This window comes from Canis lupus, chromosome 14 (assembly GCF_003254725.2).
Source record: "Canis lupus dingo isolate Sandy chromosome 14, ASM325472v2, whole genome shotgun sequence".
Classification (NCBI taxonomy): Eukaryota; Metazoa; Chordata; class Mammalia; order Carnivora; family Canidae; genus Canis; species Canis lupus.
The window spans coordinates 58,188,558-59,318,911 of NC_064256.1; the positions used below are offsets into that span (position 1 = coordinate 58,188,558).

Consider the following 1,130,354-nt stretch of genomic DNA (forward strand, 5'->3'; position numbering starts at 1 on the left):
AGCCGGTATAATTTACAGTGTTCTACAGCGTGGTTTCTGTTCTCATGTGCATGACATAGAATGTACTTGCCAGAGAGACTTAATAATCCCATGGATGTAAAAAAGCATTTGCAGTTAACAATACCATTGCCAACAATTATACGGTTATCACACACTGACTAATCTGAAAGAGGAAAAGGAGAAAAAAGAAGAAAAAAGAAAAAAGAAAAAGAAAGAAAGAAGGAAGGAAGGAAGGAAGGAAGGAAGGAAGGAAGGAAGGAAGGAAGGAAAGAAAGAAGAAAGAAAGAAAGAAAGAAAGAAAGAAAGAAAGAAAGAAAGAAAGAAAGAAAGAAAGAAGAAAGAAAGAAAGAAAGAGAAAGAAAGAGAAAGAAAGAAAGAAAGAAAGAAAGAAAGAAAGAAAGAGAAAGAAAGAAAGAAAGACGAAAGGAAGAAAAGGAAGAAAAGGAAAGTAGGTAGAGAAGAATGCAGGTAGGAGAAAATTTTGCAGAAGATATTACATTACTGATGTGTATGATCACAAAACATGTAATTATAAAATCATTTTATGTCATTAAAATCTTGGATAAATTATTGGCTGTTCTATTTACTAAAGCTACTAGTCAACTCAGAATAATAAAAACATTTCACAAAGTATTTTCTCCAAACCCCGTATGAAAGAGATTTAATGAACTGTAACTTCCATGTGGTGCTCACGTAACAGGGGCTTCCAAAGAAGAGTATTGCCTGGGGTTTGTCTGAATAGCTTCTTTACTCCTTACAGCAGGTGTAGCACCCTGTCAAGTTTGTTGTCTTATGAATTAAATAATCACCATTTCTTGATGTTGTAAGAAGGAAGTATGTTTCCCGTCCTCGGTCCATCGATATTGGAGCAGATACATTGTTCTGCTAAAGAAGACATGTGACAGTCCTAATGGCTCTCAATTATCTTCTAAAATTTTATTATTTAAGCCTTTCAGACATTGAATGTTTGCTGATAAAAAGTAAAATTTTGTAAAAGTGACTTTTGAGGGGCTCCTGGTTGGCTCAGTCAGTGGAGCATAAGACTCTTAGTCTCAGGGTTGTGAGTTCGAGGCCCATGTTGTGTGTTGAGACTACTAAAAAAAAAAGTAATTTTTGAGAATCTGTTGGCACCAGATCCCCATCTGCCAGGTGAGACTTACCGACTCTTACTTAGCTTGAACAAGGTTGATTACCAGATGACTTAGAATAGCAGTTTTTTTTTTTTCCTGCTGCCCTGTGAGAAAGGCAGTAGCAAAGTCATGTATCAAAACAAGCAAATTGGACTCTGATAACATAAAGTGTCCATACAAATGTTGCCTTTGTAAAAAAATAATAATAATAAAAAATTGAAATAATTTTTGCCTTCATGATTCCATAGAGAGAGAGAAAGAAACAGAAACAGAGAGACAAGGTGAAGTGTGTGAATAACCTAATCACATGACTGTTTGATAAGTGTCAGGACACAACTAGTCTGAATCTCTTTGATTTTCTTGTTGAGTTAACTTGGTGATTTTGGAAAAGAAAACTGAAAAGGAGTAGCACTTTGACTTCACACATGTATTTTCTGAACAGAAAAGTTAAATGGGAAGCAAGGGAATCACAGAACTGAACAAAAGTAACATTTGGGGAACCCTAATGGGGAAAAATACCGAGTGGGCTGTATAGAAGGAAGTACTGGTGATATATCATGCAGGTAGGAACAGCAATTCCTTTTGCTTGACAAACATGTTAGGGCAGAAGGTGAAAATGTCTAAGACTCTAAGTCCTTCCATATAGTTCCTCGTGTTAGCAAGAACGTGGTTCCCATAGAAACCCATAGCAGTAGACTTAGTGTTAAATATCACTATGAATGAAGACCAAAGGAATAAAGGAACTATCAATGCCTTTCTAGGATACTTCCAGAACCTTTATGGAAAAGAGATGAAAGACATGGAGATCTAAAACCAATTACACCCTATTAAAATGCATCCCTTTATTACAGGGCAATGAAAGATAGACAGTTACAGCTGATTTGACTCTGAAATGGAAACCCTTGCTGTCTTTTTGAAATGTTTGTCAACACTCCAGTGTGGACGCCTCCCAATAAACCGTCTGCTTACAATTTACTTGAATCCTATCACTAGCAACTCATACCAGATTGGTGCAAAAAGCAAGAGGATTTCTGTAATCTGCCTCCTGAGATATTATACCTAATATTTCTTAAACAAATCACCTCTAAACAGCCACATACCTTATTTTTACTAACGATGTAGCTGCATCTTTTTTATCTAGAGAGTAAATAGCATAGCACTATGAAATCACGATTTGCCAAGTCATATAAAAGTATATATCCTCTTCCTCTTTTCACTGCACGATCACTCGATAGCTTGAGCTTTGTCAGCTGGCACATGCTGAACTAGAATGGCAACCTCCCCTACCCGTCTCCTTAATAAAAAATTAAATATGCTACAGCTTAGTTGCTCTGTTCAAGGGGCAGTGGGTCACTGGGCAATGACCTCATCAGACTCTGATGTTGAATTTTGAAAGCAAGATCCTATTTCAGTAGAGGCTGTACTTTTAAGGGTTTTGTTTTGTTTTGTTTTTAAGGATTTTATTTATCTATTTGAGACAGAAAGAGAGCACAAGTGGGGAGGAGGGTCCGAGCAAGAAGGAGAAGCAGACTCCCCGTGGAGCAGGGGGCCCGATGCTGAGCTCCATCCCAGAACCCTGAGGTCATGACCTGAGCCAAAGGCAGACGCTTAACCCACTGAGCCACATGGGCGCCTCCTGTACTTTTGGTTTTTGACAGCAATGAGAAGTATTTTCCTTCTCTTCGCAAGCCCATGTTCCCGTGCGAGTCTACTGCCCACACCACGCAAACTGAGCATGTGGAGAACTGACGGCTCCTGTACACAAAGATTTGAACTTGGCAGCGCTTGGATCATTAAGGGTGGAATGGGCAGCATAGATGGGACAAGGAAAGCATAATTTAAGTTTCCTGGCTTTAAACGAATCCTTGGCAGTTAGTTCATATGCAGATGCACAGTCCTAAATAAAACAATGATAGAAGTAACTATTTGAAAGAGTCTTTTAAGAAAAAAAAAAAGAAATTCTTTTTTTAAACCAGAGGTTCCCACCTGTGCTTATAATTACAGCAGCTAAAGAAGATTTCGTTTTATTTTACTTTTTTGAAAAAGGATTCTGTGGTCCTGGCCCTAAAAATCTAGAGATTCCGGATTATGTGTTGGTGGGCGGAGTCTGAATATCTGTTTACATAAACTCCTCGTATAAACCTTGTGACTATCTAGGTTTGGAACCATATTTTCAAGCCAACTCTTAAGCGGTTAACGTGATGCTTTGGTTCAGTAGATGCCTTTGATATTTTTAATATACTAGATTTCTTTTCTCACTCGAACAGAAATTGCCCTGCAGCTTGAGTTCATCAGTATCGTTCTAACATGAGATAATACAATAGCTGTTTAATTTTGTAAAAATTATGTAAAAAATACATAATAATATATACAGGGTGTGTTTCCATTCAATTAATATCTACTTCCAAAATTTAATTTCTCAAAAACTTGAAATATACGACTAGAAATGGACTAGAGAAAAATCTGGACCATGTGTGATATAACATATGACACTGCCAGACTTTAACTCTTTTCCTATTAATTTATATTTTAATTGATTTAGCAAATACTTCCTATAGCATTTTATAACCTATCGAGCTCTTTTCCTAGTACTTTTGCAAACACTAATTTTTAATATGGCCTCATCAATTAGGTATTTCTTTAAAATTCTCGTTTATGGATGAGGAAACTGAAACACACAGACGTGTTAGTGGTGTCTGTTTTTTTAACCAATCACACAACTGGTAAATATTAGAGCCAGAAGAGGTCTAATTTAGGTACTCTCTGGGTTCCGAGTCTGTGGATTTAAATTCTGAAATATACAACTAGACTTAGTTTCAAAATATTAATGAGACAACTTTATCACGTTGCAATGGTTAATACAATTTTAATTTGGAATGTCTAAAACATTTACCTTTTATCATAAAAATGTTTAATTTGTGTTTAACTTATAAACTAACGGAATTTGAAAACATCTGATGGCCCTATGAAATGACAGAAATTATTACCATAATTTACATGTAGAGATTCAGGGTTCTAGCAAGTGCTACACAGGGAGTCAAGACAGAAAGATAGGTCTGACTTCCTGTTCTCATCTCTTTAGAAATTCTGAATGAAAGATAGGTTCTCATTTCTCAGCGGTCAGCAATTGATGTCACTAAAAGCGATCAAATTGATAAAAGTTAATGGACGCTCCATGACCTCATTCCTTATTCTTTCAAAAGAAGAAACTTATTTGATTCCCCAAAATGGCATATATCATTACACTATAATTCAAATATTTCTCAGAAACTCCTGACTTCTAGAATTGGTATTATTTCCTGAACCTTATTCATTAGTATAGTTGAGTAATTCATGCTCCGGTTTTTTTAAAAAGTCCAACTTGAAAGTTGTTCTCTCCAATTTCATTCTATACTCAAATAAATATATGTATTTAGAATTTAATACATATTTTTTCTGCAACTGGAAATGTTTCACATGACAATATATTGGAACATCTTTCATTGTCAACCTGTATAGATTTATCTTATTCTATGTAATTTCATCTTTATATATCCCATTGATAAAATGTATTATAATTCATTAATATAAGAATAACTTATTTTTTAAAATATTTTACTTATTTATTCATGAGAGACACACAGAGAGAGGCAGAGACACAGGCAGAGGGAGAAGCAGGCTCTCTGTAGGGAGCCCAATGTGGGACTCGATCCCAGGCCCGGGGTCACGCCCTGAGCCCAAGGCTCAACCGCTGAGCCTCCCAGGTGCCCCTATTTTTTTGTTCCAGTATAGTGATGATGCATACAAGTGGTAATCATTTTTAAATGACAAAGAAGAATATGGAATTCCGAATAAAAGCACTCTTCATCTTTCTCACTCACAAAGGCAACCAGTGCTCAACATTTTTGCTTTTAGGTCTCCTACTGTTTGTATCTATGATAGATGTACATTTATGTGTGTATATATGTGTGTGTATATATGTGCATATTTTACATATGTGATAGATACGTAATATGTTATCTATCTTGAGCCTATGTTCTAATTTATTAATTTTAAGAGCATTTGTTGATATGCCATCATGAATTAGAACAGTTGTACCTTAACTGTTATTCCTTTCTCTGTATATATATATATATATATATATATATATATATATATATATCATTAAGGATTTTTTTAATGATTTCCTCATATAAGGGTAATGTTCATGATTCAGATATTATATTAAAACATTATCTGTTGATTTGAAACCTATACACAGGGACTGTTGCCTGTATAAAACATTGTTCCAGCAATTATCCACATTGTTTCCTCCATCCTCATTTTTTTAAACTACTCTATTGTATCCTTTCCATGAACAAACACACAGCCTTACTGCTTTTCCTTCTTTAAAAAAGTGCTGTTCTTATCCTTTTCCCCACCAGTCACTGTGGTACTTCTTTCCTCTTCTTTGCAGGAGAACCCCTTTGAAGAAGTTGATTATACTTATTTTCTCTAATTTGTCTTTCTAGTCAATGTAATCAATATTTATTTTAAAATATTTGATATTATCTGTTCCTAAGGTAACTGTGGGTTTTTTTAAATCAAAAGAAACCTGCGCTTATTATCAGATCTGTAATAGGTTAATTTTTTTGTGTGTTATTACTGATTTATTTGGAGTTACTTGATAGGTTTCATTCTTTCTTAATCCAAAAGGAGTCTCTGTTTTTTAAAGGAATGTTTAATCTATTTATGATCATTATAGTTACTGATTTATTTGGGATTATTTGACATATACCATTTTGTGTTTTGTATTTAATTTGTGTGTGTGTGTGCTTTCTTCGTTCACCTTTCTTGATTTCTCTAACATCTGATTGGACTTTACTTTCATTTTTCTTACTCCATTGGTTAGGATGATATATACCTCTGTATATGCTTTTAGAGATCTCCCCTACCTTATCTTTTTTTTTTTTTAAGATTTTTATTTATTTATTCATGAGAGACAAAGAGAGAGAGGCAGAGACACAGGCAGAGGGAGAATCAGACTCCATGCAGGGAGCCTGATGCGGGACTCGATCAAGCCCTGGGCAGAAGACAGGCACTAAACCACTGAGCCACCCAGGGATCCACCCCCCACCCCCCACCTAAAATCTTAACAAAAAAATACATATATGTGCATATTTCAGTAAATTAAAAGCTTGTTTTAATTTTCCTCTCAAGTTTCTCCTTGCTAATTTCTATTATTATTAACATCTAGAATTTTAATTCCAGCTAGCTTTTAAATACATTAAATTAGATTATTCTAACTACTGTGTTTTAAAAATATAGTCATATGGATTAGCAATATACTTAACTGACTTACTTGCTTTCCTGTTTTCCTTTTAGCTCATTGCTTTCTTTGGTGCTTTTTAATTTTTTTTCTGGGATATATTCATCTTCTGAGAATTTATGTACTCTCAGATAAATCAAAATACATTTATTTTCCTAATGAATGAAGACTATTATTCCATTGTAGTTAATCTAATCCTTGAAAGTTATCTATAATATATATTCCTTCTTCTTGAGCATTTTGTTTGGAGATCTTTTCTACTCCATAAAGGTTTTCCTTTCTTGGTTTTAAGATGCAAGATGACTTCATTCCAATATTTAATCATAAATATTTCCCTTTTTACAAAAGTTGTCTTCACATTGGGGTCAGCTAAAGCAATGAGAATGTTTCAGTGAAGCATTTTGGCATTCATAGTTTAGGAAAATACTCAGAGAAGGAAATATTGCATCATTTTGCTATCATCCAATCTTACACCATCAAACACACTCAATGTACTGAATAAATTTCCCTAATAATGTACAGTTTACTGAACCATTTCTCAATGTACAAAAAGTGCTAGGAAATTAATTTCCTCTGAAAGAGCTTAAAGATTTAGGAAATTTCTTTTTCCAGATTTCAGTGTCCTTTCTTGAATGATAAGTGCTCTGTTCTCATCCCTTAAAAAAATAAGAAGCCGAGGACAACTGAGTTATGCACCTTCCATCCCTTGTCCCATCAATACCATTTCTCAGCTGATGTGTCTGCAAAAGTTAGTTCATTAATCACTATCCCTTGTCTACCTGGGTCAACAAATGGAGGAAATTGACCTTGTTTCAGCCACCCAAATCACCAATTCATCTTAAATCCCCTGGAAACGCCTACACCTTTTATACAACTTCTCTTTGGTCCGGGGTGAGCATGCTATTCAGTTCTATAACTTGCTTCTCTTATTTCATGGGGTGTCTTCTGGATTCTCTTCCTACTGAACCTCTCTGATGTATTCGCATCCATTGCCGCGTGTGTCTGTGTTCCGTGTAATTATATCGTAGAGATACGGGTGCATGTAGAAAACATTATACATAACCTCAGTGCCCCAAGCCCTATTTTAACTCTCAAATATGCTGAATTTCTTCTCCTTTATTAGAAATCACCCTGTGTCAGAGAAAACATGTAAGTTAAATTATTAACTGGACATTTTCAACTTGGAAATATTCTAATTTTAAAAATTTTCTAGCTCATTTTTCCCTTCCTTTCTATTATTATTATTATTTTATTCAAGACATGTTTTTCTTTCTTCCTCCAGTCCTTAAGAATATTTATGTAGGAACCAAGTGTACTAATTAACACCTCAACTGCTCTGCAACTCTTCTGTCTGTGACAGGTTATCATTACAGACAATCTTTCAATACTGGGGGAAAAAAAAGCAGCCATGTGAGCGTTCACAGCCCTGTTAAACTATTCTATATTTACATAAATTAGTAAAACCATGTGACAATCGTCTTTACCTGAAAATATTGTGACAGTGTCTGCATGTTGCAAAGTTGCCAAAGGGGTTGTTTAATGAGGGAAGGATTAAGCATTGAAAGAGGCATTGTTTTAATTTTCACATGGGCAAAAAGAAGTATGTTTAGATTCTTGAAGTACGGTGCTCAGAAAATAATTATTAGAGTAACAACTTCATCAAAAATAAAAATGAGCTCATTTAATTGAATTACTTGTAATTGCTAATCAATTAGAAACACTTCCAGAAAGGTTATGGCATTCTTGGGTTTCAGGTTAGATAACTCTCAGGGGGAAAAGGGCTCATTAGCAGTTCTGTATTTAAGGATGAAATAAATTAAGACCTAGGATTGCAAAGAATTAGACAATTTCTTAGAACATTTAAAATAAAATATTAAGAAAGGGAAGACAGGACCTTAAAAAGGATGAAAGGATGAGACAAATTTCTGCAGCATTCAAGGTTGGAATATGGTTCATATCCAAATAACACGTAACGACGTAGTATTGTTCCTAATAAAAATTGGTTTTAGATTTTATGCAGTGGGTGTTTTGTTGTTGCTGTTAAAATCATCACACCTTCTGTCAATACTCCAGGACTGGCCTGCAGTTCAAGGTCTCTGCAGCAAACGTAAGCCCCATGTACGATGTCAGCACCTCAAGTACTGTTTACCAGGGCGGTGACCCTGCTGAATTGATTGAACACCGTGTGTCTCTTTCCTGATCTATAAAATGAGGTTAGTCATAGTGCTTCTTGGCTATTTTGAGAATTAAATCATATAATATGTGCCAAGTACTTAATATAATGCTTTGGAGTTGAGGAATATTTAGTAACTTTAGTGGTTGCTATTGTTCTGACGGTTGATATAATAATCATTATCACTACTGTATAATAGTAATTCTTGCACTTTGCTTTCTGGCTGCTTGCACATTTCCCTTTGCAGGTTACACATAAAGGACAATTTATCATCTAGAGCTCCAAGTACAATCCATAATTTCCCTCAAAATCTCACCTCCTACATCTCTCCTCCAACAAGGCAAGATCCTCTTGTGACCCTACCCTTTGATCATCTGTACCTCTTGACATGACAAAGATTTTTCAAAACAAGCGAGAACTATTTTTTAAAAATTTTTTTTCTGTTGACCACTCTTTTCTAGTGCTTTGTTTGTGGGGACTGTACAGTTGAGAATTTAAAATGCCATCAGTAGCAGCACCCCCCTCCTGCCCCGAAGTGCGCACGCGCACACAAACACACTCTTCTTTTATCCTCCGTGATTTTTTCTCTCTCTTGAGAATCACTACCTTTGAATACATGTGAAAAATGGTAGGTAACTCAAAGGTCAATACTTTGTCTAGAAGAAAAAGAATCAGCAAACAGCCAAAATATATTTGCTTGCTCGATTTTCATGTCATCAAAGACTGATTCTTTGATGCAGTGGATAGGCCATAAGAGAAATTTAAAGCATCCTCTATCATTTCCCAGGCAGCTGCTGTTTAATGAGAAGGAGAGGATGAGAAAAGGTGAGAGGAAGAGATGCAGGCAGAGGAGGAGGGAGAGAGAAGGAAAACAAGAAACAAAAGAAATGAGCTATGTAGTGAAGGGAAGCTTGGTAATTTCTTCATCACAAAAGCTTTGGATATGGATCTATATTACAAGATTCGGACACTGTCTACTTCCTTTTATTCTGATATTTACATTTGCGGGTTCTCATCATTTTGTATGTATTCATAGATGTTTTAGTGGAGTGGTAGGAGATGTGGTATTGGAGATTCTTAAATACTGTTTTAATCTACAGGGTTCAATAATTCTATTTCTGAACTAGGAGAAAATGTTAGAGATGTTATTTACACATTTGAGAGAGAGAGAGAGAGAGAGAGAGAGAGAAAGAAAGAATGTGCTCACACGAGAGGTGGGAAGGGGCAGAGGGAGAGGGTGAGGGAGAGGAAGAAGCAGACTCCATACTGAGCATGGAGCCAGATGTGGACTCCAGCCCAGGACCCCAGCCCAGAGCCTCAGCCCAGAGCTCCAGCCCAGGACTCCATCCTAGGGTCCCAGCCCAGAGCCCCAGCCCAGGGCATCAGCTCAGGCCCCAGCTCAGGCCCCCATCCCAGAGCCCCAGCCCAGGGCACCAGCTCAGGCCCCAGCTCAGGCCCCCAGCCCAGGGCCCTATCCCAGAGCCCCAGCCCTGGGCTCTGAGATCATGACCTGAGAGGAAGTCAGCCACTTAACTGCTGCTGCACCTCCACCAGGCTCCCTGCTATGAGAAGATGTTAAAGCTTGAAATGGGTGGGTGGGTGTGCATATAGAAAAAGAGAAGGACACCGTTGAAGTTAAGTTTTGTGTGTATATGTTTAAAAGGAAGAGAAAAGAAGAGAAAGAAAACCTTTAACAGAACAGTCCTGTTTCTTGCTTGATCTCTGTCCATAGTCCTCTCCTTGATTTTGCATCTATGTATTTTCTGTGTTTTTTAAACCATCGTCCCACAGTTCAAGACTTATGAAACCCCAGTTAATGTTTTCTGCAAACAAAAACAATTGTGACGTCCACAGAGTATATGATTTTATGAACTGAGAACTACCTACCTAAGGCAAGATAGGCTTTCCAGAACATTACCTGATTAATCAATTGATATTATACAGCCGTGCTTCCTTAACTTGTTGAAGTCGTAGAATTCAAGTATCAGCTACGCATGGTTAGAAATATTTCATGCTGGAAAGGGACTGGTGTTTTCAATACCACAGTCTGCTAACTGGACAAAAACAATGTCAACATATTTTGGAAAATACCTGATAACATGCAGACTTAAGATTTGCATAGTCTTCATTCTTTAGAGTGCAGGATTCTTAGATTACACTTTCCGCTGTCCAAGGCTTCTCAGTCATCAGTGCAGCTTTCTCAAGCACTTAGCGGTGTTAGAAGTTTGAGGTGGTGCTGAATTGTTCCCCTGTATGCAAGTTTGGTAATTAAAATATTTTTCCCTCAAAGTTGAACTTCTGTAATGTTTCTTGATGATATAAAGGATCAAAAAGAGTCTGCATGATTATGCTAGCTTCACCCTGTCCATTCTGTTTCTTGCTATTTTGAATTAATTTTATTTATTCAAGTGTTATTTTTGTCCTTGATTTTTTTAAATCTGCAAGTTGCATTTTCTTTTTTATATTTTATTTATTTATTCATGAGAGACAGAGAGACACCACCCAGGCATCCTTGCAAGTTACATTTTCATCCCATCTTTTTTTTCCCCTGTGCATTCTGTGTTAGAAGTATTATTTTATTACAAATGTTATTACAGGAAAAATTAGAGAGGGAGACAAACCATGAGAGACTCCTAACTCTGGGAAACACAAAGGGTTGTGGAAGAGGAGGTGGGTGGGGGGAACGGGGTAACTGGGTGATAGGCACTGAGGAGGGCACTTGAGGGGATGAGCACTGGGTGTTATACTATATGTTGGCAAATTGAATTTAAATAAAAAAGAAAAAAATGACAAAAATAATAGAAAAAAATATTATTAGAGGGGTGCCTGGGTGGCTCAGTCAGTTAAGCCTCCGACTTTGGTTTCAGCTCAGGTCATGACCTCAGAGTCCTGAGATCGAGCCTCACAATGGGCTCTATGCTCAGTGGGGAGTCTGCTTGAAGCTTGAAGCTCAAGTGCTTTCTCTCTTTCTCAAATAAATAAATAAATAAATAAATGTTTAAAAAACATTACGACATTATTTATAGTGTTCATATCATTTATGGGAAAGTTTTCTTCTATCCCAGCATATATAAACTAATGTACATTGTTCGTATATTCGTATGCATTATTACCCGTTTTTTGGTCACTTTTTTCCTGGTTGGGTTGATTTTGTCCAGATTTTTTTCTTTGCTTTTTGACATGTTTTGATAGTGTTCTCACCGAATCCACATCGCTTGTTTTCTGCACTTTGTTACTGTTTACTACGAAGCTATTTTCTGTTTTACATACATCTCTATAGCCTGAAAGCATTACAGGTAAAGGAAAGAGTTTGAGTGAGGCAGTATGCAACCCTCTTGGAAAGAAAATCCAAGTTCTCTTCTGATTTCCACAATGATGTTAAATGGCCACGTTTTGTGTCCTCAGTGCCCACCATAGAGCCTGGCACCTATTAAATGATTATTCAATAAAAGAAGGTACAACCATCTTAGACCAGAACACCTGTCACATAATTGAATGGTTATCATCCTTCTGCTACAGAATGTTTCTTCTATTCATTATGTACTTTGAAATTCACACTTCAATTAGAATTAGCAAACTCATGCCATGCTACAGAAAACTGGAATTGGCACACTTTGCATTCGTTCATATTTTATCAGTGCAAGCAAGGCACAGGTCCATGCCTGCTTTTGAGGAAGAAGTACATCTGCTGTCCTCGAGGAGGAATAGAAATACCAGTGGGAAGAGACATATATGCTTTGAGTGTAGGGGAGAAATATTCAGAAACAAAAATATAATGTACCTTAAGTTTTCCACACCTTCCCTGTAGGCAGCCTTTTCTAGAACTCACCATTCTTCAAACATGTAAGATAAAGACACAACCTCAGATTTTTATTCTTTATATCTGAAGGTAATATTAAGAATTTCCTGGCCTCTGTCTGCCTAGCCTGTACTCCCTTGGATTTATAGGATTCAGTTATCTTGATCGTTAATACTCTTGATGGTTCTTTCAGTTTCTAGAATCATGTTGGTTTGCTTGGTAGCCATTTTTTTAAGGATTTTAATTATAATGTATATTTTAATATTTAAAGGAAATGATGTGTTGCAGTTAAGTTCTGCCATTTTTGTTGTTGTTGTTGTTGTTATTCAGGCTCAAATATTGGCCAAGATCCTTAGAGCAATGATATGTACTCTGATATTCTTTTGTTCTATCATCTCTCAACATTACCTTATTTGTAGTTTTATTCAATGCATATTTTCACGTATTTAATATATGACATATTCTAGATAGTACAGTGTTAGTACAGTGTTGGTGTGTCTGTTAATATTTTTTATTCCTTAATATTATGTCAAAAGATTAAGAATTTAATCTATTTAATTAAAAATTTAGCTTATGCTCTTCTTTAAAATGTTCAGGAATAAAGATATCTTGAATTTGCTGGTATTTTACATTTTATAGTAACTTCTTCTAGTACACTGTTTTTTAAAAAAGATCTTTTTAAAAAATATTTTTTAAATCTTTTATTTTCTTAAATATACTTTTCTTTTTTTTTTAAACATTTTTTTTATTTATTTATGATAGTCATACAGAGAGAGAGAGAGGCAGAGACACAACAGGCAGAGGGAGAAGCAGGCTCCATGCACCAGGAGCCCGACGTGGGATTCGATCCCGGGTCTCCAGGATCGCGCCCTGGGCCAAAGGCAGGCGCCAAACCGCTGTGCCACCCAGGGATCCCATTATTTTCTTAAATATACTTTTCAACTTAGACATCTTTAGCAATGTCACATTCATATTTGCTGTGTTCTATCAGGGTCCGCAAGAAAACTACTACTAGGTTGTAGATCATATTTTGGGTATCAGAGGGTGAGCTCAGAACTTGTACATAACCAAGATCTACATCCTTGCCAGCATTTGTTCTCTCTTGTCTTTTTGATAGTAGCCATTCTAACAAATGTGAAGTGATACCCTTTGTGGTTTTGATTTGCATTCCCAAATAATTAGTGATGTCAAACACCACCTCAAGTTGGCCATTTGAATATCCTCTTTGTGGGATGCCTGGGCGGCTCAGCCATTGGCTCAGGTTATGATCCCAGGTCCCACATCAGGATCTCTACAGGGAGCCTGTGTCTCCCTCTGCCTGTGTCTCTGCCTCTCTCTGTCTTTCATGAATAATAAATAATAAAATAAAAAAAATCCTCTTGGGAAAAATGTTTCTTCAGATTTTAGCCAATTATTTGACTAAATAAATCATTTGCTATTTATTTATTTATTATTTTTATTAACCCCTTACCAGATGTATATGGTTTACAAATATTTTTTTCCCATTACCTAGGTTGCCTTTTCATGTTGTTAATCATTTATTTTGCTGTGCAGAAGCTTTTTAGTTTGATGGTTCCACTTGTTTATTTTTTATTTGGTTGCTTGTGTCTTAGATGTCGTATCTAAAAAATCATTGCCAAGACCCACGTCAAGAAGCTTCTTTCCCTGTTTCTTTCAGGACCTCTTTGGTTTCAGTTCTTATATTTAAATCTTTAATCTATTTTGAATTATCTTTTTTAAAAAGATTTTTTAAAGACTTTTTTTTTATTTTAAAGATTTTATTCTTAAGTAATCTCTACACCTAACGTGGGGTTCAAACCCACAACCCCAAGATCAAGAGTTGCATGCTCCACTGGCAGCCAGCCAGGAGCCCCTGAGTTGATTTTTTTTTAAGTGACATAAGATCAAGATCCAGTTTCAATCTTTTACATGTAAATGCTCAATTTTCCCAGACCCAGTTATTGTCTTTTGTTCATGGAGTATTCTTGGCTTCCATGTCAAATATTAGTTGTTAGTGTTTTTGTCTCTTTTAACTACCTCTAACTTTTTTATATTACAGAATATGGATATATCCACTGACTGTTCTTTCTTTCTAGATTTAATATGTAATATATATTTTTTCCACTGTAAGGTGCTTGAATTTTATAATAGCTTAGAAAAACGTGGTGTTTGATAGGTGAAAATGTGTTGGCATTGTTAAAGCTTATCGCCCAAAGATTTATAAGTGAAGACACATTTAAAGGCACAGTGAGTATGGTAATTGCTGCAATGAATCCTGTGAACTTTCAGTATATTGTTCAGCAGTGCCCTAGAGATGTGTCATTTCTAACACATTATTTTTGATATCACATCTCTTAGACATTTGCCAGAATGCCAAATTTATTATTGAATATATATTACTGGTTATTATTTTAAATACTCCATAATCAACTACAATTTATCATTACAACTCACAGATCTAATTTACAATCTAGTAAAAAATATGGAGGCTTAGATTTTAACATCTGTAGCAGTAAAATATCTTAAAACCAAAAAATTTTACTTGGTTGAAAAGCAATTTTGAAGGAAGAATAGGCTAAGATTATTAAAAAGTACAATACCACAGCCACCTGGTTTTTCAAAGTAAATACAAATGACACAGCTTGCATAGTTTGAAAAACCAAAAACCATAACGAACTGTATAATTTTTAATGTTTAGTAAAGAATAAAAATAATTTAGAATAAATTGTTTATTATTAAATTAGAAGAAGGGATTATTTATTTAATTTAGTAGGATAAATCACTTTTTACTGTTTAGTTCCACCCTCTGTGAAAGATGAATTGCAACAAAATATGTTCACTCAATCAAAAAAAAATCACTCTTCCAATTACTGAAATTCACCATGCACATCTCTGTATGTAGCTGATACTTAAACATCCATCAGAGAGAGGGATTTGAATCTCATGCTGAGGTTACAAGTGGCGTCATTTGCAAGATCTACTTTTAGTCTGAAATTTTCAGTTGGTATCGATCAAGATGGCTTTAATGTTCTCCTCAGCTTCACTACACTTTAGACAAAGCTTCTTTTGGACTCTAGGCTTCTGACCTCCCCTTTCTTAGACCATTTACTTTAGAAAAGCTGTAACTGTAAATTCTTTCTCTGCCCTGTTGAGATGTAAATCTTTTTAAAAGCCTCTTGCAACTCATTGGGGTTGAGTTTAGACTTAGTTCCAACCTCTCTCCCCTATCACAATAGTCTTCAAGTCTTCCTTACCTGATTAACTTTGCCCAGTGTAATTTTTGCCTTCACACAATCGATGTTCAAGTTATTCTAGTGTTTATGAAGGGAACTTTAATGTCACTTCTTTTATTATACAGTGGGAAAACAAAGCAAAATAAATAAAAATATCTGAACTTGGATAAGATAACCTGGATTCAAGTTCTTTTTCTCCACTTGCAAATTATTAAAAGATATAGTTCATATTTTTCCTGTGATCATCAAGTAAACCTTAACAACACACTAAAGAAGGGATACATACATTTCCTGGCATTTGCCATATATTGAATGTCTGCGTTCACTACCACCCCCAAATTCATGTATTGAAAAACCTAATCCCCACTGTGATGATCTTTGGTGGTAGGACCTTTGGAAGGTGACTAATTAGGCCATGAGGGTAGAGTCTTTGTGAATGAAATTACTACCCTTTTAAAAGAGACCCCAGGGAACTATCTTACTCCCTCTGCCATGTGAGGGTGCTGCAAGAAGACAGCCATCTAGGTGCGTTCTCACCAGGCACTGCATCCACTGATGTCTTAATCTTGGATTTCCCAGCCTTCAGACTATGAGAAATTTCTTTGTATAAGCCACCCAGTCTTTTGTATTTTTGTTAGAGTAGCCCAAGCAGACTAAGACAGTACCTTATACTAATTTAGCATTATCAGATTCATTTTCCTTTTCCTTTGAAAGGACAGACATAGTGATGGTACAAGGTATAAAAAATTAACAGCATGAATACATTTGCTCTGAAAATTACTTTCTGATATTTTGTAAATAGATACCTCTAAGAAAAAAAATACTCAAAGATATGTTCTTAATGTAGTTTGATTGTAGTTCTGGCAAACATTAGCACATCAAAAGATAAATACATTTAAATGGGAAAGAACAAGATTTATATAAAAGCATATGCTAATTATTATTCTAAAATAGTAAAGCAGAGCCCTTATGAGATTGGTATAGACATATCTTCAAATGGCAGTCTGATCAGCAACAACAACACGCCCTCAGTCTACATATCTTTTCTAACTGTGTAGGGGGCCTTTGATAGAATACTAATGTTATGAGAATTATAATCCCACTCACTAATTTATAGTTGTGTTGTGAAGCGTTGTTGTGAAGCGTTTTCTGAATTGAGTTTTTCATCCATAATTCCTGCCACTCAATTTGACATTAGTTAGGAAAGCCAAATAGAAAGTCAGAAGCTATCAACAAAATGGCCAACAGATTTTCTTACACAAAGTTGAAGACATTCTCTGCATTACAAATTATAAATATGGGGACACCTGGGTGGCTCAGTGGTTGAGCCTTCACCTCAGGTCGTGATCCCAGGGCCTGGGATTGAGTCTCACATTGGGCTCCCTGAAGGGAGACTGCTTCTGCCTCTGCCTGTGTCTCTGCCTCTCTCTCTCTGTGTCTCTCATGAATAAACCAATAAAATATTTTAAAAAATAATAAATATGGTTAATAGACAACATTTGGGGGAAATATTCACAAGTATAGAAGGCAAAAGATTATCATATAAAGATTTCCTGAAGTATAGAAAATTAGTAGAGTAATGGATGAAAGAAAGATACAAGCATTGATTTAAATAAATAAATTATAATTTGTCAACAGGGATGCTCAACAAAACCTGCCGAATGTTGAAAATTAAAACAGTTTAAATAGTCCATATATTAGAATATTTAAAAATATAAGATTGTTAATACACAGCATTATTAATAATAGTGATATTTTATCTAAAAAGTTGACTCTTACAGAAATACTCAAAATATTTTGTATATATATATATATATGAATGTTCACTGCAACATTGTTCATAGTGGCCACATATTACTAATAACATCCATATCCACTTAGTAGGGAATGGTTGAATAAACTGTGAATTATTCATATAAAAGCAAATTATAAAATCATTTAATAGAATTACCAGGAGCAAAGAGATCTGAAAGTATGTTTTATGGTGAGAGATTTTTCAAAAAGTAAAATAGCAAGTTACCAAGTTATGTGTAAGAAAGTATATTTCATCCCATATGTATTCAAACAACTATATACACTTTACACTTGTGTCTACACACACATAGAAAAGTATAAAAATATTTTACATACTCATATCAAATTTTTCATGATTGTCACCGATGGGGTGTTAAAAGATTGTGGAGAATTAAATGAAAATACATCGATGTGCTTACGTTATCTTACTTCTGAAAGAAAACATAAAAGGGCTGACATCAAAATTATTACCAAATTTAATCATTTTAGAGTAGCAATTTTATTTGGAATAAACATTTACATGGTTATGATTCTAAGAAAATGTAGTGATGGGTAAATAACAGTAATTACTGTTATTAGATATGCCGTTTCTTTGTAAAAACTATGCCATATCCTATAATTTTTATGCTGTGGATAAGTAAAAAAAATTTTTTTTAAAGATTGTATTTATTCATAAGAGACACAAAGGCAGAGACATAAGCAGAGGGAGACGCAGGCTCCTCGCAGAGAGCTCGATGCGGGACTCGATTCCAGGACCCCAGGGATGATGCCCTGAGCCAATGGCAGATGCTCAACCACTGAGCCATCCATGTCCCTGATATGTAAAATTTTTGAAATTTATTTTGGATTGATCACTTTGGGGGAAATGATTAAAGGAGGAACTAATGATTAAAGAATTTACTATGAATTCTTATAAATATTAAGAGTTTACTATGAATTCTTATCAGTGGGAATTGACTGGAGTTTCATGGTGATCACTTAACCAAAACGAGAGGTCTGGCAATCACATTTTTATCAGCTAATATTTATTTCTGACAATGACTTACCAAGTGGAACCCATATACTGCTTCAGTGGGATATCACATTTGAGATAGTGGACTCTCTGATCTTGAGCTAACCTTAACTTTGAAAGCCAGCCTAGCTGGCCAAGAGCTGGACATAAACCCTCATTGTGCCATTAGCATTTGGCGCCTGCTACTTTACAGAAACTGTACCTTACTTAGTCTGTCATTCACATTACCTGTTTCTTGTGTTTTTCAGCTGATATTGGAATTCAATCACATCTTCTTTCGATTCTGTCTTATAAGCAGTTGTAATATACTCTCATTTATTCCTCACAGCTAGTTGAGGTGACTGGAATTTTATTCTTTTTTTCAGATTTGGAAAGTGAGGAATGAAGGTGTGAAAAAGTCATCCAAGATCTTATTTCCAGTAAGTAGTGGGGCTCTGATCTGAATCCAGGCTATTTGCTTTCAAGGTTTTTTATTTTTCATTTTTTGTTTTTGTTTCTCTCTCTCTCTCTTTTTGGCTTGGTTTGGTTTTGCCATGTTGCATTGTAGTGTTCATTTCGGCCTTACCACTGGACCTCAGATGGGTTATCAAGGCTATTTAAAGATAAAGAAACTGTGAGACAGTTGAGATTCAAAACCAAGCAGTCTGACCCAGAAGCCATGCCCTGAACCACTGTTCTGTAATGTCCAGATCCATTTTATATCTATGCTTTTGTCTCCCTGTGGATGTATTTATATTTACAAAGCATATATATGGATACACACAAATATATATGCTTAATTTGCATGGCATGCATAAACACACAACTATTATATTTCAGGAAAAATATATCCTTCATGAATTATATTTTCCTCACAAGTAGCTCATCTAGCCAAATGGAGATGAGCACACTTTGTTCCCAACACAGGTATACATATGGGATTAATTCCTTTCCTGCAGGCCACAGACAATTTACTATGGCCACTGGGGTTGAAAACTAAGAGTTTCTTTATTGTCCAAACACAAACAGAGAATATGCAGCACCATGATTGTCCATGCACCACTTCTAGGGAGTCAAGTGAGAGTTTTGCCTCTAAGAACACCTAGGATTGAGCTTAGCCATCTCTGTCTTATCACCCACTGTTAAAACCTGGCAATGGGTTATTTGTGGGTTGGAAACTGTGGTTAAAAGAGAGACTACAAGGACACTGGACAAAGTTACTCAACTTCCCTAAGCTTGGATTTCCCCTTGTGTAAATGAAGGATAGCAACGAAATGCTCTACTGCTGTAATGAGCTTCTGGTACATTCTAAGTCCCCAATAAAAATATAGATTTCCACAGTATAAAAACTACTGTCATGATCACCAGCAGAAAAAAGAAAAAGTGGTCTTTTCTGGGAGGAAAGAGAAAGTAAGTGCAAACAGTGTAGTTTAGAGGCAGAACTGGAACACAATCTGAGGGTGAGCCTGAGGAAACATGCCCCTGGAGAATGCAGAATTAAATAAACAAGAGCCCAGGAACCGAAGGGAAACCAAGGATCCCTTTCATCCTGTACCTATAGTAGAAATAACATGGAGACAGATGCTGAAATTTGAAGAACTCCCTTCATTTTTAAATTCAGCATTTTTTGGTGTGGCTCAGGGGTATTAGACAATTCTCTAAAACTATATAAAAAAAATCCCAAGAATATTTATTTTCATTCTCCTCTTATATAAGAATTTTTATATTGAAATCTGGGAATTTTCAGGGAAAAAAGTTCATGATTATGAACAGATCATTATGGGCTCTTATGAAGAACTCTGTTATACATGTAAAAAAAAAAAAAAAAAGCCATGATAGAGGCACAGTATTATCTGAAATCTCTTGTTTCAGTGCAATAAATAGAGATAGAACACAAAGGAGTAAATGTGAGTATTAATGAGGAATTTAATGCCTTCTCTGTCATAAATTGAAAGTAGTCAAGCAAAGTCTTCCTAAAAGACAATGAGAAATACCGAAGGTATAAAGATAGGCATATCTCTCTCTCTGTCCATCTATAAAAAGCTAAGAATTCAAAACATTACACTTGCACAAGTCCTTAAAGACCTATGAAGAGTGAATTACTAAGTCTCCCAAAGTTTAGACTGACCCAAGGGCGTGAGGATATTTATGTATATATACTTGTTGCATTGTTTTTAATAACAAAACTAGAATTGATGTAAATTCAAGACTTGTTAAATTAATCACGATAATCGTCGGGCAATAAAGTATCATTTACTAATTAAGAGGAATAAGGTAAATCTATGAGTATAGATGTGGGGAGAAAACCAATGTGGGATAAAATAAGGAAAAAAGTAAATTACCGATTAGTATATTATATGCCTATATATGTCTAGGACTACACACATGTGTGTGTAACTATTTGTAAAAAAGATGTGCATATGTAAATACTTAATCATATGTGCTTGTTTATGTATTACAAACATATACATAATTCATAAGTATTCATAAGTATTATGAATTTCTGGAAATATACGAGGAAAGGTAAAAGGTAGCAACAAACAGGAACTTGGAAGATGAAAGTGATCAGATCAGAAAACTTTTATTTTCTCATAAATACATTAGCTTCATAGCTTCTTTTTCTTGAAATACAGAATTTTATTTAGAGACTGTTTATGTAGGAAAAAACCCTGTCAAGAAAGACCACGTAGAAAATGGATTCCCAATAAAATGGGATTGTAGGGCAACAAAATTCTAAAAGGCCACAAAAGGGAGATAGCACCACTGTTAACTGAACAACAGCTAGTGACTTGCAGTTTTTGCATCGTTAATCACTGAATGTGGGTTTTTCCTCTGCGGTCCACACGGAGCATGCACTACGCAACAATTTTATCAAAAAGTACCTGCTTTCCACACGCATTTAGGGCAAGCTGCCACCGGAAACACATCAGAACATCGGGCCGCACAGTCTCACTAGCGGGAGACACGTTTTGTGGAATCCTGTGACGCGCAGGAACTGAATAAAAAGGTGAGAGGCAGAGCCAGCGAGGAAGAGGCAGGGACTCACACATCTGAAATGTTAATAATTCATTGGGATGCGGAACCGTATTTTCTGCAAAAGAGAAGTGACATTTAGCAAACACGCTCCCGAATTTTATCTCCGAAGAGAAGGGCGCGCTGGCAAAGTATCCCAGGGCCTGGAGGGCTGTGCGCATCCGTGGTGCTGGTGGCCCTGGCCTTCCCCGCAGCTTTCCACCCCCACTACGGCCCGCAGCACCCTCCTGCGGCCTTCCCCGCGGCCTTCCCTGCGGCCTTCCCCACCCCCGCGCCCCCCAGCACCTCCCCCGGCCTTCCCTGCGGCCTCCCCCCCAGCACCTCCTGCGTCCTTCCCTGCGGCCTTCCACCCCCTGCGCCCCCAGCACTTCCCGTGGCCTTTCCCCCCAGCACCTCCCACTGCCTTCCCTGCGGCCTCCCCCCTACCTCCTGCGGCCTTCCCCGCGGCCTTCCCCTGCCCCCGCGCCCTGCAGCACCCCCCAGCAGCCCCTGCGGCCTTCCCTGCGGCCTTCCAACCCCTGCGCCCCAGCACCTCCCGCGGCCTTCCCTGCAGCCCTCCCCCCCAGCACCTCCCACGGCCTTCCCTGCGGCCTCCCCCCCAGCACCACCTGCGGCCTTCCACCCCCTACGCCCCCAGCACCTCCCGTGGCCTCCCCCCCCCAGCAGCTCCCACTGCCTTCCCTGCGGCTTCCCCCCCACCTCCTGCGGCCTTCCCCGGCCTTCCCCTGCCCCCGCGCCCTGCAGCACCTCCCGCGGCCTTCCCCGCGGCCCCCGACCCGCAGCACCCCCTGCGGCCTTCCCCCCCAGCACCTCCCACAGCCTTCCCCGAGGCCTTCCCCACGGCCTTCCCCCCGCGACCCCCAGCACCTCCCGCGGCCTTCCCTGCGCCCCCCACCCGCAGCACCCCCTGCGGCCTTCCCCCCCAGCACTTCCCCCCCACCCGCAGCACCTCCCACAGCCTTTCCACCCCACCCCACCCCACCCCCACTTGCAGCACCTCCCGCTGCCTTCCCCCCCCAGGACCTCCACAGCCTTCCCTCCCCCCAGCACCTCCCGTGGCCTTCCCCACCCCCACCCCAGCAGCACCTCCCGCTGCCTTCCCTGCGTCACCTCCCTGCCCCCGCAGCACCTCCCTTGGCCACCCACCTGCTGGGCTCGCTCTGTGAGCAGCAAACTTCAAGGAGCCAGAGAGGGATCCTCAGCAGGAAGGGGAGCAAGAAACATGCTCAACCTACACTGAAAAGACAGTAAAGTGGGACGCAAGCCCCACTCAAATCCCAGAGATGGGAGGCCAGCCCTCAAAAGTAGTTGTTAGATTTAAAACCCGGACATACCTCATTACCAAACAAACCTTCCACCCCCTCAAGAAAACAAACCTAATACATAGAAATTTCAGGGATAATTGGGAAAATCGGCAGAGGACTCTTCAGTGGAATTCAAGCTCTTCAACTCAAACATCTCAGGGCTGAGACACACCCTGTGCTCATCCATCCGAGAGGGACTCTTGCTTCTCGGAGCAGGGGTGTCAGCTGGCTGTAAAGCGGAATAGGGAGACGGTACAACCTTTGAAACTCCCCTGTGGGGTGAAGTCTAGGGCATTAGTCTAGGGTGCAGATTCCGCAGGCCCACATCGCCGGGGCACAGCACGTCCCAGGGCCCAGAGGCCTGGCCCTTCCTTCCCAGGCACCATGTCCATCACGTGCAGACACCTGTCACCGTATGATTTATATTTTGAAATATGGAAGCATATTTTAACCCCTCTTAAGGCATTTATTTATTAAAACATTCTCTGCCAAGATTCTACACAGGCCAAGAATTCAAATCTGTCTTTGCATTTCTCTGTCAAGACCCCACCCTGCCCCTGAGCATGTTACATGGGGAGCCACCCCCCCAGCTGTGAGCGCTGCAGCACCCACCCGCGAGCCCATGACCAGTCCCCCGGTCCGAGCTGGCCCAGCTGGGTGTTAATCCTGCTCTGCTACGGAGCTCCCGGCTCCCACTCATCGGAAGAGGAGTAAAACTTCTACTAAAGGGCACTTAAGAAGAGGTGCCTTTTGCTTATGAAAAGAAACTTGGGAGTCCTCTAAGGATAAGACAAGGGAGGGGCACCTGGGGACCCCAGGGGTTGAGCATCTGCCTTGGGCTCAGGGAGTGACCCCGGGGTCCTGGGATCCAGTCCCACATCGGGCTCCTTCTGCCTGTGTCTCTGCCTCTCTCTCTGTGGCTTTCACGAATAAATCAATGAAATCTTAAAAAAAAATAAATAATTAAAATACAAGGGAGTATTTTGCAGTTAAGCGCATGATTTAAAGTGAAGCATTCGGGTGTTGCTCTGCTGGTCCAGGCTGTCGATCCTCGCCTGCCCCTGCCGTGGGCCCCCTTCAGCAGGTATCACAAAGCCTTGGTCTGTGGCCCAGAGAACGTCCACGCACCTCTGCAATCAGGGTTGTTTTCCCTCTTGTTCTCTTAGCAAGTGCGTTCAGTGGTCCTTGGCTTTCCAGAGTAGAAATCTTTCTCCACATCTTGGACGGGAAGTTTTAATACGTTGACCTGGAGCATCCATTCAGCTGCTTCATCTTCCCTGATGCCCACACCACGCCCAGCCCTGTCTTGGGGTTGCCCTGGTTCTCTGTGCCACGGTGGGCCTCTGGGGAGTGCCCCCCCTCGAGCTGGGAGGTTTCTTTGGTTTGTTCAGACCTGGAGCAACAAAGGGGAAGCCGCTGCTGTTTCTGGAACTTGCCTGGCAGCTACAGGATCATAGAGTCTTTTCCATCAGAATTTGCATCAAAAAATTTCTTGGGCCACTGAACAAATTAAAAATTGTCCTGAAACTTTCCTTTTTAGAAGTTATTTTGTCAACATCATTCTTTTAAAACCCACTTGTAGGGATCCCTGGGTGGCGCAGCGGTTTGGCGCCTGCCTTTGGCCCAGGGCACGATCCTGGAGACCTGAGATCGAATCCCACAGTCGGGCTCCCGGTGCATGGAGCCTGCTTCTCCCTCTGCCTGTGTCTCTGCCTCTCTCTCTCTCTCTCTCTGTGACTATCATAAATAAATAAAAATTAAAAAACAAAAACAAAAGAAAACTACTTAAAACCCACTTGTAGTATTTTGAGGTTCTGGATGTATTCGTGTTCTAGCTTAGCCTGGAATTTCACTTCCTTCAAGGTAGTGGATTCAGGGAAGCACATGTCCACAAACAGACAGCAGGCAGTCCTTGGGCACGACTGTTCCATCTTTGTCAGATTCGGTTACAGAGACTCATTGATCCAGGCAGCATGTCCCAGGGACTTAGGCTATCGCTGGCGACTGACATGGAGTGTGTGTTCACTGCCATCTTCCACTGTCAGTGGGACTGTATCCACTTGACTGTACCCAGCTACGGTTCTGTTCTGTCATCTTCTCATTCAAACCACTGGCTTTTTTTTTTTTAAGATATTATTTTTTTAAATAATCTCTATGCCCAATGTGGAGCTCGAACCCACAACCCCAGCCAAGAGTCACATGCTCCACCAACTGAGTCAATCAAGTGCCCCCTCACTCCAATAGCTTTTTAAAATTTTTGTCAGGTGTACATATTTTTTCTCTCAATATCGTAAGATCATTGAAAAATGCCGTTGTTGTTTACTTCCTTGTGTCAAGAACTCCATATATATTGTTCCTCTCCCGCGCATGCAATAGCACAGCTCTCATTTATGATGCTGAAAAGAAGGGCTGATATTTCCCCCTCTGTCTTGTTCCGTGTAGGTCAAATAAAGTTGAACAAAATGGAAAATGATACGTAATGGAAAAGCAAGCAATTGGGATTTAAAACTTTCTGATTCTCTGTTTATGGTTTTATTTGCTGAAATCTCAAAGGACTACGCCGGGAAAGAGTGATGACTGTAACTCTAAAGAAAAAATAAGGATGTAACTGGAACAAGAGGGCAATTATGCTGAGTATTAAAGAAAGGGGTGAAAAGAAGAGTACACTTAGAGAAAAAGGAAATAATTATATTAAAATGGCTATCTTGGCCGTTAGCAGCAGGCCCGAGGACAGCAAATACCAGTGATAAAGGCTATGAATGCTGATCTCATCAGGTTGATCAGAAAGTCCATGTTTCTGGGAGGAAATGCAACCCATTGCTATAATTTATTCCGTAGCTACTGTGTTTTGCACAGGGTAGAAAAGTCACTGCCAGATCCATTCAGATCATTCCTTCTCTGCCTAAGGGCCCTATGTTGTAGAAAAGCATTATAAAGAAACCTTGCCTTTTCTCTCCAGTAAACCATGAAATCTCTCGTTCAAAATATTAAGTTTATGAAGAGGGTTGCAAAAACCTTTATAAGACACCAATACAAAGCAAAACTCTATATTTCTCTGTAGGCATGTAAATGTGAATACGTGAATCCATACAGAAAGGTCTGGAAGTTTAGATATTAAATACATCATGGTTACCTCTTAGGAAAATGATTTTGTGTATTTGGTATGGAGAAATATTAACTTATCTGTTTGGGTTTTTCTTTTTAGTTTTTATGCTAAGGTTTTTATATGGTTTTATGTTATTTTAAAAAGTAAATAAAAAGGGTAGATAAATAAGTTGATGGTAGCTAGCTAGAGAGATACGCATCAGGAAAGAAAAGAATGATCTGCCAAATTTAAGATTTTATCTGAGTTTTTAAATATAGATTTGGATTTTGAAGAGCTCTTACCAGGTTGAAAAGCTGAATCAAACGTGTTAGGTTTTTGTTCCCAATGCCAATTGAGGACTTTCAATATTCACTTAGGCCTATCAGAGATAGAGACATAGATGAGTTTATCTGTCAAGTAAACTAAAACTCCCCTTGGAGTCCTGTACTCTAAATCACAGGGCAAGAATTAGTTCATAAATAATTGGGTTTATAGTAGCTTATGTCTTCCAGTCTTAGCCCCCACTATTAATAAAGTTAGTACTTTTTCTCCTTCTACTGCCAGTTCTAGTTCTCAATTAGTTCAAAACTCAGACAGGAAGAGACGTGCTCCTTACTAAGTCCCCTTTTTAAATATTTCATATTTTATAAACTGTAAGCATGCATGTTTTGCCACCACAGAAAATAAGTCACATTTGATCCTATTTTAAATAACAAATGTAACTTCATAGAATTCCCAAAAATAAGACATCAGCCATTCATATGCTCTGCCTAAAATGAAATAAATCTCGAAATTAAGGATAAAAGCTTAAAATCAAAATTTGCCTGGGCTCCTGGGTGACTCAGTGGGTTAAGTCTCCGACCCCTGATTTTGGCTCAGGCCATGATCTCAGGGTTGTGAGATGGAGCCCCACGTTGGACGTGGAACCTACTCTCCTGCTCCCTGCCTCTAAAAAAAAAAAAAAAAAAAAAAAAAAAAAAAAATTAAGTTTGCAAATCAAAGAAAAAATAAAAACAAAATTATTTTCCTAAATATAAAAAAAGTATTTTTGAAAAATACATGTATGAGTTTGTCATAGCTGAGCAGAGTGTAGATAGATTATTTGAATCGGTGAATGCAAATATTTTTAGCGGCTACTGGCTGGCTCAGTGGTGGAGCACATGGCTCAGTCTCAGGATTGTGGGTTCGAGCCCCACATGGGGTGTAGAGACTACTTAAAAAATAAAATTCCCAAGGAATATTTTAAAACAGCAAATGGTGTCATTTCCAGACTAATCCATGTATTGTGAGTATTCTGATTTTTTTAAATCACACAATTCACATAACAAGTCATCCTAAAGAAGAGAGGGAAGAGGCAGGGCATACCTTGAAGTTACTACTTTTAAGATCACGTTCCCAGATTTGCTTGAAATTAGCAAGGCCATGGTATCTCGAAAGATGATCAAAAATTAAACTGGCTAGGATTTGTCAAAGTACCTATCTGACCAAATAGTATTTTCATCTCTTTGTTACTCATCTGTACTCCCTTAAGCCTACTTTTTATTTGTTACACACGTGTGAAGACATTCCTGCCTCAGAGTCAGGTGTGGACTCCTAGGGGAAAGTTAGGATCAGAAATGGTTTTTTCAAGCTCCGGGGCCGGTAGAGGACTTTTCTTTTACTTTTCCCCTTGGCTGACCTTGGATAATGGTACCAGTCAGATTTCTAACATGAGCTTCAAATTGAGTAATTGGAGGAGAGCTTAATAAATATACTATTTTACCAAGGTGTAGGCAGGAAGCCAAATAAGGAGAATGCAGATAGTCATGGGCTCTTCTAGTCCTAGCAGTAGCCCACCAGTAACATACAGAAGCCCAAGGGGCAGGCAGACGAATCTATAGAGAAGGACCCAGGGAGAGTGAGAGAGGAAGAGAGAGGTGGTGAGACACAGGCAGCCAAAGAGGACACCGCAGACGAAAGCCAGGATTTCTTTACTCTCCTAACCTCTTCTGGTGCTTCTACCAATGCTCTTTATGCTCTACTCGTAGCCGTAGCACAGAGGATCCCCCCGTTACTGAAATCCATAGAGGTCAGCTGCCCAGGATATAGAGCAGGGGTGGACAAGAGCGAGCGTGTATCTGGAAGGACAGTCAAAATAAACCTCACTCCTGAACCACGAAGAAAGATCCGAACCTGGAAAATGGCATTTGGCATTAATACTAAGCCTCAGAACTCGTGCTTTATGTCTTTGAGGAAGCATTTGGGGCCTCAGCAGGAGGACAAGGCAGTGAGGACCATGATGATACTGAACCAGAGGTAAAACTTCAAGGTTTTCAGGTGTATTCAGCCCTTTTGGCAAGCCTAATCTTTAGACGTATCTTAGCCTCTTATTAATAAAATAAAATCACGCCGGATTAGACCGTTTGAGCACACCCATCCTACTTGCCTTCAAGAAACACAACGTGGAAACCAAGCTGTGACCTCCAGGCACCCGATCTTAGACCATAAGAGGCTAGGGACACGCAAGCATCTGTCTCACATGCCTCAGGCCAACCTTCCTGCTGCCCTGTGCCACCCGCCCGTATCTGTCAGCTGGGAGCGGTGGCCTTCCTTTTTAAAGAAGTGTCACGTAGACTTCATCAGTTTCAGTTTGAGTATGACGTTGCTTAGACAGCGCAATGAATTTGAGATAGCGTACAAATTGGCTTAAGAGAGTAAGAAATGTAGAAATGTTTTAACTGCCAAGTAGTAATAGATGTTGTCACTTTAAATAAATTAAGCATTATGACAATAATATGATTTCCTGCCTTTTGAGTGTATCTCAGAAGGGTTTAGCCCTGATTTTGCTTTAATCAAAGATGTGATCCGGTTGGGGGGTGTTTCACTCTATCAGCCAGAGCTGAAGATTTCATCTATATCAGAGCACAGGGCTGGTGTGGTGTGTGTTTTGGACAAAAAATTAGGGGAAAGCTGTGGGGAACAGGAGGACTGGTGTGTGTATATTTCGCTTGTTGAATCAGATAATGTTGAGAACCAACTGGAAATCTATCATTTTCCACAGTAAACCATGGGAAATGAATACAGTTTAAAATGGTATGCCAAGAAAATCAAGTGATAGTCCGAAAGATGACATTAATAACAGATATTAGTATTAATTTATCAGAACCACATCCAAGTCAAGAGATAGATCCTGGACCATAAGTTTAGTCTATCATGACACTATGAAGGATAAAATTGGACACGTCTCCATCCCCCAGCCCTTAAAGGCCCTTGTACTTTTGGATAAGCTAAGCTTTAATTACTCTGATTACCTTAAAACCATATTAATCCTTTGGCAATATTATATAATATAAAAATAACTTTATTCATCTTTACTCCGTGGGACATTTATTGAATGCCGTCGTGTGCAAGGCACTGTTTGGGGCCTTGAGGATGTAGGTAAACATGACAGACAAGGATCTGACTCACTGGAGTTTGTATTCAAGTTCACAAGTGTGTAAATAAAACAGATGCATAACAGAACCCGAGTGACGTTATATACTATAAAGAAAAATAAAGTAGGATAAGGAGATAGAGCCGATGGAAATTGTTTCAGAGAGTGGTGAGCGAGGGGATGACATTGGAACACGAACTTGAATGCAGTTTGAAAGCCAAGTACGCAAACATCTGGGGGGTGGGGGGGGATGCCTGGTCCAGAGGAAGGAAGCATCAAGAGCAAAGGTCTAGAGATTGATTGGTGATTGGCGTGTTCAACGCCGGCCAGGAGCCCACTGTGTTCTAAGTATGGGATGGAAGCAGGCGGATGAGGGACTGGTTAGGAGCCAAATCCCATAGGCCTAGTCAGGCAAAAGGGAAAGGGCTTGAATTTTACTCTAAATGTGATGAAAGACCTTGGGAGATTTGGGGTAGAATAATGAGGTGGCTTGAATAAAAAATTGGCTACTGTGTATCATCTCTGAAGAATAATCTCTGCGGGAGGAAGATTTATCCCGGGACACCTGTGAGGGAGCGATTACAGCGAGAGTTGGGGTGAGAGATGAGAACAGTCTTATGCCCCCAGAGCGTGTGACCTGCTCCCTTAACACCCGTGCCATATATTGGTGTGATGCTTGTTTTGAAATCAAAACCCTGTCCCTTTCTATAGTTCTCAAGTAATCATACAGCTTTTCCCCTTAGAAGCAAGCAGGCCAGTTGAGACAGTGGGTCTGGAAAACGTGCGTAACCCAAAGGCGACCTGACACCTGCAGTGGTCTCGGATGGGGTCTCTCACTACTTGTCGAACACCCTCCACTCACTATTTTGCATTTGCTTCGTGAAGCTCCGCATCATCTTCTGACATCTCTGGACCAGCTGTTCTGATTGTGAAACTTCAAACAGTTTCTCTAATCACCAACCTCCCATGACTGTGTTTTAAGTTCTGAAAACAACCTGGGATATATTTAGAAATCAAGAACAAAGCATACACGAGCCTCCAGATTTAACAGCTTGCGGCTTTTAATGGCATCTGTCATCATGTCTTTGAAAAGCTATTTATCACCGCAATTCCCTACTGTACTGTCTTGAAATGGTGGCCTTTTTATCTTCTTCACCCAAACATTTCACATAAACAGAATCACTGGGATGAGGATAGGAATATCCTATTTGATAAAGAACCCTCCTCTTCTGCTTTGGAAAAAAACTTAAAGGTATCTGGCATCGGATATTCAGATACAATTGAATGTGGGACTGGTCCTTTCATCATACTCATTTCCAGTATTACCAGGTCACATGATATTAAACATTTACCCATATTAGACCATATTAGACATGTACCCATATTAGACATTTCCTCCCCTTCGCACGGGCATGAGCAGCACGTGGCACAACAGAAGAGGGTGGCGGGTAAGAGTGGGAGGACCCGGTGTTAACGGTTTGTTCTGGGCCATTGAGCGTGAGCATCATCTGTATGGGCTATAATTACCTCATTTGAGAAATTAGAAATTTCAATTAAATATGCTTAAATTCCCTTTGGGGTCTGAACATTTACCCATTTTTGAGCAGTAAGATAAATCTTCTAGGTTTAGTTTCCTAAGAAAATGATTGCATGAATCACTAAGAAAAGGATAGATTAGATCTTTAGCTCTACTAATTTAATACAATTCATTACCAAGATAGATTTTTTTACTCTTGAGGTGCTTATTAAAGTCGTAACACACAATGCAGAGTAATCTAGCTCATAGCAATTTTTAGTAGTTGCACAGTAGGATTTCGCACTCGAAGAAAAATCATTGTTTATACCTATTTTAAGAACGTAGGTATGGTCAGGTCTGGGATGTAGGTTGTTTTTTTTCCCCTCCCACTCCCATTAATTTGTAAGTTTTCCCCTTCCTCTTCCACTCGGCACCTTCTCAGTGTTTTCTGAAGTGTGTCACGTTTGTTTGGTAGTAGTAGATTCTAACACAAAGTAATCGCATGCTTATGAGGACGTCATCAGGCTCAGAATCTCGCCCGTCTAGGGACAGTCGGGTGTTCCATAAAGGCTCGGCCATCTCTGTCTTCAGAAATCCACTTCTCTCCCCTCTTACTCCCCTTGCCCTTTATTGTTCACTTCGCAGAACCTCTCGGACCACATTAATTGAAACTGTGAATAAACTCTATTTCTGTTTGTGGAATGATAATTCAAGACATTGTTATTTTTGGATAATGTCCCATCTACAAAAAAAATTAATATTTAATTTCACAGGGCAAGCTTTAGTGTAAGGCAGAGCGTAACAATGTCAGTAGATGTCATTTTGCTTTTGCGTTTTCTGTCATTTTCATATCTCACTTTCTGAGTGACAGCGACTGATGCATCAGAAGGACAAACCAAGGTGCTCTATTCATCCCCTCAGGCGGGGTTGAACAGGCACCTTCCTGCAGCGAGATGACAGCCAGCGTGGACATGAGCCCTAGCAGGGAACAGAGTTCTATAATTTCAGAAATAAAGAATGAGCTCAGTTTTTTCAAGGAAGGGACACCATCACACCATCATCTGTTAGTCATAGTCATATACATGTGCGGACAAATATTCACTTTCTAAAGCCTCACTGTAGCCCCCTCTCCCCCCGCCACTTCCCCCCCCCCAAAAAAAAGCACAGGACCACAGGAAGCAGCATAAATGTTCCATGTGTTTTGATCAATTTCAGTGATGAGTATCAATAAGTCATCTGGCTAGTGACCTCAACTCTTCACTCTTTTTTTTTTTCTGGTTCCATATGGCATTGTATACTTTATAAAAATAAAAAAAAAATAAAAAAAAAAAGATTTTTTTTTTCTTTTTTCTTAATTGGGAAGACTTTACTCTCATTACACTTGGACACTGCCCTGCCCTGAGACATTGCCCTTGAGCAATTCACAAATTGCAGAAGCGTATGTGTAACAACATGAAGGAGGTATCACTCCTGTCAGTGTTCTTGATTTAGAGGCACTAGGGTGTTTTTTTTTTTTTAAGATATTATTTATTTATTTATTCATGAGAGACACAGAGAGAGGCAGAGACACAGGCAGAAGGAGAAGCAGGCTCCCTGCGGGGAGCCCGATGGGGGACTCGATCCTGGGACCCTAGGGTCACGCCCTGGGCTGAAGGCAGGTGCTCAAACATTGAGCCCCCCAGGTGTCCCCCTAGAGTCACGAGGTTTTATGATGATTTCTGTGTTAACGTCACCTGTCTTCCTGGTATATATTCTTTCTACCTGTTATGACAGAGTGCCAATTATTTTGTGTCATAGCTTGTAAAAATTTAGTAAACTTTCTGGATAGATGAAACAAGGAGAGATCGGGAAGGAATTATTTGTATAATTAAGACGAGGTTTTAAGGAAAAACATTCCTAGACATGGGTAAAACCAAACCTGTGTGCCTAGATATCTTATTTGAAATGATGAGAATTGCCTTTTAGATTTCAGAAGCCCCTGAAACTAGATAAATTAAGTCCTAAGAATCTTGGAATAATTTAAAATAGCTATACAATCCATAGGTTTTCCAAACTTTCTTGGGTTTAATTGGTTATTTTGGATTTGGAATTGATTGATGGGTATTCATATTCTGTTGGTACTTCATATGAGATTGTGGTATTTTTTGATAATATTTAATTAGAATCATAATCCAGTTATACCAGATAAATATTTTTAATTCTTAATTTGTATGTATGTCATTGATGCATCTGTATGTCTTTTTTTTTCCTTTTTTTTTTTTTTCTGTAAGTTGGTTTGGGCTGCCACCTCCTACTGGAATTGTTTTTATTTTATTTTGTTTTGTTTTACTTTATTTTTATTTACATAAGCTCCAGGCCCCGTGTGGGACTTGAACTCACAACACTGAGACCAAGAGTCTCATGCTCTACTGACTGAGCCAGCTGGGCACCCCTAGAATTGTTTTTTAAGATGTTTGTCTTGTTTCAAGGGTAAAATGAGCCTGAAACAAATACCTTAAATGTTGATTAAGGTATTTATTTTCTTCATCCAATCACCTCACCGGAGGTTCCTCTTGGATCTGATGATTGTGTCTGTAGCCTATTCCATCAACGTAAGAGAAGAACTCAATCTATTTAGCTTAGCAAATGATCAAAGAGAATTGTCCCATTGTTTAAATCGAAAAGTGTTCACTATTGTTTGTTATCTTAATTTATAAATTGTTTTAGATTTATCTAAATTTCAAGGATAATTTTTAAAAGTCAGAATAAACAATTCTGCATAAAATGAGACATTCATTTAAGGATCCATTTTCGACATGTCCATTGCCCTAGAGTGGCTTCAAGCATGCGCTCCTATTTTATACCCCTTGGCACACCCCTTCACCTGCCCCCTTCATCCTCTTTCTGTTATGCTCTTAAGTGGGGCACAACTCTCTGGATTTCTCCATGGTTTATATTTCCCCCGACAGTTCCCCCGACAGGTGCTGCTAGATACAGACCCCTTATTCCTTAACCCCAGAGCCACAGTGCAGATTTCTATTAAATGTAACCACAGCACTAAACTCACTTGTAGGTAGATCTCCACGTCACCATCGCTTTAGAACCAAATGCAATGTACATGTTCTTACATATATAAGGGTGTCGGGTTTTCTGACAAGTAAAAGCATGTTTAATATTAGGATTACTTTTGAAGAGCCAAAAAAAGAAAAGAAAAGATTTTAATATCATTTTGGAAGCACATTAGGATCCAGGGTATTACCTCTGTAATGCTTAGTTTCCAAATGTAGACTTACAAACTCAGTTCTAATAATGGCCTTTTATTATCATCTATCACTTTATCACATAGGCCTGAAGGGAATTATCAGACAATGAAAAAGCTTTTCTACAGTGGAACTTGAGGTTATTATGCTAAGTGAAATAAGTCAGAGAAGGACAAGCACCATGTGATCTCACTTATATGAGGAATTTAAACAAACAAAAACACAAACTTGTCGATACAGAGAGTATATTGGTGGCTGCCAAAGGCACAGGGTAGAGGGTGGGCAAAATAAATGAGGGCAGTCAAAAGTACAAACTTCCAGGGGCACCTGGGTGGCTCCATTGGTTAAGCATCTGACTCTTGGTCTTAGCTCAGATCTTGATCTCAGGGCCATGAGTTCAGGCCCCACGTTGGGCTCCATGCTGGGAGTGGAGCCCACTTAGGCAAAAAAAGAAAAAACAGGAACAAAACTTCCAGCTGTAAAGTAAGTCATGGGTATGTGATTACTGCAGGGCAACTCTAGTTAATAATATGGCAGTGCATATTTGTAAGGTCCTAAGAAAGTAAATCTTACAATTTCTTATTAAAAGAAAAACAACAGTCATTGTATGGTAAAGAATGTTACCTAGACTTATTGTGGTGATCGTTTTTGCAATATATACAATATGGAATCATTGTTTTATACCTGAAATAGTATAATATTGTATGTCAGTTATACCTTAATAAAAAATTACATGTCTTTCTATTAGAGTAGATTTCATTTGTTTGTAAGGGTAGATTTTAAATGTAACTTTGCTATATATTTTTTAATGAATCACCAACTTTTTTTTTATATCTCAAGTTACAACTAGAATCTTCAGAGATATAAAATCCTAAAAAATGATGAGGCACCCATCACCACCCATGGCCCAATGATTTAGGGTGAACATCATTAGATAAATGAGGTCCCCAATTGCCATAAACTAGAGATAACTTAGAACTCCAGAAATCATTTTATTTTTAACATAATTTGATCCCAAAAGGCTGATCTTAATGAGAGCATCATAATGGCTCCTAAGAAGATTCCAATTAATTTACCATGTGAGCTGGAGGGGAATGAATTGAGTTTAAAAAAATGGAATTAATATATCAAAAATTGTCATAGTGAAAGCAATTACACTCACATTTTCACCAGAAAAAAATAGTGGAAAACACCACGTGATCTGTCAGTGGATATGACTATGGGACATATTTTCAATTATCAGAAGTCTAGGCCAGGTTGGTTTTTAAAAATAATATTTATTTTCAACAAATGCATGAGATAAAACTGGCTTAAAAGAAAAGTATCCCTGAAATTATTTTTTTAAGATTTTATTTATCAGGGAGAGTGGTAATAGCTCCATAAGTCTAAAGAATGTGAATAGACTGCTATATCTTGTTTAATCAATTTATAGGTTATCTAATAGCTTCTTATTGTAAGATTTTATTAGTTCTTTCTGACTGACTTAAACCTTCTGTTTTCCTCTCAATAAAAGCATACCTTAATTTTCCTTAAAAACATTGTATTTCCACAATGACTTTTCAGATATTGTTCACTCTGAACCAAGAAATGTATTCTGATTACATTTCCTTTCTCTACACTGATTTTTTTTTTTCCTGAAGATGTTATTTATTCATTTGAGGAAGAGAAAGAGCACGGGCAGTGGGGAGAGGCAGAGGGAGAAGCAGACTCCCGGCTGAGCAGGGAGCCCTACGCAGGACTCGATCCCAGGCCCCGGAGATCATGACCTGAGCAGAAGGCAGACACTGGCCGGACTGAGCCACCCAGGCACCCCCTCTATGTAGTTAAAAGTCAACGACAGTGGGGGTTCCACGCTGCTTTGATTTGATTTTCTTTGAAGTCATGAGTAAGTCACCCCACACACTCCAAAAGCTCTGTAAAATGCCTCATTATGAAATTTTCCATATGGTCCCAGCTTTCAAGTCATTTTCAAGCATATTTTATTTTGCTGAACACATGTCTAATGGAGACCTCCGACTTCCAACTAAATAAAATACGACCTTGTGCACCCCAGGCCTACCGTACAACCATCACATGGAGGCTTCCTCTTAGCTATGATCTCGGGACTTCTTTCGTCCCTCTGCTGTGTTGAGGCTCCTGTTCCCTGGATCGCAGTTCTTCTATGTTGGTTTATTTTCTTGCTTTGACAAGAATCATCCTCAGATACAGCTTCCTTTAAAAAGGTACAGGAGACTCAAATGTTCTATCGTTGGAAAATCTAAAGTACTTCTATTCTCTGATATGTGTCAGATAATCCAACGGTTAGAGAATTTGGGATTGTAAATATGGTTTTCCTCACAATTTGGAAAACATGGCTCAGATGTCTTCCTGTTTCTACTGCTACATTTGAAAAATCTGACTTCCGATGTGTCATCACTTGCATTTGCCTCTTCGGTTCTTTGAAACGTTTGAGTGTTTCATTTGCCCCTTATTCACCCCATTAGTGAGGGAGGGACTCACATTCTGTGGTTACAGGGATGTCCCAACATGTGACCCCTGACAGTGAGCAGAGAAGATTAACAGGCGATTTATTAGGCACATGTACCTACAGGCCAGGGGAGGAGGACATACTGCAGGGCTACAGGAGGACGCATTCGGGAACAGAATGAAGGACAAGAAGCCACAGGAAGCGGGTGTTTTTAGTTCCAAGAGGTTAGGGTGCCCTTCACTCCCCTGGAAGGATATCATTGCCGTGTTTCAATAATACTACAGGCTGAAATAGCCCATAGCTGAGACCCACTACTCAAGAATGAGCAGCAAGGGTGCCCAATCCCTTTGCTAAGAAGACTGTTTGGGTTGAGAACCTCATCTGCAGCAGCCGAGGGAGGAGAGGTGGGGCTTGCACCGTAGGCCACTCGAAGCGATGCCCATCTACCGAATGCCAGGGAAGCAAACGATATTGATTTTAGGACGCGAACATCATGGTGGCACCTTCTCACCTTCCCTTGCTGCCTGTGTCCTGCATATTCATGATACTACGCTTTAAATAAGGGTCTCTTTTTCATTCTCTGCACTGAGCGTTTGGGGGACCCTATCACTCTGGAAATCCATGCTCCTATTTCTGAGTTTGTGTGTGTGTGTGTGTGTGTGTGTGTGTGTGTGTGTGTTTAATGATCGCTTTCAAAAGTCCCTTTCCTTTAGTTTCACTTTTCTCCTTTTGTTGGAGATCTGGTAGCCAGATCTTGGACCACTTTGGTTTCTTTACCAATTTTCTTTTCTATTTTCTCTTACCGAAAACCGTCCTCTCTTTTCCCTGAGAGATATGATTTGACTTTTCTTCCAATCATTTCACTGCTTTAAAGCTATTTAAAATTTCCAAGGTTTCTTTTCTTTTGCTCTGAATGATTATAAAGTATCGTTTAATAGCCGCTGTATCTTCTCCGATATCTCTGAGGATAGTACTAATATATTTTCTCCTTCCATCATTGTCACCATTTCCCTTTTCCTATTTGCTTGTTTTGTCTAGATCATTCATCCTTACATGTTGGCAGCCCATTTATATTTACAAACGAGGCACTAAAAATTGATTGGAAGCTCTGTGTGCATTGAATTTACTGTAAGGCAGTCAGATCTCCCGCTTGCGTGGTATAAATCTGGCCGCTGTTTTTCTGGATCTGCTTAGGAAAAAGGGGTAGCTCGTGAGAGACCTAATGCAGAGAGTAAACTTCCACACTGTGTGTCTATATCAGGTATAGGACACGGGGGACAAATATAGACTGCTTTTTTTTTTTTTTTTTAACCAACTTCCCATCAAGCTCTCATTTTTTTTGTACTGCTGCCCAGGCTCTCACAGCACCTGATACAGCAGTTCCTGAAGCTTTCCAAAGCTTATGCTAAGTTTTTCTCCCCCACTTCAACTTGAAAGCAATTAGGAATGACCTCTTCCTCTTTGCTAAATAATAGCAATAAATAAATGAATAAAAGTCATTTATTATATAGTATTCTTCTGTCTCATGTATTTACATACTGTGTTTCCAGGTGTGCAGATTTATCCTACTTTCATGGAGGATGGATTTTTGTGGTCACACAGCATTGAGTTTTTTTGCTTTGTTTGCTTTCATTTCTTACTATCAAAAGAAATATTTTTAAGGTTAAGATCTAGGGTCCTTAAGTTCAAAAACGCCCTCTTTTTTTTTTTTTTAATTCTGAGGTTGTGTCTCCCTTTAAACCCTCCAGATGTCATTTCTTCAATACCTAAAAAGGAAAAATAATAATCTAGACCTCATAGATATGTTCTGAAAGTTAAATCTGAAAAGCTTTAAAAATAACTGGTACGGTGGTTAGCATATAATGTTATTTCCATCTTCGTTATGAGCAATATCATCTGAATCATGCTCATCATCAGTCCAAATATCTTTGTCCTTCAGCCTGACTTCTTTATTTGGCTCACCCTCTTTCATTTATACGTAAGCTTTCTAAATGGTAACATCTTTGATTGTGTGTGTGTGTGTGTGTGCGTGTGTGTGTGTGTGTGAGGCTCCATCTCATGACCGTCAGTTCATGACCTGAGCCGAAATCAAGAGTCAGGCATTTAACCAACTGAGTCACCGGGCACCCGGATTTCCTTTTTCATAGTTTCTATCTTTTTAGTAGCATTTAATTCCATTGTTTCAATCATTTCTATAGTGTGTTTATCAACAAAACTTCACATGTAGAAATTACCTCCTTCCAGAAATCCTGTCCCATGATTGTGACTTTATCCTCCTACCTGCACCCTATCTTTCATGCGTAGTTGCAATTTAGTGTATTCTCTGTGTCTCTTTTTTAAGATTTTATTTATTCATGAGAGACAGAGAGAGAGAGAAGGAGATAGAGAGAGGCAGAGACACAGGCAGAGGGAGAAGCAGGCTCCATGCAGGGAGCCCGATGTGGGACTGGATCCCGGACCCCAGGGTCATGCCCTGAGCGGAAGGCAGATGCTTAACCACTGAGCCACCCAGGCATCCCTAGCATGTTCTCAAACACCGATGAATGATCCTACTACTCTTAAACTGCTCTCTCTTCATTTGTATTTTGAGGAGTCGATTTCTATTCTTTTGAGTCCTCTAGATCAAAACCTTGAAATCAAACCTCTGATTTCCCTTTTTTATCTTAAATTTCAGTATTTCTATTTATTACCACTGCCCTGTCCTAGTTTGTGCCTTAATTTCTTTTTTCCTCCCAAATGTTTATTTAAATTCCAGGTAGTTAACATACAGCGAAATATTAGTTTTAGGTGTAGAATTTAGTGACTCATCGCTTACATACAGCACCCAGTGCTCATCACAACCGTCCTCCTTAATTGCCATCCCCCATTTAACCCATCTCCCCACCCGCCTCCCCTCTGGCAACCATCTGTTTGTCCTCTATAGTTAAGAAGCTGTTTCTTGGTTTTCTTCCTTGCCCCCTCCCCAGGTTCATTTGTTTTGTTTCCTAAATTCCACATATGACTGAAATCATATGGTATTTGTCTTTCTGTACTTCCCTTAGCATGATACTCTCTAGCTCCATCCACATCGTTGCAAATAGGGGATTCCATTCCTTCTGATGGCTGGGTAGTGTTCCATTGTATCTATCTATCTATCTATCTATCTATCTATCTATCTATCTATCTATCAATCTATCTATCTATCTATCATCTATCATCTATCTACCATTGTGTGTATGTATATATATACGTACCACATCTTCTTTATCCATTCATCGGTTGATGGACATCTTTTCACAATTTGGCTCTTGTTGATAATCCTGCTATAAACATGGCAGTTCATGTATCCATTCGAATTAGTATTTCTGTATCCTTTGGGTAAATAGTCGTGTAATTGCTAGATGGTAGGGTAATTCTGTTGTTAACTTTTTAACAGGATGGCTGCACCGGTTTGCATTCCCACCAACAATGTAAGAGGGTTCTCCTTTCTCCGTCACGCCTTAATTTCTAGTTGTTTAGAGAATTACTGTGGTCTTCAAACAAGCTTAACCATTTCTCTATACCATTTATTCTTTCAATCATTGGAAAACATTTTTGCCTCTCTTTTGGGTGTCAAACGCTATACCAAACTCTTTAACTAGGTGTATTTGAGGTGCCAAAGCCTGTGTATAGGAACTCAAATTTAAGAGTCCATTTTCTTGCATGGGAAGATTATTCTTTAATCTGCATAAAACCTTTTGAAAAATAAGTGAATTAGAAAAATGGCTCAGAAAATTCAACAACAATTAATTGTGTTAACTTTCTTCTTCATATCTTTATCCAAAAAGTTTTAATTTCCCCATTCCCTATCAAGTAAAATCCAGGACAGTCAGCGATATGACCCAACTATACTTCTCAGCTTTCATATTCCAATACCTTTTTATATGTTTAAAGCATTTTCTGATGGACCTGGATTGCTCATTTTCTTCATGCACTAACCCCATTTATTTTGCACACTTTCTTATGTCTTCATTTGGCATAACCATCTCAAACTTTCTCTCTGACATTTCTGCTCGTTAAGCTCTGTTCACTTCCTTCATGAAGCTTTTTCTGATATTTTCACCCGTATTACCTCTTTTTCCTCTAACTTTCCCTACCGTATATTTTAATGTCTTTTGTAGTATTATTGGTATTCAGCCCTTTTATTATATCTGTACTAGATTATAAACTCCTTGGGAACATTCCCCTTTTTTTTATCATGTGTGTATTTCATAATAAATACATAAGTGTTATACTTTCTAGGCATTCAAATATGTATTGATTTACATTTGATTTTAATGCTAAGTTGATTTTTTCAAAGACAACACTTTGCTCGAGGTTTTCATTTTCATAAATATTGTGTCTTCAGCAATTATGCTGAGTTTAATACCTATTTTTTTCCAAAATAAGGGCATTTAAAAATAACAATGCAGCCTCCCATGCAAATATCATTACTGAGTTTCTTCAAAGGTAGGAATTTTTTTAAGAGATTTTATTTATTTACTCATGAGAGAGAGGTAGGCAGAGGGAGACGCAGGAGCCCCACAGGGAGCCCGATGTGGGACTCGATCCCAGGACCCTGGGATCATGACCTGAGCCGAAGGCAGATGTTCAACCACTGAGCCACCCAGGGGCCCCCAGAGGTAGGAATTATGATAAGATGTCTGCTACATAATTTTCAACCTAAACTGAATTGCCAGGAGGAAGAAAAAGAATACGATTATCTCCAAGCCTAAGAAGGACTGCAAATTTTCAATGCTTCTTAGAATTCATATCTCTAAAAAAAATTTGCTCTGTGAATCTTCTAGTGTCGTCCTGTTAGGCATGTTAATTAAGTAACATAATGCATGGTTTGGTGTGTGTGCATGTGTGTACAATTCATGCACACACTATGACTTTTTTTAAATCTCACATAATACAATACAAAGTTGGTATTGTACTAACAGAGTTCCATAAGAAATATTGTATTTTAAAAATTTGTTTATTTAGTTTTAGAGAGGGGGGAGTACCAGAGGAAGACACAGAATCTTAAGCAGGCTCCACACCCAGCCATGTCTGACTTGAGGCAAGATCCTACCACCCTAAATCTCACGACCTGAGCCAAAAATCAAAGGTCAGACACTTAACTGACTAAGCCACCCAGGCACCTCTGGAAATACTGTATTTTTTACAATCCTTTGTAAATAACACAGTGACAGAGCTAATAGTGACAAGAAATGTTTAAAAATATCGTAATGTTTTCAATTTGAAGCTATTCATAGAATATTTACATTTATGTGTAGTTTTTTACAGGGTTCTGTACTTCCTCAGTTTAACAAGATGCAAAATGTGACTCTTTTTCCTTTTTTTTTTTTTTTTAACTGTTATGGACTTAAAAAAAATTATTTATTTATTTATTTGAGAGAGAGCATGAGAGAGAGAGAGCAGAGGGAGAGGGAGGAGCAGGCTCCCCACTGAGCAGGGAGCTCGATCCCAGGATGTAGGAATCATGACCTGAGCCGAAGGCAGACATTTAACTGACTGAGCCACCCAGGCGCCCCACAAAATGTAATTCTTAATTGATTTCCTAATTATTATGCTTATTTTTCTCATATTTATTAAATTTACTATTATTTAGTATACTGTTATGCCCTGGCCGATTTCTAGCAGATATTATTCTGTAAGTCTTGAGTACACATATGTCAATGTTAGCGTTTCTTGTAAGAAAGGTATCGAAGTTCGTGTAAGATGGCTTGAGCCAGACCTCAAGATTCTGCAAAAGAAAGGAATGAATCCGTAGTATTTTCTTCCATCAGCACCTCTCCCATGATTAGATTTATGCCATTTCATTTCCAACTTAATAGCTACTCTGATCATAGGAATGGAGGTATATTGTGTTTTCTTCAGTACCCATTACAATTTCTGTGATGAGAATATAGTATGGAAATGTTAATGTTTTATACATTTCTGACAGTAGTAATGTACAATTCTATTTTGACCTTTCCAATATGATACAGATCGATTGGCTGGGCGCTTTATTTCTTCCTTTGTCTACTACTGTAATAGTCTATTAAGAAAAAGGGCAAAATGATCAATCAATCAAACTTACTAATGTGTTGGATAATAGTGCTCCGATTTTGCCTAGTTAAGATAGACATATGTTCATTGTTTAAATATGTCCATAAATGTATTCATGTCAGCCTAGTGTTCTATTATTTTGAATATACCATTAAATATTTTTTTCTTATGAGTTATAGTTTTATTTAATATCTAATCTCATGCTCTCCATTGCCAGTTATGGATGGGGAAAAATGAAATAAAGTAGTGGCTTTTAGCTTCTAGCTTTTAGAAATTTGGGTGCTTTGTTTGACAAAATGGAATGATTTCTCTAGGTATGTTGGACAAAGTAGCAAGGTCCCTCAATGTTATTTCAAAATCATAAAAGTTCTTGGGGAACCCTGGGTGGCTTAGCTATTTAGCGCCTGCCTTTGGCCCAGGGCACTGTCCTGGAGTCCCGGGATCAAGTCCCGCATCAGGCTCCCAGCGTGGAGCCTGCTTCTCCCTCTGCCTGTGTCTCTGCCTCTCTCTCTCTCTCTCTCTCTCTCTCTATCATAATAAATAAATAAATAAAATATTAAAAAAAAAAACAAAATAAAAGTTATTGAGGTCTGTAGGCACATATGCAAGGTAACAGAACTGAATGCATAGTCTCAAATTGTTTACTTATAAGAATGCTGAGAAGGAGAAAAGAACAGTTCAAGTCTCATTGGAAGAGTCAACCTATTACTGTAGAGTTTAGTTGGGTTCTTATTTATTTCATACAAAGGCATCTCTGTTCTGAAAACCAAACATTTTCCTCTAAAAACTCTGTAAGGAATATCAAAATCACTGTATTATGAGTGGGAAAGAGGTCTAATAAGTAGCATCCTGGGTCTGGCTTACTCCTAAAGAAATCAATTAATAGCAATACAGTGATTAACAGCACTGTAGGCCTGGTTCCCAGAGTCAATAATTTCCATTTTCACCACTGCAGGGATATCATAAAAGAAATGCACTATGTTATCTTGAAGTTAAAATTAGTGTTTTTGCCACCTATTTGGCAGTCTTCAAAGCATTGCAAATTATTGAGGGTCATTGCTTATGTAGTCCAGGTGACTGCTACACTTTTGATTTCCAGGAGGAACATATTATTTGAATACTTGGAACAAAAAAGTGTAGCGTACACTTCTTTCCAAAGTGAAATAAAAAATGTAATGCAATATTATAATTTTTGGAGGACTTAGCATGGTTTGGGATACTCTAAACAAAAAGCTGAAACTGCTTATCTTGTTATCTTGATCTTTGATGTCACTCAATTTTTCCTGTACAAGGTGGATCACAGTATTTCATTAGAGAAAGGAGAAAGAAAGAAGAAAAGGAATTGCAAGCTAACACTTGTGTTTATATGAAGAGATTAAAGGTATAATTAAATACTTAGGATGCATATCTGTAACCCTGGAGTCATTTCTTTCTGAATTTTCCCAAGGAGAAATCTAGGGGTCATTTGATTACTTTGTCTACCACACCATTGATATCCAATGGATGGATATTCAAGGAAGGCTATACATCTCCTTCTCATCACTTCTACAGCCACTGCCTCCTTTCATTCAGCAAATATTTGCCCAGTTCCCAATTTGTGATAGGCATTCTGTTTTTAATTTCACCTGGATTTTGGCAACTATTTGTGTTCCTCATGCCTCTGTCTTAGCCCCTCCGTGATATTCATTATATGGCCGTTAAGTCATTTTAATGTTTCTAGATACAAGTCTTAAAGGGCTTCACATACCTTTTATGGTTTGGATCCATAAGCATCAACGTAATCATATTCTGTAAATAACTGGCCATTTCACTAACTCTTTCACTCTTTTACTAACAGAATCTCTTCTTTCTTGCCTAGAGGTCATTCAAAATTACTTAACAATACTCAGACACAGTGTGTTCTAGACGGAAACAATATTGTTTACATAACCTTATCTTTAGGCCTGGAGGGCTTTAATTTTACTTGCTAATTGGCTAATTTCTCTCTACTCAAACCCTTTCACCTCCCAATGTAGATCCTACACCCCTACCGGGTGCCCCATGACAACTCGTGCTTCCCTTTATCTTTGCACGCTTGTCCTTGCATTTCAGTTATATGTAAACCTTTTAGTTTGATATCATTGTGGATCCACACGCAGTGAAAAGAGATAACAGAGACCCTGCATGCCCTTTATCCAGTATCCCCGTATGGTAAATATCTTGCAAAAGCACAACGTTGTAACTGAGCACAATCAATTGGCATTGATATAATCTGGTGATCTTACTCGGTTCTACTCAGACATTTGTGTATTTTTTGTGTGTGTATGTATTATTTGGTTTTATCCAGTTTTACACAAGTAGGTTTGTGTAACACCACCACCAAAAACAAACAAAAAAAAAAGGAACAATTCTATCACTGCAAGGATTTCTCACTTCGACCTTTATTGTGCTTAACTTTCTCTATATAATAGACTCAATGAGTTTATTGGGCCTATTGATATGTTTAATAAATATTGAGTAGTAAATTTTCCAATCATATACATATATATGTTTTTGTGTGTATGTGTGTCTATGGATAGACAGAGGTATGTATACATACATGTATGTATGGATACATACATGTACATACATGTACATACATAGTCCTTTGAATTGGTATTTTGTTAATTTTGATTAATGTTCTCATCAGAATCCCTAATTTATACATCCTAATGTTTGCTTTCTGTTGAATAACTGCTGTATAATACTGTAACAAATCATGTTGTTGGAAAGGGGGTGTGGATGTATGTGAGATGTGACTCCAGAAGTTTGACCCTTAAAAGCTTGGTAGAACTTGTTGTACACGGAATACCGTGTTTTTGATAGCTTGAATAAACCATGAAATGTGTGATTTAGCACTTCACATGATTACTGTGATTCACACATATTTGAATTCATGCTGATGCTCTGTGCTAAATTCAGTTAGGTGCCAAGATTTGGAATTTGGGTGCATCCACAATATTTTCCCCTTTTCTGTTTATCTGCTTGTTGTGATTGGTGATTACCAGCAGCTGCTGTGCACATTTGCTGATAATAAGAAATGTTTAGAGTTCTGTATCCAGTTTCTCTTGCTTCAAACCCTCCATGATAATCAGCTTATCTGCATTTGGCTTTCACATGATAAGATTATCTTACCCCTGTGAGTTTAGTCCTTCCATCATGGGTATAAATCATTGTGATTGGGCACACAGAGATGTTGGCTAGAGAACAAGCAAGAATAGCTCATTCTGGCTCAGTAATTGGCATCAGCCCCCATCCTTTGGAGAAAAGATTAAGAGTAGGTCATCAAACATGCTTTTCTGCATATCTCCTCATTGTTAACTGGTCCCTAGAGATGGGGGACTGTTTCTTAACAGTGTTTCTGAGGGGGAAGTCCAACCATCAGCCAGAACTTGGTCGTATTTGGATGTTACTGTGAGGTTACCAGAGGAAGGTTTCAGAGACGGTCAGCAGGTATTCTTCTGTTCCATTTTCATACTTCAGTCATGATATGAGATTCAGAAGGGTGTATCTGGAAGAAGGGTTTATTTATTTTTTTTTAAAGATTATTTATTTATTCATGAGAGAGAGAGAGAGAGAGAGGCAGAGACACAGGCAGAGGGAGAAGCAGGCTCCATGCAGGGAGCCCGATGTGGGACTCGATCCCGGGCCTCCAGGATCACGCCCTGGGCTGGTGCTAAACCACTGAGCCACCCGGGCTGCCCCTGGAAGAAGGGTTTAAAAACCTATATACTCTCTTTCAATTAGTGTCCCTGTAAGTATCTTTGTGCCAGAGTAGATAATACAAAAGAGGCTAAGACAGAATGAGAACAAATCTATTGATTGAGAAGTGATCTTCATTCATCTTAAGAAATGCAGCTTCTTTAGCAAATCTCATACCATTTAGTTGAGCAGCATAAAAGGATGGCTCCCCATACCCATCTTTTGACGGTTTGTGTATTAAATCATTTACTTATGTCAACAGCATCTATTCAGTAACCTGAAATACATCAAATGCTTCTAAAGCCATCTTTACCTTTGGGTTTCATTCCACTGGTTTCAGCTCAACCTGAGAATCATTAAATGTTGGTCCCTAAGACTTGCTGCATCGTAGTATCACCTGGGAGGCATTCACCACTCCTACTCCTGATGCCCATGTGATCCCCTCGTCCAATGGAATCACAGCCTTTGGGAATGGGACTCAGGCATCAGTAGTTCCTGTAAAGCTTACCAGTGATTTTAATGAGCAGCCAAGTTGAAGAACCAGCCATTAACTGCTCATTCTCAGGTACTTATATCAAAATAGTCTTTGATTTACTGGGGTAGGAAAAGTCTGTAATTCATATTCTCTGTCATACATTTATATATTTTAAATGTTTTTGTTACTCTTCATTCTTCTTTGCTATCATAAGCACCTTCCTTTTTGTTAAAGCATAAATATCTACAAAATATTTTGTCCTCAGATCTCCAGTTTTTATGAACTAACACATCACAGCAAAACTTATGATGGCTTCTCTGTTAGTTTTAAGTGTTGAGGTATGTAATTATACCCAGTAAAATGTAGAAATAAGTTTGATGGACTTTTGGCAAATGTATATACCCATGTAACTATCCCTCCAATCAAGATATGTAATATTTCCATTGTTCTTATTTTCAACTCCATGCACCACAATTTTTAATGACAGGATGGTATTGGTTTGTAAGGATGTACTGTACTTTGTTTATTGGTGCCTTAATGATAAACATTAGTGCTGCTTCTTCCTTTTTAAAAATGCTAAACTAATATTCATGTGCATATATATACATATATAAGCATATGTACAAGTATTTCAAGTATTTCTTTAGGGTGGACACCAGAAGTGCAAATGTTTATTCAAGGCACCTGTACATATTTACTTTTACAGGTTTATTTATTTATTTTAAAGAGAGAGGGAGTCCCAAGCAGACCCTGCACTGAATGCAGAGCCCCAAGAGGGGCTTCATCCCATGACAAAAAAACAACACTTGAATTGAAACCAAGAGTTGAGCGCTTCACTGACTATGCCACCCAGGCACCCCCATATTTACTTTTTTTTCTAAGATTTTATTTATTCATGAGAGAGAGAGAGGCAGAGATACAGGCAGAGGGAGAAGCAGGCACCATATAGAAAGTCTGATGCAAAAAAAAAAAAAAAAAAAGAAAGTCTGATGCAGGATATAATCCTAGGATCTCAGGATCATGCCCTGAACCAAAGGCAATCGCCCAACCTCTGAGCCACCCAGGTGTTCCCCCATATTTACTTTTAATAATACTGCCAAATTATCTTGAAATGTATGACCTTGTCCTACAGGCTAGTTTTCCTTCATGTTGCAGACATAGGGAGCCAGATGGAGACGCCTATAATGACTAAATTGGGAACAGGTGTACTTGGAGTGTGCTATTTGTGTTTGAGCAGCAGGGCTGACTTTCCTCCTCACCCATTACCTCTCCATATTTATTGTGAAAGTCTAGATTTATATTGAGGTTTGCTGCTCCGTTTCTATCTCTGACCCCAATAACAATAAAAGAAGTTCCCACCTTTTTGAGTTTACGAGTTTATCTGGAGGTAAACATGACAATCCAGTTGCTCCTATAGCAATGAGTGAATGATCTATTTCTTAAGTAGTCCTTCAGTTAGGTACTCATAAAATCTTGTCACAGCTCACTTTCAGCTGATATAAACTGAACTCGCAGTTTCCCAGTAGCTTGTATGGCAAAGCCTCTTCTTACCTACACAACTGTCCCATTTTGTACCTGTTCTGGCTGATAGGTTTTTCTTTTTTTCTTTTCCAAACATGATCTCATCTGTTTTTCTTTTTTCTAGTTTTTGTTACCCTTACTCTTTCCTGTTATGTCGCCATTGTATATTTAAAAAGAATGTCTTTCCTGCTAATTCAAAGGAATTCAATTTAAAATTGGTGGAAAATAAGTGATAAATGCATGTGTCTAGTCTGCCAGGTGTAAATGGAATCTCTATACCGCTTCCTGGAATCACAAGTCACTCATAGAGTTTTTCAATGACTGTGATTAATCCATAGTATATAGTAGTATCTCCTCACATTGTATTTCCTTCCTGAAGTTAATAATCAACATACTATATTTTTCTTTATCCTTTTTCTTTAACACAAAAAAGAGGCAAATGTTAGAAATCACCATTATTTGATTTAAACTATTTGTTAATATCAGCTTACCCTTGGTATCTGAGCATTTTTGATTATTTATATGTGTTTACACATGAATGTTTGTATGGATATATATTATTGGAATTCGGGGAAGGGGGCAATTTCGAATCGAGATAGTCCTTGCCAAAGAATTGATGATGAGTGCTTGACTTCGTGAACGTATTATGAGAATCTGTACTTACTGCCTTCTCTACTTTTCTGAGATTCCTATGGCTACCTTTTCTGAATAAATTTTAAAAAAAGAAGTAATTTCCAGTCTCTCAAAAAGAATGTATAGGCAACAAAATACTTTTGCTTCTAATTTCCATTCAGGATACAAGAAAAAAGCAGTGGCTTGTTTAGATGGCATTAAAATTGACTTAACTAAGTTGTAACAAGTTCCACTAAACAAAGAAGAAACCCCTGACTTAGGAGGAGAAAAAAGGAATTTACTTCCTATGAAGGCCAATTTCCAATTTTCCAGTTTTATTTCAAGCTAAATGATGCACAATTCTCCTCTTGCAGGAAACTGAGCCTGTTATAAAAGTCCTCTCTGTTAAAAGATCCTTGTAGGCATCTTAGTATTTTGATCGTGACTAACCAAAGAAAGAATTTTTGTGAGTTTGTGGTGTTTTTGCTTTTTGGTTTTTGGTTTTTGCTAATCTGTACAAAAAGTAAGATAATGCGGTGGGAAGAAATTTGCCTTGGCATATATAGTGGAAGTTCATAGGACTCCTTCATAGGCATAGGTCTAGACCAACAGCTGCCAGGGACCTTGACCTTGAATGTTCATGACATAATATATACAGCCTGATAAATCAGGGCTTCTTGCAAAATTTTAGTAACTTTAGAATCATGACCAGTATTAATAATTTTCCAATTAGGTGCAAAGATATTTTAATAATATCCAGCACTATGGCTTATTAATAGGTTTTGCATTTTTAAAATGTTTAAAATTTTATATAAAGAAAACTTTGATAGCTGTGCTTCAGAAGAACACACTAAAGTCCAGCATATTTATACAATATGTGCTGAAATAGAGAAAATTTGAGGTCCAAATTAAGGTTTTATCATTTTGAATCCTTATCCTAAGAGTCATAGAGAAATATTACAAGAACTTGATTTCGTATATTTGAAATACATGATTAAGCATCGTAGGGCACTTCAGCCAAATTGTGGTCCTAGAAAGAACTCTCCATTAAAGCGAAACATTTTTTCTTGGATGAAAAATGTTATTTTCTCAGTTTGGCTTGTATGAGTTTAACATATTAGCCATAAAAGAAAAGTAAATATACAATGATTTTTTTTTTACCTCATCAAAGGAATTTAATTGATCAAGAGGTAAGTGAATCATATCACTAGGCCAGAAAGTTTTATTTATCTGTAGTATAAAATGTTTCACAAATGTAGAATGAGAACTTAGAGATTCTGTGTCAGTAGGTAGGCTGAGCTACAGAAGCTAACATACAAAATGTTAAAGACTCAAGGGAAGAACAATATATTTCTCTCTCTTTTTAAAAGATATTATTTATTTATTCATGAGAGACACACAGAGAGAGGCAGAGACACAGGCTGAGGAAGAACCAGGCTCCCTGCAGGGAACCTCATGTGGGACTTGATCCCAGGACCCTGTGGTCACACCCTGAGCTGATGACAGATGCTCAACTACTGAGCCACCCAGGCGCCCCTACATATTTCTCTCTTATCTAATAGTCTAGGGCTGGGATTCCAGGACAGTAAAAAAAAAAAAAAAAAAAAGCTTGTGCGTATGTGTGTGGCAGTTGGGCTGGGGTAGCGGGGAGGGAGGGAGGGAGGGAGTGGGGAAGTCTTGCTCCAAGGGTTCATTTGGAATCCCAGAGCAATAAGAACCCTTCCATCTTCAATATGTGGCTTCTCTAATTGTAGACAACAAGAGGGGAAGGAGCGTGGAGAAATGCACATACAAAAATTTCAGGGTCTGTCCTTGAGGGAGCACATATCACTCCCTTCACATTACTTTAATTACAACCGAGTTTATAGCCATGTCCAAGTGCAATAAAGGTTGGGATGGTGGCTTGTGCTGTGTGCCCTGGTGAAAAACAAGAAGCAAGATTTTGATAGATCGCTTGTCGCTTTTACCACGCAAGCCAATGTGCGTTACTAATTTCTGAAATCAGGTTTGTTTCCTGTATGTTCAAGGGCCCTAAATATTTTAAGAGGTGGGTTTCCTCGTAAACATGATGGGTTCCTTCTTTTTACAACCCTCTACCAATGTGACTTAAGCAGAGGCAGCCTTTTAGGTCTCTCACACACGAAGTCACAGACACAGAGAAAAGGGGTCTGCACTGGAAGAAAAAGAAGATATTGACAGCTCATCGTTCTGACCCCAGGCGACTGGTTTGATTTTCTCTTGAAGAGTCAGCTGTGCTCCATCCTCCAGGGGAAGACACGGGGCAGAAGGCGCCAGGGAGTGGGAGCTGTGGCAGCTGGAGGAGGAGCACACTTCTCAGTGACTGGTGCTGTAGGGGTGGGCACAGCTCCCACGGCTTTCTCCTCTTAGGAAAGAGGGTGCTGCTCTCTGAGGCCAAGTAGCAGGGACAACGGAATCCTCCTGGGGAACTGGGAGCCCACCACACAATGGACAGACAAGAGGAATCCTGTCCTCTTATGCCGGGGCCTCCTTCAGGGCCTGCTGCACAGGCTAGAGCTGTTCTCACCCTGGCGGGGAGAGCAAAGGAAGCACAGATATTTCTGGCAGCAATTAGAGTCCCTCAAGGACTTAACCATCTGGGGCTAGAGGGTCGTCATTCTCCAGGGCTGGAGAATCCCAGGACACTTTGAAGAATCTTCCTTCCCCATTGTTCTGTTCTGCCATCCTGTAGAGTATGGTACCGCAGGTTTGTCGCATTCTCCTCCTTTCTCTACCCCCCCCTCCCACCTTTCCAGCTGATGATCGTGCTCTTCAGGTCTCAATGCTCTTGATTCCCTGAGCATCCTAGACTGAATTAGCTCTCCCAAGTAGAGACTGCCCCCTCAGCAACCTGTACTTGACCTCTTAGATACTGCGCTGACATTGAGCTGCTAAGTGCTCAACTCCCCCCAGTAGATTGTAAATTCCCCGAGGACAAGGAATGGGCTCTGGGGACAGAGCACAATACAGGTGCATGTATTGATATACTTACAGGTAACTCATATATACACGGTCTCGGCTGTGCGATACTCAGGGATTACCTTACTAGTGTACGCTTCCATTGTGAAAGATTACAAGCATGTGAATGGACGATGCAATTAAAGATGATCTAAATTATAATTTAAAAAATAATTTAAAACAAATGTTCTGTTTCTGGATCAGTAGGTTCTCATGTTCAAAAACAGTTCACAGACCTACAGAGGTGAAGGATTGGGAAAGCAGCATTTTCCAAAGTTATAGTAAGGGTGGTATAACGTAGAAGTTAAGAACATAGGTTCCAGAGCCAGATCATGGGGATTCAGATCCTAGTTCCACTACTCATGTGATTTGGGGGGAGTTATGTAGCTTCTCTGTACCTTGGTAATAAAGTGTGTTGAAGGTAATACCTCCTATAGGATATACATTGTGTAATGTTACTCTTCACATCCTCCTCCTCTTTTTAGTTTTAATATTTTTATTTTTTTAAGATTTTATTTATTTATTTGATAGAGAATGAACGCACAAGCAGGGAGAGCAGCAGATAGAGGGATCCCAGTGTGGGGCTCTATCCCAGGTCCCCGGGATCATGACCTGAGCTGAAGGCAGAGGCTTCACTGCCAGAGCCACCTAGGCACCCCTTTTTTTTCATTTTTTAAAAGATTATTTATTCATTTATTCATGAGAGCCACAGAGAGAGGCAGAGACCTAGGCAGAGGAAGAGGCAAGCTCCCGGTAGGGAGCCCTATGAGGGACTCAATCCTGGACCCCGGGGTCATGACCTGAGCCAAAGGCATATGCTCAATCACTGAGCAACCCAGGCGTCCCTTTTGTTCTTTTTCATTTTCTTCTTAATTTTAGGAAATTCTTTAAATACATAGTTTATTTTGGGAAGCACCAACAGAACATGATTTTTGAGATAAACTAGCAAAAGAAATAAGAACTTTACCGATGTTTTAGTTGATCCAATATTATTTCCTTAGATTATACTCTTGAATAGTGGTTGTACATGGCAAAGCTTAAACATCATGATTGTATTTCTTTAAAGAGCTACCCCCAGCAGGACACATGAACAGTGGAAAAATTGAGGAGCAAGAGGGGCGCTTGAGTGGCTCAGTCAGTTAAGCGTCCAACTCTTGATTCTGACTCAGGTCATGATCTCAGGGTTATGGGATTGAGCCCTATCATCCATGCTGAGCGTGGAGCCTGGTTAAGATTCTCTCTCTGCTCCACACCCCTGCTCACACTCTTTCTCTCTCTCCCTCTCTCAAAATAAAATAATAAAATAAAATAAAATAAAATAAAATAAATAAAATAAATAAAATAAATAAAATAAATAAAAATAAAATAAAATAAAATTTAGGACCAAGATATTTGATCATAATTGTGTTCTTAACTCTCACATGGAGCAATGTTGAAATATGCTAATGATATTTCATAATAGTATGTCAGTTACATTAAGAAAAGTATCTGGCCAAGCAACATTTCACTTTGTGTGATTTAGTTTTTTCCTATACTGTTCTGCTCTACTTGAATGGAAAACCTGTACTACTATTTGCAAAACACTTTGTTTTTCTTTCAAATGAAAGACAGGGAAAAAACAAGGGAAAAAAATTAGGCAGCAAACAAAAAAAGCAACCTTCGGTGCTAACCAGAAAATGGTATGCGTGACAGGATACGTGCAGCTGTCAAAAGGCTTTGTTGCCGCCAGAATGAGCCTTGGGCGCCAGTCCCTGCAGAGTAGATCTGTTCAATATGTGGACACACAGGCAGTTGCATGAGTGGCCCTGATTGCCACAGTATTGCCTTAGTTTACAGTTTTATGCTGTAGGGTTCCGTGAGGGCATTTAATACTGTTTTAAAAGCTCTAGTGTCTTCCTGTGAGATATGTTAAGTGTTGCATGGAATTTGACTATTGAATTATAACTATAATCTGAAAGTCAGTTGCAATAGACTTTTAAACTTAGCATCACAGCCTAGAACTCTTCAATTCACAGCGTACAGAATGTCATTCTGACTACGATTTGTAGTCGACATTACCAGTTCCAGTGACTCTAGTGCACAGCCCCCACAGAGATCAATTCATTCAGGTCTGCTTATCGAAGGAAGCACTGTGTGATCATCTGTGAGACAGGAGAGATTTCATACTCTCAATCTGGAAAAATGTTCTTTCCTGGAACCTAGGAACAGAGACAGATACTTGGCTTGATGGTTCATAAATAACATTGGAAAAAATAATCACCAAGAAAAAATATCAGCGTTTTATACTTCTATATTTTTCAACATCTATCAGGCCTTTTCGGATACAGACACTATCACTTGTATCTTAAAATCTAGACCTGAGATTTTCGTATCTAATATTGAAAACCAAAGTCCTATTTCCCGGCTTTGAATCTGTAAGTTTTTCAGAAAATGAGAACTACCCTATGTTCCCTCATCTATCCTAGAGGTGACTGGAATCCCTCATGGATCCCACTTAGCTAGACACAGTCCAGTATTGTGCTCAAAATACAGGTCTGTCACTGGTGTAACTTCGGGTAAATTACGTTTTTACTTTGGGCCTATTCCTCGAATACATACATGCAATGATGTTAACTCTAGTATAATGCCTGTTTCACAGGATTCTATATGGATTAAATGAGCAAATACTTAAAAAGCATTGGCCACATGTCTCATAAAAGCTTGTTCCATAGGCATTAAGTATTATGATTAACATGTTTGAACAAGAAAATATTAGTTCCTCTTTATTAGTCGTATTCTTTGCACAAAACTCCTGATTCCTAAGTAACAGTCTCTTAAAGAAATAGGCCTATCTGTGAAACGTTTTACCTAAATTAAAGAGTTTGAAATAAGAATAAATGGAGCCAAGATAACATTTCAGGTAAAAGATGTCAAAAAAGCAGTGTTGTGATATGTTTTAAGTAATTTAACGTTTAAGCAAAAATCAATTTACCTTTCTGTTTTTAAGTGCAATACATAAAGCATTCACATTTCTCTTTTCAGAAGATTAACTCATAGTAAGCAGTTTAGAATGCCCAATAAACTACTTAATTAGTGTATATTTATTAGCTTGATCTTAACTTTACTACATTATAACTAAGCAAACGTGCCTGTTCCCGAGAACTCCTAATATTGGAAGAGCATGCAGCTGTCAAGTCTTTTTGGAAAAGGCCATCAGAATAACTGAGGAGCTCTTTCTGGATGACACAATCCAAATGCAGAAATGCATTAGAATGTCCTCTGCATATTCCATAGCTTAATGACCAATCTCATCTCCATTCAACGTTTTCCAACTCCTTGTGCATAAAAGGACAGAAGTAACTCTAAGACCATCTTTCCTACAAACACGAAACACCTGTACAAGGGCTATGGGGAATGCAAATGTAGTGTGTTACCCAAGTGACACATTAGCCCATTAACACGGATGTTCACAGCTCTACCTTTGGGAGGCCCTGCCAATTACGAATCAGCAAAACGTGTGAAATTTTTTTTAGAGCGGAAGCGCCCCAAATCCAGCAATTACTAACAGTAGATAAAGTTAACCATACAAAGCTGCATGATAAAGAGAATGAGGCGTCTTCCTTATAAACAAATGTGTTGGGTGCGGATAACGTATTAGTGAAGTTCTCATTTGACTCTTTCTTTTGGGATAACGACTGTCTTGGGCCTTGGGATACGGAAGAATCAAATGTGACCACACCTGATGGAAAATGCCATAGTGACTTCCTGACCCAGCAATTAAAAGCCTCGTGTTACATGGAAAATTGTTTATTATTTTCCGTGTTACACGGAAAATTTATTATTAAAAGAACCCCCCCTCCATTTCATGTTCTTCATTTACAGATAAGTCACTTCCCTTGATGACAATGTTAACTTTGCTCTTTATACTAGATTTAAAGATATGTTGTTACATTTCATAAGCAAATATCTCATAATTAATTTCAGAATGGGAGTTTTGAGTCATTTTCAGCAGCCACAATGGTGGTGGTGGTGGTGGTGTTTTACTAATAGATTTCTATGTGCCTGGTGTTCAACTAGTTACCTCAGTTCCAAACATCTTTCTTTTGAGGACTAGGTTTGAATTAGGGACTTTTTGGTGATCTTACACATAATGCTTTTAGGTTTCTTATGCTGTCAATCCAATATCTTTTTAAATGAATTATGACAGGGAATTCATACGTTAAATTAAGTGATGAACTGAGATGTTTTACCCCAGTGTTGGGTTTAGGGTTCCTTCTCTTCTGAGCTCAGCCCCCACTCATCCCAGACCCTTTTTCTATTTCCTCGAGTATAGTAATGAACTGAAAGGATTCAAGTTGGCAACCTGCCCCCTTCTGATTAGTTCAAAATGGGTTCCCCGTCATTATTTTCCCTGTTCGACAATCTATTCAATTCCAGGATTGTGATAACGATGTTTTCTCTTACAGAGCTATTGTGCTACTTAATTAATGTTTGTTACATACTTGGAGATCCTTGGATGGTAAATGATATTCTGGAGCCAAGTACATTATTATTTCATTAAAATTAATGCCAAGATGAAACATAATGTGGAAGGTGATGGCCTGGAAATTGTTTCCTATCACCAACTGGAAAGGATATATTTGTTTGGCAGCTTTCTAAGTACAGTATAAACAGGTGGCCATCCACAAGCTGATGTATAGAAGGGAAATAGTTCTAATCAGATAATTTAGATTTTAATTGAATTCTTTACAAAGTATACGAAGTTTGAGTTTCTTTTGCGGGGAGGAGATTTTGATCAATTACTTTATTAAAGGGCAAATAGAGACCTATAAAGAAAAAAAATAATAAAGCACAAATTAGATTTAACCAAAAAATGTTTACTTTAGCATAGTGAAAAAAGTGTGAGCTTGGAGTTAAGTAAAATGGAGTTAAATCCAGTGTCTGTCAAGTTGGAATTCCATGACGCACAGATTAGATGTGTCTTGTTTACTGCCATTTTCCTGATATATAAAACAGATCCTTGTTTCTACCTTATTCATATTTCTTCTTAATTAAATGTTCTGGTTTTTGATATAGTCAGTTTCACCAGTGTTTCCCTCTAGGCTTTGTAGTTTTTATATCTTTCATTAAAAAGTCTTCCCTTCAGGTACCTGGGTGGCTTAGTAGGTAGAGCATGTGACTCTTGACTATTGATCTCAGGGTTGTGGGTTCAAGGCCCACCTTGGGCATAGAGCTTACTTACAAAAATAGAAAAAAAAGATAAGAAAAGAAAGAAAGTCTTCCCTTACTCAAAGTGATTAAAATAAGTCCCTATATTTTATTCTATAGATTTTACTTTTTATATGTAATCCATTACTCTATGTGGATTGCATTGCATTATTGTGGAGTAAAAGTTATAAAAAGTAGGAAAAACATTAGCAATCTAATTTGAATTTTAAAAATAAAAGATTTGGGGCACCTGTGCAATTCTTGATTTCAGTTCAGGTCATGATCTCAGGGTCATGAGATTGAGCCCCATGTCAGGCTCCAAGCTCAGCATGGAGTCCTGCTTGAGATTCTCTCTTTTCCTCTCCCTCAGCTCCTATCCACCACACCCCTCTCTAAAATAAATCTTTAAATCAATAAATAGAAATAGCAGATGTATTTGGGAATAATTAACATACTAAGACACTGTCTTCTAATAATGAATTTTAGTATATATTTTTATTTATTTTGGTTTTTTTTCCCCAATAAAGTCCTATATGTATTTTGTTAAGAGTTGTTATAGTTTCCTGTACTAACACCATAAGTGGTATACGTTTTAAAAAGCAATTTAAATATCTGGTTAAATGTTCTGAAGTTGGAAGGGCACATCAAGAAATATCTATATTTTTATCTAACAAGTGCCTTTAAATAAATCGTTTAATCTTCCTCCCCTGCCATGAAGGACCGCTAAGATAGAAGCCATCGCTCTCAGAACACTTTGAGTTACAGAAACAAATTTTATCTCAGTAATTATAACCCACTTTGAGGTATTAAAATAATGGCTCCAGTGTAGAATCCAATTTAAAATTTAAATCTCCCTTCAAGTTCATAGATTTTCCTTCTCCCTAGTTCAGGGCTGACTTAGGCCTAGGAGACCTGACAGAGAAGATTCTTTCCCTGTCTCTTCTCATTCGTTCTCATTCGTTTCCCAACCTCTCTATAATTTCTGGGTTCCCCTCCCTTGTCCAATATAAGTGTTTTGTCAAAGCAAAGACTGCCCTGCACAAAGCTGAACAGGCAAGGAGGACTTATTACAGTCTCGCAGTAGGCCAGAGAGGCCAGCGCTCAGTCTGAGCTCAGTCCTGCTGAACTAAAGGGTCAGAGAGTTTTTAAGAGCTGGAGTGGGGGGAGTCTTAGGCCACCTGTGTTTGCTAATTGGCTTTACCCACTGGAAAAAATAACCTTTTCTTATCGTCACAGCAGGAAGTAGTTTTACAACGTGGAGCAAGGCTCCCACCAGAGTTTGGTTCCTGATAGGTACTCTGTCTTCCTTGAGGAGCACATTTCGAAGGATGGCTCTCAGTCCTCCAGACAGGCATTTTAGGTTGTGATGCTGGCAAGAGGCTTTTAAAAAAGATTTACATGTTAACAGGACAGAGAAAGAATTTACAAATATGTGTTTTCCTAAAGTGAATGTTCTGAGGAAAGCAAGGTCAGGGCCTCCAGTGAGGGAGGCTGTCTGAAGTTTAGTTGAGCCAAGGGGAAGGGGAAGGCCATCTTTGCACATTGCTGTCCTCTGTCTCATCTTAGCCAAAATTTAGAGGCAACAGGAAGATCCTTTTTCATCTCTAATGTCTTCTAATTGTTTACGCAGGTATTTCTGAATACAATTAATTTTATACATTGATTTTTAAGAACTTTTACCTAGGGAATGAATTTTATAAAGGAATTTTTCCCCTTTATTATAGATTTGGAAATAAAGTACCGATTTATAAATATAGTCAAAGGTAATGTTGTTTTCATTCTGTGTGTTTTTTCTTTTAGTTAGTTATTCATTTTTCATCTCAGATTGACACAGAAATTCACTGACACTTTTTTTCTAGTACTTTTGAAATGTTATCTTTTATATTTAAATATTTAGTACCTTGGAATTAATGTTAGTGAATTCTGTGTCACAGGGTTCTAGTAATTGTCCTCATTTCTGATGCATTAGAATCACCAATAACATAGTGTTATGCTAGGATTTGTTCTTTGGCATAATTCTTTATCTATAATGATGGCTACCATAGACTCTGGAGATGGAGTAATTAGGTTCAAGATCCGGCTTCTTTGCCTTTGACCCTATATCCTTAGTGGATATTTAACCTCTTAGCACCTAGTTTACTCATCTGTAAAGCTGAGATAAAAATAATGCTATGGTAGGAAAAATTGTGATGATGTTCCCCCCAAGAGTCTCACCTTCTGGTTATTCCATCAAATGCTAACCTAGGTACCACTGTCTTGGGACTTTGCAGATAGAATTAAGGTTACTTATCAGCTGACATTAAAATAGAGAGGTTTTCCTGAATTACACAGGTGGGCTCAAAGTAGTTGCATGAGCCCTTAGATGCAGAAGAGGAAGAAAGAAGGAAGGAGGCAGCCAGAGATGCTTGTGTAAAGTAGAAGCAGGAGAGAGATTCCGTGTGTGAGAAGGACTTATCTCACAGTTGCTGGCTCTGAACACATGTCAAGGAATGTGTGCAGCCGCTAAAAGCTGAAAATGGTACTTGGCAGAGAGCCAGCAGGGAAATGGGGGACCTCAGTCCTACAACCACAGGAAGTTAATTCAGCCAACATCTAAGTGAGTTTAGAGGGTGATTCTTCCCTGGAGCTGCCATTAAGGAACACAGCCCTGAGACACCTTGATTTTAGACTGGCAAAAAATCTCATTGAACAACTAACCTACAGAAACTATGAATAGTAGGTTTGTTGTTTTAAGGCCCTAAATTTGAAGTGATTTGTCATGGGAGTGAAGGGGTTCAGGAAACACCCCACTCCACCTCCCCCTAGAATGTGCCTCTTTGTCATGTGGATTATTTTGAGCTGAAGGTACCTGAGAGCCTTTGGGTTTAAGAGAAAGTTTTGTCCCTCCCTTAGCCACACAGAAGAATCTAAATTGAGGGTCTTTCCCAAAATAAGAGCTGTTAACAGATATAATTTTTATATGAGAAACCCATTTATATAGTAGGGCAAACATCTCATTACCAAACATCTGTTCTTCGTATCACCCTGTGAAATGCATTCCTTTCCTCTGAAGTCCCAGACCCCTACCCCTTCTCCTTAATTCAGAGTGATGTATATCCCTCACTTTGCCTGTCTTTGGAATTTCCATGTCAATATTAAATGTAATTGTCTCCTGTTAATCTGTCTCATTTCAATTGGATTCTTAATCCAATTCTAGAACCTTTGAGGGGACAGTTCTATTCTTGCTTCTCCACAGCAACAATGGACAATGGACACAAGCACATAAGTGAAAGAATTATCATGAAAAAAAAATTATCATGCATATTAAATAAGTTCACTTGTGTTAAACACTAGGATAGTACCTAGCAGGAATTAAGTGATAAATTCTGACTTTCATCAAACTACTCCATATATGATTTCATTCATGCACATCATGTCTTATGTACTATATTGTTAGAATGCATATCAATAACTTGGTATAAAATATACTCATATTGGGTTTTCATATATAGTTTTTAAATATGTTCTCAGATAGCCTTACTTATTTATCATTCCTCATTTTTTCACATTTAAATCACCATTTTTATTAGAAATACTTTAACATGTATACAACTGATTCTACTTTCTGTTTGATTCTATTGATAAAAATCAAAGTTTTTCTAGCCAGACTGTTGTAATTGAACACTTATTACTATGTGCTCTCTCAAGAATTATTTTTGCAATTTCTCTTACTTTTAGATTCATGTTTATATTATTTAGATCAGTTTTTCTTTTATTTTCAAGGATACATGTTACCCTTTAGTTGCATTTCATTCCCTGTCCTTTATACCTGTTATTTATTGTTGTATTATCAATAGCCTATATTTAATGTTCTCCTATTTTAAATATTTGTCTTTATTATTTGGATTATAAGGTACATTCCTACAGTTCTCATTGGTATGACTAATTAAATTTTATATTGTTTTCATTAAAAAATAGGTCAAGTTTTACAAATGTTTAAATGTCTTATAATATTTTCATATCCCAGTGAGAGTGTCCCTCCCCTCCTACCAACCTCCCCATGCTTTGTTAGTCACTTACGCTTTTCATTTGAATTAATTGCTATCTCACCTCTTATCTATTTTATATGGTCAATATTTTCTTGAATTTTTAGGAGAACTCAATTATATTTTTCATATTTATCTTCACTGCTATTTTACTTGTTATGTTGACTTTTTCTCATTGGCTTTATTAAGGAATTCAGATGTTCTTTGTTTCCCAGTCGTTAAATGGGGAGAGCTCTGACTTGGCTCAGGTTTTGACATAAACAGAATAGGTAAATTATTTCTGCTCTTCTAATTCTTCAAGTCAGAAATGCATCTGAATTGTAAAATGTGTCCCCAACTAGTATTCTACTGAAATGAAAAGGGGGGAAAGGAATGAAAGGGCTTTCTTTTTTTTTAATGACAGGAACTTATTACTGGAATATTTGAAGCATGAGCGCCTGTAACCTGTTACACACCAACACTCCAGCTTTTTCTATCTCTGTCCTCCCTGTGATGAACTTCACATCTTAAGCTCTGACAGGCCACTGGATGTCCAGCTCAGCCCTGAAATGGAAATGAATGAGAACTAGAGCATCCAATGTGGTTCACATTCTTGGAAAAACAAAACAAAACAAAATTTAAAAAAACAGAGGCTACTCCTGTAAGGTGTATGGATGTAAGTTTTGGCAAGAAAATGGAACATATATTTATCCTTTCTGGTATGGGAAGACTTGTTTTCTCTGGGATTGGATGGAAACCTGCCATCATCTTCTCAACACCTTTCATTTTTTTTGTGTTAAGGTCCTATCTCTGCTATGGCTGGTGACGATTTCTTTGGGACCTGGAAAACTCTTGACCAGAGGTTCAGGTTTTAGTAGTTTGTTTTGTTTTTAAGAAGGAGAGAGAGAGAGAGAGAGAGAGAGAGAGAGAGAGAGAGAATGTGTACGCACATGCAGTGGAGAGGGGCAGGGAGAGAATCGTAAGCAGGCTCCATGCCGATGTGGAGACCAAAACAGCTAGATCCTACCACCCTGAGATCATGACCTGAGTGAAATCAAGAGTTGATGTTTAATGGACTGAGCCACCCAGGCACCCCCAGTTCTTAGTAGTTTTATAACATTGTATCTTTTTTCTGTGTTCTCATGAGTATTTCAATAGGAACTCAGCAGCCCTTGTTGGAAGTCACTATTTCAAACTGTAGAATTTCTTTATTTTTTGCTGTATATTTCATTAAAGCAACTGGTAGTAGAAAATCATCTAAGATTTTGGCAATAGATTGTTGGTTTTTCCTTGTAAAGATGAAATTTGGGTACTGTTCCATATTTTTTCAAATACTTGAAATATTTTGTGAAAATTGGGCAACGAAATGTCTGGTGACTTCTTAAATTCTGACTTTTACTTTGGATTTTTTATGAACACAAAATAAGCCAACTCAGCTTTCCATATTTTTTCAAATTATTTGGTCATAGCAGAGAAGATATTTCTCCAATACTGTTTAGTCACACTTCTCAGGGGAGAAGTTCTCTATAGTTCTGTGTCAGTAGTAAACCAGCATAAGCTGACAGATAATGATGTGACTACCCACACGCCTGTGTCTTATTTGGGTGACGTTTCCCCAGGGCAATGCAACCACAGAACAGAATTCTCTATGTATGTGGACTGGAAGACTACATGTTATTAAACTCAGTTTGAACAGTTGACATCAAGAAATCTCAAATGTTTTGACCTGTTTTAAGTAGGTCACAAAATTGTGTCTCACCCAACTTCTCCATTCCTATTATTGTTTTTCCATCTTACTCTTCTGAAAATAATTGACTTTCATGCAACCCTTTTATCTTTTTTAAAAGCTGAAAGAGGGCCTTTATAAGCAGTGGAGTAGGCAAAAAAAAAGGAAAGAAAAAGCTTCAAAGGAAAACTGAAGCACAACTTGAAACTGTGTCACAGAGCTGGGAGCTGCTGAAACACACACACAAAAAAATGATTTCAGACTTACGGCAAGTTGCCTGAACAGAGCATGACTTCTCCAGTAACTTCTTTGGAGAGTTATAAGCAGCGATGCCCTCACTGAATCACAGCTTCCAACCCCAGTTGAGGAGGCGTCTCTCCTTTCGATCAGTGCTAACGGGGGTTGACAACAAGCTGGCTAGCTTTTGACTCATTCCACTAAGGTTGTCCTGTTTGTGTATCTGTACTCCTGTCAGGGCCCTGTTCCTTTTTCTAGAATCATAAAACAAAGGAAGGGGAAAAGAGAATATATCAAGGTGTTTGATGGAAGAAACCATTCAGTGCTATTCTCTTCTCTTTCCTCAACTCGGACCCAGTCCAAGTCACAACCACAATATTTAGATGTGAAATGTCATTGATAATGTGAAAAAATATGCCGTAATCATATGAACAGCACACTCAGTAGAGTTCTCTCATGTTTGCAGGGCATGATCTTTATCTATTCATAAGCAACAGATTACTGAATGCTTTAGACAACAACCACCTGAATATGCCTCACTGTTTTGTAAGGTATGAATATGGGCACAGCTCCTGGGTGGCTTTCCTGTTTCATGCCCTAGCAATGCCCCAGTGGTAGTATCTGGCTGGCGGTTAGATGGATCTGGATGGTTCAGGATGGCTTCACTCCTCTGTCTGGCACGTGGGGGAGGAAAGACTGAAGGCTGAGCTCAGAACCCCTCTTCCATATAATTTTAGGGCCTCCCCAGATGGTCTTCCCACCTAAGTAGTTGGACATTTGGACATCTTTTATGGTAACTCAGGCTCCAAGAGGCTAAGATGGAAGTTGCTACATGTTTTAGAGTGTGAGCACAGACCTCTATTGATCAAAGCAGTTTTGAGCCAGCCCAGATTCAAAGGAAATAAGAATAGACTCCAACTTTCCCTGAAAAAGAAAATTAAAGAATGTGTGGCATTCTTTTATACACCTCAGGACGTGATACGTATTCGGTGCTTAATACCAACATATGGAATATTTCATGTCCTTCACTTCACTTCCATCTGTGCATTCGGCTCAATTCAGCACTGGGCAGACAAGAATTCAGGTTTTCTTATTTGTTTTCCTGACTATAATCGAATACAATTATGCGACAGAAAGACCGAGGGAGGGAGGGAGGTGGGCAAGGAAGGAGACAAGAAGGGGAAAGCTGAAAGCAGGGTTGGGGTGGGGGAGATGAAAGATATAGAAGATGAAAAAAAGGTGGAGGAAAAAAAACGGCTCTCCTACTTAATTTCTTCAACTCAGACCCAAATTAATTGTGTCCTACCAAGTATCCCTCAATACAAAATAAGCTTTATTTCTGTGCTGGCTATCCCTAAGTAAAATGTTTTAAGCTGTTATGACTACTAGAAGGGAAGGATTGTTTCTTTTGTTTGCTTATTCCATGGCTTTTTCAGTATCTGACACAATATGGTAGGAACTGTGTATATAATAAAACCAGGTCACATGAAAGAAAATATGACCGAATCTAAACATGCAACCAGATTGAGATATAATGAATGGATCACATGTACCGGCTTTATTGTTACATTAAATGCACCAATGTACATCACCTTTGTAGATATGATCTAAGTAAAGCAAAATTATTGAAATAATTAGATATTTGGAAATGGCCATAAGGTCCGTTTCCACATCTTTTTTTTTTTTTTAAGACTTTATCTATTTATTCATGAGAGACAGACAGAGACAGAGACACAGGCAGAGGGAGAAGCAGGCTCCATGCAGGGAGCCTGACATGGGACTAGATCCCAGGACCCCAGGGTTACACCCTGAGCTGAAGGCAGACGCTCAACCACTGAACCACCCAGGAACTTCTTTTACATTTTCCCTATAGATGATTGGAAACTTGTTTGAGGATATGTCTGAGACAAGTAAGTAAGGATTAACATATATCCAATGAACGTGACACTTATATTTTAGAATTAGGGTTTTTTCCCCCCTAAGGCACAGTGTCCTTATGCTTATTCAACACCAGGCCACCATTGCCCTATAGCATAACACTACCTATTTGTGTAGCAGAAACGTGACTTATTACCAGGCCTGTGTTTTGGGAATCTGAACTGAGAATGCCATCATGAGGAAGGAAGGCTGTTCTCAGAATCTCAAGTCATTAAAAACAAATCTATACAAATCTATATTGGAGATCTCAAGTCATCCTCAACTGAACACAAAGAATACCTTGTGAATATAGATTAAGAAACACATCTTCTCCAACGTTATATTTTTCTTTTATAATGTAGGGTGTAATGTAGATATGTAGATACATTTTTAGAACACAAATATCAAAAGTTCATGGAAATCTAAAACATGTAGCTTAACAAATACTATTATTAAGCTACATACCTAATAGAAATGATCCCTGGAAAGTAATTATCACATGACCATGATTTTGTCATTATTTTGTCAGTTTCTGGAATCAACCAAAATATGTATGTAAATTATTTTAAAAATTCATTTGGAAGTATCAGACTATAATGCTTTGATACAAACTTTATTAATTACCATAGAATTTAACTGAAGCCTCTGCTTCGTGTGTGTGTGTGTGTGTGTGTGTGTGTGTGTATACACGTGTAGTAGACATAGTAATTTCCTTGGGATGTCTGAAGCTTTATTCACATTAAGCTATGATGTGCCTTATCACTTGTTTATTTCTTTTTTTAAGATTTTATTTATTTATTCATGAGAGACACACAGGAAGAGGCAGAGACACAGGCAGAGGGAGAAACAGGTTCCCTGCAGGGAGCCCGATGGGGGACTTGATCCCAGCACCCTGGGTCATGCCCTGAGCTGAAGGCAGATGCTCAACCACCGAGCCACCCAGGTGTCCCATCTCACTTGTTTAAAATGGTTATTTAGGGGCGCCTGAGTGGCTCCATCAGTTAAGCGTTTGACTCTTGATTTCAACTCAGGTGATGATCTCAAGGTCGTGAGATCAACCCTGTATCGGGGCTCCATCCTGGGCATGGAGCCTGCTCAGGATTCTCTCTCTCCCTCTCACTTCCCTCCCGACCCCGCTCATGCTCTCTCTCTCCCCCAAAAATATGGTTATTTAAAGGAATCTGCATCATATTTCTCAAAGAAGAAGAAACAACAGAGATGATGTTTATATAGCACTATTGTTTTATTAAAACTATTCCTAGAGGCAAGAATCTCCACTATTTATTTAGAGGCTTATGATTTTTTAATATATTTTTTCTGGTTCAGAGAAAAATAATCAAGAGAAGTCAGCAACTTAACTTATGTATACATTATCCCATAAAGTTAATCTTTTACATTTTCTGGTATTTGTATACCAAAAACACTTCATATAGGAAATTTTAGGAACTGTGTGTTTGGGGCATGCTTTCCACAATTAACATGCATTTCAGTAGAAGATAAGTATCACTGTATTGAAAACTTAAACAATTTCTATTGTAGAACATTCTCAATTAAATTTTAGGATAATTTTTTTCCTCTTTAAACCCTGTAGCCAACTTACTTTAAAAATTTAAATAGATGTGGAAAAAAATGTATGCGACGATGGCTTGATAACAAATATGGAAATTAAAATGCTCATGCAATAATAATTTCAAGATACTTAAATCATTGCTTAAAATAAGTCCATGCGTATATACTTTGGACAGATAATGTAGCACATACTACGTGTCAGGTGCTAGGCTGCAGGCTGGAAATTTAATAATTAATGCATATGCTCTGAACACAGTTAAGAAGATTTTCTGTGAGAAAAGACATATCCAGCTTGACTCAAGGCATATTCTTTGGTGACATGAATATTTTAAATATTATTCTTTAACTCTAAAACATGGTCAGAATTTTTGCAGGTTAAGTCAAGAATCCAAAAAAGTTTAAAATTCATTATTTCTCTCAAAGTCAGAAAGGAGTGTAATCACTTAATCAAACACCTCATATAATCTACTAATTGTTCTACATTGTCCTTGACCAATAAAAATTCATTCAAGAGACAACCTGTTTCATTGTTTTCAGGTGCCTGTAGAGTACAGTATTTACTTAAACCCAAACTGCTGGTTGTCACTCACAGGTGCTTGTGGGAGGGGGGAAAGCAGGATATAGGCAGTTTTACTGTCTAAATCTTAATTCTTGAGACACCTGGGTGGCTCGGGGATTGCACCTGCCTTTGGCCCAGGGTGTGATCCTGGAGTCCCGGGATCGAGTCCCACATCAGGTTCCCTACAGGGGGTCTGCTTCTCCCTCTGCCTGTGTCTCTGCCTCTCTCTCTGGGTCTCTCATGAATAAATAAATAAAATATTTTTAAAAAATTAAAAAAAATAAATCTTAACCATTCTATCTATACCACCCAATTATATACGCATTTTTTTTATGGTCCCTCTTCCCCTATTAAAATACCGTCCACAAGAATGAGGATTTTGTTTTGTTGATCATTATTTCCTAAGCAGTTAGAACTCTTTCCCAATGAAAGATGCTCCATGAATATTGGATGAATAAACAGACACAGTATAATAGTCACAAAGTCGAGAGGGCAGATGCTATCGATGAGCCAGCACGTCTGCCTTGGGCCATCTGAGGCCACCGGCAGCTAGAGGCGGTTTGCAGCATTTCTTAACCAGAAGCCCTGGTCCGTCTCCCTTCTCTGCCTGAGAGCTTCTCCACCACTAAGGGAGCTTGCTCCCCACCATCAGATGCAATTCTGCAGCTTATCACCCTTGTGAGCAACGCTCCCCCTGGGGCAGGATGAGGGTTAACAGGAGAGTGCGAGGGTCAACCTGCTTCCAGTAGGTAAGAGGGTCCTGGGTGAGTTTCACGGTGATGCTCGGAGGGCCCTACACCCAGGCAGGATGGAGCCGTCGTCGCTCTTAGGAGCAACTTCCTCATGAATATGTTCACTGTGGGCTCTTCTCTGTCCCACTCTCCTCTCTCTCCGCCTGGGCTTCTCAGGACTACACTGTGGAGAACCCAAACTATGGACACTTAAAAGTCATTAATGAGCAAGTGGGTAATGATTAAACTTTTTTATTCTGTTATTTGTCTGGATCAAGGGAAAAAACAACTAATTCAAGAGTCATTAAAATTATGCATCAAACAACTCAGTCAATACTTACAAAGTACTAATAGGTTTCAAGCAGGTTTTGTCCAGGAGGGTGTATTCATCCTTATGCTTTATGCCAGTGCCTACATCCCTGCCGCTCCTAGGTACGTTTCTAGGTTTAAACTGTAGAAAAGAACTCATCTTAAATAAAGCACAGAGAATCTTATTTCATGTTTAACAGTTATTTTTCCTGGAACTTCAAAAATTACATTTCTTTTTTTTTAATTTATTCATTTATTTGATAGAATGAGCACAAGCAGGGGACAGGCGGGGGGCGGGGGTGAAGTAGAAGCTGGTGCCCTGAGAAACACGGAGCCCGACGTGGAACTCGATCTCAGGACCCTGGGATTATGACACGAGCAGAAAACGTTCAACAGACTGAGCCACCCAAGTGCCCTAGATTTCAAGAGAAGCAGTTAAAATACAGAAGAGTGACTTTTTTTTGTGTATATTATCAGTAAGAATCTTTAGGCTTTGTGTATAATCCTTCCAAATGTCATCTTGAAGATTGTTTGTTTTCTAGTGAATCTTTCAAGTACATTCCATCTTTGAAACATCTCTTTTTGAAAAGAAGATCTTTAAACACAAAGTTGAAAAGAAATTTGCGATAACTAATTTTACCTTTAGGTGAGGAACCTCAAAACTGATATGTTTTTATTGCTATATCACTTAGCAATAGTACTTTTTGATGTTTGGCATATTGATCTTGTGTGATTTAGCAAAATCACATAAAATGGGATCCATCCTTTTCGTTACCAAAAACATACCACTCGCTAACCTATGTGAAGACAAAGTGAAAAAGAAGAGAGACTCTTTCGTTGATGAGAAGGTTGTATCTCAGCACCTCTCTGGGTATGTGCCACGTAAGAAGGTCGCATTAAAATTGCTCCACCTTGTTGCTAAATCAGATGACCATAATGAGTTCTTTGGTGTTTATATAAGCCTCATAATCACAGCGTTTGGAAAAAAAAAAAAACAGGCAAATTTATTTCACTTTTATGTAATAGTTCTAAATTAATCGTCAGCCTTCACAAAACAATTCTGTTCTACGTGGATATTTGGCAGCTTGGATACCTCCAGCGTCATGAAACCACATCCCGTACAGCATTTCCATTGTCTCAACGCTGAATCAGCTTGGTCCCTAGCAGCTCTGTCAGTGGAGAGGATACGGCCACAATCCTGAGGACTCAACATGAGAGTGGAAAACATCACTTCTGCTCACACTCCATTGGTAATTTGCTTGGGTGGACGCTCCTCCCTGCGAGGGAAGAGAGAAATACGTTGTTCCCATGTTCCCAGAAGGAAGGAAAGATGGGTTTTGGAGGGCCGCTCACTATTCCCTAAGCAAACAGTCAAGGCTTTCGGTGTAATAGGTATGCCCATTACAGGTATAAAAACATTTTGTGTGATTTTAGGATTCTTGAGGTTGGTCTGAGTTTAAAAGGCGATATCTGTAATATTCATTCCCATTGTGTGTGCCTAAGAAATGGTGTCGACCGGTCTTAATGAACAAGGATTTTAGTTTCTAATGTATAAATTAAATCTAGTTTATGCCATGTTTTAATAAAATATCAATGCAAAACAATTAGTGACTTGTCATATTCAAAGAAGTTTAGTGACAAAACGTCTCCTGTAGGCGTGTCTAACTACTTGTGCACAGATTCATTTCAAACTCGTTACAGAATCGTTCTGATTAATAACATTGCTAGATTTTTGTCAAAGCTGAAAAATAGCAATTGCCATCACTGCACACATCCTTCCTTGGTGATGAAATCCATGACACCGTGCACGTAGGCAAGGACAGCTCCTTTTCTTTTTTCGATGACCGTATGCATATGTTAGTCACGTAAAAACAAATAATCTTCAAATCCTCTGCTACTGCAGCGCCTTTGAGAGCAGAAAATATCAATAATTTCCTCTTCCAACACATCTTAACATATAGGTGGAGACATTGATTAGCCAGATGCACAACATGTCTAGAAACATTCACACTTTGAATACTTGTCACTATAATTATAATTATTTAATAATTGTCTCAGCCTTTTATTTCAGAAACATGAGTCTTTGTATTGTTCTATTGTGTAGAGATTGAAAGCTATAGATTTAAAATTGATGATTTGTATACACTACTATAGCATTAATTTTACAACATAGAGAGGCAAAATGAGCCAGCTTGATGATGGTGTCATCTAGCTTCGTGAAATAATTTTTCAAGAATACTTATTTATGAAATAAAGTAGATCTAACAGTAGCACATAAAAAATGCAGGGGTATTTATCTATTTTGTATTATTTATTCATGATACTTCTCTTTTCCTCACTCTTGCCATGGTTTAATACGGAGGAAAAAAAAGTCTACTTTTCCAGTGACCTTTGCCTTGACCAGGTAATTTTTTTTCCTTTTTCTCTTTCTTTCTTTCTTTCTTTCTTTCTTTCTTTCTTTCTTTCTTTCTTTCTTTCTTTCTTTCTTTCTTTCTTCTTTCTTTCTTTCTTTCTTTCTCTCTCTCTCTCTCTCTCTTTCTTTCTCTTTCTTTCTTCCTTCCTTCCTTCCTTCCTTCCTTCCTTCCTTCCTTCCTTCCTTCCTTCCTTCCTTCCTTCCTTTCTTTCTTTCTTTCTTTCTTTCTTTCTTTCTTTCTTTCTTTCTTTCTTTCCTTCTTCTTTCTTCTTTTTGCCAGTGGAATACAAATAGAACAGATTTACCATTACCGAGCAGAGGTTTTTAGAGATGTTGTGTGTTTGCACTGACCACTCTGGGAACACATCCCATGTAAGATAGGCCCCTTCATCCTGGATCCCAAAGCGAGGAAACACACAGAGCAGTGTCTCACCCAGCTTGCATCCTACGTCCAGGTCCAGCAACGATAAACCCTGTAGAGCACTCAAGAGTCACTATAGACTCTCAGACGCTGAAGCAAGACCTAAATGCAAGACATTATGAACATCAGAGTTGCCAGTTGAATGTTGTGTATGATCACGACAAAACCAGACTGATGCCAAGAGTGACACCAGATGTAGAACGTTGCCAGGACAAAACCTCAACAGCGTGGCATTGGCATTAGAGACTCATAGTTCAGGCATTCGGCTGTTATTGCAGATGCAAAATATTCAGCCCATGTAAAATAGTGAACAAAATTTGGTAAAACCGTCACCTGACATAACTTTGGGGTAGAACTGTTCCTAATGAGCCCTGGAACGAGGGCACAGGAGTTCCCCAAGCTGGGGTGGTTTCTGCTAGTTCTGAGCAGAAACAGGAAGAGGCACTGGATGTTTCTGTTTACTCCTCTGAATCCTTCCTCTTCCCTGAAACCCCACGTCCCAGAGGAGAGCTGCTCCTTTAGGTTGTGTCCTAGAATGAGAAGACTTAATCCCAACACTTAGTCTGTGGCCAATCACAGCTAAATCTAGCAGAGGTCATCTCTGCAAATCACAGCATATTGCTTAGTAGAGAAGCAGCCAAAAATGAATAGACCTGTGAGTCATTAACATTTGTCGCTGTCACTCACTGGTTTCCAGGGTTATTATATGCATATGGCAGGGCAGATACAGACAACTAGATTTTCCTTTACACTGAAATATATTGTTTGTCATTAAAATATTTTGAAAATAAATGCTTTGATTTTTTCTTTTCTACAATAATATTTTAAAGTGTTCATGAAATGGTTGCATTTATAATCCATCTAAATGTTCATCCTTTTATAGTTTTGTATTATTGCTGCCCCATGTCTTAGAATCATCATATAGTCTTTTTTTTTTGAAGTACTACTTTGCCTAATGTATGTGTCTGGGATATCAGACTTCAGATTCTTAAAGGAAAAAATTAATTGTTGATTACAATCAGCAGTTGAGCCAATTAAAAAAATAATTTCTGCTAAAATAGTTCGTGTTTAAATTGCATGTAATATTCTCATTAAAGGAATACATCAATAATTTACCTAGAGATAATGTTTTAGCAGGCAATGTTTAAAAGAATTTAGACCAATGAATTGCGTAATCATTCACAAATCAGTCATTATCTATCAAAGATTCCTTCAATAATTTGTCTAATGTTCAAATTTTAGATTTGTAATTACAAGGTTTTAAGGGTACTCCAATCAGCTGTATAAATCTGTAACTTTCCCAAAAAATAAAATATTGTATACTAAATTGTATACTAATTGTATTGTATACTAAATCAGACTTTCTATGATGATTAGAAAGGTAAATTTATTTCAAAAATCAATGTGTTTGTAGCTGATATGCAGTCTTTTGATCTAAATTTCACGCTAAAATAAAAGTTGGTAATAAGGAGAAGAGAATATAATAATAGTTTTGATGCAAGCAGACCCAGTCGGAACCCAGGAGCAGGTCCCACAGGACTAGCCAATCGGGTCCTTGGCTGTGTGCAGGGCAGGAATCAAACATGAGCCAGAGGAACTGAAAAGAGGGGTTATTGTGTAGTGTAAACAACAGGCATAGCAGACAGAGTGTCTGGGCTTGGAAAGGAGAGTGAATCTTGATGTCACGTAGAGCTAGGGGGTTAAATTAGGAAAGGGTCGAGGGTACACATTCTTCCAGAAATTCAGGGTAGGTTCCAACCAAGGGCAGATGTGAAGTGAACAATAGGTGCTACTCCATAAATAATCAAAGGTAGGGGCATTGATGCCAGTGTCAGCCCAGGTTGGTTTGAAGCTAAGTCCTGGAACGTGTTTGGGATCTGGCTCTTGTTAGGTGTTATCAGGTGTTTGGGGCCTAGGGCAAAATTCAGAGAATGATTAACTTTCTTGCTTCCCCTAGAACTGGGAATGCAGCATCTTTGGCTTATTCAGAGGCAAAATGTGGAACATGAGTAAATGGGGCCTAGCAGAAAAGCAGCAGAGAGGGAGCCTTTCTCAAGTAGAGTCCCATCTGCCTACCACCACCCCCAATACTAGTTTCGACTCTTTCTTGTAAAATGATCCCTGAATAACTGCTGTGTCCTTTTTGAGTAACCTGATTTTCCTGAAGGTGGTTTTGTTAAGTCATCCCTACACTGAGTCAATTCAGTACCTCTTTCACTTATAAAATATATCTCAGTCTATGACTTATTGGTTGTGCAAAGTGAAGAAAAAACTCATTTTTGTCATATTTCCTCATTTAAATGTGGACAATAATATTCTCATGTAGTTACTGTGAGTAAAATATCTTAACACAAAACAGAGTATCCAGTAAATGATAAGTATATAAATGTTCGTGCATTTCCACATCACTGAGACATCCCCACCTCCTCCCTGTGTAATCACCTATCTTGTTTCCAGAAGTCTTCTTTATTCTTAAAAATAAATTTTCTCTTCGTACTTAGCAATGCCTACGGGTAGTAGACAAAATATGTCCTTATACAAAGGAAAGCAACGTGCGTCCTGTATACATAGCGGTTATAATCCTCAACATTGATGTAAGTAGCTATACTCTTAGAGAATTATACATGGATATGTACGTGCACGTGCCTGGGTGCCTTTACCTACATGTTCAGATTAGTAGAGAAGAGGGAAAACGATATACTTTGTAATAGACAATACAGCCTCTGTTGGAGTATAGATGATAAATAACAATAACGTGTGGCCTTTGAGTCATTTTGGAGGTCACCCTTCTTCTCAAATACAAATGAATCAAGTCAAATTCTTTAAAAATTTTAATTAAAAAGAAAAAAAAATTTAATTAAAAAAAAGAAATTTAAAAATTTCTTTTTAAAAATTTGATGAGCATTATTAAGACTCATGTTTCTAACAAGGGCCCATTTGTTGGGCTGTCACAATAAAAATTAACACCAGCATTTATGAGGCCCTGGCTCTTTTCTCCTGGAGGAACTATCTTGCCCATTGTTTGTCATGACCCCTGGCTCTACACATCGAGAAACGCCTCCTGTCCATCGAGCTCTTTGGTCACAGCTTCTGTGAACGGGTATTCTGGGGCCCTCCACCCTGGGTATCGTACTCCCTCTAAAGCCTACTGCTTATGGAAGACTAATGGTCTCAGTGATTCCAAAAGTCAATGGTGTGTTTAGTTCAACCTCATGGTTTCTTTGCAAACAAGACCCCTTCACAAGTCCAAGTTCGCTAGACATTGCGTTCGTCCCTAAGGGCAGGCAGTTTTCCCCAATCAAAGGTATCAAATCTGCTTTATTTCCTGCTGCTTTGCTCCCATGTGCCCCACCTCAATTCAGGTCTCAAATTTGAGCACTCTCTCGTGCTCCCTTCCTCCCTCCCTCTCTCTCTCTCTTTCCCGCACACTGTCCAATAGAGATATTATACCAAAACTCTGGATCTTCCATTGTTTGGAGTTAGAATCGGTGGTTTCAGCTTGGAAAGCCCTTCATCCCTTCGTCTGTGCCCGCCAGCTGGCCAGTTCGTTCAGGTATAAACCCGTCTCTTCCCACACGGGTTTTAATCCAGCCCCACAGAAGCTCGCACAACCCAGCAAGGGTTCATATTCTTCCTGTTTCTAGCTTCTCCCCTGGAACAGCTGACCCAGCAAATACATGTGGTTTTTTTGGTTTTCTTTTTTCCTTCCTTGTTGCAGATGATGATTAAGTAAATCTTTTGCTGTTACAAACATGGATTACTGTTTTTAAAGTCTCCAGTATTAGTTTTCTCACTTTTTGCCATGCAGCTGTTAAGTCAATGCCACATATTTTTGGGTTTGGCTAAGACGGAGCCCTGCTTCAAAAAGTCGCTTTCTCTGTGAGCTAGGATGCTAATTTTCCATATTGTTAGGGACTATATTTAATAATGAGAAAGCAAAACTATCCATCCAGTGGTCTCCATAGACTGGTAGTTCAAAGAAGTCAAAAGGAATGTTCAAGAAACCAATTATTTAGTGATAAGTATGTAAAAACTGCAAAATATGAGAGGCAACTTGGGAAGTAATGGGAATGAAAGACAGCAAAGGTGACATCCCACTGAAAGAAGAGAGAAACAAACAAACAAAAAATATTAGCCCTTTGAAAATACCTGCATTGCACTTTATTAAATTATGAGTTGGGTATGATGCTTAAATAAGTCTTCCTCCAAAAAAAAAAAAAAAAAAGTCTTCCTCCAGATATCAAGGAGGCAGATGAAAAAAAAAAGAAAGCCTTCGAATAGAACAAGTAGATTGTTTGCTTATTACATCAACATCTTCAGAGGGTCCTGAGTTTTTAGAAAGAATAATAAATAACAAATAAGTTGTTTAGAAATGGCCAGTGGTACCATTCCCTGTGAGCCAAATAAGGACAAAAACATTAGCTCCAGAGTACTTATGCATATAGCTGGATATATAACATGGGGTTAATTAAAGGCACCTAGGGCATTATTCAAAGGTGGAGAGAGGCAAGTTTGAGGGAGGACCCCCTAAATATAAACAGAGTAGAGAAAAGGAAATTACTCTGTTAAAGAAATGAGCTTCAAGAAATTGATTTTTACTAATGATAACAAATAGAAATGTTCTCAGGAAAGCAAGTTCAAAAGGTAAATGAGTCCAGGAAATCACAAAGCCGACTTTCGGAAATCATTTCAGCTGTACTTTCTAAATGTTTATATTGAATAAGAAAAAGAATGAAAATAAACCATCCAAACTCATAGCTACATAATACTGTGAAATTTAAATCTGCTAACATGGAACGAGGGAAAGAACAATCAGGATAAAGGTAGTTCAAAGATACGCTTCTCCCAGAACACAAGGCAGAGGAACACCCTTTAAGATGTATTTTGTATTTAGGAAGAGATAACCGAAATAAAGCATCAGTGCTGCCCTTTAAGGTAAATGAAATAGATTTGATACTGGTGGAGCAATTAAAGCGTATAATCCTTTTTTTATATTTTATTTACATTTTATTTTATTTTTTTTCCCATTGCTAACAGTAATACATGCAGTATGGGAAAATGAGCTTGGATCTTACCCCTGCCGCTAGCTTTTCATTATTCTCCCAGACGCACCCGCTGTTGTCTGTCCTTGGAAATGCTTTCAAAGATAGTCTCAAATTATTTGGGTATGCACATGCATTGGCGTGTAAGCAGAAACATTTATACACCAAAAGGCAGCCCACTATACACAGTAGTCCGTACACTGATGTCTTTAATAAGTGATATATCTTGAAATTTTTTTGTAAGTATGTATGCAGCTTCTATATTCTTTTTAACAGCTGCGTATGTAGGCTTATGCACACGTATGCAGAGTCAGACCAGAGTTAAATATCGTCACATCCTCTAATACAAACCAAGTGATACAATTGCTGTCTTATAGGGTATGTAAAAAATCTTAAATTTGGTAAATATGTCTAACTGCATTATAGTTGAACTTCAAAACATCAAAGTACAATGCATATCATCTCACTTCCTCTAAGTATGGCATCAAAAGGTGCCTCCTGAAACCAGGAACGATGGCATATCATGATTTTGAGGGTTTTTTTTTTTATTATGAGTATGACCAAACACGTTTATGTGTTTGAAATCTATTTGTATTGTTTTTTTTTTTGCCCATACTGTATACTTTTATTTTTTTATAATAAATTTATTTTTTATTGGTGTTCAATTTACCATCATACAGAATAACACCCAGTGCTCATCCCGTCAAGTATTGGCTTTTAATTGAATTCTCGGTTCATATCCTTTTTGTTTTTTATTGTGCTCATGGGTATATTGACCTTTCAAATGTATTTGACGGGGAACTTAGCCCTTTTTATGTGAGCCGAGTTACAGATACATTCTCATTTTTCCCCTTGTCATTTTTATATACCTTTTTCTTTATACAATTATTTTAAAAGTACATGAAGTTATTACTTTTTATAATATGTAGATATTATGTTAGACTTATTTATTCCAATATTATAAGATTATCCCATATTTTTGGGACTTCTATGGTTTAATTTCTCATATTTAAATTCCAGATCCACTTAGAAATTTGAAATGCATAAGGTGGCAGGAGAGAATGGAACTTCGCTTCTTATGATGACAGTCCTGTTGTCCAGTGTCATTCATCAAATATTTATCTTCCCTGCTGTTATGATACATGACATTCAAAATTGTGGGTGGTTTTGGACTTTCTACTAATTTATTTATCAATAAAACACTTTTAAACATATTGTAATGGCAGTACTATTTTATATTGAATTTTGGTAAGCCTACGTAATTTCTCTTCTTTTTTTGGAGTTTACTTACTGGCTTGATGTGTGTGTGTGTGTGTGTGTGTTTCTAAGCCCCCAAATTATTTTTCTGTATTTATTGAGCCACAGTAAGTTTATATATAATTTATATATAAACTTTCAGAAAAGTTTTAAGACTTACTTAAAGTCTTTAGGATATTAAGTAGTCGATCAAAAAACATGAGATTTTTTTTATCCCAGGATGCCATTTTTTGTCTTTTTCAATTTCTGTGTTTTATAGCTGAGATAATTGTAGACTTAAATGCAATTGTAAAAAGTTTTTTTTTAAACTAATGATATTATAATGTGATTTTTAAACTCTTTAGCCTATTGATATGGTACATTACATTAATTGATTTCTGAATGTTAAATCTACCTTCCATAACTAGAATATCCTATTGAGTTGCAGAGTAGAACACTTTATTAGTATTTTTTGAAGATTTTATTTATTCACTTGAGAAAGAGAGTATGATTGGAGGGTGGGGGAGGAGACTCCCCACTGAGCAGGGATCCCAACATGGGGCTGGATCCCAGGGCCCTGAGATCATGGCCTGAGCCCAAGGCAGACACTCAACCACCTGGGCGCCCCAAGTATAATACTTTAATATATTATTAGATTTTATTTACAAATAGTTTGTTGAGAGCTTCTGCATCTGTATTAAAGAAGGATATTTATTGACTATAGTTTTCCTTTTTTGTAATGCATTTCCCTGCTCTGGTTATTAGTAGGTCATCAAATTATTTAATAGCTATAGGTCCATTTCAATCATTGATTTCTCCTTGTTTGAATTTTGGTTTGTGCTTTTCAATTATTCTATTTCATCTATATTATTAAATTTGAGGGCATGGAACTATCTGTATTATTCCATTATAATCCTTTTAAGGTCCATGAGATCCGAAGTGATGACACTCTTTCATTTCTGATATTTGTGATTTATGTCTTCTCTCCTTCATCTTTGTTAGACTCTCTGTGGGCTTTTCAATTTTCTTAGTCTTCTCAAAGAAGTACCTTTTGATTTTGTTGATTTTCCTCATTATTTTTTGTTTTCAGTTTTATGTATTCTGTAATTTTTATTATGTCTTCCCTTCTGTTTGCTTTAGATTTAAAACTGTTCTTTTACTCTCATTTCCTAAGGAAGAAGTTTAGGGTATTGATTTTGGATCTTTTTTTTCCCAGATGATGTAAATTTCCCTCTAAGCACTGCTTTTGCTGCATCACGCTCATGTTTTTTTAATATGTTTACATTTTTCTTACATTCAAAATATTTTCTTATGAGAATTTTTCACTAAGTCATGTGTTATATTAGAAATGTGTTGTATGGGCAGCCTGGGTGGCTCAGTGGTTTAGCACCGCCTTCAGCCCAGGGTGTGATCCTGGAGTCCTGGGATCGAGTCCCACGTGGGGCTCCCTGCATGGAGCCTGCTTCTCCCTCTGCCTGTGTCTCTGCCTCTCTCTCTGTGTCTCTCATGAATAAATAAAATCTTTAAAAAAAAAAAAAAGAAATGTGTTGTTTGATCTCCAAATATTTTAATATTTTGGGATTTTCTAGCTGTCTTTATGTTTTGGGTTCTAGTTTAAATTCAATGTGTTCTGAGGGCATTGTATGATTTCTGTTCTTTTAAATCCATTGAACTGTGTTTAATGGTGTGGAATGTGGTCTATCATGGTGAATGTTCCATATGAACTTGAGGATAACATGTCCTTTGCTTCTGTTGGATGGACCTTTCCATATGTTCAGATAGCAGGCATTTCCTGTTAGGGGTGAGTTCTTCTATTCTCTGCTTCCCTTGAACCAACCAAGATCAACAATTATATGGCTGCTAACCCGGTCATCTCTCTCATCACCCCCTACTTCCTTGCCTCATTGAGAGATTGATTCCTTCAAATTTCTTATCTATATAATTCCTCAGGGAACTATCTCTTTTGCTTATCCTTAGACTCTTGAAATCAAATGGAATCATTCTAGACCACGCACTGATATATCTTTTGTTTCAATTAAGTATGATAGGTTTTTCAGAAAAAGCAGACTCCTGTCTTTGGAGTATGGCTGATACTGTTGGTTCTACAGGACTGTCTGACACCCACAATGATAAGTAGGTCAACATACTGTGTCAGATCTTTCAGAGTTTTGTCAGGCTGGGCCACTCACATGAAAATTGTTTAACATGACTCTAATAGGAATAATTTTCTAAAAAAAACATTCTAAAATAAAAATATTTGAAAAAATTCTATTAAAAATAGCACAGCTATGGGCGAAATGTATAGCAGTTCATTAAAGTGTGTTAATAAGCTGGTGGGGGTGCAGAATTAGTAATTGGAAAAATGTATTAGAAATTAAGCAAACACCTTATTATATACCTATCATAAAAACCAATATTTGAAACAACCATTTTATGTTTTGTATGAAACATTTGTTGTAATGAATGTAATTTAAAAGAAGCAGAGACAGTGATGAGGTAACAAGGTTTATATGATCTCAGGACCCTTTCCCTCTAATTAATTAATTTATTTTTTTTAAAGGGAAAGAGGGGCGTGCACATGCATTTATGAGCAGACGGGCGGAAGGGGAGAGGGAGAGAGAGAATCTTAGGCAGGGTCCATGCTCGGCACAGAGCCTGACATGGGGCTCTATATCAGGACCCTGAGCTCGTGTCCTGAGTGGGAATCAAGAGTCAGCCAGCTTACCTGACCAAGCCACCTAGGTGCCCCACAGTATGCTTTCTCTTAAGCAAATGTGCTCAAAAATCATTTATAACATGCATATCTATCTCTTACAAACTGGAACTGTGATAGAAAACTATAAATGTAATAGAAATTCAAGCAGTTGATAGGGGAAAAAAAGAAAAAGAAAAAGATCTTTGTAACATTTACATAATCTCCTGGTACTGAAGTGTATATTGTTTCAAATGACTGTTATTTACTTAATAATCTATAAAAAGTCATCTGACTTCTCCATAGATTTTTCTCATGCCAAAGCCCATTAGAGTCTTTCCAGTGAAATATTAAACCCTTAGGTTATAAAACTTACAAATGAGCCATTACTGTCTATTAGGTCAGTACAGGTATAAGTATAGGCCATCTCTTGGTTAAAATGGCTTGTAATATCTCAAAGATAAAAAATATCAAGCCTTCACTGCAATGATTTACTATAAAAGATGCCATAAAAATAAAATGCATACATTTTCAAGAAAAAAAAATCACTTGTGAGATGTTTGAAAAGAATTTAATCTCTAAACATTTTAAAAGGCATTATATTTCAAAAAATATTTTGCAGCTGTAAATTTTTTAGAAAGATATATATTTAGAGATTACTCAGATGCTAGTCTAATTTATTCTGTTATGCGGGAACAAAACTGGAGGAATTATCCTAATTTATATCTAAGGCTGGAAGCACAAGACCAGAGATGAAGCTGGAAAAATATCAATGTGGGAAAGAGGAAAAGACACCGAGGAGTGTAGAGATCTGTGTCTTAGTCTGGGCTCCGCCACTAACTAGCTGTTATCCTAGCAAGGCGGTTCCCCTTTTGTGCTTTTGATCTCACTGTCTCTAAAACAAAGAGCTTATCGTATAATGTCTAAGGACAATCTCTGGCTAAATTAAGTCCTTAATTGTAAGTGCCTTACTTAAAGGAAATTGAATTATAAATTCAAATACGATTTTTAATTAAATAAACAGATATGCTTCGAGTATCTAACACTACCAGTAGAGTGTCAAACTAAGAAAGCTCTCTAAGTAACCGGTATAGAAACGACATTATAACACGTATGCATTCCCAGGGAAATAAGAAAATATGTTTGTGAATCAAAACCGAGGTCGACATTGAACTTCAGAGGTTAGAACAATCACAAAATTCCTAATTGCTTTGTGGTATTGGACCCTGGAATGATAAAAGGACCCAGGTAAAAACTAAGAAGCTATTAATGTTAAGTATGAACTTTAGTTAATAATAATGGGTCTATAATATTTCATTAATTATGATAAATATATATTACTAATGTAAGACGTTAGTAATAAAGGAAACTGGGCTTGAGCGTATGGAAACTTTAACACCTTCACAACTGTCCTGTAAATCTAAATGTATTCTAAATTCATTTTTTCCAAGTGAAAATTTGTCTAGTTAGCCTAGCCAGTTTGTCAATTTTATTGAAATTTTCAGACAACTAGCCTTTGGCTTTATTTTTTTTCCTGTTGTTTTAAATTTAGCTGATTTCTATTTTTTTTTCTTTTATTGTTTCTTTTCTTCCTTTCGGCTTTAGGCTTACCTTATTCTCATTTTTTCTGTTTTCCTAAAGTGAAAGCCTAGATTACTAATTTTATATCAACTTTTTTTCTGACATGCTTATTCCATGCTATAAATTTTCTTTTAACCACTGCCCTTGCATGCCACAGACTTGTGTGCATTGTATTTTTATATTCACTTCAAAAAATTTTAATTTATATTTTTACTTTTTCTCTGATCTGTAAATTATTGGTAGTGCTGATTAATAGTTATCTAGAGGCTTTCTAGTTATCTATTTTTTATCTCTCTATTTTTGAGTCTTGTTTAATTCCATTTTGTTCTAAGAATGAACAGATTGGAGTAATTTCCAGTTTATATAATTTGTATGCAATTTGTATAGTTTCTATTTTTAAATTTGTGAAAGTATGTTTCATGGCCCCAAAGGTGGCAAATCTTGGTTAGTATTTTATATGACTTGAGAATAATGTGCATATTATATTTTCTGCTTTTGTTAAATTGAGCATTCTATAAAAGTCCCTTAAAACAAGTATATTTATCTTGCTGTTCAGGTCAGTTATATCCTACTGATTTTTTTCTGTTTGGCCTTTAATTTACTAAATGAAAAGTACCAAAGCGTCCAACTAAAATAGTGGATTTATCTATTCTATTTTTAGTTCTATCAGTTTTTTCCTCATGTGTTTTGGCACTCTACTGTTGGGTTCATATACATTTGTTTTATTTTCTTGGAGGATCAATCCTTTCTCATTATTTAATGTACCTCTTCATCATTGATAATGACCCTTGTTCACCAGTCTGCTTTGTCTGCAACTGGTATAACTAATTCAGATTTATTTTGATTAATGTTGGCATAAAATATTTTTCTCCATCTCTTTGCTATCCTTGTATCTGTTTCCTTGTATTTAAAATGAATGAATTACTTTTAGACAACATATAGGATCTTGGTTTTGTTTGTTTGTTTATCAATTCTGACAATTTGTCTTTTAATTGATGTATTTAGACCATTTATATTTAAATATTGATATAATTGAATAAACATATACCATATTTTTAACTTCTGTATGTTGCATTTGTTCTTTGTTTCATTTCTCCCCCCTTTTCTGCTTTTTTTAATTGAGCATTTTATAGGATTATCTCTCTTAGCCCATCAATTATACTGCTTTTAAAAAAAATTAGTGGTTGCTCTAGAATTTTCAATACACATATTTAACTACTCTAAATCTACCTTCAAATAACATTATACTGCTTCATATATATAGTAAAAATACCTCAACTAGAGAATTCCTAATTCTTTCGTCTCATTTCTAGTAATATCACCATCATTCATTTTACTTATCCATGTGATATAATCCCCAAAACATTGCTACTAAAGTAAGCAATGGATTAAGATCACTAATTACATAAAATATTTCACCTTCATTTACTCCTTCTTTGTGTTCTTTTTCCTTATACTGATCCAAGTTTTTTATCTATATGCTATTCTTTCTGCATTTAGAATTTCTTCTAAGATTTGCAGGGAAAGTCTGGTTAGCAATTAATTGCCTCAGTTTTTGCTTCATGAGAAAAATCTTTATTTCTCCTTCATAGGCATTCTTTTTCAAAATTTAAATATATCTATACATATTCTTTTTTTTTTTTTTTTTTTTATGATAGTCACAGAGAGAGAGAGAGAGAGAGGCAGAGACACAGGCAGAGGGAGAAGCAGGCTCCATGCACCGGGAGCCCGACGTGGGATTCGATCCCGGGTCTCCAGGATCGCGCCCCGGGCCAAAGGCAGGCGCCAAACCGCTGCGCCACCCAGGGATCCCTATCTATACATATTCTTAAGGATTTCACTCCATTCTCTTCTTTCTTCCAAGATTTCTTATGAGAAATCCACTGTAATCCTATATTTGTTCTTCACGGGGGAAAGTGATTTTTTTTTTTCACCTGGCTTATTTTATTTTACTTTTCAAAGTAATGTCTACACCTAGTATGGAGCTCAAACTCATGACCTTGAGATAAGTCATATGGTACCATTCATCTGGCTCACTTTAAAATTTCTCTGTCTTGTCTGCAGTTGGATTATGATATGTTTAGCCACAGTAAGTTGTCTGTTTTAGTTTTAGTTTTGTTATTATCTGTTTGTTTATGTTGTTCTTAGTATTCATTCTGTTTGGTGTTTGTCGGAGCTTCCTGGTTCTGTAGTTTGGTGTCTGTCATCAATTTTAGAAACTTAGCCATTATTAGGTTTTTGTTTTTTCCAATTCTTTTATTCTCCTCTGTTATTACATGTATTTTAGACTTTTGAAATTGTCCCAAAGTTTTACCTTTCCTCATTCTTTTTTCTCTTTATACTTCACTTTCATAGGCTAGCAAGGATATGAGGAGGGTGAGCATTTTCTAGTCTTCCAATTAAGTCTCATTATTTTAGTGGCCTGTTTTTTAGAGCTATGAACTCCACATCTGTTTCCCTTCACCCTCCACCTGGCCCCCATCCCCCCACCTATTTTCTTCTCTAGCTACACTGTTCCAGAACCCTAGAGGCTCTGTTTTTCACTCTTTAGTCGAAACATGAAGACTGTATGGGACTTAGATGAGGCTCAGAATTGTGCTCAAATTCCTTCCCCAAGAGAGTATGCCTTTATTATGGTGAAGGCTCTGGACATATTGCATACTGACTACTCTTTCCTTCTCTCTACCAGAGCCAAGAAGGTACCTTTCTTGGATCTTCACTATGAGAAACTGGTGACATTTCTAGAGGTAAAGCTGTGGTCCTGAGGACTTTCTCCATCTCACATTAGTGTACATTCAGCAGTGCATCGAAATGACAAGGTAAGTGCTCCTGCCAGTTTATGACTCCTGTGCCACTTACTGCAGGTAAGCAGATCGCTTTGCTAGACAAGGTCATGCCTGTTTCGACAGATTTGGGGCTCTGCAACCTCAGTTCTCTGATTTGTCCTACACGTCACTGATTTTTATATTTTTCCAGCTTGCTCTTTTAAGGATGATGTGATGATTTCCAAGTTTGTTACATGTAAGAAATGAAACTCAAAGTGTAATTAAGTGCTTTTATGCTTCAAATTAAGTGCTTAAAATTCTTGGGGTACCTACCTGGGTGGCTTAGTGTTTGAGCGTCTGCCTTTGGGTCAGGGTCGTGATCCCGGGATCTCGATCCTGGGATCGAGTCCCACGTTGGGATCCCCACAGGAAACCTGCTTCTCCCTCTGCCTGTGTCTCTGCCTCTCACTCTCTCTCTTTGTCTGTTATGAATAAATAAAAATTAAAAAAAAATTCTTAACTAGTGATTTCTAAATGCCTGGTATATTTTTTTTTTCCAGTCAGAATGGTTGTGGAAGTATCATGTAGGCAGCTTCTCAGAAAAGCAGATTCCTAGAGATTCTCTTTCAGAAACATTGTGCCTGGACACTATTGTTTAAAACTGCCCCTGATGATTCTCATGGCAACCACATTATAGAACCTAATATTCTAGAAAATAAGTTATTTTTAACTGATGCTATCATCATTTTCCATTTTCTACCTTTTCTAATGTTGAACATACAGCTTAACTTATTTTAAAGCAGTTACTCTGATCTTAAATAGTCTATTTTTCATATTTCTTCAAGATTTTGGTCCTACAGAACACTATAATCCAACTTATGGTTATCATCAATTTGTCTCAGGCCTAAGATAGTGTATTGGGTCACATCTGAAAGGAACCAAGGTATCTATTAAAATTCTAGAAAGACCTTTAAAAGATGATACATGGAAGTATTAATCAGTTTCCTTAAAATGATAGAAGCAGTCCATTCAATTCATTGGCAGAGAGGGAATACCCAAAAGTACATTTAAAATTCTATAGTAGAAAATGGTTAATTAGGAAGATATAATTAGGGGGTTGAAAAATTTGATATGTAAAGTGAAGTTGAGGACCATGCTTAATACTCCATTAATATAAAAGTTAATTCAAATCCCAGAATACACTTAACCTGTCTCTGTATAGTGCAACACTAAACGTATGAATAGAATCCTGGAGTATTTGATGAAATACATTTTTATTTTTTTAAATAAAAAAATTTATCTCAAAACTGAGCCTCATAATTTTAATTTTATTTATTGTTATAAGTAAGATGTATCTGTATATGTGCATGTGTATGTGTATTTATATGTTGACACATATAATTTTCCATCAGATGAAAGGGATAGAAAATTTGCAGAGACAACCATAAAGAAAAGAGAGAGAGTTAGGAAGCTATGTGCTTGAAAAGCCTAGATTTTTATTTCTCCCAGGTAGAGCTTAATGGATGAGATAAACCTGGAGGGCCCTATTCCTGCTTTTAGTTCTGAAATTCTTAGCCCTGCAGAGAATGTTACTTGTTCCAAAACTTTGACATGGATAAGGGAAATTTTTAAATCAAAATTCTGTACTACTAAAGTATTAACATCCAAATTCCAGAAGCCTGAGTAACAGATGATGTCACTGGGACACAAATCTATGAAAACCTTACCAACACTAGAGAATCTGTGGTAATACCAATTTCTAATATCCAAATATGTTGAGAATATAATGTTGGTATCCTTGACTGGAACATTTAGAGACTCTTGGCCAACACAGAGTGCCTAAAACAAAAGCCAAGTGTACTTTAGTGTATATTGCACTGGGGGAGAGAGGGAGGAGGAGATAAATCTGTGGTTAATGATGCACCACGTGATGTGCTGGGCTTCGAATCTTTTGCTCGCTACCAGTGACAATATTAACATAGAAAGTAAAACAAGATGTGAATCGAGTAGTACGCCTTTGGTTGTGAACTAATGTCACTGAGAAGATGCCTCCTTGGTCTCATAAGGTGAGTACAAGCTCATTTAAAGTCAATTTAGCTAGCAAGTTGTCTTCATGGTATATAATAAGGTTTCCCGTACCCTGGATAAGAATAAGGAGATAAAACTTAATCATAGTACATGACACTTCAAAAGGTTTTTTATCTCACTTAATTTAAGATTCATAACTAAAGCCAGGCTATGATTTTATTCTGACATTTCATCTGCTTAGCATAAGGAAGAGTCATCATGACCTCAGAATCGAGCCAGCCACAGTCATTCGGCAATCTAATTTTATACTCAGTGGGCTGGAATACTTTTCATCATTCTGGAAATGTTCTGGTTCATCTAGGAAACACTGGTTCTTGTATTTTATCTTCTTAAATAGATAATGGAGTAGTAGTGATCATGCAGATTAAGATTAAGTTCATTTAATGGCCTTAAAATGTAGATTAAAAAAAATCTTATTAATGAGAATAATCCTCTTTAGGTATTTTGCCAGATGCTTGGTAACAACTGTTCCCCAGTGCAATTTATCCTGAGATATTTGCTTTTTGAAGTTTTCCTGATTAAGTGAAACAGAAGTACTTAGAAGGCAATTTATACTCCCCTCAGTTCCAGATTGATCTGCAACACAGATTGAATTAGAGTTAACTGCTAAAAATGTTCTTTTTCATGCTTTCTTTTTCAAAGTCCTGTGTACTTAATATTTCCCCCTTAACTTCATTTTAATCTGATGCAATTCTCCTCAGCATGTATAAAACCTGTGACATGAGAATAATCTGTCACTTTTTCAAAGACTTACATACCAAGATTCTAGCCCTCCTGCAGGTAGATAGAAGGCTAATACATTTTTGAATGGCGTGATTAGTCCTACTAAACTCTAGATAAAAACGGAGGCCCATTCATGATTAACTAAAGCATCAACATACATAGAAGGAGGGCTTTGAGGAGAGATGAGAATAATAAAGAGGATATAGCAGTGAGTTGGGTGTATGTGGGCAGGCCTACTAAGGCAAGGTGAGCAGAGAGAGAAGTCCTTGATTAAGTGAAAATGCTTTTATTCCCATTGTGTTAGCATTTATGAAGATGAACATTGAGTCCTCTGTTCATTTGGAAAATAAATAAAAACAGTAAATTTGTTAAATAAAGAACAAAAAAAAAAAGCTTCTAACAATTAAATAGGTCTTAAATCACGTAGTCCTTGTTAAAACATTTTTTAAAACTCCCCACCACAAATTTCCAAAGAGTGGAATATTATGGCGGAAGCCAAAACTGAAGGAAAAGAGAAATATCCTGCTAGTCAACTATCTGTTTTCCTCCCCCTCACAGTTGCCCTCAAAATATCTGCAAATAATCCAAAGATTCTGGGTAACAGAATGAAAAAACTACTTTTCTTTCTTTCTTTCTTTCTTTCTTTCTTTCTTTCTTTCTTTCTTTCTTTCTTTTTCTTCTTTCTTTCTTTTTCATGACTCTAAGCTTATCTGCAGCATTTTTTTTCCAATTCTTTTGTTAAATAGCCTGCCTCTCAGCAGTGCTTTTAGAGGTGTCTCTTAAAGATGATGAGGTCAAAGAGAGTTGTGACATTTATTAATAATGTTTAAAAGGTCAAAAACAGAGAACATGTGAAGCATGAAATAATAGAGCATTCTACAGCTACATGCATTACCCTACGGTTAGGAGCAGAGTGGGATCGAAGCATGTTATCCCTGAGACTACCGGGAAAAAGGACACAGCAGCTCCTAGACATGCACTGGACCAGATTCATGGTTCTCCAAATGTGATTTACAGGAGACTGGTTGTCCCCAAGGACATTGCAGGTTGTCTGTCAGCCCGGGTCTCTCAGTTGAATTAATGTTTGTATTGCTTAATTCATTTATATCCTGCCTAATTCCAAAAGTGATTTGGACTTAATACATTCAAGAGGAATAAGTGAGTAAATGAGTAAATAGCTGAGCTAAGATCCAAAACCAGACAAAACACGATACAGTCAGGGAGATGTTACTGCTTAAAATAACACGTGAGGTACCATCTCATTGTCAGAATTGCCACAAAAATTGGGATAAGTTCACAAACGTTGACCATGAGAAGGAAAAATAATTCTACTCGTTACAGTGTCTGTGACGTAATCCCTACCTTCTCGGTACTTACAGTCTCATCTGAGAGACAGGTACAGGAATGCCTCATTTCAGTCCACCCCCTAAATATTGTGATAAATTGGTCAAAACACATGGCCTGTTGTTCAAGACAGGAAACGATGAGACACGTTGGGATGCTGTTGACGTAATCCAGGCACCTGAGGTAGTTGTCGTGGGAAGAGAGAGATATTAAAAGAGGTAGAATTTATAAAATTTAGTGATTGCTCATAAGTGGAATGGGAAGAAAGAGGAGGAGGAACCAAGAGAGGATAGCACCCCATCTTTGGTTGATTCTCCAAGATTAATACACAGGGAGAAGAATGTATTTGAGGCCGCTTAGGAGAAATACAGTTATTTCTGGAACTAAGAACAGAGGCCATTTTCTCCCTGTGAGTCTTCTTCAAGACAGCTTAGCACACTGCACACTGAGCAAACGTTCTCAGCAACATCTTTGTAATCAATAACATAACACATTTCTTTGGCTATTTCTTGCATATTCTTCTACATAGTCCAAAAATAATGTTTAGAGCTGGTTAAGTAAAAGCAAATGTAAAGGCTTCCAAAAGTCTATCATTCAGGGAGGCAACTTGGAGGGTTGGGCTGTGGAGGTTTTTCTTCTCAAATTCTTTGGAGTCTTATAACGGAAACGTCTTCCCTTGGCGGATTATTGGGAAAGCGATTTCTGCCTTTCCCTTCACCCTTGTGATTATTGTTTCTCAGGAGAAATGATTGCTCTGATTTGTAGAATGAGAAGAATCTTGTAGCTGCTGGTGTCACTTTCTCTGATATTAAGGGTCGAGGCGTTCAAGATGACCATTCCAATGTTGTCTTCTTTTTTCACTTTTAGTCTACCTTGTGGCCACAGATCATTCTTTACTGAATGTCGGTTTCATAAAATAAGCACATCCAGGTACGTGTCCAGGTCTGCCTTTTAGAAGTAAGTTTGAATTGTAGCCTACTTCAGCCCCAATCCAGGACGAGATGAGACGAGTATAAAACAGTGATTTATCTTGGGCTCCCTGAGTAAATTTCCCAACTGCAAACCAAACCTCCTTGTGCCTGGATCTCAGATCTGGATTTGGGAAAAGGTGGCAGAAATCTTATGTTTGTGCAGCCTTTCTTTTCTTTTCTTTCTTTTTTTTTTTTTAAGATTTTATGTATTTATTCATGAGACACACAGAGAGAGGAAGAGGGAGAAGCAGGCTCCATGCAGGGAGCCCAATGCAGGACTCGATCCCAGCACCAGCACCCCGGGTTCAATGCCCTGGGCCAAAGGCAGATGCTCAACCACGGAGCCCCCCAGATGTCCCTATTTGTGCAGCCTTTTCTAATCTAGTCTTCCCAGAAAGAAAACTGATTTTTCAAAGATTTTATAATTTGCTTACTTATATTACTTTTGCCTTCTGCTTGGAAATGTTATTGGTCCTGAAGAAAGGAAGGCAGGCAGCCCCCACTTCCTGCCAAAGGTGCCACAAGCTCTCGCTGCTTCCTGTTGCCATTGATGGGGAGCTTCACGTGTTCAGGGGAGGCCAGGATAGCCTGGAGCATGGACTGGGCGTGAGGCCTGCTCTGTAGGCCCAAAGCAGGGGGAAGGAGTCTAGGCAGTCGAGAGCGGGGATCTGGTGAGCCGGCAGCAAGGCTAGCAGAGATCTGGTTGCCCACCATGCAGGCCTGGCCCCTCGGTTCTGGGGCAGCAAGGTCTCAAAAGTGTTCGGGTGCCCTAGCGCCTTCATACATTCCTGCTTGCCGCCTCCTCGTTGGTGTAGATGAGGATGAGGTATTTTCAGCTGAGATCCTCCAGGCCATCACTCACCACGTCCACCAGGGCCACTTCCCTCTGGTCCTTCCCGTACAGCCCAAGGGAGCTGCCAAGGTATCATGGGATGGCATGGGACTGGTACAGGGTGAGGCCTCTGTCCTGGAACGTGGGCAGCTGCCCATATGGTCAGCAGGCCCTGAATGAGCCCTGAAGCCGGGCCTCCTTGGCTTCAAGGGCCTCTTCCTTCCAGCTCTGGCCCCCATCAGCCAGTAGCACACACATAGCCTCGCTCACCTTTGAACAGGGACAGGACAGTGTGACCGTGGTGTGAGTGGTGGCAAGTTTTATTTTGAAGTAATCCCTACACCTATCATGGGGCTTGAACTCATAACCTCAAGATAAAGAGTCATATGCTGCACTGACTGAGCCAGCCAGGTGCCCCAAGAAAACTGATACTTTGATGCCAATCTGATGTTTGTGTCTGTATTTCACATCTTCAAGAACCTGTAGTAGTAGACGTGCCGTTTTACTCCAAAAAGAAGCCAAGCACAGATCTCTCATGGGGGGGACTTTTGGAGTACTTAAGGGGATGATGCACATTACATTCAACATGGTCTAGAGTAGTATTCTGGCAACTACTCTTTGGAAGTGTGTCTAAGTATTTTGATATTTAATACTTAGAGTTTGCTAGAGAAACAGTAAAAATGCATTGTTTCCCAATTCTAACCACAAAAATCCAGATAAAATAGACCTGGAGTGAAATCCGGTATGTGTATCTTTAACAAGAACCACAGAATATTCTGGTTCAAATATCCACAAACCTCACCTAGGAGATGCCGTTAGAAACTTAGAAGTAAAATATTTTTAAATTGAACTTTTGTTAAATATTATCCCAAGTAAGCTTTTGTTAAATACGATCCACTTGGAGTCTAAAACTTGACTCTCCAATGGCTCCTGAGAAATCCCTTCCACTCTCGCCATTGTCTCACCTGAGGCAATGTTGGGGACCTGGATTAAGACCGATGATGACTGATTGTGGACTGAAATATAAAGCTAAGAGAGAAAGAAGTAAAGATGCATGGCCTGGTGCGCCATCTTGATTTTTGTGACTCAGTTCACAGAATATTTTAAGAGAACTCTGTTAGCTGAAGAACCATTTAGTTATTTGCTCATGTGGATTGCCTCTGGTGTGTGTTTGTCACCATCTTGCTATAACTTAGAGATTAGAGACTTTTTTTTCTTTAATTCATCCCATCTGTGGACATTATTGAATACTATGAGATATGATGAGGATATTTATTTTTTGTTATGTAGCCAACTTACAGACTTCAACAAAACAAAATTAATTAGCATGAATTCTAGCAATTTCTAGGGATGTTTTTAGAATAGTTTTCATTCTCCTCTTTCAATAGGAACTGGATCAGCCAGGAGCCATCCAGAAATTGAAAACCACCCTTGTCATTTCAAAGAGGAACATTGGTTACATGGTTGGTGCAATAGATAAAGAGTTGGAAAGGGGATTCAGAGAAAATAAATATTAGTCATGATAGGAAGCAGGGCCGCTTCTAAGTCTGGAGGTGGAGTTCTTCTAAGAGGTGACGTTAGAAGAACCTAGTAGCTCTGAAGAAGGGACCTGACCGAGCTGATTCTCAGAACTTGAGGAAGGGGATGCTTCTGTGACCTGTAGGGAACACAGTTAGGTTGACTCTGAAAATGACAAAAAATGGAAATCTGGGGATTTGCCTGCTGCTGCTTCTAAGGCAACAGATACAAACAGGGTAAATACCTTCCCCACAACTCCCACGGCCACGGCCCCAATTTCTCCAGTGCTTACTGTCCAACCTCAATTAGAGCCAGCTCACAGCAAGATGAATCCCTAGAGAATCGAGCAGAGTTCAATTTAGAGCTGACAAACCATAGATCATCTTTACTGAAAAACAAAACAAAACAAAAAAAAACGATATTTTAATGTAGTATTAATGTCATATACATAATACGTACTCATCACTACAGTGCCTAACTTTCCTTGCTGTGTGTATATTTTTTTTTCATTTTAAGACACTTGAAATATTGAGACAACAGAAAATATGTAAATTATAAACAAAATGATGCTCTGAGAGTTATCATCCTGTATGTAGAATGAGACTCAAAACATAGGAAATTTCATGATTCTTCAACTTGTGGCTTCTTGAAATGTTTCCTCCCTTTTTCTTTTCCAAGATATCCATGGAAAGTGATAATTGTCTCTATATGCTCTGCTTCCACTGCATCTCACAAGTTTCGATAAGTCGTACTATTTTTTCTCAGTTACGAGTATTTTATAAATGTCATTACGGTTTCTTGTGTGACCCGTGGGTTGTTTTGAAGTTTATGCTTTGGACTTCATAATTATTCTGTTATTCCACTGAAAGCATTCCAACTTAATTCCACATTAACCAGAAAAATCTTCTGTATTATTTTAATGTTTTGAAATTTCTTTATACTTAAGTGTCTAGCATATAGTTCGTTTTGAGAAGTTTCCCATATTTATTACAAATGATGTGCATTCTGCTTCTCTTGAGATAGGACAAGTTGGTGAAATGTGTTGTTCAAACATATATTTTTACAATTTGCATCAACCTTTTCTAACAGTTACTGAGATTTGTGTTCAGATATTCATCTACAATTGCAAATTTGTCTATTTTCCTTCTTATATCTTCAAATTTTGGCTTTTTGCATTTTGAACTGAATTTAGGATGGTTTTACCTCCATTTTTATAAGGACCATTTATTCCCATAAAATGTCTTTTCTTGCTCTTAGTAGTATTTCCTATATTAAACTTTTTTATATTCTTATCATTATGTCAAATGTCTTTAGGTTGGGGATCCCTGGGTGGCTCAGCAGTTTAGCACTTGTCAGCTCAGGTCGTGATCCTGGGGTCCCGGGATCGAGATCGAGTCCCACATCAGGCTCCCTGCACGAAGCCTGCTTCTCCCTCTGCCTGTGTCTCTGCCTCTCTCTCTCTCTCTCTCTCGTGAATAAATAAATAAAATCTTTAAAAAAAAAAATCTTTGGGTAGATTTGCATATTTCACCATGTACTGTTTTTTAGTCACTTTTCTTTCAAAGCTATTTATGTTCTCATCTGCAGTGTGACTTTTGTAATGAGAAAATAATTGGGTCTCCTGTTTTTAATCTTTTTTTGACAATCTTTGTCATTTCTTTGGAAGTTTTTTTTTTTTTAATGTTTCATTTAACCACTGATATGGGGAGATTTAAATCACCATCTTGCTATTTATTTGTTAACTGCCCTGTATAATGTTTATTTCTTTATTCTTTACTAGCCTCCCTTTGAATAATAAAGTATCTTTTATTATTTTGTGTGTCTCCTTTATGCACAGGTTATTTATGCCATTTTGTATTATTCCTTTACTAGTTAGCTAGTAACATAGAGATTAAAATATGTGACTTTGCTACATATAGTCTACCTCAAATAAATCCTTTTATCAAATCTCAAACAACTTGAGCATCTTACAATTCAACTCCATTTACCCCCTTCTTCACCTTTGTGCTATTATCATAGGTTTTATTTGCTTTAAACTCACATGTCATAATTAATCTTCTCCTTTTGCTTTTAAATATACGAATACCTTTAAAATTTGCCTACATATTTTTCACTTATGCTGCTACTCATTCTTTTTAGGCATCACGGAGCTTCTATCTGGTATCATTTCCCTTCCACACAGGATGCACCTCCAAATAATTAGCCAAAACAGTGTCTCAAGTGACTGCTAATTTAGACCCCACCCAGAAGTTACCTGCAGACCTTGCCTCTCTGCATCCTTGCCCACCCTCCTCCTAGATAGGCAGAAAATAAACATAAATAACTTGTAGCGCATCCAGACAAATGAACTGTGCAAACAGAACAAAAGCATATGTAACAAAATTTCAAATACAAAGAAAGTATAATTAAGACTCAACATACATATGAGGAAAGCCAATAACATAAAAGGTTAATAGTGATAAATCATAGTAATTACAGTTACATAAAATATTCTAAAAGTCTAATATGAGGAAAGAGTTAAATCAACTCCTACATTTTATAATCTCAGTTTCAATTTGGACTTTCTGTGCTGACTTTAAGTTAGAACTTTCCTGCACTACTACCCAATTTTTTTTTGTACTATGTCTATATCTGCCTTCTGAATAGGGGCAGAAAATTAGATACATTTTAATTTTTAATAAATGACTGTTCATAACTTTAAAGTCTGACACAGAAGTGACCTATGGGATTCTAAAATGAATGCAATTTTAAATTAAGTACAAAAATATAATCAACAAGATAGCTTATCAAAGGAAACACAGATAAAAGCAGTTGGAAATTTTAAGTGGTTGTTGAAACAATTTTGAAATATTTAAATGTTAAATAGTAAAATGATAGTTATGCCAGATTTATTTTTTTTAAAGAGCCTGAATAAAATGTTACTTTTCTAAAAGATCTACCCATGGAATCTTTCCAAAATGGAGCACAAAGGAGGTGACAATGAAAAATATGGAAATAAAGACAAGAGAATGAGGAAATGGAAACAGACATTCTAAGTCTAATGGAGAATGAAGGAGAAAAGAGAGAATGGAAGAAAGGTTCTCTTTAAAGAAATAAAAGAGAAGGCTCTTCCAAAACTGACCAAAAAAGGGGCATACACAGATTGAAAAGGCCATGAAGCTCAGGGTAGAGAAAAAATGATAGACAGATGATGATAGATAGATAGATAGATAGATAGATAGATAGATAGATAGATATGGATATATAGATATGCAGTAGCAAAATTGATACCATTACCAAACAAAAAAATCTGAAGTTATTATTTATAATAAATCAGAATCAAACGAATATCAGACATCTCATTAAAATAGAATGGCATTTTCAAAGAAGAATTAACAGGTTCTATAGCTAAGCAGGTGGGATGTTGAAGTAAAAATTATTCAGACACAAAAATTCTCAAGAGTGTATCATCTATAAATTCCCAATGGAAGAATTCCTCGAGCATACACTTCTTTAATCCAAGAATTAGGTTGCAGGAAGACCATAGGAACAGAGAAATTAGTAAAGCAAAATGCTAAATGTTACCTAAAAATACATACATGTGGGAAAAAATTAATAAATCTGGAGATAAATTGCAAGACACAATCATTAGAGGAAGTGAACACTGATGGTGAGGAAATGATACTCCCTCCTTATCTAATTTGACCAAAGATAGCTGAGACAATCACAAATTTGATGTTATTTGTTTTTCTAAGACATAGAATATAGATACTGACTAATTCTGTACATCCCTGGGCAGCCTAAGTTTAAATGTTTGTTAAACATTGAATGCTAAGAGACTTCTGATTCTTGAAGACCACATATAGGAAAAAACCTACCCTACAATGCAAATAGCTCTGATTTTCTACAAATGTACTTCTTAAACCATTTTGGGGCTCATAGGAAAAAAGAAGGAATACACAAGAATGAACAAAATAAAGAAGCAAAAGATAAGCTAAATTAATTGGTTTCATCGATGCACACAGTTGCTTTACCTTGGGTCAGACATCACAGAGCAGCTAAGATCTGGAAATGAAGGCAAGTCTACACTCACCCCCTGTGAGCACATTAGGGTGGAATTTTCAAAGTTAATAACGTTGTTGCAGATAAATAGTATCATTTTTTTTTCCTCCTGGCAAAAGCAAATGCAAGCAGAAATCTCATTTTCACCCGAACTAAACATCCCCAACTCAACTCATCCTTAGATCCCCCCAAATCTTAGCAGCCACTGCAGTGCCATTTAACAAGAGGGAGTCTGAAGGGGACCCCAAACTGGCAAGTGGTCATGACTAAAGAACACCTATCTTCTACTTGAAAACTTAACAAAAGGAGCTAATCCAGGAAAACATTGCTGGAACTCCGATTGTTAGAATAAAACTTGTTTTTTGTTTTTTGTTTTTTGTTTTTTGTTTTTTGTTTTTTTGTTTTTTGTTTTTTGTTTTTTGTTTTTTGTTTTTTGTTTTTTGTTTTTTTCCTGCAGAGGTCCAGCCGAACTAGGAACCCGAAAAGACGTGTTTCTCTAGCTTCATGGTTAATGCACCTCTAGTGCCTCGGACTCCTTCCTCCTCCCCACATATGCCCCTCCTGTCCATGCACCCCTGACGTAGCCCTTAAGGGGTGCAGCATTGTGATGACACTGGAAGGAGACCAGGCATATTAATCATCAATCTGTCAAAATATGTAAGGAAATAACCCCATTCAGATGATGCTTATTTAAATTTATTGCCCATGGCTTGTAGTTGCTTTGACTTCGGAAGCAGAATAGAAAAGACCAGGCCAGAAGGAAGAAGGAAGAAACTTTAACCGATATACCACAAGCAGAAGTAGTGACCTGCTGAAACCAAGAGCCTCCTTAGCTATTTTTACAGACTAAAATGATGAATCTTGAGGAACAGTATAATATTTGGAAATTTATACATTCTGAATGACCCAAGCTCTGATGAAGAACATAAAATAATAAGGGTACCCGGCTGGCTCAATTGGCCAAGCTTGCAATGCTTAATTATGGGGTTGTGAGTTCAAGCTCCATGTTGGGGTTAGAGATTACTTTAAAAAAAAAAGCATAAAATAATAGAATAATGCTTAGACTAGGAAAAAACTCAAGTTCTAATGTCAATCTATACATTGACTAAGACAATTTAACCTAATTTTTCTGAGCTTTTTCTTTTTAGTAAAGAAAAAAAAAGCAAACCTGAATGAAGAGAGGAAAACAAATAGATTAAAAGGTTAAAAAATAGATTAAAAGGTAAAAAAAAGAAAAAGTTCTGTGATACAAGCACTGTCAGAAAACCACTTTGATATTAAAAATCCCACAAGCTACACACACGTATGCAAACTCACAGGTGCATATGTTGTTTGCTTAATAGTGATGGAAAAAAATTACAGGGCAAAGGAAACACGTTATAAACCGGAACAATACAATAACCTATCAAATAAAATGAATTAGAAACAGCAAGGAAGAACAGTTAATGTTGAAATCTCTGTTGTCACTTTAAACGCTAAGGAAAGGGACAGAAAGGTTAGTGATAAGAATGAGATAATAGGTACAAAGAGGCTGCTGACCTAACAGAAGTTTCCTAAAATGGAAAATGCATCAATTGAAACCTGAAAAAAATGTATTCGGAGAAATGACACAGCAAAATTTCCCTGAAATGAAATATTGCATAAGTAGATTAAAATATGCCAATTATACCAAAGTGAATTAAAAGATAAAAATCAACATTGAGTTATACACTGGATGTTATAAAGGTCAACGCTTTTTAAAGTATCCTTAGTTCATCTAGGTAGAGGATGAGAGTCACCTGCAGAGGGAAAATCAGGCTGGCCTCAGACCTAGTCACAAAACCAGAAACCGTTTTGAAACAGTTTCTGAAAACGCTGAGGAAATATTTTTACCAAGAAAATTACATTTAGCCTAATTTTCATCCAAGTATAAAAACAAAAGGAAGGATATGCTCAAATACAAGGAAACTCAAAGAAGACAGTATTCACAGGCACTTTTGGGAAAAACCACTTACTGAAACCTCACTCACCAAAAATACACCATTTGGAAATGAAGATGCCATTTAGAAGGACTGCTGGTGTATATTGAAATCCTATAAATATGGAACCAAGATTTTGAAACAAGGAGAATTGTGGATACAGACTAGAAAATGTAAGTGTTGTGAAGTCTGACTAAATGTATTCTAAAAAATGCAAAAGTTGTAGTAAGGGAGAAATTGAAGTGAAAGTTCTAGTGCTAATCATTTCATCTTTCAGAGCAGGAAGTTAGTAATCACAATAAATTATAGGAATATGAGCTAGAACTATAATCAAATACAAACAATGTGTTAACTATTATAAAACAGAAATCGCATGTTAAAAAGAAAAAAGGAATGACTTCAACGTCTCTGATACCCATTAAAGCAAAGCCCTGTAGGGGTGTGTGCTCACCGTCTGTGTTTCCCTCTTAAACCTGATACAATCAGTCCTTCATTCTATTATCCATGGAAACTGCTTTTGTGAACTCCATGTTGCTGTACCCAGTGGTCATTTCTCAGCCTGCATCTTATCTTTATCTTCAGCATTCGACACGCGGATGACCCTTCTCTGGGCAAGACTTACTTGCGTCTTGAAGCAGTTCAATGTCTTCCTGTTTTCCTTTGGCTTTATGGCCTGCAACCTGTTAACATTGCAATTAATCTCTCTCATACTAGCAGCTAGAAAGGTGGTAGCGCTCCTAGATTTTGTACTTTGATTCCTTGTCTACATGACTTCTTAGGGGATCCCATATGACTTCGTGAATACCCGAAATGAATAGACAGCCTCCATATACTGTCAATGGTTAAAGGTACATCCAGCCTAAACCTCATCCTGAATTCTAGACTCAAATATTCACCCACTTCCTTGACATCTAAATTTGAGTATCTGATAGGTATCTCAAACTTAACATGTCGGAAGTGAAACTTCCCACCCCTCCCTCATTTCTCATCCTGCTGCTCATCCAGTCTTCTCCATATTAACAAGTGGCAACAATATCCTTCCCATTGACTTTCCTCTTTCATATCCTATCCACAATTACTCATCAAGCGCTGTTCACTCTACCTTCAATATATACCCACCTCCACCATAGCTTGTACAATTCACTATTAACCGTCATTGTATCATTCCAATAGATACCTTGCAGGCTTCCCTGCTTTTATCTCTATTCCTACAATCTACTCTTAGGCAGAATGTCCAGACTGAGCATGCTAAAAATTAAATCAGATCATGTACTTCAAAATCTAATGTACTCCTGCCTCATACACATAGTAAAATAATAATAATAATAATAATAATTGGTATTTATTGTTTTTTACCAATGAGAGTGCAGCCTCCATTACATCTCTGAATTGTAAAAAATAACCTTTGGTCATCTATAATGAAGAGATTATTGAAGGCAAGTCTTTGAGGGACCAATAATATATCAAAATAATCAAAATATATATCAAAATAATATATATGGTATCAAGATAATATATATTGTAGTGGGCAATTCAAGAAAGAGTTGGTGGGCTGATTTTCTCTAACCACACAGAAATTTTTTAAAGAAAGTGAATTGTAAACTTAAAATCCAAAATTCTCATCTCAAAAATCTACCAAGAGATGAGGACTTTCTCCAATTTTATAAAAGAATTGCTCATAGCCATAACATTTAATTTGCAGTTTACCAAACTACAACATGAGCCGAATTCAGAGTCATGACCAGAACCATCTGTGAAAAGACCTATGAACTGAAGGGGAGGAATAGCAGAGAAATGGAGGTCTCCTGTGGAAATAAGAAAAGCTTTTCTTCTATTTTATGAGGGTCTGGATAGCTTCCTGGAAGATGTTGTATGATGTCTCTAAGGCGCTTTATTGGCAAAGGGAAACACAGATTTTTTTCATCACTTACTGGCAAACATCCTCTAGGCTTCTAGAGTCAGAGTCCAGTATTCCCCACAGGAATAATATACGTTTAAGCACAAAAAAGCATGAACTGAAATCTCGAGATCTACTAATTTATATTGAGAAAAACCTGGGAATGTGTGGGAATGGATTCTACGATGAGAGCTAAATTTATCAATAAGGAGAGGGACATAACTTCTGGCTTTGTTAGTTGGTTGATAGACAGGCTCAATGTTGGCATGAACTAAAAGTGAATTCCCAGGGTTTTGTGGTGTGTCACATATACCTTCTAAGTATGCCCAGATCCATACATTCTGTCTGACATGCTTTATTTATAACATGGTTTGGACATTGAAATCGAGGCAGGCCTGTGACTGCATCAGAAGCAATAGCTTAGGGCAACTGGGTCGATCAGTTGATGAAGTGTCTACCTTCAGCTTAGATCATGATCTTGGGGTCCTGAGATCGAATCTCACATTGGGCTCCCTGCTCAGTGGGAAGTCTGCTTCTCCTTCTGCCCTCCCCCCACCCCCCGCAGGTGATCTCCCTCCCTCTCTCTCTCACTCTCAGATAAAGAAAATCTTTAAAAAGGAGAAGGAGAAGGAGAAGAAGGAGGAGAGGAAGGAGAAGGAGAAGATGATGAAGAAGAAGAAATAGAAATAATAACAGTTTACATCTAATCAGTATGGGATCCTCACCCTGGAACCCAAGCCACTCTACTGTGAGTATGCCAAGCCGTCACATGGAAAGGCCAGATACAGTTTCCCCAGCTCAGCTGAGGTCCTCATTGATAACAATCATCAGCACCCAGCAAGTGAGTAGGTGTGATGTCAGATTCCAAGTTACCCCAGCTGACACTGAATATGGTAGAACCCTATACAAATTCCCATTCATGAGCAAAATAAATATTTTTGCTGTGGTAAGCTACTAAGTGTTGGGCTGGTTTAATACTCGCCAGTCAATAACCAGAACACTTGGTGTAACATCATTTTTTGGCCTATTGGTGCCCCCATCTCTCCTTCATCTTTCCCCTGCTCTGCTCTGTAACGCAGCAAGTATGAGATGGACAAGTTGCTTTTCCAAACTCCTGTAAGCTGGCTCACTGCTTGCTCAGTTCAGTAAGCAAGATGAACTGGGAGCAGTTTAAAAAGTGGGAGGAAGGGAAAAGCCAGGATATTTAGCTCGCACATTCTCTCTGAGTCACATGAAATACCTTTCAGTGACTGTTATCTTGCCCACGGCTCCAGCTTTCACCTGCTGTGATTTGAACTCCTGGTTGGCTTTATGCTTCTTGGAATATAGTAAGGCGACCTCCTTCCTTTGTCAGTCCAAGCTGGCAGATGATAGCAATTGTAAGAAGCTGGTACTTCTTTGTCATTTATTATGTGGCTTCTCAGATATTCCATCACCCATTTAACAAATTCTCTATATTAAATTCCTGCTATTTTAAGCACTGTATGTAGTCCATTTGGACCCTACCTGATACAAATATAGAGAATATAAATAAATAGAGAATCCAGAAAATAATACAGTAGGGAATTCAGAGGAATCCAAATAAATAGAGAACTAGGACATTTGGAGTGGATCCATCATGCATGAACTTTTTTTTTAAGATTTTTCAAATTTATTTATTCATGAGAGACACAGAGAAAGAGGCATAGACAAGGCAGAGGGAGAAGGAGAAGCAGGCTCCCTGCAAGGAGCCCGATGTGGTACTCGATCCCAGGACCCCAGGATCACAACCTGAGTCAAAGGCAGATGCTCAACCACTGAGCACCCAAGTGCCCCCATGCATGTACTTTTTATCCATTGTCTAACCATGGTAAAAATGAGGGTAGTCATTAATAAACAGAATTTATATTGATGTTCATACTTGGCTCAGTTAACCCTTAGTTTTATGATTATTCGTCCAGTTTTTGAGTATGTGTTTGGAACAGATTTATTCACCCACTCCCAAGTATCTAGAACTGGGTTTTGTTTTATTTTTTTTTTAAGATTTTATTTATTTATTCATGAGAGACACCGAGAGAGAGAGAGACATAGAGACAGAGACAGAGAGACAGAGAGACAAAGAGAGGCAGAGACCCAGGCAGAGGAGAAGCAGGCTACATTCCAGGAGCCTGATGTGGGACTTGATCCCGGGTCTCCAAGATCATGCCCTGGGCCAAAGGCAGGCGCTAAACCACTGAGCCACCCAGGGATCCCCCTAGAACTGGGTTTGTATGAGGAAGCAAGTAGAAGTCTTGGCTCTCCCACTACTGCAAAAAAAAAGTAAAAGTAAAGGAACACTTTTTTTTTTTTTTTTTTTTAGTAAAGGAAGACGTAATCTCTCTCAGTGGGAAACACTATCATTTTCCCCTTCAAGTCCCTGTTGACCATACTGAAGAGAGCTATTGGTACAAATGGGATCTTTTAACTTGAGAAAATTGCATAATCTGTGGATCATGGAATGTATCCACTGATCTGGCAACTTCATTTCTGTCCCTTATAAGGAGAGAAGAACACTAGAAACGGTTGACTTTTACCAAGCAGGGGAAACACAGTCCTCACAATCGTGTCTCAGATTTGCATAAACTTCCCTATTTATCATATAGCAATCCAAGGAGATCTTAGTCATATATAATATATATGTATCAGTGTGCAATGTGCATGTGTATCACAGCCACTGAACATCAAAGTATACACTCTGTTGATGACATACAATGATATATTCTTGTGAACAAGACACGGCAGGTACCCTAAGTGTCTTGGAAATGGACGCTAGTTACAGGAAATAAATCCCAAGAAATTCCAGGTTTCCACCATCTCAGTGGGTTTTCTGGGAGATCCAGTGTTGTGGGATATGTCATCACAACCATTGTAAATAAAAAGACATATTTAAACTCATGGACTCCCTCCTGCTAAAAGGGGACACAGTGCTTAGTAGGTCTCTTTAGCTATTGGATAAATACATATCATATCTGTGTGCTTTTTTCAAACCCTTTTAGTGAAATCATTTTTTTTTAAAAGAAAAAAGGAAGTTTCTCGAGCTATTCTATGCTGCAGTTCAACCCATGCTACCTTTTGGCCCTTATTTCCCAAGATATCATGTTGCTTGATACTTCTGAAGTAGATCAGAGTAATGTATGGAGTCTAATGTAAGCTACACGATGTAACACTGAGAAGGTCTTTAAAATTCGGAAAAAAACTCTTGGCCTCCTCAGACAAATGACTGTTCTTCATCTGATAACTACTAACTTGCCATTAACGGGTTGCCTGACCAGAAGATATGAGAAGTCTCATAACTCGGCTGTGCTGCCTGTCATGAACTGAGTACCCAACAACTGTCCTTTTTCAAGTAAGAAGAAGTATTTATAGGACTGAACTTTGACAAATCCTGACATTCGCCCCCTGCCAACAAAAAACATTTGTATTTTATGGTTCCACTTCCTTATACCTCTTCATGCTGTATTGCTAACTGTCTTCAAATCACATGTTTAGCCTCATGGAGGTTGCCTATTACAATACCCATGTGACCAAGGAGGGAAGAAAAGGGGGGTGTTGCTTGGCAAATGGTTCCTGGCAACATGCTTAGATAACCAGTTACACCGCCTTATTCAAGAGTGGGGCAGAATGAAAATCCTACCCATGGTTATCAATTCAACGTGTTTATCTCATGATCTACTTAATAGAAGCAGGAATTCATGGGCAATAGCTAAGAGGTTGGCCAGATGCTCAGAGGTTGAAAAGAATATAACTAAAAGCTTAGAGGAAAGGATATTATTTACCTGTGAATGTGCCCTCGTTGCCTTGCAAACAGGCCCAGGCTAACCTGTTGGAGACTGAGACACTGCATGGAGAAAAGTGATTTTTTCCTAGATGACCCCATCCTAGACCAGCCCAACCAGCTGCTAACTGCAAATACATGTGAGAGGTCGGCCAAGGCCAAAACAAAACAAAACAAAGAAAAAAACTACCCATCAGAACCCAACACAGTTTACTCAGAATTGTAAGTGAAATAAATTATTGTTTTAAACCATCTGTTTTCTATAAAATGATCTCTCTACTTGTCTACCTTTGTCTTTTTATATTTTCTATATTTTTTTGTCTTGAAATATTTGGTAAAATTCACCAGCGAAGCCATCTGGGCCTGGGCTTTTCTTTGAGGGAGAAGTTATTATGTGTATGTGTGCATGCACCACCTCCCACCCTCCACTATATTTCCAGCAGTTAAAGCAGACTTTTGTAATTAAAATGTTCTTGGATCAGTTAGAGTCCCAGCATGAAAGGAATGGCATGCTCTATTTAGGATAATAGAATTCAAGGAATGTTTAATGAAGGGCACATAGGTGTGATCAGATAGAGGGGGATCATAAAGGATAGCTTAGTTTCTAGGTCTAGCAGTGCTAAGGCTCTTATCATACTGATACCCAAAGAATCAAACAGAATAGAGGGATTCCTAGAACCTAGCAGAAGTGAGGAGCTGTGTCTTCCTTACAAGAGTCATATTCATCCCAAGGAAGCTGAACAAAAAGGGAGCTTCAGCTTTACTCTCCTTCCTTCTTCTGCCTTTTTTGTCACATCACTGAGTCTAAACCCAATCCGAGGCCAGAGAATAAGGAAGACAATTTGTATGATCCTATAGATGATCCTCTTGGTGCAGAGAACAAGACACAAAATGCTATGCAATGTATCTGGGAGAGCAAGAAATATGTTATAACCTACAGCACTGAGGAATTCTATATATATTTAGTGAATGCACAGATGCTGTTGTATAGAATGTATAGATTGTTGCAGTTACTCTGAAGGCAATTTGGAAGCATTCATTGGCATTTAAAAATTTTGGTCCCATGTCTCAGAATCTAAATGGAAGAAATACTAGTACAAATGAAACAGGAGGTAAGTTTAAGAAAGGTAACTTGAAGATAGAACTTTGGTCACCATTTGAGATTAGTGTAAGCTTTGTGGATAATCTTTTATCTATAATTTGTTTTAATTAAAAGGATATTTTGTACATGTACCATGTAGATAATTAAACGATAATTTAACTTTTAGAGAAACAAATATAATAATTGTACTAGAGCCAAAACAAAATAGTTCCTCTTAGGTTCCTGACAACTAAGGCAAAATGAACAATGTAAAAGATTATGTTATGTTAATTGTCAAAAGCAAACAGACCAGTTGAGATAAATGTTTTACTTCTACTTGAGCTCCTTCCAATATTAAAGATGAAATTTCTGTATTTTTTAATATGAACTATCGTGTAAATGGCAGAAATAACGCTCAAGGTATCATCTTATTGAGAGTTTAAAACAAATTGCAAAATCATTCTTTTTCATGAACATTTTCTTACAGGAAGTAGTTAAAAATGATAGACATTGCTATTTGAAGGTTCAGTGAAGCAATTAATGTAATCTTAAGTACATTATGTTTAAGCAGTATAATGTGAGCAAAAAATAAAGATGCCATATTTTAATTTTATATGGTATGATATACTATTTGCATGAAAGTGGTTTTATAATGATGATTACATAAACTTCGCCTTTTTTTAATTAAATATTCTCACCAAAAACAATGATAGTCCAACAATAAGCTGATACCAAATTATAGTAGATGATCTGCTGCTATTTTTCAATTATTTATCTTTCATGTATGAGTAGAAAAAGCAATTAATAAAATAACATATGGGCCATAAAACCAAAAATGAGATTGTATGATTTTTCTATGAATACAACTCTTCTCATCTTGATCACTTCACATTTAAGTGCTCCTTGCTAGAATGAATTTCTAATATTTCAAGAAGACATAATATTTTATACTCATTATACATATATTAGGACCTCAGCATGGCCAAACTAGTTTGGCATAATATACAAAGGCAGTTATATTTTTATGGGTTTCAAGAGTTTTATTACTGAAAGAGTTGTAGCTATAGCATTACTGAGGCATGAATTTTTGTAAAGGGTTCTATTTCACCTACTTGCAGAAACCAAAATCATCAATTAAGTCCGAAAAACACAGTTAGAAATATGTAAAAATGAGGATCTCCTTTTCAAATAAAAAATATTGGTTATGAATATTTAAGCTATAACTCTGGAATTTCCTACCAAAATGCACTTTCTTAGTGTTAAAGTTGTTTAATTATATATTTTGGTACATAGAACATCCTAGTGATAGTTTATTTCCCGTGTATATAAATATTTGCAAAAAAGACCAGAGTCTTTATAAAGAGCATTAAATATTATAAAAATTGTCATGTATTATGGCCCATCCTCACCCCAGGAAAGGATTTTAGGAATTAGAAAAGTTAGAAAGTTAGATTCATGCTCTTGCCTCTCTACTCTCTTTTATGTTGTCCCAGATGACAATGAATATGTCTATCTTACCGGACTTTTGAAAAACAGAACTTAGGGAATAAAGTCAAGTTTAGAGGAATTTTTAAAAAGTAAAGACGATGTTGAAAGGTTTTCTACTAAGTTAAACAAAGTGTTATTTTAAAAGTTGCACAGAGAAATAAAAGTATAAATCGATTAGATAACTCAGCTATTATTAATGGTTAAACTGATGAGGGGCACTGCGTAAAGAATCCTCATCAATTTGGTATGATGGGCCTGACTCCATTGGCAGGGGAATTTGAGGTAAGATGTGCTCATAAAAAGATCAAAGAAAGAAAGTGGATAGGGTAATAACTGGCCCAGTTAGAGCAATGTAAAGTTTAGTCCAGTAGGATATTACTGCAAGGAGACGTAGAAGCAATGGTGAGTCGTCCTTCAGCAAATTACTTGAAGTTTCTCTAAAAATCCCTTTCTATATTACATCATGTCTTCATTCCAGACAAATAAAAAATGAATATTAACTGCATTATTGATGCTTGATTCATCTTGGGAGGATGAGGTCAAAGTCTCAGCAATGGGGATTTTTAGCGGAGTCCTGACAACTTCAAGTCTTAGACCAGGGCTTAGAACAAGCCTTTTTCTGCATAGGAATCATTCTAAATGCAAGGGATTTCCTTAAATATGATTTCCCCCCATAAAAAATTTACATTTTCTCAATACATAGACACACTCCAATTACCATTTGCATTAGCTTCCCCAACTTGACACTAGAATCACTTTTTTATCACTGGATAGATTTGTTATAGTCTCTCTTCCTTTGGAAATACAGATATGAGGGAGGAGATGACATCTACCTGACATTGCCTGGCTTTAAATAAATCAGTTTATCTGAAATCACTTGAGACAGCTATTACTCAGATTTTACAAAGAACAGTGGATCACTGACTGGCCCAAGGTCAAATGGGAAGGAAGGAATTTGAACCCAGGTCTTTGATTTCAAAGCTCTTTCTTTCTTTTTCTTTTTTTCCTAATAAATGATCATTTCTACCAACATAAAGTGTCTGTTTGGTATTCTGAGCTATAAACAACGTACTGGATTGAATAACGTCCCACAAAAATCCATGTCCACCCAGAACTTCACAAAGTGATGCTGTTTGGAAATAGGCTTATTGCAGATATAATTAATTACAGTAAGTTCACACTGGATTAGAGTTGGCCTTAAATATAATGATGGATGCCCTCGTAAGAAGGTCATATGAAGACACTGAGACATAGAAACACACCGAAGGAAGAAGCCACATGGAGACAGAGGCAGAGACCGAAGTGATACAGCTATAAGGCAAGGCGTGCCAAGGTTGCCAGCAACCGCTAGAAGCCAGGGGAGGCAAGGAAACTATTTTTCCCTCCAACTCTCAGAGGAAACATGGCCCTGCTGACCCTTCGATTTCAGACTTCTAGCCTCCAGAACTTAAAAGAACAAATTCTTGTTATTCTAAGCCACCAAGTTTGGGGTATTCTGTAGGCAGTCCTAGGAAACTAACACAAAGGCCAGTTAACAAGGTAGTTATAATCTGCTTGTCACCATGCTACTAGGATCAACAATATCCTTTAATAATTTAGAGGATACTTTAGAATCTTGTATTTCCTCAAAATCACAATTAAAATAATTACCAATCACAACGTCTTAATGATTTTATCTATTGCCTCATTTGACTACTTTTTTTGCCGCCTGTATAGACACCTGAGCGTCCAGTGCAGCATATTCTCAGAGCTCATATATTTGGTGGAGAAATGATTTAACAAAGGCTTTGCAGAATTGATCACTGAAACTCAGAGTAGATGTATAGAAAAGCTGACTAGTAGAAAGTCTTAATACAATTTTGGCAAAACATTCGAAGCAAACACGGGACCTGTGTCATTGACTTTTTCTCTTACGTAAACAAAAAACATATAAATCTGATGGAATGGCTAAGGAACTAAACTCCATCATTTTTACTCACAGCTACTGCCTCTTGAAAGAATACTTGCCAAAAGTGGCAAAGTAAGGATGGGATCTATGATTCAAGAAAATAGCTCTGAGATTGTCCCCATCTCAGCAAAAGAGAAACAATTACCAGAAGTATCTGCACATAGATTAGGAATCATGCCTCCAATATCTCCAAAATCTCAATAACAAGAAGTGAAAAACTAAAGTTCTTGCAATACAAGTTGATAAAATTTCTGCATATTACTACCTGAGGTTTGAACAATTACAAAAAAAAAAAAAACAAAAACACCCAGAATTCTTTGCAATCGTGATATTACTGTTATTCAAGTATCTACCTGGAAAAAAGTGAACCAATTTGGAACTGGCTTATTAAAGAAAAAAGAAGAGGGACACCCTCTTCTTCTTATTTTTAATATTTTTATTTATTTATTCATGAGAGACACACAGAGAGAGAGAGACATATAGGCAGAGGCAGGGAGCCCGATGCGGGACTCGCTCCCAGGACTCCAGGATCATGACCTGAGTCAAAGGCAGATGCTCAACCACTGGCCACCCAGGGGCCCCGAGGGATGCCCTCTTCTTACATGTCTTGATTTTGGCTCAAGTCATGATCTCAGGGTTTGGGGATTAGGCCCCATGTTGGGCTCCATGCTCAGGGCAATCTGCTGGAGACCCTCCCTCTCTCTCTCTCTCTCTCTCTCTCTCTAAAATCAATCAATCTTTAAAAAAAGAAGAAAAAAAAGAAAGAAAGAAGAAAGAAAGAAAGAAAGAAAGAAAGAAAGAAAGAAAGAAAGAAAGAAAGAAGAAAGAAAGAAAGGAAAGAAAGAAAGAAAGAAAGAAAGAAAGAAAGAAAGAAAGAAAGGAAGGAAGGAAGGAAGGAAGGAAGGAAGGAAGGAAGGAAGGAAGGAAGGAAGGAAGGAAGGAAGGAAGGAAGGAAGGGAAGGAAGGAAGGAAGGAAGGAAGGAAGGAAGGAAGGAAGGAAAGAAAGAAAGAAAGAAAGAAAGAAAGAAAGAAAGAAAGAAAGAAAGAAAGAGAAAATAAGTAGAGTTCAAAAGACCAAGATGGACAAGATCACTAATGCCCTTAGCTCGGTAGTTAATCACAACTCCTCCTTTAGATATATCTATATGCTATATATTTTTTGTCTTTGATAATTATACTTAAGTCATCTGTTTAAATACTGTGTCTTTCATAACACATCTTTTCTGTAGTTGGCAAAACTGTTTTCTCACCAGGCAAGAGGAAATAAAACTCACAACCTCAAAAACAGGGAGAAGAGATCAGCTAAATCTACTCCTTATGTTTTTTATTTCCTTGGTTCTGCTCTTCTGTAAAAAAGAAAAATCCTCCCATCCATTCATATATTTAACATATTCCCTAGCTGTCAGCTCTGCATCCCACAATTTATCACTTTTAATCAAGCTCGAACAAAAAGACTGTGACATAATTGGATATATGATCCAAGAACCTAAATTATCTTTTGTTAAGCCCACTCGTTTCCATAGCTTCACTGAATCCTAAAAAACTGGATTCTAGGAGTTGCCGAGCATGGTTGATAACACATCTAGTAGGTGTCTGGAGCATCCTTGATGTTAACACCGCAGGACAAGAGAGATCTATCCTTGTACACAGTACAGATCTCCACAGGGACAGCTCATTTTCTTTTGTTTTCTAACTTGCCATAGAACACATTTTTCCTACAACTCAATCTTAAAAAAAAAAATACAAGATTAAGTTCTCTCCTGCTGAAAATTGATATAAACTACTTATAAATTTATTAAACTTGATTAGATCCACTCAAGAGTCCCTGTGTTTTTGACAATTTAAATAAGAATTACTAAGTGGGTAAATTTTTTCATCTGTTTTGACATATCGTATCATACGAGTACTTTCACAGTGGAGATAAAACATTGTATAGAGACATTTCCAGTAAAATATATCCCTTGTGTATAAAGCGTATTAAACTCACAACCAACATCTTAGCAGCAGCGTGTATAAATAGAGCACTAACCCAGAAGATGACCCAGGTTGTGCTCTCAGCACCACTTATGAAAATGTAACCCTAGGCAAATTATTTATTTGAGCTTCTTTGAGGCTCAAACTCCTGTTTGAAAACTGGATAAGAAGATACACCCTACCAAACTTTATGGACTAATAACTGAGTTATTAAAATTGAATAGGATGGATAAGAAAGCAATGTGAAATAAATGCATTCTTAAAATATACCGATCATTCATGTTTTACTTTTAAAAATTATTTTAGCTTTTTTTAAAATAAGGTAAGCACAGACTTTCAAAAATGGACTCTTAAAAGGCATTTCAAAAATAGTAATCTTCTGCACACTGCTGTGCCCTTTAATCTCCCCTCCCATAGTCAACAGCCTTCAAAACTCTTATTTCTTCAGGCATCAATGTCCATGTTTCTAAATAATATGCTAATGTAGTTATTTCTATATTTACAAATTTTTATAAAATATTTATTGATCTCCTGTTAATGAGTCATTTAGCTCTTTTGAATCTTCTGTTCCACCCTGAATCCCAAACCCCCTACCTTACCTATTCTATTGATATTAAAATTGTTGGCTGATTGCATTATTATTGACCATGAAATGTACTGGGATGAAGTTTCCATTCTTGTAAAACTTTTCTCTCTGGATTTATTAATTACTTATTTTGGTTATCTGTGGCTAGTTTTTAATATGCTCAAACAGATCTATCAAAGCACAACAATTGTTCTAAATGCCCAGGCACATCAGGTTCCTTTTATCCCCTTGGACACCACCCTTCCAGAGCATCTTCCTACCCTAATTTTGACTATGCAGCCTTTGATATGGGGAATGCCTTCCAGGATTCACTTTTGGGAATCTCTTGTTTCATGAATGTCACCTCTTTTTGTTTATGATTGTCCTTAGCATATTCTCCAGTCTTTCTAAAAAGGGAGATTATAAAAGAATCAACTGTTTTCTGACTCCTTGCATGAAAAGTGTTGTATTGCATCGTCTCATTTGAAGGATTTTTGGCCAACTCTAGGTATCTGTCTCCCCATACTCACTGGATAGTCTCCCTTCTGAGAGGTCATAGGGAACAGTGGACTTTTGAGATCCATGGTCTTGGTTCAACTGACAAGTACACCCAAAGGCAAAAAACCCAGTGCCTTCAGATTGGTAGCAGACAAAGCAATGTAGAAAAGCTCATCAGCTTCCATGCCACTGAGAGAGGCAAGAGGTTTATAGTACCTGGAAGTTCCCAGATGTACAGGCTGGGATTTACCTATTCAAAGAATTATTTTTGATCCAGCTTTTGACCTTATCTAACTTCCCATCCAATATCTGACTCAGGGTAGGGCCACAGATCTGCTTACTTTTCCTCCAGATCAGCTTGTTTATGTATAATGTTATTATAATATGCTGAGTGGATTGAGGTTTAGGCTATATTTTTCATGCCTCTAGAGTCACTTTTTCTTTTCACTATGTATCTCTTTAAAATCTTTGTGGAGAAACAGAACATTCTTTTTCTTAATACCTTATAGACAACAGTTGGTATTAAACAGAATCCATCTGTTTTTTGTTTCTTGTTTTTTTTTTCTTTTCTACTCTCTGTACTTTGGGTTCCATTTTTAAATTCAAGCCATTTTTTTCTTCATTTTGTTAGCATACTTCTAAAATGCTGTTAAGTTGAAACTTTTTTTAGTATATTTTATTGTCAATTCTGTTCCTCTTCAATTTATTCTCCAATGTTGAAAATTAAATACCATCGGAAATTTGAAGTCATGACTCTACTGTCTTCTAGGACCCAGTATTACTCTTCCATTTTGATTCCCAGTTTGGATGTTTACTTGTTGGATCAGGGTGGACTTCACCAAAGAGTAGGCAATTTTGTAAGCTGATCTTGTATTGTGAGAGTATCCAGAAACTTTAAGGTAAAGGATAAAAATAAACCATTAAAGTATAAATCTTTGCAAAAAGACCTGGGATTTCAATTACTTCCTCTGATTTAAACTAAAAAATGTTTAACTTTTTATAACTGTACAGGAAATAAATTTATAAGCCAAACACAAATATGGAGATGCATATACAAATGCAATGAATATGTCTATGCACATACACACACACACACAAAGATAGATAGATAAATAGATCTAACTTTGGTAGATAAAGATTCTATGTTATACTCTAAGTTAAATAGAGATGTGTGATTACTTAGCATAAAACAGTTTATTGTTGATCTTTAAAACATAAAATGTCAATAATTACAACTAATCACAACAAATACGGTACTGAGTTCTGCTTGTTGGCCTGTTTTCCTGCTTCATGATAATTGCCTCTGCCTATTGTTTGTTTCTGTTTTTTATAAGTCCAACTCAAAGAAATCTATGAGCCTAAGGCTATTTTAAACAATTGAAGAAAGTGGAAAATTGTCAAATAAAAACCAAACACAAATATATAATCAAGAGAAACTGCCAAATTAAAAAAAAATGGAAGAAGTACATATCCAAAATTTTATATATTGACCATCTGGACAATCTTAACTCATCAAACAACTGCCAGCTTTTAACCTCATTTTTCAACATGTTTTCATTGAGTAATAGTGAGAGTAAGAGAAATTACCAGGTTCTTGTCCTTTCTGATCCATTGATTTGTTCTATGACCTTCTGTCTTGACACTGTTGGACCTCAATTTCACAATCTATAAAACCATTCCTGTTAGATTTACTATTGGACCAATTACTTTAGTCTTGGGATACTTTAGAAAACAAACAAAATGAAAGAGATGACATATCTATCTCACCTCTTTATAGCATGTAGTTCAAAATAATGCATTTGTGTATTACCTAAATTATTCTCTAATCTGAATTTTTTCATAGATTATATTCTTAATTATTTTTATGTACTTATATAAGTTTAAGATATTGTATTAGTGGTGGTTGAAAAAAGAACCATCTTCAATCTAAATTTAAATAATTTAAAGTATAATTAAATTACAGAAGGTGTCATAGAATATATGATGGCAAGAATTATTTTGCACAATATATTTTTAATTTTTTTTCTTCTTGGAAGAAATGAAAGTTCTCTTCTAATGGCACTGAAGAAACAGATGATATCTAGAATTCTCACTACAAAATACAACCTCCATGGATTCCTTATATAGATTTGATGTGCTGTTCTCTTTGCAGATAAGAGCATTTTCAGTTCTCTAATATATGTATTATAAAGTAAAGAAATCCCTCCAAGATACATAAAGAAAACAGTTTGCATAAATTCGGTGCAAAATATTTTTTAAAATTATACTCACTTGCTATCTTTTCAACTTCTTTAATCTTTATGCATTTAGATGGTCTTTGCAAATACTGTATTGAAGATCCCTAGCATCTTCTCCAAATCTTTGTCCTTCTTAAATCTTAAATATTGCTGCATTATTAGAGCAATATCATGAAAGGATGTGAAAAATTATTTCATTACTAGTTCAGGATTATTACTCTGAAAGTTAGTGCAGTTGACTATTCAAATGTTAGTTATTTTATATCTTCAAAATGAAAATGTTGCTTTTATTTCATTAAAGGTAAAAACTTCATTTCAATATTTATTTTAATTATCAGTATTGTTTTTCACCTTTAGTTAAGTTTATATAACTGAGTAGATAGGATCATTAAGAAGGCAAAAAAGGAAGCATGTGGTGCCCAGTATCAACAGCCACTCTACTTTAAGGATACCTTTAAGAAAAGCCTCATTAACCACACAAATAGAATTAAGACAGGCTGAATTTGGCTTTCCGTACCTCATGGGTAAGCATCCAGAATTCTTGCCCCTTTCTCTCTTAAGGTTACTAATAATGCTGCATATTTCTTCTTAAAATATTTATAGGCCATTTATTAAAAATCAACAAATGCCAGCAAGTAGACTCAAAGTAAAAAGATAGCTTATTAATGTTAAATATCTTATATGTAACTTTGTAAGAATAAGCTGGATTTCATAAAAGATATTGGATGTAATATTGTGTATTAATTTTATAGTTAATATCAGTGTATAATAGAATATATTTGCAGCTGAATGTACCAATACAAATATAATTAGTACAGTTGAAACCATTGAAAGGCAATTGAATCAACTGATATACAAGTAATACAATAATATATAATTAAAGAAAGGAATTTGTGGAGCAAAATTTTCCATTAGCAGAGATATCTCTGAGTTTAAAGACCCAAGATTATTTTCCTAAAGTGTTCCTTTTGAAGCATCTAATTGTAATTTTGTAACCCTAAACAATAAAATACATGTATAAAATCAGGTTTTATTTAAACATGATCCAAAAAAAAATATGATCCAAATTTGTTTGAATCTTAAACGTTCAGTTACAGTAACTCCAGAATCTATATAAAGGAGTTGTTTGAAGGGTTATTATTTCTCTAAAATGTAGATACTGGGGCAGCCCCTGTAGCTCAGTGGTTTAGCGCCACCTTTGGCTCAAGGCGTGATCCTGGAGACCCAGGACTGAGTCCCACTTCAGGCTCCCTGCATGGAGCCTGCTTCTCCCTCTGCCTGTGTCTCTGTGTCTCTCATGAATAAATAAATAAAATCTTTAATAAATAAATAAAAATAAAATATAGATACATATAGCATCATGTCATCTGCGTATAGTGAGAGTTTTACTTCCTTTTTTAAAGATTTTTTTTCTTAAGTAATCTCTGCACCTAACATGGAGCTTGAACCTACAGCTCTGAGATCAAGAGTCACATAGTCTACTGACTGAGCCAGCCAAGTGCCTCAGAATTTTACTTCTTCCTTACCAATTTGGATGGCTTTTATTTCTTTATTTGTCTAATTGCTGTAGCTAGGACTTCCAGTACTATATTGAGTAAAAGTAGTGAGAGTGGACATTCTTGTCTTGTCCCTGACCTTAGGGAAAAAGTTTTCAACTTTTCGCCATTGAATATGATGTCGACTGTGGGTTTTTCATATAAGGCCTTTATTATGTTGAGATGTATTCCCTCCAGATCTACTTTGCGGAGAGTTTTATACAACTCAGTACCCCACAAAAACAAATAATCCAATAAAAAATGGGCAGAAGATATGAACAGACATGTCTCCAAAGAAGATATCCAGTTGGCCAACAGACATATGAAAAGATACTCACCATCACTCATCATCAGGAAAATGCAAATCAAAAATACAATGAAATATCAGAATGGCAAAAGTTAAAAAAAACAGGTGTTGGCAAACATGAGGAGCAAAAGGAATCCTCTTGCACTGTTGGTGGGAATGCAAATTGGAGCAACCACTGTGGAGAAAACAATATGGAGTTTCCTGAAAGAGTTAAAAGCAGAACTACCCTATGATCCAGGAGTCACTCTACTTGATATTTACCAAAATAAAATAAAAAAACGCCAACTAATTAAAAGGGATATATTCACCCGTATGTTTATTGTAACATTATTTACAATAGCAGGCGGATTGTCCATTAATTGGTGAGTGGATAAAGATTTGGGGTATGTATAAGTGTACACACACACACAAGAATATCATTCAGTTATAAAAAGAATGAAATTTTGCCATTTGCAACAACACAGATAGAGCTAGACATATAATGCTGAGCAAAATAAGTCAGTCAGAAAAAGACAAATATCATATGATCTTATATGTGAAATTTAAAAAACAAACAAAAATATGAGCAAAGGGGGAAAAAAAGGCAAACCAAGAAACAGACTCCTAATTATAAAAGAACTGATGGTTAACAGAGGGGAGCTGGGTGGGGCAAGGGGGGAAATAAGGGATGGGAATTAAAGAGTACATTTATCATGATGAAAATAAATAAAATTAATCAAAATAAAATGAAAAAATAAAACATAAAACATAAAATGTAGACACTTTAGATTGTTTCATATTTGTTCAACATACTGGGCTTTATTTTCTCCTCAAGGGGATCCTGCAAAGCTCATTTCTTAGATTGACTGAGGTTTCAAAATGTTTATGTACAATTATTACCCTACTATATGTACATATAGTTATGTATCTGTTATATATATATATATATATTTATATATATAATCACAATTTATTGATCCAAGACTCATAGCATCTGGTTACATGGTCAAGAACATCTATCAGCTAAACAAGATGACTCATACTTCAAGTTATTGATTTACCTTTATATACCATTTTTGGTATTGCTTCATACATAAGAATAAAGGGAAAATAGTTCCTGGTAAATGAAATTCCAGTTTCAAATTGTGTAATTTAGGGCTGAATTATTACTTTGCCTTATTTTACCAAGCAATTAATTTAAGATACATATTTTAAATGTGCTGGATGCTTGCCCTCCTGCTATAATATAAAATAACATCTTCAATGCTGCTTACATGGTTTTATGATCTTAATTGTTTATATCCTCAGGAAAGAGCCTAACCATCTATCACCTCTATGTTGTACTTTCATCCTGTCCCTTTGTGTAGCCCCACCACATTTTGGACACTTCTGATGAAGGAGACAGCACAGTGACTTTCTTTCCTAGGGACCTTTTGGTAAGCAATTTGGTTTGCTATTTAGACCCTGGTCTCCTTGCATGGTGTATCTTAATGAATACAAGAGAGAAGAAATTGTCCAGGATATGTATGTACTACTATTGTTATAACATTAGGGCAACAGAAGGCTGAGCAGATTCCTGTTTTATATGATGTCTGGCTAGCAATCAGTATTTTTGGAGTTAACATGAGTCTACATTAGCTCCAGATTGCAATTCTCATGTCAATTGCATGAGATGGCAATTTTGTTGAAAAATTGGCAGTAGTTTGGAATTTAATCTTTAATTCTGAGTGCTTTGACTTTTTGCTAAATCTTCATAGATAATTTAGAGATAATATTTTAGTGACTGCTGCTAATACCAAGATTCAAATTTTACATCAACATAAAACTGGGTGATGATCAGTAGTGTAGATTAATATTAGACTAGAGCGCTCCATGTTGGCCTGAGTAAAAGAGCCATCCCTTTGAAGCATACACACACAAACACACTCGTTCATACATGTCTACACACAATGTGCTATTTTCTATGCACTGTATCTGAAATCTGCATTATAAGTAAATGGTATTGATGGTAAATAACAAAATTTTACTTGATGCTTTAATCAATATTATGGAGAAAATATTTGCAGATTTCTCCAGCATGAAGAGGAAAATGAAAAAGAAGGTAAAATAAAATGCAACGATGTGAGAGGATAGATATGACAAATAAACAAACAAAAATGTCTAAGTAAAACATGATAAGTGTTTCTCAGGTAGAATCATAATAAATCTCTGGAACTATGCAACCTACCAAGACTGCATCATAAAGAAATATAAAAATATGAAAAGATAAATTATAACTAACGAAATTGAATCAGAAATCAAACAACGTCCAACAATGAAAAATTCAGGACCAGATGGCTCCATTAGTGAATTCTATCCAATATTTAAAGAAAAATCAATTTCATTCTTTCTCAAATTCTTCTAAAAATTTTTAAAAATGAGGAACATATCCAAACCCATTTCACTAGGCCAGCATTATCTTTATACCAATACCAGACAAAGACACTACAAGAAAAGAAAATTATAGGTAATATCCCTGATGAACTTAGATGTTAAAATCCTGAACAAAATATTAGCAAGCTGAATTTAATAGCACATTGAAAGAATTGTACACCAGGATTGAGATTTATTCCTGGAATGCAAAGATGGTTCAATATTCATAAATGAATAAATGTTATACTCCACATTAACAAAATGAAGGATAAAAAGTATGTGTTCATCTCAATAAATGCCAAAATAGAATTTGACAAATCCAACATCATTTTTATGATAAAGCTCTCAACAAATTAGATATGGGGTGTATCTCAATATAATAAAGGCTATATATGATAAGATCAGAGCTCTCATCATTTTCAGTGCTAAAAAGCTAAAAGGTTTTCCTCTAAGATTAGGAGCAAGAGAAGGATGCCACTTTCACCATTTCTATTCAACATAGTACTACAAATCCTAGCCAGGGCAACTAGGAAGAAAAAGAAAGAAAAGATAATCCAAACTGGGAAGGAAGAAGTAACACAGTCTCTCGGCAGATGATATTATATATAATATATATATATATATATATATATATAGAGAGAGAGAGAGAAAGAAAGAAAGCTGTAAAGACTCCACAAAAACAAACAAAAAAACTGTTAGAATAAATGAATTCAGTAAAGATGCAGAGTAAAAAAAATAAAGATGCAAAAATGAGTTGTATTTCTATACCACGAGGGGAAATATCAAATATCAATCAATTCATGATAGTAAATGAAGAGAATAGGGGTAAAGGCGTCTTATAGGATTTACAAGAACATGGTTGAATTCAAATTTCTAGTCCAATCTTCTCCTTTTTATCTTTTCTTTCATATATATGTGCATGACTCTAAGAAGATGTTAGCTAAAGGGGATAACTAATGCTTTTTCTCTTTCTAAACTTGAGTCAAGTGAAGGGGTTCCCTTCAAGGAAAATAGAGGGAATGCAGGAGAACCACTCATAGAGATTGATGGACAAGGGGTTGGGCATATGCAAAACGAAAGAGAGAGTGGCATCTTAGTTGACAGCTGGACATCTTTTGTTTTTCGTTTTTGTTTTTGTTTTTTTTAATTAGAAAGATCTCATGTGGACAGGAGCAGAGGGAGAGGGAGAGAGAGAATCTTAACCAGACTCCACACTCAACATGGAGCCTGGCGTGGATCTTGATCTCACAACCCTGAGTTCATGACCTGAGCCAAAATCAAGAGTCAGTGGCTTAACTGACCGAGCCACCCAAGAGCCTCTGGACATCTTTTTATATAGTAAATTGTGCTTTGCCTCCTGTGCTCATTTGAGAAGATGCTAGGAAGACTTGGAGAAAAACAGCAGGTCAGTGAGGTCTCCACAGAACAGGCTACAGTCCCCCCATGGTTACGTCATGTGTAGACCACTGCAGCAGTTGGGGGGTGGGGGTGGAGTACAAGGTAAAGAAGTCTGATCGCAGACATTGTTCAAGGACAGTGAACTGTGCAGTTGGAGGTTTCTTGGGGTCCTCCCATAACAATCATACTACAGTATTTGGAAACCTGCCCCACAGAGCGCACTGTCAGCCAGCATCACTAAAGAGCCCTCTGCTGTTCCCCTTCTTCACCCCAGTCTGCTAGAGCAGTAGACTACGAGAAGAGGAAAGAAGAGAAGGCATTTAACTATTTCAGGAGGAAGACTGCTTTGCATTCCAGGTCATGTGAGCACAAGTCTAAACTAGTCAGGATTAAAAAGGAGGAGGTCACAAAGCTTTAAACTGGGTATGGGATTGGAATTTTCGAATAGTCTAAACTAGACTGAAACTTATGCAAAAGAGATTAAAATCTATAGATTTTCTAAAGGTATCATTTAGGAATAACAGGAAGAAAAAAAAGGGGGGGGGGAATTCACCAGCACAATAAAAGGAGTGACTGGAGAAACGAAAGTCATTTCTGTTCTGTAATCCACTGATTACAGATAGTTTAATAATTGGTTAAAGTAATTGGTTGACAAGAAAATTAATACTGGAAAAATAGCCTCACATTATAACTTGTACTAAAACTCCACAGAATAATTTTGACTGCAGTCTTGAAAAAGACTATATGCTAAATAATTTCATTCAGATAGGTCAATTATTTAATGACCTAGGAATGGGGGTGGAACTCTTTATAGCTAACATTTCATGACAGGCCCTAAGTTGGTAGGCTTAATAATTTCTATTTCAATGAAAGTGCCTAATGTCTAATACCTAACTTTAAAATTTTAAATACTAAATTATCTCTTCAATCTATGACATGGAAATTGAGGGTTTCAGGCAGTTATTCGAATAAATATAAAGATAATTTTTAGGACATCTTTGGCCTCGTCTGCAGCCCCCGTGAAACACTGCTCCAGGTTGAGAGATGATGGTAATTCTCAGAAGCAGATGCAAGCTCACTATTTTATGACTTCATTTACTGTGCTTCTGTGAAGGCAGAGGGATCACCTATCAATCAGTAATGAGAACACGCACCTACGCAGATCCTAATGATTCATGATAGCACAGTGATGTGAGGCAAAAGTGCTAGAGCCAGGTGACCTGAGACCACATCTCAGCTTTGCCTCTTCATGTTTATATTACTTTGTTCAAATTACATAACTCTGTGCCTCGATATCCTCATTTTTACAAAAGGGGCAGAGAAGCTGTTTTATTTCATGGGGTTATTGTAAAACAGAAAATCAAAATAATGCACAAAGTTATTCAGAATATTAGTATTAACCAAGACACCACTTTTGAGTTAGCTATAAGCAGCTTTTGCCAAAAACTGACTAAAATAATCATTATTTGAGAAAGATAAGAAAAAAAAGGGTAAGTACATAATATCCTGTCTTCCCTAAGTTTTATTCCTGTTTCTATCTTCATACCTGAACCATATTATTTTAACACTCTGACATTTTTTCTAGATTATAGTTCAATACTCATACGGCTTAGTATAAGAAATGGGTAATAAAGAAGATTGCATAAGCACACCCTTATATAATAATATGCATGATACTTCTATAATTGAGTAGTGGCAAATTTTTTTTCTCTCCTAACAAAAGGGCATATTCTTCCTTTAACATGCATTAGGATGATATCCTTTTTTTCATTGATATATGGGAAACAAGATATATTATTCAATTGAAGCCATATTAGATGAGAATTTTTATATGATCGTTCCCCTTCAAATATTTTGCATTTTGTTATTGCAATTATACAAGTTCAAATTAACTCAAAGCCCACTTTTGAGGCAGAAAGAATTTAAATTATAAAATTTAAATTTGGGGGATCCCTGGGTGGCTCAGAGGTTTAATGTCTGCCTTTGGCCCAGGGCACGATCCTGGAGTCCTGGGATCGAGTCCCACATGGGGCTCCCTGCATGGAGCCTGCTTCTCCCTCCTCCTGTGTCTCTGCCTCTCTGCCTCTCTCTCTCTCTCTCTCTCTCTCTCTCTCTATGTCTATCATAAATAAGTAAATAAATCTTTAAAAAAATAAAATAAAATAAAATTTAAATTTTATGTGCCAACTCCTGCTGAGTAGACTTTCCAGTCCCATAGAACTAGCATTTCTCTGTCGAGTAAAATGCGGTCAGTTAGCATCTTACCAGGGGTCTATATAAAGAGTAGGGATTCATGTCTAATTCAGTTTGCCTGTGATAAAAGAGTCCAGCTGAATCCTCTATTTCCGGTGGCCTGGATAGAGACAGAAAAGAAGAACAAAAGAGAGACAGATTGAGGGAGATAGGAGAGAGGGTGAAGGCGAAGGAGAGAGGAGGAGGAAGGGGAGGGAGAGGGAGGGGGAGTCTAATGTTAGGGGCACACATCTTGGAGCACAGCCTCCACAGTCAGTGGTGGGCTGGAGGTTAGTAGGAGTAAGTTGTCCTTGTGTCTCCTTGCTAACCTCAAGAATAGCAGAACCCGTAGGATTATTTTAATTAAAATAACATACATTTATACATGAGTTTGTTTATGAACAACGATTGTTTCCCACAGGAAAAACATATATTTTTTTTACTCTGTTAAATACATAAAATGTAAAACCCCGTGTGCTATACAAGCGCTGATTCCGTTTGGATTTCCCCTGCATTAGGAATGAGAAGGAAGATTCACAGGGCACGAAATATGCCCAGTTTCCTTAACTTCAAAGTCCACAAGCAAGGGGGAATAGCATTCGGCCAAACACCAATTGCATCAGGACTTCTTGCAACATCTCAGGTGCAGATTACAGGTGCTCTGCCTCGGAAGGAACATTCCATTGCAAGATGTGAAACTGAAGCAGGTATAGACCACTTCAGCCGGGGAAATGGAGCCCCTCTCGTCCCTCGAATAACTTTTATATTATTGCAAATAACCCTTCTTGGGGAATATGCCAGCTGACTACTGCTGGAACCCACAAAGCAGAGGTTTAGTGGTGAGCACTTCTGATACCTGAGTACAAGCTGCTTGAGAGAGCATCAGCCAGCCAATCTTCCACATCTACCTTAGCTCAGGACTCTTCAGAAGACAGAGCTGCAAGAAGGCAAATCTGGAATCACACTACCAGATCTCCCTGGAGTTTAGACCAGATGAATCCAACACTAAAAACCAAATTTCCTAAAGTCTTTAGGCGTTACCTACAGATTATCCCATTGATTGTATTCATTAAATTTACAGTGATTGTATTCAATTAAATTTACAGTGAATATGTTTTAAGATTTATCTATTTTACTTTTTTTTAGAGAGAGAGAGAGTAAGCGGGGCGGGGTAGGGGGTGTCAGAGGGCAGGCTGAAAGAAAGTCTCCAGCAGACTCCCTGCCAAGGCAGAGCCCAGCACAGGGCTCGATCTCATGACCCTGAAGTCATGACCTGAGCCGAAATCAAGAGTCAGATGCTTAACTGACTGAGCTACCCAGGGGCCCTGATATATTTTTCTATTATAGGTATCTTTGAACATCCTAAAGAGCAGAAAAAAAAACCAAATTGTTAAAAATGATGAATACTAAAAACTTAAAATATTATATCACTTAACATAGAACCATCATGGGAAGTATATGTCTTCACTATATCTAATATTTTGCTTCTATCTTTGTTTATAGCTTTAATTGTTCTAACAATATAAATTTGATTCTTTATAAGAGGTTTGCACTATTTTTACTAGAAGTGAAGTTAAAAGAACACCTAATCAAGCTAGCCAAGGATCTGAGTTATCCATCTACTAATTCTTGTCAAAATACAGGATTAAGATTATTTCCCTTTGGGGATTCAAACTTGAAATACTCACCACCATCAGGCTGAGATTCCTTTTGACAGTTAAACTTATTAAAATGTAGGCTGTGGGTACCCATATCTCAAACATGGAGAGCACAGTCTGGAAACTAGTAAGTGCTCAATAAATAAACACGTATTTGTTAAATGTATTGATTTGTTAATTAAGCATTGTTTGTTTAATCATTTATATCAGTTTTACTTTTCAAAGCCTAGTTTGAGTTTCAAAATATATACCACCCATTTGAAATTTTGTTTTAGCAGCATTATAGAATCAATTGCCTTAATATCATGATATCTTGACGTATGTAGCACTATTAAACATGTATGTACGCCAGGATGCCTGGGTGGCTCCATTGGGTGAGCCCCCAACTCATAGTTTCCACTGGGGTGTGGTCACAGGGTGGTGGGAGATTTCTTCTCCCTCTGCCCCTCCCCACTCTCTAAAATCAATCAATCAATTAAACTTTTAAAAATACATATTCCTGCCTCATTAGTATTTCATAATCATAGCATCATCATTAGAAAATTCATCTCCTAGGAGGCGAGGACTTGTGTCTTCCCTAGCGGTTCTCCTTTTGAGACACATGTGGCCCAGAAAACACATCAATCACAATATTTAAACTTTCTTTTCTCTTTGCAACAAGCGACGCTGATTAACCGTTGGACCCCTCTTTTATTCTAGGCAAGGAAAGGATAAAAAAGATCCCTCTTCATCTTTTTCCTTGCTCAAGACAGCGATTCAGCTATGTTCCCAATTCCTTTTAAATGGAGAATAGTAGTAAAATCCAGCATAAAGGCACAAGGTATAGACACGGGCCAAGATTGCAACCACTGCTGAGTCAGTTTTAGCAGGGACATATGGAAGATGTATATATTTAAGGTTCTGAAGTGACATTTATTTTTTAATTCAATGTATTATGTTGCAGTACTTTTTTTTTTTTAAATAGTAATGGGGCTTCATTGACAACTAAGATTTTCTACAACTTTGACAACAGTTATTTTGAACTTCAGTTAAAGCCTTTCCAGACTCAGTTGGGAGCCTCATCAAGATATTTCCAGGTGAATGATGCCTGAGTCCAGTCATTTTTGAAATATACCTTTTGCACTTGTGACTATAATCAGAAAGCTGTCTGACTTCTGTAGCTAATAACCAGTTGTCTCAACCTTTTCCTTGTAATATAAATGGTAAATTGCACTAAAGATATACTCATTCTATTATCTTATAGGGAGAATTGAGCTCACCATGCTATCACAAGTTGGTATAAAATTCTAAAACTTACGTAACTTTCAGGTTTCCTATTTCCCTTCATACTCTGAACAGAGAAGCATCATCACTTATTTTTATTACTGAAGCTTGAAATTCTAAAAGTTATTTTGCGTGTATTTCATTTGCTGGGCCTTTTCTAGTCCCAAATTCATTCATATGCAGAATTGCCATGATATTCTGAAGAAAACAGGATGTCATTCTCTAAATGAAACACTTGGAAGGAGGATTATTTCTATTTCAAGCCTCCAGTTTATTTTAATTTATTTGCTGATGGAGCCAAGATCTGCAAGAACAGTCCCACTTTCTCCTGCTGATGCTAAGTGCAAAAATCTACATCATGACCTTTGTATTAACAGACACAATATATCTTTAAAAATAGAGTATGCTTGCCATATGTGCCAGGGCCCTGGTGACTTCAAATCTAAACAGACAACATTACTACAGAAAAGCTTCAGTCTTGAGAAGAATGGCTTTCACGCAGCTGAATGAGAAGTAAAAAAAAACAAAATGCTGAGCTCAAAATACATTGTCAGAGTACCAGAATCCAAAATAGAGTGAAAATGTACGCCTCAACTCAAGCAGTTTTTAGCTGTCACTCATCTCCTGGTTTATAATCATTCTCAAGTGAATATTATCACGAAGGCCCTTTTGTCTCCTCCGTCTCCATCTCCCCCAGCTACTCTTCTGTACCCCCATGAACAAGGGATCTGCCCCAGCTACTCTTCTGTATCCTCCCCAGAGGAGCCTTGGAGGGAGACGGAGTCCGCTATTCACATTTGGATTGCATGAGCTCCGGGGATGGGGTCAAATCGGTGACTCAGCAGCCTTCTCTGGGTTCATGCTTGTTCATCCCACTGTTCCAGGACCACAGAAGATAAATAACCACTAGCATGTTTGGAGGGAGCCATGTGATACCAGAATAATTAAATAATTGAGCTTTTGTTAGGATATGGATGCTGCTGAGTAATATATCCTTGGAAGCCAAGATAACTATTTAAAAGGAGAAGAATGGTTGGTCAGTGGAACTGGGGAAACCCTGAAAGGAACAAGCCATCTGGAAACTCCTGTTTCCCTCAGAAGATGGGGAAGTCAATGTCCATCACAGCATCAGTTAACAGTGGAGAGCATTGCACAGTTTCCTGCGGGGCACGTCTCATCAGGGGTGAGTTTGATGGCATAGATATTATCTACGGTCACCAGCCGAACAAATGAAGATTTGCAGAACTTAAGTGATCTAGTCTGTCTTCAAGTTAATACGCACCAGAATCAGCATTTTATAAGACTCTGACCCTTTGATTCAAAACCTCCTGTCTTCATCGTCTTCCCTTCTGCTTTTTAATCCACACGAGTAGATTTTCAGATTGTATTTTGCAGCGATATGTGTCTCTGGAAATGAACTTCGGGGTTACTGTAAGGGGAAGAGAATCAAAGCCAGTAGGAATGTCAATTTCTTCTCCCGCTACTTCAGTCAAAGCAACCCCATTTTGATTGATGTTGAAGTTGGGGTTTGATGTTAGGATCGCATTTGAAAAATTTAAAATATAGTTCCAATAACTAAACAGCGCAAGCAAGAGATTTTCAGCGGAAAACATTGTACTATATCTTAGTGTTTTTTTTTTTTTTTTTCCAAATAGAGACTGCTAATAGTGATTCCTAGGTAGAATCCATTCATCGACCATCCTAAAACTCAAGACCTTTGGAATATACGATTGATGCACAGCTGGCTGCACCAAGGGGCAGCTCCAAATTTGTCTAGAAAAACACAAGAATTATAAGGTTAGGATATTTTTAAGCTAACACATTTGTGTATATCTTTTCTCTGCTAACCCTGTTTAAAGATCAAGTTGTAAGTCCATCGATTAGAGTTAGCAAATGTCCTGCTCACCTACTGGGATTCTGCACAGGAGACCAGCTGCATTAGCTCTTCTTTGAGGACAGACGGATCCCTTGGTGACAGAGCCCAGACTCTTGGCCACAGCCAATTGACTTAAGGTTGATTCCTAAGCCAGGTTGGGCCAATTTTATTACTTTGCACATGGAAAAACCAAGTATAGGAAGTTAAAGCTGGAAGCTGAGTCATAGTAATGGTGTGGCCTCAACATACTAGAAAACTGTCCTCTCTCTGCCCATTCTGAAACCTTTATTTTTTTATGTTTCTTTTGATTCGTTGACATTCTCTTTTATTGCTTAAGTTAGCTCAAGCTTTTCTTTTTCCTCTTTTGCAGCCAACAATAGCTTACCTAAGAAAGCAGTGACTTAAAAATCTATTTGAAGAAGCATCTGTGTTCTGTAATTCGGAGGGTTTTTTTTTTTTTTTTGGTTTTGTTTATTATTATTCTTTGTTAATGAGCTTGAGATAAATGCTTAATTACTACCATATTTTACAATAAGTCATAAGTTTGTCAATAAGGACAATAATTTTCTTGTTTTGCTTCTAATGTATTTTTTAAACAAATAGAAATGATCCAAATATAGGTAAAGTTATATTTCTATAAAGCCTATGAAATAAATCAGTGACAGTGTTTTTCACTTCAATTGTTTTCTTTTCTTAATTTCTACTGCTAATCTGAGAAATGCATTTCTATATTTGAGGAAACTTGAGTTTTTGTATGGTTATTACTCCGCTAAAATATTTGAAAATCGGCTACTTAACTTTACAGTATTATCTCAAATATCATTACTGCATATGGCATTTTATCTAAGTACATACTCTAAAATAGGACTGTTCTTAAATGATCACCATATGAAGTAAAATCCCTATTTTATATCTTACTCTATTAGCAGAAATGTGGACTATGCAAAATGAATGATTGTATATAAAGGAAGATTTTACTGATGATGATTAAACTTCTGAAATTTTATCGTGTTTCACAGTGTATCATTTTATTAACCTGAGGAGAAGAGGACACCTTGCACATCTTTTAGCACCCATCATTATTCAATTAAATAGACTATTTGAAAAATAAAATTTTCACGGTAAACTGCTGAATTGGGTCATTCTGAAAGTCTTCTAATCATTTTTATGGTTTGTTCTTAATAGTTGTACAGTATTGCCTGATGTTCCCTTGGTTCAGTTACCCATCAATTCAGAATTTATTACAATAACCTCTCAACTGTCCTCCATTTCTCTGGCTCCTTTCCTTCTTGTCACCCCAAATTCAATCCAACTTATACCCAATCCATAAATCAATCCTCATAAACACCATCTTCACTGGTCAGCAGCTTTTGAAAAACAAAAGCAAAAAGTACTTTAACTTCACTTTAAGTTTTGAGAGTCATTCAAAAGTCTCTAACTTGATACTAGTTGGTCCAATACAGACCACTTTTATGAAGCCAAGCTTTATAGTGCATTTTCCCTGATGCTCATCATAAACTTCTTTTTTAAAAGAAAGATTTTATTTATTTATTTTAGAAAGAGAGAGCACAAGCGGGGGGAGGGGTAGAGGGAGTGAGAGAAGCAGACCCCCCACTGAGCAGGAAGCCTGATGTGTGACTTGATCCCAGGACCTTGGGATCATGACCTCAGCTGAAGGCAGATGCTTGACCGTGTCACGCAGGTGCCTCTCATAATAAACTTTTTATGTGTATTTAGCTATCCCAGTTTTACAGCTGAAAAAACTAAGGCCCAGAGAATTTAACTCATTTTCCAAAGTTATATAGCTAATAGAGGTTATAGAGTTATATAATCGAGAGTTATATAGCTAATATAGCTAATCTGTTTTGAACCCAAGTCTGTCTGGATTCCATAAAATACATCATGAAAAATAGATCCCAAGATCAAATAAGTTTATGAAAATAATGTAGAACTATATATACATCGTAGAAATGCAAAGTTCCTAGTAGCATTTTGAGGAACTGAATAGTCACATGTTAATAAATGAATTCCAATTTGATTAATCCAACATTTTCCAAACCTATTGGACCTCATGTTCCACGAACATACTGTCACTAGCAGACTATTGTAACATTATTTTTTGTCTGCTTAATATGCATTCACTTTCCCCTATTCATGGCTTCACTGGGAAACTCCCTGATGTGTATGGCCACAGTCCTATATCTGCCTCTTCCCATTGCAGTGGTAGATGTACTACCCTGGTTGTTCCATGTGAGTTCCACATACTTTAGGACACAGTAATTATTTCAAAATTATCATATGTCCTAGGCAGGGCCCATTAGAATCTTTCCTGAGCATTAGGAAAGAAAAGTTACCTTTACAGAAGCATCTTTATATTTATGGAAAATAAAATCAAATAAACTTGAAGGATGGTGGGACACCTGGGTGGATCAGGGGTTTAGCGCCGCCTTCAGTCCAGGGCCTGATCCTGGAGACCCGGGATCGAGTCCCACGTTGGTCTCCCTGCATGGAGCCTGCTTCTCCCTCTGCCTGGGTCTCTGCCTCTCTCTCTCTCTCGCTCTCTCTCTCTCTCGTGATTAAATAAATAAAATCTTTACATAAGTAAATAAATAAAAATTTGAAGGGTGGAGAGTGTAACTGAAACCCCTAGGTCCAACTATAAAGTAAACTTACCCTTGAGTTCCACAGACAAGGGACAATGAATTTTCTTTTGGACTAAGCTAATTTGAATCGAAATTCTATCACTTGCCGTCAAAAATAGTCCTGACACATAAAAACCTGTGATATTTATGTACCATGCAATGTACTGTAGCAAAAACTGCACAGGGCTAGGCTTAAAAAAATAATGCTTTTAATTTCTTCATAATATTGTGGATCTCAATAAGCAATTTTTCCAGGTAATGTCTTTCCATTTATCATTTTGTTGCGATGTGACCCATACTTAAATGTCAAAAACTCCTAGGATTTGTTTATTTGTCTGTTTGTTTATTTATTTGTTTGTTTATTTATTTATTTATTTATTTATTTATTTATATTTACCTGTAACGAGCTTGAATCCTATTGCTATGTAGCTAGTTACTACAACTTTGTCTTAGATTCTCTAGGAGCTTAGTTCCTGGATGGAGATTCTTAAGCCAGTGGGTTATTACGATGCTCCTCTCAGATGAAACATATAAGGGAGTGAGAAAAATAGGGGAGGGGAAGAGGCCGACACATCTGTGCCTACGGATAAAATCCAGCCTCTCTAGCACAGGAACGTCCACAGGGCCATCCTACCCTGAAGCAAAGTGTCTCCCACACCCTGACAGTAATTCTAAGGAAGGAATAGATCTCAACTCTTAGCAGCTACCACTCACAGAAATTGGGAAATGGGTGATCTCAGCCCAGCAGTGGGATCTTTGTAAGGCGACGACAGGCTACCATGACCAGCAACAGCTTCAAGAACACACTTAGAAGAGTTTGGAGAAACCGTACAGTATAATCTAGAAAGACTTTGGTTATTAGGATCAGATTTATCTAGGTTAAATTCCAGCTCTCGAATGTAATTTCTGGCTTAACTTGGACAAATTGTTTCACCTCAGTTGGCCTAGGAACTTTTTGTGTGTGTGTGATGATTAGAGGTAGTAATATATTTAAAGCTTTGCTGCAGAGTAGGCGCTCCATAGCTAATTAGAGTTAATAATATGTACAGAATTAAGCACTTGGTGGTTTTTTAAATCTCTGCCAATTCAAAGAACATTTATTCAATATAGAAAAACAAAGTAATTTAAAAGTATGTTTTGCCATACCTTCTCTCAAAAAAAGAAAAAAAAAAGAAAAAAAGAAAGTTCCAGTGGAGATGACGTCACTAATACAGTCAACTGTTTTACAGTCTTCATTCATAAATTCTGTCCCAAAATCTAAACCACAGGGCAGCTGTTTCTAATGCTGTAGTTCTTCCTCCATCTAGACTGCTCCACGCTACCCCCTCAGAGCACAGCCTTTATTAGGCCATCTTGAATTTTTGTCTTTTGTGTTCTAGTTTGCTAGGGCTACCGTAACAAAGTACCACAAACTAGGTGACTTAACCAGCGAAAATGTATCCTCCCCCAATTCTGGAGGCTGGAGGTCTGCTGTCAGTCAAGGTGTGGCAGGGTTGGTTTCCTCTGAGGCCTCTTTTCCCTGTAGGCCTCATAGTTGACCGTCTACTACCTTTCTTTACCTGGTCTTCCTTCTGTATGTGGCTGTATCCTAATCTCCACTTTTTAGCCAGTCATATGGGATTAGGAGCCACCCAAATTATCTCCTTTTAACTTAAACACCTCCTTAAAGGCCCTATCTCCAATTACAGTCACATTCTGAGGTACTAAGGATTAGGAATTCAACATCTGAATTGTAGGGGGGGGGTAGGGGGATCCAAGTCAGCCCTTAACACCTTCACTTGTCCTGTAGCTCACATTTATTAGATATTCTTTGTTCTTTTCAGAGGCTCTCTGTTCTTTCCAGGGTAAATTCTATTGGCCCTTCTGGCTTCACAACTTCTGCTCATTACTCTTTATTGTGATTCGTATAAACATGGCCCAGGAATCACTCCAGCAAAGGAAAACTCTAATGGGCACTTGGGCAGGTGAGAGTGAGTAAATATGGTCATGAATTAAATTTGTCCCTACTATATTTTATCATAAAAAATAGATTAAAAATAATCTAAAAATAGATTTTACAGTAAAATATCTCATTGAGGTTTGATATTGGTAGCAACATAGCAGTTAAAGCAGGCAGTGGTCATCTTACCTGGGATATGAAAGAGAGCTGAAAGCACTTCTTTGCGAACCTGGGAATATCGGTTGAGGATAGTATGACCATTTCACCTTTTTCTCAGGCAAGGTTTTGTTTTACTTTAATTTCAAATCCAGAGTAGGAAATAGACTGAACTCTTACAGAGATGGTATTTACTTTATAAAATGTAGAGCTCTTGCAAACAGATAAGATTACCAGAAAGAAAATTACCAGATCAAGATTATTTTGTTTACATATATATCATGTCATAGTTCTTGAGGGCATAGTGTTATATTTGCCTGCAGCTGCTGCCTGAAGGCTGTGCCAGGGCTGGACAAACACAGGTCCCTGGAGAGAGAGAGAGGATCTCTGACATTTTTGTAATGGACGAGCCGGCTGCTCTGTTGCCTACCACAGGAAAAAAGTCACTTGTCTGGGGAGAAGGGTGTCCTCCAGTTCAGAGGAGTGGAAATCACTGTTGAAAAGAAACAGCCTAAGGATCAAAATCAAGAGCCAGCGAATGAGGAAATGAGAAGTAGAGGCTATCAATTTATAAATTATGTAAGCTAAGAGAAAGTGAGAAACCTAAGACCAGTTATTAATATTTTTTATTTAAGTTAACACTAATTTCTTATGTAAACCATATTTCCTTTTCATTCAATAATTCTCCAAGATATGTCTGATTATTGCTAAATAATCCAAAGCTTTCCATTCTTTTATTTCTTTCCAGTATGAATTTTTAAAAATGAGCTCAATAGCTCAGACTCTTCAGAACCATCATTAACTTACCAGTCTTTATTTATTAATGCCCCTTCCTCACATCTTGTGTTCCCTTTTCTCCAAAGTATTTGTAAAATTCTATTCTCTTCAAACCCTTTGGCTACCATGAATTATTTCTGTCTTTTTTTTTTTTCTTGTATGGAAAGCTACAAATAATGCAGCATATCTTTGTTGCTTCTACTTTTTTTTTTTCATTTTCACTATCAGATTTTATTATAATAAAAAATAGAACCATACTCAGGTTTTTATAAGGTAATACTAATAACTTGATATTCTAGTTGGTTATAATTATCTATATATTTTCAGGCTATTTGAAACATATAAATAAACATATAAAACTCATCCAATTTGTGAGACAGGTCTCTATACACATAAATCCATATATAATGGTACATTCATGTATTGTTGCTGACACTTTATGCTAATACCAACAATATTTGCTATGAATATTTGACAAAGTATGTAAAACAGACCTACTAATATTAATCTGGCTTAAAATAACTATATATTTACTGGAGTGGTGTCACGTGCCACCTAGATTCCCTTCTAGACGGAAGCACACCTTTCTGCAGCTGCTGGGAATGTTGGCTACTGATGGCTCTTTGCTGATTCCCTCTCAGGAAATTGTCTTCAGCTGAAAAGAATACCCTGTCTGAGGTCACATCTTCATGGAGGCAAGCATGCGTTCAACGAGTGGTTGATACTGGAATATAAACGTCTGGTGCTCTTGCCTCAGATTGGAGCAATTCTGAAGCATTATCCCATCTCTAGAGTCTCCATGACTGAGACCACTGGTGCAACTGCATTATAGTTCAGTTCTTCCCTCTGTCCAATCTTCCTTCCTTTACTCTTCCACAGATGTTGACCCTGAGGGCAGTCCCTTACAAATTTTCTGCATAAAATCTCTGCCTCATAATCCCTTTCCCAGGCAAATCACCACAAAACTGTTGTTACCAGGAATGGCCCAAGGAAGCAGACTCTAAAACAGGATTTTGGAGGCGGACCACATACCACCCAGGTGCAAAATAAGACCCCATTGGTTACAGGCTGTTGCAATACATCTGGGAAATTTTTCCAATGGTTAATATCATTGAGATAAAATAAATATGCACTGACAGGTATAAGATTTTTTTAAAGTTCCTTGGAAGTGCAAATTTTAAGAACACTGTATTGTGGTAACTCTTGCTAGGTGCCATTTATGTACTGGAGAAAGACATTAAGGAGTAGAAGGTAATTAATCACTGAATGAAAGTAAGTGTGCAAGGAAGACGTCTTCCTTGGCAGCATAAAGAGACTCATCTCTTACAGCCAGAGGGCAGAAAAACTTAAGGAAGAAGTCTGCGACTTAATTAGAGTAGTAGATTTCCAGGGGAGAGAGGAAAGAGAAATCTAATGAATTGGACCAGGATCTAATTATATGGGTAGCAAAGTTGACAGAAGGTTAACAACTGTTAGCTCCCTCTTCATGTTCCACATGTGCTGTGCCAAGCATAGTTGGGAAAGAGTGGAGTACGGACACCCGGCTCGAGGAGATCTACTGCACCAGACCCGAAAGCCCTGAGACTCCAGGCCCCGCTGAACTCTGAGGACCTGCGGAAGTGGCCCACTCCTTACTATTAGAGAGTAGAGGCCTTCCTTCTTAAAGGGATGGTAGAAACTTCTGCCTTTCAAGACAACACGTATATCCTTTAGGATCACCCCGTACCTTCCCTCATTGCCAACCGGCAGTACTAAAGCCAAGTCACAACAGGCTCAGGAAATTCTGGGCATTCTCTTATGATATAGAATGTAAGACTCTGGGAAGGATCTCAGGAAACAATATTAACAAGCTGCTCTTGGAAGTGCGGAGAAAGTAAGGCCCATACTATGTTAAATCAAAATGGCATGGACATGACAGATGCTGAGAGAAAAGATCAAGAGGCTCGGAGAAGTAAGTTAGAGTGAATATACTCTGTGAGGCTGAGAAATTGGCTAGCTGCCTATGTTCTGCAGGAGGACCCGAATGGAGAACACCCCAAAATGGTACATAATGCACTGATGAGAGGAACACTAATAATACTGTTAACCTTGATGGTCCCTGTGCTCTGTAACGGGCTGGTGATGATAGATACTGTTGTAGAATTAAGCTCCCTGATAGCATTGGAGATTGCACCCTCCCTCCACCCCCGTAAAAGAGGCCAAGTGGAAGTATTTCATTGTCAGAAGCAAGTAGAATTACAATAATCCTACTGAGAGACAAGGTTGGCATGAAAGCCAAGAAAGCCTGATTGCAAAGAGATATGGATATGGATACGTTTACTAGAACACAGCATCTCTAGGGTCAAGAAAGTTGGTCATCAACAGATGAATGGATAACGATGTGTTACACACACACACACACACACACACACTGGAATATTCCTCAGCCATCACAAAGGATGAATATTTACCATTTATATCTACATGCATGGAACTGGAGATTATTATGCTGAGTGAAATAAGTCAATCAGAGAAAGACAATTATCATATGGTTTCACTCTTATGTGGAATATAAGAAACAGCTCGGAGGAAGGGAGGGAGTCATCAGAGGGAGACAAACCACGAGAGACTCTTAACTATAGGAAACAAACTGAGAGTTGCGAAGGGGAGGTGGGGGGATGGGTAATTGAGTGATGGGCAGGAAGGAGGGCACATGATGTGGTGAGCATTGGGTGTTATAGGCAACTGATAAATTCTTGAACGCTACATCTGAACTAATGATGTATTATATGTTGGCTCATTGAATTTAAATTAAAAAAAGAAAGAAAGTTGGATAGCCAATGAGCTCATTGTTCAATTTGCACAATCAACCAAAGAATGAGGAGGAGTGAACAGAGAGAGTGAGAGAGTGAGTGGAAGAGGAGAGGAAGAGGAAGGGACAAAGAGGGAGAAAGAAAGAGAATTATCAGAAAATGGAAGCCCACTGTGTCACAGTCGTGATCTTTCACCAAGTTTGTGGAACTGAGCCTGGATTCCAGACCCTGATCCTGTTGACATAAGGAGATGCCAGGTACTTAGAAGGAGTAAACCTGCAATAGCACATCCAAAGCACGTGGCCCAGATCCCCACTGCTGTTACCGATTTCTCTAATGCCCTTGTCCACCTTTCACCTATGGCCACACGGGGTGGAATACAGTCTTACATTACACCAGATAATAGAGGAGGGAAAAGAGCAAGCTTTGTTCCGAGACAGGTTGTCTCTGTGAATGCAGGTAAAATGATCTGCTGTGTTTCTGTCCCACTGAAGACGGCAATGAGGAGAATCGACTCAGTGAGCAAAGCTTCAGGTCGTATGCTCAGTCATTGCTTTGTAAAGAAAGAGGGGTGTACAAGATAACACTATTGAAAGACACAGTTGGTGATACGTGGCTTGGCTAATTGGCCGTGGGCTGGAAAGAGAAATACATGAAGATCAGGGGTAAGAAAGTACCGGGGAAAGACATGCAGACAGCATTATTGAAATGGACACTAAAGGTGAGGGTCTCTACACCTCTTATTAACCCTCACTGACAAGCATTCACTACAGAAGACGCGCTGAACCACAAACAAGACCGAATTACTTGCCTGGTGGTTCTGAGCTGGATCAGCTGGATTTTGTCCTTGTCTACCGCATGGCAGGGGTAACAGATTTGCAAAAGACTTGGTGGTAGGAAGGATGGAAGATATGCATGGGACTAACTACACCATTTCCAAGTCAACAAAGCTGATTTATCTACTGCCGTTGCTAAACATCCAGCCTTCCAGCCACAAAGACCAACATCTACATCCTGAAATGGCATATTCTACAGAAAGGGAACAGATCAGCCACTTGGTGCCACGTTGATTACATTGGACCCCCTCCTCCCTGAAAAAGCCGATAGTTCATTTTGAACAAGAAGAACACATACTCAAGGTATATGTTTGCCTTTTCTGCACCACTAATTAAAAACTTAAGCATTCAGGCCTCTGACAGGCCCAGCATGACAAACCACTTTATAGCAAAGAGGTGCAGAAGGAGGCACATGACCATTGACTGTGGTGGTCTTACCAGATCCCACACCCCCCAGCAGCTCTTAACATGTTGTGTCCTCAAGGGGTCGAGTATATATGTCCTGGAACCACACATGGGAGGAGGAGTGAAAAACCTGTATGTAGTCTCATCGAATGCTTGCATCATTATTTTAAGAAAAATTAAATAAATTCCTGATGTTGAAATACCTAGAAAGAAGACCAAGAATTTCAACCTTGATCTCATTGCCTTGCCATTTTTCTTTCCACCGAGAATCCCTACCGTTCCATATTTGCACTTAGATCAAAGGGCTGAACAAACAGAAAGAACAGCAGAAATTAATGGTCTCTCAGGAATAGGTGGTCAGGAATGCACTTTGGGGCCTCATTTATATACAACAATGTTCACATTTTTTTTTAATGTTACAAACTGAAATCAACTGACATACCCATTATTAGGGAATTAATCATTCAAAATCTGATATAGATGCATGATGCCTGAGCATGCAACTATTTACATTTTTGTTGTTGATTGATTGATTCATCCAATTTGTAGTTAGTAATTGGTAGCATCTGGTCTGTAATGCACAATGTTTGATGTTTAATCCAATGAGCCATCCACACCTAACTGGACTGGTCTTGACCTCCTTAGGCATCACCTGCCAGCACTGCCACCCTTCCACTTCAACCCATTATCCTCCCTTCCAAATTATCTACTGAGGTTGAAAAAAGTAATCAAGGTTTGATCAATAATCACAATATGTGCATATAATTCATGAATAAGTTTTATTCCTGCCATTATTAAAAATGAATACATTTTTCACCTTGTTTTTTAAAGTACATAATGGCATCAGTCTCACTATACAACATTATGTAAGAAGTGAAAATATAAATTAAATGTATATAGCGTGGCCTCATTTATAAATACATCATCACTGGATGTTAACTACAATATGATAAGATTTGGTGTGCATTTTATTTCCTTTTTATTCTTTTCCAAATTTTTCAAACAATTTTATAATTTTGCAGTCTGAAAACAAGAGTTATAGTAAGACAAAAATAAGGAAAAGTAAGCAAGAAAGAATGCAAAAAAAACAAAGAAGAAAGAGAGAAGAAAGAAAGAAAGAAAAAGAAAGAAAGAAAAAGAAAGAAAGAAAGAAGAAAGAAAGAAAGAAAGAAGAAAGAAAGAAAGAAAGAAAGAAAGAAAGAAAGAAGAAAGAAAGAAAGAAAGAACACTAAGTTCAATGATGTAAAACCCTACCAAGATCTCCTGTGTACTGATTTGAAACATTTTAAAGGCACTTTTGGAAGTGGTGTTTCTTTGTTCAGCATTATTTCTATAATCTCTAAGTGAATTGAAGTACATAACATTTCTCCTAAATGAATGCTGGCAACTTTGTTCTCCAGGGCATAAAATTTGCTTGAAATAAAAAGGGTCCTTTAGGATTTACAAGGTACACACAAGCTAGTACACCCGGTCAAATGTAGGCAGAAATTGCTGATAAGGCTTGAAGTCACTTCTTCAGTCTCCTCCCAATCATCCTACGTTAGTTCACCAGTGAAGTGGAAATGAATATTTGTCACACTTTTTCTCAATCAGCAAGAAGTTAAAAGCAACCCCACGGTCTATAATAAGAAATAAGGACTTAAGTAAGTACTTAGCCACTCTAGTTTATACCTTTCTTTTGTGTTCTACTCAAGTGATATAGCTACTTGAAAGACAAAGCTATTCCCTTCGATTTTAGAACAATTGGGATGGATGGATGGATGGATGGATGGATAGATAGATGATAGATAGATAATGTATTGAACATGATGCATGATAATTATATGCATCCTCTTGTAGCAGCTGCATCAAAGTGCCCAGTCATTTCCTGCTTCACCTCCTGCTTACACGAAGTTGATTATTACAGTTTCTTTGCGTATCATAGGGTTGGAAATCTTGATATGTGATAATCACATTAAAGTTCAAAGTAGCTTTGAAAATCCTACCCATTTGAAAATAAGCCATAAGATCAGAAGGTTGTTTAATGTCTAATATATTTAACCACGTTTTACAATACCAGTCAGATTCCCAAGAGAGATCCATTAGCACACTCGAAATAGGATATACCTCCAGGATTGAGTGTTCATCGAGGGGCCGCTTACGAGGACTGGGAGTAGGGGAACCTTGGCTAGTGCGGTAACCTGGAGTCAGTGAGCTAGGGATCGGGCGGGGGGGGCGGTGGGCAGAAAGGCTACTTGCTGGAATCTGGGAGGAAAGAGCCCTGGAGAATCAAGAGCCTTGGGAGGAGGAATCGTCATCTTTAATTGAGCGGCGCAGCCAACCTGAGGCATCCCAGCAGGAGCAAAACCACATCAAATACGCTGATCTCACTCTCTTCTTTCCCTCTGACTTGGAGTGCTTTCCCATTTTCAAGATCCGATCTGATCTAGAAGGCGTGATTGTTTGTAGATATATTCTGCAAGCTCAGTTCGGCAGGGCAGAGGGCCAGAGAAAGGTGCAATGTGTATCTGGAGGGACAAAAGGAAAACATTCCACACGCTGACCCTATAATTCTCCCAACTTGAGCCTAAAAAATATAATGATAATAACAACAATAGTAACAGTTTACATTTTGGAAGATCTTTGGTCAATTTATTTTTTTTTTTTTTTTCTTTGGTCAATTTATATGGGATTTTTTTTTTTTTTTTGAGAGTTCAAACTAGCTTATTTTTAAGCATTTTATTTATTTGAGAGCAAGTGAGAGAGAGAGAGAGCATGAGGAGGGGAGCCGCAGAGAGAGGGAGAAACAGACTCCCCACTGAGCAAGGAGGCCCACTGAGAGCTGGACCCCAGGATCCACTTGGGGCTCCCTCCCTGCACTCCTGGATCACGACCCAAGTTGATGCTACACGCTTAACCCGCTGAGCCACCCAGGTGGCCCTCAGACTGGCTTTTTATGATGTGTTCACCTACTACAATGTGATAAGATGTCTAGAGTGGAATTTAGTTTTCCGGGGGCTCATCAATTCAAAGCCTCCTAGAGTTCCAAAAATAAAGTCAGGGTAAAAAAAAAAAAAAAAAAAAAAAAAAAAGTTTGCTTTACATGTTATATTTATTTAACCAGTGAAGAAAAGTTCATATTTTTTTAAGGTTTAGTTTTAATCACTGTCAAAACTATTCATGTTTCTGTTCTCAGAAGCCGGTTACCTAAAGATTGTTGCAGAAAATAACAGTTCCCTCCTGCCCTCTCCTTGGTTTCTCTCTCTTGTAGCACTAATTCACCTTCTTTGCTCTATGCAACTTTTTTGTATTGTGGCTCCTCAACTGTCCAATCCCAGGGATCCGGTAGTTTTTTTGGGCTGCCAGAATGAAGTGTCACAGACCGGTAGCTTCCACAACAGAACGTCACGGTCCCATAGAGTCTCCCGAGGCGACTGGTCTAAGATCAGGGTGGGGGGTGGAAGGCTTGGTTTCCTCTGGGGATTCTCTCGTGCCCGGTGCTGCCCAACTTCTTGCCACGTCATCCCGTGGTCGGGTCTCAGTCTAACAGGTGTCTGTGTCCTGATCCTCTCTTAGCCTGTGGTCCGCTCATGTGGGATTCAAGTCCACCCACATTACCAAATTGCCTCTTTAAAAGCCCTACCTCAATGAGGGTCACATTCTAAGGCCCCGGGGATTAAGACTTCGACGTGGGAATTTTGAGGGGACACCACTCAGTACCTAGGTGGGTAATATCTATGACATCTTACTAGGCAGGGTCATAGCAAGGCCGATTTGTGATCCTCCCAGCAGTACCACCCCGCCACACTCTTTCCATCTCCTCCTGTATCCAAGGTGGTCACATTGTAATGGTGCTTAAATCAATATTCAGTGTCCACATTATTAATATTATGTAAGCCCACTCGTAGTAAGCTCTAAAATCATTTTTTTACTTTATCCTGAAAAAGTCTTCATTTTCCCCGGAGTTCAAGACTATCATTTTGGACTAGTTTTCTATGCGATTATATTATTGTAACCCCGAAGTGTTTGCTATTCTTTAAAGCACCTATCAAGACGTCCAGAAGCAAGTGAATTTCATACATTCTGTCTTCCTGGGGTAGCCTTCATCGAGCTCTCTGACCTGCTCCAGGCCCAGGCCCGCACGTCAATGAGAGTCTTTTACATCCTGCCTTCCCATATCCTAACCTCACACATGGCTGAAATAGAATTCTAGTTGGGAAGAATTATTCTTCTGAATTCTAAGGACATCTTTTATTGCCTTCTAAATTCTGGTGTTGTTGAGAAGTCGGAAACCAGGCTTCACTGAGAATCTGCGTCTGTGCTGTGTGTTTTCCTCTTTCTCTCTGGGAACTTGTGTCATTTTCCCTTGATTTCCTGTTTTCTTAAATATATTTTTACCCAAAGATTCCATCTATCCATTCATGAGAGACCCAGAGACAGAGGCAGAGACACAGGCAGAGGGAGAAGCGGGCTCTCCTGTGGGGAGCCCGATGCAGGACTTGATCTCAGGACCCCGGGGTCACGGCCTGAGCTGAAGGCAGACGCTCAACCACTGAGCCACCCAGGGGCCCATGTTTTCTTAAATTTTGTAATGATGTGTCTTTGTCCGTTTGCTTCATCTGTTTTGTTAGGCGCCATCAACCTTTCTGTCTGGCAAATTTCCTTTAGTTTTAGGACTTAAAAATATAGATAGATGATAGATAGATAGATAGATAGATAGATAGATAGATAGATAGATAGCTCATTGACCATTTTTTGTTCCTTTCTTTTCAAAATAAGCGTGTCCATAAATAGAATCTCCTTTCCTCCCCAGGATATATATGTATTTCCCCCCTATTCTTCAATTTTCCTTTAAGAAACCAGCGATCTTCTGATTGTTGAGGTTAGATGCTGGTCTTTTTCCTGTCTCCTTCCTCTTTTGGCTTCATGTAATATGCTGATTGATCTTACTCTTCCTTCCTTTAAATTATCTCAGGATTTTCACTTTCTCTGCTCTCTTAGTAACTGTGCTGTGGGTCATCTGCTTGTCACTGAAATCCCAACTCCGTAAATATAAGCCTTTTCGATACATTTGTGTTGTGCCATCCGAATGAGAGACCTTGCACACCTAATGATCCATTCAGACATGAATGTTGGGAATGTTTCAAACTCAAATTAAGGTAAAACCAGTTTCTATTAATTTAATCTATGTAAATATCACGATTTACTGATATCTGAAAATGGAAGGAGACACAAGAACCAAGTGAATAAAGAGTCAGTGCTTTATTATTATTACGTCATTGATTTAATTCACGTGGACTTTGGGAAACACTTTTCCCAAGTTGATTATTAAGCCCGTTCTATCCTTAAGCTGAAAGCATATTACTATTTATTCCACACTGACTGGTTTATTGAGTTCCTACTGTGTGTCAATAACTGTGTTGGAACTTGGTTGGATTTTGTTTCGATGAGGATACAAATCTGAATATGGAAATGAGAATGTGACCTCCCAGTCGCCCACGTCTCATAGGAGTGACAAGCTGCCGTACACCACATTGTGGTGCGGTGTGCTAAGCGGGGTAACAGAGGTAGGGGCAAAGTGAATAGAGGATAGAAGCGGTAGAGTTAAGGAAGGCTTCTCAGAGGAGGAAGCATTTGAAATGGATGTGGATATCATGGGGGAGGACATTTCAAGCAAACTCATCAAATAATGAGGGAGGATGATAAGTGTAATCAATTGTGTATTTAATCATCTTTTCACGGTTCTTCATCTTTGTATCTCCATCACCTGAGATAGATAGCAGCACTTACCATATACTTATTAAAATACTATTAAAAATTCATTACATTTCATTAATTTAAATGCATGAACCATAGATGTTTTTCTTTAAAAAAAAACACTATGAGGTAATATCCCTTTTTCTTTTTTTTTTTTTTTTTTTGATAGGTATCATTTATCTTTGTTCTTGGAACTAGGCTCTATATGCTGTAGCCCCTGCCCTCAGAATGATGAATAGCCCTGTTGAAAAAGAAAGCCTTGTGCAAATAGCACATAATAGAACAATCTGTTCAATATGTATGCAAAGTAGGAGGTTTTGTAGAAAGAGCTCTGAACCAAAAGTCAGGAAACCAAGGTCCTATTCCCAGACTTCTCTCTAATTAGCTGTATGACCTTTTAAGAATCAATTATCATTCCTATGTCCCATGTTCTTAATTTAAAAGAGTGTCTTGCACTAGATAACGACGAAGTTTCTTTTCGCTTTCTAAGTTATATGTCAGCAACATGACAAATGGACAATTCCCCCTGCCTCTATTCTTTCATAATTGTCTCTGGCAAGGCTTGACCTTTGCTTCTAAGGTCAGCGCAGAAGCCGACTTGTCTCTTCCGAACTCACATGGAATTGTATTTCTAGCTCTCTTAAGGTTTAGAGTAGAATACGATTTAGAGCATAGGTTCTGGAGTCAGACTGCCAGGTATTACAAACCAGCTTTGCCTCTTACTTACCAGTTGTATAATCTTGGAAGAGTTATCCTCATCTCTCTGTTTATTTGTTTCCTCATCTATTTACCCAACTCTTATAGAAAACAAATGAAGAGGGGCCTCATGTTTTGAGGCCAGCATTACCCTGAAAGCAAAACCAGAGAGGTATAAGAAAAGAAAAATAAAGACCAATATCTTTTATGGTCACGATGCATAAATCTTTATTAAAATATTAGCAAATCTAATCCAGCATTATGTAAAGAGGAAACCCATGACCAAGTTTATTTTGGTAGGGCATGTTGGTTTCATATGAAAAAATCAGAGTATATTTTGTCATATTGTCAGAATAAGGAAGAAAATAGATCTTATTTTGAAAGTTGCAGAAAATAATTTCACAAATTGACTATCCATTCATGATAAAAATACTCAGCATATTAATAATAAAGGGGAATTTCCTCAACCTGGTAATGGTAATCTAGAAAAAATAAACCACTAACATCATACATAAGGGTAAAAGACTAAATGCTTTCTCTCTAAAAGCAGCAACATGACGAGAATGCCTGTTTTCACCACTTCAATTAAACATTGTGTTTGAGACCCAGACCACTGAAAAATAAGTAAAAGTCTTACAAATTGGGAGGAATAAAAGTTATATTTATATGTAGACTGTGGCACATGTGCACTAAAAAAAGAAGCAAACAAGCTACAAAAAAGCCACTAGGTTAGTCAATAAGTTCACATGATATCCATTTGACTGCATTTCTATACCCTATCTAGGAACATTTGGAAATGGAAAAGTCTAAAAAACACTTTACAATAGCATTAAAAATATAAAGTAATTAAGTATGAATTCACAAAATGCTCTGCAAATTACAGAACACTGCTGAGCGAAATTAAAGAACTAAATAAATGGAGAGCTATACTATCTTCACTCATCATAAATTGACAATTATCACCAACTGATCTATAAATTTATTGCAATGCCAATAAAACTTCCACAGGCTTTTTATGTAGAAATTAAGAAGATGATTCTGCAACTTATATGGCTTTGCAACAGGGCTGGCATAGGCAAAACAATTTTGAAAATATGAACACAGTAGGAGGACTTAGACTACCTGCTTTTAAAACTTGTAAAGTCATCTATTATAAAGCTACTACTATAGTCCAAAAAAGTATTGATGTTAGATAAAGCTATGGATGAGTGGAGCAGAATCCAGAATCCAGAGATACACCTGCAAATGTATGGTCAATTAATTTTCAAAAGCTACCGAGGTGCTTCAGGAGAGAAACAAGAATCTTTTCAGTAAAATAGTCCTAGGAGAAAACTACATATTCAAATGGGAGAAAAAAACAAAAAAACAAACACAAGAACTTTGACCCTTAGCTCGGGTCATACATACATATTGACCCAAAATGAGTCACCTAAATTTAAAAGGTAAAAAATGAACTAAAATAAAACTTCAGAACAAAATATAGGAGAAAAACTACAAAGCTTTTGGATAGGCAAAATTTTTTAGGACATAAAAGCATGAACATGAGAAATAATTGATAGATCGAATTTCATCAAAATGACAAGCTTACACTCTTCAAAAGAATCTATAAGGAGGATGCAAAAGCAAGCCAGAGACTAGGAGAAGATATCACAATACATGTATCACAGTTTGAATTTGTATGATGAATATTTTTTAAAACGTTATGACTCAAAAATAAGTAAATAACACAAAATAGCCAAGGGATTTAAACAGATGGCTCACAAGAAAGTTACATAAGTGAGCAAAATGTACATGGAAATATTCAACATTGTATGTTATCAGCGAAATGCAACTTAAATCCACAATTAGATATTGCTACATATGTGCTCTTTAAAATAGCTGAATTTGTAAAGATTGACTATACCAACCATTGGTGAGATTGTGATTCCTTGCTAAAGATAATACAAATTCTGTAACTGCTTTCTAAAACTTTGTTAGCAGTTTGTTAAATAAAAAATATATTTTATATATATATATATATATATATATATATATATATATATATATAAAACCTAATAATTTCAATCCTAGATATTTACCCAAGGAAATAAAAGTATATCTCAAAAAGACTTGTAAACAAATCCTTCTAGGACCTTTATTCAGGCATAAAGGATGTATCCTTTGCTTGCACACAAACAGATAGTGATTGCCTGGAGTTGATTTCATGGACTTTTAAAAAGATTTTATTTATTTATTTGAGAGAGAGAGAGGAAGAGAGAGGAAGAGAGGGACAGAGGGAGAGGTTGAGAGAGAGAGAGAATCACAAACAGACTCTGTGCTGAGAGCATAGCCTGATGCAGGGCTCGATCCCACAACCCTGAGACCATGACCTGAGCCTAAAAACCAAAAGTCTTGGGCACCTGGGTGGCTTAGTGGTTGAGCGTCTGCCTTGGGCCCAGGGCGTGATCCTGGGGTCCTGGAATCGACTCCCACATTGGGCTCCCCGCATGGAGCCTGCTTCTCCCTCTGCCTGTGTCTCTGCCTCTCTCTCTGGGTCTCTGGTCTCTTTTTAATATTCTGTGGTGTGGCTTCACCTAGGCAAACTCTGAAATTGGGCTGATCTGAGCCATATTCATAAGCAGTCTTTCTCTCTACCAAGATTCCAAAATGCCTCACGATGAACACCTCAAAAGTAGTGGAGGGAAAGATCTGTGTACATATATCCATATCCCTGCTGTCATATTTCCTCTGGAAAATCAATTTGATGATACTAAAGTTTCTACTTAGAAGATGGACTTTGAGCTATTCATGCACTTATACTGTATTTCAAATGAAAACTGCTTGAATATTTAAGAAAATAGAAATGCTTAGAACTCCATAAATGACCTGTGATTACATTCCAGGCAACTTGAAATATATTTTCAAGGGCATTTATAGAGATTTATAAAGGAATCCTATGAGAAATATAAGTTTAAATTTGAATTCCTTCCAAATGTGTGCCCTTCCTTTCTGTTCCCAGAAATTACCCCTTTTGCTGGGTCCATAAGTGTGGAATTAATCATGAGGCAGTAACTATGGCAATGGAGTCTAGACTAGACAAGTCATACAATTATTATTCAATTTCCAATAGGAAACATGAACTTTTGCCTTATTTCCATCAATTTAAAGGCACCATAGTATTTATTAATGCTCATGTGTGCTCTTATTAAGCATATTTGCACATTATTGTAAACGTCAGAACTCAGCCAAGTTTTACTGATTGTCCATTAGAAACTGATTCAGGGATGTAAGCAGACTATATCCAGATTTTCATCCCATAAAAATGAGAACTACATGGTGTGTGGTAGGGGCTCCCTTCACTCTTTCCTATGTGTCCAGACAATGTATCTGTGATGCCGAGCTTAATGATACACACATTAAAGTGACCTTGTTCGACCGGGTGGCTTATGACCTGCTGTATCTTTAGATATCCAATTCTAAAACCTTTGATAAATTGAGCATTAGTCGTGATTTTTGTGTCACATATTTTTTTCAAATCTACATTTATGGCTCATATATAATACCCATTTGTTCAATTATTCAGACTCTAACATTGCTGTTTCGGGTGTTGTAAATTATCTACAGGTTTTTTTTTTTTTTATTTTGTTCAAATCAGTATAAACTCGCATGTAGATGGAGATATCCCTATTGACTATACATATAAGTAGGCTCAGCAGCTCAATGTAATCCTTCTAAAGATCATAAAAGTTTGCCTACACATAAAAATTCAATGGTGAGCATGTTTTGTAAACTGAAATTGACGAGAGGAACAGATCTCTGTAGAGTCTAGACACTTTGCAACTTGTGACTTGAAGTCAAATTATATTTTCCTTTCATAAAACATATTTTTTGACTACAAGTGGCGGTCTACTAACACTATTCTATTCATTGATAAGAATAATGTCCCTGAAGTATTGAGGAAAGAGAGGTGCATACAGTCTAATGAATTTGGAAAAGTATATCCTCACCATTTGCCATCCTATATACCAATTTCAAGTATTATGGCTAATTATTTAGCAGAAATCTATACACAAGCAATGTTAGCTTTAAATCTATACTGGTAAATATTTTTATAGTGCTATTTAGTTCCTTTAATCGATTCTGCAATCTCCCAATAATACCTGTGCCTGTAAACATGCCTCTAAAATGATGGATAGAGTCAAAGTTCTTTTAAGACGGTGTTTTATTTCTTTTCATAAGTTAGCTTGTTTTAAATCATGTTTAGTCACTTGGTGGATGCCTCTCATGGCTTCCTTTTCTCAAGAAGTAATGTGGAATCGGGCAGTAAAGAGAACTGTATTTAGGGTCAGAAGATAGCACCTACTTTGGGCTTAGTAAGTGAGATACGAAGATAGTTGAATACCACCTCATCCTTGCAAAATTTAAAACATGGTAGCTGTTATTATGGAGATATAAGTTCTACAGGAATAAAGAGGAAGAAGGGTGCAACTTATAGGTTTGAAGACACATTTTAAAGAATAGGATATATCTGAGCAAGAAGTTGCCAGATAGAGAGGGGGAGAAATAGCATCGATATCACAGGTCATGGACACAACGGGTGCAAAGACATAAAAAGGAAAGCTGGAAATTTGCAGGTATTTTGACATGGCTATGTTACCATGCGCGTGTGTTCGTAATCGTTTTGGAGTTATGGGGAGGGATGGGGGACGTGCGGACTGAAGGAAATAAAATGGAACCGTTGCAGAGAGCGTTGTAACTTTGTGCTCCAGATAATTATGAGCTCCTCAAGCATTCAGCAGAGGAGTGAAGTAAGTGCCTTTCTCCTTTTTTGTAATTTTTAATCTCCAACATATCTCTGTAGATCTTGCCTGGGTGGAAAGAGAAACTTGTAAGGGGCTGGTTAGGAGATTTTGGCCATAAACTGCCTGGAAAAGAGTCTATGGAAGGAACAGGAGTGAAAAGGAATGGACAGACTTGAGAGTGACTTTATATCTTTTTAAAAGCACTTTTTACTTACAAAAGTAGCTGGTAAACTTTTCATTGACTCAACCCAGAAAATGTTACAAGTATTTCCATCCAAATGCTTATTTTACCCTATTGAATCAAACTTTCTCACATAGCCAATGGTCACACTGCTACTTTGGGAAGAAATCCCATTTTGCCCCCTCATCCAAGCTTTCTACCTCATTATCCAAAAATGAGTCCTCTTGTTAGGATCCCTCATGCATCTAATACGTCACTATGATTCTCTTCATCATTTCACGGAGGTCAGAATGGATTTATCCTCCTTCTTTGCTCCCATGTTACATGTTGTGCTCCTTCTGTTCTAGCTTTTATTTTCCTTGGTACATTTACTATCTTCAAGGATCCTTGAGGGTAGGGACCCTGCTATGTTTAACAATCTGTGACAGATCTTTTATCATAAATGCTTGATAAATATTATGTTGAAAATTTTTTCATACTCAACCCTAATTTCATGATGTTTCCAAGTGATAAGAAGCTGCCAAGTCGTATTTATGATTTTTAAGTGTATATTCATCTTCACTCAAGTCTATATACAAAAAAATAAACATAGCTTTAAGTCCCTCCATAAATCTGAGAATTCACTCTTGAATTCTCTTCATGATAAATCTTCTTCAGATTTATCTTCATGTATATAATCTTCCATATTTATTTTATTGTAATTTTGATTGTGAAGAGTTTTATCATAATACCTAACTTTCAAGTTGACTTATTCAAGGTGTCATTGCTACTAATAACAAACTATTGGTTATAGAGTGTTGCTACATTTAAATAACATCATTTTTTTAAAAAAAAATTTATTTGTTTATTCATGAGAGACATAGAAAGAGGCAAAGACATAGGTAGAGGGAGAAGCAGGCTCCCTGCGGGGAGCCCTATGTGGGACTCGATCCCAGGACCTCAGGATCATGCTCTGAGCCAAAGGCAGACACTCAACCACTGAGCCACCAAGATACCCCTAAATAACATCATTTCAATGACTAAAATAGGACACTAGAATGGAAGTATATACCTAACTGTAGTTTATTAATAAGGCTTTGAGTATGGAGTCTGACAAGTTATTGTAACTACACCTTGATTATAAAAGCTATCTTAATATGAGACCTTTATTTTTTAAAAAAAATTCAAGTACCACATGATCTTCTAGAATCTTGCCCCTCCTCCATCAAAGGGTGCAGTATCTATGTCCATTCCTCTTGACCTTGGGTGGCCCCTTGAGGCAATAATACAGTGGAAGTGGCACTATGTGATGATTGTGGTCATCATATAAGTGGTCGAGCTGCCTTGCTCTCGGGATGGATGCCTGCCTTTGGAACCCAGCTATTATGCTGTGAGGAAGACCACATGGAGCGGTCTACATAGAGGAAGACCACATGGAGCGGTCTACATAGAAAGGAACTAAGGCCGCAGGCCCTCAGTTTTGTCTTGAGCCTCTGTCTAACAACTAGCACCAACCGTCAGCCATGTGGATTTATGTCGCATGGTTTAGAGATGGCCTTCCTTGCCAAGTCTGAAGCACATTACAGATTCTGAGCAAAATGAAACGATTATTGCCAGAGGCCTTGCAGTATTGACATGCTTTGTTAAAAGGCAATAGTGACCTGAACAAAAGTAAATAAAGCAATAAGAGCTACCTCTTGCATTATAGAGTATGTCCTTATAATCCAAATGTGACCTCTAGAACAATGGCGCTTCCTGTGTTTGGTTGGATTCTGTGTTTTTGGTGTTTAGTACAGGGTTTGGCCCATAGTATTCAACACATAAAATAATAATGAGTTTATTTTTTTATTATTATTACTATTTTTAAAGATATTATTATTTATGTATTTATCCATGAGAGACACAGAGAGAAGCAGAGACATAGGCAGGGGGAGAAGCGGGCTCCATGAAGGGAGCCTGATGTGGGATTTGATCCCAGGACCCCAGGATCACGCCCTGAGCTGAAGGCAGGTGTTCAACCGCTAAGCCACCCAGGCATCCCAATAATGAGTTTATAATGAGACATGTAAAAATAAAAAATCATAAGGATAATAAAAGTTTTTGTAAAACATACGCAATAAAAAACGCTTTCAAATTGAGGAGTGCTAGGTAGCTTGGTTGGTTAAGCCTCCAACTCTTGGTTTCCGCTCAGGTCCTGATCCTAGTGCTGCGTCAGTGTGGTCTCTGCTTGAAATTCTCTCTCCCTCTCCTTCTCTCCCACCCACGTGTGCACTCTTTCTCTCTCTCTTTCAAATAAATACATCTTTTTAAAAAAATGTTTGCAAATTGAAACTTGCCAAAATGTTACTCAAATTTATGAAAATGTTAGCATACACAAGAATTAGCAAAAAATACTTTTGTACATTTAAAGCTATGAGAATCTCAAAATATAACAGATACCTTTTTGTCACGTTCAATTCACGTTTCATTTCAAGTACATGTTACTTATCTTGACCCTCAACAGTATTGCTAAGTTTCATACACCAAGTTTTGATGGAGTAGTCTGGCTCATTTATTTTTTTACTGGTACCTGAGATACAGGAATTGATTTAAGTATCTCCAAATGTATTTTTCAAGGGTTCTTTCAAATATCATGTAATTTTGTTTCAAAATGTGCTGTCATCTTCTGATTTCTTCATTTAGAACATAGGCTGCAAAATAGGTGTGTCTTTCTTAATGTTTTCTCCTACATGAGAAGATTCCTGCAGATAATAACAATCCAGAGATTCAGACTCAGCCATGCGTTTTCCATCTTATTGACTTGAAGCAAAGCATAGCCTCTCTAAGCAATACATAAGGCTTTTGGGGAAAAATTCCATAACTACCAAACATGTTTTATTATTTACTCTGCATTGTGATGCAGAGCTCATTCCATGTGTGATTGACAAGGAGGAACATTAAATAGGCAGAGACACATAAAAATCAGTGTAAGAAAAATTATTGAGTAAAAAGTCACTGAGTATGATATTATTAGGCATATTTCTGCAATATAAAATTATCTATGATGAATCTTAGAAACCTCCCACAAAGATATCCAAATATGTTCTAAAAAACAGCAAAACTATTCATTGACTATTGTCATAATAATCACTGGCTTAGGCAATTCAAGGAAATTCTGCAATCTTACGTATTTTTAAAATGAAGTTTATTAGACTATCAGAATATTGCCCTATTTGTGGGAATAAAATTTTATTAAGATAGCATTTTTGTATTCTATTTTATTCAAGCAATTATCTAGGTATAGCAAATAACTTAAAATTTGTTAAAAGACAGATTTGTATTTTAAAAACTAGAAACACTCTATGGCTAATGTGAAATTGCAGAGTTAGTAACGTTTTACTTTGAAATGATCTCCAATGAGAAGTTCTGGAAATTAAAAAATAATAGTAATAAGATAAAATAACAGCACCAAACCCCACCAGTAGTGTATTTAGGTTTAACCTACTGGTCTCGGTATTTTTTCCCAAGGTGGTCTAGCAAGGAATGAAGATGAACAGCCTTGTTTTTCAAAGGCAAACATGTAACAGCCTCATCCATACAGACACCATATTTTACAGACACTGTATTTTAAGTTGTTGACAGAGTATTTCACATTGCATACAATACATAAGTGATAAATTTCATTTTGTAGATGTATTATATTTTGAAACTTATAAGGTGGCTCTAAAGCTGACAAACACCCCAAAACATATAAAACAAAATGCTAATATCACTGAATAAGGAATGCCAAATTTATTGCCTCTTCTGATGTTTATCAGAATTTATGAGTAGAATAAAAATGTATGATAGTCTATTGCAAGAAATAGTTATTAAGTTGAGAACTCCTATATGATTCTATTTTTGAAAATCTAAAATACCAAATGGCTAATTGGTTAATAATTTTCCAGAGTGTCAATAGTGTACTGATAGGAGCACAAATAATTTTACTCAAAAGCATGAATGAGGGATAGAAACCTGTCATCCTTTCTCCAAGATATCCATCCAATCGCTCAATTTTACTTCCTCTCCATCCTGAATACTTTCTAAAGCATTAAGAAGTAATACTATTTTAATAGAGGAACTTCTGAGATCCGCCTTCTGCTTTTATTTTTGGACATGGCTTTCTTTGAACTCACTGCTGAGGAAACAATGGATCAGTTATGGCTCCTCCTCTGTTCAGTGTCGTCTTGATTCCCATTTCCATGTCTTGTTTTTCCCGTTTCTTCTGCCGTGAAATGCCCTGAATGCCATTTTCACTTGACAAAATGGGACTTAAATCTCCTTCCAGGAGTGTGTTTGGTGTCCCCAGGACCACCCCCACTTTCAGAGATTGGCTGGAAAGACTCTTGGGAGTCAGCACAGAGGTGTACTTACCAGGAAGAGGTAGGGGGACAGTGATGTCGTGAAGAAACGGGGCTGGATCATAGGCAAAGGAGGCGCAGTGTCTGGAGGAGCGCATGTGGTGGTTTTCTCATGCTCCCTCCATCCCGTGCAGTGTCCCATGGGGTTTCCTCTTTGTCCAGGAAGGAGACGCCACAGCATGTGTGCAATGTTTCCTGCCCAGGGAGGCACAGGGAGAGCCGGCTGCGGCCTGGTCACGCGAGCACCCTCTGCCTAGCAGGTAGGAGGCTACCGGAAGGAAGGAAGGAAGGAAGGAAGGAAGGAAGGAAGGAAGGAAGGAAGGAAGGTGTGTAGCATAAAGCGTATTGGCCACACGGTGAATCTATCAGTTGACTGTTGACTGGGGCCAGGTTTCTAGACGCCAGCTATGGGCCAAGAGCTCAAGCAGGTCCTTCCAAAGATAGCAGGCTCAGGCCTGCTATGGTAACCTTTTATTTTTCTTTCTGCACAAGAAGTAGCCCCCTAAGGAATCTGCCTCTGATTCCTGGAGAGGTAGGTGGCTGCCGATCTTCAGTGATATGTAAGTACACATCTACCTAGTGTTTCCCACTCTACCAATATGTTTAGCTTCTCTCCCATATTATCAGGGACGAAACATGAAACTCCCTACATGAAACTTAGGAAATAGTAGGCACTTAGAAAAAGCTTGTTGAGAATTAAATAATGAATCACCAAGTCCCTTTTCTTTAAGGTTTAAAGTCGATTTGGCTCTCCCTCTTTCCCATCTTTTTTTTTTTTTTTCTCTTTCTTTCCTGAACAATTTATTCCTACTTTAAGTAAGGCTGAGCTAAGCATGTGTCCCCATGGGAGGTGGAAAGGAGGCGGGCTGAGCTGTGGTGGACCAAGCAGGGTGTCAGAGCTGTGAGGAGGGAGGAGGGATTCCACAGGGCAGGAATAGGACAGCCCTGTTGTTGGGGTGTTGGAGACCAAGTGGGGAGGCGACCCAGTACGTGTCAGAACCAGGAGGGGGTGACGGAGGCGGCCACACAGATGGAGGCTCAAGGCGGGATTTCGGTTCCTTGGTGGGAGGGGGTGGTGGCCACTGGGGGTGGCCATGCAGTGGTGTCCCCCAGAAAGTATTGGAGGCCGAGTATAGGTAAGAGTGGCAGCCATAGGTGATGAGCTGCATAAAAGAGCATCAATAAAATAAGGGAACATATGTAGGATAATGAGAAATAGGGCTCTCATTGTCAGAAAGGCACTACAGGGCGCCTGGGGGGCTCAGCGGTGTCTGCCTTCAGCTCAGGGCATGACCCTAGGGTCCTGGGATCGAGTCCTGCATTGGGCTCCCTGCATGGAGCCTGCTTCTCCCTCTGCCTGGGTCTCTCATGAATAAATAAATAAATAAGATCTTTTTTTTTTTTTTTTTTTTTAAGGAAAGGTACTACAACTATGGGGTAGGAATATCAGGGTCAACTCATGGTTCTTAAGACGGAGATGAGAGAGAGAGAGAGGAAGACAGGGACAGAGATAGAAAGATATTTAAGTCAGATTTTTAGAATTTAATAGGCTACATGTATGTTGCCACTCTCTGGGGTCCTAATATATGAGCACAAGAGAATTTTAAACATTTCAAAATATTTTAACCAGCTAGTCCACTGGTTGTTTTGATGAAAATATATTCCTTTATTAGGCGGGAAGAAGCTCTGGAGTAGAGAGTGTGAGAGCCCGAGAAATGCATCATTGCGCCCCCTCTAACATGCCCTTGGACATCTTCATTTCCCCTTTTTCAAGATTCTTTTACCGCATCTAAGAAGGAGATCTGAAGAAGTGAATTGCAGGTCGAGAACAGGACATGAATGTCCAAATGTTTAATATCAAAAAAGTAGACTTCTAGGAGGAGTGGAGCTGTAGCCTCGGGAGTCCTGCGGGCATAGCGGCCCGCCACCTCTGTCCCCACCGGCCTGCGGGGTGGGGGGGTAGCAGCTGCTTGGATTCTCCTGTGTCTTGTCCTTACTCTCTCCATCACTAGTCTCAAAATTGGTGTCCCCACCCTTTTGTCCCCCTTACATTCCCACGTCAAGTAATCACACATACTACATTCTTTTTTTCCCCTCACAAGCTGTCTTATGTCCATCCTACATTTACTCTTGAAAACTACACCCTTTATTTGGACTAGACATTTTTTTTATCCTCCCAGGTTCTTCTCCTCAGCCCCCTCCCACATGCGACTATCATGAAACAAAGCAGATCTGTTTCCTCCTCTTGAAACCAGTTATAGAAATAGGGCCCAGTCTGACGGAGGAGGAGCCGTGTCAGAACTTCCTTCTCCTCAAACTTCCCGATTTATTTTTCCATCACAAGCAACCCCTGCTTCCCACGCGGTAGCCTCCCCTCCCATCGTGTGTTGTCCCCGACTTGGCTTTTCATGTTACAAATGCTTTAAAAAGCTTATGCATCATAAAATATTTCAAATACTCTTAACATGTTTATGCAATTCTTTATACCCCCTTCCTCCGGCGATTCTCTTTGCGAGGGTGGGAACCAAATTTCCAAATAATTTCTTTATGCAGAGTACAATTCGCGTTTCCCAGACAGAAATGCTGTAGAAAAATCCGACACATCTAGACTGAGACATCAAACGCGATTGCTTGGTGAGCATCCCAAGCCTCAAGCGTGTTGCTCTTCCCAAATCTATAAACCCAGGCTCTGCCGGAACGTCAGTGGGAGTTCTGGGCCACGCAGGTTTCACACGAGAGGAGGAGGAAAAGGACTGCGACATAAATAAGTCGAACAAACTTTAATAAGCTCCCTCAGTGAGTATCCACCTGGGGGACTGGAACACCTGCAATGTGAAACCTGTTTAATAACCCTCCATTAAATAATTTTCTTTATTTAAATTAAAATCCAGCACAGGTTAAATTGTAAACAAGCAAGATTTACATAATACCAACGCCTAAAAAAGTGGGGGAGTGCAGGGATCCTCTATTAGCCAAACATCTTAAAGTATTACATTGTTCTGCTTTGCCTTGCATGCCACTATTTTGAGTGATTTATTAAAGCCAACTACATGATCGTGCGTAGAACTAATGAAGCAAATATACTTGTGTATCAAAGTGGCTTTGCTAGAGCATATCAAACAGTTTTAAAGAGAGTAAACAAGCAAATTAATTGCCAATTTTCTCACAGAACGTGGCTTCTTAATCGGTGAGAACTTTATAGACTTCCTCAAGATTTTCAATGACCGTAAACTATCCGGAGTAATTTATCTTCTTTGCCCACGTTAGGAACATCTGCAAAAATTTACTTTTCCGCAGTTTTAGAGAAAGAACGCTTTTATTTCTTGGGAACACTCGCTGCTTCTTCCAGGTTGTAGTCACAATTCTCCTGTTTTTACGGCGCTGGAATTATTCCGTAGCAATTAATCCCAAAGTCCTAAGTATGAAAATGAGACCCAGAAGCAAACCTTCCCTCCTTTCCCATCCCTAACACACAAACAGTTTCTCAGGGTAAAGCATTTGGGGAAAATAGTCTGAAATGAGACTCACAAGTAGGGTTACTTTTGGGTTAAGAGAGGTTTCCGTGCTCCCCTTTGCACCTCAGGGTCAAGCTCCCCGAGGGCAGGTCATGCTGGGCCACGCGCACCTGCAATGCGGTGCTTTGCACCTGGTAAGTGATTAACACTGGGGTTTTCCCTCTAATCCGTCCCCTGCCTTTTTAGATCATGGGAACGCCATGTGCACCACCGTCTGTCATTTCATGAATATTTTAACAACAAAAATATGTTCTTTATATTAAAAACAACCCCTACGCTTCTTCATAACAATCGCCATCCCATGAGGCAGAACGGAAGCTGTAACCTGATGGCTAGATTTTTGTATCTCTGTGTGGGAACTTGGAAAGTCAAGTCCATTTCATATAAAATATAAAATATGTTTAAGATGTTCTGTATATGAGGCATAAAGTTCCTGAAAATGGGTTATTTTTAATAGGAGATGTTCAAGGTCCAAAACTTAAAGAGAGGAAGATCCTTTGAAGAGGACTTTGAAGAGCACTTTGCAGTATTAATAAAGGGGAAAAGGAAGTTAAAAAAGAAGTTAAGCGTAGGTTGCCAACCTATCTTTTTAATAGTGGTCCAAAAAAAGACACAGGGTCACCGCCCTTTCCCTGATGACCATATTCCAGGGATACTGTGAGGTATTTGAAATCTCAAGTATGTTTTAAGCATTTAACTAGCCCTTACCCATTCTGTGACTTTCTCATGTCCCCCCTACCTTACTGGTATGTCAGATTTTATTTTTATTTTCCTAGAAGACAGCTTTTTTTGTGTGTACTTTTTGTGTACTTCTGATGACCAAAGGATTCAAACCAAACCAAAATTACCTTTGGATAAAGTACATTTATTGGCCTAACTCGGAATAATATGGAATCTAGAATGTGAATAAAATTTATTTTTATTTCTATTTCTCTATGTTTCTCTGTTTACAATTTGTGATCAGATATTTTAGGGTGAAGATGTTTATTTTCTTTCCTGATATTTAACAAAACAAATTTCTTTTTAATTGCTAGAACTTAATCAAGATTTAATGCATAAGATTTTAGTTTCTGGCCAAAAATTTTGTTCATTTTACAAGTCGATTGAATTCTTTCTTAATGTAGGATTTTGTTTCTTTAATAAAGATGATACTGTATTTTAAGAAACCTCATACAGGGTTATTAGGAAATAGATGAAAATGTTCAAAAGATATAAACTTCCAGTTATGAGGTATACAAATTATGGGGATGGAATACAAAGTATGCTGTCTACAGTCAGCAACTTCCAAATATATAATACAGTGCTATTAAGAAAGTAGATCTCAAAATTCTCATCACAAGAAAAAATGTGTAATTATGTGTGGGGATGGGTTTTAACTAAATTTATTCCTTTAGCAATATATACATACGTCAAATCATTATTCTGTACACCTAAACAAATACAGTGTCATGTGTCAATTATACCTAAGTAAAAAATAGGTAAAAATAAAATAAAATAAGCTAATACAGACTCTCAGAAAGGCTTGTCTTGGAAGAGGTTCTAAGAACGTAGTCAGAAATACTAAAACTGTCTTATGTGAAATATGCCATTGAGTGAGACATTAAAATGTGCTTATCACTCTGGGCAGTTAGCGTAATTGGTTAAAATATGGAATGAGCAGATGCAGTACTCCCGTTTTCCATGACCACCGACGGATTTTCCTGCCCTGGCCAAAGACCTCTCAGAGATGTGCCACGGAGGCTGAATAACATAGTATGCACCTGTCTGCAGATTCATCACCAGCATGAAAACAGCAAACTGACAAAGACTCTGCTATTGTAGATACTGGCGTGTTTGCAGACCTAAAAGGATATGCGACTTAGGGTTAGAAGGCCTGGAAATGAGTCAGCTTTTGCCACTCAGGTATACGAAGTAATCTTGGAACATCATTTCACCTTCTTGAGCTTTGTTTCCTGTGGATAAAATAAACATAAGATTAACACCCCCATCACAGGGCCTTTCTGAGAACCAACTGTAGTGAGTATATCGAGAAAGCCCTTTTTATACAGCTATACAAATCTGGGTCATTTGTCTCATTGTTAAGGTGATTTGTTTTCCTTTGTACATCGTGGTAGAAAAAAATCAGCTCGATACTCTACGAGTCTTCTGGAGAGTTACAGAAATAATCTACAGTGGGGAAAACGTGCCTACTAACTATCTAATAAGAGCATCCAGTCCTTTAAGAAATATTCACTTTATTTCTACTACATGCCAAGTACAATGGCAGATCCTGAGGATACAGAGATAAAAGACCACTGCCTTCTCTCAAAGAGGCTGCAGTCTACTGGTGAAGACAAAGAAGGAAACACACAACATCTCTTCTAACCTATTACAGTCTCTGATAGAGCACGTGAGATGGACATAATTTAGAAGAGATTAGGCAGCGGTTCCTAGAGATTGTGACAAGCTGAGTACTTGAGAGTTATGAGAAAGAGATGTGTGAACCAAGACCCCGGAATCAAGATAAAACGCACCGAATTCTGAAAGCTAAAAATAGTTGAAGGAGATGGTGAAGTGCGCTAATATTATGACAGCATGAGATGAGGCTTAAAGGGTGGAGGAAATTGAGATCCTGAAGGGTTCAATATTCACTGCTGTGGACTAGTTTCTAAAAAAGATGCAACACTACTGAAAGGGGTAGTGATGTGACTGTAAGTGCATTAAAAAAAAAAAAACGCTCTAAATAAAAGGCATACAGATTGCAAAGGAAGAAATAAAACTGACATGATTCCCTACATAGAAAGCCCAAGAACTAATCCGTTCAACAGAATTGCAGGTACGTGATCAACTGAACCTCTCTATACTAACAACGGACATATGGAAACTAAGATTTTTAAAAAACACGCAATACCAGATATTTATAATTGCCCCAAAGAAAATGAAATACTTAGCATATATCTAATAAAATATATATGGGATTTGTATCTTGAAAATTGCAAAATGCTGATGGAAGAAAAAGAAGAGCTAAATAAATGGAGAGACATATGGCAATCGTGGATTGAAAGACTCTGCAGAGTAAACATGTCTCTTCCCCCAAATTAATTTATAGGTGGTCATGCAATGTGTATTTAAATCCCAGTGAGATGTTTTATAGACATGGAGAAGTTCATTCTAAAATGTAGAGAGAGGGGAGCTGGATCAGTCGGTTGAATGTTGACTCTTAATCTCAGCTCCACTCTTGATCTCGGGGTCCTGAGTTCAAGCTCCCCACCCACTTAAACAAAATAAATAAAATAAAACAAAATGTCCATAGACAGACAAGGACCTAGGAAAACTTCATCAGTTTTGGAAAAGAGTAATAAAGCGGAAGGAATAACTGTAGTTGATGTTAAGTGTTACTGTGCTTTAGTGAAGAGATAAGACAATATCCCTGGAACAATAAAAAAAGGACCTAAGAATAAGCTACCAAAATGCACCCAACTGATTTTTGACAAGGGTGCAAAAGCAATTCCACACCCGAGAGAGAGGACTGTCAACAAATGGTGCTGAAGCAACTGGATATCCATAGGCCAAAAAAATAAAAAGGACCTTGTCTAAACCTCAGACCTTATGCAAAAATTAGCTCAAAATAGATCATAGACGTATATATATAAAATGTAAAACCATAACATATTTAGGGGGGGAAAAGGCAAAATCTTTGCTGCAAAGGGTGAGGCAGAGTCATTAGATTTGACACCAACACCATGATCCATAAAAAAGGAAGAATGGACGATCTGGACTTCAATTATTTTTTTTTTTGCTTTGCAACAACTCCTGTGAGGAGGATGAAAAGACAAGCTACAGATTTGTAAAAAATATTTGCAAGGGGCATATCTAACAAAGGACCATTATTTAGAATACATAAAGAGCTCTCCAAAGTCAGCAGTGAAAAAGCAAACAATTCAATTAAAAATGAGCAGACACAGATCATGCATTTGGTGAAGAATATACAGATGGTAAATATGTGCATAAAGATAAGTTCAACAAAATTAGCCATTAGGGAAATGCAAATGAAAACCACAATGAGATGTCACAACACGCCATCAGAAAGGCTAAAACAAAAAATAGTGAGAATGCCAAATGTTAGCAAGTATGCTGCGAAACCAGCTCGTTTAGAGTTTACCGGTGGGATTTACGGCCGCTCTGGAAAAGACTAGGGCAGCTCCTCACAAAACTAAACATCCACTTGTCATACGACCCAGCGGTTGTGCTCTTGGGCATTTATCCCAAAGAAGCAAAAATTCATGTTCACCCACTAACCTGTAACGAGAATGTTCACAGCAGCTTTATTCATAAAAGGCCCAAACTGGAATCTCTCCAGATGTCCTTCAGCAGGTGACTGCTTCATCCAAGTGCGGTATTAAGTCAGCAATAAAAAGCAATGGACTCTCGATAATGTGGATAGACCTCACCTAATCCTACTGAGTAAAATAAGACAGTCTCAAAGTTTACATTGCACGATTCCTTCTATTTAAAATATTTTTGAATTGATAGACTATAAAGGAGAACAGATGTGTGGTTGACAAGGGATAGGGAAGGGAGGAGGGAGGGCAGCAGTTATGACTTTAAAAGGGGATCTTCGTGGTGAGAATCTATGTTTACGGGGATGGTGGTCACACAAACCTATGTGTGTGAGAAAATCAGAACGAAATAGAAACATGCAAAAGTCAGTGTATGTAACACTGGTGAAATCTGAATAAGGTCAGTGGGTTGCATCGGTGTCACTTTCCTGGTGGTGATACTGTACTGCAACATGCAAAATGTCACCTTTGGGGGGAAGCTAGGTGATGGGTCTCTTATTTCTCACGATTGCATTGACTCTATCATTATTTCAAAATATTTTTTAAGACATCACCATGGATGCAGCCTAAGGATAGATGGTAGCGAGCTTCTTGGATCATTGGATGAGCGTGTGGGTGTTTGGGGAGAGGAGGACGCGGTGGGCCTGGTCTGTGAACGACCACCGGGTTTCCTACGTTGGGCTTTATCTATCAGGAGTGACACCTGAGTAGGTGATGAATTCAGTTTGCTCTTGCTGAGGTTATTTTCCATCAACCAAGCAGAGTTTATAAAATGAGAACATAATAAGGAAGAACGGAAACCCCTGGGCAAGAGAAGCATTGGGAGTGAGACCGCTCGGCCGGATTTCGTATCCATACACTTCCTGTGGCATTTCCACGAACGAGCGGATAGTTGAAATCTCAGAGTCCCCGGCGTTTCGGAACAAGGGAACGCAGCAACACCTGGGGAAATTTTAATTTTTAATTTTTTTTAATTTATTTTATGATAGAGAGAGAGAGAGAGAGAGGGGCAGAGACACAGGCAGAGGGAGAAGCAGGCTCCATGCACCAGGAGCCCTGATGTGGGATTCAATCCCGGGTCTCCAGGATCGCGCCCTGGGCCAAAGGCAGGCGCCAAAGCGCTGCGCCACCCAGGATCCCCCACCTGGGGGAATTTCATAGGGTGGAGAAAACCGTTTGCATTTCCATTTGGCCATGAAGTCAAAAGGAACTGAAACCGAGTCCCATTTGCGTGTACCAAGTTCTCCGTTGGTGTTTAGACGTATTATCCTGTTTAGGCCTCACGATAGGCCTAAAAAGTTTTAGTGTCTGCAACTTCGAAACAAAAGTTAAGTAGTTTGCCAGATGAAGCATAAAGCCTATGAGCAATTTCTTGGAGTAGAATTTGAATCTAAAGGGGTTTATTATCTTCTAAGCCCACAGTCTTTCTATCTGAGCAGGGAGCTTGTGGAGAATGGGGGAGAACAGATCCCAAAGTCTTCTTAAAAATTGCAGATTTCCTATTCTTACTTATTTAAGGGTTTTTGTGGACTCAAACATCTATGTTTATGTTTCTAAGTGTTCAGTTTTCTGCTCCATTTAAAGGCTCCATTTCGGTGGCCGGCCGGTCTTGAGGGGAGGTCATGCGGGTTTGGCCTCCACTGAAGGTTCATGGCTCTCCATTCTCTGGAGACACCTGTCACGCTGGCACCTTACTGTCTGCATTAGGAAGGGGTTAATTTTCTTATAATAGCTGTTAAATAGTCCCCTCTCTATTTTCCAGTTAACGTTTTCCCCGTGTTCGCAGGCCATATAGATCCTTTAACAAGCATCTTTCCCCGCAGCTCATCCAAACGGATAAACAGCAGGTGTTTTCAGTTCTGCGTTTTCCAAACTTTCATGCTGCATTAGCTCTGACTTCATTAACTACTAACATGGGATTCCCTAAACCTCCACACCAGTAAACAAGTAAACAAAGAAATACCTTTCCCTCTCTACAAAAAAAAATCCTACCCCCTCCCACCAAAAAAAAAAAAAAAAAAAAAAAAAATTCCTGCCCCTTAGAAGGTTTTTCTCCTTCTCTGGTGGGTTTCTGTGTACTGCATTGTTACTCTCCTTCTTGTTGAGGTGTTCCCTTTCAGGTCTTTAAGGTTAACACATCCTGCCTAGGATCTCTAGGGCCTTAAAGTCAATTCAAAACCATAAACTAGGGCAGCCCCGGGGTGGCTCAGCAGTTTAGCGCTGCCTTCAGCCCGGGGCCTGATCCTGGAGACCCGCGTCGGGCTCCCTGCACGGAGCCTGCTTCTCCCTCTGCCCCCTTCTCTCTCCCTGTGTCTCTCATGAATAAATAAATAAAATCTTAAAAAAAAAAAAAACCCTATAAACTATACATCACAGTCTACTTACTTTTCAAACTTCGAACACAGTAAGCTTTGGAAAGGTAACTTTTTGGTAAAAATGAGGCCTCTCCCCTTAGTCGATATAGATGAAGACTTAACTATTTCTAAAGACCTTTGTTATTCCTATTGTGCATAAGCGAAATTCAATTTTCAAACGCGTTTCCACAGGCAACTCTGCGCATCCCTGCCCTGGCCATGGGAATGCGGACTCCAGGCTGAGCTGCGTGTCCAGAGAACTACTGAAAAGATGTTTGGAAAGTGGGGGGCGGGGGGATCCAGGGTGTTTCTGCGGTCCGCGCTGCTGCTGGGTGGCCTCACCGGGATCCCCCACCTTCCCAAAGCGTCCAGACCTTCGGTGTGAATTCAACTTCTCTCCATTCCCGCCATCTAGTGGTTCTACGGGGTATGGGTTCGGCTTTAGGGAAGATGCTTAAAGACGGGGCGGGGGAGGGGCGGGGTGCTCGGAAAACCCAGCGGAGGGCCGCCGCGGGTCCCCAGTCGCTCGCCCCCCACCCCCCGCCCCCCTCGAGGGCTTTACCCGAGGCGGGGATGTGCGGGGATGCGCGGGGGATGCGCGAGGATGTGCGGGGGATGCGCGCGGATGTTCGGAGATGCGCGGGGATGCGCGGGGATGCGCGGGGATGCGCGGGATGCGCGCGGGATGCGCGGGGATGCGCGGGGATGCGCGGGGATGCGCGGGATGCACCGGGATGCGCGGGGGATGCGCGGGGATGCGCGGAGGGAGGGAGGGAGGGGGCCGCGCGCTCGCGGAGCCTCACGCCCCTTGACGTTGACATTTAGGAACGGGTTCTAAATCCTTCCTGTCGCCCCGAAGGGCGAGGAGAGGAGTTGTGCGGAGCCCCAGCCCCGGGGGCCCGGGGGCGCGGGGGCGGGGGGGGGGGTGCGGCTGCCTGACTTTTCCGCAAGTTGGACAGATGACCTCTTAGCTCCCGCAACGTTCACATCTGGTTTGAACAAATAAAAAGCGAAGGAGAAAGACGGGGGCGGGGGGTGGGGGTGGGAAGGCCCTTAAGAATTCGGGCGCGGGGCCCCGCGGGGCTCGCGGCCAGGAGCGCCCCGAGGAGGAGCAGCGGCTCCTGCGCGCCCCGCTCCGGCCTCCCCCGCGGCCGCCCCCGTCTTCCCCTCGCTCGCCTCCCACCGGGTCCCGGGAGGCGGCGGCGAGGCGCGGGGCCCCTTCCTGCCCCCCGGGCGCCGAGCCTCCCTTTGTTCCTCGCGGGCTGCCGAGCTCCCCGGCGGGTCCGCCTGCGCCCACGGCGCGGGGGGCGCGGGGGCGCCGGGGCGCGGGGTCGCGGCCGGGGCCGGCGGGGGGCGCCTTCCCGGACCTGCGCGGGGGGCGCGCGCGCCGCCCCTGATTTATCTCGTCCCCATCTGCGGCTCGGCCGAGCGGCGCGGCGCGGGGAGCGGGGGGAGATGCGGGACCACCCACCGGCGGGGGAGCAGCCGGCCGCCCTCCCGCGCCCCCGCGCCGCCCGGCGCCTCCTGCCTCTGCGCTCCCGCGGCTGCCCGCGCCCGCCCCGGCCCCGGCCCCGGCCCCGCCGCGCCTCCGCCTCCTCCGCCGCCGCCTCCTCCGCCGCCGCCTCCTCCGCCGCCTCCGCCGCCGCCGCCCTCCCGGCCGCGCTCCCGGCCGCCCCGCAGCCCCGCAGCCCCGCGCGGGCCCCGGCCCCGGCCCCGGCGGCGGCGCAGTAAGTTGGCAGGCGCCGGTCCCCCCGCGGCCGCCTCCCCCGCACCTTTTGAACTTGTTGCTGCCGCTCGGCTCGGCTCGGCTCGCCTGCGCCCGGCTGGAGGAAGGTGAAGAGGAGGAGGGCGGCGCGGAGGGAGGGGTGGGGGCAGGGGGAGCGGCGCTCGGCTGAGCCGGCTCTCCGCGCCCCGGGCGCCGCGCACTCGGCGGCTCCGCGGCTGCCGGCCCCGCTCTTCCCGTTCCGGTGCGCGGCGGCCGCAAAGTCTCGGCAACTCAGCCCCGCCGCGCGCTCGGCCAGGTGGGTGCCGCGAGCGGGGCGCCCTCCGCGCGGAGGCAGATGCTGCCGCGGCGGCGGCGGCGGCGGCGGCGACCCGCGGCTCCCGGGCTGTGTCCCCGCCTCGCCGCACCCGAGCCCAACTTGAAGCGGGAGTGAAGGGGCGACCGGGCGGACGCCGTGGGCCGCGCGACGGGCGCCCGTGGACGTGGCGGCGGGGGAAGCCGGCTCGGCGCGCCCCGCGCGGCGCCTCCATCTCCGCGGACGCGGCCCCGGGAGCCGAGGCGGCGAGCGGACTCCGGGGCGCGCGGCGGTGGGGGGGGGCGGGGACCGCACCGCGGAGGCGGCGACAACAGGTCGCCCGTCTGGGGCTCCTTTGGCGGGAAGGGCCCCTCGGCGGGGGAGGCGTGCGGGAGCCGCGGGGCCGGGGGCGGGGGGGCCGCTCTAGAGCCCCCGGAGCTCTGCGCCCCGCGCGGGCCCTGCGTCCCCGCTGAGACGCGCGGCGCCTGCACCTGCACCTGCACCGGGACCTGCACCTGCAGCTGCACCTGCACCCGCACCTGCACCGGGACCCGCAGCTGCACCCGCTCCTGCACCTGTACTTGCAGCTGCACCTGCACCCGCTCCTGCACCTGTACTTGCAGCTGCACCCGCACCCGCACCCGCACCCGCACCCGCCGGGCGTGTCGGCGCGCACGTGGGACCCCTGTTTGAAGCGATCGCCGCGTGTCCAGCGAGCCGCGCGCGCGCGCCCGTCGCTGCCTCGGCCGCGGGACCTCGGCCCGGGCCCTGCCCCGCGTGACCCTCGCGCTCGCCCGGCACCGGGGCCGCCTCCGTCGGGGCCATGGCGGCGGGCGTGGCGGCCTGGCTGCCGTTCGCGCGCGCCGCGGCCATCGGCTGGATGCCCGTGGCCTCGGGGCCCATGCCCGCGCCCCCGCGGCAGGAGCGCAAGCGGACTCAGGACGCCCTGATCGTGCTCAACGTGAGCGGCACCCGCTTCCAGACGTGGCAGGACACCCTGGAGCGCTACCCGGACACGCTGCTGGGCAGCTCGGAGCGGGACTTCTTCTACCACCCCGAGAGCCAGCAGTACTTCTTCGACCGCGACCCCGACATCTTCCGGCACATCCTCAACTTCTACCGCACGGGGAAGCTGCACTACCCGCGCCACGAGTGCATCTCGGCCTACGACGAGGAGCTGGCCTTCTTCGGCCTCATCCCCGAGATCATCGGCGACTGCTGCTACGAGGAGTACAAGGACCGGCGGCGGGAGAACGCCGAGCGGCTGCAGGACGACGCGGACACGGACACGGGCGGGGAGAGCGCGCTGCCCAGCATGACCGCGCGCCAGAGGGTGTGGCGCGCCTTCGAGAACCCGCACACCAGCACCATGGCGCTCGTCTTCTACTACGTGACCGGCTTCTTCATCGCCGTGTCGGTCATCGCCAACGTGGTGGAGACCGTGCCGTGCGGGGCCAGCCCGGGCCACGCCAAGGAGCTGCCGTGCGGGGAGCGCTACGCCGTGGCCTTCTTCTGCCTGGACACCGCGTGCGTCATGATCTTCACCGTGGAGTACCTGCTGCGCCTGGCCGCCGCCCCCAGCCGCTACCGCTTCGTGCGCAGCGTCATGAGCATCATCGACGTGGTGGCCATCCTGCCCTACTACATCGGGCTGGTGATGACGGACAACGAGGACGTCAGCGGGGCCTTCGTCACGCTGCGGGTCTTCCGCGTCTTCCGCATCTTCAAGTTCTCCCGCCACTCGCAGGGCCTGCGCATCCTGGGGTACACGCTCAAGAGCTGCGCCTCCGAACTGGGCTTCCTGCTCTTCTCGCTCACCATGGCCATCATCATCTTTGCCACCGTCATGTTCTACGCCGAGAAGGGGTCTTCGGCCAGCAAGTTCACCAGCATCCCCGCGGCCTTCTGGTATACCATCGTCACCATGACAACGCTAGGGTAGGTGCCCTGCGAGGTGGGAAGGGGGGGGACGGGATGGGACGCGGTGGGACGTGATGGGATGCGGTGGGACGCAGTGGGACGCGGTGGGACGAGATGGGACATGATGGGACGCGACGGGATCGATGGGACGCGGTGGGACGGCGACGGGATGCGATGGGACGCGGTGGGACGAGATGGGACATGATGGGACGCGACGGGATCGATGGGACGCGGTGGGACGCGACGGGATGCGATGGGACGCGGTGGGACGCAATGGGATGCGATGGGAGGGGGGTGCGGGATGCTGCACGTGTAGCTGCCCTGCTGAGACGCTTGGTCCAGGTGATGCAAGGCGGGCGGCAGCTCTTTTCCTCTTTTCTAATCGGTTCGGGAAACCAACATCGAAATGCATGTGAAGGACTCTTCCCGGGTACTCCTCCCCCGCCCCCTGTGACACACGGGGATGCTACAGCGGTGGAAGTCTGTAGTCTGAACCCACCGGCACACGTTGCCCATTCGTGCCCCAAAGTGATGACTGTGCAGAGAAAGTGTGCAATTCCTGACTGTGGGGAAAGATGATATGATTCGTGTCAATACAGAGAGACGATAAGGAAACATAAAACCAAACCAAACAAAAAAAACCCCACAAAATCGGCGTCCAAAGAAAGGTATGCATGTGCTTGAGGTTTGTTGCGATGCCCAGAAAGTGTCCCGGGGTGTCCAAATGACAGGTTCTCGGGTATATTGGAAGGATTATTTTCCTAAAAGTAGACACTTTGGGCATTCATTTTTCCTCTAAGAACCGTGATTCTTATTTTACCACATTAGAATTCCTGACTGTGGGGAAAGATGATATGATTCGTGTCAATACAGAGACATACTATAAGGAAAAACACACACACACACACACACACACAAAATTGGCGTCCAAAGAAAGGTATGCATGTGCACGAGGTCTGTTGCGATGCTCAGAAAGTGTCCCAAGGTGCCCAAATGACAAGTTCTCGGGTATATTTGAAGTATTATTTTCCTAAAAGTGGACGCTTTGGGCATTCATTTTTCCTCTAAGAACCGTGATTCTTATTTTACCACATTATAGAACGCAGATTACAGATATCGTGATCCAAGAATCTCATAATGTGTATGCACCTGTTCATACCCTTCGCCTTTTCATTGTGGTTGAGAGGTTGCACAGTCTTAGAATAGGAGGGCTGGAACTGATCAACTCTAGAAAAATGCAGTAGAATGAGATTTGCAACCTATTTGGGGCTGTAGGTCCGTAGCTTCAAAACAAGAAGTCAGTGACTCTCACACATTTTTTATTTTAGAAACTACGGATCCCATCAGGCAATGGGCCCATGACCGTTAAATACACGTAGAAAGTAGAGCAGTATCTGGTGACATTGATGGTCCCCAGGGGCTGAATGTATTACAGAGTTTTGAGCCTTCTAATTTCCTTGTAGAATTCTTCTGTGTATGCTTTTATTTGGGAGTAATGGTGTTTTGCAACCAAGGGGGCATGTCCCAGATCATGTTTTTAAAAAATAAATATGAAGGTAGAATTAAAGTGTTTTCTTTTAGATGGTCGGAAAAAGGAAAAGTATGAAATGATGAAATGATTAGTGTTAATCAAACTACAGAAAAGTGGCAGAATTTTTATATTATAGGATCTAATAAAATAAAATGGTTAGAGCCCTTTACTTTTATGAGTTCTTAGGTAAGCCAGGTAGTGATGTTGGTGCCCTTTCTTCAGCCTAAGCTGCTTTTCTTGCATAGTTCATCAGTTCAGTAAGGGTTTGGTAATGGCTGTAAGAAAAAGTTATTCCCAAGACTGTTTTTTAAAGTTTTGTTTCTGGCTAATTTGTCTTCTTTAAATGACAGTGTGGTTAAAGCCAACTTAATTTTATTAGCCATGCGGCGTGGAACAGAAATTCTCATATTGTCATATGGCCAACTAATGGGATATTTTATGTGTGAAGAATTTTTGGCTAATTTAATTAGTAAACGATGCTAAACTAAAATACGACACTCATGAGTTTGATTCAGCTTCACGAATTTTTTTTAAGACCTGCTGGTGCTTTAAAAAAAAAAAAATGAAGTAGTGAAAATTTGAATCCTACTGTTTATATGTCCTTTTTTATCCTACTGGTAGTTAGTTCTGTGACTGATTTTGAGGGCGTAGTGTAGGTGCTCATTTCTTATCAAAGAGAATTTTATATACGTATGTGGTTTTGGCTCTTGTTGTCTTTGTGTCATTTGAAATCTTTGGTAGGACAATTGGAGAGTGCAAATCACTTTCAGGACTTCAAATCAGAAATACATATGAATAAAAAGAGAACTCTGTTTTAAGAGGAAATAAAGAAATATTAAAAGGAAATATACTTTTCAAAAATTTGGTGTCTATGGTAGCGTTTTTCAGGAAGTGTCAGTGAATCATTTTAATGCCTTATACTGTGTATGTGATTGAGTATCGGTATTATAATGAAGGTTGATGGGATGCTAACTGCATCTGGCTAGAAGTTCTATTCTAAACATGAGAAGTTATTCTTATTTTAAAATTTGTTTCCTGAAATGAAATGACTTTAATTTTTTGAGTTTTATTTTGAAATTGATTTTTGTTTTCAGGAAGGAAAAGAGGAAGTGTTAGCCATTAGTTTTTTTTTTTTTTTTTTTTTTTTTTTAATATAAATGAGACACTTATCAGCATCTGCTTTTTGGGAGCGTGGGTAGCTCAGTCAAGTGGCTGCCCTCAGCTCAGGTCATGATCTCGGGATCCAGGCCTGCATAGGTCTCCCTGTTCAGCCGGGGGCAGGGGTGGGAGGGTGGGGGGTCTGCTTCTCCCTCTCCCTCTGCCCTTTGCCCCCTGCTCCTGCTCCCTCTCTCACTCTTGTCTCTCGCAAATGGATGAATACAATCTTAAAACAACAAAAAAAGCATCTTTTTCAAACGATTTAAGAAACTGAATCATAAGACCCAAGTCAAATCTATGAAATGAACTTAGTTCACCCGTTATGTACGTAAGTAGATTAGAAGAATTAAGTATATACAGTTGCTCAAAACTTGGAAGCAAAATGGAGTTACTTTTAAGACTCAAGTTTCACTGAAGTAGAAAATTTTAATTTTCTGGAAATTAAGCTAATTAATGATCCTGATGGAATATAGCAGTCGTACTTATAAGACATAGAAATGTTGATGCAATCGGAATACATTTATTGAAAAGCATATCTGAACATTTAAGAAAGTATATGCTTTGTAATCTAAAAAAAGTTTCTTAGATGTCTTCAGTTCCTCATCAAAATATATTTATAATTTATTTTATTTTCCTAGAGAAATAGATATTTCTTAAAAAAGATCCTGCTTTTTGGGTGTCTTTGTTTGCATTATGTCTCAACTACTTTCTTTAGGAACAGAAAATACTCAACAAAAGCCATTGCCTGAATTTATTTGTTCACTGTAGTTGTTTTCTTTCTTTTTTTTTTTTTTTTTTTTACTTATAAGCCCAGGAGTCAGGCATAAACTATCTGGAAAATATGCAGTAGTGTGAGTTAGTATCAAGCTGTGTCTGATAGATGACCGAGAATTTCCCAATATACTTTCTGAGCCCTTTTTATAGTTGGCTGATATTTTTAATAGAGCTAATATTCATCAATGAATGATAATAGAAGCGAAAATGGAACCCTAAACAGTGGCTATCAAAAATCTGGCTCGTATGAACATTTTCTACATGAGCAGGAAAGAAAAGAGCTTTGGAATTCAGGACCGGCAGATTTATCTACCTCCCAGGTCCTTTTAAACAATGTTCTGTTGGGTTTGGGTCTGAAGAAATGGGTGGGTCTATCTTAGAACTCACATGTATTCATCTAATAATCATTTTTGTGCCCCAAATCTCAAATATATCACTAAACTATAGCTTAACCATGCTTGTTATATAACTAATTATTTAATTTGCCAGTAAAACTGTTGCTTTGAAGAACATTTTAAGCCTACCCCACCCCTGTTAAAGTCAGAAACACTAAGAGCACAGTTTTTAAAAAATCAGGAAAGAAGAGTATCAGCAAGATTTTTTGGAACAGTGTTTAGATAGAGTAGCCGTATACATCTGTTCTTCGGTTTCATCTTTTCTTTCTCTGCATATTTATTGACCTTCACTCCCCCACTTCCCTCCTTTCCATAATATAAGCTCTAACTGCTGCCTTATTAAACAGCCTTGGGAGGAAAAGAAGATGGAATTCCTCTTTTGTCCTAACGACCTTTGGCAGATAGCAGCATCCAGTTATTTGTCATTCAGGGGGTGGTACTCAAACGGTGCCAAATTTAGGAAATTTCCAAATGTTTATCAATAATCAAAAATGATTTGGCAAAAAATATTTAATAGGGTGCAGCTTCAGTTGACATTGTACCTTGGGTTCGTGACTTGTGAGTTAGAAACGGCCCCAGGGGGCGCATTGGAGAATTTGAGGACCTTATATACTTAACATCTGCCTTTTGGGTCACCATTACTAACCATTTAAACCTCTGTTTTTTAAAACAGGGATTGTCACATTCCTCATAATGTAAAACTTAAAAACTTGAGAAATATAAGTTCTGTCTTCCACCACTCTAATTTTAAAAGAGTTGCTTTCGTCAAAGTTTTCCCTATGGGAAAGAAAGCTACCATGTGGCAGTTCCATAAAGTTTATGTTTAAAATGCAATTTTATGATTTTTAACTACATAAATTATATTCTGATTCCTGAACAAATCTGGGAAAAAAGAAGTTCATTTGTAGTGTGCTGTCACCAGAAACAAATACGGCCGAATTACATCAACGCTCTCAGAAAACTTAGTGTGGTCATATAAGACTCTAAAAAATTAAATATTTTCCTGCTAACCATCACTATTCTGACTCCATAGCTTTGGGGGGAATATTGGGAGTATATCTTGTGGAATCGTTTACATAGAAACTTCTGGTTTACCCAGTTATTACTCAAAATGAGTAGAATTACTTTCCCCTGCATCAGCATCTGCACATAAATATTGCTGGCCCCGTTCATCAAAAACATCTTTACAAGTTGGGAAGTACCAAGTGTATCTTTCCGATGAGGAGCCGTGCTATGGGTAACATCCATTTTTATTTTTGCATATTGTGACATATATGTGTGTGTGAGTGTGTGTGTGTATATATATTTTGTTGTTGTTGTTGTTGTTGTTAAGGGAGTGCACGATGGGGTGGGGAGGAGCAGAGGGGAGGGAAAGGAAAATCTCAAGCAGACTCCGGACTAGGAGCTGGGCCTCACAATCCTGAGATCATGACTTGAGTGGAAATCAAGAGTCAGATGCTTCACCCATTGAGCCACCCAGGCGTGCGCGCGCTCTCTCTCTCAGCCATATATTTATATATGGTTTTATTTCTTTATTCATGAGAGACCCAGAGAGAGGCAGAGACACAGGCAGAAGGAGAAGCAGGCTCCCTGTGGGGACCCCGATGTGGGACTCGATCCCAGGACCCGGGGTCACGCCCTGAGCCAAAGACAGATGCTCAACCACTGAGCCACCCAGGGGCCCCTTATGACATATATTTTTATAAAAATCTTTATAGAGCATGTTAATTGTTGGGAGTTGAAAATGAACTTTTTTTTTTTTAAGATTTATTTATTTATTTATGATAGACATAGAGAGAGAGAGAGGCAGAGACACAGGCAGAGAGAGAAGCAGGCCCCATGCCGGGAGCCTGACATGGGACTCGATCCCAGGACTCCAGGATCACGCCCTGGGCCAAAGGCAGGCGTTAAACCGCTGTGCCACCCAGGGATCCCTGAAAATGAACTTTTTAAGGAAACGTAGAGAAATGTGACAAGTGTTACAGGCAACCAAATTTTCACTGTTTATTTTGTTTTAGTCATCATTTGACTGGAGGTAGTATTTGACACGACATACACATGTATTTTTTGAATGTGTGTATTTACCTAGCATTTTCCTTTTTTTTACAAATATTTACTTGGCTGCCAAGAAGCAGTATGTCAGGAAGAGATCATATGTTTTCTGTCAGTACAGCACACTAGGGTAGAGCTATTTTCTAATTTTCACTGGGTCTTGTTAAGATAGATATATATATATATTTTTTTTTCTTTTCAGGATTTCCCTTTAGACTACAGGTTAACTTAGTCTTATTTTATTTGTATAGTTACTTCATTTAATTCTGATGTCATGTATGTCATATTTGTGTAAACCTTCCTCCCAATTATACTTCTCTTTGGTGATGACTTAATGAACCTCAAATTTTGTACTACCTACTTTCTGAATTCCTGGTGGAAAGAAACATATTTATTTTAAATCCGTCATTTTATAGATGCGACACCTTTGGGGGCTTACTGATAGTCACACACTTAAACAGCGGCAGCATTTTTGTTTGTTTCATTTTTTACTCATTTCCCCACCTAAAGACCTTAAAACATTATCTAGGAATATGTAATAATAACTCACTGGGGATTACTGTTGATACTACAGGGATAAGGAAAGGAATACATCTTCTCTTTATTTCATTAACATAATGCATTTTCTCCTGGTTCTGCTCTCTGTGACTCACACCCCATTTCTCAGTATCACCGCTACCTCTGCATGTACTTGCCCGGTGCTGGGGTTTAGCCTGGCGGTGCCCAGCTGACATAATAAAAGCATGTGTTCTTGTTCAGTGAGCTGTTAGACCATTGGGAAGCAGACCATAAGGCGGTAAGTATTTTGCCTGCCTGATGAAGGAGAAGATAAATCAATTATTTTGCTTGAATTTTTGAAAAAGAAAAAAAAAAAAGAGTTGGCCTCTGAGTTGTAAAAACCATGCAGTTTACCTTTTATTTCATGGAAGGAACAAGAATGGTGAAAAGCATATTCACTGAAAAGGAAATTTTATTTATCTTTCAGAGCTATAATAATGATTTTACTCATTTTTTCCCCCAACTCTTCATATGTCCTATACCGTTTTCTGAGCACAATGATATATGTACTATATGTGCTATATAGTATATAGATTTATATATAATATATATGTTTATTTATAGTCCAATTTATATATATAGCTTATATATAGTATATATTTGTTCCTATATAGTACATATGTTTATATATACGGTATTTATATATTTATATATACTATATAGTTCTATATATTTAAATATATTATTTATATATATTTATATGTAATTTATATATTTAAGCATAAATAAATATATATTATATATATGCATGTGCCTGTGTGTGTGTGTGTGTGTGTGGCCATTTCTCTCCTTCTGGCTACAACAGCTAGATTTGATTGTGGGATATGGTCTGGTATTGAGAAGAAACCCAGGGGTGCAACACCGTCTCTACGTTTCTGTGCGCCTTGACACTGCTCCTTGCTTTAGTAGATCCCAGTGGAATTTAGCCTTTAGTGTCCTCCTTTGAGAACCAGACTTTGCAGCGGCCTCGTCCATGAAGCCTTCTCAACCTCCCATATCTACATCATCTGTAGTTGGGATTTTACTTGCCGGGAGTAAGTGCTGTTTTATATATGTTACGTTCTGGTTTTATTTCTTGCCTTCCTAACCAGACAGAAAGGCTTTTGAGGTTTGGGTCTATACCTTTGGAGGCCTTAGTACCTACTAGTTCAGTGCCTAAATGCAGAGAAATCTGTGTTACAGTTTCGCAGTCACAGTGCGAGGCGACAACCTGCGCACCGTGGAGAGCTCCTTAGGGCAGGGCCACCGCCACCATCAGCGAGCGGCCATCTACTAAACCAGTCTTTCCCTGTGTTCGGTGTCCAGGAAAATTGGAGTTTTATTGTTCGAATGTTTTGTCTTTGTACTACAGTCTGCCCTTTGCATTTTCTCTTTGGACACGGGCGGCCTGAGACTCCTCCACTCTTTGCTCCGTGGCTAATTTGCTTCAAAGCCAGAACTCCCGGCGGTCAGCGCCGTTGCTGTGACCGGGCTGCTTTCTGGTGAAGGCTGGTCCTTGCAGCCGCCCCTGGGGAGCAGGTGGGGGTGCCTCCCAAGGTAAGTGAACCCGCACGGAAGTGCGCTGTCCTGCCCTTCAGCCTCCGCTGCCCCAGGAAACGTGAGCCGCCGCTCTCCTCCTCCACCCGGGCCCACTCATTGCTGCTTAAAAATAGTGAAAAGTCTATGGGTGACACGCAAAATCGATGTAGTCTGTCGGAAGAGACGTTCCTCTCTGAAATGATTAGAAGGCGGGTGCACACCGCGGAAGCAGGCGTGTGGGTGCCCGCGGGGCCCGGCGCAGGGCGCGTGGCCTTGGGATTTCGACGTGTCTGTTATGTGGAGAAGGTCTGAGTTCTCAAACGGTGTGGGGAGGATGGGGGTGAGTTACCGAAGTTAGTAAGGAGGAGGAATGACATTGGAAGAGTAGGATGACAGTTGAAATAACGTCAAGTAGAATGAGAAGGTTTTGTTCTGAAAGTGAAAGGTCTTGTCCTTTTTGCTTCTTCCGTTGTCCTCGTTCTCTTCACTTTTAAGAATAACAGTAACGGTGCTTTTGGGAAACCCAGAGTTTTACCAGCAGCACGTGTCTCAGCCGCTCCACAAACTGTGACCCGTCGAGTTCATTTCAGTTTACCAGACTCCGTGGATCACTTCCCACCGGACTCCGTGGATCACTTCCCACCAGACTCCTGTGGATCACTTCCCACCGGACTCCGTGGATCACTTCCCACCGGACTCCGTGGATCACTTGCCACAGACTCCTGTGGATCACTTCCCACCGGACTCCGTGGATCACTTCCCACCGGACTCCGTGGATCACTTGCCACAGACTCCTGTGGATCACTTCCCACCAGACTCTGTGGATCACTTGCCACCGGACTCCTGTGGATCACTTGCCACGGACTCCGTGGATCACTTCCCACCAGACTCCGTGGATCACTTGCCACCGGACTCCTGTGGATCACTTGCCACCAGACTCCGTGGATCACTTTCCACCGGACTCCTGTGGATCACTTGCCACCGGACTCCATGGATCACTTGCCACCGGACTCCTGTGGATCACTTCCCACCGGACTCCGTGGATCACTTTCCACCGGACTCCTGTGGATCACTTCCCACCGGACTCTGTGGATCACTTTCCACCTGTGGATCACTTCCCACCAGACTCCGTGGATCACTTGCCACCGGACTCCTGTGGATCACTTCCCACCGGACTCCGTGGATCACTTTCCACCGGACTCCTGTGGATCACTTCCTACCAGACTCCGTGGATCACTTTCCACCGGACTCCTGTGGATCACTTTCCACCGGACTCCGTGGATCACTTGCCACCGGACTCCTGTGGATCACTTCCCACCGGACTCCGTGGATCACTTCCCACCGGACTCCGTGGATCACTTCCCACCGGACTCCTGTGGATCACTTCCCACCGGACTCCATGGATCACTTCCCACCGGCCACTGGTGCCACAGTGACCGTCGCGACCGGCCTCCCAAGCTTGTGAGCCGTGTGCCCTGGCGGTGCAGGCAGAGAGCAGGCCGCGGCCACCTGTCACTCCGACTGGCGGTGGGTGCTGCAGACGGATCGGGGAGGACACCGGCAGGACCTTGCCAATGGAAACACTTAAGCTGTTGGCCGACCGAGGGGATAAAGCGAGTTCTCTCAGTATCCGGATTAAAGCCTTTGATGAAGAAAGAAGAAAAGTGCAAAGACCTCAGGATGCAGGGAGGCTTGGCGACTTCCAGCCGAGGCCACTGTGATTACAGCAAAGACAGGGAGGGGCTCAGTAGCCGACGCTGTCAGAAAGGTAGTGGGGACATTGTAGACCACAGGAAGGACTCTGGTTTTATCCGAGACATAATGGGGACACGTTAGAGAATTATGAGCATGCTAAGGATATAGGATATGATTTTTGTATTGAAATGAGCACAAGCTCTGGAACATTTCACTTTTTTTTTTAAGTGGTCATTTTAACATTAATTTATTCACCATGTATAAATCCTCATCCTGTGTTAGATTCACTATACTTACCTTAACTTAAAATTCATATCTAATTATTCATGAGATTTTCCAGAAAAAATGGAGTATTTTATAAGAATGCGCAATTCAAGTATTCCCAACTGACAAAAATAAGACTAGTTCAAATGAGAAAATGAATTCCACATTTTAGCTGAAAAGACAGAAGTGTTTCTCAGTAGATATGGAGCTATCTGGGAAATAAGTGGGGATTATTATTTTTTTTTTTAGTATAGATTTGCAGACCTTACAGTTGTTGTTGCAGACCTATACAGTTGCAGACCTTACTCTGTGTGCTCAGGAATATCATATATGCTTTGGATTCTCTTTAAAGAATTTGCATTCCTTTTTTTTTTTTCTCCTTTCTCACTTTGCAGTAGGTACATGTATCCCTGTTCAGGTGTTTGGTTGTTTCTGTGAGTTTGAAAGTAAAAAGGGTTAACGTGTTCTGAAGAACGCCAGAGGATATGTACCTTTAAACCCAAATTAAATTGGAGCCATGCATGTAGCAGATGTGTCTATGCAGTGAAAACTTAGAGAGGCCTTGCCTTGGTAAGAATCTCCCTGCTGGAGAGTAAAACAGACGTGAACAGATAATTGGGGAGAAGTTGGGTTTCAAAGAAGAGGAATTGGATTAACAGCATAAAAAAAGATTAAAAACAAACAAACAAACAAACAAAACAAACAAGTTTGTGTGTGTCTCCCAGGCTTGTGCAAATAGTTCCTGGCTCTAGGGGAAGTCCACGTGGCACCTCGCTTTGGCATTCTGTTTCCGTTAGAACACCTGTCCTTCAGGTAATTCTGCATCCTACCCAGTACTTCTCCGGGGAGCTGTGATTTCCGACGGCATAAAGTGGGGTTCTTGAGGATCATCACGAAGGAAAAAGTATTCCCTGGAATTCCCTGCCTTTTGGAAATGAGGTTGACCGTGGCAATTACATTGTAATAATTACCAGCCTTTCTTTATTTTGAATGGGGATCTGGTTTCTTTTCATCTTGATGCAGAAATTGAAACTACGTAACCCTCTGCCACACTAATACATTTTAACTTTGGGGGAATAAAGCCAAATTTTTCCAAATTTGCTGCATCAACTGACAGACACTTCCAGTAGCCACAAATTAGTAAGTGAAAATTCAGGAAAGATGATTTCTATGAGGCAGCTGGATGCAATGGGAAGAGGAAGTGTGGATGGTTAGATGTAAGTTACTATGAAGAAATTAAGTTTTTTTTTTTTATTGGCATGATTTTTACCTGATCTCTTTGAAATGAGCAGGTAATATAATGGCAGCAATCCTAACTTACATTTTATTAACTCTATGACTTGTAATTGGATTTTTCTTTTTTTTTTTTTTTTCCAGCCTGAAAAGGCTTACTCTGGTACACCTTGCATTTATATTTTCATAATGTGAGACATTTTGTTCGACTTTGCATTGGAACTCAAGGCCAATAATATGAAAACGTCAAATCTGAAAATATTTTGCAAGGCTTTGGTTTACTCATTCATGTGAAATTAAGAATGAGCATTGAAAATGATGTTCAGTTGCTTTTCTGACATGCTGTAGTATTTTATCAAATGTTACATATAACTTTATACAAACAAACATGTACAACCAACAAACTATTCACATCTCATCCATTCGTATTATCTAATTTATCACAATATTACTGCAGTTAGAAAAAATCAAGCGCCTCAGACATTTAGAAGGAGATACATTACTGTGAAACAGGATGTACGAATAAATGTCAAGAGGAAATTACCTCCATTTCAGGAAATTCTTAATTATGGAAATTAAATGAATATTATTTCCAGTTCTTCATGGATGACCTTGCCTTTTTTTTAATGTTTGCGATAAAAGGCAAGTGTTTTGAAAAGCGTAATTAACTTACAGTGTAGATACGTTGATCTGTTGTCTTTTTTTTATTTTTTTATTTTTTTAAATTTTATTTTCTTTTATTTATTTATGATAGGCACACAGTGAGAGAGAGAGAGAGGCAGAGACATAGGCAGAGGGAGAAGCCGGCTCCATGCACCAGGAGCCTGACGTGGGATTCGATCCCGGGTCTCCAGGATCGCGCCCTGGGCCAAAGGCAGGCGCTAAACCGCTGCACCACCCAGGGATCCCTGTTGTCTTTTTTTTTTTTTTTAATACAGCATTTGTGCTTTTGGCCTTCAAAATCACATGAATTTGATACAAAATGCCAGAAGATAACATATTCCTATAAAATAAATAAATATTCCTATAAAAAAGAAAAGAATGTAATTTGCAAAATGGCTATAAACTTTTCTCTATGGAAATAAGGCACTTTTTATTCATGATTGACATAGTTTTAGAGTAGTAAAAAGTAAAGTGCCTATTGATTTCACAGAGAACTTTATTATTTTCATAGGTAGAGTCCAAATACCTTCATAATCACCTAAACGAAAGTTAAGATTATTTTATTTCAGAATTAAAGGGTGTCGATTTTTCAGTTAAGTAGCAAATTTTAGGAACGTGTTCTGAAATATACTATTTGAAGGCAAATTTCGAATAAATGTCACTTTAGACTATTCACGTTACTTTTACTTCCATCTTCTTATTATTCTCCACATCACACAGTGTCCACTTTCTGGATCTGTTATTTTAACTATTACTAAAATATGTATTAGCATGTAATGTATACTCAGATATACTTAAAAAAAACACAAACACATAGACATCAATACAAAATGTATAAATCTGTAAATAAATATTATATACATGTGCCTAAGTTGATACACACATACTGTCTCCTATTACTTTTCTGGAAGGACACAAAATGAACTATTAATGATAATTCTTTAAAGAAGCCAGAGAAGAACAATTTTATATTTCATTTTGTACCTTTTTGAATTATTATTATTTTTTCCATTAGCTTACAGAACTTCTGTTAAAAAAGGACTCTCTGGTGATATTTGAAGCCTCTCTCTTCATATTTTTCCTATATAAAAAAATCTTGCCAGATGTTATTTAAAATTAAGTCTCTTCTACAATAACCCTTTTGATGACTTACTCAGAAAGGTCTTAAATATAGAGGGTAATATATTAGAAATGGCCTGGATTTACATACCAGCTCTATGATGTTGGTCACGTTAACTTAAATTCTTTTTACGTAAGACCCCCCATTTGTAAAAATGGGTTAGTGATACCAACCTCATAGGACTTGCATGGAAATTAAATGCAGATATGTGAAGTTCTGACCTCCTACCGAGGTGCTATATGAGGGATTATTATTACATTATGATTACTATTAAATATATGATAATAATATTAAATATAGTACTTTTTCACATAAAAATGTAGTAAGGGAGTAGGGAGGAGGTTTGGGAGGTGATGAATATGTCTGTGGCCTTGATGGTAGTGATGATTTCATGGGTGTATATTTATCCCCAAACCCATCAAATTGTAGACATAAGTATGTACAGCTTGGAAAGAAGAAAGGAAGGAAGAGAGAGGGAAAGAAGGAAAAGAAGGGGAAAAGGTCTCTCTGGGTCACCCAATAGACAATGAGGCAGGAAATGATTTTTGAAAATGAAGAGATACTGATTGAAGACACACCTTAAGTCAAGAGGTATTTCCTATTTAGAAACTGGAATTTTGAGTCATCCTATAAAGCTTTTTATTGTTACTGAAAATTCAACACTTCATGAACTTGGGTTACCAAATTATAAGAATTTTATGTGTCTGGCAAACTTGTTTTGGAATTACATGCTTAATCATTCCTTTATTATTATTTTTTTAACTCCACCAATTTTGAGAGAGGATTTGAAACAATTTACTATCAAACGAACCAAAAGATTAAATAAGCAAGTGCCAAGTATTAAAGATGAAGGGAGAAAAGACAATGATGTTAAATAAAGGCATAGTGAACGTAAGGTCAGCTCTGAATTTCCTGGCAGCCAAAGAAAAGAAGGAAAGTGTAGCGTATTTCACAGCTCTGTTTATCCAAGAAAGGAAATGGTCTTAACTCCTGAGGGGTTTCTTTTTAGAAGATGTAGAGTCTAAAATAATCTGGTCAGGTTGATCCCATAAGCTGGTTATTTACCCACATAATAAACAGCATCTGCACCAAGAGCTTCACAAAATATTTGGAACTATTTTTGATTTGGGCTTTTTATGCAAAGTACATAATATTGCAGGAACATGAAGGCATTTTCATAGGGAATACAAATGATGTGATCAAAATATATAACTTCCAGATAATGAGATGCATGTGTAGAGTTTAGCAAATTCCAAGTGACATTTCTCTCCGTGTGGACTGAAGGCCACCAGAATTAGGACAACCTGGGACACTCATTAAAAATGCATATTCTTGGCTTTCACCTAAAACCATTTAAATAATCTCTGGAGGTGGGAGCCATGACAACTGCATTTTTACTTCTTACATCAAATTTTAAGAACCACTGATCTGTAAGAATGTGTCTTGAGCCTATCTCTATTGTTATCATCCTGGAATATTACCGACCTTGGGCTGGAATTTTGAAATGAGGTCAAAAGAAACCATGTTAAATTATGATCCAGACAAAGTTGTGGAAGTGATAGTTTTCAGTATGCATAAATGAATGTGTACAGAGAGAAACATGGATAGAAATTCAATAATCTTGAATATAGGTGATAACCTGATGCTTTATTGCAAAAGCCTATGCTATCTTGTGTTACAAAATAGGTTTTCATGGATAGTAACCATTAGTACTCGTATTCGGGAGAAAACTGGAATAAAGAAGATGCAGCTGATTCCTTTGGGGGAATTGAGGGTTGTAAGTTTGTTGTTGTTGTTGTTGTTGTTGTTGTTGTTTTTTTAGGGTTGTAAGTTTTTAACGGCATTGATTTCTTAACTGTCAGGAATGGGTGGGTTGAGCTTTCCTTAGTGGAAGCCTAGGTTAATTGACCAGTTGGTCATAATGAAAGTTAAAGAACATGGAATCTTGGATCAGAGCCTCAGAAGGAGGGAAAAGCTCATGAGGAGCAAAACAGCACCATGCATGAAGATCGTCTAAATCTTGTGAGATGGAAATTTTCTTTGGGTAAATATATTTTCTCTCCTCTTCCCCTCTTTTTTTTTTTTCCCTACTGTGTAAATGGAAAGTTGATTTGAAAGGATTTACTTTCCAAAGAGGATAATTTTTAATCACATGTTAGAGATTTGAACTGTAGAAGATCTAAAGATAGAAAACAAATTACTGGTGGGTTCTTAGATCCTAATGGAGCATAAAAGGAGGTTTTATGTTAAAAATCTACAGAATAGCTGATTTGATGTTGAGCTATTTAGTTGGCTTTTCATGATGTTAGCCTGTCCAAAATGACTTCATGTTCCTTCCTGGTAGATAAAGGGAAGTAGGCAGTACGCGGTCAGGGTGCAGAGAGAGCCACCTCGTGAAAGGACTATTGAAGATTAACGTGGCTGGGGATTGACATTCCCTTCCTGCCTTGGAGGAGGAGCTACTCCTGATTAGCTGTGGCTACAGGATTTCTGGTTATCAACTCTCACAAAAAGAGGAAACCAATACTGCAAAGTTGTGATTCAATTATAAAAGTTCTGATACACATGATCTTCTGCAAACTCAAATGTTAACTTAATGTTAAGATCAGGAGGTTTGACATGACACTTTGAAATCTTGGTTTGAACTGGGTTCGTTTAGATGATGCAGGTTTATCCCAAATCAGGTAAAAGGAAGGAGAGTCTTGACGATCCCTCTGCAAAGCCTCTCTTCCTGAACAGAATATATATGGAGAGGGAGGGGGAACCGGAGAGAGATATGTAAGGAGATAATCTCTTACGGCGGGGCAAGGGAGAGTCTACCCTGATGGGTCCCCTCATCACCACCTGAGCCATCTAGGCGCTCCTCACCTTTATTTTAGTTGATTTAAGAGGAATTGGTTTTCCTGAAGAGCTAGGCATACATTAAAAAAAAAAAATTGTTTCTAAACTTTCATTATATTTCTGTTTATTTTTGGTACCTCTAGAAACCAAATAAGGAAAACAAAATCCATAGATCCATAATGCCCGACCTGTAGACTTGTGTTGTTAGGTGCCTCAACATGCCTGCTGGCAAAAGTCCTCTCTTCAAAGAACCTCCTACTTGAGTTGAAATCTCCCCCACAGGTTTTATAGAATCTTGCTTTGTGGATCACAGATACTGAGTAAAGATTTTAGATTTTTTTTTTAAATCTTTTTACTTTAGAGTTAAAGGTCCAATCCATTTTGGGAACTTACATCACTCATAAACACAGTTGACCCTTATACCATCTGAGGTTTGGGGTACCAGTGCCCCCCCATGCATTGTCGAAAATCTGTGGATGACTTTTGACTCCCCAAAACCTTAACTCCCCACAGCCTCTTGTTGAAAGCCTCTACTTATTATATATACTGTAGTCTTACAATGAAGTAAGCTAGAGGAAAAAATGTTTTTAAGAAAATCATAAAAAAATCATAAGAAGGAGGAAATACATGTCAGGTCCTGTAGTGTATTTAACAAAGAAAATCCGTGTGACAGTGGGCCTGGGTAGTTCTAACCCATGTTGTTCAAGAGTCACCTGTACTTTCTAGCTGCTTCTCTCTCAACTACAGGTCCTTGGATACCCACGTATCTACATACAGAGCTACAATTTCCACAGGTGCCGTCTTCAGCTCAACATACATTAAAAACATTGTACGTGAAATAAATTTCTAGAGTTTTGACACTTCTTTAGTACGCTGATTGATTCCTCTATAAAACTGTTTTCCAAATCCTTATCCATTTCCCTTAACCTTTGAAAGAATTCCCTTACGTTTCTGTACTGTTCTCGCATCTCCATGCTGTTGGCTCATAGCTATACGTATGTACCCCGGGCCATTCTTCTGAGCTTCAGATGATAATTTCCAGATTTATGCCATCAGGAAATATTATGTCCCTTAGCTTTTATAGACAATCAGCATAAGTAATGGGCATATAGAGAATATTTCTAAATCTAATGCAAAACCATTAGACATAGAGTATTGTCTAGCGGGCACATTACTCACCATCCCATATTACTAAGAGCTATGAGAATATAAATATATATATTTTTTCTTGTATGCTAACTCTGTTAGAATTTGGATGTTTCCTGTGTGACTGATGAGAAAATTCTCAGGCATGTCCGGGGTCACCAGTAATGGGTCCCATGACCAATTAGTGGTGACAGCCATAGTGGGGGATAGAGGGGAGTTTCCTTACCTGGCACAAGCAAAGTCTCAGTGGCAGAAAAATGCAGAGCATATTCTGGGCACAGTGTGTAGGTTCCTTTGGCACTGAAATGTCTGTTGAATGTTGACTGAACAAAAATCTGGGATCACTTGTCACTTTTTGGATCTTAATAAATTCCGCTATGAATGGATTTGAAAGTAATCATTACAGCATAAATCACAATCCCTTCACTTCTCAGTTATACTGGTTCTCGTATGTACTTTTACCTTTCTTGCGTGTTTCGACGCTCCTAAGTGATCAGTCCGTATCTATGGAATGCATGAAATAGTAAATTACAAATGTCCTTCTGAGCACATAAAAATCTGAGTTATATTTATGAAACGAGAGAAACAATTCTAGCAGGAGGATAGAGCAGAGATTGAGTTGGGTGACTCTTGAATCTCCTTTTATGGTCTTAACCCTTGAGACTCCCACATAATCTGCGACGTGACACATTACTTTAGCTCGCTATAACGCAGTTCTCTGTAACACTCTGTGTCTCACCATCACGTTAAGATGGGTATTTATCAGTAATCTGTGAAACTGATGTACATTAGGTGTTGCCCACGGTCTGACACACCAGAACACCGTTGTTTAGCAGAAACAAATACGATACCCAGAAACACAGAAAAACAGATGCACAGGAGTACACAAAACTTAGCAAGTCAACCCAGAATCCTGATTGGATTTAACTCAATTTATTGACTCTTCCTACGTGCCAGAAAATGCGCTTGGCACTGCGAAGAAAAGACACACGTATGAGAGAATAAGTTCTGCGCGAAGCTGGGATTTTAAATCCTGGCTCTCCGCACTGTGACGGACTCTGCAGAGCCTGCACGCAGTGTAAAAATATATTTGTGTTTGTGTGATAGAAAATGTGTGAGGAACTTTCTAATGCTTTGGAATGAGCGATCGCTTGCCTGCGTGGGAAAGAGCAAAAGTCCGCCCTCAACTCTTGTGGCCCAGGTTAGAGTCTGGAGGATATGAAATTGCCAGGGTATTTGAACGTGGGTTTTGTCCGGGCGGTACCTCTCTTCCTCTTTTTAGGCCTGTCCTAGTTAATAGGAAAGAATGGCTGGGATGCATGGAAGCTCGCTTTTTGTTTTTATTTTACCCTTTAAGCATGAATTTTTATTTATTTTGTCTTTAAGCTTTTATTTAAATTCAGGCATGTAAGCTAACTTTTGAACGGATCTCTAAACGTGTTGCTTTTCCTCTTAATTTTTTTGTTGGCAAAACGTAATTGGTATTTGCTTTTTTACGAATAGTTTAAGATCGCCTATACCCATTATGGTTCTAACCGATGAGCAACATAAGTGGATAGATAATGCAGTATTACGATCAAGAATATTTGCTCTCTAATGTAAATATATGTTGTTTCAGAGATAATTATATTGCAACAGATTAAGTGGGTCTTTATTGTAAATGTTCCAGATATATTTTGGGTTTTCTTGTTTGTTTAAGATTTTATTTTTAAGCAATCTCTATACCAGACATTGGGGCTCAAACTTGCAACCCTGAGATAAGGAGTTGCGGCTCTACCGACTGAGCCGGGCAGGTGCCGCTGTGGCAGTCAGTCATAGTTTGAAAGATGCATTTCTATGACAAGAAAGCAATTAATTTAAATATTACTTCTCGATTTCCTTTGTGGCTCTCCTCCCTTTGTCCTAATTAATTTCCACTCGTTTGCAGTGGTACCCAAATCCCTCGATTTCTTCTTCGTTGTTTAAGCCATCCTAATTCATGATCCTTACATGAATTCAGTGGCATGTTCAGAGGTACAGACATTTAGGTGGCATTTTTCGAACAGTAGATCTTTCTAAGAACCGTAGAATCTTGAAACTAGCAGTTTTCCTCTAGGTCACCTAGTTCACACTTCCTCCAGTTGAAAGATTCTGGTACGTTCTCTCTATTTATATGGCCTTCTATGAACTTTTTGAATATTCTGTATAATTGGAAGTTTAGGGCAGCCTGTTTCTTTGCAGCAGGACTCAATTTTTTTTTATCAAGTTTTTAAAAAATTGTGCTGAACAGGACACCTTCATCTATCACCCACTTATCCAAATTAGGTTTTTGAGATTGAATAGAATGAGTTCTCTTTTTCCACATCCTTTTGTAGGGCTGTACTTGAAGAGAGCTATCATGTCCCTCCTTAGGTTTTTCTCTGCTGGGGTGAACTTCCCTAAGTCGTTTAAACTTTGCTATGTAATGTGTTTTCTGGACCCCCTTCATTGCCTTGATCTCAAACCCTCTGAAGTTGATCTGACTGGAAGAAAGTACATTGAGATCATGACCTGCCATGACACTAACACAGGTGTATCTCTGAATGGGACCTAAAGGCAATGACTTGTATCGATCTTGTGGTGAGATAACAGGCCTTTTATTTTTTTATTGGAAATGCTGTAAAACCATTTCTTCCTTCTCTGTATTTACAGTATCTACTACTCAAGGATAAATTCTACCAGATTAAAAAAAAAAAATCTTTGTTAAATTCCATTCCAGGAGCTAATAAAAATGCATTGTTTGAGTGTTACCTAGCTACGTGGCTCAAGCTTCTCCAGGAGTCTGTTTAATTGTGTTATAAAAATGAAACAGAACACAGAATAGATGATGCTCTTCTGGGAAAGCTATAAAAGAGCCCTTTCATCAATGGAAGTGTTCATCTAGATCATTGTACCCAGAAGCATCTATCTGGACATTGGAAGTCCAGTAGACGAGGGAGATGAGAAAGAAAGAGTGTATTAAAAATCCTAATCGAGTTGTTCTCACACCCATGGGGTATTCTGGTTCTGTCTGACCAGAGGCTGAGGTTCATTCAGGTTTCTGATCATTTTTCCACTCCGTCCCTAGGAGGATCATCAATAATGAGCCTATTAAGACAGCTGGGATGGATGCAGGAAAAGGCTCAGACACATGTAGCTTTCCTGTTCCCTCTTACTTGAGCTAATTCATTCCGAGGGATGAAATGGCAATCATCATCATCATCATCATCATCATCATCGACAGAAGCTCTCATTTAATGAGTGTTTACCCGGGTCAGGCACTGTGCTCACCTCTGCTTCATTCACATGCACTGTGTCTTGTCACGTGTGATTCTCCATCGTAAGGCATTGCTTTTATTTCCTAGGTGAGCAAAATATGACATAGAAAGAATTGATGTCAGTTCTGTTTGTCTCTAAAACATGTGCATTGTCCACAGAGAATATGCAGGCTTTGAAATTATACTGTCACATGATTAGTGGGAGGACTGTAACAGTTTTTCCGGAGGTAGAAGTGCTGCAGAAAAGGCTTAGTTCAGAGTGTGTCAGGACCAGCAATGACCAAACTACATTTTTGATTCTCGAAGTAGATTTACCAAGACTCTTATCACAGGGTATTCTAGGCACGTGTTGGGTTGTGATTTGCAAGTTTCGTGACTGAAGTCATTTAAGATGAAACACAGCCCTTAACACAGCCATTCTCTAAAATCGTTTAGCGAGAAGATGGGTAGGTGATGGAGCCCTGTTTATTTACGTTATTGCAGGAGGAAAAAGTTCTCTAACATCTTCTATCTAAAGTTCTCATCTGGGATCCCTGGGTGGCGCAGCGGTTTGGCGCCTGCCTTTGGCCCCGGGTGCGATCCTGGAGACCCAGGATCAAATCCCACATCGGGCTCCTGGTGCATGGAGCCTGCTTCTCCCTCTGCCTATGTCTCCGCCTCTCTCTCTCTCTCAATGTGTGACTATCATAAAAAAATAAAATAAAATAAAAAAAATTAAAGTTCTCATCTAAGCGTATTTGGATAAAATATACATTGATTATAGCAGAGAGGATCGATTGTGTCACGACTTTAGAAATAGAGTATATGGAGTATGAGGGGCAGTTAGTTGTAGAGTCTTATCTGACTTGCTTATTGGTAACTCATGTCAGCAATGATGGACATATATTAAGTCAGAAAATGATGCCAGCTTACCCTTGATACACAGACGAACAGTATTTTTAACAATCTTAATCTTCTTTTTTTCTCCCTGGAAGTAATTTTTTTATTGTATTATGTCTCAATCAAATCGCTAGATCTTATCATAATTAGTACCCTGTAAAATAAAAAGACATGATTACAAAATACATATGTATCTAGACATTTTCATCTAACTTAAAATTTAGGAAGAATATACATATAGGTCATAAAAAGTATCTTAGAACAGGGCCTGACTTTGGGGCACCTGGGTGGCACGTCAATTAAGTGTCCAACTCTTAGTTTCGTGATCTCAGGGTCATGAGTTCGAGCCCTGCCTTGGGCCCTGTACTCGGTGCAGAGTCAGCTTGGTTTCTCTCTCCCTCTCCATCTCCCTCTGCCTGTATCTCTGCTCTCTCTCTCTGTCTCAAATAAATCTTAAGAAAAAAATATGGTCTCTGAGTTTACTAAAAATCCATTAGGACTTGACTAAAAGTCATTCCTATAATGGAATAATATTTTATTTCTATTTTACTTTTTAGGAAATAATATCTTAATCATTAATATGGCAAAGATGTGCAAGAAAAATATGCTTGTTCAGTAAGCACTCGGACCTATTGTACATTTAATTTTTCCAAGTTTCTATTATATACATATCATAGATACATACATGGGTACATATACACACAAATACATATAAAATATATTTGAAAGATATCTATGTTAAAAAAAAGAAAAATATCTATGTTTATTCATTTTGTACTCTCTGTCCCCTATATTATAAAGTTTTGGAGGTTAAGACCTGTTTCTAACTTAATTTGATCTAATACTCTCGGCATTGAATACATTATTTTGCTGACGTTTATATTGGCTTTGATAAAAATATGCAGCATTCTATTTATAAAGGGAAATTGTCTTGGCTTGGAGATAATGATTTTCAATATATAGCACTAAGGATTCATATTGATGGCAAAGAAGCAAACTCAATAAAACATCAGTTTAGTTCAGCTTTGGCTGCAAGGATATTATAATCTTCTGTTTCAGTAGCTGTTAGAAAATATCAAGATTCTTTTCTTTCATTTATTCAGCAAATATTTGAGTACCCACCGTGGGCATGCTCCTGCTAAGTGTTAAGGATACAAATTAATGAGGCATAGCTTCTGCCTTGAAGGCTTACGCCGTAGTGGAGTCTCACACACACCCGTGCACATACGCATGCACACGCGCACACAGAGAAAGTTCTACCTTCAGGTGCAGAGTGCAGTCGTAAAGTTATACCAGGGAATTCTAGAAGCCCTGCAGAGGGACACCTAATCTAGCAGGGAATCTCATAGCAAGAGTGCTGGTAGTGAGTCTTGATTGAAATATTTAAGGATGCATACGGGCTATCAAAAACCTTAGAGATGGAGAGTGGGAAGGTCATTAGAGGGGTAAGGAGAGCATGAAAGCAACAATGCAAATACTAGGTATCATGTATTTAATATTTGCTATGGACTAGCAGCGATGCTGATGGTTTGACATGGATTCTCTAGTTTTTGCCTTACAACAACTTTATAGATTAATGCAACTTTTATCACTATTTTGCTGATGAGGTGTGCAAACTCAGAGTCCAAACGTAGGGAAGCTGGGATTCAAATGCAAGCCTTCTGACTCTAGGATCCCTGTGATTAAGCTCCCCTGTATGACATTGAATTTGAGCTTCTGATACACCCAATAATTTAGAGCAGCTATTAACTGTTCCCCCAAGGAAGGATTCACAACAGCTGAGCTGGAACCCCACAGCAGGGGTTCGCGGATATTTTTGAGGTAAACACTGAATACTCAAGTATAACCTCAGGCAATTTGACTTTTTTCTAATGTATAGTACTAAAGAGTTAATTCTGTTTTTTTCACACATTGAAAAGGTTAGCATATATCTTGCCGGATCTGGGGTATTTATATAGAGTCATTCAGCCTCGTTTTGGTAGGGTCAGGATTTGCATTCATATACAGCACATAAAAAGTGTAAGTGTTGTGTCTGAGGTTGACATTTTTCCCAGTTCTGGGAAGCTGTGTTTTATGCACCATTTCTTCCAAGTGAAATGTTTGAGGTCATACTTCTAATTGTGACTTTTGTCCCACAAATTTTCAGAAGGATTCCAAGTGCTGGATCTCATTAAGTTTAATTCCTAGGACCATGGAGAGAGGAAATCTCCATTTCAATTTAATCTCTAAAAGTGAATTTCCTATTTCAAATAATTCTCCTGAGAAAGACTTAGTGCTAATAATTAGTTTCATATTATCCTTCACTTTTTCAAAACCAAAACTCGAAATGTGCCTGTAGTGTGATCATACGGGAATACTAATTGTTTGTTCGAAAAAGCCTCTTTTAGCCCATAGTAAAATAGTCTGTAAGTGAATTCTTTATAGCTATTGTAATTATCTGGGTGGTGCTCATTACCTAAATTCGGAAAAACACTTTAAATGCAGTACTATACTACACATACCTACTGAGAGAAGCAGTTTTCCAATACTTGGAGAAATGAAGAATCAAACATTTGAATAGTCTTTGGATCTGTTGGCTAGGGTGAAAGAAATCAGAGCCAGACTTGGAAATGAGACATCAATAAAAGGAGCCAAGAAAGAACAATTATAATACCCAAACACTAAACCTTTCATCCAGTTTAGCAATTATTTTCTAAGAATTTTTTAAGCTTCTGGTTTTGAAGAATTGCAATTTCCATGTGATAAGGAGACGTGATTCCATTGCCGTTTCTATTAGGTGAAAGCTCTCACTTGGCATTTATATGTTCATGATGCTCCTTTTAAATCGGATTATCTTTGAATAGCTTCTCTGTGTCATTGTTATTTTTCAGAAACTCTTTTTTTAAAAAAATTTATTTATTTGAGAGACAGAGGGCATGAGTAGGGAGAGGGGCGGAGGGAGAGAGAGAGAGACAGAGACAGAGACAGAGAGAGAGAGAATCTTCAAGCAGACTCCCTGCAGAGCACGGAGCCTGATGCAAGGCTTGATCCCAAGGCCTCGCGATCATGACCTGAGCTGAAATCAAGTCAGCCACTTAACCAGCTGAGCCAGCCAGTCACCCCAGAAGCTCTGCCTTTTAAACATTTCTACTCTTGGCTGTTTTATGAATAGCTATCATTTCCCATGGAGTTTCAAGCCTCCTGGCCTCTAACTGAAATCCTTTGGACACCTTTTGGGCATTTTAGAAGTTCTGTTGTGTAAAAGTCACTGTGAACATGTCAACTTTTCAGTTTTAGATTAAATTCATTTAATTAGATGAATACTCTTTCAAAGTGTGTTGATACATGGAAAGTCTAGTCCAGCATTGTCCCATTGAGCTTCCGTGATGATAGAATTGTTCTGTATCCGATCTGTTCAAGACAGTAACCACTAGCTACTTGTGGCTGTTGAGCACTTGTAGTATGGCCAGGGTGACCAAGAAATTTAATTTCTATTATTTAATATTAATTATCTAGAATTTAAATAGTCACATGCGGCTAGTAGCTGCCTTGTTGGATGAAGCATTGGTAGTCAATGCATTTTAACTCTGTGGCTAGTAAAGCCTGTATTTCTAAAGATGCATAATTAAAAAAAAATTTAAAAAAAAAGATGCATAATTGAAGAAGTAATTTGGACATGCACGCACGTCCTAAGAAAGGTCTCTATATGTAGATATCGCAGGTTTCTATGCGGGCTATCCTCTCCGCAAGTTAACTTCATTGCACAATTGGAACAATCGCCAAAAAGAGAACTCATTTAACTAGAACACACCCACCATGTCATTGTGCTGTGGTGGCACTGAAAATAAAAAATAATGTTTTCACCTTCAGAACAACCAGAAATATGGAATGTACCAACCCACTGACTAAAATTTTCTGGCCCTTTAATCCCTTTTCAGTTTGACTGTTTTGTGATTGATGAGTTCCTGATTTTAAATTGAATATTCAGTATGATCTGGACGATGGATGATTGAGAGCACTTCCTATCCAGCCATACGTTTCTGGTGCTTCTGCTAATAAACTCTAAAAATAAACGTTGAGAACTGATCACAAAAAAAAAAAAAAGTTTTCTGAGACGAGGATGTTGATGTAAGCATCAGTTTTAGTTTCTGCTTTAATGAATTCAAAATAACGTATGTTATAGCGAAATAGGAAATGTGTCTCTCAAAGCCTAATCTTGGAAAAATCGCACAGAGAATTAAGATCCATTTCTATTCTGCTCGTGCAGGTTGATGATGACTGAGAGGCCTGTTAGAGAGTGTAGCTCTTCAGCTACCTGTGAGATGACCCTTGGCTCTTGATGAATCACCGATGCAAGGGAAAGAGCTGGGGAGAGATTCACTGGTCAGTGCAAGATGCACCATTTAGCCTCACTTATTGCTGACGGTTCTGCTTTGTCTTATTTTCTTAGTGATGCTTTGTACTGTAGGTAAAAGAAAAAAACAGACAAATGCCATTAAATAAATAAGTCACGGGGAGCTTGATAAGGGGTGAGCTAGTCCTAGCTATCATACTGTCAACATGCAATGTGTGTGTGTGTGTGTGAGAGAGAGAAACTTTTGCATGTGAAAATCTCTTTGATATCTGAATTTGTCACTATTTTGCTATTTAGTTAATAGTCACTCATTTTTATTTTTTTTTTATCAAGGACTTATTTATTTATTCATGAGAGACACAGAGAGAGAGGCAGAGACACACAGGCAGAGGGAGAAGCAGGCTCCCTGCGGGGAGCCCGACGTGGGACTCGATCCCGGGACCCCAGCCAAGACAGGTGCTCAACCACTTGAGCCACCCAGATGCCCCTATTCACTCATTTTTATTTTTTTTTGTTTTTATTTTTTTAAAGATCTATTTATTAATTCATGAGAGACACAGAGAGAGAGGCAGAGGGAGAAGCAGGCTCATTGCAGGGAGCCTGATGTGGGACTCGATCCTGGACCCCGGGGTCACGACCTGAGCCAAAGGCAGGCCCCCAACCACTGAGCCACCCAGGCGTCCCTGTTCACTCATTCTTAAGCACCACATACGTGCGGTTTAGATTTAGATTGAGCTGTAAATAAGAGAAAAGCTGAAATTGAAATCCCTAAACAAGAGAAAAATGTCTTTATTTCTTAAATAAATGAGATCAGTATTCCAGAGCTGCTTTGGGGATTTCTTCATCAGAGACACAGGCTTCTTTTATCAACTTCCCGACCAAATCCAACACATGGCTTCTACCTTCTGATCCAGACCGCTAACTGAGCTCTAGATACAACATCTGCATTCCGGAGAGTGAGAAGAAAAAGAAAGAAAAGGGACAAGATCCTTATGCTCCGTGTCTCTGAAGAGGTTTCTTGGTAGTTTCTCCATGAAAATCTTTCTTGACGAGCCTGAATATGGCCACGCCTCCCCGTAAGGCAGCCCTTCCAGGGGTTTCTGACAGAAGAGATGAAATATTTAGGTCCCAGTAGTATTTCCTTTTGAAGATTAATGTTGAACCAGAATGGCCTTCCCGCCTTATTGTAGAAATAGACCCTTATTTGGCACGTAGCAGAACTAGCTATGATATATACGAAGCTCTGCAAATAAAAATACAGAACTGGCCAAGAATATCTGTGCTGGGTCGTAGCAAGGTTAGCATTAAGAAAGAGCCACGGAAAAAAAAAAAAAAAGAAAGAAAGAGCCACGGTTTCTAATGGTTGGTCCTGTTGATGGGAACAACGAGGCTGGGCCCCAGTAAAAAAATCCCTGATAAAGGACAGACTCTTCTTGTAGAACATTTTTGGGAAAGACTCACTTCACTCCATTGGCTTAACTTAGAATGAAGTAATTCGTGTTAGTAGGGTATTTATTTATGCGTTAATAAATCCATCGTGCCACGTCCAGAAAAGAGGCGGGTGATAAAACTTAAAACTCACAGTGAACTCCTTGCAACAAACAGATAAAGAACTAAGTGGCATTTCCACAAAAGTAAATCATAAATTCATATGATGTCCTTGAGTAGTGGATTTGCATTCTGATCGCTGAGTCTGCAGAAAGACTCAGAAACCCAACTAAGAGCGTTTAGATTGCTACTTAAGGGTACTGGTATGTGTTGTTTTCATTTGTTATCATCCAAAGCATATTGTTTAGCCTTAAAATACGTAGCGAACGCGGATATTACTCAGGAAACCAAAAACACCCGTGAACATAGGCCCGGATTGCGTTACCTTTTTTGATTAGGTCATTTGTATAGTTGCTGATGAATTATAAAATATTCTCATAAATTTAACAGAGAAACTAATTGCGGTCGAGTGAAGGCCTTCGATAGCATCTGGAAGCTTGACTAAGAGCCGTTGTCCCCCCACAGACTCCCACGTTCACTAAGATTCTGACGTCCCCAGGCTCCCTCCGCAGGGAGCACAGTAGACATAGTACCTACAACCCACATTACGTGAAAATGGTTTACTTACATTTAAACTAAGGACACGTGAATGTGTAGGCCACGTTTGTATGAATATTTAACATTCCTATATTTATATTCGGACCAACATAGCTGTGAAATAGAATTTAATTTTTTTTTTTATTAGGAAGGTACTTCCATTAACTACTGGTGGAAGTGATAACGTGCCCCTGGAGAGCCCAGTAAGCGTCTGCACAGATGCCTCCATTTGGCATGTTGAATTGCACATGGCAATCGGACAGTGACCTGCAGCCAACAGTAACTAGAACTTCAGTAATACTAACCGGGGAGCCAGTGCTGTTCAAGGGTTTTATATAAATTCATTTAGTCCTCGCAACAAGCTTATGATTATTATTGCAACCCTTCCCCTCTGCCGTCGTCTCTGCCATCTTTCACTTCTAGGTGAGATCATAGAAATCCCTGCTTCCGAGCAGTAAACATAAAAACGCTGCCACGGAGGCATGATCGTCCCCTCAGTGAAGCAATGGAGCAGAACTAGAATCAGGTGATGTTGAATGTTTCCTGCCACATTTGCCAAAGATCTTATTTTTTTGCGGGGGGTGGGGGGAAAGCCGCGTGGGGGGGGGGCATTGTCATCCAAAGGCTTTAACAGGCTTCAGGGGATTTTATTATTATTTTTTGTCATTGTTATTTCTAAGCTAAATGAAACATTAGGATCATTTCCGCCAATTTGTTAAATCCTGGAATCGCCAACTTTCTTCACAACGAGTACCATGAAAATCGCTACCGCGTTGGGTCCGGTTCCATGGCACCGCAGTTTCCTCCAAGGAATAAAAGTGTGGCCACTTGTGAAATTTTATTATTCTAATGTTATTTTTGCTGGATGTAGTATTTGAGTTTTCTCGACTTAAAAATTTTAGATTTACTTATGTTACGTGCTTAGAGATAGGTGCTTAAAGTTGCCATTTGTGTAAGTCTAGATTCAGATAGAGAATATAAATGGGCTTTATCTCTAATCGACTTATTAATTATCAAAAACGGCAGGAACATGTGCTGCCATCCTGTCTGCACAACCACAGTGCTGAAGTAGGCGACCGGGGGACAAGTCTTTACCAAAACGCATGTTTGCTAGGATCATAGTGTGATTTCCGTGTCCCTGCATTGTGTGTTTCGTCCTTAAATAGAGCTTTAGTTTACTTGCTAGAGGTTAGAGCAACGAGCTACACAGGTGTCAGTATTTTGGTTTGTTGCTGTAAGACTCTACCTCTGGATCTTAAATATTTAAATATGTGATACGGAGAATGATTTACCCGGCTAATTCGTCCGCAATAACCAACATCACTAGTGAAGACTTCCTGAAAATTCAAACCAGTTCTCCCAACAACTCACCTTGTTACTCTATTGCCGGAAGAGAATGGGTGACTTATGGCCTATACGATGCACTTTAGGCAATATTAATCAATGCACTGAGATACTATTTAAAAGGAGTCCTAAAAATGTTTTATGTGTGGCTGAAATGTCTGAATCTAGAAGGCTTTTTTTTATAAATTTGTTTTTTATTGGTGTTCAATTTGCCAACATATAGAATAACACCCAGTGCTCATCCCGTCAGGTGCCCCCCTCAGTGCCCGTCACCCAGTCACCCCCACCCCCCGCCCTGAATCTAGAAGACTCTTATAAAAATGGCTTGTAAAAAAAAATTAAAAAATGGCTTGTTAATTTCAGTTATATCAGAGAATGTAATGCCTTCTTGTTAGGACTCAAGCACAATACTATTTAAAAGCATATTTCTGAGCTGAGGGCTTTATCTGCGGTCTTGTCCGCAGCGCCTTTTAACCTGTAACCCGTCTCAGGACTACAGACAGGCTATCAGAATAAATTCTGCATTTGGAGAGCTCGAGTTGATCTTAGGAGTTACCTAGTCTAATGCTCTCATTTTATAGAATATGAGAGAATCGAGACGCATAAAGGTGAAGTGATCTTCACAAGGTCATGCAGCTGTGTAGAGGCAGAGACAGTAGAAATACGAACAAGATGCCAGACCCTCAGTCACCCCGTCACCCCGTTCCCATCCTTCGCAGCACACCTTGTTCCCCGTGCTGCATGGCACACGATTCAAAGTGCCGTAGCTAATAAGTTTTACTTTTTTTGGCAGATACTCGTTACAAAGAAAAGACGGGAGATGGATATTACAAGTCAAAATGACTTGAAAACTGTCAAGTCAATAAAATTGGCAATAAAATTTTCATAGATTACAGCAGGGAGAGATGAGACAATTACTTGATGAAGAGAGATACCGCAGTTTTCAAGAAAGAGTAGATAATGAGGTTTATTCCCAGAGATGTACGACCAGAGTCACCTATAATCGTGAAAAACACAGTCTTACCTCTACAGATGATGAAGCAACAAAATTGGTGATCTTTTCCCGCAGAAGTAGGGAAGTGCACCCGTAAACAGAGCCATTCTTTCCTTTCTCGGAATAAGAGGTTTAAGAGGTCCACGATAAGATCCTCAAAGACTTGTCCTTGCAAACCCAGAGAAGGCCTTGCATCGCGTACGTGCTTTTTTCTTAAATGTGTGTCGCCCAAAGTCATCTTAGCATCCCGAGTAAAGTTCTGAAAAAAGAGTTTTCTCGTGTTTCTTCTTACTGTTCTGCCAAGGGCAGAGTTTTGATTTGGGCCGAATTAGCGGCATCCCTCTTGTGACCCCCCAGCATCTCTTTGGACAATTCCAAGGTCTAGAACGACTTTCGGGGATATTCACCCAGAGTCGGAGAAAACAAGATTCGTCTCCACCCACCCAAGCATCCTGAGCTGGGAGAAATCGAGAGCGCACCTTTCTACCCTCATCCCGAGCAGGGATTCACCCCCACCTTTTTCCGTGTGCTCAGTGTCGCTTTCGAAATCATACCCGCGCAGATTGAAGAACCGTAAAGGATCGATGGGACCAGGAAGGGTGCAGTGGGACCCTCTTGTTCCCTTAGGGTTGTGGGGGAGGATTCAGTATCACTAACGCCCGTAAAGCACTGCCCAAGAGCCCCGCTCCGAGTAAGCGCTCAATTACTGCTGTCACCGATCGTGGTTGCCGCCGTACCTGGTACCTGTCGCTGTTGAGTTAATGAGGCTTCTTCCACGCGGCACCAACAGGCGTCCTGGAACAGGGAGGCCAAGGTTACCAGCAACTGCAGTGAATCAGAACGCCCGTTTTCTCTCCCACTACCCCGTCGGCGTAACTGTGTACTGCTACTTGGGGCTCTTTCCTTCCCACCTCTGATGGGTAGTAGGATACAAGGGAAACCCATTTAATCACAGCACATAGAAGTGATAATGATCCTACCCCGTGCACCGGGAGGAGATGGTCAGTGCTTTGAAACAAATAATACAGCACATGCAGATGGTAATGACTTTGAGAAAGACGGAAAGATGGCAGGTGGAACGGTTTTCTGAAGGTAAAGGACAAACCGGATTGCACACCCGTTGTTTTATCTCAGCGGGACTCCATATAGATGGGGAGCTATCCCGGTGTTTGAGAACACGGGCGGCCCTGTCGCCCCTGAGAACTTAGAGATGTTAATTCACATGCCCTCGTCCCCTCACCCCACAGTCTGCCTCAGAAATCTAGAAGTAGGCCCCATTACTGTGTTGGTAAAAGCCCTCCAGCGCATTCTGATGTCAAAGTTAAGAACCCTAACATATGACCCGCCACCCCTGTGGCCTCCTCCTTCTCCAACGCCGGTCTTTCGGTCGCCCTTCTGTTGCACCATCTCTTCCTCCTCCCACGCCCTCTTGCTCTCTCTCTCTCTCTCCCTCTCTGTTCCTCGTCCTCTCCCTCCACGGTGACTTGGTGGCTGAAGCTAGTTATTGCCCTTATTGTTGAACTACAGACGTTGACTGATTTGACCGAAATAGTCCCCGGTGATGAAGCGAGCCCGGACAGGAGCGCACGTCTCTTGGCCTTCCTCCCAGCCTCCGTTCCGCGGCCCCGCTGGTGCTAACAGGCTGGAATGCTCTTGAAGAAACCTCCTTCTATTGTCAATATTATTGTCCTTGGAGACATTGCCTCTTTGAATATAATGGAATTTCAAAGCTTACTGATTTAATCTTTCATGCTTCAAATCCAGACACTGTGTTACATTCTAGGTGAAAGATTGCTGTTTCTTTATTATTAAAGGAGGAATTGTGTCTTCCTAGCTATAATTAGTTACATCAGCCTTCACATCAAAAGGGTAGTAATTTTCTGAACCAGAGCTTTGAAAAGTAGCAAGAAAATAATTTTACAAGTGTCTTTTTCAAGAGCATGAAAATTATGAGGCTGTAGGTTCAAACTATTCAGTTGAAAATGTGTCCAAGTTAAGCCAGACATAAATTCATATTCTTTCTTTTTTTTTTTTTTTTTTTTTTTTACCCCCATGTGGCCCTTCCTATGTCGCTATGACATTTTATCTCACCCTGGAGCCTTCATGAGGAGAGGGCTAGTGATAAGGTAAAGTCAAAAAAAAGTAGACAACCTGCAATAAAGGAAATTAAGTAGGTGACATACCTTCAATCCAGAGACAATAAGGGATTTTTTTTTCTTAGATCTTAATAAAGCTGGGATAAAACCGTTCCTGGTTGCTTTCCACTTGAGTTTCCTTTATACTTAACCATGAGCTGATTTTTCTCAAAACGCAGCTCCACTTGCATTTTCCGACTCAAAATCCTCAGTGACTTTGCAGGTCTTTGCATTCACCCCTCTGAAATATTTCCTCCCTGGATTTTTATGTTTAAACTCCACTACCCTCTCAATGGAGCCTAACGTGTCTGCCCCAGGGATAGCCCAGGTTTTCCTGACGAATGAAAGGAATTGTAGGTTCTTAGTAATAAACTTTTTTACTGCTGGCTGACTTTTGATTTTGTGAGCAGTGTTTTAAATTCCGATTTTTTTTTTTTAATGGATCCAACCACTGCTAGCAGTTCAGTTTGTGAGACTCTTCAGGCTCACCTGGCTTTCACCTTTGGCAAGGTTCTTAACCTCCGTGAGGATAGTACTGATCTTACTACGTGGACGACGGCGCCTTGAGGGTGGAGGTGTTTGCGGATTTGTTGCAATGACGCGGGCAAAGTGGCTGGCGTAGTGGGGGCCCAGACTCATTCCTCCACCAAGAATTTTACGTCCCTTCCCTTAGTGTTGGCAATCCCGTGTTGCTTTATGGTCTGTCTTCGATGCTTCCTCCTCCATAAAACACCACTTAGACACCGCCTCACAAAATCTACGGGTCTTTTATGACCATACCTCACTCTACTCATCCACCATTTTCTTTTCTCGAACCTATCTATGATTCTTTTGTTGTTGTTAAAAAAAAATTACTGTTTTTGACAGCCATTTATTTAGTTATTATTTTGAACTCTTGATGATGCCCTGCCTATAGAAATATATTCAATAACCTTTGATGAATTTAGTCTTAAATTTTAAAAACTAAATAACAAAGTTTAGAAGACTGTACAACAAATTGAAATATTACAGAAAATTTGTCATTCTGTTATATAAACAATATTGGACATAAGTTCATTAGTGATGTTTCTTCCTACCATTGTAAAAAAAAATTGATGTTTTTGCAAAAAGTATCCCTAATTTTATGAGGTGTATTCTTCATAAACTAATAATTTCCAGATTCCTTAAAAACCTTCTCTGTAAAATTCCACGTTTGTGTGTATAAGTTTGAGTATGGGGTGGGGCCATGGGGTTTTGTGTATAGAACTTTTTCAGATGCAGACTCCTACACCTTCTGCATATTTCCTCTCTCCTTCAACCCAAATATGTTTTATTTCCAGCAACTTAAAAATATGGCAAGGCATGAAAAATCTTCAGGTACAGCTAGAGACAGGGCAAAGAAAAGAGGAGATAAATCTAGGAATAGGATAAAGCAGAGAAATAGAGAATATTTACACCACTTTTTAGATTGATGACTTAATGCTTTACCTTCCGGGACACTGTGATCATAGAGCATTCCACAAAATTAATAAAAGGAACTAGAAAGTGAAAATTGCACAAAGATTGATAAAGATATTAAACTACAAGTCATATATGAGTAGCCACTATTAAGACTGGGAAAATAGACATATGTGTGCTTACGTATGTTGGTGTATTTTTTAAAATGATCATATTTTAACATCTTAGTCCTTCCTGACAAATTGGTAATCACTCCAGTAAATAGGGAAGACCAAACTCTCACAATAAAAAGCATAAACATTCCTCCCAGGTAAGTGCACTCTGGAGAAGTTCCAGGTGATTCTCAGGCCTGGATGCCGCTCAGATATTTCTACCTCAAACTAAGATCTTATGGCTCCTAATATTTTTAGCTATCTGAAATAGGGTACACAGAAGAGAATTCTGTAAAACAAAAGTTTCAAAAATGCTTTTTTAGATGAATTGAGTTAGATTTGATCATGTTTATTTTATTTTTTTTAAAGATTTACTTATTTATGATAGACATAGAGAGAGAGGTAGAGACACAGGCAGAGGGAGAAGCAGGCTCCATGCCGGGATCCTGATGTGGGACTCGATCCCGGGACTCCAGGATCGCGCCCTGGGTCAAAGGCAGGCGCTAAACCACTGAGCCACCTAGGGATCCCCTGATGTTTAACTGTTAGCTATTTAAATATGAATTGAGGACCCTCTAAAGAACATAAAAAATATGTTGTAATATATAAACCATTCTATAGAACATCGTTAGGTATATCACTAGCTGAATTTCAAAATAAGTTACATGAAACAGCACTGTTTCTATGATAGAAACTCTACAAAAATATTAATTGCCACTCTTACTGAAAGTCTCAGTCAAAGCAATCTTTATATTAATGGCTATTATTTTATCCACTGGTAAGAAATACGTTTTTTCACAATTGCTTTATTGTATGTTTACTGCTATTAAAGTGTGCATTTCTACTATATTTGACTAAAAATTATTGTAAGGGTTTGAACATTACCTAAAGTGTGTTAATACAATTATTTGTTCTAAATCCAAGGGAATATTACTAGTTCACAAATAATATTCGGCATCAAAGTTAGTGACACGTGTTTGCATCGACCGTCCCCGGCGTTAAGCACTGTAGTGTGTCATACAAATTGTGAGCAATACCTGACCCCAACCCTAGTGAAAGATACTTATTCTTAGGCCAAATTCAACTGTACTTTAGTAAGAAAGGAAGACTATCAGACCTCAGCATCAGGTCACTCTCATGTTTTGATTAAGATCAAAGTCCATCAGGGATCCCTGGGTGGTTCGGTGGTTGGGCCTCTGCCTTCAGCTCAGGGCATGACCCCGGGGTCCCGGGATCGAGTCCCACGTCGGGCTCCCTGCATGGAGCCTGCTTCTCCCTCTGCCTGTGTCTCTGCCTCTCTCTCTCTCTATGTCTATCATGAATAAATAAATAAAATCTTATAAAAAAAAAAGATCAAAGTCCATCATTCATAGGTTTACACCTAAAATCCTTGCTGTGTTTAAGATGAGAAGTTTTCATGTATTGGGGCTCCTGGGTGGCTCAGTCGATTGAGCGCCGGACTCTTGATTTTGGCCCCGGTCATGATCTCAGAGGCGTGACATGGAGCCAGGCGTCGGGCTTTGCACTCAGCAAGGAGTCTGCTTGGGAATCCCTCTCTCCATCTTCCTTTGCTCCCACTCCCCCCTCGCTGGTGTGCACGTGCACTCTCTCTCTCTCTCTCAAAATCACATAAATAAGTCTTTTTTTAAAAAGGAGTTTTCATATCTTATATAATATGTTTCCTTTCTAGTATTTTTTTTTTCTTTTCCTAGGGGGATTATCACCAAACATTGAATGTTTTTAGAAGATGGCATTTGGGAGTTTTTGTTGTTGTTTTGTAAGGCGGTGAAAGCACACGACTGAGGGAATAGTGATGTACCTGGGAATCCGTGCCTACCTCGTGGGCTCCCTGTAACTGGTACTAAAATAGCGTGATCTCCTGAACACAGCGCGTTCACTGTGCCATATTTGGACGTGAACCACAACCCGCAAGACTTCTGTCTCCTGAAAATGGTTCCAAGAACTGGAAATTCTGCATCTATCTTGTTTCTGAAATGAGGCAGTCTTCCCAGTAATAGAAAAAGGTCGGGCAAGTAGAGAGAAGTGTTGGAACATGCCTGTGTGGTCAGATATATGTGGTATCACAGCGCGCATTACTCATGTTGCGTAATCTACCGAGGAAGCGTGCCTCGGCCATCTGAGTGGAACATATCAATGTGTAAAAATTGCAGTTACTCTTTAAAACCGAAGCAAGCTTTAATAGATGCTGCGCAAGCTTCCGAGACCAGACACCGTGAAGATTCTCTGGGCTATTTCATTAACAAATTGTATCTCTGCAGCCTGCATTTCTCTACTTATTTATTGAACAGATAATAGGAAATAACTACTTTCTTTGTGAAGTCGTAAATAATGCGGCAGAAGGATATTAAATGCACTGAGATGTGACAGGAGAGCTGAAACTTGTGAGTTTTAGAATTTTATGATGCAAGCCTTCCCCCCCCCGCCCCTTTCCATGAGTACATGTAAAGTAAACATATATTTGAGTTGTTTATGTGGACAGTTACCACTTTAACATTGCAGCTGCTGAAAAGCAACTATCTTAAACCTAGAACTTCTTCTTGTACTTTTTCCCCTGGAATATCACTTGCTGGAGGGCTTTACTAAAGAGAGGGAGGAAAAAAGATCCTTTAGCCTTATCCATAGTCCAGCCTAAAAATGATGTAAAACCTTTTATGATTATAAAGGTGGTTTTCTGTCCGTGTTTCTCATAATCACGGTAGGGCGCCTATGAAGGTGATAGGAGGGCACCAGCTTTTCTAGTCCAACATAGCTTTATCCTGTTTACTGAAATAGTTCCAAGTGGTACCACGCCGAGATGATACATGACCATTCTTACTGCTATCAGCACGAGAGCTCTTTCTGTTTGTCTTTTCAGGGATCAGCAAGATTTACAATTATTTTCTAACAGTAAGTGGACAAAAACTCAAGTAAAGATAAAATAATAGAATCAAGGTTTCAAGGGGGCATAGGCATTGTGTTGTTGTTGGTTTTTTTTTTGTTGTTATCACAATGATCTCAAATTATATCAGTGGATAGGACTTGTTCTTTGAAGCACTGTTTTCGGTTGTTACAGGTTACTAAACATGTCTTAGATCTGATCATTCTGGTGTCCTTATCAAGAGGTCATATTTGTTTTGTTCAAAGAAGTAAGCAGTAGGAGAAAACGGCCTCGGAGGCAGGTACATCCAGAAATAATTTTGTCCTTGGCCGATTGTCAGCTGCGCGAATGGCAGGTTATGTGACTGCGAGACTCAGTTTCCTAACTGAATAAAACAACTAAGGGTTTCTAGTTTGCAAATAAGCTTGCACACATTTGTCTCTACTCCTTTCTGAGACCTCATTAAACTGAAAGCAAACTACCAGGCGAGGAAGTGACAACAAATGAATGTTTATCGTAAGTTTTTAAGTGATAGGAAATAGGTAGATGGGGGTAAATGACTCAGTCAATTAGCGAAGAACAGTGTTTTCTATAGGGAACACCAACAGAAAGCAAGCCAGTGGGTGCTGTAGGAAACCATAAAGGCTCCACCAGTGGAAGCTACTTGATGCTTTGGAAGACGTGGGTGGAGAATGAGTTAAACATCTTCACAGGGAATGATGAGACCTCAATCCCAGTGTTGCACTCTGTGCATCCAAGCAACCACTCTTCCCTGAGCCTGGTACAAAGTAAGGTGTTTATTCCCCATGAAATTCAACCAGAAAGCCTTTGTAGAAGCAGAGGCTTTGTACAACAGAGAATAGAGGGGAAGCATTATATTAAATATGAGTGTTTCTAGAAGGTTGACACACTATTTTATATGTAGCTGGATACATCCCTAGAGGAAGAAGAGGGTAATGTGCATAAAAATAAGAGAGTTTCTATAGTGAATAGTTAAAATCTGTAGTATTCGTTTGTTTAGCTCGTACGGGGCTCTCTGTGTGCAAGGCTCTGTTGTAAGCACGTCACAGATCCTCGCTCATGGATATTCCCGGTACAGCCATGGGAGGTGGTGTTACTGATTGGTCTCCTACCTTCAACCCCCCCACCACCTCCCCTCGCCCCTTTAATCCAATCTCTGATCACTCGGTTCAATAACAACTCTCTATATACAAAAATCCAAACTTTCCTATTTTGGCCTGTAAGAAAGACTCTTCTTTCGTCTACACACCAGGCATGGGAAATTCTTTGCCACCAGCAGAATCCTCTCATGCATATTTGCCTTCACACATGCTATCCTTTCTGTTTTTCTCTCTTTAAACTCCTGAGTATTTGAAGGATTTCTATTGTTTCTTCAAATCTTATTTCAATCGTCACTTTTCCTGTTAGTCCTTTCTTGGCTTTCCCAAGAGGAACCACTGGGTGCTTCTTCCCCCCATGTTTGCGGAACACGTAGCATGTTCTTCTATTATAGCACAGGGAGACAAAGAGGGAGGGAGAAAAAGAAAGGGAGTCCCATTAACAACACACAACGTTAATTTTAGGATTAAAAGAAGGGCTTTAAAATGTGTAAATAAAGAATAAATGACTTATCAGAAACTAAGTCACCCGTGTTAAGCTAAAATTTTAAAAATTACATATCTTTTGTAATATCAACAAATAAATTTATAGAACTTGTAATTTTCAGTTAGTGGCATGGCACATATTATTTACAGTTTTTAAGGACAATGAAGAACAATTTAACTTGATTTATCCTCCATTATGTTTTTCTTTAAAAGAAACATTTTTCTTCTCCATAGATAATTAACACCTGTCAACTATTATTTGCAGAAAGCTCACATCAATTTCTGGCTTAAAACATGCAGAATGATGCAATCAGAGGATTGAGTCTGTTTCTGTGCCTTTATTTTCCACTGTCGAGTTACTAGTAAATAAAATTTCATTTAATAATGTGATTAAGGAAATGCTAATGTATATCATAAAAAGTTAAAATACATGTTGTAGCTTATATTTTGTTGGGTTGATAAGTATCTTAGGCTCATTGTGTTCCTTCATAGCCTGTACAGGTTTTGTGGGGCTTTTTTCTCCTCTTTTTTATTTAGGTTTCTGGTAAATAGAGCATAGACTCATGGCATGTCCTCTTGTTAGCAAAACCGTGCACGTTGATAATTGTTGCTGACATGTCCATACTTCTTGATGGAAGTCTCAAAAAACTGAGTGGTATCTTAATAAGAATGCATATTTTATTTTTTATTTTTATTTTTTATTTTTTTAATTTTTTTTAAGAATGTGTATTTTAAAGATCTTTTGAAGGGTTTTATAGACAATCATTCAAATACCCCTTGTTACATAACGAAAAAAATCAGAGAAAACAATATAGATATTTTAAATATTTGCCAGATTTTTTCATTACAGTGATACGAGAGATTTCAATTATAGAGGCAATTGGGATAGAATGTGACATTTTAATTTGAGGAAGACTTGGGAATGAGCCCAAAGTTTCTAAACTGTCTCCTTTTGGTAATAGCAATGACTAATATTAATTGGGCACCTACTGTATTACAGTAACAATCCTGCATGGCCCATCTCCATCTCCTCTAAGTATTCTTAGAACACTAAGTTATAGGTAATGCTTTTACACACGATTTTTAGATGAGTAAACTGGATGCAAAATTGTCAAACACTTGCCAAGTTCATGCAGCTAAAAAGTAATTGTATAAAAGATACTCAAAAAATTGCTGAAATTCTTGACCAATTTCCCTGGGTGTTGTTCCCTGCCTGAATTGAACGAGTCAGTTCAATGATCGTTCTAGTGTAGTTTTTAAATGGATGAGCATGAAGAAACATGATCATTGTTGGAATCATAGAAAATAAAATGGATACTGATAATAGTAAGAATAATCACCACAGAATAAAGTTGAGGAAATGGATGTATGAATGGATAGATGGACAGATGGATGAGTCTCCACAAATTATCTTAAAGAGTATCAGAAAAGAGATCTTTTGTTATTATTTTTTTTAATTTTTATTTATTTATGATAGTCACAGAGAGAGAGAGAGAGAGAGGCAGAGACACAGGCAGAGGGAGAAGCAGGCTCCATGCACCGGGAGCCCGATGTGGGATTCGATCCCGGGTCTCCAGGATCGCGCCCTGGGCCAAAGGCAGGCGCCAAACCGCTGCGCCACCCAGGGATCCCTATTATTATTTTTTAAGTCTGATTAGATCCTTTCCAATATTTTTCACAAATCTTAGGCCTCTGGCTCTGACAGCATATCTGGTAGAGAAGCACCTTGTGTGACACGGGGCGTTAACGACATTGTGACGGCTTTTCCATTGCCAACATTTGAAAAAGGAAATTCACTTACAGTAGTTTGTTGATCCATTTGGCGCTTTATTAACCAATTCTGCATCCCTATGGCCAAAAACTGTCTACTCCTGCACTTCCACTTTTCTTGGTGAGCTCATGAAAATTTCGCTAGGAATACTCTGCAGCTGGTCCAGTAGAAAGTTGGACTGAAGGATACATAGACAGCTTATGGAATAGAAATCTAGTTTCTATTACTGCTAACCAGGAACATCATCTTAAGCAAATGAATGGAAAAAGACAGTGGTTCATGCTACTGTCCTAACATGTAGTATATATGTATATACATGTTAGGATATTATGTGTATCATATTAATATATAATATATATTTCATGTATATACGAATTTATACATGAAAATTAAATAGATAAGGGGCAGCTTGTTTCATTATGAAGGCAAAGACTTTGAGGGATGAAAAGTCTTGTTATATGTTTTCTTGTGAAAAGAAATGCTATTACTAAAAGTTTAAAAGTACATTGTAATAATATTAAATATAGAGAGCATAGCTATAGTTGGTTTACCTAGAACCACATTTTCTGTCCCTTCTGCTTTTCCTTTCAGTAGTAATTACAAGATGTGGATGGCAAAGATAGGAAGACTTCGTGAAGTGGTAGCAGCTGGATCTTTGTGGAATGCCATCGCGTGCCTGTTGGCGGCTCCTAGAATCGCTTCTAGATCTGCCCTTGCTGGTGGAGGGAGTGCTTAAGCTTTGTTGTTGTTTTTTCTTTAGAAACTCTGCTCAAGGGATCCCTGGGTGGTGCAGCAGTTTGGCGCCTGCCTTTGGCCTAGGGCGCGATCCTGGAGACCCGGGATCGAATCCCACATCAGGCTCCCGGTGCATGGAGCCTGCTTCTCCCTCTGCCTATGTCTCTGCCTCTCTCTCTCTCTCTCTCTCTGTGACTATCATAAATAAAAAAAAAAAAAGTCTTTAAAAAAAAAAAAAAAGAAACTCTGCTCAAGGGGTCTACAGGGAATTTTTTGTCAATTTAAGGAGCAGTGTCCTTCTTTGGAAACATGCAATATTTTTAGAATCCTGCGATATTATACTGTAAGACGTAAGCCAACAGTTTACACATCCCTGTCCAGGAAGCTGAATAATAAGTAATCCTGGGAATTTAAACCTCTATTTTAAGCCTCCATTAGGACGCTTTCTTTTCTTCTATATAAATACAAAAAACACAGTCTGATCTGTTCACTTCAAAAAGACCCCAATACTAGGGTTAAAAAAAATACAAGTGGAAAGAGAACTATTCAGATTGAGTGAATTTATCATTTTTAATATTACTTTTGTGAAGGCAGATTATGAATAATGTGAGACATACATGTATTTATTTTCCAAATGCATTTGTTTTGTTATTTGATTGTTTAAGGTCAAACAAATAAAGAGACAGACCATATAGACTTCTTTTTTTCTGACTCTTGGTTTAGGAGGCTAATTAGTAAAATGGGTAATTTATAGGCAATATGGAGGAATAAATGCATAATCAAATGACTACTTAGTAATCCTTCAGCATTTCATATATTTTATTCTGGTTATCCCTCAGTACCATAAAGAAGAAATTATAAATCCCATTTTATGCATAGGGAAACAGACTTTAGAGGCTTGACTGGTCATTCATCCAACTAATATGTGCCAGGGCTGGCATAAGCAGTGGATCTATAAATAACATAAAGAATGCATGAATAATTACAAATTTGTTGCCTGTATATATTACAAAGCAAACCAGTACATAAGTATAGCCAATCACCAAGATATATGTTACATGACTTGAAATTCATAAGAATCTTTACATAGAATACAAGCAAGGAAATCTACATTAGGTATAAAAAATAATGAAATATTATAGAATGTTGACTGTGTTAAAATCACATCTGCCCATTAGCTGCATTGGAAGATTAAGTCACAGCTTTTTCTTTGCTGAAGAAAACGATCGCCACTGAGAACTTTTAATAGAACACGCATACACGTATGTACACACACGCACGGATACGAATACACATAATCTGTGGAGAATATGAAAAGCACAATTATTGAAAGATATATTGAAGTAAATCGTCAATTGACCAATTGATTAAAGCTTAGTCTCCTGTAAATTGCTTTGTGAAGGGGAAAAAAACCCATTAATATGGTTTATTTCATATCCATGCAAGCTTGAAAGAATTGCACCTTGCCCAGCGTTTCATTAGGCCTGCTGCTTCCTGCCACCCCCGCCACCACCACACATAAAAGCTTGACTCCCACTCACAAAAGAAGAGTTTGAGCAGACCCAGAATTTTCTGTAGAAATTGGTGCGTTCACAGGAAACTGTGTTTGCGTTAACAGCGATCATACTTTCATCTGACAAGTCCTGTTGGCAACATAGCATCAGACACTTCTTAGAGTCTGTAGGCATTTCAGCCTTTCCAGGTTACTTGAGGGCGACACCGCAAAACCAGAAACACTGGAAACTGGTGGTCCTTGAGTTTTCTGCAAGGACGTGGGAGATTCAGAAGCAGAATGAGACTTGAAATTGTCCAGGCCCGCAATGAATCTCAGCATCAATTCCTTTGCTAGACATAGAAAGTCACGTATTTCGTGTTGATGAAATATCTGACTTTCTGGTGCCGCTCGTCGGGAATATCCCCGAAGGCCTCACAATGTGAGGGTCCCTCTGGTTCTGTAATGTTCCCTAGATCACCAGGTTGTAAATTCCACGGTCGTAAAGCCCTGCTGCAAGTGTAAGGAAAGTCACACGGTACCATCGAGTGCCTGGTGGCTTCACCAATGAGCACTGGTTTTTGTTTTTCTTTTCTTAATACTTAACAATTTCAAATATTAGTGACTTAGTGACTAGCTTCAACTTGGGAGTAAGCAGATAACTCAAATCCAAGGATGCTATATATTTTAGAGTGCACAGATCTTTAAATTAAAGGAAAATGGAGGCAATAAACCATGGGCCTTTGGCATCTCGTAGATAGACATCTATTTTATATTGAAACAATGGCTTTTGTATGTGTGTTATATATTTTTTTACAGATACTGTACTTAATTCTAGAAGTGTTTCTAGTCGTGAAGATTTGATAATAAGATATAATTTTAATATTTTAAGCGGCAGTGACTATGTTTAGTGTAATATTTATAATTTTCTTTTCCCTTACATGTTCATATAAGTGACCTTGTTAGGTATATTATTAGGTAAAATTTAAAATTACACCTCAATGCACCTTAAAAAATTAGGTACCTTATTAGGTATTTTTGGTAAAAAACAAAATTTAAACTAAAATATTCCGAGTGAATTTACAAGTTAAATGATCTTATCAGTAAATGCCTAAAAATTATGTTTTGATAGTCATTCAAAGAATGCATGAATAAAACCTCAGCTTTCTTCCAAGATAATAATTCTTAGGTTTTATTACCCTAAGTAACTCGTAGACTTACATATATCCCACAATTTGGAAGGTAGAGCAATAGGTATATAATTCTTATCTGTTTGATGTAGTATGCAATTGGAAAACAAATGTATTTATCAATCAAAACTAATTTTTTGTTCTCCAGACTCTAAGAATTATTACATCTTAAGTTTTTCACTGCTATCAAGTGGCATTTATAACCACCAATAGCCTATCCTAATTTGTAGTTGACTGAGAAAGAGCAAATTATCGGTGAAGAGTTACAGTTAAAATAACCTCATTTAAAAAAAATAAAATAAAATAACGTCATTTTATATTGGGGTCCCTGTGACCAATGAATTTCATGATACTCTCTCCCTACTTAATGGGGAGAAAAGGATTTTCGGAACTGTAACTTAGATACTGTTGGTTGGGCTTTCATATCTAAGAAAGCTTTCTTTGACATTTCGGAAATTAGGATGGGTTCAACAAACCTGGAAAATTAAAAACAAAACAAAACAAAACAAACATAGGACTGCCAAATCAATACTAATGGGCTGAAGAAAGTCAACTAGAGAAGTCATCAGACTCCTTGATAAAGTGTCAAGAAAGTGCATTAGGATGTGACCAGACCTCAGCAGCAGGAAGACTTCCCGAGAAAGTACTCGTGGGAAGAGACCATGTGGCACTCACCCAGCCTGCGCAGACTCATCGTAGGAAGCCGGCAGACCAAGTTCCTACCACAGAATCTGCTAGTACCCTCTCCTAGACCAGTTTGGGGACAATAGCAACGCAGTGTTTTTCTAGAACTGTCCAGAATTCTGGCCCCTACTCGAACCCTGTAAGACTAGCGGCCTTTTACTTCTTCAGGCATGACACATGTGTGCTTGATGACATGAACTCTATCCAATTTTTTCTAGTCAACTACTCTCCGTAAAAGTGCTCATTTCCCTTAAGCACTTTCACTGGGCTTCCGTGAACGATACTTAACGCTTCTATCAGCTTTCTTAAATGCACAGCAACCCAGCAAATACCACACAGCCTTACTGAGATTTTTTTGTGTGTCACTTCTTCTATTCCTGCCACAGTTATAGTTGGCGAACCAGGATGTCCGGTCAGTTGGTCAGCATCAACCCTAAGAGATTCACCCATTGCCACCTGATGGAAATTGATTACAATTAAACAATTAGGTAATATTGCCAAAGTGGAGTTTTTGTAGGTGCATCAAAGTTGCACATGTTGAAACACAAAGAAGGAAAGAATTCTAAAAATGTCTAAATACATCAACAATCAGTTTATGTAGTTCCAAGGGGGAAAGGTTGGAAATGGTATTTGTTTATTCCAAAAATTTAAATACATCCTTGGCTGTAAAGTCCTAATACACTATTAAGGAAAACTAAAAGTACATCCAGCTTTAGAAGTTTAAAAGATAAAACCATGTTTTTTTTTTTTTTTTTTTTTCATGTGCCTTAATGTGTCTCACAAGAGATGGAAATCCAGGTGCTTCTGGTTTCCATACCACTTTTCTTTGCACCTATTAAAATTCCAATTTTGCTTTGAGAGAAAGAAAAATGATTCCACTTCTAGGATTATTTAGCTAGCTATGTGATGCAGAGGCAATTTTCAGATTTGCATTCTTATCACTGCTTCTGTAAGCTCAATTATTTTAACAAGGTCTTTCCAATTTCCCCTAATGTTTTTCATAACTACCTCGAGCTTACGTTTAAATCAAAACTCATTTTTGAAATAACGTATTTCTCCTAGACTTTTGAAGCTTTCAACATCGTACTTGTGTGGAGTTCCTGTTTCTACATATTGAAGTTTGGTATAAAGATTTTCTTTTTCCTCCGGTGGGTTTATTAAGCTACGGCCAAGTCATTAATGTAAGTTTTAGATTTACGTTTAACAGGATATTTTGACATCATGTTGACATATTGGCTCCTTATTCCGGTTAAAACCTTAAAACGGTAAAGTTTCAGCAGTTATGCAAGATAAGTGATTTCTAGAGATCTGCTTTACAACACAGTGCCTAAAGTTAACGATATCGTCATGTACACTACAAGTTTCGTTAAGATGGTAGTTCTCATGTTGTGTTCCTAACAACAACAACAAAAAAGCCGAGGGGTAAAGCTTTCCATTTGACAAAGAAATGGTACAGTTTTTTTTTTTTAATTTATTGTACTGAATTACTATACTTGATGTTCAGTATTTTTAAAAAGCAGATTATGAGATATTAATTGCAGGTCATCTTTAAGTCATTTATATATTCAGTACTTTATTGAAAAGAAATATATCTCAAACTTCTTTAAGAATCTGTTGGGAATACTTATATCAATCTGTTTTATGCTGAATGGCAAGTGTCCTTGGAAAAGTAAAACCATCCAAACATGGCACCAAACCCTCACGGATGCATTAATCTTAAATTAGATGATTTTATGTTAGTATCTCATTGACTTTTAAGATATTTCGACTACAATGTATATGCGTCATACCTAACAATTAGCAAGTTTGTGTCCTTTCTTGTAATTACTTGCTTCTCCCAAAAATCTGTTGTGCTCTCTGAATTCAACTGGGCACAATGTGAGTTATATATCTTTTACTGAGAACATCTCACTCTAATTAAAAATACCCATGTTGGTCCTAATATGAGTTACAAGTTACAAGTTACCAAAGATTCAGAGAAAGGTTTAGTGAGACAGATTGGCTTTCATTCTTAAACTTCATCCCAGTTTGATTTGTGTGAATCTGTGATTTGGCTGAGATTACAGTACACAGCTTCAGAAATTAAATTGTCTTTGGAGATTATTGCTACTGTGCATATGTAATTAAGTGTACTCATTATTGTCTATAAAGCTGTAAAAAACCTGCAGTTTTATGGGAAGAATATAAACCCAATGATTTCCAATCAATCAGTTGCGGAGAGTTCTGAGATGTTCCAACCATTAGTTTTGTGAAAAACTTTAAGAAACACAATATTCCCGCAGTCAGCCTAGATGTATAAAGTAGTAAAAGCTACGCCATATTAATTAAACAAGCATTCATTAAGCACCTGCTGTGTGTTTGCCACCACGTACTCTAAGGTGTAAGAGAGTTATGGGATGTTAGATTTGGAGAGAACTTCAGAAAAAGTCTTGGTTCAATTTTCCTACTTTATTTTCAAGACCTAGAAAATACGAATGATTTAAGTTCTCACATCTAAAATTAGCATCAGCACTCAAATTAGAACATACAAGAAAAAACACAATTAAAACGAGTGAACCTAAGAGCTCAGAGTACGTGTTGAGTTGCCTAAAGATAGGAAAGTGTAACCGTACAAATTATACAGTTATGCCATAGGAAGGAAAGTCAAGGGATGATTAAATGTAAAATCCAATCTTACTGTTATATCTAGATCACAGTCCTCATCTTTTTCAGAAATAAGATCAGTCACTTTTACTGATTCCATGTGAAAGATAATTCTCCGTTGATTAAGGTCATTCATAATGACAGAAACATATGCTGAATTAATACTTTTTTAATACTTTACATTTAATCATAACATGAGCACAGCTCCTTCATGTGTATGCAACCTACCTGTTTGCTCTAATGGTAATGCTTACTAAGCTCTTGTGGCTTTGAAAATCCCTTTGAAATAATTCCCTGGTGATCTAAATCCATAGGTTGGGAACCAAACCAAAACCCATGAGATAGTTCTTCCTTCGGTGGCATATGCAAAATTTTTAGCACTTGAAGACTCTCTTGAAGGCCTCGTGTCACAAAGAATAAGGCAACACATTTTGTCAATTTGAACAAATAAAATGTATAGATAATGTAGCGTACCAGATTCAAAAGATGGCTTTCAACCGATTGTATTGCTCTTGGAGACGATGCCATGAACATTTATAAATAAACGAAGCATCATTAATACATCTCATAGCGATCTAGAAATTAAACAGACTAACCCTATGTCAGCGTACGGTTGACTTCAAATTTTGTAAATGCTATTTCCATTTTAATTATTTACGTGTAATTGAAGACAATTCTATGCTACCGTTATCAGCGCTCAATAGATTAGCATAGTTTACCTTTCGCCTCCTATTTTTCACCCTCTCCTTCCTTATAGCATTGCTGCATGGAAGCATTAGATCATTTAGTTTTACGTTTTCTGAGTTCTGGTTCCCTTCCATTAGCCTCGTTATTAGAGATGATTCTAATACCTTTCTTCCTGAATGAACTCTAAGTTTGCTATTCGTTGTTTCTTTTTCTTGTTTCTTACAGGACTCTAAATATAATCTCAGGCATTCCTCCAAAATTGCCATGAAGTAACAAGGGAGTAGCTGTAGAGCTATTTTTACATTTAAAGGATAAATTGTAGAATAGTAATACACTGTACCAAATTACACTTTCCTTAAACAAAAATTTAAACCAAAAATAGGACACAGACCTTCCATTTGCTATTCTATTCCATATATCTCATATATTACAGTAGACTTTCTTATTAACATCAGGCATAGGTTCTGGGCTTTTAAACTTCTTCATAAGGTAGATAAGCTTATCAAAATACTAGCTCTGAAACAGAAGGAAAATGGAATATAGAAGCAATTCTTTCTCACTTCTAAAGGTAGGCCACAATAAATAATACTATAGTTAATTTGCCTAAAATGTGCCATGTTTTTATATCTCCTTCCTACATTAAGATATTGAGAAAGAAAAAACATGTCCAAATCATTTTAGAAACATTTAAAAATATCCTTTAGATAACTGTATTTTATATATTTCATGAAACTAGAGATAAGATTTAATGTAATTATATCTCTATAATGTGAAGTTTTACTAGAGAAATATTTTGTTCTCCATTTGATGTAGTAGAAGAAGCCACATAATAATCAATACCACACTTCATATTTCTATCTAAATATGCTAAATAGCATCATATTATGTTTTAAGCCATGAAAATTTTTTTTGGCATACAGATACGAGTTGGTTAGCATTCAAAAGGTCTTGACACCCACCAATGCCAATATGTGGAGAAGGGGGGATTTCACCACACATACAACAAGATATGCCCCAGATACCAACTGGATGTTCAGCTCGATTTTGACACTGTCCACAGGTTAAGGGTTCAGTCCTGCAAGTACTCCCCTCCCCAACTCCACCCTCCACCACAACCCCCCTCACCTTGGCCACTTTAGATTCCAGTTGCAAGTTTAGGTTGTCACCTGTGATTCTGACTGACTGTCTGGAAATCAGAGGCTTCCATGTTCCCCTCCTTAGTTTTGATTAGCTTACTAGAGAGGCTCACAGAACTTGGAGAAATATTTACTTACTAGATCATTGGTTTATTATAAAAGTACATAACTCATGAACAGAGAAGTGGAAGAAATGCAAAGGGCAAGGTCTGTGGAAAGGGCGCAGAGCATCCATCCCCTCGCCAGGCATGCCATTCCCCCCATATCTCCATGTCTTCAGCAACCTGGAAGCTCTCTGAGATCCTTCCTTTTGTTTTTGTTTTGCTTTTTTTGTTTTATGGAGGCTTCATTACAAAAAAAAAAAAAAAAAAAGATTGATTAAATCATTGACCATTGATGATTGAGCTCAATCCTCAGCCCCTCCCTTCTTCTTCAAGGAGGTCAGGGGCAAAGAGTGGGATGGATCTGAATGTTTTAATCCTCTAATCTCATGGTCAATTCTCTTGGCATCCAGCCTCAATCCCTGGGTGCTTTCCAAAAGTTGCTTCATTAACATAGCAAAAAATAGCTTTATTATTCTCCACACTTAGGAAATTCCTAGAGTTTTGGAAGTAGTGAGCCACGAACCATGAACGAAGACCAAATATATACGAGAAATATATTTGGGTCATCTGAGTGCCCAAATATGCATTTTTCTTATAAATCACAATATCACAGCATTGAATATTGAAATACATGTATTAGTTTAGGCTATGCAAATACGGAAGTAAGAAAACCGTGTTTTAGATTCACAAAAAATATACTGAAATTAAAAATCCTTGAGTCAGTCACTCTGAGTGGTTCTGTCAGTTTGAGCTCTTGTCAGTTGGTACCACTGAAATGATAATAAACATTGAGTAATTTTAGAACTGAATATGTTCCGGGCACTAGAGACACTCACAGCTTGAGTAGGTGACTGACATGTAACAGTAAGAAGTGTAATCTTGAATTATATAGGGGTAAGGGGATGCCACAGAGGAAAGAGCGGTCACATCTCCAGAGGGGAATTAAGGAAACCTTCACGAAGGAAGGGTCACTTAAGTAGGGTCTGGTAGAAAGAATATGCCTGGTGTTCAAGATCGGAAAGGGTCCGAGGACTAACAGATGCAAAGCCTTTAAGTGTGAGAATTTGGTATGTCTTTGTGTTTCAGCGTGTGTGAGAAGCTTATCTTGCAGCCAGTGCAAAGCCACGTGGGCAGCAAATTAGGGAAATACCTCTTGCTCTACAAAAGGATTTTTACTTGATCCTGTCAAAGTCGGGGACTGGCTAAAGAATTTCAAGTCAAGAAGTAACAATGTGGCTGTACTTTGGAAAATTGATTGAAGTGGTTTGGAATTGAAAGCAGAAAAGCCAATTAAGAGTGTATTGTAATGGCTTAAAAGGAAGAAAATGAGAATGAAGACGTAGTCAAGTAGAAAGACAGCACCTTTAGAGAGTAGAAGCAAAGGGTAGAGTGACTGAGGGAAAATGGGAGTTGGTGGGAGGAAGGTGATCACTCTCTCTAACCTGGCTGACAGATTCAGAGTAGAACAAGACAAAGAATCCAAGGACAGCAGTTCTGCTGATGAAGAAGAGTCCATTTTTGAGTATGTTTGGAACCTACAAGGAAATGCTTCATGAATGAGTGAAGGATTATTCAGTGTGCTTGTGTTGCTGTGGTTGGAATCCATGTCCAAAGGGCAATTTTCGAGAGTATCCAATCCAGGGCACCTGGGTGGCTCAGTAGGCTAAGTGTCTGCCTTTGGATGGAGTCATAATCCCAAGGTCCTGCGATTTGGTCCCACATTGGGCTCCCTGCTCAGTGGGGAGCCTGCTTCTCCCTCTCCCTCTGCTCCTTCTCTCTCTCTCTCTCAAATAAATAAAATCTTAGAAAAGAAAAAAAAGAAAAGAAAAGAAAAGAAAAGAAAAAAGAAAAGGACAAAGAGAGTACTCAATCCATGGTACCTTTCTAGCTTTGCATGCTATCATTTCCATTCACGTATTCATGCATTCATTAGTAAATTTATTCAAGAGATTTCAATAGATGTTTGTAGATTTTGCTAGGTTGGCACATGATGCATCATTAAAGACCACAGTCCAGACTTCCACTATTTTAATTTAGCAGGGAATACTAAGAAGTAGGCTAACAATCAGAGTATTGTGTGGGAAGCACAAATTGCATCCAAAAACCATAGCTTATTGTTTAATTTGCATTTATGTGATTATTAGGACAAACATTTAGATAATTATTACATAGTTGTATTTCTATCTTTGGCTTTCCTGTGTACATCATTAGAATATTTATTTGTTAGAAAAATTCATGATTTTGAACACCATTTGTCTAAGGTCTTTATTTTTGTGATATTAGTAAGCTTTGTTTATTGAACGTTTTATTGTCCTTCATAGTTGATATTTAAATATTGCTCATTGTTTGTATTCTGTTATTAAAACTATAATAATGTGTTTATACTTTAAATAAAAATATACTTCAGAAATAGAGATTATATATGTGAAAGTGCATCGCTTGTGCCTAGCAGAGAAGGCACATCCATGCTTTTCATTTCCGTGTTTTTTGCCTTTCCTTTCTAGTCCCCTCCACATATGCTGTCTAATGTTCTGTTATGTCCAACACACTTGCTCTTCCATACTTCACTGTTAAGTCTTTGAAAGAAGAAACCAAATTTGGGATGTCTTTCTGTTCTCATCGATCCCTATCATTATTAATCATTTACACAATAAGCATTTATTGAGCACCCAAAACACGACATTCAGGAGATGCTGAGATACATGAAAATATGCCTTAAGCTCATTACAGAAACTCAGAGGAGGTGACATTTATACTAATCAGAAAATAAGAGGAGGAAATTGCTCAAAAATGCCCATAAAAAGTGGGTAATGATATTACAGGTAGAGAGAATAAGTTTAAAGATTCATAAGCATTAAATGATAAGTATGTGGGAGGCAATAGCTCTGTGTGGCCCGAGAACTGCACGTGTAGAAGAAAGTCCTGTAGGCTGAGAAGAGAGACTATGTCAGATGGCGAAAGGTTTGTTTTGTCTTAGCAGTTTAAGTTTTTTGGGGGGATTCTGTTTATTTGTTAGGTATTGAGAGGTGCCAGTTATTTTAATCAGGAGAATGATATGAGCACACAGTTTTAAAGGGTGTGCTCTTTCCATATAAGACAGAATGGACGGGGCACCTGGGTGGCTCCGTTGGTGAAGTGTCTCCCTTCAGCTCAGGTCGTGATCCCGGGGTCCTGGTATCGAGTCCCGCATAGGGTTTGCTGTTCAGCGGGGAGTCTGCTTCTCCCTCTGTCCTTGCCCCTCTCCCTCCCCCCTGCTCGTGCTCTCTCTCTCTCTCTCTCACATGCACTCTCTCAAATAAATAAATAGAATCTTAAAAGGATGGATTGAAGAGAAGAAATGCTGATCACGTTAGCACGTAGTTATTTTCATGCTAAATGGAGTTATTAAACTCTATTCATGTGTGTGCTCGTGTCTTTTGTGTGGTTTCCAAAAAAAAAAAAAAATGCATGTTGAATATGCATGTTTTACGGGGAGGCCTGCAGGGTGTTTGGTAAGGATACAGAACTTTTATAGAAAGTGTACTCAATTGGGACAGGTTAGTACCTACCTGTGTTGGTGGAAGATGATTATTGAGTATTGAGACCAGGATGTTAGCTGAAGAGGAATGGGGAGAGGAGAGTAATTTATATCTCCAGAAGTCAGTACTTCCATTTTAACAACCACCTTTGTTTGTCTTCCATTATTTTTGGTGTTATTGAATGGTAATTACTAGTAGCATGTTAAATAATGTGTAAGATGAGGTAAAGTAGATGGGGTCACTGAAATGGGTGTTTTAAACGTGGAAAACTATACTAGGATTAGGGATCTAAAAATTAATGACTAAAATTAAAATGAAACAAAGCAAAAACCGAATATTTCTCAAGCAGCGCAGTTGTGGAGTTTTATGTTTTCAATCTGGGCACGCCAAGTATGCTTTTTGTGAGAACTGTTTCTTCAGAACTACAAATGACAAGTTGATTTTGAACAAATGAGTACAAGAAACATTTTAAGAATATCTGTTGAGTTGATGGAAGCTACAAGGAGAGGGTAAGTGATTAAGAAGTGGAAAATAGGCAATTTGGAGAATAACAGAAAAAAAAAAAAGACTGATGGAATGATCTAATCCACACTCTAAAGGTTTTGGAACCTAATCCATCATATGAAGTTTTTATAAGGTCCTAAGGTGAAGCTATCATAAAACATATGGAATAATTGGGAAGTAATAATTTACTGGAAAGGGAACTAGAAGTGGGAGGAGGACGTTTCATGACCATGATTGAGAGCTCAGATTAATTGCCCGTATATTATTTATTTGGTCATTGTTACATTTTTCAACATAATAACTTGACAAGGAATCTTTACTTCTCTGAAAACCAACTTCAGATTTTACTGTAAGACACAGTCTGAAACATCCATTTTGCCTTTATTCAATTTCTGTTACTAAGTCAAGAAAATATAATTTCCAGTGAAATAAGTCAGCACTGCAGTGAAAAAAATATTTTATGAAAACAAAATTGATACGGAGCACCTGGCTGGCTAGCAACCCTTGATCTTGGGGTCTTGAGTTCAAGGCCCACACTGGGGTTGATGTGTACGAAAATTTAAATAAATAAATAAATAAATAAATAAATAAATAAATAAATAAATAAATAAAATTTTAAAGGCTGATATCAACACAGTACATAAAATGATCTAGCTCATAGCATGTTTTATGTCAAATATAAGCTACCTTTATTTAATAGGCTTTAGAAATGTAAAGAAATTCAACACTCGGTTGTTCTCAATTCCTTATTTCACAGATGAGGAAACTGAGACCCAGGAAAATTAAGTGCCTCCCATGAGGTAGGGACAAAAATCCAACTCCTTTCCCTTGTCTATGCTTTTTTCTGCCACACAGCCTTGATGTGTACGTCATATGTTAAAGATTATTTTTCAATGAAATAGTTCATAAAGCAAATAAAATGATTTCTAGTTCCAGTTTGTCTCGAGATTGTTATTCTAGTCCTGGAAAGTTTAAACAGATGTTATGTGTATGTAACAGGCAATTTATCCACTTAAGGAGAGAAATAAACATTTTGCTTTTGCCACTGATGTAATCTAACATCTAGAAAATGTTCATATCCTGTTACCTGGGTGTTAGGTCACAGTGAGAATAGAAGGTGCCATCCTCTCTTTGTTCACTGGTTAGTTAGCAATATCTTCTGTGACTTGAGTAAAAGTCACATTATTGGCAGGTATACAATAACTTTGTGGTAACAAATCATTTGCTCTCATAAATGGCTTTTAGGTGTTAGATCAACGAATTCGTGGCTTTTTATTTAATGCCATTAAACTGAAACTTTTAGACCAAATTCTAGATGTTACCAAAAATAATCCTTTACTATAAATTATAGGTAATTTCCTGACTTGTAATAAAAAATAAAACAGTTCCGAAGCAAGGTCATTTATCAGCATTTTGGCTTTAATTAATGGGTTAAAATAATGATCCGGAAGAAAACTTAGTATTTCAAAGTAGAGGTGGCCGTTTGAAAATGACACTGTCGGCTTGGTGTGAGACCATCGGAGATGAACACAGACGCAGTAGTGTTGACGTGTGCTTCCACGTGTGGTCGACCTTTGGACGTGAAGCATCCCAGTACTCAGAGTAGGGAAAGAAAGCTAGCATCAAAAAGAAGGCAAGAGAATAATAGCTCAATTACCAGTGAAATCAGGAACCCTGGTTTTCAAAGTTTCTCTTAATTGTACAAACTGACTTCTTGAGAAAACACAAGTTTGATAAATGACGTGTGGTTGGGCTCACGTGCAAACTGACAAATGAAAGCATCTCTGGGCACCTTCTGCTTTCTCAAGTTAATATATTATTAAACTATCATTTATATATAAACTTAAATATATTGGGTAAATAGATGACTGGCAATTAATACTTGAACGTTTCCTTGATTGGGAAAGAGGACTCAGAACACCTGTGTGCTGATGTTGCCGCTCTTCTCTTGAGCTGCCTGAGAAGGGCACTCTGATAAATTGAATGTGACCTTTTTAGCATCGCTCAGTGATAAATGTTTCATTTCTTTATGACACAGTGGAATCAAAAAAGTGGTATTTGTTTTATACTCTGATCACGGACATTGGGCCCAAACAAAACAAAACAATAAAGAAAGAAAAAGTGGAAATTTTTGACTTCACTCCAAAAAATTCAAAAGGAAAGTTGATTACGTGTAATATTTACACTAATCTACTTCTTTAAGTGACTTGTTCAGTTACAACAATATGCATAAATGCGCATGATCATCCATGTCTATTTATAGATGTGGAAGTAAAAATCAAGAATAATTGGCAGTCTGCTATTTTGGGGAAATATATTTTATTTGGTCTCCCAACTGGAGAATCAGAAGAGAACTCTTTGAGGAAGTTGCATGGATAATTATAATCATCTCCTACCAGAATAGAGATTCAATATTTAATTTTTTGTTCAATATTTATTCAATTTGTTCTCTCACATGTTTTGCAAATATGTATGGAGAGTCTATTTGTTCATCTTCTCTCTTACCCACAAGAGTGTAAACTGCAAGAAAACAGTGACGTGGCCTGCCTTGATTACTGCATTGTACCCTGCACTACTAACTACGCCTACACAGTAACAGGCCTTCAATACACATTGATGAATGAATGAGCGCCAGTCTCTGGACCGTGTTTTAAGTATGGCCTGTTGTATTAATGTCCAGCTGAGAGGGTGGAGCTAGGATAAAAAAAATCAAATACTTCATCAATAAATATTTAAAGATAATTGTGTGAAAATGTTACTCTTGGTTGATAATGACTCTCCCACATTGCCATGAAGTATGCAGGCTACAGGCTCACCAAATTGCTTGAGTTTAGGGCTCAAAAAGAGAAAGGTAAAGAAAATGTAGTCTAAGAAATCCTGGAAGTTTATATTCTAGAATTAAGGTTGTGAATTTGCATATAGCTACTTAACGGTGACCTATTAGCATAAAAAGCCTTTAGAGATTGCAGGTAGTTATTACACAAGAGCTACATTAAACCTTTAAGATGCAGATGTCCCAGCATATGAGTTTTCGGACTCAGCTCCAGGAGGACAGGTTAGTGATCACTAAATTCAGAATGTGTTTGTAAATGTTTTCATCTCCACGTTTGTCTAAAATGTTTCTTATTACACACTAGTTAAGGTTTACAATTCTGTCTCCTCCTCCTGCTCCTGCATCGGAGAGTTACTCGCCTAACACTGTCCATAGGAGGATTCACTGTTTCGAGACTATCAGCGAAATTTCGGTTGCTAGAATCAGCCCCAATTGCAGCAACTAAAGATATTGGTAAATTAATAGAATCATAGGAAATAATAAATTCTAAGGTGAGGGACATGACATATTCTTTGACACCTTTGTAGCCTTGGTTGTATTGACTCACCCCTATTCCATTATGAAGGAATGGGAAAATATCCAAACTCAGATTTTTGGAAGTAGTATGGAGATAATTCCTGTCACTGGAGAAGGTGACTTCTTTGAGAGGGTTATAGACATAACTATCTCTTCTAAAAAAAACTAAACTGTCCCAGGTCATTTAAAAGTTTTTGGAATTTATTTTTTAATTGAATTTATCTATAAAACTTTGAGAAAATAATTTATTACATAATATGATTAGCTTCCCACCGAGGCCTTTCGTTTTTGGGTGCGTATGAGAGCATACATACCACAGCAACTGCGTCTCTAAGTATACAGACGTAGTGTTGTCCCAGATCTCGCCGAGCACCTACCAAGACATGTATTTTAATTTCACTCCGTTACTCCCTGTAATTTTGCCCACCTGCTACAGCCCTTGTATTTATTTGTATTTTATGATGTAATATCAGGGCGTTCCCAACGGGTCTTGGTGGTGGCGTCCTTCAACAGCTCACTCTCTGTCACTAGAATTTCCATTGCTTAGTTACAACAGAATATAACACAAGCTCTTTGAGGTGTTAGAAGAAGACTTCCTAAGTGCCTGGACACTCAAATTCATTATTAACTTTTCTACTCAATATTTGATAATATTTGTAGATAATATTTATAGAATACGTATTTTGTGTTAGGCTCTCTGCCTCGTCTCGTTTAATTTTTAGAACCACCCTGTTGGGTAGATACCATCGTTATTCTCACGTGATAAGTGAGGAACTTGGTGGTTATGAAGTAATTTGGCAACATCTGGTATATAGTAGAGCTGGGAATCTAACCAAGGTTATCTCTTTCCAGTGTAAGCATGCGTAAGGTCTGCGCTCTGAATACGTGGATATGTAGAATTACAGCCTCACGAGGAGACATTTTATCTTACATAACAAGTGAATGAATGACTGCGTGAATTACCACATAAAATGTATCTCAACACTAAAGGAAGGCAAGAAAATATTGTCAAGATAGGGAAAATTTCTTATCTATAGGTTGCTTATCTTTGATTTTCACATTTTGATTCTTAGCTTCAGGATAGGAAAATAATTTTTAAGCTTATGTATAAGAAGCATAGGCATATTACAGCCTTTATTTTCCCTCGAGTATTAGGAGTCTAAATATACATTCGAGGGGCACCTGGGTGGCCGGGTCAGTTAAGCCTCCAAGTCTTGATTTTAGCTCAGGTCTGATGTCAAGAGTTGTGAGGACAAGTCCCACATTGAGCCTGCTTAAGATTCTCTCCCCCCTCCCCGCCCGTCACTCTCCTGATCTCTCTCCAAAATAAATAAATAAATAAATAAATTAATTAATTAATTAATTCAGATTTGTTTTAGTGATATGTTCTTTACCATATAAATTATGTGAGTTAATAGATGATATATCAGTAAGTATGTATTTAATATTTGTGAAACTCAGCTTTCAGTACTTTTCAATATATCATGTTTTTATGTCACTAATGTCATCTGGGAAATGCCGTAAAAATATCTCACTATAAATTGTTCAGTTGGTTACTTATTTGTCCTGTCATAATTCAGTTATGAATCCCCTTAACCTAGCTAATGGGCAGCTACTGTAATCTACTGTCATGGAAATAAAATAACATCATGTGGTAATATGAAACTAGAAGATAATGAAAATATAACTAACTTACTATGTATTTAAACCCATGCATACTTTCTGATTCAGAGCCTTAATATGAATTTTCCTTGCCATTTGAAAATGAAGTTACTTCTCCCAAGAGTTTATGCTGATGCTGTTTTTGTGAAAATACAAAATTTAATGAATTCTAAAAGGAGATCATTTTTGCTTTTCCCTATAGAAAAATGGAGGATTTCTGGCAAATAAAATAAGACATATCTTTTTCTGGTCATTTTATCTTTTCTGAACTAGCGCTCCTCTGTTTCTCAAGTCCTTTTTGACAATGAATGAACTATATTCTGAGCTCTGGTATTTGCAGTGATTTGAGAAAAAAATCTTCTAAACTTTCCTCAAACTGGCCACTCTCGATGTCAAATAATTTATTCTGTGTAGGCAGTGGAGGAAGTTCTTTCTGCTATTATCCACACAATTAGGAGTTTTAAAGAGTATAATGAAAAAAATTCTGATTTTAGGGATGCCTGGGTGGCTCAGCGTCTCCCTCTGGCTCAGGGCATAACCCCGAGGTCCCGGGATCGAGTCCCGCGTTGGGCTCCCCTGGAGGAGTCTGCTTCTCCCTCTCCCTATGTCTCTGTCTCTCTGCATCTCATGAGTAAATAACATCTTTAAAAAAAAATTCTGATTTTAGAAAAATGTGGAAAACACTTGCTGATTATGCTGCAAATTTGTCCAGACCTCACATTGTTTATTCATGACTTTACAAGCAGCATACTACAATTTATTTTACATCTGTAGATTATTAGGTAGAATGCTCCATTAAAATTCACCATTCAGAAGTATTTTTCATTTGTTACTCCCTTTTGTTTTGCAATACATAAAACAAGATCTCTGGAGGGGTTGTATTGATCTGTCTAGAACTACACTGGCTGGTGTGGAACCCAGCTCCCCATTCACTAGGTATTGGAGACTTGGCCATGTCGCTTAAACTTGTTAATGTGTCAGTTTCTTCCCCTGTAAAATTAGGATCATAAAATACCTACTCTAGATGGACGCTTTAAGGACAAAATGAGTCTTTATTTTAAATACTTAGAAAAGTGCCTGGCACATTAAAAAAAAAAAAAACCAGTAAGCATTAGCTCACATTACTATTTTCAGTATAGACTTTTCCCCCCCTTTTTATCAAGCTCAAGCACAAAGCTGATGAAATAAGCAAAAGGCACAAGAAATTGTGCTCATGCGCTCATATCAAAGTGATGGATGAGTTCCATTTTAAATTGTGAAAAATGATAGAACAATCATGCAGGTGCAGAGGAATTAATATATGGAGATATTTGGATATTTCATTATTTTTATGCTACTGTTTCCAAATAAAGCATGATGCTTTCAACACTTCAGAAAGGATTTTAAAACTAGATTATAAAGTATCAGTGTTGTGAACTATATAAAATCCACATACAAATGTAATGAAATTGAATTGAGGAATGAGACAGATTTTCAATCTATCTGAAGATAAAAATAACAAAATTAAATTGAAAATAACCTTTTATAAAACAAAAATTACATTGAGTGACTTCTGTTCTTTAACATTTTTAAAGTTTTCCAACAATTGAGTGACTTTTGTTCTTTAACATTTTTAAAGATTTCCAACAATGCCATTTTCCTGCATTTTAGCTTTTTACACTATTAGACTTTAACAGCCAGAATAGCATGAAACATTTAAGATAACATTTTTCCAGATTTAAATTTTAATCATGTCATATTGAACTTTCTCACTTTTATTAGTAGAAATAAACAGTAACATTCAAGTAAATTAATATTATTTAAATCATAATTTAGTCTTTTTATGATTGTAACTTATAATGAAGAAGGATCAAGGTGTAAAGGCCCTTTTCTTTTTTATTCTTTAAAAAAATATTCTGCTTTAAATGGTTCTAAACTTTTAGTATTTTTCAAAATTATTTTTTCCTTGGCCTGGGTTCCTGGGTGTGTTTTTCATAAGAAAGAAAGAGAAGCAGACAGATAAGGCCAGAAAGGAAGGAAATCGAGGGAAAGGAAGAAAGGAAGAAGAGAGAGAGGGGGGGGAAAAGTGTGTAGTTAAGGAAAGTATTTTGCTGGCATTTATCATATTAACAGAAATAATCATATAAGTGTTTTTGCTTTGTTTTAGCTTTCATAACACCACAAGTCACTGAAGAAATTAACAATGAGTGTAGCAGAGTAACTAGGCTTACAATTTATCTTCTCAAAACATATAAGTATTTGTCATGTTAAAAGAAAAATAGCACCATAATAAATTATCTTGTAGCTCCTCTGAAGTAAGTGAAAAAATCCAAAGAACTCTCAAAAGTCACCCTGAGGCTTTGGCTGCACATTTAAGTGCAATATTCTAAGTTCCAAGAATCAGACGTTTGACCGACTATACCACCCAGGTGTTCTGTTTTGTTTTTAAGTAAACCGTAGGCCCAGTGTAGTGGGACTTGAACTTAACAACCCAAGATCAAGAGTCATGTGCTCTACTGACTGGGTCAGCCAGGCGCCCCAATTCTAAGATTGCAAAAATACCTTTAGTTTACCCCTTTCTAGCCATGGCCTCTCTTTCGTTTCTCCTTTTAAATTTCTTGTGTCCCATCCCTCTGCTCTGCTTTCATTTTATTTTATTTTTTTAACCCCATTAATCACCTCCTCTCTGGAAACACTGATGTGGTGAAGGCCGCCTTCTGTAGGCTCATCTTACCTGACCTATCTGCTGTTGCTTTTAACATTTTAAATACCAGCCCCCACCTCCCCCCACCCCGCCACCTGCAGCATCATTGAATTTAAGCTGATATCACTGATTATCTCCAGTGTCTACAGCAGTGGTTATCAGTAGAATGTAAAGTAAGCAACTGAATGGCAGAAGCAGCTCTTCATCTTCCATCAAACAGTAATAAAATAGTTACTCCTTAAAATACCAGAGAAATGCAAATATTTACGTTTGGAATCATCTTTTAGATGCTCCTAACTTGAAGCCAATTATCAGCTCTTTTGGTGGCATATTAATGCATATTTTCAACATTGTCAAACGTAAGACGTAAAGCAGCAAGCCATATATATTCTGTGCTTATAAATCAATGAGATTTATGAAACAGGATTGAGGGTACTAATTATGTCAAGTAAGGAAAAGTAGGTAGATCTGGCTGACATTTCTTGGAAGGTTCTTTGTTAAATGTAAGAAACCCAAATACAGATAGCTTTTCATTTAATCAAGTCGTGTTTCCAGTGTAAATGAATGGCTATTGAAGTCTTTATATCCCGTACTTTTCTTAAATGCTTCGCTGAATGTTTAATACTCTGGCCTCCCAGTTTGGAGCTGCTTTTAAAGGAGCCTTTCATAAAACTTGGGACAGAAACCTGCTCCAGACGACCACATGGAGGGTTGTACAAAAGAGAAACAAATTATAAAAGCTCAGTGTTTCTTGGTTGCTTAAAATTTCTCTCTTCCTCTTTCTTTTTACAAAAAAAAAAAAAAGATTAATCAGTGACCTATTTTAGTTTCTAGAGCCTAACTAGTTGAAAATTTTAATGTAAAGGTTCATATGAAACCATTTAAGTGATTAATAAATAATAAATATTAAGAGAATTAGACAATATTTTAAAATCAAGCAAACAAAAATTTAGCCAAGATAATAAAGACAATGTATACACAATCAAAATTAGTTTCCTTCACATGCTATTTTAAATTATTATATAAATCAGTACACTCATCCATAGTTGCTGTGTAGTCTTCAGTGTTTTTGGTGTTTTCTAGAATTAATCTTTATGACAAGCATTCCCTGCAGTGTCTCTGTCCATTGGAAGGGCATGGGGGCTGGAAGAATGCAGACCTGGGTCCAATTATGTTTGAACCACTTAACGTATGTTAATTCTGATGTATTAAGACCATTGAAGCTCCACAGGATTAAGTTATCTGGAAAAGAGATTAATAACTTGTTCCTTGTCTTTTTCATAGGTTTATATTACAAGAAATACATGAAATAGTATTGGTTTCCAGTTTCAAAACAAGAGATTGTAACTACAAATTAATTGATGTGATTGTATTCAAATGCGACTTTACTACTTGGCTGGGTCCCATGAAGGGTTAGTGTCTTTCTACACTTGCAGATGGTTGCTGTCAATCACCAGAAGAAATGGATGATAAAACATAGACAGATTCTTAGAAACTCTACCTACCCCATTTGTTGAAAAGTAGCAACCCAGATCTTAATGAAACCAACAGTTTCCAAGAAAGCATTTTAGGACCTTTGCCATATGGCACAGTTTGAAGGGTAAGAAAAATACAAGAAAAAAAATTTGTAAGGAAAATCTAAATATTATTTTTTTCCCCAAAAAATACAGTCTACCGATTAAATTTTGGCTCTCAGAAATGTAACTGATTATTTTACAATTATTCTTTTATTTTGATCCACACAGATATTTCAACTAACCAATTCCATCCATAGTAACGATGATACTAGATTCAGTAGAATTAGCTATTCACATTAATAAAAATAAGTTACCGTTGCCAAACTGCTACTTCATTTCATGCATTTCTAGACAATCTCTGAGGGCCATTTTCCAAAATACTTTCCAAAACATCTTTTGGCACTTCAGATCTTAACAACTTGTGAGTAAGTTTAAAAATTTTTATTTTAAAATGCCATGTAAATATAATCATTTTTAGTTTATGGAAATGAGTTATAATCAGAATTTTGTCTGCTGCAGTATTGTGGCGAGAAAAACTAGGTTCTTGAGATAATATATATATATATATATATAATATTTTAAGCCACTTTTATTTTGTTTTCTCCTACAATGGACAGCTCTTTAAAAGGAACATACCTAAGTTTAGAAGAAGAAACGGGGTTTCATATCACGTGAGCATCAAAAGAGGTAAAAAAACAGCATGGTGGTTTAGCCCAAAGAATAATATATTCAAGCATCAAAATAGAGATTTTGAAGTATTTGACTCGATGCCATTTCAAAAAAACATAGGTCTACTATGTTTCTGTAGTAACTGACGTGTCCTTATAGGGAGATGGTAACTGTTCCTGACTTGGAGGATGCGCTTCCAGTAGTAAAAATTACCTTCTGAGAAGACACAAACGAGCCATTCAGTGACACTCGACTAAACCATATTTTCCCTATTCTAGCGTTTGCCCTGAGGGTCTAGGCACCATAACTAGTGTGTGAAGGGATGTAAAGAGCCCACTGTGATCACTTGCTCTTCAACAGGGACATAAGGGTATGTATTGCACTTCATCTTAAAAAATTCTCACAGGTACTTGGGTCACCAGTAGAAATGACTTATTGACATCACCCCCAGGACCCAACGGGGTAAAATATCATGAGTCTTCCTAGTGTGTAAGTTCTTTAGGCATAAGATTTTAATCCGTGCCACAATAAATAAAGAAAAAAATAGCTTCTCCCTTTATCTTGACTCTTTCCCCCAGAGTAGGATAATGTCTTGGGTTAGGAATCTATGGTCCAAGGTGGATGTGACAAGAACCAGAGGTGGACTGTGCCAAGACCCTGACAGGTCACACTCCTCCTCCACAGAAGAGATCAAGGCTGGGGGAGTAGAATGGAGTTTCAAGAAGTAATGCACGAGGTTGTATAGTGTTGCTGTTGCTCTGAGAATAGTCAGTAGAGGGGTGCAAAAAAGAAATGAAACCTTTAACCCAGAGAAGCAAAACCATACTCCAAAGAAGCATCGTCAGCATCACCACGAGCAGCAGCAGCAGCTGCCACCACCATCACCATAACTGCAAACAGGCAAGAAGCCCACGGCAAAATGAAGACTTGAATTGACCTGAAGGATTTTAGGAAACCAAGAAAGAAGACCTTCATCCAACATAACTGGCTTTTTTTTTTTTTTTTTTTTTTTGAGGGCACTCTTTCTCCTGACATCAATGAGGAGGAGATGAGGAAACACCTTGGGTAATAGGGGATGACAGGTGAAGTCTTCATTCATTAGGATGAGGGCTTTGGCTTTATCCACTTGGAAACACCAACCCGAGCGGAAGTTGCCAAAGTAGAGCTGGAGACATGCTGCTCCGTGGAAAGCAGCCGCGTGTGCTCTTTGCTTGCCAGAGCACATCCCTTACGATCCCAAGCCTTCCTTAGGATGTTTTCAACAAACTGCTAGAAGAAGTCATTTCTGTGTTTGACCAGGGAGAAAGGGCAGTGGTCATCGTGGAGGGTCAAGGAAGGCCCTCCAGAAAAGGCCTTGTTGACTTCTCCAGGAAGCCAGCTGCTTGGAAAGCTCTGAACAGGTACCATGAAGGCTCCTTCCTGCTAACCACAGTTCCTCGGCCTGTGCCTGAGGAGCCCATGGACCAGTTGGCTAATGAAGAGGGACTTCTAGGGAAGCTGCTTGTGGAGAATCAGCAACTTCACAGGGAGCGAGAGCAGCCACCCAGATTGACACAGCCTGGCTCCTCTGAGCCTGCGTATGCTAGAAGGCTACTCGGGGTGAGAAGCAGCAGCTGGGGCAAGTGGGCCGCTACGTCAAGGAAGCTCATGAGGAGCTGGAGCTGGGGATGGAGATGGAGATGGAGATGGAGTTGGAGATGGAGATGGAGATGGAGATGGAGCTAGAGATGGACCTGAAGCTGGAGGTGGAGATGGAGATGGAGATGAAGATGGATCTGGAGCTGGAGCTGGAGATGGCAATGGAGATGGAGCTGGAGATGGAGCTGGAGCTGGAGCTGGAGATAGAGATGGAGATGGACCTGGAGATGGAGTTGGAGATGGAGGTGGAAATGGAGTTAAAGATGGAGGTGGAGATGGAGCTGAAGATGGAGCTGAAGATGGAGATGGAGATGGAGCTAGAGCTGGAGATAGAGCTGGAGGTGGCTCGCCATGAGCCCCAGGTCATGCTGGTGACACAGGATTTGATGAGGCTCAAGAGGAACTTCGGAGGATGGAAGAAGTAGAAAAAAAAAAAAAAAACAACTGAAGCTCGAGCAGGAGGAGGAGCACAGGTGTTGTGAGGAGATTTTGCAGGAGGAAAGGATGCAGCAACAGCAGGAAGGATTCAAGGGAACGTTCCCTGATGTGACAGAACAGGAGATGCGGATGGGCCAGACGGCGGTAGGAGGTGCTCTGGACATCTCCGGAGCCAGCTGGTACCCTGGCTTCTCCTGGACCTGCCGCCATGATGCCCGATGGAACCTTGGAGTTGACTCTCCCAACAACTGCATGCCTTGTCCAGTCTGCTACAAGGGAAGGAATTGGGGCAACTGGTGGAACCCCTCCTGCGTTCAGTGTTGCCATTCTGAGGTTGAATTTGCTCCAAACAAACGTCGCCAATACTAATAAAAATGTCAGTGTCCAGTTTCCCAAAATCCCATAAGAGAAAGACCCTTTTTGGACTAGCCTGAATTCTGCTCCGGAAAAATGTCAGGGATTCCTCCCAATAGTTAGGTCTCCGTTGCCTGTACTGCTCTGGGGGAGTTTGCTGGAGGCCGAGGGCAAGGGAGGGGAGATATTTAACAAATCAGTTCTGTGCAATATGTCATTTAATTAATTGATTCTGGTGGTGCACTCCTGAAGTCTCATGTGATTGGTGAGCGCCTGGGGGTGCAGGGTGGGGAGGAACTATGGCAAAATGGATCCAGTTAGAGACCCCATTAACCTTGATCGGTCCATTCTTTGTGCATCCTGTTGTATTTGCCTTCTCATTCTTACAGCCTCCAACCCCAAAGACACTGCCATGTACACCATAAAAATAGACATTCCCCAATGACCTTAGCCCCATTGGTCTGTTCACCCACAGGTGAGCATTCAGCCAGATGTTCACAGGGTCACAGACAGCACACATGCAATTCTGTTATATCCCAGATAGTATCCCTTCATTTCCTAAGGAACACATTTTCTCTTAGGGGTTTTCATTTTGGTGTTTTTTAAAAAAATCTTGTCTTAAGGTGCCTCTATCTTTTTTCCTGGGTAAGGACAACCCAGGAAAGGCCCTTTTGTGTCTATGATGTTGCTATTCACAGATTTTTTTTGATAGGCCTCGTACAGGTAATTTTAGGGAAGAGAGTGACCGTGTGCTAAAGGTCAGACAGTAGCTCTTAGCCTTGCCTATCCCGGGTAGTTATGCTGTACAGCTTTTTACTGGTGCACCGTGTTTGGTTTGTCCCTGATATCTTTAGGATTTTTCTGAGAAATGGAGCAGTAATGCAGCATCAATTCACTAAGCTACATTTTAAGCCTTAAAAAAAAATAAAAAAGAAGTAATCCAGTTATGAGTCATAGAAATGACCCTGATAGCAAAACATAGTTTTTCTGTGACTTTTTTTTTTTTTTTTTAATTTACTTCTTTCTTCCCTTCACTGGCAGCGGTAGGATGGGGACTGTCATCTCATAGTAAAACATCCCTCAAGTTACTGCGTTAGAAGCACAATTTAATTACTACATTTGTTTTAATCATGAGTTTTGGTTTGTTTTGTTTGGATCAAATACTTAATCAAATTTAGTAAACATCTTGATGTAAAAACTCAAAACTATACATCTTAGTTATTTTTTTTTTTACATCCAATTTTTTTTTTTTTTTTTGCTGAACTCTGTTGTTTAAGGTGGGATATATAGAGTTGACAGTTTGTCTTGTTTGTTTAATCCCTCTTCTCATTTATTTATCGTAAGTAGTATTCAATCAGAAGCCATCAAACCCCTTGTTAAGAATATTATATAATTTATGTAAGAAGAGGATGGGAAACTATATTGGATAATGGCTGTAAACATTTCCAAGTCTGAGAGTCTATGATAATCCCCCTGCTTTCCCACTATCATCTCCTAGACTTGAGATTCCCCTAAATTGTCCATATTGTCTTCCGTGATTAAGTGTCACTTCCTTTTGTTTTTTTATCTGTTGTAGTCATATATGGCTTAAATTGAGCTCTTTCCAGGTCCCTGGACACATTCTCTCTTGCACTTGTATATGTAACTTCTTCCCTAGGAAAAAGGCATTGTTCTTGGAAGGCCAGTTCCATGTATCATAGAAATTTATTTTTCTTATAGTTGATTAACCTACAGATATACTTAATGGCAATAATATGAATGCTAGAAATGGATAATGACACCAACCATTTGGATTTTAAGTTTTGATCAAGCCAATAAAATCCTCCTTCATGTTTAGATAGTTATTCCAGTTCCCCTTGGATTTAGACTTTTCTGAAATAATAAGTTGTATTAGTGGTAGATGGGAGACAAGATGAGGGGCAAAGCGCAGAGATACACCCAGTGCATAAGTATCAGCTGGGATACTTGTTAAAATCTCCAAATGGAGGCAGGGGTATGATTGACAAGGGTCTATAGATCTATCTGTGTGTATGTATGTATGTATGATTAACATACAGTGTTATCTTAGTTTCAGGTGTCCAGTATAATGATTCAACAATTCTATATATTACTCACTGTTCAATCAACATAAGTATACCCTTCAGCCTCTTTAGCTATTTCACAAATCCCCCCACCTGCTTTTCTTCTGGCAACTACCAATTTGTTCTCTATATTTAAGAGTCTGGTTTTTTGTTTGTCCCTTTCTTTTTGTTTATTTTTGTTTCTTAAATTCCACATATGAGTGAAATCATATGGTATTTGTTGTTCTCTGACTGACTTATTTCACTTAGCATTATTCATCCTAGGTCCATCCATGTTGTTGCAAATGGAAAGATTTCTTCCTTTTTATGGCCAAGTAAAATTCCATTGTATCTATATACATCTCTCTTTATCTCTCTTCACCTATGGATGGACACTGGGTTGCTTCCGTGGCTTGCCTATTGTTAATAATGCTGCAATAAACCTAAGGATGCACATATCTTTTCAAATTAGTGTTTTCACTTTTTTTGGGTGAACACCCAGTAATGAGATTATTGGATCATATGGGATTTCTAGTTTTTAATTTTTTGAGGCATCTCCATACTGTTTTCCACAGTGGCTTATCCAAACTTGCATTCCTACCAGTAGTGCACAAGGGTTCCTTTTTCTCCACATCCTCACCAACTTGGTATTTCTTGTTTTGTTTTTTTTTTTTTTTTTTTTTTTTAACCATTCTGACAGATATGAGGTGACATTGTGGTTTTGATTTGCATTTTCCTGATGATGAGTGATGTGCATCTTTTCATGTGCCTTTTAGCCATTTGTATGCCCTCTTTGGAAAAATGTCTACTTAGGTCCTCTGCCCATTTTAAAAATCATATTATTTATTAAATTTTTTTCATGTTGAGTTGTATAAGTTCTTTATATATTTTGGATATTAACCCCTAATTGGATATATCAGGTGCAAATATCTTCTCCATTCAGTAGATTACCTTTCTGTTTTGTTGATAGTTCCTTTTGTGTATAAGCTTTTTGTTTTGGTGTAGTCCCAATAGTTTAATCTTGCTTTTGTTTCTTTTGCCCGAGGAGACATTTCTAGGAAAATGTTTCTATGGCTAGTGTCAAAGAAATTACCGCCTAAATTTTCTTCTAGTAGTTTTATGGTTTTAGCTCTCACATTTTGGTCCTTAATCCATTTGGGGTTTATTTTGTGTATGGTGTAAGAAAGAGGTCCAGTTTCATTCTTCTGCATGTAGCTGTCTAAATTTCCCAGGGCCATCTATTGAAGAGACTGTCTTTTCCCCATTATATATTCATGCCTCCTTTGTCAAAGCTTAACCGACCATATAATTATGGATTTATTTCTGGGTTCTCAAATCTGTTCTGTTGATTTTTGTGCCTTTACTAGACTGTTTTTATTACTACACCTTTGTAGTATATCTTGAAATCTGGGATTGTGACACCTTCAGCTTTACAAAGATTACTTTGTCTATTCAATGTATGTTGTATTTCCATACAAATTTTACTTTCTGTGAAAAATTCTATTAGTGCTTTGGTAGGAATTAAAAAAAAAGATTTATTTATTTATTTATTTATTCATGAGAGACACAGAGAGAGAGAGAGAGAAGCAGAGACACAGGCAGAGGGAGAAGCAGGCTCCATGAAGGGAGCCTGACGTGGGATTCAATCCCGGGTCTCCAGGATCACATTCTGGGCTGAAGGTGGCACTGAGCCCCCCGGGCTAACCAGAAATCGCATTTAATCAGTAGATTGCTTTGAGTAGTGCGGACATTTTTGACAATATTGGTTCTTCCAGGAGATGAGCATGGAGTTTCTTCCCATTTATTTGTGTCCTCTTCAATTTCTTTCATCAACATTTCATAGTTTTTGGAGTACAAGTCCTTCATTTCCTTGGTTGAATTTATTTCTAGGTATTTTGTTATTTTTGGTGCAATTATAGTGGGATTGTTTTCTTAATTTCTCTACTTCATTATTAGAAATACAGCAGATTCTGTGTATTAGTTTTGTAACCTGTGACTTTACTGAATTAATTTATCAGTTCTAGTAGTTTTTGGTGGAATCTTTAGGGTTTTCTGTGTGTAGTATTATGCCATCTGCAAATAGTGAAAGTTTTACTTCTTACTTTCCTTATCTTCCTTCCTTGCCTTTTATTCCCTTTTCTTGCCTGAATGCTGTGGCTAGACTTCCACTATGATGTTGAATAAAAATGGTGAGATGGAAATCTTGTCTTATTCCTGATTCTAAAGGAAGAGTTTTTCATTCCTGAGTATGATGTTAGCTGTGAGTTTTTCATATATGGCCTTTATTATGTTGATGTATTTTTTCAAAGGGTCACTAGACGATTTTAATGAATACTAAAATTAAAATAAACACTGGCTCAAGAAATTATTTTCTCTCCAGTAATGATGTGTTTAAAACCCTAAATGCTGTATCCCCACTCAAAATGACAAGATAGACTATGCATTGCAAGTACTTAGCATTTGGTTTAACCTATTTTTTTTTCTTTGTACTTATCTGTGGAAAACAGAAAAAAAATAGGTGTTTCTTATACTTTACACATATTTATATTTATCACACTGCAGAATCAGACCCATATCTTTAAAATATTATATTTCAATTTTAAAACAAGAATAGTCATATAATATTATTTTCCTTCATCTAGAAAACCAACCGCAGTTCTTTCATTTATTTAACTTTTGCATACAGGTGATTTAAAACATGAAGGATATTGTGAATGAATTTCCATGCAGGTGGCAATTTTTGCAGTTGAAGTTGATGTCATTTTTAAATCTATTCAAGTAGAGGTTATCAAACCTGTTGTGTATATGACAGAAAATATCAGAGTCTAGCAAAGACTCCATTTAGTGAGGCTTTATCAGATTAATGTATACAAGAGAAGCAGTAGTATGGAGTACTAAAAAGAACACTGCAATAAGAGTCAGTAGACCTGAGTTGTGTTGCAAAGCTGTTTTTTAAATGTATTTCATTTTTGTTCCTCTATCAGTAAACAGTATCAGGTTGGAATAGATTACGGGTAAATTCCCTTCTCATTCTAAAGTTACATTTCCTTAACTTCTATTTTCTAAGAAACTAATATGCACATATGTATAAAAATACATTTAAGCAAACATATGTATATAAAACACATATATAATGGCAAAACACCACAAGTATAGGAAGTCTTTGAAGGAAAAGATAGTCGATGAGAATTAGTTTACAGAGATTTTAATGAGGTGTGTTTGTTGCTTTGAAAACAAAATTTTTCTATTTTCTGACATAGTATCAAGAACTTGCTCCTTCTGAGAAATGATTCTAAGACACTGTTCTTTTGAAGTTTTAAAAAGTTTTTATTAAGCTGCACAGAATAAAGTCTATTTGAACATGATAAACTGACGTGGTGAATCAAAAATGTCAAGCTGTTTTACATTTCAGAGTCTCACAGTAATAAAAATTGTCCTTTAATCCATTAAATATAACATCTTTACACAAGAGAATTCTGATATGAAGATCTTTAGAAATTCAAGGAATTTAATGGTATTACTGAATACTTAGAGTTGTTATTCATGATTGCTGTGTTGTATTTAGGCATCCTAATTACGAATATTTCATTGTCTCTTACAATTTTAAAACTTAAAAAAAAATTTATTTGTATCACAGTGTGCTACACTGAGTAGAAGTTCAAAACCTAATTAAAATATGAAACACTTCACAATTCAGACATAATATTTAGGTTTTCTTTCTTTTCAGTACCTCTTTTAGCTCATCTAGTAATAGAAAGTAAGTGATTTTTCTAAGTGATATAGGCAGTCTTTGCCTGAATTATCTTGAGAGGGGAACTTTTCAAAGGCTTTGTTTAATCTAAATTATGTGCATTCTTTTATTCTTGTTTTCATCTTTCTAATGTGAGGTAGATTTAATAGAGCATAATATAATGGAGTTTTGAAGTTACCTATGGAATTCTCTACGTCAGATTTTTCATGAATTATCTTTCTGTAGGCTGAGTGTTTCTTGCTGGTACTATTTTATCAACCTCATTGTTTTATCATGAGAAAACTTACAAAAGAATTTCAATTTCATAATGAGTGTTTTTCATGATCTTGAGGCTTGTCTGTATATACAGACTCTTAATAAAGTTTTAAATCTGACTTTAGTTGAATAAATATTGTATAAATTGTCATTTATTATGGTAGTCATTTGGTTTATTCAGTAAACATATATTTAAATGCACTAAAGGTTTCTATACAGAATAGAATATGGTGAGGGCATTAGTCTAGTAGGCAAGAGAACTGGTTTCTGATTCTAACATTGTTATTTTCTTTAATTGCCATGTAATCTTAGGCAACATTAAATAACCTTGACTTTCAATTTTCTCACTGCAAACCATGTAAAAGGTCCCCTGTTACCACAGTATTCGAGAATAGACCAGAAAATTAATATGGGAAAACATGTAGAAGAAATATAAACATTGCATGCATGACTGGATTATATAACCTTAAAGGTTCTTTACGATTTTGAGAGTCTGTTGTTTCATATATAGAATTATAAATTATCCTTTAGATGTGGATCATTGTATTTCAATTACCAAGGACAAATTTCCAGCTCTCTCTAGAGCTTGTGTGTGTGTGCACATGCATGCTTGTGTGGGTTTGACCAAACTTACACTATGTTATTTTAAACATTTATTATTTTATATGTCTTTTGAGTATCTATAATGTGTCTAGGACTGTTGTGGACACTGGGGTTACATTAGGGGAACACACACATAAACTATTTAGAAAACAGGAAGTGGTAAGTGTTAATGAAAACACAGAACAGGGGAAAAGGGAAGGGAATCAGTTTGCGTTTTTACTTAGCTGGTCAGAGTTGACCTCATTGAGAATGTGGCATCTGGCATCTGAGCAAAGACTTGAAATACTTCAAGAGAATAAGCAAGCAGTTATCTAGACATTTCAAGACAACATTTCAAGAAGGAGTTATGCTAGCACAAGCCTATAAATCATAAATATGCCTAGTAAATTCACTGGATATTACTGTCCAGTCAGGTGGTTGGAGTTGAATGAGAGAGAAAATGGTTAGATCAGAAAAGAAGGGGAGCCTGATCTTGTCATCACTGTAGTGTATTGTTGTGACTTGAGTTTTACTTTGAAAAGAGGAACTGGTAGACACTTTGGAGCAGAGGAAAGATGTGATCTGATTTGGATCTATTTTGACTATTGAGTTGAGCGAGTTTGCAGGTAGATGGAAACAGGAACCGGTTAATGAATGATTATAGTAATCATTGGAGTAATAATGATGGCTTGGTATCAAGGTAGTAGCAATGGGAATTTTGCAGATTGCATTCTGGCTATATTTTAAGATATTACAACAAGAGTTCTAACAAACTGGGTATGAATGTGAGAATGGAAAAATCTGGAACGAAGCCAAGATTTTTGTTTCACCAACTGAAAGGATGGGCCATCCATTCAAGTGAGAAATGGAGGGACACCTGGGTGGCTTAGTGGTTGAGCATCTGCCTTCGGCTCAGGGCGTGTCCCGGGGTCCTCAGGATCTAGTCCCACATCAGGCTCCCTGCAGGGAGCCTGCTTCTCCCTCTGCCTATGTCTCTGCCTCTCTCTCTGTGTCTCTCATGAATAAATAAATAAAATCTTTAAGATCCCTGGGGTGGCACAGTGGTTTAGCGCCTGCCTTTGGCCCAGGGCGCAATCCTGGAGACCCTGGATCCAATCCCACATCGGGCTCCCTGTGCATGGAGCCTGCTTCTCCCTCTGCCTATGTCTCTGCCTCTCTCTCTCTCTCTCTCTGTATGTGACTATCATAAATAAATAAAAATAAAAATAAATAAAAATAAAATCTTTAAAAAAATAAGTGAGAAATGAAAAGACTCAGTAAAATAGGTTTGCAGGGACAAGGGGGATGAGAAGTTCAGTTTCGCACCTGTTGATTTGGAGATATCTATTTGACAAAGTAGTAGATCTGTCAAGTAGGCAGTCACATATATGAGTTTGAAGTTCAGAAGACACATCTGGGCAAGATATATAAATTTGGATGTTATGGGCATATTGCTGTTATTAAAGGTTATGTGCTGATTGAAGTAACAGTGTAGTGAATGTAGACAGAGAGAGGAAAGGATAAAGAACTAAGATCAGGGAACTCCAGCAGTAAGAGATCTGAAAGAGGAAGAGAAACCAACAAAGGAGATTGAGGTGGAACAATAATGTTAGAAGAGAAGCACGAGTGTGGTATAATGGAAGCTAAGTGAAGAAAACATATCAAGGGCAATACACTTGACAAGTTTCAAGAACTGAAAAGTGACCATTGGGTGTAGCAATTTGGATGTAATTGGTGATCTTGACAAGAATAGTTTTGGTGTAGTAACCAAGAAAAATCTGATTGGCAAGGATTAAGGAAGAAGAGGAGAAATGGAATTCAGTGTTACTGAGTATAGTCAAATATCTCAAGATAGTTTGCTGCAAAAGGGAAAAGATAATCAGAGTTACAGTTGTTGCGTGAAATGGGACTTAACGGAGGATTTTTTTAAGATGGGAAAAGAAGAACATTTTTTACTTGTCGTGTTCATCCTTATGACATAAGAAAAAACAATAATCCAGATGAAGGGGAATAAATTCCGTTATGTGATTCTTGGGTAAGTGATAGGCAATTGTATTTAGTGCACAAGGGAAGGTTTTAGAAAGGAGTAAATATCATTTATTTCCAGAAACCTGAGAGAAAGCAAAGATATAGTTCAGTTGTGAGTTGATATATGTATGTAACTATAAGAGTTCCCGGAGATTCTTTCTAGTTGCTTTAATTTACTCAGTGAAAAAAGAAACAAAATCATCAAATTGGAGTGATAGAGGTATTAGGATGGAGGTATGGGAAATTTAAGAAGAAAAGAGAAAAGGGGCACTTGGGTGGCTCAGTCAGTTAAACATTTGCCTTCAGCTCGAGTCATTGTCCTGGGGCCCTCGGGTTAATGCAATCAAGCTCCATGTTGGGCTCCCCACTCAGCTCAGTGAGGAGTCTGTTTGTCTTTTCCCTCTCTTGTGTTCTCTCTCTCAAACTCTCTTTCTGGAAAAAAAATAAAATAAATTAAAAAAAGGTCTTTAAAGAAGAAAGGAGTAGGTATGGAATAGTCCTCTGGGATAGTAGTAGAAAGTACATGAACTAGTGAAATACAGTGGATTGTGGGCAGACGTAGGGGATCTCCAACAGTTTCTCAAATTGAATTTAAGGTGAGATCATTCAGAGCTATTGTGTATTTCTGCATCCGTATTTAGCTGCCTATGTGTAGGTGTTGAAGAGGCCAAGAGTTAGATTTCAGCAGGATTGTAGTTTTGCCTAGTAAAGGTTATTGAGGGGCATTGAGATGTTTATAGTCCAATTGATTGATGGTCCCCTGTGGGATCAAATGATCGTTAGAGTTGAGATACTAGAGCAAATGAGCTGAAAAGATAGGAGATGATGATCAAAGAACTAGATGCATGAAACAGGTTATGGAAGTATGGACATTCCCTGTAATGAATAGGCCTAGAAATGACCAGGACATTGATTGATTAAAATAACACAGAAGACAAGATTTTTAGAGGAAAGAAGAGCAAGCAACCAAAGGCCAAATTTCAGGAAGGATTGTATATGTATATATGGAAATTATCTATAATTAAATCAAGAGTTATGTTGGAAGAGAGGCAGGAGCTAAAGTCCTTGAGAAGCATGCAGGAGTTAATTGCAAGATCCTCTAGTGACTGCAACAATGAAGGTAGTGAGTGATAAAATCTAATGACAATAGAGTAAAAGCTAGAATTTATAGGGGCCAGGGAAGAAAAATGATATAGAAACAGTCATAAGAATGGAAGAGACCACATTGATGAAAGGCAATCTCTTATGTGATTTTTAAAACTTGATTATGGCTAGTGTAATGTAGAAACTCATTAAATAATAACAACTAATTGACTTAAATGTTGATAGGGTAGAGAAAAAAAATGCTTCAAATTAAAGCATCATAAAAAAAAATATGTAGATGAGCAGTGCTAGAGAGAGTTCTGTGTTAGAAAGAAAAAGTATGAAAGAATAAGGCAGTTGTGGGTTCCAGTCACAGCGCTGCCATCTATGAGCCGAGTTCTTTATTGAAGTGTTTCATCTCTACAACGGGGAGAAAAATTACTACCTCACAGAGTTATCGTAAGGGGTAAGAACAATGGTTTATGTAAAGCACCGGGCACAGAATAAGCATCTAATTAATGTTAGTTCTCTCCCCTGAAAGTAGAGATTCAAATACTGAACATCTTTACAAGGTACCACAACAAAGCTAGACTTCTGAGGTAAATAATGTCTATTTCTATCACCACTGATAAATGATTCATGAACTCATTCATACACCAACTGTGTGTTATTTCAGTGACTCAAAAATGTGCTTGTGGACTCTTAGAGAGTTTCCTTTTTTCAATTTCTAGCTCTATATCACTTATTATAACACTTACTCGGAACAACAGTCAAAAGAGGAAAATCTGAACATTATCATTTTCTTTTTAGTGAGTACTAAAGTGAGCGTTAATTTTTTTGTTTTTTTTTTCTTAAATTATGTGGATATATAACTAGCCTGATCATTGGATAGCATATAAACATATTAATTATTGAGAATATTTAATGAATAGTGAAATGCACGTAATTGAATGACGGTATGACAAGTTGGAAGATGATACGTATTTTCTACTAAAATATAGTGATGTTGGATGAATGTTACTAAATAATTGTCATTGGTCACATAGAGAATTTTTAAGATTTATTTATTATTTGAGGGAAAGAGAGTACGAGTGGAGGAGGAGCAGAGGGAGAGAATATGTCAAGTTGAGCACAGAGCCTGATGCCAGGCTGTATCCCACCATCCATGAGATCATGACCCGAGCGGAAAGCATGAGTTGGGGGCTGAACTGCCTTAGCCACCCAGCTGTTCTAGTCGTATAGAGGATTGAGATATATTTATGGTCTTTTATGATCAATGAGGGAAGTAAAAAATGACCCTAGGAAAAGAAGGGATGGAGGGAAGAGCTTCATCCATACAGTCACTGAGGCACCTAGGACTCTGCAGTTCCCTAGAATCTTGTAGTTGTTGTTGGGTCCTGTTCGTGTGGCCAGTAGAAGAGTACAAAGAGGGAGAGTGCACGAAGCATTTAAAAAGTTGTATAGGGATGCCTGGGTGGCTTGGTCAGTTGAACCTCTGCCTTCAACTCAGGTCATGATTCCAGGGTCCTGGGATCAAGCCCCACATTGGGGTCCCTGCTCAGTGGAGAGTCTGCTTCTCCCTCTCCCTCTGCTGCTCCCCCTGCTTGTGCTCTCCCTCTCTTTCTCTGTGTCAATAAATAAATAAAATCTTGTAAAAAAAAAAAAAAGGTGTACAGGTCAGCATCAAAGTGGTGAGCATTATGTTTGCCTACTTGCCACCGGCCAGAACGAGTCAGACGATCCACTCAGATGCAGAGAGGCTGGGAAATGCAGTCCAAATGTGTGCCAAGGAGAATATGTGCTTATAAATGTACTAGTTGGTCCATCCCAAAGTTGATGTGTTACTAGATGTTAAATTAGAAGCAGGAACTCTGTGGTATTATGAAAATGTGGAAAATGGATGGATCAGTGTAAGCTCTCCGGGCACTGGATGGGGGGATAATGATGTTTCACAGGAGGGACGGACTACTGAGGTACCGTATGCCTTGCAAGACACAGAAGATTAGTCGAGTGCGTATTTTTCAGGGAGTGGATAGCAACGAGAGTAGGAATGAGCTTGAAATACATTTCAACACTGGAATTCATCTAAGTATTCAAATGACTTGCTCAAAGAGTCACAGTTATCCTGAATCTACATCTAGATATAGCTCTAATAAATTCTACGGTTTAAGATTGTTACGAGGGAAATCATATTTCCCGTTATCTTCATTATACCAACTAACGTCCACATATCTTACATAGAAAGGGTCTCGACTAGGTTGTCTTATTCCTTTGAAAAGTAGCTTAATTTAGCCACAGTTTAAGGAAAAATAGAACTAATATGACACACAAGTGGATATACATTAGAAAACAAATTATGGAGAACAGACTATACCGCCCACTCGGAACTGAACCAGACAACATCAAGTGTATAGGAACAGATATTGCAGTAATGAGAGCACAGCTGTTTAGGATTATGCTGAAATGTAGGAAACATTATTCATGGAACAAAGAAAGGAAACTAAAGAGAACAGCTTTAAAACAGCACCTTCATATTTAGCCTCATATTGCATATTTTACATATTTTAATCATATCTCACTTCCTTCCAAAATAGACTTGAGGCAGTTTATAACAAGATAATGTTACGATAGCACAGTCGCAGGGACAAGCCGAGGTGGGGTAGTGGTGGAATAATACCAGATTACTCATACTAGATTACTAATGCTGGGGGTAAGCTTTAATTTAGGACAAACGTTTGGCATTTAGCTTCCTGGCACTCGAGGCAAAAGAGAAAAATGGAATTCTATCATATTATTCAGTAAAATAATATGTTATTTAGTAAAAAGGAGGAGGTGAGCTTTTACTCTCCCATAGTCCTGATCCCTAAGAGGAGCTTATTTCACAATTATTTAATAAGGCAGTTTTACAAGAGATGGCTTCAGCAACATCCTATAAATAAATCCTGAACTTCTATTTCTTGCTTGGCTCTCCGCTGAGTTCTTGGGACACACAGATGAATATGAAGCATCCTTCCCCTTAAGCTGCTCACAGCTAGTATAAATCTAATTGGGCAGTAAACGCAATAAATGAGTTACTTGCAAGACATAATGGTAGCCCAGAGGAAAGAGTGTCAGCACAGTCAAAGAGAGAAGACCTCACGGGGGGGAGAAGTGTTGAATTGATCTTAAAGTATGAATAGGTCAAGGATTATAAGAAAAATGAGCAGACCTCTCTCTTACCTCAGAAAACAAAAACTGCAAGGCACAGTCTTAGGCAGGTACTTGGGACATAATTTCTTTGAAGAACCAAAATAATAGCATTGAGATGCCTGAAATTGAGAACAGTTTGAGTAAAAAGTTCTAAAATTTGAGGGATGAGTTGTTGACTGATCCAGCGTAAGCAGTAGCGGGGAGATACCGCCTTTCTTTGTAACCGAGTCTGGATTATTTTTAATTGTGGCAAAATGCACGTAACAAAATCTACTCTCTTCACCATTTTAAGTATATAGGTCAGTGTTGTTAAATATATTTACCTTATCGCTCCACCAATCTCCAGAAATACCTCCTCTTCCCACACTGAAACCCTGTACCTGCTGAGCGACCCTGCATTCCTGCCCCTCCCGTGCCCTAGCAGCCACCTCCGAACTTCTGTGACCTCCAGGTCTCTCCTGTACGCGCCGTCATCCACAGCGAGTCTCTTTTAGTGCTCGGCCCATTTCACTTGGCGTGATGTTCTCAAGGTCTGTTCTACGTTGTACCATGTGTCAGAGTGTCCTTCCTCTTTAAGGCCCAATAATATTCTATTGAGTGAAAATACCACATTTTATTTACCCATTCATCCATCGATGGACATTTCCACCTTTTCATGATTGTGAATCACGCTTCCAGGAATACGAGTGTACAGATATCTCTTAGAGACGCCGCTTTTAGTACTTTTGCATGTAGATAGACACCCAGAGTGGAATTGCTGGATCATATGGTAATTCTATTTTTAAAATTTTTTTGGGGGGGAAGGGAATGACTTTACAGTCTTCTAGAGAGAGCAGCTGCATCATTTTATGTTTCCATCAACAGGGCACAAGATTAGTGACCTTGTGGAAGGAGAGCCTGGAGAGAGAGCTAGCTTACTTCTGCCCTGTGAGGTTACAGCCGGAAGGTCCTGAGGACAGGAGGCAGGCTCGCACCAGACCCCGAATGTGCTGTGCCCTGATCCCCGACGTCCCGGCCTCCAGTGCTGTGAGAGGGAGGTTTTGAGGTTGTAAGCCGCCCACCCAGGCTGTGGTATTGTGTGACAGCAGCCTACACAGACTAAGACGCCTCCCTAGGAAGATGAGTAGGGGCATGGCTTTGAAGGGCTTTCTCTAATCACGTCGTGATTACGTTATTGTTCAAATGATATTTAAGGACTGGACAGGTTATCCACTTAGAACCAAACAAAGGCGGTGCATGCAGGTGCCTTGTCCAAGACAATAAGAACCTTGATAAAAATGCAGACCTTATCTAAGGAGGCGTTTAGCACTAGGTACCTTGGTGCCTATGAGGTCGCTAAGAAGCAGTTCCCCTGGTACGAGGAGATCAGAGCAGCCAGGTGGCTCTGCCCTGGGTGGGACAGACCTCACAACCTCAGTGGGAATGAATGCATTTTCCCAGATCCAATGTGTTCTCTACCAAGTGACCTGAAAGACCAAAAAAGAAAGAGTCTTACCCCGGCGCGCCTTAGGATATGCTGCTTTCACCGTTATCAGACATATGTTTAGGGATTATTCATAAACTCTGCTTTTTAGAAACAGAAGATGTGTATCTCTAAATTTATACATCTTTGTTTTACTGTTGCTAACTTAGTTCTCATAGTTTATTATAATTGTGCTTGGAAGAAAGGTCATGCCTGCCTCCTCAGCATACCCCTGGCCGTAGAGCAGGATTTGAACCCAAGTAGCCTGCCTAGATAGTCCATAATCATATACCAAGTCCTCTAATAAATATTTATTAAATATAAGTTTTGAGGAATAATTTTAATTGGCCCACGCTAGAATGGGTATCACTTCCACTCCTTAAATGTCTCATCATGTCTCCCATTTATGTCACAGCCTGTCTCTTGTCTCTCAGTCCTCTGGAGAAATTTACTTTTGTTCTTCTTGTACGTCCGTATCAGGAAGATCTCCCTGATGCCCCCCATGGGATAATTAGATGGACACCTGAGGTTGCGTGAGAAGCGTTAAGGGCCTCACTACCACCGTCACCACATGTCTAAGCTACCCAGCCTCCCCTCCTCTGCACCCCCCAAGCACACACACGGTGCATTCCCAGGGAACGTGGACCTTTTAATACTGTCTTTCTGGAATTAATGTATCTGTCTTTTTTTTTTTTTTAAGATGATATTTATTCACAAGAGACACACAGAGAGGCAGAGACACAGGCAGAGGGAGCACCAGGCTCCCCACAAGGATCCCAGGATCCTGGGATCGCCCCGTGAGCCAAAGGCAGACGCTCAACGGCTGAGCCGCCCAGGTGCCCCAATACATCTGTTTGTTGTTTGACCTAGTGAGATGAATACTAGTAAAAAGGCCTGGTGTGCAGTCTCAAGTAATATCCTTAGACAGATCGCTGCGGACACACCTTGATTTTGATTTTCTTCCCCGCTCCCCACCGCCGGAGTGTGTAGCTACTATGCTGGTTACTCAGATATGCTCTGCTGCTACCTCTCTCATAGAGAACCTAACCATCCGTTAAAGGGGAAGCTTTTCAGGTTCTATATTATTGAAGATACTATGCGAGTTTATTTACCCAACAAATGTTCCTTGTTTTTAAGGTTTTACTTCTTTATTTTTAAACAGAGAGGAGAGAGAGAGCAGGAGGAGGGGTAGAGTGAGAGGGAGAGAGAGAGGATCTCAAGCAGATTCCGCCCTCAGGGTGGAGCCTGACACGCAGGGCTCAGTCCCACAGCCCCGAGATCATGATCGGGAACGAAACGGAGATCCCGACGCTCAACCGGATGAGTCACACAGGCACCCCAACCCAACAAACGCTTTTAAGCAGCTATTGTAACCCAGATACTGTTTTAGATACTTTTATCACCAAGCATTTACATACAAAGAGTGGCCCCCTCAGGGCTTTAATTTCGCTATTATTTATTATTTATGGTAGTTGTTGGGCTACCCTTTATTCCTTTTAATCTGTGGCCCATTACAGATATCATCATAACCACGAAATCTTCATCTTACCTATTATTCCTTCCATATAGTACTTCTTTGGTACCTTTACAAATGTAACGAGCAGTAACTGCATTAATTATATATTTTATATGTATAGATGCTATATGAATTCGCCCACATTATTTAATGGTTAAGAATTTTGATAATTTTATATAACATTACATACATAAAGTTTTATAGATTTTGCAGGCATATATAATACTATCACTTTATGAGGTAACTTTTATGAGTGTTTAGAAAAACTACTAAATTATTAAAGTTTTCATCTGTTACATTTAAAGGCAGGTGCTATAAGTGTTCCATTCAAGAAAACAGACATCATTTTTATTGAGTGAGCATAGTTCATTTTCTCAGCCAGTTTGTTTTATTAGATTTAGAATCCCATGCTAATACCACGTTAGGATTGCAAATTTCAACCTTCATGACTCAAGAAAGTAAAAAGTTAGGGTTTTCATAACAACATCAATTTCCTTACATTTCTTGTGCCTTATAATAAAGTGTACATTTAGAACACTAACCAGCAATTCAGAATTATATATAATCAGTGTCGGACAAGTTAATGTTACTAAGAGGATCTTAACTTTCATATTCTCTGATTTGTTTTTAAATTTACAGCTTTAACAGTGCACTAACGGAAAGATCTTGCATTTAATTTTCTAATTTTTATGAAGCAGACAAGAACAGATAATAAAGGTGGAAAAGTTGATAATGATTACTTCAGTATGATGACTTTTTCATTAGTGAATTTAGAGGCAGTCCTGTGAATTTTTAATCAGTGTGTTTGATTTCAGAGTGTTTATGCTTATAATATCCATGTTACTTCTACCTCAGCTCCTTAGAAAATTTGAACTTAGGACAGATTTCTATTCACTTGATAGCCTGTAACTGAACACTTTTTAACATATGCTGCAAGTAACATGAATTGTCAAGTCCTAAATTGTGGTTCCAGTCATACTTCTATTCTGCTAAATACTGATTTAAGTAATATACCCCCAGGTCCACTTTGTATATTTAAACATTAAAAATTACATATAAACTGCACCAACACAAAAAAGAGTCCAAAGAAAAATCGACCTTAAACTGGTATATGCCTATTAAATGTTGTAAAAATATTTAAGTGTAGTCACTGAAATATAAATGGACTTTAATTATTGATAGAGTAATAACTTTAACCCAATTATACTTATTAAACTCTGATAGAATTATCTGTATCACATATGCAAATTATTTTGTTCCTGTAGAAAATCCATAAATATTTAGAAAGCATCGTTGTATATTATGCATTATGTATTGCATAAACTTTATATTGCATATTATGATTGACATATTACATGTGTTTTAGAAGGTATAGTCATAGTACGTATTATGTGTTATGTATTATGTATCCTGCATATGCTTTTAAAAATTGACTTATTTGTTTAAATAAATCCAAGAGAATACACACACAGACGAAATTCAAGGTTATAATCAGCACAGACTCTCTCTGAGCCCCCAGCAGTGTTGGCAACAAATAAAAAATTCACTGCAAAGAAGCGTGCAGTAAAGCTGGCACTGTGATTTAACAGTTTTATTTATTGGCTCTTGTTCAGAGATCAGGTACTTGGGTTCAGGGTTGTGGACTTCATATGATTTATTTTCAAAGTTCAGATAAATGTAGGCCTGGTAGGCAGTTGTCTTCGCTGTGTGATTTGACACGTTCCAAAATGTTTGCACGCTAAGAGATAGCTCTCTCTGTTGGTCATGGACTGCGCCAACTCCGGGTGTTACATGCCCTGCCATCTTCTACAGCGGAGGCTGTTCACCTTGTCTGGGTCACAGACCTCTCTTGAGACTATGAAGGAAGCCGTAGACATTCTTCCCCCTAAAATGCATACATGATAATCATGTATCTTCAAGCCGACCCAACAAGGACAGGTTAAAACCTTTGCTTTTATGAGTCTTTGGGAAGAAACAGCTTTTGAAAATGTCTAAAATGGCTTGGGATTTTTCCAACCTGGGATAATAAGTCAGCAGTTTAATCCTAGTATGTAATTTAGTTTATGTGTGTTTACATATTATATTTTCTTCTAGTAATTAGGTAGACTCTTAAAGAATTGACACATGTGACTTAAAAAATTCAAATAGTACTAAACTAAGTCTACATTTGTAGGTAATTCAGAGGAAACTCTGCATTCATTAACTGATCATTATTAAGCATCAACCATGGTTCAAATGGTTACTATGCCCTGGGCACAAAGTGAAGATACATTAGAGCTTCTAACCTCAAGGAGAACATCATCTAGGAGTGAGAAAAACATATCAGATAATATTTACAAGAAAATGAGAAGAATTTTAAGGAGAGAACTGACAATTCTTAACATTTATCATCAACCTGTTAGATATCAGGCTATGGGATAATACTTTCTATGAATCTAGATAATGCTTTTGTGAATTATCTCTGTCTTTGCAACCTTATGTGATAAACACCTTCACTTTTTTTTTCCCCATTACAAAGGCAAGCAGTGTAACACACAGAGCCTGAATAATTTGCCAAGGTCACTCAGCTGGGAGTTGAGGCCAGTTCTATGTGACAAGAGCCTCATCTCTCAATATTGCATTATTTAAATTTGGTTTTTCAAAAGCTAACGTTAGTAGAGGGAGTATCAGTAGGAGGAGAAGGGGACTGGGGGAAGAAAACTAGTTACATGTCAATTTTTTGAGATGCTGAAGGCTTGAACTAATTCAATCTTAATAGTGTTGGACAGAAATGAATATATGTGATAGATTGGGCCTACTGACTAATTAGATATAAGGCTTTAAGGAGAAAGAAAAATCAAGAGTGACTCCTAGATTTCTGACATTAATGACTTGAATAAGGATGCTACCTACCTAAGATAGGAAACGACAGAGAAACAGCTTGGGGAAAAAGGAATAACCAATGATCATATGATCATTAATCAATTAAGATTCTTGAAATAATGGTGCCTATAGGACATCTGGTAGACCATTGAACATGATGGGTCTAAGAGCTCAGGGTTTTGAGCTAGTACCGGGGTGCTCAAATTGTGCTCCACAAACCTCTGGGGGTTTCTGAAATACTTTTAAAGAATTCACACAAACTATTTAAATAATATTCTAGGGCATTACTTGCCTTTTTCACTGGTATTGATAGTTGCACAGATGCTGCAAAAGCAATGAGTAAAGGTACCTTAATACAAATAAAGGCAGTGCCACCAGACTGTTATATTTAAATTAAAATTTAAAGCCAGTTTCACTTAACAATATGGAAGCAGTGAAAAGCTATTCATTTCATTAAGTCTCAACTTTTGAGGTTTTTAATGTTTAAATATGCCCTGTGATGAAATGCTAAATGTGCATAAAGCATCTCTCTAAACAAAATACCCTGATTGTCTCAAGAAAAGACAGTTTGTTCAAGTGGCAAACTAAATTAGCCACTTTTTTTATATAATGCCTTTATTTTTATTTATTTATTTTTTTTGGAAGAACAACTGACATGCCAACTATGGTTATTCAGATGCGGGTATTTGGCGGACATTTTCTCAAAAATTAATGAAGTGAGCCTCGTATAACCATTCCTATGACGTTTACAACCTCCTAATACCTAAAGACTTTTCTGGTATGATTGGTGGTGATGTTGAAAAAATTTAATATATTTTAAATATATATATATATATATATATATATATATATATATATATGTTTGTGTATATAATATGATGATATGATCTTGAAATGTGTCAACATTTGAAAAATGAATATAACTCAGGGAACTAATATTTAATAGTTGTCCAATGCAGGATGTTGCAAAATCATGCATGGGCAAAAGGCCCATTCAACATGTAAGCTAGAGGAATAGATTTTAATGTAAGAGAAAATGAAAAATTCATTGAGGTGGTTTCAGATCCCACCTTGTAACTAATCTTTTATGAACTGCCACTTGTCAAGATTTGGTATAGTATCAAAAAGGAATATCCGCAGTTATCTGAAAATGCTATTAAAATATACCATTCCTTCCTTCCCAAATATTTATCTGTGTGAGGCAGGATTGTCTTCATATATTTCAACCAAAAGAGCATATCTCAACAGATTGAATACAGCAACAGATAAGCAAAGCCTGCTCTCCTCTGTCAAGCCAATCATTAAAGAGATTTGCAAAAATGCAAAAAAAGGGCCACTTTTCTAGAAAATTATTTTTTTCATGATAAAGGTATTATTTACATGAACAAGTAGTGAGTTAATTATTGTTCTTTTTAAAGAAATTGATAAAAAGTATAAAAAAAATCAGACAGTTTATTTGGAAGTGGCTTCAGCCTCAGTTCTAAGGGAAAAATAAATCTCAGCCATTTGCTATTCATGGAGGTTTCTTTTAGATAATCTTGTCTTTTGCATAAGGCATCTATTGCATAAATGGGTGCACACACGTAAAAAACCCTGTGACTAAGGAGATCCTTACTTGGTAAAGGCAAATATGCTTTGAGAGATTTTTTTATTTTGCTTTAGCAACTTTAATTAGAAATTCTTTAAGAAAAAAAATTTTAAAAAAAAAGGCTTTATTTATTTATTAGAGAGAGAGAGAGAAAGAGAGAGAGAGAGGCAGGCAGAGACACAGGAGGAGGGAGAAGCAGATGCTGGACTTGATCCCAGGTCTCCAGGATCACACCCTGGGCTGAAGGTGGCGCTAAACTGCTGAGCCACCCGAGATACCCCCCCCCAAAAAAGAAATTCTTTAAGGAAAATTTATCACAAACATTTTATATATGAGATACACATTATGTAAGCTATAATATTCATTAGTTTTGATAAGTATCAAAAAATATGTCCAAGTGAATAATATTAAGACACATGTTGTTGGAAGGAATGAAGGAGTCATCAAGTCAATATTCTGGCAAACTTTATTTTTCTTAAGCTAAATCAGTCTAAAGAAGCAAGAAGTGACCTTCACTCCCTTGCTTGCTTTTTTACTGAAGCTCACTAGCATACAAGACTTCTAGTAGAAAATTCATGCGGTACAAATCACATCTTCATCATCTTTTATCACCGTTTATCATTTCTGAGGTACTTGTACTTAGTATTACCAACTCCTCCATGAAAATTCCTTACAAGTCAAAATGTCTCTAATCCCTCGAGCAAATGTACCTAATCAACCTACACCTAGATACGTAGAGAACATTGATTGTGTTTCTGTTTTTTCTGAATTCTTATAGTCAGGAACATTTTAAGTGTCGTATTTTAGAGGTAAGAGCTCCTAGGATATCAAATAACTCATTTAGGTGAGGAAAAGTCATGAGAAAGGACAAACCAGTCTCAATGGGAGTATGAATTCTGTGATTCCTGTGTGCTAACCTTGAACCAAGGGAGGGCACCTAATCCTTTATGCCAACCCCGTATCAGTAAGGCTGTACTGGAAAACTACTGGGACGTTACATGCTCCCTGAGGAGACACAATGTCATCCCTGGTGATGACCTAATTATAACATTTTTCACAATGTCATGAAATAAGGACATGCATTCGTCCGTAGGCCTTCAACATCATATAAACGTAATGACACTGCTGAGAACATCGCTACTTTAACGATAACAGCGAGTATCAGGGTTTTTCTTAATAAACATAAAATCTAAAGATATTTTCATGGGAGTTTTAAATCGTACACGAATATTTTGAAGGATCACAGGTCCCGCAGTAGCGTATGACGATGCTAGGTGAGAAATGAGACGATCATCAAAGTGAAATCCTGTTGCTATAATTGAAATAGTCCATCAGAGTAGAGAACCCCAGTCTGGCTCACCGTTTGGGTGTATCCAAGTGTGGAGTTTTGAAAAGCCATTGTATTGGTCAAGTCAAGAAAACGCTGAAACGGGAACAGGAAAAACCATGATTCCCATATCCGCGCCCTCCCTTGCTATCAGCTGCTTCTTGTCTTGCCGTGATTCTTATCCTGCATGGACTAAGCATCTCCTATTTCGCAGCACTCTTGTCCTCTCTCTCTGTTCTTTTAGTTTGGTGTCCTCCCCCCCAGACTCATCTCAAGCTCTGTGTGAATCCAATCATTCTCTTCTCTTGTTATCTCCAGGCTCCTTAGCATTGCTGGATAAAAGTGCATGACCCTGTGGACAGATACCTTTAAAAACTTAGGGTTCCGGACCAAGCTGCACTCTCAGTGCTGCTCTGCCCTTAGGAAGCTTTTTCTTTTTCTGTCCCCTGTACTTCACCACCGCCTTTCGTATCTCTCACAAGACATTCACTTCTTTTTGCAGGTTTATTCTTTCCCTGACTTATACCTGTTCTAATGGTACTACGTAAAATTGTCCAAATAGCCGATCCTGACTAAGCAGATGTCACCAGAAATTAGAGTCGGGGCTTAGCAGTTTCCTTAAGTTGTAATAATCCTGGAAATTAGGTGTTATTATTATCTGATTTGTAAAATGATGAAACTGAAGACCAAAAAAAAAAAAAAAAAAAAAAAAAAGAAAGAAAGAAAGAAAGAAAGAAAAGAAACCGAAGACCAACCTACACAGTAATTCATGGAGGAGCCAGGATTCAAAGTGGGGCTTTCTGACTGACTCCCAAATCAATAGCATTTCCACTCCAGGGTTCTATTCTTGTTTTATCCTGGGATTCTTTTTTTTTTTTTAAGATTTTATTTATTATTCATGAAAGACACAGAGAGAGAGAGAGAGGCAGATAGAGAAGCAGGCTTCATGCTGGGAGCCTGATGTGGGACTTGAACCCGGGACTCCAGGATCACGCCCTCGGCCAAAGGCAGGCACCAAACCGCTGAGCCACCCAGGGATCCCCTATCCTGGGATTCTTAAGTGATTTTCAGTTTTCTCTCTTTGTAGTATTTTAATTCTTCCTAAAAAGTACTTTCCTCTGTGAAAATCTGAAGTTCACTTCCTTATGTATGCAAGTGTATAACCTTCTAATACTATTGCAACGAATACACTATCTCAAGCATTGTAAGAGATTTTTAAAAATTAGGTAATTTTATTTCCTGCCCCCCGCCCCCCCAGAGGATTAGCGTCAAATAAGGGAGATAAGTGTTCAGTAAATACAGGCAGTATATTAGTTGTTTGTGGATCCCACAACAAAATACCACGAACTGGGTGCCTTAAATAACAGAAATTGGTTTCTCATGGTCCTGGAGACTGAAGTCCAAGATCGAGGTATGTGCAGGTAGGTTTCTCCTAAGTCTTCTCTCCCCTGCTTGTAGGTAGTTGCCTGCTTGCTGTGTCCTCACTTGGGCTTTTCTCTGTGCCTGTGTACCCCTGGTGGCTCTCTGTCTTCTTATAAGGACACCAGTCCTATGGATTAAGACCCCACCCTTTTCACCTCATTCAACTTCAGTTTCCTTTTTAAAGGACTTCTTTTTAAATATAAGCACATGATGTAGAGGGTGGGGGAACCACGTGAATTTTGGGAGGACATAATTCAGCATAGACGAAGCAGCAAATATGACAATCATTTTCACTGAGTTAAAAAAAATTGCTATATTTAGAAATTTGAGAGTTAAGAATAGTATAGATGGATGTGATTTTGACACATATGCTGGAGAAAGAGAGATGTAGACTAGACCTTCATGGATGACTATAATCTGGGGGGAAAAAGTGACACAAAAGAAAGAATGTTTCTTATTATAGACACTGACTGTAAGAGCAAAGGTACTTCTTATACAGGAATTAGCAAGGTGTGTGTCACTGGTGGAGAGAACAGGCTGGCGAGTTGTGTTAGTACAGGTGGCGAGGCTCTGAAAAAATTCTCTCAAAGTTGGCATTAGGATAGTCCTTGAAGTTAGGAATGTTTGTCTCCATCCTTTTTTATCCACAGCAAAATCTAGCAGAAACGTAAAGTGTTGTGTTGGCTTAACTATCAATACATACATCTTAATCAGATCGATTCAGAACTAAAAGGATCTCGTTGGTACGTGCAGTGAAACAGTTGCCACCATCTGTTGCGCGGAGTTCACACTTTCCATTTTAGTGATTTAATGCCTTCGGTTTGTTTCTTTTTGCCTCTCTAACCTTACCTCCCCCTGTCTCCTGGCTTGAACCCTGTTTCTAGTAGCTCAGTATCAGCTGCATCCCTAACGTATAGACCCTGTAGGTGAGTCTACCCTTATGCGTTAGTTCATGAGTTGATCTTGTCAGAAGTGCCTAACTCAATCCTTTTTCATTAATATGCTTCTTAAAGGCTACTTTTAAGTTCAGTTTCTATAGGGGCCAGTCTTCCTTGGGATTTGTTACCCGTGGATTACTAACCTACGTCATAGACTGTACTCTTCAGTGAAGTGTTTGATCATATGCTTTTGTAGACCTTAGGGTGTTTTATACAGATAAATTTTATCTTCATGATTGGAGGCGAGAATTTTATTTATTACCTCCTACATTACATTGTGCGTATGATAGATCGTTTGTAAACTTTTGTTGACTACAACTGCAGGGGTTATTCTGTAGCATATAGGTCAGATATTTCAAAAGAGAGAGAAAGAAAGACCCTCACCAGCCACAGGAAGTATTCGCTGATCCTTAGTGTGTGATCCTTCCCATTGTCCTTCATGAGGGATTAGGAATAGTGATTTTTTTTTAATGGTAATTTTTCTTTATTCCCAAAGAGGAATTGCTATTTATTTTTTTAAGATTTTATTTATTTATTCACAAAAGACACAGAGAGAGACTGAGACACAGGCAGAGGGAGAAGCAGGCTCCATACAGGGAGCCCGATGTGGGACTCAATCCAGGGACTCCAGGATCATGCCCTGGAGCCGAGGGCAGATGCTCCACCGCTGAGCCACCCAGGGGTCCCAGGAATAGTGATATTTTACAAATTTCAATAAGCACATGATGTTCAGTGCTTCCTATAATGGCAACAGATTGAGCACTCCTTGAAACCTAATTTTATTTTATTTTATTTTATTTTATTTTATTTTATTTTATTGATTGATTGATTGATTGATTGACTGATTTAGAAACCTAATTTTAAATGGCAACTTTGGGAAAGATTTTAGTCATGTGCTTAAATATGTAAATAAAAACATAGAAAAACCATAACACATTTTCTTGAATTTTCTGCCTATAGAGGTCTTCCTCCTCTCTCTGTAACAACACACATTCTCTGTAACTTACTAAGATAATACATGGGGGGAAGGGAAGTTGTTTTATATTTGCCTCCCTGGTGACCTTTTGAACATAACATGTCTTGTACCACCGCTTTTATAGGCCACAAAATGCTTGACATCTCCAAGCATTTCGGACTGATACCGTGAGACCTCATGGTATTTTAAGGTCTTACGTGTCTTCACAATGTTTAGTGTACCTACAAGGAAGATCAAACAACGAACTGAAAGTTACATCTATTTTGGATAAATAATAAGCTAAATTTTATTCCTTTAATAGTTCCCTTGTCTTTTCCACAAAAGGAATGGTCAACTATAAATAAGGCAGGTGGACTTTAGAAACTTCTCCTCTGATAATGAAAAGCACTTTAATGTGGGAACAAGTTTATGAATCTTCTTAACCAGAGAATTAACAAGTGTGGAAATTATGTAAATATGGTCTTTTCCTTTCGGGGGCAGGATAACTCTTCACGCAGAATTCTGGGTAGGCTTCGGAGAAGGATGCTGGTGACTATTACTACAACCAGTTCATTTTCCCTGTAATTCAGTTCATTGCAATATATTTTTACTGACCTATACCGTGTACCAAGACTGATAGATTTTGCAGGGAGATGACGAGGAGGTGCATGCCTTGGTCTCAAGTAGTTATTATCATATTATCTTTTGGTTTAATAACTTTTCTGACCAGAGAATTCCAAGGCTCTTCTGTTACTGACCATGTTTATCAAAGCTCTCTCTGCCTACCCTTCATCTTACTGCTTGTGCCATACTCTTAACACATCATATCATACTTCAGTCTCTGATCTGTAAGCTTTGGAAATCTCTCAAGTTTGAAGGCTGCAGAAACTTAACAAAATATATGGAAACTCTGTACAAAGATAATGCCTTTGTACCAATATGACTCTATAACATTCACTTTGGAAGTGGACAGAGTGACTCCAACTAAATGTTTAATTAAGCCTTTTATTTAGATGATTTGGGACACGATGACATTTGAGTTTATTCTTTCCTGTCATTGACCCCCCCCCCTTTATTTTGTAGCCTGACTCTATAACATTCACTTTGAAAGTGGACAGAGTGACTCCAACTAAATGTTTAAGCCTTTTATTTAGATGATTTGGGACACGATGACATTTGAGTTCATTCTTTCCTGTTGTTGACCCCCCCCCCTTTTTTTATAGCCTCTCTTCATTAAAATAAATGTAATTTGGTCCTGACCTCCAAACCTTGATTCCATTTTTACATACATTTCAGTTTAAGTGAAAATGAAATTTCAGAGACAAGAAAATAGTCGAATGCTTAAAGAAATTCACAGAGTTAAAAAAATAGAAATGGTGACTTACCCATTTTACTTCATCAAAGACTTAAAACAATGCGATTATTTTGGGTTTTGTTTTTCTTTTTCTCCTTGGTGTTATTTATGAGCCTCTTATCTGTAAGCAACAGGTAACAGGCTTTTAAAACACTTGTGCAGGCACTAACATATATTTTTGTTTAAATCAATTGAGTTTAGCTCCAGCATCCCAGAGACACACACATGGTAGGGCTTTCCGTATTGGTCATTCATTGTAGCAAGAGAACCCGTGCTTATCTGACTACACCCAACTTTGATGGTTATTACACAGTCTCAGAAATGGTCCGTCTGTTTTGAATGTCAAAGCCTTTATTTCTGTAGGATGCAAGTCACTATATAATCCAAGTACATAGTGACCTAAACCTTGAAACTAAGGGCTGCTTAATGAATTGCTTTTAGCTCATTCCAGCTAAAAAGTCTCCTTTCCAATTCTGAAAGACACACACCTGTTTCCCTGGGTGCCTGGTGGCTCAGTCAGTTGATTCTCTCTTGATTTTGACTCAGGTTATGATCTCAGTGTCGTGAGATTGAACCTGGGCATCAGGCTCCGCGCTGAGCAAGGAGTCTGCTCGAGATTCTCTCTCTACTCCTACCTCTATCCCTCCTCCCCCACTTCAGAAAAATAAATAAATAAAATCTGTTTCCCACTTCTGCATGTAAGCAGAGCTCAGTCTTACAGAGTAATTTCTTTTTGCATTCTTAGAGATGAAACAATTTACCCTCTTGTTTTTTTTTTTTCTTAATGACTGCAGCTTTGAAATAAAACAGAAATTAATTTCTCAGTAGATTATCTGCCTACATTAAATTTTTAATAAATCAGCTTCCTGTGCTTAAAAGGATAATTTGTAAAAGTCATTGATTTGAGGATGGAGAATTGTGATTTGAGGCATGCAGGGCTGGCAAGAAGAATAAGCAACAACACCGCATGGTAAGCGAGTTGCATGTTGAGTGTGTTGCATGAAAAGGAGCGATCCATGATTGAAGATTGAAAAGCAGAAAGGCAAAAGCAGAAGTGCTTCAAAACACAGCTTCAACAATTTCACATACTGATTTGCTATAATCGCCATTAATCCCTATTTGGCTCATTAATGTAATGAGAGAACCTGGTTGAAAGGAAGTTCCAAAGTAAGTTCTAATTCTATTTAAAGATTATTGTGCAGCTGACTAATCACCGTAAAGAAGTCGAGGCTATTTCTATACTGTCAGAACTAAATAGAAGGATTTACGGTCCTCGATAAATCTAATGCTCTCTTTGTGAATCCAATAAACATGATGGCCTTGTGAGGATTTTCCGGAGAAGATATAGAAAGTAGAGCTTAAAAATGATAACCAAACCAATAATCTGCTGTTTCATGTAACTATGGACGGTTACAATGAAAGCTATTCAGTATTACCTAACTGGGTGGGATTTAATCCCTTATTTGTTCTCATTTGATCCCAAACTTTTCAGTATGCAATTATAATCAAACCCGTAGTAGAAGAAATAAATGCTGCTGTAAATTATTTTTCAAAATTGTGATAGTCCGGCACTCACTCCATAAATGATTTCTCGGAACTATTGTAATGTCATGGTTTTTATGCGGCCCAACTCTACTCACTTAAATGTCTTTAAAAGTTAAAAGTTACATTTTCTCTGGTTTAAATCCCACAGCATCTTATTGGGACAGAGCATTTATCTGCTTGACGTTTTACAATCCATAGTTCTATTCATCTTGAGGTTAACTAAAGGTCCCAAAAGGCATTTAGTAAGAAAAGGAAGGAAAAGAAAAAAACTTTTCTTTTCAAAGCCAGGAAAGTGGTGACTCTGTGCTAACAGTCTGGTATTTAATTATATTTCCAAACAAAAATATGTAAATAGAATGTGCATGCTGCAGCATATGAATAATAGCAGAAGCAGGAAATCAGCCGAGAGGCCGCACGCTCAAATAGATTGCAAGATTCCTGGATTCTAGCTCTAGCTCTAGCTCTGTAATGACTAGATGAGTGACCCTTTAAAGTCATTTATCCTCCTTGGGCTTCAACTTCCCTCCGGTACAGAAAGAGCTTCCTGAAGATTCCTCCTGAGGTTCCTAAAAGCCTGTAATCCTATGACATGGGCTTTGTATTATGGCTTACTAACACAATCCCTTCCACAGTGAAACATGGTTTGTCTTTGGAGATCATACTACATCTTCTGCCTTTGTATTGAACACTACAGTAGGTTGGACCCGGGGTGGACAGAACCAGGACGTTCCAAGCTGAGTATCTTCTGCACAAAATACAGAATAATTGGGACCAAATAATTGGGAGCTAAAGGGGGGGAGGGCAGGGAGTGGGAAAAGGAAGACTACAGAGGGCAAAGACGGGGACTTGTCTCTTGGGGTGACTCTGGTCTAACTTGGATGCCTAATAAATTTCTCAAATTCCATATGCCCCAAATGCAACCTTTCCTCTGCCCCCAAAACAATCCTCTAAGGCCTCTCAGCTATCTTAGCGTGCTCAGGGGATGGACAGCACAGCCTTCCACTTTCCAGATGAAGCGTCATGGAATCATCCTTGACTTCAGTCTCTTCCCCCGCCCCCCGCCCCCCACATATGGAAACTGATTTTTCTTGTTCAAAATACAGCCAGAGAGCGACCCTTCTCATTGCTGCCACACGGGTCGAAGCCATCGTCATTGCTCACCTGCATCATTGTAGCAGCCCTTACCCAGAATCCCTGCTCAATGCCTCCCCCATCTCAGTGGCTACAGTTATCCTGCCAAAACTTGAGTTTGATTGTGTTACTTCTCTGCTCAGAATTGTGCAGTAGCTTCCCATGTGAGGCAGAATGAAATCCAGAGTTTTTAGAACAGTCGACATGTCGAGCCCTACATGACCTTCTGCTGTCCAGACACTTCTCTGCCATCTCCTTCCCTTTCTGCCCCTCTGGTAGGTCTCCTCAGCCGTATGAATTGCTCAATCCGCCCCAGCCGCACCTGCCTTCGTATTGCATTTTTTTTCTTTGCCTGGAACACTTTTTTCCAGATATGTAGTTGGCTAACTGCAGCACCTTTTTCAAGTGTCTGCATGATCATGTTACTGAGTCCAGCACTTTTGTCTGTTTTGTCTACCGGTGCATCCCAAACATCTAGAACAATGCCTAGCAAGTGGTAAATAGTCGTTAAATGTACAGGTGACTCTTGAATGATAAGAATTTGGACTGCACAGGTTCACTTATATGCAGAATTGCATAAATACAGCAGAGAATCGCAAATATATTTCTCTTATGATTTTCTTAACATTTCTTTTCTCTAGATTACATTATTGTAAGAATACAGTATATAGGGCAGCCCGGGTGGCTTGGCGGTTGAGCGGCTGCCTTCGGCTCAGAGCGTGACCCTGGGGTCCTGGGATCTAGTCCCACTTTGGGCTCCCTGCAGGGAGCCTGCTTCTCTCTCTGCCTGTGTCTCTGCCTCTCTCTCTGTGTCTCTCATGAATAAATAAATAAAATATTTTTAAAAATACAGTATATAGTGCATATAACATACAAAATATGTGGTCAATGACCTATTTATAGGATTGGTGAGGCTTCTGGTCAACAGTAGGCTACTAGTAACGTTTTGCGGGAGTCAAATGTTATATGTGCATTTTTGGCTGTATAGGGGTTTGTGCCCCTAACCCCATGATGTTCAAGGGTGAAATGCATCAATCTTCAATGTTATATTTCTACCACTGGGATTTGCTTTCCTTTCTCAGTTGCTAATATCATCCACTGCGTGCCTAGTTTATGAGATCAACCCTGACATCAGCTGTGTAATTCATTTTGCCAAGTTCTCTTAGGAGGGCCTTAGCTTGCTCTGTGGGCTATCAACAGCTCTGTACTAAGTGTTCTCCAGAAGGAAGCCTGGTGTAGTCAATGGAGGCATTTTTGACACACAGATTTCTTTAAAGTAGTGGAGAAGGAGAGTAAGTCATCATCTTTCAAAGCAAAACCATCCACACACACACACACACACACCTGAAGGGTGGGATAAGCTAAGATGATGACAGCAGGAGAACAAAGATTGTTAAGAAGCCAAACAAAAAGTTATAAACTGCACAGAGACTATATGGGAATATAAAATTGGTGTTGTAGGAAAAGGTCTAGAAAGAAGCATTCGAAGATACAACCAGATGGCGATGTAATGTCAGAGCCAAGGCAAAGTTCACAGTTGTTACTTATCTCTTAATATTTTGCTTTGAGATAGGATGGCAGGAAAGGAAGGAAGGGGCTAATTCAAGAGTACTAATTGAAAAAGCCTACTTTTGAAATGTGTTTTGAGCCAAGCGGTCACTCGTAGGTGCGGGCAGCAGAAGGTCAAGGCTGGGTAGAGGAGGCCAGACTGGGCATTGTTCGGACAGTCAGTCGCCACCCAGCAGGCTGCATATGGGGTGAGGACCTGCAGGCCTAGGAAGGCTGACAGGCCCGGCCCAAGTTCGGCAAAAGGTCAGTGTCTCTGCTAGAGCTCTGGTTCCCTCTTCCAGTCTTTATGCAGAGAAGACAGAGACGCAGATGTGTGTTTGCCCTTATTGCAGCCAAGGATTTAGCCAGTTCCCCAAACAATCCTGCCTTCTCCTGATGAAGGTAAGGGCAGAGGCGCTGAGCCTGCGAGCAGCGAATGCAGAGATGAGAAAAATACCAGCGTGTCAAGTGTGCAATCGCTTAATACTTTTCGACACACCTGGTTAGGGCTACAGAAAAGAAAGAAATGGGAAATGGCCCTACAAGAAAAGAGAAATGAGATTTTCAAACAGGACACACGTGTTCTAAACAGAAGCCGTATGTATAGTATCAACGTAAGTAACGGTAAATATGAAACGTGGATGTTTAGGTAAAGAAGCATATATCGTGTTCAAAATAATCCGTAAATATGACTAAAAATAGAAGAGGTAGGACTCTGTACTAATTTAAATAAGAATAAAATGAGGATGCTTCATAGATGTTTAAAATCATTATTCCAAAAATTTTAAATGTTCAGTTGGAGAAAGAAGGTGATCTACAAGAAGGCTTGTAGGAGGCCGACGGCTACACCCTTACTTGTGATTACAGACAATTGTGAATTCAAGTAGAGATGATTGCAGCTAGCAAAGAGCATCACAGTGAGTCACGTAGTCCAGTGGAAAAATACGCTTCATCTTGATAGTTGAGAAATCCATGAGTTTGATGCCCAGACTCAAGGAGGGTAACGTGCGTAAGGATCATTAAGCTGGGAGTCAAGGACGTTTTTATTTGGATTCCCCTGCAACTTTTGAGGGATGGAAGCAAAGGGGTGATGACCTATTAAATGTATCTCCACCTAACTGACTTTTATATTCCTTTCTCGTGTAATTTTTCTGCCCTGAATCCAAACTTCCAAAACTAAGAGACGGCTTGCTCTCTTGAAACTAAATTTTGTGTCTGAGAGGACTTTACAGCGTAATATTGACAACCAGATACAGTATTTCCGCACATAGATGACTTTATACCACCGAGATATTATCATTTAAAATCCTCTTTCGGTGACGCAGCAAGTTCATCCGTCTGGATTTGGTGCTGGGACTGGAAAGGTGGGGAGCCCTTATCTCTATGGAATCAGAGGCAGAAAGTGTGCATGGAGCAAATAGTGGGACTGAGAGGGGGAAGAAGGATTCGTGAAGGGACCCAGTCCTCGTCAGGGAGTTCAGGAGCTCGAAGACAAGTGTGTGGACAGTGCTGGGTCATTCAGCCGGCCAGCTGGGTGCCAGTGATGATGGCACCAGTAAAGTACAGAGTATTAAGCAATATATATTAAAAATAATTTTGCAGGACGCCTGGGTGACTCAGTGGTTGAGCATCTGCCTTTGGCCCAGGGCGTGATCCTGGATCCCAGGATCGAGTCCCACATTGGGCTCCTTGCATGGAGCCTGCTTCTCCTCCTTCTGCCTGTGTCTCTGCCTCAATCTCTGTGTCTCTCATGAATAAATAAATAAAATCTTTAAAAATAATAATAATTTTGCATTTTAAGGTTCCAAATGTTAAAGGAATCACCATGGGGAAAGTTCCAACACTGTTGATCTTCTTAGCCTTATTTTAAGATTTTTACTATTTTGCCATATAGAATTGACACGGGAGAGCGCGGTTCTTGCCTCATGGAGTCAAAGAATGAATCTCATGGACACGGGAGAGTGAGTAAAGCAATAGAAGTTTATTAAGCAAAGATACAGAAAAAGCTCTAGCAAGTGAGAGGGGTCCTGACGGGGTTGCCACTGAGGGCTTTTTTGACTGGCCTTTTCTTGGGAACCTAACCAGGGAACCCAAGGCCTTGAGATGTCTTTGTGCTGTCTCACGTGATTGACATATGGCTGTTTGGGGATCTGGTGAATCTCATCTTGAGATTGTCTGGTAACCATCAAGGGGAGAGACTCCCTAATACCTCGGAGTCAGGGAGCCTAATTGACTTTCTTTTCTGTTTTTATTGTCTTATCTCTGTCCTTGGGATGGGTAGGACCGGTTGGTGTCCTTGGGATTTATGGACGCCCACAGATTTATGGGAGCCTGAATCTGAGCCTTTCCCTTATCTTTCCCTGCCTAGTGCCATCGATCCCTAACTCATTCCTGCATCAGAATTACATAATTACATGTGTGGGGTTACTTGTATAATCACATTTTGGATTTTCTGGGCTGGTAATACCGTGCTGGATATAGATGTAGAAAGTAAGCAAGGCTCAAGGTTTTGGGAGAATTCCTGACCACCCTAGATTAATGTAAATACTTTTTTTTTTTTTTTAAAGATTTTATTTATTTATTCATGATAGTCACAGAGAGAGAGAGAGAGAGAGAGAGGCAGAGACACAGGCAGAGGGAGAAGCAGGCTCCATGCACCGGGAGCCCGACGTGGGATTCGATCCCGGGCCTCCAGGATCGCGCCCTGGGCCAAAGGCAGGCGCCAAACCGCTGCGCCACCCAGGGATCCCTAATGTAAATACTTTTGAACTCCCAAGCCCTGGGTGGGACAGCGCCACTCTGTGTTCCCACAGCCCTTGCTCTCTGGCAGGAACCCGACACGTGAGGAAACAGTGGGTGTAGTTGGAAGATCACTGGCCTAGCAGACAGAACAGTTTGGTTCTAATCTTCTCCCTCGAAGTCCTATGAACTTTTATCTATTCGTTTGTCAAAAGAACAAAATGGGCCAAATTATTACCAGAATCTGAATCTTTGGCATCACCGAGCAGCCTTGGATACTTGATCAGCTTTTCGGGGCCTGTTTCCTTATCTGTTCATGGAAGTGGGATAACAGTGGTTAATCTCACTCATCTCTCTCCCTCCTTCGTTTCCTTCTTCCTTCTAAGAAGTGAATGAAACAGCACGTGTGAAAACACTTGAAGGACTCAACATGTGATCTGTAGCGGCAAGACATTATTACAATCTCTGGGGGGGAGTATAGGTCAACAAGTTGGTTTTCTTGTTTTGTTTTTATTTGTTTTGTGTTTAGGTTAGCTGATAATGAATGCACGTTCAGCACTGTGTGTTCTTTTGGCTTTTTTTTTTAAAGATTTTATTTCACACCAATAAAAATAAATTTATATAAAAATAAATAAATAGTTTTCAATATTTTGATATATTTTTATTGTAGGAAGTTTGGATTTTCTCAATAATATTTATCATTAAAATAGGTGAAAATACCAAATACATAATAGTTATGCAAATAAATAAATCTGTAATCTAAAAGGAGTTATTCTCCTTTTCAAAAAAAAAAAAGATTTTATTTATTTATTCATGAGAGATACAGAGAGAGAGACAGAAAGAGAAGCAGGCTCCATGCAGGGAGCCCGACGTGGGACTCGATCCCGGGTCCCCAGGATCACGCCCTGGGCCGAAGGCAGGTGCCAAACCACTGAGCCACCCAGGCGTCCCCTGTGTGTTCTTAATACACCATCTCACACGTACTTAGTCAACTGACCAGGTGGTTATCATACGTTTGCTGCAGATGAGGAACCTGGGATTCATGGAAGTGAAGGGATGTGTTAAAGGTCAAAACATAAATAGCAGAATTTAGGATGCAAACCTAGGCCTGCCTGATGCCACTCTGTCAAGCTTGTTTCCTGTGGCTTCAAGGGAAGCAGTTCCCTGTGGTGAAGCCAAAGGGTAAGGCCAAGGCCGCTGGAGTGACCAGTTCTGTTCTGAGTGAATATAATGGCTACTCTTCTGCTTCCTTTGGAGAAAGGGCCTGGGTAGCTACTTCCATAGCGTAGAGCTGGGGGATAATTTTAAGAATGGTGCATCTTCTCTGTTATAATACCTGCCTCACTGTCATATCTCATGACTAGAATCCTGAAGTTCTAATAATTGTTAAAAAAAAAAATAGGTGTTGAGAAGAAGGGCCTATATGGGGAATTTTGGGACACGCATACTTTTTTCAAAGCCCCACAGGTTATTTTAAAAGGGCTTCCTCCTAATGAGCACTATTTGGTGGCTGGCTTAATGCACTTATAAAGGCTCAAGGTTGTGGGGGGAGGGGGGATGCACTGGGTAGAGGGGTGGGTAGTGGTGGTAGAGGGATTTTCTTGCAAAATTTCAGAAGCGCCATTCTAATTACTGAATAGCTATGGGTTTGCTTCTCAGAAGACCCGGAGACATCATTGGTAGTGTCAGTTAGTTTCAGAAAATAGTGACCAATTAAGCTCATAATCATTTCAAAAGGAAACAGTAGCAATGGGGACACCCACGGCTGTTAATAACTAAATTTTTCCCTTTCATTGTCCTGGCAAGGTGACTAGGGAAGGGCTGCATCAACCCTGACAAATACCTGCTTTAAAGGTTTAAGTTCCTTTGGGATCTTTGTTGCCAGAGTGTAAAAAGGCCTGGGATAGTTGTTTTATTTGACACTAATTCAGCCGGGCAAGCCATAACCAGGAGTGTCACATCTAAATGTCTGAACACACTGCTCATCTTCCACCGTGATTGGTCTCAGATTACGGTACTATGTCAAGGTTCATTTGATCCAAAGCATTTCAGCTTTAGATTTTACCTCTCACTGGCTCCAATGAAAGACATTTCCCGAATGTAAAGGCTGAGAATTCCTTAACCTTTAATAATTTTATTATATTACTCTTCGACGATATCGCAGATCCAGAGACAGCTTTTCTCATTAATGGTAAAACTGCTAATTGCAAGTTGTGAGTAGGGTAGAGAGTTTTTATTTTTAGTGTAAGTTTCTTGAGTTTCAAGGTTTTTGGATTTTTTTTTTTTTGGCCACTTTAAGTGTGTGTGTGTGTGTGTGTGTGTGTGTGTAAGTCAAACTACTACACTGAAAGAAAACAATCATTTATCCTTAATATAAAGTTCTAAAATTCCATCTAAAGTGCTTCTTTTTAAGCATGAAAAACACCAATTATCTTTTTTTATTCTAAAAGTTAATTTTGTCTGCTAGTGGAAATCTGATAGTAAGCTTAAGAATATTTGACAGCATTTCTCTTTGTAATAAAATGTACAACTGTAGCCTAACTCAAAGTGCATAAGCCCTTTATACATTCCATTTAACTTTTCAGAAGCATTCATTTCTACTAATTCTCATTTATCATGTGCAGTTTGATTAATAATATGAAGGTGTTTATAGGAAATTTGACTATAAGCCAAATCTCTTGGAAGTAATTATTGGTTTCCATTAAGAATTTAAAAATTGAAAAGGGAAGAAGACTATAATGAAGACATAGAAGGCTTTCACGGAAGATGAAGGACAAGATTAAATTAAAGAAGGCATTGAGGAGAAATTGAACCAGTGTGTTGCTCCTCAAACAATTTACTTCATCAGATTGCAGTTATTCGTTATCCTTAAAAGATCATACTTTCTGTGGAGAGCCTGCAGCTGTTCATTTCCCAAACTGAACTGGAGCTACTGGTTGGACACACATATATGAGGATGTTGATGGGGTGGTGGGCAGTAGAGATTGTATTTGGTTTTGGATTTATTATCCTCAATCCTTCTTTGATCAAGGTACAGGAGCTAGAGTTTAAGAGTTATCATTGTTTTGGGGACTGACGCACATTGGTTAAAACAGGAATTTTGGAGAGCATAATAAATTCAAATTAATATTTATAAGGATCAACTTCAAGCTTCCAAACATGCACCAATCCACTTTGTTGTCTCAAAATAAAAATAAAAACAAAAAACCCTGCAAAGCATGTGGTTAATTAGTTATCTTTCATATTTTGCCTTAGTTTATTTTCAGCTCTGTGAAGTTAGAAAGATGTCACACCAGTGACTTGTTTTATAAGAAAAAAGGCACTATTTTAATCTTCAAAAAACAACAGCTTGCAGGGGTCAATCTTTTAAACTGTATGCTTCACTGGCTGCAATTATTAATCAGTTTCCTTCAGGAAATATATGAAATTAAATATTAAAGTACAGATCTAAACAGTCCTACAGTCTCAGGGCTTCTGAGAGCCTGATTTCCTTATTAGCCTGAAATAACTGACCTTCTTCAATCCAAATGTAGAATCTGCACGAATACAAAATCCCTCATTCTGTCTCGGCACCTCATCATTTGGACTTATTTATCTGTTAGCACTTTCTCTCTCTAAATAGGAACAGTTTCTTAGAAGTTAACTTTCCATGATGGCATAGTTAACTGCTAAATAAAGGTTTTGTTTGTAAAAAAAAAGAAATTTACACATTTTGCTCAATCTCTTGTGGGTTCACTGGGCTAACAATATTTATTTACCATCGATCATGTGCCAGGCACTACCCACTCTAATTATTGGAAGCAGTGAATAAAACAAAGGGCCTGTTGGGGAGGAGAATTTTTCGTTCACTCTTTAAGATTCTTTTGGATGGTCTAAGAATTAAATTGACATGAGAGAGATGAACAGGAGAAAATCAAATTTAATCATATACATCCAGGGGCTCCATAAGAATGTGAGGCCTACAGGTGGTCAGGCAGCTAAAGCTTATAGGCCATCCAGAGCCAAGGAGAAGGGGATAGTGATCTGGGGAGGAAGATGTTTATTTTATAGGGAGATGAAGAGACCAAATGTTTGGTAAACAATAGAAACAATGGGACACAGAGAGGAATTTTAACAAACAGACTTTGCTAGGTTTCTCCCCTTCTACCACACAGAGTTCATATTATATTGTAGTTAACTATGATGATAGTTCCTGTCCTGGAACGGGTCCTCTGTCTAAAATTCTTTTAGGCAGTTAGTGGGGAAGCAAAAAGAAAATCTTTGCAAGTTTTCTGTTTCTTAAAAATAATTGGTCTACAATAATCCATATGCCAGAGAGACATATTTTGGGGTGGCAAATTTTGCTTCCCTACAGACTCTGTCCAATGAAAGTTACATTTTTATGGAAATAAAAGATACTAATAATAAACGTGTGTCATAAGCAAATCACGTGGTTCAACAGAAGGTGATAAGTGCCATAGCAAAAATACAAAAAAGGAAATGTAGACAAGGTTAAGGGGGAGTCATGGGTGCCAAGAGTGGGTGGGTGTAGGGAGGAGAGTTGCAGTTTCAAAAGGATGAACTGTTTGCTTTATTAAGAAGGTGACATTTGGACAAAAACATGGAAAAGGTGAGGAACTTAGTAGTGCAGATACCTTGAGAAGAACATCCCAGGCAGAGGAGGAACTAAAGCAAATATTGAAAAGCAAAAGCATTTCCTGGAATATTAAAGGAGAAGCAGAAGGACAGTTGTCTGGAGTAGAGGGAGTGAAGAGGTGGTAGCAGGAGAAGAGGTTAGAGAGAAGTCAGAGGCTTTTGGCCCTGTGGAGATCTTGGAGAGCGTAATTGGCTATTGTGAGGAGAAAAATGTGAAGCTGCTGCAAAGTTTTGAGCACAGAAGTGATATCATTTGGTTGATTTGGACTCTGGATGCATTTTGAAAGTGAAGTCAACAGGATTTTTAAATAGATGGGAATTGAGTTCAGAAAGATGTAAAACTGCATGTATTACCAATGGAAGCCAAAATATCTTGTATTTATAGCAAATAATATTAACATTCATAATAGATATTAATTTCCAAAAGATTTCCATGTGCCAGATACTTTTCTGTTTTGCCTGTGCTGACTCAGTTGATCCTTATAACGTCCTCTCAGTGGTAAACTATTACCAGTCCCGTTTTATAGAAGAGGAATGTGAGGCACAGAAAATGGCAATCTTTGAGGTGCCTGGGTAGCTCAGTTGATTAAGCATTTGCCTTCAGCTCTAGTCATGGTAGAGATCCTGGGGTCCTGGGATCTAGTGGGCTCAGGCTCCCTGCTCAGTGGGGAGTCTGCTTCTCTGTTTTCCTCTGCTTCTCCTTCCCACTCATGCTCTCTTGCTCTCTCTCTCTCCAAAATAAAATAAAATAAAATAAAATAAAATAAATAAAATAAAATAGAAAAAGAAAATGAAATTCTTTGCCCAGTATCACACAGCTGAAAGAGACAGAGTTGGATTTAATTTGAGGCATTACAGAGTGTGTGCTCATAACCTGAAAAGCCCATATAGTGAAGCAAAAATTATTTACAGGAAAAGCCCAAAACAAGAAAGGATAACAGGTACCTCTTTATTTTATAATAAATCTTCTTTTGCTTCTTTACAAGGAACAGATAACAAAACCGGGCGGTGTTGACAGTGCTGAAGAGGAGTGATTATGTTACTTCAGATAGTATATGTTAGGTTTATCCTGGGGGAGCAGCCAGCCTTTTGACAAAGATTATTTCTCCCTGGTGTTCCACGTCTCTCAAGAGCCAACTGCACTTCGCTTCTTACTGTCTTTGTTCTAGGACTCAGGCTCTGGAGCAGCATCTGGAACATGTCTATATCATAAATGAGGGAGAGAATGTGCCAAACTGTAGGCTGCTGCTTAAATCTTCCGTTGGGTAGAGATGTATATCACCTCTGCCCAACTTCCATTGGCTAACGCAAGTCATGGGACCACCCAGCCATTGCTATACAAGCATAGAGAAGAACATGAAATTGTGAATAGATTTTAATCCACCACAATGACACTACCATGCTAATCTGTTGGCATTTTCCAGGGTTGGACCCGCCCATAAATAAACACACAACATACCTACTGCATCCCTGGTGTTGGGAGATCTCTTAGATTCTCTCTCCCAGTACTAAGGCAGAGAACCCTTGTGAAAAACTTTGATAGGCTTTCTGACTGGGGCTTCGTGTGGGAGAGAAAGGGAGGGATGTTCCTCTGGATTTTTCTTAGCAAATGAATTATAACACTCCATGAAACTCATCTCCTCTCAAGGAAGATAATGTGCCATACTCAAAAATGTTGGTGGGTAATCTGAACTCCAGCTAGCTATGTGTATCTCATGAAGGGAGGAATTAGTAGGACCTAAATAAACTATTATTTCACTATCGTACCTTTCTGCTTTTATTAGAGGACATAGGTTACTTCATAAGCTAGTGGTTTGCACATTTCTCCCGTAAAATTGGAAACAGGGCTGTGTATTATAAGCTCTCTCTCTTTACCACTTGGCATAGTGCTTGCAAAGAAAAATCTATCAAGAAGAGCCCGGCTGGCTAAGTCAGTAGAGTGTGTGACTATTGCTCTTGGAGTTGTGCGTTCGAGCCCTAGGTTGAATATAGAAATGATTAAAAAAAAAAAAAATCAGTCAAAATTCACAGAATGAATAAGTGAGTGAATGAACGAATGAATAGGTAACTCAAAGCCAGGTGACTTCATTTAATCAACAGTATCCTGAAAGCAAGTGATAGATGATGTAGGAAAGAATGTTAGGATTTGAAGCTGATGACCAAGAAAGAATTCTTGAGATGTCTTTGGTGCCAAAAGGTTATTTTTTATTAAAGCAGGGGACAGGACCCGTGGGCAGAAGGAGCTGCACTGGGATCACGAGGAGTGGCCCCCATTATAATACTTTGAAGTTGAGAAGGAGTTAGGATAGGATAAGTCTCCGAGGAATTTTGGAAATGAGGTTTCCAGGACCTTGGGTCCAGCTATTGTTGGCAAAAGGTCATTTATTACCATCTAATAGAGGCTGAGTCCTGAGACCCTTCAGGTGTCTATGGGTGGGCCATGTGCTGGGGGAGGATCGCCAACGTGTGTCTTGGGGGTTTAGAGATATGAGTCACAAGCTGCATGGTAGAAATTCTCTTGAGATTTAGGATAATTTTGTGATACTTATGAGAGTAATTTACCCTGTTTATTTCTTGAAGTTCTTGTTTTACTAAAGATTCTCCAGCGTCCAAAGTATTCAATCTACTTTATCTTTAAATTGCGTGTTCCCTCAGCAACTTCTCATGTAAACTTCTCATGCACATCTTAAATTGCTCTAGCTCATTTGATCTGAAAATTCTCTCATGAGCAGCGGCTTTCAAAATTTAACCTTACTGTTGCTATTCCACTATATGATAAGGTCAGTTTTGAAAATCTAGGTTGATTTTATTTTTGCAAAAGAACTGATTTCAATATGCACGTGAACGATTTTTTTGGGTTTCATTTTGTTTTGTTTAAGATGAAAACTATGCCTACTTTGTAGATCACAAAAAAAAAAAATCACAAAACTTTGGAAGGATTTTGAATGTTTCACAAAGGGAAAACCGTCTTACTGAATTGTAGGCTTATTTTATAACAAGTCTCATTGCTTTTCCTCTTTTGAAATTAAAATTCCAGAACTTCTGCCCAAATAGTGAAAACTATGAATAGAAATTTGTCTTTTTGTTTTACTAATAAACTTCTTTCCTGATAGGTGTCTTTTTCCATTGGGGAACAGAACTAAGTTTAGCACTGTCAAATACTCCAGGATCAAAGCTCTCTGCTCAGTCTCCAAAATGGAATAGCTGCCACCAGCCTTTCAACTACAAGTCTTTATGAACCTGGACTTTTTGGACCCGAGTTAGAAGTCTGTCAATTGAATTCCCTTTATAAAGTTTTACTTCAGATAGGTGCCCTTAGCTTCATTTCCCCTCAGGGTTCCTGTAACTTCACTAGAATATTCTCTGGAAAATGATACCTTTCAGTGACTTGTGCCTGAGTCCTATCAGAATTTTTATATTACTTGCCAACGCTCGAGTACTTTCTTCCTTCCCTATGTAACTAATTATAAAATTCTGGGTGTGATTAACTTCATTTTTATAGAGACTACTTCTATCCTGGCATTTTTTTCTTTTCTTTTAAAAAAGATTTTATTTATTTATTCATAAGAGACAGAGGAAGAGAAGCAGAGACACAGGCAGAGGGAGAAGCAAGCTCCTGTGGGGAACTCGATGGGGGACATGGAACTCGATCCCAGGACCCCGGGATCACGCCCTGAGCCCAAGCCAGATGCTCAACCACTGAGCCACCCAGGCGTCCCTACCCTCTTTTCATCTTATTTTTGCTTTCCTCTGATCTGGTACTAGAGTTTTTAAATATAACATTGACTTACTTCCTTTTTTGCCCATAAATAGAGTAGAAAAATACAATAATAACCTGATCTTTTTTTGTTAAAGACTAGAACCTGCACCTAGGCCCTGCCTTTATCTCTAACCTACATTAACTGGCACATTTCAGTCTAGAATAACTGGTGTCATTTATCATCTCACCTTAGAAAGCTGGAAACTCTTTTATAAGGAGTGATTCATATGCAAATCTGAAAAGCTCTTTACCTCCTCCTTAGAATTGACTTTAGTTTTGAGTTGCTTCTTCATTTTTGAAAGTAATGATGAACTTAATTGTTCGTGTGGCATATCTGTGCCACTGTAAGGAGGGACCTTCTGTATTTTTAGGATTTTGTTAAAAGCTATCTCCACACAGGGAATAAAGTGGTCATGAATATAAACACCTCATATTTTAAATACCTGATACTTTCAGGATCTGAACATTTAGATCTATGGATAGGTCAGGTAGGAGACACAAGGAAAGTCTATTTGTTAATAAATCTTATTTGGCTAGCTTTTTCCTTAAGCATTTATTTGTGTAAGTATTGTAGGGGAGAAAAAAAAACAAACAAACATTATTTTCTCCTTCTACCCTTCTAGGTTTTTGGCTGAGCCACCCGGCTGATGTAAGGCAGATTAACTGGAGAAAAACAAAAAATTAGTGATGTAGGTAGCTCCACTGTACCTGAGACATATCCATGAAAAATGAGGTCCTCTGAAGTGGCTCCAGCCCTCACCCTGAATACCTTGTCCAGCTAAAGACAACAGGTGTATGGAGGTGGGGCAGTTAGGGAAGGTTCACTACAGTGAGCAGACTTGCAGATTCAAGTATGGACCCTCTTCATTGGTGAGAGGGTCTAGGGGTTTAGTCATCTTACTCTTCAGAGACCCTTACAAATGGAAATTTTCTTTATAAATGTAAATGTCCCTTACACGAGGGTAATTTCTGCTGGGGTTTTAGAACTTCTCCTGTATATGCTTTTTAAACAATAACCAACTCACAATAATCCTGACAAAGAGATGTATTTTGGGGTGGACAACTTCTGCCCACCTTGGGCACCTGGGTGGCTCAGTGGTTGAGCATCAGCCTTTGGCTCAGGGTCATGATCCCGGGGTCCTGTGATTCTCTCTCTGTGTCTCTCATGAATAAATAAAATCATCAAAAAAAATTCTGCTCTCCTTTAATATCATGTTTGAGCTCATAAAAATACCACAGAAAATTTACCGTCAAGTTTTCCTATCCACTATTGAAGAACTAAGGCAGTGGTCATTCAAAGGAAACGACTCTGAAGTTTTTCCTTTTTTTTTTTTTTAAGATTTATTTATTCATGAGAGAGAAAGAGAGAGAGAGGCAGAGACACAGGCAAAGAGAGAAGCAGGCTCCTCACACAGAGCCCGACGTGGGACTTGATCCCCAGACCCGGGATCACACCCTGAGCCAAAGGCAGATGCTCAACCACTGAGCCACCCAGATGCCCCAAAACTCAATTTTTTTCTGTCTCCATTTTGATTTTTTCAGTTAGATCTGAAATCACATGAAAATTAAATGTAGACGGTAATTTCATGTTCTATATATAATTCCGTGTTTCCTGGTTATTTAATAAACCCAGAAATACAAACAATTGGAATAATTGATCCTACTACTAGCTTATTTCTGTTTTAAAAAGTTGGTTTCGGGATCCCTGGGTGGCGCAGCGGTTTGGCGCCTGCCTTTGGCCCAGGGCGCAATCCTGGAGACCCGGGATCGAATCCCACGTTGGGCTCCCGGTGCATGGAGCGCTTCTCCCTCTGCCTATGTCTCTGCCTCTCTCTCTCTCTCCCTCCGTGTGACTATCATAAGAAAAAAAAAAAAAAAAGGATTATGTCCTTAAAAAAAAAAAAAAAAAGTTGGTTTCATAGTTAGCATAGTTCTTTTAAAGCGAATTGAAAGCATTTAAAAATATTGCCCAAAATTGCCTTTTTATCCATTAAGCGTTGTCTTATTTCATCTGTCTTAAGGAGGAGCTTATTTAACGTGGAATTACATTACTTATATTTTGATTAACTGTAATTTTGGGCTCTTATCCACATGATTATTGTGACACTGTTTAGCCTTTATATGTGTTCATCCTTACTACAATGCTGTTAAAAAACAAAACTTCAAAGGACTAAATTTGAAGATTTGATTGGCTTTATGAAGTGAGTCATGAGTCTGGCATTGTCACATCTAGCAAGCAGAGGGCAGCCCCAAGGTGTTGTACCAAATGGAAGGTTCTTTGAGAAAGAAAGGAAGGGCAAGGAGTTATCAGCCAAAGAAAAGAAAGAATTGCTCCAGGCAAGATCAACTTTCCTTTCGGGGACGCTCAGGGGATCTTATGCAGATGACCTCTTCTTCCTTTAGGAGAGGGCCCCGTGACACTTTACCTCCTAGATGCTGCTTGGAGAACTCCTCCTGACTGACCAATTATGACTACATTTCTGGGAGAGGTGAAACTCCAAGTAAGTTAGGTATTGGGTACAGTTTTGATGAATTGGCCTAAATGAGGCCATGTTGGGCCCATGGATTTCTTTTTAGCAAGGGTTATTACCCTTTAGTGGATATTCAAATTAAAAAAAAAAATGTTTACAATTTTGAAGAGAACTCAAAGGTCTGTATTGGTAACCACTCAAAGATGAGGATTTTGAATGAACATTTTACAATTCTGAATTAGCTTGCTTCCTTCTATAATTTAGTTTATTACAGGATGAAAAAAGGCAGGTAGATGGGAGCTGAAGGTTAATTAATGATATTTGCTATTACTATTTTAAGATAAGGCTTGGTTGCATTACTATAAATTCCTCCATATAGGTCTCTCTCTGCCTTGGCCTCTGTCACTTTCATCTCCCAAACTGCCCACAAGTTAAGCTTCTTAATACATACTTTGATCTTAATTAAGAGACTTTAACTATTACATGTTGCTTTCCCAGATAAAATTTAGAATCTTTAATGAACAGCCCTTTTTCATAGGGCCCCACCTTGTCTTCCATCCTCAAAGCCTATTGAGTTTGTTCTAAATTACGATAGCACTTCCCCCTCACCCCTCCCGTCCCCCAACACTCTGCCCTTTGGCATTTCTGTGGCTTCACAGATTGTCAGTTCTTTTGCCTGTGTGAGCATCTCCCCCTCGACCCACCCTATTATATTAGTAGTCCTGTAAGACATAGTGTGATGATATTTATTCTGATAAAGCCTCACCAATCTTCATCTACTTCGGCCAAAATACTTCTTTCAGTGTTTACGGAGCCCTTGGCCCTTCCTGGAAGACAAACTCACCATATCCCTGCCTTATAATCATCTCTCACTTTGGAATCTGAGCTTATTTAGAGAGAAGTCACTTGCCTCCTGCCCAACTGTTGGCATAGTGCCGGGAACCTATTAGATACAAAATGCGTGCTTTTGTTTCTCTCTCTCTCTCTCTCTCTCTTTTATTTATTTATTTTTCTGTTGTAGTTGTTTAATGAGTATTCCACACAGCTAATTTTAAATCACTGAAGTATCTTAGGCTGTGGTATTTGTGATTTGTGTAGGTATTTTTTGTTTCCAGAGGAACACTTTTATTTTTTTTTTTAGGAATAAGTAAAATAGCTACCCTTTTCTTCATGAAACACTATTAAAGATAACAGCTTATTAAAAAGTTACTAACCGAGAACTTACGTCCATGTCACTTCTCATCAGAATATACTTGGAAATTTAGATTCCTTTCAATCCCCTATATGTAAATGCTGCATGGCCTAATGCTTATTATATACCATAGAAAGTCTTTTAGATCAAAGAATCATTGTTCAGTTCTGTTCCTTGTCAGTTTAAATGTACCATAACAATGGAAATATGCCTTTTCAATATGCTACATGAATGTATATCAAGACTTGATAGCCGAACTGTCAGAAATCCTAAATTCATCAGAGACTACATTATTTTTATGTAGATAAAAAGATGTGGTTCTCCATTATATTACATGAATTGTCATCATAATATTACAGTTAAAGCTAATGAACCATTCTCAGGCATTTGAAAAGCCAGTTAATGTAGTGTTTTCCTGATGAAGCTCAAGTTTATAAATGAATTAAGTCTGTTTGTGTGGGTGTTGTAATGATCATGAAATGATTTCTCAACATTTTAAAATAACCCCATTCCGCCCCCAGTTAAGACTAGCATGACCTACGAAAAGACACAAGTCGTATTCATTTAATCAAAATATATATGTAGGGCTTTCAGGGGAGAAGTTTTTCTATAAGGAAAATTAGTTATAGCAAACATTTCTTATTGAAATCCAAGTTGTACATTTGGCTTAAAGTTGTAGTTATTTGTTTGTTTTAAATTGTCAAATACCCACACCCTTAGTGTGTTTCTACTATACGTAGAAGTACATTAATATTTGATAGGCCTTCCTTGTCCCTCAAATAACAAACTGAGAAACAAATAACAACAACAAGAAAGTCAAACACAAATTCCCAGTGACTTTTTATCTGCACCCTCCTCCTTTTCCTGAAATTGTATTGAATTTTAGATGAATTCTAGTTATCATAAGAAGGGTGACATTGAGTGAGAGGAGACCATATATACATTGTGAGCCAACAACCCAGCTACAAAATAGTCCTTGCAAAAATCTTTCAGCAACTTTTGAAGAACAAATTTCAGATTTTCTTTGCCTTGTTAAGAGAGTAATTATTGGTAAACTTCATATATGTTCACTTAATGGTAACTGGTATCCCCCTACTGTTATTTTAAAAGACTTTTCTCTTATTTTTATTTTATATAAAAAGAAAATATAAATATATTTAAATATAAAATAATTTATAACATAAATAGAAATGTAAGATATTATAGGTGTGTGTATATATATATATTTTTGTATTTTATTAGAATTCCTAGAAGTATTGAACTTCCTCTCTTTGAAATATTGAACTGAATGATGATATTGAGTTGGCCATTGCATATTAACTCGTTTTATTTCATTGCACTAGCTAATTCTACCTTTCAAGAGTCGTAAAAAACTTAGGCTCAACTAGATGCTAAAGTGGCAGCATTAAAAATTCATCCATATTAATGTGTTTTCTTTTTCTTTTTTTTTTTTTCAAATTTCTACATGTTTATCATCTCTTCTAAAGCATATATATGGCTCCCTAATTTTTTTGTTTGTTTTTTGTTCAGTAGTCCTGGCCCTGTATTGATCTGTGGAATCTATGGCTCAGGCTTTTCCTCTCACATAGGAGATGGGCCTTTTGTGTACGTCTTTTATCCACACAATGTCTCCTAATGTTTTGACTCAAATTGAAGTTAGGACGTTTTCAAATTAGAATTAGGTTTTTGATTTAACTTTAGATATGGTCTTGAAGAAAGTGCTGACATTGAAATCTGAAAAATTAGGTTCAAATTCTGGCTGAGCCATACATCAGCTGTGTGATTTTAGACAGGTCACTTAACTTTTATAAAAGTTAACTTTGTCCTCCTGAAGCTGAAAGTAATACTATTGATTCTTAACTCCCTCTGAGAATTTTTAGAAGGATCAGAGAATTATAGGATATAGACTCAATTTTAAAAGCAAATTATGATATGTAGGTGAACCATTTGTCTCAGGGTATTATAGTTTATTTCTTAATTTAATGCATGAAAAATAAATTCAGAGAAGACAAACAACTAGAAGTATGGTGGGCTCAAGCTTTCAAAGTCAGAAAGGGTTTAGGATTATTAAAGTTTGATTCTCTCACACCCCTTGACTAATTTTCTTAAGTACATTCTATTTAATTTTCTGTGAATAGTACAGTACTAGTTTTCCTAAATATGACAGAGTTTTTAAAGACACCAATTTTGTGTATGTGTCATTCCCGTCTCCTTATCCTAAAAAAACAAAAACAAAAACAAAAAAACCTATGTAGTGTCAAGGCATTTGTTTAAGGAGTCGGGTGGACATAAGTTTATATCCAGGCTTGCCATTTAGATTCCTAAACTCCATCTTTTTTTGTGAGAATGGGAGCCAGTGCATTTATTTTGTACTATTCTTTTAAATGGAAAATATTCTAGGAACTGATGATGTTCTATTGTATTTCCACGGCTTTGCACATGCTGTCTCTTCTGCTTGGAATGCTCTTACCCAATCTGTCCACCTAGAAAAGTTCTGTACATCCTTTCAATTTTATCATGGGATATACATCTGTGACTAACATCTGTGATGTAGTCAGCCAGCTTAAGTGCCCCTCTTCATGTGCTCACGCTGCATTGGTAACCCCCAATGAAGCAATTAAATTCTTCACAACTTTTTGTTTGCTTATCCTTTCCCAACTAGACTGTATGCTTTTAGAGGGAAAGGAATGATATACAGGAAATACTAGACAAATACTTAGTGAATGAGTGAATTTAGGAAACACCTAAACCTAACATTTAAGGCAAAGTATTCATTTATATTTTCTTCACCCCCTTTTTTTGGAAAAAGAAAAAACATGTATATGAACAGTATATATATGCATATACGCGCGCGCGCACACACACACACATATACCATGTGTCTGTGGTTAAAATTATATACAAGTAAAATTACATATGATATATAAATATATAAACTTCATTTTAAGGTGGTTTTTAAGGTATTTACATAGGTAGTATTTAAAATTTTACCTTATGATTGCCACAATGAACATTTCCAGGGATAAAAAGATGACTCGTTAAAGATGTAGAAATACATCAAAATCCAGCTATTAAATTATTGCTTTTTTTCAACGGGTACAAATTTTGATAAAGACATTTAGACTATAAACCTTAGAACAACAGTCACAAAATTTGCAGATCTCCTCTGATTTAACTCACCCAAGTGAAGCAGAGTAGTTTTTTTTTTTTTTTCATGGAATATTTTGTGGGAATTAAGAATAAGCTAAAGAATTCACTAAACCCATGTATTTCCTCGAGTGACACATAATACATAGAATTTTAAGTAAGTACAGTAATTTAACTGAATATAATATGATAGAGCACAATAATTATATAAAAGTCTTTTGTTAAGTCTGTAAGATATTTGGAATAATAGATATTATTATTAGAACAAAACTACATGCAAAGCAGGTTCACAAGAATGCGTTTGGGGTGTTTTGTTTTGTTTTGTTAACTGGCTTACCTATCCCTATCAATCTTTAGGGATAATTTCTGCTTTCAACATAATTTTAAGAGGTCATTCATTGTTAAGTAAGAGCTCAGAAATGCCAACATCTCAAAAATGTAGCAAGAAATAGAAAGTTTCCTTGAATAATTTGCTTTTTTGTTTAAGACTCTTACTTTTTAAAAATATAGAATCTCATATTCTGAAACTATTCTAGGGACTGAGAGGGTGATAAAAATCTTAGTTGTAATATTACTTTTCTCAGTAGCAAATGGCTCATGTCTTCTACTTTAATCTATGCTGGGAATTTATATGCATGTTTAAGAGGAGAACTCATTTGTAACTGAAAATACAATAAAACTGAAATAAGTGGCCAGAAAATTTTAATAGTTACTTAAAAGCAGATAGATCTCTACCCATGCAAGTTTTTTATATATATATAAAAAAAAAGTTCAATGTGCTTTCTCTTCAAGGTTAACTCTTTCTTAAGAATAGAATAAGATGATTCTAACATATAGCATAACCCAGGAAACTAAGACAGTGTGTCTTCTATGAACCATGGAATTTCCAATCTTGATAATGTAGTTGAGTTTGAAATACCACTGATAATATTTTGGTTATTGGCATGCAGCCACAGAAGAAGTTCCTCATCCATATGTAATAACATATGTCAGGGAAAGAGAAATGATTACTGAATTATTATTACTATTACTTGATGGAATGGTGGCACAGAAAAATTAGATAATGTGTCATGCTTTAAGGTCACAACTGATTACTTTCAGCTTAAATTTCATGACCTTAGCTTTCTTGTCCCTTGACTATGCAACTTTGAAAAATGATGTGCTAAATGTTGTTTATTTCCATAAAATAAAATAGACACAAATGTCTGTGGGTGACTGCCAGGGAAATTTCAAGTTTGCCTTTCTTAAAGTCATTCTTAAAATCCCTGCACACCCTATTTCTGCCTGTGGCCTGGAAATCTTCCTAAAAGAAAATTTTCTAAGAGATCAGTACTCTTTGTTGAGTACACATGAGTGTAGACTTTCCAGATGTCTTGAGTTACCCAGACTGTATAATGTTGAAATGTGATTTCAACATTGAAATGTGATTGGGAGAAGTACATGTGACGTGTGGGCAGGGGCAAGGAAATATGGTTAAGCTTATTATTTGGTTTCTCTGCCTTGCTGCTGCGAACTGAGACTCATGTGCAGATGGTAAAGACAGACACAAAGTCACATTGGCTTAAATCGCTGCGTGCATCACGTGTACGGTATCTGCCCGGGAGTGGTACAGACACTAATATACTTTATGTCAATGAAATTTAAATTTCTCATTGGTACTAATTATGATGTTATGATATGATACTGAGCTTTGGGTTTGTCACCACAACACAACCTCTTCTGTCCTGACATATATCTTTTTATTTTTTTTTTTCTGAAGGAAATAGGACTTACATAATAATTGCAATAAATAAGTATACCTAATATGCAAAAATATGCATTTATAAGAAAGTAGAAGTATGGCCCAGTATCATAGTGCCAGTTTACATTGTAGAAAACTTTCAGGTATACCTACTGCACAAAGAAAAGGACAGTGATGGTCATGAATATTTTTTATAGGAGTAATATAAAACCTTGCCAGAATTGTTTTACCAACATCGTCATCATTAATAGTCCTAGAAAAAGAACCAATCAGGACTGCATTTGTGTGTTGTAGGATGGCAATGTCTGTCCATTCATCTAAGTCGTTCCTCTTCCATTTATAAAGCACTGCATTTCTTCTGAAATAAGTAGGATCTCTAGGTCAGAGAGTGTGTGGATGATGAATTGGAGCCTGACAACTCAAGACCTACCGTGACTTCTGATACAGCACAAATTCCTAAGTAGTATGACTTTGGGAAATAGCAAAAAGAAAAGTTAAAGACAGGAGATAGGAATTCAAATAGTCCATAGATTTTCAAGCCTAAGTCCTTAGATGGATAGCATTGAATACATCTTACTTTTTTTGTGATTTTGCTATGTGCAAATTTTAGATCTACCAATTTACTAATGATAACACATTAAATATTTTTTGTAAGAAAAATATCCAGTCATCATATAAGCATTGACTACTCCAGGGACAAATCATGGCCATAATATATAGAAAACTATGACAAAGAAAGATTGATACAAGTCCTTTCCCCAAACCCAAGTTGAGGTAGCATCCTGCCCTATGATATATTACCAGTTTTACAAAGTTTAAGTATACATATTTATATGTTCTTAAAAATTGTATTGGATGCATTTATCTCAAGTGCAATGACAACCTACCAATAATTGTGAGTTAAATAAATTATTTTAAATTCACAAAATACTTTCTTAAGGAGTTATCAAACACATAAAAAATTCCAAGGTATTACTTACACAAAACTTAAAGACAGGAAACATCTTCAGAGTATATTGTTAAAGAACTCAGGAAACAAAATATTACACATAATAAAAATCCTATTTTGTGGAAGGTGATTATATATTATAATTGTTTTTTGCTTAAGGGAAGTTATTTCAAATTTTATTGATAATTATATAATACACAATGAAAATAAAAAATGACAGATTTATTTGTGGCTACGTTCTGCCAAATTCTTCATTATCTTTTTAATTTGATGTAGTAAGAAAGAAGAAAGAAAGCCTTTTTAGTACTACATGGAAAAATAAGTCATAAATTAATGGGATAGAATAATACATCGAAATGTTAATAATTTCAGATATAACTAAGGAAGATTCAGTCATCCTCAGAGATTAGGATACTCCCAAATATTAGTAAAAAATATAAGTAAAAATTGTAAAGAAACAAAATATGCCAAAACTATGAGAGGATAGTTTCTACGATGTATTATAAGGTGTGATTAGATTGAAATTTTATTTCTGGTAAAAAAAAAAAAAGCATTTTTAGGTATATAAAAACAATTTATATGCCATTTAATTTTCAGAAAGAGAAAGGAGTGGGGGGCTTACCAGGGTGGCTCAGTCTGTTGAGAGGATGACTTTTGATTTTGGCTCAGGTCACGATCCCAGAGTTTGGGATCAAGACCCACATTGGGCTCTGCACTGGGTCTGGAGCCTATTTGTCCCTCCTCCCTGGTCCTCTCCCCACTCACGCTCACTGTTTCTAAGATAGATAGATAGATAGATAGATAGATAGATAGATAGATAGATAGATAGGAGGAAACTAGTAAGTACTTTCTCATTAGTTAAAGAGAAAACTGTCCAAGAAAATGATAAAACTTAAAAGTGAAATGCATAATGTTTGTTTATAGATTTATGAATTAGGATAGTTAGTAGTTTCATATGATTTATTTACTTGATTTTATACTTAATCTAGTTGAGTCTGCCTTGTCATGCTGAACACATTTTTATTTTTCCTTGAGTTTGGAGAATATGTGGCTGATTATGAAACATATTCCAATTAGAAGAAAATGTATTTTTTCCTTTCTTTTTTTTAATTCAGGAAAGCAGAGAAATGTTCAGAATCTAAAAACATACAATTTTGTTTTACTATACCCATATAATCTTCTCTTGGTTTAAAGACTGAAAATGAAACTGAGATCCTAATTAGTCAAATATTGATTAGGGCATTTAAAAGCACAAATGAAAAATTTAAATAGCACAGATTTCCATGCTGGCAACATGAATGTGGTAAATTTTGTTTAGCTACTGGAAGTGTGCAGGCACAGGAAAGCATTCTATTCAACTTAGAATAATTAATAAGGCACTTTTTTTGGGATCCCAAATGAACTAATAATGGTTACCCTTAGTAGAATTCAAATGCAAATGTAATGACTTGCTGATTGTTTTGTTGTTTTTTTTTTTTTTTCTGATTGTTTTTTAAGTACCACTGCAACATGTTGCTAAAATTTCACTTTGGAATAGAAACGTCTATTTCATTATTCCTGTTGACTTCTTACCTTTTGCTATTCTGAGTCCAGGATCAGCATTAACCTGCAAAGATTAATTGAGGTATTTTCCAGGAGTATATTTTTCTCATTCTATTAACTCTCTCATATAACTAAACAGTAGCTTCAGCAAATAATAGTCAAATTGAATTATATTGCAAAATTATGAAGACTTTGGGGGTACTTAGCCAAAAGAAATCCTATGGAGAAATTCCAAGGGTCACTCTTTAATACGTTTTAGATCATCTTTCTGTGTCCTTAAAGAATATATTTAATGCATGTTACCCATGATCTTTCTTAATTCCTGTTCAGAGTTTGGAAATTAGTGGTCAGTGTCATTCAGTGGATGTGTTTGCTGGTCACACCATTCCCGTCATCTTAAATGACAATCACTCTTTGAACCACCAGTCACATCTGATTTTGCAACTTTGACCTAGGACGCACATGATTCTGAGACCCATCTGTGATTTTATCTTTTCTCCTGAAGACAGTATTTAAGTGAGTTTAAAGGTTTAGATATTGCAGAATTATTCTGAAATTAGTTTTGAGTGATATCTAACTACTCTTCTTTGTATAAAATCACTTTCACTTGGATTCTCAAAGCGTTATTTAAGCTACTTCTGTATCTTTTCATCTCTCTCTTTTTTTTCCTCTGCCAGATTTTCTTTCTGTCTTGTTCACTTCTGTATCAGCAAACAGAATCCAGGCTACAAAGACTGCTCTTGTACTTGCATGTATTTACTGTCTTACTGTCTTTGCAGCATTTTATGGTCACTAATTTGCCTTGAACAGTTTACTTAATTGAGGAAAATAAACACTATCTGTGAATAATATTAGAGTTAAATTTTTCTTTTTGGTTAGCATGTAGTAATTCTTTTAAACTATTGGAGGCCTTTTAAAGTATAAGAAAATATGTACATTCATCAGGTTTATCACTGATATACTCTAAAGTTTCATCAAAATTCACTTATCTCTCAAAAAAAAACAAAAAAAACAAAAAAAAAACAAAAACCCCAAAACCAAAAAACAATTCACTTACCTGTTGACACATGGCAAAATAAGTGACAGGACTTGACATGAGTAAAACATTTTTTAATATATAAAAATAGGGGCACCTGGATGGCTCAGTCACGTAAGCATCTGCCTTCAGCTCAGGTCATGACATCGGGTTTCTGGGGTCGAGCCCCACATCTGGCTCCCTGCCCAGTGGGGAGTCTGCTGCTCCTTCTCTCCCTCTACCTCTTGCTTGTGTGCTCTTTCTATCTTGCTCTCTCTCAAGTAAATAAAATCTTTAAAAAATATAACTAGAAAAGCAACATTTGACTCCACGTTTAATGGACATGTGTGTGTGTATAAAATACATACTTGTAAATATGTGTGTATATATACACATGCACCTGCACACATTGCTGAGTGTGCCATATTTCCCGTTTATCTCAACTCATAAGAAAAAAAAATTATAATGCAAAGCTTAATTTAAAAAGTCATTCTCAGGGGGGATCCCTGGGTGGCGCAGCGGTTTGGCGCCTGCCTTTGGCCCAGGGCGCGATCCTGGAGACCCGGGATCTAATCCCACGTCGGGCTCCCGGTGCATGGAGCCTGCTTCTCCCTCTGCCTATGTCTCTGCCTCTCTCTCTCTCTCTCTCTGTGACTATCATAAATAAATAAAAATTTAAAAAAAAGTCATTCTCTGGCAATATCAAATATTATTCAATTATTAAGAAGATGAAGTGCAACTCGCCTTCATTTTATCCTCCAACCTGTCTTAATCATGTGCTTGCTTACGTGAAACTAAGGCTGGGTTAGTGAGACAGGATCTGTCTACCTTACCCTTTCCATTAAATTATAGGTGGCAAAATGTAACAAAGTTGTATATGTTGCATCCTGTCTTCTCAGTTATATATCCGTTGACAACTTTTCTGAATAAAGAAAAATAGAAAGCAAAAGGCTGTTAGCAAAGTTAATATTTAAATGATATTATGGTAGACCCATCAGCATGAAGTCCTTCTCTTCCTTTGATTGGTGGCACGTAAGTTCAGCGTACACCTGAAACTCCTGAATATGCCTGAATAATATTTATGAAAGTTTTAAAATTAGTTTTATGGAACTATTTTTGTGGGGCTTTTTTTTTTTTGGGGTGAGTTTGTGTGTGTATGTGTGTGTGTGTGTGTGTGTGTGTGTGTTTGAAGATAGGCTCCACACCCAGCATGGAACCCATTGTGGGGCTTGAACTCACGAAGCTGAGATGAAGACCTGAGCTGAGATCAACAGTTGGACGCTTAACTGACTGAGCCCCCCAGGCACCCCAGGACCGTTGTTCTGTAAACTAGGCACGTGTATCAGTTGTCTATTGCTCCATAACAGATTATCCCTAGAACTTTGTAGCTCAAAACAACAATCATTCCTTTTGTTCATTTGTTTGCTCTTTGGGGAGACTTCAGCAAGTGCGGCTGGCCTGCTCCATGCTGCCCCAGCTGGGGCATCTCCCCTGGGTGCCTGAGGAAGCACCCCCAACATGGTGCACTCATGTGGCTGGCAGGCTAGCTCGGGTATGCCGAATAGCACACCCCTTGAAGCTCTATCATCTAGGTGTGCTTAATCTAAATCTCTTTTATACAGATACACAAAATCTTTGGTTTTTCTGCCTGGAAGACATTAGGAAAGACATAGCTAACAGGCTCAGTGAATCTTTGCTTGAACCTATACTCCCAGCCGTTCTGAGAGCGAATTCAGAACTGGTTCAAATCACTGCCACTCACATTCATGTGTCAGAACCCAATCACACGGCCATAGTGGCCAAGGCCAGCTGCATAGAAGGCTGGTAAGGTAGTTTCAAGCAGGGGTTGCTTGTGTCTAGCCCGAACTCCATTTTTATAGAAGAAAGATGATTATTGCAGAAAGAGTAGCAGCCTCTCATACCTTCCCAGGCTGTTTCATTACTGAGTCCTTTGTGTGAACAAAACCATCGGTACCACAACTTGACCTAAAGTATGAATCTTACCATTTTGTTAATAATGAGTTTCTTGAATATGGGAGCCCCTAACGTGTCACTGAGAATCCCATGCCTGGATCAGGGCCTGGCAAAAAAAAAAAAAAAAAAAAAAAAAGCAAGTGCTTCATAAGTGTTTGAATGGACACATTTTTCCAACTTTTGAAATATCCAAGTCGTCACCAATCGTATTTACCCCGAGTGTAGGGAGACTTAGCAAACGGATGAATGCTAAAAAGGGGCAAATTTAACTTCTAAATTGGCACAGGAAAAAGATTACTCAATTCTTCCAAATTCTTAGTAAGAAACAGCCATCAAAGCCAATAATTTATGCAGCAAAAAAAAAAAAACACGGTTCCAAAGGATATGATGTTTTCATTTGTAGACTCATTAATGTTCTAGAAATAGCTGAACTGTGAGCTATGCCTAGCCAAAGACAACATTAAAGGTTTTGAGGAAAGAAAGATGTTCTCGATACACACAGTTTTATCAGTCACATACCAGTATTTTCATATGTTTCTCCTTCTCTTCGCGATTATAGCTCGGTTGGCGTGCGCCCTGCCTTCCAGCCGCTGGGCCCGCTCTATTGCGTTGCGGCACACAGGCATCCCCCGTCGCTGGGGCCGGTGCAGCGCCCGCCCGCTGCTGCCACCACCGCCCAGGCCTCCCTTGCCCACGAGTGACCACGCAGCACCTCCCTGGGGCTCCTGCGGCCCGGGCCGGACAGTCGGGAGGGTGTCAGGACGGCAGGGCCTCATGGGGGCCGCGGGTGGACAGGCCCAGGCGGATGGCTGTCCTCCCTCCTCAGCCTGGAAGGGGACGCGCCAGGCCCCGAGCGCCTCTGCCCCCCCATCCATTCCACGTCCAGCGGTGAGGTCGTGGACGCATGGCCGGTTGTCCCCCTTGCCACGCTTGTCCCCTGCTGCCTCAGCGGCTCTTCAGGACGCAGGGTGGTCTCGGAAGCCCGCGGGTCTCTCAGGGCTGAGGGGGCCGTGCAGAGGCCACATACAGCGTCGGGCGGCTCCAGACAATCCTTGGTGATCCCTTAGCAATTCTGAAAAGGCCCCGAGAGTCAGAGTTGACTCCCTTTCTTCTCTCTTTAGAAATTCAGAAATCTTTATGGCGTCCCGCCCGTCCTTCTCTGTTTTTCTTTTTAACCTACAATGTAGAAACCACTTCTACGTCTGTTCTACTGGCAATCTCGGACAGCCCCACGGACTTCACTGCTGTCTGAAACACTGGGTTATTCTTTGCCCCTCACCAAGAGCCACAGTCTTAATATTTTATTTATTGGACTTCGATTTGCCAACATACAGCATAACGCCCAGTGCTCATCCCGTCAAGTGCCCCCCTCAGTGCCCACCACCCCATCACCCCCATCCCCCGCCCTCCTCCCCTTCCACCACCCCTAGTTCGTTTCCCAGAGTTAGGAGTCTCTCATGTGCTGTCTCCCTTTCTGATGTTTCCCACTCATTTTCCCTCCTTTCCCCTTTATTCCCTTTCACTATTTTTAATATTCCCCAAATGAATGAGACCATATAATGTTTGTCCTTCTCCGACTGACTTACTTCACTCAGCATCATACCTCCAGGTCCATCCATGTCGAAGCACATGGTGGGTATTTGTCGTTTCTAACGGCTGAGGAATATCCCAGTGTATACAGAGACCACAGCTTCTCTATCCATCATCTTTCGATGGACACCGAGGCTCCCTCCACAGTGTGGCTACTGTGGACATTGCTGCTGTGAACATCGGGGTGCAGGTGTCCCTGCGTCTCACTGCATCTGTATCTTTGGGGTAAATCCCCAGCAGGGCAACTGCTGGGTCGTAGGGCAGGTCTATTTTTAGCTCTTTGAGAAACCTCCACACGTCTTAATATTATTAATGTTGTCTTCACACTTTTTATATTAAAGCAACTTTCCAGAATATTTTTTTTAAGGAAATGGAGGGGAAAATATTGAGGAATTATATTCTCCTCATATTCTTATAATAAGCATCTACAATGAAACTATGCCAATAATTCAAGGATATTTCTGTCCTCACCAACTCCCATTTCTTTATTCAGTGTCATGTTACGAAACAAACTAAAGCACCATGTCCATCACCACTTGCTTTATTTTTCCTCGGGGTACTTACACTGTCTAACATGCTGCATACTTTTTGTTGTTGTTGTTGTCTTGTTTATCATTTCTCTTTCCGCATTAGAACGGAAGCTCCTTGAAGATAGGGACTCTTCGTCTGTTTTGGTTTCTGCTGAATTCCCCAGCAGGTGGTAAAATAATGTCTGCCACACAGCAGACTCTTCATACATTTTTGTGGAATAAATAGTTGAATGACACACTGAATGAATATACATGTGATATTTATTTAAGATGTCATGGTACTTAGGGACATGTGGGGGGCTCAGCGGTGGAGCGTCTGCCTTGAGCTCAGGGCGTGACCCCGGGGTCCTGGGATCAAGTCCTGCATTGGGCTCCCTGTGGGGAGCCTGCTTCTCCTTCTGCCTGGGTCTCTGCCTCTCCCTGTCTCTCATGAATAAATAAGTAAAATCCCCCCCCCCCTTAAAAAAGATGTCATGTTAATTAGAGATTTTTTAAAAATTATGGTCAAAATATTTTGGTATAAATTGAAGTTTATGTAACTTCATTTTGTCTATTCAAGGAAGTAAAGAGGATGACTTGGAAAAATTGCCCCAAATAGCAATAGTTATCATTGTTTTCTATTCTAATAGATAATTTTATGAAGAATATTTGTAAATCATTTTTACATTTGAGTGGCTGTATTGATGCCTATACGTCATTGCATAAACCAAATAGAGACTTTTGCACTAAATTTCTAAGCACGTGGTACTCCTTATAGCTATACCCCTGGGTCTTCTCATTATGGAAGCTATTAAGAAAGCAGCATGAAATCCAAATTGTATTTTATAAATTGATTAGGAATATAATTCTTTAAATGTCCTTTTATGAATGACAGAGATAGGAAAACCTTGATCATCAGATGGTTGGAGTAAATGGATATTCTCTATTAACTATTTTTCTTTTTTTTTATTAACTATTTTTCTTTAACAGTTAAGGATTTACTTTTTTAGTGGTAGTGAAACTTCTATTTGTTTTAATATTATTATGGTGCAAGAATGAACCTCTTCTGAATTAGTGCTCTATCCTTTCTTAATAATATGCTGGTCATAAAAGGTCATTTTTGCAAATATTATTATTGCTAACACTCCTATGAATTTTACAGGGTCTCTTGATCATCATCACACATGAATATCAGTCACCAACACATATTTATATAATCAAAGAAAGTATACGAGAGTCTCAGGCTGGAATTCTGATATATACATATTAGCTGTTGCCTGTTTTCCATAGAAGTAGATGATTGGAAATGTGTTTTTATTTTTAAAGTTTGATATATTAAATATTTTTTAATGAATGGGTTACAGTGTGAGTGTTTACTAATTATGTATGGGAAAAATGGAAGTTTAGAGTGTCTGGTATCGATTTTAAATTATTGACGATCTAGAAAATTTTAGGGTAGAAAAAGAAAGAAAACTTTATGTAGATTTAGAAATTAACCTCTGCCCTCAGGGAAGTATTTTTCTATCACTGGATAAAAGCCAACTTTTAAATTCAGCTGTGGAGGGTTCTCTGTAATTGGTGAACTATACCTGCTGATGCAAATGATTGCTTAGTAGGAGGCCTTTTGGCCCAATGTTATCTGCATAATCCATTCCCCAACCCCCAGTACCCACCTGTGGTATTGTTCAAAGTGGACGCCCAAGGAGAATATGCTGAATGAGTAAATGTGTGCATCAGTCTCCCCTGCTCAGCAAGTTAGAGGCCAGGATCTCTGACTCAGGCCGAGGGAAAAGAGGATGTAATTGGGGGATGGGAAGATACTGGTTTGTAGTTTTAGGAAGGAGACAAGAGAGAACCGAACTAGAGTCGTGGGCCGGGAAGTTTGGAAATAAAAGGACAGATGGAAAGCTTTAAATCAATGGGAGCCAACTGAAAGCAAGAATCACACCCCAGTGAAGGTTCTTCTATGGAAACTGGTCCTGATGGACCAGAACAAAGCAACATATATGTGGGTTTTCCACGAGTGTATTCTCCGAGGCGTATGTATTCGCTACAATAATTTTGTTTTGGAATGAGTGAGATCTTTTTGGTGAAAATCAAAAATAAATAGAAACCTCTTGTTTAATATATATATTTACATACATTTATATATTTATGTATTTATATATATTTATATATTCTACTGCTAGATTTTACTTCTCACTTTGGAATTTGTATGTATAGACATTTGGTGCCATGTCGTTGTATTTAATTGTCTAGGGCTACTGAGAAAAGAAGTACACGATACATAAATAATGCATTTCACTAAAGAGGTGCCAAATTACTTTAACCCACACCACTGAAAGATTTGACATCGTCCAGTAGGAAAAGTGATGGGAGAGTGATCTTCACATAGCATATTTGTTAGGATGGACTTGCTGAATTCAAAAGGTTCATTGTTTAGCAATTACTTACATTTCAAATTGCTAAAGATGATTTCATTTAGAAATCATTATTTATATTAACTTGTTAATTTAATTCAGCATGTTAATCTGATTTTTATTGGTTTTGTAGTTTTGTTGTATTTAAGTTGTAGCATTATAGTTATTTTGGGTTCACAATTATAAGCATGGGGAGTGTTTAACGTATGTTTGTTTAAATGTAGTCATACAATATAGATACAATTCAAGCCTATTCTGAGTCAAAACCTTTATAGAGAGCCCTTTTCAAACCTTTATTGAGAGCTTGGGCATTTCTCAAGGTCAAGAAGTGGAATCGAGAAATTTCTTTGGTTAGCTGTTAAGGAAAGAGAGCAGGTTGGGACTTACTGTCTCACCATAAATTCATGTTCATGGTCCTTATTGGATAATTGTTGGAAGTGATTATTTTCGACTAGAACCACATTAACTAATGAAGAAAAAAGGTACAAAAATGGTTTTAGTAATTTCTAAATTTTTGATTTTAATAAATTAAAAAATGTTTTTAGCGATTTCTCAAACCAAATACTTTCTGCGTTGCTCTTCTTTTCTTGGTTTCCTAAAGAGAATATGTTACATTAAGTACTAATGGAAATGTAAAAATGAATAAGACAGTATCAGTTTAGAAATGACATACTCCCTGTTGATGGCGATAAATTTTAGGATGATGATAATGATTTCTGTCACTTACAGAGAGCTTAACCCATGCCAGTGGTACGGCGTGTGGTGTATGGTTGGCATGCACACGTATTATCTAGCTTCATGCTCACAGTAACCCTATGAGAGAGGCACACTTATTATTTCTGTTTCACAGATAAGTACGCTGAGTCTTCTAAGGCCACACAGTTCTGGCAGAGTGGAACTGGATAGAGATTCCATTTAATTCCTGTACTATACACCCCCTTCAAAAAATCAGATTAAAAAGTATTTTTAAGATAAATAAATAAATAAATAAGGTAACCCCACGAGATAATGATGATTAGTTTTTGTCATTTTGTTTATCCATACATAAGTATACCTTTCTTTCTTTCTTTTTTTTTTTTGCTACTCAGTAATAGACATATATTATTCATCACTCCTTGGATAATTCAAATTTAAAATTTCTGTTGATTAGAAGTGAAAGAGGTTGTTTGGCTTTTCTTCCCTATTCACCTCATGTGTCCAAATATCCAAAATATCAAATATCAAAAGCTGGGTTATAGCAAACAATGTTTTAAGAGAGGCAGTCTCTTCAAAGTCAGGCTGATGAGTAGTTTCCAGATTCATTATTTGGATGTTATGAGTAATTTTGCCCTTGTACGTGCTAACTTGTTCTTTAGGCTATTTTATGTAAAACGTTATTTATCACAACCAAACCCAGGTTAATGATTTACAAAACTGTTTCTTCACTGAGGTGATTCTTCTGCTATTCCAGAATGGCCCTGCCAGAACTGTCATGAGCATCATTCTGGCTCCTGCAGTGTTTGAGTTAAAAGCAGTCAGTTCATAGGCACAGAGCTGATTGCTTTATCTAACATAGCTGCTGTATTGAGGACACTCGAATGGATAGCTATCGATACCATAGAATTTAGGAATACCTTAGTAATCCTAAACTCTCTGCTGCACAGACGTTCCTGTTCTATATAAAGTCCAGGGGTAAAAATATAAGTGTAAAGCAAACATTATTTGTCATATCAAGTTACGTATTTATTGCTATACTGTACTGCTTTCATATTTTTTCTCCAAATAGTGTAAAGGGAATGTTTGACACGCAACATGAAAAACAAAATTTTATGGAGTGGATTTGATAGCTTCATTTTCTCTTCTTTTGTTTTTTGAACTATCCAAAAAATACCCACACCTTTTAAATTAATGAATTTGAGTTCACGCCCCATCTAATGGCATTTACTATGTGCCCTTGCACAATATTTACTTTCTGTGAGCCTTAATCTACACATATTTAAAAAAAAATAGGAGTAACGGCATGTAACTGTCAGCCTTTTGGGGAGAAATAAAGTGGATCCCAATATGTTATTTATTAAAACAGTTTTTATAAAGTTTTTGATTCCATTGTTAACATACAGTGTCATACTAGTTTCAAGTGTATAATACAGCGTTTTAACAATTCCATACATTACTCAGTGCTCATCATGATAAGTGTACTGTTGATATATGTCATCTATTTCACTCATCCTCCCACTTGCCTCCCCTTTGGTAACCACCAGTTTGTTCTCTATAGTTTAAGAGTCTGCTTTTTGGGGTTCTCTCTCTCTCTCTCTCTCTCTTTTTCCTTTATAGATTCCACATATGAGTGAAATCAGATGGTCTTTTTCTGACTGACTTATTTGCCTTAGCATTATACTCCACCTCCATCCAAGTTGTTGCAAATGGCAAATTTTCATTCTTTTTTATGGCTGAATAATATTCCATTATATATTAATTTATATCATAGGTAATTAATATACCTATTCATATATATTAATAATATTCCATTAACAGTATGTATTAATAATATTCATATATGTATGCCACATCTTCTTTATCCATTCATCTATCAGTGGACACTTGGGCTGCTTCCATAATCTAGCTATTGTAGGTAATGCTGCAGTACACATAGGGGTGCATATATCCTTTTGAATTAATGTTTTTACTCTGGGTAAATAACTCAGTAGTATGATTCCTAAATGATAGAGTAGTTCTGTTCTTAATTTTTTGAGGAATTTCCATATTGTCTTCCCCAGTACCTGCACAATATTTCATTCCCTCCAAAAGTACATGAGGATTCATTTTTCTCCACATCCTCCCCAGCATTTATCACTTCCTCTCTTTTTGATGTTAGCCATTGATAGGTGTGAGGTGATATCTCATTCTAGTTTTGATTTGCATTGCCACGATGATGAGTGAAGTTGAGTAGTTTTTCATTTGTCTTTTGACCATCTGGATGTCTTCTTTGAAGAAATGTCTGTCATGTCTTCTGTCCATTTTTTATTGGATTATTTTTTTTCTTGGTGTTGAGTTCTGTAAGTTCTTTATATATTTTGGATACTAATTCTCCATCGGATATGTCATGTGCAAATATCTTCTCTCATTCAATAGGTTATCTTTTAGTTTTGTTGATTGTTTCCTTTGCTGTACAAAAGCTTTTTATTTTGTTGTAATCCCAATAGTTTATTTTTTGCTTTTATTTTTCCCTCACCTCAAGAGAGATACCTAGAAAATGTTGCCATGGCCATGTCAGAGAAATGACTGCCTATAGCTCTCTTCTAGGATTTTTTATGATTTTAGGTCTCACACTTAGGTCCTTATAATACATTTTTAGTTTATTTTTGTGTCTGGTGTCAGAACATGGTCCAGTTTCATTCTTTTGCATGTAGCTTTCCCAGCAGCATTTGTTGAAGAGACTCTTTTTCCCATTGCGTATTCTTGCCTCTTTTGTTGAAGATTAATTGACCATGTAATTAAGGTTTTCCATCCTGGGCTTTCTGTCCTGTTCTATTGATTGATGTGTCTATTTTTGTGCCAGTACCATGCTGTTTTGATGAGAACAGTTTGTAGTATAACTTGAAATGTGGAATTGTGATGCCACCCCCAGCTTTGTTTTTCTTTCTCAAGATTACTTTGGCTCTTTGGGGTCTTTAGGGGTTCCATACAAATTTTAGAATTGATTGTTCTAGTTCTGTGAAGAATGCTGTTGGTATTTTGATAGAGATTGCGCTGAATCTGTAGATTGTTTTGGGTAGTACGGACATTTTAACAATATTTATTCTTCCAATCCATGAGCATGGAACATCTTTCCATTTATGTCATCTTAGATTTTTCATCAATGTTTTATAGTTTTCAGAGTAAATGTCTTTTGCCTCCTTCATTAAGTTCATTCCTAGGTATTTTATTATTTTCAGTGCAATTGTAAATGAGATTGCTTTCTTAATTTCTTTTCCTCTCACTTCATTGTTAGTGTATAGAAATGCAATGGATTTCTGTACATTGATTTTGTATACTGGGACCATATTAAATGTTTTTATCAGATATTAATTTATTAATTGTCTACCATAGTGTCAGGCTCAGAGAAAGCACTCTTTTAGTTTCTTCTAATTGGCACCAAAAAGTCATTCTAAATTCTTTACCTTAGATACCTTCAGAAAGAGACCTTCTTAGTATCATCTAGAAATGTATTGACTCCTTCCTTCCTTCCTTCCTTCCTTCCTTCCTTCCTTCCTTCCTTCCTTCTTTCTTCTTTCTTTCTTTCTTTCTTTCTTTCTTTCTTCTTTCTTTCTTTCTTTCTTTCTTTCTTTCTTTCTCTTTCTTTCTTTCTTTCTTTCTTTCTTCTTTCTTCTTTCTGTCTTTTCTTTCTTTTTCTTTCTTCTCTTTCTTTTTTTGTGATTTTTAAGTTACACATTTAAGAGAGACCAAGAGGGCAAGCAAGAGCATGACAGGGGGAGGGCCAGAGAGAGAGATCAAGAGAGAGGCAGACTTTCTGCTGAGCGAGATGCTGGACACAGGGCTCATCCCAGGACCCTGAGATCATGACCTGAGCCATAGGCAGATGCTTACCTGACTGAGACACCCAGAGACCCCATAATTCTCATTTCCTTTTAAGCAGGTAAAATGCACATATGTACTGTTAGAAAGTTTTACATATTGTTTGCCGTGTTTAATGTACTTTGTTCCCTCTTTATCATATATCAATATATCCTTCAAAAACTACAGCTTATTTAAACATCATACATCCTGTGATACTTGATTGTGGAAATGTATGAAGGTTTAAGATTTAGAAATTTCAGGCCAGTTACTTTGTTTTGATGATTAGGTTACTTGCAGATTGTTTCATGTGATGATTTTCTCAGCACCTCATTAAAACATCTCCAGGAAAAGCCATTAAGTGGCATAGGTGAATAAGGGCCATTACTTTCTATTTTCAACTTTTTTTGAAATTTATTCTGAGAAATTTCTTGTAAGTCTGTTGTGTGTAATAACCAATGATACAAAATTCTCTAATTGCTATAAACTTCAAAATGGTGACAGTTTTGGAAGAGAAGTAACTTTTTACCCTGCTTCAAAAAATATGACTTCGAAGGAGAGGATAATGTGATAAATTAACATAGGCAGATAATATATTGTATCTTTAGGGCATAAGTAATTGTTCTAAGTTTATGCTATAATGAATTTATATTAAGGAAAATAATCGGAAATGGAAAGGACTCGTAGTGATTATCTGAGCTTCCTGCTGTCAAGTCACCACTTAAACTATCGAAATCAAATGAATGGTCATAGATGTTCTAAGATTAATGTTGCTTTTACCTGCCTTTGGCTAAGTGAGAAGGAAAGGAGTTTCTTTTAACTTTGCTGGAAGCAGATAGATTCTTCTTTGGCTACTTGGTTGTTAGAAACATGCTATTCTATGCCATTCAAATTAATGATGCTAAGTTTAGATGCCATGTTATTGAAACTCTCTTATGGCAAGGCCTCAAACTTTTCTGTATACTGGATGTTTAGCTATACTGGAGCTCATACCTGGAGATTTCTAGTTTCACATATCAATGAAGGAGACATTATTTTTGAAAGAATGTGGCTCTGTTTCTAGGTTTTAAAAAAATCTTCAGGGATCCCTGGGTGGCGCAGCGGTTTGGCGCCTGCCTTTGGCCCAGGGCGCGATCCTGGAGACCCGGGATCGAATCCCACGTCGGGCTCCCTGTGCGTGGAGCCTGCTTCTCCCTCTGCCTCTGTCTCTGCCTCTCTCTCTCTCTCTCTGTATGACTATCATAAATTAAAAAACAAAACAAAACAAAAAATTAAAAAAATCTTCAATGTATGGTAAACTCCAAAAGATTATTCTGTGTTCTTTCATTACAGTTTTACATAGTAAACATGTTTGAAGCAGTTTTCAGTAACTATTCTAATATTTAATTTCAAACTCAATATAACTCAATGTAAGTAAATGTTAACTAGTAAAATGGTTCCAGTGCTTTGACTCCTTATTTCATTTTCAAGGTAGAAACGTTGACATTGACTTGGAGTATTGAATGAGCAATTTTTCCAATGACATAGAAATTGTGTTTTTTTCCTTCCTCACCACAGTCACTCAAATTTGTACTCTCCATGTAAGTAAATTGCCTCTTTTATTTGGAGCTACTTTTTATGTTCACTTAGGACTTCCAACAGAGCAAATCCTAGAGGTTCAGCCATATATTGCGGTAAATAGATTACACAGATTTAATTTTTTTTTATTTATTTTATTTTTATTTATTTATGATAGTCACATAGAGAGAGAGAGAGAGAGAGGCAGAGACACAGGCAGAGGGAGAAGCAGGCTCCATGCACCGGGAGCCCGATGTGGGATTTGATCCCGGGTCTCCAGGATCGCGCCCTGGGCCAAAGGCAGGCGCCAAACCGCTGCGCCACCCAGGGATCCCGATTACACAGATTTAATAGCTGAACTTCCAAATAAAGTCAGATTAAAGATACAAGTTCACAGTCTAATATGTCCACATTACTTGTTTAATTTGATCCATGTAGATAGCTAAGTTGGTCAATGTCAAATCCGGAATTCACTCTTTGACCTAAATGTGCATTCTGTGTTGCTCAAATTAATCATTAGATAAATTGGTTTTTCTCCTAATTGTTGAGGACATTAAATGAGACTCTGTGTAGAGCTTCACAGAATCAACTGGTGTGCCTCAACTAATAGTTTACTGATTTTTATCCTTGGGGGCAAGAAGCATATGTTAGATTAAATGCCCATGACACTCTACTGACTAAGCCTGAAACAACTCCAAATGAGTTACACCTTTGGACTGGATATAATAGTTATATTTTAACATTGATAATAAAACTTTATTCTGTGATTTCATTTTCAAAAAAAAAATGTTAATCAACTGACTTGAGTTTATATTTTTCACTGTATTCATAATTTTAACAGTTAGGTTGATTATTATTTGTGAGTTCTTGTTAACATTAGGAAGCAGTGTGATTTATAGCAGTTAAATAGAAGATAAGTATGCAGTAGTATAAGTCTGTGTGTGTGTGCACATGTGTCCTCTAATAGAACCCTCTAAGTGATTTCTGTGTGTTTAATAAATGTGAGCCACTGGTTATAGGGAGACAGAATGGCAAAAACAAGAGCCCTCTAAGTTCATGTCTGACCTACCATATTATACAACGGGTCAGAAATGAGCAGATAGTGTTGTTGGTTATTTTACTGAGTGACTTGTCCTGCTAAATGAGTGTACTGTATTATTTTATCAGTATTTAGCATGTCCCTCCAGGCTCTGGAAAATTGAGCTATCCACATTATATTATTTTCAATTTCCTTTAAGTTAATCTTCTGGAATTGTTCCTGTACTGCTTTTTGGATTTTCTTCTTAGTTTTATCTACATGTCCCTAGGAATGAAGGCCTTATATCTATGTATACATATCATCCTCCATAGAATACATAAAGTATTACCTTAGCTCTGCACTACCATGAGAGAAAAGATGTCTCAGCCAATATAAGAGTGCCCATTTTAATAGCTAATATTAGCAAAATTCAAGTTGAATTTGAAGTCTTATTATTAAACTTATTCACTAAAGTAGAAAATGTCGTTTTAATTAGATGCAAAGCAGGGGCACCTGGGTGGCTCAGTGATTGAGCATCTGCCTCTGGGTCAGGTCGTGATCCGGGGTCCTGGGATTGCGTCCACATCGGATTCCCCGCAGGGAGCCTGCTTCTCCCTCTGCCTGTGTCTCTGCCGCTCTCTCTGTGTCTCTCATGAATAAATAAATAAAATCTTTACCAAAAAATAATTAGATGCAAAACAGATCCAGGAATATTATTACAGTCCCTGGTAGATATGACTAAATATTTTGAACATACTCTCCACTTATCCAGTCAGTAGTTGGTAGTCCTTCCCTATTCTGCTGCTATATTTAGTTATTTGGACTACAACTACAAAATATAGAATAAAAAGCTAGAAATCCTAAAGGGTGTGTTTCTCCCATATAAGGGTCCTGTTAAAGTGTAGGACTCTTAAAACTCTCAAGTAGTTTCTTAACATTTTTAACTTTTAAAAAAAAATTTAATATTTTAAATTTCTTTAAAATGTGCTGCTCAACAGCTAAGTCATAACTTTTGTTGTTTTATTTACTTGGTAACTGAAACCAAAGTCCAATGAAAAGCAACAGGCTGCACATATTCAGGTTGTAGTTTTAGAACTTCTGTTATGTGGAAAAATTTTAAATAATCATAATATCCTTATCCTGGTAACTTATATTTTTAAGAATTTCAAGTAAGTATTGCTTCTTTTTTTGGTTGTTGTTACTTGATTTGAGCAAACTTTGAATAAACCAGAATGGTTTATAGAAAGATTAAAAAACAAGGCATATAGAGTCAATCATTTGAAAAATGCTTTTAAAGTTGGAGAAACATCATTAGGAATAATGTAATAGCCAATTGTAATAATTTGAGGCAGCTGTATTATTTACTAAACTGAGCTTGAAAACCTTTGTTTACAGGGCACCTGAGTGACAAAGTTGGTTAAGCATCTGACTCTTGGTTTCAGCTCAGATTATGATCTCAGGGTCATGAGATTGAGCCTTGTGTCAGGTCCTCACTCAGAGTGGAGTCTGCTTAAGGATTCTCTCTCTCCCTCTGCCCCTCCCACCCACACTCTCATTCTAAATAAGTAAATATGGTTCTAAAATAAGTAAATAAATCTTTTAAAAAAGAAAGAAAATTTTGTATGCAAAAGAAAAATTTATTTTCGGAAAAAGAGATCATGCAGAGAATATCTTAATAGCATTTTCAAATAATTGTAACTTTTGATTAAACTCCTGAGGTCCCCATTATATTCTCAACAGGCAAAGAAAAAAAGTTCACTAAATATTTAATTGATGGCCATAATGATTATCATGGTAGTTTTGGTAAGTTCATCTTTATTGCTCTTGGCTTTTCTCCCTAAATTTCTGATTGTTTGACTTCCCTGCTAAAATCAGCAGCTATCTGACCAACCAGCCAGTCAGCTAGCCTACCTGCTTACCTCTCTACCTCATAAGCAAACAAACAATAAAAACATTCCGTGGCAAACAAGTGAAAACATTCTCTGGCTCTTCATTTTAATAAAATGAAAATTCAATAGTATGCGTCCTGTGCACTTTTGCCCATTTTTCCCCCAGCGATATTTCCTCTAGTTCTTAGGGTCAACTCAAGACCAGACACAAAGGACCCTTTACTCTTACCATTCAAAGTCACCTTTGCATCTACTGCCTCTATTCTTCCTCTCTTTTGGGCTACTGGTTTTCTTCTCCATCAAGTTAGCCTAATTCAGAATTTATTTATTTTTTACGTTTTTTTTTAAAGATTTTATTTATTTATTCATAAGAGACACAAAGAGAGAGAGAGAGGCAGAGACATAGGTAGAGGGAGAAGCAGGCTCCTCACAGGGAGCCTGGGATCAGGACCTGAGCCAAAGGCAGGTGCTCAACCGCTAAGCCACCCAGGCATTCCTAATTCAGAATTTAAAGTCCAATTCATTTCAATTCTCTGACCATTCCTCTCTACCTCCATAAATTTCCCTAATACCTTGTGAACATATATGGTATATTTTCTTAGGCACTGCTTGACAGCTACAATTTGGGATCCATGTGGGCAGTAAAAGTATCTTGGTCACTAGCAAGCTTAGCACATTATTGACATGTATTAGGCCCTTATCCATATGTTATTGAATGAATAAATTAAAGAATGGGTGAATAAAATTATATAAGTATATTCTTATTAATAATTTAGAGTTATCTGAGGGTTCTCATAAAAATCAACATTTATCACACATCTATAATTTCATAGCACACGGAGCATATTTTCATTAAACTTACACACACACACACACACAATTTTATACCTAGTGCTTGGGAAATAATAGCCAATTTTAAATCTCTAACATTAGAAAACATGATTTGCTTTGCAACATAGAAAGGAGCATATTTGGGCAAGTACGGGGACCACTTTTACATCTTCTCAGTGCTTATTACACATTTTAATGATTCTTAAATGTTTACAGATAGTGCTTGCATTGTAAAGTGTTAGATATATTTCGACCTTAAAATATGATGCATGGGAAGGAATAAAATGATTCTTTTACCCTTCACTTTTTTTTTCCCTTTTACTAAATTATTCATCTGAGATCAGGGAAAACATGAAGCATGACCTGATTTCTAAGAGCTTTTTATATAGTAGAAATCTCATAGTAGTTCTTACACTTCTGTGTATCCTTACAACATAACATCTATTTTAAGTGATCTTAAATTGACTTTATTATCAAACGTATGAATGATATCTAACACCATTTTTAATTACGTGATACATTTTAATTTCTTCTATTTTCTTCCATTTTTACTTTTCTAAATTGTTTTGCAGTGTTGTTTCCTTTTGAATGCTTTTCTAGCCTTCACAGTGTATCTATTAGTCCAGTGTCTGTCATCCCTAGTGTCTATATATGTTTTCTAATTCATTGTTTACTTAACAGTATAGGATTAATATTTTCCCATATGATATGTTCTTCTATATGGTCATGCTGGTTAGAAATTACAGATATCTTAAGTCTTTACCTATTTAAAAAAATGCTGTACTAAACAATTTTAGAGTTAAATAATTAAGTACAATTATTTATGGTGGACAGATTTCTAAAAACTGAATTGCTGCTTCTAAGAGCTTTAACAGTTTATATATATATATGCTCTTTTGCCTGCCAAATATGTTTTAAGTAATTATATCTCAACCAGCTGGTTGTAAAGTTGGCCATTTTCTGAATACAGTACTGGGATAAATGTTTGTGTGTGCACAAGTGCATGTGTGTCTTCTTTTAACAGTAAAATAATGACTATGACATGATGGAAGTAATAACTGAAGGTGAACACTCGTAAATTTTATAAAGGCAAACTAGAAAAAAAATACACATACAAAAAATACAATACGAAATATTGAGAACAGTTCTAGAAGTAATATGCAACTTTTGTGATTATTCATTCATCCAACAGTCACTCACTTTTGTAATAAAGTTGTTTATTGAACACACGGTGTATTCTAGACACTGCGTTGAGCTGAATGACTGGGGCCCAGGGGTCAGTGAACTGTGACCTGAGCCTTGCACGTCTACAGAACATGCTCACATAAAGTAGGTCCATTTCTGTAAAACTTCGCTGCCAGCAGTGCCTGAACAAAGTGAGTGGGGAAGTTGGTGGAGGCTTCACAGAGAAGATAGTATTTGAGCTAGCTCTAGTAGTATAAGTAGGAGTTTATAGAAAAGTGAGGGAAGATATAAAAATAAACCAATGCACATGTATATAATGAAGATACTCAATAGGTATTTGCCTGTTTGTTTTTTAAGAAAGAGAAATGAGGGGCAGCCTGGGTGGCTCAGTGGTTTAGCACCTGCCTTCAGCCCAGGGCCTGATCCTGGAGACCTGAGATTGAGTCCCACGTCTGGCTCCCTGCATGGAGCCTGCCTCTCCCTCTGCCTGTGTCTCTGCCTCTCTCTCTCTCTGTGTCTCTCATGAATAAATAAAATCTTAAAAAAAAAAGAAAGAAATGAGGTTGGGGTCCACGTTGTGGAATATGGAGTATTCCTTGCTAAGTGATCTTAAATTGCTAAGAAGTTTTTGTAATTAGTGTAAAAAGCTAGCAAAAGAGGTTTTTAAATTAGGAAGTAGCAACTGTTTATATAAGAAAAATACTCGTAAGGCAGTGTAGAGTATGTACCCGAGTGGAAGCAAAACTGGTAGTAAGAAACCAGTGGAATAGGCCACATGATGGAAGTCATGTCCCAGTGGCGGTGGCCTGGAGAGAAGCTCAGTGATGGTGCCCACAGAATGTAAAGAAACATTACAGAATAAGCTCCTTTCCCAATTGACTGTGTGTGTCTAGTGTACCATCCTCTACAGGGACCCCAGTCCTGAGATATAGGATTCCAGACCTGAGAGAACCAGTGAACCCCCTGATTTCATGGATAACCAACTCAGAGTAAGGATCCATAGTTTTCATCAGACTCTCATCTCAGATTCCTGGGTCTGAGATGAGAAACACGTTGGCTTATAATTTTAGGCACTTTTCTAGGGATAAAGACTCCGTGCTCTCATTAGATCCATTTAGTAACACCAAGTGGCTGAAAACCAATATCCTATCTGATTACACTTATTTTCATAGATTTTGTTTGTATTTAGATCCAGTCTTGATGGCAGGGCTATAGGGCAGTGCGGTGGAAAATGCATGGCAAAATCGGCAAAATTTCTTAAACTTGCTTAACTGCAATTTCTTCACTTAGAAAATGGGGAGAGTAGCATCTAGTTCAAATAGGAGATATTAAATAAGAACTTATTAACTTAGCAGTTAGTGGAGTGGCTGCTTAACAGAAGGCACCCAGGGAATGACAGCAATGATGAGCATTGTTGTTATTGTCATTATACTATATGCTATATAATATATATGTGCTATATAAGTAGCAGTGACAAGCCCCATCTCAGTTCTCCTTCCTCCACAAGGAGAGATTTTGCTTATGATTCCATCTAAAGTCGGTCTCATCCTTTTTTGAGCTCTTTGCTTGTACTTCCTTTTGACACCTACCCTACTTTAGCTGAAATTATAATGTATAAGGAACATGCATGAAATATAATATGAAATGATATGTATGTCTTTGCCTCATCCCGCTTACTCAATAAGAGGATTTTCATATTCCCCCTAGTGTTGGCTACGTAACATAAGCACAATATTTTAAATATTTTATATACAACATGATATTTAACATTTTATTAGCACAAGCACATTTGGTTCGGTGGTAACTCTCTAGCATTATCCACACTGTATTGTCTCCCTGCTAACACAGTGGACACTGGGCAGAGTCGATGGTAGAGCCATCATGCTTACATTATGTTAGAGAAAAAAAAATGCATTGTTTGAACGATGACCATGGGGTTCTCACCCTTAAACAAAAGTTGGATTTACTTCTACTTTTTAAAAAATGAGTATTAGATTCCCTGTCACTTATGTGATTTAACATAAAACCTAAATCTTTACACAGTGTTGTATGTATTATATTAAAAGAGCCCACATATGCTAAAACCTCATGTAACGCAACATCTGGACAAACTTAGCAACAAATAATGTGTGTACACTTCAAAGAGATGGTTTTTATAACTCCTCTTATTCTTCACATAATAATTTTGATGTAAATTTTGCCAATAGGGTAATTTATCCCTAGCTAATTACATGAATTAAAAATTTAATAAGGCCATGTTCATTGAAACATTATCATCTCAATTATATTATCTCAAAACATCATATAGCACTTCACTGAGCAGCAGCAAAAATAGAGGTCAAAGCATTTTGATTGTCTTAATACAATTTTTATGTTGTTTTTTTTAAGGCTACGTGTGAACACGATAATTTTCAATATCAAAATTTATGCTATTTTAAAATATCTAAATGCAAAAGGCTTGTACAAGCAAAGAACACTGTGGGCTTATTGGAAAAGATGTAAAGAAACAATTTACAAAGCAAGCAACAAACAACTGGCAGTTCAATAAAGCAAACTTGCGTTGTACATGGCTATCAGACAACTTTCCAGAATCACCAGAACCCGTTGGGCAGCCCTTCCAGGTGCTTAAAGGGCCCTGTGTTCATTCCTCGTTAACACTTATCAGGCTCCATTTCAATCATCTATTGGCTTGTCTGTCTTTCCCATCAGAATGAGGTACATTCTTTTCAAACCATCTTTATATTCCCAACGTCTATTTCATATCTGGCATAGGGAAGGCAATAATTTGTTTATGGAATCAATTAATGAAGTAAATAATTATTTAATTAATTACGTGACCACTGTGCTTTCCAATGACTTTCAGACTTTAATGTGCACAATAATTACCTTCCAGAACTTAGTTTTAAAATGCATATTCCTCACTACTCTACACATAGATCCAAACTCAGTAGGTTATGCAGCCTGCAAATGTGCATCTTAACGAGGAGACCAGTGTTTGATTCAACACAAAGATCATTCCTTAAAAACATGAATCATCAATGTGACGAAAAATTCTTCTCAACTGAAGTAGATAGACTTTGGCAAAATCACTCAGCCGTTGTTCACTGGTTCTAAATTGAAGGTCAGAATGAGTGAGGAAGTGTGCTCTGTGAGAGAAAGCCCGAGACACACAGGTGAAAACCTTTGTTGAGACTTTTCTTGGATTCTGTGCCTGTTAGATTCGTGAGGTGAATATTAGTAGAAGGTAAAGCTAGGGATAAACTTGGTAACGAGAGCAGATTGTGGGACACCCTAAGGATCCAGATAAATAAAGGATCCAGGATCCCAGCTGGGCTACACTGGGGCCACAATCCAAGAGTTCAAACCAAGAAAAAAAGCAGGGGGCAAAATCTGGGCCAGTAACACAGTAGCATCTCAAGCTACACACCATATAGCCATAGTGACAGCAGAAAACATTCTTGAGTATGACTTCTGATACCTGGACAGATCCCTTGCTTCCTCAGTTCCTATTTTAAGTTGACTTTCTCGGTGTCAGAAACTAGCCCAGTGTGTTATTCCCAGAGCTAGGTTTGCTTCTTAGGTATTGACCGTAGCGGAAGGTTAGATCTCCTAAAGCATTTATACTTTCAGATTCAGCACAGAATCTTTGAAAAATATTGTTTAGGTTCTTGAACTCTGAGCCAGATCTAATAAATCAGTATCTTCAGGAAGTACACAATGGGATTTGATTTATGAATGCTCTTGAGGTGATTCGGATGATGGACCTGGTTGTGGGAGCCGTGGCTTTGAAAAGCCTTCATAGATATTTCATTAATGAAAGATGTGTTACTGTATTTATAAGGAGTCCCATCCCGCAGTTCCCATCATTAACTATATGTTTCTGCCTCTTGCACACATTTCTTCCCCTCATCTGTCTCTTAGTAGCCCTCCATCCAGAATTATTTTGCCATAGGCTTGCCTTTTTTTTTTTTTAGATATTCTAACTCTCTAACCATAATAGTAATTTCCTCTATTCCCTTTGCCATCAATTTTCAGTCTAAAGATGTATTTTTCTCTCCTGTTTTTCCCCCTTCTATACAATTTATACCCTAAAGCACATTCAAAGTGCATGTCATAATGTCATGCACACCCCTCCCACCTCTTTATGTGCTACCCACATAGGTAGTACCTCAGCTGGGCTACATTTCTGAAATAATTAGGGTCCAGTGACTCGATGTCTGAACAAGGGGGTGAGGTCATTATTCATCTAAGTTTGTAAGAGAAAAGTTAAAAAAAAATTTAAGAAAGTTGCTTTAAAAAATGGAAGAGGGGTTTAGAATAGAGCAGAATGCCTAAGACGATTTCCATTCTGACTTGTTTTAACAAGATCCTACTGCTTTGTAATTCATTTATAGAATGGTTATAGCCTCCCATTGGCTCAGTGCTCCCATTTATTCAGCAACTGTAAATAATAGCCATCAGCAAAGCTTTTGAAATCTTCAGATGAAAGGAACTAAATTAAGGAAGCTTCCCGTGTGCATCCCATCCCCACAAAACGGATGCAGACTAGAACACAGAAAGCAAGGAACAGCAAGTACAGCCTGGTGATCTTAGCAACCTAATGCAGTCCAGCTTTTGAGAACCATGAACATTTATTTTCTAGGTACTGAGAGTTGGTTTTTTTTTAATAGTTTTTTTTTTTCTCAATTGTAAGAGGGTATAGTGGATTTATCTTAAGATGTGAGAGATACTGAGAAGGCAATATCAGATCAGCTGCATTATGTGGATTAATGCTGCAGTAATTTCTTTCTTTGGTTATTGCAAAGCTGGTTGCTATTTTAAAGCTATTAGTCACATGCTGCCGTACCTGAGAGTAAAATTGTTCATTTCCATCCAAAGACGCTTCATTTTGTTGCTTAACAGGAGAAACTTCAATAAATAAATTCTAGCCTTTTTTTTTTTTTAATGCTCCTAGGGACTTAAAATGTACCTGCAACTTAAAAAATTGTGTGTAGATTATATTCTGTCGAAGAGTTTATTTATATACTGTACATATTTTAAATTATTAGATCAAAGAGCTTACAGTGGATAAGGTTATAATCTTAATGAAGCACTTTGTAAAAATCTTCTTACGATGTGATTGCTGAGTTATGGAACCAGGGCTAACTTGTCTGGGCCCACAGTGTTTAATTAGACCAGTGTGATAAAGAAAGTTGGGAAGCGTTCCTTGAAATATAGAATCTGCCTAACTCAGATAACAGTGAATTTGTCGTCTAAAAAATTTGTGTTAGAGCTCTTTGTCATTGAATCACTTTGTTAAATCTGATAATGTCAATATTCAGTCCTGGGGAATGCAGTAAACAAAAAGCCTTGTAGCCCACTAAGATCAAGTAGCCATTGGGGCATTGTGTGGATATAAGAAATGTAGACATACTCCTAGCCTTCCCAGAACTCCAAGTGCATTTGGTCAGACCAGGAATACACACACACACGATACCTATACATAGAGATACGATAGCTAAGATATGTGGCGTTTATTTCCAATAATGCACATCTCACATTCCCTATTTTTATACAACTGAGTTTACAATTATTTATACCCTATAGCATCCCCTGTTCTATAGTTTAAATTATTATTTAACTTCATGGACTTCCTGAACCTCAGAGAAGATTTGTTTGCTTGTGTGTGTGTGTGTGTGTGTGTGTGTATATATATATATTTGTTTTCTAGAATACCTAGGTATTTTGAATAAAAGAAAATCCTTTTAAGTGCTAAAGTGTTCATTTTATTTCAAATTATCATTTTGTTATTTTAGGAGGTAAGCATTTTTAAATGCACTGTTTATTTCCCTGACTTCTTAAAAGAAATGAGTTAAGTATGTTTTTAATCTATTCAGAGGCATCATTATGTGCATCAGTGTTTGTGATATTCTCAAAATGAAAATGTCAATATAGAGTGGATATGATGGAAATCCCCAGGTTTCCTGGGAAAAACATGCATTATTGATCTATTTTTATGTCATTTTTATTTTTTTCCCTAACTTTGTGTGAAGCAGTTAGGTGATTTTCTGTCCACTTTCTGCTAAATTACTACTAAATTAATAAATGGCTCAAAGGCTACTTCTTCTGAGGGGTAATTTTAATTTATAGAAAACTATCAACTTTATCATTGATATCAATGATCCTGAGCTTGTCCATATCTTTGAAATGTCATCTCAGAATTCTTCATGGCCTGTGTGAAGGATCACCTACAACACTGCAGTATTCACCGTCTCCTCTATAATACTTGCTTTGGTTGTGTTCCTGATGTAGGAAGGAGTATTTTTATCTTTAGCTTTTGATAGAGAATTGCATCTTTAGGGGTGACAAACTGGAGTGTAGGAAGCATTTTTGTGGCATATCAAATTTCTAATAAAATTAGAAATCCCATAATCTTATAGCAACAATAAAATTAATAGCTATTTGATAAAGGAATGTTATCTTGAAATTCCTTCATTCCTAAATTACAATTTCATTTGATTTATGAATATTCCAGGAGGTAGACTCTGTTAAGAAATGAATCTTCTACAGGATTCATGAAACTCTTCTAACGTCTCAAGGTTTTGCTTACTGTCTTTGTTTAAATGTCTAATGTAATTATTCCCTTTCAAATGCCAAAGCTCATTTCTGTGACTAATACAGCTTAATAAACTGTATCTACTTATTTGTAAAATGCTCCTTTAAAGAGTGTGGTAGAAAGAAAAATGGTCCCTAAAGATGTCTATATCTTAATACCCAGAATCTAAGGGGTATGTTATGGTGCATGGAGAAGAATTGACCTTAAGATAAGGAGATTGTATTATCCTGTTGGACCGAGAGTCCTTACAGAGGGAAGAGGAGGCCAAAGAGTCAGAATCAGAGAGACAGCATCCTGAGAAAGACTCAAGTCATTGTCTGGTTTGGTGGTAGAAGGGGAGTCATGGATTATGAGAAACCTCTAGAAGCTGGAAAGCAAAAGACAAAGGGTTTTCTTCCCCTAGGGCCCAGGAAGGAATGCAGCCCACGTGAGACTCATTTCAGACTTCTGACCTCCAGAAGTGGGAGGTGATGTACTGGAGTTGTGTGAAGCCACTAAGTTGTGGTAATTTGTTACAGCAGCAACGGGAAACTAAAACAGTTAATACTAGAGCCAAAGACAGGGACGTTCTTATACTGTTTCTTGGGGAGTCAGTCAAACAGTATTGCTGCATTCGCACGTGTGGGTGAATGTGTGGAGGGGCCTTTGTCTGTAACCCTGCATCATTCGTAATCTTTGGGCAGTATCAGTAGCTACCCAGTCTGAGGCCTAATGCAGAGACAGGGTAGCTGACATACTTCTGTACTGACATAGCGACGTTTTCCTGTATTTACCTTTAAAATTTGAAATTATACAGATCCATCTTCTTATTTCAGTTTATATTCACTCTTCCAGTGTTACTAGATAACAAATTAGAAGTTTTATACATTTTGGCTCTTACTATAATATTCTTGCATATATATGGTTCTCCTATCGTAGTATTTCTGCTACGGCGTACCATTAAACGGGCCATGGTGCCTATTCTGTATTTTGGCTTAGTGTATCATGATAAAATGGCTTTAAGTCTTCAGGAAGCACAGCACTGACAAGCTCTGAGGCTGCTGAGCTACAGTTAGGTTGGGTGCTACTACACAGGCCAGACATGCTAGGACTATATCATATAAAAATAACTACAGTGACCGACTGCTGGTTGGGAAGTTGACTTTGACTCCATCAAGGATCAGCTCCTCTTTCCACAACCTGCATTTATTATCTAAAACCAATTTGGTTCCATAGATGAGAACCAGGGAGTTTGGAGATTCACTATGGAGTATCCGAAAACCACTTTGAGCTTATTTACTGGTTAAGCAAGGATTCTCAATCTTGGCAATATTGATATTTGGACCAAATTGTTCTCTATTGTGGGGGGCTATCCTGTGAAGTTCAGGATGTTTAGAAGTATCCGTGGCCTCTGCCCACTGGATGTCAGTAACAAACCAATGCTTCCAGACATTGCCAAGTGTTTCCAGTGGGGCAAAGTCACTTCTGGTTGGGAACCACTGGATACAGTACTTGAGACTTTTCTTGCAACCAAGACTCCCATTTTATAACCCACTCTGAGTAGCTGGGTTCTGCTTTAACAGCCCCAGTAAAGTACCTGCAATTATAGCCAAAAATTACCTCCGGGGCAGTCTCAAATTTAAATCCTATACTTTCACTAAACCTTAGTCACCATGGTTGGGTCTCTGCTATGACAAATCTTCCCTCCTCTCTTTTCATGAACCAGCTGTGTGTAAAACCTCCCTGGATAAATATTCTACACTTTATGTGTGTTTGGGGGTGGTGGTGGTGGTTGTTGTTGTTTATCCACCGACATCTGGAGCCATCTTCCCTGATAGGCCCAACTGGATGGATACCCATTGTTTTCTCATCCTGTTTTTCTGTAGCTTGTCCCATTCTACTACAGCCTCATTTCTGGCAGTCAGATTTGTTTAAAAACAACAATAACAACAAAAACTCAATTGGTACTCATTCTTATTTCACATATAGACACGCACATCACCACCACCAGTTGAGACCTGAGTACCCAATACGACTATGTATAAGTAACATAAATTAATTTGAGAAAGTTTAAGTAGAAAAGCTATGCAAAGCAAAGGCGGCGGGGGGTGGGGTGGGGGGTGGAGGTAATTTTGATTAAAAATAAACTGTCTCAGAAAATCAAGGCATGCAGAATAGCATTGTGATTGCATGCAGGAATCGGGGAGTGGTCAGGACCTCAGGGCTCAAGGAAGGGTATGCATCCTTCTTTCATCTCTGTGTCTTCCACATTTCTATGACTCTTTCATCTACAGATTGGCTTTGTCTCATGCAGTGTCCACATGGCAGCATGACTGAGCCAAATCTCCTAAGAGTTTACAAGCTCTCCCTTCCAGAGATTAACCCAAACTGAACTATAATATCTAAATCCCAATTTCTTTCTTTTTTTTTTTTTTTTAAGTCCAAATTTCAAGTCCCTGGGAGAGAGATTTGTGGCCATGGTGTATAGAGGATACGTCCAGCTTCCATGTAAGAAGGTGCCTCAAGAGATTACAGCCACAGATCAGTTCAAAAATGTACCCAAATTATCTGATCACTAACATGGAATGAATTCTCTCTCTCTCTCTCTCTCTCTTTTCTTTTTGTAAGATGTGTCATGGAAAACAATTGCATATGCAGGATTTTAATTTTGTGAAAGCAACATAAAATAAGACTACATCACCTTTTGGAAGAACACACACTTAAATAATTACATATCAACACTTGCATTGCAGATTTTATTTATCAAAAAGGGTATTTTAGAATCAGTTTTATGCAGATATGAACAATGACTTTTCTATGTAGAAAAAGAGAAATTTTTCTTCTGCAAGTAAACAAATAAATGAAAATATCAAGGTCTTTTTAGAAGAGTCTATGATGTTTTTGCACATCATTGAAACTAAAGTTAAAAATATATATTTCTACGATAAAAAGATAATGTAACCTTTGTGTGAAGCTACGAAGATGATTTTTTTTTTCTGTAAAGCATGTTTGTTCAGACCCTGATTATTACTTATTTCAGCAGAGCATACAGGAAATTTCAATATATTAAGACAAAAAGCTGGAAAATTGGGACTTTTATGTGTTCCTAATAAGAATGCTCTGCTTTATTTTCTGACAAGTTCTCTGACAGAGCTTCAGAGGTAGTATAACAGTCTCTGCACCTTCTCTGTCAGCCGGGAATGAGTCATTCCTGAATTTACTAAAAATGACATGATCAACATGGCATAGTAATGAACCCTGGGGAGGATTTTAAGATACTAGATGGCACCAGACCCTCTCATTAGTGCCATGGGTCTTATTAGTACATGTCAGTTTTCTAACCTTTACAGCATTGCTGGTAGCATACAGAAAACTCTGAATATCTCTACATTTGTGACATCTCTTAATGTCACATCTCTTTATAAAAAAAAACAAAAACAAAAAAAAAAAACAAAGACCAGTTTATAGCTTGTTGAATTTTCTAAACATGTTTTAAAGATGAGGGAATAGTGTAAAGCAAGGAAAATGAGAATTCATAGACTTTGTAGAAAAAAACAAAGAAAAAGTATGCCAATTCATTGAATGGGAAGAAGTGCTGATTTTCTATCAGTCCTTATAGGAAAGTCGTTTTCCTAGGAAAGCAACATCCAATAAGAAGGAGAAAGAACCTGTGATTCAGGTGGAGGTTCTAGACTCAGCTCTTCCAGTAAGAACTTGTGTTACTCCTAACTTCCCTTAGTTTCATTTTTGACATGTGTGATATAGGAAAAGAGTTCTAGGATTTTTTTTTTTTTTTTAGTATTGATTTTCTCAGGACTTTTTGTGAATGCCTCTCTTGTATCCCCCCGCTCTCCTTTCTTTCCTTCTTCCCTCCCTTCCTTCTTATTCAAAAACATTCAATGAACAAGTAATAAATGCCAAGCATGGCACTGCAGATACACTCAGGGACTTCACTGCATGTATGTAAAGATGAGATAATATTGTAACCATATGCAGGTGGACTCATTCAACCCCAATGCATATTCAACTGTAGAGAAAACCCCTTTGGGAATGGATTTAACAAAATTTGAATGTTGTTTATTTGCAGTTAAAAAGTTAAAAAGATGCAGCTAAAAAAGCTTTTGGAGAAAAGCTGCTGACTTTTTAATTTAAATACCTTCATCTAAATTTCATAAATTGTCTTGAGAAAGCAAAGGATTCACATTTCTTTCGAAAGGACCATAAATAAAAAATATCTAGTAAAGCTTTTAAAGGCCAAAGCAAGTAATGAATTTTGTGTTAAAGTAAGTCCAGTATATCATTAGTTATTTTCAATTTTGAGGTTCACATTTAGCATGTGCTACTTCAAGCCAACTTTACAAAGCCTGTCACCACTGATAGCTGGTGTGGTCAATCCCAGGTGAGTCCCTACAACCTTCTCCTGACACTACCTCAAGAGTGAGTGATGGTTGGGCAGGTACATATTCTCAGAGTGGTGTGGATTGATACAGATACGACTGAGGCCTAGGAATAAGAAAGAGTGATGGAAAGCACATCTTACTTAAAGATGGCATCTTATTCTGTTGACTTGCCAGAAATAAAGCATAATTTTTATGTGAGATTAAGAAAATAGCATATTTTCATAATATCCACATAAATATTTCAAGTGAAAATGAGTAAATAAGCACCAAAATATACCAGTTCACGCACACACCATTATAGAGTTCTATCTGCCAAATTCCTAACAATAAATGTCACCTGAAAATCAAAATTAAGAGAACAGATTTTTTTTTAAGCCATCTGATTTGTCAGGTAGTTAGTGAACCGCTTGTCATCATATGACTAATTTGTCTTTCTAAAGGCAGAATCATGACACATATTAAATGTAGAATAGAAGTAGGAGTATTCAATACTTTTCAAGGTAGTGGTTTAAGACATTAAAAAAGCTCCTGGGAAAATACCATATGCTAGTGAGATTATAAATTGCATTGAGTGTTTATTGGTTTCTGTCATGGCATGGTGGATATTGGTTAGTGCTAAAAATGAAGGAAAATTCATTTGTTTGTAACTTTCATTTTTCAGTTATGCGCTTTCTGGTCGGTACATTTGTCTTGTGGAGAAAGTAGAAAGGAGCTACTTTAAAATTCAGTTCTAATCACAGACAAAATATTTTAATGTAATTTGTTTTTTCCACAGTGGAACCAAAGAGGCTTAATATATCTGGTGAAGTAACTATTGCCTCCATACTTAATCGTAATGGATGAAATTTGCTTTTACTTCTTGAATACGGTTCCTTTTTTCCTTGCTAAAGGATAATCATTTAAAGTAAAATTCAAAGTGATATCTTTAAGATATACATTATTTCTTCTAGGAATCTCAAAATCAACCTAGTTTGTACAACTTAAAATATGTAAACTCCCATCATTTGAAATTCTCTTCCACTGCATTAATATAGGATAAAGCTTATGATTTCAGCAAATCCCTTCTGCTGATTTAGAAGCGGTAGCAAAAGATCAGCCATTTATGGTATGCCTGCTTATACACGCTGAGTGAACGGGGAGAGAATTCAGGGATAGGTTAAAGGGTTTATAGATTTTTTTTTTGAAACCAAAACATATGCATGCTAAAAATTTAGCCTTTCTAATCAACAATAGAAATGAATGACAAAGTAGTACCTGATTAATAGCAAAAGTCATGGTTAGGCAATAATTGCTAAAGGAGTACCTAGGAGAAGATTACTTCACTGCAGAGATGAGCTACATATTAATCCAAAGATAAGAATTGAGCCAAGTAATGAAGGCTGGAGTTAGGGCCAGAGAGTCATTCTAGGTTCAAGAAATGCCCAGAGCTAAGGCAGGCAGATAAGAAAGTAGAGTGATTTCTTAGATAAGAGTGAGTATGGATAAAGGAAGGCTGTCTGTAGGGAGTAGAATGACTAGAAAATCAGCTTAGAGTCAGGGTATAATGGCTTTTGAATGTCTGGCTAAGTGATTTTGACTTTATTCTTTAAAGCAGTATTTCCCAGAACACAGTCTTCAAAACTTCAAAAAGTTCCAGGAGATGTGACAGCTACACCCGGAGATAGTTAAAGACGGGAGTGAAACTTGGAAATTCAATATATTTGAGGAATTCTCAATTTTAATAAAAGCAAACAAGTTTCCTTATACTAAGTTTTCATGGAACCCTTAATATATTAATAGGCGTTGTGAAACCCCAAGAGGAGGATATAGGCTAGATGAATCCTCGAGTTCATTTGATTGTGAAATCCTTGTTCTTTGGAGCATCATTGTGCAGCATAGGTGTATATGGAACAAAATTTAAGAAACACTAGTGTTAATCACTGTTGAATAGGAAGGAAATAATGTTTGATTAATTCAAAGTTTGCTCAACCCTACTGTCTGTCAACACTAGATGAAGGTGTGAGAATGTAGAGAGAAATTACAAATAGGCATTATCTTCAAGGAGTTTGGTGTATTCTTGGGACACCTGGGTGGCTCAGTCAGCTAAGCGACCAACTTATGATTTTGGATCGGGTCATGCATGGTCTTAGGGTAGTGAGATTGAGCCCTCTTTGGGACTCCATGCTCTGCAGAGAGTCAGCTTGAAATTCTTTCCCTCTCCCTCTCCCCATTCCCTGACTTATACATTCTCTCTCTAAAGTAAATAAATCTTAAAAAAAAAAAAAAGAGCTCAGTGTATTCATAAACAAATCCACAAAATAGTGTAACATCCCTCAGTGAATGGAGTAATAAGACCATGAAAATGTAGAGACTATAGTATTTATACACATGGATCGAAACTGCTAGGCTTTGCATTCTGGTTTCCCTACTAACCAGTTACCTGTCTTTGGATAAAGTACTTGCCCATCCTGTGGCTCAATTTTTTCATATGTAAAATGATAGGAACTTCAGATAATTGCTTTGAGGATTAAGTGCTGTTGCATATAAAGCACTTTGACAGTAATAATAAGTAATAGTAATAAGCCCTATGTAAATATTCATAGTTGTCATATAATAGAAAAGTATAACAGAGTAATCATGTCCAAGCTATACCTTTGGGTGGCAGGGGAGGTGGGGGGAGGATAGAAGTTCATGAAGTGAAAGGTAAAAGAAAGAAGTGTCAGCATTAAGGCATTCCGGGAGGAGAGACTACACTGATGGAGCACAGGTTTGTGAAGCACCTTTGTTATTCTAGAAATTTTAATTAATTTAGTGTTATTGAGGGGCGCTATATGAATATGTAAGAGGTAAAAGCTGAAGCCAGAGAGTCATACTGAAGAGTTTTCAGGATGTGTAGGTTTTTGATTGTGTAGGTGATGGGAGGTCAAAGAAAGGTGATAGGAAGAAGATTGTCATATCCAGATTTATAGTTTTAAAAGGTCATCTAGTGACAAAAATCAAAGAGGCTCCTGTAATCAGTTGTTTAAGAAATGGGAGCCTGAACCAAGGCAATGGCAGCAGAAATGGACAAAAAACGTTCTGGTTCAAAAATATTTAAGAAATATAATCTTGAATTCCTGATGGTTCAGGGATATGAATGAAGGGTGGCGAGGAGTTGAGAATGAAAGTTGAGTTTGTAGCTGGGAAGGCTTAGGTATGAGGTAAGGGAATGGGGTAAGGGTTAGGAACAGGGCAACAAGATAAGTAGTGAGATCGAGTTGTGGTGGTTTGGGGTTTGAGATCCCAAAGGTACATACAGAGGGATCCATCTAAAAGATACTCAAACTTACACATCTGGAACTCAGGAGAGAGATCTGATCTAGAAGTAGAGGTTTACAAGTCACTGCTGTGTTACAACACAACATGTAAGGATGTGGGGGAACGATAAGGACACTTACACAGGCCATATAACAAAGACAGAGGATCACCAAGGACATAATCTGGGGAAAATGATGAATATACACAAAAGATGTCAAGATTAGCATTATCCAAATGTGGTATTAGAAGTGGTTGTACAAAAAATAAATGAAAAAAGAAAAGAAATGGTTGTACATACTCTGTTGCTGTTCCACTCAAAATGAGACTTCCTTGTTTCTTCAGAGTTAGTTGTGACCATTATTCCCAGCCTTTGTGCATGTTTGCAACACGTGCGTGCACACACACACACACACACACACGATTTTGGCGGCCTTGCTCACCGAGGGGAACAATCATGTATAGATTGCTCTCCTTTTTTCTCTTCTTGACATTATTCTATGGGTTTGTTTTCCCAAATAATTCCCAAATACGTATTTGAGGACCACTGTCCCCCAAATACATTGCCTTTAATATACAGGTGGATTCTTTAAAATCACATGACCTGAGCACAAAAACATAAGAGCAAAAAAAAAAAAAAAAAAAAAAAAAAAGAAAAAAAAGAGAGAGAGAGAGAGAGACAATGATATGTTGATACACATTTCCTAACAGGGAGAAAGACTGGAAAGATATGCTAAGAGCAAGTGCATCTGCTCCTTTTTTACTTATGTCTGAGACTCATTGCTGCATATTTTAATCAAGACTAAGGCAATATACATGACTTACTCCAAATTAAAAGACATAGAGCTGCTGGAAAGTGCTGTGACAGGGTAGAATGAAATGTTGGATTTAGACAGGTCTAAGCTGAATTTCTAGTGTGGCCTCGTTCTTCAGTAGGAAATTGAGAGACAAGATAGTTAACCTCTTTGAGTCTCTTTTTTTCCTCTGAACAATCTTACAACATAATAGCTACCTCATGGGATAATGTGGATGATTCAACAGCATAGGTAAAGCACTTAAAACAACCCATGATATATTACATTGAACAATTATTGTCCCAATGGTGTATAGATAGTTATGGGGACAGGTGTCCTGAGGTAGGAACTCCCAAGCTTTTGGCCTAATCCCTGTGGGGACTGGGGTGTCTGTCTGCACCCTGTAAGCCTGTGACCATCAGCTTGAGCAGCCTTACTCATTTACCCCACGGGAACATAAAAATATGATTATTTCCTATCAGTACCCCGACATAAAAAGGCTAAAAGCAAATGGATAAAAAGGTAAAAAATTTTAAAGTTGTGATAACTTAAATAGTTAAACATGACTAGGTGTTCAATAAATGTAATTTCCAATTATGTTTAATTTTGCAGTTTTTAGAGCAACTACTGACACAGAGTTCTTCTGGTGGCTAAGACTACAGAAATTATCACAATTAATAAGTTGCCTGCCATGCTGATTTGAAAAAAAGACAAACAGCTTTACTGAGATGTAATTTGCAAACAGCAAAATTCATTCATTTTAAGGATAAGCTTTGTTGAGATTTGACAATTGTATATGGTCCTTTAACCACCACCACAATCATGATAGAGAGCATTTGTGTCAACTTCCAAAGTTCCTTTGTGTTCTTCCACCAAACCCAAACCTAGGTGACCCCTGATTGGCTTCCCATTATCATAGAATTTTCTGGAATTTCATAAAAATGGAATCATACAGCATGTATTCATTTATGTTTGGCTTCTTCAACTTAGAATAACGTTTTTAACATTTATTCATGCTGTGTCAATCGTTTGTTCCCATCGAAGGGATATGCCACAATTTGTTTATCCATGCACCAGCTAATAGTCATTTGGCTATCATGGCTAACATGCTATATTGCCATGAACATGTGCAAACGCATTTTTTTTGGTTATATGTTTTTACTCCCATTCACAAGATATCTAAGTTTAGGATCGCTGGATATGATAAATGTATGTTTAACTGTATAAGAAGCTGTCAAACTCTTTTCTCAATGATTTTGCCATTTTGCCCATCCAACGGTGTATGAAAGTTCCCGTTGCTATTAACATCCTTACCGGTAACTGAATTTGGCATTACCAACCTTTATAATTTGATCCTTTCTAATTAGTGTGAACTAGTGTTTCATTGTGGCCTTAATTTTCATCTCCTTAAAGGCTCACCATTTTAAGCATCTTTTCACATTATTTGGTTTCAGGTTTTATTTCTTGGGTTTTTTTGTTTGTTTGTTTGTTTGTTTTTGGTTTTTTTTGCTATGTATATATTGTATTTTGTTGAAATGACATTCAGATCTTTGTTCATTAATTTGACTAGGATATTTATCTTCCAGTCATTTAGTTGTAAGAGTTTTTTATATAAATGAGATACATGTTATTTTTTTGGCGTTTTTTTTTTTATCTTGCCATATACATGCTGTGCAAATATTTTCTCCAAGTCTGTGCTTGCCTTTTCATCTTCTTAATACTCTTTCTAAGACCAAAACTCTAAAATTTTGATCAACTACAGTTTATTATTTTTTTTCTTTAAAAATTTTGCTTTTTGACTGCTGGGGATTTACCCCAAAGACACAGATGCTATGAAACACCGGGACACCTGCACCCCAATGTTTTTAGCAGCAATGTCCACAATAGCCAAACTGTGGAAGGAGCCTGGTGTCCATCGAAAGATGAATGGATAAAGAAGCTGTGGTCTCTGTATACAATGGGATATTCCTCAGCCATTAAAAAAGACAAATACCCACCATTTGCTTCAACGTGAAGGAACCTGGAGGGTATTATGCTGAGTGAACTAAGTCAATCGGAGAAGGACAAACATTATATGGTCTTATTCATTTGGGGAATATAAATAATAGTGAAAGGGAATAGAAGGAAGGGAGAAGAAATGGGTAGGAAATATCAGAAAGGGAGACAGAACATGAAGACTCCTAACTCTGGGAAACGAACTAGGGGTGGTGGAAGGGGAGGAGGGCGGGGGGTGGGGGTGAATGGGTGACGGGCACTGAGGGGGACACTTGACGGGATGAGCACTGTGTGTTATTCTGTATGTTGACAAATTGAACACCAATAAAAAATAAATTTATTATTTAAAAAATCTATTAAAGAGAAGAAAAAACTTGATGAAAATATCATCCATTGAAGAACTGAAAAAAAAAATGCTTTTTGTCCTGTTTTAGAAATAGTTGCCTAACATGAAATTTCATACATGTTATATATTTTCTAGAAATTTCATACTCTGGCTCTTATGTTTAATATCCACTTCTAGTTATCTTTATTTTCTAGTTATTTTTAATTTATGGCGTGAGGTAAACAGCCAAGGTTTATTTATTTATTTGAATATGGGTGTCTAGCTGTTATATTGCCAGTTAGTGGAATTTTGCTACCCTTTCTCATTGAATTACCTTTGCCCTTTGTTGAAAATCATTGAGCCAAATGCGTATCACTCCATTTATAGACTCACTATTCTGTTCCATTAATGGATATGCCTATCTTTATGCCCTCATTACACTATTTTTCATATTATAGCATTATATTAAGTCTTTAAATGAAATAATGTAATTCTTTCAGAATGTTCACTAAAACTATTTTGGCTATTATAGGCCCTTTGTAATTCTATGTAAATTTTAGATTAAGTTTATCACTTTCTACCAAAATTTCTTCTGAAATTTTGATACTGCATTAAAAATGTAGATTAGTTTAGGGAATCTTGACATCTTTACAATATTACATTTTCCCATCCATGAACATGGCCTATCCCAACACTTTCTAATGTCATTTTTACTCTCTCTTGGCAATGTTCTGTATTTTTCGATGTTAATATCTTGAGCATGTTTTGATAAGAATACTCTTATGCATTTCATGCGGGGAGTATATAGAAAGAAAAGACACTGTAGAAGAAGAGGAAGAGTAGCAAGACACGTAGGAAGTATTTGAATATATACTAGCAAGAAAGTAATATTTAATATTTTTTTACTTAAATATTTTCACAACATATACTCAGGTATCATATATCGTTCAGGTAATGTTAGTTATTTTTTTTTATGGGTGAAGAAATTGAGGATTAGAAATATAGTGTCTTTCCCAATGTTATGGAAATAGTAAGTAGCAAATAATATATAGGTAATTGGCCTTGTGACTCCTACCCCTTTTGGTTGTACTGGTTCCCCCCAAAGTTACCTAGATAGGGCTTCTGCAACCCATGTAGCTAATTGCATCTCTCAACACATCTACATAGACATAATTACCCCTGCCTGGTACTGTCTAGCAGCCAAACAGTTACTTGGTAAACTTGGGTTAATGTATTTTACTTCTAACAATACCATACTACATTTTATTTTTTATTTATGTTCACCTATTCCAAAAGGCTCTTAGAAAGAATGCTTCACTAAGATTGCTCAATCATGAGGCAAGTGGAAAAGGATTGAGTTATAATACTTTAATCCCATTACAGCTAAACTTTATTACTGAGTCACTGAAAAGTTACACATTTGAATCAAACAAATAAATAATTAAAGCCAGAATTATTGAACTAGCATGAGCTCACTTTTAATGCCAGATCTCTTTCTTTTGGGAATCAATAATGGTAATCTTTTGACTGGGTTGATCTCAGCTTTGCACTTGTTATTTTTTTTAAGGTCTTAATGTACCTTCCTTTTCATGTGTTACAGAAAGAGTTTTAAAAATCCCACTATAGGGGTCCTGGGTGGCTCAGTCGATTAAGCATCTGACTCTTAATTTCTGCTCAGGTCATAATCTCGGGGTCCTGGGTTAAGACCCCACATGGGGCTCCCCACTCATCAGCTCACCAGGGAGTCTGCTTGGGGGTTCTCTCCCTCTCCCTCTCTCCCTGCTCATGCTCTCTCTCTCCAAAATAAATAAATATTGAGGGAAAAGGAGGATCCAACTATACTTTAACCTGTTACCAAGGTTTTATTTATTTATTCATTCATTTATTTCTTTATTAAATTTGGATTCACCTTGGTACTCTCCTCCTCCTTTAAAAAATTTTATAGGGCAGCCCAGGGAGCCCAGCGGTTTAGTGCCACCTTCAGCCCAGGCCCTGATCCTGGGGACCTGAGATCAAGTCCCCATCAGGCTCCCTGCCTGGAACCTGCTTCTCCCTCCCTGTGTCTCTGCCTCTCTCTCTTTCTTTATCTCTCTCTCTCTCTCTCTGTGTCTCTCATGAATAAATAAATAAAATCTTAAAAAAATAAAAAAAATAAAAATTTATATATAGTATATGCTCTGCACCACCCCATTGGTCTCCCGTATAATCTCCTTTTATATAGTTCCTGTTTTTCTCCTCTACACTTTAAAATAATTGTATGGCTCAGGTTGCTGAGCTTCTCACCTTGTGTGGTCACCAGGCCTTTTGGTATTGCTGGTCTTTTCTAAAACAATGCATTCACTGAAGCTTTAGAGTTTGAAATATATTCCACAATGCTTTGTACATACACCGAGTGTTCTCAGTAAACTCCATTGGTTTTGCTTTCTGGAAGAAAATAATATTCTGAAATATCAACCCGACTTCCTAATGTTTTTATTTTAAGATTCTTCAGGCCACACTAAAACAGCAGCACTTTGAAATCTACAGCTTCTTCAGAAGCTTTGCCAGTACTCCTTTACAACAGATCATGTGCTCTGCATTCACATGTTACGCATAAATTCCCTGATTTCTGTTAGTTCTGTGAAATCCTAACCGATGAAAATTGCCTGCAGAAGTCTGATGTGATATGGGTCGAGTAGGAATTGTGACTACTAGCACCAAGCTCCCTTTATTGTAATTATGAAGAATGTTTATTTCAGAAGTAAGACATTTAAAGGAAGGTTCAACATTCACAACATTGATGTAATTGATAGTGGCTCATTAACAGGAATCTGCTCAACAAGCCAATGAAATGGTAAAGTACTGTTTGAGCATAATAAAATTTTCAAGAATTACTGAAGTGATATATATGGTTAACTCTGGGTAAGCTATCTACAGCATCCAACGTTAATATTTCATTTAGATAAATTATTTCTTCAGTTGGAAAATAGCCAACAGTAGAAGAGTTATCAGGTACTAAATAAACCGTCATTTCTTCTGGGTTAATTTGTTTGGACAAATATGTCTACATTTGCATATTGTTTTAGAAAAAAACTGTGTGATTGCTTTTTGACATTTCTTTGATATATATGGTCAATAATTGTTCAATTTTCCAAAATATGTGTGCACACACCAATACATGCACACACACATATATCTAGAGAAAGAATGATTACAAACTCTTCCATACAGCATATAAAAATGATATTTATTAGCAATTGATCCCTTTTCATGTAAGTTATCCTTGGAAATCCGAAGCAGCATTATGCTATGGTTTATAATAAAACTTCTTCAGGTTGTTAGGAAGAGAGAAATTCATGTTACTGTCTGTTAGTTGATACTTCCTCTCTGGACATTTTTTTAAAGATTTTATTCATTTACTCATGAGAGACACAGAGAGAGAGGCAGAGACACAGGCAGAGGGAGAAGCAGGCTCCCTGCGGAGAGCCCAATGCAGGACTCGATCCCAGACCCCGGGATCACGCCCTGGGCCAAAGGCAGATGCTCAACCGCTGAGCCACGCAGGGGCCCCCCATCTGAATATTTTAAGTAAATGTTTGACGTTAGGTGATTAACATTGGCTAGCTAGAGTTTGGGTTTTTTCCCCCTATGGACGACTTAGACAAATCAATGTTTCCAGGATGTTTTTTTGGCATCACGATATATAGTACTGTTTTATTTCTCAAACTGATTTATTATGTTTCAGATATTTCCTAAGGCAATTTCCTTTTTTTTTTTTTTTTTAAGAACATGTACAGTAAGTTAAATCTATTATACTGGAGTTCAATCTTTCCCTCTTGTGCTAAATCTGATGATGAGGTTATAATTCTCTCCTGGCAGAGAAGAAAGAGACAATACAGAATAAAGGCCTCTATTTGGAAAACGTCTTCATCCTTTAACATTACCGATATTTTTATTTCCTGTTGAGAATTGTGCTATGCTTTAAAAATAATAACGGAAACTCACTTTAATAGTTAATTTATATAGATAATACGGTTCCTGAGACAGAAAATTTAGAATATTGTGTTTTTTAATAGTTTAAACAGAGAATTCTATTTTCACCTAGAAGAAAAGCCATTTGGGATTATTCTAGAAACTCTCCAGCAAATATTCAAAAAATAATGACCAATTTTCCAATTGCCCTTATTCCTATTTGACTATTTTGCTACAGTGGATCATTTAATTAAGATTTGTTGAGTGTACGGATTTCAGTTTTCATCTGCAACCCAATTCCTACCATGATCATTAGTACATGTTATATCATACTCCAGTAACAAGAGCTTCATGTTTCATTTGGCCTCCTCATCTCCCATAAATTTCTGGGCTACACTGCAGGCAATCAGTTGCGTGCATCCCATGCTCTATAGTTATCCCCAAAAATCTGCTCCAGAAATCACTAATTTAAGCGCTATACTTTGGGAGTGTAAGTTTTATTGTTTAAGTATTCCCTATATGATTATTTTTTACTTCATAGTGACCTGCATTTCCTTGGTGCCCCTATAATTGGCCTCTCTATATTCATCAGCTTGATTGTTGAAATTCCCCCATAAGATCATTCTTTTATGCTATCATGACATCAGGCGACTTCTTATCAACTGTCTTAGGCCACGTTATACCTTAGCTGCTCCTGCTCTTTCCTTCTGTTCTTACTTTTTTCTTAACCAGCTTAAATCACATGAATCATTATGTCAGTAAGTTCATATCAATATCCAAAATTCCCTTGCCCCACTGGCTTTGATGTTTTGATCATGAAAGTTACCAACCACTGATAAAACCAACTATTCACTTTTCTGGCCCATATGTGTGCAGCTGGGCTCAGCCAGAGACAATAACAATGCACATAAAATTATAATTATTGTATATTTATTAGCCGTGCCATCCTACCACATTTTGTCTCTTCCACCCTCTGAGAAGATCATTGCAAGCTACCTCTGCTCGATTCTCTATAAAACTACATCTCTCTTACTCCATTTATTCCCTGTAAGATAACCTACCCTAAACAAGAAAAAAAAAATCCTCTTACTTATAAAAGTTTTCAATTTGCTATGGGAGACAGAGAAGTGAGCAGTTTCAGGGAGCTGTTCAGTAGCAACTGTCTCAACTGCACCATCCACTCTATCCAGCATGTTAGTAAATTTAGTCAAAAGTTTTTGGGTCTTCCGCTTAGCTGACCCCATCTTCCTTCTTGCAACACTGTTGTGTTTTTGTTTTGTTTTGTTCTGTTTTTCCTATACTAACATTTTTTGTTTTGTTTTCTTCTTACCTCTCTGCACCCACCTCCTCAATGTTCTTGGCTTGCCCATTTCTCTCTACCTTTCTGTTGTATGCTGGGATTGTGTAGGCTCAGAGAAAGGCCTTCCCTTTCCTTTCCTTCCTATACTTCATTCCATACCACTTAGCCCAGTGTCGGCTTCAGCTCAAAACCATCCCTTCATGCCATTGACTGATTATATTTCCAGCCCAGTGCTCAGCTCCTCTCTGGAGGAGTCTATCAGCTGTCTTCCAGATACCGCAATTCAGATATTCAGAAGCACGTCAAAGTCAGTACGTCCCAAGGTTCACAGTATCGCCCTCCTTCCTTCCTCCTGTGTTTCATTCCTGAATGGAAGATAGAACCATCCACCTGTTTACAAAGCCAGGAACTTAGGAGTCATTCTGATCATCTTCTTCCTTTTCACCCTGTATTCAGCTCATTAGCAAGCCTGGTTGGTTTCACTTCTGAATATGTTTGAGTCACTGCGTTTCTCAGCATCACCACCATTACCACACCAAGGCCACGCCACCATCTTCTCTTGCCTGGACTGCTTCAATAGTGTCCTATCTGGCCTGCCCACATCTTCTCTCAGGGCTCTCTCTTTTTTTACAAAACAAAGAGTTTGAAAGACAGATATGATTATTAATCTTTTTTGCTTAAAACCATTCTTTCCTACTTTGTGTTCCAGCAATAGTTTTTTATCAGTTGCTTTACTGTGTCAACCACCTGTTTACCTGAGGGCCTTTGCACATACTCTTGCCCTTGTTTCAAATGTACCCCCTTACCCCCAACCCACATATGTCCTCCTCTACCACTCTTGCCTATTTGTGTGTGTGTGTGTGTGTGTGTGTGTGTGTGTGTTTTAATCTTGGCTCAGATATCACTTCTTCAAAGAAACCTCCCTTGCCATTCTACACAAGATCAGTCTCCTGCTATTAACTCCAACAGTAGTCTGTAAATTGACAATACCCTATAATTGTTTCCCAGAAAAGCTGGTGTATCAGCTCTAATATGTTCTAAAACAATGATACAATTCCTTGAGAAACAACCATTTACTGAGTGCCTACTCCACTCTTGAAAATCTCAAAATCTACATTAAAAAAAAATTAGCAAATTTATACTTTCAAAGATTAATGCAGCCCTTATTTCAATTGAATGAATCTTTTTTCAAGTACCTACCATATGCCAGGCATAAATGTAAGACATAAGCCCTGTAGTGGAGGGACTCAGACTAGCAGGAGAAATGTATTATTAAAAAAACTATAAAATAATGAGCTATATATAATGCAGGTGTTTAGAAAGCTTGCAGATGAGGGAAAGATTGAGCGAGCCTGATAACTATTTTAAAATAAATACTCCCTAATAGATAAGACATCTAGTTCCTAAATCTCTATTATCACATAAAATGATTGTGCCCCTCAGGCAAGAAATAGTCTATCGAAATGAAATTTCAAAGGGACTTACACAAAATCATACATTTGTTTTTCTTGGTTGCTTGAATAAATCTGAGCTAATCGTGCCCCACCCCCCTCGTCCCTCCAAGCTTTTCATTTTTTTCAGATGACTGAAAAGATTTATTGAGACCTTACGGCTGTTCACTCCCTAATAAAGTTCTCCCTCAGTCATCCTGCTAATTTGGTTGACTGGTCTATTTTTAAAAATTAGCAGTTTTCAGAAACAGCCTCCAGTATTGTGGCTGTGAAAAATCTGTTGAGAAGAAATAAAAGGCTAAAACAAAATCTAATACTGTAAGCAAGTATAAATTTTTTGGAATGATATACGATCCTATGTTGTGCCAGTTTGGTCCCTGAGGCAGGAAAGAAAGCAATCTGGTTTTCTGAAACATTCAAATTTCTCACCTAAGCTCAGCTAAGAATACATCATTATGGGAAGCAGAGTGGAAAGTCACCATTTTATCCTTTAATTTACAGTGTCAGTGGGAACAGCACAACACAGAATTCAAAGTTCAAAGAGAGAAAAAGATCTGGCTTACGGTGCATATAAACTTAATTTCTTTGAATCAGGTATCTAGGCCCTGCTGCGTAGATTTAACACTGGGCATTCTAGACTTCTTTTAATGGCCTCTTCTACATCTCAGAAATATGATAAAATATTCACTTAAAAGAAACCACTAAAAACCCATTTGGTAAAAGCTGATGGGAGAAATGATTTTGGTGGGATTATGACGTATTTTACTTGTTTCAAGACAGAACAACTTTTTCAGATTGCCCTTCATTTACTACAAAAGGTCAATTCTACTTTCTACCTCAGTTGTGATATTAATCTCTCCATTTCTTTCTAAATCCTATTAAGAGAGAGTAGAAGCTTAACTTTATCATCTTAATGCCAAGATCTCAGCAAGCCTTTATCTAGATATAAACAAGCATGCCTTTCAGAAGGTTGTATCCTCATTGTGATAATGAAGAAAGGGGCTCATACATTAATTGCCATGATTTCACAAAAATGGAGTGTTTGGCAAGATTGATAAGCACCTTTTATTGTTTTTGCAACCTGACAAATGAGAAAAGTTAAAGAGAAATTATCTTGTGATTAAAAAAATGCAGTTTCAGGACGGACTACTTTGAGCAGCCAAGGTCTACCTCGACTGGACTTACTTCACATCCAGTTACACTGACAGATCGCAACCCAGGCAGCTTATTAGCATCACCCCGGACAGAGTGGCTTCTAGAAATATCTGCTCATAACATGCTCCCCACACAGAGAGTTTCTGCTGAATTTGGTCCCAGACTGGGCCCTGACATGGGTAATATTTTATTAGTTCTGCAGGCTATGCTTATATTCAGTGAGGCTTGAGAATCACTGGTAGATGCTTGACCCCAACTCACCACTCTATCAGTCAAGTGAGGAGTGTCGCTCCGGTAAAGGCAATGGCTTAGAGCATCCGAAACTCAAGTCTGAGAATGCTCTGGCCCCTCACCCACAAGTGGTTGTACTCTTTTTTTTTTTTTTTTATAACTTAATTGTTCCCTTAAACAGATTCCATTGATTTAATATCCTAACCATTGCTAAAATAAGGCATTAATTTATTCCAGCAGGCAGGAAATTCAGTGGAAAAAAAAAAAAAAAAACATGAGTTAAATCACTTGCTTGGCTAAATTGACACTTGTTCTTTCCTGAATATTCAGTCAGATAGCCCTTCCCCAAATCCTCCGTTGGTGAAATAATTCATCACTGTACCACTGAATCCCTTTGCCTTTTTAAAAATATATAATTGAATATGAGTGAATCCCTGCATTATATTTTCTTCCAAAAAAGTAATGTTCCTGTTGTCAAATTGGAACATATTGTACTTCCTATATATATCACCCACAAGTCATTTTTAAACCTGGATCACTGTCTATCCTGAAATAAAAGGTCTACTACTAGGGAGGGGCAACTTTATCCTCCTGCATCTATTAAAGCTTCCAATTCCCATCTGCTATGCATCGCGCAAGGGGCCGCTGTGAATTTCCCATGGTTTCTGCAATTTTTAGGAAATAAAATTTAAATGGCCAAAGGAAAGAAAACCCTTTATAAGTGATTTCTGTGAAATTGAAGTATATTTAGAACATAGACAAATACCTTTTGTCTCAGCAACGTGTTGCAGGCTTTGGTAGGTACAAAGGAATCTCTCTTGAATCCAGTTGACCAGCAGCAGGATCCAATATGAACCCACCCTTAAAGCCAGTTCAAAATGGGCCCATAACTAATGGAGCACCTCCACTGACAACGTGGGGAATGGCCACAGTGGGAGATTTATAAATATATAAAATAGACACATGCACACATACACGCACACATGCATACAGTCATAGAATTCCATGTGCACATTAGTGACCAGGTGGCATTTTAATAATATCCAGGAATGGGACTTGGAAAACTGCACAGTGATGACGATGCTCTCCTGTGCCAATTCTGTGTGCCCATGTGCCTGGGACACACACGTACACACATACAGGCTTATAATTGTGTGTGTTTTTCTATCTATCTACCTAACCCAATGTATCCTTTCTCCCATTAGAAGAAAGATTTAAAACCAAAAACACGCATCAAAAGCTGATAGTTACTATGGTCAGAGCCTAAGAATTAATTTCACTGATCATTAGACTTTTGAACCTGAATTTGGAAAAATAAACATGGCTGGCTTCAATAAATTTCACTCTTTTTGCCCCTCATTATTTAGGAAGGGGGAAGTGGAAAGATGAGTTTTGGGGGTTTTTTTTGTTCTGTTTTGTTTTGTTTTTGGTGCTCCCTGAGCTCTACTAACTAAACCCTGGGCAGAGAATCAAGAACTAAAGAGCCATCAGTTTTGCATAACATAAAAGTTCTCTGAATTTGATTTCTGGCTTTTACCAGGTTCTTATAGTTTGACCTTAAGGAATTTACTAATCTCTCCAAATCTGTTTCTTTTCTAAAAATTATGACAAAAGATCTGCATTATGAGAACCATACACAATCAATCCATGCAGAAAGCCTTTAGTTAGTGCCTAGTATAGAATAATTACTCTGTAATTAGTAATGATTAATACTGCACTGCAAGAAAGATATTTTTATAAGTAGATATTATAGCTATTTTATTTTTATATCTATTCAGAGATTAAAATTTACAGAAAACAGAAAGAATTTTTAAAGAGGAAACTCTACCTCTTAGTGCATAGATGGAAGAGATTCAGTATAACATGCTTGGTAGGTTGTAGGTGCTCAACAATTATTTGCAGAATTAATGAAAATAGGTCTTGATAGAGGGGAGGAAAGAGAAAGGAAGAGGTTGGGAGGGGTGCCTCTTGGAAGAGCAATTTCGAAGATACTCCCTGAGTTCAGCTCCAGATAACTAGGTGGGAGACCTCCTAGTCTCCCTCCTAATCATGCCTCAATACAACAGGGACACACTGCGTGCTTGATAGTCAAGGACAGCGTAAGTAAAGGAGGTGCATATCTACAATCTAGGTAAAGGAGGGAAAGGGGCTCTCGGAGACAGGTATCTGACCAACCACAGTAGGCAGTGAAGCAGAATCCATAATCTTGTCATCTTGTCCCTTGATGACTAAGGAGCCCTACCTAATACATTTTCATTGTATGAGTGTAAGTAAGAGGGGGGGGGAAATAATTAAAATTAAGGAAAAAACCCCACAAAACCCTACAAAGATCCAAGGAAGAGAACAACATCTTCCAGATGATTGCTGCAAATATTTGCCTCTGAAAACTAACAACATAGGAATCAAGCACTTACTTCTATCATTCAGGATACATAAAATCATGAGCTGTGTAAGACAACAACAGAGATTTATGAGAACAAATTGGGGTGCTGAGTGATCCTGCTGTAACGATAACACTATATTGTAATTGTTACAATAACAATTATAATTATGGTTATTAAGAATGTGACAGGTATTCAAACCTGTCAAAAAAAGGTATCAATAACAATAATGGATATGTCACTGAAATACGTTTTAAGTTATGAGATTATACTTGACATTGTTAGATTTCAAATTGTAGCTTCTGCAATTCAAGGACCTGCCATTTTCATTAAAGTCCAATATGGCTGAGAGGGGATGCTCAGCCGTCAACAACAACAATAATGTCAAGGTCCTTTGTATCTGAATTGAGCACTGTTATCACTATTGTCATGGTAATTCTCAATGTAGATAATTACCTCTATTCTAGAGATGATAAAATTGTGGCTCAGAAAGGTTAGACAATAAAAGTAGAAATAAAAGCACAGGACAAAGCCCTTGTCTGTGGCAAGGACACTTCAGCATTTCCAGTCAAGTGACCTGTACCCACAGCAACCTCATTGAAAGTCAGGTTTCTGTTTTGAATAATGGAGCCCTGGACATGTCGATCCAGTGCTATTTTGTAAGAAAGGCAACGTGGAAGTGTTTTAAACGTTTTACTACATTATTGGATCGAACTCCCTCCAATGACACTGGGACTGTTTTCCCAAAGATCCATGGGTGAGTGTTAATTTTCAGCCAAGTTTAAAGCTCATCATTTGGCAGCACTGTCTGATGTGAATTTGGCACGAACCACTCGATCTCACACACTCCTGCATCTCAATTTATACAGCATTCACATTTTTATTTTGATTTATTTATTTATTTATTTATTATTTATTTATCTATTTATCTATTTATTTATTTATTTGAGAGAGAGAGAGAGAGCCTCTGAACAGGGAGGGGAGAGGCAGAGTCTCAAGCAGACTCCCCACTGAGCACAGAGTCCAAGGACACTGGGATCAAGACCTGAGCCGACTTCAAGAGTTGGAGGCTCAATCCCACGGAGCCACCCAGGCACCCCTACAGCATTCCCATTTTTAGTTCCAGCGATATGAATACAAGTCAAGTCATCATCTCAGGCCTTTTATCGAGGTCCCAGGCTTTGAAATGCTAGGCTATTCTACTCACAGCCTAGACGGCAAAACAGAACCTCTCCATCCACAGTCTTGGTACCGGCCAGCCCAACAAAACTGCCCCCCACAGGAATGCTGGGAGCCGGTAGGGTGGTGGTCACTTCTTAGAAAGTCGTGCACGGTTGGGGGATCACGTGTCAGAGGCGTGGCTGCTGGGAGATTTACTGTAGAGCTCCAGCAGGATGGCAGGATGGCAGAAGGCTGGTTAGTACATCTTCCTTACAAAATCTTTAGGAAAATTACTAAGTTTATGAAATGCTAAATGTGGAAGAAGAGTGAAGGGGTGGATCCTCTCATCTGGGTCTGACATATGTAGCATGGTTGGGATTTTGCACACTCTAATGCAGATAAGCCAAAATCTGTACTCTCTTTATGTTCTATAAGTGATCTAAATATCCTCGTGAGCCTTGCCATTCTGGCTGGTAGAAAATGAATATAAGGTTCTCAAACTTTTCTTATTTAAAATATTTGCTGCTGTTCTTCAAAACATTTCGAAACAGTCTCAAGAAAATATACAATCATTTCAAATCCCTGATCCGCCTCAGAGCTGTTTCTCCATTTGTCTCTCCTTCATTAGTGCAGTTATCTGTAGGGTTAGAGAAGGACCCATTTCCCTTGGGCTGTCTGCTGGGTTTATGCTGCTCCACTCTCACGCGATATGGTGGGTCTCCTCCTTCCTATAGGCATCTATCTGCAAGGGGTGACTGCGAATGCATTTGGACCCTGCTTTGGTTCTTGTGTGCTTTGTCGGCAGCTCTTAATACTGAGTCTAAATGAGGGGAGGACCATGGTGTTCCCGTCCTTCCTCTGCAATTCTCTGGATTTTGCCTCTTCTTTCACAGATGCTGCAAAATCTAAGGCTGCGCCCCTTCTTCCATTGGGCTCCTGCTTTGTTCTTCCTAGTCTTGGCTACTTGGTTATTCCATGTGCTATGAAGGGAGCTCTGTGGCAGTGCTCTGGCTGTCAGCAGGTCTTGTTCCCCCCATACCCATTGGGACCTGGCAAGATTTGGGGAATGTCTTCTACTTCAGGAGTCAAGATAGAATATCAGAGTACATTCAGCTAATTGCTATCTTCCATCTGTCCAGAGCGTTCCATGTCTGTCTAGGAGCACACGGCAAGGGAACCCGTGTCCCAGCTTACATTCTGCATCGATACTTTCCGCACCCATGTCTAAACCACTGCCGTGCAGTGTCAGAGCCCTGCTGCATATGGGACTTCCCTCAGCAGCTTGCAATCAATATGGGTTATATCTGGAGGAGAAGAAAGAAGCCAGGCCCCAGAAATGGGATTTTCCAAACTCATCTGGTCAGTTTTCACCACCTCATTGTTTTTGACTCTAAATGGAGAACTTGATGTCTGACTTCTGACTTGACTTCTTCTCTGCCCCCAGCTACCTCTCCTACTACTACCGGGAGGGTAGTCATATACTTACCTCCTTGTCTTACAGAATTCTCCCTATCACCCTCATTGTCCTCTCCAAATATAGCATGAACCCTTCTTTCTAACCTGGATGCCACAGGTGAATATGATTTTTTCATCAGCTCAGTACTATCTAAAAGGTTTTCAGGCAAGGCCCTGGGGCAGGCGGTTCTTTGGAGATGTCAGAAATAGATTGTCAGATGAAACCTTCAGCTCATCCACAAAAGTCAGAGCATAGTGCCCTCCTGAAGACAGTCTCAAAGACCACAGTGAAACTGATGCCTGGGTTGGTTGGTTTGTATTTGTCTCATAACGCTGCTTGTAGAGTCTTTGTATGGCCTGAACACAAGAATCACTCTATTTAAGATGGGACACAGTTGAAACTGGGCTAACTTGTCTTCCTTTACCCTCCATGACAGCAGGGAGTATTTCTTTCTCTGGAAGAGCCCATTACACTCATGCTGTATCACTGGGTCTTATAACAAAATAGTGCATTTTATTGCCTTGTTTTACTAACCCTTCCTAGGTCCGGCTGGCATTTTAAAATTTGGCTTTCTATCAAAATCACACTGCTTCTTTTTAGTGGTTTTATTCTTTATTTTTCTACTAGAGCTTTTTAATCCAACTTGAACAAAATAAGATATAATAATTTAGGGTATATAAATTCTCACAACCTTTTTAGTCCAATTTGCCTGTTTCCCATGATGTTTAAATGTAAGACATTTCCCTAATTCTTTTCACTTGATAAAAATATTGAAAAGGTGGGGTGTCTGGGTGGCTCAGGTGGGTAAGCATCTGACTCTTGGTTTTGACTCAGGGCATGATCTCAGGGTCGTGAGATGAGCCCCACGTAGGACTACGCACTTGGCATGGCCTGATAATCTCTCCCTCTCCCACTTCCCTCCCCAAAGCTGCCGCTTCCTCTGCTCTCTCTTTTCTCTCTCTCAAATGAATGAATGAATGAATGAATGGATGAATAAATAAATAAATAAATAAATAAATAAATAAATAAATAAATTCTTTTAAAAATGTATTGAAAAAGGTAGATTATCTTCTAGGCTACTCAGCAAATGGTTAATTACTCTATTTCCTCTAAATCCTGGCTTTCCCAGTTATAGCTTGCGTGAATATGAATGACAAGTTGATATTATTTCAACAAACTTGACTATCAAGTCGGTATAGCTCAGTGCTAAGAAGAGGAGCTTCAGAAGTATCCTTGGGATTTAAGTCCCAACACTGCCATTGTTAGTCTTGTGATCCTGTGCATGTTAATAACGTCTCCAAGGTTATCATCCACAAATTGCAGATAATATCTACTACTTGGTAGAACTGAATGGAGACTACATGAGATAAAGTATGTAAAGAATCTGGTTCAACAAAGACTTTGGAAGGAACGAATATGTGGTCTAATGGTTTGTCAGACAGTTTGCTGCAACTAATTATGATGGTGGTATCAGTACTACTATACAGATCAATCACAACAAATTAAAGTGGTGAGATATTCTGGTCACATTCATTTCTATTAATGGCCATCAGCCTAGTTCTGGAAGCCAAGAACAGAATCCATAGAAAGAAAGATATATTTGATCTGGAGCTATACAGCTCCTTGCACTGTCTCCTGAAATAGATCCCCTTTCTAATAAATAATGCCTTCCCACGGATGGATTTGACCTCATCTTCAGCTGCATGGGCAGAGTCCACAAATCAGCCCCATGTAAGAAATCCGGACCTAGCTACTTGGGAAAATAATAAAAGGCATAAAAATAAATGAAGTTACGAATAAATTGCCGGCTTACTTGACATAGATGTGAAGTCAAGTTTAATCTACCCCTTAATCTGGAGACAAATTAGTGAAGGACATTTTTTTCTCCACGGCTTCGAGACAGAGCTAACTATTTTTGTCCTTCAGTGCAACATGCATTTTGCTAGTTTATTTCCACAGTTAATATCTGCTGCTATCATAGATTTGGCCTGAAAAAAAATAGTTCAAGACAGAGTTTACTAAAAGGGGGAACAAATTGATTCCATTTTTATAGTGAAACTTCAGAACCATTTCTCTCTCCCAGTTCTTTTTCAAAGGTATACATAATTAGTTTTCTTTGTATTGCATATTTGTATATGCTTTTTTCTCTTCCTTATGTTCTTCTCTGCTATGTTTATATTTATATAACAGGTGCAAACGGAGCATATAATGGAGTGAAAAACACAGTAATAAACAGTAATTTCTTGGCTCATCCCCTCTATCTGGGTTACTAGAAATGCATTTTGCCCTATGTGTTCCCATTATACAGAACATTTTGCCACCAAGCAAAGGCATATTGGAATGAATACACGGGCTCTAACACACACACACGCTCACACGCTCACACGCTCACCATTGTCAAGGCCGCAGATAATGTGATGCTTAATTGAGACAGTGTTTCTCAACGTGAGTCAATCAATAGCTATTTTTTGAGAAATTAATATGCTAAAGAATGTGACATTCAGAGACGAGGTAGCTGAAGTACACACAAGCGTGCTGTCTTCTCGGTCAGCCCAGTACCCACACTTGCTATTGAGTTTGCAGCTGCCCCCACTGCCCCCGCTGCCCCCACTGCCTACCTCAATACTAGAGAAATGCTCCATTCTGCTGCTCTGCTGCGGGGTTTTCTCTCAGCTCCATTCAGCTTCTCCCATTGCTGTTGAGCATAGTAGTGCTGTGCTGTGCGGGTGCAGCAGAGTCCCACGGTGGGACTGGTCCTAGACTGCTTCCTCACCCAAGGCACGTTATTCTTTTCATAGACGTGCAGGAAACACGTTAATCTTGGCCCTGTTGCCAGGCCAGCTTCTGTGTCCACCTGCTTTGTGGGGCATATGCAGATCCATCGTCTCAATGACTTCAACTGCTGTTTTTCCTTTTGTGTTTTTTAAAAATTCCCTCCTAAATAGCAGCAGCCTCTTCTACTTCCCGCTCTCCTCTACATTCCGCATTCTTGCCCTCTTGGATTATATTTTAAGGGATTATCTTAAAAATTATGCTTGTTAACTTCTTTGTTTATATGTAAATAATCTTAGGTGCATCAGTAATTGACCATACTTTTTAAGATGAATAAGAGAATGCCTCCTACATCTGAGATGAGAAGAAGCACATCATTAAGTTTGTGTGCGGTGTTAATGCTTCTCTAAATGAAAGGAAGAGATAAATAAAAATTAAACTCTATTCCTTAGACATATCTTTCCTTAAACTTAATATATTTTGTTTTGAGTTTTAACTCTCAAAAATATTAAATACTCTCCACATTTAATTTTTCACAACATTCTCTTATGTTTCATAGACAGAGATGTTCACTTAACAAAGATCAGATGGAAGAAACGATTTAGGATTTCTCCATATTTTAATAGACTTATAAAACATCAAAATGTGATTTAAGATTCTGATGATTAATTTTGAGTTTGACTCTTAAAAGTTAAATAACAAAGCTAAATTAGAATGCTTTCATCGTATTTCCTGCCACCTTAGAATATACTACTCCATTTGGAGAATATTATAAGGGGTGGTGTACTCTTTGTTGCAAGGCTCCCTTGCATTTTTAATAATATTACTTCTGGTCAGTGGCAAAATCTTTAAAGGAATGTCTTCATTTTCAAGGGCACCTAATGGACACAGAAAAATCCCAGATTGACATGTTAAGCTTGTCATGTTTTTTTTTTTTTTTTCTCAAGTTTTCAGAGTTTCTTTGCTGTAGAGAATGGCCTCAGAGCAAATCCTCCAGTGTTTCCTAGTGTCTTTCTCACAGTTTGTTTCATGTTTCCTTCTCCTAAGTCACTGTCATTTTACCGTTTTGATCATAAACCATCTGTCAATATTTCCTACATATTTAAACCACAGGTGGATCGAGAATTCATAGGGCATGGGGCACGATTCATTTCTCTGCCCCTTTTCTCACAGCCCCTGCCATGTTCAGGAATGCCCGTCTGTGAGCAGAAGAGCCTTGTCCATCTGCCTCCATGGACACTCAGCATAATTCAGCCAACCAGGACATCTTCATGAATTTTAGCTTGAGCCTTGGACTAACCACTTTTGGTCTCCACAGGAGAAAGCTCTTCAAACCACTAACCTTAGGGCGCCTGGGTGGCTCAGTCTGTTAGGCATCTGTTAGGCGTCTCTCCCTCTGCCTCTCCCCCTGCTTGTGCTCTCTCTTGCTCTTCCCCTCAAATAAATGAAAAATAAAACCTTAAAGAAAAAACAGCACTCATTAACCTTAACACATGGGAGGGACTTAGCTGGACATACCAGCATTTCACCCGTTGCTATGGCAATGTCAAAGCTCCGCTATAAGGTACATTAAATTGTGAGTGGACTGTGGAAAGCTGAAAGCAAATGTATATTATTTAATATGTGAATCAAAAATTAAAACCTAAGGCTATAAAAAAGTGTGAAATGTTTATCCATATTTATAAGAAATTTTATGTCACGTAATTGTTCAAATCTAGTAAGAAGATAATATTGATGTATTTTAATTTTAAAAAATCCAATTCTTGTTTTGTTTGCTACGGGAATATTTTTTTTTTTTACTCCATTGCTGCTACTACTCTTTTCTCAACAGAGATAACACAGTTATCTAATAATTGAGAAAGACCCCTGTATCTATCTCTCCTTTTGGTTTTTGACATGTCTGCAACTCTTTCAAGACTGTATATATTTCTGTAGCAAGAGTATCCGTTTGTCCTATCATAAAACTGTCCTTGTTTCTACTTTGTATAATAATAAGCTACATTTTAAGGTAAATTTGATAAGCTCTCAGTATTTTAATTGGTTTACATCTTTGAAAGTTTTGAGGATGGAAACAGTGTGATTATAAAATAATTTCTATTAAACTCTCAGGGCTATATTTTCAACTTGAATTTTTTTTAAGATTTTATTTATTTATTCATGAGAGACACAGAGAGAAAGAGACAGAGAGAGAGAGAGGCAGAGACACAGGCAGAGGGAGAAGCAGGCTCCATGCAGGGAGCCCGATGTGGGACTCGATCCGGGGTCTCCAGGATCACGCCCTGATCAAAGCATATTTATCATACTTAACTTGATATTTTATATTATGTAGATCAACCCAGTTTTTACAAGTCTATTATACAGTTAAAATTCTATAAAACCAAGCCAACAGGTAGCTGCCTTAGGTGATTGTGTGACAACAGAACAGTACTTGCCTTCCTCTTGCTGAAGATCTAACAGGGGCTGCATACAATGGAACAGTCGATTCCAATACACTATAATAAGAGAGGCACAGATGCTGTGGAGGAAGAATTGGACAATGATAAAGTGTTACCTAAGGTGAAACCATAGCATGAAAAGAGCAGGAGTAGGAAATGAGTATCAGGAAGGAAGAATATTCCACTCAGAGAGGATAACATAAGCATTGATTAGGAGTCTAGGGAGGAAAGAATATCATATTTAAGAAAGTGAAGATTTGTTTGGCTTTATCATAAAGTTTGATGCATATGTGAAAATGACAAAGCATGAACACTTAGTGGAGCCAAATTAGGAAGTTCTACGCTATGAGAAGTCATTGTGGCATTTTTTATTGACGGAGTGGAAAACTACTAAGGAATCCTAAGTGAGTCAATGAACTCTGGCTTGGGGAGGAGGAATAAGTTGGAGGGAAGCAAGGTGGTGTAGAGCATAGCATTTAGACATGTATTAAGTAATCTGATTAAGAGATGTTTTCTGAACTAAGTAGGGGAAGTGGTGATGGATTTTCAACCAAAAGCAAAAATCAAAATGAACTTAAAACTTACTCCACTTATTTCCTCTAATTCTAGGCTATGAAAAGATCAAAAACTTCTGTAGTATTTCTTAAAAGTTCTCAGAATTGCCTCTATAATTGTTACCCTCCATCTCTGCTGACCGTTCACCACAAAACCTAAGAGCAGGGGATTGAGATGATGGCAGGTTGCAGTCTTAAGTAAAGAGGTACAGGATAGTGCCTACCAATGAGTTGGGAAGAAGAGACGGGCCCAGTCCTAGTGGGAAGAACGTCAGCTGAGTGTTGGAGCTTTTGAATGTTAGGTTTCTGCGGAAGAACCAAACTCAAGGTGTAGTCGACAGACCTCTAGGGCTCCCCTGTTTCTGAGAATCCACATGATCAAATCTAATTTCATAACATTAGCAAGGTGTTATTTTCTGTTTTCTGCTGTGTTGGCCTGCTTGCCAGCAGTGCATGACAGGTCTAGGTTCAATTCTTGGAGGTTTAGCAGTAGTCACTTGTAGCCATTATATTCTTCACTCAAAACAAAACAAAACAAAACAAAAACAAAAAAAAAACTTTTAAAAATCAATACTGTTTTTTTTAAAGATTTTATTTATTTATTTATTTATTTGTTTGTTTGTTTATTTATTTATTTATTTGAAGGAGTCGGGGAGGGACAGAGGGGAAGGGGGAGGGACAAACAGATTCCACCCAATAAGGGGCTCAATCCCACGTGTCTGAAATCATGACATCAGCCAAAATCAAGAGTCAGGTCAGCCAAATGACTGAGCCACCTAGCACCCTAAAAGCCAATCAATTACTAATTTTATCTAATGTGGATCCTTGGGTACCTATCTTTTTAATAATCTTGTGAGCAAATGGGGAGTATACACACACACACACACAAAAAAAAAACTTGCCACACATACAGATTATCTTCAGGAAAAAAAAGGGCGGGAAAAACCATTTATGTGATTATCTCCGTTGAAAGCTGCACTAGCCAATTTTTTTAAGGTGCGCCATTTCTATCTGAAAGAACAGCTGCTCGATACACTATGATTGTTCTGATTTGGCTACCTGGTTGACATGTTGAAATTGAATAAAATCAGTCCCTCACTTCAAGGAAAACCCTGGGCAGTATTTGTCAACAATAATAAAATTCAGGTTTTCAGGTAAATATAAAAAATTTGGAAAGCTGGTGTCTACTACTGTAAGCTTGACATGTACCAAAGAACGTCTTTAATAGATATTAGAGTGATACGTTTTAAAAAAAAATGTGACTTTTTGATTTAGTATAATGCAATGTGTCAACATTTGGAAAATATTTCAGTGACTCAGTATTTTCCAAATAACCCATGGATGATTTTTCAAAATTATGCATGGATAGGAGATCCATTCAATGTGGAAACTAGACCAATGGGTTTTAACATTACAGAGTCTAAGATTTCACTGATCCATGCAGTAGTTCCAGAGGGCTGTCACAACAAAAACGCCACAGGCTGGGGTTGAACAACAGAGATCTATCTTCTCACAGTCCTGAAGGCTGGAAGTTCAAGATCAATGTGCTGGCAGATATGATGTCTCCGGAGTCCTCTTGGCTTGGCTTCCAATTAGCCACCCACTCGCTGGCTTCACCCAGCCTTTTGTCTGTGTGCATATGTGACCCTGGTGTCTTCCCTTCTTCCGAGACACCAGTCATATCAGATTAGGGGTGCATCCTTACCATTTAATCTTAATTGCCTCTTTATTTCATTTTTAATGATTTATTTATTTATTTGAGAGAGAGAAAGAGAGAGAACAGGCGGAAGGGGCAACAGACTCTACGCTGAGCACAGAGCCCAGCGTGGATCTTAATTGCTTAATTGCCCCTTAATTGCATCTTTAAAGCTGGATTTCCAAATGCAGTCACACTGGGGGTTAGAACTTTAACATATGGATTTTGCAGGACACAATTCAGTCTGTAACAATCTGTTTTCTGAATCTACAGGGAAATCAACTTTTAAGCTTTGACCACTTGCCAAATTTTAGTGTAATATCAAAGAAGAATAACCATAATTACCTAATAAGGTTATGGAAATATTAATCCCTTTCCTAGCTATTTCTTTAATGTACTTCAACCAAAACTGTATGTCATAAGAAGTTGAATGCAAATACGAGGATCCAACTATCTTCTATTGAGCCACACATTTGCTAAAATATAAAACGATGTACAAAAATGAACACTCTTCCACTAAACTTCTACTTCCAAAATATTCATCATAAAAATGTGGTTTTTAATAGGCAATAACATTTTGACTGTTTTTAATGAATTAAAAAATTTCTGTCTTAACAGTTAACACACTAAATATCGATAAATACAGAGCACAAAAATAAATGCTCTTTGTTCCTCATTAATTTCTAAGTATCTAAATGGTTATTAAGACCAAAAAACTTAACATCTAAAGCTTTAGGATATTAGCTTGGATACTGTGTATGTAGATTTAGAACTTGTGTTCATCCTGAAGATGATTCACCAAAGTCCAAGAACAAGTAAGAAGAATCACTATCTGATTAAAAAATATATATATATATTTTTAAAGCAAGCTCGAGGAATACCTGTACTTAAAGATCAGATAGAGAAAGATGAGCTGGCAAAGAAGAATTACAAGGAAGGCCTACTTTTTGTTCCATACTATGCTGAAATCCAGTTACACAGAGATAAACAAACGTGACCCAGGCCTTCACCGAGCTTATAGTCCAGTGGGAAAGAGGAGAAAAACCACATTTTTTGAAAATCTAGGGAAACTAGTTTCACAGGGGGAGTGTAAGTGTCAGTGACTGCAGAGAATTCAATTAGGTGAGGAGAGAAAAGGACTCCCTGTAGCATCAAGGAGGTTGCTTATAGTGAGCTTGTTCAAAGTCGTCCATGGACTACAGTGGGGGAGGAATGAGGGCAAGGCCATGAAGCCTCTGCCTTTTCAGAATTTGAAGAATGGATCCTCTTCCAGTCCTTATCTCAGATGGGAAAGGAGAGGTGTTCAGTGTTCCTTTGGGGGAAGGAAAGCTGCTAGGTTATTCGGCATCATCATTATTCATATTGTCCATAATCCGAAAGTGTCATATTTACGATAAATAACTAGGACTTGTACTTCGACATTATCCAGCGCTGCATTTGAATTGTCTGTTGATGGACATCAAAGACTGCTCACTTTCACCATCTCTCCCTCCCTCCTCTCTCCACCCCTCCCCCCCACACACTCACACACACACACTCACACACACACTCACACACACACAGTCTTCTGTTCCCAACTGTTCCAAAGAGCTTAGATATATGCAGTGTTAGGAGAATTATTACTTCATACAGCAGCATAAATTTCTGTTGCTCAGTTCTAATTCCTAAAATACATGGCCTCAGGATGAATCTACATTTAACTCCAATAAATGTGTGCTCATTCATTCTAGATCTGTCTTCTGAATCAACTGAAACATTAATATTTTGACTCTGACAGACTTCAGATATTTGAAGACAGTCAATACTTGCTCCTTTAGTATTTTGTCCCCTATATATATATCAGCAGTTTTTTCCAACAGTTCTCAGATGAGAAGATTTTCAGTGCTCTACCCATCCTGAAAGCTCCCCTCAAGACGTATCCTGGTATATTAATGCCTCTGTAAAGACTGTCCAGAATTGCCTACTATGTTTTCAGGTGTGTTTGCAATTATCTGTGTACACTGGAACTATTGACATAGACATGACTTTTTACTTGATAACTCAAGAAACATCCTATCAATGTATGTAACCATATCTGTGCATTTATTTGGCCAGCATGGCATGGGTAATGCTCGGTTTTGGAGAGGTATGTCATAAAATGAAGGTCATACCTCTTATATGTGTGTGTCTGTGTGTGTTTGTGCGCACATGTGTATGAAGCGCCATCATTTCTAGAAAGTAACTTGAAAATATATTTTAAGAGAAATAAAAATAGTTTTAACTTTTTACCAAGTAACATCATTCCTAATAATTAATTTTATAGAGATAATTTTTTGAAAGATTTTTAAAATTTATTAATGAGAGACACAGAGAGAGGCAGAGACAGAGGCAGAGGGAGAAGAAGCAGGCTTCCTGTGGGGAGCCTGATGCGGGACTCAATCCCAGGATCCCAGGGTCACTGACCTGAGCCAAAGGCAGATGCTCAACTGCTGAGCCCCCAGGCGCCCCTGTAGAGATAATTTTTAACAAAGGAAAACCCCTCTGCAATAGCTCCAAGATCATTGTCTCTCCATTGATGAATTATATGTCTCATCCACGGTCCCTCCCTTGTTAGTCTGCCCACTACATTATTCTCAGACCTTTTTTTAAGTCCAAATTTAATCATTTCACTGTGCTGCTTCGAACCCTTCATGGTTCCCCATCAGCTTGCAAAGCCACACCCCTGAACATGACTTCCAAGGCCTTTCCCAGTCTGGATCCTGCCCGTGTGTCCACCCCGGTCTTCTGCTCCACAGTTGCTCCTTCAGGCTTCAACCACACTGAATGGGTGGATCTCACACCTCTACCTGGGACTTTTCAGAGATGGCAGGAAGGAGATTTGGGGAGGGAGAGAAGGGGATAATAGTATCATCTGGAAGCTTCTCCTAACCATAGTGTCCTTCTTCTCCTTCTCAGAAATGTTCACATCTCCTCCCCAGAGGTGGGGACCCCTTGTTGAGTGCGACTGCAGTGAGAAGTTGTTGCTAATGGCCAGAGGGTGTCATGACCCCTAGTTAAAGTAAAGCAAACAGAGATGGGCAGCCCTACTTTCCCTCCCTGTAGGCTGTATAAATCCAAAGCTTCCCTCAGAATTCTGCACAAATACTACCTCTTCTCTGAAGTCCTCCTGCCTGTCTCCTATCATCAGGGATCCCGATATACATTATATTGATTTAAACTGTATCAAATGGACAGAAACTATATCAATCTCAATCAAATGGGCTATTATTTGATCTTCTTAGTACTAAGGGAACTCCATATGGTTGGTTGTACTCACATATCTATGAGCACACATGTCACTGGATTTAATCCTTGGTTTGTAAGTCCATCTCCTACTTAGACTGTTCCTCTGGAGTGTAGAAACTATGTTGTATCCCTGACAGCCAGCACTATTGCCTGACAGGTAGTAAGTGCTCTGTAAATGAGTAATGAATGAAATGACGTTTAGTAAAAAAACAATTAACCTAATTCTAAACAACAGAAGAATGATAGCCTTTTACAATCATCAAAAATAAGTTCAGTATTAAGAACATGAGCAAATATGAAATCATATGGCATAACAAGGTGAAAATATAAGAACATGGTTTATGCAAATAGACAAAATATGTAAAGAAACATGAATATGAGAAATGTTAGAATGAGTGGTGAGATTATGACTAATTTTAAAATCATATTTTTCTAACCTAATATTTTAAGAGAAATATACTTTTTAAGCTTTTGTTAAGTTTAGGTTGAAGAGAAATACATTTTTAAGCTTTTGTTAAGTTTAGGTTGAAGAGAAATACATTTTTAAGCTTTTGTTAGGTTTAGGTTGAGTGTGTGTCATACTATTTACTCACTGTGGAAGGCATAGAGTGTCTTAAATCTTTGCATCTCCTTACATTCTATCTAGCACATGTGTGCCATAGATGATCAATCACCATCTGTTAAATGGATGGAAAATTTAAATGCCCAAATGATATGTAAGGGAAGTAATAACCAGAAAATATTTTGTTAAGGGAATAAGGTGTGTCCACACCTGGAATTCCCATCTCCTAGAGTGTTGTCAGTATAGTTTCCATAGATGTCTGGGGCAGCTGAAGAATTGAGCTCCTGAGCTCTGGTTGTGAACACCATGAATCCTAAGCAAGGCCTCTTGGTACTTGGGTCTGAGCAGACAGTATGGTTCTAGAAAACACCATTGCTTCCGGTTCTCTTTTCTTTCTCACATCTTCTTTATCCCTCTATACCTGTTTTTCCCCTGTGAACAATGCATGAATTCAAAATGCAATGAAACCCAGTAGGAGCTACACTGAAAAGAGAAATGGGAGCTCTGTTCTGGCTAGGGTTTATTGCTTATTTGCCTTTGGACAGTGGCCTCTTGTAGGGATACAACCAAGAGAGACCGTCAGAGCTCATGGGTCCCAATGTGACGCTTTGACCTAATTAGTTTATTTTCACTGCTCTGTGAAAAGATCCTGGAGAAAAAAATAGACCTTTCCAGGTGTGAGCTATTACCCCGAAATAGCATTTCCCACCTGCGCTCCTCTGTGATCACCGTCCATTAGTAGATGTCAGAGGACACACTGTCTTCTATTCAAGACTCACAGGACTGGCAGACTTTTTTTTAAGAAAAGGAATGTGATATATTTTCATGGTAGAAAACTATTCACATCTAATCTGTAGGGGAAATATGAATAATTTATCTTGCAAATATTAAAATTTATATGTAGAATAGAAAAAAATAAATTTTAGACTAGCTAACTCTCCCATTCCTTTTAGTTTGCAGTATGTTTTGGAAAGCCAATGTTTCTTAGATACAAAGTAAGGAAGTGATCTCATTTTTATAGGAAATCGTATAAAGCATAATATAGTGGTGATTACAATAAATGAAAAACCTTATTTAAAAATTAAGTGTATATTCATACAACTTAGAACTAATCAAAACTCAGTTGGAATATTAATAATAATACATAACAATAATAATTATTATTATATGATTTCTAAAGGGATCCAGACCACTAAGTTGAACTACATTTTCTTCTGGCATATATAGCCATTGTAGGAATGCGCAACCAGCCTCATTGCAGCCCATCTTCTCTGCTCTTTCCCCATTTTTCCTCTCAAAATGCATATGTCTAGTTGAGTATTTGGGCAATAGATGTGTTTTCTCAGCTCCCCGTGGAAAGTTGGCTGCACCATTAAGGTACCGTGCACTATATTAAGGAAAAGTAAGGTCCAGAATTTAGCACCTGCAGCCTTATGAGACCTGGTTGAATCAGATGAACATGTTAGGAAATTGGTCTAAGAGTAGAGTGGAAAGGGTGAAATGTTGACAAAATCAATTACAGTAGGACTACAGACTTGAGAATTAGAGTGCCTGAAACCAAAAGAGGCGCGCAAACAGTAAGAGAAGGGAAGGCCATAAAACTTAAATATACTTTTGAGATTGATTAACTACTGTTACTATGTATATATAGATATACTATCTATATCTATCTATCTATATATATATAAAGAGAATACATTATTTCCGGTAAAAATTGGCCTTCATCGTTGTTGACAAGCTTAAGGGGAATATGAGGGAAAAGACAAAGTAGAAAGGAAACACAGGAGAGAGTAGACAAATACTGTTGTTGTAGATTTGAACATATACCATGATTATGGGTTGAAGGGTAATCTGTCAATAAAATAATTATGATATGCAGTTAAGAAACAGTAATAGGTAAATAAAATAATCAGGTATGTTATATAAATATAATAGTTAAAATACAATATTTGATTAATTGGAACTGGCCTATATGTCATTTGTAGACTCGTAGCAAGAGAAATCTCAGTGTATGGGCTCAGGTGTTGAGCTATGCAAGGAAGAGTTTTCTGTATTTTTCTCTAGCTGCATCTAATTTGTATTCTGGGCCCCAGTTCCATCAAGTGGCAGAAACTCAATCTCAATCAGCCCAAACTGACTCTCCTCCAGGACTATGTCTACAAAATGCCAGGTGGGGGGCCATCTGGTCCTCGGTGTCATCAACTCTCCCTGCCGGCACCCATGGAGACTTCCTCCTGTCTGTCTGGTCTGTGGTCCCTGGTCCCTGCAGGTGGCCAATGCAGCCTCCTTGTCCTCATTGCAAGGACGCATGAGGCCTGCAGGCTCTCTGTGCTTTTCTCACTGGAGGAATCTTGCTTCTCCCGTACTGCTCTAGGCTACAGAAAACTCTGTGAGCTGCTCTCAGCCCACATGCCTGTCAGATCTTGTTTTTAGAGAGCCTCAATTCATCTGAAATTTTTGTTGTTTTCTCCCAACACTGGGGCTTGTTCTGTGGGCATCAGTAAAGCAAGCACTCTCTCCGAATGATATCACAAACATTGAGATCCTTCTTTTTTGCTTCTCGTTTTCTTTCTCTTCCTAGCCTTGGAAATTTTGCTGAGGAGAAAGCTGAGATACGAAGAACAACTTCTTTTACTCACTCTGCATTCTTCTAAATCTTTTGGACTTTGAAACTGAAAATCTAATACTAAATCTTATTTCTAATGTAGGTAACTACTTGATGCAATGAGCATGAGACATTCTAACCATCTGAGTCAGGGGAAGAGGCCTAAGACTAAGAAAGACCACAAACAGGAGTCACATTGCTAATGTAATAATGTACTCACCTCCTAGAGATGATTTTCAAGTAATCGGATAAAATTAATTAAACCTATATTATGTATTTGCCTGTATGGTAATGGACAATATAGTGATGTATTATTATTTTACCTATTTCCATATCAGATACTGAATTATACAGCAAACATATTTCTAGATTTGAAACTTGTTTTCTTGTAACAACCATTGGAAACCAACTGAAGCTATCACATTAGAATGCAGCTCTATGTAGTCAGATTCTGAATGGCTAAGCAAATGTGATCCAACTTTATCTCATAATAAATTTTTGAGTGCCTTTGGGAATGCGTGCCTCTTAGATGATGCTGCCTAAAAATCACTTCTCTGACTTGAAGAATTAGAAATTGAAGAGCAGAGATTCTGGATTGTGACAATGTAAGTCTAGAAGGTTTGGCTTTCATTTTCCCCCTAGAAGGTAAAGTACATGCTTTGGAAACCAGATGAGCGGCTGCCATGCTCGGCAAGTTATTAGGAAACTGAAGAGACTCTATAGAGGAGCAGCCCACCTCCAAACAAAGGTGTCTGTAGGAAACCTCATTTTCTCCAGGAAACAGTTTTGGATGTGTGGCCGCCTGTGATCAAGTGCTTAATTTAATATCCAGAATCTCACCTCATAGATAAAAGGATCATTGAGAAAAATTCAATCTCCAGATGTTATCAGAAGTTGGTCACAGTGATAGAACAATTTTGTGATGCTTTCCTGGAACATCTTATACTCATTGGCAAGATTCTTGAAGTCATTTAATAATGATGTATCTACTTTATTCAGCCTCAAATGGAATCGTATTATATAGGTCAATTTAAATGATGTTTTCCAAACATTAAGGCAGTATTCAGTTAGATGGAGAAGGAAACGGAGAGATGGGTGGACATAGATATTTAGGTTATCTAGACCTTCAGGAAGGCATTTATAGGCGCGAAGGTCCGTTTGTTTTTATTGTTTCTATTGTGACTACTTCATGATCATAATAGTAATAAAGTCATATAACGTGCATAACGAGAATTCCTGCAGTCCAGGTAAATCTAAAATGATTCAAAATCATAAGGTCGTGCATTAAAAAACATATCGTGAGAGTGGGAAGTGGTCTGCCAAGATATCTCTCTCTGCTTTAATTCTTGTGGCACCAAATAAATCAGATTTTATTGTATACATTCAACCTGACTCATAGCTTGTTTTTATTCATTTGCAATTCATATGCATTTATACATATATAGTTATTGAAATTATAAGCCATGTTATATTGTTTTAAACAGCTTTTTTTCCACAACATTCATGCACTCCTCAATTCACAGTATTTATCAATCTTCTTATTTATTCCAGAATCTCTGTTCTAGAAACTTTGATCTTGTTCAGGGTGGCTGGATCTTAGTTCAAGAAGGGCAGTAGTGAATAGTCATGCCTGATGTTTCTTTGCTCCATAGCTGAGCTATCAGACTGAGAGAATCAAGCTCTGACTTTATGAAAAAAGGAGACATTATATTTTGAAAGAGATCGAACTTTGAATTGCATTGTAGGGGGAATTAGGGTACACTGTGCTGCAAAAAAATAGGTTGCAGGCTCCATGTTTAAGGAAATAATTGAAATAGATTTTTTTCCCCAGGATCTAGAGCCTACCAATTAGAATAGAGTTTAAATTGGTTTTGAGTCAAAGGATCTTCTCTTAACATTTTATTTGTCTTGAAATATTTAATCAAAATAGTAGTGTTAGAGAGAATAATTGAGTTCCAGCACAGAGGCTTCTTGTCTCTGTAAAAAGCATTAATCGAAAACTCTAAGAAGTACTTTGCCTCCCATTCTCCAGAATCAGTTAAATCATTTATTCACCACCACTAAATACGCAGTATTAACTGAATCCTTATTCTGTGTCGTTCGGGGGTTAGGCCTGGGAAGAGAGTAGACTGAAATGACAGGGCCTCTTCTTCAGAGTTTATCATTTCAAAAATTACATGTGCACCTGTGTTTCACAAACAACCTCTCTCCTGAAATTATACCATAAAAATCTACCTGCATCGTTGGTTCATTTGGCATTTTCTAGATCACAGACGTTTAGGGGAATACAAAACTGGTAGTGAGATTTGAATGTACTTCATTCCTAAGTAGCCTCTTCCACGCTCTCCTTACGGCTGCCTTACCAAGGAGTGCGTGTGTGCGAGTCCGTGTGCTTGTATTTACCTCTTAGAAACTCTGCTAAAACCAGAAGCTAGGAAGTCATAAATAACATTCACAATTCAAACTATTTTAAATATAATCCAATCTTTGAAGATTCAGAAGACACAGAGGGTTTTGTAGTGATGCCTTCATCATCATGAAACATTATTTTTCAATCTCCCATAGATATGCTGATATTAGACAGCGATGAATCACATTCCGTATATGATCAAATAAACCCTACCAGATTGCAACGGAATTCTAGGATTCCGTGAATTGTGTTTACTTTTAGTATAGAATTGTACTAATCAAGACCCAATAAAGAAAAAGACATTCTTGAGTTAGCTCTGTGATCTCAGCTCTCCTTAAAGAATTGTTGAAAACAAATATTGTATTTTATATTCATGTTCCAGGAAACGAAGAGTAACAGGAATAAAATATGATTTAATCTTTGACTTTTAGATGAGTTTGTTTACAAAATTAAAACAGATGGCTAATGTTTTCAGATGAAGGATGATGAACAGTTTTCAAGAATGCAGGAATTTATTTTATTCATATAGATAGAAAGCAAGGTTTTCTTCAGTTGTTTTTTTTTTTTAAGTTTTTGAATTCTCTTTGCTGTTCAGAAATTGTCTGAGGGAATGAAGGGAGGTAATGAGATACTAACAAATTGTTTTAAAAGGAGAGTAGTTGACCAAAAATGTGTGCTTAGAATGTCTATATCTCTTTTTCATTTATTTCCCTGAGAGAGGCGCTTCCAGAACTCTGGTGTATAACCAGCTCCCTCCTGAACCTCTGACACCCTTAATTGTGCTTATATACGCCTCCTTCTGCAATGAGCCCATAGATAATTTCTGAATCCCAGGGTCTCTGATCTTGGTGAGCTTTTGTGTATTTTTGGTTTTATCTCTCTGGGACTGTTCCTCATTGAAGATATCTTCCATTATTCTATCCGTGCAAAAAAAGAAAAAAAATCTTTAATATCACGGGTTGTTTTTCTATAAGCAAGTAACCAAAAGGCCCAAATTTTGAGGGTACCCTTTTCTGGGTTTTCAACAATCCTTCAGTTGAGTTGAGAAGCAGTAAGAACCCTTTTGCTGTTGATTCCATTTCCAGTTACCCGCACTGATGGCTACATGAAAATAAAATAATACAAGAGCACCTTATGTAACATGACAAACAGCAATTTCATGGAAGACAAAGTAAATCAAACCAATTGCCTGGCTTTGGAAAGACAAAACCAGGTAATACGGTAATGGATAATCTATGGATATTTTGAAATCGAACCATGTTCTGTAGAACCAGAGGGACCTGCGTTTTAGTTCTGAGTCTTTTCTTGCCAGTTTCGTGAAATTGTGGAAGTTATGTAACTTCTCTGTTACAGAATTTGTTTCACCAATATGAGGAAAATATGCTTAAAAGTTGTTAAGAGAATCAGTATGAAATTTGTGAGAGATGTATGAGTACATCACACAGTAGGACAATTCTATTCATTCTATTCATTTTGTTCTTCAGGAGATAGGTCTTCGGTTTGGGGCCTCATTTATCAAAGTCAGGGATGAATTTTACGACTGGGAATGAATGGCAGGGTGGGCTTCGTTTACTTTTTCTTTATGTAAAGAATGAGTATAAGATGTACAAAAGTCTATAAAATATTAAATGGCTTGTAAAATAAAGGAGTATCTAACAGGCATCCAGAGAAAATGACACAGAAACTTTTCTTTTTGTGCAACATATAATTAACCTGTAGAAGATTTTTCTACACCTAGTCAGACAACAACTAATTGCAGAGTGAGTTCAACAAATAGCTAGATATGGAACTAAAATTGATTAAGGGAACTATCATCGTGCTTCGGGGAGTAAGCGTACCAGAAAATAGTGTATGTGCTCGAGATTTATGGTCACCATGCTCTGCCCAGGGCTGTAAATTTCTTTCTGGCACGTTGGCTCTTGTTGTGGGTCTGTGTGACCTGCCGGCAAGTTGGCAGCCAGCTGGTATCCAAGAGAAGTGTCCTGAGGCTCCACCTCTTGGCCTATCCTTCCCCCCGGTTGCCTGACACACAAGGAAGCCCATTCAGAACAAGGCCCGCTCCTTGGTTAAAAGTACCACAGACGCTAGCGTGTAGTTCCTTCCTCTTGTAACAAGAACCGCGTCACCACCACCAATCTACAGAAGACGTTCAGAGGTTCCAGCATCTGGGGCACACGACGTGCAGCCCACAAAGAGAAGCTTCTATGGACGGTGCTATGTGGGGCCCCCCTAAGAACTGGAAACCTGAAGGAAGCATTATGGTCTGGGATCTCAAGCTTATAGGCTTGCAGTGTGTGGGCCCGGAACAGCTGGCACATACGTCGTGTGTGTCCAGCATGGCAATCGCGAAGGTGGGCTGTGAAGGCCTCTAGGCAGGCTCCGGCCCGTGACTGCAGGCCCCCTGTGCAACCTGCTGCTACCCTAAGTTTGCGGATTTGGGTTTGCAGCTCTTCATGTGGAACTGCCTTCCTTTAATTGAGAAGGAAAATAATAAGTAGAGACTTCAGAGAATTTCATAAAACACAACATGCCACGCACAAGCAAGTGGGAACCTAAAAGTCAGCAGAGTGAAAAGAGAAAATAGCAAATCCTTTTTGAAGCAACATGTAATTAACCTATTGAACATTGTGATTTACATAGTTGGATAGCAATATTGCTGGGTGTCTTTAACATAACACACACCAAGTGATTTTTATAGACACCCGTCTAGGAGGCTACAGACCGACACTTGCGAGGACACAGAATGGCTTTGTGGCTGGTTCCGGCGCACGCTCTCCGCACGGCCGGCCGGTGACGTTGGCCACGTGCGCCCAGCCTTTCCAGCTCTTGCTTCAGACCAAACTCAGGCAAAAGCAACCAAGCTATTTGCATTTTTACTTAGAAGAAGAAACGTAAGATCTAGGGATGTTCTCAGGATCATTAATTGGCCACCTCCCTTTCTTTCGCTCTAGGGGAGAGCAGATGTGTAACGGTGGGCGGGGACGTGTGTGCATGGTGTGTGCATGTGTGTGCACATGTGTATGCATGTTGCGCGCGTGTGTGTGTGTGTGTGTGCGTGCCACACCATCACTTCCAGGTATTTGCGGGCCAGGCTCTTAGTTGTGGAAAACCGGGGTGCTGGCGGCTTGCTCCCTCTGGGTGCCTGGGGGCCTGACCCTGTCCCCCATCGGGGCCTGCACCTGCCGCCTCGCTGGAGCCTGGTGCTCCCTCTGGGCGCCCGGGGGCCCGACCCTGTCCCCCGTCGGGGCCTGCACCTGCCGCCTCGCTGGAGCCCGGTGCTCCCTCTGGGCGCCCGGGGCCCGACCGCGTCCCCCACTGGGGCCTGCACCTGCCGCCTTGCTGGAGCCTAGTGCTCCCTCTGGGCACCCAGGGGCCCAACCTTGTCCCCTGCCGGGGCCTGCACCTGCCGCCTCGCTGGAGCCTGGTGCTCCCTCTGGGTGCCCGGGGCTGACCGCGTCCCCCGCTGGGGCCTGCACCTGCCGCCTCGCTGGAGCCTGGTGCTCCCTCTAGGTGCCTGGGGCTCGACCTCGTCCCCCACCAGGGCCTGCACCTGCCGCCCGCGGGGCACTCACCCCAGCCTGCAGCGCCCTCCGGGTTCATGGGTCGCTGCTGCTTCCTTTTGTGCCCCGTATCCTCCGGTTTTCCGACCGGAGTGCTTTTGGCATCCTTGGGGGGGGACAGTTGATCGTGTGGCGACACAGATTACTACAGAATCTCTAGCTTCCTGGCCCGCAGCGTCCCCGACATGCCCCAGCCGTTTCCAGACCCCGGTGGCACCGCTGTGTTCCTGTTCAAGGTCTGCTCCTGAGCTTCGCTTGCCTCCTGCCTTCATTCCTTGTTCTTCTGCTTCCTGGGCTGGGGCGTCTTCCCTTCCTGTCTTCATAGCCCAACTTACGAGGCCTTCGGGAAATTATCTTCATCCCTAGTTCAAAGAGATGTCGCCTTCCTCCTGAATTCTCGAGGCAGTTGATAATCTGGAGCACCTGCCACCTGCCAGCAGCCTTGTCACTTGGCTTTATATGTGTTTTTCTCCGGTTAACGTCGTGCTTCCCTGTTCATAGTGAGTAGTATTGAAACTGAGTTCACAGAGGTCCCCCCTACCCCCTTTTTCCCTCTTCCTCCTACCAGAGAGCAAGTCAGAGGTGAAATCTAAATTCTCTAGTCTTATTGGACCTTGCGTATTCACCTGTTTCTATCCTAAGTACAAAGCACCTTTTATTCATTTTCTTGAAGGCAGCATATTGACTTAGCTATTGCCTGGACTTGTCATTCATTCCTTATCTCGGGTACAAGACCGGGAGCTCCTTAAAGTCAAGGCATCCCTTTTATCCTCTTATTCACTGAGGACCCTGAGCAGAGTACTCTGGGGTCTCAAATAGATCTCAAAAAATATTTGCTGTGAAAATTTGGATTCTGAAAAAAATGACTACTGTATTCCAATTTTAAGTGCTCATTTTAAAACCTAGAGCAGTTCAGAGAGTCAAAATCTAGAATATCAGCATGTTGGTGGGGGATGGGGGTGATTGGGTGAGAATAGCTTAAAGATTAAAACCAAGGAAATTTAATGAGATTATCTTCAGATTTTCAAACAAATATATAACAATGTCATACTATAAAACCAACATAAAATGCCAGGAAATTTTTGATATTTTGAGGATGTTAAGGGGTAATGATTCAGAGCACATTAAGAAGGGCAATTGCACAATTCCCATTACCATCAATGAAACTCATATGGTAAAATTCACACATACTTCGGCAAAAGCATGACCTCAACTGTCATTGGACATGTTACTTTTCATGGTGTGTGATTTTCTTCTCTAATTTGAGGCAATTTAATTTTCTGCCCACTTCACAAAGAAATGTCAGGCTGAATGACTAGAGCATTGATGTTGAACAGCTCTCTTCACACATTGTATTTACAGTAAAATTGATTCTGTTATCCTTGATACCACCAAATAAAGGCCAAAGCTGCAATATACTTTATTATATACTCGCTTTGAAAATTAGGAGTTTGGACACAAATTACAGACATACAATGTCTTGGTAAAAATGTGAAATTTTAAAAACAAATTTTACTAAACAAATGAGAAAAGCCATTATTGAAAACCAATAATGTATTATTTGCATTCTCCAAAATTTCAGGATGAATTATAGATTGGAAAAGATTCAATACTTGGATTATGTGCTCATTTTAAATTTTATAGATCAGGGGCTTTGGGTGGCTTGGTAGGAGGAGCATGAGACACCTCACCTTGGGGTCATGAGTTTCAGCCCCATGTTGGGGGAAGAGATTATTTACTTACTTAGTTAATTAATTAAGATTGAAAACAGAATAATGGTTAAAAGGGAACAGTGTCTGGAACCAGACTGTTCACACACTGGTTCTACCATTTACCAGCTCTATCATTTTATGTGAGTTACATAACATTGCTGGACCTCAGTTTCCTTATTGATTAATGGAGAGTAATAGAAATCCTACCTCAGAAGATTGTCATGGAGTTAAAATAATAAGTTTAAATCACTTTTAAGGGCAGCCCAGGTGGCTCAGCGGTTTAGCGCTGCCTTCAGCCCAGGGCATGATCCTGAAGACCCGGGATCGAGTCCTGCAACGGGCTCCCTAAGTAGGCCCTGCTTCTCCATCTGTCTCCGCCTCTCTCTCTATGTCTCTCATGAATAAGTAAATAAAATCTTAAAAATAAATAAATAAATAAATAAATAAATAAATAATAAATCACTTTTAAGAGTGCTTAACAATGGTGATATACAATAAAGATACATTATTGACATTAACATATTATTAATATGATAGATACTCTTTTGGAAAAAAACATGAAACAAGCCAGTTCTCATGCTGGTTTTATTATTAGGCTGTTTCAAAATATATTTGCTCTGATTAGTCTATCTTACTGTGTATTAAGGAAGAGGAATAATGTAACACCTGTGTTTTAATAATTGTTCTAGATGATTCTTAATTCATAAATATCAATAAATAACCAATAATAGGACTTACTAACTCACATGAAGTTTTTTTATCTACTTCCTCCTTTATTCCAACAGAGTGGTTCAATCTAGCTGGTCAGGACAGGAGGGACCATTTCATGCCGGATTCCTCATCTTTATTACCTAACGCTGGCTCGGCACATAGTATGTACTCAATGAATATTAATTTAATCCAATCTTTCTCAAAATAAGTATTCCACTTAATTTTTACATTTCTCCATCTAGCTAATGAATCCATCCTTAACCATGCCCTAGGGCCTTGATCTTTTGTCTTTTCCACCTGAGGAGGAGTTGGAGCTCCCTCATCTCCTCCTGTATAGGGTTTCCAGTCTACCCTAATGTCTGCCTCCTCAAACTTCCTGCAGTCAGATTCAGTGCAATAGAATTTAGAGCTACATTGATTTAGTTGCACGTTGAATTTGACTCTTCAACTGGATCATATGCAACCTAGGGGCAGAGATGAATTTGATATGTCTTTTTAACACCGCACAGTTGGTCCTCAAAATGGATTCCTAACTGATAACTACCAGCACTCACACTAGGATTTCTTCCCTGCCAAATTAATCACTCTACTTGAATTATTTGCTTTTTGTTCCAGTGTTGGGGTGTAATTATTTCAATGTCAATGGAAGGAAGATTGTAATGTTGCATATTGTCTGTCACATACATATAAAGTCGGGAGATTGGGGCAGGATTCTAGCTTCTGACTCAGGGACACTGAATGAGTACTTATTTTCTATAGGTATACTCAACATGCCAACTGGAGACTAAGTCAGTTGGCCCCAGATATGGCCTCTATGGTTATGGGGTTGGGGGATGACAGAGCAAATGACTTGGAATATGCTGAGTCTAACACAGCTACTAGCCAGTTATAGAGACCATTAAGTGTCTATGAATATAATTTCACTTGCTATTTTAATGTATTTTGCATTTCTGAAAAGTTAGTACACTAGTTCTAATTCTCTAAAGAATCACTTAAAGAGGGACACCTGAGTGGCTCAGTGATTAAGCGTCTGCCTTTGTCTCAGAGCGTGATCCTGGGATCCGGGATCTGGGATCCGGGATCCAGGATCCAGCCCCACATCAGGCTCCCTGCAGGGAGCCTGCTTCTCCCTCTGCCTGTGTCTCTGCGTTTTTCTCTGTGTCTGTCATGAATAAATAAATAAATCTTTTAAAAAAAAAAAAGAATCACTTAAAGAGATTCAAAGTTTTAGTGCAGTCAAATAATGTAGGTTTTATTATATAAATTATAACCAAATATTTTATAAGTAACAGATCACATTAATTGAAGGAGACACTATTTTATCCCCATTTTATCTAGATGAAGAAATTGAAATTCCAGGAGGATGGCACAGTATAGAAATGCATGAGCCAGGATTCAAACCTAGGAAGTTCGACCTGACAGGCCTCATTCATAACTATTGCATCGCACTGCTGGTGGCCCCAGGGATTGTATAAACAGAGTCTCTGACACCCATTTCCTTTCTGAGAGCCTGTTTGCATCATCATCATTTTCCTGGTTTCCTTAAAGGCAAGGATGGACAATGTAGCCTACATCTGGCCAACAGGATTAGCAGAAATGCTTTCTGGGTCTTTAATGGTCTCCTTTGGGGAGGAAAACAGAAAGATGTGTTAAAAGAGGCCCATTTCCCCCCTAATATTGATATGTGAGGATGTGATGCTTAGAGCTTTTGTAGCCATTTTAGCCTACTGAAAAAAAAGTCAAAAGAATTACAGAAGAAACTATTTAAAGGCATATTTTCAAGTTCTAGACAAGACCCTATACCTCATTTTATAGGAGTTTTTTTTTTTTTTTTTTTTTTTTTTTTTACTATGGGAACAATAATCTTTATTGCTTAGTCTACTTTTTGTTGGGTATTATTACCTGATCTCAAAACCTCCTAGTAGTTAACAATATAAATTTCTAAAACTTATTAAACTCTTAGATCTTGTCATAAAATAGACATTTTGCTTCTTCTAATCAGCAAAATTAGTATTCCCATCTAAATAGAAGCATCCTTTAAGTTTTCTTATACCTGTGATTGTAAGACTGGGTTTTCTCACATAATATTATATGTTATATATACTATTCTTGGCCAGACATGAAATAAATACAAAAATTCTATTTTTTCAAGTTCAGTTTTTACTAATTATTAGATTAGATCACCACTTTGATTCATGAATTACTAGTTTTGACAAATGTCTAAATTGCATTGGCAGATTTAACAAAGAAAATCTTAATTTTAAAAATGTGTATCCATTTGAATTATTTGACTTTTAATATCATATAATAATCAGATAAATGCAAGTACATTTGCATTTTATTCCCTTTTTTATATTTGAATTGAACTGATACTTGTATTAATATATCAAAATCTGTCATGTAGATTTCACCAGCCCCCTTTCACCTAAACAGTCATACATGAGGAAATATAAATCATTCCTCCAAATTAAAAAATCTAGTTTTCAAACACCATATACTTGCCTACATTGTCCTACTGGCTTTTTCCTCATCAGATTGAAGATAAGAATTAACGACCATTTAAGGAGATTTTTAGATTCAATGTAAGACACTGTAATATGTTTCCAGTTTGTTTTATTCTTTGTTTTGCTTTAATAAAACAGAGCACTTTTAACATTGGAAAAATACCCTTTGTATAAAGCTAAGAGTTTTAATTTCATTGTGATAAGCTAGGATATAAAGACTTAGATTTCTGTACATTAATAGAAACAAATGCATAATTTCTCAACCATTAAGATAAGAATCTCGTTCCTTTGGGAGAAGGCAGCAACAACAAAAAGATTTTAGATAAGCCTGCCGTTTGCTCTATAATTTACCTGCAGTGCTTTGACAAGTGTGACGTCAAAGTACATAACACTACAGCTTGCTGAGCCTATTTCAGATTTCATTCTGTAACGAGAAACTGCCAGCTTCAGCCTTTTGTGAATAAAACCATTGAGCAACACTCAAGAGATTTAGATAAATCACTACAGTCAGCCTCTGTAATAAAAAATTTTGAAAAAAAAATCCAAATTAGTAATAATTCCTACAGTGAGACATCATATAATGTCCTCTGAAGAGCCTATTGCGTGTATTATTTAAATAGGTGTGTTTGACTCAAAGAAAAGTACCCATTCTCCATCTAAGTGCATCATGGGATTCGGTAAAAGGTGATTCGAATGCTTGGGGAGAGTGTGGTGCGTAAGGAAAGGGGATGGACTAACAAAGGCAAAAGCAGCAACAGAAGGGGGATTAGGTCCCCATAGTGCTGAAAAGCCCTTTGGGGATTTGTGGGAAGGGCACTCAGCAGTGATGCACGTACGCAAATTGGAATTCTTTATCCGCCGCAGTGTGCAGTCCATCGTCTATGCCATATGACTTGAGTTAGAGGTATTGAGAGAAGAAACTAAGGAAATGTGATTTGGCTTAGAGAAAGTAGACAAACATCTAAAGTTGTAGGCTGTGGGCCGTGCTTGGGATAGAGCACATTTCCTTCCTCTCATATTTCCATAAGGGGATGAAACTTCTGACCCACTGCGCAGGAGAGAATAGTGTTAGAGTGAATGTTTCTAATACCTCTCCTACTTAGCTTTCCCTGATCGGGGAGATGGAAGGATGTACTTGTGGGTGGGAGATGCAGGAAGCGGATATCTGCTGGGCCGTGCCCCAAGGATCGGTGCAAATTCCTTTGACTAAATGTAAAAAGTAGTCCTCTGTAATTTTCACTCTTCCCTCTCTTCTCTCATTCTCTCTTTCCTTCTCTCCTTTGCTTCTTTCTCAAGCAAAGCATTACCCTCCCCTTTGCTTCCTGTCTGCCTGTGGCTCAGATGGAACTTTTCCATCGCAGTGGTCCATTTGGAGATTGAGGTAGGAGGCCTGAGTTTCCCATTGTTGCATGTACCGATAACAAAGCCAATACTGTATCTAGATGGTTATGTGGTGCTCTGTGTCTGCTCACAACTGGTTGGAATCTATAGGAGGAAACCAGTCAACTGCTTGGCTTCCTTTAATGTCCAATAAATTACTAGATCCTGGGGGAGCATCAGCTCTCAAGAAAAAAACATATTTAGAATTCCTCTGCAGACAGAGTGGGGAATTTGAATGGCAGACATTTTTGTTGTAGAAGAAAAAAGAAGTAAGTGCAGAAGTCAGAGATCAATTAAGAAGTAAGAAATCAATAAAGGTTTGTAACCTATTTAGATGTTTCTTATAAAAATTAAAATAATGTAAATAATAATAGGTATCATTGATTGAATATATTATTATAGGCCAGGAACTGTGCTATGTGCTATATACAATTATTATTTCAATTATTCCACACACCTTCAAACTACATGTTGACAAATTCCAGATTGACAAATTCCAGATTGACAAATTCCAGATTGACAAATTCCTGCTACTAAATAATGACTGCAGTCTTGCTGTAGGTTGGTAAAGCCCAAATGAGTGACATAAGAAGGTTTATACATAATAGCTCAACATAGGACTCAAATGATGTCACCTCCCTTTCCATGCCCATTTCAGACTTTGCTAATCAAGCACAACACAATCACAACCAATCAATCCGCATTGATCCAGAGAGATGAAATCTCTTCACCATTCTGATGCTAACACAATCCCAGAAGGGTCTAAATTCTTGATTTGCTATGCTTATATGTCACTTAAAATTCTAGAAATCTCAGTAGCTCAGAAGAGTTTTCTAAATAGCAAATCACAGACCAAGCCCACATCCACTGATAAATCAAGAGAGTCATCTTTAGTACTTTTTTCTGTTTCGTGAGCTGTTTGGTTAGTATTTTTGTCTGTGATTATCCAAACTATAACAGAAGTCAATAAACGATGTTTCATGGATAAAAGGTTTTTTAATTTGATTACTCTCTTCTTATCTAAGAGCTCATTTTATAGACAAGAGGTAAGAAAACTGCGAAAATAGAACAGACCGTAAAATCTATTAAACTAACATTTTAAAATGGAAGGGTTTTTGAGTGTAGTGACTTAGAACGGAAGCTTCATTGTCAAATAGCTCTGGGTTCAATTCCTGACTCTGTCACTGTATTTCCTTGTGCAAGTTACTTAACACTTCTACTCCTTGACTTGTTCATTTGTAAAATGGAGTTAATCAGTAATACTCACTGCAATGGCTTGATGGAAAGATTGAATGAGATAAGGTATCTGAAAGTACTTAGACCTATGCACATATACACCATTATTTTTATCTATTATTGTATATTAATAACAAAAGACAGAGATGCTGGAGTGCATGGCCTTCAAACCATGCTCCTCATGGAGAAAATTGGCATGGATTTGGCTATAATATTTCACTTGAACAATGAGTAACATGGGGCTTTCTGGTTTAAAATAACTGATATAATGAAAGAATATTCCTGGGGCACCGTGTTAAGCATGTGACTCTTGATTTCGCCTGAGGTGGTGGTCTTAGGGTTGTGGGGTCAAGCCCTGCTTCTCTCTCTGTCCCTTCACCTCTCCCTCTGCTCACACATTCTCTCTCTCTCAAATAAATACATGAATCTTAAAAAAAAAATAAATAAATAAAAAGGAAAGATATTCCTCTGTAAGTAACGACTAAGTGGGTGATACTGGTCAATCTACCTAACTTCTCCGAAACCCATTTCTATTAAATAATGACATCAGTTTGGATGATCTTTAATAGTCTGTACAACTCTCAAGATCCATTTTTAGTTGGTATTAATTATTTAACATTGATTTAACACTTTATACTTTGTGCTTATCTTTTTTTTTAACGATATTAATACCTTTATGTCAATATAGTGGCTAGAGAAATTCAACTGTTTCTGTTTTCCTGGCTTACTTTTCCCTCTAGGAATATCACAAAAATTAAATGCAATTTCATTTCTATGAAACTGACTCTTGTTTCATGGTTACTATAAACTGTTTAGCTACACATTTGAAATTATAGTCATGTTAGCAACATGTGTAAAGTAGCACGGTAAGAATAGATGTAGGGTAGTATTCCACCTTTTGGAATGTGTTAAAAACTATATAAAGCATCAAAGAGAGAAGATGCCAAAGCATTTGATCTCATTAAAATTTCATGAAAAATGTTTGAGCTTTTGCTTATGTGCAATTTCATATGGAAAGAATCCATATTATTTACCAGGTTCTCAAGTTGTCGTTGACCCAAAAAATCAGAAACTTTCTATTACCTCTCATCTGTTTCCTATCCATTCTCACCTGACTTGTGCTCTTTATCTTCCAGTATGTCCCTCCATATTTTGCAAATGACAAACAGGAGGATAGAAGTAGGAATTGCAGCCCCTTTACTCTATCTCAGAGTAAGGTAATGCATTTCTTAAAGGAGGGTACAATATTCATGCTTTCATTAAATGATTATTGAGCATTACATTGGTGAGGATTCTTCATTCCAAGTAACAAAGCTGAAGAGGGCTTTTTTAAGTAAAAGAAGGAAGTTCAAAAAAGGATATTGGGTGATTCATGGAACAGTTGAGAAGTTGAGGGAACCAAGCATTGGCCTAGGCAGCCAAAATTATACCCGAAACTGTACCTGAGAATTAATCTAATAAAGAAAGGGCAGCTGAGAGAAGAGAATGTCCCCTGCATTTGTGCACTGACTCTCCAGGCTGTGTTCTTTGTGGACACCCCTGCAAGGAGGACCCCAGCTCATGAATCTGGGACCAAGACCCAAGGGAAGCTGTGGAAGCAAATATTTAACATTTCTGCCTTCTGTAAATCAGACAATCTTTGGTATCAACCAAGACTCATTAGATGAGAGAGTTCCCACAACCTAAAAATGGACTCATATGCTGGATGGGCAAAATGAACAAATGTGTTGTTGAGTTGTTGATTCTATGTCCATCTTAACCACACAGTGTGTGTCAGCTCCAAAGAAAATGAAAATGAGTAATTCACATTCTTTGTTTTCAAGAGGAACAGAGGCTAAGTAGGGTAATGTTAAATGAAAATTTGAAATTCTGTAGTAGGAGGTACGGTAACATAAAACATAAGAGGATGAAAATATATACCAGAATTATTTGAAAACTGTCTACTTATTAACTTTAAGTGAAGATAATTGAAACAAACATTCTTCCTATGTAGAAAATCCTTGGATTTTCTTTTTCTTTTTTTCTTTCTTTCTTTTTTTTTTTTTTAATTTTATGTATTTATTCATGAGAGACACAGAGAGAGAGGCAGAGACACAGGCAGAGGGAGAAGCAGGCTCCCTGTGGGGAGCCCGATGTGGGACTCCATCCCAGGACTCCAGGATCATCACCTGAGCCAAAGGTGACTCTTCCTCAGTTTGTATCTAGAAAAGTATCATCATCATCATCATCATCATCATCATCATCATCATCATATGTATTATCACTACCTCCTAACTCCTACTGTCTGCAAAACAAAGTTTCCAATAGGAGCCAATTAAAATGGAAGTCAGAGCACTAGTCTCAGAACCTTCCAGTGGCTCTAGATCTCTGCCAGGAAAAACAAAACAAAACGAAAACATAACCAAGTATTCAGATTGTCCTAAAAAGTCCTACAAGTGCCAGCCTGTCCCCTCCACCACTACTGCTCTGGCCACTTCCTTCTGCATCACCTGCACTCTGACCACACTTGCTTCCCAGCTATTCTTCCAGCAGAGGAGGTGTATTCCTGCCTAGGGTGCTTAATCTTAATTTGCTTGTTCTATCTGCCTAAAATATTCTTCCACAAACTATATACCATGTTCCTTCACCTCCTCTGGTCTTTACTCAGTCATACCTTGTTGGCGAACCCTTTTCTGATCATTCTATTTAAAATTTCAATGTCTGCTCCCACATCCATCATAACATTCTCCATCCCTTCCTTGCTTTATATTTTTCCATAGCAGTTATCACTATCTAGTGTTTTATATCTTTATTTTATGTATCATTTATATCCCTCCTTCCCTAAAATATAAGCTCCATCTTAGCAAGGAGTTTTAGCTCTCTAGTTAGTGCCATATCCACAGTGTGTAAAAACAGTAAATTCCTGGCATATGGTAAACATTCTATAAATTTTTGTCAAATTATTGATTGAATAAAAACCCCATTAAAGGATAAAAACACATGGAGGATTCTTTTTCTTTTATTTGCCTTACCTTTTCTTCTTGTGCCTCACAACTTATTTTCCTAATAATATAATTTTAGAATCTATTACTTCAACATCCTATTTTCGTCCTCATTCTTGTGAATACACAGTCCAGGAATCTTCCTTCTCCCCCAAATAAATGCCAACATAAAGACACTTTTCTTGTCCTCTAAATATTGGAGAGAAAAGAACAAGGAAATAGCACAATTAATAACCTGAGACTGCATCTTCTACTTGCTGCTTTTTCAATGCTTTCTTCCTTTTGCTTCTCTCTGCTAATGAGTCTCACCTTAGAATTTAAACTAGGTGGAAACGTAAATGCTCCCAATTAGGAGGGAAAGTTTCCCTTGCTTGGAAACTTGGGAAGAAGGGAATTCTTTTCCTAAGTGTGTCCTACCTAGGTCACCAACCTCCTCCATAACTAAGCATAACATTATTATCTTTATGTAGATTTAGTGGAGCTCCCTTTAGAGGTTTTTATTAAATGAGCACTATAGATAAGGCGCTCTTTAGGAGCTTTCAAAGCTGTAGTGTAATTTCATTCAAAAAAACAATGTTAGAGACCTAAACTATTAACCCTACATTACAGTTTAGAAAACTGAAACTGGGCCGAAATAGGCAATGTGCCCAAACTCAGCAGTCTAGAGAGGACCTTGTATCCAAACTCATGTTGGCCTGACTCCAATAGTGGTTCTCTTTCCATTTCCCTATATCCTGATTACAGAATTCTTCATGCATCCTGTCTCCTCTTTCATCATTCCAGTTTTATTCTCAGCCCCCTAAGGCTTTTAGCAAGTGACTAAAGAACTTAAGAGGATTTGTTTCATCGCCAAAACCATTTTTATTTATTTATTTTTTAACATTTGAAATTTGAGTCTAGAATATAAACCATAGAAACATTACCCATTTCGAACACGTGTCAGGAGGTAAAAACAAGCTAAAAACAGCCTGTTTTAGGAAGTTATCAGGGACATTTACATACTGATGCTGATTATATTTTACAGGCTAGGGAGAAACTAGGGACAGGCCGAAGCCTCAAATTAGGCTGATTGCTTCTTCAAAGAAAGACCATTTTCTTTCAATCTAAACAAAAAGAAGCGCATAGAAGACAAAAAGATTTAAGAGGCTTGACACTCTTCTTTACAAATTCAACCAAGATAAGTAATTCTTTTTCTTATAGACTATTAGAAAAATGAATACCTTCCCAGATAGTTAAGAGCGTGCTTTCTTTCTTTCGTTCTTTCTTTTTTCTGCCTTGAAGTATAACTTGGACAAAAGGGAAAATGTGTCCCTTGTTTCTACTTAATGCTTTATTGTCAAACCTACTGTGTGATTTTTATTCTGCTGTCACCCAGCACCTTCCGTGTTCCTGGATGCCAAAATCCTCTGGAGACAATGTGCTGCTTAAAGGCATCCTTGGTGGTGGTCATGGTGTCATTAGCACCTTCTGCCCCAGGCACCCCAGCTGAAGGAACTGGCCATCCTAGCCCCCAGCTCCTGCAATGATTTGTACCTGTTGACAGGATAGCAGCTAATTAGCCTGGGTGGCTTGTCAAGGCTGCCACTGAGGTCGCTCTGCTTCTGTCCTCTTTGTGAAAAATATCTACAAAAAGCAGGCAAGTTTTCACTAGGGTTCTTAGAGAAAATTATAATTACTTTTTTTTTTTTTCAGTTTGACAAAACACTCCTTCCATCACTACCATGTCTTCACTACCAAGAGGCTGGGTACAAATGATATTTCAGATATTTTGCCCCCGTCTCGTTTCAGTTGAAGACCCCACAGACTCCGACATCACTGCCCAGTTCAAACCTACATGGCTCTGCTTTTAGTTTCCTTTTCATTCATGTTATTCTCTTCACCATGCGTATGGTTTTAGGCTGCTAAATATTTGAGTTGCTATTTGAAATTATATAATTGACAGAGGCTTCTACTGTCAGAATTTTCTAAGAGGTGCAGGATGCTTTTTCAAAGAAGACTATAAATATGTATGTAGATTAATGGAAATTGTGTTATTTTTGCAACATATAATGCTATTTTTGTTTAAAAAAAACAGATTTCTGCCCTCATTTAATTCTGCTTTTGTCACCTTTCTAAAATCATAATCTGCCCACTCCTGTACTTGTAGTTTTCCATTGCATATCTAACAAATCAGTGGGTATGCTTAGTAAATTCAAGAAATTTTAAAATACGCTCGAGAAAGTTGGATCCTTACATGAGTCCGTCTTTAAAAATAACCAAAAAGACAATCATGTTCATCAATCTGAATGGGAATTAAGTCACTTAGTTATAAGAAATGTCGGAAATAAAACCCTAAGTTTACATTATTTTCACAGTCCCATAGGATGTGTAAGATTTTTGGTATCGGTTGCTCTCTTCATAAGTAATTTCATTGTCATTTCCTTAGTGCACTTCCAAATGTATTGTCCAAAACATCCCAAGGAAAATCATGGAATTTTGTTGTTATTGTTAGTATGCAGTGGTCTGAAGAGTTAAAGCCTTCAACAGATACTCAATATTTGATATTTGAAGTAACATCCTATAAATAAGATTATTAAACCTGAGAAAATTAATGCAAATAGAGTAGTATCATCCTTTTAAAAGAAGAAAGTCCGATATAAATACTCACCACTCTACTCTTTTATTTAAATTCTAGATTCTGGGATTCATGCAGCTTTGCCTTGTTGAGATTAAATTTGCAGGTAACTGAGCATTTTAAAGAGTGAAGACCATAACTATAAAGGGTCTCTGGCCAGGAAGAAGTATTACTATTTCTAATAATGTTCTTTTAATAGAGTAATACTTTTAAGTATATAAACCCCTAGAATGCTTTTGAAGATATACCATTATAGAAAATGTACACACTCTCTGCCATGAACCCTTTCTCTTGTTGGCTGAAATAATCATCTCGCTTGTTACTTTATCCTGTATTAAGTGATAATAATCCCTATTTTATCACAGAAGGTATAACCCCTTGCTAAGAAAAGAAATAAAACAAGAATGTGACTACTAGAAAGGCACCAGAGATGAAGAAATAAACTTTTCAAAGAGGAACCATAAAACAAAACCACATCACTATATCAGTTGTCATATTTTCAGTGGAATACACAAATATCAAATACCAAATATCAAAACAAACAACTGAGAGCACTAGTTTCTTGCTCTGCTTTAATCCTCTTTTTCATTTATTTATTTACCTAGGCTTACTTTCATCTTCGGATCAAGCCAAGACAGGCATGCGGCTACTAGTAACAAATCACCAAATATCAAAGCCTAGCGCAACAAAAACTAATTTATGCTCTTGTGAAATCCGAGGGAAACTGATGAAGGCCACGTATAACTCACTAGTGTGTTCTGTTAACTACTTTTTTTCATGTAATCTTTCTCTCACACAGGCTAAGATAATTAAATCATGACTTAAACTTTGGCATGTGTATTGTACCTTCAAGAGAGAGGAATTATGGTTTCCCCCTTCAACTTTGCTGTTATAATTTGGAAGAATATAATAAGTAGATCTCTCTAAGTTCATGCATTCGGTGCTCTTCTTGTGCTCTCCTTTAAAGCTATGCTAGGAAGTCTGACTTTTTACATTTGTAATCCATAAACTCAGACAAAAGTGTATAAACAAATTAAGCTTTTATTTTCATTTTACACATCACTTTGTATTATAAAGTATTGCATGTGATACAGTGTGTTGAGCAGAATTCTCCTATATGTTTGCGTCACTTACTCACATTTTGCTGTGACCTAGTCTACGGGGAAAGACGCACGCTTAATTGAATCGCCTCATCTGTGTAGTTAAAATCATTCAGCTCTTAGTCTTCTCTTTTTACCGTTGGGTTGTTTGTAAATTGTAGATTGAATTTACTCGTAGCCACAGTATTTTATAGGCAGAAAGAAATAAAGGAGGCATCTTTGGTACTTTATATCTTTTACCATTTGTATCCTGGTTTATCAAAATTGAAGGTAACACTGCACGTTATATTACTTTTAGACAAGGACTGCTGGTCATGAGTTGGGCTTTTTAGCACACAAGCAAAATCTTAGCATATAGAAAACAATTCCAGTACATTCTGGAAGGATTAGAATTGATGTATATATTTTTCAGGAGTATACTCTGACTGAATGCATTGGATAAGGCAAACATTTCACTTCTTTCTCTTGTAGTTGAGACTCTTTCTTTCAAGAAGAGCGTGTACCAAGCTACCCCATAGTACCTGATGGAGCTGCCTGGTTGTCCCTTAGCTGTCAATTAGACTATACTGGTGTATCAAATTAGGTTGTCAGGGGTCCTGCCTCTGGTTGAGTCCATTCTTGCAAGCTAGTTAGATAGTTTGATTTGGTTCTTGGTTCAAGGTTATAAAACATTTATTTCCAGAGAACCAAACCAAAGTATGGCTAATTATTTGTCACATGCATTTTTTTTAATCTCGTCCATTCATTTATTCTTCAGATGTGATATAAATAATACACAATGCCTGCCTTTAGGGGACATAAAGCTTGAGGTTAAAGAAGCAAGTCCAGGTTGAAATTGAAATAGCTCTTTAAACTGTAGTGTAGAAAAAGGATTGATTTGTTTGCTGAGGTGGAGGGAGAATTGGGCCTTGCTTTTAGTGTTTGCATCACTGCCTACCAAATCACCACAAAATTAGCAACTTCAAGCAACAGCCATTCGTTATCTCACAGTTCTCTAGGTCAGAAGTCTGAGTCCGACTGGGTCTTACAAGGCTCAAATCAAGATGTCAGCAAAGTTCAGGTCTTATCTAGAGGCTCCAGGGAAGAATCTACTTCCCATTCATCCAGGTTGTTGGCAGAACCCAGTTCTTCGGGGCTAGAGGTTCCTGGTGTCATTGGTGTCTCTGGGCAGAGGGCCACTGTCTTCTCTTAGAGGTCACCCCCCACCCGCCTTTCTCTTGGCCCCTCTCCACTCCGTCGTAAAAGCCAGCAATGGCACTTGGAGCCCTTGTGCTTCAAATGTCTCCAACATTTCCTTCTACTACCAGCCAAAGAAAATTTGTTGCTTTTTAAGGGTTCACATGATTAGATTAAGGCTGTTTAGATAATCTGTTTTAAAATTAATTGATTAGTAATCTCAATTGCAATTGCAAAATCCCTTTTGCCATGTAAGGTAACAATCACTGGAGTAACACCGGGGGCAAAGATCATGGGGGGGATCATTATGGAATTTTGCACTCTACACTTAAGGGAAGTCTTTTTTTTTTTTTTTTTACAGAGCTAATGTTGAACCCCAGCATTTTGGAGTGAAAGGCCAGAGACAATAGAGCATTAAAGTTTAGGTCATTTTGTGAAGGAAGTTGGGAAAGTCCAATGTGGTTGTATCAAAACAAGCAAGAGATACTCAGCTTGGATTCTTATGGGGAAATATTATGCAATTTCATCGATTTTTATTTCTGTGTTCTTAACTGGTAATATAGTATGGCAGATTGTGTGATTGATGTTGCACAGGAGCATGCTGTAAGACGATAAAGGATGAACAGAGAGAGAGGTCTGATTCAGCTCTTAGTAGGTCTTAGCTCTTAGAGGTGTCAGGAGGAGTTTCCATGAAGAGACTTGAACAGAATTTTGAAAAGTAGGCATAATTGGCAAGTAAGTGGGTAGGGCAATGAATGGACTACAGAAAGAAAAACAAAGTACCAAAGACTTGAGAAATTTAGAGAGGAAGAAAGTGGCAAATGCAGGAGGAAAAATAAATTTCCATGATACTAATGAGATCATTTTGTGTATGTTCAATTTGAGGTGTTTGAAACAAAGAAATGGAGGTGCCTAGCAGTCAGTGAGATCAATTTGTCTCACATTTGGGGGTAAAATTGGTGAAATATAAAGATGTGAGCATCATTTGAATATTGGTAATATTTAAACTCGGGAATTTGAAAGAGTCCTCCCAAAGGAGAAGATAAGGATAGAAAAGTTGAAATCTGTGTGGTATAGTGGAGGAGCAATAGGAAGCAAAGAGAGTAGACGATGAGTGGAGTCTACTCTTTCAAGAAGCTTGGCTTCAAGGAAACTGAGAACTATAACATAAAGAATGGTGTATTATCCAAAATAGGGTTTTTCTCACGGGGTGCTTGGGCAGCCCATTCAGTTAAGCATCCAGCTCTTGACATTGGCTCAGATCATGATCTCAGGGTTGTGAGATTGAGTCCTGAGCCAGGTTCTGTACTGGGTGTGGAGCCAGCCTAAGATTCTCTTTCTCCTTCTCCCTCACCCCCTATCTTCTTCTAAAAAAAAAAAAAAAAAAAAACAGATTCTCAACAGCCAACAGTGGCATGACTGACATTTGGGGCTTGATAATTCTTTGCTTGAGGGACTGTTCTGTGCATTAAAAGATATTTAGCAGCCATCCCTGAGCTCCCTGAGCTCTACCCACTGGATGCCAGCAGCACATCTCCCCCACCCCCCGCAAGCTGTGACAACCAGAATGTCTCCAAGCATTGCCAAATGCTTTCTGGGGGACAGAATTGTCCCCAGTTAAGAACCAGCACTCTGGAAGGTGTTCATTTTAATTAAACAACCACCAAAGATAAGACTGAATATTGAGACATCTAATGAGGAGGAAGAAACAGTCTGTAGACAGGGTCACTGGGGAATAGAAAACATTCAAAGATGGAGGAAAATAAACCCAGGGAAAAAAGGAGAGTAATACTGTTCACAGGATTTGGAAGAAAACTAAGAGAGGTTGTCAGCCAATGATATCACAGTCTATGATATTCTTATCATTAGAGATAAAAAAAATGAAGCCAACTGTCTCTGTTCCTAGCTGAATACAATCCTCCCACTTGTGTCCTGGCTTCCAGCCGCTCTTACTTTCCCAAGATTATTATTCTGGCAATGCTCCCTTTACTCTCCCTCAGTAACAAATTGTCCCTCTCTAGAGAGTATTCTTATAGTAAAATGATTCAATAATACTGTGAAAACAGTGCTTGAGCCCACAGACTCTAAGGTTATGTGCATTACCTTCCTATTGCTGCTGTAACAAAGAACCTAAACCTTAGGGCTTGACACACAAATTTACGGCCTTACCGTTCAGGAGTCCAGAAGTCCAAAATGATTCTTCAGTGGCTAAGATCAAGCTGTCTGGCAGGACCATGTTCCTTCTGAGGCTCCGGGAGAGAATCTGTGCCTTTGTCTTTTCCAGCTTCTGGAGTCTGCCTACATCTCTTGGCTCATCTTTGAAGCACATCATTCCAATCTCAACTTCCATCATCTTGTGTCCTTTTTATGACTCTGACTTTTTTTGCCTTCGTCTCAGAATGACCTTTGTGATTATCACATTTCCAAATTCCTGTTTGACATGTAAGGTAACATACCAAGAGGTTCTCAGGATTACGATATGGACATCTTTGGGGCGGGGGGGGGGGCCTACCATAGTATCGTGAACGACAGACTATGACAATATGAGGAGAATTACGGGAGTTAGATACATGGGATCGGGGAGGAAAAATTGCATCTGGTAGACATTTTGACTGAAAATAAGTCAAACCTTCATCGTGATGTGTGTAATAAAAGAGATTGGCCTGTCCATCAGTTTCTTGATTCTCAAGGCTGAGCCAGGATGGGATCGGTGTCCCTAAGCAAAGGGTAACGCGCTGTGTAGTTGCTGTTCACTCCATTTTATTCTCATTTTTATCAATGTACTAGAAAATCTAGCAGTTTGATTTTTGGTGCATTTGGAGGCCATCAGGTGTTCTTTAAATGCAGCCTCTCAAGAAAATAAAGTTCCATCGGAACCATCTGGCAAGTCTATGTTCACAAGGGAACAGAGTGGCAGACCCAACCTGCTGGGGATACACATTTCATGCAAATGTGTTAGGCACAAATGCTGCTGCTCCCACGTCTGGAAATGGTCAACGGAGGTCACTCTATTGCTGTGCATCCCATTATTAACAATGTGAAATTTCCAGGCTGTTTACTTCTTTTTGTCACCTGAGATCAGTTCATAATAAGCTCTACACACGCATTCTCCTAAGCACTGACTTAGGAAAGAAAACGATTGTAACCAGAAGTGGGTGTTGATGCCTAATACATGTAAATGTAGCAAGAAACTATTAGACAATGAAAGTTAGCTCCCAGATGGTACTACCATCTGGAACATAAATCCATAAAGGTACTTCTGTAGTATTTCTGTAATGAAAAATCAGGCCTTACTGAGAATTTTTAATGGCCACTTACGAAGTTCACTGTTAACATTAGTGTTGATAAATGACAATTATGCACATACATACAAACTTGCATTCATCAAGGTAGGCTCTAGAAGCTTCAGGCCTCTGTTAAAGAAAAAGTATACTGCAAAGTAATTGGTGTTGGGGAGAAAGATGCAGCTGGCTTAGTAAATGGGATGTGAAATTTTTTAATTCCACATTTTCAAGTGTTTAAGTGCAGAAAACAGCATTCATGTATTAGGACTTTTCTCATTGTTTTCCATTTAAATCCCTCGTAAATATTAACTAAGTACTTAACTCTCTCTTGCATTCTCATTTCACAGACATATGAATAAGAGGCAATAAGTATTCATTTGCAGCTTTAAAGTAAATAATAAATGGAGCCCCTTTGCTATAATATGATTTCCTCTAGAGCAGATAGGGAAAGGAGGATGGCTTTGAGCACTGTCATAAGGAGGGTCCTCCTTAATGTCATTGTGTTATCCACAGTACAGATCTGTGGCATCCCCCAGACGGTATTGTAGTAATGATTCCTTCTATTGATAGTTTGCACAAAACTCCCAAATTTATACTTCTTGTAACATTCTTTTTTTGGAAAAAATTCAAGTGACTTCTAGTTGGGAACTTAATTTTCTATAGGATATTTTTAGAAAATGGTATCCTTCTATGGATATTTAAAAAGCCATAGCAACAACAAGCCTATCTATATGCCACGATTTTATTTACATATTTATGTATTTTTTAACAGTGAATTGGTTCCACTGTTGCTGTTTTCTATGGAATGAGAGTTGAAGAACTTTAGGGCTGAATTTCAATGTGATCTATCCGAGAAATGTGCAATAAACAGCAGACAGATTGATTTCCTAGAAACCTGTCATAATGAGATTGCACAGGATATAGGCCCAGCTTCAGGCTTATTCTTCATTGATCCCTGACTGAAAGCAGGGATACTGCTGACCGTGAAATCCCACTTGTTTCCATATTAGAACTTACTAAGGAAGCATGGTGCTGGATGATAATAGCAGATTCTGGAAAGATCTTTGTGAATACAACACACACGCACACACATCGCCTCTCATCCCTGTATTTAAAAATTAAATTGAAAACTTACTAACTTTTGATCCATTATGCATTTTATTGGTATAAATTCCTCAAATGTCAAGCATGAGTAATTCACAAAACATAGATGAATTGGCTCCTCTCATTTGTGAAGCTCAGCACTTCATCTTTTTCATACCTCTGTAATGGAATAGGTTTAGTTATTAGCCGAATGTAATTTTATAAAGATGTGTATTTGAAAGTAAAATGGAATTCATGATTTCGTCCATGAGTGGCATATTTAAATTCTGTTTCACAGTGAAGTGCTACATATAATTTCATTTTGGAATTTTAAATATCTTCAGTGGATGGGTAGCTTTTCAGCATTAAATATGTCCTCTGCGTTCATTCTTAGCTCCCTGGTGCCAGAAAACTTCAACAAAAGGATACAGAAGAGTCTAACAACACTAATATTGTTAGAAAATCATTATTAGCCAATGTTCTATTTCAGTAGTGGAGAACTGGGAGCTCAAGTCCCAGTTCTGTCCCTGTCTGTTTTTATCTGCCAGATGCATAGGCTATTCCCCCAGAAAGGTTCAGTGGAATATGAGAGAGTCAAAAACCAAATTAGCAGCGCTGGACGGTGGCCATGAACCGGGGTGAAATATGGATCAGCACAAATTTCTCCCATCTTCTCTGTTAGATCAATTGTGAGTGTTTTTCTGATTGAAATAATTATAAATCTGTGATGAGTCTGCTCAATTGAAAACTACCCAACTAAATGCATGAGGCTAGCATCGGTGTTAACCCAAGTCAGACACAAAACACCGATCTTCTGGTTCATAAAGAAAGAAAAAAGGAACCAGACTGAATTCTAACGTCCTGTTAGACTCGGCTTATTGGATCGTTATACAGATTAAGAGTACTGCTTAAGTTATATTTTGAGACTTAGGATTCTGGCTATTAATTTACTTCTGAAAATAGGAGGATATAGTAAAATTTCATTTCATATTCTTACTTAGTATGGAGCATAGAATTCTAGAGTGATGTGATGTCTGAAATTGTTTTCCTCTTAATAAAAACGATACTATGTTTATTCCACACTTGTGTATGAAAATTAGTACCCACGGTGCCTCTCTTCCTAAGAAACACGCACGCTATAACAAATTGAGAAAGCTCGAATTTTGCAGAGCACCGTGCACCACCATCACTACCCTGAACTATATCAATTCAAGAGAACGGGATAACATTTACTTTGTTAAATGAGCTGTGCTCTGTTAAGTTTTTTTTTTTTTTTTTCCAACTAGTGATATCTGTAAGTCTGGAACGTGTATTTCTGTAGACTCCTACTTTATTTTCCACCCCACCATCAAGCACTTTACCGTAAGTACATTACATGTACCCGGCCTATTTATCTCTTTTCCGGGTGAGCTAATGTGATCCTCTTTTTTTTCCACACAGACCCAGATATTTTATGTTTTAGATCTCAGACCGTAATAACATTTTTCAAAGGTAACCATGCACAGGCAATTCTTCCCTTCATAGATTCCCCTTCCCCCCCCATTCCTCATCCAGTTTCCATAAGCTTGTTAACTAGAGCACTTTTGTTGCTGTTGTTGTTTGGTCGGTTTTGTTTTCAGAGAAAATAGTGAATAGAAATGAGAAGGAATTAGGTGGCAGTCAACTTCTCTGTCAAAGCTTAAAGAATCTATGATTCTATGAGAATTCGTAACCAGTCTAGAAAGGCATAGAATGGAAACTATCCTAGTAGACAAGGGGGCATAGGAATAGATAGATGTCATGGTAACTCAGTACATTTTTTAAATGATTATACGTGCATTATTATATGACATTATATATATGTGATATATTGTATATGTAAAATGCATCCAATCATCATTTATGGATTGAATTAATATTCTTGGTGAGGCCCCACAGTTAAGCCAGTATGTGAATTGGTCATAGAGCTTAATAATTCCATGTATATGTCCCATTAACTTACATAAGAAGAAAGAAAAAAATGTGTGTATGTAGTATTAAAATCATTAGAAATTAATGATGAATCATCAATTAATAGACATGGAGGATACTAGAGCTGATGGAAATTCCATGCAATCAGCGTCACACCAAATTATAGGCAAACCGTACTTAACTATTATATAAACTATTAAGACGGAACTTTTTTAGTGAACTACTATGTTTTAACATGATAGGAAAATACATTTTTTCATTATTAGTAGTACTCTTGAGAATCAAATGTAAAGTCATTATCTTTGTGGCCTACCTATCCGCAACTTAAAGACATCGTTTATTTTTTCGCATTATAAATCCTCAGAGATAATTAATTGTGACAGATGTACAAATGGTAGCAATTTATGATTATTTGACTAGAATTATACATTCCTCCAAATGGCATAATTGAGGAAAAGATTATTTTAAAAGTATCTCCACATTGTCTCTAGATAGAAAATACGTGCATGAAATATTGACACCATAGATCTGGAATTTCTCACATTTGATACTGCAAGGCATACCTTTTTTTTTTTTTTTTTTTCGCCTGGGTAACATTCTAATAATGAGGTTCTAGAAATTTGAGCTCTCTACTGTCACTGTCTATCCACTTCATTCATAGTCAAGCTATTTAATCTCTCCAAAACTTTAATTTACTATCACCTCACAATCACTGTCCTCAGGATCTGTGCTATGAGTAGACTGATGATTACCAGACAACATCATTTCTTTGAAAATTAACCCTGTTGAACAGGATATTCAACTCTACTGTCAGTTACGGAATATCAGAGTGAACGTCAACTGCTCTTTGCAGTGCTTATTAATATTGAATCATGCAAAGTGTTGGAGCAAGCTGTAATAATAAGGTAATATTAAGTAAAGCAAATAGGGAAAGGAATTATATACCTTTAGAGACGTCAGGGCATCATAAATGGTGGAATCCTCAAAGAACATGTGCCCAATAACAAAACAATGACTAGACTCTTAGATATTTTTAATGTGTCTAGTATTACCTCACTATAGCAGTTTTTATCCACATTTTAAATATAAGGAAAACAAATTCAAGAAAGTGATGCAATTTACCTGAGGTTATATTGCTACCAAGTGGGGAGGGGGTGGAGGGTGGAATCTTAATAAAAGAAATATGCCAGGGTAAACTCAGGAATGAGGGAACAGCAAACTAAGAAAATGCCAGAAGAGTATCTGGAGTAAAAGGCTCCAGTGAACCATGGTGGAAAGTGCATGGGCTTTAGAATAGCATCGTGTTGCTGCCAAATCCCTGTCATCAGCTCGTGATTATGGGCAATTTACCTAAGCTCTAGTTCGTGTAAAATAGTAATGGTAATTTTTTTTCTCATAAGATTGTGGTGAGGCTGGAATTACAAACACAAACACGGTTTGTTTGCTTTTTAAAAGATTGATTGATTGATTTTTGAGAAAGAGGGAGAGAGCGAGCACATGCATGCAATCTAGGGTCAGGGAGGGGCCGAGGGAGAGGAAGAGAGAATCCTCAAGCGGATGCCCGCTGAGAGTGGAGCCTGACATAGGGCTTGATCTCAGGACCCTGAGATCATGACCCGAGCCAAAACCAAGCATCAGACAGACATTTCACTGACTGAGCTACCCAGGCACCCTTGTTTGGGTGTCGGGTTTTTTTGTCTTTTTGTTTTGTTTTGGTTTGGTTTAGTTTTTGTTTTTTTTTTTTTTTTTTTGGTTGTTTTTAATTTTTTTTTTAACTTTATAGAGGAAGCCTGAAGTATTGTGATAAGTTCAGGCTTTGGAACAGTTATAACTAGACTTAGTGATCTACACTCTTGAAATAGGAATCACCCAGATACCAAATGCTATGAAACAATGGGAAATCCCAATCTTTGTAATGTAAAGACGAATGGTGACATTTGGGAAGACATTTAGGAACAGCTCTGGCCACAGACCTGGGAATCCACATGAAGCTGAAAACCACGGCAAGGAGTTGGTAAGAGATGACAAAGACTTGTGGACAGTTAATAAACTCAGAAACAAAGCCAACATGAAATCCAACCCATGTGATAGACAATGATGGTTAGGAATGCACCGATAGCTAGATGGCTGTAGACTGCCCCTAGAATGTAGAACTTTCCAGTCCTGAGCAGCCCTGGGAGCCTTCACAGGGCCAGCACACAGCCCCAGTGTTAGATATGGAGAGGCTCGGCTGCAGTACCAGAGACGGAGGAGTTCCTGGTCCTGAGGTCCATGTGAGAGCCAAGGATGGAGCTTGTGATTGTGCTGGTGGTCCGTGGGATGTGATCCAAAGCACCTGGGTGCTGGGTTATGCTTAATTTAAAGGACTCCACCTTGGGGCACCTTGGTGGCTCAAGTCGCTGAGGCAACTGACTCTTGATTTTGGCACAGATCATGATGTCAGGATCGTGAGATTGAGCCCCGAGTCGGGCTCCATGCTGGGCTTGGAGCCTGCTTAAGAGGGTCTCTCTCCCTCTGTGTTCTCTCTCCAAAAAATAAAAAATAAAAAATTTAAAAGATAAAGAACTTAGGGATGCCTGGGTGGCTCAGTCAGTTAAATATCTGCCTGCAGCTCAGGTCATGATCTCGGGGTCCTGGGATCGAGCCCCAAGTCGGGCTCCCTGCTCATGGGGAGTCTGCTTCTCCCTCTGCCCCTCACTGCACTCAAGCTCTCTCTTTCTCTTTCTCTCTCGAATAAATAAATAAAACCTTTAAAAATAATAATAAAGGACTTAACCTCAATGCTAGGGCCACTGTCACAGGGAATAAAGTGGCGACAACAACAAAAAGCATCATTAAAGGAAGGCATCCAGGTCAGGTTTCATGACTCAGGGGCTCTGCGCTTTTTCCAACTGGAAGAGTGGCCACTGTGATCATTTGGTTGAGTCTTTCTAATAATGCTTGAGAATCCTGCTCAAGTGTCGTCTCTTCAAAAAGGCCTCCTCGGGATCCCTGGGTGGCGCAGCGGTTTGGCGCCTGCCTTTGGCCCAGGGCGCGATCCTGGAGACCCGGGATCGAATCCCACGTCGGGCTCCCGGTGCATGGAGCCTGCTTCTCCCTCTGCCTGTGTCTCTGCCTCTCTCTCTCTCTCTCTCTCTCTCTCTCTGTGACTATCATGAATAAATAAAAAAATTTAAAAAAAAAAAAAAAAAAAAAAAAAAGGCCTCCTCTGATCGCCCTTCTAATACCTCCTCTTTCTTTCACCCTGTTATTCTTGTAGCAGGACGGCACATGTCACTCCAACACCAACTCATGCCTGGAGGTAATAGAACTCCTTCATTACATCTATAATTTCCCTGGCCTCCTTCATGTGTACTCTGTGCGCTGGTTAGCAGGGAAAAATAGAAACTTTTATCCAATCAGAAGTGTTTTTTTAAAAATTCAGTTTAATAATTGTAACAGTGTGGAGGAATAATGAAATGCTTGGTCTCTCAGCTGTTTTCCCCTCACCTTCCTTCCCTCTTTAAGCTAGGCCCTGGAGATATTGAGGGAAAGGGGAGGCTCTGTGACCCTGTGCTGAGTAGGGAGGTTCAGGACCCCTGGGGGGACTTCAGGGTAGCACTCTTTATCCAACCAGTTGCCGTTTGTCCTGCTGCTCCTCACAAGTCATGGAACTTGTGATGTGGCCAAATGACAGGCCCCTTGCCTGTGTCCTACTTGTCACCGTGGCACCCCTTGATCTTGCCACATCTTCTGGTCAGCTTGAGCAATGTGCAGCTACCTACCCCCCTCTTTTCTGTAGTGCCCACCTCCCATAAATCCCCTAGCCATGGCTTCTAGGTGGGGGCCGTGGATGCCAGCCACACGGGAACTCAAGTACCTCCCTGCCTGGCTGTTCTGCTCGCCAAGCTCATAGGAAGGCCTCAGAGGTACACGTGGGGTCATTCGTTTCTGAGTCCTCAATGATGAACAGAAGCATGCGTGTTCTCTGCCCTTGCTGCCCACCACAGCCGTCCAACAGCCCTGACCACCGTCTTCCCATCTCCACCTACATCTAGTTTCTCCAGGAAAGCAGGGTAGAGGGTGTCAAGGTCATGGGCTTCTCTACATATTCTCATTCGCTTCCTCACCACGCAGGTCCTCCACCATCTGCTCTCCTCCAGACCTTCGTTTTTGACCATTAAGGACCTGGTTTTAGACACCAAAACTGAGTTTTGCACGTTCCATTTCATGAAAATTGTTGCTATAAGAAAGCCAATCCCCCTCAGACATTTTTATTCAGAAAAGTCTTATGTTAGGCAAAGGGGAAAAAGGGGATTAAGTGTGTTTCAACATTATACCCATAAGAAGCAAGAGGTAATTTGATTTCTGTCCTTTAATTTAGCTCTGCAAATCGTCCATAAATAGATAGGAATATATTCTAGTTTATATCAGGGGGAAAAGAAAAAGTTAACTAACGTTCGTGGAGTGACTGCTGTGTGCAGAGTGCCTGTCTTTATCCTTTTATTTCCTCCTCCCTTAAATAAGGATCTTCATAACGATCTTGCATAACGCTTGCTATGCAGAAGGCTAAATGCTCTATCCCTCTCCTTCAAATTATTTGCAACTTAAAATTTGCATAATTTTTTTTCAAAATTACAAAGCCTTTGTATTTACATTTTCTCTATCAGCTCCTCACACCAGCCCTGTTGTTGTGGAGGAAGATCGTTAGCAACTGTTGTAGAGGTGGAAACTGGGGTTCCCAGAGCTCCAGTGACTGGCTCCAGGGTCAAATAACAGAACATGGCGGGCGACAGAGAGAGTGCGCGGGGGAGAGGTCATCCTGCGCTCCGCTCTCTGGTTTCCTCGCGTTCCTATGGCCATGTGGTCCTTTAGCTTTACAGTGAGAGACAGAATGCTCAATGTGCTCACCCGCAGACTGTGTAAGCTCTGACAGTGTAGCCTTGCTGAGGTTCACAGAAATCTGGCCAATTCGGTTACCTTTGGTTAAGATTAAGGACAAAGAGACAAAATTCGATCAAGTGCCTCCTGAATCCAATCCCAGTATGCTGAGAATCGCCAGAAAACGGTAATGGGATGGAAAATGGACCAGGTTTCCAAGGTGAAGACTCATCATCACAACCAACCTAGAAAGGCTTCTTCGTTCCACTAGAAAAGGATGGTGTTCATTTTGGAAAAAACCATTGCTTTACGCAGGGTAATCTTTTCAAGCTTCTGTGAGGCCTGGCCGTGAGAGCACAGACCCAGGGGAGGAATGAACCCAGTTCACATCCCGGTACCATTGCCCACTGGCACGACCACAGGCAAGTCACTTAACCTTCAGTACCTCAGTTTTCTCATCTGCCTCCATTGTTCCTATCTGATGGGGTTGTTGGGAGGCTTCAACACATGAGCCAACCAGACCAGTGTCCGGGGGCACCCGGGTGGCTCAGTCGGTTAAGCACCTGTGCTTGGCTCAGGTCATGATCTCAGAGTCTGTGTCGGCTTCTCCCTCTTCCTCTTCTCCCCACCACCTCACTCATGCTCACTCTCTCTCTTTCTCTCTCTCTCTCTTGCTCACTCTCTCTGTATCTAAGTCTCTCAAATAAATAAATAAAATCTTTAAAATAAAACTAAAATAAATAGTGTCTGGTACCGACCAAGAAATTTCCAGCCATTACTAGAGAGTAAGCTCCTGAAACCAGATTCTTGTCTGTTTTCCTCATTACTGTAATTCCCGAGTCTCTAACAGTACTTGGCCCAGAAAGCTGCTTTCAAATACATGTCAATTAATTGAATACTTATTATTTAACCAAATAAGCAAACTAGACAACGTGAAGCTAACCAGCCCACTCCATTCTATTGATATCATGAGCCCTCTAAGTCAATGGATACTTTAGACTTAACCTGCCTTTATTCATATTAAATTGTTGTTTTTCTGCTACCTGGCGTGTGAGCATGTGTGTCTGGGTGGGAAGGGGTGGAGGGGGCAGGAAGAAAATAGTGCTTTAATACCTAACTTCACTAATTTTATTCTCACACCGTTCAAAAAAAAATCCATTATACCCTCTCTTTTTTTCACATGGATGTGTACTGCCTTATGGTAGAAATAATGCAACCTAATAAACTAGAAATAGGAAATTACAGCCGATAAAAGGGAAAGAAAGAAATACCTAAACTGTAAAAAAATCATTGCTGTTTGAGCTCTACGAGGGGCTCTACAATTTTCCCACAGCCCTTAACCTTTCCAAATGCCAGCCAGCAGGGCTGGCCTCATCTCGTGACTAAAGTGGTAAATTCGGTAGCCACCGCCATGGGGCATTTTTGAGAAGTAGTTAGATTGTACCCCAGTATATTTCTCCCTCTGGCTTAGCCCCAGTATAGGAAGTTAAGAGACAGATGTAGGAAAGCGTCGGAACAGCTAAATGTGTTTAGAAGAGCTCGTATTATATATGGCTGCTTCACTGTAAGCTACCTACTTGAGTATCTGCTAACAGTCATGCTATGTGCTAAGTACCTGAGACGGGCATTTTGAACAGCGAAACACTAAAATATATAATTTTAAGAGGTGAGAGAGAATTGCACAGAACTATCTACCAAGGCAGGTGGTCTGAGTAAGGCAGCGAGGTTAAGCATGCCCGACAAATTGGGCTGGTGTGTATATGGAGTTGAGTAAATGAGAGTCATGTAGGGCCAACCGAATAATTCAGCAACAGTTATTGGATGTCTGGATTCCATACTTGTAAGGTAAGAACCGCCTGAATAACTCTAATTATTACAAGACACACAAATTGGTGTCAAAACTAATAAGAGTTGCTTTCTTTATCAAAATACTGTTCACAAAACTCGTTTTATCTCTCTTCACTAGCTTTTCCTTTCAATTACCCAGTGGATTCTTTTATATGCTAACAATATAATAGTAACCATGATGATAATGATGTTCTTTTAATCATCATACATCACGTTCATTTGTCAATGATATGTAGCAAAAATTACTAAGAAATAGAGCTTATAAGTCAATTGTGTTATAATCTCTATGATAACTCTTAGGATCAGCCCTAAATGCAGCCCACATGAGAACTATATCCTAAAACATTTGTATTACTTAAAGTGTGCTGCAGGGGCCCCTGGCTGGCTCAGTAGGTAGAATGTGGAACTCTTGATCTTGGCTTTCAGAGTTTAAGCCCCATGGTGGGTGTAGAGATTACTTAAAAAAAAATATTCTCCAAATATTAAAAAAAAAGAAAGTAGAAAAAAGCATGGTACCAACATAAAAGATACAGGACTGTCCTATGATATATGACACTTTTACATTGTCATAAATTTTCATTTATGTCGCTCATTTATTTTTTTTTAATTTTTTTATTTGTTTAAAGATTTTATTTATTCATGAGAGACAGAGAGTATGTCGCTCATTTAAATGAACTTACATCACTCATAAATTATCACTTGGTCATGCTAGCTACCCCGTTGATATCAATAATAAGTGCTGATCATTTTCAGGTTAAAAAAAAAAAAAATGAACCTTGTCAGTGAAGTCACATTTTCACTGTATTATAGGGATGTTCCTGGAACCGAGTTCTGCTACGGTCTTCATTTTTTCTTTATGCCAGAGGCCCATGGAAACAGCGAAAATTAATTTATCCTCAACTAACTTAGATAATGAATCATGGAAAAAAGATTTGTTTTCCTGATGTAATATGAAAAATAAAGAACTGTTAAAAAATGTTTAGAGCTCTGATAATCTGGGTGAAGATTTGTTTAAAAAGTTTTAATAATATAATTATAGCCATCAGAAAAAAACTGAGTTAAAGAAGCTTTACTAACAATTCATATTTCTGACTCAATAACAATTTCTTGTACAGGCCTCTGGCTATAATGTTTTCTATCAGACTCAAGAGACAGAATCTTTTATCTCTTTCTTAGACAAGCCGGGAAAATAACCATACTGGAGATTTTATAATTATATCCAAGTAAAATAGAAGGAAATTTGATCCTCTCTAATTTAATAATGTATTAAACCATTAATATTTTTCTCCCTCATTATGCATTTTTTGTAGGAAGGATAGTACCTTAGAGTCTCCTCCTTGGTTCAAATGATAAAATTCATTTGAATTTGATACTAACCAGGGAAATAAGTATTTTCTGCATCTTTGCTGTAGGGAACAATTGAAACAAATGTATTGAAATTCATGACTCACACTTGACTACAGGCAATATCAACTTAAAATTCAAGGTTGTAGTGTTGCAGATGTGTTGTGAGGTTTCTTGCATACAATTTCATCAACAGAAACAAAAGAAAAGCAAGACCTCATAACTTTTTTCCTAAGAAGCTTAAACTACATCCTATTAAAGTGAAACTATATTGATGTTTGTTTATTAGAAAAAATATAAAAATATGTTACAGATTCCTGTTTGTTTTCAGTTCAAATACAGAACATATTCAGAGTTAAGATAAAGTCATATTTCAATCTTAATTATAGATTTAGTAGGTCATTGTTTGCTCCACTCAAATTTTACCAACATGTATATTTGAGGAGAATATTTTGATCGTAAACATCTATATAACAACAAGGTCAAGGCAAAAGTTATACTGAGGTTTATAAAATATAAGCTCTCACATAATAAAATTAACCTAATATTTTAAAAAGAGGTATGGTATCAAACATCCAGATCTCTGTTTTTCAACTCATGGAAAATGGTGTTTTTTTGTTTTGTTTTGTTTGTTTTTTGCTTGATTTTGAAATACTTTTTACTTTTAGTGAGGCTGTGAACTGAAAAGACAAAAGAGAGTATAAGTATTTGGAGTTAGGAAAGAACTAGAAGAAATGTATGTAATATTTTAGTTTTTGAAATGAACCTGTAATGAGCCTCAAAATATATCATTATTTTTAACAGTAGTTACTTTTTATGGGAAAAGAATTTCAAGAAATATTTTAGGGATCCCTGGGTGGCGCAGCAGTTTAGCGCCTGCCTTTGGCCCAGGGTGCGATCCTGGAGACCGGGGATCGAATCCCTCGTCGGGCTCCCGGAGCCTGCTTCTCCCTCTGCCTGCGTCTCTGCCTCTCTCTCTCTCTCTCTCTCTCTCTGTGACTATCATAAATAAATTAAAAAAAAAAAAAGAAAGAAATATTTTAAAAATATATTCGGGTGTTTTTCCAGAGATTTCTAAAATGTTTATTCTGGTAATTCTCAGCATGTATTTTCTATCTGATATATATAAACATTCCTCTAAAGGAAGAGCGAATCATAATACTCAAATATAGAAGGGATATATAATTCAGAATAACATGGTAGTGATGAGATAGTGATAGAGGCTGATACCTGCTTAAAACATAAGCTTCTGTGCTGTTATCAAGAATTTTATTTACAAAAAAGACTTTTAAGTTTTAAACTGATATATTAGACTCTTTTTTGACCATACAGATCGGCTTTCATGGGGTGATTATAAGTTGAATACTGATTGTAATTGTCCCCGTGCATATACTAAATTCCCTTCTTCTACCATACGGAAGGCAGGATTTGTAACAGTAAGATCTGTGGATGCCTGCAATACAGGAAAAGCTACATAATTTAGATTACAAAACATTTGTAAATGCAAAATGTTCTTCCTTTTTGATAAAGGCATCCTTTGAGAAATTTTGACATATGTTGCCAAACCTCTAAGGGACATACGGTAGAGACACAGTGTATGTCAATTAATGATAGAATAATGATTGAATGTTTTTCAAAAGATAGGTTTTCTTGTAAAATTAAATGATAAAAGGATTTGTTTTCAAATACTTCAAATACTCCACTGAGCATCTGGGTGGCTCAGTGGTTGAGGATCTGCCTTGGGCTCAGGGCGTGACCCCGGGGTCCTGGGAAGGAGTCTCAAATTGGGCTCCCTGCAGGGAGCCTGCTTCTCCCTCTGCCTGTGTCTCTGCCTCTTCTCTCCGTCTCTCATGAATAAATAAATAAAATATTTAAAAAAAATACTTCAAAAAATTGGAAGAAAGTAGTTAAAAGTGAATGAGGCAAAATCATGAAAACTTTGGAATTTGATAATTTTAGAAGGGTTTGCTTTATTTTTCTCTCTACATTTCTATGTTTTGTTTTACTCATAAAAATTTTCTTATGAGGATCCCTGGGTGGTTCAGCAGTTTAGCGCCGCCTTCTGCCCAGGGTGTGATCCTGGAGTCCCGGGATCAAGTTCCGCATCAGGCTCCCTGCATGGAGCCTGCTTCTCCCTCTGCCTGTGTCTCTGTCTGTCTGTCTCTCTCTCTCTCTCTCTCTCTCTCTGTGTCTCTCATGAATAAATAAATAAAATCTTAAAAAAAAAATTTTAGAAGCTATATTTTAAGTTGCCCTAAAATTCATAAATTGGTAATATGCAAACATTTATCATATTTGAAATCAGATTTAATTACCTTATTTCTGTGCAAATTCTAACATTACTAGTTTCAGAATTATATGAGGAAAATATGTCTTGAGTTCTTTCTGGTCATTAAAGTAAACTTTTTGTGACATGTTTAGATACCTAAAAAATTGTGCCTTGAAAGCTCTTAGAAATCTGTAAGACAAAAAATCTTTCCTTCTTACTTTTAAAGGCTAAATGGATTTTTTTTTTCACTTTCACATACATCTCCCATTCCACAGAGCATCTAAACTTGCAGTCCATACTCTATTCAAATTAATTCTAAATGTGAGTCTAGGGAGCCTTAAAATCAGACTCTCATCATATTTTTTGAGTTTATCTGTAAACTTATCTATAACTGCTCTTCTCTCAGAAGTAATCACTAGATAAATTAATTGCATTAATTAAGGTCTACAGCTAATATAATTAAGTCTAATTGGTTAATCTTGCTAAATTTGAAACTACCCTAGTCCTTGAGGTAGTGAAGCTTAGTTGCCTACTTGAAAATCCATTCTTCTTTCTCCTTTACTTTATTCAAATGGCCTTGTACCCAACTAAAGAACACATTTCCCAGACCCCCTTGCAGCTTTATTTTGAGAAAGAAAAGTTAGGCAACATCCAGGAAGTCATTTTAAAGAGAGAGAGGGTGTCCTTCTGTAGCTCTGAAGGTAGACCAGATGCCTCCAGCTCAAACTGCCATTAAGGATTATATGCTATTATTCCAGTATTTTATTGTATTTTATTGTATTTTATTTTATTTTATTTTATTTTATTTATTATTTTATTTTATTTTATTTATTTTATTTTATTATTTTATTTTATTTACAATAATAATCATTGGCAGCATTAGTTGACTTTTTGTTATCGTCATTTAGCAGGCGGAAAAAAACAAGGCTTGGCAGGGTTAAATGGCTTGAGAAAGTTCACAGTTACTGAGAGGTAGAGCTGAGATGCAAACCTAGGGCTTCTTAACTTGAAAGCTTAGATTCTCAATCCCTGTGTTGTAGGACTTTTGACATAAAGGCTTTATATTTTATTTAAGGATTGGTTTAAAGAACATAATTAGCCTTTTTTTTACTGACACTTATCAGAGACTTTAAGAAGCATGTAGTATTGGTACCAGGTCTTGAAAGGCATGTGAGCTTTCAACAAGGGGAGTGTTGAGAACAGAAACACAAGAACAGGAAACATGATGATTTAGAATTTGTGCTGCTGTGTTTGAGAGACCAGAATGACAATCACGAGGAAATACCCCACAGGCAATTGGAACACGAATCTGGATCCTTCAAGCTTTTTTTTTTTTTTTTCCTTCAAGCTTTTTTTAAAAGTCACAACGAGACATAGAGATTTGTGAGTAATCTGCATGGGATTGGTAGGTAAAATAGTAGAAATATCTGAGGTTATCTGAAAAGAGAAATAGGAAGCTGAAAAAACAAGACTGGTAAAGGATTCTTGAAAGTATTTTCATTTAGAGGGAGCAGGAAGTAAAGAATGTAGCAGCACCAACTGAGAGGCTTCATCGCTGTGAGAGAGGAAAATCAGGAGCCGCCCTATCAAAGCGAGCAAGGGTTACAAACTGAAGAAAGAAACCGTAGTACAAAGTGTTACAGATGCACCCAATAGGGCAAGGATCAAGAAACTGAAAATTAGAAAGGGATTGGTAACCCCAAAGAAAGCAATTTCAGGCAACTAACATAATGAAAGACTGGCTGTGTCACATTGATAAGTAAATATGAGATGGAGAATTAGACACACTGAGCATAGAATATTGTCTCTAGAAGTTTGATAAGAGAGGGGAGCGTGGATATGTGCAGGTACCTGGGTGGGAAGAAGCAGACAAGATTCTTTTGTTATTATTGTTTTGCTTCCCTTCATAAAATTTAGCATGGAAGAATTTGAGTATGTGGTAGTGGAAGAGGAAAAAAACTAGGCAAAAGAAAAAAAAAAGAAATGTGAGGATAAAGACATATGAGAGATTCATGAGAAGCAAGATCCTAGGAGACACAGGGAAGAGCATATCAGTAAACATGGGGAGGGGGGTTAGAAATGAGGAGGAAATCCCACCTTGGAGACCGGAAGCGAGGTCGAGGCAGGTGAGCACGGAGTCACTGATGTAACTGTTATGTATCCGCTTCGTATTGAGTAGTGATTGTGACCGTTACCTAATCTTTTATTTCCTCTTCTAGGTTTGGAAACGGGCTTTCAATACTAGCTAACCCAAGACCCCGGGGTGGTGGACAGGTATCTCTTGTCCTCTGTTCTCGATGCCTGTCATTGTGGCATTGTGTTATTCCATAATTATATAAAGGCTTTATATTTACTTTCTATTTTGCAGATATGGAATCTATTTCTTTTTTTAAGATTTTATTTATTTATTCATGAGAGACACACACAGAGAGAGAGAGAGAGAGAGAGAGAGAAAGGCAGAGACACAGGCAGAGGAAGAAGCAGGCTCCATGTAGGGAGCCTGACGTGGGACTCGATCCCAGGACCCTGGGGTCACGCCCTGGGCTGAAGGCAGGCGCTCAACCACTGAGCCACCCAGGGATCCCTGGAATCTATTTCATTACACAGATAACAGGAGAAACATCCATTTCCAAAAAGCAACAAATTTCTCATAGGGAATGTGTTTCACCATACATGGAAATACATTTTAACAGATACATTTTTAAGATTAAAAAGGCTGTTTTCAACATTCCCACTTAAACTTCCATATCATACCTTCAATAATAATTTTCTACTCTGAGTGCTTTTATTTTTGCTGATTGCTTTTTATGTAACATGTCAAATATATAATACAAAGTTCTTGCAGAACCTCCAGTTGAGAGATGGAATGTACCATTTACAGGACCCCTCATTTTATTTTAAAAACTTATCAAGGTTTTAGCGTCTGACAAAAAAAAAAAAAGCTATCAAAATGAGAGCTTTATACTCTTGGGTTTTTTTTTTTTTTCCTTCGTGATAAAATAAGTTACACACACTATTTCTAAGATCCAGTTTTCTATGTGTTATATCTGTACATATGTGCACACATGACATATATACTTATATATGGAAATATTTTGTAGTTATATATAAATAAATTTTGTATAAACGTATGTCATTTATATTTACATATATGCAAAAGCAAATTAAAAATAAATTTTTTTAGCATTTTAATCAACATTGTAAAATCTAATTTGTTAATGTGTTTATTTTTAGTTTTGGATAAGAACTAGAATATGGAGCAGCCCAGGTGGCTCAACGGTTGAGCATGGCCTTCAGCCCAGGGGGTGACCCTGGGGTCCCGGGATCGAGTCCCACATCGGGCTCCCCGCACGGAGCCTGCTTCTCCCTCTGCCTGTGTCTCTGCCTCTCTTTCTCTCTGTGTGTCTCATGAATAATAAAAATCTTTAAAAAAAAAAAAAAAGAACTAGAATAGATCTTTTATTTAATGTAATGCAACCATTAACATTTTGTTACAATAATTGATATGTTTAGTATTATATTAATGATGAAATGACTGAGGTGGCATTTTGGAATTATTTTTTCAACTTCTAAAACTCTCATCTAAATATCAAATCTTAAAATGCCTAGAATTCATTATCCTAGAGTAAGAAAATTTCTATTGTGCCCTCAAATAATGCCAAGAAGGACTTGACTCCATGGCAACGTGAAATATCAAAGTGTAGGAATGGCTATACCTGCTCAGGAAACAGGGCAGAGACATGACCATAGCTTTTCTCAAGGCACAAAAGGGGAGAGCAGTAGTCCTTGATTTGCTAAGACAAGAGACTGACCTTGGGGTACTTCACAGAGGCCCTGCCTCTCCTGGATTCTCTATGAATAAAATCATGTACTATAAATGTGGAAGACACTAGAGAATCTTTTGTATGAAACAGGAAATGTAAAAAAGAAAATTCCTAACAATTGCCACCTCATCCGAGAGGCTACCTTGACCATTCTTTCTGCAAGAGTAACTTGCAGACCTTTTACAATGTTCTCTTATTTTTCCTAGCATTTGTTACCACCACACTTACTCTTTTTGTTTGTTTTTATATTTTCTGTCTCCCTTCTCTAAAAAAGTACGCTCTGTGAGAAGATGGAGTTTGTTGGTATTCACTGCCGTATTACCAGCACCTAATGTACACATGTGTTCAGTATCTAATTTTAAATGCATAAATGAATCCGTGAACAGATCTGAACTATTAGAGCTCATTCACTCAAGAATTAATGTACTTTTTAAAGATTAAAGTATAGTTGACATACAACGTTAGTTTCAGGTGCCCAACATAGTGATTCAACAATACACTCACTACTCAGTGTTCACCATATGGTTACCACCTGTCACCAGGTAACATTACCACAGTATTGACTACGTATACAATATTGAGTAATGCTGTACTTTTCATCTCTGTGGCTTATATAACCAGAAATTTGTACTTCATCCCCTTCATCTATATTTCACCCATCCCCCTTCTACTCTGGCAGCTACCAGTTTGTTCTCTGTATTGAGTCTGTTTCTGGTTTTTTGTTTGCTTGTTAGGTTTTTTTTTTTTTTTTATTATTCCACATATATGTGAAATCACACAGTATTTGTCTTTTTCTATCTGATTTAACTCACTTAGCATAATATACCCTCTAAGTCCATCCATCTTGTTGTAAATGGCAAGATCTCACTCTTTCTTATGGCTGAGTAACATTCCCTTGTATACGTGTGCTACACATCTTTATCCACTCATCTATCAGTGGACACTTCGTTGATTCCATTTCTTGGCTATTGTAAATAATTCTGGGGGCGTTCGGGTGGCTCAGTCGGTTAAGTGCCTGCCTTTGGCTCAGGTCATGATCCTGGGGTCCTGGGATGGAGCCCAATGTCGGCTCCCTGCTCAGCGGAGAGACTGCTTCTCCTATCCTTCCTCCTTGCTCATGCTCTCTCTCTCTCCAATGAATAAATAAAATACTAAAAAAAAAAAAAAAAAAAAAAAAAGAATGCTGCAGTAAACATAAGGGTGCATATATCCTTTCAAGGTAGTGTTGGCAATGGGAGAACTGCGGAATGAGGAATATCATAGAAGTTTTGGAAACCAAGAGCTAACAGAGGAGTGGTAATTGACTTAGCAAACCAGAAAACACTGAAACTCAGTCCTGCAGGCTGTGGAAGCCAAGAGGATGTAAGGTAATTAATGCTGTAGAACTCTAGAAACATGGGAATCGCAGGGGCCAAATTCTGAAAGTGGAGGGGGAAGAAGGGGGTATTGATAGAAAGTTATGATAGGGAGCAGTTAACCAGCCAACCAGGAGATGAGGAAAGGGCCCGAGTTTGCTTTCCACAAATTTTGAACAAGAAAACCAGTATGTAGGGATACCTGACTGGCACGGTTGGTAGGTAGAGCATGTGACTCTTGATCTCAGGGTCACGAGTTCAAGCCCCACGTTGGGTGTGGAGCCTATTTAAAAAAAAAAGTAGAAAACTTATATGTTGATTCATAGATTCTGGTGCAGGTAATGCATCAAAATTCAACTAAAAAGATTCAGTGAAAATTTCCATGCTGAAAAAAAAAAAAATTCCATACTGAGTGGTGAGCAATTCCAGGCTTCTTTCTGTGTCCTTATCCTGGTATAGGTAGCTCACCAATATCTGAGCCGGTTATAGTAACTGAGACAATGCAAGGGGAATTTCTGAAATACCGCTTACCTACCAATGCTGTCCTTTTAAGCATATATATAATAAGCCCAAAATATATGGGACAAGAACTTGAGGAATGCTAGGCATTAAAGAAGAAAATCAATGTTAACTTTCAATCCCAATTTAAATGAATTGAACTATTAAAAAATCAGAGCTACAAAGGAAACATGCTGCCACGGAACAATTTCAGTGTTCTGACTGACATAAGCAAATTGGAACTATAAGAAGGATCAAGGCTGCAAATGGCTTTGAGAGCCATAAATTGTAAAATCAATATGCTAAGCTACTGGAAGCCAATGTGGAAAGCGCTGTACAGGAGCACTCCAGCGATCCAGGCTGGCTCCCACCAACGCCTGGCATCACGATTCTATAAATTAAATTTCAACAGGTTTGGCTTTTTCACCAAATGGGCTTGCAGCTTCTACTAGAAAAAAAAGGCATGTTCTTTAAGTGAAGGGGTGGGGAGGAGGAAGATGCCCTTCATACAAGAGCAAGCGACAGTTTAGCTTTTGATGTCAGAAACAGCTAAACCACCCTTCTGGGTACAATGAGGCACCAAAGTCCAAGGTAGAGGAAAATGGACACATTTAACATATCGGGGGAAAAAAATGAAGGAAGTGGAAGGGTTGAGGCAGAACACAGAAAAGAGAGAGATGGGACTCCTGGGTGGCTCAGCGGTGGAGCATCTGCCTTCGGCCCAGGCCGGGATCGAGTCCTGCGTCCAGCTCCCTGCATGGAGCCTGCTTCTCCCTCTGCCTGTGTCTCTGCCTCTCTCTGGGTCTCTCATGAACAAATAAATTTTAAAAAAGAAAAAAAATAGAAAAAGGAGTGTCATCAACTCCCCCCTGTGTCACTGCACTTCACAAAACCTAGCCGAGAGGTCCAATTGCAATGCCGTGTGTGGCCTCCCCAAACCCTCCCCTTCCTTGGGGTCCTGGGCGAGGTCTGTATGTGGACAGCATCTCGGTCACGTCTGGGAAGGGCACAGTAATGAAATACGGGACCCGCTCCTCACCTCAAGTGCCTAGATTCACCTGACGTAGGACTATTTCAAATAAGAGGGAAAGAACCTGGGGAGATTTTACACAAGAAGTAAAAAACGGGTTGGAAATTAATTGATTCCAGCAACACCTACGCCAAAGATACGCAATTAAAAAGCAGGGGTGATGGTGTCGGGGAAGTAGTACCTTTCTTTCTAGTAGTACCAGTGGCTTTATTGTCTAATAAGTATTAAGAGTATGTTTTATTGCTTAAATGTTTGTAAAAGCTTATATTGCTTAAAAATTAAGATAACATTTGTTAATGTAAGATAATGTTTTATTTGGAAAAAAATTACTCTCATTCTTTTTATTTAATGTACTGCATATTTATTCGTGAAGTTTCCATCACCTTTTACGAATTGTCATCTTGGTCTCTTCCGTGTGCATTTGCAAAAAAAAAAAAAAAAAAGAACAAATTTTAAAAAACCTTACTGACCTTTAAACATGAGTAATATACATGGGAAAACCAACATAATCAACTGTGACTTATTTTGAGTATCTCACATGCTAATTAAACCCAAAGTGTATTTTCCAGACTTAAAAAAATAAGCACAGATTCAATAAGCTACTCTAAGTAATCTGTTCAATTTTCCCCTACAGTTTGAAAGTATAGAATATTAGATCACTCAGATACATTGACAGTTACAGCTAAATGTTAACAAGTATCCTGATTAAAATTACCACTCTGCTAGAAATAAATTCAATCTTTCTGCGTATATATTCAGATTCTGTGTATTAAATAGAGGCCAAAATAATCCTATTTTCCATCTAGAATAGTTTATATTTGTGCAACTAATTCATTAAGTCTAAAACACTTAGCATAAATAGGAATTCACACATAATACAAATGACTTCTGTATCTATAGGTCATTAATACAAATGACTTCTGTATCTATAGATCATTCGGTCATTGTTATAACTCTTGTGTAAGTTAGCTCCGTTCAGTTGATATGTATGAGTCACGTATGGGTATAAACTTCATACATATGTACATATTATACATACATAGTGTACAAATTAAAGATTAATAGCTTTAAATGAAGATTTGTTCTATTATTTGATTAGTGAATTTCTTTTTCTTCCCTTTTTCAAAGATTCATTCAATTGATGCAGTTTTGCAACTTGTTCAACAAACCCCCAACTGAAATAAAAGAGAGTAATATTCTCTAAATAAATAATTTTCGTAGAAATTCCACACCCGTTACGGAGAGCCTCTCCCTCTCTCCCTAATGGATCATCCAGTTTGCTGACAGAAGCATATTTTGTCAGTTACAGTGATTCCAAAAGAGATGAAAATGCTTGCATTCCGGTTGTAATTATTCATGTAATCACACCCTTATCATAAGCAGCGTTAATCTTGAAGTGGTACTTTGTGTAGTTAAAGAAAGCACTAGGCTTCATGCACCGTCCCACAGGGACATAGAAGGACTATCTGAGATCTGAAGGAGTCAATATTGTGGATCTTGTAAATTTAAGAAATCTTGTAAATTTAAGAAAGATTACCTAAATTTCTATTATGGGTGCTCTGTAATAATTTTGGGAGAAATATGGAGGCTACCTGAAAACACTTCAGGTGGTAATAACTCAGTCTAAAACCCACCCCTTTCGGTGGGTCAACCAGATGAGTAAAGAGAAGAGAGAGAACCAGGAGAGTCATCCTGTCACTCTAAACAAAGACACACTTTTATGAAACTAGTCTTCAAATTTAGGCTTTGCCACTATGACTTGGAAGTCTACACCCTGGAGGTGGATACCAGGACTGTGTCTCCACAGCTTACCTGGGCGCAGGGCAGTCTAGCTTGAAGTGTATCACTCACAAGACTCAGAGGTTTCAGTAATTCTCTAGTGTCTGTGTACTTGGGAGGAAACAAAATTACAGCTTAATTTTACCTCAAATCTCACTGATAATTATTTAGCTTTTCTCTGTTAATCAATATATCTAAGATATATATTCTTCTACATAGAATATAAGAGACACATCAGTGTCACTGTACTGTCATTGTATTGTAGTCGCTCTCATAGAGACTTCAACTCATCATAACTTTTTGCTTTAAGTAGTTATTAGACCCAGTCTCGGTACTACTTTATATGATTTGTTGATAAAAAAGCAAGCATATCATGATTGGAGATTTTAAAAAATGTGTAACTGAACCTGAGTATTAATGGACTTTATTTTGATCTTATACATTTTATTTTATGCATTTTAGAAATCTGTGCAGAAAAGGAATCCATATATTTCACCAAAATACCAAAGGAGCTCATGGGACATAAATTGGCAGATGCTCAGAATGCAGACCACAGGTTAAGCAGCAGCCTCATATCACAAGGCTGGGGTGTAGAGGGATGCTTATGCCATGCCTGTGTGGCTCTTGTGTATACTTGAAGCACTCCCTGGGAGATTGCAAAAGTGCTAAATCGTCACACAGGGATTTAGAGTGATTGGATAAAAGAATTATTTACCCAAAAAATATGGATAGCTCAGGAAATAATATTTCTTTCCACATTCAGCATTAGTCATCACCATCTGGTGTAAAATTTCTGCTTAAGCAAGTAAATCTGTCCTCTCATTGCTGAAGTTCTACCAAAACTTAGAGGATGATTGGACAAAGTACTTGCCCAATAGGCCACTCATAAGCCAAAATGAAGGACTTAGTGGATGTTTAATGAATGCTAAAGACCAGGCGACTATAGAAACTCTTCTGGGCTTTAACACCATTGAGTCATAGGACAGAAAACTAGCTATTCATGCTTCTAATACAGGAGTGGTCAAGTACCTCCAAACACTCCAAAGTAAGCAGAAAAATTTTTTTATGAACATAGCTTTATCCCAATTAAACTCTGAATCATGTTTAAGAGACGTGAACATCTACAAAGTGTTGAGTTCCCTGGGTTGAAGATACGGCAGAGGAGAAAGAAAGTGTTCTGATTGGATGAGACCATGTTCTCCGAAATATATATGCATCAATTAATTCTGAGACAGGTAGTTACTGGGTGCCCACTCTGGGTGATGGGCTGTGTCGTTCCTACAGCAACAGAACAGATGGGTGATTGCAGACATCCTAGAATCATAAAGAGTTTTCTAGTGTTATAGAAAGGCTTTCCTTCCTTTTGAAAAAAATAACCTATTATACTTGGTATCCCATTGGTCACGGTTAAAGGGAACTATTTTTCAAGTTTCTTGAAACTGTGGTAAAAAGACTGAACCTAAGACAGGTGGGAACAATCGTGTAGATTCCTAGGCTATAACAGAGCAGATTAAGTGCAGAGATTCACAGGAAATAGGCATGTTTTTAAGTGTTAATGACATAGGAATAATATCCATCTTAGCGAAACACGTGTGGATGTATTTTAAGTACTAAAAACATGTTATTTAAAAAAAATGATTTCTCAGATTTCTGCCATCGCCTCATTTTCATTTTACTTTTAATTCTCCTTCCATGCATTTGGAATTTTTAGAAGCAATTAAGGGATGTTTGAAAGTGCTACTACCCACTTACGTGATTAGCGCAATTATGCAATTAATGTAAATAATTACAACCTGGCAATTACAATTTGTTATCTTTTAATAAAATATCTGTAATGCTGAAAGATTTCATGTAATGGTAGAAATTTTAATTTAAATCTTTGGCCATTGAAATCATGTCTAATCAAACTTTTTATTAATAATGCCGTGTAAAATAGCAGTTACAATCTCATGTTTTCAAATGAAAAAAAAATGTCTTCTTTATGCCTCACATAAATTTATTCCAGACATTAATATTTTGCTGACCACACTATTTCATGGCCGTCAATCAAATAAGAAGTAATTTGTTTCTCTAGCTATTGGAACACTTCAATTCCCATCTCTACTCATTCTTGTGGAATGAGAATCTAGTAAGAAGTAAAAGACATACGCGCTCAAAAAAATTATGTATTCCCTGTAGTAACTTGAAATCATAACATAATGTGTGATTTATAAAGCAAGTCTTAAGGTAGGTGGATTTCTTGAAATCACTTTGTAGAGAAGCTTGTGTACCACACTAAAATTTGATACCATCCTTCCACTGAATCATTGTGTGTATGTGTGTGTGTGTATATATATATACCAAGAAGCTTCTGTTCCCTTCCTACCACCCGGTCTGATTATGTCATCTCATAAGCTTCTTGTAGACCAATGATTAATATACTCTCCTTAACGATTTAAGAAGAAATTTTAGCAAAAAGAACATATTACTATCTGCAAAAGAGAGGACTATCTAATTGAATCATAATGCTGATTGCTGGAGAGATAACAATAAAGAAGGTACAGCCCTTCCTCTCAAGGAATTTAAGTTTATTGGATGGAGACAGACATCTGAAGAAACATTGTACGATTTCATGAAAAATGTTTGCAAATACAAAAGAAAAAAGCAAATGGCCACATAGAAAATTGATTAAGGATATAAATAGACATTTCCTTTTCATAGCAAAGCAAACAAACAAAAAAAAAAGACGCTGGAAACCAATAAAAAGATTCTTAATATTGTCAGTAATAAGAGAGTATAAATTAAAACCGTACATAACAGGATAACATTTCACACCCACTACATTTGCAAAAATTAAGAATTTTAACAAGTCCATGGATTGGCGAAGATGTGAAATAATGTGGATTCGTATACTGCTTGTGTGAATAGAAATTGATACCACCACTTTTAACATTCTTGCATGTTTGTGTTAGGAGATATGCTCCAGGAGTGCAATCCAGAATGGATTAAATATCTATTCCAAACATTTATGTTTGGAAACATCTCAAATATCCAATTGGTAAGTAAATTATGATGTATTACTACAATGGAATATTAAGTAAGCAGTAAAAAGTACTGACCTACAAGTAATTACATTCAAAGTGAATGAATCATAAAGTAGTAAAGTTGTAAATAAATAAAAGGTGCCATTTGGTCACCTATAGGACAATTTGATTTTTAGAAAATTTTAAAATCATTGAACTAAACAATATAATGTTTAGAGAAACATATATGTGGTGTACAAGCTCTATTTTAAATCAATAAAATTGTAAGAAAGAACTTAGCATGTTTCTTTTGGGGGAAAGATGGAAGACATCCAGAGGAGCGATCAAATAGCTTCAAGTACCAGTAAGATCTAAAGATTAATGGATGAGTTTTCATGTATACATTTTATCATTTTCCATATAGTTTTGTATGCATTACGTATGTTCTTCTCTATATATTATGAGGTTATGTGTAAAAGGAAACCGTTTAAACAAGATACTTGTGTCACATTAAAACATGTCTCTAAAAGAGCAGTATTTAGAAAACATTGCAGAGGACTTGCAGTTATAGTGGAAAGAGAAATCACCTGGAAGAGCCATATTTAGATCAGACCAATAGAAGAGATAATAAAAATTAGGTAAGTCATGGGTCTCTGTAAGAAGACACTTCCTATCTCATGTTTGGTTTTTGTTTACCTTAGAAATACATTAATACTCCAAGCAAAAGCCCATTTAAACGATTCTAAAAATATCCAAATCCCCTATTAAATAGATCTGCTGTGGAATCCAAATGATATTTTAATCTAAAATAGGATTGGGGATGTATTCTAATGCAATTTAAATTCTACAGAAATTTGTGTGCGTGGCATGCTATTTTATTTTTCAGTGCTCTAGACTAATGCATCCTTGTAGGAAATGATTATATCACTGCATGTTGAAGTGGATAGCATGTCTGAAAATAGTCAAAATATATGTAAATCAGTATTTCAAGGAGGACCTAATGGAACCATTTAAACAGGCTTGTTGAAGTTTGACCCATAATTGTGATTGTACCAGTGTGTTGTCAGTTTTACTTCCTACTGCTAGTTGATCACCAGAGGACATAAATAGCCATGGAGTGTATAATTGGTGCTGTGTTGCCACAAGTAGTTATTTAAATTCAGCTTCTTTCTACTCCCCTGAAATCATGTGCATTAGCAATAATAAAGGTGCTGAAATGAATAGATGCTTTGGAAATATAATCGAATCTTTGAAACATGTTAGTTTTATTTATTTTTTTCTCACTAGCATTCTCACCTGGAAACCCTTCATGTTTATGCTTTATAAAAACTAACATTTAAAACTGTTCTGTGAGCAGTAGATAATGTGGGTTGTTTTTAAGCACAGTGTTGTTTTGAAAAGTAATGAGATCAAACATTCCATTAAAAAAAAAAAAACAAATATTAGCAGCCCACTCTTGGATATTTTAAAGCAGGATAGGACAACTTTTTTTTTTTTTTTTAACCCAATTCAGTGTGATTCAGCTTTTTGATGAGACCTACTTTATCATTGTGTGATAAAAAACAAGCCTGTCAAACCAACTTGCCCAGGTCACTGTGTCCCTTTCAATCAGGAAAGTTGGGGCTGTAGTGTTGCTGACCCAGAACTATGCAGATTGTTCATTAGCATAATGGCTGATCAACTGAATGTGTTTCAATGCCATTATCTTTGCCCCATACCCAAAAAGGAAAGAACATGTAGAAAATTACAATTTTAGATTTTTCATGGTAGATCTTCCATCGAGCTTTTTTTCCCCAAATTTCATAGACTTAGAGTCATTTATAGAAGCTACATTCACTTATTCGTGAGATCAAGATTGAGAGGTGAATTACTAGAAAGAAAGGTGAAGATAACAAAGTCTACCTATGCTCTGTTCCGCCAACTTTAGGGCTAATGTCTGAGTTCAGGCAAAAGCAAGGTCTTAGAACATAAGCCTGTCTTTAAATAGCAAGGATAAGTATTTCTTAGGCTTCGGAAAAGTAAACTATCCATTCACCCATTGGTAACAGGCAGCATACCAGTGGCAGGCGGCAAGCATGTGATGTAGCCAAAGAAATACTGGGGGTTGAATTAACACGAGAAACAGGCAAGATCAAGTAAATAACAGGCCAATATAGACAGTTTCAAAATTAATTATTAAAGGTTATGGAAATTAAGAGGACAAGACCAGTGGCTGTTTGAAGCAAAAGTTTAATGAGAAGAGGAAAAGGGATCTTCTCTCGCTCAGAGATCTCTCTGGGCAAAAGCTGTGCAGTAAACCTACCTCAGTCTACCCGAAGAAGCTGACCCGATGGACTCTGAGGCTGGAGAACTAAGATCTCCAAGCCTGACTCACTTGGTAGATCGGTATCTTGTTTGTGCCCCTGTTGGTTTTTACTCGGGGCCACAGTTAGTGTGAGATGAGAAGGCCACATATTGTAAATTGACATGCACAACGTGTCACTGCCACCTGCTTCTTGACACTTTTTCTAATCCCTGCTCACTGGCTGTGACCTTTCTCTTTTCCAAATCTCCATTGTACTTTGCAGCAGGTATGCTCTGCTTTGTATAATAATTATTTTTGTCTTCTTCCCTATAAGATGCTAACCTTCCTAAGACTTGGATTTACCGGTAATTTGTATACACACCATGTACTCCCTAGTCCAATCCCTTGTTGAGCTGAACAAATTTCATAACCCAACCCCATGAAAAGATATTAATCTGGCTTAATGATGATGATGATGGCATTTGAATTTGTCTAGGTTCTTTTTAAGATAAAGATAATTTACAAGAACTGTCATATATCCGAGACTATAATAATACCCTTTCTCTGCTAAGTGTTATGTGTAGCATGTAAAAACACTGATTAATCATTCTCTTTGTTAACTAGACTGAAAAATAAAGGATACTGCTAACATTTAGAGATAAAAATAATAAGCATGCTAGAACATCCAATTCTATCAAGAGTTCTTTAATTGCATTATTATCGATTGCCAGAAAGATCTCCAGGTCCCTTTCATGTGATATCTATTTCAAGAGATCACCTTGTCCTTAAGGACCCTTTAGAGGGTCAGTATGGCCACAATTGAAAAGTGAAATATTCACAAGGGCAGGTATGTGATATTGCTCAATCTTGGAAGACTTGCTGAAAGAGGCGAGTTGTCAGAATGTAGATGGGAGAAGTTGTGTTTCATAAGATTAGATTCACATGTCATTTAAGTTAGGATTATGTTTCAGCAGGTTTTAAAAAGGTAGAGATTTATATTCCCTTTGTGTCAGAGGTAAGTGGGACTCTGCTTCACAAAGTCCTTAGAGACCTAGGCCCCTTCTAGTCACCCACGGATGTAGCCCATGTTCTCATGATCCAATCTGGCAAATGGAGCTCCAGCTAATTACTCTCAAGGTCCACGGACAATGGAAGAAAGTGGCAAAGAGTAGAGCATTGGATTTTATTACCCTGAATTAATCACATAGTCTAACTTAGTTAAACAAAAGACCCTGGGAAAGTAGTTTTACTTCAGATGGATATGTGTGCTCACGCAAAGCCCGTATTTTTTACTACAGTAGAAAAAGAGGATCATGGGTATTAGAGGACACCTGTGAGTCTCTGCCACCAAGATAGTACAGGTTACAAAGGAAGTATTTAGAGAAATAAATTAATGAAACAAGACTAGAGGAAGGGACAGGTCTTAATTATTGTTGCAATTTGCCAGACTGGCTCTTATTTAATGTACCTTCAGAAAGATACCCATTTACCAACATGTTCCGAATATTAGGCATCACTCTCGTTGAGATAGGCATATTATAAGGTACAGTAACAGAGGCTGTTAGAAGAGCCTTTAATAGGGTGCCTGCGTATGGCTCAGTCGGTTGAGTGGCCAACTCTTGTTTTTGGCTCAGGTCATGATCGCCAGGTCGTGGGATCGAGCTCTGCATCGGGCTCTGTGCTCAGCATAAAGTCTGCTTAGGATTTTCTCTCCCTCTCTCCTTCTGTCCCTCCCCTTGCTCTCTCTCTCTCTCTCTCTCTCTCTCTACCTCTCAAATAAATAAATATCTCTTTTTAAAAAAAAGAAGAGCATTTAATAAACCAAGTGAGAACAATATATTAAGCACCATGGAAAGCTACGCATGTTAGCTCTACCCAAAGGAAATAAATGTCCATGAGGCTTAGGCTGAGGCTTAGTGTACATTTTTAATCTGCTGTTTTTTTGTTTTTTTTTTTCAAAATGTCTTTTAAAGAAGCCAAATGAATTGCACTAGGTACTATTTTCCAGCATGGTCACTTGAAGTTATAAGTAAAACCATTACTATATTCTACAATTCAGTTCATAGGAAAATTTTTCTTTAAGACTAACGTAAGAAATCTGTGATTTGCCTTGCATTCAAAATTATAGGCAGGAAGCAGTTCATCCGCATGAGCCTCGTATCATAAATTATATTCTAATTGCCTAACCTGTCAAGCTTCTATACTGCTAAATATTCAGCTGAAGTAAAGGGAAAAAAAAAAAAAAAACCTCATTATATACTGAGCTGTATTTAAATGGATTCTCTGATAAGGGAAATTTTACAAAGCCAGCTCCTACAGGCTTATGGAAATTAATGAGTGCTCAAAATATATTTGTGTATTTTATGGTAAATAAATTATAACTGAATTAAAAACAATAAATAATTTTTATTAGCCCATTTATTTTATTTTTAAAGTTCCAAGATAAAGGAGAAAACTATATATATTTTCCTTATTTTCCATCATTGGTAGCCAAAAGACATTTTATTTTTGATTTTTGTAGGCTATATTTGGAATCTGTAAAAAAGCACATTAAAAGAGGTGCAGCTGCATTTTCCAAGAACTCAAAACCATTTTCAAGTAATAATTTTCATCACAAAAATTCTTTTAAACAGCGTGGAGCTTTTAATCATATTGTTCTCTTTATCTCGAATGTCCTCCTTCCATTTGCCCCAGTCCTCTCTGCCCATGCCCTGTCCCCATGACACACTCTTCTCTTAGAGCAAAGACCCAGCGTACATGCTGTCCCAGCAATGTTTGGTGCTGTCTCCCTCCGGAAGCCAAGGCTGCCTCTTTGATGCTCCATGTGTACTTATCTGATACCATACAGCACAGACTGTTGAGTTACAGTTCCCTGTCTGCATTCTAGCTCCCCTACTAGATGCCTTATTCATTGAGCATCAAACCCCTGTCTGCTTAATTTTGGTATCACCAGGGCCCCCATGTAGCCCAGGATACCCAGCACATAGTGAATCCTCAAAAAATGCAGTAGCCGTGGATACAAAAGAAAGCGACACTGGATTATGTTGGCATATTCATAAAATTATGTTTTGTATGTAGGCTTCTTTAGCTCCAAAGAGCTGATTTGCTCTGAGTGTTCACTTATAATCATTTTACTAAATTAGAGACTGCTCTCAGAGATCAGGAAAGGTCTCTAACTTGCATTTTTGGCAGTTTTTAGCGTGAGCTAACAAGGTGTTATTTGGACTAACAGCACAATCCAGGGATGGGAAGTGGCTGATGGCTCTGTGGTTCAGGAAAGGCCCAGAGAGAGAGTTTCCATTCAAGACCCCATCTTCTTCACCAGTCATCTTAAACATAGTGAATGATTCTTGTTCCCTAAGCACCTTAGATTTCCATAACTATTTTAATAGTGTTTACTATTTTCTCTTTTATCTGATAATAAAAGTACATTGTGGGGATCCCTGGGTGGCGCAGCGGTTTGGCGCCTGCCTTTGGCCCAGGGCGCGATCCTGGAGACCTGGGATCGAATCCCACATCGGGCTCCTGGTGCATGGAGCCTGCTTCTCCCTCTGCCTGTGTCTCTGCCTCTCTCTCTCTCTGTGACTATCATAAGTAAATAAAATAAATAAATAAATAAATAAATAAATAAATAAATAAATAAATATAAATAAATAAATAAATAAAAAATAAAAGTACATTGTGTATTCTAAGACATCTAACTTGGTGGTAAGCCCTCAATATTGAGACAATCTTGCAAAATTTGTGAGCATCTTCATAATCTCCAGTGTTGGAAGTTCCCAGCTCTTATATTTTTGAAATTCTTCCAAATAAACACTTTCAGAACCAGATCTTTAAAAAGTGCAATATCTAGGAGTAATTCCATCCTAAACAAAATAAAACAAAGCACACCCAACGAACGGACCAATCCAACAAATAGTAAGTGCAAAATAAAACGGAAACTGTTTTTGTTCTGCAACTTTCCGAAGGGACACAAAAATCTCATCTTAAGTTGACATACCTTGGTATTTTGTCTCATTTCAATAGCAAATAGACTTTGCTTTTCTATTTTATTTTTTAGATTTTTTTAAACAATTTTTTAAAGTAATCTCTACACCCAACATGGGGCTCAACTTTACAACACGCAGAATAAGAGTCTCTTGCTCTTTCAACTAAACCAGCCTGGGACCCCTAAACTTTGCTTTTCTAAAACACATATGCCTCTAGGAGTCATGATTAATATGGGTTTAAGTATCATCACTGACAATATCCTACCTATAATGTCAAAGCCTGTGAATAAATAATATGACTCTGGATTGAAGTCCCATTGTGTTGTACCACAAATGATGGTTAGATCTTGTCTTTGACTTCTGGCTAAAATTTGTTCTTTTTGTGTGAAAAAATGCAATGCTGAATTCACTAGGTTTCCTAAGAACTCACCAGATGTTAGCTTAAACCCTCAAGTGATATTTTGAGGTATTTAGGGTTTTTTTTTTTTAAGTGAGATTACTTACTCCAGAATCTGTTAATCCATGGTCTTTGTTTCTTAGTTGCACCATTCTTTATACTTTGACATATGTCATCTTGGGGAACAGACTCCCAGCATAGTAATGACCTTGCCAAGGACCAAGAGGTGTGTCTTAAAGAATTATAATCTCTTATAACTCGATTTATGTGATTACTGTGTAAAACAGAACTCGTTCAGCGATGATGGATGACAATGCTGCAGGTATTGACTGATCTTTAGAAATATTTATATGACAGGTCCCTTAAGGTTTTGTACATTGTAGAAGAGAATAACTGCACACAGAAAAACGCGTTGTGATTCAGGTTCTTGAGCAACGCACTTCATTATCATATTTCTTCCATGCCCAGCCTCAAAACTGAACATTTGCCAACGTAGTAGAAACAAGTGGCACTTGAGTGAATGCCCTCTGCCCTTCCAGAGCATTGCCTTTGCAAAAAAATATCTATATATATATGCTTTTTTTTAAAAAAAGAATTCTTTGAAAAGATAAAGAATATATTTGAAATCAAAATCTATTTGAATTATTTAGCTTTTAAACTTAACATATTCTCTGAGGTATTTGCAGCCCCAGAATTGCAGACACACGAACATAAGCAGTTCAGCCCGTGCTGACAGTTGTGCTTTGCTTAGAGAATTCCAGCTCTCCGTTCCTGAGACCATAAATTTCTTCCGTGGCTTTCTCTGTCCCCCTGGGGTGTTTCACATTTTTCAAAATATTCGCTTTCTGCTGTTCCATTAAATATTTGCTTTTGGGTGGCAAGAAGTAGAATGTGTTGACAGTCAAGGGTTTGGGACACGGGCGTCAGAGATGGCCCACCAGGGAAGTCCCGGGAGCAGGGTCTGAAGAGCAGCCCTGAAGCTAGGACACGGGAGCCGGGCCCCCAGTGACCTGGACAGATGTCCCTCAGCAAGCATCTTTATTTGTGTCCATCCTGCCCCTCGAGAATGCCCTCATTGCGGGCCGTCTCTAGCCAAGGCTGAAATCTATTCTAACACCTTGTTAGAAGTACAAGTACTCACCTCTGTAACTACCTAGGTGTCTTGCAAACATCCCAGGATGGATCAAATTCCAAGAGAAAAAGAGGGAAGAGGAAGACAAGGGTCGTATGTTGAATGCATATCGTGTGATTTCTCGCCAACCCGTGTGTTATTTCCGAAATGAAATCAAATGGTGTGTTCGGGATAAAACAATAATCCACGTGAATATGGCAAAGTCTGTGGTTCAAAGTCAGAGATTGCAAATTCATGTCTCGGTGAGAGAGAGTCGAGAGCTGTGACCAGGAACGCATGTGAGCCTGGGTATCCTGAGTCACTCCCTGAGACGCAGGTAGGCTCGCCCAACTGTCTACTCTTCCTGCCCCCTGCCTCTTACTCCCTTCCCTTCCTCTGCCATTCATCCTGTCTCCTTCAACTTTCTGCATCGTTTCCTTTGTTCCTCTTCTTTATTTCCTTCTGGCAATGATGAAAACTTGTCCAGAATTCTGCTCATAATCCTTCAGTGTGTCTATATTTAGTCCCTTCTCAATCCTGAGGTCCCCAACTATTCAGAACTGCAAAGAGATGTCCAGATGTTCACGCATACACGCTGGTGGGTCCACTGGTGGTGAAGCCTGCGGCCTTATACAATATGGAGGGTATGCTATGGGGAAGCAAGAGACGTGAAAGCAATAGAAATAGATGTTTTCAAAAATAGCAAAATGATGAATCTAAAATTAAGGTTAGGACCTTGGAAGGGACCCTTGCAAGAGAGGGGCCCTGAAACTTCATTAGCTTCACAGCAGATCCGCCTCTGCATCCATATATAAAAAGCCTTGAAAAATTTTTTACTCCTCTCTTCTATCTTTCTAAAACAGTCATAATTAGATAGCTGCTTCCCCATGTCTTTCCCCTAGGTTATATAAGAATAAATAATGAAAGAAACTTGTTAGTTCAGATCTTCAAGATCTGATTCTTAAGTGGGTGTTAAATATAAAAGCTACATCACAGTAATTAAGTAACTCTTTTTGGTATGCACAAATATATTATAGTGTACAAAAACAGAATTTTGGCTCATTCACCACCCTCGCACTTATATAACTAATAATGATGCCAAACTAATATTACTATGTCTCTTAAAATAATGCCTTAGTTCAAAAGATGCAATAAATAGAATAATTTTTGAGTTCTTAGACAGTTCCTTATTATGCTAACAAAATTACTTCAACACAATGAAACGTGGAACGTTAGCGTTCTATTTTTTCATTATTATTTTATATAAACCTTAAAATTATAACCTCAGGACTGTGGGCCTGCTTTTATCATTCATTGAAAGAAGCCTTTATGTTGCTTCTTATTGTAAATAACTAAATTTACAATGCTTGTCCCTCATGTTATATTTGATGACAGTTAATTGTTAGTTGGTTTTAATTATACATCATAGTCTTTGTTCTGGAGACAATCCAAAGAGTAGATCATCTTGGTGTGTAATTTACTGAAACAGTTTCTAGGCAGCCTGCCATACGAAAAGACCATGTGGTACAATTGTCATTAAAATTAGAAAAATATTGGTATACACGTTTGAATTAAGGATTAGGGGGTGGTTGTATAAATTATGGAAAGCTCTGCAAAGTATTACTGAAGTTTGAGTTCAGCCAAAGGCCCAATTTCTAAATATCAGTACAATACCCAGATACACTTCTTGTACCTGTGGTAAGACTTTGATGAATGCTCCTTCTGCTGGTAGGATTCTAGATCACTCATGAATATTGATATACTCTTTTTTAGCAGGTTGAGTAGGTGGGTAAATATTGTTAGCATCTGAATATTGGATAAGACACCAAGAGATATTGTACAGTTACAAAATATAGAGCGCTTTAGCTTTTGAAATAAAGAGCTCAAAATCTGGTTAATATTTTCTTCAGTTAAAGATTACATTTTACCCAATTTAAAAAATAATAAAAATGCTTGGGCGGTATTTAAAGTCATAAATTCATTCTCATTAAATACGACACAACTGCTCTGCTAGCTACCACTGACTAACATCATTAAACATTATCTTATTTTTATTCTTTTATTTTTGAAACTCAGTAAAAATATGTCAAGCAAAGACTGGCATGAGCTGGCTAAAGATTAAAAAAAAAAAAAAAAACTATGCACCCTTTTGAAATAAAAGACCTGTCTCCTCTCTCCCTCTTCCCCTTGACATCTATCTTAGGAATCTTCAAAAACAAATCTCAGGGCAGAGTGAAAGAAACAAAACAAGACAGAAACAGAACTCGTATTTGCAGAAGTAAAGCAGTCGGCTGCAAATACAACTCTGAAAAACTCAGTTGTTTTTATTTTAGTGTTATGGCAAGGCAATATTCTTGTAGAGTAAAAATTAGAAAAATATAGAGAAACTGCACGTTTGTAAGAAAATGACCAAAAAAAAAAAAAAAAAACACCTCAATATTCTCCTTTTTCCTAAAATCAAATTAAGTCATGTCAATCAAAAATCTTAACTTTTGCCCCTGGACCTATATCAGTTTACGCACTCTCCAGCTTTGACAGTTCCTTCTGGGCTTACCTAAACCCAGAGAGATACTAGAATGATACGTGAAGAGCTAGTAAAAGTGGGAGTAATTCTCCACTCAGAGGCAATAAAAAAGATAAAGAAGAAAAAAGAACTGATGGAGAGCAGCAGGATCATGAGGACTAGACCTGCTTAGCCCTAAATTTACCCAGCCCAGTATTTGGGTGCTACATGCCCTTATCACCTATCACTCCTCATTTGATCTTGTAATAAATAAAAGCACATTTGACATTACAATCTATCTTCTTATCAAGAGAAGAAAATAAATAAAAATGTCCTACTGTTTTTATTCTTTGATATTAATAAAGGGATTTTATTTATTTATTTATTTATTTATTTATTTATTTATTATTTTTATTAATTTATCATAGTCACACACAGAAAGAGAGAGAGGCAGAGACACAGGAGGAGGGAGAAGCAGGCTCCATGCACCGGGAGCCCGACATGGGACTCGATCCCGGGTCTCCAGGATCGCGCCCTGGGCCAAAGGCAGGCACCAAACCGCTGCGCCACCCAGGGATCCCCAATAAAGGGATTTTAAAAGTCGTTTCTACATCGTCTTTGTGTTCGATAATGTCAACTAATTGTTGATGTGAAGCCCTCAATAAGAAGAATGGAAGTCTTACCTTCTCTTTCTGTTTTTAAAATTTTCAACCACCCCCCCACACGCAACTAAAATGTGCAAGTCAGAAGAAATACATGAAGAAAGCAGATATATCTTAAAGTGAATAATATGGAATTATAGTTTTGTTTAATAAATACTGAGTTCGGTTCTTATGCCAAGAAATGTGCTAGGTGCTGGGTACACAAAAACAATATGATTCATACCCTTGAGCAGCATATAGACAAGGGCAGTGGCTGGTTAATTGGATTAGAGCAGCATACTAAATGATGCCAAGATCATAGATTCCACTTATGGACCAATTAGTTCGTCTTTGTTCTATAGCCATAGATTGCATACAGATTAGATACTTTCATGGGTTTGTGCATTTGTACTCTATCTCTTGCCAAAAGGAATTTGAACAAGCATCCAGCAAAGATATATAGAGTACAAAAACTCGGTGAAAGATAATAGAAAAGGTTTTTGAGACTGTATTTCATCCTAAGACTGCTCAAGCATACAAAAAGTTTATTTGTATTTGAGCCTATAAAATACATCGAAAACAAAATTACCGATTAACTCCGTAATGTGGAAAATATTTAAAACTGTCAAATGATTTTAATAGAGTAAGGAAATGCAATAAATCCCTGATTCATTTATTAGAAATCATGCCCTAAATAGAGAATTTGGATTGAGAATAAAGGATACGAATAGACAAAGATAGCAATTCACAGAACAGAGAGATTTCTGAGTTGTAGCTGAACTATCAGTGGACAGCATTTTCCGCGATAGAATTATCAGTTAAGTCCTATTTAAGTTTCCTATTTAATTACTATCTGTGTTATTTGCATGACTCTTTAATTGGTGCTGGAATCATAATAATCATCATCTTATTTATTCATTCCCTTTCCTCTCTCCTATTGGTTGGACTGCATATCTGATGACTAATACGTCGAGAGTTATCCTGGTACATGAAGTGACCTTGAGAAGGGGAGCCGATGTCATGGATATCAAGATAGAATGTGTCTGGATTCCTTATATCATGGGGCTCCTATCAGCCCGACCTCTCTTAATTATAGACTTTCTGGGGAAAGAGAAATATGTTCTTATCTTATATAAGACACTGGTTTTTTTTAAGATTTTTTTAATGTGCATTCCAAATTATACTTAAAAAATATATAGAAAAGCATTTTTGAAATGATGTGGCAGTAGGGTTACGTATGCTTAGGTTGATTTTCATATTAGTATTTCATAAACATGATTTACCATCATTGATGGTAAATAACATATTTGGAAGTTTATTTTGAAAGTATATTGTCCTTAATTTAATGATGAACCTATTCTCTTGAGAGTTAAGAGGTATTAGGAGTCTATGCTGCCAGTTTGATGACTTTAATGAAATTCAGAATTTTTTTCATTGTTAGCCACCATGCAAACTGGAGCACATTTCCAAAAAAAATTCGTCTTTTATTAAAAAACAAAAATTATCAGCAGAAAGAATTGGTTGAGGTTTTTTTCCCTCCTTGTTTAAAATTTATTTCTTGGGGCATCTGGGTGGCTCAGTCAGGTAAACGTGCTACTCTTGGTTTTCTGCTCAGGTTGTGAGATCAAGTCCTTCATTTGGCTCCACACTAGGTGTGATGCCTACTTAAGATTCTCCCTTTCCCCCTGCTCCCCCACCCCCAGCTCTCGTGCATGCGTGCCCTCTCGCTCTCTCTGAAAAAAATAAATGCATAAATAAAAATAAATGTTTAAATTTTATTTCTTAATAGTTTTAGAACAAATCAAAAACTGTTACTTATTATTTAAAAAATTCACTTTATCTATTATGAATATCATGTCTTCTGCTAATATAATTTTATATAAAATTAGAAAATTGGATTAAAAAAAATCATGTGTATATTTCTATTATCTGAGAATCTGTGATTTCCCATTAGAAAAGAGTACTCAACACTATCTGAAACTCTAAATAAGAACTCTGTTGTTTTTATAACATCTAAAATGAACCGATAGATTCTGAAAATGCCATACTCCAAGGAGGTTGCTAGAAAGATGCTTTCAAGAAAGGTAGCTGTGGCTACGATTCAGGCGCTCATTCTGCCCACTGGCTGCAACACACTACTTATCCATAGTCAGGTGAAAAGAAAGCAAGCGGTGTTTTAAAAAACTAAATTATATCTTTAAAAAAACACAGTAGAAAAAAATAAATTATGTCTCCCCATATGACTGCTCTAGCAATCCTTTTTCTAATGGTCTTTCACTAATGGTGTAAAAGGAAGCCAAAGTTAAATCAACATGAAAAAACACAAGTGCCTTGGAGTGCCTGGGTGGCTCGGTTGGTTAAGTGTCAGACTCTTGGATTCTGCTCAGGTCATGATCATGATCTCGGGTCATGGTATCAGGTCATGGGACTGAGGCCCACAAACGCCTTAAGTTTCAAAAATGCATATGTTAACTGTTCCCTTGATTCTATTAATTACCTTAAAAAATGGCCCCAACAATACATAAAGTCATTGTTCTGAATGGTTGAAAACCTGTTGTGTCACAGCAATTACATATCTTCTCTGCCAACTCTGGGGCATCCACTCATGTGATCTATCACCAAAGTGCAATAGATGAACCCGCTTTCACCCTCCTCCAAATACACATTCTTAGCTTAGAAGTTACCTTTTATAATTTATCTTTTCCTTCAACAGTTCCCCTGGCTCTGCCCCTAGCCCCACTGGTGCCAGAGACTGGCACAGATTAAATATTAAATAAAATACTAGATACTACGTGAAATACTACATACTGATAAAATATTAGAAACAAAACATATTTGCGAATATGCATGTGACATAAACTGGCAAACATGGAAGAGAGATTCCTGCCAAGAAGTTTTCAAATTGGCATAAGGAATGTATCAATTAAGATTTTTATTTAACTTGTAATTATATTTTTAATGTAAAAATATTATGGTAACTGTCACAGCCGAGAGGAGTCTAAGAAAAAAAAAAAAATGACTACTAAATATAATGTGGTAGCCTAAATGGGATCCTGGAACAGAAAAGGGACATTAAGTAAAAACTAAGGAAATCTGAATAAATGATGGGCTGTAGTTAATAATGTATCAATATTGCTTCATTAATTATAACAAATGTGCCACACTAGTGTAAGATATTAATAATAGAGGAAATGGCGCATGGGGTATATGGGAACTCTGTACTCTTCGCAGTTTTTCTCTAGACCTAAAACAGTTCCAAAATGAAAAGTACATTTTAAAAAATACATTAAAATATGTTATCCAGACATAAGTATTCAATTTTTTTTTTAATTTTTATTTATGTATGATAGTCACAGAGAGAGAGAGAGAGAGGCAGAGACATAGGCAGAGGGAGAAGCAGGCTCCATGCACCGGGAGCCCGATATGGGATTCGATCCCGGGTCTCCAGGATCACGCCCTGGGCCAAAGGCAGGCGCCAAACCGCTGCGCCATCCAGGGATCCCCAGACATAAGTATTCAAAAATAATCTCTCATCCAGGGTTGGAATTGTTACTTCCCTTTACAAGCTTCACAAAGATCAAACTTTTTACTTCTTTTGGCACCGCACTTGGGCATGTTAGCGGTCAAATGGCATCTTAATTTTTCATGTTTATTGTATCTGTTCATGGAATGGCAAGTGCAAACCCTGACATATTCACAAGTTGCTACAATGACCTTAATTCTATTCTTTATTTCAGTGCAACGTAAAACAATCTAATTGCAAAAATGTTTGCCACCTTATGGTCATAAACTTAAAATGGATTTTACCTCTAGTTAAGAACACAGTTCCCATAATTCCATCAGTAAGGCATAAAACACTTAGGACTCAACGTTCTGACTGTGTCCAGTGTAAGTTTTACTTCTTTCTTGTCGTCAAACACTTGCCAAATAGCAGGAGCTCTGTGACGGCGGTCTCTCCCGCGTTGGACCCTCTGGGCATGATACCCTACAGAAGGCCAGTCCCTTCCCCCCATCATGTTTGAGCCTTCGCATCAGAAGTAATGTGTATGCCTTCCTACGTGACAAAGCTTCCTCGCCCCTAGGCATCACTAGTACTGACGTGGAGGCGAACCTCAGAGATACCCCCCCGCATCGTCTGCAAAATACGGTGATGGTAGCGCAGGAAAGGCAGCGTGTTGGAGCTGTCAGAGCAGCCACGTGAAGTTCTAAGTACTTCGCAGGTATTAAAATTCATGTTTAACAAACCCTCTGAGCTTAGCACTATGATTAACGTCATTGTGGAGAAGAGGAAACCGAGGCCAGAAACTTTAATTCACTTGCCCGAGATAACCAAGTATCAAGTGTTGCAGCCAGGTTTTGAACCCACGTAGTGTAGATACAAATTCTCATCACCCGCTGCCTCTCAGAAACTTGTCAGTGTGTGAAAATATCTGAGGAAGCATCGTTTTGGGAGCTTTTTCCAAATTCCAGCCCAACTTTAGCTAAAAGCACTTCATCTCGATTTATGAATTGATACATGCGTACAATTTTACTAGATTCCAGTCTCCCGAAGATTCTTTAGGGGAAGGGAGCTCCTTGACATGTATCTTCCAACAATCCAACATAAATTTTGAAAATTCTCTACCTAGTGAACCCTAAATTCTTTCCTAATTTTCTCCCTTGCAAACTCATTCCCAACTACCTTAGTCTCCCACTGTTTCTTGAATATGTCAAGAACGCTCTCCAACTGAAGGCATTACAGTTTTTCTCTCTAGAGCTTTCCCCTGCAGAGCTCCATGGTTCATTCTCATTTTTTTTCCACACCTCTTCTCAAAAAACAGTCACCTCATCAAGGAGACCTCCACAGATCTTCCCTCACCCTGTGCACACAAAGCCCTGTTACCATGCTGTGTTTTCCCCCAAAGAAATTTACCGCCATTTTAAATTATTGTACACTCAATACTCTAATTTTTATTTGCCCTGTTCCCCAAGTAGGTGGTCTTCTCGAGGGCAGGGACTAGTTTGGTTTGCTGGGAATCTCCAGCACTTGGTCCACTATAGGCGTTCAATAGATTTTTGTTGAATGAATAAACGAATCTAAACAGTGTTGCATGACTTCTGAAACGTGTAGTGGGATGCACTCACTGCGTACTGGGATACACTCATCAATAATATTTCTTTTCTTCCTTGGTAATTTATACATCCCCAGAATGGCTTCTACATTAGTTGAATCCAGTAAGTTGTTACTATCTCATTTCCTGCACAGCAGAGGCATTTGGTTATAAATTCTGATAGTGTCATTTTTTTTTTTTATCAGTGGGACTATGTGTGAGAGTTTTGGGTTTTTTTTTTTTTTTAATTTTTCAAGATTGTGTTCTCAACTGTCACGCGGGGATGATAACACCTATCTTGCAGATTTCTGTGAGGAGGAATACCTCGAAAATACTAAAGCTGTAGGAACTGTCAGGTGAATATACAACTGTTGATCATTGAAAGTGTTTTTGCCCCTAACAGAATAGGATCCCAGGCCAGTCCATTTGTGTTCTATCGTAACAGCCCTCCATCACTTTTTCCTCTCCATCACTTCCCAAACCTGGCAACAAATGGAGTTTCTCCAGTTATGCTTCCTTTTCATTCAGATGATTAGAGCAACCTGAGATGAACTGCCTCTGCCTTAACCCAAATTTTGTGAATTACCGACCTGTATTATTTATTCATGCCAATGCCTCCCTTCGTTGACATTGAATAATTGAGAGTTGATTGTGTTTGGGACGATCAACAATCCCATGGTTCACTTCGCTTTTCAAAGCACAGAATTCACCAACCTTCAAAAGAATAGAGGAATGAATCCATTTTGAAAAAACACAACGGAAGCACAAAAATTTTCTCTACACTGAGAATTGGTCATGATATTAATGAGAAAATAGATTAAAATCAACAACTGATAGAAAAGTCAAGAAATATTTTGAATATATACTTTATTTTATTGTAAATACTAGATATCGACCATTACTTAAATATGAATATTAAAATTCTTAGTATATACTATGGTCAGTTTTTTAACACTTTTTTAAATTTGCTAATAAAAAACCGCATTGAATCTGTTGGGCTATATTAGCATCGCATTAACTTCTTCTAACCTTCAGAAATTAAGAAAAGGTAGCGATTATACTCTTAACAATTTGCTTTAGCATCAACTAATTAATCATTCATTGCCCATGGCACTAATAAGTCATTAGTCTTGTGGGGGCTCATTATAAGGAGCAATATGTAGACAGGTTCATTTAGGTAATCCTTTCTGAATGTTGATGAGGTTATTTGTAGATGATACATGCATGTTAGGATCAATTATAACAAATTAGCGAGAGGTTTTGTTTTTTTTTTTCCTCCTTTTTTATAAAGGCAGGAGGGATAAAGACTTTCAAAACAACAAAGAATTACCGTTCTGAGATGCCTTTGAAGTTTCTTTAAAATGGATAACTGGAGCGATTTTCTACTGAAATGCAATGGTAATCTATTAACCTGAGCAGCTCACAAAATTCTAATGACTGTGCACACACAGACTGAAGCATGTTTTGAGAAATGCACATTCGGAAGGTTTTAACCTCTCGAGACTTTGAAGCCAACCAATAGAGGCAATCAATAGGCACATTGCATCATTACTTTTCTTCTCCCACAAACAAAAAAAAGAATTGTTTTTTAAATTACCTCATTCATTTAGCTCTTAAATTCTCTTTGCCACTTATGATACAGGTTTAGGTTGTGTCTGTGTAAGGTTAAAGAATTTAACATTTTCAAAAAAATAAAAAGAATTGAACATTTTCTGGATGCCTGGGTGGTTTGGTTAAGCATTGACTTTGGCTCAGGTGATGATCTCAGGGTCCTGGGGTCTGGCAGTGTGAGGCTTGCTGCTCAGCAAGGAGTCCCTTTCTCCCTCTGCCCCTACCCCCATCTCTTTTTTTTTTTTTTCTTCCTCTCTCTCTCTCAAATAAATAAATAAAATCTTAAAAAAGAATTTAACATTTTCATAGACTCAGGCACTCCATTTTAAAAAACAAATTATGGGACTGATTTTTTTTTCTTTTTTTTCACTAAAGTGATCTTCCCATTACACTAAGTTAATGGAATTAATGAGTTGCTTTGGTCTAGACAGATACATAGTAAGTGGATGAGTATAAAGATACAGAAAAACCTTGTTCTATTTTAAATAGGTGTAACACTTGATGCTATTTTTTTCTAATTGCCGATCGTTCTTGATTTGTTTGCATACATATGTATGGAAAAATATATCCTTAAGGTAAAAATCTACATTTACTGTGAAAAAAAAACTTATTTTAAAAAACTTATAAAGGGATTTAAAATATCCAACCAAAGGCCTTAATAATACTGTATACTTCAAGAGTTGTGTTGAAGGCAGTTTGAGACCACGTTACTACTCTAGCAAAACTCACAGACTAACATTCAATGCGTTATTAATAACAATTTAAACCTACTAATGAGCATTTAAATGTGAATTCGTTAACACTGATGGCCCAAACGCTGGCCGTGGAAGTTTCTGTGTTACTTCCGTTGAGCTCCAAGGGACGTGTGCTGGAAGGCCTAGGCAATGGTACCATGGTTTATTTTATTTTTTTTTTCTGTTTATTTTATTTTTTTTATAAGTTTACTTTTTATTGGTGTTTAATTTGCCAACATACAGAATAGCACCCAGTGCTCATCCCGTCAAGTGCCCCCTCAGTGCCCGTCAGCCAGTCACCCCCACCCCCCTCCCACCTCCCCTTCCACCACCCCTAGTTCGTTTCCCAGAGTTAGGAGTCTAATCTGGAGTGTCTCAGGCTTACAGTTTCCTGGAGAAGATGTTGCAAATATGAGCAATATAAGCTAGATCTGACTCTCCCAGTAAAAAACTGGTATGATTGAAGGTTTTGCTCGCGACCCACGACCTTCTCCTGTTCTTACCTGTCCTCACCAAAAACCCAGAAGGCAAAGAATGCTTTGTAACTGTCAAAAATGTGAAAAAATACTGTCAAAGGAACAGGAAATCAGTTGTGAAGCAGAAGTCATGGTTCAGTTTTCTCAAAGACGAGCATATAAATCGCAAACGCCCATGTCATAGGCGCCCCACAAATATATGTCACACGGTGCCCAGCGCGGCTGATCCCGAGTTCTTGCAGGTTAAATTAAGCATCATATTTACTCAATTAGGAAGGACATTTGAACAGAACTTTCCAGGACCCATGCACGTGAAGTTGCGAGGGCATCGTTTTTGTATTGTTTTGTTTTTGCTTCGTTTGTTTCTTTGTTTTTGCTTATTTATAAAGGAGTTTATTGTTACTGCAACAAATCAGTGAATGTGAGCTTCCAGATGGATTGTGAAGCCGGGAGGGTCACCCCTACTTCCGCTGCTCCTATTCCTGTCTTGTCCCATTTTCCAAGCCCATTGTTCTCTTGTGTCCTTTCTTAAGACAAGAGTCCTCAAAGAGGTAAAAATGGACCTGCCCTACGACCCAGCAATTGCCCTGTTGGGGATTTACCCCAAAGATACAGATGCAGTGAAACGCCGGGACACCTGCACCCCGATGTTCACAGCAGCAATGGCCACAGTAGCCACACTGTGGAGGGAGCCTCGGTGTCCATCGAAAGATGATGGATAAAGAAGCTGTGGTCTCTGTATACAATGGGATATTCCTCAGCCATTAGAAATGACAAATACCCACCATTTGCTTCGACGTGGATGGAACTGGAAGGCATGATGCTGAGTGAAGTAAGTTAGTCAGAGAAGGACAAATATTATATGGTCTCATTCATTTGGGGAATATAAAAAATAGTGAAAGGGAATATAAGGGAAGGGAGAAGAAATGTGTGGGAAATATCAGAGAGGGAGACAGAACATGAGAGACTCCTAACTCTGGGAAACGAACTAGGGGTGGTGGAAAGGGGAGGAGGGCGGGGGGTGGGGGTGACTGGGTGACGGGCACTGAGGGGGGCACTTGACGGGATGAGCACTGGGTGTTATTCTGGATTGTTAAAAAATAATTTAAAAAAATAAAAAACCAAAGCAAAACAAAGAAAGAGTCCTCAGCCGTCCCTGTGTCCCTGGGCCGCCGTGTTGCTCCCCGCCAGCCTGGGCCCAGACGCCAGCAGCCCGGGGCCTGAGGCGCCGTCCCCCGAGCTCTGGGCGGGTGGCTGGGGGTCCCGTCAGAATCCCGACCCCTTGTTTAACCTGAGAGGATCTGCTCTCGGGGTGACCGGGCGGACCAGGGCGAAAGCACAGGAGGGCCCTGGGCTCTGAGGCGCCGGTAACCCTGGAAGCAGCTACTGCCCCGGGCCCGGGGAACAGAGGGGAGAGGCTGGGGTGGTGCCAGCAGCAGCTGGGAGAAAGGGCCACCCTTCCCAGGGCCTGGGACACCCCCACCCCCGGCGGCCGGTGGCCCTGCTGGTGGGCAGGAGCTGGCGGGCCGCGCCTTGGGCCTGGGAGCCAGCGAGACCCCGCGCTGGGCCCTGCCTCGGGGTGGGACCTGCGACCACGGGGAGGAGAGCAGCAGGTCGCACCCAGTGGAGGGCCACGTCCCTGCCTGGGGAAAGCGCACGGGAGCCAGCTGGCCCCACCGACACCAGGGTCGCCGCTGAGACATCCTCACTTCAGAGCCAGCACCTCAGCCTTTTAATTAAACCTCTTCCAGATGCTCAGGACGCTCTTCCTTCCAACGTGTGCCCCGTCTTGTCTCATCCCCCATCAGCCTCTGAGGTCCTTGAGAATAATATCTGCATAAGATTCCTATGATCCAAATTTCAATGAATACCGCTGAATAAATGAATATATAAATTCCCCCAAATCAAAGGCCTTTCCTTTTCAATTATAAGTACTGAATGTTTTATTATAAAAGAAGATCGTTAGAAAATTAGTTTCTCTTTTACTTGACACTTCAAGTAGTTTCTCCAGGATTTTATTGAGTACGCTCATGATAACACATGTATCCAAACAAACACACGCAAGAGAGTGTTCTTCTTGAAAATCCATCTTTTAGTAGTCCCTATAATTACGCAGATTTTGCTTTGGTTTTTCAAAAGGTTTATTGTTTCTTGGTCTTGGTCTAGCCTTACGCACGCTTTTCTCCATTAAGGGAAAGTGAGCGGACTCTCTCAAGGGCCGTAAGTTGAGGTCACGGGGGTGAAATCAGCGGAACTTCATTAATAAAATTATATATAAACTTGTCCGAGCTGGGACCCACACGTACTTATCCACACGTACAAAATACACACGTACGGACTCAACGTGCCGGGCTGTACTGTTCCACGTCAGAGCTACAGGACGGAAAGGTCTCACTCTGCGGCCTTTCTATAGCAACTCATTCGGACGCACCCTAGAAAGTGTTGCAGAGAATTCTGCATAAAGCTCTGGCGGTCGATGTGAGAAGTATGAAATCATATTCTACCTCACTGCCAAGCTTCCACTTGCTCCAAAGGAAACCACTTGTTCCAGTGGAATAATTTTATGTATAGTATGTTGGGTTCTAATCGAGGAAAACAGAGGTAAACCAGGAATTGATTATCCATCTTACAAATTATTGACAACACGATTACTTTTATTAAAGTAATCCCACTGCATATTTAAGAAGCAGTTCCGTTTATCAAAATTGGATTTGCACACAGTTTTACAGGGAATGATTTTTTTTTTTTTTTTTTTTTTTTTGGTGGATTGATCTGTATTGCATGAGGCACAATCACGGTTAAAACTGATGAGAGGTAGACTTTGCTAATGATGTATTCAATATCCTTTTTGAAGAAAATAACGAAAACGTTATTCCCAGTATGGTTGTTGAGTCAGAATCGCATCTTCTGTCTCTCAGTGACTGTTGTTCACTCGTACTATCCGAAGCTGGAAGTTCAAGTTATAATTAATATCGGTAAGCTGTCGAGTGTCTGCAACATCACTATTTAGTGTCTGGTTTCTAAAAGAAGTAGTGCAGCAAAAGAGTCAAAAAGCACAGGATCTGGGTTAAAATTGCAATCTCCTTAACGTACTAGCTACGTGACTTCAGGCAAATTATGTAACTTATCTGAACCTCGCAACATACAACATAAGGAGACTTCTATCCATCTCTTACATTTGTTATGTGGATTAAAAAATTTGGGGGTCAGATGCTTAGCACATGGCTTCAATGAAGGGTAGCTATTATGAATACACGACCGGTGTCAAGTTTAGCCATTTTTATCTGTCTTCAATACATATGTAACACGAGTAACTTATAAGGATATTCATTTCCGGAGTGCATTTAAATACAAATCCCCTTGCATTTCATAACCAGTTTTCAATCTACTACTACTGTTAATCTAAAGCCTCTTGTGCTAGTTAAATAATACATTTTAAAGATTTTACACTAGAATGTGCTACAGGCCTTCTTAGAAGACTCCAGAATGCATTTGGTCCCCTCTACAGTTCTCGGGGGCATACTAATTTCAGCCACTTATGAGTAGCACATGCTGGAGGCACTTCACGGCGGGAGAGTATACAGTCGTGTATGCCCGAAGAGTTTGTTAAATAGGGGTCTGTGGTTTTGTCTCTGTCAAAGATAAGCATCAGGTCGGGAAATTTTTAAAAATGGATGGGAAATTGCACCCGTGTAACAGGATACCTGGCCCTTTATGTGTGTCATCTCAGGATCAGAAAGATTCTGCTGTAACGTTTCTCTAAGGCTATGTATCTAAACTATCTGAACTATCCCATCCATCCGAGGAGTCATTTCTGGCAAGAAAAAATTGGCTAACTATGTAGTGTTGACTCACAATAATTTTCATCATAAAAAGATTCTTTAAAAATGCAGTTGAGACATTGAGACAAAGGTTCACTACTTAAAAATAAACTAACCTAAGAGCGCCTGGGTGGCTCAGTTGATTAGTCTGTCTTCAGCTTAGATCATGATCCCTGGGTCCTGGGATCAAGCATCAAGCCCAGTGTTGGGCAAGCTGCTCAGTGGGGCGTCTCCTTCTTCCTCTCCCTCTGCCTGTCCCCCTGCTTGTGTGCTCTCTCTCTCTCTCTAATACATGAATGGATGGATGGATGGATGGATGGATGGATGGATGGATGGATGGATGAATAGATAGATAGATAGATAGATAGATAGATAGATAGATAGATGATAGAATTTTAAAAAATTAATGAAATAACCTAAAGAACAAAATGAAGCAAATAGCTTAGGTATTGAACAAAAGATAAGATGTTAAACCAACAAACTCTTATGATTTTTTCCCCTTGAATCATCTGGAAAATCATCACAATTCTTAACTTCCTTTGAATTCAGTAGATTTTCCCTAAAACTCGTCCATACGTTAAACCATCCGCTAAAATAAAGTTCAACAATGAAGATACGTATACAGATTATAGTCATTCATTCCGTAAACATATGGATATGATGTGGAAAATATTGTTAGGATGAATCTAAACTTCATTATATTTGTTATGTAGGCAAGAAATATGGGTTCTGAGCTAAATTAGTAGCTAGATGAGAAATGAAGAACTCAAGCAACAACTTGTTTCAGTATGATAGCGCTTTGCCGTAGAATGAATAATGGCTCCCATTATGCCTGTGCTCTAACCCCTGAAACTTGGGAATATCTTTCCTTACCTGGCAAAAGGGACTTTGCAGATGTCATTAAGATTGCAGATATTAAATATCATGAATTTTCCAGGTAGTTCCAATTTAATCACATGATCTTTTAAGAGCAGAGACCTTTCTCTGGCTGGAAGAAGAGACGCCACAGAAGAGAAAGTCTGAGAGATTTGAAGCCCGACAAGGACTGGACATGCTTGGAAAATAGGGACAAGGTGACAAAGAATACAGGTGACCTTGAGTTGCTAAGCATGGCTCTTGGCTGATAACCAGCAAGGAAATTAGGCCAATAACCTGGATGATGTTAGAAATGGTTTCTTCTCAAGAATTATACATACCCCGTGATTCCACATAAGAGCCTCGATCAACTGACACCCTGATTTCAGTTTTGTGGGATCCTGAGCAGAGAAACCAGCACCTTCCACCTGGACTTCTGCCCCAGAATACTGAGATAATAAACTCTTGTCGTTTTAAGCCACTTAATTTGTGGTAATTTATGATGGAATCAATAGAAAACTAGTATATATCTTTCCTCAATTCTCTTTCATCTGGAAGTGTTACTTCATTAACAGAACCATCAGGCAAAATAAAACTTAAATAATAAAATCTACTCGTATATAGCGGAGGTTTTTACACTCAAGCCTGACTCATTACCTTCATATTTATTTAAAATAGTTTCTAAAATTCTTATGTGATTGAAGTTAATGTAATATTTATGCAATCAAAGTTAATGTTAAGACATATAATGATTTTATCAGGTAAGCCATGAATATAAATTACAAATTATCATAATTATTTAAGATCATAATATTTGCATGGTGAAAATATTTCTTCAAAAGTAATGGTTGTTCTCATTAATTTAGTGAGTACACTTTCACAATGAATATATTAATAATAGTTCTTTGTAATGAATAAATAATAATAGCCATATAAGAGTAAAAATAATTAATATACGGGTAGAAGAGTCCTTGTTTAAATAGTTTTATCTGTTATTTATGCATAATATGATTTAGCAGAGGAAATGGTACTTAACAAATATTATTATTTCAGTAATCCCAATTCTGAAAACCTATTTTAATGAAACACTTCTAAATATGAAGGAGTTATGCATAAGGATATTTGGTAGAGTGTCATTTAAGATAACAAAAATATTGAAGTGAACTAGACAATAGGAAAATGTTTACACAATTTCTGGGATACAGACTCACCAAAATATAATGTACCTATATAGGCAATAGCTGTGAGCACATACGATTTTATTTTAGTGAAAATATATAAAAATCCAGATTATTAAGATTATAATTATTTAAAAATTTTAATATTTAAAAAGAAAGGGAATACATATAAATATTAATAGTTCTTTTGAATAATGGAATTATGGCGATAGCTCTTTTGTTTGTGTTTTCAAACAATTTATGGTTTTATGACTTGTATGATTTTATTGAGATGTATTAAAAATAAGTAGCTGAATCATCATCCCTATTTCTTAAACCCTTCAAATCCAATGATAGTCTTGCTTCTCACATAATTCAGTAGCTTGATGGGGTCTAAACTTGGAGAGGAATAGGTGTTGTGTTATTCTTACAGTAAAATTTAAAAATTAAAAAAAAAAAAAAACACTTGACAATGAGGAAGAAACCACTGACCCTTGAGATTTTCCTCATAGGAAGCACTAAGGGACCCATTCTCTGCAGTTCATCTGTACCAATCCCCATCCAAGCAGCTTTGGTTCTCTTCTGGACGACAGCCACAGTCACCTCCCCTTCCTCCAATCCTCGTCTCACATCCCACTGTGGTCAGAATGATGGATTTCAGTAGAACTGCCTGTGTCACCTTGCTTACATCTAATAGCCCGACTGAGCTCTGAGGTTAAGGGATAAAATTCGTAACTTGGCTAACAAGGCTGAGCACGACCTACATCCCCCACCAGCCTCTCCAGCTGTTTTCAGGGTCCTCACATTGTCACTCTCTCTCCTTCAGCTCCGTGGTCCTTCGGTCAGCATCCCAAATACGGCATGCTGTTGCTCTTGCTGTTCCTTCCGCACCACTTCCCCGTCCGTGATGTTAGTGCCCACTTACCCTTCCGATAGCAGCTCCAACACCTTCATTATAGCTCAGGATCTATTTGTGTTGAATATTCGCTTACATAATGCTCATTCCTTTGGAGCACTTGTTCATATTGGCCTATGCTTAGACTTTCATGTTTATGATTATCTTATTCACTTAATAATTAACATATTGCAAACCCTGGGAGGACAGGTCTGTCCTTGTTACCTTTGTTTGTTCTTGCCACAGTGACATATGATAGGTGTTTAATAAATATAAATATTTTTAAGACGTTATTTATTTTCAAGAGAGAGAGAAACAGTGTGAGTGAGGAGAGGGGCAGAGGCGGAGGGAGAGAGTCTCGAGCAGACTCTGTGCTGAGCTCTGAGGCTGACGTGGGGCTCCATCCCATGACCTAAGCCTTAACCGAGAGTCAGACGCCCACCTGACTGAGCCACCGAGGCGCCCCTTGTAAATGTTTTTCAAAGAGTGAATGAGGGAAGGAAAGTTATACTGTAAGTTAGCTCACTCATAAACACAAAAGCTCTTTTAAATAAAAATCAAACTGGTAGTATAATATGGCAAATGAAGGTGCCAAGGGACAAGCATTAATCGTTTCATTGGTAGAGTTAGTGTTATTGCATAATGGGCCCATCGGGTTACCTTCATCTAATCCATTTAATATTTGAATCAACAAATTGTTATTTCATGTTCTTTCCATAAACCTTTTGATTCAAGTTAGCTCCTGAAGTGCTTAGGTTTACAGGAAGAAAATAAAATGGCTTATAAAACTGTGAACATGCTGGCTCAATTGTTGGTTTTGCAGTTCATCACGTAGGCTACTGTGAGCATTCTGACTTTACATAAAGTTTTACATGTTAGTTACTGTCAGTATAGCCTTAAGAGGTGGTGTCCTTTCAAAATAGTGACAAAATTAAGTTTGGGGATTTTCTGGATTTCGCTATAACTATGACCTGTGAAAAATTTACTGAACAAGTTACCTTATTGCTCTGTATTGAGGATGGTCCTCTGGTTGTTTCCAAACAATGTATAGTCCTTTATAATGCACCCTTTAATGTGAGATGCTGCTATTGTTGACTTCTGCACAGGATCAGAGAAAAAGAACTCTGTATGTGTAGGAGAACAGAAATCTTCATTTAACAAACATCTCCCGAATGAGATCGAGGGACGAAAAACGTTCTTGACCTTGAGAAGGTTACAGAAAAGTAAAACATGAATCAGTGAAATAAAAGAAAAAAAAAAAACAGTGGGGGGGAAAAAAAAACCCATCAACAGTGTTTGTGTTCAGGGATACTCCAGAGAAAAAATAGAGACACCTGAGTCAACTTGATGAAGAAATGTGATAACTAGATCATGGGGCAAATAGGAAGCAAAGATATTTTATTGTATTAGTCGAATGATCAGCTAAACCAATGACACGTTTAATTTTTTATTGACAATAAGTTGGTAGTAAATGAAGGAAAAGATTAAAGTATGGAATTCAAAAAGTAAATAAAATAAAATATGGAATTCAGAGCATCTTAGAGACAGAGAGTTTGGATGTGTATATTAGTAAAGGTAACCCTAGGCATTATTATAGTCTCCAAATTTTTAGTGGATGAGTGTCATAGAAGTTTAGTTAGCCTTCGTGTGTCAGGATGGGTGTCTTCCTTCCCTGTAGTGATTCGAGAACCCCTGTTTCATCCGTCTTTTGGCTCGGCTAGCCTCTCTGCATCTCTGCAGCTAAGGAGAAAGAGAATGGAGAAGGCACACCCGCTTCATCAATTATCTGTTACATATTCCATTGGTAGGAACTAGTCATAGGGCCGAGCTGGGTTCCAAGGTAGCCCGACTGGGAAATGTAGCTAATAGATGACACTATAGGAAGAGGGTCATTATAGGGCAGTTTACGACCAGTGAAGCCCTGTGAAAATCATTGATTCGCATGAAAGCGAGACCTACAGTCTTAGCACATTAACACGAGAACCTAAATATGCAGTGAGAGGAAAATATATCCTAGTTTAAAATAACTTCATCCTAAAAGGTATAATTTTCAGTTTCTACGAAGCATGAGCCTTAACAGGTCTGCCCTTAGGGTTCAATATAAGATGGCCAATTTCAAAACATCACTTCTGGGGTTAAAAGACAAATGTTTCTTTTAATTTTGACTTGTAACTCTGAATTACAAACCAAAGGAGTCATTTCTAAGTCAATCAAGTCAGCGTCTTTTATCTGTACCTTATTTTATAAGCATCCTCAAATAATCTTAAATTCATAGAACATTTCTATCCTCCTTAAGACTCTGAGAAACTTTAATGCGTTGTTTTTGATTAAATATTGAAATCTGGACACTGAGTTACACTTAGCAAAGGAATAGATAAAATTGAATTTTTAAGTGTATTCAGTTAACACTCGGGGACATTTCCTTCCTGGCCCCTAAACTGAGCATAATAATATATGCTTATTTATATCCAGGGTCATTGTTGTAAGATTCAAATGAACAAAAAGATGTGAAAGTTGTTAGGACATCAGAAATGCTTCGGGGCCACTTGGCTAGCTTAGTCAGGAGTGCAAGTCACTCTTGACCTCAGGGTCGTGACCTCAAGCCCCACAGTGGGCATAGACTTTTTTTTTTTAGACTTTACTTTAAAAATGCTTTATAAACACAATATCTAACTGTCATCATTCCGTGTGTGTGTGGCGTGTATACGTATACACACGTATGTGCGCAGCAAACCTAAATAACACGTAGTATTGTCATGGAACATACTTGAAGAATCTATTAGGTAAATTGGAAGAAAAGCCAATTTTTTAATTTATTTATCTCTTAATGAGAGTCTCAACATGCCTCTGTTCCGTATCATCAAGTGTTTAATTGCCTAAAGGCAAGTGTCGTACCCAGTGATCTCTCAGGATGCCTCCAGCCTCCAGTATTCTGTGCAACAGTACAGCCCAAGGGACGTGCAGTTGCACTTCACACGCAAAATTGCAGCTCCCCTTTTGTAGCCTCAGCTTCCCCTTGCCCCGCTTTGGCTCCGCACCACCGTTTATGGCGTTCCCTGCCAGCCTAGTCCCTTGTCCCTGCATTTTCCTTTCTTACCCCCTCAGCCTCTCGTGTGCAAGTGAAATTATTCTGTGCTGTGGTTCCCTCTGTTAGCTTTCATCTGGGCCTTCTAGAAAAGGCCTTGGGTAAGCACTACCCAGAAGTCTACGTCAATCTGCCCGGTTGGACAGAGGCTACCGCGTTAGAGCAGGATTTGCCAAGACTGGCTTCCCAGCCCAGGACTCACGGCGTGGCCCTGAGTGAATCGCTTGATCTCATCAGGCTTCAGCTAAGGGAATTACATTAGTTGCTCCCTCCAGTGTAGACATAGTGAAAGATCAACGGGATAATATATGCAAAGTGGTCTTTGGAAGGAAGCAGGGGGGTAAACAGGGCTTCCTCGCATCCCATCCTTTCCTTGCTTCTAGACGAGAGCCTTTCCAATGGGCTTTGTTGTGATTTCCATGTACGTCGTTTCACTTTCCAGTACTGCTAACAAATCCTGGAGAAGGGATTTTCCCTATTTTTGGCGTGTTATAATAACAATCCTAGGAATCCTCCCTGATAGACCAGATAGGGTAAATTAAAGTCATGAATAGTCACATTCTTTATGTTTTAAATCCCCAGTTTGATAGGGCTCTTTGTTAATGTTGGGCAAGTCACGGTGTGACAAGTCTCAGGTTCTGTGTCTCTAAAATCTGGTGAATTTAGTGCCGGTTTCATGAATAATGAAGCAAATCACTGTAAAGTGCTTATTTTATGGAAATACTAAATAACGAAGGGAATCCTTGTATTCATTCTACCCATTTTCCACCATCCTGCTCGCACCCGTTACGTAGACATACCTGTCTTTTTTTATTCTGGTTACAGTATTTTTCACTAGATTGTTCCTAAATTGTGGCCCCAGAGCCCGCGTATGATACAGATGAGGAGGGGAACAGCGTTCAGTCCATCGGATCCTGTAGTATCAGGAAATCCCTCTTAAATGCAGGCTGTGTGCAGAGATGGACTGCGAGCATAGAGCCACGTGCGAAGCTGAAGGAAGCCAAGGTGTCCCTCCTGGTGCTGCAAACCATCAGTGAAACCTGGAATTTTTTCACAGACTGTATCAGACTGTGTGACTAGGAAAAAAATAATTTATTGGCCGGGACAATTCAAAGGGTGGAGAACGAGCCCTCATTCCCCTGGGGGTGTCGAGAACGCTTGCAAATCTTGCAGCAGATACAGTTGAGAAGGCCTGCTCCTGTCTGCTCCTCCCCTCTTCCTGGGCTACGTTGATGGGATCATAAACCTAATCATTTATGCTAATGTATTTCTCCCGCCTGCACAGCTGCGCTTCTCTAAGTCTTGACGCAGAAAGTGATTTGAGTACGTATGGGGTTCACAGCTCCGTCTTAATCAAGGACACCGGTGCAAACTGTAGCTTTCAAGTCTTTCTGAACCTTTATTTTCAGCCCTTAAATCTTGAAAGACACTAACTTATTGTATGCCTTCCGATTTCATGCTGTATTTACGTGTTTGCTAAGTGACCACGCGGATTGGCGAGCTATCCCTCCATGTGGATTTGAGCTGTCTGGACCCCTGGGTGCAAGGGCAACGTAGGCCCAAACCCTGGGACTCATTCAAAATCCCCTTAAATCCCTGATCTTGAGTAAAGACACCCCTGAGTCACCTGGGGGAAGGGAAGGCTTGCCTGGCACCGCCCTGGTCCTCCCCCGAAACCACAAACCCCCCGTTTCCTCTCCCAGTTGCTGTGCACGGTCCAGGCTCTTCTGCTGGTCTGCGAGGTTCTGCAGGGTCAGTGCTATGATCCATTCATCCCCGACTCAGAAGCCAGGTGCTTCCTACCGAATATGGGGTGACAGCCGGGTCTTCACTGGCCTTCTAAGCAGAGTGGCCGTGCTGTGCATCTCACCTTTTGGTGTCACCAGTCACTTCTGTGCCAGTGAGCGTAACCCGCTAGTGTCCTGGGCAGACGGGGCTGTACGGCTGCTTATTGTGCTGACACAGACTTGGCCTGATGGGTCACCTTGTCCATCAGGCATTCACACCCACGCGCAGCTCAGCGAAGCACGCTCCCCAGTTGGAAGTGCCCACGGGGTGCACACTCCTCCGTGCCCAGACCTCTGTGGAAGACTCAGCCGGGCCTGCAGCCTCCGCAAGCCTCTCCTCAACTCTCAAAGAAAACATCGGCCCTGCTGCACTGTGTGCAGGTTCTGGTCATCTTTTTTTTTTTCCCCCCCAAAAAACGTTTTTGACTTGCCGTATGTGCATAACCAGTTATGATGCTCAGTAAAAGAATTATTTTAGAAAATTAACTTAAATTCCATTCTGGACCCAAACATTACGTTCTGACCTAACATAGAACTAGAACATGAAATTATAAGCATCAGGGCACCTGACCCTTGATTGCAACTCAGGTCATGATCTCAGGGTCCAGGGATCCAGCCCCGAGTGGGGCATCACGCTTAGCACCGAGTCTGCTTGGGTTTCTCTCTGCCCCTCTCCCCCATGCTCTCTCTAAGATAAATAAATAAATCTTTTTTAAAAAATTACATGGCATCAAATTTGGCTTCAAATTTCCTACCTTGAAAGTGACCCGTTCATGACTTTTCTTCCCTGAATCACCAATAATGTTTAATAACTTATTCAAAGATAAGCAATGTGGGCCGCCCGGCTGACTCAGCTAATGGAATCTGTGACTCTCCATCTCACGGCTGTGGATTGAAGCCCCATGTTGGGCAGAGAGATGGCTTAAAAATAAAATCTAAAACCAGATAAAATAAATAAAGGATGCACAGTGAAGTACCTGGAGAAGGTCGCCACCTGTCGTAGACACGAGTCGGTCACATTTCAGGTGTGGTAAACTGTTTTCCACCGTCCACCTTTCCCTACTGCCTTCGGTTACGGGAAGTTATGTTCTTGAACATGACCACCCTACTCCAACTGTGCTTCCTGTCATGAAAACATACTGTGCAAAAATCCATGGAGACAAAATTCTACATGTGCCTTAAATAGTGAAACAAATTTCAAGACATTTCAGAACAAATTAGTCTTTTTTTTTTTTTTTGATTATTCATGAGAGACACAGAGAGAGAGGCAGAGACACAGGCCAAGGGAGGAGCAGGCTCCATGCAGGGATCCCCATGTGGGACTCGATTCTGGATCCCAGGATCATGACCTGAGCCGAAGGCAGGTGCTAAACCGCTGAGCCACCCAGGGATCCCAGAACAAATTAGTCTTATCATTGTACAGAGTAAATAAATATTTGCAATACTTACAATTTTATTTGAATGTGTAGTAATCTGGATACATTTATGTATCTTTCAATGGACAGGCCACTTAGGGTTTACATGGATTTCTTTTTTCTTTTTTTTTTTTTATGGATTTCTTTTTTAAAGAGGCATGTATTTTTACACAAAAACAATCATAAGCCAGAGCATACATGGTTCAACATTTTGAAGCATCTCAGTGAGAAGTAGAAATATTGCTGTTCTTGGCAAGCCAGGAAAGAATTGTTGGATCAAGAGAAGTGAAATATGAGAAGTGTAGATGTTTCATGAGAAAATTCTTGCAGATCAATGCCTCTTGAGTTATAAAACTGAGAGTGAGCTAATCCTTAAAAGGCCAAAGTCAGAGAGAAGTAATGAAATGTACTAAGAATAATAAGGTAGTAGAGGTCGATAAATAGGAGTAGAGCGTGATAGAAAAATAAAATGTGCAACTATTATATTGCTTTTTAAAGTTTTTGCTTCAATTTCATGCTAGCTTTTAAAATATAACCTAAAGTATTTTTCCTTTGGCTCTTAGTCCTCAGGCAGTACTAGATATGAACATAACCTTCATTTGTTTAGAAATGTAATTTCATTTTCCATAATTACCATCCTAACTGCTATTACGGTAGGGCTTTGTTAATTCACGCTAATGACAGGGAGACAATTGCTGAATTTTGCAAATTACTAAGTATGTGAACAAATACAATAAAAGTCACGGATATTTTATCTCAGGATGTACTTTATTCATTTATTTTGACAATTTTAGTTTAGCTCTTAATTATTCTGATAATGCTGGGACTAGTCAATATTCTAATGCATATTCTGTGAAACTTAAAATACTCACAAGAGATGCTTTTTTTTTTTTGGCCAACAAATTGCTTGGGTTAGCTAGTTTAGAATACCAAATTATCCTAAGGGATAATTAATAAATAAGGTTTACTTTCTTGGGAGTGTACTCAACATTTAGGATAGCAAAAACGGTTGTTTGCTATACCTGTATAATGTGATTTGGAACTTGTATTTCTTTTAAAATATTTAACAATCTTCATTCATTCCTGATTCCCTTCTTTAGTCATCCTGAATTAATGGAGTATTATTATAATTTATCTTGAACTATATTTTAAGCTAAATGTCTTCTATCTTACATTAGTTACCGTTATTATAACTTAGTTTTAGATAGGATAGATTCCCAATCTGTGATTCTTTCCCCAAATGTTTGTTTGCTCTTCTGTAAAAATTCAAGGTATCAACCACTTGAGTTTAAAAAAAAAAAAAAAAAAAACTTTAAAATTTTATCTACAAGCTGTGACTTGGGGAAGAAGTTTTAAAGGTTAGAGCTCCAGAACGAAGCTTGAGGTTTTTAGGTTCTGAGCCTGAGTCATAAAATGTACAGAGGCACGAGCTCTACCCCCACCCTGAGTCTCTAGAATTTTAGTTTCTGAGTACTTACACTACCACTTTCCAGGAACGTTTTTATTTTATTCTGGGGCACCAACTTGTATTCTGAATGCTATGACTGTGTGGTCTTAAATCAGCATAATAGAAGCAGGAATAAGTGAAATAAATTCAGACTTCCTGTTTACTATTCTGAGGGCACAATTAAAGTATCTAGCAGGAAATCCCAGTCTTTCCCCAGGTGGCCACATACTTGGTGAATTCCTGCCTTTGCAAGGGTTGAAAGGACTCCCAAATCTTTCTACACGCTTCCTATGACTCTCCAACATGAACATCCTACAGTCTTCTCCTTACGAATACAAGCAAACACCGTCCACCTCTGCAATGCCATTGACTCATGCACTAATCACTTGCAAAACTAATGAGTGAAAAAAGAAAACCTATCATAAATGCCCCGTTGACCCGTATGACCTCAGCAAAGGCAAGCTGAGACTTCTTCCATTTGTTTCTAAGTACTCCATCTTGTCCGAACTCTCCTTTAGAAATATATCCAATTTTCCCATATTAATAACTTGATTGTATCCTAATTGTTTACCGTGTATTTCTAATACTCACAGTCTGGCCAAAGCACATTTTTCTTCTCCTTTGACAAAAGATAATCTCCCTCCATAATCCTGGGATTTCCCTCAGTTTCTAAAATCTTCCCCACCGGAGCATGGAAGCCACTGCCTCTTATCTTGACGCAAAGCCTTCTCACCAGGTCACACGCCTCGCCTCACCATGCTGACAAATGAGGGTGTTCTATATATACGTTCTCTTTTATGAATTTTTATGTACACTTCACCAGACATTACTTTTTGATTCTGATTCAATTCAGGATTTAACTAATCGATATTGAGTGCACATTTCAGAAAAATGGCAGAGTGTAGAAGAAGGAGAAATGGATCTTAAATCAGAAGGTTTGGGATGAATCCCAACTATGAAATTTATGTGGCTTTGTCGGGGGGACATAATTCCATTAAACTCTCCTGAGGTTGTCTCCTCACATAGAGAAGGAAGATTATACTTGAAGGTAAAAATGTGAGGATGTAAGCTTTACCTACAATAAACTTCTTAAGGAAGTTTCTTATTACCTCCTTTTGTTCCTGTTGTACCCAACAGAAAATTTCAAATATAGTGCTCAGCACCCCATGTACCCCCAAAGAAAACGGATTGAATTAGCTTCAGAAACTTGACGACTAGAACCGGGTATTTTATTGATTTGTTCTTTTTTTTTAAAGTATCAAGTGTCCAGTAAGCCAACAAAATAACTGAGAAATGAAACTTAATGGGAGGAATTGATTTAATCCTTAAATATCAAGTTTTAATAACTCCCCATTATATAAACCATTTATCTAAATTTGCAATTGTTTTAATACTTATTTTTTAAATGTCAAGATATTCGCGCTGGACACGTTTTCAATATAGAGTACTGTGATGTTTGTCAATCTTTCAATTTCTATTGATATTTCATTCATTCATTATCAGAAGGACAATAAGCCAAACCACCCCCCCCCCCTCCAAATAAGCATCCCGAATCAATTTTGAGATAAAGGCCATAAGTCTTTCTTATACCTGAGAGCACATGAAATATTTGACTTTAATTCAATAATAACAACAATGGATCATCCTAACTTTTGTAACCAATAGAGCTCGTGATAATATAATGAAGTACATCAGATTCACTGAGTAATTATGGGGGCACTTCATCAGATCTGCACCCTGTGCTGGCTGAGGAGTCACATCGATATATTTACCCTAATGTATATTGTTGCACAGTATATAATAAATTCTCTATTTTATGGTCTTCTGGGAACTGAGGGAAATGATTCAATTAGCAAGAACACGTGAAATGAGGGAAATTAAATCAACTTTAATAAAAACATCTATAAAACATGTTGCAAGCGAAGTATAGTGGCGATTAGGGACCTCATTCCTGGAAATCAATAAAACACTTGAAGGGTCATATTTTTTATAACTTCTTGCCTGTTAGTTGGACTCAACTCAAGGGCATCCCTACAACTGCCACACACCCCAAGACTCCTGACTTTAGGGGTGCCGCATCTCTAATGAGGTTGCCGGGGTTGCATTAGCCCTAAATATTAAATTGGGCCTGAGAAAGCTTCACAGCAAGTGATGTGTGAATTTAACAAATCATTGGCAGGAAATGCATGCAGAAAGGTCAGCCTCAGGAAGCTTTTTGTTTTCCCTACATACTTAAGGTTCCCTTGACTAGAAATGGTTTTCATCCAGTTCCTGCTCTTCATTCTGATTGTGGGACTTTGGATGGTTTCTGCTGCCTCTTTATACATTTATGTATTTTTTCAACTTTTCTAAAATAGCTGTATGTTTTTAATTGCCATTACAAAATAAATAAATGCGTGCACATTTTAAACAAAGCAAAAAATACAAATATAATGTCTTCACTGCCCCCACCCTGCCCCATCCTCCTTGTTCAGTTTTACTCTCTCAGGTAATTGCTGTTTACAGTGTATTATGTCTTCATCTTCTAGAAATATGTCTGTTGACTTATGTGGAGAGAGAATGTATGTATATTCTATGCCACCGCGTATGTGTTCTCTGTATGTGGGATTATGTTATACTTATTATTCTGATGGAGTTTTTTTACTTAATAATATATATATACCACATTCTTAGAAAAGTTCCATTTTATTGCATAGAATGAATATACTGTAATGTATTTAAGCACTGCTTTTGGTGAATGGTTTGGTTGTTTTTTTCTAATCCCAAGATTATACACAATTTATCTATAATTCCTTAGTGTATTTATATATTACTTTTTTAAATTTACATTTCTTAACAGTCAGACTGTGTGTGTGTAATGAGATTGTCTTAGGCATTAGCCTACTTCAGTATTTCAACACATTTAACTAATAATTTGGAAAAACAAACAAACAAAAAACCTTGGTCCTTTCACTTTTTTTTTTTTCCTGCCAACTGCCCCCAACCCCATCCTCCAGGCTATGAACTTCAATTTTTTTTTTTTTAAGATTTTATTTATTTATTTGAGAGAGAGAGAGAGAGCATGAGTAGGGGAGCAGCAGAGGGAGAGAGAGAGACAGGGAGCCTGACTCCCAGGCTCAGTGGACCCTGAGATCATGACCTGAGCCAAGGGCTGATGCTTAATTGGCTGAGCCGCCCAGGGGTCCCTGAACTTCCATATTAACGTTTCTTCAAGGTCACTTACAATGTTGTGAGTCTTGATGTTCCTCTGTGTAGATCTGCAGGTCTCTTAACTCTGATGCACTTGGTAGCCAGTTTGTTCCCACTGGTATGAGGTCTTCCGGAGACTCCTCACAGACTCCCATGTTGAAGGGACATCTTCCTCACCCTAAGAGAAAGTAGGAAGAAATTGGCCAACAGGACAGAGATTAACCATAACAGTTCTTCTGAGGACTTACTCTTATTTCTCCTGCCACTTCAGAGATTTAGAAAGGAAAGATGTTCAATCAGCCATCTTGAACCAACCTTGGATGGCCTTTATCATTGATACAGGCTACAAAAATTTTAGGGCAGCCCGGGTGGCTCAGCGGTTTAGCACCAGCTTCTGCCCAGGGCGTGATCCTGGAGACCCGGGATCGAGTCCCGCGTCGGGCTCCCAGCATGGGGCCTGCTTCTCCCTCTGCCTGTGTCTCTGCCTCCCTCTCTGTGTGTCTCTCATGAATAAATAAATAAAATTTAAAAAAAATTAAATGGTTCTAGGCCTCTTTGAAGACCCAGGTTAGGGAACTACCAGACCCTACAGCCACCCCCCCCCCCTTTTATTTAATCTTCCCCCTGGTCAAATGAATGTCTTTCTTTGTTCCCATAGCTCTTTGTTACTATTCTATCACAGTGTATCTTGCACTCTGCGTTGTAGACAGTCGTACATGTGTGTCTCTTTTCCACACTGGACTCTTGGTTAATTAAAGATCAGGGCAATGACTAATCCATCTTTGTACGGAAGCATATGCTCACAGGAAAGATAAGGAGGTATTAGGTGAATAAACCGATGAATGTATGCGGATCTGTGAGATGGAGTGAGTACTGTGCACTAAGGAGCAGACAGGTTGTAGAGCAGGGATGTGTATCCATCTGATTTGATCCCAAAGAGTTGCTGTGACCTAATTGTGGGAAGTAATGAAATAAACACATTTTTAAAATGTAGCTATGATTTTTTGTTGTCGTGCTACGCAATAATGTATTACAAGGATTCAGATATATTTACTTTTTCTCTGTGATTTTATTACTTTTCTGCTACAAAGACAAACATTGTTCCCATACTCTCAGACCCTCAGGGAAGGAAGAATGATTTTCACAGTAGTTTATACAAACACTGCTTTTTAAATTGGATCAGGAAAGCTTCTTTAAAAATGACAGCAGTCACAGAATTTAGACTCTCACTTGCAATATAAAATTAAATTTTCAGCTTCTCCTAGCTGTGGGGAATGATTTAGAGGTGAGATTGCAAAGGAGAATTTATTACATGCGTAGAGGTGGTTTTGAAAGTGATAAATTATAAAAAACGACAACAAAATTGGTGACATATTAGAAGGTCACTTAGCAATGAGCTACTCTAGTTTGGGGTTCTCAAATCAATCTAATTAATTATTCAATTTGGACAAAACGTGAACTCATAGACATGTAAGGTATTCTATGCCATTTAAAAGTAAACTAAAGTAAGACTAAATTAAGACCAGAGTAAATATTTTCTATATTTTTGGACTCTCTCCACCTTAATATACTCAGACTGGCCAGTACCTCCCAGAACCTGGGACAGAAATTGAGTAACTTACAGAGATGACACAAAGGTGACACAAACTTCCCTGCAATGACTACATTCTTTGCAGCCATGGCTACGATATCACAAAATCCTTCAACTTGGTACTGAGGTTAGCTCTTTCCAAGTCATGCATAGTGATAACCCTTGTTCCAATTTGACCACTGTTCTCAGCTTCACTGACTCTTAACCTGTGCACTGACCTGTGGGGCACACAGGAGGGTAAAGCTATAGCATTCGGGGGACCTCCAGATTAACAAACCTCTGTAACTAATTACTTCCTACAATTTTTTTTTCCCACTAGCAACTAATATAGGATCCAATACAGAAAAGGTATATGTTATGAGTTGATGCCTCCTTAAAACGATATTTGGAAACATTTTCCGCTTTATGTTTTTCCTCCTTGGTTGTTGGTAGCTTCCACTACTAAGGAAGGCCAGTGACGTTAGAACACAGCAACTGTGTGTGGTGAATGCTTATCTGGGAGCACACGGGCCCATTTTGAAACTAAGTCCAGGGCCTCTTTCCTATCTCCTTTCTTCCCTTTTAGGTTCCCATAGTGCTGGTGTATTAAGGTTTGACATTAGACGGTGTCTAAGTTTGAATTTAAGTGAGAAAGATACTCTCTTAGTGGCTTTTTTCGGCCATGAAACTAAGTATCTGAATTATTAGAATGTAAAAGATGCCAGGATTTCAGATATACTTGGGCCATTTCACCTTCACCCTCTTCTCTTCTAGAAAGCTTTTCATGGCAGCCCTCCAGCTGCTTTTCTTCCAGTTGAATTTGAAATGCTCTATTACCTTGGCTAAATTTCAACTATGTCAGTAAAATCCCAAAGAGCAAATCAAGCTAGTAGCAAAAGTGCCTTTCCTAAACAAATAGACTGCTAACCCCACAATATGAGAAGAGACACCCCACCACCAGGATCATTTCATAGTCAGTTTTAATGAATGCAGTCATTTGCTTGTGCAGAGGCGGTCAGTTGTCTAACTTGAGTTGAAACACAGTTTAAGTGACCTGCCTGTCTCTTTGGACAGAACAGTCCACAGCAGCCCTTGAGGAGCACACTGCACATGCTTGCAGTAGGACCAGCACTCCCGTATTCACCGCTGTGAACTGCTGGAGACCAGCCTCCAAATAGGACGCTCTCCGTTTTCCGCTAAGAAGTGATCAGTCCTGAATCCACCGTGTCACACGTCCTTGATTACTTCGGCTTCTGTAAGAGCTTCATTCCTTCTTTGGCAGCAGATTATTCCAAGCACATGGTTGCTGATGATTACATCCGCCCACCCCCTGCTTCCTGGTAGCTAGGTAACGGAACGTCGTCTTCCCTTCCAAAGACCGCTCACTGCAAAGTTAATACCTGTTCTACTCTTTCACCATGCGTGCTGAGTCCACGAAGGTCCTCCGTCTAGCACTCAGATACGTAGTCATCCCTCCTAACTAGCTTCTCTTCCATCCTACCCTCTGTACCTGCTCCCAGCGCTCCCCAGACCTGGGCAATACCAGTCATCAGATGCAGCATCTCTAAAAATCTCAATTCCAAATATCCCATTGTCTGTTCACCACCCATTTACCCCTCTACCCTGCTTCTCCTAGCCCAACTCCAAACATTATTTGATTCCACGGGTACCTGCAATTCATTGATGCTACCAATTTTCTTACTGTCCCTCACTCCGTGTAACTTTAGTCACTGTCCTTTTACATAACTCCCGATTACATGATTCATCATCATAATTATTACACCTTTGCATACTTCTTCATGTTCTTGGCCCCTTATCAACCTCACTGGTCAGACCCCAGCTCTGGTTAAAATCCAGCTCTCCTCCTACTACCAGCCTACATCTGACCCTGCACATAGTTGGAGAAAACAAACAGTGATACTGACTTACGGCCACAGATTTTTGACTCTGCGTTGCCCAGAAATCCTACTGTATTTCTGTAGTCAATTCATGCTCCCATCCTCTGAAATAACTATTTGATACCTTTTCTTCTCAAACCCCAAGTGTCTCTGCCATCCCACCTCTCTCAGCTGACTACCTTGATTTCTATATCCTCTTAAAAAAGGCATCCAGATGATAAATTTCTAATTCTTTCACCACCAAATCTACCAACCTGCCTTCACCTTTGCTCATATACTTCTCTTTACTCCTGTTTCAATGGAAGAAGCTATTGAATTCCAGTAATTTAAATGGCATCCCACACCTCCTCATGCACTCAAAGTCCTGGCTCTTGTCATTAATTTCATCTTTCTTCTGTACTGATTGATCATTCCCATCAGCATATCCACTTTCTGTAATGCCCCCGCCTTAGGAAAAACCTCTCTTGATCACATACCTCTCTCCAGCTGTCACCCTTTATGGAAAAACTCCTCAAAAGTGTGTTTCTATTACCTTCTTCCTTGATATTTTTTTACCATCAGGCTTGCAAGCCTACTTTCCCCCTGGAGGCTCTCTTTTCTGGGTCACCAGTAATATCCAGACTGCTTACTCTAGTGGCTAATTCTCAGGCTCCATTCTATTTGATAATTCCTTTTGACATAGTTAATTACCACCTCCTCTACACAAGACTTTTTATGCATGGCTTCCATGCCACCACACTTCTTCACTTTTCATCCTATTTGAATAGCTACTCTTTTAGTTTCATTTCTTGGTTCTTTTTTCACTTTCCAAGAAACGTTGGAGTTCTTCAGCTATCTGACCTCGGGCCTCATTTCTCTTTAATCTATACTTACTCTCTAGGTGATCGTATCCAGTCTTCAGGCTTTAAATATTGCATAAACGCTCAGGCCTCAAGCTTCAAATTCTCCTCTGAGTTCTGCTCTGCTGTCCAGTAGGCATATCAAACAGAACTCTTGATGTATGAGATGTGGGGATTAAGTCATAACTTTAAATTTTATTTTTAAAAACCAGAAACGTATCAAGGAAAATGGTGATTCTTATTAAATCTCTGCAGTGATTGCATCAGTGCCAATTATATTCTGAAATTTTCTCTGTGGTTTGAATGCATTGCTAGTGTTTCTTTTAAGTTAAAACTTAAGACTATATCAATGCTCTTTAAAAATATCAAATACCAATACCTGCGAACATGTGACAAGGCTGCAGAGAAATAAATCAACAAATAAACTCACATCTAAGTAAGATTTAAAGTATGGACAATAAATCTCAAAATCACTTAAACCAAAGCTAAAGTTATTATTTTTTTTTTAAGATTTACTTATTTGTTTGAGAAAGAGAAAGAGTGTGCACACACACAAGTATGTGGGCAGAGGGGGCAGAGGGAGAGAAACTCAAGCAGATTCCTGGCTGAGCACAGAGCGTGGGCTCCCTCAACCCATGAGATCATGACCTGAGCCAGAATCACCAGTTGGACACAACCAACTGAGCCCACCCAGGCACCCCTGAATCATTATTATTAATATCCTAATAAAATCAATAATATAGTATTTAAGTTGTTATATCCCAATTTTAAAATCCTGTAATTTAATTTAAAAAAAGATATTCACAGAGTTAATTGTGACATATGCAATTTGAAGAAATGAAGACTAAGTACTAACTACAGAAAATAAAAGTAGCCCCGACTGAAATTTAAAAATCATACAGTCCTCTCAAGTCACTACAAAAACAAAAGATGGCTAAAAAAATTTTAAATTTATTGGAAGAATGGTACAGAAAAGCAGTAGAATAGGAAAAACATGAGAAAGTAAGATGGACTATATCAGTTATGAAATAAACAAATGGAATAAAATGCCCAATTTAAAAAATATAGATGCCTTTTATAGGAGTCCTATTTAAGACAAAATAACTAATTATGAAAAATCATGGTATAGGAAAATGCTCACAGGGCAATATAAAATGAAGACATAGGATAAACTACTATATAGTCATATTATTGGAACGTCAGCGTAAGTAAATATACACAACACACACGCACCCTCCCCTGGGAGGATATAAAGTAAATGTTTTTAGTAGTTCTCTGGTGGAAAATTGACAAGTGGTTTAAGTCTCTTCTCTTGACTTCTCTGTATTTTATATCTTTGTCAGTAAATAGTCTTGATTTTAATATTAGCAAAAGTTAATGTCAGTATATTATTTAAATAAATCACCATTCATCTTTAAAACCTTTAGTCTCAATCCATTTACAACTTATTTCCCCTTGAATTCAGGACTTTGGAAGTCTACTCCACTTACCAACTTTTTAATCATTTTTCTGTCCTTTATGTTATGTGAAAACTATTCCAAAGAGGTCTAGCTTCTGTTATTTAGGGACTATGCATGTTCTTACATTTAGCCAAAGCCTTCAAGACCCAGTTCAATTTTCTATCCTCCAGGAGGTCTTTGAAATCATCCTACCTTCTGGATTCTTCTCTCCATAGACTCTCATAGCATTTTCTGTATTGTTCATCTCACACTTGACAAAGTATTTCTGGCATAGTTTTTAATTTCAGTAATACTGTTCCCTAAGTATAAGAGGTAGGATTTAAAAAACAGGGAAATACCCTACATCTAACTCAGAGCTCTACCTAAAAGGTCCCTAACAAATTTTGCTATTGCTCTCAGTAATGATGACATGTGGGTAAACTAACATAAATCCATTGTTAATATTTGAAAATAATTTCTATTAAACTTAGTCATATATGTGTTTAGTCTCAGATTATGGAAAATTAGCATAGGTCATATTAATTGGATAACTGGATCTACAATATCCCACTCTACCTTCATCTTGCCAAGATCTGTCCATGGTTCCCTCCATCTTGACATATAAATGTTTCCGCAGATCTCCCTTTGGGGTCTTTTAACCACAGTGAGTAAAGGGAGTTAATACTTTGAATATCAATTACATAGTATGACCCTGGTTAAATCATTACTGGTACAGAATAAGTAATGAGAGTGACCAGGTGAAAGAATCATTGACAGTCATCCCAGTAATAAAAGTAGAATGGTAAAGCCAAGAAAAATTCTCTAATTCCCTGGTGCAGTATGTCATCTAGAGCTCAAGGATTCTGAAAAAAACATCTTTGTTATACAACATTTCATGGAAAATAGATATTAGAAATGTCTTTTGTATGAATCGCCCATAAAGAAGATAACCAAATAATTTTTGTAGATACTTTCCATACAAGAAGGTGAAATGTAGCTCCCACTCTTTGAGTGTAGCTGTGTTTGGTGATAGATTATCAAGGAGTAGAGCATGGAAGGAGCAGGAGTGGGGAATAACTTACCATTTGAGAAAACCTGAAAAACACTACCTCCACCATGTGATCATCAATATAAGTCCTATTGATAGCACGTGTCATTTTATGTTGAGGTAAGAATGAGATTTTACCTCTGAGGTCTTATTCCCCCAAACCCCTAACTTCAGTCTAACTACAAGAAGAACAACACACAAACCCAAATTGAGGGACAATCTCTAAAATACTCAGTTATTATTCCTCAAAACTATCAAGGTCATCCAAACGAGGAAAATCTGAGAAACTACCTACCCCTGTCTAGAGGACCCAAGGATCCATGATGACTAAATGTATGGTGGTGCCTTGGAACAAAGAATAGACATTAAAGCTGAACAAAGTGAGGACTTTTGTCAATAGCAATATACTAAGGTTGATTTCTTAACTGTGACAATGTCATCATAGTAATGTAGCGTGTTAACAATACTAGAATCTAGGTAAGGGGTATATAGGGCCTCTCTGTACTTTCTTGGCAACTTTTCTATAAATCTAAATCTATTTTAAATCAAAGTTTAGGGGTTATTTAAGTTTAAAAATGTCTCTTATATTGTCCACCATAAAATAATATTTATTGTTTATAGAAAATACTCCACATACCATGTCAAATAGAGTGGAAAATAAATAATTTTTGATCTTTGATATGTAATACTCTTTAAATGAAAAGTGTGCTGGTTAAAGAAGAATGTATTCTGGAAAGTCATTCTATCACTCCAGCAAGATTGTGTTTTATGTATAGTCTTTGGTTTTAAAGAGTTGTAACTGCTACAAATACAGTTGAAATACACGTCTCCATAAATAAGAGGGAAAGTGGATGAATCCCAATAAAATGTTACTATTATAGTAATCTTATGGAGAATTATGGGCTATTCTATATCCTCTAGATGTCTTCATTCTGCTGTAGCTAAAGTATGACTTACTTCTGTTATTATTCTCTTTCACAGATAACAATATATACACATTCAGCGTGCTTTTCTCCTCTGACACACATAGTTCAACAATGCAAGTTTACTTCTGCTGATTTGTACACTTTTAGCCATAAATGGTTTAATATTATTTTCCTCTCTGCTGTTACATTGCAGTTTCTGGTTTCCTCAGGGGAAAAAAAACTATCATAGACTATCTTATAAACTTTTATTTAATAAGTGTTTTGTGCAACATTTAGATGAGGACATGTCCTTTGTTCTAGTAAAGCTTGTTTTGGAGGTGGAGGGTCATGTAGAGTTCACTTGCTACAAAAATCTTTAATCTTCAAAGGAAGAAACTGAGGTAGAGAAGGTTAAATCATTTACCGAACAGTACATACTTAATTGCAAAGCAGGTCCTAGAAACCAGACTCCTACTATTCTAACACACCTCTGACAAATTAGTATTTACAACAGTTATTCTCCCCATGTTTTGGATTTTAATAAAATTATTTGAAATTCTAGTTCTCATCATTTCCAACAGAATATTTGGTGTTCATGTTTTGACAAATGGAGCAACCATTTTAAAATTGTACTGTGTAGTTTGTGGATGATAGTAGGAAATAAATAAATGTGCTGTCTGCAGCAGGTTAAAGGGATCCAGCTGAAGGATAGTCCACGATCCCCAGAAGACCCTTCAGCATGGTCTTCAGTGCTGAATTACTTAGGTATGCACACGTGTGACCACACGTGTGTGTGAGAGGGGTACAGTTGAAAGATAATTAAAAAGAAAATATAGTCCACTGTTTCTTTTCTTTTATTCATTTCATCCTAGAAACCTCCAGGTAATATGGCCACTAGTTAAAGTAGTCATCCATTTGAATTATTTTTTAAATAGACAATAATTATTTATAATATATGAATCATATGTTATTATAATTATGTTATATATTAATATATTTATTAGTATACTAAATACTATGTGTTAAATATATATTATGGATAGATAAATCCATATATAGCATATCTTATAGGCAAGACCAAAAAAGGAGAGATTATTAATCAAAAGTCAAACAGATTATCACCTGGGAGATATTACAGATGGATATACATATATCTTTACCTGTATTCTTCTTCAGAAACGCTTAAATCCTAGCATCGCTGTCTGTTTCAGTTACTTTGCATATTTTCCTTAGGAGTTCAGGGACATTTATGGGAATTGTCTGGATTTGATTGCCAAAAACCTCCAAACTCAAAACCCAAGTCACTGAAGAGAAAGCTCTGAAGAGAGCTTTGGGACTTAGGATCCGTTTGCTGATTCCTTACAGGGTGTCCCCATGTCTGCAATGCACTTGGTAGAAAAACAGGGTGCTCACTCTGAGCTTGCTAAGCAGCAGGGCAGCAGAACTATGGAAGGAAGGTTGGAACCTGAGGCTCTTAGGGATGCTAAGCGACGGCTTCCATGTTATTCTCGAGGATATGACTTGACTCAAGCATCACCCAGAATGGATGGGTGGAGCCCACAGAAACAGGCTTCGGCTGTTAATTCTTAACCTAAGATAATACCTAGAGCTGCTAGACATCCCTTTAACCTGAAGTCTTCATATCACAACTCCAATGATGTATAGCACTACATAGATAAATATAAGAAAAAGTGGGGCCTTACTTCTTTCTTGAAGAAAATTTTCTTCTAAAGAAGGGCAAGGCTTTACCATGGTGAACCCTATAAGGTGAGAGTTAGAAAATGAAATAGTGGGATCCCTGGTGGCTCAACAGTTTAGCACCTGCCTTCAACCCAGGGCGTGATCCCGGAGACCCGGGATCGAGTCCCACGTCAGGCTCCCTGCGTGGAGCCTGCTTCTCCCTCTGCCTGCGTCTCTGCCTCTCTCTCTGCTTTCATGAATAAATAAATAAAATCTTTTAAAAAAAGAAAAGGAAATAGCTAGGACATCAAATGAAATAAGATGTACTTGTAGAATGTTTTAGCAGTAGGTAGTAGGTGTTATATAACAAGGAAAATGCTATTTAAGCTTATGATACAAAATTGTCAGTCACTTTAAGGCTATTTGTATAAATGTTTGTAGAAATTGGTGTATGAGTATACAGACCTTGATAGAGCTATGAATTTATGATGTATTTTTCATACAAGCTTAGTTTCATGTCCTAATATAGTCATTTAAATATTCTCCAGCTGGCTTGAGAAGACCCATACATAGCATTGTCATACCTTGTTGATAACACTATTTCTGACTGTGTTTTTAAAACATGTCAAAGTTTAAGAGTGACATTACAATTTTTTTTAAGTAGAGTCTCAGACATTTGAATGATGCCAAAGACCTAGATAAATATTCATATGGAGAGAAATGCTCCAGTTTCACATACTTCTTCAGTAGATCAACTACAAAAGAAGTGGTACCCAATAAAGCTGCCTTCTCGGAGGATGGCTGTTATCTACACAGTCAACTTTCAACTGCTGTAGTAAAGTCAATCAAAATATGATCAAATTCATCAAAATCCTATGTTGACTTTGTTGACCAATTTCTCTGAATGGGATTGATTCTGTTTCACTGGAGAAAGAATAATAACAGCTTTCACTGAATGAGTTAGGCTCTGTCCACTCAACTAAAAAAATATTTTGCAAGGGCAAAGTGGCCAATTTACTAACTTGATAGTTTCAAATTGATCTGACTATTCCTTTGTAACCTCTCTTCAATGTATTTTGAAAATTATTATTTTTGTTAAAAATGATTTAGGATGGCAGAACTTGGAACAAAATTGTTCATTTACCTTCTGTCTACCCTGGCCTATGCTCTATTTCAATACCCCCCCCCAACACTTTTTTAAATGCAGTGAAAAAAAATTACTAGAAAAATAAGCAAAGACATTTAGAATGCTACCTATTATCAGATTCAAAACTCATAAAGGTCTTCATCAAATTGCTATTAAATTTTTAAACCTCTACTCTTCATTTCTGTCCTTCTCTCAACCTGAATGGGAGGGAAGGAGAGAACCCTCATTCTTTTGCATTCCACTGCTGTACAATAGACCCATAGTTTCCAAATCTGGCTCTCCGCAGAATCCCTCCTGGCGAAGCTGAGAGAGGTGTTCTGATTGAGTAAATGTATTCAGAAGATGGAGGAGATGGGAGTAGTTTCCTTTGTAGACGCATCATCTACCCACAGTAGAAGTGGCTGAGACAGTACCTCGCAGAAAGAAAGACAGAAAGACTACGGAGCTTGCAAGTTCAAATTCCAGAATCCTCAGTCTGGAAAAGGATTTTCTGGACTCATGAATGAGATTTGCATCCTCTAAGCATGTCAGTCCTTTCAGTTGGCTGCAACCAAGACAGGTCATCATCCACTTACTTCCCAGCTGTCTTTGGCCACGAGCCTGGAAGCACCAGGTGATCTGGGAGCGGGAGGAGGATCTGGGCCTCAGTGGTTTGTGTAAACACGGTGTCATAATTCTTCTGGTCAGGAAGAAAGAGAAACGGACCATATTATGTCATTAATCATCAGAATGGACCATATTATATCATTAATCATCAGAATGGTTCATATTGTATCATTAATCATCAGAATTGTACGTACACATGTATATTTGATAATAAATTCACATGCATCCAGAGCAATTCATTAGAAAGCATTTAATAACCAATGTCATACTGGGTCTTTTTTTCAGTATCTTTCTTTATGATGAAGGAATACATCATTATAGTGTTTGTCTTAAACACATACCACTTCACAATCATTTCTTTGTTCAATGTGATGATTCTGTGACCTATTGTATTAAATACCTTTTAATGCTTTAGTATCAGGAACATGAGTCCATTATTTGCTTACTACATCATGGGTGAATTAATGGAGCTAGAAATAGATCCGAGATTTCAAATCCTCAGGACTCAGCTCTCCACTTTGAAAGGCAATAAATAAATCAAAGACCGTGTCAGTCTCGATTGTCAAACAACAATATCAATATATTAGATTAGATTCAAATTCATTGCAGTAAGCACTTACCATAAGTTGGGTAATTTTATTTCCTTTTTTGAGTGTCAACACTCCTTAAGTGTTCTAAAATCAGTTTTATAACTGGTTTTAAGAGAAATAATCATAACACTTGGCACTATTCACTTGGCTAATTACCATGTTGTGTTATTAGGATAAAGCAGTTTTAAAAGAAATGGATCGTTATTCCTTCCCAAATAGCACAGGATTTCTAATGTATTGATTCTGCATAACTGTGAGAAAAATAATAAATTACCCTGATTAGTGTCCCAACTTCCAGCACAACAGTATTTAGTGAATCAGATCTAATGCTAACATTGTTCTAATTGAAATGCCCAAACCATGTGTCTGTGTTCTATTCAGTTCACTTTAGCATGTTTCTTTTTTTTTTTTAAGTGAAATGTGTTCTGTAAGTGACCAAGCCCTCCAAGACCCAGTGGAATTTATTCCTAAATAATCTATAATCTATTGATAGCATCTGATACAATTTGGAAGCCCGAGCATGGTGGCCTGGAAAGCATGGCTAATATTGAAATGCTGTGTGTTGTAACAACTCTTTGCATTAGGATGCAGCAAATAGCTGCTATTTATTGCTCACTTGCTATGCATCAGGCATTGTAATAAATAATTCTAGCTGTTTTAACAGTCCTGCAAGGCAAGGGTTATCCCTGTTAACTGGGCCATTTGATCCTATTTGCTCTTCACAAAGTCAATTTTGACTATTTTGCATCCAGAAAAAGATAACGCACACAAACACGCACCCACCCTCACCCCCTCCAGCACCCCCACACACACAGATAATACTCATGCGGGTCTCTAAAGGTATTGAAAAATATTGTAGATTTAATTAAAGTTTTTATGTAGAATATAGATGGTTTCCAATGCATGTGTCACAGAAATCCATCTTTAAAAGAATCATTAAAAGCAGTGTTCTCTCCAAAAGTTCCAGCATCTGTATTTTTCCAGCCAGTCCCTCTGGCTTTGCTCTGTTCCATCCACTTCGCTCTCTGCCTGCTTTGACTGTCTCCTCCTCAGTCCACTTTCATACCCTCTCGCATTTCCTCAGTTTTCTCAAGGAGAGCACGTTTTTCCCTGTCTTCTCCAGCTGATTTCTTCTTACATATCTGTTTCCAGTTCAGCAAAGGACTAGCAACTTTCTGGTTTGGAAGACAGGGGAAGATGGAGAGGATGCAAACTCTTCTATGCTAAAATTCTTCTAATCTAAAATTCTATGCTAAAATCATGTCACAGATAAGAAAAATGAAGTTAAAAATGAGGTTCTGGGGCACCTGGGCAGATCAGTGGGTTAAGCATCTGCGTCGGGCTCAGGTTATGATCCCAGGTCCTGGGATGAAGCAGCCGTCAGGCTCCCTGCTCAGTGGGGAGTCTGTTTCTCCCTCTGCACCCCCCCACCCCACGAGAGCTTGCTCTCTCTCAAATAAATGACTAAAATATTTAAGAAATGAGATTCTGATAAGTGGGGTAGCTTGTTCAGCTGCTTAGGTAGTTAAAATACTACTAAGTATTTTAGTATTAATATTTAGTAGTATTTTAATAAGAATTTAAATCAGGTAGTTAGACTTTTTTTAATTACAATTTTCCCCCACTATGTAACACCTTCTTATTGTGGTAGAAATTATGTCTAAATAGGTGAGCTTTAAAAGACAAATATAGCTGTCTTACATATAGGATGTATCTTTTTATATGAAAATCCTATTGAGTCTCAAAAACCTGTCCCTTTTATTTTATCTTTCTTTTTAAGCCATTGCTGCACTGCCCATCTAAACATCTAATTTGCAAAGAGGCCTGGAAATTTTTTTTTCAGCAAATCTGCCCTCTGAATGGTAGATATTATTGAACACAGCCAACTCTTATCCATTTCTGATGAATGCCTGCATTTTAGGCAATTATAATCTTCTAAAAAAGATGTCACCTTGTAGGACCTTCCTGGTTACGTGTGTAGTTGGAATAGACCACCACACTAACCAGTTAATCTGAGAAACTGACAGAAAATGGACAAGGAGGTCATAATCACATGACTCTTGAGAAAGCAAATATTCCTATTTATTCCATGACAAATTTGAATTATAAGTTTGACAAGTAAAAAGATTAGAATTCATATGGAAATGTTTATTCCTCTCTGAACTTCCCAAAAAGACAAGGTTTTTTTTTTTTTTTAAGATTTCATTTTTAAATAATCTCTACACCCCACATGGGGCTCAAACTCACAACCCCAAGAACAAGAGTTGCATGCTCTGCCGACTGAGCCAGCCAGGCACACCCCAAAAAAAAGATGAATTCTAATTGAAGCAGGAGTACATTGTGGATAATAAATTTTGTAACAGGGATAATGTTCTATGTTAAGGCAAATTATACTAGTTATGAGTAGTAGGAAACAAGAAAGTAAGAAAACTACAGCTGGGAGGATTAGCAGGAATTCTAAGGAATGGTTCATGCTTGGATTCCATTGTATAATATAGGTACAGCTTTATCTCATGCACAATTGGGAACGAAGATGTAATTTAATTTAGATGTGTTCTTTGATATTTTTCTTTATGATGGAATTATAAAAAAGTAGGATTATCATTAAAATGTGTTATTTGTTTTATCCCAAAGTGAACTTTATCTAAGGAAACATGTTATTTTATTTACTTTAAAGATTTTTATTTATTTGCTTATTTATTAGAGACACAGAGAGATGCAGAGACACAGGCAGAGGGAGAAGCAGGCTCCCTGCAGGAAGCCTGACTTGAAACTTGATACCCAGACCCGGGATCACAACCTGAGCCTAAGGCAGCCTAAGCATTTGCTCAACCACTGAGCCACACAGGTGCCCCTAAAGGAAACATTTTAAAATCTGTTACCATTCACAAGATTCTGGAGACAATTTTATGAAGGATTAAAATCAACCTAGAGTTAGCAGTGGTCTCTTGACCTTAGCTTTGCAATTGGTTGAGCCTTAAAAAAATAAATCTATGCTTATTAAAAAAACATATTTATTATTTATAATAAATCTGTTTGCTCCACCTGCAAACGTCATTTCAACAATATCAGAATTAGATTCTCAGGACAGATTTTGCTCTTCTCCATTTCTGTCCTTGAAAAGAATTACACGAGTGCCCACAAAACAGCCATTCTCAATGGCCTTTGCCCATTTCTTAATTCCTTAGTGACTGAAAAAGCTAATCCATTAAGCAAAGTAGAAGTTCAAAATCACCCGGTTGTCTTGGGGAGTCTAGTGATAAGAGATAATAAGAGCAACTGGATTTAAGTCTGCTGGGAATTCCGTAACTTACCTTGGAAGTAAGAACTAACCTTAATAACAAAAAAATAATTGAGATAACTCCTACTGAGAGAAGGCCTCCTAACATATTCAATACGAGTAGTCTTTTCATGGCTTTGCAACTTATTTTAGAGATCTCTTCGTACTCGTATAAACAGTCTGTCTTTTCCTCCTATATATATGTCCAACCAAACATTGCCATAGATGTAAACTAAATATTTAGATTCTAATCCTGGACACATCTTTGCAAGGAAAAATGTCTTGCAAAAGTAACTCAGTTCAAGCTGGCGTTCTACGCAGAATTCACCGCTACTCCCCACCCCTCAGTCTCTGCACGTCTTTGTGCCTCTGCAGGAGTCAGGCAGTGAGCGTGAGTAGCATCAAATAACAAGGCGGGTGCTGGCTTCCTAACCCACCTTCACGGAAGTCAAGCCAGATCTCACAGAAGAAAGTGGAAAACCTCAACTAATAGAAGACTATTTGCACATTTGACTATTCAACTCTGTTTTATAGGGGTTACCTAAATAACAAAATGGGGAGTAAACACCTGTAGGAAGATTTTAATTATGCAAATTACATGAGTAAAACATCTTTTCCTGATTCCATAAAGCTTTACTCTTTAATATAAACTATTTACCATGGAAGACTCCTAACTCTGGGAAACGAACTAGGGGTGCTGGAAGGGGAGGAGGGCAGGGGGTGGGGGTGACTGGGTGGCGGGCACTGAGGGGGGCACTTGACGGGATGAGCACTGGGTGTTGTTCTGTATTTTGGCAAATTGAACACCAATAAAAAATAAATTTATTATTAAAAAAATAAAATAATAAAATAAAAATAAACTATTTACCAAGTCAGCAGTGAAAGTTGTTAAGGGAAAGAATCAGAGCAATTCCTGTGATGAATTAGCCTTTCAGACAGAAATATCTATATCTTTTTCTGTTGTTGTTGTTTTTTTTAAGGATTTTATTGATTTATTTATGAGAAACACAGAGACAGAGGTAGAGACACAGGCAGAGGGAGAAGCAGGCTCCGTGCAGGGAGCCCGACGTGGGACTCGATCCCCAGACCCTGAGATGAAGGCAGATGCTCAACCGCTGGGCCACCCAGGCGTCCCTCTTTTTCAGTTTTTAACTTTTGTCATTGACCTGATTGAAATTTCAGGTGTAATCTGTGTAGAGTCTCTTTGTACCTGTAGTTTGCAAATAATAGATCAACAGCCAGCCTAGGATAGATACACTATAAAATGAAATGTAGGGTTTAGCAAGCATGACTTTGAAAACAAGATAGAAATGATTGGTGCTAAAGTGGTTTAAAAAAAAATACTCAGAGTAACAGAAAAATATCATCCTGAAAATAAATGAAGAACATGTTCTAACCTCTCATTCGGCAATTGTTCTTACAGAAGAAAAAAATCAAGTTTGAAAGAAATCTTAGCAAGCTGTTAGAGCTCAAAGATCGTGGAATTCAGAATCTAGGGTTAGTTTCTTGACTCTGAGTTGACCATATCCTGAGAAATATACTTAGACAAAGGAGAAAAATCATAGTTTTTCAAGGAGAGATTGCTCAAGAAATTTAAATGAAAACACGCAAAGCTAAAAATATATAATAGCTTATTCGCAATAAATGTAAATGTTTGGTTTTCCTCCCAATATTTTGTCCAGATAGATATCAAACGGTGATCATCTGACCTGCCTCTTCCTCCCAATGATGCCCAATAATTCGGGAAAGTGATGATCTTTTCTACTTTGAAATCAAAATGTACTAGTGGGTCTCAATGCTTGTTGATTGAACACAGTTCTGGCACTGTCGATGCGACAGGTTGAAAAGGAGAAGATAGGTAAGGTAGGGGCAACAACGATAATGCTCCTCCCTGTGTGAATTTTGGAGAAGGGCTCTATAGAAGCCATTTGAGAGAAATCGTGTTACATGCAATTTTCAAAGTGATTCATGCCCATTATTTGACATGAGCCTCTTCCTAACCATGTGTTTTAAGAGAAAGAAGGTCAACCTATTTCTATTCTTGAAATTAGAATTCCAAAACTCAAAATATTTAGGTGATTTTTTGTTCCACATCAATGACTATTGAGTCAGAGATACAAAGCTAGATTCCACCAGAATTTCCGACTGTAAGTTGATGGCCTTCTCTTTTAAATGTTTCTGCTTCCTGGAAAACATCTCCTCCCACAAATTCATCCAAATCTTGAGTTGGAGAGTTGAGTTGACAAACTCTTGGGCAATAAATAATTCATTGCGTGCTCAAAAAGTAATCATGAATGCGGATACGAATGCAAGTCAGATATTAAGTTATATTTACCATTAAATTTATCCATTCTGTACATTAGTATCTAGTGTAATATGCATTTTGTGCTGCCTCTTAAATACAAATATCATGTTTTTAAAACTGTACTTTCAGTTATGGATTCTCAGTCAATATGAAATCATACTTGTATTTTTCCCACTTACATCCTCATTCTTCCCATGAAATATCTATATTTTGTTATCCAAATCCGCAATGATTACAGTTTTCTTATAATCCATGTTCCTCAGCAATCATGAGCTACAAGCATCAAAACAATTAGTGGAAACTAAAAGCACATAGTATATATGGAGTTGTGAGGAATTCCTCTGAGCGCCTAGTAGTTCCTTATATTTAAGTCTTCATTCTGTTAAATTAAGATGAGCCTTAAAATGTCAAAGATAGAGAAGCAAATTGTGAATGAATCAAATTTAGCCAGCCTTGGAGTTACTTGGCCAAAATCCCTCGGGCTTGCGTCACGAACCTCAATAAGGACTCAGGGACTGAGATCATCCTCCATTCTACTCTGATGCTATCTGAAGAAGTTCTTGCCTCTGAGTTCCCTTTCTAGGAACGTGGATTTTTGTGGGTCATGGTGCTGAGCCTCCGTTTCCTTTTCAGTTCCTACTGCAAAAGAATTTTTTTCTTCCCCTATTGCTCTGGCAAAATGGCAAGCAGGGACTCCGGGAGGTGCCCGTTGCGGTCCTGGGGAAGCTCTTCGACTTCCTCTGTCTTTCCGTCTGCTGTTGCCGTTCAGGGATCCAGTCCAGCCAGGGGTGACATGGATTTCACAATCGGGCTGAGGATGTGGATAAATTATTCACTCATCTTTAAAAAAAAAAGTGCTTTACTTAAAATAGCTCTAGGCAACTAAGAACTGTGCTGTTCTTCTCTGTTTAAGTGCAAAAAAGACTAACAGGTGCTTCCTGAATGCTCTTTGTGTTGTCAGTGGCGTAGAACGTCGCCACATGGTTGATGCTCCGGTAATAGTGACTTGAGACCTGAGTAATCTCTTAAGGAGGTGGGGCCAGTCAGCTTTGCTCACCTTTGGTGTCCTGGGGATTCTTGGATACAGCCCTTTTGTCCAGGTTGGGGAGAAGAAACAGTATTTCAGACAGAGCTTCAGCCTCAGACTCTGTCACAAACACGTTGTGGGACGGGGACTAAGAGATCTGAACTCTTTGGGGACTCAGTTTCCACATTAGTACATGGAAGCAGTTGTTCCAACTCTAGGACCTTAAGGCGTTTGGGAGTCTCCTCAGTTCCATAACGAGGAAAACGTTTCTCTAGCTAGCAACTGGGTGCTCCGGACGGTTGCCCGAAAGAAGTGATGGGTAGGATTTCCCACAGGGCATGCATTTACCTGGGTAATTGAGGCCCACCTCCAGAGCCGGAGGGTCATCGAGGCCCACCTCTGGGGCCAGAGGGTCATCGAGGCCCACCTGCGGGGCTAGAGGGTCATTGAGGCCCACCTGTGGGGCTGGAGGGTCATCGAGGCCCACCTCCAGGGCTGGAGGGTCGTCGAGGCCCACCTGCGGGGCTGGAGGGTCATCGAGGCCCACCTCCGGGGCTGGAGGGTCATTGAGGCCCACCTCCGGGGCTGGAGGGTCATCGAGGCCCACCTCCAGAGCCGGAGGGTCATCGAGGCCCACCTCCAGAGCCGGAGGGTCATCGAGGCCCACCTCCAGAGCTGGAGGGTCATTGAGGCCCACCTCCAGAGCCGGAGGGTCATTGAGGCCCACCTGCGGGGCTGGAGGGTCATCGAGGCCCACCTCTGGGGCCGGAGGGTCATCGAGGCCCACCTCTGGGGCCGGAGGGTCATCGAGGCCTACCTCCGGAGCTGGAGGGTCATCAAGGCCCACCTCCAGAGCCGGAGGGTCATTGAGGCCCACCTGCGGGGCCGGAGGGTCATCGAGGCCCACCTCTGGGGCTGGAGGGTCATTGAGGCCCACCTGCGGGGCTGGAGGGTCATCGAGGCCCACCTCCAGACCCGGAGGGTCATCGAGGCCCACCTCCGGAGCCGGGGCAGGAGTCTGGAGACTCATGCGGAGCAGCCAAGCTGTCACTTGTCGAAGTCGGCCTCAGTCTGTGACTTCTTCGGCTCGGCCTTATGTCATGTGGGAAGGAAGCGGACCCAGATGACGGTGTTGGGGAGAGGACGAGGGGGGGGACGGGAGGGGCATATCAATGACTGGATGAGCTACCGAAGGGCCCCGCCGAAGCCGTCCTCTTCGCTTTGCTCTCCCAGGACCGTGAGCAGGATCCTTCCTTAGTTTAAAACCGTGTCCTCCGTTTCTGTGCGGGTTCAGTTAGGAGACTCCAGAAGCCCCGGGTCCCCGAAAGTGCTCTCCTTCCAGCCGCCTTTCTCCTCTGGTCCAGCCCACGTGCCTCAGAGAGACTGAGCCGTTATTTTTCTTCTCAAGCAAGGGAGGTCCTGCCTCCGTCAGGTTCTGGGGGAGAAAGGAGGTTGCACCACCGTAGCCCAGCGGTGTGTGTCCCTTAAATACTGTCCAGTGAATGGAAAACAGAGAAAGAGTCGGGGCTCCTGCAGCTTGGCCCCCGGAAGGGCAGGGCCTGGAGAAGGAGCCAGGGCACAGGGCACAGGACACGCCGGGCGCATCGGGCAGGGCCCTGGCCTCCGGCTGGCGGGCGGGACGGCACCGGACACGGGGGGGGGGGGGCGCGGGCCGGCGGGTGACCCGGGCGCCCCGAGGACTTGAGCTCCCAACCCTGTGGCCGCTTTGTTCCCGGCGTCGCTGCTTGATTGTGGCATTTTCCTGTCATCCTTGTACTAGATTTAGGTTCAAAGGAGCCCCCGGTGGGAGGCATTCAATTTAACCAGGTCCGTGGCTCAGGAAAGACTGACCCCACGTCCATTAAGAGGCCAGAAGCCAGAGGAACAGGCCGCTCCCTTCCACGTGAAAGCAGAAGCGGCGCGTGGGCTGCGGCCCTGACAGTGCGGGGGGGGGGGGGGGGGGGGGGGGGCACCTCTCGTGGGTGAGCTGGGTGAGCGGCGCAGGGGAGGAGCGGGCGCCCCGGGGCTCTGCCCGCCGCGGGTCCGCAAACCGTCCCTTCCCCAGACGGCTCCGGGGTGCAGGGAGGAGCCGAATTCCACTGGGGACACGCGCGAACGTGGGGACGAGCTCAGTGGGGAAGAGGTTGGGGAGCCGAGAGGGAGAGAAGACGTGTTAGCTGCAGGTGGAACAGCACACACCCCCCCTGCATCCTGGGCACAGCCCCCATACACTCCCCCCACCCCACCCCTGCACACTCCCCCGGGGCACACTCCCTCCTCCCCTCATACTCCCCCAGGGCACACTCGCCCTGGGCACACTCCCCGCCCACACTCCCCTCCTCACACACTTCCCCTGGGACACAGTCCCCCCTGCACACTCCCCCAGGGCACACTCCCCTCCCTACACACTCCCCCAGGGCACACTCCGCCCCCCCACACACACACTCCCCCCTGGCACACTTCCCCCCCACCCCCCCTCCCCGCACACTCCACCTGGGCACACTCCCCCCCATACACACCCCCACACACACACACACACTCGGGGGAAGCCCCAGCCTCTGCACCCTGGGGTGCGAGCAGATTCCCCGTGTGACCTAGGGGACAGGTGCCCGCCAGCTGCAGCGAGCCTGTGTAGGTCACAGATGCAAGTGACATCTGAAGCCCCCACTTCGTCCTGACCTGGAGGGGGGGGAACCACACAGCAGGCTTCCCCTTGGCTCCGCAAGCGCCTCCTCCAGCCGGCAGGCGCCCGGGTTTAGTGGGGGGGGGGTTTGCAGGCGCTCCCTGTCCCCTTGGCTCCCATCGTTGTCTGGAGCGGCGGGACCGGAGCTGCCCCAGGGGGCGAGCTCAGCGGCTTCCCAGGCGGCCTCCTGCGGAGATGCTTCCTGAGATGCTTCCTGAGACGCTTCCTTGCCGACAGCATCCTTTGCTGACAACATCTTTGCCGACAGCATCCTTTTCTTGACCTCGGGTATCGAAAGTGTCGCATCATCTGTTGTGGCGTCAGGTTTGCGTTCTGGCTCTTGCCCTTCTCTGCTTGTCCTGTGCATCGGCGGCCTGGGGCGCCTCGCGGGCTGGTGCGAAGGGCGCAAAGGCACGAGGGGGAGTCGGGCGGGGCGCGGGGCCGCCCCCTACCAGCCGCCTCTGCAGAGGGGCCCGGCTGCCCCCCCACGGCCTGCTCCCCAGCTCTGCTCCTTCCGTCGCCTTTCGGTGGGGAGGTATGAACCATGGAGTTAATTTTCTCTCTTTTTAAAAATTTAAATGCCTCTTAAGAGCCACGTGTATCACCAGCCGACTCAGCGAGACCTTCAGCCAGTGGGATCAGTATTATTCCCACGTTACGAATGGGGGAGAGAATGAGGCAACAGGAGGTTCGCTGGCCGCGGACCAGGGGTGGTGGTCGCCCGTGGCCCTCCGGTCCGGGGGCAGTGGCTACAACTGCCCCATCCGTGTGCCTTGTATTTGACTCAAAACGGGGACACCCGTGACACGTGGCTGAACTCAAGACGCAGCCCCGATCCCGTCTGGCGGCCACCTCTCCCTGCACACCCGGTACCCGCAGAGCTTCCCAAGGGTGCTTGACTGCGCCGGATCCCGCCTTGGGGTCCAGAACCGGGAAGTGGCCTTGCAGCCAAGCACTTTGGAGCTGACCCGGACGCCGGCGCCCCTTGGATTCACACTCGCTCTCCAGGCCCCGGAGCCCTGAGGATAAACCCTGCCTCAACCCCGGTCCCGGGTAAGAGCAGCTTGCCTTGATGGTTGTGGAATCTTCCCATGGGTGTGAAGGAGAACGGATTGTGAGGGAAGAGGCAAAGGAATAGCCTTCACCCACCCGGGCTTTCCCACCAGATAAACGCATGAATGGAGCTGGGGAAGCAGCCCTCGCCTTGCAGGCCTCAAATGCAAACGCCTCCTTTTAAAAGATCAAATTGGGGTGTTATCCCCAGCCGGGGCCAGCCCTGAGGAGAGGGTTGTGTTGAGTCGGAAGCCCACCAGGAAGCCCACCACGAAGCCCACCAGGAAGCCCACCAGGAAGCCCACCAGGAAAGCGGAGCAAAGAATTAAGAGAAGCCTCGAGTGTTTATTGTAGAGAACCGAAGATTGAAACACGCCAATCAACGCTTCAGTACAATGGAAGCTCGTAGGTTCCTCCTCTAGTCGTTCAGCATTTTTAGTAAACCTGCGGGAATCTAATGAAGTTCTTCTTCTTGCTATTTTCAAAAGATAGACTCTAGGAAAGAGAGAGCAGAACCGTTACCTGGAAATATTTGAACAATGTAAGAAAAAAAAAATGATTCCCGCTGTCGGTAAGCATATCAAAACTTTCCGCTACAATAAATTGCCGTGCAATTATAAATCACTCTTGTCTGTTAAAAGCAGGTCCCTGAGAGCCCCTCGTGGTGAAAACACTCCGCACACGAGCACACAGCGCCTGCCTTTCCTCTGTTTGTTCACGTGTGTGGCCTCGTTCACCGTTCAGTAGTTCTTGTGCACCTGCCTGTGCCAGGGACTGGGCTCGGTCGTGGCGACAGAAAGTCGAATCCTTGCAGGGCGTGTGGAGAAAATGTGAAATTTCATTTCTGCCTGGTGACAACATTGTACCTGGGAGCCAGCGTTTTTCAATGGATACGGGGGAGCGTGGTGCTTGTCTCCCGGAGTCGAAGAACGAATCCCGTGGACACTCACCCTGGAGAGTGAGCCAAAGGGTAGAAGTTTACTAAGCAGAGATGCAGATGAAGCTCTCAGGAGTGAGTCGGGTCCCCCCAGGGCTGCCACCGAGGGCTTGTAGGGTTGGTCTCCTACTGGAAGCCAGCCAGGGAACCCAAATCCTTCTCACATCTCCATTGACATCACCGTTGAGCAAGGACTGGTGAGAACATCTTAGTGGCTTATCCTTCTTTGGGGTCTGGTTATTCTCTCTTGGTCCCAGAGGACTGTCCTAAAAAGACACCCTCTCCGCCCACACCCAGGGCAGCTGGTCTGGCTGTTCCCTTCTCTCCGGTCTCCTTACATCTCAGCATTTTGGGGTCTTTCGTGAGCCTGCTTCCGTGGCCCCCTACCTGGCCCTCTTTGTCCCTGACTCAATAGAATTCATCAGATTTTCTCAGTGCACGGAAGGACGTGCTATCACAGTTGGGGTTTTTTGAAAGTTAGCTTGCTTCCACATTTTAAAATTTGCCACAGAATATTCTTGTAAAAGCCGCATCATTAGCTTGGCCCGTAAGAGCTCCAGATTGTTAAAGGCATTCATACTTTTCCTCCTCTCACCCTGTGTCTACCCGGGGCAGGATGGCAAGTGTGTGCTGGCCTTTGTGTCTGATCGGTGTATGCGGTCATTCATTCGCCTAATATTCATGGAATGTTTATTATGAGCCAGACGCTCACTGATCAGGCGCTGAAAGAAATGGAGATGAACGAGAGGAAAGCCTTGCCCTCCAGTAGCCTCTGGAGCGATCACACTTCCTGGAAGATCTCAGTTAACCAACGTGAAACAGACCCTAGTACTGGTTAATAATGCATTGCTCTCCGCCCTTCTCCAGGGGTCAAGACACAGGATCCAAGACACCAAATGGGAAATAGACTCTGAGGCTGCGGACTCTGCAGTAACTGTCTGACCCTCATGGGAAATCAGCGTTTCCTCTAGGCCTATGCAAATCCTAGAACGGGATGTTTTCTTTTAATATCACGTATGAAAATTATAGTGAGATCCTAGTGGGTTAAAATTCCAGTGATACTGGACCAAAAGAATTCACAGAAGTGACTTTCCGTTGGATGACGGGAATGGGCAGTTTATGTGCTGGTTGTGAAGGAGTAACTGACAGTGGTAGAAAGTCACTAAGATCCACATTTTTTACGAGGTCATACTACCCTACCCGTGCCTGGCGTTTACCTTTCCTTGGAACACCTTACACTGTTGTCTGCAATTTTTTTTTTAACTGGTACTTTGTTTTTACAGTTAGATAGTAGGTCCCCTGACCGCGTGGCTCCCTCACCTATATTCAATATTCCCCAAACTGGGTGTTCAGTGTGCTGGGTTTGCTGCTACAGCTGCTGACGTCGAGGTTGAGAAATTGTCATCTTGATCTATCTCTAAATAGAGAAATGGCCTGCATCCTAGGGGGATGATTTTAGGCCAACGTGTGGGCACAGATTAGATCGCCCAGCAAAGGAAAATGATTCTCATAGTATTTATTGGCCGAAGTGAGATTTTTTTTTTTTTTTAAAGAGATGGGCTGGAATTAAATACAGGATAAAAGGAGAGTCTGGCAGCCTTTTATAACCCGAGGTGTAAAACCTCACATGGTTCGGAGACAGGTGTGGGTTGGGGCTCCCCTTCTGGGCATTTCTAATTTTCTTGCTCTTCCCTCAAGAAAAAGTTGATCGAGCAGATTGCTTCGGCAAGAACGGGAGGTCCTCTGGGATCATCTGATCCTGTGACCTGTTGACCTTGATAAGAAGCTCACATCGGGGATCCCTGGGTGGCGCAGCAGTTTGGCGCCTGCCTTTGGCCCAGGGCGCGATCCTGGAGACCCGGGATCGAGTCCCACGTCGGGCTCCTGGTGCATGGAGCCTGCTTCTCCCTCTGCCTGTGTCTCTGCCTCTCTCTCTCTCTCTGTGACTATCATAAATAAATAAATTTTTAAAAAATTAAAAAAAAAAAGAAGCTCACATCGTCGTGGGCCTCTACATTTAATGTGCCTTACGTGGGAATTACTAGTGTTTGTTATTACTCCCAACAGTGTTGGCCCACTTTCCAGCAGAGCTGGAAGCAATTCAAAGATCCGTCTTGGCCACGAGCACGTATCAACTAGTAAAGAGTAGCTTAGGACCCAAGAGGCAGTCGTTCACTTAGTAGGTAAAGGAATCAACTCAATTAGATCCTTTAAAGTGAATACCGTGTGTCCTTCCTGCTACGTCTGGCCAGTTTCACATCATCTTAACTTGTAAGGTAGAGCCGTGATTCTCGAACATTAACAGGCGTCTAAATCACCCGGAGGTCTCATTAATCACAGATGGCTGGCAGTTAGCCCCAGAGTCCCTGACTTAGTAGTTTTGGGGTGATGCCAACAATTTACATTTCTCACATTCACAGGAGATACTGATGCTCCCAGTCCTGGGACCACACGTTGGGAACCCCTGGATTACGGGAAAGAAGATCTCCTAGATCTTTGGAGTTGGCCACACAATGCAAGCTAGCTAGCTGTGCTTCTGACGTAGCAGGTTCCATCTCTTTTTTGGCTGTTGCTGGCTTTCTCAATGTCTTCTAATCTTCCTCCATCTCTTCGTTTACATATTCAAAGGCAGTGAATCTAAGGGTGGACTATGGAGACTCTATAAAGTCCTGATAGATCCCACGTTAAGATGCGTGGCTCTCCTTTCACTACGGTCTGAATTAAAATCGAAGCGTGCGCCAGGGCCCACATGGCTGTGCACCCACCCAGAGATCTGCAGGTGTTTATCTTCGGATTCCCCCCGCAGGGACAATGACACATTCCCGGTGTCTGCTGACCCCTAGTGGCTCGTGATGCCAGCCCCTTGCTCCTTGATCGATTTTTTACAAACTGTTAAACTAGGGGAGGCTTAGGGGTCGAGGTGATGGTAAGAACGGATAATTCATCATATTGACCATCATTTTCAACCTGGGGAGAAAACATGGACATACAGTTGTTGTTGTTGTTGTTTTTCCTGTTTTGAACTTTCTTGGTAACAAGGAACAATGACCGGCAAAGTCTTCTACTCATGAAAATCAGATCTGTCGCGCCAACTTCTTACAAATTCCAGACAGACAGCTCCCTACAAAATCCAGCTGTTTGCCCGGAATTTAGTGTCATATAACTGTGGAGATTAAAACCTGGGCGTAAAGGAGGCTTTCTGTGGTTCCGAGAAATGTAATTTAAAGGCATATTTAAATAGGTATACAGTGTAAATCAAATGTGAAGATAATGACAGTTATTTCAGGGAACATTTAAGTCAGATTAAGTTTCCAATTGAGTTGCTCAATATCCCCGAATATGAGCAGATCCACCAGATAATTTGCTGGCTTTGGTACAGTACGTAGTTGCTAAATCAGTATACCCATAAACAGAATTCAGAGATGTTTTTTTCTTTATGGGCCAAAACGATTCAAAGGAAATAGCTTAAAATGTGTTCAATATACTATATTGTTTGTACTAAAGGATCATAATTTTTGATGTTTAAATATGGGGGAGTTTAAAATCGAGAACAGTACTAGAAATTACTGGCTCTCCAGCAACTTGTGAATTGAAGGCAACCTTGAATCGACACACATGGGATGAGTAGAGAGCTGATTACTTACATAAACTCCTTTATGCCATCACCTTGTATCTGACTCCAAAGAGACTGATATTGACTGAAAAGCAGCGACAAAAAAAAAAAAAAGAAAGCAAAACTAGCAACCCTCCAACACTAATTTTTGTCTTCCTTTCCCTCAATGCCTTACAACTAAAGGATACAAAGGACACTAAAATGAATAAATTCTTCTGGAGAGCCATTGAGGAGGACTCTCCTTCACCGTGAATAATCGTTAACTGAGGTGCTAGCCTGATGGCCCCAGGGTGCGCACACGAGAGCCTCCCCGATTTCAACCAGGTTAAGGGGACCAGCTATTCCGTAGGTATTATTATAAGAAGGGAACAGAACCCAACGAGGATCCTCTCCTCCCGGAGCACAGAAGTCCCCTCAAGGAGAGCAGAGCGGTCCCCTTGGGTCAACGCCTTCAACATTTAGGGCTCTCCCCTTAGCACAGACAGATCACTAGCTGGGAATTTGCTTCTTTTTTTTTTTTTTTATTCACTATTTCAAAGTCTTTTTCTGGCAGGTCCTTTTAGGATCTCATCAGAAATGTAGCTATAGTGCTTTATTCACTATGACATTTCATTTTATTGGGATGCAGAATGAGGACTTGCTAGTCAAGCACAGATTTGGAAGAAGAGAAGATTTATCGCATGCGTGCACAGAGAAACAGTATCACCTGAAAAAATATGTGCTGGCAAACGATCTAGACTTACAGTATTAATAAAACAGATTTACCTGCATAATAGACATGCAATATAAATCACTCTGAGGAATTTGTGACGTATTAACATTGCCTAAAGCAGAGTTATCTCGGGTAGAGATCTCTCCATTACCTTCATCCCCGTTGGAGAATTTGCGGTGTCATTCACCGGGCGTGTTGCTAAAACAGCGAGTGTGTTCATCTAGGGAAGGTCCCAGCTCTTGACCTTGCTAACCCCGACTTTTATTTCCGAATCTTGCCGTCTGGCTGCTGGTGTTTTCATTGTTCCTACGAACCACAACATCCCACCTGCTTCTACCAATGAGAAATACTTTCTGGAGTATTTTGTGACACTTTTTAAAAAAATTGTATACACATATCTGTAAAGCCATATACTAAATGGTGGTAGAAAACAATCTGTGTAAAGTAATATCTCAGATTCTCTTCCTTACTTGCCTTTATTTTTTTTTAAAGATTTTATTTATTTATTCATGAGAGATAGAGCGGCAGAGACACAGGCAGAGAAGCAGGCTCCATGTTGGGAGCCCGACGTGGGATTCGATCCCGGGTCTCCAGGATCACGCCCCGGGCCAAAGGCAGACGCTCAACCACTGAGCCACCCAGGTGTCCCCCTTACTTGCCTTTAATCATGCTGTTGGCCCCACTTGAAATATCCCTGTATTTCCCTCTTTAGTGCAGTGCCCATCTTTTCCAAGGAGTGTTCTCTAACCCCTTGTTTTTATGACTGATAACCTATTTAGTATATCAGTAACATGTGTCCTGTGAAAGCTCGTCGGTATTTTCAGTTGATTTGCGTATCTTTCCACCCGTAGCCTATGCTCCCTGAGAGGTTCAGGATTTTATTTTCTCTTGTTCCTGAATTTCCCCTAACATTAACACTTAGTAAGTGCTCAGTAAAAATCCTTCGCGTTAAATTTCATGCCAACACCCACACTAATCCTAGTTTATGTGGCAGTCGTAGAAGCACCTAAGAAATAATGATCAATTAAGAAAGAATCATTCTTGTATTGTGGTTTTCGAGTACCAAACTACTGAAGAAAGCGAAGACTTGAATATTCATAATTGCCTTAATTGGCTAACTTCCTGTGAACTGGCTGAGAAAATGAACAATATAGGCCTCTCAAATTTTTACTAATGTTTCCCCCCTGATGCCTTTGTTATTAATTTTCTTTTTGTAGCTCTACCAGATATTCAGAGGCCTTTAGAAAACTATCACATAGATTTTTCTAGCATGTTTAATTATGTTTTCGGTTTGGTTAGAACTCAACAAAAGGGTACACCTTCAAAAAAGTATGATCTGATTCTCATAAGGTGTAAGATTTTATTCCAGGCTTAAATGATACAAGTAACTAGAAAGCTGTTCAAGGGAGAGAATATAAATGGCCCTGATGAATCACAAAAGGAGAGGCGTTGCAATCATAGGTATTGGGATAAGACACTCGGAGAAGGACAACCATCACACCCTTAAATTATAGCATACTTGGTGACATTACCAGCTCTGAAAACCTGTTCCTCCTACGCACAGACACACCCTCCCCCTAACTGTTCACCCTCAGACATAGAAAGGGGATGTTAACACCTTATTTTCAGCCCAGAATTAAATTAATTTTATCTATCTGTGCATAACTTGGGATTCTGGGAAGAACTAAATGGGATCTGTAGGATATATGTGAACAACTAATTAGCCACTCTGTTTCTTATAATATCTTCACTTGAATGATTCTTTCATTGAAAATAATGGTCTATGTCCTATGGTGAAACAGATTGAGTCAGCTGTTCCCTGAGCTTTTCAAGTGATGAGCTGATGAATTTGTCCTTTATTTGCAGGATAATTTGGATCTTAAATTCCTCTTTTTTTTTTTTTTAATAATTGTCTGTTCCCTCAAAATATCTACTCCTTTTGTCTATGTAGACTCAGCCTAATCTGGTAAGAAGCAAATGCAAATATCTAGAAAATCATTATATCCAACAGGACTCGATAGGATAGAAGGAGATAGGTAGTCCAAAACATCATGCCAAGACTCTTTGGTTTATAAATTATCTGAATAGATGAATGATTGATAAGTGAGATAGCCAGAGCTCACAGAGTAAATACACTTTTTTTTTTTTTGCATTACTGACATGTACACATAAATACTGATTTAAAAATGTAAATGTTAATATATTCCTCAGAAATCGAGTCACCTTTCATGAGAACATGATTGGCCTTAATTGCGGAACTTTAGTCCTTGATTAAGTGATAGCCGTAATGCTACCATTAGCAAAATTACGTATTTCCTAATATTTTTTAATTCAATTTCCTGACGATAACTATACTACTAGTAATGAGAATAGCTAGAGTTAGCTGGATAACTTTTTATTTGCCAGGCATTGTGCACACCCCTCTCACACTTGATCTGACAAAGAATCCCAGGTGGTAAGCACTACTAAAGAGTAGTCAAGCCTTCCCATTTTACAGATGAGACTATGAAGGCTTAGGCAGACTAGAGAATAGTCTCAAGATCATCTAGGCAGAAAGGGGAAGACCAGGGACTCAGGGCTAAATATTAGCCACCACCCTTCAAGATTTACTCTAGAGAGTTACCATTTGATTATTATGTGTCTCGTGAAGGCAGTATTTTCTAAATGATAATATGTAGGCAGGTTGTCTTCCAGGAAAAAGGGTATAGGCAGGAGAAAGTGGGGCAGTATGTTTGAACCTGAGACTGTTGGACAATTACTGCTGTGATACAGCTTGTGTTTTAGAGCATGCCATGAAGTCCAGTCTATGGTACAGCTGAGCTACCGTACATTAGCGTTTGGCTTTGGTTAATTGCAGTCTTTGAAACCCAACGAGTTAATCTTTCACATCAAAATATAAGTTCATGAATTAATTTCCTAATGATAGCCATCAGATGATCAATCAAGGCCCTAATCAATAGTAACTCTGATCTCGTACGGACGCATTGTGAAATATCCACCAGTCCTTTGGCGCCAGGATCCATCCAGTTCTCAGATGAAGGACAGTACTAACGTAAAATAAATGATTTAATGTTGCATTCAAAACAACGTTCTATGGACCATGATAGAACCGGAATGACTTTCCTATTTCTCTACTGAAATCATAATGTGACTGCCTTTCATAAAATAATAATTTTAAGCAAACAGTGCATGTGGGCCAAAATTGTTGGCTTGTTCTCAGTTAAAATTTAGCATTAATATGACTGACTCATAAATAATTCAACATTGATATAAACACTGCTGGTGTCCCCAGGAAAATCTTTTTCCCAGGTCCCAGAAATCACTTTTGCAGTCCATTTTTATTACACAAAACGCTTGCCATAGATTAATCAGCAGAAGAAATTTTAGGTATTCAGTAGTTTTAAAAGGCTACATTTAAAAGACTTGCTGCTTGAAGTGGAATGATGAATAAAATTTGATTTAAAATATTTTGCCTTTTGAAAAACCTCCAATCAAATAATCAGGGAGAAAAGTGACAATAAAATATTGGAGCTAGTCATTTTTAAGAGGCAATATAATCTTAAATGATAGGGATTCAGTTTCTATAGAGCCCTCTCTGGGCTCAAGGTCAAAACTTTAATGTGGTAACCAGCTTAAGCTAAAATCTTTTCCACTTTTTGGAGAGAAGGGTTTGGTGTTTGAAAGAGATGCAAATGAACGCTAAGACAGAGGAAATCTTGCAGAATTAAATTTAAAAAGCTGTCTTTTGGAAAATCCTGTCTACCAGCCTCTCATTGAACTAAGCAACAGGCTGAGGAATCAAGGTCATTAGTTTAATATCCCCCTGCCTGAAATTTTCTACATGATGTGTTTTTCTCGGTGTCTCATATTTCAAATGTGGAATAATTGCTCAAATCTACTGAAATCATAAATGTTAAAGGATCATTAAGGTAATTCTAGTCCAACTTACTAATTTTAGAGGAAAAGAAGATGGAACTCAAAAGAAGTTGTATGTGACTTGTCCCATGCCACAAAAAATAGCAAAATGTTCAATTGTTACAGTAAATGTTGATGAGCCGGGCAACTGGCCACGAGTGCTGCGACATCACAGCAGTTTTACAACCACTGGACTGATTAACAAATAAACCAATATGCTCAATCTTTCTAAACAGTTTGATATACAAACATTCTGGTGAGTGTCGAAAAGAGTTTTGGAGTTCCCTTTGTAGAGTCGGATTTTACAAAATGTATATATTAATTTTGTTGTTACTTTATAGGGACTGAAAACCTACTATGTATAGGGCACTGCAAGTAAAGAGGTGAAAGCCACTATGTCTTTGTTGTCAAGGACAGCAGTAGAAGTAAAGATGGACAAAAGGAGGGATGAATAGGAAACACAATGAATAAAATCGGAAGATTAGATTTAAGGCGTGTAAGAGGGTGGAGAGGATAGAGATATTCATCTTCATTGCTTATATATGCCTGTACTGGGCACTGTTCTAAGCATTTATAAAAAAATAAAAAATAAAAAATAAATAAAAAAATAAAAAAAAAACTTGTCCTCGGGATCCCTGGGTGGCTCAGTGGTTTAGCACCGCCTTTGGCCCAGGTCGTAATCCTTGAGTCCCAGGATCGAGTCCCACATCGGGCTCCCTGAAGGGAGCCTGCTTCTTCCTCTGCCTGTGTCTCTGCCTCTCTCTCTCTCTCTCTCTCAGTCTCTGTCTCTCTCTGTGTCTCTCATGAATAAATAAAAATCTTAAAAAAAAAAAAACTTATCCTCAAACCAACACTATAAAGTATAAGAAGTCCCATCTTTATTTTTTTATATTTTTAAGTCCCATCTTTATTTGACAGATGAGCAATCTGAGACCCAGAAAGACTGAACTACTTTCCCAAGATGAAACAGACTCTTAGAAGACAATTTTTTGCCATCATTTGAGACAAAAAAAAAAAAAAAGTGTTACAACCTGTAAGATAACTCCATAAAATAAAACTCAGATGTATTTTAGTAAATGTACTTAATACCACTTCACTCTACAGATCAGTAATGAGCAAAGATGGACACAATCAGAAATGATTTGGTGAACAAAAATGTGTCAAATTACTAGGAGACAATGAAAGACACTCTAGGCCATTAATAAATTCTGTGAGATAAAGTATCTTTGTGAAAAGGTACTTGAAGGCTATAATCATGTTCAGGAAAAGCCTTCGGCCTCTGCCGTACCAACGAATTTGAATTTGGAATGAAACAAACAATATGAAATTTTTATATTCTTGGTTTATCTTAGACCCCGATCAAGCCATTTATTGTTTGCCATGAATAAAGGTTCTAATTAGTGTTTCTTCTAAAATAGAATCCTGGCGTATCTTTCAGGGGAAGGCTCAAACATAATTATTGTCCCTAGGAACCAGAGAACGTTACACCATTCTCCTTTGTAAGAAAATGCTGTCTCTTAAAAGTCAAACATTCCGTGAGGATACAGGTGGTGTAAAAAAAAAAAGAAAGAAAGAAAGAAAGAAATAAAAGGACTGTCTGTCTAGTTCCATGAGTTCAATCAAGAGCTGTAACGTGTTACAGCCAAACCACCCTTTGAAATAAGACTTAAACGTTCCTCCTTTTCCACCGGTGGGAAGAAGATGCACAACAGCAAGAATAATTCAAGAATAATTTAGAAGAAAAAGATTGACGTAGTGAAGGGCTTCTTTTTTCTTACGATGAGGGCCTTTCCTCTTGCATTTCCTATCTCAGATGGCAAAGCTCTTCACTCCAGCACCCAGCAGAGGAGACGCCCTTCCATCCTCCTCATTTCCGCCGTCACCCACATCCATCACTAAGCTCTTCCAATCCTACTCGTTCTCCGTATGTGAAACCCGCCTGTCATCTGTAGCCCAGCCCCACTGTCCCTACCCGGACAGGAGTTACTTTTTAAGCCTTCAACCTGGTCCCGTTGCTGTCGGTTCTGCTTCCCCCTACTCACAGGGATCGTTCTAAAATGTAAATGTAGTACCTTCAATGCCTTGTGCTCACCAAGATTGCGGTCCAAGTCCTTCGACCCTACGTACAGAAGCCTTGATGGTCTGCCTCCTGGTTTCCGCCACCTCTAGAGCCAGGCCACAGTGAATGGTCTGCACTGTGCCCTCCGCTTGGAATGCCCTAACTCCCATCTTTCCCACTCTTCCCCCCGAGACTAATTGCTACTCTTTAATGTGTCCACATGGGTGTCTTCCCCTTCAGGAATCCCCCCGCAGTGCCCGAAGCTGAGTTGGCTCTCTCTCCCAGGCACCCCTGGCAACCTGTACATACCACACGTGAACTTTTATAGAACTACATTGACTACATTGACAATGCCAATTTCTATCTCTTTCTATTTGATAAAGACAAAGGATATAGGATAGAAGGATATAGGATATAAGGATATAAGGATAAAGGATATAGGATAGAAGGATATAGGCTATAAGGATATAAGGATAAAGGATATAGGATAGAAGGATATAGGATATAAGGATATAAGGATAAAGGATATAGGTTAAAGGATATAGGATAGAAGGATATAAAGGATATAAGGATAAAGGATATAGGATATAAGGATAAAGAGTGCGTCTTTGCTTTTAGGTGTGACCTAGCAGAAAAATAAATAAATGAGCAAATGAATGGGGGAAAACCTTATATGTATATATAATATACAAAATTTTTGGATAAATGACTTTTTCTCTGTAATCCTCTGTTTTATCCTCCATAAAAGCACAGGATTACTGAAAAGGTCAAAAGGGATAGCAAGCTAGAGTCCATTAATAATAGTAAGGCAAACACATAACATATACTCTGTTGTGATTTTTGTTCTCGTTCATGATTCCTTATGACATCATGCCATGGATACTGCTGCCTTCATGAGCAGCCCGCCTCCGCGCCCTGTGTTTTTCTTGCCCAGAACTCCATTCTGCAGATCTGGGCTCTCTCATCCACACTTTGGCAGCCCATCAGTCACAGGATTCCCTGGAGAAAACCACAATAGTAGCTCGTGGATTGATGACTGGTTACTAAGTGTTTGCTTCAATAAATTAGAGCTGTTTGATTAATAAAGATGTTTTTCAACAAGAATATAAATGCATATACTTCTGCAATACATTTCTTAATAGAATGTAATAAAATCAGACTTAACCTCAAAACCACCGGAATTAATTAACTCTTTGGGATTTTCTCCATAGAATTACTGTGGGTTGGAAGTTTTAACTTAGAAGGCTTTACACGCATTCTAGGAAAATACATAAAAATCAAGGGAACAATTTTTTTTCTTTTTTTTTTTTTTTTTTATCAAGGGAACAATTTTTTTGTTTGTTTGTTTTCCATGAAGCATGAGAAATGTCAAGAATTGTGCCTAATAATCCCTGTGTAGTTGTATAAGACTTAAACATCTGATTCTCAATTTTTCTGAGCCTAATTATTACCTAAGACTTATAATAAAATATATAATTAATGTTCCCACTGCTAGATAGATATTCTGATTCAGTACTCTAGTTCAGGGCTGAGGACTTTGCATTTTAATGAGAACCTCAAATGATTCTGATACAGGTTTTAATCAGTTCACTCTTTAGAATCCTCTACAAAATGTGCCCAATCTTAGTTCTTATTTTCTTACAAAAGACACCGTATTTTTAAATCATATTTAATAGATTGCTGAACATGTCTGTTCACGTAAAGTAACATTTCTAGACGCTTGTAATGGGGGTGAGGTTCTCATTTTCAAGCCTTGCCGTCACACATGCTCAAATTACAATGATATAAATAATATAAGTAATATATTTCTCTTCATTGGAAGTAGGACTCTATCTATTATGAATAGGTACCAGCAGAACAGGCAAAGAGAATATTGTTTTCATGTGATTATTTTCTTATTAATGGCATTATATTGGAAAATGGAGTGGAGGGACCGCACTGGGCCTGCGGTCTGCCCTGCCACCGCCTCTGCGACTTGGACAAGACACCTAAGAGTTGCAGACGTTGAGGTCCACATCAGCCCATGCAGCTTGTACTAAATGCTCCGTAAAATGCCTTCCAGATTGAAGACTATGACATTCTCTCACATGTTAAGTCGTTCTAATTTACACAAGCAAATTCTTTTATGTCTAAGAATGATTGCCAGTCGGAATCTCAAGGAAATACAGCGCATTCTCAGAAGGGCCCCCGCGTCCCGTGTCTCGCGTATCACTCACAGTCTCCATCACAGAAGAGAGGGACTGAGGCTTAGAGAAGACGGTCCTTCCAGGACTGTAACCGCCTCTCGGTGTCTCGGGACAGGCATGGTGGCCAGGCCCAGCGGATATCTGTCAAGCCAGTGGGTAAAAGTCTCAGGCCGTGATGTCGTTGCGTTGACAGCTTTTCTGTAAAATCTCTGTTTCTTTCCGTAAGTCCTACGGCCGTTGCTTGGGAGAACCGTTCTGCACGGAGGTGGAGTTAGAGCGGTCTGTGGGCAGGGATGAGGGCTCCTGAGGTTCCGTGATTTTTTAAAAAATGCAGTGCACGTCTGTTAAGTCAGGAAGAGGAGGCCTGGGGTTCTCCTCCCACGTGTTCCTCCTTGGAGGGACGAAGATGCAGCCGTGTCCCCTCGCGGCTGCCCCAGACGAAACCCGCCGGCCTCTGCTTCTGTCCCTTAGGACGTCAGAGTTCGTCGACAAATATTTTAACTTTCGGAAGTTCTGGCAAGGTGAGAAGGGGTAGTCATTTTTCCAGTGATCTAACACAAGGATCACACGATTCTTCTCTAATTCCCGCGTGTGCAGACCGTCCCACTCATCAAAGCAAACTCCAGGGACCCGAGGGCACGCAGACCCTGCTGCTGCCCAGCGGACGGCTGCCCTGGTGGGGCAGACGGGCCCCGAGAACCCCTGGTGCCAGTAAAACATGCACTCGCTCAGGAACCCGAGATCTTTTTTCTTCCTGACATTCATGTTCAAAGTGCCACTTTGGCATTTGCATCCTTGCACTCTGAAGTAGCAGAGCAGCGCATGGGCTCGGGTGAAGGGAAGGAGAATTAATTGGAAAAATCACTTGAGATAAAATAGTCTAGACATTAATGCTTCTGTAAAAATATTCGTCACCTTCTCAGCAAGAGTTGCCATTTACTATTTTATAAGACTCACTGGGGCTCAGAAAAGTCCTAAAAGTGTAACAGCAGAATATGCTGATTATATATATATGTGTGTGTGTATATATATATATATATATAATTATGGTTTCCAAATCTCATTCCCATATTTTTTTTGTTTTCATTGTTAAAACATTACTTCTTAGTACTTAAGTTATTCCTCTTTCTTCACGCATGGTTTTCATAGAGAACTTTATACAAATAAATTTAAATATATTTACATTCATATCTAAATCTTAAGCAATAGGCTAAGTTGCTGCCTCATTTATGGAGTTGAGGATTATGCTTACTAATGAGCGCACTGAAAAACACCGTTTTGTTTGTATATAAACCTGTTTTGCATTTTTAGAAATAGGAAATTATCTTTCATCAGAGCATCTATTTCAGACTTATTTCTGTGAGGGAGGAAAAAAAATCTTGTAAAAGAATCCCCGTGTTCTTGCCTCTGTTACACTTAACTATGTTCACAAACCCCATTGGAGTCAACCCTTTTCTTCTCTCTTCAGCAATTGCAGTGATTGGCATGCTTTCACATAGACTGTGAATGTTCTCTTTTACAAAATCTCTATAATGAATACAACCGTAGTCTGCTCTTGCTACTCCATCTGTGAACAGCCATATATAATTGTACGTACTTAATATAATTCTCTGGTAATCCAAAATCGCAATACAGATGTTATTCAGTGTATATTTGTTGTATTATTCCCTCCACTTGATACAAATCGCTGCCTCGGTCTATTCCTTGTTTTGAAATCCGTGTATCTGTCATCTGAAAATAGCCTAGGATCTGAGGAGAAAATAAATTTGCCACACTTTAGAGCTCAGAAGGTAATTTTCCTTCAGGTATACCTAAAAAGCTGCAGCTACACTTCTCTATTTCAAAGAGCAATATGGTAAGAGCACTTTCAGAATTTCAGCTCCCCAGGTGAGAACATCTCCTAAACTTCTGCAATCGCCTGTCTTTATATGCAAATATTTTCAGAGAAACACAGATCCTAAAATGAACAAATGCCTTTCTCCTTCCAGTATAAAGCATTGCTTATAATTGCTTCCTGACATGATAATTACGTAGTATAACATTTTCATTAAGATTTATATTTCACACTCCGACATCATGCATGCCACCATGCCACCAAAGAAAACTAATGCGTAGGGAATAAAATTAAATATTTTTAGAAAAGATCACAATCTGTAGCACTCAACCAGGTAAGCACTTATTTTTTTTTCTTACCTTTGCAGCTACATACATGTTGCATCTTGGATGCATGTAGCACTTTTGAATTTAATCAATATATGCATAAAGTATTAATGTAGCACTTTCTTATATATATTTTTGGTAATAAACCTGCAAGAAAAACGGTTGACACAAATCAGTTTTCAATTTAAAGCATTGCAAAAAATAGCCAGGAACATTTACATAAGTCTTTTCTCAACATAAGTGGAGGAACTAAGTTTAATGACTTTGAGTCAGGCAGCAAATAAACCCTTTTCTAACCCTGAAGATTAATGTAGAAAATTCAATGGGGTTGCATGAAGACTGCCATATATTAAGCTAAAAATCTTAGGGCTAAAGCTCCGTAAATATTTTGTGATGGATTAAAAACCATTTGACTCTAGGGCTCTAGTGAGTTTCTAATGAGACTGACCAGATTCCTATTTATCCTTGGCAAGATATAGATTCCCAGTATTGGGATAAAAGACTAATCAAAGGAAAAGTCTTCTTGAACTTCAAATAATTCAAATGACTGTAAATGAATGAAAAATTAAGGGATCGCGCTTCTTTCAAAACACATTTGTGCCTTACTCCAGGGCAAAGATGTTATTAAAATGAAACTCCAGGATTTTCAAAAGAGTTAAGATTATGTGGCAAATGTTCCAATCATGGAAATATGAAGTACAATTAACAGCCAGGATTAGAACAACCAGGATGACAATTAGTGTTGAGAGAGAAATAGCACTTGGATTCTGGGCCAGGCTACTTGGTCTCTACCATTTCTTTGATCCCTTACACCTTCAGCAAGTTACTAGACCTCTCTGTGTCTTCAATCCCTTTATCAGTACGATGAAGATGGTAAGAGGATCTACGTCTTAGGATGTTTATGAGGACAAATTGAGCTAAGTCAGACGTTAGTCCATAGTGTGTTTGCTATGATAAAGATGATAAGGATCATTACGTATTTGATATCTTGGAATTGAACCTTCATCTATTCCGTGGGTGGGGCTTCTCTGATTTTTAAAATTGTCGTTTTCCCTGGCATTTTCCAAATAAATGCTCAGTAACTTTGGCTGAATATAATAAATAGTCGCCCTATTTCTCACGAGTACCACCAGGGATGGAAAGGGTAAGCACGTAGGAATAGAATAAGAAATAAAATGTTACCTTTGGGGCATAGTCCTGATTTCAAGTTGATCCAGGAGGAAGATTGCACTAACGGGTACATTTCTTTTTCGACTTACTCATCCTTTTTGTATAAAGATGTTTCTTAGGTGACCACATGGTACGTTCTCGTTAGCCTTTTTATTTTTTTTTAATTTTTATTTATTTATGATAGTCACACACAGAGAGAGAGAGAAAGGCAGAGACATAGGCAGAGGGAGAAGCAGGCTCCATGCACCGGGAGCCCGACGTGGGATTCGATCCCGGGTCTCCAGGATCGCACCCTGGGCCAAAGGCAGGCGCTAAACCGCTGCGCCACCCAGGGATCCCCTCGTTAGCCTTTTTAACCACAGCATTCCTAAGGAATCTTTGCAAATAAGTGGATGTGCTAATTCCAGACGTTGATTCCTTGATTAATCTTATTCCTCGACTAATGATAAGAGAAGCAAAATACCCGCCAGTGCTGTATTCCTAATAATACGATTTTTAATCATTAATTGTTGCCTCTGAGAATTACTTATCTAATTATTTCCTGATTGCAACCCCTTATTTATAAATACAACTTAATATCCCAAAGTATTTATTTCACTTTGGGGGATGTTATTATTATTACAAATCAAAATTAAGAACTCACAAAAATAGACACATAGATTAATGGAACAGAGAGGCCGGAAATAAACCCACACTTTTTATGGTCAGTTAAGCTACAGCAAAGGAGACAAAAATATACAATGGGGGAAAGACAGTATTTCCAATAAGTGCTTTTGGAAAAATTGGGAAAGCATGCAGAAAGAATGAAAATAGACTACTTTTTTTAATATCAAAAATGAAGATAACCTCAAAATAAATTAAAGACCTAAATATAAGACCTGAAACCATAAAACTCCTAAAGGAAACACATAAGCAGTAAACTTTTGGACATTGGTCTTAGTGATAATTTTTTTTGGATCTGTCTCCTCAGTAAAGGCAACAAAAGCAAAAATTAACAATTGGGACTGTATCAGACCAAAAAGCTTTTTTTAATATAATTTTTTAGAAGATTTTATTTATTTATTCATGAGAGACACAGAGAGAGAGAGGCAGAGACACAGGCAGAGGGAGAAGCAGGCTCCATGCTGGGAGCCCAACATGGGACTCGATCCCGGGACTCCAGGATCACGCCCTGGGCCGAAGGCGGCACTAAACCCCTGAGCCACCCGGGCTGCCCAACCAAAAAGCTTTTGCACAGCTAAGGAAACCATCAAGAAAGTGAAAAGGCAACCTACTGAATGGGAGGAGATATTTGCAAATGACACACCTAATAAGGGGTTAACATGCAAAACATATTTAAAAACTCTTACAACTCAACAGTAACAACAGCAAAAAAAAAAAAAAAAAAAAAAAAAACAATTAAAAACCTGAAACCTAAGCAGACATTTTTCCGAAGAAGACATACAGGTGGCCAGCGGACACATGAAAGGATGCTTAAAACCAATCATTAGGGAACTAGGAATCAACACCACCGTGAGACGTCATCTCACACTTGTGAGAATGACTGACCTGGAAAATACAAGAAATAACAAGGGTTGGCGAGGATGTAGAGGAAAGGGAATTCTCGTGCAGGGTCGGTGGGAACGTAAACGGGTGCAGTCCCTGTGGGGGGCAGTACGGGGTCCTCAAAGAATTAGAAATAGAACTACCACGCTCTCCAGTAATCCCACTTCTGGATGCGCGTCTGAAGAAAGCCAAGACACGACTTCGAGAAGACACGCGCACCCTTACATTCGCTGCACTGTTTAGGGTAGCCAAGCTGGGGGGCCGCCGGGTGTGCACGGTGGATGGATGGATAAAGATGCGGGAACGTGTGTACCGTGGGACACTAACCAGCTATGGAAAACGCACGAGCCCTAGCGGTTTGTGACAGTGTGGACGGCCCCAGAGGTTATGAGGAAGATACGTCAGACGGAGAAAGACCAGCCTTCTTGGATTTCACTTACGTGTGGGATCTTCAAAACAAAAATGAACAGACAAAAGGGAAAGACCAATAAATACAAGGAACAAGCAAGTAGAGGCCAGAGGAGGATAGGGGTTGGCCAGATAGGTGAAAGGAATTAAGATGTTACCAATCTCTAGTCATGGGGACGTGACACAGGGCACAGAGAATACAGTCGATGATATTGTGATAACCTGGTGGCAGGTGGTAGCTGGACTTCCTGTGAACATTTTACTATTTATATTAATGCTAAGTCACCGTGTTGTACACCTGAAACTAATACATTATGGTACGTCGACTACTCTTCAATAAGAAGAAAAAAAATGAAGAGCTCAGCCTGGACTAAAGTCGCTGTTAGTCCTCTGCTTGTTTACAGGCCACTCTGCCACCCTCCCGGCCACCCCCCTACCCCCGCCGTGCACCAGCATCACCAAGAAATACAATTGATATTTAAAAAAAAAAACTGATTTTGCATCAATAACTATAAAATATGGTCATAAGGGAAAATGTCCTCATGTTCACCACCTCTACGCCCGGCAGGTGTTACTTAAAGAAAACCTAGTTCCAAGACTAGGAAAAAAAAATTTTTTTAGCTTAAATTATCTTTCTAGCAAAACTTAGCAGGATACTCTCCCAAGATGGTTTGGTGAAGTCTCGTTTATACATCGAGACTCTGGGATGGAGGGCAGTGGGGGTGGACTTGTTATCGGGGGGCAGCCTGCACGGGGCCACAAGAGTGACAGGTTGGTTGAGCCGTAGTGCAGACAGGGCACCTTTCAGATGGGGACTGATTTTTATTTGACAAATGCTAATGATGGTCGGAAAAAAGGAACTGAGATGCCCCAGGCCGTGCCTGTCTGGTAGCACTTTGGGGGCGTTTGGAAGAGGGCCAGCCCGCACCTGGCGTGAATGCTGCCCCCGGCAGCCGACGTTCCCGCCCTCCCCGCCGACTGCGAGCCGTTTGCGGCTAGAACGTGATCTCAGAAACCCCCGTGCAACGCAAGCAAATTCGATGCTGCGGCACGAGAGTGATGTCTGAGACTCCCTTTCTGCTGACGTCTTGTTGCAGATCCTCTTTAATCCTGGCATATCCCTCTTTTGTTCCCTCAGACACAATGGACTCTTGCTAAACCTCGCGCCGCCGTCCTCTTCCGTAGCCACGTGTAAACACTGTCCTTCTCACGAGCGAGGCTTCTCACGAAGCACTTTACCATTCCTTGATCTATTGGGTTATTTTTTTTTAATTTCTGTATTTGTTTATTGGCGAGAGGGTGCGTGCAGGAGGGGCAGAGAGAGCGGGGTGGGGGAGCCCCGTGTCAGCCCCATCCTGGGACCCTGGGGCCCTGACGAGCCGGGAGCAGGTGGCGGACCGACGGGGCCACCCAGGTGTCCCTTATTTGTTGTGGTTTCACTTCTATGATGATTTTCTTCCAGTGTCACCTTCATCGTTATGCTTCTTAAGATTCTGATCAGGAAGCAATGTTGGTCTTACAAGGATGCTAACACCAGGCCTGCTCCTTGGAGCGGGCGAACTTCGGCTCTCCCGGCTGATGCCCAAAGCAACGTGAGCAGGTGCTATCTCTAACCCGTGCCCTCCATCGGTCATGATTAGAAGGTGTGAAGAGTGGCCGTGCCAGGAGGTCCCAGGCCTCGCCACCTCTGAGGACGGCGGCCACACCGACCTCTGCTCCTTCCTCTCCTGGCCTACGAGCCCCCGGCCCTTAGGCCTCATGGCCCCCCCAGCTGCACCAAGTCGGGCTTCGGGGTTCCTCTCCAGGGCACCCCCTTGGGCCTCTGTGAGATCACTGATTTGGGGACCCTGCATCCCCAGCCCACTCCTCCTGGCTCCGCACTTTCTACGCTTGGCCTTTGTTTGTGACGCATGAATCCCTCCAGCCTGATAGTTTCCAATTAGAGAGAAGCGGAAAATATGAATAAAAGACAGGAAAGGATTTAGGAGGAAAACGTCGTTAGGCTTCATAAGTTACTTAACACCGAAATCAGGAAGAGTAGTCAGAGCGAGCATCGTGGCCCCACCTGGGCGCAGAACCGTTACCGGGTCGCAGGACGCGAGCGGGAAGGAAGGGGGACAGCAGGCGGCAGATGAGGGGCGGCCGTCCTGGAGCCCGTCTCCCCCTGAGGCAGGCTGGGTCTCTGCACCTGTATCCCTCTGTCCTCCAGGAACAGGCGAGAACAGACTTAGGTTCCCTGCACCTCATCCAGCAGCACACCGGGAGTCAGTCCTTCAGGCCCCACCTGGTCAACATCTGTCTTCCCTTTAAAAGCCATAGGACTCTTCACCCGCGACCCACCTGTACCATGTCTATCACCTGAACATCCGGCTAAATAAAACCAGTTATAGTATTAAAGGTAACCCGGGATTAGCCAGCACTGCAGGGGGCTTGCCTGGCCTCCCTTGGAGGTGGAGGCCCACGCTTCCACTGCCCTCGTGGCGTGTGTGGCCTGCTTGTTTACCTGGAATGTTCTCCCCTCTGCTTTTCTGGGACATCCCTTCCTCTTCCTCTCTCACCTCAGAAACCTGATTAAAGTGATAGAACCAGGAAACAGTGCCAGAAAGAGGAACAAGGGGGCACAGAAGTGCCTGGGCTTCCTCACGGGGCTTCTCCAGCCTGATTTTTGTGACCCGCCCCTCACGGGCCATGTCTCTCTGCTCAGCCCTCACCCATCCGTCTCTCGGCTGCTTAAATGTAAAGATTAATTTCCCCAATTCATACCACATAGGTTTAAGGTGAAGCTCCATTTGAAGCCATTGCTTGCTTTCTCTCATCAGAACAATGTCTGCTTTTTTTCCCCAAAAAAGTAAATTAAAATACAGTTCATTGATTGCTTAAACAATGTACAAAGTCCATCTGTTCAAAAAATATATATTTTTTCCTATGTTAATAGGAAAATGGTAGGTGTCTAGGTGTATAGGCTACGGTACTGGGCCAGAGAACAGATTTCCAAGGTAATTCGTTCCGTACCCCTGCTATTTGCAAAAACAAGGCTGCAGGGCATGGATTCATTCTACATATATGGTTTCTATATGGTGTATTACTCACACAAATGCTTTATGCATGTGTCAGGCAATACATTTCCTTCCTGGGTGTGACATATTGTGACAATTTAGCAGTTTGGGAAAGTGTGAACATAATCTGTGTAGCCAGTCTAACAAAAGAGCTTCAAATGAGAACTAAGGAGACGTAGATTAAGAATGACACACACACACACACACACACACACACACCAGACACACAGGAGCTTTTCTTTTTAAAAAATACTATTATCCTGTTGATGTAGAAAACATTCACATATTTAACATGAAATACTTCCAGGTTTTGATGAGAAATGATTTGTTAGACTGGAGGAATTCTTTTTACATTATGCATCCCTCAAAATATTCTATCTGAAATATTATGGTATTTTCTTCTCAGTTACAGCTCTTTTAGTTCTATCTTTAAAGACTCTACTACAGCAGCAAAACCTGAGTAATCTCCCACAACACTTACACTTGCACATATGAGAAAAATAACTGTTACTCATGTTGTGTGCTTCACTCTTCCCCCATTTTTTTTTTTTTTTTTGGTTCATTGTTCCACGTTGTCAATCAGGCTTCAGATGCACTTGTTAAGGGCACCCGTGAAGGCAGCCGCCATTATTGTCCTCGAGGTTTGCCTGAAGTGTTGAACGTCTCTCCAAGAGATGCAGAATTTAGCATCTGCATAAATTACATCTCCAGATTTAGCCCACCTGAAGTTCCCATAGCCCCGCAAGCCAACATGAGGTCGTTGTTTTGTTTTTTTTTTTCCTGAAACAATCGTTCAGCAACTTACAGTTTTCCCCCTTTAAGTTTATCCGACAATTACTATCTCCTCACCAAATGTGAACTGCTTCTCCTCGTAATCCAGGGCACCTAAAAACACTTTTTCCTAAGAAACAAAGAGAAAGAAAGAAATCAAGGGAATGGAAAATGCATTATCAGTTGACATTTAGAATCCCTATCTTCACTTTTCTGTGTGCTCTTCTCATCTTTAACTTAAATTTGGGCATTATAGATACGTGCGTGTTGTTTAACACTTAAATATCTGCACTTTTATCCTTGTGCTAGTGTTGGCACTTTAAGAGCGACTAAGTTAAAGATCCTTTTAGAGTGAAAAAGTAATAGAACTAATTTAGGTGAATCCCAGGAAACATTTAGGTTGAAGATCCCTGCCTTTTCTTTGTTCTCTCACGAGAAAGAAGATAGTATTTGTATTTTTCCATCACAGAATTTAATCCAGAATGTGAACAGAAATGAGACTGTGGACAGTTGGTTATAACGAGGTCACATATATTCATTTTCAACAGTTGATGAACATCCTTTTAATTGCCTCCAGAAGCAGTTGGTTTTGGGTGTAAATCAACCAAGGTAGCTTGAACTCAATCACCATCAGGCGTCCTGTGACCAGGCACACGAACAGAAATACTTGCCAACAGTCAAGTTCCACATATCATATGTGAAAATGAAAATGAAAAATGATTAAAAACAGCAACAACGTTACTTGAGAAGAAACAAATGGAAGCAAAAATAGCAGTAAAGGTGCCCTGGGTTACACTTTCTGACAAAGGACCCCAACATTTAAAAGAAAGAGTGAACCTGAACAGTTAGGGGATATTTGCAGCAGAAGACAAAGAATCAAAGAATTAAAAGAAATTATCAGAAACTACTAGACTGGTGGTTCTCAAACTTGGCTGAAATTTAAAATCACCTGGGGAGCATTAAAAAAATAACAAATACCAATGCCTGAGGGCTACTCTCAGAGATTGTTCTTATCGGACTGGGGTGTGCAGCCTGGGCGTTGGGATTTTTATTGCTTCCCAGGTGATTCTAATGTGCAGCCAGGGTTAAAAACCATTGTTCTAGATTGTTCTTCTCTCTGTCTCTCTGTCTCTCTCCCTCTCTCTAACAGCTTTTTGCAAAACCTCAACAAAAACAACAGTAGTTTGGTCTGTGGGGGAACTATATGATGGTTTTCTGTAGTCATTTTCTTTGAATTGTCCGAATTTCCATCTGTGTGTTCATGATATAGAGTTGGATAAACAGAAAAGAATTGAATGAATCGATTAATATCACAAATAATCCTGCCACTGACAATCAGATATTTTGAGATTTTCTTCTTTAACGTCATAACGAAAATATTTTCCAGGATCATACAATTTTAAAATAATGCAAAATGCTCCCTCTTACAAATTTGTTTAGTTCTTACCCTACTCTTAAACATTTCAGTTGCTTTCAATGTCTTTGTAGTCATAAATAATGTTCTGAGGAATAACTTTGTGCCTTGTTGGATTACCTCTAATTATTTCCTTTGGCTAGATTTTGGGTTTGCAAGTTCAAAGAATATGAATGCTTTAGAGTTTTAGAGTTCCTTTTTTTTTTTTTTTTTTTGCTTTAGAGTTCTTCATGCATATTACTAAACTAGTTTTCACTTTGTCTTTTTTTTTTTTTACTTATTTTTTTTTTTTTAAGTAGGCTCCATGCTCAATGTGGAGCCCAGTGTGGGGCTTGAACTCAGACCTTGAGGTCGAGACCTGAGCTGAGATCAAGAGTCAGTCGCTTAACCAACTGATTCAACCAGGTGCCGACCCACCCCTGATTTTTTATTTTTATTTTTATTTTACAAATTTAAACTGTACCTTTAGCAGCATGTGAAACAGCACTAGATACCATCCTCTCACTAAAATGATAGATCTTTTTTGTTCAGTTGTATACATGATGCAAGATTTACTTCTAAACCTGTTTTCTTCATTCTCTTGAGAAATAGTCTACTCCAGTCAGGCCAGTCATAGAAACTGAGAACCACGGGTGATTACAGTCTGACAAAGACTAATGTGCTCATTGAAGAATGTCTTGCTATTTTTTAAAGGATTTTGGTCCCAATATCCTCATGAAGAATAGACAAAAAAAAAATGTCTTTAAAAAAATTTTAACATTGGGAGATACTAAATGGTCAATTTCGTATTTTAAGAAAAACTAAATAATAAATCTGAGAAGATAGAACAGTAACAGTAAAGCTGGAAGGTCATCGGACTTTTCCCTTTTGATTTATACAAGTTTTCTGTTCATAAGTTATTATGAATGTGCCAATTGTGAAATATGTCTTTCCTGGAACATACATCAATTCTACAATTCCGTTAAGTGACTTTCTCATGGCTGCAGGGATAAGAATGGAGACCTACTTGCCTGCCAGTAGAGCCTGTGTTAAGCAACACTAAGGTAACTATGCCTTCCTGGACTTTAAAAAAAAATCAGTATTTTTAAGAAAAAAAATTTCAGTTAAATTTTTATTCTTTTGGAAAATATCCTCTTGCAAGGCAATGAAGCACCAACTTAAAATTCAACTCATTTTATATTGCCATAAAAAAAATGCTAATCTAGCACATTAAATCTTATCACTTATGGTTGCCCCACAGGCCTACCGTTAGCCAATAATTGCTTCATAATTATTTTCCATCCTCAACAAGGTGAGTAATAAGATATACCACTCAAGAAATAAAGTTTATAAAATCTACATTTATTCTTCTTATAAAATGTAAAACTACCCCTAGAGATCCACTCCTAAATGAGCACTTTAATAAAAATGTTTTTCCAAAGATGTACAGAGTTCATATATTTCTAATTTTACTTCAAGTTAAGTAAAAAGCATTTATTTTAACCATAATATAGCCGGAAATAAACTATCGAAAGAGTACAGTATAACACTGGGCAAGTTTCGCTGGGGCTAAGTATGCTAAAGCCGGAGACAAGTTAAACACAGTGCACATGGTGGGGAGGACCTGCCTATGGGATCCGCCAGCAAGGGGAACTAAGGCCGGACACCCTGCCCCCGTCCTGGATGCTGAGAAGTGGGTGGTTGAAGCCTGAGTCTTAGATATGCCAGGGTTCCCTTGATTATTCTCATACCAATAGATAAGATTCCACATGAAAGTCCCTCTTCTCACAGATCTTAACCAGTCACGCTGTCTCCCATCGGAGTTCATCTTTCAGTAGATCCTAACCCTCCTCGGTAGGGCAAGGCAAACCTAAAGAGAAAAGGAAGAAGATACGGCGAGATGATACATAACACAGGTGAACTATCCCTCCTTCTCGTTCCCCTTGGTACCCCTCCCTATACCCCATCCCCTTCGGTCCCCAAACAGGCAGCAAAGCAGACCCACAACTTAGGGCCCAGCAGAACCCACGGATCAGAAATAGGGCACTGCATCCTCACCCCCTGAGTCATAATTCTGCAGGCCATCCCGTGTTGTTTCCAAGCACCAACCCCTTTTCCGATGTCTAATGTTCTCTTTTCACTTTTAAACACATTTGCAAAATTCACTTTTTCTTTTTTTTTTTTTAAGATTTTATTTATTTATTCATAGAGATGCAGAGAGAGAGGCAGAGACACAGGCAGAGGGAGAAGCAGGCTCCATGCAGGGAGCCCGATGTGGGACTAGATCAGATCACGCCCTGGGCTGCAGGCAGCGCTAAACCGCTGTACCACCGGGGCTGCCCCAAAATTCACTTCTTCTTACAGGTTGTTTACTTCTACTAAGACATGGTCACATTATAAGAAGCCATTTTTTTTTATGTACAACAAATGACTTTAATATCTTATGCTCTCTGCTTTGTAACATGCAGCCAGAATCTGAAAAAACAGCTTGCATCACTTTAGCACATGGGCTTGTTTTTTTTGTTTGTTGTTGTTGTTGTTGTTGTTGTTGTTGTTGTTCTGACATAATATGATCCATCTGAAAAGGTAGTGAGCTTTCTAGGTCTAACAGCATTCAAAAAAAAAAGGCCAAGTGACCTTCATGTAAGGATAATTGGGCGTGGATTCCTAAATTCAGTAGAAGACAGGATGAAATAATTTCTACATTGTATTTCAGCACTAAGAATTCATATATGACACCTGTTTCCAAAATTATTTGAGATGATATACTGTGAAATTCATACGGTGGGTCTGCTAACGTGGAGCGTGGCGCTAAAACTTCTGAGAACTCAAGATTAAGTGATTCCTAACATGATGCCTAATTAGAAAACGTCATAGCAAGGGATACCCACTGGGCTGAGTGTTCTCAGCTTATTCATACTCCTCTGGACAGATTTGCTAAGTGAGGCAGTGTCAACAGATTGTAGGTTTTAGAGCCAGTTTAATGTTCCTTTTTCGAAAAGCAAGTTTATGGTTTGTTTCTTGCTTGCCTATAGAACCCCATAGAAGATATTGAATTTCTGACTCTTGTAAAGTTTCTTTTTTTTTTTTTAATTATTTATGTATTCATGAGAGACACAGGCAGAGAGAGAAGCAGGCTCCCTGCGGGGACCCTGATGTGTGGGACTCGATCCCAGGACCCTGGGGTCACAGCCTGAACCCCCCAGGTGCCCCTCTTGTAAAGTTTGTCCCATAGTCCGCCCTGAACATGGACAGGGCCTTGCACCCAGTAGGTGCTACACCCAGTGTATAGATTGTGAAACCAATACTACGCTACGTGTTAACTAACTACAATTCAAATAAAATCTTAAAGGAAAAGAAGGAAGCGTATGGATTGCATTGGAGAGCCGGAGCAGAAAGTCCTCCAGTCCTACCTTAAAGCGTCTTATTTCTCACTGAGGAGTAAAATATATACCCCAGTGGAGATCTAATTAGATTGTGAAAGATGAATAAAATACAATCAGGACCCAAAATAGCAGCAGTTCAGCTCCTCTCCGTGTGGGGAGAAGCGATCCTCCGCCTGCAGTTTTCCCCACGGAAGAAGAAGGCTCTGGTGGTTTCTGGATGCCGCTCAGAGAGACAGTGCGCAACATGAACGCCCGCCCTGTGCTGTTTGCCTGGAATCCAAAATCGGTAGATGTGAGCAACTTAGCAAAATGGATCAGGGAAGGGAAAGGGAAGAACGTCGGTCCTCTCGATCCTGAAGGATAACCTAGATCCGCCTTCATCGGGAAGGGGCCGTGTAGTTAATCGCTGCCGAGCTCTTCTCCCTGGATGCTTCACCCCCTCCCCTGGTGCTCCAGCGACGGTCATCCTTCTCCCCTTGCTGCCCCTCAGAGATCCCAACCTCTCTCCACTGTGATTAACAGAATAAAAAATAAAAAATAAAAGAGGTCGTGTGGCCCTTTGCCTGATAGCCCCTCTTGCATTTGTTACTTGTGGCAAACCTGGACTCTTGTCTCTGTTGACACCATCGCCCGGACCCCCACCTCCTAACCTCCTGCGGTCACGTTTCTGCCCCGGCCCGTACTGAGCTTCTTTTACAGTCACGCATGATCACCTGCCCCTTCGGGTGGCCTGGGCTTCCCTCCGCCTTTCGGCCACATGTGGCGTCCCCGGCCGGCGGCTGCTCGCAGGCCGCAGGTGTCGTAGCGCCCAAGCCCTAGGACCCCTTGCAGCCCCCCCACGCCTCCTGTCTCTCGACCCGCCCGTTCCACGAGTTCCCCTTTCCCTCCAGATACGTACGGTTGTCCACACTGTTTCCCCTTCCCCTTCGTCCCCGGAGATCCTGTCCACTCCCGACCCCAAGGAGGAGGTCAATGTGCCAGCAAATCCTTAGAGAGTAACAGAAATACATGAAAGTAAATAGATGCTTTTCCCCTGAAAACATCTCTTCGTCTTCGGGTCGACGTTGGTCCTATCCTCAGCTCAGTCCTGGCCCAGCAGGTGCTTTGTTCTCCGTCTTCTTCATTCTCTTCCTTCCTTCCAGGCTCACTTGCAGCTGCTCTGTGAGCCAGGACCTTTCAGACGCTTCCCGACGTTTCCTTCGCTTTCACCCCCGCCTGTCTCCTACCCGCTTCGCTCTCCGCGGCCTCGGGTGTTGCACGGGGGCCTCTCCTCCTCCCGGCTCCGCCCCACACTCCCGTGAGGCCCAGACACGCGGAATGTGTCAGTATGACCCAGCCCCTGGCGGAGGGACTCCCTCGCGGTCACTAGGGAATAGACACTGGTAGTCACGACGATGATTGGGCTGACCTGGGCCGCTGTTGGGAGCACGGATGAGGGAGTATGGGGTCCCCTTTCCTGCATGACCTCAGACCCCTGCTCAGACCAGTTTGCTCCCCCCCCCCGCCCCCGCCGTGTCCACCACCGTTTTGTCTTCTGGATGACTGTGTTCACGGATTTCCCACATATGGAACCAAAAATACTATTTTTTCTTACGACATGATATAATATTGGTATAATATTGATATGATGTTATTTAAGTCTTGGAACTGAACTACACAGCTTGTTGCTTTGGAGCAAATACACGCACAGAGGTACGTGTGTGTGTGTGCGTGTGTGTGTGTGTGTGTGTTACCCGTTGTATCATTTTGCTAAGTCGTGGCCACAGCAAAATACTACGGACCGAACGGCCCCCACCAGCAATTCAGGATCAGGGGCTTGGCCCTGTTGGATTTTTCCCAAGTCTCTGCCCTTGGCTCGTAGACGACGGTCCTCCTCTTCTGTGTTTTCAAATGCTCCTTCTTCCGTGCCTCCCCGTGGCCAGATCTCTTCTTCTCATTCCCTCTTTAAAGACCCTGTCCCCAGTAGGCACGTTTGAAAGACCGGGAGGGAGCAGGAGTCGGTGCATCATCACTCGTGTGTGTGTGTGTGTGTGTGTGTGTGTGTGTGTGTGTGCGCGCTCGCAGACACCGTCGCCTGCCCCCGCCTCTCACGGGAGCCACACGCGGCCCCCGGGCTCGCCATCCCCGGCCCTGGGGCACACGCACGCGGGCACACGCACACCTTGGGCAAACGACGAAACATTAGCCCGGATAACCAGACAGACAAGCTGAAAACGGACACTTGTGTTGGGCCCGGTAAGAAAAAGGTGTGCACCGCTCATCCTCATTTCAGCGCAGAAGTGGAGAAAATCCCGTGGAAGCAAGAGGACGAAATTATTAGGGAGACGGGATTTCTTTTTAAGATCTTATGTACTTACCTGAGAGAGGGCGAGGGTGAGCCAGGGAAGGGGCGCGCAGAGGGAGCAGCAGCCTCCCCGCTGAGCAGGGCCCGACGGGGGGCTCGACCCGGGGCCCCGGGCCAGGACGCGGCCGAGGGCAGACGCCTCACCGACGGAGCCCGGGCGCCCCAGGGCCCTACGAACACACGCTCCCGTGCGTGCGGGTGAGACCTCCGGGCGGGCGAGCATTTGCTTGCACACACACTAGGAGGGAGGAGATCAGGGCCTGGGGCCTGGGGGCAGGGGCAGGTGCAGGTGGGGGCAGGTGGGGACGGAGCCCCGGTGGCCGGGCCCAGCCCCACGGGACCTGCTGACGCTGCGCTTGGCCCCAGGGACCCACGCTGGCTTCCTCCCCGGCAGGTGCAGCCCCGGGAAACTAGACCTTCCCTGGGGCTGGGCCCATCACCGGCTGCCGGTGCGCCCACACGGGTGACAACGCTCCTCAGGCTTCACCGGGTTAAACTGGTAGCTTTTTAAGACTGATCTTTTAATAATCGTGTGGCTCGGTCCAGCTGAGCGTACAAATTCTGAATTCCCTCTAGTAAGCCTTTGTTGAGAAAAATGCCAGGGCTACTCCCTGCAATGTCTACGGGACGGTTGGACTTGGTGTTTTTTCCTATGATAGGTATCAAGTGACCAGATTCCTAACTATTTTACATCTCGTATAATATAAAACATACAGCGGCCACGAACACCTACAGACGTATGTGTGCACATGCATAAAAGCCAGGTGATTACGAAATCAAGACACTGTACCTATTTCCTATGAAAATCACACCTGTGTAGGTAACTACACTCGCGAGCACGGCTTAACGGATCGAGATACTGAATCCCTACGCTCTACACCTGAAACTAACGTAGTATCTGAGTGTCCACTCCCATAAAATGTTTTGACTATTTTTTAGAAGAAAATCAAAAACAAATTTAAAAAATTTTAAATAAAATAAATGAATAAAAATTCTTTAAAAAGAGAAAAAGAAAATCACACCTATTTATTCTAAAGTTAAACTAGTGAATTTGGTCCCTCATTTATTTTTTACCAAAGGCCCTTCAGTTCTCATTTTCTCCATTCAAATACTGAAATTCTCACCGTTATTTTTTTTTTGTCTTTGTTTTTGTCAAAGGACGGAAGAGATTTTGTTACATGTAACATTCGTGGAAATCTTTGTCTGTAATTAAACTTGTAAGATAGAGTGTTATTATCAAAATTACTATAAAGCGAACCTGTATCAGAACTTGTCAGTCATAAAAAATTATTCTGCTGCTTTTAAGCAGTTCTCCCCTTACACCGTAAGAGTCTGTGCCATTGTTGGGCATTCTCTGCACCAGCTGTCAGATAGCTGAAGATAAATTATTAGTGATTTGCAGTATTTTATTGTTAAGATTTTCAGTGCTTTCTCAATGGTTTCCTGACTTTCAAAGGATTTTTTTTTCTTCTTTTTCTTCCCATTTCCTACCAGGGTAGCATTTTAAGTAGATGTTATAAATCTCTGCCAAAGGCACATTCATAGCCCTGCTTGAATGGTTTCATTTAGACTCGGACTACCCCTACTTTTCAAGTTTCTTCAAGATCTTTATCATGGTGAAATAACACTTTGTTTTCATTAGAGAATCAAGTACAACTTCCTAAAAAGCCCCCAAAGTAACTAAATATAGATGATTTCTTTGCTTTTGGAATAGATCCGATATTATACCCCATCGTTAAATTTCTTCTTGAAATGCACACGTGGATTATTAATAGTTTTATTTAAGGAGATAAGGAGACACTCTCTGAATGTATATATTTAATACATCCACTATTTTAGCTCTAAAAATTCAACACGTTTGATGCCTGGCTGCAGTAAACATTTTCTACAAAGGCAAACAGGAAGCTGGGATCTATTTTTACGATTTCAGTCAAACATTTTCTAAAAGACTAGTGATGAGTATGGTATTTTTTTTTTTAAAGTTTCCAAGGCCTCTAATTCAGGCCACAGACATATTTCTTTAATATGTACCAAATGTAGCTGAGAAATACATTGCGTCAGAGATTCAGAAAGGAAAAACCGGAAATAGAGATCTTTGCCAGATTCCATTTCTAACCTAGCCAAGTAGACACCAAGAATACTAATTTTTTTCAAAGGTGTCATAAGTTTTCAGAATTTTAGCCTGAAGACAGGTATAGACCATTCTTCTTTTTTTTTAATTTTTTTTTTAATTTTTATTTATTTATGATAGTCACAGAGAGAGAGAGAGAGAGAGAGAGAGAGAGGCAGAGACACAGGCAGAGGGAGAAGCAGGCTCCATGCACCGGGAGCCCGACGTGGGATTCGATCCCGGGTCTCCAGGATCGCGCCCTGGGCCAAAGGCAGGCGCTAAACCGCTGCACCACCCAGGGATCCCTAGACCATTCTTCTTGATCTGTTTCATGACCAATAAGAATCGTTTACTCATGTGGTTCTAAGTGACAAGGGAATGCAGAACCTAATGACTAAAAGGATTTTTTTTTTCCCCAGGTGAATAGATTTCCTAACAGATGTATCTACGTTTTGGGCTTCCCCCACACACACACAGAAAGAAAAAGGAAAGAAAAAGCAAATTAAGTGAATCAGAGATAAGATAACCTTTTTCATTTGACATTTCTTTTGTAACATCAGTCACTCATCTCTCCATGTAATGATGCAAAACAAGCGCTCTCCGTTTCATAAAGCTTCTCACCTTCACAGTGCCCCACCTTCGCGACGCGTTACGTTGCCTTTATAATGCTGCGTGTGATCCGTACTACAGCTCCCATTTTATTCTTGTCACTTTAATTTTGGAGGGTTCCAAATAATAGGGAAATTAATTGGTCGTATTCACACATGCTAATCTGTAGACACCTCCTAGAGACTCTGTGATACTCTAAGTCTGAGACCTGAGTTCAGAAGTTGACATAAACTTTTACAACATATGTTCATTCATGAGTACAGAAATGTCAGAGAGAGGACAGCCTCTTGGCCCAGTAAATCACAAAACTATCTGTTTTTATTTCAACAGTGCTCCCCTCTCCTCATGTTTATACAGTTATAATTTACACGATTCCATCGTCCTTGTGTAATAAAAATTCACATGAAAATTAATGAGACTTTTACCCAAGTAAAGTGAGGAATTAGTGGCATTTCTGACTTTAAGTGCTTTTCCTATTATTTCATTATATTCTAACAGGTGGTTGGAAGGTAATTTAAAAGAGCCTGCCTCATTATAACTCACATTCTGTAATCCTAATACCAGAATTTAAATGTTATGAATGCATTACGTCCCTCTGAAGGGCATAGACAGCGATAGTTGAATTTTATTGCAGCGAGGAATAACGATAGAGGGAAGTGGCTATGCCAGGGCGCGTGTATGTGTGTTATATTTTCCTCCTCTTTGATTTACTTATTTATATGTCTAATCCCACTTTATTGCACAAAAGGCTCAGAGTGGTAAACCTCCAAAGACATTGCAATTGGGATCAAGAGATGGAAAAAAAAAAGGCAAGCGCTGCCAGCTGTCACAGCAGCAGGCCAGGCCCGTGACAAAATAAGGGTGTGAGCCAGGCGCGCCGGGAGAGGGCACGCACTCCCAGAGCAGCTGCTGCCCCCGGAGAGCTCAGGCCCAGGGCTGCCCTATCTGATTTCTCGAAAGATGGCAGACATGCAGATTCCTTGATTTATGAATGTCAGGAACTCTTTCTTTTTAAACAGCAGGCTTGAATGTTTGAGATTAGAAGTGGTTTTCCTTGGCAGGTTGGGGACCACTAGGAGGGGATGCAAGCAGGATTGTTGAGAACGGTGCTCTCTCTCTCTCTCTCTCTCTCTCTCTCTCTCTCTCGTGTGTGTGTGTGTGTGTGTGTGTGTGTGTGTGATTCCAGATCTGTATCAAGTATATCAAAACCAAAGTGGCCCAGATGGAGCCCAGTATGGCAAGAGAGTGGACTCTACGTCTAGGAACAAAGGCCCTCAGGAGCTAGTCCAGGGCCCTTGTCAGAACAACAAGGAACATTTTTCACTTTAGTGGGTCCCTCAGGCTAGAATCCAGGATCAAAACTTAGTTTGGGCCCATTATCTTAAAACTGAATCTAACAGGAAGCTGCTTATAGAAAGCAGAGCACTCTCCACCCCACTATTTATCGGGGGAGATGGCACTTGGTTCTGGTTCCCAGCTGCATTCACTCCCACCTCCTCCTGTCAACATGGGCTACAGAACACAAGTTTGTGAAGAACACTACAGTCACTCACCAATCACAACGAAAACTTTATCAGGGGGTGGAGGGAAGGAACGGCAAAATAGGAACAGGAAGAGGGCTGAATTAATTTTATACTATTGCCTAATGTATTTTTTAACATTTTCCTTATTTAATTTCTTTAGGTTTGGGACATAATTATCCACCTGCCTGTCTGGCAGTATTTTATTCAATAACGTTTCGGATAGCGATGTCTTGGGGTTTCTCGTGTGCTAAGTTTGAAAAACCAAAATTAAAATGTGTGTTGTCTTAAAGCAAAACAAAATGCGTGCTATCAGAAAGCAAGGCAATCAAATATTCATCAAAAAACAAAAAACCAACCACCTTCTCATAAGCCCACCCACAAGCATTTTTCTGAGAACACAGGCCAAATCTGGCAAATATTATTTAACCCAAGCATTAGGGGCTAGCTCGCATGTGCAGGCAATGCTTATTTTGACAAAGCTAAACTCACTCATACAATAGAGAATCTTCTTTCTGAGATTAGAATTTACGTTAACATGAATAATGGATAATGGAATTATAGGTACATACTAGAATAAATATGCCTAGGATATGACAAATTCATGGCATGAAATAAATATCTGATATGCATATGATGAGTATGCATAGCAGGAATAAGTAGAAATTTGGACTTTATGTTTTAATTCCCACTGTCACCAAAATATGCATTTAATATATATTGAAAAATTTGGTAGACTCTTTTGCGAGGTAAAGCTGTAGAGTTTCTAAAGCTATAGGACCAAGAACATTTGACAATCATTTACTACAAGTCAAAGCATTTGCAAGGAGACAGAGTCACTATTGAAGTACTTTCCAGCTCACTGAGCCTAAAATCCTTGAATATTAGGACAAGGCAGCAGGCAGTAAAATAGATTTTATGATTGTTACTTTTTTATTTTGACATCCATTCTAATACAAAAGTTTGCCTTTTATGAGTTCAATTTATTTTAGTATAATTGATTCTCTAGGAAAAATAAATGCCACATTTTTATTTATTTATTTATTTATTTATTTATTTATTTATTTATTTATTTTTTTAGTGTAGAACTGAAATCCTTCCAAATGGATTTTGTTAATTCATGTATCCTTTCTGGAGTCACACCTTATGCAAATTACTTGCCCTCACTGTTCTTCAGTTTATTCCTATGTAAAATGAGTATACTGATAGTACTAACAGTATGAAGTTGAGTGGAAACCTGAATTGAGAGCATGTAAGTGTTTGATAATGGTGTTATTGTTAGCACTGCCATTTTATGCACTTCTAGTCTGAGAGAGTCCTCTAAAGTTCATATGTTGGTTGTGTTCCTTAATTTTCATAAAGGCTCTTAGCTCCATCCTTTTCACAGTGGATTTTATCTCCCTTTGATAAACCACCAAAAAATACAGATTTTTGTCAAAGATTTCAGCCTTCAAATCCTTGTTAATTCTTATCAAAAGCCTGGTTGTGGCAAATATTAATGGGACATTAAAACTCTCCATTTATTTATTGGAGGGATTCCAGATGTGAGGAATGGGCTTCCGGGAATAAACAATGCTACTTGAGCTTCAGTTCTACATAGGAATATTTTCACTGAACATTTTGCTACTGTAATTTTGTGTCCATATTTTTGGGAAGAGAAGTTCCAATCATAGCTGTCATCTGATTCTCAATAGGATAGATGGCTCCACAGCCACACTTTTTTTTTTAGGAGGGAGAAGGGGCAGAGAGAGAGAGGGACAGAGAATCTTAGGCAGATTCCATGCCCGGTATGGAGTCCAACATGGGGCTCCATCTCACAATCCTGAGATCATGACCTGAGACAAAATCAAGAGTCAGATGCTCAATGGACTGAGATACGTGGAGATTTGGGGTTAAAAACTGTAACAATATTAACATGTACTCTTTTATAGTTTGCTTTATCTTGAATTATTACAGTTAGCAAAAAAAAAAAAATGGATTGGCCTTATAGCAGGAGACAGTATGGTTCAATGCAAAGTGCCCCACTAAAAAAAATAAAAAATAAAAAATAAAAAATAAAGGAAAGTGCCCCACTCACAGTTAGGAGGTCGATTCTAGTCCCGGCTCTGCAGCTTCTGGCCGAAGTTCATCCTCTCCAGGAGTAGAAGACAATACTGCTACACCTATATACTTGAAAAGATTGTACTGGGATAAATAATACAGTGGAAAGTGATATAGAAGTACTAAGTATTGACACAACCCATAATCTGAAAAAGTGGATTTCCCCAACTCCCCTGCTTAATGAAGAGTCAGAACCATACTCAACCTTGTGCTTTGAACCTGTGGTTAATAGGCTCTCAAGTCACAGATCTATATAGTCTATTATTTATTCTGCTTTCACCACTTACTCGTTACATGATCTTTGGAGCCTGCCTGTCCCTCAGTCTTCTCGCGGGTTGTTGGGAGGAATAATTGAGATCATACCAGCAAAAACCCTTAGTGCCGTATTCGCCACTGCGTGTGAATTTCAAGAAATCGTAAGCGTTGTTGCTAACCTATAATTCCTTTGCTTTGTCCTTAAAGTTAATAGGCATTGCAAAATGAAAGCCCATTTCATGAAGCCAAAATATATATGTGTAAATGGTTCCATATAGTAGCAACTGGTGACTGAGGAGATTTTATAAGCAATAGTTAATGAGATTTTAGGTACTGATTAAAATGTAATAAAAAAAGTTTTAATTTAACAATTGCTGTTCAGAGTATCCTAGTCACCCAATTTTAGTTTAAGGGCAGTCAGTGCAGTGGAGGGACCTTAATGAGGCAGCTGCTAGGGTGATTGTGCTGTCAGGTGTATTCAGTCACCAAAGCACATAGTACAAAACTCTGACAAAACACAGTCCTGCAGCAACAGAGCCAGAGTGCCCTTCTCACATGCCAAAGCCAGTGGAATAGAATGGTTTATCATGGTTCTAACTGCATACACAATTTTAGGCAAAATGGACAGTTTCTTGTGAAATCACAAAGACGTGTTGGTAACCTCAGGATTCAGCTTGCGTGCCACAGCCTTTGTTCACGGTCCCTTTATTACACATGAAATCTAGTTGGAAACAATTATACAAATTGTAAAGACTAGAACATGTGAGTGTGTCTACGTCTACTATCAGTAAGAAGAAAATTAAGATGCACAGTCATCAGAGTCCTTGAAGTGCTACTCACAATTTCTTCAGTAGAGTCCGTTTCCTATCAATGCACGCCGTGGGGATATTTATGAATTTTAAAAGAAGGAAATGTCTGGTGGGATTACAACATGATCCTGATAAACACTCTCGATACTATTTTCTGGGACAGTAGAGAGTGGTTTGTTGCCAGTATGCACTGAGAAATATCAAATATTACAAGCAAACAGTTTTTGTCCAAATGTTCACAGAAATTGGCCATCACAAATACCAGCAAAAACAGTTTATATAAGAACAAACATAAATTGTTTCAAAAAGATCCTGTGAAAACCTTGTGTAGTTTAGCTATGTATTAGGATGAAATGAAAGGAAAGCTCCTACCTCTCAAATATTCCATCCCTGAGCAGGCATTGGAACCCAAATACGATGTAGTACGTGACAGCTGATCCAATCACATACTACTTTATCTCTTCAGTGTTCCTAAGGAAAACTTGACTTGAGATTTAAATAAAACAAACAAACAAAAAACCCGACAACAACAACAAAAACCCTCCTGATTGATTCTCCAAACAGAATTAACTTAAAATGCACAGGCAAGGAGCTGAGTTAATTTCTCTGTAAGATGAGGTCCATAGGCATTGTACTTTTCTTTTTTTTTTATTTTTTTTAAATTTTTATTTATTTATGATAGTTACAGAGAGAGAGAGAGAGAGAGAGAGAGAGGCAGAGACACAAGCAGAGGGAGAAGCAGGCTCCATGCACCGGGAGCCCGACATGGGATTCGATCCCGGGTCTCCAGGATCGCGCCCTGGGCCAAAGGCAGGCGCCAAACCGCTGCTCCACCCAGGGATCCCAGCATTGTACTTTTCTATATTGGAGGAGAATGTCACAGAATCCTTACAAATATAAACTCCCTGCCACTTCCCACTGTTACTACAACCAGACCAAGCAGTTGATTGTGATAGGAAAGCCACTTCCTAGCCACAAATATCTGCACCAACAAACAGCTCCAGAAAAGTCTTTGAGAAAATTTTCGCAGCAAGAGATCTTCCCACCATGGGCCTTACTGATGGCACTCTATAGAGTTTTTGAGTGGCAAGATGGAAGGATGCAGAAATATGCACAAATGACCAGACAGATATAAGCCAGGGTGTCACCAGACCATTAGCCACCCCCAGAGGACAAACATGACACCAACAGAAATTAAAGTTTGGTCTCTGAGCCCTTGCCCACTTGAAGGAAACCAAGCCTTGCCTGAAGTCTTGCCCCTCAACTCAAATGTTCCTCAAGGGGGGAGACGGGAACGTTTTATCACCTCCCATTAGAGCAGTGCAGACCCGGGGATCCCTGGGTGGCGCAGCGGTTTGGCGCCTGCCTTTGGCCCAGGGCGCGATCCTGGAGACCCGGATCGAATCCCACGTCGGGCTCCCGGTGCATGGAGCCTGCTTCTTCCCTCTGCCTGTGTCTCTGCCTCTCTCTCTCTCTGTCTCTCTCTCTGTGACTGTCATAAATAAATAAAAATTAAAAAAAAAAAAAAAGAGCAGTGCAGACCCTTTACTTGAATACTCCGCTGACCGCTATTGCCTGTTGGGTCTGAACCAGCTGCCCACACTGGGCCACTCTAGTACATAACAGTATGCTCCCAGGGGGCCCCAAACCTCATGGAGCACCAGGACCATCTGGTAAACCCTTTTAAAAGTAGGTCTGGGGATCTCATCTCTGACCAACCTAATGTGAAATTTAAGGAGCAGACCTCAGCTCTACACCCACAATAGATTAGCATTTAGAAACCACAGTTTTACAGCATGACCCTTTTCTTCTATGATAGAATGCCTACTTCTTTGCCCTAAACATACAGAGGCAAAGAGTTCCTTCAACAGTCAATAACAGACTGGAGGGCAGCCCCGGTGGCCCAGCGGTTTAGCACCGCCTTCAGCCCAGGGCGTGATCCTGGAGATCCAGGATCGAGTCCCACGTCAGGCTCCCAGCATGGAGCCTGCTTCTCCTTCTGCCTGTGTCTCTGCCTCTCTCTCTCTCTCTCTCTCTCTCTGTGAGTCTGTCATGAATAAATAAATAAATCTTAAAAAGAAAAATAACAGGAAGGTCGGTGTGTCAGAAGTACACAGGGCACCTCTTAGGAGAGGTGTTGCCTGAGTCTCCTGCATTCCAAGTGTTAACTGTCTCTCTTCAGTCCCCTAATGGAACCCACAATGGAAATCAGTGCTCCAAGAATCCCTCTTAAAGAAATTGTCCTGTTATTGCCAATATCTCAAAGAATATACTGTGGTCTTAGAAATAGCTAAGTGAAAACAGTATCAGTGACACCCCTTAATCCCATTTTGAGAGGCCACAGTATAAAAAGAACTGAACTTTCAAATGATCAAGTGTAGAGGTGCCTGGCTGGCTCAGCCAGTAGAGCACTGTGACTCTTGGTCTTGGGGTCAGTGAGTTGAAGCCCCATGTTGGGTGGAGAGATGACTTAAAATGATCCAGAGAATTTCCCTTAAAATTACATTATGAATTTGCCAAAAGGTAAAGCTTTGTATTTACTTCATGCAACACCTAAAAGGCACTCCAATCGTATGACCTGGAAGAAAGAAAAGAAAAAAGAGAAAAGAGGAGAAGAAGAGGAGAGGAGGGGAGGGGAGGGAGGGGAGGGGAGGGAAGGGGGGGAGAGGAGAGGAGAGGAGAGGAGAGGAGAGGAGAGGAGAGGAGAGGAGAGGAGAGGAGAGGAGAGGAGAGGAGAGGAGAGACAGGGAGGTCAAAGGACTGAGAGACAGAAGGAATAATTTCTGAGTGAACAAGTGAATGAATCGCTTCTGTCAACAGAGATATATTTGCCTTTACTAATCTTTATGAAACCAGAAGGTGAAATTTCTCACCCTCTCCATTATTATGATGTTAAGTGAATTTTTCCAGATAGTCTCTTTTTTGATAGGTATAACATTGTCTGCTTTTTATTTACTTGGATTATAGGATAATCCTAAGTATTAGCCACACTATTGCCAAATTGTTACTCGTGTATGAAAATGGTGAAACCAGCCAATATATACTTAGAGAGTAATAAAGCAGAAATGCATCAGTTCCCAAAATATGAGAGATCTGTATGCATATTTGTAGTATGCATTTACATGTTAAGGGAAAAAAAATAGCATTTGACTTTAGTAAAAATGACAAAAAGCTATGTTGCAGAGACCATCATGCAAGTTTTCCTCATAAAAAAAAAAGGAGGCATAGAAGCGTTCTGAATCTTTAAGGAGTCCCCCCAGTTTGTATGTCAAGTCAGATTTTGAGCGCAGTGTCTTTGACGTCAGTGCTTATGTTGTTTTCAGGCAACTGCCGTTAGGATCTGGACCAGGATTTGCATGTGCCTGATCAATAAAATCCACCCTACTACGTTTACTGTACATTAGATCGTATACAGTTGTTGCTTAATGAAAACGGAGTGAGGTCTGGTATCTGCCCTAAAGAAGTTCATGGCCTGCATGGAAGGATGAAACAGTGCACATGTGATTTCCCACCTTGGGTTAAGGTCCGAGAGGAGGTCAGTGGTCACGGTTGACCTGCGTCTAGCAATTCTGTGTCCCTAATATGCTCACCTCCCAGGAAACCCGGGAAACGGAGGCTTGGAGACACAAGGTAGCTCATCCAGGCCTGCAGTTCAAGCTCGGGCGGTCCCTTTCTGGCACTCCTGCCCTCACTTACTATTCCATATTTTCCCCCGGATTAAAAAGTGCAGGAGAGACCGGACTGAGCTCAGTGAGGGGACTGCGGCGGGTCAGACAGCCGGGGAGGAGCTGAGGGCCGCGGCAGCAGGGGAAGCGGGACGAGGGGGAGCCCTTGATGCCCCACGGGGGAGGGGGAGCCGGGGACGAGCCCGAGATCCAGGGCCCTGGCCTGGAGGAACAGAGGAACGGTGCGTCTTTAACAAAAGTAGAAAAGGTAGAATCGAGAGATTTGTGAGGAGGAGAAACGGGCTTAACTTTAGACTTGCTGCGTTGACATAAGAGACTTCATACGTGCAACAGGTTTCTGCTTAGTTAACACTCAGGGATAAAAATAACTGATAGGACATGCATGGCAGGAAAGTCAGCTGATGCAAATGCCATTTATCACGTATGAAAAGACACAGGCAAGTTGTTTAGTGTCCCTTGATGAAACTGGGCAAACTGGGCAACACAAATGCCAGGGCATTCCTTACTGGGGTCTTACACCCTCAGGGGTGCAGCACACCCTGGACCTTTGGAGACCTCGGGAATTTTCATCACATCATGACTGACGAGGACCTGGGGACCATCTTTTGGGAAAATGAGACAACTTAAATAATTTCTGTCCTAAAGGTCCTGGGGGAGTATCCCCAAGGCTAAGCATTCTTTTTCTTTTAAATTTTCATGCTGAAGAAGAAGGCTATTTGGGAAATGCAACTACTTTTAAACTTCCTCAGAGTCAGTCAGTACCTGGTCAGTCTTGGTACCTGAGTCGCCTTGTTCTCCTAGAAGACAGACTGTGCGAAATTGCCAGAAGCTGTGATTTAGGTCAGGAAGCATTAGCCTCTGTCTCTAAGGGGACTCTTCTCTAAGTCCTGGGGACCATCTGCATTTGGTGTGCAAGACTTGTTTTCAGATGCCAAAAACTGCCTTCACAAAAGTATTTAGCACACTCTCCCCACCCCCCACCTGCCTGCCCCAATAACGTGTGGATTTTCCTCTGGAGGGGATGCATCAATCCCAAGCCGTTGGCACTTCAGTTTTGCAAGTGAAAGTCTTTATTTATGTGTTTATTCCTTTAGTAGCTATTTAATTAAGTTGTTCCATTGAGAAAAGATTGGTCTGTCCTTTATAACTTAAAGTTTCATATTATTATTATTTTTTCACCTGAGAAATCAGGCACATTAGTAGAAATAATAGCCCTAACCCTGAAAGGTAGTTCCTTTTACTAATGAATAATGGAAATACCTTACTACTCAGTAGGTTCAGTGTGTGTTTACCTGGCAGCCCCATATTTGTACGACATTGGTAAATTATCGTTTCATACAGAAAAGAAGAATAGTTTATGTAGTTCTTTATATAGGGTCTCTATATTTGGGAGCAGTATATTTAAGTTAAGAAGCCGACAAACTGTGTTCCAGAAGGGGTATATATCTTGCACGCCTACAGGCCATGGATGAGTATTCTAGTTGTTTCACTTCCTTGTCAGCGCTTGGTGTTGTCAAGTTTGAAGAGCATTTGTTTTCAATTTAATTTTTCCTCACTTTAACCAAATGATTGTTTAGGACTTTTGCTCCCTTTAAGAAATTGGATTGTATGTTTTCTTATTTTGAGAACTGCAAGTTCTTGGTGTATTCTATCTAGATAGAATTCCTATATAGTGCATTTTCCTGCAAATATTCTCTCCCAGGCCATTGCTGAACTTCTCATTTTCTTAACAGTGTCTTTTAAAAAGCAGGACTTTTTAATTTTTATTAACACCAATTTAGGTAACTTTTTATTCCATTAACGATCATGATTTTGGTGTCATGATTATGGAATCTTTCAAGATCCCAGGTTATGAAGATAATTTTTCTATATTTTGCAAGTTTTGTTGTTTTACACTTTACATTTAGGCTTCTGATCCATTTGAGTTAATTTTTATATATGGTGTGAGGTATGGATTGAACATCATTTTTTTTTGAATTGTGGATGTCCAGTATTCAAAAGAGTATCATTTTTGTTATATTGCCTTTGCATCTTCAAAGAAAATCAATTGATCATATATGTCTATTTCTAAACTCACTATTTACTTCCACTGGTATATTTATCTGTCTTTTTGCCAATACCATGCTGTCTTGATTTCTGTAGCTACACAGTAGATCTTATAATCAGAAAATGAGTCCTCTAACTTTGCTCTTCTTCTTCAAAATTATATTGGTTGTTCTGGATTCCTTGCATATCAAAATAAATTTTGGAATAAATTTATTTCTGCCAAAAAATCTTGCTGAAATTTTTCCTCAGAATCTCTAGACGTGTTTTGAGGAGAATTGGCACTTTAACAATATTGAGTCTTTCTCAGTGTAGTTCTCCATTTATTTAAGTTTTTGATTCTTTCATCAATGTTTAATGGCTATCAGCATATAAATCTTGCACATTTTGCTAGACTTACACTTACATATTTCATGTCTTGGGTGCTATTTTAAATGGTAATTTTAAAAATTTCCAATTACTAATATATAGGAATAGGATTAATTTTTGTGTGTTGACTTTGCGTCTTGCCACCTTGCTAAAGCCATGTGTTCGTTTTAGTAGCTTTTATGTAGATTAGCTAACATTTTCTAACATTGGAAAGAATTCATTTCTTTCCAAATAGATGTAATTTTATGTCTTTGTTTCTGATCCGTATGCCTTTATTTTTCTTGACTTATTGCACTGGCTTCCAGTCAAATGATGAATAGGAGTGATAGGAGCAGACATCCTTGCCTTGTTTTTCTTTATAGGAGAAAAACATCCAATGTTTAACAACTAAGTACATCTAGTTACATCTAGGTTTTCAACAATTGCCTTTTACCTAGGTTGAGGAAATTGTTCCTTATTCCTACTTCTATTCCTCATTCTGAGAGTTTTTATCATGGGAAAATGTGAATTCTGTCAACTTACATATATATTGAGATTCTCAGATGGTCTTTATTTTTCTTCTTTTGTCGATTTAGGCTGCATTTCTTCACTTAAAGAATTTTGTAAAAGTCTATATTGGATAATCACAGGATGAAAGCTTCAAGTCAGAGGGTAGAAACCCTTTTCCGAAGTTTACACACTGCATATTTATAGGATGAAATCAGACTTCAAACATCTAAGGCCACTCTACTCTTCTGTATATGCTGAGCAGATACTGAAAAGCCTTTTTAATCTCAGTAAATCCTAAGGAAATCATCCAAATATTATTTTTTTAATAATTTAGTTCTACTCTTTAAAGTTCAAAATTTAGAATACTAAAATATAGTCCTATCAACTCCTAGAGTTATATGAGGTGTAAAATATTCAGGTGTATCTTATTAGAATGAGTTCTACTGAGTTCTTCTGTGGACAGAGTATTAGATCCTTAAGAATGCCAACATTTCCCAGTGGACCTCAAATTTCATCAGCTTTTAATTTTATATAATCTACCCAGTGCTCAATCAAAAAAGACCCAAAAGACTATGAAAGTAAATTTTTAACAGATTTTTTTAAATAGAAAGGACTAACAATAATAATGTGTCTAATAACCAGATGAGCACCATTGCTTATATTAAGACATAATTTGCCATTATTTATTAGAGATTTCAGAAAATTGATTATTTTTTCCTAATTCTCAGTTACGTGATTTTTAAAATTCAATGTAATATGGGAAAATACTGTAGTTTGTATATTATCTCAATGAATGTTAATTGAACAACTAAATGAATGAATGGACCAATGAATGAGCTGTGTATGATTTTTCACTGAAAAGATATCAATATTCTATCATGTACGATGCCCTAATTGGGGTCCATCCAATTTTATTTGGTTTTGTATATTCTACTGTATATACATTCTATTGTACATACAGTAGAATGTATATTTCTATTAAAATTTTCATTTTATCTGGTAACTAAGATATATGTTTTAAGTGCTATATATTCAATCAATAAGCACTTTAAACAGGCTTTTTTTTCCCTGTGCAAATCCTTGTGCAAGTGCTGAGGATGCAAAAATCAACGAAACACAGTGTCTTCTGAAGTTTATATGCTCTTTATTCTACTAGATGAATCAGATGCATAAATAGTAGGTATAATATTATGAATCCCTTCAGAGTGGGAATACATTGTATTTACTCATATTTGTGGTAAACCAATGTTTGCCACATAGCAGTACTTGCATGCCTGATGCTGCAACAGTAGAATTCTAAGAAAATGTGGAAGGGACACGGAGGATTGATCCATTGACCAATTCTTCCTAGAGAATAATTTCTTCCTAGAGAAGTCTGTTTAGAGGAGATGACATTTGAACTGAGTCCCCTAGAAAGAAAGAAAAAAAAAAGGAGGGGAGGGAAATAGGAAGGGAAAGGGGAGGGGAATGGAGGAAGAAAGGGGGTTCAAAAGTAGAACAGCATAAGCAAAGGTGCTCTGGTGCTAAATAAAGTGGGGTTTCCAAGACACAGCTTGACCTCCACCATGTAGTACAATGGTCTCAGAAACTGGCTACTGTTAATAAGAGGTAATCTGAGGACAGGGAATAGAGATTTAGCTCTCTTGCTTAGGATCCACTTCTCTGCAGGATATGTGTGTGATGGCTAGAGAAATCTAACTCTGCATTTGATTGTACAGCGTGCAACACGTTAAGCTAGTAACATGGGATTCAAGAGTCGTACAACTATTCTTTGGTACTGCAAACCACCCCATTCAATCCTTTTTTACCTTTCCTCACAAAAAGTCCCTATGATCGTCCACTACCAAAAGCATTAAAGCCTCTCACCAACAATGAACTACAGTGTCCCTCGGAATACGTAACACCTTCTCACTTAGCTAATTTATCGGTCCACCTACTCATGTGAGAAGCCAACATAGAATTCCATTCAGTGATTTTTGCAATTTGATCAGCTCGAGAGGGGGATAAGGGAAATCTTCAAATATAAAACTGTCCAGTGAAGATAAGAGCACATAATTTAGGACCTGCAGCCGCAGACAGCATTAGTTATTGCTCTTCCCTATACACTGAACAAAAGCTGCAGAGTTCCATACCTACTGGCAGAGTTACGACCTCCACTTCGAGCCTTTTGTGGTACAGATATAAATAATAAAGTCATGTAAACAGCAATAAGCAAAAATTTCAAATCCCCTACATTTATCAGATTTCCTCATTTTAGAGAATTCATGGGTGTTAAATGTGTTATTGAGGAAAAATGCTGGGTTTCAATGATTATGTAAGTGTGGCAAAATTCCCAGTATTGAGATTAATCTGTTTCTTCTTTTCTTCTACAAGTACATCACTGAGCTCTAGTGCACATTTTTCTTGTTTGTTTTCGCCTCTGGCTTCCCACTCCAGCTGCATAGGCTGTCTGCAGTCATCTGTCCAACATGCCTGGGCAGAGCTATGAGCTTTCCAGTATTCCATGACCCAGCCTCAGCATTAGCAAGTTGTGGAGACGCTAAGCAGAGAGAGGCATTAATGCAGGTGACATTGGTTGAGGGCACCCCCTTAAGCTACACTAATAAAACTTCAATGTTCCTCAGCCTCTGGAATATTTCATTAAAATTACAGAGTATGAGTTTATGACCTAAAATGGTCAGGAGACACGTGAAGGGAAGTCCTTTTAGAAATGGATTTTGCCTCAAAAACAACCATCTCAACTCTCTTGAGGAATGAATGTCCAAATTCAGAAAGACATTCACTGAGAATGTTATATAGCTCATCATTTTCTTCTCCAGGTGTTTCTATGGAAACATTTTAAAGGAATTCTTGAAATAGAGTAAAGCAGACAGAAATAAAGACTCCAATTCAGAAGCAGTTTGTGAGAGTAAATATTGCTTTTAGAAATCTATTGAAATGTTCCCTTCTACTCCTAAGAGAAAGATGAGAAGGAACCCAACACAAATTGTGTGAAGGATTCACTTATTATTAGCCTAGACCAATAAACTTTAATCGAGCAAAACATCTCCTAGGAAAAACTTCTGAGAGCTACATAAGGAGCCTAGTATAAGAGAAAGAACACCACCTATGGAACTGAAAGACCCATGTTTTTGTCACTCATTGACCTGTGATCTCCTAGAAGTTATTGAAATCTATGACTCTCCATCCCTTCATATATAAAATATAATAGATTTTTGATTACTGTTTCATGGGTTACTATGAAGCTCAACTATAATAATGACTATGGACACATCATTTACAGCTCCTTCCCCTCAAAGGAATCTATGATTCCTCCTTCTAGAGAATCACCTCTCAAGTGTCCCAAGTGGGTTGCACGTGTATCAGAGCCCCAGATCAGATCATTTCCTAGATTGAGGCTTTCAGCTTTTTGAGCAGTGGGCAAATACGGTTCTGAGTTCCCTATGCACACAGTTGGGATCTGGCCTTGGTTCTGGGCCCTGTGCTTGATATATATTATCTGCTTTGCAGGATAATGGAAGGCAACATGGTGCTATAGAAAGAGCAAGAGGTCAGTAGTGAGAAAGGCATTGCTTCAGTCTTGGCCCCACACTTACTAAGCGTCTCTGGCTCTGACTTCCTGCCTTGGCTTTTTCGGTAGAGCCATCTGTGGTATCCTGGCCTTCTCTAGGCCCATCACAAAGTCCTGTGTTGAAATGTCTCTTGTCCCTGTTTTATGAAAACATATTTGCAGGATGCTCACCATAGTGATTTTTATCTCTGCTGACAAAGATGGCAGGAAAATTCAGCTGTATGTAATAAGAAAGCAATGTAAGTCATACCCCTCATCCTACACCGATTCTTCTTTTTATTTTTCAATTTTAATTCCAGTATAATTAACATGCAGTGTTATATTAGTTTCGGGGATACAATATATAGTGACTCAGTAATTCTATATATAGACAGTGCTCATAATGATAAGTATACTCTTAATCCCCTTCAACAATTCTTCTTAAGATTTAAAAACTTCTAAAAAATTTAGTGGGAGGTTGGTAAAATACGTGGACTTTGAAATTCAGGACCCAGTCCTGCCCCTTGTTGCCTCTATGTCCTGAATCTTATTAAATCTCGGTTTCCTTGGCTTGTAAAATGGGAGTGATCCTTTGAGTCATACTTCATGGTATCATGAAATTAAAGGTGATTTAAAATAGGAGCGCAAGCTCTGACCCCTCTAATGAATTCTAAAATGAAGATGGTTACTATTACTGTGTACGATTCTGTGTTAGTCATCACTATAGTCTCTGCTGTTATACTCACTAAGTCTTCTTAATACTTCTTTGATAAAGAAGCTCTGCTTTTTCTTTTTACCTCGGTATTTTTCAGCTAAGGGGATGTCTCTTCTTTTAGGGAATCCAATTTAGATTCAATGTTCTCTCTGGCAATCAAAGTTGAAAACAGGTGCTCCTTGCATTCTCTTGTCTCAAATATGCAAAATTTTGATTTATTTTTCTTTATATAATTATGCTTTAATCATTGTGGAAAACAGCCTGAATATTTTGCAGTACTATGTGGAGCACAGGATGTAACAGGAAAAATATCTTTTTTATGGTGGATCCTTCGTCTAACAATTATAAAAAAGAAAAACATTCATCAGTGTGACCTCTTAATCATTATAGCGTACTTTTGAAGTGGGCAGAACGTCTACTTATTATTCACATAAGAAAATTATTCTTACCGTTTTGATTTGAAATTTCCTTCTTTCCTGAAGTGCAAGCAAACTTTGAAATGAACATTAACTTGATTTTTTGTTCTTCTACATTTATTATTATTATTTATAATTATTTAAGAATACATCTCTAACACCTTTTCACATCAGTACATATAGGTCTGACCAGTGGTTCTCATTAGGGCAAATTTGACTCCCATGCTGTATTTGGCAGTGTCTTAAACAGTTGCACAGCCATGACACTATCGAATTCCAGAACATCTTCATCACCACAAAAAGAAATCCCATACACATTAGCAGTCACTCCCCACTCTCCTCTTCCCCAAGCTCCTGGCAACTAATATTCCACTTTCTGTCTCTATGAATTCTCCTGTCCTGGACATTTCCTATTAATGGAGTCATACCATATGTGGCCTTTTGTATCTAGCATCTTTCAACTAGCATAATGTTTTCAAGATTTATCCATATTTTAGCATATATTAATGCATCATTTGGGTTTGTGGCTGAATAACATTCATTATGTGGATAGACTACATTTTGTTTATACATTCATCAATTGATAGACATTTGGCTGTTTTCCACATTTTGGCTTTTATGATTAATTCTGCTATTAAATAACGTTCATAGATAAGGTTTTGCGTGAACATATCTTTTCAGTTCTCTTGGGCACATAGCTAGGAGTAGAATTGACGTGTCATGTGGTAACTTAATGTTCAAATTGTTGAGGGACTGCCAAATTATTTTTTCAAACTGACTACAATTATTTTACATTTTTACTAGCAATGTGTAAGAGTTCCAGTTCCACAAATCCTTGCCAATACTTATTTGTCTTTTTTATTATAGCCCTCCTACTAGATGTGGTGCAGTATTGTGGTTTTGGTTTTAATTTTCCTATGGTTAATGATGTTGAGCATCTTTTCACATACTTACTGGCCATTTGTATATCTTTCTTGGAGAAATGTCTATTCAGATCCTTTGCCCATTTTTAATTGTCTTTATATTGTTGCATTGTAAGAGTTCTTTATATATTCCAGATATTTTCACATTCCTTTTCTGATATGACTTGCAAATATTTTCTCCCACCACATGGCTATCTCTTCACTTTCTTGGTGGTGGGGCACACAAATTTCAACTTTGATAAGTCTAAGTTATCTATTTTTTGTTGTTGTTACCTGTGCTTTTGGTGTTGTGTCTAAAAAAAAAACAAAAGCAAAACAAAACAAAAAACACTGCTTGATCTAAAATCATGAAGACTTATACCTATATTTTTTTCTGTGAGTTCTGTAGTTTATTTTTATTTTTTAGATTTTATTTATTTATTAATGAGAGAGAGAGTGAGTTAGAGACACAGGCAGAGGGAGAAGCAGGCTCCACACCGGGAGCCTGACGTAGGACTCGATCCTGGGACTCCAGGATCACGCCCTGGGCCGAAGGCAGGCGCTTAACTGCTGAGCCACCCAGGCTGCCCAGTTCTGTAGTTTTAATTCTTACATTTAGATATTATGCACATTGAGTTAATTTTTGTATGTAATATGCAGAATGGTCCATCCTTACATGAGATACATAGCTGTCTTACATGAAAAGTAGTACTACTCATTAAAATGACTAATTTCCCAATTGAATTGCCATGTGGCATTCTTATAGATAATCAATTGACTGTAAATGTGGGGGTTTATTTCTGAACTCTTAATTCTATTCCATTGATCTCCATATGTTTATCTCTATGCCAACACCAAACTGTCTTGGTTAGTGTAGATTTGTTGTAAGTTTTGAGGTCAGAAAGTCTGAGTACTACAATTTTGTTTTTCATTTTCAAGACTGTTTTGACTATTCCAGTTCTCTTGAACTTCCTTATGAATTTTAGGATAGCTTGTCAGTCTCTTCAAAGAAGCCAACTGGGATTTTGATAGAGATTTTGTTGAATCTGTAGATTAATTTTGGAAGTATTGCCATCTTAACAATTCAAACACAGGATATTTTTCCATTCACATAAGTATTTAATTTCTTCCTCTGATGTTTTGTAGTTTTCAGTGTACAAGATTGCACTTCTTTTGTTAAATTTATTCCTAAGCATTTTATTCTTTTTGAAGCTATTGTAAATGCGATTATCTTCCTAATTTTGTTTTTGGATTGTTTGTTGCCTGTATAGGAATATAATTGATTTTTGTCTATTGATTTTGTTTCCTGTGATCATACTGAACTTATTGGCTCTAATTGTGTATGTGTGTGTGTATGTGTGTGTGTGTTCCTTAGGGTATTCTATGTACAGAATCATCTGTAAATAGAGATAGATTTGTTTCCTCCTTTCCAACCTCAGATGTCTTTTATTCCTTTTTCTTGTCTAATTTCCTTGGCTAGAAACTCCAGTAAAATGTCTTCTCCCTGACCTTATGAAGAAGGTTTCAATATTTCACTGTTAAGGATGATGTTAGCTGTGGGTTTTTCGTAAATTTCCTTTATTAAGTTGAGCAAATTCCCTTCTGTTAGTCCTGGTTTCGTTAGTGTTTTTACCATGAAATAGTGTTGGATTTTTGTCAGATTTTTTTCTACGTATATTGAGATGATCTTGTGTTTTTATCCCTTATTTATTGATATTGTGTGTTACAGTGATTGATATTCATATGTTAAACTGACCTTACATTCCTGTCAGGCTGTTAGCTTTCACCACTGTGGTTATAGAGCTATTAGAGTCCTGTGGAGCCAGAGAGAAGGAAATGAGAATAGGGCAAGTTAAAATATGACAAAGCTCACTTTTTTTTAGGGAGATTCAGCCTTTTTTTTTTTTTTTTTTTTTTTTTTTTTTGACTAAATGCTTCATAAGTTGCTGCAAGCCCTTGGTTGACTTCCAGAATTCTGAAAAATATATTTTGACCATTTTTCATCAGTGTTATCATTGGTTCTAAGGAGGTAAGATTTTCAGAGGCCCTACTTTGCCATTTCCACTGATATTACTCCATTAAAGCAATCTTAAGGATGATGCTGAATATTCCTAAATATTCAATTTAAAACACGTGTAGGGTAAGAAACCTACAGACTCTCACCTTTTTTTCTAGTTCTGTCTACCTTCATATTACTATTTATCTCTGTTTATCCCTTTATCCTAGCTAAATATTCATTCATTATATTCATTCTTTTAAATGTTTATTCAGTGTTTTCTATGCTTAAGGCACTGTGATAAATGTTTTAATGGATACAAAATTAATAAGTACAAATTATCCCCAGTGTGATAAGTAAGATGTGCATAACCAAAATACATGTTAAACATGGTAAATACAAGAAAAAAAGACACAGCTAATGAGTTTTCCAAAAAGAGAGTAAAGGAATATTGCTCTCTTGTCAGAGAATAAGTGCAAGAGGCTACACAGAGACCATGCCATTCAGACAAAGCATGAGTAGGATTGGAATACGCAAGATGGAGGAAGAGAATGTCAGACAAAGAAAACAGTAGGAACAATGGCATAGATGTTAAGAAAACACTAGTTCTAGCCAGGAAAGAGGAAGGAGGTCTACTCTGCTGTAACTCTCACTGAAGAATAGTGACAAATATGGTTACAGAAAGACTAAGCCTCGGCAAAAGAGTACATTTAATGTCAATCTAAGGAGTGTGGGTGTGGGTACGTTTTCTCTATAGGAGGCATGGGACTGTTGAAGATTGCATGATCAGACCTATTCTCCAGAAAAATAAATTTTCATGTAACTATTTGAGAAATTTAATGGGAGGATATAGTGTAAATGGATGTAACCCAGCATTACAGTAAAAGACAGCAGGATAAAAAAAGAAAATTATAAATTGAAATCCAAAATGACATGGAATGCAGGATGAAGAAAGGATGGAGGCATGAGCCTCCTGAGTATTATAAGACTTTTTTTTAAGTGTTTTTTTGTTTGTTTGTTTGTTTTAGATTTATTTGCTTTCCAGAGGTTCTTAGAACCAATAATCTTATATTATTATTGCATGAACAGGGACAAGTGAAAGTCCCGGACAATAGGACACCACAACAGAGATTATCCAGGCATGTCTTCCATTAGCAAGTATATAGAAAGGATTTTTTTTTATGTGTTATTTATTTGAGTGAATGAGTGTGAGCTGAAGTGGACCCCATGCTGAGTGGGGAGCTTGATACAGAGCTCAGTGAGATCATGAACTGAGCCAAACCAAGAGTTGGTTGCTACACCAACTGGGCCCCCCAGGTGCTCCTAGAAGGGTTAAGGGCATTGCCCTGTTTTTTATTCACAGATTCCTTTGTTGTGGCATCTTCTGGTTTTCAAGCCTAATTTCTGGTATGCCTCTGATCCCAGCACAGTAGATTAAGTTTTTTCTCTCATCTTTTGTTTCCAGAAGTTCAAGGCTGAGTTTCACTATAGTTTTCAAAGTCCTTTTCCCTTGTTTTCCTCCACCATCTCATGGCACCTGTTTGGGCTTCCCACAATCATCTGTTCTTTAGTCCCAGCCCTCCCGAATGACATGATTTCCAGCACCTTATTCACTCTAACACAGCATCAGGAAGATGAGTAATCTTTAACGGTTAAAGTTAAATATGGCCACCAACTCCTCAAAACACTTGAAGTTGAAAAATTCCTTCACAGTTGGAACTAGTGGCTGACATAGCACAGTCAATCTGCCAGACTTCCAAAGGCCAGGTTGGCTTTCATGATTAAATTGCCTCCTTTTGAAAAAGAAAGAAAAAAAAAAAAAAAAGTACCTGACCAGTTAGGTTGTGTGCCTTCTGAGTCAAACTTACATGGCTTGGTTGTCTGTTACACAAAGAAAATCTGGCTCTTTGTGGGATTGTTTTCCTCCTTAGGCTGGGATATGACCTTGGTTTTCAGTAGGTGAATCACCGTTCACAGCACTATGCTGGTCGTGCAAAGCAGTTCATAATATTCTGGTTTTTTTTTTTTTCTTGCACCGTTAAGAATGCAATACTACAGCAGCTACTAAATCACTGTCTTGAGAACTTTGATAGTGTCCGTAGCCTATTAAGTTGAGGGAGACTAAGATCGTATAATTAAAAAAGCTTCCATTTCCCCCGTGATATCTTAGAGCATAGATTGACTAAAATTGCTAACCAACATTTTTCACATCACTAATGAGAGGGAGAGGGTTGCGTAGCACTCTGTCAACTCTGACATAACTGTTCACACTATTTTGGAGTAGCCTTGGGAACTTACGAAATATTTCTTAGCAGAGTTACTGAGACTTTGCCAGAAACTGACCATTGGTGTGACTACAGCAATATATGGCAAATTGGAAAGGAATGCATGTACAGGTGACCCTTGAACAACGTGGAGGTTGGGGCGCCAACCCACCCATGCAGTGAAAACTCCACTTTTGGAGTTTAACTTTTGACTCCCCAAATCTTAACTACTAAGAGCCTGCTGTTGACTAGAAGCCTTACCAACAACATCAATCAATTAACACATATTTTGTACCTGTATTATGTACTATGTTCTTACAAATAAGTAAGCTAGAGAAAAGAAAATCATAAGAGAAAATACATTTACAGTACTGTGTTTATTGAAAAAAAAAAAAATCTGTGTATGTGGAGCCACGCAATTTAAACCCGTGTTGTTCAAGGGTCAACAGTAGTGTGGATATTTTGGCTCTTTGCCCACTCTTCTCCTATAATTGCCATGTAGAATGAAACAAAAAACAAAAAACCTTGCATGTTTGAGTTTTGTGAACTTTTGAAACATGCAGATTTTGCAGAACAAAAGCCAGTTTTGAAGAATGCTCCTATCTAAAGTGTTTGCAGTGAGAGGACATAAGAACAGACTCTCTGGTTTGAATTTAAGAAGCTGGCTCTGACTACCACTTCCACACAAGTCCAGCCACATACTTTTCACAATGAAAGTGTAGGTCCCGTTTTACAAGAATTATTTGAAAATCTCAAGAGAGCCACGCTTGAGCTTTAAACCAACTGGGGCTTTTCTAGGCACAGGGCTCTGGACAGGTGCACAGGTCACACGCCCATAGAGCTGCTCTTTTTCCGGGCACCCTCTAACCATAAATGAAGAACAGTGGTATGGACGTCATCCTCCTTGGACTTATGAAGTTCACATCCTGCTCCTATAAGCAGAATGACTGAGTACTTAACTATGCAATGCTATTTGCAGTACTTTGGGGAGGGTACAGTAATTGCCCCACAAATAACACGTATCTATTCAAGTGCCTATGAGGTGCTGAGTGCTTTCAGCTATGTTATCATATTTGTTCCTTATAAAACCCCAAATACTCAATGGCATGTGTGACTATCCTACAGATGTCTGACTATATTGCCCTTGACGGTACAGAAAGGATATTGAAAGGAGGTGAGGCAGGCCTCAGTGGCACCTCTTAGGTGAACCAGCTGTGTTTCTTGGGCTCCCTGAGGATTACAGAATTATCTTTGAAACATTTTAAAAACAAGAAGCCGGATCTCTGTTCAAGAACTGAAAAGCTCATAGCGCTGGAGCCACGTGTTCTAGGTGGGGCAGCTGGGTTTCACCACCTCCAGCCCCAAGGGAAGAAGAAATAAAGAATCTCCTGAACTAGTGTTATCCTGCCCTAATATGCACATGAATCACTGAGGACCTTGGTAAACTGCAGAATCTGATCCCAGATTCTGTGGGGGAGGACCAGAGATTCTGAGTTTCCAAACCAGGTTTCAAGAGACATCTGCACTGTGGGTCTGCAGACCATGCTTGAGAGGCGAGGCCCTCTAGGAAACATCAATCACCTGCCCTGAAATAAACGCAGCTTAGATATACTGTGTAATCACTATTCATGAAGAAACTAATGACTTCCAGAGCATTCCATAGTCATTCTGTGTTTTATATCATTTTTAAAGAAGGTGCATTCTCCCTTTTTAAAAAATGCGTATCTTCCTACTGAAGGGGAACATTAACAGCATGCTGCTCATCTGCTCACCTGTTTTATCACTCGGTTACGTAGGCAAGTGTAGATTTTCAAGATTATGAACCAGCCTGCCCTTTTGGTCTCGTCACCCACACAGCTGTTGTTCTTAGAACAACTCCACCTTCACATCTATCAAAAGTCATTCCTCACATCAGTTTTGAAAACGCCCATCTTGCTATCCCAAAGAAACCACACATGATCCGAGTCTTACTTCTATCATTAAGAGAAGATAATTGCTTACTAAATACGACAGCCTGCAGCCTACAGCAGCCCTCTAGAAGTACGAACCAGCCATTAAATGCAAGGGGGGAAGAGACAAGACCGCCCTGATGACTAATACCTGGTTCCTCTTTGCTGCGTTACGGAGCAAACTCCACACGGTTGGCGGATAGCGCCTGATGATTACACACATCATTTGTCATCATATCTTTTTGGGCTTTTCTGAAATGGGAAGCTGCAAGCAGTTTTGTTTGTATTAAGAAATAGAATCCTAAAGGAAGTTAAAGGAAGCGAACATGACCTTTCCCAGTAACTTGCAGAAGGACTTCCCCTGGCCCAGCTACGGAACATTTGCTCTTTGGTGCCCCCTCTCAGGGGGTGTAGGTTAGCACAGAAGTGAAATTTTGGTGAAAGGATGTGACGGAGTGGGTTTTATAATGTTAATTTAGTTAGAGTTGGGGTAAAGGATGTAAAAGGAGCAGTGGAGAGAATTGTCCTTAAAACTCTAGTCTGTCCAAACAACCGTGGTTGAGTTGGTGAGATTAGAAAGGAACAGATGCACAGGGATATGGAGACTAACACCTGAGACATACCGATATAAAAAGATTTCATTTTCCATTCTCCACAAAAAAGGTGAAAAACAGACTCTGTTCCAAGACTAGTCTCCTGATAAAGTGACCTTTCAGGACATCCTTTCAATGATACTTAGAGTATCATCAAGGTTATGAAACCCTGGGCTCCTCACAGGGCTCTTGCCTGTGCTTCCTTGGGAAAGACCATCAAAAGAGACTAGAAGAGAAGAGGATGTTTCGTAGGAAGAAGTGAGTGGCCCACGGCATCTAGACTCCATGGGTAGGCTCTGCAGTAATAGCTCTGTTGAATGTTCTCTTACCGGCGAAGGTATGTTTCTGCCCGCCAATCTGGATTCTCTAAACTCTGAAATGTGCCATATTGACAATGAATGCAGAAACTTGGTTCTTACAGCTTTCCCAATCCACTCTTCAGAACCGTTAGCCGGTAGCTCACTCTCTTTCCAAGATATGTCTTTTGTGAATTCCTTACTACTAATGAGCAGACAGAGAGCTGTTGCGCGGTTGCTAATTTGTCCCTGTATTTGTATATAAAGCATTGATAAACAACTCAGGCTGAATTTGAACAGGCAACTGTATCTGGAAAAAAACCCCATAACTTGTCTTTCAAATCCCTTCTGCCCAAACACTTAAACTTATAGTTCACGAAATAAAGCGCTAATGTTGCACTCTGGTTCCAAGCTACGTCCCCTCACAACACTTATTTTGTGTAAAGTAGTATTTCCCATTAAATAAAGTAATTAAGGATCATTCAGCAGTGGAGGAAACAACACCTGAGGTGTGCTCCTAAGGTACTAAATAAATTATGGAGGACTATGTGGAAACGTAAGACAGCCATGTCTGCTTTAGTGCATTTCATGTGAGACGTGTATATTTCTCTTACACTTTTTCATGTTATCCTTCAAATCATTAAGTTTGGCCCCTTTTACAACATGACACTGAATACTCAGAATATTTACTGTATGCACGCACTGAGATTACAGTCATCCGTAGGTCACTGGCGAACTACAAAGCTTAAGAAACATGCATTTCAATCCTAGAGATTAATTCCTAAAAAGAATGAGGTGCTTCTTATTGCATACTTAATTATTCTGGTACCTAGCCCATCCTTTCTTATGTATAAGAAGCTTGATAAACTCGTAAGTACTTATAACTACCTGGGTCTCATTCAGTTACTTTTTTAGGCATTTGAAGAAAGTTATTAACCAAATTTCCATTGATGAATTGAAAACGGATGGCATGTTGTTCTCAGGCCTTCCTTTCATATCATAAATCATTTTATAAAATCGCACTGTAAAATAAAAAAAAATCAAATAAATTTCATTGCAGAAGAGTAAGCTTATGAATCTAGGAAAGGCACACAGACAGCCATGGAAATGGAGAGAGGTATTCATCACTTTGTATCATAGAAAACTGAATATTTAGCTTAATTTCAATTCCTTGTTTTCTGGGATCATCTGGATTTAGAAGACGTGTACCAGCTATTAGACAGTGATTCAGGAAAATGGCATACTCCAGAAACTCAAAAGGTCAGTTGCTCTAACTCTGTGCCTATGGACAGCGGGACAAATAAAACCTCAAGAAAAAAGATTGCAACCATTTACATAATTAAAGACAGTTATGATTCAGCATTTGTTTTCTATTTCTCCTCCACAAAGAACAAGTTCCTATACTTTGAATTGTTCCTTAAATTATACCATGGTGTAATTTATCCGTGATGTAGAGGGGAAATTCTGGCTGAAGAGGCAGGTCCTTCATTTTCCTTACAAGGTCCTTTGTCATTTTCAGGACTCGAATTACAATCCTCTCTATATTTTCTTGATTGTTAAAATCCCTGAAAGGCAGCTCCTACATCCCTATAAAGAAACTAACCAAAATTGAATTCCATATTTCACCTCCTAGTACATTTAAACTATAAGATGTATGCTATTTTTGTTGTTGGAGTCTAAAAATTATTTGTATATAAAATGCTCTTTAGATAAACAAATATCTAATAAAGCATCCTAACCATAAACAAATCTCTAATAAAGCATTTTAACCTTTGTTGGAGTAATTTGAAAAGATTATACTCAAAGCCCAGTGCTTTAAACACTTGGCACAAAGTGCTCCAATGGAGAATCATTTTGAGGTTTGCTTCATTTGAACCTCTGGGCCCCTTCATCTATAATAAAGTCTATAGAACTAAAAATTCACCTCATCCAGTTTCATTTGCAGTTGTACAACTCTGGTGCTTCATTCAATTCCTTTGCCACCAATCTTCTGGATTCCTCCTCCCAACACCCTCTCCCCATGCACACATATTCCTTTCCTACTTACATTTATATGTTCTCCACCTAAACTCAATTAAAATGCGATGAACATTGGATTGAAACTTAATTTACTAACCTGATGTGTGCCAGGAGATAGTCAACGTCATAGGAGAGGGATGGTGCAAATGTTTTTGTATCGATTCTTTTGTCTACTTATATTTATCACTTTATATTAAAATGAACAAGGATAAGCTATGGAGTAAAATACAACATTTGCATAATTTTTGGGATAAGACAAGAGCCTTCAAAGAAATTTCCAGAGGGAGATGTTTACCATTCTCTACCTAGGAGAATACATAGTGGAGAAGTTTAATAAGTGTTAGACTTACTGTGTCACACCCTGGCTTTTTCTTTTCAAACAACTCACACACTGACAATTTAAATGCATTTATCATACACTCATAAAATTCAGTGTAAGAAAGAGAATGTAAGATATGTAAATAAGACTTCATGTGCAGATGAATTGGAGAGGCCCTCAAAACTTAAGTGATTAAAAAAAAAAAAAGACCAACCCAAATTCACACAGCTGGATAGTTGTAGTAATAACTGTGCGAGCACCTACAACCACGACTCTATTTATTTTCTTCCAACTGTACCGTAATGCCTCATGGACATGTTCACGGTCCTTTGTTTTTGCTTCAGGAATCTGTAAACAGGAGGAGTCACCAGAATCAACAATGAAAGAAAGTGGCATTGCCACTAATAGTCTTCCTCTGGAACCTGGCTCCAAGATTATTTTTATTTTTGTAAAAAAAGCATTATTTACTTATTTATTTATTTATTTATTTAGAGTGGGCATGTGCGTGAGCAGGGAGAGGGCAGACTGAGAGGGTGAAGGAGAGAAGCGGAATTCTCACTGAAAGGAGCAGCCCATCATGTGTGTCTTTTGGGGAGGGAGGGGGTGTTGTTGCTGAATCTCATGACCTTGAGATCAAGACCTGAGCTGAAATCAAGAGTCAGACGCTCAACCAGCTTTGCAGCCCAGGCTCCCTGGGCTCCAAGATCATTTACAAACAGAATTTGGGTTGGCAGAAAGGTTGCAAACCCCTCTGAGAGGGGCTCAGTTTCTGAAGGCCAAATGGTCTAATCATAAGATATTCTTATGTGGAGATGTTTGCTAGCCTAGCCCAGGAAGGTAATATTAGTGGAGCAGCCCAATGTGTTATTCTTTTAAAGGGAAAATAAATAACAAGAGACATGCTCCCTTCCAGGGCAACACACCCATTGTGTCCCTGGAGGCTGACCCTTGTAGCTTTCCTGGGTGTGCTCTAACCTGATGGGGGGCAGCCCTATCTCCGAGTGACAAGATGCTAAAGTGCTGCTGTTTCTTCCCCATGGCCACAATCTCCTCCATGTCGTTTATTGCTGTTTCCTTCAGCATTTCTCCTCTAAATCCTATCCTGCCTGTGGTTACCAGAATTCAGTTCTTTATAAATCACTTTTTAACTGCCGTGCTATTTGTACTACGAAATAGGAGAGAGTAAAATGTAGCAAATAATTGCTCCTCCAGGGCTTAGGTTTCCTCATATTATAGTTTCGTGGCATGATCTGGAACTGCATCAAACTATACGGACTCCTTTTCTGAAAGAACATTTCCTGCTCTCAAGACCGAATGCTTTTCCTTGAAGCTACTTGATGTTTGGGGATAACATGTTATAATGACTGGCATTCCATTGACTTGAAAAATTCGGGGAGTTCTTATTTCTTGGAATTTGGTTCTACATCAGTCAGGTAGATTGTGTTTTTCACTGAGTTGAAGTAAACACACATTCGGGGTTATTGGTGAGAAATATCTGGGATATTGCTGTATTGGATAACAATGAGTTCAGTAGGTCACTAGGGATGAAAACGAGGTACATGATTGTTGAGGAGGTGCAATACAATGGAGACAACCCTGGGGAATTTTGGAGAGTCTTGAGTGCCGCTCTCATCTAAGTACCTCTGTCTGTATTCTATGGGTTAGGGAAAACATAAATCTTTTGGGGAAAACAAAATTATAATACTTTCTAGTTGGCGTCATGAAGATGAAGCTGTGACAGGAAAAGAGTGTGGAGATCACAATGGCACGGAAGAGGTGGACATTTAGCCTTTACAGTGATACAGCTAAGAAGCAGTGATCCTCATTCAACACATGATTTAGTACCCGTTAGGTTCCAGAGTCTCTGTTTGGGCTGGAGCTTGATAGAATAGGCTGACATGACTCTTGTACGGAGTTTACTTTCTACTGTTGTGGGGTAGATTAAAAGAAAAAGAAAACCAAACTAATGCTGGAAAGAAAATAAACAAGCAGAATAGAGGGCAACCTAGGAGAATATAAATAGATTGGTGAAGAATGGTCTCTCTAAGAAGCTGGTATTTCAGCTAATGTGAAGAGTGGGAATCTCAACACCACCTACGGGAAGATCACGTTCAGAGGGTTAAGAAGAAGCTTTGCTTGTTCAAAGAACTCAGAGGGACCCGCGTAGTTGAGGCTCAAAGATGTGGAGAGAAAAACAAGGTGGTGGTGGGGAGGGGGTGGGGGTGAATCACTCACGGCTGTATAAGGGCATGGCAAAGACTAGATTTTGTTCTGAGGGAAATAAATTGCAACAGAAAGGATTATCGTGAGGGAACCCCTGTGCTTAGATGTGTTTGTTAAGAGGATCCCTTTGCTATGGAAAGAATGGTTTGTGGAAAGGTGATTGGAAAGGAGAAGTAGGCTAGGAGGTGACTGATGCATGATCTGAAGTAGGCTTATAAAAATAGACACGAAATGGAATTGCTGGATTTGAGATTATATTTTGTAGAGAAATTGCTGATGATTCGGAGGTCTATGGTTAGAAAAAGGGAGCAATCCCAGATTTCTGGCTTCAGCAAAAAAGTGTATTTACGGAAAAGTAAAAGAATGGGAAGGACGGGTTTAAGGTTATGCCTTGCCCATGTTAAATCTGAGATGTCTGAAAACGTCCACAGAACCGAAGCATCATCACTCATGTGAAGGCCAAGGGGCTGAGCGATCCCATCCCAATCTCCGAGTCGGTTGACAGCCATCCACACCTACACCTAAACAATTCTCTCTGCTCTTCTGTTTGGTGTGACGGGAGTGTTCGCCTGGGGACCTGCTGGATGTTGAGAGACTATTTTAAGTGTCATATTAAATCATATAAAATGAACGCTACAGCAGCATTAGGAATATATCCCAAGAAGTGTGAAGGTTTTTTCCTTCCCTTTGGTTATTGTTAAGTGTTTTACAATGTCATGTTGTCATAGCAGAAATTTTATCAACATTATCAGAACTTACATATCCAAACCAGTGCTTTTCCCCTTCAAGACAATCCCCTTAGGAGGCTGCACATTTTCTCCAGAAACGCTAGTTTTATTGACAGTGTTTCTGGAAACTTCCTTTGGAATTACCATCAGAATTTATAGGATATTTTCAAATGATGATATGTTTTCTTCTCTAAAGATTAATTTTCATAAACAACCGAATTTTCCATAAGCAAAGTATGATGTATACTTTGAGAATAAAAATTAGATGAAGGTTACAAGAGGGACTACAAATCGAGTAGACATATTTTCCCAGATAGCTCACCACTAGCTAAAAGATAATCCCTAAAGAATTCCAGAGTAATTGAAATTAGTTGTAGCTTCCCATTTGACTCCTGATTTCTACATAATAGATATTTTCTACACTTGATATTTTCTTACAGCCTGAATGCTTTAAAATCACACCAAATATTTTAACAGATAACACTAAACTTGAATCAGTTAATGGGAGATTCTTCACCTACATGCCACATGTTCCTAACAGTTATAACCAATGATAGCCACCATCTATTTCAAAAAGGTATCTATTTAAATTTATGTGAAATGGATAAAGGAAGGTAAGCCCTTAGCTAATAGGTTGAGTTCTGTTGTCCATCATAATAAGTAATTTAACCTTGAATGATCATGTGTAGAGTTCTCTGTTTTGCCATAATTCTGAATCTATATTAAGCATATTGTCAGAGAAATTGGCAGGCACATTGTGAATTTCATGAGTTACATCCAGACCTGGAGAATTTGACCTTTGCTAAAACTAGTTCCACGATAAAGAATTGCAGCGCTGCACCACCTGAGCCCTTTTCCACAACCAAGATAATACCAGTGACTGTGCAGGCTTCAGCATGAGCTGCAACTCCTGCCAACAGTAACTCTAGAATTAACTTGTGACTGCTCAAGGGAATGAACCTTAGTCCCAACCAAGGATTAGTCTAATACCCAAAATTTCAAAATAAGCAAAATGTGGCATATTCTTAGATTACATATTTGGAACCTGCTGAATCTAGCATTGTTTCCTGCTCTTATTATGACATTTATAAAAAAACTTTCTCATCTAAAGAAAAAGTTGACTTAGTCTCATGGTCAACTTGTGTTTATTTCTGCTTTGCTGTCTCTTATTGTGGTTTCAAAATGCCCCTCAGCCTTGACTTCTGTTTATCTTTCACTAGACTCTAAGGGGTATCAGGGCAGTCAATTGCTTTTATGTTCTCAGTGTATGGAACAGAGCCAGTCCTAAATAAATCGTTTTGTTGGCAGAAGGAAGGAAGGAAGAGAGGGAGGGAAGGAGGGAGGAGAGGAGGAAGAAAGGGTGGATTGGAGGGATGAAGTTAAGTTTACTGGATTTCACAGGTTTAAAAATATGGTCTGGAGTCAAATTTCTGATATCAAAGTCCTCTTTGACATTTACAAATGATGTAAGGAAAAATTATTCTCTCCCATCAGCATTAATTTCTTCAACTAGGAAATTTGGATATAATTTGTACCAATCTAAAAAGGCTGTTACAGGGGGATCCCTGGGTGGCGCAGCGGTTTGGCGCCTGCCTTTGGCCCAGGGCGCGATCCTGGAGACTCAGGATCGAATCCCACATCGGGCTTCCGGTGCATGGAGCCTGCTTCTTCCTCTGCCTGTGTCTCTGCCTCTCTCTCTCTCTCAGTGACTATCATTAAAAAAAAAAAAAAATTAAAAAGGCTGTTACAAGAACTAAATAACACATACAGAGGTGTTAGTATAATATTTGTGTATTATGTACTATTTGACCTGGAAATATCCTGTTTTAGCTTTTATTATCTTGAGGGTATATCATGAATCCATTTGAGAATCTGATGGAAATGGACTCTCCCCTCAAATAATTGTATATCTTTAATAAGTTCTTCAAACCTACCCGTGTAGAGAGCATACTGAGAACCATTCACTAAAATTAGTCACTTTTCCCTCCAGCTACACATCACAACTCGTTGGTGAAGTGAAATCTACTTTTTTTGTAGGAATCAGTCATATTGTTTAATGAAAAAGGATAGAACAAACTGGAAAATAGAACATATCTTGTATCTCGTTTAATTAGGGTAAGTAAAGATAGATGTTTTGTGAAACTTTATTTCATAACTGTGTGTGTGTGTGTGTGTGTGTGTGTGTGTGTGTGTGTTTACACTGTAAAGTTACAACCTTTTTCAAGATGGGTCACACTTGAGCATCCTTCAGACCCTAATACCTTCTCAGCCCTTCCCATTTTTAGTTCTACACAGTATATTTTATTCTCAGCCCTTTCTGGTTTCAGTTCCTTGGTCTGCTTGGTTTCCCAAACATCTGAGCATCATAGCCATGTTTGCACATGCAACAGACCACAGGGTTAATCATTTAAAAAACGGATTAACGGACTCTGATGATCACATTAATCATTGCATATTAACCGCACCTGCAACATAAATGTCATGTTCAGAAGATAAGACATATGCATCTGAATTCCAGATGTGCCATGTAGATGACTTATATTCCAGAGTTTCATCATCATACTGACCTTTGGCTATGACCTGGGAACAGGTCATACATGAAACAAGTGCTTCTAGTAATTACAGTCTTCTGGATAATATCCAAAGTATCAATTCTATGCCAGACTTTGTACTATAGCAGATGCTTTATAGTGAAACTATAAAGAATGTGTGTATTTTGGATTTTCATAATGAAACTGCTTTCGGCCAATTTATCCACTTTCTTAATTTGAAACCAGAATCAAAATATAGGTCTTGTATGAGTCAAGTGACTCTTATATAAAAGATGATTTCATAACTGCATTTAAAATATTTTCTATTTGAATCTTAGGCACTAAGGATGATATTCACAAAAGTCTAAAAAGTCTGTAGATGATGTAGACAATCATCTAAATTGTCTGCTTAGTGACCGGTGATTTAATTGTCTTCTTCCTCAGTGTTTCTTTTAAAAGGAAAGTTTCTTTTCTTTTTTTTAAGATTTTATTTATTTATTCATGAGAGACACAGAAAGAGAGAGGCAGAGACACAGGCAGAGGGAGAAGCAGGCTCCCTGTGGGGAGCCCGATGCAGGACTCAATTCCAGGACCCCGGGGTCACGCCCTGGGTCAAAGGCAGATACTCCACTGCTGAGCCAGCCACCCAGATATCCCAAAAGGAGAGTTTCTCACTAGGTCCCTAAACTGAATTACAGCTGCATTAACTTTATGGTCTTTAATTATAAATATCTTCTTTATTATAGAAGTTTATGAGCAATTAATATACTTAGACATATGGGCGTATGGCTAGATGTATCACTTAAAGGAAAACATATAAACAAATTACCTCTTTATGATGTCTTCAGTTCTCACATTAGATTAGAGATTTTAGGAAGATTTGTCAAAAGAATTGCAGAGTTGAAAGTCATTATTTATTTACTTTCTCTTATCTTAAATATTTGTTGAATGATGAACTAAATTGTCATATTAAGAAACGAAAACATAACTAAACTTTTTACTCTAACATTACCCGGCCTATTGACTAACATATATGGATCTTTCATGAAGGTAAACATTTTTAATAGACTTCACAATATAAATGTTCAAGATGTGTAATTTCATACATATAATGTGAATAGCTGAGATGAAACAGCTAGCTGTTCATGCCTGAATTTAAGAGATCAGAAAACCAACCACTGGTGTAATAAATAGTATTTTGTGCATGCAAACTTAGAAAATATAATTTACAGGCATGAAATAGAATTTGTAACAATGGCAACAGAAACTAAACAACCAAACTACAGTCACATGATATGGTTCCTTGAAGCGCATTAGCCCACCAGTCAGGAAGCCTTAATTTTATTTTTCTTATTGTCGTGACTATTCTTGGCTTATTGTTGATCTTTTGAAAGCTGCACATCAAATTAGGAATTTGTGAAACAGAAATGCAAAAGCAAGATTCATGTCTGTCCTATTCGAGATTGTATGTGAGAAGGAGGAGGCTGAAAAAGATTTGTTTTGTGAATAAATATAATCAAGTGGTAGCTTTATTTAGAAGGCTAATATTTAGGTCATATGAGTATCTTCCTTCAATATCTTAAAAATGAACATTTTCCGTCTAATTACATGAAAAATTATTTACATTGCCTCAAATGATGAAATTCTTGAGAATAATTTTATAAACACAGAAATAGGTCTATCGATTATGAAAAATAATCTCAATTACATAATATTTAAAAATTAGTATCATGAGTTTTTCATTTAAGTGCTGTCATTCACCCTCTCATATGAAAAAAGTCTAACTGCAAACAAACTCCGTTACTCTTAAGAGGCACTCGGTCATTTCTTCATTTACATCCATAGCATGTAGTCCATGAAAGAATAGAATTTGAAGTCCACAGTAAACATTGAGGGTAGGAAGCATGTTGATCTTATTCACTGCTGTATCTCTAGCACAGTATCTAGTAGGGGTAGGACTGGCAGTGAGAGCTGAATTAATATGTTTTATTCCTACATTTTGAATAAATGAAGGAACAAAAACTAAATTCAGGAAAACTAAACATGATAAAATCATTTGCGGTTTTAATGCAGAGGAACAAAGATTCCTACCCAGGCGTTCTTCCCTATAATGTCCTACTACACAGGGCTTTACATTTCCTGGGAAAACTAAGTGAATTTTCATCAATTTATTTATTATAAATTTTCATCAATTTATTTATTATAAATTTTCATCAATTTATTTCATCCAGGAATTTGTAAAACTTCATAACTCTGAGAATTAAGCTACTTCTCTCTGCTGATAGGAAAATGGAGAATTGATTTACCAAGTCGTAAGGTCTGGATACAAAAAAGTTGGATGATACTGGGCAAATAAAAACCCTAATGCGTAAAGGTCTGGATCCGGGGCAAACTCCGATTCATCCTGAAGGTATCCTGTCACCTTGGGTCTTTCTCCTCTATTTCCAAGTTATCCCATAACTTTTCATTTGTGCTTCTGTTAAACATATTGGAGGATGAGGTGCCAGTTTTTGCAGTGACTCTGGGGACAAGAGTCACTCTGGGGCACCTGTTTTATTATGTAACCCAAGGATTCCCAAACACAGATCAATGTACTCTGAAGTCTATGATAACTAGTTTAGTTATCATGGAGGCAAAATTAAACAATATGAACAGTGAAGTCAGCTTTTCACTAAAATAGTTTTGTGATTTTAAGATCTGCCCTTTATTACAAAATGTTATGTCTCATAAAATAATGGTGATATTAAATTGTTTTTCCTAATGAAAAATAAAGCTGCTAAACTTTACTGTCACCAAATACTTCAAAACATGTAGACAGGTGGTAAATAGGAAAACACATTCTGAGACTGAATGAAAAGAAGAAAATGGAAATTGTTGCATGGCTTCATGCAAGAAGAAAACAAGGTTAAAGGAGTAGATTTCAGTATCTTTATTTACAACTGGTTAACTGATAAAGACAGAAAGTCAAGGAGTGGTGTGAATGGGATTTCATCCTCTTTCATTCATCATTTCTGAAAGAGTCAGGCTACCTCTGATACTTCTGTGAAGAATAGCATTCAACTATATTAAGAATGAAGAACTATCTTTTTTTTCTTATGGAATGAAGTGACCCTTTTTTTCCCTCATTCTTTTTTTTTCATTAATTTATTATGACCTAACCAATGAAATGACAGCTGGAAGTCTTGCAACACACTATATATGTTGTACTAGATGATAAGCAAAAGAAAAATGTCACTATTCAAAAATAAATCATCTTCTACTTAACAAATGGCTTATCATCATGTTACATTGGATTTGAAACAACCAAGAACTGATGTGTCTGAGTTTAAGAGAACTCTTAGAAGAATAGTTTTAATTAAGACATTAATGTCAAAGTTTAGAGATACATGAAGACCAATATTTGCATTTATAGAATTTTTTTAAGAGAGGGAGCCTGATGCTACTTCAAAATAGATATGTAAGGTTTTCTGTGAGTCAGGGAATGGAAGTCTTTACCCAAAGATTACTGACCAAGGATTATTAAGTAATTCAAATAATTAATAATAAAAAATCCACACAAAGTTATTATATATACAGTCTCATCGTTGCTGTGAATAAGTAAATAGATGCATAAAACATATCCTAACCTCCCACCGTATTCTGGGATTTATAGCAGATTCATGGGAGACTCATCCAAATGCCATTATTTTATTCTCTCGGGTTTTTTTTTAAAGACTTTATTTATTTATTCATGAGAGACACACACAGAGAGAGGCAGAGACACACACAGGCAGAGGGAGAAGCAGGCTCCCTGCTGGGAGCCCTATAGGGGACTTGATCTCTGGGATCACTCCCTGAGCCAAAGGCAAAGGTTCAGCCAACCACTGAGCCATTCAAGTGTCCCTATTCTTTCAGGCTTTAAAATAACTCTACCTCTTCTTAACAGACACACAGTCTAGACCTCCTTCCTTTACATCTAGTAATCTGGGGGTAAACCAAGCCAGTATATGTCCTACATTACCAAAATTGAAAAAAAATTCTCCTTAGGAGAATTGTTAATTTTCAAACATCAATGAAATACCCAGTACCTTCAATCAGCTCTATTGGAGAATCGAAGAAGCATAAAAAAGATTTAAAAGTCTTTGCAATCAAGTTTGAGAGAAATAACATATTCAATTGAAAAGGTAATGTAAGAGTAATGATATAATAAGCATATACGGGGAAATGTCAAAAAAAATTTTTAAAAAACAGAGAAAATAGAAGCGGATCCAAATCCTGACCAGGACAAAAGCTGGCTTGTATAACACCTTTTGAACCCTTATTTTTTTTTTATTTTTTTTTAAGATTTATTTATTTATTTATGATAGACATAGGAGAGAGAGAGCAGAGACACAGGCAGAGGGAGAAGCAGGCTCCATGCAGGGAGCCTGATGCAGGACTCGATCCCAGGTCTCCAGGATCACGCCCTGGGCTGACGGCGGGCACTTTAACTGCTGAGCCACCCAGGCATCCCTCAACCCTTATTTTTAAATGAACCCTCTTACGAAATGAGAATGCTAAAAACTATGTAACATGTCACTATGGAGATGAGAAGCAGGGGATGTTAAAAGCCAAGCATTGGACCAAGTACAGACACCAGAATCAGCAAATGAGTATTATTATTAATAGGGCATCAGGGCATCAGTACTATATTTGGTTGTGATCTTTTCTCCCTTTCACATCACCCTGCCCTGGAAACTGTGCTTCTCTCCTGACCCCTACTTTCACTCTGCCCTCATTATTTAATGCTCTGCTATTAGTAAACTGTATGAGGTCAAGTATTGTGATTTGCTCGTGTGTGTGTCCCCCAGAGCAGTGCTTCTCTACGTTGGATTGCCGAGGGATCTCGTTACCATAGTGAGTCTGTCCTGCCTTGGAGGTCTGGCTCCTCTGACCAAGGCCCTCCAGCACGTCTACGTTGTCTTGCATGTGGAAGACATTCAACAATATTTCTTGAATTTAAAAGGTAACATGAAATACAGGATGTGGATGGTCAAATTAATTACAAAAAAAAAAACAATCTTTTTTAATGATGTTCAGAGGAAGGGGCTACAGACAACTTTATGGAGCAGATGAGAATTCACTCGGGTCCCAAAGAATTACGAAAACCTGAATGGTCACAGTGGACGACAAGCAATCCTGAACTTGTAGGACATGAGGCACATTGTGGGAAGAGCGAAGCATAAGGAATGTTGGGGGGATTTGAACAACTGAGTTGTCCCCAAAGCCTAGGATTTAAGTGAGGTTGAAAGTAAGTTGGAAACTATTGATTGACGCATATGTTTGTCTAATGAGCAATGAAAAAGTGGAGAATTTTTGAGCAATCTGAGAAGTGATCACTATGTTTTTAGAAAAGTTATTCTGGGTGGTGATACGTAAAATGATTGATAGTGAAGAGAACGCGGGAGATTCAATAAGCTCTTAACTTTAGCTTCTAACCATATATTTGATTAAGCTTCCAAGATTTTAATTTGACATCAAATATAAAGCAAACTTACATATCATTCCCGTTGCTATGTCAAGTCATATCCTAACTAAGCCTGAAAGCAATTAGACAGGGGGATATTTTGGTCTCAAGATAAATTTGTTTCACGGATTCTTCTACCAATAGAACACATTAATTATGGTGCAGCTTTTCTGAATTTGAGCATCTCCAGACTTTTAAGATCCCCAACAACTTTACCACCAGGAAAAAAAAAAAAAAAAAACAATTCAAGAATAACTTCCTGCATTCTACTGGGAGACTCACATCTAGCACATTTGTCATTATTTCCTCCTATTTATAATATTGCTATTAAACAGTTAATGCATGAAAGTATTAATAACCCATGAGGCGAGAAATAGGCCAGATATTTCTCCAAAAAGATTAAAATATAAAAAGAGTATGACATTGTCTAATAATATATTTAATGATAGAAGGAGTCAACAGTCATGTTTTTAGAAAGCAATTTTGATTATATTGTAAAAGAATCAACACAAGTTTTGATCAAATTTATGAAGTTCACAGCTGAGAAAATCACTCACTAATGTATATCTGAAAGCATCTAATTGCAATTTTGCCTATTATGTGATTCATTTCCGGGGGGAGAATAGAATGAGAGTTATCCCATCTTGTATGGTATTAACATCTAACTATAGTCTACAGCTGCCATAAAATTAACCGAAGAGTAGCCCTCATAAGTGATGTCTAAGATCAAGTGATTTAGTGTATTGTATCACTTAGAACCAATGAAGCAGAGTAAGTAATTGGCAGAAAAAAATAAAAAACACAGTAAAATAGCAAGGCAAGGCAACTGCCATTAACAGAAAAATGTAATGATCTCATTAAAGACTTGCGTAGTTTCCATTCCAATTTTCACATCTCTGGATTTTTCTCTAGGCTCTGCAGAAATATTATCTACTATCACATAATTTTAACTGTAATTCAAACGTAAAATAGGAATATGGTTTAGACCTTTATTATAGGTTTCATACTTACGTTGCAGTGTTCCATATGCAATATCGATATTTCAGCTGATTACTTCTTTTCCCTCCCTTTTCTAAACTGAGATAAAGTAATTTACTTAATTCCAAAAGAAATGTCCTAAGGTAAGGCCCATTAATTCAAACTGTATGTGAGGTAGAAAAATTTATTTTACCTGTGGAAGACTCGATAGGAATCATGAAGAAATCCAAAGATCATCGTAATAAAGCATATTCAGAAGCATATGTAAGTTCTTCAAACTGTGAAACATGACTGAAAAAATTCAGGAGAATAACTTTCTTAGGAGAAAGTTGAGAGAATCATGGTTTCAGGCAAAAATTTATGGATTCATTGGTGATTCCGGTTTTAGAGTTTACTCTCACTGATTATAAAATCATCAATATTTTGTTCTAGCTCTGCAAATTGAAAAAAATTGTTTGTTTCTTAAAGATTGTATTTATTTATTCATGAGAGACCCAGAGAGAGGCAGAGACACAGGCAGAGGGAGAAGCAGGCTCCATGCAGGGATCCTGACGTGGGACTCGATCCCGGGTCTCCAGGGTCACGACCTGAGCCAAAGGCAGACGCTCTACCACTGAGCCCCCCAGGTGTCCCAAAAAAGGAGAAGTTTTAATTATAAGGGATCCCTGGGTGGCTCAACGGTTTAGCGCCTGCCTTCGGCTCAGGGCGTGACCCCGGGGTCCTGGGATCGAGTCCCACATCGGACCCCCCACAGGGAGCCTGCTTCTCCCTCTGCCTGTGTCTCTGCCTCTCTCTCCGTGTCTCTCATGAATAAATAAATAAAATCTTAAAAAATAAATTATTTTTATAAAGTTGCTTTGGGAGAATGTAATTTTAAATATGTTGGTAAGGTTGCTCTAAATTTTGCAACATTTTACAGTCTAAACAGGATCCTGTTTTCAATTATTCTAACAATGTTTATACTCCTTATAGCTTTTATTTTTGGTTTAATATCACTATTAAGAATGTGTGGTCCGCATTAATATTTAATCATTTACTTTTCTTGCATTTTCTTTTTTTATTGCTTCATAAATAAATAGTTTATAAATTTGCCTAATCCATTTTTGTTTCTGCATAGAAAACTGGACTCTAAGAAGAGTAAGTTAGTATTCTAGATATATAATAAAAAATTTATTGGAAACCCATTTTGTTATTAAGCATTATAGCAGAGAATACATCAAAGACAGGGCATGGCCTCTTCTTTCAAGTATCATGAAATCATTTTGAGACATAATACGGATTCATAAAAGTAAATGCCAATTATCATTGTGTATATTAGTGTATATAGTTCTAAGGAAATGTGAGTTAAAAAGCAATCATAGTTAGGTGGTACTAACCAAGGTGATTCCCGAGGTTAACGAGTTTTGCATAGAGTCGTGGATGGGTGGCTTTAGTAGAAGTCCATCATCAATCAACACTGTTTGATTCCACCAACAGTAACCAAAAATTTGGCACATGCTTAAATCAGTCCGTAATTAATGGCCCTAATCTCTTCCGGAATACTGGAACTTATTTGAAAATAAATGTTAAAGAAGCCTGCACTCTACATTAAGATGCACCTGTATTCAAGATTTGAAAGCTGGTTTATTTGGGCAAATCACCGCCCTTCTGTTGGTAAGATTTTCTTCCTGTTTTTAAGAGGAAGAGATTTTGGTTTCTGTCCTGTGTAATGTTGTTTGGAATGTCATAATGTTGTTTGGAAGTTCAAATGAAGCTCCCAGTAAATTTGCTCAGACAAGTATAGCGCACTAAAGAAATACGTCCTTACAAAAAACTCCCGAAGAAAACATCCCGCGTGCTTTCTCACGATCCCTGCGTTCCCCTCCAGTGCTGTGATGTGCCCCCGACGAAGTTTCCATCTCCTTGAGTTTGGAGAATGTTTTATCTAGAGTTGGTCAACATTGACTCCAATTTGTGCCCAGGACGATCTTCATCAGACGACACACTTATATTCCAGTCTAAGTTCAAGTGAGTACTCAGCACTGCCGGAACCTGGGCAGAACTGGAATCGAATTCACATTTTCCGCAAACTCTCATTAAGCACCTGCAGTGTGTCCAGCACCGTGCTTATCCTGGGAGCACCGAGAAGACGGCTCCTACCCTTCAAGGGAGGTTCTCGTGGCTGAAGAGGAAGGCAGATGAACACACCACAGTGCCCTACTTTCAGGGGGATTGTCTTTCTATTGAATTCAAGTGATGTTTTGAATCATTCCACGGCCGAGAGTGGGAAGACTATGGTATCACCCATGTAGTCTAATCAAAGATCTTCATGCCTATGGAATTGAATGTAGCCACTGTGCAGACGCATTTATGACAGATCACGCACAATATTAAAAACGACATTTAGGGCAGCCCAGGTGGCTCAGCGGTTTAATGCCGCCTTTGGCCCAAGGCCTGATCGTGGAGTCCCAGGATCGAGTCCCACGTCGGGCTCCCTGCATGGGGCATGCTTCTTCCTCTGCCTGGGTCTCTGTCTCTCTCTCTCTCTCTCTCTCTCCCTCTGTGTATCTCTCATGAATAAATAAATAAAATCTTTAAAAAACAAATACATAAATAAATAAAAATAAAAACTACATGTTAATGTGTTACAAATAACTGAGGGAAGCATCTAATTATTTGCAGACACACCAAAGTTGCCGTTTTTATCACCTTCGCTAGGGAGGCCTTAAAGAGCCCAAAGTTACGACTTCAATTAATGTGTAATAATTAGTAACCTGAGAAATTAAAGGGGGAAAAAAAAGTAAGTTGACCCAGGAAGTTTGACATGAAAATTGCACAGGCTGGTTCCAGGAAGCCTTGGCACTGAGGAAATACCACAGCGTGTGTGTGTGTGTGTGTGTGTGTGTGTGTGTAGCCTCTCGTCACTGTTGCTTCTTATTTTTACTTGTCTTGCATTGTCCTGTATTTATCACAGTTCCTGTTGAACAGCTTTTAAGTATTTGGGGAGTTTATCTCTCCGTCCTCCCTTTCTGGTTCTCTGCCCCCACCTGTCCCGCTGCAGTTCCTTCCGTGTTCTGTGGCTTTAAGAGAGGAGTGGGGAGGGGTCTCGGATTTTATTTGTTCGTTTGTTTCTTTCTCCTTAGCAGTAGGACTTGATATTTTCAATTTTGGAAGAACTAAAAAGATAAATATACTGTATTTTCTTTTGTTAAAAAAAATATATATATGTTTTTATATATACACACATATATAAATATATACACACATATATAAATATATACACACACATATAAATATATACACACGTATATATATAGACACACACACATAAATATATATACACACATATAAATATATACACACACATATAAATATATAGACACACACATATATAAATATATATATAGACACGCACACACATAAATATATAGACATGCACACTTATATAAATATATAGACACGCACACGTATATAAATATATACACACGTATAAATATATATATATACACACACACAAATATATATAGACACACACACATAAATATATATATATGGACACACACGTAAAATATATAGACACACACGCATATATAAATATATATACACGTATATATATACACATATATATAGACACACACACATAAATATATAGACATGCACACACATAAATATATACACACGCACACGTATAAATATATATAGAGACACATAAATATATAGACACACACACACATAAATATATACACACACATATAAATATACACACACATAAATATATAGACACACACATATATAAAAATATATACACACGTATATAAATATAGACACACACACACATATACACACATCCACATGTATATCTATGTATATATATATTTTTTGATCTAAGAAGCGCTGATGGTAGCAAAATACATGAAGATACCGAAAGGAGAAACACCGGACTGATTGATGATCAGTCAGCTGATCATCCGCTGATAAGCCGATGATTGATGATCAAGAAGTAAACGGGCCCCAAACACTCCCACCGCCGTCGGGCTGTTCCCTCTGCTCCTCCGGGGCCGGGACCGGGGCGGGAGGCCGCGCGCAAGGCCCGCCAGGCCCCGGGCTGCTGGCGCCCCACGAGCCCGCGCGCTTTCTGGGAGGCAGGGCCGCCAACGCCCTTCTGGGGGTCCCAGGCCGGGAAGGGGCGAGCGACTGGCGCCCCCGCCCTGACCCCGCCCTGGCCCGCCCTGGCCCCGCCCTGGCCCTGACCTGGCCCCGCCCTGGCCCGACCTGGCCCCGCCCTGGCACCGCCCTGGCCCTGACCTGACCCCGCCCTGGCCCCGACCTGGCCCTGACCCTGAGGCAGAACCGCAGGCGGGGAGGCGCGGCGGCGGCCTGACCCCGGGTCACCGGGCTGCAGGCGCCTCAGGGCCGCAGCGCAGCAGCGGGAGGCAGGCCCTTGCCCTTGCCCGAGGGACCGCCCCGCGGGGGCTTCCACGAGCAGAAAGACCCCAAACTACCCGGGGCTGGAAGTGGCCGCTGCCGGCCCAAGTCTGGCCTTGCAGACCCCGGTGGCAACGACCAAGGGCCCGGGTCTTTTTGGTTCATCGCAACTTGTGAATATCGTTTCTATATTTCTGTGTTTCTGTGTTTTCACTCTTCAGAAAACAGTGTCAGCCACCCCCACCCCCACCCCGACACCCCCGACGAGAGCCCCCGCACTGCTCGGGCCGCTTGGGGATTCCCAGGCCCCGAAACCCTCGCTGCGGCACCGCCCTTAGGAGCTGTTGAGTCTTACGTGCGTTTTGCCGTATGGTTTTCCGAGTTTTAAAGCTTCCGAGTTAAGGTTTGCCTTTTCATTCGTCGTCGCGCTCATGCGGGAATCCTTCCTGCCACAGGCGGACCACAACAACATTTTAAGGAAGAAATTGAAATGAGGTGTGTGTGCCCGCTGTTAGGAGGGCCGCTAACTACATCTGCTAAGTAAATCTGTAAATTAGAAGATCTTTGGTTTCGTGATCACGTCAGCCTTAAGGAGCCGCAGTTTAAGAGATTAGATGTGTTTCTACAAATGCTTCCCAAGATATTGATAGAAAAGGAAATGAACACCTATTATCTTGAGAAATGTCGGGAAATTTTATCAGGGTAATATTTTGATCCTTTTTTTCATTCCGATGGCATTAAATGAAACATAGGGTTTCATAAAACACTGCTTTTGCAAGTTTAAATGATAGTCTTGCAATCTTTATCTACTGAGTCATTACCTATCTGACTTTTTTTCCTGAGATGCTGCTGTATTTGTCTCAAAATTAAAAAATGAACCTACCGTGTGAAGTAGCCCAGGATCAGATAGACACGGCATTTCCATTTGAGGCCCAGTGATTTTTGAAAAATCACAACTAGTGCCTAAAGTTATTAAAACTCAACTACTTTGCTTAAGATAATGTAAAACGATTAAACAATGTAAAGACAATGTAAAAGGCAACATTAAAAATGCAAGCTTTTATATGTAGGAGGATAAGCAGAGACATCAACATTAGAATGTTTTCCTGGCAGGAAATAAAATTGCATATTTTACTTGATGTAATGCCTTCTAAGTTAGCATATTTTACTAGTTTATGGAGTTAGAATGTTGAACAATATAGGAAAGGAATGACTATTGTTTGGACTACTACATACTACATTGCATAGATTGGCTTTTATTTCCATAAATAGAAACTTTGGGGACGCCCCAGTGGCTCAGCGGCTGAGCATCTGCCTTTGTCTCCAGTCGTGATCCTGGGGTCCCAGGATCGAGTCCCAGGCACCTCACGGGGAGCCTGCTTCTCCCTCTGCCTGTGTCTCTGCCAATCTCTCTGTGTCTCTCATGAACAAATAAAATAAATTTAAAAAAATAAATAGAAACTATGGAAAAGTGACTTTATATATATGCATAATTTATTTCATCAGTATTAAGAGTATCAAGTACAAGTAGTTCATTATTCTCATTTAGCCTAGAAATGGGAACATTAAACTCTTCATTATACAAATATACAAACTCTAGTTTGAGAAATTCTTACTAGGGAATAACAGAGGAAAATTAAAATGATTAGTATCCTTATGTGGTAAGCACTGTCCTCATTTTATTCATGTATTCAGTATGTTGTGGCTTCACAAAATGAAATCATTAGGACACTGTCTCGATTCATGATGTCAGGGCTCCCAGCTCGATTTCAGGTTTGTGTCATTACTCTAACTGAGACCCCAATTTTCTTGGGGGAATAAATGGATTTCTATATATTTTTCTAACCTTTCGGGGATATAACATGGTTCCTGTATGATTAGAGAAGAGCAATTCCAGTAAATTGTATTCATAATACAGCACCTGCTATTAAAGTCTTTCAGTTTTCTATTTCTTAAAAAAAGAAAAAAAGTGGTACAAAATATCTCATAATTCTGCAATTTGCTATCATTAGGACGCAATTTCAGCAGTGCATATGCACACATGCTGAACATTGGAAAACAAGAGCATACTTCCAGAAAATAAATAATTCTGTCTTGCATTTGTATACACCTTGCATCTAAGAAATTGAAAGTAGTCAAAAGAAAAGAAATTTTAAAGCCGGAGACAACAACCTATAAATGGCGGTTGGTCCTCTCTTTGGAGACGTGTGGTACACAACGTACAAAAAAGAGAAGGGCGCTCTCTGGGATTCTTTGCCATGTGTGAATGTGTGAAGAACACTCAGAATATGCCTTTTACTACCGACATATGAAGGTCCTTCCTTTTCTTTACAAGACAAGAAAACATATACTGGACTATGTTTGTTTTATTTCATGCGTGCGATTTTACTAAATAATAACTGTGATTTATGCCAAATAATGTACACGCGGCATAGATCAACCCACTACAGCCTTAAAACGTCACGAGGTGTTGTTTAGGATTTCACAGGTGAGGAAATGGGTGTGGGAGTGAGCCAGCGTGCCCCCAGGCCGCAGAGTGAAGAGCCGGGGTTACGCCTCGCTCTGCTGTCTGTGGAGGTCGTCTTCGAACTGAGGACTCCGTGTTGGACAGGCCAACATCCACCTGGCTGGCCACAGCCTATTTGCAAAGAGACACCTAGAGTCTAGATGAGGGTGGAATCCCCAGTCTTGGCGTAAGGAGAGGCTTTAGAACCTGCAGCAGCAGTGTCCGCAGGAGCCAAACTGGGGAAAGAGCGGAGATGTCCATCGACAGATGAAGGGATAAAGAGGATGTTTTAGATACAGACAGATGGAGATGGAGATATACGGAGATACACACACTGGAATATTACTGAGCCATCAGAAAGGATGAACACTTCCATTCACATCCACGCATGGAGCTGGAGGGTATTATGCTGAGCGAAATAAGTCAATCACAAAAAAATTTAAAAAATAAAAATAAAATAAAATAAAAAAAGAAATAAGTCAATCAGATCAAGACAATTATCATGGCTTCACTCCTATGTGGAATATAAGACACAGTGCGGATCATGGGGGAAGGGGGGGAAACTGAATGGGAAGTCATCAGAGAGGGAGACAAACCATGAGAGACTCTAGGGAGCAAACTGAGGGTCGCTGGAGGGGAAGCAGGGGGATGGGGGTCACTGGGTGGCGGGCAGGAAGGAGGGCACGTGGTGTGATGAGCACAAGTGTTATACACAACTGATAAATTATTGAACGCCACATCAGAAACAAATGATGTACCGTATCTTGGCTAATTGAATTTGAATAAAGTAAAATCTGCAACAATTCTTATTACACTGTCAGTCACACTACAAGAAAAATAATTCCCTTGGTAACACCACAGTTGTAGGCTTTATTATTCATTGTAAATCACCCAAATACAACCTTGATTTATTGTCATTTCAACTATTGAGAGAAACGTCTCTCTTCCTTCTCAGAGGAAAGAGGAATTGAGAGGAGGTAGGGTTAAGGGTGTCTGTCTTTCGTTTTAAATTAATTGCCTATTTGTTCACAGTTGCTCTTATAACTGGTTGCGGTTTCATGAGAACTGCTTAAAAAAGGACAATGTTGCTGGTTATAAAGTTTCCATTAGGGCAAACTTGGCAGGTTGGTCCAAAGAGATTAGTCCATTCAGGGTAGCTATTTATCAATGCAGAGAAAATCACTTTTCAAATGCGGACCATGATGGTGAGGCACAGCCTGAATCTACAATGGAATTAGAGAGAGAGAAAACAAGCCTAATGCTGGCATGTGATGGATGGTCAAGAAAGAGCAATACGTTTGGAAGAAGAGGACGTGCTGTTTCCTACGGCGATGCCGACCCATCCAGACTGTGATGAGGGCCAAATTAAGCACTTGCTTATCAAGATTATATCATTCAATTCTCCCTAAAAACAAACAAGAAAACCCTCATGAGTGATATTATTTCCTATTTTACAGATGAGGAAACTGGAGTTACGTTTAGGTGATTTATCAAAATGACTTGCAAACTGTGGGCCCAACATTAGAACTCGGCGAATTCATTTTCATAGCCCATGTTCTCAACCATTTTGATTCTCTGAATTCAGTCACATGGCACAAAATGAGAAAAATTTGTAGTTTCTTACAAAATAGCGACATTTGCATTTTGGTTAAGTAAACATATAAGCCTGACCTATGTCATATAGAGAATACATCATTTTAAATCAGATAAAATAGCAAGGATTTCAAATTTGAGCATCTTGCAAGTATTTTGAAGCTATCTGAGTGTAAGGAAAATAAATTTTGTTAAATGCATGAAAGATCTGGTCATAAAGATAAAGTCAGCTTTCGAAGGACTCTAATATCACCACGGTCATTGACGTTTGTAAAATCTTCTCATTTTAGACAATGTAATATTGATCTCATGGATAGTCTATAAAACCTTGAGGCTACAGAGTCTAGGCTACAGAGTCTAGTCTATTCCAACCTTGAACAAAGAGTCTAGGCTTGTATTCCAACCTTGAACAAAAACAGCTCAAAATTCTCTGAGCTTTGGTTGCTTTATTCATAAAATGGGGATATTTAACAAGCAACCAATATTTACTGAATAACAATACTTAACATAATACCTTCTTACATCAAAATTTTCTTTATAGTGTTAAGTCGGAACACGTGCGGCGAACACACTAAAATTCTATCCCGGGATTGGATGGTATTACGTGACAACTCCACAGATTGCTTCCCGTCATCTCTCTACACATGTTTCAAACACTTACCCTATTCAGTAAGACCAGCACTAGCTCCTCCATTCACCGTGTTCCCTAGTACAGGAGTTGGTACCATCATATGCTTGGTATTCAACCCAGACACCTGGGTGTTATACTCGTGGCCTCCCTCAACTCACCTGTCACATCCTGGCCATGAGCAAGTCTGTTGATTGTGCCCCAGCTAGCTCTCAGAGTCACCCATTTCTCAGCTCAGCTGCTGCCACTGTCCCCTCTCCCCTGGCAGTGGCAGTAACTCCTAGGAAACCCTTCACGTTTTCTCTTGCCCGCCACCTTTGTATTCTCCGTGCTGTGGCCAAAGTAAAAATTTTAAAGTCCAAAAGTGACAATGTTACCTCCTCACCTAACACCCTGTAGTCACTTCTCACTGGCCTTAAGGTGATGTCCAAAGTCATGATGAGACCCCGCCTGGCTCTGCCTACGGCCTAATCCATCCTCACCTCAGGCTCTTCTCCTACGTCACGGGACGAGACATGAGCAATTTTGGAGTTGTGCAGAACTACCTCATATCACATCTCGGCCACATTAGCTGCTCCCTTTTTCTGGAATACTCTTACCCCTTCCTCACTGGGATGGTTCCTATTGATCCTCCAAATCTACTTGTCGACACCACTTCCTAAGTAAGACCTTTCCCAGTTCCTCTCACCAAGTTAGATGCCCCTGGTAGGGAGACTCTAACACTTCTCACTTTCCTTCTGAAAATAGTCATGACACTTCAGTTTCTTATTTTACAAGCTTATTTTACAGGCTTGTTCACAGCTGTCATCACCCTAGAGTCTAGAGCAGGTCATTGTACATATATAGTGTTCAAAAATTGCCTGATGTAATAGGTAAATGAATGAATAAACTAACGGTACTAACCATTCAGTTGACTGGGATGGGAATCGGTCTATTTCGTCTTGAGACCTCTTGGCAGGACCAAACATTGGCTGTGGTTTATACTGGAACTTGTCAAGTGTATTAGTGTTTCATGTAAAGTTTGAGAGCAGGGACAATACCTTACTTCCTTTTCTCTACTTGGAGACCCGGTAAAATGCTGAGAGCATCATAAGAACTACACAAATATTTAGTAGTGACGAGGGAAGGACTAAGATTTGTTTGCTAGAATGTGAAAGATTGAAAATACAACAGAGATCATCAGATGAAATATTTGTTACTTGTTTCAGAACAGACTCCCTGGAGCACATATATTTATTCTATTTATTATTTTATTTATTTTTTATTTATTTTTTTGGAGCACATATATTTATTCCAGGAATGCTTCCATCTTTCATGATACATGATAATCTTTTTCTAAAAAAATTATATTCAGGGCCATAAAAACCTTTCCTTGGAATACCTTCACCAATTGCAAATATTTGATTCCCAAGTGTATCTTTGAATCTTTTAAACCATCCAAATGTAAGAGCTACATACACTAAGGATAATTGCAGGGACAAAATATTGTTTTTGAGCTTGAGGGGGGAAAGTAGGAAAATAATGGAACCAAATTTCTTGGATGAGTTTTAAACTCTCCAGGAAAAATTCTTAAAGAACTTCAAAAACATTTAAAACAATGAAATAGGAAGACTTCACATGATAGTATTAATTTGCTTGTTTAGGGGTAGGTTTGTGTTTTATTTTTGTTGTTTTGTTTTGTTTTGTTTTGTTTTGTTTTGTTTTGTTTTTAAATCAATCCCTGGACCAGGGATGCTATTGCTAAACTCTAAAACACAGCTGTGGCCTTCCTGCTCTAGAAGCTACTATCCTGTGTCTGAGTAACTGTTTCCTGGGCTTCCACTCTAATTTCAGGGCTATTCTCTTGATTGATTGGTTTATTTCTTCACTGATTGATATACTGGCGTATTCATTTATTCTTTTACTTAACAAATACATAGGGACCAGAAAATTAGGTGCTGGAGAAATGATATATAACAACATCTTTTAAAAAAAAATCTTATTTTGTGAATTGGAGTCAGAGAAAGATCCAAAATCATAACCACAGATAGCAGAAGTCATAATGCATAAGAGTATTTCAGGCTTATTGAAAGGAAGAACTTACGTTAGCTGCAAATTTCGTATTACTGTTAGATAATAAGCACTCTTCCTTATTATAAAATATTTATGTTTGCACTAAAGCGTCTAGAGCATGTTTCTTTGTATTTTAATAATGCTTCATGGACTATGTTTGCTGTGGATGTTATTATTTTTTGCATAATTAAGTAATGAAGCAATTAGCACAGCAGGCACATGTCAACTAGATAGTGGTTAAAATTTGTGATTAACTAGGATTTTTTCTGTGTTTGCTAATATTCTCCTTCTTGCTAAATGAAGCTGTATTTTTTTTTCACTGTGAAGAAATAGAGTTCCCTTCATATCTGAAGTTTTGCCCACATAATAATACTGTTAAGACGAGAGAAGTCTTAACAAAATGTCTTGGTGGCATGAAAGCATGCACAGAGGAACTGGCTGTGAAGATCTGTGAGGTAAACTATTAAGAATGCCACTTAGGTCTAAAAAAACGTGTAGAGTAATAAGCATTTTTCCAAGCTCCCTAAATTGGCAGCTTCTTCCTCTCCAACCCACCGAGTATATCCGAGCTCAGCTCCTCTACACTAAGCCTGTGTACCCACTCACAGATCAGCCACCGGATACCCTACAGTTAGGGACTTGCAGAACCCTAAGCAGGAAAACTGGGGCTTATAAATTCCACCTTTGTGGCTCCATTATGTAAATTAAGCAGAGAGAGAAGGTAATTCATCCAGACTCAAGGTCCACTATGTAATTGCATTCACCAGCAATCACTGTGTATCATTTCATGCCAGCACTTCACTCTCTGAGCCAAAGATGAGTAAGATGTGGTGTCTGCCCTTGAGGAACATGCAGTCTAGACTAAGTGAGTAACTGACTTTGATTCATAGTCACATCACATTTCAAGACACGTAATAAGTGCCACTAAATGTTTGCTAAATTTTATGTCTCAGGGAGTCCTCAAATTGAATCTCTATAACTGGAATCTAGCTTTTTTCCCCCATAGACTTCTAAAGAAGAGTAGAATGAAATAAATTGGCAAACATAGTAAAAAGAGTGCAGGCATTAAGTCTGAAGACCAAGTTCATCCTCTGTTTCATACTTGCCAGATAAATCCAAAACTTCTTTGAGTCCAAAATATGTGGATTTTAACAATACCTGTCCTGCCAAGGCATAGGATTGTAACCAGACTCAAAATAGATGATGGGTTGGGAAATTATTCTTTTTTTCTTTAAAATTTTTACATTTCTTACCTATTTCAAAGCAATTGTCCACATGAAGAATAAAAACAATTGTAGTGTACTGGTTTTATTGAGCATCAACAATACTATCGAAACATAGAAAAGATCCCATTTCTGTCCATTTGTGATATAAGCATTAGCCTAAGGCCACAATTTCTCTCACCATTCCAGTGCGTATTTTGTACATGGAGAAGTAGTTTAAGTTGATTTTATCACTGTTTAGGTGAAGAAGAAATCCATCCATGGTGAATTTTTACCAAGTCAGAATTGGGAAATATATTTTTCAAGTTTCTGAAGATGATTGGCTTGGCTTGAAGTGTCTTTATCCCTATCAACAGTCTGAGGAGTATGAGAGCCATCACAGAGTTCTCGGACCTAGTTTGAAGAGATTAGCTCCTGGATAGCTTTTGCTGAGAGTTTAAAAATGAAGACCCAGTAGAATGTTGCCTTGAAGCTAAAATAAAGGAAGTAGACACTGGAAGATAACCATTCTTCAAAAATGCAAACACAGCTCATAAGGGAAACAGTAAAGATACCCTCCCCCCCCCAAAAAAAAATTAAGTAAAGGATTACATTGGCTTGCATGGTAGAGGAGAAATAAAGTGGCTGCTGTCGAGTCAAGGTCAGAGTAAAAGTTTGGCAGGTATGTTTAGGATTAAGGTCTTCAGAATTTCTTAGATGTGTGCTGCTAACGAAGCTATTTCCTGCATACTCATGAGCTGTTCTTATCCTTCCCATTATTGCTTAAGCCCAAAGTACTGGACAGTTGTAACACAGCTGCAGGGCAGGCTTTCCACGGCCAGCACTCTTCAAGAGACTCGGCATCTGTGAGCCACACTGAACCACAAACTGACAGAGGGACACACGTATTCGGTATCCTACCTTTAAGAGGACCCATGAGTGCACCTCTAGGGACGGCCAGGACCGTAAGAGATGTTGCATAACACTAAGCTGCAAAAGGGGTTAGGGTTTTCCCTAGCATGTGGAGAGGCATTTGGAAACCCTCCCTCATTTAAAACGAGATATTTAAGTTTATTCTCTTGAGGGTTAATTTTCATGCGGATCCTAAGAGAGTCCTGTGAACAGAATATGATATTACCCCATAGGAGAATTGTAGAGATGATGTATGTATGGTTCTCAGTTTGATGACAAGTAATTTTCTCTTTAAGATTTTGAGAATAAAAGGTCCTATTTGTAAATAGTGCCTTCCTACTGGGAAGGCTTACATACCTCCCTCTACTTCAAAATGGGAAGTTCTCTCTGGAAATCAAAAGTGTGTTTGCACCCAGCAGGTGCTTCATACATGCTTTGGGCTTGTATAGAAATAAAAGAGACCATTACAAGTGTTAAAGATAGTACCAATTATTTTAAAATCATTGGGAGACAGGGCTTGTGGTGTGTGTGTGTGTGTGTGTGTGTGTGTGTGTGTGTGTGTAGAGACAGAGAGAGGCCTTTAAAAGTGAAAAACAAAAATATACAGATTGTCACTTTGCCAGGTTCTTCTTTAGAGATATTGTGTGAAGAGTGGTTTTCAGCCCATTTTTCAAGGATGAATTTTAGAATGGTTTTCCTTTGGTGCTTCCTGTATACTTGAGAGCACGTCAAATGCTAGCACACACACGCACTTTGGTGTTACTGAATAAAGGCTGGAGAAGGCGCTACTGCAGCAACTTTGATAGCGTTGGAGAGATCATGGGGAAGAGATCTTCTTGGCATCAGAAGACAGAAAATTCTATCAATTTTTCTGACTTTATTCACAGAGCGCATGTGAGTGAAACAGAATAAAACTCTAGAAGGGAACAGAATCAGGAGGTCTCCTTTCACTGTAGGATTTTAGGGAACTTCTCTTTTCAATAGGCTATATTTTAAGTGAAGAGAACAAAACTTAAGAAATGGTAAAGCTGGTCTTTTTATTGTGGGTAAAATGGTACCTTCGGAAAGATCCGAGGGCTGCAGCTGTAGGCCTCTGCCCCTCTGCTTGAGGATGTAGTGCTCGCAGCTCCAGCCGGGAGCAGTGGGACTCCACCCGGGGAGAGAAGCTGTATTTCTCCCATTCTTCCCGTTGCTGTGGGTCATCAACCACAGTTGATGGGCATCGTGGATTTTTATAGATTCGTGTCAGTCCTTGTCTATCACGCTGAGGTATTAGACCCTAAGTTAGTGCAGACTCAGGCTGCAGGAGATGTAAGCAGCAGATACAAGTAATGAACGGATCTGATCCACATCTTCTGTTCTTAAAACTGAGGACTTGGTCTGCCTTGTCCTGTCCTGTCCCTGTCGGGTGGGCCGGGGAAGAGATCTGCGCCAGCTCGCCAGTGCAGGTGGCGGGAAACTCATAGACACGTCACACAAGGAGATTTTTCTACCCCGGGGGTGGGGTTTATGTCAAAGCCTTAGCATCACAAAATAAAAAACATTTGTCCCTAATAATCTTAATACTGAAAAATAGGAAGGCAGGTGTTTCATCCGACCCTCGTATCCACGCATATGCATCGCGGTACTTCCGACACATTCATTTTTTAGACTTATGGATAGTTTAAATGTAGCTTTTTTTAATAACATTGAATGCTTTCAAAGATTGATTATTCAGCAGTATTTCTTCTTTCCCTCTGTGGTTTAGGCCTACCCTGTGGCGTGTGTTGATGAAAAGTCTTGTAATATATTGAGCCTTCAGTGAAATTTATTGTCCTTTTTAGATGACACATATAAATATCCTAAATGAAATGTTGGCACCACCATCAAAGTACTAAAATATGTCATCATTCCTCTCCAGCAATTTCATATTTTACGTGTGTTTGATGTTAATGTGAATGTTATATTCGGGCCTAATAAATATATGGTAAGAAGAAAAGTAAATGTCAATAGGCTTTTTGAACCCTTTCATTAAATGGTTGTGTTGCATAAAAATACATCATAAACGTAAGAGGCATTGTAAATCTTGTTTATCAACATTATATGGCTCCATATATTTAAATGATTTATATTTGTATAAATGTATATTTCCTTTGAGAACAGCCTAAAGTTATAACGCAAATTCTTCAAAAATGTCTTATAAGAGGAAAATTTTTATGTTAGTTGTTTTGTGAATTTGGTTATTACGAATAGCTCATGGCGTAAATCCTTCATTTGGTTTCTCATTCTGTAAGATACTGTTCAGCCATTGGAGAGATCTAGGTGAGGGCCAGGTTGGTGCCATGATTTGCATTTTTTCCTACATGAGATACATTTCTCATAGGAGGATTGTGGAAGGAAGACAGGGGAAAGAGAGATAGCTGAGGAATGCTATTTCTACAGCCCGGGTGGGCTGTCTAATTATCCAGAGAATTAAAATGGAATCTGATTGAAGTCCTCAGGGCTTCGGTTAGGCCAGCTGCTTAGTTAACCCAGCAGTTCCAATTACCTAGACTCTGGGTAGACCTGGCATCAGCTCATTCAGGGGCTGTCGTTTTGGCAGCTAATCCTGTAAGGCTGAACCTAAGAAGAACACATGGGGAAAAACAAACGAGATCGTCTTTCTGGAATGGCTACTCGCAAAGGCCCTGTGCCCTCCAGAGTCCCTGGGGACAGGCAGGCCAGAAGATTTCCAGCCAAGCTTTCCCCCCACCGGCATGCTTTTAGAGAACAAAATAATCCATGACCTTGTGTCAATCACGTTGATAATGGACATTTTTTGGAAGTGCCTGCCTCTCTTTTCCTCTGGGTACCTGACTCCCACTGACTTTAATTGGACTTCTGTGTGGGCACCCCAGGAGAAATGCCCCCCAGATGCAATGGGCTGATGGATAAAACTTCAAAGCGTCTCTGCTTAATATCCATGCCATGCCATGAAATGAGACACTATTAATGTCATTATTACATCACTCAATTGGATATTCCTTTTAAAGTGAGAATCTTATTAAAACTTTTCTAAGCAGTTTCCTTTTTTTTCTTTTTTTTCACACTTGATACTTAGAAATCCAATCACAAAAATTTCCTGGGAATAGTAACCAGTGTTCTGGGTTATGGTACATAAAGATAAAAGATAATGAAAAGGAGAGAGAAGAAGAAAGAAAGAAAGAAAGAAAGAAAGAAAGAAAGAAAGAAAGAAAGAAAGAAAGAAAGAAAGAAAGAAAGAAAGAAAGAAAGAAAGAAAGAAAGAAAGAAAGAAAAGCACAGCACTCTCACATTCACCTACTAACATGTAGCCTGAAAAAAACAGCCATTGTCATTTCCGGACAAGATAAGAACCCTTGACCTCATGGTTGCTGGGATTTCGATACCTAGTTTAAGTTCATATAATAAAAATATTATTGAATCAGAATATAATTAAAATATTTTTGGATGCTTGCTGTCGAGATTCTCTTTGTAAGGTGCTTCGTTTTCCCTATATCTCTATGAGAGCTATCACCAGAGTGTTTTTTTTTAATCTTTTCTCTATTTATATCACAAAATACATCTCAAGATCAAAGATACTGATCTTGCCCTCGAAGAGAAATCCACATCCAGATCTGCCCTTTTATACAATAGAAAATATAATGTTACTTAACATACATTTTTGTTATATATTTCATATATAAATATTCTATGTGCATTTCTTATTCTATAAAATACACTACATAGATGTAATGAAATACTTTAAAGAGAAATAAAGATGGTACAGGAGAGTTTAATAGGCTTTTTTCTCTTTCGGTAGATATTCCACTTCTTTAAGGCAAGAACTATGGTTTCTCATGATAATGAACATATTTGTAAACTACCTCAGAGTTCACAAAACATCTTCACAGACTTTACCCATTTAAATCTAACTCTGTCTCTATGAAGTAGACATTGTATTTAAAAAAAAAAAAAAAAACCTGGTTTTTAAAGCAATTACACATCAAAAAACAAAATAACTAGGGCTTTAATCATGTTGTGTGATACCAAGTCACATGCTTTTTTCCACAATATGTATCAGAATTTCTCTAATGTTCCATTCTACAATACTAATAACGTCCATTGTATGGTGCTCTCCAGCTTCCAGAGCACGTTATTCTATAAAATCTATCACAAAAATTCTTCGAGGTACAACTGCCCCTAGCTGTGCACATAACAAACATGATAAAAAATGTTTGCCAATTAAATGAATGACAAATTCAGAGCAACATGCAGTGGAATCTCTGAGTGAGTAAGGTGCTATCTTCTGACGCCCTTCTGTATTCCACATATAAATTTTTGTGTGCGTTTAAGTCAAGACATAAGAATATTAGCCATGGGAAATGCAGTTTTAATCTTGTGATTGACATTACCACAATATGAATAAAATTTATAAGTAGGCTTCTTTTGATAGGCTGCAGTCGCTGAATGTCAACACAGAATAAGAAATACTCTAATTTGTGAAGTTAACTTTATCATACAATATTGAAACTTCCATGTATTTCTCAAAATCGGTAACTTAGAAATACATAATCCTCACTTTTAAAAGCATGCTCTGTGCCACGAATGCATATGATTTGATCAAAGGTAGAGATATTTATGTCTCAAACCATATAGTGTTTCATTTTAAATTTCTATGAGGGGTTTTAGGAAAATAAATGACTCACATTATTTCAGGCTTTGGGGAAATCATCTCAACATTTTGGAAGCCACTGTCCTTTTAAAGATCAGTTATGCTTGGAAGACTGGCAAATAGGATGACAATAACCTTTTTCAAAAATTGATTTTGATGTTTACAATAAAACAATTTTATAGTTTTTAATATAATGTTATTTGCTTTACATGTTCTGCTATTATTACCTATTTTTAAGGCATATTTTCAGGAAAACTGAAAATAAGTTTATTTATTTATTTTACTTATTTGTAAGTCATCTAGACTTATTTCCTCATACTGTCTCACCAAAAACCATTGTCAAAATGAGCTTTTAGGTGAAAGTATATATGTTTTTAAAGTAAGATATGTTTAAAGATTAACAAATCCTAGTTCTTAAGAAACTGAATGAAATCTTTGTAGGGACACAACCTACCACATTTGAGAATTTAGGGTGATATTTAAAGACCAGGACAGGACTTTCAGAATATTCTATAAAGAGAAAGAAAATATAAGAGTGTCAAATAGTCATTACATCTGGGTGAGCCATCCATTTCGGGGCCATTCCTGTTTTTGAGTCTACTGGAAAATATATTAGTCACATACTTGAACTTAGTTCCATTTCTGAGGCCCAGAGATTCCAGCCTGACAATATTACCAAATAAAATCTGACGACTCCAGAAAGGTAAATACTATAAATGATAGACCTGTTAACTCTACCGAGGAAACTGCTCAGATAAATGATTTAAAAATCAATTTCCAAACCTCTAGAAAAGAATGAGTACCAGGAAATGGCCATATTTAATTTCTATAATACTAAATAACGTTAGCATAAAATATATCAAACTAAAGAAATCATCAGCAAAGATTTTATTTCTGGTCAAGATGACAGCATCTGATTTCATCTCAACTGGATTAAATGTTCCTTGTGGGCAGAAAATGTTGGTCTTTCACACAGAGCTGGGCATGTGCACATCACAAAAATCCACTTAATGACTTCGTGAAAGCTTTAGGTGGTGTTTATAGGTAGATGCTCATCATTATCAGAAACCAGGTCTTATCTTTGGAAGTTAATTAAGAGCAAGGCCTTCTACAGAAATTATGTGTATGTGTAATATTTCCCTTCTCCTAATTCTAGACTCCAAATAACCTTTGCTAGTAATTCTTCTAAACTCTTGTGGTTGTGTTTTCTGGTTGGGGTTAGGTCGAGTCTAAATGCATGGGCTGGAATCAGACTCTGCTTTCGCCAAGTTTGTATTTGTTCTATTTTTAATGTGTTGCTGGTTTTTTATTTTCTGTGAGGTTCTGCGTCTCTCCAAACTTTGTATATGTTCTGTATCTGCCTTCAATCTTCCTTTGTGCCCACTGCGGTGATCTCCGTTCAGCAGGGCGTTTGTTATACGTTGTTAAATGACTCAGGAAATTGGTTTAGTGAAACAGAGACAAGTTCAGAAGCAGTTCCAGTCCTCACAACTAAATGAAGAGATTGAACAAAACTGTAGCCCTGGGCCCCAGGGCGATAAACGTCTGCCGATCAGCTGGGCGTGCGACAAATGGCATGTTAACACAGGGGGCACTTGACGGGATGAGCACTGGGTGTTATTCTGTATGTTGGCAAATTGAACACCATTAAAAACTAAATTTATTATTAAAAAAAAAGATTAAAAAAAAAACCACAGGCTTACACGGCCAACGGATGACCACATGACAAGTGGCATGCTAATAGGACATTATGGGTCCAATGGCCACGTATTTTAACATTCATTTGTATAAAGCCATGAACTCAGTGGACACTTAGCCAGTTCCATTTTCTCTCTTAGGGAGAACTGGAAGCCTTCCCCTTTAGTGAAGTGAGAAAATAGATACCACCGTGTAAGCACCCAGCACCTGGCTGTAGCTCCGTTACGGTTTGTGCAGATCTAGACCATCCTGCACTTCAGAAGGATGAAAATGTGACATTAGGAAATTAAAAACAGATCTGCTGGAATTATTTGGTGATCCAGACGTTTCCCTAAGACAATCTGACCCTAGGTTTTCTTCCTGCAACCATATGTGACACATTTAACACAGGACAGTCAGTGACTCCCTCCTGAACGAGCAGTGAGAAGGAACTTAAAAAGCAGCCCTGCTGCAGCCTTGGCATCCTTGATGTCTCCGTGGCCTGACACCTGCCTGTTCCTCTCCTCCCACAACGATGGCTCCTTCGTTTCCCTTTCCACAGCTCAGACTTGTTCTACTCTTTGATATAATCGTGTCCAAAAACATTGAAAAAAATTTCTCTATTAGTGATTTTGTTGATTGCTACTTATCTAAACTTAGATCCATGTCTTTCAGTTTTGTTAACTGTGATTTGCTTTCTGTCTCAACTCTCACATTTACCTTTGTTTAATGTGGCCAGATCCCTCATCAACCTTCTTTCTGATTTCTAACCAAAGCAACATGCAGCGAAAGACCACTCCCACACCAAAATTACATGAATAGCCATATAGTTTTCACTTGATGGGGGCAAAAAAGGAAAAAGCCCTAGAGCTCAGTTTCTACACAAAGAAGCTATCTTAAGTAAAATGCAGGGGAATTTATAGATATCTTACTGTTGTGAAAATAATTAAATAATTTTGTTTTCATCTCAGCAAAGAGATTCAATACTGAATTAGGGCTAATCACATTCCTTTAATAAAGAGCGATAAGAAAAGTACATTTTCTGCTTACCAAAATACAAGCCTCACTTTGATTTTTGAACATTTCCTTTTGATTTTAGTTACTCGAGTGTGTTTGATCTTATGGAAAGACAACTCAGAGAGCCATTTCCTTTTGCTTAAGCTTCCAGTTGCATTTCTCAGATACACAGAGCTTTGAGGATCAGCCTAAATGATAAAGTATTCATTGAAAATAATATTAGATTGAGAGTATTTATTTCATCTGAAACATCCTGAAGTCATAATCTCTATACAATTAGGCCTTGAACTTGGCTTCCAGTATGATTTAAGTTTTTTCTATTTTTAGCTCTACCCTTGTGTACTCTCCCCATTGGCCAAATATTTCTGAAATCAAAAACTTGGGGTCATCATTTGTCTTACGTTAAACATCGTATCAACCTGCAGGGTATAGACTTTGCTTTCACTGTACTGGCTCCAGGCTGCCCTTGAACCCTACTCTCTCTCTCTCTCTGGCTAGAGGTATGAGGATGCTACCTTCAAAGAGTTAAATGACAGCAACCATGGCTTTTAGGAGAGGTGGAGGATGTATCACCATGGACAGCCCCTGTCTGTATTCCCATTCTACAACAACCCACTGACCACAAGCCATTATTTTTATTTTGTGGCTGATAAAACTGTCTTCTGTGTATCCCACACTCTAAGATTCTTCTCACCTTCCCCTTTTCCCTTGCAAACACATTAATCTTTTTAAGAAAGTAAAAAATTTATTAGTTTATTGCCCCATTGAAAATAAGGGCTCCTTTTGTCTCAAGTTAAGAAGACAAGAATTGCTGATAGATCTGAGTATGGAAAAAAAGCTAAGCATTTTCATTTACAGGGCTAGCTGACCATTCATGTCTAATTGCTGTTCAGTATAATACTGATAACCTTCTTTATTAAATATTTGTAGGATTAATCTTGTTCAAAGTTGTCATTAGTTTTAATATTCATGTTTGTCTATGTATGTGTATGGTATATGGTATTTATAGTTTTATGCTCATTTAACATGGAAATCTACTCCGAACTTTCATTGAGTTTAGTGATAACATTGATCAGAACACATAGATTTTATTCTCACATATATGGTATATTTACAGATTTAGCTATGCACATAGATATGGATACAGTTCTTTTGTGTGTTTATATATAGGTGCACACAAACATACTGCCTTGCTTATGAAGTCATGTCCAAGTTCCTTTGAATATTCAAAATATTGTAATATTAGCAATGGCAGTCGCTTTTTATTTTTTACTGATAGTAAGTGGATGAATGGTTTCATACTTACAACAAAGGATATGAGTTTTTAAAATCCCCTTTTCTTCCCTCCTAAATACTTGTTTGTTCTCTAATATTTAGCCCTATGGAGAAAGACATAAAAGCCTAATGGCATTGAGCAAAGACCCAATAAGTGTTTGATTAAAAGAATGACCAAGTAAACATAACGATAATCACAGATGGGACGAATGAGTTTATACAGTGCAGATCAAAAAAGAAGACAAAAGAAACATGAAAAAAGATAATAATAGGAAAATACAGGCTCAACTCTGGGGTGCCATAGAAATAGAAGTGAAAAGTAAATGCAGAGTAACAAGTGGAAGAAAAAGAGAATAAAATGAAGGGATGTATGTTAATATGAGGACACCAAAATAGAGAAGAAGAGGAAGGTAAGAAGATGGACAAGGAGGTCAAAAGGAAGAGCACCGTCTTAGAAGAGGGATCCTGAAAGGAGCAGGGAAGACACCGCAGCGTAGGTGAGCAGACACAGGCAGACAGGGACCCCAACAGTGTGAAAACAGAAGGGACACCTCAGTGCAAGAGGACACGGGCTGGACCACTGTGTCAGCTTTGTGCCGCCGCGTGTGTCAGTGAACTGTGGTTGATTTTGAATTTCAAATTTAAAAATTTCCTTAAGCCTTTTGACATAACAAAAATCCATGTAGATTAGGAGACTTGAAACCCCTGAGGAGCTAGACCGCCATGCGCACCGTATACACAGTCCACTAGAGCAACCCCAAAACAGAACTCCCCCAGGATTCCAGCTGGATTAGCAGTTCTTATAAATGGTTATTTTGTTTCTTATGACTTAATTTATATCCCTTAGTAATACCACAAAGTCACCGTACACTGTATTTTAATTTCTCAGAAGTCAATTTATATTAGATGATATTAATGTAATTAAAAATTCGTAAGCCATCTAATCACATTAATGAAGGTTTTGCTTAGCGAATTGAAATGCACCAATTGTAAAAGCAAGTAGTTTGATAGACTCATTGACACGGGAAGTAAAGATCTTAAAGACAGACTCATCCTAACCTCTCATTTAAATGTTGAGGCAAGTGAGCTTACCACTGTTAGGGGATTCTTTCAAGGACATAGAAGTCATTAGTGGCCGACTTATGGACTAGAATTCAAATAGCACTTCCTTTCCTGGTTATAATCAAGATATGTAATCTTGTGGGGTTTTTTTTCATGTAGGTCTATATTATTGTCTAAGAAATGCACCATTACTTGCACATTAGCACTGATAGGATTTTTTTAATCCTACGGCATTTTTTTTTGTAATATGGAGATAGTTAAAAATTGAAATTCATTACAGAGAAGAAAAAAAATCTTCTAATATAAGTAAGACAATAATGTTCCATGGATAAACAATAGAATATTTCAAGAATGTCTACTTTCAGTAAATAGAGCAGGAGGAGACAGAGACAGTAAGATACACGCACACAGAGAGGAAGATAAGGAGAGAGAAAGAGAGATAAGGACCTAATAAACTATCTTTTCTCCCAAAAGCAAAGATATTTCTTTGAGGAATAAAAGAAATTAAACAACACTGGACTTCAATTGAATTAAGTTTCATGTTTATGAGTTCATAAAAATCAAAATAAAGAAAAATGGGGGATCCCTGGGTGGCGCAGCGGTTTGGCGCCTGCCTTTGGCCCAGGGCGCGATCCTGGAGACCCGGGATCGAATCCCACGTCGGGCTCCCGGTGCATGGAGCCTGCTTCTCCCTCTGCCTGTGTCTCTGCCTCTCTCTCTCTCTCTCTCTCTCTCTCTCTATCATAAATAAATAAAAATTTAAAAAAAAATTGATAAAAAAAAAAAAGAAAAATGGATCACCAGAACTAGTACACCTAAAGGTTCATATATTTAATATGAATTGGAAAAGGAGTGATAAAAACCACCTGAATTTGGGGAGGGGGGAGTCATAAATATTTTAAAATTTTTCTTGATCTACAGAAATTATTCAAGATTTCTTCTAACTGATATTCTGGTCTACTCACCTGGCCACATCACAGTTTTATGGGAGAAATGGGAATGCCAGTGTATTTCATGGCTTCTTGGTTATTTTGATGCTCATTCAACTAGACAGTTTGATCAAAATGGATTCCAGTGTGGGTAAGAATTCAGAATCAATAGTTGATGCAAATATCTAATAGTGCTATGATGTACAGACCCATAGTGAATAATACAAAATAAGTATCTTCTATTACTTTGGTACAACTTGATAGGCTTTATATGGTGCTTTCACATTCACTATTTTTATACAACGATGTGTAAGACAAGTAGAATAAAGCTCAGGTTTGAAAATTAGGTTAGACATAGGTGAAGTGATTTGCTTAAATTCATAGGGTGAGTCTGTCTTGAAGTTATGATTAGGATCCAGTTAACCTAATTCCTAGCTTAGATCTTCTTTCACTCAGGAGAAAAATACATCCCAAGATGACAGCAATTTTTGTCTGACTTGATTACTGCTATATCTCCACCAAACTCCTGGGCACATTGCAGGTATTTAAAAAGTCCATGTTGAATTAATGAGTGATAAATTTACATCATTCTGCTTCTCATTGATATCCCATTTCATTTTTCTAAATTTTAAATTTGAGTTCATAAATCATTTTAAAATAATCAATCATTCAGAGCACATTTTCCTCCACCTTAAAATAAATATCTTTATTTAAGTCTTCCTTAAAAGAAAACATTTGGGGGCACCTGGGTGGGTCAGTCAGTTGATCGTCTGCCTTTGGCTTGGGTCATGTTCCTGGACTCTTGGGATCACGCCCCACACCGAGCCTTGCATCAAGCTTCCCACACAGCAGGAGTCTGCTTCTCCCTCTGACCTTCCCACTTCTCGTGCGCTCTCTCTCTCTCTCTCTCAAATAAATAAATAAATAAATAAATAAATAAATAAATAAATAATTTTTAAAAATGTTTAAAAATTAAAAAAGGAAAACATTTGGCCCCATGAACACATTGTACATTTCTGACTTTACCAGTATATGAATGGTTCTACCTATTTTTGGCAAATAATGTGCTTCAATCCAGCTTGTCAAAGCTAATGGAAATCTGTTATTTTTAATGTAAGAGAAATTGCCTCTCTACCCCCAATTATCCAAAAGCCTTTCTATCAGAGACAGTGCAATATAATGGGACAGGGGTCAGAATAGAAAAAAGAAAGACTAAAAGGGTAGAAAGACAATGTGATTTTTCCTTAGATGCCTTCCTGCCTCTTGACTTCAGCTGTCTGTATTCCTCAGTGATTAAAAACAAACACAACTAAAAAACAGTGGAGGGACTCATTATTAACATATAATGTAGAGACTGTGACAGCAGAGATAACTAATTAGAAGCTCAGGTTTTCTCTTGTAGACTGGGATCATGGCCCTTGAGAACTATGAAGACCTCTGAAAATGATCTTTTTTGTTTTTTGTTTTTTGTTTTTTTCAAAAGATTTATTTGAGAGAGAAAGTGCAAGCTGGTGAAGGACAAGAAGGGCAGAGGGAGAGGGAGAGAGAGCCTTAAGCTGACTCTGCTGATCATGGATCCTGGCACAGGGCTCAATCTCACGACCCTGAGATTATAACCCTGAGATCATGACCTAAACCAAAACCAAGAGTGAACCGCTTAACTGATTATGCCACCCAGGTGCCCCTGAAAATGATCCTAATGGGATTACAGTTGCAGTAAAAGAAGATGAGCCTTCTCTCTGTGATTCCATGAGCTAGGTTAAAGTTGGTATTTGGAAGGTTCACAACTTCGAAACCATTGTCCATCTCAACTTTAATTTCGGTTCTTTCTGTTAGAGGAAACTTGGCATGGGTTTGGTTTGGAGAAAGAAAGGAACAGATATCTGGATACCACAAAAGAAAAAACAACTGTTAAGTCTTTCAGATCCTTTGTAATTTCCTTATTTTGTCATTACCTTGTTTACCCTGTCTTCTCTCTCTTAGTGATTAGCAGGAAAACTTTTAGTATATACAGGATGTATTTTTGATAACAGCAAGAACAGAGATGGCTGGAGAAACTCACCTTCTCTACAATCCTCTTTCATAGGAAAGAACCCACCAGAGACAGTGGAATGGTCAGAGCTCATTAGAAGGAAGCTTTGAGACCAAATCTCAGTGACTTTGCACAAGTTGAATAATGGGCCACTCAGTGATCTAAACTGAGCCTGAGAGATGCCTTCATTAATCTCTTCATTAATCTGTTTGTTCCCTAGCAGGCTGTATCCCACCTTTCATCCAAAGTCTGTGTTCAGTATCAGAAAGTCTTAAGACATATAAATTCTGCCTTTGTAACTACCTAATATGCAACATAGAAGAAGCCAGTCTTTAATAGATGTCAATTAGCTTATCTAAAACAATAATATTTATATCACAGATTTATTGTGAGAAAAAAAAGCTGTTGCTCAGCATCCGTGTGTTCATAAAACAAACAATATCTATACCCCTGCTATATAGTAAGGTTTATGCAAAATATTGAGAATAGGCAAAAATTCAAGTTCCTGACCTCAATGTCTCACAGTCTAGAAGGATTGCTGAGCAGTCAATAGATAAATACAATACACAGTGAGAAGAGGAGGACTAGAAGTACTGCACTAGGGAAATGCATAAGGGGAAGTCATTAACTTCACTTGGAGAAAGTTAACAAGCAATAGACTTTAAAAATAATGTTTTTGTATACATTCCATCTACCCACTTTAAATTGTGGCTTAAATGTACTCAGACCAAGCCCAATTCTGTTTTTTTTTCTTCAGTATTTCCTACGTGGTTAGTGCTTCACAAATGTTTATCATTAGCAATTATTATAATGACTATTTCCATTAAGTTGTATCATTTTATTACAGAGAAGACTGGTGTGTTTGAAATCTCTCACATGATTTTTTAGCTGGTTTCAATAGCCAGTTGTGCTTGATTGTTTCTTCACATCCTAGGATGACTACAAAAATTCAAAATATTTGATATTTTCAATAAGAAAGAAATTATTTTACAGATTGTGAAATATCACATCCATATTTAATTAGGCAGACATTTGACTGGAAATATTGCACTTCCAACATGAAACACTCTGTCAGTGAATCTGAAGAGCAAGAGACACTTCTATCTATTGTGGGTTGGCATGTTAAGTGATTACAATTTATACGGGGTGATTTGGAAATAGCAATCATGATTTAAAATTCAGAGAATCTTTGACTCAACAACACTAATTCCAGGAATGTATTCTACAGACATATTGGCCATTTGTGAAGTAACATATGTATAAGGGTATTAGCTATAGTAAAAAAAATACTAGAAACCACACAAAATGTTCAACAAAGTAGGGGACTGGGCTACTGAATTATTAGATGAATATCAGATATTGCATGTAATGTATATCCAAACAGCTCCATATGATGAAATACAATGCAGTGGCTAAAAAGAATGAGACATGACAATATATTGATAAAATAAGCAGAACCACAATGTTCACTATTATAAGTGTGTTGTAAAATCATCAGTGCAGAAAGATGTAGATATATCGACATAAATGCAGATGTTTGGATATAGACACAGATACACATACATTTATATAATCTCAAGTGTGAATAACTCTCCCTAAAAAGATACACAAGACATAGTCACAATGGTTGCCGAGGAAGGAAATGAAATAGAAATATTCACTTATTATTACATATATTTTTGTTCTTTTTGAACATGATATCATGTGCATGTATCACCTATTCAGAATGTATTAAATGAGACACATGAAAAGATGCTCAACATCCCTAATCATCCAGGAAATGCAAATCGAAACCACACTGAAACACCACCTTACTCATCAGAATGGTTAGTACCAAAAAAGGCAAGAGATAACAAGTATTGATGTGGATATGGAGAAATGTGAACCCTTATGCACTGTTGACGGGAATGTAGATTGGTGCAAACACTCTGGGAAACAGTATAGAGGTTCCTCAAAAAATTAAAAATAGAGATTAATAGATATACCATACGCCCCAGTAATTCCACTGCCAAGTCATTTACTCAAAGAAAATAAAATTGTAATTCGAAAAGATACATGCACCCCTGTGTTACTACAGCATTATTTACAGTGGCTAAGATATGGAAGCAACCAAAATGTTCATCAGTATCATGTTAAGTGAAATAAGTCAGAGGGAGAAAGACAAACCCACAAACCCCTTTTATTTCACTTATGTGTGGAATCTAAAAAAAAAAAAAAAAAAAGCAAACCAATGAACAAACAGAAACAATCAGAAATACTGAGAATAAACTGGTGTTTCCCAGGGAGGGGGACGGGGGTTGCAAAATAGGGGGAGGGGATTAGGAAGTACAAACTTCCATTTGTAAAATAAATCACAGGGACACAGGGATGAGAAGTACAACATAGGGAATATAGTTAATAATATCATGATAATGTTGTACGGTGACAGATTGTAGCTACACTTATTTGTGGTGAGCATAGAGTAGCGTAAAGAATTGATGAATCACTATGTTGTACACCTGAAACTAATATAACAATGTGTGTCAACTATACTTCAATTTTTTTTAATGCATTAAATGGGTTAACAAAAGAGATACCTAAAACACAGAATATCTTCCCAACCATATTTGAAATAGTTGTCATGCTGGAAAGTTTTTCTGTAAATTCACAAGGGTTATACTTGTTAGTCCATTTTTATACTTATGTAGAAGAAAGTTTGAATTTTTTCTAGAGGGAGAGTATTTTTTAAAATCTTTAAATTACTTTTCCCCCAGGAAGTCAATAAACTTCAATTACTTTACTCCAAAACAAGCAGCATCAGCTATAAAAAAAGGGATGAATCCTATATTTGATAGCATAAATGAGGCATAATAATCAAAGAAAAAACTTTTGAAAAGAAGAATGTGTGAGCTACTGGATCCTTGGGACACCAGCAGTAATTTACACACCATTACTTATTCAGGGTTGCATTCCTAATTACTCCTTGGGAAAAAAAAAGATAATTATTATACTATAGTGATTACTCCTTTCATCATACAAGAGAAACAATGCTGATATAGGCACATCTTAAAGAAATATAAGTTTAGTCTGTTGGTGAAATTGTTTATATACAAAATTTTAAGGGGAAGATATTAATAGCCAAACACATTTCTTAAAGGAGCACAGAGCTTTCCAGTAAACTCTTGTGCTCAAGTATTTCTAGAAAAGTGTACAGAAACAAAGTCAATTTAATACTAGATTCTAGATTGTTCATGACCTAACACCATTTGCTAAAACACCTTTATAAACTATGGAGATAACACTACTGAACTGTACACTTAAAAATGATCAAGATAGTAAATGTTATTTTTTTAACCGCAGTATTAAAAAAAAAAAACTAATGGGTTGAGAGAAAGGAAAAGAAGAAGAAGAAAAATTTACCTCTTCAGTGCGAATCATTATTTACATCCTACTTACAAAAAGCAGAAAACGTAAGCATTATTATTTGCCTACAATTATAATTGAGGTTATCTATGTATCTCTGTCAATCTCATTTAATCAATCTAATTATACAAAGCAAGATTAAAGAAGCAAGGCTATGCCTTGATGGCATGTGCTCAAAACCAGGAACTTTCTTGCTTAAAATTATATTTAGTTCATGCTTTTGTTAATAAAGGTGGAGAACTTTTAATATTTCATCAACTCTCTTCTATCTACTTACGGATTATCTGTATCCTGTATTGACCACTACATGGCATTCCATACTAACATATATCTCTTTTCATGGTCTGGGTTTCCTGGCCATCAGTTGGGGTATACTTATAAATATAAATTGTATTAATATCCCAAGCTAAACAAAATTCAGAAGGTGAACATGCAGAAAATACTTAAGGGTATATTCCAGAGGCAAACGTGTGTTCATGCTTTTTAGATTATGCACATCACTGCTTCTTTACATTATTGTGGACTAGACTAGACTCATAGGTATTCAACCAAATGAACCATAGAAAACTATTTCCTTTCATAATTTGTCACTGTAAAGCAAATGTCTAAATCTGAAATGGTAGAAATGGATCTTTTATTACATTTCTAAATATACAGAGCATACTGAGATTAAGTATTTAGAATTCATATCCAAGTGTATCTATGATGTGTTTTAATAAGGTCATGAATAATGAAGTAATTTTATATAATGTGGAAAAGCTGTGAAGTGTAGCATTCAAGTGATATTTATCTATGAGGTGTATTCATTTTATAGTTCTCTTTTCATAAATTTCATTTCCACTTGTAGAGTGGTGTCACATGCAGACTAATTAATATGACTTATCCTGTGGCTAAGCGGGAATGTTTTTCACGTTTCCTTTATCCTTTCACCTTGTGGAGAATTATTATTCCCCTCAACACCTCATTTATCTCTCCCATCCACCCTAGGGAGTCTCTCGTGCAGAACAACTAGGGGGTGTATATAGAGGAACAACAATCTGGCAGCCTCATCATAAAATGTGATATGTTAGCTATTTCCCTTTCCAAGGGACCTATCCAGCTGAGACTGTACGAGGCCTCTGGGCCACACATGCAAATGCAGCAAACTCACATCCCAAGAAAACTTTTTGCTAAAAAGACGGAGGAAAATAGCTTTTTAACAGAGCTTGCACAGAGTGGGGGAAGAAAAAACCCCATTGCGTTTTCTGGGAGTTTATCTTGTAGGAGAAATAAAGCGCAGTGCTAATTCTGAGAAGACTATTCATCTCTGATACAAAAGCCCATTTTGAAAAATTGAGTACGCTGCCACCAAAAACAGTAAATAATTTGAGCAAATGTTATTAGAAACAGATTATTTTTACCCATAACAGATGTGAAACAGGTGTTGATAAACACATAGATCAACTTCCTCTGCTATTATGGTCCCGTCCCTCATTTGAGTCTATAGCTGATTGGTAGGTAGGAAGATTTTACTCTTAATTTATGTTCTTTAGGCATGTGTTTGCCTTGTGGCTGATTTTCAGTAGTGGACAGATTTATGTAGGCTTACATTACCTGGGTTTACTCTTAAGCAGTAAAACACATTCTGAAGGATTTTGCTAAAATTCATGCTTAAGCTTGTTTAGAACTGGGAAAGCTAATTGGCCTGGATACGGGTTAACCTCATCCCTCATCCATATTCCCACCAGAATTGGATCAATTCCCCCTAATCAACCTCAAACAAAGAAAACTGCACATGTGTTCTTGATATTTTAGAGCGGGATAACATTTTTTCAAGAGGAAGACTTACGAGTAGTGACAGCTGTGAGTTCCAGACAAGCAAGAAATTGAGTCTGCTCTGTTCCTGCTCTATTCCCCACATCTAGAATGTTTCCTGTATTTGCATCCTTTCATGGCTTAAATGCAACCACTATGCAGAATGGTCCCCAAAACCTGAAGCCAAATGAGTGACTTCATTATTTTCATCAAACAAATTTAATCTGTCAAACACTTATCACATACATAACATCTGCTGGCTAACATGGGACTTAGGCATAAGTCATAAGCAATTCATCACATATGTGATTAAAATTAGCATTATTTTATACAAGCAAAACAGGGTTTTTTTTATTAGTGTTATTTTCTCCTCATTTGACCTGTTTGGGGTGGCATTTATTTTCACCTTCAGCTGTATTTCCTAATATGATGTGAAAATTAAGTCCTTGTCCATATCGGCAGCACCATCATACACCCCAACACTCAAACCTTAAAAGAAAGTCCCGATTTGTAACCTCTGAACGATTGACAGGGTCCTCGCCCCAACACACTGAGGACAGGCGTTTGCCCTAATAGTCACTAGTATTCACTCTTTTAATCATTATTATAATCCTTCTACTGCCTTACATTATAATACTGTGTAATGAGTCACTGACACGCTATAACTGAAGTTGTGCTCCTCACACACATTCGTTCCACAGTTGTGGAGCATGTGATGGGCATTTGGGGATGGGTCTGTAAGAGCAAGAATGTGTTGAGGACTGGAAAAATACAAAGATGTACTTTTCCTTTAAACCCAATACCAGTAAGAGAGGTAAAAGATATACAGGGATCAAAACCTTCCTGACTTTATATAGAAAAAAACCTTACAAATGTGACTAATGGAATGAGTAATGTCTTAGTCTACTTGGGCTACCATCAAAAAAAATACAGTAAACTGGATGGCTTATAAACAATAGAGATTTATTTCTCACAGTTCTAGAAGTGGAGAAGTCCAAGATCAAGGAACCAGCAGATTCAGTGTCTGGGAAGAGCTCCTTTCCGTTTCATAGGTAACTATGCCTTGTGTGTCCACACATTGCAGAAGAGGAAAGGGAGCTGTCTGGGGTCTCTTCCGAGATGACACTAATTCATTTCATGAGGGTTCCACCCATATGACCCCATCGAGGTCCCACTTCCAAATACCATCACATGGGGTATTAGGTTTCAACATATAAGTTTTGGAGGGACGTAAGTATTCAGTCCATAGCAGTAATTTTTGCCCAGATCGGATTTTTTTTATAAAACAGGAAAGCCTAAAATTCAGAGAGGATGAATTTAAATGGTGGAAATGGAGAAAAAAATATGCCACCTGGAAGGAAGGGGAACAAAGATCATTTAAATTTGAGAGACTTCAGAGTTTCCCTCTGGCCTTGCCGTGTCTTAATCTGTGCAAAAGTATGTAGATGGTATGTCTTCGGACTATGGATCTAGGCTGAGTGGATCTGAGCTACCACACATCCTATAATAGAGCCAATAGGGCCGGCTCCCTCTTTGAAACTCTTTATTACCTTCAATCTGAGGCACGACTACTGATATAGATGACACAGCCACGTGGTTTCTGTGATCAGAGACCTTAGTCCAACGAACATGGCAGTAATACCAAAAGACACCACCTGCAAAGAAGTATTTGTGTGTGGAATTATGTGACATATGTAAATTCTATATATACAATGGTGGAAAATGACTGGCAAATGCATCGTTGCCTCAGATATTTAAATTGCAATTGTGAAACATTCCTGTGATTAAGATGTTGTAGTTTTGATTGCATACCATGAGGAGAAAATTGTCAGTAAATTTGCAACTGTCCTTACACGTCAATCCAATGAGTCATTTATATTTAAACAGAAAACTAATTTCCACAAGGCAAATATAGCAAGAAAGACTACTTTAGGATTTTCTGGTTGCTTCAGAGATCAGTGGAAAAATTACCACCCTTCAGAAATTCTGTAGGTTTACATGTAGGTGAGATATTATGGGTGATCATGGTTGATATATTATGTTAGAAGGAACATATCTTGTTATAGACATTTTCCCCTGTTGCAACATATGGACATGACATGCCTTTAATTATATTGTTCAGATTCAACCAACTTTTTAAAAAACTTGGTAACCGGTGTCCAAGAGGAAAACAAGTTTTGATTCTTACCAGTTCTGAAGTCTTTCTTCCAGCTAAAAGCAGTGACCGTTATACATTCAGTCTTCTGACTAAAATGTTTATATCCTTTCTTGTGTAATTTTCAAAAGAGAAACGATGAGTGGTCATGTGAAGAAAGCTCCTAATCAAGAAAAATGTCTTTTCCCTAAATAACAGTAAATGTAAAAGGAATCTTCAATTAAGAATGGGTCATTTCTTTTCCCTGTACATACTGACCTCCTATTTCTTTCCAGTTGGTTGGATTTCAGTGGAAATAACTTTTATGTTACGTTTGTTTAGCTATGAAAACATAAACTGTGCCATTATTATTGATTAAGAAAGGGCTGCCTGCATGCATGGCCTTGGAAAACCATGAAAACCATTATATGCAAATGTGCAAGCAGATATCATTATAATATGAACTGAGGCTTGCTCGAGTACAAAAGTATCAAGGGTATTAGTGTAGCCATTAAAGATTATTAGGAAGAATGTATTGTAACAGTCTCATAGATCCAATGAAGAACTTATGGTGCCCTTGAGTTTGATATAATGATGTATCTGTAAAAAAAAAATGTATTCATATCATATAGCTCTTTTCCACCCAACATCTTAAAAGGTACCATCCCAAAGGCCTTTTTTCTAGAAACTAAGAGGGGTAGGAGAAGGAGGGTTGAGTATCATTTTCTTTAAATCTTTTTATTTTTTTTTATTTTTTAAAAAAATAATAATAATAATAAATCTTTTTAAATGGGAAACTTTCTCAAATGATCTTTCAATAAGGTGTTTTTAACCTTAACACAGCTTTTAAAGGCAAGTGGGCTTGCAATACTGAACCTAAATGGTAAGAATGGGAGCTGCTGGGTAGGAGAGAGGATTGACTCTTCTAAATCCCAAAATGGATCATCTATTGCTGCTCCCAGAAGCTGAGGCATAAACCTCTATGTGTCTAAACATTGGCTGTCAAGAAGCAGTTTGTTATTCTTTTGAACATAAAATATTCAAAGGTGCTATTAGTAACGATCCTCATAGCCACAGGCCGCTGAGGCTTTGAATGAGGAACAGAAAGCAGTAAAAGAAAGGAGGGCACCAGGGCTATGGATCCACATTAGCTTCTGGTGGATGGGGCTTCCAATTATTATAATGAATGATACCTGAGAAAGTAAAATAATATGATGAAAGCCTTCTTAATGCCAACCTATCCCATGACTGGACTTGAAGCTTTTGACTAATGTTTGAACACTTTTTGTAGAATGTTTATTCTATGATACTACAGTGTTTGCCATAGAGAGAATTGGTAGATACTTTATACATTTTCTTTCATTAAAGTTAGTTGAATAATCATTATGACCTTCTTCAGAAAAACCTCTAAGCATTTGGAATAGTGTTGCTTTTAGTCAGGTAAAAGTCTCGTTTTAACAATTAGCATTTGGGATATCAGAAAGTTCCATATAACTAAGCTATATCTATATCCCAGCATATCTCCCAAATAAGCAATGCTTCAGTGATCTGGTTCTATTCCTTTCCTTACAACACAATTTTGAGAGATTTTTTCTTTCTCTTCCCCCCCCTTTTTTTTAAATTATTGTGGGCTTCTTCTATTGCTTTTATCTTATAATAGACATGCTTTACCAAAAAAAACAAAACAAAACAATATGCTATTTATAATATGTCAGGGGAGGCAAACTGAGCTTACATATCAAATAGAAATATTTGTTCTTAAAAGAACAAAATTATGTTCTTAAATGAAAATGAAATTATCCTTCAAATTCTCTTAACCTTCCTACTAAATTCTCCACTAAAACAAAAGATCCACAAGAAAAGATGTCAGACCAGAAGATAAGGGTACAATAAAAATCTGGACCTGATCCTGATTTCTGATACCTATTCATTTTCTTCAATGGATTCCAAAGACTTTTAGCTTACAGTGACTGCCAGCACACTGACTGATTCATCTGAATACTTTGCAGGCAAGGAAGAACTTTTAACAGATGGCCCAACTTTGTTTATAAGAATGACTAACCAGGTATATAACTAGGACTGTTTCACTATTTATCAGAAATCCTTTGGAGCTCTCCAAACAACCTTGGCCTAACCTCAGTTTGTGAAAGAGCAGGTTCCTCTAGATGGTATCTAATTTAAGCTATGACTGAGAAGGACAAATTTGTGACATTTGATGGTACATGGTATGTTGGAAGTAATTTAATTTCTTCTTCTAATTTCTTAGACAACTTTCTAATTACTTGTCTTAAAGAAATAATTACTTATACTTTTTGTAGTATTGGAATTCACCTTCAGTCCACATTAACCACATTAACAAAAAAGAGGATACTAACAAAATCCGTTTATGATCCACATTTCACCAATCAACAATAAGAAGTACAAAATAACAATGTGATTTTTCATAAAGTAACTTTATGCCTCCCTTACATGCTTGATATTTAAATACTTTTTTATTTTATAAAATAATGGGACAATTTAAAAATGACAAGTCCATGATAGTCTTCTAATTTCATGACAGTTTTGCCAATCTATGATAAATAAAACTTAAGAACAATTGGACATTTATGTAAACATTTGCTTTCTTAATTTACTAGATTTTTTTATTATAAGAAAAAAAAACAACTAGCTATAACAATAAAAATACAGTAAAGAATAAAGAAGAAAAATGTAATCATTTACCCCCAACAATGTCCAGTTTCATCTGCCTGCCTGAGGTAACCAATACTAACGTATGTATTATTTATATTTCCTCACTTTTTTCTATGCTCACAAAAATATGTTTTCATATGAAGGGGAAGAAAAAAATGTTTCTCTACCTTTTCAGGTTCTTTTGGCTGGTCTATTCATTAAACTGACATGAGACAGATTAACAAAGGAAAAACAAATTTAAGTCAGGCAATTGAAGCTTATATGCCAGTCTGGGCTAAGCAGAAGATAGGGGTCTGGAACATCAAAAGGAAGGAAGGTAAATCACAGGAATATGGGAAGAACAAATGTTTAGTAAACAAATGTTTGTCATGCCAGCCAGAGACAGCTGGGTACAGAGAGGAATTTGAATAAATAAGCTGAATGCCCCCAGCTAACCACAGCTGGGCCATACTCTTTGTAGCTGTCTCTGGTGATAGCTCTCGGGGAAAGGGCAATTTCTGTTCATAGTTAGTCCAAGTCAAAACTGGTAGAAAATTGGAAGTTTGGAGATTTGTAGCCAAATATTGGCAGGAACTAGAATTTTGGATCATGTTGATTTGCAGGTAGAGAACAAAACCTCAAAGATAAGTAACAATACTAGAATCTGATGTCCATAAAGGATATTTGTTAGGTAGGTCAACTTTGCCATCCTTTCAAAGCAAAGGGTAGCAGAATATTTGCTAAATTTTCATCTTACAGTCCCAGGCCTCATACCCAGAAAAAAAAAAAATAGAAGGATATCTGTCTACAGAGATACTGAATATCATCTTTAATTATAATTTGTTCTGGGTTATTGCTTTTTATTTTACAAGATCCATGAAGTCATGTTTTAATTAGCCAGATTTTAAAATCCAGGGACTTAAATATCGATACTCTTTCCAGAAAAGTTGAGTTTTGTGTGGATAGCAGTGGCACTCCAGTTCATAAATCTCATTACTTTTTGCCATTCAGGTTGGAATGCAAACAAATTGATATTTAAGAGGATGATAGGTGAAGAGAATTGATCTTTGTGTATCATCATTATAAAAAGAAAACTATTGAGTAATTGCTGAAATAATCTGATTTTATGAGTTGATTTGTTCATGAGTTGATAATTATTTGTGTCTTTTTGTAGTTCTACCTCTTAAAAAAACACACCAGATATTCAAGTTGAATGTGACACTTCTACTCTGTCCTAGGCAATCCTCAAGCTCAATGCGTTTTCCATGCACACCTTGGCTTGATATATCAGTGCACTTTTCATTATCTTAAATTGAGTAAATTCCTCATTAACTAGTTTTATTTTACTGAGTTGCAAGCCTGTATAGCACAAAAAGAGATTCAAGTTCTCTATTTTCTTCCAAATATTGTCAACAGCTTTAATTCCTTCAGGGTATGGAGGAGAGGTGTTGTGTATGCCTGTGGACTTGCTAGCAATAAAGCCAACATAAAATTAGTTAAGGAGGAAGAAGGGGAATTGGGAGGCTTTCTGTGCTGCTTTTACTAATCTAAAAGAAATCACGGGAGTCATTTACTTTCCATTCTCTTTACGATAATTGACTCACACAACCCATCTCTTTTTCTTCAAATAGTTCTGCAATGATCAAACTAGATTGGATCTTTCTGTGGTTGTGTCTTTTATTTTTCTAGCACAATTATTCAAATAACAAATGGGAAAATCATCCATAAGCATGCATACCCAGTCAAGGATATACAATTGCTCCATTAGTAATTACAAATAGTATTTCAAATATGGTCCATATTTTTGCAAATAAGTGAACATTTTATATATTAAGTTCTTAATTGGACAAAATTTCGAATCAACCAGAAGATAATATTGAAGGGGAGGACAGAATTATTAAGAAAACTATTATCGGGTATAAGTTTCTCAGATATTTGAAAAGATTTTATATTAAAAATTCAAACAGGTTTGATAATTATTGACAAGTGAGTGCATCATGCCATCCAGCATTATATTGTGAAATATATTTAATTGGACCTATTTGGTAAATTGTTAGCCATAATTCTAAATATGCCAGTTTTGGGGAAAGGGAAGAGATAATTGAGGTTTAAGAAACATTGTGATCTGTGACCTTGAAAATCAGGAATCAAGAGAAAGACCACAGTCAGCAAGGAAAAAGGAAAAAAGTGAATTCCCACCACATAGGATTAAGAAATGTAGTTAGCCAGTTTTGAATACCTACTATGTGCCAGGTATCCAACTAGTTTCTAAATATACTAAGGAAAAAGATGTAGTTATCTCACTTAAAGAACTTACAGTCTAGTATATACTAGAACAGTGCAATTCTGATAAAACAGGACTACAAAATGTGAATGATATCTTAAGTTACTCTTAGGAACTCCAAATTAGAGTTTTGCATCCCTGTTTATTCAAGAATAAAATAACATATGTGCAAGTGAGAATGTCTCCATTGCCTTATACGTTGTCCAATTGCTAGATACGTGTAAGCTCTTGCAGAAACATCCCCCATATCTACCATCTTAGCCTAACTCTTAACCACTAGGTCCCTCCTCCACTACATTCAAAAACAAACTCCATCAAAGGACAATACTTCAACTTGTCCCTTTTTACCTACTGCTTATATGTAGTGCTCTAGATAATTGGGTGGGGGGTATTCCTCAATGGTTAAGGCATTAACCATAAAGAAATTTTAGGGCCAAATTTATGCAATAGGTCTCAGTACTTTGAGTTTGTTCTTTTTAGCTACACAGAGGGAGAGACAAAGGACAACCGAGGAAAGAGTGGGAGGAGAGGGAGGAAGAAACAGAGAAAAAGACAGAAGATTATGTAAGCACTACAAAAGACATTTAAGAGGGGCACCTGGGTGGCACAGTTAAGCATCCAACTCTTGGTTTCTATTCAGGTCATGATCTCAGGGTGGTGAGACCAAGCTCCACATAGCCCTCGCAATGGGTTCTATGTCACCCCTGCTCCAGTGCTCAGTGCAGAGTCTGTTTAGAGTCTGTTTAGAACTCTCTCTCCCTTTCCCTCTGCCCCTCCTCCACCCCTGCACACATACACACACACACACACACACACACACACACACACACACATGCATTTGGGTGCGTGCATTCTCTCTCTCTCTCTCTCTCTCTCTCTCTCTAAGTAAATCATTATTTATTTTTCTTTTTTTTTTGAGATTTTATTTATTTATTCATGAGAGACACAGAGAGAGAGAGAGAGAGAGAGGCAAAGACACAGGCAGAGGGAGAAGCAGGCTCCATGCAGGGAGCCCAACGTGGGACTCGATCCTGAGCCTCCAGGATCACGCCCTGGGCTGAAGGTGGTGCTAAACCACTGAGCCACCAGGGCTGCCCTAAGTAAATCTTTAAAAAAAAATAAAAAATAAATAAAAAACTTTGTAAGGAAAAAGTACATCACAAACTGGATTTTAATCCATGATCTATGATTTAGGCAGAAAGTACCAGACTAATTACAAGGTTAGTCTCTTTTCACTAGTAGAACAAGACTTATTACAGCAAAGAGGATAGGCAATGCTTTCTCTTTCTAAACTTGATAAGGAATACCTGGTATAATCGTTAGAGAAATATGGTCCATTTACAAAGACTCTTAACTTTGGGGGACATGTAAGTAGACTCCATGCCCAACATTGAGTCCAAGGTGGAGCTGGAACTCACAACCCTGAGATCAAGACCTTAGCTGAGATCAAGATTTGAACACTTAACCAACTGAATCACCCAGACGCCCCCTTTGAGGGACGTTTAAAATTCTAGTAAAGGCTGAGGACCTCCCCCAGAAAAGAGTGGATGTGCATATACATATACAAGTCTTTAGCCACAGCTTCAAGGTGGTCCCAGAATCCATGAGCCATCCATGGATCCAAGTTTGGGTTAACATGTTGTTTGTCTTAGTTGCATTTCCAGTTAGTTATAATAATGAGAAAGAAGAAAAATATGAATTCTATGGTGTATGCATACAAAAACCTAAGGAGCAGCACACTGAGTGGTCAGAGTAATGCATGTATGTACTAGGGAGGTAAGAAACAGCACACTGAGTAAGACTAATGGGCCTCCAGCCCCATATTCAGTTTTGAAGAGTGGTCGTAAGGAAAATTGGAGATCATGAGAAATACCTCATGATTCTCATTTTATCTAAAAATATTAGAGTTCTTCAACTAAATATATCTAACCTTCTCTTAGTAATCCAGTTTTTGTCTCTACTCAGCAAACATGAATGAATATACCCAAACTTGCCTCTTTCTTGAACTTCAGAAAAAGCAGAAAGAAAGAACAAGTGAACAAAGAGACACCTGGGCCGGACACATCCCTCCACTTTGACCTCAGCTTCTTTCCCTTAGAAGTAACACAAACCATCTTCTCGAATATGAGAAGGTAGAGAGGACAGGTAATACCAGAGTAAACTGGTTGCACGCTGACAGCCCCAGTGGGAGCACAAAGCACCTTTAAATGTCTCAGCAGCGAAAAAGTTTATGCCTGTGTCTGAGAGACCAAGAGGAAGAATATACACATTAAAATATGTGTGTCTCATATCCTCCAAATAAAATCAAAATTCACTGAACCACTCTCAAATAATAGCTTACTATAGGAAAAAACTGTTAAGCATAAATTTTTCATGGGACAAAGTTTGCGTTTAACCAGTGTGCCTCTTATCCAAATGAATGGATTTTCTTCCTTGAAAAATTTCACAGATCAGTGGTAACATAAAGTTCAGTAATTATCTTCTATCTTCTCTATTTCTAACATTGTGTGATGCAGTAATTCTCCTATGTCAAAATGTAAGACAGCCGGGAATTGAACAGAATTAACACACGCATTTCACATGGGTCATGATCTGAGACTACGTCTTTTGCCCAAAGTGAAAAGCACTGGGGGGCGGGGGGGGGAGGGCCTTCCTGAGAAAAGAAAGTTATTATAACAAAAGGCCTTTAAAATAATTATCCCTGCACTAAAAATGCCAAAAAATAAAATTATAATAAATTTGAATAGCCCTTTTAAAAAGTGTTTCTAAAATAAATAAATAAATAAATAAATAAATAAATAAATAATAAGTTTCTGATTTTTAAAATGTTTCATATATAAAACAATCAAGATGGCTGCATGAATAGTAAAATTACATTGTATGAGTTTCAGGGTATTAGTTCAAGTCTAATAAAATTTTAATAGAAATATGTTTGATGATTTTAGCTTACTGCTGAATGAATAGTATTCTGCAGGATTTGATAGTATATGACTCGAGAAAAGATTATTAAGAAGACATATAATGCACCTTTATAAGATACTTGCAGGAAACCATTAGCTGATACAGAAAATCAATAATGCCCTAGTGCCAATTTCAGTAACATTAAAATTACAGTGCTCATTGATATTTACGATGATAGAGCTACCGAATCATTTCATTTTTTTCTTCCACTACATTGGCATTTTTCTTTGTTATCCAGGACCAGTTGCAAATTTTGATTAGTTTCTTTTAAAAGTACTTTATGATGATCTTGTTCCTAAACAGCTCTTCTCAGGGAACTTTAACGGTCCATTCTTCCTAATTCAGTGTATAAATGGATTGGTAAACTTCTGTCCTTTTAGGGAAGCCATAATAATTGTAAAATATTAAGACATTCGAATGGATCTTAACAGACCCAAGTAAATAGGATTTAATAAGTGGAGTTACCCAGCTTCCTTTATTTCCATGAGGACAAAAAAATAACGATGGTCTAGCCTCATTATCTCACGTGTATTGACCTGAGGTCCAAATAGCAATGAATTACCCATGAGTAGAGTTCTATATAGGGTGCAAACAGATGTCTTGAGTTTCAGCCACGTCCTTCTCCAAGGCCACCCAAATTATCATATCACACAAAGGGGAATATACAGCTTACATTTATTTAGCTTCTGAAGTATCTCTAGGGTTTTTTCCTAATCTGCTAGAATGTCATTGCCAGTGGAATTTAGATAAATTCAGAGAACTAGAAGAGAAAATAATGGGTATGGTGAAAATACTGTTTCTACAATTTGCTAACTTGATCCTCTGGATGGAAGAAAACAGAAGCTATCTGACTACATCCCTCGGTTACTGGGCTTCTCCACGGGTAAGGAGATGCAACGAGACACCCCACTGGAACGCTGTCTAGGGTCGCTGTCTCCTACTTGAAAAGGACAAGAAACATGTCAGTGACTTCCCAAACCCTGGACCTCTCTAGTTGTACAATATAGAAATAGCAACTGCCAGAGGCAAAGTCTTTTCACTGGTGGCTAGTTAGGAAGTCTGCAGCGCTGCTAAGAAGCCAGGAGGAAGCTTTCCGACCTTATCCCATACTAAATCTCCTGCAAGTCATCCTTTTTCCGTAGTAACCAGCCCCGTGTACACTAACACATGTAATAATAGCAGCAGTGATGGAAGGCAAAGGGAAAAGTTCCCATACACTCTTAATGAAATTTGTTTCCAAAGGTGACGCCACTGCTGATAAAAATGAAGCTACGTCAATAATATATAAGGATTTCCGTAGAGCCATAGTCTTCTGGAGCTTTGAAAGTCACGGGTAATATTGCACTTTGGCATATAAATTTTCCGATTTGCTGTTCCATCCAGACTATTCTAATCACTTTCCCAAATCTAGAGCTCCCTGGACTTCATCTTCCAGGTCAGTCGTGAGAGCCAGATAGTAATTTTTACATTCTCCCTGGGTGATCCCATCTATTGTTATGCTTCTCAAACTAGCAACTGTAGTCAGTAAGGCCCAAACGTCTCTGTAGATCAGATCTGTTATGGGCTGAATCAGCCTCAGAAGAAACCAAATCTGCCAATACCTTGATCTTGGCCTCCACACTATGAGAAATAAACCTACGTTGTTTAAATTACCCACTCTGTGGCATTTTGTTACGGTAGCCCTGGCAAACTAGTACAAGATTCTTCTCTTCAGCTCCAGATCCATAAATATAACAGCATTCTAGTTATCTCAGATTGTATGTTTCATAACTTCCCCAAACCTAACATGTTTAAAATTAAATCCACTTTATTTCTTTCAAAATCTGCTTCTCTTCTTTTAGTCCCACACTGATGGTAAGCATTACATCTAACCAGTTGCTGAACCAAAAATCTGGGAGTCTTCACTGGTACCTTCTGTTTCTTCAGCCCCCATTCCTATTCGGTTACCAGCTAGTGTTAATCCTACAGATCTCAAGCCCATCCATCCTCCTTCGCCATGTCATTATTTCCCACCTAAATGCTTCACCAGACTCTAGTTTAACTAGTCTCCTGTCTCAGCTTGCCCTGCTCTCATCCGTCGTTTGCACCGCAGCCAAATGAGCTTACTATAATGCAAATCTTATTATATCATGGCCTTGCTATAAACCTTCTAATGCTTCCTCATAGCCTACAAAATAAAATCCAAGTTCTCATTATGCCGTAAAATGCCCTCCTTGACCCAGGGATGCATCCAGTGTCATCTGCCTTCCCCAGTCTGCACTCCAGGCTTCCCAAACAACACGGAGTGTGTGCACGCCAACTGCTCCCCCTTCCATGCCTTTGTCCTGCCTTCTCTTCTTCACCTACCTAACTCTAATTTTTCCTTCAAAAGTCAACACAGATGACACTTGTAAAAAGCCTTACTTGAATGGCTTGGCACCGGCCTGCCCTTCTAATGAGATCCAGTAGCATTTTATATACATTAGTCCAATAATAGACACTTTACCTATGAATCTAGGGCATTAGATTTAACGCCTTTCAAACACCTAATCTTTGCATCCTGAGGGTCTTGTATGAGTTCAATAAATGTAAATTGATAGAAGAATAAATAGAGAGATGAATACATGAGTGCAGGTTTAGACGTGCTAAATTGTACCTAGAATTTCCTGAGGGAAAGTCATTAGTAGACCTGGTTATATTCTATGTGTCTGAGAATTTTTGCAGATAAATATTTTTGGATAAATACCCTAATCCCTCCAGTTATTAAATTTTCCCTTCTCCTATTAAAAAATTATAGCCACATCCTAAAGGTAATGTATTGATACGTCTTCCCAGTTCTACAGTTTCATAAACTTCTGCTAGCTTCATGGTCAATCACATATGTCTACAAGGCCCAAGGACCTCAAATTAATATTATTGCATTTTCCGTGTATTGCACCTGTAGTGTGTATTTGCTGGGAGGGTTCTTTTCTCAAAAAAGTTGAATAGCAAAGTATACCTTTAAAACAAAATTGACAAAAAAAATAAAATAAGAAATTTAAAAAAATAAAACAAAATTGACTTCACAATAAATATGCCTTCAGTGTACTCCTTTTTATAAAGTCATTCCTTGATTTTTTACAGAATTTTTATATTGACTACTAAAACTTCATCTTATCCTAGCCTTGATTAAAAGTTAAAAAACAAAACAAAACAAAACAAAACTTTTCCTACCTGCAGCTTTTTTTTTTTTTTTTGGAAAAAAAAGTTTTCTTTACCTGTGTCATCTTACAAGTCTTTCGTCAAATGACAGCTTATTCATCTATCTAGTTACTTAGAATCAGTATAAATTGTTCAACTCTGCTCAAACTTCTGAAGCTTGCTGACTTTTTGGGTTTTTAACTTTGTGATTCTGTATTGAATTTCCCCTGTTTTTCCATGGCGAATGCATGCTTATGTGCAGCATATGTCTGAGTTTCTGGAATACGTATACGAATGAATCGTGGAGAGACTACCCATCTGCCACATACCTATTTCCATCTCAAGCCTATATACATTCAGCTGGAACGTAGATGTCAGGAATGAGAATGACCCCAAATGTTATTGTGCTTTCGTAACACTTTGCTTATTCCTCAAAGATCTCACTTATCATAGTATTATAATGAGCTATATATCTGTTGACTCTTCGGATAAATTATCTGAATGTGGTCCACTGACTCGTTTTCTATTCCAGCACTAAAACAACCTAGCACTTAGAGGTGCTCAAAAAGTGGTGGTTGTATTGAATTGTTTTGGCTAGATACTTTTCAGTGAAAATGTGGAAAGATTTTCTTCCATTTCTTTTCTTCTTCTTTTCTTTTCTTCTTCTTCTTTTCCTTCTCCTTCTTCTTCTTTTTGATGGAGTCTTTTTAAAACTGCTCCACTTTCGTTTTTGCAATTAAACAGAATTTTGTCATTAACTGAAAATGCATTTTGAGTGTATTTCACTTGGTTTAATTGCAGTTCAGGCACCACTTAGCCTCACTGTGCTCAGTTCAGCATCATTGAATTCAACTGCACTGACTTTAGTTGCTAGATGTCTTTAAATTGTATGGATTGTTACCCTTTCTAGGTGGTAGCATTACCTGTAAGATTTTCTGTCTCCAGCTTAAACCTACTTCATTCATGCCTTGAAGAATACAGGGATTCTATATTGGCTACAAACTCATATTTTTTAAATAATGTGTTGAATATTATAATCTGATTCACTTGAAGAGAGATCTCCTTCAAGATATCAAAGATGAGTTAGGAAGTGAGTAAAATTCCTGATCAATGATTTACATTTCTCTTGAGAAATACTGTACATATATTTGCCATGATAACCAGGCTTATTTTCCACTTTTCTTACAATATTTCTTCCCCTCATGTCTCTGACTACTTCAAACTACAATGACTAAGATACTTACAAATCCAATTGTTTGGTGATTCATAATAGAAAGGAAAAAAGAGGAATCTGGACCACAATCTATATCTATATAAGAACTAATAACAGTATCCTTTTTTAAAGACTTATATGGAGATGTCTGGGTGGCTCAGGGCATGACCCTGGGGTCCTGGAATCGAGTCCTGCATCGGGCTCCCCACAGGGAGCCTGCTTCTCCTTCTGCCTATGTCTCTGCCTCTCTATGTGTCTGTCATGAATAAATAAATAAAATCTTTTAAAAAATAAAAGACTTATGTGAAGTAATCATGTTTGCTCTGTTGTTGAAAGATAGAAACATAAGATCATAAAATCATCGTTAGTGAATTTGGGTCCTGATTAAAGAAGTATTTTGTTGATTCAATGGGTAATCACTATGGAAAAATCAAGCAAGTGCATGATCACAGTAAGTTGAAACCTGCTATATATATCTTGGACACTCTGGCAGTGATCAGGCTGTCAGGATTTAAGATCAGAGGGTGACTATAACAAAGTCTTTGGAACTGAATAAAGGCAGAAACCACAGGTGCTGGGCCTGGTGGAAATTTTGCTTTAAAAAAAAAAAATTGGTATCAGTGGCGATAGAAACAGAGCTACCAAAAATTATCTGTAAGTGGAAATACACAACATTTCCATGAGTGATATCAGAGGTCACTTTGGAATGAGTCAGTTCTAGGCAAGAGTAAGCCAATAAGCCAAGAAATTCATAAGATCCGGGAAAGAGTGAGGGAGATAAGGTGGAGAGATCACGTGTAAGTCCCCCAAACTCCCTATCCAGCTCCAGCTAGTCCTGAAATAGTTAAGTACTGAGGTGCGTCTGCTATTGAGTTGACTTTCCATGACTGTCTATAACTGGTGGTGAGAATGCAAGTAGATATAAAAGATCCAATGCTGGTCTAAATGTTACAGAAATGAATATCCAGAAGATAGAACGTTAGAATACTTACTTTCCAGAGACATCAAGAGCATAAATTAGATGAGGTCCATTAGTCTTCGGAGCATCATCTCCGATTATTATATGTGATGTTAGTACTTTCACTTTTGCTTTCAAAATGCTAAGATATTCCAGAGGCTAGTTTTGGTAGAAAAAAGATTGTGATATGAATGAATGCTTTAATTCCTAGGTTGACTTATGTTGGCTTACGTTTTAAAAGGAGATTAAAGTGTATTTCTAGGTCAGTAAGAATATATATAGCAAGTGCTATTTTAGGGTTCATGAAACTAATCAACAATCCATATAGCTTAATCGGTGTTCCATCTATATATATTTTATTGGAAATATAATCATTAATTTATGAGCCATTTTTGTTGAATTGTTAGTGCAATAGATGGCTTTATGAATTGAGACTGAGGCGGATCCTTCATGCCATTTATTGAAAATAAGCCTTATCTGAACAGAACACACGCAGCATGTTAGCATGGGTTACATTTAAACTTCATTATGATTTCTGAATATTAACTCTAAGATAGGGGAATCTGACCTTAGCAAGAACATCACCTACATTTATACCAGAAGCTAAATAAGAATTGTGAATTTCCAGTTGTGTGTTGCACTCAATTCCATAGGACTTAGCATCACCACAAAAATATCTATTTTTTTATTCCCTAGAATTCTTTTTTTTTAAGATTTTTATTTATTTATTCATGAGAGATAGAGAGAGAGAGAGAGACAGAGACACAGGCAGAGGGAGAAGCAGGCTCCATGCAGGGAGCCCGATGTGGGACTTGATCCTGGGTCTCCAGGATCATGCCCTGGGCCGAAGGCAGGCACTAAACCGCTGAGCTACCCAGGGATCCCAAGTCCCTAGAATTCTTACAACACACACACACAAACACACGTATGTATGTTTGTTTACATACATATATATTATTTTCTCTTATGCTTATTTTATACATTTTACATATATTTACATTTCCTCTCAACAAGGACATACTGTGATACAAAAGTCCAGTTTCCGGCATGTGTGTATGTTTCTTTCAGTTCACAGCCTAAAAACTTCTGAAACTTGACCCAATTGTACTTGACTTTAGAGTTACATTTCTAAGGTAAGAGTCCTTTCTAAAAAATGTGTATTGTTGTTAAACAGTAAGCCCTTAGAAAGCACTAAATGTGGTAGGGAATATATACAGAAAACACGCTTAGGCAGTTACATAGCTTACATAAGCAGTGAAGTTTCCATATTTGTATATATTTCCCTCCTGTATATATTATTCCATCTGGTAGCCTACCCTGAGGCTTCGTTTTATCACCCTACTTGTCCTGTAAAGTTTCTTGAGATTTTTATTGAAAGAAACAATGAAAATGCAAATTAGCTATATTTTTCATCATAATCTTTTTTTATACTGAAGGATCCTTCTCCCTTTCCTGTTCCTGCTTCTGTACTCTACTTCCAATGAGTTTCATTGCCCCAAAGCTATCATTTTTAGGCTTCTAATATTGTTTTCTGTTCACAGGGCTTAATAACTACTTTTTAATGGATTCTGTTTACCTTAGAGGCAGGCATTTTGGAGAATTCAGCTTATATTAGGGCAGGATTAAAAACTTCTATGTGGCTTTGGGGGCTTCTTCCCTCAGAAAATTATAACGGTTTAATCTTTTGATTGAAAAAGGAACTGAAATGATTCCTTCTAAAATGAGACACTTGGGATTTAAAGGGATCACAAAAGAGACAGTCCTGTATATACTTAAATTCATAGGCAGCATGTTTTATGCACAGAATTATTTAACTTCTTTTAATTATTATTATTATTATCTGCTTTAAAAAAATGGCGGCCTAACCCAGCTCTAAAGGTAGTCATTCTGTTGCTCCAATGAAAGTAACCATGGAGTCCAAGTTGTACAGTCCTTTAAAAGCTTTTTTTTAGACTTAAAATTTTCTCTATTTCTCTGCTCCCTTCAGTCATGAAAGTCCATTTCATAAGTGATTTAAGTAATGCCAAAGTTAATTCCCAAAAAGATGTCCTTTCATTTAGTCAGCTGCTCGCTTATACGTATGTTGCTTATGTGTCAACAGGGGACATAGAGCCTACTAACAGATTAAGACAGGGACATGTCAGGAGATGGTTTAAATGTGGGTGGACACAGATAAGAGAATTAAAAGAAAAAGCCACCTTTGTTTGAGACGTGGTTCATTTACATGTGATTACTTGACCTCTCCAGGACAATTTGAAGGAGAAAAGTCGCTCCCTGAGAGAAGAAATGATAGAGAAAGAACAATAGGCACCACCTATAACAAACTACTTTCCTTCAAACAAGGTACACGCAGGGAAGGCTCTTTACTACAAAGTGGAGGCGCAAAGTTGTAAAATATATCATCCCCACCTCCTTAATGTATGGCCGGGAAGACAAGATTAAGACAAATAAGCACCCTCTTCATTTTCTTTCCATTTTCTAAACTCCCTGCCACTTTACCAATATTGATCCTCTACGTTTTCCATAATTTGCCTTGTTTTAGTTATTCCTATATATACATGTTTTACCTCTGATTCCAGACTGTGAGCCCTGTGAGTCCAACAGCCTTGTGCCTACCTCATCCATATGGGGCAGCATGCCTCACAGCAGAGGCCACATAACAGTACCTAGTGAACGAATAAAACAAATTACAAGACAAAATAACACATGTCAAGTGCCACATACATAGGATCTTCAATTAAATGTTGTGTTAGAGGGTACCTGGGCGGCTCAGTTGGTTAAGTGTCTGCCTTTGGCTCATGTTGTGATCTTGGGGTCCTGGGGTGGAGTCCCACATTGGGCTTCCTGCCCTGCGGGAAGCCTGATTCACCCTCTCCCTCTCTGTCTCTCATGAATAAATAAGTAAAAAAAAAAAAAAAAATTTAGTGTCATGAGAGAGGCCTTCTCTGGCCACCCAGTCCGTATTTTTCCCTAGCCCACCACCTCCCTAACCACTTGCTTGGCTTCACTTGCAAAGTTTTTAGGGCTGCCTTTTATCATATTAACTATGGATGTATTGTCAGTCCAGTTCAAAACTATGTAAGCTCCATGGGAAAAGGGAAAGGAGATTTGTCTGTTTTATCGAGTGCTATGAAAACCCCTCCATTTTAGAGCATGACTTGACACAAAGAAGTACTCCATAAATATTTGTTGAATAAAGAAATGAAGAAATAGATTTGTGGGAAAGGATGATGAGTTTAATTTTAGATAAAACGGATTTAAGGCACTAACAAGTCCTCCACACAGAGTTAATAAATACCTCAACACTAGATCAAAAGGAGCAGGCCCCCGTGGTCCTGAGGGCCCAGACTGACGTGCTAACATGGTGCTCCACGTTGGTGTAGCCATTGGACTATCAGTAATCCCATGCTAATTAGTGATTTAAGGTGAAATCTCAGAAATCTCACACCCCAGCACTGAATTGTTTTGAACAACTTCTTCATACATAGTGTAGCTCAAGCCACCTAAATAAGCAGTTTTCTCCAAAGAGACATTTCAAACTGGTATCTGAATGGGATACAGGGCCGTGAATTGTTGAGGCCACTCAGGAATGTTCATTGCAGAGAACTGGACTGGAATCAGGAGTTCAGGACCTCTGCCTACCAAATCATTAAGATCATTAAGGCGCTTAGGATTCCTGTGTCTCAGAACCACCCGCCGCCCAACAAAGGTATGCGGGGGGGGGGGGGGGGGGGGGGCATAGTGATAGCGTATTTGGATGATAAAATCCCATCCCACTATAATGCTTCAAGATTCTATTATCATCAGTGAAGAAGGTTTTGGTAATCAGAGGGATGGGGAAGATGCAGGAAACAGCACGACAATCATGTTCTGACTAAACATATTCATCCTGCAAGTACCATTCTTCACCTGTGCCGACATCTGGTGACATTTCTGTTAGAAATATTTAAAATGCATCAGTAACAAATAATTCCTATATCCACCTCTATAAAATGAAGGAGTTAGCATCATGATTTTAGTGGAAAGGCACTAACCTTCTTTCTACTCAATTTTCATCAAACCAGAGTAGATACATAAAAGACTTCTGGGCTTTATAATTTCTGTTTATCTTTTGGTCATAATTATTCAAATTTTCATTGTTGAATATCAAAAAGCCTATTTTTCAACAGTATTCTTAGAAAAAAACAGAGTATGTGAATGCTGGTTTTATATTGGAGATTGAGAGTTATTTCTAATAACATCCATGGAATTATCCTTTACTGAATATCCAAATATGAGCATTTTATTTATCACATAATAACATAATTAGGCTAACTAAGCAGCTAATACTAACTTAGAAATAATTAAATGAGACTCCCAAAAAGGCACAGTTAAACTTTGGCAGATAATAGTACAAAAGAAAAGACACCGTTTAAAAGCAAATGATAAAATCCGACATAATGTAATGAATATAAATTACTTTAATTGTAGTTTATTGTCTCATTTTCAAAAATACAATCTCCCACTCTGCTAGAACATAAGTTGTCATAACTTCAAGCAATTCATTTCATCAGTGCAATAGTAACCTTTCCTGGTTTTCCTTTTTCCAAATTAAGGAACATAAACATAACTTCACAAGATTTTTGTCTGTTTTCTCTAAGTGAAGGTTGTTTTCATTATATCAGTTATTTCTCTCAGAGGTATGTGGAGGAATAAAAGATAATATTAACAAATATTAGAGCAATAATACACCTGTTAATATATACAGCAAATTATATTATCAGGGCATTTAAAAATTAAAAATCAGAAAAATAAATAAATAAATAAATAAATAAATAAATAAATAAATAAAAAAAATTGAAAATCGGCAATCTTTTGGCTACATTTTCAGTAATGGTCACTTTTCCTAATTGATAGACTACAGAATAATTAAAATCGAGGACGTGAATTAAACCAGAATGTAAAATGAGTTAAGATTCGCAGGCTCTGCTGTTCTTTCCATAAGACAACATTATAGGGAAACTGGGTGGCTCAGCAGTTGAGTGTCTGCCTTTGGCCCAGGGCACGATCCTGGGATCCGGGATCGAGTCCCGCATCAGGCTCCTTTCAGGGAGCCTGCTTCTCCCTCAGCCTAAGTCTCTATGTCTCTCTCTCTCTCTCTCTCTCTCTCTGTGTGTGTGTGTGTGTGTGTGTGTGTCTCAGGAATAAATAAGTAAAATTATATATATATTTTTAAAAAAAGGATACTGGTATAAGCAAAAAGCACAAAAACTCCATGGAACCACCCAAAAAATTACCTCATCTCTCCACTGATAGTAATAAACTGGCCCTCCTGATCAACCATTTTAATGGTTACTGAAAGACACAGCATCCTCTCTTTTATAACAACATTACGCAACTAAAGCTGTGGGAAGGCACCAAAGGGAAGCACTGAGTCAGGGTTGCTGAGGGAGTCAGTATGGAGAACGTGGTGGTAACATTTACCAGGGAAGGTTCTTCAGCTACGTGTGACACGATGCTCAGCTAAAGGTACCTTGAGAAACATTTATTGTCTCTCTTAACAAGAACTCTGGGGTTAGGCAGTTTCATGATTGATTCAATAGCTTCATAATGTTTGCTCCATTTGTCTACGATGTCTTCATTGGGTGTGTTGGTACTGTCCCCGCTTAGGGCTTCAGGATGACTACAGCAGCCATCAGTAAAATAACTTCATGGAACAACTTCTAAGAAAGGTCAGCTGTCCCATGTGTCAGGGACTTCCAGCAAACCTCCCCACCTCCCATCTAGCCTCTTGGCCTAAACTGCTTTACATGGCCAGTCTCTAGTCATTGGAAAACCAATCACTGGCAAAGACAAATGGGGTCACCATGACTGACTTGGACAATGTACTGGATTATCTCACAAAACGCTGGCTGGATGCCGTTCTTCCAGAGGAAGAGATGAGTACATACCTGAGCAACACTGGACTTCTTTCAGGAAAGAAGAAAGGGGTATGACTGCGGAAAAAGGAAACACCAGTAACTGCCACAAAAGCTGATTATGAGTGTAATTATTCACCTGAAAAAAATCTGATTGAGTTCTGACTTCTAACCAACCCTGATGGCAGAGAAGGTGAGGACACTGCCTCATCCCCCGGGCAATCTGAGCCAAGTTCTATACCAAGCACCAAGCCTACTGCCTGTCATTCGGTGCATGTTTAATGAAAATGCAGAAGTCCTACACTTGTTGATTTGCCTTCTCTGATGGTGACCCTGCAGGTAGAGGTGGAGGAGGAACTGGAGTCCATAGTGATGTACTGGTTGGCATTTCTTTTTTTTTTTTTTTTTGATTTTTTATTCATTTATGATAGTCACAGAGAGAGAGAGAGAGAGAGGGGCAGAGACATAGGCAGAGGGAGAAGCAGGCTCCATGCACCGGGAGCCCGATGTGGGATTCGATCCCAGATCTCCAGGATCGCGCCCTGGGCCAAAGGCAGGCGCCAAACCGCTGCGCCACCCAGGGATCCCTGGTTGGCATTTCTTAAAACAAGTCAGAAAGAGGACACACTGATAATGAGCATCCTGGAGATTCTGAAGGGCACAGTGTTGCAAGTTGTCAGTGGAACTCAGAAGTGCTTTCTCCTCTGTGGAAAGGGATATAATATCAAAGGAACTAATTGGAAAGAAATTGGTCGTGTTTTTATAGTCACTGCGCGGGGCAGACACCCGAACAAATGTGAGAGGTTCTGTTCTCTAAGAGACTTCGCAAAAGGAATGATTATTTAGAGACTATCTTAACCAGCAGTCCATATACGTACAACTTGCATATGTGGAGCACAAGGAGGACATTCCACGCTCAGAGACGAAGGACAGTGAAGGAGCAGAAGAGCTGGAGGACAGCACTGGCGTCAATGACCAGGTCACTGACATCGTAACGACAAAAGCAAGTTCTAGGTCAGAGCCTTAGGTCGAATAGAGGGTAAGGATTCTGAATAATCAGAAGGTTAAATCCCTTTCATTTCTTTTTAAGAAGAAAAATCGTAAGTGGAAATCACACTTCAGAGACTCAGCAGACGTGAGGTCCGAGAGCTTACACGGGGATGAAGCGGTGGTGGGCATGGGAGTGTGCACGCAGGTGATTCCCCCGCAGCTCCGTAAGGTCATCTTGTTCTCTCTCTTTCTCTCTCTCTCTCTCTCTTTTTTTTTTTTTTTTTTTTTTAGTGTTTTTCTGGCTTCCTACGTGAGCCATTGGGATAATAGGGGCCAACTCCAATAGAGCCTTTAGGTAGTAAAATAGTTGCAATAAGAAAATGGAATACTTCATCATCACCTAAAAGCACAGGGGATAGTGCTGATTAACTAGAAAGCCTCTGTCAAGACAAGGCCTAATTTTGTAGGATTGAAGTCTGTGCGCGCGCCAGCGTGGAGGAGCCCTGCACCCGGGGCCCTGGAATACACAGCAAGTTCATCTCTGCTAAAACACGTCGTGAAGCTCAAGTTAGCTCACTGCGCTCCGGTGCGCGGGCCTCGTGGCATTAGCAACTACACGCAAGTGGACGTTGTGCTCAAGGAGGCGAGGAGGAATAATAATAAAAAAAAATTTACGAGAAGCACTTTTGGAATATGATGACAGGCTGTGAGGATTTCCTCTTCGATAATAAGGACTGTGGCGGACTCGTTAATATTTTTCACCTTGTTCCCCCCGGCTGGCATTTTAAATCAGAGAGCTGTTGCACCCCAAGCCCAATTTTCTGCCACAAAGGAAGTTACACGGCCTGGGTGGACCAAGTGTCCCTGGGTGGGTCCTCGGGCCGGGTGACAGGCCTCAGCGCTCCGCACACCCGCACGTTGCAGCCAGGCCCGCAGGTGGCACCACAGGTGAGCGCTGCCAGAGGGGGTCTCGGTGCGCGTGGACACCCATGGAGCAGGAGAAGGAGGCGACCCTCCTCCTCCCCGCACAGGGAAGAGCCCTCTACAGACCCGGTAGCTGCCTAAGCGTGGAGGTTAGAGCAGCTCCGAGCACTCAGCAGACTCGGTAGACACCCGGAGGCAGGACCTGCCCAGGTTCTAGCAGGTGCGTCCTTCTCCGATCACCTGCCCTGGGACCGGCCCTGGTGGGACGCAGGGAGCGTGGTGCTAGCAGGAGCTCGGGACGGTGGGATCAGATGCCTCGGTGGCGGGTGGCGGAGCGTGGACCTTGAGTAAGTGGGTGCTCTCACAGCCCAAGCCCCAAGAGCCCGAGTCCAGGCCTGGCCAGCACCTGCCCCGGGAGCCGACTGTCGCTGCCGGCCCGGTCTCCACTCAGCTTTGCGGTGGCGACTCCATACCTGCTGTCACAAAGGCACTTGGGTTTCTACTGCGCGGCTTTATTTGAATCCTGACAAAATACGTCTGGTGGGGCCTAGGGGGACAGCTCCTCCGCGAGGCGATTTCGAAGGACCATCTGACCACGCTAATTTGTAAAGTCTCCCTCACGAAGAAAGAGTAAAAACTGGCACCGTTCTGATGGGGAGGAAACCTCATTCCTTCCCACGCCCCTGGGGCCCCTGGTGCCCCTGGTGATCAGAATCTGTTTCTGCTTCTCTTCGGAATCTTTTATAGGGGAGAGAAACAAGAATTCCTAGACCTTCCTACGGAGCGTATTCAGGAGACTGAGATGCATCGGTCCCCCCTCTCCACGCGCTCTTCTGAACGTTAAGCAGGAGGCAATTTGAGAATTTTCTCTCTAGCAGATGTCAAGACATTAGTCCCCGAGGGATATATGGGGGATCTTTACATCAGACTTGTTGGCATTTCCGGAGCCCCACATTAAAATACCTTGATTCTAAATTAAGACTGAACAGTAAATTGCTATTAGCAATATTCCAGTCCAAGGTGTTTCCAAGACATTAGGGGTGCATAGATACATAATCCTTACAGGTAGTGAAATATGGATTGAAATTTACCTTTTAGTTTTTATTTTATTTTATTTTATTAGGATTTTATTTATTTATTCATGGGAGACACACAGAGAGGCAGAGACACAGGTAGAGGGAGATGCAGGCTCCCTGCAGGGAGCCCGATGCGGGGCTCGATCCCGGGACCCCAGGGTCATGCCCTGAGCTGAAGGCAGACGCTTAACCGCTGAGCCACCCAGGCGTCCCTGAAATTTACCTTTTAAAACGTTTCTCCTTTTAAAAACAGTTACTTCTGTCAAAAATATCTCTTTTGTTATTGAGGTTCAGCTGTGTCATTGTACTTTTAAAATAAGGACAGACGAAGCAATATTGCAACAGGTATGGAACACACAAAGCATCCAGTGTGAGCTGTGAGCCTGAATCTCTACCGTAGCCTGGAGAACACTTTCCTGAAACTTCGATTCCATCAAGTACACGGATGAATGTGGCTCTCTTAACAGTCAAGGCTGCAAAAACTAAAGCTATATACTATGTGACAGATACACCTATCCCTGAATTTTTTTAAAAAACATTTTATTTATTTATTCATGAGAGACGGAGAGAGAGGCAGAGACCCAGGCAGAGGTAGAAGCAGGCTCCATGCAGGGAGCCCGACGCAGGACTCGATCCTGGGTCTCCAGGATCAGGCCCTGGGCCAAAGGCAGGCGCTAAACCACTGAGCCACCTAGGGATCCCCCCATCCCTGAATTTATATGTAATACAGAAAATTGCAAATGACCTACGTGTCAGTTTAAGGAAGAGTTGTATAAGTTGTACCAGGAGTCCACAAGCTTTTTCCGTAAAGCGCCAGACAACAGATATTTCCAGCTTTGCAGGCCATACACTCTCTGTCAGAAGTACTCAGCTCTGCTGTTGTACAATGAAAACAAGCACAGAAAATAGACCAACAAATGAACATGTGTGAGTTCCAATAAAACTTTCTTTATAGGCACTGAACGTTGAATTTCATACCGTTTTTATGTATCATAAAATATCCTTTCGATTTTGTCAGCCATTTAAAAACGTGAGAATCATTCGTAGCTTTCAAAGCATGCAAGACCCTGGGACAGGCCAAATTCGCCCAGGGGCCACAATTTGCAAAACCCCGCTCTCGCCAGGCCTTGGAGATGCTGCGCGTAGCAATGAGCAATTAATTCATCGTCCTCATCTTTGAGCTTCTGAAAACCATATTTGTCATCCTTAGTCTTTGTTTCAAGACTCCATCTTGATTCCATCACCTAACCCTTGAAGAAAAAAAATCTGAAAGCCTAAGACTCAAGCCTGTTACACAGATTTTAAAATAAAGCTACCTGCACCATTCTGAAAATACTTTTGTCTGTATCTCCCGGTGTTAACTAGTCTCAAAAAAGATTTTTTTTTTTTTTAATAAGACTGAGCACAGGAAGGGAAGTCTTACCTCCTGTATGCCAATAGCTAGATCCTGAATATGAAGGGAAAAAGGGGTTTTTTTGCAGATGGGATAACTCCGCGATGGATCCAAAAGCAGACTCCGCGTAGTCAATCCTCTCTTCCAACTGGTGCCCCTCTGTTCCACCATCTCTCCAGATGCTTTAGGGAACTTGCCACGCTTGTAATCCGCACGCAGTGTCGCCGTGTTACAGCCTCATCTTATGAGGATGGGACAGCGGACTGAAAAATGCCCACTAGTGGGTCTAACTCAGATATTCACTGGCCGTATCACATTGCATTTTCACTCTCTGGACAAGAAAAATGCCACACAGGATGCAAAATTAAAACATTGAACAAGCACTGTGCAGAACACCAGGAAACACTAGGTTTGGGTTTGTTTTTTTTTTTTTTTTTTTGCTTTGTTTCTCATCACCAGTTTTGAATTGGAGTGAATAATACTGCAAATTTTTTAAAAAATGTTTATGCCTTGGGTACATGTTGAAATAGGTGTTTGATTTTGTCTTTGAACTAAAATGTTTCCAGCTCAATAATCTGATTTTGTAGTTTGCTATATTTTTCTTTATAAAGAATGAGTTTAAAAAAAAAAAAAAGTGCGAGTTGAAGTCACCATCTGTAGCATTTGGACATGATATTTACTTGAAATTTATGTAATAAATCCCAAATCATAAAATTTACGATGCAGGTTGTCCCTCATTTTACTTTTGGATCAATACTCTGGTTTAGTAATTATGATTTATATGAAAACTTGGTCATAAATCATCACTATGCTTCTTTCGAAAACAACTTGGATGATGTACTTGAAAATTGCAGTAATGTGCCCCTTTGTAGCATGGAGTTTGTGTAGATCGACTTCATCTTGCAATCCCCCTTTTTTCCTCCTTCAAGACAAATAAAATGAGGGTAGGCGACTAAACAACTTCTACCTTGGGACTCTTCTCCCTTACGTAATTCCCCAGAGCAGCCTCTGGCTAAGCACAGGATCCCTGGTCCTCTGTAGGAGAGCGGGGGAGGTGGAGGGTATTTACTAGGGCCCATCTCTTACACCCATTTCACCATCTGCCAAGGGGTGTGTAGCTCTAGTCAAACCAACAATACTGCTCCATACTCCCTCGTCTTCTCGTTGGCGCCTTATAAATTCCAGGACAAGTCTTTCCGTGTGATCTTGACATTAAAGAATGTTTCTTTTTCCAATGATAATTTTTCAATAAAAAATGAAAATATTATTTCAGTGACTCAACAAACAAGTACGTGCCCTGGGACTTGCCCATGAAGAACTAATATATTATGCAGGTATAGGCATGCAGAAAAATCCCTTCTTTACAAGGACTTTGACATTCGTTTTTTCTTCTTTTTAGAGTAAGTACACACCAAGATAGTTCGATTACCTTTCCACGTAATCCTTCTTACAGAGGAAAAGAATCCTCAAATAACTTCCAGAGAGGTCTTGACACTCAGCATTCATTTATTTATTTTTATCTGAGTATAGCTGACCCACGGTGTTTTAGGTGTACACCTTCGTGACTTGACAAATGGTGCACTATGTCATATTCACAAGCGTAGCTACCCCTTACACCACCATTACGGGGTCATTGACTTTATTCCTTATGCTGTGGCTTTGACTCCCATATTGTATTCACTCCGTAACTGAAAGTCTGTATCTCCCTCTCCTCTTCACCCTTTTTGCCCACCCCCATCCCCTCTCTGGCAACCATTAGTTTGTTCTTTGTATGTATAGGTCTGCTTTTTGTTTATTAGTGTTTTGTAACTCCACTTATGAGTGAAATCAAATGATACTTGTGTTTCTCGGTCTGACTTCTTTCACATACAATAATACCCTCCAGGCCCATCCATGTTCTGACAAATGACATGATCTCATCCTTTCTTAGGGCTGTGTAATAGTCTTATTATATGTTGTATTTATTACATATATATATACATATATATCTACACCACATTTTTCTTATCATTCATCTACTGATGGACACTTAGGCTGTTTCCATATCTTGGGTATTGTACACAATACTACAATAAACATAGGGGTACATGTATCTTTTCAAATTAGTGACATTCAACACTTAGTCGTTTCCAGGTATCATTGCAGGGGTGGCCTCAGGGCAGCAGGGAGAACCATGTGCTTGCACAGACATGCAGAGACACCAGAGCTACAACCTGGTATAGCGGCATGATCCTGCTTGTATCATCCATACCATCACTTTTGCCTCCCCTCTGCCCCCATCCAGTGAGGATGCAGACACTGGAACAATCCCTGAGAAGCAGATAAGACTGGGAAAGTGGAAATACATTAAACTGGGTGAGGATGCATTTTAGAGTCACAAATAATAAATTCTGTTTCTGACAATCACATGTGTCCAATTGAAAACTATTTATTGACTACTTGTATGGGCCAAGCACTGTTCTAAGCCATGGGAATATAGCAGGGAATAAAAAAAAAAAAGATATTTGGCTTTCATGGAGCTTACTTTTTTAGTGGGGGGAGGAGTGGGAAAGGCAGATCTAGGCAAAATATGTAAAATACGTGGTAATTTAGAGGGTAATGCAAGCTACAGAGAGGAAGAAGACAGATGTGAATATAAAGAGTGTTAGAAAGAAGTGTGGAAGCTGAGATTTTAAGTAGTGGTGTCAGGAAAATCCACACTGAGAAGATGACATTGAAGGCAAGACCTGTAGGTCTTGGATATCTTGGGAAAGAGAACTCCAGACAAGTACAAAAGCACAGAGCAGGAGCTTGTCTGAGATCTGTGAAGAGCACCAAGGAGGCCTGTGAGTGGTGCTGATATGGAATAAGGTGAGGGAGTTAACTGGCTATCGGATTGTGTAGTCTTGTAGACCATTTCAATGACTGGGGTCGGGGGGGGCATTTTTTTTTAATTTTTATTTACTGGACACAGACAGAGAGAGAGAGAGAGTGCACAAGTAGGTAGAGAGAGAGAAGGAAAAGCAGACTCCTCCCCAACCAGGGAGCCTGACACATGGGGCTCGATTCTAGGATGCCAGGGTCATGACCTGAGCCAAAGATAGATGCTCAACCGACTGAGCCACCCAGGTGTCCCTCAATGACTGGTTTTGTCCACAATGATATTAGAAGCCAATGTAGGGTTTTAAGCAAAGAAGGAACAGCTATAAGACATTTCTAACATCTACTTTCCCAGGATCTCTGTGGCTACTAGGCTAAACTGGTCTTTGCAGGGCAAAGCACAAGCAGGGAGACCAGTCAGGAGGCTATTACAATAATCCAAGAGGAGAAGATAAGACGGTGGCTGGTCCCAGGGTGTTGGCGGAGGAAATGTAGAGAAGAGATTGGACAAATGGTCTATTTCAGATGTTGAGCTGACCTGGTTTCCTGACAAATTGAGTGGTGAATGTCAGAGAAAGAGATCTAGGATGGCTCTGAGTTTTTTTGGCCTGAACAACCTGAGGAATGATGTTACCTTTAAGTAAGCTGGGTGAATCTTCCCATAGATTCCCATAGGGAATCTCCCATAGAGAGCCATAGAGCTGGAGGGATGGATTAGAGGGGAGTTTCGGTCATGTTATTGCTCAGATACTTACTAGACATCAAATGGACGTGACAACATGGGCAGTTGGATATGTGAATCTGAAATCCAAGGAAAGATCTAGCTTGGAGGTATGCATTTGGGCATGACATGAGTAGAATGTTAGAAAGCCGGTCACCAGATACGATCACCAGGGGACTGAGTACGAACATAAGAAATGTGGGGCTGGAGCTGAGAGCTGGGTGGCTGCAGTGCAAAGGGCGCGATGTAGCCTGAGAAGCAGGCTGGGGGACTGAGAAGCAGAGGCTGGGCAGGGAGGAGGAACCGCCAGTGGAAGGGGGACCGTAAAGCCAAGTCAAGAACCTGTGCAGAGGAGGAGCTTGTTGCCCGCTGGGTCAAATGGCCAAGTAACATAAATACTGTGAATTGACCTTTAGACACAGCAATTTAGAGGACCTCAAAGGAGTTTTGGTGAAGTGTCTAACTGGAACACAATAGAGACACAATGAAAGGAGGTGATCAACAGGGCAGTGCTTTCAAGCAATGTTGCTGTGAAGGGAAAAGAAATGAGGCAGTCGCTACAGATTGAAATGGAGTCAAGAGTCTTTCTTCAGTGACGGGTAGGGGGAGGAGGAGTAGGAAGCGTGCATGTGTGTTGTGTGTGCGGTATATTACATGAAGGCCAATTCCAAGCGCAACAATCACCATAGCAGATTGGCCCCTAGGGTGACTTCTGAAATGACGGTCCTCGACTGTGGTGCTTTGTGAATCACTTAGCTCCAAATTCTCTCTTACAGATTTTTGGTCATCTGTCTTTTATGTTTCTCTTCCAGTTTTATCCATAAAACAGTCACTTACTATAATGACAGGAAAAGTTACACTAGATTATATCTATGTGACATGAACACACTGACAAGACCCAAATTCTGCAGCTTTGGCAGGCGGGTCAAGAGAGGAAAAGACATTTCCCAGGCAAAGTCCTTTAATAAAAAGTTAATTTTATCCCAGACTCCAAGGCCGCCTGCGAAGACCCCATCCCTCCCAGGATTAACAAGAAGAGAATTATTATCCAATAAGAGAGTGTCTTGCTGTTTGTGACTGCTGACTTTTGTCGCTTCGTGGCAAGAGTTCTTATGTAGATGGGGACTTTGAGTTCTCTATTCTGTCCAAGCCACGGGGCTTGGGAGAGGCTTCGGCCCCCACAGGGCATTCCGTACTGTGAAGCTGCCTCAGCTCTATTCATTACGATGAAACTCCTATGAGGAAAGAAGCTTTATTTTCTATTGAGTGGTTGTAACGTGATTGAACATAGAGTTTTTGGGCAACCCACTGCTTTGAATTCCAGAGTACATTTTTCCCCCAAAGGAACAAAGGAATTCCTATTCATTTAATCAAAAGAAGAGAAAAACCTATAGAAGTCCTCTAAAACAACTATTTATCAAAAAAAAAAAAAAAAAAGAAAGAAAGAAAAGAAAAAGAAGGAGTAAAAGAAGCATAAAATACAAACATGACATAGAAATATTTTAGATTGTGATGTCTTTTATTCAACTTCCTGGTTCTAGAATGTCAAAATACGAAAGTACCAACAGTCCCACATTTTCAAGATCAATCCATCAACACACGTAAATATTTACGTTGCCTATTAATTTTCTGGGTTCAATTCTTCCCTAATAGGAGGAGAAAAGGAAAAGGTATGGATAGTACAATTATTCATCTCATAGCACCATATACTTCTGATTTATACAGTTACAATATTTCATGAATATGCCTTACTTTGATTAATGTTTGTCTCTCTTATTAGATTATGAGCTGATGAGAGGAGGGACGATTTTGCCTCTTCGAGGCACCAATTTATCCTCCATGCCAGACAACATCCTTAGCAAATGCGAAGTGGTTAAAAATAATTTTTCAATAGATAATCAATAAAGAATGAGAGGAAGGAAGCAAAGAAAGGAGGGATGGGGAGACGGAGAGAGAAAGTAGGGCAAGAGGGAATGCAAGAGAGAAGTAGGGAAGTAACAGAGCTTCCAAGAGGTGATTATTGCATGGCTAGGTCTGTGTTACCTACTTCGTATTCACTATTTCCATTAGTCCTCACTCAAAAACTTAGTATTATCATTCTATCTAATAAAGGGAAAAAATGAAAGCTCGGAGAGGTTAAGGTCACATGACTGGCAGCTGGCAGCTAGAGCACCGTCCTGTCTGAATCTCCAGTGCCTCTGGATCATTCCCTGCTACCAGGCCGGGACAACTGGAGTAGCCATGTGGGAGAGAAAGGCCAGAAAGGAGAGGCAAAATGTAAACATTTTAAATATAAGAAAGATTCTTTTTTTTCTGTCAATTTTCTGGGATGTAGACTCAGGACCAGCTCTTGGCAATCCAGGCTGATACCTCCTTTCCCAAGCCCATTGGTGCGAGGGCTTCCAGCTTGATGCAATTATGGTCAACATTTCCCAAAACTTTAAAAACAGCATCTCCATTTCCTATCTCCACCGACGGGCGGAGTGGGCCCATCCCAGCTGGTGTTTTCAGGAACAGCTCCTCGTGTTGGACACGTCTACCTAGGTGGTCTGTACAAAGTGTCCATGGGCTACACTGTCTGGTGCCTACAGATAAGGAACTCAGGCACAATCTACACACAAATAATTATGACTTTGAAATCCTTTCTTCTACTGCAAATGGCCAGCGACAGATCTAAGTTGGAGGACAACTATCTCAATGACAAATTCTCTCAACAGTGACAAGTTCAAATTCAGCTGCCCTCTGTTCCAGTAGAACTATGGATAATTTTTCCATGACAATGTGCGGCCTCCAATTAAAAAAAATACTAAATCTAAGCTGAGTTAAAGAGACCACTGCGAAGCTATGTCATGTCGACATTACTGTCCACCATGACGGCTACAGTGCTCTGAGATACTTGCTCTTGCCCTGTGCTGTTAATGGACGACATGAAGTTAATCCTCAACACTGGGCATGCCCAGGGGTCACACGACTCACTGCTCCAATGTAAAATAACCGCCTTAATACATGACCTAGATTGCCGATGCTCCCCAAACCACCTGCCTCTGCAGTTATATCACCTGGCCTGGGTCCTCCTGTGTCTCCCTACCATTGTTCAAGGGTTTCCTACAGGGTGAAATACCACTGAGTATCCCTGTCATCGTTCTCAAGCTCTGCTCAACCTTCAAGGCCTAGTTTGTTTATTTATTTATTTATTTATTTATTTATTTATTTATTTATTTATTTTTATTTTCAAGGCCTAGTTTAAATCTGATCTCTTCCCGCGGATTTTCTATGGGCACTTTTGGTCTCCCCGTCACATTTTAGCACTTGTTGTAAACTGGCTTGTTGACTGGATTCTTGCTTCCCAACAAAGTTTACAAATTCTTCAGGGATTTAGTTCTTAACCTATTATTGAGTCCTGTGATACTGAATACATGATAAAGCATAATTATGTTTTATCACAATAAAAACAGAAAAAAAAATCTGTTCAAACTATACATATCCCGTAAGTCTTCTGTGTTATTGCTTCTCTTTCATTTTAAGAAACAGCAAGCATATGCAGAAAAAAGTATGTCTCACTCTAATTATAAAGACAAGAACATCTCACAATAGAAAACATGCTAAATTTAATGTTTTGTATTTTCTTTGTTGATGAGACAATGAGATTTCCCACTTTATGTCACATCTTTTGTGAGAGAGTGACAGTGTCGTCTATCACATTATCTGCTGCTTTTTTAGCAGGAGAGAAATCAGGCTTCATTTAAATTAGAACTTTTTTTTTTACAGTGAAGATTGTTTACTTAAAATTTGCTGCTTGGAAATCCATGTCTCTCAGAAACTTGTATCTGGATGATGTCAGAGTGAGAAAAAAAATGGAAAAGAAAGTACATATTCGTTTATAGGTAGAATTAACTGAGAAGGGGTGAAATACAATTCTCTTGAATACTTACATTTAAAATTATTATTTAAAATAAACAGAATAAAAAATAAAATAAAATACACTATTTCTTTTTCCAGTGCTATTGAGATATAATTGACATATGACCTTGTATACATTTAGGTGTACAATATAATGATTTGATATATGTGTATATGTTGAAATAGTTGCCAAAGTAAGTTTAGTTAACATCTATCTCCTCACAATGACAAAAAAATTTTTTTTGTGATAAGAACTTTTTTTAAAGATTTATTTATTTATTTATTTATTTATTTGGGGGTGGGGAAGAGGGACAGAGGGAGAGGAAGAGAGTCCCAAGCAGACTCTGTAGTGAGTGCAGAGCCCAATCTGGGGCTCGAGCCCACAACCCTGAGATCACGACCCAAGCAGAAACCAAGAGTCGGATGCCCATCCCACTGTGCCACCCCGGTGCCTCTATGATAAGAACTTTTAAGATCTGCTCTCTTAGCAACTTTCAAATATATAATACGGTATTGTTAACTATAATTATCGTGCTGTGCATTATATCCTTGAACTTACTTATCTTATAACTGGAAGGCTGTACCTTTTGGCCACCTTCACCCAGTCACACTCTGGTTCTTGCAACCACCAATCTGATCTCTGCTTCTAAGAGTTTTGAGTTTTTTTAGATGTCACATATAATGAGATAAATCCAACATTTGTCTTTCTCTCTCTGACTCGTTTCCTTTACCATGACTCCTTCAAGGTTCATCTGTGTTGTCACAAATGGCAGGGTTTTCTTCTTTGTTATGGCTGAACAGTACTCACTTATGGATATAGATAACACTATATATATTATAACATTAGACATGATATATATTTTTTATCCATTTAACCATCAATAGATAATTAGGTTATTTCCATACCTTGGCTTCTGCAAATAATGCTATAGTGAACATGAGGGTGCAGATATCTCTTGGACATAGCGAGTTCACTTTCTTTGGATATATACCCAGATCCATATGGTAGATCATATGATGGGATGATTTTGACTTTTCGAGGACCCTCTATGCCATTTTCCATAGTGGCTGTACCAATCTACATTCTCACCAAGAGTGTACAGGGATTGCCTTTTCCCCACATCTTTATCACCACTTGTCATCTTGTCTTTTTGATGATCACCATTCTAACAGTTGTGAAGAGATAGCTTGTGGTTTTGATTTGATTTCCCTAGTGATGAATGATGTTGGACATCTTTTTTATATACCTGTCAGCCATTTGACTGTCTTTTTTTGGAAAATGGCTATTCAGGTCCTTTGTTCATTTTTAATTGGATTATTTGGTTTTTTGCTATTGAGTTGCATGACTTCCTTATATATTCTGGATATCAACCCCATATTAGATGTGTGGTTTGCAAATATTTTCTCCCATCCCATAGGTTGCTTTTCACTTTGGTAACCAATTATTTTGCTATGCAGAAGCTTTTTAGTGTGATGTAGTCCCACTCATTTATTTTTTATTTTCTGACTTGTGCCTTAGGTATCATATCTGAAAAGATCATTGCCAAGACCCATGTCAAGGAGGTTTTTCCCTGTTTTCTTCTAGGAGTCTTGTGGTTTGGGTCTCTCCTTTAAGTCTTTAACCCATTTTGAGTTAATTTTTGTGAGTGGTATAAGTTAGAGGTCTTGTTTCATTCTTCTGCGTGTGAATATCCTTTTATCCCAGTACCATTTATCGATGAGACCATCTAAGTTAGCATGTTTTAATAATTCGCAAATGTGTATGCCTTCAAGTGAAACTATAATAAAGAAAAAGCAGAAAGTGGCAAATGCATTGTGAACTTAATACATTTATTGATGATGATGACGATGACAACAGTAGAATTGGAAATTTCATTTTCTTCTTCTTACTCACAGCCCTCTACTTTTTTCGTTCTGCATTTAAAGCCCTTGATTCATTTATTTTTAGTAAAGTTTGATATGATCTAAGACTAATCAGAATACATATAAATATAAAGTATCTTGAAGTAAAAGTACACCGAGTAGTTTATAGATGGAAGTTGATTGATTGGCCACACTACCATGAGTTGATTTCAAAAGAGGTGTAAAATGAAATGCCAAAATAAATCAAAGAGTCAACTAATCCTCATACAAGGGGCACCACTGACTGGAGTTCCATATCACATCAATCCTTTTATTTAATAGTCTCAATGGAAACCACTTCTGGGAGCATCAAACAAGGCAACCAGCCAGAAATGTCATTATCCCAAGCAACATTTCTGTTGCATAAAGCTCCCTAACTCTAGCTGTAATTTACTTTGAGAAAATCTGGTTTTACTTTTCCTGGATAATCCAGTATGATGTTATTTTACATATAGATTGCAGACATTCTTTGTTGTTACTGAATGGGTAAAAGGAAATCATTTCACTATATATATTTTTTTTCTCAACAGAAAAACATTTTTGCTGAACCAAAGGCCAAGTTAGCATTTTGTAAGAGTGCCAGAGCAAAGTTTAATTTAGCCATTCCCATTGCTAATTAGAAGTGACCTGCACAGACCCCACCCAACATGTATTACTTTGAGGGAAGTATATTGTGACCTCTTGGGTCATTTTTCCTTATTAAAGTGGTCATATAACAAAACTGTGTGGATTGAACTTAAACCCTAAATTATCTTGCTTGCCCGAGTAAGTAAAATGCTTATAGATGATCAAGCAAATATAATTACTTAAATGTTTGAAAAACTTAGAGTTACGTACATTTGCAATTAATAACATTATCCTTTTTTGTTTTAATCTTGAAGACGTTCCGTTTTATACAGCTTTGAGCTGCTAAGTCAGAAAAAGTGTTACCATTTGTACATAAGAAGAGAGTGTGTTGGGGATCAGTCTTCCCTAAGCACTGGTAAATGAGTGAGTTTGCATTCTAATTACAGATATGGTTTATGTGTTTTCTCCTTTCAAACGAGATTACTGTGAGGTAAAGTCATCAGCGGATAACTTTTTATACTTGCAATCAATAATTTTCACATGACTTAACTGAGCATCTTTCTAGTGCTGATTTTTACAATGCCAACCCTTAAAAAGTTAATATTTTCTCTGCCTATATGGGTAAAATAATTCCCTCTTAGATTTATCTGGGTATGAGAGGAATGAATTTTTTATTATGATTATTTGTTTTTGAAGCTAAAGAAGAGCTTGAGGATATTTTAAAGAACACCAAGATAGCTCGTAATAAAGAGGAGTCTCTAGTCTGCTGTGCTGAGCAGGTTTGAACAGCTTTTGCAGAGTATTAATTTTCCCTCTATACTCACATGGAAGTCATGCATGCAGTGATACACAGATTATCCTTTGGAAGGTTTCATAAAAACGTGAGAGCATGTACAATTCAAAAGAGTCAGGAAACGGTAGATTTACCCCAGTGGACCAACCGCAAGACAGTGAGAACGAGAAGCTGAGAGGCTAATGACAGGATAATGGTAAGAACAACAATCAACAAAGGTGAGAGCCACGGTTAGCGGGAGCGCAGCCGGCCACGGAACAATGAAGTACACTCGGCAGGGCCCGAGATTGCAGAAACAGGTTCAACATCCCGCATCCGCTGCTCGCACATGAAATTGCTGGACATTTTAGAAAATAATAGGGAGCCTTTATTTATTGTTCACCCAATTGTAGTTGTGGATTTTTAAATATCATTATATTTATGCCCTGAAAAAAAATGGCAAGAACTAATTATTTAGATCACCCACAATCCTCATATTTTAGGGAAGCGTATTTGGCCGTATAAATTTACTTTTATAAATATAATCGGAAAAAAAAAAAATATAATCGGAGCCCCTTTGTCTCTTGCAGCATACTTAAGAGCAGGCAGGCAGGAGCCACACTGCTGGGCTTAGTTTTGGTTCTACTATTTGCTAGTGGTGATATTCTAGACAATTGACTGAACCTCTCTGTGGCTCAGTTTCCCAATCTGTTAAATTGGGAAGGATATTGTTAAAGGACAACAATAATTATAAATATATCTTATAAGGTTGTATGAGGATTAAATGGGATAATACATATAAAATGGTAACAAACAGTGCCTGGCACATATTGTGTCCTCAGTAAATGTCCATGATTCATAATTCCTGAGAGTTATGAACTAACGTACATATCAGTCTCAACTTGAAAAGTGGATGAAGTCATTTGTGCATAAAATCATTCACCAAATATTGGTGAGTACATACTGGTACCAGGCTAGAGATTAGAGAACCAGAGTTCAGAGTGAATCCCACTGTCAGACCCCATAAGGAGGGTAGGGGATTTTGTTGTTGTTGTTGTTGTTGTTGTTTTTTAAAGATTGTATTTATTCATGAGCTACTTTTATGAAGTAGAGCTCATTTTAAAAATAGAGCTACTTTTATAAACAGTCTTAGGTTTCTGAGTATGTGGAAGGAGAGGAATAATCAGATTTTTTTTTAAGATTTTATTTATTTATTCATGAGAGACACAGAGAGACAGAGAGGCAGAGACACAGGCAGAGGGAGAAGCAGGCTCCCTGCGGGGAGCCTGAATTGGGACTCGATCTCGGGACCCCGGGGTCACGCCCTGGGGCCGAAGGCAGATGCTCAACCACTGAGTCACCGAGGCATCCCAGGAGGCTAGGTTTCTAACCACATTTACCCTATAAGAGGAATTTAGGATCGGAATCTGACATGTACTTCTCCCTCACCAAGAAAATGCCCATGTTCTCTGGGTTCAAAAGATCAGGAAGCAAGAAAATACAACTGTGATTCTTTTGCAGTTCCTATACACATAGGTATTATTTTTATGCAATAAAGTCTCTAAATTAACAGGATTTAACTTATGAAAAAGAGGACTAGTTGAGATGGGAGATGATTAAAGTCTAACAAATGGAAAATGGGATGGAATAATAATGTGTCCAAACCATGACTCTATTTGCAAAGGTTGAGGAAACATTCATTTATTTACTAAAAGGACCTTTTGAGCTCATTTATGTGAATCACTACCGTAGACCCTGAAGACACAGATATAAACAACCCAAAGCTCAGCTCAAAAGGAACTAACAATGGAGTGAGGTTGATCTACGAGTCACTTAATAATGACAATTCAGGGTGAGACTATTAAACAAAAGTGAGACCTTGGTGTTATCGGGGCAAAAAGCAGGAGCACAGAGGAGGGGAAATTCCCATTAAAGTCAGAAACATTTCCAAGCAGAGATGAGACTTGAAATTAATTGTAGAGGATGAATGAATTTTCCAAGGCAAAGAGAGATAGGACAAGGAAACCGATGATGCCATAGCCCGAAAGAGAATACTGTTGGATGAGAAGGTGGAGGCAAGAGCTTGACATTTAAGATGGGAGAATTCAGCCTTAGATTTGTGGATTTCTTTTTAACGATTACAGAAATACAACTCTAAATTTCAGGAAATAAAATGTACAGTCATGAGTCATCAGAAAATAGGTGGTATTTGAAGTGAGAAAGAAAGAACTCAAGATAGAATCCTAAAAAAAACAAAAACAAAAACAAAGAACACACAATATTTTAGGCATGATAGAAGAAAGGACACAAGTGAATGAGAATGAGGGATGACTACTAAATTGGGAGATCTAGGACAAGAACCCTCATGGCAGCTGAGAATCAAGGCAGCTTTAGTGATGATGTTTAGAACAGTGGCAAATGCCAAAGGTTGGTCAAGAAGGAAATAGGTCAGAAAAGCTTCATGAAAGTGAGGGTATAGAGTGAGTTTAGACTAATCTTTCATGAAGGTTTTCTCTAAATAAAAAGGGATAAAGAGGACGGTAAGGAGGATGGGCATTGACTACTAAGAAGAGGTTTTTTTTTTTTTTTAATGGAAATATTTTGATCATGTGTATTTCCTGCAAACAATGAGCTTGTAGAAAGGGAGAAGCTTCATATGGCTTATCCATAGAAGGGCAATTACACTTTAGAAAAGAACACTTGCAAAGGTATCTGTGTCCGTATTAAGTTTCCAGAGAGTAACCCTGTGCCTTCCTGAAACTATATGAGACATTATCCCAAAATGAGTGATAGCCTATTCAACTTACAAAGCCACGTTTTTATTTGTGGCCATCAAATGAGACTATGGCATGATAAATAGTCTGTCTCTTACTTTTTTCTTCGTTTCGGGTCACTATTCCATTTAGATATGACCTTACAACCATGACATAAATCATAATTAACACATTATGGCGCCTGTTAACACACAAACTTTTGAGCACTTTAAAATAGAAAAATTTATGTTTTAGAAGTTAAGACAACAATTTTAATCAGTTTGGCAAAGCCCTCAATGAAGCCAATAAAATTCTTTTTTTAAGATTTTATTGATTTATTTGAGGAAGAGAGAGTGAGAGACAGAGGACGAGAGCAGGGAGAGGGACAGAGGGGGACCAAGAGGGACAAGCAGACTCCACACTGAGCGCGGGCCTGATGCAGGGCTCGATGTCACCACCCTGAGATCATGACCTGAGCCGAAATCAAGGCTTGGATGTTTAACTGACTGAGCCACCCAGGCACCACTGAAGCCAACAAATTTTTTTTTAATTAATTAATTTATTTATTTTTTGCCAACAAATTTTTAAATGAACTTTCTCAGTTATGTAGACGTAGCACAAAACTGCCCGAGGATGGTTAAGATTCATGTGCTCATTAAATATTTACCGAATGCAAAAATACGCAGGTTTCTGCTGAATCATGAACGAGAAGACAACAGCTAATAAATTCAATGTTAGAAACTTCCACAAAGTCCAGTATGATCTCTTATGATTCGTTTTATTATATAATTTAAATACGGTAGAAGTCTATTTAATCCTTGCATAAAAGAAGAATAAAGATAGGAAGTACAAGGCTGATGCAGAGATCTCGTAAGGTCTTGAGGGACCTAGACTCCTTCCAGATCACTGCTCGGCGCGTCCTTAGAATGTGGCCCTTCTCCTCATGATGAAAGAGGGCCGACAGGCTTCCCTCCACCTACTACATTTATGTTCCAGGCAATGGATGGTAGAAAGGGGAAAAAATAACGGGGCTCACTTTCCTTCTTAAGGAAAGTTCTCATGTTCTTGCCAACATTTCTGGGTACGTTTCACTGGCCAGAGCTTAGTCCCATGGTGCTACTACCTAACTGAGTTAATACCTAGGTGGATAGCTACAACGCATAACCAAAAATCAGGGTTCTAGTTCTATCCTAAGGGAAATCTATGTTAGCTACATCGGCTGTATAGCAATTTCTGAGACAGGGTAGCAATTTTAGCCACATGGTTCCACTCAACGTAAAGATGTCAAGTTTCCCAAACTACCTTTCTGCCTAGTAGGGAATGAATAAATAAGTGAAATAGGCACTAGCTGAATTTAGGATGGAAATTAGGATGGATTATTGATCGTGTTCTAAAGGAGTGTTTGTGGGGCACCTGGGCGGCTCAGTCTGTTAAGCATCTGCCTTTGGCTCAGGTCATGGTCTCGGGGTCCTGGGATGGAGCCCCACGTTGGGCTCCCTGCTCAGTGGGGAGCCTGCTTCTCCCTCTCCCTCTGCTACTCCCCCCTGCTTATTGGTCATGTTCTAAAGGAGTGGTCATGGGGCGCCTGGGGTGGCTCAGTCTGTTAAGCATCTGGCTTCAGCACAGGTCATGATCCCACGGTTCTGGGATCAAACCCCACATCAGGCTCTCTGCTCAGCGGGGAGCCTACTCCTCCCACCTACTTGCGCACTCTCTCTCTCTCTCTTTCTCTAAAATAAATAAATAATTAAAATCTTTTATGGATAAATAAACAAAGGAGTGTTTGTGTTCATCTTCCTAAATCAGTTGCCTAGGAAGTTACATTAGTTCACTCTGTGATTGTTCGTTGTCTTGGCTCTGTTTACCCAATTCCACTATGCCCATGAAAAGAACAGAAAACTTAACCTCAAATGTGGAATACGGAATCTAGATGTCCTTGTTTGTCCAGTGATATGGGGGCTAAACTGACATTATTGGAAACTCTTAAATGGCTGCTGTCAAAAGACAGAAAGTATCTGAACGTGAGTCAAATATTCATTCATGCCAATTTTCACATGAGTTGGATACAACCATTGCTGCAACCAACTGCCTATTAAATTAACAGCAAAATCCTAGCTGCTCCTACCCTTCATTAGCAACTTCCTTCAGGAATCATCCAAGGTCAGTTCTCTTCCATTCTTACTTCTCATGACAGGAGTCAGCATTTAGCCACCACCCTCCAGATGGTGATATTCAAGACCTTGGCAGACTGCCTTTCAAAGGTTGTGAGCCTTAGAAGAGAATAATTACCTGGATACTGACCTGATTTTTTTTCACCCTTCATAGTTAAAATAATTGGGAGCAATGTCGCTGTTGACAGGGTGTTTGGCTGCCAGTCTCTCCTTTTAGATACCTACATGTGGAAAATGACATGAGCCCACTCATCTGCTGTAACATTCAGTAGAACAGTTGTCACACTAGAACCTAAATGGGGGCCCTATGCTCAAGAAGAGGAGACAGGAAAGTGCGTCCCAGAGTGAGGAATTGGGTATTTATTAGAGGCATGTGGCACTTTGTGGACGAAAATTGCTGACGCCTCGCAGGTGGCACCGTGGTGTCAGCAATGTCACATCAGCGGGTCAGATCAAACTTCCACAGTCATCGACAAGGGCTCTGACGTGGCTGGCATAAAGCCAGGTGTGAACCAGGTCCCATCTTGCAGCCACGCAAAGCCCTTTCTTTCACCACTGGCCTAGCACACGCGGATGTCTAGTGAAACACTGGACAACATGTCTCTGTGCCATGTTCAAAGTTTTTAGGAAGTCATCCACGTCTCTGATGGTTTCCCTGGCATCTTTCTATAGCAACAATAAAAATAGCAATAGCTAGCACTTATTGAGCTCTTACTATATGCCAGGCACTATGCTAAATTTAAATTCGTTTCCTCTCACTAAATAATGGCTACTGGCCAAACACTATCCAGTCCTATCTGCGTTCCTTCTAATAGAATCCTGAGTGAAAATGTCTAGATAGAGAATATTACCTTTCATAACCTCTATCTGCTTATTCAAGAAAAACAAAAATCAATATCAGTGTAATCAACCATGAAGCAAATTTTAGAGAGAGACATTTCTAAAATATCAGAATTTAGTAATAAATTCTGATTTATTTTTGGATGATGCATTATGCAGGATGAAAGAATTCCCAAGATATTTGCTTTTTCTGGGGGCTTAAGTAAATCTTCTAAATCCTTGAACTTCAGTTTAAAATACAGAAGTGATTCTTAAATCTTCAAGCTCTGGTCAGATAAGTTGTTTTTTTAATAATGTATCTTTTTTTTCAAAGGCTATTCCTGCTCAGTGAGAGAATTCACAGCCCTGAATATTGATGTGCCAGGGTTTCTGTTGAAGGAATATTTAAAAACTCTTGACTAGGTCGTTGATTTCAATGGCAAGCCATAATCATTTCACAGACAGTAGGAAAAGAAACACAAAATAATAAGGTCATAATGTAAGCAAAGTCTAGATGCCCATGTTTTTAATCTTATATATGTTAAACGTTAACAAAATTGATAAAAAATTTGCTATTTGTAGTCAAACAAGATCTGGGTTAAATCCGATTTTGCCTTTTACCATTTGGGAGGCCCTGCATAAGTTAGTTAATTTATCTAAGTTTCATTGTATATATAATGGACTACATTGTGGAGTATTGATACAGCAGGGTGCTATTGACTGTCACTTTTATAGTTTTTAAATAAACTAGATGACGCATAGAGCAAATCTTTTAATATGAATAACCATGAGGAATTAAATTTGAACCCCTGTTTAAAGGAATTAATATTTCATTTTCCTTTAATATTGCCTGTTAGCGTTCTCTTTTGAAATTCAAAAAAAAAAAGTGAACTATTAGACTTGAATTTACTAGAGGCAAATAAATTCAAGCAGAAACAGTATTAGACAGTGTCTGGGAGTCGCACACATTGTCAGGATGGGTGACCCTGTAACGGAAGGACCCACGAGGCTTCTGCTTTTGAGGGTCTGGCTCGTCCCCCGGAACATGAGCAGCATCTCTCGTAAGACCATAGCGACCCCGGTGTAAGAGCGAGGGGCTGGGTTCGGTTACCTGTTCGGCTTCTAACATCAGCCAGCAGGTGTTCAAAACCACGTGTGGAAGTCGCTCCCCGGAAGGGAAGCCCGGGGCTTAGACACCGCGGGCAGGGTCGGGTCGGGCCCCACGCGCCCTTGGAGTCCTGCCGGAGCTGAGCGCCAGGCCACACGGGCCACCCGCTTACGAGGCCGTCCCCTCCCTGGAGGAAGGCCGATGTGAAGGCCAGAGGTGGGCCAGGTGTCCAGGGATCGGCTGGCACTCAATTCATCATAGCTCTTATTTTCCAGAATCATTTGGGAAAATGCAAATTGGTTGGGAAGGGTGACTTTTGAGAACCTTTTGATTGCTGCAGGCAGAGAGCCACTCGAATCACGGTATATCTGCAAGGTGTGAAGCAGTGGTGTTACAAGGCTCTAGATGGTTCCATGGGACTCGGGACAGAAGGGCTGGAGCCCCTCACTGAACAGAAATAAAGTTTTCTCTGCCCGCGTCCAGCGTAGTCTCCTATCAGTCACCTGTGCCATTTCTGTCGGGGAAGTGGCTGCTGGCCGGCCTGGGGGGCTGCTGTGGCTGGGGGCCGTTGCCATTCACGGTGCCAGGCCAGAAAGCTGTGTCCTTTCTTGCACGGCTCCCTTTCGCTTGCCGTATGCTTTTATTTGCCACTGAATGTGGTTCTAAGCAAAGAAAACTTTTTTTTTAATATTTTATTTATTTATTCATGAGAGGCACAGACCCGAGAGACAGAGAGAGGCAGAGACACAGGCAGAGGGAGAAGCAGGCTCCATGCAGGGAGCCTGACATGCGACTCGATCCCGGGACCCGGGGGTCACGCCCTGGACCGAAGGCAAGCGCTAAACCGCTGAGCCACCCAGGGATCCCGTAAACTTGAAATCATCACCATCCATTTCACTGTTTCCTTTACAGGGAGCCATCCCAGCTTCAAATGCAAATAGGACATGAGAGACTCCTAACTCTGGGAAACGAACTAGGGGTGGTGGAAGGGGAGGAGGGCGGGGGGTGAGGGTGACTGGGTGACGGGCACTGAGGGGGGCACTTGACGGGATGAGCACTGGGCGTTATTCTGTATGTTGGCAAATTAAACACCTATAAAAAATAAACTTATTAAAAAATAACAAATAAATAAATGAATGCAAATAGGAACATTGGCCGTGTGTGCAGAGGCCTCACGCGTGGGGTGTCCCCCCGGATTCTGTGCTCCGGGGCCACGCCGAGGGCCACGCGCAGGGCAGCAGCAAAGGGCTGTCGCTGTGCACCTCCTGGGCTCCCACGCGTGCACCGTGGTCCCACGGATTTCACTTGCAAAACAAAGTCAAAGAGTTCTGGAGCCTTCAGGGGCCGAGCGTGGCACCCCGCAGGGGCCCGGGTGGGCCCGTCCTGCCTCCCGCCTTCCTCCTCTGCGCCCGACGGCGCCGTATGCAGGCCCCACGCTCGCAGGGATGAACCCCGTCCTGGTGAGGCACAGACACCTCAAGTTCCAGGACACCGTGAGGGCGACGGAGGATGACAGATAGCTCCCAAGTCTCCTCGCAGACTTCGGTCGTAACCAGTAAAGGAGGCAGATACATATGTTTGCACACCAGGAATAAGGAGTTATTTTTATTTGCAGACATTTATAATTGCTTTGCCGTTGACTGAGCTATTAAATATTCAAATCTGAGCAGGGAGCAGGTAATTTAGTGCAGCAATATTTTCTCCTCTGCTTCATTATTAAAATTGAATAAAAGTTAAATTATACAATAATGGAACGGCAAATATTTTAGCCAGGAGGGCATCGCGCCCGCTTCCTCTTTGAAGAGCGCCGGTTACCAGCGGGGCCAGCCTTGCTGGCGCTTGGCGGGGCCTGGGCTGCCTTGGGGTTGCTCTGCAGGTTCCCTGCCGCGCCCCGCCCCGGCCTGAGGGCGCCCGCTCCCGCGACCACAACAGAGCCACGTTTTCCTTACTTGCCTCCAAGCTGGAGGCTGTCCCGGCTGCAGCCACCGCTGGGACGGTGCCAACAAGATGGGCCAAATGAGGCTTTCCCATCTGTTGACCTGATGAGACCATCGAGCTCCCCATGGGCCGGGCACCCCACGCCGCGGGGCCACGGTAGCCTCCGGCCGCCTTCCCGGGCTTGCAGAGGGCGCCCTGCATGCTCCCAGGCCATGCTCCGGGGCCACTGCAGCCGCGACACAGCCACGACCTGGCTGTGCGTGCCCAGGTAGCCCCGGCTGTGCTCACGCCCTAGGGCGCGCCCTTTGGGTCTGTCTACACTGTTTCTCACCTTTACATACATATTTTTTGACTTTCCTGCCACTGTGTGTCTGAAGATATAAACACACAGCGAGTCTCCTTAAACTACGCGGCCTGCCCTTGGCTCCGGTCACAACGGGATCGAGCCCCAGCTCAGGTGCCGTGCTCAGCCTGAGGCCTGCTTAGCCCTCTCCTCCCAGCGCGTGCTCTCTCTTGCTGTCTTCCTTCCTCTCTCAGATAAATAAATAAAATCTTTTTTTTTAATAAATAAAATCTTAAAAAAAAAAGAAAGAAAATATTTACTGTTGGGCCCTTTATAGAAAATGTTTGCTTGCCTCTGTTCCAAAAGTTTTTTGTTTTGTTTTGTTTTGTTTTTATCACTTTAGGTTATACATGTAGGTCTGTGATCCATCCTGAGTTAACTTCTGTAGGTGTGAAGCATGGTTTGGGGTTCATCCTCTGTTTTTTGTTTTGTTTTACACACGGATGACAAATTGATTTAGTGCCATTTATTGAAAAGACTTAATCTCCTATTGAAATTGCCTTTGCCACTTTGTCAAAAATCAAATTGTTTATTTCTGTTCTCTTCAAATTGTGTATTTCAATTAGAAACGTCTGTCCTAGACTTTTTCCTTGGTCTCCATATAAAAAACATACATACGTATTCATACAAAAATATAAAATGTAGATTATATACTAGATCTTATATACCTTGACATATATATGATTTTTACAAATGATTGAATAAAATGACAGAGTTCTCAATTGTCTGAGAGACGTCATAGCCTATCGTCAAAAATATTGATCGAAGAGTCAAAGACACCGATTTCATCATTAAGGTGCAGGGGTACCTCTAGGTCTCTAAGTTTATGTTCCACATCCTGCCCGTAACATTTATAATTTACTCAATACAACTGAAGGTTTAGTTTATGCAAAGCAGTGAATTCAACATTATATTTGAATGACTCGCATTCACTTCACTGGATGCATAACACAGTTCCGTGTCCGATGGCTACGAAGATATCCTTTGTCAAACTTAATTTATAAAATACCAAATGGGGGCTCCAGGGTGGCTCCGTTGCTTAAGTGTCTGACTCTGATTTCGGCTCAGGTCATGGTCTCAGGGTCAGGAGATGGAGCCCCGCCTCGGGCCCCAAGCCAGGTGTGTGTGGAGCCTGCTTAGGACTTTTCCCCTCCCTTTCCGTCTGTCCCTCCCCCCGCCCCACCCCACACACACTTACACCTGTGCTCACTCTCTCTCTCTGTTAAAAAAAAGGACCAAGTAAGAAAATAAATAAATAAAATAAATAAAAAATAAACTAAAAACCAAGTGCCCACACTGAAAGAAGTCATGTTCTCTTACAAAAACAACTCAGACCAGATAGGCCATGGAGAGGGTCATGCCAGGAAAGGGAACCCAGTTAGATCCCATTAAGGAAATGGTCATTCTTGTCACTGCAGATTTGATAGGAATTCTTTGTATTTCTTTAGGACTAAGTAAAATGCTTTCAGTGGTTCTTGCGTTTTGTACAAACCCTGTTCAGAGTTAGCTCAGAGAATATTCTAGGTCTAGTCCTTGAGGTTTTGGTTTCTCGGCAAAAGCAGTTTGGTACAGGTTTGTAGGTGTGAGTCTGTCTTTTATTTTTGGTTCATCTTAATATGAGGGCTCACCCAGAGTCTGTGTTTATGGTGAGGATCATTATTTATTCTACTTAAATACCAGGTTGTAACCAGGTAACTCAGTAAATGAACAAATCAAAATATACAAGTGGACAGTAAAGGAACTTACCGTGTAACAAAGACCCTAAAGTACAGTTAAGGAAAATGAAGAAGGTGGAGTATTTACGCTCTGAGTGATGGTTGATGTCTCAGGTGCCTCCTCCCAGTTGAAAAGATAAAGAGTTGATGCTGATGCTTCCTGCTCTCCTCTTTGTCAACATGAACCCTAAAAGGACCGAGATAAGAAAGCTGTAACTTTTCGATCTGGTAGGTCTAGTTTGTACTTGTATCTGTGGAGCCTCTGTATTTTTTTAAGACTTCAGTTTTATGGTTTTCTTTTCAATTTTGGATTTCTGAAATGTATTTTTTTTAACTTAGCTTTTTAATCTAGGAAGAATATCAATGAATAAAAGAGTATCAGATAAGGAGAGCAAACAGAAGTCTGTAATGAAAAGCGGAAAGCATTTCCATCTGAAAAAAAAAATTAATTTGATTTTAAAACAGAAGGAAACTAAAAGAAATAGTAATCTTAAATCGAGAGCTCAAAAACCAGCTACAGGTCCCTGAGGCGATAGCTGAGCCTAAATTTCCTGAACAGATTCAGGATTGATCCCAGTTTGCTTCTGGAAAGACTTTTGATTTCATCTGCAAGGCCCGGAAGGCCTGGGCTCCGAGTTCGGCTCTGCCATTAAGAAGCACGCAGAGCTGGGATCCCTGGGTGGCGCAGTGGTTTGGCGCCTGCCTTTGGCCCAGGGCGCGATCCTGGAGACCCGGGATCGAATCCCACATCGGGCTCCCGGTGCATGGAGCCTGCTTCTCCCTCTGCCTGTGTCTCTGCCTCTCTCTCTCTCTCTCTGTGACTATCATAAATAAATAAAAATTAAAAAAAAAAAAAAAAGAAGCACGCAGAGCATCTGTCTGCACCATGTGGTTGGTAAACCTTTTGCCTACACGTGAGCCCTTTGAAGAAGGCGAGGCCAGGCCCCCCTCGTCCCTCTCGCCTCTCCCGTGATTGGCCTCGTAGACACCTCATCCCACGAAGCCTCCTTTCTCTTATTAGTCTCTAGTTAGTTCTCTTATCTCCTTTCTCTTATTACTGTTACTCTTAGAGTAACAGTACCTACCTCATGGCGGGGCTATGAACTTATCATCAGTGTCTTTTCCATATAAGATTCTCACCATAATGTCTAAGAAGTGTGCTTACTACTTTAGCCAGGGAAGACTGAGAAAGGCCCAGCGTCACGGACATTCAGCCCTGAGTAAAGGAAGCTCCTGGAGAGTCTACGGGGACCCCAGACCCCACGTCACCTCAAAGGCAAGGCGTCCACCTGGATAAGACGGGAGTCCTAACCTCCGCACAAACTGGGAATTAGAAAGAGTGCATATGCTCGTCCCCACACTATAGATAAGCAAACGGTTTCGGGTTAGATTATTTCCTCAACGTCTCAAGGCTGGTAGGAGACTGAACGGAACTCGACTGCAGGTGCTCTGACTTCGTGTCTCGTCAGAATTAAAATGAAATGACTCACAATCATGTTGCTTCGGATAAAATGTTATCAACTGGCAAACCGCAACGAGGGGCATACTACAGCGTCTGATAATCAGTAACGGTAGCTTTTTTTTTTTTAGCAGGTCATAAATCTGGGCAAATATGCCATCAAAGATGGACATGAATAGTGACAAGTGCCTCCATGTAAAGCCCTCATTCAAATGATGCTGTCATCTCTTGCTAATCCGAAATGTAGTTGCATCAGTTTTTTTCCTAAAACGCACTAATGTGCCAACTGGGACTTTCAGACCTCGCTGTCATTGGGAGGTTTTGCTGTCATGCTACTAATTTAGTGAACTGCACTGTTCTAAATGTGAGGGTGAGGAGGACCTCAGAAGGTCTGGACTGTGGTGACATCCTATTGTTGGTTAGGTTTGGTTTGGTTTAGTGTTTCTGGAGCAGCAGAAGCAAATCCCAACATAGTAGTGATAATAGTGGCTTGACGGCCAGCATTTTCCTCTGTGCAATAGCTTATTCCAGGACAGGCATAGAGTAAAAAGAGGTTTGTGCTCATATCTAGGGGATAGTACCTCTTTTATAGAGTTCTCTTGAGCACATCAATTATTATTGAATCTCAAATGCTAATAGGTAGGATCATACTATGCAACTAAAACAAGAAAATCAAACATTTGATGTGTAATTCTGAGCCCTACCGTCCTTCGGTTTCCCTAAGCAAGCTCACTTGTTTTCTTCATAGAACAGCAACAACAAAAACGAAAAGGAAAACCCGCGTCATTTCCTTCTTACATGCTTCCATTGAGAATGGTACTAACATGTTCAATCATTGAGAATTTTAATTTGCCATTTAAGTTGATCAGATAAAGCTTTCTTTAGATGATAAGGAAGTTCTGACAAAGAAAACAAATTACTGTTTTTATCTGATTATGTAAGTAAAAACATGTGTTGGTGCTAGAACACAATGTAATTAACATATAAAAAGTGTTCCTAGGTTTGTTTGTACTACAGCACGGGATAAGCCAACGCTGTGCTGGCAAATAATTATCAGTAGATACAACTGATCACACAGATGTCGTTTACCAGTTGTTATTTCTGATCTTTGAACTCTTGTTCCCAGAATCGTATATTAATTTGGTATCATAAGAATTTAGCGATGTTCAGATCCATTTCGTCTGTTCTTTCTGTATCATCCTGTTTGCTCACATTTAATATTTATGGCATTTACCTTCCCATGGGGGGCAATACGGCATAATGAAATAGAGCGTAAAAATGGAAAATCTCATTATAGTAGTCATCCCTGGCCTTTGGGAGTTGAGACGTCCTTCTTTTCATGTTTTGATTTTATAACAATGCACCCATTTTTAATTAGAGGAGAGAATTCCACATTCATACTTTTCAGGTGAATTAAATGTAAATTAGATGACAAAAAAAAACTTTCTTGGAAATAGTCAATAGCCCTTGAGATAATTAAAGACTTATTGGAATACCAGCAATTGATGGTTGTGAATCAAGAGCTAAGAGGCTCAAAATAGTGCAGACCAAGTATCCCCAGTATAGCTCCACGCATTTCTCTGGCTTTCCTTGGTGTTCGTCCTCTGAGGCATTAGAGAGAGAGAGAGAGCACTGATATTGCTGATCAAACTTGACTGATTAAAAAGGATCTTGCCTGGTAGAGGCAGTTGCTGTGGGTGACTCAGATCTCTGCTTAAAATAAGATTGTCTCTGATGTCCCCCAAGAGTTGTTTTGTTTTATTTTGTTTTAGAGATGTTCTAAGATGGGTCTTGGGAAAAAAAAAAAAAAAAAAGAAAGAAAAATGATAGTTGCATAAAGGGTAAGGTAAGAAATTGTTCAAGGGTGATTTTGCTCCTTTAAAACTACTTGGACTTGGGGGATCCCTGGTGGCGCAGCGGTTTGGTGCCTGCCTTTGGCCCAGGGCGCGATCCTGGAGTCCCAGGATCGAGTCCTGCGTTGGGCTCCCTGCATGGAGCCTGCTTCTCTCTCTGCCTCTCTCTCTCTCTCTCTCTCTCTCCCCTCTGTGTCTATCATAAATAAATAAATAAATCTTTAAAAAAATAAATAAAATAAAACTACTTGGACTTGACATATCTAATTTATGAAAGCGTGGAAAATATTTCCATACTTCTTTCTTTGCTTCCAGTTAATAACCCTTAGCTGCTGGCTGCTCTTCTTATCTGAACCCATTCCTCTCTGAGAGTGAGATGTTCCTGCTCTCAGAAGACGTGAAGGGTGGATGTTCTATATATACACAGGTGTGAAAACAACTAAAGCAAACTCTTCTAAATTATCCTCGAAGTCACTTACTATGTTAGTACCCTAGAATTATAATTAGTGCAAGATTACTTTTGGTTTTGAGTAGGAAAACTGAGACAGCACATCATACATCATGAGAAAGATCATTGGGCTTGAAATGAACACATATCATCACGGTCCCACTTCCTCTTTAAGCAATGGCACCCTTTTTCACTAAGTGTATAGTGGCAACTCTTCAGAGGAGCCAAAAAATTCTCTCACTTTATATTAAATCCAACAGGTAACTTTCCATCTAAGTTCTTTCTTGCTGTCTTTCCTAGAAACCACTTGTGGGTTCATTGGACTTTTGTCATTAATCAATAATGAGGGAGTTAAACTTGTATCCATACCTAACCAGTCTGGTAAAAAAAAAAAAAAAAAAAAAAAAAGGAAAGAAAGAAAAAGAAAAAGACCTACTTTTCTCAAATGTGCAATGCGTTTGAGATCATTCAGACAAATAATCAGCTAAGAGAACTCTCCTACTTTCTTACTGTGGTAAGTCTGAGCAAAATTCCACTCAAAATTCACATGTTTCTAGGACAGCAAGAGCTCATAATCAGAAATGATTCACTCATTTCAAATCTAGAATAATCTTTTGGGGTCTTTCAACAAGAAAGCCTCACAAAGGGGATCCCTGGGTGGCGCAGCGGTTTAGCGCCTGCCTTTGGCCCAGGGCGCGATCCTGGAGACCCGGGATCGAGTCCCACGTCGGGCTCCCCATGCATGGAGCCTGCTTCTCCCTCTGCCTATGTCTCTGCCTCTCTCTCTCTCTCTCTGTGACTATCATAAATAAATCAAAAAAAATTTTAAAAAAAGAAAGCCTCACAAAGTCAAAAAAAAATTTTTGTTTACAGTTTATTGATTCTAAAATATAAAATAATCAGCACCATACAAAAATAATTAGCATCAGGCTAGGCATAGGCAGTAAATCAAAAAGACTATGAGTAAAGTTAGGAAATTATATAAAACCTTGTTTGTCTTCCGGTGTCATTCAATAGAGTTTTAATATATGGAAAAGAAAACCTGTTGGCCACATTCCCCTTTTGACTCCCCTACACTAATTTGTTTATTAGCTCCTGGGCTCCCGCCTTACACAGAGGGCGGCTTCATAAATGCACATTGACGCGGCCACTGCAGGCTGATGTGGAAAGGAGAATTAAGCCCCCGCCGTGCAGCAGTCGAGTCCCGTTTAGGGCTCCGTCTGCGGCGATCAATACAGCGTCCGGCCTCCCCTGCTACGCAAGCCAAGGCCCTTTTAAAAGTCAGTTCACGAAGAAAAGCTTTTTCTAGGCACAACCTCGCCCCGAGTAAAACTTTTTAAACCGTCCAGGTTTGCGTCTCAGGGCTGCGGGCTGCGTTTCTGGGCCCTCTGGCCTGCTCTGGACGTGACCTCGCCAACCTCTCAAACCTGCCTTCGAGAAAATAATCTGCCGTAGGAAGTCAATCCCAACGAGAGACTGCAGAGTTCAGAGGCCTGAGGGGTTAGGGCTCCGGGGGCTGTGCCTCAGCAGGGGCGAGGACTCTCAGGCAGGGTCGGTCTCCAGTCGGGGAGAGGGTCACCAGGCAGTGGCTTGGGGGAGCCGCCCCACCCCAGGCGACCAGGCACCGCCACAGGGGCCCCGAAGGCCTCCTTCTTCTCGCTGCGGCCACGTCCCTTGTAGCCTCCCGGGGTCTCTTCAGATCTTGCCTCCTGGTGGAGCCGTTGTCCACGTGCGCTCAGCCCGCAGCGGCCCCACGAGCACTGCCGTCCCGGAGCCAGTGCTCCCACTGTCCCCTGCTGCATCCCTGTCCCTTCCTGCCGGCAGTGGCCCCGAGAGGAGGGCCACCGAGCTGGGCACATAACCCATCCCTCCCCTAGCCCCGAACCAAAGTCACACGGCTAGGGGCCCGGCCTGGGTGACCCGCGCCCTCCCGGCTCCCCTACCCCTACCATGTGCCCCCTCTGCAGGCCTGGTCACGGCAGGAGGGCCCTGGTGGAGGTGGGTGGTGGGTGGTGGGTGGGGGCAGGGGCTCCCCAGCCTGCCCTCTCCCCCAGGATGTGCAGCTCCTGCAGTGAACACCTAGCACTGAGCAACGGTCCTGAGCCAGGCTTTGCCGGAAGGCCTCGAAGGCTCCCGCAGGAGGGCAGCTCTCAGGCTTTCCCAAGGGGGTTGATTATCCCCAGAATGAGCCCCCTTAGTCGGAGGTGGGGAACCTGGGAGCCCCAGATCAAAGACAGCCCGTCTCCTGCTCTAACACAGCTGGAGATCGCAGGAGACCATTCCCGTGTGCAAATGGTCAGGAAAAAAACCCCAGAAGAATGTTTCTTGACACATAACACCATATGAAATTCAAATTTCAGTGTCCACAGTTTTTTTATTTATTTATGCACACTGAAATGTTTACTGGGTTGTAATCCCCCTCGCTCATTTATGGATTATCCAGGGCTATTTTTGCGTTGTAACGACAAAGCAGAGTAGTTGTCGCAGAGGCCCTCGGTCCTGCGACCAAGCCTAAAGGATTCCCATCTTGCCCTTCACCCAAAAAAAGAAAGTGCTCTAACTGAGCTTATCAGGAACAACAAAGGCAACCTATGACTTTGTTCACCTCTCTTTTAAAAAACAGTCCGGATAGAACTGGGCCCGAGGAGAGGAGATTCGCTCAGGGTGGAAGAGAGTAGGCCTGTAGGTGCGCTCCTCCTTCCCGCGGATCCCAGCCCCGAAAACGAGATAATTAATTATTTCTAGTAGAAGTGGGATCATAGAGAGCACAACGCAAGCAATAACCTTGGGCACCTGGGAGAGAGGAGGAAAAAAGCCATAAATATATAGAAACCTGAGATCCTGAGAGTTCAATTATTTATTACTCTACCGACCTCCCTTCACTGGGAGACCTTTTCAGGGGGGAGAGGGGGGAAAGAACCAAGTATTAGATCTCTTATCAGTGTGGAAGTACCTCACTCCTTATTAGAACCAGATACAATTTTGAGGAAAGAAAGAAGGGAAAGAGAAAAGAAGGAAGGAAGATATATTTCAGAGGAATATACTTGCTTTAAGCCTTAGGCTCCTTTCTTTTATTCTGTGTGGAAGTTCACCACTTTCGGGGCTTTCATTCCAGCAGGCAACCGTATGTGTATTTATAAAACCAGCCAATGTTCTGAGGAATGTCTCAGGATGTTTCTTCTGCTGTTTCAACGTTAAGCCTTGAGGCTTCACCCCACAGCCGCCAACATCCCGGGTCACACGCTCCCATTAGTGGGAGAAACATCAAGTTGTGAAACACATTTTCGAAGAGAATCCCAGGGACGCCTGGGTGGCTCAACATCTGGGTGGTTGAGCGGCTGCCTTGGGCCCAGGCTGTGACCCTGGGTCCCGGGATCGAGTCCCGCATCGGGCTCCCCACAGGGAGCCTCCTTCTCCCTCTGCCTGGGTCTCTGCCTCTCTCTCTGTGTCTCTCATGAATAAATAAATAAAATCTAAAAAAAAAAAAAAAAAAAGAAAGAAAAGAGAATCCCTGCCACACCTGTGAATGGCATCCACGGTGGAGCCACAAGATCCCTCCTTGTGTTTAATTTATTTTTTTAAAGATGTTATTTATTTATTCATGAGAGAGACACAGAGAGACAGAGAGACGGGCAGAGGGAGCTGAGCCCCGTGCGGGACCCGATGCCACGACCTGGGGTCAGGCCCTGGGCCCAAGGCAGCCGCCCACCCTGGAGGCCCGGGCACCTGGGGACTGGATTCTGGCCACATGTGGTTCTCCGCTCCGGGGCGGGGGGGGGGGGGGGTGCTGGAGCCCAGTGCCAGCCCTTGGAGAGAAGGCCCCGGGGCTGAGCTGCGCCAGGTGGGCAGGCCGGCCCGGGAGCCCTGGGTGCCCTCCGTGTCGCCTCTGGGCGCCCCGACCCACTGGGGCGGCAGGAGCAGTGGCCGGTGGGGGGCACGGGCAGGCCGAGGGCCGGGCTATTGGGCCTCCTTGGCTTCTTCTAAGGCAGCAGCCGATCCCTCCCAGGCTTCCCCAAGGCAGGCGTCCGCCGCGGGCTCCCAGGGCCATGTCCTCCGTCGCCCCCCAGCCTGGAGGGGGAGGTCCTGGGCCTTCTGCCGCAGCTCCGGCGGTGGCCACCGCTTCTCAGCCACCCCAGCCCCTCGGCCTCCTCGCAGGGCCCCGCTGCTGGGAACCCTTGCGGTGGCTCCACGCCCAGACCCTGGGTACACACAGTCCCATGACCTCAGTGACCTTAGAAGTAAGCTATCGTGTCTATGCTCTAACCTCATTTCCAGAAAAATGAAGTGTCAATAGGAACATACAAGGAGATGTAAGAAATTAGGCCTTTTATGTGCTGGAAGGTGCTATGTGTTCTGGAATGGTTCACCTTCAGCGTCCGATTTCAGCTTATTTGCACTTCCTTTGTTTCCTTTTTTTTTTCCTTAAAATTGAAACATCAGGAAACTAATGTGTTTTAAGGCTTAATTTTTAAGTGATCTCACACCCGAAGTGGGGCTCAAACTTACAACCCCAAGATCAAGAGTTGCAGTCAGGCACCCGGAAAATGACTTGCTTTATAGAAGGTTCTCTTTAGTCCATTTATGTTTAGGCAGGTGTACTTTTTTGTTTCATTTTTACTTATTTTATCTTATTATTACCATTTTTTTACCTAGCTAAAATCAGAATGCAAACGCAGGAGCATTTTCATATAGGAATCTGACCACTTAGACCTGTAGAGGTAGAGATACGAATTTATTCAAGACCCTCTTCATTTATGCTTATTTGGGATACACCCTAACTTACATAATTAATAGAAAGAATGGCCATTCAATCAATGCTTTAATTGCCTAAGAAGAAGAGGCAAAAGAATCTAAACACGAAATGCATGCAATATCTTCATTTAATTTTCGGGAATAACCTTGTCTCACATTGAACAGAATAGAATTGTTCTCCAAAAGCATCTCTAATGTAAATACAGGCCATTGAATTCTCATCAAAAACAGTTTGTTTAAGGATATAGAGAGTTTCTAGGTTAAACTGAAGACTTGAATTATAGTAGAAGTACCTGGCTGTCTTCGGGAGGTTAAATCACAGCTTCTCTGTTCTGCTTTCCTTTTGTATTTAAACAGCTGTGACTCTCTACACGAAGCATAGTCATATTAAATTATTTACGCCTAAAGAATTTTGGGATTTTTAGCAGGGAAGAAGTCCCGAGTGAGTGAGGAGGCGGAGCCATGCACAAGTGAAGAAGGAGCAAGGCAGGCCTACCACCACCTGGCTGTATGACTTGTGAGAAATGGCCTTGGATGGTGAGCTACAGACCCGATCCTCACCTCTGCCACAAGATAGATAACAGGAGCCTAGATCGTGCCCAGGGTGGTCAGCTGAGTGACGGGCACCAGGACATTCATGGGGTTGCGATTAGATCGTGCTATCGACTGAATGTTTGGGTCCCCCCAGATTCATATGTTGAATCCTACCAGTGTAGTGATCTTAGGAAATGGAGCCTTGGGGGTGGGGCAGTGATCAGGTCATGAGGTGGAGCCTTCATGAGTGGGATTAATGCCCAGAGAGCTCCCTTGCCCCTGCACCGTGTGAGAACATAGCGAAAGGACAGTCCCCTATGAACTAGGAAGAGGGTTCTCGGTAGACACTAACCCCACAGTGCCTTGACCTTGGATCTCCCAGCGCCCAGCTCTACAGGACGGACACAACCTGCATTTGGGTCTCGGCCAGACACTGCTACTGTCAAAACAGAGCCTAATTCCCTGCCCTCAAAGAGGGCAGATCTTCCCTCCAGGGCAGCAGAATCTTCCGCATTCTCTTCTGTAAAGCTCCACTAGGCAAGAGGTGGCAAAACTATCAGGCCTTCCTGGGCAGAATTAGAAACAAGAGATGTGTTAGGCCATTACTAGATAATCTATAAGTAATTTAAAAAGTACAGTCCGAAATAAAATAGGTAAATACTTAAAGACATCTTAAAGGCGTCATGAGGCCTATAATGTGCTAATAGGTTTGAGACTGTGTAAACTCAGGTGGAAAGAAATGAAAACTTTCAGGATAAACATCTCCACTTCATGCTCTTCTGCTGCCTAACTGACTTCCTCCATAAGACCGGCACTGCAGGCATGACTCTGGGGACCTTCTCCTCCTTCTTCCCATGGCAAAGGCGCTTAGTAGTCATAGGATGGATTGTAGGCGATTAATAATGTTGATGGTATCAGCAAGCACCATAGGTGGCTGGTTATAAGAAAACAAACTTATGAACAGAACTGTGGAAATGGCCCTGGGTCACCCTGGCTCCTTGGATGACCGCCTGCAGGGCAGCAGCAGTGACTTGGACTCACACAGCGCAGGGAGCTTCCTCCCACAAGTAACCTTTCAAAGGACAGGAAGGGAGGAAGTGACCGTGGTGGGTAAGAGAGGCCTCAGTGTGGGAGCAGCTCTGGTAGGGTCGAAGATGAAACCCCCTGAGATGCAAAGCCACGACAGGCATCCTCTGGAAGCTGGTGTCATGGGCTCCAAGCCGAAACAACCAGCCATTCACCAGCACGTTGAGGTGCCTGATGGATTAACTTTCATCTGAGGGAAGACAAGCAGACCTCCTCCAATATACTCCCGGGGCATAACTGCAAAGGATCAAGTTAAGAAAAATGGACACCAAACAGTGGAATTCTCAGAGAATTGATAGTGTTCACTATCTAAGATTAGCAGCATCTTCGAGATTAGAGAGATATGGGAAGACCCGGCTATTTCCCAGGATGATATGTGAGATTGAGGGAACCATAAGTCCTGTTCATTCACATCGCTGGGCATTTGAGGATTGCAAAATCTGTCAAATTTGGGAGGTATTTTGAAATTGTAGCAGGGTACGTGTTGGTCAAGCATGTGATGATGGAAAACAAGTAGGAATTGGAAAATTGTCAGTTCTCTCGCCTTCTCTGTTCATTTAAAATCATGTTAAGTTAAATAAAAATGATTTCTCTGGGTGTAAAAGGTGAGATTAATTGACAGTGTAGAACTAGGTTATTCTGGGCATATCATCTAAGTATCCAAGGAGGAATTTAGACACACTGAGGAAAAGAGATGGTGCCAGGTTTAGAGAAAGAAAGGAAATCCATGAGAAGGGCAAGAGCAGGGGAAGCGTATTCCCCTTCACTCCCTCCCGTACGTATGGTTTACCATCAGACCTCTCCCTGGAGGATTTATTAAAGCAGTAAACATTTACTGGGTCTCCACTGTTTGCTCAGCTCTGGGCAAGGTCTGTGCTAGACTAGGGCTCATAACGATGACATGATCCTTGACCTCGTGGACCTCCTCATTTAGAGAGAGAACACAGACCTTGAAAAAAAAACTAATTTTCCTTCATTAGTTGCAAAAGCAGCATTGGAGGCAGCAGGGAGGGAAGACAGGACTCTGATTGGACAAAGATAAAGCGGGTCAAGAAGTTCTTCAAATAAGAACCGATCCTTGAGCTCTATCAATGTACCTTGGGAGGCCACCCAGAGGATGTATGCCGAGAGGGATATTCTAGAAAGGACAGTCTATACAAAGGCATGGAGGAATGGGAGGACATAACACACTGCAGCAACTGGAAGTGGTTTGTTCTCATTGGAACACGGGGTGGGGTGTGCTGGGTGAGCAGAGGAGGAGGAGATGGCCAAGGCGTGAAGAGCCGTGTGTGTCATGCTAAGGAGCTGGAGCTTTTTCCTGCAGGTGATAGAGCAACAACGAAGGCTTTTATGCGGGAGGATGACAGGAGCAGACGCTAAGCTATGTAAGGGTGAAAGGATCGCTCCAGGCAGCAAAGACTCAAAAACCCAAAGCGGGAGAAAGCACTTCCGGTGGTCCTACAGCTGGGACAGTCAGCTCCCAGGGTTTTTATAATGCTGCGCCTCACAATAACCAATTGTTCCTGCATTTTTAAAACTTTAGTGAAAATGAAGAGGAAGTAAATGTCGCAAATGTAGGCCCTGATTAGCATACTTTGAAAATAAGAAAACACTCTTTTTAAAGGAGAGTATAAAGCCTTTCACTGATGAGACTCACTTAGAAAAAAAAAAAAAGCACTTCATTAGGATATTAGGTCCTAGTCTCCTAGTCGTATGTTGCATTTATAACCTGTAAAACCTCATCGGATCATATAATAGGCACAAAACAACAACCAAAAAAAAAAAAAAAAAAAAAACAAGAGAAGAAACATGAGTCAGAAAAGAATTTGTTTTAGAAAAAGGCACAAGCTGGAGGCAGACAGTAAGGAAGCCAGACTCAACTCTAATGTTGAGAGGTTGGCGTAGAAATGGGAGCCGATGTGCTAAAAGCATTTTGGCCCTTTCCTCAGTTTTCCACTTCTCTAGATGCAAACCCCGTCCGTTCGTTCATTTCCCTTAATTTTCACACGAAGGGTCTTGGCTAAAGGGCTTCTTGTTCAAAACTATGCTTTAGTGATATCTCCTGTTACACAAATGTACCTCATCTCTCTGAAAGAAATAGAAAATGCTGTCAGAATTATTTTGCATCCTTTCTGGAAACACCATGAAAATAGATAATCTATGAAATGGGTGAGGTTTTGTCCTGTTCGACTATTTCCAGAGAAATAAGATGCCCAAAATATATCCTAAATATTGGATGTGTGTGGGCAAAGATAAGGAGTTGGTACAGGCGACTTACTGGAAATACTTTTCTCTCAGCTTACAAAACCCAAAAAAGATCCTGGTTGGTTTCCAAAGTTTCATTTAGGTTTTTATGCCCCCTAGTGGGTATTTGGGATTTCTGCAGTTGTAAAATGATGGTGATGTTTACAGCGTCTGCGTTGTGCTGTGTGTGTTCAAACATCTCTATCAACAACAGGTGACGTTGATTGACATACCCTTACCTACGCAAGCCAAAGCGTTTGACATTAGTTGAACCGAAACCTTTTTATAATTTAATAAAAGCTCCGAAAACGTTTAGGAAAATGCCTAGGAAGACGCGCTATCATGGGATTCTCTGACCCACTTGAATTTTATCCATGAATTCCTTAAGAACCCGTCGGTTCCTGGTTAAGATCCTCCAACTCAGGTGGGACATCCTCTGGCCGCTCCTTTCTTCTAGCAGATGCTAAAATCATTGAAGTTGAGAAGAGTAGAAAAAGGGAAAAGGAAGCATACACTTTTAAAAGAAGAGTAGCTAACAGTTTGGCTTAGACTTAACAAAACAAGAGAGAACACAGAATACTTTAAATAACTATACATGTGAGATAATCCCCCCAAAAAAATTCTCAAGCTTTCCACACAGCTAGGATCGTGTAGGATTAATCCTACAGGCCAGAGAGGCAGAAGGAAAATCAAAGCAGCTTTTTAGGCAAACATTGATTTTAAAATGTCAAAGAGAAATCTTCCTACTGTTGAAGTAATCCGAGGGCCCCTCTGGCAAACAAGGTGTGAGCCACGAGCAGGTGTTTCAGAGCAGCACTTAAAAAAAGAAAAAGTCATTTGCTGTTTGTTAGCGTTGCAGCTACTATAACAATCAGCCATCAAGCTGTGATCCTTCCAGAACGCCAAACCGATAGCAGAAAATCCATGAATGACTAGCTCCTGAGACCCTACGGGGTAGACTCATGAGCTGAGGGGTGACCCAGCCTTCGGGTCAGAAGAAAGGATTTTGCAGACCTCTCTGGCCAGTAGGTGTGTCTAGGAGAAAATTCAAGCACAAAATCAGTGATTCAAATACACACACACACACACACACACACACACACGTGCATCAGTTAATAGCTTTTACCAGGTTATTCTTGCACATTCCACTTTCATTTAATTTTTTAAGGATACTGTCTCAGTCCAGTCAGGCTGCTATAACAAGCTACCACAGCCTCGGTAGTTTATATATATTTAAAAAGTGTATTTCTCACCGTCCTGGAGGCTGAGACGTTCAGGGTCACGTTACCAACAGGTTCGGTGAGGGTCTCTTCCCGGGCCATACGCTGCCCTGCGGGCCGTGAACCCACCTGGGGAAGGGCCTGTAGGATCTCCTGTAGGATCTCCTTTTATAAGAGCACCAGTCCCGTTCCTGAGCGCTCTGCTCTCCTGACCGAATCGCCTCCCAAAGCCTCCACCTCCTATTAAGCATTAGGATTTCAGGGTAAGAATCTGGGGGGAGACGCGTTCAGACACATCATAGCCATTTACTTACGTTTTTTTTCAAATACTTCTGTTCCCAAATACAGATTAATGTACCATGTGAAGGCGCAGGGTTTTGGGGTGTGTGTGTGTGTGTTTTAACCTACTGTGCCGGGCTTATTGAACCAGCACCTGCCCTGTGCAATGGACAGGATGCTCCCGGAGTTCCACGCAGCTGCATGGGATCCCTCCACTCGATTCCTTATACGTAGCAATTTAAGACGTTTTCACTGAGAAGAGGAAAAAAGGGAGAGCGAGAGCTTGAGCTACAGTAGGCACTGTTTATATTTAAATCAGCCTTTCCTTCCTGCCATATGAAGATCTTTTCCACCTTCCAGGAGTGTTTATAAAATACATGGCTTTGTTTTCTTTCTGAGTATCCATGGGAAATAGTTTCACAGATGAAAAGTCATCCCTTAGCTGGGGAGGTTTGCTTATATAACATCTCTCCTTTATAAAACGAGGCTACATTTATACTCTTCAAATAAAAAAGAAGAAAAAAAATAGAAATGATATGAATAGGACTAGGAAGCTAACAGTATTGTGTTTGAACACTGCATAAGAAAATTCCAGGAAATATTTCTCCGTGTGAGACCTGAAGACAACTGCACTTTAGGCATTTTGGTTTTTGGGGAAAAAGGGGAAAATGGAGTGGATGTTAATAAAACTTGGTTTACATTGTATTGTGTCTAAAAATCGCACATACTTTCTAAACTATTTTCATATTACTCGATAAACTAAGATGGAGAGGTGGATGGATGATTTAAGCATTCTACTTGTTTGTCTGAATTAACCAGATTTAGCCAGTTTTCTGTCACTCGGGCCATGCCACCATTTAAGTACTTTGCAGAAGCTTTGGGTTGACATTTGAGATCAAAATCTTCAAGAACCAATCATTGAATTTCTTCTGGGGAATTGATCTTCCGTTCAATATGACCTTTAACATGTGGCGAAAGATGTCATTTTAGCCAAGTGTTTTGGGCAGTATGTGCAAATTTAGGATTAATATCTCTTATGTGAATGATACCTCCACGTCGTACCTTTTTAACTGACAGGAGGAGGGAAAGAGGCAATAAACGTAAGGTTTGGCAGATGTCCAGGGTGGAAAAAAAAAAAAAAAACTGCAGAAAGAAACGGGACTGATTTCTCAGGTGAACATGGGCCAAAGTGAGAAAGGTGAGAAGCAGTGGGGGGGGGGGGGGGCTTCCTGCCCACAGCACCGTCCAGGTGGGCCTGCTTCTGGAGAGGGATGCTCTGTCCTGCTGGCCTTCCTCCTGCTTCCTCCTATCTTTCAGAAATTCAGTATTGATCCTAGTAGATGGTACAAGTCCTTATAATCTTTTAACAAATTTTCTTTAAATAAAGAAAAAAATATCTCTCAAAACAAAGCCACATCTATATAATGTTTCTGGGTCAATCTTTTGGGGAAATGGATTTTGGGGTTTGGGGGGGCTTTTTAGGAAGATTTTATGTATTTATTCAGGAGAGGCCCAGGCAGAGGGAGGAGCAGGATCCCTGGGGTTCCCGACGCGGGACTCGATCCCGGGACCCGGGGTCACGGCCTGGGCCCAAGGGGGCCCCTGGGAACCGCTTTTTAAAGACTGGGGACATAATGCGACATCCTGAAGAAAACAGAGACTAGAGTATGTGCCCCGGGCTTAGCGTCAATTTAAGGACCGGGAGGCAGGAGAGATGAGGCGCGTCTTTCACTTGGAATAAAAGCAGCACGACCCGGAGCAGCCCGCAGCCCGGGAGGCACAGTCCGCGCGGTGTAGACAGCGGGTGGGTGGGCCTCGGCCGCGACCCCTGCCCCGGGCACACCCGCCGCGCCGGGCGCCGCCTCCTGCTGCAAACCCCCAGGGTGCCCCCAGGGGAGGGGTGCAAGGGGGCGGGGACCCCAAGGGGCAGGGGGCGGGGGACCCCACGGAGCAGGGGGGAGGGGGACCCCAAGGAGCAGGGGGGAGGGAGCGGGGGGACCCCACGGAGCAGGGGGAGGGGGACCCCAAGGCGCAAGGGGTGGGGCCCCCAAGGGGCAGGGGGGAGGGGGGCGGGGGACTCCACGGAGCAGAGGGTGGGGGGGCCCCAAGGAGCGGGGGGCAGGGGGACCCCAAGGGGCAGGGGGAGGGGGCGGAGGACCCCAAGGGGCAGGGGAGACGGGGCAGGGGACCCCACGGAGCAGGGGGTGGGGGGACCCCAAGGAGCGGGGGGCAGGGGGCCCCCAAGGGGCAGGGGGGAGGGGGCGGGGGACTCCAAGGGGCAGGGGGAGGGGGCGGAGACGCCACAGAGCAGAGGGGTGGAGGGCAGGGGGGAGGGCGGACCCCAAGGAGCAGTGGGTACAGGCGGGGGCGTGTCCCCGGGGTCCCCTGAGGCGCCCACGGAGCATCCTGGGCACCCAGTGGCAGCCTCTGCCCCCCCCGCCCCGGCCCCCGCAGCCCTGGGTCCGGCCCCCTCTCCACACATCCCTTAGGAACCTTCTAGAACTGCCAACTTCTGCCCTTCCGCAAGCTGGCGCATCTCCTTCCTTTGTGCCCTTTTGTCACCAAAGGAACAAGAAAGTCCGCTTTCCCGGTTTCCGCCCCCTGAGCAACAAGCAGCAGGTCCCCCGTCCGCCGGCGATGCCCGCCTGCCCCGCGATGCCCACCTGCCCGCTGTCCACATGCAGAAAGGGGCAGCGCTGATGCCCCAGCGAGCGGCCTCCCAGCACAGCCTGCTTCACCCGCTGGCTCACAGCCCCCGGAGGCTTCTTTTAGGGGCGGCTTTCTGAGCAGCTGCTGCCCCCCACCCTGCGGCACCTGCCCCCTCAGCCCCCCTGAGCTCTGGGTCCCAGCCGCACAGTCTCACCCTCAATTTTCACTCAACTCCAAGAGCGCAGGCCGCGGCCGCTAGTGTGATGCAACGGGCCCCCGATACCAAAAGTAGCAGATAAATAATAATTTTTAAAAATCTCTGAGAGAGACGGGGGCAGGAAAGTATTCTGGATTCATTCCTCTATCTCATTTGTTTTATTTTACGTATTTATATCCCACAAAGTTTATTTGAGTTGCACGGACCCAGGGCTCATCTATTCTGGCCAGCACAAATATAGTTGGGTTTTATTTATTTTCCCCCCTTTGGGAAACACTTTCTGGATCCTGACGGGTAGACATTAAAATCAAATCGCTTTCTGGAAAAGCAGCTCGTACGTGTGTGAGTTTTAGACTTTTCCAGGACCTTCTGCATCATGAGTGAAAAGAGGCCTATAAGATGTGGCTGGGCACAGCGTGAGCCGCGGCGGCCGGACTGGCTCGCGGGCACACGGCATGGTCCACGGGGTCCGTCCTCCAATCCGTGGACAGATCCTATAGTAAGAAAGTCCCCAAGACTTTTTGGTCCACCTTATAAATTCTTTGATGTGTGGCTGTTTCCTTACTAACATAAACCTCAGATTATGATTTAACCTCCCTGACGGACCCTGTTTCATCTGGACACGGCATTCCAATTCCTGGGTTTTTTTCTAATGTTTTCTTTTGTTTGTTGGTTTTACTATAAATTAATCCTGTCGTCCCGATGCCAGAATCTTGTGGGAATTTTACTTGCAGGGAATTAGCTCAACTGCTGACCCCCGCCAACACTGACAGGAGTGAACAACTGAGCCTTCGAAGCAAGGCCCAGAGCCTGGACCCGGGTCGCCACATGTGCCAGTCAGTGGGGCCTGCTGTCGCTCTTGCCTTTCCCGGGCCTGTCCCTCCACAACTTGCCTTTCCGTACTGACACACAAATGTTTTCCTACAAAACAGCGTTATTCAGAGTGATCATTTCCTAGGCCACCCTTCAAGATATCATGCAACGCCAAGTCCTCCTAAACCTCCCGGAGTCTGGATTCCAACCCCTGAGCTCCTCTCAGAGTGGGGAGCCCCCCCCCCAGCGAGCCCCAAACTGAGCATGGAGTAGCTGGGGCTCCATAGGCATAGCTGGGTCACTTCTGCAGTCATGTGATCAAAAGACCTTCTTTCCCCCTCCCCAAAAGTGGATCCTAGAAGATCTCTGTATCGGTGTGGTAGGGAGAACGGATTCTCCAACTCCTCTTTAGTAGGAGCCTGCTGTGTGCTGGTGAGACGCTAGTTGGAGCAGATCCTGCTCAGTCAGGGTTATATTCTGATGCCAGCAGGGCAGGTGGGTAGTCAAAAAATAAATCTGCTAATCATAAAATATCATGTGTTCCTAGTACTGTGAGTTCACGCAAAGGGGAAATGTTACAGAGAATCAGGGGAGAGAAGATCAATACGGTTAAGGTGGCCAGGAAAGTACTTACAGAATGGACACATTTAAGTCTCAACCTGCGCAATGACAATCTGGTGGCCGCACATGTGGGCAGGAAGCCAGGTGGCCAGTGTGGCCGGAGGACAGCGCCCTGGGTGGGAGGGGGCGTGAAATACAGGCAGTAATTAAACAAGACGGGCCCTCGGAGATGAAAGTGGGCACTTTGGATTTATTTTAGCTCCAGGCCTATTAGAAGGTTTAAGCAAAGTAGTAGCAGTGCGATCTCCATTCTAAAACCGCTTCGATGTGGATGGACCTGGAGGGTACGATGCTGAGTGAACTAAGTCAATCGGAGAAGGACAAACATTATATGGTCTCATTCATTTGGGGAATATAAAAAATAGTGACAGGGAATAAAGGGGAAAGGCGAAAAAATGAGTGGGAAATATCAGAAAGGGAGACAGACCATGAGAGACTCCTAACTCTGGGAAACGAACTAGGGGTGGTGGAAGAGGAGGAGGGCGGGGGGTGGGGGTGACAGGGTAACGGGCACTGAGGGGGGCACTTGATGGGATGAGCACTGGGTGTTATTCTATATGTTGGCAAATTGAACACCAATAAAAAATAAATGTATAAAAAATAAAATAATAAAATAAAATAAAATAATAATAAAATAAAATAAAATAAAAACAAAAACCACAACTTGGCTGCCGTGTTGGCATGAATTGTAAGGGGGTGAATATGAAAGAGGTAAGAAGCTATAAGGAGGTAAGAAGGTGAGAAGCTGTGTCTACCCACAGCTCAGGCAGGGGATGCTGACAAGTTGGGTTGTTGTGGTAAAATGGAGGTTGAGGAAAGAGACCTGAACAGGATATAATTTGGTTGGGTCAATGATAATGGGACTGGCTCAGAAACGAGACGCAGGGACTGAGGATTGGGGGAAACTCTTTTGATTTTGGTGTGAGCACCTGGGTGGTTTGCAGTTCTGTACAATCGGACGTGATAGACCGTGGGAGGAACAGACTTGGGGATGGCAGAAATAAGAGTTCCTATTTGGCTAATTTGTCTTAGTTGGCTCTTAATCAGTTCTTCAAAATCCAGGGGTAGGACCAAGCAGACCAGACCACTGAAGATATAAGTCTGATTTCCAATATAGACATCAGGGCTGTCAATATAAATTGAGGTATCAGCAGCATATAGGTGACCGCCAGCTGGGAGACTGGCTGAAATCATGTAGGAAAGGGTTTCAATGGAGACAGTGAGAGTCTGCGACCTGGGGCACCCCAAGGTCTAGTAATCAGAAAAGAGGGGAGAAGCCAGAAAAGAAGATGGAGAAGCAGCCAATGAGGTAGGAGGACCACAAGGGGAATTTTCCAACACTGAAGCCAACAGCAAGTGTTCCAGAGAGAGAGAAAACTAATTAAATACAAATGAGAGACGGAATAAGATCATCAGGGAGAGATGGCCATTGGATTTAACAAGCGAAGGTTAATGAGACCTTGGAAAGTTTGTTTTTTAAGTGATTACATCTGATAAAAGGAATGCGCCATACCACTTTTTCTACTTGAATTTCATAACCAATCTAATGCTGAAAGAATTAAGTGGGAAAGGATGTTATCTAGATTACAAAATTCAGCTTGGAAGTACGGGCTATAAATAAATATAAAGAACTTTGTCATATTATTTGAAGGACACATGGAAGAACTATCATTACGTCATGTGGCTTGACATATTTTCCAGTCAAGAGATCTCTAAATGTTAGAATCAATTCCTGCAAGAGTGAGAGGCAATTTTAATGATTTCTGCTTTATTACAGTCTTAACCCATGTCTATTGTTGTCATGAAGTAGATCGCCTGGTCCCATTCATTTGAGTTAAGGGAGAAAGCTACTTGCAGCAGGCAGAAACCACATTCCGTGACTTACAACTATGTGTTTTGTTTTGTTTTGTTTTCCCCTCTAACCCAGGTATGGTGACATGGTACCAAAAACCATAGCGGGGAAGATTTTTGGCTCCATCTGTTCGCTGAGCGGGGTCTTGGTCATTGCTCTGCCGGTTCCGGTGATTGTATCTAACTTCAGTCGAATCTACCACCAAAATCAACGAGCAGACAAACGGAGGGCACAGAAGGTGTGTATTCAGCTCTTGCAACCATGATTTAGCATCTCCCACTTTTTAGAGTGAGCTTGAAAATCCTTTACAGGCTATTCGGTGTTCCAGATGGCATCGGTAGTTGCATCAGTCAGCACATGCTAGGTTATACTAATCGGTTCTTCAAATCCAGGGGTTATACTACAGTTAAAAAAAAAAGGGGGGGGGAGGAAGGAAGGGAGGAAGGGAGGGAGGGAGGGAAGAAAGAAAAAGGAAGGAGGGAAGGAAGGAAGGAAGGAAGGAAGGAAGGGAGGGAGGGAGGGAGGGAGGGAGGGAGGGAGGGAGGGAGGGAGGAAGAAAGAAAAGGAAAGGAAAGAAAGAAAGAAAGAAAGAAAGAAAGAAAGAAAGAAAGAAAGAAAGAAAGAAAGAAAGAAAGAAAGAAAGAAAGAAAGAACCTTAATATCTCAGTGTCTTAAAACAAGAAGGAATATTTCTCAGTCATGCTGCAGGTCCACGACTGGGACGGCCGTGGGGACTCCCATCTTGACGAGGTGCCTCTGCAATCACTGAAGCAGGGGTAGCAGGACATGATGAATCACAATGAGTCCTAAAACCTCCTCCGGGAAGTAGGCCAGGCCCCCTTCCACTTGTACCGCGCTAGCCAAAGTAAGCACACAGCCATGTGTGACTTCAAAGTGGGCTGGGAAATATAATCCTACTGTGCAATCGGAGCAGAGAGAAGGAATCATGGAGTAAACAGCGCTAATGATGGTAGTAAAATCAAAGATAGACTCCTGGCAAATTTTATCAGAGTCAGATTTCTAGACCCGATTCATTTAGTCTCTCGATCCGTCAGGGGTCAAGCTGGTTCCAGTAGACAAGGACTATTAAAAGGAACTAAGATACGTCTCAGATATTTTCAATAGTTGACCCAGGAAGTAGGAGAAATCTGATCATTGGTAGCGGAGTTTTATTCCTGGCCCAGCAGTTGACTGATTCTCTGCACTTCGTGCCAGGTATTAATCCCTCTACAAGGAAGCAGGATGCATACACCACTGTACAAGGGGAAGACATACCTACCTCACAGGGAGGTGAAGAACATACGCACATGTATAGAAATCAATATAATGCTAACGATAGGTAACATTTATTGCTGGTTTACTATGTCCCAGGTACTGGTTTGGTGTCTTTGAAAAATGATTCATGTTGTCTTCATGGGTCTGGGAGTGAGTCGTCATAATTATTCTTATTTTTCAAATGAGGATCCTAAGGTATCCAGAAGTTGAGAAGTTCTAGGGGCACATACTCCATAAATTTAAGAACCACCATTCAATCCAAGCCCACGAGGCTCCCAGGTTCATACCCTCAAACACTATAGGAGACTGCTTCTCAGAAAAACTAAATGTCAGTACACTTCCCTTCCTCGATTTTGTCAAAATAGTCACCTTTAGAGTCAGGGCCCTTGCTTCTTAGAAATAATTTTGTAAATCTCTTTTTTTTTTAATTTTTTATTTATTTGTGATAGTCACACGGAGAGAGAGAGAGAGGCAGAGACACAGGCAGAGGGAGAAGCGGGCTCCCTGCAGGGAGCCCGACGTGGGACTCGATCCCGGGTCTCCAAGATCGCGCCCTGGGCCAAAGGCAGGCGCTAAACCACTGCGCCACCCAGGGATCCCTGTAAATCTCTTTTATAGTTTCCTCAGGACTGTGGTGCTGGATCCCCAGTACTCCTCGTGGACACCGTCTCATGGTCCTTTATGGATAATTTTATTTTAGTTAATTTCCAAAAACTATTCATAACCATGACTGTGGATGCCCAATCCTGTAGTATGACTATAAAATATCATGAGAGGTTTGGGTGCCGTTTATAACTGGCTTTGTAGGTAATTCTGGAACAGGCTTTTAAGTAAGCTTTTGAACAATGTTAGTCTTTTAGTAGGGTATAAAAATCTCATAAGGTAACTCTTGGGAAAGTTTAAGCTAATCAGTATAGTCACAGAGCATATTGTCCTGAGAACACGGTCGTGTCCACCAGCACAGATCCGTTTGCAAAGAACCACTTTGTCAGCCGTGTCTTTTGTAGCTTCAGAGAATCCCCCATTTTTGGACAGGTACCTACCCTTTAACTAGTTATTGTAGAGAGTAGGATAGTCCGGTTAATATGAATCTATGAAACTGATAATTCGATAAACAGAGGTTAGACAAAGGCACCCTCTGACCAGGTGTAGTCTCATGTAGGGCACACATTTGGCAAGTAGAAAGGGAGAAATTTTAGCCACAGTTGGCCGCCTCACCAGCGACTTCCGTGCACACGACTGTGTCTCTGCCCGCACGTTACAATATTTCTCCTGGGCTTACGTGTACACTGTTCAAAATAACAAAAATCCTACAAAAAGCCTAGTTCCCCAGGACCCATCCATCTCCATTCTAGAAATGCCTTCTTTGATATAAGAGCTACCTGTGATTCATTTTCTCAATGCAAAAACAAAAACAAAAGCCCCACCCATATGGAAACTGTAGGAAGAATAAATCTGATTTTCAAAAAGGCCGAACCCCAAAATATCTGCATTTTCTTCAGACTTTGTCATCTGCAACAAGCGAATCAGTAAGGAAAATCTTAGAATAATTTAGAAGCCTTTTTGCATAAATAAATTCAGAATGCAAAAAATAAACGAATAAGTATTTTTTAAGTACACTAAATTGAAAAGCGTGCTTTAGGAATGATTTTCGGTATCTTTAAAATATTTCCTCTCTTCTAAGTTTCTGCCGTAGTGTGGTGAATTTTGTGTGGCTGCTAGAGAAATTAATCAAGCCAAATATAATAACCTAATGTGATATGTCCAGTAAAGAGTCTGTGATCAATAAACCGACCAGAGTTATCTATGAAAGAATAATGCGTATGGAAGTAAGTAAGGAATATTTCCTATTTTCCTTCCCAGAAGATTCAAAAAAAGAAACGGAATAAACGTTCCTTAAAAGTGTGTGGTTAAGGGAGTTTGGGTTTATCTGGAACCAGATGATTTGACAAATATCAGTCATGAAAAAATAGCCAGTTAATTCAGTCAAGCAAACATTCCATTCAGTAAAAATAAGAGTCAGGCTAAAAATAAGAAGTATTACAAACTGTTTTTCAGATCATATTTTTTGGTGTTTGGTCCCATCTTCAACTCCAAGCTCAAGCGAGAGCATGAAATATATACAAGTTTGAGAACATTCCCCTGGGCACTTAGGGATACTTTCCTTCTTCTAGGTTCTCCCCTCAGCAAGGATCCTTTCTACTTTCACTCCCTCTCCCCACTCTTAAAAGGATTGCATCATTTACCCGTTTCTAGCAATCCTTGATCATTTCTTGACCAAACACTAACCCGTGGGTGAGTCTAGACGAACTGTGACATCTCTCCTTCACTCTCACCACAGGTAATTCTATTTTAATAGATTTATTTAATCACTCGGTTATTCAAAAAGTATTTATGGAGTAGAAGGTGTTTGTTAAAATAAAGCCACGTTGATGCAATGACATTTGGAACCTACCCTGCTTCAATACAAATCACACCGGTCGATCTACAAGACTAACTTGTAAGTAATTATCATGTATAATAGTAATAGTAATTATAAAATTTAATAGGCTAATAGCAAAAACAACTCTCTCTAGATTTTCTAGTATATCCCAGGTGCTTTATATCTGTTATTTATATTTTCACAATCAATTTGCAAAAGAAGTGTTATTATTTCCATTTTACAGATGACTTGCTTATGCTTATACACTTATTGATTAAAGTCCAAGAGGAGAAAATTCTGTCATCGTTAAAGCCGTGTATCTTTAGGGATTTTCCTATAGATAATTCTAAATGCAGTGAGAAGTTTTGAATCAATGGGCCGATGTACAGCCAATGTGCAATGGAAGTAAATGTTTTACTTGTCGCGTAAAGATGCTGACATTGATACAGAAAGAAGTTACCGGTGCTCATTGATCGTGCTTTGGTGATTCTCAAACTTCAGACACATTGGAATCATCTAAAGAGCTTGTTAAAACACAGATGGTTAGACCCACCCCCGAAGCATTTGATTCCGTCTCGTGGGATTACAGTCTGCAAATCTGCATTTCTAATGAGTTCCCAAGTGAGAGGAGCGATACCGCTGGCCTGAGAACCATACTCTAGAGCCATTTGTCTAGGACATTCATTGATGATCAAATTGGATTATTTCTATAGCATTCTAGAATAATTAAAATAAATAACACCCTGCTAAAGCCTGAGTATGATCTCTCTTAGATTATTAGCCAATATTAAAACCTATCACTCAGGCCCTACGCCAGGCCTCTATGGATAACCAGATTTTTTGGTCTGTAGTTTAAGAAGCCCCATCACCAACACACGTAAGAATCTGGAGGTTTCATACTTCTTGAAATCCACTCTGTTTCAGCCCTTATGGAATTAACTACTTCTGCCCTTAAGTCTCCGTTCCATCCCCACACCACCTAATGTACCCACCCCGCTCAGGGTGCGGTACTCAGCTCCCATATCACCCACTTAGTGAAAATGTTCCTAACGGATGTGGACGCCATTAATTGCTCCATCCTCTCTTCCCCCACAATATCATGCACGCTCTGTTACCGTGTATCACACTGTATTCTCCTTCTCTGCTGTTCTGAGTTCAGTGCCGGGCATACGATAGGCTCTTGACACTTGGGTAGGAAGTGAAAGAATAAACAATGAGGTGTCGTTCACCTTGACAATGTCCTCCATCCCCGGCGTAGGATGGATATTCCTAGAACCAGTTGGAAACAATATTGGGAAGCACGATTCTCATCTCTAGTACCTGCCTGTATCTTCTTTCCGTTCTTACCTCTTCCTACTTAGAGAACTTTCACTACTCTTGGGGCCACGGGTCTGGTGTCCCTTCCACTGACCCCAATGCCGGCACCATCTCTACCCAGCCCTGCCATCACCACGATTCATCAAACTCCAGAGCTGGCTGGGAATCCTAGACTATCTCCCACTGACTTCCCCCCACCCGCCCCCCTCTCTCTTTATTAGTATTTGGCACTAACTTGTCTCATTTCTAGGGGAATATTTACCTTAACCAATGGAAAGATGCCAATAAATTCCTTAAATTTGTAAAAGCTGATAAAGCTTAATGTGCTACCCCGACATGAGACATTTTACTAAACTTTAAGTGAAGGTAACAAGTCGAAGGAAGGATTTCCAGAATAAATGGCATATGCTGCATGTGGGCTGATGTTTGAGGAGTGAGGAATTGCCTCACACTGCAAAGGAGGAAGGCCTTCGATGCCTCACTTTTAAAGCTGCCTAGGATGCCCTTGTTCTTCAAAAGTATTGAAAACATTTTGTGATTTGCCAGTAACGTGGTCCAGTAACTTCCCACAATCTACCTCAGACCTCATTTAGAAGATCAATGGCATTTAAGAACATTGCCGTCTCAATGGTTTTTGGCTTATCCTGTATATCTTTCTCCAACTGGGTCCCCGGCCTCTGTTCCAGAGGATACATTGTAAAGTTTATGTAATGTCACTTGGTGCAATTAAAAGACAATCTGCGTGTTGAAACCACTGCATACTGGGCCTCCGACTACTCCACAGTAAAAGGGTTCTGGTCAGATGAGTATGAGAAAAAATTATATACTTGTATCCCCCCTTTTGTCTTCACAATGAACATCTACAATATATGGTAAGGAATCCAACGGCAAAGAAACCCTTTTAACCTCTCAGCATTTCCCAAACTTTTCTTGACCACAGAACCCGTCGTTGGTTTCATTTGGTTGGTTTGGATTCTACCCATAACACTTACTAGTTCCTTGGAACCCAACTTTGAGAAATCCTGCTGAGGATTGAAATTTGTCTTAATTTAGAGAATTAAGAAGAAAGCTGAATTTATGAAGAATTGAGATGCACGGGGGAAGTGTGCTTATGGGACAATTTATTTTTTCCAACACCATCGGTGTTTCTCAAGACAGATAAAGACTATCAAAAATAACTTCAAAGCTCTTTCTTTTTTTTTTTTTTTTACAAAGACAATATAAACCTTTTTTTTGTCTAATTAAAAATTTGGAAGCCTCCTCTTTTCCAAATAGGCTTAAGTATTTACTGAAGCTTTATTCTCATTCCATAATATTTGCTGGTACTTGGCCATGCCAAGAAGTCGTATTTCCTACAAAACTGAGGGTGGGGGCCGCAAGGAATACACTTCCTCTTACCGGTGGATGGTTTTTGTTTGACCTCCCATTTGCACGGCCACCGTTGCCAAGATTGTCATACTGACTGGGTCAGAAGTAAAGTGATTTTTCTAAAATATCTTTGTAAAAGAAATTTCCTCAATTACCTACTGAAAGCAAAGATGTAATCACAGGTCATAAAAGCTAGCACTATCCAACAGACATTTGGTGTGGCGCTCCACAAGACCAATTAAACCAATTAACTCATAGGATATCGTTGTAAAATGAAAGAAAAGTCGTGATTGAAATTGAGATGGGAGGTTTTTTTTCTAATCATAGTACTTGGCTTAGCAAAATGGCTATTCTGTGTCTAAAACAACTGCTTCTTTTTCCCTGAAGCGTAGAGCCACTTCTCTTGTACTGGTTGCCACCACATGTAGGCTTTCCACAGTGGGAAAGACATGTCATTTTCCTTTGCTGGACAGTGGTTTTGGTTAATGTAAATAAGTGTCTCATTTATGGAAAAAAAAATAATGTTTTCTGATACAGCTGCTAAGTGCTTGGAGAATGACACAGGTGAGGCTAGTAACCGTGACAAAAACCATGTGACTACGTGCAGTAGTTGACAGAGGAAGGAAAGGAGGAAGGAAGGCGGGAGGGAAGGAAGGAGGGGAGATGGAAGAAAGGAAAGAAGGGGGGAATGGAGAGAGGGAGGGTGGGAGGAAGGGGTAGGGTGGGATCGGAGTGAGACCAGAAAAGGCATTAAGTGTTTCAGGAGACCAATGAGACGTTAGGACTCAAATTTCAGCAATAATCCTTTTCTGGAAACCAAACATATACTTAGGTTACTTATTTCTGAATTATTACATCAATTCAAAGTCATTTCCAAAAGTGCTTGTCACGTCCCATTGTTTTATCAAGTCCTGAAATCCTGGCTGCGCAGCACAGCTTTTGAAGTTAAAAATTTCCTACCTCCCAACCTCATTCTCTAGCATTGTCTCAGTACTTTGAGCGATCTAAACAGTATACCGCCAACCAAGAGTGACATTTGTCTATTTTTTTCCCATCATTTATGAATATGATCTTCGTACAAAGTATTATTTTAACCTGGAATCAGCAAACAGGAAGAGTAAATTCACAGAGGAAGGGAGAAGGGGTGGAGTTGAAGCCGGATGATATCTCAATGCTATTTTGAGAGCTTCAGCGTCCCAGTGCTACCCTCAGACCCTGGGCGTGAAAGGGCATCTTGGTACAGCCTTGGAGGGAAGTCTGGTAAAACCTATCCAACGTGCACCCTTTGATCTAGGAATAGTTCTCCTTCTGGAAATCTGTCTTGCAGATAAGTTCGTCCTGATGTCCAAGGCAGGCACCATTGCTTGTAGCAGCAAAAGGTGCCTTAAAAATTAGTGGTAGCCGGCTGGCTGCGTAAGCGATGCTTTATTCATTGGCCTATTAGGTATTTATGAAGAATGAGGTGGATCTATATATGTAGATACGGAGGGAGTTCCGATCTGTTAAATGAGAACAGCTGAGTGCAAAGGAGTGGGAGGCATATTGTCCCAAATGAGTAAAAATATGTGTATATTGATGTATGACGTATTGATGTGATCACACGTCAATATACACATGTATATGTAATTACACACACACACACTCTTAATTTATATGCCTAGAAAATTTCTGGCAAGATTCTTTAGAAATATGACCAGTGGTTCCTCTGAAGCATAAAAATAGGGCAGCTCCAAGGTCCAGAGAGACTTACTTATTTTTGATGCACTTTTGTATGAATAGAATTTTTGGTCATATGTGTATATTCATTTTCCATTAAAAAAAATCTAGATGATTTTTAGATTTTTTTATTAAAAAGAACATCCCGGGGCTGGAGACCACAGATAGGATTTATCTGGGTTGTTTAGAAAGGAAAAAGAAGGGATCTTTAGGGAGTCGTTCTATAGGAACTGCACCACGCCGTTCCAGTCGCTTTCCTGTATACGCTTGCTAGATACACATCGTGCAAACAGCACATTCACCCAAATAGTGTCCTCCAGGAGGTGAAAACCAGACTCGTTCCATGGCTCATTCCAGATACAACAGCAGTTCCAAAGGAGAGCGGAATATCAGAAATCTGGCTAAGCAGTCAGTTTGCCCAGCAATATCGCTTTGGTGATCTCTCTGTAAGTGTGAACACTTGAAGGAACCACCCCAAAGCCCTCTAAATCGAAGAACACTCTCTATGCATGAATATTTTAAAATTAAAAAGTAATGTCATAAATCTCCTTGGAGTGGCTCACTGTGCTCTCGTTTCAACAAATTCAGGAGAGAAACAGAAATCAGATAAGTGTGCTCTAGTGTGGACCAGTGTCAGTAGAAAAGATGGGTGGATTAGGGATTTTTATTTTTTCTTGAGACTCCATGTTACTCGGCACGAGGTCAACATTGCCGGATTTAACAAAATAATCGCAAGAAAATGTTTAATAGTTGAGAGTGCAGGGTTTTGTTTTGTTTTTTTTTTTTTTTAGAAAAAAACCTTTAAAAAGGCAAGAAGGCAAAAAGGAGGGAAGCAAGGACGGCAGGCGGGCGGGCAGGCGGTTGGTTCCTGGAACGTGTTTGCTATTTTTAAAAGGGGGCGAGTGTAGATGAAGGTGAGTTGGAAGCTGCTTTGCAATGTCTTCACCTCGTTGAGCTACTCCGCCTGGGGTAAGTGGGAACATAAGTGAAGCAATACTGGCATTTTTCTCCGAACGCGAGGGACGGAGACAACAATGCGAGAACCTGATCTTACCTTGGAGACTCAGGGCCCCGAGTGGAGGGGGTGACCCAGCGGCCGGGGGGACTGCGTGGCCCTGGAGAAGTGCAGGGAACGAAGCGTGCAGGTGTCATTCTCAGCCCCGCGCGGGGACAGCTCGCCGGGCCTCACCGCCCAGGGTGCCCACGTGCGTGTGACCCCAGGGCGCGCTGACTGTGGTAAGGAAACAGCTCCTGGCTATTAACCCGCCACTTCTTTCTCTTCCGGCTTCTAGAAAGCCAGGCTGGCCAGGATCCGGGCGGCCAAGAGCGGGAGCGCCAACGCCTACATGCAGAGCAAGCGCAACGGCTTACTCACCAACCAGCTGCAGGTACGGGCCGCGTGTCACTTGCTCGTGGCCACTTTCCTCGCGTGATGGGGATTTGCTCGTGTCCGGCCTTCCATGGCCTGGGGGTACTCGGAAGCTGGCTCCTCCAGCCACCCAAGCGCCCTCTGTAAATGCCCCCTCTGGCTGGGGACATTTTTTTTTTTTTAACAAAATTTCCAATTATTTTTTAATTTAAAGGGAGAACTTGGTTACTCATTTTAGGGCTGTTTTGCCTCTGGATTCATTCAAATAGCTGCTTAAGAAGAGCTTAAAATGTTTACACCGTATTTACAAAGAATACTGTTAGCCAGCAGCGACCCCTGGGTCCTGCCCCGGGGCTGCTGACCCCGTGTCGCCCGAGAATCAGCACCTCGGCTGGTGACCTGCTTTGCTGGCTTATGTGCACAAGGGGAAGGTCAGGAAGCCTCGGCTCGAATACCCATTTTTGTTTCAAAACGACTTATTTCCTTAAAATTCCTCTGAGTGCGGTCAGGAGGGCTCGTCTGGCTCCTGATGGGGGGAGCGCCCTCCGGGGTCCACGGGCCCCAGGCCTCTGGCCATCAGAATAGCTTCGCTGTAGGCGAGCGGGTCCTGAGGGCCTGGATCCCGCTTCACCAGCCACAGAGAAGGGCTCGCAGGCTTCCCAAGGTAGGTGGCAGGTGAGTAAGACGATTCCGATTTGCAATTCAGGGAGGCAGGTGGACAAAGACCGCAGCGCTAATTCGGCTCACACGTACACGCTCGTTACCGAAATGACAAGCAACTGCGCATTTGTCCCTTTTTAGTTAAAAAAAGAAATTAAAATGCTGCCATTGAATCTCAGGAGATAGGCTAGCTCTCCCGGGGGAAATGTGTGGCTGAGGTTCTCATTGTTTGCAAATAAAATAGGAAGCGCTTCTGTCTTCTGTGTGTTGACAGTCCTCCGAGGAAGAGCAGGCCTTTGTTAGCAAATCCGGCTCCAGCTTTGAAACCCAGCACCACCACCTGCTTCACTGCCTGGAGAAAACCACGGTAAGGAAAAGGCGCGACCGGCCGCCCTGTGCTGGGACACGAACCCCGGTCGCCTTTGTGCAGACTCCGTGCTTCCAAGGATGAGTTCACTCTCTACGGTACTGGAAAATACATAAAAGATGAAGAAAAAAAAAAAGAAAAAACCCCAACCCACAATATTTGAAATGGCTTTGAAAGACTATAGTGACATTTCAACTTGGAAAGTATTTCGGAGAGTTATTTAAAGTGTGTGCGTCTTTCGTGGTTATCTTTAGTCTGAAATGCCGGTTTACCGCAGGTGGAAAGCTGCTTCCCGACGGCCGACTGCAGGCCCTATAAAATACCATTTTCTCCCTGATTATTGGAATGCTGATTAATCAAAAAACAGTGTCGTTCAGGCGATCCTGACATCGAGGTAAGGGCCATTCCGATAGCCGGAGCAGGAAAAAGTGGAGAGTAACCAGGTAGAAGCGTGTCTTTCATTAACAGGTTGTAATGAACAAGAAAGGTAACAAAAAACTGTGTGTCCCCGTAGGGCAATGACACCTTTAATCCGGGGCGGCCCCTTGGCGCGGAGGGGGTCTGCTAGGAAGCTCCGCACCCCTTCCCTCGCTGGCTTGTCGGGGGGTCACGGTCTGTGAGCACAGAGCTGATGGAAACTGCCCCCTCGGGTCTGCTCCCCGGCTCCCCAGATGCCCGCACCTGTCCTCGCACCTCGGGCACCGGCCGGACGCTGGCCCGGGTCCCCGGACGGTCATTCGACGAATTCACATCGCTCGCCTCCCGCGTGGTGGCCGGCGGGGCGCAGCCTGGGTGGCCCCCATCCCGCCTCCGCAGCGGGGACAAACCCGGGGTTCCTGGAGGAGCGTCAGCACCTGCCAAAGGGAAATCGGGGCCACAGTGAGGGGTGCAAAGCCGGAGGAGCCTTGACGGGACAGGGCAGCGAGGCTTCCCGGGGTACTTGCATGCACACCTGCGGGGACGACCAGGAGCTGGCTAGGCAAGGAAGGGAGAGGGCCCCAAGGTGACGCAGGCCGCAGAGGCAGGCCGCAGGTGGCCCCAGAGGAGCCCAGAGAGCGCGGGGGCCATCGGAAGGCAGGGCCTAGGCAGACCCAGTGGGAGGCAGAGGAAGTCTAGGGACTGGCGAGACCCAGGAGGCCTGTGGAGACTCCCGATCCCTGTCTCTTTATAAATGGGGAATTATTTGAGGGCTTAAAACACGGTAGTTACCGGATGGTATTTGCATTTGTAACTAAAGATCCATAACTTACAGGAGAAGGTCTGTAGCTGAGGATAACTCTTTGAAAGGTAAATGGTGACATTAATAGATCTATTTATTTCCAGGATTTTTCTCTTTTCATTTTTCACTATCTTAACTTCTATTTTTACCGTTTTACCTCTTAAATAAATAAAATAAAAAAACTAACACCGATTCATATCATTCAAATAAAGCTGCCCACAACAATAACCAGCAGCCAGAGGACTTGACCTCACTTCCGTCACCGAGGTGACAACGTAGGACCTCACGCATTGGGTGCTTGTAGCACGTGTGTGGGATGCGCACGGTGAAGGAAGAAAACAGACTGCACATCCCTCATGAGCTCTGCTTTTCCCCAGAAAATTTGATACTGAAATTCATTTCTTCATGAAATCCTGTCCTATCCGGTCATATTATTCTCTGGACCTTAAACAGTGGAGTCCTGAGATTCATTCACTTCAACACGCTTGTCTCAGCAAAGAAATGACAAAATGGGTAACGAAAACAATCTATTTGCTGTTGGCCACTGAGTTGCTTCGATTGTTTCACTAATATTTTAGGATGAGAGATGGTTCTGCGGAACCTGGCATGAGCGGAGCCTCCCGGTACAGGATCATTCCCACCTACACAAAGACAAGAAGAAAATACTCATCGAAGTCATTCCCCCGGCCGTTCAGACCCAGATGTTTTCCCTTATAGCTCGGAAGCGAAATTCTTACATAGGCATGTTAGGAAGTGATTCTGCATTAAGTACTCTAAAAAAGCAAAATTTGCGCTGTGGTTTTTCTAAATTGTGGTGTGTGAGTGATGCCCATCACTGTGCGCCCCGTGGCTAGGGCCGCTCTGCATCCGGGCGGAGGCGATGCGTGCAGCCGGGGACGCGTCACCGGGTAAGGAAGGAGCTCAGAGGGCAGGCTGTCCCCTTCTGGGTCACAGAGTGGCCCGTTTGGCAGTATTTTACCGACTTACCTAACAAGTCACTTGTCCGTACGCTGGGAGTTTTAGAGGAGCATCGCAAGAAATAGAAAGTATCTCCAAGATCTCCCTTTCTGATTAAAAAATGTTTTCAATCCCACGTGAAAATATTTGCTGACATCCAACAGGCCGTCTAATATGAGGCATCCTATCAGAATTGTGTCTTTTCCATAATTCCAATCTGTTCAAAAAAGAAAAGTCGGTGTGAACTTACACATTCGCCGTGACCGCTGTCTTACAGCGTTTTCAAGAGGGTTTTTTTTTTCTCTTTGTTTCTTCCGTTCCAGAAGTGATGTTTAAATTCACAAGTGATATTTCTTTTTTTTACTTGTTTTTTTTTTTAAAAAAGATGTTACTTATTTATTCATGAGAGACCCAGAGAGAGAGAGAGGCAGAGACCCATGCAGAGGGAGAAGCAGGCTCCCTGAAGGGAGCTCCACGCGGAACTCGATCCCGGGACCTTGGCCTGGGCCCAAGGAGACACCCCCCGCCCCCCGTTGAGCCCCCCGGGCGCCCCTAACAAGTGATATCTGAGGATACAGGTAGTCCCTAGAGAGACCCTCGGTGAGCCTGCAGGTGCCCGTGTGCAGGGCCAACCCGGAGCCCGGCGGCCAGGTTCCCGTCTCTAGGGACGTGGCATCAGTTGCCACCCGGGGGTCTCAGGGTAGGAGCGCGTTTGAGTCTTAAAAAGCAAAGCCAAAAAGAAAAAAGAAAAAGAAAAAAAAAAAAAAAAAAGCAAAGCCAGCCGTTGCCTTTCCTAAAGTGATGACGTGTTTCTGTGCCCCCTTCTCTCGCCCTCGTGACCGCGGAGCAGAATCATGAGTTTGTGGATGAGCAGGTCTTCGAGGAGAGCTGCATGGAAGTGGCGCCTGGCAACCGGCCTTCCAGTCACAGCCCCTCTCTGTCTTCACAACACGGAGTCACCAGCACTTGCTGTTCACGACGACACAAGAAAACCTTCCGCATCCCAAATGCCAACGTGTCAGGAAGCCACCGAGGCAGTGTGCAAGAGCTCAGCACGATCCAGATCAGATGCGTGGAGAGGACCCCGCTGTCGAACAGGTACCCAGGGTGATCCTGCAGGCCCCCTGCTGCTGGGCGTGCTGGGCAATCTTTGGGGCGGTGGGTGGGGGGCGAAGGGTATTTATTTATTTATTTATTTATGTATTTATTTATTTATTTAAACAAATACACCTGAGAAGCACCGTGACATCTAAATCCTGGTTCCTAGGGTTTAAAATGAGACAGAAACTAATAGGGTAACAAGTAGGAAAGTGGACCTGCTGCGACCATCCCAGGCTTGGAAGTAGCAGGTGTACAGTATGAAGAGTAGAAAGAAGCTGCGGTGGCCAGGCACGCACACAGCACGGCTCCCGCCTCTCTACCTCCACCACGTTGGCTTAGGGGAGCAGATACCTTTCTACTCGGGAGCCCCAAAGAGCCTGAGACGATAGCGAGGCAACACCACTAGCAGAGACGAATTAGACTGATGCTGACATCATTGGAAAGTGCTCAGCGCCACCTACACAGACACCTTCCATGTAAGAGTGAAAAATAAAACCATGTGTACATGAGTGTCTCGAGTCAACATATGATTTTGATCATAAAGATATTTGGGGCCACAATGAACACAGAAATCAATCCGTTACAAAAAAAATATATAAGTGAAATGCTAAAATTGTTCACCTCTGGTTCCTTCGTGGACGATTTAAGTGGAATTTTCCTACTGGGATTTCCCTTTGCTTCTCTTTATTGGTTACTTGTTTTTACCACAAACATGTATGTGTAATAAAAGGTAACCCATTTAAACGATACAACTGATTAAGAACGACCAGTTTCTGCCAACATAATTTTGCTTTGTCCTTCAAATTAAATAGCTGTGTTTTTATATTAACAGTCTATTAGTCCAGGGCTGCTCCTTTGTTCTCATTCAACAATCTTTGTGAAAAAGCTGGATGAGATTCTGAATTCGGGCTGTGTTGATTTACATAAATCAGATGTCTCTGGGACCAGAATATTAAATTTTGGAATGATGGAAGATTTCCGTCTCTCACATTTTCTACCTCCGCATTGTTCTCCATCCGTTCCAAAATTAAGTAGAAGGCGGAGAAGTGATCAGAAAGAAAATTTTAGGACATACACATGTTGAGTGAGATTTCCATGAAAATAAGGTAATTAGGTTTGAGTAATTAGCATCCTACGTGCACCCTCCTTGTTCCTCTCCCCTTTTCCCTCCAGCCAGATGGAGTATACAGCTCGTGCGAGAATACCACGGGGGAAAATCTTGAATTTCTGGTAATGGCTAACTTGGAGGGGGGACGGGGTTCTTAGAACTACTTGTCACTAAGTTGAGAGCTTTAAGGGCATCTTTACCCCCGTGGCCAAAAGAACTGAGACACGTTCTCGGGTCGTTGAGGTACATCCCTTCCGTGAGCATCGCAAAGCTCTCAGGGGTCCCGTCTGAAAACGATCTTACTTTGCCCAACCCAGACTTTCCAAAACCAACCCAAGTCTCTTCCTTGCACTTTTGTAGAACACACTTTGAGACACACTTGATGGAACCAGCTCGAGGTGCCTTCTAGACACTTACTTAATGCCAGTGACCTGGCTGACGTTCACCTCCACATATACTAGGCTTGGTCCTTCGTTGTTTTAAAAAAAATCACGGTGACTGTTCTAGAGATACTTAAAACGTGACGGACAAACGTGAAAACACATTCCTCGGTGGTAGGGAAAACAGGGTTTCCGTTAACAGCTTACCTTTAAAAAAATCTCTCTCTTCCTCATCAGCCGGTCCAGTTTAAACGCCAAGATGGAAGAATGTGTTAAACTAAACTGTGAACAACCATATGTGACTACAGCAATAATAAGCATCCCAACACCTCCAGTGACCACCCCAGAAGGAGACGACAGGCCAGAGTCTCCAGAGTACTCAGGAGGCAATATTGTCAGAGTGTCTGCTTTGTAAGACAATTGGAATCAGGTCTAAGAGAACTGGAGCTCTGGCTGGGCAAAGAATCCCATGCGAAAGAAGAAGAAACAATACACGTTTTGCAGATGAGAACAGCAAAGCGAGAAGGTTGGCAGTGAAGTGAAAAAAACAAAGCTTCCAAACTTGAGGATGGAAAGGAAACCACCAAATGGCATTTCTGGGCAGAGTTTGACCTGTCATGCAGAGGAAGAGTCTGTGACCCTTTGACTTTGTGAATGAGCACAATGAAATGCCGCCTATCGATGCTTCTTATGATCTGAACTCTTTTTTAATAAAAATAAATAAAACAAATCTTTGAACATAATGTTCCAGTTGAATGCAAAACAAAAAAAAATATGGAAAACATTTTGATAAAAATTTTTCCTGTTAAAACCATGAACATTGGCTATGATGAAGATTATTACGTATTTAAAAAAAAAAGAAAAGAAACTCCTATGACACATTTGTATTGACTGAAGGAAACCATCATAATGCATGCTAGAATTCTTTGGAGCAGTGATTTCAGTGTCCTTCTGTTGTCTTCAGAATAGGCATGATAAACTATAATTGTAGAAAGGGGGAATTTCTGTGCACTTACAACAAGCTGATTGTTCATGTTCCATGGTGGGCTGTGCAAATAAACTCCTTTTAGAGCTGCGGTATTTCTCATGGGGATGCTCATTAGTAAATCTAACGTGTTCAGATAGTTCAGTATTAATTATCGTTTGACCTTGCACCTAGATACTGTTACAACCGCAATAATTCATTGTACACCTGTTGTATCAGGAATCAGGATTTTTTTTGTTGTTGTTGTTGTACCTTCCAGATCTTCATAGATACAGTAAGAGCCACGCTCGTAGAGAAACCTGCGGTGTGGCCGGGTTTTAGAGAACTTTTTAATCCAAAACTATTGTGCCATAAATGTCTTTCGGTAACATTCTCTGGTCCACTGTACCCCCCCGTGACGGTGCATTATCTGTTCTTGGACTTCTATAGCGCCTTTCTATTGGGTTTGTCGTCATCAACCGGACTGACGTTTTGTAGTTCAAATGACTTTCCTACTTTTGTAGTCCCCAGCATATTACCTTGTAAGTAGATCGCTATCGTCAATCCCCTTGTCAAAAATTAGGAGAAAGGAGTTGACATCCGTGAATGATCTCTCTAACCTCTTTGCTGTTAGGGAAAAAGCCCAGACACTGGACGTATCGCTATGGGTTTCAGGCAAAGAGTAGGCTGGGATTGATGTCACAAAATCCGTAATCCCAGAACTTCGCTTGATGTATTATTTATTTTACTTTAGATCTTGAATACACTTTGAGAACAACCAATGTGAATTGGAAGGCAGAGATAAACTAGAGTGCTTTACGTAGCAGTATTTGACGAGAGCACGCTTTCTACACCCGTGGAGAAGGCGGCACAAATGTATCTGAGACAGGTTCCTGTGTCCTGCGAGGAGCGATTTTCTCCACTAAATCAGGACAGGAGTTTGATGATGCAACGTCGATCTCTGTGTACATTTAAGTGAAAAGTCTCTACAGCTTTTCACCTTTGAGATATATCAGCAGACGTGTCTGCGCGTGACAGTGTAAAAAAGTTTTACGTCGAATGAAAAGTTTTGTTCATTCCAAACCACCACTGTAAGAAATAAAGTTTAGCCTCCGTACACGGAAAGAATTAATAATTATCCCTCTACTATAGAAGATTTTAAAAATGCTTATCATAATTTATCATAAAAAGGAATTAATCCAACCATTTTCAAGTAAAGCCAGAGATCCTTGCTTCCCATTTCTAGAATAGCTTCTAGAACAGTGCTGTGCACATGGTAGATCTTAATAAATAATTCGCTGAATAAAAGTAAGATCCGCTCTACTATCTCTAGGGAAGAACTGGCTTCATTTCTAGTACGTCTTTTAAAAAGTTACTAATCTTCCTGGAGCGTGAATATTAACAATTATATTAACACCTGCCTCCTATCACTTTATGCTTCTAGAGCAAATATAGTGAAACTTCTGTGATGGCATTTGTTGAAAAACTTTTTAAAAAGTAGACTAAGGAAACCGCAGTCGGGAATACTTAGGTCTTCTGATTCCCAATGAAAAGTTCTATTTTCATGTTCTTAATACTACATTAAAAAAAAAAAAAGCAGTTAGGCTATTTTAGTTGACAGTTCTGCCTCCTTTTCGACTTCTCATTTATCCCAAACTCTTAATTTCTTTAGATTTTTGGAAAATTAAAAAAAAAACTTTTTGGTGTTTTAGGTGATTTAAAAAATATACTGTGTTGGTGGTGAATGACTATTGATGACTGTGTTAAGTGCATCTGTATTGTAAGTGAAATGTAATTATTTCTGTGTACCATATGGAGTAACCGAGGTCATTGTTTTTGACAATTTTGTTTGAAATTCATATATCTTATTTCAAAGGATAGCATAATATCTGCATTATGCTGGAAAAAAAATAGACCTTTGGAGAATACTTAAATAAAACATGTGCATGCTTGAACAGGACCACGTGGTTGACCGTTGCTCTTTTTTTCCTGGGCTTCCTTCCTTTCCAAGATCTAGGACGTGCCGCACCCGTACTTGGGAGAACCTTGTAACGTGTAGGAACTCAAAGAACCCGTTGATTGTCAGTTACACTTAAATCTTGTCTAAATCGGTAGAGGCAGTAGATTGCTGCCCACAAAGGGGATTTAGGAGGAGACGTTTTAAAGGAATGGTTTAATACTGTTTAACGATAAAAGAGTGCCCACTGCTTCAGATGATCCTTTTTGGAGATACCTTGGTACCTACAACTCTGTAGCTACTACCTAATTCAAGTAACAAGGTCTTGTTGGTCACCGCCCCCCCCCCCAAAAAGGTAGGATGGTTACAATCAGTTGTTTTTGTATGTGCAATACTTTTAGGTGGGATGCTCTCTGCAGTGTGTCTAGACCCGGTCAATGAGCCGGAACCCCACCTGCCGCGTGCCTCTTGGACAGCGTGGGCAGAGAGAGTAAGGCTGGCGCGTGAGCCTCATATACTTCCCGTCCAGCAAACGAGCTCCGAGGTGAGGACTTTGGTCAGAACTCCGTCAGAATCTCAAAGATTCTTTTCTAGTTGGGGAAACAAGATGGTTTATTTTTCTAGCTCTAGATATGCGTATATATGTACATTTACATGTATTTATTCTGAGACACATACCTAGATTTTTATTCTTTAAAAAAAAAAAAAAAAACGTTCATTTGATGGTTTCTCTTTAGTAGGAAATAAAAAGCCAGGAAAAGTTTAAAGCTTATTAGAAAAGGGAGAAACACAGAGTAAATCATTTAGTTCCAAGAGAGATTTCAAAGAGCGATCACTAGTGTTCTTCTTGGTGAACAGTCTCCTTTTTTTTTTTCCTTGTTAATTCTTTTCCTTTAGAGTCCTTGATTTATTGAGATACCCATCCTGTGTTAAAAAGGTCTAACACATCTCCCTATTCCTTCAGCCGAGTGACACCATTGGCTTGGAAATAGCCTCCAGGGAGTTCTATCACCGGCTGCTGGCACCATTACTCAACAGAATAGAAAGGATTCTTGATATCAAATACATGACTCCTCAGAGTTTCATAAGAAAGGCATCTCCTCTTCCCCGGAGTGCTATTAGGTGTTTGTTTTATTAACTCACAGGTACAAAAATGGTTATTGCTCTGCACTGCGTAGATTTCATCAGCATTTTCAACACGCCTGCATAGACACACTGCATTTCCTGAGAAAAGAAGAGCTTACGTTGGCTGTACGTCACCTGGTCGTGTTTGGGGCAGTAAAACATTCTTGAAAGAGTCAGGTATTTTACTTTTCAGAAATTATTACTTTTCAACAGCGCATTTGCTTAAGACGATTATAAAATATATTTATTACAAAAAGCTTTTAGTGGGAATGATATTACATCCATACTTTCTAATTCTCTGTTCTTTACTGTCCACTTTACCTTTTCCCAGCTTTCTCTTCAAACTAATCACTCCTTTACTAGATCATTCTCTCCCTTTCCCTAATCATCTTTCCCTCTTTTTTTAAACTTTTATTTGTTTTGGTTTTTTTTAATATTTTATTTATTTATTTATTTATTTATTTATTTATTTATTTATTTATGATAGACATAGAGAGAGAGAGAGAGAGACAGAGACACAGGCAGAGGGAGAAACAGGCTCCATGCCGGGAGCCCGATGTGGGACTCGATCCCGGGACTCCAGGATCACACCCTGGGCCAAAGGCAGGCGCCAAACCGCTGAGCCACCCAGGGATCCCCTCTTTCCCTCTTTTTTACACGGAAATCCACTAGGTAACTACTGTCCATTCTACATATAATTCAAATTCTTGAGTGCATTGAATGGGCCAGACACTGTGATAGGTGTCGGAGAGACGGAGCTCAAACATCCAAACCAAATCCTCCTCAAGGAGTTACATGCTGGAAAATAGCTTGGCCTTCTCTCTGCTGTACACTGTTATTCATAATCTTACACTACAAGTATTTTTCTTTCTGCCACATTAACAGTCATTTTTCTACTTCAATCTCCTGAAACGTGTTTTCAACAGAGGCTACATCGAGGTGGTATTCTTAAAAGGACTTTCTAAAACCCTCGCATCATATGATTAAAGTCCTTTTTCCGTAGGCCAGGGTCTTCTCTCTGGGGGTGTAAAGGAAGGGCAGATGAATCCCTACCTCCCTGCTTGGAAAAAGATCAGGTAACAAGACAAGGCAAGATAAAACAGGGAAGGAAGCAGAAACTTGACATTTACATTTTGAATGTGGTAAAAAACTAGGCTTCCCCAAGTTTCCACTCTGTCCTTCCCACCATGGTTTCAGGGGATAGAAAGGAAGCCGCTAAAATAGTTTTGCAGAAAGAGTATACATGAGCCTGCTGTGAATCCTGTCGCTCCACGTCAAAGCTAGTCATCTGATTGATCGCATTGAAATATCTGAAAGATTCTCAGACGGCAGAGCAGTAAGTGTAGAAAGAAGGGTGAGTGCGTAGTCAGCAGCACTCACCAGAAGTGCAGGCCCACGTGGTCTGCGTCCTTTCCAAGGGATGGGGCTGGCCGGCCAAGGGTATTGAAAGGTGGGTACCAACGATGTGGAGAGAGACACGGAGAAACCCCAGAGCAAAGACGGAGGGTGTTGACAGGGCTGCCGGGTGCTCAAGCGTCATCCTTGGGCTCTGATTCTACGTTCGACCCTCTTGACTTTGATCAAGTTGGCATAGTACTGGACCTTGGGTAGACGACTTTCCCATAACAGAGTGAATTATGTGCCAGAACATCCATTATCGGGGCACCTGGGTGGCACGGTAGGCTAAGCGTCTGACTTGGTTTCGGCTCAGGTCGTGATCTTGGGGTCATGAGACCGAGCCCCACATCAGGCTCTGCGCTCAGCACAGCGTCTGCTTGAGATTCCCTCTCCCTCGGCCTCTGCCCCTCCCACTTGTGCTCTTTCTCTCTCTCTCTCTCTAATAAATAAATAAATATTTTTCAAAAACAGCAGAACATCCATTATCTCCTGCTTGCTCCCCTTTTTGAACAAAGCCTGTGAATATTTTCATGGTTGCTGCTCAGGGCTGTAGTGCTCGTAATGGAACAGAGATATTCTGGAATTAATGTCAATAACTGCAGTTCCCATCCTTCATTATTTCTGCGTCTTCCTCAGATTCTTGCAAAACTTCCAGGGGGTGGCAGTGGGGTGCCTATTGACATTTAATGCCATGTGCAAACTAAGGTGCAGAGAGACTTGGGTAGGCAAAATAACTGCACGAGTCAGTATCCCAAATTAATATGAGACAAGTTAAAATATCCTTGGAGTTCCACATTCTCTCAAAGAATTCCAAAAATTTTCTCTAGGTCCTTGATATTTTTTTTTATTTGCTCCTAATAAAATAGAGAGCTTCAATAAAGGTGTAAACACCGACATTTGATTTATATAGAACTGTAGAAAATTTAATGTACCTTTTAAAATGGTACTTGGGATATAACTACTTGTCATAAAACTTCTTCTTTGGGCTTCATCGTTTGCTTGTTTTATGCTCCAAAATAACACCGGGCTATTAATAATATCTCCTTACCTTCCACCTCCATCTTTCCTTTCCTACTTCTCAACAGGTGAATGTGTTAGTCATCATAAGTATTAACATTGTGTCCAAAACTCCTTTTCCGTGGAAACTTAGTTTGGAACTATGATTAAAAAGAAATGTATAGAAAATTTAATATTACGAAGGCTTATCACTGTCAAATCCTACTGAAGATGATAATGAAGGGTCGAAATTCTCACATCTGCTTGTTTGTTTTTTTTTCCAAAGTAGGAATATGCAGCAGGTAAACCCTAATATTAAAAAGCCAGACTAGGGATCCCTGGGTGGCGCAGCGGTTTAGCGCCTGCCTTTGGCCCAGGGCGCGATCCTGGAGACCCGGGATCGAATCCCACATCGGGCTCCCGGTGCATGGAGCCTGCTTCTCCCTCTAAAAAAAAAAAAAAAAAAAAAAAAAAAAGCCAGACTATATTTTGGAAAAGGAGACACCTAGATATACTATGAGATGGCTCCAGTAGTATCTAAAATGAAAAGCTTTATCTATCCAAGGGTGGGGGGACCCACTAACGAGAGGCTAAAAGATAAGGAGCCATTTGTGACTAGAGGAATTTGAAACCACATGCTGTTTGGAAGATGCAGAGTTTGAAAAGACCAGGTACGTCAGACACCACGTCTGCTTCCTTGGCTGCTCACCGAGTGTTCCCTTCCCTGGTCAACATTGTGAGAGGGCAGTTTGATTAGTCCGCATTTATTTTCTATTAGACGTAGATTAGGAATTTTGTAGGCCTATCTGAAATTAATCCACGTGACTTCCCTCATCACCTGTAGCCTCAAATTATAATAAGTATCTGAACGTACATTTAGACTGAATGCTAGAATAATTGCAATAAACTCAAAGTCCGTTAAAAAGTGAGAATATATATAAAAAAAAAAGTGAGAATATAAATGCCCCTAGTGTACGTGTCTGAGTATCTCTGATTCCAATTAAATATATTTCCGTAATAATTCCTGACTCTAGGCAAGATTTAAAGACAAATGAACCTTAAAATTATGATTGTTGATTTGTAACGGCCTGGGTTGCCCTTCCTCGTATCAGAGACTAGGTCTGATGCCCAACCCGTATATAGGAGCAGAGCCGCCCAACGGGCTCCTGCGGGAGAAAAGAGCCAAACAGCTGCATGTAAGCATCTGGGGCATCTTTCCTGATAGACATATGTACAGCATGTAAGAGGTGACTGTAAAAAGAGAAGTTCTGAAGAAATGTCTTGCGTGTGCATTTCTATGTTTAATCATAGATCGCCGTGTAATTTATGTAGTGGTTCTGTTATGAAATCTCTTTTATGTCTCAGATAAAAGTCAGGACAGAGGTGTGAGAGGGCAGGGCCCACACTCGCGCTGGAACAGGCACAATGTACAATTCGTTTCTTTCCCTACCGGATGAAATAATAGTATTTTAAGGAAATTTTGGAAAGCATTCTTTCTTGCCAGTAATCATTGTATCTTGGGCGCATTGTTGTTGTTTTCCTCTGTGGATGGTAGAAAATCATCATGTAGCTATGTCTAGGCTTTTAAATGAATCTTCCTGAAAAGGTGGATCAAAAATAGTATTCTCGGGATTACTGAACAGCATCAGCTTCGCTTTGAAGTTGGGGTGTGAGCGCCCGGAGGTGCCTGATGGCACAGGGATGGGCAGGGCCCAGGAACCTGCGGACCATGGGGGGTCGTGCCCTGGGGTCTCTTGTACCTAAAGTGGTGGATGGCCTTCCGGAAAATGTGCTCCATTTCTTCTCCAAATCTCCTTTAAATTGGGAGGTGATTGTATCTGTTAGTGGAAACGTGGAAAACCATCTGGTTTTATTGCCTGAAGGTAAAAGGGCAGCGGGGGGAACCTGGAGTTCTGGGGGTGCCCTGGGCTGCTAGGGACCGACCCCGCCTTGCCGGCCACCCAGGCCCCTCCCTGCGCTTGGGGACCCTCCGCCCTCAGGGGACCCTGCGCCCTCCGTGGGCACCGCACCGTCCAGGGGAGGCCAGTCCGGTCCCAGGCCCCGGCTCCACCCCGGCGAGGTGCGGCTGCCCAGGTGCTGCGAGCCCGTGACCCCCAGGTCAAGGCCGCTACTGCAGACCGCGCAGACCGGGGGCGCCCGGCACCAGGTGGGGCCTCGTGGCTCCCCCGGACCAAGCAGCTCCGTCTGCCCTTCACAGCTCGCGGCTCAGCGCCAGGTGAGGACGCACGGAGGGCGAGGGGGAGACGTGCCCGTGCACATCCACACCCCACATGCTCATGTACACCCACCCCCACATGCTCGTGCATATCTACACCCCACACACCTGTGCGCATATATACCCCACGCGCCTGTGCATGTCCACACCCCACGCACCCATGCACATCCACACCCCACATGCTCGTGCACATCTACACCCCACATGTCTGTGCATTTCCGCCTCCAACATCCCGTTTGTCGACACTAATATGCACTCGGACCCCATCTGAGCGCGGCCCACCGCCCTGCACTTCACTTACAGGCGAGACGTTGAGGAACATCGAGTGACTGGCTTATATTTCTCTTACTGCGTTTTCATCACTGAAGTGACAAATCCGACCGCTGTCGTCATAGCTTTTGGATCTCTTTGAAAAGTGGAGCGTGAGGCTAGCCAGGACCCAGCTGGCACACCAGGCACAAGGGCCCTGTGGGAACGGGGGGTGCTCCTGAAGGGGTCACGCGCAGGTCCCGGGACAGACCCAAGTTCAGAAAAGGTCTGTGCGAGGAAGGGGCACCTCTGGGGGCCAAGGGAGAGGGGGCATTACCCAAGGGGGAGACCAACCTCCCTAGACGCTGCGCCTCCGTCCACAAGCTAGAGGAGCTCTCGTGGGCCTTTTAAGCCCCACAGGCAGGCATGGGGGCGCGATGGGCACAAATGGGGCGACCCCACGTCCTCGCTCCAGCCCGAGCCCACGAAGACTTCTGGGCAGAGCGTGCTTTTTAGAGATCACCGCAGTTGCTTGATGCGGGAGGATGCGACGGAGAAAAGGCAGGAAAGGAAGCCCGGAGCCTTATGAGCAAACCCTCTGGGTGACTCAAGGGAGTGACGAGGGATGGCCGGATGGGGAGGGCGGCGTTAGGGGCCTGGGAGGAGGGGTGACTTAGGGAGCGGGCTGGAGCTGAGGCCTAGGAGGCCGGGGTCACTGAGCGTGGCATGAGCAGATCCTAGGAACGCAGTCAACTTCTGATTCGGGAAGGTGAGCCGAGGACAGTGTCATCTGCCAAGATGGTCAGGAGCTCTGCTCCACGTGCCCGTGAATCGTCTGAGAGGAGTGGGAGAAAAATAACAAAATGAAGAAGAATTAGTAAATATTTATTAAATGCTGACTACAGGCCAGATGCAGTTTTTGAGTGCTTTAAGTGTATTACTTCATTTATCACCGGAAAAACCCTGTGGGCTCTATACGTGGCTTCTCTGGTTTATAAAGAAGCAGAGGCCTGTGAAATGTGGCACAATGTACACAGGGTCACCCGGCAAATGAGTTGCAAAATTGGCATTGAACCCCAGAAATCGATGCCAAAGCCTGGAAGCTTAAGGGACCAAGCTTAAGCTTGGAAGCCAAGGATGCCAAAGCTCCAGGGACCTCCGGCTCAGGGAAGCTGTTTGGCCCCATCTGCTTCTCAATCACGGTGGCCCTGCTTGTGCAGACACCCACCTGCTGTGCAGACACCTACCTGCCTATGCAGATACTTACCTGCCTGTGCAGAGACCTGCCTGCCTATGCAGAGACCCATCTGCTTGTGCAGACACCTACCTGCCTGTGCAGAGACCCGCCTGCTTGTGCAGAGACCCACTTGCCCGTGCAGACACCTACCTGCTTATGCAGAGACCCACCTGCCTGTGCAGAGACCCATATGCTTGTGCAGAGACCCACCTGCTCGTGTAGAAACCTACCACAGCAGGTAGCCAAGCCCCCGCCTGCAGACATGCGTGTGCGTAGACTCAGGCTCACAGTAACACGATGAGACACATGTACATCAGACTAGCCCACGCAGCGTGCACATCCACACGCACACAGTGCAGATACACCTGTGCACACACACAACGCAGATGCACCTGTGCACATGGTATGTATTAAGTAGCAGGCATTTTCTTTCCAGGGAATAGATCTTTATTAATAGCACTCATAGGCCATCTCTTTCAGCTTGGCATTCACTAACTTAGAGCTCCTGACGCACTGGTGTGCCCACTTAGTGATCCCAATCCTCCTCATTATGTTTTGTTGTCGGGGGCGGGGGGACTTTTTCTATAGAACGTGCACAAATGGCGAGTCTCTGTCACTTCTATAGTGATACTTCTGACCCCGGGTGTTCTGTTCAATTGTTTCCCATCATTACTACTCAAACTAAACGTTCAAATTTTTTAGTGACAATTGAAATAAGATTTAAATTCCAGTTAGCCCTCCCCGCCCCAATGGTGTAGATGGTAGGTGTGAGAGCACGTGATCGGTGTGGCTGGCCCGTGGGCACAGACAATTCCAAGTCAGAGCAAAGAGTTGGGGTCCATTATTCTCGGGGAATAGAAAGCAAATAGATTCATTCTTCTGCACGTGGCTGTCCAATGTTCCCAGCACCATTTATTGAAGAGACTGTCTTTCTTCCAGTGGATAGTCTTTCCTCCTTTATCGAATATTAGTTGACCATAGAGTTCAGGGTCCACTTCTGGGTTCTCTATTCTGTTCCACTGATCTATGCGTCTGCTTTTGTGCCAGTACCACACTGTCTTGATGACCACAGCTTTGTAGTACAACCTGAAATCTGGCATTGTGATGCCCCCAGATATGGTTTTCTTTTTCAATATTCCCCTGGCTATTCGGGGTCTTTTCTGCTTCCACACAAATCTTAAGATGATTTGTTCCAACTCTCTGAAGAAAGTCCATGCTATTTTGATAGGGATTGGATTAAACGTGTACATTGCCCTGGGTAACATTGACAGTTTCACAATGTTAATTCTGCCAATCCATGAGCATGGAATATTTTTCCACCTCTTTGTGTCTTCCTCAATTTCTTTCAGAGTGTTCTGTAGTTTTTAGGGTATAGATCCTTTACCTCTTTGGTTAGGTTTATTCCTAGGTATCTTATGCTGTTGGGTGCAATTGTAAATGGGATTGACTCCTTAATTTCTCTTTCTTCAGTCTCATTGTTAGTGTCTAGAAATGCCACTGACTTCTGGGCATTGATTTTGTATCCTGCCACGCTGCCAAATTGCTGTATGAGTTCTAGCAATCTTGGGGTGGAGGCTTTTGGGTTTTCTATGTAGAGTATCATGTCATCGGCGAAGAGGGAGAGTTTGACTTCTTCTTTGCCAGTTTGAAAGATCTAAATGTGAGATCCAAGAGTCCATCAAAATCCTAGAGGAGAACACAGGCAACACCCTTTTTGAACTCGGCCACAGTAACTTCTTGCAAGATACATCCACGAAGGCAAAAGAAACAAAAGCAAAAATGAACTATTGGGACTTCATCAAGATAAGAAGCTTCTGCACAGCAAAGGATACAGTCAACAAAACTCAAAGACAACCTACAGAATGGGAGAGGATATTTGCAAATGACGTATCAGATAAAGGGCTAGTTTCCAAGATCTATGAAAAACTTATTAAACTCAACACCAAAGAAACAAACAATCCAATCATGAAATGGGCAAAAGACATGAACAGAAATCTCACAGAAGAAGACATGGACATGGCCAATAAGCACAAGAAAAAATGCTCTGCATCACTTGCCATCAGGGAAATACAAATCAAAACTACGTTGAGATACCATCTTACACTAGTGAGAATGGGGAAAATTAACAAGGCAGGAAACCACAAATGTTGGAGAGGATGCGGAGAAAGGAGAAGCCTCCTGCACTGTTGGTGGGAATGTGACCTGGTGCAGCCACTCTGGAAAACTGTGTGGAGGTTCCTCAAAGAGTAAAAAATAGACCTGCCCTACGACCCAGCAATTGCACTGCTGGGGATTTACCCCAAAGATACAGATGCAGTGAAACGCCGGGACACCTGCACCCCGATGTTTCTAGCAGCAATGGCCACAATAGCCAAACTGTGGAAGGAGCCTCGGTGTCCTCAGACAGATGAATGGATAAAGAAGCTGTGGTTTATGTACACAATGGAATATTCCTCAGCCATTAGAAACGACAAATACCGACCATTTGCTTCGAGGTGGATGGACCTGGAGGGTATGATGCTGAGTGAAGTGAGTCAACCGGAGAAGGACAAACATTATATGGTCTCATTCATTTGGGGAATATAAATAACAGTGAAAGGGAATAAAGGGGAAAGGAGGGAAAATGAGTGGGAAATATCAGAAAGGGAGACAGAACATAAAGACTCCTAACTCTGGGAAACGAACTAGGGGTAGAGGAAGGGGATGGGGGGGTGCGGGCAACTGGGTGACGGGCACTGAGGGGGGAACTTGACAGGATGAGCACTGGGTGTTATTCTGTATGTTGGCAAATTGAACACCAATAAAAAATAAATTTAAAATAAAATAAAAATGCTCAGGAAAAAAAAAAGCAAATAGAAACAAAGAGGTTTAAACGGAGGAGTAACAGGAACTGATTTTGCTCCAACTGCCCCCCTCCCCGGTGTTCAGCGGAGAACACTTACCAGGACCAAAGAACTGAGAGCAGACACACCCCACACAACAAACCATTAAGGGGCGAGTGGAGTGGGCCGGCGAGGACGTCGGGGAGCTGCACTGGAGCAGGAACAGCGGGACCAAGAAAGTCCGGGAGGTGCAGGAAAGGTGACAAAGGAAGTGCCGGCAGGACCTGCTGGGGGACAACACGGAAGCCACGGAGGAGCTTAGACAGGGAGACTTCCTGAGAAAGGGAGGCGGGAGAGAAGTGGGGGCTCCAGCTCCCCCGGCCAGCGAACATTTCAGTGCATGTGACCTCCATGGGGTGCCCAGGGGCAGCGAGGTGCCCAGGAGGAGCAGTGGGGTGCCCAAGAGCAGCGGTACAGTGCCCAGGAGGAGGAATGGGGTACCCAGAAGTGGCAGGGTGCCCAGGGGAGGCAGGGTGCCCAGGAGGAGCAGGGTACCCAGGGGAGGCAGCGTGCCCAGGAGGAGCGAGGTGCCCAGGAGGAGCAGGGTGCCCAGGAGAGGCAGGGTGCCAGTGGAGGCGGGGGTGCTCCAAAGGAGTGGGGTGCCCAGGGGAGGCGGGGTGCCCAGAGGAGGCAGGGTGCCCAGGAGGAGCAAGGTGCCCAGGAGAGGAGGGGTGCCCAGGGAAGGCAGGATCCCAGGGAAGGCAGGTGCCCAAGGGAGGCAGGGTGCCCAGGAGGAGCGAGGTGCCCAGGAGAGGAGGGGTGCCAAGGGGAGGCAGGTGCCCAGGGGAGGCGGGGTGCACAGGGGTGGCGACTAAGAACCCTAGGTAGTGGGGAGGGTCAAGGCCTCACACAAGTATAAGAGGTGCAAAGATAAAGAGGGTGCACAAAGCTCGACAGCATGGGACGTCAGCAGGCGGGTGTGCACACGGAGAAGCAGCATCTACAGGGACCTGGCGGGTGAGCGTGCACACGGAGAAGCAGCGTCCACGGGAACGGGGGCAGGTGAGTGTGCACATGAAGAAGCAGTGTCCGTGGAGACCTGGCGGGTGAGTGTGCACACGGAGAACAGCGTCTGCGGGGACCTGGGGGGTGAGCGTGCACACGGAGAAGCAGCCCCCAGGGGTACCTGGTGGGTGGGTGTGCACACGAAGCGCCCTCCCTGGGGACCCGGGCCCCCGCCACCTGGGCCGAGAGGAGGGGCAGGAAGGAGGGAGAACTCGGCCGAAGGCTGAGCCCAGGGGCGCCGGGCCCCCAGCTGCCGTCGGGACCCGGGAGAGAATCCGAGGTGTTTGGAGGCGCCGAGCTTTGGGGTCACAGGTGCCGCAGCAGCGGGCGACCAATCCCTGGCCCGGTGGCGACAAGTGCTGTGGAACCGTGTCTATTAAGTTTCCCCTCTGATGTTTTCTCATTTTATCTCTAAGGAAAAAAAAAAAAAAACCCAACCTGCTCGTGTGTTTGGAGAGACCAGAACCGGTGTCCTCACTTCTGCACCAAGGAGCGAGCGCGTGTGGCACGAACCCTCGGGTGGGGAACGTCGTCCGAATTCGGCCGTTTTGGCCAAAGAACCGCCAACTCCGTCGGGCTCCCGGGGATGAACCGTGGTCTCTGGGGGTCAGTGTCAACGTGCCGTGGATTTTGCAAAGTGCCCCCCAAAGAATCACTTTGGAGCCTCCTCGGCGCCCCACCGTTGCAAGGCCGAGCCCAGGACACACAGAGGGTCCGGGGCGGGGGGTGGTGACGAGTGGCCGGGGCGTGCAGGAAGGCGCAGCTCGGCCTCGCCCTGCACCTGCACCTGCACCTGCACCTGTCGGCAGGGCCGCGGAGGTGTAGCCAGGCCTTTTGGTTTGGTTTTAATTTATTTGAGAGAAAGAGCACGAGCGGGGCGGGGTGGGGAGGTGGCGAGGGAGACGCAGAGTCCCTGTGAGCAGGGGCCCGGGGGGCCTGGCCCGGGGACCGAGCAGAAGGCAGGTGCCCACGGACAAGGCACCAGGCGCCCCTGACCCGGGCCTCGAGCCTCACCGTCTGCGTCTCTGAAAGGAACTGCTGCCGCCTCACGGGATGGTCGGGGCAGTGACACTCGTGCAAGGGCGCCCCTTTAACGCCGAGGCTTGAGGTTGACCGCAGGCCAGCCCTGTCCACTCCCCACTCGTGGGGGTTCCCGGAACAGCTGGAGAGAGGTCCCGGGCTCGCGGGGACCCTGCGTGCTCCCGCCTGCGGGTGGGCGTGCCCTGTGGAGCTCGGCCCTCCTCCCGGGCAGCCTTAGGACCTGTTCCTTGCCCTCTTCCATCATTCTTGGCGGGAGCCTTTTACGCGCATTAAAGACCCGGGACATCTCAGGGAATAGATTCCAAGTGAGCGTGGCTGACCCCCTGGGCCTCGGGCTCTTCGCTCTGTCCCTGCGTTGAGACCCTTGAAGAGAACCGAGCTGCTCACGGCGGCCGGCGGCAGGTGACCCGGGCCCACCGTCAGCAGACCCGCACTTCCACGAGTCCCTACAGGTGAAACGTGGGTGCTCAGAACATCCGGGCTCCTGGCTGGGTATTAAGAGGAGTGTGCACCGGACTTCACTGCTCCTCCTCCTCCTCCTTCTTTCTTCTCCTCCTCCTCCTCCTCCTCCTCCTCCTCCTCCTCCTTCTTCTTCTTCTTCTTCTTCTTCTTCTCCTCCTTCTCCTCCTCCTTCTCCTCCTCCTCCCCTCCTTCTCCTCCTCTTCCTCCTTCTCCTCCTTCTTCTTTCTTCTTCTTCTCCTCCTCCTCCTCCTCTCCTTCTTCTTCTTCTTCTTCTTCTTCTTCTTCTTCTTCTTCTTCTTCTTCTTCTTCTCCTCCTCCTCCTCCTCCCCCTCCTTCTACTCCTCCTCCCCCTCCTCCTCCTCCTTCCTCTTTCTTCTTCTCCTTCTTCTCCTCTTCCTCTTCCTCCTCTTCCTCCTCCTCCTCCTTCTCCTCCTCCTCCCCCTCCTTCTCCTCCTCTCCCTCCTCCTTCTTCTTCTTTCTTTTTCTTCTTCTCCTTCTTCTCCTCCTCCTCCTCCTCCTCCTCCTCCGCCTCCTCCTCCTCCTCCTTCTTCTTCTTCTTCTCTTCTCTTCTTCTTCTTCTTCTTCTCTTCTTCTTCTTCTTCTTCTTCTTCTTCTTCTTCTTTCTTTCTTCTTGCTTCTTCTTCTCTCTTCTTCTTCCTCCTCCCCCTCCTTCTCCTCCTCTTCCTCAGCTCCGTGGTGCCGGTCCTCTTCTCTTCTGCTCTTCTCTTCTCCTCCTCCTCCTCACTCTCTCCTCTCCTCCGCCTCCTTCTTCTTCTTCTTCTTCTTTCTTTCTCCTCCTTCTTCTTCTTCTTCTTCTTCTTCTTCTTCTTTTTCTTCACTTTCTCCTTTTCTCCTTTCCTAACGTTTAACATAAAGGAGAAGGGCATTCATAGGGGAAACTGCTGGTCTCCAGGAATAAATGAATAAAACCACCATAATGATGGATGGATCTACCTAACTAGTCAAAGAAAAATGCAGAATTGGCATCTCTTCAAAAAAAAAAAAATTTCAAGTTAGGACATAAGTTTCATCTATTTTTGTTTCTATCTTCTTAGAAGTTAATCTTTTTTAAAGATTTTATTTATTTATTCATGAGAGACACAGAGAGAAAGAGAGGCAGAGACACAGACAGAGAGAGAAGCAGGCTCCATGCAGGGAGACCAATGTGGGACTCGATCCCAGGACCCCAGGATCACGTCCTGAGCCCAAGGTGGACACTCAACCACTGACAAACTTCTGTTGCTTCTGGGTGCCCCAGAAGCTAATTTTTTGTAGTCAATTCTTCTAAAGAGGCTTTATTGTAAGAATCACTTTTCTGAACTTTAGCAAATGTTCTGCAATGCGATCTGTACTACAAAACATACTTGCTCACCACCGTTGGCTTCATCTCCATTGTTTGAGATGCTAAAATCTTTATTACGAAATATTTTGAGGATGCTAAAAAGTAGGAAAAATAAACAAATGCTACATTCTCACCACCGAGACCCAACAAACGTGAATATTTTGACTTGTTTGTTTCAGATATTTCTATTATTTTTAAGAAAACAAGAGTTAAGATGGCAGGCGAAGCTGTCCAGGTTCTAACCCCCTTCCGGCCCCTCCGTGCACAAAGCCGACAGCCTTAGGTTTGTACGTTACCTTGTCCATTCATGTTCTGGTGATTAGTCTATATATGTGCGCACGCTCGCTAAGTGGAGCGGAGATTCCAGATCCCAGAAAGTCTTCGGTTTATCATAGACGAAGGGGTTGTAAGGTGGGGACAGGAATTAGGAATGCTTTTACCAGGTGCGACCCCTCACCCGGCCGATAACTCCGTCTTAAGGAAGTTCCCGGAAAACACTACGGTGACCCAGGCACTGAGCCTACGCAGGTAACGAAGGGACCTACACCCTGGGAGGCCCGGGGGCTTCAAGGCCACGGTGACCCTGAGCGACGCCGCACGGGCAGCAGCAGCACGAGGGCCGCGAGCAAGGCTTTCGGCCCTGCGATCTGTGCCCGAGCCAACGGTCACCAAGGCCCTCTGGGAAGTGTGTGCGCAGAGTTGGCGCACCAAGAAATAACGATCGTCGTCTTTAATTCTCGTGACCAGTCTTGACTTTAGTTGACTCTGGGGTCCCGACGTGTCACCCAGCACCCATGCTTGAGCCGGGTTGTAGACAGGCGCCCTTTAGGTGAGGAGGACCAGCACCCCGGGACGATGCTCCTGCCAGAAGCTCACGCTGACCGGCACGGCCACGTGCTGGGCAGTTGCCCTCGGACGTTGTGGGGATTGGGGGGCCAGGCAGGAGCTCACGCGGGTTCAGGAGTCAGAGCGGGGGCCCGGGAGGTCGCTGAGCTGCGCTCCAGGGTGCCCGGAGGCCGCAGGCCCGCCGCGGGAAGCAGGGCTGGCCACGTGGGGCCGTTGCGGTGGCCCAGGCGGGCCTGCCGCTCACTTGGGTCTCGGCCACAGCTTCTGGGGGCAACTGGGTCCCCCCACAACGGGCCGTGTCCCCATGTCAGCTCTTTGGCCTCTAGACTGAGGACAACACGGCGGGAGGGGTCAAAGGAAGTTGGCTGTGATGGCCCTCCCTTCGAAAATAGAGAAATCCCCCAGTTTCAGATACGGGGTGGGTGTCTTGTCACTTGTCCTGGCTGGTTCACCTGCTGGGTCTGCGCCAGGGACAGGTGATCTCGTGCAACTAAGCAGCCTATCGTAGAAGCCACTCAGTGGTGTCACCTCAGCGCATGTGGTCACGGGAGGGTCCCCGGCCACCCCCTGGGACTGGCAGGTGCTTTTCCTCTGGCCGGTTGGCCAGGCCACCCGGGCCGCGTGCCTCCCTGTCCCCTGCATCAGCCGGCTGCCTTGGAGCCTGTGCCCCTGCAGGGTCCCCCCGGCAGGGCCTGGACCGTCTCGCTGTCCCGGCCCCCAGGCGATGCTGGCCGCCCCGGGGGTGACACGTATGGGGTACGGTGGCCATGCGTGACACCTTGTCCTCAGCCTGAGCTCTCACACTCCGGGCTCATCCCTTTACCCCATAAAGAGAAGGAAAGTGACACCCCAACTTCCCCCTAAATCACTTCTCCTACAGGGCGTGCTCGCTGTCCCCCGACTCCTCTGGCCGTTCCCGGCCCGTCAGCTCCCCGGCCCTGCCTCTGACACGCGCACCACCGAAGCTGCACGCACTCATCGGGCCCTGTCGTGCAACGCACAACCACTCTGCGCCGGGCCGCGCGAGCCAAGCGGTGGGTGTGCACGCTGACACACGGGGTCGCGGGCCCGGGCTGCGGCAGCACACGAAGGCTCCCGCCGGGCCCACGGGGCAGCTCCCACAGGGACTCCAGAAGCGCTGCGGGGACGCGGGACACCGCCGGCCTCCGACCTCTACCCCGGGTCGGAGCTTGTCCTTCAGATCCCCGCAGTGTCCCCTCTGGGCCGTGACACGCGCGCCCTCGGATCCAGAGCCACAGCTTCCTTACAGCATCTCTGCTCTGCAGGCGCCTCTTTGGCCCCTGGCACCGCGCTTCTGCCAATCTGCCTAGGAAACCGGGGGCTCAGCCTTCCCGCCCTGTGCACGCGCCTGAGCTGCCCCTGCCTCCCGGGTGCCCCTCACCCACGTGCTGCCCCACAGCGCCTGCTGCTGTCGCCCGGCCTGCCCTCGCCACCTTCCTCCCCTGTGCCTCAAGCCCTTCTCCACCTGGTGCCAATGTAGACTTCAGGAGTAGGGCCCTACTGCTGCTGCAGACCCCATGGGGGCAGGGGGCAGGGCCCTGCTGGTGCAGACTCACGGGGTGGGGCCAGGGCACTACTGGTGCAGACCCCATGGGGAGGGGGGACTAGGGCTCTGCTGGTGCAGACCCACAGGGTGTGGGGGTTTAGGGCCCTGCTGCTGCAGACCCCGTGGGGGTGGCAGGGCCCTGCTGCTGCAGACTCAAGGGGTGGGGGTGGAGGGCCTAGGGCCCTGCTGGTGCAGACTCAAGGGGTGGGGGCCAGGGCCCTGCTGGTGCAGACCCACGGTGGGGGGCAGGGCCCTGCTGGTGCAGACCCACGGAGGGGGGGTGCTAGGGCCCTGCTGGTACAGATCCACGGTGGGGTGGTGCAGGGCCTGCTGGTGCAGACCCATGGTGTGGGGGGGGCCAGGACCCTGCTGGTGCAGACCCACAGGGGGCTCTCATGGCCTCCGCATCAGGTCCCAGATTCCTGCGAGGCCTTCCCCTACCTGCCCCCACCCTGCTTCTGCAGGCCCAGGGGCTCCTTCCTGCGGTGGGCGCACCCCGCCAAGGCCCATCCCTTCACCTTCTTTACAAGGACCCTCACCGGAAATATGCTTCGTGTTTTTTTCTCATTAAAAATCTGCCCCACAGTGTTCCCAGGATGGGCCAAACCCTCAGCCTGCTTTGACATCTTGCTTCTCTGAGATCCTCAGCCTGCGCCAGGCACTTGTGAGGACCAGAGTGTCAGTGTCGAGGCACTTGCCACCCCGATGAGTACCTGTGGCTGGCAGAGGTTGCACCAGGCGCTGGCTAAGTGCTCCCCGTCCGTTTGTCTCATCTCTCCAATTACATTGTGAGTTTCCTGAAGTAGGGATTCTAGTTGGGATTTTTGTGGGTTTTTTGTTTTTTTTTTCTGATTTTCCTGGTGTCCAGCCCAACCTATTCCACAGTAGATGTTCAGTGAATCTTACTAAATTGAATTGAATTGGTCTCAAACTTGGCAAGACAAAACAAGATGAATTCCAAGGAAAACTCAGAAAAATAGGAGGGAATTAGAAAGCTGAGTGTCAGACTGATTCATATGGAAACTTAAGCACCGTGATCGCACGTCAGACCTTCATCACAGCAAATTTCTTCTCCCATTTTGCTGCAGCACAGCTTTCCAGAGAGAAATAGATTTTTAAGCTATGCATGTGTGAAGAACTTAGCAACACAAGGGCAGTTAAAATCCCACATGCTTGGTCCATAATATATAAAAGGTAATCGTCCAAAGCTTAGTTTTTAATTCTGGAAAATACAACTCTTTTTCCCCTCCTCCTTCACTGGTCGAGCTTCAGGATCCTGCCCTTTTGACAAGCATTTGAGCAATGAATTATAAAACAAAGAGGACTTTCTCCTGCTCCGGTAGGAACAGATGCCTGCCATCTTTCTTACTAGATCAATCAAAGGTCATTATTTCTAGGCCTATTTTGTTAAAATCTTCTTTTAGGAAGAAGAGAAAAAAAAAAAAAACGTCCCAGAAGCACAGTGGAGATGCCGTGGGCTGGAGTAATGAACTGAAAGAGGTGTTGCGTCCGGTTGCCCGGCTCGTGGGGTCCTTGCAAGGCTCTAACAGGTCAGTTTTTGTTGTTTTGTTTTGTTTTGTTTTGTTTTGTTTTGTTTTGTTTTAACAGGTCAGTTGTAAGAGCAGGCTCAGCGTTCGATGCGCTCGGCTCTGTTGGGGTGAGATTTCCTTACACCAAACAGAAGAACTTTAGTCAAGTCCTAATGAACAAAGTATTAACCACTAGACCGTGAGGTTAGGAAATTGCTCAAATGGTTAATGAAGAACCGAGATCAGCAGAGCTCGAGCCAGGGCTGAGAACACCCAGGTCGAGTAGAAGCAAGGCAAGACGTGACCATGGTCCAAACAGGCAAGGAGGGACCTACCTGAGCGGCGCCGGGGTCAGAGTTCGAGACAGACCTTCAATTACCTGTCATCCCCACGATCGTTTTCACATTTCCTGCCCCCCTTTCCTTCTTGACGCAACCACTGATCTGCTTTCGTCACTATCGATTCATTTGAATCTTCTAGAGTTTTACATAAATGGAATCACGCAATATGCATTATTTATTGTTTGGCTTTTCTCGCTCGACATAACTACTTTGCTTTCCACCCATGTTGCTGTACGTATCAGTAGGTCATTCCTTTTGTTGATAAGCTGCTTTCTCTAGGCATGATTATTTTGAGACTTACCCATGTTGTTGCAGGCGTCAATAAGCCATTCTTTTTTTTTCCTTGTTGAGTAATATTCCACGATATGGGTATAATGCAATTTGCCTGTTCACTTGTTCGTGGACATTTGCCGTGTTGCCAGCTTGGGGCTATTGCTAACGAAGCTGCCATAAACATTGGTGCATAAGACTCTGTACAGAAATATGTACAAAGAGCTTTGCTCTCTCCTTAGTAAATAAGATACCTAGGAGAGGAACAGGGAATCAGAGGTTAGGTGTACGTTTAGGAATTTAAGGAACTGTCGAACTGATTTCTGAAGTGATTGAGCCATTTGACGTTTGCACCTGCAGCGTATGCGAGTTCCAGTTCCTCCACGTCCCCATCAACACCTAGTATTGTCAGACTTTTCAACTTTAGCCTTTATAGTAAATGACACATTGTGGTCTTATCTAACACTTTTCTGATGAATGTTGGGATTTAACATTTCTTTCATGTGCTTATTCTTCATCTGCACGTCTTCTTTGTGAGTCAGTTGTCCATATATGTAAGGTTTTTTTTTTTTTCCTGGACTCTCTCGTGTTTTGTTCCTTATTTGTCTATCTTGACATCAGTAACACACGATCTTGAAATCCAGTAGTATTAGCGCTCCAACTTTGTGCTTACTTTTCAACTTCTTAAATATACTTTCGGTCTTTGACATTTTCATATGAATTTTGGAATTAGCCTGCCATTTTCTAAAAAAACACCTGCTGGGATTTTGATTGGAATTGGAACCCAAAGACCGATTTGGGGTAAATCATCATCTTCATATTAAGCATTTTGATCCATGAACATGCTATAATCTTCATTTCTTAGTAAGTATTCTTTAATTTCTCTCAGTCATATTTCATGATTTTCAATGTACACGTCTTACATATCTTTTTTTTCCAAGATACATTCCTAGGTATTTAGTATTTTTTTTTAAGATTTTATTTTTTTATTTGACAGAGAGCGAGAACACAAGTAGGCAGAGTGGCAGGTGGAGGAAAAGGGAGAAGCAGGACCCTGCTGAGCAGGGAGTCCAATGTGGGGCTCGATCCCAGGACCCCAAGATCATGACCTAAGCTGAAGGCAGATGCTTAACTGACTGAGCCACCCAGAGAGCCCAGGTATTTAGTATTTTTAATGTAGCTGTAAATTGTGCTGTTTAATTTCAATTTCTGATTGTCAGTTGCTAGTGTATAGAAAACAATTTATCTTTTGCTTTTGACTTTGTATTTTTCATTTTTACTAAAAATCACTAGTCCTAGTAGTGCTTTTGTAAATTCTATTGCATTTTCTGCATAGACAATAATATGGTCTACAAATAAAGACAGACTGGGTGTTTTTTATTTCATTCTCTTACTTTGTATAATGAGGAAAAAAGTAGTATATATTTACCCAAGTGGTAGGCCCTCCATTATCCTTTAACATTTCTTGTCATATAATCTGCTGGTGATGAATGCTTTTCAGCTTTTGTGTGTTTGAACAATCTTTGTATTACCTTCATTGGAAGATATTTTCACTGGATAGAAAATTCAAATTTGACACTTTTTTTCCCTTTCTGTGCAGGTAGTACATGCATCGCTTTTTCCAGGACATTGGTTGTTATCTTGATGCTTGTTCCTCTGTACAATATGACTTTTCTCCTCTGACTGCTTTATTTATTTATTTATTTATTTATTTATTTATTTATTTATTCCTCTGACTGCTTTAAAGATTTCCTACATATCACTGGTTTTGAGCAAAGTGATTATACTGTGCCATGGTGTAGTTTTCTTCATGTGTTTGTGGTTGAGGCCCTATTATATTCCTGGACCTTTTACATTCAAGGTTGGAAAATTTTCTAATGTGATTTCTTCAAATCTTTCTTTTGCTCCTATCGCTTGAGAACCCTAATTACCTGTGTATTAGTCCACTTGATTTGTCACAGCTCAGTGATGCTTTCTCCACTGGTTCTAATTTATTTTTCTGTCTCAGGTTTCTTTTGTAGAATTCATGTTGCTGTGTCTCGAGACTCGTTAATCTTTTCTTCCTCAATGGCTTATTTGCTGTTTATTCCATGCAGCGTATTCTTCATGTCATGCTTTGTAGTTTTTATCCCTAAAAGTTTGATTTCATTGTTTTAAAAATATCTTTCCTGTCCCCACTTAATTTTTTTTTAATGTGGAATACCACTATAATTACAAAGATAATCTTTGCTAATGTATCTGTGCCAGTTCTGGATCTATTCCAAGCGATGTATTTTTTCACTCTGAAAATTTTTCATATTTTCTTGCTTTTCAGCATGACTGGTAATCTTTGATTGGATGTTAGACACTGCAAATTTTCCCTTGTTGAGGGCTGGTTACTTTGTCTTGCATTAAATATTCTTGAGCTTTGTTCTGGATGCATTTATATTACACAAAAAGAGTAGGATAATCTAGGGTCTTGCTTTAATGATTTGCTTGGATGCCTGTAGAGCCATATTTATTCTATGGCTAATTATCTCTCACTACTGAGATGGGACTTTCTGTACTCCACCCACTGCCCTATAAATTATGGGGTTTCTAGTCTGGCTGGTGAGAACAGCACTATTTCCAGCCTGTTGTGGGTACTAGATATCGTTTGCTCTAATTCTTTTGAGTGGGTTACTCAGAACTTTTCTGAACACTCAAAGAGGATACCTTATATATCTGTTGATCTCTTTATGCATTTCTCTTCTCCATTTCAAACTCAACACTCCGTTTTCTGAGCTTCATCTCTTCTAAATATGGAATCCAGGCTCTACTTAGATTGTGTCCGTTCACCACATTCTGGTAGCTCTCTCAAGGAAATAAGCTGGGGAACCCACAGGGCTCACTTCATTTGTTATCAGCCTCTTGAAGACCACTGTCTTTATTGCCTAATATCCGGTGTCTTAAAAAAAAAAATCATTGTTTCAAACACTTTGCTGTTATTGCATATTTCAAGCAGAAGGATACATTCCAACTCCATTATTTCAACTTGGCTGGAAGTAGAAACCCTATTTTGCATTTTTACTGTTGATAATAAACACATAGATTGACAATTTTTTTCTCATGGAATTAAAGACAAGACCTTCTAAGTTCTTAGACTAAAATGAAATTGAAAATAAATATATTTGTAAGACTCTAGCCTGTCCTCAATACAATATCTATCAAAGATAAATGAGTTCACACACAAAATAAATTAATATAACTTTTGAATATATACCAAAAAGATTACTAAAGAAATAACTGATTAGAGAAATTCAGCAATATATTAAAATAACATGTCATGACAAAGAAATTAAGAATAGTTTAGGAAATCTGTTAATATAGCAGCTTTCTTATAAAGTAGTTAAGAGCATGGACTTTGAATTTAGACAAACCTTGTTAAAATCACACTTACTTGCTGTGTAATTTGGGGTATGTTTCTTAAGATCTCTGATGCATAGGTACCTTTTCTTTTTGATGAAACTTCCCTCATTGGTACTATGAGAAGAGCAAAGGAAATATTGTATTTGATACACTCAGCAAAGAAGTTTTGGGTGCCACAGATTCTCTTTTTTTAGTTACTTTCTAGAATTGCATGAGAATTGCAAAATTAGTGATCAGCTACCATCCTTAACTCTCCACGGAGATTTTTTTCAGTGATGTGAACTCAGCTTTGACTCTGTACACTCCCAGTTTAACAAATGTGGATTCAAAGTTAAAAGGTTAAGGGTCAGGCATAAATGCATTTTATAAATCTAACACACTATTATATTATTAGACCACAAGTACAATTTGATAGTTCACTCAAACATTTATAAGACCTGAGCTCTAACTGCAATCTGCAGATTCAATCTATATCCACTTAGAGCTAAATGAGTACTTAGCCCATGATAATCCAGTGTCCTCCATCCCAGTCAAAAACAGATGGCCTCCTTTAGAGTAGTTTCTCCTTATTGGAATCATTTCGGACAATAGTTTTTGACTCATTTAACTAACTCATAATCCATACATGTGTTAACTCACACATAGAGTGAATAGATATGCACTGACACCTAAGGAAACACTACCCAGCTGTATGCAAAGTGTTGAGTGGGATACAAAATAGCATATTTGTTCTCAAGAAAAAATGGACGTACAAAGAGAAAAAAAACAATAAAATAAATGAAAAATAGTGTTATAAAATAGAAAACACAAGAATCAAAGTAGGTATCATGACAAATAAATGCTGGGCTCAGACGAGGGAGGTCTGCCGTGGGCCGGTGTGGTCAGGGGAAGCTGCACAGGGGAGGTGATTGCTGAGCTGGGGTTTCCAGACTGAGCGTAGGACCACCTGGATGGCTCCACTGGGTTAGGCGTCCAACTCTTGATTTTGGCTCAGGTCATGATCTCAGGGTCCAGGGATGGAGCCTTGTCTTGGGCTCCTCACTGAGCAGGGAGTCTGCTTAAGGATTCTCTCTCCCTCTCCCTCTGCACCTCCCCTCATTTGTTCTCTCTCTCTCTCTCTCTCTCTCTCTTTCTCTCTGAAAAAAATAAATAAATCTTTTAAAAAATAAAACAAAAAAGGCCGAGTGCAAGGTGAGCCTATGGGACATGAAGATATGTCAGAGGAGCACTATGATGTGAGCAAAATCAAGGATGCCTGAGATTCATGCCACTACATTAGCGGCAATGAGTGGATGGTGGTCGGCCCACGTGGCTAGTATAGATTAACCTGTGGGAGAGTAAATGGGGATAGGTCTGGAAAAATAAGTTCAAATTCAGTATTTTATTCTGCAAGCACTGAGGAATGTGGCCAAGATTGCTAGCTGACACCTCTCTTGATTTCCCCTTCTCCTATGGTCATAGAATCTCCTGCTTTAACTAGATACTTGGGTTTCTGGAACAAGAACTCTCTCCCCTCCCTCTCATAGCTGTGAGACGTGAGTGGCAGTGACGTGTGTTTCTGGGTAAGCCCTTAAAGGGGAGAAGTGTGCCCGCCCCCCTTCTACTTCCCCCTTTCTTCAGCCCATATGAGGAATAGAGTGAGCCATTTGGGACCACATGAGCGAGGGACATGCCGTAGCACAGCAGTCGCAGGAGACAAGGGCTTGACTCCTTGGGCTACTCACACAGATATGTTTTATGAAACACAAACTCGCTTCTATTTTGCTTAAACCCTGTATTGCAGCCACACCTGGGCGCTGAGCTGTTGCTTCCCCACAGTCCACACTTAGACAAGGTCTGGGATGGCTACTCACTTCCGACCTTCATTTAGCCCAACGTGCCACATCCATGACAATACACGTGTGAGCTGGAAAGCTCTGCCTTAAGAGAGCTGCTGCAGGGTTTGGATAAGGAAGTGGCATGATAGGAATTGTGTTTTATAGGACGTGAGTGATGCAGAGCGAGTCAGTGCTGCCCGGGGCTGGAGTGGGGATTGTAGGGATCTACAGTAAAGGCACACGTTGAAACTTTTAGAAATGATGAAATGCTCTGTATCTCAGCTGTGGTTGTAGTTATAGGTGTATATATATTTGTCAAAACTAGTACTTAAAATACGTGAGATACATGTGTCGATGAAAGAGACTGGGCAGCTCAGTTGGCTACGTACCTGACTCTTGGTTTTGGCTCAGGTCATGGTCTCGGGCTCAGGAGACGGAGCCCTGTGTTGGGCTCCCCACGGAGCCCAGAGTCTGCTTGAGATTCGCTCTCTCCTTCTCCTTCTGCCCCTCCCTCTGCTCTCTCCTGCTCCAAAACAAATAAATAGATAAATAAATAATAAAATCTTTTAAAAAAATGAATTTGGCTGTGTGTGTGCAAGATAGGCCAATGAGAGGGAACAAGAGGTGGGAAAAGACAGAAATGTATGACTTCAATCAAAGTTTCTGATTATTTGGACTTGTTCTGGAAATAGTAGGAAGAACAAAATTAGATAGAAAAAATACTCATTTTGAAGGGAAAAAATAACAGGATTTGGAGGCAGATTGGGCCTGGAGCTACTGAGTGATGGAGGAGGATTTGGGTTTTCCCTGTAAGGTCGCAGCTGAGGTGCCCTGTCCCCGGGGTTGGGGGGGTTAGAGCCCCGCCACCTGCTGGTTCGATGCATCTCCTACACTTCTCTGAATTACTCTTCTGTCGTGAGATGGGATCACGACGCACACAGGGTGCAAAGAAGTTGCAAAGAGCCGAGGAAATCGCCGTAGGACCCCATGGCCCCCGTGGCCCGGCACCCAGCGGGCGCCCGTGAATGCACGAGATGGAGAAGGATGCGGTAACGTGCCCTAAGAGAAAGTAAGTGAGTTTTCAAGACGGGCCGACAGCCTCTGCCAGACGTGTTCCTGGGAGGCGCGTGGAGGCAGCAAATGGGAGCTCAGTAGCTCACGGGTCCGGTCGGAGGAGCCTGCTTGGAAGTGACAGGCGGAGGACGGGCAGGAGGCTGGGTCGACTCACTGGCGGAGGGGGGGGTTCAGACAAAGGGGAGCTCTGCGTGCGCTTCTCCTCCTCCTGGCTTCGGCCTCAGCCCGATCCCGTGAGGCTCCCTGGGCCGCAGGCCATGCTGCGGAATCCGGGGCCTGTGGGCCCGCGAGCCCCTTGGGATCCCTGCCGCCCCAATGCCTTGGTGTGCACGGCCGGCCCGGCCTGGGCTGCCCCAGCCGCTGCCCTGCAGCAGGTCTCCAGGTAGGGCCCCCCCACCTGCCCCAGCCGCTGCCCTGCAGCCGCTCTCCAGGGAGGACCCCCCACCTGCTGCCCCACCCGCTGCCCTGCAGCAGGTCTCCAGGTAGGGCCCCCCCACCTGCCCCAGCCGCTCCCCTGTGGCCGCTCTCCGGGGAGGGCCCCCCACTTGCCCCAGCCAGCCTTCACCTCTGCTGCCTCTCGCTCCCCCATCTGCTGCCAGTTCTTGTGGATTCGCCCTGTTGTCATCGGGCACATGCATCCCCCTTTTCTCACTTCTCTCTTCCTGGTGAGGATCCTCTCTCCGGGCCCAGCCACAGCAGCCCAGCCGCCCTGCCACAGCCTGGAGGGTTCTAGAACTGCGCAGCGCCCGGTACCTACCCAAGGTAAGGAGTGGCCGCCCGTGGGGGTGGCGTCGTCGCCGCGCCCCCCTCACCGGCACCGCCTCATCACTGGTTCATCCGGTTAGATTTCTGAGATGCGCATCACTCCACCTTCTGAAGCTGCCTGCATGACTCCCAGTTGCCTTACGAAATGAAGTCGGAAAACCTGAAGTTCCATTTCTGTTGCCCTGGTTCCTCCCCAGCACCCCGTGCCGTCCCACCACATCAGGGGGCCAGCTCCGCCCCGGGTGACACCCAGTTTGAACTGCAGAGTCACGGAGGGCTCTCCAGGCCACGTCTTCGGTGCAGTGGCCCTAAGCCCCCACCCCTTCTTGTCTCCTGCCCGCACCGTGACCATGACCCCGCTCACTGCATCTTCTCTTCCTTGTTCTATGTGTGGCTAGCTCAGTGTCCCTCAAGCAGGGCTTGAAAACAGACACCATCCCCTAGCGTCATTTCTTTCCCTTTTTTTTTTTTTTTAAAGATTTTATTCATGAGAGAGAGAGAGAGGCAGAGGGAGAAGCAGGCTCCATGCAGGGAGCCTGACATGGGACTCGATCCCAGGTCTCCAGGATCATACCCCAGGCTGAAGGCAGGTGCTAAACCACTGAGCCACCCAGGTGTCCCCACCTAGTGCCATTTCTGAACCTTCCAGGCATTCTGAATGGGCTGTTAACTAGACTGAAAATCATCTTCAATGTTGACTTCCAAAAGTGGGGACTTCTAGAAAAGAAAGCTTTTGAAAACTCCCAAATACTTAGCAATTTTGTTTGCAGCTCACCCGAACAGTGAGCTCCCTCAGCCCTCCCAGCTTAAAGACACGCTTTCAGGTCTCTTGCAGTCTTACTATTCCAAGTGCACTGCACCACAAGAGGCGTGTGTAGACCTCGCTGTAAATGTCATTTGTTCCCATTAGCCAGTGTAGTGTAGAGAAGATGACGGCCTCTGTTTATGTTGGCTATTTTAGGGTACTAAATCAGGTCATATATCAAAGCAGCCAAGTCTAAAAATGTAGAAATTGACTTTTATTTATAATTTGAGGATTTCTTTTAACTGAGGTCAACACAATATATGCTTGTTCTTTCGTGACTGAGACACATTAACGAAAAAGCAGGCATTGGGATAATTTGATCATTATCCAAATAACTCAAATAACACTCATAGCTGTCTCAAATTTAGGTGAAATTACAGGGAGGTGGGTGTTCAGATTATAAAAAGGGATGCTTCTGGTTTCGATTGAGCAAAGGATTTACTCAGTTTTCCATCGACTCGATGGAAGAGATAAAATTGGGCAGTTGATTTCAAACATTGCATTTCTTAGATTCATTTTCTCCTAAAAAATTACGTTAAGAAATGGGGACGTGAAAGCGCACTGAAAAGACAAAGTAGCACGAATGTACATATTTTATATTATAACGAACAACCATGTTATTTCTCATTTAGCTGAGAAACAAACCTGAAAGGTCCACGGGCATCTTTTTGTCTTTCCTCCCATCCTCTTACACATTAGGTCCAGAGTTTGGAAATTATTATTGTTAATGATTTTTTCTCATATTTCTCTTTTTGCTCAACATGTTGAGTGGTAAAAGTGCTTATAATGTATAGAAATTAGACACAGACTAATTATTACTCTCTAGAAAATATTTATTGACACATTTTAATTTTCTTTCCATTTCTGAGAGATAAACGTAACACACAAAATACAGTAAAATGCACGCTCCCCATTTCAAATAAATATATTTTACTCTTGTAAAAAATTTAATAATCTGTGTCATTCACCACAGTATCTTAATCAGTGAAATAAAACAAAGAAAATCTCTAGTTAAATTGTCACTTATTTTAATGATTCTCATGGCATTTTGCTGGAGAAAAGGAACACTGTTCTCTGTAGAATTATATTCAGACTCGCGGACTATTGCCTCTTGTTTGGAGAAGACAAAAAAAGTAAGCTCATTTTAAAAAGTGTCGAGCCTCAAAAGAGCCTTAGTTTGGGAGAAAGGTAGCAACCGAGATTTTGCTGAATGAGCGACATTATGTGCAAGCGTTCTTGTTAATACTTCCTAGAGACCAGACGACTATTCTGAATTACAACGATTCCAACGCATCACACAGGCAATTTTTCAAAATTAGTGGTTAAGTATTTAAATTAACGGTTATGTACGTAATATGAGCCCGAAACGGAATTTTAAAGCTCTATCAACAGGAAAGGTTAAAAATAATGGTGCTATACAGGACAAATTTATCCTTTTCACTCACAATGATTATTCTTAACGTTATAGGAACTGAAATCTACTGAATTACACAGACTCAGCACAGACTCTTATATACACATAGATCCCTGATCAGTTTAAGACAACGTGGTAATTTGCTCTTATAAGTAGTAAGAATATTTCAGTAACCAGAAAAAAATCACATTTAGGTAGTCACCCAGCTGCAGGGTTTTCATATGTAAAATCTACCCACTTTCAAAAGAACAGGCCACCAAGTAATACGACTCACTACATAACCCTGCCTAGTTTCCTGCGTCAGGAGTCCACTGGTACCTGATACACTAGCAAGCTTATGGAGGCCAGCGGAGCGTCCAGCTCGACTGCAGCCCCCGCGCCGTCACAGCACGGCATGTTTACGTGGATGCAGAGATGCTGGTCACGCTGTGCCACAGCATAAGCCTCGGAGCATAACTGTGTTCAGGAAACATCTCATGCAGGCTATAAAGTGGGTATGACATCTGCCCTCAGCATCATAAAGGGCGCCAACCACTGCCCAGGTGGCGACTTACAAAATGAAACTTGTCCCTCTTCACTTGAAAGGGTAGAAAACTACACGCTCCGGCATTCCTTGATGGCGACATCTTTATCTCTACGCTTTTCTGAAACAGATAAGTGTGCACTCAAAAATTCACAAGTCCAATAAAACAACTCTGCGGTCTCCTCCGTTGACATTCTTCTATAATTCCTCCATCTCAAAGTGTGTGGTAAAGCTGTTTGCCATTGACGTGTGTTCAAAGATCCTCGACAGGCTCGGTTTCAGCAGTTCCACTGAGTGACAGGACAGATGCTGAGACGTGTCATTCTTCAGGGACATCATTTGGTCTGTCCCGGGCTCCCTTCTATCATAGTAGAGAGCCCAGAGTAGAGTGATGGTGAGAATCATGGCCAAGATCTGTGTCACTCCAATGGAAATTCCCAGAAACCTCAGCACCTGCAGTTGCTTGGTTCCTCTCAGAAAGGAATACATTTTCTTCCCGCAACCCTGTAAAAGGAATAGCGCGGCATTAGGTTGGATGTGTTACAGAGGGTCCAAAGTAATGAAAACAAGTGACGTGTATGAGTTAATGGAACCAAACAACTCGAATCCTAGAAGCTGAATACGGTGATTCTCAGCAGGGAGCACCGATGAGAAACCAAAGGGCAGATGGAAGTGAGCACTTTGTGAAAAGCCTGCCCAGGTGATTCTGATGAGCTTTCCCCTTCTTCTGTCTTCCTCACAACCTGAAATTGAGAGCCACTGGTATAAAACACAACTAGAGCAGGGGGTTGGTGATTTTATTTTATTTTATTTTTTTTTGGAAAGGGCCAGACAGTAAATCTTTTAGGCTTTGCTGGCCATATTGTCTCCGTGGCAACCGCTGATCTCTGCCAGTGTTAACCAGAAAGCCACCACAGACAGGAGGTACACAAACACACGTGGCTGCATTCCAATGAGACCTTGTGAACAACAAAAAAGCAGCAGGCCAGATTCGGGGCATGGGCCATAGATTGCTGACCCCTGGTAGAGACCAATCCAAATTTTTCAAAAGTAATGTTTCCTTATTATTATTTGTATTCGCTGTTCAATGATAGCTCATTTGGTGAGAGATTCCGCCCCCCCACCCCAAAGATCAGAGATGCTTGCCCAGTCCACTGCTGAAACATGCTGGTGGGTGGAAGTCCCTCTATTCTCTTTCCCCAACCCCACCCCCCTGCACGCACGCGCTTCTGCCCACTGCCAAGAAATACACGTGGAGGACTATCTGGCCTGACATCAGGTTCTACTTCTACTGGGTAAGGGTCGGAAAGAGTCTTCAGCACCCCTATGTGCCAAAGACACCCGACTTCAAAAGATAAGCAAGGTTTTTGTTTGTGTTTAGTGTTACACATAAAAGGCTAAGGGGTGCCTGTGAAAGAACAGAATTCTAGAAGGAGAGAAGGGGAAAGAAAGATAAACAATAACCAAGGATAATGGAAGGGATGGGACAGGGGAAAGGAGGGAGAATGGGAGTAACTGCTGGCATAAGTCACGTCTCCGGTGAGCAAAGCACAGAGAACAGGCCGTGTCTCTGCTGCCTCCACAACATGGAAATGGTAATTCACTCTTCTAAAAGGAAGCTTATTCTAAAGGAAAGTCTAGGAAATAATTTTTTAATAATAGATTTCAAGAACTTTGAAGATTCTACGATTTCCCTCTATTTGGGAACAAACAAATCAGCCTGCCACAGTTTTATGGGCTTCTGGCAGAGGATGGAGACCAAGGCCTCTATTACTCATAGCGACAGCAATGGCCAGAGCATGTGCCAGCTCCTGGAGACCGAAGGGCAACGCAGAGTCAGACAGCCAGACACCGCCTGTGCACACAGTGGGTGCCATTATCAAAGAGAAACCTCAAGCTGAGGCAACCCGAATCTTTCATGATGGGCGGTACACATACTTGCCCTTTGCTTTGGAGAAAGACATTATCTTTATTAGACTGGAGAGTAAATACACCCACCCTTTGCTCTGGAGGGAGACACTATCTCTACCGTCAAGGCTGTTTTGTGTGCAAAAACCCTTGAAAAGAGGGGGGCCTGAGTGCCTCAGTCAGTTAGGCGTCTGACTCTTGATTTTGGCTCAGGTCATGATCTCAGGGTTCTGGGATCGAGTTCTGAGCCGGGCTCCAAGCTCAGCACGGAGTCTACTTGTCCCTCTCCCTCTGCTCCTCCCCGCTGCTCATACTCTCTCCCTCAAATAAACAAACAAAATCTTAAAAAAAAAAAAAAAAAAAAAGGCAACACCTTGAAAAGATAGTCCAGAACAAAAGCATCCAGTGCTTCTATGCACAAGACATGCAGAAATGCAAGAGACCCATGGGAAATTTATCTCCCAGTGAAGAACCCAACTTTTCAAAGCTTTTCTTCGGAGTTTGTGTTAACAGTCACTCAGTCCGCTTACCCTGTGGAGGCAGCTACTTGAATAAAAATGAATTGATAATAAACTTAGAAAATTGCCTCCTTGTTTTCTTTTCCAGATTCCACAGAGAACTCAACTAAATCAAGGAGAGCAAGACTAACTGAGTCAGTTGTTAATTGGCACATGATATTGGAGGAGAAGAATGAACAATACATAATTCTTAGACTTCCAAAGACACTGATCAGTGACTTTACTCCAGTAAATCATTATTCTCAGAAACAAAAGATTATGTAAAACCCGTCATAGACCTATTTCAAGAGCTTTTTATGGTAAATCATGTAATGCAAATTGACAGCAAGAGATTAGCAAAATATCATCAATTTTACCAAAAATGAGATTAAAATATTTATAATTTAATACTAATTAACACTGGTTCATTAAAATCACTTCTCTGGCCATATTTTTTAATACTTACACAAATGTGCAGGTGCATCATGAACACACCCCACATACACACATGTTCTGTGTGTCACAAAGAAAATTCACCAAAGTTCAAATACTTTCTAAGGAGTCCATTAGGCTAGTCTATCAGAGCCAACTCATTGTTAGGTTTATGTGTAATTCCAACAAGCATTTTTGTATGACACTGGATAGAATAATGGTTAAGATCATGGACCACAGAACCAGAATTCTGAATTTCAGGTCCCTGCTCTCCTACTTGTAAGCTACATGACTTTGGGCAAGTTACTTACTCTTTCTCCGCTTCGGTTTTGCCATCTGAAAAAGATAATAATAGTGTTGACCTACTTGGGTAATTGGGGAAATTAAATGAATAAACACACTACTTAGAGTGGGGTCTAGTACATGGTAAGAGTGGTGTCAGCTCGGATCTGGTGCGTCTGCCCACAGAAGATTAGAAAGCTCAAATTGAAATAGAAACTCTATGAAAATCAAGTATGGATGAGCAAGTGCAAGGTACTACACTTTTCAAAAGAGTATGAAAATACCCAAATCGCAGCATTGTGCCACCCCTGAGTCATGATACAACAACCCTTGCTCATAAGAGCCTTGGTGGCTGACACTGTTTTTGAAGATAGTGAAGTAAGTATCTAAAATGACTATGTGCCACGAGACATTCACTCACCACCTTCTTATGAAGCAGAGAAGAGTTTAATATAGTTTGGAAAGGGTCACATCAAAGACAGTTAAATTTAAAAGGTTTAGCTTCAAACATCTGGAAAATTAACTTATATGGATACAGTATTTAACATCATTGCCAGTTCCAGATCACCATATCCATCTATAGAGAAAAGAAACTGACATAAAATGGCTGTGGATTATATGTAGTTAGCTCCTTACCTACAGTCTCAGTACTTATAAAATGCAAATAAATGATTCGTTAGAATGGATATATCAATAACTCGGTAATAATAATTAAAACGAACTTCAGAATTAAATATGAACCATTCAAGAAACGCATATGGTGATGCCTCAATCCCATGAAAAGCTTTAAGTCAATTAGCATTTGATTTTTACCTTTTCGGGAGTCACTGCTACTTAAATTCTACCTCGATAGTTGTTCTTTTTCTGTGGGACCACGTGATGAATGAGGCAGCTTTATCATGATGTACACTTTTTTTTAAATTTTTTTTTATTTTATTTATTTATGATAGGCACACAGTGAGAGAGAGAGGCAGAGACACAGGCAGAGGGAGAAGCAGGCTCCATGCACCGGGAGCCTGATGTGGGATTCGATCCCGGGTCTCCAGGATCACGCCCTGGGCCAAAGGCAGGCGCCAAACCGCTGCGCCACCCAGGGATCCCATGATGGACACTTCTTATTGGCATAAGGTCTCCTACCCTTTTGACTAATTCATTCCAAACTTAAAAAAACTGCAGGAAAGGTAATGTTTCTTTTTCAAATACGTGAGTAAAAGCAAGCAGAGACTGAAAACTAAACTAAAGTCTGCTGTATTTCATATTTCAGTTTCAGGGAAAGTCTGCTCTAATTATATTTCAAACAACCACACCTATTAAGGTGCTACGGTATATCACATCATCCAGGATGGTCTGGGGCATGTGATACCCTAGTTGACATTGAATACGCTTGAGTGGGAGGGGACTTTGGAAATTAATGAGTTCAACTTCTTAACCTTTAAAAATAGGGCTAAAAAGCACTTCCAGCACAACATCAGCAAAACTGGCAGGGAAAGGACCTCTCACTATTCTCTCTTCCATATAAGCAATGAAAGAACTAGCAAAAATAGTCACAATCGACTTTTTTAGACTCTGAAAATCAACCAAACCTTGTAGCAATCTGCGGAGCCTTATTCAAGAAAAGTACCAGAGGCCCAGTCAGAACAGCAAGCTCTGTCACATTTTAATTAGCCCTACCGCATCTCCTCTCCCCAGCTCTGCAGTAGCCTTGAAAATCAACAGCCCATAATTACAGGGAAACCGGTGGCCTGGAAGCCAGAGGCAACAAACAGCATTGGAGTGCCTTCAAAGCGCCATTCTCAGAGAGCTGTCACTATTTGTCCTATCTGCTGGTGCCCTGGAAGACCTCACTGGCAAGGCTGTTTTTCTTTGAACCTGATTTGGAGCTCTGCCGGGGCAACAGCCTTTTCCCTGAGGGTGTTTGTCAGAAGCAACCAGACAAACACTGAGGCTGCCCGAGGCAGTGCATAATAATTGCACACACTGAGCTAGTCAAAAAGCCGAAGAGGAAAATCTGGGGGCATGAGTAGCCCACAGGGACCTTGGCCAAGCTCTGGGAGATCTGGAGATCTCACAAGTGACACGCACGGGAGTAGGGCAGTGCTGCCCAGGGCTGTGGACATGCTAAGGGAAGAAAGGAAGGCAGTCAGGTCTTACCTCTGGCTAACTTGGAGCTCTGGGAACCCATGACAGGGACTGGGAGGCTTTCTGGTTTCAGGCCTCTAATGGAAATCTCTGTTGATTCATTAACTGATCCCTGAATTAACTGAGCAGACCTCAGTGGCCACACATGACAAAGAATACAGGCTTCACAGAATTCGTTCAGGAAGTTATTAATGAGCAAGCAAACAAAAGACTTTGCGAGGGGGAGGAGAGTCTGGTTTCCAGAGTTGCCACATTATATGGTTTAAAATGTCTAGTTCTCAACAACAATAACAAAAGTTATAAGACGTGCAGAGAAAGAAAAAAAGATGGCTCATATACACACACAAAGAGCCTTCAAGAAAATGCCCTTCTAATGAAAGGAATTCCCTCACTAGACAATCCTGTCCACCCTTGAATAACACTAATTCTTCAACTTTTCCTTCTTGGAACCTGTCTTCTTAAATGAGATGTGTTGGTCCTGGTTCTGCTCTCAGATGATCTCTTTTCCATAAGGTAGACAGCCGGATCTGAAGAGCCATCACTTTCTCTGGAACTATTCTCCAAGCTAAATACTCCTAATTCCCTCAAGTTTTCTAAATACATACACTTCCTCAGATCTATTGAGCTCTTTCTGGATTGTGCTGATTTGGTCAATCTTTCTCTGAAAATAACACTGATTTTTAACTTTAAGAAACTAGAAAATGCAGGAAAAGTATTAAGACAACCAAGGCTGTTGTGAATGTTTGGATCCTGGGCAAACAGTTTTTCAAGGTTCCCTAGAAGTGTGGACATGGGATTGTATCACATGATACAGGGTCAGGACCTGGCCTCCTTCCGGATCTCGGGGATGATCTGACACTGTGTCCAGGTGGGCAAGGGTTGCTTATTCAAAGCAAAGGCCGAGATCCCTCAGTTTTTATACCAATATGGCAGCCCTAACGCTACCTTGTTTAGTTTACAAAGTACGTAGGTAACCCCTCAAACAAGACAGAATTTTAAGACTTTCTTTTTCAGAATTTTAAGACTTAAGTTTGTTATCAGAGTTCATTAAATACAGGGGTGCCTGGGTGGGTCGGTCAGCCTTGGCCTTAGGCTCGGGTCGAGGATAGAGCCCTGCTTCCAGGACCCCCAGGTCAGGCTCCCTGCTCAGCGAAGAGCCTGCTTCCCCCTCTCCTTCTGCACTGCGACCCCCGTCCCTCCTGCTGGTGCTCTCTTGCTCCCTCTCTCTCTAAATAAATAAATAAAAAATCTTAAAAAAAAAGAGAATTCATTAACAACAAATCTCTCTGTATTGTACATAATTTAATTTTGTTTGATGATGACCCAGATGGTTCTGTAGCAACTTGCAGCATATCCAGCGTCACTCTGAATATTCGTGCATCACTTACACAATTACTTAAAAGTGAGGGATTAACTTTCCAAAAGAACATCCCTCTTCCTGAGGATGGTATTTTTCAGATCCCTGTGCAAGCACTGTCCTCTTCAGCCACTCTCAACTCTTCACAGAAACAGCTCAGGGCTGATGGCCCATGCTCCATGGCCCTCAGTGAAGTAATTCACTCTGAACGCAAGTTGTGAGCTTATTTTCAGCCACTCAGATAATCATGCGTGAGGTTTACACTTTTCAGTGTAAATGTGGACTTTTATTGAAAAACAAGACCCTAAGTCTAGGGAAGGAAAAAAAATACAGATGTATCTCTATATCCTCTATTGTACTATTCATAGAGACTTAGTTGCATAAACAAACATTTCTGTTGAGTGAGTCAAAGAGGAAACAGAAATGTTAGAGTTCAAAACTGCATTCCATTTCACAGAGGGTGTTTGATTCAGAATTGGAAAGAACTGAATTACACATGAAATACTCTTACAGTTGATTTACGTTGAATATTTTTTCTTCTTAAATAAAGCTATGTTAGTCCTACATTAATAACTTCAGAAAATTCAGAGGTATGATTAAGTATATTGGCTCACCTACTTTGCTCGCCGCAGGATTAAAATTCTGCTCAACTATTAACTGCAAATAATAACACGATTTTTATCAGAGAAAAAAAAATCACTAATCCCTACATCTCGTAGGATCTATTGGAAGGCATGTCAGGATGCCTGATGTCACTTGAGGAAATGATATACTTGAAATTATGCTCTGATCTAGCTCCAGAATGATTTTCTAAAATTAGAAGAACCCCTTGGTCTTTTAGTACTCACTATTCACAGGCCACATAAAAAATTAGGCAGACTTCTAATCAGCTTATGAAGATGAAGTATAAATAAAATCTTGGTGCCAATCCATGTGAGTATTGATATTTTTCTAATGGATGTTTGGTAATAAACATGACTCTCCAAGTTTGAAATGACTGCGTTAATTATCAGTTACACAGATAAAATCTTCAGCCTTATTTCTTCAAAAATTAAAAAACTGAATGCAGCTCATGAGTCCACGAGCTTTACACAGGTGGAACAGACGTTCCCCACTGATAAACCTACGTTGCTGTGAGGTAAGAAATGCTTCCTTAAAAAAAAAAAAAAATTTAAATAGCAAGTAATAAAATTCACCATAGGACTCCCTGTTCTCTTAGGAGTAAGGCTAACCAAACCCATGCATAGGAAATGCAGTAGAGAAAGTCTTCCTATTTCTTTTTTAAAATTTTATTTATTTTTATTTTCTTATTTTGAGAGAAAGAGCAGAGAGAGAGAGAGAGCTCACAAGAGCAGTGGGGAGGGACAAAAGGAGAGGGTGAAGCAGGCTCCCCGCCGAGCAGGGCGCCTAGTGCCAGGCTCCAACCATCCACCCAGGACGCCGCGATCATGACCCGCACTGAAGGCACTTAACCGACGGGGCCACCCAGGGCCCCAAGCCCTATTTCTTAATGCCAGTCCCTCATATCTCATCTGGTTCTCTCAATATCCTCACTGGGTAGACAATCACCAAATTCAAAAGATTGCATCTATGGGACATTTTTCACCTTTACAGAAAGATGTGGTTGAAAAGAGACCCTAGTCAGGAGCCCAGACAATGCGGTCCTCCCTTGCCAGGTCAGCTCCAGCAGGAGGCATTCCATGGCCAAGGGGGCAGTAGTACACACAAGCTGCTCCTTCACACGCTCTCGTTGGGCCCCTGGCCACCTCCATTTCGTCCCTGAAACCCTGACCTGAACATCTCCTTTCAGCAGCACAGATACAGAACACCAGCAAATGCATACTTTCTTGTGTTTACGACCAAGACTGGGCACGCTTTGGCTAGTTAAAAATCCAATCAATCCTAGATCGTTAATTGTTCTATTTCCTTTAATAAATATGTTAATAAATTACAATTATTACTGTCATTCCTGTCATTAGCAACCACCACATACAGAACATTTGTGTTTATTACATGCCGCGTGGTTGGCAAAGGGTTTCTCATTAGGAAGCTCGACTCGTCTGTGTAATAGTAGAATGAGGTAGGTACTGTCATTTTCTCATTATACAAATAAAGACGTGGAGGTTCACAAGTGAAAAAAAATCTACAAACACGCGGCTTGCTCCTCACCATGTGCTCCACATCTCAAAATTTTAGTGTCTGAAACCATGGGCTTTGGAATCAAAGAGATCCACCAGGTTAGGTCATGCGCAGCCCCCTTGCGCCTCACTTTTCTTATCTGGAGAATGGAGATAATAATATATGCCTTCATGGAAATATTTTAGGGCTTAAACAAGGTCATGTGTGTTCACGGAGCTTTATACTTGTGTATCTTATTTGAAAAACTTCCCAGGTATACTCACCAATCCCTAATTTACTTGACGTCTCCACTATGGTAGTATTTGCTGTAAGCAGGTACTGTTACAGATGTGAATTCACTCTCCAGACAAGCCTGATGGGGCTTCTTTGGTCACCCGCATTCTCCAGGTGAGAAAAATGAAGCCCAGAGACAGGAAAACCTTGCCCGAAGTCACACAGCAGGTAAAGGGCGGAGCAAAGATGTAACCTCCCGAGTCCCGCTAACTTCTGGATCATGCTTCTTCCCTCTATAGAAAACACATTCCTGGGCCCCTGTCCTTCCCTGAGACTTCCAGGACACTGCTTTCCATTTCTCCTCGGGCTCCAACAGGTGGGTCTCGTCCTCTGAACTCCATGGTGCCATTCCCCGATTTCTGTCCCCTGCCGCGTAATCACCCCATCTCTTCATGAGATCTCGTCTCCCGCCACGCGCTCACTGCCTCCCCTCACGGACAGCACCTGTAGACCGCAGTGCCCCCACCTGCTCCAGGCTGTTCTCCATTTCTGCACCTGCTCCCAGCCAGAGACCACGCTGCCCAGCCTCCTTTGCAGCTAAGCAGGGCGGATGTGAGCCGGTGGTGCGTGCAGGGTGGAAGGCGCTGGGTGTTCCCCTGCCCGTGCCCTCCTTCCTCCCACTGCTTAGAACTGGAGAGAAAACAGGAGCAACCTATGAAGCCCCGGTGTCTCGCAGCCTGAGCCCCCCGACGGGTTCATCGGAGATAGAGGGGCTCCCACCTCGCCCAGTCCTTGCGTGCAGCATCAGCGCCTCCCCGTGCAGGCCTCACTGAATCCGCATCTCTGCCTGCATCAGGTCTACTGAGCGCAGCCACATGGTGCCCCATGGGCTCCCCAACAGCAGCTTCCTCCCCGTGCTCCCCGCCTCGAGGCCCGAGGCCCGGTCCTCACCTCCACGCCTCCTCCTCGTGCCAACATAATGACCTTGAAGCCCGAATCCAAAACTGTTGCCCTCCTTTCAGGTCAAAATATTCTAATGGCTCTCCTGGGAGTAACGCCCTAAAGGCCAAGTGTGCAAGGCTTCCTTAACAAAGCACGGGAAGGGGAGCTGAACAGTGAACAGGTAACAGGGAACCACACCTGAGCTGCGTCGGAGAGAGGGAAGGAAAAGAGGGACACATGTGCGGGCCTGAGGCCAATCCCGCTGGGCGGCTGGAAGCTCCGTCAGCTCAAGCAGCCTGATGATCGCAGGGGTGCTGGGCCCACACAGCAGACTGGTCCCATGGGCCGGGGGAGGCACAGGGACCACCGCGGGTTGTGGGCCAGGCGCTGCCGGCTGCTGCCGAGGAGGTAAAGTGTCAGCGGAGAGGGGGGAGCATCTCCGACTCGCAGACAGAACCTCCTGGGGACATTCCAACCAAGTGACCACTGGGCCTGGGAGCTACCTACGGCCCAGGGTCTGGGCAGGCAGCTCTGGGCTCATGTCCCTGAGAGCAGGCTCCTTACTCGCGAAGCCTTCTGTTCATTGCAATACCTCAAGCCATAGACATGTTGGCCTGTCTGGCGAACTGCTCACAGGCCTCAGCGTGACACGCATGACACGCGTGCAGCAGCAGGGCAGACAGGGCCCTTCGTTCCACACCCGCCCGCCCTGCCAGCACCTCCGCCTGCCATGCCCCTGCCCACACGCTGTCGTGTTGCTGCCACCGGAGAACCACTAGGCCAACACTTAGGCCTTGACAGTGCTGTGCGAGCAAATTACAAAGTCAAAGTCGTGTCAATTTGTCAACACAGAAATACGGCCTCGACTTGCCTAAGTGGCGACAGGACAAGAATGTGAGGGCAGAGATGCCCCCCGACAAGAAGGGCGTAGATCATAAAGCAAATGCCACCTGCCGATAACAAGGGGCACAGAGGAGGCGAGGAGGACGGGCCCCCCATCTGTGAGGGACGACAGCACGAGCTCACGACTCTCAGCTCACACGGCAGTCAACACACAACATGGAGAACAAACACTTCAGATGAACCGTGGTTAAGGGTATCGCCTCGGCTCTTGATCTTGGGGTCGTGGGATGGAGCCCCACGTAGGGCTCTGCACTCAGTGTGGAGTCCGCTGGAGATTCCCTCTCCCTCTGCCCCTCCCCCTTGTGCCTTCACGCTCACTCGCTTGCTCGTCCTCTAAAATAAATAAGTAAATCTTAAACAAGGTACAAGAGCCACCCCACATAGTTCACTGTGGGCTACCCCCACCTTTTACTGGGAGGATACCGGGGGGAGCCTCCCAATATGCCTGGTGCTTTCCGTTAGCACTACAGACCCGCACGCACTTGTCACTATCGGGGCTATTCGTCTGGTCAACGGGGGCTTAGGGAGACCACATCCCGCCACTTCCCACGCTCCCTGCCCCCCCTCCCATCATCCTGTTTGTAGATGTTTTCTGTTACTCAGAGAAGAAATTTTAAAAAAACACTCAAAGAGGCAGAAATGGTTTGGGGCTAAATTACTTGTCCCAAAGGGAATCATAAAGAATATTTGCTATTCAAACCCAACATAGCATGAACAGACACAGACGGAAGGTCTGAGAGGAAAGGGTTCCAAAGGCCGTGTGGAAACCATCTCTCTGTCCGGCCCTCCTATAATCTGCCGTGAAGGCCATTTCTCTGAAGCAGCAGCCAATCTCTTTTCATAGTGCTGTTTCTTCTAACTACAGAAGGAAGAAAGGGGTCTTTGGGGTGCATCTTACTGTGTCCTCTGTTCCTCTTTGTCTTTACGTTTTGAGTTGGTCCATCTGCAGCAGGGCCTGCTGTCAACCTACTGGCTTCCATGCACTTTTCTTGAGGTGGCAAACGGAGGAGAAAAATGGCATTTCAGTCCCCTTGAGATTTGGTATCTGGGGTAGCGAACCCTGCAGCCATCTCCACAACCGTGGTTCTTCACACTTCCCAAGCAAAGCTGATGACACCTATGGATCCTAGTCACTGAAAAACATGCCTATCAAACACTGGAAACCATTTGAGCAGAGTCACGTTTCTCTTGAAGCCACCCAAGAAGAGCACAGGTTCAGGGCAAGAGGTTGGGGGTCCCTCGCCATGAAGCCCTTTCCTCTGCCAGCCTTCTTTGTTTTTCTGTCTCTCTGGTTTTTCTCTTCCAGGTCAGGTGTAGACAGAGAACTTCAGTAATGGTACGGTAGAGAGCTCAGCAAGTAAGAGAGGGAAGAGACGCAGCCCAGTCCTGCATCCCGTCAACTTACACTCTGAGTCTGAAATCTGGCTGTGGCCATGTCTCACACCTTGTGTTTGGAGATTGTGTTTACACCAACGACCCCATGAGATTAAGCAGTCAGTACTCACTGGACTAGGCCACCTCTGGGTGAGCTTTGCCACTTGTAGTTTCTTAGGTTAAAAAAAAAATTCTTCAGCGGATCTTTGCATGGCCACCTCCTTCTCGTCAACTGTTCTCTGCTCAAATGTCCTTCCTCCAAGAGCAGGTTCCCAGCCATCCTAAGCAGCTCCCTCACCAGGAAAGCCGTTCTCTAGCACATGACCCTATTCAGAGTCTTCAAAATGCTTTCACCACCACCTGAAATTATTTGTTATTGCTGTTTTGATCTCGCTAAATGTCTGCATTCCCAACTGGAATAGGAGCTATACGGGAGAGGTTTTGGTCTGTGACATTCTCTGCTGTGTCCCCGGCCTTCACAATAGCACCCGGAGCCTGGGAGGCACTCACAAAACACGGTGCATTAACCAACGTGATGGAACTGAACCGATGACGACAGACACCTGCACCCGTGATGTTTATGCCTACACTTTTACACAAGTGTGTAGCTCACTACAGGCACTGGAGGACCTGTGTACCAAACCTGACAATACCTCTGATGGGGTATTGTGCAATTGTTGCTATCTTTCTGCTCTGTCCTTTTTCACAGATTTCAAATGTGTCATAAAATATTACTGGGTCAGGGACCATGCAGGCCACCAGATGGTTGAGAATGATTTATTTCCTTGATTTCAGACTACTGAAGAAAGACTGCAGGAAAAAAAAAAAAGGCAGTTCTTATCTCTGAGCTTACAGAATATGAAAGATAAAAGGGACCTTGAAGTTCATCTAGTCCAGATCCACTCTTAATTTAAAAACCTATTCTACCCACCAATGACATGGTTATCTGACCTTGGCTTTAATATTTTTAGTGATGAGACACTCATTATTTTACAAAAGAAGCTGTGTCACAATTGGACGGATTTTGATGAGCAAGGTCTTCCTTCTATTGATTCAAAATTTCCTTCCTGTAACGTCTGGCCCTTGGAGCAACAATGAGTAAGTCTAGTTCCTGCTCTGAATGATGAACTTTGAAATATTTGAAGACATCTGCAATACCTCCCCCTACTATCTGCTGCTTCAGAATAAGCAACATAAATAACTCTAGCTGTCCCTCACTTGTTCCTCCCTGTAAGACCCCTCGTCTTCCAGGTGGATGGTCTCTGGGCACTCTTCAATTAGGAAACATATGTTCTCCAGGGCAAAGTGGAATTAAGTCTTATTTTTAATGATGGATTTAATTGTGCTTGTGCCATAAAGCTACTAAGTGATCCACTTTTGTAAGTCAACTATGCATATAATTATACAGTATATCATTACCAATACCAGCATCTGTTATTAATTATAAAATGTAAAAGCAGATTCACTCTGATATAATGAGCCTCCATCTCCATGGGAAGTCTAAAGAACATCTCATAAGTGACAATGCCAGCTTGCTCCTGAAAGTCTTTTGATGAAAATATGAAAAAGCCTTTAAAATAATCTGGCTCCTCAACTTGCACACGCACAGTCAGGTGGCTTCTTTCGATCTCAAAATTCATGGAATAAGCAATTATAGGCAGCCCGAACGTCAGGCATTCATTCCGCTATAAACACCACTAGTGGAAATAATCTAAGACAAAGTAGTAAACACGAATTGCATTTTTATAGCAAGAAAATTTTATCAAATGCTTACTGAATGCTTTCCAGGTAAGCAAAGCACAACTGAAGTGACTCTGTCCATATTCAGACTTTATGGGAAGATCTGGTAAGTGGATTCCTGTTTTGCCATTCTTAGGATCAATATGGTTGGTTATGATCATACTGTCACAGTATCAATGGCTATGATCATACTATCAGTACCAATCACTAATGAAGGTAGAGATCATTATACACAGTGTTGCAGCCCAATGTTTTCCCATATTGACCTGCCACTCCTAAAAACTAACAAATGGATTAAGTTCCCACGAGGAGAGTTGATGGGTTTCAATCCACATCTACACTTACAATCTACACTGTAATCATCTGTGTCTTCAAAAACTAGTGGTGAGCTATAACATACTGGAATATCCATGATGATGTCTGATTGAATAATATCTCGGAAATATTAAGCACTGTTTTCTGTTTCATGGAACGAACAGGGCTTTAACTGTTGAACTTGGTGGTTGACCATCCTTATTTCAGACTTTCCCCCGGGGGTTGGGGGGGGGGGGAGATGTAGCATCATCACGGAGAACGCAGAGACATTGACCCAGTAATTCTTTGATTATCTTTTCAAATAAACAACCAGAGTAATTCAGTTGTTTCGACAATTTGTGTTATGAGTTGTGTTCCTTCCAAATGCATATGTTGAGGTCCCAAGCCCCAGAATCTCAGAATGTGATCTTATTTGGAAATAGACTCATCGCCAATATAATTAGGTAAGGTAAAGTCATACTGAAGAAGGGTGGGCCTCTAAAGCAGTATGACTGGTGCCTTTATGAACAAGGTGGTATCTGGGGATATACACACACAGGGACAACGCCATGTGAAGACGAAGCCAGAGATGGGGTGATGCTTCCACAACCAGCAAACACCAAAGATTGCCATCAAGCCACCAGAAGCTGCATGACGGGCACGGAACAGATTTTGTCCTAACACTCCTGGAAGGAACCACACTTGCTGACACCTTGATCTCAAGCTCTCCAGCCTTCAGCACTATGGAGCAATACGCATCTGTGGCTTAAGCTGCTCCTTTTGTGGTGCTTTGTTACAGCAGCCCTAATACTAATACTGTTCTGAATCTCTTAAAACATACTTGGCACGTTTCTTTGTGGAACATCTTCCAAAGCACTTTGCTCTGGATGTGCTTAATGTGGCATAGTCTTGACCTCTGAGATGAAATTTTTAACAGCCAAAAGCTATTCATGTCTCAGATATAAATATGATGGATCATTTGCATAGGCAATCCACCATCGTTTTCAAATAGGCTAATTTACAACCATAAATTAATGAAACTGATTTTTGTGCATCTCTACAACGGACTTTGGCAGCCTAAAGGATGTTCTGAACAGTAACAGTATTTCTAGGGAAAAAAAGGTATAACCTCCTAAGGTAACTATCTTGAAATACATATAAAAATGCATGTTTTATAAATCAGGATATTCCGTTTTAAAGTTTCACTTTATAGCTACACTATACACATGTGTAATATGTTATGAATAGCATGAGTTGTTACTTTATGATAAGCCAGAGGTTTTTAATAGTGCTTTCGATGCCCAGACGCTTGACTGAAGATATTTCTGGGAAATGAGCCCAGCCCTTCAGCCTAGGCAGCCTCCCTTCCATCTGATTTACATTTTGAGCTTCCATTGTAGATCAAGACTACAATAAAATTTTCTGTAATGTGGAAATGTCTTATATCTGCATTGTCTAATACAGAAGCTGCTAGTCTCAAGTGGAAATGCAGCTATTTCAACAAAGGAAATGACATTTTTATTTTTATTTAATTTTTATTTAAATGGCCACATGTAGCTATTGGCTACTATACTGGATGGCATAGTTCTAGATTTTATTTTGAATTTAGATTCTGCTAACAAAGTTTGAAAATCACTGCTAAAAACTAGCAGAGTAGGAAACTTCTGCTAATAAAGGAATAATTGATGATTCGGATAAATTCTCCCAGAAAACACAGACGTGCAACTTTCTGGGGCATGTGACGAATGATCTTAAACCCAGCGAGTATGTAGCTCCATTAAATCTGCCAACTAGAACTAACATCGCTGATCATTAGCCAGTAGGGGGAACTGAAGAGTAGAAGACAGCATTTTCCCTGGAGAGTGGGATTTATTACTTTTTTTCCTACACATGTTTTTAGTCTATGTCGGGGCCCTAAAATAAATATTCATGTTCGGGAACTCCAAACCTTGCCTTCTCGAACATCCAGAGGTCTTTACACACACTGCATGCACCTGTTATCAAAGAATCCCTAGGAGGCAATAGAAATTGGTTCTAGAAGATACAGTTGAAAATCCAACTGATTCTACACCTAGTCTTTCCCAATTTCCTTTGTTAACATGTGATAAGGTTGATTTCCATATTGATTTTTAGCTTTACCTTACTTCTCCACATACCAGAGAAAAATCTTAAGGGCCTTTATATTTAGACAGAAGAGGAAAATTTCATTGGTATGTCGTTGATTCTTTACTTGAAAAGCATTATGAGAAAACTTGTATGCATGTTAAGTTAACCACACAGGGCCTTACCTCTTGGTAAAGGTCACTGAGATCTTCCTGGTGGGCCTGTTTGGAACATCCTGGGAATTCCCTAACACAACAGGAATCTGGGGGCCAGTCCATCTCTGTCATCTCCAGCCAGTCAGTGAAGTACACCACTCCACAGCATTTAAACTGAAAAAAAAAAAAAGAAGAAGAAGAAGAAGAAGAAGAAGAAGAAAGAAAGAAAGAAAGAAAGAAAGAAAGAAAGAAAGAAAGAAAGAAAGAAAGAAAGAAAGAAAAAGAAAAAGAAAAAGAAAAAGAAAAAAAGAAAAAAAAAAAAGACTGGTCAGGCTCAGAAACTACAAAAATATTTTCTTAACTTACAGAAGACTAAACGTTAGATTTCTTACATTTTTGTGCCCAGAGCTACACTCATTCCTGTCATCACCTAATGCTATATGTACATTCTAAGCTGACGACAGAAATGTAGTGAAGGACTCCACAGTGGAACAATTCTGAACAGTAATGCTTATAACACAAGCAGTCAGATCAGGCATGGCTGAGTCTTTCCCCAGCTCTAGATCTTCTACAGGTGATCACGTAGCAATAAATCCAAAATGCACAGTAACCAAACTACTAGCTGGAATCTTATATCCATCATTTAACCTCTAGCCACTACAGAACAGTTGATCAGTCTATTCGTGTATCACCTAATACCAATTTAACTGCTTAACAAATCCAAATATTAAAGTAAAAGTTTCCATAATCTTGGTAGAAAGAGTTGTTGACCAAAAGCGCACATCACAAAAATCACCCGACTTGAATTCATTAGCCAGTAGATTTTCAAAAAGTTTTTGAGATATAAACTCAGGTTGGGCCAACAAATGTTTATGTAAATGAACTAGAGTCTTGAAATAAAGTATCGTATTCTAGCACCATCAATGCAGAAGAAATGATGTGCCTGCAGCTTGAAAAAAATTGGATTTAAGAAAAGCTACGTTGTCTTTTGGTCTTTTTTTGTCTCATTTCACCAGGGATTAGCAAAAACTTTCTCTGCTCAAAGTTTAGAAATACTGCTTAAGGGACATATGTAGATTAGGTTAAGAATAATTAGCTATGATAATTTTCTGCCCTTGGGTAGAAGGAGTTCCTCTTCCCTATAGTCAAAAACAAGGACTCTGGGCAATCACTGAGAAGAATTTTGCCAAGAGTGACTGGCTCTGCAAATTATGTAGCACAACAGACCAATCTGTGCCCAGGATTAACACCATATCACAATCTACCATTTCAAAATCCGACAAAAATCTAACTATGAAGATTTCTGAACTTCTCATGTAAAAAGAAACAAGGAAAATACTAAAAATGATTTTGCATTCTTCATTTGCCTACATATCTAACTTTAAAAAAATCATCCTAAATGAGGAATTGCTCATGTTACAATTAATATACTACAATTTTCTGAGAAACATTTCTTAAATATCTTTTGTAAACTTGTTGTAAAAGCTACAGAGGTACCACAAACATCACAAATTAAGTCAAACATAATTTGACATCATGTATTCTACATAAGTCAATGAATCCATTGAAAACATATGTAGTAAAAAGATTTCACCTTCTAAAAATCATAAAGTACTACATTTCGAAGTCAGGCTTTTTAAATCCTTGCACTCAGAGAAAACCTACTTCTCTCATTTCCTAAGGACATGTGTTTTTCTACATTGAGGACAAAAGTACAGTTCTTGGAACTCAAACTCCATCCACAATAGAACAGCCCATTTATCTGGCCTTGTCAGGAAATGAGGTGCTCCATAGAAATGACTTTTCCAAATAACTTGAGCATACCATGTTCAGTGCCAGATGTATTTTTTTAATTTTAATAAGTCACTGAGATATTTTTTTTCTTTTTACATAGTTGTTTCTCTGTGTCAACAGAAGATACTAAATTGGAACTGAATGTTTTCCTGGAAACTCCCCTACGTCATTATGGCATGCACATGACTAGATCTACATCTCCTTGCAGTTTCCCACCATTAAAATCACAGTGTGAGATAAAGCCACTTTTGCCTGCATCCAGTCAAACTGAAAAATACCACCACTATTTTACATAAGTGGAAGGTGAGGTTCTCACAGGTTGAATGACTTGTGGAGACCACAGACCAGTGTGTTGCACAGCCTACTTATTCCAAAGCCTGTTTCCCAACCATTAAGTTAAAATAAGTAAGTACATGCATTTTTAAGAATCAGTTTTATGGGGCACCTGGGTGGCTCAGCGGCTGAGCGTCTGCCTTCGGCTCAGGTCGTGACCCCAGGGTCCCAGGATCAAATCCCACATCGGGCTCCCCATAAGGAGCCTGCTTCTCCCTCTGCCTGTGTCTCTGCCTCTCTTCTGGTGTCTCTCATGAATAAATAAATAAAATATTTTTTAAAAAATCACTTTTTTAAAAGATATTAAATAAAGATCTCTAGGGCTTAAGTGAGAGCCCACTACAGTGAGGTACATACATGCACAGAACTGCACTGAACGGGTCGTCAGGACAACTGGGGCCTGACGAGGTCACTCTTAGCTCCACAATTTATTTGGGGGGTGGGGTGTTATGGGCTGATCTGTGTTTCCCCCCTTCCAAAGTTCATGTTGAAATTCTAACCCCCATATTTGGAGATAGGATCTTTACAGAGGGAATTAAATGAAAACAAGGTCACCAGGGTCACTAGGGTGGGTTCTAGTCCCATATAAGGGATGTCCTCCTTATAAGAAGAAGAAATTTGAACACAGAAACATATAAAAGGAAGATGACGTGAAGACACAGGGTTGAGACTTGTCTACAAGCCCAGGAGAAGAGCCTCCAAAGAAATCAACCCTGCTCACCTTGATCTCAGACTTGCAGCTTCCCAAATTATGAGACGATACACTTCTATTGTTTCAGCCACCCAGTCTGTGATCATTTATTACCGTCACAGCCCTAACAGACTGACACAAGGGGTTTTAAAAAAGACTCTTTCAGGGTGACCAGAGGTCTCCACCCTCCTTTTGTATGAAACAGGCCTGTGATATGGAGGAGGGAACTTAACTATGCAACAAAGCTAAAAAATATGTGGTATTGTTTGCTGTTCTGTACGCTGTCCATCTGGATGGAACCCCTCTTCATACCACTGGGGAAAAACTTGCTTTGTTTTTTTAACCTGGATTATCATGGTCCACATCAGAAATCCCAGAAAATAAAGAGCTCTGGGCAGCTTCAACCCAGGCCAGTAGCTGAACACAGCTTACTATAAATTCCCTAACGTCTCACCTATTTTCCCTCTATGTTGTTTTTAGTACAAATGAATGGTAAACAAACAAAGCCAGGAAGCATTTAAATAAATAGGAAATCTGTGTTACAATGATAATTTTCACCATCTAACACAAAGAGCCAGATTTGGAGATTATCCTGGACTTAAATTTCTGCCCGCATCCCAGACAGAGTAACTGCGCAGAGAGCTGGACATCCATCAGGTGAGACACTGATTCTCACAGGCTTCGCGGCCAGCTCGAAAAGAAATGAAACGGGTATACTTGGTCACCCGGGAATCTCTGACCACAGGAAATAGCTTGGAAGAAGAGCGTGGTGTGAAGCAAGACCAGTGGTGACCTTCAAATCACCAGGTTTTAAACATGTACTTATAGTCTGTGTTTGAGAAGACAACTGGACGCGGGGCTATGTGGACATCAGGTAAGAAAAGCTAAAAGCACCTATGCTTTGTAATAACCAGGAGCTAACTGAGCTCAAACTCATGATCCCATTTAATCTGCTCAACAACCCAAGGAGGCAGGGTACTTTTATTATGCCTATTTTACAGGCCAGGAGACTGAGGCTGAAAGAGGCTAAGTAAATTATAGAAGCTCATGTAATAGCAAGTAGCAGACCCAGAATTTGAACCAAGATCCTTCTGACTAGAAAGCTCATAATGATACACTGACGCTTCATTCCCACAAGAGAGCCATTATTTAAAAAAAAAGAAAAAAAAAACTGTTTAAAACAAAGACAGCTCTAGAAGTCATGAAAAATTATCTATTCAAGTAAGAGTTGGCGATTTATCAAGAAACACTCATAAAAAGGAAATCTCACAGTAGTTTAGCAAAATGGCTTTTAAGAAATTCTTAAAATATACGTGAACCATGCGAAATGTAGGGGAAATGGTAGACACAGGAGGAAAAGCAGGGCATGGAGTCACTCAGGGAATTTCTCAATAAAGAATTACACCAAAAAAAAAAAAAAAAAAAAAAAAAAAAAAGAATTACACCAGTGCTAACCGAATCACAGGCTTACCTTTTCAGCACAGAGAAAATGACCAACGCCAAAGCTCTGAACATTTGTTTTGAGAGTGCGCCATTTATTCCATCCCCTCTACCTCAGAAATTGTAGCACTTACCTCTCTCTGGAAAAAATTCCAAGCGTGAGTAAGCCACCGGTATCGAGGTAAGCCATAATTTGTCATTCTGGCTTTCAAGGTGACCATGTCGGACCACTGCACTGGCACCTGGAGACAACCAACGAAACATCAACAACTGGAACCCACCAACACACAAACGTCAACGGCGCACACGCTCATACACCTACTGGGAATGTACCGCAATTAGCAAATACTATTCTAAATTTATATTTGTGTGTGGCCTAATTAAGCTTCAAGGTTATTAGCTATTGATTAGCCAATCTCTGTGTGCAGATGTTTACAGTAAAGGAGGAAGTTCTTTACATGAAGCAAAAAAAAAAGCAACATCAGTGAATGCCAAGATCCAGCTGAAGGAACCCACAAAACAAGCAGTTTACTGTGCATCCTGCAGATCCAGCTGACGGGCTCCTTGTAACACACGATCCCCGCCCAGAAATGCCCTTGGATTTGATTTCATAACGCTATGGAGCTGGTCTTTGAATTGACTGCAGACAGTAGGACTAAGATAAAGGGATGAGACTTAAGAAGGGAAAGAACTCAACTCAGGTCAAGCCTTGCTCCAGAATATGTAACTATCTTCCCCCAAATTGGACCCTGGACGCATGCTGGAATTTTAGGAGGAATACCTCTCGAATTAAAGCACATTTTGTGCTTCCGGTCTCAAGTCACCTAGCACGGTGTCCCTTAATCATGACAGAGCTTCAGGTACATGACACAACAGCCGGCCCGAAACCCCGTCATCCTATTGAGCAGCTTCATCTATGGTGCCCGGGGGAACTGACGCACATGTGGAACCAGGTTCAGGGCGCGTAACCTCTGACCTGCGCAGTAACACAGACACGCTTAGCCAAGCAAGCTGGCACCAACTCAAGATCAGGACTATTCTGTGAGCTTATTTTAAAAACTGCAGTATTGGGGCATTCCCGGTGACTCAGTGGTTTAGTGCCACCTTTAATCCAGGGTGTGATACTGGAGACCCGGGATCGAGTCCCACATCGAGGTCCCTGCATGGAGCCTGCTTCTCCCTCTGCCTGTGTGTGTCTCTCTCTCTGTGCCTCTCATGAATAAATGAAATCTTTAAGAAAAAAAAAAAAAACTGCAGTATCGGGGCGTCTGGGGGGCTCCGCAGTGCAGCCTTGGCCTTCAGCTCAGGGTGTGGCCCCGGGGTCCTGGGATCAAGTCCCCCGCTGGGCGCCCCACAGGGAGCCTGCTTCTCCCTCTACCTGTGTCTCTGCCTCTCTCTCTGGGTCTCTCATGAATAAATAAATAAAAATCCTTAAAAAAATAGTATCAATAGAAGTAGTTTAAAAATTTGAGCACACAAGGTCTTCGTTGTTTTCGGTTGTTCATTTTCTTCTCTACTACTTGGAAATGTACCTACAAAAGAAAACATGCCATGCCGACCCTTGGGCACCCAACTTTGTTGCCCTCAAAATGGTCGTGTTCACATAGTTTCAATCAAGTTCTGGGAACTAAATCAAAACTCAAGCTACTCACTATAAATTATCACTCATATTCTTTTGAGTATGAAATAAATAGAAACAAAGTAAATCTCTAGAAATTTATCATCCAGAACAGCTAACATTACTGGCAAATTTTTCTAAAGAAGGAATAATGAACAGGAGGTGAGGATGTATAAACGACAGAAGTAAGGGGGAAACAGACTGATGTCCAATCTCCTGATTTGGTTATTAGAACAGTCTGATTTCAGATTGTATTTTACAAAACAAATATGAGTTGTTTCCCTCTTGTAACCACAATCCATGGGAGACCAAATATGGCAAGACACAGAGGAGATGGTTGAGATTCTGGCACAAAATCCTGTGATTTGGCCATAAGGGAAAACACACTTACTGGCTTCTTGCATGGAACAGCTAAGAACACAAAGCCCATTCTATGCAAAGGCTGGGTTCTGCAAAATTTGGCAGCTAATAAACTTTAATGGCACTTTTCATTCACACTGCTATTAGTGCAAAAGCAATAAAAAAAAAAAAAAAATCCCTGACCAACTTTTTTTCCAAAGGACCATTTTCCACATTTCACTCTCGAAACAGCTCCAACAGCTCTCGCATTATCCTGGTGACTTAATGGGGGAAGATTTACATCAGTATCCTAGGTTACTAGGTTCCTACGCCTACAGTGGCCTAGGCACCCACTCCAAAGGGCTGGCACCGTGCACCCACTTAGTACCACCGTGTGACCAGGAAGACGTTTGCAGACTGCCCCTAACGGAATAGAAGTATCTTCTGGATTTATGTTTATATGAGAATCAAGGCATTTCCTTTCAATACCTTAAATTAATTCATCTACTTGTTATAACTTAGGAGATTCATCAGAGAACAGGATGGCATAAAAACTATACAAACCGTTTTAAAACCCACAGAAAATAAACTCATTCCTAAACCCTTTTATTTATCAAAAGGAACATGATCAAAGGTCATTAATTAGGGCGGCCGGATGGCTCAGCGGTTTAGCGCCGCCTTTGGCCCGGGGCGTGACCCTGGGACCTGGGATCGAGTCCCGCATCGGGCTCCCTGCGTGGAGGCTGCCGCTCCCTCTGCCTGGGTCTCTGCCTCTCTCTCTCTCTCTCACTATGTGCCTATCATAAATAAATAAAAATTAAAAAAAAAAAAGTCATCAATTAAATGCCTACGATCTATTGCTTGAATGTCAAGGAGATACATGTATTTTCTGGAAACAGGAAAAAATCAGAAGCGACCACCTCTTTATCAATAAAACACAGCAGCCGAGTGTGGAACCAACTCCTCTTCACCCCCCGGAGTGTACCATGTTCCTAGGGATGGATGGACCCGGGATTCTCGGAGACAGCAACATGCATCGCCCCTTGAACAGGAGACTTCCCAAGTCTCCGACTTTTTTGTGAAGCGAGTCAGAGCTCGCCCTGACTTTCCAGCTTGTGGGAGAAGGAAATCGCCGTCAATTCTCTCTGGCTCGCGGAGCGTGGACCGGCAGAGCGCGCAGCCCCCGGCGGTCTGTCCTCTCCGCCCAGAATTCAGACCCGGCCCGACGGCGGCGGACTCCCCAGCCCTTCCAGAACCTTCCCGCCCCCAGCGACCCCCCCCCCGACGGACGCGGGCTGACTGAGCGCTCCTCGGGCCCCTGGAGTCGGCGCGCGGGGCCTGCGCTGAGCGGACGCCGCGGCCCAGGCGCGACCCCGGGTCCCCTCCCTCCGCCTGGGTCTCGGCCTCTGGGTCTCTCTGGGTCTCTCATGAACGAATAAAGTCTTTTATAAATAAATAAATAAATAATAAATAAATAAATAAATAAATAAATAAATAAATAAATAATAAAGATCCCCGGTGGCTCAGAACAAATAAAGTCTAAATAAATAAATAAATTAATTAATTAATTAAATAAGTAAATAAATAATAAAATAAATAAAAAATAAAATAAAATAAAATAAAATGAAATGAAATGAAATGAAATGAAATAAAATAAAATAAAATAAAATAAAATAAAAAATAGGGATCCCCGGTGGCTCAGCGGTTAAGCGCCGCCTCGGGCCAGGCCGCGACCTCGGGTCCCGGATCCAGCAGGGAGCCCGCTCCTGCTCCTCCGTCTGCCGGGGTCTCGGCCTCTGGGTCTCTCTGTCTCTGGGTCTCTCATGAATAAATAAATAAAATCTTTTAAAAAAAAAAGAAAGAAAGCAAGCTCCTAGACTCACCTCTTCGAAGCTCCTACGTGTTCAAGTACCCGGGACACTGGGCGGGCGGCGGAGGCCCAGGCCCGCCCCTCACGGCCGCCCGAACCCCCCCCACCCCCCCGACCCTATCCCGGCCGCGCCAGCGTCCCCCGCAGCCCGGGCCCAGGAGGCGGCGGCGGCCAGGACGGCGGGCGTGACGCGGACGGAGGCCCCGCGTGGGCGACCCCGGGGAGCACGTGCAGCCGCCGCGCGACGGCGACCCTCCAGGCGGGAAGCCTCGGCGCCTCGGCCCCACGCAGCCCCACGCGCCCACCCCCAGTCGTGAGGCGCAGGCGGGCCGAGCGCGGAGGAGCCGTCCCGGGCCGAGCCTCCGCCCTCCGCCCCGGGCGCCGCCGGCTGAGGTAAGCGCGCAGCAGCGGTGCAGCCGCACCCAAGGGACCGCCCCGCTGCCCCGGGCTCCCCGCCAGGCCCCAGGCTCCGCCCCTCTCCGGGCCCTAGGCCCCAGGCTCCGCCCCCCGCCCCCGCCAGGCTCCGCCCCCCGCCCCGCCAGGCCCCAGGCTCCGCCCCCTCCAGGCCCAAGGCCTCAGGCCCTGCCCCCCCCAGGCCCCAGGCTCCGCCCTCCGCCGGGCCCAGGCTCCGCCCCCCGCCAGGCCCCAGGCTCCGCCCCCCCGCCAGGCCCTAGGCCCCAGGCCCCGCCCCGTCCCAGGCTCCGCCCCCCTCCCCGCCAGGCCCCAGGCTCCAGCCCCCTCCAGGCCCTAGGCCTCAGGCTCCACCCCCCGCCCCGCCAGGTCCCAGGCTCCGCCCCCACCCCGCCAGGCCCCAGGCTCCGCCCCCCGCCAGGCCCCAGGCCCCGCCCCCCGCCAGGCCCCCCTCCCCCCGCCGCCTCAGGCCGCAGGGCGCCGCCAGGCGAGGAGCCGTGCTGTGGGCCGCCCGCCGCCCCGCGGACCGGACCGGACCGGACCGGACCGGGTGCAGCGCGCAGAACGCCGCAGTCGCCGCGGCCACCGGCGCTCCTCACGCAGGAAGCACATGTCGGCGCTCGAGGTAAGGGGCGGCGGCTGGGGGGCGCCGGGCGGCGGGCCCTGACCAGGCCCGGGTCTGCCCCTGCCCCGCCCGAGCCGCAGCCCCACTCGGTGCGACCGCGCACACGGCCCAGGGACCCCATTCGGGTGAGTGGCCGCGTGCCCCGATGACCCAAAGTCCCCGTCCCACAGGCCGAGCCCGACGTGGCCCCGGGTCGGACTCCGGCCCCTTGAGCTCACCATGATCTCCTGCTCGTAGGTCCAAACGCCACACGCCAGTTCCACACAGAAGATGACCAGCAAACTTCCGAAGTACTGCGGGGAACAGAGCAACGGGCTGTTAGAGAGTGGAGAGAAGGGGTCACCGTGACGCGGCCGCCAGGAGCCAGAGGCACTACCCAGGAGGCGCCCCCGGCCGCGTGGCAAGCGGCGGCAACCTGAGAGCCGTGTGCAGACGGCACCTGCCGGTCCCCCAGACGCCACGGGACTGAGCCGTGTGCAGACGGCACCTGCCGGTCCCCCAGAGGCCCGCGGCCCCCCAGACGCCACGGGACCGGCGGTCCCCCAAAGGCTACGGGACAGACGGTCCCCCAGACGCCACGGGACTGACGGTGCCCTAGAGGCCCACGGGACCGGCGGTCCCCCAAAGGCTACGGGACAGACGGTCTCCCCAGAGGCCCACGGGACGGGCGGTCCCCCAGAGGCCACGGGACGGACGGTGCCCCAGAGGCCCACGGGACAGGCGGTCCCCTAGAGGCCCACGGGACGGACAGTGCCCCAGAGGCCCACGGGACCGGCGGTACCCCAGAGGCTACGGGACAGACGGTCTCCCCAGAGGCCCATGGGACGAGTGGTCCCCCAGAGGCCACGGGACGGACGGTGCCCCAGAGGCCCACGGGACCGGCGGTCCCCCAAAGGCTACGGGACAGATGGTCTCCCCAGAGGCCCACGGGACGGGCAGTCCCACAGAGGCCACGGGACTGACGGTGCCCCAGAAGCCCACAGGACGGGCGGTCCCCTAGAGGCCCACAGGACGGATAGTGCCCCAGAGGCCCACAGGACGGGCGGTCCCCTAGAGGCCCACAGGACAGACAGTGCCCCAGAGGCCCACGGGACGGGCAGTCCCCTAGAGGCCCACGGGACAGACAGTGCCCCAGAGGCCACGGGACTGACGGTCTCCCCAGAGGCCACGGGACAGACGGTGCCCCAGAGGCCCACAGGACGGGCGGTCCCCCAGAGGCCCACGGGACGGACGGTGCCCCAGAGGCCCACGGGACGGGCGGTCCCCCAGAGGCTACGGGACGGATGGTCCCCCAGAGGCCCACGGGACAGACGGTCCCCCAGAGGCCCATGGGACCGGTGGTCCCCCAGAGGCTACCAGTGGTCCCCCAGAGGCCCATGGGACCGGCGGTCCCCCAGAGGCTACCAGCGGTCCCCCAGAGGCTACGGGACGGACGGTCCCTTAGAGGCCCATGGGACTGATGACTCGCCAGCTCGTCCGGGGCCTCGCGAAGGGATGGGGCACCTCCTCTTACAGGTGACAAGGTGAGCACAGACCACGTGAGCTGCTCAAGACCACGCACTGTGCATGGGTGGGGGGCTGGGGGGGGCGCTGTACCCTGGGCCCGTCCTGAGGCGCATGTGCCTCTGCAGAAGGCAAAGTGTGAGAGGCACGGGCTCTGCACTAATTCCAGCAGAAACAAGCCCCTGCTTTCAGGTTCCTCGCTTCTCGGGGGTCGCTGGGGGCCCTGGGCTCGAGCTCCCTGACCAAACCCTTCTGCCAGAGGGGCCGCTCCCCAAGGGCAGCAGCTGACTGTGCCCCTCCGTACCTAGCAGGTGCTCCACACACACCTGGCCCAGAAAACAACAGCCGAAAGCAGAGCGGAGTGATGCCACAGGGAGAGGCTGGGCGTCAGGGGCTGCCTTGGGCGGGCCACCTTCACCAAGGTCATTTTTAGGGTGAGTCAATAATGCCAGGTGCAAGGCTGCCTTCCCGGGAAGCCAGGAGCGCGGGAGGGGGTGCGCTGGGCACGGGCAGCATATGTGGGCGAGGACCACAGTATGACGAGCCAGCTCTCCAGGGGTGGCAGAAAGGATTTCGGGTTTCATTCTAAGTGTGATAAAAATCCAGCAGCATGCCACACGGTCTGACAACATTATAAAAACACGATTCTGGCTGTTTTATTAAAAACAAACAAACAAACAAAAAAAAACCTGTAGGCGAGCAAAGATGTGATCGGGCATCTAAATAAAAAATTGGTCTAGGACTAGGGTGGCAGCAGGGAAATGGGGGGGCGGGGAAATGGATTGATGGAGGCTGGTGAGCCATCAAAACGTGAACGCTGAGCTGCTCTGCTCCTGATGTTTGCCAAGAAAGGAGAGGAGGAAATAAAAGATGTAGAAAATTGGGCTCTTTTTCCACTACTTCCAGGCTCTATCCCTATGACTTAAAAGTATAAATCACTGCTATTAGTGTTAATTGGATTCCTTCATATAAAAAAATTAATAATATATATAGCTACACAATGTCTCGGATAATAACACAGTTTGACAATAAAAATTGGATCAGAAGATAAAGTAATATTTTCTTAAGGGAAGCACATTTGACAAGCGCTTTTATTTTCAATATGTGCAGTACTCCTGGTCAGTTTCAGTCTACTCAAATCTCATTGCCTTAAAGATCTTAGGCCTAAAATGATGACCAGAAGAAATATTGTGAACACAGTACTCCAGGTCAGGTTTTCTGCAAACTCTCTTTAGTGGCTTGTTGAAGAGATTTCTAGACATGAGCAATACTATACAAAGACACCAATATCAATCATCATAAGCTGGATCAATGTTTTCCTACCTTTGATAAGATCCTACGAGAGAGTAAAGCTCCCAAGAAACATTACACTATGGGATATTTTTGTTTTCTCAAATCCCTAACCTAAGTTACTTCCAACACTGACGTCTGGTTACGATGAACACCAAAGCAGACCTGGAAAGGCAAGACATCCCAAAGTAAAACATAGATGTGGCCGCTGGGGCTGGTCAGAAGGTAACTTTCCGTGGCCTTGGGGATCACCAGGCAGGTGTTCTGGGTTGATTCCATATCCCTGTAAGTCCCACTTGAGTCACCTCTCTTGTTTCGTGCCTCCTGGAGTCACTGGCCAGTTAATGATGTCTGTGCTGCAGCAGCAGAAAGGCCCCAAGCACAGAGCCAAGGGCAAAGTGCCCAGATGTGAGCAGTACTCGCAACACCTGAGTAACCGCCAGGCCTATGGATCCAAGAGGTGCAGTAGCCAATGCGTGAGAGCCCCTCCGACTTCTTACAGCCAGATTTGCAACGGGTCAGTGACACCAGAGCTTAGGCAACCCCAGGAATGCATAAAATACATGGAACTAAAGCAATCTCTCATTAAAAACTCAAAACTGGGGATCCCTGGGTGGCGCAGAGGTTTAGCGCCTGCGTTTGGCCCAGGGCGCGATCCTGGAGACCCGGGATCGAATCCCACATCGGGCTCCCGGTGCGTGGAGCCTGCTTCTCCCTCTGCCTGTGTCTCTGCCTCTCTCTCTCTCTCTGTGTGTGACTATCATAAATAAATAAAAATTAAAAAAAAAAAAAAAAACCTCAAAACTGAGGGGCACCTGAGTGGCACAGTCAGGTGAGCATCCGACTCTTGACTTCAGCTCAGCGTCGTGAGATCACGTCGTGCGCGTAAGACTCCGTGCCCAGGGTGGAGTCTGCTGGAGATTCTCTCTCTCCATCCCTCCTCCCTCTCTTCCTCTCTCTCTCTCTCTCTCCAATAAATCAATCTAAAACAAAGAAAACTCCAAAAAACCAGAAACTCAAAACTGAGATGATCCATTTTGGGAAGGAGGGTGTCCATATATGTTGGACACTCTTTTTAACTCTGGGGAAAGGCTAAAATGTTTTTTTTATCTGCAGATGTCCAGTGATGTCGTTTGAGGCATGTCCTTCCATATAAAATGGTTCTTCTGTCTTTATCCTACTTATACTCAAGAGCACAGATTTTATTTGACCTTTGAATTGAAAATAAAGTTTCATCAACATTCTAAAACTTTCTTGGGTCAAAGTAAGTCTGGAATTTATATTCTCGCAAACAATGCAGCAGCTTCGTGGTCAGCTGCCATGGCTTTGTTACCATGGTGTGGGCTTCATGCATCCAGTCTTCCAATTCCAGGGAAGACACAAAATGCCAAAATGCATTGTTAACACAACACACGGAGATCATTTACCCCTACTTTTTCTTTTCCGGCGAGCTCCAAGTCCTCAATGGTCATCCTCGTATTGACTATATTATCCAGGGAATCACTCTACCACTATTTCGCTTAAGGGCTGGACCTGCGTGAAGGCATCTGCTAATGAGTAGTTTCAACAGGACAAAGCTGGCGAAGAATAAGAAACAGGTGCCACCGACATCTGCTATGACAAAGTGCACGCACGCGTCCCGCTGCAGCGGGAGGCTTTGGGGGGGGGGGAGCCTGGGAGCACAGGAACAGGTGTGCAAATGGCCCTGCCGCGCAGCCCGCACCCCCCGCTGGGGAGAGGTGTGTGCCCACCCGACATGCACACATGCAGCCCGCCTCCTCGGTGCCGTCCTCCCTGATGAAGAGCTCAGACTCTGAGGACTGAAGTCAGACCCCCTCGTGAAGGCAATCTGTGACCTCTGGCAAATCGCTCCCCATCTGTCTGCTCCTCTGAACGGGAGACACAAAGAGCCTTCTTCGCTGTCACCATCAAGGCTCAGGTGATACGTGGGGAAGCGGTCTGAATGCTCTTTGAATTTCAAGTTCGTATGACACACGCGAAAGTTGTCCCGAACCATCAGCAACAGTGTCTCCCGCCGCCGGCCGGAGGTCTCCCCCGGCAGGGCCCGTGAGCTGCATCCTTATCACAGTCCTGCAGCCCTTCCTCCCTCCTTCCCCCCTCCTTCCCCCTCCTTCCTCCTCCTTCCTCCCACCTTCCCTCTTCCTTCCTCCAACCTTCCCCCTTCTTCCCTCCTTCCCCCTTCTTCTTTCCCCCTCTTTTCCCCCTCCCCTTTCCCCCCTCATTCACCCTCCTTCTTCCTCCTTCCTCCTGCCTTCCCCCTTCCTTCCCCCTCCTTCTCCCTCCTTCTCCCTTCCTTCCTCCATCTTTCCCCCTTCTTCCTCCCTCCTTCCCCTCTCCTTCTCCCTCCTTCCTCCTCCTTCCTCCTGCCTTCCCCCTTCCTTCCCCCCTCCTTTCCCCTCCTTCCCCCTTCTTCCCTCCTTCCCCCTTCTTTCTCCTCCTTCCTCCTGCCTTCCCCCCCTTTCCTCCATCCTTCCCCCATCCTTCTCCCCTCTTTCCCCCTCCTTCCCCACTCCTTCCTTCTGCGGGCAGCCAGGTGCCCCCGCCTGCTGTGCACCGGGCCTCCGAGACTCTGGCCTTGCACCCCACTCGCTGGCTGCCTCACACACTGCCAGACCACCGGTTCTGGCTGCCTGGGATCCTGTCCATAAACATTATTTTATCCCCAGGAAGTACCCATCCCTAGGCGGGACAGATCGCACAGCAAGCCAGCAATAAATGTCTGGTGGATATAACGACCAGTTTACCAACTAAAAAGACCCATTTCAAATTTCCTTGAGATTCTCAAATTTGAGCTGACTTTCTAACACTTGACTCCCTCTGACTTCTGCTTATATATTTAAAGAAATTTAAACACTGTGTTTTACTATTGTCTTCCTCGTGGATCATTCTATGATAATTCAGTGTGTCTTTAAACACTTGGGACAACCTAACCAAGCTAAAGAAAAGGAGCAATGCAGACTCCCCCTACCCTGCCTTTCCCTGGCTACTAACGACTAAACATTTCAAACAAATGAAGAATGAGAAACTGTGTGTTTATACAAGGAAATGAGAATGTGATCATTTGCATGATGAACTATTTTATTTGCTTTAAAAATTGTTCAATACTCAGTTCCTTAAAATAGCTAAGTTCCTCTACTGTAGTTAAACTAAAATTTGCGTCCTACAAATCCATGTTATCTTTAAGCACACAGTCATGAAAAAAAACTGCGTCAAATAAAGCAAGGAGACAATAGGACACACCTCCCAAGCGATGCAATTAATTAGTGATTTTTTTTTCCACCAAATCTCTCAAGCTGAGAGTAATTACCTTCAGTTAAAAAAATGAGAGCCCTCACTGGGTTGGATAAAAGATCAGATAAAATGCTGTATGTAGGGCAGCCTGGGTGGCTCAGCGGTTTAGCACCGCCTTCAGCCCAGGGCCTGATCTTGGAGACCTGGAATTGAGTCCCACATTGGGTTCCCTGCATGGAGCCTGCTTCTCCCTCTCCCTCTGCCTCTGCCTCTGCCTGTGTCTGTGTCTCTGCCTCTTTCTCTCTCTCCATCTCCCATTAATAAACAAATAAAAAAATCTTAAAAAAAAAAAAAAAGCTGTATGTGAAATTGGCTCTTTTTAAACCAGACAGATGAGGGGCCCCTGGGGGGCTCAGCGGTGGAGCATCTGCCTTTGGCTCAGGCCATGACCCCGGGGTCCTGGGATCGAGTCCCTCATCGGGCTCCCTGCACCGAGCCTGCTTCTCCCTCTGCCTGGGTCTCTGCCTCTCTCTGTGTCTCTCATGAATAAACAAATAAAATCTTAAAAAAAGAAATAAACTGGACAGATGAGAAGAACATGGGCTCTGAAACAAAGCAGCCGTGGCTTACAGATTCTGGCTCCCGTACATATCAGTTGGATGAACTCGGGCAAACATTAGGAGCCTCAGGCTCCTAATCTGTAACATGGGAATGTTAAAAATCACCTTGCGGTGCGGTGCTAAGGATTCAATCAGGAGGAGTGCTGCTGTGGAGTAAGCACTAGTAGGAACTATGTTGTAGCATCTGTCGGAATAAAGTCACCGAGGACGAGAGGCATCCTTGTGGCCTAAACACTCACCATGCTGACAGGCATGGGCCACGTACCTGAGGCCAAGTTCTAGAATAGGTGTGCCGCGCCCAGAGGATGAGGCAAGAACCGCTGTGTGTCTCCTTCAGCCAGTGGCACTCCCGCTAAGGACATCCAGTCCCACCAGCTATTTGATAAAAGCCTCACTATCCCTACCCAGTCAGGATATGGCTGGTATCTTTCCAAACATCTTTATTAGGAAGCGAAGCAGGAAGTGGTGGGTGGGGAGCCCAACTTCTTTTTCAAAAGAAGATCAGTGTGTTATTTTACGCTAAGACTGGCCACAAAATGGTAAGAAGGCGTCGGTTAACCACTCCCTGTGTCCGCTGGAAAGTATTTGAGGAGGAAGAGGGGGACATGGAATCCCACCTTCCTATTCAAGACCTTGGAGACTTGGAGGTAAATGCATCCCCCCCCACCCCCGGAGACACGGCGGGAGGGGGGGGTAGTCCCCACTAGTAAAGGGAATTGCGTCTCGTGATATGTATACAGACCAAACAGTAAAATCTCAAGGAAGGCTTTTCCTAAAGAGACATTTATTTATAAAAGTGAGTTGGTTCCCTGATACTACCCACCCCAGGATTTCCTCCTAAAGAAAGCAGATTAATAAACATATGCCCCTATCCCTTTTCCCTCCTGAAATTTTGCTAAAACAAAAATAAAGGGTTTTTTTTGTTTGTTTGTTTGTGTTTTTTAAAGGCCTCAGCCTCGGGGTAAAGGAAAAGGAGACAAGTATAGTTTGGAAGGCGCGAATTTCTCCACAGTCCCTCAAAAGCTGAAGGCTTAAGCAGTCGTGGGAAAAGTGGCAAACCCCAGAACGCCCCAGACGCTCGGGCCCTGGCAGCTGGGATACCTCCGGACGAGGACGAGCGAGGGCTGAAAACAGAAGCACCTGCCGCCAGCCAGGGGCCCTTCCCGGGCCACCGATACGCAAGTCGGGCATCTGTCCTCTGGAGACAGGAAAACAGAGTCTCGGGACTGGGGATGCTAGAAACGGTAAAGGACGTCCCGGGAAACCAAGTCAGAGGTCAGATGTACAGAGCTTTGCCACAAAGATTCAAAACTCCAGCCGAAACAAAATAAGCACTGGATTTCTAGCCGAATCCTAGAAGCTAAAGGCCAGGGAGGAATGTCTTCAATATTTGGAGGGAAAAAATGATTTCTAACCTAAGATTCCATAGCAATTAAAATCCCCATGGAAAGGCCAACAAAGCCACGTTTAGCCACATGGGCTTTTAAGGATCCATCCCCGCCGTACACTTCTTCAGAGAACTACCGGAAGACGGGCTCCCTAGAGTGTGAGACCCAACAGAAAAGGACGATGACTTGGGATCCAGAAAACAAGGAATCTAAAACAAGAGAGAGGCAAGAGGAAACCCCAGAATAGGTAGCAATGGGATAGCTTGTGATGGCAAGGGCTTCAGCCAGCCTGGACTGGAGTGGGTCTAGAATGTTCTGAGACCTATTTCTTAAAAAAAAAAAAAAAATCAATAGAATGCCCCAAACATTTGAATTTATAAAGAGAACACCAGAGTGAGTGTAGAGTTGAATCAGACAGAAATACATAGAAAATAGTTACTGGTTCCAAGAAAAATAAAGTATTATTCCAGAAAGAAAAATCAAACCCAGTACTTTCCCTGGCCCAGCTGTGAATAGTATTTACATAGTTATAATCTTAAAGACCGATCTCTCCAGAATGAGGACATTTCCGTATTGAGGTGTGATGGGAAGCCTGCACCCGAGGAGGGGGCATGGAAGCAGGAAAGGGTCCAATTTCCTAAGTTCCTCATCACAAGAAGTCAACGGACAGCGCTTAAAACTCAACCCGAAAAGAATGAGAAGAGTTACATAAATATGAGACTTCGAGATGGGGAAGCAAATTCCAAGGGAATCGGCTAAAACAAAATTGAAAGCGCTGCCTCTCAGAGTGGAAAATGGGAGGGTGAGGGACTACTGTTTCTCCTAAGAAGGCTTCAAGAATTAAATTAGCTGTGAATTATGAGGCACTCTGGTAAAAGTAAAAGCAAAATTAGAACAAGCAACAGTCCCCCTGACGCCTTGACACCAAAGAGAAGGAGGCTGGAGGTGGAAGGATTATCTATATTTCATACAGAAAAGGTTATTCAAAAGGCTGAAAATTATAAGCAGCCCAATTATACTTCGTGGTTACTGGAATTAAAAGGGGTGGGTGGCAACTGGAAACATCGTGCTCAGGTGCTGTCGTCCTTTGCTAGAGGCACCTCCAGTAGCTGGAATCGGAGTGCTACGGCGAAATACCGAAGGTGTATCCTGAAACGGGACTGACGGGCCCAGCCAGGGGCCTCCTTTTTCACTAGGCCCCGTTTGGCAATTTAGATCTCTCCTGCGGCGCTGCTCATTAGAACCACGCATACGGTCCGCCTAAATCCGTTTAGGTTGCATTATTTTCCATGACAGTTCATTTCGGTCACAAAATTACGAAGCTTAGAACTGTTTCGGACAATTTCATTCACGACGGGGGCCTGGGTCTCGCTCCCTTTGCGGAGAGATATATACGTTGGTACATTCAGGTCTGGTGAGTATATGACATCAGAGCATATAAAAGTGTACTGAGGGCGGCCCGGGGGGGCTCAGCGGTTTAGCGCTGCCTTCAGCTGGGGGCCAGGATCCTAGAGACCCAGGATGGAGTCCCACGTCGGGCTCCCCCAGGGAGCCTGCTTCTCCCTCTGCCGTGTCTTTGCCTCTCTCTCTCTCTCTCTGTCTCTCAGGAATAAATAAATAAAATCTTTTTAAAAAAAAGTGTATTGAAAGTGTGTAAAAGACCTGGTACAGGGATCCCTGGGTGGCGCAGCGGTTTGGCGCCTGCCTTTGGCCCAGGGCGCGATCCTGGAGACCCGGGATCGAATCCCACGTCGGGCTCCCGGTGCACGGAGCCTGCTTCTCCCTCTGCCTGTGTCTCTGAGCCTCTCTCTCTCTCTCTCTGTGACTATCATGAATAAATAAATAAAATCTTTAAAAAAAAAAAAAAAAAAAGACCTGGTACACTCATATAACTATATATGCAAATACGTGTATGTGAGTGCATACACGCACAGATATGCTCGCACAGGTAATTTACTGTGGCAGAGATTTACGTGCACTATATAATTTACTCCTTAAAAAAATATTACAAAAGTTGGGGCGCCCGGGTGGCTCAGGGGTTGAGCATCTGCCTTAGGGCTCCCTGACGGGGTCCTGGGATCGAGTCCCACGTCAGGCTCCCTGCAGGGAGCCAGCCTGCTTCTCCCTCTGCCTGTGTCTCTGCCTCCCTCTGTGTCTCTCACGAATAATTAATAAAATATTTTTTAAAATATTACAAAAGCATCATTAACTCTACTTTTTAGAAAGAGAAAATGGAGCTACAGGTACATTCACGCACAGCTGACAGGCAGCAGACCAGTATGTTTTCCAGAGCGCAGGCTCTGAAGCCACACATCCTGGATTCGGCCCCAGCTTTACGCCTCTCACCACCACTTAACTTTTCTGCATTTCAGTGTCCTCCTCTGTCAAATGAGGATGACCGCAGTGCCCGCCCCCCACCCCCCATAGCGTGGTTCGCAGAATTTAAGGAGTCAGGACAATGTGAAACACATGCCAGTGGCCGGCATGTGGTACGCGCTCTCTCAGGGATGGTGCTGCTGGTGTTCGCGTTACCTCATCTACTATCACTGGGTCCCCAGCTTCTGAACACACTCACATGTGTGTACACAAAACCTTTCTTATCTTCGAGCTGATGGGGAAGGACTTAAAACCTTATGTTCCTATCTTTGATCTTTCCTAGTTGGGAGAAAAGAAAAAAAAGACCACCAATAATATAAAAACTTCAAGGATGGCAAAAAAAAATGTCTTCCCACCTAGGATGGCTGGTTAAAGGCACAAATACTGCTTCAATTGCTACCTAAAATCCTTGACAGGTTATATTAAAAATTCCATCTTTTCTTTTTATGTTTTGAATTTCCCTTAAGTCAGTAAGATCAGCTTCTTTCCAGTAGTGAAATTAATTTTTCTCCTTATTCACATTTTACAATTTTATAATGAAGTCTGGTGTCATGCAGCCAATGAGTACTTAACTGTTCATTAAACAGAACTTAGACAAAAGCTCTTATAAATGAAAGTGCTCTATTTTCCTGTTACATCTCTAACGCTTTGCTCTTCATAACCAAAAGGAATAAGATTTCTGAGAAAGTGATATTTGTTTTTGTATAAAAGATCGAATGATCTTCACTTTTGGGAAAACAGATTAATTCTAAATTTTTCATTTCTAACATTTATCAGCCTGCCTAATAAAAACATAAAAGCAATCTGTCCTGACAAAGCCTGTCAATGTACTGAGTGCTTAAATTTGAAGAGTGTTAAATTTTATAAATAGTTGAGAAATATATGAAAAAATCTTTTTTATTATATGAAATAATGTATGAAAATAAGAGCATTTTTATAGAAAATATATTATCTGAATACAAAACTTCCATCTTCATTTTATCCAGCTTTACAGAGAGAGGACTCAGATACGTAGCATGTAAAAGAAACAAAAAACCCTAAAACCCAACCTACCACAAATAGACCAGGTACCTATTTTCCAACCTGCTTTTCTATATACACGCCAACTGGAAAATAATTTTTACACTTAAACAAAACTGTGATGTTTTTATGTAACTTTCCCCATAGAAGCAAGCAAACAGTCACACAAGCATCACAGAATACTTTTAGTAAAAATATATTTCAACAAGAGAAAAGTAAAAATCATAAACACTGTGGAAGTTAGTTTAACCTGCTGCTCTCTTAATTTATAACTAAAAACCCAGGTCGTTCTATCATAAGGAACAGTCAAAATAATTTGAGGCCAGAAAAGTCATATTCGCTTATCTTGGAAAATTAGTACAACCTGAGATTCACCTCCCTCCAAATAAAAATGATTTCAAGATGTAACATACTTTATGGGACGTTTTAATGTTTTTTTAAAACACGGTGCCTTCTGACTCCCATCTACGTGCTACATACTCAGCACTTTTAATAAACAAAAAGTCTGATTAAAAGCCTGCATTCGTGAAATGATAGATGATAAACTCCAGTCTCTACCCTGTCAAATACTAAACTCTGCAAGCCTTCAGTGCTAAGTGTCTCTATGTCAGTTGTTTATTTTTCCTTTCCTGGTGATTGGAGGTTTAAAAATATTATATTACTTATAGTTAGTAAATAAGAGAATTCCAGTGCCAAATATTTGTACAAGATAATGGAACAGCCGACATTCTGTTAAGAATCCACTGGGACTAAACGACCAACAGTCCAAGAGTACTTGCTGCTTAAAATACACCCCCGCACAAAGCCGCTCTTTCAGCCTGGGCCCGGCACCGTGTCACGGGCCCGGTACTTTCTGACGGCCCATTCATTATTCGCCGTGTCCCGCTGTCTTTCTACAAATCCTTCAAAGAAAAGGCAACGCTAAATATCCTTTTCAGAATCACAAATGGAACGAGATCGGTCTACCTTGGGAAGAAGCCAGAACCACAAACCAGTCTTTAAAGAAACACAGGCCAGTAACTCCTGAGCCCGAGCAGAGATTCCAGGCAAGGTCTGAAGACCCGGGCACGCTAATGGCCCCTGTTCGTGTTTATGTTTGAATAAATAGAGAAGAACGTCTCTAATCACACATCTTGATTCACGCTCCCCTTCGATTTTGCCGACGCCGCAAGCTCGGGCCGGTGTCTCCATCAAGGATGTGGCCGAAGTGCCAGTCTGTACGTGTGGCCTCAGGCCCTGTCCGAGGTGCCGGAGAAGGAGAAGGGGCCCCTCCGGAGTGGGAGCCAGCGCCGGGGCCCACGGCTACACCTCCGCAGGGGAGGCGCTAAGGGGCAGGCGGCGAAGGGTCAGCCGGGGGCCGCAGGCCCGGCTGTCTCCCAACGTGCGCGGGGGTACCGGCCTGACCAGGCCTTGTACGTAGCACGGGGCCCATCCCCTGAATTCAAGACAGCGGGTCCCATCACCAGACCCCCGGCTGCAAAGTGCAACTAGGAAGGAGCCTTGGGGGCAGCTCAGCGGCTTAGGGCCGCCTTCGGCCCGAGCTGTGACCCCGGGGTCCTGGGATCGAGTCCCACGTCGGGCTCCTTGCATGGAGCCTGCTTCTCCCTCTGCCTGGGTCTCTGCCTCTCTCCCTCTCTCTGTGTCTCTCATGGATAAATAAATGAAATCTTAAAAAAAAAAAAACAAAAAACAAAAAACGGAAGGAGCCTTGGAAATACCCTAAGCAAAAAGAGCCAAAAGAACACCAACCTCCATTCTCACCCAGGCTGTGCCTCTCACTCAGACCTGACCAAATGCAGCCAGATGCCTCCCCAAAACAAGAGGGGCAGGGGTTCATTATAGCAGACACCTGTATGACAACGTCGTTTACAAGACAACAGGTTAGGAAACTGGAGATTTTAAGAGACGATGTTTTATTGGTTGGGAAGAGAATTTATACATTAACATCACCCAGTAACTTTTGGACCTAACTTTAACTCTAACGTCTGCAAAAGTATCTCCTTCTAAATCCCAGTCTTTCAATCATTTGACCCTTATTTTCAGATAGGCGCTGTAACTTATTTTTGTAGGTTCTCCAGAATAACCACAAATGCTATTTGATAAAAAGAATGAAAATAAAGTGTTTCCTTGAAATGGTAGGTTCTCCAGAATAACCACAAACCCTATTTGTTAAAAAGAGAATGAAAATAAAGTGTTTCCTTGAAAGGGTACAAATCCATGTATAAAAATATTTATTACAAGTACAGAGGTTTGTTGCTGTTTTTTTTCTCCTGTTTTGATAAATCTATTCAAGTAAAAGCACTTTCTTCTTGAGCGAAAAATATATCTTCTTCCTTAAAAGAAGAAAGTAGATGAACATACCTCCATTCACAGCCACGCTCAATGTTCAGGGAAAGAAAACCCTGTGAAACATGATAAAATCTTTCCGCTCTCACCAAAGTCGTTCGAACATCCATAGTTCAGTCTAACTGATAGAAGGAATAGTTTGGATTCAATAGCATGAATCACGAACGATTTTAAACAAGAACTATCTGAGCTGTAGCGGCGCTGGAGAGTAGAGATCCCCCAAGACCTGCTTTATCAACAGACCGATGATTATGGGAAGGGAGCACATCCATTATCGGTGGGTAGATGCTTCATAGGCTTGAAAAGTTTGTTCTCGACCAAGTTAATGACTCAGTCGTTCATGGAACCTCCCCACACCCCCCCCCACCCCCGAGGCTGGAAAACTGGGGCTGCCCGTCCTCCGCAGAACTACCTTCTATCCTTTTGGCTCAGGGATCCTTGAACCTGGCCTGTCCCCCTAGGGGCACCTTCGCCCAGCACCCTGCTTCCCCGGTGCCCACGTCAGCGTGATCACCGTATTTTTGCTGTGACACCTCAACCAAACATTGTCCACATTAACAAACATTTTCCTTTTTTTTTTAATGATAGACACCTGAAAAAAATTCTAAGACCTAAGATAAGACTTCCCCACCTGAGCACCTTTATTTATTCATCAGTGAAAAACACACTATTAGAATCAAGCATGTCCTATACTGTCTCATATCATTTAAAAGAGGTTCTCCGAGGGGCCCTTAGGGTGGCTCAGTCGGTTAGGCATCAGACTCCTGATTTCTGCTCAGGTCGTGATGTCAGAGTCGTGAGATCGAGCCCCATGTCGGGCTCCTCGCTCAGGGTGGAGTCTGCTTGAGATTCTCTCTCTCTCTCTCTCTCTCTTTCTTCCCCCCACCCCTGCGCATGTGCTCTAAATAAATAAATAAAATCTTTAAACCAAACAAACAAACAAAACGTTTCTGTAAATGTGAAGCTGCTTGAGCCCAGAGTGGTGACACCAGGCAGCGATTTTCTCCCAGGTAAATGGGCAGGAGGCTCAGCAACTGGCAAGGACAGATGTGCCACCAGCGTTAGGGAGCAAAAGACAGACCCCATGACTCTTAGGCTCACAGTGTGCACGACACGCTCACACAGACAGTGCCCAGCCCGCGTGCCCCGCTCCAAACACATCGGGGGCTTCCGAGTCTTGGCACGGTTGCCCTCTCCACCAGCCTTCCAGCCTTTAAAATACTTTCATAGCACAAAGAGAAAACTTTTAGAATTAAGATATTCTATTTATGAAGGCAAACCTTTCACGGTTTCACTAAATGCTCCATCCACAGGGTCCACTCAGGTGTAAACCCTGCACAGAACTGGCAATCTTAAAATATTTTGAATGCTTGCTTCCCAGAAGAGCCACGGAAAAAAAGTCATATTTTCACTTAATGAGAAACAATTCCTACGCTGGTAAGTATCATCTAAGAACAATCTTACCTTTGTTAAGAACAGTATTTCAAAAATGTCTTTATAGTGGTCATCATTTTGAGGAAATTTGTAGTTTTGAAATTCTAAAGTTTGAAAACTAAAACAGCGGTGATCTGAAGAAAATGCAGCGATAACCACTTATTTTAGAATGACTCAGATACGTTGCTCAACGGAGGTACTAAGTGATAGGACGGCCGTGTTTCTACATTTCAAATAAAATTTAAATTAGCGTTTCTGTCCTGTGAGCTGAGGAGATTCGTTTTAACCCGAGCACATCACCAGGGCCTGTTATCACCCTTTATCGGAAAAAAGGGAAAAATATATGGATCGCGATCCTGAAAAAGTGTTTTGAATTTATGCGATTTCATGAAATACGCCGTAACTTTGATTCACAGACTATTATTTCATCGTGGACTTCACGAGACACTGCATATAAAGTATCAAACATCATTTTTTCTAGAAAGTGTCTCTAAAAGCTACTTCCCTCATTGGCCGAAATGACAACTCTCTCACTTTGTACCCGTGTTCCTCTGCCCTCCTGCTTTATCCCCGTACTCGCGGAGGCCTAGACGGCTATGCGGCTTAAATGAACATCGGCTGTTTCACGTTTGCCAGAGGAAGCTAACCAATGGGGGGGGGGGGGTGACGAGGCCCACCCCTTGGCTTCGCCTCCGAGGTGCACCTGCTGCGCCGGCGACCAGCTGGCCCCGCCGCACCCGCCGGCCGCGGGCTCGCACGGCGTTCGGTGAAGCAGCGCATGGAAATGTCTACGGAGGAAACACCAGACGACAGAGCTTAGGAACGCTACGGTCAGCAGTACAAAGGCTCGGACTCTTCTGCTTCGAACCGTGAAGCACAGAGTCCAGGACACTCAGCATCCCGTCCCGAGGGCCCCGACTCGGACGCGCTTCGGTTCCAGAAAGACAAGACACCTGCCGGGCGCCAAGGCACCGGGACCGGGAAACCGACGGGGCCCTGGGACCCGGCCCGGCCCGCACGCGCACGGGAGCGGCTGTGGAACCCGGCCTCTGGGGCCAGGGAGGTCCCCATCGCCTTCCGTTCCCTCTGCCGGACACCTCTGCGAATTCGAGGACTAAATGTGAAACCGGAGCTTCCAAAGAATTCTGGGTCTCGTGGCACGAGAACCCGCGTGGATCGGAGAGCCGCGACCCGAGCACAGGAAAGGTGCCTCCCCCTAGAATAAGCCCTCACGGCTGATGTCAAGTACTGCGAGCGCTACTCCGCGTGCAGTCACGTTTGTCCAGACCTCCCGTCCAGCAGGGCCTCCGGATCAGCCACCTTGAGCCGGTCCCCACAGTCTGGGTCGGGACCCCAGCCGGGGCTCCGAGGACCACTGAGTGGCCCCCAGCGGGGCTCACGGCCCCCAGCCCCCCACCCCCGTGCTAGACCAGCCCATCGGCTGTTCGCAGCCCGAGGACCCCGCAGGCTCTCCCACAGACGCCTTCACAACCGCGCTACGTTGTGCCCGTCTCACCCGCCGGGACACCACAGCACCCAGCTCTCGGGGCCCTCCCTGTGTCGCTGCACGCGCTTCGTGTTGTTCGAAAGCCCCTGGCTGCCCTTCTCCGCCACAGCCTCGGACACATTTTCAACACCTTTTCAAAACAGCTCATACGGACCCTCCTTCGAAACCTGCCAGAAGTTTCCAACCGCTCCTTATTCTGTGTCCCCACACTTTTTTTACGTATAACTTCAATACTGCAGTTCGCTTTATTTGTCTGGCTCCTTCCCTTTCCTCTTCGTACGTCCCGTGGCTAGCACTGATGGGCACGTGGCTTCGGCGTGGGGGGCGATGGGGATGGGAAGGGGGGAAAGGGAGAAAGGAATGGGAACCGGTTTCGGTTCTTTGGCAAAAGAAGAGGGAACTAAGGCAGAATTTTTAGAGTTCCCTTTACGATAAGGACATTAAAAGATTATATTTTTCAGGGCTAAATGACTAGCGAATGCCTTGCAATGACAAATGGATGCATATTTAAGTCTCACGGAGATACTCCTGGTGATGAGTCAAATGCGCTGGAGCAGGAGTGTGGTGGAGGGACAGGGACACAGGCCCGGGCTCCGGCAAGGACGGTACCGGCACGCTGGCGACGGCAACGGGCCGCCAGCGTATCTCGGGGCGCCCTCGCCTCTCGGTACAGTACGGCCAACCACAGAAAGTCGCCGTATCTTCTGAGAAAACGGGGTAAACCGGTGAGCAGAGGCTGAAACCGCGATCAACCACATGCTGGACCTTGACCGAGAAACACAGTTGCTAGGCTATCGACCAAAATCATAAGCAGAAAAAAATAAAAATATTCAATGTAATAGTTTAACGTGAACTGAGTCGCTCATGACTAGCTATATAGTCATAAAACGTACAACTCCTCGGAAGAAGGCCTTAACGAGAGTCTGTAGAAAATCACTATTTAAAGATATTCCCGCTTTGCATTATGATTTCAACCCACAGAAAAAGCCAGAGGATGGTTAATTTCTTCATGGCCATTAAAAATTTACTTGATTTCCATTAAGAGAATCATTTCACATCTGATTCAATCACTGCATATTTTAAGAAAGCTTTACCAGTACCTCCGTATAATCGTTAACCATATGCAAATGTTCTGGAATAATGAAAATGGGAGGGAAAAAAAAAACCTTCCCTCTGAAACACATAGTCCTTGGTCCTAAGCATGTGCAGTGCTTCCAGGTAAGTTGTGACCAGTGCTTGACTGCGGCGGTTTGCGGGAGGTAGAATGAGGTCTATTAGCATCGGGCTCTGAGGAGTGCGGGTCTCCTGATGGTGACATGGGGGGCTGTGGGCTGTCGATACTGTAAACACGCCTGCTGATGTTTACATTCCCGAGCCGGCCCTGCTTTCCTAATGCCTATGTTAATAGCAAAGTAGAATTGCAATAACAAATGAATTTCATTTAGTCTACAGCTAAAAGCCTCGGGAGTACCCACCTAAGGCTTAAAACCAATTTCCATTTAGCTTCAATTTCTCTTTTAAAAAAAAGAGAAGGAATCTCTGCTACTAAAATCACTTTGAAAGTCATGGCATATTCACGTTTATTTTCCTAGTCGTTTTTGGCTTGTTTCCCTAATACAGTTAGGATTTAACTATTCTTATAGATATAAAAAAAATATTCCTATAAATACACAAATGTTTCTGTGCCATGACGATTTCACCTTTATTAAGAACAAATCTCATTAGAGTAGGGTTGACAGATTAAGCCAACAAGACGCCTGGATGCCCATTTACATCTGAGTTTCAGACAAACAGTGCATGATGTTTTGTAGATATGCATCCTAAATACTGCAGGGGACATACTTCTACTAAAATATTATGTGTTGCTTATCTGAAATCCAAATTTAATTGGATGTCCTGCATCCAACATGGGTACCTTAAATGGGAACTTAAATTAAGGTATTTTAACAACTTGCAGCTATAATTCCATAGAAAGGTCAAAGTTCATGACCAAAGTTCACCAGAAATGTTTTCCTATGGGTGGCCTCTTAGCCTGCCCAGTTGTGGTATTTTGGGGGAGTGGTGTGAGGGGAGCACAAGTTGGGTTAGAAAGATCTGTTTTAAGAGTCTCCCACTTTTTCCCACACCCAGAATGGGTGTTCTGACTTTTGCTTGAGCAGCACAGAGCCCAATGGCCAGCTCTTTTTTTTTTTTTTTTTTTTTTCTGGTAATCATGCAAAAGATATGGCAACTATCAGTGGTTGTCTTTTTTTATATACTGGTTGTCTTCACAAAAAAAAAAAAAAAAAAAAAAAAAAAAAAAAACAAAGCCGCTTCCTGCCAATCTCATTTACAGGTCTTAAAAGTGAAACAAGACTTCAAATACAGGGAAACGAATCAGTTGAATTGAATGCATTGAACTTCTTTAAATATTAATTAGGATAAAAAGCTAAAAAGGTGCACAAAGGAAGAAAACATGAGAGTTGCATCGCAAATATTCACCAAAGACCTAACATCCTGTCTTATTTTGCATCAATGCCCCTCTGCTCCTTTTAAGAAGCCATTTCCCCCATAAGGACAGAGAACAAATGGAGGGTTGAGGGAGGGAGGTGGTTGGGGGATGGGCTAAAGGGGTGATGGGGAGTAAGGAGGGTCCCTGTTATGAGGAGTACTGGGTTTTATATGTAAATGAATCACAAAATTCTGCTTCTGAAAGCAATATTACACTATATGTTAACTAACTAGAATTTATATAAAAATTTGGGGGAAAAAAAAAAGAAGCCATTCTCCTTGTAGTGGAATCCTATCTAATAGTCAGGCTCATATTTTATTTCATTTCATTTCATTTCATTTCTCTTTTTTTTTTTCATTTTATTTCTCTTAAAGATGATCGTTTTCATTTGGGATTCTAACAATTTCAAATATAAATTCAAACAATAAACCTACTTGGAATCAACCCTGGTGTTCAAATAACATCCAAGATATGGTGGTGAGGATGGTAGTTTATTTCTTGTGCCGAAATGAAGATCTGCTTCAACTCCAGTTTAATTAAAGCTATAGGTGAGGTGAATAGTTCATACTATCAAGTTGTTTGTAGGCTGCTGGTTGGAACTGGTTACAAAAAAAAATTATATTTAGGGAAATATGCTGGACTTCAAAGGTTGAGAAGCATCTACTAGAGATGTCAGTAAAGGCCCAATGAGAATGGGCTTGGCAGTCAGGAACACTGAGGTCTGAGTCAAAACTCCAACCCATTATTGCTGAGTGATTTTGGACAAATCCCTGAACCTCTGTGAACCTCATTCATAATTATCTACTTTAGATGATTGTTATCAGGTTGAAAAAAAGAAAGACCCTAGGGAAAATGTTTTATATCACGTGAGAAACATTTATGAGCACGCAGGAAAAGTCAGCAGCTATAGAGTAAAATAGGGAAGCTGCTAAGATATATCGTAGTGGGCTGCCATGGTCTGAAGAGCAGATTCTCCACTTCCTAGCCATGCAGACTCAGGCATATCAGCCAATCTGTGCCTCATTTCCTCATCTATATTATGGGGATAAAATATCTATCTCATTAGCATGGTGGAGGACACAAAATTAATTCATATAAAAGTCTTCATATCAACTACTTTATCATCATCTTTGTCATTATGATTTCATTCCCCCATGTCATCTTTACATCATACGGTTCTTTCCAGCTTCACAGATTAGCCTCTCATCACAGGTCTCAGTGACTCTTTCTGCCTCAAGCAGAGACCAAATTGCTTGGTTCTTCACCAGCTTGCTTTACTAGCATTCAAGCAGCCCTAATGGAATGTATAAATGGTTCTCAAAACATGTTCCTAAGTCTTTGAGGTTCCATGAAATATGCTATCCCATTCCACCCAAACCCACAGTCCAGGCACCGTCCAGAGTCACACAAGTTGGGGAGAGGGGGAAGGCTAGTTATTGTTAAATTGCTGTGTAAATGGGACAGCATTCTAAGATTGTCACCTTTTTTTAAGATTTTATTTATCAAATGGTGACTTCAAGGTCATGGGATGGAGCCCCGAGTCAGGTTCCACATTGAGTGCAGAGTGTGCTTGGGATTCTCTCCCTCTCCCTCTGCCCCTCTCCCCACCCCACCCCACCCCCACTCATGCACTTGCGCACACACTGTCTCTCACCCCATCTGTCTCCAATAAATAAATAAAATCTTAAGAAAAACAAGGATTCCGGGGTTTTTTTTTAAGTTCAAAATACCTTCTCTGTCCTGTAAACTCTAAGTTTCATATAAAGTAAGTCCTTGAGTTTATGTTTAAATCATTGTCCACATATCTTAAATGGCAAAATAAGATTCCAAACCCTTCTACCATCTTCCTCACTGTACACCAAGGTGGAGAGAAGCAAAGTAATGGGCATGGTCCCCCTTCTGTGAGTGTAGTCTACTTCCTGCCTCCCAATCATAGACCTGAAGAGTCCATGAAGCCAACAGTCCTCCAAAAAGCCAACTAATACATTAACACAGGTCATTCCTGTGAAAGTCAAAGCTGTAGTTCAGTTTCACACCAAGATTCTGTTTTAATTGGCTTGGGCTGGGAGTCAGTCAAGCACCGGTGTGCAGGAGTTGACTCCTGAGAGCCAATTTGTGCTCATCTCTCCCCAACTCTGCGTTCAGTGATACCACTTTGGTAGCCTGAAGTCGACCATGCTGCAAATATTTACCCCATGGAAATCTTCAAATGCTACAAAGCAGGATTTTTTCTTCTGCTCAGATATTCAGCATATTAGCACCCCATTCATTTTTTTTACATTCCCTACAAGAAATTAATGCATAGCTAGCATTGAGAACTGCTGCAAAGAAAGGAATATATCCAATGAATTAATTCTTACAGAATCTGAGATGTCTGCAATTACGGTAGCAGCCTCACTATCTGCTGCCACTAATAGGCAATACTTTAAACACTCAGTGTGCTAAAAAAACATATATATATATATATATGTTATTATTTAAATTGACTCAGATTTTTAATGTTAAGAGAGTTTGCTAATTTTTGAGTTAGAAGTCAAGTCATACATTTTAGAATCATAGAACTTAAGAAGCAATCTAGTTCAACACTTTCAGAATCAAAACAAAACACAACAAAAACCACTAAGATTATGGAAGCCAAGACTCACTTTTACCCACTAACCTGTGTAAACCCAGTGCTGGGATTTTAGTATCTATTTGCTTCTTCACCACCTGAATTTCCACATAGGTTTTATGGCAAGTTTGTTTATAAAAGAAGAGAGAGAACCAGAATTCTGTTACAACTTCTTTGTTCCAGTACCAAGGGGTCCGTTTGGGTGGTATAAGGCCCATGACACGAAGAAACAGCTCATACTTTCAAATGAAAATGCCAACACCTAGCCTGAGTGAAATAATTAAAGGCCGCACATATTTCCATACCTCATCATTTGAGCACAACAAATACTTGTGCTGAAATCATCTCTCATGGAAAGAACGCTTCCCTTCTCACAGGATGTTGAACAATTACCACAGATTACAGACCTGCTATCACGGGTCCCTAAGCACGTAATCTTGTGCACTGATGAAAAAAAATAACACAGTGCCAGTTGGTCTTTTTAGCCATAATAAAGAGAAGATGTAAACACCATACCCATGCAAGAAGCAACAGATTCCTTTTCACTGTTCCACAGTATCCTAACATCCCCACAATGATGAGGAAACAGCAAACAGCGATCATGACTGGATGAACCACAGGAAAGTAAGTCAAGATGACAGCCTCCTCCACCCTGAAAGAAGAACAATGATGTCATATTATACATAAAATATAACCAAAATGCACCTCAGACATAGTACAAGACACAACTGAGGTTCATGTTAATAATCCTTTAAAGCATCACGCCTCAACCCGATGACTGTGTAGCTCTTTACAAAATCACTGCGCTATCAGCAACTTGCTTGCTGGTCTTATTTTTGTTTTGTCATGTTTAGTTTTTGTTTTTATATGCAAGTGGTAGCATTTCTACCTCAACTCATTTAAAATATCTTATAAGATGGGGGTCCTCAATAAGACGTCCATCTACTATTAGCTTTGTAGCCTCGGCCTGAGGAAAAGAAACAGGTCCTGCTGTTGCCCAGCTGAGAAGAGTCTCCCTCCTTTTCTCTGGTCTGGGACTCCATAGGTAGCACTCTTTCTGCCCACCCGACTGACCCTTCCCCCAAATGCAAAAGATCGCTCTATAAAAGGAAATTGGTCTATGTTAAAAGAAAGAGGAAGGGAGATGATTTTTGCTGAAATACTATATGAAAAAATCATTAACTAGAACCATACTAGTAACAATAATAATAATAATAATAATAATAATAAATTAGCCATTACTGTTTACTGAGCTCTACTGTATCGAGGACTTTACAAACATGTACCTCAGTCAACCCTTCAGACATCTCGAGGAGTCTATGTGACAGTCCCCATTCAGAGATGCAGAAATTGAGGCTGTGAGAAGTTAAGTAATTTTGCCCCTCGTGATATTAGTGGATCAGCCTTCTGAAATTTGAGAAGAACATGGCAATGTGGACTTTGGTTTTCCTTAGCGGGGGAATATGAAGATAAGAAGTCACTTTCTTATAGAAAAGTAGCTATGGTGTCCTTTATGCACAAATATGACACAGCTGACACACTGTCCAGAGGACAGGCAACTTGGTGTTACCATTCCCGGAAACGTTCTCCAGGGCAAGTGCCGTACATGCAAGTGTCTGCAACAAAGGTTATTGATTGTGGAAGAGCATTATCATCTAAACGGCTGAGGGCAAAGTTACTTAGAAAGTAGGGTCTAAGGAAACCTGATGAAAGAAATCAATCATTAGTTACAAAGCCTACCTTGTTTCCGCAGTTAAAGTCAGAACATTATTTAGGTAGTCCCTCAGCCAAGCAGAAACTGCCAACACACTGATGGACATTAACTGGAAAGAAAAAAAAATACAAATTGGTGATCAAAGATTTATACAACATTTTCCGTGGGATTAATCATTAAAACAATTAAAGATTTCTTCTGTTACATAATCATTATGCTTTTTCCCAAGAACTGTGTAGAAATTCACTATTCCTAGGAATATCTGCCATTTTGTTTTGTAATCCCATCATAGCCACTAAATAGAATGTCACCAAATAGGACACAGAGAGCTAAACTGTTAAGTGACTGATTTCAGGTTCAAGACAGGAATTATGCAAAAAAAAAAAAAAAAGACAGGAATTGAAGAAGATGAAGAGGCCACAGAACGACAAAATTATCAGTTGTACAAGATGAGCCTAAAACATGTCATATATAACAGCAAAGAAGCAGTCAAATCTATTCTACTGATGTTCCCACAAAAGTCACAGGAGCTAACTTGAAAGTGCTTCCATTGGCTAAAGGTCAATTACAACATCAGAGTAATGATGATGATGATGATGATGATGATGATGATAAAATGCAATGGTCTGAAATATCAAATATTCTAAAATCTATGAATTTACAATGATACTTAAAACTCACTTGTCAACCCTTTGTAGGACAGTGGATATTCAACTCATTATTCAGAAAACTGGTAGGAATCCAATTTTTATCCTACCTTTCCTATGCAAACTAAAGAAAGAACCAATGGCTTCATGAAAGTTTTTATAGAATTTGTGTTAATACATGCAGGAAGCATGAGAGTATCACTATCTCACAAGCCCTTCTGAAATAACGGATCTCTAGGCAAAGATCCTCAGCGACTGCCCAGATTACTAGGTCAGTAGTTCCCAGTCCTGTCTGTGCATCAAAATCATGTAGGACTCTTTAATTAAAAAAAAAAAAAAAAAAAAAGTTATTGAGCCCAGATTCACCCTGGATGAATTCTTGAAAGTAGGGCTGAGATGGGGCGCCTGGGGGCTCAGTCAGTTCAGCATCTGCCTTTGGCTCAGGTAATGATCCAGGGACCCAGATGGAGATCTGGGGGGAGCCTGCTAGTCGGCTTCACCCTCTCCCTCCACCCCCAGCCCTGCTCATGCTCTCTTTCCCTTTCTCTCTCTCTCAAATAAATAAATAAAATCTTAAGGAGAAAGAAAAAGAAGAAAAGAAGAAAGGAAGAAAAGAAAGAAAGAAAGAAAGAAAGAAAGAAAGAAAGAAAGAAAGAAGAAAGAAAGAAAGAAGAAAAAGAAAGAAAAAAGAAAGAAAGAAAAGAAAAAGAAAAAGAAAAGAAAAGAAAAGAAAAGAAAAGAAAAGAAAAGAAAAGAAAAGAAAAGAAAGAAAGAAAGAGGGAGGGAGGGAAAGAGAGAGAGAGAGAGAAAGAAAGGAAGAAAGAAGGAAAGAAAAAAGAAAGAAAGAAAGAAAGAAAGAAAGAAAGAAAGAAAGAAAGAAAGAAAAGACAGAAAGAAAGAAAGAAAGAAAGAAAGAAAGAAAGAAAGAAAGAAAAAAGAAAGAAAAGAAAAGAAAAAAGAAAAGAAAGAAAGAGGAGGAGGGAGGAGGAAAGAGAAAGAAAGAGAGAAAGGAGAAAGAAAGAAAGAAAGAAAGAAAGAAAGAAAGAAAGAAAGAAAGAAAGAAAGAAAGAAAAAGAGAGAAAGACTGAGGCATGAGAAATATGTAAAGGCTCCGCAGATGTTCTAATGTGTAGTCAGGGCCAACAAATGCGGGACGTGCAAGACTAACTCCCAGGGTGGAGACACCAGGCTGAAGGGAAATACCAGACCCCTCTGATTAGCTTTAGTATCACAAGAAGAGATAATGTGTCCCCCACGGTGATGCAATCAGAAGTACCCAGAGATACCTTTGAAGTATTTTTACCAAAAAGTCAAACCTGAATCTCACCAAGCCTCCAGCTCTACTTTTCAGTGTCTAGGAAATACAGGGAAGACATTGGAACTCATTAAATGCCACCATGGGGTGGGGCTGCAATCAGCAGAATTGAGAATATGAGAAATTTCACAGGACAAATGATCTGGTTTCCTTAAAAAAAAAAAAAAAAAAAAAAAAAACACAACTGGCTAATGTGGAAAAAAAAAGAGGGAGGAAGAAGAAACTACTATAAGTTAAAAAAAATTTTAAGAGACAACCCAGTGCAATATGGTGACCTGATTTGGATGCTGATTCAATCAAAAACAAACAGATATTTATGAGATGACAGGGAATAGTTTCACATGACTGGATACTTGAAAATGTTAAGAAATTATTGTTTGAGGTATGACAATAGTATGAAGGGTTTTTTTTAAGGATCCTTATATATATGTTTTACATTGTCCATAATTTCTTTAAAAACTTTTGTTAAAGCAAACATATAGAACAAGTCTTCCTGAGAGCTCTTCAAATATTTGAAAGTTAACCCCTAGGTTCTGAGGGTCCTTCCTATTTAGATGGAGATTTCCCTGAAGTGTGCCTTATGCTCAAGGACATCATTTACCTTGAATTTGTCTTTTAGTAATTTCTGGCAGCTTTTTTTTTTTTTTTAATTTCTGGCATCTTAATGGACGGACCTCACTCACCATTGTACATTAGAGATTCAGCTTTAAATACAGAAATAATGAATATACCAGATCGGAATGAGTCCGTACCGACCCAGACAGTGGTCATGAAAATGCTTTCTGGATGAAGGCTCCAAGGCAAACAGAAGAGGCCGCGCTCTGGGACCTCTTGGGTAGTGGAGTAGGGCTACCTGCTTGGAAAACCCGCCAGTGGATTTGCTCCTTCCTCATTCAGTTGCAAATATTTTTCCGACACCTCATAGTGTCTGTGCTAGATTTGGAGACCCGACAATGAGTAAGAGATGCTAGATCCCAGCCTCTGTGAGCCTTTTGTGGGGCACAAGAAAAAAATAGATAAGGCAGGTAATTACAGACCTCAGAAAGTCCCATAAAGCACAGAAAAATGAAGGAATCTGTTCACGGTCTCGGAGACTGTAAATGGCAGAGCAGGGACTCAAATCCAAGCCTGGTCTTTGGAGCTTTAGGCTTAGTCACTAACCGCCTTCCGAGCTTAGAGAGAAGCATATTAATTTCCCCAGTGAGGAGCCTGCCGCGCAGCAGCACAGCACGCGGGGTTCTTATTTTAAAAGGGGCGGGCTGGCGTGGGGGGCGGTCTGTAGGGGCCCCCTAGGGCGGTCTTGGGTGAGCAGAGTCTCAGGGGGCCCGGCCGGCAGCACAGTAAGGACCCGGAGACCACGGTTCAGAGAAGGGTAAGGCCCGTTTTTCCTCTCCTCATTTCTTGTGGGAATAAAAACAGCGTGGAAACCTAATAAAAGCGCCCCCGTGGGTCAGCCACGGTTTATTAATCACGCTTCTGGCTTCTGTGACTCTGAGGCTTTAACATCTGTTCCACATGGTCACGCCGGACACACCCTAACACACGGACACGGAGCCCGAGCCACCCTGCCTCGGCTGCCTGCCCTCATCACCCTTGGGAGGGGTCCTTCTTCCAGGTTCACACTTTTCGTTTGCAAATACCAACCAACGGACCCAGAGCCCACACCCCGACCGCCTGTCCCACTGCACACCCTCACTCTGGGCCACTCTACACCTGCCGCCGCCCCCCCAAGCTCCGGGTCCCAGACAACAGGGACAGCCCCGTACTCCAGAGGCTGCTGCAGGCACTGAAGCCAGCCGATGCCGAGCCTCCTTACTTGTCTCGCCTGTTCCTCGCTGATGCAGCGGCCACGCTACGAGTGTGCGCCCGCCCTCTCCCTCCCCGCCTCGCCACCGACCCCAGGGCTTCCCCTCCTGGGCCTCGTGATGATGCTCATGCTCTCTCTCTCTCTCTCTCTCTCTCTCTGTGATCCGTGAGTATAATAAACCATCCCTTCGACGGCAGTCGTCTCATCTGTTGGCTTCCTCACACCTGAATAACAACAGAACCTGTTTGAGCACGCAGGGCTGGCAGGGGACCCCGGACCACCTGGTTAGATCTGAGCCTACGCCCGCTCTCCCTCGCCTGGGCTGTACGTGGACCTTCCAATACCTGTACGCTCCACGGGGTTCAGGGAAGTCTATTAACGTGACGTTGTATCTCATTACCTCAAATTCTTGGGCAATTATAAATGAGTCTCTCCTTTCCTTATCATTCTTTGAAGTTGTAATAACTGATCTTGGTTTCTCCATCTCTAATTTCTTACAGGCTGTCTTAGCCAGTTTGCAGTACCATGGCTCTGAGACAGGGTACCAGTAAGTCGTCAGATGCCTCACTTCGGTATAGCAGACTATCAGTGGTCGTCACACGCTGTTCTTCCGTCTATGACAAAAAATGCACGATTGCAAGACATTTCCAATAGTGTAGAATGGCTAAGTGCATGGGGTTTTTTTTAATTTTATTTATTTATTCATGAGAGACACAGAGAGAGACAGAGAGAGGCAGAGACCCGGGCAGAGGGAGAAGCAGGCTCCATGCAGGGAGCCCGACGCGGGACTCGATCCCGGGACTCCGGGGTCACGACCTGGGCCCAAGGTGGCGCTAAACCACGGAGCCACCCGGGCTGCCCTAAGTGCATGGTTTTGAAATAATTCTTTCATTCAAAAAATATACAGTGGTCGACGGCTGTGAGGCCGGGTGCCTCGTGGGGTGCAGAGCCGCGCCAGGCCCTGTCTCGATTCTGCCGCGGACTCGACCAGGGGACAGGCGGAGGCCACCGTCGAAGGCATGAATGTGTGAGTCCAAACCGTAGCAAGTGCTGGGGCTGCGTCAGGCTGCTCCAAGGACCCCTCTGTGTGCCGGGCCCGTTCCACGGGGTCAGAGGGACCTCTCTCAATTCGGTGGGGCCTGAGGGGCCGTCAAGGTCAGCGGGGAAGGAGCACCTGGGCAAGGGCGGCGCAGTCAGAAGTGCAGCAGGGGCCGGGACGGAGGCCGCGCTCCAGGGCCCAGGACGCCGGCAGGCGGGCGCTCACCCCGCGGGCCCCAGGACCCGGAGGGCCAGGCCTGGCTGCAGGCCGCCTCCCGCACCGAGGCCTCCCACGCCGCCCGCCGCCTGGCCTCACCTCACGCTGGCCCCCGAGGCCCGCTCCTTGCCCCCTCCAGCCCTCTCCGGCCCGCGTGTCCCTGAGCTGGGCCTGGCCGGCAGCCGAGCCTCTGCCCCGCGCCCTCTGCCGGGCCCTCATCACCCCCAGGCCGTGTCCTCCCCGTCCCGCCGCTGCAGACGCGTGGGCCCCTCCGCTGCCAGGCGATGCCAGTGTCTCCAGAGCCGTGGGCCCGGCTCCCGTCAAGCTCCCTCCGGCAGCTCTCCTGCAGGGCCCCAGGCCGTCCTCGGTCACCTGGCAGCCGTCTCCAGCCTGTCCCTGCACACGGGCCGTACCCAGGACCAAGAGCTGCTCGTGCCTCCCCGACGGTTCCGTGTAGACCCCAGGCCTCTGGGGCTCTGGGCCCGCGGCCTCCCCCACCCCACGACCAGCTCCAAGGCCTGGGGCGCCAGGCCCCCCCCCCCGACCCCTCCTGCCCCGCAGTCTGGGCCCGGGACGACTGGCGGGGCACCGCCCTGCCCTTGTGTTCTCACCTGCCCGCCCGCGTACCCCGCGAACCCCGACGGGAGGAGCAGCAGGCCCGCCGGCCGCCCAAGAGGCCCAGCAGCTAGTCGGCGGTGACCCGGAGGATCAGTGCTTCAAAGGGAACCGATCTCAACTTGCCGGATGGGCTCGACGGGAAGGCTGGCAAAATCAGAAGCCGCTTTAGGGACCGCTAAGCTTTGTACCCCTGGAAGTTTTCCAGGGGAGAGAGATGCCTGCTGAATCACAGGATCAAAGATTTATATATCGGGTCAGAAGCTGCTTCAAGTGTTCTCAAGTGTCCTTTAAACCACAGACTCCTACTTGACTCTACCGTGCTCTTGCACACCAGTTGCCCAAGCATCGTAGCCATGCCCAGGACGTCCGTCAAAATACACACGATCACCACAAAGCTTTATCTAACGGCGCACAAGCGACTCTCAGACTAAGCTGGTTTTTATTATGACATTATTTCCAGCTGCATTAAATGTCTGGGAACAGTTTCATTCTCGAGGAGTGATGCTCCTCACCGGGGTTGAGAGAATCGGAGCAGCAACAACACACAGAGTGCATGCTAAGCAAGAAACTCAGCTAAAAGGAGATGAGGTCGCTTCGGTGCCAGCCCTGATGCTATTAAATCTAGAAGCACAAATCATGCAAGCCATTCAGGACTCCTTACTCGTAATGGCATTTTCTACTGATTTTCCAGATTAAAATAAAATAATTCTTTAACTGTCACTCGTCATGATTAAACTTCTAGGAACACTGTGATTATCATAGGCAACTAGGCATGTGACTCCTTACATTTCCTGCAGTCTTGCAAAATATTGCTTGTAGTTCAAGAAAATGTTTAGAAAGTAACGCAAATAGTAGAGAAATATACTTCATGTACTACTTAGCAGGACGTTTGCCACATTCTGTCTTGCAAAACATTCAGAATATGCTAGCTCTCGACAAATATTCACACGTATGAAATTTGCTGCATGGGAGACATAATCTGGTTTTGCTCAAATCTAATTATGTAAAAATAAGGATCAAATCAAGTTGTTTTCTAAATCAGGGTTCTTTGTGTGTGCACAGTCCCTAAACTACTTTGAGACGTATGCCTACAGTTTCCGCCAAAGAAGAAGAGCAAAGTCACAAAACAGACTTTTAAGTCCTTCAACTGTCTGCCATCCATAATATATAGTCTCACATAAGGTAACAGTGACACCAATAATTTATCTTCAAGGCTGACAGATGTTTAAAAATACCTACTCGAACTTTCCTTTTTATGTCAAATCTAGTAGCAAAGAGCAGAATGCAGAAGAGAGATGGGGAGCGTAGTTACGGTTCTCTCTCTCCAGGTAATCGTGCAAGTAATCCAAACTTCTGCAACCTCTGCTCCTCCTGAAAACGGAGAATTGGACTAGGTACTCTTAAAATTCCTTTTTGTCTTAAAAAAAAAAAAAAGGATTAGAATTGTGATTTATTGAAATATAAAAATAAGTCAAGTCTTAATTATTTGGAGGCTGGCAGCTCAGCGTCAGAAACGCTCGGGCCTGCAGCAAGGATGTGCCCCAAAGCACCCCTCGTGCCCTTCTCCAAAGGGCGGGTCCTGATGAACCCTGTGAGGACTACCTTTGCTCAGCTGGGGCCACATCGTATAAAAAAAAAACCAGGGCAGCCCCAGTGGCTCAGCGGTTTAGCACAGCCTTCGGCCTAGGGTGTGATCCTGGAGTCCTGGGATCGAGTCCCACATCAGGCTCCCAGGGTGGAGCCTGCTTCTCCCTCTGCCTGTGTCTCTGCCTCTCTCTCAATCTCTGTGTCTCTGAATAAATAAATAAAAATCTTAAAAAAAAAAAAAAAAAGCACCGATCAGCTTTATCTCTGAGACTAAAGTTTCTTTAAAGTTTCTTTTTAAAAAGCACGAAGATTTGGGGCGCCCGGGGGGTGCAGTTGGTTGAGCATCTGATTCTCGGTTTCGGCTCAGGTTGTGATCTCAGGGTCCTGGGATTGAGCTCCGAGGTGGGCTCCACGCTCAGTGTGGAGTCTGCTTGGGAGTCTCTCTCCCTCTCCCTCTGCCCCTCCCACTTTTACTCACATGCACATGCTCTCTCTCTCTCAATAAAATAAGTAAATCTTTAAAAAAAAATAATAGATCTTAGGAAAAAAGCACTGAACATCTGTTGGAAGGCTCTCCTCTACTCCTTAGAATTAAAGCAAACTTCAGGGATGCCTGGGTGGCTCAGTGGTTGAGCGTCTTCTGCCTTTGGCTCAGGGCGTGATCCCAGATCCTGGGATCGAGTCCCCCATCGGGCTCCCTGCATGGAGCCTGCTTCTCCCTCTGCCTGTGTCTCTGTCTCTCTCTCTGTGTCTCTCATGAATAAATAAATTAATTCTTTAAAAAAATAATAATAAAGCAAACTTCAGTGACCTTCAGAGTATAAAGTTAGGGGCTTCAATTTAAAAAATTGTGGGATCCCTGGGTGGCTCAGCGGTTTGGCGCCTGCCTTTGGCCCAGGGCACGATCCTGGAGACCCGGGATCGAATCCCACATCAGGCTCCCGGTGCATGGAGCCTACTTCTCCCTCTGCCTGTGTCTCTGCCTCTCTCTCTCTCTCTCTCTCTCTCTCTGTGTGTGACTATCATAAATAAATAAAAATTTAAAAAAATCGTATCTTTATAAGACTATATAAAAGTGAATACAAATGTCCACTTGCCATGAATCTCTTTGGGGTGTGCCATGAGTCAAACAGCTAAGGTTCACTAATATGGCCAAAGAAAAAGAAATGGAACATTGACCTTCTGCGGTTTCATGTGCCCTACATTGATCCCAAAAGTGAACTAGATTCCCTGCCCACTTCTTAGGTTTTCTTTTCTACGTTTCTTTCCCTAGCTCATTAGAGGAGTGTGTCTCTATCGCTATTCTTGTTAGCAATGGTAGGTGAAAGCAATGGCTCTTACCTGCTGGAGGGTAATAGGACTTGAAAATTAACGATGGGATATTAGATCTTTAAAAATAATAAACAAACATTTGATAAACGTCAGGTGTTCATCAACCTCAGAAACTTCCAGAAACAACCATATTTATCCATATTTGTAATAGCAGAAAATTACCATCTATGAATGGCAAGCATTCATATCATAAAGCCACAGAAGTTGTGTTTAAAATGGAGGAAAGCTTTCATTTACTTAAATAATATGCCATTTAAATGGTAAAAGTGGGATAAATTCAAAGTAAAAATAACTCATTCCTTGCTTCTTTGTGGGCAGAATGTGAATCATGGCTTCAAAAGAGTTCTCTGGGCGGTACACTCACGTGCACCATGTCCCAAGTGACTTCTCCCATTACTAACCCACAACACTCATGACAAACCTAGAAGGTTCAATATCTGCGTGCTAACTCCAGGATAGCTGTACTGGGATCATGCTTCTTCAAAACATGGAAGAGCCACTCAACAGATGGCAAATCAAGAGGGCTGGATCCATGGCAAGGGAGAAAAAGCAGTACGTTTGTGATCTAATTGTTTCCTCGTAGGTCTATGCCTCATATTTTGAAATATACTCAAGAAAAAAACCAAAAAGCCCACTTTGTTCGATTTTCAACTCTCAGAACAGCCGAACAAAAATGTATAGGTACCCAGTTAAAATTTAGTTTTCTTTTCCCTAAAATCCTTTTGGGTAGAGAACGGGAGATGGTACTGATACAGTAGAAAATGCATAGGGGAAAAAAACTGTTCAAAATGCCAAGCGGAGAGTAAAAGGCTATAGCGTTTGACCCCCGAGGTCACGAGGGCAGGTTGCCCAGTCTTGCAAAACAAGAGGCGAGGCCCATCCCTCTCCAGGCTCAGAAGGCGAAGTCTGAGTTAAGAAGTCGGGCTCACCTGCTACGCCGGCTCGCTCTGCGCCGAGTTCCAGGGAGAACTAAAAGCAAGGACGGCAGCCTGGGCCCCGGACACGTGGCACAAAGACCAACGACGTCACGGACGGGCTTTTTTAGAAAAGCAGATTTCCAGGCCCCACGCACCCAAGATACTGAACGAGGATCTGCCAGGTGACTCGTCTGAGAAGCAGCACTCCAGGGGCTGGGGGTGAGGGGGTGGACAGCTGAGCCCTCCTTGCGGATGGACGGACGGACGCACCGGGGGAACGGGGGCCCGCTTCTCCACCGCACCACCCACCTGGCCCGCAGTGCGACTCCTAGAAAACGTGGGAGGAAAAAAAAATCTGGACTTTGAGTCCCTGTCCTGCCACTTACTAGCAAGTTATAGCAAGTTACTGCACTTCTCCGAGTAACCTCTCGTTACCCGACAAACAAACAGTTTTCCAGAGCTGTTAGGAGAATTAGACGAGCGGGTGTAAGAAAGCCCAGGAATGTGCCTGGCACAAGGCTCAAAACTATGTCTGACTCAGCAAGGAAATACAGCATCTGCAAACATTGTTTTACCACCAAAAGAATAATGCCAATTCTTCCAAAGTTGGATATACATTTCATACAATTCCAACAAAAATCCCAGCAGATATTTTTAATTATATAAAATAAGCTCACAGCCCATAGCGGAAAAGAAACGCTAACGAAAACAAGAAAGGCGGGTGCTTCGAAAGAACAGAAGACTATGAGAGAAGAGCTAAAATCCTAGAGAAAAATTCTAATACTGGGATCCCCGCGTGGCTCAGTGGTTTAGCATCTGCCTTTGGCCCAGGGCATGATCCTGGAGTCCCGGGATCGAGTCCCATATCGGGCTCCCTGCATGGAGCCTGCTTCTCCCTCTGCCTGGGTCTCTGCCTCTCTCTCTCTCTGTGTCTTTCATGAATAAATAAATAAAATCTTAAAAATAATAATTAAAAAAAAGAAAAATTCTAATAAAAACAGCATATGAAAATCTGTTTATTGTATAGCAACAGCATCAATGACGTCAACGGACAAACAACAAGGCAAGCCTCTATGGTAAATATGAAATAGTTCATGAATATGAATTATAAAATGAAATAATATATAAGAAACATCTCCCGGTCTAAAGAAAATTATGCTCAAGCTCAACTGGGAGGGGAGGAAACAGAAGCACAGCAGCAGTGGAATGACACGTTGAGCCTTTCCAACTGACCCAAATTAAAAAGTGCCGTAACACCCGCAAGACGGCAACAAATATTTGTGTGCATATAATGGGGGGTGTTGGCGTATCTTCTTTCTAGGGCCTAGACGCCCAAGGCAGGATTTCTGGGTCAAAGAAATCTAGTAGCAGTAACGGTATTAATCACAACACTAACACTGCTAGGACGACCGCAGCGGTTCCCTGGACCGAGCAATCCACCCCCGAGCATCTGCTTGAGCATCGAGACCGTGGGAAGACGGTAATGACCGCAAATACTTCTCTCCACTGTTCCTCCCACCACATAGACGCGGCTACGTGCAACTGCACAGGCCCCTGCAGATACTGACGCTGATCCTCACAGCAACTCTAAGCCAGGAGGACGTTCATCCCCATTTCACAGACTGAAGCACCGAATGTGCCAGGCCAATGCAAGAACTAGGTGAGGACGCGCTGTTTTGTTATTGCCCCTATCAGGTGTCTCCCAGGTAGCACCCCTATTCCTGCGACTAAACGAGGAAACCAAAATTTAACAAAAAAAAAAAACAAAAAAAAAAAAAACCAACATTGTGAATGTACATAGAAAGGTGCGTGAGTGGGTGTATGTGGACAGGTAGGAGTAAACACATCTTTGTATGACATAAAGAAAAACAGAGAGGGATCCATACCAGGCAGTTCACACGGATTATTTTGTTGGAGGGGAAGCTAGTGGAAGAGGGCTGGAGAAAGGGAGGAGGGATCTCAATAAATAAATATATCAGAACGTGCCCACAGAACGTGAGAAAGTTAAATTACAGGATAACAGCCAAGACACATTTTATATTCTTTAGGGACAGAACAAGCCCTGGAGGAATTTAAGGAATAAGTTTTTTTTTAAGCAAATTCATTACTCAGAAGAGCAATATCATTTTTTTTTTAAATGACTGGGGTCTTCCCCCATAATACAGATTATTAGGAAAATTCAAATTGCTATTCTTTGGACAGCTACACCAAAAATCCTAGTAATTCCAAGACTGAGAACTCCGTAATCATCCAAGTAAAGGCATTATGCAGGAACAAGAAAACTGAGTGGGGGCTACTGATACTGTCGCCATTATTGGGCCATTTGACCGCTGGTCAGTCACCAACCTACACTTGGTTTTCCCATTCACAAAGTAAGGAAGTTCAATCAGGTCATCTTTAAATCCCTTTTAGTTATAAACATGTGATGATTCTATAATTCAAAAGCATAAAGTAGAAAAATGGAAAACGAGTAAATAGAAGTGGTATTATTATAGTTTTTTAAACAGTTCAAGATCTTAACAACAATTTTGTTAGGATCTGTTTGTTTTTACAAATAATTATGTCTGTTAGCCACCTGTTTATGGCTAAGCAGGTGATTGAAGGACTCCTTGAAAAATGTACGTATTTAGAATTAAGAAGTGCAATAAGATCAATTAGCGATTTTACATTTCCAAGTGGTCAGTTTAACTCAGTGAGGCTTTTTCATTTTCATATAGAGAGAAAAATGCTGCCAGTTTGGACATCTTCTGGATGACTCGCTGAAGTAAGGCTTAATTTGTCATTTTAAAATGGAGCCACCCATAGGGACTAATTCAAACCAAAATGTCATCCTCTAGAGACCACATCTACTAACTAGCCTTATGAAAAGAGGCTGGCAAATGCCATCGAGTCAGCCAGATAAATAAATCGCACATTAAAATTTCTAACTGAAAATGCTGGAATATAATTATCAATAGAATACAAAACTGGCAAGAAAAACTATCTGTGTAAGCACGTCAGCTTCTCCAAGCAACAAAGTTTAAATTTTTATATTTTCCTCGTAAGTTTTATGCACAATAATGTGATTATTAAATAACACTTAATGAAAATTTATGCCTGGGTGCAAAGCATAGAAAGTCACTAGCTCATACGGCATAAAGATTTCCATGAGCTTGTTAAATTTTATGTATTTTATTTCCTTAAATGGTTATGGGATTTTCCAACAGCACACACAAAATTCCTTAAAACTTTGCCAACTTAGAAATAGTTACATGAAAACCACCTTTTCAGGCTGTATGGAATCTCCCAGAAAAGCGTACCCCAGTCTTTTGATAGGATTACCTGTGTGTGAACTCCTACAACAACGCAGTGAGACTGCCTGCCCCCACCGGGTGTCATAGGCTAGTGCCAGGTGAGGAAGCAATTCTCGGCGTGGACAGTTATCTGAAATTCCTGAAAACAAGCAGTTCCCTGAGTCGTCTGTCACGACTTTCTTATCTACAAGCACAAGCACGTGCATTTATTTATATCCCTAGATTCACTTCCAGTCTAATTTTACTGCCAGCAGCATGCAGGCGTAGAGGTCTGTTTTTCTTTTTCTTTCTCTTTCTTTTCTTTCTTTCTCTCTTTCTTTTTTCCTTCTTTCTCTTTCTTTCTGTTTCTTTTTCCTTTCCTTCCTTCCTTCCTTCCTTCCTTCTTTCCCCTCCCTCTCTTCTTTCTTTCTTTCCTTCTTCTCTTTCTTCCTTCCTTCCTTCTTTCTTTTTTCTTCCTGTTTCTTTCTTTCTTTTCTTTTTTCCTTCCTTCTCTCCCTCCCTCCTTTCTCTTTTTCTTTCTTTCTTCTTTCTTTCTTTCTTTCTTTCTTTCTTTCTTTCTTTCTTTCCTCTTTCTTTCTCTCTTTTCTGTCTCTCTTTTCTTTTTCCTTCCTTCCTTCCCTCTTTTCTCTCTCTCTCTCTTTCCTTTCTTTCTTTTTCTTCCTTCCTTTTTCTCTTCCTAGTTGCAAATAGCACTGGAGCTAGGTCAAAGGCATGTTAAGGTCAAACTTACTCCTGCGAAGAACAGAGGGTGCGGCGCTCCGCAGCCGGGCCCTGGGCGCCAGGTGCACCTGCGGGAAGCCCGGGCCGGCCGTGCCCACCTGTCGGCGCCGCGGAGCCCCCGACTCACCCAGAAGAGCAGATTGAGGGCGTAGAGAAGGCAGCGCAGGCACTTCACCGAGTCTTCTCTGGCCATCGTGAGCCCGGGCAGGGGGAAGCCCCATCCATCCTCTCACCACATCCTGGCCCCGCGGGCCACGGGGCAGCCACCTGCGGGGCAGCGAGCGCAGCGGCCTGACCGCCCCGCCCCGCCCCGCCCCGCCCCCCTCCGCGGTCCTCCCGGGGCCCCGCGTAACCCAGCCCCAGCCTCCGGGCGGCTGCGCCGAGCACCTGCCGGGAGAGGACGCGGCGGCGGCTCGGGCTCCGGCTCCGGCTCCCGCCCCCGCCTCCCGCCTCCCGAGGGCCCCCGCGGCGGCTCCACCGACTGCTCGGCCCCGGGGGTCCCGACGCCACCCGACCCGGGACGCCGCGGGACAGCGCGGGACAGCGCGGGGGGGTCAGCACCGGCCGGAGCCCGCGCCCGCACCCGCAGCCCAGCTCGAGCCCCGCACCCGCACCCGCACCCGCAGCCGCAGCCGGAGTGTGAACGCCCGGGGCCCGCTGAGCAGGGATCCCGCCCGGCCCTGGGGTTGGTCGGGGGGGGGCGCCGCGGCCGCAGGGATGGGTCAGCCCGCGGCGGGCGGGCGGGGAGGGGCGGGGAGGGGCGGGGAGGGTGCAGGGGGCGGGCGCAGGGGGCGGGCGCAGGGGGCCGGGCCGCAGCTGCGGTGCACACGCCGGGTCGCCACTGCTGTCCCCTCCCCCGGCCCCGCCGCCGCCGCGACCCGCGCTCCCGGCCCGAGCAGCACAAAGCCAGCGCGCCCCCTCCCGGGGCGCCCCCCCGCCGCCCCTCCCCGCCTCCCCCTCCCGGACACCCCGCCGCCCCCCCTCCTGCCGCTCCTCTCCCGCCCCCCCGCCTGCCCCCTCCCGGTGCACCGCCCCCCGCCTCCCCCCTCCCGGGGCGCCGCCCCCCCCGCCTCCCCCCTCCCGGGGCGCCGCCCCCCCCGCCTCCCCCCTCCCGGGGCGCGCTGCCCTTGACTCACGGTCGGGCGGCGGCGGGGGCTCCTCGGGCCGGGACGCTCCTCCCGGGGACCGCGGGGCCGCGCCGCTTCCTCCGCCCCCGCCCGCCGCCCCCCCCCCCCGCCTTCCTCCCCGCCGCCCCCCGCCCCGCCGTCCCTCCGAGCCCCGGCCAGTCCCGACGCGGCGGCGGCCCGGCCCGGCCCCGGCCCCGGCCCGGCCCCGGCACAGCGCAGGGCGGGCGGCGCATGCTCGGGCCGCGGCCGCCCCGCAGGACCCCGGGGTGTCGCCGCCCCCGCCCCCCCCCGCCCCGCGGGAGCCCGGGCCGCGCCGAGCAGGGGCGGGGCGGGGCGGGGCGGGGCCGCACCGGGAGGGGCCTTCGCTCTAGGAGGACGTGCGTGCCTGGGGGGGGCGGGGGGGTCTGCGACCTCCTGCAGCCGCCGCCTGGGCCGGCCGGGACCCTCCGGATTCAAATAATAATTTGAAAACAGCACAGTTGGTTCCCACTTCCGTGGTGCACGGACAGCGCTTGTGCCAACCCCGGGGCAGCCGCAGGAGAGCGCCCGCTCCGAGCCCACCTAGAAAGAACAGGTTCGCTCTGTTTTGTCCTGTTTCCTGACACTTTCACGAGTCCCCTAAAGTCTCCAAGATTTTCTCCGCTTCTGCGTTTTAACCGGATAACTTGACTTCAACGGTGGGCAGCCCGATGCGTCTTCGAATGTGTTTTTAGACTAGAAATTCAGGAAGTATTAAAGGGATCCCAGGAGGCTGTCCTTGCAAAAAGGCCTTCCCTTTTGGAGGTAAGAAGTTTCACATTAAAAAAAAAAAAAAAAAAATCACTCGATCACAGTCAGTCCCCGTATAAAATGTTGATGATGTTTAGTCCACATTTCTAGGACTACGTCTGTGCACCTCGTGTGGCAAATAAAACTATGCTAACAAATACAGGCTCCATGAAATACAAGGAACGTCTTCAAGAAAACCCAATAAGGGAAGTCCTGCCTACATTTCTTTAGGGGAAAAATGAAAATTAGAGTTCGGGGTCTATGGTCGCCTGCGTGGAGTCAGTCGCCGCCAGTTGCCGCATGACCCCCAGGGTGACAGTGAAACACGCACTCTCGTCTGGGCAGAAGCAAAATCAAGACTAAAAGAGAACCTGAGGGCTCAGGGTTGGCATTAGGAAAAATCTTGGAAAGCAAGTCAGTAAGCTGAATGGAGAGTAGAGAGGTCAGCCACCCACACAAAAGACCAAGAGAAACCTGCAGCAATCCATCAGTTGGGGCTAACGCTGACCCTGAAGGATCTTCCCGAATCCTAGGAAAGAGCAAAGAAACCTGCTGTTTATCCTCTGTCACTTTCGGCTCCCGTCAGCCTATACACAGGTCCCAGGGGAGGACGCCTAAGAAAGCTGCATCTGAACACTGCTGGCGCCACATGTTCCTCCAAGAGGCGGAACCGTCCCCATTCGAGGAGAGTCTATGACCATTTTGTTGGCCATTAACACCAACAAAGTGCAAATAATCCCGTCACTGAACAGAGATCTTCCCCTACTGTGAGAAAGGAGTGAAGTTGCCTTTTCATGACTCATAAATTTTTTTAAAATATTGTAGTTATTCATTTGAGAGAGAGTGTGTGTGTGTGTGACTGGGGTGAGGGCCAACGGGGGAGGAGAGAATCTCAAGCAGACCAGATGCTGAGCTCAGAGCCGGATCTCATGACCCCGAGATTATGACCTGAGCCGAGATTAAGAGTTGGTCACTCAACCGACTGGGCCACCAGGTGCCCCGTAATTCATAAACTTGTAAGGATCCTAGAATAATAAGATTTTTGGAGAACGGTGCTTTACAAGTATGAATATTTCACCTCCTTTTAATAAATAGAACCAAGAGAAGTTCAAGAAAGTGCTCAATGTTACATCTCTGATTACATCCGATTCCAAACTAAAATCGGGAATCCTAATTCTCCAGCACGCTAGCCCAGTGATTCTCGAGTGTCCTGTACATTTGAATCCCTTGGAGAGCTTTGGAAAAAATCTTAATACTTAAGCCACATGCCCGTGTCAACTGAATCAGAATCTCTGCAGATTCAGATGTGGCCTAGGCACCCAGATATTTCCAATCCCAAGTTAATTTTACTCCACAGGGAAGTTTGGAAACTATTGCAACCGGCGCTTTACAGATGCCTGAAAACCAGCAGAGGAGTCTCCTCGGGTTTCGCTGGCTCAGATCCCTCCCCTGGGGGCTGATAAATTGGGATTGATATTTCCATTTTACGAGTTAAGAAGAAAACAGAGCTGCTGTAATATTCCTGATAAATGGCCATCAGAGTCTGTGTCAACACTCCAGTAGAGGAGGGGTCCTCACCATCTTGGAGGCCTTGCCCTCCTGAGCAGTGCTGATGGTTTCACTGGGCCGCACCTCCGCTTACCTGCTACCCTTCAACTCTAACCCCACCTTTTGGAGCGCACAGCATGAGCAATGCTCCCATTGGGCACCCAACTCAATGAACCCATTGGGTTCACCTTTTACCTTGTAGCTGCTCTGCCCCCCTCCGGGCCTTCTTCAGCACGATCATAGGAGCACGTAAGACTGTGAGAATGACTTCTTCTGTGCACAAAGGGAAGATGGAGAAAACTACCAAAATGGGCATGACAGTGTGAATACAGAATAGCACGTTAGAAAGGTGGTGTGGCCTATGCGTTGCCCATGAGGTCGGAGCCCAATTCTGTGGTCGCATGTGCCTCAGCATGGACCCTCTGAGTGTGTGGCACCTACTGTGCCACGTGCTGAAGATACTGAGAATGAGACGGGTCTCTCTCCTCCAGGACAGGGAAAAAACTTTTCAGTTTATGTACTACTAACAGTTACTCTTGATGGGCAGTCTTATATGTGCCAGTGCCAAAGTCGGGAGGAGAACTCAGCCGTGCAAATAAACAAACAAGTACACACGTAAGTAAAGCTCAGCTATGCAGTAAATAGTACAAGGTTCTCACCCCACAAAGCAACTCATCGGACTACGTCTTTCGCACTCTCTCTGCTCAGGTTGTGCAGAGGGAAGGAGCAGTGCAGGCCCTTGATCGGGAGAACAAACTTTTTTTATATATATAAATTTATTTTTTTATTGGTGTTCAATTTGCCAACATACAGAATAACACCCAGTGCTCATCCCGTCAAGTGCCCCCTCTCAGTGCCCGTCACCCAGTCACCCCCACCCCCCACCCTCCTCCCCTTCTACCACCCCCAGTTCGTTTCCTAGAGTTAGGAGTCTCTCATGTTCTGGGGAGAATGAACTTCTGTTGCTTCTTGGTATATGAGGTTCTCACAAGTGCACCTGAGAGAGCGCTTTGCGATCAGTACAAGAGGGAGACCAGTGTGCTGCAAGGCTTGTGCGCCTGACGTGGAGGGTGCCCGAGTGTGTCTTACTGATTCCTCAAAGCGACAGGGTGAGATACTGAGACTCAGAGAGGTGACTCCTCCAGCCCCCTACAGGTGGTAAGTAGAGAGGCTGGGATCGTAGGATCTGACTCTTCCACACTTAATCTGCATGACGATACTATTTCACATTGGGGGAAGGATTCACTGACAAGTCTCGTGAAGAAAAATACCTTAGACATTTTTATTAGTTCTTGGGAATAGGATGCTGAACTCCATAAATACGTGTACCCAAATGCAATTGGTGACTCTACGTTCCAAGAGCATACCCCACAGGACTTGAGGAAAGCCTTTAGGTAAACTCAGCATTAGACAAATTACCCTCAACTACAAGCCTCATGTTGGCAAATAAAGTACAAGGTGCCCAGTTAGATTAGAATTTCAGAGAAATGACAAAGACTGTGTTGGCGTAGGGGTGTCCCAAATACTGCATGGGACAGACACTGCACCGAGCACACACATCCTAACAAATTGCTCATAGTTTATCCGAAATTCACGTGCAGCCGGGCATCCTACGTCTTTCCTGGCTAACTCCGGCCGCCCCGTGCAAACCAGGAAATTCAACCGCAAGGACCACAGCAGGGAGAATTAAGTAAGTATATTATTTCCCATCACGATTAAGTCCAGAGATAGCAACTCATCCAGGGGACAACGACATCAGGGCTCCAGTTCCTTCTCCACCTTACTCCTCGGAGGTCCGCGGGGTCCAGGCCACCGTCCTTGGGCTTCCTCTCCCCATGATTGCAGGACGGCTGCGCACATCCAGGCATTGTTTGCAGTTACTACTTCTTGTAGAGGAGGAGGAAACTAGTCCCTTCCGTGGGTCTCCCTTAGGACCAAGGAAAGCTCTCCCCGAAGCTCTGTAGCAGGTCATCCCTGGTGACTCATTCGCACGAGCCCTGCCTCACACTCAGGTAAGGGTCACTTACCGGCAGGGAGCGGGAGTCTGCGTGGACTCTGAGGCCGAGCAGGCCGCGCGGAGCAGGAGATGCTCAGCAAAGGCCCCAGTTGCTGCGAGAACCCCCGGGCAGGAGCCTGCCGGCAACAGCAAAGCACCTAAGACAACCCCATCCCATCCCGGCCATCTCACGACCGAAGCTGCGTCTCCCCCCGTTGGCCCGTGTGCACCCTCAGCTGAGCGAGGGGTGCCCGAATCAGCAGCCTCGAAAGACCCCCCGCAACATGTCCCTCTGGAGCTTTCCCCAAGCCCAGCCCCGGCACAGAGGCACAGAGGCACAGGGCCCGAGATCTGAACGACTCCGTCGGGCCCCTGGGACAAACGGTCCAGGCTTATCTGATAGATATCTACTGAGGGACTGAGGGGTCGCTACAAGCTCACAACCGCGATGGGAGAGACCAAAAGCTCTAGCATCACGGGGCTCTCCAAGAATTCGTGACATCATTAGCACACTTCCTCTTCAGTAAGCAAAATCGACAGAGTTTCAGAACACGTTCCCTCTGTGCGAAGTCTTCATGGACGGTTCTTCCAAGCAAGCCGTCGAGCTTGCGTTCACAGAGGGCCGCCAAAGCCATCCTGTGACTGCGCCTTGGCCGCTCCTGCTGTGCCCACAACGTAAGGACCGGGAGGAGGACAGTTGCCACGAACCTCAGACATTGGTCTTTGTCTGTGCTTCTGGGTTTCTCCAAATGTTCATTAATAAAACGCTCGTTTGTCTACATTGGATAAAAATATCTGATTTTAGAAACATGTTCTGTGAGCTCATCCAGACTCACTAACATCCTCATCTCATGAGACTGTGGACCAACTATTTATTATTATTATTTATTTATTTATTTATTTATTTATTTATTTATTTTGAAGATTTTACTTATTTATCCATGAGAGACCCAGAGAGAGAGGCAGAGACCCAGGCAGAGGGAGGAGCAGGCTCCCTGCGGGGACCCTGATGCAGGACTCGATCCCGGGACCTGGGGTCACGGCCTGGGCCCAAGAGAGGCGCTCAATGCAGAGCCACCCAGGCGACCCCCAACCAGCGGTTTTATGTCACGAGAACAGTTTTGATTTCGCGGCGTTTCTGCAGAATTCTGACCGATGAACCCGAGGCCGTCCCTTCCCACGTCCCTGCGGCTGCGGGAGCTCCGAGCTGCGGCTGCGGGCAAGCTGGGGAGTGGGGGGGGGGGGGGCGCACCTCTGCCTCCGCCTCCAGGCCGCCTCCCCGGGTTTGCGCCGCTGGTGCTGTTCCTCGGGAAGCCGTGGTGAGGGGCCTCTGCCCCGTGTGCTGCGGGAGGAGGCGCCGCGGGGCCGGGGCCTTGGGTCGTGCGCTCGCCCCCGGGGCTCGGGCGTCGCGAGGGAGCGGGAGGGCGCCTCGGGGGCCGCCTGCGTCCGCCCAGCGAGCCCGTCCGCCTTCCCCAAGGGCCGGTGGGGGTGCAGCCAGGCGGGCTTGGGCGGAGCTCCACGCCCGTGGCTTCGGGGCCACGGTGGCGCTGGGGCACGGCAGGGGTGCGGGGTGTGTGTGGAAGGGGTGGGGGTGGAGGGGGCGGGCGGTGGAAGGGGTAGGGGGGCTGGGGATGGAAGGGGTGGGGGTGGAGGGGGCGGGCGGTGGAAGGGGTAGGGGGACTGGGGATGGAAGGGGTGGGGGTGGAGGGGGCGGGCGGTGGAAGGGGTAGGGGGAACCTGGGGATGGAAGGGGTGGGGGGTGGAGGGGGCAGGGGGGTGGAAGGGGTGGGGGTGGAGGGGACGGGTGGGTGGAAGGGGTGGGGGTGGAGGGGGCAGGGGGTGAAGGGGTAGGGGGTGGAGGGGGGCAGGGGGTTGGAGCGGGTAGGGGTGGAGGGGTGTGGGTGGAGGGGGAGGGGGTGGAGGGGGGGCGGGTGGGTGGAAGGGGGTGGGGGTGGAGGGGACGGGGCGGTGGAAGGGGTGGGGGTTGGAGGGGGCGGAGGGGGCAGGCTCTCGGAGCCCGCCAGCGGGGGTGGGGTGGGGCGGGGCACGCTCCTGCCTGGGCCCGGAGCCGAGAGAAACGGGGGCCTGGACCTGGGCGCAGCCCCATCGAGCCTCAGGCCGCCGAGCGGGAGCGAGCACGCGGGGAAGGCGCCGGCAGGGCTGAGCGGGAAACGTCGCCGGAAGCCAGACGGCAGCGTCGGGGAGGCCCGGAGGCTGGGCCCGCGCAGGTGGCACAGGGGCTGGGGCCGCAGGGCGCCCGGCAAGGTTCGCAGGCTCCGGGTCCAGGTGATGCGCCTCCGCGTGCAGGTGATGCGGCCCTGCCCTGCCCTGCCCTGCCCGGCCGGGGCCCCGGGGCGGGGGGGCGGGGCTGTGCGGGACCCTGCAAGGTTCGCAGGCCCCGCGGAGCAGGCTCGCGTGCAGGTGATGCGCCTCCGCGTGCAGGTGATGCGGCCCTGCCCTGCCGAGGCCGGTGCGCGCGGATGCAGCAGGCGGGGCCGTGGAGAGCAGGAGGGTTCCAGAGCCCGCGCCACGTGCCCCCGAAGTTCCTGCGGCCTCGGGTTGTCAGATCACGACCTTCAGCTCAGGAGAGACGGCGGGTGCGAGGTTCAGGAAGGCGGCTCGGAGCAGGGGGCTGGGCAGCTCCTTCGGAAGCGGGGACAGCCCCGGGGTCCTCCTGCCCGAGCGCAAGCGAGCCGGAGAGCGGGGCGGGGGCTTGAGGTGCGGCTGGATGTGAGGCCGGATGCGAGGGGACCCCCCCAGGCCCGGGCTTCCCCTCTGTGTCCCTCCCGCCCAGGCCCCCCGGCCGCAGCTGTGGGTGCGCCCGCCCCTGCCGCCCCGGGGTCGCCCCGGACGGGAAGCAGGGGGAGCCGGGGTCACCCCGGGGGTCGTCCGCTCGTGCCCCGCAGGCGGTTCTCAGCTCTGAAGGGTGGCGCCCCCCCCCCCGCAGGGTCCCCCAAGGCGCTGCCGGCGCAGCAGGCCCCATACCCCGGGAACCACGGCGAGGTTCCCTGGCTCCTCTAGTACCTCTTCCTCTTTTTTTTTTTTTTTTTTTTAATATTTTATTTATTTATCCGTGAGAGACCCAGAGAGAGTTAGCGACCCAGGCAGGGGCAGAAGCGGCTCCCTGCGGGGAGCCCGACGCCAGACCCGACCCCGTGACCCCGGGTCACGGCCTGGGCCCAAGGCAGCCGCTGCGCCCCCGCGCCCCGCCAGGCGCCCCGCTCTACTCTCCTCCTTGTGGCCTTTCCTGAAGTTTCTGTGCAGACTGAGCCTCCTCCTGTCACCGCGCATCCTCCGGCCTCCAATTCCTGGTGCCTTCTCATGCGGACCACGTAGCCGAGGTGTGGGCTGTCACACGGCTGTCCCCTGGGCCACTCCGCGGTGCAGGCCGCAGACCCCCAGCTTGCAGAGGAGAGCCGAGGTCAGGCGGTTGGGGTCTCGGGCAGGGGTGGAAACAGCACACACTGGCCGGGGGGAAGTGTTTCTCCCAAGAAGCAGCCTTTGGCCTGGATGACTTTGCAGAGGACGCGATAGCCAGGGGCACTGCTGACAACAATACCAGGGCTGGCGGCAATGACTGGGATCTGCCAGCTGGCTGCGGTCAGGGAAGGCGTGGAAGAGAGCCCCACGAGGACCCCGGTCACCCCAGGGTGGCTGTGACCCGCCCCACGCTGGGTCCCTGCAGAGCAAGGCCAGAGGCTTCACTCCAAGGGCAGAGGAACAGACCGCACTAAAATCCACCCCCCCCTCCATCCCTAAACAAATAAACAAGCAAATAGCAGCACCAAGGCCCAGAGGCGGAGCGGCCAGCACCTAGAGTGGCTACCATATATTCTCTGCGATGTCTGGCTTCCAACAACAACAAAAATGAGGCCTGAAGAGAAACAGGAAAGTATGACTCATATACCAGAAAAAAAGCAGACAACAGACACTGCCCGTGACAGTGACCTGATGGGGGACCCAATAGACAGGGATTTCTCAGTAGCCGTGACTGGTGTGCGCTCCCCAGGGGGGGAAAGGAAGGTCCCGTCTCTTCTCCAGTGACCCAGAGAATGTCACTGACAGCGATTATAATGTTACCGTGTGGTCTGGACCCAAGAGTACACTTTATAAGAACATTTTATATAAATAACTGTGTGCGTGTGTGTGCACGTGTGCGCAGTACACTACGTGGAGGTGTATGCATGTGGTTGGGCCTGCAGCACCTGGAAAGTCACCTAACACACCTGCACTTAAGGTCCTAAGATCACCGGCCTTTAATCAGAAAGTATTACTAAATTAACCTTTTGAAAAAAGACTCTGAGAAAATATTTGAAGGGAATCTTACTTTTAGGGGATCATAATATTTCCAAGTCTAATTCTGTGTCTGAGCCACTTCACACCCATGGAGTGTGTGAAATGACCACTGAACTGGGAAGCAGAAGACTGAGGTTCTAATCCAGATTTTTCCTGAGCGGGGATCCCTATCATCATCTAATGGCTCTCCACCTGGAGGGACAAGAAAGAATTTAACTTAGTTAATTTTAATATCATGGTTCCAACTTTGAACAATTCAATCACATTTAAAGCTCTGTCCTTCGCAGTTCTGACGAAAGTTATTACCCATAGTAATTTTTTCAGAGGCAAAGCATTCATGACTTCACATCCTTTTCTTAAGTCTAAACACTAAGTGCTGATACTGGGCAGGGGCTGGGGGGTGTTCTTCAATTTTATTGATAACAATAGTTCAGTGATTTGATATTATTATAACTAATCACATCCTAATTATTAAGGTTCAAAGTTAGGTTTACAATATTAGTTTACATATTGTCTTTATTAATTTTTTAAAGATTCTATTTATTCATGAGAGACACAGAGACAGGCAGGGGCCCAGGCAGAGGGAGAAGCAGGCTCCCTACGGGGAGCCCGACGTGGGACTTGATCCCAGGACCCCGGGGTCACACCCTGAGTCAAAGGCAGACGCTCAACCGCTGAGCCTCCCGGACGTCCCTACATAATGTCTTTAATTTAAAAAAACAAAAACAATCTCCTATTTCTAAGAGACCTTTAGAAATGGTCCTTGTGTTATATAAACCAAATACTCAAATCTGCTCTAGGCGTACTTAGGCATGATAGATGTTAAATTTGGCTTCTTCCTTACTCTCCTTTGGTCTTTCAACTTGGAGATGGCTGTGGTTGAACCATACGGTGCTGTCACGCATCCACATTCATACTTGGTCCTGTAATTTTTTGTTCGTCAGACATTCATAGTAGGCATAATTTGTACTTTATAAATCCGTACTAATTGGTACCTACTAATTTCCTCTGTTAATTCAGATTCAAGACCATAAATCACTGATGCATTTAACCTACCATTCTTTCATTTACAGGATAAAAACGACAATGTGATATGATTTTTATGACTTTACAGTCATCACAAAATAATCAGTACGTTAGTAATCAGTAATAGCTCCGTACGAGTACATTTGAGGTTCTCAATTGAATAGAATGGGGGAAAGGTGGTTTTCTAAAGACATGTTTTCGGCTGAAACTAACAGTAGTGCCAAATGTTTTAGAAATTTTTTGCAATGCAGATAGTAAAACTGCAGTGAATTGGACTAGAAATATCAAACTCATTTCAAATAACTGGCTCATTCTTAAGTCTAACTCCCCACTTCGCACTAAGCATCCTCTGCATGAATACTGAAAAAGAAACACTTAACTCGCCCTGATGAATGCAACAATTATAACACAAAAGAAATCATTAATGCACCAGAACAGAAGAGTATGGTCTGCTAGCATCTAATTAGGCTCTCACTGTAATTATCCTCCATTTGAGAAATTTTCTTAATGTAAAAATGATAAAACAAATCGTAAGTATTCACTTAGTTTAATTAGTTAGCAGCACTAAGGCACATTTAGTTTCATCTGTATCCTTTTTACATACTTTGTTCTAGTGATCTTAACTGTAGAAAAGCTGAATCTTTTACCACTTCAAACTTTTTACAATACCCACATCATGACATCTCTTTTATATACCTTTGTCGCCCCACAGAACTTCCCCAGACGGATTTCCAACATTGCGCCAGGTTGTTTGTGCTGAGGTGCTAGCGGAGGAGAAAGCATTGTGTGGCTAGAGTTCCCACAGAAAGGGAAGGAGGGAGGGAAGGGATGAGGAAAGGGGAGACGTATGGAGAGAGGAAGAAAGAGAAGGAGGGGCAAGAGAAGGAGAAGACCGAAATAAAGAAGGAAGGGTGAATCAAAAAAGGAAGAGTTAACAAGATGACTGAGATAGACACAAGAACACAAAGATTGTGCTCATCACTCACTGGTGATCCAGGTGTGATTTTTTAAAAATTACCTCTTTAGGGATCCCTGGGTGGCTCAGCGGTTTGGCGCCTGCCTTTGGCCCAGGGCGCGATCCTGGAGACCCGAGATCGAATCCCACATCGGGCTCCCGGTGCATGGAGCCTGCTTCTCCCTCTGCCTGTGTCTCTGCCTCTCTCTCTCTCACTGTGTGCCTATCATGAATAAATAAAAATTTAAAAAAAAAAATTACCTCTTTAGGGGCGCCTGGATGGCTCAGGTGATTGAGTGTCCAGCTCTTGATTTCAGCTCAGGTCATGATCTCAGGGTCCTGGGATCGAGCCCCATGTTACGCTCCTAGCTCAGCATTGAGTTTGCTTGAGATTCACCTCTTCTCCCTCTCCCCCCACCCCCGTTCATGCTCTCTTTCTTTCTTCCTCTAAAATAAATAAAATCTCTTAAGGATACAAATCATATTTATCTATCTTTTTAAAATATTTTATTTTTAGATAATCTCTACACCCAATGTGGGGCTCAAACCCACAAGCCTAGGATCAAGAGTTGCATGCTCTACCAAATGAGTCAGCCAGGGCCCCTGTTTACCTGTCTATCCACCTATTCATCTATCTATCTATCTATCTATCTATCTATCTATCTATCATCTATCTATCTATCTATCTATCTATCTATCTAATCTATCTATCCATCCATCTATCCATGTATCTATCCATCTATCCAAGTATCTATCATTTATCTATTCATCTATCCATCTATCTATCTATATAGCCATGTATCTACCCATCTATCCAAGTATCCATCCATCCATCCATCCATCCATCCATCCATCTACCCATCTATCCATCTATCTCCATCTATCTACTTGGCAATGGATTTTTTAAAAACTCATCCTTCTTTCTCTGGGAATAAACACAGGAAGAGAAGACTAAACTCTGCCTACGATTCTCAAAAAAAAAAAAAAAATCTCCAAGTTCCCTTATAATGCTTTTTGCATTTTTTCCATAATTAAGAAAACTTTCAGCCACCCAACTGGACCAAGTCAGTCTCGTTTCTTGGGATCACGAGTTCTTACTCCCTCCTGAAATATATGGCCCTTAATCAACAGAGGGCTCTTATGAAGGTAGGAACAACTTTCGTGTCAGCGCTGGAACGCAACTTAATGCGTCTGCTCTATTTTGGATAGGCAGGACAGCGGTCCATCTACACCCGCCGGCAGAAGTGAGCTGTAGCTAAATCAGTCTCTTCCCCTGTTTGCATCAAAGTGGAAGAAACTTGGTTGTGCAGACACTGGTGCCAGTGTCGTGGCTTGATTTCCACTGAGCTCCATTTCAGTGCCCTGCGGTGGCTCCTGGGGATGGAGGCAGATCATGGCATGACTGCGTTGTCATCACGCCTTCCTTCCCGCTGTCTTTTCCACTCTTCCTTGGGTGGCGAGGGACAAGGATACGTATGTGGAGGAACGAGCGGGTCCTTTTCCAGCAGTGTCACAGGTTCTTTTAATCGGTTCATGATCGGAGTGGTTTGGGACCGTGGTGTTTTCCCATCCAAACTGTTCAATGTGAGTTCTTGATTTCTCTTCCCGGAGCAAGCTTCCTCTGGAGCTGCGCTGTGGTGCCTCAAGCAACAGAAATCAGCACTTCTCACTAATCATTACATTCACAGGTTCTAAAAGGAAACACCTTTACTTTCTCCTCTTCAAATTGAGCTCCCCGGGACTAGGCCCACGCTTGAGAGAAATCCCTCTCTGCCCGCAGGCTCATCCTCCAAAGCCTGTCTCAGCTCTGGCATGTCCAGACATCACATCTCTTCCAGGTGGTGAATAAAACCTTCCGGGCACCATCTAGGTGTGAGGTGAGGTTCCAAAGAAAATGCTCTCTGGGTCTCCCCTACGTGCCATACCCACAATGCAGTGGGCTCCGAGGATGTGCTCCGAGGATGTGCTTCTTCTCCCTCACTACGTTTAGCATCTCCTTTTAGTTATCATCCTTAATTGTTCCATCCTAGTCAAAGACATATCCAAAATAATTGTGCGAGTTTCTACATCACATGAAAAAAGTACAGAGGTGCCGGATAAAATAGCACCATCTCCTTTCTGCATTTTGTGAGAGGAAAATATTTTGCTGATGTAAACCCTCCTCATTTCAGTTTCATTATTTTGTTTGCTCGCTTTTCTCTGAGTTAAAAGGGTCTCAGGTGAGAAGTGATGGAACATTGATGTGTCACATGAAACTTTCTCTTTTCCACTCAGCACTAATGAAAATATTTGCCCTCTACTTAACTAACAGGCCTTTTCTTTAAAACTTGCTGAACTTGTTTTTTAACTGAGTAACTTCAGCACAGACCATAACAGGGATGCTTTAGATTTTCATCTCTTTCATTCCTCAGGAAAAGAAAAAGAAAGGGGGGGGGAAGTCCCCAATTCCACGAGCTGAATAAGAAAAACAAAGAAAAGCTTCTTAGTATGTGAAATAATTTCAAACTCTCATTGGTTTATTAAATTATTGCTTTTCATTCAATACCAATGAAAAATCACTTATTGTCGCCAACATAATATTTGTAAATTGCCAATATATTTTAATTTTATGTAATTATAATGTGGAAAACACAAATAGAAATGAGCATTCAGGACACCTGGATGGCTCAGCAGTGGAGCATCTGCCTTCGGCCCAGGTCGTGACCCCGGGGTCCTGGGATCAAGTCCTGCATTGGGCTCCTACAGGGAGCCTCCTTCTCCCTCTGCCTGTGTCTCTGCCTCCTTCTCTGTGTCTCTCATGAATAAATAAATAAAATCTTTAAAAAAGGAAGAAATGAGCATTCGTCATTAATAGACATATAGTGCTTCAGAATTTTAACGATAATATTTGCTTTTTGGGCAGACTCAAACTCAACACATGGCATATGTAAGTGTTTTATGCGCTACTGACATCTCAATTCCACCTAGAAATGTCCTCCTGTAAATCCGCCCATGCAATTAAAACAATCAGTAGACATAAGGGTACATACAATCAGCATGAGAATATTTTAAACTGTTTTATCTTCTCAACAAAATTATTTCACTAAAGCTAAATAAATAGTCATCAAATTACTACCCAGCAGACTCAGCAGCTGCTTCTATCTCAGGCTTCCATAGAGGTCTTGCGGGTCCCCTCCCCACTCCGCTGAATTGACCCGAGAGACACAGGGGGATTAGTCTCGAGAGCTGTTTCCCTGCAGGGCACTGCAGATGATGGAGTGGGGAGCAGCTGCAGGGCCGAGCCTCCCATCCCTTCTGCAGGCTCCCCGAGTTCCGTTGGGAAGGCCCGAGGGTGCCCCGCTGCAGAGCCCCCAGAGATGCCGCCGCAGGACCAGCACCCGTGGGCCTCCCCACCACAGGCCTATAGTTTATCCTCCATTCGAATTTCTCTCTGAGCCCTCGACTGACTTAATTCACTCTGATGGAAAGTTCTATTCATTCTACAGCCAAATACACCTCAAATCCATCTCCTTCTCTGTCTCCACTGCCAACAAAGTAGGCCAAGAAAATGGCAAGCTGTCAATTGGACCACTTGATCAGCTTTTGTCACAGCAAAACTCGCTCTTCTCAATTCATTCTCCATAAAATATGGGAGTTATTGTCCTATTGTTACAAATAACAAAACCGGGCTTCCTGAGGGTAAATAAACTTGCCCAAGTTTATGTCAGAGTAAAAGGTCGCAGGAGAATTTTAAGCCAGGGAAACCAGCTCAAGGTTCAACAATTTATTCAATTTCATGTAACTATAAAATGGATCTAGCTAGCTCAATTTTTGTATATATTATTTATTCATTCATGAGAGACCCAGAGAGAGGCAGAGACACAGGCAGAGGGAGAAGCAGGCTCCATGCAGGGAGCCTGACGTGGGACTTGATCCCGGAACCCCAGGGTCACGCCTTGAGCCGAGGACAGTTGCTCAACCACTGAGCCACCCAGGCATCTCCAGCTAGTTAAATTTTGAGTTCTTTTTACTAAACTATTCTGCCTCTCGATTTAAAAGAATAGTGGCCAGAGGAATACTTTTTATGTCTCTTAAAATGGACCACGGAACTCACTGCCTATGTGTGTGTATATATACATACATGTATTGTAGAAAATATCGAAATGTTAAGAGATATTAAGAAGGGAGCAAGAGAGGTAAAATTATGATTAATTTATTTTCTTCATAATATTCTATTTCTACATTTTCATGAATTTTCTACTAGTAACATAGACTAGTTATAATCAGAAAAGGAAGTTTTAAATAGATCTGGATGTAACTAAGTATATATATTTTAAGCTAACTAAATTAAACTGAAACATTTGACCTTTTTATATTAAATTAATTAATTTTCATTACTTTCATAATTTTGTGACTTAATACATTTTTATTGATTTTATGGATTGTGTTACAGGGATTAGTCAAAAGGGTCTTTGCAATTGATGCCAGAAATCATGCTTTTTTTTAGACTGTGCTCCCTTTCTCTATTTTCCTGACCAAATCTACCATCAAAAGTGTTTGTTAATTTGTCAGCCACTGTAAACAATACTTAAAAGGCATTTTCATGTACACTTGAAAGTAATCATGAGAAATAGCATAGCATTTACATATGAGTGAAAAATGTTCTTAGAGGCCTTTGGTGTTTTTCATGATTGTGAAGAGTCCCTGGAGTTCCATCTGTAAATTTGCTCGCTCCAGAACTGCGACACCACACTTCCGGTTTCTATTGACGACTCGCTCACATTTTCAACACAGTCTACCTAAAACTGAACTGAACTGAACTCTTGGATAGCCCCAGGCTGAATCAAATGGCCCTCGTTGACGCTGCCATAACACCCCATGTAACCTCTTTCAGCACACAAATTGTGTGTCAAAATCACCTGTTGGTCTATATTCTCCACTAGATTGCAACCTCCTTAAGAGCAATCTCTATCATTTCCTCAGTGTCTAAAAATCGTCTAGAGAATCGTCTAGATTCTGTAAACATATTTTTTCAAATTAAAAAATTAACTTCTCTAAAATAGTTTAATAAAAAATAGTTCTGCTCAATCAAAATCTACATCATGACAAGAAGCATAATGAACTCTTCAAGGCAATTTAAAGTTAGTCAATCAACATATATTTCAATGCCTAAAAGATTCAGTTACCTCAAGGCCAGACTGGGAAGGGTCCAAGGAAACAGTTTATCAGCTGGAAAATTTTGGCTTTTGGCACACTAAAGAGAAGATGTCAACAAAGTGTATTTGGGACCATGGGAAAGTATTTGGTTTCAATGTTCTTTAGTTCACAGAATTGGTCCTTAGTCTTCCTCTGTATTTCGTTAGATCCCATCTCTGTTATTCCATTTGGTGTCTTTAGATGTACAAAGACTTCATTGAAGAATAATGAATTTCAGTAAGGCTGAAATGGAAGGGCTTGTTTCCCTTTCAGACAGCTCTCTACAAAACCTCACTCTTTGTTATCCAAATATCGTCAATATCTTTGCAAGCTTGCTCGCTGGCGCTCTAATTCTAGGTCACTGTATTAGATTCTTTTAATGTTTGGCGTTGGCACCTGCCACAAAGTGCCGCTTTCAGAATTTCATCAACCACAACAGTGTGTAGAAGACAATCATTTCTCACAGTTTCTACGAGAGTTTCAAAGTCTTGTATTTTGCATCAAATAATAATGTTTTTTTAAAAAGAAAAAAGAGTCCAAACATTTACTGGCTATATGAACAAAACTAACACCAGGGCATTTGGCTGGTGAATGAAGGAGACCTTACGGAATTAAGTAGGGCAGCCTCAAATCCTGTATATGGTAATTGCTGGGCCTACGGATTCTTCTCACTCCAATGGATAGAGGATATGTGATCTCTGAGAGATTGTATGAGGCCAGAGTTTCAACCCCATGAAGTCTGAGGTTAGAGTTCTTGCAGGGTATCATTTACACTGTGCAGATCATTGCCTAACATTGTGCAAGGGTCTTTGGAGCCTCTGTTTGGCAGCCAGCCATGATTCACTGCTGCAGCATATTGTCAAAGCAGCTGGTCCTCTGTGTACACACACGCACGCACACACACACACACACACACACACACGACCCACTGCAGAAATTAACCCTTTCTCACCCTACAACACATTCAAACCCTTGACTTCACACTGTCCGTAAGAATCACGTCTTATGGGACGCCTGCGTGGCTCAGTGGTCTGCCTTTGCCTCAGGGTGTGATCCCAGGGCCCTGGGATCGAGTCCTGCGTCGGGCTCCCTGCATGGAGCCTGCTTTCCCTCTGCCTGTGTCTCTGCCTCTCTCTCTCTAGGTCTCATGAATAAAAAAATAAAATCTTTAAAAAAAAGAGAGAGAATCACATCTTACTCACTGAGGGCCAATTGTGTGCCAACTCTTTTCGCATAATTTCTCTAAACTTTACAACCCTATGAGGTAGGTAGTACAGTCCCCAATGTACAGATGAGAAACTTAAGAGGTTGAAACTCTGCCCAGGTTTTTCAGAAACTAGTTTTCAGAAACTAATTTTCGGAACTAGTATAAGGCTTAACTGATTTCAAACCAAGATCCTTCTGGTTCCTGAACTCTGTTTCCATTAAAAACTAGTGACCTATTCATACATCACAACAGGACCTAGAGAAGAGGCCAAAGCTCTTTTGAAGTGCAAACTCATGAAAAGCCATTAGGAAGTTAGGTAAATTCTATTATCAAAATTACAGGCCTACCTTCATTATGACCAGAGCTGACTTGCTTGAGAACCGTAAGAAATGCTGATTACTTAAGGCTTGTGCTTTAATCTCAATGGTATATTTTAAGTAGTCATTATTCTAAAGAAATAACTTATTTTTAATAAAGCACTAAAGAAGTTGTAGAAGTTCCAAAAAGAAAAGAGAATTGCCAATAATGCGGTCAGATTGCAGTATGGTAAAGGTTGTTGCCGTCTCCCAAAGGGCCATCAGAGGTTGGCATTCTCTAGTGAACTGACCATGGCCTAACTGACTGAGCCCCTGGCTTCAACTTTATAAGATCAGGAGCTTGATTTGTGTCTGATACTAAAAGTTATTTCTATTAAATGAGAGTTTTGGTTCCTCCAGACTGGTTTTTATGTGGGGAAAAAATCATTAATAGGTTGTTAGTTTTTGAAATATTCCATTTATTATAGTTATAAGGAAAAAGGGATCGGTTCTTCTTTACAATTGTCAGTTCATTTTATAAACCTTATTATCCCACGTAGAAGGCTAGCAATTGCTCACACTTCAAAGGAGGCCTTTAATTACTATCTAAAATGAGTTATAAACCTTGTTAATTAAACTACTTTTAACATTTTAAACTGCATTAATACATTTCACATGCTCCATTTCTTTCAATACATCCATAAATCATCTAACAAACTTTCTCGAGTATTTAAGCAATACTTCTAAAATTAACAATGAAACTTTAAAAATGGTTTCCCGTAAGCTTTCTTAAATGTTCAAATACTGTATAGATAATTAATTATATTCAGTCTTGATGCACAATTATAAATCCATTTTTAAATGGTGTACAGATTAAAGTCTCCTATACATTACAGATATATAATGTCACGAGTACGTAGACATTAATTAATGTAAAAATATTAATCTCAGGTTTGAGATCTCTAAAACATTTCTACAATTAATTCTAAATCTTTCTACATAAATAACATTCTTTTCTGCAAAGGAAACATATCATCTCGCAAAACTTTAGGGGTTATATCCCTACGTAAGTTTTGGAGCTGCCTTCTCCGCTTCTCAGTGAACTGAGGCTGGGCCTGTGCGAAGACTGGATCCTGTCTGTGACAGGGATGGAACATACTGAACCCTGACGAATATAGCAGACTATGATAAGGGCTTTAAAAGTGAAAGAAGAAAACTTCATGTAGCTCATAACCATAAGAAGTGAACCACAGCTTTATCTAATTTTCAAGGCAGGTTAGAGTCTATAACTCCCACCCAGGTGGCCATGCCTCTTAATTGGATTTTGCTTTCCTTAGTTCTTAAGGTAAGTAAATGTATTCACATCTACATCTCGGTGTAAAGACATTTGAATGTAAGGCATTTCTGCATTTTCTCGCATTAATCAAACCATCCAACTCTTCCTGGAATTAAAATCATAGTGGATTGAATTCTGAAATGTCATGGAGCTTTGTCTATTTGGCTCACAACTTCCAACCAAGGTTATCCTGTAGACAGGGGCATCTCTTAAGGGCAGATGCACATTAACCCAGCTCACAAAAGTTAAGTATCAAAACAAAATGCCAATGTATTCATTTACAAGGAGAAGTAGGACTGGTAAGGAAGCCAGGCACTTAAAATCTTCTGGTGCACACATTGTCTTCCTTTGATCAGGCCTCATAAAGAGGAGAGTTATTATCTGAAGGTCGCCTGGTGAGCATGAATCAGAACAAGAGAAATTAAATATATGATTTGGGTGGTTAACGACATCAGCATGAGACAATCTTATCTACGTCCCAGAGTTCAGAGGAGCCTAATAGATAGCATCCCTTCTTACCCCAAAAGTCTGGTACCAACTGTAAGGCAAACATGGAGTCAACAGATGGGGCTCAAAATGCAAGCTTTATTACTGGTGAGGCCTAGAGACACAGCTTCAGCTGTGCAACTAAGTGCATTTGGTGAGATTTCTTCACTGAATTAGACCAATGACCCTGTCACTAGTACAACGGTTCAATCCCAGTTTCCCCCATAGCCAGGCCCCTGACGACAAGGAAGCAGAGGGACCAGAATGCATCCATCCTGTGGGAAGGCTAGTTTCCAATCCAAAGAGGGGAGAAAGAGAGAGGGAGAGAGAGAGAGAGAGAGAGAGAGAGAAAATGGCAGAGTCCCATCTCTCTCTTCCACATTTCACTCATCAGACAAGACATTTCTTCCGCCGGAAGCAGTAAACAGGGGAAAGATGAGCCAGGAGTGTTTCTCTTAGGGAATCCTTCCATAAAGATTGGGGATTAAGTGCTCCTCCAGCCTTGGTGCCATCCGTCCCCCCAGGAAGGAGTGGTCTGAAATGCCACAGGTCCAGGAAAGGATTGTACGTGTGCCCGGGCCAGGACTCCATCAGCCCCTGATGGAATCAGGAGAAGTACTGCCGGCACGCACACCTCTGAAATCCTCATCTGCCCATGCTTCTCCTGCAGGTCATTCCCTTCTCTCATTTGCTGGTCATTGGGTTTTGTTTTTGCTTTGTTTGTTTTGTTTTTCCTCTTAATATATTAAATTAGGTTGATGTCAAGTTTCACGGGCCTAGGAACTAGTCTGCTTTTCTAAACATTCTGTGTATATGTCTCTGCTGTGATCATTATAACTCAATCTTAATCCTCTCAATTCCAAATTCATGAAGGATGACCAGTCCCCAGAAAAATCATAATAGAATCCATGGAGCTAAAACTCCTCTGTGAGACAGAGAGATTCTTCTCTGTTTACATCCTCCTGGGTACTTGCATTTAATGGCAGTAATTGCTTTCTTTTCACAGCTATGTCTGATCTGCTGCTCAGTTTTTCAAAATTGAAAAATAATTGCTTAGAAATAAATACATAGGTGCCGAATCTATTTTGTTAAGCAAGGGGAGATTAGTATAAATGTAAAAAATGTGGTTACTACTGGGAGAAGAAGGGGGGAAACACAGTTGGAAAGGGGTCCAGAGGACTTCCTGAATACTGTGGACATTGTATCCCTTAATCTAAGTGGTGGGTACACAGATGTTTATTATTGTCACATATACATTAGGTATGTGTCTTAATATTCTTGTATATAAGTGATACATTTCAAAGAAAAGATCTTTTATGCATGATAAAAATGGCAAGTGTAATGATTCTATTTATATAAAATTTTATGTATCTGTATGTACGTATGAACGTAGAGATGTGCAAAATGACAACGATTAAAATGTTAATGGAGGATTTCTTCAGATAATGAGATTTCAGATGGTTTTTGGTTTGTGTGTGTTTGTTTTTCCACCTTAATGTTCTTAGGCTATGAATATAATTAGAAAAATCAATAAAGCTACTTTCATTGAGAACCAAAAAGAAACAAACAGAACTGCTGTTCACAAAAACTTATTAAATGAAGTTGTATATGAAGCTTTGTTATTTGAATTCATTATTTAATTGCATTTCTAGGCATTTATTTTTCTCTAATTAATGAAAAGGTGATACTTGCCTGGTATATTGTGTGCTGTGTGGACTCAAACCTCACTCTTGGTCCCAAAATCTGTATTATTTTTCCGTTGTTGCTGTAACAAATTACCACAAACTAAGTGACCTAAAATGGCCCAAATTTATTACAGTTCTGGAGCCCAGAAGTCCAACATAAGTCTCACTAGGTTGAAATCAAGATATTCGCAGAGCGGCTTTCCTTTCTGCAGTCTCTGGGGATGGTGTATTTCTTTGTCTTTCATTAGTTCTAGAGACCATCCGTAGTTGTTGGCTTATGGCCCCTTCTTCGATCCCTCTACCCATTCTTCTGATTCTCTCCCCAGCCTGGTACGTTCTTATAAGGACTCATGTAATTAGGCTGTGCCACCTATATAATCCAGGATAATTTTCCCATTTCAGGGTTTTAAGATTAGTCATATTTTCAAAGTCTCTTTATTCATGTAATGTAATACATTCATAGATTCTAGGGATTAGAACCAAAACGTCTTTGGGTGGCTATTATTCTATCTACCATATCTGTCTTATAGATACAGAAATATAATTTTGTGTTTATCTATATGCAATTTTTCCCTAATTAAAAAATAGGGAGAGAAATGTATTTTAATCTTCAAGAAACACGTTGTCAAATATGGACAAACATTAATGTATTCAAAATAGATTCTAAACAAAAAAATGGAGAACATCGTTTAAGATAATGGCTCAGTTGAAAAATAGGTACGTTTTTAAATTGTCAAATTAAAATCCAGTCATACAAATACTGAAAGCCCAAATCTTATAAATAATTTAGGGTTGCAAAAAATAAGGTTTCTTCAAAAAACTTTTAAAAAAGACTATAAAATCAGACTGCCACAAAGCAGGAGTAGGAAATATCCTACATATTATGTATATCCCTCAACCAGGGTCATCTTCCCAAACAGTGTCAAGAATACCAGGGGAAGGGCACCTGACTGGTTCAGTCTGTAGAGCATGTGACTCTTGATCTAAGGGTTGTGAGTTCAAGCCCCACATTGGGCATAGAGATCAGCTAAAAAAAAAAAAATGCTGGTGGGAACCACTTGCTGCACTCGATTCAGGCCTCTTTTTGCACCCCGTCTATTAGCTGTGTTGAAAGTTCTTCCAATAAGGATTTATCCCTTTGGGTTCAAATTCTCTATTATAATGCTGGTTCTCAGAATATAAGCTAAATATTGGCAAGAACCCTGGCCTGAATTTATTAAAAACTAGAATAAAACTTGACATTTGAGGAGGAAAGTGCATCGGAAGAAATCTACCTGAGGCTAGGAATGGGTCATTGAAATGGAAACTACACAGTCTAACTTTTCCTATTTTCTGTTTTTTAAATGCACCATCTTGTACCAATAATGACAAGTCATGTCAACCAGCCGGGGGAAGATAAAATATAAGGATATAGAGGCATTTTTATTAAATTTAAAAAATTTGATGCCCTGGCCGGAGAGGACAGTGACAAGGGATTCTTGATGAAATAATATGAAAGGTAGATGTAACTTTCAAGAAATGGAGACAGATACATGCAGCCCGTCATACATCATTGATCATATTTATGCCTAATATTTTATAACATTTCCCCGCAGTGCCCATTGTTGATTCATCTTAATCAAAAATAACCTAAAATTAATGCCGAACGCCCTAGGAAAATATTGCAAAGAAAGGACATTACTTACAAGATTACTTCTGCTTCTGCTCAAAAGAGTTGGAAAGCTTTATATCACTCGGTGGCATATTTCATTTTAAGCAGGCTTGTCTACTTTCATCTCGGTGCTATGTATAGCATGCTGAACTCTCTTCCTAAGATCAAAGGGAAACGCACTGTACTCTATTTACAAAGGCAAATTTAATGGGTAACCACGGTACTTATTTTACTAACCTGACTAGTCCCTTTGAACTAATATCTTCACTGATCCACGGACCATGCTCAAATGTGGAGAAGGCTTCCTCAAATATGGAAAATATCCTTAGCCGAATGGTGCTCTTCCTTTGAACTGCCTGCCATGGGTTTCACTAGGCTGTAAGCAGACCGGAGAGGTTTCTCCAGGACACCTGAGTGCTAAGATCCTTTAGACAACAAAACACAAAACAACTAAACAATGCACTAACACTGCAACGTTGACAATATTTTATCTTGTTATCAACGGGTAAAGAGCTCTCTTCAAAGTATACAAGGATGATATTAGGAGTTTTTATAATACTGAAGGCCTGTTACGTGCAGGCAGGCAGCTCTGGAATAGCTTACAATGCTCGCTTCTGCATCGATGTAAGGGGGAAATGTGTTCTGTGCATCGCATGAATGCAAATATGAAAGTGAATGTGTGTGAAGCAAAGTCACACAATGGAAAGAGGTTAGATTTCGGGGTCTGACATTCCAACACTGTCGTTCTATCTAAAAATAGAGTGGTTTTGCCAAAGTTGCTAAGATCGCTGAATCTCAAATTCTCATTTTCAAAATGAGAAATATGCCTTTTTTGATAGACATCAATGTGCCTCACCAGCATTTCTGGCTCCTGTGCTTTGGGCCCATGAGGGAATTTCATTCTCGTGCCCGTTGAGGTTATGTCTGCTGTTGTAACTGGCCTTGGCCACACAAGTATGAGGGGAAACAATACATTACTTCTGGGAAAAAGTATGAATTGGCATTATGAAATGTTACAGAAGTATCTTTCTTTTCTGGGACAACCTTGGAAACACTATTGAGGCGATATGGAGTCCCAAGCCTGAGTCACCACATGGAGACGAGCTGCCGTGGAGAACTACTTGGATCTAAAATCTCACTGTTTGAAGGCACTGGGAGTTGGTACCATGGGGTAATTTACCCTACTCTGACTGAACATCCCTGTGGGATTAATAAAAGGATTAAGTAAAATTTAAAAAAAATGAGACACCTAGCTGAGTGCTTAGCAGTTGATTAGTGCTTAACTAGTGCTTAGTTGATTCACAAGTGCTGGTTCTTTTCTTTATCTTTCTTCCCTAATCTTGTCCACATTTTTAACCAAGCATACCTGCTTTCATAAGCTTACAATAATAGAGTGAATAAAATTCTCCCCTTACCCTTTCCATCTTTTCCTATTATCTCTTCACCTCTCCTGTCTCTTTCCCTGTCTCACAGCAACCAGCTATTACAGGCAGAAGTAAGAAACAACTTTATAACCATTTCCACACTCCTCATAGTGGCAATCTTAAGAAAGAGAATGTAAAGATTGGTTAAAATCACCTGAAATTGCTATTTTTGTCCTGCAAAGTAGTCTCCTCTGGATTATCCTCCTCTGATGCTAACACCTTTGCCCACTTTCCAAGCACCACAGCAGTTCTGAAGAGTATTTTCCATTACATTTTCTTTGATGCCACAGTGTCCCTTGGTCTAATTGGCCTGAGAATTAGCTATATTTCTGCTTAGCTTATCTTGGTCTTATACCCAGCATTTGTTTGTTATTTATTTTTAATTTACTGCAGAACCTGGAAAATGGAAGCATACACAAATCCAACAAAACAATTTTTTCTAGATCAGTGAGTGCAAAAAACGGCCCAGGATGTAATATCATCAATGGCTAACATCCAAATCACAGACCACAGACTATGTGCCTGGCACTTTGCACAGCACTTGGCAAACAACCCTTTATGCAATAACCTTCATGATCCTATGAAGCAGGCAATGCAATCAAGAATAATGAAGCTGAGTTTACAGAAACGAAATCACCAACATCCTTAGCTACTGATAAGTGGAGCAGGACAAGTTTTCGAAGTGGTTTGACTGCAAAATCCATCATGGCCTTAACCAGTTCCCACTACCCGTATCATAACATCGGTGTTGCTCATAAAGTCCTTCTGTAATTTACTAAGTTATATAATGATAGAGGCACATAAATGGATCATTCTAAACTGATTTCTTACATATCAAGCATTATCCTTCCATCCCCACTAAATAATTGACCACATCCCACTTTCCTCCACAATAAATGGATTGCCCACATGTACGTAAGAATATAACATAGAGGAAGTATTTGTATCTGTAGATTTCCTGGAAATCAGAGGGAGGAAGAAGAGGGAGATGCTTTTTTTTTTCTTATTATCAATCAGAACTCAAGTAGTAGTTATTTATTTATTACACTCTTGGATTATTTACAGAAAACATTTACAAGGAGGTATTTTAATCCTTATTTATTTACTTATTGAATATGGTTGTGTAGAAGACACCATACTAGGAATGCTCATGGAATGCAGAGATCTGATCCTCGCCTTCCCAAACTCAGTTCTGGAAGGGGAAAGTTTGAAAGGTTCGCTAGATTTTTGTTGTTCTGGTGTAGCTGTGGTCACCTGGTGTGATGGGGAAGAGAATAACAGAGTTCTAGTTTTCTTTATGTAATTTTTAGATTTCATTCCATATTTAAGTTAATTAAACTATTAGGGAAAATGATCTCTAGTGCCTTCTGTTCTCATTTCTCTCTGAGGAGAAAGAAAGAGAAGGCATTCGTTACTCTACCCATTAATTTCCTCAATGTGAATTTTTCAGCATAAGGAGGCTGCTTAGAATCCTTTAGAAGTTCTGAGGTAGAAAGGAAATATTACATACAATACCTGAAAGAACAAAGGGAAAAAACTAAGGAGCAATTGAGCAGTTATAAATATGGTTTGCCAGGTCGGTAAAGAATACTGCTTTAAAATGGTAACTAGCTGCATTACTTTCTCACATCACCTGTATTTCTCTCTCAATTTGTACATATATGTTTCTGCCATCTGCACATATATGTACGAGGAATGAAGGATTCTCTGTGCATATAGATTAATTAATGAGAGTCTTGTAGTTGAAGCTTCTTGGAAGTCCTCCATTCACTTGACCCCATTATAAAACATTTTCTAATTCTACAGAGAGAGAGTTATAGGGGAGAATAATATTCGAGGCAAAAATGTGTCCTATAGTTTCACATAACTTAATATGGATGAATAAATACATGAATAGAAGTACATGTGCAGAGTCAAAAAGAAAGGGAGAGGTCACCTCATGCATACTGTGCCTCTAGGTAGGGGAGTCTTTACATTATCAAAGGCAGACAGTTCTTAAGAACCTTTGCTTGATTAACTGTGATTTTGCTATTGGGAGAAGAGCTACAGATGGAGGGATGAGTAAACTGATGTTTCCTCAGACAGTAATTTAAAAATCTCAATTTTGATAAGTGCCTATACATGGTAACACTAACACATGCTAATTATAGCAACTGCATGTAGCAAAAGTTACACAGAGATAAAGGAAGATACGCTGCCCCGTGCTTTAAATCCCCTCTGCCCACTCAACAGAAATGACCCGCATCTCCATGAGGTCATGCAAATCAAGGCACACACACATACCCTCTCTCCTTTCCTTCCTCAATCTCTCTCGCGTTCTCTCGCTCTCTCTCATGCAGACCTTCACCAGTTTTATCATTTTACAAAAATGAAGTAATATATTCATCGATATGCAATCTCTTTCTCCCCTTAAAAATAAATCATATATATCCTTTTGAGTCAATAAATACAGAATTCACACTTTTGAATTGAGTCAATAAATACAGAATTCATACTTTTGAATTATGAATTGAATTAAATTCATAATTTTGAATTGCTATATGGAAATTATTTACCTATTCTTCTACTAATAACATTCAAACCTTTGGAGCTTTTAATCCTTAAAAAGCTTCAACAAATATTCTTATGTGCAAATACTTACAAGCTATCTTTATATTTATTTGTTTCTATACAATGAGTTTTTTAGGTGATTTCAGCCTGATAACAATTTTGTATAATACATAATCCCAATATTAATCACAGCTCTGAGAGACCGTGGTACTCGAAGGGGTTCACCGATAGCTAGCTCGCCTATCAGTATTTCCCTTAATGATCAATTTGTCTAAAACAAAGTCAGAATGAGGTACATGGTTTGTCATGCAAGCTCACCACTTGTTCCCCCTTCTTTAAATATTTGTTCAGTATTAACTTTGTGGGAGAAAATAATTTTCAGCTAATGAAAGTTAAATGCCAACTTTAGGTTCAAAAGAAAGATTGAGTACACATCCTACATATCACAAAACATCTTAATTTTTTGTCAGTATCTTTCATTTCCAAATTCCTTTCCCATTTTTTTTCTTTCTCTGTGAAAGAATTTCTCCAAATAATCAACTTCTCAGGAGGCATTGTAAAGCTTTTTAAGTGTACATAATAGAATAAATCACTTGTTCCTGAGCATATTATGTGTCTGAAGAATTAGGGCATGGAGGATTAAAATAGAAAGAAGACAGAAAAATATTCAGTAAGTAAAAGAACGTGACTTATTAATGCGGGAAATGAGCCATTATATGGTACACTGATGTTTCCTCCTTGGGCCCTTGCTGTCTGTGCATATATACAAATACACGCATACATACGCATATTGATGCATTACTTTTTATTTTTAAAATTTTTCATCATGATAAGTATATGATGTATCATTAAAAAATTTATAAAACCATTATGCGTGGAGCACTGTTCTCAATGATATCAAGTGCTATGTAGCTTAGAAGACACAGACTCATTCTCACATTTGCATTACGCATCTAGGCCGAACTTTCTGCCATTGCCTCACATAACACCGATCTATTCTCATCTTGGTCAGCTACTCTGGGGAAAAGGATACACTAGGCTTCCTTTATGCATCTCTCACCGCTTTACCGTTAAATGCTATTCCTCCTAGGTAAGGGTCTTCTGGCTCCTATCATGTTTGATTGTTTTCAAAGAGCAAACATGGAATTATCTTAATAGTTTATATTCGTGTTATGTTATCTAAGGACAACCAGCCCCAAATGGATGAGGATTACACTCTGGGCCTGAACCTCAGTGGTTAAGAATTCCTAGATGACAAAGATATCAGACAAGAAAGACTTACCCATGCCTTGATCATAGGTAATGTCTTGCTGTGTCAGGAAAATACCTCCCAAAAACCTACCTTGTAATGCTTTGATAGGAGTGAACCGTCACAGCCATTCCTATTTGCATGAATTCATCCTCCCTCCTCATGGAGATTTAAGAATACAGTGGGAATAAACTCAATGTTTATGGCACTTTAATCTAATTGCCAACAATTGGAAGCTAGCTGTATGACCTTCAGCTGCACATCCATCAGTGGAACACTACTTAGCCATTCAAAGGAATACACTTCTGATAACGCGCAGAAACATGAGGGAATCTCAAATGCATTACACTAAGTAAAAAGAGTTTGCTTAGCTGACTCAAAGGGTCATGTAGTGTCTGATTCTGTTTATATGATGCTCTGAGAGCGGCAAACTACAGGGATGGAAAACAATTCAGTGAAGGGTTTGATAGTCAGGGACGGAGTATGGGGAGCAAGGATAATGACAAGAGGGATATAATCGAGTTTGGGAGAATGTTAGAACTGTATTCTATCTTGATTGTGGTACATACTACAAAATGCAAGAATAGTGACTTGCATTCTATGTAAATTATACCTCAATAAAAGACAAATACCACCAGCAACAAAAAGGTACATGTTTTCTAGTAACTACAAAACATACTATCATTAAATGAAACATATCACTCTAATGAAACCCGATGTATTCGTTTCTACGGATTTCCCTAAGGTGAAGGAGGTAACTGTAGTTTGGGATAGAACTTTTTTTTTGGCATTTAATTCACAAATGCCTATGTATACATGATATAAAGCCCATATGTCTGCCTCTTTAAAAATGTATGTTTTGTGCGGCATAAGCGGAAACTTGATGGCTTTGCAGCTGTTAGCATTTGTTCAGAAGTCCTTGTTTGATGTACATGGGAAACAAATCGATTCTTTTGTCAGAAGTAGCAAAGTTCCCGGTTTCATTAAATGAATAGTTTAAATAATATTTTTCAAACTGGAAAGACCAATGAAAGTTGCATCATGGTTTTTTTTTTAAATAAGAGAATCAAGAAAAAAAATAAGAGAATCATTAAACACTGTCTTTAAACTAAGCACACATGTCAATTTTAGTGACATAAAAATTGAGTATTTCATGAGAAATTATTATAAAATACAAATAATCACTACAAGATACAAAAGATATATACATAAAAGGCACTTGTTTGAAAAATCTGTTGGGGAAAATAGAAGGATCACTTTGGAAAGAAGAGATAATGTAGAAAGAGGCTGTCAAGACATTCATGGGGCACCTGGGGGCTCAGTGGGTTCAGTGTCTGACTCTTGATTTCAGCTCAGGCCATGATCTCAGCATCCTGAGATGGAGCCCCAACCGGACTGCGTACTCACTGAGAGGTCTGCTTAAGATTCTCTCTCTCCCTCTCCTGCTGCCCCCCTGCTCCCTGTGCATGTGAATGCTCTCTTTCTCTCTAAAATAAGTAAACACATCTTTAAAAATAAAACAAAGAATAGACATTCATCAGATTTCTGGAATTTCTGACCCATTTCTCTCCTTCGTGAACTGATTGTGTGATCCATGGCTAGCCAGGATCAATCTGTACGAATATAGAGAAGTTAGTATCAAACCCTACCCTGCATAATTTTTTTCTAGCAAAGAACCCTTAAAAGTACTTTAATGGCTTCTCACAGTGGTGTTCAGAATTATACCTAGGGATGCATTTACTTTTTTTTCTGAGTATGTTCTTAAGAATTTATAAGTGAATTAACTTGGTTGAATGAAATAAAATATTGCTAGCATGTAGCTCTATTTATTATTTATTTCCAATTTGATTTCCAAAAATTTTAAAATCTATTTCAAATAAATATAGATCAGATTAAATTATTACGGATCTGTCTACTAGCAAGTTGATTCCAAGGGAACCGCACCAAACCCCAAGGTATATGATAAAATGAAATTTCTTATGTAAATGGAGCTAATCCATGAGATTTTCAGTTTCTCTAAGAAATTCATAATGAATATTAATTCTCATTTTATGACTTCTACAGCCTACATTTAGTTGCCTTTGTTTAGTACTAATCTTTTCAGAAAAGAGAGGACAGTATATAAAATACAAGGAAATAAAAAATAAAAAATAAATAAATAAAATAAATAAATAAAATAAAATAAAATAAAATACAAGGAAATGATTCCTAAGGAGACAGTGGAGAATGTGCTGACCCAGATATCCTTTTCTGTGCTACTGTTTAAAGTTGAACAACATAGTGAAAACAGGATATATGTAAGTGACTCATCAATGCTACGTTAATCACAGAAAAAAATGGTCAGTCTCTTATTCAGTGGTGACTGAAGTTTAGACCAGAGTAAGTCACGGCTCACTAAAGGAGGGAGAGCCTGAGGAATGTCTCAGTCTCTCCATGTGTGCAAGTCCTTAAGAGTGGAGCAAATCTGAAGGCCTTAGCCCCAACGCAGGGGGTGCGAGGAAGATGCCCACGAGGCAGGTCTGGCCCTCATACTTCCGTCCCACTCCACTAAGTAGAGTGTCACGGCCTCAGATCCTTGTACGAGTGGGAAAATACTGATGTTGGCCAGCAAGATTCGGTGTAAGATAACACTACGAACTTCTGAGTGGCGTGGCTCCCAACTGGATGGTGGTACAGAAGCCACAGTTAGATGTCACGGTGGCATTTTCGTCTCTTCCCAGAAATAGCACATACACAAGGAAGTGAGAGATGAGGGACAACGAGAAGGCTGATGGGAAGGTGAAGTGGCCTGGGAAGCAAAGCTAGACACACACATTCGTTAGAAGAGCAACCAAAGAATCAGAGATGATGCTTCTAGGTCAGCTGACCAAGGTGCCCACAGTCCAACAGGCGCTTTTTGGGAGAAACTAAAGCCTCTGGGATTTGAACTGTATGTATACTCTGAGGAGGGAAGGAGAGGATCTTTTGTGACACCATCTCTCTCTCTTATCAAAGGTTTCAAAAGCTGTGGCCTTGCAGGAGTGGTGCCCTAAGCACAATACATGGTCAGCTTCTGCCTAAGGCCGAGAAAAAAAAAAAAAACAACAACAACAACAAAACAAGAACCCTATCTAAAGCTATTTCACTAACCCTTAATTCTCAAGATAGAAAATGATCTTCCTGAAAGTGATTTTTAATTACAATTAAGGCTGAAGCAAAAGATTGTAGTTTTGAGGGTGTGTGATGAGTAAAATTGAGCTGAACTTGTAGAGTTTCCTCAAGGAGGTTCCGATCGAGGCCACTACGGGACTTCCCGGGGAGAAGTAGGAATTCGTAAAGAAAAGCTCTTGTTGGGGAGAGTAAAGAATTCATCTTGATTGACTAGCTTTCACTTGTGGAAAAGCAAAAATGTGGGGGAATAGATTTTCTTAGTATTTCTCATAGTGCAGATCGATGCGTCTCACTATCTTCAGGAAGCTTCCATTGCCTTAGAGGATGGGAGAAAGCAAAAATCTCTAAATCATATGTTCATAAAATACATCAGAGTTGGAAACTGAGCTATGTCTTATATCTATTATCAAAAGCTAAAAAAACGAAAACCTTCGTAGCAGTTGACATTATATTTGGGACTAATGGAAAGGGAAGATTTGAAGCTGCCCTTGACATTGACCCCTTTTGAACCACACACTTGAGTCACAGGACACGGATGCAGATGCCGGTGACTCAGCCCGTCTATACTGACAAAGATTCTGTCCATGTCTAAACTTCAATCAAGCTCTTCTGAGCCCTTTTCCAACTAAACCTTGACCTTGGGGTTTCCGTGTTCGTGTCTGCAATGCCGAAATTTAGCAAGATTCTTAAGTTGGTTGACCCAGAATCCCCCATCCTTGACATTTGGTCACCTTCAGCAGCTAGTCAGGCTCCTCGTCCTCCCCTATCCTCCCACGCGATGTCCCATCACCCTGGCCTGCCGACACCGAGAGTCCCACTAGGGCGGTTTGGCCAGAATTCCCTCTTACTCCTGATATCTCCCCTCAGTGATTTCCCACCCACCAAACCCCAGGCTGCCCCTCGGGTAGAAATCCCCACTTTCTCTCGTTCTATTCAGAACTGAGCCCAGGTCTATCCTGAGGTCCCTTTCTCCTATTGCAATACTTTCCCTGAATAAAATCTGTTTTTGCTGCTCTAAGTTCTGTCCAGCTCTGGTTTATCTTTGACAATATTACCCCTGATAAGACCCCCAGGTTAATGAGAGGCTGCTCCACCTGAGGTGCTGCTGGTGTAGAGCAGACCTTGGAGATAACTCGGGGCTGAAGCTGGTCGGGCTCCTCCAAGCCATTGCTCCTCCGGCAGTGCTCAGCCGATGCTAGGTCCGTGCCATGGTCCCCCGCAGGGTCTTACGAATTTGAGCCTCGAGTAACCAGAAATAGAGCCATGGGAAGCGAGGCTCTGGAGCCATAGCGAGGTCTCTTATCAAATTTACTCAACTCAGATAGCAGCAATATTCAAGTTGTATCTTGCCAGGACATCTAGGCCTTCACTAATTAGATTTTAAACCACAGGATCCTTTCTATAATGGCTAAAACTGTGAGGCTCACAAAACTGCTGTTAATTATTTGACTTTGGCCAAGGGACATGCATTATTAATCTTTCTTATTGCCCTCTTTTTAGCTGTGCCAACAAATAAGTAAAGTGTGTGTGTGTGTGTGTGTGTGTGTGTGTGTGTTAGAGAAAAAAACAGAGACATAGACAGAAGGGGAGAGAAAGAGGGAGAGACTGGGGGTGAAGGCACACCTGTATGTATGTCTATTCGTGTGCTGATGACGTGTCTGAAATTTATGTGCGGAAGGAGAGACAAAACTGTATGGTTGGGTGAGCAATAAAATTTATGGAAAATAAAAGTTTTGCAACTATAATAGCAGCTCCCTAGCTGTAGAGGTCAGGTCTTTGAAAATTCCTGTGTAGGAGAATTTAGTTGAGAAAAATAGAATAGAGTAACTGATGTCAGGAATTAACCAATTAAAGCTGTCACATTTATGCGTCCACTACACAAAGCAGAAAATAAACTCTTACCGCTAAGGATAAGATCAATAACGATTAATGGAAGCAAGTCATAATTTGTTCCCTACTATTATTTTTGATTTACCACCTAAATCACTACCACGACTCCCTCTTTTCACTGCAGCTTCCACAAGATATATGCACAGCTGTGCCATGTTTATAGAGTCATAGCCCATGAGGTCCAGGCTCAGATCAGCAATGCAGTCAGAAGGCAGCCGAAGAGATAATTTTCAAATAATTTAAGCCCTTCACATGTATTTCTTAAAGTCCACGAAGGAGGCATATTTCTAATGCAATATTTAATATTCTCCCCTCACTCATCAGCTCCTCTCTCGTATTCTGTGCTACTCTCTTCAAAATTCCTCTGAAAAACTTCCATGAGAGTTTTAATCCTCATACCATTTTATACTCAAATTCAGCCCGCATTCCTTCCTCTAAGAGTTCATCATGAAAGCCCCCAAAGACCAGGGGAACAAGGCAGGACCTTTTTTGGAGATCAGTGCGGGTGGGGGTGAGGGGCGAGCAACTGACTCGATGAAGCCAGAATTTATTTTAGAAGATAAGAGGGAGGAGAGAGGCCAGCATCATTCATTGCTTAATAAATTTGCCATCTCACTCAGAGAAGACGTGTTTTTTCTTACAGCCCTCCTGATTTAATGACTTAGAGATGCTGACATCTACACGCCAGCCGCTGCCCTGCTCCCAGGCCCCGGAGCCCCAGTTCATCTCCACCAGCTCCTCGGGCTCCCTCTCAGGACCACAGTTCTCTTCCTTTCACAGTCTTTATGTTTTTTAAGCCTTAACTGAGAAAGCAAGCGGTCTCCCCATTGCTTGATTTAGTTCCCTTTTCTACTCCTCACCTTTGTTCTTTCTTCTTAAATCAACAAGAGCGATTTGAAAAATCACATACGCTAAAATCCCGAGCTGGGTACTTGACACAAATGTACACATACCTGAATGAACAACTTCTCTTATTTTACCAAAGGAGAAGCTTTTATCGGGAAATGGCCGCTGTATTTCCAGGGCTGCTTTGGCTTACTCAAGGCAACTCTTAACAAAGAAATCATGTGTTTTTGTTCAAGGCGTTATTGCATGACTTGAACTTGGTTTGTACAATTTGCTGCTCAATGATTGCAAAGACCCCCTTGCAGCTTAGGGTGACAGCTGCTTCCACATCCTGTTCACAGTGGTGTTGGGTTGCACGGACGATCCTTGAAATGCCAGAAGACTGGCTATGGTCCAGGATCTTGGTAGTGGTTATATTATCTGGTTGTGGTGATATTATCTGGTCATTTTAGATAAAGTATGGCTTCAATTGATGGTGATGAAATATATTAAGAATAAGATAGAGTAATTATGACAGATGAGATCCCACAAATATGCCACAGGCCACGATTGGCCACTGTTCTTTAAACCTGTAGTACGATTAGGCATCTGAAGCCAGTATCATGTATATATATATATGGTACTGCCTTTCCGCCCCGTGGATTTAGACTATTTCAGTTAGGGCATCATTTCACGATTTGTGCCTACGTATGTATGTAGTGATAGCCTTAATTTTACTGTGGCTAATACAAATGTCCCACGCATGCAATGTATCTGTGTATCTGATGCGTGCTGCCCTGACCCTTCCAAGTGGTTGTTCGATGCTCAGTGATAAAGCATGCATTGCATGCCCTTGGAAACCTGGCCAAAGCATATTGGATGGTGAATAGATCATTGCCTGACCCGAAGAAGACTTGGCCCAGCAACTTCTAAGAGCTCTGCTAATTAGAGAAACTGTGATTTGGATGGGGACTGTGATCATATGATTCCCTTTTTGAGAATACAAATGCAATGAAGAGGCTGCATTTAGAAAACAAAAACAAAAACAAAAACAAACAAACAAACAAAAAACACCAAAACAGATAGAAGCAGACATCTATGTGACAGAACTAATGGAGACATGAAGCCACGCAGCCAAAGTTCAAATAAAGACCTTGCCATTTAGTAAGGCTACAAGTAGGAAGGAATGAGGAGGCAGCCAGAAACTCAAGTTCCTTGGCTGGCTTTCCTAGGGATTATGATTTATATCCATCAAAAAGGTGCTGGATTTTATGTCATAAAGCATGTTGATCATGGCACCATCTGTGATGTCGACATATGAAAAGGTTTTTTTTCCAAAAATATAAGAAACTTTGGAAAACCTCTAAAACTTTTCTAAATGACATATTTACATGCTAACTATGAATTTTTGTAGTAAACATACATAACCTAAAATTTACCGTTTTAAACCACTTTGTTTTTTTTTTAAACAGGGAGAGAAAGAAAGAGACAGAGGGAGAAAGAGGGGCAAGGCGGGGAAGTGGAGAGAATCTTAAGCAGCCTCTACCACCAGCACAGAGCCCAGTGGGGCTCCACCGCAGGACCCTGAGATCATGACCTGAGCTGAAACCAAGAGTCACTTAACCAACTGAGCCACACAGGTGCCCCCCCCCCCATTTTAACCATTTTTATGTGTATAATTCAGGAGCATTAAGTGCGTTCAAAATGTTGTGTAAAATAAAGAGGAGTAGGATGGAGAGGTGTAAGGTTGGTTTGAATAACCTGGTGCTCATGATTTTTATTGTTTCATATCCAGGGCTTTTGCTATTATGCAAGATTTAAAACTGACACCTTTAAAAAAAAACACTTGTGTTGTTTAAGCTATTTATTTATTATTTAGCCTGTTGGCCTGTTTTTATCAGTCCAAACATTAAATTTAGTTTTGAAGTAAGACTGTGCTGGAAGTTTTGATCAAAACTGTTTAATTCATATATATTTTAACTAAATATGAATATATACATATAGTCATTTAGGAGAAACAATTTAAACTCAAGTTTTTATATTTTTACGGGTAGATATTTCATTTTTTTAAAGGTTTATTTATTTGAGAGAGAAAGAGAGAAAAAGAGAGAGAAAGAGAGAGAGAGAAGCAGACTTCCTGCTGAGCAGGGAGCCCAACATGGTGCCCAATCCCAGGACCCTGAGATCAGGACCTGAGCTGAAGGTAGATGCTCTAGCCACTAAGCCACCCAGGTGATGCAGAAGGTGTTGCATTTTTAAAAATCAAGGACTTTTTCATTGTTTGATTGGAGGACAAACCATCACAATTGTAGAACTTGAGATTTCTGAACAACATTTTAATTTTAAAAACTATGTTTTCATAAATCATAGTGCTAGGGGACTCTTTTGAGAGGCTAAGTGCTGCATCTGTAAAATAAAGAGCTTCCTGTTAAAACAGAATCGCTAACCTTTATACATAGTCAAATTTCAGTGTCTATTCAATGCCCTTAGACTAATTGGGGTGGCACACACGGTTTGGAGGCCCCCTTTAAGAAAAAGAATAGAAATATAAAATTCAATACAAAAATCAATATTTCTATGTGATGTGTAACCACACACGTACACCAACTGCTTATAGTACTACTAAAATTGGGTGCCCTAAACGCAAAGGAATTCTAGTAGGTAAAATTTAGCTTAATTTCCATATTGAACAAACACACACTGTGTGTTTATAATTCTATATGTTGTATTATTAAATATATTCCTGGTAAGAGATATTTTTTTTTGACAAGACATTGATGAGAACTAAATCTTTTGTTCACAATTTTATACACTCAGTGATTGGAAGAAGTTTCCATATATCAACCTCTTGTTTCACAAATTTAAGCCCTCACCTCTTTTATTTATAAGACTTAAATACTTTCAGTGCTGGTTGCTGGTAGACGCCATCAGAGGATGATATACTTCTGACCTTGCATCATTGCACTATGTGAGTCTTACTGTGGCACAAAAGGATTCCTACAAGCCATCCATCCCTACTCTGGATGCCAGCAAAAACTAAGCTGTACTTGTAAGTGACTACAAATACATAAATATATCCTTCTAGATTCACATCAGATATTTGTTCAACTCCATTCCCATCAGATCCTCAAATTGCTTACAACGCCAAAGCAAGAAAAAAATATGACACAAGAAAAAATATGTCAAGAAAAAATATGACAAAGAAAACACTGAAGTGGAAAGAGACATAAGTCTTAACCAAATGCTTTTGAAACATCTTTTTTTTTTTTTTTTCAAACTTTGCAAAAAACGTATGACCATGTGCAGTGGCCCCCAAAAGATATAGCCATGTTCTAACTCCCAAACCTGTGACTATGACCTCATCTGGGGAACAGATTCTTTGCAGATGTAATTAAGTTAGAGATCTTGAGATGAGATCATCCTGGATTACCCGAGTGGGCCCTAAAACAAATGACAAGCATCCTCAGAAGAGAAGAGAAGAGAAGACACAGACACTGAGAAGAAGACCACGTGAAGGCAGAAACAGAGACCGGAATGATGCAGCCACAATAGATGCTGCCGGCCACCAGAAGCCAGAGAAGTGAGGAAGGATTCTCACCTAGAGGCTCCAGAGGGAGTGTTGTCCCACCAACACCTAGATTTCAGACTTCGGGCCTCCAGAACTGTGAGACAATAAATCTCTCTTGTTTTACGTTACCAGAATGTTGGTAATTTGTTCTGGCGCACCATGTCATCACCGGAGCCCTTCCTGGGCCTTAGAAGAGGTCCCAAAAGAGAGTAGATTTCCTACGCCTTGAAAAAAAAAATAGGACAGTTGAACTTCTTGTGTATAACTTTATATTTTGAAATAATTTCAAGTTTGTCCTTCACTCCGATTCCCCAACTGTTAATATTTGATGACATCTTACCGTATATGCATATATTACCACATCTGCGTGTGTGTGTGTGTACTTTTTGAACAATTTAAGAGTAGCTCAGACATGAATCCTCTGCCCCAAATACTTCAGCATGTATTTATTTCCTAAGGAAAAATCACTCTTTCATGTCTACAGTATAATTAGGAAAATCAGAAAATTAACGATTCAATATCATTATCTGAAAATCTTTTTCATTTTTTCCAATTGCCCTAATAAATATCTTTAAGATAAAAAATCCAGTGCAGAATGTAATCAAAGATCATAGGTTGCACGTGGCTCTCATGTACTAGTCTCTTTTAATCCAGAACAGTTTCTCTGCCATTTTTCTTTTGTCTGGCATCATCCTGAAATATTTGAGGATTATGTGTCAGTTATTTTGTAGAGTATTCTTAATTTGGACTTACCTGATATTCCCCCATGATTACATTTAGGTTCTGCATTTTGGGCAAGAATATTACAAAAATAATTTTGAGTTCTTCCAAAGCATCATGTCAGGAGACACATGATATTGGTTTGCCCCATTTCTGCAGATATTAACATTAATCACTTGTATTTAGGTAATGCCTGCAAGATTTCTCCATTGTGAAATTATATTTTTCCTTTTAGCTAATAAGTACTCTGGGAGAGATACTTGAGACCACTTAAATATCTTAGTTCTCATCACACTCATACTCACTTGTTCTAGCATCATTGATGATTGTAGCTTGAACTGATCGTTGTCAAATGGTTACTTTCAAACTCCATCCTTACTTCAACATTTAATAGTTGACAGTCTACTGAAGAGTTTTGCCCCCCTCTGCCATTTATCTTTCCTAGCTTTGGCTAGGAAACTTTAGATTGGTTCCTGAAGACACTTAAAACTTTATTTATGGTGTCTAGTAGGAAAGACATGGGATTGGTAGGTTGGTATAATAAAAATATATATTTGGTCTTTGTCCATGCTTCCTGACACAGAGGTCCTAAAACTCTTGGATTTCCTGAATGAAAGGAGTTTCTTTTGTTGTTCGTAACAAGCCCTTTTTAACAATACCTGACTTTTACTAATGAGATGACTGGGCAGGCCCCTAGCCAGCTTCAGGGTGAGGCTGATCACAGGAAAAATCAACCAGGTAATTAGAGGGTTAGGACTTTTAGCATCACCCGTCAACTCCTGGGCAGGGGAGACAGGCTGGAGATAGAGTTCAATCACCAAGGCCAATGATTTCATCAGCCAAATCTACGCAAGGAAATCTCAAAAAAAAAAAAAAAAAAAAAAAAAGAAAAGAAAAGAAAACAACTATAAAAAGCTAAACAATAAGGCAATCAAAGTGCTGGGAGGGTGATATGCCCTCAGGAAGTGTTGAAGCTCCCTGCCCCTCCAACGCTTATGTTCCCAGAGCTCTACCACGTGGATGTCCTTGGGTTCCATCACTTACAACAAACTTGCAAGCAGAAGTGAAGGGTTTTCCTTTTTTATTGGAAAATAAGATGGTAGATTCCAATTTTACAGCTGGACCTTGTCAACGACATGGATGCCAGCAGGAGAGAGAGGCGCCTGGTCCGATGTGACTCTGGGCGAGCCCCCGTGGCTTCCTCAGGCTGGGGCTAGATGTGCAGTTTATGTGCAAAAAGGAACCAGAGGATGCTCTTTAGGTCCATCAAATCATAAAGCAGACTGGCCACGGCATTTATGCTGACTTCCAACGGGTTGGCCAACGTGGAGAGTTCCCGAAGAGTGGTTGATGAGCGCTGACAGTGCATTTTTAAAGTGGCCACAGTACCTTTGTCCAGGAAAAGTAAAACACATGATCGTATCAGTTTGTTGAGCTCGTAGCTACATACGTGATGATGCAGTTTGTACTATTAGGAGATTGATTTCTTCTTCTAGAGAAAAGAGGGGAGGTTGCGTCTCAGAAGGAATAAGTTATTACATAAAACAGAGCAGATTCTAAGGGTAAAACTACGATGGTTGTTATTAGGACTAATGTCCTCTAGGGAAAGTGTCCTGGAATAATGGGGACAAGAGTTTTCCTGATAATGCCCAAATCTCCTGCTCTCAGAGTAACAGCCACTAATTTTACCAAAGTAAAAACTTCTGTTTAATTTGTTCAAGTCTCTAAACTAAAGGGTTCATAATTTGTTACTAACAGTAACTCATTAATATGATTTATTTTCTAAATAAAAGATTTAATTCTCTAAATTAAACCAACTCTTCCTTGGTTATAGGTTTCTAATAAGCCTATTGGGTCAGCGTAAGATTAAACGATGCCACTTTGGCTGATCAAGTTTAAGGATATTTTAATTGGTTGATGTACCCTCTTTCTTTCTACGTTATTTCACTCCTACCAGGCCACTTGCTGTTGCTGTAACACACCAGGCATGCTCCTCTTTCAGGGCTTTTTAGTATTTTTTCCCTCTGCCTAGAACATTCTTTCCTGAGAGCTCTGCTTATATTAGTCAGTTGGGGCTGTTATAAGAAAAATATCATAGCCTGGGGTCTTAAACCACAGATATTTATTTCTCACAGTTCTGGGGTCTGGGAAGTCCAAGACCAGGTGCCTAGAGTCGGGATCTAGTGAGAGCCCCGCTCGTAATATTCAGAAGGCTGCCTTCTGGCCGTGCCCTCCTCTGGTGGACAGAGAGAGGGCTCTGGTGTCCTCTTCTTATAAGGGCACTAATCCTGTCATGGAATCCCATTCTCATCACTTCATCTAAACCTAAGTGCCTCCCCAAGCCCCACCTCCAAACACTGTCACACTGGGGAATAAATGTCAACATACGAATTTTGAGGGGACTCCAACATCTTCTAAGCCCACAGCACAGCTTCTAAGCAGGTCCTAATTGCTCTAAGTGAGCTTCTTGCCTTCTCCTTCTTTACTTCCTTCTGTCGTTCTCCTTTTTATATGGTTTTGTTGTTGTTTTTCTCTTCCTAACTGGAAAGGGCAAGTGGGTAAAAGAGCAGCAGGATGCAGACCCAAAACTTCGGACTAGTGGAAACGAAGAGTAAGTATTTCAGTTCCTTCCCCCCAGCATTTTCAATTTTTAATTCTATGAGCTTCAAGAATACTTTCTAGAAATTACCAGAAATTAACTCATAGAGCTTTGCTCAATGAGCTGTTTCAGGAATTTTTAATGGGAAATGCTATGTCTTGTGAATTTCACGGAGTCACTGATACATAGTTTAATAATATCTTCTAAGGATTCCAACTTTAAAGCAAGGGCCTACTTCTTAAAGAGATTCGTTTTGCTATTTTTTAATATGTGTTAATAAATTTTAGTTGAAATCCAGTAAATAAAATTAATTATAAGAATCAATTAATTTATACTAGCTATCACACATTTATTCTAAAATACACATTTAGAAAAATTTTAGGCCATTAATTGCTATTCGGCCAGGTTTTAAAATTTAATGTCTGCTCAATAAATCTACAGATCTAAATCCAATATAATTAATTTACATAATCTGCCTCGCATTGTAATTTTTGTTTTTAGAGAACTAAATGAAATGAAGCAATGGTTTGTTGTAAAGATAGTGTGTGAGCTACCATATTCTCTGCATAAATATCTTGTTTGTAGAATTCTATGTCATTAACAATGACACTGGTTGCTTAAATCAGTCATTGAATTATCATTTTGCCACATTCTTGTATAATACTTTGACTTCTAGAGCTACGGCCATTAATCCTTCCGTGGTTAGGTAAAATTGCTTCTTATCAAGGAAAACTTCTACTTGAATCGATGAGTACCAAAAAACCTAAACTTAGCAAAAGCAAACAATAACTAACCTCCATGAAAAGCTTGTTCTCTAGAGTAAACCTGGGATAGAGAGTCAAAACCTATAACCTAAACAAATAATAATTTTAAGGAAAGTAAGTGCAGTAGTACGATGTGGAAAAACAGAAAGTTCCATATTTATGGTCACACACAATGTACATTTCAATGAAGTTCACATCCTTTCTCCCATTTCTATAAATATTTTATCCAAGCCAAGGGAATTGTGTAAAACCCCAGCTGACAAAAACAAAAACAAAAACAAAACGGCTTGCCCTGACTGGTTTAATAAAGCTTGAGAAGGGTAAAAGATACCCAAAGTTTTTAAGCTGATGGTTCACTGGGAGTCGAAATGGTCACTAATTCCTGGATAATTTAATGGAGAAGTGTATAGGTCGTAGGACTTGGATTTCTTGCATCCCCATGTAGTGGAATCGTGAAGACTGAGTTAGGTCATAAAAGGCTCTGTAGCTTCTGCTTGGCTCTCTCGGATGGCTTGTGCGGAGGGAAGCCAGCCACTGTGCGGGCTGGACACTCTAGCAGCCCTCAGGAAAGATCTATGTGGAGAGGAATGGCACCCATTTGCCATCCTCAAGGGAGGGCCACCTGGGAAGCACATATTCCGGTCCCACTCAAGCCTTCGGATGACTACCATCGTGGCAAGGACAGACAGAGGTTGACTGCAACCCTTTGAGAGACTGTGAGCCAGAAGGGCTCCCCAGCCATCCCTGATTTTGACATGGAAACTGTGAGAGATAATAAATGTTTCCTGGTGTTCCAAGTCACTAAATTGTAATTTGCTGCGACACAATAGATAAATAATGCATATTGCAGTCATTATTAAGACAATAAAGAGGCAAGTGGAACGATAGCAATAAATCAGGAACATTCAATATTCAGAGCACCAGGGTAATCAGGACAATGACTCAGACCCTGTGGCACAGGGTCAGAGTTCCATCAGCAGCAAGGACGTTGAGAAAGAAATGCCTAAATGTATCTTAGGTAAAATTCGCTGCAGCAAAGGCACCAGAGGGGAGGGGAGTATACAGTTCAGAGGCTATTGAGCCAATTTGTGGAGAGAGAAGCCTAACGCTCTGAGTCAGTCTGAATTCATCTAACACGTGCATAGTGTACGTATAAATACAAATTATTCCTCTTGCCTTTTCAGATGGAACGTTAATGTGATTTCTGTGAGTCATGGTCCTATTTGGACTGACCTCTAGTTCTGAATTCAGGCTTTTTTGTTTTCCCCAAGAGATTATTATTAGCCATTGTAAAACGGGAACTATTTTAAAGTTATGATTTCTTGATCTACAATTAACACAAATTTACAATAATTCTAAAAGTATGTTTAATGATTTTTTTTTTGCTGTGTTCACAAAATATAAGTATTTATAAAAACAGTAATTTTGTTTGGTATTTTAAATTTAAGGAAAATCACACTTAATATTCTTCAAAGGTTGTTACTTTCTGAGCTTCCCCGGGCCCTGCTAAACAGATCACACCCTCCAGAAAATCAATTAGATTTTTAAAATACTCTTCATCATGTACCTCATTCAAACTTTATTCTATAGTGCCCTACTCCACACTTAGCTTGCTTTCTTTCTTTCTTTCTTTCTTTCTTTCTTTCTTTTCTTTTTCTTTCTTTTTCTTTTCCTTCCTTCCTTCCTCCCTCCCTTCCTTCCTTCCTTCCTTCCTTCCTTCCTTCCTTCCTTCTCTCTTTCCTTTTTTTTTCAACATTCAATAAATATTTATTAAATGAATAAGGGACACTGGAATTCCATAGCTTTAATAGAAAAGACAAGTTATTAAAATCAGCTTGTAACTAGAATTCAAAATATACAAAGAAATAATTTATAAAGAGCCAAGGTACAGAAGAATAAAATATTTCTGTAAAAGTATATCTAACCAAATATTTCAAGCTATAGTCAATACAATAAAATTCAACTATAACAGTTTGATAGTCAATACCATGAAATTTAAATATAACAGTATGTTCTCAGAAGATCTAATAATAAATAAAACATTTTTAATTGAAATTCTAACAGAATGTAGTTGAATCTATTGCATTTTGTTCATCCTATTCTTCAATCTTCTTTAATTAATTCATATTCTGAGTTTAGAGAAGAGAGAATCAGTCTGGTATATTTAAGAGCCATGTCTCTGGATTTTGGATACCAGTATTAGTTTGGATTTTTACAGCTATGTCTCTTCTTAGTCAATTTGCTTTTCTTATGACACTTAAATTTCCTCTACTCTCAAGTTAACTCATTATTTCTTCCCAATAAATTTAATGTCTCTTTTTTCTATTCTTTTTTTATAATAAATTTATTTTTTATTGGTGTTCAATTTACCAACATACAGAATAACACCCAGTGCTCATCCTGTCAAGTGCCCCCCTCAGTGCCCTGCCCTTCCCTTCCTCTTTCTTTCTTTTCCTTCCTTCCTTTCTCTTTTCCTCTCCTTCTCTTTCTCTGCCCCCTTCCTTTCTGTTCTCTTTGGCCTCTCTTTATGTCAACATTAAAAGTTGCTCTTTGGTTCTCGTTAAAAAGAAATATTTAAAAGACTCAGGGCACCTGAGTGGCTCAGTTGGTTAAGCATCCCACTCTTGGTTTGGGCCCAAGTCCTGTTCTCAAGAGCTGTGGAATCTGGCTTTGTGATCAGTGGGGAGTCTGCTTAAGAGTCTCCCACCCTCTGCCCCTCCTACCCCTTGAATAAATAAATACATCTTTAAAAGATATTTAAAAGACTTTCTAAAACATATTGGGAGTTTCTGGGCCATTAATTGAGTGCTTATTGCACAGTAGGTATCATGCTAAGGTTTTCTTCTAATGTGGCAAGTATGTATTATGACCCTTACTTACAGAGAGGGTAGTTTCGAGCTTGAAGGAGCGAGCAAATAAATGTCTTGCCCGTGCCATGCTGACATGTGGTAGAACTGGGATTTGTCCCCAGGGTTGCCCAGCTCCAGTGTCCATGATTTTAATTACTACACTATATATTGAGGGAAAAAAGTACAACTGACATTATTTTGGCACTTATAAATATCAGGCCTTCTTTTAAGAACTTTATATGTATCTTTTAATCTTTACAACAACCCTGTGAAGTAGGAATTGTTCATATTCTCATTTTTACAGATAAATAAACTGAGGTAAGGAGAGTTTAAGTAATGCTCAGTGAGTCTTGAAGACATTTAATTCCATGCCATCCAACTCCTAAGCACATGCTACTAATCAATACACCAACAATTTATTTTTTTAAAAGCACAGCATATTTTGAAGACAATGCGACATAGTCTTTTTTTTTTACATAAAAAGTTTTAAGAGAAGTTAAAGTCAAATGTATTTCTAATATTGCCATAGCATTAAAAGCAATAAACCATCTCGAATTGACAACTTTGAATAAGAGTCCATCTTTGGAGACATTTCACTATTTTAATGATCTAAAAGCAGCCTTTAAAAATTACAGCATACCTTAATTCATATAAAACAATGGCAAACATGGGTTTTCAGAACTTGTAGTTTTTACTGCACACACAAATAAAATGTTAGGTTGAAGTAGATTTTTTTTAAAACTTTCATTTGTCTAAGGATTAATCACTTTTCAAGATGTGAGATTTTTATGCTAACAGGAGTAGATCATGAAGACAAATTAATGCAAGCAAAGTTTTGATAAAATGGAAATAAAATGGTTAATAGCTGCTGATGTTTTTGCAGACTGTGAGGAAATGATGACTAATTCAGCTGTAAATGAAATGAACTAAAAAGAGAAGGTGTGTATTTGTCCAAATCTGGGCTAAAAGTCAAGTTTGAAGATACACGGAAATTCCATTTTCCTGTTGATGAATCAAGTAATTAATCATCCTGATCTTGAAATAGATAAGTTACCATCCAAAATTTATTTCTTCAGTTGAAAATATGCACTGGTTTAAAGGAAATATTTTTCTTACGAATGACATGTTCATGCTAAAGCACTGTTTCTTCAATCTTCACCATCATCAAATCACATTTACTGACATCACTATCTCTAAGAGTTTACAATGAAGATGGATAACATTCATGCTTACTACTGAGAAAAGAATGTATGATTGCATAATCCTAAAAACCCAGTTGTGTATGAGTGTGTTTTTGTAATGTAGACTGGAAAGGGAATGAGGGAGGAGAAAAAGGAATCACAGTTCTTAGTGGAGGTAAGTTTATGTAAGTGGTAAGACTTAAAATGAGGATTTTCCTTTTTTTTAAGATTTTATTTATTTATTCATGAGACACAGAGAGAGAGAGAGAGAGAGAGAGAGGCAGAGATGCACAGGCAGAGGGAGAAGCAGGCTCCATGCAGGGAGCCCGATGCGGGACTCGATCCCAGGACCCCGGAGTCAGGCCCTGGGCTGAAGGCGGCACTAACCTGCTGAGCCACCCGGACTGCAAAATGAGGATTTTCCTAAATAATTCGATAAACCTTGACTTTAGAGCGCTGAGTGTTAAAGAAATGGGAGAGAAGATCCATTTGAACAAGTAACTCTAAGAAAACAAAAACAAGACAGCTTGAGATAGCTCTAAAAATTAGGGACACACACAGATCTTCATGAACTCCTTTTCTACCAGATTATACTACATGGTCTTAAAATAGAAAACACTGCAAGTGGGAGAGAGAAAGAAAGTAGTGTCTTCCACGCAGGAAAGTTAGTTGGGAACACTCACAAGGAACATCATGCCTTATAATTGATATGTCAGCAGAAAGATACCTAAGGTGCTAAATCAAAAGGGAGAGCTGGGAAGCCGGGGAAATTGTATATGGCTGGGGAGTTGACACTAAGAAAGACTCACGGTGAGTGTCTGCCTTAACATAGAAGAGAAAGCCAGGATAGTAATTATTGCAACTGATGACTAGGGAGAGAACAACTTTTCAGTATTTTCATCTTTTAAATTATCTTCTAAATCACTCTTTCTTGGCAAATCATAGAAAACAAAGGAAACAAAACAATATGCAATTAGAACTAGATCTCAATATATTTGTCATATCATGAGTGTATTAGATTGGCTGTGAAAGAATAACCGAGATGTGAGAGACTTACTTAAAATAAAGTGAGATTGAGAGCAAAAGTGCAAACAAATCCTAATTGTGTTGGGAGAAGCAGGATTTGCAATATTAGTATTAGACAATTATTAAGGCAAAGCAAAAGGCATTAAAAATTGAACACTTTTTTTAAACAATACAGAGTGCAATCCATAGTAAGTATCTCTCAAGGATTTTTATGCACCAAATAACAAATAACGGCTTCAAAAATCCAAACACCGAAAGCTGCAGAAAGCCAAGTAGACATAGAAAGACAACAGTACCTCACTCAGCACGTGATAGATCAAGTAGATAGAAGACCAAGTGAGTCTAAAACAACTTACCGGCAGATGTTGAATGCAATATCCTCAAAACAAAGACAACTTTTCAAAAATCCCTTTAAGCATTTACAAAAATGTATCATATATTAAGCCACAAAAATTTGGTAAATTCTAAAATAGAGAAACAACACAGAACACATTATTTGATCACAAGGGAGTCAAGTAACAAGTCAACAAAAATACAAAACGATGACGTAAAAAAAGCCAGGGTTTGAGATAAGCCACTTTTTGATATTCAATGCTATTATTCTTCCCCTTGGTGATAATAACAATAATATTATTATTAAGAATAATAGAATAATAATAAGAATCAATAACACAATTATTATTATTATTATTATTATTATTATTATATTGATAATAAATACAAATCCATGGCAAGTAAGCCAGGAAAAGCAGTTCTAAATATTGTGGACACGCACAGATCTCTTTCTACCAGATAACACTACATGGCTTTGAATAGAAGTCGCTGTAAATGGGAAAGAGAAAATCCTCACAACCACCTAGAAAGCAGCTTCTTCCACGCAGAAGAGTTAGTTGAGAACACTTACAAGGAACATTACATCTTGTATTTGATATATTTGATATATTATATTTGATATATTGGCAGAAAGATATCCTAAATGCTAAATCAAAACTTAGAGCTACTGCTTGAGCACCTTGGTCTGTGGAGCTATCTTATCTCATAGCAGCCCTAGCAAATGGATATGGACAATTTTACTGCTTCTTTTCTAGTTTGTACTCAATTACCCCAAGTAGAACCTCTAAAATAACATCGAAAAGTGGCAGCAAGGAAAAAGTTCCTGTTTTATTCCCAGTCTTAGGGAGAAAGTGTTCAGAAGTTCATCATTAAATGCGGCGATAGCTGTAGATTGTTGAAGACAGCATTTATCCCATTGAGGAAGGTCCCTTTTGTTCTGGTTTGTGGAAAATTGTTTTCCAAAGTCGTGAATTGGTGTTGAACTTTATGGAATGGTTTATCCAAATCTAGTGATACTTACATGTGATTTTTTTCTCTTTTATTCCGATAAGGTGGTGAATTTCACTGACTGGTTTCTGAAGATGACACCAATTTTGCATTCCGGGGACGAACCTCACCTGGTTATACTATAGTGGTAATTTCTATATATTGGTGGATGTGACTTACTAGTGTTTTGAGGGCTCTTTGTGTTCATGAGGATTATTGGCCTGTGGTTTTCTTTTTCTTTTCTTTTTGAGGTGTAATTGACATATAACATTATATTAGTTACAGGTGTACAACATAATGATTCAATATTTGTATATATTGCCAAATGATCACCACCATAAGTCTAGTTAACGTCTGTCACCACACATAGTTACAGATTTTTGTCTTGTGATGAGACCTTTAAGGTCTACTCTCATAGCAACTTTCAAATATGCAATACAGTATTATTAACCATAGTCACCACGCCGTACATGATATCCCCATGACTAATTATTTAATTTGGAAAAAGGCTAAGAATATATTTTAAAAGTTCCCTCAGCACGTAGAGTTTGATGTAAGGACAATAAGTGTCTCTGAGTTTCATTAAATCAACTATAAAAGAGCATATATCTGTAGTAAAGACTGTTGGCTTTGGCAATTCCCCAAAATGAGAGTTATTAAATACTGGAATAGTCGACCAAAAGAGTATGATCATTTATATATCGTTATTAGGTGACATATTTTATTTTACTAATATTTAGACGTGACTGGTACTTTTCTTTAAGTGAGTAAAAAGTTGCAGATTGAGTGTTCAGAGTATTCACGAAGATAATTTAAAAGTCTGGTTCCTGTATCTCTGGAGCTTCTATCTCAGAATTTTTAATACATCTTTGCATAAGATATGGTGGGTTCTTTTCCCCAAAAGAGATATGGAATTATTTTCTTTTGCTTTATTCTGCTTCTATTATTATTTTTGTTTTGGAGATGAAAGAAGTAGAAAAAGAAGAAAACTATTAGAGGACAAGTGATAACATAATACAAAAATTTGTTTATCACCGCCCTCTGCTGTACGATTTTCCTAAGTCGCCACTCGGCTAAGAGGGGCAGTGTCACTAACAGGTGTGGAACATCGACCCAAGGACGTTGGGGTACGTTTCAACCACAACGTCCGTCTGCAGCGGACGTTCTCAACCTTGGCACTGTTGATAATTTGCACCCAGTAACTATTTGCTGCAGGGGTTCTGGCCTGTGTGTTGCAGGATGTTTAGCAGTCGCCCTGGCTTCCACCCACGAGACACCAGTAGTACTTCCCCAAGTAAAATGTCTCCAGACATTTCCAAATGTCCCCCAGGGGGGCCAATGCTCTCCCAGTTGAGAAGCCCCAGCCTATAGGTTATCAATCACATCTGTAACGTGGTCTCATTAGGAATCGAGGCCCTTGGTAGCAAATGATAAATGGTACCCGTCGCCAAGGCCCCGCTCATCATCTGTCTGAATGACATATGGACTCACTGCTGTACCCCATTGTCTCCGTCCTGCAAACACAGTCACAGGTTGAGCTAGCTGAGAGAGGAACTCAAGTGACACCATGACCCTGGCGGTCCTTTTCCTGTCTCGTTGTGCCCTCCAGCCATCAGCACGGAGTGAATAGGTGCAGAAGCAGGACTTACGCTGTCATTCGGGACAGATTCTTTTCTCCATTATTAATTAGCTCCAAAATATGAATTATGTCCTTTCCACCGCCTCAGCTGACCTCAACTTAGCATTTTGCATGTTGCCTTGTGCTCCGGGATTTAACTTGGCAAATAATTCTTTCTTCCTTGTATTCTTGACCTCATTTCCTATTTGTGTATCTGCTTCCCCCAGATCCTGACCTTTATGTGTCTGACCCTCGGCCGGTAATGGGACTAGGTAATGAGACTCGAAATCCTGCATGCTGCTTTTGCTTAATGACTTGGCATTTTGAAACTTGGACACTGCTCTGATCCTGATAGCAATATTAACTTAGCATGAGTTAACAAAGAAACAAACAAAATTGATTGTTCTAAGAAGAGTTAAGAGATATTTGCTCAGTTTTACAAAACTTGGAAAAATTGAGGGGCACAGACACAATTCACTGCATAAGTCATCAATCTGATTGCTTTCATTTCTCATTCTCTCTTTTTCTGTCTCTCCATATATACATGTCTGATTATAAAACAGTTTTAAAGCTTGAGAAAGATAGAAATTTGTAAAGAAAATATAATCACCTATAAATCCTCTACTGCTCAGAAATAACTATTGTTAACTTTCTTTTTTTTTAATTTTTATTTATTTATGATAGTCACAGAGAGAGAGAGAGAGAGAGGCAGAGACACAGGCAGAGGGAGAAGCAGGCTCCATGCACCGGGAGCCCGACGTGGGATTCGATCCAGGGTCTCCAGGATTGTGCCCTGGGCCAAAGGCAGGCGCCAAACTGCTGCGCCACCCAGGGTTCCCTGTTGTTAACTTTCTTTTTTATTTTTATTTATTTATTTATGATAGTCACACACAGAGAGAGAGAGAGGCAGAGACACAGGCAGAGGGAGAAGCAGGCTCCATGCACTGGGAGCCTGATGTGGGATTCGATCCCGGGTCTCCAGGATCGCGCCCTGGGCCAAAGGCAGGCGCCAAACCGCTGCGCCACCCAGGGATCCCTATTGTTAACTTTCTAACATAGATTCCAGTCTAAGTAGAAATGCATCTGTGTGTACCTATCCACATACACATTTTTTACAAAGTGCCATAATATTTCACACAGTATCTGTAATCAGATTTTTACTTTATAATGTATCCAGGAGTGGTAACAAATAATTAATAACCCATAGTGGAGACTGACAGTACTGGGGCAGGGGCCTGGTGCTACGTGTCAGCTCTACATCAGCTACAGGAGAGAGCCCCAGAGAGTCCCATAGAAAGAGCCAAGGAAGTCAGGGTGGCATGGGACTCTTTGTTACTTGGAGAAGAGACTGAACACCAACCAGTAGACATATCTCGGCTTTTAGTTTTATTTTTTTATTAAGACTTTATTGTTTGAGCAGTTGTAAGTTCACAGCAAAATTGAGAGGAAGGTCAGAGAGTCCCCATAATCCCACACACACACGCAGCCTCTCCCATTGCCAATACCCTCCACCGATAGGCACTTGTGTCTCAGTAGATGAACCTACATTGACACATCATAATCACCCAAAGTCCATAGTTAAAATACGGTTCATTTTTGGTAATGAACATTCTGTGGATTTGGACTAAATATATAATGATAGGTATCCACCATTGTAACATCAGAGTATTTTCACTGCTCTGAAATACTTCCGTCCCCCTCTCTTTACCCCTGGCAACCACTGGTCTTTTTACTGCCTCCATAGTTTTGCCTTTTCCAGAATGTCATATGGTTGGAATTAACTATGTAGCCTTTTCCGATTGACTTCTTTCACTTCATAATATGCATTTAAAGTCCTTCCATGTCTTTTTATGTCTTCAGAGCTCATTTCTTTTTAAGCGCACTGAATAATATTCCATCGTCCAAAGTGGTTGTGACTTTTTGCATTCCCACCAACGATGAATGCGAGTTCTTGTCCCACACGCTCACCAGCATTCGGTGTTCTCAGTGTTCCAGATTATGGCTGTTCCAACAGGTGTGTAGTGCCTTCTCCTTTCAATCTGCATTTTCCTGATGACGTATGATATAGAATGTCTTATCTAAATTCTTTGACAACTGGTTAGGGTTGTATCAGTGTAAGTCAGCTGAGTAGCATTCTGAATATATTTTGTTTTAATATCTAGAGAGTAATAAAAAAAAACCCTAATATTCAATGGCTACAAACTTTGTAAAGATGTGGGTATTTTATCCATTCCATCTTTTTTTTTTAAATCATCTTTTTTTTTAATTTTTATTTATTTATGATAGTCACAGAGAGAGAGAGAGAAAGAGAGGCAGAGACACAGGCAGAGGGAGAAGCAGGCTCCATGCACCGGGAGCCTGATGTGGGATTCGATCCCGGGTCTCCAGGATCGCGCCCTGGGCCAAAGGCAGGCGCCAAACCTCTGCGCCACCCAGGGATCCCCATTCCATCTTTATATTGGTCTCCAGCACTTTATCTTTTTTGCTGAATCTATATGTTCACTATTCATCCAAGAAGCCATCATTTCTTAATTAAACTGATACAAATCCCTGTTAGTTCCTTCCTCAAAGTCTGACCATATTAGAGCACCTACCATGTAGTACTTAAATGATATCCCTAACCTTCTGCTTCTCTTACCAAGCGGTGTGACCTGCAAGAACAGGGATTGTGTCTTGGTCATGTTTGTATTGGTGGTATTTGCTGTTCAATGAGTGTTTACTGCAATGGACTGAAGTAATATTCCTTCTCATGTTCCCTAGGAGCCTTATTTATTGGCCTCAATTAACATCTCGCTTTCAATGGATTTTTTAAAAACATAAACCATCATGAATTACCACATTACTTTCATTTTCCCTCTGCTTACTCCTCTAGGCAAGCCTAATTAAAAACCACTTTGGAAGTCGGTCTACTCTAGTACTTGAGAATTTTTTTAAAGCCTCCTGTTCAGGAAATTCTTCTCAGCATTCCAGTCCAGTTATTCTAATAATCAGTGAAATCCTGTTTCGTTCACGGAGCCCAGTAGTGGGCGATCATGATAACTTCATCTTGCCCCCTCTGATCGGAACTTGGAAACTTAGGAACGCGTGCTTGATGTCCATGCATTCGTTCATTCAATAATTCATTATATCTTTATTGAACTCGTATTGCCTGCCAGATCTGGGGATCAACAGATAAATAAAACATAGTTTCTACCTTTGAGGAATTCCAAATTAGTAGGGGAGGCAAGTTCTATACCAAAATGCAGTAAGTCTCATAAGATATTTATGCAATGTGTAAAAATGCACGGTATTGTCACATTTTCACACTCTATTTCCTCAATAGGAGGACTACCCTAGCCACCTTTAGAAAAACACTGTACCCCTACTCACAAAATAAGGCTTCCCAAATCCTTCAGTATTTGGATTTATTTGTAAATAAATACAATATTTATTTGTAAATAAATTCATTTGTATTAAAAAAGAGGTTTTGAATAAAAACTTTTTAAAAGCTTGAATTTTCCAAACACCACTTCTTGTCACTATCAGGGAGCACCTGACTGACAAAGGAGAAAAGAAAAAGTAGAATCTTTAAACGTCTTCCAGCAATGTTAAAAATCCTCCCAGTCACTGAAATATTTTTGTATCGCGTCGCAAAGAGAAGATGCTTGACCATTTATCTTTACATTACCTGTCTCATGAAAATGAATGTTGGAGAGCCTGGAGCTTTCAAAAAGTCAAACACGGGAAATAGTTACAGTGATACCACTGTGTATGAATAAACTTACACTTGCCTTCTGTGAGAAGCCTTAAATAAGCACACCTAACATATCAGACACGTGGAGCGAATCATTTTCTTAATATACCCCTTGTCTTTACAAGAAAATAACTTTCAAAAAAATAAAAAAATAAAAATAATAAAAAATAAAAAAATAAAAAGAAAATAACTTTCAAAACTAATCATTAGATGAAATAAATAATGATAATGGCCAGAAAAAAAAAAAAAACTCAGGCAGTATAAAATTTCTTTTATTAAACTTTATTACATAATCATGTTTGTAATGAATAGTTAATTAATTTTACAGTGAAAAGGAAACAATAGATTAATTCCTTTTAATTATATTTAAGAATTTTTTTTTTTTGGAAAAGGGAGCAATGTATAGGCTTGTTGCACTAATAACTACTAATAACTACATTAAAATGTAAGAGCAGTTAAATACCAATTAAACAAGAAGAACAATTTTAAGAGAATGCATTTTTTCAGGATACTGTTGAAATTCAGCAATATGTCCCATGTAATGAACTAAAATTTGCATTTGATGAGCAAAAATATTAACCTACTAGCTTATAGTCAGTTTCACTGTTACAAATTTTATTTAAAAAAATAGATTTTATTTATTCATGAGACACACACAGAGAGAAAGAGAGAGAGAGAGAGAGAGAGAGGCAGAGACACAAGCAGAGGGAGAAGCAGGCTCCCCATTGGGAGCCCGATGTGGGACTTGATCCTAGGACCCCAGGATCAGGCCCTGGGCCGAAGGCAGAGGCTCAGCCGCTGAGCCACCCAGGTGTCCCTCACAAATTTTAAATACAAAGAGAACCTCCAAGTGATCATATAGCACTGAATAACTGAAATAACTCAGGTTCTGTGTCTTTGTCTTGCTAATCACTGTGTATTAAATGCTCACCGGTTTTCAATGTTTAATCCCGAGCCACTATTAACAGGAATATGTAATGGCACTTCTTAAAATCAAGTGAATTCCATGACTTCAGAGATGGTTTAGAACTTAGACCCACAAAATATATTTTTCAGGGAGAAATATTTTATCACTGACATTATTTAGAATTGCTGGCATGTAGTAAGATAAAAAGTAGACCGCTAAAGTCAGTTTTATTATTGTTTTTAAATCCTAAAGACCATAATTTCCCTCATTTGCCTGCTCTGGGGCCAACGTTCCCATTGCAAGGCCCTCGGAGTGGCACATACTAGACCACGTGCTACTGTCACTTGTATAAATAATATTGTTTCCCGATTACATTTCTGCACAGGCCGCGGTGCTGGGTGCTCTCACACGTCACTCCCTTCCAGCCTCCCCACACTCGGCCAGCGCAAGGTGCCTCCTTCCTTTCATGGGTGAGGAAACACTCTTCGGGACGTTGAGTGGCTTGGCTCGGGTCGCATGAACCATAACGGAGACCCGGTTCAAGGTCAGGTCTGTCTGATTTGAGAGCCCTAATCCAGCCAATCCGGCTTCCACCTGCTCACGCAACAAGTAGGAATCGAACACCTTCTGCAAGCTCTTGCTCCCGGAGTGCACCAGACACACTGCTTGGCAGCAAGCGTCTGTCATGAGTCGAGGACCCACTGTCCCCAGAAGTGGCCACGCTCCTAGGTCTGCTACCACGGATTGATTGGTATTTTCTATTAATTTTCTATTCAGAACCTTCACCTCAACGTCATCATAGAGCGTAGAGTCCTTAGGGTCGCCATTTTTTTTTTTTTTTTTCTGTCTCTCCTCCTGGAACTCCTTATTCATCAGGTATTGGGACTTCTATCTCGAAGACTGATCCTCCAATCTGGATATCTTTCCTATCTTCTCTCTTCTTGTTTGTTCTACTTTCTGGACTGATTCCATCAATCATGACTTCTAATGCTTGCAGTTTTAGATTCCCCTGTTTAGTCTGTCTGGTAACGGTCTCTCAAGAGTCTTCATTTCCGTGATTTGCAACATTTGAATGTGAGCTCACTTCCAACAGCAAGTTGTTCTTCGTGTCCTGGCTCGAGGCACAATCCTAAGGAGTGTTGCTGTGTTTGTCCCCTAGGTGGGCTCCCTTGCGTTTCACTGGGCCAGGCCAGTGTTCGCTGTCTTGGTAATGGGTCCTTGCACCTCGTGAGGAGTAGGGATTTGGGCCGCACACTCAAGCACGGTGCAGGTCTGAGGCCTAAATTCCTCTGGGCTGCCTTCTCTCCCCCGATTTTGGGTGACTAGATGGCTTTTTTGATGTTTCCCCAGTTTCACAGAAGCCTTCCTCTGAGATTGCTCTTTGCAAGATGGTTATCTTCAGTCCCCTACAAGTATACGACCTGAGGCTTGTGTTTAAAAAAGTATTAAAGAAGACAATTTAGAGGACACAAAAAAAAACTTCAACACTTCATGAAATGGACAGTCTCCATTCAGCGAACTGCAAAAAGGGGCCCAAGGCAGGAAGCTTTTATAAGATAAAGAATAAAGAACAAGGAAGAAAAACATAGAAAGTATCTCAGTAGCTGGAGCCACACAGTCGACTTTCTTTGGCATGAGAGGGAATAAAGAAATAAATACCGAGCCCGGAGTTAACCCGGCCCCTGGGCATTGGCTGACTGGGAGATACTGCATTTCTGGTCGAGCGGAACATGAAGATTGTGATTTAAGTTTCAGTTTGCTACCATGGCACCGCAGCTCCATCCTGGGCCTGGGGGTTCATTTCATACTGTAGAATCTTCACTAAGTCAGGACGCCAAGACCCAACAGGTTAGGCCTCTAAACCCTCTAGTCCTTCAGCTCCAACGCTTGTTCGCCACTGTGACTTGGAGTAGACTTTTCACTTCTGGCACCTGAAGTTTTCATTCTCTTCGTTTAAAGCTTTTTTTCCTGTATTTTATCTAGAATTTCCCCCTTTGTGTTGAGGGAATGGTTCTGTAACAGCTTCATATCCATCTCTCCATCACCCCCTCTCCCTCACACCAAACGCCCACTCTCCTCCTATTAATCCCCTGTTGTCTTCTCCAGATTCTCCATGGCAAACACCCAGAAATGAGGTCAGGAAAACTAGAACCTTCCTTAGAAGGGTCTTTTTTGTGGCTATTTGGGGTAGAAAAGGCTGGAAACAGCCATAGATGTGTAGAGTGAACGCTATTATTGTGCTGCTTATAACTGATCCAGGGAGTGGCTCAATGGATTTTAGAAGATGTAAAATTAGAGTTGTTGGTGTAGAGACAGAACTTTAGCTTTCTTTCCATGTTTTGGAAGTCTTTCGGGGAGGATACACTACTTGGCACAAAGTTAGGACAATATCTCATTTCAAAGTTTTACTAGCAAGGTTTCAGGATGGTGGTTTTCTTTGTAAGATAGGGAAGTGTCAGAGTCTTAAGACAAAAGGCAAAAATTTGCCTGAAAACACACTATATGAAGGATTTGAATTTTCCTTTTTCTTAGACCCCTGGTGACAGCCATATTGTGCATCCATTTTTGGCCTTTTCCCTACTTTCGAGTTGCTTCTACTGAGCCAGTGCAGTGCTCTTACACAGCCTCCCCTGCATCGCTTCTCCTCTGAATTGCACAGGGCAGGGGAGTACAACAGTTGGCGGTGAGAGAATCCTAGAGTTCTTGGTGGTGTCCAGCCGCAAAATAAGCGGGTGCACAAGGCAAACCTGAAGAGAAACCCAAAGAAGCGTCTGCAGTAGGAATAACTTAGGAGCGGACTTAACGGTATTAATGCTGATGGTAATGGGAGCTGGCACTTATTGCATCCTATCACTTGCCAGACATTAACCTAAGTGCTTTGCACGGACGATAACATCCTCTTGATCTCCTACACGGGCTACTATTGCTATTTCCGGTTTCTGAATCAGGAAATGGAGACAGAGCATTAAAATAACTTTCTCCAGGCCCTACAACTAGTGACTGGTGAGAAAGCGACAGGGCTCCCAGCAGCGGGAGCCTGTGGACCGTGTACTACTGTGCTACAGATCTGCCACGAGGCCTTCCGTCTCCGGGTGTCTTCTTCCCAATTTCAAATCCCCAAAGAGTGCACCTACTAGGCCCAGCTTTGGTTGGTCCCTGGTGAAGAGCTAGGGTCAGAGAGCACAGTCCTGCCCTCAAATACAGACACCCCTGTGTATCAGCCACGCCGCCTGACAAGTGGTAGCGGTGGTAAAGGGGCAGCCGCCCCAAGTAGCCACGACCATACAACCTAATGACGTAAGAAACTATCATATGTGTGCACGCGTACACATATGTGTACTGCAGCTGAAACATGGTTCAAGAGTAAGAACTGCATTCACTTAAATATACAGTGTGTACAATGAGCTTTTATTATTTTTTGGTTTCTCGAAAGTATGTATATTTATTAAGCAAACTGGGATCCATGTATTATTTCGTTTTCCTTAATATGGAAAACTCCATGAAGAAAGTCAGTTTTCACTGAAATGATAGACTTTAATTTCTTTTACTCTGATTTCTCACGGCATGGTATTTTTCGCTGCTCTGAATAACCACCTGCTGAAAACAATGAAAACTGCTAGGTTAAAAAAAAAAAAAAAGAAATACATTGATGAACTGGTAGGAAATGAATAAATTCTCTGATAGGAACAAAAGAGAGAAAGGAAGAAAAATGAGACTATCCTGAGAAATAAGTGAGAGCCAAAGTGGGATGTTGCTAAGAGATTATCTGTCAAATTCTGGACACCTACAGCTCCCGCTTTGGTAGCTGGGCAGCATGCAGAGGTCAGGAAACGAAGCCAAGAACCCATCTAAAAGGATGCATCTAATAGGGACCAAAAGTCTGAGGCTCCAAAAGGCCACATTCCTGGTGTAAGGATGAATGAGGAAAAAATCTGATGCATAAGTCAGTAAAGAAACATGGCGGACTTGACCTTGGAATCCAGGAAATGGAAGGAAAAGTGTCTCTGAGAATGCCCACTGAGATTCGAATCCAAGCCACTTGGATCTGAGGCCAAATGAAATCTATCTGTGCAGCTACACATATTAAGCAGAAACTTTAACCTTGTCGTAGGGTTAATGTTGCCTCCATGCAACTTGTAGAAGTAAATTCTCATACTGTCTAGGAAAACTCAATTTTAACTCTGGCCTCAGAGCATCCTGACAAGCACAGCCCCAGAAACTTGAGTGCAGAATCCAAAAATCACAACCCACAAGGAAACAGGCACCATGAGCAAAAGCTAGAAGAAACAGCACACAGCATAAAAGACCCATAAAGCTTTCAGTTTTGGATGTAACAGACAGAACATAGACTGTTTAATGTTTATGTTATGTTTAGTTTTTTTTTTTAAGATTTTATTTATTTATTTGAGAGAGAGAGAGAAGTAGGAAGAGCAGAGGGAGAAACAGACTGCTGAGCAGACACCTGACGAGCCACAGCTCAGTCTCCGGACCCTGAGATCACGACCCGAGCCCAAGGCAGAGGTGAAACAGACTGAGCCACCCAGGCGCCCCTGTTCAGTTTAATTTGTATAAGACATTAGAAAATGGCTCAAAAAGAACCACATGGAATTTGTAAGAGTGAAAAGTTGAAAATATTGAGATGGGCCATATAAAAGTAAGACCAAAAAAAAAAAAAAGGTAGATAAAGTGAGAAAATCTCAGAGATGTCCCATGGACATTCTAAGAGATAATGGAGAAAACAGAAAACAAGCAACACAGAAGAGGCAATGGTTGAGAATTTTCTACATTCACCGCAGGACACTAGTGCTGAGAGTCAGCACTCCTTTCAAATCCTAAGCATGGTTTGAACTTTTTTTTTTTTGAATGGTAAGAAGGAAGGAAACAAAGAAATGACTATGGACCTAGATTCACCACTGAGAAACCACAGAAATATCCAAGAGATCTTAAAGGCAGCCGGAAGGAAGGAAGGAAGGAAGGAAGGAAGGAAGGAGAAGGAAGGAAGGAAGGAAGAAGGGAGTGTAGGAGGGAGGAAACCCGAAAATCCTAGATTTTAGATAAAAGTACAGAAAGTAAACTAGGTAATCATTAGAATTGAGGTGGGTTTCCCTTGACATTCACCAACACGACAGGTGAGCATCCTGACCATGAGCGGTGGAAAAAGTCTTGGGTAGAAGAGGGCGGAAGGGATGAAAACTCAAAAATGCATCAAATGTCTCGACTCCAATTTGAAAAAAAAAAAAAAAAAAGAAAAAAAAAAGTGAAAATAGAACACTGAATGGCGAACTGAAGACACATTTCCCAGGAAAACGAACAGAGAGCTAAGGCAGGTGGGAGAGAACGATGCTCTCGACCTGTGCTGCGTGCAGATATTCTTAGGAAAAAGAAAACTGAGCCGTGAAGGACCGAATCCATCACGGGGCGGGGAAGGGGTCCCGGGGTAGAAGATGACCCCTCCCGCGGGTGTAGACAGCTGGGGGCGGGCTGCTTACTCAACACCGCCTGAAGTCATTCTTAGAACAGCTCATTCGACAGCAGCAAGTCTCCATCCGTTATTTCTGCTTGTTCTCTAGTTCTGCTTTTTTTTTTTTTTTTTTTGGTGGGTGCACTATCGTGCGTTCAGCTCGATGACATCACGGTGACGACGAGCCGGACCGCGGAATAAAAGCAGGTAAAGAGCGCGTGGAGGGCGGCCACCCGTCCAGGTGCAGGAAAGCCAAGCAGGCGCCTCGTGGGTATTTTGAGCAGTCGGAGACTAAGGATGCGTTCCAGCCAGGAGTTCTGTCTTACACAATGCGGATCGCCCGAACTCCGCTGGCCGTTCCGGCGCTGGAACACCTTCCACCTGCCCCGCCCGCCTGGAAACCCGCGACTCCCAGCCGCCGGGGCCACCGAGGCACGCCGGCCGGGAACAGGTGGAAAGTTGCTCCTACTTGGGTTCCGCGGGCGCCTACAACTCCCGTCATGCCCCGCGCCGGCATCAACAAATAAACAGAGGCACCGCATTTCGGATTCCGCGGCGCACGGGGCGCAAGGCCGCCTGGTCTTCGTAGTTGCCACGCCGGTAACCGCCGGGCGCGCCGATCCTCGCCGTGGGGGGGAACCGGACTACACTTCCCACAAAGCCGCGCGGGCGGACTCCGGCCGGCTGACGTCATCGCCCCAGCCGGCCAATGACGGCTCCGGGCGGCAGTGAGGCAAGCGCCGTCAGGCGCCAAAGTGGTTTTTTTTTTTCTTTCTTTTTTTTTTTTTTTTTTTTTTCCGCCGAAGCCGAGCGGGTGCTGCTAGCGGAGGCGCCATATTGGAAGGGACAAAACTCCGGCGACAGCGAGTGACACAAATAAACCCCTGGACCCCCTCGTTGCCCCAGCTCTAAGGGCCGCGATGTTGTACCTAGAGGACTATCTGGAAAGTGAGTGGGCGGCGCTGGCGGGGGCCGCCTGGGGGACCCGCGGGCGGGCGGGCGCGCGAGCGGCCGGGCGGGCGGGATGGCGGGAGGGAGGGGGAGGCGGGGGATGTTTCTTTCTCACGGTAACTGGCAGCCGGGCTGTGGGCTGCCGGCTCCTTCGCCCCCCCCACGCACGCACGCACGCAGTGACGTCAGCGCGCCCTTCGCCGTTGGCCCCGCCCCGCTGACGGCCTCTCCCTTTGACAGTGATTGAGCAGCTGCCCATGGACCTGCGGGACCGCTTCACGGAGATGCGCGAGATGGACCTGCAGGTGCAGAGTAAGTCGGCGGTTCGCCCGCCCGGCCGCGCGCGGTCGGGGCCAGACCTTCCACCGACGTCGTCGCCTCTGCTCTCTGACTCTCCTCCGGCTCACGGGCTAGTGCATAAGGAGTCGTTTAAAAAAAAAAAAAAAAAAAAACAAACGCCAAAAAAACCCCCCCAAAACCATAAAACCACACACACACATACACAAGGCAGTGCCGCATCTTGCCTCTTGCTGTCCACGCCGCTTCCCCCTTTGCTTTTACCCGAGGAGGAGGCGCTGGGGCCCGCGTGTGTGTTTCTTTCCCGAATTCAAGACTGCGATAAAAGTTTCTGTGCCTCCGGGGAGGACGTAGACACATGCTTTTAACTAAGCACGTCGGTGTAGGTGTGGAGAAGATGGTGGTTTCTGGCCCGAGCCCTTGCGTCCGGAACGTAGATTTCGGCATTTAGACTTCTGCTGAAGTTGGTTCTGCTCAGAATTTTCTGCAGAGCGGAAAACCCAGCAGCCTGGGGGTTGGTGTGGCTCTTTAGTGACCCCGCTGAACTTGGAATGTCGAGTCTTGCAAAGCCGCACCTTGCAGGATGCATTCCCACCCGCCAGCAGGATGATGCTATTCCCCCCCCACCCCCCCCATGAAAACGAGTGAGGAAAATAGACCTTCCTGTAAAGCTGCTTATCTGTTGCAATAAAAGTGATGACTTCTCATCGATCAGTGGTAGCTTGGTAGTCTGGTTCCTTCCCCCTACCCACCCACCCCCCCAAAAAAAATTAACCGTTGTTCTTTCATAGAGCAGTATTTGGTTTATCCGATTGTTTTGTTTTGTTTTGTTTTTGTGAAGGATTTGACTCAAAGCAAGGAAAGAGTCAGTGCCTTGGAAACGAGGAGGTCAACACTTGGAGCAAAATCACAGTTAAAACGAGTACGAATTTACGCCTGTCGTGCTCTGAAAGAACCTCACAGGCCTTCTCCCCCTTTTATGAAATGAATGTAATACAGCCGTTCCGGTTCTCTTGCAGGGATACCATACTGTGAACTACGAGTGCGGAATGAATTACACGTTACACGATTATTTTATTTTATTTTTTTTTTACGTTACATGATTAAAATGTACAATGGGGTGTGCGCTTAAGCCCGGATGTCACCCTCTCTGTAGATGTAGGCTTGGCTGCCAGCAGCGCATCTCGTCTAAATTGATCTAATGTTTTTCTAATACTGTGGATGACATGAGATAATGCAAATAGCCCGTTGACCTAGGTCCTGAAGACCGTCCAACAGATGGTCTTGGAGGCTGTTGGAGCCTGAAGATGGCTCCAACAGAGCAGGGGCTGCCATGGTTACTGACCTGCACTGAGTAGTTTTTATCCAGAAATCAATTAAAGTTGCATTTGTTACTTTAAACAAAACAAAACAAAACAAAAAAACTTGTGCAGTTGATATTAATGGCTGGCCTTCATGCGGTCTGTCCTCAAGAAAATACGTGCCTTGATCCCATTTATTCTAGCTGTGGTTAGGCTATCTACGTAAAATGTTTCTCATGCCACTAGGTTTTTTTTTTTTTGTCCTCGAAAAGTAGCGGTGGAGGAGGATCTGGGTTTGGGGGTATGACTGGGGGGAAAAGGGTATCATGGAAAGAAATCAGAGACCCAGCATCCCTGAGGATCCTGCAGCTCCTGAGGGCCTGTCCTTTCCCCCGTGCTTCCCCACCCCACACTCGCACCCCACGCTTTCATACCCACGGGTGATGAATATAGGTTCCTGAGCCTCTGGTGCGTTCCATGTGGCCATGCGGCATACAAGGTGATGGGCTACGGAAGCCTTCTTTATGTTCAGTGGGTCATAGTGTAGGAGTCTGAACTGTGTGTTTCTTTAGCTTGCCCACAAAATTCATTTTGACTGTCATGTAGTTGAAATGCTAAAGTAGCGTTTTCTATGGGACTGAGCACAGATCTTGATGTCAGATAGATCCGAGTTCGTATTAGAGTTTTGCTGACTTACTCTTTGACCTTGACCGCATTACCACTTCTGAGGGGTTTTCCTTGTCTATAGAATGGAGATCATCTGAGGATTTAAAATAACACAGTTAAACTAGAATTTATAGTATCTGATACAAAGCAGAAGTTCACGAAAAGGTGACTTATTTTTGCTTCGTTATCATTACAAATTTTAAATTCTCTTGTGATTTGTAATTGGATTATACAAATGAGAGGTTTTATTTTTTTATGTTTTTTAAAGATTTTCTTTAAAATCTTTGAGAGAGAGCACACGTGGGTGCAGGCACACGAGCAGGGGAGGGGCAGAGGGAGAGAGAGAAGCAGCCTCCCCCGCTGAGCAGGGAGCCGACTGGGGTTGGGGGCACCCAGTCCCAGGACCCTGAGGTCATGACCTGAGCCAAAGGCAGGTGCTTAACCAGCTGAGCCACTCAGGCGCCCCAGATGAGAGGTTTTATACACTTGCATTTTATAACAACTAGAATTTTCTAAAGTTAATAGATCCTATAGATTGATAAAAGAGACTTCTTTGTAAAACAAGTTAGAAATTGCTTATTTAAACAAAGGAAAAATTTTTTTAAAAAGTAACTAAGACTTCTTAGGATCTTGAAAAACCTATTGTATTATTGCCCTGAAAAATCTCCAGACGGTTTTCCTTCACTTATATAGCAACAGAATCATTTTTTTTCACTTTTCTTTTTTTAGCAGACATGGAATTAGATGATTATTCTTGGCACACACTTGGGAAAAACTTATCTAGAATAAATAATAGAGTGTATTAAGTGAATAAATGTACCTTCTACTTTCAGTCATGATAGGAGATGATGGAGAGCTTAATGCCATATAGGAAAAGGTTAAAATCTTTTTATTACTTTTTCTTATTGAAAGAAACGTGAGGATTATCTAGTGTTAGTTTTAATAGGAAATTGTGCTTTGGCACGTTTGGCTGATTTAATACCATTAGCTTTTGACCTGAAGGCTGTACCATTGAAATACTATGGTATAGAACCTATCTACGTTGTTGACTAGACTACACTGACTACTGGAAAAATTTTAAATAACAACAAATATAAATTGTCAGAGAAAACTGTTAACTTTTTTTTTTTTTACTAGAATAATTAAAGCATTTCCATAATCAAAGCATGACATATTTACATTACTGGGCAAGTGAGTGTGTGTTGTCAGATATTTTTTTCTTTCTCCAAATCAAAGCATGTATATTCAGTGTATGAATTTGGTCATCTAAATATGAAATGTTTTTATTATGTCATAGATGCAATGGATCAACTAGAACAAAGAGTCAGTGAATTCTTTATGAATGCTAAGAAAAATAAGCCGGAGTGGAGAGAAGAACAAATGGCATCCATCAAAAAAGTATGTTCAACACTAGATGATGTATCGGTAAACATTGGGACCCTCTGAGAAAGATATTTTAAAATGAAGTAGTTTTCTGGATATCAAAGTGAAGGAAAGTTATTAACAGCTCTCTATAATTTAAATAATTTGTTATATTTATAGAATCCTTAAAAAGTACAATTTTTTCCTTTATTTTGGTTATAGCTAATTAAAGTTGCCTTGTCTTTACAGATATAACACTGTCTTCCAATTATGGCCACAAACTGGGGTGAAAATTAGCTGGCCTTGAAGCATTTTTTATATATTGCTAGGTAACTAAGTTGATGGAATCACAGAGGAATAGAATCTTAACAGTTGAAAGCATCCTTAAAAGGTCTTTTAGCTTAAAACGCTACATTTATATGAATTGAGCCTAGAAATACAGAGTTCTTGGAGTTTTGGTTAGTTGTGTAGTACTTATAGGTCTCTTCCATACTAGAATAAGTATCAGATCTCCTCCCAAGGTTTGCTTTAAATGTGTGACCTAGGGTATTTGGGATACATTGGAAGAACTACATAAGAGGCCTGGGTTTGGGTGTGGCTGCCATTTAGCTGTGTGACATTGGACAGGTTCTCTTAGTATCTCTGAGTAGTAATGATTCCTTCATCCATAACCTTCACAGAATTGTTCAAAGATCAACTGAGAAAGAAATTTGAAAACTACAAATTTAGTGTATTGTGTAATTTATTTTGCCACATGGGGGGAAGATTATTTCTGTTAGGGGAAAAAAATTTAGAGTGTATAACAGAGTTAGTCCTGGCTTGGAGGATACCTGGAGGCCCAATGTGTATGAGTATAGATATCCATCTGTACAGGTGACCCTTGAAAACATGGGTTTGTAGTGCACAGGTCCACTTATATGTGGATTTTTGTTTTTGATAAATACAGTACAGTGCTGTAAATATATTTTCGCAAATAACATTTTTTTCTCCAGCTTACTTTATCCTAAGAATACAGAGCATAATACACAAAATATGCATTAACCTGCTGTTTATGTTATCTGTAAAGGCTTTGGGTCAACAGTTGGCTATTAGTAGTTAAGCTTTTAGTCAGAAGCTTATATGTGGATTTCAGCTGCACAGAAGTTGACATCCCAACCCCTGCCGTGTTCAAGGGTCAACTCTAAAACCCTAAGTCAGTCATCATCCCTTTAGCCTGTTAAGTTTTTGGTGTAGTACCACTTCGCTGTATACCCTGAAGAGTCTAGTTCTCCATGGAAATTGATAGAATCCTGTTTTTGTTTTTAAATGATTTGCTTTATACTGAGGAGAAATCTAAAGTATAGGTTGAATTGTATGAATTAATACCTAACTTAAAATGAGAGCTGCAGAACACTGGAAAGGAGGGACATGCAGGTCAGAATCTTTTCATTAGTTATACTTTTATTAAAAAGTTTTAAAAATGGAGAGTGCAAATGTTCTTTATAAATTAGATAAATCATAACATTTTCTTTGAAAGGAGAAGAGCTATATCATTAGTTCACATAACTTTTACTAGTTTAGAGGCTAGATTTGGACTCTTATTTATAAATTTCACTTACATCTTTTTTAGGAGTGTTGAACATCCTCCTTTAATTCTTGGCCATTGTACATATAATTTCTAAGCCTACCCCATCCCCATCCCATCCTTAACTGGGTTTTTATTGCTATTGTAGGATGACTGGCATTGAATACAAGGTATGATAATGAAAATGCAGTTGTATGTGCTGAATACACATATTAAAATTATTTATTTTTGAAATGAAAATGTTTTTATTCAGGATTACTATAAAGCTTTGGAAGATGCAGATGAGAAGGTACAATTGGCAAACCAGATATATGACTTGGTAAGTAAAATTAACGTGCATGCTCTGCCATAAGTATTTAAATTGTGCATGTTTTAAGTTTGATTGACTTACATATTAATAAGAAGAACAGAATAAATTTGAAGTATGGCTTTCTTGATCCCATTTAATTTGTTGAGGCTTCAGTATTTTTTTTGGTTTCATTGTGGAAAAGAGTCAGAGTCCACAATTTTAGTCAACAGGTCAAGAACCTTACATTTAGCCAATTTACATTGTTAAAGGATTTTAGCTGATGTTAGATTTTTTTTTTTTTTTTAACAAGAATCGGTGTTTAAATTTATTTTAGTAATCCTTATCTTAAGGTAGTGTGTTTACTTACCGGATAAATCACCTTGAGTTTGTTTCTGTGGTTAAAAAAAAAAAAAAACAAAAAACACATAAAACTACTATGTTGACAAGACTTATTGGTTACCTGATTAAATGAAGAAGAAAATCATTTGAGTCCGTGTTAAGAGGTAGTACTCAACTATCTACTAAGTGATGTCAATAGATAGCACTCAACAACTGGTTCTGGTGGTAAAAATGGGAAACACTTAATTAAACTTTAAAAAAAACGATTTCCTTTTTGCAGCGGCAACACTTGCAAAAGATTGAAATCACTCTAAGACAGAGGCAGTATTTCTCAAACGGGTATAATTAATGATGCTCTCTTTTATGTAAAGCATCTTCTAAAATATATTTCTTAGGAAATACTCCTTTCTGGTTCTGCCTCAAAGCAGGTTAAAGCTAAAAACAAATGGACACTTATCACCGACTTTAGCATATAGATTTCATATCTTATTTTTGTAATCTTATCTGGATACAGTCTCATTACTGAGCAGTAAATTACAGTAAATATAAATGTTACAGTAAATATAAATGTTACTGATAATACACAAGATAAAAGATGCAAACGGCATATGGTATACATTGTAGAAGCTTATAGAAAACTAGAGAACATTCATCCTGTGAAGCCATAGAAAATGTTGCCTTGTTCTCATATAGTGGACGTTTTTAATGGCTGTAATAGCTTCTGTAATGCAGTTATTCTGAAAACAATTTCATAAAAGATATACTACCTTAAGAAAGGTAGAGTGAACTATAGCTTGATTTATTGTGGAACTGGAAAAAAAAGTTCTTAAATGTTTTGATCTTGAATTATGTCTGTAAACACAGAAGGAGACATTTATATTTGAATCCAAGAGGCATTTGTTTAGTAACGTTGCTCCTCGTAGTTAATGATTACATGTGTCAGTCTTTATTTAGAGACTACCTGCTTTTTAAATCATACAGCTCTTTGGCTGTGCTCTTTGTTTATATTTTGTTACTTTGCTACTTTTTGTATGTTTAAAAACTGTACATTTAGAAAAATATGTCTACTATGAGTATGTCCTTTTTAAATATGTGTGGGGATTTTGTGTCTATATATCTATTATTTATGAATCACATTGTTTATTCACTCTTGTGCTCCCTATAATGGAGTTTTATCTGCACATAATGCAGGAATAAAAAGTAAACAGTGTAAATGGCTTCTGTTCTCCAGGTGTTGGTAAATTAGTGGGGAAGACATGCCCCCAAACCGAAGTGAAAAGCCTGCGTAGAAACATGTAACAAATAAAGATTAACGCAGTTAAATATTCAGTATCTGGTAAAAGACTGGACTAAGCGGGGTAGAGTGTGGTTGATTTCTTAGAGGCTATCAGATGAGTCTTGAGCAGGATTTGTTCAGAAGCTCAGGGGCCTGAATTAGGTGTTGTAGCGACGGTGAAGCAGTTCACTCAGGGATAATGGATAAACATAGAATGAGACTAAAGTTTAATAAATTCTTTGAGGGGGGTAGGTGGTTTAGGCTCGGGAGTGAGGCAGTAGAAGGGAATGTGACGAATTGAGCGGGACACACTGAAAAGCAGGTGCGCGTAATGAGCCCATTCGGGGAGAGGTCGGCCCCTTCCCCCTTCCCCGACAGCAGGGCTCTGGGAGGTACCCAGTCCCGGAACCTCAGTTTCCTTATCTGTGGACAGCAGTCGGGATTCGTGCCCTGCCGGGGGATTCCCCCCCCGGTCTGTCAAGCCATCTTGGCCCGTGAGAGGGCCCGTGAGAGGGCCGCAGAGCAGACGCTCCTTCTTTAAAGATTCTCTGGGATCGTCCACCCTCCTGCAGCCGCTGCCTCCCTCCCCGCTCTCCCCGCGCACCCGCTTTCTTCCCGGGCCCCCAGTAGTTGCAGGCCTTCTGTCTTGCCCTTTTCTTTTTGTGGCTTCCCTTCCCTCCCCGCCCCGCCCTTCCCTTCCTCCCTATTCTAGCCCGCCGTGTGACACTGCTATTTCAGGCCGTCACGACACCCCTAACACAGAAGTCCCTTCTTCCCTGAGACGAAAGAGCCTACGTCCCCCGCATCTTGGTTGCCGCCCTCGCTTGGTTGCTGTTCTCAGGGCTCGGCCCTTGACCTGCCTTGTCTCCCCACACCCAGTCCCGCCTGAGGACCACACGCCACGTGGGGAAGAGCTGCCGGTCAAATGGCAGGTCCTCCCCCGCCTCCCCACACACGCACACTCCACACACAGCCCAAGCTGAGAAACATTCCTCCATCCATTTCCCACGTGTCCTCTCGGGTTTAGCAATCACACTTAGTGATTCCTCGAGCTCACGCTTCTCCCCGGAGCCTCTCCATCTTACCTGAGATTCCCCAGGCCCCGGGACTCAGTGTATTAATATTCAGGCTGACCTCTTAGTCTCCTCTTTTCCTTCTCTGCGAAGAACCACTGATGTTCCAGTCATTCGCCGTGGAATACCGGAAGTCATCGAGCCGGACTCCTGCTTGGAGGAGCCTCCCCACACGGAGTTAATCAACGTGTCTTACTCCTTTCATCTTCTAAGTACCTCGCCTTACCTGCTCCTCTCCACTTCCGCAGCCTGTCGCAGTGCAGGGACTTAAAAAAGTGACTGCCATGCTTTTCTTTCCACCTTTGCTTGGGAAACTCTCCATCTTTCATAATCCTGCACATGCCGTCTCTTTACTAAAATCACCTGAATAATCTTAATATTTATGTCACTTATATCTAGCAGAAGAGATTCGATCACTTAGAAAAGTCACACAAGAATGATCTGAACAGAAGCCTTGGCTTTCCTCTCATGTATAATACCTGTTGGTGGAGGCAGATCGGGCTTGTCTGGCGACCCTGACATCCTCAGCGCCCCGGGCTGCTTCTAATCCGTTTCTCCTCTTTTCTGGACGTGTAGAAGAATTGCAGTAGGAAAAGACTCAAAAGGGCATGTTTTGTACTCAGCTCCTTGAAAAGTGCCTTTCTGGAAATCTTACCTGCTGATTCTACTCACATCGTCTTGGCTCCCTGTAGCTGCCTCTAGAAATGCTGCTTCACAGGGCACGTTGCCACCCCAGGTGTGTGGGGCCCTGTCATTAAGGAAGGAGGCTAGTGAGTACGTAGTTAGCACTTTGGACCTTACCCTACCCCTCCACAGAATCATACCAGTGGCCAAATCATGGTTATTGCCATGATTTTATTATTGCTTGAATTAAATGGTGATTATTTATTTACCTTTTGCTTTATATTTGCCTCCCCTATTATAAATGTCAAGAAGTATGTTTTTTTTTTTAATGTTAGAGTCTTTAGACTCCAGTGTAGTTACGTCTCAGTAAATATTTGTTCAACAAAATCGCCTAAGTAGGTTAATACAAAAGGCACTAGCATGACTCCCAAGTTACGAGTCTTAGAGATGGAGTTTAGTGGTGTCACTCTTTGTGTGAGATACTGTAGTTGAGTGACATTTTCTCAAAAGTTTAGCTTGCTAAGATTGGTTTTAATAAACAAACAAGGGTAGGCTGCAGTGCAAACACCCCCTTCTTTTCAAAGTATGACTTTCAACCAAGAGAAGTGAAAGTAAATATAATTCAAATGAGGGGATCCCTGGGTGGCGCAGCGGTTTGGCGCCTGCCTTTGGCCCAGGGCGCGATCCTGGAGACCCGGAATCGAGTCCCACATCGGGCTCCCGGTGCATGGAGCCTGCTTCTCCCTCTGCCTGTGTCTCTGCCTCTCTCTCTCTCTCTGTGACTATCATAAATAAATTTAAAAAAATTAAAAAAAAATAATTCAAATGAGTTTAGTTTCCTTTATAGAATCTCTTTAGGAGGCCAACCAATCTTATGATGATCTATGTCTTTGCTCAGATCTTTTCTGTATCCCTGTCTTTAAATTGTTCTCAGTTTCTTTTAGTTTCTTCAGTTTTGATAGATTTTTCTTTGATACATAAGCTCATTTTGGAAGTGCTAAAACAGGATTTATAGATGTGCCTTCAGGAAAAGGGGCATTTTTTTTTAAAGGGGCATTTTTTAAAGTATTAAAACTTATTGTGAGGTACATGTTTTATTTAAATGCCTTTTTTATTTAAATACTTTTCACTTCATAATTCCACAATGGTTTCTGTCTCTTTTCAGTTCCTTTGCTTTTGAAGAGATTCCTGTTAAATTGTGAAAACATTTGTTAAACACAATTAGACCTTATTATACAAAGTAAAGACAATGTTATTTTCATAAAATAAAAAATATTAGATCTTGTAATCAGGGCCCTTGAGGGTATGTGAGGTTCGTAATCATTCTGTACCTACAGACCCTGGCACAGCAGATTAGTTGAGCAGTGAACAGAAGGAAAAAGTAAGACTTTTGAGGCAATCTGATCCAGTGTTTCCCCGACCTTAATATTTGGTTTTCAGATTATCTGTACCATCTGTATATCTATATACTAAGTAAATTTTTAAATGAAATTTATTTAAGAGGAAAATTTATTTACAAATCTGATGCTATTAACCTAAATGAAAAACTAGTATTACTTATTTGTCACAAATAAGTAATTATAAGATGTTGAAAAAACAACATACAGCCTCCTTGGAATGCTTGCACTTTGTGTGCTGCACCGTATTGCCAGGGTGGCTTGTGGTACTTGAACACTTTATGCTGGAGGGTAAGAAATTTACTTTGACAAATCATTGCAAGAGAACAGAAGGGAATTATTGCCTTGTTCATAGGGAGGTTACTAAATGGATGTACCATCTCATATTAGTTATATATTAAATATCAACAGTAAATATCCAAGTGAAAATCCTTATAAATAGGAAAGAGGAATTCCTGTAACATTTAATATTTGAGAGCACAGAAAGCTAAGTGCTTCAAAAGTGAGTCGGTGAGATGTAGTATAAATGTAAACCTACAGTAATTTTTATTCATAGATCATTTATCTAATCAACATGTGGTACTTCTATTTATATACTTCTACATAGTGGGAGAGTATAACTTTCATTCATTCAGCAAATATTTCTAGAGCTCCAGCTATGAGCAGTCAGTCACTGGTGCTAAGTGGGCAGTAACGACACAGAGAAGGAATGAATATAGGCAAACTATGAATCAAAGATGAGTTCAGATTTTGGTAAGTGCTCTGAAGGAAATAAACATTGTGGAGAGAGGGATAAAGAAGGAGTTACTGGGGGAGGCAGTTAAGAATGTAGTCAGGATGAGTGGTGTGGTCTCAGTAGGTGACATTTGAGGTGGTGCTTGGGAAATGGGAAAGAGCCAGCCATGCGGAGAGAGCTTCAGGAAGGACATTTCAGGAAGATGATGGACCAAGTGCCAAGTCCAAGGTGGAAAAGCGCTTGGCAGGTTGAGTCAGAGAGGAGGCCAGTGTGGTCGGTGCACAGTAAGAAAGAAGAGTGTACTGAGGGGGGCCGCAGGAGCCCCCGCGTGCAGGGTCTTATAAGCCCGTGGAAGCAGTGTGGTTTTCCTTCTGGAAGTAGTAGGACGCCACCTCAAAGAGAGGACTGTACCTTAGACGAAGTCGTCTTTATGCCTTTGCTTAAACATGGTGTTATTACGGTAATTTCAGGTAATGAGCATGTGTTGTTTTTACAGCTCTTAATGTACAATAATTTAGTATGTAATTGTGTTTGATTTTGCACCTCAGTGTTTTTACATAGCATGGTATTTCATCATATTATTTTTATTGAAATGCTTTATTTACTTTTAAAATCAGTAGTAAACTTTTTAAAGCTATGGCTAGCATTGTACCGATTACTTCATTTATTAAGGAAAGAAACCAGACTGCATGAATATCCACAAATGAAGAGATTGGTGGCATTAGGGATTCACTGGAACAAACTGAAAATTTATTTTAGTAGTTGTTTTGGTGGAAGTGAACAACGAAAAAGCTATCCTATTAAAATAATTTCCTTCTAGAATCCTGATAGTCATAGTCATTAAACACTTATTTGTGTTTCTTAGCCAGATGTCACTGTCATCAGGCTGCATTAGATTACAATACCTAATGAAGTTGATTTATGTGTACTCTGATAAAATTTGCTTTTAGTTAATGCTTGAATGATTTTTAGCAGTCTTTTACATTGCTCGGTACCCTTGAACTTGCTTCTTTTTTATATCCTGGCCTCTTCCTGAGATGATTATATTTCAGGTATATATTTACCTATAACTTTGAGAATTCTTCATCTGATACTCTGATTAAAAAAAACATGTTATGTAGATTTGACCTTTTGACTTGTATCCTTACCTTATTGTCTCTTAGGAAGATTAGATATGTAGTTGATGTGCTAAGGCCTCAAATACTTGATTCAGCCTCAAGAGGGATCAGATTTTTACCTTTTTCAAATATAATTCAGAGATGTGAAGAATCATTTTCATGACTTATCAGAGAAGTAATTTGCCATCACGATTCCTTTTTCTTCTCCAATTTACCCTCTTTCTGCACTATTACCAGATCTTTTGCAGTTAGGAATTTATCTCTCATTGCCATGGATTTCAACTTAGAACTTTTTATACTAACTTGTGCTCATTCTGAAAGAGCGAGATATTTAAATTTAGAATTTGATGGTATTGAAAACCATAAATCATGTAGAACCTTTTTTTAAAAAGCTGTATTTAGTTCCATTTGGGTCCATCAATGACACATCTTAAAATTTGGATATTGGAAACCAGGAGTCAAAAGAGAAAGAATAAAGGATTACAACTCTATGCCAAAGTGTTAAAGTATGAGGATTTTTTGTTTCATGCTGAGGAGCCAGGGGTGACTTACTTATCTTTGTGATCATCAAGATGTTAAAAATAATGTTGACAGAATTTCCTTTGGTTCTGAAGAGGTCAGAAAAAAAGAGAATTGATTTAAAACTAAAGCAGTTATATTTGGGGCTATCAGATACGATTGGGGGCTGCAGAAGTAACGAAGTTTTTGTGGCTAGTACTCATTGACATTAAGTGGGGAACAAATCAATAATTAGACTCTGTGGTCAGCCTTGTGTTAGGAGCCTGTGGTTAATGGAAAATCTCTCAACTGGAGTAGCACCCTCTTCACTACTATAAATCAATCGTATGAGGTCAGGTATGTATGGAGGAGTGGGGTAATTTAGGTTGTTGTTTTGTCTGATACCTGTGGGGTCATTAGGGTGATCTGCTAGTGGAGATACTTTCCCCATTCAGAATCATGGGGGTAGAGGAGATGCACCCTACAGGTTTCAGGCAAGTTCAGTTCAGCTCTTGCTGCGGCTGTTTAATACTATTTAAGTACGCTGGTTCTTTATAGCTTGAGTTAAATCTTGTGATCAACTTTCTAACTTCTGATTTGATTTCGTACAGTAGCAATGACTAAGAAAAACCATTCTCATTGCCTAATAATTGCTTCTAATAGTTATCAGTTCATGATCTTTTTTCTTACCTACCAGGAGGTAGGAATGATTGGAAGCTGTCTCACAAAGCTGCCTACCACAACCTGGTTTAGGCTTTTCTGTTTATTTTAATTATGCATTTGTTTTTAGAATTGTAACATCTTTGGGTTCTATTCCTTTCTCCTAGCTACTGGTATTGGAAATCCCATCATTATTTTCCATGCTCTCATATGTAATAACCCTCATCAGTACTGCCTTTAATCCACTGAGGCAGTTCTTACGTGCAGGGATGTGAGGAGTTAGGGGAGGATACACGATGTCTTTGTCTCACTCCAGCCCCATCCTCCCAACAAAGATTCTAACATTCTACCTGTCTATACTGTATACACCTGTTACAGGCCACACCATACATCACTTTTTCTTTTTCCTCTGAGAATCTTGTTGGTCTTTCTGTCTCTATTCATTCCTTAATTATTAATTTTTCTTTCCACTTATTTGGAAACATACATTTTTCACCCTCTAACTCATAACTACTTTGTGTCTACCACAGCCAGTGTTACATACGTATTTTTTTTTATGTACTTATTCTAACACTTTTCCAACTGTAGCTTATTTGCTACATTTAGGGCATATGCATTTTAAAGACATTTATCATGTTTGTCAGCCAAATTGTAATTCCTATGAAGGCAGGGACTCTCTCCCATTTTTTTCGTATCTTCCATTTAACCCAGCGCCAAGCACAAAACTCAACATTTATTAGTAGAATGATCCGTAGGTAATAAAAGTGGTGGAGTATTTTCATTGCATTAAGTGTTTTAGAATTTAAATATGAGTGTTTTTTTTCTGACTTCCCTTGAGATTAAATTTTGACAATGTGAGAGATATTCTTGAATAACTAAGGTCTGTGTTCACACTTTATTATTGGAAGGGAGGTTCCAGTAAAGGATGCTCAATTACCTGCATGTTCTTTGAATAGGAGCATTTATGTACTATTATAGGATTTTAAATATTGTAATTATAGTTTCTACCAGGCTCTGAAAAATAACTTGTGTGTAAAGGTGGAGGGAAAACTAGGCTTTAAATTATTGACAAGTCACTAACCAATACCCCAGTGGGTGCTGTTAATATATAAAATATAAATAACAAGAAAATATTCTTGTTTTTCAATTTGAATTGTATTCTGAGTTAAAAACCGGTTGGGTGCCACATGAAGAAGTTCAGCGGGCAATGTTAGGTATAACTGGTGAAGCACAACTTATTACAAATTGATCAGAGTTAAATCCTTTCTCCATAATGCATTATCTACTGCCTTTGGGCAGCTTTTGTTTCTTCACATATGAAATGAAGACAGTAATAACCTATGTCAAAAGATTAGCACAAGGGTTAGAAAAGATAGAAGAGCTTCTAATGCACCAAGCACATTACATGGCGTCTAACACAGACAGATTGTCTTCTGCTATTTTTCTGCCCATCTCCTTCATTTTAGGCACACATTATTTCATTCTTATTTAATGTTTTTTGGCCTCCATAGTGTATCATAGATACTTTATATTTGTAAGAAAGTCACTTTTAATTATTTAGCTGTGATCCTTTGGGAATCTAGGGTTTGAAAAAAGTTGTCAGTAATGTAACAATATTATCCAAAAATTGTGTTTCACTTCAAAGTGGTAAAGTTGAAAAAGTATTGAAAAGATATTTAATATTAACCTTAAAAAAATTAAGACTTGAAATCCGTCAAAAGATCTCTAGTTGAATGAGAAAATAAAATTTGCCACGTTAACAAGGGCATTAGTATTAGCAATAAAACCATTTTAACCAGGCTCTTCGGGGAATGGAGTTTCCTGGCTAAAAACCCCTTTTGTTTCAACCCTTTACATAAATGTTTACAAGTATAATGGTTTACTTTTCTGCCTTAGAGAAATATATGTGTAGAATATAGTAGCCTCTTTGTTTATAGACTAAGGATCTTTCATTCTAAATAACAGTTATTATACTATGGCAGTGTGGTAGATGGCCTTTTTATAAGTAGGAGGAGATTAGGTTGAAAGTAATCCCAGTGTATACTATAAAAAGTTAACCCACCCTCCTGCACTTCCTTCCCCTTCCGTCCCAAATATCAGTTTTATTTAGTTTCACATCCTGCTTCTTCTGAATGTTTTCTAACAAACTGTGATTCTGGTTTCTTAAAACTTCAAATTTATTAAGGGAGACTTGAGAGATTATTTCATATAGGACCTTCATTTATTTCATAGATTAAAAAACCGAGATGTAGGTTAATTGACTTGTTCAAGGATACTAAGCAGATACACTAAAAGAAATATTTAGTTTTCCTCACTAAACTGACACTTTAATAGTGTCCCAAATTTTGGTGGTTATCTTTGATCTTCTTTGAAACAGGTAGATCGACACTTGAGAAAGCTGGATCAGGAACTGGCTAAGTTTAAAATGGAGCTGGAAGCTGATAATGCTGGAATTACTGAAATATTAGAGAGGCGTAAGTAAAATTTACAGTTTTCCATCAATGTTGGACACGGTCCATGTGCAAATCACTGAGGAGACACTTGTCCCGTGGAGACTTCTCAGATCCTGCGCTTCTGTGGATGGTGGCAACCGGGCCGGACAGCTTGGACTCCAGCAGCTAGAACCATTTGGGTTATGGATACTGAGAGACATGATGCAGGATATCATACACTTGCTTTTTATTAAAATCACATATTAATATTTTTTAATATGTATATACGTTAGTAAGATAAGTGGAGAGAACAAAGATTTAAAGAAATATAACCATCTAGAAACAAGCTAACCATCTTCATTAAATGTATTGACTTTGCCCTGCCTGCTAGATACCCTTAAACTCTGAGGAAGGTTGTTATTTTTTTCATGAGAACTGCCTTAAGGCTTTTCCTCAACTGTGTTGGTAAGAAAGATTTTAATTGATTCCAAAGCATTTCCTCTTTTTCTCAAAAAAGTGAACTTTTTTTTTTTATTAATCAGAAGCAATTTTAATATTTCTTTGTAAGGTTCAACTTGATCACCTGCTGTAATTTACCTTGATTACTTTTTTTTTTTTCTTGATGCATTTCATCAGCAAGAACATGTACCTATTTCTACACACTGATGAAGAATTTCTGTATGGTGTTGGGTCGTGTGTGTGTGTGTGTGTGTGTGTGTGTGTATGTATAGATACACACACTCCCTAGACTAGGAGAATAACCTAGTCAAGAGTCCATGTTGGTATCTATAGTTGCAATTTTGTATTCAAAAGTAGATCTATCACTTTAGATGATCATCTAATTTATTTGTGATACTTTTATTCCAAGGAAATCCTATCTGAGAATAGTGTTTGAGACAAAATAAAATGTTCTGTAGCTGTTGTAATTTTTTTTCGAGATGCTGATAATAGCTGTGAATAACAATAATTCATGCCTATTCAGTACTGCAGGAAGGTTAATGAAGCATCCTCTGTAAGGACACAGACACACTAAATGAAATCAAGTTATAAAATCTGCTCCACCCTGTGCCCTGCCATAATTTCATCTCAAGGGATCAAGATAAACCCAGAAAATTTCATTAAAAGTCTTTTAATGCTTGGCGGTAGAGATTCTGTGCCTAACTTCTTTTAGGAAGTCTTTACTATCATATGTCCTTTTAACAATCAAAGAATTTTATCTCATATGGTAATGTCCCATCACCTAATACTTTAGGATCTCCCGTAGAAAGGTCTTCAGCCCAGTATAACTAGTTTGAGTTTTTAGATCTTATCGGAAATGGAGTTATAGTATCCATTCATCCACTTATGCGGTACCTGCTGTCCTGAATTCCCCAATTAGACATTAGCATGCCTTGAGCTTTTTTGTACGTAAGGTGAATATTAAGAAGTGGATTACATACTGTTTAGAGAGAGGATGAAATTGCCTCAGGATAAAGTTGGCAGTGGTGGTTCTCTGACTAAAATGATACAGGTATGTGCATCAGGGCTCCCAGTCCTCTGGTAGGTGAGGGTACAGAGTGCCTGTAGTTGATTGACCTTTAAAGTTCTATGTTGACATGTATCTCTGTGCCTTTCATTCTTAGGATCTTTGGAACTAGATACTCCTTCACAGCCAGTGAACAATCACCATGCTCATTCACATACTCCAGTGGAAAGTAAGTTTGGTTTTGGGCAGCTACAATTTTCAGTATAATTAAAAATTCATTATATTACCTGTATATTCTTTTTTAATTGGCTCCATACAACCAATTGAGAAAAAAATATCTCTCCCTTATTTTATTTTATTTTATTTTATTTTTTTATTATTTTTATTTTTATTTTTATTTTTATTTTTATTTTTCCTTACAGTTCCTGATAGACTTATTGCTGTCATTTGAGAAAAGCATATTTGATTTGGGAGTAGAGAGTTTGCTTTTCCTGGGATACATTGAGGATAAATATATGGTATTAATAGCAGCATATACTTCCTACATTACAGACACCTGATTCTCTCTAGAGAGTGTTATAATTCAAGTCAAACGATAAGCTACGTGATGGTAGGCTCTTTGGTTTTTTGCCATCCTTGCTTCTTCAGTGCCTAGTGTGCTGCTTGGCATATAAGAAGGCCCCAATGTTGGTGAGTTAGTGAGTAAATGAATGGTTGGTTGGATCTTAGCTAGTTAGAAGACTGTATCAGCGCATCTTGTGACAGATCAATCTGATATGAAAGAATGGTTGAGAGAACTATTCAAAATTGTAGATAGTGTTTTGAAAACAAAATTCCTATCATGCTATATGTGAAACCATGGTGCCTTGTGAGTTATTCGCAGTACTTTGCTGCTGAAGTTATTTTTAATGTGTGAGAAGGCTACTCTTAAAAAACCAGGTGCCACAGAGAGTTCTGCTTCTCCTGTCTTCCAAGAAAACATATTGTTCTGTATTCCATAAAGAACTCAGGACATAACTGTACCTGCTTGTAACTGAATGGAAGTATTATGTTTTGTCCACAGTTCTCTAAAATTTTAAAACACAAAATTTCTTTATTTATATTCAGAAAGGAAATATAATCCGACTTCTCACCATACAACGACAGATCATATTCCTGAAAAGAAGTTTAAATCTGAAGCTCTTCTATCTACGCTTACATCAGATGCCTCTAAGGAAAATACGCTAGGTAAGTTTATTATCTTAAACATGAATTTTTGATGTTTGTATATGTTAAAATAAGGAGAAATGAAAGCATTCAGGATTAACAAATCATACTGATTTTTTACTTGGTTTAAAGTCCACATTTGGGGAAAGAAGAAAAAGGAAAAATGGCGCATGAAAATTTTATAGTGACATGAAAATGTTAAATTTAATGATTATATCTGTACTGGGAAATAATGTATTTTAAGCTCCCTAACATTATATTCTCTCCAACCATTTTTATTTCTTCTTTAATTCTACATAGGGTGTCGAAATAATAATTCTACAACTTCTTCCAACAATGCTTACAATGTGAATTCCTCCCAACCTCTGGCATCCTATAATATTGGCTCATTATCTTCAGGAACTGGTGCAGGGGCAATTACCATGGCTGCAGCTCAAGCAGTTCAAGCCACAGCTCAGGTAAAAAGGAAGAGGTTTGGAAATAGCAGGTACATTTTGTCTGAATCATTGGCAAACTTTAATAGAAACAACGAGGTGTGAACAGAGTTTTCTTACATTATTGTATAGTTTCATTTTTAAACCGTGGTTTTATGATGCCTGATGTTTTATTTAATGAAATGGATGTGCATCAATTTACCTGATAATGAAAAGTAAAAAAAATGGATTCGTGCAATGTCATGCAGATCCCTTCATACAGTGATTGCTCATGATGTGCATGTTTTTGACAAGAAGCCATAGCACCTGCTAGGACAGTACTCCATTCTGTGTCGCAGCCCTGAACTGACTGCATTACACTTGTTCGCTTCTGTATAGTTTATATTCCAAATTAAGTCACCAATTCTCTAGTTCCCTCCTAACTGTGTAAAAACTGATTTTAAATCTTTACATAAAATAGTTCAAATGACAGTGATGAAAATAATGGTTCAAGCAAAAGAATATTGGATAAACTGACATAATACTGCAACTAGTAGGACTGAAAAAGAAAATCTGCATATATATGTGTATTAATATTATCAATGAACGTCTGTTTAAGATGAAAGAGGGACGAAGAACATCAAGTCTAAAAGCCAGTTATGAAGCATTTAAGAATAATGACTTTCAGCTGGGAAAAGAATTTTCAATGCCCAGAGAAACAGCTGGCTATTCATCATCTTCGGCACTCATGACTACATTAACACAGAACGCCAGCTCGTCAGCAGCCGACTCCCGGAGCGGGAGAAAGAGCAAGTAGGTTTCCCTGTTACAGTGGCCCTGTGCCCTTACTAAGTATGCAGTCGGCTTGGCATCCAGCTGGGCTTGGCCATGTGCGACAAAGGTAGGATGTAATGGATCAGGATCACGTGGGGGAGGCAGGAAGACACACTGTCATACTTGCGGGAGGAGGAAAGTCTCTAAAAGGTGTTAAAAGTCTTTAATCTTTCTAGAGTCTTAAATTAGGTATAAATGACTCCTGTTTACTTTCTTCTGTTCATTAGGATAAGCCATTTTATGGAAACTTTTTCCTTTATGGCCCCTTATTTTGTCACGTGTCCCAATGTAAATTAATGCATAAGATACAAATTTTATCCTGGGAATTTTTTTTAAACAAAATTCTTCATTTTTATTAAAAGGAAATTGTATTAATTCTTGGTCTTATGCCCCCCAAATTGAAAGTATGAAAATATCCCTATATTTTTGTATATAAGACTCTTAGGATGGTTGTCTGTCTTAAACACAAAACCTTAACAGGGTTTAGTACCATCTATCCCCAGTATCTGCATTTGCTAGATATTCAGACATAATGAAAGTTCAAATGGTAAACCAGAAGAAGAGCTGTTATCTAATAATTGCATCATAATGTATTTTTAAATGTACTATATTTCCTGTGAGTAAATCCCAGGAATGATCAATGTAGAATTACCACAAAAGTGCTAGGTACCTCAAAAAGTAATTCATCTTAATGACCCAAATTTATTACAAATGCTGATAATAAATTTTCCTATTTTAAAATTTAATTAGCATGTAAATATTGCTAAATTCCTTGCGAATTTGCACACTCTTTCCTGTCTTAACACAGGTAAGTATTCACATCTCAGTTGATGATCATGATCATTTTCATCAACTGCTTTTGTGTATTTGTGTTTTAGATTTTGATGAAGAGCATTCAATTTGCTTAAAAATACAAAGAATGTCTGGAAGATAGCCGTAGCGAACACTAATTCTTACAAGTATTACCTGTAATTTAAGTCAGCATTAAGTCGTAACAGATTTAAAAAATTATTACAAAAACATAGTTTGAAAGAAATTTTTATGATATCTTTATTCTCTAGAAAACAAAAATAAACTGTTATGAAAAATGTTGCTCTTTGTTGCTCTCAATAACTGTGCTTTTAAACCTGTGTATCAGGTTAGTTTAACTTCATGTTTAACGTTAATTTACGTTTAATGTCATTTCATTTCATACCACTCATTTAGGAATTATTCTCCCATAACTTCTGGATGCTGAGCAAATAAAACTGATACTGTTTTTTTCAGAAACAACAACAAGTCTTCAAGTCAGCAGTCATCATCTTCCTCCTCTTCCTCTTCCTTGTCGTCATGTTCTTCTTCATCAACCGTCGTACAAGAAATCTCTCAGCAAACAACAGTAGTACCAGAGTCTGATTCAAACAGTCAGGTTGATTGGACTTACGACCCAAATGAACCACGATACTGCATTTGCAATCAGGTAAAAGTCTGATATGTCTACAAAAGCAGAATCTCAGTAAAATAGAAAACAGAGCTGTTTGATTTTTTTAAGCGCTTTTTTTTCCAGTTAAAATACTTTGGCTTCCTTGTATGATTTTCTTCTGATTCTTATAAAATCACATTTGCTGTAAATATAAAGAGTTATAAAGGACTGTGTAAGTCACCCATAATCTCAGCCCTTGGATTTAACCTAGAATTAGACATTTTGTTTTATCACTACTGTTTACCCGACATGCGTGTTGTCTTATTCTGCTCAGGCTGCCACGACAAAGTACCGTAAGCTGTGTGGTTCAAACAGCAGAACTCTATTTTCTCCCAGTTCGGGAGGCGATGTAGTCCAGTACTAAAGTGCTGACTGATCCCATTCCTGGTGAGGGCTCTCTTCCTTCCCAGCAGAGGGCCACTTCCATGCTGTATCCTCATGGTGAAGAGAGCTCTGGTGTCTTTTCCTCTTCTTATGGGGCGTCCAGCCTTATTGGGTTAAGATTCCATCCATCTGGCCTCAGTTAGCCTTTATCGCCTCACAGACCCTGTCTCTAAATACAGTCCCATTGGGGGCTAGGGCTGCAACACGGGACTCTGGGGGAGAGGCACGAACATTCAGTCTTTTACCCGTATGTACACACAGATGCTCACGTGTGTATGTGTGTCTGTGTGTGTGTATTTGACCAGTTGGGTCTCAGTATATTCTTCATGGAACACTTTTTCACAGTCATGTGTACCGCACATCATTTTTCTTGAAGTAGTTTTTTTTTTTTTTTTTTTTAATCTTCTCACAGTTAAATGTTATACTGTATATAACTTTGTAAGCCAATATTTAGGCACAGGTTTTATTTTTAGTGTTTTTGAAATTACAAATTATGGGACACCTGGGTGGCTCAGCAGTTGAGCGTCTGCCTTTGGCTCAAGATGTGATCCTGGAGACCCGGGATCGAGTCCCACATCAGGCTCCCTGCATGGAGCCTGCTTCTCCCTCTGCCTGTGTCTCTGCCCCTCTCTCTCTGTCCGTCAGGAATAAATAAATACAGTTAAAAAAAAATTTACGATTATATTATGGTAGGCATTTTTTTATGTAATCCATTTTATACACTAATTTCTAAGATAATCTTTTTGAAATTTTAGAAATAAAATTAAGTTAGAATATTTGTTACAGCCTACCAAATTATCTTCTGAAGTTCATTACCAAAACCAAGTGAGCATGCTTGTTTCCTAAACCCTGTCCAATGATGGATACTATTTTGTATTAAAAACCACATACCAATTTGATAGTTTTTATGTCACACAATCATTTCAACTTATATTAGTAGCAAATTTGGACCCTTTTTTGACTTTTTATTTCCTCTTTTATGAATTGACTCAATGGTGTGGGCCGAGTTTTCTATCATTTTTGTCGTGTATGTTATAAATACTTTGCTTGGTTTAGATGTTTTTTTGTTTTGTTTTTTATTCTGAAATTCCAGTTTTATGGAGTAATGACTATGTCAGTCTTTTTCCTTATGAAGTCAGCCATGGGGTATATACTTAGGAAGACCTCCTTGCCTTTTTTCCCCCTATAAATACGTCTTGTATTTCTTATCATTTGCAAATGATTTTGTTTAGCTCTTGATATACTTCAGTTTCTTTATGTTTAAATCTTTAATCCATTCATCCATCTAAAAAAAAACTTTAATCCATCGCAATTTCTTGTGTTTCATGGTATAAGTCGGCAATCTAATTTTTGAGAATTTGCCATTTAAGAGTTGATTAGGTTTTCTATCACCCAACAAACATTTTTTTAATATCAATTATTAAGAAAAGAAAATTCTTTAAGGATCCTGGTGGTAAAAATAGATTACCTGTAAAAGAACAAAATCAGATTCACCCGAGATTTCCCATTTGTAACACTAAAAACTGGGTGAAATAAACTGTAGAGCTTTAAGGGAAAAACCTGAGTGCCTCCAAAGATTGTTAACCAGAGAAGTTGTTCATGTGTATAGACCCATATACAGATACTCTCCCTCGAGTGGAGACTCAGATAGTATAACATCTAGTTCTAACCCTGTCTGAAACATTTTTCAGTCCATTGAGAAAATAACTCAAGAATTAGAAAGTTGTGTTCTAAAGTACTGGTGATGACCAGCCAAAAGAAAAATGAGAAAGGGCAGATAGTAAATTGATAATAAATTTAGAAGTTACAGCTGTTCCTGTAAAAATATAAATGAGCTCACAGGACCCAGGAAAAAGTTAAAACCTTGAGTAAGTAAGTAAGTAATCAAGAAACTAAAAGTCTTTAGGAAAGAAACTATCCACAAAGGTAATTTGTCAAGGTTCTTTCAGATTTTCAAACAGAACATAATTTGTGTATTACCTCTGTGCCCCTGCCCCAAAAAAATCTTTTAATAAAAAGCTATAAATCTTTCTAAAAATCTTTGTTAAAAAGCTATATGTCCTATTTCTTAACGCAATTTTATATTCTCCTCTGTTTTCTAACAGTATCATAAGCAATTTGGTTTTAGAATTTAGATGCTTGTTGTATAGTCATAATAAATATTTACTTTTATTTTAACCAGGTATCCTATGGCGAGATGGTGGGATGTGATAACCAAGATGTAAGTATTAAACTTTTTAAATTAGGAATGAAAAAAATCACAGAGTATTATTACTTGAACATTTTCCTTATTTAGGGTGCCTCTCAGTTTAAGAAAACAGATTTGCAGTTACGTTAATTACATTATATTAATGCTAGAATATTTCTCTCCAAAACAGGATAGAGTCCCTTCATGTGTTCCCAATTTAACTTTTTTAAAGCCAGTTTTATGATTTCATGTGCAGATGATAAATCTCAAAAGGTGTTACGTGGTATGAGAATTAGAAACATCCTCCACCTGCTTTACTAAGTAATACTGTGTTTACTGGAATCCAGTTCACTTATCACGGTGAGGAACTGGAATTTCACAACAGTACCTTGTGTCAGGAAGCCTGCTGCTGGGGGGACGAGGCGGGGGCGAGGGAGCGATGGGAAACGTTGAGGCCACAACTGATTTTCCTCCTACCAGTGTAGTGTTTCCTATCGTACTCTGCAGCTGTCAGCCGATAAGAGCCACTTCTGATATAAAACTGAAAGAAAAGAATTCCTTTTTTTCTTTTAAGGAAGCTTAATTTTGGTTACATACGTATCTTTATTGGATGCTGAGAATATTTTTTTCTAGTAATTTCACTCCCTCCTTATTTTTCTCAGACTTCCCCTTTGGTCATCTTTCCCTGCAGAGGAGTAACAGAACCCTAAGTTCTAAAGAAGTCCTAGTCCATAATACCATAACCCTAAGGTTAATGATAACAGTTTAAAACTTTTAAGACAATGTGAAGATTGAACAGGGTTGGCTTGGTACACTACCGTTCGTGCCTTCCTGACCTGACGGGGTCCCAACACGTTCACGTAGATGGAGAAAGCCTGTCCTCCCGCTTCCCCTTTACAATCACTTGTGGGCTGTCTGAGATGATTGTAGAACAGTATTGCCCAGTCGTTCCAAGAACACCATTGTAAACTCCTGGGGCAGTTAGTAAAAATGATGCATTTCTGTGAATATCCCAGCCTAGCCTCTGATCTCTCTCATTCCCAGTTGTACTCTTCCGAGTGCTGAGATTTTCTGCCGAAGGTGTAGGACTGCCTAATAAGTTACAGAGTAGAATCCCCCCCCCCTTTTTTTTTTCTTAGAGAAGCAGGCTCCCTGCAGGGAGCCTGATGTGGGACTTGATCCCGGGTCTCCAGGATCACACCCTGGGCCGAAGGCGGCGCTAAACCACTGAGCCGCCCGGGCTGCCCTAGAATCCCTTTGCTCTGTGTATCTAGGAACAGATCTACCCAGACAGGAAATCCAGGACATCCCTTTGTTTTTCATTGCAGCTAGCTTATTTTGCTTTTACGAGGGAGTGAATAAGGCCGAATGTTAAATAGAATCCGTAAAATGTGTTTACTTTGTTTGTGAGAGACCCATCTCACTGCTTGTCCTCGACCATTGGTATCCACTCACTCTCCAGCTTAACGAGAATTAGTGAGTCTTCCTTCATTGCTTGGGATCATGGAAATAGTTTACATGAACCTCCGAGTTAATAAAGATGCATACGTTTTTCTGCCTCCAGTTCCTTATCTCTGAAACTTACCAGTTGTGTTCAATGATCTGTAAATCAGCTCCTAGATCTAAGAGTTCTGTTTCCTTGCATCTTATTGTTGATATCCAGTCTAGTGGGCATATTATACTCTGTAATCTCTGGAGATGTTGAAAACTTTTGCTCTGCCGCTTTGCTTTCCAGTGCCCAATAGAATGGTTCCATTATGGATGTGTTGGGTTGACAGAAGCACCAAAAGGAAAATGGTACTGTCCACAGTGCACTGCTGCAATGAAGAGAAGAGGCAGTCGGCACAAATAAAGGTGGCCGTCTCCTTTGAGGAAGAGAATCTTCAACTAAACATTTTATATAGGACTTTAAAAAAAGAAGAGAAGGAAAGAAGACACAATGCATTTCCAGGCAACCACTTCAAGGATTTACAAAGACAATCCTGTAAGATCTTGAACTTGAATTTTATGGGTTGTATTTTAATAATGTAAGTAAATTATTTATGCACTCCTGGTGTGCTATGAATATTATTCCAGTTAGCCTTGGATTATTTCAGTGGCCAACATATGCAGACATTTGTACTCCTCAACCATTTTCTCTCAAAGTAATGGGCATTCTATAATTTAGACTTCAGAGAATTCCAACGATGAAGATTTTAAGAAAAGTATTTTATATTCAACAGGTACGTTCTGCTGCATGTACTGTACTCCAGAGCTGTTATGTCACACTGTATATAAATGGTTGCAAAAAAAAAAAAAAAAAAAAAAGTCAGTGCTTCTAAAAAGAATTTAAGATAATGGTTTTTCAAATGCCTTTATAATAAGCTTTGTTTCTTTGTGAAACTAAATTCAGCAGGCTGAAGGAAATGGTTCATGTGATGAAGTGGGCTGGTGTCCTCTAGAGTACCTGGGTACATAAACAGAAACTCCTGTAGGTAAAAACGAATCTGTGCCATTAGTCTTTCTATGTTTCTGCATCCACATAGAGTGCAGTTCATGGGGGTGGGGGGGTGGGAAGGGGGGACCTGAAGGGGAAAGGGCGTTAAAGTGATACATTTTTATACCAAATGTGTTTATTTTTTTGTGCAAGTAATCCTTAAAATTGGAATTGTATTAGGTGTTAAAATAAAGTTTTTAAAAAATTACTTGTATTTATACTTTGCAGACTTAATAAGGGAAATTTCTTAATTCTAATTAACTTCCAGTTTTCATAATCTAAATAGGACAGAGGTCCAGGACACAGAATGCTGTGTCGTCTGTGATTTCTTTAACAGTGCTTGGATTTCACGACATGAAAATAAGGGAAAGACATTTTTAATGTAAATTTGAAACGTAAATGTATTTTTCTAGAACGTCTCCCGGACTTTTCCTTCATCTAAGGGACATGAAAGACGTCTAATTACAGTAGATAAAATGAAAATGATGGTGACAGATGTTTTGACGTGAGGCAGTGTGGCCAACTTAAGTAAAGAGACCTCCTGGATTGGAGCTTAAAAGTGCAGTTCTATTTTGGATACTTACCACATACTGGTATGACAGTTAGTTCACATTTTGAATCACTCTGGGCCTTATTAAACCAGGGTGATGCTGGCTGCAGGATGTCTGTAAAGCACTCCTAAGGTTTTATTCTATAGGTGCTATTAAAATTATAAATTTTGCATAGTGGAGGTTTTATTTCAGGTATGCTATCAAGTCAGGTTGGTAGAGAAATCCTTAAAACTTTAGAAATACTTACTACATCATTTCTTTTATGTTGAAACTTATTGGGTCCATTAGATTTCCGCTTTAATCAAAACCACTTATGAGCCTCTCAGAACTTACTCAGAAGACTATAAAATCTATGCAGTGCTACCCAGAGGGTATGGATGAGATGGGGGCTTTCAGAGGTCTCTCCTAGCTTCACGAATCCTCAGTTCTGAGCTGTTGCAGACTGATTTTATAGCTGACAGCCCATAAAACAAAGCTGGTTCATTTGTGGGTGTTGATGATTTCGCAGTATCATGAGCATCACGATTCCGTAACACTCAGTATTCTCATGGAGATTTTTAGAAACCTTTAAGGAATAATATATAATGTAGCAAACAGTTCGTTTATTAGCATGTGGCCTGGAGATGCTCTGTGGTACCGTTTAACCTTCTAATTATATATAATGAATTTCCCAAATTCATTCATTTTCTAGGAATTGGTCAAAGGATAAAGCCTTATATGTACAGCCTTATTTTAAGAGAAAGTTCCTTCTCTGAGTCAGGAACATCCCTCTTTCCAGCTGCTGCAGCCCCTCTCAAGTGTGTGAATTCCACTACTTACCAAATCACTTAGAAAACATTTTGACAAAATTCAGCCTCAAATATCAACCATCTTATGAAGCATCTATAAAGAAGCAAGCCAAAATTGTGTTTAGTTATTTAGTAATTGGTAAAACCTGTTAGTATCTGAGATATAGCCAAATATGGAACTACTTCCTCCTCAAAAAAAAAAAAAAATGTGGCCAACTATTAATATTCTTTGAGACATTTACACCAAGGGGCGGGATAAGCATTTTTGCTCTTAAAAAATACGGATTCAGGGGCACCTGGGTGGCTCAGTGGTTGAACCTCTGCCTTTGGCTCAGGTCCTGATCCTGGGATCCTGGGATCAAGTCCCATATCAGGCTCCTCGCAGGAAACCTGCTTCTCCCTCTGTCTGTGTCTCTGTCTCTCTGTGTCTCTCATGAATGAATAATAAAATATTAGAAAAAAGAAAGAAAGAAAGAAAATACGGATTCAGAATCTTTGTTGTGTAAAACTTGTGTAACAATTGGTGACACAAAAAAAAGTCCAAAATGTGGGTTCACAGTTTATAGGTGGTGAAAACTGAGGCCTTACTGCAATGGAGTGTACGTTAAAATGTTCATGGTGACACATTTGAAGCAATAAATGGCTTAATTAAATGCCTAAATGAAGCTGAGTGTTTGATAAACATACAGTCATTCTTGTAAAGGGCAGTTCATTTTTTTGCTCTTTTCTCCTTTTAAAGCAAATTCCACACACTTCGGATTTTTGACTGCATTTGGTCCGTGCCTCTGTCCTTCCATCTCAGAAATGGGCTTGTTGATCCCATTAATGAATCTTAGAAATACAAATGTCTGATACGCTTGGGCTGCGGGAGGTGAGGCGCTCTGTGTAGACATTGCACTGTTTTCCTTCAACTCCCATCTTTAAAAGAAATCTTTAACGGGTGGGTCTTAAGAGTGAATACGCTCAGGAACCGTATTTTTCTTATCCTACAAACATTTTGCCCCTGGAGCTTGAGCACACACAGCCCACGGTATTTGGGCGTGAGCGTGGGGAGGACCCGCGTGCTAACAGGTAACTGCTGCACTGGGCAGGTGCGGGCAGCGATGGCAGCGGGAACACCCACACCCCCGAGGCTTCCCCGGGGGGGGGGGTTTCTTTTGAGCCGATGCCTAAAGGCACATGAAGTCAGGAAGGTTTTCCACGGCAAGAGACTGTTTAAGGGCCACGTCCACCCCGGTAACTTAAGAGAACTCTGGGATGAGGGAGATGAAGGGTCAGCAAGCAAAGCCAGGAATCCGAGCGGGAGTCTATAAACACAAGTTTACACCGTGTCCCCAAATCCTTTGTTAAGGAGACCAGTGGGGCATCTACGTACTGTTGGCCGAACACGTTCAGATCGGTTTAAGTTTAATGAAACCAGAGCGCTTTTCTTAATGTAGGGGTGACACAACAAGTCTTTAACTTGGAAATTGCTCAAAAAAAAAAAAAAAAAATCCTACACTTAAGGTGGGTCTTTCCTCCTCATTTTTTTAATAATAAATTTATTTTTTATTGGTGTTCAATTTGCCAACATACAGAATAACACCCAGTGCTCATCCCGTCAAGTGCCCCCCTCAGTGCCCGTCACCCAGTCACCCCCACGCCCCGCCCTCCTCCCCTTCCACCACCCCTAGTTTGTTTCCCAGAGTTAGGAGTCTCTCATGTTCTGTCTCCCTTTCTGATATTTCCCACCCATTTCTTCTCCCTTCCCCTCTATTCCCTTTCACTATTATTTATATTCCTCAAATGAATGAGACCATATAATGTTTGTCCTCATTTTCGAAACCACGAATCAGAATTGCTAGTGAAGATTTGTTTTGTTTTGCTTTCCTCATTGAGATGGTAAAGTCTACGTCCCCCAGGCTGTGACTCCTGACACCCAGGATCTTAATATTCGTGATTTGATTCTGCTACGGAGAAATAAAGTTAAAAGTGTCATAAAGACGCACTGACTTCAGAATTGTTTTGTTTTTTTGATTGAAGCATGACAAAGAAGAGGTATGCCCCTTTCCGGCCATTTCCATTTTCGGGTAGTAAGTACATATACTTTATACGTCAGTATTTAACTAATAAGTTATCAGGCATTATTAAAATGAAAAAAAAAAGTAATTTCTTAATAAATTCTTCAGGGCCATATAATCCAGTTTTTGGTTAATCCGGAGCCACCTTTCACTTTCTTTGCTATTGACAGAAGAGACCGTGGAAGAGCATTATAACCCTTCATGTCTCCACTTCTTATTAAAAACTCGGAAGCCAACGTGGGAAACGAGGGTGGAGAATGCATGTGCTTGTGTATGGGTCACTAATTCCCGTCCCCCTTTTCTGCCCACCTATGTTACTGAATAGGAATGGTTGTTCCTAGGAAAACGTATAACTGCTAGTCTTGAATGGTGAGCTGGCCGAAAACATTCACAAATTTAACATCAGTAATAAGGAAGAACAGTGGTCGTATTTGAATTCTGTTTGCATTGTTAAATCTAATCCAGTAGAGGGACCCTCCATGCTAATACATTAAAGTAAGAACGGTTGTAATAGGGTACTACGTACCACGTTACTTTAAACAGCTGCCCTTTTGTTAAATGTAATGTGAGAGTCCAGCCAGAAATATTTCTGAATAACCCTGAACATAAATAAATATGAGTTACTTGTTTGGAATTTTACTAATATCTTACTATTTTTACTAACATTATAACTAATAATTAGGTAGTAGGAAGTCTTAGTGTGACCTCTCCCCAGTATTTCTCATTAGAACTTTTAAAAATTTACATTCGTATCCTGGAAGCACTAACCTATTTATCTTTAATATGACAAATGGCTCTTTTCTTGAGTAGCCAGGTTTCACAAATGTGCCAAAAGGTGTGTTCATTTTACCAGCGCTTGACATTTATAAGTCTGAAAAGGAGTCCAGTTTATCTGTTGAAAACAACCAAAAAAATAAGCTTCTATATTACAGGCCTTATGGTTTAGATAGAGGAGTCATCTCTTGAATGTATGTGGTATATGTGACCAAGAACCCTACTGTATCGAGGAATGTGCCCTTCTGACCCACCTAGATTAGCTCAATGGTAACCAGCCTTCGCTGGAGTAGGAACATAAAACCCACCTTCCTTCCATCCCCTATCAGACAACATCAGTCTTTCAGACAGTAAATTCAATGCTGTAAAGATTTCAAAATACCTCTCATTTTCTGAAAGTAAGAATGGATGATTGTAATTACATCTTACAAAAGAAACAAACCGAATTATGTGACTATCTTGGGACGATTTCTTGAATATGTTATGGTTTCCATGGAATACTATATTGCAGGTTTATAGAGGAGACAGATGAGATTTGTAATTTAAAGGACATGATTTGATTGTATTTCATAACAAATGGAATCTCAATTTATTCATGTTTTATAGAACGATAGATAAAAGCAGGAATTCTCGCTCTACACCAAGGTCTACGTTCGTGCCCTAAAAAAAGGCAAAATAAGTAGCGTAATTCATTGGATTAAATGTTTGCCAGTCTATCTGTGTGCTTACCGACTGAAGCGATTATTTTCCTTCCCTCCCTCCCTCCTTCCTTCCTTCCTTCTTTCTTTTCGGGAGTGTGCATATATGGGCATGTATATATGTATGTTTACATACATCTACATAGATGAATATATGGTCTTTTAGAAGATGCAAATCTTAAAAGCACATTTGAGAGGCCTAAAGGAAATTATATGGGCAAAGTTGGTTGCATTTATTGGAAGGAGTGGGATAATTACACATTCAGGAAGTAGTTAAAATCCCGATGTCATTGCCACCAGCCGCGCAGGTACACACGGTTATTCTAACATAAGTAACAATCAGGAAGCCACATATAAAAACTATGCAGTAACTATTCTTTGATTAAATTTCAGTTTTCCAACAGCACTACTGACATCTGTACTGGATGGTGGTTTGTTGTGGAGGGCTGCCCTGCGCCTGGTGGGACGTTTCGCAGCATCACTGGACAGCAGCAGCATCCCGGGGCCCGCAGGTTGTGACAGCCCAGAGTGTCTTTAGACATTGTCACATGTCTCCTGGGGGACAGGATTGCCCCTGCTGGGTTGCGTGTTGCCAAGATGTGAAATATTTCCTGTGGGAAAAATGGAAATAGTCTGGAATACATTTAACTCGATTATGTATAAACCTCCACAAACAGGAATTTCTTTTTTTTTAATTATTTTTTTATTGGTGTTCAATTTGTCAACATACAGAATAACACCCAGTGCTCATCCCGTCAAGTGCCCCCCTCAGTGCCCGTCACCCAGTCACCCCCACCCTCCGCCCTCCTCCCCTTCCACCACCCCTAGTTTGTTTCCCAGAGTTAGGTGTTCTGTCTCCCTCTCTGATATTTCCCACTCATTTTCTCTCCTTTCCCCTTTATTCCCTTTCACTATTTTTTATATTCCCCAAATGAATGAGACCATATAATGTTTGTCCTTCTCTGATTGACTTATTTCACTCAGCATAATACCCTGCAGGTCCATCCACGTCGAAGCCAATGATGGGTATTTGTCGTTTCTAATGGCTGAGGAATATCCCATTGTATACAGAGACCACAGCTTCTCTATCCATCATCTTTGGATGGACACCGAGGCTCCTCCACAGTTTGGCTACTGTGGACCTTGCTGCTGTGAACATCGGGGCGCAGGTGTCCCGGCATTTCACTGCATCTGTATCTTTGGGGTAAATCCCCAACAGTGCAATTGCTGGGTCGTAGGGCAGGGCTATTTTTAACTCTTTGAGGAGCCTCCACACAGTTTTCCAGAGTGGCTGCACCAGGTCACATTCCCACCAACAGTGCAAGAGGGTTCCCCTTTCTCCACATCCTCCCCAACATGTGTAGTTTCCTGCCTTGTTAATGTTCCCCATTCTCACTGGGGTGAGGTGGGATTTCATTGTGGTTTGATTTGTATTTCCCCAATGGCAAGGGATGCGGAGCATTTCCTCATGTGCGTGTTGGCCACGTCCATGTCTTCCTCTGTGACCTTTCTGTTCATGTCTTTTGCCCATTTCATGATTGGATTGTTTGTCTTTGCTGTTGAGTTTAATAAGTTCTTTATGGATCTTGAATCCTAGCCCTTGATCTGATACGTCATTTGCAACTATCTTCTCCCATCTGTAGGGTGTCTTTGACAAACAGGAATTTCTGACTCGTTTGCCGGAAGGCGCTACTAGATGCTGCGAGGATATGGTGATGAGTGAAATAGTTTCTGTCGCAGAGCAGATGAGACTGTAGAAGGATACAAGTACACTGTGTCACCAAAATACAGTACAGACTATGATACAGACCAGTAATCTTGGTTCTAGTGCAAGCATATTCAGTGTTTACAACAGAAAGAAAGTGGTGAAAAGTAAGTAAAGCAACCAGCTGAGAACACCGGTCCCGTTTACAAGAGGCAGGGGCGAGTGTTGTCTGATGGGCCCTTGGGTGGTGGGCACGTCGGAGACGCTGACCTAGTGGGCAATTTAAAATGAAAAGCGTCAAAAATAAATAAATAAATAAATAAATAAATAAATAAATAAATAAATAAATAAATAAAATAAGTGAAAAGCATCTAGTTCAGGGGATTTGGTCTGTCTGGACTGTTGACTCATCTAGAAGAAACCTGAGTCTAGTCTGAAAAATAAAATACATTGAGAAAATATCTTTTCAAACAACACCGTCTCCCTACACCCCCACCCCACTACTCCCTACCAGAAACCCCAAATGGAACACACACGGAACGGAAGAGGGTATTTTGTGTTGGGGGAGCCTTGAGGGGGAAGAGCGCTCTGTTTGCGTCCACCCTTGAAATCGCAGGGCTCTAGAAGGCCCGTCACTCTATCGTCCCAGGTTGATGCTGCTTAGACACAGGCCCTGGAAACCGCAATCATCTAGCAGAAGGGGCGCTCTGTGAGATTGCACGCACACCGCAGTCAGTGTGACAGGCTGCGGGCCGCAGGTGCCGAGTCGTTGGGCACGTCGCCCTCCCCGTCCCCGCACCTGAGCAGCTTCCTCTGGCTTCACCGTTCCCTGGGCCCACGCCGCGCCCCAGGCTCCTGCTTAGCCTGGGCTCCCCGCCGGCCGGGCGCAAACACCCGCTACCCTGGTCTCCACCCGCCGCTCGCGCTCATCCCACTCTTGCTCTCCTTCTGCGCCCCAGCACCTGCCCCCCACCTGCGTGCCACGGGCTGGAGGAAAGGGAGCCCACCCAGTGCTCACGTTTACTTTGGAGGCTTCTGTGTTCCAGGAGGTCCGTTACCTGGTGAATCTCTGTTGGTGCGTGTGACCCCACTGCAGCCCAGCTCAGCCCCGGCGCCCAGAACACCGCTGGCCAGCGCCTTCAGCCTCCGGACCTCGTGCCATCCCCCTGGCAGGCCACCAGCCCTTCAGAGAAGGCGTTAGTGACCTCATTTCACAAATCACCTGTTTAAAGAAAGTGAAGGCCATGATACCTGCCGGACTGGGTCAACTCTAATATCCATGTTGGCTGCGATCCCTCAGGTATTTGGTGCTAAGGCCTCCTGCACCTTTTCTACCTCTTCCTTCCACCTCCCACTCCCTTCTCTCCCTTCTGCCGTTTTTATTGATCTACTTACGCCATCCTCTCCTACACCCTCTGACTTGGTGGTTGAACCAGGGAATCTGGGTTTTTCCAGCCGCCGCCGGTATCACTTCTAGAACATTCCCTTCTGATTCCTGTTATTTGAAGTCTGGCTACGAAATTATCTGACCCTGTTCTCTTTTGTTTTTCCCGGCAGGAAGGCACTATGGTCTCAGCACCTTGTGTCTTGTGCTTCTTTTGTGTCTTGTACTCAACAATTTAATGATACGTGAAAGTGACGCATCAGATTCCTCAACTCTGTTTTTCCACACTTTTTGCCTGAATAGAAACGCGTGTCCATTCCTTTTCTCCCAGGAAAGAACTTTATCTCATCTGATCTCACCCCTGCAGTGTAAAGATCTGGTAATTCCTGGGATCCCTCGCGTCACCCTGCATCCACTAGAACTATATCGTCCCACGTCACTGTAGAGCTGTTTCTCCTAAAACTCCCTTGGCTTCTAAAAGTCAAGCCGGGTCAAGTGTCACTTCAGTTCTCTGTACTTCCTCCTGTGTCATGGGACTGAGGGCTGTAAATCTGTACCGGAGGGGACACATGGGGGCCCTGGGGCCGATCCAACTGGACGGGGACTACTTCTGCTGTAAAGCTTTAGTCAATCTGTTTTGTAAAGAATTAGTTTCTTGCAGGCCCGGGACCTCAGGTGCCCCTTTCCCCGCGTCCTGCTCGCAGGGCACCCCTAGGCGCCGCTCCATCTCACCCAGAGAAGCGGCAGCAGAGCAGGACCTGCGGAGGGGATCCTGGGGCGGGGGGGCACGGAGGGAAGGTCACGGAGGGACGGCCCGCTGCGGGGACTGGGCACACAGCCCGCGTGCCCAGGGCCTCTAAAGGCGCGCTCTGCTCCGGGGCCGCCGGGGGTCCCCAGGTCACAGGGCGGGCGCTGCAAGGGCTGAGCTGCGAGGGCTGAGCTGCAAGGGTGGGCGCTGCAAGGGCTGAGCTGCAAGGGCTGAGCTGCAAGGGCTGAGCTGCAAGTGCGGGCGCTGCAAGGGCTGAGCTGCAAGGGCTGAGCTGCGAGGGCAGGCGCTACAAGGGCTGAGCTGCAAGGGTGGGCGCTGCAAGGGCTGAGCTGCGAGGGCTGAGCTGCGAGGGCTGAGCTGCAGGCCCCGGGCAGGCCGCCCCCTCCCCGGCGCTCTCCCGGCCTGCTCACACCGGGGGACGCGGCGGGGGACGCGGGGGGAGGCGGGGGAGCAGGACAGGCCCCGCCGCCCCCGCAGGGCTGGGGCACGACAGCCACAGCCGAGGCCGAGAGGCTGCGTCGTGGCCCCGGGAGGGAGCCCGGCAGCTCGGCGGGACGGTCCGCGCTCAGGCCCCGACCCGAGTGGGCGGGACACAGGGGCCGTGCGTCCAGCGGGTGCCCAGGACACGGGGCCACGCGGCGCCACACGTCGGACGCGTCGGTGAGACCCGGAGGCTCCCGGAAGGCAGCCACGTGCCCAGCGCGGCGGGAGACGCCGCTCCCCGGCTGCGGGCCCCGAGTGTCCGCGGGGAGCCGGCTGGAGCCCCGCCCGTAGCCCCGCCCGTAGCCCCGCCCCGGCCCCGCCCCACCCGTACCCCCGCCCAGCCCCCCCGCCCCCGGATGCCAGGCCCCGCCCCACCCGTAGCCCCGCCCAGGCCCCCCGCCCCTGGATGCCGGGCCCCGCCCCCTCCCCGCCCGGGCCCCGCCCCTGGATGCCAGGCTCCGCCCCTCTCCCCGCCCCGGGCCTTGCAAGCGCCCCGGGTAGCCCCGCCCCCATAGTTCCTGGCCCCGCCCCCTGGTCCCGGGCCCCGCCCCCTCCCTGGCCCCCGCGCACTCGCCCCCGGGCCCCAGCCCCGTCCAGGACCCGCCCCCGGACGGTCCTCCTCCGGGTCCGCCCCCGGGTCCGCAGGGCCCGCTCCCCCGGCCCCACCCCGGCCCGGCCCCGCCCCCCGGCCCCTGGGCCCGCCCCACCCCCGACTCCGCCCCGCCCCGTCCCGCCGGCCGAGTCCCCGGGCCCAGCTCCCGCCGCGCGGGGAGGGCCGAGGGCGGGGGGCGGGGGGCGGGGGGCGAGGGCGGGGGCGGGGCCCGGGGGCGGGGCGGGGCGGGGCGTCGGCGGGGCGCGGAGCCGCGGGCCGGCCGCTGGGTGTTCCCCGCCCGGGACTGTGGGTCCGCCGTCCCCCACTTGCGGAGTCGCGGAAACTTTTCTTTCCGGCTAAAAGAATGAAAACCGAGTAAGGACCTGGCGCTCGGAGCCCGAGGCGGCACGAGGCGGACGGGGCCGCGCACCCACGGGCCGGGCGCTGTCGGCGGGCGCGAGCGCTCAGGGGCGGCCGCACCGACGCGGCGGAGACACGCGGGGCCGAGCCGGGCCGCGACCCCCCGCCCCCGAGGACACGCAGGCCCGCGCCCCCGACCCGCGCCCCCCGCGCCCCCCGCGACCCCCGCGCCCCCGACCCGCGGCTCCGCCGGCTCCGCGTGCGCCCGGCCGACCTCCCGGGGCCCCCGGGGCCCGCGGCACCTGCCCGCCCCCGCCCCCGGCCGGCCGCTCCCGGCGCGCATGGACCCGCTGTCCCCGGCCGCCGCCCCGGGGGCCCCGTGACCCCGGGCATCGCCCGCGGAGAGTGCGCAGGCGGGGCTGGCGCCGTCGTGACCCGGGCGCGCCGAGGAGCACCGATGGGCGCGCGAGCTCGGCCCGCGGACGGCAGAGCGGCGGCCCCGGCCCCCCCCGCGGCGCGGACGCGGCCCCGGTGCGGCTGAGCGGGCCATGCCGTGCCGTCCGGGGCCGCCCTGCCGCCGGCGCTGCCCCCGGCCCTTCCTGCTGGGCCTGCTGGTGGCCATCGGCCTCTGCTACCAGAGCCTGACCCTGCGACGGACCGGGAAGCCCCCGAGCGCCGCCCCGAGCGCGCCCCCCGAGCCCCAGGCCCGCAGGTGCGCCGCGGGCTCCCCGCCGGGCCGACGGTGCTGGCCTCTCCCCGGGGACGCACGGGAGGTCAGGAAGGTAAGGGCCGCAGCCTGACCCTGCCCTGCCCTGCCCTGCCCTGCCCTGCCCTGCCCCAGGTCGCGCTCTGCCCGCCGCCTGCCTGCACCGAACCCCCGTCCCCCGCCCCCCAGGTCCGAAAGGGGCCCCGGGAGGGACCGCCGGGCAGCGAGGCCCGCGGGAGCTGCGGCTCCCTGCACGCGCTCGCACGAGCTCCCGGCCCTCACCCCGCCCCGCGCTCCCCCGTGGGGTCTCCCCAGCCCCGCCGGATGATGCTGGACGATGCGCACGTTTGGGGTCGCTTGGGGTCGGGCCCGGGTTAGGACTCTGGGAGGTCAGGCCCACTCAGACCTTGCTGCACCCCGAGTGTGTGCTGGGGGGACAGTCAGCAGAAGGGCCCAGGCCTGGCGGGCTCCGGGGCAGCCCCCAGTCCCCTTCTGTGACCCGCTGCGCCCCTTGTTCATCCGTGGGCAGATTTCCACAGCAGCGTCCTTACCCCTGAACCACCTAAAGGAATAGTGTCCTTGCTTCCCCCCAAGCGCGGACAGCCTGCCTTCTGCGGGTCATGCAATTTGCCAGACACCGGTCATGCTGTCCTTACGCTATTCCAGTCAACTTCACTTAACTTTGTGAAGGGTTGGGAGGAACCCCAAACACACACACACACACACACACACAACCGCACAGGATTTCTGTTTTAATCTACGGCTCTGGTTCGTGCCTGTCGGTGACCTTTCAGGATGACCTTTCCAATGACCCCGCCTAAAACAGAAAGAGGGAAAAGAAAAGCACACAGGCAAACCTGCCTGGTAGCAGAGCTGCTGGCGTCTACACTCCACCAAGGGGTCCCGCCGGTTAGTGCAGGAAGCTGTTGGCCCCGTCTCGTCCCTGCAGTGGAGTCAGGTAGAGCCTGTGACTGTGGTCGCTGTGCAGAGCCGCGTGTCCATCACTGCTAATGCCTCCAGCACCACGGCCATCGTGTTTCAAAAACTGCTTCGTGCACGTCCCCTCCAGCCTCGTGAGCCCGTGAGGGAGACGGGGTAGGCATGGTTGTCCTCACTGCACGGGGGACGGCCATTGCTCTCATTGAGGCAGGCCACCCGGCCAGCAGGGAGCCCTGGTCCCCACCGGGTTCCTACCACTGCACTGGGGCTGAAATCAAAGCAAATTCAAAGCCCTAGTAACAGTCGGTGAAGAGACCACAATAGTAAGAACTTGTTGAAATACAATATAATACATTAGAACAACAACAAAAAAGTTTAAAAACTTTTGAGTGAGTGACTTAGTTTATCCACCGTGTCAAGAAACACGGCAAAGAATAGCAGATAATATAACCAGAAACACTTCCAGATGAATCTCCAATTGCAAGTGTGAATCAGTTATGAAATGTTCTAAAGTCACTGGAGAATTTGTATTTTTTCTTCATTTGTGCTAGCATTGATTTTTGTTTGCCTTTTTTAAATACATCAAATCTCTAATGGGTATAAACTGTGACTTTGAAAGTCACTTCTTGTTTCTATCCAGTATTAATAGATACAGTTTCTTTAAAAATAGTCAAAATGATTTTGCTCTTTTTTTTTGAGATGGTTTTGCTCTTTAAATACCTAAAATTTGTGCAAAGAATTTTTGACAAAAAGGTTTTTATTCATTACCTTACAGCTCTTCTTACTCCCTGCTTGACTTTACGTGACTCCTGTTTTTGTCTGTAACACAGGCATATGTTAACTGTTATTTGTAGGCTGTCACAGAAAATTCCATTTCAGCTTTGGATCTCCTGCTACTTATAAACCATCTGAAACTTATTGGCTGCTTGTGTAAAACATTCACTCTAGAATTTTCTTTGCAAAAAAATGCCAGTCACATGATCTTTTCCCCCAAGTTATTCAGTCTTTAATATCTTAATCATAAGCAAGATTCCAAGTTCACAATTATAATTCAGAATGGATATAAAAAGTCAATTTCCAAACATTTGCCATGTATATCTATTTTTAACTAACTTGTGTCAGCCATTGGTTTAGAGCCAGTTTTTCTAGAGATAGAAAGGAAACTAGAAGGAGTCATGTGGAAGTTAGTTAAAACCAGATATAACTTAGTTCTCCTTGTCATGTATGTTCCAAAAAGAAAAAAAGAATCAAATAATAATCCAGTTTTGAAGATTAAATATTCTGTAAGATAGCCAAAGTGAAGAAACAGATGTTTTGGGGATCAATAGATACATCAGTCTCAAAAAGAGCTACCTTATGAAGTTCATTTAAGAAAACCACTGATGAGATGCTTATGTAGATTTTTCTCAACGCCTAAACTATAGCTTTTATGGAAAAGGCATTGTTTGTATCTAGAAATTTTAGGTTTTGGTATTACTTTTATTTACAAACCAAAATGTTCATTTTTCCACGGCTTTTTTAGTGATTTTTTAAAGTTGCTTAAAGTAGCTGGTTTTGACCTAAGGTTCGCAGGTTCCAGGAAGTATTTGGATTTATAAGATAACTACCAAACTCAGGCATGTCGCACAAAATATTGTGTATGTCCATATGCACGTTTGTCTGGGAGGAATCCTGGTCCCTGCATATAGACCTAAAGGCATACCAGGAAACAAAAATGCTTAAAAAGCAATGCATTTAAACTTAAATTGCGCCTTCAGGAAGTACACATTGGGTGCAGATTTGTAAATCTGAAAAAAAAGGAAGAGAAAATCTTAACGAAAGAATCCCTGAGAGGAGGCTTGCAAAAGGGTTTCGGTGACTGCTGAAGTGTCTACAGGGATAAACATCCAGAAACTAAAATCCACTCCCAGAGTCTTGAATCCCAGGTTTCACACTTTGGTGAATCAGCAGCCAGGCCTGCCCCCACCCACCCGGGGCCTCGGTCGCGGCCCGATCGCCCTCCAGCAGCGCGCAGGGGGCTTCTGTGGCGCCCAGGCCCGAGGCCCGGAGGCCTGCGCCCTGCGGTTCGCCCCCTGACTCTGTTTCCCCCGCAGACCCGAGTCACGCCCTGGTATAGCCAACTTTCCACAGTTAGGGAGTGCTCTCCCTCTTCCGGCCAAATTTTAATTCTTTTTTCCATTTGAACTTTCCAAAGGACCTTGCTGAGCAGCTGCACTTTGGTCATTTCTTCCGGGTTTGCTCCCAGCATCACTTGTTCGGATTTTGGCCGGTAACCTGGCATGTGTTAAAGCCATTTCACTTGAACGTGCACTGAGGACAGTTTCGTTTGCTCGGAGGCAGACTTCTTTGTTTTGCTCGGATCCAACCCTTGACCTCTCACAACATAGGAAGCCCGGTCTCCACAGGCGGTGGGCGAAATGTGCAGGTGCGCATCTGGGGGCATCTGCTCCTTGCTCGGGAACTCGGCGTTTGGAGAACAGGCCACCCCCACAGCCCCCGCCCCCGGGGGGCTCCCCAGGGAGCTGCGGTGCCCTGTGGCTTGCCGTCCTTCTCCACTTCTGCGGGCGGTGACTCCCCGACACCTCCCTTCCCGGCCTGGGAGGAGCCGCGCCCCTCTGCAAGCCGGTGCTTTCATGCGCACCTGCCCTGGTTAGCTTGGTTTGTGGCTCTAATGACGCGTGATATATTTAACATTGGAGAATTCCTAAAAAGTTGCTTGAGTAGCCCAGGTTTTCTCGAGACAGAAGCTGAGGCGAGACTTCATTGGAGGCTGCAGCCGCAGGGATGCAAGAGTAGGGGTGGGGGGAGGGAGGGGGGAACAAACGGGTGCGTTTAGGGGAGACGCGCCCAGGGAGGCTGGTACAGGCCAGTCCTTGTGGGGAGGGGGCAGCACGGGCCGCGATCTGTCTCCTGGTTTGCCCTTCTTCTCTCTTCCATTGGTCAGAGTTGTCCTGTGCCACGGCCAGGTAGCGTTACCGGCCTGTCGAGGTGGCCTCAGTGGGTGCAGGCCCGCTGGGCCAAAGGTGGGGCCTCTTTTCCAGTCCTCGTTGTGCCAGGGCCCCCGGTCCGTGGTGGCCGCGGTGGGAGACACGGTGTCCGGGGCTCACCTCAACCACGGCATGCGCGCCGGCCGCCGGAGGGAGGGCACGTGAGGAAGGTGATGTGGTGCCTGACGCGGTGGTCGTGCTAAGTTTGCCTCCTGAAAGCCACGGAAGATGTTGAAATGTGCTCTCGCTCTTGGGAAATGGCACCGCTCCCTTTGAGCGAAGTGTTTGGGATCAGCTCGCTGGGAGCTCTCCAACCGAAAAAAATAATCCTGACTTCATCTTTGCCCTTTGTCTCCCTGATTGAGCTCGTTCGTCCGGTCTTCCGTCTGCTTCCTTCCCTCAGCGGCTGTCTGTGGAGCGGGTTGTGCTAAGCACTGTACGGGGCACCGTGGCACGGAAATCAAAGGCACCGTGATAAGTAGTTAAATGACTACGAGCGAATCCGTAACTCTAATAAGCGTTTTGAACGATGAGCAGGAGTTAGAAAGGGTGGACAAAGAGGGTGTATCAGAAGCAGAAAATGCCACATTTACAAAGAAGAAATTAAATGGCCTGATAGATTTGGAGCATTCAAAGTATTTGCTGTGTGTGTGTGTGTGTGTGTGTGTGTGTGAGTGATGTGTTGGGGGAGCAGCGCAGGGAGGCCTATAAACGGGGTAGACAGTTCAGCAGGGTCTAATGTGGATGTGAGCTTGATATCCTATCCCGGAGGCGACAGGGAAGCCCTGAAGAGTGGTACGCAAAAAGCGGCACAAACAGGTTTATGTCATAGAGAACATTCCAGAAGACATACTGCAGAATGGACTTGGGGGGTGGGCGAGCGGGTAGAACTGAAGTAGGGCATCCGGTCGCAAGGCTGTTTCCCGAGGCCTCTTCTCCGCCCAGTCTTACTTTCCTCTCGTGTTCTCGAACGCCGTCTTTCAACTTTTTCCAGGACCCTTCCAGAGTTACTCTCCCGGAGCGGCAGTATTGCTGGTTCAGACCTTTCCCCTGGACCGTGCCTTCTGCGGGTCCGCGTACTCATCAGTGACCACAAGCAGCTTCCTTCGCAGGGGGCAATCCGCCTGACCCAGGGCGCCCCCTCGCTCTCTCCTTTCCCTCAGAGAAGCTGTGGCTGGGTCTCTTTGGATTTACTTCCCGGTCACCCCCGCCCAGGCCTTCCCCCTTTGCTTTGGGCTCTTCCACCGAAACTACTCTTCAGCGACCCCTTCCTTGTCTATCAGGTGAAGTGATTGACTTTCAGTTCACATCCTTCTGCTCTGAAGCGTCTTACACAATTGGTCAGCAACTCCTGAAATGTTGAATCCCGTGACACAGCGAGATTATTCTCTGACGTCTACCAATAACTGCTGGCCTCCTTTCAGGGTACATTTCCTCTGACGCTAAAAGTAGACATTGCCAAATTGAGTGTCATTGGGCCTTCGGTGGTCTTGGATTATACTTTCCCTTGGTGATCATATCAACTTTGCATTCCGTTTATTTTCAACCTGTATAGACAGATGACCTGTTAGGTATATGTCTAGCTTGGATCTCACTCTTCAACCCCCAGATGGGCATCTCCAATTTCTTGCTATCTTTTATTGAGGAGTAATAAGAACTATGAAAACTCAAATATTTTCCTTTCAAAATTTCCACGCCCAAATCAATGGCTCCGCTTGACCTATTTCCATGAAGAGGACTCCCCCGCTCCCCATTCTCCTGAATGAACAGGTTTTAACCCTTGGAGTTATATTTGATGCTACTTGCTCTTTCTCTCCATCTTGCCCCCATGGCCAGCTCCAAATTAGAAAGGCCACCACATTTTCCAGGCCTCTTCTTTTTCTCTTTTTAATTGTTACCTTTTAAAAAAATTTTAATTGTGGTAACAAATGTAAAATAAAAGATTTGTCCTTTTCATCAATTTGAAGTGTTCGACTAGTACACTTGTTGTTCTAGTACTAGTTATATTTGTACTGTTGCGTACAGGCCACAGCATTCCTGCCTTGTCCACAGCCCTTTTTCAGAACCATTTGTTTCAACCCAGCTCAGCTCATATGTCGCTTCCCAGTGTGTTCTCCATGCCCCTGGCTTCTGGTTTATACAGTCCTGAAGACATACTCTTCCTTTTCCAGCTCTGACTTCTGGTTTCTCTCTGCGACCATGATGCTCATTTGGCCCTTTATTATGCTTAAGTAATTTTAGTTATCACCTTAGAACAAGCCTATATGACTGGTTTAAAGTGGGTTTTCTCCCAAATACGCCAAATGAACCCAGATAATAACTAATTAATATTCCAGATTTTTAGAGTTTACCTTCATGATCTTGATGCTGTGTCCTCATTGCCACTAACCTAGACGATTTTCAGGGGCGTAACTAGTTCCTCTTCAACCTACTGCACGTTCTAAGCCATCTACATACAACTCTTATGTTCTATCTCCTAAATGGGCTGTGGTAGTTGTTATACGGAACCCACTGAATCGAATAGAATCCATCCCTCTCCCGCCAAGTATGTTCCAACAACTTTTTCGGCCTTACGTCCCACTCTGCCTTTATTTGTGATCCATATGCCAGCCGTACCCTTGTTTCCAAATGCCACCTCACCGTCTTTGCCTGGAGTCCCCTCCCGTAACTCTATCCAAGTCGATACCTCTAAGACATCTTTACAGACATTCTTAGAGCATTCTGGAAGCTGCAATTCCACTCTCTCTGGGTGGCGGCAGACCTCATCTCCATGACTTGATGTGTGCCTAAGCATCCCTAATAAGACTTGTTTTTCACTGTAATTATTTAGAAATGAAGAAACATGTGAATGTAGAACTAGAATTAGAAATAAGTTGAAGATGATCTGGTTCAAGACTTATTTTATAAGTGAGAAAAAATGAAGCTGATGGAAAGGAAGTCCCTTTGAGAGTGACTAATGGAGTTGATAATGATAAGATTAGACTAAGACCTCAGTTTTTTTAGCTGTCTCTGTTCTATTTCCCCTACTATCTCTATTCTATTTCCGTTTACTCCATTCTATCTCCATATACTGTCTCCATTCTATTTCCATATACTAAGTCTATTCTACTTTCATATACTCTCCATTCTATTTCCATATATTCTCTATTCTGTTTTCATGTACTATATCCATTCTATTTCCATATACTATCTCCACTCTATTTCCGTATACTAAGTCCATTCAACAGTTCATATACTCTCCATTCTATTTCCATATATTCTCTATTCTATTTCCATGTACTATATCCATTCTATTTCCGTATTTCTCCTTTCTATTTCCATATACTATATCCATTCTGTTTCCATATGCCATCTCCATTCTATTTCCATATACTATGTCCATTCTACTTTCATATACCCTCCATTCTATTTCCGTATATTCTCTATTCTATTTCTATGTACTATATCCATTCTATTTCCGTATACTATCTCCACTCTATTTCCATATACTAAGTCCATTCTACTTTCATATACTCTCCATTCTATTTTCATATACTGTCTCCATTCATTGGCATTATGGATTGAATTGCATCCCCCTCAAAAAAGATATGTTGAAATCCTAACTCCAGTACCTCAGCATGTGACCTTACTTAGAAATATGGTTATCATAGATGTACTTAGTCAATATGAGGTTCACACCTGAGTACCGTGGGCCCCTAATCCAATATGACTGGCATTATAAGAAGACAGTCAAATGAAGACAGAGACATACAGGATGCACTGCGCTTAACGATGAAGACAGAGTTTGGAGTATGCAGCTGCAAGCCAGGGAACCCCAAAGATTTCTGGCAAACCAGCAGAAGCTAGAAAGAGGCAAGGTAGAAGTCCGCTACAGTTTTCAGAGGGAGCACCCCACTGCTGGCCCCTGGGGTTCAGGTACCTAGCCTCTAGAATTGTGGGGCAATACATTTCTGTTATTGTAAGCCATCCTTTTGTGGTACTTTGTTGTGGCAGCCCTAGGAAACTAATAAAATAGGGGAGGCGGAGTAGTTCAGCTCATGAGCTCTGGAGTCAGATTAATAACACTTGTTACCTTGCTACCTTGGACACACTTCTTGATCTCTTTAGGATTTCATCTTCTCACCTCGAAATGGATATATTTTCACCTACCTTACAAGGCTAACATGAGGCTTACATGAGATAAGTCTTGTGAAGCACTTAAAGTGGCTGACATATAGAAAGGGCTCAATAAATATTAACTATTATATAATTTTCTTGAGGACTTACTCATCCTCCCGACCCCTACAGACCCTAGCATGGGACCTTCACAAAGTAGGTGAGCAATAAATAATTGCTGCAGGGAACATGAGGAGCTGGGTAAGGAGCATCTGAGATGAAAGCCTTGTTGAGTTTGTCTCCCTGCCTCTAAGCTGTTGTGTTTTCACTAATGAACCTTGGGAATCAAAACAAAACTTGAGGAAGCTGCTGTGTCGATCGAGTCAGGCTTGCTTATCTGTAGGCAAGGTCTTCGGTTTGGGCTGAATCTTGTTTTCTTTTCTTTTTTCTTTTTTTTAAATTTCAGATGCTGGGATTAATTATATGCTATAGTTAAGGATGTGGAGGGATGAGTTGGATGGGGAGTAGAGGAAAGAGGTCAAGATTTTAGACTCTGCACAATTATATTTGTTTATTGTTTTTCTCCCTACACATACTTTAAGTTCCTTAAGAGCAAGTACTTGATTTAACTTGTTTACTGCTTCTGACCCTAGTGTCAAAACAGTCTCTGACACATAGTGAGCCCTGAATAAATATCTAGTCAATGAATGAATGAATGAATCATGACTTTGGAGATCAGAGAAAGTCTACTTTAAAACAAAGATGAAAAATGAGAGGAAGTCCTCCTTCCTTTTCTTTTTTATTTTTGTTGAGCTCTCAGACCCTGAACCCCATCTTTTTCTTGTACCAATATCTCTTGAACCCCTTTCTGTACCGTACCGTCTCTTCTTATACTTGGGGCTAGTGCTAATTGTCTGCCATTTTACTACATTGAATCTGCTTCAGTTATCATTCATTTCTCCTGTTCTCTTCAGCTCATTTGTCTCATTGGGATCTTTATACTGTAAGAGATCTCAAGTATCTACCACATTTAAGGAAGAAGGAGGGGGTGCCTACATGGCTCAGTTAGTTAAGCGGCTGACTCTTGATTTCAGCTCAGGTCATGATCCCAGGGTTATGGGATCGAGCCCCATGTTGGGCTCTGTACTCAGTGTGGAGACTACTTGTCCCTCTCCCTCTGCCCCTCCCTCTGCTTGTGTGTGCTCTCTCTCTTATAAATAAAATACTTTAAAAAGAAGAAGAAGGAGGATGAGGAGGGAAAGGGGGAGGAGGAGAAGGAGAACATCCTTTCCCAGCCAGTGTGGCTTTCTAACTACTTCCCATCTCTCTTGGCTTCTCAGTCACCACGATCTTACCTCTCTTCCTATGAAGCAATTCCCATTTTTTTTTTTTTTTTTACAAATTCTACTAAAAATCAAGCCTTCCCTTTTATGTGTTTTTATATGTTAACCATATTTGAAGATAAACATTTAAAGAGTATGCTGATGGGAAACTAAATCTGGGGCCTATGCACAGGAGGCTCTCAGGAGATGATGTCAGCATGCTAACAGGTATGTGACTTCCATAGAATTATTTGGGCTGCCCGATGAGCATTTAACGCCTGTGGATTTCTTTGAGATAGTTGATTAGAGCTATGCTAGATTTTTATAATGAAATATGCACATGGGTGAAAAATTGTTCATACTGAGAAAACTTTAAACAAATTCAAATTTGCTTACACTAGATAAATTTTAATGAAGTCTTGATGAAGCTGATATTTAAGCAAGTTATGTTAAATTTCCTATGAATCCAGGAATTAATCAGTTTATGGGTGTCATTCTCTTTTTTTTCAAAATAATGGCAATAACTTCTTTTTCCCTCTCAGCAATTTTGTTTCTTGTTCTAATAGAACTGGAAACTCACACAAACCCTCAGAAATGGAAACCACTAGATACACTCACATTATAAAAAGTGCTTCCTGTTATCAACTTTGAGTCTGTGGCCTTTTGGGGTGAAAGGAATGTTTGGTTTCATTTTTCCCTTTGGTTTCCTTTGGATCTTTTTCTAAGGAGCCATTCTCGCTAAAAGGATGAGCTCATGTTCTAAAACAGGATTTATGTTCTCTAACAGAAACTATACCAAAGTTGGAAATTTGTATGGTAAATAGTACTTTGTCAACGTTTGCACTTTCCAGAGACTTGTTCAAAGTGTAAAACTAAACATCTGGACTTACGTACAGGGTTAAAAAGAAATATAATAACAAATTATAAATTGAGCCTTGGCCATATATAAGCATCTTAATGAAAAAAATGTATTTAAAGTTCAATTGAATTCACTAAGGAGAGCTGATTCACTTATGATCCAAAGTAATAGATGAAACAAAATATTCAGAAGAACACATGGACTTGAAAGAGCACAATGGGCCCAATCATGTGTTCGGAAATATAACTACATTTGGTATCTCTAATCCTTGCTTGGGGACTCTGAGTGGAACCCTTGCCAGTTCACTTATGGTGCATCCCCGTTGAGTCCCTTGCTAAAGGGAGGCTCCAGGATGCTGCGTGTTGGTGGGAATCGCCCTAAGTGTATCCACCAAGGCTTCTGACCCTAAACCTGTTGAGTATATTGAGTAAGAACATAGATATGTTGTGAAACAAACACGACCTTTGGCTCAGATTCCAACCGTGTCACTTATTAATGTAGGTCACAGCAGATCTTATGTAGATTTCTAAACTCTCAATTTTCTCACTGGAAGAATGGACCTAGCTAAGCCTGCTGCTTGAGAATTGAATACGTGTCTGAAAACACCAAGCATGGTGGCTGACCAGGGTTTGTGTCCAGTAAATGTTGGTGTTTTTCCTGCCCACAAGAAGCTGGACTTAAGCTTTGACCTCAAAAACAAGCACTATAAATGGCTTATATATTTTTTCAAGAATGTAGTTCCTGTGTTTGATCTTCCACCTCTGTGCTTTCTTCATTATATTCTGTTTGGGCAGATGTTTGAGGTAGCATGTTCTGTGCTAGCAGTCTTCGGAGTTCCTCTGACACCTCCAGATGAGCCAAATGGAAGTACTTTCCACTAGTTTTCTCCGGATGAATGATACTTCCTTCCCCTCCTGCTCAAGAATGTGTTCAGCTACAAGAAGTAGCAATGAAGCACATCTTCCCTGATTTATAAAGTTCAGATTATTCACAAATTCTGATATTTTAATTCTTTTTATAGCCAATTCTTTTACGACACATCTCACAGTTGATTTTCACAAATCAAAGCTCATTGTCTGCTGTCCTGAGTATATTCTGACTATGCCTAAGAGAGGGATCTGGGAAAAGTGACCGATTCAGAATGGGAGAGTCAGGCAGGGGAAAAGCCTCATGAGAGTAAACAATCTATGGGGAGAAAAGAGAATTTATTAAATAGGAATATTGTTCCTGGGTCCTGGTGTTTCTAGCTGGTTTTGACATAGGAAGAGAAGACCATGTTGGAGTGCTGGTACACCTGGTAAAGGTCAGTGTATCTGAGGCCGATCCCGCTGTGCCCCACTCACTCTCTCCAGGTGGAAGAGAAAAAGAACAAATGGGTGTACAGGAAGGTACTTGTGATGGGTACTGGGTGTTGTATGTAAGTGATGAATCACTAAAGTGAGTGTAATGCGGTGGCCTATGTAAGCAAACCAAACTCTAAGCCTGTAAATGCTTCAAGGTTAGCAAATCAAAACCTAAGGACAACTAATCGGAAACAGCCAAGTAGGAATGCCCGGGGGGCTCAGTGCTTGAGCATATGCCTTTGGTTCAGGTCGTGATCCGGGGTCCTGGGATCGAGTCCCACATCGAGTCCCACATCGGGCTCCCCACAGGGAACCTGCTTCTCCCTCTGCTTGTGTCTCTGCCTCTCTCTCTCTGCCTCTCATGAGTAAATAAATATAATCCTAAAAAAAAAGAAAGAAAGAAACAGCCAAGTAGACTTTAAGCGATAGCCAATGAATAATTGCCTTACCTTGCCTGTGCCTTTTCTCGATTAAAGTCTCTCCCTGAGCTCCCGGTAGAGAAACATCCTAAGACCAATATTACCTTATATGTTCACTGACTAGAATTTACATAAAAAGTTGAAAGTAAAAAGAACTAATGGGGACCCCGTTCCAATCCCAAAGAGTTGAGTCACCATGCACAAGTGACTTCTTTTGTTTCTTCTTGTAGCCTATGGCATAAGGGTGGGAATATATGTTACAGAGATGTCATGGGGTCAAGGTAGACACTAGCCCAGGATGTCTTGGAAAACACTGAGGTTATAAGAGGGAGGGGAGTAAATATTATCACATCTGCTAAGAGAGAAGCCAAGGCATATTGGACATTTCAAGAGTTTACGTGAGCACAGATCGATTCTCATCAGGCAGCACCACACCGCAAGTGGGTAAGAGTGTTCCCCCAGTGGGAGCTCAGGGGGGACCTGCTTAGAGAAAAGGCACAGGTAAGTCAAGGCCGTTACTGATTGGCTGTTGCTTCAAGTCGACTTGGCTGTTTCTGACTGGTTGCCCTTAGGCTTCGGTCCGCTAACGTCGAGGCCCTTACAGGCTTGCACTTTGGCTGCCTTACGTTGGCCACCACCCGCTACACTCGCTTCGGCCTAAGAGCCTCCATGTTCAATTAATTTAACGCATCCTGAAGGATGAGGTCACGAAAATGTTCTCACTGCATTGGGTATCTCCTGAGGGAAAGGGATGCCTATAGGCAACAGAGATGTGAGACCCAGGAATACGCCTTTTTTCATGAAAAAGTGGTAGTGTGATGAGCTACCCAAACACAGTTATGTTCCAGAATGCTCCTGAAGTCCCAAATCGCACTGTTGCAACCGCGTTGCCTCTTGGCGCCCCACTGTTTCTTTAACAAGCCATAGGAAGCATAGTCGCCTTCCAGTAGTTTCAGCCCTAAGCCTGGCTCTTCCCTGGTGGCAAACCCAGCAGTCATCTAGCCGAAGTGCACAAATGCTTCGGGAAAAGTGGAACAGGAAATTAGCTTTTCTGTAGCAGGGCAGGGACTATCTGACCTTGGCCAGCGTCAACCAGAACGTGGACTTGCACACTGAGCAGCAGAGCCCCCATGAGGCGCACCCAGAGGGCAGGAGTGATTCCAAGTGGGTGTCCCTCACTCCTCCCGCTATGACGCGCTCTGTCTCCTTTGAGGAAACAGTGGAAACATTAATACCACATCTGAAGCTTCTTACACACGAGCGAAACCGACCTGTCCAAATATTTTAGTGCTACATAAGCTATTTTAAAAGCAGATGGTTTCAGGGCAGAGTTCATTTTCTTTCTTTTTTTTTTTTTGAGCAGAAGATAAAGATGAGGGAAAAGGAGATAAGCTGATTATTTTTCTTTTTAAGAACCAGTGGTTAAAGCAATAACACGTCTGCTTTAAACACACTTGTTTGCTGGAAAACAGAATAAAATGTATTTTTGAGAATATATTCTGTCAAAAATATAAACTTTAGGGAGCCAGAACTATCTCCTGTTTTTAATATAAAATAATGGCATTTTAGAAAGAAGCCCCCTAAAAAGAATAAAAAAATAAAAAGAAGCCCCCTTCCTGTGATATAATTGGGAGGATGTCTCATCCCCCAATGACGTACACATAATCCTAAGCACAATTCTTAGGAAAACCCTGAAAAAGTAAGCAGGAATTTATAATATAAATAATATAACTATTTCCTATGGAGTCTAGCATTTAGTTTTTTAAGATTTATTTATTTATTTGAGAGAGATAGAGCGAGTGCATGAGCATTGGTGGGGAGGGACAGACCGAGAGAGAACCCTCAAGCCAGCTCCCCACTGAGTGTGGAGCCCCACATGGGGCTCAGTCCCAGGGCGTCGGGATCATGCCTGAGCTGACATCAAGAGCCAAACCGACTGAGCCACCCAGGGGCCCCAGTAAGGTCTAGAATTTAAACCAAGCCTTTCTAATAAATTACCGGCGGCTGGATCAGGGCAGGGATGGAGGCGAGACCAGGCCTGGCCCCATGAGCTGAGTGAGTGGATGAATGTGGTCTAGTGTCATTCAGGCTGTGTCCAGTGCAGGCCTTCCCACCGTGGCTCGTGGTCCTTATATTTTTCTTTTGTACTTTCAGTTGATTTTTAAAGTCTGGCCTCCCAGATAGACCATCCAGGTCTATAAGATGCCCTCACTTTCCTAAAAAGACCAAAGCAATCTGTTACGTTAGAAGAGATGGTTTCTTCTTTAGGTCTGGCCTATGAGACCCTCTCCTGGACCCTTTAAGAATAAGCTGGACCTCTAGGAAGGGAAGTCAAATTTCTGGCCAGTCACAGAAGAAAGCCAAATGCTATCCTGCCACATAATCCATCCCCTAAGGGAAGAACTACAGAGTTTAGGGACCTGAAAATGTGATCGTCGTATTAGATGATGTCTTATTCTTTCCTCTAGAGATAGTGCTTATTTTGTGGTATTACTAGATACCGTCATTTCCTGCCAATTTTTGATTTTTAAAGCAGAAAGTTGGCCTCAAATACTTAAGCATTCTAGAGTGAGCGTGTCATTTGGAAGGCCCTAAAGTCGATTTTGAAGGGACCGTGCGAGATTGTGTTATGATGTGTTGGTGTAAGGGTGCAGCATGTGGCAACGCGAGCCGGATCGGGGTTGACTGGATGGAGGCTTCCGGAGGGGAAGCGTGGGAAAGAGGTTCTTAGGACTCATCAGGTGTTACCCCGGGTAGCCCCCACGGAGAGCCAAGGCTGTATGTTAGTAGTGGCCCGTGGGCTGAAGGGACGAGATGAGGACACCACGGGGCGCGCACCACCCCAGGGGTTGGAGCAAGCAGACAGCTTGAGCGCCGAGGCGTAAATGTGTGCTTGAAGGAAACTGCGTATAAATTTGGTTGAAGGCAGGATGTTTTTGTCATTTGAGCCGCGTGTGGTGCCTGAATACTTAACACTTGCTCCTCCATTCATCTTGACGGTTTGTCTTCCAGGTGGGTAGGCCGAGGCAGGGTTTCCCTGGGCTCCCTAGGTACGGGCCTCCATCCCGTGGCCTTCCACGCAGACAAGAGCCGCAGCTGACCTTTGCTGCAGGGGCACCTGCCCACAGCAGGTTGGGCTTCCATCCTTAACCATCTGTGCGGCTCACGGAGACGCTGGATTTCGGGGGAGACCCTGGACGAGTGGGCTGCCGCAGGGGTGTGAGGGCTGAGGCGGAAAGACGGGAGCCAGAGATTCTGCGTGCTGGGGCTGGCAGCATCAGGCGCTTACCCGAGGTGGGCTTGGCCACCTGTCCTCTCCTGGGGGGTCTGATATGGCGACTGGGCAGACAGTGGGTGGAGAACCTCATCCCCAGCCTGGTGCCTCAACTCTACCCTTACATCTGCCAGACGTTTTTGGTTTTTTTTTTTTTTTTCAAGGCTGGACTCTGTGCAGAGGGGGGTCATGTTCACTCTGGTGCTGAAAGAGATTCTAGGCTCTTCAAGGGCTTTTTGTATCCTGATGGTGAATGTATTTACAGAACGTTCTAACAACATATAAAATTAAATTACGGGCAGCCCCAGTGGCGCAGCGGTTTAGTGCCGCCTGCAGCCCAGGGCGTGATCCTGGAGACCCTGGATCGAGTCCCACGTCGGGCTCCCTGCATGGAGCCTGCTTCTCCCTCTGCCTGGGTCTCTGCCTCTCTTTCTCTCCCTGCATCTCTACGAATAAATAAATAAAATCTTTAAAAATAAATAAATTAATTAAATTAAATTAAATCACATTTAGTCGTTCAGTTAACTTACTGCCTAATTCTTGTCTGGCACCCAAGTCTAAGCAGTGTGCCCGTTGTCCACATGACGGCGATGGCCGGGTATATTCTTTTCATGATACACTTGCTCTAGCACTCAACTTTTGTAAAAGAAGAACAGCAGAGATGATGATGGATTATGCTTAGACGTGTTAAGGCCCCTGATCTAGAAGCACCACCTTATCCTATTCCACTGGTAATTTGCCAGAAGCCCTTTGAAACCACGTAATTGGGATTTTTAAGGTTTTTATCTCATGATCTTCATTACACAAAGAGGCCATAAGACCGATGGGGCTCTGATGTCATGGTGACCTACGTCCGTAAACGCCTCAAGGTTAGGAAGCCAAAATGCTAAGGACAACCGATCCCACACACAAGCAACAACAACAACAAAACAAAACAAAAAAACCCACCAAGCTGTAGCCAATCAAATAATTTCCACTCTTTGCTCCCACACTTTCTCTACCTAGTTCTTGCCCCTGGCTCCTCTGGGCAGAGTGTTCCTAACCACTTGGGGTTTGGGGCTGCCCGATTGGAGTGGACTTTTGCTTACGTGAGCTCTTAAAATGTCGAATGTGCCTCAGTTTACCTTTTAACGATTTAAAATATTTTAATCCGTCAAGAGGTTCTTTCATGCAATGACTTCTTTAAGAGATATTTAATGCGCCCTCTCTTTATGAGGACTGTATATTTTTGGCTGCCCTTGTCTTCCCTGACTCTCCCCCATCCTTACACTAGCATGAAAAGTAAGAGGAAATACTGGTGCTTCTTCACAGATGAAGAAATCAAAGTCCATCGAGTGGCGCTTCCGTGGCATCAGCAGACAGTGAATGGAGGGTGGGGAGGGGAGGGGACACCCAGGGGTCAGGAGGCCTGGGGCTGGAAGGCAGGACTCGAACCCCCACTGGTCTCCGGCACCCGCACAAGTGTTGGGTGGACGCTTCGGTGCTTAGGTAGCGACGCTGCCGGGGGCCCTGTTCTTCCCCGCGGTCACGTTGCTTCTGCAGGGCCTCGCTATTTTAAGACCAAACTGCTGAATTCGCTCGTTGTTTGGGCCTGGGGGGACAGAGACTTGCGATTATTTTAACATTTTTCAAAAGAACAAGGGCTCCCCTTGTTTTCTGCTTGGGTTTCCCGAGTGCGGTCGTCGGTTTTATCCTCTCTTCCCGTCGGGCGGCCTGCAGCGACTGCGGGGCTGCGAGTGGGGCTCGTGGGGCTCGGGAGCATTGCCCCCCAACCTGCGGCCGGGATCGGGGCCCGGGGGGAGTAGCCTCCTGCTCTTCAGCTCCCCGGGCTTGTCTGATTAAGGGGAGACTGGGGGTGCAGAAGGAAGGAGAAGGGACAGCAGGGCCCGGGGCCGTGGTTCGTATTTGATCCCACGTCGGGAGCAAGTCGGAGGCACCCGAGGACAGAGCAGGGCAACAGCGACAGGTGCTCCCCGCTGACCTCGGGGCGCTGTGCTCCTCCCAGGGCCCCCCCGGCCGCCCCAGGTTTGCAGGACCCCAGCTGGGCCTCACTCTGTGAAGTTACAGACCCGGAGCCCGCGGCCGGTGCGTGTCACGGCGGGGCCCGCGGCCCGGGGAGAGCTGCCACCACGCTGGGGGGCCGGGGGTGGCTGCCGGGCCACACGGGCACAGTGGCGGCAGGGACATGGCGGGGTGGCCCGGGCCCGGGGTCCCCTCTCCCCGCGACACAAGCCCTGGCCCCCTGGCTGGGGGCCGCCCTTCGGTGGCATGGGTGCGGTGCGGCCTCTCCTGGCCACCAGGCACCGTGATGCCCCCACCCCTGACCTGCGATGGCAGAGGTCCCAGCGGGCGGAGGCCACGCGACCCTACCGTCCCCGTCTGCCCTGCTCTGCTTTCCCATCTCCTGTCTGCGCCTCTTCCCACTCGGGCCGCAGGCCCCTGGCCGCTTGCTTGGAATCCCTTCACGCCAAGGCCCTTCTTCGGGAAGGCCTTCGCCCTCGTACCTCACCTCCCTCGCTTGCACACGCCGTGACCTGGCTGCCCTGTGGCCGCTTCTCCTGGCTCTTTCTGCCCCAAACCAGGCCCCACCCTGCGGTGCTTAACCCCCGCCCCACCCGGGCACCTCTGATGCTCCCCCGTGTGATTAGGGGCCTTCGCAGCACAGGGCCCAGGCCTCCCCTATGGCTTGACCGCCCAGGTCATGGAATACTTACACTTAAAAAAAAAAAACTTTTCTGTATTATGGGAGTGACGTCATAAAGTTCTTAGGAAATCTTTGCGATGTAGGAAGTAAGGGTCTGGCCTTCCGGAATTCCATCAGGATGCCCATCCCTCTCCAGAAAACAAAATAAAACAGGAAAACGCTCTCCGGGTTCCCCGCTTTGTGCCTTCCCTGCTGCGGCTTTTAGTAAAGGGCATCGACGTCCCTCGAGGGTGTACGTAGGTAGAGAGACCAGCGGGAAGTCAACCAACTCTCCAATTCTCTACTACTCATGAGGTTTTGGTTTCCTACTAGTTACTTAAGAACACACCGAGTAGAGTTGTATTACCTTCGCCCTCCCCCTCCTTGCGGGTCATTTCTTACTGCCCGCCTGACCGTATTTACCGCCCACGGCACCTGTGGCGCTGACCTGCAGGAACTTGCTCTTGCAACTTCTCTGCTCATCTTTTCTCTCCCTCTGAGGATTTTCTTTCTTCCCTCATTTTCTTTCACGCACAACATTCATAACACATGCAAGTGACAGCATCTAGAAGAGCTCCGGGATCATCCTTTAGCACTTCACCCAGACCAGAGATCTGTATCTCCACCGGAACTCACCTTGAGTTAGATTTCCTTCGTTGTTTCTTGCTCTTCCTGCTAAAAAGTGAGCTCAGCGGGGCATAGAGTCCTGCCAGGGCTCTTCAGAGCCCAGCCCCGTGCCTGTCCTGTAGGAAGTGTTCAACAATCTCAAGTAGGTGAGTGAGTGAATGAGTAAACATGGAGAACGAGCCAAACGGGAGGGCATCTGAAGGACCCAGAAGGAGAAAAGGGGGATGAGGTTCTCAGGGATTTGAGGGTAGACATCGGGAGGAGGTTTGTTGGGGATGATGTGGAATCTGGAGAATAAACCCAGAGTGATTAGCTATGGAGAAGAGGAGAGGACAGGTTTCCTCTACGGCAGCCAGCAGGAAAGAGGAAACATTAGTTGTGCCGATAGGCGACCGGTTTGCCAAAACAGAGGCCGTGTAGCTTGTTTCCTTCTATTAGTGCTGATTTCCTCTGTGAATGGGAGGCAGTGATCTGTAGAAATAAGAAGGTAGCTAGAGACCGGGAACGTTGGTCACTATGGAGTATGAGAAAGAGGGAAGCATGGCGGATGGTCTGGGGACCCCCAAGACCCAATTGGTTTTGCCAACCAGAATCTGTCCAACCAACCAGGCACTTTGCTTCAGTGGCTCCCAGCAACCCAGCCCAGGGGCAGGACATGGGATCTATGGGCGTCAGGTTCCGCAGCCCCCCAGTCCTCCCTACTTACCTGGCTTCTCATTATTCATTGTGCCTAGTTGTTTGCGTCTTGATGGACTGTCAGCTCTGCGGGGCAGAGACCCGTCTGTCTTGTTAACCGCTGGGTCCCCAGCTCTTCCATGCCTGAAGCTTTACCGTGTGAATGTGGTGCAAGTGCAGTGGAGCAAGGGAATCTAATATACTGGGTAGGGAGTGATTGGAGTGTTGGACCATGGAATCTGAACTGCCGAGCAAGAAGGTAAAAAAGAGGCTCTCAGAAAGTTGGCATGAGGAGGAAAAGCCAGTGGTTGGAGAACTGACGTGTTAGGAAGAAACGAGAAGAGATGGAAACATGCAAATGCGATCAGACAATGGAAAAAATCTCATTTTATAATTTTGGAGGGGGGCCGTTTGGGGGACCACAAAGTGCAAGATGTGGTCATTGGAGGGGGTGGTTGTAGGGAAGCGGAGGAGAGAGAGTCATGAGGGATGAAAAAGTCGTAGATATTTTATGGCTTGAGATGCAAATGTCAAAGCTTCCACTGAGATTTTCTAGTGGATGTTTTCACTTGATGGTGAGTAAAATGATCGAACCTATGATTACAAACAATGAATGTGTACTTTGCATTCATGCGCTCATTCGTTTGCTCACTCATTCATCCATTCCCTCTTACTCCGACCAGCGTAGACACATCTAGGCCTTCATGAAGCGTACAAGCTCGTGTGAGAGGCGGACATTAAACAAGTCAACATATAACTATAAATCGTGAAGAACGCCAACGGGAAAGATAGATGGAGAAACAGGCGATGATGGGTTGTAGGAATAGCTACGTAAGTCGCTGCCACCTCATCAAAGCTATATTGGGAATACAGTTTTTTATGTTGAAACTTGATTGCTTTAGTTTCTCTGTTGATGCTTAAAACTTGCGCAGAGGCACAGGTGAGCAAACGTGCCTTTCATGGGATGTTCGTGGGACAGGCAGGAGCCCCGAGGTGCCGTTTGGGAGTGAAATCAAGATTGTGCTCGTTGTCATGGAGTAGGTCTGAGAAGTGCGTGTTCCTTCCCTGATGGACTTGAGAGCCAGTTGAGTCAGTTGTGAGATAAAGATAGAGGTTAACTAAAGATTCATTTAGGTGAGGAACATTCTCGGGCTCTGCTTGCATACCCATGAGACCTGTGGTCTGTGTCCTACAATTATAAATACTTTTTCAGTGGGAAATGTGTAGGGTATGCATCCAGGAAAACTCAATTTTATTTCTTGAATTCTCTAAAATAAGTGTAAATTTCACCAATGGGTAAAAAATCCCTATTATATTCTTATAACAGAAAAATTAAAACATAATTCACTATGATGGACTCGGCAATATTTCTAAAATGTCAAAGATCTAAACCACAGGGCAATTTGAGTTTTAGTTATATATAACACACAACCAAGGTCTACCATATGATTTGTATTTGGGCATCAAAAGGTGTCATGAATACATGGCTACTTTAATAAATCTAGAAAAAACGTTCCTGCTATGTGAAAAAAAATTATTTTTCATCCCTACTATTTTTAAAAAGCTCTATTTCTTGCTTTTGTGGTGAGTCTTAGTGAAGTTTTTTTAATACTATAAGTAATTGAGAAATACAAGACTTTTATAATATAGGTCTTTATTTGATTTTTTTTACTACAAATTCATTACTTTTCTCAAACATTTAATCCTATTTTTGTCATTCTTGCTCCTATTTGAAATTCTGCTGAGATAAGTTTCTTAATCCAAATGTTCACCACTTTCTGTTCCCAATCTTCCATGGTAGTATTTATAACTAAGACATACATATCGAAAAAAAATGTTTGTGTTCATTCATTCAAGGAATATTTATTATGTGCCCCTTACGTGCCCAGTAATATTCTAAGGTTAGGGAAACAAAAGTGAACAAAAGAGACAAAATACATGGTTTCATTTACCCCCTTTTATGGTGTAGAGAGACAATAAACATAATCTAGAAATAATTATATTTTTTCATTAAAAGGTGACAAGTCATATGGAGAAAAACATATATCAAGATATATGGAAACATAGTTTATTGCAGAAATGCTTTTTATGACAGAGGTCAAACTATAGTAATTGTAAAGCTTATAGGATTTAAAAAAATATTTGTTTAGAGAGAGAGAGAATGCAGGGAGGAGGAGTAGAGGGGTTGGGAGAAAGTCCCAAGAAGACTCCATGCTGAGCACAGAACCCGGTGCAGGGATCGATCTTACAACCCTGAGGTCAGGCCTGAGTTGACACTAAGAGCCAGACACTGAACCGACTGCGCTACCCCGGGGCCCCTAATGCTTATAGAACCCGTAATGGAAGCGCAAAGTTATAATATGTTATTATTCAATTTTATTAATAATTGCCATCATTTATTATTGGGGCACTGTGTTGGACACTTTTGTATAGCAAATTAATTTAATTCCCCACCTAACTTCAGGTTACAACAAGGTAGAGTTTGTTACTTCAACCATACGTATGAGAAAACTGACGCAGAGAGAGAACACAACTCTCCCCAGTGGACAAAGCAAGCAAGTGGCAGAGGCAGAATTCAAATCCCGATTTCTGGTCCCTGGGCCTCTGTTCTTCCTCCGTGTGGCTGCACCTAACGCTTCAGCTTGTTTATTTCGGCGCTCTGTCCTTTGCTTTAGCTAACGTGGCATAAAGGTCTCAGACTTTGAAGTCTTTCCAATTAAAATAATGTGTTCATGTTTTTTTTAAGATGTATTTATTATATAGAGAGAAAACGGGAGAGACAGAGACAGAGGGCAAATGGCGGGGGCAGAGGGAGAGGGCGGGAATCTCAAGCAGATGAGTAGGGAGCCTGATGTGGGGCTCCATCTCATGACCCTGAGATCACGACCTGAGCCGAAATCAAGAGTCGGTTAAGCATCCAGGTCGTGAGATCGAACCTTGTGTCGGGCTCTGTGCTGAGCATGGTCTGGAAACCCCCCCCCCCATCTCTCTCTCTCTCTCTTTGCTCCTCCCTCATATGTCAAATAAAAAAAAAATAAAATGTTTTAAAAAATTAAAATAACTTTGATGTAGTCTGGCAACGTGATTTCCGAGGGACGATTTTTCAGGTCCATCTAGAAGAAGGGAGAGAGGATTAACACCCAGTAACGCTCATTCTTTCCCAAGGTCTTCTCAGTGGGGCTGCGAGTCTCGAGTTGTAGACTTGGCCAGGTTGAACCCTTCCACTAAAAATATATCTTCAAAATTGTAGGGGTAATCAAGAGCTCTCATTTCCCAGAGTGCCGCTCCTGGCATTTGGGGATCCTGCATGTGTTAGTGTGGTTGACATAATTATTCATGTAGTTTTTATTTCACGTATGTGGTGTGTGCACCTGTTGTTAAACCAGTCAAAAGTGTTCTTGCCCCTTGGTATTGGGCCATTTTGCTGATACAGTGAGTTATAAATATGACAAGGACAGGAGCAGTTTGTATTACAGGATAACATGACATAATTTGACTGACAAGCTCACTTCCCATTATTCTCTGTAGCCTGAGATGCGAGTTAAAATGTCAGTCTGTTATAAAGGTTATTATAAAATATGGCAGTAATTATACTTTATTTACCATAAGCTCCATGTCCGCTACACTGCCGAGAGCTACGTTGCTCTTGCTTAAACTGACCCTGGCCGGGGGGAAGGGGGGGATGGATTTTTCAAAATAGTAATAACATCAAGTTTGAAAATACACTCTCCCCGTGTGAAATCACTGCTATCCTGAGCCAGCTGTAATAGAGAGGAGCATCCTGTGATTACGAAAGAAAATAATGTGAGAAGGGAGTTCTGGGCACTGTGCATTTTGCCTGAGTGACACTGATATATTTGGAAGCATCTGTCTTCCCCTTGCACCTCCATGCATGTTTGTTTGTTTTGGCCTCCTGTGGGCCAGCGGTGCCCTCTGACTCCTGCGTACAAAGGCCCCACCTGTTCTGGCTTCAAATACTCCTTCTTCCAAAATTTACCATGACAAGCAATGATATTAGCTGAGGAATCATGTCCCAGTTAGCAGTTGAATTTTTGAGTTTAAATAGTTTCATTATCAATCAATAAATAGCTTCGTTATCAATAAAACACAGCATCCTTTAAGAAGGGAAGATACTTAATTAATCATGCTTGTCCGAAGTACCACGCAGGGGAGGTGCGATTAGCTCGTGTTCTATTCCTTTCTATTAAGTCCACCGCACGCGTGTTAAACACCTGTGTCACCACATGCCAGGCAGGGCTCAGGCTCAGAAGCAGTTTTTCTGACTCTTTGCTCTTCATGTTATTACTTAAAAACCACATATATAGGGGCGCCAGGGTGGCTCCACCAGCTAAGCGTTTAACTCGTGGTTTCAGCTCAGCTTGTGATCTCAGGGTCCTGAGATCCAACCCCGGGTTGGGCTCCCTGCTCAGCGGGGCATCTGCTTGAGCTTCGCTCCCTCCGCCCCTGCCCCATTTGTGTGTGTGCTGTCGCTCTCAGATAAATAAATGAATCTTAAAAAAAAAACCCACATGCATATTATTTCCCATATACCAGGCACAGTCCTAAGCCCATCACAGACATGAACTCTTTAGTCTTCTCTGCACCCTAAGGAGGAAAGTATCAGCCAAGGTCACACAAAGAGCGCTGGTAGACCCTGGGGGATTCGAGCCCAGCAGGCTCTCCAGAGTTTGTGTTCTCCTACCGTCACTCGCTTTGTCTGTTCATTCGCAGATGGCAGTAGTTTGTGTGCAGTGACAGATGGGATACGGTTCCTGCCCTCAGAGAGTTTGTAGTCTAAGTCTATACCTTCTTTCTCTCCACACATATCATCAAAGATATCAAAGATCTTGATCAAAGATCGTCAAAGATCTTGATGGGGCACCCGGACTCCTTAATTTAGTGGGTATTTTCATTCATCGAACATGTGCTGTGTGTACGTGTACACTGCCTGTTACGGAGCTCGCATCGGGCAGACATGCACTCTTCCTCTCTCGGAAGTGCCAAGAGAAGGGTGTATTTCAGGGAAAACTTTCCCAAAGAGGTGACGTTTGATTTGGAGCTAGCCAGATGGACGAATGGAGAGGGGGGAAGGAATTTTAGGTTGAAGGCACATTGGTGGGCGAATGAAAGAGAGGGGGGAAGGAATTTTAGGTTGAAGGCACATTGGTGGGCGAATGAAAGAACAGGGTGGGGTCAGGAATGGAGAGCATTAAGAATGTGCTATGACCAGAGAGGAAAGACAAGGGTTAAGTCTGAATAGCCTTGTGTTCCTTGATGAAGATTGGGAATGGAGTCTAGGGGTCGTGGGAAGTCAGGAAGACATTCAAGTAGTGAAAAGACATGGTTCCCTATGTTTTAGATCCACAGAGTGGACGCTTTGACTCAGAGGTGCCCTGTGAGTAACTTGGATCCCAGTTTTGTTTTGTTTTGTTTTTTACCTCTTCTCCCTCATCATCCTCCCCCAACTCCTTTGTCTCCTTTTCTTCGGCCCCTCCAAGTCTTTGCTGTCACCCTGATACCATCACTCCTTCCAGTAACAAAAAAAAAAAAAATTATCTACTTTATCAAGGTTTATTCTCAAGTTTTTAGGAAAATACCCAATGTCTGCCATTATGCCTTATGATGAACTCAGATTTCAGCATTGTTTCTACTTGCCAGTTGGGAAATTCCTTTTTGTTAGTGGAATTTCAAACATCCTTGTGAGAAAGAAGAGTATTTATTTGGAGGATCAATAAGCTATGGAAGGAAGAACCTGAAATTACGATGTCCCCCTTCTGGGGCAGGGTCCGCCCTGCCACACTGAGCCGGGTGCCAGTTTTGGTGCATTTTTCTTGAGGGATGCAGCAGCATTGTCCATCTCCAGGGAGCTCTGAGCGTGCTTCTCAGCTCTCCCCATTCCTCAACATGTCCTGCCAGCACAAAATCCATCCTCTCTGCATCCATTTCCTCTCCTGTGTTTACCTAAAAAGCACTGTGAAAGGTAATGCAGCTGGAAGTATTTTATAGAAGCACAATGCAGATGAAAGGCGTTGCTATTAATTTATATTTTCAGCTAGGGTTGAGCTCTGTATTTCAGCGTAACAGTATTCCCCCAGGAGCTCTATATTTTAACGGCCTAAAATTCTCATCTCTCTATAATAGTGAGAAAAATTCAATTCACCTTCACTTCTTGCATACGAGGTCACCTTTGTCCTTGCCAGCCTTTCAGGGGATCTGTCTTTCATTTCCAGAGACACTGACAGGACAGCTTTCTGAATGGCCCTTGATTTGCATTAATGATGTCCTTCAAGGGAAGCGTGCAACTTCTTCCTCTTGAATTTTTATGCCTCCTTTCTGTCTCTCTCTCTTTTTTTTTTTTTTTTTGTAGATCCAGAAGTCAATAGAGACACACTTTGGCGGCCATGACCGAAGGGCCCTACTCTACAGGCCTTCTTCCTTCAGTGAAACCGAGCTTCGGCTCCACCAGCACATTCTCACTCAGCATCGCTACACGGTTGTCATCGCTGAAGAAAGGCTCGAGGCTGGCCTTGGGCCGAGGCTGCTAGAAAAAGGTCAGAATAAGAAGCAAACACCAAAGTTGCTTGATGTATAATGTTAAACAATTTCCAGAACGTGCCACATTCTTTCCCTCAAGAAATCTACACAAGCAAATCTGTATCCATGACCAACTTTCCTGCGTCAAAGAAAACTTGGCTCCTTTTTTACTTCCTCTCAATCTTTCTTCAGCTATATTTCTTTGTTCCTGAAATTATTTTGTTTATATTTTTGTAGCATTTTGGAGTTGCATAGTTCATATTTAAATGCCACATAAAAAATGTTTATGTTTATGAGCCTGAATACATGTCTGCCCAGCACCAAACTGCTCCATATTTTAAGAAAATTGCCACTTCATCTGACTGCAAGTAGAATGTGCTGGAAATTGTTTCGAGAAGCCAGCTTAAATGTGATTCACAGATTGGCTCTAAAATGCGAGAGAAGCATGGATATTTATCACACACACTATTACTAGTCAAGTACTTTTATTTCTATCATTTGGAGTGAGAAATAAAAGACAAGTTTTTAAACAAGGTATTTGAAAAGAAAGTTGAGTAGATGATGAGGGTCAGAAAGGGCAGTAGCAGTAACAGCTAACATTTCCTGAGCAACTCACCATGTGACAGATACACTCCACCTTGCTCAAAACAGGACGAAATCAGAGAGGAAGCCAAACCATGAGAGACTCTTAATCATAGGAGACAAACCGAGGGTCCCTGGAGGCGCGGGGGTGGGGGACGGGGTAACTGGGTGATGGGCATGAAGGAGGGCACAGGATGTAATGAGCTTTGGGCGTCGTATAAGACTGGTGAATCACCGCCCTCTACCTCTGAAGCCAGGAATACACTGCATGTTAATTAAGTGAATGTAAATAAAATCAGAAAAATATTTTTTTTAAAAGTGCTTCCATATGCCGATGAATCAGTGAGGTTGGGGGAACAGTTAGCCACAATCCCCCTTCACCTTGTTCCCCTTATCACACTGGCTGTAAAGTTATAAGCTACTTAGCACAGTTTTTGGAGGACAGGGCCCAGAAAGTACACTTCAATGCAAAGAAAGGTCCTAAAAAGGTGCAGAGTATGGGCCATCAGGACAGGTCTTCAGGAATGCCATTCGGTGATCCCTATCCCCTAGGAGTAGTATGGGAATCTCCCTGGGCTCCTGGAAGCCCAGGAGAAAAACAAAAAGGAAAGGGAAAGCTCTAGAATATCAAAGGGGGCTGAAAAGGAATTTTATGGACTTCATTGTGGTTGGTCCTATGAGGAAGGACGGATTGAGAGTTCTAGAAGATCCACCAATGATATTGTCAGGAAACCATTCATAGTGTTAGGGAAAGATATAAAACGTGTGGTCTCCCTCCCATCCCATTTTAGCCCCTCCCTGAGGTAGGTGATGGTATAACCCCGCCTGCACCCAGTGAGCTGTGCGCCTAAAGTCGTGCAAAACAGCAGCCGGGGTGACCCACCACTACCCGGGAAGCTGCTGCTCTCCCTCCCCGGAGCTGCGCCTGACCGCGGAGGGGCTCAGGAGGGGCTCTACGGCCTTCGGTGCCTCTGAGCTTCAATTCGGTTTCCATTTTCAACTTCGTCCAGTTGCAATTTAGAAGGACTGTGGCTGCCCTCTCCCTTGATGTCCTTGGGTCAGTTTCACAAGAAAAAGGAGGATGACTCTGCTGCTCCCAAATACCAAGGAAGTGCGAAGACAGCCTGGGGGCAGTAAAATCTGGCGGCCAAATTAGATAGATGGTGTCACCACCTGTGTCAGTGTAAATGCTGATTTGGCTCTCCTACCCCACATTCCCTCAGCTTGCAAAACATCCACTTCCTAATTCTTTCTTGGTTTCTTTGACTCAGGCTAATAAGATATTATTCCTGGGGAAGGCCTCAAGAAAGGGTAGCAATTTCACTAGAATGGAAAACGGACTTTTGGTTTTTCATCTCATTTTGTAGTTTTCGTTGTGAGGGAAACCTCAAATACCTGAAATTAAAAAAAGTTCTGTGACCATAATCTAACATTTCCTGGATTTTCTAACATATAGGGAAAAAAAATCACATTTTTATTGCAGCTTATTTTCCATGGCCACAGATTTAATCTATACGTTATGTTTGAATTGAGGCACCCGCTGTGAAAATATTTTCTAAAGATTTGATTCATTTTTCTTTAGTTTCACATGTTCACCTCATGCTTATTTTACTATATGTACAGCAGCAGAAAGTATGATGCTGTATTTGCACATTTAAACTTAATTTCTCCATCTTGAGCATCTTGGGGGACGTGGAAGCAATTCAGAATAATCTGGAGACTCAGCCCTCCTATCTATCATTGAAGTTTCTGCTCTTGGCAGAACTGAAATTTGAAACCATGACATCAAAAATAAAATAGGTACTAAGTGCCCAGCCAGGTACAGATTTGACACATCTGTAAAATACACGCTTGGTCGTAGGAAAATAAATATTAAAAAAACCCTTCCCTATCCTACCTGTTTTTCCTTCTTTTCTCTCCTCTTCTGATTTGAGCCCATTCACCTCTGCTGGCCTCTTTCTGTGCCAGTGTGTGAAGCACAGGTGGCCGCTTTCCAGCTTGGATCAACTTTTTTTTTTCTTCTTTTTTAAACCTTTAAGGCCAGAAATGGATAAAAATTAGAAAAAATAAAAGCATCCTAACCAGGCAACATTCCACTATTAAGTATAATCTGTTTTTTTGTTTTTTTTTGTTTTTTTTTTTTTTTTGTAGAGTAACGTTTGGGCTTTATATTCTATTCTTATTCAGTAAACATTTATTGAAAGGAAAGGTAAGCAGTCTCAGGTTCTAAATTAGAATGTGGGCATTATGTTTTTTTCCTGGTTAATCCCATTCTGGTGGCATAACAGAAGTCGGTGGCTCTCCCCGGAAAGACAGTATGGCTGCGAATAGGTGACTTTCAGCGAGTGAGGTTCTTCGAGCTCCGGCTCTCTTATCTGTTAAAGGCAGTAAATGATATTACTTCATGATAATCTGTGGTGAGAATTTAATCACTTTGTCCGCCCCATCAGAGTTCTGGGAGGAGACAAAGTAAAGCCCAGCCACTATTTTTTGATTCAACAGTCTGGGAGCAGGGCCCAGAAATTTATATGGCAAAAACAGACACATGGGATTCTGATAGGTAGCCCACTGGGGCACACTATCCTAAGAGACAGACCATGGGTTCAAGAAATAGCCATCTTTAGAGTTAGTTTTGTGATTAAAACAATGCAAAAGTCTACTCGCTGCAATGCCATCGTACTTCTCAAATTTTAACTGTTTAGGTATTTACAGGCATTTCATCTTTAGTCTGATTTTGAAAACAGCAAGCGGACAATTGTCCTTACAGATCTAAAACTTGGCAACATGTAAAACATACATACTTTGTGGTCCTTCAGACTCTTCTTGCTTTGGAAAAATATATCTCATGTCCCTACGTTTATAAGAACATATAATTCTCTAAAGGAAAAGATAGAAGCACCAACCCATTATTGTCCTTCCTGGTATCTAGCTACTCTTTACTAAATCACGGAATAGCATAATCTCGCCTAAAAGAGAGTAGATGTCTTCCAAAAATTCTTAGTCTACTCCCACGGTAACATCCAAGTCGTATGGGTCTGTGAGGCTCTGTCTCAGCAGGTTGTATCTTTGGATGAGAATTATTTCTGTGTACTTGAAGAGTAGTGCCTATTTATCAGTCTTCCGTTCCCTTCTGCATGCACCTTGCACTTCCAAATTAAATATAATAATCCCTGTGAAATACAGCTGCCAATCTGCCACAGAATCGGTCACTCTTAGGGTTTCAAATTGCTCTTGTTTTTGTAGAAAAACAAGAAACCCCCCATGGGGGTTTCCCATGGATTTTTTTTTTCCCCAAGAAACATAAAAGCGGAAGACCATATCGATTTTCTTGCCAGAGGTTGGCAAACTATGGTCCCCTGGCCAAATCTGGCCCAATGCCTGTTTCTGTAAACAAAGTTTTGTTGGAATACAGCCACATGTTTGTTTTCATAGGCCTTTGCCTGCTTCATTTTACCACAGCAGAGCTGAGGAGTTGGAGCAGGGACTCTATGGCTCTTAAAGCCTAAAGCATCTATTGGGCCCTTCACAGAAGGAGTTTGCTGACCCATGTATCTAGACTAATTCTATGTTATTTGATCCCAAACCAAGCTGATGGTTAAATTCTAGGGCTGAGATAGTTTTTAACTTTTACCAAACCTCATTCAAAAAGGATTTGTTGGTTTATAATAAAACATATAAAAATAAAATTAGGGCTCAGGCTGGATATTCCTCTTAGTTATCATAATTTAAGCTTAATTTTGGTTTGGGCCTTCAAATACCAGGAACAACAAGGGAAAGAATAGAAATTTTACTCTCAGAAAGAAGGGAACACTATGTTCCTTCCCCTAACACACCCAAGTAGTATATTTAAAACACATTTCTTGAAGGGATTACTAAGTAGATGAGCCTAAGTTACGTAATAGGCCCAGAACCAGAGCAATGTTTGTACTGCAAATGAAGTGGATGTCATATTTTGGTTCATATAGCAACCTTCCAGCGTGAGCGGAGACTGTAATAGTACAGCACAGTAGAGCAAAGGCATTTCTAGGAAGGGCTAGAGTTAATATGGTGATAGTGCTTATCGATATTTGTATTGATATTAAACTTGATATATTGTGTTCTAGAGAATGAAGTTTTAGATGCTGCTGCTTCATGGCTTCTCCCCCCCTCCCCCCATAAGGACACTGTAATTTATCTAACTGTGTTCTTGGGAAGCACTATTAAATGATATAGTTAATAGAGCGAGAGATACAGATCACTACTTAATGTTGTGGAAAACATATTAGAGAAGAAAAAGCCCATTTCCTTCTCTGTTCATAATTTAATAGTTTTCTATCCTCCTATATTTTTATTTACATTCACCTGCACTCTCAAAAATGTCCAACACACCCATGTACCGTTTGAAATTTAGTCTAATTTTGAAGGTTTATTTATAGTGGCCACTTGCCAAAAGTTGTCTCTGGGGCTTGTATGGAAAAGAAGCAACTACTGCAGACCAGTCTTCACTTCTGTGACGGACAGCGTGTTTCAGTTTTCTTTCTTTAGCTTATTTGTATTCAAGAAGAAGCAATAAGGAGGTTGAGATTTAAATTGTCCGTAAGAAAGAAGAGCTTAACTACAGTAATTGCTTTCTTGGGGGAGGTAGTAGACTGGGGTAATTAAAAAGAATAAGCTTTGGAGTAAGATCAACCCCGAGTTGTGGTCTAGTGTTACCTTTAATGGTTAGTTATATAACCTTCGACGAGTTACTTAACCTCCCAAAGTCCTTGTTTTCTCTTTGGGAATTGATTGTGCTGGATTGCTCCACCAAGGCCACGTTGGGGGCCCTCCAGGAACGGGAGATAATGTCGTTACTACCCGTCAAGAACTAATTGCATAAGGATGATGGAGATTCCTTTCTGGGGAGGTTCACTGAAAATGGGTTCTATGTGAAGAACGTGGAGGTGCTACTGCTGGATATTTTGTGATAAACGAACGTGACAGGTGTTTTCAAGGCCGTCTTTATCAACCCACGTGTTCTCATTGAAAGGCCTGGGCTGTAAATCCTCCTGAAATTCCAACACATAGTCTCCTGGACCATTCCCTTGGGAGAGACCTCTCATTAAGAAAGCAAGTCTGTAAGCTCCTTGAGGTCAGGGACCATGTCCGTTGTGCCTACCACTTAAAACCCTGCCCTCTACCTAGAGGCACCCAGGGAATATTTATGAGTATTTATGGAATACAGCCGAATGCGTGAATAAATGAAGATAACATAGTGTACCAGTTACTTGAGCCCCTTAGTGAACTATCTCAGAGAATTCACATTAAAACTTAATTGATAAACCTTTTATTTTTACATGGCATTAGAGGTACATGGATACGCTACCCGTGCTCAGATTTGCTCTTCTATAAAAATAACGCAACTGCAAATACAGTAGTATCTGGGCTGATGGTACCTGTTGAGGCTTTAAGTGCTTGTGTCCATTTTTCAGAGTTCTTCTCTTCTTTTCCTGTTAAGACTCCTCGGTCTCATTTACCAGCGTTACTGTCTGGTGGTATTGGAGGAGGACGGATGAGTTTAGTTCTAGGCCTATCTGGTCTCAGGTGCCATAAGCTTTTCATATGAGTGTATTTAGCAAAAACTGAAGAAAGGATTTGTGAGGTATCTGCTTAGAGGTGATGACTGATTCACTGAGGGTTTAATATTCCATAAAACAATGAAATGCATAGCATTACTTAAAAAAACAAAAACACACAAACAAAACAAAACACAACAAAAAACCTCTCCAATAAAGGATTTGTAAAAGTAAGCAAATAGCTTTTGTGGCTTGTGAACACAGAAAGCATTAGGGTCAAACCCCCCCCCCCCCCCCCTTGTGAGCTAGATCTCGTTTGTGTCCTCTACATTATTCTCTCTACTTCTTTGCTTAGTATAGTGTAAGATATTCGCATTTATGTTCTTCCAACCCCTTGCTTTGGAAAAATGTATCAAACGACCCAGGAATTTTATAACATACACCTTCTCTACAGAAAAGAGAGAGATCCACCGTTGAATTACTCTCTTTCAAATCATCCAGGTCCTATTTAGTAAATCATTGTTTTAGTCCATAGAATGAATGGAGGAGTGGCCTAAAAGGGAATATTTTGGGACTTAAATAAACATTTTCCAAAAGTTTTTGCCTTGCTCCTAGGGTAGAGTCTAAGTAATATATGGTCCGGGAGACTCTGACACGTAGTATATTTTGTCATTGGGTGAGAACTATTTATGTTATACTTGAAGAGGGCATATTTCTACGGTTGCAGCCGAAACCAGATCTGCAGCAGGCACAAGAAAATAGATGGTTCCAATTGCAAAGAATGTTTCTGGGAGGCCCTGCAAGTAGTTGGGCCAATATTTTTGTATCCCCACTGTTTAACGGGACACTTGGGTACAAGATTTATCTGTAGTGACTCCAGAAGACATAACCAGGACCAGTGTAAGGATGAACATTTTATCTCTCCAAGCTACGCAGCAGGGGAACAGCCCATCTCAGAGCACAGGAGGTTTTGCTGGAAAGGCATCAAGCCAGGGGTGCTCCGGGCATTTGCTTTCTTATTCAGGAGAATGAGGTAAAGTCACCACCCAAGGCTTTCTCAGATCGGCACCCCAACATTCATACACACAGAACGAGGGGAAGTAAGACGAGATCCTAAACCTCATCACTCTAGGAATCCCTTTCCTTTATAGTCTTTTCAGTGTCACGTCCAAGGGCAGAAGAGAGGAATGGTGAGCAAAGGGGTGCAGAAATATTGGTCTGGGGACACATTTGAGGGGGTCCCCTTTGGCTAGTAGGCATGTTGATAGCAGATGCTTCTACTTACCGATCCTTTAAAATGCGAGAGCCTAATGAGCTCCTCTTCCTCTCTTTCCTTCCTGTCTCCAGCCTCACACCAGCCCCCCTGCCGCCTTCCTGCGTTTAATATGCTGTAGGACTATTTAGCAGGAAGACAAAAGAGTAAAGGTCACATTTAAAAGGCACAGTGTGTTTCGCCTTGTCGGTATTTCACCCAGAACACCTTTGACATACGTTTTTTATTATGCAAGTAATAGGTTTTGGGTGACATCAGAAGGGCTTCTGTGCCTTCAGTTAATCAAACCAGGGGGCGGAGGGGGTGGGGGTGGGGTGGAAGGAAATTGAATCAAAGAAACTTAGAGGTCTGCGCCCTTCTATTTTGTTGTAGTATGACCTGCGGTAATTGTGTGTTCAGGTTGATTGTGATTTCCCTCGGTGCTTATAGAATTACTGATGTATTTACGAGCAAACAGAATTTGTTCTCCGATTGGAGCACTAGAGCTCAAGGAATGTTTATTTAACCCTAACTCAGTTGAGTTGTTTATACTACAGAGACCTGAGTTCAATTTACTTTAGTTTTTGAGAGGAAAAAAAAAAAAAAAAGCTGTCTTATTTATAGAAGTTGAGCTTCAAGTGACCTCCCCGTTCTGATGTTTCCTTTACCCTCCACTGTGCAAAGAGAACAAAAAGCCAGTGTCTCATTTTTACTCCAAAGAAGCTAAACTGCTTCCTTAAGTGGGTTGGTGCTGACCATTGAAAATGGTAACCAGATGTTTACTGAAATCTCCAGCATTTCTCGTTCAAGCCTAGCTTCCTTCTAATCTTTTGATCTTTTTAAGTTTCATAGAAACCAGATTGGGTATTTAAATTTTCCAAAGCTGGGAAATGTTTCATATAGCTTTGAAGATACTTGCTCTGAACTCTTTCTTTAAATGCACTTTCTGCTACTTTTATCTTTTTTTAAAGGTACAGCAAATCGTCTTTTTTCAATACAACAGATTCTTTTTAACCACATTACAAATAACATCTTGTACCATTGTTCGGTTTTGTGTGAAGGGAAAAAAAATCTTACAGTCTTTTCCCCCCTGGCAGATACATAGAGTAGCTTTTGTAGAACATCAAAAACCTACATGTCACCTAGTTTTGCCTCAGTTACAAAATTAATAGCCAAATTCAGTGGTTGGTTAAAATATTTCGTTTCAGACAGCAGGTGCCCCTGATTGCCTCTGACCTTTTTAGTTCAGTGGTTCTCATACTTGTCCGTCCATGGATCTCCTCTGAAGAGTTTTAAACTCGGCTTCCCAGGTTCTAGGTCCGGATGTTCTGATTGAGTGGATCTAGAGTTTGGGCCTGGACATCAGAAGTTTAAAACTGGGCAGCCCCGGTAGCCCAGCGGTTTAGCGCCTGCCTTCGGCCCAGGGCGTGATCCTGGGGACCCGGGATTGAGTCCCATGTCGGGCTCCCTGCGTGGAGCCTGCTTCTCCCTCTGCCTGTGTCTCTGCCTCTCTCTCTGTGTGTCTCTCATGAATAAATAAATTAAATCTTAAAAAAAAAAAAAGTTTAAAATCTCCAGGTGATCCTAAAGTACAGGTAAATTGGAGAGCTTTGGTTGATGTTCTATATTGTTTTCATCTCAAATTAACTTTTATAAGTACAGTTGGCCCTTAAACAACGCAGATTGGAACCATATGGGCCAAGGTACACACAGATTTCTTATAGCACAGTCCTATAAAGGTATTTGCTCCTCCTTATGATTTTCTTAATAATATTTCTCTTCTCTAGTTTACATTATTGTCACAGTCTGGTATATAATACACGGAACGTACCAAATATGAGTTAGTTGGCTTCCCGTGGTTTAGGTCAACAGTAGGCTATTAGTAGCTAAATTTTGGGGGAGTTGAAAGTTACCTACAGATTTTCTACTCTGCAGGGGTTGGCACCCCGTCACCCCTGCATTGTTCAAGGGTCAACTGGAATCTATTTCAGGTCATTGTTCTCTTCATATTTCTTTAGAATTAGAGGCTTTACTCGTCTCTCTCAGAAATCAGCCATTCTTTTTGGTTTTGCCATAGACTAAACTATGCTTCGAATGACAGATTTCATTTGTAAAAACAAAGAATATTCATATTATATTTAGATTAAGGAAAGACTCCAGGAAACAAAAACAAACTGTTTCATATGGGACTTTTCAAGTGACAGAGTGTGGGGATTAACTACAAGGGAGTCTGGGGATTCCAGATATGGTGTGTTTACTATGCTAGTGTATTATCAGATTTAGATGCTTGAAATATTTTAGACATTTCCCTCAATTTGGGAGGAGTTTGGGAGCATCTAACCACATTTTCGAGACTGCCTCTTGGTTTTTGTACCACTTTTGCTTTCTACTCTCCATTTTATAATTATTGTAAACCTCCCTAAATCACCTCCTTTTGAGACTCGACTTTCCCTCTGGAGAATTAATTAGTTAATTAGAATTAATTAGTTAATCATTATTAATTACTATTTCCCTCTGGATACCCTCTATGATTTTTCATCTTCCCCTGAGCCAAAGGCAGACTCTCAACCACTGAGCCACCCAGGAGCCCCTTTTTTCCCCTATCTTGATATTTCCTCGAGATATTTTTCTACTCTGCAGATGCCGTAATCTCTGGGGAACAGCCAGAGGGGGGGTTGGGGAGGTGGGTGGGCAAAATGGGTGAAGGTGGCCACCAGGTCCCCAGTCCCAGTTAGAAGTAAGCTCTAGGACTGTCCTGCACGGCATGGCGACTATAATTCATAACACCATATTTTATGTTTGAAAGTTGCTAAGAGAGTAAATGGTAGCCGTTCTCACTACACACAGATGCAGATCTGTGACTATGTGGTGTTGGATGTTAACTAGATTTTTGTGGTGGTCATTTTGCAATATATGCATGTGTCGAATCAGTGTGCGGTGCCCCTGTATCTAATGTAACGTTACACGCGATGAAATCTCACGGCAAGAGCTATGACCTGTTTCACGTTGAATCCTACTCTGTCTCCTGCAGGCAGAATTGTAGAGGGTCTTGACTTTCCAGGGCCCGAGAGATGATGTTTTGATCTGTGTGTCCCACTGCCTCAACGTGTAGCCAGCTGCGCTGGTCACCTTCGCCCCAGCCAGGGCTGCGGCCCAGCCGGGCAGGTTCCTCCTGCAAGCACCCAGGGTGCTGAAGGGGCTAAAGCTCGGGGTGGGCCCCTCTCCCTGGGCAGCACACACCAGGGCAGCAGGCGTCTGGGCCCAGGTGCCATGGGTGCCTCTCGGGCTATCACAGTGGCAACTGAATCCTCCCCCGGGTGCTGCTCTCTGCCTTGGACGGCACCCCCTCGACGGCAGTTTAGTGTCACACACACGTGGCTCGGCTCGCACGCTGCCCCGTGCAGAAGTCCTCAGGGACCTCTCATTCCTCCTCATCAGAAGGCCAGTTCTGGGCGCGGCCTTCGAAGCTTCCCGAGCCGTGGTGCGGACGCCTCCCCATCCCGGCGGTAGCAAGATTCTCAGGCTTGTTCTCACACTCGAATTATTCGGGGAACTTAACAGTTTAAAAAGTCAATGCCCAGGTTCCACTTCTGAAAATTATATCAAAACTGGGGGGAAGGGGAGTGAACCTGGGCATCGCGGTGTTCTGCGGAGCCCCAGGTGAGGGTAATGTGCGGCCCCCGCCAGTGGCCTACTCGCCTGTCTTCACAGTCCAGAGCTTTGTGATATGTGTTGCTACTGAGGTTTCTGGAGCCTAGGATTCCTTAAAATCTGCTGTTTCTTAAAATCTAGATTAATTTAGAAGTCTACCCATAAGTTTCCCTCAAGGTGGAGATAGTAAACAAGTAGCCTGAGACCTCATCACGCATGATTCATGCAGCTTTGAGGCCTAGAGTGTGTTTTGTGTTCCACAGTTTTATATTTTGTGTGTGTTCGTTCGTCTTCTCTGCCCCTATATTATAAACTTCTTATAAGGCAGGGCACGTTTTACTTATTTATTCGTACTCTACTCCGCATAGGGCAGTTTCCTGCAGACAGCTCGTGGGTGCACAATTAAATCAATTAGCAATTGCAAAATAAACGTGCAAATGCCCTGGGAGAATAACTGAACCTTTCCTTGGCATAGTCAAGCACCATTTGCTTCTTAGAAACGTAGGGGGAAAACTACTTAAGGCGAAGGAAGTAGCTGTGTGGTAGAGCCAAGCGAAATGCGCTGCAGGCGGTGTCTGAGCGGAAACCCACTGGAAAAGCAAAACCTCGACCTACCCGCTTCCCTTGGTGAAGATTCTCTGTAACCTTGCTTCAGAGCTGGTTCAGAGGGATGGCTCTGCTTTCCAAGAAAGAATCCACCAACAAGTTAAGAAGAACCTTTTAATAGTAATCATAGTAATTCTTTTCAGTTCTTTCTCTAAGGAAAAATGTGAACGTCATACGAGAATCTCATCATCTGTGCAACAAAATGGTTCATTGAGAGCAGGGAACTTTTGGAATTTAAAAAATCTTGCTTAGCATTCCACCTCATTATCAGATGACCAAACAGGTGATGAAGAGGTGTAAAGGGCAGAGATGACTTAGGGGGCCCTGCCCTCTGATAGCCAGCACTGTAGTTTGTGCTTATCAGAAGGTAAAGGAAATCCCTGTGCAGGTGGTTGTCTACAGAGCATAGTTTTAGCAAAGCACCAGCCATAGTACCCACTGCTTGCTGGGCCCATGATCCTCAAACTTAATATGCGTCAGAATTGTCTGGAAGTCTTGTAACGTCACAGATTGCTGAACTCGACGCCCAGCAGATCTGACCCAGGAACAGTGGGGAGGTGTGTCCAGAAATAACAAGCCCCCAGGTAATGCTAACGTGCTAACGTGCTGGCCCTGGGCCCTGTGTTGAGACTACTGGGCTGGATCCTTCTGTATTACAGTTTTCCTGTGTTTCTTCCAGAAGCACAAAGAAGTTCTGGACTTGCCTATTTGATCCTTAAGTAGGTAGTGGCCAAACAGTTCCCCCTTTGCCTCACCGGGGCTCTCACCGGGGCTCTGAGCCAGCCTTCCACATTGGTGAGAAGCCCCACTCCTAAATTCGAGCAGATGCTTCACCCGTTGATTGTAAGTCAGCAAGCGAAGCCTTGGTACATGTTATCTTAATTCTTTACTAAAGTCAAGGCCTGGGGTCCATTTGGAAGTGACAGCAACGAGCAGCTGCATTTAAACTGTCTTTGGACGTGTTGGGCTTGCTTGAAGATAGCGGGATGGAGGTAAAAACATGGACATATGATTTACCCCAAATGGTAATTATAGGCCCCCAAGGAGCAGCAAGATGGCCCTCGGGAAAAGAGGAAAACCGCCGTGGGTGGCATTGTCAGTGAGAGGCTGTGACTAAACTACTTCATTTCTTCAGATGCCTTTCATTTTATGGAAGATGACGATTTTTGAACTAGACAATCTTTAGGATCTATTCCAATTGCAAAATACATAGAGTACAACAAGGAACAGAGGAGACTACCTACAAGGCTACCCCCAAGCCAGTTAACTTGGACATGTTTCTTTATAAGCGTTTTATACATTTTACACAATTTTCTAGCTTGCGTTTTTAGCATACTGTTTATCAGAAACACATGCCATAAAATTTTTGTAAACATTATTTCAATGGCTACATAAGATCATGTTATATGGATGTATTTAATGTTTGCTTAATATGATTTCCTTAATCTTTTCCACATTGTTAAATATTTATATTGGCGATGTTTTGCCGTCGTAAGTAATTCTTGTATATAAATTCTTGTGTATCGATCTTTATCTACATTTCTGATTCTTTCCTTAGCACAAATTTTTAAAATTAAAATCACTGGGATAAAGAATGAGGATCTATTTTGAACCTCTTCGTTCCTGCTGTCAAAATTCTACCTACCTGATAAGGTTAAAGCATTTCCCATGTGACATGCAAAAAAATCTCTCATCTCACCAAACCTCACCAATATCAAAACTCTGTCATTATAAGTGAGGTTGTTCTCAGAATGAGAACTTTACCTGTTGTTTTATGGAAGTATAGCACGGAAATCCAAATTCACAGCTGTAGTATAGGGCAGATTGTTTCTGTTGGAAATTGGTACTTGCTGGGAAGAAGTAAGAATGCTGGGAATGCCAGCAAGGCAGGCGCATTCCATGGTAATCTGAAGGCTCCAGATAGCCAACGTATCAGGAATAATGAGTGTTTGCATATCCACTGATTTGTTTACTCAAGGATTTCTATTTGTTATTTGTCCATTTTTTGAAGAAATAGCATATTAAAATTTATCAGCAAGACCTTATTTCGCGGGTACCTGAAATCTCTAACTCATGACTACACAGCATGACTATTGCACGCTGAGACTGATTTTTATTTCTTGTCTTATGGAAAGGAATCCTATTACTTGTCACATTGAGTATTTTTAAGGCACTCTATGTGATATCAGAGACATTTTGAATTTTAAAATGATCAGGATCCAGGTTCATTTTTTGTACATTTTTGTTTCTGTGTAGCAGTTAATTGACATCGGATCGTACTTTGAAAGCTATGCAGTGTGTGAAAAGACAAGTGTCATTTTTCTCCGAGAATACTACTTCTTTTCTTGGCGGCATGCGTGCGTATTCTAACTGCATTTTTAGAAAATAGTCCCATTTACAAAGATGTCATATTTTGTGGCACGGTACTGAGTTAAATATTTGCAAATACAGAGGTGAATGTGAAAAATTAAATCCAGATCCCAGCACCCAGGGGTGACACCGCTAATGTTGTGCATGTGCCCAGGCATCTCTCCAGGGCTGGCCCAAGCACACACACACACGCACACACACGTGAACACACACACTTGCATCTTACTTACCCTTTTGCCTCCTGCCTCCTACTACAATGGCTTATCCCACATGATTTAGCAGACAAAATGTTAATATTCTGATATTCTGATAATAGCTTCGCCATGCCAACGTAGTACGGGAATAAATTTTCCTATCAGTAGTTTTAACTTGGTCTATTTTGATTATTATTAACTAAATGTGCTGTGATATGCACTTTATCTGCATTAACTTACCGAATTCTCACTCCGGGTGTGTAAGGTAGGTATTTCTGTCTAACAGATGGGGAACTGAGCAATCATCCCAGGACTGGTACAGCTGCGGTTTGGCCCAGAACTGTCTCTCTCCAAACCTGAGTTTCTAGCCACAAAATCACACTAGTTTCTGGAAAGTATATAAAAAATTTTTGCTTCATTCTTTTTAGTATTTCGTTATATGGAATATCCTAGTATTTTAACTAAATCCTTTTGGTAGACATTTAGAATTGTTCCAACTAATTGCTATACAACACAACTTTGCTTCAGTATTCATTTATATTACATTTTGGAGATCTGAGTGTAACACTCAATTATTTGGTGGGTGGGTGAAAATATTAAAACTGCTTCTCCTTGCCGAATTTCTCTAAAAAAAGGATGGTTCCTATTTTGGCTTTCATCACCAGTGCTAGTTCACAATCTTTAGGAAATAGGTGTTAAAATGTTTTTTGATCTGATGAGGTTAAAACTGACATATTAGTTTAACTTTTAACTACACAGGAAGTTTCCTGGGGCACCTGGGTGGCTCAGTGGTTGAACGTCTCCCTTCGGCTCAGGGCGTGATCCTGGAGACCCATCTGGAGTCTCAGATCCGGGTCCCTGCAGGGAGCCTACTTCTCCCTCTGCCTGGGTCTCTGCCTCTCTCTCTGGGTCTCTCATGATAGAGAAAATCTTTAAAAAAATTAAAAGGGAGTTTACTTGCACATCAATTAGAGATAAATGCTGTTTTTTAAACTTAATTTTTATTCATGAAACTTTTTCATACAAAGCATGTAAATAAGAAGTTTAGAGAGGGGCACCTGCTGGCTCAGTTGGTAGAGAAGGCAACTCAATCTCAAAGTTGTAAATTCAAGCTCCATGTTGGGTGTGGAGATTACTTACAAAAAAAAAAAGGCTTATAGGAAGGAAATTCAAATGGCAAAAAAAAGAATAAAAAGATGGTGAAATTCAGAAAATGTTACAGAAAGACAATTTAAAGTGTAGATTATTGCACTTTACACTCACAGAATCAGCAAAACTCGAAATAGGTGCCTTCACCTATTGTTGGTAGGGATTCTGGGAGTGGAAGCTCTCAGATCTTGCTTTGGAAATGTGGAGTGTTATAGTCTTCTTCTGGAAAGCAATCTGGAAAAATCCATAAAATTTAAAATACTCCTACTTTTTAACCCAGCAATGTTGTTGGTGGGAATCAATCTGATAGCAGTGAAAGAGCATCAAAACATGATAAAATATGCACATGAATCTTAAAATTAACAATGTCAATGAAACAAAGAAAATGATTTTAAATAGCAATGATCAAAATAAAGGAATGTGATTACTATATGAATTTTGAATAATGAATAATAAGAGAGAAAAATAGCAAACCGTGCTCCAAGCCTCTGGTGAGGTGGGAAATGAATGTTATAAGAGGAAGGCCATGATTTTTCAGAACTCTGTTAATATCTGTGGGATAAATTATACCTGTTAGATGTGCAAGACCAAGTCACTTTATGGTATGCTTCAATAGTACTTGGCAGTTTCGCACTGACCTAAATATTCTTCATCTCATGGGTAACAGAATTATTAGCTTCAGGGGGCATTTCCAATATTCTCTTGGCTTCTAGGAGCAGGGCCAATTTTCAGAAAACTGTGAAGTGGATGAAACCTGTCTTAGGCGCTAGCCCAGCTGACCCATTAGCCAGGTGCCTCCTTGCCTGAAGCACCCACTGTAGGGTGCCATGGGGGCTGGCCTCGCTGCTCGGGTCACACCTACCACCTGGGGCCTGTTGGTACTCACTCATGAGGATGTACATTTCTTCACCATTAGTTTCAAGGCTCAAGATGTCACCTAGTCTAGCAAATGCACTTGCACTGCCAATGAGAGAAAACTGCTGAGCCCAGTTCTAGATAATGTGCACGAATTTTAACTGAGGCTCACTACAGATGAGGTCCTTCCTTATCCTTAGATTGAAGCCACTAATGAGTGTCTTTCCTTCTATGGTAAGAAGGCCTATTGAAGACACATAAAGGGGTAGCAGAGAGTAGAAAGAGAAGATTATTCGCTGTGTTTTCTAAATTAGACGTGTATCACTCTATACAGAAGATAACATATTTTGTTTCTTGAAAGTTCATCAAGATCTGGATTTTTTTTTTTTTTTGGATCTGGATTTTTATCTGGAATTTATCTGCATGTGTATACCTTCCACTCATTTATTTATTAAACAAATACTAATGTAAAGCTTATCAAGTACTAGGCACTGTTCTAAGCACTTTACAAATATTGACTCATTTAGTCTTCATCCTATTCCCTAAATGTTGGTATTATTATTATTATTATTATTATTATTATTATTATTACAACTACTTTTTGGAATGACCTTGAACAAGTTCATTAGATTATCTGCTGCTTGATTTGAAAATGGAAGATAAGACTTGCTCTATCAATATCTTACAGAAGTGTATGATTGAGTTAAATAAATCTCCAAAGAGATTGAAAATAATGCATTATGAGCAGGAGATGTGTAATCCTAAAATACTTGTCGCATTAAGTAATAAGCCATTGAGGGAGTTGGTTCTTTTTCTCATGTTAGTGAATTAATTTTCTTAAGCCTTAGTTCTCATCTGTGCTGAATTAGTGTGGAATTATTCTTAGAATAAATTTTAAATCAATGACTCTCTCCTCCCTCTCAGATTGCTCACAGTCCCTGGTGCCTTATTATAAAATGTTAAGCCAGACATGACTAGGTTGCATTCATTGCATTTTAAAGAAGTCATGCAAAATGACTTTTAATAAAACAGGAAGAAGGAATAATATTTGGTTAAATGAAGTGTCACAATGCCAATTATACGCAGAAACCTCCTGTTCCATAATGTGGAATTTGATATAAGGAATGTCTGTCTAAAACTCATGTCAAGTACTTAAGTAATAAAAGAACTAATTTTATTATTTTTTTCAAAGAATTTATTTATCTGAGAGCGAGCAAGAGCGAGATAGAGCACAGAAGGAGAGAGAAGCAGAGGAGCTGCTGAGCAGGGAGCCCGACGTGGGGGTCCCTCCCAGGACCCTGAAATCGTGACCTGAGCTGAAGGCAGACACTTGACTGAGCCCCCCAGCTACCCCTAAAAGAACTCAGTTTAAAGCACCAGCTTCATAGCGAGTATTATGAGTAGGACATTATTTTCAGGCATCAGGATATTTCATAATTGACACCAGATACTCAAGTTACAGTCAACACATGGCTATTAAACAAGAACTATGGGTAGGGCACTAAAGTTGGTGTCAGTGGGAGAGAGGGCACGTCAAAGGCGAGTGAGACCTTTCAAGGATATAGGGCATAGGTAGACATGAGCGCCCCTCAAACATACACGTGCGTGTAGATCATCTGGGGATCCTGTTGTTGACAAATTCTGATTTGGTAAGGTCGAATTCGGAGGCTGAAATTTTTCATTTCTGTCAAGCTTCCAGCTGATGACAATGTTGCAGGTCCAAGGACCATTGTTGAGTAGTAAGGATGCTGTAATAAGTAACTGTAATACCGGACGCAGTATAAGCAGTACGAGGGCCAAATAAAACGTCCCAGAACAGAAAAGAAAGTTGCCAATTCTGAGTGTGGTGTGTAACGGGGAGCTCTCAAGCGGATTTTGTGAGGAAGAGCATTCATAGGGAAGAGCCGCATAGAGATCTGTAAATGCTTGGGGTCTCCGGGACCAACAAAGGGTCAAGATGACAGAAGAGGAAGTGGGGGCTGCTTTGAGAGAGGTGTGACTGGAAGCCCAGGTGAGGGCAGGTGTAAGAGGCCCAGGTGGCTTTGCTAAGGAATTTGATCTGTCTTGTGCTGGCAATGGCAAAATCTGGTTCTTTTGGAGGATTGCTCTGGCTGTAATGGGTTGGAGAAGGAAAAAGAGAAGCAGAGGGCCTAGGAGACTTTGCAGAGATGGCGAGATCTTAGGCTTAGAGAATGTGATAGGATTTGGAAAGGTCGGGAAATATTTAAGAAATTCCAGCTTAAAATGGATGGGAATTGGAAATCAATGGGATGTGGGAATGATAGACAAGTTGAAGATGACCTTATACCTTCTAGCTTGAGGGAGAGAGAGAGTGGCCACGCCTTTGATGCTAAGAAAAATGGAAGGAGGGACAAGATTTCGGCAGGAGACAATGGGTTCAGATTTCCACTCCTTCGGCAGGGCATTTGTTCTAGAAAGCAACTGGAAATGTCTCTCTGAAATACGAGAAGTGTAGAGAAATGTAAATTTGGGAGTCGGTGGCAAAGAGGCAATAGCTAAAGCAATGGATGTAAACGAAATCACCAAAGGATTTGAATTTAGAGAGAAATAGTGTTGTATGTAAGAAAAGGCTACAAATCTGGGGACTTGCACATGGTAACAGGAGGTCTCGGAACCCGAACTTGATCTATTTTCCAATTCTCGGTATTTTAAATACCATTAGAATTTTTATTAGCATACAATGCCTCTTGCATAAAGAGGAATTGTCTCTGCCTTCCAGCCTTGCGGTGCTGATTGGGTTCGCAGTGCAGCACCCTGAGTATGAAGGACTTAGTGAGATGCGTAGTTAGTACGTGAGGCTTTCGGCCCGGTTACGTCCACCGACTTAACGATCGTCTTATTTTCCCCGGAGGCCGTGTGCAGGCTGATCTTTCCATCCCTGAAGTCCACTTTATTCAGATTTTCTTACGTGATGTCCTTCCTCGGTTGACGGCCGCACCCAGGACATCGCATTAGGGTTGGTCCCCCTGCGTCCTTAGGCTTCTCTCACCTGTGACTGTTTCTTAGACTCTCTCTGTTGGTTGGGGGACTTGGCAGCTCCGGGACCAGGCCAGGCCCTCTGGGGTCTCTCCCCTGGGATTCGCCTGGTGTTTTCTCCTGCGATCAGACGGGGCTGCGGCCGCGGGAGCAGGAGCAGGAGCAGGAGCAGGAGCAGGAGGGGAGCCGTGGAGCTCGGCCCACCCTATGGAGCTGTGCAGGCTCCAGGTGACCCAGCGCTGCTCGTGTCAGCCCTGACCCGGGGTGGGGGCCCAGGGCCAGGCTCCCACGGCCGTCCTTTCACCTCCCTCTCCATCCTGCACTCTCGGCAGGATGCCCTGTGTTCAGCCCCGGACCAGGACCGGGAAGCTGTGCTCCACCGCCCCTTCGAAGAGTTTGGAGAAGCTACGTAAATTATTGGGTATTTTTACACTCACAAGCTTGGTCTCTTCATCCCCATCTATCTACTTATTCGGGTCATTTTTTCATGGTGACATGGACTCGCAGGTAGTTATTTTATACTTCGGGTTATAATCCAATATCATTGATTCTGTTGCTCATAGTGTTCCAGTTTGGATCATTGACTCCTGTGTCCCTTGGACGTCCTCGATCATTGTTTTTGTTTGTTTCCCTGTTGGTTTTTGGGCTCTTCCTACCTCCTGGCACAATGATGCTCTAGGCTCATCTTGTGTATTTAGTATTCCAGCCTCTTGAATCAGCCATTTCTCCAAGGACCTGTGGTTCCCTTTATTGGAGGATGATCCTAGAAACCAGTATCTAGGCACTAGGTGCAGTTTGATTTTTAAAATTGCTGAAGTGTTCATTTCCTTTAAGGTCTTCTAAGCTGGTGACAATTCCAGACATTTAGAAATTTGGTAAAATGCTTTAGAGTTTTATCCTAGATAGACAACAATCTTGAAAGCAGTAAAAAAAAAGAAAGAAAGAAGAAAAAGTAGTAAAAGTTTAAATACACGTTTGATTACACTTCAGTAGCAGACTAAATAAGGGCCCTGAAAATCTTCAAAAATAGCATTTAAAAAACCCTATGGATTATTCCAAGGTAAACATTTCTTAGATTTATTTCATAGGAATAAACTGATCTCTTTTATTTCAAGTTCTTCTTAATGGAAAATTTCTTCAGAGCCTGAGTCTTTTTAAACTTTTGTAAAAATTTGAGCATAATATTGGTTTCTTGAGCTTATGAGTAGAGCAGAAGAATTTCAGGAGCTCAAAACTCCTCACAAAAACGATCTCATTGATCTTCACAGGGCAGAAAGAAGGTAGAGGGTATAGGATAGGAAAGCTTGATTTCTAGTGTGGATTTAGCACACCGTGTGTGTGTGGGGGTGGGGCGGGAATAATGGCTTAGAATTCTGTGGTAAAACACAAAGGTGTGTTTGTTTGTTTGTTTTGTTTTTGTTTTTTTTTGTTGTTTTTTTTTTAACATCACCTCTTAAAGGATAAGGAGCCACAGGGATCACAAGCAAAAACCCTTGACCAGACTCTTGGGGTAAGGAACTAGATTTAATTAGATTTTGTGACCATGTTGTATAATCACTGACGACCTAAAGATTCTATATATATGATTTCTCTTAAATTCTGCAATATTCAGTCCAATAAACATCTATTAAGTGTCTACAATACAATATAATCAGTGTTAGATAAAATACAATCAGTGTTAGATAAAAGAATGTGAATGGTTTTGTCCTTAAAGAAAAGTCAAGAATAAAATGTGGGCTACTGTTCTGTAGATCCATCATATAAAGAATATAGTTAAGAGAACTGGTTCATGCAACCTGGAAGATTCAGGAAAAGATACTTGCAAAAGGTATTTGCAATGACTACTTTATATCCAAACAATCTTACGGTGTTATGAAGCATAGAACCTAATTTGTCATCAATAAGTTAATCATGTGTTCGTGAATGTGACATTATTTACTAATTCTGATAAAGAATGGACACAGGGAAAATAATACTTTGTTATTCAGTAAGAATTTGATAGTCTGGTTGTGAAGACAAAAAGTATATAGGTGGAACAGTGACTCTATGAAATATTCTCATTTTGTCTTATAGAGGAAATTATGCATTATTTATAATTTAAACATCTTCAGTATTTCATGCTAAAAAACCCCATACATTTTAGGAAATCACCATCCTTGTATCCTTATGGAATCTAACAGTCTAATACTGTGCATAAGTAAATGAGGCTTGGCTTTTATAGCTATGTATCTTGGAAGCCTTTGGACAAGTTTATTTTCCAAGTCAGACTTTATAAATCTTTTCTGCTTCCATCTGATGTATGTGTTCACAAAAAAGTTTCCACTAAGTAAAGCACTTGGAATCTCCTTTCTTTAAAAAAAAAAAATTCCCTTAAATGCTGGGAATGGTTAACTTTATTTTCTTAGGCTAACTTCTCTCTTATTCTTACTAAGAACCAAAATGTATCTTTCGGTCCTTGTAAGACTACTTTAATATTTTCCCTCACTACTTCCATTTTTAATTTTTACAATATACTGGCTTTTGGTTGAGTTTTCATTGTTGATCTCTTGCTCACCTTCAGTTGTACATTCTCTGTGGATCTCACAAATATATAGCAAATAATTCTGAGATCCCGGCCACTGTTGTAGACCCTGAGGATATCGGAGTGAACAAAACAGGCACAGCCCTGCCTTCATGGAACTCACATTTAATGGGCAGGGCAGGCGGGCAATAAACACATAGACAAGATACCTATAACCTGTCAGATGATGCTAAATGCTATGATGAAAAATAAAGCAGGAATAGACTTAATATTGAGATTTTTATATAGTGCGCCAGAAAATTGAAGTTGTCATTCCTTGAGGATAAACAGCATTTATGTGAGTGATAATATCTCAGAGTTCTCTGTTGTTCTCTGGATTGAGTTACTGACCCGGTGAACTTTATCAATGAGGGAGGTCATCTGAGAGCCAGGAAATGATTGTTTGCTTTCCATGGCAGCCCGCCTCTGAGAGACTGGAAATATTCTGAAGACAGCCCTCACTCCGTAGGGCAGATGCTTGAGTAAAACAAAAACAAGAACAAAACCCTTAAAAATAGCTCTTATTTTAACACCGAGGATGTTACTTGCTTCCTGAGGACGAGGAGAGAACGATAGAAACTAACTCTACACCATTTTGTGTTGAGCTGATAAATCTGGACCCTGTCTGTGGAGTCTTCATTGCTCCCTGAGCCAACACTGAGGAGGCATGTTGGGGTGGTGTTATCAGCAATTTTGTTCCACAGATTATGGGGAGGAGCCCATATAGGTTTTTCATGTTTTTGTAATTTTGAGATGAAGAACAGAACATCCACATCCTGTTTTCCTAGAACAATGTCCTATGACCTCTCTATTTATGGGCTTGGCAAGTCCAATGTGGGAGTTAGTCTCACTCTGGTTTCTTTGTGACAGGGAAAGAAATCATTTTAACCATCAAAAAAAAAAAAAATCTAAGAAACTTTTAGAGATTTCTTTTCAAAAGTAGGTGGAGGCCAGGTTAATATTTATAGTTCCTGAGTATATGTGCGGTTGAGTGCTCCCTCCTTCTACAGATAAACATTTTACTTAAATTACCAATGGTAGCTAAGAATGCTTTGGGGCACTAGGTGAGGGTCTAGGAATGCCCGGGGTACCTGTTACAGACAGTCCTTTTTGCCTCTAAGGCCCCAAAGGACATGGCTGTGCTGGAGAGTAGTTGGAAAAATACCAAAGCTATCTAATTCCTCTTCGTCTCAGGTTCCTCTCTTGTAGAGTGTGTAGAATAATTGTGTCTACCCCATAGGGTTGTTGGAAGTTCTGCGTAAGTTAAAACACGGGAGGTAGCAAAAGCTGAATTTCTCTATTGCCTCTGTGGTTTCTGAAGGGATAATGATGTTACGGCCACGAATGCGGCCCCTGGAGCTAAACGTCCTGTGTTCAAATTTTCTTCCTACCACTAACTAGATGGCTGACCTTGAACAGGTTATTTAACCTGACTGTGCTTTTCAAAAAGAGAATGATCATATCCAGGAGGCTATGGTGTGGAATAAATGAATTAATACAAATACTTGGAATAGTACCGGGCTTCCTGTAAGGGCTCAAGAAAGATTTACTGTTGATATCATCACTGCTACTACTAGTACTATTGTTTATTTATTAGTGTGGCTTTGGCACTCAGATCCTGGTGCAATATTGTAGGGAGCTGGGCTGAACCATTGAAAGGTCTCCTTTTCCCTCTGCCAGGAAAATCTAAGAAACCACCATCCAATTCGGCCAAGGGTGGCTTTGCCTGGTTATTTTTTTTCCCAAATCCAAGTCTGACCTCTTAGCTCTTACACTCTGATAATGTCAACCGTCCAGGGAAGAAGAAACACTGAGGAAGGCCAACACACTCCAGGTGCCTCAAAAAAAAAAAAAAAAAAAAAAAAGTCCTAGGCAACTTATAACTATGGTGACAGCCTTGAGACAGGCTGAAGGTCATAAAGGGTCCAAAGAGAAACTGTAGGGGAGACATGAGAGCTGGCCCACCTTGGAGTGGTACACGGGTCACTCTTCCAGTCCAACTGGAGAGAAAAGACCTAAGTCAAAAGGACGTCCACAGGCTTCTCCTGATTTTTCCAGTCTAAGAGACCACACTTCAGTCCTCACCAACTTTAACAGCCAATAAAACGTCTCTGGAGTTGAAATGACCTTACTCAACCTTGCAGGAGAGCGTGGCCCGATCTGAAGATCAAAGGGTGTGTTCAGACATCCTTTGAAGACCAACTGACCAAATATCAATTTGCCTGCTGGCCTCTTAACAAGGCCAATTTACCTAATGAACGACTCTAATTCATTTGAAAGCTAAAGCGTGGAACATCATCTTGCTGAATGAGCAATTCATGCAAAACTGACACCCAGTGTTTTACATGGGGTCCCGACCGTTCCCCTGGGAGGCAGAGCCAGGCAGGGGGGCCAGGCCAGGCCACATGGCCAGGTGGAGGGAATGTGGGAGGCTGTCCTCGGCTCCCATCAGGGGACCCAGTATGACCACAGCCTCTGAGTTTTCAAATGAAAGCAGGAATCTGGGTCTTGGTGTGAATTACACTGACATTCGCATTTTGGCAAATAGTTAAAATTTAAAACAAAAACAAAACAAAAATCGTGCAGGCCAAACGCACCACCCCACATGCAGGCTTGATCTCTCCGGGGGGCCCCTCAGCCTGCAGTCCCTGCTGTGCACCTGGGCCTTGGCCTACTCACGGCTCGGCTCGCTTGCAGCTCCTGAGCGTGGCCCCACAGCTCCGCGATATTCAGCAACCTGTAATGTTGCTGAGGCACATATTTGTTTCCCAAAAGCTCCAATGTTGACTTCTGAATGTGATTTACTTAGCTAGTGAATGTGCTTTTTTCTCTGCCGGTTTCTTTTTCTTTTCTTTTCTTTTTTTTTTAGATTGTATTTATTTATTTATGAGAGACACACAGAGAGGCAGAGACACAGGCAGGGGGAGAAGCAGGCTCCCCGTGGGGAGCCTGATGCGGGACTCCATCCCAGGACCCTGGGCTGAAGGCAGATGCTCACCTGCTGAGCCACCCAGGGATCCCCCTCTGCCTGGTTTCTAAACTTCAGTGTGGCTTTTGGGATTTTTTTAAACCAAGTTTGGATACATGGTGCCACTCATAAAACAAATGAAGCTTTTTCTTTTAAAAGGGGCTAAATAGGAATTTTGAATGGAAACAATCAGCATTTTTCAGACTGTGGAGGCAGTCTTGAGATTCTTGGCTATATTTTACTTGAATTTTAAGGGTAAATTTATTGTGCTCTAAAGTATTTTTGAGATATTAATTTTAAATTTAAAATATCTGTTAAATATTTTTGAGAGGTACGTGGTGTCCCTTATGAATGTCAAAAACCTGTATGGCACTTTATAAGTTATCCTAAATTCTTTTTAATGTTCATATCCCCCACAGATGGTTGAAGGCGGTGACTGTACTTTCTCTCTCTCTTTTTTTTTTTTTGCTATTTACATTCATAATTCTAGTGCAATGTCCTGCTCATAGGACGTTCTTAATAAATTAAGTGCTTTGCATTATTTAAACGTATCTTCCAGTTTTAAACATTTATGGCTTAGATATATATATTGTAATCAAATTGAGAAATTGTGTGTATGCCTTGGGTAGTGAGGGGGGGCATGTGTCAGCCTTGAAGAAATATAAAACCTACTGTGTCTTTTTTAAAAGATTCTATTATTTGAGAGACAGAGAGAGAGTGAGAGAGAGAGAGAGGCAGAGACCCAGGCAGAGGAAGAAGCAGGCTCCATGCAGGGAGCCCGACGTGGGACTCGATCCCGGGACCCCGGGGTCATGCCCTGGGCCCAAGGCAGACGCTCCATGCAGGGAGCCGGAGCCGGGCTCGAACCCAGGACTCCCGGATCGTGACCTGAGCCCAAGGCCGACCTTAACTGACGGAGCCTCCCAGGTGCCCCCCGCTACTGTATTTTTAATGCCCAAACAATCTAGTCCACGATTTGAAAGCCTCTCTTTGCATATCCTTATCTTCTTAAAATACTTGGTTGAGGATGTTATGTCAGGAGGTTTCTTCTAGAGTTCTAGTGTGTCTTGGGCTAGAAATAATGCCAAATGCAGCCATCTTTGCGTTTTCCCTTTTGACTTCATATCAAAAGTTTTGGCTGAAAGTGCCAGGTGCACATTTTCAATAAAGTCGTGGAATCATCATAGAATATTTGGTGTGGGCTTTAGGAAATCCTTCGGAGTCTCCTTCAACGTGAGGATGCATGAGACAGCGTAGACCTTCCCGCCAAGGCCTGGTGGCTAATACAGGCAGAGCTTTCTCCCGCCCCTAAATTGCCTGCAGCATCTTTCCGGGTCCCCTTGGACTATTGTGCTATATTCCAGCCTCTTGAGATCTATGAGGCAAACAGAAAAGCCCTGGGATGGGAGCTCCCGTGTTAACTGAGTTCAGTTCTCCGGATCCTTTAGTTTGGCAGAGGGTTTCTCTTCGAGGAACAGGGTCATTCCAAAGAGCCAGAGAGCACAGAGCTTGTCAAGACGTAAAGAACGTGGTGGGTGCACAGTGGCATTTCATTCCTGATGGTCGTAGATCACTCTTCATTATCAATCTTTCCCGCCCCCTGGAAAGCCCTTCTTTGAAAGCGTTACGTGTTCAAGTGAGAAATTCTTTTGGGAAACCATAAAAAAGACAGAATTTGGTTGTTTCCTAGCTTTTTAGAAGCCACTAGTACCTAATGAAAGATGACTGATGAGGTCTGGCACGAATAGTTACCGCAGGAACATTATTTTAGGACTGATCAACAGGAGAGGCCATCTGGACAGAAATCGCTTAATTTTTTAAAAGTAGATTTCCACCCAAGATGGGGAGAGTTCCCAAGTAATATCAATCCTTTTGTACATGATGTAGTGTTTGCAGGTTATTGCTGAGATACCTATTTCTATATCGTCTGAAGCAACATGTTTACTGCCCTATCACGGGCTGGTTGTTCATTCATTTAACAATTTTTTAAAAGATTTTATTTATTTATTTGAGAGAGCGTGAACACACACACACACACACCAGCAGCTGGGGGGAGGGTAGCAGAGGGGCAGACGGAGGGGGAAGAGCAGACTCCCCGCCGAGAGGGAGCCCGATGCCAGTCCCAGGATCCCGAAATCATGACCTGAGCCGAAGGCAGACGCTTAACCGACTGGGCCACCAGGCGCCCCTCATTTAACAAATATTTTTCAAGTACCAATTACATGCAAGACATGTTGATAAAAACCTACATAAATAAATCAAAGACAGTAAGGGAAAATAAACGTATAACACATGTTAATTTTCAAATGTCCAAGTATTATGCAAGAATGTACTCTTCTGAGATTATTTTGGCAAGTTACTAGGATTTATTGGCAAAGAGCTTTGTCCTTGGTAAATAGCTGAAATATCATTTCCTTCGGCCCATGTTATACTCTGTATTTTGACCTCAGCTTTGCTATCTATAACTAGACCACAAATTCCTTTTAGACAAAACCTATTTTTTAAAATTTTCATTGAATTTTATTTTCTGCTGACAACAACTTTTTCTTTGTAAGAAATCTTATAAAGGGATATCCGATGTTTAAGTTTTGTGAAAAGTAACGGTGATACCAAAGTCCAGAACAAAATATTTGGTGTTTTGACTTCTTATCATTATTTGATTTTGGAACCAGCCTCTATCTTAAGAGACTTTATAATCCTCTTTCCTCCAAATCTCCAAATAAGACTTCATAAATGTACAAAGTTAGTGACTTAAAACATTTAACCTCTAGTCTTTTAGTTTTATGACATCACTTTAGATAAGTGAATTTTCCTTGATATAATAATAAATATAAAAATATTTCTACATTAGAAAAGTTGCATTTAAGTTACTTCAAATATTGACTTAAATATGTTCAGAATCATTTGTGTTTTAGGATTTAAATAATAAAATTTTTAAGTCTAAGAATGGTGCCTTCAAAAATCTGATAAAAATTATTTATTTTTCAATATTCTTTTGCTATTAGGTGATTTGGGCTCTTGGGATCTCCTCATTTGCCTGTCTTCTAGGAAAGCTGGTGGAAAACCTTGCATATCCAAGGAAGACATGTGCCTTTTAGGTTTACATCAAAAGGTAAATATCCTTTTCGAAATGTTTGCAGACTTTAATGGCTTTTTGGATATTAACACCAGCATTTCTTGGCCCATAATATTTTTTTTAATGTGAGAAAAGCATCAGAGCTGCTAGTTATTTCTCAGTAGTGAAATAGCATTGTAGTAGCTACACTGATTACTTGGTATTTCTGCAGTTGATAATCTTGGTGTCTCCTTCCTCCTGGTAGCTCTTGACTTCCTTGGCCTTTGGGTTGAGCACATCATCTTTTTTTCTTCTTGTCCATCTCTGGCCATTCCTTCTCTGTTTTCTTCATAGCCACCTTTCCTCTGCTCATACTTTAGATGCCTGTGTTCCTCAACACCATTCCCAAGGCGATTGAGGATTCCCAAAGGTACATCTAAAATTCAGGCTTCTTCCCAGTCTCCAGGCGCACATGTATAACTGCCTATTAAATATCACCTTCGCGTCACACAGACGCCCCAAATCAACAGGGAGAAAAATAGCTCGTACGTTCCCTCGTAAGTCACTGCTACTCTTGCATTCAGTAGCTCTGCAGGACTCCTGTTCTATTGGTCACGAGCATGATCAACCACAACGTCACTCCCTACGGTAGGAAGCCGGCCTTCACCTCTGATTCCCTCCTCTCGCGTGTCACCTGCGTTCCACCAATCACCACTACTACGGAACTTTAAGTACATCTCAAGTATTTTATTTCTCAAGTATCCCTACTCGCTGCCTCTATCCTGGCCAATCACCTTTTCTCACCAGGGTCGTCGTAGAATCCTCCTCACTGCTTTTTCTGAAGCAAGTGCTTTGTCCCTGAAATCCACCCTGCCCACGGTTGTCAGGATGAGAAATATTAAAGTGCTGAACTAACCCGGTTGCTCGTGCACTTAACCTTTGAATAGCTTTACACCAACCGTGAGATAAAGTCTACGGTCTTCCCTGTGAACATCAGTCAACCTCCAGGCAGGAGACAAATGCCATATATATATATATATATATTTTTTTTTTTTTGGTTTGAAAAATGTATGTTTATTGGAAGGAACTTTATTTATTTATTTATTTATTTAATAAATTTATTTTTTATTGGTGTTCAATTTGCCAACATATAGAATAACACCCAGTGCTCATTCCATCAAGTGCCCCCCTCAGTGCCCATCACCCAGTCACCCCCACCCCCCACCCAGATCCCCTTGTACCCCCCCAGTTTGTTTCCCAGAGTTAGGAGTCTCTCAGGTTCTGTCTCCCTCCCTGATATTTCCCACTCATTTTTTCTCCTTCCTCTTTATTCCCTTTCACTATTTTTAATATCCCCCAAATGAATGAGACCATATAATGTTTGTCCTTCTCTGATTGACTTACTTCACTCAGCATAATACCCTCCAGGTCCATCCACGTCGAAGCAAAGGGTGGGTATTTGTCGTTTCTAAGGGCTGAGGAATATCCCATTGTATCCATAGACCACAGCTTCTCTATCCATCATCTTTCGATGGACACCGAGGCTCCCTCCACAGTGTGGCTATTGTGGACATTGCTGCTGTGAACATTGGGGTGCAGGTGTCCCGGCGTTTCACTGCCGTATTTGAAAGGATTTAACTGAAGAGAAACCAATGAAGGAGCTTTTTATTGCGGTTCTGACAAAATAAGAGAAATGAAATTAGGGACAATCTAATTTTAAAAATTAGGGAGAGAAAAGGATTAGAGGCACCAGGGATCAGCAGCCTCGTAAGATTTCACTACCCTTGGTCTGAGGAAGGGTATGTAGAAGGAGTGGTTTGTAAAACTTAATGAGAACTGAGGCCAGGAAAGAGGCCTCACTGGGAAGGGGCTGCAAAGGAGCGGGGGTTGGGGGTGCCATTGCCAAATCATAGCCCTGCAGAGAGGAAGCCAGGGAGCTAAGTGCTCTCTTTACTCCTACCCATCCATCTCTTGCCAAGGCCTCCTGTTGGTGCCACGCATCACTCTAAGCCTCACATGTTTATTTTTGCCCATTCTTTACCTACGAGGAGATTGACGTGCAGAAAAATTCAGAGAATTGCCCGAGTTCTCATTGCTAATAAATGAGGCAACCAGGATTCAAACTCGGGCAGTTTGGCTCCAAATTTTGTTTTCCTAACCACATCACTATAAACCTCTTCTGGATAAATATTTAGGACCGACTGCATTTACAGACTATGCTAATGAATACTCTTAAAGAATGCATTAGTTCTAAATGCTTCATATTAGATAACTGTCACGTTGGAGCATGAATAATTTGAAGCTTTATGAACCATGACTTATTTATGTCAACATAAATATTCAAAACAGAAGTTGCTTCCAATTTGTTGGGGATTCTGAGATGAACAAAGAAAGGGCTCCTGCTCAAATTAGGGTTACTCATCCCATCAGAGCTTTGGAATTTAAGCACTTAACGAAAGTGATCTTAAGATTTGTTATGAAAAAATGAATGGCCTGGAGTCTCTCTAGTCAGAAGGAGAGGAACATGATTTTAAAACTGTTGGTCCCTGTGATGCTGAAAGTGAAGTGAGGTCCACTATTTGGGGTAACACTAAGTTTAGTAACTGGGGCTCTATTTCACCTTTAACAGAAAGGCTCTAATGTTTCAAGAGCAGAGGGATTCATTTCTAGCTCTAAATGTTTGTAGGATTAGCAGTCCCTAAAACCAGGATGCTGTTTTTAGTACTTGGAGCACTGAGAACCACTGAAATGGCTCTTATTATAAAGCATTTGAGCACATTTTCAGGTGAATTTGATGGAATGATAATTGCACGGGAGAGACAAGGAGATAATGACTCTTCTTGTCATTAATTCTCGTCCTTGTGGAGGATACTGAACAGCTTTTGGAGAACACCTGAGTTTTGATAAAGTAAAGAATAGAATGTGTGTAACAATCTAATGAAAAAAAAGAAGTCCCTTAAGATACAGTGTGAAGTGTGTGTCACTTTGCGTGAGCCCTCCCAATTTTTTCCCCAAGTGCTTTCTTACACTTTATAAGTAGTCCAAATTCCAACGTCTACTCTCCTTAATGAGTTATTGGTATTACACTAGTATTACTTTTCATTTATAAACACTTTCTGAATGTTTAAAATTATATACTGTTGTTCCTATTAATGAACAAAAATCTCCAAATAAGAAGGATGTTTTACTTTTGCTTCTGATAATATGTAATAGGAACAATTTAGATGTAGATGACCTTCAGGTTAGGATTGTGGAAGGTATGTGGGGACTGAAATCTTTCTTTCTTCCTTTTTTTTTTTTCAAAGCTGAGCTGCCCTCTCTTATTTTAAGATTTTATCTATTTATTTGACAGAGAGAGAGAGAGAGAGAGACAAGTAGATAGAACTGCAGACAGAGGGGAAGCAGGCCTTCGCTGAGCAGAGAGCCCGATGCGGGGGCTTGATCCAAAGACCCTGGGATCATGACCTGAGCCGAAGGCAGACAATCGACTGAGCCACCCAGGTGCCCTGGGATTAAAATCTGTCTAAACGTACATTTCCTTTTTCTCAATTTGATCTCAGAAATATCCCAGGGCTCCACCATCATTATCATTTTTCATATGCATTCTAATCTTTTCAAAGATATAAAAGGTTTTATGCCAAGAAAAACAGCAGCTTCAAAAAAAAAAGAAGAAAAAGAAAAACAGCAGCTTCTATAAAATATACACATTTGCATATGTGTATGTAAACTGTTCAAACCCAATATGAAATCATTATATATTGAAAATAATTATTTGGGTGATAATGATGTGTCGTAGATTCTTTAGGTATAAAAAAAGGAGCACTCTGGGGGGGGGTGTTGTTTATGGGGGAGGTTGTGCATGTGTAGGGGCAATGGGTATGTGGGAAATCTCTGTACCTTCTGCTCAATTTTGCTGTGAACCTTAAAACTACCTGAAAACTTCTTTGAATACGTTCCTTTTGATAATGATGCAAATCTCATGTATTTTATGATGTACACAAAAATAAGAGTAAAAAGCAATAATGTTATCTTATATTAGCTTACGGAAGAGCTTTATTAGGTTTAATGATGAGAATAGATGGAAAATACACGTAATATAGCTGACTTGCTATGGCTGTATGACCCACAGCCCTTGAATATGTTTCTTTGTGCCAAGTTATTCAGTTTAACTGCTTAGTCTGGTGCTCTGTTACAGAGTAGAATGGAAATGATATTTCTTGTGTCACGTGTCACCTTGGTTATGTCATCTGCGGAGACTCTGTGAATTCCAAAGATGTGCTTTGGAGGAAGGAACAGGGGAAGAGGTCACTGAGTGGGGGATGGAAAAGCGGAAGGCGGAAGCCTGAGAGCAGTTGCTTCCCTTGGCTTGGCTCTGCTTTCTGATTCTGAGTCAGTTTTTTCTTCTGACCTCAGGTCTCATATAGAAAGTCACCTCTCCAATGAGATACAGTGACCGACACTTCTGCTGAAATCTGTGCAAGCTGTACTCTATCTTTGCAGCACCTTTACAAGGTCCTCTGTCCCATGAGTTAAGTCACGATTATTCATTTGGCCAGGCCTCTTCCATTCCTTTGTCTAGGATGAGACAGCTCATCCAGGATGCTCTAAGCACCTGCTGTAACAGCACATTGGCTCTGAACTCTTCAAAAAGCAGGAGGAAGGTTTAAACTGGACCTCATCACCACATAGCCTTTAATGATACTTACCTCATGCTACTCTTCATTCTGAGTCCTTCTATTAAAGTTTCTATGTAGTCAGTAGCAACTGAGTGATTTTGCCTGGTGAAAGAGGAAATGGTTCAGGTTTATTGACTTTTAAAGCTTTTGACAATATAATTTACTTATTTTTTTTAAAGATTTTTAAAAAGATTTTATTTAGTTATTCATGAGAGACACACAGAGAGAGAGAGGCAGAGACACAGGCAGAGGGAGAAGCAGGCTCCATGCAGGGAGCCCGACATGGGACTCGATCCCGGGACTCTAGGATCACGACCTGAGCCAAAGGCAAATGCTTTAACTGCTAAGCCACCCAGGCATTCCAACAATCTAATTTAGAAAGAGTCTTTGTATATTATCCTTTTGGAAAAAAAAAAAAAAAAAAGCTTTTATTGAAGTTTCTCTATACTTTTGCCATATCCTCTCTTCCCTCCAGCCATTCTTAGGAAGTCTGAATTGTAAACTTAAGGACCTTCTGAAAATTCTTTGTTTTTTTTACTTTTAGTCTCTGAACTTTCTCATGTTTGCATTTGAGAAATGTAGACCCCTTAAAAGTCTAACGTGTACCACACTTACAGCCTTTGCACTCCCAGGGCCAGAGGAATGTGCCTCGGACTCTGGTATCTTTGGAGACCTTCAACCTTGAGCGTTTAACAGTGTGGCTCACACAGATTCACAGGAGCTGGTTCTGCTCAAGCCCCCACTTCATTCATTCACAACGTGGGCTGAAAGTTGACTGTTTGCCAACTAAATGAGTGGAGTGAACAAGGGTTGGAGAATGTTTAATCAACACGTTGTTTCAAAGCATTTTAAGCGGATCGTTTTGTAAAAAACTACCCCTGATGATTGAATTACTGAATCGATAAAAACCTTACAGAAGCAGGGAAACTCAGAGGCCAAAAGCTCTACAAGGAGAAGCAAAGTGACGTGCTCAGGGTTATGATTCTGTTAAATGTCCTCCGTGGACATGTGGGAGTGTACTCCGTGGGAGTGTAACCCGTGTTTCCGGTTCTCTCTTCAAGTGCAGCTAGGTTCTTTTCTAATAGGACTCGTCAGTAGGACACAGTGAAGAAACTACAATACTTGATAAGCTTAGAGTGAGTTAATTTAAAAGCAATCACCAATTTCTCAAAAGTGAATCTGATTTTCAAACTAATTTACCACGATCTCTTTCTGTTGGTTGTAACAAGGCTTTGCCATTTGGGGCGTTCTTCTCCGAATTTAGTTGAAAACAGCTTGATAATCAGTCTGTAAATTCAGAAGAGAAGGAGAGAATTGAGCTTGTTTGTGTCTCTTTTCTTTATAAGGTAAAACATATATTTGAATTTATGATAACTTCTATGAAGCTTTCTGTGAACAAATTTTTGTGAGAATACAGTTTTGCGGTGACTGGATTTTATATCTGGAAGCAATCATGCCCTTCAATGTGAAGTGAAGTCTATAAAAGTTTGAAACAGGATTAGCACTGAATTTCCACTAAATGTCTGTGATTCAAATCACTGAGTGCTTTTGGATCTTCAGAGTTTGGTAGTGCCATTTTCTGAAAAAAGCAAACTTGGCCACTGTCAAGTTATTTGTGTCACTCTATTTGCCATAAGGACATTAGTATTTCCTTTTAGTTTTAGCACTTATCATGGCTTTGAAATATATCAAGGTTTTCAGAAGTGTTCCCAAATATTTTAAAGATTTCCAAGGGCAAGTTTTTGTTTTATATTATCAAAGAAACCACTTTATTATTCTGGATTTGAACGTTGACTTGCAGAGATTTGAAGGTAGGGTGTGGACGAGGTAGACAATAGTTCATAACTATAACTCTGTGGGTTTTTGCATTTCCTGTGCTTTAGCATTTATGAATGCCTAACTCACTAGAATCTTTCTCATTCCTTTCAGGTAAACATATTACCAGAAATACAGCATCAGCTTTGCAGAAAAGAAGGATTATGTCAAATAATTAGGAGATTTCCAGGTAATCTTTAGTTTGCTTCCTTATGCATAAACATGTAAGATATGTAGGCCGCATCACCAGATACGGAATAATGAGATCTCAGACCTGCATATTTAGCTCCTCCGTCTATCATTCCACAATTACAAATCTTTCAGAATCCACAAGGTTTTGCCCATGGGGAGACCCTGATAAAAAGGAATACAAGCATAACATTGGTATTCTTTCTTTTACTTTTGCATCCTAACTTTCTAGGTGAATATTCCCTTTTTCCTTTGCATTTGTCTTTAAAATAGTTGCTGTTTTATTTTATAAGTAGTTATTATACTTACTAAAATACTCCTTAATTACTTAAAACAAGGTTTAGAAAAATTTTTTTCATGACTAGGTAGTTCTGATATTAACAGATTTGCTTCTGCTTAAAAAATTCCCTCAAAAAATTTTGTATGTTTCAGATAGGATACTGAATGAGTAACTTCCACGTCTTGACATTAGAAATTTGGGACAAAAATTAACATCTCATTTTCTCATCGATTCCCAGAAGAAAAAAATCAGATGGTCTGCGAGTCTTCATAGATCAAATTATAGCTTACTCTAAAAGCCATGAGTGAAAGATTCCTCAAATTTCTTGGTTAAAATCCATTTAATGTTGAACAGCTTATGCCCCTAGAAAGTATTTCACTATATAATTACAATTTAGATCTAGAGAGCTTCAATTCTGTTTTTAAAAATTTAATTTGTGTCCTAGTGGGATCAAGATACCCCATGGGGTTTTCCATGGGTTTTCAGCTTCCACACAAAACATACACCACCTTGGCATGTCCCACTGTGAAGACTACTGCCATTTATCAAGGATTAAAATAAAATAAAAATGAATCAACAACTCAACTTTCAACCTAAGGTGTTCATCTAAGATAAAAAATAGCTATGTAGGGGATCCCTGGGTGGCTCAGCGCCTACCTTTGGTCCAGGGCGTGATCTGGAGTCCCCGGATCGAGTCCCAGGTTGGGCTCCTGGCATGGAGCCTGCTTCTCCCTCCTCCTGTGTCTCTGCCTCTCTCTGTGTGTGTCTATCACAAGTAAATAAAAAAATAAATCTTAAAAAAAAAATAGCTGTGTAACCTTGGTTCTACAGTTAATGTTTTTATATGGCAGGTGTAACTTGACTCCATAATCCCTAAGTTTTGTTTTGTTTTTGTTTCTATAAACTTCAGCTGGGTAGGTTTTTTTTTTTGTTGTTTTTTGTTTGTTTTTTTTACTTTATAAAAAAGTATGTTTTTGTGAGATCCGAGTAAAATAATCATTTCCATTAATATATTATTAATAGGTATCTAAGAATACTTTAGGCAATTTGAAAAAAAGATTTGTTTACATTTTGGATGGAACCCGCATATTTTTTGTTGCTACTTACATCTCAAAACGATGGATTCAAAACATTTTGTTTCTTTAGCATTAGAGTTAGCAGACATGTAGACTCATAGGAATAAAAGCTCATTTATATCCAGAAATGGATTATCACTTTTTTTTAAAGATTTTTTTAAGAGAGGGAGCAGGAAGAGAGAGAGAGAGAGAAATCCAAACAGACTCCAGGCTGAGCGTGGAGCCTGATCTGACCTGGGGCTTGACCTAGCCACCCTGAGATCCCTACCTGAGCCCAAACCAAGAGCTGGCCGCCTAACCAACCGTGCCACCCAGGTTCCCCTGGATTATCACTTTAGAAATGCTCCTCAGAGAACTCTCACATAAGTTCCTATTTTATATTCTGCTCACATACAATCAGGAAGTTTTTAACTGTCTTCTTTTGCTTTAAATATTTTTTCCCCAAGAACATCTATAGGCTCTAGACATAGGTCGTCCTTTCACCACTCTCTGTCTAGTGTTTTAATTTTCTATTTAGCTCTGTGACTAACAGGATAATTTTGTGGAATATACAGCCTCTTAAATAAAATTATTTCTTCTATCATGTTATTCCTCTTTAGCTGAAGATAATTTTCTTAGATGTGTAGCTCTAAAGGACAGCATGTAACGCCAAGGCATTATTTTCCGATTTAAACTTTGTAAACAATAGCTTTTGTTGTAGACTGTTGCTATGAATATATACTATGTGGTATAAACTCAGTATTCACAAGTTTAAATACATTCTATTTGTGAATAGCAACTATTCAATATTGAATACAGATTAGGTACCAACATGTCGGTGCCTAAATATATACTAAAGAGGTAAGATAGTAAAACTAAGCAAACTACCTTATAATTTAGCCATTTTATTTAAAGTCAACATGGCCTCTGCCATTTTAGGAGAGGCAGAGGTTTCATTTGGAGGTAGACAAAACACAAATTATTGAAACCAGAGATTTTTTTTTATCTCTGCCCCCTATTAGATCTGTGATTCAGAGGTTGTTGGTTTTTCTGTTTGCTTTTTTTAAACCATAAAGTGAGGATGATGAAAATCATTTCATAAATTTAATTTTAAAAACATAGTAGATCCTATCTATGTGTGTGTGTGTGTGGAATTGAAGAATAAAGCACTTTATATATCATACCTAACACATAATGCTCAAACAATGGTAAATGGATCCTCCTAGATGCGAAAAATCAAGCAACGGACCTCACAGTATTTAATCCTTTTCTCTTTATGTGATCATCACTATGATTTTTTTATATTTCTGGCAAAAACTATGAAGGGTCTGAGATTTCACCCTATTTCCAAGCTCACAGGTCAGCCTGCCACTGCTTTCCTGGGCACTGGCGGAAGACATGAGACTCCTGGGTCAGAGACAAACGACTTTATTATTTACAGCAACCGCAGCAGGCTGACCACCAGCATTTGCGCTGGTTCACGGATTCCGGGTTCCCACAGGGTGGTGTGAAGCGGGCTAGGTGACACTTGTATACTTGTGGTTTGTGTTTCAGTGGAGGAGCGCTGAGCTTAGGGAGTTGGGATGTTTTATAATGGGCAGTGAGCATGCCTGCCCTTTGCTCTAGAGAGAGACATTATTTTTGTTATACGGGACGAAACCTTCTCTTTGCTCCAGAATGAGACCCCAGCTCTATTTTTCAAGGCTATTTGTTATATAAATATCTTTGAAAAGATAGCTCAGAACAAAGACTGTCAGTGCCTCTGTTTGCAAAATGTATAGAAATGTGAAAGATGCACGGAGAAGTGTCTCCCAGCAGTTTCGGAGAAGAATACCTGACAAATTCCAGCTCTGACGCTTAATCAGTGTACCACTCGGAGCAAGATTTAAAGCCTACTTGTGCTTCAGTTTTCTTGTCTATAAAAATACAACGTTTGGCAAGGACTAATGATGTTGAGAGGACATGATTCCACTGTGCCTTTTTTTTTTTTTTTTTCATGCAGACATGCTGTCCCAGGCTTTATCTCAAGGTAGAGACAGGAATGCTGAGAGAGGAGGGCTCATCATACTGCTAAAGGGGGCTGGGATCCTGCTTCTGCAGCAGGACAGAGATTGGGCCAGAGGTGGAGGAGTGTTTGAAGACAGCATGTAAGACGAACACAGTCTGTTCCATTCCATAGCCAGACTGGATGTACCTGCCATTAGACTTGTGACTCACATGGAAAGGCATAAATCCATGGAATTTTTACTGGCTAGCACAGAGGTTTATTTTTACCTTGCCATTTAATGCTTTGCTTTTTGGAGAAAAAAAAAAAAGTTTCATAACTTTAGTTGGTCCAAACTTCTGGCTAATGTTTATTTTGTTGTTGTTGCTTTTTAGTAAGTTTGTTTTTTAGATAAAAAGGATTTCTTTCTCATATTTGAAATATGAATACAAAACAAAATATCAGAGAGTGGTTTTACTTGGGTTGTGAGTTGTTTTTGTTCTTTTATATGCAGTAGCATCAACCAACAAGCCTTGGTTAGAAGTGTGCCAAATTTTGGGGCATTACTCATTCTTCCCAGTAGTGTTATCTTAGCTCCAAGCATTAGGTTTCATGTGAAGCTGGAAATGTATGCAGAACTTGATGCAAAGGTAGCATTTTGAATGTTTCAGGATCTATGTCCTCATTTTTATAATAACATGTGGGTACGCAAAGAAAAAGGAAAACAATAAAAAAAAATTAATCTTTTGTTGTATCTGAAGAAGACTGGACTTTAAAAAATTATAGATGTTTACTACCAAGTATAAAACGTATCTTTAAAATAACATAATTGAAATTATTTTTAAGCATTGATCAATAATAGTTAACTATCTCATGTGGCACTGGTGATTGTTTTTAATATCCCAGGTCTAAAACTTCCTATTTGTCAGATGATGTTAGTGAAATATTGGCAGGGAGTTGGGTAGCCTAGCTTGGATTTAAACAAAGCAACATGGAAATTCTCAGCGCTTAATACCATCTGAGGATTTTTGTTGCTTTCATTTTTTTCCTCCCCTCTGCTATAACCTGGAGGGATGTTCTCCTTAAAATAAGTCTTCAAGAAACGGGACCATTCCCACTGTTAAAGACTGGGGACCGGCCTCTACGAGGCAATCAGGCAAGTGTTCAGAGAAGGCCAGCTTGCTTGTTCTTTGTCCTCTCAAATGCTGCTATCGCCTCTCTGTGTCTCCTGTGTGTTCCTCCATGTTTCTGTTTTTCCAGAGACTTCCACCTCTTGTCCCACACACGATTATATCCTTCATGCAAAACATTCTTTCCCAAAGTAAAACTCACCTCTTTAGTATGACCGACTTTCTGCTAGGTGATAGCAGAAAGTAAGCTGATGGAACTAATTCAGACTAAATTACACCCTCACCCCAGTCATAAGCCTCTTAGATGTATTTGCATTTTTATAAAAGAAGCTTGCGAACCCAGTGAATTTCTAATTGGTAGAGTTTCTGGAAGTGCATTCAGATTCCCATTCAGTTCATCACCAAGCCGTCCACTTCCAAAGCTACTTGGATCCATCTAGTTTCTCTATCCCCACTGTGAACCAGTCTGGTTCAAGCCAACATTCTCTCATGCCCTTCCTCCTTCCTTTCTTGTCCTAGAAAAACCCTCTCCGCTACTGAGACTCCAGCCAGAGTTATCTTTCTCCATCCCTTTTATTTATGAAAGTCCATTAGACCTCCTCACAGCTGCCTGTCTAGGGACTAAACATTGAGGCCCAGGTAACTAGCTCTCTGATGCTCTGACTTGATCCAAAGATTAGGATCTAGATAGATCTAGATTTTACCCAGAACAGAAGTCACACACCCACATGTTGTCAGGGACCTAGGATGTGACTCAAATAAACTCATAGCAAATTCAGAAGCTTGACAGGTCAGATAACTTACACATTTTCAGATTTGGCCTGTCGTCAACTTTATAGACTCTGTAACATAAGCCATTTGGTCTCCATGAAGAGAAGAGGAGGCGAAGACGTGGGAAAGTACAAGGCAGTACCACATGGCACCACCCAGATGCACCTCAGCAATGTTGCAGTGCTACAAACGTAGGGAAGATTTCCTCATGTTTCTCATCCCCTGTACAGTTCAGTTTCCACTGAGATTCAGATCCCACCCAGTGGTCCTTCCCTTCCTACCTCCTTATCCCTATACTTCTCCGTGCTCCTTCCCCTCAGCACATGTTTGCATTTTCCTAAACCCTTGGTAACTCCAACCTCCATTTCCCCCACAAAACAATAACTTTGCTAACCCTTGAGAACAATGATGGGTTTTTCTGCTATAACTTTAATCTCTGGAGTTGAGACGGATCGTCTTGATCTCTTCTCTACTCCTTCTTACTATCATCCAGGGACATCCTGACCATTCAGCATAGTCCATAAGGAAATGGTCACCCAGGTTAACTTCTTCCACTTGAAATTTGCCATCCATCCTATCAGTTTTGATGTCCATATGGATGACCTTTCATCCTCCTAACCTCATGGCTCTTGGATGTCATAGAATCCTTGACCTTCAATTCTCATCAACTTTGGCATCCAGCTTTGGTAGCCCTGCTTGGTTGCTTGCACCACACAGCACTACCCCATCTGTGGAAGCTTACTAATCCATGACTGCATAGTCAGTCTTTCTGGCATTTTCACTTCTTCAATGCCAGAGCTGGAGCCTCAAATGACACTTCTAGTACTCTTCGTTCTTCTACTTTCTCCATCAGCCATTTTTGGTCAGAGTTCCTTTCTTAGCAACCCTGGACCGCTTGGTCTGCGTCTTGAAATCTTTCCCTACAAGCACTTGCAACATTTGTATTTTTATTCCACACTAGCCTTAAGCCACCAATTACAGAAAAATCCTACAACCTGACATCGCTACTTCTACACAACAAACACTGGAGAAAATCATCTGAATTTTCTGGGGATTTTTTGTTCTGAAGATGTCTTCCTCCCTTGCTAAAATGGGGAAAAATTTATACTGTTTTGCAGTCGTCAGCTCAACCACCACCACCACCACCACCGCAGCTGGCTAGTGGCCCCTGAAGCAGCCTGTCCTAATTTCTCTCTTGAATACTTACGAAAACACAAACAAAAAACTTTAAGAACTAGTCCTAACACTTGCATTATAGATATGGGAGGAATTTCCATGCCTTCTAAGGCTGATGGAAGTAAATTGTCATTCTTAATGTTCTGTTCAGTTCTCTGTAGGTAAAGACCCTCTCCCTCCTTGGTCAGGATGTATTTCAAAAGAAGAGCCAGCCGGATGTGCTGATGGTTTGGATGGGGTTTGTAAAAGAATGTCTGCTGCAGTTTTAGCCAGCCATCAGTTGGGCTAAGTAAGTTAGAGACCAGGAATGGAGCTTAATCTGTCATTCTGCTGTAGGTCCCAGAAAAGTCAAGTGGTGAGACAAGGACACATTCCTTCCAAGTTGAGTATATTGTCTTTAAAATGAAGAAAATAAATATCCTGACTTCACCACCCAGAAATAATTACTAGGACCGTTTTTGTGTATTTTGTTACTGAAAAGTAGTTCCAAGTGAAGTCAGTTTTTTGAGATTTACGCTTTCTTTCCTCTGTGTTCCTATTTTACCATGTGACAACTGCCATTGTAGCCAAGTCACATGGTCTCTTGGCTGTATTTGGATGTGTTTGCTTTCCCACAAGGACTGAGTCCTCCTGAGAATAGGACCTTATTTTTCACTTTTCAAGGTCCGTGCCTTGGACGTAGTTCCTGGTTTACAACAGCCGCTCTAGTATTTTTGAACAAAAGACCAGAGAGGATGATAATGGAGGGGATCAGAGTTGTAAAAGGAGAGCCCTGCCCAGCATCAGGGGGTCTTGGCAAAGCTTGGATGGATTTATCTCTTTACCCATTAGGAGCTCAATATTGAGTTGATACCTGGGGGAAAGGAGAGGGGCAGGCAAATTTGAAAATACTGTCACATTCCTCCAAGATAAAACTGCCCATTTTAAGTAACGAAATATTTGCTTTTACGAAAGAACTAGAGAGCAGTTATACTATCACAGATACACAAGGCAGAAAGATAGCAATAATTTATATAAGGTCGTTTCAGCTTCTAGGTAATGACCATTGTAGCCAAAAGACTCATCACCCCATTGTTTTCTAAAAGGACAAGCTTAACACTTTCTTGCACAGTTGATTGACCATTCATGCAGGCCAGGCATGGACATGTACTTCCCTTAGGTAAGCTCTGATTGTCCTACCATTTCAACTCAAAGGTCTTTAAATATTTGTTCACCATTCTTTAGTGGATGAGATGGGGGGGCCCCCTACTCTTTCCCTCCTGCAGTCCCATAACTGGGGCCTCCTTCCTTCTCAGGGTCTCCTTAGCCCAACCCTCCTGCCCCTGTCCCACTCAGTGCTATTGAGTAGGGACCCAGCCAGGAACTGACCAACTCTTCAAAGAGCCATAGTGTGCACAAGCAGGAGCAGAGGGGGGCATGGGGGTCTGTACCCAGACCTTATCCCTTAACCCCTGGGGAAGGTGAGGCAAGGCAGAGACAGTGTCTGGGGTCAGTTCCAGATGGGTGGTTACCTCTCCGTCCTCCACTCTAAACCTGGGGACCTCAAATGGGGTTGGGGGGCTGGAGTGGGGGGCCCTCCTAGTGGGGTTTGGGGTTGGGTTCCTGAATGCACCATAATTGCTGTATGAAATATTAAAAAGTTTGAAGTGAAAAAAATTCTTTAGTAAGCTAAGTGCTGACTACTAGAAGGATGGAGTAGGAAGACAGTAGTGAGAACTCTCTTTCCCACTCAGTAATGTTTTAGTACGTCTTAGAGCTTAGCTCTCTGGGCAGTTTTCTTCATCTTATTGGTTCTACATTCAGAGCGGAGGAAATCCAGTACTTCTGGCTGACTATTGTGCTTCAGCACTTTTCTTGGTGGATCCTGTGCAAGCGAGGGTGTCTGAGATATGGCCAGAAAACCTAAATCAGAAAGAAAGAGCATTGATCTACATTGCAGTGAATGTTAGGGGGATTACTTTTCTTTTTTAAACTCTACATCTTACAAAAATCTCAGAAACCCTATTTAACAGAGAAATGGAACTGCTTTGATCAATCATGGGCAGGATCCTACTCTCTTCATCCTTTCCTTTCTTGTTTTATCATCCCCTGGCGGGGGCGGGGCTAGATGCAACTTGCCTGACACCTACCTGACCCCAGTGAGACTTCAGTCTGGAGTCATGACTTTAGATAAGGAACTTTAGAACAGAGATAGTTAAGAACAGTCAGTGAGGGTGGAAAATACTGTCACAATTCTCTTTGTCCAAGTATGAAAGTTAGAAACATTCTTCTCTTTCCTTCCTATATCTTATGCAGGTTTTTTTGGCCAGCCTATGAGAGGGAAGTTAATGAAAGCAGAAATAAAAATTTTGGAATGATCAAACATGCATTTTTAAGATTCCTTTTACCTTTCCCTTTCATTATGCCTACATACATTCACTATGAAAAAATTAGAAAATACAGATAAACCGAGAGAGAAAAATGTAAATGTAGTGTAATTACATAATTTTTCATACCTTCCCTATTAATGTGTAGTTTTTACATACTAGAGTCATAATCACTTGAAGTATGAACAGATTACAGGATATTTATCAGTGGAAAACATTAAAAATGATGGAAATTCACATTTATTGGCACAAAAAAGTGTTTATATTGTTGAGTTAGAAATAAGAGTGACCCCTGTACATGCTATACATAATCTACTTTATATTATTAAATGTTTTGTCTGTGCATATATAATATCCATTTATAAAATGTATATTAACAATGTTTGGTCTTAAAAATATATTCTTACGTAGAAACATACATATATTAATTCATTCAGTACTCACAATGTGTCCATAAGGAGATACTATTATTCCACTTCTACTCAAGGGTAGAGAAATTAGGTACATTTCTCAGGATGACACATCTAACAAGTGGTATATGCACATAGACACCCTGAGTCTGGAGCGGCCTTCTCCCCACCCCACTGCCCAGCTCCTCAGTATGGTAGTCAAGGCCCCCAAGGGCTGAGGCAGTCTATATTCCTGCCCGGTCTCCCTTAATCCCTTCAACCAAGCCTAGGTCCTCCTTTCTCTGTCCCTTCAACACACTTAACTGTCCTCTCCTCTTCCTGCCTTTACCCTAATGACCTCATTTGAACTTAATCATCCTTCTAAAGACCTTCTTTTCCAAATATGGTCCCATTCTGGGGTACTGGGGGTTAGGACTTCAACATATGAATTTTGAGGAGACACAATTCAACTCATAACAGCCAGAGCTGGCCGGAGGAGGCAGGGAACTGTGATTGGCTGGTTTCACCAGCCCATCTCTCCACCATGTGGAGAGAGGAGGACAGATCTCCAAGGGAAGGAAGCGATATTGGACAGACAAAACAACTTGATTGGTTATGATAAAGCCCACTGAGTTCTTTAGGCAGAATAAACCCATACCCCTGCCCCCACTGCAAATCATCTTGAAGTTAGAGAATATTTATCTTTCTCTCTTCAGCATCCAGAGCCCAACACTGTTCATTGGATACCCAGGTGCCCTTCTGCTGGCCCATATGTGGCTTGGTCTTTCTGCTTAGTTCTTATTTCCTGCCTCAAAGCTCAGTTCTCACATGTTCTCAGACCTTGCCTCTGCTCTCCAAAGCCACATAACTTAATCAATTAATTAGTGCTTCTAAGCTTTCCTCTCTCAGATGTACTTCCCCCCACAGGACATAATTCAACCCAAATGAATAATTCTATTGGTAAGAATTTGAGATACCTTGCCGACCGGTCAAAACCTAATGGAAACTGCTGAATCCTACAAATGCGCAATCACCTACACAGTCTGACCTGACTGTAAAATTCACAGCCCTGCCTGTGAGACATAAATCTCTACGTTAACTAGTCGCAGCCAAAATCAAATGGAGATTTTTGGAAAATGATAGCAGCTCCATTTCCTTGAAAGTGGGAAAGATTATCTGCTGTGTAGTATATAGTTTGTTGGTTGGAAACTATGGAATTCCTCCTTCCACTTGGCATTTCTTAAAAAGTAAGAAACAAGCTTGTCAATGTGTAGTGCTTCACGCCTGGCCACTAGCAAGATGGAGGGAAGGGCAGCGGTGGCCATTAGCACCGGGGTATGTCGATGAGTGTGAGCTTTAGGAGACTCACTTTGTTGTCTTCTCTTTGAGAAGCTGGACCAAGATCACTGACCCGAAATTATCTCTTGATCTTCTGTCACTTGTGGCTTTACACTTTACACATTTGGCATTAGGCCAGTTTGAAAGGGACAGCATGTCCATTTTTCAGTAAACACTTAGCAGTTCGTTGACATCTCTGAAGTTGTGCTAAAGACCAACTAGCTGAGGGAGCTGATTGATCCTCTGCTCTTCAGCAGGGCAAGTTTGGTAAGTCTCTACTGGTTTTCAACCTCTGTACGTCATGCCACCATGGAAGTGTGTCCATTTATGTCACCTGGAGCGTGTTGTGGTGTGCCAAATACTGTTACACACAGAGGCAACATTGCATAGCACACCTACGATATGTATGATTCTGATTATGAATTTTGATTTTCAACGGATCATAAAAGAAGAGGTGGAAAGAGTGATATTCACTTTTGTTGTCTAAATCTCTGTGGCAGGCCCCTACTTACTTATTTTGATGATAAAATAGACGGGTAGAGTTGCATCTAAATAAAACCAAAACAGCCTGTTAGGCTGTGAAGAACCTTGAGCAATAAAACTGGGTTTCTTTGCATGATGTAATGAAAACTGAGTAAACTATATTTGTACTTGATTGATTTGATTACTCTGTCATCCCAGCCTGCATTTATCAATCAGTAGCTTTATATCTTGCCATGTGCACACACATCCCATGACTTGGTATGTAGTCTGCTAAAACAAACTATACTATGTTTGTTGGCATTTTCCTCAACAAATACATCACCCAAGCAGTGATTGTGATGCTTTCCCCACCTCAACTCTTCGTGAGCCACTCTGCTTGTAACAGAAATATTAGCAGTGGATCTAAAGTCTTGATAAGATGCTTGAAAAACATAACTTGCTTCAAAATAGACCAAAAAGTTCTTACCAGGTGTAGCCAAACTTCTTATTTTTAAGCCATCAGGGCTGCACTGTTTGGGGATTATAGGAGCTGGGTTAAGAAGGTTGCAGAACGAAATCAGGTTCAAGGATTTAGCTGCTGAAGTGGTGAACATTCATCCTGACAGTTACATACTTGATCTGTGAGTAAACTCAATAAGCAAAGGAGAACCGTATTGTAATTTTGATTCCTTTGTCTATGCATTTTTAAATCTATTCATTTATCTGCCTGTCTAGATAGATGAATATACATAAATATAAATATACATTAACATATACATTTAATTTTTATATTAATGAAGTCTATCAAGGGAGAATGTGTGTGTATGTTTGGCGTTGGAGGATATAATGTGTGGAACTTCAAAATAATCTCTCTCTCCCAGTCTCCTTTTGGTGGTAGAGTTACTGAACAACAAAATGGCAACTGTAGTGAAAGAAAAATATTGTTAGTAAGTTTACCATGCTCATAGCCTTGTTCATTCATTTTCATGAAAGTCTAGGACCATGCACTTCCCTTTCGATTTGCAAGATATAACCAACATTAGGAAATAAAAGCCCAGTAAAGTGATGCATGAACTGTAATGCACACAACCTCATAAAGGGTATGTTGTATAACACATTATTCATGGGAAGAGGATTCTTGTTATGACTAGTCTCTTGAATTTCCCATTGTAACCATAATAATTAATAATACAACTTATTAGGACCAAGACATTTTAACAGGCATCCAATGTCTTGCAATCTGACAATCCTGTTGAAAAATATATTGATAAAGACCCAAAATGAGAGTTGCAGCAAATACATTTATTTTCCTAAATAGAATCTTAGAAGCCTTCATTTGAAGTTGAGGTTGTGATTAGAAAGGATACATGTCTTGGCAGAACTATAATTAAGTGAATGAATGGGGTAGTTTTGGAAGATGCTTTGATGATGAGTTGGGTGTGCTTCTGTCTGGGAAAGAAGCGTAGACTCTATTATATAGTACAGCTCTTTCAAATCCTGATTCATTACATCAGTGACTTTTAAGACCATTTTCTTTAAACTTCTCTTAGCACCATCTATTGGTAAAATAATGCAATTTTCTTTTTCTTTTAAGTCATTTTAATTAATGACATCAAACAGTCATAGCAGCAGTAAAATCCCAATGTTGATAATCATTTTATGAGAAAATGTGTAGCAGATCAAAGGGTAAGCTTATTCCGAAAAGGACAAAAGTAGGCAATTCATCGACATCCACTGAGAGGGCCTTTTGAAGGTCCATTTTGCCTCACACATTTCCGAGCATCTGTAAGAAGGCATATACTGGTAAGAATTCTAACCTTCCACCCAGTGAAGGCATAAGTCAGGAATCCTATGGCCCAGGTATGAAAAGACCTGAATTCTAGTCCCACCCAACTGCTAACTATAGTTATGTGTGACTCTGGGAGAAGTACTTAGTCCATTTGTGCCTCGTTTCCAGGCCTGTAAAACAGAAACAATTATACTGACCATTCTGTTCTCATAGACTTGTCATGAAAATGCTTTATAAAAGAATATGTATTGTAAATCTATAAAAGTAATATGTAAGGCATTATTTCTATATTATTCAGGATGTCCATGAATTGACTTGGAAAGGAAAATTAAATGAGGCTTTCCTTTTAATGAAGTCTATCAAGGGAGACTATCTACATTGACCTAGAACTGTCACAATAACATATATTGTTCTTTTTGGAGACATTCTGAGATGGAAAGAAGTAGGCAAGTGTTACCTAGAGTGAGAGGTTGAATACAGACCGTCATCAGAGAAGAAGTGTTAAGTGTCGGGTTTTTTTGGTAGATAATTATAGTGGGGCTTCTTGATTTATGACACAGAATTATTTTATAGATAAATTACCCTAAAATAAGAACAGGAGGTAACATTAAGTTTTTACTATATGTCAGACACTGTCAAGCACCTCACATGTTCCTTTAAGTCTCTATAACCATCTCTGGGACAAATACTATCACGACTCCTTTAGATACAGGAATAGAAGTACCAAGAACCTCTGGGAAACATAACGAGAAAGCAGCAGATCTATATCTAACATACTATATTATACCCCTTATCATACACTTGAGCCACTCTACTGTATTTTCAGGTTTGTCTTAAAAGAAAATAAGAAAGGAGCTATTTAAGAAAGCTAATATCTGGGCCTAATGAGAAATTGAACTTGTTTTCTCATTTTATTATGATGATGATTATTCTTCCATCAACTAAAATAACCTTTTCAATTTCTTATTTATCATAATATTTACACATAAGCAGATGTGATGTGAATTTGCACAGGCAAAAATTGTTTGTTTTGTTTTGGTTTAGTTTTTTAATGGAGAATTCAGTAGCAGATAGAAATTGCCAGTCCTGGGTAGTGAGAAGCTTGGGTCCTCAGCACTTACTGTCACTCCCTCTGGAGGGTCCTCTCGATGTCTCCATTGTTACCTCTTTCCTGATGTGCCCACTCTGGGCTCAGCTCCCCAAACCATCTACAACCTTTCTAGGCAGAGTAGAAAATCTACCATGACAAACCTCATACTGCAGCCATATGGTTGGGGTTAGTGGTGATTCAGGTGTGGGTGCAGCCACTGGGCTCAGGACTAGCCCTTTGGAATTAGAATAAGCATCTTGGGCCACTTTGAAGGGCCAAGAATTAGTTGTCCTGGATTTTTTTGAAGCCGTTTTTCTGATCTTCATGGGAAGGTTTTTTAAATTCCCTGATTGTGCAGTCAAACTAGTTAATGAACACCAATCTGGGGGATATGGATTAATAAGTGTAAGTAGCACCAAATTACGTTTTGTGGGAAATATATGATTTCTGTGGAATTAATGGTTCTTGCATGTTGTTTTCAGAACAAGTAATTGCTTTGACCTGATTGCACATCTGCTGTTGGATGGTAGCTGGGTGCAGACTGAGCCAGACTGCATATGTGTGAATCCGATCTTGGCCACCTAACAGTCCGGTGTCCTTGAGCAAGTTTCTTACCTTTCTGTGCTTCAGTTTTCTCTCTGCAATGTAGGGACGATAATGACCCTGTCTCCTGGGACTCGTAAGAGGATAGGATGAGTTAATACATTTAAAGTACCTAGAACAATGCCTCACACAGAATGAGCAACCCACAAGTGTTTAGTATTATGATTGTTGCTTTAATCAGTATTTTCATAAATATTAGTTGATGATTACTAACTGCTACTTTTATCTAGTTTGGTAAGATGCATGTTTTCCAGAATTCACCAACGTGGAGATAAAAGTAGGATCTTAAAATAGTCACAAATATATTTCTTTACCACCACGTATACTCACTATCTTCAGGCCCCTTCATCTCGAAGTCCTGCTGCCAGTCACTTTTGGGTCATCTTTTTATTCCTATCAGGCCCCTGTTCTTTTTTAATAGCAAATATATTTGTTGACCTCTGGTTCGTCTGGAAGGTAAATATCTCTAACTGACCTGTACACACAATTTCAACAAGCCAGTGTAATGGCCAAACTTTAATATAAAGGACAAATAAAAGGAAAGACTTTATCACAATTTATAGTGTAATATGTAAATTTTAGGCATAATGACACCATAAAGTGTAGTGAAATTGTCAAATCCTCCCACTCATGTTTTGAACCACTACGAATGTGACAGATACAAACTCAGACTGGTGCAGTTGTATCGTAAGGAAACTAATATTCCATGGGTCACGTCGCTGTTGGTGATGCGCCTTTCCAAAATGGTGAACAACTCAAGAAACTCACAAATAAAGCATGATCTTCTCTTGCCTCACCATGGACTTGCAAAATTCAGTGTATTTTAAAACTGGATAAAATGCTTAGAATTTATATACAAAATGGAGAGGAGGTCCCTGGGTGGCTTGGTGGATTAAGTGTCTGCCTTGGGCTCAGGTCATGATCCCAGGATCCTGGGATCCAGTCCCATATGGGGCTCCTTGCTCAGGAGGGAGTCTGCTTATCCTTCTCCCTCTGATCCTCTTCTTCTGTTCATTCTCTCTCTCTCTCTCTCATAAATAAATAAAATCTTTAAAAATAAATACATATAGGGATCCCTGGGTGGCGCAGCGGTTTAGCGCCTGCCTTTGGCCCAGGGCGTGATCCTGGAGACCCGGGATCGAATCCCACGTCGGGCTCCCTGCATGGGGCCTGCTTCTCCCTCTGCCTGTGTCTCTGCCTCTCTCTCTCTGTGTGTGTGACTATCATGAATAAATAAATAAAATCTTAAAAAGAAATACATACAAAGAAAAAATAAATAAACAAAATGGAGCCAATCTCTAGGTTCAAATAATTACCATCAAGCTTTTCACCCACATCAATGTCCAGGGAGACATTCAAAAGTGATGCAGGATGAGGGAGAGTTTGTTAGCGTACACAGAGTGACATTCAACATGGTAACGGCTGGCGTGGTGTGTGCACTGGCCAGTGAGAACAGGTGCCTGATTGTTCAAAGAGATGCTGGACTCTACGCCTTACCGATGCCTTCCAAATAAATATAGTCTTTATCCCACACAAACACAAATATCAAATTTATTAAATTATCTTTAATCAATTGCATTAAATTTTATTAAATGTTACCTATTAAATTTCAGTCGCGTTCTTAATCATTACGATGCCCTCAAATACCCCGTCTTCGAGGGCTCATCCTGTGTGCTCATAAAAGCAATCCTCTCGTTCCTTGATACCATGGCCACCATTTCCTCCCCTTCTGCTCTGTTGCCCACGTACACCACTGGTCATGACCACCAAAGGTGCCCTGAGGGTGGTGCCCCACAGGGCAGAGGCCGCTGCTGCTGCTGTGCCTGTCATTTTTTGTGCCAAGGGCTCAGCCCCATGTCAGGGACACCACGACTCGTGCGGTGCCTGCTTCTCTTAGGGCTGCTGCCGAAACTGTCGGTGCCACGTCCCAATGTAACTCTCACTGTTTTGCCAATTGGCCCTTGGTAGTCTCAGAAACCTAAATAGGCCAGAACTAAATTGACTTACTAGTAAAAAATATTAGTAGTTAAAATCCTTCTTTATAAGTCTTTTTTTTTTTTTTTTTTAATTATTGCATGTAATGTTATACTCTCAACCTCTCAGATTTTTGGAAAAAATTTTCTTAGTATTGTTTTTGCTCTGACCAAAACCTGGAGTGGAAGACAGGCTATGGTCTAGAGGAGCAGTGCTCTAGAAGCCGCCCTCCTCTTTCATGTCCACTACCCTTGGACATAGCTTGCCAGCCACCTTTTCTCTCTTTAGTATAGATTCCTTACTACTAGGCTTCACCCACAGTTCTTCTGGTCAAGGCCAGACATGGTGAACTCTCAGTTGAACACTAAACATTCCACCCTGGTGGTAAATAATAACCGGGTAGCAGTCTTGTCATCATCTCTCATTAACCATAGAGCTTAAAAGAGCAACAACAACGTAAGGAGGTGCCTTTTCCTTCTTTTCCCAATCTTGGGGGTCGTGATGGTGGCATTTAGCATTTTTGAGTTCTAACAGTGTCACAACTAGACCTGAAATATTTCTATCGAGCACAGTATGGAAATAGGGGTGCATTTATCCTTCAAACATAAAGCCACAACTATTTACGTCCTTGTGTCCCAAATATTGCAGAAGCAGAAAGTTTACTTTGAATCTAAATACAGAATTGAGAAGAAAAGGAGGAAGATGACATGGTTAAGTAAACTGGTCTTTGGCCTAATTTGTCTTTTCAGTTCAGTATTTTGTAATGTTTCTGTTTCTAGATTCCTTCTCTCTCAGTCCTGGGTAGTAGGGCAGTCAACAGCCAATTTTAGAAGAACTGGTGTCATTTAAGGGAAAGAACTTTAAACTATATTCATAGCAGGCTATAAAAAGCAAAGATACCACCCACAAAGTGATATTTAAAATTTTCCAGTTACGTGATTTATTGGTAAATCTACACATGTGTTGTGCCGAAAGCAAAATGAGCAATGTACCAGATGTACTCTGAGTTTTTAATTAAGACTAATTTTACCTAAAGGACAAGTTTTAATAGGATATTTTGCTGTTTACAAGCAACAGAAACAAAATTTTAAGCCATTTGTGGGTGAAAAGTTCTTATTTTCTAGAATATGGCTCACAGGGAAAAGCAAAACTAAAAAGCAACTAAAAAACCTAAAAGTCTTACGTCAATCTCGAAAATTTCTAGTCAGAAACATGTGCCCTAATGTCAACTCAAGCTCCTGGAAGTAATAGATTCTGTGAGTATTTTAAGTGACTTGGTAAATAAAAAACAGATTGGGGGGGATTGAAGAAAACGGTGAGTCAAGAGCAAAACTCTCTGGGAAATTGGGGCAGTGGCAAGTTGCAGACAAGGTGAGTAAGTCTGAAGCACTGCGCTGAAAACCTGAATTGCAAATTATTTGATGGATAATAGTAGCCGTGAACTTTTGTCATTTTTTTACTCCAAATGCATGAAATTGAATGAACAACTCTTAATTCAACTTTTCTCCTCATAGAAATTACATGTATTTTTCTCTAAATCTGATTTTGCTTTGCTGACAGTGGCCTCTGTTCCCTCACAGCAGGTTGCCTCTGCAGCCCTCTCTGGCTAAGGGGCCTCATGTCAGGCAAAGGGGATGGAGTCACTAATGGCAAAGACCTAAGTAAAAATGACCTTTTTGAGAGAATGTTGAGCATTATGTTGATTTAAGCAAACAAACAAACAAATAAAACCTACTCATTCCAACAGCAATAGGGCTGACCCCAAAAGCTTTGAGAAATAGTTTAAATTTTTAAATAGTTTTCTGTTTTTGTTTTGAGGAAAGGAGAGGTGGGTACAAACTGACAGTAAGGGGGGAAATTAGCCTTACTCATCACACAATGAAATTTCTTCCAAATTCTGCCTTTATAACCTCACTGCTCACTGGGCAAAGCCCCCCCCCGCACCCCCCAGCTCATTAAAACATGCCTGGGCAACTTCTCTCCTCATTGGTTTCATGTCCACTCTCCCCTAACTCTATATAAATTTAAACAATAAATTTATTTCTTTCCATTCCTTCAAACAACATAACAAAGACATGGTTCCCGCATAAGTATGTATCATACTTTCAAAGATCAAAAAGGAAGAGGGTAATAATACCTGTACTCTGATAATTTTTTCACAGTTACTCAATATTTTCCCCTTTTGACTTAAAGCTAGCTTGAATTTTTTTATACTACTTAACAATCCAAACTTCTATTTTGTTGAAAGATTTTAAGTAATCCCTATACCCGGCATGGGGCTCAAACCCACAACCCTGAGATCAAGAGTTGCGTGCTCCACCAACCAAACCAGCCAGACACCCCAACCACCCGAGTTTTTAAATTCAGCTTCAATTGAGTCACACTATAGCCAATGGTTGGATTGGTTAACTCATAACTTTGAACACCTGACTGATGCCAGAGGTCCCAGGATTTTTTTAAAAGTAATGAATATCCATTTTTAATTTATTGAAAAGGACTGGACATTCATTATTGGGTGCCCCACAGTCATTTTCCTGAAGGAAGTCAATGTATTTGGCAAGAAAAAAAAAAAACAAGATATAAATTACTTGTTATCCACCATCCCCCTTTTTTAAGGCATCTAAATGGTAGTTTAGAACTGGATGTTCAATCTGGGATTGCTTTTCAGAGACATGCAGACAAGTGAGGTTAATTGAAATAAAATGCTGACGTTGAAACTGATGTCTGAGTTAAAGTGCATTAAATCTCTGAAATATAATTCATATATATAGTTATATATATAAATTAAATATGTTATGTAATTTATGTACATATACATGCATATAGATATATATATGTACACACATGCACATATATACTAAAAGCATCTTGGCAATACAGAAGATAAGAGATGTATAAAGAAAATATGAAAAACACCCCTTGGGGCACCTGGGTGGCTCTGTTGATTAAGCATCCAACTCTTGATCTCAGCTCAGGTCTTGATCTTGGGGTTGTGAGTTCAAGCGCCGAGTTGGGATCTGTGCTGGGCATGGAGCCTACTTAAAAAAAAAAAAAAGTGTCCTTAATAGAAAATAGTCATCTGAATTTAATGTCCTGACCTAAGTTCTACAGGGAGAAAAGAGAGCTTAACTTCAGAGTTTAAAATCTAGACAAGAATAATAAAGGAAAACCTAAAGTTTTAAACCCCGAATTAATGGTTTTTAACGTTTTTTTAGCACTTCAGATAGGAAGGCCCCTCTCCTTTTGGCTCAAGTAATTGGTTAATTCTGTAGTTATTTACAAGGTATAAAATAGGTCAAATGTACCTGACTGACCATTGGCTTACTTAGCTAAGGTTGAAAACTGAAAACTGAGATACTATTTCAGAAACTCGTCAGGTACTGCCCGGCTTCTGACCCTTGCCCTCGGTGTCCTCATCTGTATTGAGAGCAGACTCTTGTATTATGATGCCGCTCAGCCAAGCCTGACCTCCACAGACTCCAATTTTATTTCACCGATCATTTGGAAGGGGGGAAAGAACTTGAAGATAAAATGGTTCCATGGAAATATGTTTGCTCAGTGTCCAAACCAAAAATCTTCTCTGACATATTTCCATGTTCCTGACCTATTTCTGGCATTTGCATCTCAGGCCCTCATTAAATTTCATTTCAGGAACTGGCTCTAGTCTCTGTGTATTTTATATTTTTGTCTCAATCTTGGAATCAGATATTATGAAAATATTGATATTCTGAATATGTACTTGGTTCACATATACATTTATTTATAAATAGTAGAGAAGCGGATTGACCGTAATACCATGCACCTTTTATTATACCAAAAACATAGGGTAAAAATTGAAGATTGAGTTGGTCTGTGAAGTTGTCATTGAAGGAGGAATAGGTTAATGCATGATTTCATTTAAAATAGAGGCAATGACCCCCCCATATTTATGTCATATATTTAAATTAGGATTGACTTCAATATACTCAAAAAGAATTTAGAATCACAAATTTTTAGTTAGTCATTAATTATTCTGATGTAAATTATATCAATAATATTTCATGGCTTACCCTAGAAAATGTTCCTGAAAAAAAGTTTAATATTAATAAAGTGATTAACTTATTTTCACAATGGGTGGGTTTAGACAGCTATTCTATTATCATATTTGTTGCACTCTATGTATTAATATTTGTCGGAGGTTGTGTTTCAAATTGTTATTAATGATGCTCATTAATTTATACTGAATTATTCATCTCTGGTCTTGCTGAACTAGTCAAGCATTTTTTCCTCTTTCTTTTTCCCTGGAAAATTCATGCAGAAAAATATCAAAGCAAAATTAAGCTGCCATAAAGTAATAAAACAATCTTTCATGCTGTTTGGTCATTGCAGTGAAATCACAGGGGCAAGAAAATTGAAGTAGTAGCCTAGACATAGCTTTTATTACCAAGGAAAATGAACAGAATTCAAGGTTCTTATGTTGTCATGGTCAAAACATAGAGCAGTCCACGGGGAAAATTGTTTTTGTAACAATTGCATGGCTTTGACACTTCCACTGAAAAAGAACAGAAAGGAGAACATTTATGGCTTGCATTTACTGAGTGCTCAACAAGCATTTGATTGCTTGGTTGGTTAGTTGATGGAAACTTTATACAATGACTACTTCTTTCAAGCACATTGTCGTGTTATTGATCTGGTCATTTTTTATGGGTCAGATTGTATCTCCATTTACATCAGGACATGGACTGCATCTTATTTCTTACAACATAAAATGCAAGTTATTCTTCCTCTCACCCCCCAAATTACTGTACTGATGTACTACGGTATTTGTATGTGTGGTTTGATGCACCCTTTGGTGGTAACATGGGAAAGATATTCCGAAACTATAGAGAGTAAACTATCGGTGTCAGATCCACACAGGTAGTAACATAACAATGTCAACTCTTGAGAAAGGAATTTTGAGTTGCTTGGCTTAAGGTTAGAATTATGTAGGAGTAATGCCACTTGTATAAAATGAAAACAAAAATATGCTAAGGAATTGATGTGTTTGGAGCATGTAGATCCTCAAATTATACCATTTAAGATCAGGTGTAGGTCTGAAATAGTCTAGTGACTTTTGTCTGTGGGTCATAAACTTGTTGACTAAGATCTAGTTCTGTTGACTGAGAGTTGTGTTGGTTGCTTGTGAAAAAAAAAAAAAAAATCTGTTCCTGAACAAAACAGAGAGGAATAGACTTAACTATTGCAAAACTAGGTCGGCCCTAGGCCTACCCCATCCACAGAAACCTAGCCTCAACACAGAACTCCTTTCAACACACGAAACATCAGGAAATGAACTGCTTTGCTGGGAGATCGCTAGGCTAAACATGAGGAAGGTCACTAAACCAGTGTGTCTTTACAAGCTACTTCAAATAAAATTGCTGCATTTTATTTTGATCTACACATCTGTGCTTATCACATATTTCCTGCTTCGTTCTTAAGCGGCTAATGTCAAATGTCACATGTTTAAGAATCACATAAAAGAGGATTTAATAGGTTAGCCTTTGTCTGATAGTCAGCAGTGACGAGAAGCCCTTAGTGTTGAATAAATTCAAAAGGAATAACATTTAAGTTACACTTTGTGAAGTTTCTAGTTATAAACAGGTTTCCTAGATTATAGAAAAGGGTTATATTAAAGTATTTCTGGTAGTAGCTATTTAACATTCTTTGAGTATTTAATATATGCCAAGTGCTGTGCAAAGCTCTTTAAAGAAAATTTTATGTTTAATTCTTTCAGCATCCATATGAGGTACATTCTTCTTATTATTATTACTACTGTTAAATTCTCATTTTCCAGATAAAGACACTGAACTTAGAAAAGTTAAGGAATTTGTTCATGGTCGTAATTATGAATAGGAATTCATTAATAGACAAGAATTAGGATTTTTTTTTAAATAAATGTTCTTTGGAATGTTGTTTGTAAAATGTTGTTAAATGGGACACGAGTGGCTCAGTGGTTGAGTGTCTGCCTTCAGCTCAGGGCGTGATCCCGGGGTCCTGGGATCAAGTCCCACATTGGGCTCCCCACAGGGAGCCTGCTTCTCCCTCTGCCTGTGTCTCTGCCTCTCTCTGTGTCTGTCATGAATAAATAAATAAAATCCTAAAAAATAGGTGGGGGAGAGTATTGGATAGCAAGTATACTGCAACATCCTGGACAAATCAGAACTGTGCCTTATTGGTTTCATCCATGTCTTCCCAAGGCACAGGTTCAGTTTGTTTGGGGAAGCAAATGTGCCTTGGTCCCCAAATCCCTCTCTTATATGATGTCCCTGTAAATGGATAGCTTTCCTCTTGGCTGTCTGCTGGTGATCTTCTCTTTCATGGTTTTCTTTTTTCTTTTCCTTTCTTTTACAATGTGGTTTTTTTGTACAATGCGGTTTATTGGGCCTCACACAAATCAAATGGCAACTGGTTGACCTTGGGAATCACTCAGAATTGCTGAAATATACCTGAATTCACAGGACTCTTGCCACGTATCTAGTCCATTAGGTCATATGTAGCATATATTTTAAAAATTATCACATAACTCTTCACCTAGGAAGACAAATTAAGAATTATAAAGGATCTCAGAAATCATCTAGCTGTTCATCCAGTAAATATTTGTTTAGTACCCACCATGCTTACAGCTGTCTTTTTCATCATCATTCAAAGAAGGAAGCAGATTCAGAGGTGAAGATATCTGTTCTCTTTTAGGAATTGGCAGGACTTGGGCTATGCTTCTATTGTTTTCCAAGCATATACTAGGTACTCATTGAATGATTTCAAGTTTGTCCCTCATACTTGTCAGGGTTTTCCATGGAAATAGAAAAGAAGATCGGTCTATCATCTGTCTATCTATCTATCTATCTATCTATCTATCTATCTATCTATCTATCTAATCTCATCTATCTCTTATTTATGTATTCATTGAGAGAAAGAGATTTATTGTAATGTTTTGGTTCCTGTGATTCTGGATGTTGATAAGTCCCATGATCTGCCATCTGCAAGCTGGAGACTCAGGCCGTGTAGAGAGCCAGTGGTTAGATTCCAGTCCCGGTCTGAGGGCCTAAGAACCAAGTTCTCAGGGCAGGAGAAGATTGATGTCCCCGCTCAGTTAATCAGTCAGAGAGCAAATTCAATCTTCCTCTGCCTCTTCGTTCTGTTCAGGCCCTCAGCAGATTGGTTGATGCCCAACCACAACCGGGAGAGCTGTCTGCTTTACTCTGCCCACCAGTTCAAACGCTGATCTTCTCCAAACATACCCTCGCAGACACACCCGTAATGTTTAAGCAGCTATCTGGGTATCCCTTGGCCCAGTCAAGCTGACACATAAAGTTAACCAGTGCACCTTTTCGTCATTCCTACCCACAGACATTCTAGCCACTGGAGCCCTCTTTCACAGGCAGTATATTTATGTACTATCTTACTTCCCTTCAATAGACATCACGATGTGGTAAGAGAAACATTATGAATTGCTGATATTTGATCAATATTAAACCACTTTTTTATCTAACAGAGCTCAGTTTCATATGGTTCATCCTAAGCCATGCCCTACTATCATGTAAAAATGCTCTTATTAGAGATCAAAAGTAATATTCACTCTTCCCATATGTGCGTGCACACACACACATACACACATGTACACATATATGATTGTTTCTAGGACATGTGGCCAATAAGAAGAAAACTAGGGCAAAAATTTGTATTTTCCAAATGCAGGGTTTGCTCTGGATATTCTCCATTCGTTCCTTCACTCTAGACCTTTCCCCAGGAAGCTGTCTACCTACCACAGACTGTGTCAATGGGGCTCCCTTGTCCCCTGACTTCTGGTAGGAGATCAGAGTTCAGGAAGAGAGAACTTTGGGGTATTTATCCCCTACATGCTTCCCTGCCAGACCGTGCCTTGGAAGTGCCTCTGTTCTGCCTGTGGCCATAGCTCTTACTCAGTGTCCTCCCCCACAGCTTCGCTCTTTGCTTAGTTCTGTAATCACCACCCTCTGGGCTAGGGGTGGCAAGAGCTTCCCTTTCATCAGCCATGGGAGCCTCACTACCTATTTTTCCCTCTAACTCTACCATCCTTTAACAGCCCCTTCTGTAATAGTTTTTTGGTTAACAATCTGTTCACTTACCCCTTTGACTCATGCCATCCATTCATTTTCTCCCAAGGCCCTGACTCAGTTTTTCCCTAGCTATGACTTTAGTTTGTGTATATATTAATTTATATTTGTTACGTATGTAAGTTCTGCAAGAATGTTAGCATATCTCTACCTGCAGGCTAAGGATTAAGACTTGTAAATGAATTTGGGCAGAAAGAACAATTAATATATCCACAAATGGTACTTACTTATACTTTTAATCTCAAAACTAATTGTTAATTTATTAATTAAGACCTTTTATCTTCACTGGAAGTTTTAAAACAAGAAAATCCTGGCTAAGTTTAGCTTCCTAATATGAAATTCAAGACAATATTCAAACATTCATGAAATATAATTACATTTTCCACTATTACTTTCCTATTAATTATTAGCTCTGGGCAAAACATTAAATCAAATAAAGTATAAATTAGTCTGCTAATCTTTGCTAGTCTTCCAGTGTATTGTCTTTCCCTATAATGTACATAATTAAATGTCATGTAGAAGGGAAAAAAATAAAATATTTTTAATACATTTAAATACCATTTTGGTCTCCAAGCACACATTGACTTAACCCCCACCTCCCTCCAAACTAGCTCGTTGCTAGAACATTTTCTGAGCACTTGTAATGCATGAGCATGGTGTTCAGTGATGAGACATCAGGAGATTCCTGGGAGATCACATTCTGGATTCTAGAGGACTCCTTGATGTTGTCACATACCCCTTAACATTGGTTGTTAAGAATTAAAATGAAAATACAGGTCTTGTGGTTCTGGTTTAATCCTTCTTTTCTTAAAGCTGCACCATACTCAGCAGGTACCGAGTGCCTGGCCAACCAGATTCTAGAAGGCAGGAGAAAAGTGGTTTTTATGCATCCTTAAAAAATTGTTCATTTTTACCCTGGGTAAGTGGTAAAGTTACAGGCTTCAGAGCTCTTTAAATAAGCTGAGAGTATGGGGGATCCCTGGGTGGCGCAGCGGTTTAGCGCCTGCCTTTGGCCCAGGGCGTGATCCTGGAGACCCGGGATCGAATCCCACATCGGGCTTCCGGTGCATGGAGCCTGCTTCTCCCTCTGCCTATGTCTCTGCCTCTCTCTCTCTCTCTCTCTCTCACTGTGTGCCTATCATAAATAAATAAAAAAATAAATAAATAAATAAATAAATAAATAAATAAATAAATAAATAAGCTGAGAGTAGTCGGTCAATAAAAATACAGAGATCTTTCACGTCCATATCTGCTTATTCATTCATTCCTCATACTATGCAGTAGGGAAGCCCTAGAGACACATGGTAGGCCCTCCACATTTAATTACTTTCTGAAAATATTTAACAAACATGTGTTAATGAATTACAAGGCCATTTAAAAGATTGTCATAGAAACCCATCTCTCAAATTTCTCCCAAAAACAGAAGCTAGTTTTGACGTTGTTTATAGAAGATTTCTAGGTTCCTGTGGGTGTTGGGTGGTAAAGGGAAAAGGGGGGCATGGAATATTAACACAAGTGGATTGGACTGGTTTGTTGAGAGAGCCCTTGATAGAAAAGGGAAATGAAAGATGAAAGGAATAGTGACTTCTGACAATTCTTTGACTATGTTAAATGAGATACTAGGGTATTTAAGATTTTCTACAATTATTTATCATGGTTCCAAAAAAATGTAGTTGCAGCTTTTATAGGTATTAATGGAGCTTATTTTTAATTTTTGGCTGTAATCAAGGGAAATGGGAATTATTTTAGATGTCGGGAACATCTAATTAGAGGTTTTTTTGTTTTGTTTTTGTTTTGGGGGAGGAGGTTAGAATCATTAAGAGTAAATTCCAAACCTGGAATAAAGTAATAGAAAGATATATATATATATATATAAAATCTTTGTGACATATTAATATATCTATTAATGTAATACACTAATATATCTATCTATCTATCATCTATCATCTATCTATATCTATTATCTTTGTGATATATATATATGTCACAAAGGGTAAAAATTAATCGATATTAAATTCCATTGCTCAACCACAGTTTCAGGGGCTGATGTGGAACTCTGACACATTCTTGACAATTCCTATATTGGATTCCACTTGCTCTGTGTTACAGGCTCTTCCACATAAACTAAGGCAAAAAAAAAAAAAGTGACATAAAATTGTTTATTCTTTGACATATTTGCTGACTACTACTTCCTGAAAATCATTGAGCTACTACCTTGGTGAAACACTTAATAGGGGTAGCTTCTCCAAAGTCAGCTCTGCTTGGACTTCAAATCAATGCCGTGCTTCCTGGCAGTAAGGATAAAAAGGAAATCAGAGTAAATTACACTGTTCTCGTATTATACAAAAGAAGGCCACAAATTAGCTCTTCTGGAGAGAGAAAATCTTTCCTAGTAATAAATTCTACAAAAAAAAAAAAAAGTCTTTTTAGTGAAAAAAAGAGAACGTATTTTCTTACTGTAAATTTAAAGGATTATATAAACATTTCAAGTCTTTTAAAGTTGTGGTTCCCAAGAAAAGAAATTACCTTAATGACTCTTCATTTGTCACCTCCAGAAACAAGCAATTTGAGTATTTCTTTTATTATGATGTATTAGAACTTCATTAATAAGGAAGCCTTACAAGTAGGCTATCATTTTTTGAAAAAGATCACACTGTGCTAAATAATGAGATATGGGAATACATTGAACAGCTTGACTTCTGCTGACTTTTACTTAAGAGTGTGAAGTGTTTTAAATTAGACTATGTTAGTATTGATGAAACGTGCACAAGGGGGAAAAATAATTTAAAGGCTTTGTTCCATTTTGAGAGCTAGATAGGTTGTATAATTTAAAAATAAATCACTGCGACCTGGCAGTAAGGAAACAACAACTCTCATACACTGTTGGAGGGAGTGGAAATCGGGACAACCTTTTTGGAAGCCAACTCAGTAATACCTATCAAATTCACAATGCGGTTATTTGTTGATCTGGCAATTACCCATACGGATTAGAATTTGCCCCTAGATAAACTTGTAAAAGTACGCCACAATAGATTTAGAAGAGCATTCATTGCAGTATCTTTGAAATAACAAAAGAAAAATGCCACAAATATAATCTGAATACACAGCAGTAAGAGAGTGATTAAAACAAATGTATATTCATTTAACAGCACACCCCAAGCCATTAAGAAGGTTAATGTAATTAATTCTATATAGGCACAAATGGGAAGGATTCGAGGATGGAGTGGGGGGTAAATAAGCCGGACCTGGACCATTATACAGTAACTCCCCCTTATGTGTGGGGGATGCAATCCAGAACCCCCCAGTGGATGCCTGAAATGGCAGGTAGTAGCGAACCCTGTATGAACTATGTTTTTTCTTATATGAACACACCAAAATAAAGTTTATCTTATAAGTTAGGCACAGCAAGAGATTAACAGCAATAACAGATAATAAAAAAGAACGATCACAACTGGACTGTGATAAGTTATGTGAATGTGGTCCGGCTCTCCTGAAGTATGTTACGTACCGCACTGGTCCCTGTGATGATGTGGGATGCTAACAGGCCTAGTGATGAGGTGAAGGGAGGTGAATGGCACAGGTAACTGAAACTCAAGAAAGCAACACTATAGATAAAGGGGACTACCGTAATGTCTCTTTTGGATAATCTAAAAAGCAGAAATGCCTGCATATATAAGTTATATAGATATACTGATATTTATATCAATCTACATATTGCAGAATTATACACATTGTATCCATCATGCACTGATTCAGACTTCAAAAGTGAATATCTAGGCTTTGGCTGCGACTGAGAGAGGTCCTAGATTGGGGAGGGTGGGGATCGCTGGATGCTTCCTTTCTCTTCCAATTTGATAACATCCTATACAATTTGATTTTTCTAACCATGCACATTCAATACATTTATTTTTTTTTTAAATATCAATGAGTGTTCTGGAGTACAGCAGTACTGTTGGTCTTCAGTGTTAGATACCTTAAAAAATTATTAAATAATATTTTACAGAATAATAAAGCACTGTTGTTGAGTAAAGGACCAAGATCATGAAGCATGACAGAGTCTGTAGCACATGAAGGACAGGATTGTCCCGAAATCAACTCAAGTTGTCCATGTAATGTTCTTATCACAAGCAAAAGTCAGCTCCCGCAGCCATTCCCCATATTTAAGAGTGCATCTCTTGTGTGTGTGGAGGATAGATCTGCCTGGTGCAGGACAGTTGGAGACACCGTATGTACCTCCCTTTCTGAGCAAGACTCTCCTCGTCTATTGGAAGAGAATAAACTATATATAAAAAAAAGGCATCTCTAAACATGCACTATTTAGTGGATCTAACTTTGATTCAGAATGGGGAAACAACTTGGTTGTGTATGTCCCATAGACCCTATAGATGAACACAGCAAACACTATTTTGGAGCCATTTCGAAAAGAAACAATAGAATGACTGGTTTTTGCTCTTTTGAATTTTTTTTCAGAATTGCGACTTCCAGTGAGCCCGTCTGTGTGTCTGGATCAGAGCATACAGTCAAAGCCAAGCACTTCCAGTCACCTTTTAAAAGCAGTGAAGCCTCATATGTGGAAACCATGGGACTGGCGACGTGAACAGTTGTAAGCTAATCATTCTGAATTGTTATATCCAGCATGCATATTTAGAGACAGCTTACAAGGGAAAAATCCCTGAAGATATCTAGAGGGTATTCCATGTTTGAATTATTAGGTTCTGTTACATAAAATTTCAATTATGTCTTCTTAATAAAGAATGCCATCATTGATTTTCTTCTAGACTAATTCAAACCTCTCCTGCCTTAGAATAAACATTCTATGGGTAAATAGGACTCTTATCTGGGAAGTTACATTAATGGAAATTGAATTTGAAACCTTGACAATGTGGGACTATAAAATTTTAACTTCCATTTTATACTCAAATGACATTGCCCTAGTCTATGAGTATGGCTGAATGAATTTTTTTTCTAGTTAATTTTTTTTTTATGCATCCTAGAATCTAAGGATGCATCTGCGGGGTACCAAATTATTTAAGTTACCTCCAGGAAAATGATTTTGTAATGTAGATAAATTATAGTGAAAAATTAAAAGATTTTCATAATCTTATCCAAGAGACAAAATTGTTTACCCCATCTAATTTTATAATTATTAGGTAGTATTTCTGCAGTTAATAGTATTTATTGAAGAATCACATGCATCTCCTTCTTGCCTAAACTTCAAAAGTTGAAATAGCACAATCTTTTCAGTGATCAAATTTAGATATTTGAGACATAGAAACATCATGCAAAAAGCAAATAGTTAAACATTTGGTATCTTTGATGATGGAAGTATATTTGTTTCATCACAAACTATTAGTGTTAGTTTTCCTTTGTAGACTGAAGTATGATCTTCATACTTTATCCTTTAAATCAACCCACAGTTATCCGTGGTGACAGTTATTGGATAGAATCAGACTAGTGAGGAATGTTTTTTGTCATAGTTTTGGTGACCTGTTCGCCATTGAAAAATAGACTGTTTTTTTCTTGTCAAGGAAAAGACAGAGCAAAGGCAGGTCAGCGTAGGACTGGAAAATATCTTCACTATTCCTTCATTTGTATTACCTTTGTTGTAATCATACATACATGACCAATTTACATTTTTTAAATCTTTTTTTCGATAATTTTAAAAAATTTAAATTCAATTAATTAACATTTAATGTATTATTGGTTTCAGAGGTAGAGGTCAGTGATCATCAGTCTTATCTAACACCCAGTGCTCATTACATCACGTGCCCTCCTTAATGTCCATCACCCAGGTGCCCCACCCCCCTACCTCCTTTCCTCCAACAATCCTCAGTTTGTTTCCTCTGATTAAAAGTCTCTTATGGTTTGTCTCCCTCTCTGATTTCATCTTATTTTATTTTTTCCTCTCTTCCCCTATGATCTCCTGTTATTTCTTAAATTCCACATTTGAGTGAGATCATATAATAGTTATCCTTCTCTGATTGACTTATTTCGCTTAGCATGATATCCTCTAGTTCCATCCACATTATTGCAAATAGCAAGATTTCATTTTTTGATGGCTGAGTAGTAGTCCACATTTTCAAATCTTTAAACCTTATTTTAGGTATTATTTTCCAACCTTCCTTTCTTTCAAAAGAAATTTAATTAAAGTCTACCAGAGTAGAGAACTCTTAATTAATTTGATCCCTTCTCCATGTACCTGTATATCCCCTGATAGTGATGCTAATAAACAGTGAAATTGTTGAAGGAAACCCACACATTGAAGGCTGGGGTCCAATAAAGGACAGATGAGTGTACAAAACTTCAAGGTAATTCACAAATGACATACCCTGAGTTATGGAGCATCAACTATGATGGTTTATTTTTTAGGAATCAAACAACAGTCCTTGCTCCACATGACACAATCTTCAGAACGGAAGAATTATCTGTGATTCTTAAAGCATACGTGTTGGTGACATCCTTATCACCTTTGCGTGCATTCATTCATTCAACTGGCACAGTTTGGAATCCACCAAAGAAAAAACGCTTCACTGTCAAGGTAAAATTTCCATCAAAGCTGTCATTTCACTCAAAGTATCCTGAAGATAAGTAAAGTGAGTTGAGCTGCCTTTCTCTGACCTTTATGATTATCAAATCCCATTGAACGAAGATTGCATCATTTTATTGCTGCAAGTAGAGATTTTCATTTAATAGGTGCAGGTTCAAAAAAGAATTGGAAACAGCTTAATTCGCTGGGATCACACAAGCTACATCTGGTTTTCTCAGTCCATGATTATAGTTCAATTCTTTGACCCATTACAAAACTAATCCTCAGTGGTATTCTGTTTTCTTGACTTTCCACTTATTCAAGAATAATATAATCATTGCAACAAATGAAGATATTATTTTCCCTTAGTTTTTTTTCTTCATTCGTGGGAAGCAAAACACCTATTTCATTACAATAATCAATATGGAATAGTTCCTGAGTGAAAAACAAAGCTCTCAAGTGTGCCTAAGCTACCAAGCCATGACGTAGAGCATGATGGGGAAGTTTTCTGGGAAGAACTTAGTCACGACCGCAAAAAGTTTAGTTATAAAAGGTAACTCAGGTCACCTCAGTTGAAAATAACATCTAGTGACAACACATTGGGTATATTTTAAGAAGTTCCCAATTTTACAGAAATAATTGTTCAGAAGACAGGCAAGAGGAAATGGGAAGACATTGAAAGAATAATTATCTTGTATATTCTTTCAGTTTCTTCCCATTTTATCTGTCCACTGAACAATTATTTCTCTAAAATCAAAAATTCCTTCAAAGAACAAATCCCACTTACACGATCCCACTTACATGAGAATCTAAAATTGTCAAACTCACAGAAGCAGGGGATAGAATGGTAGTTACCAGGGACTCAGGGAAGGGGAAGTGAGAAAGGATTGGTCAACTGGTACAGAATTTCAGTTATGCAAGATGAATGTGTCCTAGAGTTTTATATACAGAATAGTGGCTACGGTTAATAACACCAAGATTTGCTAAGAGAATAGATCTTATGTTAAATGTCTTTATCACTAAATAACACACATATACATACATGTGTATGTATATACACATACATATATATTTGGAAGGAATAGATGTGTTTATGGCTTGAATGTAGTGATGGTTTCACGGGTATATTTCTCTCCAAACTGATCAAATTGTATGTATTAAATATGTACAACGTTTTGTATCTCTATCATAATAAAGTGGTTTTCAAAAAAAGAATGTACAAGTGCCTTTAATAGTTTCAAGAGATTCAGAAGCGACTGACCCTAATGTTTTTCAGAATTTATCTTATATAAACTACATTGTAAATTCTGAAAAATCTTCTCATGGTGAAAAATCTTTAAATGGCCCATTTAAATATTGTCAATTAAAAAAAATCAGCGTGATAAATGATGCAGGTGCTGTATTCCTTAGTATAATATGTGGCTGACATTTTGAGGAAATAGTATTGATGGAAGTCTTAAGGGCACTTTATTTTAAGGACAGTCATCTTAACTATATCAATGTACGCGGTTTTTAGGTAATTATGAAAAAGTGGAATCAAGGTTGGTTTGCCTTTCATGTTATCTCCCACTAGTCTTTACAGTGGTTGTTTGTATTTCCCCAAGTACCTTCCATTGTTTTCAAATTTCCCTTCCTATTAGATTGAATTATATGAAATTGCTGATATTTGGTCATGTGTGACCTATAAAAAAATTGCAATTTCATACGATACAACCTAATATTTGGAAGTCGGGTACAGAGAGATAAAAGGAATTGAATTCCTCAAGTCATGTCACATTCAGGCATTCAACAAATGTTTACTCACCACAGTCCAAAATCCCCATTCTTGTAGAATTGCAACAGCAGTCGGTGCAAGTCTCCCACAACTATTTATGCAACCCTTTTTATCCCCATTCTCCATTCAATTCCCTTGCTCCTCAAAGGCTATCGAAAATGATTTAATGTGTATCTTTTCATTTAGATTATCGTAAAATATGCAGTTGTGTTATGCACACATGTGCTTTTAATTTATGTAAATTGTATTGTATTAGAGATTTTTTTCTTTGAACTTTTTTATGTGAACTCCACATTTTTAAGAAGGAAACATCCACGCTGTTATGTGCACACCTTCTGTGTTACTCTTCACTGATGTACAGTCATGTGTTCCATCCGTTTACTTACCCAGTGATAGATATCTTGATTATTCCAACTCTTGACTAAAGCAAATAGTGCTTCAGACTCTTTATGAATCTGCATCTGATTTTTCTGGACAATATATACCCGTCATTAGACATGTTAGGTCATAGGATATGGGTTCATTTGGTAGAATTAAATAATGCCAGCTTACCCTCCAGAAGGCCTGTTTCCATCTCTATGCCATGATCAGTCTCTCCGTGTCCCTACAACCTGCCCAATACTTGACCTTTCAGGCTTGCAGCAGGTCACAAGTGATATTTTACTCTTGCAAATTTGTCATCTATCTGTTAACTTTATCCATAATATCCTTTGTTGATGAGGAATTTTCAGTTGATTAGTCAAATTAATTTTTCCTTATAATTTCTGCTTTGGAGATTTAGTTCCGGAAATTGTTTCTTATCTCTAAATCACGGGGTGGGCTTCTCCATTTTCTTCTATTATCTTTATCATTTTTTTCTGGACAGATAAATATTTTATTCAACTAGAGTTCACCTTTGAGCCAGATTTCTTTTTCTATATAATCAATTTCCACAGACTAAAAACTCACCATTTCCCATGAATCTAATATCACCTTTATTGCATAAGTTCCCATTTGCATATGGGACTGCCTCTGAGCTCTCTCTTCTGTTCCAGTTGGCTCCCTTGTTTTTATTATTTTTGCAGCATATGTATATCTTAGTATCTGGCAAGGGGGTCCCTCTTTTCTACTTTTTCTTTTTGAAATTAAATTAGCTATGTAGTAGACATTTATTTCCTCATAAATATTTTAGAATATCAAGTATTTTTAAAAAATCATACAGTAATTTCAATAAACATTGAATTTATAGTACAATTTTTGAAGAATTGAATGTTCATAATATCATCTCTATTTACTAAGATCGTTTTCTTTTTCCTTTATTAGACTTTAAATTTTTTTCCCCATAAAGATCTTATATGTTTTCACTTATGTTTATTTCTAGATTCCTTAGAATATTTGTTGATATTCTTTTTGAAATTATATTGTCTATTCAGTTATTGCTAGGATAGATAAATACTGTTTTTGTAGTTGAACTTGTATTTGGTAAATTTCTTGCAATAATTTTATCACTAATACCAGTGGATTTGGGCATTCAAGGCAGATGATCATTTTATCTGCAAATAATGTCATGTTAATCTCCTTTTTAATTCTTATGTATCTTCTTTCCTTCCTCCTCCTCCTCCTCCTACTGCTTCTGCTCCGGCTCCTGCTTCTTCTTTTCCTTTACTGTTTGGTCAGAACACCCACTACTATCTTTAAAGGTAGAAATGATCATTAAATTTTCTTGAACTGTACTTCATCTTAAAAGGAATGAAACTCAAGTTTCTCTATTTTTTTAAAAGATTTTATTTATTTATTTGTCAGAAAGAGAGAGAGAGAGAGAGAGTTGGCAGGCAGAGGGAGAGGGAGAAGCAGGCCCTCCGCTGAGCATAGAGCCTGGTGCAGGGCTCAATCCCGGGACCCCAGGATCATGACCTGAGCTGGAGACAAACACTTAACCCACTGAGCCACCCAGGCACCCCACAAGTTTCTCTACTAAGTAAAATGCTTATGGTACGTTTTTGGTTTTTAATCTTCATAGTTGCTGCCAAGGTAATGAGACTAATAGAAGGAGCCACACTGGATCAGTCACCATGTTACAACTATTGCAATATATGGACAATTTTGTTTCCTCTGCACCATCTCCACTCTCCTTCCCAGACAATAGTTTATTTTGAAACAATTCCCAGACATCATATGATTTCATTTATAAACCTTTTTAGAGTGTAACTCTGCGAGGGATGGATTTATAAACTTAACTAAGTTAAATAAGTTCCCTTTTATTTTTAGTCAGCTAGGAGGCTTTGCCGTAAATAGATTTTGAACTTTGCAAAAATGCTTTGTGCTGCATTAATAAATTATATGATTTTTTTCTTCCTCAAGTTTATTTTTGTGGTTTGTGACATTAGTGGATTTTCTTTTAATAAAACGTCCTTGCGTCACTGAGATAAAACCTATGTGATTATTTGGGGCTATTTTTCAATAGTGTTTGATTCTTTTTTAAGATTTTTATTTGAAAGAGAGAGACGGCGCATGAACAGGGGGGAGAGGGAGAGAGAGAAGTGGGCTCCCAGGGAGCCCGATGTGGGGCTCGATCTCGGGACCCCGGGGTCATGGCCTGAGCCAAAGGCAGATGCTGAACCGACTGAGCCGCCCAGGAGCCCTGCTCTGCTGGATTTGTTTAGTTCTGACTTCCGTGTCTACATTCATAAATGATATGGGCCTGTAGCTGTATTATATTTCCCTCCTCTAGTTTTTAGAGTTGAGATTACTGGAAAAATAGAACTGAATAACTTTCGCTCATTTTCAGCTTTCTAGTACAACCTGTATAAACTAGGAGTGACTTCTTCTGGTTGTGTACAACATCCTCCTGGGCTCGTTCTCTTCTTATGGAGTGTTTCCAATTAGGACCTGAAGTTTTCACCCTTTAATTCTGGAAAGTTTGTCTTCATTATTTCTTGAAACACTTTTTCTCACTGTGTTTTCTTTCTTTCTTCTGTCGTCCACATTGTGACCTCTTCCTTTCATGTGCTGATGCCCATTAAGAGGATGCCCATTTTTACTTGCATTCATTAATTTCTTACTTTATTTCCTCTTGGCTCTTTTTAATGACTTCTTTTTCTTTTTTTTTTTTTTCACATTTCATTTCGCTACTGCCTTCCATTATTTCCTTGAGTATCTTAGTCGTGCTTTTTAAAAGGTCTTAGTGCATTAGTTTCAGAGGTCGGTGAGCTCTCTGTTGCACCACAGGGCCCCTAGTCTATTAGCCTAAGTAGATCATGTCTTTCTCTTCCGTTGTTTGCCCCCTACTGGAGGCAGCTGTACTTTCCACAAGGCCCATATTTTGTTCCTTGAGCTTCAGTTCTCCTGCAGATACGATTTACTGCAGCTGGTACACCGTCCGCAGAAGGCCAGTCCTGTGGGTGTATCCGAGGACATGGTAGGCGATGGGGTCCAAGCGTCAGAAAACCACTTTTGATCACTTCCCTCTGCTGCCATTCGGCAGCTGGTTCCTCTGGTCAGAATTTCACGCCCTAAACTCTTAGGAAGTAAAGCCTTGGAGGGGAGGCACTTCTCTCCCTTATAATCCATCAAACGGGAGGTTTGAGAGAACAGGGTGGAGGAGTGAATGTCAGAAGTGATATAACCTCACGCTTCTCCTCATCAAGTCTTCACCTGAGCAGGACATTAATCCCCCTCTCCCCCATATTAAGCAACCTGATTCCCGGGGTGGACTCTACATCCTAAACGGGAATGGGGAGGCAGTGAATGTCCTTAGGGGATCCCAGGGGAGAGGCACGAGGGAAATAACAACACTTTCCTCCATCCTGGCCTCTCGGAGAAGCATCCAAAACCCACCATCCTCACACTCCAGAGGTCCTGGCCCTTGCCACCACTGGCCAGACCGGTCCCAAACAGCTTTCACAATCCCCTTCACATAGGTTTTTATTATTTATTCCTTTGAAGCCTCCCCCTTCCCTTTTTTTTTTTTTTGTTTCTTTAAGCATCACCTCCCCTAAGCCCAGTAGAAACACTTTTTTTTTTTTGTCGTAGTTTTTATGTACAGTAGCCTCCCTTACCTGCACATTTGATTTCTGCAGTTTGAGTCCACTCTGCCTCCACCCCCTAAAGACTTCTGGAAGCAGATGATTCTTCTTCTTCTTCTTCTTCTTCTTCTTCTTCTTCTTCTTCTTCTTCTTTTTAAGATTTTATGTATTTATTTGAGAGAAAGAGAGAGAGAGACAGAGAAACAGCAGAGTGAGAGAGAGAGAACATGAGCTTGGAGGAGCAGAGAGAGAAGAAGCAGCAGCCTCCCCCCTGAGCAGGGAGCCCGACCTGGGGCTCCATCCCAGCCCCTGGGGTCACGACCTGAGCTGAAGGCAGACACTTGCCCGATAGGGCATCCCAGGTGCCCTGGTGATTGTGATGAGTCAGCAGAAGGTCCGTAGTAGCCTGATGCTATGTCACAGGCCCTACATCCTGCGCTTCACTTCCTCCTTCACGTCAGCATTTGATCATCCCACGTCATCACAGGGAGGGCGAGTACAGCACGATGTGGTGCTTTGAGAGACAGACCACCCTCACCTAACTTTTATTATAGCCCGTTGTTACGGTTGTCCTATTTTACCATTATTGTGTTAATCTCTTACTGAGCCTAATTTATAAAATAAACTTTATCTTAGGTGTGTATGTCTAGGAAAGAATACATAGTGCTCAGAGGGATCCACGGTCCCCCTGGTTTCAGGCATCCACCGGGAGCCTTGGTGGCCTCGCCCCTGCGCAGGAAAGGAGACAACCGTATTTCCTGAAGACCAAGCGTGAGACAAGAAGGCTCTCCGTGACTCGGTTTTCCTCGGACTTTCGTGCTTTATTCACTCTTTTGTTTCTTAGTCATACCCTTGTCGCCCATAGGACGGAGGCGGGCAGTAGACGTAGCACAGGAAAGCAGCAGGCCTCATCACCCGCACCCTCTCCTTGGGATTTGTCACGTCAGGATCTTGCCTGATTATTCTGGACGATACTGTTGTCTGCTCTCCAAGGGAGGCAGTGCAGCTTCCTGGGTTCGTGCGCCAGACAGTGATTATTTCCTTACGAGGTCAAAGCGACGATACTTGATGCTTCGGGTAGGTTGCTGGAAACAAGGGGGTATCTATTCACCCTTCAAGTGAAGTACTTATTGCTTCGGCTAAAACAAATAGATTCTACTTATCTGTTACATCAGTTGACCACCTTCCAAAATACTGCTTCCTCCTGATATTTTTAGATGTGAAAAATGCCTGGAAATGGCTCTCAGTGCTAGTGTAGAAGACAGGGCCCAGATTCACTTTAAAGCCCAACTATGCAATGTCAAAGTTTTATTGAACATTGTTTTTTTAAATCCCACAAAACATAGTCGTGTACGTGCGTGCGTGTGTCCAGAGTTCTCGATTCAAAGGCTGAATGACTTAGTTAACCCAGGAGTGATTTATGCACTGTGCAGCGAGACAGACTCACTAAACTGGTTATCAGTGGCCATTTATAAAATATTCAGGCAGCTAAAGGAGGTATGAGAGTAATAACAGAAATAACTAGGAGCTCATTTATTTCCAATTAGGTTTGCTGCTGAGATACTCTCTCTACTAAAGCTTCGGAGGGAGTTGAAAAATATCAAGAAATGCAAATTTTAGAAAATGACAAGTAGTTTGCTTTGTAAACTAAACTTTTTTTTTTCCTAAAAATCTCCTTCTATAACAGTAAAAAATAATTTCAAATTTAAGTGTTAGGTGTTTGCAAAGGAGGTTCAAATTTAAAAGTCGGGGCGAAGATAGAAAAAGGGACGAAAACTAATAGCATGTGTGACTCTCGCTTACTATAGCCTTCGATTCAGTTTTTTTTTTCTTCGATTCAGTTTTAAAACAATCGTTTAGGCTGCTGAGGCACTGTTGTGTTCTTGGTGAATGTAATAAACCCATTTTTAAGCAGTATTCTAATTTAAAGACTTTGCTTAAAAAGCTTCCCGTTCTGAAAGACGCCAGTTTTATCTATGAATTCCAGAGCGGGACCCTTGCACAGTTGTAATTGGTGACTTTTGGTCAAATGCCTCCCTGGCTGTTTTTATACGTGGGTCGTACAGATTAACTGCAAGACAGGTTTTAAGTTCAGATCTGGCTCCTGCGGCGGAGTCCCGGAGTCCCGGCTCACCCTCCACCCTCTGTGGTCCCCCAGCAGGGAGGAAGCCCTGGGTGGGGGGGGGTGGGTGAGGCTCGGACTCCCTTCTGACGCCTGGAGATGCCCTCTGCCTGTGAGCACAGCAGGCCTCGCCCAGACGCGCCTCCCGGGTCCAAATCCATCCTTGGATCCGCCGCGGCACATTTCCGGATGCTCACTTGTTGCCACCGGCACCAGCTCATCCTTGACCCTAACCCGTTCTTGATGAATGTGTCTTGCACCGAGTTCCATCAAGGATCACGGACAACTTTATTTTTTGGAGAAGTGAAATTGTCTTTATTTGGAGACCATGTGCTCTTTTTAATTGAAACCTAATCGGCATAAGGTGTCTTCTTGGCTGCAGGCCCGCATCCTAGTGACCCGGAACCTCTGGACCTTCTGCAACGCCAGGGTGCTGAGCCCGGTGGCTGCGGCACTAAAGGGCACCAACGGCGGGAAGCAATTGCCCGGGGCGGCTGGTGGCCTCACCCTCTCACTTCGCAGGGGTCCCCCAGAGGCTTTCCGGCCAGCGTGGGACACAGGTGTCATAATCTAAGTTTCTGGGCAGGGTCACCCTGAGGGAAAGGGGAAAGCCGGGGACGGGTCAGTGCCTGTGCGGCCCCCGTGGAGGCCCCGGCCCGGCCGCAGCGCTAACCCCCAGGCTCCAGCAGCACCGCAGGCCTCCGGGGGCTCATCGCTGCTCCACGGGGCCCGCCGTCCCCCCCCCCCACCCCCAGGGGACCAGCGAGTGTGCGAGGAGAGCGGGAGTCTTAGCAAGGCCAGGAACGCTGCCATCTACCAAGACCTTTTTCCAAGAATGCCTGCGTCTCACTCTTTTCGGGGATGTTGCCGAGATGCAGCGAGCCTGGCTGCGCATCAGGGTTTGTGCAGAGCCTTCCATGGGGTGCTGAGACGGCTTCTGTATCCCAGGGTGAAGATGAGGAATGCCTCTGGATGCAGGTACAGTTACCTGCAGCGGCCGCCGGCCTCAGGACCGTGGTCTTCTTCTGACCTTCATCTTACGTCTAAAACCGCAGACCGTGGAACTGACCTTGTAAAGGCTTCTCCACTGAGCATCGGGCCTTTCTGCAAGGCCCCGGAGACCTATGTCAGCTTGTAGGAAGAAGGTGACTAAAAGGCCGCTCTCGGGAGTTTGTGAAAGGAGTTCGTGTGTTACTTCATCTACTCTCACCTGGATCAGATTTAAAAACTGCATCAGGGGGTTCATTTGTAAGGTTTGACTTTATATAAATAAAAATTATAGGCGACAAGCATAAAATTAAATAAACCTGTGACCGAAGCTGACAAAATAAGAACTAAATAATGATTGAAAAGGAAAATATATCTCTCTAATCAGCCCATACCGGTGTTGAATATTATTTAAGAGATATATCTGCTCCAGCAAAAGAGTGATTGTTTTGCAACCGAACATGACTTTAAAACAATTTTGTTATTTTGCATTGATACTGTTGATGCAAGTTCGTCTCTTATTTTGAAAATTTTCATTCACTCGTTCATTTATTCATTCCTAGCTTTGTTCCGTAAAAGGTTTGTCAGGTATTATATACATTCATTAATTCTTAATACTGCACCTGGGATTATCCTAAATAGGAAGAGAATTATTCCTTAATCATAGTCATGTTTATTTGATCACAAATGATCATTTAAACACATGACCATAAGCTTCAGGACAGCGAGCAATGTGCCTGTATCCCTGAGAGCCTCAGAAAATGCCTGGCACATGGCAGGCACTCAAAAAATGTCTATCAGTGAATGATGGTCTATCACTATCATTTTTATTAAAGGTACCTGATTAAACCATACACAAAAACTTTCATTTTGGCAAAGTAGTGTTGAGAATAGGTTCTGCATCAAAAGATAAAGATGAGTGTTCGCTTCGGCAGCACATATACTAAAAAAAAAAAAAAAGATAAAGATGATGAATTTACCTATAACATCTTTGTTAATTCAGACATATCTTCTGAACTAATGTAGTGAACTGGTTAATATAAGCAAATAAAATTAACTAGAATGTGTGCATTATACATACATATATACACACATATATGACACATATATAAAATGTCTTACAATGACAACATGATGTAGCACTTAACCCTAATAAATAAATCTCTAAGTATTATTTCCTTTAACACTAGAAAACTGATGGGCGAGTATTAGTTGTATGTCCAGAAAAATGGAGGTTAGCTAATATTCAGGGATTTCAGCGTGAAATCAGGGGAGGTCAGTGTGTCCCTTCAGAATACTCGAAAGAAGAAAAGGGAGTTAGTTTCTCAGTGGCATGTGGATGTTAGGATGTGTAGGTCCCTTCTCCTTCGCGGCTCTTCTCCCCGGCTCCTGTTCAAGCCCGCTTCTCTCTGGCGTCATCTAGTGGATGCCTGTGAGAGGACGAGAGAAGGGCCCAGAAAGATCCCTGGAGGGATCAGATGTCCCTTCTGCAAACCAGGGCCTCGGAGTCTGTGGCATGTGGACCTCACAGAAACTCACAGACTAATCGATGCAGGCTGGTCCAGCATCAGAGTGTCACTCTGGTTACACCTCGGTGATCACAATAAAGAGAAAATAAAGATCAGATACACTGTTTAGAGGAAAAAAAAAAAAGGAGTATGGAAAAAGCACTAATTAAGCAATGTTATAAGTACTTATTAATCATCCATCGGTGCCTAGATTACAGAGCTGCTGTAATCCCTTCCTGTAGTACCCTCCATCCAATAAAGAATGTGAAGATGGACCCATGGATTAAGGCAAAACTCTCTGCAGTCTTCCTGAATTTTTCCACTTCTGCGCAGGCACCTAGAGTGACTCAATTTAATTTTATGAATCTAAAAAAAAAATAAAAAAATAAAAAAATAAAAATAATACAAATTCTATGCATCTTGATTCCTAGACCTTGACAAGGCTTACCTGAGTTTTCCATTACTGTGTAATGGTAAATATCTTCTGAGGACAGGAAAACATGTTGGGAGAAAAAAAAAAAAAAGTCAGATAAAGTCAGCAAAAAAGTCAAGAGAACAAACATGAGGAAGAAAACCTTATTGGCCTCAATATGCTTAAAGTCCTTGAAAGAAGAGATTACGTTTATTCATTTACTTATATTTATTTATTTATTTATTTATTTATTCATTTATTTTACTTACTTATTTTTATTTAAAAAGGAAACACACCTTGAGCGCCTGACACAATACCTAGTGCTTAGAAGACAGGGGAGGAGAAATGACTTGGAAGAGAGACTCCACTCATCAGATTTGCTGCAAAAGCAACTAGTAATAAAAAAAAAAAAAAAAACTCTTTATAAAGAGGTAGGTGAATGCAAAGTCCTAACAGTGAAGACGATAGCAGTCAGTGTCTCAAAAAACAAATAGCTCTCTCATGCTTAAGTCTGTTATAAAATGTGCGTCCGGTGGAGGAGACGGATGATATTTACGATTTTACTCTGGTTATGGAAACAAAATAATTTCCCACCAGGACGCCTGGCAGCTTATCCCATTACCCGCCACCTCAAGCACCTTGTGTTGAGCATCTCCTCTCTTCTCTGAGGTCTATGTCAAGGACCTTGACAAATCCTAAATGTAAAATAGCCCCGAAATGTGCCAACGAGGTGGAAGTGTTGTGTCTGCTGAAAGAAGACAGCCTTCCGCTCCTTCGGGGGGGAACCTGAGCAGCATTTGTCTTACGTGATTTATGCATCCTAAGTTTCAAATGAAATACGGCCTTTCCCTCCCATATCTTGAAATGCGGTTGCAAATTTGAAAGAAACCGCAGGCTTTTGTGGGGAGGAACTCCAAGCAAGGGTGCGCGTTGCCCCCAAGTGACCCTTTTAGATACTGCACCAGGGCCTCGTGGCCTGCAGGGTGGTGGTGGGGGGGTGCAGAGCTGCTTTTTCTCTTGGATTATACACCTTTTTTAAAAAAAGATGCCATGTATTGATCCATGAGAGACACACAGAGAGAGTTAGAGACCCAGGCGGAGGGCGAAGCAGCTCCCTGCAGGCCCGACGCGGGACTCGATGCCGTGACCCCGGGTGCCCTGCCGAGGCCGCGCACCTGACCTGGCCGCGACCCCGCTGTGCGCCCGAGGCTGAGGCCGTGGCTCCCGGGGCGCCCGGGCGGGGGGGGGGAGCTGTGGGGGGTGGCCGGTCCCCCCTGCACCCCCACCCCTGCCCCGAGGGGCCCCGCTCCCCCGCGGATGCGCCCCCGCCGGCCCCCCGCGGCGCCCAGCCTCAGCCGCCCTGAGGCCCGCCTGCAGGAGCTGGAGCTCGGGCCGCCCCGGAGGGCCCCGGTCCCCGTGTTCGCGCCCGCGCGTGGCGCCTCCTCTCGGACCCGCTGCCCCGGCTGCCGGGTCTCCTGCAGGGCCGCCCCGCCCCGGCCGCAGCCCCCGCCGCCCGGTCCACGCAGCACGGAGCAGGGCCCCGGGCTCAGCTGCTTACGGGGCGCCCCTGGGCCCGTCCCCGGCTCGGCTAGGGCCCCGACTCCCCCTGGGCCTGGTCTTAGGTCCCCAGCTCGGAGGGCCCTGGCTACCCCCCTGGGCCCAGTCCTGGGTTCCTAGCTCGGGTTAGGGCCCCTGCTCCCCCCTCCCCAGGCCCTGTCCCCAGCTCGGGTTAGGGCCCTGGCTCCCCCCCTGGGCCCAGTCCTGGGTTCCCAGCTCGGGTTAGGGCCCCGACTCCCCCCCTGCGCCTGGTCCCCAGCTTGGGTTAGGGCCCTGGCTCCCCCTCTGGGCCCAGTCCTGGGTCCCCAGCTCGGGTTAGGGCCCCGACTCCCCCCCTGCGCCTGGTCCCCAGCTTGGGTTAGGGCCCTGGCTCCCCCTCTGGGCCCAGTCCTGGGTCCCCAGCTCGGGTTAGGGCCCCGACTCCCCCCCTGCGCCTGGTCCCCAGCTTGGGTTAGGGCCCTGGCTCCCCCTCTGGGCCCAGTCCTGGGTCCCCAGCGCGGGTTAGGGCCCCGACTCCCCCTCTGCGCCTGGTCCCCAGCTTGGGTTAGGGCCCTGGCTCCCCCTCTGGGCCCAGTCCTGGGTCCCCAGCTCGGGTTAGGGCCCTGACTCCCCTCCTGGGCCCGGTCCCCAGCTGGGATTAGGGCCCCGACTCCCCCCCTGGGCCCAGTCCTGGGTCCCCAGCTCGGGTTAGGGCCCCGACTCCCCCCCAGGCTCAGGTCCCCAGCTCGGGTTAGGCCCTGGACTAGCCCCAGCGCCCGGTCCCCAGCTCCAGTTAGGGCCCCGACTTCCCCCCTGGGCCTGGTCCCCAGCTCGGGTTAGGGCCTCGACTAGCCCCTGGACCCGGGTCCCCAGCTCAGGTTAGGCTCCCCACGAGCCCCTGGGCCTGGGTCCCCAGCTGGGGTTAGGTCCTCAACTCCCCCCCTGGGTCCCCAGCTTGGGTTAGGCCCCTGACTACCCCCTGGGCCCGGGTCCCCAGCTGGGGTTAGGGCCACAACTCCACCCTGGGCCTGGGTCCCCAGCTGGGGTTAGGTCCCCGACTCCCCCCTGAGCCTGGGTCCCCAGCTCAGGTTAGGCCCCTGACTGCCCCCTGGGCCTGGGTCCCCAGCTCAGGGCTGACATCCAGCCCAGCAGGGAGCCTGCTTGAGATGCTCTCTCTCCTTAGAACCCCTCATCCCCCCAGAAAAAAAAATACTGTGCCAAAATAGTTTCTACCAGAAGTTTCATTCCTGACGTATTTGAAAGGTAAGAGAATTTTCCCATGTTGCTTGATCACCCAAACCACCTACGGAAAGAATAGGAATAGGTATTCAAGTCCCAGAGCGGAATCATTACCTCACAGAAGAAAAACAGTATGCTAAGGAAATATACTGCATTTTCATGCTCTCCGTGAGGTACTGCTATGGTGAAAAGAAATGCGATTTTAAAATATGCATCAGACAATGATGACACCTTTTCAGGCTGAGTGATAAGCAAATAGCTGGTTGCACTTTTACTGTAAAGGAAAAAGAATTAAATCACTAGCACTGGATCTAAGAGCCCTGCACCTACAAGACCCAAATGAAAATCCCAAGGCACAATGACCTCCGGGGGCCTGGGGATGCACGCGCATCTGGGAATGTTCTGGTACCCGCCGTCTGACCTCATGCAAGTCTTTCAATCTCTCCAAACCGCTTCCTGTGTCTAAAAAAGAGGAGTCGTTTCTAATGGGTTAAATAAGGTTTTACCTTCCTCCTGCAGGTGTTTACTGGGGACTTCCTGTGCTAGACATGGTGTTAGGTGCTGGTGACATAGGACAGCGTCCCTGCCTCCGTGGAGTTTGTTCTGTGGGATGGGAGGTGAAATACAGAGGAGGAACTCGTTACCTGCACACAGACAAGTACAGGTGACTACAGATTGTTTTTGAAGGTTTATTTGTTTGAGACAGAGAGAGAGAGCTCAGTGGGGAGGTGTAGGGGGAGAGGGAGACCGTCTGATGCCCACTCGGGGCTGAGCGTGACCCCATGACCCGGAGATCACCACCTGAGCCACAACCAGGACTCAGTTGCTTACCCGACGGCCCCAGCCAGGTTAATTCCAGATTTTTGCACCCATCATTTTGCCACTCCGTAGTTACAGATTTTTGAGATGGCTGAGGATGACATGAGTAAGGGGGGTGTGTAGAAAGTAACTGGGTTGCCTGCGTGATGAGAGGAAGGAAGATCTCCCCGACGAGGCGACATCTGGGCTAGAATTCATGGGTAAGACTGAGTGGCATTTGAGGAGCCAGTGAGGAATTAGTCTCAGCAGGTGGAGAATGCCAACGGCCCGAGGTGCTGGTCCCTGCACAGGCACAGAGCATCGCCGGTACTGGAAGTGTATCCTGTTGAACAAAAGGAGAGGGGTAGTGAGGAGAGAGAGCCCGGATCATGCGAGACTTATAGGCAAAGTGAAGAAGTTGAATTTTTTTCTAGGGGCGAAGGGATGTCCCCGAAAGATAGTGGGCAGGGGCTCCCTAATGTGATTTACCTTTTCAAGCCTGGTCTGCTGCTGTGTGAACGTACTGAGGAGGATCGTGAGCACAGGCAAGGCCCTTGGGCGTCCAGGTAAGAGGACTGCTCCCTGGGCCTAGTTGGTGGGATGGGGGGCTACAGAAGGAGAGAAGTTCCTACCGTGGGGAGGTAGAGACGCGCTTGGGTGATGAGTTGAGAAAGAGGACAGAGACGGCTCACGGTGATCCCTTAGCCGTTATTTGGATGGTGGTGTCATTCCCTGAGCTACATCAGGTGGGAGGGAGTAGGATGGAGAAATGTGAAAGGAGGAAGAGGACAGGACCATGGGGTCCTGGTCTCACAGCTGCTTACCCACGTCCAGGTTCACACCCGTCTGTCTGGCTCTTAGGCCTCCTTTACTCTGTCCAGCTCCTGAGGGCCCCATATGGGAAAACTCTCTCCGGGGGAGCTTGGTGTTTCTTTACCCGATCACGTCCTCTCCCTGCGTTTCCTGTCTCCATTCCCCTCCCCTTCCTACTCTTTCCAACAGAGATGGTCTACCACTTGGTCCCAGATCAGCAGTTTCCCAATACGTAGGAACAGCCTGGGCCTAAGTGTGCCCGTTCCTCAGACACCAGAGGTTCAAGGGTTGTTTTCAAATAGGTGGGGCCTCAAATCCTAAGTCCGTTCCCTTGAGGACCATAGGGTTGTCAACCCTGATATATTCAGCCAAGAAGAGGGGAGGAGAATGCTTAGGGACCTGCCCACCCTAGAAAGGGCTGACTATCTTCAGTGTTGGGGATGGAAGTCAGAGTGAAGCTGGAGGAGTCCGAAGAGGAGAAGTCAAACCAGAAGCAGCAGGCATTTCACTGCATTCCCAGCACCCAGAATAAAGGAACATGAAGTTCTCAGGTCACCTTCTGTTTCCTGTAGGAAGTTAATGAGGGAAAGAGGTGCCGACTCCATGCCACAAAGAGGGGGAAATAAGGAAATAAGATGTCATGTGGACAAACCCACAAAAAGCCAATTGAAGTCGTTGACTTTTGCTTCATAATAAATCACTCCTACACTTAGTGATTTTAAATGAGAAATATATTTATTTATTGTTCCTCTGCTTCTGTGGGGTGACTGGGCAGGATCTGCTGATCTCTGTGGCTCCGCTAAAGCTGGATGGTCCAGCTTGCCTCACTGACATGCCTGGCTGTTGGCCTGGGGTTGGCCAGGATCGTGGGGCCTCATCACCCAGCCAGCTGCCCAGTGCTTTGTCCTGTGGTGGTAATGTCAGGGTCCCCAGGAGCAGCCAGTGAGCAAACCCCAAAAGCCAAGTTCTCTCCAAGCTTTTGTTTGTGTCGTGGGCTGAATGATCGCTCCCAAAAAGATATGTTGGATCCTAACCCCAAGAACCTTTGAATGTGACCTTATTTGGGAAAAGAGTCTTGGCAGATATAATTGAGTTAAGGATCTCAAAATGAGATCATCCTGGATTACCCAAGCGGGCCCTACACGCATCAACACATGTCCTTATAAGAGAGAGGCAAAGGGAGATTTGACAGACAGAAGAGGAGGAAGTCATGCGAAGAGGAACCCAGAGGACAGCTGTACACCCTCAAGCCAAGCAAAGCCTACAGCCACCGGGAGCTGAAGAGCCGAGGAACGATTGTCCTTTAGATCCTGAAGAAGGAATGTGGCCCCTCCAACACCTTGATTTTAGACTTTTGACCTTTAAAACTGGGAGATAATAAATCTCTATTGTCTTAAATCACCGGGTTTGAAGTCACGTGTTACGGTAGTCTTAGGACATTAAAACTGTTTGCATCACACTTGCTAACGCTCCGTTGACCAAAGAACTTCACAGGGGCGGCACCAAGATTCAAGAGGCGAGGAAAGAGACTCCACCTCGGGGTGGGGGGAAGTGTGTAAAGTCACAACGCGGAGGTGGGGAGGGGCGGGCGCCTACAAGGGAGGGAAAAACTTGTGGCCAGTTTTTCCAGATGGCCACACCACCGTAAAGAAGGATTTTCCCGTTAGAGGGGATTGCCAGCAGGTTCACAGGATGGCAGGATGGAATGTATTTAGAATAGAGAACACGGGACTTAACAAATTAGGGACAGGAGACAGCAAAGAAAGGAAGGGGGAGGGTATCGTAACTGATGGCTCCTCGACTCCCTGATGGGAATGGGGCTCCGAGTAGTTGTATGTTCTTCATCAAGTAACGTGGAGAAGTGATATAACCTTCCCCCTAAAAAACTGGTGAGGAACCAAAGTGTTTAATCTGTGTCCTACTGGATACCTGAGATTGGGCCGTGGAATCAAAAACAACTCAAAGGAGAAGCAGTGTTGACCCTTCAATGGTGGTCCATAGTCCACTCGGCTCACTTGTGTTCCGCAGTTGCTTCACGGAGACCCGCGTGCCTGGCGACCTAGAGCGGGACCTAAAAGAGAAACACTGGCTCCTGCTTTCCAGGAAGCCTTCAGTGGAGGAGCCGAGGGGGAAAGACACAGAATGTTACACAGAGCAGGCTGCCGGGAGGGGCTGCGTTGTGGGATGGTCCAGAGTAGGAGACGGTTGGTTGTTCAGCTGGAGGAAGGTGAGGTGGGTTTCACCAAATAGGTGGCCTCTCAGCTGAGCTTGGGAGAATGAGTGGGGTTCCTTTAGAAATGGGGAGGGGATATTTGCATTTACTTTGGAAAGACATCACGACACGTGGGAACATAGGTTGTAGTCTCAGAAGTATGAGCTGCCTTATTTATTTGGCTAGAATGCATATGTATTCCCGTATTTTGGGATGGGGGAAATCTTAGGGCAGCATGTGGTGGAGGGAGGGAGAAAGAAGAGAAGAGGGGGGAAAGGCATAGGGTTTGTGGAGTAAGGGAAACCAGAAAAGGTATGTCAGAAGCATATCCTGAAGAGCTTGCATTTCATGTGCTGCCGAATGTACAATGGCCCCACTGTCATCTTACGTATCTGAATGTAGTCTCATACGTGGTCTCACTGGATGCTTTTAGGGATCCTGAAGGGTAGAGTGATACGTTTATATCCATTCTATGTATGAGGAAATGAAAATCCACGAATTACTGAAGATGACAGAACTAGCAAAGGTGATTAGGGTCAGGACTCCGATCTCCAGTGCGTAAATCCCTCTTAATCACCACTTAACTGCGTGCAGTATTAAGCAATGCTCTGTGTGCCCTCCCTAAAGCACACTGATTGCTGAACCCAAGAACTCAGTGCCTGAGGCAAGCGTTTGTATGCTTACCGCGGGGCACCCTGATGAACTACAAGTGCAAACAGAGATAGATTCACTTTTATAAAAGCAAAGTTGAATATTTATAAACGAATCAATCTGGGAAAATTTCTTGGAAGCATTGCAGGTGCATTTAATGTAGGGTAACCACTTGCTTGGGGTCAAGGAAAATTTTGGAACCTGGGGTTCTACCCTGAGGTGTTTTGCAAATGTCTTTATGTTCTTGCTTAATTGCATTTACAAACAATGCATTATGGGTGAGGTGTCCCTAAGGTAATGACTAGCAATTCCAGCGAGCTCACCTGCAAGGAAACAAAACACCTTGGCTGTATGTTACAAGATTGACAAAGGAATGACACTTAGGGGGATACCTGGGTGGCGCAGCGGTTTAGCGCCTGCCTTTGGCCCAGGGCTCGACCCTGGAGACCCGGAATCGAATCCCAGAATCCCACGTCGGGCTTCCAGTGCATGGAGTCTGCCTCTCTCTCTCTCTCTCTTTCTGTGTGACTATCATAAATAAATAAAAATTTAAAAAAAAGGAATGACACTTAGGTTTTTTAAATTAAAACAACACATTTAAGAATTTCACGCAATGCTTTTTGAATTCTCACATAAAAAGAGCTGTCCCTCTGCAGCACACAGGATAAAAGGGCGCGTACTGTTTATTATATCACCTGTTTCTCTAAATACTGGGACTTCTGTCCTTTATGACACGGGCTGTGCTTCAGAAGGACGGCTCTGGCAGCAATGGGAGAGAAAGAGGTTGGAGGCAGGGAAACCAGAACTCAGTCCTTGGGACCGCGATGAGAAGACATTGGTATATCTGATTATAGTACTAAATCATAAACTTTTAAATTGTGCATCATGTTTAAGTGCTCATTTGAAATATCCCATGTAAAAGAATGAGTTCTGTTTGAACACTGGTAAAAGAGCGGTGGGAAGTACCTGACATGAGAGGTGTAAGAAAATAGTAGAGGGTTGTAATGCATCTGCGGGTTCAACCGACTGTAACGCGGCAGCCCTCATCAGTTAGGGCAAATTGCTCCATCATTTTCTTTCTTGTACAACCAGAACTCATTATTTTTATGATGAATACATTTCCTGTTCTTCTGTGATTGACCATGAAACTTAATTAGGACTAAAATAGATACCCCGCGTAACATATCCAGAACATAAATGAAAAATATTTTCCCATTTTACTTTCTTACTCATTCGAGAGTATTTATAGATACACGAGAGGGGGGTATCTTTCTGCCAAATGCGTCTGCGTTTGCAAATTTTTGTGCCGTCCATTACGTATATTTCCTGTTGGAAATATTAGCAGATTTTGATGTCATTTTCTACTCAAGACCATTAATAAAAGATGGAAGGTTTTGCAAACAACCATCAGACCTTATTTTACTAGAGGTTTAAAAAAGACCTGTGTCTTAACTTTAATGGAAATAGTTGTGACCTGCGTGAACAATGGCATTTGTATAAAGAAAATGAGTAGACATATATATACAAAGTCCAATGGTAAAATTTTTACAACTTTAACTTTTGTTCTTTACTGTTAAATCTCTTTGCTTCTTTATATCCCACTGAGAGATTCCAGAAAGGGCAATAAAAATAACCTGCCCATTCTCAGAGAAGGTTGAATGTAATGCAATCAGGGTTCTACCATTTAAAGCAAATAATTAAATTTTATGCTATTCACAGCCTTTTGTATTTCTGCACCTTGCTTCTGATCAATTCTCTGATATACGTGTGGGAGAATTTAAAATTTCCAGCTACGAAACTGATTAAATCATACCGAATCTTCTATCTGAGTTTCCAAGTTTAATGTATGCTTTAAAGCTTAGGCTTGTTAAGAAGTACAAATGAATAAAATTATTCATGTCATGGGAAGCATGAAACTTATTTAAATATTGGAGTTCTGATCTAATTCCAGGGAATGAGTAAAAACTATCCTAATTTAGGCTCAGCTAATTAATTCACTTTTTCTGTGGCATGCCCTACAGCAAGCCAATTTACAATGAGCTAAAACAAATAATGAGAATATTTGTGTTCTTAAATCATTTGACTTGACACAAAATTTTTTCCTGATCCAGGCAATTTGATTTCAGTTACAAAGAAATACTCTTAGTTTTCCCAAAAGGTGATTAGGCTACATAAATGCTCAAGTTATTGAATTGGTATTTTAGATGTGTGGTGTGAGATCACATGCTTGAGAACTATGATCGTTTCCAACACACTCTCCATGAAAGTAAAAACACACACGACTCATTCTTCTGCTTTTCAGGCTCTATTTACATTTCTAACTCTAGTATAATCAAGGGCACAATAACAGAGGGAATGCTGGGGCTTTGCAACCAAGCTGACTGGCTTTAACGCCCATATGGGTTACCCCTTTGCTATCTAACCTTGGACAAATTACTTGTGTTCTCAGCCCTCGGTTTCTTCATCTATATAATGGAGACAGTGAGTATGAGCCTCATAGCATCGCTATGAATATAAACAAAAAATGTGTATGAGAAATGCGCAGTGTCTGGCATGTGGTGTCGGCGTGGCTAAGGCTACTGGTTATTCTTAAATGCAACATAGAATCACATTTAAATACCGTATGTTCACTAAATGAAACATTACATCAGTATTTGGGTTTGTAATTTAGTCTTCTTTTTTCCTGCCTTTCTCAAGTCTTTTTTTCTTCTTTTTATTCTGCTGTTAAATATCTGATCCCCCCCCGCCCCCGGCCTAAATCGTGTCCCTTTAAATTGCCAAGGAGAGTTTTCCCCAGGGCTTGGAGGCCAGCACTCCGTGTCCTGCAGCCGCTCCCTGATGCGTGGTCCATGTGCTCCTGCGGGCCCGACACATCCAAGTCTGTGATTCCTAAGCAGGGCGCCCTGTGTCTCCCGGGATCCATAGGCCTTTCAGGGGGTTTACAGGCACGTGGATAGTTTCGCAAGAATCTTCTTTCCCCATCTCTTTTAGATACTCTTCTGTTCCTCAGAAAAAAAGACCTGTCACCTATCCCTAATATGATGATGATGATGATTGGTTCCTGCTGAAAAAAATCTGCAAAACAACACACACACACACACACACACACACACACACACACAAAAAAAAACCTCCCCCAAAACAAAACCAGACAAATTTAACTATGGTGTTGGTTAAAGACAGTGATGGATGCGGATAGTGATTACATAACAAACAGTCCATAACACTATGTAACAAATCCTGCATAACTCAGATGGTTTTCAGTTTTTAACAAAATTAAATATTTTATGATAAATCACTATGTGGACTTCTTTCCTCTGTATACTTTGGAGGGAATTTAAGGAATTAGGTCATGCTGCTGTAACTAAACTCTTCCATCGCTCTCTCTCCCTCTCCCCCTCCCTATATACATACTTTTTCATTCTATATATCCCATATATATTTTATGTGGACAAGTTTTCTTCTTTAAAAATAATATTAATACTGATATGCTGGATCCTTCTCATTCTAGCCATAGGTCCTATTCTCTCAACAGATACGTTTTACATGAATAAAAAGAAATTACATCCATCTAAAAGATGCATTTCCAATACAATTTTACTTCTTTATTTCTGAGATTAATGAGTAAGACTTGTAACATATTTCTACTGTTTTGACCAATTGTGTACAGCAATAACTGTAATCATAACTTTTTGGGGAAGAAAAAATATTTTTAAGTTTAGAGCCATATGGTTTTCAATTTTCAAAACTTAAATTTATTTATTTATTTATTTTTAAAAGATTTTATTTATTTATTCATAGAGACAGAGAGAGAGAGAGAGAGAGAGGCAGAGACACAGGCAGAGGGAGAAGCAGGCTCCATGCAGGGAGCCCGACGTGGGACTCGATCCCGGATCTCCGGGATCACACCCTGGGTTGAAGGTGGTGCTAAACTGCTGAGCCACCCGGGCTGCCCACAAAACTTAAATTTATAAACACGTTTTTCTTATTGAGACTTACAGGGTGATTTTAAAAATCCATTTATATATAAGATATATTACTTGGGGATAAAATGCTGAGGTACTGGTACTCCTTTGGATTCATCTTGAGAGTTTTACAAGCACCTGGGAGAGAGACTGGTTAGGTGAGAGTCAGACAGGGAGATCCTAGGTGAGTCTACAAAAGGCAGAAAGAATAATAGTATCAGTCAAAAATAATAGATTTAAATTCCAAGTATATTACAAATAGGTAGATTTGAATGCACACGTATTCCCCATTTAATTTGGACAAAGAACATACAATCTTGGATTTCAACTATTTAAGCGAGTGCCCTTTGTTTCACCTTTAGATAAAATGGCAGCTTTTCTGCGATTATTTCCTTTTAAGCATTGATTATAACCTATCACGATCATCCTCTGGAGTGTGTGTTCCATCATTAACTTGTCCTCTCTTCTGGATCATTCCTGTCAGCATTCAAGCTTGCTATATGATTATTTCCCATCCTGAACACATGAACAAAAAGCACAAGAATCGAAGAGCATTTGTAGGTAAAGCAATGACTGGGAGTAGAGATGGAGATTATTTCCACTACTGGCAAGAGCTGAGAAATGGAGCAAGGGAGGGCTTAGTTTTTGTTTTGTTTCTTTTGCACATTTTTTAACTATTAGAGAAGTGCTCTTTTGGACGTCGGTGGTACAAAATTAGCAAAAGCGTTTAAACATGATTGTTGGAGAGAGTGAAGTTGTAAAGACTACAAAAGTGATTTGAAATTTTGAAATAAAAAATTAAAATTTTGTAATTGTAGTAATATATGTATAACATAAGATTTACCATCTTAACTGTGTTTAGGTGTGCAGTTCAGTAATATTACATATATTTACATCGCCGGGCAACCCATCTCCAGAACCTTTTTGCAAAACCGGTTATCCCCATGAAACAACCCTGCAATCACGGTTTTCATCCCATCAGCCACCGTCAACTTCCGTGTTATTTTCTGTTTCTATGAATTTACTGCTCCAGATACCTCCTGTAACCGGGGTCATACAGTGTCTTTTTTTTTTTTAATTAATTAACTTATTTATTTATGATAGTCACAGAGAGAGAGAGAGAGAGGCAGAGACACAGGCAGAGGGAGAAGCAGGCTCCATGCACCGGGAGCCCGATGTGGGATTCGATCCCGGGTCTCTGGGATCACGCCCTGGGCCAAAGGCAGACGCCAAACCGCTGTGCCACCCAGGGATCCACATACAGTGTCTTTTGTGGCTGGGATGCCTTCCGCGTTCTTCCAGCCATAGTGTGTGTCAGAACGCCCTTCCTTTTTCAGGCTGAGTGATATTCCATCATATATTTTACCTATTCATCCTTTGACGGATGCTAGAGTTGCTTCCGTGTTTTTGGCTGTTGTGAATAATGCTGCTATGAACATGGGTGTGCAAATCTCTCTTCAAGACTCTGTTTTCAGTTGTCTTGACCACCTGCCCAGAAGTCAAATTACCAGATCCTATGGTACTTGGATTTGTTTTATTTTTGAGGAACCTCCATACTGCATAGCAGCTGCACCACTTAACATTCCCACCAACAGTGCCCAAGGGTTCTGATTTCGTCACATTCTTCCCCACACTTAATATTTTATGGTTTTGGGTTTTTTTTTGGGGGGTGTAGTAGGCATCCCAATGGATGTGAGGTAATATCTCTTTGTGGTTTTGATTTGCACTTCCCTAATGATTAGTGATATCGAGCATCTTTTCATGTGTTTTCTGGTGCAAAATGATATTAAGTACTAGTATTCTTATTCACACTGAGAAGATGAAAATTTCTCTCTCACATAATAACATTGAGAGACATTCTAGGAAACTTCGGTAAGGAACAATGCTATGAAACACTGCTCAACATTCAAGATACTAAAATACTAAAATTCTAAAGTTTCCCAGTTAGTCAAGAATATGAATTAAGGGGGAAAAAAAAAAAGAAAAACAAACCCAAACTTTAATATTGGCTAATCTTTCATCCTTTGTTTTAACTCTGAGATTAAATTTTCTTATCTCAAAAATCCTTTCGAACAGCTGTAAGCTTCTATTTTTAAAAGGTTTTACTACAAGTCGCCAGAAAAAATGCATATCCTCCCTGTCTTGTGAGATGGAAACAAGAGATAAACATGTCCTAAGGAGAAAAGTTATTTTATCCAGAAGCTCCAATAAATTATTTCTCTTATCAACGTCTCTGTGGTTTCTGTGATGTTGTACTTAGTTTTCCTCACTCAGTGAGTAAAACTGTGTTAGGTACTAGCAACCCCAAAACAAAATGGTACAGTTTCTGCCCTAAAAGCTCTTACGGTCTAGTGGTAAGAAGAGACAAGAAAGTCAACAAGTTTGACACAGAATGACACATACTGCCCCTGGGAGCAATTTGCCCAACATCTTACGGGAAGATAAAGGGAGTTAATCAGGCAAAGCCCAGAATTGGCATGAGAAGGGCTGTCAGAGATGCGGTTGGGGAGTGAGGTGAGTAGAAGGGCTCCTTAGAGGTACTTTAAGATATTGGGACGCGTGGGTGGCTCAGGGGTTGAGCGTCTGCCTTTGGCCCAGGGTATGACCCTGGGGTCCTGGAATCGAGTCCTACATTGGGCTCCCTGCATGGAGCCTGCTTCTCCCTCTGCCTGTGTCTCTGCCTCTCTCTCTGGGTCTCCCATTCATGAATAAATAACATCTTTTTTTTAAAAAAGTATTTTAAGATATCAAAGATGTGATGGAAGTGTTCCTACAAATTTTATCACGTTGATTATTGATTCCTCTTGTCCTTCCATTTTTAATTGATGATTGTGATCCATCTGATCTGTGTACATTTAAATACATCACTTGAACGGGTAGGTGTGAAAATCATGAAACCGTACCAGGTTATTGCTTGAATCTCACACAAGTGCCAAAGGGTGACGTTTCAACTGCCTGGTTTTCCAACCATGATCATACGAGGTCATTTTCCATATAATTTATTTTGCACTAAATTCGTATTTCATTTTTACACCGAAGGAGGAAAATACAAAGTTTATAAAATAGTTCCATGTCCTGTTAACGTTTTAAGATGCTCTTTTTGTTTATTTTTACCTTGCTGCCACGGCACCGATTTCCTTGAGCCCTTATATTCTCATATGTATGTAATTCAACAACACCCATCGAAAGTCTGGATGCAGAGGGGGAGAAGTCTCCTTGATATCTGAGTTTACGGCTTCATCGATTTAAGCCAGCGATGCAGGTGGAGGTGCTCCTCCGGGCACCTGTTCTTGAGTGCAGAAAGCCCCTGGGAGAAATGTGGTTTTCAGGTTCTGAGGGCTGTGAGTGGTATTAGGATCAAATAATTTCGGATTTGACATTGTCTAATGAGATCGTTGAGCACAACTCTCTACATCTCAACACAGAGGACACAGACTCCAAGTGACCACGGAAATGGTCCGGCGTGACAGTCCCAACAGAACCCGACACACAAAGAAGTCTTGCCCTTTAGCTTAAGTGGATCCATTACAGGAAGTGATCCCAGTGTTGTGTCCTCTCTGGGTCACTCGTTGAAAGACAAGGTTTTGTGTTTGTTTTTTTAATGACTACTAATCGCTTGGTATACTTCTGTTTTCATTTCTGGCAGAGGCAGTTTGCCAGCCCCTGTACTCATCCTTTAAGTAGGCCGCTCCCCTAGAGTTTTGTTTTGAACCGAAGGCCTTAATAAACACATTGAAATTCATGCCGTGAGGGAGGACAGACACACAGACACCGACACGGGGACAGAGCTCACCGGACGGGAAAGCGGGTTGCTGTGCTTGGATCTTGCTGTCACAGCGCCACCTCGCCCCTTCCTAGGTGGCCCTGGCCCCGCCGGGCCCGTCCTCCCAGGAGCCCACCCAGGTGGCAGCAGAGGGGAGGGCGGCCTGCTACCTGGGCCTCCTCCCTCCAACTGGGAGCCTCGCCCCGGCGTCCACCCCGCCGCCTTCGCTTCTCTCAATGTCCCCTCGGGTTGGTGTCACAAGGGGGTGACCCCCAGAGGCCGTCTTCACTTGCCACAGGCACATTGCCTCGTGAGAAGCAGGTTCCACAGGCTCGGCCGCCACTTGATGTCCCTGTCGGTGGCCGAGGGCTTCCCTGTCTCATCAGGACAAGGGGCAGGTGCAGGCGTGGTGCCACCTGCTGCCCCCGTCCCTCCCGGCCGTGCATGTGCAAGACCGAGGCCCTAACTGGTCGCAGGCGTCCTCACCGGCCTGAAGCAGCACAGAGCCGCCGAGGAGCCGGCCGCGTCTGCAGGGTGACCCTGGGCCCCGCACCCCGTCCCTGACACCCTGCACAGGGCCCGTGCCCACGGCCAGGTGAGCACCGACACGGCCGAGCGCCTGGAGCCAGTCCCTCTACTGGTGGCCTGTGTTCGGGGCTCACCACCACGGTCATCTCCACGGTGGGACAATCAGTATGACCCTATGACACTGATTGCCCATTATTTCTTGCCACAGAAGATATCATCTGATAATCAACCTCCGATGCTACACAAACGTGCCCAGCTTCCTAAAATCCTTGACCTTGACCTTTGTGATGTTCAGGCAACATTAAACTAGAAAACGCGACCGATATCATCAATAACCCTTTCTGCACCATACGGTGAGCAGAGCGAAATAGGAGTTATTTCTATTTGGAAAAAACAATATTACTCTGTTTGGACTCAAGGGTGTTAACCTTCTTCGTGTTAGCATTAATTTGTTTGCTTTTGATCACACAATTATTACATTTATTTTCCTTGGTGAAATGGAAAAACATGCCAGTTGCCAAATGCTAACGATGTGTTCATAGTCTTAAAATGTACATCTCATTAGGTTTCTGTTTTTCAGCTGGTAAAAGTTTATGAAGTCAGTGTTTGTTTCTCTCGGGGAATTTTGCTTGGTATTTTAAAGATACACTTACCACTTCCCGCAGGTCCCTCATGCCAATATCCGTCCTTCCCTTTCACAGCAACAAAAGTCTTTCACTTTGTAGTCTTATGCGGTCCAGATACATCTAGCCCGTGCTTCCAAAAACATTAATGGCATACCTGCTGCATGTTTTTTCAAAAAATATTTTTTGTTCTTCATCTTTGAAAGATTGTGTTTATCTGGAGGAGGTCGATGATTCAATATGAGATTTGCTTTATGCTTTTTAAAAATGTTGAACTGGGCTTTGATGTTAAGCATCCTCAAGGGGTAGTTTTGTTATTGTGATTATTCTAATATTTTATTTATTTATTTATTTATTTATTTCCAAGATTTAAGCAAATAAAAACAGCTGTTTATGATATCAATAATAATGTTTCTAAGAAAATATAAACCGGAGCTTTATTCCCCCCCTCTTTTTTTTTCCATTTCTTTCTTTTTTTTTTTTAATTTATTTTTTATTGGTGTTCAATACCAACATACAGAATAACCCCCAGTGCCCGTCACCCATTCACTCCCACCCCCCGCCCTCCTCCCCTTCCACCACTCCCCTTTTTTAAGACTATCCCATCTTTTCTATACACAGGAAACCTTAAATTACAATGTCAAGAGGACACTGCGATTCTCTTAGATGCTTCATTAGTTGGCTAGATCTCCCGCAGCAAAATGCTGTGAAGAAGCAATAAAAACATTTATTTTTGTTCTGATATATTCAGGAAAGTGATCATACTAAAAAGCTTCGATCTGAATTTCATACCTTACAGTGTCTTTCAAATACATTTTCTTCTGATTCGGGTTTGCAGCCCTCTCCTTGGTACTATTCATCCATTTTAAAGAGAAAGACACAAAAATTCAAAGCGAGTTGCCCGTCTGAGTTCATCTAATAGAGCCGCAAATTAAACCTGGAAGTTCTGATCACAAGCTCCTGTTAATAGTTCCACTTCACTTTCCATGATGAGATGCCATGAAATGGAAAAAAAAAGAGAGAGAGAGAGAGAGAGAAGTAAAAAACTCTTAAAGTGATTTAAATACAAGCACCCCATATTCAATTGAAAGGCTTATTATATACTTTTAAAATGTTTATAATGCATTCATATTGCATATCATGTACATAACATACATTTTACATATTCTGTATACAACATTCATTATATATTTTCACATTATAATCTATTCTTTCAATGCATATTATGTATAAGATACATGGGGGTGTATACACACATACCATATATAAACCCTACCGAACCTTCCTATTTAAGGAGTTCTTTTGAATATGGCAAGGACACAGAACCCAGAGGAATCTTTCAGACTCATCACCTTGAAAACGATAGACAAACTGAGATTATTGTTTCACTATTGAATCCTTTACTTTGTTCACAGCTGCAAACATTTTTTGAGACATTCCTGACAGCCAGTTCACCTCTTCAGGCTTTTGATAATATGAAGGAAGCAATTAGCAAACTCCTGCTAGCAGCTGAGGCATTCAGCGAAACATCGACGCGGGGACCAAAGGCCTTCCGTGGGTAAAGACAAATTCTAATATTAAAAGAAAGAAAAAAAGCAACCTTCTAAAAATTGTTAGTGAAAATATATCTTAATTATCACAAGTAGGTGCTACTTGGAAAATGTCATGTCAGTATATTAATATGAACTTTTAAACATCTTTTCACATTTATAGATCCTAAAACTTCAGAGCATGTTATAGACTTCTTAGCTTCCCTATAATAATGAGAAGAAATAAGCACACATTATTTAAATTAATTTTAATTGCATCTCCTTTTTAAGCTTAGCTATTTTTATCATATGAACTTTGCATTGACTAGATATAATTTTATTTAGGGACTTTATTAACAATACACAATAGTCATTATCTCTATATTTCAGTTTCGTTGAATATAAGTTAATGCCTTTTTTTCCTAGGGAAATGTTGAATTTAGAATGTCCACCAAAAGGTGATGACTCAATTAAGCTTTATCATGCTTCTTCGTATCTGAATAAGAAGGCCTAGCATGTAGGAGGAGTGGGAGAGTTTCCTTCTCCATATTTAGGTTTTCACAATAATAACTTCATTGTTTAATGTGTTATGAACACCCAGGATATATTTGCATTTTCTATAAGGAGTAAAAGAAACTCCTTTTTAAAAAATAAATTGCATGTGATTTCCAAGCCACTGCCCTTTTTAATTAGGACTTCTCTTGAGATTTGCCTATAGTGACTGTTAATAATGTATCAAAGGATAGAGTAAGTGTAGCAAATAGAGTATATTTTTATATTACCTTCTGTTTTTATTTCAGATGCAGATTATGTTTTCAACTTTTAACTTTTGATATCGGTTACTACAGTTTCAGGCACCCTGTAGTGCTGCAGGCGAGTATCCCAAAGACTGCTTGTGAGCTTCCACCTTATGCTGAATGATCTGTGTGTCGGGGGCGGCGTTGGGGTCTATATGCATGTAGGTGGGTTGTTTGCATTCACAGTAACCAGTCAATAAATAGCAGCTCGTTAGTGAAGTCACTACAGGCTTTTAGTCTACTATAGTTCGGAAAATTAACTAATATGTGAAGAATCTACGATTTGAGTGTCAGTCCCCACTACGCATCACTGTAGATCGGGCATGGATTTTCCTGCGGTTCAGTCACCACTGTCTAAGAAGCAAAGTGGCAAAATTTCACTTGGGTTTATAAAAAAAGAAAAAAGTAACTCTTATTTTGTACATACAGATATTTAGTTTTAAATTGGACTGTATTTTAATTGAAAAAGCCATAGGAATTTTTGAAATATGTGTTTTTTTTTTCTGGTATGAATATGTGTACATTGAAGAGTGCTTTTGTACACTCTGATTCTCTCACTTCCTTTTGAATCAAATGAGCTCATATCTTTCATCTGAAATATTCCTTTCTGGGGAGAAGATTAAAAAACGATTGATTGAACAAGTCTACAGAAAGCTTTTTTTCGGGGGGGAGGGGCGGGATATAGAGTAGGAAGAGGGAAAGGAACAAAATAAAATTATGTGCGAGCAGAATTCAACTTCATATTGTATTGGCTGCTTTTCGAACTATCGCACAAGGTGAATGGTTACATCATCTAAGACTCAGACATTTAGTTGAGTAGCTCAAAGATGCATCCATAAAACTTTGAAACTGGATGAGTTGACATTTTTAATCCTTACCTTGTGTGCATCTTAGTCTGTATTATGCTCTTGTAGCAGCCAAGGTCAAAGAGGTTGCTGCCTGTGTTCTCCTCCAGGATTTTGATGGATTTCTGTCCCACATTTAGGTCTTTCACCCATTTTGAATTTATTTCTGTATATGGTGTAAGAAAGTGGCCCAGTTTCATTCTTCTGCATGTTACTGTCCAGTTTTCCCCAACACCATGTATATTAGCAAACTCGGATATAAACACAATCTAAAAATAGTAAAAAAAAATAAAAATAAAAAAAATAAAAAAAAGTAAAACATAAAATGAAATAAAAACAAATAAAATTTATTATTCAAAGATGTTATATATTATCTTCCCTGAGTGCAAATTCTTCAGCAATAAAGTTTCAAGATAAACTCCTATGACTTTATAATCCATTACTTTTCATATAAGAAATTGTGTCTTCAAAAAAACGTTACTTGCATTTTATAAAGCTGTTGACCTCCAAAGAGGCCACTAGATGTCAGTTCTGATCTACAATCCAACAGGAATGAATCATGTCTTCGAAATGATTTCCCTGCATTAAAAGTCCATGAAAAATATTTGCTGTGCTTTTACTCTTTTACAGGTGCATGAGCATTTACATTTTCATGATGATGATAATGAGGATTTTGAGGACCAAAGCACAGAAGAATTCCTTTTGCAAGATACTTACAATTTTCTCTTCTCTAATGAATCTTCGCTTCCAATGTTTTCTGAGATATTTCAGGGACTTTATCAATCAGGTGTTTTTAAGGTAAGTGCATATTCTTTAAGTGACAAATGTTTTTTTCTAGTCATCCTTTGAAAGGTGCCATTTCCTTTATTGTGTAGCTAAGCAAATTGATGGTTCATTTGAAATGATTTACTATCCATTATCTTACACCTCTTTATATTTTTGTGACCTGAGGACCGATATTCTTTTGTGTCAACAAAGTATGAGTAACTGATTATGAGGCAATTATGGGTTACAATAAAGAAGTTCGTAGCTCCTAAGGAATGTTTGTGGATATTATGAATAATACATATTCGATGTTATTTAGAATACTTTAAAAGGCATAGTAGAATATTTTGCAGGCAATCTAGAATAGCAGTAAATGCTCTAGATTGACATCAAGGGACTAGAGTTAGAATACTGATTTTTGAAGAATTCACATCTGGTTAACATCTTAGCTTAGCTGCTGCTAACGAAGGGATACCGCTTCATAGAAGCCCGGGTAATTTTGATGGCTTCTTAATACAAGTTTTCTTGATGGGTCAAAAATCTGTACAGATTATGAAGTATAATATTATTATCTATATATCTTTCTGTTTTATTTTATTATTTTTTAAAGATTTTATTTATTTATTCATGAAAGACACAGAGACAGAGAGAGGCAGAGACACAGGCAGAGGGAGAAGCAGGCTCCATGCAGGGAGCCTGACATGGGACTTGATCCTGGGTCTCCAGGATCACGCCTTGGGCTGAAGGCGGCGCCAAACCACTGAGCCACCTGGGCTGCCCTTGTTTTATTTTTTTAAAGATTTTATTTATTTATTCGTGAGAGACCCAGAGAAAGAGGCAGAGACACGGGAGAAGCAGGCTCCCTGCGGGGATCCCGATGTGGGACTCGATCCTGGGACCTGGGATCACATCCTAGGCCAAAGGCAGATGCTCAACCACTGAGCCCCCCAGGGGCTCATATATCTCTGTTTGAAAACTTGTATTTAGAGAATTTGGAGGAGTAGAATGTGAAAGTTCCCACAAACATCAATGCTCTATAGAGAGTTGTTTGTGAACGATAGAACATGACTTTATAGATTGTTTCCCTGGGATTTTATTAATTTTTTCCTCCAGTTCCCTCTTTTCCTCCATTAGTGAGTGTACTGTTATTAAAACCATTAGAACCACCTGAGCCAGAAGAAAGAGTAAATATGTGCAGCTTCTCCTCTCGGGGATGCATCAGGGAAAAAAATGGATGTGCAGGAAAATGGGGCAGGAAGTGTCTTCATGAGAATCCCACAAACTCCAAAATTGTAATGCCCATGGATGAGATGTCCATGTTCACCTGCTGCTCGGATTGTTGGTATCCTGAAGGCTGAAGGAGACGCTTCCTGCATTCTCAGACTGTCACACCCCACCTACCCTCCTGGGCTCATCATCCCAACCCTACAACCAAAGCCCTATTGAGCAATTTCATTCGGGTCCTCTTGGTCAAACACGAAATTTTCTTAGAGCCAGACTCCGTGGTGACAAACTGAAGTTACCAGGTGTTACTTAGGCTTAGTTAGCTCAGCGGTTGGAAGAGTTCAAACTTGGACTGGTTCACCAAGTGGGGAGGAGGTCGGGCTAAACATGCTTTGACTTGGAAACAATCGCTGAAGAACTGTTCCCCTCCCCATCATAGGGTGAAAACTATCAGAAGGAACCCAATCAATGCCTGTCTTTAGAGGAGATGCACTCCATTATGACTTTCATACAGGAACTTGGGAACCTGCAGCAATTCCAACTGGTAAAACAAAAGTGACATTTGATTCCTCATGATTACTGGGACCATAGATCTGCCATTAACTATTTTTGCTTCAAACTCGGTGAAGACTTTCCTTGAAGAAATAGAAATCGTTGTAAACTTCCTTCTTCTTTTCAGACATCTCAGTATTACAGTGAGCAGAACTCAATTCTTTAAGAGTTTGCATACATGACTCACTCAGAGTAAAAGGATATGAGATGAGCACAGCTGCCGGTATATGTGAGTTCTTAAGGGGAAAAGGTCCACATTTTTCTAAAGAAGTTTTGCTTTTAGTTTTGGGACATGGACGTGTAACAACAATTTCTTTCTGCTCACTGTGCCCTTTCTGTTTGTGTAAAATCTAATATTACTGGGTGTAACCCCATTTTAGAAAACAACCTAAATCTCAATTTGTTGCGACTCTATAGCAATCTTCAAAGAAAGAAAATGTGAATAATTATGATAACCACTAATGGCTTGGGCCTAAAAATATAAATGATATTTGTTTTCTTTTCCATGTTTCTTATGGGGTTCTGTTACTTTATTGGTCACTATCAAAGGTCATTGTCAATATGATTTATTACATGTACATATGCAAGTTCAGGATTTGCTTTGCTTCTAGTTTTACCACTTATCTAGATAGACTATAATGGGTTTATATTTTCCACCTAAGATTTGTTTGTACAAAACATCTTATTAAAACAGCTTTTTTCAAAGTCCACTGATAATTTATTGTCAATCTGTTTGGATCAAACATTTGCCTTTTACTTAAAAAAATAACATGTATTCACATGCTACTTGTTTGAGTTATGACCAATTTACTAAGTCAATTTAATGAATATTTGGCACCTGTCTTTATAACTTAGAGTCATATTTTGGGGGATTCAAAGTAAGCTTTTGTCCCAAACATAATTTAATTGATGGATTATTTTAATTAATTTAAACATAGTAAGTATTACATTTGTGACCAGTTGGCTCAAAACTCAACAATGATAAAGAGACAGGCCTCATTCTTCAGGAATTCATAATTTAAGATATTGTGAATGTAGAGACCATCTCTTGGTACCATGTGTAAACTGAAGAATTATTTTGCAAGAAAAAGGACAAACTAAAATTCCGATTCTCAGAGTAGAAAGAGGATAACCATAATTTTTTTTCTATAGGATTAATATCTCTCACACTGACAAAGTTTACTTGTAACCCAAAATGATTTCTCCCCAATCTTCCTACTGCCTGAGTCACACTGTCATTCAGCTGTTCTCAGGTGTTTATAGGAAGGAAATACCGGTTTTCATTCAAAGAAAAAGAAGAAAGAAAACTCACGGTATTTGGAAATATGACCAACAAAATTAGTCCCTCATAAAAAGTGCCATTTTCCTTGACAATTGCACAGAAAGTTATATTATGATACCTACCACTGGATTTTAAATAAATATCTGATTTTTAAGTAGATGAATAAAATATAAAGCCTTTTCTAGTAATAATACCTTGTAAGTTATTTTCCATAAATTCTTCTGATATTCTGGTTTTGAATATTTCTTCTCAGCTATTCCCATCTACTACTCCGGGGATTCAATCTTTGATACGTGAATTCTACGGGATAGCAAGCCCTATAGATCAACCTGGTTCAGCCCTGACACAGTCCTGGTCTCTTTTAAGTGTATTTGAACAATTCCAGCTCCTGAATAAAAAGGCGCAGCTACATCCATTGGAATGGTAAGATAGCCACAAATTTGAATTGTGCGATCCAAAAATTCTCTAAAGATTGATTTCAAAAGATTCTGCCTACATTAAAGAAAGCAACAAGAAATGTGTCCAAAAATTTGTGCTCTGGAAAATAAGCTTTTTTAAAGCATTGAAACCATAACAATCCTAGTGGTCTTCAAACACTGTAATCAGAACACATCCAACAGTTTTTCAAACCAACAGGACTTGACTCTGCTAAAGAGTCATGTTGAAAATTAAAAGTTTCAATTTCATTTCATTCTGTGATATATATCCTTGGTTTATGGAGCATCAGACAGAAAGAATTAGGCAATTTTTTTATTATTATTTTATGAACCATCAGTTGGCGTGGAGCCCAACATGGTATGAGCATTTATTTAGAGAGCTTTTGAGGCATAACTTTATTCTGGGCAAAATCTAGCCAGATTTATAAATATGTCTGTCCCTGCCTCAAAGATAGAGCCTTTCTTTCTTAGAAGGTACAATCTCAGAGGGAAATATTTGACCTCCCATTTCCTCTTTCGTTCTAACGAGAGGTAGTAATGGGGCAATGGGAGAGAGGACAGGCCAGGTGACTGTATAAACATCTCCGGTAGCGGCTGAAGAGGGACAGTGCCCAAGCCACTGGCTAAGTCTGCTTCTCTTTTAGATGATGGAATTCAGGGAATATTTGACTTTTCTTCTGCCAGGAAAACAGAAGCAAACCTAAACCTCCTAGGGAGATGAAAGACGAAATGGCCAGGCCATAATTATTTATGCCTCTTGCAGTCACTCTTAGGAAGGAACGGCCTGAGCTCTCCGGACTTGTGCTTCGTTTCCCTCTGCCTCAGGAGGTCATGAAAGCAGTTCCATAAGATTTTTTTTTCTTATATAATTCAAAAATACAAGTAATCATATACTTGAAGAATTCTTAGGACATTTCCTGGGATCAGAACTCACTTTAATTGCCACGATCTTATGAAGTTGGCCGTATTCCCTCAATGCTCAAAAGTAGTGAGTCTGACAGTAGCCTTTACTGGTTTGAAAAGTAGGCTTTGAATAATAGAGCTCAGTTTCCATCTGTGCGTTCTTCGTCCTCGCTCACGGAATTCAAGTCTGTCTCCTTCATCATTACCGATGGGGAAGAGCAGACTTGATTTACTCAGGAGCCAATGTAGGAACTGTTTTCAACCTTGACTAAATTCCCTTGACATATACAAGTTTGGAAAATTTGTTTGCCAGCAAGTTTTTCTCAAGCTTCCCCCACAGTGTAAGGTGTAAGGGCCTGATCTTAAATTCAGAATACTGAAGTTCACCCAAACCCTGGCCCTAGCCCTAACCCTAAGCCCAATTCCCATTGAATAAGGAATTTATCAGTGGTCAGGGTTGAAAGTGGTCAGTGTAGAAATGGCCAGGACTTTCTTGAATCAGACAGACAAGGACTCAAATATCCCAACCCCAGAGTTTATCAGTTATAGCAGCTGAAGCCTTGATGCCTCTGTGACGCAATCTCCGCATCTGTCAGATGTGGATCATGCTACCTACCACATACTATTCCACGAGGATTACCTACGATAATTTCCACGTACCTGCGTGGCGTCTGGTGTGCCGCGGTGCAAGCAGGTCGTAAATATTAATATTGGCTTTTCATCTTTCTCTACCATCCAGAGGTCACTTTAGGATCTACAGTGGAGGAGATATTCTTCTTTCTTTTATAGGAGAAGCAAGACAAGTTCGAAAGATTTATCTAAGTGAACGCTGAGGAAATTAAATTTTAGATCTTTATCGAAAAGCAATTAGGTAAAATCACTCTGAGAACATTTCAAGAAAGAATACTCAATTCTAGTTATCTTCAGATTTACCTGGGAGCATATGTATATTTGATTCTCATCCATGCTGTGTTGCAAGGTGCGTGCACATCAGACACATTTTCCAGATGAGGGAAACCATGCTGAGAAGGTGGGTCATTTGCTCAAGCCCTGCAGCCAAGAGAAATAGAGAAGGGATTAGGACCCTGGCCTCATGTCCATGGCCCGGTGCTTTATGCCAGTACTTCCTACAGATGAGCAGGTCAGGTGCAGACATTCGTCATTGTCCTTATCTTCACAATGGTCACCTCCAGCTTTTTCTACAGAAAAAGCCAATTTTACATACCTACACTACCTGTGGGGGATCAATGACTTCATGCTTCCTTTTATTTTTCAAAATTGGTAATTTATTTAGGTAACCTCTACACCCCGTGTGGGGCTTGAGCTCAAGACCCCAAGATCAGGAGTCACATGCTCCCCGGACTGAGCCTGCCAAGTGCTCCCACGCTTCCTTTTAAACAAAGATCATTTGCTTAGAGCAACAGGGTGAGAAGAGAGAGAGTTAGAAAAGCAACGGTTAGGAAAAATGACCATTATTTATGTCTATGCCCTGAGGCTTAGAATCCAGAGGTCTCGATGGAATTAGTATAAATCTGAACAGAACGAAAATATTAAAATCAGTATTTGTGCACCAACTGCTAATTTTCACTTCACTAGAAATAAAGTGGCAAGTGTACTTTGCTGTCATCATAGGCTTTCCATGAAAAAGCCTCATTTTAAAAAACAAATAATTTATTCACAAAATTGCACGGGGAAGACTGCAGGATGCTTTCCCATAGGAAGCATCTCATTCCATTAACATACTATATTCACCGCATGTGCATTCCAGGCTTGTATCTTGCACGAGCTTCACTTAGAGATTTTGCTTCCTATGAATTCAGAGACATTTTTTTAATTTGGCCTGGCACCCAGTCAACCTTCAACTAAACAGATCTAACCCCATGCTTGCTTTATCTGTGTCTTCATTCCTTGAGAAGAGGGAAATATTTTCAAGTAAGTCCTAGACATTCTTTTCTTTCTCACCCCTAAATACTTCATTGTATGCATCAAAGAAAGAAGGAAGACTTCACAAAGTAAAACTGCAATAAAAGCATCACACCTTCCCACATTACAATATTTTTAATTCCTTGATTCTTCATAACTTGCTGATGTTTCTATTTTGAGGGAACCGAATACGCCTGTTCATCTCCTCTCTACCACAGTGCCCGGCACAGTATCTGGGACAATAAATATTTATAAAATGTAACTGAACACAGAGCATCTGATTCCATTCTCATAGCATCACCGTGAAATCAGGCCAGTGAGGTCATCTCCATTCTGCTGCAATAGGAGTGGAGAAGCACCGCATCGCCCTTGAGCAAAGTCAACTCACGTCCTGCTCCATATTGTCCAGCAGGACCACCAAGCGTTCGGTCTGCACTTAACATTGTTTGGTTTCGACTTTGAGGAGTTAAAGAACAATCTGGCCAAGCACAGAATTATACAGCAGGAAAAAAAAAATGAGGCAAATACACCAAGATAGAACCAACCCTTACCGTTAAGCGCAGCTAGTCAGCGTCTAAGGATAGAGGACTCGGCAAGGCGTAGGTCATCTTTTTGCATAGCACACTTATATTTCTTGATTGTGTGTATATTCTTCGGAGTCTGTGCCTCAGAGTTTCCAAGATTTCTTGCTTCAAGACTGTAATTTTAGCCAAACAGAATTCCAGTAGGAATGTGTGTTCCCAAATCACTTCTGTTGGACCCAGGCGATCAGAGATTGCTCACTTTTGGACTGAAAAGTGACTTTTTTTTTGCCCTGGTTTTCTTCAAATATGCTTCTGCTGATTAGAGATGATGAGATTTCCACCCACCTCACTTGAGGGGAGATTGCCAGTCTTGAGGAATGAAATCCAGAAAGTGTTTCTTTGTGTTCGTCAAAATATCTGTGCCCACAAAGAAAAAAAATAGCGTGTTAGACGTAATTTCCATGAATTTCGTTCATTTCATTGATCCAGACTTGTTTGGCATTGTGTTTGCAGGAATTCTTTCACAGAGGATGAGAACACTGAAAAATCCCAAGTGCCATTGAATGCAACTGAAAATAAAAAAGGTAAAAAGATATAGTCTCACTTATTCCAATAGGAAAATAAGTACTGTGTGGCCTCCAAAATATATGGGAAAAATGTTGAGCTTCATTAGCAATCAAAAATGGCAGTTAAACTAGGAAATACTATTTTCCCTCAGATTCGAAAAGATTTTTCCTCTTAAAGATGATAGACTTAGGGAGAGAGTAGGAAAATGAGTATCTCATGCCTCTGGTGCTACCTCCCTTGAGGGGCTGTGTAACGACATATAAGAAAATCCTTAAAAGTTCTTATAGATGGGATCCCTGGGTGACGCAGTGGTTTAGCGCCTGCCTTTGGCCCAGGGCGCGATCCTGGAGACCTGGGATCGAATCCCACATCGGGCTCCCGGTGCATGGAGCCTGCTTCTCCCTCTGCCTATGTCTCTGCCTCTCTCTCTCTCTCTCTCTCTCTGTGACTATCATAATAATAAAAAAAAGAAATATACTATATATAAAAAAAAAAGTTCTTATAGGTGCCCATGGGTGGTATAGTCAGTTAAGCATCTGACTCTTGGTTTCCACTCAGGACATGATCTCAGGGTCCTGGGATCGAGGCCCCAGTCAGGCTCCGCACTCAGCGCAGACTCTGCTGAAATTCTCTCTCCCTCTCCTCTACCCTCCCACTCGTTCTCTCTCTCTGTCTCTCAAATAAATACATCTTTTTTTAAAGAGTCATTCTTACATCATAGAAATCTCACCTCTAGATATTCATTTTAAGGAAATAATTAGGAATGTACACAAACGTTTAGCAAGTTATTAAAAATGAATGTAAAAATTAGAAACTACTTCTATCGTGATGATAGTGAATTGGATAAATGAATTAAATCGTAGACTTCCAATACAATACTGGAAAGCCATTCTGATATTGCAGAAGAATATCGATGACATGAAAAGATGTGTATGGTGTATTGCTAAGTGAAACAATTGGCTACAAGCCACATGGGCCTCAAGGAAAGTTAATGGCAATTTTCTTTCCCAGATCTACCTCTATTTTTCTAATTTTCTCCTTCTAAGGAACATCTGAGCTGTTGATCATACAACATGAAAATTTTTCTAATTTTAAGAATAAAAAATGAAAAGAAGTAGTACCACATGTCTACGACTTTTTAGAAATCACGATTTTCCTATTACAAGTCAAGGTTTAATACAAGACTGTGGTTCTCAGTATGTGGTCCCTAGACCAGGAACATCGGCATCATCTGGGCAGTTTAGGACCATTCAGACCTACTGAGTCAGAATCATACCTCTCTGGGCAGGAGGCCAGGATGATATTTTAAGTCCTTCAGGTGACTCTGAGGCATGTTAAAGTTTGCGAACCACTGATTCGATAGAATGAATTAATAAGCCCAGTGAAGAACTACTATTCTGGTTGTCTTTCTCACTCCCATCATGTTTCTCTTTAAATGAATGATTTAAGCACTCTGGGTGTTTTTATTCATTCCTTGGATCCATTAGTCTTTACTAAGGAGATTTCAGAAAAAAGCTGAGTTTGATTCAGAAATTTAAGAGGAGGGACGCCTGGGTGGCTCAGGGGGAGCATCTGCCTTTGGCCCAGGGCATGATCCTAGGATCTCGGGATCGAGTCCCACATTGGGCTCCCTGTGGGGAGCCTGCTTCTCCCTCTGCCTGTGTCTCTGCCTCTCTCTCTGGGTCTCTCATGAATAAACAAATAAATAAATCTTAAAAAGAAAAGAAAAGAGGAAATGTCAGTAGAATCAACTGGATAAAGTATCTGTAATTCTAATGATTTGGGATGTGACAGTCACAAAATCATAGAACTAAAAGGAATCTCGACAGATCACCCTCAGGCAATGGATGACATTTAGACCATTCGTTTTTCTCTCTTAATATTTTCCTGTTTAAAATCATCGCTGTCCTGAGATTTGAACCAAATACCTTGTGTTACTATAGCCTTCAGTTTAACCAAGAAGTGCTTTTTGATATAGGAAAAGTTAAAGAATAAAACGTGTTCTACTTAATCATGCTGAGATTATTGGATATGTATTTTTTTTATTTTGACTAATAGTTTTCATTTGAAATTAACTTTTCTTTTTTTAGCTGCTATTCGACAAATTATGAATGAAACCAAAGAAGTCCATTGCAGTAATGGTGAGTCCCGATTAACGTGTTTTGGTGGCATAATCAATAGTGATGCACAGCCCTACTTGGAGTAAATCACCGTTTTATCATATTCGGGTACTTTTAGACTGTATTGTATTTTAAGAAAATTTTTAGAAGTTTCTCAATGAGTTGATATCTGCCATTTTTGCATAAGAAGATTTTTAATTTTCTATTTTTGAACATGAAATGTTATGTCTATGTGTTTAAGGCCAGCAAGTTTCAAACTCATTTTGAGGGCTCCTCAGGGTGCTAAGGCTTTGCCTTGGAGGCTGCTCAAGTGGATAAGCTGGGCTTATCTGCCTTATACATCCATTTTTAGGGTTTACAGCACCCCACAAGGATTCCCTTTCTGCCAGATTGTTGACAGTAAGGGATAGTATTTGAGTTGAATTTTCTTTATAACAATTGGGAGTTTCGAATCTGATTTTCAGTTTATTTTCTCAAAGTTCATGAATTTTTTACTAATGTATAATCAAGAAAAATAGCCCAACTAGAACAGTAACACATTTCAAGTATATAGATTTTAGAATTAAAAAAAAATTTTCTTTACTCTGGTCAGTATTATTCCAGTGGCCTTGCGAACATGTAATTCTAGAGAATCTGATTTTTCCAAGATCACAGGGCTATGAAATAGCTGCGCTGGATCACGAAACTGGATATTCCTAATTCTTTGTCTAAAGCTTATAAATTATCTTAATACTTTATAATAATATGATGGAAAAATAAGGGTTCTACTTGGCAGGTTTGATTTTTGGCCATGTATGTATATGTATGTGTGTGTGTGTATATATATATATATATAAAAGATACACTTAGAAAATTTAGCCTTTCACAAGAAATCTATTCCAGTAAAACATAAAAGCTGGCAAAAATAAAATTTATCGACTAAGGTTTAACTTACTATAAATGAAAGTCTTCCAGTTAAAAAAAATCCAACTTGTATCTTCTAGAATGCAGTTAAATTCATTCATTATGTTCTAACAGTATCATTAAAATCAGGATAGACTGAGAGGTTACACAATAATGTGGTTTAATAGAATCAACAAGTACATCCAATGAAAGAAAAAAATGGCATTTAAAATAAAGTATTACTGACCGGGGGAAAATATCAGATAGGACTTAGCCATCTCCTTGCCTGCACTTTCCATCCAGTCTTTTCCTCCTAGGAAAATACATGCAACACAGGGAGCCCCGTGCCTGGGCTACAGAGGGAGGGGCAGGGGCGAGATGAGAACTGCACATTTGTCCTGTGCGGGCTCCGCGGTGGAAGCCGCTTCACCTCTTTGGTCTCCTGTTCTGTGATGTATAAAATGAAACAACCATATGGGCATAATCTCACTTTTATTCCGTTCCCAGTTAACCGGCTGTAGAGGATGGGAACATGTTAGATAAGCTCTTGGGCTAGTTCCTATTTTTGTGTAGATAAAAAACTAGTCCTGCCTGGGTCTGCATAATTATTAACCTGCCGGCTTTCAGGGCATGATCCAAGATTTTAAAACAATTACTCGATGACGCCTTCAAACAGGTGGGATTAGCCTTCAGCATCAAGGCTTTTCTTGTGTTTAATACGAGGTATGATTACCCCTCGAGAGGGCAATAAAACTCTGCGGTTAAGAGAATCCATTAAAAGCCACCAAAGCTTCCAACAGCTTTCCCAGATGCACTTGCCAGGTAGGTCGAGCAGCCTGCTACTGCCCGGCCCACGTGGGCCTCTCCGCGGGCCTGAGGTGGCTGGGCCCGGCAGGTGGGTGCTGGGCCCCGGAGGTGGGTGCTGAGCCCTGGCAGGTGGGCGCTGGGCCCCAGGAGGTGGGTGCTGGGCCCTGGCAGGTGGGCGCTGGGCCCCAGGAGGTGGGTGCTGGGCCCTGGCAGGTGGGCGCTGGGTCCCGGAGGTGGGCGCTGGGCCCTGGAGGTGGGTGCTGGGCCCTGGCAGGTGGGCGCTGGGCCCCAGCAGGTGGGCGCTTGGCCCTGGGAAGTAGGTGCTGGGCCGGGGAGGTGGACACTAGGCCCGGCAGATGGGTCTTGGGCCCCAGGAGGTGGGCGCTGGGCCCCGGCAGATGGGTCTTGGGCCCCCCCGGCAGGTCAGTGCTGGGCCCCGGGAAGTCGGTGCTGGGCCCCGGCAGGTGGGTGCTGGGCCCGGCAGGATGCCAGCCGGCCCAGGTGTTAGGAGGCAGCGGCCCACTGGCCTTCAGGTGGAGCTGACACTGGCCAGATGAGCTTGCAAGCAGGGGTGTAGGACCCAGCGCTTGAGCCAGAGGTGGAGAGTTTCTGATGAAACCAAAAAGGAGCACTTGCTAGAATCTCGCTTGTAAGAGTAATTACACGCTCTGCCTCGTGTGGGGCTGTGTTTCAGGGTCATGACAGGCAAACCCCACTGGAAACTTCCACCATTAAGTCAAAGTGTAAACTGCAGGGAAATTAACTCTCAGTGACTGTTTTGTAAAAATATATCATCTCAAGTGAAAGTCCATCGTCTGTGGTTACTAGTCTGAAAAAAATAATCTACTTCGTTATTCATTTAACTGGTTTTGAACGTAAGAATGTAATGCAAGTGTTTGGACTTCCTTTCTACCCAGGAAATGGTCCTTTGTGTCTTTAGACTCCAGCCTGTTTATTTCTTTTTTATAAGATTTTATTTATTCATGAGACACACAGAGAGAGGCAGAGCCACAGGCAGAGGGAGAAGCAGGCTCCCTGTGAGGAGCCGGACGTGGGACTCGAACCCGGGACCCGGGATCGTGATCTGAGCCGAAGGCAGGTGCTCAACCCCTGAGCCGTGCCTGCCCCCGCCCCCGCCCCCCTCCCCCCCCCCCCCCCCCCCCCCGCATCCTCGCAGCCAAGCAATCTGCTAGGTTCTGCGACAGGATTGAGCAGAGGATAACATTTCCTTCTCATACTCTAGGGCACTCTCTTGGGTTGGGGTGACCAGGGCAGGGAGGTGGGGGGGTCTCAGGATGTCCTGCTGCTGTTTTTGTATCTGAGTGTTTGGTATAATATTGGATTTCACATTCTTCACTCCACCCTACTGCCTGTAAGCTGCTCTATCAACCCAATGGCAGTTTAATGACTCTCCCTATTAAGAAATTTTCCTCATTCCCTGCTGGTGCCCTTCTGTTCTGACTTCACAGAGTCACCGCCCCCATTTACCCGTTGCTTGACAGATTCACTAAATGCCACGGAAATGTTATCAATCCACCGGTGAGACATTTCCCCACCTCCTCACTGCCTTTAAACTTCTAACGGCTGAACAAAATCTTATCATCTGTGTAATGCCAACTAACGTCAACAGCTGTTATATAAGGCAAGCTCTACAAAACTTGAAAAACAGAAAATCCAGCTGAAGCCACAAATCAAATAAGACCAGAGTGCCAAGTGGAAAATCAGCCGTGATCACTAAGGCTGTTCAAAGGATTTAAAAAAAAAAAAAGACTTTAATCACATATGATTTTTAAACATTCATCCATGTCACAGTTATCTTTTGTTTGCCATTTTTGTTTTGTTTTGTTTTCTTGTGTTTTGACAGATGACACACAGTGTTATATCAAGCAGATCCTCACACATCCACGTTTGGAACTAAACCCTGAATTTAACCCGAAGATCAAAGATTATTACTCTGAAGTCCCATTTGATGTGGTAACAGTGACAATTGGCGCAGAGACTTCTAAGTGTCAGTGCAAGGTGTACCTGCATGATCGGGCCAGGCCCAGGTACGGGGCCGCTGACCAGGGCTGAGCGGAGACACCGTGGTGGGAAGCAGGTCTCTGAAGCAACCTTTGAAGGTTCAGAAAAGCTGAAGCATGAGATCAGTTGGAGAGATTGCCAGGGTGTGAAACCCTTCCACTTCGCAGATGTCATGTCGTAAAACACAAGACAAACAAAAAGGGGACATATCAGTGCTCTACTGATGTTGGCCATCTTTGGTTTCAAGTTTTTATTTCAATTCTCATTAGTTAACGTAGATGGTAAAATGGGTTTCAGGTGCAGAATTTAGAGATTCATCCCTCGCATATAACACCCAGAGCTCATCACAAGTGCCCTCCTCAACACCCATCCCCCATCTAGTCCATCCCCCCTCACCTCCCTCCATCAACCCTCCGTTTCTTTTCTATTGTTAGGAGTCTCACAGTTTGCTTCCCTCTTTCTTTTTTTCCCTTCTCTATGTTCATCTGTTTTGTTTCTTAAATTCCACATATGAGTGAAATTATATGGTATTTGTCTTTCTCTGGCTGATTTATTTCACTCAGCATAGTACCCTTTAGCTCCATCCATGTGTTGAGAATGGCAAGATTTCATGCCTTTTTATGGCTGAGTAATATTCCATTTTGTATATTATATAATATATATATTATTATGTAATATATATATATATTTACATACATCACATCTTCTTTATTCCTCAGTTGATAGATACGCTTTCGTTGATAATGCTGCTATAAACATCGGGGTCCATGTACCCGTTCAAATCAATATTTTTGCATCCTTTGGGTAAATACCCAGTAGTGCAATTGCTGCATCATTTCTAACTCTTTGAGGACCCCCCACACTGCTCTCCACAGTGGCTGTGCCAGTTTGCATCCCCACCCACAGTGCAAGAGGGTTCCCCTTTCTCCACATCCTCGCCAACATTTGTCATTTCCTGTGTTAATTTTAGCCCTTCTGAGGGCTGTGAGGTGGTGTCTCATTGTGGTTTTGATTTGCATTTCCCTGATGATGAGGGATGTGGAGCACCTTCCCATGTGTCTGTTGGCCATCTGGATGTCTTCTTTGGAAAAATGTCTGTTCATGTTTTCTGCCCATTTCTTAACTGGATTATTTAGTTTTGGGGTGTTGAGTTTGATGAGTTCTTTATAGATTCTGGGTACTCTGTTAGCAATCTTTGTATCTACTCTTTGTCATAGTGTTGTAACAAGAGAGGATCTTGTGTTTTGAAATGTTAAAAAGAGCTTTGCGCAGTGGCAGTATCGTAGCCAGTGAGGTTTATCCGAGGCGTGATTATTGCTAATTGAAATATTAAAAAGATTCATTAGGGGTAACTTCCTTCTACCCTATCCCAGCTCCTCAAAGTTTTGAGCATTCAGGAGCTGAATAAACATTTTGGTGACAATTTATGGACATACTGACACTAACTTTCCTAGTTTCATGGGATTTTTTTTCTATTAACTCTTCTGAGAGTCACCAGAACTTTCTTTGTTTCTTTGTTTCTTGTGTTTATAATTTTGAACAGAAGATAGAACTTTATTACATGCCATGTTGGTGGCAAGGAAGATACTCGTGTCCCCATGCTATAGGGAAGGAAATGCATTTGGATCCCTGGGAGCCAAGAGAGTCTAGTAGGAAGAAAAGAGGATTCAAGTCAGACCAACCTAGGTCCTAGCTATGACTCTACCATGGGACTTTGGGCATAGACTTGTTGTGAGTATTGAATGAGATAATGTATGACCCTGAGAAGTGGTTCATAAATACTAGTTTCCTTCCCAGTGATTGAGGGAGGACATGACTTGCCCTGCAAGAGAATTGCCGGACATACCAAAATACACATTTTTTTTCCATATTTTAAGTTTCATATGAAGTTGTACAGACCTGACCTGCTTTTGTGTACACATTATAGGCATTTAATAAACTAAATTAGTTTTAGTTGGTGTTTATCATTTATTTATATGGATGTATGAATGAATGTTTCTTTCTCTCTCTTCCTCTAGCTTTGCTAACTACCCTCTGGGTTTGGGAATGAACAAAATCTCAATGCTTGTGGTGGATGAATCTCCAGCACAGGGCGAGACCCTGATCACATACAAACTCACCATCTACAGAGAAGACCGTCCAAGTCTGCCCTTGTTTGAGGACTTCACAGCATGCGGTTTTGTGCAGGTAGGTGAATTCTACATTTGCACTCGCGTTGAACTGGGAGTGGCCTGTTGACCTAGGTGAAAAATGCCATATGCAAATTGTTAGGGGAAAAAAAATGTATGCTTACAAATCCAAACTGTGGTCTCATTTCAAAAGAGCAAGAGTCCCAGCCAGGGATGTGAGATACCTTGTTGTGAGTGGTTTTCTTTTTAGTGTGCTGGCTTACCCCCCCCACACACACACTCATTGTGTTCAGTGGACGTACTGTAGTTAATATTGAAAGAAATGTCTTGAGTACTCACACTGAGTTACAAAATTGATTTTGCGTTTGATTTTACACTTCCATGTGAAATTGTGCTGTGTTTCTTGGAATTGTACCTGAATCTACTCTGAAACTTTAAACTAGGTTCAGTGGAGTTGATTTTAAAGAATTAGAGAAAAATTTATGAAGCTATTTTGTGGAAGGGATACCAGACGAAGGGAATTAAATTTGCTTGAGTAGATTGATTTTTTCCTGCACTTCTTGTATCTTACTCATTCCTAAAGGCCGTAGTTTGTCTCGTGAGCAACACATGCCGTTTTGCAGTCTGCCGATCTTGGAGGGGGAATGTTACCCAGAGGCTTTGTCCAATTTGGTGGTTCTCTCCTCTGTTTCTTCTCTCGGTTAAGATTCCAGGTACGACCTTCCACGTCTCCTCACATCATGTCCCCTCACTATAGGTGCTTCTGGGGAAGTAGTAATTGATATTATCACATCTCCTGATTCACTCAGAAAGCATAATTGCAAATATGGCACATCTCAGTGACTGACAACCTGTTGGGAGCGTTGAGGCACAGAGGACTGGTTATGATCTGTTGCGAGAGAAGGAGCTGACTGAGCCTCCGTGAGTGGGATGAATGCCATGTTTCCTTAAAGGCAGCGGCCAGAGAAGTGCTCTCTTCTCTCGCCATTATTTGTCAGAGCGTGTTTTATGCTCCTGCTAACCTGGCCTGCTCACTGCACCCCAGACCTGCTTCCCCGTCTGGATGGTGGTGACATACATAACCAGGTGGTGTAGAGATATAGAAAATATTCAGTTAACTATGTCCTTAAGATTTGTGCAACTTATTGTATATAGAATATGATATACATGCATTTTGCCATATGTAAGTTATATATACTGAATATAAACTATGCTTCAATAATATAAGAGAAAACATTAGTGGGGAAGTATGTATTATCTCCCAAGACATGCGTCTCTTCTCAAACATTACATTCATCAAAATTAAGTTAATTACCATGCAATTACCTTAGACAATGGATTATATTAGGAATTTGTTAATATAACATGAAGAAATATATTAGAAAATTCTTGTGGGATATACCCTACAGATGATTGCAGAAAACTATTTCAGTCATTTAGAAGAATTCTTTCCAGAAGGTTTTAATTTAAAATTGATGTGTGGTCCCCCAGCAGTACTATATTTTATAACATGGCACAGTGTCTAATAAGCACTAGTATTTTTTTAGCCTTCCTTTTACAAACTGTCAAATGACTGAAGAGATAATGAATGAATAATAAGGATTGGTTTAGACACCTAACGAGGCACGAGTGGCCTGAGGAACTGGAGGAGTCCATAACAGAGGTTAGATTTTTCTCATCCCAGGCTCCAGTGACAGTTTTCATCCAGAGACCTTGCCCTTTTTTCTTCTTTATGCTTAATCTCATTAGCGTCTTTAGGTTTCACTGCAAGCTGATCCCATCATGAAGTTCAGAATACAGAGAAGGAAAGATGTAATTTTGGAACTCCTATCAGAGTTTCTAAATTGATAGTTAAACAGATATACATTATGAGACTCATGAATGTTTAGTCTTCCAAATTGTCATTTTTCTTTTTTATCAACAAATTTAGTGACCTACTATATTCTTAGGTTGATGTCCAGAGTCAGACCATTGCATATTAAATGGTAGACCATTCTATCTGAACCCCTAAAGTGTATATGTGGCAAACCAGAGGAAATGAATTAAACTTTATATTTTATTTGCTGGTTAAAGGGAAAAATTACATTTCTTCCTTATATTTTAAATTATATTTTGTCCTATTGGACTCCATTATTAATTTTTAAACAAACCTAAAAGGAGATCTACATTAAAATACCCCCCAAAGAGTGTCCAATCTGTGGTTAATCAAGCCTCCTAATTTCTCCTTCTCCCATTCTCCCACTTTCTGGTTATCAGCTATTCATTTTATCATTTCACTGAAAGTCAACTAGCAGTGAAGGGAAAGTAAATATAAGGCATACCAATCCAAAAATCAATTACTTTGACATTTTGGTGAATAAAAAAGATAATCTAATTAAGTTGTCATGGGTGTTTTGTATCATTCATATGATCAAATACTGTAAAATACCTACTTAGCCATAATTCACTATTTTAGTGTCTGTTTCTAATTATATTTCCTGTTGGATTTCGTACATGGCTGCCACAGAGGCAACTCATACTTTAGCTATTTCCAGTGAGGTAGAAAGGACCAATTTACATAACTGATACAAAACAACTAGATTTGGACCAGGGCTTTTCAACCTCAGCAATGTCAATATCAGGGCTGGATAATTTTTTTGTTTTGGGGAACTATCCTGTGCACCGTAGAATATTTTGCAGCCTGGCTTCTACCCAGTAGGTTCCAGAAGTATACCTTTTCCAAATTGTGACAACCAAAAATGTCTCCAGACATTGCCAAACATCACCTGGGGGGCAAAATTGACCCCAGTTGAGAACTACTGATACATACCAATAACAGGCCTGCTTTTCTACTTTCCACTAGTAAATCTAGTAAATCTGTAGTGGATTTACTCTAAGTATGAATAGGTTAGAGGTAATCCTTCCATGTTGAAAGTTGAAGAATCACTCGTCTCTTATCTCATCCTTGTATTTTTAATCATCTCTGTAGTCAGCAAATACCACTATGATAGCTCTTTATGCTTCTCATTAATTTGCCATCTTTTCTAATGTATTATAATCAGAAATATGCATTCAATTATAGAAAACATGATTCTTAATGAAACATAAAAAGTCATATAACATACCTACACTGTTATTTCATTTTGATTTACCTATAAATAGCATAATGTTTTGCTGTTAGGAAGAAAGATTTAGAAAGCAATAAACTGTTATTATGGCTGGAATATGTCATGCTTTGGAATTAATAAAATATATTTATGTTCTAAGGAAATTAAAACACATATGGGGAGATATTTCTTTTAATATCTCTTTCCAAATCAAAAAGTTTTGACAAGGATAACAATATAGCATCCATGGAAATGGATTTGTGTAAATGATCTATGGTCTCATATATATACATTTTGCCTCCAAAGCGTTGTGCCAGAATAAGGCCATAAATAAAATCTACAGAAAGGTCATATAGCAGAAGCGTAGGAGACTACATTTCAGGGATCCGTTTGTTAGAAACGGCCTTCATTTTAAAATAAATTACAATTAATAAAGGAAAAGTACCGAGGAAAGAAAAAAAATTCTGTTTAAAAAAAAAAGTCTTGCCCAGCATTTAGTTATCGATTTAAAACTGACATTTGCTGTCTTATTAAAAAAAATTAATTAGTGATCTATATGCTGAGCTATTAAATGACTCCAATTACAGCATTTGGAAATGCATTACAATTCTCCCACTTATTTTTGTACTGTTTCTCAACACAAAGTTTACAAAACAATTCATGTGATAATTGTCTAATATTTTAGCAAACACAATAAAAGAAGAGCATTTATTGATGACAAAAAAGCCCCTTGGTCCATTTCCAACGTCGTAATGTCTATTAAATACTCATTTTTGTCATTTTCAGTTACCTTGCCTACCCCAGTACACCCGAAGTATGTGATTCAATTTTTCAGCAATAGAGCCTGTGTTGTAATGGAAGCCTCCCAACCAATGACTGCGTATTAATTATCTGCTATGCACTTTGCTCTTACAAATATGTCATATATTATGGGAGATACTGTGCAACATCAGGAGAACTTTCATTACGTGCCAGATATGATGCTAAGCACTTTACTTTTTTATCTTATTTGACGTTCTTCACAACTTTAAACACTGGTGATAACTGTCCCAACCTTTAACTTATGGAGGACGTAAGGCTTTAAAACATGTGTAATTAAGTAGTGAAGGTGGTATTTGAATACGAGTCTGACAGACCTCAAATTGACCCCCTTTATCATTACTCTGGACTGTAGAATCCAAAACTCTTACTACACTCATAATCTAATTAACCTGTTTAGGAAATTCGTTTGGCCAGAATTTAACCTGTTAGAATTTAGTTTAGTAGAACTTGCTTTCATGGTTATGTACAAATGATAATTTTTATAATGTTCTAGAATCACTGCAAAATTCTGAGGTTTTCATAATCCTTATTTTGATGAGGAATGTGATAGAATCAGAGCTTCATTGGAAAAGTTTTAGAGCTCACATCTAATATTTTACTAGACACATATATATCCTCATATCTGGCTGTCTTTCTTGGTCCCAATATTTAAGTCAGGTTTAATATTTTATGTATTGGAATTCTACTTAGCCAAACTACTATGTTTACTATCATTGTTAAGATGTTTTCCAATGCGGAGGATTTTTGAATATTACGCTTGATTACACATTAGCGATTTCTAGTTAATCTTTCTCACTGTTTAACACAACTTACTAATTGTTTCTATTAAAAACATCCACAATATAGTTTTTCAAAACTTAAAAAACCCTTTGTTCATGTGTACTTTTTAATAGTGAGAAGAACTATTGTGGAACTGACAATTTGATGATACTACAATGACATTCATCAATGTGAAAGGACCTTACTTTCCTACTCTTATTTAATCCTCACAACAAACAGATAAGATAACATGGATGACTTTTATTGTCTGCTTCACCCTATTCCCTTCTACGAGAAAATTCTGTCTTGTGATATTTAACGTTTTTTTATATTCATTTACAAATTTAGGTACTCATTTATTTCTATTTGTATTAATTAATGTATATTTTTATATTTAATTTTAAGGCTTTTATATTTTGGTGATATGTCTCAGAGGTATTAAGAACAGATTCTTCGCGTGTTTGTTTCCACCTTAAGTGATTCATTATGGTATCTCTCTGCCTTTAACGAGTGAAAATTAGTAGGTTCCTGAATGCTGGGATTGAACACTGCATTTAGTTAATTTACACATGTGGGAGAGAATCTCAGAATTTTCTCTTGCTCTATCAACAACATAAAAGTCCGTTGTCTCTGTCGAGATGATTTTATTAGAGCAAATTTTGCATCTTAGCAAATTGCGTCAGGCCATTCTCCTAACCAGTGGTTGAAAGCCATGGAGTCCAAGGTTCATGCCCATCACTGCTATCAGGCAAGCCTGGGTTTCAGTCCTGGCTCTGCTTCTAACTGGTCTAATGTGCTGTGTCTCCTAGTGCGGGGCAGCGAAGCTCTCTGAACCTCAGTTTCTTTATCTAAGACTAGAACTAGTGAGAGAACCTGTCTCAGAGAATTGTTCTGAGAATTAACCAGTTGATAAATGCAAAGTTTGATCCCAAGCCTAGTATATGATCAAGTGCTCAGTCAATATTCAATTATCATCACAATCATCATCATCATGAAAATTCTTTTTGTCCAGATGCACCTCTCAGGCTTACCTCTCTGGGTGTATAGAGAAGGAGAACAAAAGAAGGATGAAAAAGAACAGCAGAAGAAGTAGGAGTTGATAACAGTGAGGATGCTAGAATTGTTTTTTTTTTAATTTAAATTCAGTTTGCCCACATATAGCATAACACCCAGTGCTCATCCCATCAAGTGCCCCCCTCAGTGTGCGTCACCCAGTTACCCCATCCCCCTCACCCACCTCCCCTTCCACTTCCCCTTGTTCGTTTCCGAGAGTTAGGAGTCTCTCATGGTTTGTCTTCCTCTCTGATTTTCCCCACTCAGTTCCTCTCCTTTCCCTATAAATCCCTTTCACTATTTCTTCTATTCCCTGTATTAGTGAGACCGTGTGATGATCGTCCTTCTCCGACTGACTTCCTTCACTCAGCATAATACCCTCCAGGTCCATCCACGTTGAAGCAAGTGGTGGGTATTTGTCATTTCTAATGGCTGAGGAATATTCCACTGTATACATAGTCCACATCTTCTTTATCCATCATCTGTCGGACACCGAGGCTCCACCCGCAGTGTGGCTACTGTGGACATTGCTGCTGTGAACATCGAGGTGCAGGTGTCCCGGCGTTTTACTGCATCTGTATCTTTGGGGTAAATCCCCAACAGTGCAATTGCTGGGTCATAGGGCAGATCTATTTTTACCTCTTTGAGGAACCTCCACACAGCTTTCCAGAGTGGCTGCACCAGTTCACATTCCCACCAACAGTGCAAGAGGGTTCTCACTTCTCACATCCTCTCCAACATTTGTTATTTCCTGTCTTGTTAATTTCCCCCATTCTCACTGGTGTGAGGTGGGATCTCATTGTGGTTTTGATTTGTATTTCTCTGAATGCAGGTGATGCAGAGCATTTTCTCATGTGCTTGTTGGCCGTGTGTGTCTTCTTTGGAGAAATGTCTGTTCATGTCTTCTGCCCATTTCATGATTGGATTATCTGATTTTAATAAGTTCTTTACAGATCTTGGATACTAGCCCTTGATCTGATAGGTCATTTGCAAATATCTTCTCCCATTCTGTAGGTTGTCTTTTAGTTTTGTTGACTGTTTTTTGTTTTGTTTTGTTTTGTTTGCTGTGCAGAAGTTATTTATCTTGATGAAGTCCCAATAGTTCATTTTTGCTTTTGTTTCTCTTGCCTTCGTGGATGTATCTTGCAAGAAGTTACTGTGGCTGAGTTCAGAAAGGGTGTTGCCTGTGTTCTCCTCTAGGATTTTGATGGAATCTTGTCTCACATTTAGATCTTTCATCCATTTTGAGTTTATCTTTGTGTCTGGTGTGAGAGAATGGTTTAGTTTCGCTCTTCTGCACGTGGCTGTCTAATTTCCCCAGCACCATTGATTGAAGAGACTGTCCTTTTTCCAGTGGATAGTCTTTCCCGCTTTGTTGAAGATGAGTTGACTGTAGAGCTGAGAGGATGCTAGAATTGTAAAGGAATTGGGACAGGAAGAGCTGGTTGGGAATTAAATAGGAGAGCAAGTGGCCTGGGCTGATCCACACAGTTGCATTCTAGATGGTCACCAGTCCTAGGCACTCTTGCCTTTCTGGATCCCTTCTTCCACGAAAGAATTACTTAACGTTATATTTTGCAACTGTGTTGGTATAAAGAGGTGCATGTACTCACACACGTGCATACTTTGAAGAGTTTAGTTTTTTTTTTCTTCTAAGTATAAAGGAAATTCCAGCATTTTCTCGGGCTCCTAAAATTAGTGCTGTGTGCTGTAGGCATGATTCCTGTGGTGCATAATAGAGGATTTGGCCCTGCTCTTCTCCCTCACTCTGAGGGATGGATGGCAAAGGCATCCATACCGTCATCAATGACCCGGGCCATAGGCATTCTTTCAAGTCTTGTCAAGCGCTCCCTACTTAAACACTTAGCCCTTTGCAGGTGTTTTAGGTTCTGTGTGCAGGGACTGAGCACACCTTTACCAGCATTCTGCAAGGGCCTATGCCACGGTGAGGGGAGTGAAATGTTATTTCCACGAGCAGTTTGCACACCCAGACATTTTGATTGCAGTAGCCTCCTCAGTGGCCAATAAGCATTCGTATACATCTGAGGCTTAGGAATTTTTATTTAGCATCGTTTTCTTAAAAAGCAAGTGAAGATGAGAGGAGTGTGTTCTTTAGTTCATGATCTATTTTAGTGCTTATATAAATTATCTTTCTGAATTGGTGAAAAAGAGCTATGTTAAACACTCACCTCATGGGTTGATGTAACTTACGGTCAGCTAAATTACCATTTAAATAAAAACTTTTGCTCAGCACATCTGTTCTCCATGTTTCTCGAAGTCACATCTGCTTCCTTTACAAGAAGAAACAAACTTTTACTACCATTAGTGCAGCAGCACCGAGATAATGTGGAGGAGAATGGGATCTTCCTGGCTTCAGCATCCAGAAGTCTCTCGGAGGACAGCCCGTGGCTGTATACGAACACTGATTTTCATTGGAAGTCTATGTTTCGGCGTTCTAAGACTCAGTCTTCCGGTTTGTGAACTGCACAGGGAGATAGAAAAGAACCCTGGCAGGCCTTTAAATGAAATATTCTGTTAGAGTGACCAGATATCAAATGTGACATTTGAAATGTTGAGGGAGGTCGTGGCTAACAGGGGAGCAGATAAATGGGGTTTCTTTTTGAAAGCTCCAATTCCTCATACCCACATCTTTGTGGAATTTAATTGCTCTGAAGGGCCTCTACATCTTTTATCTCTCTTTCTCCATTTCTTCCCCCATTTCTCAAGTCCAAACTAACTCTAATAAAGGTACACAGCAGGATAGGGAGGTTGGTGGTAAGAGAGGGGAGAGAACCTGGGCGCTGGATTAGTTCTTCCATCTACCAAACTAAGCCTACAAAATGACTCGTGTTAAAAAAAGAAAAAAAAAAACACATTTTTGGCTTCATCCAAAAACAGATTTTGGCTCTTTATAAGACAAGTTAAAGCGAATGATTCCTGTGGGCCCATGGTCTTTATTTAACCTTTTGTAGGAAGCAAGGTACCCTTTTGAATATCTGATGAAAGTTTTGACCCCTTATTCCAAGCAATAATACACACGTAGGCACAATGCCGTATACAGTTTCAAACTTATGAAAAGCCTTGGGTAAACAGTTCTTATCCCAGTAACTCACAATTGGATGCAGATTATCACCAGCAGCAACAAGCAGAATAAGGACGGTTTCACTTCTGGCGTTCATCCACATGATTATAGTTCAGCTTATTGAGCACCTACTTTGTCCTAGAAACTCCCCTAAGTGTTTATACATGTTATTTCATTTGTTGTTTTCATGATAAAAAAAAATTAGTATCTGTATAACCATATACCATTTGGGAATTATGTGTGGCTTTTCAATGATCTCTGTTAGCACTGAGAATCGGCAGTTATCGTGGATCTCCGAGCAAAATGCCACCAGAGCCAATATTGCCTTGGGAACAAGCATCTGGGAGGAGCCACCTGGCCATTGTCCTCTTCTCACAGACTCCGAAGGCGGTTATGAGTTGTAGGTAATGGTGGTCCTGGAAACACAGGGAAAATTAAGAATATGTTATTTGGACTGTTTATATTGCCCTCATTAGTCAAAGTCACTGACGTGCTCTGTCTCATTAGGCTAGAACAAATTGTGTTTTGTTCAAAGACACGTTGGCCCAATGGCGTAATTAGGTAATGCTAAGAAAATTTCCACATGTATCTGACCAACTGTAACGTTTCCTTCAATAAGCGTGTGTTGTAGGAACAAGAATGAGGGACGGGGTATTCCTTGCAGATGGTTTCACCGATTGCAGAACTACAAGTGGATGTGACACATGTTCCCTGAAGGCAGAATTAGGACACTTTACTGCCTGACATATTTAACTTCTTTTGAAAATGATGCTAATTTGTCTTTTTTTTTTTTTTTCCTTTTTCATCCACATCCTTTTTTTAGGCAGGACTAATGAGTTTAAAACATTGAGCATGACCTCATTCTTCAAAGCAGACCAGGTCTCTCCACCCCAGTGGCCCCCCAACTCTTTAGGATCTCATGCTTCAGCAATGTGAGGCAGACTTCCACTGACATTCCTGGGTTTTTACCTCGTCCGCCCCATCCCCCCCTCCCACCCTGAATGCTTGAGAATGATTTTTCCAGACCTCCTAGGTTATTTTAAAGTTAAAGTACTGTGCAGTTACGAGGTCCAGATTTCATAGGTTTAAGAAACCCCAGGAAGGGAGATTTTTTTCTTTAAGTGGAATAACCTTTCTTAAATACTTTGATCAAAATATCACTCGTACAGTCCGATTTTGAGTCACAGTTCATCACTTACATGTTGGAGAACGGGGGCAGGTTCTCACCCCTCATATAGGGCTATCGTGGTACTGATCCCATAGAGTGGTTTTCAGGAAAAACTGAGTTAATGTCGTTGGCATTTGGTGTAGTGCCTAAGCACCGACAGAGCTCAATATACAAGTTTGCAAAACATAAATAGACAAATAAAATGTCTTCAGGTTGGTATAAGGAGGAAAGTTTAAAGCAGGCTTTTTAAAAAACTGAGGCCCAGTAAACTGAATTGGAGATTTTTTAATTGCTTATATGTAAGTTTAGATTTAATAAGATATAAAAACATGAAGGGCTTTGCAGAACAACCACCAGTGCTAAATTATACAATAAATTTTATGGTAAATGTAATAAAACAAAACTTCCAGAATTAAGTGTGAAATCTGTTCCAAGCTTGTTTTAATTTTGATAGTCGCACAACAAATTTTGTACGTCATCGTGTTCACAGTTTCGTTGAGAGACTGAGAATTAGAGAGTGTTTTCACAAAAAGAGGGGAAATGTTTCCTTGCCAAACACAGAAGCATCCCTTCACAGATATTACCTGGTGGGTCCCATTAACGGTGAGGAGATCGATGTGCCCTGGGCCAGTTTTATAAATGAGCAGCACACGGCAAAGATGCCTGGGCAGCATCAGACAGAGGTATAATTGTAATGTAGCTTGATTTTGTAGTATGTGTCCTCTCTTTTCAAACAACCCTGTCACTTTGGGAAGCCATCCCTTCAAAAGGCAACGGGCATATTCGTCCCTGATAATGATCTAAATGACACGAGGTGTTCCATTCTGGGCACTCACACCGTAAGTTCAACCCGAACCGCTAAACGCTTCCCCCGCTTGTTTAAGATCAGACTTTGTTCCAAATGACTTTTGGGTATTTCCCAAATGCTAAGACACCTTCACAGATGAGAGATCTTTCCACCTCTGAGACTATTTAAAACACACGGGGTCTCTAGTCGCTGTTTGCTGTGTGCCAGGCCCTCCTCTAATTGCCTAACATCCATTCACTCAGTTCTCCAAACAAAACGCTGACAGGCCGATCCTCCGGTAATGCCCGATGATTCTGCAGCTGGAGAAATGCAGGGACAGAGAACAAGCCCACAGTCACGTAGCTTCCGGGGAGCAGGGCCTGTTCTGGAGCCCGGGCAGCTGGTCCCAGACCTGCGCTACCTCCTGGAGCAGGCTCTGCTACCTACAAACTCTACTCTCAGCCGCCACAGCCTACTCCAGAACTAGATGCTGAAATAAATATATGGTTTCCAAGAGACTTTCCAAAAGACCCCAAAAATTAATTTGTAGGTTATTGTTTAGAATGTGTATTTATTTATTTATTTTTCCTATAAAAGAAAATTTACAAGTGAGGTGAGGTTATAGAGAATATCCCCAAATCCTGCTAACATAATGATGTTTAATACAGTGAAAAGGGTCGTGGGGAAGGGGCTGAAGATGCCAGAAGACTGTGCCATGGTTTTGTGGGGTTTGGGAAAGGCCTCAGTGGCCCAGGCTCTTAACGGGGAAGATACCAATAGAGGAGGGTGTGAGTGGCCAGGCGTGTCTCTAGCTGTGGGGTTGACCCGTAGCTCCGTGGGCAGCAGGTGTATTTATTGTAACGCCATCTGTGAATCTTGTATTCCAATGTCACACTAAACTTCAGAGCTGGGGAGATCTTGGCCATCTGACCCCTCATCTTGCATGTGAATAAACTTCAGTAACTTGCGACGATCCGTCCTTAATAATTCACCGAGTTTCGTTGCCAGGAAGGAGCAGAATGAGGATTAGAACCTACGGGCTGGTCATTAAACCTTTTGATGCTTAGCAGTTGTACCTAATGTAAAAGGGCTTTTGGAATCCAGACCTAGACACGTTTCCTGCGACCTTGACCAGCTCCATATCCTTAGGTCTCCAGCGCAAAATTGCTGTTTCTAAGTGTGTTAAATGAATGATCAATTGCAGATTTGCTGATCACTCTGCTCGACTAAAAAAGAAATCTCTCTTTCCTCTCTAGAATCTGCACTCTGCTGTTTTCCTATCCTTCTTTGTTAAGTCTTAGTGGCATCCTCTTGATACAACAAAATACAAAAACTGTAAATAAAAATTGTTTGATGAAAACAAGGCATTATATTTAGAGGTAGTTGTCAATCATTAAAAAAAAAAATCCTTCTTGGGAGCCATGTCCCCAAAGATGAGACTTACTGCGGCAATCTGCAAGTCTTCAATAGCCAATCAACAGACACATTTGTCTACGTCAACACTGGCACAGAATGAAAAAATGATTCACGGAAAGCCCCCAAAATAGCCTGCACAGCGTCGGACTCTCTGGCATCCTCTTTGCCGTGCTAAGTCCGTCTGTGATGCACTAACCGCTCCCCCCCCCCCCCCGGCTGGCCCACAGCCCTCCTTGCCAACTGGACACATGCTGCTGATGAACAGCCTCTCACCCCTTTCATAACCAGAGCACAAATATTAGATGAATTTCCTTTGAACCTTGCTTCCTCTTGGCTCTTAATATAGTCTGGCTCCTTACAAGAAACACTCTGGGTTCTGGGAGCTACAGATTCCCTTATTAATCACTCTTTTTTTTTTTCTGGATAGGCAAATATCAAAAGAATTTTTAGCACATCTCCAAGGTATTTGATAGGTTGTATCTGATTGGAAACAATCTCCCATTTCTTAAATATTTCATTAGAATCTGTCACTGCAGTGTGGAATACTAACCCTCCAGCCCTTAGAAGGAGGACTAAGGTTTTTCTGTGTGACAGTAACAATATCGATAATAATAAACCTCAGTCGTGTTCTATTTGATGCTTTTTCTGAGAACCCATTTCCTTAGATACCTTTACGTGTAACTGACCAGACAATAGCCAATCTGTATTTAATCCAACTTAATAAAATAATATGTGTTCCGTGTTAGAAGGAAGCATCTGAAAGATTATATTCTTTTTAACACCATTACCCAGTAAGAACACTTTTAACCATAATAATAATAATTTCCAGCTGTCCCAAATCCTAAAAGTAAAACACCAACCCCCCAAATATATTTTGTTATTGGAACATGTGTAAACAATTATGAATATCTAAACCATACTGGCATGGGGTTTCAGGCTCTCTCCAAAACTGTAAGGAAAAAAATGCCTCTAATAAGCATGTTGATAGATATATCCTACTTCAAAAGTTGCTTTTGCAGACCCGCAGAATAAAGATTTCACTTTTTATATTTTAATAACAAATGTTATAAAGTTTAGATTTCACGTTCAAAAAAGAGTAAAAGGCATCCCTGCAATTCATCTTTCTAATTTGAAAAGCTCAGATTTTTCAAAATGTCCCGAGATCAGAGGGTAGAGATCGATGGTCTCCTCTCGGTGAGATCCCGCTTCTCAGGAAATCAGAGGCCTCTGACTTGGTCAGAAGTTGCTGCTTGTTTATTCACTTTTTGTTTTGTTGTATTTTGATTTTTCAAAACCAAAGAAAAGCATATGGATTCGTTAGGCTAAGTATACAGATTTCATTATGCTTAGAAATATTTGGAGGAATAGACATGTTTAAATCCTAAAAGGTTTAGGTTAAGTGTATTTTTAAATGAAACTGCTTATATTTTACCAGAAGAAGCACTCATGACCTCATTTGGATCTTATTTTAAACACAGTGGATTCCCCTACCTAGGAGCATGGTGTTGTTCAAGATGTGAAATCACTGCGGGCGTCTTTACCAGGACACTAGTTAATAATCTGTTCCTGGAGCTTACTCTCCGTCTCTGTGCTATCGCTTTGCCTCTCTCTCTCTCTCTCTCATTCTCTCTACTCTTTCATTCTCTTTTTTACTTGCACTTGTACATGCATTTCACACACACACACACATACATAGAGTTTCTCTAGGTCAAAACCTAGATCTTTGATCACCTCGTCTAGCACAAGGCCTGGAAGGTGTTTGTTGTTGTTGTTGTTGTTCTTCTTCTTCTTCTTCTTTTTGGGGGGAGGAGAGAGAGAGCATGTGACAGTGGTGGGGGAAGGGGGAGCACAAAGAGAGAGGGAGAGAGAGAATCCCAAGCAGGCTCCACACCCAGCACAGAACATAATGCAAGGCTCGATGTGGGGCTCTAACCCACAACCCTGAGATCATGACCTGAGCAGAAATCAAGAGTCAGAGGCTTCACTGACTGAGCCACCCGGGTGCTCCTGCCTAGAAGATTCTTAATTAATATTTATAAAACTAAACGACACTTCCAGGCTAGATACAAAATTAACTATATGTGCTATTTTTTTAAGTTATGGTGCTCTATTTAAAAAATGCTGAAGTGCATCATTACATTTGTAGCAGAATAATGATGGCGTCATTCCTGGCCCTGAAGGTTACCCAATAATGCACTTTCTAAATCCTTTATGTTTCAGTAAAAAGAAAGCCTCCTTCTTAGCCTCAGATGTTTACTTCCTCAGCAGCAAGGCAGGTGTGAGGGCACTGGTTGCAAAGACCAGTGACCCATAGGGCTTGCAGTCCTCGTGAGGACAGGCCACCTACTCCCCTCTGCTCCCAAGGGAGGAAGGAAGAGGAGGCCCCAATTCTTCCTGTCTGAGGTAATCACCTGTGACGTCTGGAGACGATTTCAAGACAGAGATAAAGGTGCTTCTTTACCTGGTCAGAAGTCTGCTCAGCCTTGCGCTACCAGAGAAGGAGAAAGGCTCTCAGAGACATGGGGGCTGGTGAGGCCCACGAGCTCAGAAGGGGCAAGGGGCTAGAGGTTTATCTGACTTAGAGGCATTGAGGTATATATCTTAGGACTGCAAGTATTCTGAAGTCAAAGCTGTAGAAGGTAGAAGAAACTAGGTTCAGAGAAGGTTTATCAGGGACACAGCATGGGAAAAAACGGTCCCTGCGACTATGATTATGTCAGGATCCAGTGGAAAGGGCAGCTGAGACTCTCAGGGCTCCAGACGGCTTCACCATCAAGGCTTATTTGAGGAGTCCTCAGTCTACACCAAGAGTAGATGATGAGCTAGACCAATAGTGATGACTCCTGACAAGGAGATTGCTTTTCTCCTCTCCTTCCTCCTGTCCCAAATCAAAAGGTGTGAATTTATTTATTTATTTATTTAAAAGATTTTATTTATTTATTTATGATAGACACTGAGAGAGAGGCAGAGACCCAGGCAGAGGGAGAAGCAGGCTCCCTGCAGGGAGCCCGATGTGGGATTCGATCCAGGGGCTCCAGGATCATGACCTGAACCAAAGGCTTACACTCAACTGCTGAGCCATCCAGGCGTCCCAAGAGGCATGAATTTAGGAGTGAGTTTAGGTGTCAGTCAGACGCAATTTCTATCTGAGGGCCTGGGGAAGCATGAATTTCCAAACTCACTGAGGCTGCTACAGAATTCAGGTCCTTGTGGCTGTAGGACTGAAGTTTCCATTTCCTTGCTATTGGTCTGTTGAGGGCTGCTCACCACATCCAGGGGCCGCATGCATTCCTTGCCATGTGGGTCCTTCTGTCTCCTAAGCCAGTAATGGAGAATCTCCTGCACCTTGAATCACTCTCAGGATTTGTCTCTCTGTCTTCCCTGGACCTAGATTTAATCTCCCTAATTTAGGGTCAACCAATTTTGGACTGTGATTACATCTACAAAATCCCTCCACGGTGACAACTAGATTAGTGTTTGCCTGACTGACCAGAGGCCAGGAACTGAGAGCTACCTCAGGATTAAACCTATTACTCTCTCTATCCATCATAAACTCTAGGGGCCAGGAATCATTTCCCTTGGGAAAGCTTTGGATCCAATATGAAATTAAACTTTTAGTGAATAGACCCAAGTCTTTATATTAAAAATGAGACTATTTATAACTGGCAATGACTAAAGTGTGATGATATAAGGCTTTAATGTCATTAAGGGAGTTAGGCCTCTTAAGAAAAGAGGATAGTTGTTCAGTCAATGGAGTGTGATAGAAGTAGGAATTGGGGGATCCCTGGGTGGCGCAGCAGTTTGGCGCCTGCCTTTGGCCCAGGGCGCGATCCTGGAGACTCGGGATCGAATCCCGGTGCATGGAGCCTGCTTCTCCCTCTGCCTATGTCTCTGCCTCTCTCTCTCTCTCTCTCTCTCTCTCTCTCTCTCTGTGACTATCATAAATAAATAAAAATAAAAAAGATTAAAAAAAAAAGAAGTAGGAATTGGAAGAAACAAGATTTTTTTCTTATTTATGTCTTAGACGTTGAGACTCCTCAATCAAAACTATTGTTCATGATTAGAATATAGAAGCTCGAGCAGGGGAGCAGTCTATCATAATAAATGTCCACCTGTCACCTATTGTGCTTGGCACATCTTATCACTCAGCATCCATAACAGCCATATGTAATGGGCACTGTGATCACAGCAAACAAGGGGCAGACCTTGGACTTAAATTCAGGTCTATCTGGTTTTAAAGCTTATGATATTAATTCTTATACAATTAGCGGCTCTTAAACTACCGAGGTATTTTTACCCCAGATGACAAATGAGGAAACCTGCTCAGCCCTGCCATCAGAGCTTTGGGTATTTTCATAATCAAATCATGTTCTGCCCCAAATAAATTCCTGTAAGCTTGACATACAGAGTATGATTAGGCTTTCAAGCATGTGTTAGTTCTTCTTCCAAGATTAGCAGTTTCCCTGCTTTTATTTATTTATTTATTTTTTTGCATTTCTTTGTTTGTTTTTTACTTAAGTGAAATACTTTAAGAGACCATAATGTGTTGCAAACACAAATCCTTCCAGAGGTGGGTAATACATCTGACCGCATCAGACTAGATGTGAGGCAGTGGAAAGCGGCGGGGACCGTGGCACATGGGAAGCATACGCCCCGTTCAAAGTGAAGAGGAACTCTCAGCTCAACTTGATCATTGCCATCTCGGAGTTCTGGTTCAGTATTGTCAGATCTTCTGAGTCTTCAGGAGAAATCAACATGCATGTATGTTAATGGAAGGCCTCCCAAATGGTACAGGCTGGTAAGGCTTTTCAGAAAGGGCCTTTCTGTCAGCCAAACAAATGAGTAAAAACTCTACCATCAGATTCAACTCACAGGCCTCAGTTTGTATATTCTGATAGAACCCAAATCACTCATGTTATAAATGATGAATTTAATATATATATATTTATATGACTCTTAAAAACCCAACTTGACATGGATTCCATCCACTTCTCTGACTGCATATGAACCACTTTTACTTAGATAATTCTCTATCACATTCAACATCTTTAATGTCAGATGCATTGTTTCTTGCCCCCTCTCGACTTCCCACAACCTTCCATCGATTAGCCAAGGACCTTGAGTGCAAGAAATGCGACTGAATTCTGGCTAAGCTGAGCAGGAAATGAACTTATTTAAAACCTAGCTGGTTACGTGCAGAATTAAACTATTGAGGGAAGACGAAAGGCCCAGGAAGTAGATAGGAATCAAAGGAATGGTATAAGGCACAGACACTGTCACACCGCGAGAACCTTCTGGTCTGGAAGCCACTCCTGGCATGATCACTCCTGCTGCCACTGGACACACGCTCTTTTCCAGATTCCCCTCTTCCAGATCCCAGAGGCTGCTGCTTCTGCCACTGCTTCATTCCAATAAGTCAGTTCAAAACTGTCACTTCACGTGCGTATCATTTGCTCCAAAATCAAAGTCTTGGAGTGGACACACAGTTGGCCAAGTTTAGATCACACGTCCTCGTCCAATTTATCACAGATGGAACAGGAGCATCTGGCTTTCCCAGTAGAGGAATCCTCCCAAATAAGAAAAGATTGAGTAAACAGGTGGTGAAAAAAATGACAAATATCTCCAGTTCTGGTATTTTGTTGAACCTCACAACCGGAAGACATCTATGGGTTCTGTATAGGTCAGGGTATTTTCACACCTAAGGCTCTCCAAAGACAGACTAAAAAAGGCCTTCTCCAGAGGTCCACACGTTTCCCTTTCAAGTGTCCAAAGCATAGATGAGTTGACCACTTGGTGGCAAAATTAAAGAAAGAAATTAGGCATCACAAGCTTGGGTGGACCAGATGACTTTTTAAAGGCTCCCCAATCTATATGTTGTAAAGAAATGGACAGGTTAGAAGGATATCCCGGTCTCTGCTCCTGCCAGATGCTCTGCTCTTACTTTCACTGTCGGTGTGTTTGTAAATACCGAGGAGCAGAAGTTCGGGGTGTCACAAGTCTGATCTGAAGGGCCTGAGGTCCTCTGCGGCCTCCCTGTCCAGATGACATGGGACCTGCCCCACTGCTGGCTACTCGGCCCAGGGTTCAGAGGGGCTGTGGAGGATTTGGAGGATTTGGAGGATTTGGAGGATTAGGCCCACAGCTTGCCATCCGATTCGTGTCCTAGTCTACTACACTTGTTGAGCTCACCTCCATCCAGACCTCAGTTTCTTTCAGCGTCACCGATTGCTTGTGCACATTGTAGGGGCTTAGGATTTAGGGGCTTAGATCCCCCGCCCCCCGCCCCACTTCTCACCAGGGCTCACCACCCTCACTAGCGTCAGCCACCTGCACATTCCTCTCCTTCCTCCCCCATCACTAGTTTCCCTTACACTAGTGGAGTGGATTCTCAGACTTGAGTGGGTGCCGCGATGTCCCAGAAGGCTTGTTGACCCCAGGCCATTTCTGACTCATCAGCACTGAGGTGGGGCCCTGCACCGTGCATGTCCAGCTGGTGTCCTGGTCCTGACGGTGTCTGGCCTCTGGAGCAGGAACTGTACTTTGAGAACCATGGCTTATGCCCTTTCTCGTGCAGAGAGCACCTGCTTTCAGGTGTATGTCGCTCAGGGGCATACTCTTTCCCATACAGTTCCTTTGTGGCACACTTATTTGCATGGTAGGAACCCCTGTTTCTTTAGCTCTTGAGAAACTCTATTGCTGTGTGTGAAAATGCAGATTTCTAGGTAATGTCACTCGGAAGAGTCTTCCAGGGAAAAAAATAAATCCCTTCTACGGCGCTTTCCGTGACTTGACTTTCCAATCCTCTATTGGTCACTCTGTATTCTTTATGGCACAGATGTGTTTTTATTCTTTTACTTAACATTGTCTGGCCTTTCCTGTAAGTGATTCTGCACTACAAAGAATCTTGTGTGTGTTTTTCTTGAATTCTCCAATCCTGTCAAAGACATATAGGTTTTTGCACATGTAACATATCAGATAATTTCAATAATTATTTTGACAACATAAATTATTGTCTTTTTAGTTTTATTTGCTCTTGTAAAACATAATTGAAACCTATGAACACAAAAAAGGAACAAAACAAAACAAAAAGGAAAACTTCACCAAATGCCAAAGACATATCATAGAAAGCAGTATGTTTTGAATAAAAACTTTAAGAATCTAGTAAGTGGTTTTATTTCTTAGGTTGTTTTGTTTGTTGTATCCATTTTGGGAAGAGCCACTTCTAAAGGCAAAAGCACACTTTTTTGTGTCAAATTTTTAAAAACTTCTAAATTGTTAAGTAATGAAAATAAAGGCTGTGCTCATTAATGGACCAGGTTCATGTTTGGTGACACATTGCTGTGTGAATATATTCAAATAATCTTTATCCTCTCCTCCTACTATTCAGTCATGAAAGAGCAATCGTTTAACCAATCTGTACGTCATTAGAAAGTCCTTTTCTTAGAAATTCGTCCCCTCTACCCTCCCATTTCCTTCTCTTTCATTTGTCCCCAATCTTGAGAGTCCTCACCCCAAAGTTTACAACACATCCACGTCCTACTTCTGTCCTCTGCATGATTACCCGCCACCGAATCTTAAGTTTCTAAATTATTTTTTCTTTCTTTTTCTTCTTTTAATAGTATTTGGGTTGAGAGGAAATGAAATTTTTACTAGTCATAAAAAGTCTTAAAATATTTTAAGATTGGAATGTATGAAGTCCAACATTTCTTTTGATTCTGGCTTTCACTAAAATCATTTGTATTTCATTTGTGAAATGTCTACATGGTCTCTTCAGAATCAAACCAAAATATGATTTCATGTATTTGTGGCTTTTATAAACTCCATGCTATACAGAGTCATCCAAGTTCATAGAAATATGGTAACGCACATAGCCGTTTTCACAAATCAACATCCTTTTTATTAAATCAGTTGAGCAAATCTGATTTTTTTTCACTTTAGAATGCTAATCGAGTGAACACAACTTCCCTACCACCTTTGCCAATAGATCCTCTTTGAGTAAATGTTTTTTTTTTTTTTCAAACCACTAGACATTCCACCAAAAGACCACATTTTTCAAAATGTTTTTTCAGTGAAACACAGGGATTAGGTGAGGCATCGGAAGACCTGGATTTTTGGGCTGGGTCTGTCACTTATTATCTCAGCGACATTGAGATGCCAGTCAGCTTCTCAGAAAATTGCTCTGATCTGTAAAATGGAGATGATAGTATTTGTCCCAACCTATACTTCACTGGGTTGTCGTGAAGAATAAAACGACAATGGATAGAAAAGCGTTTTGTAAATTAGAAGTCATTAGTGAGATGAGAGAGATTACGTCATGTTCATTTATGTATTAGGAGTATTGGTTAATTTTAAATGATTCCATTCATTCTTTGGGCGGAGAGGGGTTCAGTTAAACATGGTAGATAATGTCCTGCACCACAGAGGAAAAGCTGCTGTTTTTTCTTTGCTAATAAACTGAAATCAGTAACCAAGTTGGATGAGCCTGTATCGTAAAACAGCTCATGATAATCTCCCTGACAGTTCCAAGGAGACGTTTATCTTTAAATTTTAAGAGGCGAAATTATTTTGGTGCCTTTTATCTTTAGAGTAATTCCGTGTTTCTTCTTCCTTGTAAAGTTAAGACTCACGCAGTAAAAAAACAAAACAAACAAACAAAACAAACAAACATGCACACAGCAGGCTCTGACATTTGCTGCAACGTTACAGGAAATAAATGCAGGGGGAAGGTGAAAAAAGTTCTTTAATGTAAAAATTCCTAGGTGTTAACAGATCGTGAAAATCAGCAGCAACTGTTGGGCCCCGGACCATGATCTACGAGGCGAGGGCAGAGGATTCCGCAGAGATGAAAAGAGGGCGTCTGGTGTTTGAGGTGTGGCCGCATTTGACTTTCGTGTCCTTTGGGGACGCGACATGTCCTGCGGGAGGAGAGAGTTCCTGCAGCTGCCTTTGCTAATCAGTCAGTGTGACCCGGGCGCCCAGGGCGGGGGCGGGGGGGCCAGGCCAGTGCGCCAGACCTGGGCCGTGCGGGTCGCTGGGTGGCCGCCGTGCCCCCTGTCCGCGACCTCGGCCTTCATGGGGTCCTGGGGGGCGGGAGCACAGGCCCGGGGGTGGGGGGGCCTGCAGGTGCAGGAGCACAGGCCCAGTGAGGGGGGCAGGAGCACGGACCTGGGTGGGGAGGGTGCCTGCAGGTGGAGGAGCATGGGCCAGGGGCGCCCTGCAGGTGCAGGAGCACTGGCTGGGGTGGGGGTGGGAGGGCTGCAGGTGGAGGAGCACGGCCTGGGTAGGCGGGGACAGGGGGCAGGAGCACCGGCCTGGGTTGGGGGGCGCAGCCTGCAGGTGCAGGAGCACAGAACTGGTGAGGCGGGCAGGAGCACGGACTTGGGTGGGGAGGGTGCCTGCAGGTGGAGGAGCACGGGGCGGGGGTGCAGGAGCACAGGCCTGGCCCAGGGGGGGTTGAGGGCCCTGCAGGTGCAGGAGCCGCGGGCAGCACAGCTCTGTAGCAGGGGGCACGCCCGGGTCAGTGCCCAGGTTGGACAGTTGTGTGGCTCTCACGCTGTGAAGGGAACTACTGGAAGCCGTTGGCTTTAGTTTATTTGTTTTTTAAAGATTTTACTTATTTATCCATGAGAGACCCAGACCCAGAGAGAGAGGCAGAGACCCAGGCATGGGGACAAGCAGACTCCCTGCAGGAGCCTGAAGTGGGACTCGATCCTGTGACCCTGGGGTCATGGCCTGGGCCACAGGCAGATGCTCAGCCCCGGGCCCCCCGGGCTCCCCGGGCGCCCCAAGCCCCTGGGTTTAGTTCACCCTTGTGTGTGCAGGCCCCCGCGGCCCCGCGGCCTCCCGGGTCACAGCCCAGACCCCAGAAGAGCAGGAGCGTTTCTTCCGGGCAGAGCTTTCATCAGTGCAGAGAATTGCTCGAATCAAAGCTGTTTCTCAGCTGCCCTCGTCACCAGTTGGATATTTAAACTTTCACTCTATGAGAATCTGAAAGGCATTTTTTAAATCCACAGTCCTTACAACATTAGGGAGAAGACTACTGTGGACGTGGTCGTGGGCATCCCACGGAGGAGAATTGTGGAGTCTCGTAGCTCGTTCAAAACACACGATTTTGATGGCCAAAAACACGTTCCTACATGCTTTTCCAGAAACAAGACTATTTGTAAAGCTAGACATTTTAATATGACAAACTCTACACGTTTCATGGTCGTAAGAAAGGGGAAAAATCAAGCTGAAGTGTAAAACGGTAACTAGGCCTTTTTACTTTCTAAATTCATAATGACGGACGCTAATTGAAATCAGTGTCAAATGCAGCGTCAGTATATGTGCACGTACTTGCAAAATGCTCTGATGAAACAGCTTTAAATTTACAATGTTTTTAAAAAATACATGAAATGCAATTGCTATACTGGTCAAAATAATGCATCATGGATGAATATGTATACAAGTTTCAACAGTAAATACATGTCAGGTCATCATGTTTTATAAAACTGTCAAACAAGCTGCCTACAGCTTTCACAGATACGTAAAATTGGCTTAAATCATATTCCTAAGAAAGTGTTAAAATGGTTGTAAAATTAAAATAAATTATTAAGTTCTATAAGAAGGGTAATTAGATAAAATTAACTTTAGTTACGAAAAAGCAACATTATTATTTATACTTTTGAAAAAATTGGTCCTGTTTATTTTCCTCTTTAAAATATATTTTTTGTTTTTAAATACAGTTTTCTATTTTATATTAAGAACAGCGTTGGGGCTCCTGGGGGGCTCAGTGGTTGAGCGTCTGCCTTTGGCTCAGGCCGTGACCCCAGGGTCCTAGGATCGAGTCCCACATCGGGTTCCCCGCAGGGAGCCTGCTTCTCCTTCTGCCTGTGTCTCTGCCTCTCTCTCTGTGTCTCTCATGAATGAATAAATAAAATCTTTTTTTTTTTTAAAGAACAGTACAATATTGAATTAGATTTAGTTTTATTAGAAGGTACAGATAATCCAAGCTTCTTTGTTTCCATAAAGCTTGGATAAAATGTTTGATCAAAATATCCTTTTCCAAAATATATATATAATTTTCAATTTTTTATTAGCTGCCAGAATTTAAACATCAAAAGATTCACATAAAAATCTGAATTTTTATTCGTGGTCAAGATCTGGCAATCCCAGGTCTGTCTTCCCAGATGACAGCTATTACCATCTTCTGATTTACTCTCCATTGAGTTAAAACCTGGACCATTATATACTCTCCCATTTATACACCATACCTGTGAGCATTCCAGGTGGGCCTCCTACCCAGGGCAGTTCTCAGGAAGGAGCCTGAATTTGGGAATTAATCAAGTCAGGTTGATGAAGGCAATTGATTTCTTTCCAATCATTTGTTTCCATGTTTCCCATTCAAGTAACCATTTATCCCATTATCCTCGTCTCCCTGTGATGACTTCTCATGTAAATGAAGTCTCCTCTATTGTGTTCTCGTCTATTGTGTTCACTCCTGATTCCAGAGCCTGAGCAGATGCTTAATAAACATTTGTTGGTTGAATGAAAATTAGATCTTCCCATAAAAGAGGCTACATAGTGGCCGGATGGCAAAAAAAAAAAAAAAAAAAGTCATTTTGATGATATTTTTCATTTAAACAAGAATATCAAATATAAGTAGGTCCCTGAGAAAATCAATGACTGATCTTCTAAATTCATCATTCTTGCATCCCAGTACCTGATAGAATGCCTGACACATGATGGACGTCCAATAAATATTTGTCGAATAAATGAATGGGTGATCTCATCCATCTGTGGTGACTGTGTGTCCAGAGGAAGAGCGACAGTCAAAGTGACTCTCTTCGCTCTGTGTTCGGGGTAATAGTGCTGAGATGTGGCTCCTCTAGGGCATTGGTCAACTGATTCTGAGTTAATATCCAAGATAGATTCAGTTTCTTTTTTACAACAAAAAAGGAATTGTGTTTGAGATTTCTTTATTTCCCCTGTTAGGAATGGTTCCACTAAAGCAAATGATTTTATCAATGTCTGTGGGAGATAACATTTCCTCCGTTGACCCCCACCCCCACCGTGACTTACACTTGCCATTTTACACTGACCACACCTTAGTGACACTTCTTTACAGGCATATCACCCCAATCATATTTCCCCCTCGTCTTGATCATTTCTGCTATCCTGCAAGACACAGTTGTGCAAGGTTGATGTCCTGCGAGGGTTTGTTGAGCGAGTGTATGAGTGATGCAGAATAAATCCAGATAAGACATACACATAGGTTTTAGAGTGATTAACTTAATGCATCAAAGTCGATAAAATGCCCTATATTCAGCAGCATGAGACACATCATCAGAAAATCTACATTTTTGAGATTCCTCTGTGACTTGAAGCAGGTGGCTGTACCTCTCTGAGTCCTGGTTTGTGGGGTAGGTAACCTTCACGGGCCCCCTCACCATAGGGTCCCATTCTGCTTGGCCAAAAAGAGTCGTCTATATAAATTCACATTTTTTTTGATTCATTATCAATGTGCACACTTACTCCCTCAAAAATTACGATTAAATAAACTTTATAGTAATACATATAAAATGTTTAAAAAACAGGGCCCAACAAATAATAGCCACTCAGTAAAAGTTAACACTTATTATTGTCATTATTATTATTACAGTGAATCGGATACAGTGTGGATTAAAACAGACACAATCTCTGTCTTCATGGGGCTCAGAGTCTACTGGGAAAACCAAATATTCAGTCAATAACTATACAAATAACAAATTATAATTGTCATACATACTAGGATGAGGAAGTACAAAGTGTAATGAAAAATGAGTTTCCAACCTTCATTAAAATTCAAAAGATGAGATCTTTATTCCTCTCAACTTCATATTGGTATTTTTTTGTCATTGTTAAATGATTTGTAAAGTATGGGGTAAAGGCTTTCTAATACACTCTGTAAGTGTTAATCTCCCTCTACCACTTAAATTTAGGAGAACTCCTGTACCAAAACACTAAAAGTACTCAAACTTAAGTGACTCTTTTTCTTCAGTGCGTCTTTACATATTTTCCAATGGACTGAGTTTGTTTTAATTGCTAATAGAAATAATACTTTAGGTTATCAAATGAAAAAAAGCAATATCTAAATTTAGAGAAACTTATAAACTTAATTTGTGATCACTTGTGTGTCCATTAGCTTGTCAATTTTCCCTGATTGAAAATAACTGTATTTTTGTTAGCAGCATACCATTTTCCAAATTCTGCTGTTATCCAATGATTGCAGACTTAATTGAAAGCAAAAATTTAAAAAATATATAGTATCATTATATCCATTATATCTCCTGAGCCTGCCTTCCAAGTAATGTTTTCTGCAACTTATACGTGGTATTTAATGTAAATTATTATAACCTTTTTGGACTTTCTTTGTAAATGTCATTCAAAATAATAAAATAATGCTGTGAAGTTATCTGATAAATCCTGAATATTTCATTTTCCGGACTTTTCCTAATATTCCAAAACATACCTTATGTATTCTTACCACAATGGATAAAATAGTTTTTCTGTTTTTAAGTCTCTCATTGCCTAAGAATTGGGGTATCTCTATTTACTATTCCTTTTTTTTTTTTTTTGACGATTTTATTTATTTATTCATGAGAGACCCAGGGAGAGGCAGAGACACAGGCAGAGGGAGAAGCAGGCTCCATGCAGGGAGCCCGACTCAGGACTCGATCCCAGGACCCCCAGGGTCATGACCTGAGCTGAAGGCAGACACTCAACCACTGAGCCCCCGCCGGGGTCCCCTCTATTTTACCATTCCTAGTTTGAAATGGGTTCATTATAAAATCAATGGATATTGATTATTAAATTGACCTCTAGTAGTAGTATATTTTCTGCTTTCATTATGACCTTGGAATTTGGGATCAGAAAGCCTAAGGCTTGGGTCCCTTTCTCTTTTAAAAATCTACTGACTTAATACCCTTCCCTGAAAAGGAAGGCTTTGAGGTAGCTGGTAGTGAACGCTCTATAAAAATAGAGTGGCAGCATGGAGCTGGAGGGAGGGAAAGGTTAAATAATTGGTCAAGGTCGAATAACTGGTAACCCGCAGACCACATCCCTGCCTAAGCCCCAGTCTTCTCTGTGCACCGAGGACAGTGATACGTCGGCCACAGAGAGGGCTGTGCTGGACGCGCAGAGTCAGTATCTTAGCGCTGAATGTTTGGAGACCTGGATTTGCAGATTTACAAATAACTATAAATCTAGTGCTTAATTCACAATGCTAAGCAAATATTGAAAACCAAGAATATTTTTTTTGTCTCACAATTTTATCAATTCTGCCCAGACTGAAGTTCCCTTAGTGGGTTTTTTCCCTAATTGTTTTTCTCTACTTTCAGTTGGAACTATACTGGTGATATTTTTTTTTCTTCTTTTGCCTTAATATAGTTAGTAAATCTCCTATGAACCTTAAAGATTATGGAAAGCTGCTTCCTCATAAGAAGATATAGTGATGTTGGTGTCAAAAAAACCCACTTAGCAAATATGATATATATCCTTTCAGAATTTTGATTTATGTGCCTGTTTAAAATATAAGACCTATCATAAATGGATAGACAAAAAAACAAAAAACAAAACAAAACAAAACAAAAAAAATAAATGGATAGACAGACAGGTAGGTAGATAGCTTAGTCTAAACATCTGAATAGTTTAGGGTTTTGTATTATGTCTCAAAGCCAAGTCCTACACAGAACATAATCTACAATACTTTGGAGTAGAGGAGTGTAACCCGTTACTCAATGTACATTGTCAGATCCAGCTGGCTCTATCAGGCTAAGGAGAATAACCTAGATTTATCATTAAAGGATTTATAAGTGTCTGGTGATTAATAATTTTAAGCTTTATACAAATAAAAATGGATCCAGATTGAATATATACGTGCATACACACACACTGCCCTATGATGGCCCACTTTCTTCATGGGTGCCTGTATTTTGAATCTCCAACTGGAAACCAGTGTCTGTGAGGCAAAGGTCGCTCTTGTGTGTGGGGCGGTGGAAGGAACTGGAAGGAGCTTTATCTCTTCCCTTATCACTCAGCTCAACGACATGCAGTTGTTCAGACGGGCTTGTAACAACCCACAAAATAATGGTGTTTTACATGTTGATACCCATTTAACCATCACAGCGGCCCTGTAAAAACCATTTTATAGTTATAAGAACCGAGGCACAGGGCAGTTAGGTATGTCGCTGAGATTACCTGGGAAAGTGGAGCTGGGATTCAAATGCCATTTGGTTCCAAAATCTTCTGTTCTCAACTGTTCTTCCTTTCTGCCTTAGCCAGAAGCCACCTGGTTATTGTACTGCAAGGACGTGTTTGTTCCTTGGATTCAAATATGAACAGTTCAAGAAAGCCGCCAAATTAAAGACGAATCATCTTTAAAATGAAGGCCTCATTTTTAAGTCAAAATAAGTTTTGCATCAATGGCTCTCATAGTTTGGAACTTGTCAGCGCGACCTGGCCGTTTCCCCAGCGTAGGGAGACAGAGAGGCAAGCTGAAGCTGGCCCCCAGGTGAGCCAGCAGGTGAAACAACACTTGTCAGGCGACACAGCCCGACCTTGGCACCTGGTGGATCTGTTTTCCTAGAAACGGTGGCCGCAGAGCTACCGGAAGCTGCACGGTGCCTTGAGGTGCGCAGCCTCCTATGCTGAGTGGCCAGGAGCGAAGACGCTTGGTGATTTAGGACGGGCAGGTTGAAGCACGTAAAGGACTCTGCCCACAGGAATAGGGTTAAAAAAGTAGCAACAGGGAGTTTTCACTTAAAAAAAAAAAAAAAATCTTAGCACTGAAAACAAAGCCTACCGAGGGACACCGAAGGAGCAGGGAATTTCTAGAAGTATTTCATGCAGTTACAACATTCATAGGAGCCACCACTATCTTTCTCATGGTTTGCCTGTTTTCCTTTTCTTTTTTAATTTTTTAAAGATTGTTTTCCAGGGAATCCATAGCTTTTGTCATGTCACATTTGGAATATTACCAAAATAATAATAATAATAATCGGTTGGAATGTCACATTTAGATTTGGTTCACTTATTACTAAAAACATAAACCAATTGGATGGAGTTCAGAGGAAAGCAAGAGAGACCATTAAGAGGATGGGCAGACTGATTTATTTGCCATGATTAAAGGAACCAAATATGCCCAAAAAGAGAAGCAAGGGGCATGACCCCGGCTCACAAATATCTGAAAGATGCAGGGGCTCCTGCAAGGAGACGCTTTTTATTTTTTAATCTGCATCACAGTGAGCATATCTCGTCCCCCGTAGATCTGGTTTAGAAGGGAAAGCCGCTACTTGTGCTTGGGTAGGGACAGCAGGAGGGACCGTGTGACGCCCCCCACCGAGCCCCCTCTCAGCACACACTCCCCCCATTCTGGAAAAGACCAGGGCGATCTGAAGTAAGACGCAAGGTGTTTCTATATCATGTTCATCATGGGAATTTCTGAAACCCTTGGCCAAGGAGGCCTCTGGGATCCCAGTGGGCAGACGTGCTCCGAAGAGCACGAGGCTTGGTGGCGCTTGGGCGAGTCTGTCCTGTTCTGAGAGGACTCTGGCCGCACGGGCCTTGCTTAGGGGGCGAGGAGCGGGCTGGCTCACGTGTCTCCATTTGGGTTGGTTTCTTGGTCTTCGTGCCACTGGGATCTACGTAGATGCATCAGGACCAAATTATTTTCGAGCTCTTTTCCCTTTAGTGGAAAGGCTTCCCAGTGGGAGAGATACGGTTCCTCTCTTGGCTCCGTGTCTGGCTTCTTAAAATGCGAACGACCAACTCTTACCTTCTAACGGCCAGGAATCGAACAGGACGCGGGCTGAGCGTCCAGCTGTCCCGCTCACCGAAGGTGCCGGGTTGATACCAGTCCTCCCTCCTTGGCACCACCCCATTCTCTCTTCATCCTGGCAACCTCTACTGAAACTAAATCTGCACAAATTCCTGGCGTTGCCCATTTTAAATATTTTTCTAGAGAAGCAGAAAAGCTGATTTTATCTGAAAATTCTCAATTCACAAAAAAAAAAATTTTTTTTTTTTGAAAAAGCTTTAAAACCTCATAGAGGCCAAACAAAATACAAATATAGACACATGATTTCTTCCGTAGAGAGTTTTGGAAAGGCTGTGGTTGAGGTATAAGGTGACCTAATGTCTTTAAAAATATTACAAATCCAAAAAAAAAAAAAGACTTTTAGAAAAGTAAAACAGGCATCAAATGCAAAGGAACAGATCTTAAAGAAAAAGTGCGGTGGACTAGCTCTTTCCAAGGAGCAGCCAGTCGGTAGGAAGCGCTGCCCCGGAGCTGAGTGACTGACCCGTCTTAGAGAATGGGTTTGCCAATGGCCTTCAGGTTTTATCACCGTAAATGTAACGAGGTGTTGTCTTGTGATATTAGCCCACGCGTCTCCCCCTTGACCTGCTCGCCCGACCGCCTTCCACGCAGAAATCCCCTGGTAAGGCTGTTGCGGCGTCAAACGGTGAGGACGTGGTCAGTGCAGTGAGCTGAATTCTGCCCACGGAAGGGATTTCTAGGAAGCAGGCCCTCAGGACCACCTCCGGGCTGTTCCAGTTCTCTGGATTCCGGAACAGGAGGAAAAGGCAGCCAGGAAGCAAGAGAGCTGGGGGCTGGGTGCATCCCCGAGAAGAGGCCCCTACAGATTGTCTCTGTCCCCAGAGCCACAATGAGGTTGGGCCTGGTAGCAGAGGAGCCCTGGGCCTCGCCGTGCCGGTACAGGCTGTGAGGAGGGGGCGAGTGGAGCTAGCAGCTTGGAAAGTGGGAGAAACGGCAGCGTGGAAGGGAGCGTCAGGACAACCCCATCGACCGTCTGATGGCCCCGCGACCGAATGCAGACACATCAGGAACTTTCTCATCCTCTGACTTCCTGGGAGGATGGAACTTGCACCTAAACTAAAACCCATGTACAAATTTTTTTTTTTTTTTTTTTTTTTATTCTGCTGAAGAGCCTTACGCTTGTGCTGTGATGTCAGGGCAGAGAGGAGGCGGGGACGGCTTGGTCAGAAAGACCCACGTGAGGTGCATTTGAAGATGACTATGACAAATGAAAAGCAAGGGGCGCCCAGGTGGCTCAGTCGGTTAAGAGACCAGCTGTTGATCTCAGCTCAGATGTCGATGTCAGGTTGGTGAGTTCAAGCCCCGCACTGGGTTCCTACCCCAACGCGGAGCCTATTTTAAAAAGGAAAGAAAGATAGCAAGTTGTGCAGATAGGTGGACAGGACTGTGGAAAATGTTGTGGCCTGAACTACGGTTGAGGTGATGCACGGGGCCGTCCTGATGAAGGTGGAGGCAGGAGGGAAGGAGCCAAGCAGTGAAGTGTGGTGAGAGGACCTGAGCTTGCAGGACAGAGGGCGAATGGGGCCCAGGAAGCACCAGTGCGTACCCTGGGAGAGGAGGAGCTGAGTCCGTCGAGCCCACGGGGGTGTTCCCTGGACGAGTTGAGAAGACGCAGGCGGGTCATGAAACCGAGAGATCAGGCCCTGGAAGCACGTCGGAAAGAGCAGGATGAGACGAGGGTTGGGTGTGGGAGTCACTGGTACGAAAGCGAAAGTCCGGGAAGCCAGATGAATCACTGAGGGAAGAGAGCGGAGCCAAGACGTCCAAGGGGAGAACTGGGGGCCAGCCCTGTGTCCCGGCCGTGGGAGAGGCCGCGGGAAACAAGGCCAGACGCAGGGGAGCTGAACCACGCAGTACCAGGCCCGAAAGCCAAGTGCGAGAGATGCTCCAGAGCGGAGCCGCCGCTGGCCTCGATGGCTGTCGCTCTGGCGACCTCAGGGTGACCCGCTTCCCCGGAACCGTGAGGGCAGAAGCCAGGTTCCTAAGGTAAGGAAGGAGCGGATGAGGAGGATCAAGGGCGGTGGAGGTGAACGCTCTGTGCAAGCGGCGTGGCGGCCGCGGCAGTGGAGGAGGACGGAGGCGGGCGCGGCCCGCGGGCAGCATCCAGCCTCATCAGCCCCGTAGGTTTGATGCGTGTGGGCAATAAATCTAAGGAGTGGGGAGGATCCTTATCTGAGGATGACTTCATGCCCCACGTCCCACTGAAGCGGCATCCCCAGAGCCTACAGAATGGAATGTTTCTGGTACCTTCTCCCCAGCGGCCCCAGGAGGCCGCTTGTTCCTGACCTGAGTCGATACCTTGACGTCTTGAATTATGGAACTCACTGTATTTGCCTCATATCCTCTTTTGATTTGCTGTCGTCAGCCTGAAGTTAAGTGTGTCCAAGTGTTTAAAATTCGAGATGACTCACGGCTCGACGGCAACGCAGCAGTCTAGGGCTGGCTTCTGCACCGCCGCGTCTCCCAGGGCTCGGCCGGCGCTGGTCCGAGGCAGGGGGAGCAAGTGCGTTTCGATTATATGAATAAGAAGCCAACTTAGGGGATCCCTGGGTGGCGCAGCGGTTTGGCGCCTGCCTTTGGCCCAGGGCGTGATCCTGGAGACCCGGGATCGAGTCCCACGTCAGGCTCCCGGTGCATGGAGCCTGCTTCTCCCTCTGCCTGTGTCTCTGCCTCTCTCTCTCTCTCTCTCTCTGTGTGACTATCATAAAAATAAATAAATAAATAAAATAAAAATAAAAAAATAAAAAAAAGAAGCCAACTTAAATGCATTGCTTGGGTCGCCTGTGATCTCCTTAGTAAATGCTTAATGCTTTAAACCATTCACAGTACTTGTGAGGGGAAAAAGAAGCTAACATAACGAGTGTGCTTGGTTATGATATATATTGGGATCGAAAACATCGGAGCGTGGAACCGACCGGCAGTCGTGTTTTTGTGTTTACCGTAGGACGTCGTCAAAGCTCCCCTCACTTTACTAATCTCTCAATGACTGAGGTTCCTTGTATTTCCGGAATTCTGGAATGGTCTCAGATGTGGCCTAGACGATGTCTAGCTTTCTTCCTGGCAAATTCTCAACCGTCAGGGTCCCCTTGCACTGAGGCCAACTGCAAGAGACGTGTGATGATTCTCGAACTGACTCATTATGTCTTCATACGAGGTGGTTATCACTGCAGGACAAGCTCATGGCCTATTTTCACTGTTTTCCCAGCTGTTGGCTTGTTTCATCTTTTTTTTTTTTTTTTTTAAGCCTATACATGCATAGTTTTTCCAGGTTTTCAGAAGCATATTTCTCTGGGAAAATACCAATACTAAAATGGAAATAAGGAAAAATATAATAAAATGCAAATAGACTTTTAATGGGCCGGTAAATCTGATTTTCTTTTCAAGAATCTGAGGCTCTTAATTTGGTTTTCTCCATTATTCATGCACAAAGGATACTCTTTTTCTTTTCAGCCAGAAATATCTCTTTTGTTTGACTTTCTTTTAAAAAACACTAGATTCTACATTTTTTATCACTCTAATTGGTAGTTTTGCTCACCATTCATCTCATTTTAATGTTTTTAAAAATATAACAAAAGTTAGGCTTCAGAGAAGCCAAAAATAACAAAGTAAGCAGTCCTTCAGATGAGGATAGGAATTTTTATTTTAGTACTTTGAAGCCAATAGTTTAGTAATAGGCTCAGAAAATTATTTTAATACAGAGCGCCTGGGTGGCTCAGTCAATTAAGCATCCAACTCTTGATTTGGGCTCAAGTCATGATCTCAAGGTGGCGAGATCGAGCCCTGTGTCAGGCTCTGTCAGTGGGCAGTCTGCTTCAGATTGTCCCCCTCCCTCTGCAACCCCCCTGCTCCCTCTTTTTCTAAAATAAATCTTAAAAAAATATTTTAATACATTAATTTAATATTAATATTTTAATATTTAATACAACCCCACGGAGTTTGTGACAAAAATGTAGACTCACATGGTATATTTTCTGCATACACTTGTTCTGAGAGGGTTTCCTATCTGATTGTCACTTCCTCAGGTGATTCGCACCTTGAGACACGCTCTGTACCACTTACGTCTATTATCACTATTGTATGTAGTGTCTGCACACTAGATATTTCTTTGCTATGCAGTGAGAAGAGTGGAGAAAAGAAGAGCATTAGGTCTGCCCTTTATGGCAGGGACAGGAGACCATCACTAAATGATCGGGCTGGTAGTTTTTAAAATCAATACTTCATCTCTGATATTTGTCATCTTAAAAACTAATGTAGTGATTAGCAGGCACATGTCTCCACATTTAGTTGTCTCCAAACTAACTTGACTTCTTTTCACAAAATAATTGTTCAAGCTACTCTTTTTCTATCATTTTTAAGAAATACCCAATAATAAGGGCTCTGTGGCTGTCAGGCAAGCCACGTGACATCACGTGTGACGATTCTTAAACTGATTTACTGTTTTCACATGAGTGATTATCACACTGTGGGAGACACAACTGTGTTCAGCTAATGCCTGTTTTACATATTTTTTTAAAAGGTAAATGTTTTTCCAGCTTGCCTGGCACAGAGGTATATTCTTCAGGTATCCTTGAGGGTTTAGGAGCATTTCACCCAACACCTATGAGGAAAAGGATATTCTGTGCAGAGAGAACAGAATGAAAACTGAAACATGAAAACTGAAGTTGCCAGTGGCTCAAATAATGAGATATTTACGTATTGCTTGGTAAAGATCCATGATCTCCAGGCTCCAGCAATGACTGGATTATGTTGGAATCTGTACATTTCCTTGGATGGAACTCAAGATATTAATTTGAAACGCATTTCTAACGCAATATTGCTATGATTAATACATAAATACGGTATTGATTTTGAACGGCAATAGTTAAGACTTTTTAAATTTTTATATTCTATATCAGAGAAATGTCATAGAAAGTGCCATCCAATTCCATCACCAACATTGGTTCTTAACTAAAAGACATTTTAGGTAAGATGTCAGCTGGGCTAAAATGTCAACGTAAAAGTTGGCGAGTATCGTTGCTTGCATGAATAGATTTGTAATATTTTAATGAACTTTAGTAAGTTTGTTACCCCCAAAAATGTGAGAAAGGTTCTATTTTCTGGTCCATTTTACGGATGGGGAAAATGAAGCACAGAGTGGATGAGTCACTTTCCAAAGACCACACAGCTAGCTTATGGCGGGTCTGGGACGTGATTGTCAGACTCTAAGAAACTCTAACTTAAAGAATATTGGGCGCGTGTTGATTGTGTTTCAGTCTCACAGCTCTTAATGTAGTTAGGAGTTAGGTATTTCTGGACAAAACTGATATGTGGAGATCCAAAAGCTATCTCTCTTCCAAAATAAACATGGGAAAGTATTTAGGGGCCACTTATGCCCATGTGCTTCAGCTGTGTCACACATGTGTACTTCCCTCATAAAAAACGCTCTGCACTGGACATCCAACGTATCCAACTTCTGTTCTCTTAGACAATAAGAAACAGTAAAAACCACTATAAAAGCTACAGTGGAATTAGGCCTGTCAGCCCACACTAAGCATTTAAATGAGAGTTTTTTATTTTTAAAATAAATAAATATTTTTATTTTAGTTTTAACGATGTTACATTTCCTGAAATCAACATCCATATAAAGTCCATAGAAATAAAACCTGAAGAGTCAGGTGGACAGTGTTAAGCAGATCAGCCTTTATCCAAATGAAAGAAATCCGCTTAATGGAGACAGTAGCTGGAAATAGCTCAGTAAATCATTTCCCCCGCGCTCTTCCTCTCCTCCCGTCGCTGTTTGCTTTGTGGTTCTCGAGCATCACTGTGTTTCTAAGCCCGACACCTGTCCTCTGGCTCATCTGACGGTCGGTGCGACTGGAACGTGCCACCGGCAAGCGCGGCTGGGGAGACCGTGGCCAGGTCAGGGGGCCCTGGGCTCCGGGTCTCTGTCCCTTCAGAACCGCTGGGGTCACTTTGGTTAAGTCACTCAACCTCATCGCTGAGATGAGGACACCAGTACCTACGTCACTGTGCGGTTGTGAGCATTATTTCACTAAATAAGAAAACACAGGGAGCCTGAAGACGGCCCCGCCTGGCACAGGGAAGGTGACTAACGTACATTAGCTCCTCTCTTTTACCTACTTGCCTTTTTACTAGAATTTTTTTCCTTCAAGGAATTATTCCAATTTATCATTCTAAGCTCTATCCTTTGTGCTTTTAAAGAAAAAAAAATCTCATTTGTTTTTTTCCATGAAGCTTTACAAACATGTAAGAATCTGCCAAAAATTATCAGTATGAGTAGTCGCGGATAATTCATAGTAATCGTGTGCGCGAGAACCCGCAAGCTTTCCCCTGGTGCCCAGGGCTTATCTGGGCTTATCTGGGCTGAGAAGTCACTCGGCTGATGGTGGCCCGTTGGGTGGTTCTCTCAACAACTCTAGCAGTTTCTGTTGCTGCTCAGCGTTGAAGCTCTCATTTTTGTAGCCGAGTGGGAAATTGGCAAATGGCATCAATTTTAAAATCTAAGTAATATTTGCTTCCATATTTTTGAAACTCCTGAAAACTAGGCTTGTGAAGGTTGTCAGCCGAGAGATGTTTACTGAACATTAACGGGCTCACAGATTTGGGAATATGGGGGATCCCCGGCCCCCACGCCAAGCTCCCCAGGGAAGGGAGGAGGGCAGCGTGCACGCAGGACTTCCAGAAGCCTGCAGACTCTGAGGCCCGACGGTCATAAGGTGTGGGCTTTGTCCTCACGTTCCCTCACAGATCTTTGAGCCTAAGAAGGGAAGCGACAAGCAAGGATAAGTGGATAACGAGCTGTAGCCAGCCGCCCAGGTAAAGGTTTGGCACGAATACCTCACCTATTACTGGGAATTGGCTCTACGTAGAAGAACAGAACTGATATTTTTTTCCAGGTGAATTTCAATTTTGCATTCAAAGCTGGTTTATGACATACATTAAGAATCAGGCACAAAATTGGTTGTTTTGATAACTGAAGAGGTACCAGGCTGTTGAGGATTAAAGACTCATGCAACTCACTTAGGGGAAAACCAGTTGTTCCCTACATTTCTTTAAAAATGATTTCTTTTGTGTGACTTTTGTCTTCCAAGAGGAAGGAAGTGGAACCACAGTTGCATTCTTCGTGTGGATATTGAAAAGTTTAGATTTAGCCTTTTTCCCCCCTATTATTTAAATGATACATTGACATTGTAAAGGGGGGAGGCGAGGCTGGTTAGGCTGCAGAAAAGCTAAGGGCAAACCAATAGCTTTTGTGAACAGTTAAAATGTGAACAATTGAAATGTAAACGCAGTGGAGATCCTAGTCCACTTTCAGATAAATGTGAAATAAATAATATTATTATTCTAATTTAATCCTAAAGCTGTTTTTCATTATTTCTGGGTTTTACCACACCCATCAAAAGCCATACACTGCTTAACGTTTCTTGTAAAGCCTGTAAGGAGACTCATATTTCCTCTTAATAAGTTTTGCATTGTGTTTCATACAGAAAACCAGTGGGTGGGTTTTCCATTTCTTCCAACTTTAACAATATTAAAGATAATTGTAACTATTTTCTGAGTTATCCTTTGTTATACTGAGTTAGGCTGAGTACACTCAACAATTGCCTCAATCAAAAGCTGGCAGATAAACCGGAGTAAGAACCGGAAGTGGGAAAACAGAAGATCATTGCAGAATGGATGCGCCAGCGAGAGTGCCCAGTTCTCACTGGTAGTAAATGAACGAACGGGGGAATAAGGATGAATAAGTCTTAAAAGATAAATGACTTCTCTCTGAAAACAGTTAGGTTTCTTTAACAAATCGGCCCTTGCAAAGCCTAGAGAAGGAAACCATATTCAAGTGAGACTACGGTCGAAAGCATAGAAATAACTATTGCTGCAGATGGAACCGTTTGATTCCGATGGCTAAGCGAACAGGGAGGAGGACACAGCGATTCCTTTACGAGGTTAACCTCACTCTGTTCTGCAGTTAAAACTGCCCACCAGCTTCCATGGAACCTCTCAGAAATGGGTGCTGTTCTGGTCAACGACCGCGTAGAGTGTGCAAGCCAAGAAGCGATGGCCCACTGCAACCGTAACGCTCCCCCTGAGGCCCAGGGTAGAGTAAAGGTCCTCCAGGTCAATAGCATCAAATTCTTCTTTGTATGAAGAAGGCAATATGAAGAAGAAGACTGTATGAAGAAGACGATGCCATCCCCGGGAAGTTTTAAATGGTTAGACAGATAGAAATAAACCATTACTAGACCAGAAATGTGACAAATGGTGTGTCTCTATTACAGCGATGGAATGAGATAGAAGAAAATGTGTTCTCTTACTCTTCGGTAATTATCCATTTCATGAACAAATAAGATCAACAGTGTAGGAAAACACTCGTTGTATCTATTTTTTACTTTGGACAAGTTTGAATTTTAATTCCAAAATCTTTCTTCAATCATAGGAGATACAATAAATAAATGCGCAATACCCAAAGATTGGTGATATATAATAGCCAGGAGCTAAAAACAAAATATACTTTATTGCCAATAATTAAGAATATAGTTTTTGTTTGTTTGTTTGTTTTGCTGTGGAATCAATAGTTCAGTAATTGTAGAGATTTTGGTAGAAACTGTACGGAAGGGATCCCTGGGTGGCGCAGCGGTTTGGCGCCTGCCTTTGGCCCAGGGCGTGATCCTGGAGACCCGGAATCGAGTCCCACATCGGGCTCCCGGTGCATGGAGCCTGCTTCTCCCTCTGCCTGTGTCTCTGCCTCTCTCTCTCTCTCTCTCTGCATGACTATCATAAATAAATTTAAAAAAAAAATTTAAAAAAAAAGAAACTGTACGGAAAAAGATTAAGTTCAATATGACTGCCTCCCGCTCTTCATTACCTGTCTCTACAAAACAGCTTGTCCAGGAGTGCAAAACTCAGCAAGCCACTGCGTTTGGTGAACATGGGAAAACTGTGCGTGCACTAGGGGTTCTTGTGATGAATTACTACTGCGGACACGCGTCCAATTATCACAGTTTCCTAATAGATTTTTAGATCCGCACCATGCTGCTGCTAACTGAGATTCTATGCTCGAAAAAATCCATAAGCCCCGTTCCAGCAAAAGTGAAGGAAGCCAATGAGCTGAGAAAATTGCAGAGGACAGGTAGTGCTCTGACACAGGACATTCCAAATGCTTTGCAAACAACTAGTTAGTCATATGTGGTAATGTATTAAAGTGTTGAAAATCACACCCAATGAACTGGATACCACTCCAATTACCGTGGAATATATATTTTATATTGTTGGTGGTAACACTGGCTGCCTTTCCATAGCATCGTCAAGAAAATAGACCCAGGATAAGAAAAGCATTTATTTTCAAATATATTTTATTTGCTTCCCTGCCCAAGACATTATTCCATATTCAAGATCTGGTTATTGATAATTTTGAGCAAGCAGGGAAGCGAATTTGCAAACGCTGTCCAAATTTTTGTTATGGCCCTTTACTCTTTCTCTGTCTTTGCTAAAGTATGCTTCGAGTTTTGCTTCAAGTCTTGGAAATCATCTAAAAATTATATGTGCAGGAATTTTTAGCAAACTTCTTTTTTCATGATTTTAAAAGTTTGTAAGATGTTTGAATATTGTGGATGAGACGCTAGCACTTATCTTCTATATGGTTATTATAAAAGAGAGTCATTATGGCTCTATTTGGAATTCCTGATGTTTTACGCCTCCACCAAAGTGCTGTCCTTAGGCCAATATGAATTTCTTTTATTTCCTGGTGCCTGAAACACTGAACACCAGAATAATATATAATTCTTAGAAAGCTCACACATAGGATATGATATATATATATATATATATATATATATATAGAGAGAGAGAGAGAGAGAGAGAGAAATCATCAAAATAGGATGTCACTTTATTAAAGAAACAAAGTCTTTTGCAAGACCAAGAAATGAAAGAACCAAGCATTCTTTAAATGGCTATCAATATTTTAATCTTAAATCTTCGCAAGTCTAGCAGCACCTGGTCTAATCAAACTAGTCATAGCTGAGGTTTTCACCCAGTGATTCAGTTTTCTTCAACTTAATCTTTTCTAGAGAGAAAAGGAATTCTCTACCCATCTTCTCAAAACCCCTGCAAAGAGGTGAAAATCGGGGGTATGTATTCAGGCTTGCATCCCAGGGAGCTAGGTCATCGTGCGTCCCAGGGCCCTGCCTCAGGTGTAGCCTTCCTTGTGGCTTCCTGCATCCTTGCAGCCCAATCTGTAAGCTGGTCCCGTCGGGCCTCTCCCTGCATCCCCAGCCAGCTCGGGGACACACTCCTTCATTCTCTTCATCATGGGTAGAGTCTTCTCAGCACTTCTCAGTGTTCTCAGTGGTCAACAAAAGAGACGTGATTGCTCTTCCGCTCTTCTGGATCTCACAAATACACTTGAGGATGTAGACATGAGACATCCAAATAAATGAGATAGTAACTATGGGATATGCAGAGTGCAGGAAAGGAAGTGATGGACAGTGACAGGGAGACCTGCCGGCAGTGCTGTTAGGAGCATCTCGCCCCGAAGGGATGTTTCAGGTCTTGAGGAAGGCCATGGCGAGAAGGTACCAGGCATAAAGACCTGTGGCACTTTCAAAGGAAGGAAAGGCTGGTTTGGTGAGAGGGCGGTTGGACGAGGAAGAAGGCCGTGCGTGAAGGGAACAGAGAGGGAGGTGGGCCAACTGCGCAGGGTCTCGTAGGCCATAGCAGGGGGCGTGCACTTGATGCTCATCGCACCTATAGGGACCTCAGACTCATCATGTCCAAAATTAGAACTTGTGATCTTGTCTGTATCAGGTCAGCGAAGAAGAGGAGACACTTGGGGTCTTTCAAACAGAGTTAATTTAATGGAGGGGATTGTTCACACGGGTGATAGAGGAGTGAGAGGCAAAACAGAATGGGGAGACAACCCAGAGATTGCCAGGTCTCCACCCACTGGTGAGACAAAACAGGGAGCTGGCTTTGCAGACTCTGGTTCTCTCGCTCCTGATTACAATGTGGCCTTGATGTTAGCAACATAGATGATTTGTTTTATTTTATTTTATTTTATTTTATTTTATTTTATTTTATTTTACTTCTTTCTTTTAATTTTATGGGTTGAACAGATATACCACGTGCTTCCTGACATGGTGCACAGAGAAAATACACAGCACCACCCAATTAGATGCAATGTTTGTGTTTTTTTTATTTCTAAAGATTGTATTTATTTATTTGAGAGAGTGAGAGAGAGGGAGAGAGCGTGCACAGGCAGGGGAGGGGCAGAGGGAGGGAGAAGCAGGCTTTTGAAGAGGGAGAGGGGCAGGGAGCTGGACGTGGGGCTCGATCCCATGATCGTGACCTGAATAGAAAGCAGACCCTTAACTGACTGAGCCACCCAGGGGCCCCTGGAGGCAATGTTTGGATCTCATTAGCTTCATAATACAACCAAACTAATAATGATCAGAAGACATGTATAAGCAATGAGTGACACGTATAAACAATAAATATTGGATATTTGCCAAGATTAAGGAATTATTAATTTTTCTAAATTCGATGGCAGTATTTTAGTTATGTTAAAAAGTGTTTATCTTTTAGAGATACATATTGAAGAATTTACAGAAGAAATGACATGATATCTGGAAGTGGCTTTAAAATAATCCAGTGAGGGGCCCCTGGGTGGCTCAGTGTTGAGCATCTCCTTTTAGCTCAGGGTGTGACCCCGAGGACCCAGGATCAAGTCCCATTTCGGGCTCTCCCTCTGCCTGGGTCTCTGCCTCTCTGTGTGTCTCTCATGAGTAAATAAATAAAATTTTAAAATAATAAAAATAAATAAATAAATAAATAAATAAATAAATAAATAAATAAATAAAAATAATCCAGGGAGAGGGGTGCCTGCATGGCTCAGTTGGTGAAGTGTCTGACTTATGACCTCAACTCAAGCCTTGATCTCAGGGTCCTAAGCTCAAGCCTTCATTGTGTCCTTGCTGGGCTTCATGCCTAGTGTGGAGCCTACTTAAAAAATAATAATAATCCAGTGAGAATAGGTCAGAGACTAGAAGTTTAGATAAAATCAAATTGATCATGTGTAGGTAATTGTTGAAGATGGGTGTTCAGTAGACCGCTCTATCTATTTTGTTTGCACTTTTCGACATATAAGACATTAGATCCATTTGGGAGAACAGAAAGCCCTTCCTAGAGAGAGCTCGTGAGGAGAAGAGATAAAAGACAGAAAAGTTGAGCCTTGAAAGCTATAAGTTTGAGAGGCAGGGAAAGGGAGAAACCAGAAAAGGGAACAGACGGCAAGGGGCGGGGATGAGGGAAGAAAATCCGGAGGGTGCGGCGTCACAAAGCCGAGACGGAATCGGGGTGCCGTCAACATATGTGCAGTGCCCTGAAGAGTAGGGTGACGGGAGGCAGGACAGTCCTTCTCGTCCCGGGTGTGATCTGGGGCTCTCTGGTCTCGGTGGCAAGGGGCCAGGGAGGGATGAGGTGGGGGTGGGCCTGGGGAGGAGCGGTAGGAGGCGAGCTGCCCGGGCTCCAGGAGGCCAGTATGTGGCCGAGCACCAGGAGCCTTGGCTCCCGTTTGCCTTCAGACCCTGCAGGCTTATCCTAGGAGCGGCTCGGCCACTTCTGCTACATCGTCTCTGCTGCATCTCATGGCGGGAGTTAGGCTTCCCTCGATCCTGACTACACATTGCCGCTTCCACCTTCAATTCTAACATCTTCCATGCTCCAAGATAGCTTTTTTTCTCTTATTTATGGAGGGCATCTTTTATATCATGAAGAAGTCCCGTAAAACCAAAGAAAGAGTGTTAGCAAAAACAAGTCATACCGCCTTTCAATCTATGAGAAACAAAGAGCTTATCCATAGGTGACTTTTTTAGGTTCCCACAGCTTTCGGAAAAGAAACGAGATTGGTTTTAGCCATCCCCTTATCCTACTTTCTTTCTTTTTTTCCTGTAAGTTGCATATTATTGCCTTCTTCATCATCTTACCTCTATGCCCACTCGAGATAGAGATGTAAAGATGTGTGTAGTCATCCCATGCGTAAATCAACAGGTATTTGTTGAGTACCTGTCAAGTGTCAGGCACTACTAGACGGACACCAGGCAATAACAGAGGACCAGAAAGAGGCGGGAAACAAAAACCGACAAGAGCCCGCCTTCATGAAACTGATGTTTGGGTTGAAGAGATACTTAGAACGTCCAACAAATAAAAACATGCAGTTTATCAGGTAGTGATGAATGCTACAGGGAAAGAACAAGCACAGTCAACAGACAGTGTGCAAAGGGTGCTGTTTCCATCATTGGTCAGAGAAATTGTTATGATGAAGCAGCATTTGAGCGGAGACCTGAATGAGTGAGAGAAAGTGAGCCTTGCCCTCTGTGAAGAGCGCCCCAGGCAGAAGGAAGAGCGAGTGCACAGGCCCCGAGGTGAGCACACGCGTGGTGGCTTGGAGAGCAGGGAGTGGAGGAGGCGGGTGATTCCAGCAATGGGTGGGGGGGGGGCGGGGGGGAGGAAGAGGACAGGTGGACCCGCAGACAGGGAGAGCTCACGAAAGCCTGTGGACCGGGCTAGACACTCAGTTTACTTGGGGCAGGAGGAGGGAGGGAGGTGGCGGGGCAGGGGAGGGGAGTGCTGGGATCATTTTGAGAGCGGGCATCAGCATGGGCTCATTTACTTTTCAAAAAGGTGTGCGTGCTTGTGTGTATTCACTCAGTCTTCACTTGCCCCTGTGAATAAGGTGTGCGGGCGCTTTTTAGAAGTGGCCAAGCAAAGTATAAACATTTTAAAAAAATTCCTTAGCAGCTCCACGAGGCCATTTAAAGTCCTAGAAAAACTCACAGAGTAACTTGTGGCAAATAAATAAAATATTCGGGGGATCCCTGGGTGGCTCAGCAGTTTAGCGCCTGCCTTTGGCCCAGGGCGCCATCCTGGAGTCCCAGGATCGAGTCCCACGTCGGGCTCCCGGCATGCAGCCTGCTTCTGTCTCTGCCTCTCTTTCTCTCTCTCTATGTCTATCATGAATAAATAAATAAAATCTTTTAAAAATAAAATAAATAAAATATTCGGCGTGTGCATACGGTGTCACTAACACAGCAAAATTGCGTTCCTAAATATCGAGTCCTAAATATTAAGTCTGAAAGAAGCTCTTAGCCCATACTCTACCATCTTTTCCCTTTTTAAAATTCAAAAAAAATTTTTTTTAGATTTTTAAATTTATCTATTCATGAGAGACACAGAGAGAGGAAGGGACCCAGGCAGAGGGAGAAGCAGGCTCCATGCACGGAGCCCGACGTGGGACTCGATCCCAGGACCCCGGGGTCACACCCTGAGCCAAAGGCAGACGCCCCACTGCTGAGCCACCCAGGCGCCCCCTTTTCCTAATTTGTATGAAAACAAACTCAGACCGAGAGCAGTCAGTGCCTGCATCCAGGACCACACATTTGACTGTTTTAAGGACAAAGGTCTGGGTTTTCTCACTTCTGGCCTCGTATTTTCCAGACAATAGACCACCTCTAATTCCGTGTGTCACCCTCAGTGACTAGTCTCAATTCTAACTTTGAAAGCTCCAGAAACAGTGTCTTTTCTGCACTCGGGAAAACGAGAAAACAAACCAATAACCAGGTGATATTGTAAAGACACTTTTTATCCACCCACTTTTATTTCCTGTTACCAGAGAAATGCCTCCTTTTCCCTGACCGACAAACTCCCCCAGATAACCTGCGTCTCCAGCTCTGAAAGACGAGATCAGCTCTGAATTCGTCTACATTCAACGACCATCTACAGTCTGAAAACTGAAGGCGACGACAGGACCTTATTAAATCTTGGTGAAGTCATGTGAGCTCAACTACGAATTAGTTCACGAAAGTCACCCACGTACAAATCAGATTTTCCCATCCCTGCCGTGGGCGCGCCTTAGGGCCTGTCTGGCCAGCCTGGGCTGGTGCAGTCCGGGCTCCTGCAGCCTGTAAACGTCAAGGTCAGTTGGAGGTAAGGGCCGTGTGGTATGAGAGAGGGAGGATCACAGGAATGAGGAAAATAGTCCCAAATCTCAGAGGGTAGGTGCTTGGAGAAAATGTAAAAGAACTGTCGGATGCCCGCTTTATCGCCACTTTTTGGAATATAAACTAAAATCCGCAGTCCTCTAAAAACGTTGGATACAGGACGAAGACAGCATTTCTGGAGATTAACGGCTCACAGATTTATAGGGACATTTGTGGCCGAGGGAGCAAAGGACCCTGTCAACCCGTATCCCGCGGGCCACAATGTAGAGCATCGATTTCAATGTATCGGAGAAGACTTCTTGGAGGAGGTGACATCCGAGATGCCACTGAGGGACTGCTGGGAGGCAGGCCGAGGGGGGTATTCTCCGCCCGGGGGACTTCAGAAATGAAGGGGGAAAGCCATGTAGAACCTGGGAGAAAGGCTGAGTAGTTCAGTGCTGCTCACGTGCGAAATCCGGCAAGGACTCGGTTGGTAGAGCTTTCGACCTGGCGGTGCGTGTGCCCTGAGCCCGCGTCAGTGCCGACGGTCGGAGGAAGGCCAGGGCCGAGTCAGCGGCGCCGACTGGGGACAGTGAGTGGTGTCCCATCCGGGCCTTCCCGGCGCAGGCCTTCGTCCCCACGTGCTGTCAGCTTCCCCGAGATCGGGCTGTGAGGTCAGGCCGCACGTGCTCCCGCGGGGCCCAGCAGAGCCACCAGGCCCGTGGGGGGCTGGCGCAGAGGTGGCGGGCTGTCCTCTCCCTGCGCCTGGCCCCGCCTCGCTGCCACCCCCAGGGTCCCCACCAGCTCCCCCTCTGCGGCCAGTCTCGTGCCTCACTAGGCGACTGAGTGATCTTTCTAAGGCCAGATATGCTTTTCTTCGGCCCGTGACCCCCTGGTCCCCATGCCCCCAGGGTCCACTTGAATCCCCCTGCGTGATGGCGCCCAGGGCCCCAGATGCCACCTGGGGTCAACCTGGGGCCTCCTGTGGCTTGCGTCTCTCCAGGCGCTACCCGTTTGCTGAGGTGCTCGTGTCGTCTTCTCCTCCCGGGCACGTTCACTTGGAGTCCGTGTCCCTGAGGAACTGGTCCTGAGGCTTCGGAGCGAGGGTGGGAGACCCCCGGCTTCCTCGGGGTCTCCCTTCTCACGGGTCAGAGCGCGCGGCCTGCGAGGGCTTCCCTGTCACCAGCTCGGGCTTCCGGCGGCCTTACTGTTGTATCCAACGCACCCAGCGAGGTGTCTGGATGCAGTCGATTTGCAGTAAACATCTGTGAACTGAAATAATGTGTTCTCTCCCTAAAAGTCATCTCTATATTTCTACTTTTCATGTGTAAAAAAATACAAAGGCAAAATTAAGGGCGAATTTTTATGAATTGGCCTACGTTCCTACAAAATGTGAATTGTATATTTTTAGGATGCATATCTAGAGGCATATTTTAAAATTCTATTGAGGGAAAAATGTAGTCAAAATTGTTATTAGAAAGGCTTTTTTTTATTTGCGAGGGAACCTTTGGGAAAAATGTAGTCAAAATTGTTATTGGAAAGGCTTTTTTTTTTTTTTATTTGCGAGGGAACCTTTGAATCGAAAGTCGTGGTACTTTCTATGGTTGTTGAAGTAAGAATGCAACAGCACGATTATGTGCAATCTGTGTTCAGTTTTTTATACTTTCCGTCAATTCTTCAGATCCTTTTGGAGTGGTGGAATGCCTGTGGCTTTCCGACTGGTGTGGCGAAACAGAACAGTTCTAATTCGCTCAAATTTGGGTGGTTATTGGTTACATGCCTCTGTGGTTCTTTCTCATTGAGTTTTCAGTCCCGGGCTGGCAGGTATATCGGTTTCAGACCTCAACCCCGATGGATTTTTAATCGGCAAGCTCATCCCGGAAATTAAGAAAGACGGTAAAAGGAAATAGGAAACAGTACTGTTGGAACCATTCAATTTATCCCCGTTCCTTCGGCCTTATTTCCCCGATATAACAACACACACGACACTGCAAGTGAGTCTACGAGAAGCATTTCAGTCAACATGTTGTTTGCTCCCCTGTCTGCGCGGCAGCAACAAAAACCCTCCCGAGAATGAGCAGCTTTAGGGGTGGACCTTTACGAGCGTTGACAATACCGTGTTCAGTGATTCTGTTCCTGGTATGATAAGAACATCAGGGAGCCAGAGGTAAAGGAGAATGAAACTGGGGAGGGAAAAAAATCTCTTAAAGCCACAATATTGGATCTGAATTTGCAATCGTTAACTGCCACGCATTTGGTCGTTTCCTAAATATCATTGGCACTGCCCCATGTCGTGTCGTTCTCTTACCATTTTTTCCCCCATCGTCTCCGGCAGCAGAGTTTGTGTGAACCTTGGTTATACGGTGGGGTGTGCACACAGAGGTACACGCTGCTGTGCACACACACTCTCCTAAATCTGGTGACAAGGCCCTTGGGTATAAGGGCTATAACCTTATCTCGTCCTTTGCGCACTTCCCATAGCTTGTGCATCAAATGCCTGATACGCAGGGTTCAAATCTGAGTGACCGCAGTCCAGCTTCACAGAGGAAAGCAGAGTGATATTTATTAGCAGTCAGGGGAGTAGAAGGACGAAAAGGATGAAGACATTTTCAGGAAAAATTGCCTTTTCTTCATTTCCGTGTCTGAATACAAAACACATGGTTTCAAATAAATTAATAACCGCTTATCCCTAGTGACAAAGACAGCACACTGATACCAAAATGAAAGAATAAACAAAATAGATAAGATTTTTATGTTTTCAGTTGAGGAGAAGCAGAGCACTCTCCCCCACCCCCCACCCCCACCCCCCTGAGTTTCTGACAATTTGTTGCCAGGCTCAACCATGTATTTTCTGGAAATTTCATCAAGTAAAATCGTTCTAAGACACTACTGCTTTCAAAACCTAGATCAAATTTCCTTTTGGATCTGGGGATCTGACCAAGAGCATATAGAACTCTTAAGATGGATTAATTTCTATTCTGTTCATCTGATCTCTTTCATTTATCATCTAATAAGTTGACAAAGGGACTGAAATACACAGAGACGTGGAATTTTGGGTTACCCAAAACGACCTCCTCTGACTCAGTCAAATTTGTGGTTTATATTTTAGCCATCACTATGGTTAATTTCTATTTGTTTTTACAATGCATACGAACAAATGTTTGATAAAAAAAAAGAAGAAGAAGAAGAAATTAAAAGAGAAAGAACCAAAAGTGAAATGTGAGAGTGGTTAGACCGGCCAACAGTATATTAAAGATACCAAGCCAAAGGATGGAAAATGTGAACAAGCTGGGTTACTTTAGTTGAAAAAATAAACCATTGATAGTACCCTAATATCTTTAAGGCTTGTTTGGTAAATGTTAAAGCTTCTCTTTCTCTTGGGTGGGAGTTTCTCTTGGGTCATTTTGACTCATAAAATTCAAATCACATTAAGTCAATTTCTTCTTTAATTTTTTTTAAAGATTTATTTATTTATTTATTTATGTATTTATTTATTTATTTATTTATGAGAGATGCAGAGAAAGAGAGAGGCAGATTTATTTATTTATTCATGAGAGACATGGAGAGAGAGAGAGAGGCAGAGACACAGGCAGAGGGAGAAGCAGGCTCCATGCGGGGAGCCCGATGTGGGACTCGATCCTGGGACTCCAGGACTGCGCCCTGGGCCGAAGGCCACCCAGAGATCCCTCTTCTTTAATTTCTTTGTGTTCTTGTGGATCATCGGAAAATTTCAGCTACGACGCCATGCCCTCCTTCATTCTAAAGAGTAGGCTCGAGGCAAATGGAGTTGGGGAGGCTGCGGGCAGAGGAGTGGTGGGAGAACTGCCCCTGCCTGAGCACCTACTGTGTGTTAGGTCTGATTATTAGGTCCTTTCGACCCATTGTCTCACAATTGCCCCCACTATTACGTAGGTGCCATTAACTCCCCAGGTGGGGAATTTAAGACTTGAAAAGGTCAATAACTTGCCCAGGGCTAGTGATAGAACTAAGATTTAATCCTAGTTCTGATTTATGCCAAATTTTTACTACTTCGCTTTACCTGTAAAACTGGGATACAAGAGTAATAAATGCATGATATAAAAACCCAGAAATAAAGCAGGTGTATTTTCTAATAAGTGCTTAAGAGTTAGAAATTAATAGCTGTGGACTTAATTTACCTGCACAGGCTTAGCCTCTATTACCACGGATGAGCAAACACTGGCTGTAATATATTTTTAAATGATAGCAATAACCAATGTTCATGGCACTACCTGAATAATACCGATTTAAAATAATTAATTACCACAGACCAGACTATAAACTTATTTTACCAGTTTTCCAGGCCACTGAAGCAGAGCGTATATTTGTCTCCGCATAGCAAAACTGTGACGGATAATCATTCCAATTAGCCGCAGAACATGGTTTGGGGGTTTTCTTTCCCCGTTAAATCTGTCAAGCTTTTCAACTCAGCATGTCTCATTGCTTATTAGAAAATATAATATTAATACGAAGACCAGAAACAAGTCCGAATTCGTTTGTGTTTTGGGAGTTGCTCACGTCTCATATAGGAAAAGGAGTTTTTAATTGTATACGTCCCATTAGAGAAGAGCTGAAATGATCCATTACAGCGCTTTTATTACTTTGTCTACAAACGGTATGTTTTCCTTCCTTAGTGTTTTACAACACACAAGCCACCGTAGTGAGGTCTCCTGTTCCTATTGAGGTGTTTGTTAATTCATTCAAAATTAAGAGATGCAGACATGCACAGAGAAGGCCTCAGACCCACTTAGTAGACACGATAAAATATCTGTGCAGGTATGCAGCGGAGTAACCTCGGGAAGTCCTCGTGTGGCATCAACCACTTCATTATAAACACATCAAGGTCACAAAATTATTTTTTTTCCTCTTTCTTCCTCCATAGTTTCCTCAATCTCACTTGTCATGGAGCCGGTGTGAAACCTTTCCCTGTAAAGTAGCCTTTATCAAAACAAAGAGCTGCTCCTTAGTCTAGTGGCTGCAGGTGCATTCACATAACCCGTGGGGACAATTCAAGTAAAGATTTAGCTTTTACAAAGAACCTGGTCACGGGAGGCCAGAGAAGTTCCTCTAACGCACTCACCCGAGGCTGAGAGGGGGAAGCGCGGCTTCACCGTTTGCTCTGGAGCCCGCTCTAGGAGCCCTGGGACGCTCATGGACCCATCGTGACTAAGGCCACCGCAGGAGCATCTCTACCTGGCATGAGCTGGCAGCGACCGCGGGGGAGAGGGAGGTTGGCGCTGGCGGCTACGGGATTCGAAGGGCCTCCAGGCAGCTACAGATTTGGGAGAGAGGATTTATCTTCTTCATAAAATAACTAAACGTAAGGTTATTTTTCTTTCAAATCACACAGCTGCCTGCTGAAGTCCTGATGTCTTGACGTGTAGCCAGACCTCAGGCGTGGTGGCCGTGAGCCTGTGCGTCTGTTCTCTCGAACGTGCCATAAACGGGCCATGGGGAAGGGGGCTCTGGAGCATGGAAGCCCCCTGGCATGACTGGCACCTGTCCTGCTGCCCTGAGTGGAGCGTGGGAACTCTGTGGCGTGAACTCTTGCTTTCCTGGGAGACAGGGGAGCTGCTATTTGGGGGGCCTGGAGCCTCAGGGGATGCGGGGAACTCGGTGCAGGTGATGTGTCGAGGGAAGCACAGTCCCTACCACCTGGAGCTTCGCTCAGTCTGGCCTCGGCCCTCACACGCGGCCTGGCCTCGGCCCTCAGACCTCGCCTCGCCCTGACAACTGAGTCACAGCCTGGCTTCCCCCGGCGCGGGGAGAGCGGGGAGCTCCGAGGCGCCCGGACTAGTCCGAGGAACAGGGCAGCGGGAGCAGGGCTGAGGGCATCTGCCGCCGAGAGCTGGGGAAAGTCGAACCTCCGTTCTGCGCACTTGGCGCCAGCTGTATGCAGCCGGCTGGGCACCCTCGGTGCAGCCCGGGCCCGGGCTCGGTGAGCCTGCCGCCCCCTCCGTAGCCTCCGCCACTTGTCACCAGGCCCCACATCCTTCATCAGCAGCTCTTGAGAAGAGCACCATGAACAGGGCGTCAAGCTCCCCTGACGGGCAGCAGCGTGTGGCCAAGCCCGTCGAGCTTAGAGGCCGCGGAGGGGGGACATCAGGGATTCCGGGGCGGACTTGTCGGTTCTTTAGGAAACAGGCTTGGCTGGCCGCGTCCTGTCCCAGCTGCGAGAGGACTGGAGCAGCCTGGGCACGTGTGGCACTTGGTGCAGGCGTCGTTGTAAGACGGCGGGGAAACCTGTGATGGAAAGGCGGTGGCGCCCCTGGACGGAATGCAGTGATTTTCAAAGGCCGGAAAGTCATTCTCCGTCCCTGTGCTACTGCCGCTGGTGGAGAAGAAGAGACGTGACCACATTTTAGATCACAGTTTTGTTTTGTTTGTTTTTTGTTTTGCTTAATTTTTAAACCCTTCCCATAAGTCCAGCCCGTTAGGGCAAGCAATTTTTTTTTTTTTTTTTTTTTTTTTTTTTTTTTTTTTAGTCACAGAGAGAGAAAGAGAGAGAGGCAGAGACACAGGCAGAGGGAGAAGCAGGCTCCATGCACCGGGAGCCCGATGTGGGATTCGATCCCGGGTCTCCAGGATCGTGCCCTGGGCCAAAGGCAGGCGCCAAACCGCTGCGCTACCCAGGGATCCCAGGGCAAGCAAGTTTTAATGAGATAACTGGCATAAAAGCAATCTAGAAAGTTAAAAACCTCCATTCAGTTGTCAGGCAGCCTGCCCGGTTTCTATTTTGTGCAAGTTTATTGCAGTTTGAGGATGTCAAGTATAAGCCGCGGTAGACGTTTGCTTCTCCGGACTTGCACACCAAAATACGCATTTTCAAGTAATGGCTAATCCACAGATTGCCAGCAATGGAACCTTGTTTTTATGTTATTTCTTCCTTTTAAAGAAATCACTTTTTTTGTTTGTTTGTTTGTTTTCCCTAAAGAACATCTAGTAAATCCAGACGTGGTTCCGGGAGGCTTCCTAAAGCAGGTTTTCAAAATAACAACGAATGAGCGCATCGGTTCTCACTTTAAGATCTCTTGCTTTAGGCTCGTTTACTTTTTCCTTTATTCTGCAAGTGTTTGTTGATCGTGTCCAATGTATGAGATCCCAGGCAGTGCTGTAGGAATTCAAAACTGATCCCACTGACACCAGAACCGTGAGCCCGCCTACGGGTAGCAGACCACTTGCCAAAGGCCTACTGTGTACCAAGCGCTGTTTGAGGCGCTTTCTAGGAATTCAACTATTGTCACAGCAACCCGGTGAATTGGTGCTCTTGTTATCCTGGGCTGCACATTTAAGGAAATTGGGGCCCAGAGAGGTTAAGTAGTGGCCAAGGTCACACAGCCCATAACTGGCGGAGCAGAGATGTAATTTAGGAAGGAGGATTATTTACACTTGAGCATACGTGTGCAGGGAAATGAGTAGAAGGATGCTCCGAAAATTGCTGAGGGGACGCGGAGGCCCGAGCGCTGCAGCGCCGAGGGAACCACGGAGCGGGGCTCAGCACGGGCAGTGGGCGTGAGCTGGGCGTGCAGAGCGGGGGCCGCCGGGCCTTGTGAGTGGACGCCCACGCTGCTCTCACTGCCTACCTGGTGGAGTAAACGAGGTTCCTTATGGTGAAAAGCTGGACCGAGAGGTTGGGCCAAATTATAAACACTCGAAAGGTCCAGCAAGGGCGTGGGGCTTCCAGCGGGAATGGCTGGTGGCGTGGGGTTTTCTCCTAGTGGGGGGACACACTCAGAAATGCCTTTCCGAGTTCTCGTCTGATAACACGGCGCTTGGGTTTCGATGGAGAAACACTGGGGCGATCGTTGAGGGTACGGCTGCCAGACAAAAAGAAGCCAGAAAACAGTGTTTGGGGGTGGCGGCGACGCCAAGGACAGCGGGCTCTTGGGCTGTTATCTCCTGACATCAGGGGAGGGCCCCCTGTCCCCCGCGCCTCAGCACCCCCGCACAGGAAGGCCCCAGGACCCGGCAGGGACAGCCGGGGACATGCGAAGCCCGACGTTCCCGTGGCGGCTCGGGCCTGTCGTCTCCGGGGCTCCGGGGCCAGCCGCGCCCCCCGGGGGCAGGTGCACCTGCTCGGGGACTGTGCACGGGGTGGGAGGGGCGGGCGCACTTTGCCCGCTGCTGGGCCGCCACCCTGCCCCACGCCTGGGGCGCCGGCCGGGCCTGCTGCCCTGCTGACCCCGCGCCTCGCCCGGGTGGGAGCCGGCCCGGAGCTCCCACACCTGCCGCAGGCCTTCTCCGGGCGGCACCGTGATGTCGCTTTCCGTTTCCAGCAGGAACTGGAGACTCGCTGAAAATGAGTGATCCCCTAGCTTCCCGACGGGGCGCTGCGGGGTCCCGAGCACACCCACGAAGAGTCTTCTGAAGCAAGTATGGGGACGTGGAGAGTTTACCCTTCGTTTCCCCCTTGCCCCCATGCCGGGCTCCGGGGTCGTGGGACACACGTCCCCCATCAGAAAATTCCCTACCTTCTGTAAATGCCAAGCACCACGGAGACTTACGGAAATGCCTGAGAGCAAGGAGGCTGGAATAGGGATTCGGGGTGCGCGGGAGCATCCCCACTGGGAAGCTTAGACGAGTCTAACCCGCGGCCTCGGGGCGCAGCATCCACTTGGCATCACTCGGGGTTGGGCTGCGCGAGTTGTGAGCTGAAGCTGGACAACAGGAGCCACCCACGCCGTGGGGACGGTGACGCATGGGAGCGGGGACACCTTGGAGAGGAAGACTGTTCCCGGGCTCTCGCCACCAGATCCCCGCCTTGCTAACCAAATGGATCCCCGCGACAAGTATGCTTCACATGCCTTTATCGGGTACAGCATCCTCCTGTGTCCTATGGGGAGACATGAAACTTGTGGGAGATACAACTCCTATTTTCTAAACCAGGGCTACTAGTAGAAACATATCGCGAGCCACGTGTGTGATTTTAAGCTTTCTAGTGGCCATATTTTAAAAAGCGGAAAGAGGTGAAGTGCATTTTTTTTAAAAAACCTTTTCGTTTTCTTATTATAGACTTGGAGCTCTGAATATTATATGAGAAAAAGGAGATACATATTCTCATAAACATGCCAGCAAAATAGTCGAGATACCACTTGATTCATCGTAAAGTATTTTTGCATGGTATGTTGGTGTTTATTTTTTGCTGATGGTAAATTACATTTACCAATTGCTACTTTGCTCTTCTTTTATTTTTTTTAATTTTTAAAAAAGATTTTATTTATTTATTCATAGAGACACAGGCAGAGGGAGAAGCAGGCTCCATGTGGGGACGCTGACGTGGGACTCGATCCAGGGTCTCCAGGATCACGCCCCGGGCCACAGGCGGCACTAAACCGCTGAGCCACCGGGGCTGCCCATACTTTGCTCTTTTTTTAACTATATTTTTTTATTGAGATAAAAATAGTTTTTAACCAAATATATCCAGATTATCTCAATATGTAATCAATATAAAATTGTTAATGAAATACTTTACATTTTTTTTCATGTTGTTTTCCAAATCTGCTCTGTATTTTATACTTAGAGAGCATCTCAAGTGAGATGAGCTACATGTGGCGTGTGGCTACCATATTGGACAACACGATCCTAGACATTTAAAAATCCAATTGGTGGGGCACCCGGGGGGCTCAGTGGTGAGCGTCTACCTTTGGCTCAGGGCATGATCCTGGAGACCCGGGATCGAGTCCCACGTCGGGCTCCTTGCAAGGAGCCTGCTTCTCCCTCTGCCTGTGTCTCTGCCTCTCTCTCAGTGTCTCTCATGAATAAATAAAGTCTTTAAAAAAAAAATCCAATTGGCATGAAAGGGTTTTTTTACATGGTGATAAAAATAAAATGTTACAAATAAGTTTTTCATAACACTCATAGTCATCATTTAATTAACCAATTAGTGCAATATTTCTAAGGGTGTAGTCCGAGAAACATACTTTTCCCATAGATGCCTGGTTAAAAAGTGAGGTGTATGATTATATAGGATCAGAAAATTCCGGGTTAAACAAATTTTCATCTCCTCCTCTGCTAGTGAAAACTTTGGACGTGCTGATGTACATTGTGGATTTCCAAGAAGAGAATGTGTATACGATATTTCCTATTCCTAATTGATCATGAAATCGTTTTTCACAGAACATCTCTTGGGTGTAGTGTTACAAGGAACATATTGTGGAAAATGCTGATTTAAGCCCAAAATCAGTGATGTAGGAATTTGGAAATCGGAAAGAGGTGAAACGGAGCCTTCCTGGGAAGCCTTTGCGGGGGTGTGGGCGAACCCTCAGCTAAGTCTTCTCCAGTGTGTCCAACAGGATCTCTGTGATAGCATTTGGCCGTTCTGCACGTGGCGGCCTCCCTGGAGGTTCTTTAGGGAAAAAGAAGAGACCGATTCTGATTCACATCTTGATCTCACACTGAACCAAGCAACGTTACCAGTAAATATTTGTGGGGTTGAATTAAAGAGAAAGTTTGGTGGAGACCAGCGCAGAGTTGAGCACTTGAAGAGAAAAGAACTTCGTAAGCCCAAGAAGAGAAACCATCACTCTACCGAGTTGAGGTTAATGGGGAAAAGACAGTGAGGGAACTGGTCCTTCCTGACTCAGCAGGGAAGCCCCTCCCAACTCCTCTCACGCCTCCACTGGAGAATGGCCACACGCAAGGCACGGCAGAGAACAAGAGAGAGCCAGGAAAGCAAGGGAGAGAGGGGTAGACAGAACAAGGCGGGAATAGTATGCCAAAATTCAATAAAAATGTTCTTCACCCAACACGTGTGGGAGTTTCTGCCTTTCCCAGGTAAATGTCTAGGGCTTTTTTGAGACCATGAGATCTGAGACAAAAGGCAGGAGATAGTATGTCACATAAAACAGTCAAGAACCAGAGCTTGGGAAAGAAACTCTGGAAAGTTTTCAGAGTTTTCTACCCAGATACCCAAGAATCACATGATTTCCTGAAATGAATTTTTTTAGAGTTGAATGCTGAGTTAATTGCCTTCCTCACAGCTTTTTGCTGCTTTTCTCACATCTAGATGGGCCGTGATTGACCCATGGCCCTAGCTGGTAGCTCTCGGAGTCTCATTCCTGGATCCACTCATAGACACGGGCTTTCCGAGGGGAAGCCAGAGCAGAGAGTAAAGCAAGCTCAGTTCTGTCTTCCTCTCTACTCTTCACCCAATCCGTAGTCTGCATCTTTTTTTTTCTTATCTGCAAAATCTGGTTTTAGAAACGGGCTCCCTCTCTTAGTCTGAACACAAAAGAAGAGAAAGACACCTACTGCTTTCTACCGCTGATGACGATTTTTGACTGTCCCTGATAAAATGGAAACATGGGGTAAGAGGGAGTATGTAAAGCGGTTGAGCGGGCTGTAGAGAAGTTAAAGCTGTGACCACAGTGTAACGATTGCCTCTTCCCAGAACTCTCGGGTACGTTTCAGGAAGTGTTTTTCCTATGCCAGACTTAAACGTCTAAAACAAAGGACAACGTCCTTAATTCTACTCCCAGAAATCCTGTCCAGAACATTACCTCTGACCTGGCTTCCAATCACCAGACATACTCTTCTAGCTTGTCCTTCCAAAGTTTTGACCACCCAAAGAATGCACCAGGCTGAAGATCAAAGAACTCTTTACACTTGGCTGCTGGGACAGCGCTGGGTTGTGTCCCTGCTGGAATTAGCACCGATGTCTTCAGAGGAGCCAGCCCCAGGGACAGGGCAGCCCGTCACTGGAGACGTGAGGAAGCGGTGAAGATTCCATGAGCCCGGTGTAAAGCCCTACTCCCTGCTTCCCAGCGAGAAGGTGGCTGCCACTCCTGGTTGGGAAGCTGTGTAGGAGGGAGGGCTAAGCCTGGGAGAGCCACAGGGCGTTCTTTGGAGGTAGAGTCTGCTCTCCAGAACTTATACTCACTGGTAAGATGGTGATCACAACACAAGAAAAAAAAAATCGCTTTTCTATAGGTTTTTCTTTGCTATAGATGGGCTTCAAAATTTTTGAAATACGCTGTGACCTTCCTGGTAAAGGAAGTAGGGTAGGGGGTCCCCGGCCTGGCGGAAACTTGAGGACAGAGCGTCTTGCTTACCATTGGCCTGTGATACCCAACAGAGCTCCTGGCATGGGGTGGGCATTCAATGAATATTTATTGAGTGAATTACTGGATGCAAATGGAAAATCTGATTTGGGAATAACTAACGATCATGCCAAAGACAACAAAGTTGTTAAGTAGCTGGGGTGGTGCTGTGACCAAGGTCATTTGATACATTTTCCAAAGCACCTCTAGAAAGCCCTATGTACTCAGCAAGCTTTCAAAGCATGCCTGATGCAAAACACGCAGATTACATTTTTTTTTTTCTAGAATTACTCCCTCCTTTAGGTTTAGGCTTTTATTAATTTCTGCAACCAGTCGCTCCTATTTTAAGACACGCTGGCACGTAGCCCATCGTAAATAAAGATGACACACCTGGCCCACCACCAGCGGACATGATCCATCCATTCCAAATCTTTTCCACTCTTCTCAAGCTTTCATCCCCATGCCCTAAGTCTCAACAGATCATTAACAAGATCAAAGTCAGCTGGTATGAACTCACAATGTCTCCAAATTCTTCTATACCTTCACACACCCTTCCTTTCTCCGAGAGGGAGGTGTCCCTCTTGTCCCAAAGACCGATTTCCCCTCTTCCCTCGGACCTCGCTACTTCCTATCTTCTGGAAACTTTGCTCCATCCATCAGTTAAATAGTTTTCAAATTCATCCTTTCTACTGACTCCTTCCTCTGTGTCAGCAAACCTACAAGTCACCTCTGTATTTGAAGATAATTCTTTATCCCTGTGACCCCCGAGGAGCTCTTACCACCTTTCCACCTCCTCCTCTGTCAAAAGCAAAGCCCCCCACTCGCCGAATCACCACCTCTACTCTGCCAATAGACCGCTCTGTACCCCGGGGGCCGCAGCGGCTTCCCTGTCCATCAAGTGAAGTCAATCACTGACCACCCTCGTGTGCTTGAGCAGCAAGTCCAGAAGTTTCTGTCCCCTTCCCACACGACGTCTGGTTTTCATGGTGCTATGGAAATGGAAATTTTCTCTCTGAGAGCTAACAAAATGAATACTTTCCCTATTATCAGGAGGAAGCATGGCCAGAGGCGTGATGGAGGAGGAGGGTGACTGTGTTGAGTGACTTGGTTATGAGGCCATGTCTTGTTTGAGTGTCCAAGGGTGGAGATGAGAAGATGGAATAGGAGAGTTGGCAAGGAAAGGAGAAAAGGCAGGGAGTTGCTTGCTAGTTGGGCATGTGTGGCGGGGGGGTGGGGGGGTCCTCGGTCGTGGAAGTACCACCGCGTGGGGTCCAAAAGCCAGACCCCGGGCCGCCTGAGTGGCTCACTCGGTGAAGCATCTGACCCTTGATTTTGGCTCAGGTCGTGATCTCAGGGTCAAGGGGGGGCCCCGGGCCAGGTCGGGCCTCCTGCTCCGTGGGAAGTCGGCCAGAGGACTCTCTCCCTCTCCCCCTTGCTCTCCCCCACTCCTCTCTCCCTCTCCCTCTGCCTCTCACCTGCTCATGCTCTCTTTCTTGCTCCTGCTCTCTCTCTCAAATAAATAAGTAAAAATTTTTCAAAAGGGCCAGGGCTTCCCCTCTGTACCGGCGCTGGTGCACTCGCACCTGCTCCCCTCCGACAGCTTCCCGCGCCCTCAGGGACGAAGGGCAGGTCGGACTCAGAAAGAGGACATTCCGCGTGGTCTTCTTCCCTTAAACACCTGAAATTCCCGGACACCCGGGAAAAGAGGTCTCTACCCTGAAACCTTCTCTCCTGTACTTCATGGACGTCTCGGTTAAAAGCCCTTTGTTCCACATGTGGGGGGAGGCAGCTTAGTCTAGGTGAGGAAAACCATGACGGCCTCGTTGTCTGGTGCTGTGGTTGTGGTGGTGGCTTAAAGGCTGCACGTCAGGGTCTTGGAGGCCCCTAATGGCTCCCCAGTGGACGCCCCTAACAGCTACCAAGAGGACACCCCTAACAGCTACCAAGAGGACACCCCTAACAGCTACCAAGTGGATGCCCCTAACAGCTATCAAGTGGATGCCCCTAACAGCTACCCAGCGGACGCCCCTAACAGCTACCAAGAGGACACCCCTAACAGCTACCAAGAGGACGCCCCTAACAGCTACCCAGTGGATGCCCCTAACAGCTACCCAGTGGATGTCCCTAACAGCTACCAAGAGGACGCCCCTAACAGCTACCCAGTGGATGCCCCTAATGGCTACCCAGTGGACGCCCCTAAAGGCTACCCAGTGGATGCCCCTAATGGCTACCCAGTGGACGTCTCTAACAGCTACCCACCGGATACCTCTAACGGCTACCCAGCGGATACCCTTAACGGCTATCCAGTGGATGCCCCTAACAGCTACCAAGAGGATGTCCCTAACAGCTGCCCAGCGGACGCCCCGGAAGGAGAAAGGGGATCAGCAGAAGCCTGGAGGTGCTCCAGGAGAAGCTCTGGACTAAAGGCCCGCTCTTTGGGTAGAGGCAGACAGAAGTCCTGTAGGGACAGACTGAGAGGCCCGTGGTCTCAGGCCCTGGCCGACGGGCGGAGCCCCCATGTACGTCCCTGGGCCGGGGCCCAGGATCCTGCAGCGAGACGGCCGGGGCGGCCCAGGCCCGATGCCACTGTCCCCGCACACGGGACTGCTCCGTGGCCCCGATCACCTGTCCCGGAGGCGCGTCAGCTCGTTGCCCCCGGACACAATCCTAGTTAAAGGTGGGCAGAGTGGGGAGCGGAGAGCCACAGCTTCGTAAGCCCCGGGTGCAGGCCAAGCTTCCTGCGCCCCCGGGCCCGGGCTGGTGCGGGACACGGAGCCGTTTACAGGCCGAGGCGAGAGCGGGTCTCGCAGCCGTGGGTGGGCAGGGGGGAGGCCGTGTGTCGCTGGCAGGCCCGTCCCCGACACACAGCGGTCAGGTGGGTAAAACCCAGAAAGAGCCGATGCCTCATCTTGACGGTGCAAGGGGGGGCTGCGGGCCCCTCCATACAACACCGGTTTTCTTTCCTGAGAGGTGGTCCCTTTTCATGATTAACTGGAGAAGAGGTCGAATTACCGTCCCCTCTGGAAGGCAAAGTTTGTTTTGCTGATGAAGATTTGGGATGAGTTTCGAGGACTGATAAGACTCCACGGCCCTGCCTGTAATAGGTAAATCCTTAGGGCGATTCCTCCTTCCTTGAGGATTTCTTCTCGCGTGCACGCGTGTGACCACACACAGAAAGCTGTGCTGTGTTTTATGAGACCATTAGGAGCACTGCCCTTTATAATCCAGAAATGGAGAAATTCTGTGACTTCGGATCTTACAAATCCCACTTACCTGTCAGTGGGGCAGTACCGCCGTTTGGAGTAGGTTGATTGTTTTATCCCTCTTAGTTTCCACCCTGTGAGTGAGTAAATCTGAATTCTGCGTTCACTTTGCACACCGTGTGGAGATTTTTCTGGTCACCCTTCAGTTGATATTTAGGAAAGTCTATTTTCAGGCACTTTTCGATATAATCTTTTCTTTCCACTTTCAGAGGTTTCTGATATCGTCTTTATTTTTATTTTCTGGAAACTGAGCTTCAGTTAAGACAGAGAATTTTTTTTCTTTCAGTTGTCCCGACCTGGAGAAGAGAGTTGGCTACGATTCTAAATAAAGAGATAGGATTTAAAAAAATAAATTAATTAAAAAAATAAAGAAATAGGATTAAACCGTTCGTTTGGCTTATTTCTCTTAAATCCCTCAAAAGCATTCACTTATAAGGATCACTGGCAGCAAGCTCACACTTTGCTCACTTTGAAAGCAGAAGAGACTGGGACCTGTTGGGTTCAAGAGTAATTTAAATATCCAGATAGGGAAAAGCTCGTTAAGTCTTGCGTGGGAAGCAGGTAGAAAGCTGCAGCCCCCCAGCCAGGGAGCTGGTCTCCTTACACAGGCCGACCAGGGCGGGTCCCGCATCCCCCGCTCCGCTCGTGGGACAGCCGCACGGGACAGCCGTTGCTACAGGGCTTTGTTTTGACTCCAGCAAACCCAGTCATCCGTCCCCTGTATGTGAGCACAGACAGTCGTCCCTTTCCTTCTTCCATCTTGAAATCGAAGTGAAATCGAAGCCCCATCAATGCCAACAGGGGCCTCCGCGGCCAGGGAGGGATCCCCTCCCTCGAAAAGGAAGAGCGAGGGACTGCGTGGAAGTGGGGCTCGGAGCCTTCCCGGGCAGTGCTAATAAAAGCAAAATAATGACATTTTTCGCTGACAAATTTTAAACAGATAATTAAGAAACTTTGACTCTTATTTCTCTGAAGGACAAGCATTAAATAGGCCAAAATGGGCAGCTGGGAGTCGTGAGTATTAATATCACAGAAGGTTATATTCTCTTTACAGAAGAATATTTTGCATAATTGAAAACCCTATTGTTCTAATTAAAATACAATTTTCCTTACTAAAATTCAATTTGCACAGAACTTTTAAAGAACATATCTAGGGTATAAAACAGACCGTGATGACCTTTTATCAATGGTTATTTATTTTATTCTTTTTATTGATTTTGTTACAAATAAAACAAAATGTACATAGCAAACCGTGAGCATTTTTTTTTTCTAGTCCTGACCCGAGCTTCACGGCCTGGTACGTACACATCTAGTTTTTTTTATTTATTTATTTATTTATTTATTTATTTATTTATTTATTTATTTATATTTTTAAGATTTATTTATTTATTCATACAGACTGAGAGAGAGAGGCAGAGACATAGGCAGAGGGAGAAGCAGGCTCCTCGCAGGGAGCCTGATGCGGGACTCGATCCCAGATCCTGGGATCATGACCTGAGCCAAAGGCAGGTGCCCAACTATTGAGCCACTGAGGCGTCCCCACATCTAGTTTTTTAACTATTATATGTATTTATCAAAAAGTGAAGAAATTCAACATAAGCTTTTATTTGTAACCTACATTTTTCACTTCCAATATTATGGATATCCTTTTAGATCAATATGCACCCACATGCTTTATTCTCTTATTTTTTTCTTTTTATTGGCTGAAAGAACAGAATCGCTGAAGAAAGAAAATAATTACTCATAATCCAAAAAACCTTATATAAAATAGTCAGTGATTATCCCTCCATTCATCTGATCCTACCTACCCACACTTGGAATCTGGATAATGACTACTGTTGAGCATATCCTTGCAGAGTTTGACCAAACTGATACTGATTGGCATATCTATACACTCATCTGCGTATATATGTATTTTTTTACTTTTTAAAGATCTTATTTATTTATTCATAAGAGTCATGGAGAGAGAGATGTAGAGACATAGGCAGAGAAGCAGGCTCCCTGCAAGGAGCCTGATGCAGGACTCGATCCCAGGACCCCGGATCATGCCCCTGAGCTGAAGGCAGACGCTCAACCGCTGAGCCACCCAGGTGTCCCTATGTGACTTTTTAAATAAAAATGAAACTGTGCTATAATAGTGGTCTGAAATTTCTGTTGTTCCCCAACTTGAACATATGTACATCTTTCCAGATCAATAGATATGTTTATTGATCCATCCATCCTTTTAGTGGCTACATAATATTTTGTGACATGAATCATATGTATTGACGTACTTAGTCCTTCACTGATAGGCATTCGGAAAGTTTCTTATGCTTTGTTGTCACAAACATTGCTATAATAATCATCCTTTTGCATTCTATGCATTATATACCTCCTTTGCATTATATTTTTACATACATGCAAAATATTAGTGTAAGAAAGAGAATGTAAGTAGAATTAATAGATTAAAAAGAATGAATATTTTAAACTATAATAGATCTCGCCAAGTACTTTGAACAAACAATGTGGAAGTGAGCCTGCTTTCCCACACTCCCATGAACACGGGTGTTAGTCACAACAGTACGTGTTGAAGTGAAGAGTAGATGGTCAGCCCGGTTCTCAGACACAGGGACAAATCTTGCACAAGGAAGTGCTCTATTAATTCACACACATCACAAAGAGATATTGATTCTTCTCTCCAATAGTATTAATTTCAGGTTCTCTTATAAGCAAGGGGAATATCGTTATGTGCCAAGAAGCAGGGAAAGAATTGAATTGACATTTAGTCCTGATTATATACACGGTGTGATACATATCACATGTTGAACAAAGGCCAAACTGACTCAAAACCCAATTTTATTCAGCAGATCTTATTGTGTGTGTCCCATCTAGGTTGTCTGGTTCTTGGGGTAAATTGTACACTCTCTCATAAATTCATATCTATGAATTTATGAAATTCTATGAGAATCTATGAAATTCTCATAAATTTCACATATCTAAACACATGTGTATATGTAATTCATACATACTGATGCACACATATCCATCTCTGAAGAAGCTTGTAAAGAACAAGCGACTCCTACCCAGAGATAAGTGGCTATAGTAGAGCGTCATATGTCCGATAAAGTGTAATGTTATGACATTGCTGCGAAGAGAGAACAGCGTCTTTGAAGGAAGTGGAAGCCAAGAAAGGCTGCTCATGAGAGATCACGATTTTGCATGGTCCCAGAGCACACGAGGATTTCTAGACAGAAGCGAAATCCTGGGGGAAGAGCATGCAGCTCTACGGGCCGGGAAGGCAGGATGACAATAGGAAGAGCAAGGGACAGGCCCTGCAGTGAGGACAATTGATCTCGCTTGTGAAGGCTTCGGGTTGTTATGCCCGCCTGCGCGTGTGCAACTTCTCATAATCCCCAGTGAGACAGTAGTCAAGGAAACAGAACTCAGATCCCAAAAAGCAGTATTTTAATAAATACCACCGGATTGGCCCTCCCCTCAGAATGCTGTACGTAAGCATCTTCTGCCGCCGTCCATTGGGCAGTCTACCTGCATGTCCCCCCAGGTATTTTTGAGCTTGACGACTAACTGAGCATTTCCTCCTGCACCTCCCTTCATGAACGAGCTATTTTCTCCCTTCTCGTGTGTCCATTCAGTAGCTCAAAGATTCCCTAGATCATCTTTACCCCTCTCCTTCACTACTTTCAACCTCCTCCTACAGATCTCTTGTACCCTGGCCCCTTCCCCACATTCTAATTCAGCCTGTGATCCTCTTTTCCCTGAACAATTACAGTAGTTGTCACACCTACCTTCCTGCCTCTAGACCCAGCAGTCTCAGTAGAGCCTCATTAGAGTCTTTTTTTTTTTTTTTTAATAAGGAATTTCTTTCTTTCTTTCTTTGAGAGAGAATGAGAGCATGCAGGCATGCAGGAGAGCCCAAGCTGTGGAGAGGGAGAAGCAGGCTGCCCATGGAGCAGGGAGTCCTGCGTGGGGCTCGCTCCCAGGACCCTGGGATGGTGACCAGAGCTGAAGGCAGCCCCTTAACCGACTGAGCCACCCATTCACCCTAGGGTTTTTTTTTTTAAATATGCAGATCAATTAAAGTCCAATGGCCCATCCACCACCATCACCATCAAAATCCTTCTATCATGTCCTAATATTACATAAAGGTCAAAAAAAGTGATCACAAAACATAGTGAACAGTTTAACTCTATTCTTGTGAAATGTATGCACATGTAATAAGTACTAAGTGCATAATACACAACTGAACATAATATGCATGTATAGAGGAATGGTAAAATCCAAAATATCATCTATGCTTTCCATTTTTAAATTTTATTTTTTATTCTCCATCCTTCTAATGAGTATGTATATAGACTAATTAATTAATGAGAGGAAAGATAAAATCCAAACCCTTTAGTATAGCTTGAAGCTTCTGATTTAATTATTTTTACATATAATGCATTTTATTTCCTTAATATGGAAATGCCCGCAGTCATTTTTAATATCACTAGAAAGGACGCATTTAACTACATACATATTGCTATTTAAATTCACTGAGCATTAAATAAGCTAACACTTATTAGGTGATTGTAAAGGTGTTTAAGACTAATAATAGCAAAACGAAACACAATTTCTTAATTCTCAAGCATATAAATATTACCAGCTTACATGTGTACTTATCGAAACTAATATGATTCTGTATATATGTGACCTTCTAAAGCAGGTTTTTTTCCAATTTTGTTATTTTTTTGTTACGTATAGCACGAGAAACATCACTTGTCATGAAAAATTAAATGGGTATTAAATAAACTGATATCTACTTAAGTGATTTGCAGTTTTAAGTGAATACATTTAATTTCTGTGTGTGACTGTGAGACAGAAAGAGAATAATCATTACTTTTGACAGTAATTCAATTCTGAAAATCCCAAAGAGATTATCTCAACTTTCCCTTAGATGACTTTGACCTTGTCCAACTGTCCATCCTTAGCTGCCAACTAGCTCTCAGCCTCTTACACATGGTATAACTGAACTGCATTTATTTTCAGTTCAGTGTAAGCTCCATCCTGCCTCCGGTTCTGATTTTATAGCTACTTTTCAAAAAAATACATAATTTTTTTTAGAGGAGTTTTAGGTTTACAATAAAATTGTATCACCATTACCAGATTGGTACTTTTTTTTTCAAAACCAGCGACAAACCTACATTGATGCATCATAATCACCCAAAACCCATACTCAAAGTTTGCTCCTGGTTTTGCACATTCTATGGGTTTGGAAAAATGTATAATGACACTTGTCCATCATAATAACATCATACATTGTATGTTCACTGCCCTAAAAATCCTCTGTGCTCTCCTCACTCATTTCTCTTCATAGTCACAACCCCCTAAAGCAGGTTTTTAAGATTTTCATTTCTCCTATTCCAATCACAGAAGGACAATCTTTGGATACATGTTCTCCTGTAATATACAATCACAGAATTTTTCCAATAATTGTTTTTTCTAACCTGCAGTCCACTTTTACTATTTAATATTGCTCAACAATATCACATCACCTTCAGATTTTTATTGACTTACAGTACTTACAAAATTGATCTTAAAACGTGAGAAAAGTGTTGGAATGTCTAATTCTCATTACAAGCAACACATTGTTTTTGTTTTCAACCTAAATCATTAAAAATGAAATTTATATACTTTCACACTGTGGCTTGTCATAATACAGTTGCCAGTAAAAACAAATGTTCCTCCTATGTATGTAAGAAACTTTCTCAAGGAGGGAAAAACCCTGAAAACATCGACTTACCTCAAAGGAAACTTAAATTATACGGCTATTTAATTGAGTTTACCCCCTGCCAACCTCTACATTCATCATGAGCCAGTTGCGGAGGGATAAATTAGATGGTGGTCATCAAGAATAGAAGTGAGGGGCACCTGGGTGGCTCAGTCAGTTAAGTGTCTCTTGATTTCAGCTCAGGTCATGAGCTCAGGGGTCGTGAGATGGAGCCTCACGTAGGGCTCGGTGCTCAGCATGGAGTCTGCTTCAGATTCTCTCTCCCTCTCCCTCTGCCTTCCCCCCTGCTTGCATGTACTCGATCTCTCTCCCTCTCTCTCTCTAAAATAAATAAATAAAGTCTTTGAAAGAAGAAAAAGAATAAAAGTGAGGCATTGCCTTGTGGCTTACCAGTAACCAGCGCCTTCTGGTCGCACAGTATTTGAACAACCAGAAAAAATTCTAAGGGGTATGTGAGCAATAAACATAGGTGTCCCGCTCTATTTATTTTTATTTTCATTTTTTGGTAGCCCATTTTAAATGTGAGGAAACTGAGGCTCAGAGAAAAGTTATTTATTTGTGCCACATTGCACAGCTAGCACGAACCCAGGTATTCTTTTAAATTTAGGATGATACAAGGAAACGAGTATGGGTGTTAGAATCATACAGTCTTGGGTCTAACTTCTGACCTTCCATAAGACAAATTAGTTAAATTCTACAAGTGCTATTTGTATAGAATGCCTCTCAATGGGGATCCCTGGGTGGCGCAGTGGTTTGGCGCCTGCCTTTGGGCCAGGGCACGATCCTGGAGACCCGGGATTGAATCCCACGTCCCCGGTGCATGGAGCCTGCTTCTCCCTCTGCCTGTGTCTCTGCCTCTCTGTGTGTGTGTGTGTGACTATCATAAATAAATAAAAAGAAATAAAAAATAAGATTAGAATGCCTCTCAATGGAGCTAATACTAATGCACAGCTACGTTACAAAATGTGCATAAGGTGGTCATTGGTGCATGATAGATATTCAGCTTTTTTTTTTTTTTTTGGTTATGTTTTGTTTTGTAGAGATTCAGTTTTAATCATAACCACGTTCGTCGAGGTCTTACTGTGATCGTGCCTGGTTCTGCATGCATCACATGTATTTTTATTTCTTTAATCCCCTCAGCCATCTCATGAGGCAGGCTTTCACAGAAGAGGAACCCAGAGTAAGAAAGGATTTGATTCGCGCAGGATCACAAAGACAGCAAGTGGTGGAGCTGAGGTTAGAATTCTGCAGTCTGACACGGTAGCCCCCCTCCCCCGCCTCGGCCACCGGGCTACTGATAACGTGAGACCTGGACCCTTCAGATCTCTTCTGTGATGCCCTGGCCTCCGTGACTCTTGTGTCCCGGTGGCCCACAGGCAAGTGAGTCTCATAGGAGAGCTCTATGGCATATACACCAATTTCCAGGGCACAATCATGGGCAGCATCTGAGGTAGCCTGCAAAATACGATTAATATGTTTAGGAAAAGAAATCCCATTTAAAAAATGAAATCTAGTAGCATAGTGTCCTGTCTGCATAATGACTTTCGCTACTGACACCCAGGAGCAGGAAGGGCCGTAACTTAAAGAAATTGGTGTAGCCGTAGAATGTGACTCCCACCGTGTACATAAATGGTTACGTTCCCGACAAAGGAAAACTTGCGACTAACTCCAGAACTGATCCATTCCCGGGGATGATTTCTTAGTTGTGCCAGACAGATGTCTGTCAGCAGGGAATATTTCTTTTGTTTATAATTTTAAAAAGAATAGTAAATGGATGTCAATTGTTTCCATACAGCTTTGTGACATTTTCTTTTGTTTTGATCTTAGGGGCCACATAGGAGTTTTTCACTCGTGACCACATGATAGAACAAATGATCCCACATGATTTCTTAGTTGTGTTTTCGACGTAAACTAGTCATCAGAGCAGCTAAGTTGGTAAAGATTCTCCTGATCATAGGTTCTTTAATAGATAGTCAAAGAGATGTCATCAAAAATGACTTTGTCCTCGGGAAATACAGACTCTCTGAGATAGCTGAATCCTCTCCAGTATAAACAATGACAACTTGTTACGCATTTTTTTTAAAAGAAAGAGTTTTATCAAATTAGAAAGATCTGCTGATAGAATGACTTACTACTAACAGTGAAAATAGGCAAAACATATTTAAAACTTTTTTTGCCAACAGTTTGGTTGGTCTACACCTTTTTTTTTTTTTTTTTTTTTACTTAACACCTACATACTGACTTCCTAAAGACCTATGCTTCACGGAACACACTTTGGGGGAACATATAGCCCTTCTTTGAATCATTATTATATCCTTTTTATTTCAATGAAATGTCTAAAGCACAGGGAAAATAGGCTTTTGAAACATTGTGAAACACCATAGGGAATGATTTAAAAAATAATGGCCCATCTATTGAGCAATTTATCCTCTTAGATACTATTTTCCCTCCAATTATCAGCCTCGGCTGCCAAACCCTTCAGTTATATGCCCAGTTCCAGTGACAGGGAACACCTGGCATAGGGCACGGAGACTCAGTGGGAGTTAACATTCTCTAATGCTATGTCCACTTTGGTTTTGACCTGTCAGAGTTGGCCAATACAGGGGAGCCTTAAGACACAGTTGGCCTTTGAGAGATAAAACACTGAGGAGCAACAAAGATCTGAGCAGGGTAACAACTGCAGAGTTCTAGAACAAAGCCAGGCCTCTGATTTTAAAGCCATGTTAGCTATCACTTGGCTCTGCTAGGCCAGGCGAGCATATCTGATTGGTGACAGCAGGATCCCAGAACAGCTGTGGCCTAATGCAGAGAAGTGACACTCTGGCAATCAGCTGCAAATGCCATGTGGCCGCGGGTCCTTGAGATGCAAGCCCACGGACCGCGTGTCCAAGGAGAGGGGACCCCGTGGGTTCTCATGCGTGGAGACAGGCCTTTGCAGAGCACGGCCCTTGGAGGCTCACGCTGCAGAGCTTTAGAGGCATGTGGCCTATAAGGACCCATGCTCCAGAGTTGGCTTCAAATGAAAGAGCCATTTCATCCCACGCCGGGAGTTGTGACAACCGCTTCGCAGGAATGATCAAATCGCAGCAACAGCATCCAAGTTCAGGAAACAATGAGCTGATGTAAAACCCATGGGAAGCTTAAGACAAGCTAAAATGACAGTCTTACATCTCCACGTTTCTCCAGGACACCTTGTCTTCAATGTGGGGCCCTAGAGTCCTGATCGCCCCCATGGAAACGGGCGACACTTCGTCCTGCGTCGCCCACCTGGGCAGAGAGCGCGTTGTCCACCGCAGAACGTGCCAGCTCCTCCCGGGGCACACGGACCGCTCACGGCAACGTTGCCGCCACCAAGCCGCCCCACACGATCTCCGCTGTCCCCAAACCCGAAAATCATCCTCAGGGTCTTCCCGAGGGCCTGGGCCTTGAATTTCCTGAGCTAACGGTCACGGGGGGAGGACAATCAGCGGCGCCTGGATGTGCCAGCCCTCAGACACCCGGGTGCCACTCCAGTCCAGGCCTCGTGGGCCACAGAAGCCAGTGCCTTGGCCCTGGCCCTGACCGCACGGCCCCGGGTCCGAAAGCCCAGCAGGCCCTCATCTGCCCGCTGAACCCGGAGCATACCTGAGGCTGTAACCTGCTTCCCAAAGCACAGTCGGGCCCGTCCCTCTGGGCCAACGCCGAGTCCTGAGCCATCTCCCTTACAGCCCTTGGGTTGTGGGGCCCCGTGGCCGCCTTCCCTGCGAGCACCCCACCAGTGTGCTGGCTGTGGCCACAGCCCCCGACGGACCCAACAGATGTCTGCTAAAGGAATCGGCTGAAAAAAAACCCAAGCGAGTGAGTGTCATCAACTGTACACTTCTTGGGAGCACGACATCCACATGACAGATGAATCCCGATGATTCCGAAAATTATATTGAAACAAATACTTTCCCTGATGATAGGCCGTAATATGTAAATAACTGTTCATTGTCTACCGTGGGAATTAATTTGTGTTCAGTTAATAAGTAACTTCTCGATGTGCTATTATTCAAAAGTCAAAAATATTTGAGTGACCAAGCATGAGCTGGAAAGGTGCTTGGGGGCTTTTTTTTTTTTTTTCCATCGGAGGGAATAGATTTGACCTGAATCATTCACATTCTTGCTGAGTCCCATTTTGACCAACTGTAAGCATTTTAAAGAGCAGCTGGTTATGTTTAGAGATGCCATCTGTAGCCACGAAAAAAGAGTCCTCCCTGATGAAGAGTTAATTGGTCTGGAAATGTTTCATAAACACAATCTTCGTTTCTTAGTATGGTGTGTTTTCTTTTCTTTTGTTTTGTTCTTCAGTCTATGAAGCATGGGTTTAAACTTAGACCCAGGATTCAAACTCCAGCTACTCTCTTCATGAAGTTGACTTCAGAAGAACTTCCCCAAACTCTACAAACCTTTATTTCCTCATCTGTTGAATGAATGTTCAAACGGTTGTAAAGATTCAATGCAGTCGGGCATGTGAAGTGCCTACTGTGGTGCTTTGCAGGAGCCAGGCCCTCTGTAAAGAGCATCTTTCGGGGCACCAGGGGGGCTCAGTGAATTGAGCGTCTGCCTTTGGCTCAGGGAGTGACCCCGGGGTCCTAGGATCGAGTCCCACATCGGGCTCCCTGCAGGGAGCTTGCTTCTCCCTCTGCCTGGGTCTCCGCCTCTCTCTCTCTCTCTCATAAATAAATAAAATCTTTTTTTCAAAAAGAGCATTTCTCTTCCTCCCTGCTAACTCACCAGAAGATTGACGTCCCCCCAAAAGTTAGACCATAAATACAGTAAGTGCACCTTACCTCTTCTGTAGCCTGTGGACTGTCCTCCCACCATTCCCACAATTTTTAAGAGCAAAATGCTCATAGATCACAATTTCTGCCATGGGATATGCATGGATGCCAATAACATGTGACCACGCAGAGCCATTGCCCTGCAGTAGGACATGTCAACAAAATGGTTAAAAGCTTTTTAATGATTAGAACATTCTTCTACTGTTAACATATATTTGCCCATCAAGAAAATCCTAAAACATGACTATCAAATTGTGTTAGACTATCTTTTAACATGTAAAATCAATTTTACAATTACAGAAAGTTCCCAAAGACCCTTCCTCTAGCTTTTCCTAATATTAACATTTCACATGAATATGATACTTTATCAATACTTAGGAAATTAATATTGGTACAGTATATTTGCTTCGCGAAACACCTTTTATGGATTTCACTAGTCTTTCCAATAATTTTCTTTTTCTGTTCCGGGATCTCAAATGGCTTTTAGTTATCATGTTCTTTAGTCTTCTCAAATCTGTGGCGGTTTCACAATCTTCCCTTGGTTTTTGGGGGGCGGTTTTTTTTTATGACTTTGACACTTGGAGAATGCAGGTCGGTTATTTGGTAGGATGCCTCTCAGTTTGGAATCGTATGTCTTGTCTGATTAACTTTACACATTTGTGGCAGAAAATCTGCAGAAGTGATGTGTTTCTCTTGATCACTTAATGAGGACAAGTGCTGGCTGGGTTTCTCCACTGTGAAGTTACATTTTTCTCTGTGTAATAATATCTTAGGGTGGGTGACCTTTAGACTAATCCTAGAGTATTTTTAAAAGTCTGATTAACATGTATAAACATGTATAAACATATAAAACTGGGGCACCTGGGTGGCTCAGCAGTTGAGTGTCTGCCTTTGGCTCAGGGTGTGACCCTGGGGTCCTGGGATCGAGTCCCACGTGGGGCTCCCTGCAGGGAGCCTCCTTCTCCCTCTGCCTGTGTCTCTGCCTCTCTCTCTGTATCTCTCATGAATAAATAAATAAAATCTTAAAAAAAACATATAAAACTACACATAGGGAGGGCTGTCCTGTCATAGAACAATTATTTTCATAGCTGTTAATATTTGCATTGTTAGGACATATTTATACCAAAAATTAATATTAACTTTTGATCTTACAGTGTCATGGTAGCTTGGATTTCAGTTTTGAATGCATCAACATTTCCTTCTAAGCATAATGTAGCCACATTTAGCATGCCTGGAGCTCAACTGTGGATGTACAAGATGCTGATTAGTGGGTGATTTTTAAAAACTATTAGCACTCAGGGGTTACTATCAAAGCCTCAAAAGACCTGGAATTTGTAATGTAAGACATGTAATGAGATCATTCGTTTGTAGCATGACACATGTCACTTGGTTTAAGTTTCATTTAAGGTTTAAAATTCTCTAATTCTGAGGATCCTTGAGCCTGTGCACCCACATGTGCGTGCATGCGTGCGGGTGGGTAGGTATGGGCATGTGTGTGTCATGCAGTCACCGGGATGAATGTGGGCAGGAAATGCCCGCCAGGTGCCCCAAACTAGGGTGACTGCATGTTGCATTAAAATACTCAGTTCTACTTGCGCCCCTCAGAAGATTCCCTACCAAAGCTACATTTTCAAGGATCACAGCCTCATGTGCTTTGAGTGGACCAGGGCCCCGCGGCACAGGCCGTGCTGAAGCACATCGGGAGTTCCACTCCCTACGAGGGGTCGGTACTTCCCGGGAGACCTGCTCACTACTTAATATGCGGGCGAACGCTTGCTATGCTTGGCGTCACCCTGATTGACAGGTAAACATCAATTAAAAGTTGTCTTTTAAAATATCTCCGTGGCCTCCTGCCTCTTTCCACTCACTGCTATTTCAGCTTCGGCCCACACATAATAGGTTTGCTCCTTTGGAATAGGAAAATGACCTTTTCTAGTTGTTGTTGATGTTGTTGTTTTGTCACTTCGCAAACCGATCCAGATGCTCCGAAGCATGAGAGGCCCCACGGTCGTGCATTCAGTTCCAATTCCACCCTCCTTTGTTCACAAATCAAAAAGAACTGAACTTTTTCAAATATCCAAACCTATAAATTCATTCTTTCTTTTCATTTGCATTCACATCTACCCTCTGGATTCCATCTGGGTCCAAAACCAAAAGTGCTGAAAGACCACAACAAAGGCTGCTTGCCTTGGAGTTCCCAGCTCACCGGAAGTGGGAAGCATCAGGGCCTTCACAGGCTCCAGCTCACTAGATTTCCAGACCCAACTCCACAAACCCAGACGTTCGTATGCACGTCTAAGCTGAGAATACAGGGTGCCTTTCAGAATGGAACTCCAGCAAGCGGGATCATGCCGGCCCCATCCTGGTTAACTTGAGAGGCCATCTAGGTTAAAAAAGAGAAAATTGCCTATTAGTTCAGGGATTTGGAATGCATGAGAAATATATAGAAGTATTCCAAATATTGATGTAATATTAATAAATTTAATTGAGTGGAACTAATTCATCTGTTTATAATTTGTTTCAATTTCCCCTTTTCCTGAGTTCATTGGGGACCATCTTAATATTTGCAGGTAGTTATAATATACGGCCACTTTTCAGCTGATGTTTAAGGAAAGAAACACACAATTGTGTTATCCTATCGATGGCTCATCACTACGTGGGTCCTACTCTGTTCTGCGTCAGAACTCCAAACTCTAAGCACAAATCACAAGTCAAGCAGCATTCACAGTTGGGCTACCCAACGCCGAGCTCCATTATTCCTTAAAAACCATTAAAATCAAAAACTTATTTATAAACTCTCACTAGAACAGAAATATCAAGCATTGAAAAGTATCAACCTTCAAAGCAGTGTTGTTAGGGTTCCCTTCTCCACGGGATAGAAGGACTTGGCAGGCTGCTCGTTTTCATTAAAACTCAAAGTGAGGCAACTGTGTAGGTGAAGCCTACTCACTGCACACTTTTATCAGAACAGTGCAAAGTCAAAGTGTCTCCTGCTCCTCGGTAAAATGCCGAATTTCTTACTGTTTCTTACAAGGGCATCTACTTAGTAAAAACTTTTGTAAGTTTTATAGAAGGAGCTGAGAGACTATCTGATAAGAATTTTTTTTAAAAACTTTATTTATTCATGAGAGACCCAGAGAGAGAGGCAGCGACACAGGCAGAGGGAGAAGCAGGCTCCATGCAGGGAGCCCAATGCAGGCGGGACTCGATCCCAGGACCCCCGGGTCGTGACCTGAGCCGAAGGCAGACGCTCCACCGCTGAGCCCCGCAGCGGCCCCCATCCTTAATCCTCTAATAGAGCCACTGTTCAGTGTTTCTCATGCGTCGTTTCAACAATTATGTAGGCACAGTTGAGGACATGTGATATTTGGCATTTTATTTTACTTAAATAAGATCCTGGAATACATAATGTCCTGCAACTTGCTTTATTGCTCTTAATCATGTATCTTATATATCTCTCCATATGTTTACTCTGCATCCTTCTTTTCTAAGAATCAAAAGGCATTCCATTAAATGGATGTTATTTAACCAGTTCCCTGTTGACGGACACTTGAGTTGTGTCAAGTTTTCCATTATTATACAAAGCACTCCAGTAAATTTCCTTGCAGACTATATAAAGTATTATCTGTAGGATAAAGTCTTTGGAGTATAATTATATTCAGAAGATATTTCCAAAATGCCTTCCCTAAAGGATATAAATCTCCTTTCATATGAATGTATATGCGTTACACTTTTTTCTTAATGAAAAAGTTCAGTTTTAGGATCACTGTGGTATGTAAAGGATGGTTTCAGATGGATTATGCCATAATTATTTATTGCTACTGTATACCTCAGCTAATTTCCTACGAATGTTCATTGGGTGTCTACTAATGTGAATTGCATAATAGCTACTCAGTGTTTTATGGCTTGCGGACTACAATACAAGGAAAGCAGTTGTTAAGTTCAGAGACAATGTGAAGACAAAAAATAATTCATTCCTTTTGGAACAAGATAGTGAAATTAGCTCCTCTGGAGCTTCATTTCCTTCTTCTTTTTTTTTTTTTTTTTAAACCGAAATACAACTGATGTAGAGCATCTTATTAGTTTCATGTGTACAACACAGTGATCCAGTATTTTTGTATGTTACAAATGATAAGTCTGGTTACTGTCTGTCATCTTATGAAGTTATTACATACCATCTACGATATTCCCCAAGCGCACATTTCATCTTCCTGACGTTTATTTTCTAACTGAAAATTTATACTTCTTAATCCCCTTTACCTATTTTGTCTGCCTCCCAGTAATTTGTTTCGTCTATCATCGATCTATTTCTGCTTTATTTCATTTGTTCATTTGTTTTGGTTTTCAGATTCCACAAGTAAGTGAAGTCACATAGTATTTGTCTTTCTCTGATTGACTTACTTCACTTAGTGTAATATGCTCTAGGTCCAAGCACGTAATGCAAACGGCCAGAACTCATTCTTCTTAATGGGCGAGTAATAGTCCATTGTATGAATCTACCACTCTTTTATCCATCCTTCTGTCAAGGGACACTTAGGTTTCTTTCATATCTTGGCTGTTGTAGGTAATACCTCAATGAACATAGGGGTGCATGTATCTTTTTGGATTGACGTTTTCATTTTCTTTGGACAAATGCCCAGAAGTGGAACTACTGGATTGTATTGTAGTTCTATTTTTTATGTTTTGGGGGAAAATGCCATACTGTTTCCCATAGTGGCTGCACCAATTTGCATTTCCACCAACAGCGCACAAGGGTTCCCTCTTCTCCACATCCTCATCAACACTTGTTATTTTTTGTCTTTTTGATAATGGCCAATCTGACAAGTGTGTGGGGGATATTTTACTGTAGTTTTCATCAATGGTTAGCAATTTTGAGCATCTTTCCATGTACCTTTCGGCCATCTCTATGTCTTCTTTGGAAAAATGTCCACTCGAGTCCTCTGCCCATTTTTTAAATCTGGTTATTTGGAGTTTTTGACATTTAGCCGTGTAGGTTCTTCGTAGATTTTGGATATTAGCTGCTTACTGGTTATATGATTTGCAGACATCTTTTCCCATTCAGTAGGTTGCCTTTTTGTTTTGTTAATGGTTTTCTTCCCTGTGCAAAAGCGTCTTAGTTTGACGTAATCCCTTCTGTTTATTTTAGCTTTTGTTGCCCTTGCCTGAGGAGACTGATCCAAAAAAAATATTGCTAAGACCAGTGTCATAGAGTTTTTAACCTATGTTTTCTTCTAAGAGTTTTGTGGTTTCACATATTATATTCAAGTCTTTAATTCAATTTGAATTTATTTTTATAGGTGGTATAAGATAGTTCTCCAGTTTTATTCTTTTGCACGTTATCTGTCCAGTTTTCCCAGCACCATCTGTTGAAGAGACTGTCTTTTCCCCATTGTACATTTTGCTTCCTACATCATAGATTAATTGACCATATATGCATGGGGTTTTGGGAGGCTCTCTGTTCTATTCTACTGATCTATGTGTTTGTTTTTGTGCCAGTACCATACTGTTTTGATTAAGAGAGCTTTGCAGCATAGTTCAAAATCAGGAAGCTCCAGCTTTGTTCTTCCTTCTCAAAATTGCTTTGGCCATTTGGAAGGTTTTTTGTGGTTCCACCCAAATGTTAGGATCCTTAGGAACTTCATTTCTTGTAGGAAAGAACAGTCTTGATATGGAAGGGGACTCTGCCTCCCTAGGACTGTGCCAGGATTGTCAAGTTTGAGAGTCACCACTGAGTTCCAGGAAATAGGAGCAGACCAGGGAAAGAGGAAGAAATGGGTGCCTCCGAAGGAGTGGTGCCACAGGGAGTGAATGTATAGTTTTAAAATTAGATGGGCATTTTTCATTACTTAGTAGGAGAGGGAGACAATCATTTCATCTTAAAGGAATGATTCCATGGAGCCAGAAAAGCAAGTAAGATGTAAAGATTCCACCCAGATCAAATAGTCCATGGCTCTAAAACTATGGCAATATCTTACTAAAAATGAGAAATACTACTAATTCCTTTATGGCTAAACACCCCCTTTTTTAAGAATTAAAAAGGCTTGCAGAAAAACTGGTAACAAGAAATAGTGATCATGAATTCATGGGTAAGACGGGGGCAAAATCAAGGACTCCTTAATATTCTTCTGCTAGTCATTGCAACACTTCATGAAAACTTAGTCAATCTTTAAAATTACATACTAAACATACACACTCTACACATGTTTAAACAAGGAAATCCCTGCTAATTAGCTTCCTGCAGTCTAGTGAGAGCTATGGCCATCCAGTCTGGAATCTGTGAAGTCTGCAGCAAAATGATGTGCTCTAAATGTGGAGCTTTCTGGGGTTAATGCCATTTTAAGCAACTCTGCTAAATACTACCTTTTTTTGTGTATCTAGACTCTGAGGCTCCAAGAGATGACACGTAAGGCCAAAAGAGCTGTCATTCGTCTTCTTAAATATGCCTGAACCTGAACAAATTACTAATTACCCCAGTGAAGAAAGAAGTGAGAGAGGCTAATGAATTTTTTTTTCTGTCAAGGTAGTTTAAATTTTGTTATTAGTAGGTTAATTACTTTTCATACCGAAGGCAGTATTCAAAAAGATCCACATGGCCTGCGAAGAGCAGGTTTCACAGACTCTTAGAGGAAAAGAGAAGTTTGGCTGCATATTCTTTTTTCCATAGTGGTGTGACCAAGTGTGGGTTTGTTTCTCTTCCATAGCAAGGAGCGCAGAGGTAGACAACCCAAAGTTAGCACCGCGTTTCTGCAGCATCATCTATGCCCTGGGCTCTTTCAGACTTCTACGCACGGTTGACTCATGGTCATGACACGGCTGCTCCTCCTTCTAAGAGGAATTGAGAAACAGAGTGACAAAAAAAAAAAAAAAAAAAAACACATCAAGGAGGCTAAGCTTACATCAGAGAAGCAAAACTTTTCTAGAAATCCATTGCCAGCTTCCACTTTTTTTTTTTTTTTGCTAGAATAGAGTTGCATGGCTATGTCTGGCTAAAAGGAGAGTGGGAAATAGAGTTCCTTCTTCATATTTTTTTAAAGATTTATTTATTTATGATAGACATAGAGATAGAGAGAGGCAGAGACAGGCTCCATGCCGGGAGCCCAACGTGGGACTCGATCCCGGGACTCCAGGATCGTGCCCTGGGCCAAAGGCAGGCGCTAAACCGCTGAGCCACCCAGGGATCCCCTCCTTCTTCTTATTTAAAATGCTAGATATATTGCTGCCTGCAAGAAAACAAAGAAGAAAGAAAGGAGAACGGATGTGGTGTAGGCACCTAACATTGTCTGCCGCCATGCCTAAGAGATCATCTAATGCATGTTCCCCCTCTTTTCTCTCCACCTTTCATCATTATATATTGAGAAAACTAGATCAGTGACTCGCTCAAACTCATACAACCAGTTCGCGGCAAAGCCGGAATTAAAATTGGTAAGTGTGACTCCTGACCCAGTGGTGCTTTCAGGATAGGCCACTACCCTCCTCTCTAATACGCTGCCCGGAGCCAGCAGCCAGCCCGAGGACGCCCTTACCCTCCCGGCGCCGGCAGCCGGCGTCCAGGCTCGGGTCTGCACGGAGCCATCTGCGGGTTCGTTCAACCCTAAGAGCAACGTCGTTTGGCTGCAGCTGGGAAATGAATAACGTCCGCTTCGGCGGGCTGCTTTGGTTTTCCAAAATAGCCAAGAGTTTAACTTAAAGAGTCAAGATTTATGAACTGCAAACAAAGATTAGCTGCTAAGGAGAATTTCAAAAGGAAACACAGAACACGATAGAAGATTCTTTGACCTAAACTACAGAAAGGAGGCTGCGACTGAATTTCCTTTACCTTGAAGTCCGTGCTCCCTGTCCCACCCTGCTGGCTTTCCTTTGCAATCTCGCCTGGACTCCTGTCCTGCGTCCGATTTGCTGCCATTTAGTTAGAACCAACAGGCCCGACCTGCCACCTGTCACAGAACAGCAGCCCCTGGGAGCCTCCACCTGAGGCAGAAATAGCACCACTCCGGGAACGCTTCAAGCACCAAGTCCGGCGAGAGTTCCAAGTGGCAGCAGTGGTCACCGGGTGCGACTCCCACTCCGCCTTCCCGTGACCTGCAGACGTTCAGCCTATCGTCCTTGGCTCGTCCGTGAGGCCCCAGTGCTCCGAGAGGGCAACACTGAACACTTCGGAAGAGTTCTACCCGCTCTACTGCCAGCCATTTGTTTCAGAAGCTTCAAAGTCAAAAATAAATAAATAAAATAAAATAAAATAAAATAAAATAAAATAAGCTTCGAAGTCAGATCAGAACACGCTTCTGTAATATTAAGCGATTTTTTTCTAAGCCGCACCTAAGAGGATAATTAGAACAAATGAGATGGAGGATTCAGCGGGAGCCGAGGAAGGCGCTCCTGGCAAGGAGCTGGACTGTGCCCCCGGACAGGCCGCAGACGCGCACTTCCAGCAAGAACTTTGCACACTCCAGGCATGAATACTTTTCCATTTTGAAGATGTGTTTAAAAAAAAATGCTTAGAATCACATTATAAATTAATCATTCTTCCTCTGAGTAAGAGTTTGTAGTAGATAAGCTTGGACGTGGCATCTCCAGAAAGGCCCATGATTTCAATCATTATAATGTACATTGTCAGCATATGAGTTCCTCAAAAGTGACTTTCTTTATACTTAAGATGTCAGATAAATCCTTTTCCTGCCTTATCTAATGGCCTTTGACATGCAATTTCTTCTCCTCAGAACTCTCCTGCCCTGTTTTTCTCATTATTCAGTTCAGATGTTGCTACCTCAGAGGATTCCTGGGGGGCTCAGCGGTTTAGCGCCGCCTTCGGCCCAGGGCGTGATCCTGGAGTCCCGGGATCGAGTCCCACGTTGGGCTCCCTGCAGGGAGCCTGCTTCTTCTGCCTGGTTCTCTGCCTCTCTCTGTGTGTCTCTCATGAATAAATAATATTTCTTTGTGTCTTCTTCAATTTCTTTCAGAACCGTTCTATATTTTTTAGGGTATAGATCCTTTACCTCTTTGGTTAGGTTTATTCCTAGGTATCTTATGCTTTTGGGTGCAATTGTACATGGGATTGACCCCTTAATTTCTCTTTCTTCAGTCTCATTGTTAGTGTATAGAAATGCCACTTACTTCTGGGCATTGATTTTGTATCCTGCCACGCTGCCGAATTGCTGTGTGAGTTCTTGCAATCTTGGGGTGGAGGTGGGTGGGGGGTGGCGGTGACTGGGTGACGGGCACTGAGGGGGGCACTTGACGGGATGAGCACTGGGTGTTATTCTGTATGTTGGCAAATTGAACACCAATAAAAAATAAATTTATAAAAAATAAGTAAATAAATAAAAATATTAAAAAGAAAAAAAAGATGTTGCTACCTCAGAAAAGGTCCTGGGACTAACGTAGCTGAGAGAGCCCACATGCACTCATCAGTGATTGGGTTGGGGGGCCAGCGGACAAGCCATCAGGCGTACAGAACGGGCCATTCCTCTCCTTGACTGATGCATGTCAACCACGTGTAGGGCTTTAACCGAGTAGCTAGGACTCTGTCAGCTGTGGTTGGACTCTCTCCAGGTGAATATGAGGATATGACCTTGCAGACCTGTGCGCACACACGCCAGAGAGACCCCAAACAAACAATAATTTTCAGGCAAAGGTTTATCTAAATCTAGAGTTTTTGAAATGTTTCAACGTTATTTGCATGAATGAATGAATCTATCATCACCATCTCTCTGCATCTCCGTGTGTCGGTTTATACACTCCACAAGATATCTTTCTATTAATACGTTGAGCACAATGTCTCAGTCTGAAGTACCTGAATTTAGGTGACTTGGCGGCATGTTCATGGTGTGTTTCATATGACATATGTTGTTCTGTAACAAAGCACTGCTTTAGGTTTTTGTCTTTCTCGTGTGTCTTGGAAATCTCTCCATGTTGCTCTGCTTAGATTTATCCTGTACGTTATATGAGGGTTTTTTCTCCCTAATGTTTGATATAAACATTTTTTTTTTTGTAATCTCGTAGATGCTTTGTGTATTTTTTTTTCTGGCCTTAAAAAAGGTCCAGCCTGCACCAAAAATTAAATGTATAGACAGCTATCACACACACACCATTCACAGATGTTTATTCAGACTAAAACTCCTCCTTAACTTTGTGTTATTTTAATTGCTTTTTTATAATGAACACTAATGCAAATCACATTCCTGAGCTTTTTTTTTTAAGATTTTATTTATTTATTCATGATAGACATAGAGAGAGAGAGAGAGAGAGAGAGAGAGAGAGAGGCAGAGACACAGGCAGAGGGAGAAGCAGGCTCCATGCAGGGAGCCCGATGTGGGACTCGATCCCGGGACTCCAGGATCGAGCCCTGGGCCAAAGGCAGGTGCCAAACCACTGAGCCACCCTGGGATCCCCTACATTCCTGATCTTTAATCAGTATTCTAAATTCCAGTTCCAGTTATGAATTTAAAAATGGAAATATGTATACTGAATCGGTATTTCGTGAAGTCTGTGCATGACCCTCCTTCCTTTTGTTCCTTAATATCCTGGACCTTCTCATCTGAGATGTGGAAATCTGAGTTGGGTGTGAGAATGTATGAGAGGGTGAGGGAAGGTGACGAGAAATTGCTCATTAGAGACAGAGTCACAAAGCAAAGAGGAGGTCAAACCAATTATTTTTCTCCATTACTGAGAATTTATGATATGAAATGGGAAAGAATTACGTCTAAACTTTTATGCATTCAATAAATATTTGCCTATTGTATGTTAGGGACTGGGGATATGTGCGAGTGAAATAATTCTTTGCTCTCAGGGAGTATTCAGTCTAATGGAAAAGACATAAATAACAAATTATCACCTAATGGTGAAGGGTATGGAGGAAACCAGCGGGGATGGCGCGGACAGGAGTGGGGATACACAATGATGCCAGCGTTTCAAGAAGGCCTTGCTGAGGCCTGAAACACAAAAGATGCACAAAATGAGAGGGAAAGCATTCCTGACGGGGATAACAGCGTTTTTACCCGCCCTAGATTGTGATAGCTGAGGGACCTGGGTGAGAAGGGAGGGAGTGGAATCAGGTGAGGTAGGATGGAGGGACACAGGCCAGGTACGGGGGCCAATACCTTGTAAGAACAAGCTAGAAGATCACTCTGGGGTGTGCCCACATGTCCAATTGTAATGGTTTACCGCTGAGACGTCTATGATGTGCGTCAACTTTACCGCCATCAGAAGACAGGACAGGGATGCTTGAGAGAGAGAAGAGGGGGGCTTAGTGCAAATAAGGGTGCTCTGACCTGCTCGAGCAGAGGAGACAGAGAGGAGAGATCTCAGAAAGCCAAACCACCGTTCTCACTGCACACGTCAGCTAGAGAAGGCATCGCTCACTGCGGAACAGGCCTCTAGAATGATATTCCCGGCAGTGGGAGGTTACCCCCTTTTGTAAATATATAAACATGCTTTGACTAAAATATATGTATTTGATTCCATTTATGGCATATCATGGGTCTTTAATAAATGTGCATTGAAATGAGATTCATCTGTTAACATCCTTCTCAAAGATTTCCTTTTTTTTTTCACATCAGTGGGTTTTTGCACTCGATGGATTGTCTTACAGTCTATTTTTAATGAACCAACAACCCACAGGTGTATTTTTTAAGATAAAACTTGCACCCATTTCTTTAAAAATTGGTAGAGAAATCATATCAGTGCAATAATGAATATCAATGCCAAAATAAAGATTAAATTGTCATTAGAATTTATATTCATCTCTCAATGCAAGTAGCTACTTCTAACACAAACAACTATTGACAAGTCCCTAAAAGGCACCACAATCGGTCCCTTTTATCTGCAAAGGTTATTTGGCACACACACAAAAAAACTTATTTTTTAGATTTTATTACTATAGGTCAGGTTAATTACAGCTAATTTCTACCATTTTAATGCAGGACTGTGGTTTGCTGATTCACCCAGAGGAAAGCTGTGGGTTACAGCCTATTTCTTCGGACTACATTGAAGCCATTTCACGGCCCGAACTGAAGATCTGTCCATCTGGGGACACAACAGGTGACTATTATATTAGATATGACTTCTGTGAAAAAAAACTTTCAATGTAGATAAGTGTACGCTTAAACTATCCTTATATAAGAAAAAAATCAAGGTACCACATGACTTTTTTCATTTGCATAAACTGTAACACCTATGATTAATCTGAATGCAGTGTTTTAATATGTGAAATACTTTGATTCATCAAATTCTCTTTTCTTCACCGTCTGTTCTTTGCCTAGTTAATCCATATTCATCTATAGATATCAGCCAGAAAAGTCACTTGTACCAGAAAGCCTTTCTTGAACCCCCGATCTGTTTCCTTATGGTATATTTTCATAACACCCTGTGCTCGTCTTTCATGATCGTTTCCACAACCATTTAAATGTTAAATATATAACTAATTCTTTGATGTCAGTCTTCCCAAGTTGTCCGCTGGGTGAGGACAGGGAATCAGACTTGTTCACAGTTAGCACTATAATTTCCACAGAGTAGGTACAAAATAAATATCTGTTGAGTGTGTGGACCAAAGAACTGCTTAAGGAAATAAGTCTAGTTTAAATCATTTCTCTAAAAAAAAATAAATAAATAAAAATAAAATTAAATTAAAAAAAAAACAAATCATTTCTCTAATTACAAAAAAAAAAATCTTTGAGAATGCTCACTATGTCTCCCACATATTGAGCATTAAGAGAGGCAGGAGAATCCTGACGTCGCATTGCAATTACAGTGTTGCATCCCACCTCATCCCAGAGCAGACCTGGAAGGAGACACCTCGATGCCACCGTCCACATTCCCTGTTTCTCTCCTTCCCCAGGGCTCTTCTTTCTGGGGAGGCCCTTGGGGTCAGGCTAAAGCTACGACTAAAAATACCTCCGAAGAGATAAGAGGAGCAAGGAGCACCTTCTCTGAGATTCCTGGTCGGCCCTCTGGCCTTATGACCCCGCATCTCCCTTCATCTAAAGAGCCTAAGAAAACACTCAGGAGCTTTTCTACCCTCGCCGTGAACTTCACACCACAACTTGAGTGGGAAATGAGTTTCACAAATGAGCGGTACAAATTGCGATTTGGCATGCCCAGTTAGCCAACGTGGGCATGTCCCTGTTCTCGAACATGTGTTCTAAATAATAAATTACGGTCCGTGCACAGGGAGGGATTTACCCATGATGGCATGTCAGGTGGTATGGTTTACAAGTCTCAGCTAAGTGAGATATATACTCTCACATACAAAGGAGACACCGATGTGTCTGGTTAAGGATTTTTTTTTTTAATCAGATGACATTTTATGAGAATCGTAAAACAAAGTAATTCCGTTCCTCCTACTGAACCAAAGTCAAAAGTTCTTCAACAAAAAGTTGAAGATACGATACTGAGCTTCCTCAGGAAGTGGCATCTTTTCCTGTTCATTAAATTTGTTGTAAGTTACGCCGGGCCCTGACATGAGGCTACCTCAGTGCCTGGTCCTTCCAGGAGAGGCTGTCTTCGAGCAGGGACCTGCTGGCAACTTGCGTAGCCAGGCTCCTTTAGGGAAGACCCCAAAAGTGACTCCCCATGCAAGACCAGGTCCCTTCGCCTGACAATACCAGGACCCTAAATTCGACCTCCCCTCTCTTCCAGCTCCTCCTAGCCTCCTCCCTATTCCCTTCATGCCCATCAGGCTGCTGCAGGCTCCGCATTGTCCATGCTGTCGCCTGCTCCTAAAACGTCCTCTTCCCGTCTTAGCCCATTCTCCTGATGCTCTATTTTTCTCTCCAGGAAGCCCCTCCTTACCATCCGCCCACTCCCACCCCCTCAGATTGGCTTCTCTGCCGTGACCCCAGAATACTTTGGGTACGTGTCTACAGTAGCATCTGCCTCATTGTTTCAAATGTTTATATGTTTCTCTCTCTTTCACTAATCAGTGGTCTTCAGAGTGGAACGATGATCGGAGCAAGGGGTGGGGGTGCCATGGGACAGTCCACAGGATGAAGCCAGTAGACTAAAATATAAACATTTAGTTTGATCTGATCCTTCTTATTTTTGTTTTATAATGACCATAACTCACAGATACAGGAGGACAGGCGCCTACATTACAGCGTGCGTGTGTTAACACACCAAAGTGCATGACTACTACTACTCATGACTGCCCGAGGTCGTAAGTTTCTCCAGAGCAGAGAATGTTCCTTATTTTAAAATGGTCGTTGAACTAAAACCAAGGTCCAAGTCCTCCCCCTTTCCGCAGAAGACTGTGAGCGGTCAGGGCACGGTTGGCCAGGGCTATGTGCTCCACCCTTATGGTCCCAAAGACCTCAAGATTCAAAACAAAGGAGTGAGGTCAGGAATAGCAGTTTACAAGAATGGATTTTTTTTTTTTTTTTTTTTTTTTTTTTTTTTTTTTTTTTTTGCTGCCAGAGATTTCCTTCCTTGATGTAGGACTCCCTCCTGCTGAAAGAGGTTGTCACGGTGGACACCACTGGAAGGAAATTTATTTAGGCACTCCGGCTCCAGTGTGCACGGCCATAGATCTGTTCCAAAATCTTATTTTCACAGCACATTACAGTTATTTAGCAAACTGTATCCTTTTTTTTTTCACCTTGCCAATGAAATGATGGTCTATGTGTCTTTTCAATAACACTAGCTAATATAATTTTGAGTGCCTGGGGTTTTTTTTTTAATTTTAAAGTTGATTTTTAGCCTTTAGAAAATAATTTAACTACAAGATACAGCCAAAGAATAAGATCTCTTGCTTAAGAAAGAAAAAAATATTCTTTTCATCTGAAGAAGAAGTTTATACAGTGATTTTTGAATGAGAATTACCTTAAAGGAAAATAGCTCCAAATGCATTTTATGACATGTAAACAAAAGATATTACCATCTTCTGTTTGTAGCAAGGAAATATGACAACTTATACCTTAATATCTCTAGTGTTGAAAATATGTTTTTTTTTTTCTTAAGTGAAAACTGCTTTATGTTACTGACATTATGGAGTCAGGAATCAGGGCTATCTATATGATCTTACATCTCACCGTGGCCCTAAGTCACAAAGTTGAATTTCTTCTCTCCGTCATGGCAGCCAATCTGATCCACTTAAATGGCTGAGCTCTAAGCTCGCATTAAGTATAAAGCTTTAATTATAAACCAAATAACTCCTCCCAAAAGCCATTTTTATTCCTCAGGATGCCATTCCCTAAAACACATGTCATACCCTATTTCAGAAATCACAGCTTTGATTCATTCAATGTTTAAATATATAACGTAGAATTTATGTCCCTCTTTTTGACAATTTTAGTTAAGAGCTGGTATCATTTAAAATGTCAAGAAACTCCAGTCCTGCAGATGTTATACAGATGTCTATTTCAAGCAGTATTACTAAATCACAGTAAAGGGGAGGGGGGGCATTTTTAACCAATACGAAAATGCAAAGAGTTACGACTGTATAAATACATAGTAGTATGAACCATTGGGGCCAAGCTTTCAGAGGCCCAATCAGGAGTCCTTTTGATGTGCAGGAGATTTTATGCCTGCAAACTAATTGTACCCATATTTGGATTTTTGTGCACGCAATTGGCCACTTGTTTCTTCAGCCTTAGAAGCGAATGGCCAAAGAAGGCCCCAGTGTGTGCAATGTTAGCTGTCAGCAAGGTTAGAGGCGGAGAGAGCGTCTGGGGGAGAGGATGATGTGTTCTGAAATACTCAAGGATCTGATGAACACTGAGCCTTTCAAAATATTACTAGATATAATCTCATTACAGACACACATTTACGTCCCCAACAAACCACCATCCTATTAGAAGGAAAATTAACAATCTTTTTTTTTTTAACATAGTCTCTGTCAACACGTGAACCCACCAAATAAATTCAGCTTTTAAAACCAAAGATAAGTTCATTAAAATAGCCTATTTGTGGGTTTTCGTGTAAGTGCGACCAGAGAGACCATGGGTCCATATTTCATTTTCGGCTGATGATTTCCCCTGTCTACCCTGACAAAGGGACCAGCAAAATCGGAGGCTCTGGGACCTCGGTTTTAGTCCAGCCTGTCATCAACAGCACGATCCCATTCCTGTCATGTAATTCTTGGGTCCTCAGTTTACCTCATCTGCGAAAGAGGAGGACCGACAGGGGATCCAAAGCCCCACTCCGACCCCATTCAAGAGGGTCCCGCTGACCGCAACTCTCCACGAAGATGCCGGCGTCGGTGGCTGATGACAACCCCTATGTCCCGGGGCAAAGTTAGATTTAAAAGCAAGATGTACTCTGGATGAGAACCACAGAAAAATCACAGAAGGGGATCGGAGGGGCCGTCTTCACCTTGCCGTTCAACACGCAGCAGCTGTCCTAAACTCTCCGTCGTGTCTCTTAGTAGCACCGCTCTTCTCTGCATCTGGAAGCTTCGGCGACGCGTCTCACCCAGCACGTTCCCTTCTCTCTGCTGCCTCTGATCTTCTGTGGGGGCCTCGCTTCTTCAGCCCCCACGCCGCAGGGCTGTCTTGTCACCGGCCCCCAGGTACCCCCCACGCCATCTCTCCAAATCACCTCCATCCAGCGGACGCGGTCACACTCATGGGCTCCATGGGACCTTCCAGACACCTGCCCCTCGCGACGCTTGCCTGGTTCTGAACTGCCCCGGCTTCCCTGGGGGCCAGGGGCGGAAAGTGCAGTCACCGGCTGCTGGGTGCCGGGCCGTGGCAGGGGCTGTGCGGGCCTCCGGGAGGGACTCTGAGGCCGTGTTCCCAGCTAAACGGTGGTCCCCAGCGTGGCTGCGCGTTGGAATCACCGGGAAAGCTTTTAAAACATACCTGAGCTCCGCACCCCGTAGTTCTGACTTAATCATTAGGATCCCATGTGAGCGTGGGAGCTTTCAAAAGGTTTTGAGGTGACTCCGACGTGCTGGCTGCGGGCAGCGTTGGGGTGCGTGCGCCTCTAGAGCCCACACTCCTTGGGCACCGCACAGATACTTTTACTCACCTGTGCCTTACCTTTAGGATGTTGTAACTAATTTACGTGTTTAAATCGTAACCCTCTGACCTGACCATTAATTTTTTGAGGTTTAGCATCGTGGTTAAGAGGGTTAAACACGTTAATATGTTAAAGTGCTCAGGAAATCCCTAGCATCTGACACACGCTATGAAGCGTTATTATTATTATTTCTTTTTTACTTATTATGTCTTAACACCAGTAGCACCCACCATCTAGGAGGGCAGATAGTTCAATGATGTCTTGAGTTCAAATCCCCCTAGAGAGAACTGTTTTGTCTTCCCCAGTCCTTAATCAACCCACACTTCTTTTTTCCCTTTTGTGACCAACTAGTGACCAACAAGCTAGCTCTTTCATATTTTATCACTTCTGTTCACTGTTATTCCGCAAACACACCATTCTGACGTCCCTGAGGTCTTGAAATGCCAACACCCGTGGTCGCGGCCTGCGGGTGGGACTCGTTCCCGCTGAAGGTAACGCGGCACAGGTACTTGGGTGAGAAGCACAAAGCAGAGCCGGGGCCAGCGAGCTCTCCACCCTCGCCCCCTTGCTGACTCCGAAGGTAGGAATGTCGAGCTCGGGGATGTCGAAGAGCCAGGCCTAGTGGTCCGGGAAGTGAGCCCTTGGGCAGGCCGGAGCATGACTGCTGGAGACCTCAGAGCATTCCACGGAAGACACGACTAACCCCCGGGGCGGCGGGCCGTTCACACTCCACTCCTGAAAAGACTTCGGGGAAGAAACAAAAATCAAGAATCACTGGGTGGCCCCGGGGGGCTCAGCGGTTGAGCGTCTGCCTTGGGCCCAGGGCCTGACCCTGGGTCCCAGGATCGAGTCCTGCGTGGGGGTCCCTGCATGGAACATCTGCCTTGGGCCCAGGGCGTGACCCCGGGTCCCGGGGGATCGAGTCCCATGTCGAGCTCTCTACGTGGAGCGTCCGCCTTGGGCCCAGGGCGTGACCCTGGGTCCCGGGATGGAGGGATCAAGTCTCATGTCAGGCTCCCTGCAGGGAACCTGCCCCTCCCTCTGCCTCACTCTGTCTCTCTCTGTGTGTCTCTCAGGAGTAAATAAATAAAATCTTAAAAAAAAATCAAGAATCATTTCTGGATTTTTTTCCTCCTAAATGATCAACACGTCTTCTGACGCTGAGGCTGCCTGGCGCGTCCTGAAGCACGAGACTCCGCGGGGAAGCGGGAGACCTTAGCGCCCGAGCACGCGGGCTGCGGCGGCCTCCTGCGGGGACGCGGCCGGGGGAGGGGGCAAGGCGCAGTGCCTCGGCCTCCAGGGGACACGGTATCAGAGCTTCGGCGGCGGCCTGGGCGTGGGGTCCTGCCCCGGGGCGCCCCGCCGCTGCCTTGGCCCCTCAAGGCCTCACGTGGTTTCCAGAAACGAGCGACCGCCGCGTGGCGTCCCGTGGCTGGCCTGGGGTCAGCCCGGACCGCGTGGTGGCGGAGCCCGCCCCGTCCCCGTCCCCCGTCCCGTTCCCCGTTCCCTTCCATCCCCGTCCCCCGTCCCGTCCCCCGTCCCGTCCCCCTTCCCGTTCCCCTCCCGTCCCCCGTCCCCCGTCCCGTCCCCGTCCCCGCCACCGTCCCCGGGCCCGGCCTGCGCGTGGAGCTGAGCGACGTGTCGCTGTGTCTTCCAGGCCAGTGGATCGTGCCGTGCCTCAGCTGCTCGGACGCCCGCACCTGTGACTGGAGAGCAGTGACGTGGCAGCCGCTCGACTGCCGGCACGCCGTCCTGAGCAGGCCCGAGCTGCGGCGCTGCCTGCGAGGCCGCAAGGTGGGTGCCGGGGGCCGGGGGGGCTCGTGCTCGCCTGCAGGCGCTCCGGTGACCCCCGTGCCCGCCGCGCCGGCCGCGGGGAGCCGCGCGGGTCCTGCTCCCGAGGCGCGATTCTCCCCGGGCCGGTCTCCCGGACACGCGAGCGCGTGAGAGGCCGCCCCGGGCTGACCCGGCGCCACGCGGTTCCCTCGGCACAGTGGGCAGGAGCCGTGCCCCGTCAGCAGCGGCCCCCATCAGGTGCCACCGTCAGGTGCCGCCCGGTCAGCAGCGGCCCCATCAGCAACCGCCGGGTCAGCAGCTGCCCGTCAGGTGCCCCGCTGTCAGCAGCCGCCCCATCAGGCGCCACCCCGTCAGGTGCTGCCCCATCAGCAGCCACCCGTCAGTTGCCGCCCTGTCAGCAGCTGCCCTGTCAGGTACCGACCCGTCAGCAGCTGCCAGTCAGGTGCCGCCTGTCAGGTGCCGCCCCGTCAGCAGTGGCCCCATCAGCAACCGCCTGGTCAGGTGCTGCTCCATCAGCAGTGGCCGGTCAGCAGCCGCCCGTCAGTTGCCGCCCTGTCAGCAGCTGCCCTGTCAGGTACCGACCCGTCAGCAGCCGCCAGTCAGGTGCCGCCTGTCAGGTGCCGCCCCGTCAGGTGCCGCGGGGGCGGCAGGCCTCTGTCGCTCGCTCTCCACACTCAGGGAACTGTCCCCACGTGCAAGGCCCCTCGTGCTCCGGCGTACCGGGTGTGTGGCGCCCGGACCCCCTGGCCTCTCCCCGTGGCCGGCAGGTCTCCCGTGGGCCGCGCCGGGCCGCCGCCCTTAGTGAGGCCTGGAGCTGAGCCGCAGACAGGCGGCGGCCCCTCGCCGCGGCGCTCGCCCAGGGCAGCCCGCGTCGATCCTCCGCTGGGGGAAGCTCGGCCGGACTCCTAAACGTGGGCGCGGGGCTGAGGGGCCGGGCAGGAGGGCGCACGTCCTTCCTCGTGGTGGTTTCCATCAAAACGCCCCAGTGGGCACGGCTGGGGGCCCCGCGGGTGAAGCAGCCGTTAGTCACCGCCCAAGGGGAGGAGGAGACGACGAGCCGTCACCAGTGTATTAGCTCAGTGTTCTGAGCCGAGGACGGCTTCTGCGCGAGGAGCTAAGTGGGCTGCCGGCCCCTTCAGGCCGCAAGTCCATCCAGACTGTGCACGGCACGAGGACCAGCGGTGTGTCTCGACCGCTGACGCCATCTCACGGCTTAACACGACGTTCTGATACGTAACAGTCGCTCAAATAATCGTTGAGGACACGGGTAGGTTCAAATCTTGCTCACGTCTGAGGGCGAGCCCGCGAGGTAGCTCTCGGGTCTGTTTCCTACTCCAGGAAGTCAAAGCTCGGCGAGGTTGAATGATTCTCCCACGATCGCACGTGGGCGCGTGGCCACTGCTCCGGCACGTTTAACACCGGCCGGGACGGCCCAACATCCACATCTAAGAGATGCGGGACCGGAAGCAATGAGAACAGTCCTGCTCTGAGAGCTAGACTTCTCTAAACTCTTCCAGAACGCTGTTCTGACCTCAGAATTTCGAGCCTTCGGGAACATTCCAAGATGTCACAGTCTATTAACCTGAAAGGCCGTAGGTGCGTGACTAACGTCCGTGGCTTTTGACATGACGCCTCATCGTGTTTCCCCGGCTCACTTTCTCCATCTGTAAAATCAAAGCAGCCTCTGAGATCGGATCCTGCGCTGCGGACGACTCAGCCCGTGGAGAGCCAAAAGCCGTCTTCCTGACGCCGCAGGCCGGTGCCGCACCCGACAGATGCTCCTTTCTCGTGGCTCGGAAGGGGGAGGAATCGGAGATCCGGAGGCCAGCGGGCTTGGGCCTTCGCAGCCTCCGCGGGCTGCCTCTGCTGTCCTCGCGAGGCGGACGGACCGCCCGGTGTCCTCTTCTCCTAAGGACGCTGATCCCATCCCGGGGGCCCCACCGCGCCACCTCACCCACACCCAGTTACCTCCCAGACGTTCCACCTCCTGATACCACCCGTCCCGGGCCCGGGTTTCAACTCCTAAACGGGGCGAGGGGCACCCGCGATGCGGTCCTTGCGGATCCCCAGGCTGGTCATCAGCAGCCCCGCAGAGGGACGGTGAGACAATCCCCCCCTCCCTGTTGGAGAGAGGGCCGCAAAGTCTGCGGATACGCCGTGTGGACGCGATCCCGGCCGAGACCATCCGGCTGGCTGCGCAGCAGGGAGGGGTCCTCCTGGTCCGGGGGCACCGCGGGGACTTCAGGCTCAGAGCCCCGCTAGCGGGCCCGCGGGCCAGGCCTCCACCGACTCGGACGTGTTCACCGGGACGCTGAGGTCTTCTCCACGACAGGGAAGCGGAGCGGTGACACGGCCAGAATGGGAAAAACCCTTCCCCAGCAGGATGGAGACCACCTGCGGGGCGGAGACTCCTTAGCGGGAAGATCCTATCCCAACCCTGGAGACTCCCCGCCAGTCTGGATTCTCAGCACAGGTTTCTGAAGGACTACGCATTCCGAGACACTCTATATTTTATAGGGTATGTACGGAGTAGTGCCATCACCGTAAACTCTCACACACATACGCAAACACGCCTGCACACACAGGGAATTTCTGGAAGCAACACAGCCAAGAATGATGACGTAAGTGAAAGGGAGAGGAGAGGAGTGACGACAGGACCTGCTGCGTGTTTTGCGAGGCCCAAGGCAACATGAAAATGAACGCAGGACCCTGGATTGTCTTACTCCAGATTTCCAGGAAGGCAACAGCAGAGCAGGAAAGCCAGCACGGGACGCTCTCACTGCTCGGACCCCGGGCAGCGCCCCGGGCCACATGCCCACGAAGCCAGCTTAGGTAGCCAGGTGGGAGGAGCTTTTAAAATATCTGCATGATTTTCATTCTCGTGGGTTAGCTTTATTTAATCTAAAAATCTCTATTTTAAAAGGCTGTATAAATCAGAACTGGGGCAGAGGCAGTGGAGACGCGAAGGAGGTCCCATATTCACAATCATGTACACCACGCAGCACAGACATAATTGTGCAAACATTCACAGTTATGACTATCGAAGAGCACTTATTTTAAGAAAATTCTATTTGTGACTAGAAGTAGGCTAGCAGGACGCCTGGTGGCTCAGCGGTTGAGCCTCTGCCTTCGTCCCAGGGTGTGATCCCAGGGTCCCAGGATCGAGTCCCACATCGGGCTCCCCGCAGGGAGCCTGCTTCTCCCTCTGCCTGTGTCTCTGCCTCTCTCTGTGTGTCTCTCACGAATAAATAAAGAAAATCTTTTAAAAAAAAGTCTAGGTTTTCCCAGTACATTTATTTCTCACTTTCCATGAGAAAAATTTAAGTATCCAAAGTATCTTGAAATTCTTTCATCCTTTCATTACTAAACTAAGGCAGGTGTCACCCTACCCAGAGGGTTTCACAATCATTATTCTATTCCGAAGACAAACATATGCTAAAGCATACCAGGTGCAAAAAATAGAAAAACAAGGAACACAGATATTTTGTTTTTGTTTTTTGTTTTTTGTTTTTTTTTGATATTTTGCTTTTTAAACCCCTTATATACTGACATTTCTGGAGGGGGGGGGCAGGCGGACTCAGTTTCTCCTGGGTCAAACATTCAAAAGAAATGTATTATTTGAGTGACTTTGTGCAGAACCGTTCCTCACCCGCACATCAGAGCGGCGGGGCCAGGGCCAAGGTGCAGTGGGGCTGCCCCAACTCTGCATCCCCCGGTGGGACTGACTGCCAGCCCACTCCACACACCCAGGAGATGTCTGAGCCCAGCACGCTGGCCCCCCCGGCCCCACGCTCAAAGCCAAGCCCCCCGTACCTTCTCTGACTTGGGTGACGTCCCCTGCTCATTGGCTCCTCTGGCTTTTGCAGCCCTACGATCTGTTCTGGGGGCGAGCGAGCAGGACCCTCGGAGGAGCTGAGTCCCCAGGAGGATGGGGCACATGAGAGGAGTGACTGTCATGATGCCGTGGGTTCCAAAGGTGGAGAGCAGCTAGAGACGCGGGCCCTGGACCCCAAGGGTCTGGAAAGTCGCTCCAGGGTGGTGGTGATAGGCCATCTACCAAGCATGTTACTCTGAACTGGTTTAACTGAACGGGGGAAAAAAAGGGGGGGGTCTTCATTTCTCCCCCAAAAGAATCTACAAGGAGAGCCCTGTCCCTGACACCGTCCTTGATGTGCCGCAGACTGGGGGGAACCAAGCCGGGGTGCCGAGAGGCGCTGGAGCTTCCCGTGTGGGTTATGTGCCCGTGGAGCCACTTGGCAGGTGCAGCGACCCTCCCCACCTGAACCCTCGGTGGATGCGCAGGGTGGGGAGCCACGTGTCACTGCTTCACTGCTGCCCGAGCACGCGGGAGCGTGTGCTAGGCCCTGGTCCAGGCGAGCTTCTGCTGTTGGGGGAGGACGCGTCGATGGGGTGACTTTCCCCGAAGCGCCCGGTGTAAGCGCAGCTAGGATTCGGAGGGGCGGGTGGGACTTGGCGAGCTGGGCCTTGCAGCCCTGCGCTCCCCTGGGCGTCCCCTGGGTGCCCCCAGGGGCACGGCCCGATGGCGTGGGTGCGGCCCTCGCATGCCTCTACTGCGGGCTTCCCCGCACCGACGCAAGGCTGTGCCTGGGAATCCACGGGGCGGGGGGCAGACAGGCCGCACGAGGGGTCCGCGTTCCCAGGGGGTTGCCCTGCAGCCCCGCGGGGCCTTCCTGGGGTCGGCGTCTGCCTTCCGAGCAGTCGTGCAAGCAGGAGGCCGGCCTGGGGCCTGGAACATCTGTGCGCAAAGCACGTCCACCCCATTTCCACGTCGTCCGTGTTTGCGGGGCTCCTTTCCAGCTCCCGACGTATCCAAAGCGGAGTCATCTCCAGTCTGGGTGTAGGGTTTGTGTCGCGTGGGAGCACGACCCCCTTGGAGCGCAGAGCCCGCTGTGCAGGCCTGGGCATGTCCACGCGGACACCCCGCGCCCACTTAGGAAGCTCCCGATGCAACGGCCACAAGTATACCCCGGGGCGTGACCTCGTCCTCGCAGAGCCAGATGTAGGGATAAGGTTTAGGAATGCGATCCTTGGGGGGGCGGGGCGTAGGCGCCCCTCGAGCTGTTTGTCGGCTGCAGGCGGAGCTCGGAGTTAGAGACCTGAGAGGAGCGCAGTTAGGAATGGGGAACACTGGAAGGCCATGTTCACCCAAGTACCGAACCCGAGCCCGGGACATAGGAGGCGTAAGGCGCGTCTCGGGGAAACGCTCGCAGGTCCAGGGCGTGCTGGGACCCGGCGGCTGGCCAACCTCTAGTAACGCGTCTGGCCACGTGAGTCCTGGCGTGGTCGCCCCAGGGGCTGTCGGTGGTGCTTTTCGACGGGAGGGGAGGCAAGTGGCCGCGGGGGGGGGAGGGTATGGGGGAGGGGCAAATGGGGGTAGGGGAGGGGGAGAGGCTGGACGAGGGGCAGAGGGCCTGGGCGGAGAGGAAGAGAGGGCAGGAGGGGAGGAGAGGAGGGGAGGGGAGGGGCGGGACAGAGGGGAGGGAGGAGGGGTGCAAAGGGGGAGAGGGGGGAGGTGAGGGGGAAATGGGGGAGGGGAGAGGGGCTGGACGTGGGCAGAGGGCCTGGGCTGGGCGGAGGGGAGGGGCTGGGCGGAGTGGAGGGAGGAGGGGCAAGGGGAGAGAGGGGGGAGGGGAGATGAGGAGGGGAGGGGCAAATGGGGGATGGGGGAGAGGATGGGAGAGGGGCTGGACGAGGGGCAGAGGGCCTGGGTAGAGGGGAAGGGAAGGGGGGAGGGAGGGGGGGCAAAGGGGGAGGGGGGCAGGAGGAGGGGAGGGGGAGGGGCTGGACGGGGGCAGAGGGCCTGAGCGGAGGGGAGGGGCGGGGTGGAGGGGCAAAGGGAGAGGGGGAAGGGGGAGGGGGAGGGGCACAGAGGGCGAGGGGGAGGAAGGAGGCGCGGGGCAGAGGGGAGGGGAGGGGAGGGGCGGGGAGGCGGCCCGCCCCGAGGCCGGGGTCCCGGTGGAACCGCAGGCCGCGCAGGGCTCCCCACGCAGTCAGGAGGCGCACGCCCACGGGGTGGGGTTTGCTCGTCTGTTCCGCATCTGCCCAAACCGCCCGTATCAGAGTACGGCTTGCCCCGAGGCGCTTACGGGAGCCCCCTCCCCGTCCCCCGTCCCCCCTCCCCCCTCCCCCCTGCAGCCAGCGGGTCACCGCGCCTGGGGACCGCGCCTGGGGAGCTGGGCCGCGGCGCCCTCTGCTCCGAGGGAGGCGCTGGGCCGGGCGGGACGCGGTCAGGCTCAGGCCCTAAAGGTCGCATCCTTCGGGCCTGGGCTCCTGCGGGCGCCGACCGACCGCCAGCCTCGCCCAGGGATGCACGTGCGCGGGCTCCTGGACCTCCCGGAGCCTCCTCGGCGGCGCCCCTTGGCCTCGACGTGCTGGCTGCCGTGGGCTGGCGTTGCCCGCGTGGCCCGCCCCGGGGCCAACCTTCTGGAAGGTTCCGGTGAGCACCTGCGGGCCGCGCCGGCCCACCTGGGCGCCTCCCGCAGAAATAGCCCTGCCCCCGGGACGGCTGGAGACCGAGCCCACGAGAGGGGAGGGGGAGGGGGAGGGGGAGGGCGAGCCCGCACGGCAAGGGCAAGCCAGCTCTCGTCCAGCCTCACGGTGAGCCAGGGGCTGCTGCCGCTGCCCTCCCCCCCGCCCCTCCCCTCCCCTCCCCTCCCCTCCCCCCTCCCCTCCTCCCCTGCTGTGGGGCCTCCACCTGGTTGCTCCCGATGACCCTGCAGGGAGCACGGAGCGGGGTACACCGTCTGCTGCTTAAGGATCACCACCGGGGACGCGGGGGCCCAGGGCGTGACCCCAGGTCCTGGACCGAGCCTGCCCCGCGCTCCCCGAGTGATGGGAGCCTGCTTCTCCCTCTGCCTCCGCTGCTCCCCCTGCTTGTGCGCTCTCACTCTCTCTCCATCACATAAATACATAAAAATCTTAAAAAAAAGAAAAAGTTATCACCATTGTTCGTTCCCTTCATTCATGGTAAATGAAGTGAAAGCCATTTTATTTTCTATTTCACTCAAAAATTCGCATTCTTGGATGCACTTTCACTGATGCGAGTAATAGCAATACCTTGGGCTATGGTTTGCCTCAGGGACTGATTTTTCATAGACGTCTTTTTAGGCATCCTGTGGACTATATAAATTCAACCTTTCCTAAGTTCCATACTTTTGCTAATTCACACGTGGGAAAAATCCGAATTTAGGTTCTAGTGTTTCCCACAGAAGGACAGCGTGTAGGAGAAGGCAGTGAAGGCCAGCTAGGCGTGCGTCAAACCCCTGTCTTCCCCTTCCCGGCCAGTGTAGCTTGGCGACCCCTTCCAGGCTCCCCTGCACCGCCGGGCTGCAGCAGGATGCAGGATGCAGGATGCGGGATGTGGGATGCAGGATGCCATTCTCAGTGGGGGATGCATGCCCAGCTGGCGAGGGGGCCAAAGAACAGGCCCGTAGCCCTCACCTCCCCCCTCCCTCCACTGGACATCGATCCCACGAAGCTCTCCAGGACCCTAAGTGAAGGGGGCACAGTTTGATGCTGCGGGGGCCCCATGCACCCCGCACGTACACCTGCCTGGAACCCTTCCCCGCCCCCCAATGGTTTTCCAGAGGGAGAAACAGACCTGAGGTGTGTTTGGGCCGTCGTACTTCTTGGGGCCCTATTGGTTACCGCAGCAGCTACCCCACCTCCTACAGGGACTGCATCACATTAGGAAACGAAAAAGATGATTAAACCATTCCACGTGTTTTTAATAAGGTGACTTGTGAATAAGCCCCAAGCTTCCACAGAGCCTGGGAACATGATGTGCTTCTAGGCCCTCTGGTCCACAGAGGTGTGAAAACCAGTCGGAAAAATGTCAGCCTGCGTGAACCTGCTGCTGAGTCTCAGGAATAGGACGCGTATGAAACTCCCCAACACATCTTTGCATCCGGCCAGGAGCTGAGGGGCGGCCTCCCAGGCACAGGCAGGCACAGGCGGTTCCTCCTCTGCAGACCCCACCTCATGGGAGGCCGGCCCCCCGCTTGCTGCAGCGACAAGTGCCATCCAATCCCCGGAAGAAAGTTGCCCCCGGAATCCGAAATAGGCCTCCCTCGATTCCAGTGATGGGTTTATTTGCCAACCCTGAAGCCATTGTTTCACAAAAGGAGAGAGAAAATTTAAGGCTGATTAGTTTGATGCGAATTTTCAAAACATTCTTGAACAAAATGGGTTTACTGTTATCGCTGCCGCTGTTGCTGCTTTTGTGTTTTTTTTTTAATTATTTTTTTATTATTGTCATAAAAAGCCAGTATCGTTCATTTGAGAAAACAGAATAAACAGTTACATCTTCCCCTTCAAAATAATCCCGGCTAACTTCCCATGACCCTTTCTACACATCCATATGCTTTTCTTTCACAAAAATGCAATCGTTACTTATATGCTGACTCTAACTAGCTCTTTATAAAAGTTAACTGAAATCTTCCCCATTACAGTATATCCATATTACAATATAATTGGTAAAAGATGAAAAACTTCAAGTGTATGATCAGCCCTTAATATAAGTAATCTGGTAGACGTCCTTACTGCTTCCAATTTATTTTGCTTTTAAAACATATTGTAATAGACATCCTTAAATATTTCCTAGAAGTGGAATTCCTTAAAATTTGCCAATGTACACACACAACCTTCAGCCATCTAACACATGAGAACCGACTTCTATGCCAGGCACTCTTCTGAAATTTGGGATTCAGCGGTTGAAAAGAAAGAAGACAAAACGTCTCCCTCATGGTGCTTACACAGTCCTATGGGAGAGGGTTCATCTCCCTGAGCTCATAGGATTGCAGGGGCCTTTCGGTAGGGGGAGAAAACTAGCTATTTTGATGTTTTATGGCTGACACTGGTTATTTTTATAATTGCTTACCGGTTATTTGTATTTAATGATCACATTTTTTTTTCTTTAATTCCCTTTGCCAACCAGCACCTGTGCATGCGAGTGTAAGGCAATGATACTCACTGGAGAGAGGAGGTATTTACAAATTGTACGGCCAGTTATGGATATTTGTTATGGGAGTTTAGGCCTTTTAAAGTCAACCTTTTTGAAAATTTCCCCAAATCGAATGATCTAAGATATAGAAAGATTGAACATGAGCCATGTAACTGGGGGAAGAAAAAAAAAAAAACACTCTATTTCCGGATGTTGTTTCTAAATTGTGTAAGTGCACTTAGAGCAGCTGACCTTTTGAAGTTAGAAATCTTTCAGGTAGGGATACCAATCCACCTCTTCCAAAAACCGCTTCCCCTTCAGAACAGGCCATCTTAACATCACAAGTGCATTTCTATTTTAGTTATATTCATCGTTTCTCTCTTCTGTGACTAGAAAGGCACCGGGAGAAAAAAAAAAATCTCCAGGAAATAGTCTTCCCAGAGTAGCATCCACCAGACTTGAAAAATGCTATCTGGTTGTTTGCTGATTTGGCCCATGTCACGCGAATGTTGGTGGTGCGGCTTCCTCCTCCCATCCCTGCAGCTCTTGCTGGTCACGGGTCGGGGATGGAGGTGCCCCGGGCGGTTCCAAGAGTGTTGGTCCGCTCAGGGCGGCGACGTCTCCTCCAGCTCTCCGTGCAGAGCTCCAGTTCCACCAGCGGCCCTGGGAGTCCTACTGGGGATCTGCGGCAGGGCTGGCCCGGCAAGAGCTGTGACGGAGACATCCCCACCTTCTCGGACATTTCCTCCAAACAAGCTGATGACTTGCAAGTGCCCAGCAATGCACCGCAGGGCACACTGGGTGCCTTTAAAAAACGCGATGTGCCCTTCCCGTGCCTCAATGCCATCTCTCGCTGTGTGTGGAGCTGACTGTGTGCCAGGAACCAGATAGGTATTAAAATTTCACGAAGTTCTCTAATGTGGTGCTATTATTTTTCCCATTTTACACATAAGAGATGGAATCCTCTGAGCAGTCACAATTTATCAAAGACGGTCTGTTTATTTTATTTTTTTTTAATTTTTATTTATTTATGATAGCCACACAGAGAGAGAGAGAGAGAGGCAGAGACATAGGCAGAGGGAGAAGCAGGCTCCATGCACCGGGAGCCCGACGTGGGATTCGATCCCCGGACTCCAGGATCACGCCCTGGGCCAAAGGCAGGCGCTAAACCGCTGTGCCACCCAGGGATCCCGAAGATGGTCTGTTTAATAAATAACCATACCTAAGGGATCCCTGGGTGGCGCAGCGGTTTGGCGCCTGCCTTTGGCCCAGGGCGCGATCCTGGTAGACCCGGGATCGAATCCCACATCGGGCTCCCGGTGCATGGAGCCTGCTTCTCCCTCTGCCTGTGTCTCTGTGCCTCTCTCTCTCTCTCTGTGACTATCATAAATAAATAAAAATTTAAAAAAAATTAAAAAAATAAATAACCATACCTAAGAATTCTGACCCTTAACTCTCTCTGCCTCTGACATTTTTTGTGGGCTGCATCTTTGTATAACCCCACAGAGAACACCAAATATCTTGAAATGTACATCTCTCAGTAACATGCAGATACTTTGATTTTCAAACCTCCTGTATGTCTCCCTGTGGACCACAATACAGACGCCCGATGATCTTACTGGCTGCCCGGAGATACCCTCGGAGGGATCGCAGCGCCACACCCTCATAATGGAAAGAGCCCATCGGGAAACCGGTAGTGGCAATGTCGTTTAAAAGCTGATCTTAAAGATCTTTTACTGGTGTGAAGAGCTGAAACATGTTCCCACCCAAACAAGCTGAGGCCCTAACTCCCAATACCTCAGAATGTGACTGTTTGCAGGCAGGGCCTTTAAAGAGGTAATGAAGGTGAACCAAGGTCTCATAGGGGAGCCCCAACCCAGTGTGACTGGTGTCCTCACAAGAAGAGGAGCTTAAGACACACACACACACACACACACACACACAGACGAAAGACCGTGTGACGACGAGGAGAAGACGGTCATCTACGAGACAAGGAGAAAGCGTAGAGAAATCAACCATGCGAATACCTTGATCGTGGACATCTGGCCTCCAGAATCGTGAGAAAATGAATTTCTGTTGCCTAAGCCATCCAGTCTGTAGAACTACGTCGTGGCAGCCCCAGCCAACCAACAGGAATGGAGCTGGATAATTACTAGTATCTGAAATTAAGAGCTTTCCTCATTATTCAAAGTTCCCTTTTAAAAACCAGAAATCTAGGGCAGCCCCGTTGGTGCAGCAGTTTAGCGCCGCCTGCGGCCCAGGGTGTGATCCTGAAGACCCGGGATCGAGTCCCACGTCGGGCTCCTTGCATGGAGCCTGCTTCTCCCTCTGCCTGTGTCTCTGCCTCTCTCTCTCTAGCTGTGTCTCTGTGAATAAATAAATGAATAAAATCTTAAAAAAAAAAAAAAAACAACAGAAATCTAGACCAGAAAAACAGATCATTATACAGGTTAAATCCAGTAAAAAGAATTTCAAGTGATTTCACAAATGATTTTATCGCACTGGAATTTTATTGCCCCAAATGGAACTTGACGGAGAGGCTCAATGACATCTTAAATTATTCAGTTTAACTTGGCAATGCTTACGGTGTTTGATCTGACGGCAAATCAGAGATGCTTTGGGGATTTCTTCACACAGCTATTTGAATACACTTACCAGGGAAAGAACAAAATTTGCAGATTCTCACTCATTGTGCTGTGCGTGGACAAATGCAGTGGTCCTGAGAAATGACTGCTGTCAAAATAAGAGAAGAAAACTCTATGCATGACTAACGGAAAGAGAAATCACAGCACAGAGAGAAAACTAAAGAATGAAATAAACCTGTCCGAAGACATTAAAAAAGATTGTCTCTAACAAAAGTCCCTTTGACTTTCTATTCAATAAATATTTTTAAAGTGGATGCATGGTAGTATGGGGGAAATTAGAATTTACAAATTAACCCTGACTCTGACCTCAAATATTTCTTGATGTGATATGAGAAAAAGAAAAAAAAAAAAAACAGACACAAATAGCCATACCTTCATGTAGCCTTCGATAAAATCTGTAATGGAAATTAAAAATGTAATGAAATCACAGAGGGCAGGGAAGGTCATTGGACAAGCTGGGGCATCGGACAAGACCCACTGGGAGAGACGCGTGTTTCTCTCGGGTCTGGAGGGTGGATGGCGTTTACACAGGTGGGGCTGCAGAGGGAGGAGCTTGCTCACCAGGCGGATTAGCACAAGGGAAAACAGATGTTGTGGAGTGCAAATCACGTTCAGCGAAAAAGTCGGAATCTGACCTGCTTACACGAGGGGAAGCATGGAGAGGACGGGGCTGTTGACCCTGCACTGGGAGTCAAAGGGCCTCGGTTTGACTCCTGAGGTCCCCGTTTGCTAGATTTATGTCCTCAATCTCCTTGAGCCTCAAATTCCTCGTCTGTGAAATGGAAATAATGATTCAAACCTCCCGATTATGATTAAAAGTGAGCGCCCTGTGTGAAATCTCCCCCTGCAAAGTCTGAGGTGCAATAAAAATTCCGCCGCTGTTGGCTTAACCTAAGTCACGTGGGCTGGATCCTATAGAAGGTGGACAGTTGATAAGGCGTTTGAGTGTGACAGGGGACGGAAGCAGGCCCTGGGAAATCTGCACACACGCTAGTGCTGTGTGTGTAGCAGGGCTCGAGGGCAGCTGTCAGCACAGCTTTGGGGTGGTGGGAGCCCGAGGCAGAGCGGCTGGGGGGGGATGTGAAGGAGGTGATGAGCAGGACTCCCCCGGGGCAGATGGCCCTGGGCCTGCTCCCGGGACACGCACGGCTGTTCAGGAGCTCTTGCTCCCGTTCTCTGGCTCTTTCTTCAAGGAGTAGCATGACCTCTAGTGAGCTAACTTCTGTGGATTCCCAGAATCTCTAAGACATGGGGAAAATCCCAGAGCATCCATACAGCACTGAATACGTCATGCATCTTGGGATCAGTCAACTTGGTGAAGCTCATCAGATAGCTGGGAAGCCAAGGGCATCCGGCAGACGGGAACCTGACCACGGCTCCGAGCAAAGAGCTCTCTACGTGGGTCAGCAGGTCACAAGGAACACGGGGGAGAGGAGGAGGAGCAGGTTTGGGGGGAACGTGCGGACTGTCCGTTCTAACAGCTGCGAGGGGCCCCCTGCAGACAGGGCGTTGTGGCTTGCTGCGTCTTCAACAAATGAAACCCATTTTACGTTGCCTCTCGTACCGTGTAGACATCAGATCTGAGAGCAATTATTTGTCTTTAATTCATAGATTCTTTTCATTGGAGATTCGACCAACAGAGGAATAATGTATTACCTGATCGAAAGACTGAACGACACCCTGCAGGAATGGCAGAAGGTGCACGGCACCAGGTCCTACCCCAACGTCAACGGGGGGAAGACTCCGGTCAGCTACTCCTACTACCCCCAGTTCTGGATGAGCCCTGCCCTGAGACCCACCTTTGAAACGGCGCTCGAGCACCTCTTGCAAAGGTACAGCGGGATGAGCGTGGCCGCGCCGTCTAGCAGAGGGGGCGAAAAGCGTACACAGCGAGGACTACGGCTGAGCCCGAGCCGGGGATGACTCGGGGGTCCTGGACCGGGATGCTAGATGTGCTTCAGGGAAACGTGGGGGCACTGCGGTTAAGCTGTTCACCATCCACGTCAAGGCAACCTGTTGTTCTCCTTTCTGCGTTTCAGATCCCGTCCCCTGGAGAACACAGCCCAGACCGTGTTGGTCGTTGGCGGCGTTCAGTGGCTCAATGCCAATCACCTACAGATCATTCACAAGGTTTTGAAGAGGTGAGTTTCCACCACAAGAACGGTCATTAGTTTTCGAAGTTGAAAAGACAAGTCACCCTTGAGGTGACTAAATTTTATCAAGAGATTGTTGAAAGAGCAACCTGTAGTTTAGAGTTACACACTGGAAGTCCAGTTGCCAATGTTTCAAGATACTTTTGTATCTAGGGAGAGGTTGGCTCTTCAGTATCCAAATTTATATTTACTACTGGTTAAAACATGCCCACTGACACACAAAACTCTATCCAGAAAAGAAAAAACCCTAAAGTATACCAGATCTATATGAAATGAGAATTTAGTCTTCTACGCCAATCATCACATTCTAAAAGAATTCCATTGTATTTGTTTACGTAAGCACAAGCATCAAGAAACGTAATCAAAGTTTATGACCTCAGAATTCTGATTATTTCTCAGGGAAAATTTACTCAATATCCTTGTGATCATCAAAACTTTGGGAATTGGATTTCATCTCCCAGTGGATGGACTGCATTTCTTGACGCAGGTAGGCCCGTTCCCTCCAGGCTGTATGAGCTCATGGTTCCTACCAGGCCCTTTTCTGGTGGCTGAAGAAGGACCTACTATGTAATATTCAGCTGCCTTCATAAAAATCACAGGGGATAATACACTGAAGGCCTAGGACCTCAGGTCAGTCCTACTTATTCCGGGGAATCGGAGACCCTCTGCCACTAGCTCGTTGTGAATGATGTTCTGGGCTCATAGAGAAGAAAGGGGAGGCCCTGTAGGAAAACAGGAACGACCGAGGGGTGCTGGGAGCCACTGATCTCTAGGAATCTGCCTGCCCCACTAAGTTTCCTACATCTTTAGAGACTCACGCTGAAACCACGAATGAAACGGGCACTTTGGGAAGGAGCGGCTTTTTTGAAGATGATCTCTGACTGCTGTAAAAAAAGGGGAAAAAAAAGGTCTTTGAAGTAGCATCATTTGGTTTTTTTCTGGGGGGGGGATATCTATAAATGGGAGGAGCTAAGGGCCGCGACTGCTTCTTATAGAAAACAGTGAAGTAGTCCCAACACTGAAGGCAAGTCTCCAAAAGATGAGAAAGGCGACAGGGGGACGTGAGAGAACCAAGGCCTGATCCCAGGGAAGAGCGCTCCGGGCGGGCGGGGCTCCTCCAGGGGCGGGGGGGGGGGTGGGGGGTGGGGGGAGCGAATGGGGGGGAGCCGCGGAGACCTGGGGGGAGCTAATGGGGGGCGGCCAGGGGGAAGCCGGGGGAGGGGAGCTCATGCGGGGATAGGGGGAGGGGGAGGGGAAGCCGTGGGGGGAGCCGGGGAGGGATTCCTCCAGGGGCGGGGGGGGGGGGGGGGGGGGGGGGCATGGGGAGGCGGGGCGGGGAATAGGCGGGGAAGAGCTCATGGTGGGGAGCCAGAGGGGCGTGGGGGGGAGCCGGTGGGGGGGGAGCTGGGGGCGGGGGGAGCAGGAGAGAGCTCATGTGGGGGAGCAGGGGAGAGGGCGTGGGGGGAGCTGGGGTCGGCGGGGGGGCAGCCAGGGGAGGAGAGCTCATGCGGGGGTGGGGGGGTCGTGGGGGGGAGCTGGGGTGGGGGGACGACGTGGGGGGAGGCCACGGAGGGGTCCCTCCAGGGGCGGGGGGATAGGCGGGGAAGAGCTCATGGTGGGGAGCCAGAGGGGCGTGGGGGGAGCCGGTGGGGGGGGAGCTGGGGGGCGGGGGGAGCAGGAGAGCTCATGTGGGGGAGCAGGGGAGGGGGCGTGGGGGGAGCTGGGGTGGGGCGGCCGGGGGGGGGGGGCAGCCAGAGGAGGAGAGCTCATGCAGGGGTGGAGGGATGTGGGGGGAAGCCAGGGAGGGGAGGGGTCCCTCCAGGGGCGGGGGGCACGGGGAGGCGGGGGATGGGCGGGGGGTCCCATGCAGGGGGAGCGGGGGAGGGGGCCGTGGGTGGGAAAGCGTGTGTGGGGGTGTTTCCTCCGGGGGCGGGGGGCGGGGGCAGCTGGGAGCCGGGGGCTCACGGGCGGGCCTGGGGGCGTGTGTGGAGCCGGGGCGTCCACGCAGCGGGCGCACGAGCCGCCTGCAGTGTCCCCAGGGCCTTGGCGCGGCCCCTCGGGAAAGGCCTGCGCGTGCGCAGAAGCGGGGACAAGGCGGGCGGGGGCGGCGCCGCGAGGTCTGAGGTTAGCGGGGCGGGAGGGGGGGGCGGGGGCCGGGCTGGGCGGGCAGGTGCAAGGGGTAGGTCCGCGGGGGCGCCGACCCCGCCGTGTCCTCTGCCGGCCGCTCCGGGCACGTGGGCCCGGACCCTGCCCGGGCCTCGGGGTCCGCCTCTGCCCCCCAAGGCCAAGGAACGCAGGGACAGGAGCGGTGGCGGGGACAGGAGGCCGCACGGCTAAGGGACAGCGCGTGCGGGCAGGAGTGTGAGCTCGGGCACGGGGGCTCGACCCTCGAAGCCCTGCCTCTGCTTTTCTCTGAGACCTGCTGCCAGGGCAAGACACAGGCACGAGCACAGGCACAGGGACTGGTACAGATGAGCACGCACAGGCACAAGGCACAGGCATGGATGAGCACGGGCACAGGCACAGGGACTGGTACAGATGAGCACAGGCACAGATGAGCACACACAGGCACGAGGCACAGGCACAGGGACTGGTACAGATGAGCACAGGCACAGGCGCAGGGCATGGGCACAGATGAGCACAGGCACAGATGAGCACACACACATGCACAGCTGAGCACACACAGGCGCAGGGCACAGGCATGGATGAGCACACACACAGGCACACAAGAGTGCACACACCACCACTGGCCTCAGTCCTACTGGGTAGCTTTCAGAGTCCTAAGCAGGCCGTGCTCTCAGACACATCTGTCCCCTCCGTGGCACCCACTGTCCCACCACCTCGCCACCTGAACAACTCCCTCCCAGTGTGAGGCTCCCACTGGCCGACCTGAGGGACACCCTAGCCTCCCAGGCCCCTCCCCCTTGGCCTGCCATGAGCTCCTACGGTAGCGGCTCATCTTCATGTGGCTCCACAGATGCAGTCCTTGCAGCCTGGCTCCCCGGGGAGACTACGTCTGTGAGAGCAAGCACGGGGAGGGAGGGCTGCACTGCCCACTCTCGTACCCCACGTGCAAAACACAGTTCTCAGCACGTAGCCGACTCTCAAAAAAGTATCTCCTGCCACAACGAGGGAGCAGTAGGTCAGATGATCTGGCTCCCCCCGGATCACCCCGTCCAGCGGGAGACACACATCCCCTGGGCCCGGGGAGCGTGGCCCCGGGAGGACTCCCAGCCAACTCTCGGCAGCCTGAACCCCAACTTGCCAGTGGGAGCTCCAGGATTCAGCGCCCCGCCCCAGTTTAGGCCATCTTGGAGGGACCTCGCGGGCTCGAGAACGCCCGGGGATCCGGAAGGCCTCTCTTATAGGTGCTGGCCACCAACACTCTCTCCTGTTAGGCCCTGCATGCGAATTCCCACCTCGGGAGTCTGTTTCTGAGGAACCAGCCTTTTTCTCTAGAAGCCTCTCTAGAAAGTGCTTGCTGTGATGTCCCATATACCTTTCATACTTAGACATATGAAAGTTGAGCAAATCCTTGTACCTGAACAAGAAGAAGCCTACAAACAACATTGAGCATCATTGTTCCCACGAGGGCATAATGCAAGTCCACGTGTGTCCCTTTCCTCTAGACTTCTCCTTTAAGAATTTTTCTATTCACTACCTTTATTTTGGGGGGGGGGGGAGCACTCTCCTTTAGGTGTCAGCACAGTGAAGACAGCAAATGAGACCTGCCAGTACCGCATCTTTTACCCATCAGTCAGATCAACAAATGCAAGCGGTTTGCTTTTTCACCTGGAAAATGAAAAGCATTTTTTTTTTCCTTTGGAAAAGGCAGGAGCAGGTCCCTCCGTCTGTCAGCCGGGGTTCTCCAAGAAACAGACGGCAGACAGGATTATCAGAAGAAGGGGATTTATTAGGGCGAAAGTCTGGGAAGGATAAAGGGCGGGGTACTGAGTAGGCAGGAAGAGCTTCGGCCCGGCCTGGTGCGTATCGCTCAGTCTTGCACCGCATGTTTTTGGAGGGGCTACTGTATGGGGGCCTCTGGGAGGCAGTGTGGGGGCTTGACCGTCCCATATGAAGGGAGCAGAGGAAGGATGCATGAGGGAGGAAGCATCTGGGACCAGAGGCCGGTCTGAGAAAGTCCCAGCCACGCTGATGAGGAATCCCAGAGCTGGAGTAGGCGGGGGAGGGGTCCCCCCTCTCAGCAGTGGACCTCATTAGACTTTCTGGCAAACGCGTGGTTGCTTTGGACGTGGTCAGGGAGGGAGGGAAGACTGTGGTGCCGAGGAATGGCCGCTGGGGCCTCCATTCCCTCCTGGCTTCCCTGCAGCGCACTCCCCTTCTCGGTTGCCCTGCCTCCGTCCAGCAGCAAAGCTCACGGTGCTCCCAGGAAGCGCTTCCTGAGCCTCACTGTCCAGCGGCCCGCCCTGCTCAGCTCGTCCCTCTTGCCCACTAGCCTGGGGCCGGCGTAGCTACATCCCATAAGGACTTAGTAAATGTGTATGAATCCGTTCCCCCTACTAGAAGGCGATGTCTTGGGAGCAGGGGCCATGACTTACTTATCCTCTTATTGCTGTCCCTTAGCACAGAGCTGAGCACAAAACAGATTCTAATTAATATTCAAGTGCCAAAGGAATGAGAATCCAAAAGGATGGAGATAGCCTTTGTGATTTTCAAATTTTTGACTTTTAAAGTGAGAATCTTGAATATTTCACTGAATCTTTGTGGGAAATAAGCCTACTAACTTTTCATGCAAGGAAAGGTTCCAAGCTGTATGTCATAGGCATTCATGTATTGCCGTCGTATAGATACATAAATGTCTGTGTTTATATTTCGAGTAAAAAACCAATAACACGTCGTTATTTAAGAAATGCATGTAAAATTAATTATTTTTCTCATGTGGAGCCAATCTGTAAAAATGCTGATATTTACATGATTTCTATCATGTAGGGATACCCACAGGGAACCTGCTTCTCCCTCTGCCTTTGTCTCTGCCTCTCTCTCTGTGTGTCTTTCATGAGTAAATAAATAGAATCTTTAAAATAAAAAAAAATTCCTCATTCTTCTTTGCAATACAGAGTGAAGTTCAGAACTTATGGAAAGAAAATGTGATTATTCTGGATGCTGCAAAAACATATGGCTATGAAGTGGTTGACACATTCACCATAACGATGGGGCGATACAAAGAGTTTCTGCAGGGGACATGTGGATGCCATTTTCATGAGGTATTTACACTGGTTCTTTATTTATTGTTGCTTTTGATTTGTTAAAAATTTCTCATTGTATCTTTAAGTGCATTGTCAGTGTTATTTTGTATTAAAAACTATGTCAGGAGGAGAGCAAATGATGTGTTCAGTGTCACCTGGCCAGAGCATGTGGCAGTCACCACTGGAGGCCCTACAAAATAAGCGGTCAAACAAGAATGAGTTTCTGTGTAGACACTTAAAAACTAAGATCACCCGTCAAGGCTCTGAACCTTCCCATAGGAAATCGTGGCCAAAGAATATAGCCAAAGTGTTTGGTGGAGTTTGAAAATCAAGACAATGTCACGTGCTAAATGAATGAATGACCTTCCTCCATTGGTGTATCCAGTGCGTTAAAGAGGTGGGCCTGTGTTTTGAGTCCCGCCCAACACCTCATGGTGAAAATGAGTTTATTTGGCATCAGTAGTAGAATAGGCTAAGCTGACCGCAGAATATCACCGTAGCCTTCCCCCAACCACCTTAAAGTGGACTATAGCCGCCGTCTCATACCAGCTCTAACGCCCCCCAAGCCCCAAGGGACATGCACCCACCTCTCACAGCGGGTCTCTGGAAGGCCCCTCTCACCGGGCTTGAAGCCAGGATGAAGCCGCTCCCCACGAGGGAGGAAGACTGCCACGCATTTGGACCACTTCTCCCAGTGACATGCTCTCTCTCCCTTCATCTCCCTTCCTCTGCTCTTTTAATGAGACAAGGGTTTGTAAACTGGATTTTGTCCACACTTTTTCAAGTTTCACCTGCATCATCCGGACATCGGTTGAGCGGATGAGGTTACTTGGCCCCCGTTGTTTGCTCTCGGGGTCAGGAGATTCTGCTGAGCCTGCGAGGGAAAGTGTCTCATTGATCAGTCTGTCAGATATGGGTTCACTCCTTCCTTCTCGAGTGCCCCCCTCCCCTTTGTAAACCAGAGGCAGTCACTGGGTTCTCTAGGGAGATGACAATTAAGGGTCCTTGGGTCCTGCTTTCCGGCCCTAAAATGACTGTCAGAATCCACTTGGGTCCTCAGGTTTCTGTGGCCACCCAAAAGTCACCGACGTCCTTCTAAATGCTCTTTGTTGTATTTTTTGCGTGTGATTGTGTATGACAAGTGCAACTGCACCTCAAGGAAGTGAGAGCCTACACCCGCAGTAGAGAGCCTGGCATTTTAAGTTTAATCTAGTAACTTGAAGCTCTGGCCGTGCTGTTGCAGAACAGCTTTTACCCTGTAGGAGACCGCGTGTCTATTTATTTCTTCCACAAAAAAAATATAACACCCTTCGAGTTCCCATCCTATTTGCAAAAGAAAAAAAAAAAAGAAAAAAGAAAAAAGAAAAAAAAATCAAGACTTAGAAACACAAAAGCAGGTAGCCTGGAAGAGGAAGAAATAATCTTGCTGCTGAGCCAGCCCAGTATCATAGTTGGCTGCAAAAACAAGTCGAAGGTTGCCAAAACCCACATAAAATGGGGACTTTGAAAGACAACACACAGATCGGTTTTTCGCCTCTTTTAGAAAAGGTTTATTTATTTACTTATTTTTATATAATGTGTCTTCAATTAGTATTTTAGAGGAGGGTATCTGTTTTTCCTTTTCATCTTTAGTTGCTCTGGGAGCCTAAAAAGGGAGAAGTCTTCCAAAGATTTCCAGCGTGACTCCAATTAAAAACAGAAGATGCCCTTCCCACATGATTGCATTACATGTCTCTCCTGCCACAGCATTAACCAGTTGACACTAATAGTCATGGAATTTGAGAACTACAACAAAGACTCTTTGAACCATGAGAACTAGAATATTGGCTTATAAATATTACTGATAAAAATACCTTTAATTTGCATAACAATGATTTAAGCCTGTCAGGTGAAATCATGGCCCCCTTTTGACTTTATAATTCTGTGCAATTATCATGTATAAATGGTTTTTTAAGCCCTGTTTCTAATGCTTGTTGACTTGGCAAGCTGCACAGGTATCGTCCAGATTATCTCAGTTGACTCTGGAGCAGTTTTATCTGTTTTGAAGTTTTCCCGCTGGAGCTAAAATACTTCTGGGAGCGTTTGCCTTTCCAGTTACGCCGCAGAATGATAAGATCATCTTTCTCAACTGGCTCTCTCCATCGCAGGGTCTCTCAACCTGCTCATCACTTAGGCATAATTGTTACTTAAGTCTTGAACAATCTGTACCCTCGTACCTCGGGAAGTTTCTGGTGCTGACACTGATGTTTTATGATCTTTCAAAACTATCACCCAACATCTCAAATCACTGTTAGCTTCCTAAAATCGATCAAGGAAATCTAAAGGCCCTTGCAAAGGACGATGTGATGATTAATGTAGCAAGCCGGGGAAAAGTAGATTATTAGTCTCATGCAAAACATATTAAAGGGCAGAAGTTTGTTAATAATAACCATTTTTCTCCTCGATGCTCATCTTTGAGCTGGCAAAGCAATTTGTCATACAGTAATAGCGAGAATTAAAATCAGCTGTGCTAGAACCATAAGCATTTCAGTTTGGGAGCCTTATATCTTCTGGTGTTCAATGAAACCATTCCCACGATAGCTTCGCACATACCTGAGAAGGATTGCTATAATCATTACAGCAAGATCTCGATGTGTCCGCTTTGATTTGTGGTGGGAATTCTATCATAGACATAACAAACCGGCTTCAGTGGGCTCTTGTCGCCATAGGTAAGATGAAAGGTCTTGGGGCACCTCTTTCATCTGTCAAGGCACCGAGAAAGAGAATATGTTGCCACCACGAATCTGTAAACAATCTCCCAACTGGTGTGCATCAGTTTTGACTAAAATGTTCCTGCTGATTAGAAAAGCAGGTGTTTCTCTTCATGCAGAAATGGAATTTTGTTTTCCCAATGTTTATGCAGGACAACAAACGGGATCCAGGTAGCTTTTGCCCAAGAGTGGTTTTGGATGGTGCCTCTAGTTACATGGCAAACATCTACCAGGAACACGCTAAAACCTGAGAAGGATACAAAAATATTATCAGCCCAGACTTGGCTGCAGAAGGGGCAAATGCACAACTGTTATGTGATTATTAATTAGTCGACTCAGTTGTATGAACCTTATATGATTATCTCTGTTTTCTGGCAGGTGTACAGCTTTTGACTTAGTCCCCCCCCCCCCAAAAAAAAAAAGTAAAAATCCCTCGAGGGGGATTACTACCCAGCTCTAATACCACCAGGTTTCTTTTGATTCCAGCAGCACCGAAAGAAGAAAGGATTTTCAGTTCCTTGTCAGAGATAATTTCCCTTTATTATATGATCTTCATCTTATATTCTTTATTATTTAATTATGCAAACAGAAGGTTACCTGACCTAGAAAAGTCTTACCTCTCTGTTATGGGCTTGAAAGTCTTCCCTTTCCCCTTCAAACTTTAAAAGTTTGCCGTAAACACGATGAAGAAAAGAGCCTTTAAACTCACCTATCTAAAAAACTGAGGTGATGACTTTTAAAGAAAAAAGACCTGGTCTAAATATAGATAGCTCAGAGAGCAGATCCCAGGATTTATCAGCATGGCTATTTTTAATGAATTTGTAATGGCAATTTAATTCAACACATTTTTGAGTGTCTATGTGAGCACTGTACTAACTACTGTAAAACGAGCCAGGAGGACATTTTTTTTAGGGTTCCCTTGAGTCTCTCAAGCTCAACATATCCCCAGCCTGCAATTCTGTGTATTGTAGAACATCAATTAAAAGAAGGGCCTGGGAAATGTGGGCCAGGGCCAGGTCATGGTAAGAGCTTAGACTCCGCCCTATAGGTAGTGCACAGTCAGCAAAGGGTTTTAGAGCAAAGTAAGATGGGGTCACATCTCTCTTGCAAATGGGTAAGTCTGATACCATTGAGGCGGGAAGACCGGGAGAGGACTGAGTCTGGAAGAGAAGTTAGGAGACTTTTTCAGAAGTCAGGTGAGAGATGATAAGAGCTCGCCCAAACCAGGACAGAGTTTGCAAGCATAAGGGAGACAGAGACAAATACAAGCCCCATTTTAAGAATAAAATTTGGGGGGTGGGGTGGGAGTAGAAAGAATCAAAGACGACTCCTAACTTGGGTAATGGATTAGAGCTGAACCAGCAACTGAGCCAGAGAATGGCTGAGAAGGCAAAGGCACCAGCTCAGGGAAAAGATGATGATTCAGCGTTGAACATGTTGTGTCTGAGATGCCTGTAGGACATCCAGGTGGAGATATCTCACAGGCAGTTGGCCATGCAAGGCTGAAGCTTGAGGGGCAGGGTGGGGCTGGAGATAAGAAGTTGGAAGTCGTCAGAAAACAGGCAGCGTTGCAACAATGAAAATTAGAGCGTCCAGAGAAAGCGAGTAGGGTAAGAGGAGCCGAGGAAGGAACTCCCGGAGACATTCACATGTGAGCAAAGTTTGCAGAATTAGGAGTATTTTTTATTTATTTTATTTTATTTTTTTAGAATTAGGAGTATTTGAATTGAGAGAATAAACCGACAGAGGACAACTCTAGTAGAGAAAACCTGGCACAGTGGAACTTTGTAAGGAGAGATCAAAACAGCCTTACTGCTGTCGAAAGTAGTGGGCAAATTTAGTAAGATAAGGATTTTTATTTTATTTTATTTTATTTTATTTTATTTTATTTTTAAGATAAGGATTTTTAAAACAAACAGTCATTGGTTTGGCAGTGAGAAGGTCCTTTCTGATCATATGAGTCATTTCAGTAAAATATTGGGGGCACAAAGGAGACCACAATAGATCGGAGAAGTATAAGAAATGAGAAAGGAGGCTGGTCACCCTTTCAACAAGTGAAAATAAGGGAAAAAAGGAAAGAAACTGGACTTAGAAGAGAAAGTGATCTGGGGCGGTTTATGAGAGGAACTGCTTTTCCCGTTTCTGGGCAGAAAGGGAAAAATCAGTACCAAGGGATACATGAGGAATACAGGAGGGGTGGGGGCAGGCCCCGACGGTGTCGGGGAGGGCTGGGCCAGTTGGTGGGGTGCTGGGACCTGCACAGGCTGGCTCCAGGTTCCCTCTCCTCTAGCACTTCTCTGCCCCAGTCTTGGAAGCTCCCCCTTCAACGGCTCAGATTCATCCTTCACATCCCCACCAGGGTGCTTCTACGGTTCCAATCCAGTCTAGTCACCTAAAACCTTTTAATGGCCCTAGAACTTAAGGAAGAGTCAGGGGAGCTTTCCGGGCCTCCCATTCCTGACGCCCTCTGTGGGGACGGGGATTCCAGACGGTGTTTTTCCGTGCAAAATAACGAATGCTCATTCCATTGTCTGCAAGAATTCTCGCTTTATCTGCCAGATGATCAGATTACAGATCAGTGCCTGCTGAGAATGAATTCATCAGCCCTGGGGGAGCCCAGCCTTTCCTGAGATGCTTTGGTACAGGATCGGCATCCTGTATTGAACGGCAGTAACACCCGTGACACCTCCTCTTAAGAAGGAGAACTAAGTAAAGGCCGAACAAAGGGCGTCAGGCACTCTGGGGTGAGCAGTAAGAGGACCCCGAGAGGAGCCTGCACACCAGCCCCTGCAGCCGGGCCTCTAAGGGCAGCCTGCCCGACACAGACGGGGTGATCCACGACCGTGTCCTGGTTTTGGCAATGAAGCCTCATTCTGGGGGCCAGAGGGGTACTACTGAGCTTCGGGAGTCTAGTTTGATGGACCTGAACGGCCTTGGAAGGCGTTCCCTGCTTTCTGCTTTGATGTTCTAGGCTAGTGAAAACAGGATCTGTGGTTTGGGAAATCCTGTATACTCCTCCACTAGCAGGATTCTCAGATCACATTAGTATTTTAAATGATCCAAAAAGCCCTTAGGGCAAAGAAACTATTTAGCTTAGTTTGACCCAGTTCTTCCCAAGCATTTTTGACCACAGAACCACTTTTCTCCTTTTATTTATGTATTTTTAAAAAATTTTATTTATTCATGAGAGACACAGAGAGAGAAAGAGAGAGAGGGAGAGAGGGAGGGAGGGAGGGAAGAGCTGGCTCCATGCAGGGAGCCCGACGCAGGACTCGATCTTGGGGCTCTGGGATCACACCCCGCACTGAAGGCGGGTGCTAAACCGCTGAGCCCCCCGGGCTGCCCGCTTTCCTTCTTTTAATAGCAACTGTCAACACCTCCCTAAACGCACATGGGCATCACTAGCAGAGAGGAGAAGTCAAGGCGCGCGGAACAAATGAAATGCTGGTGGAATGACCGCGGGCGCAGGTCTTCTCTGGCACCTGCCGCGCCCCCCGAAGACTTGAAGGCGCGAAGCCCTTGACCACCGCCCCCGCCCCAGAGAAAGCCCGAGCACGAGAGCTCGTCGCAGACAAGACCCTGAGTTCCTCTGAAGAAGGCCAGCGAGGCCCACAGGGAAGAGGCCCGGGGTCCTGAGGGAGCAGAAGGCCGGCTGGGGGGTGCACCTGCCGCAGCCCCGCTCGGCCCGGGCCTGAGGGAGGGGGCCCACGCGGCAGGGACTGCGCACGACTGTGGCATGACTGGAGGCCCCGTCGCACCCGCGTGGCCAAGAGCCTACATGCACATACACGACCTCTTCTACGGCATCTGGGGTGGCCCCAGACCTGCAGGCGCGGGCCAAAGGATGAGACGTGGCACCTGAAGGGTGGAGCCCTAAACGTCTCCCCGGACCTTATGGAACACCAGCAGCCGGGGAACGCCACCTGGGATGCGCGGCCACACGGCTCCTCCGACAGAAACGAGCGGCCGGGGGGCTGTCCCTCCCGGGGCCCGCTGTCCGTCCCAGACCCCTCTGTCCCTCCCGGGGCCCGCTGTCCCTCCCGAGGCCCACTGTCCCTCCTGGAGTCTGCTGTCCGTCCTGGGGCCCCTCTGTCCCTCCCAGGTCCTTCTGTCCCTCTAAGGCCCCACTGTCCCTCCCAGGACGCCGCTTTCCCTCCTGGGGTCCCTTTGTCCCTCCTGGGGCCCCTCTGTCCCTCCCAGGGCCCGCTGTCCTGTCCGTCCTGGGGCTCTGCTGTCCCTCCCGGGCCCCACTTTCCCTTCTGGGGCCCCACTTTCCCTCCTGGGGCCCCCCTGTCCCTCCCAGGGCCCACTATCCTGTTCCTCCTGGGGCACGCTGTCCCTCCCAGGCCCCGCTGTCCCTCCTGGAGTCCGCTGTCCGTCCCAAGGCCCGCTGTCCGTCCCGGGGCCAGAGGAGCGCGGCAGGTGCAGGGTGGGCCCCACAGCGTGTTTCCCCGCAGCCTGCGCTTCCCCACCTCCGAGCTGCAGAGTCAGCGAGGGGAGCTAACGCCCGTGGGGTGAGGTCACTTAGATTCCCAGACCCAGGACGCACGTGGAGTTAGAGCCGCGCAGGGGCTCAGCTCGTCATCCTCGGGCCGATGAAGGCCGTTCAAATAATATCAAGAGTCGGCGACACAAATATTCAGTCTCTGAGAAAATGGAATGTATGTATCTATCTGTTTATTAACATTTTATTTATTTATTTATTCATGAGAGACCCAGAGAGAGGCAGAGACCCAGGCAGAGGGAGAAGCAGGCTCCCCGTGGGGACCCGATGCAGGACTCGATCCCGGGACCCAGGGTCACGGCCTGGGCCCCCCGGGCGCCCCCAGAAAACGGCCTTTAAGACAGAGTTAGTGTCCGCAGAGCCGCCAAGGAAGCCAAAGCAGAAGCTGCAGGTTCCCGGGACTGGGGACGGCTGGTGTGCAGCTCCTGGCCGCCGGGCCCCAGAGCGGGAAGTGGAGGTCTGGGTGAGGGTGGGCGCTGCGAGGGCCCGGGTTTGGGTAGACAGACACAGGGACGGAGACGTCGCAAGTCTGGAGACACCAGAAGCCAAAAGCGATTCCTCATTCCTAGAGAAACTTCAGTCTTGCCTTCTAATCCTCAGCATCTTTGACCCATTCCGAAGTTGGACTCCCTTCAATCCAAACATAGCTTATTTCATGTGGCCGTGATTAAATATTGGGGGGGAGGAGGCGAACAAACGAAAAAAAAAATCCTCATTATCTGTAAAACTTGCACGATTTCCTGCAGTGGAGCTACGAATTAGAAGCACTGGCTTCTAGCTGGTGTTTGTTGCTTTTATTCCATTTCTGTGACTTCTTAGGCTACTTTGTCAGCGGGTCGTAAACTTGGTGACTGGATCTTGGACTCAGTGTCGTGTCTGCAGAATGACGATACCCAATAAAAACCACTTCCACAGTGCACCTTTATCTTAAAAGACCACAGCAGCACATTTTGGTCAGTGTCCTGTTTTCCAGCCTCGGAAAAGCATTACCCTCCCTCCTCCTCATGTCCCGTCCACGTCCGCGAAACGCGTTTGTAACCAGAACATCCCCCTTAATCCGGTCTAGAGAGATTTTGGAACGCCGGCCCCGCGGAAAATTGTTTTCTATTTTGTTCCGTGGATCTGGAACCACATCAGAAGCTCCCTGGGTGTTATTCAGGTTAAGATCAGTTTTAGGAAAGGTATTTGCTTATAAGCTGCCGGACGCGTTTCCAATTCAGCGAGCTTTCCCCTTCTGGTACTGACTTTTTGAGGATTCAAAGTCATTTCAGATGCGGCGGTTAGTCGACACGGTGATACACTGGTGCTGACTACTCCAATTTATGTGACACCAACTTTGAGTGTTAAAGTCACGTGCAGGAATAATAGTAAGAGTCGCGCCGTTTCATTGTGGGATTTAGGACCGCGTTTCACGTGTCGGGGCAGCCCTGCGACAGCCAGCCAGCCCGCCAAGGCGAACGGCAGCCACTTCTGTGCCCTTCCAGACACGAGCCCCCAAGTCCTTAATGACGCGGACATGCGGCAAGCTCTGCGGGACGAGCGCGGAGGTCCCTTAGCATGTAAGAAGCCCGTGGAAGGGGGAAAGTTACTTCTGCACGCCGAAGCACGAATTTCAATTCCTGCTGCCACCGAGTCACAGAAAAACGTGACCAGCTGCATCTTCTACCATTTGTTGTCACGACAGCAGCTGATTCCAGCACCGAAATCGCTCCTGCGTTTCTACGGGGTTAATGTATTCGAAATGTATCATGGTTCTGAAACACTGTGATCTCTCCTCAAAGTCTGTTTCTTCACGTAACTTAATCCAAAGGTGAGCACTGCCACGGGGAAAAAAAAATACGACTCTTATTATCACACCGACCCTTGTGATCATAGAGGTTATCGCGCTTCATGAAGGCCCATCGTCCTTCACTCTGGTTTCCTGATTTCAAAGATAAGTTGTAGCAGTAAATGCAGAAAAGAAAGTGAACGGCAACACACGCAGCACACGAAAGTTAAAGACCCGGAGTTACTTTGGGTTACTTCGTGGTCTCAGAAGAGTTGTCGGTCGACGTTCGCGTTTGGAGTAACGTAAACATTTCCCAAATCCCGTACGTGTGTAGGATTCAGTCATATGTAACAGTCCCTTATTCCCCCCGGGGAGACACGTCTCCTTGTCGGTGCTTGAGTCACATGTACCCGAATTTATTTTTTTATTTTTGTTTTTTTTATTGTATAAATTTATTTTTTATTGGTGTTCAATTTCCCAACATCCAGAATAACACCCAGTGCTCATCCCGTCAAGTGCCCCCCTCAGTGCCCGTCACCCCGTCACCCCCACCCCCCGCCCTCCTCCCCTTCCACCACCCCTAGTTCGTTTCCCAGAGTTAGGAGTCTCTCATGTTCTGTCTCCCTTTCTGATGTTTCCCACTCATTTTCCCTCCTTTCCCCTTTATTTCCTTTCACTATTTTTTATATTCCCCAAATGAATGAGACCATATAATGTTTGTCCTTCTCCGACTGACTCACTTCACTCAGCATCATACCTCCAGGTCCATCCATGTCGAAGCACATGGTGGGTATTTGTCGTTTCTAACGGCTGAGGAATATCCCAGTGTATACAGAGACCACAGCTTCTCTATCCATCATCTGTCGATGGACACCGAGGCACATGCACCCGAATTTAAACAAGCATTTGGTGGCATCCAACTGTTAGAATCTGTCCCTATTCAAGATGATCACCGTACAGAAACATCTAGAGTCTTGTGTTTGGTTCAAGGCCTAAATATATATATATTTTTTATATTCATGATAGAGAGAGAGGCACAGGCACAGGCAGAGGGAGAAGCAGGCTCCACGTCAGTAGCCCGATGCGGGACTCGATCCGGGCCTCCAGGACCACGCCCTGGCCCAAAGGCAGGTGCTAAACCACTGAGCCACCCGGGGATCCCCTCAAGGCCTAAGTCTTTCACTGATGTTCTCCGTGAGCTCACTTTAGGTGTCTACTATTAACTACCATGCTACGCCCCAGGGGTGACGTGACATTTGTATTGCTAACACCTCCCTTTCAAAGCCACGTTCCAGGTGACACTTCAGTTGGATTTCAATAATCCTGATGGTCCTCTGATTTCTGGGAAGGACTCAGACGGGCACATTTCCAGACAAGAGATCAAAGGAAAGAAGCAATTAGCTCTCTGTATTGTACAGGTACCAAACGTCTTTCCCCGGCCTCACATTTCCAAGCCTAAAACGTGCAGCAGAGCAGCAGACAACCCCTTTTCCTTCCCTTTGGAGACCATAAGAGTCGGTGGCATGAAGTAGTATTGTGAAACTTAGAGACAGCAGTCTGACAGCAAAGCCAGATACTGAGTCTCACAAATAAGTTCAAAGACAGAATTGCTGCGTGAGCAGGTTATCAGGCCCACCATAAATCAGCACGAAGTAGCTCACATTCACTACTTGGGAACAGCACAGTGTCTGACCTCGGGGCAAGTCTCGGAAGATGTCTTTGAAGTCACCTTATCCTTGTTCTCACTTCAAGTATCTTAGACATGTGTCTTTATAGAGTCCCCCTGAGGGTAGGGACCACGTCTGAACTACTCCCTGTGCTTCCTCACAGGGGACTCTCACGATTGAAAGTTGGATGTTACGTAGAAAAACAAACCATTAAATCATCAATAACTCATCTTAATTTTACAAGACGCGGCATCATTTTGTTTCTCTACTGCTGCTTTTCTATTGTAAAGAGATTACATGAACTCCCATTAACTGCAAACACATATAAATAAGTATATACAATAAAAACTAAAGATTCCTGCCTTTAGGGACGCCTGGCTGGCTCAGTCAGTGGAATGGGAGACTCTTGATCTCAGAGTCATGGGTTCAAGCCCCACGTTGGGTATAGAGATTACTTAAAACCTTTAAAAAAAAAAATCCTGGGTCACCTGGGCAGCTCAGTTGGTGAAGCATCTGGCTCTTGATTTCTGCTCAGGTCATGACCTCTGGGTCATTAGATGGCGCCCTGTGTAGGGCTCTACGCTGGGTCTGGAGCCTGCCTAAGATTCTCTCTCTCCCTCACTCTCTGCCCCTCCTGACCCTCAAGTGCATGTGTGCTCACTCCTGCTCTCAAAAAAAAAAAAAAAAAAAAAGAGAGAGAGAAAGAAAAAAATTCTTACCTTTATATCATATACATCCTTTAATTCTCGGTCCCTTCACCACTGCAGATTCCTTAGCACTTTGGTCCATAGCTCCATTTTAAACCTACACTCTCGATTGTAATTCCATGTAATTAAAACGCATAGGCTATCGACATCCGTGGTCACTAGATTTATGCAACAGTGGGCTTTACTTCGAACGACCTTATTGCTCCGTAGACATTTTTAGGGAAGAGTAGCAGTTTATGGAATGAGCTCTAATCTGTAGTATGAACGTCCCTATGTTTTCTCAGTAGTGAACTCTGCTTCTATTTGGCTTATGCAACCAATAAATTTGGTCTGTGGCAGGCCGCGGTAGACCCCCGTTATTGATGAGTGAGCATCTGGTGTTAGAAATCCCCCCTCGTCACTGGTTTTTCTTCCCCCTTGCCAAATTAGTCTTGATTATTTTCTTACATTCTTTTTTTAAGATGTATTTTATGATTTCTTTGTCATGTCTCCCCAAATCCTGCTGTGATTACAACTGGAATAGCATTTTAATTAACCTGGGAGGATCTAACGTGGTATGGCTTTCCATTTGTTACCGTTCTCCTCTTATTAAACTTTGTGTTTTCTTCACCTGCGTAATTGCCGAACTGAATGAAATTGCTTTAGTATTGTAATGGGATCTTCTATCTAACGTATTTCTTATTATTGATAGAATATAGAAATGCTGCCTGATTTTTAAATACTGACTTTATCTCATTATTTTTCAGTAGATTCCTTTGGGTTTCAAGATAAGCAATCATATAGTTATAAATAATTCTCTGGTAATTTCCTATCACAAAATATTTCATAATGCTAGAGCCTGCATTCCTGGAATAAATTGTATGTGCTCGTGGTATAGCGGATAATACTGCTGGATTTTTTTAAAGGCTTCTGGATTCCACTTAGGATAGCATTTGGGAGGGCTTTTTGCATCTCTATTTTGACAAATTAAAATTGAAGTAATTCTTTCTCTGTCGGTTTGTCACCTTTCAGGAGTCAATATCGGGGTAATACTGGCTTAAGCAAGGAATTAGGAAACTTAGCATCTTGGATTATTTCCTGCAAGATAGCTTTCAAAGGAATCCAACTGAATTAAGTGTTGTTGGGCCAAGCTCTGGGATAGAGGTGTAGGAATCGATCTTCATATGTGAGAACTGGCATTATGGGAGGCACTGGGCCAGCCCTCAGAAGCTGGAGGAGACCGTCATTCTGTCTTCCTTTCTCAGAGCCCACCTTCATGGTTTAAAAATAGAAATCCATTATCCACCTTTCCATGGGATCTGGCAAGACACTGACACGACTCTTGCGTTAGAAGCTATACGCTTCAGCGGATAAAATGGAAATATACATTTTTGTATTATCTCTTTTATAAATCACATTTGAGGTTGCCGTAAGCATCTACACTGGCATTAGCCAACCTTTGCAATGCAACATCACATACAGCCCCGAAATCACACAAAATGCTGAAATAATTCGTAAAGAACTATATAACCTTTTGCAATGGGACATATTTTTTTATCTATTTTGCATTTAATTAGCATGCAGATCATCTGGCAATGGCAAAAACCAGACCTTAAGATAAAATTATATAAACAAAAGAAACCTTATTTTGGCTTCAGAACACTGGAATAATATTTTTTCAGGGTCGAATGTAATATTTATGCTTAAATGTTTCCTTAAACAAACTTCCTTGAAAACCTTCGCTAATCTTGCTATCGTTGAATACACACCTCCTCCAAGATGGACGGAACCTTCGGGGAAAACGCTGGTGCACCTCCCAGCCCATCATCTTTAAGTCGTAGTGTAACCGCTCTGGGTGGAAAGAGCCGCACGTAACAGCAACTTACAACCTTGGGACCTGGAATATTCATCAGTGGCTGACTGCAAACTGAGCTCTGCATCACCATCCGTAGGGATTCCTTACCACAACCCACTGATTTCGCTGGGCTTCTTAAAAATCACTTCATCTGAGGCCCTGGTCATAAAAAACTAAACCTCCCGTAGCTACAGGAAAACAATTCATTTCTTCTGGGTTAGCAGGGTATAATTGGTTTTAAAATGCATTGCTATTACAGTTTTTTCCCCCAAAATGGGAATAGCTTCAACATTTTTATGATTATAAAGGAATGCACGTTTGTTGTATTCAAATAAAAAAAGCCAAGGCCAGAAGTTACAAAGAATACGTTTTAAATCGCCTGTAATTCCTCTACCAAGATCACTACCATTAACATGTTGGTTCAGATCTTTACAGAACTTCTGTTCAAATAACTTTTCTAAAAGGGTTGATGCTCACTTGCACGTAACTAAAAATACTTCTCTTTAAAATAAATGGCCTGTGTTTGTTTAAATATTCTGTATTTTTGGAGCTGTTTTTATTGTATTCTCTTATATGGAATTTTTTTAAAAATGTGGCTCTAAGTCATTATATAGCACTTAAAGGAATTCTAAAAATCCATGTGAACTAGTGTTGCCTTCCTCAGTCATCAGTAATACATAGTTTATTATATATCCATATTGAGCTGAAAATAATACCTTGCGATTGCATTAAAAATTAATAATCAGTAAATTGAATTAATGATTCATGACTCAGTTATGAAGACATCCTAAACACCTTTGCCAGTATCTTTCCTCCTGCCTCCCTCCCAGCCCTCCTCACAATCTCTGCTTTGACCCCCTCCTGATTCCCTCTGATTGTTGGTATTAACAACTCGAGTGGCTTTAACCCAGTGACTAAGACCGACAATAATGCTACCTCGGAAACTGACCATATGCTACACGTCAATGAACTGAATTTTAAATAAAATCAAACATTTTTAAGAACCCACAATTATAGAGTAGCACCAGCGCAACTTTTTGCACACGGTACAAACGGACTGTTCATGTGGCCTCCCTGTCTGTATGGACGTGCCGACGTCCGTTAGACATCGGTGAGTGGAATCCCGAAGAAGTGAGTCGCACACGGGCCTCTGGGGAGGCGGCTGAGTGGGTGGAGGCGGGAGGCCGAGCTGGGAGGAAACTGCGGTCTTGTATCCTTTTATGCTTTATAAACGCTTTATAAGTCTGCCTGTTTAAAGAAGTTTAAGATAAAATATATTCACCTACGTACAGACGTCTATAGAGTCATCGGCCTGGTGGGCCGCGGGCCGCGTCCACAGCTCGCCTGGCTCGGCCCATGCACGGGAGGGTGACGGCCTCTTAGCTTTTTTGTTTTTTGGTTTTGAGAGCTAATTCCCTGACTCTGGGCTTCGCAGATCATACTGTATGTCCTGGAGGCCACATCTGTGTCCCGAGGATGCCGCCCACGTCTGTCAGCGAGTTACACGACTCGGTGCGGGGCTTGAACGTCCCTGACTTTGACTCTCTTTTGCTCTTTATCTGCAGGTAGTGAAATCAGAGTTACCCAGAGAATATCACTTCATTAAAGTGAAACAGTCGAGAAATCACATCGTGGGAAAATATTTCAGCAACCAAAGCAAACTACAGCAACGACAACAAGACTCTGTAACAAATTTTCAGTCACCGTATCATGTCAGAGGTCCAATTAACCAGGTTTGCTCTGAAATCCTGCTTAGCAGGATCTGTGCGGGTGGAAGGACTGCGTAGACTCCCCGCAGGAGAACCCAGCGCTAGAGGCAAGCCCCCCCTCACCTGGACAGTGGTCTGAGAACCAAGTCCTGTACATCACGTGAATTTCGGATCGGCCGCACCTTCACGCATCCGGGCGCACACATCCACGCCAGTGCACACATGGCTAAAAAAAAAAAAAAAAAAAAAAAGAATAATAATAACCCTTTTTTCCCACAGCTCTGTAAGGCCGAGATGTGCACTTGAAAATCATTTGTTTTCAAAAGGAAACCTGGAGCTAGAAAAAGGTTAATTGAAGTATAATCGTAAATTAAAATCACCGTGGGCCACGTATTGCATTGTGATAATGAGGAGAAATACAGACACTTGAATTATGCGGACAAGAAGGATAAAGCCCTTGAGGACTGCGTTGTCTTCTCTGTCGGTACATTAATATTGAAAAGGGGGAAAAGGCAGTTACATTCCACTGGCAGGTACGGATTGTGCTTGTGTCTCGTACCTGGAGAGCAACTGATGCTGATGGTGACTTAGGCTTTGTGAATCTAATGCTTATGAGAAACATTTCTTCCCATCCCTCATAAATTTTACACACGAAAGGAAAGGAACAGGAATGACCCACAGGGAATTCGAAGCGATTCTATGAGAGACATAGGAAGTGTACTGTTTTACAGCTGAAACACCAATGCCTTTAACTTTGCACTCTTTGTACTTTTCATGAACATTCCCTCCTATCCTGTCTCTGAACTCGGATGGGAAACTTCAGTCTAAGTTAATTAAATACGTAATTTTAAAGTGTGTTACTCTATTATGTTTAACTGATGATATTACTTAAGAGAGCTTGTGTTTGCTGTCAGAGCCCTGTGTAATTTAAAGATTACATTTTATGTAAATATTTTCAAAGGATTAGCCTTTTGCAGGTGCCCAGGCATTTATTTTCATACAGTATTTGTATACGTCCACAAATATTATGTTACTAGTGACTCTACTTTGATTTATCTAATCCAAATTTAGGGTAGGCATAAAATTATTTTTTTATCAGAACTGTGACATACGTATACAACACACCCAATTCTAGTACTGAGAACTTTCCCTTCTGTATGTTGATTTCAAGATAGTGAATTCCTTTATTTTACAAGTACTTTTGTGAGCTATCCCACAGTTACAACGGTGTTTAAAGGGATATTTTTCTTTTGGGGGGGGGGGCGAAAGAAAACCTGAGAGGGTTATTCGATCCATGTTTGAAATTACAAAATGTACAAATACCTCAATTTCATTACCATATCAAAAAAAGACTATTTTGATCAATCAGTTCTGTAGTATGAACATCCACCTCTTTAAATACTCTATTTTTATATATATTTTTATATGGAAGTAAACATGAGTTTATATTTAACTATCTTAAATTATATTTAAGCACAATTATCACTTGATATAAACAATACGTATCTGCCTCTGACCGATGATAGGTTTTTTTTTTTTTTAATGGTACAGAATTATCCTTTAAAATGAAATATTTTTCTAAAATCTGCAGCTACATGCAAGCACCACTTCTGGGATTTCGATTATTTTCTTTTAATGATATAACACGTCGCCAATTCGCGCAGCCTCTCCGCCGTGTTCTAATGTGTCACATACTCTATAACAGGATTATAGGCAGTGGGTGTTTCTTGTAATTTACTGTCAACTTGACTATAATAACCGTCTGACTGAGGTTAGTCTGGCATTTACCTCTTCACCACTGAAATAATAGTAGATTTTAGAAACAAGTGTAATAATACTATTAATAAATGTCTTACTGGTAACAGTCTGTGTTCAGAGAGTATCTTTTATTTTCCTTTTTCCTGGAGGTATGCAACCATACGGCGATTACGCGGCAGGGACGTTATACGGACTCAGCTCTCTGAAGGTGGTCTAGCGGGGTAACCGTCCAGTCCCCATATCCTCTGAATATCGATCACGTGAACCCCCTGCTGTACAATGACCACAACTTTTGAACATAGTGCAGCGAAGAGCTATTTGTTGTCTTTTTAAAGATAAGGCACTGGAATGCTAGGCATCATTTTAGTTATTCCTTAAAAAACACGGGGGGAAATGGACGTGTGTGTGCGCGTGTACTTGTATGTACTTGGCAAGTTCGTAAGTTGAGAGGGGCAAAAAGTAGGAATAGTTATTTAAATGTATTTTTAGATGTAAAAGTTAAAGGAAGTGTATTATTTCTGGTAAGAACTGATTAGTATCCAATCTAAACTGAACTAAACTAAAGAAAACATTGACAATATTAAAAGTCAAGAATAACTGCATAAGCATTTCCAAGCACCCCGTCGACATTGTGTGTGTGTGCACTTGTGTGTGCGCGCGTGCACGTGTGTGCATTTAAAAGCACAGAGAGCGATTAGCCAGCCATCCGAGTAGGCGAACAGGATCCTGTGGGGACATACGAGGAAGGGGGGTGCTCGCCGCTGCCTGCCAGTGGGCTCACCCTCGGGTCTTCTCCTGTCAGTTTCCCCTGGGCCTAGCAGCCAACTCTACAAAACCATAATTTCCACTTAGAAAGCATTGGAAGCAATCACTGGTTTTTTGAAATGGAAATAGTGCGGGTGATGTTTATGGGGAAAACACAATGCTGATGTGCATTTGAAGTTTCTTCTTTTGCTTCCATTTCACTGAAGGATTCCAAGAAGATATACGGAAACTGGTCAAAAAATATGTAACCCCCTAAGAATTACTTCAAAACTGTCATGCTTTGACACGGTGGGGAGACCAGAAGGTCTCATGCAGCAATGAGGTTCTGAGCCTAGAGAGATTGTCGGGGTTGGGATCTCATGAAATATTATAGGCCCCATAAGCTGAGCAAATACTGAAAGAATCATCAGTATCTGGAATTTTTCCCTGTAAATTTTCACCTTGCAGAAAGAAACAAATCAAAAACGAAAAATGTCATCATAATCAGTGGCTGGGATTATTGCATTTAAAATGAGCGAACATAAATTGGAGTAAGCTCATATGGGCTGGTAACTTCAAAAACGGATATCCAAGGGCAAATGATGCTACAGCAGATTTTACCATTTTGACTAGATTGAGGAGTCCTTTTTTTTTTTTTTAAAGATTTTATTTATTTATTCATGATAGTCACACAGAGAGAGACAGAGAGGCAGAGACACAGGCAGAGGGAGAAGCAGGCTCCATGCACCGGGAGCCCGACGTGGGATTCGATCCCGGGTCTCCAGGATCGCGCCCCGGGACAAAGGCAGGCGCCAAACTGCTGCACCACCCAGGGATCCCCCTTTTTTTTTTTAATGTGTATTTAAAGTTCAAATGACTTTGATTGTTCTTGGAAACTAAGGCATTTTGATAGATCACTTTGACTTAAAGGGATGAACCAGAAGTTGTCAGAAGCCCCAAAGACCTCCTAAAGGCAGCAGGAGGGTACCAGTGCCTCCAGCCTCGATCTTGTATTTGGCAAGGCTTCCAAGGTTTCCAATTGTCAAAGAACCTTTTATCATGTTTTTATTGCAGCAGCAACTGCTATTATCAGCTTCCATATTTCTTTTATGATTTAGTCACTTGGTGTAGGGGGCTGTAGAACTCACTTTTTTCTAACTGATATAGACCATGCCGTCCTCCTATAATGGGGCTCCATTTGTTTTCTTTATGTTTGTTGAAATATAAAGAATTTGTTTTAGGGCTCTATTAGGTGTCGGATTGCTATGCTTTAACACATGCGACACACGATCAAAACACTAATTCTTAAACTTATCAAGAATATTTACAAAGTTTAAGTACATTTGCAATGTAAATGAAGATAATTACTTAACCCCAAATAATAAGAAGAACAAAATTAAACAGCTCCTTTTAGAGAACACACCATAAAAGGGGCTTTATGTTCCTATAAGGTCATCCTCTTCAGGTAGATTAGGTTTTTTCTTTTTTCTTTTTTTTTTTTTTTTTTGTAGATTAGGTTTTGAATTTGATCTATGCTGACTGGCTGGTTATAAGGAGACATGTATCTAACCAAGACATTTTTCTTAGGAAATTTAAGTAGTGTCATCTCGTTACTTTTATTACATGAAAAATTAATTCCTATAAAATTTATTAAAATGTTCCGATCTTTTTAAGAATCAGAGTAATTATAATTGATTATTCATACATCAGAATTCAGAAGTAACATGGTGTCATAAATATAAAACGTATTCAATCGACTCCCAACTCTTTAGTGAAAAATCTCCTTATTTTATGGTTGGCTGGTGAAATACATCAATTTGATGCAACTTTTAGTGGTAAGCTAAACGATGTAATGATGATGGCATATTATCTATTTATATACTTTGTTCATTGTATTTCTATTTTTTCCCTATAATAAAATATGTCCAAAATGTGCAGATTGGAATCTCTCAGTGCATGGCATTGAGGTCAACATTTTAATTTTCTTTACACTCTATGATTTGATTTTTTTATTGGGTCTATAATCTATATGCTTGTAAGATTAAATCATGAATTTAAACATTAGAAAAAATATTAAGAGCATTAAAGTAAAATGGGCATACGTCATCACATCTAATCAGTCATATGCCCACTGAGATATAAGAGGTTGATTGGTCTCCAGTAGATCTTCCATTAATAGTTGGGTTCAGAATTCTTGACATCCCTCTGCAGTGAACACATTGAGTGGAGAGGATGGTACAAAATGCCAACGCTGGGGCAAACATGGTTTAGGTTAATCCGTTAGGCCCAGCGCAATCAGAACGGGTGGAACGGGGGATCCCTGGGTGGCTCAGCGGTTTAGCACCTGCCTTTGGCCCAGGGCGTGATCCTGGAGACCCGGGATCAAGTCCCACATCAGGCTCCTGCATGGAGCCTTCTTCTCCTTCTACCTGTGTCTCCACCTCTCTCTCTCTCTAAATGAATAAATGAATAAAATCTTAAAAAGAAAAAAAGAACGGGTGGAACGGAGGGGCTACAGCACAGGCCTTCCTGGCCCACTGGGTTCTAGAACGGATAAAAGTTACGAGCACCTTCTCCAGTTGCCTTGGACAGAGCCTGCTCATCTCTTCAAACCTCCTCTTAATACACAAGTCCTCCTTCCTAAGGACAAAATAATAACTTTCAAACTTCAATGGATGAAAAATTATAACCTAGATTAACCAAACAGCAGCTGAATGTGTCTCTACTGACGCTTTCTTCTTTATAATCAGGAAAAAGAGAAAATGACCCCGAACTTCCAACACTGTACACCCTCTGGAGAACCTGAGGTAGCAATTCATTTTCAGCCCTGGACTCGTTCACCCACCATGATGTTTTCTGCTTGTCTTTAGCTTTGTCTTTGAGGTGGAACTTAGGCGGTGTTTCCTGTGTGCACCTAATACGTAATACAACATACGTTCTTAAACCTACGTGTTTTACGTTTTCCTCTTTGCCTTAATTACGTGTAACATGAAGCTTATGTTTTAACGGCCATGAGCTCTCCAGTTTTACAGTATCATAAAAAGAGTTTTATTAGACTTTTGTTAAAAATTGGTGCCTATGCCATTGGCAGGGCATGAAATTATTTGCAACTACCTCTTCTACTTATAAGATAAAACTTGGTCCGAATGGGGAATAGCACAGGGGGAAAATAAAACCATTCCTTGGTAGACTAAAGTGCGTACAGTCATCAAACAGCACGTGTTTGGGTTCATCGGTTTCTGCCAGATGTGCACACCCCCTGGGGAAAACCTGGTCTCTGTACATACTTGTCTCTAAAGAGTCCCCGTTTCAATGCTCATATTAGTTATGCAAAATCAATGGCATGTTTTTAAAAGGGTGTGGATACAACCCTCAGCACAAGTTATTCTTGCCAAGAACAGGAATCATTTCAATAGGATGGAGTTCCAGGGCCAGGTTATCGGTAAACATCCCGAACTCTCTCTTGGCCACCTGTCCTCTAAATAAATTGATATTTTCCATGAATTATTTATGGACTCTAAGATGAGCCTGATAGGGACACTGCATCTCAGGTTCCCATTTCCCAGAAGAACGGGCAGTCGCAAGGGGGCGATTGGCCTGAGTGGGATTTTTCTCTTTCCCGGGGTCATCCTAAGTCTTTGAAGTACTGAGTTTCTGGAAGTCAAGTTCTCTTCTGGTGGAAGCCTCCCTGGGCATCGTCTTCAGTAAACTGTTATCAAATCCAGTGAAAATAAATGCCTTTCCCTCCCTGACTCGCCAGCTGCCTCCGCAGACCCGAACCCTGCTGGGCCGAGACCAAGCCTTCCTCCGCTTGCGTCGGGGCACAGTGTATCGATAAGGGACTTGAAAACGGGAATTCTGGATTATTTTAAGCAATACTCACAATGACAAAACACAGGTCCACACTTCAGTGTGTGAGGGCACGTTTGTGCGCACACAGCCCAGCTGCAGGCCGGAGAAGTACCAGTGATCCTGTGTCCGTTGCCGTCCATTCTTTAAAGCATTGCTCTTAGTTTTAAATTCGTAGCAGCACGTGAAACCTTGAGAACAGGTGCCCTGTGTCGGGGTGCCCTGAGCGGGGCTCCTGGGGACTCGTGGGGGCTCGCGGGGAATGTGGCCGGAAGAGGCCGGCCTGGGAGGGGGGCGGGGGGTGCTGCGGGACCAGGCCACGGACTGGGAGCCTGGGAGCTCGGGGCCACCTGAGACCTCGTGGGCCCCGGGGCGCCCTTGGGGGGCTACCCCTGGGTCCTGCCCCCCCCAGGGACTTCCCCTGGGTCCTGCCTCCCACCTGGGGGACCTCCCCTGGATCCTGCCCTCCCCCCTCCCCGGGACCTCCCCTGGGAACTGCCCCCCTGCCTGGGAGACCAACCCTGGGTCTTGCCCCTTACCCCCCTCCCTGGGATCTCCCCTGGGTCCTGCCCTGGGTCCCTGGCGCCCTCCCCTCAGGGCTGTTCCGGGGACCCTGACCCCAGAGCCTTCCCCCTGGTGCAGGGGCAGAGGGTGAGGAGCAGAGGAGGAGGTGGGAAGGGGACGCTGGGGAGGAAGGCACTGGGAGAGCGGGCTCCTGGGGTGAAACTGGAACTGCCCACCCAAGGCTGCATGTTGACCCGACCTCACCCCTTGTCTGGATGTGCCCCCCTCATCCAGCAGCTCTGCCCCGTCCTTGTGCCACCAGGTCGCACGGTAGTGCCCACACAGCACCCCTGTGCACGGTACTGCATGCACTCACCCTGCGCCCCCCCTCACCCCCCAGGAGCCTGCACCCCCCCATCCCTCCCAGGAGCCTGCACCCCCACTCACCCCCCAGGAGGCTGTACCCCCACTCACCCCCCAGGAGCCTGCACCCCCCTCACCCCCAGGAGCCTGCACCCCCACTCACCCCCCAGGAGCCTGCACCCCCCTCACCCCCCCAGGAGCCTGCACTCCCCTCCCCCCCAGGAGCTTGCACCCCACTCACCCCCCAGGAGCCTGCACCCCCACTCACCCCCCAGGAGCCTGCACCCCCCTCACCCCCAGGAGCCTGCACCCCCCACCCCTCCCAGGAGCCTGCACCCCCACTCACCCCCCAGGAGTCTGCACCCCCCTCACCCCCCCAGGAGCCTGCACCCCCCTTCCCCCCAGGAGCCTGCGCCCTGGAGGCCAAGGGCCGAGCCTCCCTCACCTCCCTCACCTCCTGTCTCAGGGCGTCTAGCGGCGGCAGGAGCTCACCACTTAGGGGTCTCCCCTCCTCAGCTCACATGTCACCCCTTGGGGACTCCTGTCCTCGGCCCCCCGGCGCCTCCCCCTACCCCCTGCCAGCCCTTAGCTCTCTTTGTGTCCCAGTTTGTGCCCCTGGACTATCAGCTCCGGGAGGAAGGGATCTTTTCATTCGGTTGGTTGTGTTTATCCTTATTTTTAACTGTTTTATCGAGATACCATTTACCTGCCGTAAAGTCCACTCACTTAAAGTCTGCTGCTCAATGTGGGGTTTTTGCATATTTGCGCAGGTCGGCAGTCATCACCGTCACCTAGCTCCAGAACGTTCTGCGGCCCCCAGAGAAATCAAGCAGCCGCTTTGGGCGCGGGGCCTGCCCAGGCCACATCGGCAGCCCCACTGCGCGCTCCGCGCATCCTGCCCAGCGGGGAACGAGGCCCCAGCAGGCGGCCTCCGAGGCCGGCCCCTTCCACAGTCTCCATCACGTTCCCGGCGTGGAGTCCGCTGCCCGACACCAAGAGACAGAGACAGCGGTGCCTTTTCACAACCTGGAAAACACAGACGCCCTAACAGTGTCGCAGGCTCGGGCGCCAGAGACCGCACCGGCCGTGGAACTGGCCCCGGGCCCGGAGCGGGCATTAAGGAAGGGAGCGCACCCCTGGGCCCTGGGGCAAGGGCCCCTCGCTGGCTCCCCGCCATGTGCCCTGGGGACTGGGGTGGGGCCCGACGGTGGTGCCTGGACATGGGGTGAGCTCGTTGGGAAGCGGGGGGCCCAGATGCGGAGCAGGGCCTGGGCAGGCCACACAGAGGTGACGGCCCCCGTGCCCCAGTTGTGGCTGCCCTCAGCACCTGCTCAGGCCCTTTGCTGGCCCCCCTCCCCAACCAGAAGGGTTGTGGCGCCCCATCCTGCCCAGCCTCATGCATCGGAGCCTCACAAGGGTCCTGTGGCTTCCAAAGGGAACAGTCGGCGCGTCAGACAGCAGCCACCCAGAAACAGGCTGCAGCACGAGGCGGGGTGCACCCCCTAACTGCCCCCGGAGGTTGTGCCCTGCCGAGGACGGGGGCCACCAGACGGCAGGGGTGCCGAGCCTGCAGCGGGCGGGAGGTGCACACAGGCCCTGGCCCCAGGCCCACCCCTGGGGCGCGACTCCTCAGAGGCACAGCCAGTCTACCAGCGTTCCTTTTCTACCGTAACTATTGTCAAAGGCAATATTAATGTAGCATCAAAATTTATCATTTTTCTGTCATAAATCTTCCTATAATTTTATCTATAATAAGTGCTTACAGATGCAAATCATGTTTAAATGGAAGGGCATAATGGCTAAAAGGAGTCCGGGCCATATTGTAGTAATTTTGCAAACAGCTGTTTCAAGTTAACATGTGTGTATTCCCAGTCTTGTGTATATGAGATACAAGTTAATGTCAACAGTACATTAACAATGCAACTGAATTTAATTACAGAACTGAAAATGCTATGGGTAGAGGGATCACATTTTCACGGAGAGCATAGGTGGGGAGACATCTGTTTCTGGAGCGGTTCGAATCCGTACTTGCATCCTTTACACTCTCTGCTTCCTTTTTTTTTTTTTTTTTTTGCAACAGCGAATTAACTAAAAGGTTTCCCTGCATATGTTTTTTCCTAAAACAAGAGAGCAGACTCTCTCATCAGCAACTTAATGTTGCAAGTGGTATAATATACGCCTTTTAAATAGGGATCTGGGAAGTGTAAAGAGGTCTGCAAGCCACGAGAAAGATACCTTTTCTTTAGCACAAAGTGAGGTCTGGAACAGGGGGCAGAAAGAAAGCGTCCTTGCTTTGTGACCAGATGGCTCCCCACCGCGTCCACAATTCTTTATTTTACTAGATTCTTCTGTTAGAAATCCTTTCAATTAGTGAAATCACTTAACGTGAACCTCCAGGGTCTTGTGAGATGCTAATATCCTTGGAAAGTTGGGGTTATTAGACATTTGCAGTATGAGTGAGTTTAACCACATTTTTCTCCAAACAGCCAGCAGATTCAACGCACTGGGTGACTTAGAGGATGCGGTGCAACTTTGAAGGGGGAGGGGGCCCTGCTGCAAAGAAGATCCCTCATGGAGAAAGGGGGGACCCTGAGAACAGAGGGCGCCGGTTGCCGGATGGTATTATGGCCTCGCCCCATGCCCTCTCCCCTCCCGCCCTGCCATATTCACCTGTAAAGGCCAGACTCGAAAATCCCTCGCAGTCGGGCAGTGCACTTGGCACAGGGGACCGTGTTGGAATTGCTACAGGAATCTGAATTACCCACCCGGAGAGCGACCCGATCGAGGTATTCCCATTCCCCGTCACCTTGCACTTTACTGATTCAGCTCAGTCAGGCCTGATGAACCCCGGAGCTGCTCCCTCTCCCTGCATTGGCCATTCCCGGTCCCACCTCTGCCCGGAGCCGCAGAAGATGGTGCGTCACTGCACAGAAGCGTCGGGCAGCGTCCCCGGGGGCTCAGCGGTGGAGCGGCTGCCTTGGGCCCAGGCCGTGACCCTGGGGTCCCGGGATCGAGTTCTGCATCGGGCTCTCTGCAGGGAGCCTGCTCCTCCCTCTGCTTGGGTCTCTGCCTCTCTCTCCGTGTCTCTCAGGAATAAATAAATAAAATCTTTAAAACATAAATAAATAAAAACAGGCTCCTTAGTGGGTTGCCGAGGAGGTAAAGCACCGTTCAAGTAAAACCAACCCATCATCTGCTGAACTGTTGATGGAAATAAAGTATCTGTCATGTGTCCTTTATTGTCAGGGGAATTGAAGGTAACCGCGTGGCCTCGAGGATCCCCGGGGTGAGCTTCGCGGTGCTGGCGGGCTGGATGACCCAACGGCCCACCCGGGCCCTAAGCTCCATGCAGGTGCATTTTTCAGAAAGGAAAGGAGTCGTGCCTGCAAGCGGCTAACTGGCCCTGTGCCCAGGCGCCTGCGCCCACCATCGCGGGCAGCTTACAGGAGGCCTATGCTCAGCAGGCTCCTAAGACACGCATGGCCCCTGAAATATTAGGAAGCTGAAAGTAATTTTGTGGTGAAATGTGACATTTTAGAGGATCTTTAAGTGTTGGCTAGATGCACCATCGTCTCCGGCCTCCAGAGAGGTAAAGGTGCGTCAGTGGCCTGAAGGCAAACCGTCAACACGTCGACACATCTGTGCCTTTCATGCAAATAAACCACGTGAGCATATCCCATCTGGGGTTGCCCCCAGTGCAGTGTAGACGTCTCCCCAGGGAACGGGATCCAAACCCTTCCACCACCCATTCTTACGATTCCAGAAACAGCAGCTTTTTGTTCACTTGTTTTGCGTTTCGATCCAAAGCCCGGGGTCGTCCATCAGGTTACTAGCAGAAGAGAAGAAAAGAAAGGGGAGGTGATGGCCCACGAGAAAAATAAAGAAATGAGAGCAAGAGGAACTAAAGAGAGAGGAGGCTTGGAAACCTGAAGACACGGTGGCGAGTGTCCCTTGGTGTCATGAGGTTCCCTCTGGGGCTTGGGCCACGACTGAGCCCGAGGTTGGCGTGCATGTCCACCTCCTGGAGCACGGGCTGCAAACAACACAGGGTCAGCGTCTCCCGCGGAGAACGAACATTCTCGATTGCCCAGCTGCGTGTGTGTTGGCACGGCCAGAAGTTCCCACGTTGCCGGGGGAACACGGAGATGCTCTTCATCGGAGACAGGACGCATGTCCTCACAGAAGGAAGATGCCCGATTCCCTGATGACTACTCTGACTGGTGCTACTTTTGAAACTGCCTATTGAAAAGGACTGATCTTTTTTTTTTTTTTTTTTTTTTTTTAGCTCTGTCTTCAACATCGTGAATTTTCTTGTTTTTGGAATAAACCCAACCACAGGAACTCCCTCGCTAATTGTGTCTCTCGTGTTTCCCAGTAATAAACAGCTGTTCTTTTGTCTGAGTCAAGGGTCCCAGTGTAGAAACTTAACTCCTGAGGTTATTGATTTCAGGGAGGCCTATGTTGGATTATCAGGACAAAGCCGGCCATTCCAGAACAAAAACAAAAACAACCAAAAATAAGAATGAGAACTCAACTTAGAAGCTGGTGTTGAGACCTCTCAAGCCCTCTCCTCAACTAGAACGAAGAACATGCACCTGTATCATCGAAAGAGGACGCTGGAATATCCTTCTCCGGGGACGGTGACCTGCCGAAGAGATAAGACGTAAATATACTCTTAGTAGAGATTCACCAGCAAAATGAGCCACTGACATCACCGTACAGTAAACCAAGTCAGTGAGTCCTACGCATCCAGGCAGAGCTTCTAACCGGCCTTTAAGTACTTCATGCTTACCCATGAGCAACACCCGAGGAAAACCAGACATCCGAGGCAACTTCTAGAAGGACAAATAGATACAAAGCAGAATAAGGCGGATTGGAAGAAGTGGGGGGAAGAAAACTGCAAAAAACTGTATCATAGGGCAGCCCGGGTGGCTCAGTGGTCTAGCACCGCCTTTGGCCCAGGGCGTGACCCTGGAGACCCAGGATCGAGTCCCACGTCGGGCTCCCTGCGTGGAGCCTGCTTCTCCCTCTGCCTGTGTCTCTGCCTCTCCCTCTGTGTCTCTCATGAATAAATAGATAAAATCTTAAAAAAAAAATTCTGTATCATTAATATACCACGTTGAGCAGAATAATCGCCCCCAAATATGTGCACATCGGCACCGGTTTCCCAAGGCTGTCATAACACAGTACCACCAACGTGGGGGGGGGGGTGCTCCCAAGAGCAGGGACTTGTTCTCCCACAGTTCTGGAGGCCAGAAATCTGAAAGCCTCGAGGGGAGAAGGCTTCCCTGCCTCCCCAGGCTTCCGGCTCCTGCCAACATTCCCTGCGGCCTGTCCGCCACCGGCTGCCTCCACCTTCACATGGTCCTCTCCTTCCTCTCTGTATCTGTGGCTTTGCCTTTTCTTCTCGCACCCGGACCCTCGTCAGTGGGCTTCGGGCCCACTCAGATCCTCCAGGACGATCTCATTTCAGAGTCTCCCTTAAACGACGTTCGTAAAGAAATATAATTCGAAAAACATCTACATGCGATCACAGTCATGCGTTCGTAAAGAAATATAATTCGAAAAACATCTACACACAGATCACAATTCTGGGTATTGGGATGTGGACACATCTCCTGGAGGGCCAGCACCCGACCTGCCACAGTGTCCCAACCCCCAGAACCGGTGACTGTGACCCTTCATGGCGGAGGAGGTGATGCAGATGGGATTAAGTGGAGGATCTCAAGGTGGGAAGACCTCCCTGGGTCCTCCCGTGGTCCCTGTGCAGTGACTAGGGCCCTCCTACAAGGGACACGGGAGGGTCGCAGCCAGTGAAGGAGACATGACAGTGGAAGCAGAGCTCAGAACGGTGGGAAGAAGACAAGCAGGCCGAGGAAGGCTCTGGAAGCTGGAGATGGCGACGCGGGGAGGGTGTGAGGGCGGGGCCGCGGCGCAGAAGCAGACCCCACTGCCACGGGCTGCAGGCGCGAGGCCCCCCTCCAGACTGGATCAGGTCAGGGGGCCCGGTGTCAAAAATGATGTTAATGGGGCTTCTGGTTCCTGTGAGGAGATCCGGGGAGTGTGAAAGGAGTGCGGTCGGACTTGTGATGGGCACCGAGCAGCAGGACAGATGGGGGCGGGAGGGGGGACGCGACCGAGGGCAAGGAAGGAGCCACGGGGGCTACACAGCCCAGCACGGATACCGCGGTATGTCCGAGTGAAGGGAAGCCGATGGCTCATCCGACCACGATGTGGGGACACTCGCCCCGGGACCGAGTGGATACCAAGGCGCCCGCGTGCAGGGGAGCGGGAGGGGGAGCAGAGCCCACCCTGCACCCTGCATGTGCACAGGGGCAGTAGTGCCCACAATCTGTACGCCTCAGAACTGACACTGTGAGTCTGACACTTAGCGCAGGGGGACAGACAGAGCTCGGAAATAATTCAGCTGCAAGCGGCTACTCCTGGGGAGGGCAGCGGCCGGCGCACAGTGGGGACACGCTGTTTTCCATCACGCTGCCCCTTGCACGATTATTTCATTACTTGACATACATGTTTTTTCCTTTTTTTTTTTTTTTTTTTTTTTTAAGGCCTAGGGTTTTGTGTGAGCATCGTATCCAAGCTGTTTGGCAAAGTTGTGTCGATTGCCTGTTGTGCCCCCTTCGAATCAGGTTCACGGGGCCGGACGTTCCTCGGCAGCAAGAGGCCGGCCTGGGGAGCAGCCACGGGGCTGAGGGACCGCAAAACCCCAGGCCGGGAGGATGGGCGGGGGCTGCGCTGGGGCCGCGGGGGGACTTCTGCAGCTGGGGACAGGCGCGCACTCCCAGCTCCTTCTGCCCTGCGTGTCTTCAGCGCCGCGTCCAGGTGCACCCTAAAGGAGGCAATTGCACCAAGATAAGCCTCCCTCGCAGGTGTCAAATGGCTCATGTTAGCCCGGGAGACCGCAGCCCACGTCCGCAGAAGCCGTCGCGGGGCCTGGTCCCAAGGTGCACACGGATCTGTCACCAAACAGGCGCACACATTAAACAACTTGGGGTATTTCCTCGGCACCTTCGCCAGCGTCTCCGTGGACCCGTGTCCCGGTGTGTGTCTCGACTCAGCCGGCCCACGGGGGGCCCCTGGCATTTATTCATTCTGCGATTGGCCTCATTCACCTTCATGCCCTGCCCCGGGTTCCTCTGGGCCACCCGACCCCCGCCCGGGCCACGTGCCCGAAGTGACAATGTGTGAGGGCTCACGTGGAGGAGGACCTGGTTCAGGGGTACTGAGTCTTCTTTGGTGGACGTCCGTCGGCTCCCGTGGGCTCCTCGGCACAGTCAGGACGGACTAAGGGAGACGCGGCACCCGTGGGGCCCGACCTGCCTGTCCCCTCGGCACATAGCCCAGAGCAGCGGTGGCCTCCGTGCGTCCTCGGCGGCTGGCCCGTCACATCGGAGGCGGCCACCTCCACTCTACAGCGGCGGCCCTCGCCGGCTGGGGAGCGGGGACGTCCTTCCGCATGTCCATGTCCTCTCTTTCCTCTGTGATGAAGCAGACCGCCCCACCGGTCACGGCCGCCCTGCGGCGGGGAGAGGGGGTGCGGGGGGTGCAGAGGGCGGGTGGCCAGCCCCAGCGGGCGCTTCCAGGCAGGGCAGCCCACGGCCTCCCGCTGCGGCCCCCTGACCCCGGGGCAGCTGCAGCCCGTCCTCAGCTCGGGGAGGGGGACGGCGCTCCCTGGCCTGACGGCCCCTGGCCCGGCCTGGCTCGGCTGGAGCGCCCGGCGGGGAGGCCAGGGCAGCGGGGCTTCCGGGCACCCCGACTGCCGGAGCGAACCACGGGGCCAGCAGCAGGTCCCCCCAAACCAGCGTTAGGAGGCGGCACCGCGGGCGCCCCGGGGCCTCCAGACAGTGCACTGCTGCAGCAGCCGCCACCGGAGTCCTGCCCCGCCGGCCGGACGCATGCTCCGTCCTGGCACCTGGCCCAGCGTCTCAATATCGTGGTTTTCAGCCCATTTTGGAAGCTGCTTGGCTCAGCCAGCTGGCGGCCCCCCGGCCTGGGTCTGGTACCCAGAGGCCTCGTCGGGCCGCGAACCCAGAGCCCCGGGCCACCCCGTCCACGTCGTCGCTGCCTCCAGAATCAGAAGCAGGTGCGGGGCTGCGGCTGGACCACACCTCACCTGCTGGCCCTTCTGTGCACGTCTCCGAGGCCCCGGGAAGCGCCCGGGCTTGCAGCGCGGCATCCGCCGGGGGGAGCGCCCGGGGCAGTGGAGCTGCTGGCCCCCGCCTGCGAGGGGCACCCGGCTCGGGCACAGGCCACCCAGCAGGATCTCGGGGGGCAGAGGACCGGGCGGGCCCCACACCGCAGGGTGCTGGGCGGGGGCCGGCTCCTCTCCAGCCGGAAAGCGGCGAATGGTAGGTTCGGTCGAGGCTGGCAGCTCTCCCCCCAACGCCCTCCTGACCCCCTGTTGGGAGAGGCCTCCTCCGTGCAGCCCGCGGCCACACGGCCTCCCGGGGGCCCGCGCTCAGCCTCCGGGCCTCGGCCTCGCGGCGGGCAGCGAAGTCCCTCCTGCTCCCCGAGCTGAAGACATTCCGGCCGGTCGGGACTGACAGGCAAAGCCCATCCAACCGCCAGAGCCCAGAAGTACGTTCCGCGACACGTCTCCCCGTGGGACCTCAGGGGACAGCGGCCCTGGCAGACGAGGGCCTTCAGGGGGCCCCAGCCATTGGCTGCCGTCCTGCCCCCTGAGGAATCCTGGGGGGCCCGGGTAAGCGACCAAGAGAAGGAACTGCAGCCGCGGAGGGGACATCCCAAGGGACCCGAGCAGGAGTCCGCAGGCGCTGCCCCTGGGAAAGGGGACGCCGAAGCCAGCACATGACCCCACCCAAGGCCTGAAGGCGGCCCCACGGCTTAAACCTCACGCAGGAGTAACTAGGAAATCCTGAGGGATTTCAGGCAGGAAAGTGAGGACATTGAGGCCAAGTTTAAACGTGATAGACCTGGGGCCGGGCGGGCTCTGCGGGGGGCCGGCTGCCTTGGGCCCAGGCCGTGACCCGGGGTCTCAGGATCGAGTCCCATGTCGGGCTCCCTGCGTGGAGCCTGCTTCTCCCTCTGCCTCTCTCTCTGTCTCTGTGTCTCTCATGAATAAATAAATAAAATCTTTAAAAAAATGTAAACTCCGGATTTTTGAACTCATTTTCCTGATAACTTATTAAAATCAATAGTGATTCACTGAGTTGCTTTGTTTCATAAAATTAAAAAAAGTGTTTTTGAGAAGCGAGACTGAAGGAAGCAGCAGTCTTGTGCCCCCCGCACTCTGACCCCGTGTCCCCTGCCCCATGGCCCCTGTGCCTCCAACTCTGTGCCCCCACCCACCCCCACCCCATGCCCCCCATACCCCCTGCCCTGTACACCCCTGTACCCCCTGTGCCCTGCCCCAACCCGTGTCCCCCGCCCTTTGCCCCCTGTGCCTCCGACCCTGTGCCCCCACCCCGTGCCCCCCATACTTCTCGCCCCGTACCCCCCTGTGCCCCCCGCGTCCTGCCCCTGGCTCCATGCCTTCCCCGGGTCCCCAGCCCCGTGTCCCCTGCCCCATACCCCCCGCCCCGTGCCCTCCCATGCCTCCCGTACCCCCCACTCTGTGCCCCCGACCCCATGTGCCCCCCAGCCCTGTGCCCCCCTCCCTGTGCCCCCCGTGCCCCCCGTGCCCCCAGGCAGCGTGAAGGACGGGGTGGTCCGGTTGCCCCCTCTTTCCCAACAGCCGCCCAGACTGTCCACTTAGCTGGAGGGAGGCGGCAGCTCCTCTGCAGCCCTCACCTCCAGGCCAAGCAGACAAGCCCCCCCCTCCCCCGGAAGTCTAAACAGCAGGCAGCCGCCAGTTTCAGCTCCCGCCCTTGCTCCCGGGTCTGCCCCTGGTGGCCTGGCTGCTGCAGGCCCATCCTCCACGGCCACCCTCCGGCCACCGAAGGACGCCAGGGCGGCGATGCTGCGCTCCAGCCCGCCGGACAGCCGGGAGGCACGGCCCGCGCTCTGTTCCACACACCGGGGGCCTCCAGGTGAGACTTCAAATAGGACGGATGGGGACCCGGCTACGTGAAAAGCCACCTCCGGTCTGCTGTCCCACCACGGAGTTAAGACAGCCGGGTGGGTCTGGGGTCACTTTCCAGGACCTAAGTCCCTGCGATCTGTGGCAGAAATCCTTAGACGGCCCCTCGGAAGCCAGAGGCAGAGGCCAAGGCCCATCTGTGCCCGCAGACGTTGCTGCGGAGTTTCCCAGGGACTGAGAGGAAAGCGCCCGGGGACCAGGCTCCGCTGGGTCCCACAGCCCACAGTCTGCCACCGTCCCGAGTGGGCAGCAGGAGGATCTACGGCCAGCCAACTCCTTATCCGTCGGCCCGCTGGTCACAGAGGACCCGGGGCCCAACAGGTCCGGGCCCTCGAAGAGAGCGCTTCTGGGCGAATGAATGTGCTCGGGATCTGGCCCCCCCCCCCCCCAAAGTCCTTTTCAGGAATATAGCTCAAAACCCCTTACCCCTGCTAGGAAAGTGCAGGTTCAAATACATACCCTCTTCGTGGAATCAAGAAGCTCTGGATGCAAAAAAAAAAAAAAAAAAAAAAGCTCTAGATGCTCTAGATGCTTCGATAACCTGTGAGAACTTGGACTCTCGAGGTGCTTTTCTCAGCATCCATCAGATTTAGGTAGCTGGTGCGGTGTCACTTGGTGTTTGTGAACAACGGATGGTGTGACCTTTGCACTATTTTACAGATAGGGGCACCAGAAGCTCGGAAATGCTTGCAGAACACAGTAAACCCTCAAGTCATGTTCCATTGGCCAGTCAGTATTTTGTCCCCCCTTCAAATTAGGAAACTAATAAAGCTTCCGCTTGCTGCTTAAAAAATTGACAATCTGCAATGTGCAGTTGTGTATATGCTTGGATTTTACCCACCGTTTACTTTATTTCTCTCCAAAGAGTCTACTCCTCCCTCGTGATAGTAGAGATGAGCCACTTTCTATTAGGAATATAAATTACATCACGAAAGAAGTCTTCCCTTTCCTCTTCTAGAATAAAAATCCAACTTCTTTTCTCCTCGAAATAAAATTTCAAATGGCCTGGCAAGATTATAATGTATTTGAACGTTCAACCATTTTTAAACGATTTCTGCAATTAAAATAATTGACTTTCATCGAAATCCAGAAGCAAAATGAGAACTGGAGATGCCAAAACACTCTAGCCGCAGCCTGAAAACCGGGCCAGCACCCAGGTAGACATGGCCTAGTCGATGAATAAGGTTCATCTTCCTCGCGAGAGTGCAAATCCACTATGCAGTTCCCCCCACACACACACACACACACCCCGCCTCCCTCCCTCCAGCCCTACTGAACTCTATCTAGTAGGAGATTCAGGTCTGACGGTTGGTCGTCATCTTAAAGGTGAGAAAACTGAGGCTCAGTATTGACGTTTCTTAGACTGTCGCTGGCTGACCGGCAGGCACCTCAAGCCCAGCTCGCCCGCCGCCCTCCGCACCGCTCCTCCCGTCCACAAAAACCAGATCGCCAAATGTCCATGCAGAGGGACACCTGCCTCGATGACACCCACTTCATGGAGCCCCACTGTGGGTTTTGTTTACCTTCAGAGAACGGGACAACTCAGTGAACCACAGAGAACCGCGGGACACAAAAGAGAGATTTAGATCCCGAGGCCCAGGGATGTGGGATTTAATCGGGAAAAAAAAAAAAAAAACACAAAAAAACCTTGTGAATCAGGTTATGCACCAGCATATTGTAGTGGAAAGAACAGAACGAGGCTGGGACTCCTGGGTGGCTCAGCGGTGGGGTGTCTGCCTTTGGTCCAGGGTGTGACCCCAGGGTCCCAGGATCCGGCTCCACATCGGGCTCCCCACAGGGAACCTGCTTCTCCCTTCTCCCTCTGCCTGTATCTCTCATGAATAAATAAATAAAATCTAAAAAAAAAAAAAGGGAAAGAACAAGTCCTCTAAAATTAAGACTGATTTTTCACGGTAGTACTTACTAGCTGAGGGATCTTGAGCAAGTCTTTAACCACTCCAAATTCATTTTTTTGTTGTTATTAAATGAGTACCAATGGGGGGCAGTTGAAATTTTGCGTGGAGAGACAGAGACTGAGAGAGAGAAAGAGACTGAATGCTGGAGGTGCTTGTGAGGCTGTCAGCGCAGGAGTGTTCACAACGCCTTGGGGGGATTAAAAAGGCACTCACCTGTCCCTTCATTGGATGAAAAGTGTATTTCTTCAATTCCATCAACTCCTAGAAAAAAGTATCCTTTGCTTTGGAGGTAGGGACAGAATAACCCCTAGGTGTTAATGCCCCCGCCCCCCCCCCCCTTGCAAAGGAAGTCATTTCTCTTGTTTCATCCTTTAGCCCCTTGGGTATGTGCCCGGGGCATTCCTCCTCCCGGTAAACCACTCAACAAATTGTATTCAAAACCAAGATTTCATGCACTGGGCCCAATGATGGGGATACAGCAGCCAGTGCTCCGAGGTCCCCCCAGGAGAGGCTCGCAGAATAAAGTGAGCTTGGAGGAAGGCTCTGATTTCGAGAGAGGCCACTAGCCATTAGCCAAAATATTTCTGGATCAGTAACTACACCCTATCATCAACTTGACTCTCTAAAAATTACAATGTGGCTTTAGGACCTGGTACATAGCGTTCACTCAACAAATATTTGTTGGATAAAGGAACGAATGGGACGGGACAGGACGGGAACTCCAGTGAGCTTTTATTGCTCTGGGCTGATACAGGAGAGACGCAGCAAATGCAATCCTTTATTTGAGGCTGAGGCCAGTGAAGCCAACCTTTTATGTGAGTAAGTCTGGATCCCGCGTAGGCTGAGCTGGCCCGGGTACCGTGCGAATGTCCCCCCATGTCAGGGGACCTCCGGGGCCGCAGGTGAAGCCTCTCGGAAGCATTCCAGGTCGTCCGGTCGGTGAGGCAAGGCCAGGCCGTGCTCGCCCTCGGGCCTCTGCCAGGGGTCCTCTACCCTGGGAAGCACTGGGTGACTCAGTTTCCCAAACTGCCAGGCGCCAAGCGTTGTCTGGCTTCCCAAGTCTGTGGCTCCAAAGGGCGTGTGGCTGGATCCTATGCTCTCCTGCACCGAGAGTTCCCATCACTTCCTTTGGGCCTTGTCTGGGCTCCTGAACTTGGGCGGGGGGTGGGGGTGGGGGAGGCACCCTGTCCTTGCAGAGCCCCAGGGCTGGGCCCTCGGTGGGCGAGCGAGCAGGGGTTAGGCTGTGCCTTGGGTGTGTGGCCCGTCCGAGGCTCGGGGTAGGGGTGCGGCCTCCCCTTGCGGGGCGCTCCGCCGAGCCCTGGGGCGCCCCGGCCCTGCCCTCCGCCTGCAGAGGCTGCCTGGAGCCGCAGGCGCCCAGCAGTGCGAGGACGGTACATCCAGGCCAGGCCTGCACCTCCGCATCCCTGGGAACAGCGGGCCCCCAAGGTCGCGGCCCCCGGGCCCCGGTTAGCGCCCCCGGGTTAGCGCCCCTGGATTAGCGCCCCCGTTAGTGCCCCCGGTTAGCGCCCCCGGGTTAGCGCCCCCAGTTAGCGCCCCTCGTTAGCGTCCCCTGGTTAGCGCTCCCCGATTAGCGCCCCCCCCAAGTTAGCGCCCCCGGGTTAGCGCCCCAGTTAGCACCTCCCGGTTAGCGCCCCCGGGTTAGCGCCCCCCGTTAGCGCCCCCCCGGGTTAGCGCCCCCCGGTTAGCGTCCCCCGTTAGCGCCCCCGGTTAGCGCCCCCCATTAGCGCCCCTGGATTAGCGCACCCCGGTTAGCGCCCCCCCCCCAGTTAGCGCCCCCGGGTTAGCGTCCCCCGTTAGCGCCCCCCGTTAGCGTCCCCTGGTTAGCGTCCCCTGGTTAGCGCCCCCGGTTAGCGCCCCCCATTAGCGCCCCTGGATTAGCGCCCCCCGTTAGCGTCCCCTGGTTAGCGCCCCCCGTTAGCGCCCCCGGTTAGCGTCCCCTGGTTAGCGCCCCCCGTTAGCGCCCCCGGTTAGCGTCCCCTGGTTAGCGCCCCCCGTTAGCGTCCCCTGGTTAGCGCTCCCCGGTTAGCGCCCCCCGTTAGCGCCCCCCGTTAGCGTCCCCTGGTTAGCGCTCCCCGGTTAGCGCCCCCCCAGTTAGCGCCCCCCCCAGTTAGCGCCCCCGCCGCGCGGGACCTGGGGCCAGCTGTGCGCCGCCCGCCGCGCCCCGAAGCCGCCGGGAAGGGCGGGAAGGAGCCGGGCAGGGACCTCTCCGGCCGCTCCGCCGGGGCGCCAGGGCGCAGGGACCCCGGGGCGGCCCCAGACACCTCCCGGGGCGCCCCCGCCGCCCTCCGCCCTCCGCCCTCCCGCCGGTCGGGGCGCCCCCGGGCCCAGCGCGCAGGGTGCGGACGCGCCGTCCGGGGCAGCGGCCCGGCCCCCCGCGGAGGCCGCGCAGCCAATGGGAGCCCGAGGCCCGGCAGGACGGGGTGCGGGGCCAATGGGGCTCGGGGCGCGGCCGCGGCGGGGGGGCGGGGCGGGGGCCATGGAGGCGCCGCTCGCGCCGGCACTTCCTCCCCGACCCCGGCCGCCCGCCGCCCGACGGCCCCGCTCGCCGCCCCCCGCGGGGAGGCCGCCGCTCGCCTGGCCTCGGCCGCCTGCAGGGAGAGCGCGCGACCGCCTCGGGCTCGGCTCGGGGGGCGCGGAGCGGAGCGCGGGGCTGCGGGGCGCGGGGCCATGGGCGGAGCGGCGCTCCCGGGGCCCGCCCGCCTGTGCGCGCTGTGGGCAGCCCTGCTCGCGCTGCTGCCCGGCGGAGCCCGGGGCGACTGGATGTGAGCGCGGGCGGCGGGGGTCGGGCTCGGGGTCCGGGTCCGGGTCCGGGTCCGGGTCCGGAGCGCAGGGGCTGCGGGGCTGCGGGGCGGGGGCCCGGGTCTGGGTCCGGGGATCCGGGCGCAGGGCCGGCGGGGTCGGGGTCGGGGTCGGGGTCGGGGTCGGGGTCGGGGTCGGGGGCCGGGGCCGGGGTCCGGGCGCACGGCCGGCTCTCTGCGGGGCGGGGGTCGGGGGGCGGGTCGGGGGCGGGAGGGCTGTGCGGCGGCTGACGCGGCCCGTCCGCAGGTGGCTGGGCGTCGCGCCGTTCGGGGCCCCCGAGAAGCTGGGCTGCGCCGCCCTGCCCCTGAGCGGCCGCCAGCAGGAGCTGTGCCGGCGGAAGCCCCACCTGCTGCCGAGCATCGGCGAGGGCGCGCGCCTGGGCATCCAGGAGTGCCGGAGCCAGTTCCGACACGAGCGCTGGAACTGCCTGCTGGCCGCCGCCGCCGCCGCCCCCGCCCCCGTCCCCGCCCCGGGCGCGGGCCCCCTCTTCGGCTACGAGCTGAGCAGCGGTGAGTCGGGGCGCGGGGCGCGGGGCGCGGGCGGGGGGGCCGCCCCGGGAGGGCGAGCGGGGGCCGCGGGCCGCGTGCGGGAGGAGCTGCAGGTGCGCCTCCCGCGGGGCTCCCGGGACGGGGCGCGGCGCCCGGCGGGGGGGCGCAGGACACACCTGGCCGCCCCCCCCCCGCCGCCCCCCTGCGGTCCCGCAGCCGCAGAACCGGGCGCCGCAGGGGTCCCCGCTGCTGCCGTCCGCGCCCGCCCCCCACCCCCGCGACCGCGACCCCCACCCCGCGTCTGCCCCGGGGCCCCGACCCCGCAGGAGGGAGACGGAGGAAGGAGGAGGAAGGCCCAGGAGAAGGAAAAAGAAAGGAGAGGAACAAGGAGGGGAAAGGACGGAGAAACGAGGAGGCGGAGAGAAAAGATGAAGAAAAGTTCCAGCGGCTGGAAGGCGAGGCCGTCAGCCGCTGGAAAGGTTTATCGGCCCAGCCCGGGAGCCTGCGACCCACCCCGCTCCTCACATCCCAAGGGACAAAAAGGTCACCTGCTGAGTCTCTTCCAGTCCCTTTCGCTAATGTCCTAATGGGACTTTAATTTGCAGACGTTGTAGCTCAAGCCTTATTGCAGGTGTGCTGCATCCATCCATACTCGATCATCTTCCATGACGACTCTTTTTTAATTTTTTTCTGGCGACTTTTCGATTCTTTCACTGTCTTTAAGCCTGTAAGAGGATTAGCTGCTATCATATAAAATACTTAAGTGTTTGTATTAATATGTGTGATTGTTATTTATAACGCAGCCTTAAAAAAAAAAAAAGAAAAGAAAAAAGACCAGTCTTTGATATGAAAGTAAACTGTGACATCTACTGACCGCTTTGGCCTTTACTTAACTCTAATTTGCGTTGAGATACGTATTATTTATACAAACAAACAAACAAAAAATCACAGCAGATTTTTCGGCGTGTGTTTCGTGAAAACACATTTGAAATTTAAAGATAAACGTAATCTGGACTCTTTTGGGGCATCGTGTTACCATTTGCCGTATCCATGCAAAGGATTTTAAATTCAACACGGATTTGAATTTCTATTTAAATTCAATACGGATTTGAACTTCTGTTGTCTATTAAGCACTAACGGGGTGCTGGCATCCATTTCAAATGTTTTAAATGAGCAGATGATTCTAAAGACAATTTATGATATGCAATATATAAAAATTCCCCCCCCCCCAGAGTGGAATACTGAAAATTAATGTCGCCTTTTTAAAAGACTAAAACAATTTGAAATTGTCCTTTATAAATACATGCTCCTTAAAGCGTCTATCGAAAGCAATCGAAAAATCACTTCCCTGCTGAGAGGATAAGTAGGAAGATTTGTTATGGACAAAACCAGACAGAGATACGGCTCTTTCATTCAGCAATTTATGTTTTGTTCTAGGCACCAAGGAAACAGCATTTATTTATGCTGTGATGGCTGCAGGCCTGGTGCATTCTGTGACCAGGTCATGCAGTGCCGGCAACATGACGGAGTGCTCCTGTGACACCACCCTACAGAACGGTGGCTCAGCGAGCGAAGGCTGGCACTGGGGGGGCTGCTCTGATGATGTCCAGTATGGCATGTGGTTCAGCAGAAAGTTCCTAGATTTCCCCATCAGAAACACCACAGGAAAAGAAAGCAAAGTACTGTTAGCAATGAACCTGCACAACAACGAAGCTGGAAGGCAGGTATGTATGAGAAAGTGGAATGATATCTCATGCCTTTAGGTAAATAACACTGGGATGACACTTCTGAGTGAATCAGTCCAGATGACTTAAAAAACATACATTTGCAGTCTAAGAAATATACGTGTCATGCATATGTGTAATATATACGTGTTTATTGTATGTGTGTAACGTTTGCATTGATTTAGTTTAAGTCCTCCTCCATCTGATAGGAGTTGAATCTCATTATAGGCTCTACTGGTGATTTTGTATTTTGTATACCCAGAGCACTGAATTATGAAATAATAGATGTACACATACGTTTTTGGGTCATTTTGTTCCGTCCCCTGAGCTGGTTAGTGAGAGAGCCAGAATAAGATCTATAGCATCTGCCTTTCTAATGGGACTGAATAAGATTCCATCCCAAATTTGAATTTTGATCTTTTAAAATCTATTTTTAGTGGGCAGTGGCTCCTAAACATGTTACCAATTTGTCCTTACATTCTCTAGCAAACATTCTTGAATACGTCCGGGAATACACATCTTTTAACTAACATTTTGGTAAAACAAAGGTTTTTTTTTTTTAAAGAGGATTCGTTGTTTTATTATAAAATGAAATAGATACATTGTTACAAAACGATCAATCCAGATAAGTGTAAAGAAGCTATAGATATATAAAACGTATGGATGATTTAAATACATATTAAAGATTGAGGGGTAGACAAATTTAAAGAACCACCATCTAATGAACCTCTTTTATGAATTCTGGTTTTTCATACTAAATTTTCTTAAAATGAAATAAATTTGTAGCTTAATTTAACTTTTATACGTTTAATGAATATTGACACAATAAAGTTTGAGTTCTGCAACATAGCTGAATTACTTGGCAATTCGTACTGATTTTCCTAAAACGGTCAAAACGTTTTTATAGATAGACATTTTCTATGCCGTAATAATCTCTCCAGGACAGGAATATCAGCACGTATCCTATATTATTGTAAATATCCAATAATCTGTAAAAGTCCCAAAGCGGTCATTGCAATCTGCCTCAGTCTCCTGAAATAAATTAAAACAAGTATCTGAGTCAGGAATATTTAAAGTTGTATGTTGCATTTGTTTTACATTTTTTGGAAAGTGAATAAATGGAACCCACTTTGAATAGGTGCAAGTTTCAGCCAGCTTTCTTTACTTAAGCACTCTGGTTTAGAATAAAACCAGAAAACTCCATGAATGTTATTATCACCGGAACACTTCAATTCAAATTTAAATTTTCAGTTCAATTTGAATATTGCTTTTAAATAGCAAAATAGGAACTAGGGAGGTCAGTAAATAGCTGGGTAGGCTTTTCATATTTTTGTTTAGAAATTTTAAAGTGTAACTGAGCACGTTAAAGCAACTCTTGTTTAACACCACAGGTATGCACATGTCCCTTCTCCTTAAAGTTTTGCAGGAAAAAAGAATTCAAAGAATGGGTTTCTGCCTCAATTTAAATATTCTCCGATAAAGGATTTTTAAAATTATTTCTAACACACAACTATAAAAGAGGTTAAATACAGTTTTACATTTTTTAACATGTTCTTTAAAACTCTAGAGTTAAAATGAGAAAGCCATTAAAATAAGTCAAATTAGTCAAATTAGTATATTTTAAAAACAAACAAAAAAACAATTAAATGAATATTTATTATCAATTTGGATCTTAAATCTTCTTTAGTCATTCTTCAAATAATTTGGTAGAGATTTTTAAAAATTTAACTAGAAGACAGAACTTGGAAATTCATGTCATAATTAATTCCCTTGAAGAATGCTTATCCCCAAACTTGTGAGAAGCTTGGAAGCGCTCATCTTTTTATTGGTATCATTAGGCAGCTATTTAGTTTTATTCTGTCTTGTGTGTTGTTTCAAATTAAGTAGCAATATTTGCCTCTGTAACTATTTGATCTTAAACTATTATTTATATTCTGAGTTTATTAAAAACATGCAACTCTTTAGCCTCAATTTTAATCCACTGTGTTTGTTGGCAAAAACAATCTTCTCACATTACTGGGGTTTCTGCTATTATTCTAATAATGCAGAAAATAATTCAGCCTATACGTATACATACAGTTTGTTCAAAAGTCAGTGTTCTCTCTACCGAATCTTTTTGTTCCTCGTTGGTCTAGATACAATCTTAAAATATCACAAAATATTACCTGGACCGGTGTTTTGGCTGGTCTTTTTTCAGAAAGTATTACAACTGAAAGCATTTTTGTGTTTTTCTTTCCACTGGTGGCCAAAAACAACCCCCACCCCCACCCCCACCCCCACCCCCATCACCACCATCATCACCACAGCAACAACAAAACCAACCAAGTTTGCAGGCTATTATCTAACATGGGTGAACCATCAACTCCTTTTTTAAGATTGGCGATTAGGATTTTAATCGAATAGGCATATTCTTCTGGGTAAAGTTCAAGGTCTGCATTCAATTGAGTCGATTTTCCTGGTCTCAAAATCCCAAAATCAAAATGTAGGAAAGCGTTCAGAGAAATGTGGGTACTGGCGCTTAGTAGTGCTGTGAGCAGGATAGATGACTTTCTAACCGCTGACCTTAAGTACTCTGATTCCCACTTGGTTTCTGACACCATTCCTAAAGTTATGACTCCAAGAATAATGTTGCTGAATGCTGATTGGCTAACAGAATGATGTGATGTCTTCCAGGGGCAGAACTTCTGGGAATAATGTGACTTGGAATATTTATGGGTATTTCTTTTGGTGTGCTTAAAATATTTCCATTCTTCCCATGTCCACCTCATAAACTTTTAAGTTTCCCTACCCCATAATTTGTTTTATGATGAGTAACTCAAAAAAGTGGGAAGGGCCCAACCCCAAATGTTCATTGACCTGTTTCAAGAATATTTATAAGTACTTGAACAACACATAAGTGTTTTGCCTTTCAGCAGGTTCAAATATATTTTTGGACTGAATGAGACAAAATGGGTCAGAGGAGTAGGAATTCCACATCCAACCATCCAACCTTATGTCACAGCTTCCCTAAAAACTTAACCAGATCATTTGATAGTTGACAAAATGAACTGCTCATAACAAAATGTTCCACAACAGTTTTTTGGGTCACTTCTGTAAACTTTGGATAAAGCAATAGACTGGGAAACAATCATTGCCCGCCGTGTTACCTCAGAGCCAAAATGGTGGCACCAGTCACGCCGTAGCCCAGGTCTTAAGTAGTTCCTATATTTACGTCAAGAGTTACGGGTATGTCTTTCCTAGTTCAGCTCATTAGGAGTTTATCAAACCAAAACTTAACACAAAGAGCCCAGAAAATTAAATGCTACCCTCCTAATTGCTCTCCCATAGTTTAAAAATATTCCTCCAAAATGTGCACATCTGTTTGCAATAGTTCACAAAACATTCCTCTGTTAATATCGTTATAAACCCTAACAACTCAACTGGAGTAGAGAAAAGAATTTTCTCATAACCACATGCTACTCAGACGGTTGCTCCCCTCTTTCTTCTCCTGTTAGCAGGAAAAGACTATCACCGCAGCTCAGAATGGCTACTTGACGTTAATTAAGAATCCCAGCCACACGGCTCCAGAACGTACCTTTTCGTGCAGTGTTCGTGCAATTTCCTTAAATATACTGCATTTTTCCACTTTGATTTTTCTCTCTTCTACCGAAATTCTCCTGCTGGATATAAAGACTTTATATCGTATGTCACCAACTTTCCTGATACGAGTGTCTTAACCACGCTGTCTGTTTTTTGGTAAAACTGGGATAATATGTAAGTACATGTTCATCAATGACCTACTGCGGGCGAGGTATTTCTTCCCATAAAACTAAATCAAGGAAAATAATTGATGCGAAGGTGCTCTGAGAAACACTTAAATTCTGCACTTAAACCTTGTGTGTGTGTGTGTGTGTGTGAGAGAGAGAGAGAGAGAGAGAGTGATCCACCCTTGAACTCTCCATTTCATCACATTCTCCTAGTGGTAATTACATTGCTTTATTTTAATCTCTATTTGTCCAAGTTTCTCCCTTAGAGTTTTTTGGGGCTATAATCATTTAAATTGCATGTCAAGTTATTGGCATGCTTCTCCTTGTAGTTTATTTGTCTTTCTGTCCCAGGCTATATATATGATAACATACATGGTAAAAACATATATAAAATAAAATATATGCGATAAAATATTTATATGATAAAATATATATGGTAAAAATACTATTTTTATACTTCTTGTTAAGCGCAAGAAGATAATGGAATCGAAAGGTAACAGAATACTACGGAAAAATATCATCCCTGGAAAATGTAATCTACTCCAGGTATTTAAAAGATCTTAGTGTTCCTATGGCAGGAAAATCTTCCCCATATTCTGATCCACATTCCACAGGTTGGTTTCATCAGATTTGAAAATCGGGGTCTCTTTTTATCCATCCAACCTGTGACGTCACGTGTCCCTGGGGACCAACCGTGCTGCGGGCTGAGCAGCGAGAGGAGAACCCCAGCAGGACCGAGGTCCCCCTACCATTGACTCCCACGGCCGTGACTCCTTGGTTCAAGGTGGTCTCTAGTTCTTCCCTCCGATCCAGGTCACCCACGGAGAAGGAGTTAAATCCGTTCGAGTGAGCTGGCCTAACTCTAACAAGTATTTGGTGAGCGTCTACGCTGCCTCCCGCCAGTTGGCAACACCATTCGTGATGTCTGTACTGGGAGAAGTCGGCCCCGCAGTGAGATCCCGAGCGAGAGGCAGCTTTAAATCGCTAAGCGATGACTGCGAGGAATGCTGATCAGGTTTAAATACACAAACAGACATGCTTAGATTTTTGGCTTTCTTCGGACAATTTGTTTTGTTCTTACCTAGTACTCATCGAGCTCTTTTTCTCCTATCCGCTGAGCCCTTAAAATCTGAACAAACGTAGGAAGGTGGCGTTCATTTGAACATTTATTTGCCTGGAGACATTTTAAAGAATTGAAGTATTTGTGAATATCGAATGCCGAAAATTTAAGCAAATAAGCCCTTGTGCCATACTTTATTTTTTTGTGCCATACTCTTTGAATCGCTTTCATATCCTCGGAAGGTATCTTTTGCCTGCCTGGAAGGGTCTGTCTTTCCCTTATATACAATATAGACCTAGCTACTTGCTTCTCGGTTTTGTGAATTCAAAAAGAGCATATGTGCTCTGTTCTATAAAGGACGGGGTTTAAATAGTATCCCGTTTATTATTCTAAACACTAATAAGAAGTATCGAATATTGCACAAATCAATACCATATGCTCTCGCCCAAGGTTGCAGATATTATAAATCGTCCGGAATCCTCCGCCTCACTAGATGGTTCAGAAACTTTCATTTGTTAGGGAACATAACATTCCACAAACATGTCAGCGTCGGGTTTAGTTTAAAATGGCAAAGTGTAGACCCCTGTCATTTTATAGTTTTGATAAGAACCGTAAGTGGAACTTAAGCCGCGAGGTTTTCCCCTTCTTTGGTGAGATTACACACATAATTTCCAAGTTACCGAGTGGACAGATCAATTTTTCATTTTACCCAGCATGTTGACAGAACAGTCAGCGCGGTAGCTAGTCCTGGCGATTTATTAATCTGCCCTGCCATCCTCTGGGGATTGAAGGAAGCTGTGCTCACCAGCCTGGTGCGTAACAGATGAGAACCTTGAAATTCTTGAAACCTCTGTATTGCTTTTGCCCTGTTAGCCCCCTTTTAAAATTTTCTCTCTGCTCTTCCTCTACCTTCTTCTTCAGGGAGAAGGGACATTTATTCAGACTCGGATGTGGGCCAGGCAGGGGGCTCCTACAGATCTATGTAATTTCATTTAATTCCTGAGTCTGAATAAACCAAACTCAGCGCTTGGAATTGAAAAATTACATACATCTATTATCCCTCTTCTAGGTTAGGGTGGTGCTACTGATCCATCAAGAGTAGGACATATGTTTCGAATTAATTTTCCAGAAGAGGGGAAGAATGTGCTGGGAGCAACCACACTCTCCAGCCCCTTCTCCTTTTGACCAACTTAAGTTGATTAGTCAGGGTTTCTCACGTGGCCTGTGACCAGAGGATAACATGGTCCCCCCCACCCCCAGGCCCACGGTAGACTGTGATGAACCTGAGAGTGCTCAGTTCCACAGATGTCATGCTCGGATGCCCACCGGGGTCATCTGAGCCCCCGGACGGAGGGGCCACGGCCTGGACCCCGCCTCGGCCTATTCAATCAGACTCTTGGGGGTTGGAGCATCAGTTATTGGTAAAGCTACCCACCCAGATGCTTCTATATCGCACTTGTGCGTCCGGGGCGACTGTCCTCCCATTGCCCCCCAAATCTTCACGTGCATACGAGTCACCCCGGAGTCTCCTTTTAACGCAGAGTCTGGGGTGGGGCCTGGGAATCTGCCTTTCTCCCAAGTGAGGTTGGTGCTGCTGGTCGGTGAGTCACACCCCGAGCGCAGGTGATGGCCTCGGGAGCACAGAGGTCGCACGAACATCCTCTCACAGCCAAAATTAAACGAAAAGGAATAAACGCGGCCTCTCTGGGCTGCCTCTGATACTCCCTGATGACAGGAGCCGCCTGGCCCACCCTAGGCCGGGGGCTGCGAGCCGCGGGGGTCAGCGCAGGGCGGGAGCACCCTGAGCACCTGCGGAGGCCCTTCCCGGCCCGGGCGGCCGCAGGGGTGAGGGTGAGGGGCGAGGCCCCGCCAGTGCCCCGCGAGTGACCCCTGTCCATTCCCGCCGCTTGCAGGCTGTCGCCAAGCTCATGTCGGTGGACTGCCGCTGTCACGGGGTCTCGGGCTCCTGCGCCGTGAAGACCTGCTGGAAAACCATGTCCTCGTTCGAGAAGATCGGCCGGCTGCTGAAGGACAAGTACGAAAACAGTATCCAGATCTCAGACAAAATACAGCGGAAGATGCGCAGGAGAGACAAAGACCAGAGGCGGATCCCCATTCGCAAGGACGACCTGCTGTACGTCAACAAGTCCCCCAACTACTGCGTGGAGGACAAGAAGCTGGGCATCCCGGGCACGCGGGGCCGCGAGTGCAACCGCACCTCCCAGGGCGCCGGCGGCTGCAACCTGCTGTGCTGCGGCCGCGGCTACAACACGCACGTGGTCAGGCACGTGGAGAGGTGCGAGTGCAAGTTCATCTGGTGCTGCTACGTTCGCTGCCGGCGCTGTGAGAGCATGACCGACGTGCACACCTGCAAGTAGCCGCCCGCAGCCTGCAGCCCGCAGCCCGCGCCCTGGGCCCCGCGGGGAGGGAGGGACGCGCGCCCGCCGGCGGGGCTGGGAGAGCCCTGGCCCCGCCCCCGCTGGCTGCCCGGGCCCCGCCCCCGGCCCCGCCCCCGCTGGCTGCCCGGGCCCCGCCCTCGGTCACGCCCCCGGCCCCTGCTGGCTGCCCAGACCCCGCCCCCGGCCCCCACTGGCTGCCCGGGCCCCGCCCTCGGCCACGCCCCCGCCCACCGCTGGCTGCCCGGGCCCCGCCCTCGGCCCCGCCCCCGGCCCCTGCTGGCTGCCCGGGCCCCGCCCTCGGCCCCGCCCCCGCCCACCGCTGGCTGCCCGGGCCCCGCCCTCGGCCCCGCCCCCGGCCCCTGCTGGCTGCCCAGGCCCCGCTCCTGGCCCCCGCTGGCTGCCCGGGCCCCGCCCTCGGCCCCGCCCTCGGCCACGCCCCCGCCCACCGCTGGCTGCCCAGGCCCCGCCCCCGGCCCCCGCTGGCTGCCCGGGCCCCGCCCTCGGCCACGCCCCCGCCCCCACTGGCTGCCCAGGCCCCGCCCCGGCCCTGCCCCGCTGCCCAGGCCCAGGCTGAGCATGCGCAGTCCGGGGCGTGCCCCCGCTGAGGACCTGTGGGTTCCTCCCTTGCTGGTTTGGAGGCCTCGATCGACCTTCGGGACGCTAATCCGGCTCCTGAACAAGCCAAGCCAGGAAGGAGCCTCGGCGCAGGACACCTGGTCCAGACTCAGGATGAGGCCCTGGGCTGTGGACCTGGGCTTGGAACCCTAGTGCTGGGCGGCGAGCAGGCATCTTAAAGACACCTCCTGTAGCAGCGAGGAGCAGCAAACACGAGCTCATGTAGTCTCTCGGTATCTTAGATGCAGAAACCGTACTGCTCGTGCGTACAGAGGATGAAGGGTTAACAGAAGTGGTGGATGCTTACTTTCTCTTTCATGCATTTCAGAAGAAAGGCGATTAAAAAGAATTTCCGTAAGTGATGCAGGATCCCTATAAGGTGTTTCCTAGAGATGTTCAGAGACAAAAGGGAAGACTCCAGACATAAAAAGTGAAATGTATGATTTGGATTTTAAGTGCCTTTTCACTAGGAACATTTATCTAGAAAAATCTCAGTAAGACATACAGCAATCTTCTTATCTTTGGTTTCATTGTTAAGATGTAAATTCAAGTTAGTTCATGTACGGCGTAGTTGGCTTCATTCTTCAGAGGTCGGCCAGTTTCTACTAGGAAAACCCCAGCTCGGAAATAATGGGGAGGAGAGGGATCTTGAAAGCAGGTGGGAAAATTAAAGGTAACAACACAAAGGGCTCTCATACATTGTAAGGTGAAGCACCCTTTAAATGTGTAAAGACAGTATTTTGTATAGTATTTTGCTAAAAAGAAGTTATATATTTTGTAAATACAGTATTTAAGTTATATGATATATATTAAAACTGAAGACATTTATTGCCAAAGCCCAAGAACTAAGGCAATAAAATTATCTCAGAAATAAGATTAGCTTCTGTTTCTTTTCATACTATTATCTCTGACTTTTTTTAAACATTGAAAAAGAAGTTGAGTAGTTAGTTATATGAACGTGTTTTTCTTGTCAAAATGACAGTTTTACATGTTATAGATTAAAATATGCTGCAGACTATCGAGGAATTGTGTTATTTCAGCAGATCAGTTAAGCTCTGCTTTTAATTAGTTATGTTTAACTTGTAAGGTTATTATAATAAATTATGCAGTAAAAGTGTTAACTGGATAAAAGAATCTAAATCAAAATAACGATCAATTTGTGGATCTGATATCCCGGATATTTATTATATTGTATGTAATGCTGCATTTCCATGTGAATGTTGAACGGGCTTTCTGAGTTTGGTATTCATGCATGTATATTCATCATATTTTACAAGGTTCCTGGTAAAAATTACCGGGCTATATTTAAGGTTGTGTTTTAATGTAAACACTTATGTTTTTTTTAATGAATTGTTAAGTATTTCAGTATTGTATAGGAAAAAAATGTTTAAATTCAGAAAGGACAAAGGAAGAATATTCCTTTTCTTATAATGAGCTAAAGAAATGTTTCCTTGCCCAAAGGTCTCATTCTGTTGCCTTTCCATTTTTATTTACCAGGGCAGAACAATTGTTTGTGAAAAAAAAAAAAGAGCAAACCCATGGGAAATGTCTCAGGCCTGCCTAATCTTAAATTCAAGGCAAAACATTTCATTGTGACTCTTAAAGTTTAACCAGAAAGATATTATTTATAAACGAGACACTCAGAAGTGACAACTGAATAAATACAGCGCTTATTTAAGAGAGTAGTTTGCCAATCTTTAGCATCCGTTGATCAGAATGACCTGAGACACACTTGTTTTCATGTCTTTTTGTGTGTGTGCAGTAAATCTACTCTGTGCATTGAAAATAAGCACTTTTTTTTGTAAAGGTAAAGAAGAGTTCCCATTGGCAACCAATTGTGTCTACTAACTAGAAGTGGCTTCGTGATTACCTTGCCAGTGCGTGGGGAGAACCCGGCGGCCTGCCGGCTCCGAGCGGGTGGCCCAGTCCGCGCTGCTGTCCGGGCCGCCAGGCCGTGTGTCCGGCTTCTCCTTGTCCATCCCCGGCCCCCCACCAGCACCAGCGCCCGAGCCATCCTTGAGCTGGCCCTGCACCTGCCCTGCCCGTCGCCGCACAGGCACCCGGGGCCACCAGCGAGAGCCCCGGCCTGCGCTGCCTGGGGCCCCGACCGCAGCCCGGCTCAGCGGCGTTGGAGGGACCGAGCCGTGGGGGGCCCTGGGGGGGCCCGAGCCGTGGCTGCCTGCAAGGGGGCTCCGCCGAGAGCTCGCGCTGGGTCCCCCGCCTCAGCCACCAGCTGTACCTGCAGTGTCCCCCGCCCTGGCCGGCCGGCTCCCCTGCTCCCTGAGCCCCATGCCCCGTCCTGAGGACACGGCCACGTATCCCTTCCCGGGCGCTCCCGGAGGAGACATGGAAAGCTGCTTGGGTTTTGTGGTTTTGCGGCCTCACCCCGCGCCCAGCGAAGGCCGTTCTGGGTCTCCCTGGCCCGGCTGGTGACTGTGTCGGTCACTAGGGCCCTGGAGGCCGGGCTCGGGGGCCAGAACATGAGCCCCGGGAAGGAAGCACGGGGCAAGGCTGACTAAACCCCACAGCCGGAGAGGAGGGAAGGGTGATCCACGGGGGAAACGGGGGGGCAGCGTCGAAGGGCGCCTGGGTGCTGGGCCGCATAGACGTGGCACGTCCCCCTCTGGCCATGTGCTTGACACCGGCCCCTGGGTTGTGCTTCCAGCCAGACGAGTTATGTACGACGGCGTGTACACCGCGGCTTCATCTGCTTAAATGCCCCTTGTGACAGGACAGGGGTCGAAGGGGAGGGCAGGTGCTCCGCTGTACTAACTCTCCACCTGGGAGTCCAGCTGTTTGCGAGCTGGGAACCGCCTCATACGGGCCGGGCTAAGAGGCGGGGATGCTGGGCTGAGCGCGGGCCGCCCCGGGAGAAACACCGAATGGCCTGTCACCTCCGGAGAGAGAGAGAAGTTTCCTAAGTAACACATGTCGCTGACGGGCGTGTTTTACAAAACGTTAAAAACACTTTAACGTCTGGCTGGGGATCCCTGGGTGCCTCAGCGCCTGCCTTCAGCCCGGGGCGTGATCCTGGAGTCCCGGGATCGAGTCCCGCGTCGGGCTCCCTGCATGGAGCCTGCTTCTCCCTCTACCTGCGTCTCTGCCTCTCTCTCTCTTTCTCTCTCTCTCATGAGTAAATAAATTCTTAAAAAAACACACACACACAACACTTTAATCTGTCTGAATATAAACATTTGCATTATTTCCTTATTCACAATCTGGATGATAGTTGTTTTGTTTCTCTTTTGAAAGACACCAGTTATATTTACAACAACAGTAGAATTCAATGATTTCAGTTAGATGCTATGACCCTGTGTGTTTTTGCAGCTTCGTAGCCGTGTGACATTCACAGTAGGTATCTTAGAAACGCACTTGAACGTTGTGAAACTAGCACTGGTATGTTCGGTTTTTACTTAGTTTAAAATCTGGAACCAGGAAAGCTTTCCATCACAATATTTGTTTATAGGCAATTTGAGGAGCTGCTGGTACTTGTTGCATCACATCCCGAAGGCCCCTGGAGACTGCAGAGTCCCAGCCACCATTCGGAGTCACTTAGTGGTACAAGCACGAGGATCCACTTAGCTGCCTCCAAGAAGAAAACTCCAAATCCTATCTCCGGGAGCCCCGTATCCTCCTCAAGAGGAGTCCTTCTTAAGGAAAGTTGGCGAGGGGGCCTTGTTTCAGTCTTTGTTTTTTTTTAATTTCAGTTTCACTACAGACCAGATGTGATAAAGTCATAACATTTCTTGGAGTCAGGGTATGAGGTGAGCTGAGGAGGACAAATGCAAGTGGCCCAGCATCAAAGGGGGACACGGTGGTCCACCGGGGACTCATTTCCTTTGCAAAAGAAAATAACAGCAAACACTTCGCTGGCGCTCAGTGTTTGCCAGGCACTCCCCCAAGTGACTGCTACGAAGGAATCGGAGTCTAGAACTCACCGGGAACTAGAAGGGAGAGAGCTGCCTCTTGACTTCTAAGCTCCAAGGGATTTAAGATTCCCGGTGGCTCACAGTTGGTTTATGGGGGAGCCCAACCATCATTCCAAAAGGAAATGACGAGGGGTGAAGATCAAACTAATGTAGTGCGACATTAAATAAATGCCTACATCCTTTTTATTGTCGTGCTTACAGCCAATTGTTACATAAGGTGTCATTTTTAATACACCGATGAAATTCACCGCGGGTGACGATTTACATTCAAATCCAAAGCAAAACCATTAGAGGTGGTTTGCATGATTAAGGGCAAAAAAAAAAAAAAAAAAAAACCTCTCGAAACAAAATTGAGATCGAAAAGACAGCCTCTGCCCTTGACTGTAAAGGGAAAGTAATAATAAATGTGGACCAAGGCAACACAGGCTGTAGTTCTATATGTGACTTCCTTTTTTTTTTTAAAAAAAATATTTATTTATTTATGATAGACAGAGAGAGAGAGAGAGAGAGAGAGAGAGAGAGGCAGAGACACAGGAGGAGGGAGAAGCAGGCTCCATGCTGGGAGCCCGACGTGATAGCCAGACGTGGGACTCGATCCCGATCCCGGGACTCCAGGATCCTGCCCTGGGCCAAAGGCAGGTGCTAAACCGCTGAGCCACCCAGGGATCCCCCATATGTGACTTCCTAATTCGCAGAGTAAGTGAAAGCATCTGATGGACGTGTGAGAATGGAAAAACAGGAGAAGTGGGGGGTGGAGGGCTTCGGGGGCCCCTCCGTCCCACTGCCGTTCAGCCTCAGGGAGGCTCACCTCCATAGGGGCCAAGGAGCCTCCCCTTCACACGCTGGTAAATCAAACCGTCCTAAATATGCCCATAACCACTCGGTCCTGTTTAGCTAAGAAGAAGGGTGGCCTCTTGTCACCAATTTTCCTTTGATAAAAGAGGAGTCACCAGACGTACCTGCCCACCTGCTTTGCCTGCTGACCTAAGCCCCCCTGGCTGTGGCCCCCCGGCCTTCTGTCTTATTGGCTTCCAGCTGGCAGTGCTGCCCAGGTCCCCTGTCACCTCCTCCCAACTGTACCCACTCTGCCCCTGGCCCCTCTAACTCTGTCTATAGGACACTGACTGTGCTTAAAAGAAAAAAAAAAAAAAAACCTCCCACTCTTCACTAACTAAGGAAAGGTGTGAATGTACAAAGTGATGTCAGTAATTACCTATTTGTTTCCAGTACATAATCCATAGTTTTCTTTTTTAAAAAAGTTTATTTTTTGGTGAGTTGTATGGTCTCTGTATCCCCCCAACTTTACTGAGGTGTAACTGACATATAACATCGTGTGCGTGTAAGCGTCTGTCCATTGAGGTTCATCTCAAGCTCCCGGGAAGACACCGCCCACGTGCTCCTAGTGGGTTTGTACCCGGCAAGCCAGCAAAATGGAAAACCTGAAAAAGTGCATATGATGAGGCCTCTTCAGCGTGCCCCCTACTTAAGGGTCCGGGCTAAATACCTTCACAAGCCCGAAGATACGTCTCACTGGCTCAGAATGAGAAGAAGTTCTCTGCTGTGGGCGTCAACCCTTTTTCTTTCCCCAGATGCCCACTTCATCATTTCTTGAGAAACCAAACTTTGTAGCTGGAGAACTGCAATGTCCAACGTTCAACTGTCACAACTGTAATTGTGTCCTTGCCTGACACACCGGATGCTCTAGAATTACAGGGAACTTCCCCCACACAGACGATTTCCATGACCGAATGTGAACATGCCCTTGTAAGGTGTTCACAAGTTCCGCAAGAACTGGCTTCCAACCTCACTCCTGGGTCACAAGTTTCCAATTTCTGTAGAAGTACGAGCTCACTGACTGATGTGAAGCCTCGGGGCCTGTCCCTCGGAGGCGAGGGGAAGCCCCGCGGGGCAGGCTGCACACCCACACCCGGGGGAAGGGGCCCGGTGCTGGCTCACCAGGCCTGAGGAAATTCTCACCAGTGACCCTCCCACGTCTGCTCCGCAGGCCCCACCGCCACCACCACCCCCACCGAGAGCGCAGCTCGGCACCACCGGCCTTCTCCTCCGGCCCCGCTTCTAACTCTGTCAGCATCATTTGCTCCTAAACCTCCCCTCTGCTCAGAGCGGGGACTTCCAAGGCCTTTCCCTCACAGGCCCTCTCTGTTCTGGCCAAATAAGGCTCAGGGCACTTCTCTAATCAGGCTCTCGGTACTCGTGGGGACGCAGGAGCTAAACGTCTTTGGAAGCTGGAACTGAAAACAATCCTCAAGATTTCTACGTGAGGATGAGCATCTGGACGTGGTCGAACAAGCTGAGAAATTCACGTGCCGTTTTAGGATAAGAGAACGCCTCAGGCGCAGACTGGGCTCTGGAGCACAGGGTGGGCGTTTACTCTCCTCAGCTCCGAGGGCGTCCCCGCAGGAAGCAGAGCAATTCCGCTCGCATTCGGCTACGGGCACTGAGGCAAAGACTTGGGGGAATCACCGGCTCCGGTACCGAGCTCGTCCACCGGGCATGCCGCAGCCGAGGGGCAGCGACAGCAGCGCACCAGCAGGACAGCACACGGCGGCCCGAGGCGTTGCTGGAAACATGTTTGAAAGCCAAGTGTACAAAGTTCAAAGAGTGGATTTACTGTTAGAGGGAAAGTGTTGATCTCAGAAAAGCAAAAACGTTTCCAGACACCCGAGACATCCTTCTCTTCCCTGCCACACGCTGGTGGGTAAGAGCCTCGCGGCCCCTCCGTGCGGGAGGGCGCCTGCCGGGCCCCAGCCTCTCCTCCGACCCGAGGGCTGTCCCGCCTGGGCCTGCAGCGGGACTGGGCTGCACGGGAGCAGCCGCTTAGGAGCAGGGTCCCGGGTCTTATGTTCCGTGCTCTCCCAGACGGGGGCTTCTCCCCTGTGTGCCCCCCCATGAGGCTCATCGACCAGCGGCCTCCGCGAGAGGGAATCGGAACACACTCCCCGCCGCTGGCCCAAGTCACGCGCTTTTGCACACCTTGCCCTCCAGCTGGCACGGCAGGCGCAGCTCTTTCATGGGATCGTTTGGATTGGCAGCTGCCTGGAGCCGACAGAAGCCCCGACCCTGCGTGTGAGAAGGAGTCGGTGTGGGTGCGGGTTCAATGAGCGCAGGGGGGCAGGGTCAGAGGCTTAGGGCGGGGAGAAGCTCGGGCGAGGAGCGGCATCCTCGTGTGGCCTTCCCGCCCCAGTCATCCCGTGGCTCCTTTCGGGTGGGCGACCCAGTCTGTTCAGGTTGCTAGAATGAGCAAGCCCCCAAACTCGGGGGCTCATAAACAACAAGAAATTCAGTTCTCATGATCCTAGAGGTTGGAGTCCAAGATCAAGGTGGTCGCGGGTTGAGCGTCTGGCTTCTTGGTTCACGTGTCTTCCTGCTGTCGCCTCACATGGCACAAGGGGCAGGGAGCCTCTGGGGTGTCTCTGATGAAGGCTCTACCCTCTGCCCCCGATCACCTCCCAAGGGCCCCTCCACGCTGGGCGTTGGCAGGACACAAACATTCAGGCCGTAGCGTTTGGAGGATGGGATTGGGAAGCTTTCGGAGGCTGCTTCACCTTTTGGCTGCAACATCACTAGCGTCCGAGAGGCGAGGGCAGCAGCAGTCCCAGCAGCGCAGCGGGCGAGCGTGTGCCAGGCACCCGGCGGGGGGAGGACGCGCTTCCGCCAGTTCCTCGTGGACTCGACGGCCAGAGGGCCACGCAGGCAGGCAGGTCTGTTCTCTCACCAGCCCCGCCACCGTCTCCGCACACAGCACACTCCTCTTCGTGCTTTGAGGCCTCTTTTCTCTGGCGACCGAGTAAAAGACGGGCTACTGACCTGGAACGTCAGGAGCTTGCAGGTTCATCCCTTTCCCCGAGCACAGGGCCACCTCTACCCACGTGGTCTAGCTTCCTTCCAGGCTCAGTGCGCCCCAGGGATGAGTACTTCATGCAGAGCTCAAGCGAGCTCTGTTTTCTGCTTTTTAAGTAATCCCTAGGCCCAATGGGGGGCTCGAGCTCACAACCCCAAGGTCACGAGCCACTTGCTCTACTGACTGGGCCAGTCAGGCGCCCTGAACAGCGGTGAGTAAGGGCAGCCAGTTGTACCTCGAGCCAGCTGCTGGGAGGGTGGCCTCCCCGTGGGGAGTGTTTATGAAGTGCCCGGACACGAGGC

At 41.6% G+C, this 1,130,354-nt stretch overlaps 7 protein-coding genes, 4 long non-coding RNA genes and 3 pseudogenes across 33 annotated transcripts; 8 read left to right on the forward strand and 6 right to left on the reverse strand.

The window, feature by feature from the left end:
* Nucleotides 1–23,733: 23,733 nt before the first annotated feature.
* LOC112670854 (microtubule-associated protein RP/EB family member 1-like) lies at nucleotides 23,734–24,776 on the reverse strand (annotated as a pseudogene).
* Nucleotides 24,777–68,348: 43,572 nt separating this feature from the next.
* Nucleotides 68,349–74,497, reverse strand: LOC125752502 (uncharacterized). The gene is made up of 2 exons (XR_007402145.1): nucleotides 74,345–74,497; nucleotides 68,349–69,337 (listed from the first exon to the last, which is right to left on the reverse strand). It is a non-coding gene; the product is annotated as an uncharacterized LOC125752502 (long non-coding RNA).
* A 62,097-nt stretch (nucleotides 74,498–136,594) lies between these two features.
* On the reverse strand, nucleotides 136,595–139,554 carry LOC125752441 (uncharacterized). The gene is made up of 3 exons (XR_007401951.1): nucleotides 139,398–139,554; nucleotides 137,695–137,880; nucleotides 136,595–136,992 (listed from the first exon to the last, which is right to left on the reverse strand). It is a non-coding gene; the product is annotated as an uncharacterized LOC125752441 (long non-coding RNA).
* A 24,585-nt stretch (nucleotides 139,555–164,139) lies between these two features.
* KCND2 (potassium voltage-gated channel subfamily D member 2) lies at nucleotides 164,140–640,966 on the forward strand. 2 transcript variants are annotated; one of them, XM_025464769.3, is made up of 6 exons: nucleotides 164,140–165,269; nucleotides 622,859–623,021; nucleotides 632,174–632,269; nucleotides 633,185–633,277; nucleotides 636,304–636,551; nucleotides 638,280–640,966. In XM_025464769.3, the coding sequence occupies exons 1-6, from the start codon at nucleotides 164,155–164,157 to the stop codon at nucleotides 638,455–638,457; spliced, it is 1,893 nt and encodes a 630-aa protein (XP_025320554.1). In that variant the 5' UTR covers nucleotides 164,140–164,154; the 3' UTR covers nucleotides 638,458–640,966. The 2 variants fall into 2 exon arrangements, with proteins under 2 accessions (XP_025320554.1, XP_025320557.1); XM_025464772.3 differs by lacking the exon at nucleotides 638,280–640,966 and adding an exon at nucleotides 636,721–637,060.
* Nucleotides 180,095–407,897, forward strand: LOC112670815 (uncharacterized). Of its 8 annotated transcripts, none has more exons than XR_007402148.1 (5): nucleotides 180,095–180,256; nucleotides 210,250–210,368; nucleotides 354,185–354,271; nucleotides 395,177–395,262; nucleotides 407,127–407,897. It is a non-coding gene; the product is annotated as an uncharacterized LOC112670815 (long non-coding RNA). The 8 variants fall into 8 exon arrangements; XR_007402147.1 differs by lacking the exons at nucleotides 395,177–395,262; nucleotides 407,127–407,897 and adding exons at nucleotides 385,959–386,013; nucleotides 386,974–387,149 and having other exon boundaries at nucleotides 180,125–180,256; XR_007402146.1 differs by lacking the exons at nucleotides 395,177–395,262; nucleotides 407,127–407,897 and adding exons at nucleotides 364,886–364,931; nucleotides 365,431–365,697 and having other exon boundaries at nucleotides 180,131–180,256.
* On the forward strand, nucleotides 229,070–230,104 carry LOC112670826 (non-POU domain-containing octamer-binding protein-like; annotated as a pseudogene).
* A 6,073-nt stretch (nucleotides 640,967–647,039) lies between the features above and the next one.
* TSPAN12 (tetraspanin 12) lies at nucleotides 647,040–733,161 on the reverse strand. 11 transcript variants are annotated; one of them, XM_049093856.1, is made up of 9 exons: nucleotides 732,500–732,600; nucleotides 731,927–732,183; nucleotides 718,452–718,534; nucleotides 717,228–717,363; nucleotides 695,092–695,166; nucleotides 690,145–690,252; nucleotides 685,783–685,926; nucleotides 672,423–672,447; nucleotides 668,150–669,778 (listed from the first exon to the last, which is right to left on the reverse strand). In XM_049093856.1, exons 2-9 carry the CDS (start codon nucleotides 732,107–732,109, stop codon nucleotides 669,639–669,641), a joined length of 894 nt encoding a protein of 297 aa, XP_048949813.1. In that variant the 5' UTR covers nucleotides 732,110–732,183; nucleotides 732,500–732,600; the 3' UTR covers nucleotides 668,150–669,638. The 11 variants fall into 11 exon arrangements, with proteins under 11 accessions (XP_048949815.1, XP_048949813.1, XP_048949810.1 ...); XM_049093858.1 differs by lacking the exons at nucleotides 668,150–669,778; nucleotides 672,423–672,447 and adding an exon at nucleotides 647,040–647,802 and having other exon boundaries at nucleotides 732,500–732,607; XM_049093853.1 differs by lacking the exons at nucleotides 672,423–672,447; nucleotides 732,500–732,600 and adding an exon at nucleotides 733,053–733,161.
* Nucleotides 695,347–708,525, forward strand: LOC112670816 (collagen alpha-1(III) chain-like). Of its 3 annotated transcripts, none has more exons than XM_025464774.3 (3): nucleotides 695,347–696,396; nucleotides 696,685–696,810; nucleotides 702,486–708,525. In XM_025464774.3, exons 1-3 carry the CDS (start codon nucleotides 695,693–695,695, stop codon nucleotides 702,571–702,573), a joined length of 918 nt encoding a protein of 305 aa, XP_025320559.1. In that variant the 5' UTR covers nucleotides 695,347–695,692; the 3' UTR covers nucleotides 702,574–708,525. The 3 variants fall into 3 exon arrangements, with proteins under 3 accessions (XP_025320559.1, XP_025320561.2, XP_025320560.1); XM_025464776.3 differs by lacking the exon at nucleotides 702,486–708,525 and adding an exon at nucleotides 698,783–699,665 and having other exon boundaries at nucleotides 695,356–696,396; XM_025464775.3 differs by having other exon boundaries at nucleotides 695,359–696,396; nucleotides 696,688–696,810; nucleotides 702,486–708,521.
* A 59,948-nt stretch (nucleotides 733,162–793,109) lies between the features above and the next one.
* ING3 (inhibitor of growth family member 3) lies at nucleotides 793,110–818,889 on the forward strand. The gene is made up of 12 exons (XM_025464782.3): nucleotides 793,110–793,250; nucleotides 793,494–793,565; nucleotides 796,815–796,915; nucleotides 798,697–798,762; nucleotides 808,831–808,927; nucleotides 810,508–810,579; nucleotides 811,458–811,577; nucleotides 811,857–812,014; nucleotides 812,589–812,782; nucleotides 814,070–814,262; nucleotides 816,832–816,870; nucleotides 818,573–818,889. The coding sequence occupies exons 1-12, from the start codon at nucleotides 793,223–793,225 to the stop codon at nucleotides 818,687–818,689; spliced, it is 1,257 nt and encodes a 418-aa protein (XP_025320567.1). The 5' UTR covers nucleotides 793,110–793,222; the 3' UTR covers nucleotides 818,690–818,889.
* A 6,944-nt stretch (nucleotides 818,890–825,833) lies between these two features.
* On the reverse strand, nucleotides 825,834–830,027 carry LOC112670821 (translation initiation factor IF-2-like). The gene is made up of 3 exons (XM_049093441.1): nucleotides 829,815–830,027; nucleotides 826,948–828,767; nucleotides 825,834–826,159 (listed from the first exon to the last, which is right to left on the reverse strand). The coding sequence occupies exons 1-2, from the start codon at nucleotides 830,025–830,027 to the stop codon at nucleotides 827,985–827,987; spliced, it is 996 nt and encodes a 331-aa protein (XP_048949398.1). The 3' UTR covers nucleotides 825,834–826,159; nucleotides 826,948–827,984.
* On the forward strand, nucleotides 830,007–1,092,077 carry CPED1 (cadherin like and PC-esterase domain containing 1). Of its 2 annotated transcripts, none has more exons than XM_035698382.2 (22): nucleotides 830,007–830,259; nucleotides 855,774–855,957; nucleotides 883,664–883,770; nucleotides 890,319–890,394; nucleotides 919,382–919,514; nucleotides 921,281–921,449; nucleotides 949,788–949,930; nucleotides 950,702–950,774; nucleotides 952,174–952,341; nucleotides 953,972–954,076; nucleotides 955,620–955,789; nucleotides 959,667–959,737; nucleotides 961,811–961,861; nucleotides 965,394–965,577; nucleotides 967,570–967,738; nucleotides 1,049,484–1,049,601; nucleotides 1,056,173–1,056,309; nucleotides 1,069,528–1,069,748; nucleotides 1,069,956–1,070,057; nucleotides 1,070,469–1,070,556; nucleotides 1,075,148–1,075,294; nucleotides 1,090,072–1,092,077. In XM_035698382.2, the coding sequence occupies exons 1-22, from the start codon at nucleotides 830,026–830,028 to the stop codon at nucleotides 1,090,291–1,090,293; spliced, it is 3,072 nt and encodes a 1,023-aa protein (XP_035554275.1). In that variant the 5' UTR covers nucleotides 830,007–830,025; the 3' UTR covers nucleotides 1,090,294–1,092,077. The 2 variants fall into 2 exon arrangements, with proteins under 2 accessions (XP_035554275.1, XP_048949817.1); XM_049093860.1 differs by lacking the exon at nucleotides 830,007–830,259 and adding an exon at nucleotides 849,166–854,506 and having other exon boundaries at nucleotides 854,558–855,957.
* Nucleotides 966,812–967,007, forward strand: LOC112678093 (U4 spliceosomal RNA; annotated as a pseudogene).
* LOC118350563 (uncharacterized) lies at nucleotides 1,064,041–1,070,496 on the reverse strand. 2 transcript variants are annotated; one of them, XR_004804573.2, is made up of 4 exons: nucleotides 1,068,289–1,070,496; nucleotides 1,067,927–1,068,004; nucleotides 1,067,299–1,067,637; nucleotides 1,064,041–1,064,430 (listed from the first exon to the last, which is right to left on the reverse strand). It is a non-coding gene; the product is annotated as an uncharacterized LOC118350563 (long non-coding RNA). The 2 variants fall into 2 exon arrangements; XR_007402154.1 differs by lacking the exon at nucleotides 1,068,289–1,070,496 and having other exon boundaries at nucleotides 1,067,927–1,068,262.
* A 15,293-nt stretch (nucleotides 1,092,078–1,107,370) lies between the features above and the next one.
* On the forward strand, nucleotides 1,107,371–1,121,706 carry WNT16 (Wnt family member 16). The gene is made up of 5 exons (XM_049093442.1): nucleotides 1,107,371–1,107,443; nucleotides 1,111,538–1,112,192; nucleotides 1,112,443–1,112,738; nucleotides 1,114,155–1,114,441; nucleotides 1,121,161–1,121,706. Exons 1-5 carry the CDS (start codon nucleotides 1,107,371–1,107,373, stop codon nucleotides 1,121,623–1,121,625), a joined length of 1,776 nt encoding a protein of 591 aa, XP_048949399.1. The 3' UTR covers nucleotides 1,121,626–1,121,706.
* The last annotated feature ends 8,648 nt before the right edge of the window (nucleotides 1,121,707–1,130,354 follow it).

What these genes read in the sequence shown, in the direction of transcription:
- TSPAN12 (XM_049093853.1), bottom strand. Translation starts at nt 732,109, where the DNA reads ATGGCCAGAGAAGACTCGGTGAAGTGCCTGCGCTGCCTTCTCTACGCC. An exon ending in CCTACGAGCAGGAGATCATG is followed by an intron (nt 690,253 to 695,091) that starts GTGAGCTCAAGG and finishes GGTTGTCTCCAG; the next exon opens with GTGCCAGTGCAGTGGTCCGA. An exon ending in GGAATTTTTTCCAGAGAGAG is followed by an intron (nt 685,927 to 690,144) that starts GTAAGTGCTACA and finishes TTTTTTTTTCAG; the next exon opens with TTTAAATGCTGTGGAGTGGT.
- KCND2 (XM_025464769.3), top strand. Translation starts at nt 164,155, where the DNA reads ATGGCGGCGGGCGTGGCGGCCTGGCTGCCGTTCGCGCGCGCCGCGGCC. An exon ending in ACTGCCTGGAGAAAACCACG is followed by an intron (nt 633,278 to 636,303) that starts GTAAGGAAAAGG and finishes ACCGCGGAGCAG; the next exon opens with AATCATGAGTTTGTGGATGA. An exon ending in AGGACCCCGCTGTCGAACAG is followed by an intron (nt 636,552 to 638,279) that starts GTACCCAGGGTG and finishes CTTCCTCATCAG; the next exon opens with CCGGTCCAGTTTAAACGCCA.
- CPED1 (XM_035698382.2), top strand. Translation starts at nt 830,026, where the DNA reads ATGCCGTGCCGTCCGGGGCCGCCCTGCCGCCGGCGCTGCCCCCGGCCC. An exon ending in AATAATTAGGAGATTTCCAG is followed by an intron (nt 890,395 to 919,381) that starts GTAATCTTTAGT and finishes ATTTTTTTTCAG; the next exon opens with AATTGCGACTTCCAGTGAGC. An exon ending in AAAAACGCTTCACTGTCAAG is followed by an intron (nt 921,450 to 949,787) that starts GTAAAATTTCCA and finishes CTTTGTTCACAG; the next exon opens with CTGCAAACATTTTTTGAGAC.
- WNT16 (XM_049093442.1), top strand. Translation starts at nt 1,107,371, where the DNA reads ATGCTGCGCTCCAGCCCGCCGGACAGCCGGGAGGCACGGCCCGCGCTC. An exon ending in CACACACCGGGGGCCTCCAG is followed by an intron (nt 1,107,444 to 1,111,537) that starts GTGAGACTTCAA and finishes CGCCCCCCCCAG; the next exon opens with TTAGCGCCCCCGCCGCGCGG. An exon ending in GGAGCCCGGGGCGACTGGAT is followed by an intron (nt 1,112,193 to 1,112,442) that starts GTGAGCGCGGGC and finishes CGGGGGCGGGAG; the next exon opens with GGCTGTGCGGCGGCTGACGC.
- LOC112670821 (XM_049093441.1), bottom strand. Translation starts at nt 830,027, where the DNA reads ATGGCCCGCTCAGCCGCACCGGGGCCGCGTCCGCGCCGCGGGGGGGGC. An exon ending in GGGACAGCGGGTCCATGCGC is followed by an intron (nt 828,768 to 829,814) that starts GCCGGGAGCGGC and finishes CGGGGCCCGCAG; the next exon opens with CCGGGGAGCGGCGTCTCCCG.
- LOC112670816 (XM_025464774.3), top strand. Translation starts at nt 695,693, where the DNA reads ATGGGACGAGTGGTCCCCCAGAGGCCACGGGACGGACGGTGCCCCAGA. An exon ending in CTCCTCTTACAGGTGACAAG is followed by an intron (nt 696,397 to 696,684) that starts GTGAGCACAGAC and finishes CTCCGTACCTAG; the next exon opens with CAGGTGCTCCACACACACCT. An exon ending in TCACCAAGGTCATTTTTAGG is followed by an intron (nt 696,811 to 702,485) that starts GTGAGTCAATAA and finishes TGTTTTTTAAAG; the next exon opens with GCCTCAGCCTCGGGGTAAAG.
- ING3 (XM_025464782.3), top strand. Translation starts at nt 793,223, where the DNA reads ATGTTGTACCTAGAGGACTATCTGGAAA. An exon ending in CAAACCAGATATATGACTTG is followed by an intron (nt 798,763 to 808,830) that starts GTAAGTAAAATT and finishes TCTTTGAAACAG; the next exon opens with GTAGATCGACACTTGAGAAA. An exon ending in CTCTAAGGAAAATACGCTAG is followed by an intron (nt 811,578 to 811,856) that starts GTAAGTTTATTA and finishes AATTCTACATAG; the next exon opens with GGTGTCGAAATAATAATTCT.